Source organism: Pseudorca crassidens, chromosome 10 (assembly GCF_039906515.1).
Source record: "Pseudorca crassidens isolate mPseCra1 chromosome 10, mPseCra1.hap1, whole genome shotgun sequence".
NCBI classification, from domain to species: Eukaryota; Metazoa; Chordata; class Mammalia; order Artiodactyla; family Delphinidae; genus Pseudorca; species Pseudorca crassidens.
In genome coordinates, this window is record NC_090305.1 from 87,019,854 (window position 1) to 87,915,972 (window position 896,119).

Below are 896,119 nucleotides of genomic sequence, written 5' to 3' on the forward strand. Positions count from 1 at the left end.
TGCCCCTCTCCCTCCTCTCCTCCCCTTTCCCTTCTTAAATCAAATTGAGCTAGTTTCCTGCCACTTGTGTAAAAAATAATCATATCTGTGACCAGTAGACCAAGACTGGCAAGTTTTGCCACAATATTGTCAATAAAAATACAGTCTTGTTTAAAACAAACAAAAAAACATAGATAACATTGGAAAAAAAGTTGTAGGTTAAAAGAATCTGTTTGCTAGGACTGTGGAAATATCTGTTTACAAGCACATGTTATCACATCTTATTTACATGAGTTCTTGGGAGATGAATTCAATTATGAATAATTTATCTCTCTAAATGGCCAAAAGTTTCTCTTCCCTGTTTTTGATGATAGACTTTCTCAAGTGTATTATTCTCTGCCTCTTGAAATAGAATATAAAGAATATAATTTTACCTGTGCTTGATGGTACAGGACCATCACTTCATTGAGCTGTGGTGCAGTGATGTCCTTGGGGGCTTCAGAGATGGAATGGAGGTTGAGGTCCTTATCTTAAGAGAACTTAGAGAGCAGTGCTCTTACCCTATCTCCTTTCCTCCTCAACCCCTTCAGATTTACAGCTACGGCTCTGCTGTGGGTTTGGGCAAACTGCTAATCCAGTTAAGTCATTAACAGTTAACAGAATTGCGTCTTGTAAGAGGAAAATCTGGCCTGTGTGAAGATCTGGGTGTTCTCCTCACGTGCAGTGCATGAACTTTAGTGCTTTGATGTGGGCTGTACAGAAACTTTTTTCTCCCCTAGTTTCCTGTTTTTTTCACTGGACTTTGGCTCATAGAAGTTGCTGGGTTTGTGACCTAGTTAAAGAGGTTTTGCTATGATTGGAAACACAGGCCAGGCTCCTTGGGGTCATGGGGTTCCGTTTTGCTATGCCACTTGTAAGCCATTCCTCTTTCTTTGCAGGAATTTCACTAATTTAGTTCAGCTCAGACCGGGGTCAACAAACTTTTCTGTAAAGGGCCTGATATTTCATACTGTGGACTTTGCAGGTCGAGAGGCAAAATCAAGGAAATTATATCAGTACTTGTATAACAAGAGAGAAAACAAATTTCCACAAATTTTTCATTGGTGAAATTCAAAGTATAATAATAATAATTGAGCACCATGTTTGTAACTCAGATCTACTCATGAAAAGAAGGGAATTATTTTTGAGGGGAATAACATTTGGCTTAGTTGGGGTTTGAAGTTAGTGTTTCCTAACACTAACCTGATTGTAAATGTTGATTAAATCGATTGTAAATGTTCATTTGTAAAAGTCAACTCACAGGCTGTTCAGAAGCAGGGGACAGGACATATTTGGGCCATAATTTTCCAACTTCTGGACTATGGCATAGATGGATAATTGTCCCTATTTTCTCTTCTTCCTGTTAATAATAGAATGCTCTGAATTTTAGCTCAGCACATTGCTCACTTCCTTCTTTTCCAGCCTCCCTTGCAGCTAGGTGAGATCATGTCATTAAATTCTGGATAATAGGATGTGAGCAGCCCTGTATTTCTTACTTTCTACGGGCTGGAAAACAGAGCTGAAGCAGCCACTTGGAACCCAGAGACAGATGCCCGACGTTGACTGTGGCACAGCTGCCCGCCAGCCCTGCACCTCTCCTCTCCAGACCGTATGTGAAAAAGAAAGAAATTCATTTAAAGTCTGTAGTCTGAAGTCTTCTGTTACAGCTTAACTATGCTTGCAAACCTATGGGAAGACATGTTTTCTCCTCATCTTCCTTCTCCTCTTTTTCCTGTTCCTCCTCTTTATCGTTTTCTTCAATGATGTTATTTGAGGATTTTCACTGTTTCTTACTGGCCTGCTACTCAAATAATCTAAATCAATGCATTTTTTCTGCTTAAGCAAAAGCAGATTAAATTCCTCTTTATAGCTTGGATGAGAATAGTTGAATTAGAATTTAAAAGCTATCTCAGTATTTTTGTATGTTTCCTAAACAAGGCTTATGAGATGTAGCTGTTCTTTTGTAATAATAGGAAGGAAAAAAAAAAAAGCAAACCAAAAGGTGAGAGGTGTATCTTACTTTGGTTAGTGAAAACTATTTCGCAGATTTTATCTCTTTTTCAATTTATTTATTTATTTTATTTTTCTTTTTTTTGCGGTACACGGGCCTCTCACTGTTGTGGCCTCTCCTGTTGCAGAGCAACAGGCTCCAGACACGCAGCCTCAGCGGCCATGGCTCACAGGCCCAGCTGCTCCGCAGCATGTGGGATCTTCCCGGACCGGGGCACGAACCCGTGTCCCCTGCATCGGCAGGCATACTCTCAACCACTGCGCCACCAGGGAAACCCCAGATTTTATCTCTTTATTGGGATTATTATAAAAGACTAGATAACAGCCTTGAGTATTTATTTCTCTCTGTTGTCAGCTAAACTTTTTCTTTAATCATACCTAGTTTGAGATGAGGAACTGCTGAATAGAGACTGTTTTATATATATACACAATGCCAAAAATTGAAAATGATACAAGACACAATGAAACTAGTGCAAATGCTATTGTCTGTGCTATGATGCACTGTGGGGAAAGAAGCCTAAAATGGCATTTTTCTCATCATTTTTTAAGGATATGGCATATGTGATAACTTCTTGGGCAAATAATTTTCTCTCCAGTTGTGTTTATACCACAGTGTTTTGTTTCAAACAATAGCTGTCTTTTCTCCATATAAGGTAACTCTGTTATTAGCCAACATATCTTAGCGTCTATAAAGCCCAAACTGCATTTGGCCATGGATGGTGTTTGAAGTAGTAAAAGACATCAAACTCCTTTTTTGTGTGTTATCTTTTCAGTAGACTTCCTTGAGAGAAAAGACCAATCGTTGCTTCTCTTTTATTAAAAATGCTGATAGGATCTTCTCAAATAGGTGTACAGATTGTTCTGCAGGATCCACGCAAGTTCTGGGCCACACCAAGCTCTACGATGTCGTGCAGAACATGGATGCCAGAGGCAGAATGGGTTTGAATTCAGTGCCCTCCACTTACAATTGTATAACCTCAGGCAAGAACCCTAACATCTCTCTACCTCTCTTTCTTCTTTTGTAAAGTGTCAATAACTAGTATTCCTTACCTCAGACAGTTGCAAGGCTAAATGAATGAATACATGTCAGAGAACCTTGTCACAGACTAACATTCAAATGTCAGCTCTTCCTGTGCCCTAGAGGCTGTTTTTTTTTCTTTTTCTTGGACCAGCCTTCCAGTCTAGCGATGGGCAGCTGCAGCTCAATGCCTTGGTCTTGTTTCTGTTTCCCAGCTCTTCTGCTTATCTCTTGCTGCGTAACAAACCAGCCTGAAATCATGGCAGAAAACAAAAGACATCTTATTATGCTTATGGATTCTGTGGACCAGGAATTTGGACAGGGCCTAGCTGGGATGGCTTGTGTTATCTCTGCTATGTGGTGTCTGGGGCTGCAGCTGGGAGGACGCCGACAGCTGGCCATGACTGAGCAGCCGAGGGCTGGACTCGACGGGAGGCTCCTTCGCTCACAAGTCTGGCGCCTAGGCTGGGATGACTCAAAGACTTGGCTCAGCTGTTGACCACAGTGCCCACACGTGGCCTTTCCGTGTGGCTTGGGTTTCTCTCACCATGGTGGCTAGTTTCTGAGAGGGAGGAAGCCAAGAGTGACTGTTTCAAAAAACCCGGATGGCACCTGCATGGCTTTTTATGACCTGGCCTCACAAGTCCTAAAGCATTACTTCCACTGCTGTACTGATCAGAGCAATCAACAGCCCTCTCTGATTGCAGAGGAGGGGACATGGACTCCCTTCTAGATGGGAGAAATGTCAAATCCTTGAGGTCTTTTTCCTTTTTTAAAAAAAACTTTCTTCTTATAAATTTGGCTCAGTTTCATCGTTAAGCACTTGTTACCCAAGTTCTTCTGGCTACTGGTCCCTGGTCCTCCTCGACTGCTGTGTACCTTTGACTAATCCTGACCCCTAGAATTTGTACCCTAGAGCATCCCTCTGTTAACCTTCACTTGCCCCTTCCACAGCCCAGACAGCATTCCCTGTCACTGCCCACTCCCCCACCCTGCCTCTCACCTCCTTTCTTTGCTCCCTTGGTCTCTCTACAACTTTATGAAGTTAGTTTATTCTATGCTCATAGACCCAGAAAAGGGATGTTACTTCAGAAAGTGGAAAACAGCGGAGGCTCTTCATAGTGAAACAGAAAAGACTCACGGCATAGGACAAATACTTGGCTACAAAAGTTTCCTTAACAGACTCTGAAAAGATTCGGAGTTAGGGGTGAAGAGAAGGTCAGAGGGAGGGTGGTGAGAGCAGAGGTGTTGACGGGCACCAGAGAAATAGGCCCTTCACACTGTTACTTAGGCCACAGCCTGGGGAGGTGGCAAAAATCTCAGGTAGTTTTGTGGGATCTGAGAGCAGAGAGGACAGGAAGGTCTCCCCAGACAAGTTCCTGGAGAGGCAGCAATATCTAGAGCAAAAAATGACTCCTGGTGTATTTAGGTAGGATGGAGCCTTAGGCAGCATGATCACTCACTAGAAAGACCTGGAATTAGAGGTGGAAACACCCAGTCGTGGAAGGACCTTGCAGAGAAGAATGAAGGAAGACTCATCAGTAGCCCAGATGGGCCCATCGCCAAGGACCAGAGACGGTGACATTGAGGACCTGAAACCTTGCTTCCCCTAATGCCTCTTTTCTACAGACTCGCCTGAAATTGAAGCCAAATCCCATGGGCGAAGCAAGAGAACCTCCAGTTTCAAAGATTAGTCTTCCACCTCCTTAATAAGAGGTGGTAGACTCCAATTAGAAATGAAGTCTAATTTTAGAAAAATAAAAAAAGTTGTTTTTTTTTGCACACCTAAATGTGTGTACTGCAATCCATGGTCGCTGCGTACATGTAACGTTTCATATTGAGATAGGTTTCCAGAGGCAGGGGGATGTATACAATAGAATACCATACGGTATTGGTTTCTCGATAATCGATTCTAATTTCTGGGGTCTTGGAATGTTATTATATACTGGATTTCTGTCAAACACGTTGGTAAGGACTTAAGCGAGCTGTTGAGTAAGTGGAAATGGTTGTGAATGAGAGTTACCATTCATTCATTTAAACCTTACTGAGCAACTGCTATATGTCAAACATCGTGTTAGGTGTTGAAGTTACAGAGGTAAAAAGGACATCGTTTTGCACTTGAAAATGAGGCTCACATTCTAACAGCTTTGGAACAGACATGATTTCTTGGTGCCGTAGACTAGGTCTTATGTTCATAGCTAGACACATTAAGACGTGTAGGGAATCTGGTCAATTTAGAAAAAGTATATTCTTAGAGCTTCTTCTTCCTAACTTGTGATAATGATCTCCACGGCAATTCCCCTCTTTTGTGGTTTGGTCAGCAGACTCAAGAAGAAGGCTTAAAACACACGTATACACACACACCATCTCTGTATTGTGTAGTAGGGCATGATGCCATTGAAAGATATATTTAGGCAAAATTCACTGGCTTTATAATGATCTTTGTTCACATGAAATCTACAGAAATAAATAGTATTACCGATTCCTTTTTTCTGTTTGATGTCAGTGTAAGATATTCATTAAGAAAATGCACTGGGTGTGATGTTACCTTAATTACAGGATGGGAAGGCATATTCCCCTTTATAGCTTTAGGCTTTCATGCCACGAGGCTCTTCTGTTTATTCCAATGAATTACATTCTGGCACGCATGGAAATCATGTATCAAATGCATATAACGAATGTGACACTCGCACAAAACATCACATTAGTTCCATACTATCAGTTCTATTCCAGTGAACACCAAACCAAATCACATTATTGTAATGTGAGTTGTGATTTAATACCCTAATTTGCAAGTGGTTTTGTCTGAATCTAACATGTTATTTACATCACTCGTGGTGGTTTCTAAGACATACTAGCTGCACACTTATTCGGCTTGGCTACCTCATCCCCACCCTGGTAGACACCCCCCTAAATAATATATCAAGTAGTATTTTGCTACTAAATATGTTCTCAGCTATCTTCCTACCAGGTTCACAATTACAGGTGACAGTGGTTGTCTGTTGCAATAAGCTCAGAATTCCCATAACGTAACACGCTTTGAGATTTGGACAACTAAGAATTAGGGACGAAAACGGATTATCAGACAGCTCAGGAGAACTTAATAGTTGCAGAATATTACTTATAAAATGAAGTCAAAATCATTCTCTGAACAGAAGTCAATCTGTTTTGAAATAAGACATTTTTGTTGCCTGAAGGCCTTTTCCTCCTGTGTACATGGCAAGTCACTTGCATGCTTTAGGCTTTACCTCAGCTGTTACCTCCTGAGTACCCTCTTTGACTACCCTGTTTAAAGCAGCCCCCTCTGTATCAGTTACTCTGTGTCACATCACCCGTTGTGGCAATGTCTACTATCTATCTTTATCTGCTCTCCCTGGTTTTTTAGTAATAGAATTACTGCCTAATTTCCAGGTGGGCATTTGACCACCTAGAATGAAGGCTACCTGTTCTAGCTCCCCTTGCAGCCATGGACTATATTCTGGTTATTAGGATAAACATTAAATTATCCTCAAGTGGCAGAGGTATGGCTCTCTTTTTACCTTGGTTCTTCATGTAGATGTAATGGCTGGAACCCAAGCAGTCATCTTGGATCATGAGTTGGAAGCCATGGTGAACAACAAATCTAGGTCCTTGGACTTTCCTGGTGGTGCAGTGGTTAAGAATCCACCTGCCAATGCAGGGGACACGAGTTCAATCCGTGGCCTGGGAAGATCCCACATGTTGTGGAGCAACTAAGACCGTCTGCCATAACTACTGAGCCTGCGCTCTAGAGACTGCGAACCACAACTGCTGAGCCCGCGTGCCACAACTACTGAAGTCCGCACGCCTAGAGCCCGTGCTCTGCAACGAGAAGCCATTGCAATGAGAAGCCCGCTCACCACAATGAAGAGTAGTCCCTGCTCGCCACAACTAGAGAAAGCCCACAGGTAGCAACGAAGACCCAATGCAGCCATCAATTAATTAATTAATTAATTTTAAAAATTGCCATTTCTCAAATTACTAAAAAAAAAAAAAGTTTAAAAACAAAACAAAACAAATCTAGGTCCTTGGTGAATTCATGAAGCTGCCTTAACCGTTATGAAGAACATTCCTTAATGTGACAGAGAGAAATAAACTTTTTAAACCATAATCAATATTCAACATATATACAACTTGTCCAGCATATGAATCTGAACCAACCAAAGAGAATCAGGCACTGATCAGTCAGAATAGATGCCAATTTAAAAAAATTGTTGTAACTACCTCAGTACCTACTGGGCTGAATCACAGCCTTGGTTAAAGCCAAATGATTTTGAATCTTCTGTCACTTGCAGCTAAACATAATCCTAAGTAATGTACTTTATTTCTTTTATAACCCTTGTTATAGTCTGTGATTAGTTTTTCATTGTTTTACTTATTTATCATCTTTCCCTTACCTTAAATCTCTATGAGGGCAGAGAATGCCTCTGGGGTTTGCTGCTGGTACATGACTTTGTTGAATGTTGAAAGAATGAATGGACTAATTCTTTAATTTTTTATTGTGAGATATAATATTTTGGGAATTGCAGATCTGGAGGAGTGAAAAGAATTCTATTTGGAGGACTAGGGTTGGCAGTGCAATTGACAAAAGTTTTTTTTTTTTTCCCTCTGACTCTGAAAAAAAAAACCATGATGAAATTAGTGGTAGATAAAAATTCATTTCTAGCTTCTAACAAGGAATCACAAACAATGGAGGACATATAAATAGAGTAGCAGCTTTATTAATAATCCTTTCCTACTCCATTCGTGATCTTTTGATGACAACCCTACCAGAGGCACTCTTTATCAGGCACTAAAGCAATTTAGATGCTGTCATATGCCTTTCTTGATATATACGTATTAGACATAAAGCAGTCTTCTGTTCTTTAGCTTATTTTAGTATATAATTAAAACTCTGACTGTCTGCTACTAAGCAACGGGGCATGGCCGAGGTTGATCACATCGTATCACAAAGATAGAAAGAGGAAAAATAATAAAAATAATCATACACATTCCCGTAATCAGTCTTCAGATCTTAATTATGTTTTAACTCCTTTGTTATGCCAAAGGCAGTGCCTATTGGCATTTAAAGGACACTTTCACTTTCCTGCCTAAGTTCAATCTAGTTCTTTCATTTGGATCCTCATCCATTTGTGGAATCCTTCGGGGGCGTTTGAGGTCACGAGGGGTGATAAAAACTGAGATAGGAGTCAGGAGGCTTAGGTTCCATTCAGCTCCCAAACTGGTCCACTGGAACTCTGGAGAATAGTGGCTGGGCTGGGGGTGTGTATAAGCCTGGAGGAGGGGGCAGGCAGAGGGATGCAGAGTTTGTACCACCGGCAGGTGCCAAGGGCACACGTACCCCAAACAGCCCTCTCCTACCTGTCTATCTGTCTCAAGGTATGACCTCTGAAGTTTCAGCTGTGTACTGTTCTCTGCTTCCAGAGATGCCTTTTCATCAGTCTTAACTTTCATATTAACAGTATTTCTTTAAAGTTGTTGAGAATGCACCCACTTTTGAAAATAGGCTCAGAGGGAATAACCCATGCTCGGCTCTGACCCCTTCCTCCTTCAACTCCCCCAAAGACCTCTGAATGGGATCCTTATTCCTTCAATTGTTTATTCGTTCATTCACTCAACAAGTAATTTCTGAGCCGCTATCTTGTGCCAGGCACTGTTCTATGTTCTGGGGCCACCACGATGGACAAAATGGACACCTCTGCCCTTGGAGATCCTCCATTCTATGGTGAAAGACAGCCAATAAACAAGAGAAGCTCTTTTAAGAAAAGGAATGAATGGCTGCCACGTTTTGAACTCTTGCTACACCAGACACAGCATAGTCTTGTGAGGCCATTAACTCTTCACTCAGCTAATGAGAGAGGTTCAGAGGATAGATAGGGTGGTGCATGGGTAGGAGATGCCATGCCTGGGCGTGATTCCCACCTCTGCAGCTTGCTGGTTGTGTAATCTTTTTTTTTTTTAATGAACGAATGAATTTATTTATTTATTTATTTATATTTTTGGCTGCATTGGGTCTTCGTTACTGTGCACAGGCTTTCTCTAGTGGCAGCGAGCGGGGGCTACTCTTCGTTGCAGTGCGCGGGCTTCTCATCGCAGTGGTTTCTCTTGTTGCAGAGCACGGGCTCTAGGCATGAGGGCTTCAGTAGCTGTGGTGCGCGGGCTCAGTAGTTGTGGCTCGTGCGCTTAGTTGTTCTGCGGCATGTGGGATCTTCCTGGACCAGAGATGGAACCTGTGTCCCCTGAATTGGCAGGTGGATTCTTAACCACTGTGCCTCCAGGGAAGTCCCACTGGCCAGTGATTTAATCTTTACTTGCCTCAGTTTTCTTATCGGTAAAATGGGGGTTCTATCTTGCAGGAGTTTTGGAAGAATATTTGATGTATCTGTAGCTTTTAGAACAGTGCTTAGTTGTTGTATTTATAAATTGCTCCAATTTTACAGATAAATAAATCGAGGTATGTAGAGATTAAACAACTTGTCCAAGTTCCCATGTACCCAATAAAAAGTGGGAATCAAAATTCCAACTCAAGTCTCTTTGCCTCTATAGTGTGTGCTCTTACCCACAGTTATGCTTTGTTCTTCTAGCAAAGTCCCTTAAACTCTTGGAGGATCGGTTTGTTCATCTGCAGTCTGGGTGTGGTAATAGCAAACTGCCTGTTGTGAGATTCAACTATGATAAGGTATTTGCAAGTGCTTTGAAAACTATAAAGCATCGTGGGAAAATACAAATTGCTATTATTACTACTATTGATTTGTGTTTTTATATTCAACATTTAACTTTGCCTGTGATGGGTCTGTTTGCATATTTGTCAGATCAGCCTTTCTGTTTAATCTCCCATGCTTATTACAGGACCCATTTTAGCCATCCCGAGGGGCTCTGTGTTGTCTCCTCAGAGTTCTTTGTTGGTCAATCCACCTTCTGAAAATGATTCCTTCTGTCATTTCTCCTCTAAATGGAAGAGTAAAGACAGAACATAGGGTCTTGAAGCCATCTACAGTTCTAGATACTTGTTGGATATTCTGTGAAAGTTCTGGTTGTTTGGGTGGAGGGTAAAAACACTCTAACTATTGGCAAAAAGCATGGGGATGGAATCTGACACACGTGAGCCTATCAGAGGAGTTCATTGAAATGATAGAGGATATCTTGGCAAATCCAGAGTAGCCAGCCTTAAGGAAACCAAGTTACTCTCCTTGCTAGCAGGGGTGACCTCCTGTGAGTTCCAGATAACCTAAAAGTGGCCAGTGCTGTCATGTAACTTGGGAAATATTTCATCTTGGAGAAGCCAAGTGACTCCATGGGAGGAAACAATGTGATGTCTCTAACTCTATTCAATGGATAACCTGTTGACCAGATTTGTAGAGATAACACAAGTCCTTTCCCTCCATGTGCAGCACTGAGAGGAGTTATTTAATATCCCCCTTTACCAGAGTCACCCATTCCCTGACATCCATGGAACTGCACCACCAAAAGATGTCTGACTGTATTAGATTTTCCAGAGCCCAGACCTACATAACTTTCTTTTGGGAGGAGTGTATGGAGGGATGATGATGGATAACTATTAAGTCATATAAGACATAGAAGAGATCTGGAGTTAGGGGAGGCAGGAAGAGTTGTCCTAAAACAATTAGCTACATTAGGAAAACCCCAAAAGTGCATTTATATGCAGATGTCTCTACACTTAAACTATATAAATTCTTGGTGGGAGTGGGCAAGAGGAAAGATTCCTTAAGTGTTCTGGTGGCCTGTTTCATTGTTTTTCTTCTTAGGTTTTTATAATTTTCCTACATCTTAAGAAATTAAAGCTGGCAGCATGATCTCTTGTCTCTTTCTCTCAACACCTAAACAGTTCTTCTCCTCCACCCAGGCTAACTCCTGTCTCTGTTTAGTCACCCTTTTTTTTTTTTTAAAGGACAAATCAATATCTTTATTTTATACACAAACACTGATTAGATAATAACTTGCTTCAGGAAAGAGTCTTTTTTTTTTAATAGATAGTTATTGGAGTATAATTGCTTCACAATACCGTGTTAGTTTCTGTTGCAAAACAAAGTGAAACAGCCCTATGCATACACATGTCCCCATATCCCCTCCCTCTTGCGTCTCTCTCCCATCCTCCCTATCCCACCCCTCTAGGTCATCGCAAAGCACCAAGCTGATCTCCTTGTGCTATGCGGCTGCTTCCCACCACCCAACTATTTTTCATTCGGTAGTATATATATGTCAATGCTACTCTCACTTCGCCCAGCTTCCCCCTCCCACCCCGTGTCCTCAAGTCCATTCTCTATGTCTACATCTTTATTCCTGACCTGCAGCTAAGTTCATCAGTACCATTTTGTTTTGTTTTGTTTTGTTTTTTAGATTCCATATATATGCATTAGCATACAGTATTTGTTTTTCTCTTTCTGACTTAGTTCACTCTGTATGACAGACTCTACATCTATCCACCTCACTACAAATAACTCAATTTTGTTTCTTTTTATGGCTGAGTAATATTCCATTGTATGCATGTGCCACATCTTCTTTATCCTTTCATCTGTCGATGGACATTTAGATTGGTTCCATGTCCTGGCTATTGTAAACAGTGCTGCAGTGAACACTGGGGTACATGTCTCTTTTTGAATTACGGTTTCCTCAGGGTATGTGCCCAGTAGTGGGATTGCTGGGTCATATGGTAGTTCTATTTTTAGTTTTTTAAGGAACCTCCATACTGTTCTCCATAGTGGTTGTATCAATTTACATTCCCACCAACAGTGCAGGAGGCTTCCCTTTTCACCACACTCTTTCCAGCATTTATTGTTTCTAGCTTTTTTGATAATGGCCATTCTGACTGGCCTGAGGTGATACCTCATTGTAGTTTTGATTTGCATTTCTCTAATAATTAGTGATGTTGAGCATCTTTTCATGTGCCTCTTGGCCCTCTGTATGTCTTCCTTGGTGAAATGTCTATTTAGGTCTTCTGCCCATTTTTAAACTGGATTGTTTGTGTTTTTGGTATTGAGCTCCATGAGCTGTATGTATATTTTGGAGATTAATCCTTTGTCAGTTGCTTCATTTGCAAATATTTTCTCCCATTCTGAGGGTTGTCTTTTTGTCTTGTTTCTGGTTTCCTTTGCTGTGCAAAAGCTTTTAAGTTTAATTAAGTCCCATTTGTTTATTTTTGCTTTTATTTCCATTACCCTAAGTGGTGGTTCAAAAAAGATCTTGCTGTGATTTATGTCAAAGAGTGTTTTTCCTATCTTTTCCTCTAAGAATTCTATAGTGTCTAGGCTTACATTTAAGTCTTTAATCCATTTGGAGTTTATTTTTGTGTATGGTGTTAGGTAGTATTCTAATTTCATTCTTTTACATGTAGCTGTCCAGTTTTCCCAGCACCACTTATTGAAGAGGCTGTCTTTTCTCCATTGTATGTTCTTGCCTCCTTTGTCATAAATTAGGTGCCCATATGTGTGTAGGTTTATCTCTGGGCATTCTATCCTGTACCATTGATCTATATTTCTGTTTTTGTGCCAGTACCATACTGTCTTGATTACTGTAGCTTTGTGGTATAGTTTGAAGTCGGGGAGCCTGATTCCTCCAACCCCATTTTTCTTTCTTTCTCAAGATTGCTTTGGCTATTCAGGGTCTTTTGTGTTTCCATACAAATTGTAAAATTTTTTGTTCTATGTCTGTAAAGAATGCCATTGGTAGTTTGATAGGGATTGTGTTGAATCTGTAGATTGCTTTGGGTAGTATAGTCATTTTCACAATATTGATTCTTCCAATCCAAGAACATGGTATATTTCTCCACCTGTTTATGTCACCTTTGATTTCTTTCATCAGTGTTTTATAGTTTTCTGAGTACAAGTCTTTCGCCTCCTTAGGCAGGTTTATTCCTAAGTATTGTATTCTTTTTGTTGCAATGGTAAATAGGAGTGTTTCCTTAATTTCTCTTTCTGATTTTTCATTGTTGGTGTATAGAAATGCCAGAAAGTTCTGTGCATTAATTTTGTATACTGCAACCTTACCAAATTCATTGATTAGTTCTAGTAGTTTTCTGGTGGCATCTTTAGGATTTTCTACGTATAGTATCATGTCATCAGCAAACAGTGACAGTTTTACTTCTTTTCCAATTTGTATTCCTTTTATTTCTTTTTCTTCTCAGATTGCTGTGGCTAGGACTTCCAAACCTATGTTGAATAGGAGTGGTGAGAGTGGACATCCTTGTCTTTTTCCTGATCTTAGTGGAAATGATTTTAGTTTTTCACCATTGAGTATGAGGCTTGCTGTGGGTTTGTCATATATGGCCTTTATTATGTTGAGGTAGGTTCCCTCTATACCCACTTTCTGGAGAGTTTTTATCATAAATGGGTGTTGAATTTTGTCAAAAGCTTTCTCTGCATCTATTGAGATGATCATATGGTTTTTATTCCTTAATTTGTTAATGTGGTATATCACATTGATTGATTTGTGTATACTGAAGAATCCTTGCATCCCTGGCATAAATCCCACTTGATCACGGTGTATGATCCTTTTAATGTGCTGTTGGATTCTGTTTGCTAGTATTTTGTTGAGGATTTTTGCATCTATGTTCATCAGTGATATTGGTGTATAATTTTCTTTTTTTGTGGTATCTTTTTCTGGTTTTGGTATCAGGGTGATACCTGATTTTGTAGAATGAATTTGGGAGTGTTTCTCCCTCTGCAATTTTTTGGAAGAGTTTGAGAAAGATCGGTGTTAGCTCTTCTCTAAATGTTTGATAGAATTTGCCTGTGAAGCTGTCTGGTCCTGGACTTTTGTTTGTTGGAAGATTTTTAATTATGGTTTTAACTTCATTACTTGTGATAGGTCTGTTTATATTTTCTAATTCTTCCTGGTTCAGTCTTGGAAAATTGTACCTTTCCAAGAATTTGTCCATTTCTTCGTGGTTGTCCATTTTATTGGCATATAGTTGTTTCTAGTAATCTCTTATAATCCTTTGTATTTCTGCAGTGTCAGTTGTGATTTCTGCTTTTTCATTTCTAATTTTATTGATTTGCGTCCTCTCCCTTTTTTCTTTGATGAGCCTGGCTAAGCGTTTATCAATTTTGTTTATCTTCTCAAAGAACCAGCTTTTAGTTGTACTGATCTTTGCTATTGTTTTCTTCGTTTCTATTTCATTTATTTCCGCTCCGATCTTTATGATTTCTTTCCTTCTACTGACTTTGAATGCTCCACTGTTTGCCACAGGAAGAGGAAGCAGACGCAGAAGAGATTGAAGTGAGGACAGAGGAAGAATGTAATTGGTCAGCATCAACCAATGAACTGGCTGCAATGGAGTCAGATGTCTATCCTTGCCTCAGTCGGCTATCATGGGAGCAGGGTCAGCTTTTGAGACTTTTTATCAAGAAAGAAATGGAGGTTTGGGAAAGCTTTTCAAAATTTCTCTACTTTTGGTAGTCTCTGGAATTTTTTAAAAATTGAAGTATAGTTGATTTACAGTGTTGTGTTAGTTTCACATGTATAGCATATCGATTCAGTATTTTTGCAGATGATATTCCATTATGGGTTATTGCAAGATAATGGGTATAATTCCCTGTGCTATGCATTCTGTCCTTGTTGCTTGTCTATTTTATATATAGTAGTTTGTATCTGTTAGTCCCATACCTGTAGTTTGTCCCTCCATTTTACCCCCTCCCCTTTGGTAAACACAAGTTTGTTTTCTGCGTCTTTGAGTCTGTTACTGTTTTGTGTATACATTCATTTGTATTATTTTTTAGATTCCACATGTAAGTGATATCATATAGTATTTGCCTTTTTCTGTCTGACTTATTTCACTGAGCATAGTTTTCTCTAGGTCTATCCATGTTGCTGCAAATGACAGTATTTCATTCTTTTTATGGCTGAGTAATATTCCAGTGTGTGTGTGTGTGTGTGTGTGTGTATGTCATATTTTCTTAATCCAATCTTGTTGATGGGCAGATGGGTTGCTTCCATGTCTTGGCTATTGTAAATAGTGCTGCTGTGAACATTGGGGAATTTTATTTCCACACAGTCTGTCCAACTCCTATTACCTCTGCCCTAAACTCCATGTTACAGATAGTTAAGTATCAGTTATATTGTCATACCTAATATTTATTAAGGACCTGCTTCTATGTAGCATGTGCAGGTTACTTTTTAAAGTAACTATTAGTCTTTTTGTGAGTGTAGTGGCTCAGGATCTTACACCCAAAGGTGATCCGTAGCCATCCAGGAACACCATCAGCTTGACACTTGAAAAACAGATTAATATGTGGGTCTGTGTTTTATTCTTTCAGTCAATCTACCAACCCCGTGGTCCCTCTATACTTAAAGCACTACAAGGAACAACAGAATCTGTGCCCTTGAGGAGTCTTAATCAAGAATGGATCATGACATATACAAGATTTTGACATTTTCTCCCAGTCCAGCTGTGACATGGGCAACTAAATTGGCCCCTGGAGACAAAAAATTTCCTTCAAGAACATCTTCTATTCCAATTGCATGTAAAAGTTTTAACTGCTTTCTTCTTAACTTCCTTTCCTGGTGGGATTGTGCTACCACTCAGGAAAGCATTATAACTAGGCACTAGCTCAGCCAGAAGGCCGTGTTTTTGCTTTAGGGTAAACTTGTTAAAATTGGGAACTCAGCCAAGGTCATCCATCTACGAACATTGTGAACGCATCTTACGGTTGTTCATCTAGCTACAGTCTAATTAATTTTCAAATGGACAAAGTAGCTTCTTGGGCCACGTAACAAGCATTTTCATTCATTTAAGCAAAGCTGGATTTGGCTCCGAGCAGGGTCACGAGAAATTCTAATAGCTTCCTCTCTTCTTTGTGTGTCCTCAGGAGAGCTCGCATTGATGTCAACAAAGCAAGATTTGTGCTCTGGGCAGTCAGAATAGAATCAGTCTCCAGCCAGCCGAGTTCTCTGACTCCCTGAGAAGGAAAGGGTCTGGAATTGAGCATATGGGAAGGCTCTGTAGGCCCTTTTACTTTATTGGATTTAGCTATGCTCACATAATGAAATTGTTGGGATTGTTTAAACCTTCTGCAGGGACTTCTGTTAGCAGAGAAGAAACTTGTACTAAAGCCATAAGAAGATTGTATTATAGATATAATGGAATCCTTTTTATCTTTTGCCTGGTTTAATGTGCAGGGACTGACATTTTGGGGGGCACCAAGCCAGAGGTCTATTTAATTTCTTAAAATTTCACATGGTCACTAATACTGTCCCCACCGATGGCAGTTTCATAAATTAATAAAGACATAGCCATTTGAGAGGTTGTGAATCCTTGCAGTTAACTTCTAAATAATGTTTGGTTATTTTACATGGTAAACATGGTAACACCTACGGAAACCAGGCTCTACAGTCTGCAGGAAAATGTTTCACTGATATAATCCAGATTTCAGTGAAACATTAAATTTGTTTATCTTTGTCCTGAGACCATATCTATGATTGAATAAGGCTTGAGTAAAAATGCAAGTTTGCTTACATCAGATGAATTATCAGGAACAGTTGAAGTGATATTACTCTTACTTTTATTGCGTTTAGAATTTGGGGGCGGTAGTGGCATTTTCCATTTTGAACTTGACATCTTATTTATTTTTATATCTTTTAGGAGTTTTTTGTTTTTGCCAATTTAGAGTCAGAATTTGTTTCTTTATGTGTATGAGAGAGAGAAGACCCAGGCAGCTTCTCATAAAGGACCATCGTGATCATTTTTACTGTAAACGGTGCACCCCTTTGAATACCACAGTTTCCAGAAAATTACTGTCATGGAATATCCTCCGCTGCTAGCATCCATTTCAAGAGCACCCCCAGTTTGCTTGCTTGCCCCATGGTGGCCAACCCAGGGCTGCCAAATGTACATATAGAAAGTCATCCTGGCTTCCAAAATCCCATCTTAGTAGAACCATTGCCCATCAGAGGCTCCTAGCCTTTCCTTTCTCGCGCTATAAAACTTCCTCTCCTTTCTAACACCCTTGAATCCCTGCTGAAATGAAAGTGACAGCCGATAGGTTCCCTTGCAAGTTTATAAATAAATAGTCTTTGTGAATTTTGTCTCAGGCTCAGTTTTGTCTTTGAGGGATGTATCCCCAGCTTAGAGCAATACCCTACTCATGGAAAATCAAATATTTACTCATTCAACAAATATCTACCCCTTACTACATGTCAGGCACTATTCCCAGCATTGAGGTGTAAGATGCATAATTTGCCCTCTGTCCAGTTTACTAAGGTTAATCCAAGAATTCCACAAATAGTAGTAATGTATCACTGACAATGCTTACTGAGATATAAACCTGCTTTTTATAGTTTAGAGAGAAGTGGTTCCTCTTTTATATGTGTAACCGAAACTAAATTGTTTAACAGAACATCATAAACTATTTGTGATAGAGAAATAGTTATTGTTGTTATTGCCATCACATCACCTTAGTATCTGCGATTAGAGAAGCATCACATTTTCAAAGAAAAGAGTAAATTAGTTGACACTTTCACAGAAGAGTTTTCTGTGGCTGGTGAAATATACTCTCTTTTTTTAACTTCTAGAACTATAAAAATAATTGTATAATGATACATATTGACAATACTTCTCTTTCACCCACTCTTTATATCTGTTTTCAGGAGTAAATGAAAAAGGATATTCTCAAAAAGCTAGCAAAAACAATGGAAAGCAAGAGTTTATGCCAAACATAAACATATTTCTGTTTAGCAGATAGCAGGGGTATAGAAAACATTCCCATTTCTCTTCTCACATAACAGAATGTTCTATGCTTACTGTATTAGTTAACAAATTCAAGTCTGTTTATTTTGTTTGAAATCCCACTTCATCCATAAATTACAGCATCACACAACAATAACACCAGAAGGACAATATCACCATTGTTTGCCTCTACAATCATCTCAGCCCACAAAATTCTGTTCCATTGTCAGCTTGCTGTCATCAAGCCATTGTTTTCCTCTTTTCAGGGTCTCCCTCCTAATATCATTCAAATTATTTAGACACTCAGCAATGTTTTTGCTATCAGTGCAGACTTCTAAAGAGCTGGAGCTCCAGTGTGATGACCAAATAACCCTTGACTATTTATCTTTCCACAGTCATTCTTTCCTGAGGCCCAGGAGTAGCTGAGTTGCAGTGTGTGCCATGCCGCGAGGGAGCTTCCCCTGCTGAAGCTGGTTTGTTCCACTGGACAATGCAGCCTTTTCTGCTTGACTGTCTCTCTGGGCACATACACAATGACATGGTGCAGGGGAGAGGGGGTGAGGCCGATCATTTATTACAATAATTCCCAAACTTCCTAGAATAAGGAATTTTCAAATAAAAAGATTATATATATATATAGTAATTACTAATTCTCTTTACCCTCTTTTCTAATTGTAAAAGGATTACAGGTACTTGATTTTTAAAAATTAATGTATGAAGAGTCAGTCTCTCTCTCTTTCTCCCCCATGTCTCCTCTTCTCTTCCTTAGAACTACATTCTTTTATTCACTCTGCAACTTTTTATTGTGAGCCTCCCGTATGTTTGTTGTTGAAAATACAGCCTGGGACAGACACAGTTCTTATTCTCAGGGAACTGAAGGCCTAATGAAAGATGAAGGTGTTATGCTGTTTCTAGTAGGTTTTTAGTTTTGTTAATTTGCTTGTTTTTAAGAATACCTTCTATACATATACATGTAATATATATTCTCTCATTTTTAAAAATACAAATGGTGACTTACTATACATACACTTTTATGTTTTGTTGTATTCCTATAACATTATGTAGAGGACACATTTTTTTTTTTTTTTTTTTTTTTTACTGTACAGTATTCTTTCTCCCTTACAAATAACTCCCTGACCTTATTTTGTGGAATCACGTCTTTCTCATTTTGCACACTCCTTGTGGGAATGTAAATGAAGTCCTTTGTCCTCTGGTAGCCAAGGGTGAGGTATGCAACCCATGCTCTCGTGCTCTCTCTCTCTCTTTAGAGTGAATCTCAACCAGAGTGACTGAAGTATTAAACTATTTGAAGGGCACTGCCAACATCCAGAGAGGATGATGGAGTGATACCTGATGTGCTGAGTAGTCTGGGGTTGCCAGTTCCTCTTCTGTTCTCCAGCCTCCTGGCCATTCTGTGGACCACCTCCTCATGTTCCAGTTCATTTCACTTTTGCTCGAGTACTCCAGAATTGACTTCTGCTGCTTGAACCAAAGAGTTTTAATCCAAGGCATACAGTCCATCAGCATATATAGACCTGTCTCGTTCTTTGTTAATTCCTGAAAGACTTTTTTTTATATCCATGCATCACCATTTATTTGACCATCCCCTGTTAGTGGACATTATTTCTAGTGTTCCATCAACAAATACTTCAGAATATACATCTATACACAATATATATTCTTGTATATCTGTGTTTAGACAGATGTGTGAATATGCTTTGGGAGATAAATTTCTGTAAGTGAAACTGCTGGGTCAAAGGATATGTACGCTTTTAATAACATCAAACAGCGTCTAAGGCCCTCATATGAGAATAATTGTTCTATTGTAACTACTGATTGAGAACGTAAATAATGGAAAAACTGTAGTGACACTCTATTTGTAATTACTCTCTATGGTTGCTAAGTGAAAAGGTAATTCTTGTTGAATTTAGAAAAAGTTATTCTTGCTGAATTTATGAAACTGGGAAAATAAATATAAACAAAGAAAAGCCAGCTACCAAGTCACTTATAATTTTCTCACCTATGGTGGTAGAATTACATTTACTCATCATTATTTTTTTACCCAGGTTTTAGGGATGTTTTTTGAAGAGGATTATTCTCAACAAGCAATTCCATCCCAGCTGGAAATAGAGGCCACTGAATATATTTCTTAAATTCCAAATATATGAGATTTTCTACTTAACTTTTTGTGTTTTTGATTTCTATTTTAATTGCTAGTAGTGAGAGAACATACTCTGTGTAGTTTCAACCCTTTGAAATTTGCTGGGACTTGTCTCAAGGACCAGTACATGATTGATTGTGGTTACATTTATGTGTGTCTTTGAAGAATGTCTTCTCTAGTTTTGGGCAGTATTCTTTGTACTTGCTTTAAACTGAGTTTGCTAATTGTGCTGTTCAAACCTTCTACATGCTTACTGATTTTGTTTACTTGATCTGTGAGTTAACAGAGAAAGACACGTTAAAATTTCCTGTGATGATTATGGGTTTGTTTATTTCTTCTCATAATTCTGTCAGTTTTAGCTTCATATATTTTGAAGTTCAGTTGTTGGGTATGTAGGAGAGCAGAAATGTTCCTCTACCCTTCTAGGTTCTTTCAGCTGATATAATAATCAAGTTTATGTAAGATAGATTAACAGGAGAAAAGCAAATTTAATTTTGTAGGTACAGAGGCCTGATAGGTATAGGACCTAAGACCAAAGCAGGCTGGCTGTATACCTTTTTAGACCAAGAATCAAAGTTTTGTGAGGATTTGTGAAAACAAAGGGGTTTTTGGTTGAGATAGCAAAATAATGAAGAATTAACAAAGTCTGTTTATACAGCTTTCTTGGCCTTGAATTCCCCATCTAGGACAATGAGGATGCCCTCCATCCTCCCAGAATAGGGAAGATACCTTCCCATGGAAGCTTGGTTTCCTGCTTTCAGGGGAACAAAGGAGGGTCAGAGGGTTCTTCTTATACCAGCTGTTTCTTAAGTAACTTTAATTCAAAATAATCAATATGCCACCTTGGTATATTTTGAGGCAACTTGCCCCAAGCCCCATCAGTTACATAGAGATTTAGAATTGTTATATTTTCCTGGTGAGTTAAATATTTATTATTTAAATTGTCCCCCCTCAGCTCTAGTAGGGTTTTTTACTTAAAATCTATTTTGTGTTATTTCATAGCTTCCTTTCTGTTAGTTTGTATGGCCTAACGTTTTCTTTCCCTTAAAATCTTTTGCTTTCAAGCCATTATATTTATACCTTGTAAACAGCTTGGAATCAATTTTGTTTTTTAATCCAGTTGAGTGATCTTTGTCATTTAAGTGGAACATTTAGTACATTTATATTTAATATAGTTACTGATATATTACAGAATGTTTTCTATTGTCCAACCTGTTTTTTCTTCTTTTTCCTTTATTTTTTGGTATTACTTTGGATGAATTGAACTAAAGAGTTCTTGAATGTCTCATATTTTTCTCTAGGAGTTTGAAGGTTTTACTCATATTCTTTCATTATTTATATGGTTATTACATCCATCCTTGACTTATCAAAGTCAAATATTAGTATTTTTAACCTCTTTATGGATAATCTGAGGACTTTAATGTTAGCTACTTTACTGCTATTTATCCACTCCTGAGTAATGTAACATTGTGTGCTTTAATTTTATATGCTGCAAAAGCAAATGAAACATTAGTGTTATTTTGTACATTTAATATCCATTTTGACATATCCACATATTTACTGTTTTTGTTGCTTTTCACTCTTTTCTCCATCTTGTTGTTTCATCTGGGATAATCTTTCTTCTATTTAAAGAACCCTCTTTAATATATTCTTTAGTGAGTATCTGCTGGTGACAAATTCTTTTAGTGTTTTAGAATAAAAATGCCTTTATTTTGCCTTCATCGGGAATTACTTTTTTTTAATTTGCCAGTTTGACAGGTGATAACAGTATTACATTGCTTTAATTTGCATATATTTTATATATTTACTACCTTTCTCTTTCTTTTCTTAGGTACTTAATTTCTTACAAGGTTAGGAGCACCTTTTTCTTTTTTCTGGAGATGAAGAGATGCATTATTCACATAACGGAGGTTAAAGTATGACGTATGCTTAGGGTAACTTATCTGCTTCCTGTTCACGTACAAAGAAACAGAAACCCATCTAAGTGGTGCCTATGACTAATAAATTAACTCTTTATATGGACAAGCACGTTATTAATACCACCAACCATTCTTGCCAGTCATTCTGATTTCAGATAACAAACTCCTGGGCCGACATCTTTTCCTCAACTGTGTGACACTTTGGGCATTTCTCTCCCTTCCCAGCAATGTTTCAGAAGAGGAGCTCTTCCTTTTGAAATAGCTTTCAAGGGTTGAGATAATCCTAGGTAAGCAGAAACTCACTCATTCAACGAGATATTTTATTTTGAGCACTTACATCAAAAGTTGTATTCATTCCCTTATCCCTGCTGCCTTCATTTAAGTTATCTATTTTTGGGTAACTGAGTCACTCAGAACTTAGTGGCTTAAAACAATTATGATTAATTATGTTTTGCAATATTTGCATCAGGAATTCTGGTAGAGCTCATCTGAGCAATTCTTCTCTTCCATATGGGGTGGACTGGGCCAAAAGGTACAAGAAGATGTTGCTTCCTCGTCTGGCATTGCCTCTCTGTGCTTCTCCATGTGTCCTTTCTCTCTCCATGTGGTGTCTCATCATTTAGTATTCTGGCCTCAGCATCTTTAGAGCTTGGCATCTGGCTTCCTACATCAAAGGTGGAGGCTCTTAAAGGTCTCTTGAAGACCTTGAACAAAGCTTGGCAAGAGTCACTTCCACCATATTCCAGTGGTCAAAGCAGATCACAGCGTAGGTACAGATTCAGGGGAGGGGAAATGGAATCCACCTCTTGATGGTTGGAGTGACATGGCCTGCATGCGGGGAGAAGGAATTGATGGGAGCCATCTTTGGATACTATTCACCACTCTCCCTTGGCAAGTATTTCATATTTCTTTTCTGAAGACCAGAACACATTGCTTCTTTCAAACTTGTATTTATTTTAAAGCATAAATTAGAACACGAGTTGCACATATGCTTACCCACTTGGTCCTTTCCTTATGGACTAAAGATAGAACAGACTTGTTCTAAACAGGCTGCAGTTAATGCAAAGTATGTAGGCCACCCCTATAGAAGCTTGGCTTTATAATAAAGAATTCATGTAATGCTTTAGTTTTTCATTTGCTTCAGCCCTCCTGGTATTAGCCAATAAAAGAATTATACTTTTAATAACTAGTTGACACAGCTGATTTTATCGATTTTGATAAATAATCAAACATGCCTAAAAGCGAAAACATCAAACAAATGATTTAAATCCCTAAAACCTTGCCTGTGCTAATCATGAAACTCAGTTAAATGACTAAGATAAAAACAGATTAGTGTCATTAGGCAAAAAGAAGAACACGTACCAATTACAGAATGTCTTATCTGTTTGCTTAATAAAAACCTGAAGTGCGAAATGAGCAGCTGTGCTCTTACCCCTTCGTGGAATGCTTCAGGCTCTCGCTTTAAATAGTCACCCGAAGGAAACCAATAAACACAGCAGAAGGAGGAGCAAGAGGACGTCAAATGAGTGCCTGCCCTTCCTTCACCGCATTTTCTCTTTTGTTATCCTTACGAGCCCTATACAGTCTGACAGAGATGGAAACTGACACTCACAGAGATCAAGTAAGTAGTCCAAGGACCCAGAGCTACCTAGAGATGGGCGTGGGATTCAAGCCCGTCGGTGCGTCACAAGGTCCATGTGAGTTCCTGCTCCCACGCTGACTCTCAACTAGAATAAAACCGTACCTTATCATGAAAAGTGCCACTTGGGGTCAGCCCTGGGCCCATCCGATTCTATTGATGTCCTCACCATAGCGCCAAGGAGAGGATGGATGCTTTCCTCATTGATGTCATTCTCATGTCTTATGGCTTCTGTTAAACCTTCCCAACTTTTAATAACCTATTTATAATTTCATCATATATAATCTCTCAGGAATAACTGGTTCCTGAGAGGTGTATATACAGAGCACTGGTTTTTATACTTTGAAGTGTTGCTCAGAGGTTCTTAACCATTTTTGTGTTTCAGATCCCTTGAAGGTGTGACGAAGACACCTCACATTAATGTTTCTAATTGCAATACAAAGGAAACCAACTTTACTGAAATACAGTGTAACTTAGTACCCCAACTTGAGTTAGCTCAAGTGAAAAAGAAAAAAAACATGTCAGGAGTGGGGGTGAATTTATTGGCTTTAAGAACTAGATCAGAGGTTAGCAAACTATGACCCATAGGCTAACTCGGGCCCATTACCTGTTTTTGTAAAGTTTCTTTAAAGACCATTATTTTCATTTGTTTATGTCTTGTCTACAGCTGCTTTCTGAGAAGGTAAAAGATAAAACCAACAAGTCTCCCATTCTCTTATGGGAAGAGCAACCCACTTCTCCCTTGCTCTCCGTGCAAACTCCATTCCAGATTTCCTTTGAATACCTAAGCATTTGACCAAAATTTTAAAAGTGCCTTCAGTTAGGGTCTAACCAATGGCATTCTTTTTTTAAAAATGTATTTAATTAATTAATTTATTTATGTATTTATTTGTCTTCGTTGCTGCTCGTGGGCTTTCTCTAGTTGCAGTGAGCGGGGGCTACTTTTCTTTGTGGTGCGTGGGCTTCTCACTTGCGGTGGCTTCTCTTGTTGCGGAGCACAGGGTCTAGGCACTCAGGCTTCAGTAGTTGTGGCTCGCAGGCTGTAGCGCGCAGGCTCAGTAGCTGTGGCACACGGGCTTAGTTGTTCCGCGGCATGTAGGATCTTCCCCGAGCAGAGCTCGAACCAGTGTCCCCTGCAGTGGCAGGCAGATTCCTAACCACTGCGCCACCAAGGAAGTCCCTAACCAATGGCATTCTTTTTTTTTTTTTTTGCGGTACACGGGCCTCTCACTGTTGTGGCCTCTCCTGTTGCGGAGCACAGGCTCCGGATGCGCAGGCCTAGCGGCCATGGCTCACAGGCCCAGCTGCTCCGCGGCATGTGGGATCTTCCCGGAGCAGGGCACGAACCTGTGTCCCCTGCATCGGCAGGTGGACTCTCAACCACTGCGCCACCAGGGAAGCCCCAATGGCATTCTTAAATGTAGGGTTTTTCTTCTCCCCAGCCCAATGTATTGGTAGGGAGAGTTTTTTGGTTTTTGTTTTTTTTTTCCTGTTAGTCATTCAGAATGTATATAATTTGTCTGTAATCTTAACAGAAGCCTAAATTGGCCCATGAATGCTTTCATTTAATCCAAAATTCAAAGGAGGGAAAAGATCTCAGAATTGTATGCAAGACTGAAATGAACATAGATTTAATTTTTTTTTTTTTATTATAGGAGTGAAGTCAATTGGTTAAGAAGTGTCTGAAAAGAAAACTGGGTATTTCTGTTCCATTTCTCTAATAGCAAAGAAAACAAAGACTGGGAAAATCTGATAATGCCCATTTCAACATGACCTGGGAGGGAATCCAAGAAAGCAAGCAAATAAATAAATCACTTACTATTATGAAGCGTGGAAAGCACAGTGATCTCCGACCTAAGCAAGGAAATAATCACTATTCATACAGTGCTTTAAAAACACAGTTATTAAAGGGAGACCTGTGGAAACTTATTCTGGATGTAGCAGATGAACTTAATTCCCGCAGCTGATTGCATCCTGGCAACCGTAAGTGGCAATACTCTGGGTTAAAAGGCAATGTGACTTTTGGCCTAGAAGAGACAGGGATCATTGTGCGAACTGTCTCCACCCCTTTGTCTTAGTTCCCTCCCAGACTGAGCACAGGGCCTGCTGGTTCCACCCCAAATCCAGAGTTGGAGTAGAGAGATTAGATTGAACACCGACATCATGAAGTTGAAATTATTTTCTAGAAGCAGTGTCTGTTGGCCTCTGGGGATGCTGAAACTTCCTCTGCCTACTGTGGTAACCAGATCCTAATCCCCGGAACCTGTGGATATGATACCTTACATAGCAAATGTGATGAAGAACCTTGAGATGTTAGCTTGGATTCTCCAGGTGGGTCCAATGTAATTACAAGGGTCTTTACAAGTGAAAGTGAGAGGCAGGTGAATCAAGGTGACTCGAAGATTCTACACCGTTGGCTTTGAAAATGGAGGAAGGGACTGCAAGCCGAGGAATGCGGGCAGCCTCTAGAAGCTGGAAAAGGCAAGGAAATAGATTCTGGCCTAGAGTCTCCAGAAGGAGCACAGCCGTACTGACCCATTTTAGATGTCTGACTTCCAGAACTATGAGATAATAAATGTGAGTAGTTTTAAGCCACTAAGTTAGTGATAATTTGTTACAGAAGCAATTGGGAACAAGTACACCTACTTGCCCCTTTCCACTCTACCCACAAGAGGAGCTTGCTATGCCTCCGTCAATTCAGAGGCCTGTATCAGGCGACAGTTTAGAAGGTACAACTTTGAGTGTGATATAGAGACAGCTGGGGTTTTGCGTAGCAAGTTTTCTGCTTCTCACCTTTAGTTTTCAATGGGAAGTTATGATCGTTTCGGTTTCTTAGAAGTTCTGGCTTCTTACATGGGTGAGATGGCATGAGGGTCTTGGAGCCTCCTACCTTGGAAGGAAGCACTGTTGTTCCTTTTCATCCAGGCCAAGTAACGAAGATAGTACATTGGGCAAATCTGCAGACTCTGGAGCAAGACCATCTGGTTTTGGAACATATTCACTGTGACTTTTTAAGCAAATCAGTTAACTTTCATCTCTCCATTTTTAATTAAAGGATAATAGTATCTAAATGATGAGTTATTTTTGTCAAACCCTTGAACAGTGCCTGGAACATAATATGATGATGATGATGATGGTGATGAAGATTTGTCTAGGTTTTAATTCTGGCTCTATTCTTAGGTTTGTAATCTTGTACAGTGTTTTTAAACCTGAGTGAATCTCAGTACTTTTTCATTTATAAACTAGAGATAATAATTGTAACCACCTCAAATGTTATAAGAACTAAGATAATACATATAAAGCATATGGCACACGGTAAGGGCTCAGTAAACTTCTGCCATGTTGCAGTCAGTGGGGTTTCAGGCAAAGGAGGCTGGGAGTCAATGCTTAAGCCTCCCTAGGATATAATTCTTCATCTTCTTTGACTTTTCCTTTCTTTGCCTTCAGGATAGTTAAGACTGAAAGAACTAAGAAGGCACTACTGCGTTCTTGTTCCGCAACCAGGCAACCCAAAACTGGGGTCCTCAGCAGTGGGCCAGGGGGTAAGAAGACACTGTATAAACATGGTGCATCTTCTGGGAAAGTCAACTCTACTCAAAGGTAAATAATTTGACATATTTTTCTTTTAAAATAAACATGATGTATTATGAAGGAGAATGCAAATTCTGCATGAATTTTTAAGAATAAGAGTGGATTACTCAGTCACTTCCTTATTGAAGCTTTAGAAACTCAACTCAAACTAGCTTAAGCAGAAGAGACATTATTGCTTCTGTAATCTGAAACTTTAGGGGGCCATATTTCAGTGATATAGCTGCATCCAAGGGGCCTAACATTGTCATCAGGAATCATTACTTTTTCATCTTCCAAGTCTGTTTTCCTCTGTGTTGGCTTCAGTTGCAAGAAGGCCATCTCTGCTCTGATGGCAATGATGGTCTTTTCCCCAGGCTTATGGCCCATGGCATCTACTCTTTCCAAAGGGGAGAGAGAGCTTCCCACTCTTAGGTCCCCGTGTTGGCTGGGACCCCAGATTTTATCCACAGGACAGAGGAAATCTATATTGGCTAAAGTAACCTGCTTTCCAATAGTGTTAGAGTGTCTTGTCCCCCAAGATACAGAGGTATGTAAAAGGAAAATAAAACACGTTCTTATAACTGAAGAAGGAGAGGATTGTGGGCAAAATCAACCCTTGTCCACCATGAGGAGACTTTGGAGAAATTGCTTGCATCTGGGAACCATGCTCCCTGATTCCTCAGGACATAAATTTATTCTATTCTTTGATATGTTAGCCAGCAACCTAGGCAAAGCCACAACTTTTCCCTGAGCCCACACCTTCCAGCCAAATCTAGATGCATCAGTTCTGCTCTGTGGGATAGTGGTGGGAAAGAACACACAGAAGTGGTACCCACCTGTGATCACCTTCGCCACAGAGTCTGGAAAGGTACCACTTCGGGAGAATATGTTTAGGGACAGAACCAATCACCCTAACTTTCTTCCAAGTTCCAGTGTAACTTCTGGCCTTAATCTTCAAGGGTCTACAGTGGAGTTTGTGAAAAAGACTTTCACAGAAGTGTGTGATTTTGTATGAGTTGTCCATCTCTCTGTATCTCTCAAGGACTTGTGGCTTTAGTTACAGATCTGGAGCCCTGCATCCTAAACATCATACCAGCATTCTTAATCATATAAGAATGATTATAGGGTTTCTAAATTGCTCCTGTAAGTAGATAATATGAAGTTGCATTACCAAATCTAAGTAATTTAAGACAAAAAGAGCAAATCAGGATGTAAAACCATCTTGGGACTTCTGCAAGCATTTCCCCAAATGTTTAGGAGACTGCTAATTCCGTGAAATGCTCTGTGCAAAAAGTGTTGAACGTTCAAGGAAGTATCTCTCTGGGGAATTTCTGTTCTCTGTGAGCACTTTAAAGGCTCTAAGCAGTCTTGCCGTAAGGGACCTGTTTGGCTTTGTTTGATGTAGCCTTTCTTACCCTGATTGACAGCTTGTATAATGATTATTAAAGTTTGGAACACTCTCAGTGAAGAAATGCTGCCTCAAGTCCAGGAACTGGAAGTCAGGAAGTTCTTACTTGGCCCCTCGATTATAAGCAAAGAGTATCCAAAGACTTTATGTAACGGTAGAGTCAAAAGTGCACTCTGTCCATCACAGCCAAAGGCTGGTGTTTCTGCAGAGCACAAGGTACCGGGCTGAACACCAGCTGTGAGTCTGGGATGAATCCCTGGGTGAATCTTGAAAAAGTGAACACTAAGCACAAAACATTTGGGTCTAAAAGTTGTCTTCATTCTTTTTTATCCTTCTCTTTCTTTCTGTCCCCTCAACTCTTTTTCCCATCAAGAGCTAAAAGATTAAAAAGGCAACAAAATTCAACAGGAATAGGGTGATTCAACAGCACCCTGGGTGAAAGAGTACAACTTTAACATGTCACAGGAAATGGCCCAAGGAGTTGAAATTATCCAGATGCTCTGTATGTGTACAGGTCTCCTTTTACTATAGCTCCACTGCTCTAGACTGATGTTTATGTGCCCCACAAATCCCTACGTTTAAACCTAATTCTCAAGATGGTGGTATGAGGAGGTAGGGCCTTTGGGAGGTGCTTGGATCATGAGGGTAGAGCCCTCGTGAATGGGATTGGTGCACTTACAAAAGAGACCCCAGAAGAGCGCCCTTGCCCTTTCCACCATTTGAAGATACAGCTAGAAGGAGGTCTATGAACCAGGAAGTGGGTTTTCATCAGTCACTGAATCTTCCAGCACCTTGATCTTGGACTTCCCAGCCTCCAGGACTGTGAAAAATAAATTTTCGTTGCTTATAGGCCACCCAGCCTCTCGTATTTCTGTTAGCACCCCAAACAGACTAGGACACCTGCCCACCGGTCTGGAGACTGTGGCGTCTGTGGGGATGGCAAATGAGTCAACAGTCAGGCCTGTCTACAGGCAAACTTGACCAGGAAGAGGTGTTTATCTTAGACTTTTTCCTTCCCCCACTGTAGCGGGGGAACCGAGAGCCCTCAAACTGCCCTTCTTCCACTGCTTTCACCTTTGCATTTCTCTCCACCTTCTAACGATGTCTCTGAGCCAGCTTGGGACTCCCTCCTTCCCATTAGCTAATGGGAATAATCATAATCATCAGAGAAGTAGCAGCTTCTGTTTACTGGGCCCCTTGTACAATTCAGGAGGCATGATGCAAAGTAAACCCTTTACAGCCATCATTTCATATCACCTCCCCAGTGACTATATGGAACATGCATTGTTGTGTAAATATCCATTGTTTACCAATGAAGGGATTCAGATTTAGAACATTTATGGAAATTTCTCAGTTCCACAGAGGGAGACAATAGCAGAACCAAGTTATGAAAGAGTTGTTAATGGTGAGTGAAGTGTTCTACCCTCCCAGCGGTAATATCTGTATTTTAGCATGGGCATTCTGGAGATTCTGATGCCTTAGCTTCGAGGAGGGAGCTAAAAGTGGGAATTTTGTTTTTCATGGGAAATGACTAGAGACCTTTCTCTTCACCGCATCTTCGGTTCATGGAAAGAATTGCCTGTGTGTGTGTGGTGTGGGGGCGGGGAGGGGGAGTGATGGGAAGGGAAGGAAGGATGTGAGGAATCTTTACTCAGTAAGAGGCTACCTAAACACATTTCCTGTTTTTATAGTTAGTATAGTGAGTTTTTGTTTTCAGTTCAAAATGTGCATTTTTTGTATTAAATTTTCATTTGCTTCTGTTTGATATGTTTACTTTTCAAGAAAGAAGCTAGCATATCCTCTGTCTTTCAGCCTTGTGAATCTTTTGCTCTTTTTATAGTTGTTTACCTTACTTTTTTCTTTCAGTTTTATTGAGAAATAGTTGACATACTGCGCTGTATACGTTTAAGGTATATAACCTAATGATTTGACTTACATCCTGAAATGACTATCACAGTGAGTTTAGTGAACATCATCATCTCATGTAGGTACAAAACAAAAGGAATAGAAAATATTTTTTTTTTCTTGTGGTGAGAACTCTCGGGATTAACTCTCTTAACAATTTTCAAATATAATATACAGAAGTGTTAATTATATTTATCATGTTGTACATTACATCCCTAGTACTTATTGATCTTGTAATTGGAAGTCTGTACTTTTTGACCGCCTTCTTCCTATTCTCCCCTCAACTCAGCCCCCAGCTCTGGTAACCACATATCTGATCTCTTTTTCTATAAGTTTGTTTGTTTGTTTTTTGAAGTATAATTGACTTACAATACTATGTTAGTTGCTGTTTCACAACATAGTGGTTTGGAATTTCTACACACTTTGAAATGATCACCACAACGACAGTTGTGGTGCTCTATGTTGCTATATGTCACCAGTTGCTATATGTCACCATAAACAATATTATATAGTTATTGACTCTATTCCCTACACTGTACATTTCATACCTGTAATTGATTTTGTAACTGGAAGTTTGTACCTCTTATTAATCTCCTTCACCTATTTCTTTCCTCTTTCCACCCTCTTTCCCTCTGGCACCCACCTGTTTATTTGCTGTATCTATAAATATATTTCTCTTTTGTTATGTTTGTTCATTTCTTTTGTTTTTTAGATTCCACATATAAGTGAAATCATACAGTATTTGTCTTCCTATGTCTGACGTAGTTCACTTAGCGTAATACCCTCCAGGTTCATCCATGTTGTTACAAACGACAAGATTTCTTGTGTGTGTGTGTGTTTGAGTAATATTCCGTTATATATATATAATATATGTAGTGTATATAATGTATACATATATATATCACATTTTAAAATCTATTCATCTATTGACAGGCACTTGGGTTGCTTCCATAATTTGGCTATTGTAAATAACGCCGCAATGAACATAGAGGTACATATTTAGAATTAGTGTTTTTGTTTTCTTCAGATAAATACCCAGAAGTGGGATTGCTGGATCATATGGTAGTTCTCTTTTTAGTTTTTTAAGGACTCTCTATACTGTTTTCTGTAGTGGCTGCACTAATTAACAATCTCACCAACAGTGCACAAGGTTTCTCTTTTCTTCGTATTCTTACCAACTCTTGTTAATTGCTGTCTTTTTAGTGATACCAATTCTAACAGGTGTGAGGTGGTACCTCATTGTGAGTTTGATTTGCATTTCCCTGATGATTAGTGATGTTGAGCATCTTTTCATGTGCCTGTTGGCCATCTGTATATCTTCCTTGGAAAATGTCTATTCAGATCCACTGCCCATTTTCTAACCGGGTGGGGTTTTTTTTGATATTGTATGAGTTTTTGTATATTTTGGATATTAACTCCTTATCAGATATAGCATTTGCAAATATCTCCTCCCATTTAGTAGGTAGCCTTTTTGTTTATCTTATATTTAAAATTTTTAGTCTATGAAAACTATGAAATTTATCCACTTAAAAAATAAAACATCTGTGACAAAATAAAGAGGTGGCAAACTGCTAAAAGAACCAGAAAAAAAAGAGCTGTTAAGAAAAACATAGCTTATTTAAATAATGCCAAATGAATATATACTATTCCTGATTATATTTTCTTTACTTTTCAAAACCTCCCTTTGATTTTCTGTAATTAATTGTCATTAAAGATGCAAATCACTTTTGGTGCAATGTCTCAAAGGATTTCTCAGATTGTGGTGATATTAACAGGGGACAAATCAGCCTTATTGTATATTTCATTATTTTGGAATTGTTTTCAAGCCACTGGAGTAATTGGCCTGTAGCCTGCTTCAATAAATAAGATTTTTAAATGTATTTCTACGAATCTGTTTTTTTTGGAAGCAGAAATCTTGACCTAAAAAACTTGCTTGGGGCTTCCCTGGTGGTGCAGTGGTTGAGAGTCCGCCTGCCAATACAGGGGACATGGGTTCGTGCCCCGGTCCGGGAAGATCCCACATGCCGCAGGGCGGCTGGGCCCGTGAGCCATGGCCGCTGAGCCTGCGCGTCCAGAGCCTGTGCTCTGCAACGGGAGAGGCCCGCGTGCTGCAAAAAAACAAAACAAAACAAAAACAAAAACTTGCTTGTAGCTGAGGCTTATTGCTCTGCATAGTTAAAGCCTGGGAGGTATTTCTTTTTTAATCATTATTTTTAAAGAAACCTGTGAAATCTTCATCAACATTTTTAAGGAAGAAGTCCCTCTCAAGAAGAAAGACTTTGAGATCTAAACATGTTTAGCCATCATGGTAGGTGACAGAGTCTCAGGTCGCCCACTGAGAAGTGGTGCTTGCTGGAAAGCAACACATTAACAAGAAGGGCCATTTGTTTCTGCCAACCTTAGAGATTCTGTTCCTCCAGTCATCTGTTGTCCTTGAGTTGAGGCTGGAATATACGAAGCTTTCTGCAAAACCGATTCTCTACAGAAACTCAGAGGATTCAAATGACAGCATGATGTCCCCCACTGGCCCCCAAATGTACATAATTCGATTTCAGTAAGGAACTCTGTGGTGAGACAGCCAGCTCGGAAGATAGACGACTGGTTATTTCCAATAGTCTTCATTTTTTGTTTTGTATTTTTGGTCTTTCAGTTGGGAACATTTATGAGACTAATTTCATTTCTTACTGCAAAATCTATGTAGTACTCTGGCTTGCAGCATAAATTCCAAAGGGAATTCTAATTGACCAGATGAAGTAAGTACCCTTTGGACTTCAGCATCTCACCATTTCACTTTGTCTTCCCAGGGTGTTTCTCAATAATATCGTTAAAGAATTCATGGATGCTGAGTGATCTCGTGCACAGTTAAAGGACTTATAAGAGTTTTAAAGTTCAGCTTGGTTTAACTTTCTCATCTTTAAGCATAATGGTAGCTACCATCATTTTCAAATGGAATAGCTTCTGTCATTTTTAAATAGTCTTTATTTTTTATTCTGGAGATGGAGGAAAGATTGCATGCATACATTTCTTGTGAAGAAAAAGCTGGGCTGATATCTTCATATGATTGCCTTGGATTAAGAAAATGGGGGGAGGAATCCAAACTCTTTTTAATGTGGCGTTCAACTAGGATCTAAAACATCTTCTATGACATCAGACTTGCAAAATCTCAACTCATTTCGTAATCTCTCTCCTGAAACTGGCTCCTTAAATGTTATTAATTTCAGTGGAAACTACCAAATAATTTCCAGTCTTTTGAAGCAAGGTCTCCTCCCCATTTCCAGCTGTCACCATTCTCAGTTCTGTCTCTGTCTCTCCACTCACATTGAGGCCTCCTTCTAGGATGCCACACTTTTTCCTTCTGCCTGTCTCAGTCTGACCTTCCCATTCAGGCTTGGTTCAAACTCCTTTTTTCTATCCTCTTCCCAATTGTTGTCACCCACACTAGTCTGTCCCTTGTTTCAAATGTGCTTCAATCACTGACAGGTCCAAATTCCATTATTCTATGTCTGTCTTGTTTCCTCCACCAGATTTGCAGCTCTTTGACTCAACGAACCAGGTCCCATACCTCTTTCGTATTCCGACAGTGACTGGCAAAGTTTAGACATGTACTAGGTGCTTAATATTAAACAAGTATCTGATTAAGGGAAACAATGCATGATTGTCCAACTTTCACTGATATACCATGGTCAAAGCACAATAGTTTGCTGTATTGTTTTAATGACTTATCCTCTTTGTTTTTCAAAGCCACCTCTATTTGCCTCAAATTAAAAATGAGGCAGACATATCCTTTCTGATTAGAATAGAAGCTAGAAAATATTAGGCCAGCATCCCAAGAATAATAGTAAAATTAGCAAATATTCATCCACAAGTTATCATATACCACCAAATGAAATGGAGAAAGGAGAAAATAGGATGTTAGCCCAAAGGCACAGAGCTAGAAAGCAGTAAAGCCTCAGATGCCAGAGGACCACTCAGCCATTACACTCTGCTGCCTCCCAGCTGAATTTTACTTTGTCCTAATCTCTTGTTCTCCACAAGGTCCCCAAGAGATATATGTGGGGAAGAGGTAAAGGAAAGCATCAGAATGCTCTTTTGTTGGCTGGAACTTTGACTCCAAACCTCAGTGTAGAACTTTGCCATTTAGACTGGTCCCAGTGGCAGGCTGTTTTGTTTTCCAGAGATGAGAGCCTAAATCAAATCATCTGCTTTGCCCTATGTCATGCAAATCTTGGATCTTAACGTTGATGGCAAAGAAAGAAAGATATAGAGGAAAAGGAGCAAGAGAGGCAATAAATTCAAGAACATCTGACGACTCAGGTTTGCTTGATCAGTTGTGGGCAGAGGTTTGAGAAAGATGGCCTGAAGTCTTTTGTGGTCATGAACTTGTCCCATTCTTGGTGAAGGGGATGAAGGAGGGGCTGGAACAGGCCTTGAGCTTCCCACAGAGGACATCATGGACTAATATCTACACTTAGGTGCAGGAGACGTGTTATTTTAAAATAAAATCAGCTGAACTCCATAGTTTTTGAGGGTTGGTGGGCATCGTAAGGTTTTGAGGCATACTTGCTTCAAAGGGTCTGGAGGAAAGGGATCTTGGAATAAATATGGAGTTTTATGTTAATACTGAGCCTTCAGTTGTTTTTGTATTTAATAAGCTAACAGCTGTCTTGAATCAGAAATCGTGTTCTCAAAAAGAACTTAGAAAACAGGAAACAGAGAGGAGAACAAACTAGTATAATGGAAACGACAAACAGTGAAAGTTTAGTAATTCATCAAAGTGAAAAAGGAGGAAATAGTTTTGGAAAAGTATTCAGTGACACAGTGATATGTTCCTTAATTAACTATTTTATTTTGCCAAGGTTCTCTCTTTCACGAAAGGAAATAATGTCACTGGAAGATGATATTCAGTGCTGCTCTCGAGGCATTGAATAGATTCTCTTTTAACTTCTAAGAATAGGACTTCTGATTTAAGATAGGTGTTAGCTCATTAAATATAAACCAATTTGAGGCAGAGCAATTTATTGCTTTTATCCATTTCTTCTTCCCTTCTGCCACTCTCTCTCTAGTCTCCCTGAATTGTCTGTATTTCTTTTTGCCTTTTTCTTTCCCACCAAAATCAAGATTTCCTGGTGGTTTAGTAAATCTGTCAGAAATAACATAGGGTATTGCCTTGGCAGAGACAAAAGATGACAGAGTGCAGGAGCATTGAAAACATATCAAGTCCCTGATCACCACAGGCAAGTGGTCTACACTAAGGTTTTTTCTCCCCCGACACCTTCCTGTAGGAGGAAAATAGTTTGCTTGTTAAGGCCAGTTAATAAGACAGTCTTACAGCAGGCTGAGAGACGTGGAGAGACCCTCTTTTGAGATTCATGTTGCTGGGCGTGGAGTCAAAGGAGCTGGACTCTTCCAAGTTAATCACACTAAGATTCTGAACTGGTTGGCATGTTAACATAGTTGGAGGAAATACACTAATTGAACATAATGGTGAGATGGTGCATACATGGAACTTTTTAAAAAATTAATTAATTTGTCTGTGTATTTTCGGCTGCATTGGGTCTTCGTCTTTGCGTGCGGGCTTTCTCTAGTTGCGGCAAGCGGAGGGCTGCTCTTCGTTGCGGTGCACAGGCTTCTCATTGTCGTGGCTTCTCTTGTTGCGGGCTCTAGAGCGCAGGCTCAGTAGCTGTGGCGCACGGGCTTAGTTTCTCCGCGGCATGTGGGATCTTCCCGGGGCAGGGATCGAACCCGTGTCCCCTGCATTGGCAGGAGGATTCTTAATCACTGCACCACCAGGGAGCCCACATGCATGGAACTGTATCCTCTCAGTCTTTTCTTTTTCTCTTAGCATAGGGAGTATGGATGAACTCCAGTTAAGGAAGCATCACTGAATGATGGGATTCAGTAGCAAGTTGGATTGGGGCATCGCTTTAACACTGATTCCTGGAGGCACAGTGCTTCAAATGGGCAAACAGGACCAGTTTCCAAACTGTGCTGGGAAGTTTTTAAAGTGGGCACTCTGAACACGTTTTAACAAAGAAGTCTGTGGCCCCGCAGGTTACTCCAGCAGGCGTGGATTGAGCCATTTAGGTATTTTCATTTGCCATCATTTTCTTTGAGTTTGAATGTTCATAATGATTTATTTCAGCAGTTAGCTAAAATATTTGCGTCCTATTTAGGCAGAGTAATGGAGGGGACAGCATTCTGGACTTTGAGGAATGGAAACGGGAGAATTGAGCTTTGGAAAAAATGTATCATCAGCCACGTAGAAAGCTAGAATTTGGTATAGACAAATTAATTGTAACTCAATTTTTGTTCTCATACCCTTGAGGACATCAGACGTTAATCTCCCCTCTCTCCTTTGGAGAATCTACTGAAAAATTTAAGTGAGTGAGAGGTGGCTAAATTCGAGTTTTCCTGAAAGCCATGAATGAAATTTATCATCAAGCTTGGGCTAGGTTATCCCTCAATGTACCAACCCACTAATTTTAGAAGCCTTCCTTCTTTGTCATGAAAAATCAATTTAATGTCATGAATGATTGTTTTTTTTTAAATCAGGGAAGTTATAAAGATGGTTATGAGTGTTTGAGGGGTTGGTTGGGAACAACAAATACTGGTTTATTTCAGACTGACGCTACCAAGGTGGATCTATACATTTATTCTCTTAGACCAAATCTATTCTTAGACCCATTCGTCTCCAGATGTTGCCATCTTTGGAGCCATACATCATCAGAGTGAGGTGCTTTTATAATGTATTGCACTAATACATTGTGCGAAGGACAGCACTGATGATAAATTTCTTAAATGATGGTGCTGTCTAAGGCTAATGACTATCCGAGCAAATGCAAGGTAATGCAGTGATTTCTTTCCAGTCCCCAGCAAAGAATACAGAGGACATCTTAAAACCATTTTCACTTGGAGGTAATATTGAAATAGGTGGTGTTTCAAGGCCTTTGCAGCAGACAGTTAGGCAATATCAAAGCAAATGTAAATGGCTTTGCATTTTCAGTTAAAACCCATTTAATGCTTTCCTTCATGGGAGTTAAGCTTTTTTATTTTTTAATTAAAAAAATTTATTTTGACATCTCTCACCTGAAGTTGTCTCTCTCTCTCTTTGTGGGTATGATGTGTCTTGTGCTTTTTGTATAGGTAGTGTTTACTCTGAGCTCTTTATTTTGAGCAGGAGATATTTTCCCAAGACAGTTTTTCCCACGGTTGCAGCCAGAGGGAGGGATTAACTGGCAGAATTTGTGGCTGGCAGATTCCTGTTCTGGCCAAAGATATGTGGGTGGGTGACAAATTCCTGTGTGTGCCACAGAGTTGTGTCACATCCATGCCCAGAAATTGTCTGGTTATTCATTAGGTGGGAAAGGAACAACCCTAAATTTGAGCAGGCGAGATGAAATATTTAATGGAATGTTTTGGTAGAAGTCATTCCTTTGGTCAGTGTGGTGTTGTTTGTACTAAAGACAGCAAAAACTGTGACCAAATCATTTCTCCATACTTGGAAATGAAACCTCTCTAGATAGTATCATTGTCCTTCTTTAGGCATATCCAAAATAAGGCTATCTAATATTTTTCCAAGGAAAGAAATGTAGGTCCAAATATCATCCACACGACAGAGTTTCCTTTTTTTCTTTTTTTTTTGCGGTACGCGGGCCTCTCTCTGCTGTGACCTCTTGGGTTGCGGAGCACAGGCTCCGGACGCGCAGGCTCAGAGGCCATGGCTCACGGGCCCAGCCGCTCCGCGACATGTGGGATCCTCCCGGACCGGGGCACGAACCCGCATCCCCTGCATCGGCAGGCGGACTCTCAAACACTGCGCCACCAGGGAAGCCCAATTTTAGTAATCTTTTAAAATGAGCTTAATTTTGGTTCATACTCTACAGAATATTTATCTTGTGTGAGTGCCAATAAGAGGGGACATGGGATGACAATATAGTTTTATTTGATATTTTTGCCAATGAATTTGAACAGATGTGAATAAGACAAAAAAATTACTACTTATGAGTGCTTAGTTTTAGATACTGAGTCAAGTGTTTTACAAACTTTTCTTTTTCCATTTAATACATTATTTATTTATTGTCCTAATAAGATTTTCCTTTTGGGGGCTTCCCTGGTGGCACAGTGGTTGGGAGTCCGCCTGCCCATGCAGGGGACACGGGTTCGTGCCCCGATCCGGGAAGATCCCACATGCCGCGGAGCAGCTGGGCCCGTGAGCCGTGGCCGCTGAGCCTGCGCGTCCAGAGCCTGTGCTCCGCAACGGGAGAGGCCACAACAGTGAGAGGCCTGCGTACCGCAAAAAAAAAAAAAAAAAAAAGATTTTCCTTTTTGGAGCTTAAGTGATTGAGGGACTGGGAACCAGCCTCTAACTTTAGCTTCCGTCTTTATCAATTTCCTTTAAGGTGGAAGGATACTGCCGGCCACCTTCAGAGACTGTATAAAGCAACTAGTTCTGATGGGTGATTATTTGCTACACTTTCTACAGAATAACCAGAGAAGATATATGTATAGCCTCACCATTTCCCTAAGGATAGATAACTAATATTTTCAGAATGCAACGACATTTGTTCAGTTCTAACCACATGCTACACATTCTACTGATTCTACATTATTACCTCATTTACCTCTTACAATACTACTATGAAGTGGTTATTAATAACATCATTTTACAAACAAGGAAACTAAGAATTGGGTATTTTATGTAGGCTCCATAGACTAGCAAACATATGTTTGTCTAATGCCAAAACCCTCGATGATATTTCTCAGTATTACCAACTTCTTAGATATGTTTCAGAAACGTCAGCTAAGGATAACGGCACAAACTCTATTCATTTTTTCTTTTGTTTTGCAATGCACATTTAATAAAAATGTTTTATTACATTTATGATGTTTTAAACATTTTATTAATAAAACGTTTTAAATGTTTAATAAAAACGTTTTCAGTCAGTGCATTAAAGTTAAAAATTTTTTAATGTTTTGATGTTGGTCATATAAGAGTGTTGCAAAAAAATGTTATAAAGAAACAATAAAGTCTTTTTTTCATGCTTTCTACGCCTGCCACCCACACTTGGCATCCTGGTATCTCTTCCCCCAGCAAATCACAAAGCACTAGCAAATCACAAAGCACTATTAAAGAGCTGTTTTCTCTCTCTCTCTCTCTCTCCCCCACAACCCCAGCATAACTGAGATATCATTGGCATATTACATCGTGTAAGTTTAAGGTGTATAGCCTGATGATTTGATACAGGAATATATTGCAAAATGATTACCACCATGAGGTTAGTTATTGTCTCCATCACCTCACATTATTTTTTGTATGTGGTAAGAACATTTAAATCTACTCTATTAGCAACTTTCAAGTATATAATACAGTATTATTGACTATATTCATCATGTGCTACATTAGATTCCCAGAACTTATTCCTCTTATCATTGGAAGTTTGTTTCGTTTGACCAACATTTGCCCATTTCCCCTACCTCCAGGCCTTGGCAACCACCATTCTACTTTCTGTTTCCATGAGTTCAGCTTTTTCATTTCACATAGCATTATGCCCCCAAGGTGTATACCTGTTGTCACAAATGGCAGGATTTCCTTCTTTTATATATATATATATATATATATATATATATATCTCATTTTCTTTATCCCCTCATCTGCTGATGGACACTTAGGTTCTTTCCACATCGGGCTATTGTGAATAGTGCTGCAATAAACATGAGAGTGCAGCTATCTTTTTGATTTAGTAATTTCATTTCCTTATAATGCATACCCAGAAGTGGGATTGCTGGATCCTTTGGTAGCTCTATTGTTGGTTTTGGGGGAACCTCCACATGATTTCCATAGTGGTGGTACCAATTTATGTTCTCACCAACCCTGCACAAGGATTCCCTTTTCTTTAATCCTTACCAATGCAGATCTCTTGTCTCTTTGGTAATAGCCATTTTAATAGATGTGTGGTGGTATCTTATTGTGGTTTTGATTTGTATTTCCCTGATGATTGGTAATGTTGAGCATCTTTTCATGTACCTGTTTGAGCCACTTCATAGTCTCTTCACTTAAGGAAATTCTGGCCATGAACTACTTCGATTATTTTCTTTGCTTTTCATAACAATTTTTCTTTTTATGGTTTTTGTTCAGTCATATATTTGTTGCCAGATACGGTGATCAAAGGAAAACACCATATTCAATATGAAATTTGAGATAGCTGAAATGCTTTCATTTCTTTTCTAACTTTAATTCTGGGTCCAGGGAATTGCATGACTTAATCTGAACCTGCGCCTGTTTACAGAATCCCTTGGCTAATTAGTGATGGATTGGATTCATCTGGGCTATAGAGTCAGCTATCAATAAATGCAGAAGTGAGGACCCATCATTTTGAAAGATAATGCCATTTGTAACTTCTAGCCACAGATTCTAGAACAGGTTTGTTCATTAGTGAAATTATCCAGTATGGTTAAAAGACCTTCCTACTGAGACCTTCATTCCTGAGTCATTGTGAGGGGGAGATCACTGCACCAGGTGAATCCAGTGAAACCTGTCCTTACGTTGAAGTGAAAGTGCGAGGAAATGCTCCTTTCTTGCTCGTGTGTGGCATGAAATATTTAGACCTGGAGCTACATAATAATTGTATTTGTATATCATCTCTGACTTTTTCAAAATAAGGAATCTGAGCAATGTTGGAAAATGCTATACTAAAAATCTCACATTTTGTGCAGTGTTGAAGATCATTGCTCTTTACAAAGTGTGAAATTAATTGAATTATTGCTCTCCAGTGGTTATTGTTCACAACTGACTCACTGAAACTACATTTAAGAGACCCCCTCACATATATGGTTAATTGATTTTCGACAAGGATACAAAGTCATTCAGTGGCGAAGGATGGTCTTTTCTCATATGGTGCTGGGAAAATGATATCCAAATGCAAAAGAATGAAGTGTTGGACTCTTACCTTAAACCATATACGAGAATTAACTTAAAATGGATCAAAGACCTAAATTTAAAAGCCAAAACTATAAAACTCTTAGAAGAAAACAGAGGGGAAGGTCTTCATGACTTTGGGTTTGGCAATGACTTCTTGGATGTGACCCCAGAAGCACTTACAACAAAAGAAAACAGATATGTTGGCCTTCATGATTAAAAACTTTTCAACATCAAAGGACATTATCAAGAGAGTGAAAAGACAATCCACAGAATATATATGCAAATCATATATCTAATAAAGGATTAATATATTGACTACACAAAGAACTCCTACAACTCAACAACAACAACAAGAACATTCATGGTAAGAGTGTAAAATAGTGCAGCTGCTATGGAAAACATTTGGCAGTTCCAAAAAGGTTAGCCTAGAAGTACCGTGTGATCCAGCAATTACACTCCCAGGTGTATACCTAAAGGACTTGAAAGTAGGAACTCAAAAAGGTACCTACACACCAGTGCTCATAGCAGTGTTAGTTCCAATAGCCAAAAGGTGGATACATCCCAAGTATCTGTCAACACATGAATGGATAAACAAAATATAGCATATGCATAAATGCAATATTATTCAGCCCCCAAAAGCAATTCTGTCACATACTATAATGTAGATAAACCTTGAAAACATTATGCTAAGTGAAATAAGCTAGATACAAAAGGACAAATACTGTGTGATTCCATTTATCTGAGGTACCTGGAATAGGCAAACCCATAGACACAGAAAGTATATAGAACAGAGGTTACCGGGGGCCAGGGGAGACAGGAATGCATAGTTTTTGTTTAATGGGTACAGAGTTTCTGTTTGGGGTGATGGAAAAGTTCTGGAAATAGAGGTGATGACTGCTCAACATTGTGAATGTACGTAATGCCACTGAAGTGTGCACTTAAAATTGCTAAAATTATAACTTTTATGTTATGCATATTTTATACATACATATATATTTTGTATATGTATTCTATATACATATATATGTATATACATATGCAGAAGTGGGTAAAATACTTCTGGGAAAAAAAAAGACTAGGTGAGAACTGAAATGTAAATCGAAGTGCAGAGTTTGGTTAAAATTGTAGTGGCTATCAGGTTTAACAGATGGTAAACATTTTTGAAGGGAAAAAAATTATTTTAGGTGTATTAGTTATGTAATAGTTTGACAGCAGGGCTGTAGATCTTAAACCTCCTATTAATGAGTTATGTAATGTATCCCACATTGTTAGTGGGATATCAGTTAGCTTTGCTAAGTGGAACCTACTTGACGTTCCAAGAGAGTTTGATGATGAGCTATTAAAACACCGTGGACTTTTGGAGCTTGACATGGCAGAATGGCTCTGTGTCCCTAATAATAAATACATCTACCAGCCCAGTGCCAGTGCATGGGATGTGCTAAGCAAGTAGGTATTGAATGGTAAGTTTAACTTTACCAAAAGCCAACAGCAACATCATAATTCAACTTTTAAGGATTATTTATGAGTTGTGTATTGCACTTTTGGGTGCAATGCACATTTTCCCCAGCCATGTGTTTTATAAAATGGAAAAATAATGCAAACTGGCACGCTCAATCAAAGGCACTGGAATTCTATTTTAAATTTATAGGAATTTGAGAGCATGATTCTTTTAGGGATGAGAGCTGCCCAGAATTAGGATGAGACTGTTATTGTGATCAGCCTATTAACATTTCTAGGCTGCCCCTCTGAACAACCACCCATATTTGTATTGAATTTATGTCAGGGCGCATCAAGCAAACAGGAGGAGAAGGGTACAGAAAAAAAAAGTCATTCGAGTTAATTTGAATGAGCCTGGAATAGAAAAAAATATAGCTACTTGCTTAAATTATTTTAAAGGCAACTTTGTATTGATTAAGTTTATAGCAACAACATTTAAAAATATAATAAAGATGTATTGACTAGTGACTTAAAAAGTATCTATATAAAATTTTTAAATTTCTTCAGCCTGGAGGATTTTGCTCTCTGTCTCTTTTACTTATTACTTTTAAAATGACAAAAGCCCGGAAGAAAACAACTTTACTGTAGCATTTTGAATTGAATCTAAAGTATTTGGTCATAGTTTGACAGCAGGGCTGTAGATCTTAAGCTTCCTATTAATGAGGTGGTAGCTTATCTTTTTATCTGTGTTCAAAATATGTAGAATTAGATATTTAGGATCATGGAATGGCTTAGGAGAAGCTTTAGTTATTGATTAACAAACATTAATTGTTTGTTAATTAATTGTTAACAAACATTAACAAATGTTTGAGGAATTCTAGAATGGAGCAACTTCTCTACTACGAGAACATACCCTCTGGGAGCTCACAGCCTAACGGGGGCAAGATAGTGAGCAGTAACCAGTCACAATAAACTCCAGAAGTGTTGCAGTAACGACTAAACACAGAGGGCTTTTGAAGAATTCCTGTCGTTGGAGGAGCGGGGGAAAGCTTTGCAGAAAAGATGTAGCAGATGCTCTGGGGGCCTTTTATCCCCTCTGTCCACCTCTGATTCCGTTGCTCAGGCAGTGGAGAGTTCCCACACATTGAGGGTGTGAGCTGTGCCGGCCAGCTTTGCTGCCTGAGGTTTTTTTTTTTTTTTTTTTCTGAAGCATCAGGACCTGGAAGTAGAGTGCAGAAGTGCCCAGGTAGTTAACGTTCCCAGTGGCCACCTCCCACTGTTGGGGAAAGGAAAACCAGTAGATCAAAGCCCCAGTCTCCCCACCTTTAATAAAGGAACAATTCTAAGAAGGATTCATTGTGGTTTTCAATAGTCCTGAGATTGCCAATAGCAACCACCTTGATACTGCAGCTTAATTAACCTTGCTTCCTTTGCTTCCTCAGTCTTCCCTCTCTGCTCTCCTGCTTTCTGTGAATAATTTCCAAGTAAATCACCTGCATACAAGTGCTCAATTCAGGCTCTGCTTTTAGAACCCAAATGAAGACAGAATGTGACTGGGAGTTGAATGATGTGAGTAGAAGTTTGTTGAGGGTGAGTGTGGGCCAAGAGGCAAGTTACCTTCTGGGCACATTGAGCAGCTGGTGTAAAATCACCAAGGACCTGGAGTGATTCTTGGAGGGCCTGAAGGTGGCAGGATGTGTGGGAACGATGGGAAGGTCAGAGTATGGGGGCTGAGGACTCTGGGAACAGGGAGAGGCTAGAGAGGTATGCTGGGATCACTCATGAAAAGCCTTCTGATATATAGGAGGGATTCAGTCTTGTAAATGACCTCAGAGAACATGATCTCCAGGGATACAATGATCAGAGGTGAGAGGCAGGAGGCAGGGAGACCAGCTAGGAGATGCTTGTAACTGTCAAAATGAAAGAGGATGAATAAGGGAGACTCTGATGTGAATGAGCAAGAGGGGACAGATTGGAAGGATGTGAGAGCACTTCACTCAAGGGACTTGGTGACTCCATGGAGGCTGAAGGAGAGGATGAAGTTGAAGTTTTCACCCTGCTTTTTAGCTAGGTCAGGTGGTTGATGATGCTTCTATATGTTGAAAACTAAGCCCCAATGTGATGGTATTTGAAAGTGGGGTCTTTGGGAGATGATTAGGTCATGTGGGTGGAGCTCTTGTGAATGGTATTAGTGCCCTTATTAGTGCCCCAGAGAGCTCTCTAGCCCCTCCACCATGTGAAGACACAGTGAGGAGATGGCTGCCTGGGAACCAGAAACTGGTCCTCACCAGACACTGAATCAGTTGGTGACTTGATCTTGGAATTCCCAGCTCCAGAACTGCAAGAAATAAACGATGTTTAAGCCACCCAATCTATATTATTTTTGTTATAGCAGCCCAAACAGATTAAGACACCATCTTGATGTGGAAGGATGGTTTGTCAGGTAAAGTTAATAAAGTTGTGGAGCTCAAAGCGTGGAGGGATTTGACTATCATATTAAGATGCTTGATTATATTAACCTGGCACTCTGTATTGAGGGTTATTACAGTTGAGAAAAAAGGTCAGAGGATATGAGTTAGCCAGTTTAAAATACTAATCCAATTTGCTATTGAGTGGCAATATATCATGGGTATATGGTAAGTTTCTTATCTGTGGTAATTTCTTGTTAACCTCAATCAAGGGGAGTTTAAAAACTTCTTAGGGTCTTAGCATAAGGTAGTTTATACCAAAAGGCATTCTGGCATCCTGGACCTCAAATACAGCTGTAGAACAAAGGTCCAGGTAACTGTCATTCATTATGACTGCAGTTCCAATACATGCCAAAAACCTGTGATGGAAATTTATAAGTAAATGAAATTTCCTTAAGCCCTGGTTTTCAGTTTGGATTCATGGGGCCCCACAGTGAGATGAAGATTTTGTGAAGGGGTTGAGTGAGTAGGGGCAATTTGTCAAACAGACAGGTGAAGTTGGAGTCAGAATAGCGCAATTCATAATAGGAGAACACGTGGAGTGAGACAAACACAAGCAGAGGAGTTGAGTAAAACTGAAAAAGTGTGGAGTGATTCAGGAGCTAATCAGGGGCTAATAGGGATTGTCTTGGCATGGTTTCCCCAGAAGCAAAGCCTGAGACAGGGATTTGGTTATGTTGTATGTGATTTTTTTTTTTTTTTTTTTTTTTGCGGTACGCAGGCCTCTCACTGTTGTAGCCTCTCCCATTGCGGAGCACAGGCTCCTGACGTGCAGGCTCAGCGGCCATGGCTCACGGGCCCAGCCGCTCCACGGCATGTGGGATCTTCCCGGACCAGGGCACGAACCCACGTCCCCTGCATCGGCAGGCGGACTCTCAACCACTGTGCCACCAGGGAAGCCCCTGTATGTGATTATTGAAGGACATCTTCTTATGACAAACCTGTGAGAGAGAGATGGAAGCTGAATAGGGAAGGGGAAAGTCCAAGCAAGAATATGATCTCATGTAAAATCTAGCCTCAGTCTGGTCCATAAAGATGTCCTACCTGGGCTCTTTGAATCCTATATCACTCACTGGCCATCTGAAAGTGGAGGGCCTGGGGGTAATCTCCTGCAGTGGTTAATTTTATGGGTCAAGAATGTTTTTGGATGAGATTAACATTTAAATCCCTGAATTTTGAGTAAAGCAGATTGCCCTCCATACTGTGGGTGGGCCTTGTCCGATCAGTTGAAGGACTCCCAAGCGAGAAGGAATTCTCCACCAGACTGCCTTTGACTTCATGTGCACCATCAGCTCTCCTGGGTCTCCAGGCTTCCAGCTCACACTCCAGATCTGGACTTGCTAACTCTATAACAGTGTGAGCCAATGCCTTATAATAAATTTCTTCCATACACCACACATTCTATTTGTTCTACTTTTCCAGAGAATCCTGACTAAAACACCTCCTGTAAGTCTCTGTCTCGGGGGAAGTGACTTCCATCTGCCAAAGGTGATTCTTTTGCAAAGGCCACAAAATAGCCCTTTGCAGTGGCCCTCCCAGCAGCTGGTGGCCACATGCACCAGCTGAGAAAGGGGATCTTGGTGAAGCACCAGCCTCCTTCCAGGAGCCTGATTTTGGACATCCCTTTTATGGGGTGCTTCAAAAAATGATGCAAGAATACAGAGTAGTAAATTACATTTATTTAGTTGCAAGTTAAATTTATGACCATTTATAAGTCCCTCCTTGGTACTTTGTCAGTTCTTGCAAAGCTCCTTTTAGCAATATTTATTAGTGTGGCACCATAGTATGGTGATTTCAGCTTTTGGGGCCTTGAAGTCAAAGAGCTACATGGTCACATTCCAGCTCCCCACTTACCCGCTGAGCAACACTGACTGACACATGTAACTTAACTCCTGGCTTTTGATTCCACAGGCGTATGACAGATATTACAACAACTACCTCCCAGATGTGTTGTGAAGGTTAAAATTAAAAATTGTTATCATGCATGGAGAGCAAATAAATCTCACCCATGAACACTGAACACTTTTGTACCAAGCAGTGGGTTAAGCAACTTAAAATCATTTTCAGGTTAAGTTCCTACAGCAGTTCTCTAAAGTAGCTTTTATTCCACTGGTTTCCTAATGTGGAAACTGAGGTGAAGAAGGGTTAAGACACGTGCCTCAGGTCACGAGGCTGGGAAGCAAAGGAGCGGACATTCTTCTGAGTGTCTATCAGGAGATAAAGCTCTGTGTGGCTTCTAATAAATCGAATTCTAGAAGCTTTGAGGCTTGGCTGTCATGGAAGCATGAGGTCCTGTTCCAGGGATCTGAGATTACAGGGAAATTACATTCCCTTGGGCATGCGCAGCAAGGGTGATGAGCGGCGGTAATACCGGGGACTCCAGCCGCTGCGTTCTCACGTTGGGTGGAAAGCGTTGGGCGTGGCTCCGCCTATTCCCACCCACCTGCCAATCATCTCAAATTGCACGGGTGGCTTGGGGAGGCGGGTCAGTGGAATCCACGGCAAAATGGCGCCTCTAAGCTTCTCGGCGGGACGCGAATCCACGAACATCTCAGGGGTGGAAAAGGTCATAAACAGAAAACCTGCCGCACCTCAGAATTTTTTACAGATTTCAGTGATTTGGTTCCAATCCAGAAACTATCTCGAGACAATAAAAAGGCTGCTGAATGGTAACCGAGAAACACGGCTAAACTCTCAGCGAGCTACTTTGACGGTACCAGAGGTATTTAATTTTCATGGTCTCGCAATAAACTTAAAGGGAAATTAGAAAAGTAAGGCTCAGTTTTGGTAAGGTTCCAATTTATGTGCTTTGCGCTTCTTCAAAGTAGCCTGTGGGGGAAGCTGGCTAAGAACGTTGAAATTTAAAGACTTTTGCCAAGTGTCCTGCGTGAAAATTTCCAGCGTTCTGTGGAGTTTCCAAGGGCGTCTCGTTGTATACTCCTAGGCCTCGTATTATCCACAGGTTTGGAAAGTGGGCCTTGGCTGCTGGGACGTCACATTTTAAAGGGCAAGTGCTGAAGTTAGGGAGCAGTTCACTTCGTCTAGCGTATTTGGGGAAATCGCTTAGTTTGTTTCAGTGTTAAAATTCAATTATTGCTTTAGCTTCACGGTTTGCCTTTCGAGGCAAAGGGAGGCCTGCAGGGGAAGTGGTTCGCATAGGGATCGGAATCTCAGCCTCAGTTTCTGTATCTGCAACTCGTGGATGTTAATAACACCATCTCGTGGTGACGTTCGTTGGAATAAATTCAATAATGATAGCAAAGTTGCCGGTATGTGTTAAGTCCTAATACAGTAATCATGGGACAGGGAAAAACCCTCTGTTACAGGATGAACAAAATAGTTTGTCATCCGTGAGACTGGGAACTAGAGCAGTCTGTGGGTTTTAATCCAGACGGTAGTTGGATGGCTCTGAATGAAGGGGCCTTTTCAAGGAAAGCAAATGAATGTTCTGTCTACTCAGCGTCAGCGGACACTAAAAAGGCCAAGGAACAGTTTCATGGAGAATCAGGGTTCGGTTTTTACAACCGGTTGCACGCGTCCCTCATTTGAGGGTTCAAATGGGTAGTTTAAGAGAGAAAACGAATGTCTGCGTTCTCGAAGGCCAGTTTGGGCGTGCACATCTGGGATTTGGGATCTCATTGGAAAGTCTGTGTTATTTAAATTTCTAAAACGAGCCCTCCTAATATGACCTCGAGCTAATGTGTGTGTTTGTTTGAATAACAGCTTTGAGTCATTTCTTCCAACAGGTCTACTAAGCAACTCAGGACAAAAGTATTGTTTCCCTTGAATGGTAGAATTGTCGGGAAGGTTAACAAATTGCCCTAGACTTCTGTGGGTGAAATAGAATTCAAACTTGTTTCAATTTTTCTGGACTTAAAAAAAAAACAAAACCTTTGAGAGCTGACTGATGTGAAAATGCTGTGTGCTTGCCGGTGATTCTCCAGATGACAACGCAGCCTGTTACAGTCCTGCCTTCTTTTTCTCTTTCCCGTGTCCCCACCCCCCATCTCTCACCAGACAGCATAGGTGAAGAGGTTGAGCTGTAGATCTCATTTCTCCTGTTTTGCTGCTTGTGAAGTCTGCCAACAGAATCCACCTTGACAAAGTCAAGGACTGTGCGTTTAATGTTGAACTGAGTGAATAAATTATGCATGAAATTGTACCGGAGTCTCTTGTGTGCAGAATTGCTCCTTTTGATATGAAAGGTTAATTCAGAAAGGAGTCCAAAATAGCTGGAAATTGTGGGGATAAGTGGATAGTATTCACTGTTGTGAGCTGTTATTACCAGAAATTGCATTCCCCTCTCTGGCTTCCCTGGAGATTTCGCTTTGCCAGTGAATATAAACTGTACTCAATAGAATAGCATTTAGGAGTAACGAGAGTGTATGTCCACACACAATGAAATATTCTAATGGTGTTTTAAAAAGAAGTTGTACTTTTTCATGTATATCATGCACCCCAAGGAAGAATTTCTATTGCATTTAGGTCAAGAACAAGGCATATCCAACGTAACGAGTTTTGAGCGTATGTGGATTGCAAGGGGCTGACCGGGACTCCTACTTTGGAGTCTGGGCTGGTCATGCCACTGATTAGCTATGCAAGCCTGGCTCCTGCTAAAGCCCAAACCATCTTTGCTTCAAGAAGGAGCCGCCCCAGATTGTTTTATCACTACCTCTTACACACCAGCTTTAGTTTAATCTTTGGTAAATTTATGAAGCCCTTCAACCTGTTTCACTTAAATGTCCTTTTAACACACACCCGTGTATCATTTTTATGTTAGTTAATTATTTCCAGCAGAAAAACATAGTTGTCTGGAAAGCTAAATTTTCCTTAAAATACACATCCACATATTTTTGGAGCTTGTTAGAGACTCCTTTTTGTGTTTCCATCACAAGGGAACAGAATTGTGCCACCAGACTGTGGAAGTTGTTTATTTTTGTCGCTCTTATGTACATTTTCAGAAACCATCTCCTTCTTAATCTCCACTGGGGACCAGTAGTTTTTTCTCTAATTATAAAGTGGTCTCATTTCTGACCTGGGGTAGTTTTAAATTTTAATTCCTGGCTTGTGTTTATAAACTGTTACACTGCATTATCCTGTTGGGAACATTGAGAGGAAAGCTTCAGTCTTTTGTGTTGGTTTTAACAATTAGATATTCATTCAGTGTCTTGAAATGTATTTTGGGCCAATGAAATATGCATTTTTGATGTCGATTTTTTTCCTTCCGTGTTTCACTTATCTATATATTTCACATTAGCAGTGAAGCTTTTCAGACTCTGGATAGGTGATGGTGAATTTCTGTTAGTATTATTAAAAATCTAAGAGGAGTGAACACAATTGATAGGGTTACTTTCTTTAGTATTCTTTTTTGGTTTCAAAATGTTTACGTGGAAAAAGGTATAGAAATCATGGCATAGGGAATATATTTCTACAAATTTTGGTAGGTGCTGGGTTAAAGTTGCTCAAACATCAAGGAGCCTGCGGGTTTTTTTTTTCAAAGTGTTATTTTGTTGCTTTATGGCATTACTAAGGATCGTTTAAAATGACTAATCCCTACCCGACTCATTAATGCCAGGAGTGTTAAATTTCTTTTTTCTGCTGTCTGTGACTCATTAGTCTGTGTTCTGGGCAGCAAATTGGCAAAATGGCCTCTTGTCACTGGAAAGTTTCCTTTTGCACTTGGAGAATATAATGTACCTGAGGGGCTGCAAAAATATTTTTCATGCGAACCTGGATGCCCCAGGCTGCTAAAACCTAAGAGTTAAGTCACAAGGAGGTATGGAATCATGCTTAACCTCCTGAGGACTTAATTACAGTGGTGTCTACCCTTGTGGTACTAGATTCGATGCATTTTAAAATATTTGGGGCCAAAGATGCTGTTTTGATGCAGACTTAAATACCTTCAGCAGATTAAATTGAAAAATCCTTGAATAAACAACTTTGTAGCACTGGGGACAGGTACTGAAGGTAGCGAAAATGCCAATTAATGTCTTATTTTAATTTACAGAATCCTGCAAGATAAACTAAGTAGTAGAAGTTTTCATAGACTTATGTAGAATATGCATCTATGTATGAATAAAACAAAAACCGAAGTTCTTTTAAGAGATGTTCATCTAGCATTTACATATATTTATGTATGTATAGAATAATACATGTAACTGTTTTACATATAAATCTATAATTTTTCATATAAAACAAATAATTTTAAATATTTTATAAAATTTTAAATATATTTTGAATATATTATAAATATATTTTACATATAATTTGAATGACACAAATATTTTCTGTAATTTTAAGTATAACATTTAAATGTTATACTGCAAATTATGGTGACAGATTGTTAACTTCTACCCCAGACATTTTTGCCAGCAAAGAATCACCCAAAGAAACAATTTAGAAGCAAATGGAGACTCTTTTCCGTAAAGTAATTAATACCTTTAAAAGCATGTTTGAAATAACTAGTTAAGCAAGAGAATCAATCTCTTTTAAAAGCTTTCAATTCACCAGAGGCCCCTTCAACAGCACACACCTGCTCACCAGCGGTTCCACACCCTGACACCATCAATGCTTTCTTTATCCACCCTCCTTTTTCTTGAGGGAGGAAAGAGCAGATACATATTTCCTTAAAAATTTATACATCCCTCCGCCCCCAAGATCCAAAAGCATGATGCATTCAATTTTCATTATGAAGTGACTAGTGAATATTTAGAAGCCTGCGTTTAAAATTGCAGGTATTAAATACACATAAAATGAATATATTGTTTGTGAAATGTTAAACACAAGTCCTTTTTATCCCCAGTTGTTAAGCACAAGTATGGGTCTGCCATGCATGTGTGTTATCTTGGAAAAATGTGGGGCTTCATTAGCCCTTCTTTAAATCCTACAAATTATTCCTTTTAGCTCTAAAGGATCTTTTCTTTTGGTAAGTTTTTTTGATGAAAGATAACTTCACAAAAGCATATGTAAGTTAACCAGAAATGCAAGGAAAAAGTAACACTTGTTCAGAAGTGATGTATCTTTTTAAGCATCACCTGGGGGCGATAGAAAAGGCAATTTTTAAAATGCAAGTAATCTTTAGGAAAAATATTATGAAAAGGCTTTATTAGTATTATGTTGTGTTGTGTTAGCATCCATTTCATGGGAAAGATGTTTCATTTTAACAAGATCCTCCACTGGCAAGAAAATTAACTTTTTTCTTCTTTGGCACAGCTCCAATCCTTTTTTCCTTTCCTCTTCTGGTGGATGAAATGATCTGAGTGGAAAACACTTTTTTTTTTTTTTTTTTTGGAAAGAACAGATTTACAGGTGAATGTAACCAATGAAAATATTTGAAGTGAAAAAATGAAAATCAAGTGATTGCTGCATATCTTTTTGGTGAGCAGTTTGGAGTTCTGCTGACTGGGTATAAGGAATGACCATCTAACCCAGTTGGTGAGAGAGCACATTTTAATCCACTAATGTTGCGTATTGATTTTGGAAGATTTGCAATGTGATACGTGCAATAGGAATTTTTGCAGCTGGTATCAAGTATATCCAGTGCTAATATTTATTTTATTATTCATTACGTTCTTGTACTTTACAGCTTTTAGGCACAAAAGTTGATATTTACCCTTGATATACTTAAAAAAATTTTTTTTATTGGAGTATAATCACTTTACAATGTTGTGTCAGTTTCTGCTGTACAATGAAGTGGATCATCTATAGGTATACATATATCCCCTCCCTATTGGACCTCCCCCACCACCACGTCCCACCCATCTAGGTCATCACAGAGCACTGAGCTGAGCTCCCTGTGCTGTACAGCAGGTTTCCCTGCTATTTGGAAGCCTAGGAGAGCTGTTTCTTTTTCGGTTGCTGTGTGTATCAGTTTCCTATTGCTTTTTGTAACAAAGTATCACATACAAACAATATAAATTTATTATGTTACCATTCTAGGTCTCACTGAGCTAAAATGAAGGTGTTGGCAGGCTGTAGCTGGTCATTTGTTTCCTTGGCTTTTCCAGCTTCTAGAGGCCTCTCGCTGGCATTCCTTGACTCATGGTCCCTTCTTCCATCGTCAAAGCCAGCCATGTTGCATCCCTCTGCCTTTTCTTCCATAGTCACATCTTCCTCTGCCTGTCGCCTTAGCAGGAAAGGGCTCTGTTGACTCATGTGACTAGGTTGGGCTCCTCCGGATGATTCAAGCTCATACCCCACCTCAAAGTGATTAACATCTGCAAAGTCCCTTTTCTCAGGCTAGGTAATATATTCACAGGTTCTGAGGATTTGGATGTAGACATCTTTGGGGGACCATTATTCTGTCAATATGCAAAAGAAGGATGAAGAGAGTCAACAGCAATAGCAGTCATTGCCATTGATTTTATTTGGTGCCTCCTTTGGCTTTTTACAAAAATGACCATGCATGATGCACAGTAGGCACTCAGTGAGTGGTTGTTAAGAAAGTGAATGAATGGATTCATTGATTCTTGTCTTTATTCATCAGATGGTATTATTTGGAGCATGTAGCAGAAGTGAGAAGGCACTTCAGGTTTGGTCAGTAGCAGAGAAGTGGAAAGGTTTTGCAGGAATTTATTGATATGTATAAGCAAATCCATTGCTTGGTGTAACATTTGGCAGAGGCATGAGGCTACAGGAACTTAAAACTGAGCATCAGGTGCTGGAATAAAGTCACTGCTAGTGGTCAGAAGTCAAAGTACAAATCTGTATACCTGTTCCCTGAAGGACGCAGACAGCAGAAGGTCCACAACTCTGAGTGTGCCTTCAACCCTGTGAAATATACTAGTAGGGGACAAAATAAAGTTCTGCACACACAGGCCACCTAGAGTGATCTGGCATCATGGACGATTCTTCTCGGGCACAGTCAATGGAGTTATGAAGCTTCTTTTAACTACTGGGGTTTGGCTGGCTTGAATCTCGTGTGTCTCTTTGAGAGTAAACAGAGCACACACCTGTCTTTGTTCCTGTTTCAGAGTTGAGATCCCAAAGTGGAAAGCCTTGGGCTTCAGGAAAAGACCTGCTTTAAATTCCTGCATAACTGGGTAATCAAATATCGGTAAAATAGAGATAATAATACCTACCTTGTGGATTGCTGTAAGGATTAGCAAGACCTTTACAAGGCCTTTAGCAAAGGAACAATGAATATAGTAGGTACTCAATAAGCATTATTATTATTATCATTATTATAAAATTTCTGGGCCAGCCTCTAATTTTGCTAGTAATGTGTTATACAAAAATGTCATTCATCTCAGATAACTAAGAGGCACACTTTGGTTAAGAGTTTAGGCTCTGGATTTATTCATCCATTTATTCATTCATTTTTTTTTCCCCCCACACATCCCAAAATGCCCTATTGCTATTATGCAATGGGCTGTGACTATAACAATGAACAGAAGTTGTGGTCTGTTGCCCCATAGTGCTTTCAGTCTAGTGGAAGGGACAGGCCGTCACGTAAATAAAGAAATTCAAACTCATATTCCTGGTGTGATAACTTACCAGCTGTGTGGTTCTGGGCAGATGACTGTTACTTCTCTGAAACTTTACTTCCTCATCTGTAACTGAGGTTAACAGGACTTACCTTGAAACGTTGTTATGGAGATTAAATTACGTAACGCACATACATGTTTAACATAGTCGTTGGCACATAAGAATTATTATTTTGTAACTGGTTTGGGGGAATGTTTAAAGAAGATACTTTTGTTTTGTTTTGTTTTTGTTTTTGTTTTGCGGTACACGGGACTCTCACTGCTGTGGCCTGTCCCGCTGCGGAGCACAGGCTCCGGATGCGCAGGCTCAGCGGCCATGGCTCACGAGCCCAGCTCCGCGGCATGTGGGATCTTCTCGGACCGGGGCACGAACGTGCGTCCCCTGCATCGGCAGGCGGACTCTCAACCACTGCACCACCAGGGAAGCCCAGAAGATACGTTTTTGATGAGATAGCTATGTCCTTTACAGGGAAAGCACCACATAGCATATAAACTTTTAAAAAGTGAGGCTGTGTCCTCATCTTTCCTCCTTGATTCCTCACGCTCAGTTTTTTCAGGGAGTACTTTTCCTGCTAATACTAGTGCTCCTATACCTACAACTACAGCTAGTAATACTATTGCTGTTACTACTGTACTTAGCGTATACTAAGTTTTTGCTCTGTGTCGGTCAGTATTCTAATCACAGTACCTGTGTTATGATGTTTAAACCACCTCCCGGCTCTGTAGTGTAGATTAGGTGCTGTTTTAGAACCCATTTCACTGCTAAGGATACAGACCCAAGAGGGTTAAACCTTAGCTCTACATCAAGGGAGTGATGGTCTCGTACTCTAACCCAGGTAGTCCAGCTCCAGTGCCTGCCATTCTTTGGAAGGAAGCAGGTTTGGGGATAACTTTCCAGTGAGATAAATTTCATGGAGGATGATTGGAAAATATTAGAGGAATGTAGGGCTGAAATTCCACTTGGCTGCTCTATGATAAAGGAGGTAGAATTCATTTGCTGATATGCTCATTCTTCGACCAAACACCTACCAAGTGCCTACCAGTACTGGGTGCCCTTAGAAGAGATGAAGTTGGTGTCCCCAAGGACTTTTCACTCCATTGTGGGGGCAGGAGTGACAGGTTGGTAAACACAGTGTGCTGCCTGGTCTCATAGAGGCCTTGTGCATGTGGTAGGAGAGTTCAGGACATCCCGTCTAGCCTTGGGTGGCCGGGAAAGGTTTCCTGGAGGATGTACATCCTGAGGAAAATTTAAGATTTGCTTACCAGAACCTTAGAAGATTATTTACTAAGACATGAGGATGAATGCATATCTTAATGGTTAAGAATACAAGCTTTGGAGTTAAAATTGGCTACTTTCACAGCCTGCCTCTTCCATTTTCTAATTCTTTGACCTTTTCCCATTAAGCCCTTAGAGTCGTTATCTGAAAGTTGGGAACACTCAGAGTATCTCTTTCTTTGGAGTGTAGTGAAGACTACAGGGAAGGCTGTTGGCACAGCACCAGGTGTGTGGTGAATATCAACACAAGTTAACCTTTATTACCATTGTTCTTGTCGATATCATAGTTGTCATCGTCATCATCATCATCATTTTCTTTTAAGAAATAATCCTAAACAGCGCGACGAGTAATAAACGGAGGTTTTTAGTTGTTGTTGCTGAATTCTTAAGAAACCGAGTACCTTGGTCTTAATTTTTAGAGCTGGAAAAATTTCAGACAGCTTATAAGTCCCTGTGATCTTATACAAATATATATTACTGGAATGATATGTGGAAAGAGCACAGTTTGTTTTTACCCCAGCTGAAAATGTGCAATGACATAATGTAACCCTTTAAGATAACAGAAGCCAGCTGCCCCGTTCATATTTAAATATGAGTCACCTTCCAGGGAGACTTGCAAGATTCTACGTGACAAGCTGGAAAAGTAAAAATTGCTAGCAAGGCGGGAAAGAATAAATTCACACTTGGAGGGGGGTATTATAGGCTAGAGGCCCCATCTAGCCAATTGCCTTTTGGAGCAGAAAAATGACACCCTAGTGGCCAGAGAGAAGAACTGCAGCACTGTGATATCATGGTCCAGATTATTGAACTATGGGGCCCTTTTCACATTTGCGGAACCCTTTTCACTTGATTAGAAATATTTTGTATAAATGGCATATATGCCCAGGCACAAACATAGTCTGCTGTAATGACTTTTAAAAAACACAGTGTAGTTATTTCTGAATTTTCCCCCGTTGGGACCCTCATGTGTCTTGGATCAGGTTGGCGAAACCACTTCCAATATCTTCTAGTTCAGCCGAGCAGTTCTCAGAAGAAAAATAAAGACCAAATTCTTGACAGTAGGGACAACAAAAGAAAGGTCGGAAACTTCAAATAATGTCCATCTCCATGAGTGTTTGCTGAGAACCCATCAGAAAGAGGAGGCCTGAACGTGGTGCTTTGGGACAACATTTAACAAATTACTTACTTATGTAAATTGAATTGACACATAGACAGTTGGATGAGGTTAGGAGGTTAGTTTGAAGGAATGACAAACTGCTAATTAGGGCTCCTCTCGTGGCTGAATCAGATTTGCTATGGGTCTGTCTCTGTGAACTTTTACGTGAATGGTAATTCAGTGATCAGTACTCAGTTGGTTGAATCAAAACCTGGCAGTCTCTTTAATATAGGATGTTTTGGACAGTCTGTGGCATATCTCCTGGGCATAAAGTAATTGCTGTCATTGAAAACAATCCTGCTCACCAGAAATGGCAGTGGGCATGACTTTCAGGAGTAGAATCAGGTTGTTAGACAAGGTAAAAGAGCAAGTGTAAAGGTGAACTTGAATTTTGCCTTCCAGTAAAAATCTCTTGGAGGGCAACGACTATATGAACTACACTTTGACTTCCAATTCCTCTTCTACCAATTTAACAACATAATTCAAGATGTACATAGGACTTAACAATGAAGATGTTCAGAGTAGCATTGTTTACTTTAATGAAAGATTGGAAATAAAATATTTGCAGTGAGGTATTGACTAAGTAAATTATGTACACACAAACAATGAAGTATTTTTGTGCTGTGTATATATATGTATATATATGTATATATACATATGTATATACATGTATATGTGTATATATATACATATATATGAAACATAACAAGATGTATACTGTATGTTACTAAGAGAAAAATAAGATGGTAGTTCTGATTTTGATTATGATGATGAGCTCATTTAACTGGTATCTTTTTCTACAATGTTCTTTAAGAAGAAGTTGTGGAACGTCTTTCCTATTTGAGATCTTTCCATTTCTATTAACTTAATTATTCAGTTTGTTTTGGTCGAGTTTTGATGCTTGATTTCTTAGCTGTGTCAAAAGTAATATTTACTTTTAGTAAAGAGAATTTAAAATAGAAAACTTATTTATTTTCTTAACTCTAACTACTTATTCATAAGAAAACCAAAAAAAAAAAAATTACCCACGAGAATATTTTTTCACCCGTAAACCTGCTTGAGCAGAAGCCATCCTATCTCTCTTCACTCATCACTTCAGCAGCTTCCTGCAGTTATTGAAGAAGCTGGGAGAGTAAATGGTGTTATATTATCATAAACACTGCCTCCATTTAATGTATGTGGAGAAATATTTTATAATTTCTGTGTTAAATTTCTTTTATTGCCTGTATGTTGTTATTGTAGCAGCAAACATTGGTTAAATGTGAGATTCTGGAATTGCCCTTCCACCTAGCTTAATTTGGTGAAAGACAGTGTAGAATGGCCTTCTGGCATTAATGCCACATGTGATGCTACACACACATACCTGCATATATATTAGATCAGGGTTTCTCATTCTTGGCACCATTGACATTTGGGGTTGAATAATTCTTTATTGTAGAGGGCTGTACTGTGCACTGTAGGATGGTTAGTGGCATCCAGGGCCTCTACTCACTAGATTCCAGTAGCACCCCTCATCTACCTCTTTCTGAACGGTGAATAACCAAAAATGTCTCCAGAAATGGCCAAATGTCCCCTGGGGTGGGGAGACAGCCCTGGCTGAGATTGATATACGTACAGTGTTCATGGGTGTTATTTTGGGGTGGCGAGAACATGAATAATATCTCCTCTTCTGTCTGCTTCTCTCGTTTTAATTTGTTTATACTGATGTGTATGACTCTAATACTCAAAAAAAGGCCAAAAGACAAAAAATTCATAATAAATGCATCAAAGCTCTGAAAAGCAGGACATTCAGCCCTAAATTACTTATGGTCCTTGCAGTTGTAGAGTGCTTTGCAATTACCTTTGCAGTTACCTTCACACATACATATCATTCTTTTGGACTTTCAGTTTTGTGAAGTAGGTGGATAGGGATTATTACCATCCTTCTTTACGGATATAAATACTGAGGTCAAGATCAAGGTCATCCAGGTGGTTAAAGAGCAGAGCTTTGCACTAGAGCTCCAGCCTCTTGACTTGTGAATTACCTTAACCACTGCTCCGGGGCTGATCCCCTTTTCCATGTGTGACATGGAGGCATGGCTCTGATATCTACTGGGCTTCGTATCCCTGTGGTCAAATAGACTCTTTAATGGGGAATTAGAATTAACAAATAGAAAAGAGAACAGAAGGGCAAGGCATCTCCTATTAAAGACGTGGGGTCTCAGATGGATGAATGATTTCCTTGACTGAGCTTCCTCCTAGGGTCCCAAGCCATGTTCAAGGTTTTTAGTGTTACCAGCTTTTATATTGCCATGTAAAACCATTTAAAATCTACTATTTATGATTACCATTACTTCCATCTTCAAGTTTTTAATATACAAAGGAGACTGACAAGTGTCATTTGTGAGTTGTTTTCTATGAAATCATTTACGTACTCAGCTTTTCTGTCCTGGATACATATTTATTTTGAGAAATTTAAATGGAATTAATTCCCCTACTTCCAAGGGAAAAGACCCTTCCAGATTTCCCATTATATTAAGTTTCTGGGGATCTCTTGTTTTCCATGGGTGCATTTCCTCTGGTTGTATTAACATAATGGGAATTAAGCATGTGCATTGACTGATATATCTCCCATTTGCTGGGAATTTAATTTCCCAGTCTAGGTGTGTCTTGGATAAGGCACAGTAATTATTATTACCCATTAATATCAGAGTGCACAAAAATACCCTGAGAAGTAAATATTTAATATTTCACACTCATTGCCTCTTTTTAGTTTTTAATTTACTGTGTGCATAGCAAGCAAATTATATGTCTTTTCTTGCACCAGTTTTAAAATTAAGCTCTTTTAATTTTGAATAGCATCTGGTTGTCAAACACACACCATTTTATTTTCTTACATTGAGTCCTGAGCATTCCAGCCTCTCTGAAAAGGAGTCAACATATAGATATAGGTGAGTGTAAGAGATCTTATTTTAGATTTTAATTTTCGTTTCAATTTTAAGAGCATTAATACGTCGCCCCAGTGACTACACTTTTAATTTAACCTACTGGGCTTGCATTCTCACATTTCAGAACTGACAAATGAATGGGGAAGGAGGGAAGGCTTTATGTAGTGTTGGACTTGGCGTAACTCCTTTAAAAGCAACATAACCCATCTCTGGATCTTGGAATGCCTTGCAGAGAGGAAAGCCCAGCACATAATTTGGTTCTCCAAATAATTCTTGAACTAATCAAATCAGTCTGTGCCTCATAACTCCACCATTCCCCCTCTTGGCTTCCTTGTCTGTTGACTTTGCATCTTCTCTTGTTCTGCCCGCGGTTTGACCCTAAAATGTGAGCATTTGTTTTCTGGGTTGTTCCTTTCTGTTCCGTCTGTGACTTTTTCAAGCCTGTAAAGCTAAAGCATGACTCTGGTTACCACTTAGGACATCATTTACCCGAAAGCTCTAGGAGGGGTTCCAGTCATCCAGCATTTCTGTTAGCTTAGATTTAGGATTGTAGACTCAGTTGTGTCCAAGAGCCAGACAGGTGATGTAGATGTGTGGCGTGTGCAGGGGGGCAGGACTATAGGGAGTGGTGAGGAGTGTGATGAGCTGGAGCGTGTAAGACCTGCATAAAAGGGGAAGTGGCTCTGTCATTTCTGCTCAATGTTGCTGTTCAGGAATATGTACCCAGAGTTGCCAGATATTTTTGTTAAGAGAGAAGTCAGAAATCTAGACTTGGTTGAAATATTGCCATTTTCTTTTTTTTAATTAAATTAAAATTTTTAATTGAAGTATAGTTGACTTACAATATCATAGCACAGTGATTCAGTTATACGTATGTATATATTCTTTTTCAGATTCTTTTCCCTTATAGGTTGTTACAAACTATTGAGCATAGTTCCCTGTGCTATACTCTATTTTCAGATGTGACAATAAATTCCTAAGTTTAAAAAATGCTATTGTAGGGCTTCCCTAGTGGCGCAGTGGTTGAGAGTCCGCCTGCTGATGCAGGGGACCCGGGTTCGTGCCCCGGTCTGGGAAGATCCCACACGCCGTGGAGCAGCTGGGCCCGTGAGCCATGGCCGCTGGGCCTGCGCGTCCGGAGCCTGTGCTCCACAGCGGGAGAGGTCACAGCAGTGAGAGGCCGGCGTACAGCAAAAAAAAAAAAAAAAAAAAAAGCTACTGCATATCAGAGAATTTTGAAATTTGCCTGGATATTTGATAATGTGGAGGGATTAGTGTTAACTTTTGGGGCAGGCTGTTGGTATGATAGTTGTGTTTTTTAAACTGTCCTTATATTTAAAAATATTCACTGAACTCTTTACAGATACATGATGCAGTGTTTGAGATTTGTTTCATAATGATCCAGGGGTTAGGGTGGGGAAGTGGAAATAAATGAAACAAGGGGAAAAAATGAAATGACATTGACCATGGATTGATAGTTACTGAAACTGCGTGATGGATGAATACACACGTATTTAAATTTGTACGTGTTTGAAGTTTCCCTAATAAAGAGTTCAGTAAACAAAAAACAAAAACAAAAAACCGTGGCCACAGTCTAGATTTTACCTCAGGCTACGAGAGTTGTCTTTGATCCGTGACTTTTTCTATACATGTCCCAGTCTACTTATGTTTTCAATCTGTACTATGTTTGGTTATGGTATTTTTTAAACTTTATCGTAAATGTACCAATCTAATGCTGTGTGAGCTGTCTCTCATTCCACAGTTCTTGAGCTTTTTTGTACAAGTGCTTATTCATCTCATTTATTTTGTAAATTTTTGAACCTCCAATCATACTCCCTTGAGCTTTCATCATTCCAGAAGACTTTTAGCTCTTTGTTATTCTCTCCTCATGGGAAAGTTCTCAAATTTATTAACAAGCTTTTCAGAGGATTTTCGTGGAACTTACCTCTTGTGATGCATTGTGTCTTTTCTAAGGCACATGTGATTTTGCCCAAGTTCCAAATGTGTCCTAGGTTGGAAAAAGGAGGGTCAGTTTTCCTTTTAATTTTGTCACCTTTCTTACCTATTTTTATTTTCTTTTCTATCAGGATTGGAATCTGCCTGTTTATTCCCCCCTCTTTGGAACGTGAGCTTTCTGAGGACCATTATGGTTCACATCCCAGTGCTGAGCCAATGCCCATGTGGGTGGACGGCCTTTCATTTATTCAGAGATATTTATTGAGCCCCTTACTCTGTGGCAATTTTTTCATCTTATTTCTTCTCGCTACTTCAATTCCACTTCTTTTTTTGCTGAAAGTGAGGTAGTCTTACTCTTGTGAAAGAGGAGCATAATATTCCAATTATCCTTTGGTCCTTTCTGTTTTCTTATCTCAGGTTCTATATAGACTGATCCATAGCCTCATTTACTGGTTAGTTTTGATCATTCTTCTTCTTCTTAGCAAACCTCAAAGTGACAGATGAAAGGCTTCTTGGAATTCCTATTGCTTTTTACCAATCTCAGGTTTTATATCCTGCCTTGACAAGCTGTCTTCCTTTGTTCCTTTATTTAGTAGAGATTTTTTCGAGCACCTACTATATGTCAGGCACTGTTCTAGACTGTGAGGGTCTAGTAGTAAACAAAACAGACAAAAATCCCTGCCTTCAATTACTGAGGAAGGTGAATAAAAACTGGGTTTCCACAATGCGAAGAAGGATTTGGTAGCTTCTTAAAAGCTGTATCTGTTCATCAACAAGTATGATGCCTTTCAGATTTTCTAGTTTTGTTTCGTTTCTGGATGTTTAGAGAGAACTCTTCCTTCTTTTCCTTTGTTTTAAGACTTGTTTGATGTTTTACATATGGTCTCTCTCTCTCTTCATTAAAAATGTTAATGGATATATACTGCCTACGTAGAAAAACATTTAATAAAATAAAGTTAAATAATATTAAAATTCATAGCATATCAATAAAAATGTTTATATCTCACATCTAACACTTCTTTAGGTGTTAAGATAGAGTGTTATTGAAATTAACAAAAGATTCTCATTCATGCTAGAATATAGACAGCCCTAAGCAGTATATTCTTCCCACTGTGAGTATTAGGCCGCGTTCAATCCTTATCAGTTACATGTACTTTTCCTATGACAGGAGGCCATATTTTGATGCCAAAGTTAACTGGTGCTATCTTGAAAAAAAAAAAAAAAAAAGCCTTATCTATATAAACGAGCTAGTTTAAAAATACTATGGCTTTTAGTCAACTAATCAGCTATGAAAGTAGCTGCATCCAGAGAAAACATTTATCTGTTAAGAAATAGCTAATCTGTTTGTGTCCCAAAAAAAGGCAGGCAGGAATTTACGGATGTGATAGCCAGAGATGAGTGCCAAGAGAAAAAGACATAGCTTCTTAATACTCCTACTCAGTTACATCAGAGCTCTTCCTTTCCCTTCTGTTGTCACAAAATGACCCTGCCCAACTTTAGTCAAGCAAAGTGCAGAATAAACTTCATGGATGATTTGTAACTTTCTCTTGGGGAGGGGAAGCGATAACAGTCATTTCTTCATGCCCTTCTTTTCTCTCTTCCCTCCTTCCTTCCCTCTCTCTTGTGGAATGTTTATTTATCTTCTTTTTAAGGTTATTTGATCCTAAAGGGGTGGAATATTTTTAATTCACTTTAAAAGAATGTTTCCATATACATTTTAAAAATTTTGGATTATTCTTGTAGGACTTTAACACAACACTGAAACTTTGGCATCTGCAAGCATAATTCAACGAAGAATTGTCTTTGCCTTGTTTGAGGACATTTAGTTTTGAAATAACAGCATTAGAGTCTTTTGAAAATAACAGAACATGAACAGAAAATTATTTCCCTTGGAAAAAACTGTAGCTAATTTTTCCTTTGGCTGATTTGCCGCTGAAATCACACATTCGTATAAATGCCAAGCTATACATATGCATATACATATGTATATGGATGAGCGTGTGTGTGTGTGTGTGTGTGTGTGTGTGTGTGTATGTAAAACTCCACTCTACAATCATGCTATAAATTGGAGAATTTGTCTTTTGAAATTAACACTCATTCACATCCAGGTCAGGAAGTAATGCAGAATGTTGGTGTTGCTAGGACACTTCATCTAAGATTTTAATTAATTAAATTTTACAATTCCCCCATGCAGTGGGCAAATACTGTCATTATCTCTGCTTTATTGATGGGAAATTTGAGAGTAAAATCTTGTTCAAGGGCAAACAAAATCCAGGTCCTCAGAGCCAGAGTGAAAGGGAAATCTCAGACATTTATGTGCTATTTCACTTGAAAAGTATTGGTTGAGTGAATGAAATATCCATATAGAAAAGATTTTGGATCTGAATTGGTCAAGATATCTCCTTATTTGTTTTCCTTTTGAGAAAAATGCCATCTAACCTCTGAATTTAGTTGAATTTCATGCAGCCTCAAGAGAGTGGATGAAGAAAGGCAGATGTACAGACCTAAACGGAGGTAGTCGAGGCTGGCACTGCACAGGGATAGCAAGAGAGATGAGTGCAGGAGCCCAGTTCCCCCAACCCGTTTGACGGGATGTAACAGGGTCTCACCAGCATGGAGCTGAAAGGACGTTGAACTCCATAGCGTGAAGCTGCATTTCTGCTTGACTTTACTTTGCATCTGAAGTTCTAGTTTGCCTCAGTTTTGGTGCAGTGAAAATCCAACTAACTCAGAAAAGACGCTGGACAGAATCACCAGATTTAAAGCAACAGTCTCTTAAAATTCTAAGAACAATGGGGAAAATGACAGATTTTATACATTTTAAACTATAATGCCTGTCCTGGGCCCAGGTTGAGTCTCAGTCCATAAAAACCCAGGGCTGACTTTTGTGACCATAAGACTGAGAATTAAGCATTTTTTAAAAAAATTCTTGGAATATTAGGTAACTGATTTTATCATTGAACTTTCCAATAATCACCAAATGAGGTCATCCCTAGAAACTATTCTTGTCCAAAGTTCTTTTCTAATGTCATTGTCTCATTCTTTTCTCTCTAGTAATAGAGGGCCTGCATTCACTGAGCACTTGCTACTTACTAGCAACTGTATACATCATCATATATATCTCACAATAGGTAGGTTTTATTTTTAATCTCATTTTACATTTAAACCAAGACCGAGAGATTAAATTGACTAATGATAGCACACAGCTATCATGAGATAGAATACAGATTTGAATCTGGTCTGTAGGACTCCAAACCCTAAGCCTACAGGAATTATTACTACCCTTGCCAGTAGGCAGATATTAATGTACCCATTTTATGGATTGAGGAAACAAGGAAGGTTAATTGACCAGCTTAAAGTCACAGCTCTCTATTTTTTTCTAACAAAGAACTCATTCCACCAGACCACAGACTTGGGGATGAGAAAACTGTGTGCTGGCAAGAAGGTTTTTGTATGTATTATTTGTAAAGTGACATGTTTATGGTATGAATAAATAATAATTGAACTTGAATCAATAGAAATTTTATTTTAAAATACAGGAAGAAGACATTAGGTAAGCATTTTAGACACGATCATAAATTCAAAATTTGGTTTCTAAGGTTCAGTTTGGTGATGGTGGGCTTTTTAGCTGTTTTAGTGAAAAACATAATCATTTGTTCATTGCACCTGCAGGTATTTAGATCTGTCACCTGTATACTTATTGTTAAAGGTGATAATAAAAAACTGGAAGATGTAGACTCTCTTGAAGATCTTGAATTTCATTGGTGAGAAAGATCTATGTGGAAAACCACGAGTAACAAGCCCTGTGAAATGCTGTATGGATTTATAGGAAAAGAGAGATCATTGTCAGTTGGTATTAGTCAAGGATGTCTTCATGGAGATCATTTATCTTGAGCTGCATCTGAAAGGAATAAGAGAATTGGGATTTGCTAAGAATTAGATGAAGGGGAAATCACTCTATTATTGTAAGGTTTATGACTCATTACCAGAGAAGTAAGTGCCCTCTCCATGCCAGGCACTGTCCTAGGAGCTGGGGATATAGCTGTGATGGTGACACACCGTCTGTGCCCTCATGGATTGTACAGCCCAGAGGAGAAACCAACATTAAACAAGGGATTATTAGGACGTCGGTGCTGTGAGAGCCCAGGGCAAGGGAATGTGGCCTAGCATGGGAATCAGGGAGGCAAAACCTCCCAGGGGAAGTGTTCTTTTCTTTTTTTTTTTTAAGAATTTATTATTTATTTATTGGCTGTTTCGGGGTCTTCGTTGCTGCACACGGGCTTTTCTCTAGTTGCGGCCAGTGGGAACTACTCTTTGCTGTGCACAGGCTTCTCATTGTGGTGGCTTCTCATTGCGGAGCACGGGCTCTAGGCACAGGGGCTTCAGTAGTTGTGGCTCGCAGATTCTAGAGCACAGGCTCAGTAGTTGTGGTGCACGGGCTTAGTTGCTCCATGGCATGTGGGATCTTCCTGGACCAGGGCTCGAACCCGTGTCCCCTGCATTGGCAGGCGGATTCTTAACCACTGAGCCACCAGGGAAGCCCCTCTTTTCTTTGATAAGAGATGAAAAAGTCAAGAGACTTGCTGACTCTGTAATTCATACACAGTAACTTTTAATCAGTGGCCAACCTTCCTCTGCCCCTCTGGCTGTTTCTGAGCAAACTTTTCTGCTACCTGTTGGTGAAGATTTAGAGAATTCCACTTAATTTGAAGGTTTTCCTGAGAGAATATTATGAGGGCTCAGTTGTTTCCATCTTGTCCTATTGGGTAGTCATAACTCAAGGGAGGAGCTACTAATATCCAGTCCATAGAAGCCGCGGATGCTACTACATGTTCCACGATGCACAGGACCCCACTCCCCCCCAGAAAAGAATTTTCCAGCCCCAAATGTAAATAGTTCTGACACTGAAAAACTCTGATCTACGTATATGGAAACGTAGGCTGCGTTTGGGAAATTGGGTAGTTCTCACTGGCGAAAGCTTAGGATATGTACAGATTTGGAAGGGCATTTCAGTTGGAAAGAAATGTTAGGCTATTGTGAAGGCGTAATGATCCTTTATCATGAAGAATAATGGATGCAGGTGAGCTGAAGTTCTGATTTTAATAAGCAGTGAGGAAAGTCATTTCAAGTTTCTGGGCTGAGGCTGAAGTGGGTGGCACAAAAGAACTATATTTTAGAAAGATGAGTCCAGTGACAGGTGTAGCATAAGAGGAACAAGGAGCGAGTGGAGGTGGGCGATTATCTCAGAAGTCATGAGAGCTTCCACTGATGATGACGATGGAGGTGGGTCAGAAAGAAGGATGGATGTCAAGTCGCTGCAGAGGACAGGACTTGAGGATGTGGCGTTCCCTCTTTCCTTTACGTAACCTTCGGTAAGCCACATCTTTCTTCCAAGCCAGGGGTTCTGAACTGGCAACCCGCAGGTCCCACCTGCACTGCAGATGTGTTTTGTTTGGCCCGCATAGTGTTTTAAAATTCTTTAAAATTTCTAACAACATATACATTGAGAGACTGCATATAGAAATCCATCTTTTTAGCTTGTCTTGAAATATCAGAGCATCTGGCAATTCTGAGTTCTGGTTTCAGCATGGCAGCAGCCTGAACTGCGGCTCAGCTGTCCTTTTTAGACGGGGCACAATGTCTCCAGGTTTCCTCCATCCACCACTCCCTGTTCATTGCAGCTGGCTGGCCCACTGTGTGCATTTACTGCCTGCCTCAAAACTGAGTTTGCAGTCCTTGTTTAGGTTATGGCTGAATTACCTACGTATCTTTGAAAGGAACCTTTCTGGAGACTGGCGCCCTCAACCTCTGCCCATTACCACATTCCTCCCACCTTTACTACCTCCGCTGTGTCTTATTTCTACAGCATCTCCCGTCACTCTCTCTAGACTTTCTTTCTTCTGCTTTGCATATGCACAAGCCTCCCCTAACTGGCAAAATCCTCACCTGCTCTTCCCACCTCCCCAAATCCTTTGCCCTTGAACCCAATCATTTTGGTGAATGAATGAATGCTTACATGAGTGAATGAATCTGCTACTTACTCTTCTTTCCTTTGGAACCCTGATACTCTGGTTAACTTTCTGAACATGGTTGTCTTTTTCCAACCTGCTTTTCGAATCCGGTTTCCTCTGGTTGCCTTCTGAACTACGTAGCTATTTACTCCCGCTGGTTTCCTAGTTCTTCTTTGAGTATGCAGCCCGTGCTCTCATTGACAGCAGCTGTGGGTGTCCTGGAGGTCAGTCCTTCCCATGATTCCCACCAGCTCCTCTTACTTTCTCTGGGCGGTATCTGTATGCCTCCTCCGTGAACACAGCTTCAAACAGGTACGTCTCAGAGCTGTCCCTTCCCTCCAGAAAGATTTCCATCCTAAGTCCCTTCTAGAGGGAAATTCTAGAGCTGCAGCTGCACATCCCTCCCTCTGCCCTTTTGCTGAGCTCATCTCATTCCTCCAGAAACCCCTGTGTCATCCTTTCTGGGCCTCTCATCCTTGTCATGGGAGATGGCACAGCAAGGTGGTTAAGAGGGTGGGCTGTGGAACGGGGCTGACCTGACTTTGAGTCTTAACCTCTTGTACCCCATGGGTGGGACGCTCGTTAGCAAGATGAAGTTGTTTTGAGGATTAATTAAGGTAGTGTTTGTAAGAAGTTAGCTCAGTGCCTGGCATATTTTGAGCATCATTAGTGGCTACATCATCATTCTTCATCATGATTCAAGGACCACTGTCTATAGTAAATCTTTTCCACCGAGGTCAGTCTTCAGGTTTCCCCTCAAATTCCTACTGCCCTTCTTGTTCGGGTTGTTCAGAATTCACCCATTTTACAGTTCTTTATTGTATGACTATACAATAGTCATATTGTATATAGTTTACAATTGTATGACTATACAATAAAGAACTGTAAAATGAGCTTTCAGAGCTCTCAGAGGCCCAGAACCATGTTGCATACCTCTTTGGGCCCCAATCAGCGTATTCTAAATGCCAGTGAGTACCCATGAGCATTTGTGGGATCAAAAGTTGTTTAAGACTGTGAAGCACAAAACTGTCTTAAAACAGATTTCTTTTCATTTAATTAGAAGGAGAATGTTTCCTGTTTCTCTTCGATCTATTGTGCTGAAAATAGGAATAGTAAAGTATATCGGGTTCTCATCCAGCAGACATTCTTAGGAAATTGGGACTTCACACTTTAAATAAGAACTTGTAGTTCAGCGTTTGGCCAGAAGATGGTGCAGTGTTCAAGGAATCATTCCCTCTGAAAGTCAAAACCCTGATTTTAAAGGAATGAACTTGCAATCCAACCAAATCTAAAAGAAACAGAAGAAAGTGAGGCCAGTTCAGCTGTGACATCGTCCTAGGGCTTAGCAAGTGTCATGCTTTCATGTAGTTTCTTACTTCCTACTGCCTAACATAATGACCGGGAGGATTCTTCTAATTAGCCAAGTATTATCGTACATCAGAGTGGGGCTCTGCTTCTGTACATTCTTATTTGTGTTTTGTCAGCCAGAGGAAGAAAGCTGTTAGAGGCAGGAGCAGATGTAAGAAAGGCACAAAACATGCCAGGAAGTCATGGTACTTCTTTACCGTTAAGTAAGTCATTCCACTTTGCATACTGTTTTTCTGATATTAGTATGAATCCTTCAGGTCATTCTGACTGCAGAAATCTTTTGTGTGAGTGTCTGGATGTGTGCTGTGTGTACCGTGTGTATGTGTCAAGTTTTTCTCCACCTCTGAAAACGTCAGATGAGCACGCTTTTATTGCTGTAATACCCAATATAAAATATAAACTGACATCATCTTCTCATTATTATTATTATATTCAGTAATGTACCCAGCCAGGTAAATAATCGTGCAGTTTGCTTCAGTTTCCTATTTGCATTGATTGGAAGCAAATTTAAAAAGAAGCCTCAAAGTTGGTGCTGATCAGCCATCTACAAGTTTGTGTATCATACTTGCTCCATTTTTTTTTTTAACCATGTAAAGTCTTCTGAAAATTGAAAACTAATTTATTATCATGTAGTTATTTGTGCAGTCACAAAAGAGGTCACTGGTCTTTCCTTTGATTTCTGTCACAGGCTGCAGGCCATCTTATGCTAAATCAGGGATATGGGGAGATAATTAACATAGCAACTCTGGCAGGTTTAATAGGTGAGTGATGAACATTTCACGTTGGGTTTCAAAATCCATGTCTTAATTACCACCCGCCTAAGTGCAGTGATGAAGCGATATTACAGTTACCTTCTATCAGGCCAACAACAGACAACTCTAAAACTATGATTAGATCGAAAGACTTCAAGGCAAGGGAAGAGTGTCTTGTGTTTTGTTTTAAAAAACTGTGTGAGGGCTTCCCTGGTGGCGCAGTGGTTGGCGGTCCGCCTGCCGATGCAGGGGACGCGGGTTTGTGCCCCGGTCCGGGAAGATCCCACATGCCGCGGAGCGGCTGGGCCCGTGAGCCATGGCCGCTGGGTCTGCACGTCCGGAGCCTGTGCTGCTCCTCAACGGGAGAGGCCGCAGCAGTGAGAGGCCTGCGTACCACAGAAAACAACAACGACAACAACAAAAAAAAACTGTGAGAAATCTTAAGCCATTCTAGAAGCATCCACATTACTGCAACAGTTCTCACCTGGGGTGGTGTTGTCACCCCAGGGCCATTTGGCGCTGTCTAGAGACATTTTAGGTTCATCTAGTGAGAGAGGCCAGGGTTGCTGCTAAATATCCTGCAATGCACAGGACAGCCTCCAGACGAAGAATTGGTCCAAAATGTCAGTGGTGCTGAGTTTGAGAAAAACTGCCCCAGAACCATCCGCTGCTATCAGTGGTTGTTTTTCACCACTGGTTGCCAACAGGTGTCACCCCAGGCCCTGTTGTATCTGCAGCATTGTCAAAGAGAGGGGCCATAAACCCTAGTAACATATGGAATGAAATCCCCACTGCAAAGCTTTTGTGGAAGGCAGTTACATGCTGGTGAGCTGAGGCCTATGTAACCAAAATTGATCAATTACACAAATTAAGCAGAGCCCTTAAGGAATTTATTTTATTGGTCTGGACATCTGTTGCAGTGTTGTCCAAATCCAAAACTCAAATGGTGCCTCGGGTTGCCAAGTTAGGCAAGAAAATCTAGTAGCTATAAAAGTACAACTGAAAACCCTATATTAATATCACGTCCATCTGCTGAATGTTACATAAATATGCAGACTTTTTATTTTCCTTGGGAATAACATTTATTTTTACTGTGCCCAGTTTGACATTCTTATGACATTCTGTTCAGTTTATTACACTGTAACTTTAAATGTTTCTTCAAAAATGCATTTATAATGTTGTTGTTAATCTTTTTTCAAGGGTCTGTACCACCTGTTTAACTTATAGTTAAATAGAGAAGTCCTTTTTCTTATAGGAAGAATGGGAAATCTTTGGACAAAGAGGCTCAGAAAAGATTTTGAGTAACACTTGTGTAGTGTAAAGGGAAATTATATAACAGCCATGAATGCTAATATTCCATCCTGCTCTTTTACAAGTTGAAATGTAATCTCCATTTTAAACTAAATTAGCATCATTTCCAAACAGAGTATCATATTTATATCAGATTTATACAACCACATCAGATTACTATTAACATGTAAAATAGTCTCTTTTATGCTGTGGGTAAAAAATAGATTGAAGAGAATGATTTGATTTCCACTGCTTTAAATTAATCTGAGAGGACATGTTGAGGTTGAGAGTTGTTCTAACATCAAAGAAACAGCAGGTAGGGGCAGCTTTACCTTAAGAACCTGTTGTGATCCTGGCATGAAGAAAACCTTGCAGTTATAAAAGTACATCTGAAAATCATGATGTTTCTATCATGTCCATCTGCCGAATGTTAAATAAATATGTTGGTTGGTTATTTAAATATGTTGAGTGGTTAAGCCAACTGGAAAATTATAGGATATGTGTAGGAAAACTTAGAGGACATTTTTGTTCATGTTTTTTTTCTTTTTTTCCCCTTCATTCTCATTTTATGGATTCGGTAAAACACTTTTTAGTAGTCAATTATTGAATGGCTTGTAGTCTAATAATGAGGTAAACTGGAATGGTCAGGGAAACTTAAAAAGCAAAAACAAGACTAAACAACCACAACAACAAAGCAAACAAAACTTGGCACGAGCTTCAGGGAGACTTCCTTATGGTATTTTCGACATGGTATTGATATGTATATAAAATTTTGTAAAATGCATTTTTTTTTTTTTTTTCTGTACGCGGGCCTCTCACTGCTGTGGCCTCTCCCGTTGTGGAGCACAGGCTCCGGACGCACAGGCTCAGCGGCCATGGCTCACGGGCCCAGCCGCTCTGCGGCATGTGGGATCTTCCCCGACCGGGGCACGAACCCGTGTCCCCTGCATCGGCAGGCGGACTCTCAACCACTGCGCCACCAGGGAAGCCCTGTCAAATGCATTTCAAAGAACATTTTTATTTGCAGAAGTGGAGTATGCTTACTATGGGACATTTAGGTAATATAAACTAAAAAGAATATTAAAAACGAATCATTTTCTTTATTTTAAATGAACATATATTGACCCTGATTTACAAGGATGTGAGATTCAAGAAGACAGTACCAGTGGGTGTTTTTTCTTTACTAGAATGTCACAATTAATTGACTCTCATCCATTCCAGAATTCTGGGTATCCCCGCACACTTTTTGAACTAAAGAAGGGAGGGTTGTCTGGATGAATCCCAAATAAATTCAGATTTAGGGAAACATACCTCCAGTGTTAAAGAAGATAAATTTTCAGAGAAGTGGAGGAGATGTCTGAGGGTCTTTATTGGCCGTGAAGGCGAGAGGGGCCAGTTGCTTGCTGTTTAGGTATTGGTTGACCAATCCTGTTTGAACTGAGATGCTTTTTATCGTTATGCTTGTACTGGAAAAAGAAGAGCATAATTGAGGGATGTAGGATCCCCTGCAAAGAATTTTCATGCCAGAGGTTGTGTGATAAAAATGTGGCATAGGGCTTCCCTGGTGGCGCAGTGGTTGAGAGTCCGCCTGCTGATGCAGGGGACACGGGTTCGTGCCCCAGTCCGGGAGGATCCCACATGCCCCGGAGCGGCTGTGCCCGTGAGCCATGGCCGCTGCGTCTGCGCTCCGCGATGGGAGGGGCCCCATCAGTGAGAGGCCCGCGTACTGCAAAAAAAAAAAAAAAAAAGTGGCATAGTAACTCCTTGAGGTCGGGTGGCATAAAGGAGCATCCCCCAGATACACCTGGGACCCGACCTTTTCCCTCTGCTTTTACTGCTGTCAGCCCTGTTGTCTTGGGTAAATCAGTCATTCCATTGGTGAAGTAACCAATATGCAAACTGTGCCCCAAAACTTCTTTTTCCGCCTGTGGTGGGGAAAAAAAGTACATAAAAAGTTACCCATAGCTCAGAATTGAGCACTCTACCAATATCTAGGGATCCCTGTGATTTATATTCATGCAACCCAGTTAAGTAGATGGATGGTTGAGGAGAGAAGGTAACTTGCTTTTGGAGGGATCGACTGTAACTGGCCCAACTAAGAATAGCTCTTTGATTCCCAATAGTCTTTAAACCAACAGGCATTTTCTTTTCCTGATCGAGAACTGCTGCATTTATTGAAGTCTATCTTTAGACTCCTGATGTAATTTCTGAATCACCAACCATTTCTGAGACCACAAGATAGTTAAAAGTAAGCTAAGAAATATTAACTGAGACTCCCTGAAGCCTGCAAGGGAAACGAAGGTACCACAGCAGAGGTTTACTGTGGAATTTCTCTCCTGTAGTTCTTGCACTTTGAGAATGACATGATCTATCTATCCCAAGGAATAAAGCCTGATCCATTTAAATAGCTGCAAGTGATTTATCAGAAATGTGCTTATTTGGAAGGTTTAGCAAGACTGCTTACGGGAGGTGGTGGGGTTAACTACCAGAATTGTGCATAACTCGGATCCTGTGTATGGCAATTAATCAAGAAATTATATTCTTTGACTTTCTAACAACCCACACAGAGTGCTACATCTGTGGCGTGTTTAAATAGAGAGAGAGAGAGGGGTGAAATATTTCTTCTAATAAAATGCTAATGGTTTTGTTTTGGAGAAAAATATTGAATTATTAGGGTGTTAGATTTATCTGCAGGAGGGTTTCTCAAGTCACAGTCCATAAGGACTTAGGACAGAAAACCGACTATTTCCTGAAGCTGATTTTCCAGTCCTTTAAATGACTTCAGGATGATGGCAAGACTGCTTTGTGATGAAGAGGTGAGAGCACAGGAATAAACGTTGTTACAGGAAACTGTAGCATCCCAGGCCATTATTGTGGGCGTTTCTTAAATTTTCAAGAGTATTACTTAAGACAGCACATGGGAGTATGTTAATAAAGACAGGGAAGGCATTCCCATTGATTTGTGGTGTCCTCTGTAGGTGTAACTTGCACCTACTTAACTACTCTGGGACCTGAGGGTTTAAAGCAAGGATTGTTGGCCAATGCCTCCTCTGCTTTGGAACCCAGAACTTACAGCTCTCCTTGAGGCTTACTTTTACAAATTCGGTTTCTGAAAACTTAAAAGAGGTGCCATTACCATAAAAAGAAGAAGTCTTCGGCAACCAGAGTGGTCCTGTAAATGTCTTTTCACTCCTGGGGTTCTTTGTGATGTGTTTCAAGTGGTTAGTTTTAAAGTTTCATTTTTCCATCCTGAGCTTTTTAAAAATTGCAATTTAACAAACATTTACGGAGCATCTCCTTTGTGGCGACACTGGGCAGGAGACAGAAAGCTGGAATAGTAGCTGACCTTTGCCTATCAGGATCTCATAGTGCAGCAAAACAGAGAGTCCAAAGAAATATTTATAACGTAGTAGATGCAACGCTAACAAAAACGCCTGGTGCTGGACGCTTACTGTGCGCCTGGCGCTGCATCATTATTCTGTTTTTCAGACAAGGGAGCTGTGGCTTGGAGAGAGGGCAGATCCTGTAGTTAACAAGAGGAGGGGCCAGCATTTAAAGGAAGCTCAGTGTGGCTCTGGTTTCCTGTTATCCTTCACTCACTCACTACAGTAGAAGCATGGACGAAGCACTACCCTAGGTCACCGCTGACCTTGATGTAGTGCTTTCTACACGTCAGGCTCTTTTCATCCATTGCTTCGTGTAAACCTCACAACAACCCTATGCAGTAGATACTGTATTATCCCCTTTTTACAGATTAGCCAACAGAGGCTTTGATAGGTTAAGCAATTTGACTACGGTGGAGCAGGTAGTATCAGAGAAGCAATCTGACTATAGGCTCTTAACCCCTAAACCTAACTGCTCTGGAATAGAGGGAGACATTGTTTCTGCCTGGGGTGGTGGATAGGGACAGAGATTGGAGCAAACAAGGTATAAGGTGGTCAGAGAAAGTTAGAGACCTGCTCTTCATTAGGACTTGGAAGATGATAAGAGTTAATCCAGCATTCCTCAAATCTGAGTCAATTGAAAGATATATTCTTTGTTTAATTCTTATTGGAGTATAGTTGCTTTACAATGTTGTGTTAGTTTCTGCTGTACAGCAAAGTGAATCAATTATATGTGTATATATATATCCCCTCTTTTTTAGTTTTCCTTCTCATTTAGGTCACCACAGAACACTGAGTAGAGTTCCCTGTGCTGTACAGTAAGTTCTCATTAGTTATCTATTTTATACATAGTAGTGTATGAAGGATGTATTTTTCAACCTTTCTGAAATTTCTTTGAAAGTTGTAGATCTAAATTTTAGTGAGAATCTATTTGATTCCTTGCATTGTGAAACTCTAACATGATGTCTGGGAATTCAGACTTATAAAACTTGTGTGGAGGTAATTTTTTTTCTTTTGAAATAATTGTAGATACATAAGAAGTGGTAAAAAACAGCAGAGAGGTAGCACATACCCTTGACCCAGCTTCCCCTAATGGTAACCTTTTACATAACCATAGTACATATCAAAAGTGAGAAACTGACTTTCACAAAATACTCTTAACTAGACTGTAGACCTTATGTGATTTTGTTGGTTTTTCGATGTGCACTATTGTTTTGTACAGTTCTGTGAAATTTTATCACATGTATAGATTTGTGTAATGGCTGAGGTAATGCTTTTTAATGCTGGACTAAAGAAACAGGACAATAAAATGTTTTGAACCCTCAATTGTTTTTGTATGATATTGTTATGTTTAGGGGTTACTTTGTCGAATACTCTTTTAAAATAATTTGTTTTAATTGAATATTACCATGATGCAAAAATGATTATTCCTACTACAAAAAGGTTACACTTTACAGAAATTGATTCCCCTCAGAGGATATGAAAATGATACCATTAAAAAAAATAAGGTTCAGGAACACGTATGGATTAATCCTTACCTGTTAGATTTAATTTCTAAACATTTGTAAATGGAAGTGACAGACCTTTGATTTTTCTGTATATTTCAAACAATGAGCGGTAAATCCTGTACTGAGGTACATACTGAAGGACATGGCCTTATTTTAACACAGGCTACAGTTCATTGTAATTCTGTGCTTTTTGTTTTGTAGCTTTTTTTCCTCAGAAGGATATGCAGGCAAAGCCCCCAGGTTTTCAGTGTGTTCCCCAAAGCCCCAGACACAAGAGCTTAAAAAGGGGTTAAATTTTAATGAAAACATACCCTCTCATCACTGTGCTTTAAATTATAATTTTAAAAGCCAATCATTTTCTTTTTTGACTGACATGTGGCATTTTGGAGAAATTTTCAAATCTTCCAAGTCTGTAAGAGATGAACTTGGGGGGCTTGTAGGTACTGTGTTTAGAACAGAAAAAAAGGATAGCTCATGTTGAAGGGGTTGAATTAAAATCATTTGTAATTCTGCATCACAAAGAGACACAATCCCAGAACATCCATTTATATGTACATCTGTGCTTCTGTCTCTGACCTCAGCTTTCTGATTTCTGTCTCCTTTCTTTACAAAGTCTTCACTTATGCATAGATACACACATTAGAGAGGAAATTGGGGCACATGATTTAGGAATGTGCTAATTAATTCTCATTATGTCCTATGAACGGAGAAAAAGAAGTGAAAGGTTGTCTGCCTATGCATGTACATGATGTATATTCTTCCACATGGTTTTTTTCTGAGGGAAAGTTATGTCCATTTCTTCCCCCCTTCTCCTTAGGTTCTCACACACAGTGACAGCTAGCAGCGTCCAAAGTGCTGACATGATGACTTAGAGATGTGATAAAGAGAAACACCTTCGGCATTTTCTGTAAGTAACTGTGGTTCCTGCATCCAGAGAACACACGTCATGAGATACCTGTTCTTGAGTTTCTTAATTTAAGCATCGTGATTCCTAATGAGCAGGTAGATTGCATCCATTGTTACTTTGTCTTTGGTTATCATTGATGATGAACCTTTGCTAAACAAAGATCTGTAATCCAGCTCGGGATACTCATGGATTTTTTTTTAAGGTTTTAACATTTGATAATAGGTTTTCCAATAGCTTGAAGGGTAGCTTTTAACATTTCTTTTCCAGTTGAAGTATTTCCTGACTTCTGTCCAAGCCCTCTATAGTTAAAGAAAAGGCTTTTTGACATTTAATAGACAATGTTGTGGCTTTTTCTCTTCTTCAGACAAATGTATAGGCATTTAAACAACCACACCGTACTCTCGTAATTGAGACACCTGCAGAAATGGCAATTACAGGGTGATTTGTGTCAAAAATAGTCAGAATAAATTGTATTTTACCTGAGTTTTTAAAACTTTCAAAGGTACCTCTCTCTTTTCTCTCTCTCTCTTTCTCTCTGTTCTTTCTTTTAAATATTAAGTAAACGCTTTGCATTTTCACATTTTGTCCAAGTTGTCCCAGGTTTTCTCTGGGTTTAGCAAAAGTCCAAAGGGACTGCTCAGAGCAAAACAATCAGTGAGGACTAAGGTGTTCTTCGTTCCTGAAATGAAAACAAAACAGATGTTCAGGACGCTCTGTTTTGCTCTGGCTCCCAGCTTGGCTGCTTGTTCTGAGAATATTCTTGCTCCCAAGTTAGTTCTAGTTTTGTTTATTTCGTCCTGAGCTTGGCGAATGTTCCAAAGCCATCCTCTTCAAGCAACACTTTTTTTTTTTTTCTTCTGTGAGCTGAGTTTATTTTGTGCTCAGCCTTCATTCCATGGGTCCTGTGAATAATTCTAACACAAAGGAAAAGTCTCCTTCTGACCAGTGAAAGGGGAGTCTGGGAAGACAGATTAAAAATTGTAGCTTTAATCCAAAAAGCAAGGGGCTTGGGAAAAGAGAGAAAAGGAGGGGGGAAAAAAAAAAGGAAAACCTTTTAATGAAGATTTCAGTACAAAACAGGTGTCTGATGAAGCGTAAGCAAAATAAACAATAAGAAACTCAGCAAGATAAGGGCACATCCTTGACACACGTTTTAACTGCTGGGTTATTTTCATTTATGAAGCAAATATGTATTTCTACAAATTTGAATGTAGAACAAATGTTTATATATTGAAACCTATGATTTTGTTTTGATTGATAGTATAAAGTGGGGTAACACTCCAGTTGAAAACCATTCTTCATTGGGTTAAGTATTCATTTTTTTGGTTACAAAAATGGTTAAAACGATCTTTGACCTCTGTGGAATGTTGAGAGCAGTGAAATTTCTGGTTATGGAATTATCCTCCAACTGCCTTATAGGGAATTTTTCAAAAGTTAGAAGGCAGAGGAACTCTACTCTTTGATTTACATTCTTCCAGTGTTCAGTCAAAGATGAATAAAAAATTAGGAGAGCATTAGAGTACAGGAGCCCAGTGGTCCTACTTAGGAGGAGCACACTAATGGTAACAACAAAAGGGCACTCTTTAGACCTAAATAATTTGCGATCGCAAATGTATGGGTACAATAGAATGGAATTGTTCTATCCTTGTAGTCTTAGGCATTGATACATTTCTTTTTGAGGCTATAGAGAACAAGAAAACAGCTAGTTGACAAGTGAAGTATTCAAACCATGAAGGGAAGGAAATAAAATTTATTTTATTTCTTCATTTAGTGAGTGCCCACTCTTTGCTGGTTTTGTGCTAGTCGTAGGGGATACCGGCCAAGACAGATACAGTTCCTGCCGTCATGGAGCTTATATTCTACCAGAGAGATGGACCAGGGAAAAAAGTAGTAAGGAAGTGTGGAGAATGGGCAAGGATTTACTGTACAACACGGTGAACAATATTCAGTATCTTGTAATAGCCTATAATGGGAAATAACCTGAAAAAATAGTGTATGTAACCAGATCACTTTGCTGTACACCTGAAAGTAACACCATATTTTATATCAGTTATACTTCAATTAAAAAAAAAAAGTGTGGAGAATGGGGAGTAGCGAGTGTTATGGGAGCATCCTGAAAAATGAGATTCTTGCTTTCACTGGCTTTTCTTCCATTTCTTCCATCCCCTCCCTCCCTCCCTCCCTCCCTCTCTCTCTCTCTCTCTCTCTCTTTTTTTCGGCCCTCTTTTCCTCCCTGCCCTCTGTTTCTCCTTCTTCTCTCTTCTCCCTCTTTTTGTTCCCTCTTTGTTCTTCTCCTCCCTGCTCAAGCTTTTTTTTTGCCCCCGCAAACAATTTAGCCAAGCTCAAGTTGAAAAAGAGAAACAATCTCACATTATTTAGAAAGAGGCAGCATCTTACAGTGGTTACCATCCCAGGCTTGGAAGGCTGTGTCCCCGATTGGAATCCTGGCTCTGCCGTTAACTAGTTCGCAGCCTTGTCCAACAGAAGTGGCCTCAGTATCTTCTTTTATAAAACACAGGGCTGAAGATACTTCCTTCAAGGGAATGTTCTAGAGATTAGATGGCATACTGTAAGTAAAGTCACTGGCTTAGTTCCTGACGGATAGTGAGTGGGCTAAAATTGTAAGCTGCTGCTATTTTAGTATTACTATTACCATTATTATTTTGCCTTTTATGTTCTAGGAGCAGTGTCTATATTATAAAATAGCTAATAGCGAATGATGTATTAATCAATTGAAAAATTTTCTCTGAAACCAACCAACTAGCTTTGATATTACGTAATTCCTTTTGTTAGGTTTTTTTGCCCATTCACAAAAGCAGGTTTTCGGAATGTCAAAGTTGAAAACCATCTTCAATAAAGTAGGTTTTTGGATAAACCCTTAAAGGCTCTGCCAGATTAGCCGGGATTGCTGTCTTTTCCTCCAGACGTTCTGAAGACGAAAGATTGAGCCAAATTTCAATGAGCCCCTTTAAGAGACAGGGAAATTTATTAATATTTGAATCAAGAGTGATTGAGACACATTCTTCAGTGTGTCCATATAGAGGAATAGGATAAGATCTTCTTGTGTCTTGTGAAATCAGTGTTACTGTATTATAGACAGACCCTGTAGAGGTGCTGGGTGAATATGTATTTATAATTTGATAGCACTGCAGGTGAACTTTAAAAATGAAAATTGTTATACATTTTTAAAAGTCAGGGTGTCTTTTGGTCAGTCTTCATGAGAATTTTTCTCTTTCGCAAGTGCTCACATAGCCTTCCCCACGTTTTGTCTTCCCCCAGCAAAAGATAGGAAAGGTAAAGGTGACATAGCCATAGACAGAATTCAGGTCTTTCTCTCTGTGTATACTGTGGATGCTCCTGCCCACCTCCCCCTCCCCCAGCCTAAGATTTAGCATCGCCAGAAATCTCTCCCGTGACTCGTCCATTTACCTTTCAGCCTTCTGTTTTGCCTGTGTGGTTCAATGCGCCTGAAATGCCCTTCCCTCCCGGACTGAAGTGTTACTTATCTCTTAAGATCTGATTCTAATGTCATCGATTGTGTGATTTTTTTTCCCAGACCCCTGGGCAGAACCAACAGGTCTTATCTTAGGATCTCGTAGCACTTTGTTCCTCTCCCTTGTAGCGGATAGCTGCATAAGTAAGTGTCTTTCCCTGCCCCCCATACACCTTGAACTCCTCAATGGTGGGGTCTCTGTTTTATTCATCTTTGCACAAAACTAGATTCATGTCTTCAAGGAGTTCCCAGTCTGGGCAGGGAGACAGACATATAAACACACCATGGTATGTCAGCTTGGAAAGTGATATAAAATAATTGTCTAAATTAGTGCACACAGATGAGCACTAATTTACTAAAGGACCCTGTTTTCTCATGTAAGAAAGGAGCAGTAGGCATGTAGGTGTAGTGTGTTTCTTAAAATAGCAATGTTTCCCCCGGTGTTTGTATCAATATTTATGTTATTGCTTGTGCTCTTAAAAAGAAAAAAAACTCTCAAATGACATTGTATATCTAATGTTAGTGATGAGGAATTTAGGAGTCTGTTGAAACTGTGAAATACAGCAGGCGTGATGCTCGGTTCTCCAAACCAAATAAAGTATCATTGAACCTGAGCTGTAAGCTAAGACTTTAAGTGCCATTTATTTGTTGAGTTTTGCGACTCTAAATTGCTCACTCTGGCACAAGACCTTTAAAAGTATTTATAGTTTAATTGGTATGTGGTTTATTTTAACTTATATTAAAATGACCTGCTTATATTAAAATGACATGTTTTCCAAAACCTAATATTGCCTTCAAAACATTGTCCTCGTGGTGAAAGATTTCAAAATGTTATTGTAAAAAGCAAGGGAAAGGATTTCAGACAAACACACAGCCCAGGTCTCAGTATTTTTGTGTGTGTGCAGTTCCCAGGACATAATTATAAGATCGTTTTCTCTTTTATATATGGCCAGTGTTTGGGGCTTTTGGAAATTTTTTTTTAAATTATTGTTATTTTTTGGTACCTGTCTTTTTTTATACTCGCTCTGAGTTAGTCAGATTACAGCAGGCTCCTGACACCATAACCTTTATCCATATATAGCCAGCGAAAGCTTTCTGCTGTTGAACCTAGGAAGACTTGAGAGAAGGAAAGCATTGCTATTCCTGAACAAATTGAGAGAGTTTAGAAACATTATTTGGCAATGTGCTTCCTTAAAGTCAGAAGAACTTAATTAAGTTCCCAGGGTTAATTGTTTCTGAAGTGTTAACATGTCATTTGTCTATTCAAACTCCAAACCAAATCTAATACGGGATTTAATAACCTGTTTATGAGAATAGAAATTTGGGGTGGGGATGGCGTGGGAGAAGAGGGAAAAGCTAATAGGCTTTTACCTAGTTAGTGGGTTTAAGGAAGAATTCTTTCTGTCTTCGTTTGAAACAAAAGGCACATCCTAGGTTCCAAACTCCTTCCATTTGCGAGTATAAATTGGGATGACAAGGAAGTTTCGGAACAAAACAGTATTTTTATACTTTGTTCATTTCATATTTATCACTAGCTTGTTTGCTAATTTTCATTTGCAAGAGGCAATTCTTCCAGCTAACTGGGTGCCTCAATGGGCCACTGATTTCTTTGAAGTGACAGTCTGTAAATATGCATAAAAAAGGGATGCAATTAGCGTGTGTGTGGTTCAGTGCAGCCTGATTCCATTGGCAAGTTTACCCACAGTGTTGATAAGCTACATTATCTAGAAAATTGGCCGCTGAAAAACAGCACCTCTGATTGCCAGCAAAGGTTCCAGATAACAGGGTGCTGAAGAGAAATATAATTGAGGTTGAATATATTAACCAAGGTGTCACATGCTCCTTAGAAGCTCTAATTTATCAGCATGTTGGAATTTTTATTAACATTTGGAATGCATTTCTACCACACTAATGAAGTGGAATTGGCAGTTCAGGTTTTAGTTATTGTCATTTCTGAGAAGTTAAATGTAATTTCTCGTTAGACACAGTTATGTAAATATATTTGTTCAGGGGCTACAAAAAATTATACATTTTGCAAAATACAAATATGTTGTTAAGAGGACCGTGTGACAAATCAGTGATGGCTCCAGTCCTGGAAACCAGCAGGGCCACGCACTTAAGGCAGCATTTTGTACGTTACAGCTCTTCTTTGTGGGGGGAGTTTGAGGGAAATGAAGGAAGCTTAATTTCATTAACTCTGCGACTTGCTCACCATTGTGAAAAACAGTTGAAATTAGGCACTGTTTTAGCCGGCTGGCATGTCTAAAAGCATTTTATGATTAAACTGTTTTTTTTAAATGAAAACTTGCTCAAATTACAAGGTGAATTAAGCATTCATGGAAGATATCTGCCTTTCTTTTTTCCATCCTTTTTGGAAACACACAAGACTTCTGTTCGTTTTCTAATTCTGATAAATAGGTTTTGACAAACGTTCGTTAGCAATAGTATTAATTTCTATCAGTTAGAAATAACTTGAGGTGTGCAAACTTGAAATAATTTCAGACTGCAAGTATATGTGATCAGCTATATTTTTTAAAGCAAGGGAATAAAAATTATAAACTTTGGGATAATGAAAGAGAATGAGTCAGAAATATCAGGGAAAATACACAGGTAGCTTCAGCTGTAAAATTCTTAAGTTACATGGCAGATACAAGAGGATTTCATTATTTTAATCTATAATCACACCTATGGAACGTACGTTTGTATATGTCATATATTGTAACACAAAACATTTTTAAAGGAAATAGCTCCACCGTATTGACTTATACATTTTCTTTTTTCATGGAAATGATGACGAATCGCAGTTGGTAGAGCTTGGTGTATTTATAACATGCTTAGTATTACTTAACTGCACCCCGTATGGCAGTCATAAAGAGATGGTTCCCTTAAGGCAAATGACCTATGTAGGGCATTTCCTCAGCTTTCCCTTTGCATTCACCCCTTAGCAACTGCCAGCCTTCTCCTATCCTATAGGGCTCCTAATTTCACTACTTCTGACCACTACCATGCCTGGCATTCCTTGACCCAGTTCCTTATGCCTGAAGCAAATCTTCTCTAGTATCTTGTACTCTTACCCTCTATGCCTCAGCTAGACATTTCTGATCCCTACCACCAGTGCCATCATACACTCTCGGGGGGGGGGTGTGTGTGTGGTGTGTGTGTGTGTGTGTGTGTGTGTGTGTGTGTGTGTGTGTGTGTGTGTGTGTGTGTGTGTGTGTGTGTGTGTGTGTGTGTGTATTGGCACGAATGGTGTTTCCTTTACCAGCAGGAACTTCTGATTGGAACCGGCTTTGTCCCAGGGAAGTCTTTTGCTTGTTGGACAGGTACCCTTAAGTTCTCAGAAAATAAAGCCTTTGCCAGGAGGCCTACTATGGTGAATGAAGTCAAGTGTCACTCAGCATTGGTTTCATCTCTCTTCTAGTGTCACCAGTTGAGTAGCTAAAATACACAGTTCTCTGACTCTCTTGCAGCTAGGGTTCTGGAAGAAAATTCGGTCCCCAGAGGTGCATGCAGCTGGTATTGGGAAGATGGACGCGAGGCAGGGGCACTTTCCTGTGACTTCAGCTGTTGTTGCTGGCAGGCATGAGCCTGTAGACATTGGTTTTGTTTGCAGCAGTGTCCTAGTACCGTTCGCTAAGTTCCTGGGGGTTGAATGGCAGTGGTGGTGGCCTTGATCCTGGACCATGCTTGTGTGACTGTGTCTTTGAACTCAGCAGTTCCATGGGCAGCCTCCTGATTGCCCACATTCTTGAGGGAGGCAGATGTAGAAGCTTCCCTGGTAGGCTGCTTGCCTTGCCTCACCTGCTTCCTTAGCCCTTCCAGCAATTTTGCAAGCTCTTAATTCCCTGTGTTATATCCTCTTCTGCTAAAGTGATTCAGATTTGAACAAATGAGCCCTGATCAATACACCTGTAAATCTGGTTCAGGTGGCTCAAAAACAGGACCAGACCTAGGGTGAGGCAAATTTTGTGTTCTAGGTGCCTCTCTTCCATCACTTTAGTGTTGGACCTGCTCAGTAAGTAAATAGCAGATGTGATTTATTATAAAAATACTAAATAACATCTACAGCTGATGTTGGCAAAATACAACCCATGGACCCAACACGACCCACTGCCTGTTTTTGTAAATAAAATTTTATTGGAACAAAGCCATATCCTTCATTTACGTATCGCCTGTGGCTGCTTTCACACGACAACGGCAGAATTGACTCATTGTGACAGAGACCACAAAGCAGAATATATTTCCTACCTGGCTCTTGACAGGCAGAGTTTGCTGCCTCATGCTCTCTGGCACTGTGGATATGCCTTGATGTGTCAGGCAACCTGAGATCAAATTTTGGTTCTCCTCTGACCGCTAAACTGCCTGAGCCCCATGCATTGTTGCTGGAGACTGGCCACACGTCTTGCCAACTCCGCATTCACAGATCGTGTTGGTAGCTTGAAATCAGCCTTGGTGGGAGGATTTACACCAGGACAGTTGGCAAATGCTATACATCAGGGCTTCCCTGAAGACCAGCAATTAAAGATTTGCTGCCTCTGTAAGTATTAGATTCTGCTTATTCAAAATGATGTACTGGATGCAATTTAACCCGTGCAGGTTCTCATTAACTACCACTGCACCCAGCCCCCGGCTGCTGCAGCTAACATCTTATACCTTTGCCCTCCCCAGGGGCCGTCAGTGACCTATTGATACAGCGGGTACAGAAGGCCAGCTCCCGTGCACCATTCTTTGGGGCCACTTAGGCACCAGGCCACTCCTGCTGTGGGTCAGCCCATGGCTAGACTTCTCCTAGGACCACATTCTTCACCTGCTCTCTCACCTTCACTCTCCTGCCTAACCCCATTCATTACAAGTTTGTTCTAAAGCGCTCGCCCAAGGGTTCGGACTAGGGTGAGGACAGTGAAGCATCTAGAGGGCAGAGTTTACGGAGATGTTCACTGGCCAGGTCATGCAAGTTGCACAACCCTGAGAAGGACTGCCTCCTAAAATTGTGTTTTAAGATGCCTCACTTTCCTCACCCTGTCTGGGTCCTGCTTGTCCCAGTAAGTCACATGCACCTGAATTCGTACTTCAGGCTCTATGTATAAGAAACACAATCTAAAACAAATGAGAGTAATAATGAATTTTTTATTACCTATTATGTTTTAAGGACTAAATGAGATGAGGTATGGAAAGCACTTACTTAGCATGGCGACTGGAACCATAATGGGTGGCTAGACAAACACATAGATAGAAAGATAGATTATGCAACTTTTGTTTATATAAACTCTTCTCCCCATCTGAAATGCTTCGTCTGCTTCTCTTTCCCTATCTAAATGGCACTTTTATCTCCCCAAGAACAGTTTTATCTATAACACCATTACTAGTTGGAGCTTTCTAAATCCTGTGTCCTCACTCTAAATTAAATCACACAATTTTCCAATTCCTTGACTCCATTGTTTTTTTCTGCCAAAGGAATTTTTCTTTTCCTTTTCACTGTCTCTGTTCTAGAACTTGTTATCTATGTGATAACTTACTTGAATAGATGGATAGACATGAGAAAACTGATACAATGATAGTGCAAAAATTATCCTGAACAGCAGTTTAAAAAAAATAGCTGACTTTAGAAATGAAGTTCTTGTGCTTCCTACTAAGCACTGAAATCTAAGAGTCACCTAGAGCTCAAAGAGGGGCTGTGAGCTCTAGGGGCTGTTTGAATATAGGTTGTTGGCATTGCCTATAAAAGTTGTTTCTTTTTTTTTTTTTTTTTTTTTTGCGGTACGCGGGCCTCTCACTGCTGTGGCCTCTCCCGTTGCAGAGCACAGGCTCCGGACGCGCAGGCTCAGCGGCCATGGCTCACGGGCCCAGCCGCTCCGCGGCACGTGGGATCCTCCCGGACCAGGGCACGAACCCGCGTCCCCTGCATCGGCAGGCGCACTGTCAACCACTGCGTCACCAGGGAAGCCCAAAAGTTGTTTCTTACACTTTCAACAGGTTTCAATTGCTAGATCGGTAGGGCTCCAGAAATGTTTTAGCTATATTTTATATGTAGACTGTCATGGTCGATCTCAGGACTCTGTTTCATTTATTCATAGTCTCATCACTACTTACAATTTTCTAGTTGATTTGTTTACTGAAAGGAATCTTTCTCACTGGCAAGACTCTGAGTTCCACGAAGGCAGGCTCTTGGCACGTGGCAGTCACACAATGAATATATGCTGGCATGATTGATGGAACAAATGAGGTGTGTAGACTTTCTAAGGCTACAGTGGCATAGTGCAGGCTCAAGAAATATTTATTACTGAGGTAACTTAACTCTCTGGGCAGACAGCCTCAATCTATTGGTTGACTAGTTTGGTATTTATAAAACAGTATCAAAATAAATATTGCTCACTGAAATACACACAAACCTTCTGATTCCTTCTTCACCTAATAGCAAAGTCATGTTTAGTAAATAATTCATGTGACCTTATTTTGATATTGGAAAAAATTAGTGATTTAGCTTTTGACTTTATGGTGATTTTTGCTTCCACTGCTAACAAGTTCATTATGTTATTGCAAGTATGTTGTGCCCCAGTATCTGGCAATGTTTTTCTTGGACCAGAAGTCCACTCATGCGTCAGGTACTTATTGAGTTCCTATTATGTGTCATGCATTGGATCTAAGGCTAGATAAGGTGACTCATCCTGTTTCATGAAACTTACATTCTCCTGGAAGAAATGGAGTCGAAACAAATAACTACATCACAAATATTTCAATGTAGTTGTGATGACTATTCGTAAGGAAAGCTCCAGTGTCTTTAAGAGCATTCACCAGAAAAAAAAAAAAAAAAAAAAGAGAGCATTCACCAGAAGGAGCTAAGCTAGGCCAGAGGCACAGGGCAGTGGGTAGGGAACATCTCTGCAAAAATGACCTTTAAACTGGTAACTGGATAAACAGGGCCAGAGGTCATATTTTGGAGGTGGAATGGCTTCACAGGCCTCTCACATCAAACCATGGAGTGGGTATCGCTTTCAACTATGTGCTGGTCTGAAATTACTTATATTCAGAAGGAATGACCACGCTTTCACTATACTTCCTAATTTAAAAATGTTTCGATAGCAAGGAACATCTAATAGTTTATCTGCTTAATGACCTTCTTGTTGTTAAGGGCAGACTTCCTATAAAACCATGCAGGACTTCTTGTGTTCTTACTTTTCCATCATTTTCTTAAGAATACTTTATTGCCACTCAGGATATGAGACAAATGTAGAGGAAACAGTCCAATGAGGCTTGAGCATTTGTAAGTTTCAAGGCATCCTTCCTTTGCTATATTTCCTCTGTTTGAGGATAAACAGGACTTGGGCTACAAATAGGTGGGAAGGGTGCTTTGGCCGGGGAATCATTGCTAGTAAATTCTCAACCTGTCTTCTTCAGAAAATGGTGCTTGTACCACCTTGGTTTCTGGTCCTTTTCTTGCCTTCATATGTACTCATTGCTGTTGCTTATAGGGAACATAGTATAGTCAGTGGGAAAGACGTGGACCAATGCAAACCTATGTTTGACTCTCAGCCCTGCCCCTTACTTAGCTGTATGTTTTGTGGCGTCTTTCTTATTTTCTCTAAACCTAATTTGTTAAATAGGTCTCTGTCTGGGCTGTGGGGAGGATTAGTAATCATCCTCCTAATGGCAAACTGTGCTCCAGCGTCTCCCATGTATTGATTTTGATGTATATCATTTAATCTTCCTCACATCGCTGTGAGGTAGGTGCTGTTGCTGTCTCCATTTCTCAGATGTAGAAACGGAGGCTAAAAAGGTTAGGTCACTTGCCCGAGATCACATTGGCTGTCAAATGTTGGAGCTAAAATTCAACTCCAGACATTGCGGCCCTAGGGTCTGTATGTTTAGTTACTAACTGTTGATTTGTAAAGCGGCTGGCTGAGTGAGCGTCCAGTTAAGGAAGCTGGAATAATTTTCATTGCCGTCCCCTTGGCCATTGGGAAGTCTAGGACTCCGAAGGCCTTTGTTGGTCTGTGGAACCAATCAGGGGCACACGACTTAACTGGAAGAAGCAGCATTCGCTTTTACTAAAGAGCTCAGGATTCCAGTTACTTGCCAGAATGGGTTGTCTTAGAAGAGTTTTATTGCTTGCCATTTGGTTTTCATTCCAAAGCCACATGTGAGTGTAATATAAATACTTTTGAAGGGATATCATTACTCTGAAGCTTAAAGTTAACATGTCAGCTCCCTGTCTTTACAGCAAGTGTTGCGGGTCATTTATCTTCTTGTTTAAGCTAAAACGAAAACCCTAGAAGGTCGTTCTCATCCACAGATTTTACGTCTCCTACAGCCATGACTCCTTGCCGCTGAGAGGAGGGCTGACGTTGTCCTGTCCCACCTCATCCCACCTTATAGTCAAAAAATCTCACCATGCCCAACCTCCAAAGACAGGATCTTCGATTATAAGCTGCCCGCCTTCCAATGCTGGGTTTCCTTAACTGCTTCTTGGTGTTGAGGGGATGAAGGACGAGGTCTGCTTCAGCGCAGTGGAGACTCATACTTTTCTTACTGCCTTTTCCCCCTAAACCTTTCCCTGGCTCACTGCTACATATCCCTCAGGTCTGAATTATACATGTCATTTTAGAACATAACCTCCCTTTCCTGAAGAATAAATCAGTCCCTTTACAGTGAACTGTCATCTCATCTTTAGTTAACCTTCTTGTATTTATCACCCAGTACCATTAACTATCTACCTACCTATTATCCATCCATCCATCCATCCATCCATCCATCCATCCATCCATCTATTCTTTTGTATGATTCATTTGGATGTCTGTCTTTCCAGTAAAATTGTGAACTGCATCCTAAGTAGGAGCTCTATAAATATGGGTTGAATGAATGAATGAATGAGTGGAGATGAATGATGCTTACCTAGGTATCTTTCCTACTGGTAGCCTTTTCAATCATCCAGGCATAACTGGAATCCGAACCACAGACCTTGGTATTTGCTATGAGATATCCCAGTACGTGCACTTTCAACACATTTCTATTCCCCATCACACCTTTCCACCTTGACAGCTGCGTCAGGTTGTTCATTACATACTTGCTCTCACTTTTTTGTCTTGTTCTTCACTATGAAATTAATAAACAAACCTCACTGGGGCCCTCAGGAATTCATCCCAACCATTTTGCCTGAAGATTATCCAGTAGGGGTTACCTCTTGCCTGCTGCAGCCTTTTGTAGCATCATGTAAGGGTAAAGTGGTGAACAAGAATGAATTTGAAACAGAAACCACCATTGCAATTGACACTAATTAACAGAGCTGAGAAAATCTTTCATTAGGAGCATTTAAATCATGCAGCCTAGTTCTCCTTAGAAGCGAAAAAAAAGTGGCCTCTGAACCATTTAATGAAATTTGAAGAGATTATTTTCCTTCTCACTTTCTCAGAGGATATACTGGGATTGGAGAAGATTTGTTCAGAAGTAGAGGAACAGAAAAGGGTATAAGAACCCCTGCCTTCATGCCTGTCCCCACTTCCTCTGATCCTGTGGTCCCCTGTGCTGTGTGGTTTAACTGGGCTGCTCTCTGCATGACAGAACTTTCCTTCCCTGTTACTTCTATATTTTTCAGTTCTGTAGTCATAACCATGAGACTTTCAGCTTAATCACTTACAAACAATACCGACAATTACAAAATGAGCCAACATCTGTTGAGCACTTACTGAGTTCCAGACACATTGCATGAATTATTTAATTTGCAAGCAATTCTAATAGGTAAATACCATTATTATTCCCTAATTTACAGATAGAAATTGAACCATAGTAGAGTTAGCAACAAATTCAACTAATAAACTAAGGAATCTGTAGCAGTGGGTTAGAAATTAATCCTCCTGGACAAAATGTGTGCATTGTAATAGTACATTCTTGAAAATAAGATGTCTTACCTCAAAAATGGGTGGGTGATGTTTGTGGAGGGGTCAGTGAGGGGGTAAGGAAGGGGGTTAGTTACCATATCTAAAAAAAAAGAGATCAAGGGATCATATTTTGGAGGTGGAAGGCTTCACAGGCCTCTCAAATCAAACTGTGGAGTGGGTACTGTGTTCAACTGTGTGCTGGTCTGAAATTACTTATATTCAGAATGAACGACCACACTTTCACCGAACTTCCTAATTCAAAAATGTTTTCTTTTAATGTATTTATTTATTTATAGAGGTGTGCAATTTTATTTATTAAATTTTTTTTTTGGCCACACCCCAGGGCATGTGGGATCCTCGTTCCCCGACCAGGGATCGAACCCATGCCCCCTGCACTGAAAGGTGGAGTCCTAACCACTCGACTGCTGGGAAGTCCCCAAAAATGTTTTGATAGCAAGGAACACCTAATAGTTTATCTGCTTAATGACCTTCTTGTTGGTAAGGGCTGACTTCTTAAAGAGCCATGTAGAATTATTTCTTGGGTTCCTATTTTCCCATCACTTTCTTTCTTTTTTTAACATCTTTATTGGAGTATAATTGCTTTACAATGGTGTGTTAGTTTCTGCTTTATAACAAAGTGAATCAGCTATACATATACATATATCCCTATATCTCTTCCCTCTTGCGTCTCCCTCCCTCCCTATCCCACCCCTCTAGGTGGTCACAAAGCACCGAGCTGATCTCCCTGTGCTAGGTGGCTGCTTCCCACTAGCTATCTATTTTACATTGGTAGTGTATATATGTCTGTGCCACTCTCTCACTTCGTCCCAGCTTACCCTTCCCCCTCCCCGTGTCCTCAAGTGCATTCTCTAGTAGGTCTGCGTCTTTATTCCCGTCCTGCCCCTAGGTTCTTCATGACCATTTTGTTTTTAGATTCCATATATATGTGTTAGCGTACGGTATTTGTTTGTCTCTTTCTGACTTACTTCACTCTGTATGACAGACTCTAGGTCCATCAACCTCACTACAAATAACTCAATTTCATTTCCTTTTATGGCTGAGTAATATTCCATTGTATATATGTGCCACATCCTCTTTATCCATTCATTTGTTGATGGATACTTAGGTTGCTTCCATGTCCTGGCTATTGTAAACAGAGCTGCAATGAACACTGTGATATATGACTGTTTTTGAATTACCGTTTTCTCAGGGTATATGCCCAGTAGTGGGATTGCTGGGTCATATGGTAGCTCTATTTTTAGTTTTCTAAGGAACCTCCATACTGTTCTCCATAGTGGCTGTATCAATTTACATTCCCACCAACAGTACAAGAGGCTTCCCTTTTCTCCACACCCTCACCAGCATTTATTGTTTGTAGATTTTTTGATGATGGCCATTCTGACTGGTGTGAGATGATACCTCATTGTAGTTTTGATTTGCATTTCTCTAATGATTAATGATGTTGAGCATTCTTTCATGTGTTTGTTGGCAATCTGTATATATTCTTTGGAGATACATCTATTTAGGTCTTCTGCCCATTTTTGGATTGGGTTGTTTGTTTTTTTGATATTGATCTGCATGAGCTGCTTGTAAATTTTGGAGATTAATCCTTTGTCAGTTGCTTCATTTGCAAATATTTTCTCCCATTCTGAGCGTTGTCTTTTTGTCTTGTTTATGGTTTCCTTTGCTGTGCAAAAGCTTTTAAGTTTCATTAGGTCCCATTTGTTTTTTTGTTCTTATTTCCATGTCTCTAGGAGGTGGGTCAAAAAGGATCTTGCTGTGATTAATGTCATAGAGTGTTCTGCCTGTTTTCCTCTAAGAGTTTGATAGTGTCTGGCCTTACATTTAGGTCTTTAATCCATTTTGAGTTTATTTTTGTGTATGGTGTTAGGGAGTGTTCTAAGTTCATTCTTTTACATGTAGCTGTCCAGTTTTCCCAGCACTACTTATTGAAGAGGCTGTCTTTTCTCCATTGTATATTCTTGCCTCCTTCATCAAAGATAAGGTGACCATAGGTGTGTGGGTTTATCTCTGGGTTTTCTATCCTCTTCCATGGATGTATATATCTGTTCTTGTGCCAGTACCATACTGTCTTGATGACTGTAGCTTTGTAGTATAGTCTGAAGTCAGAGAGCGTGATTTCCCATCACTTTCTTAATGACTTGATTGATAACCAAGATATTTTATTTTATTTTATTTTTTTAAATTTATTTATTTTTATTTTTGGCTGCATTGGGTCTTCATTGCTGTGCATGGGCTCTCTCTAGTTGCAGTGAGCGGGGGCTATTCTTCATTGTGGTGTGTGGGCTTCTCATTGCAGTGGCTTCTCTTGTTGCAGAGCACAGGCTCTAGGCACACGGGCTTCAGTAGTTGTGGCATGTGGGCTCTGTAGTTGTGGCTCACAGGCTCTAGAGCACAGGATCAGTAGTTGTGCTCAGTAGCACAGGCACACGAGCTTAGTTGCTCTGCAGCATGTGGGATCTTCCCCTTCCTGGACCAGGGCTCAAACCTGTGTCCCCTGCATTGGCAGGCAGATTCTTAACCACTGTGCGACCAGGGAAGCCCACCAAAATATTTTATTGCCACTCAGGATATGAGACAAATGTAGAGGAGACAGTCCAATGAGGCTTGAGCATTCGTAAATTTCAAGGCATCCTTCTTCTGTTACATTCCTTCCATTTTAGGATGGTCAGTGGTGCTAACTTGATTTAGATTAGTTTCCTAACTTGATTGAATTTTCTACTACAGAGTTTACATTCGGTTCACTCTTGTGGACCTCTTCCTGAAAGAGATCAATCTGCCCTTTACCCAATTCTAGCCTCTCCTAAATTTTCTAAGTAAATTCCATATTTCTTCTTAATTTTAAAGAGTGAAGTGATAATTGTTAATATTTTAACAAGCATCACATCATAACCATTTTTAATGGACCCAATTTAAGCCCAAAGAGTTATGTCATATCAACAACTTCCAAAGTCATAGTGCAGTTACTATCAACTTTATGGTCTAGTTCTTCCAAATAAGGGAAGGACTAATATGAGAGGCACAGCAGTTGTACAAGTTCTCGTATATTAGACTGGGATAGTCCTTTAAAAAGTCATAATCCAATCACCTTGTAAAACCACAAAGACAGTCTATGGCTCCAGGCTTTCTGTTTAGACTTAAGGAAGAAAACAATATTAAGAGCTCTGATTTGCTTATGAATGCCTAAGAACTGACTCTAGGGTTCTTAAAAGCATCCCTTTTCAAGTAAGAGGTTTCTTTGTGGCAGCTGTATTATTTCCAGAAACTTTCCAAGAAATTCTTATGTGATATGGCTGGTCATTTCAACAAAAGTTCAGTCTGTTAAGAAAAACATGGAAGGAAGCAAACTCTGGTACTGACAAAGAAAATCCCTTTGGGAAACTGGCTCAGGGACCATGGCTCTCCTTCCCTCTCTTCTCATATCTCCAGATGCTACAGTTACACGTGACACCTCTACTTTGTGGTCTCATGGCTGTCCTCTGTGGGTGCCCCACTCCCCTTATCTTATGTCTCAAGTTTGAAAAATTCTTTTTTCCTTATTTCACCCAAAGCAAATTTGAGTGTTTCCAAAAGGATCTCTTACTCAGAAACTAAAGTGAAAGAAAATAAATACAAAGACAGGGAACTAAGCTTGTCCTGCCCAGAATCTTATCCAAACAATAGATGGGGTCTCGCTACCTATTGGCTTGACTGGTAAAGCTTACTGGGCACCCTGCCCTAGTTTCTTTTGCCACATTCATCCCTGTCTGGGTTGGATGTTAGAGCAAGAAGCCCAGACTTCCAGCCCATAGTAGGTTTGGGTTGAAGTTCTGCCAGTTCTGGCGAGACTTTTTGTCCTTTCTGGAAATAGCTTCTTACAATTCGGTGAATTCGGGTCCGCAAGTCCTGTGGTATAATGTTCTTGAATTCTTTCAAATGTCCTTCTTTAAGAAGTCTTTCCATATATTTCCAATCCCTTGTGGTGACTGTGATTAGTTCTGATAGCAGAGTTCAAGTTTATTGAGCACTTCCCATATGCAAAGCAGTATCCTCAGTGTTTCATACATGGCAGGGGGCTTGCTCATTCATTTAATGCTCGTGACAGTCCCACGAGGCCTCCCATTTCGTTGAGGGGGAAAAAAAGAGGCTTAGAAAAGGTAAAGTAACTTTTCCAAGGTTGCAGAGCTCGTGGCTCAGGCCAGATTCAAGCCCATGGCTATCTGACTGAGAAGTTGATACAACACAGAGCTGCTTTCTGTGAGCCTGAAAGATTCCATCTCTAAGTTTCAGGCCATCTTGAATTGGCCTTTGCTTTTCTCGTAGAGCACTCTTAGGGTTTGTTACACTGAAGTTCTCCTCTTGCTTGAATCTCTGCCATGTCCTGTTTCTCAGAAATGTTCCAGTGGCCACTGGTGAAAGGCTAGTACCCACCGAGTTGGCCAAGCCCAGCTTCCCAGCCTCTGACCTTGACTTCCTAGCTTTGGACCATAAGTTGTCTTCCAGGGTGACCACTTCCCAACTCATTAGTTTATTTAATCTGATGGAAAATCATCTTAGAAATTTTCCCGTTAGATGCAAATGAAGTTATAGGAGAAGCAGCCAGTGCCGTGAGATTTGGAATCATATTCCTTCTATCCTAGGGGTCCCAACCTCAAACTTTTTTCTCTGTATGTATACATAGGCATAAAATAGACCCCAAATTTGAAATGAAGCAACTTTATTGCCTCAATAGTCTTGTGGACTAGGCTCCCTTCTACATGGAGCCTACTGACATCTCATTAGCAGAGATGACACCTGAGTTGTTTCCCTACTTAGTCAAGCACAGGAGAGAAGAGAAAGATGATTTTTTCCTATTTAAGAAATGGAGTGGGCTGGACAATGCATCATCTTTGTTATTTATCATCCACACTGCCTGAGGACTCAGAGAAGTGTACCAGGAATGATGGAAAGAGAACCAAGGGCACGTCACTTCTCCAAACCCTCACGTCTGTATCAGACACGCACTGAGGCAGGTCACAACTCAGAAGGACCGCAGCCTGCTCATAGATGCAGGCATGTGTGGATGCATGAATAGTATTAGGGAGAAGGCCAAGAAACCCATCCCATTTGGATGTAAATTAACATGGGGTTTTATTGGCTCACCTAACTGAAAAGTCTAGGGGATAGCATTGCTTCAGGCATGGCCGAATCCAGGGACTTAAATGTTGATAGAAAAATTTGCTTTCTTCCTATTTTGGGTCTGCTTTCCTCTGTGTTGGCTTTATTTGCAGGTAAGTTCTCTTCACTGAAGATCTCCACATGTTGTAGACTTAGAGTGTAGAATTGAAGCAACTCTAGGGTAAAGACAACCTCTCTTTGCTGATGCTTCCAGTGGACATAGAATAATAGTCAGGCTTGGTTTGCATGCCAGTCCTTGAACCAGGCTCTTCAGCCAGGATCTATGTGCTCTGATTGACCAAACCTGGTGCCCATACCCAATCTTGTAGCTGGAAATAGGTTAGTCCTACTAAGTCTCATGAACTGAGAATGGAAAAGGTAGTTTCAAAGGAAAACTGGGATGGTATTTACAAGAAGGCTGAGGAAGGCAAATACAACAGATGTTCACCACGGTGCATCCGTAATGGAAGTGAGACAGTAACTAGGGTTGCAAAGTAAGGCTTGTAGTTCAGATTAAAATGAGAGAAAGTCTCATGTATACATTGACCAGGCTCGTTTCTGTTTAATTTGGGAGACTTTGTAGAGAGGGTAAGATAGCAGCTGTACTTGGTACCGATGGGCTGTTGTGGTTCAGTTACTGAGCCTTGGTTTCTTCTTTTTTGTAGCTGTGTGCAATAATATCTCTGTAATAGTTTTGTTGTGAATATCAAAAGGGATATTCATGGAAAGGGTGTCAAACCATTTAAGGTATTATAATTGTCCCTTGTAGTCACAAATCTGCAAACATCTCCGTGGCAAATGATTCTTCCTTTACAATGCAGTAGAGATGATAAGGAAATAGAAGTGATCCCTTTGGGTCTCAGATGAAGTTACTGTTGATAACGGTGAACTGGGAGATGGATGTTGGGCAGGTAACTAGACACCTTCATTAGCAAGTGACTTATTTTCACTCACAAATCTCTGATGTGATCCAAGTTCCTGTCTCAGTAAGATGACGAACAGATCCTTGGGGTCACTGAGAAAGAGTTAAAATCGAAGTTGCTAAATTAAAAGATTTCTCCCCTGGGTTGAATTGGGGCAATAAAAGAGGATGCTTGAAAAAACAAACTGCTTACTATATTGAGGATTCTTCGGAAACATATCCTATCAGTATCAAGTATTCCATCCACCCTTGTTCCTGGAAGACTCATTTGTCTTGGGGGGGCGGTGGGTTGTCACTCAAAGTGCCCAGAGAAGAATAGAAGACATTTACTAAAGAAGGCTGATAGGTATGTGCTGAAAGGCAATAGCAATATACTAAAGTAGCGTTTATTAACGAATTTCCACTATGAGGCGGGTTCTAAGTGCTTTGTATGCATCAGCACATATAATCCTTGCAAATTTATGACATAGGTACAGTTGTTATACCCGACTTCCCCAATCGGGAAACTGAGTCACACAGAGAAATAGTTTCAGTGAGGTTATTTGGCTTGGAAATTATGAAGTTAGGATTCAAGTGTAGAAAGCCTTTGATGCTAACTGAATTATTGTCCTAAGGCCAGGCATTTTGTAGGCAGACACGTGTGGGTGGGACTCCCAGAACGGCCTTGGCACGGAACCTTGGCATGGTCCTAGGGAAAATGCTTGTAAGTATAGCACCTACCCCTCTGGGTTATTTTAAGGGATAAGGCAATGTTTTTTTAAAGTATTTATGTCAGGGCTTATAAAGAGGGATGTTCTCAAGAAATGTAATGTTAATAATAATAGTAATAGCCACAGTATACACAGGATTTAAAAAATATTCGTTCACATACAACTTCTGCTCCCATGGGTCAATCTTCATAGCCCGAGTGTGCAACTCGGCTTTCTCCAGCCTCATCTCTCTCTTGGGGTCCCCCTTGGGTCTCGTTTGATGGATTAAATATTCCTATTAAGCAGATGGCTTGGTGAATGTCCCTGTCTTTGCTGGCCTTATTTTTCTTGAGTGGTTTCCTATTATAGGAAGGGAGTATCCCATAATAATGAAAAATTGACAGGAGCTATTGATGAAATTCTTCTCTAGCCTCTTTTCCTTGACTTTCCCCCATTAGTTAAATCTGAACACCTCAGAGATAAATGCAAAAAGGTGAAAGGAGGTGAGCTAGTGTTAGGTTGCCTTGGGTCTTTTTAAGAACAAAATATTATTATGTTGTTTTGTTCAAGTCCTATCTTGCTAAAAGATCAAGGGAAGAGAAAAAGTTTAGATTACCCGATTACTGGCAATAAATTATTTTCTTTTCTCAGGGACATATGAGAGCTTAGGATGACAAATACCATCTGAGAAATGTTCTTTTTATTTTGGTGGCGCAGCAACTGCAGAAAATAGGTTAATTGGTTCAGAGACTTGCTCTTACTGTTAATGGCATTTAGCTTGTGCAGTTGAACAACTGCATCTCAAGACAGAATGTTCATAAAATCGATATTCTGGTTGCTAAGTGTGTGTTTTTAAGATGTAGTTCGAATTAATTTATTCAAAGCCAGCTGGTGCTAATCCCAATATAACCTCTAGGAGGAAACCTCAACCCATGTTGTGTCTAAAATAATCGGATTTTCTGTTCTCTTTCTATTCAACTTTCATATTGTATCTAAGTTAGTACTTTTGATATTTCTAAGTTTTTTTTAAACATTTATGTAGAACACCACATAATTGCAGAAAAGATAATAGTCACATACCCTAGGGCCTACTGTACACTTATGTTAAAAGTACAGCTTTTATTGGCAACTAAAGTAATAACCTTTCCGTGTCAAATTGCTTTAAATTAAACTTAAAAAAAACCCACCGGCTGATACCCACACTTAGTAGTTGTCAAACATTAGCATAATGTGGAATAGTAAAGCTGCCTAAATCTTAGGTTTAAAAATAATTATTTACTTAGATAAATTTTGTATGCAGTAGCATATTATTAGAAATCCTTTTTTCCCCCTTCTTCTAAAAATGCAGGATCCATGTATATGTTAATATTATACTTAGGCTTGATGTGTAAGTGGAACTGTAACTTATGTTAGCGTCTGAGAAAAGGGTCTCATTTAGTCTTTCCTCATCCGTCCATCATGGACCACATACAAATGGGGTGAATCGACACTTTGGATGGCTTTGCGCATTGTTCCTTGGGTTGGGTGACCTAACATGTGACCTCAGGGGGAAAAATGTGCAAGTCTGTTTTTGATGAGGGTGCAACATGGCTTAGCCTGCATAATTTCCAACCATTTCAAGGCACTTGGGAGACGAGGATGCTAACTGATTGTGTGTGTGAGGCCCTCAGGCATAGGTCACCGCTGCCTTTCACACAAATGCATTTGTATTTCCCCGATCTCTCTGCTCAGCCATAAAGCTTTCAATGAAAACAAGCCCGCAGTGATTTTAGGGGGGCGGGATTCATTTGGTTTGCCAGGTCTGGCCAGAGATTAGGTACCACCTGGGCACATCTGCCAGCTAAAGCCAGAACAATTCTTGTCTACTCTTGTGGCGTATTGCTAATTTGGAGTGGAACTTTATGGATAAGGATTGGCTTCCTGTCATTCACTGACTTTACAAAATCCCACTTAGTCACCTGAGCAACTACCTTTCAAATTTGTTGAGAAAGCATCTGGAAAGTAAGCCCTTTCAATATTGAAGGATGCTGATACGTAAGTACCGTCTAATAAGCAACATGGCCTTCATGAGACTGTCATTTAGTGGAAAGGTTTGGCAACACCATCAATTGGGGCAATGTGCAAATATTTGGTGATGTCACCAGAAACAAAAAACTCAGGATGAGTACTTAATAGATGCTGGAGCAGCCTGTGACGCTCTAAACTGTGTTCTTCTGAACTTTGGAAGATGTCACCTTTAAGGTAGCTGTGACCATGTACATGCAGTGTTATCAGGAGAATAATATTCACTCAGGAACATAGGAGAGATTAAATCTTCAGCTGAACTCTAGTTGCCTACATTCTGAACCCCTGACTGCTTTCTTTTAGTCCATGGAAGAAGTAAAAGAGGGGAGTTTTTCACTTTTTACTCATGGAGCCTCAGACCATAATATCCAAGATGAGGCTAGAAATAAGGAAGTGAAGATCTGGGCTTTTGACCTTTGTCCCCGCCCTGCTGCTTGGCTTTGGTTTGGAAATGAACTTCTCTTGGTCTCAGTTTGCCCATATGCAGAGTCACACCTGCTCTGAAATTTAAGCAATGAAACAAAAGAGTGATTAGATGAGGTTTTCAAAGATTAAATTTCTTTAAAGCTATGTATAAATTTTTAATATTCATAATAGACACTTCAATTTTCTACAAATATGCCTTGCTCATTTCTGCCTTTCGGTCATCACTCAGATTGTTTGTATCCTGGAACAGCCCCTAATTTCCACTGCATCATCTTTCTTGACCCAACTCGGTCGTTTATAAAGGACAGAAGGCATTGTCCTTATTCTTTCATTGCTCTACAATCCTGTCAGACGGTCATCTCCACTATGTAGTTTATCATTTTATTTTATTCTGCCTTGTACTGTTAAGCTTTAAAAGTGGTATTCCTTGTCCCACCCAAAGAAGAACGATTCTTCTTGCCCCCAAGCTGGGACCTTGCGTGAACTCATTCTGCTCCTCATTTATCACATTGCTGAGCGGGCAGTAGGTGCTTAATATACACTGGGTTAATAGCTTTTACTTTTCAGTGGCCTGTTCACTTAGCATCTCACCTTATCCTCTCCTAAATGCAAACGTGCCTTTGTGTATAGGTGAGATTGTGACCCTGTCATTTGTGGAATGGAGGCCCGAGACAGCCAAGTTTAGTGATTTGCTTCACCAAGTTCTTAGGCGAGGGTCTCTGGATGCATTGTCTAGTTTGTTTTCTACCAGCTCAGTGTTCTTAAATTTTCTTCTGCAGATTCGTGCCAGGCCTCCCCAGAAACTCTCCTGGGACTGGCACAGTGAAAACACGGGGAGGAGCAAGGGGAGAGAGGGTCAGGGGCCTGGAGAGGTGTCTTCACTGACCCTCCTCATTACAAACCTTCCTTTGTTCCCTGTCTCTTACACTAGAATGTGAAGCTCCTATAGCTAAGGGCTGTCTTTTCTCTAACATCGGTGTTTTCACCTTCTTCTCTGAGTATCAGTGGATGGGGCATAACCATAATAATGAACATATACAGAACATAACTCTGTTTGGACACTGTGGCCTTGATGGGTTACTTCCTTCAGTTCTCATTGGGTGACTACTGTTATACCCATTGTGCAGATCAGGAAATTGAGGCTAACAAAAACTAAATAGAAGCTAGAGAAATGCTCTGGAGTGGCCATAAGACTCTAGAGGATTGTGCTCCCTTAATTGCCATTGGCTTAGACTGTAGATCTTTGTGCCTGAAGAAAGGAACTGGCTTCGTTGCTTGGAGACAAGATAATCTGCCCTGTGTTAGACTTGTGCTATAACCGTCTTCCGAATGTAAGAAACTACCTCTAAGTTCATTTCTTATTTACACGGTGGTTGCGCGCTGGGCTCCTCTCTGTGTGACATTCAGGAATGTCCTGCCCACTAGGTGTAGGGGTGAAGATTTTGGGTATAGGGCCCAGAGAAGAGCCCTGGGCAGCAGTGGAAGAAAGGAGTTGGGTTTGTGAAATTCCACGCAGCGCATGTGGTGGGGTGGAGTGGGCACAGATCTCATTGGTTCTTTAGAGATGCAAACTGAGACTCAGAAATACTTCTGCAGAGAATGTTTGAAATGATGCCTGAAGCAAAACCAGATTACCCCATTCATGAAAAAAATCTGTTTTCTAAAACCAAAGCTATTTGATTTTTAAATGAATGATTGAAGTCTTCAATCAAAGCCCTTAGGTGCCTTTTGGGGACGTTTTGCAACCCCTAACCTTCTGTAGTAAGTTTTCTACAGTTTCTGTTGTGATATATGGGGAAACCACAAACCCACAAACCTGACTCCGGGGGCTCACTTTCCCGAGGCACTGCTTTTGACTTGGAAAATCACGTAACCATCAGCCTGCAGTTGGTGCACGTTATACAAGATTCACGCTGTGCGTGAATGAAACCTATGAGTTGCGGGTCGTTGATCTCCCCCTCACTTCCCTTTATCCAATCTCTGTTGCTTTTCGTCTCCTAAGTAGCTCCAGTCGTGCCTGCGCCTCTCCATCCCCACCACCAGCTCCTTGGTGAGGTCACCAGCATCATCTCTTGCCTGAACCAACCTAATAGCCTCAGACACCTTTTCTTGACTCCTTTCAATCTGTTCTAGAGTTTAGATCGTCTCAAAAGGTGAATATGCTCATGCGAGCCTCCTGTTCGATCTCATCCTCATTAAACACCGCCAGTGCTATTGCATCTATTGATCTTAACAGAAAGACAAAGCTCCTTCATGCGGTACAAACACTCTGCGTTGTCTGGCATCTCTGCTCTCTCTAATCTCTCCTCAATGGCTCATGCCTACCCCAGGGGTCTCATTTCATCCTGTCTGCCTTCAGTCCTCCTTCTTGTTCCTTGGAATGCTTGTCTCTCTCGAATAAACTCTTAGTCATCTTTCAGATTTCAGCTCAAGTGTCTCTTATGGCCTGGTTGGGTTAAATCTCATTTATAGTCTATCTTAAGACCACATACCTTTTCTTTGTAGAATTTATCACAGTGTACATTTTATATCTGTTAGTGTGATTATAGCATCATGGTTAAGAAGTAGGTTCAACACCCAGTTCTGCCAATTACTAGGAATAATCCTTGGTAATCTCTCAATTTCTCTTGGCCTAAGTTTACTCAGTTATAAAATGTGGACAGTGATAGTTCCTAGGGGTTGTTGTGAGGATTAAATGAGAAAATATGTAGTAAGTGCTTAGAATATTTTGTTGCTACCCTAACCACTGGTATTAATGTGGATGCTAAAAGAAAAGTATAAAAAGTATACCTCTGGTATGTAATTGTGGGATGAATGAATACATTTGAAGTTATCATAAAATGGCCAGAATTGTTGGTTCAAAATAAAGTTTGATTTTATTGAAAGCGGGCCAGCTTTATTCCAAGTTTGTGCTCTTTTTCCAAAAGGAGGCTAGGCAGGAAAGTATGGATGAACTGGTATAAACCATTGCCTGCTCCTAGGAAAACTACTCAAAGAAACTTCTTTAATTATCTTTGTGAAGAGCATAGTATATATATTTCCATTGAATTTTACTACTTGATTTGCTGCCTTCCAGGCAAAACCCTAACTTATTTCTAATAGACACCAAATGAGGATGTCTTTGTATTGGCAGACATTGGGTGCTAAGGCCAAAGTCACTTATTCGAAAGTGTTCGGAATTATTGCAGCAAATTGAAACTCTAAATACAATTTGTGTCATTAACCTCATGGGGATTATATTTTTGACTTTCTCCTGTGTGACATATCTGGTCACATATTCATTGTGAACCAGTGCTTAAAATGCATAATCCTCAAAGGTTACTAGCAATCATTTAAAAGACCCCGTATTCGTCTCAAAACCCGGAACTGGGAGATAAGGTTTAAGGAATGGCTGAATAGGACACTGGCATAAACAAACCGTTTCATAGTTCTTAAAGTAAAGTACTTATGGAGCACATTTTTATCTACAAAGCTTGAGAAATGAATTTATTAATCCTCACAACATCCCCTGTATTATTATCACCACATAATAAATATGGAGCAAGGGGATGAAAGGTTAAATTAGCTTTCCCCCCCCCCCCCCGTAGGGAACTTGGTATTACTTTTGAACTAGAGTGGAGTTGTCTGTTTTGTTTTCCCCCTTTAAGTGTGTGTCCCTTTTGCCAAATCTACCCATTTGTGGATGTTTTTGGATATAGGATTCTTACAGAGTTAATTTGGAGACTCAAGTCCTGGTAAAGTTAGCCTCTTGATGAATCCTCCTTGGAAAAGTGCAGGGTTTGTGTGTCATTGCTGTAGTAGCAGGAATCTCTGCCAATTAAAACTTATCTTACCACTTCCTGTCCCCCTCCCCCCTTTTCTCCCTCACCTTGATTCATTCTCCTTATTGCTATCTCTGTGAGCTCTCTGTTTTAGCATTTGACTTAGAAGTGTTTTGAATGTATGAAAATGGGTAAAGAATATTATTATTATTTTTAAAACTTGTTTTACTGAAGTATAGTTGGTTTACAATGTTGTGTTAGTTTCTGGTGTAAAGGAAGGTGATTCAGTTATACATGTGTTTGAGTTTCTGGTGTACAGGAAGGTGATTCAATTATACATGTGTTTGTATATGTGTATATGTATGTATATATACACACACACATATATATTCTTTTTCATTATGGGTTATCACAGGATAATGAATATAGTTCCCCGTGCTCTACAGTAGAACCTTGTTGTTTATCCATTCTGTAATAGTTTGCATCTGCTGATCCCAACCTCCTACTCCACCTCTCCCCGCCTTCCCCCTCCCCCTTGGCAACCACAAGTCTGTTCTCTATGTCTGTGAGTCTGTTTTTTGTTTTGTAGGAGTTCATTTATATCATATTTTAGATTCCACATATATGTACAAAAATTATTATAATGAGCTCTCATATCCCTGCTTTAGAAATACAGTATTACCAGTATAAGCAGAAACTCTCAGGGTCTTTGCCCCTACCTCGTAAAACACCCTTCTCTGAAGTGTGGCAATGATCATTCCCACGTCCCACGTCTAACTTTATATTGTACTGCATATATACATGGCTGCCAGCAGTATACATTATTATGTTGTGTGTTTTAAAAGTTTATATGACTGGCATCATAAGGTGTATATCTTTCTGCAACTTGCTTTTTCTTTTCTCTGCTCAGTATTATATTTACGAGATTCACCCTTGATATGTGTGGCTCTGGTTCATTTTCATTGCAGTTTAATATTTTATTATGAGTCTGCCACACTTTTCTGGGTTATTTCCTGTTGATTGATGTTTAAGTGATTTACATTTTTTCAAATATGAACACTACTACTAAAAAGAATCTTACACACATATATTTATATATGCATATGAGACTTATTTCTAAGCTGTAGTACAAGGAGGGGAATTGTTGGATCAAATGGTATTGATATCTTAAACTTTTATTGACTATTGCTAAATTTTTCTCTAGAATGTTATACCACTATACACTTTAACTGTGTGTGAGAGTTCTGATTGCTCCATATTTTCATTACACTTGGTATTGTCAGATTTTTGTGTCTGATGGATTTAAAATGCTACCCTTGTTATGTTTAATTTCCAGTTTCCTGATTACTGCTAAAACAAAACATCTTTTAAAGTGTCTTTTTTTAGTCATTTAGGCGTGTGTTCTGGAAATTGCCTGTCCCTATTTCTACTGGATTGTCTTTTTATTGATTTGTAAGTATTCTTTATATATTCAGGATACCAATCATTTGTTAATTATATATTTTGCCAGTATTACTTGTATTTTCTTCAAGCTTGCTCTTCATTTCCTAAAATTCTTAGCTTCTTCTTCTTTTTCTAAAATTCTTAGCATGACAAATACAAACATGGTTAATTTAGCCTCAGTTCCTCTTTTAGTCTTATTTTTGAACATTTTGTACCTCTTATTTATGTTTCGGCACGTATGCTTTGTCCCTCCAAGTTCCTGCTGTTTCCTCTGCTTGGAATGCACTTACCTGTTCCTTGCCTGGCTAACATTGATCACTCTTTCACAGCCCAATCTTTTGGAAAGTTTTTGCTGCCCTCCACCATGCCTTGTACCTGTACTTGCACAGTTCCCGGTGCAGACCTGGGAAGACTTTTCAGCTTTTCTCCTCCCAGAAATAACTTTCCTGAAGAAGAAAATAATGTCTGATGGGTTTGCCGCCTACTCGTTTAGCTCTGGTGAGGTCTTCCTGAAGGGGCTACCAGGAATGGGTGGTGAGATGGCCTTTGGAAGAAATTTTTAGCCAACACTTGGCTACAGAATCCAGGTCCTGTATAAACATTCTGATTAATTTAGCCCTGGCAGTATTTCCATTGAGTTCCATATCATCATAGTCTTTTGGACCAGTGCAGTTGATTCCAATTTTCAAAGGCACTCATTCACTTGAGAGGAAAAAAGCCCCAAATGTTTTTTTTTGTTTTTTTTTTGCGGTACGTGGGCCTCTCATTGTTGTGGCCTCTCCCGTTGTGGAGCACAGGCTCCGGACGTGCAGGCTCAGCGGCCATGGCTCATGGGCCCAGCCGCTCTGCAGCATGTGGGATCCTCCCGGACCGGGGCATGAACCTGTGTCCCCTGCATCGACAGGCGGACTCTCAACCACTGCGCCACCAGGGAAGCCCCCAAATGTTGTTTTTGAAAGTTCTAGAAAAAGAATTCCATGACTATTTCCTGCCATTCTTTCCCAGGTATCTACTCCAAATGGAGCTCATCAAACAACTTCCCATTTCCTGCCCAGTATGAATCTGGATTTGGGGCACATGTCAGTTTACTCTGTTCTCTTTCTTGCATGGATGACCAGGACCTGAACTGGGACATCTAATATTGTGAGGCTGGGATTTAACCCAATTAAGCAGGAAAAAAACCCCAACGCACCAAACTGTGTATTATTTACACATTTCAATATTTAATTTCCTGTCTCCATTACACATATTTTAGTATGCAGATTATTTACCCAACATAATTTATCAGTTCCTTGTTAGATCATATTCTTCTCAGGGTACATATTGTTCATATCTAGAAATTCTTATTAATCTCAAGAATCACATTGTTTATCCAACAAAATTGTTACAGCTTTGATGAAGCTTTTAAAGTGTAACATGTAAATCACTATTTTCTCACTTTTATAAGCAGCTGAATTTTTGATCTGGTGGATTATTACAGTTTAGAAGATACTTAGTCTTAGGGAAAATGCACAAGATGGTGCAGTCATGTGTAGTTGAGGTTATTTAATTAGAACTGCTGTTAATGACAAATTGCCGTCACTGTAGCTACCCCTCCTCCAAATTGCCTTTCTTAAATAGATAAATGAGCAGCGCTACCCAATGTTGTTCTAAGTAAGACGGGCCTAATATTTAAAGCTATAAATGTTACAGTAACAAATGACAGGATGGAAGAAGTAAATGAATATTAAGTGTTTATAATCACTTGTTTTCTAAATTGCATCTTGATCGTTTTACCTGGGAGAATATTAGGGGCGTTCTTTAATGAAAAGAGAACTTAAAAGAATCTTAAAAGAAGATTTTAGAGTGAGATAAAATAAATATGTCATTTGATTTTTTAAATGTCTTTGTGAAAAAATGTAACATTTTGGTTATGAGTTAGGTTTTTAAGCATTAGGTACCTAACACGCTCATACATTACTAATGCCTTGTATCTGAGTAGTATTTTACCTTTTCCAAGCATTTTGATATCCACTATTTCATATTCTCCTGCCAGTATCCCAGTGATAGAATACCTCTTTAGACAGATGAGAAAACAGACCAGAAACAGTTATGTGGCTTGAATTAAACTGAAAAGTCAATTAATAACAAAACTAAAATTATAATTCTCTGATTTCGTACCTAATGCCTTCCTGCAAACGCAGGCAAAATGGAAAAAATGGAAAAGTTGACCACTGCTTACAAGTTATGAAAGTTTATGATATAAGTTACGAAGTTCTGGCAGGGTTCCAATACTGGAGTGTTAGAAATAAATGATCAATTTCCTAATTACACTCATTGGTTTCTCTCTCTGATGTATATTCAGTATTTCCTACATGTTCTGTAATTAGGTCTTTGCCTTCAGAGTTAACATACAGCTTAAGACCAGTGAGCATTCAATTGAAGTGAAATGCTCAGTGATTCCATCTTTGTCTTACTTGAATTAAGTTGATAAGATCTACAAGTTTTGTTACTAGAATTGGCATTTCGTCTTTTTCTGCTCCGAATGTAACTCTCCAATCAGTCGCCATGCACTGCTATCCAGATGACATGTAACCGAACCATCATGAAATGGCTGCAAATGTTTGCTCACTGGTTGATGTAAGAACAATTGGATCTGGCATCCAAGCCTGTGTTAAAATTGTCAATGTCTAACATACTGACGTGCAATTTCTATGATATTTGAGGGCCACCTGCAATCATTTCTCTAGGTGCCCCTGGAGTTTTTCTGGGACTCCCAGTTTGTATTTTAGTGGAAAGGCCCCTGGAGAAGCATCTCCTTTTCAGGTCCCTTCCTCTTTCCCAGATCCTTCTTCCCTTTTTGACCCATGAGATGGGGGCTCTGTTCTACAAGATGAATTGGGCAAAAGAGGGTGAATCCTTCTCTCTTCCTGTATGAACAACTCTAAGTTCGCTCCTGATTGAAAGGACTGCATCTTGTCTCTGGTGTCTAAAAGCATGCTAACTGGGTCTCTCTTTGCAGTCATCAGGAGAAAATGGGCATATAGACTGAAAATTAATAGGTGTATTTGGTTGTTTCGTAGGCTTTCATCATAGGTTTCTCTGCTCTTATGTTTGATTTGGCCGTAAGCTCACCCTTTCCCCTCCCTTAAGTACTGTGTATATCTCTACTGAGAGAGACTATGGCTAAACAGAAGCACACCAGCTGATTTGGCAGCCAACTTGGAAAACTTTGGATCAACAACTATTGTCCTCTTTCAGGGATCACAAGCTGGAATGCATAGTGAAATAGGAAACATAAAAGAGTAAATCAGGCTGAGGTTGGCAATAGTGAATGGTGTGGACTGTGGCATACTGGCATGGCCTCATCCAAAGGCATGGTCTGTGGTCTTCATTCAGCTTCAGCAAATTGATATCTTACTGAAATGACCATGGGTACCTTGAAACTCTGATTTTATTCTATCAGAATCCAGAAATCTGAATTTTTCTGTTAGAGCTCTTGATTTAACAAATTAAAAAAAAATAAGGTAAATAAATCATCATGTAGGCCAAATAAAATATGCCAGGTTGCGACTCCTTTTTTCCATAGGTGTTTGGTAACCAGGTTGAGGGAGGGAGATGAGACAAAACTGGGAAAAACTTCCCAGTTTACATATTGTTGTCTGTAACTACAAGCATGAAATTCATCCCCAACCAAATGACCTCCTGCCATATAGACATGGCAGAGCAAAGCTTCTTACCCCAGTGTATGCAAAATTTTGCACATCTGTATGTTTTTATGGGGAAAATATCCATAGCTTTTATGGCATTCTCAAAAAGTCTGTCACTCTAAAAGATTGTGAATCTCTTCTGTTCCATCCTTGACAAGTTGTTGTCTAGTTTCTACTTGAATTCCCTTAGGGACAGGGAGCTTACCACTGTGCACTCCTGTTTTAAACAGTCAGAAGATAGGAAACTTCTTAATGGCAAAATATTTTCCTCAACCCCTTTGTTACTGGCAGCTGAAAAAGGCACCTAATCTTTAACTAGGAAAATGCACTTGAAAAAATAAGTCGTAGAAATTAAGAGGTTGCTATAATTTCCTGTAACTATCAGCCATTCTTACAAAAAAATGAGCATTATTAAATTGTGATAGTTACTAATGGAATTTCTAATTCTTTAACAATTAAGGTCATTGAATCTTTATGTCTTGACCTTCATTCTGAGACTATTTGCATGAAAATAAAGACTCCAAGTTTCATCATGTTCTACTGATTCATTTAAGCTTTTTTTCTATCATGATTTCTAGGAATGTGAAACTGGAAATGATCTAAGCATCTGTGATAGGACAGAAAACCCAATAGTCTTATTAGAGTCAGAGGATCTTGAATTGATAGTTCTGCTGTTTATTGACTGCGTGATGTGAAACTGGGAGTCTTGGCTTCCTCTTTTGAATTTTAGAGTCTGATAAAGTCTTTCCAGGTTGTGTGAAAAACAAAGACGAATAGGCAGTATATCATAGGAATCATCAAAATCCTGTTTTTCTTGGCTGTGATACTAAATATTAGTTATTTAACTTTGCTAAGCCTCAGTTTCCACATCTGTACATTGAGGCTAACAGTTCCTGCTTATAGGAATATTTTAACTGTTACGTGAGAGTATGTGTGTAAAGAGTTTACGTAGTGCTTGACGTACAGTACGTATTCAATTAATGTTGGCTATCAACATTTTGATGATGCTGATTAACATAAAAGCGCTGGGTACAATGGAACATTTAAAACTATTATGGTCACCCAGACCCTTAATATTCAGTATGGAGAGTAGAGTATGAGCAATCCTATGGTAAGAAGAGTTGGTCATGATGTATTTGAAAGCATGGGGAACCTTTAACAAGTGCCAATTATACTTTGTGGCAGGGAGCTTAATAATTTTTAGAAAATCTTTAAAATAAACAGCCTGAGAAACAAAATGAAGAACGGTTGGAGTTTCTGGATGCAACAAGAGTTTCACAGAAATTTTGCATTTGTGGTAGTACAGCAAGCTGCATGCCAGCCCCTTGGGTGCACATCTTTGACTGTGGGTGGGTTGGAAAGTTTGAGGCTCACTGCTTTCCAGGCTCCTGTTTTTCAGATGCGGGTCCCATTAGGAAATAACCTGACAACTTTACGATCCTGTTGCATTCAGTGTGAATTACTGGGCAGCAGAAACTCTTTTTGCTGTAGGTTCTTCTATCCTAAACCACGAGATGAGTATTTAAAATAGTAATTATGTGTAGATTTGGGGGAAGAGCAGAAGGAAAAAGAATCAATATTGGAGAAGGAAATAAAAACACATCTACCCAGGGAGTAACTCAAGCACTTATCAAAGTTTGTTACTAGGCATAGAATCTCAGACAGAGGTTCTCGACAGAATCACGGGAAATGGAATTCCAGTGAAAAAAATAAGGTGAAATTCTAAGGAGGTGGTCTTTCCCTGGACTAATTCACTTTGCTTTCCCACTGTTAAAGAAGAAGTTGTTGGTTTTATACTTCGTTGAAAGCAAAAGGGACATAAAACAGCAGTTCTTTCTGCCCCTGGCTGCTTGTCTTTGTTTGGGGGTGCACTGTGGCAGAATAATGGTCTGTGTTTCAGCAGTTGTGAGTTGGGAGAAGCTGTTGGTGTAGTTTATACACAGTACTTGTATAGTGAGTATACAGAACTGTTTTATTTGGGGATTGAATGTTTGAGGGCTAGGGGCACCCCTCCCCCTGAAAGGGCAAAGACTCCGAAGTGTGACTGCTCCCTCTGTTTCAGTATTTGACTGGCATATGAAGATCTTTCCAGCTCGAGGTGCATAATGCATTGTGCAGGCTGACTCCCATGTGGAAGAGAGCACAGAACTTCCTTATGCATGAGGCATTTTTAGCAAATTGGACCCCATTTCAATCTTGATGAAACTTGATGACATTTCCAACTTGCAAGTGCACAAAATGAAAAAGCAAATTTTTAGCTATTTACGTGTCAGAACATCAAAAGCTCAAAAGCCATAATTAAGGGTGTCAGCCTGGTGGGGAGACCATATTTCTCCTCTTCTCAGGGGTCTTCTGGGTCTTTCCTCAGAGGTTAGAGACAAGCTCCTTTTTCAGTTGAAGACTTGAATCACACCATTTGGATTTCATGAGCCCCACTTGTGATGCCGCCGCTTAACTTCCAACCCTGTCGTGTTGATATTTAGTGTTTTTATTCTTTTTTTCATGCGAAGAGAAATTTCAGGAACAGCTAGATAGTTGGTGTTCCCCACTCCTGAACAGTTTTCCTGTGCTGTTTTTAGGAAGGCTGAAGGCAAAATGTGAGAAACATTGATTTGATATGGTATTTTAATTCCTTTTTAATTTTATGTTTATGTTACATGCAGTTACCTTCCCAACTTTAAATCCTACTAAATATACTGCACAAGCTTTTATGATGTGCCCCTTTAATAAATAGATGGACATCATATAGCTGGACATAAATATATGTCCAAATAAATGGCAACAAATGGATATTTAAAATTTAATAAATGTCCATTTAAACATTTAAATGTTTAAACTAGAGCTTCTAAACTTCCATTGTGTATGTTTGTTAAAATGCAGATCTGATTCAGTGCGTCTGGAGGGTACCCTGAGATTCTGCATTTCTAACAAGCTCCTGGGTTGAACCACGCTGATGGTCTCTGAATCACGCTTGAGTAGCAAGGCTTTACATATCTTTCTAACTAAGGGAGGAGTTTTAAAATTCAGCTGTGGTCATTGTGATGATCAACAGGTGCGCTTGTCTGGGATATACATGTTTTGGTTAAAGGTAGCCTTTGAATTTTATAACAGAAATATTCTTAAAATTAATCCCTAGTACTGCTGCTGCCTGTTAATGATTCACAAAAATCCCTGCCTAATAAGAGCTATTTTCCTAAGAGCTCACATTGAATTGCAAATACTACTTCGAATCTGAGTGACATCCACAACTCACTTATATGGCCTGAGCCACAGATAGAGCAGTTTCTGTAAGTGTTGGCTCCTGTTGTGTGCAGTGCATTCTCTTGAGGGCTGTGTGGAATCATGACATTGAATAAGGCACATATCTGCCACCAAGAAGCTTAAACTCCATTGTGACTGGGGTCAGGGAGACACAGCATATATACCTGAAAACCAGCATAAAATGGAGATTCAGGTGTTAAAATAAGGACCCAAATTAAATGTTAATTAGATTCAAGGGAAAGAGAGAGAAAGCTCATCTGGTGGCAGAGCCCAAGAGAATCTTTATGGAGAGAGTGTAGCATTTGAACTAGGCCTTGAGCTGTGGGGTTGGCTATGTAAAAATGAGGCTATGGGGTGTGGACTGAGGTGAGAATATATTAAAGGGAGGGAAAGTTTGAGAAAATAGATGGTAGGAAAAGTAGCATATGTGTCATAAATTGGGAATAGTTTCATTTTGGGTGAAATGCAGATTTCATGCAGGGATTTGGTTGACAATATCCCTGGGAAGGAAAGCTGGGTTTACAAATGGAATGACCTCAAATTCCAGTGAAAGGTGTTTGGGTTGACTTTAGTAGTCACTGGGGAGCTGTTCCTTACCCAACCCACTTATTCTCAGATCTGCTTTCAGATTTTCTTTGGTCTTTTCCATTTGAGTTATTTGTGTGTGTGTGTGTGTGTGTGTGTGTGTAAATTGATGTTTTAATTCTTCTCAAATTTCTTTTTTTCTTCTTAAAAATTAAAAAAAAATTATCACTTTGTGGTAATAACTCAAATTTGAGATAATAACTCAAATTTCTTTTGATAGTCTGTAAATTAAGAGATTATGAAAGGAAGAGATTTGTCCTAGGAATTAACAGGCTATGGTGGCTGGGAAGAAATATTCTGTGTACTGGCCTCTGAGAGGTGACTCTGTCTCATACACTGCAATGAAGGGGTAATCCAGAGATGTGGAGAGTTTTACTTAGGAAATATTTGAATTTATGCCTCTTAAGTTGGAGGCATCCTACAATGTGTTGGTAAGATGGGAAGGATAAACCTGGTTCATATTCCTGGATCATCAGTTTCATTCAATCATAATTTCACTCTATGCCATATAAAGTCTTTTAAAATATATTAGAAACAATTTTATTTATCCTTAAATTGAATTTATACAGTAATTAACACTAGTCTAAAAACAGAAGTATCATTTTAGATTTAAATGTGTTTACCTCTCGTTTTTTACATTTTAATGTTTACCCATGGTGGTTGTGTTAGACTGTTTTAACTGAGCTCTTTCTCATTAAAAAACAAGTATCTATATATGTATACATATGTAGATAGATAGATAGATAGACATAAAGAATTAAAAAAGCATGCTAGTCCCTCACTCTGTTAATCCCCCTGGTGGCAGCCTCTGGAATTGCAGGCATAAGGTTCCTCAACTGTTTTTTTTCAATCATCACCTACCTAAGGAGTCTTTTATATACATGTTTTCCTAATTGTTACTCCTCCCCTGCTATAATATTTCAGTACCACAGATATCCTGTATATATGTGTATATTTGATGGCCCTTTGGAGGACCACATACTATCTAAGATTTCAAACCCCCAAGAATGAATTCTTGCTCCCTTGGGGCAATATTGCCCCCAGTGATGAACACATAATTTAGAGTTTTCTAGCCTCTCTGTTTCTCTAGGGTAAGATCTTGTTCTCATACTCCTGTGGCAGCTCAAACCTTAATCACCTGGAGCCACCCTTTTATCAACCAGAAACTTGTCAGAGAGTCCCTTATTGATACTCATGCTACTGAAACCCGGAAGAGGTCCATTTCCTGAACATTCATCGGTGCATGTCCACTTGTCACCAAAGTAATTTGTACTGTTGATTGATTGACCCTTTAGTGATTCTTCTAGATTGGATTTCTCACCATCCTCAGGGCTCTCCTCTTCTCTCAGACAGTCATTGCCCTAAGGTCCCAGCTGCATGGAGCCTCTTCTTTCCAGTTTCAACAAGTCCTTGAATTCTGTATGCTAAAGTGGGCAAATAGCAGATACAGAGGTGCTTAAATTTGCACCCCCAATCCCACCAGCCCACTTATGGTACAGGGATAACATATAGGAGAAGAGCTTGATCTCTCATGCCCTGCAGTTTCCATTCCTGTTCTCTTTCCCTGGAATCCAGGCTCTAACTAGTATGAGTGTATGTGTGTCCTCTTGGGTTCTTTCCCACACTTAACGTTCACAATAACCCTGTGGGGTTATTGCATAGAACTCCCATGGAAAAATAATCTCAGCTGGAGATGTGTTTGCAGTAAAAAAAATGACACATCACACAAAGAAGTGATCCATTATTAGAGAGAATAAGCTGATTATACAAACAGGAGGATTGACACTGAAATGAACTTGAGGTTCTAAGAGGGTTTTATACAAGTAAGTTTAAATTGTTTAAAGACTTCATGAATGAGGAGGGACAGTATGAATAAAAGAAGAGGCAATTTTGATTTCAAAATCAGGAGTTACACAAATGAAAAATGTGGTCCTAAAATATACCTCAAGAAGTCAAAGAGCAGATTAGATATATGGTAGATATATGGGAGGCAGTGGGGGGGGGTGCGGGGAGAGAGAGAGAGACAGAAAGAGAGATAGAGAGAGAGAGATTGAAAGACATTACACCAATTTCTGTCCTGAAGGATAAAAAATTGTAAAATAAGGAAATGACATTACAAGACATGGAAAATAAAATGAAAGGGTCCAAGAAATTTACTGCATTTTCTGGAAGGAAATAATATAGTGATTGGGAGATAAACTATATTATATTTGGTTAACAGTTTTAAGTATAAATGAAAGGCATGAATCTTCAGATTGAAGAGTTACATTGAATATTAAGCAAGGTAAATAAAAATAAATCGACATCTAGAAACATCATAAATAAATTGTAAAATACCAAAGATAAAGTGAAAACCTTGAAAACAAGTAGAGAGAAAAGATAGATTACCTACAAAGGAGCAGTACATTCACTAAGAGTAGAATTATTAACAGGAGTAACAGGTTTTAAAAAACACTAAAATATCTGCAAAGCCCTGAAGGAAATAACTATCAACCTACATTTATGCACCCAGGTAATCTAATGCACAAGAGTAAAAGTGACAGTATGAAGCATGTTTTCATAGAAACTTGCCTAATAGTTACCAAAAGATGGGCTTTAGGAAGAGCAAGATCGAAGCTCAGGAAGGAAACACTGGAACAGAAGAAGCATTGGTGAACCAAGATGTGGGAAATGATGTGAGTTACTTGAAAGGATATTGATATGGGGGAAAAGGCTAATATGGTAGAGGGTAAAAAAACAGTGTGGAGCAGCCATGTTCCACAACAGAATGTGAATGAGCAAAGTTCAAGTGCTCTTGGCTATATCTAAAAATTTTCTGTGCTTTGTTAAGAAAGCATGGTAAAAATTTAAGATTCAAAAAACTTTTTTTGGTTTGGGAGGGGCAAAGGGAAATCATGGTAAATATTTTCTATTTGCAAAATAAAATGGGAGAAATAAATCCAAATATTTTCATAAGCACAATTAGTGTAAATGAATCAATTTGCCAGTTGACAGTCTGATACTTACACTGGTTTAAAAAATTCCAGTGATGTAGTCTTTCAAAAGACAGCTGTTGAATACAAAGGCAGCTGCTGATATAGTGGGCTTGATTTCTTTTTAATCTTTGAGAGTCCTAAGGAAGTCACTAAAACTCCCTTTTCATGATAGACTGGCTCAAACTCACACACACACATTCTGGAGTATTGAGTGCCTTCTGTGAACAGGAAATAATGGCAACTGAACATGGCTGGATGTAGGATTCCAAGTATTTTAACGTTTTATAGCATCAAATTGAAGAATTGCTGGTTGGTGTTTGCCACAGGATTAGTTTTCACAGATGGCTGAGAATAATGCATATGAAAGGACGTATACATCTCCTTTCAGAACAAAATGGACACATATGACAGCATATGGTAGAGTTATTTTAATTAGGTTTTACCACACCATAATTAATGATAAAATGGAAATTTAAAAGGCATGAAGGCATTAATTAGCTGTGATAATGCTATGACATACTCTCTTGTTTTCTTGTTTTCGCTAAATCAATTTTCCCATGTTATTAAGCCGTTGATATTTTGATCATGTACATAGTTCTTAAAAGCCAGAGTAAATAATAGGCCAGGTTACATTCATGTAACTGCACACAAACCAAATTTACAATCACATAAAATCAATACATATACAGAGACAAAATTAGGTGGCTTTTGAAAATGTAGGTAATCAAGTCTGGCTAAATGTTTATCTCAAGACATCATTATTTATATTTTACTTGACCACTGATTCAACTAATGAAGGAAGAGCTGGCTGTAAGGGATTTGGTCTAGCACACTCATAAATGAAAAATGATATATACGAGTGTGTCTCCTGCTATGAGTTTTGGAAATGAGGTACGGTACACTGATACATTGAAAGAGGTGTTATGGACTGAATGTTTGTGGCCCTCCCCCATTCATCTGTTGAAGCTCTAACCTCCATATGGTGGTATTTGGATGTGGGGTCTTTGGGAGGTAATAGTGTTTAGATGAAGTCATGAGGGTAGAGCTCCCATGATGGGATTAGTGTCCTTAGAAGAGGAAGGGAGATCAGAGCTTTCTCTCTCTTTGCCTTGTGAGCCCAAGGTGTGAAACTAGGAGGAGGATCTTCACCAGGAGCTGAATCTGCCAGCACCTTGGTCTTGAACTTCCAGCCTCCAGAACTGTGAGAAATAAGTGTCTGTTGTTTTAGTAACTCAGTCTATGGTGTATTGTTATAGCAACCTGGCTGAGACAACAGGGCTCCCTGATGAGGTTGGAATTGACAAATGGATCAAATTGGAAGCGCCAATTCGTTCATCTCAGTTTTACACCCACCATAGGAGATTGTGGGAAGAGGGATTGAACCTTGAGTAGCCTGTGAACCCCATGGATCTAAATCTCTGGTGTGTGCTGGTCTACTTGTGTGTGTTCCTGATGAGAATGTTTAAAACCAAATCTTACCTTACATGTTGTTGAGCATTACAAAGAGTAGGTTACCCGGTGTTTCTCACCTTATTGGACTCTCAAGAGGAATTGATAGGATGTCTAGATCCTTTATTCTTAGCTGCATGTTCCTTTTGGCCTCAGGTAGAAAATATTGGGTAATTTTCTTTTCTCCAACTAAACTTTTTTGTAAATACAGCAGAATATAAATAAAAATTCAAAGGGAAGTAGTCAAACATAAGTTCTTTATGCAAATGGGCATCAAAGAACATGAATCAAAGGCATTTTAGTAACTTCTGTATTTACAGTATTTGTCAAGAGACTCATTAAAGCTAAAGTGGGTAGAAGTCATTTAGTTTCACCAAATGCCCACAAATATATTTCAGGGCTCATGGGTGCCTCTCTTTAGTTTTTTCTCATTCATATCTCTGAACCAAAAAATGAAGTCAGAGAAAAGTAGAATATTTTATAAATCAAGACATTGGGAAAAGATTTTTAAGAAAATATCTTTGACAAAGTCAAGTAGAGACGATGAACAATGAATCTCTGTGATAAAAAATATTCCACACTGATTCAAGCACAATGTAGGGTTCAAGGTATCACTCTATGTAAAGATACTAATTATTCAAGTGGAGATTTTAAATAAATACTCAAATTTGGTTTAAGATGTAGCTTACTTTAGGACGTTCTTCCTTTTAGCGTTGGCAGGTAGCACTTTCATGTTTTTTTGCTGAGCATTTTTATAGTCACCAACAATAATCTTGTCATATCAATGAAACTTGTGTCCATATTTTCCTAGAGATAGGGAGAGGGAGAGCAATAAAGAATAGAGCCATGCAAATCATACGGAGAGTTATGGGATCAAATATACAATGGTGGATTTGAAGGAGACTAAATTTCACATAAGACCATAATTTCTGTTGACCCAGGTCAACTTTGACAAGATTGCAAAAGATGCCTTATTACTTCTGATTATTCATTTCAATAATTCGCTAGTCAGTAGCTCCTGTTCATTAAGTGCTTGCTGTATGCCAGGTACTGGTCTGAGAACTTTATACTCCTTAATCATTTCAGTAATCCATGAGGTTGCTACGACTGCTATCTCCATTTCCAAAAAAAAAAAAAAAGGAAACAGAAGTCTAGAGATGCGAAGTTAAAGCTTGCTGGTAATTGGTCAAGCCAGAATTTGAACCTGTGTCTCTTAGACCCCTAAGACCCATCCACTGTAATTGCCATATTAGGTCTACCTAATTTTCGTTATTAAAGAGCTTTACAAAAAGGTTTCTAAAATAAAAGTTAATACTACAAACATTCTTTATGAATAATTTCATGAAAAAGATTGTTCCTCTAATATTTATGTATTGATTCATACTTAAAGATATATTAAGTATGTAAGTTAAATTAAGGTTGTGAAGATTTAAGCACCATGTCTTGTACAGAGAGGTGGTGCTGAGAGATGCTCATTAAGGAAAAATGTGGATTCCATTTCTTTTGTTTTGTCATTAAAGTATTTGCCATTGTAATAAACCCGTAGCATTGTATAAAATGGAGTGAGTGAAGTTAGTAGATGGAGGCGGTTAGAAGGGATTTCTTATTCCAGTTGGAACAGGGTCTACAGACACTGGAGTTCTTGCCCTAATCTAGTTTCCCATTAAAGTGGATAAACAAATTCTTTCCTTAAACAAGATTTGAAATAAACAAACAAAAGATCCATGAACTTAAAATAATATTCGGCAGAAACCACTGAATTTGATGTATGCCTTCAAATTTCCTACAGCATTGCCATCTCAAACATGTTGGCTTGGGTTTGTGAGATAAATTGGTGATGTTCACTGGATGAAAAGTTCAGACTTATGTGGTATTGAACTCAAGAACACTTCCCATAAATCTTGTGAAAGTTCGGAATATGTTCTAGAATTCTGCACACAAAGTCTTGCAGTCACGAGTTTCACTGCAAGAGTTTTGTACAAAGCTAATCACCAAGTTAAATTTGTGACACCCCCTTCAACTTTAAGACAGGAAGATTAACAAGTGTAACTAAATTCCTGGCAAAAGAAAGGAGAGTGAGGAGGTAGATTATAAAGAATCTAACATTTATCTGAGCACAAATATTGGAAATTATTGCAAAGGGAATATAGCAAGTGACTAAGTTAATGATGTGTTTTGAAGTTTAATGAGAAAGGCATTGATTCTCTTTTTTTAAAGAAAAATGTCTGTGTTGCCTTTTTTCATTTTATCATATTTTGATTTAAAATATTTTCTGGGATTCTGTAGTTTTGCTGTATTCTATGTACTTTCCAATAAATGACCTATTTATTTACGTGAAAGGGAAGATTCGCAAAGGCAACATGAAAGAATTTTTCCTACCAATTTTCAAATGAAAGCCATTGACAGTTTTTTTATTTGGTTCTAAGTCTCATTTGCTTAAAATGAAAAATGTATTCTTAAAACTAAATAAAAAATATCATATTATCAGTATTTCTGGCAGCAAGTGAATGAATACTTATTCTGAATAGATCTCTCCGAATGGCCTCTCTATAACTACCATGTTTTGTTAGAAAAGTATATTAAAAAGTAGAAACAGCATCATGAATGAAGAAAAAGGATAGAAACAAAGTATAAAATATGTAATCTTTTAAAAGGACCTTATCAAGGAGAATCTTAGTGAAACTTTAAATGGGAAAGTCACACAATCCCAAGGCTTTCCCATTTCCTATTCAATGAATAATTTACTTTTTAGATGAGATTTGCTAACATTATTGCAGAATAACTGTAATTGAAAATTATTAAAGCTCTATCTTTATTGCATTTTAAAATCCGTGCATTTGGTGTTTGACCAGGTCTGCCTCATCATTAAGAGTTTTGAGGGAAAGCAAATCTCTGTCTCCCAAAGAATAAAGAGCAAAAACCTTAATTGCTTTCTTGTTTCCCACAAAGATGCTAATATGATGAACTGAATGTCAGGAATAATAAGACAAAATGATGGTGTACACCCTGCAAAGAGAAAATAAAACATCTTTTTATGTAAACTGTCACCAGAACCTCAAGGAAACTCTTTGCTCTTTCCCTGCCCTGGTTTTGAACTGCTTCATTAAAAGTAATTTTGTTTTTCAGGAGGAGAACTCCCACATTATTCTATAAAAATGATTTTAAGAGAAATCTTCAATTAAGAGGTTATTGTTGTCTGAAAGATTTTTCCATAGTTGGTTGGTAGCTGAAAATGTGATCTCAAGTTTGAATGGAAATATGACATTCATAATGGTTTAAAATAGATAAGTGTCTTGTCTGTTTGAAATGCCAGTGAACTTGGTATTATTTATCAGATCCTTTGAAAATGTTGGAATTTTCAGAGGACAGAATTTTCAAAAAGGAGAGAAATTAATCATCGATTCTTTCTTCAAATGATGGAAAAGTTAAATTAGACAGATTGATAAAGTCCTTGTTCAATGCAATATTTTGGCTTTTGAGAATTGAAAGTAAACAAATTATGGACTTAAGCTACACGTCCCCCACCCCAATCTTCCTTTTTGTTTCATTTTTGGGGAAAAGACTGTAAAACTCATCTCACTGGCCATCAAAATCCTACCCAGTGCTTGTCCTAAATTGAGTTACTTACTTGGTCCATAGTTCAACTTGATAAATGTTTAGATACAAAAATGCATATAAGCCACTTGAAATAGCATCTCAAATTCTTTTTTCAATTGGGATATAGTTGGCATACAATATTATGTTACTTTTAGGTGTACTACATAGTGATTTGATGTTTACGTACATTATTAAATGATCATTACAATGAGTCTAATGACCGTCTGTCTGCATACAGAGTTATTACACCATTACTGACCATATTTTTTATGCTGTATGTTACATTCCTGTGTCTTATTTATTTTATAACTGGAGATTTGTATCTCTTTATCCTTTTCACCTATTTTGCATCCCTACTCCCACCCCGGGGAATCTCAAATCTTACTTTTAAAATGTTCCAAACAATGTATTTACTTAATAATTTGTCCTGCAGAGAGTTTCTTCTCAATGGATACAGGAAGAGTAAACTTGTCAATTCAGGCCATGGAAGTCACTTTGCAACTGAAGCAACAGTGACCTGAGTTACCAGAGTTTCCCAGTTCTTATGACATGGTCTTTATACACACGAGTCCATAAGTGTACCATAAAAGGGTTTCTTTTGACCTAAGATGCTGTTTACGACCTCTTCCCCCCTTTCAGACTGTGTTCTGGGAAACACTTATCTCCAGAAATACTCATCATAAAAGGGTTCCAGGTCAAATAATTCTATGGATGTCTAAATATTGAATTATATTTGTGATTGAAAAGATCCATGAGCCTATGAAAGGCTCTGAGAAGCTCTGCATTCTGTTCTGTGCTCTATTCTCCATTGTTCGTTGTAGAATGAATTGTTCCATGCTGCATTTCCCCAGCTTATTTAATCTTGAGAACATCCCCCTGTCTTTTTAGTCTAAAGAACCCTGGTGAGGTAGATACTTCTCTTTTATATAGATGGGGAAGTTAGATAACCTGCCCAGTGTCATACAACTCTTGAGTGATAAAGCTAAGATTTGAAGTCTCAGGCCTGAAGTTCTATCTTATAATCTGTCACTGTGACCTGATGATACAAGGAAACACATTCATTTGAATACCTGGACAGTTTCTAGCTGTGTCGAGCATTTTATTTCCTGTATGCTCTTCAATGGATTTCTTTTTTCCTCATGTTCATGCTATTGGGATTTTGTAAAAAAAAAAAAAAAAAAAACCCACTCATTAAATACAGCATTTTTGCTTAGAAAAAGGTAATTAAATTCCATGCAATACAGTAGTTAGAACTGAGCCCAAATTTATAATCAGTATGTAAAGACCTGGAGTCAAGCCAAGCGTGTATATTATTTAAAGTTGGGAATGATACTCAGTAAAATATTGTAAGTCAGTAGAGCAACATGAAATGAAGAAATCTGTTTGCCTGGAAGGACCTTGTTTAAGTTAATTTCAGAAATAATGAAAAGATTCGATTTTATATATAATATTCAAATGAAAGTAACTTTGAGATAAAGCATTTAAATGCATTAAAAGAGTTCCTTCATAGTGAAAAAAAAAACCTGCTTTTAATTTTTATGTAGACATGTTATCGACATGTATACCTGTATTCTCTATATATACATGTATATTTTTGTGGCTAGAAAAGCATGCACATGGATACACAAATATATATATATAAATATATTTAATAAAAACAACCTTGTGTCTGAATTGTTAAAATGTCCATTTTCGTTATTTTTAATGTAATATAATTTCAGATTCCTTTAATAAATGTCCAGTGGACAGATTTATTATTATTTTTTTTAATTTCCTGCATCAGATCTAGGTCTTTGATAAATACTGCAGACAACCCCAGTGCTGTAGGATGGGCTTGACAGTTCTTCAATAAAGGGCTGTGTGGTTTTTTTTTGTCAGTGTCTTCCTCCCAGTGACAGCTGCTTTGTTCTTTTCTAGTCAGATTTTCTAGTTAACACATCAAAAGTATATCTGTGTACATGAAGTACGAAGAAAACAGTTCAAAGAGGTAAGAGATTCACTTTTAACTCTTCGCTACATTTTCCCCACACTTGTCACAAAAGACATCTCCCGTGGCAGCTTCAGAACAAGGTGAGGAGTTCACAATGGAGCACAGGGATGTGTATGGCATTTAGGAATTTGCGTTTTAGGAGGCGAGCTGGTCAGGCAAAGCACTGAGAGACTCCACATCAGTGAATGCTAAGCTGGAGTGAGGAATCTGCATTTTCCCAAGAAAACCAAGCCAAAGAGCTGGATACAGGTTTTTGTATTCGATTTATTGTCAAAGCCTGATTTCTTCTTGGCATATCATGATGACAGTAGTTGCCTACTTTATGCTCACAATTTGGAGTTGTATCTTGCACGAGTGCCAGCTGGAGTACACACACACACACACACACACACACACACACACACACACACACACACACACACACACACACACACACACACGCTCAAACTGAAAGTGGCTCTGCTTCCATGCTTAAGCAAATGTCCTGGGGGTGAGACTCCAAGATCTTTTTGACTAAGCTAGCTAAACCGGGATTGGTTTTAGAATATTCACACCCCAGGAGAGAAGGTTCTAGCGCTTGGCTCCCTCTTACATCACATTCTAGTGATGTGTGGATGCTGAGTCAGGGATGTGCTAAAGCAAAGATAGACTAGAAGGCAGCCTTCCTTCTCCCCTTACCAGCCATACTTCGGATAAGCCCTGAGTTGGGAAAATGTCTGGAAAAATTTACCTCCTTCTTCAGTGAATCAGGTTGAAATAGGACAGCCCTGGATTGTGCCATATGTATGTTTTTAGTGTACCAAGGGAAGCCAAAGCAATAAATGTTTATTTTAAAGAATTTTTACATTTGATCTTTTAACAAAGCATCAGAGTAATCATCATGAGAAAAATAAGAACTTTGTTGGACTTTCTTAGGCATAGTTTATAGTTGAGTATGGTTTTAAAATTTGAAATACGTTCATCTTTTCCATACCTTGGGGCTCTTTAAGTCGTAAGCCAGGGCAGACAAAAGCCATACGCACAGCAAACAAACAAAACAGCCCTGCATTTCCTGAGCATTCCTGATATGGGTCATGTTCCCGGTGCCATGTTAGGCCTGAGGAAGCAGGGTAGTGACAGGGAGGGGACATGGGCTGCACGCAGGCCTCCTGGGCTCAGCTGAGTCAGCTGAGTGGCTTCCCCTCTTTAATGTTCAGTTCTCTTATCTGAGGTGGGTATTCTAATGGTCCAACACTAACACTGGGGTTTTTTTGCGGGGGGGATTATACATGTAAAGCACTTGACACAGTCCAGACACATGCATGAAAGTCATGCAAGACACAGAGGGACCGTGTTATTAACCAGGGACTCCACAGCCCTGGGATTTAGCAAGTATCTGTTCGGTTCCAAAGTGTACCTTATTAGCATGCTTCTGTGGGACATCTCTTTTGCAATCAACAAGGGGTAAAAAGTCTTAGCCATTAAAGGTTTTATTTTCACCTGTACTATATGCAGTCTGCAATCAAGAATGTGATGGTCTTTCTAGATCTTACCTCTTTCCTATTAATTTTCAATTATTAAAGAACGTAAAGGAGAGAGATATGCTTAATTAACAGATAATCATGTTATGAACACTTAAAACACAGTAATACTTTAAACTAACATCAAATGTAAATAGAAAAAAACGCCATATATTTTATCCAAGATAAAAAGCTCTGGCTTTTTATCAGAACATTTATTTAACAGAACACTTTTTTCGATTTCAGGCATGTATTCTTTAAATTGTTTGCTTTTAAAAATCATGGCTTTAGAATAGATAACTTTAAAAGGTTAAGTGTATAGGTCTCAAAATAGGATCATTTTGCAAAATAAATGTGTTTTTAAAAAAAATCCTATAGTGTAACTTTAAAAAATTATTTATTTATTTATTATTTGGGGGGGCTGTGTTGGGTCTTTGTTGCTGTGCGTGGGCTTTCTCTAGTTGTGGCGAGCAGGGGCTACTCTTTGTTATGGTGCACGGGCTTCTCACTGCAGTGGTTTCTCTTGTTGCAGAGCATGGGCTCTAGGCGCGTGGGCTTCAGTAGTTGTGGGTCGCGGGTCTAGAGCGCAGGCTCAGTAGTTGTGGCACACAGGCTTAGTTGCTCCGTGGCATGTGGGATCTTCCCAGACCAGGGCTCGAACCCGTGTCCCCTGCATTGGCAGGCGGATTCTTAACCACCATTCCACCAGGAAAGTCCCTATAGTGTAACTTTTGAATTACACTTTTGCTAGCAGTTGCTAGCAGTACCCGTCAATTTGTGAATTCTCTGGCAAATCTCTCTACTCTTCTTCTTCCTCAAGGTTTTATCCATTATTTTGTTTGGTACATTGTTTATCTCACCTTTCTGGGGCATTCCAAATGGTGTTTTGAGCTGTGAGGAATACTCTCCTTTTTGTTCCCAAACTCATTTGTCTTCAAAATTACCTGGGGTGCTAAAAAATAATTCCTAGCACCTACCCCGTAAATTCAAGATCAACTGGTTATTGCCTCAGAATTGTCCAGAGTGCTCGTTAGAGCACATATCACTAGGCTGTACCCACTGATTTTCTGATTCAGTGCATCTGGGGTGGGGCCCAAGATTCTGTGTTTCTTTTTTTTAATTGAGGTGAAGTTGATTTACAATGTTGTGTTCATTCCTGCTGTACAGCAAAGTGATTCAGTTATACATATATATATATATATATACACACACATATACATTCTTTTTTTAATATTCATTTCCATTATGGTTTATCATAGGATATTGAATATAGTTCTCTGTGCTATACAGTAGGACCTTGTTGTTTATCCATTCTATATGTAAAAGCTTACATCTGTGATCCCCAACCTCACACTCTATCTCTCCCTCATCCCCCTCCCCCTTGGCAACCTCTGTTCTCTATGTCTGTGATTCTGTTTCTGTTTTATAGGTAGGTTCATTTGTGTCTTATTTTAGATTCCACCTAAAAGTGATGTCATATGGTGTTTGTTTTTTCTTTCTGACTTACTTCACTTAGTATGATCATCTCTAGGTCCAGCCATGTTGCTGCAAATGGCATTATTTCATTCTTTTTATGGCTGAGTAGTATTCCATTGTGTATATGTACCACATCTTCTTTATCCATTCATCTGTTGATGGACATTCAGGTTATTTCCATGTCTTGGCTATTGTGAATAGTGCTGCTATGAACATAGGGGTGCATGTATCTTTTTGAATTATAAGATTATGCATTTCTGTTAAGTTCTTAGATGATGATGATGATGTTGGACTGGGGACCATATTTTGGTAACAGCTATCCTAGATCATGGTTTTCTGGGAAACTTCAGTTTTTAAGCACTCTCAGGTGATTTTGGTGTTCAGCCAGACTTGGAAACCAGCATTCTGGTGATAGTTCCGTAGAACATTAACTACTCACATGTCACCTGGTTAGGGATCTGAGCCAGGGGTTGGAAACCTCTAAGGTGCCACCAGGTTTGTGGGACAGGGGAGGGGTGGGGGGAGGAGGGTAGGAACAGAAAGGTTAAAACCTGGAGGCTTTGGAGGACCTCTGAAGATTTCCTTTCTAAAATAGTTTTGAGACATGGTCAGAGTGAAATGGAATCATTATCTGTGGGAATGAGATGGGCACACATCACAGCACCTGGCACTCAGTGGGAGCCATTATCAGTATTGTTACCTCTGAACAGGATCAGGAGATATGACTGGGGAGCTGGTTTACCAACTAACTTAATGCCCTGGTCAAGTCACTAACTGTCCCGGTTTCAGTTGCTTGAACTTTTTCTCATTTCTTGGATTCATGACTGTGATTATTTGATTGTCGATCTCCCCAGACTGTATCTTGTCTCATTCACCCTTGTATCTCTAGCATGTAACATGGAGCCTAGCTCGTAAGATGTGTTGAATGAATGAATGAAGTTAATGAATGTATTTCTCTTCAATTCCAATCAATATCCAAGTAGTTGGCTCAGAATGGATATTCTGTAAATATGTGGTGAATGAGCTAATGAATGACCTGCTAAGTTAGAGGTGTGACTAATCACAGATTTACACCGTTTGGGGAAGAAACATATTTTTTTGAAAAGCTCATTCATTAGGTGTTTGCAGAATCCCATACATATATTAAAAAGTCCTAAGCCTTCTAACGTAAGTTGAGAACCTTTTTATCTGACACATAAGCGTTCTTTCATGATTAGACTATTAAAATACCGTACCTACCAAATTTGAGGGTCCGGTTCTCTATGAAATTTGCCTAAAAGTAAGTATAGTAGACATCTCATTAAGTACATTTTACTATAAAAATTATCTAGGAAAAGGAAGTTTCATATAATTTTTTTGGATTGAAAAATTTCTCTCTGTTCTTTGCACTCACAGATATGTATGGCAAGATCAATTGTGGAAAGCTGAGCAAGGCTTAAAAAAGTGACAATTTTAATCAAGTAAAATTAAGTGGAACAGTTTAAAATGTCAAAGACAGTGTCTGTTATCCTTATGTCAGTGATTGTTTTAAATAATGACCAAGACTATCCACCCTGAAGGCAGTGAGCTTCTATGTCTCTGAGAATTTAGTATCTAATCCAAAATTTCACAAATAATATGTCATTTATTTTTATTCAGAAAGGAAGAATAAATTGTTTATAGCCAAAGCTTTATTGTCACTATTATTGTTTTTAACTTTCAGACTCCTCTCATTACGTTCCTCCTTCTAAGGGAGACTGGGACAGAATCCAGAGAAGAGCCCACAGTGGGTTTATTAGGCTCGGCATCGTAAACAGTCGGAACTTAATGAACCCCTAGTGCAGGATGGTAGCTAGGAAGGCCATATGTTGTCATTTCCTCCACCTGAACCAAAGGCAGATCCGGGTGGTTGATAGTGGCTCCACTTCCCAACATACCACAGGTGAGATAGAGGGTTTCAACATCTTTTAAAAAAAATATTATTAACAAAAAGGGATGGAAGCGCCTATGATAGTTTAGCATAGACAAGTTGGGATAAAAACCTACTTGACCTTGAATTAGTCTGTGCCCCACATTTTTTGGTGATAGTTCGTACTCTTGAGTACAAGGATCAGTTGGCACTGGATGAAGTCCCTGGATCAGGCAGTTTTAGAGTTCACTTGTTGAATAAATTTAATGGCCTGGAGGAGTTTGTAGGATCAAAGAAAATAGTGTAAGGTGAGATAAACTTATTTGGGGGACCTTTCCTCTTCCTGTTCCCCGTTTCCAGGCGTTATTGTCTTCCTGCGGATACTGATGTTGGGAGTACTTCCGGTTACCGCCCTACCTGGGACTGTCTACCACGGAAGTGCCTCCATGCCCCTTACTCTCTTTCCAAATCAAAACTACCATTTCTCCATCTGATCAGCTGACACCACTGTGTGAATTATTGTTAAGTCCACTCCAACACTCCGTGAATGAATGCTAGTATTCCAATGAATACTAGTCCAGAAAGAAAAATAAAAATGAATTTCAATGTTAAATATACTTGGATATTCTTCATGAACCCTGCTTGGAGATTCTCAAATGTTAGCTCTGAAAAGTACTGTGGTAAGAAACCAATTTAATTTTTTAAACCATTTCATATATATATATATATTTTTTTTTTAAAGATTTTTAGAAATTTCATGTAATATCTGAAACATTTATATTAACATATTTCCATACAAATAACCCAAAGAAAGTTTAGGATTAATTGGGTTTTGTTTGTTTTTTTATACTGCGGGTTCTTATTAGTCATCAATTTTATACACATCAGTGTATACATGTCAATCCCAATCGCCCAATTCAGTACACCACCATCCCCACCCCACCACGGTTTCCCCGCCTTGGTGTCCATACGTTTGTTCTCTACATCTGTGTCTCAACTTCTGCCCTGCAAACCGGTTCATCTGTACCATTTTTCTAGGTTCCACATACGTGCATTAATATACGATATTTGTGTTTCTCTTTCTGACTTACTTAACTCTGTATGACAGTCTCTAGGTGCATCCACGTCTCACCAAATGACTCAGTTTTGTTCCTTTTTATGGCTGAGTAATATTCCATTGTATATATGTACCACATCTTCTTTATCCATTCGTCTGTCGATAGGCGTTTAGGTTGCTTCCATGACCTGGCTATTGTAAATAGTGCTGCAGTGAACACTGGGGTGCATGTGTCGTTTTGAATTATGGTTTTCTCTGGGTATATGCCCAGGAGTGGGATTGCTAGGTCATAATGGTAATTCTATTTTTAGTTTTTTAAGGAACCTCCATACTGTTCTCCATAGTGGCTGTATCAATTTACATTCCCACCAACAGTGCAAGAGGGTTCCCTTTTCTCCACACCCTCTCCAGCATTTGTTGTTTGTAGATTTTCTGATGATGCCCATTCAACCATTTCATATTTTTAAAAAGTAGCTTGGTGAATCTCCATACTGTTTTCCACAGTGGTGAAGGGGGTCAAATGTATGGTGATGGTTGGTAACTATACCTTTGGTGGTGATCACTTTGTAGTGTATACAGATGTTGAATTACAGTGTTGTAGACTTGAACTTATATAACATTATATACTAATCTTTAATTTTTTTATAAAGGGAAAAAAGTAGCTTGGTAATGAAAAAGACAAGGATTGGAATAAGGATATCATATGATTAGGAGATTTTTCTTTGTCCCTCTCCTTTTAGTAATCTTTTCTCATGTTTTAGAAACCCTCATTTAAAAGGTTGCCCTTTCCTACTCTCCTTTGGATTGTCTAACACTTTAAGAAAGGGAACCAATCCTTGGCTACGCTCTGGGGTGACATAAGGCTGAGAGGGCCAGACAAGGAATTCTTTTCAATCAGGAGCAAGATAAGAGGCATTTGGGGCGTGAAATTAACATTGTGGTTTATTACTAATGATGTCTATTAATAACCCTCAGTATCTCTTAAACACTCTTGCCTAATATATCTGGTAGTGCAAGAAAGTGAAATGTATTAAAAATATGGAGAATATATAGCAGTGTGGAAAGTAATATTTCACAGGGTAGGTAAAGGTAGTAATTTTTAAATTCTAAAAACTGCCTTACACTGTTTATGTAAGCATAAAATGTGTGTAAATCTTTAACACCAGACCTGATATCAATAAAAATTTTCTATTAAAAATAAGAAAAATGAATAATTTCTATTCACATTTGAGATTGGATTTATACATATCTCAGTTAATATTTTAATAGAAGTCACCTCTTTTGTAACTTATTTGTTTCCCAAACTAGTATGGTGACTTCATACTCTATTAAATAATAGGCAATATATATTGAGTACTTAACTATATTTTACGTTTTACTCTAAGCTTTTCTATATGTAGTATATAATTGCATTCCCATAACAACCTTAAGAGGGAAACTGTATTATAATTGTTTCACAGATGAGGATACTGATGTTTAAACAAAGTTAAGTAACAAAAATCACACAGATAGCAACTGATGGAAAACATTTGTGCATCTTTTAAAATAGATGAGTTATAGAATATTTGACATGGTAAGAACTTATTTATTTTTTGGCTGCATTGGGTCTTTGTTGCTGCGTGTGGGCTTTCTCTAATTGTGGCGAGCGGGGGCTACTCTTTGTTGCGGTGCGTGGTCTTCCCATTAGGGTGGCTTCTCTTGTTGCGGAGCACAGGCTCTAGGTGTGTGGGCTTCAGTAGTTATGGCACGCAGGCTCAGTAGTTGTGGCTCGTGGGCTCTAGAGCACAGGCTCAGTAGTTGTGGAGCACGGGCTTAGGTGTTCCACGGTATGTGGGATCTTCCCGGACCATGTCCCCTGCGTTGGTAGGTGGATTTTTAACCACTGAGCCACCAGGGAAGCCCGATGTGGAAAGAACCTTAGAGATCAATTATTTTTAAAAATCTCTTTTATAAATAATAATACTATTTTTTAATAAGTAATGATACTGAGACCTACAAAGGAATACAATCTTGTTCCGGATGACCCAGCTAGTGGCCAGACTCAGGTCTTTAATCCAGCCAGTGCATCTTATTCAATAATTTTATAGGGCTTCCCTGGTGGCGCAGTGGTTGAGGGTCCGCCTGCTGATGCGGGGGACATGGGTTCGTGACCCGGTGCGGGAAGATCCCGCATGCCGCGGAGCGACTGGGCCCGTGAGCCATGGCCGCTGGGCCTGCGCGTCCGGAGCCTGTGCTCCGCAATGGGAGAGGCCACAGCAGTGAGAGGCTCACGTACAGAAAAAAAAAAAAAAAAAAAAAAAAAATTTTATAGATTTTTATAGATTACAGTCTATAGACATAAAATAGTTCCTAATCAAACAGATCTCCAAGCTTGCTGTAACAGATTGGACTTTCCATAATGGCCACGTCTCCGTATTTTCCATCCCACGTGCTATTTTTACAGTATGAGACAGACACCATTCCATCATGGGTGATGTCTTTCTTCTCTCACCTTTAACCTGCGTGGACTTCTGTAATTCAACCAATAGATAATGGCAGACATGGCATTGAGTCTACTTCCATAAAAGGACTCATTCATTAAAGGGCATGTGGCTTCTGCCTGGCCTTGCTCTTTCTCGAGAATCCATGAAACATGTTGTGAGGAAGTACAAGACATGTGGAAGAGCCATGTGCTGGTGTCCTTGGTAATAGCCCAAGATTAACTCTTTTTTTTTTTTTTTTTTTTTTTGCGGTACACGGCCCTCTCACTGTTGTGGCGTCTCCCGTTGCGGAGCACAGGCTCCGGACGTGCAGGCCTAGCGGCCATGGCTCACGGGCCCAGCCGCTCCGCGGCATGTGGGATCTTCCCGGACCGGGGCACGAACCCGTGTCCGCTGCATCGGCAGGCGGACTCTCAACCACTGCGCCACCAGGGAAACCTCAAGATTAACTCTTAAACAACAGTTAAGACTTCTGAGCCTTCAGTGACTATTCCCTCCAGCCTTGGAGTCTTCCTTCTGATGTCTAGGAAACCATGGAGCAGCGGCAGGCCATCTTTGCAGTGTCCTGTCACAATTCCGTGAGCACAATAACTGATTGTTTTATGCCAGTAAGTTTTGGGGTAAATAAGTGTTTAATCATAATAATAGGAATATATTTTGTACTGAAGTGAAGAGAAACATAACAAAAATCTCAAATGTGTGCAAGTGGCTTTGGGACTCAGTAATAGAGTTGGAAGGGCCATGAAGACACTCTTCGTGGAGACATGATGGGTCTCGAGGAGAATCTTGAGAGTGGTATATGGGTAACTAAAATCTTAGGACCCTCAAAGAGGCTATTAGTGAAGTCTTAAGAAAAGTAAAGAAAATGATACTGGAAGCTGAAAGTCAAGAGCTCTTGTTACGTCATGGTGGAAAGTTTATCAACACTTCACCTGTAGTAATGTGATAAATGGGAAAAGTACCTAATGAACTTGTATAGTTTTCAAGTGAAACTTAGGGGAAACATAAAGCAGCAAGGCTTTGCGAAGTTTAAACGTAAAACTGTTTCTTATTCCAGACTCTCTACAATTGTCAGACTAGGAGCTGTTTTCCAGGTGGAAATCAAATTCAGGATAATGTAAAAAAAATTTTATAAATGTAAAAACCAAGAGTGTGACTGTAAAAACCTTTTATGAAGACAGTAGGGATTTTAAGTTTCTTAAAGGTGTTATCTCATACCAACCTTACAGGAAACCCAATGTAGAGAATGGCTCATCTTGAGAGATTTGTGAGTATGACAACTTTTGTCTAACAGGGTGGATTATAAATTGATTCGTAAAAATACACAAAAATTTTAAAAGCGTTTTATCAGTCTGTAGTGAAAGGGATAGACACAGTGCAAAGTGAAAAAGGGATAGAGACAAGTACAAAGGGGTAGAGATAATAAAAGTGAAAAAGACTCTATGGGAAGGAAGCAGGCTTCCTTCCTGCTAACGTGGGCTCCATTTTATGGAAAAAGAAATCGGACCCAGAGGCTGGAACTAAGGGATATGGTAAAAAAATTCCCAGGACTAAGGTCCAATCAAAGGATTTTTAAAAAATAAATTTATTTATTTTATTTTTATTTATTTTTGGCTGAGTTGGGTCTTTGTTGCTGCGCACGGGCTTTTTCTAGTTGCGGCAAGCGAGGGCTAGTCTTCGTTGTGGTGTGTGGGCTTCTTATTGCGGTGGCTTCTCTTGTTGCGGAGCACAGGCTCTATGTGTGTGGGCTTCAGTAGTTGTGGCTCACGGGGTCTAGAGCACAGGCTCAGTAGTTGTGGTGCATGGGCTTAGTTGCTCCGCAGCATGTGGGATCTTCCCAGACTAGGGCTCGAACCTGTGTCCCCTGCATTGGCAGGTGGATTCTTAACCACTGCATCACCAGGGAAGCCCAGATGTTTTAATTTTAGAACTGCAGTGGAACAGTGATGACAGTGAGTCTCCCATGTCCCACCTTTATGAATAGGGACCATCTTTAGCAGTTATTCTGTGTTTGTCCCAACACTGAATATTGGATGTATCAGGGGTAGATAACTTGCCTCTTTAGCTCACAGGTCTTAAGATGCAGAGGAGTATGCTTAAGGGTCTATATTTAAGGAAGTGTGTTCAGAATCCAGGCTTTGGGTACAGACCAGTGTGAGTTTCCTCATCTATAAAGTGGAGATAATAGTTTTCACCTTGACAGGAGGTTACGAGATTAAATGAAATAATAATGTATGTGTAGTGTTCCTGACACATAGAAAACACTCAATAAATGATTATTGTCATTGTTTTTTATAAAGAGTACTCATTATATCATGACCTAGGAAGTGGAGAAAAGTTAAAGTGCTGTGTGGAGGAATCCTTGCTTTTCAAGTTTTTTGTTGATTAGAGTTGTGATGACACATAGTATTTCACCAAAAAAAAAGAAAGAAAGAAAATATTTTTTAATGGATATATACTGCAAATAGCAGTCTGTAATAATATGTAAACATATGGCTTAAATTCCACGCTTTACAGTCAATGTAGTTATATATTCAGCATAAGCCACGACTAAGGTATTTCATTCTTAAGATGTTTATGACCTAACAATATACTACAGTATATAATTTAAATTCAGTAAAACAGGAAAGCACTTTTATGACATATTTCTAATTTATTTTTATTTTATTACTTATGCATATGATACATATTTATTTCTAAAACAAATATATATCTTTGGCCACCTATTTTATTTTCTTAAGTTACAGGCAGTACATTACTCATGAATGGCAGAGTATGTCAGTTATTTATCTTTCCAAAGTATCTAAAAGTGAATGAAGCTTGACTTGAGCAAGGAAGTATCATAAATTAAGAAGTGAATTCTCTAACAAAAGCTGGGAAAAGGTTTGAATATAAAATTAAAGTACACTTTGCCATAAAATGTAACTGTTAAAGTGGCGTGAACTCAAATATGAATTATGATTGGATTGAATTTGTATTTTTATCTGATGGAGCATTAAAGGATCATTTTGAAGTCATTGATCTTGGCTAGTTTAAATCTTTATTTTTCTGATAATGTGTCAATCAGGTGTAAAGCTGGTGAGAGTCAATTTAAGCCTCTGCATTTATTTGTCAATAAAATGTGTGCTCTATTGGTTTTTTCTCAGTTGCATTGTTTTGTCATGTCAGTATTTCATAAGATTATAGGATTGACTAATGGGAATAGCTATTACCACTGTTGATGTATTTTGAAAATAGTAATCCATATTTTATGGACCAGAAAGATACAAAACCTTTACTTTTGACCTTATTGAGCATAAAAGTAAGGTCATGTAAATTTGCCTCTTATTTCATCTGTTGGCAATTAGCTTCCAGTAGCCTCAGGAGTAAATGTTAGACTTATCCTTTCTTGGTCTGTAAGAATAATTTATGGGTCTCGAATACAGTTCTTCAGAAGGCAGTTTAAGGAACAGAAGTACCTTAATGCCAGCCAGAAAAATAGACTATGAACATTTTTACATGAGTCTTTTCTCATTATAAAAGTAATTGATGCGTGTTCTCTGTGGACGTCCTAAATAAAAACATACAAGCAAAAGGAAAAAAGTCATGTCCAATCCAAACAGAGACTACTGTTAATGTCACCGTATATCCTTCCAGTCTTTTTTCTTTGCATAAATATTTTTTCTCCAAAAATATATTCTATATATTGGATAATAACCTGATTTTTTACCAAATGATTTTTGGTACTTTTTAATGCTATGCCACTTTGTCAAGAAAATAATCAGCTAAAGCAGGCAATTTTTACAACATAATTTTTCTCCACTGATGCCTTCTTGTATTTATTCACTTGCGCATGTGGCTTATGTAGATAGGTAATTTGCTTGTATAAAATACCCTGTGTTCTCTAAGTGTTTTAAAAGCACTGATTTGTTGGTTGTCCTGTATTTGACAAGTTATAGTTAAGTACGCTTTTAATATAACAATGATTTTTTTTCTTACTAACAAAATTAAAATATTTTAAAATCAGATTTCCATTTGTAAAACATGGTCAACAGCTAGATTTAAGCCATGCTCCTGGCTATCTTTAGAAATGTTTTTGAACATCTGTGTGTTAGCCAGTTTGTAAATTGGTGCCCAGTGACTCTTGCTGCTTGGTATTCATGCTCTGTGTAGTTTCCTCCTACATTTAAGTAGAACTGACCTGTATGTCCTTAGGAAACTGTGTCTGTGTGACTTCAAGGCTAGGCCAGAACAGGCATTGCAGCTTCCACTTTCCTCTTTTGTATCACTCCTTCTAGGGGAAGCCAGCCACCATGCTAGGATGATATTAAGTAGCCTTATGGAGGGGTCCATGGGTCAAGGGCTTCTGCCAATAGTCATCTGAGTGAATCATCTTGGAAATGAATCCTCCAGCCCCAGTCAAGCCTTCAGATGACTGCAGCCCTGGCTGACAGCTTCCCTGACAGCCTCTTGAGGGACTAAGCCAGAACCAGCCCCTTAGCTTCTTCTGAATTCTTGATGTACAAAAACTGTGAGGGAGCACATTTTATTTTTGCTTTAGGCCCCTAAGATTCGGGCAGTAATTTGCTATGCAGCAATAGATCACTAGTACAAACTGAACACAAAGGTGTGTGCTAAACCAACTTTGTTTATGCTCTGAACAAATAAGAGCTTATGAGGACATTGTAGCTTTATCAAGAGCCCAGATAACGTCTAAGTATTTTACTTAGTTGTAGTTACTAATTTAAATTAAAATTTAGTTGTATTACTAATATAAAGGGTAGAATTTGAGGCAAACTACATGCACAAATGGGAAGGCAATGCAAAGAATGGAAATTGTATTTTGATTTAAAAATATTTTCTGCCATTCGTTTTGGTTCTGATCTAAGTTTTTCTCCCAGTTTTTGTAGTTAGGCTAAACAGAAAACTTGTTCAGAGGAAACAAGCATGGATATCAACATTTCAGTGATAAAGTCCTTGTGGCTATAGGGTGGACCCTTTGTGGGGTTTTTTTTTTTTGAAATTTAGGTATTAATACATTTTATTTTATCAGGATTTTAATTGAGTCATAATCAATTACATTGATTAGGGAAACTTGACATAGACAAATGTCTTCCTCTTTCCCTCCAGTCTTCTGTCCAATGGTAACAGGTTAGATAAACAGATTGGTGTATATTCATCCTTCCATAGCCCTCTGGTGATTTAAAATTATGTAAATATATAAACAAATATTTTTTCTGTTTTACATGTATGAAGTCTCGTTCTATGTATTGTTCTGCAGTAGGCTGTTTTAGAGAAAGTACATATTGTACAGACAGATCTAGTCCATTCTTTTCAATACTGCTTAATAGTCTAAAGCAGTGGTTGGCAAACTATGGCTTGTGGGCTAAATTTGTCCTGCCACCTGTGAGCTAAGAATGTTTTTTACATTTTAAGATTGGTCGGAAACAATCAAGAAGAATATTTCCTGATATGTAAAAATTATATGAAATTTAAATTTCAGTGTCCATAAATAAGGTCTGATTGTGACCCAGTTTTGCTCATTTGTTTATATAGTGTCTCCACTGAGCTGAGTAGTTGCAACAGAAACTTTATGGCCAACAAAACCTAAAGTATTTACTCCCTGGCTCTTTATAGAAAGAATTTGCCAATTCCTGATCTATGGCACACTGTCCAATAGGAATACAACGCAAGCCACAAAGGTGATTAAAACTTGCTTAGTGGCCACGCTTTAAAAAGGTAAAAAAGATAAAGGAAAATTTAATAATATTATATTTTAGGCAACGCATTACATCTAAGGTATCATTTCAGCATTGCATTAGTATAATACATTATTATTGAGACATGTTACGTGCTTATTCTGCATACTAATTCTTGGATATCCAGTGTCTACTTCGCACTTACAGCACACATTGACTTGAACTGGCCACAGTTCAAGGACTTAATAGCCACATGTGGCTAATGACTGCTGTATTGGACAGTATAGTTCTATAGTGTAGGTACACCATACTTTATGTATAGCTTGCTGATAGATATTCAGGTTGTTTCCAGTTGTTTTTTTTGTCATTGTAAACATAGCTGTCCTTATACATATTCCTTTCTATAGGATACAGAGTACCAGAAGTAGAGTTGTTGAGTCAAAGACATGGGCACCATTAATTTTAATAGATACAAGAATTTGGTTTTGCAGTGAAGTTCAAACATAAAAGCATGTAGGTTGTAGATCATCATGAAAAGTTTTTGTTTTGTGTTGTTTTCTCCCAATGTTCTTCCCAGAAGAAAAAGAATATTTTTGTTGGCACCTTAAAATCTGTATTAGAATGAAATCCTCATAGTGTTTTGGGTTGGTAACCAAGTTCAGTAGTAAAAATAGTGTATATTTTAGAATGTCTTGCAATTTCCAAACAGTTTCAAACAGTAGTTCCCATGGTGTTTTGGCAACTCCATGTAGAATGGGTTTTATCCCTATTTTATGGCTGATGTGATTGAGACTTAGAGAAGTTAAATGATCTCCCTGATGACACCACACAGCTAAAAAGTTAAAGCTAGGACTTAGAATAAGTCCTGGATCAGAGTTCAGTGTTCTTCCTAGTACCATTTTGCCTGTTTAGTTCATTTGTTAATTTATTCAAAAATATCCCCTGGACTTTGACTATATACCAAGCCCTATGTGAGGTCCTAGAGCTTCAGCAGTGAAAAAGACCAGTGGGTTCCTGCCCTAGTCAAAGCCTGAGGGATATAATATGTAGCAAATCTGTGAAGCACCTGTACAAAAGAAAGATAATTCAATTGCTTTAAGCATGCTTGAGTTCCTATTTCACTGAGCAAAAGCCCTTCATCTCATTAGAGGGATTGTGATCAAGTGATGATAAAAAAACACACAAGGACTCAGAATTATCTCCGTGTGCCTTCTGAATGAACCACTTAAAGCCTCAAGCACTTTAAATCACTGAGACATTTAGCTCCTTTCAGAGTTTCATGATCTGATGCACTTAAGGAACTTCAGATATTTAGACTTGTTGCTTGACCGTTTACTGCCCCAACTCCAAGCCCAATCTGTTAAGATGACGGGCAAAGTGCAAGTATAGTTGTTGTACTGTGCTAGAAAGTGACATAATTTCTCCATGTGATGAAACATCTCGGCTTGGAATTCTAATATGCAACATCCATCTTTCAACTGGAACTAGGAGTGTCAAAGGCTTGAATTCCAGTGCAAGAAATTATACATGTGAGACCCAGAAGTATCTTCTCAATGAGTAGAACCAGTAAATGAATGTACAATGTGTGTGAGTGTGTGTGTGTCTATGTCTATAAAATTGGTGGTGGAGGTAGATTTATTTTAATTTTAAGATGCCCAACAGAAATATTTTATTTCATGTGGTTATTAATGCTTTCAGTTCCCATACTTTCTCCCCCACCCCATCGTCTCCAATCCACTCTGTACTGTTCTTTTACCCAGTTCTGGGCTCTGGGAGCCTGACCTTTGTGAATCAAATCACACTGTGTTGGGTTTGGCCAATGGCAGGGGGTAAGGGCTGGGAAAGTAAGTTAACACCTGGCTGGGTGGTACAGATGGTGGTAAAAGGAGTCCTCTCCTTCACCTATAGGTACTCTTGGGGGAAATGTTTGGAAATCACTCATTCCCCTCAATCCTTCAGGTCACAGGGAGCTCTCTGCTGTTGCTGGCTTCACCATTACTTGTTAACTTCCCTGACCCTTACCCACATCTTTGTAAATAATTTTTCCCAAATCCATTTCAACATTGCTTTGATGTGGTAAGTGTTTTCTGCTGTCCTGCCAGGACATTGCCTTATATATATATATTTTTTTTTTCATGAGAAGTAATTTTTTAGTGTCCTTATTCACAGAGCTTTTTAAGTGTATAAGTAGTGGACTGTAATTATGCCTCTTGCTAAGCAGTTTTGGAGACAACTTTGGATTTCTTTCCAAGTACACTTAGATATTCTTAAGCTGCTGGAGTAATTGTATGCTGTTAAGTGTGTGCATTTAAAAACAGCTTTCCTGGGTAGAAGAAATCATCAAAAAATATTTAGAAAGGGCAATGACCTTTTGTAAAGGCATCCCATTAAAGTGTTTTACATTTTTACCTTGCCCATCATTTTTCTCATTAAACAATATGCAGTATTTATTAATAAGGCCATTCCCAGGGACAGGCAGCGAATTGGCAAATTGGCCTTTACATTAAACTTTTAATGTTAAATTTATAATGAATAGGACAAACTGCTACATATGAAATAATTCTCTTTCCCCTTTGTACCCATAACTGAAAAAACTATAGTAGGCTGCAGAACTGTTGTGTGTATACAGGGTCCATTTTTTTCTGAAGGACTTTCTGACCTAAATTAATAAATCACACCCCTTCTAATCCTACTATCTTTGGATTCCCAAGTCTATTAGTTAGAATTTAACTTTTATTTATTTAATCGGCATTCACATTTCCCTCTAAGGAATTACGTACTTTATCCATAGCGTTTTCCAAGCTATACTAAGAAAAGAACAATCTGATTATGTTATTTTCTGCTTAACTCTCTTCAGTTACTCCCCATTGCCCACCAACTACCTCTTACTGGCATATATTTGTAATCTGTTTCCCACCTTTGTCCCATTACCTCTTCCTTTTCTCCCTTCTTCTCCCTTCTTATACAGTATTCCTGTGGCCGTGAGTCCTGATCACTGAGAACAGCGTGCAATTACCCCCTTCTGTGTGCTTTCACATGCTGAATACACCTAACAACAAAGCTTCAACAAAGCTTCAGTTTTTCTGAAGTAAAAACTGACAGAAATGAAAAGTGATACAGAAAAATCCACAGTTACGGTTGGAGACTTCAACACTCTTTTCTTAGTAATTGATAAAGCTAGGAGACAGAAAATCAGCAAGGTTGTAGAAGGACTGAACAACACCGTTAACCATCTGGAATCTAATTGGCATTCATACAACGGTATGTCAAAAAACAACAGATAACATTCTTTTTTTTTTTTTTTTTGTGGTACGCGGGCCTCTCACCGTTGTGGCCTCTCCCGTTGCGGAGCACAGGCTCCGGACGCGCAGGCTCAGCGGCCATGGCTCACGGGCCTAGCCGCTCCGCGGCATGTGGGATCCTCCCAGACCGGGGCACGAACCCGTGTCCCATGCATCAGCAGGCGGACTCTCAACCACTGTGCCACCAGGGATTCTATAATTTTTATATAGTGATTCTATAATTTTTATGGAAAGGCAAAGGATCTAGAATAGACAGAAACAATTTTGAAAAAAGAATAAAGCTGGAAGAATCACTCTACCCAATTAGAACTTTCTGTAGAGTTGCAGTAATCATGTATGTTATTGGCTAATGGATCACATATAGATAAATAAGATAGAGCCAGAAATAAATCCCTGCAAGTATGCCAGTTGATTTTTTTTTTAAAGGTGTAAAAGCCATTCTTTGGGGAAAGGATAGTCTTTTTAACAAAGGGTATTGGAACAATGAAACATTCATATGCAAAAACGTAAACCTTGACCTGAACTTCACGTCTTATACAAATGTTAACTCAAAATGGATCATAGATTTAAATGTAAAATTATGAAACTTTTAGCAGAAAACTTTCTGAACTGGGGTTAGGCAAAGAGTTCTTAGACATGACACCCCTAACTGGGGTTAGGCAAAGGGTTCTTAGACATGACACCAAAAGAGTTCTTAGACATGACACCAAAAGATAATTCATAATAGGGAAAAAGTTTCACACAAAAAGCTATACGTGAGCTTTTATAGCAGATCTATTCATGATCACCCAAAACTGGAAAAATCTAAATGTTCTTCTGCAGGTGATGGATAAACAAACTGTGTTAAATCCATACACTGGAATACTCCTCAGCCATGAAAAGTACAAACTATTGATACACATGACAGTTTGCATGAATCTCAGTTATCTCATTATGCCAAGTGAAAGAAGTCAGTCTCAATTCACATACTCTATGATTTCATTTATAATATGCTTGACCAGACAAAGCTATAGTGATGGAGAAGAGATTAGAAGTTAGGGGTAAGGAAGTGATGTGATTACAAAGCAATAACACGAGGGAGTTCTTTGTGGTTTTGATTCTGTTCTGTATCTTGACTGTGGTGGTAGTTACGTAAATCTCTGCTTGTGTTAAAATTCATAGAAGTGTACACCAAAAATGTCAGTTTTCCTGCAGATGAATTAAGCAAATCAGCATGGAGATGGGGACAACATTGGAGATGTGTGCAAAGGTAGTGGCTATTAAAGCAGTTAGACCAACAAAAGGCCCTCGAGACCCATTTGATGCAAGGGATGAGAAAGAGGCCTTTGCCGGGAGTAAAAGTTATATGTTTCACATTGAGGCAGAAGTCTGGTATTGGGTCTCCATCATGCTCTTCCATCCTAAAAAGGAAAGGGTGTTTTTCCATGAATGGTGGTTGGTTTCTTATTCTTGGAGACATCCAAGCAAAGGGTGGAAACTCTTGCCCAAGAGCTTATAGAAGTGATTTCTGCAGAAAGTGAGATGTTCCATTCGATTTTTGAGGTCAATTCATTTGCAATTCTGAGACATAACCAGGAGCCAGAGGACGACAAACCATCTGTTGTTGGCAAGGTGAGGAATAATGAGGATTGGCTAAACTGTGCATCAGTTTGTCTCTCACAAAGAACAGGTGCAGTCACAATAATTTCAGAGAGTAATCAGTTTGGGACCCTGAACTATCAGACGAATGTGAATGTCTGAAAAATTTGCCTCCAATAGAAGGTCAAGTGGGATGGAAAGAATTACTCTCAGTTTATTTTTAAAATCTTTTTTTGTAGGTGTGCCTGTCTCATTTGAAAACATTTATGATTTTGTTGTAAAATGTTCCTCTATTTATATCCCAGCAAATTCCTTAAGCAGCTCGGGTCTCTCTAAGGGATAAAGTAGAGGGAGAGGCCTGAAACCCTTTTCTAGGATGGTAATGGAAAGTGCTTGAGTGAGCACTTGTAAACTCACTGCCACGGTGAGTGGTGGCTTAGAACAGTCCTAAGCCGTCATGTATGATTTGGGGGCTTTCTGAGCATGGCCCAGACCAACAGCCTCAGCTTCACCTGGGAGCTTGTTAAAAATGTAAATTGTAGGACTCCACCTAGACCTACTGAATCAGAAACTCTTAGGATGGGTTCCAATATTTCTGTGTTTTAGCAGGCCTTCCAGGTGATTCTGATACAAGCTAATGTCTGTCTGATGCATACTAAGGTTTGGCATCTTTGATATAGTTAGTTTTGCTTCTGACTGCTTTCAAGCAGGGCTCTGAAGAACCCCAGGGGTGATATTCAGTCCATTGGGAATTCACATTATACGGTCACAAGCTGACCACCGGGTCACAGAAAGTCCACTGAGCCAACTGCTAGCTTAATTCAAGCATTAGGCAACAGAGAAATTAAAATTCCATCACACGTCTGTCCGTTTCCTCCTTACAAGCCAATTTGATTTGCAGCTTCCAATTAAAATCCCCAGAACAGAAAGGAGGAACCAAAACACGTACCACTCTCTAGTTTCTTACGGGATTAGCTCATTATTAGCCCATTTAAGAAGGCATATTCTTTCTAAATTACGTGTCCAGCTCGAACGTCCTTTCAAAACCTCGTTATTACACTCCAGACGCTCTTTTTAAAAAAAATTTTCACTTGCTAGTTATTTTCTCATGGTGCTTGCCAAATTGAGTTTAAAACTTCACTGTCTGTCTTAATATCTCAAGTGGTTGCCGTAACATGACTGCAGAGGTTTGCTGAACCAGAAGCATGTCTGCCAAGTAAAGCTTTAAGTTTGAAATGTGAATGTGACATGTTTCCTCATCATTTAAAGCACTGTTATAATTACGGATTGGTGAACCCCATTTCAGTTTGAGTTATTTGAATGTCTAATGTTTATTCAAACATCCTGATTTCAGTAAAAACTCTAAATGTGGGTTGCCAGCACTTTTCCCATTAACTTTTAAGTCCCTGTGTGTTTCAAGGGAAATATAGTTCGTATGATTCTGATTCATTTACACTTAACTCATCGGAATATTATTTTTGCTAGAACTAGTTCTTGTCCAAGTGTCACGTACCTCTTAAAATCCTTAGAGATAGGATGTTAGTTAAAACACTACAAAATATGAACTAAGCTGAAACTTAGTAAAGTTGAACCATATTTGGCTTTGTTTCTGAACTTGACCCCAAATGCCTTATGCTTAAAAGTATATTGGATTAGCAAGATTCTTTTCACTGTCGTAGCAAAATATGACTATTTGCATTGTACCCCTGGGTGCAATCACACGTGTGATTTTGGAGGTAATTATAAAGGATGCGAGGGAAAGTAAGCTACATGTAGTGTTGGTGTTTTCGTTTCAGTGATGGGGAGGCCTCCTTTACTAAAATGTCCACGAGAGGAGAAGCTCTCTGCCCATTTAGCCCTGGAACTTTAATCGAAGGAAACCGGGTGTGCATCTGCTGTCCCCCTGAAGGCTACACATAGCAAATCTCCAAGAGCCCAAAATCACAAAATGATGTGAATGAACACTTACTTTCTTGAGTCAGGCTAGACTTGAAAATAAGACCTTCTGTGTTATCGGAGTGACAGAAATGTACAGATCAGTACTTTTTATTTGTGGTTAACATGTCTGTATTAGTAAGGGTCCAGTCAGGAAAACAGAACCACTTTCTGTATTGCAACAGAGAGACTTTCAGAAAGGAAACTGGTTAAGCAGGTATGAGAGGACTCCTAGAGCAACATGGGAAGACTTTGATGATGCAGAGCTAAGTACAGGGAGCAGCTGTCACCCCTAAGGCTGGAGGAACAAAGGGAAGCTGAGATTCTCAAATTCAGAAGCTTGGAGGAGGGATGTCTTGGGACTGAAGGGGCCTGAGGAAGGGTGGGACTGTTTGAGGTGCTGGTACCTCTGAGTGCTGTCCTGTGAGGCTGGTTCTGGGAGTATGGAAAGAAGCTGGATGCTGGAGATAATTGCTGCTGTCAGGGTGAAGAACCGCATTCATCTGAGTTACGGTCCAATCAGGATTCCCACTGAAACCGTTTATGGGTATTTGTCCTGTGAGTTGAGATGTTATATGGATGTGTTAACTCCTTCCTTTGTCTCAGTTTCTAAGAACTTCATTGTCCTCATCCATAAAATGGGACCAATAGTCTTTACTCTGCCTGTCTTGATGGTGTCTTCGGAAAATAAAAAAATATCAAAACACTTGGTCAATCATGAAACACCAAGTAAATTTAGAATATTGTGATTGTTCTTTTTAAAGCATTACTTTACTTTAAAATATGATATTAAAATAAGAGAAATCTAAGACAAAATTGCTTATACTCCCATCATATAATCAAGTAACTGATTTCTTTTTTTTTCTTCACATACTCATTGGTTCATATACCTCCTGATATTATTATCATTTTAAACTCAAAGCCCAGAAACTTTGTCTTGGAGGACACGAGTGAACTATTTTTCGGTTTCTCTAAAATAGATACAAATAATTTTTTTTCAAGAAACAGATATAGAGAAGGAAGGAAGCATTTTTAAGTCAAATCAGATTATTAACAAATAGTGTTAAGGATGTTTTACAGCTGCAGGTCACAGCACTGAAAGGAAAGTATAGCTGTGTTTATAAAATTGTAAATAGAAACATAATTCCATGCTGCTTGAGCCTTTTTCCTAATTATACTGCTTTTAAGCAGGTAAAAGTGCAAATATTTATAAAATAAGGTATGGTTATGGCACCTGATGCAGAAATATGTTTATCCTTCCTATTTTATATTTCTGTATTGAAATTGAACACTTGGTTGGAAGTACCCTTAAGAAAAAAATGTCTTCAGACAATTTGTCTGAAATGCCTTCAGACAAAAGGATTTAAAGTCACCATTTCAAGTGTATGGTTTTGAGCACTGGCAGTCCCTGGAGGTGTGGATAGCTTATGTTCTCTGAATAACAAAGTGTCATTTGATGCCCCTTTGGTTTTTGGATTTTCATTTAGTAAAGCAATGTACAAATTCAGTGACATATCTATTACTGATGGATCTTTTTTCCACTCTCTTCTAATCAGAACTGACAGTGAATACCTTCTCCTGTATCTCCTAAAGAGGCACAGTTTTCATCAATTTTGTTTTTTTTACTTTTTTCATCAAAGCATAGAGTATTGGCATGTTATCTTCTGTAGACCCCCAAGGTGTTTTACTGTCTAACCCTCTCTATCCCCATCACTAAAAGTGGGTGGCAATGGACTACTTTCCCCTCGGGATATTGTTGGAATAGGCTGCCTTTATGTGTATTGTTTTCTTAGTCAATGAGCTTCAGAAGACAAAAAGCTATCCGTCTGTTACTCAGTGGCTTGCTTCAACACAAAAATACCCTTAGGGGAACCTCAGTGACTGGTAGAGTAGAAGGTATTGCTTCATGTTTAGATTTTTTCAGTGAAAATGAAATGGAAAGTTAGAGCTGTTGTAGCATAGGGATGTTCCAAGGGGAGTGCCATGATCAATTGGAAAAGGGAAATGTGAATTTGAAATAACTATTTGGTCTTCCCACTCCAGTAGCAGAAAATGTTGAAATTGTATCTGGTCTGAAGCATTCACAGTCACAATTGAATTTCAGTAGAAGTGTCTCACACAGAGCATAAATGTATGCAGTATCATCGTCTCATTGGCCCTTTAATGAATCTGAAGGAGTTGCATATTCCCTAGATTTGCATTTGTCCCTAAGAGGTGTGTGTGTGTGTATGTCTATATACAAATATATGTATGTACATATGTATACATATACACACATATTATTTCTTTCAAGGCAATGATCCCTCAGTGAGGACCATTATTCCGTCAGTATATAAGTGCCCTTCGGATGTCAATGAAGTATTTTTTAATCCTCACCCCCCAACTTTTAAAAAATGACTTCACAAAGTCAAGAGCAGTTTCTAATATGGTTGCACTGACAGCAACCAAATAGCTGTCACAGCATCAATCAAATGTCAACTCTACAGAAACTTTACCATGTCAGTGAAGATTTACCCATCAATACGCAGGATTTTCTGTTTGGGGAAGCCGTGCAGGTCACAGGGCATTCACTATGGCTCCAATTCACTGCACGGAGATCACTGAGGAAGATTTCTGTGGTTGGGTCAGTTTCTGATTGTACCTATTAAAAGTGAAGTCATACATTAAAAAAAAGTTATTGAAATATAGCCTTCATCTGGGGAACATGAAAGAGAAGAAAGAATATAAAAGGATTTTTAATAGATTGAAGGTAATATTATAATCAGGGAAAACAATGTCCATTCTATATTCCTGTGACTTTTTTTTTTTTTTTACTCTTTTGACATTTTTTACTGTAGTAAAATACCATAACATAAAATTTACTATTTTGACAATTTTAAGTTTGGTAGCATTAAGTACTTCATATTGTTGTGCAACCACCATCATCCATCTTAAAAGTTTTTTCATCCTCCCCAACTGAAACTCTGTATCCATAAACCACAATCCCCCATTGTACCCTTCCCCCCAGTCCCAAGTTTCTCCTTTCTGTCTTTATGAATTTAACTGCTCTAGGTGTAAGTGGAATCATGTAGTATTTTTACTTTAGTATCTGTCTGATTTCATTCAGCATAACATCTTGAGGGTTTATCCATCCTGCGATTTTTTTCAAGATGTTTGTTCTCAGTATTAAATGGTGAAGCTTTTGTGATAGCAAAACAGTCCTTGAAACTGATTTTTTTCCATCACAGTTTTAGGGGCTATTTATGGCAGCATTCAATTAAATTTAAATCAGAAACATTCAGTAATTCCTATAGACAAATCACTGTCCTACATGTTCAAGTATAATAAAAAATAGCATCACTACTTAGGGCTTTCTTTGTGCTAGGCATAATTCTATGAGCTCTGCATATGTTTGCTTATTTATTTCTTACAGTATCCCTACAGAAGTGGTCTATTATTTTCCTCATTTAGTAGAGAGTAAACTGAGGCACAGGAAGGCCGGGTAACTTGCCGGTGATCATATAACAGTTAAGTAGCGTTGCCTAGTTTTTAGCTCAGCTTGTCAGAGGCTGTGCTCTCAGTCACTGTATTATGTTTCCTCTCATGCACCCCTCCCACCAACAAGAGACTATAGTTGAATTGGTCTGAGGGAGGGTCTGGTCACTTACAGCGTTTTAAAGCTTCTCAAATGATTTCCATACATAGTCAAGTTGAGAATACCTGAACTAGAGCATAGGGAAATAATAGGAAATGAGCCATGGTATCTGAGTAAATGGCCTTGAACATCCGCGTCCATGAAGAAGTTGGACCTTGATTTAGTTAGCAGCGAAGGAGTACTTCACAGGGGAGTAATGCGAGCAGAGCTTGTTTTAAGAACCTTCATCTGGTAAAGTTCTTGGTTGCCGGTTATCTTTTTGTTAGTTTGTTTGTTTTTGCGGTACGCGGGCCTCTCACTGTTGTGGACCCTCCCGTTGCGGAGCACAGGCTCCGGATGCGCAGGCCCAGCGGCCATGGCTCACGGGCCCAGCCGCTCCGTGCCATGTGGGATCCTCCCGGACCAGGGCACGAACCCGTGTTCCCTGCATCGGCAGGCGGACCCTTAGCCACTGCGCCACCAGGGAAGCCCGCTTGCCTTTTCGCACCTGATGGTAAGTCATGCTGCTGTTCTTAACTTTGGCTTCAGTTTAGGTTCTTGGAGAGGGAGCACCCCAAAGGGGGAAAGTTCACACTGAAAAAGGAGTTTTTAAATATAGGCTGGAAGGAACAATGCATTGAAGAGACTGTATCCAAAGACTAGGGCTCACACCTGAGCCAGAATGGTGCTTTAGAATAGTCAAGGAGGTAATAGAAAGTAGGCGGCATGGACCCATCGGATCAGTTGATGGAATTCATTGATTAATTTTTAAAACTTTATTTTTATATAATTTTAGTGCTCAAACACGTTCTGGTGACTGTCTTGTATTAGCTTTCTTTTCTCTCAAGAAATGCTATACTACGTATCGGTATCTATAATCTCAGACATGTCACCTATCAGGGCCTCTTTTTCCTCATTTGCAAAGTATAAAGTTTCAAGGACCTCTAAGGGCCTTTCATCATTGACTTTATGACTCTGGGGTTTGGGGTCTAGTCCTCTGGGTTGTGAAATCCCTTAGCTTGATGTGGAGCTCCAGAGGGGCCAACGGCTTGAGGAAGGAAGGTTTTTCCAGAAGATAATGTTAGCACATTAGAATCGGACAATAATGGAAGACGGAATCCTCATTCCTCTTCTTGTTGAGACAGGCCCTGGTGATCCATCTTTTGCCTCTGTCACCCTAATTTAGGTCATTCCTATTGTGAGGCTTCTCAAATAGTACCTGTCTTGGTATAAAATTTATGTTGAAGAAGCATTAATGCAAGCTCTTAATAAGATGAAGAACTTAACAGTATGCTTTTATCTGGGAATGATATATTTTATATACTCAAGACATGTTTAATTAGCTTTGCAAGAGTCAAATTGGTCTGGGCAGTAATGAAGCTTTCTTTTTACTCCTTTATCCCATACTCTGTTATGATAACAGACAAGTTATTCAAAAAATCGCATTTTGGGCTTCCCTGGTGGTGCAGTGGTTGAGAGTCCGCCTGCCGATGCAGGGGACACGGGTTCGTGCCCCGGTCCGGGAAGATCCCACATACCGTGGAGCGGCTGGGCCCATGAGACATGGCTGCTGAGCCTGCGCGTCCGGAGCCTGTGCTCCGCAACGGGAGAGGCCACAACAGTGAGAGGCCCGCGTACCGCAAAAAAAAAAAAAAAAAAAGAAATTGCATTTTGGGTTGGGGGGGAGGGATAAATTGGGAGATTGAGACTGACATATCCACACTACTATATATAAAATAGATAACTAATAAGAACTTGCTGTGTAGCACGGGGAGCTCAACTCAATACTCTGTAATGGCCTATATGGGAAAAGAATCTAAAAAAAAAGAGTGCATATATGTATTGATATATGTATAACTGATTCACTTTGCTGTACACCTGAAACTAACACAACATTGTAAATCAACTATACTCCAATAAAAAGTAAAAAAAAAAAGAAAAAAGAAATCACATTTCAATTTTGGTGTATTTGTAAATCTGTGTTCCTGCAAAACTAATCTGTTTTGAAAATTCACTTCTTGCTCAGGATAGAGCGCAGGGGAAAGCTTATTGAGAACTACACAGTGGAACAAACAATAAAGCTGATAGGTGTTAGAGCTCCTTAAATATTGAACATGCATCTTTTTGAAATAGTTACTAAATATTTAATAAGCATTTACATCTGAGTATCACTCAGGGGTTTTATGACCTTTGATACTCACTCCCATTTTGCAGATGAGGGCACTGACCAGAGTTCCAGTGATTTGCTCACAGCTTTAAGTATTGGATCCAAGATTCAAAATAGACACTTTGCCCCAAATCTATGCCTCCTTCCAAACAGAAAGATCCAAGTTTATGAATGCCGTTCCCCTACTTTTTTTTTATAGAATGTTTTTTTCCCCTACTTAATGAATAAAAGAAAAGATGAGATCTACTAACTCAGCAGTTCCTTTGAATTTCAGGGGACAGCTGGGGATTTGTCTTTGGTGGGTCCACCCATTCAGAGCCAAGGAAGAAATGTGAGGAGCTTAATGATGATTTTGAATTTTATCCCAAATCACTGAAGTGTTTTCACACTTGTGGTCTCACTTATTTGCTCCACATGCCTTTGAGGTAAGTGGGTTAGGTATTTTGATCTCCACGTGTTTTTGAGAGGCTCTCACCTCAGGTCACACTCATGGTCAGTGTTGATGCAAGGCCAGGAGGCTGCTCCCAACCTCCAACTAATGCAACCAGGAAGTTTCACCAAAAATTTCAATAAGTGATATTTTGATAGAGACAAGACTAACAAATGAAGCAGAAAAGAGAAGATCCCATCAAAAGTGACAAAGAATGGAATGATGTAGGTTGTTATCTGTTCTAATGTATTTTTAAAAAAGGAAGGGGGCAATTTAGAAATCGTCTGAAGAATAAAAATCTTAGCAAGAGCTATTATTTCCTTTGATAAAGACAGGTCTTTTGGTTGAAATTCCGATGTCTAAATTCCTGGAAAATGTCTGATTTGTTTTGTTTCAAAGAACTATAGGAGGTAAAATAAGGGGAAAATTTTCTACAATGTATGTTTCTATTTTCGGAAGTCAAGAGTTGCTAAGTTGTTAATAAGAGAGACTAATTGTGATGACAGTCATGCATTGCTTCATTCATAAAAGTGCTGCTGAATATCTGCAGTATATGGAGGGAGTTTGAGAACAGAGTGCTTGGCATTTCTTTATAAGTTAGGTATTTGACACACCTAAACTCCTGTGCTTGCCTGTTCCTACTGAGTTCATTTCTTGGGTGTTGAACATTTTAGAAAGCAGGGTAGGAAGAAAGAGGCTTGGGTCTCTGTCTAGCAGCCAAAGAAGATAGAACAATAACCTAGTTAAATTTTTGGAGTGTATTTTGTAAGACTTTTATCTTTTGTTAAATGTATTTATTTATTCTGCAATCATTGAGCATTTCTTGGTGCAAATGTATTCTCGTAAAGACTTAATTGAGATGCAAGGATAGGAAATAATATCAGACAGCATTCTACTCTGGCTATCTGGAATGGTGGTAAAGAAGGATTGACATTACATCTCAACTTGCCAGGCAAGAGTCCCATGATTTGATCATCTCCATGGCCTCAGGCAGCGGGGGAGTATGGTAGCCCAGGAGTGAAATTATACACTCAAGAAAAGGTAGGTGGCAGTCATGTGATTGTGTGCTTCTGAATCACGTGAGTGATATGTACGTAGTAATATAGACAGAGGAGATACATATATATATATATAAAGAGAGAGGAGTTTAAGAGAGAAGCATCCCTAGTGGAATGGAATGCTCTACAGGGATTAGTGGAGCTAGAAGAATAGGTACTTTTGGGGGGCAGGGGGGTTAGCGACCTTTGGTGAAGACAATGATAATAGTGCGATATGCCAAATTAGGTATGCGTAGGGAGAGTTCCTTAACCAAAGGACCTTGAAGCCAAGCTCATTTTGGAAGAGCCTGGAAGTAATTTGGAGAGGTAGCTAATAATTCTAGCTACCAATCGGTGAGCACTTATTCTGTGCCTAACTTTGCTCAGTGCTTTGCATGCCTTGCCTCTAATGGTCACCATGATCTCACAGGGAGACACCATTATTAATTCTGTTTTATAGACGAAAAGTGTAAGTTTCACCTCACTTTGAGGTGAAATCGCTCACTCAAGTCACACAGCTGGTAAGTGGTAGAGTCAGATTTGAAGCATATCAGATAGTTCACCTTTTTCCAGGGTGCTATTCCAAAAATTTTTAGTAAAATTGTGCAACCATCACTGTTCTAAACCAGGTTTAGAACATGTTTTAGTATCCCTGTATGGTCACTCATGTGCATTTACTGTTAATTCCTCCTCTCTGCTCCCCCTCCCATCCCTAGGGACCACTAATCTACTTTCTGTTTTTATACTTTTGTCTTTTCTGGGCATTTCACATAAATGACATCATATAATTTAATCATATTCTATAATATGTGGCCTTTTGTAGCAGACTTCTTTGATTGAGCATAATGTTTTTGAGGTTTGTCAGTGTTGTGACTTGTTTCCATGGTTCATTCCTTTCTATTGCTGAATCGTTTTCCATTGTAAGGATAAACCACATTTTGCTTATTTATTCACCAGTTGATGAACATTTAGGTTATTTCCAAGTTTTGCCTATTAGGAATAATGCTGCTGAGAACTTTCATATATAAGCTTTTGTGTGGATATATGTTGTTGTCATTTCTCTTGGGTATATACTTAGGAGTGGAATTGCTGGGTTATCGGGTAACTCTATGTTGCCATACTGAGGAAGTTCTAAACTGTTTTCCAAAGTGACTGTACCATTTTACATTTATGTCAGCAGTGTATGAAGGTTCCAGCTTCTCCACACTTTTGCCAGTGTTTATTATTGTCTATTTTTTTTTTGCGGTACGTGGGCCTCTCACTGTTGTGGCCTCTCCCGCTGTAGAGCACAGGCTCCGTATGCGCAGGCTCAGCGGCCATGGCTCACGGGCCCAGCTGCTCTATGGCACGTGGGATCTTCCCGGACCGGGGCACGAACCCATGTCCCCTGCATCAGCAGGAGGACTCTCAACCACTGTGCCACCAGGGAAGCCCTACTGTCTATTTTTATTATGGCCATTCTAGTGAGTATCTAGAATTGTATATCTCATTATGGTTTCTATTTGTGTTTTTCTAATGACTAATAATGTTGAGCATTTTTTCATGTGCTTATTAGCCATCTCTATATCTTCTTTGGTGAAATGCCTATTTAAATCTTTTGCCCACTTTTGATAGAATTGTTTGTCTCATTTTTGAGTTCAAGAGTTCTTTGTATAAATATGTTCCGGATATAAGTCCTTGGTCAGGTACGTATTTTGCAAATATTTTATCCCAGTCTGTTGCTTGTCTTTTCATTTTCTTAATGAAATCTCATGAAATGCAAACATTTTGAATTTTGGTGAAGTCCAATGTATCATTTTTTTTGTTTTACAGATTATGCTTCTGATGTCGTATCTAAGAATTTTTGCCTAATTCAAGGTCTTGAAGATATTCTCTTTTCTTCTAAAAATTGTATTGTTTTAGCTCTTAAAGTTTCTGATACGTTTGGACATTTCAAGTTAATTTTTGTATATGTCATGAAATAAAAGGTCTGCGTTCTCTGCCCCCCCCCTTTTTTGTAGGTGGATAGTTTATTGTACTAGCACCATTTGTTAAAAAGGCTATTATTTCTCCAGTGCACTTCCTTGGTATGTTTGATGAGTATCCATTATCCATAAATATAAAGATTCATTTCTGGATTCAACTGTGTTACTTTGATCTATATGTCCATCCTTATGCCGATTCCATACTGTCTTGATAACTGTAGTTATCAAGTTATAGTAAACTTCCAAATTGTGAAGTGAAAGCCCTCCAACTTTGTTTTTCTATTTCAAAATTGCTTTGGCTATTCTAGATCTTTCCCATTTCCATATAGATTTTAGTATCAGCTTGTCGATTTTGGAAATCTGATGATAATTTGAGAGTGATTGCATTGAATCTATAGATCACTTGGTGGATAATTTCCATCTTAACAGTGTTGAGTATCCTAGTCCATGAACATGGAATGTCCTTCCATTTATTTAGATTTTCTTCAATTTCTCTCAGCAGTATTTTGTAATTTTTAGTGTACAACTGTGGAACTTATTTTTGTTAAATTTATTCCTAAGCATTTTATTCTTTTTCATGCTGCAAAAAGAATAAAATTTATTGTGAAAGTTATTCTTAATTTTATTTTTGGATTGTTCATTGTATATGGAAATATAATTAAGTTTTGTATATTGATCTTATATCTTGTGACCTTGCTGTATCTGTTTGTTAGCTCTAAAAATATTGTTTTTGTGTGTGGATTCCTTCAGATTTTCTGTATGCAGGGCATATCATCTGCAAATACAGACATTTTACTTCTTCTTTCTAATCTGGAGGGCTTTAATTTCTTTTTCTTGACTGATTGCACTGGCTAGAACGTCTAGTAAAAGAAGTGATGAGAAGGCATTTGAACCTTGTTCCCAGTCTTAGGGCACTTCCTTCATTCGTTCACAGTCAGGTATGATATCCATTGTAAGTTTTTCATACATGTCCTTTATCATGTTAAGGAAGTTTCCTTCCATTCCAAACTTGTCAAAATCAGCTGTGGCAATTTAAGAAGTGGCAATTTTCTTTTTGAATCTTCAACACTGAATATTCACCTAGAGCAAAAATTTAGTAAATTCTGGATCATTGAGGTCTAAAGGTTGTACAATAAATGTTTTAACAGATTTTCTCTTCCTTTTCCTCCAGGGAAAGAGAATATTGGAAATAAGTAAGGCTAGAAATTATTGTATTTTATGGATATTACTTGCTTTAGTTGATCTCTGACCTAGCCTTATCTTCTATATAAACCCTGTCCAACAGAAATACAGGGTGAGCCTCAAATGTGAACTATATATGTAGTGTAAAATTTTCTAGTAGTTACATTATAAAGGTGAAAAAAGTGCAGATAAAATTATTTTTAATAATGTATTTTATTTAACCCAATATATCCAAAATATTATCAAATTTACATGTAAAAAAAATTCTTTGTTTTTAGTCTTTGAAATCTGGTGTGTATTTTATACTTACAGCATATCTCAAGTTGGAACCGCCACATTTCAAGTGCTCTGTAGTTACATGCGGCTATTGGCTATGGTATTGGAGAGTGCAGTTCTATATACTTGCATATAAAACTGTAGATAGGTAACAATATTAAATAAGAATATTGGTGGAAACATAAATGGCTTGTTATTTGCTACAGAGTAATAGGTATGGAATATATAGTTGTTGATTTTTGCATTTAAATAACACTTGAGCAGAATTTTAGCATCATCTAATAGATAACCTTGTGACATGTTATACCTGAAAATAAAGACCATGCCTTAATACAGGATTTTCCAAAATGCATTTGAGTCTGTATTTTCACAGTGTTTGGACATGGTGAGCAATACACTGTCTTTTGAACAATATAAATCTAGTAAGATTCCTATAAGAACCTGGTGACCGAGAGATTGACCTGAGAAAAATATGGCCAGTGTACTCCCTTCAACTTCCTCTTAGGAAGCTCTGGATTTTCTCCTACTAGGAGATCTATATCTCTTGGATATTTGGTCAACGAAATGTATCAGCTTTCTTGCCAGCATAAAGAGCATCAGAGGAACAAATGGGCATCACAAAACCAGATGAACATCAGCACTGACTGCATTATGACACTCTAGCTGCTAAATCTTTCATGGTAATGGGCCATGCTGGAGATGGCTGCAGTGATAGACTTCATACTGGAAGAAGCCTGTGGTCATTGTAGGTGGTGCTAATGTCATCTTATCACTGAATTCAAAGGATCACTTGCATGGCTTGTAATGAGTATGGCTAAAGCTATTGATTTTGAACTTCATATGAATGTGAAAAAGACAATGGCTTTTGCCCTCCTGGGGAACAGTACCACCTTTACAGAAGCAGATTTAAGTAGTAAAAAATAAAGCTTTGTTTCTGTGCTCAAAGCTATGTTCCATGAAAGACTCATATATTCTGAACTGAGGGCAAAGAGTATTCTCCTCATGCTTCCCTATTCCATCTTTGGGTATCTTGGTTAGAGCATTTGATAGCAGGCTTAGAAAGTTCAAGGGCACAGGTTCAATCATCATACAGACTAGTGAACTTCAATATTTCCCAGCCACAGATCACCTTCCTTCCTCTAGCTGCTGTCTTGAATGAGTGTGTACTTGGTCCCAAGGGAATTGGTCTAGTAATGGAAACTTTATAACAACAAGGTGGAGATTATCAAGGCCCTGTCCAGAAAGAGCTCAGCATCTAGCTGGGGAGAAAGATTCATTAAATAACTAAAATATAAAAGGAAAATTGCTATCACGAAAAGGGTTTTTGCACACATGTGTTTAATGTCACAGATCTGGGGGAGAAAAGAAAATTTGGATAAACTTTTGGTTTTGCTTATGTTGCTACCTATGAATAATCTTTCAAGGCAAAAATCCTTCTCACTTTTTAAGATGGAAAATATCATTTGAAGAAGCTTAAAATAAACATGAGTATCGGATACACTATGAAGTCATTGAGTGAAGGCTATTCAGCCACAGCTTACAGGATGTCAAAAAAAAAACATATGATGTTTTATACAAGGAGAATTTGTGGCTTAGACTTCAAAACTTCGTGGATTTAGGAAAATGTTTGTATTCTTATTTGGTTTGATTTAGGGAAATATTTCTTTAACATCTCCTTTTCATATTGTGCAATTCACAGTAGAGACATGTCTGTGAAATATTTACACATGATTTTTATTTGAAAAGAAGTAGCTGCTTGCAGCATGAAAGCTTCATGGCGAAGATTCCTTGCTCTCAAAAGAAAATTGAAGCAACATAAAAAGATTTCAAGGAGAGTTTAGAGAGGTCTTTTCTTTCTTTCTTTTTTTTCTTTTCAAGAGGTAATTGATTTGCTCCCCAAAAGGGTCTTTCTAGAAGTCTAGGTAGACAATGCTCTAACCTTGTCAGAAGAGGATAATAAATTTAATGTTAGACTGGTTTGGAAGGAAAGACTTAGAATGAACTACATTTTATAGGAGCAGAGCACTGAGGGTCTGTTGTTAGTTCATAGGGCCTTGATTAGATAGGTTATTGATTTTGGCTGCTCGTGATATGGTTCATGTTCAGAAGGTATCAAACTCATGCTGAATAAAATAGAAGCAAACGCTTAAAAAAAAAAAACAACAGAAAGTAGTGAGACACTGGCTAGCAGTCTAGTTTTTCTTCAGATGGAATGGGCAGCTGTGCCTTATTGCCTTTAGCCCCTCTGGAAGCAGTTATGTGTATTAAATACTGGAATAACTTGATATTTTAAAAGCTTATATGCTCATCCAAGTAAAATGGTTTTAGAAGACTACCGGGAGTTTCATGAGTTTATAGTTAAATCAATACCCAGATTTATGCCTTTTGGACAGAGAAACTTGAATTTAATTGAAAAAATGGATCTAATGAGGATAGACATATTTTGTGCAGATGTAGGAGAGGTTTTTTCTCCCCCTTATTATCTGAAAAATGAAACAGGTACTTTTGGTTTGATAGATGAATATAGCTTTATAGGAAAATGACAAATGTTCAGAAACTTTAAAAGAAGATTTGTGATATTATGTAGAGGTTCCTGAATGTATGGAATCTGGTGGAATAATGTTTTGCCTCTTTTAAATTCTTGAATTTAAGATTCATTAATTATACAGAAAAGCACATAATATTTCACTTTATACTGCACAATTAACGGCCATTTGGTATTAAATTGGCAGCCATACTCTGAAAAATAACAGTTTTAAGCAGAATCCCTTACAGTCTAGATTTTCCTTTTTCTTGTTTTGCATTGACGATGCTTTACATAGAAATTTGTATTTTATTCACTAGCTAAATGGAGATAAAAACATTTTTAGAGAAAATTGTAAGGGACATTGTTAATTTTTTTTAGAGATACTTATAAATAAAAATTCTCTAGATATTCCTTTCTGTGTTCTCAGACGTCTTCCTGGCATTTTCCAAGTAAAGGAGAAATCTTGTAAGAAAAATTAGCCAGTTCAGAGATGTTTTGATGATCTGCAGTTTATTTTCTACTAACCCTAATTCTTCACAGTCTTTGCCCACATCTTGCTTCGGGAAATATTCAAATATACTGTTCTTACACAAACAAAAATTCAATTTCATGGAGATTCTGTCTGTGTAATAACAGCAAGGTTAGACCTTGAAATGCAATGAAGCAAATTCAGCTTTTAGAAACATATGGACTCAAGTAAGTTTAAGAAAAATCATTTGAGGGCAGAATTTGGCTCTGTGATATTTTAATGCAGTGAAAGAGTTCCAGAAATAACTGCTTGCTTGCCTGCTGTCCAGAAAACACATGTTAAAAAAAAATTCCCTTGTTACCTTTTCTCTCTTCTCTACTTCTCAGAAATGAAGAAGTCTATTCTTACAGGCAGCTCTATGAACATCGTAATTTTAAAAGTGGAATTTGTATATCAAAGTGTCAAAGACTATCCTAGGTTTTTCACAAGTGTGCAGAATTGATCACTAGTAAATCTGGGAGTACCTAAGAGTTATGTCTAGAAGGTTAGCTGAAGTTTAACTTCATTGCCATATATTTCTCCTGGAAGATATTGTGAATATACGTTAAAAAAAAAACCTTCAGACATATCAAACCCATACTGTTCAGAGCATTTATAGGTTTTATGTATAATGCTATAAATAAAAATACATTTTCAAAATGTGCCCTGTGGAAAATCTGAGTATTATTTTTGGCTGAAATAATTTTGAAAAAGTACCAAGAAACCGGACATTGGTGTAGGTTAAAAGGCACAGTCGTTTGGAAGAGTTTTACTCCCAGGTTTTTACTCAAATATGAATGATCTTCATTAAAAAAAAACCCAAAACATGAGGTATGTTTATATTCTTCTACTGTAACCTCATGTGGTGTGTTTAGAAATTTGTTCCGTTGTCCTTTAAACTTTCTCTACTTTTTTCAAAGTACATAATCATTATCCCAGAAAATCAGAATAATAATGAATGGATATTCAAAATGAACAAATCCTCTAATGCCCACCATGGATTCAGGAAGACACCTGGCAGATAAGACAAAGAGAGATACAGAATTAAGTTGAAGAAGCCTCAAGTTGCAGGTTTCTGTATTTTAAGGCTGTGTTGGAAGTGATTTAGTTGTGCTCATAAGTGATTTGAAAAGAAATCAGTGACTTAGTTATTTTGTTGCTGGAATGTCATCTGACAAGGAGTTACTATCTAAATGACAATAATTTAATCTAGACAGCTGATCTAATCCATTAGACATACGCTTCCCATTACAGAAAACTTTCTATTAAGCTTTGTTCAGTTGTTTCATTTTTAAACATATTTTGCCTTTATCCAATAAGTAACCACAGGCCAGGTAAAATATTTTTAAATTCCCTACAGGCTGGTTAGTTATTGGAACCCAGACATATACCCCACCTCCCCAAGTTGTTAGTTTGCTTCATGTGTAGTCTTTTTTTTTTTTTTTTTTTTTAGGTGATAGTCTTGTTTTGGCTAGGGGACTTCTCTGCATCAGACTAGAAAGAGTTTATGGTCCCACCTGCATCTGTGAGAAAGAGAAAACAAAGCTTCATTTTTAAGTCCTTGGAAATTCTGTGTCATTAAGATACTGCTACTGCCAGTTTTTTCGTGTTATTTAAAGGGGTAAAAAGTTTATTGCACTAGTTTGCTTATATGTGCTGGTTTATTTTCATGTAATTTGAAGAGACATCCTATTTCATAATAATAAATTACTTTTAAGATGTCAGAACCCTGTTTGGGTTTGGGATGGCTTTTGGCTGCAGGTAAGAAAACTCAAAAAAGAGTGGCTTGAACACAGTGGAGGGTTCAGGGCAAAGGCAGTACCTGTAAGACCTGCTCCTTTTAAAGATAACCATATTTTCCCCAAAAGCTCATTGAACGAATGATTTCTCATGGCCCATTACAGCTAAATGTGAGGCTGGGAAATTCAGGACTTTAGCTGGGCGCAAAATCTGAGTTCTCGATTTCAAATGGGAACAATATTAGGGAGATATATTTTCCAAAATAGTTATTTGTTTAATAAACATCATTTCAGTTCGTATCTGAGATTTACAACTAAATTTTTTCTTTATTAGAAATTTTATTCTCTACGAATGTTCTACCTTAGTTAAGTGTGTCTCATAGCATCTTTATAAATTAATCTCGTATTGGTCCTTTCCTACCTAGGATGTTGAAACCATCCCCATAAGATGATCCAGTTCTTTGCAGGGATTAGGAATACATATGAATTATTGCTTGCAAACTTAACCACCAACAGCCTACTGCATTTTTCTTCTCAGATAAATATAAGAGGCCTAAATTTATACTGATAGACATATTATTACCCTATTGTATTAATGCATTTAATAGATTGTAATACAAGTTACTGTTTCTTCAACTGTTTATTTTTCAGCATGAATTACCTTTCAAATAGCCTCTGTTCTCTTTGTTACCTGGCCTGTGTAGTGCTGCATTGATCAATTCAGTTTAATTCTTAGAAACATTTATTGAATGCCTACTCTTTGCTGTGGTTTTTCAAAATCCATTTTTAAAAATGGCTTTTGAATATTTTGAGAAATGGTGTAAAATTTGCCCCAATTTTTCACAGCAGTAAAAAGCAAAATTCACTTTAACTAAAAAAACAAGTATGTGTCATAACTTGTAAGTCACCTGTTCAGGCGTTATATTATCCTTGACACTCCTCCCTCCACCACTACTGTTATATGTGCTTTTAATAACTAACATTTGTAGTTATTATTATTAGTAGTAGTATTATTATTATTAAATGTTAATACTAACATTTGTATATGCTCACACTGGATTATTCTTGCAAAAACTTTAAAAAATACTTTTCTCTGAAATGATTACTTGCAGTGACCATCCATCAAGATGACAAAACTTGATACTTCTTAAAATTTTGCCTACTTTGTTTTCACTATCTTGTTAATCACATTAGCCAGGTTAAAAACTGTCTCGCTGTTTAATTTTGTTCTCTGAGGATAATAAAAGGTGCGTTTCCCACCCACCCCCCACCAATACTCGTAAAATTTTCTCCTGGAAGTGGTATTTTCTTTTCAGTATCAAAATAATTTTATACATTGAAATTTATAGGGGAATGATCCAGCTGTATCATAACATGTTGTTAAGTTTCACATTTCTGTATCTGGGGAATGCAGAATGGCTGGCAATCAGAATGGCTGATTAAAAAAAAAAAAGACAAAAAGTACAAAACAAAAACAAACTGCCCAGGAAAGTGACTCAGTGTAGGGACTTCTAAATTATACCTTCTCTTTAGTTATTTGGGTGTCTTTTTGAAGAGGCATCCTGTCCAGTTTAATTTCTTACACCTTAACTAGGTGCTGAATAAGGTGCTCTTTTTTTGACTGATTTTCCTATTCTTTGGATGATTGTATTGGTTTGTATTTGTTCTCAGGCTTAAACCCAGGACCCCTACACCCAAGTGTTTAATAAGATGGTTTGGCGCATGGTGAGAATAGAAATTGTTTATGCTAGGAAACTACTGTTTCACCTTTTGGAAAAACTCTAAATGGTACATGTAATCGTGTTTTGATCTCTTTTTAAGTCTGTTTTAAAGAGCTTAAGTAGCTGTGTAGAGAAAGAAAGGTGTCAGTTGCTTTATGAAGTGGTTGTGTCTGAAACTCAGGCTCAGAGTTGAGCCAAAATAGAATAAACATGAAGGCATGTAGAGGAGAGGCACTGAACAAGATATAATAGTGGAGATAGAGGAGCCTGGAAGTGGCCAAGGTATTTATTAAGTCTAGATTTAGGTAAATAGCCATTAATTATAAGAAGAACAATTATGTGAGTTAGAGGTATTCATGATATCTAAAAAGAATTTTCTTTTCAACTCTTCTCAGTAGTGTATTTTTCTTGAAGGATCTAGTTTTATTGTGTTCGTATGCCTACAAATGAAAAATCTAGAAAAGGTTAATCTTCTGTCCTTTCAATTATCTACTCAATTCATATCAACAAGGTCTAAGATTTTTTAGGCTGCTGTCTATGAAAGGGTAGCCACTGGCCTGAAACCACTTCTAATTATAGACTATAAATCCTAAGTGGACATTCTAATTTCAGAATCATGAATCAAGCCAATTCCAACATATTTTTGTCTTATAGCTTGTCTCCAAAATTTTAATAAGTACTGCCCCTCGCACTCCCATATACATTTTAATGTTTTCAAATTGAACTACATCTTAAAATCAATATGGACAGTTAATGCAGTAGTTCTTCTTTTATATCACAAAAGCGGGTATTTAATTGGCTTAAGTATAAGGAAATTTATCATACTTAACAGAAGGTCTAGAGTTGAACAGGTTTGCTTTTTAATTGTCATAGTGGGTTAACACTATTAGGGAGCTTAGTTCTTTTCATCTCTTCTCTGCCAATGATATGAATGTAGATATGGCATTGATTTAATCATGGCCATCAGTTGGCCATCAGTAGCAACCAAGACACTTTAGTTCCTTATTTATGCCAAATGAAAATGACAAAGGGCACCTCTCCCCTTAGCCTAATATTTAAGTCCTTCCTTTCAATCAGACTGGATCAGTTTAGGTCACCTGGCCATCCTCGGACCAGTCAGGTTCGTTTATTCTCATCAGGCTCTACCGGTGAAGCTTCACCTGTGTCCCATGAATTACATGAGCTATAGGAGAGACAGGAGGTACATGACTAAAATTAGAGGGGTTTTTTTGGTGAGAGAAAGAATAGATCTGGGTAGACAATTCATAGTGTCCATCTTAGGGAAGTGGATATGTATGAGCTGAGCCCAGTCCAGAAATCTGTGCTAAAAAAAAGAAAATAATGATGTTGATCTGTATTGAGACTTCATAGATATCATCCAAGGATTTGGATTTATCCTTCCCGTTCCCTCTGCAATCTCCTCCAGAAACTCTGCCAAATGACTGGATAATAAATTCCTGATGAGGTGATAATGGCTTAGAATAACTTCATTTGGTCAGCTTCTCAGGAGTATTGCATTATAACAAGGAACTCTTAGAATAAAACTCTTGATGATGGTAAAAAGTTGGGCTCTGTGACTCCCTAAGAGAAAGCTAGTGGAAAGGTGGGGTATCCTGACCATTCATGGTTGCTCTTTCCACTGGGCCACCAAAACACCTTTCCACATGGTCATTACACTTAATTTTTTATTGTTTGCCATTCAGGAGCACATTTCATCCAGAGATATTTCTGTCCATGCTCCAAGACTTAAATTTACCATACACAGAGTATCTCCATGTGTTCGGGATTCACAGGTTAGATAAGAATTTGAATTCACCAAATTTACTAAGATACAAGATATAATGTCTGGAAGAGTTCTTCACATAGGTTTTTAAAAAGAGTCTCTGTGATCTTCGCTTTAAGATCTAAGGCTGAAATTTTAGGCTGTGCATTAAGGAGGTGGTATATGCAAGAAAAATGATGCAGGTCTTTATCAAACATCCACTTGTCCTTTGGCGTTATCCGAAAAGATGAGAGAAAATATGTACATTCATATATTCTCAGTGAAAGAAAATATCTGAAGAAAATAGTGTTTGTTTTTTTTTTTTTAACACTCCTTTGCTTTATCTGGACTTCTTTGTTTAAGAGATCAGCTTTTACTGTGATAATTTACATTTGTACATCTCCCTGATGGGCTGAATCTGACACTTCCCAGTTGCAGATCTCTCTGCATAGGATGTGTCACCTGTGAATAGTAGTTTGTTCAATCAGTATTTACTGAGCACCTACCATGAACTGGTTTCTGATCCACAGGCTGAGAAAACAAAGATGAAAAACACGGTTCCTGATTTCAAGATGGCCATAGGCTAGTGAGGGGAGAGAGCTGCCATAGGGTAAGTACAATGACAGACGCGTGCCTGGGATATAGTGAGAAACAGACAAGAGACGTCAAGTTGTTGAAGGCCCTAGATGGGCACTGTATAATATCTTGACATTTGTTTTGACTTCTCTTGATTCTGAAAGAAGTTTGGTGAGCACAACCTGGCTTGGTATCTAGAAGTAATACTGCTGACCTTTGTTGAGAATTTACCTTATGCTGGATGATGCGCTAAGTGTTTTACATGCATCAGCTGGAGTAGTTCTTACAGTTATCCTATGGGGAAGATCCCAGTATTATTCCCATTTTATAGAAGAGGTCAGGTTACATACCTGGCAAAGGTCAGGCTGGAGTTCAAGTCCACTTTTTTCGTCTTCAAAATACATGCTCCAAAGTGTTCACTGTGGTACCTTTTGCAACTTTTTGTGTAAAGAGATCTTTATTTGTTCATGATATAGCTTAAAAATTGTTTGAACATATGGACAATATATGTGCGTGTTTGTATGTCTGCAAAATATACAGTTGGATGGTCTCTATATGTACTTGCTGTGAAAAATGTATGGTGTATGTATATATCTATAAACACTCCCGCCCCATATGCTGAGCGTTATAGTTAGCAAGATGAACCAGTTGGCCGTTACACATGCTGGCAGGGCCATCCTAGGAGCAGTTGCTGGGGATGGATAGCACCCCATTCTCCAGGCCGCTTGTCTTATTGTCTTACGAGGGCTCTTCAAAACGGTTCCAGCCTCTTCTCCAATGCCAGCATTTCTGTAGCCAGTGGATATTTTCTGCTCCTCTCTTATGCTGGAGACGTGTGGAGGGGAGGCAGGGGCATTAAAATAATTCTCTGCTCGAGGCTCTGATACACTTAAGACAGCCCTCTTCCTGGAATATATAAATGCCTGCAAATCAGCGTTTCTTAAGATGCAGTATCCTTCCTGGAAATCCTGTTAAAGGACATACCCTGGCTACTTGTCTCAGACTGAATGAGAATATAGTGAGGCTCATGATTTTCACTGCTGAGATATTAGCATAAATCTCCCACTAATGCACCTCTGCCTGTTAGTGGACAAGTTGCTGCAAGAAAATACGTTAAACTGAGAAGGGACGAATGTTTTGCAACTGGGGTGTGGTAGTGGGAAGCCAGCATGTGTGGGGCGTTTGCAGCTCGGCAAATACCGCTGGGGAGGCACTGAGGATCTTCCCGTGTGGGTTATGAGAAATGATGAGATGCTTCATGAGGAAAAAGAATTTTTTTGTGGCTCACGGAGCAATCATAGGACCTTTATAATGGATAGAGCAGTTTCGTCTTATGTTTTTTTTCTCTGACATCATACAGCACAACTATCTCATGAAGCCTTAGGCAAGGTAGCTGTCCCCGTTTTAAAGATGGGGAAATTGAGCCACAAGAGGTTAAGTGAGTGTGAAACTTAGAATGTCGAGGCTGGAAGGCCTGCCGTGGTGCTCTGGCTTGCGGGCGCTCTCTGCCTTTTTTCCTTGTTCTTTCTCCTCCTCCCTTCTGAAGCGCCTGCTCCTCCACTTTTTAGAAGTGAAATTTGTAGCCACTTAAACATTGCCTAGAGCATAGTGCTCAATAAATGTTTGTTTTTGTTTTGTTTTGTTTTGTTTTTTTGCGGTACGCGGGCCTCTCACCGCTGTGGCCTCTCCCATTGCAGAGCACAGGCTCCGGACACGCAGGCTCAGTGGCCATGGCTCACAGGCCCAGTCGCTCTGCGGCATGTGGGATCCTCCCGGACCGGGGCACGAACCCGTGTCCCCTGCATCGGCAGGCGGACTCTCAACCACTGCGCCACCAGGGAAGCCCAATAAATGTATTTTTGGTGTGTGTTGAATGAATGTTAGATGGGTGTCAGTGACATCATATGTAGGACCAAAATACCTAAGAGTTACAGTGGCTGCAGGGCAAGAGCAGGCCAGCGTCTTGTCCAGTCATCTTCTCTTAGCTGCCACCATGTCTCCGTTGACCCCCCAAAGCAACATATCGAATATACCCCTAATGGTGTCCAATATCTCATTTTACTGAGAGTCTTACTTGCTGAAGGCCAGTATCACTAGGATCTTTGTTGACAAGCCCCGAGCTTTGCTTCTAAGCAGGTCTTTACTTGTTGATGAGAATGACTGTGTCTAGGGGTTGGAAGAAAACTTAGAGTTTACTTAAGTGCCTGCTGCATGTTAGGATACCTCCTGTTATAGCTGAATGGAGCCAGTAAACTTCTATGGGAGATCTTGGATTATGTCAGGCTTGCTATGTCCAGAAGTCTTTAGGGAAAAGTTCAACTCAAAAGGAAGATGTCAAAAAAAAAAAAAAAAAAGATGTCCTTGTTGAGCAGGTGGATGGATGTGGTAGCAGGTTGTTCATGCAGTTTCAACTGTCCTGTGGCCTTCGTTTTCCTGCTCTGTTTCTTTTTTTCTTTTATCATGCGATGGGTTTTTTTGTTGTTCACTTAAGCTTGGGGGATGTGTGTTTGTGTGTGTGTGAAAAAAGAGAAAAATGGATAAAAGGGAGGGAGTTCTGATTTTTTTTCTTTGAGTTTTTGAGTGATGGAATTATGAACTGGAAGTCAATTGTCCTTGAGGATAAATGGCTTTGAATAAAGTTAACTTTTAATCTTAGCTCTAAAAGAATCTTGATCAGATGTCTTAACTGTTCTAAGCCCTAATTCTTCATATGTAAAATGAAGGTATTAATACCTTTTTATGGGTTTTTTTAATGAAGCTTGAACTAAACAATACATATAAATTGTTTAGGCCAGTGTCTACCACATAGCAAGTTGTCGGGCCAGTGGGAGCTACTCTAATAATAACAATAATAACAAAATTATAATAATGACAAAATAGTAATCATGTTGATAGTTACTAATATACCTGTATATTATATGTAATATACATACAGTATATATAACACCCATATACATACTAGCATATACGTGTATGGGTGTAATATATATTTATATATAACACCTAGACCTTAGAAAATAGATATCTAAGACCCGAAACCTTTTTACAAAGCCAGGGTCTCTTTTATATAACTACGTAGTCAAGAATCTCCTTTAATCGTGTCAGTGTCCAGTCAAGCACATGTTCAAGTCCTTGGCTGAACTTTCAGCGGTGCTTTTCCTTATAGAACAGTCAGGGAGTACCAAGGTAGATTGTGCTACCCTGTATCCATTCATTCTTCCACAGAATATTAAATCCGTGCCAACCATGTACCAGGGAATATACTAGTTATGGGGTGTACAGGGGTTTATAAAAGACATACTCCTTCTGTTCTTACTGCAGAGTTACAGATTTAATTACGTAGCATGAAGGAAAAGAAAAGTGCTAAGGGATGATGAAACAAAGGCCTCCTAATTTAAATCTAGGTTTCAGAGGGAAAGAGTAAAAATCTGTGACCTGGAGGGCTAATTGAAGCTAGTCAGCCCACGCAAATGGCCTGAGGTAGAAAAGAGCACCTTAAGTTGGGGAACTGACTGTTTTTCCACTAAGGCTGGAAGCTTTGTGCACGGATCGTGGTGGGGAGCTTGGAATTAATCAGAGAACAGTGGGAGATCACTGGAGGAGCAAGGAAGTGACAAGTTTTAGTTCCCATTCCATTTTTCAGAGACTTCTCTTCACCGTCTCCCTACCAGCGGCTGCTCTCTTCTTGCTCCTTTCCCATCTACAGCAGCCCAGTGATGTTTCTGCCCCTCTCTACCTAGTAAAACACGCCCAGAGAAAAGGATCTAATTTTCTCACTCCTGATAAGTTCAAGTGGCTGATGAAGCTGTATATTTTGTCTTGAGAGAACACTTACATCTTAACAGAGATCCAAGTTTAAGCCAAAGGAATGAATCTCTATGTGTGATTTCCTTTGCATCAACAACTCAATAAGCTGAAAGGGCTTCTTTTTCAGAGGAATGTGGCCTGCCTAACAGTGAGAGCTCAGAGGTAAAAGACCAGGAATCAAGTCCAAGCCCTGCTTCCTAGGAGTGTGACGGGTGACTTAATCTTCTTAACCCTCTGTTTCCTTAACTGTAAATGGGGAAAATAATTCATAGGTTTGTTGAATGAACTGAAAAAATGCATGGGAATCAATACACCATTGTGGAACTTTTTATCTTTAACACTACTGTGCAGGGTCCGAGAAGCACCTCCCTTCCCCTGAATTCTCCTTCTTTTGAAAACATTATCACAACGTTTCAGGATAATTTCAAATTGACTTTCTCATGATCTGTATCATGTCATCTATGTTTAGACATTTTCACACTTTCATCCGAAAACATTTTGGGTGTTCTTCCTTTAAGAAACATATACTTTCTTCCACACACATTTTTGCATATTACAAACTGTCTCAACGTGTAAATTATTTCCTTGAAATAATTGGCAATTTGGTGTCGGTGATGGGCAGGGGTGATTCAACTGAGAGCTCAAGAGAGAGATTTCAGGGAGGGGGCTGGGGAGGAGGTGGTCTTCAGAGTCCATGGTGATATATGATAGGATGAAATAAATGTCAAGTAGGCTCAAATGCTCAGAATTCCAGTACTAAGATTGGCTGGAGGTCCTCATTTTACCTTCAGAGAAGGGACTGGGCAGGAAACAAGTATCCAATGGTGGTAACAAGTTTTTCAATTCCCATGGCATATGCCCTCCGAAAGCTTGCTTATCTCCCCAACCCCGCCCCATTCCACCAGCCCCCCTTCCAAAGAAAGGGGTAGGGGAGCTGCAAAACACTTGGCACAGGTGCAAGAAAGCTGAAAACGCCTGGCAGAGCTCTCAGGCGTCTTTTTCCACTCCGCACCAAATGTTTTACAGTCTTCGTGAGCCCATATAGATCCTGGCTTCTGCCCAGTCGTTTGTTTGAAACTGTAGGCTCCGAGAAAAGGCTCCACACTGCAGCTGGCCTTTAAGCTGTATTTAATGGGGGAGAGCGTTCAGGGTGCAGTTGGAATGAGGAGAGCTCGCCTTTGACGTTGGACGTAAAACTAACAGATTGGAGTGGGGTGGAGCTAACGCCCAGGAACCGTTGGTCTGTTCATTTTCCCAGAGAAGACTAAGCTTTTGGAAATTTCACCTCAATCACAGGGATTTCACGGGCTAATTTATAGGGAGGCCCCCCAAATGTGACTTGAGCCCAGTTTAGCTCAATTTTACCCAAACATGAATCTAATAGTTCCAAGTAATGGAGATGGCAGAATCGTTCTTAGGGATGTAAATGTCTCGCTAATTTAGGGCAACTGTGGCTTCGCTCCCACCTACATACAAGTTCATTATGAATGAACATTTACTAGTTAACGATTCGTCTTTCTCCTTCTCTGTAGCCTTTTTTGCCTCCTTACCATGCTTATGGCTCATGATTTCAAAGGATTAATGACTAATTAGATTTTTTGGTCACTATATATTAACGATGCAAAAGAAAAAGACTCCAACAGGAGGGTTAATCCAAAGTGAAATTTGAACATAAAAAGTCCCTCTTACTTAACAATTTAGGGAAAAGTAGGCATTTGCATCCTCCTCAGACCTTTAGATTTACGTTAACTATTCTTTGTTGAATACTTGCTGTGTCAGCCACTCTCCTAAAGACAGGTAATGCACTTTTTCACTATATCTTCACTCTGAGGTCTAAGTTTGATCTCCCTGTTCTAGGTGAGGAAACTGAGGCATAGGAACTTTAAGTGACTTGCCCAAAGAAATGACTATGAATGTACATTATGGACTTATTTGTCTGGTCCTTTTAAAAAAGTTTTCAGTAACTATGACGAACAAAATATTCCCAGAATAAATGTTGCCCTCACTTTGCTATTGTCAATGGCTTGTGTGAAATGACTTACCCTGGCATGGAGTTAAAGAAAAATCCAATACTGCAGGAGCAGGGAGTTTCTCAGAGGTCAAGACATTTCTTTCTCAAACAGAGGAATCATGGAGTATGCAGCTGAGTCTCCGAGTTAACTAATTAGTTAATCTGGAAGTTACAGTTTCTTTATTATTTTGGGAGCAGCTTTCTCTAAAAGCCAGCAGATACCCAATGTCCCCTGGGGTGCCAGAATTGTGACAAAAAGGTAGACCCTTCTTGAAATAAGCTAGTCATCACATACATGGCCTAATGTGAATCAGGGCCCCCGATGTTGTGATTCTATCCTGTTCTTATGAACGACATCAATAAATAAAGGAGTGTTTTCCCAGTTATCAAACTGAGAGCAGGTAAAGAAAAATAAATAATAAGAGCATGGATATCTATTTAGAGGAATGGTTAGACAGAGAAGGAGAGAGCACATCGCATACCATGAAACAAAGAGAAAGATAAGAGAGAGTGTGTCACTGCTTCCCCGTGGCAGAATCAAAATCTTCTTTTGGATGTCATGTTGAAAAGAATCCCAAATCTCAGTTCTGTAAAGCAGATGGATATTCCATGTTGGTGCAGATTCCTGTTTGAAGCAGTGTGGTTACAAAGATGGGGTGGGTCATTTGATTTTCTCTGAAGAACTGTCTTGTGCAGCTATCTAAAAGAATTATAATACCCCATGAAGTGCACCATCCATGATGCTTTTAAAAGTGTTAAATAAAGGCTTCAACCAGTGGCTCAAATCTATTTGCCCTTATTAATAGACATGATTCTTTGGCTAACATATGTTTGGGAAATGCTGAGTTCAACACATATATATAGGTGTTTTAACTGCAGGACTTCTCAGAGCCTTTAATCTGCCCTATGAGTCTCCAAGAAGGAGTAATATTATACCCCTTGATCTTAGAATGCTTATTCCACAAAGTATCTGCTTGAAACTACTGTGGTGCCCAGCAGCCTTAGGAAATGCTGGGATACTGTCACTTCGCTAAAGAAGGGTCTGACTTTTTCATTTTTAGGGTAATTGAGGCTAAGCCCCCATCTACCTAGACATTCATTGTGAATGAGTTTTTCACAGTTAAGTCTTCCTTCTCCCTCTCTTTAGTCCTTTTTGGTTTCTTATCATGCTTGGAGCACATAATTCCTAAGGATTAATAACTAATTAGATTTTCGACAACCATAAATTGAAGATGTAAAAGAAGAAGTGAAAGCAGTAGGATAAGTCAGAACTGAAATTTGGAGTCTTGGCTGTCACTGAATAATTTAGCTGTAAGCAAGCCCTTGCTGGAATAACTATGTGTGTTTATGTCACCTTTATGGGGAATCCTTGGGAAGAATCCTGAAATGGAGCCCCGGGTGCCTCTTGGCACACTGTATTTTACTTCTCAAGTTGTCAGGTGAGACTAATGCATTGTGTACTGAGCTGAAGCATGATGGGTGGTTTGCTTTGCCCTTTTCCTGTAAGAAAGGACTGTCTACACCCAAAGAGAATGCTAGCGTATGCACAGCCCCTGCTGAGGCCCTTTCCCATTAGGTGTGAAGTTGCTTGCCCTGTTGATGTCTAGACCTCCATCGTAGATTGCAGAAACACTTATTCTATTGGATCCCAAACAGAAGCAATTTTTATCTTGAAGCTAATGAAACGTACACTTCCAGGGTCCTCTCTTGTGCGGAGCCCCTTTCAACGCAAAACGTGAATTTACCTCCATTCCAAAGAAGGCCTTAATTGGATTTTCCCACACAAGGAAGGGCCGTATTAAAATTTCATCCATGGTCACATCTAACCTCAGGCATCATAATAAAAAGGCTCAGAACACCCCTTCCGTGTGCTGGAGTGTTCACCTGAAGCTTTCATACAGGTGCTCAGCTGTAGCTGTGAGTGTCCATTCTGTCTTTTCTCCCCCCAGTTATCGGACCATAGCAGCTTCAGGGCCTAGAACTCTTCAGTGATCGAAGTTTCCCACCAACCTCTGGGCAGAGCGTTGAAAACCTTGCAGAGAATATCCAGACATGGTATAGACTTTACAGGACAGCAGAGAGCATGACTAACCCTTGAGTTGCCTCTGATACTTTTGGAAACTCCTTTTCATGATGAGTAAAAGAATCCAGTTTGCCAGATCCAGAACATACCACCTAAAGTCATCTAACTTCTATTTTAAGCTCTTCTGTGGACATTCAAATAGGTCATGTCATAGTCCTGACCCAGCACTGCCAGGAGCTTGCACTGTGGCCTGCAAGACCCCTTCACTCCATCAGCACCTCAGTACTCCCACCTGAAACACAGAAAGATCATTTCCTCATCACACTGTATATTACCCAGAGCATCATAGGCTCTAATAACCAGAGGATTTCTTAAAAGTAGTTTCCCCTACCTTGTGTGACCATATATTCATCCATTGGAAGAGAAAATCAGATCCTGAAAATGTTCTCCTCATATCCAATGATGGAATTTTTATTTTAGAAAATAATAACAGTGTTATTTTGAAAAAATTAACAGTTTGGTAATAGTTGGAAGGGGTTTGATTGCAGTAGCGAGTTGGAGGGTGGTTATGCAGAGGATCAGAAACTTAACCGTGTAGACCTTTCTTGGGTGAAATATGACATGATCAACACAGAAAAGCCCCCAAGAAGCTTTCATGTTGTGACTCTATTCCATGGGGTGATGAGAAATAAATGTTAACAGTATGTGTTGACCAAGCAGTACTCATGGAGTGTAGTCATAAAGGCAACTTTATATTTGTCTCTTACCATCTTTATATTTATTCAGCAAACGGAGTCCTTCCCTGGCCCTTGGATGTGAACTTAGGGAGGCCCCATGACATTCTGTTTAGTCTTCAGCAATAGACAGTCTTTAAGTCATAAACACAGCCTCAGTTCATAACTTAGCTTGAGCACTAATAGCCATAGTTCTGAATTTTATTCAGTCAATGTCTTCTTCTGCTCGAGTTGGTGACTGCCCTGTGGACTGGCTGCTGGAGGAGAGGGTGTGTGGGTCTTTTCTCTTTCTCCAGCCGCCACTTTTCCTTCTCGACTCGCTTACTCGCTCTGGTTTCTGATTCTACCAAGGTTGAACAGGTTGAGGGGAGAGAAGAAGGGTTGGGAGGGTAGAAAACAACTAATTTGATTGATACCCTCATAAGATGGTGTCACCTTTTCTGAAACTGTCATATGTGTAAGATGCCAGTTTCATTAATGTTGCCTTTTGTGGGTTCTTCAGAGAACCCATCATGGAGAACGTTCTCCCACTTGCGGTTCCTTTGACCTGGGAAAGTGAGCCTTATTTCCCCAGGTCTTGGTGCTATACACCTAATTGCCTTTCTGCCGAAGTCTCATAGACACTTTGGGTGGCCCTGTGACACAGGATGTAAGGCAGTTCTTGAACCAACTCTTTCCCAGGTACCTCACCCATACGTAGTCCACCCACACAACTCCTTGCCCACATCCACTCATGTCGGGGGCTTTCTCGGGGTGAAGGCCACTCTCTTTCACTCTGTTGACAAAGCAGCTCACCCTTCTGATTTCCTGGGTGGGAGTCGACACTGTTCATCTCCTCCCAATAAAGCAAGGGGAACACATCAAGCTTTCTGAGTGGTGACATTGAAGTCCCTCTCACCAGATTAGGGAGGAGGACAGACCCTCCCACTGCCTACCTTTTGAAATTGGCCAATCTGGACTTCAGCCATGGTCTTCTTACAGCTTAAGTGGCTAACAGCATGAGCTTTGCATTCACACAGACTCCTGAGTTCAAATCTGCCCTCTGCCATCATGTTCCCTTGGCATGAGACAGTTATTTAAATACTGCAAGCCTCACTTTCCTCTTCAGTAAAATTCCTCAGAGTTTGTTGAGGAGATTCAATGAGATAATACATGAAAGGCCATTCATACGGTGCTTGGCACATAATAAGTGCTTATTAAAGTTATCTGTTGTAATGAGTAGTATCCTAATCTTGGGAGAAAAGGGTACTGTATCATAAGAGAAGGAAAAATAAAGAGATACGGGAATTAGATACTGTGCTCGTTTCCTGGATAAGTAACCAGGGAATAATGAAAAAGATGGCATATGGCTAAGTCTCAAAAGATTGGTGTGATGTGGGCTATTACAGAAATAGAGCATAAACACCTCTCGTGTTATGGGAACAAATGAGCTGGGTAGTGCTGCTAATAATAATTAGAGCTGAAAATTTTAATGAATGTACTATATGTACTAAATCTACACTAAAGATTTTGCTGAATTATCTCTTTTTACCCCTTACAATGACCTATGGGGTAGGTGTTTATAGCCACATTTTACTGATGTGAGACTCAGAGAGGTTTAGTTACTGATTTAATACATTTAGCCAGTAAGCAGTGGAGACAGAGCTGGTACCCACGTCTATCTTTAGATCTCAACCTTCTTATCTACTGTTACATGGCTACTTAAAGTCATTTAATAGAAGATACTTGCATTATAATTGGGCATTCTGGAGCAGGGGTGTCCTGACAGCCCAAACACCCAGGAACCAGAAGGGAGGGCCCTTGGGACGGTGAACCTTTGGGATGCTCCTCTAACTGAGTGCCTAGGTAATATTCTGACCCCACCTACAGGAAAGGATCTAAGATCGCTTTAAACCAAAGGATGTCCTCCATCCTCCCAACTCCCTCATCCCCTAGAAGGAGGCTTGAATTACTCATAATTGCTATGTTGGCAACAGATAACACCAGAAAAACTGACAGGGATTTTTTTTCAGTGGTATTAGTTATAAAAGTTCTGCTCTCTCTGGGCTTTCACAGGGCATCCTGATCATGGCATAGCTGTCTCCCTCCTGCAGAAAGCCCCAGCGAGGGCAGAGAGAACTAGATTTCAAGCCTGACTAATAATATATACCCTGGGTTCTAAGCCAATGCAAATGTGCTGAAAGTTCATCAGATGAGTTTTCACTGATTATTCCTACAGGACCAATCCAGCTCTTGAGAAGTCAGTTTCCATTATCCTTCCCCATGCGGCAGAACTTGCCAGGGGCCTGGAATACAGTTTAGGCTCTAGTCAGATGGGATTTGCACTTCGTCCAACCCTGAAAAGTCACTCCTTGGCTATTATTTTTCACTCTATTGTAAATAGAAAGAGGCAGATGAAAAAGTAAAAAATACGTTGGTCGGAAGATACTTATTCTCGCCTACCTAGGGCAATCAAAGAGGAGACATCAGCTCCAGATTTGGTAAGTAATAACTCACGTTTGACTTTAATACACTGTGATAAACTTTGAGGAATATATCTTTTAAAACATAAAATGCTTTGCCTCTGATTTAAAGTTTGGGGGGTTGGTCCTGTGCCGTCAGCCGGTTAGATTTAGCATCTCGGAAATTCCAGAGCAATTTTAGACTACTCTTTTTGATCACTTGCTGCAGCTCCAGCTTTCAAAGAGAATGAGATGTTTTGGGAATGAATTGTGATGGACTTACATGAAAATTTATATGACCAAGAATTGGATTTGTTCCCCTGGAATATTATAGATTATGTTTTATGTTGGAATTACATCAGTGTGCTGAGCAGCAGAAGGCTGGCTTAATGTAGCTAAAAATATACCTTGACTTTCCACTTGGAATAAAACTCTCCCCTCCCCGACCAGTTCCTTCCCTAATGAAAATAATGGCTTCATGACTCATAGACATGATGGACAGTAGGGAATATTTGAGTCTTAAACTGAGAAGAGTTTGAGAAAGGACTAATGGTCCTTTTCTAATTTCTTTCCCATCCATCTCTTCCATCTTGTTTTTCCTGTCACCATCCTATTTCAGGCCTTCAGCACCCCATGCCTCATTGCGATGGCTCCTTTGTCAGTCTCTAGTGTCTCCTTGCTTTAATTTGTCCTGTACATTGTGTCATGGTCCATCTTCCTCCTACACCACTTTAATCATGTAACTCCCTGCCATTCTTCAGTGGCTTTTCATTTGCCCCTAAGTACATCACAAAGTAACATCCAACGCCCTTTCTAGATATGAACCTTGCCTCTTCCTCCTTTCCAAGCACTCACTTCCCAACCACCCACCTAGTACAGGCCTCTACTAAGCCTCTACTGGAGCTGGGCAATAACCTCCCAACCGGTCACCAAATTTCTCTCATTCTTGCTTTCATTGAACCTACTGTTGCCCAGTGTAAGTACCATTGGGGGCATGCAGGATGATTTTTGGTGCTACAGACACTTTTGTTCTCAAAATTATTTCTAATACCTGGCTAGTACATTATTGTAAAAATGTTACTAGTAGATCAAGACCATGAATTTATGCATGTTATTGCTTAGAATGAGAGTCATCAAAAAAGTGAGCTAGGAGGTAACTTCATGAGGTCTGTGGATCTGTTGAGGCCCTTAGAACCCTATCTCTGCCTCATCTCTCCAAGAGCAGCTCCCCAGACTTGTCCCCTGAGCTAGGTGGTTTACTGCGTTGGCCACATGAGCAGGTATTTGATTGTAACAATGGCGGAGTGACAGCATTGGCACAATCCTACCTTCTTACCTTCCTGCCCCCTTGCAGGGGCCTGCACCTCGTATTACAAAGCTGTACAGCCGTGATTTGAAACATTCATGCAGCTTTCTGAAGAGCCTCAATTACAAATGATGAGTAGCTTATCTGCTGGGAGAATCTTGTTCAATATTCTTATTTTTTTTTTAATATTTACGGGAACTTGATGTTAAGTGAAGACCCTTAGGCAGAAAGTGCTGAAAGAGGAAACAAAGAGAATGTCGGAGAGGGCTGAACCTAGTGAAAGCTCAGAATCCACAAAGTAAGTTGTGGCATTGTAAATTCACTGTAAGTGCATTTGAGGAACTATAAACCATAAAAGAGGTTACCGTGACCTTGGTTTCTCCATAGCTTTTGAGATAAAAGGTCTCAGAATCAGAATGCATTTGGTTGACATAGTGTTGTTGACTGATTAGAAACAATTCATGCTCTCATGGAATACTGATGAGGGCTGGCCTGGGTGTGTGTACAGGATATGGACTCTGGAGGTAGAGATCAAAGTTGCTTTGCTAAAATGGAGCACTAAAATGTAAGCCTTCATAACCAGAGATGAATGGGGCACAGCTACTGGCATAAAGATTAAATTGCAATACATTCACTTTGCATTCATATAAAGATTAAATTGCAATACATTCATTTATTACTTATTGGGTACATATCTTAAAAGCATATAAAAAAAGCATATTGAAGATGTTTCAGATTCTCATCATTGCACAGGATAACAGCTTGGAAAACATTTACTATCAGCGAATGGGTTTCTTTGAATAGTGTCGTATTTTTCTGATTGCTTTTGCTTTAGAAGTGAATACTTGAACTTTATTTTGATTTGGTCATTTTTCATATGGACAACTTTTAGGCTTAGTGATTAAAAGCATAAACTTTGGAATGAACAGACCTGGGTTCAAGCCTTGTGACAATTGCTTATTTGGTATGGACCTTGGGCATGTTACTTAATTTCTTTAGGTCTCTGTTTTCCCTAGGAAAATAGGGATGCTAGTAGGACCTGTGTCATAGGGCTGTTGAGAGAATTGCGATAATGTATATAAAGCACTTAATCAAATATTTTCTTTTCTTTTTTTAAACATTTATTTATTTATTTTTAACAGTAGGTCCTTGTTGTTTATCTATTTTAAATATAGCAGTGTGTCAATCCCAAACTCCCAGTCTATCCTTCTTCCCTTCCTCCACCCCCAAATATTTTCTATTTGATATTTTTCTCATCCGTAAAATAAATAAGAATAATGTAGTAAAGGGAACACTTTCAGGCTCTCTGGTCTCCTCCTAACTATATACTAAGAGTGCATGGTGAAGTTCAGGTGTTAGTAATGGTATTGCAGTCCAGGTTTAAGAAATGCCTCAATTTCACCCTCCCACTCACCCTTTTTCCCTTACTGAATTTTGGCAGAGGGAGCTGTTGATCTAGAGATACAAGCACTACTCAGGGCAGGTCTTTCTAGCCAAGACTGAATCAGAAAATATGGTTTAGATGTGAAGGTGTAAGTGAAGGCCTCTGCTTACTACTTCTTGAATCAAGATAGCTCTTGGCTAAGGTGCTTCCTCAGTTGCCAACAGAGGTGTGACATGACCAGCTTAGTCCAAGACAGGAACCTTAGACAGGAGGGAAAATGAGAGTGTCCTGTTTTAGAGCTGATCTTTAAACCAGGTTCCCCGACCTAAATCACACCACCAGGTAAAATGTGGCCCAGTGAATGTCCTGGCTTCTGACCAAAGAGGTCAACAATCATTCCTCTCTTGGAGTCAGGGAGGGAGCTGAAGGATCACCATTTCCCTGCATTCCTTCTCAAAATGTGGAGTCTGTTGAACTAGGGCCGCTAGACTTAGCAAATAGAAATATAGGACAACCACTTAAATTTGAATTTCAGATAAATGAGGAATCATTTCATAGTATAAGTGTGTCACATGCAATGTTTGGGACATGCTTATACTAAAGTATTTTTGTTATTTATCTGAAATTTAAAGTTAACTGGGCATCCTCTCTTTTACCTGGCAAGTCTGTTTCCAACAGTTTGTTTTTTTTTTTGCGGTACGCGGGCCTCTCACTGTTGTGGCCTCTCCCGTTGCGGAGCACAGGCTCTGGACACGCAGGCTCAGCGGCCATGGCTCACGGGCCTAGCCCTTCCGCAGCATGTGGGATCTTCCCGGACCGGGGCGCGAACCTGTGTCCCCTGCATCGGCAGGTGGACTCTCAACCACTGCGCCACCAGGGAAGCCCCTCCAACAGTTTTTTTAAGGTCAATTTGGTGATGGTTCATTGAGACTGACAGAAAGGCTCGCAGAGCTCTTTGGGGAGGTTATCCTGTGTGTTGTAGGATGTTTATTAGCATTCCTAGCTTCTAATCACTAAAGGCTAATCACATCCTTCCTCTTTCCATTGTGACAACCAAATATGTCTCCAGACATTGCCAAATGATTGCCAAATCACCCCTAATTGAGAACCACTGCTTTAGAGATAGTGGCAAAAGCGAGGCTGTGAAGCATATCAAGATGGTAGACCTGGATAAAGGTGGTACTTCCATCCAATCAAGATGGTAGGCCAGAAGGTGGCACTTTTATCCAATCCAGATGGTAGGCCAGAAGGAGGCACTTTTATCCAATCCAGATGATAGGCCAGAAGGTGGCACTTTTATCCAATGCTGTTACATGTCCTGTCCCTTCCTCCGTTTTCATCCCTCCCCACATTCTGGACTTCTTCACAGTAATGTAAGGAGCTGTCTAGACATACGTAGAGGATCTCACTAATACAGTTTTGGTCCAGTGTTGATTATGATCACTGGAAAATTATGCTTTATTCACTCTGCCTTTCTAAACGGCTCACGTGAGGCTCTATATGGCAACTCTTCAGGTTTTAACTCAGGTATATTTTTCAGAGAACACCCAACAAACTATTAAACCAAATACTTAAATTTTATAATTTTATCACAGGTCATAAGTTTGTGTACCCTTGGTGAACTTCGCATTTGATGGGCAAAATTCCTATAGTCAAAGTGCCTCTCTTAAGTGTATGTGTTATTCTTTTGCTTCATTTTGTAGAGGGAGAAATTTAGAGGCATTGGATAATGAATTCTGTCCTTCAAGCGTTTCCACCTTCACATTTATCCTTGAAAAAATGCTGATATGCCTTCATGTGATGTCTCCTATTTGTAAAGCTTCCCTGACTATGTTGTCTTACTTCTTTGGAAAAAATGGAAGCGACTTTTGCTTTATTAACTTTGATGGTCCAGCATTGATAATTAATTTTGTAGGCCTATCAGCTTATGTAGTGGGAAAATTTCATCAGCAAGTTAAATGTAACTTCTTTTTTTCATGGCTTTCCATATTTTGTAGGCTTTTAGAGAAGCAATGGTTTTATAAAAATCCATTGAGCAAAGCAAAGACAATGTACTTATCTGGTTATATTGCTGTGGGGAAAAAAATTTCTCTTCTGGAATCCTTATAAAGGTTGTATGTTCTCAGATCTCTCTTATCTAGTGTGCTTCCTTAAATCAGAATATTCTTTTCCCTTAAAAGCCCACCTGAAAGAACAACATTATCTTTATTTGTGATCACCGGCCTTCATCATTGCAGAGAAAAAAACCTGAGCCTTCTCAGATTCTGATATTTGTATTTAATCAATAACCACATTCCTTTTTCATCTGTCTTACCTCTGCAATTGCATTTTCCCAGCTGCGTAAATTTTATTGTGTAAGAATTCAATTGAAAGAGCCATTCATGTTTGCAAAAAGGATGATGTTTTATTATTGGTGATAAAGAAAAGAAATTGCACACTTTGTATAACCGATCCTTTCTGTTAGAGCATGGAGCATGGTGAATTCTGAAAGTGAGGAATAAGTTAACAAACCGTGGTAAGAGAGGCCACAGAAAGATCTTGTAGTATTCTGACCACAGTATAAAATAAGACCTGACAATTCTTTTTTTCTTTTTTTTTTTGCGGTACGCGGGCCTCTCACTGTTGTAGCCTGTCCCGTTGCGGAGCACAGGCTCCGGACGCGCAGGCTCAGCGGCCATGGCTCACGGGCCCAGCCACTCCGTGGCATGTGAGATCTTCCCGGAACGGGGCACGAACCCAGGTCCCCTGCATTAGCAGGCGGACTCTCAACCACTGTGACACCAGGGAAGCCCAAGACCTGACAATTCTTAACGTCTCTAATTGACAAGCGTTCAATTCACATTCGAAATGGACCATCTTTGCCCAATTTGAGGGTATGTAGACTAGAAAGAATAAGGGAATGATGGTCAAAATAAATAACATCGATATGACATGGCCTGATCAATGACACCAGGTACCATATTATTGGGACAGGATCCCAGAAACCCCCTGCAGGTCCAGGTGTTCTTCCTTGAGTGGCTGGATCGGGGGGAGGTGGGTGGGTGCTTGTAGAGGGGCCAGGTGGCTGGGGGTACAGGGAGAAGCCCTAAGGAGGTTCACGGTAGCAACTGTTTATGAGCCAGTCTAGTAGTAGTTTAATATTTGAACAATTGGAGTAGCTGTACCACTGTGTAAAGCTGGACTAAGAAGTGGAGAATCCTGGGGTGGTACAGTGTCATTAGAAAATTAGACCACCGGTTTGATTTCCCAACACTGCTATTAAATAACTGTATGGTCTTGGATAAGCCAGTTCTTGGAGTCCTCTATTTTCTCTTAGGAAAAATGAAAATACTGGGTAAGAACATCTCTAAGTCCCCTTCTTAAGGGTTTATAGTTTTCCCTCATAAAGATCTACAAGTTCTATGCATAGAGAATGGAGTTGTCTCTGAGCTTCCGAAAAGCACTGAGACCAAAGTGTTTCATAAGGGGTGGGCAGTCACATGCTCTGTACTTTGTGGAAAACATGATAGTCAAGCAGGGATGAAGCCTGCATTAACCATGGATGCTCTGTGCTATGAGGAACAAGACAAGAGCAGTTCAGTGCCTTTTGATGGGAAGCTTAAAAATATTTTCAAAAGATTAAGAGTTTTCAGCGTTTTGAGGCAATTACTGCAGAGTAGAAGAATGTGCTAGTTGACTACAGAAACAAAACAAGTGTAGCTTTTGTTCAAAATTACCTAAGTCAGGCAAAGACAGGTATTTTGGAATTTGTTGTTGTTGTTTGCCTAAATCATAAAAAGTTCCCTCGACTCTCCATTTTACTTTCGTGTTCTTTGTTCGGTTATTGATATAGTGTGCTTTTTTATGTTCAGTGAAGATGTCCATGGGAATATTTAAGCACATGTTTGTGAGCAACGCCATGCCTACAGAAAGTAAAGAAAATTCCAAAGTAACTTCAACCTGCACAAATTGTTTTAATTCGTTGGAGTTGGAAGTCACTTTCTACGTTTATATCACATCTTTAAAAAAATTTTTGTACGTGTGAGGAAGTGCTCAACATAATTATGAATCACTTGAATTATCAGAAAAAGAAAAAAATATGGTTTGTGAAGCACGTGCTGTATTAGGAAACTTAGTGCTGCATAAGTGCCTGCACATGTATTTCTTTCAGGTGCCTACACAACTCATCGTTCAGTAAAATGAAATGGTTCTGTTTTAATATCCTGCTGCTTATTGTACCTGACAAACAGGAATGAGGAAAATGGCAAATTGATGATCTGGGGTCATTTTCTTGAAACTTGCATGTAATTCCCATTTCTGCTCATTAGAATAAAGAAAAGCCTTTCTGTAACAAATTAAGAACATGCATAACCTGTTATGACATAGTCATAGACATAATAATAATACGGTCTAGAATTACAGCACTCTCTCGAAGTACATCATATTCAAAATTCACTGGATATGTCTTGGAGACATCTGTAGTAATTATAGGAACACGGTTTCTAATTCATTTAATTCCCTTTCTACCTAAACTGAACATATAAGTAAATTTTAAGAGACTGTACAAATAAATTTTTAATTACAAAATGATGTTATGCAATGCATTATTAATAATAACCAACAATGCATAATGTTTATACATGAGTCCATTAGAAGGACAAGCTAATGTATGTCAGTTCTAAAAGAATGTGCTAATTTGTCCTGAATTTGTGAATGAAGTTGAATCCATGATGCAAGCCAGTGAGTGCAATAACAGAATGGCTTCACATGCTGTTTTACAGTTAAGAAACATCTTGTACCTATGGCATTTAAGAGGTATTTAAGATTTGTTCATCACATGTGATCAAGATCTGATTTTTCAGTGAGCCATGCGGTTGGGAAATTTGGAATAAGGCCATTGAGTTGACAATACTAGCTTTTTCCCAGACAGGTGCAGAATAAAATGGTCTGGAGCATCCAAGAAATGTATACAGTCCTTACATTTCAGCGCATAGAAATCACAGTCTCATTGTAATGGAGTTTCCCCCGGGGGCCAAAGGGTCTGCTGGGATGTGGTTCCTTTGTCGCGCTAGTGGTAACAGATTTCTGAAATCTCCATGGCCAGCTCCAGACACTCACTGGTCTCCTGGCAAGATTCAAAAAGGCTGCAGTCTATGTCACAGTTGCAGTTGCAGTCATTCCGGGAGTGGCTTTCATCTGAGGTGTGGCGATACCTGTGAGAGGGGCAGCACAAACTGGTACACACCGTTTCACACGTATCTGGGAGCATCAGGAGACAATCCAAAAACTGGCAAAACAGACAGGTGAGGATGAGGGAGGCACAGTCCTCTGTTTAAAGAAGAAGAAAGACAATTACAGGTGGCCCCTCTGGGGGCGCATATGAAGAGGAGGCATGTGCAGTGGTGTGCTTGATAACTTTATAGCCCGCTCTTAATTATTTATCCGTATTAGGGGCGATGTACACCAGTTATCCTCTCAAGCTCCCCCTCCCCCATCCACTCTACTTAATTAATTGCTTCATTAACTTCCTGAGCATTTCCTATTGATTCCACGTAATCTGGTTATTTAAAGTGCTGTCACTTTTCTAAACTTTATTTGCGTTGCCTGCAGAGGTGCTGGGAAGCCGCACAATTAGCTGCCTATCTGGAAACCTTGCAGTGGTCTGAAAAACAGCAAGTCCTCCCCAAGTGCAGGGAGCTTGCAGCAGCAATTAGATCTGGGGACAATGAGCGATCATACACATTTCTGGCTTCTCGTCACAAGGCTTTCTTATTTGTTTGATGTGGACTCCAGTAAATCTGCAACACCCATATTCAAATGTGAGTGAAAAGCACCAAAACCTAACATAAATGACTTTTTAAATAATCATAGTTGTTTCAGGTTGTCTTTTATTTTTAATCCCTGTCTTCTTTTTCCTCCATTTATGTAAAGCCTTGATTTTATATCAACTTAAACGAAATATGTCATCGTGTACACCTAAAATGGTATAAATCTTATCAATCCTCTTTAAGAAAATTGGTTTAAAAATTTACTATGCAGACTTGTAAAAGTGTGAAAAGTATCTCTAAGGCATTGAAGGTAATTGGTAATTCTAGCCAAACAGCTGTGATGGGTTATAGATTATTGTATTTTTTGTTTCCATAAAGGGAATTAGTTAGAAGATGTAGCAGTTCTCTTGTTAAAATTATAACTTCTTAACATCTTCCTTCCTTCCTCCCTCCCTCCCTTCCTTCCTTTCTTTTTTTTTTAACATCTTTATTGGAGTATAATTGCTTTACATTGTGGTGTTAGATTCTGCTATATAACAAAATGAATCAGCTATACATATACATATATCCCCATATCCCCTCCCTTTTTCATCTCCCTCCCACCCTCCCTATCCCACCCCTCTAGGTGGTCACAAAGCCCCGAGCTGATCTCCCTGTGCCATGTGTCTACTTCCCACTAGCTATCTATTTTACATTTGGTAGTGTATACATATCCATGCCACTCTCTCACTTCGTCCCAGCTTACCCTTCCCCCTCCCCGTGTCCTCAAATCCATTCTGTACATCTGTGTCTTTATTCCTCTCCTGCCCCTAGGTTCTTCAGGACTATTTTTTTTTTTCCTTTTAGATTCCATATATGTGTTACCATACAGTATTTGTTTTTCTCCTTCTGACTTACTTCACTCTGTATGACAGATTCTAGGTCCATCCACCTGACTACAAATAACTCAATTTGGTTTCCTTTTATGGCTGAGTAATATTCCATTGTATATATGTGCCACATCTTCTTTATCCATTCATCTGTCAATGGATGCTTAGGTTGCTTCCACGTCCTGTCTATTGTAAATAGCGCTGCAATGAACATTGTGGTACGTGACGCTTTTTTTTTTTTTTTCCCCCCCTGGTTTGCGGGCCTCTCACTGTTGTGGCCTCTTCCGTTGCGGAGCACAGGCTCCGGACGCACAGGCTCAGCGGCCATGGCTCACAGGCTTAGCTGCTCCGCGGCATGTGGGATCTTCCCGGAACAGGGCACAAACCCGTGTCCCCTGCATTGGCAGGCGGACTCTCAACCACTGCGCCACCAGGGAAGCCCACGTGACGCTTTTTGAATTACGGTTTCCTCAGGGTATATGCCCAATAGTGGGATTGCTGGGTCGTATGGTAATTCTATTTTTAGTTTTTTAGGGAGCCTCCATACTCTTCTCCATAGTGGCTGCACCAATTTACATTCCACCAACAGTGCAAGAGGGTTCCCTTTCCTCCACACCCTCTTCAGCATTTATCGTTTGTAGACCTTTCGATGATGGCCATTCTGACTGGTGTGAGGTGATACCTCATTGTAGTTTAGATTTGCATTTCTCTAATGATTAGTAATGTTGAGCATCCTTTCATGTGTTTGTTGGCAATCTGTATATCTTCTTTGGAGAAATGTCTATTTAGGTCTTCTGCCCATTTCTGGATTGGGCTGTTTGTTTTTATGATATTGAGCTGCATGAGCTGCTTGTATATTTTGGAGATTAAGCCTTTGTCAGTTGCTTCATTTGCAAATATTTTCTCCCATACTGAGGGTTGTCTTTTGGTCTTGTTTATAGTTTCCTTTGCTGTGCAAAAGCTTTGAAGTTTCATTAGGTCCCATTTGTTTATTTTTGTTTTTATTTCCATTTCTCTAGGAGGTGGGTCAAAAAGGATCTTGCTGTGATTTATGTCATAGAGTGTTCTGCTTATGCTTTCCTCTAGGAATTTGATAGTGTCTGGCCTTACATTTAGGTCATTAATCCATTTTGAGTTTATTTTTGTGTATGGTGTTAGGGAGTTTTCTAATTTCATTCTTTTACATGTAGCTCTCCAGTTTTCCCAGCACCACTTATTGAAGACGCTGTCTTGTATATTCTTGCCTCGTTTATCAAAGATAAGGTGACCGGGCTTCCCTGGTGGCGCAGTGGTTGAGAGTCCGCCTGCTGATGCAGGGGACATGGGTTCGTGCCCCGGTCCGGGAAGATCCCACATGCCGCGGAGTGGCTGGGCCCGTGAGCTATGGCCGCTGAGCCTGCGCGTCTGGAGCCTGTGCTCCGCAATGGGAGAGGCCACAGCAGTGAGGGGCTCGCGTACCGCAAAAAAAAAAAAAAAAAAAAGATAAGGTGACCATAGGTGCGTGGGTTTCTCTCTGGGCTTTCTATCCTGTTGCATTGATCTATACTTCTGTTTTTGTGCCAGTACCATACTGTCTTGATTACTGTAGCTTTCTAGTATAGTCTGAAGTCAGGGAGCCTGATTCCTCCAGCTCCATTTTTCTTTCTCAAGATTGCTTTGGCTATTAGGGGCCTTTTGTGTTTCCATACAAATTGTGAAATTTTTTGTTCTAGTTCTGTGAAAAATGCCATTGGTAGTTTGATAGGGATTGCATTGAATCTGTAGATTGCTTTGGGTAGTATAGTCATTTTCACAATGTTGATTCTTCCAATCCAAGAACATGGTGTATCTCTCCGTTTGTATCATCTTTAATTTCTTTCATCAGTGTCTTATAGTTTTCTGCATACAGGTGTTTTGTCTCCTTAGGTAGGTTTATTCCTAGGTATTTTATTCTTTTTGTTGCAGTGGTAAATGGGAGTGTTTCCTTAATTTCTCTTTTAGATTTTTCATCATAGGTGTATAGGAATGCAGGAGATTTCTGTGCATTAATTTTGTATCCTGCTACTTTACCAGATTCATTGATTAGCTCTAGTAGTTTTCTGGTAGCATCTGTAGGATTCTCTATATATGGTATCACATCATCTGCAAAAAGTGACACTTTTACTACTTCTTTTCTGATTTGGATTCCTTTTATTTCCTTTTCTTCTCTGATTGCTGTGGCTAAAACTTCCAAAACTATGTTGAATAACAGTGGTGAGATTGGGCAAACTTGTCTTGTTCCTGATCTTAGTGGAAATGGTTTCAGTTTATCACCATTGAGAACGATGTTGGCTGTGGGTTTGTCATATATGGCCTTTATTATTATGTTGAGGTAAGTTCCCTCTATGCCTACTTTCTGGAGAGTTTTTATCATAAGTGGGTGTTGAAGTTTGTCAGAAGCTTTTTCTGCATCTGTTGAGACGATCCTATGGTTTTTCTCCTTCAGTTTGTTAATATGGTGTATCACATTGATTGATTTGCATTTACTGAAGAATCCTTGCATTCTGGGATAAACCCCACTTGATCATGGTGTTTGATCCTTTTAATGTGCTGCTGGATTCTGTTTGCTAGTTTCTGTTTCCTTCCTTTCTTTTTCTTTCTTTTTCGTTCCTTCCCTTCCTCCCTCCCTCCTTTCTTTTTTTCTCTCCCTCCCTCCCTCCCTCCCTTCCTTCCTTCCTTCCTTCCTTCCTTGCTTCCTTCCTTCCTTTCTTCCTTTTTTTAGTTAAGAAAGTCTCAACAACATGTGAGGGTTTTGAAAAAGGGTAGGTAAGTGTTCATGTGATACAGCATCTAATTAATTAAAATCAGCATCCTGAAGACTTGATGGTTGAAAGTAACATTCTAGCATGAATTGGAGAAAAATTCATTCCTCCTGATGGGCTTATCAATCAATTAACATTAGACTTTTTGTAATCTATTTTTCCCCCATTAAGAATGTTAATAACCTTTGGTTTTCAGACTTCAGTTGACTGTAACTGTACAAGCCTGCAGGAGAGATTTCACTCTTTGCCTCACCTGTCAGAGCGATCTAAGTGTTCCTAGAGCTCCCTTCATTGAATTCAAACAATGTTTTCCAGAAAACTTTTTTCTTTTCTTATTCATATACTTCTTAGTGTTTAAGAGAAGGGAGAGCATGGAAACTTGCTCTGAAAGGGAACAAATATTTTAAAGAAAACCATTCTTATTTCTTTTAAAAACATCTATAAAGGTCTAAAGTGAGTTCTGCATATAGGTAAACAGAAATCTCCCTTCATCCCTGTGTTCCTTCCCCTCCCCCTGCCTCTCACCGTCCATTTCTTTCTTCCCCATAAGACAGTGGTAAAGAACCACACCATGACTTTTATGACCACTTGAATTGCCATATATTGTTGCAGGTGCTGTGGCCATCACTCAGTATTTGTAGTTTAGGTGGACTATTCCATAGTATGTCTGTGGTGTGTGTACTCATCTCTTTGCCAGACTGGGAGTATTTTTGTTCACTCAGAGCCAGTTTCTAGCATGTGGCCAACTCACCCGTAACTCATAAGTCACTATAAATCTCCCGCAGAAATTCAGGAGTGAGTGAGTGCTGTACATAGACTCTATTCTGCGTATGCATTTCTGAAGAGGGCGTGTTGGTGGTCAAAGATTTCAGGCATAAAACCTCGTCACGTTTTTTGCAATTCCAAGACTGCTGCTATAGCAGCCCCTGGCAAAGAAGAAGTTCTCAGAAGAAAATATTCCAAGCAAATGCTCCCTGATCTTTTAGGCTAGAGACTCAGGTCCATGACCATATACAAATGATTTTCCCACTAGGTCCTGTCTTTTGTAGGTGCGAGACTGAAAGTTTGGCTTGGAAGTAAGTCAGGTTGGGTGTAGGGTGTTCTGTGGGGATGGGAGCTGGTGTTTCCTATCAGAGTGTGAAAACCTGTTTGTAAAATGGCCTTATAATTTCCTGTGGGCGTATAACCGTTTGGTTCAAATCCTCTTGCCAACGTCTCCTCAAACTGGCAGACTCCAGAGGTCTCTGCTTCTGATGTATATTATAGATTTTATTTATAAAAAAATATATGTTGGCCTAATCCTTTGGTCAAGTTGGCATTTGTTTCCTTCTATCTCTCTATTTTGCACTTGAGAATAGAGCCCATTTTTTTCTGTTTATAAGTCAGTCCTTTTTATTTGGTTGTAAAGGGCAGAGCCTCTTGCCTAGAGAAACACGGCAACATTAATGAATTGAAAACAGATTTCTCCCCACTTTCAAGTGTGTTCCACACTGTTCCTAAAAGACATATTAAATAATTATACACGAGCAGGCAAACCTGTTTTGCATATGGCCAGTTTATGTTTGCACAAAGGTAGAGTAAGCAGTTCAGAGGAAAATTGAAAGTGGCACTGTTTGAAAAGAGAGTTGGACTTTCCGTTCTCCTGAATGGGTATATTTTCCTTTGCCTGCAGTATTCCTTGGGACTTTCATGTTTAATAAACTTGATGTTCAGAGTCATAGCCTATGATTAGTTCTCCTCTCGGCCCATCCAAAACATCATCCCTGCATCCTGCTGCCTGCTTCCCATCTCTTCTGCTCTGTGCTCAGAACATCTCACACTTACCAAGGCCGCATTACATCATGGGTGTCCCTCTTTCCCGCATCCCACAAACCTGTCTCTTCCCTCGTTTTCTCTTGTGAATGGCTCCCGAACACGCAGATGAATTGGCACAAATCTGGGACTCATTCTTGTCATTTTCCCTTTCCTCATCATACCCTTCCCAGCCAGTTCTTTCCTAAGTTCTGCTGATTCTCTCTCAAATTCCTATTTGAAACCCATCAGCCTCTATCCACCATCCTAGCTGTAGCCACCATCAGCCATCATCAGGTCAACAGAAACAGCCTCCTGTCCTGACACTGCTTCCACATGAGCCCACCTCAAATTCATCAGCCCCTGTGATACAGTTAATCATTAATTAGAACATCTCACTCTCCCTTTAGAGTCAAGTCCTAAATCCTTGGCATAGCCTGCAAGCTCCTGTGTGATCAGGTTCCTGCCTGTTGCTCTGCATTCCAGTTCCAGTGTCCTCCTTACTCACTGCACTCCAGCCACACTGGTTAAATTTCAGTTCCTGGGATGCATCTAGCTCAGGGCCTTTGTACATGCTCTGTCTCTGGCCTGTGTTGCACACTTTCCCCTCACAACTTTACCTAACTCGTACTCAACCTTTGGGTCTTTAGCTTAAAACACCTTCCCTGTAAATCACATCCTTGCAGAAACTCTCATAGCACCCTGCTTTGTTGTTTTCTTCATAGCACTGACCACAGGATAGTATACTAATTAGTTTATTGATTAGTTCCCCCCCTACTTAAAACCTAAGTCACAAGAATGGCTTATCTCTTGTTGAATGAATGAATAAATGAACAATAAGAGATAAACAACATGGTCCCCACTTTTTAGATGTAAGGTAAGGCTTAGGGATTGTCACTGACTGTCCTAAAACTTTCACCTGTGTGGTGGTGGAGCAAGGAATTAATCTAACTCTGGATCCAAAATCTGTGCTCTCTTTCTCATTGTTAGATGTGCCAGCTGGTTCGTGGAAAGCAAATTTGCAGTCCTGTACACTTTACAAACATCTCACATGGGTCTTGAGATAACTCTCAATTGAGTACTACTACTGTTCTATAGATGAGGGAACTGTGACTCAGAGAATTTAAGAAATACAGGAAGTGGTGGGGCTGTCATGTGAACCTAGATTGTCTCCTCCAGAGCCCTTAACTCTGAAGCTGACCTGCCCTTCATAACACACACGCTTTCTTCTGTCACGTTCAAGCCTGGCACCAGATGCTCTAGGCCTCCTGGTGACCTGTTCTCCCTTCCATTCCCCTCTCACCCTACTCCCCTCTGTATTCGCAAGACTGGTAAGATGTGTTTTGCAGGTTCTGCCAGGTGGCTTCTGGCTAGCTCCAGCCAATAGGAGGCAGCTATAGGAAATGGGAGGGTGGGAGAAAGGAAAGCCTGGGGTATATCTCCTTCTTTCTCTCTGCTTTGTATCTTCCCTTTGGTTTTATCTTTTTCCGAATGCCCTTCTCTTTGTGACTTCTGCTAATGCCACTTACTAGTGGTCTGTCTAGTAATAGTTAGTTGCTAGTGGCCAATGAGCTAATGCCAGTAGTAGTGATTTACTAGTGCCCTAGAGAGACCAAGGGAGGAGGTGGCAGAGCTTTCCTGTTGTCGGTAATTTCCTCACGTAGCTTTTCACCTCTCCCTATACCTTTGTAACACATTCCCAAGTATTAAATTTCTTTTATTGGACTACCTGGCATCATGGCATAGGCTCTAGTTGCTGCTGTCATAGTACCCATCTCATTTCCTACTTCTTTCTTCGTTAAACCTGGATTAAAGGAGGTTTAAGATGTATCCAAGACCTGCAGGCCATTCAGCTGGAAGTGGTATTTGCCTTTGAGCAAGAAGCCATGATAAAAACCCTCTCTTAAGTTGGTTCCATTTCCTCTTTACACCCCTAGGGTACATTGAGGATGTGGAGGCTATAATATGCTAAGTGATACCCTCACGCCCCTGAAGGACTACTGCAGCTTCTGAAGGTGCTAAATGTTAACTGGATAGTGGCTACTTACATGGTGTTTGTCTTTCTCTGTCTGATTTACTTCACTAAGCAGAATATTCTCTAGGATAATCCACGCTGCTGCAAGTGGAAGTATTTCATTCTTTTTTATGGCTGAGTAGTATTCCCTTGTATATGTATACCACATCTTAACATGGTTACCAAAGGGGTGATGGAAGGGGGCCACAAATTAGAGGTATGGGCTTCACAGATACAAACTACTATGTATAAAATAGATAAGCAACAAGAATATACTGTACAGCATAGAGAATTATACCCTTTAACTTGTAATAACCTATAATGGGATATAATCTACAAAAATACTGAATCACTATGCCGTACACCTGAAAGTAACACAATATTGTAAATCAAGTATACTTCAATTTAAAAAAGAACAAAAAAGAGGGTAATAAAGAGAGGAAGAATCTGCCTTATAAGAATGGATCATGTTTAATCATGGTGGAAAAGGTAACAGTGTGAAGGAGTTTCCACTCATATACCTGAGGTCGGCCCCACGTTCACGGTCCTGTAATCCCTGAGTTTGTCTTTCCAGCTTTCAGTGTTCTTGCCACCATGATTCCCCAGGATCAGGAGGAAGGAGGAGCAAGAGGTAGCTGTAGCTGCCCTCTGTGGTCCCTGGCGCATTCCTCAACTCCAGAAACATGCTTCCTGCATCTTTGGGAATCATTTTCCAAAGCGGCAAGAACATGATTCTTCCAGAAGTGACCCCAGATAAACAACAGTCTCCCTTCCTCTCCCCCCAAAACAAAGTAAGAAAAAAAAAGACAAGATACCCCCAGTATTCTCATACGTTAATGGTTAATGTGCTGTCCCTGAGAGAATTTGGCATAATAACAAGATTCATGACACCTGTCTCCAACTGATCACTAGAAGTTTTTGGTCAAAGAGTATCAAAATTGGGACTTCCCTGGGGGTGCAGTGTTTAAGAATCCGCCTGCCAATGCAGGGGACACGGGTTTGAGCCCTGGTCTGGGAAGATCCCACATGCCGCGGAGCAACTAAGCCCATGAGCCACAACTACTGAGCCTGCGCTCTAGAGCCCGTGAGCTGCAACTACTGAGCCCGCGTTCTGCAACTACTGAAGCCCGTGCACCTAGAGCCCATGCTCCACAATAAGAGAAGCTGCCACAATGAGAAGCCCGCGCACCGCAAGGAAGAGTGGCCCCACTCTCCGCAACTAGAGAAAGCCCGCACGCAGCAACAAAGACCCAATGCAGCCAAATAAATAAATAAATAAACCAAAAAAGTATAAAAATTGGTTCCCACTCCCCCAACATTTAGTTCTTTAAAAAAATGTAATACAGAATGGGAATAAATAAAGTGTGACTGCCTTTCTCTAGCTGGGGTATCATTCCTGATGTTATCAATTTTAATAGCTACTTAAATATGTCAAGATCTATTTAAGTTCAGACAAGCACAACTAACATTCAAGTCAGTTCTTTAGAACTAGAATGACTAGATTTGGGTGATACTTAGTAAATTTTTGCTTATGTTTTTTTCTGAGCAAATGAACTGAAATAATTATAAAATTGAAACATTTTATAAGATGACACTATTGCATTTAATTGTATGAAATTTACAGTGTAGAAAATGTAATCATTTTATTCAGTAGTCCATGGTGTAATTAAGACTGTTCTTTTGAGGTATCTTGTATTTATGATTTTCCCCTTCCACCTGGATGAGACATCTCAAATTCAAAATTATACATCAATTAGGTTTATTCTCAAGATTCTTTTTAAGGAGCCTGTTTTCTCATATCATGTGTATCCCTGGTTTTATCATCCACGGGGATGCTTTTGCAATCTGAACATAGAAGCAGAAGCAGAGACACAGATAGTGCTCTGTACTTGTTCCATTTTCTTCAGGAAAGGGACCACACAGGATGAGGCACAATTTAATAATAATGTCACAGCACATAGTGTGTGATGTGCAGTAAAGATCATTTTAAATTCCCATCAGAGTACACACCATGAACTGTGCTAATGGATGTAACACATTTTACAAAATCTGCATGTGTGAGGCTTCTCCATCCTGTTTTAAGTGGGGCAATGTATATAAATAATAGATATTAGCAATTAAGCATCCATTCCTATGCACTCATTTATATATTTGAAAATAAATTAACCACAAACTACATAAAAGTGGATGCAATCTTCTCTTTTCCCTTCTGTTTCCCCTGCTGTTCCTGAAAGATATTTCTGTATTTATCTCAGTATGAACAGTGACCCCAGCTCTCAATTTCTGCATCCTTAAATTAATTACTATCAAAATTTTCCTAAAATGCAATGAGTCTGACTTAACTCTTTATTTCCTTGATGTTTGCTATCTAGGATAATGAGAGGTTCTTAGCACTATTTGTGGGCCCTAGTCTAGGTGTTTTACTCTGTTTTTTAACCAGGTACCAAAAACTCTTACCTCAGTGGGGGGATTTTTTTTTTTTTTTTTTGCAGTGTGAGAAATGAAGATGAGCTATTACCTGTGTTGTCAGCTTAATACTGGAATTTTCTGGGTCATAATAGCCTCTGTCCAGGGCCTAAGAAAACAGTCTAATTCAATGGTCTTCATGAATCTCCTTTGCCCTTTTGAAGAAAGAGTAGTTGGTTCTTTTCCTACATGAGGCTCCTGAGCATGTGTTGCCATTTTAATGGAGTAGTCATTTTGGTCTTCCCTGAGAATACAAGGGTTCAGGTATCATGCTAGCTGCATTGGTCCTTCTCATTCTGCCAAGATACCTGATAAGACAGATCAGAGTGGTTCCGGAGGGGCACTCTCCTGTATTGTGTGGATACATGTAGTGGTAATTCGTAATTCTGGGATCATTACAACCAAGGTCCATTACAAGTAAAAATCCATGCATCCCTTACATGATCTGATAAAATTCTCTATTGTCAAAATGTAGAGAACTCTCCTCTGTTTTCTTTTCTTTTTTTTTTTTTTTTTGCAGTACGCGGGCCTCTCACTGTTGTGGCCTCTCCCGTTGCGGAGCACAGGCTCCGGATGCGCAGGCTCAGCGGCCATGGCTCATGGGCCCAACTGCTCCGTGGCATGTGGGATCTTCCCGGACCGGGGCACGAACCCGTGTCCCCTGCATCGGCAGGCGGACTCTCAACCACTGCGCCACCAGGGAAGCCCTTGCCTGTTTTCTTGATTAGCATCAAGCTCTAACAAAACCAGAAGCTTGGACATCATCTTGGACTCAAGGTCATACCTGGCAGCCTATTGGCCAAAGTTAGCTGAAAGCTGTGTATTGTTGGGAGTGTCTGGGGCTTCATAGAAGAAATAGAACTATTGCCAACACTTAAAAATTGGGAGATTTCCTGTAACACTCTAGTTCTGGCAGGTCTGAACCTCTTTTTCCTTCTGGCAACAATTAGCTGGAGCTGAGTAGAGGCAGTGTTCTTCTCCTTGCCACAGTCCTCACCCATCCCTATCATACATCTGGAGGTACTTCCTTATTCTCACTGTCTCCTGGCAACTGCAGGCAATTGTGTCTTCTAGTCTAAAGCCTCCATGGCAATGTTTTCACGAGATCGTATATAACGTGTGTTAGAAATCTCTCCCCTTACTTTTTAAAACCATAATCATAATAAAAGCAGAAGTCAAACATCTGTTCTGTGAGAGTTTGTCTACTGGATGTTTTACCCCTGTTATTTCATTTGATCTTCAAAACACCCTATTGCGTGTTACTAGCTCCATTATAAAACTGAGTCTGAGATTTAGAGATGGTAAAAAACTTAATCCAGTGTTACAGTGAATAAATTTCAGAGCCAGGAATTAAACTGATGTGATTTCAAAGTTCCTGTTATGCAAAGTTTATTTCACTTTTTTATCTTATTTTAATAAAGTAAATATGAATTTAAATATGGACCAGAAACTGTACCTTTTTATGTTTTCCTTTGAGAAACTTCAAGGTTTCTTTAAATGCAAATGTCAATATGGAACATTACACAATTCCTGAATGGTTTATGTCTCCTATGAAGGTCAGTGCAAAGTTAACATGAGTAAAATTCCGTATGTCTTGGTGTGGAGTCCATGACCTTGAACTTGACTGTGCTGATCATTTAGCATAAATTCAATTTGCAATTGGTTTTGCAAATGCAACATGCCTCTTATGTCATATATAGAGGTGGTTTGGTGTAGCTTTGCACTGATTCGAATGCCTAGGAGGTGATGTTACCTAGAGGAACCAACCCTTTTCCACAGGCTGCTGGTGTAAGCATCCTTGTATTTTGCTGCAGTCTATATTTATACTTTTCCAGCTTTGCAATGCTATTCCACCCTATCTTCTTCTCCTCTCAGCCTAGAGTCACGGGTTGAGTAGTCCCAGATGCAAGAAGAGAAAAAAATTGACCATTTTTTAGTCTACTTCATAGCTCCATAGCAAGAATGATTTTACCTCACTCTAGCTATTTAAAACACTTTGCCTCAAACTCCCAGCTTTGAGAGCAAACAACCTGCCAAGCACCTCATAATTGCCAGGTGACCTTCACATGTGTCATTCATCAGAGTTTTCAAATTGAAGCCTTCCTGTTTAATATTCATGAAGACTTTTTTTTTTTTCTAACAGCATATATGATGGTTTTCCAGGGGCTGGGGTTTGGGGAGCTTTATTTAGAGATGGGTTGATTGTGAGAAACATACCATCAGTGTCTCTTGGATGAACTGAAGGATGAGTTTGGAGGTAGGAAAATTTCGTTTGGCATTCTTCAAGGGAGGTCAGTGATATGCTGGATTCTGACAGTTTTTTCTCACTGGGGGTTTCCTTGGCTGGTCCATCTGTGATTTTGAATTCGGATACTGAGTTTATGACGATGGTATTAATGGCTTTCTCGTCTGCCTGCTTTCCGTTTGTGAGTTGCGTATCTAGAGGAAAAAAGAAAACACACATACACAGACCCGCTTATAGTTGACGTGACCTCCCGATCCAAGAAGGGACGTTGGCAGAAAAATTCACATTCTAGGCTTTTATAAGATTAAAATCTTATTTAGAAGCATGAAGCATTATTGGACAGGATTATCTTGAATGAAAATATATGTAAGAATAAAAGTTCAGTAATTATAAAATCTTACCCATATTACAAGTTTCACCTATCACAGTAATTTGTACCACTTATTTCAGAAACACAGTGGTTTTTATAGTGATGGGTGGGGAGAATCAAGGCATTCATTCACTAGGATTAACAAAACCTCATAGAATGTTGTCAGCTTATTGTCGTAATGTTTTATGGATCTCAGAAGTAGTAGAAGTGTCTTAAATGCTGTTAAGTAATGTATGTGACCTCAATCAAGTTGTTTTATTTCTTTGTGTCTACAAACCTCAGTTTCCTGCCCTGTATAAGAAAAGTGGTCACACATAACCATCCTATAAGCCCATTTCTACATCTGCCCTTAAAGACTCTTACTTTGCCAGTCTTTTCTCTGCCTTGCCATTTGTTAGGTGTCTATGAAGTTGATAGTCTTTGTGGCTTTGGGGGTGTACTTCTTGGGAACAGGCTTTTATTTCCATGTAACCACCTGGCAGGGAACCTAGAGCAAAGTCTTTGACTGAGATTCTGGTTTGGAGAGGCACAGCGAAGGCTGAAAAGACCTAGGTGCTTCGTGTATTTCAGAACTCCCATACTCATTTACTGGTTCCCGCAGAATAATTGAGGGTCTGTTACATAACAAGCGCTGGTCTCGAAACTGGGGATTAAGTGCTGACTAAGACAGGCATGGTCCCTGGCTTTCAGAAACATCCAGATGGGGTAGTGATGCAGGCAGTGTATAGCTTACCTACACCAATTAAATCATCCTAAGATGGAGAGAAGAGTTAACAGAAGGTATTCTCAAACCTGCATCCAGGATGACACCCAGGGACTTCTTCAGACCTAAACAAGCATCAGTCCTGGTGATGTGGCAGCACTATTGGGAGATAGTGAAGATGCCTTCTAGAGAATTGCCTTTTCCATCACTAGCGCAGTGCCTGATTCAGTGATGCTCACAGAGTGACTGAAATCAATAAAGCAGTTGGGAACCTGGTTTAATTTTACTGTGCTTAGGTAGCTCTGTGCAAGAAATACATTCTTGCCAAGTCCGTTTTCATTGTCCTTTGAGAAATTGCTTCTTAGTTTGAGGTAGATGGAAATCTCTGCTTGATCCTACCTCCTAGGACAGTGGTAGATGTGTCTACAGGGTAGAATCATCTAGGAAACCTTCTAAAAATTTGGAATTTTTTTAAAGCTCAGGCAATCCCTCCTCCCCCTCAACAGATTAGATCACATTTCCTGAGGGATTTTCAAAGCTCCCTGAGTGATTCCAACATGCAGAAAAGTTTGGGAACCACTGCCACAGGGGCCTTCTGCTTTTGAGAGTGGAGGAAGGAGAGGACAGCCACTGATACATACATCAGTGATTTTCAGAAGCTAATCACGAGGCAGTTGCTCTCCAAAGGCTCCTAACTGGCACGAGAGCTGACAGTATTGCACGCACAGTTGTCTTAGGCCATTTTTGTTGCTTTCTGAGCCTCCAAACAGCTTTGGTTTTCAACAGTGTTTAATTTTTATTCCCTACCTCTTAGGCTGCTAGCTTTAAATCTCTTGGTTGCAGAAATAGGGGTTCAGAAAAACATCTATTGTTGATAGCAGTTAATGTAATATTGAATAGATAGAATTAGTTCAACAGATTGGGAAGCTCTTGGGTTCCTTTAACCCAAGAGAGATTCACCAAATTAATGGTATAGTGATGATAACGATGATGATGACGATGATGACAAAAATCATAGTTTATTTTTCTTGCTTGGATATCAAAGTGTCAAGTAACCAGCTTTAATCACAAATAGTCACTCACATTATGCCTTCAGTACTTAGAGAAGCACTGATATTTGGGGCCAGGTAATTCTTTGTCACAGGGAGATTGTAGGATGTTTAGCAGCATCCCTGTCCTCTACCTGCTTGATGCCAGTAACACCAGCTGCCCTAGGACATGACAAACAAAAGGTCTGTGGATATTGCCACATTTCCTCCATGGGGCAAAACCACCAATTTTGAATATCAAACCACTGCTTTACACACACACACACACACACACACACACACACAGCACACAGAATTGTATACCTTGTGTGTCAAGTTCTGTGTTACCACTATATACCTTATTTAATTTAAGCATCACAAAGACTCTAGGAGGTAATACTGGCAGCCTCCCAGGACAGATGGGAAATGTATAAATTGGTACCCCAAGTTAACAGATGAATGAGCGTAACCAAGGCTTAGTTTATTTAGATAAGTTCCCTGAGGCTTCTTTGTTAGTAAATGGTAGAGCTGGGATTTGAACCCAGGCCGTTTGGATTCCAAAAGCTTTGCTCTCGTCCCTGTCTCTTTATATTATTCAACATTTTCTCCAATTTGTTCTTAGCTTTTATCTCTGCTTCCTCACTATTGGGACTGCACATCAGCAAAACCCTCTTCACTCTCAATCCGGTGATGTGTCACCTACCTGAAATCAAGCCTTGCAAGTAACGTTGCTTTACAGACATACCTAAGCAGTCTTTGCAAAGCTAAGACTACTTTGTTGCACACTTAGGGAATCCTGCCTCTTTAGTTACAGCTGCTGTATCCCGTACATCAAAGAGCATTTCAGGAAAAGTTGATAGATAAGAAAACCTTGATGAGTATAGAGATTACAGCAGCTATTTACTACAGAATTAATTGACAATCAGCTCAAATTATCACACGTAGTCAGGCTGCATGTAATGTAAATTGCTTTTGCACAAAGTAATTCAGTAACAAAAAAAAAGTTGGATAGAGGTTACTGGAATATAAGAACATGCGGAGAATACAGTATACAGCCAAGTGGTATATGATTCTCTTTTTAATTTCTCGACACTTTTAAGTATAGCATTTTGAATCTAAGTGGTGTGCTACATTAAGCAACCATTTGGAGGCACTGGGCTTGTACTGAGAGAATTTTATGGAGAAGTTAAACTGCCATTCATAAAGTTATTTTAATTCTATAATCTCTGTTTATATTTTTATTTTTTTTCATTCCCCACTGGGAACTATCTGTTACTCATTAGAAAATCATCTGACAAACACACATTTCAGAATCCAGTCTGTTCAACCCAGAATTCTGACATCTGAAATGAGTCACAATTTTTGGGTGAATGTTACTGACATCTTCCATCTTTTATAGATGGAATGCTAACAGTAATTTCCCCAGATTCCTTCTTTTGTGGTGTTATTGGACTTTGTACCCGAAGTATTATAAAGTAGCATAAGCTAAAAGGAGAAACACATAAAAAGTGGCATCACATCTTCTGCAGAGAAAACTATTTTGGAATTAAATAAGGAACTCGTGAAACTAAATTTGGGATGTTATACATAGTTCTTGACATTAACTTAGAGAAAATAATTTTTTTCAACAGGAAAAAATCACCAAAATTAGGACAAAAATTAGAAGTTCAACTGTATTTCTTGGGAAAGAAAGTGTGTACTGAAAGTCAGGGAAATAGAAAATTTCTCTTTGGGCTAGAAGTAATTGCAGAAGCAATGGGCATAAACTTAAGTAACAGAGACGACAGACAGTAAATTAATTTTTTATTACCACTGAGCAAATGTTATTAATTTAACTCAATTAACATTTATTGAGTGCCCACATGGAATGGATGAATCAATGTGACAGGAGCTGTTAATTTATTTACTTTAAGTCATTAATGAAACATTTTAATGATTTTCATTTTTGCTCACTAAGTGTGACTTTAGAATTTTTGCATTGGTGCATCTTCTGAGTCTCTCTATATATGAATTCAAATCATGAATAAGTAACATCTCTTCTCCCCCCCCACCCCCGGCTCCTCCCATCCTATTCTTGTTTTCCCCCTCCCTTCCCTTCCCATTTCTCTGTCTGGGTTTACTTCTTTGACCTTTCCTATCTTGATTATTGGTTTCTTTTTTCCCTCCCATTCCTTCAATGTAGTTTTTTCTCAAACTTTGTTCTCTTGGCTCCTTTCTTTGTTCCTTGGTCTTAAAGTCTGTATTCGTTCACACTCACAACTTATTTTCTTTGTGCACTTGGGCCCCAAATCTCTATGCAGTTAGCCAGCCAGTCACAAAAGCTATGTGTCTAGCTGTACTAGGTGCTTGGGAATTCAAAGACTAAGAGCAAATAGTCCTCAAGAGACCCAGAGTCATCACAAATTGCAGTCTCAAACTTGCAACTGACTATTGGATGTTTTATTTGAATTACTGGCCAAATCCTTACAATTACTGTGTCTCTTTCTATTGGCCCCTCATTCTCCTCCCCAAACTTGGTAATCCCGGATATCCCTGGAGAATTCACAGTTCGATTTCTTTTCATAGTATTGTCATTTTGCCAGTTTCATGAGCTTAAAAATATTTGATTTGCTCCATCTCTCTGTTCAGTGACCTTCCAGTTTTTCTTTCTTATTCCTTCTAAATATCTCACAAGTCCCTCTCTGTTTTTTCATTTGAAATACTACCACTCAGGTTTAATCTTCTGTGCCCTCAAATCTGGACTCCAAGGCATACCTCAGAGATACTGTTGGTTCTGTTGCAGATGGCCACAATAAAGGAAATACTGCGATAAAGCAAGTCACATGAATTTTTTGCTCTCCCAGTGCATATAAAAGTTCTGTTTACACTATAGTGTGGTCTACTAAGTGTGCAACAGCATTATGTCTAAAAACACAAGGTACGTATGTTACTTAAAAATGCTTCACTGCTGAAAAATGCTAACCGTCAGTGAGTTGTTGTCTTTTTGCCATAGTCATAGCAAAGATCATTGATCCCAGATCACCATGACAAATACAGTAATAATGAAAAAGTTGGAAATATTGTGAGAATTATCAAAATGTGGCACAGAGACACGAAGTGAGAAAATGCTGTTGGAAGAAATGACTCTGATAGACTTGTTTGATGCAGGGTTGCCACAAACCATCAATTTATAAAAAACACAGTATCTGTGAAGCACTATACAGCAAAGCACAATGAAACAAGGTCAGCCTGTGTTTCAGTAATCATTGATCTCAACTATAATAACAACTCTCCTAAGACATCTTACTCACTGTAATCAAAATGATGTCGTGAGCAGTACTCTTCTGGTCATATCACTCATGAAAAAGCAAAACGAAACAAAGCAGACGCACATCATGCATACACACAAGATGTCAGCAGCTCTTTCTTTCCCATTCTCTTATTCTCAGTTAACTTATCCATTATACCGACAAATTGCCTTTGACAAAAGTTGCTTGTTGTTAAGTTTTTCTTGTGAACGCTAAACTCCAGAAGCCTCTATGAAAATTATTAGATAAGTTATTAAGGCAGGGTGATTTTAATTTTAATTCTAGACCAAAACGTTTAAGGTGAGTGTGTATTTCAAATGTTTGGACCATTTTTAAAGCTGTAATGGTGAATTATATTTTCCTTTGGATTTAAACTATAGTCTAGCTTAGAATTCAGTACTGTGATTATCCGTGGTTGAAATCAGATCAAAACAGACAAGTGACATTTCAAAGTGTAAGCTACTAAACCATTAATAAATAAGTATGGTTAGTAAGCTGACACGGTAGAGATAAAAAAAAGTTCTTTCCTTTGTATGTAAAGTTTTTAAAGTTCACACAAATGTCAGAAATGATATTTTGTTGTTATTGTTAGACTATATGGACTTTCTTCTCCACAGCTTGGTAGGTAATGACACAATACACAAAGTAGAGAAAAGCATACAACATGATCACACATGATGAAAATTATTAGAACGAGCTAGAATCATTTTCTGTATGTATAGAGCATTATTTTTCTTACATTGAGTTAAATTTGAGATTTGATAGTATGGCTAAAGACAGAACAAAATGAGGACGATGAGGGTTCCCTAGTAGTCACAAAAGCATAATAAAAGGTAACTGATACTCAAAGAAGGTGTTTTTTTTTTTGAAAAAACCCACATTTTCTTTTTTGGAAGCTGAGTGGGGTAATTTTCTCAAGGTGAGCGTTGAAGGTAGTTTTCCCAAGGTGAGCGTTGAAGGCCTCCTAAAATGTTCTCACCTTTTGAGATGAATGGCAGTGAGTAATTCATGGAGCATTCCATTGTTATATCCTGTTAGTTAGACTGAACAAAAAATCTTGGGTTCATTACATCTATTTTTTGATGGGGGAGGGATAAATGAACTAAGAATATTATACTGGACCTTCTTTTTCTTTAATTTTTCAAATGCCAGCTCTGGTTAGATGTCTTTTAAAGACATTCAGGTTTTTTGTTTGTTTGTTTCATTTTTTAAGACATTCAGGTTAAAGCAGCAGTTTTACATATCATTGTTTTGCTTTGTCTTCTGCAGCACTTCAACTGAAACTCTGCTTCAAAAAACATTAGGTAAAATGTTTATCAAGGGCTGTGACAAGAGGACATTTTAAGCCTTTTCAGTCAGCCTTAGTAAATCTTGTTTTTTAGAGAGAGAAAAAGCAAAAGAATATTATTCCTCCAGATGTCATAGCAATGAGTGTTCAAGGTAAAAAGGATTCATGGAGAAGAAGGTGCTAAGAGAAAGTTGAACGTGGCCCCCTCCTCAGGCTTCCCTGATACCTGCAAAGCAACTTCAGTCTTTTGGGGCCGAAGTGGGATTTTTGGCCTAATGTTTCTAGATAATTACCTCCGTTTTCTGCTTGCCACTATACTTTGCACCGGTAGGCAGACATAGGCTAAGTGATATACTTTTATAGCTTGATCTTAAACTTTAACAAGGAGCAATTCAGTCCTAGGAAGTGGTTGAATCTTCTTTAGACATGAAAACAGTTTGCAATTATGAGTCTCCATTTCATTTTCATGCAGTTAGCTTCAGTTTAACGTTAGTATAAAGTGTCTCAAGAAGCAGAGATTATGTTATCTTAGGAAAAAAATAATTGGTTAGCAGTTTTTATAGCTTGATGCACTTGGATTAGTAATAGGTTAAGAGCTTTGAAAAAATAAATGAAGCCAATCAGGCTATAAACTCATGTATAATTGGTGTTGTGTATAGATTTGATTTCTTTTTTTACTGTTATGTTTGAATATAAATGTTAAAAATTAAATTATAATTATTCACGATCGTCTCTATTATGTTAAAACCATCACAATTTATCATCCCAACTATTTGAATGTCACTGAAAGTCTCTTACTTGCATTATCTCATTTGACGCTCACAACAGTATTGCAAAGTATTATTATCACCATTATATGAATGAGGAAGTAGATGGAGTGTCAGAGATTTTAATGGTTTGCCCAAGATTACCCGGCTGGTAAGGGGCAGGGCTAGTACTTGAACTTATGCCTTCTAATTCCTATGACAGTCAAACTTTCACAAATTGCTTTATGGAACCAGGCACTCTGATATGAGATCAAGACACTTTTCTGAAGTATAACTCCTTTGTCCTTTCTGATTTTCCTTTCTCTAGGCTAAGCGATTTTGCTGGTGTTTGATTAGGAAGCACGTTCTGTGTTTGCTCAAAACCAGAATTCTTAACAAATGATTGCATTTTCCAAACTTATCCCTCAAAGACCATTGCAAGTGTCATCTCCTAGGTGGAGCTTCCTACACTGCCCCCCACTCCAACTGAAATTGTTACCTTTGAGAGCCCCCAGAGACCTGGGTTGGTCCTCATTATAGCCTATACTTCCATTTATTGTACTGTGGCTAATTGTGGATGTATTTCTCTTCCCTTTTCTGTTGTGAGCTCCTTGAAGAAATGTGACCTCCATTCATCTTTGATTTTCCAGCACCTGGCACAGTGTCTGGCAGAAAGCAAGCGTTAAGTAAATTTCAGATGACTGATGAACTGACTGACAGATTGAACGTGGGGTGTCTCAGCTTTCAGTTGACAATTGACTCATTTTCCCTGGGACAGGTGTTTCTGAGCACATCTTCCATTGGTCTTCCTCTCCCACTCTCGCTATGCCAGTTGATCCTGGTGAAAGTCTAAAAATTCTCTCTTTTGTGCTAAAATACATATTGATTTTTATTTTGATGTGAAAGCAACATTTGCATTTGTATCTATAAAACTGTGAAGAATATAAAAAGACACAAAGAAAATAAAATCCCCCTACCATTATTAACACATTATTTCATTTGTTTCACAAAGAGACAATGGAAAAATCTGGTGTATATATAGCATATATATCTACATATATGTCAGATTTATAATATATAAAATATTAAAATTAGAATGTTTATCTAATTTTAATATATTATTATATATGTATATATTATATATAGTGTTTCCAAGATGTGCCACTCACTCTTCCAGGAACTTTGCATGTATTAACTCATTTAATACTCCCAGAAACCTTATGTGTTAAGTACTACTAGTGTCATCCCCATTTTTTGGATGAGGACCCAAGAGCACAGGGGTATAAAGTAACTTACCCAAGGTCACCCAACTAAAAAGTGATGGAGTTGGGATTATAATTAAGGCAGCCTGGCTACAGGTTTGTGCTTCTAACCATCATGCTATATTGTCTGTCTAGATAGAGGTTTAAAAAGAAAATCAATATTGCGATTTTATTGAATATATTGTATTATGTATGTTACAGTTATTTCATGAATGTTTCCCTATATCCTAAAGATTATTTAAAAACATACATCTCAGCTCAAATGTTACCTCCTCAAAGAAGCCTTCCCCACACTAAATCTAAAGCAATGGTTCTCAATTGGGGCAGATTTTGCCACCCAGGGGACAATGGCAATGGTTGGGGGTGTGTTTTACTGTCGTGATTGGGATGAGTGTTTTTAGTGACTCATGGCCAGGGATGCTGCTAAACATCCTGCAATGCACAGGAATCCTCCCTGCCTCCCCCCAACAAAAAAGAAAGCCTCCACAAAGAATATGGTTTCCTCTGAATTTGAGAAATCCTTATATAAACTAATCTCAAGCCCTCACCACCAGCCATTTCTACTGCATCACAGTTTCATTGTCTTCATAGTGCTTTCCATTATTCTGAAAATGTTTTGTTTATGTATTTGTTTACTTGATTATGGAGTATATATCTCTTCTACCCTTGACTAAAATATCACCTTTATGAAAGCTTTGTCTATATTAATTAATTGCAATCTCCTAGAAGGGTGCCTGGAACATAATAGGTACTTAATAAATAAGAAGTCAAATAATGCATAACATTTCTTGCATGACATATCATAAATTATTTAACATTCCACCATTCAATAAAACTGTAAATTGTTGCCAATTTTTGCTATTATAAATATTCTTAAACACTATTTTCATGAATCTTTTCATATATCTATTCATTTATGCAGGTTTAATTCATAAGTAAGGACTTAATTGGATTAATGGCCAAATTTCTAAAGCTTTTCGTATAATTTACTAATTGCCTTCCAAAAGGATCATGTCAATTTATACCCACACCAGTAGTGATTGGGGGAAGTTTGCATACTCTTTTCTGGCTGACTCTAGGTTTTACCAATAAAATAATTTATTTTTATCAATTCAAACAGAACTTTGAGCCAAGTCTTCAGTTTTCTATATCTGAAAAGACCGTCTTTCACTATCATGAGAAGTGCGAGGTTTTTTTTCATATCCACTGCCTTTCTGAAGAATTTTTGTTCCACAACTAGATTCATGGGTAATTCTGAGCTCTGCTGTATTATATGGAATTAGACAGTGAAAGACATTCATTTTGGGTTTATAGATCTATACGTTTTTGTTCAAAAATATTTATTGGATGATTGACGTTTGGATTTCGTTTATTTAGCTGGTTTTTGCTTTTGTGTCCTGAGGGCTCTGAGGTGACATGTCTGTTGACAGACTATGCAAGATCCCTGTTGGCTTGTAGGTCTTGACAGGTTCATACCCATTTGTAACATGCCTATCTAAATGTAGGATAGGGATGAGATCTAAACAGAGAGCCTGGAGGCTAGAAGTCAAGCCACACTAGGAGGAAGGGCAAGAGGTAACAAGATGGAGTAAGTAGAGAAGCAAAGCACATGCTCATTTACAACTCCTTTGGCCCATTGTATGTGCCCAGTGTATTATGGCATCTATCGGAAGCCTAACTGGGCTTTATGATCTATTTTCCTGGTGGCCCATCTGGTGGAAGTGTACTCCAATGGTCTCCCTCCTAGGGAAGGTACAAGTCTATCCAATGCGGGTTAGAGCAGCTACTGACATTTTTTTTTAAGAAAATTATCATATAATAGTTATTTTGGTATATTTTATAACATACATAGCAGTTAATGTGGCAACTTATATATCCATTGCATGTGCACGTGTGTGTGTGTGTGTGTGTGTGTGTGTGTGTATGTGTGTGTGTATATGTATACACATACCTACCTAAAGTGGGCCTTGCTGTTTTCCCCCCTTTTTTACTAATAAAGGTTTACAAGAAAAACTTTGGAGACCGCTGGTCTAAGTAATAGACTGAGGTCAGCCCTCTACATCCCTCTCCACCTGAAGGAAAATCCATTTTCTTAGGCTTCCTTCTGGTACCGAGGGTGTGGCACACTGGAAGACTGACAGCCACAGCAGCTGCAGTAGTGGCCTGAGTAGACTTTTCCTCTGAGTTTCTATAGTGGTAACAGGATTAACAGACTCTATTCTGGAAGTACTTGGGTGGCATAACACCTCCCAGCAGAACTATTCCTGACAAGGACGTGCAGATGGAAATGCATATTTATGTCACTTAAAGCCTACCAGAGACACAAGGATTTCAGCTATAACAATAAATAGAAAAAAAAAATTCTCCAGAGTTTTTGGTAACCCATACTCAAGTGCACTGACGGTGCTTGGCGAAAGACCTACGGTTTGCTCCTTGTCCGAGCGTAAAATATTCAGTATTCCAGCATGTGAAGGTAGACTATTCTGAATATATTTTAGAATGCTTAAAGCAGGCTAGCACAAAGTTAGGTTACATTTTCAGGTCTTAAAAATAACAGAACAATTCTATGAAGTGTTTGGACCATTTCAAGGATAAAACAAGTCTCCTTTAAAAAAGTATCCACTTATTCCATGTATTAATCATGATAGGTTTTAAAAAGTTATTTCCACAGGCCTAATAGTCACTGTAGTCACAGCTTCCAAGTTTAAAATATTGTCTTTATAGAAATCCTTGATAAAATTTCTCCTAGCTTCCTTCTTAAACACCTCTGACAATATGGAAAAAGAAAAATGCTCACGTCCACAAAATATGGGCTTGCTTGTTCTGGGAAGAATTAACACAACATATCTACTCATTAGAATTGAACTAAAGAATCCAATCTGTCTGGCGCTTCGGCTAGCTCAGCTGAGAGGGCAGTGCACAACCTCCGTCTCCCCACCGTGCCCCAACACCTTGCCTGGTCCAGTAATGAATATTCTGTATCATTTGGAAAATTGAGCTGCCCTCTCCTTTGAAGACCTGTGCTTTTTGATCTGACCAGTGAGCTGTAGTTCTTTGTCACTCTAACCAATCCAGGTATGATTTTTTACAATAAACAGAAAATTTTCAAAAATTGAGATTCTGATTAGATTGCCTGAAGAAATCTGTGAAGAAAAGAGAAGAAAATACTAAGGAGCAAACAAATGGAGGTGAAAAGCCTGCAGGATAGATCCAGAGGGACACAGTGAATTAAGAGATTCTGAAGAAGTCAAGATTATAATGACAGAATTAAAATCTGCGTTCTGGGCAGTAAAACAGAGAATTGACCCTACAGAGAGTATCAGTAGTCATGTAGAGAGTAAATATGAACAGCTTTCCCATAGTTTAAAAGTAAAGGATAAAGGACTGAACTTATGATGATAAACATGGTGTTAGATACAGAGGTCAGAGCACATAGATCTCACCCAAGCGTTAATAGTTTCCTAAAGAAGAAACCAAAACAATTTAAATATAAGCTTCGTTTAAAGATAATCTTGATGTGTATGTCTTCAGTAGAAACAGTTTATGATTGTGTACCTCACTGTCTAAAATTTAGTAAAAAAGAGACCAATAATCCTACAAAGTATTTTAAATTATAAAAATAAAGATATTTTTCAAGCACCCAGACAAGAAAACTGGATCATATAAGAAAGAATTGTTCTGAGGTTGTCCCCAAATCATTTTTGCCAAAGCTACGTGCCAAAAAACAGTGGTGCAACATTTCTTAAATTTTGAGGAAAGATTAGGCCTTGACAATTTTATCCTCAATCAGTTTGTCTTTTCTGTGGGAAGGTATGCTAAGGTATTCTCCTAATACATTATCAGAAGAAAATATTCTACTCTAAAGAAAACTAACAAAACGTTTTCTGAAAACATTATTTAAAGTTATATTTTCACTTCCAGAGAAAGCAAAAGCAAAGGTAGGAACTCAGGTTTTGAGATGCTGAGGCAAGGAAAGAATGACAGTTGTCTTGAGGAACGATCAATGGTTATTACAAAATTAAAATTACAATGAAAATATTGAGGTGAATGTCCTTATTCAAAACTAGCACTGATTGGAGGTGACAGAGCCAGAAACCAGGAAGTGTGTAGAACTCTTTGGTCTCCTTATCAGATGGTATCTGGGTGTAATTATAAAGCAACCTTTGCAGGATTCATTTTTATTCTTCATTATGGCAGTTACCTGGAAATTATACGTAAGAAAGATTCTCAGATAAAACCTCCACTCACAAAAGTGTTTTCTGAATTTTCCAACTGCCTGTAACGAGCATGAGTTTTCCAAAGTTTCAGAATCTTTCACGTTTTCTTAAATGAGCATTTTGACACAAAAGGCCTTTGTAAAAACTAAGAAAAATATATTTCTTCATTGAAAAAATATTCCTTTTCAAAATGACCAATTAAAAATGGGGAACTTTAAAATGAATGCTATAAAATACTGATGCAACGATATGGATTAGAAACCAAGATAGTCAAATAGAAACGTTAGTGTCTGGAGTGGTCAGTTGTGTACACGTCAATAATTTTATTCTTTGGAAAGTACTAGTATAAGTATTTCCTTTGTTTAATGAAAGGAATGATGAAGGCAAGTATTATACGTCTTTATTCTTTAGTGATTCTCTAAAATATTTTTATAAAGAAAGGCGGAAGAGAGAATTCAGGCATTTTGGAGAAGATCCTGGAGCTAGTGAATGTTGAGATGAGGAACCCATCTCAGAACCCTATGGGATGCCAAAAAGGTCAGAATCAGGGCAGCAAGCAGCACAGTAGTAATGCAGCTGTCGGGGGCTTTCAATTCACGCAGTGTGTTCACAGCCACTGTCTCTTTTTTTTTTTTTTTCCCACTGTCTCTTTTGATCTGCAGATCCTTTCCTCCCAACAGCATCCTCTCCACACATAGACATTTGTGACTCCCAATTTTGCGAATGCCCTTTACAAGTGCCATTCTCTCTGCTTAGAGTTCCCTTCCCTCCTTGCCCACCTTACTCAGCGCCTCATTCCTCAGACCTGGAGGACATGGTACTTATCTATTTAACAGCTATCTGTCATCTGCTCCTGTACTTAGAAACCCTGCCAGATACAGGGAATATGGGGATTAATGAAACCCATTTCCCATCCTCAATGGGCATTTCACCTTCTCTGAAGCCTTTCTTGACTTGTGACAAAGGTTCTTTCTGTGCTTCCAAGACATTCTGTTATGCATGTGTCTTTCTTTTCTGTGAGGAAAGGGGTCCATGCCTTGGTATTCCTGACCTTAGCAGAGCATTTGGCATAAAGGTTGCATGAATGTACATCAGTATCTGCTTACTAAGTGGTAGGCAATGAAATGTTTAAATTCTTGTTCCCCTGGCCTCTAGTCTCTTTCTCTTTCCGCTATATTATATTGCATCCAAAACAGGTAAAATAATAGCCAGGACAGGTGACATATTTTCAGGTAAGTTTTCAGATATGAAATTCTTTGGAAACTGAGTCAAATTATAGAATTTTAGATGTTGGATAAATCATAGATGTCAGTTTCATCTTCCAGACACCAATTCATCCATCCATTCATTCACTTAGCACCTGCTGTAATAATGAAAATAAGGACACCTAATAGTCGCTCCACACCGTGAGAAGCTGTGGCTAAGTGCTTTAAATGAATTCTCCTTTAATCCTCACAGTAACCCAATGAGGAGGTTATTATAAGTACAGTTTTCCTAGCGAGGAAAATGCAGTTTAGAGGGCAAGGGGGCTGTGCTTTATTCATTGGTGTGTTCCTAAGCTAGTAGAGATTGGAGTAGGAATTTGAATTTAGGCATTTGGAAGCTACGGTCCTTCCTCTTAACAAAGATGCAGGAGGCACAAAGATGAATGTGGCATGGTTGTGCCTTTGGGGTCTTTATGGTCTATTTATAGGAGGCAAACTTGTCAACAGATAGATTGCCCACAGGTATCCCTTCTCTGCCATCTGTAACCTGCTTTTTGTACCAATGAAATTCCCCTTAATGACTAATAGCTGGTCAGAAATCCCCAGTGAGGCCAAGGTTCAAATGAAGGGGCAGAAAGGACAATGTATGATGGAAGATAAGGCAGTTTGGCTCTTGTCCCACTCCCTGGGACTCTGATGCATATGATCATGTTTGGCTATCATTGTTAAGGAGAGCTTGCATATTTACAGGACATTACGAAATTAGATGATGAGTGTTGGGCCTCATCCTATCAGTTGGGTAGATTAATCTCCTGATTCTCTTTAAGAGCCTCTATCAATTAGGTTGTCATAGAAAAAGAACCCCTGAGCCTGGCGGAAATCCTTTGTGTCTAGCAGGTGAGCGCTCTGACTCTCACTTAGAAAATAACAGTAGTATTAACCATGATGTCATCCACCCTTTATGCTTTAGATCGCTGTAGGTGCTTTTATGGTTCACCCACTCCCCCCAAGTTTATAGGACAAAGAAGCACTGCCGGTCTCTTTCTTTGGAAATCTAAGAACTCAAGTAGGGGAACAGTCATAGCCATGGAGAGTTGGAGGTTTGGGTAAAATTTGAGTTGTTCTTGGTAATTGGAGATGAAGACTCTTTGAGATTCTAGGTCCTCAGCATCTGAAATGCTTTTATGTTTCCATAAAGATAAAACTAGGCATTGTAGCTGTTTGTTAAGAGCGCATCGGCATTTGTATTTTTGTCAAATGAGTTATATGAAACTATGCATTTTAAATCACTTTAAAGAATTGATACTTGTGGATTTGTTTGTGTCTGTGTGCTTATAATTTAGTACTTTGGATGGGTAGGCTTTCAACAAAGCAATTCTTTACTAGTACTACTACTACTACTAGTACTACTACATCTGTTTTGGATTAATCTCACTTTAATTGAATGCGAAATACATTTGCAAGAGCTCAAAAGGTTGAAAACAGTAACAGAAACTCTAAAGGAATAATACTTTAGGTGGAACCACAGGGCCTCCTGGGTTACGTGAACTCCCTTACAACTTAGCTAATGGGATATTTAAACCTGAAATGAGCCAGCTATACTTTGAGGTTGTCCCTTGGTGATACACAAACAGGTATAAATATACAAGGTGTTTCCAATTCAATAATTGTGGCAGACTGGAATGAGGATTTTTTGTTTCTCTAGGAGAGCTCTGTAAGTCATCAGAAGATACTGCTGAACGAGGATTTTTTGTTTCTCTAGGAGAGCTCTGTAAGTCATCAGAAGATACTGCTGATGTTTTAAAGGAAGTACCTTTGCTCCTGTCAAGGTTGCTCTGAAAGGAATACCTTTATAGGTGATCACCTTGTTGAGTCCAGCTGGTAACTGTGCAATAGTTTATACATCATGTTAGCGTGAGCCCACCTAGATCTTGTTTTCTAATACCTAGGAGAGTGGTCCCCAAAATTTTTGTGTAGCTATTATGAGCCCCAAGGCAACTGAAATTCAGAGAGATGAAGCAACTTGTCCAAGGTCACACAGCCAAGGCTCAAACCCAGTTTGTTCTGATTCCAAAGTCCTCTCTCTTGTTACCATCTATCTCTGCACAGATTCCTTCAGATCAGCTGAGATGAGTGCAGAGTGCCGATAATAAACACTCGCATCCAATACTTCGGGCACACATATGTTTAAGAAGATGTTTGAGTTAGAATTAGAAATGATCCTCTCTTTTCCTTTCCGAGCAAAAGTTACTTTTCTAGATTTCAAAGAGACTAGTTGCCATGCATCAATTAGGAAAGGTTGAAATTCTCTTCTAGAAAATGAGTCATCTATTAAATTCTCGTACTGTCTGAATGAGACTTAAAGGCCGGTGCCCTGTCCTAGGTTCATCACCAGAACTTAACTCTGAGATATTTCTTTTCCCAACCTACTACCCAATTTTAAGAGCATCCTAGGACAGAACCAGGTCAACATGATTACAGGCAGTCAATTTAATTCACATACAAATGAGCAGATGACGCTGGGCTTCTTTGGGTTCTTTTGGTGGTGTTTTTTTTTTTTTTTTCTTCTCAGAGGTGAATTTACTTTTATCACTTTTTGGGACCTAATCTTTAACCCTCTTTTACTGTGCTCTTTCTGTGGTACCCGTTAGTCTATCTGACTTTTGTAACTTCTCCCCCCGGCCCCCCTCCACAGTCCTTGTGGTATCCTTTCTTTCTTGACTTGGCTGATATGCTCTCTGCGTTGGATATGTACAAGAGTGCAATATCTCTAGTCGTTATATATTTCCTCGTGTATCTTAATCTTTATTATTTATCACAACAGGCATTGTAGAAAACCCCAGGTTCATGTAAAAGCCAAATCCTCATGTGTATCCTTATCACTAACAAGCAGAGGGAAAATATTGAGTGTGGATGAAATGGGATTAGTAAACTGCAAGAAATAGCCAAAATATGTTTTCTTCTAAGTTTGTAAGTGGGCTTCTTGCTTACTGGTTCAATGGGCCTTGAGTTGAACTCTACATGGACCAGATACCCTGCGTTCTTCCTTGGTCTCACGAGTATTTATGATGGTGGATGAATAACCCTGGTACGTGTGCAGAAATGACTCTAGCCCTCAATGGCTGAGGTGTTTTGCTTTATTACATTCTTGCATCTATTCTGGAGGCCCTTTGGATGGGCTCCAGATGTTTCATGAAAGGTGGCACTTTTTCTAAAGACAAACGCTTAGTATTCTCGTTGGCAGCATTTCATGAGTGTTCTCTGAAGATAGGAAAGCACCCTGCAGAGGATGCATTTAACACAACGCTATAATTTCCAGGATGCTCACTCAGGGTCTGACTTTACAACTGCCCCTTTGCCTTCCCAGTGCCCAAGGCAGTAATGGGGTCAGTTAGAGAGCTTCCTTCAACACTTGGGAGTCTTCCCTCTGAGACTTCAGTGGAGATAAACACCAGGAGAAAATTCATCCCTGTGGGTTTTTTTTTTTTCCATTCATTTAGAGGTTCACTCAGCAAAATGCCATTTCCAATTCTGTTCTCTATTGAAACACTGCGGTTGATAACATCACTGTAATTTTTGTAGTATTTTTTTCCCCTCTTACACCATCCAACAAAGAAAGGAGATGGATGAAAATGTATGTTAAGTGAAAACATAATATTATATCTTCTTTGACTTTCGCAAAGGGTGTTAAAACAGATTCATTAGTTTTGCCTAAATGTGAAGTTTCCATGAGGATTTTGGATAAGTGACATGACAGAGTTGATACGTGCGCTCAAGACAATGGAGGTTAAAACTGTTTTGAAAATATATTTCTCTAATATATCTCGCATGTCGAGCAAGTTACAGAATAAATACATGGCAGATAGTTTTCAATGTAAGAAGAGAATTTTCAAGGCAGGTCTCTCTTTTCATGAGATGCCTTTAGTGCCATGATGAGCTAGGCAACAAAAGAATTTTGGGGAGGAGGTCAATAAGAGAAAGTAATTTATAATACTAATATGTCAATATGTGTTTCAATAAATTTTTCCCCAGATTTTCTTGAATTCTCGTCATTGTAAGAATTATAATTATATGTCTTCCTCCCACTTTCAAAGTGGCACAAGGCGCCCGTATGCAGTTCTGCTGTCGTTGTCACTAGAATAGAAATGTCAGGACTCAGTTAACAATGCTTTATTATTCACATGGATCTTTTTTTTTTTACAGTGTTCTTTATCTCAGAAACATTGTAAATCAGATATCTACCTCCCACTCTTTTGTTCACTTGCAAATTTGTATTATTCTAGTTGAAGAAAGCAATGGTGTGTCAGGAGTCAATGTGTACTGTTTATGTTCTTCCTGCTTCAAAATCCTGTTCTCCACAAAAAGGGAAGATGCCAGAAGCATGCCTAATTCTAACTTCTTTATACATGTTTGTAAGAAAACTTTCTCTTGTGGATCAAACGAGGTTTGGTGTTTCTGTAATCCATGAAGATGAAACAATGGAAGGAAAATATATTTATCATAGAAAGAAAAAAGTACTTTAGATGTATGTCTTTTAAAAATATGTCATTTGCTTCTATCTCAGTGTCTCCCTTTGGAGCTATGTATGTGGCTTTTACTGCAGCACTGCTGTGTTCAGTTCAAGATGTATGGTGGTGCTTTTATCGAAATAACTTCAAACTGTCCCTTTTAGACAAAAGTTACTAGTGGAAAGAGTGTTGGCCTCCTAGGACTTAAAAATCATGCTATCAAATCTTTGTTTCATCACCAACTATCAAGGTTTTTTTTTCTTTTTTGATACGATACTTAACACGATTTAAAACAATTTAAGGAGTGTGAAACATAGCACCTTATTCCTGAATTCAGAACTATGGTATTTATGTGGATTAACCACACGGATTAAAAAAAAAGATCCCTCAGAAAATGTCACGCAATATCCACCTAACAGATGAATTTGAAGCAAGACAACAATCAGTAATTCACTCATTCATCTGTGAAACATTTATGGATTCTTTACGTAGTACTTAGCAGTATGCTCACTGCTGGTAGATACACAAAGGTAAATAAGACCTGCTCCCTGTCTTCTGAGTTTACCCTTCAGTGTGGTGATAGGCGCTCAGATGACTTCAATAGCATATGATAAACGGATAATAAGGTTCGGTGGTACATAGTTCTCTGGGTGTGAAATTCAGGAATTTCTAATAATGCTTGGTGTATTGTAGCAGATAGAAGTCTAAAAAGAGATGACGTTTTCACTGGATCTCAAAAAATTAGTATTCAGCTGCCAGGTGGCCACTGATATTCAAGAAAGAAGAAAAAGTTTGTAAAACATGGAAGTGTGAAAAACAGTACTTAGTAGAGCATGGGGGGAAAAGGGAAAAGAGAGAAGAAGGACTGTGAGAGTTAAGGTGGAGTTTTTTATGTATGTCTGTGGATTTTAGACTTTCCATTGGGGCAGTGGTTCTTGATTTAGGGGGAATGGACCCCAAGGAAGTATATGAACTCTTTCCTTGGAAAAATGCACCATACGCAAACATATAATACAGACTACTGACCCCTCGCCCCCCCTAACACGCAAACTATATCCAAGTTCCCTTAACTTGTTTAAGAGCCTGAAAGAAATGTTTTAAGCAGAAATAAAACAAGATCATATATTTGTCTTAGAAAGTCCAATATGGAGGATGAACTATAGAGAAAGTAAACTGGAGTCCAGGATTCTAGCTATTCTTATTTGACTACTTTCCATCACATTACCTGTAAACCAATTACAACCTTTTCCTTACACTATTTTTTTCTGGGGCCAAAACTATAATATCAGTCTCTCTGAATTTTTCTGTGCCTCTTCTTGCCCAAGAGATGAGAACATTTCCGAAAAATGTGTGATTAAAAGGGCAAATGTTGTAAAGAAGGCAAGGATACTTCAGGATGGAAAACAAACTGCTGAGTTTGGTAATTCGGTGACAATTTGCTAGAGGAATTTCAATAGGTGGGTGAAGCTAGAAGACAGATTAAAGTAGGATGAATGGGGGAAAACAGAAATAAGAAATTTAGAAAAATGGAACATACAGTACTCTCTCAGTAAGTAATAATAGCTAAATATTTCTAGAGGCTTTTGATGTGCCAGAAGATGTTCTAAGACTTTTCATGTGTAAGCTTATATGATCCTCACCAACCCTATGGGCTAAGGACTATTACTATCCACATTTTATATATGAGGAGGCTGAGGCACAGATAGGTAATATAAGTTATGAATTGTAATTGCAGATAGTGAATGGCAGCGCTGGGACTTATACTCAGGAAGTCTGGTTCCAGAAAAGAAGATGAGCTTTTAATTATCATGGTGCCCTGCCTATGATAAAGTAGACTTAATAGGCAAGAAATAACATTCTTAGTATGTATAATAGAATAAGTAATATTGATAATCTAGTGGTATTATAATGGTAATAGAATATGCAGTATACATTAAATGCAAAGGAGAAACTTTAATGATATCAGTTTGAATAGGTCACCACAATTATTAGGATTTAGTGTGCAATATTTTAATATTTGGCATGAATAAGGTGGTAACAGTAGTCTTTACTACCCTTAAGTTGAAGAAGTTTTGTTATAAAGAAAGACATTTTTTAGAGGTGAATATTTATAATAAGATGTAAAATAGACAATAATGCAAAAATACTGAAGAAAATGTAACACTATATATTTTCACAGTGAATGAATGGAAAAACCTTGATAAAAAATCTTGTAATCAAAGTTTAACTTGAAAAGTCACCCACCTTTAGCATAAGTATTTTTCTTGTATCTTAGAAGGAACTATTTGTCTTGTAATTATATTAGGCTGCCAAAAGAAAAGTTTCACTAATAGAGATTCAGAGATGGCCTTTTTTTTTTTTTTTTTTAACATAGCTTGCAAGTTTTGGGAGAAGGCTCTTTGATAGGCTTGTTCTAAGTTGTCTTTTCTCTTCAAGTGATAGTATATGAATACATGAAGGAAAGAAAAATATTTCCAAAGTCAATTTACTGGAAACTGGTACAACATTCAAGATTGTTTGCTTTTTAAAAGGTATAGTGTTAAATGTTGAAAATTGAAAAAAAAAGATTTTTATACCTTTATAAAGGTAAATATATTCCTCCCGTTTATTTTTTTCAGGACTCATTTTTTCTTTGATAGCAGTTCCATTTGTATTTTGGTTTTCTTTATTGACTAAGATGTACAGATGGATTTACCTCGAAATTCCTTAATTCATTCAGTGAATGGTATTGTCTGCTCTGTGGTAGATACTATTATACTAGGGGAGGAGAAACTCAGATAAAAGACATAAGTCAGTTTTCAAATCACTTCCAAGGAGCAGACTCCGCTGAGGAGACACTGAGAATTCCATGTAACAAATGCTCTGACAGGGGTTACAGGGCTGCTGGTGAGGGGCACCCAGCTCATTCTCCATCATAGAAGAGGTCTTCCCAGAGAAGGTGAGTCAAGAGCGGAATCTGAGGAAGAGTAGGAAGAATACACATTTTCTTTTGTTAAAAAAAGAAAAAGAAGAAAAAAAAAAGTAAAACTTTTTATGAAAAAAGAGTTCAGTTATCAGCATTCTGGTACATATGTTAGACAGGGAATCAGCAAGGAAGAGTGAGGAGGAATAGTCAGAGGGTAGAAGAAAAGCCCAGAGGCAGCCAAGGAAGGTGAGTGTATAAAAGAATTTAGTGGTCAACAGCGCCAGTGCGTCTAAGAAGGACATTATATATTCAGAAAGCTCCTAATTTGCATAAATTGGCATGCGCAGTGCTTCAAATATGGCTAAGGAAACTACTCTCAATTATACTGACTTTAGCTAATAAAGATTTATGTTGGTGACAGAGACTGGCTGTCTACTGAGCCAAATCTTCTTCTTCTTTCTGGATACACAGTAAACGTACATTTTTTGGCCTCCTTGCATCTAGGTGGGATCAGGTACATAGTTCTGTGCAAAGGAATGCGGCCAGAAATAATGTGCCTCACTTCCAGTTTATCCCCTAAAATACGCCCTGTGATTCTCCACGTTTTGTTCTTTACTTCTCGGACAGAGATAAGCAAAGAATACAGTAGAAAACTCTGAGGGGGCTTCTAGGGATGGCAGAGCCACAAGAGAAAAAATGCTTAGATATCTGAGTCACCATGTGGTAGGAGACAACTGAGAAGTGTTTACCTGCATTGAACTTCGGGTGGCCACGAGTGAACGTTTATTAAGTTAGGCCATGGAAACTTGGGGGTTGTTTACAGCAGCTGCTGTTAATCAATCTGGTTAATAACGTGTTAATTTGGAATACAACTCATAAGTAATCGATAAATATGTTTCAGTAATTATTATAGAATAATAACGATTTACTATTTATAGGGTTACAGGATTGGTACAAAATACAATATATTTATTACTTAATTTTCAACTATAAGAAATGTACTTAGTAGATACTGTAGCAGTAGTACTATGTAGTTGTATAATAGTAGGTACTATTACTGCCCTCACACAGTAATCGTTAAGAAACTGAGAGTTGGAGACATTTTACTTAAGATCATAGAATTAACAATATCGTGGCCAGGATTTGAATCCATACTGTCAGATATGGGAGCTGTCCTCTTAACTGTATATTGTCTCCCATTGGTAGATACCGTAATACATGTTGAGCAACTAATATCACCTATTATTTCTTTCCTGAAGGGGAACATAGTTTAATGACACCCAGTTCCCTTTATCCTGCAGAATAATGCAGAAGATCCATTTCACCCTTAGGATGACAACAGAAATTCTTCTCACCAGTATGTCCCTTCATAAAAATACGTATTTATTTGTGGGCTAGTATCAAAATCTTTATTTTTGACCACTAGAACTATTATTTGGTTCTCAAAATCTCTGTCAACTTATTACTGTTATGCAAATAATAGATGATTCATATATATATATATATATTTTAAACTCTAGCCAAATGGATGTTTGAATGACAACAGAAATCTCTCTAGAAATTGGCTGATAGACGTTCTCTATTGATTATTTATTATTTAATATCTGGTTTCATTTAACGAAACAAACCTGAGCTGTGATCACAGCAAACTATAGTTTATAACTCGAGGATTCTAGTTTTTGGGTGAAAATCTCTTTTAATTGGAGGTTTATCTATGGAACAATTCATCTTGCTTGAGTTTTAAAGACAGTGCTCCACGGTGAATCCAAGGGCCAAATATATATTCAAATATAAGGATGCTGCACGCCCACCACCCACCTGGCTTGTGTTACCATCCAAGAGGATCTGAACAAACAAAGGTCTTTATTAGAAAGGTGAACTTCACTATGGAGAACAGTATGGAGGTTCCTTAAAAAACTAAGAATAGAACTACCATATGACCCAGCAATCCCACTACTGGGCATATATCCAGAGAAAACCATAATTCAAAAAGAGTCATGTACCACAATGTTCATTGCAGCTCTATTCACAATAGCCAGGACATGGAAGTAACCTAAGTGTCCATCAACAGATGAATGGATAAAGAAGATGTGACACATATATACAATGAAATATTACTCAGCCATAAAAAGAAATGAAGTTGAGTTATTTGTAGTGAGGTGGATGGACCTAGAGTCTGTCATATAGAGTGAAGTAAGTCAGAAAGAGAGAGACAAATACTGTATGCCAACACATATATATGGAATCTAAAAAAAAAAAAAAAGGGCCTGAAGAACCTAGGGGCAGGACAGGAGTAAAGACACAGATGTAGAGAATGGACTTGAGGACACGGAGAGGGGAAGGGTAAGCTGGGACGAAGTGAGAGAGTGGCGTGGACATATATATACACTACCAAATGTAAAAGAGATAGCTAGTGGGAAGCAGCTGCATAGCACAGGGAGATCAGCTCGGTGCTTTGTGACCACCTAGAGGGGTGGGATAGGGACGGTGAGAGGGAGACACAAGAGGGAGGAGATATGGGGATATGTGTATATGTATAGCTGATTCACTTTGTTCTAAAGCAGAAACTAACACACCATTGTAAAGCAATTATACTCTAATAAAGATGTTAAAAATAATTGAGCATTGAGGATGAAATGTAAGATCTTTTTATTTCTTCACATTTCTGCTCTTATAAGAGTCATCTAAAGTGAGTGTTTCTACAAGTCTCCATTCTGACCGGGGCATGTATTCTGGATAATGTCTCTATACATATATCTACTATATAGTTGTATAACTTACAATTGATTTAGCATTTATTTAAATGTAAGCAATAAAGTACTTTAAATTGTTATAGACAAAAGAAAATCAATAAGTAATCACCAAAGAAGAATATGTTCTACTCCATGAAACAATATATTGTCTATAAAATGTATTTATGTTAGGAAAAAAAAAGGTGAATTTCAATTTGAATAAAAAGACCACACCCTGATCACATTTTGCTCCTTTTCCCTGCTCTCCGGCAGCTGGATTGACACTTAGGAGGGACCAGCAGCCACCACGCACGGCAACACTGGTCCAATCCTGTCTTGCCATTGCTCTGCATTTGTAACAAATACTTTTCTTTTACCTTTCCTGACAAAACAGCCCTATTGTTATCAACTGTAAATGTATTAAAAGCTCACAAGGGCATTTTAGTAAGTGTATCACGCCTGAAAAATACTATTGCCTGACAGGTTCCCATTGGCAAGTGAAAAGAGGTTTTATTGAAGGAAACAGCAGTAGCAAACAGCGAGCAGTGCACAGGAAGGTAATTGTTCTTTTAATATTGGAGGCGCACGTTCACTTAAGACGAGGGCTCCTACCCGTGCCTCATGCACACCCAGAGGACCCGCCAGACAAGCAGCCCCGCAGCCTCTCTCTGGGATCAAGCTGTCAATGCAAACTTGCATTCTTTCCCTTTTTCTGAGCTAAGTAAGCTCTACCCCCAGAGCTCCCGATGCCTTCCTGAGTGAAAGCTCTGAAAGAGCTCCCTTCTAAATTGCATCACTCGCCCAGCGCTCTTCAAACTGACAGAACAAAAGAGCCAAATTCCAAAAGTCTGGTCTGAGTGACTTGTTAGTTGCGTTGGTTGATTACCTCTTAATGGGCTCTGAGAATGGGCTGTGGTCGTTTTGACGCTGCTTAAGGAAACCTTGCAGAGTTCTTTTCTACTTAGTTCCTAATTAAGGTCGATTTGCTTAATCAGCAAAGCACACACTAAGCGGGGGGGGGGGGGGGGGGGGGGGGGGGGGGGGGGAGACGCCAGAAGGAAGTTCTTAGTACCATCCCCCTCCCCTTCCAATCAGTGGCAATAAAATTACTTGGACCAGGAGTTACAAAAATAAATTCTCATTGGAAAGGACTAAACAGGACTGCTGTGATGTGTGATGTCTGTGTGTGTGTGTGTGTGTGTGTGTGTGTGTGTGTATCTTTTTCCCTTCCAGAACTGATGCAACACCAAATAATAGTGTTTCCTTGCCGGCTATTTAGCGCTGTGAGTTCCCAGAGCCTTATTGTCTGCTCCTTCCCCCTGCTTCCCACCCCCACCCCCAGCCATTAATGAATACATTCAGCCAGCCGGGGTCACTTTATTATTCTGACACATTGAACTGGGGATGTGATTTCCAAGGTCTGAGGCTGACACTGGCAGGGTGAAACTTTCACCTCGAGGTTCCACAACTGTATACTTGACACACTTGGAAGCATAAATATTGATCTCCTTTCCGAGGATGTGTGGCCATGTGAAATGTTAATGCTTTTAAACGGCTTTGGACATACAAAGCAGCTATTATTACCACTATTATTATAAGGTATAAAATCTCAGAGAGTATCTCATCTTTACCCTTTATCCTCATGATTAGTGCGTCTGTGTTGAGTGCCCGCTGTATTCACATCACTGCTCATGTGACTGGATACGATGATGACATTCACAGACAAAGACACTAATTTTGAGATGCCCCAATAAGGAAGGTAAGGATTATTCTCAACAGTAATGTGTATACGTATTCCATGGACTTCCAATGACGAATGTTTATTCCCTCACGGGGCCTCATTTATTATTGGGTTGGGGATTTTCCATTTGTCTTCCCAGGATGATTCATTCTTTTGTATGGAAGGAAGGAAAAGGCCATTTAAAATCATAATTGGCTATGAAAGTTTGGGGCCCTAAAAAGGTTGGGGTTAATATCTAACCTTTGGTTTGGCAAAAGCACTTCTGGGAAAGTTTAGGTACTAAAAGTGAGATCCCCCCAAGCCTCGGTGTAGGAGATAGTCATAGTGAAACTGCTCTGCATAAGAAAAGGTGAAATTTGTGGTTTGGGTGGTAGTGGTGAAGCTTGATGGAAATAAGAGTGCAGCAAGATGGCAGGAGGCAAGGGCTCAGCATGGAATAAGGGCCAATGAGAAAGGCCAAGTGACATAGTTAACACTGTGGCTGTCTAATAGCTAATTTTAAATTGCTTGCTGGCTGGTGTTTTGCTGATAAAGCCCTCCTCCCCATTGTTTTCTCACTTTTGTAAAACTTTAGTAAAAATCGATTACCCACATAACCTATTGTTGATGGCATTAAGAATAAAGAGGTTGAAATCATATCCCCTGAAACCAGCTGAGGCCCCATGTAGATCTGAGATGTGAGAAGTATTTGCAGTGAGTGGCTTGGGATTGCGTATGAGACGATTCCACCGTTCTCAAGGATTCTAGATACTTGAAGAGAGGGCTGGGCTGCCACCTGAGTTATACATTTGTTTTTTTATTAAGTTATTCATTCAACTAATGTTTATTGAGTATCCACTGTATGCCAGGGACTCCGATGCAGATTGATTGGGAATGCAAAAGAGAGTAGTACTGTTAAGACCCGTGCTTAGTACAGTTTATGGTCGTAAGTAATGGGACGCACGTGTATCTACTTTGCAGCAATTTGGAAATTTATAAGGATCCTTTGTCATCTCCCCACATACTAATGTTTCTATTTTCTTGCCCACTTCTTCCTTCCTTCCTTCCTTTATTTTAGGCAAATTCATTTCTTTATTGGATCCTAGTTTTTCATTTTACTCAAGTGGTTATCACATGTAACCTCCCCCCTAGTCACACCTCGCCAAGTCCTCTTTACAGCCTTGGATATCCTCAGCCTGAAGAAACCTCACATTTTTCTGATTTAATTGGACTGGAGTTCAGTCGAAGCGTCACAGCTTGTAACAACTGCCAAGGTGATTCTAGTGTGTAGCCAGGGCCGAGAACCAATGTCTAGAAGTGTGCACATAAAACCTTATTGTTACAGTCTCCTATGACTGCATTTTGCAGCAGCATTTCTCAGTTCCTTTGTATTTTCTTCTATCCCCTATCAGAGGAAAAGGGACCCTTCTCCTTTCAAAGATAACCTTCTGCCTCAGGAGTCTGCGTCTCCTTCTCTTTCTCCATCCATAGGAAGCATCTGTATTCACCACCATCCTCTTTCCCTGTATTTTCACTCTCTCTACTGACTCCATCCTGCCTCTGCGTGCTTGCTTAGGTACACCATAGCCTGAAAATCCTTCTTAAGCTAATTTTTCCATCACCCAATTCCTCAGAGGAGTCCTTAACGCAAGCGATTTTACCATCTACTCATTCCTTAATCCTTCACAATTGACTTCCATCCCCACAGAAGTAAAACTGATCTTTCAAAGCCCATGAGGTAATACATGCTGGCTGCTTAATACATATTGGTTGAGTGAATAAATGAATGAATATATGACTTTCTAACCATCAAATCAGTGATCTTGCATCAGTTTCCCTCCTCCTTGATAACATGGCTTAGCAGGCCCACGACTCTGTCCCTGTCTTCTTTAGCATAGAATGCTGTTGTTTTTTTTTTTTTTCCTTTTTCTGTTCTCATGTTTCTTCTATGACCCATTGGTTGGCCACTTTGCAGAGTTACACAGCCTTATGAGTTGTGGTGGTAGATAAACTTGGCATTCAAATCAAGTCCCTGCCACTTCATAGCTGTATGACTTGGGACACATTGCCCACCTCACTGAGCCTCATGTCTTCATCCATAGAGAGGAGATGGTAATAACATTGTTTTAAGGTTGATGTGATACTTCAGTGACATTGCAAAGTCACGAAGCGTTCAGTTAATGTTAGTGGGTGTTCTCATTCCAGTGGTTATAAGTCCCTCTGGGCAGTCACCATGCCATTTTTTCCACCGCTCTATTCTGTCCTCAAAACCTACAGTGTTTGGCTCAGGGTCCTTGAAAAAAATTAGTTGTGAATGAATGAGCCAGTGCATTGCTTCTCTTCTCTTAATGGATGATCCTTCTCAAAGCTTTGCCTTAGGCTCTCTTCACTCTTTCCCTTGCTGATCTCATTTATTCCCTGATGACCTTTTGACCTCATTCATTACTTCACTTCTCGTCTTCATGTAGATGACTGCCACATCTCACCTGAAATCCGACTCTGCTTGTTGTGATCTCCATATCCAGATGTGTTGTCTTTAAGACACTTTGCAAGCAAACATCCCTAAAGGCATTTCTTTGATATCTTAAAATCCCTCATACTCAGAAAAGAACTTGTCTTTCTTCTCTCTCCCTAACGCTTATCGTTCATTTATATATATTCATTATTTTATATGTATTTGGAATAACCTCCTATATAAAATATATTTATTTAGGCTATATATTTGTTTAATTTATATATACATATACACCTACAAAATATACGTATTTATCTATGTAACGACCTCCAAAGAGTTCTACCTGCCCATTTGTTTATTGGCTTGAAGATAATCCCACCTGCAAAATGTTATTCTTCCTAACGTCTCGCTCAGGGTATTGGCTCTCTACCCCACTGACAACCAGAAATAACAAGAACATTAATTTTTAAAAGTTCACACTCCTTATCCTGCCAGTGTTATTTTGGTCCTTATTTTGATCAAAAACTTCCTTCTATGTAAACAATATTTATTTATTAGGCAAGCAACATGTAGATAAAATTTTATTGTGGAAAAAAAAAGAGCTTAAGTGATACAGAAGTGTAAAAGCAAAGGAAAATTCCCACCTCACTCCTGCTGCTTGCTTCATTCTGACTACTCTTTATGGAGGCTGTTCCTATCTTCAGTTTGGGATAACTCATTTCTAGACCTTTTGTCTACATTAACGAACATATGCATGTCTGATTTTTACTTAATGTAAATGGGCCGTACTGTATTTGTCAATGTGACACTGGATTTTTTTTTCCCCTCATTAATGCGTCTTGCTCATTTAGCCCTGCCTCTTCCTGAAGAACTGGGGCACAGTATTGCCTCCTACCGGAGAACCATGACGTATTTAGGCAGACTTTCATTGCTGAATGCTTAAAAGCTACCTTGCTATTTATTCCCCATTCTTCTGTGTCATCTTTTCACTAAGCGAGAAAGCACATTTCAACTTTTCTGTCTTGGCCTCTTTGTACATGCCTAACAGTGAAACTTCTACTTATGCCCCCAAACCCAGCTCAGATGTTAATTATACATGGAGTGCTCTTTGCAAATTCCAGCTTCAAGTGATATCTTTGAGAGATTCCTTGGTCCTTCGAGGACAGAGACTGAGGTTTTTGTCATCCCTCAAAGCTGAACATAGGGTCCTAAACATAGACTCTGAATCCATGTATTGTATAAATGAATACATGATTTTTAAACTTTTGTGACCTAACATGTATGCAGAGATAGGGTATAAGCACCTTCAAGGTAAAAACTGACTGCAGTATGCCTTGAATAATGCAGATGTGTGATGCTGTGTGTGCCGGTGCTGTGGCCACTATACTGTGGATGTAGACAAAGATGGAGTCCTTCCCTTATCATATTGCACCAAAAGTACCCATTAGCCAGTATAGGAAGCTATTACGAAGAAATAAAATGAACCTACCAGGGTCTTCCAGAGGATTTTGAATTGAGCTGGATGGTCCTAAAAGAAGGGAAATTAAAAATAATTATTTGAGTGGATATCCATTTTTTTGCCTTTCCAGGCTCCCTTTACTCCCTTTTTCAGGAAAGAGAAACCCACTTTCCAACGGAGGACCTATTCCATGTAACTTGAGTGGAATGGTCTTGTCCATCAGTGTTCCATGTACAGAGACATGGTAACCCATGTCCTCTGTTTCCCAGCCATAGAGGTTTGTGGTGGGATGGCTCTAAGAACCAGGCAGTACCAATCAGGTTGCTCCCTGAGACTTGAGATTAGCCTGCTGGAAGTGAGGGTTCTCTCCTCCTTTGTGGGGTAGAAAGATAATGTTGGCTTGTGACTGACAGAAGCCATCTTTCCTGCCTTGTGTAAAAAGCCTGAGAATAAAGCCAAAACAGGGAGCCAAACAGCCAAGAAAAAGTAAAGGCAAGGTACCGAATTCATCATTTGGCTCCCTGGATTCACTTACATCTGAAGCTCATCTACTCCTGGACATCCTAGATACGTGAATCTACAAATTCCCTTTACCTATGCTAGTTGGCTTTCTGTGTTCTATAATGGAAAGAGGCCCACGACATTATATAGGAGGCTTTATTCATTTTAAATATTTCTTCTGACTGTTGTTTCCTTCCCATCTCTCTTTAGAGGATGTATGCTGATGAAATTCTCTAAATTCAATTGTTTAATCTCTGCTTTCTAACTCCCAAAATGTTCACAGAGTAGAAATGTTAAATTATGTGGAGGTATGACAAAAATGACCTACGAAAATGGATTAAAATTGGAGGCTGGATCTTATGCTAAAATAACTGATAAGAAATAAACTGAGGTGTGGTTTCTGCTAACCTGGTCTTTCAATCAGTTCTGTTCAATTTATATGAGTGAGAAGAGGGGACAAAAATTTATGTGTATTGAGTTTCTACTCAATTTCTTTCATGAAATTTACCCCTTTCATGTAGATATTGTGATCCTGACTTGCAAGATTTTTTTAAAATCCAGATGATTTTCAGAGTTTCATTCTTCTCCAAGGTCACTAGTTAGTTAGGCATGGTCGATTTAAGGTTAGGATCCAGTTGGGTCTGACCTCTGAGCCCTCCCTCTCCACCATTGGGAATGCCGTACAATTAGGAAGAATGTTGACCCTTTGATCTCAAAGCATATTTCCAACAAGTCAACTGCTTTGACATTCATGGCTTGGCATTATTGTTTTCGGGAAAATTATGTTCTGGGGAGGAGTGTATTGCTATATAGGGAGTTTGAGATTTGAATTTGGAGACATGAATTCTAGTCCTGTGATTTTTTTTCCAGTAAAGAACTCTGGGATTATGCAACTCAATCTTTTTAGATCTTAGTTTCCTCCTCTGTCAAATAAAAGATATGAGGGCTGATCATCTCTCAAGTCTATCCTAGTCCACTTGTACTGGTAAGCGCTTCCCAGAACCCTATACCTCCAATAGGAGAGATGGTAACACCTTGCGTTATGATTATATGCTATATGCAGTGATGTCTTGTTTAGTTCAGTATTTCCCAGCAATGAGCCCAGCGTATGGCAAATAATAGAGGATCAATAAATATCTGTTGAATAAATAAATGAGGGAAGGAAGTCTATTTGTGTACAGAATACTACTTTTTATATATTTTTTTCAACTGACCAAAGGAGTGATCTTTGAAATTGCAGAAAATACCTCTAATTTTGCTGGTGAGAAGTAAAAATAAGCTAATGGTAGATTTGAGTACTACAACGTTCGATCCATCACTGTGGATTTTAAAGAGGACTTTCCTTTAATTCAAAGCTCAAGATAAGCAAAGAGTTAACTGAAATTTTTCAAATGGAGATGTACTTTAAAGTATAGAATGGTCATTTTAGGTGGCCATTGTAATTCAGCTTTTAAGGCTTGGTGACTGAGCCATCTTGGTGAACCTTCTGTGTGAGTGAAGTTTTCCTTAATCGGCTTTTCCTATATTATTTCATCCTGGGAAAGAAAAGCAGTAGCTGAGCCAGAAACAAGCAGGATAACAAAAAAAGGAGTCTGTGGCCAAAGCAACAGAATTACTTTTCTTTTCTTTTCTCTCTCTCTCTCTCTCTCTCTTTTTTTTTCCTTTCACTTGTGTTTATAAAGGAGAAGTAAGAAACATAATTTTTTGTCTTTGTTTAGACATTGGACAATACAAATCACAAGAACATTTATTTTTGGCATCCTATTTTTTAGGTGTTCTTTGGGATTTGGACCCTAATTAAAAAATATGTGTTTCCTAGCCCTTCTTACTGTGAAAATCCTTGGCAATGTAAACAGATGCACTGGTTGGCTTTTAATTCTGACACCAGACTGTCTGAAATAATAGCTCTAAGAAAGTGTGAATTCTTTCATTCCTCAATCTTTAATTATAAGTACTTAATTTGTTTCTCTTTCTACTGCTGACTATCATACCAATCTGGTTTATTTTTTATCTGGCTAAACATGGTACACCTTAGAAGCCCCTCATTTTGAAAAGTTTATTCTGCATGGGAAGACAAAAACAAGCTAAAAGTTTGAGTTATTTTCATATTCCAGGTCACATCACTGTGACAACTAAGATGTTAAGTGGTGTTCTAAAATTTTGAGTAATATAGGCCTTTAAGATGACAGAATTAGGAACTTGATAAGCAGTTTGAAAACACTGAATGTTTCTCATAAAAATTGACTCATCATTTGAAAAATGAGCCAAGTTAATAGCTTACTAACTCATCTTGACCTTTCACAGTCAAAGATATTCTTCATTTTTGTGTCCACCATTTTTTACATCTTATAACCAATTTGCTGTCACATCATTTTTAGCCATGGGACTGACTGTGGTGATACTGACTTCTGTAATTAGATGAGGTACCATATATGGCACATTAGCCAAAAAAGTCATCAGTTGCTGGAAGTGGGAGCATTTTTGAAGAATTGCTAGGTCTGAGCTTTCTAAATATTGTCAAATTTCCACTTTGAAAAGTTCACTGTGTTTTTATTTTTCTAAGGGCAAAAATAAGATCAAAGAAAGACAGATCCTTGCTGGAACTCATGATAAACATAATGAAGAAAGTCTTATGTTGTTCCTCCAGTTGGTTTCTTTCCAAGTTCATCTCTATATATGCATTTACATTTTGAGATACTTTCATCATTTATTTTGGAGCCTAATACTAAAGATGTTAAATCTCCTTTGTAAATATGATGGCAAGAATGATTATGGTTAAAATGTAATGTGCTTTAATTTAGGTTAGGAATTGTCAAGCCATTATTATTATTATGTCACTTTCATTCTCGTAACAATCCTGTAAGTTATTATTATTACTATCCTCATTTTAGAGGTGAGGAAACTGAGATTTTATCCAAGTTCACAGAGCCAGGAAGCTGTGGAAGCAGGGATTTGAACCCAGGAAGTGTTCCTGCTGCTGCTAGACTTTACTACTATTAATTTACCTAATGTTTTACACACATGGCCCCATTTAATCCTTCCCCAAAACCATTAATATAAGGACTATTATACACCCATTTTATGGATGGAGAAAGTGAAACTGTGATAACGGAATTTGCTCAGAGTCACTCAGTTTGCCCATCTCACTAAGTAGGCGAGATCAGCTTGGAAGTGAGGTGTGCCTGATTGCAATAAGCCTGTGCTCAAAACCTTTATTCTAAATTGCATAATAACGTTTATCTATGGCTTCAGAGTTTACCATCTAAATCTAGTAGAAAGCACCAAAAAATTCTTTGGTGTGCAATGATTGAGGTAAACTATTTTAGGTGCCAGAAAGACTTTAAGATAAAGGTAAGGGCCAGTGAAGTAATTGCTGTTTTTGATTTTTTTTTTCTTTTTTTTTTTAACAGTGATGAGAAGGAGTCTTGGGGGATACGTATTTCCGGTGGTAAAAGCAGAGGCTGGGGATTTGGGCTCCTGGGTTATCTTCCTAATTCCCTTTCACATGACGCATCATCTAATTCATTTGCCTCCAATTTATCTCCCCTAAAATCAAGTTGGTCATGATAACATCTCTTCAGGAACTGTGGGAAAAAATGATGGTGACGTTCTCTTGACCTTTTTGCGAAAAATGCAACCACTCTTTTGTCCATTTTTTACTTTTTTCCCATGAGTCAAAAATTTGTTTATGTGGAATTAGAGTTTTGAGAATATGAAGTCTCAGTGGCCATTGGGTTCATGACCATGCTTTAGGGCAATAGCTTGCACAGCCATGATAGCTTCTAAGTTGTTTCCTGTTTTTCTTGGTCTTACTGCAATCCTTGCCAAAGCTTCCCTTCTCCCCTGCTGCATTAGTAATGCAAAACGAAATTCATTGTGCCCATTATATCTGTTAAATGGTTTCCATTTTAACTTGAGAAAAATGTATTGACGTTCATGTGTTTGGCATGGAAAGTGTGTATATCTATCGAAGATAGCAACTTGTCTGTTGGAATTACAGTGCATTATGTATAATGCTGCTTTTAGCTGTGCATGTACATTTCCTGGAATCTTATTGTGTCAGAGCTTGGAAAGTTTACACAAGCATTGGTAATCTAATTTTTGTCTGGTGGGTGGCTGTGGAAATATGGAGTATTTAAAAAAGCAAATGTCTTGGCCATCTGTGCCAGGCAGGGGTGTCTAGTCAGGTGGGGTAAAAGCACTCATCAAAAAAAGGTTTTAAAAATATTGCCCCAGGTCTAACCTAAATATTAATTTCCCAAGAGCAGAAAGATGTAACAGTTACTGTAACATGGTTTTGAGCATATTTCTGGTTATTCTTTTTAGGCGTTCTAATTGTAAGGTGGAGGAATCTGTTGTATCTTTCTCCTGCCTCTTAACAATAATCCTTCTCTAGACTATATTGTTTCCTATGTCTTTTGTCTTCTGCAGACATGAGTCTTTGGCTCACGAACATCTTGTTAAGGTCTGTTGAGGATTAGGGGCTGTGATACAATTTTCTTGCGGAGTCTTTTGATTGGAGATTTTTCAGTTGGTTTGTCTTGGAGGTCTTTGAAATGTCTTCTCTCAAGCCATGATTTTCATTTTTCTTTGTTCTCCTCAAAATTGGGGTTGTATTTTGCTCCACTGTTCCTGGGGTCTAGGTAAATGAATTGTATTATTTAATAGGCGAGTGTGAAATCCTGTGTGTAGTCGCTGGACTGCTCTCTGCCTCTCAGAGTTGCTAAAATCCTGCTCACTGCACTGCTGCTGTACTGTGATGTAGTTTTTGTTTTTTAGCTTTACGTGTATTTCAGTCAGCCATCTAAAGCCGGGTTTCTTAACTTCGGCACTATTGTCATTTGGGGTGGGTAGCTCTCTGTCGTGGAGGGTGTCTTGTGCACAGTGGGGTGTGTAGCAGCATAGCTGGCCTCTACTCACCAGGTGATAGTAACACCTTCCCCCAATGCCTGCAGGTATTTCTGATGTCCCCTGGGGGGCGTGAAATCACCCCATTTGAGAATCACTGATCTAAAGCAAGGTTGAAAGACAAGGCCGGCGTGATGTAAAGGAATTTCCATAAAAAGCACTGAACTCAGGCAACGCAGTGACAATGCTGAGAGAGCTTTGTGTCTTGGAGGATATGTGGAGAAACTGTATCACACATCCCTGGAGAAAATACTGTAATAATTGTCTATAGTTTCTTAGACTGAGTAACAGAGGAGGTAAGGGTCACCTTTTAAACTGCTTTGCTTCTGATCTGCTAATTATCTCCTCACCCTGTGATGCCTTTTATCTCCTCTCTAAGCAACTTGACTCACACAAGGAAGATTCTAATTCTTTGCAGATTTTCACCTTAACTACTTTTCTACCCTAACCTCCCTGCTCTTCTGTTTCCCCCACTGGTTTTCTTTGGCTCCAGTGGGAACATGGTGCCCATTTATTTCTTTAATCCACTTCACCACCTAATAGTACATTCTCTTCTGAGGATGAATTTTAACTAGATGCTTTCTACTCCATAATACACTCCAGTAAAGAACTAATGTTTACCGCAATGAGTATCCTCTATTCCAACTGAAAAGCGGAGATGCCGCCGACCACTGCCGTTGTTCACTTTTTTCTCCCGTTTAACTTTTTCTCAATGCCGCTTTGAGTGAGTTACATCTGTTATATTTAATGGCAATCTTATGGGCTTGTCCAAAGGGCATCTATTTGCTACTGAAATAGCACTGAAGATAACATGCGAACGAATGAAGTCATCAGATGTATCTGATGATAATATCGAGGTTATTTTTTTATTTTTTTAAATGCTGTGAAAGCTGTGGAGGGATGCTAACAAATCTATTTGATCAATATATGGGATGTGAAAAAGAAGAGGAGACAAGATTGACTGATGAATAAAATGAAACTGACACAAACAGGCTGACAGCCAGCTGTAAGTCTCTTTAGGGCAAATGCAATTAACTTAGAATAATAGACTCAAATTTGATGGTTAGAAATGCATTTTTATTAACAATCACAGGCTGAATCATTATGCTCTTATGAATAAAATGGTACTTACATTTCGTGCATGTGTGTGCATGCATATATAAATATATATACATATGTCTCTCTACGTATATATCCATGCCTCTCACATTCCTGTGTGCTCTGCTTACAATTTGGGTGGAAAAGTTGATTTTTAGAATAATGTACTTTAAAAAGGAAATTCATTCATAAATTGTCTCCGGGACTATAAATTCTGAATATTCTCCCAAATTACATATATAAAAATCATGCTACTTATCTGGTGCTATTAGACATAAAGCCAGTGAGCCCTGGTCCCAGAACTGCTGGTCCTTTGGGGATTTGGAATTGCAATCAGGGATTTACAGATTTCATTTTGAAGAGGAGAAGTCATTACTAGAAACCTAAGCTCATTTCCTCTCCTTTAATAGCTATTTTAAATCATTCATTTAGAAAATACATTAACTATTTAGGGTACTTGCAATGCGTTTCTCTTGGCATTGTCTGCATTTTTTAAAGAGTTTTTTTTTTTTTTTTTCTAAAATTATTTCAAAAAAAGATGAGAATTAGAAGAAAAAGACCAAATGACTTTTGGGTGATATAAAATTACTTTTGCATAATATTTCCCTCTCTCATTGCCTAAGAGGAAACAACTTTAACAAAATATTAGAATATTATAAGCAAACTTTTTAATGCCATAGAGATGAAAAGAAGGTGTGTGATCCTTGGAAACTTACAAACTGGATTTTAAATATGGTTAAAGAATGGCATATGGTTGATGGCCTCTTTAAATGAACTTGTTAATTTAAATCAAAAACAGCTTTAATTCTGTACTACTTGCTTAATATTGATTCCCACCTTAACTAGGAAGTGGATAAAAACTGATATGAGATTACAGGAAAAAATAAGGGACCTTAATTTCTACAAAGAATTCAGAATGTGGAGTCTTGCATAACCCTGCAAACTCCTTTAGATACATATTTTTTCAAATGCAAAATAAAGCTCCCTGAGTTATGTAATTGCTATTCTTCAAAAGGACATCATGAAGGTTGACAATTTAAAATGTACTCTTCCTGTCACCATCCAATTTTGTAAAATGTCTACTGATGGTGTAAAAAACAATCTCTGCAGAAGAGGGCTGCCACTGCCAGTTTAGGACACTGGCTTTGTTATTAGCGTAGGCATATTAGATCATCCTCTTGCTCTTCCTGCCTGCTTTGTTCTTTTGATATGGCAGGGAACTGAAATTGACAACAGCCTACATTTATATAACAATAACTCGCATTGTTAAATATATATGTGTAGATAGACAGATAGAGAGTTCTTTTATTCCCCAAAGATATCAAAGTTCACTACACACCATGAAGAAAACCACAGAAATATGCAGATGCTTCTGGGGTGAACCATGGCAACTATTTAAAAGCATAAAGTATTGACAGCCTCAAGATTCTGGAATAGTTCATAGTCTTTTTTAATTTCGGCTATTTTTACCCCTTTAGAAAATTTCTGTTTTCTTCAGGAGAAGAGAAGGATAAAGGTCACATTTTGTTACTTGTGTGATAAACCAGAAATAGTTTAGGAAAGTGAGCTGGGAACTCAGCTGTCCAAGCCTGCAGGCTTGAGAAACAATGTTGTGGTAAACACAAGGCCGAGGAGACTGCTTTGTATCTCAGTCACTGTGTGATCCACTGCGTTCGTTAAGACCACATACAGTGCACTCAAAGTGGGGAGTCTGAAGATTGGATGGGCACCCCTATAAATAGGGTTACCATGTTAAATTAAAAAATACCAAATAAAAATACAGGATGGCCAGTGAAATTTGCATTTCTGGTAGATGATGCAAAAATTTTAGGAGAAGGAGGTCCCACGCAATATGTGGGACATACTTAATACTAAAAACTTATGCATCATTTAGCTGAAATTTAAATTTAACTAGGCATCCTGCATTTAATCTGGCTATCTTCACCATAAAAGCAAGGCTTCGTGTACTGTTTAGAAAGCAGATTATAATTGGGGAAAGAAGGCTTTAGAGAAAAACCGGTAGAACTTTAACTTTTTCTTATCCTTACAACAGCCTTACCATCTTAAAGATTGTAAATCTCTTTCCTCCTCACAGAATAGTAATGCACAATATTATGTTGAGACATGACTCTCTGCTCAAAAATTTATAATTATAGGTCCTGGACAGAATATTCTTGAACAATGTAAGGCTTAGGTCCTATCATAATAATTGGTGTCTGTCTGTCTCCCTAACTGCCATATAGGATAGATAATTTTTTTTAAATGTGTTTTCCTGGGTACCAAATATGGAGTCAAGCAAATCGTAGGAGTTTAATCCACACTGCTTGAATGAATTTATTCCCTCACCATTGAACTGATTTTCTCTTTCCTTCTAATTTTTTGTCATTTCCCTCCTTTTTCAGACATAATGATAATATTTCCTCTATAGTTGAATTTCCATTTTGAGATATCCTTTAGCCTGCATAGGGTGAAATGTCATACCATCTTAGCCGTAGGGTATAGGCAATATTTCTTACAAGGATGGAACTAGATTAGATCTGGAAGGTTGAGGGTGACTTTCATGGTGATGGGAGACTTAGTGAAGTAATTTTTTAAGGCCACCAGGAAAGTTGTATTATAGAAACATTTAAGTTCAGATATTCAACTATACTCTTGGGCACTTCATACGTATTCTTTATTACGTAAAGTATATTATCTGTTGTATGAATGAATGAAGAATTTTCTTAGAGGACTTTTTTTTAAGATTTTTTTTTTTTGATGTGGACCATTTTTAAAGTCTTTATTGAATTTGTTACAATATCGCTTCTGTTTTATGTGTTTTGTTTTTTTGGCCACAAGGCATCTTAGCTCCTCGACCAGGGATGGAACCCACACCCCCTGCATTGGAAAGCGAAGACTTAACCACTGGACCTCCAGGGAAGTTCCTCTTAGGGGACTTGAAGTATATAGAATTTTTATCTTAGGCACTGTACCAAGTTCTGAACCACAGACCCAAACAGCAACTCCATTGTATTAGAATTTTGATATATAACATTATGTCTCTTTTAAAACTCAGAATTTTGTGACTCTTTAATAGCAAAAGGTAAATCTTTTTATCCCCATCATCATTATCATTGGTTTTGTTCCTATTATATACACGCCATGGGCTCTTGCCAAGGAAGTATAGAGTGAAAGAAGTGTGGGGTGAGGGAAGCAAGAAGTAGAATGAGTTAGAGCCTTAAGAAAGATTCAAGGTCACAAGCATGCAAAATGGAATTATGCTCATCAAGAAAACAGAAACTGGAAGTTCAGCAAGAACAAAAATAACATCAACATTTTTTTTTCTTAAATGTAAGTTTCCATCTATTTTCTGTGATAAAGAGATGCTTACTCGTCTTTTAGATTAGGTTAGACATTACATTAACAAATAAAGTAGAATTTTCAGTTAACTTCTTCAAAATAAAAGTCCAAACAAGCCAGTTTAATCCATCTTTATACTATTTGAAGGGTAGGGAGGAGAGTGCTAGAGGACATAGGCTAACATTTACTAACATCTACTGCATGCAGGCACTGTGCCAGGCAGTGGGAATGCTAAACCATAATCTCTGACCTCAGGACTCTTTAACTCATGATCTAGTGGCAGAGATACCCAAGGAAGTGAATGATTGCAGTGCACCGTAATTAAGTGCTATAAAGACAGAGTATATTGTGCAGACATGGTCCCCTGTAGAATCTTATCAACCTTCTAAAGCAATTGCAGGAATGTCTTCACTGGGGAGATAATGCTTGAGGTGGGTTCTGAAGAATTACCAACTGGCCAAAAAAAGTGAAAAGACATTTTACGTAGAGGGCACAACAGTTGCCAAAGTGTTGAGTCTGAAGCAGCATTAGAAGCAGACTGGTTTCACTGGAGTATAGAAGTAATTCTAGGAAATGAGACTTAAGAAATAGGCATAACTCAGAACTTGGAGGCCCCATAAAGTTTAATATGGTCAAATTTAGAAAGAGAATGCTGGCCGCAGATTGGAAGAGACAAGGTTAGGTTAGAAGAGCAGTGTTTGAGCTCTCGCAGTCAGTAGTTCAGGTGAGAGGTAATGAGGGCTTAAACAAGATGTCAGTTTCTAACTGGAGATGCACAAGATGTAACAAGCCAAAGAACTAAACAGCTGCACATTCTGAGGAGTGGAGATTACCCTGCTCAGCATCAAACAGGATTACATTGAGTAGGCTGCCATATGTGATAAGTTTGCTGATGGTGGCCTATATGACTCAGAGGAAACGATACCAAGAGAAGGAAAGTGAGTCTCCTTTGTTGATGGTAAAATCAGTCACCTTTAAAGGAAATGGGATAGGTAGCTTTACATGCATTATTCTAAGTGACAACTTCACAGCCATCTTTTTTCCCCCCCCTCTGGAGTTTTATCCCATTTGGCTGAAGAAGAACCTGAAGCTCAGAGATGTTAGATGTAATATTGTAAATTCACAGAGCTAGGAAATGATGGTGTGGAGCTCCCTGCTCAAGTCCATCCAATCACAAAGTCCCTGATCTCTCCTTTCAATTGCACAGCCTCGGGTTCACTTCAGAGTGATGCGCGTGTTTGGACCACATCGAGCAAGCATTTAGTTCTGCATCAGAGGCACTTTAAGTAATCTCTGCAGGAGTTTGAAGTGGTTTCAAGAGGTTTGTGTCTCTACTATTTCCTAACCAGTTGGAGAGGCCAGAAATGGATTCATTCATTCTTTCACTCTATTTATTGAGTGCCTTCTTTCTTATTTTAAGTCATAATTCAGAGCTACCTCAGGCTTTAGTGTCTAAGGGAAGGAACTGCTCATACTGTGCAAATATGAACATTGGTTTGGATACAGTTGAGGAGATGCCACCATTGTTGTGACCCCCAAGTTCCAGGAGAAAAGGGAACAGGAAATAATTACATTTCACATTTTCCCTTCGTATCTTTCTTTTTGGATGAATCATCCTTTTCCCCTCCCTCTTTCATGACTGCCCCTTTAGGTCTTAGTGAAATTTTCCCTAAAATATAGTATTGTAGGTGCCCCTGCTGTGAAAATGTAAAGAAATGTAGTGTTTTTGGCGATTGGAGAGTTGCCAAGTCCAGAGTACCAGCACGGTGAGAGTCATCCTCTGTTGATTTCCCCCTTCGCGTTTTTTGGATGGTGATGAGACACTCGTGTGGCATGAAGCCTGTTTGCTCCTTGCTGTATTTATTTTGTTAAGATTAGAGTTGCTAAGATACGGTAGTCATTTCAAATTGTAACTGCTGATGCCAGTGGTCATAAGATAAAGAACGAAAATTCCTTTATTTGCTAAGCCTAATAAAAAACATTCTTGAGGGGGTGAAGGAGTTTTCTGGCAAAAAAGTGAGCAGTATGCCAAGTGGCCTAAGTTTTAGCACATAAAATTAGATCTTCTAGTCCAGCTGATGTTGAGCTATTTCCATCAGAAATCAAGAGAGAACTTCTGCCTTCGAGTTGTTTATTAAATTATTGTTTTTAAACAAAGGAATGGTCAGGTTGTGCACATTTTGTGTCCCCTCTTCTATTTAGTGGTTTGAGCCAAGGGATTTCTTTTTCAGGCTGTTGGTAGTTATTCTTCTCTGTTCAATAAATATCTTGAGGGATTTGAAGTTTCAACATTTTCTCGCAACTTCTTGAGTTGGGCCCCTTAATTCTTCTCATTTCGTGTAGCTAACGCCCTAAATCTCTCTTATTGTATTTACTAATTCTGCTCTCGTAGTACATAATTTATAAGTCGCTTGTAGCTTTATTGTTGTCAATGACATTATTTAGGTAACTGAGAAGATACCACACCCTGTGTTTCAGATTTAATCATTATTGACAAGAAAGCATTCTGTGTTTTTCTTCATAATGAATAATTTTTTAAAAAACTCAGAGTGTTTTCCAACCGAATTCAGTCAATTCTGGGACATTCCTCTGAGCTTCTAGGTAAATATTTTCAACTAATACTTAAAAGAAAAACCATTAAACTATTTGGGTGGAAAAATAGTCTCAGAGCAGCCAGTTTGGCTAGGTTTATTCTATGAATGTGTGTAATTTCAAATTACTGTATGTTTTTATTTCACAAAAATTTCCAGCTTCCCCAGAACACTTCAAATGCTAATATCCAGAGTTTCCACTGGCAATCCTTTGTTTGTCCTGGAAGCATCTTGCAATTTGGGACCAAGAAAATACTGTGTTCCCTTTGGATTTATAGACATAAACATATGTATTTCCTCTTCAGCACACAGTTCTTTTCAGGGGAAGCCAGGTTTAATGGGCAGGTTGTCAAATAATAAGGATTCACCAAAACTACATAGCACGTTTGGCTGAAGAAGTGATCTTTGATAAAATTTAATCTATTTAGAGAAAGATAAACTATAAAATAGTGACTCATCCCGATGTGATTTGATTAAAAGTAATATTTTGTGAAATCACCATTTAAATGCCTTTCCAGAGAGACCTAGAAACTCTGTTGTGTACTGTGGAATTGTATTCATTAGGCCGAACTTCTAATACCCAGTGGAGCCTTATTCCACAACAAGCCTGTGGTTAATTGTAATTCCATTAGAGAAATTGCAGAAAGGTGGTTTCTGCCCACATCTTTGGAGACGGACTGACTCTTCAGGTTCTGTGGTTATTGCTGTCTCTGGATTTTGAGATGCCAGCCCTTTGTAGTTTCAGTTCTAACATCTGAGTTCTTAGAACTTAATGTCCAGAAGGTAAAGTCATTTACCACAGTCTTCAGCCTTCATATTCTAAGTTGGTGGCTCATCTTTGCCATAATAAGGGCACCATCTGAAATTTTATTTTATCTATGTATACTGAGGTCTCAGATTATAGATATACCGTGTCTCTACTTTCATATAATAGTGGGTGTATTTAGGTTGATTTATCGGTCTAAAATTTTCACTCCCCTAAAAAAAGTATTTTACCTGCAGAACGTTGCTCTGGCTCACGATGGGTGGTGGAGTGTACCTCGAGAGTTTAGTACTGTGACTTGACTGGGCAAAGATAAGGAATGAGATGTGAGCAGCGTGCTTGCAAATGCGGGCTCCTGCCTTTTGCACTGAGAATAACATGCCTAAAAGTTGCTGGTCCACGAGTGATGAGAGGCATGTGGGGCAAAACGGGACCCAGCGTACAGCTTTGAGCTAAGCCCTACTGTACCCAGCCTACATTAGCCAAACTGTAGCTGACTCATAGATACACAAGCAAGAAATAAATGCTCATTGACATTTGACCCTGATATGTGGGGTAGTTTGTTACATAGTATTATTATGGCAGTGTCTGACTGAGACACTATGTCCGATTATAGTTCCTTAACCTGTGTCTTCAAAACAACATTCTGCATAGGTGACCAGGTGAAGGAAGACATCTACTCTTTTCTTAAGTCTTTTGGTTCTGTGCTACCTTTAAAGCTGTTTGACTTCAGCTCCATACAGATTTGAAACATTTCAATAAATTTATCAGTTATGTGTAAGTGATCAATGCCCAAACCTCTTTCTTGGTGAAATAGAACAAAATAGAAGATTTTTACAGGCTCAAAATAATTTTTGAAATGGAGGTACACACAGTCTGGGTGTAATTCTTACCCAGTGTATCACGTAGGTTTAAAGTATATGCTGTAATTGTCCACTGGATTATGGTGGCACGTATCAGTGGTCCATAAGCCTTTCACAGGTGCTGCTACTTCATTTGCATGAACGTGTGACCTTTTTTTTTAATGGGTAGTAGAGGAGGGGATAAGTCTTAACTGAGGGTGTAAGCTATTATAGTAATAGCTGGCAAATGGGTTATTGAACTAAGTAGTTCGCTTAAGGTAGATTAGAGAGTAATAGGTTAGAAGTATAATTCAAGTGTTTCAATCTCAAAACTTAAGCAAAGACAGGCAAAGAACATAAATCAATAAAGTGGGCCAGGTGATAGGAATGGGACGTGCCTGGTAAACTGGAGAACATGTACCCCATTTATAGGAGGTGGGTATTTGGCTCTAACTAGTTTTGTCATGCAGGCACTGCGTTGTCTTTGAACACCTACTATGTGTCCAAAACTATTCTAGATTCTACAGATACAATAGTAAACAAAACAAACAGAAATCTTCATGGGATTAATATTCTGGTTCATGAAACAGACCATAAAAAATTAAATAAGTAAAATGAAAAATATTTTGGATGGGTATAAGTGCTAAGGAGAAAAAAAAAAAAAACAGCAGAAAAGTGAGGTAACATAAAACATCCAACAACACTATGCCATAACCCATTTTAGAGAAATTTGAAATTCTCGCATCAAATAAACCTAAAAGGAAACATTCTGTTCCATGAGATGAAAATATTTAAATATATTAAAATGCACAATCACATCTAAAAACAAAACAAAATCCAGAAGCTTTTCTGTTTTGCTCATTGGTAAAATGGAGCTAGTTCAGTAGAATTAAAGAAGAGGGTTAACAAATACAGAGGTAAGATTCATTATGAATCTGTATAGTTTGATTCAAATAGCAGGAATTTAGTAGGCATGTTTATATTTTTAATATTCTTTTCAGAACATTAAAATTTTTTGGTAATTATACATAACAAAACCTAGTTCCAATTACACACAAAAAATTGTATGCTAAATAGTAATGATAAAACATTAGTGTCAATTGCATGATTTTAACAGCTGTAATGCCTGTTTTTGAATTCTCTTGGATTTAATGGATAAATTAAAGTCATATTTTAAGACTACTTAAAAGAATCCTTTTTAAAAAAGCTCAACCCCAAACATTCAAAAATTGCTTATTTTTATTCAGTCTGTGCAATTATTCTCAATTATTATTTTGTTTTATACAAGTTTTACATTATTATAAACAGATGTGAGTATGATCTGAAATAATATAATCCATCTTAGATACAAAGGATATAGAAGAAAAATAAACTCTTTTGGGGCTTTCCTTCTGCTAAACATTGGAGAAAATTAATTTTCACGTAGAAGTCTTTGGAACAATAAATACAAGTCTATTTTCCCCAATGGTGAAGTGGCAAAGGTAGTTGCACTTAAAAACCAAAATGTGGAATGCAATTTTCTTCTATGAAATCAGTAATTACAAAGAAGTTCATTACTTAAGTTTATCACAGTGATAGAAAAAGATAGTCTGTTTTTTGAGATTACAAAGTGAAAATTAGAAGTCCTATCATCACTCAATCACTCTACCCCAATGGAGATGTTCAGTCACTTCCCGCCCCATAGTAGTTAAATTGTGGGTAGTTTCTTGTGTTTTTCTTTACATGATTTCTGCATATATAGCAGTTCCCTTTTTTTTTTTTTTTTTTTTTTGGTACGCGGGCCCCTCACTGCTGTGGCCTCTCCCATTGCGGAGAACAGGCTCCGGACGCGCAGGCCCAGCGGCCATGGCCCACAGACCCAGCCGCTCCGCGACACGCGGGATCCCCCCCAACCCCGGACCGGGGCATGAACCCGCGCTCCCTGCATCGGCAGGCGGACTCTCAACCACTGGGCCACCAGGGAAGCCCTAGCACTTCCCATTTTTATTTTATTTTATTATTTATTTATTTATTTATTTACTTATAAATTAATTTATTTTTGGCTGTGGTGGGTCTTTGTTGCTGTGCGCGGGCTTTTCTCTAGTTGCGGTGAGCGGGGGCTACTCTTCGTTTCAGTACACGGACTTCTTGTTGCGGTGGCTTCTCTTGTTGCGGAGCACGGGCTCTAGGTGCGTGGGCTTCAGTAGTTGTGGCTCAGCTCGCGGGCTCTAGAGTGCAGGCTTAGTAGTTGTGTCACATGGGCTTAGTTGCTCTGCGGCATGTGGGATCTTCCTGGAACAGGGCTCGAACCTGTGTGCCCTGTATAGGCAGGCGGATTCTCAACCACTGTGCCACCAGGGAAGCCCTCATTTTTATTTTAAAAATGAGAGCTTATTATATGCAGTGGTCTTTATTTTACCCTTTTTCTACTTTAACATTTTCTTTAATGATTTTATAATATTCCTCTGCATTTGACCAGTAATATGGCATTTAGCTTGTTTCCTATAGTTTTATAATACAGTCAGCCCTCTGTATTTATGAGTTTCGCATCTTCAGACTCAAACAGCCGTGAGTTGGAAATATTTGGAAAAAAAAATTCCAGAACTTTTCAAAAAGCAAAACTTGAATTATGTAGCGTTTACACTGTATTTACAACTATTTACATAGCATTTACATTGTGTTAGGTATTATAAGTAATCTAGACATGATTTAAAGTATATGGGAGGACGTACATAGGTTGGTTGTATGCAAATACTATGCCATTTTATATAAGGGACGTTAGCATTGGCAGGTTTTGGTGTCTGCCGGGTCCCTGAAACCAATCCCCTGTTAATACCGAGGGAGGACTGTAGTAATTTTTGGAATGATTGGGGAACCAGCTTGAAGAAGAAAGAAGTGCAGATGAAAGTAATGGAGCAATTAAAGGGAAATAGTTCAATTAACAAAATAGTAAACTGGTTCTTAAACCATGCTGCGTCTTTGGTATCAAGGAAGTTATTTTGAGATATGTCATTACAAGAAAAGTAAAAGAAATTTAAAAATTTTACTAAACTACAGGATAAAGAGTCGATTATACTAATGACGGATACATTTTTTTATAAAACAAAACTATGAAAAATACTTTGTGATTTTATGGGTGTCACCAGGCACACAAATAAAAGGGCCATAGATGAGTCTAAGCTGTTCTTGACATTTGGTTCATAATAAGCAGATATGGAACAAGTGTGTTGGTTCTGTGATTCAGGAGTAAATAAGCAGTCCTATTCCTCAACTTGCCTTAGGTACCCTTTGAACACTGGGAACTGGGACAAACACACACCAATTGGCGGAAGCCTCTGTCGCTTTGGGAATTGCTTTAACTCCTTGGTTATGTGTAAATTGTGGATCCTGAACATGTTGTGGAAAAAAAATCTTAATTACATGGAGAATTGGTAAAAATTGTAAATATGTGATTTAAAATCAGGATCTATCCCTTTCTCTCCCCATTAGAATTGAACCAATTTACAGGTAATAATACCACCCGGAATTCATTTTTAGTGCAAATAGTAATGAGAATTCAGGGTTCTAGGTGATGGGGCAAGAACCAACAAGGTCAAAGAAATTTATCTATTAGTTTCCCCTAGTGTAAGGAACAACTTTTTGAGGCAGGTCCTTGTAATTCAGATGGCAGTGTTAAAGCAATTATATTATAAACTGTTTGCTGCTGGTAAAAATAAAGCCACTTTCTGGGAATCAAGATAACATGTGTCAAGGAGGCAAGGATATACAATGGAGAAAAGACAGTCTCTTCCATAAGTGGTGCTGGGAAAACTGGACAGTTACGTGTAAAGGAATGAAATTAGAACAGTCCCTAACACCATACATGAAAATAAACTCAAAATGGATTCAAGACCTAAATGTAAGACCGGAGACTATAAAACTCTTAGAGCAAAACACAGGAAGAATGCTCTTTGACATAAATCACGGCAAGATCTTTTTTGACCCACCTCCTAGAGTCATGGAAATAAAAACAAAAATAAATAAATGGGACCTAATGAAACTTAAAAGCTTTTGCACAGTAAGGGAAACTATAAACAAGATGAAACGACAAGCCCCAGAATGGGAGAAAATATTTGCAAACGAATCAATGGACAAAAGATTAATCTCCAAAATACATAAACAGCTCATGCAGCTCAATATTAAAGAAACAAACAACGCAATCCAAAAATGGGCAGAAGACCTAAATAGACATTTCTCCAAAGAGGACATACAGATGGCCAAGAAGCACATGAAAAGCTGCTCAGCATCACTAATTATTAGAGAAACGCAAATCAAAACTACAATGAGGTATCACCTCACACCAGTTAGAATGGGCATCATCAGAAAATCTACAAACAACAAATGCTGAAGAGGGTGTGGAGAAAAGGGAACCCTCTTGCACTCTTGGTGAGAATGTAAGTTGATACAGCCACTGTGGAGAACAGTATGGAGGTTCCTTAAAAAACTAAAAATAGAGCTACCACATGACCCAGCAATCCCACTATTGGGCATATACCCAGAGAAAACCATAATTCAAAAAGACACATGCACCCCAATGTTCATTGCAGCACTATTTACAATAGCCAGGACATGGAAGCAACCTAAATGCCCATTGACAGATGAATGGATAAAGAAGATGTGGTACATGTATACAATGGAATATTACGCAGCCATAAAAAGGAACGAAATTGGGTCCTTTGTAGAGACGTGGATGGACATAGAGACTGTCATGCAGAGTGAAGTCAGAAAGAGAAAAACAAATATCGTATATTAGCGCATATATGTGGAATCTAGAAAAGTGGTACAGAGGAAGCGGTTTGCAAGGCAGAAATAGAGACGCAGATGCAGAGAGCAAATGTATGGACACCAATCGGGGAAAGTGGCAGGAGGGGGATGGGAGTGGTGGTGGGATGAATTGGGAGATTAGGATTGACATATATACACTAATATATGTAAAATAGATAACTAATAAGAACCTGATGTATAAAAAAATAAATGAAATTCAAAAAAAAGAAAAAGGATAACATGTATCTCTGTTACAGGTTCTCTGAGTCATATAGAAATGTGCTCATCGTTTGAGAGACATGGTTTGGACTTCTTATTAACCCTCTCTATAATGATCCAGTGTATAAACTAATCTCTAAGGTTTTTTTAAGATAGGATACTGGACTTCCTTGGTGGCGCAGTGGTGAAGAATCTGCTTACCAATGCAGGGGACACGGGTTCGAGCCCTGGTCCGGGAAGATCCCACATGCCGCGGAGCAGCTAAGCCCGTGCACCACAACTACTGAGGCTGCGCTCTAGAGCCCACGAGCCACAACTACTGAGCCCGCGTGCCACAACTACTGAAGCCCGTGCACCTAGAGCCCGTGCTCCACAACAAGAGAAGCCACTGCAATGAGAAGCCCACGCACCGCAACAAAGAGTAGCTCCCGCTCGCTGCAACTAGAGAAAGCCTGCTTGCAGCAACGAGGACCCAACGCAGCCAAAAAAAAAAAATAAATTTATTTAAAAAAAAAAAAAGAGTGCCCATCATCGGATGAATGGATAAAGAAGATGTGGCACATATATACAATGGAATATTACTCAGCCATAAAAAGAAACGAAATTGAGCTATTTGTAATGAGGTGGATAGACCTAGAGTCTGTCATACAGAGTGAAGTAAGTCAGAAAGAAAAAGACAAATACCATGTGCTAACACATATATATGGAATTTAAGAAAAAAAAAATGTCATGAAGAACCTAGGGGTAAGGCAGGAATAAAGACACAGACCTCCTAGAGAACGGACTTGAGGTTTTGGGGAGGGGGAAGGGTGAGCTGTGACAGGGCGAGAGAGAGTCATGGACATATACACACTAACAAACGTAGTAAGGTAGATAGCTAGTGGGAAGCAGCCGCATGGCACAGGGATATTGGCTCGGTGCTTTGTGACAGCCTGGAGAGGTGGGATAGGGAGGGTGGGAGGGAGGGAGATGCAAGAGGGAAGACATATGGGAACATATGTTTATGTATGACTGATTCACTTTGTTATAAAGCAGAAACTAACACACCATTGTAAAGCAATTATACCCCAATAAAGATGTTAAAAAAAAAAAAAAAGATAGGATGCTGATGGTAAACTGTAACTATTAAAAGCTTGTAATCCCAATTCTAATTTAGGGTGGTATACTCACTCTTTGAGGGTCTCAGGACCCCATTGTTCAATTAGTTCTTCTAAATGTTGGAAACCTAGTGACTAATGAAATTAATATAACATTGGAAAATTGCTGCCATTTTCTGTTCCATCAGTAAAGTAAATTATGCCTTATTCAGTAGGGCCTAAAGTTGTGAAATATGTCCCTCCTTTTCCAGAAGTAGGGGGAAGCAATGGAAAGGGTGGAATGATATTATTGGTATTGGTCCTCTAGTTTATTCTGACTGTGAGAAATTTCCCTATTAATCACTTACTTTCAAGTTGAGAGCTTCTAAACATGTTTTATCACACTGACACTGCAATTCAGAGTAGATAGGCTATTTCCCCTATGTTGGCAACTGGAAACTTAAATGAACTTCTGTAGATGGATACTTGGAATTTAGCAGTTGCTTTCAGTTCCTTGGGAAATGGATTAAAGTTTGTCCCCACTGTGAAGCCCAAGGAAAAGCCAGACTTTGTGACTAAGCAAATGAGAGAAGGACATGGCCAGTGGTGGGGAGAGTATCTGGTCAGTATTATAAAATTCACAGATATGATGGTGAAAAATCAACATTAAAGCATAGAATGAAAAAGGAAAGAGGATATTTGTACAATGTTTATGGTAGGGTAAACCAGCACAACTTTCCTTGAAGGTAATTTGATAACATACGTTATGATTATTGTTAGGAATTGGTTAACTCTGCTTTTTGTCTTCTGAATACCCCTCCCCCCGTGCCCCCGCCCACTCAGTATTGGAAAGGGGTTTCCTTGGCAGACTCTTCCTAATCTCTTAAAACCTGTTGCGTTTGGTCACTCAGGGCAGTTCAAGAATAGACTTCCTGGGGAATTTCTTGATGGAATCAACAGGGAAGAATCTTTTCCTTTGGGACCATGACCTTTAAGGAATTAGGTTTAGCAATGCCAGTGGCCATTTTCCCTCCTAGAGAGAACCTGTTTGTGGCAGGAGAGAGTATCGCTAAGAGGAAAAAGGAATCGTAGACGAGCTGTAAAATGGAGGTAGGGAGGTAGAGGCAGAGCGGGGGGAGAGAGAAGGAAGGAGTGGAGAGAGAGAGAGAATTGGAAAATGAATATGAAGAAAATACCACTTACAATAGCATCAAAAACCATAGAATACTGAGGAATGAAGTTAAGGACATATGTGTATGACCTGTACACTAAAATCTACAAAACAATAGATTTTTGATAATAATTTTAGACTATCAAAACAATCTATTGTTTTGATAATCTAAACAATAGATTTTAGTTCAACTTCTGAAAAGTAGACTTGGGAATTTGAGCTTTGGTTCTAATTTCTAAGCATTCTTTTTCAAACGATTAAATTCTCAGTGTCTGTCCCAGCTCCTCTGCAGCCAATTGAAAAAAAAAGTTATTGATTCTAGTAACTCCTTTAGAGAATATCTCAATGTAGTATCCACTTTACATGTGATAATTTGCTTCAGAAATGTTTTTCTCTCATTTACCAAAGAAATTGAGGTATTATTACCAAATATTTAGTATCAGTGAATTTATAAACTCTCAATATATGAGAATTATTTTTTTCTGAAGCACATATCATGTATGCCTACTATTAATAATTTACGATGGAAGTGATTAAAACATGGTGCTCTCTTTTGAACCAGAAGAAGACTTCAGCTTCCTGTATATTACAAAGCTCAAAGATAAAGAGAAATTGAGAAAAATACTTTTATAGTGGGAGATCGTAATATCCTTTTATCAGTCTGTCACAGGTTAAAAAATACATATATTTTTGCATAAAAAGGAAATAAAGGATGGAGTAATAAAACTTACGTATTCTTTTTAAACATTTGTGGAATATTTGTTTGAAATATCCACATTCGGTATTTCAAAAAATTAAAAGGTAGTCCCCTATCACATGGTAGGTCATAAGAAAATACCAATAAATTCCTCAAGTAGAAAACATACAGGTCATATTTTACTATAGTGAAATAAAATTAGGAATTAATGACAATTTTAAAAAGATATGCCTAGCCAATTGGAAGTTTAAATATTATTCTCCAAATTGTTATTAGGACAAAGAAGAAATCAAAACACAATTATATTGTGTTCAGAAACAAAGGCAGTGATACTAAATATCCCAGTTTAAAGCATGAGTCAAATATAAACTTAAGGAAAATTACTACGCTTAAGTGACAGTTACTTATGTAAGTATACAACTCAAGACAATTTAAAAAGAAAATGATCCTAAGGGAAAGAGAAGAAACGGGAAACAGGTTGAATGAGAAATAAGAATTGGACAAGAATGCAAGGATAAATGAATACGAGAGTTTATTTTTTCTCCAGGGAAGGAAAGACACCGAGAACACAAAGTTCTGAGAAATATAGTAATGCAAACCACACAGTTATACAAATAAATTAGAAATTTTAGATTATTTTAAAATTTGGAAAACATAGACAAACAGAATAGACTAAGAGCTTTGGAAAAAGTGGTTGAAGTCTCAACTATTAGTTGATTTTAAGGATGATTCCTTTCAAATTTCTAAGGTACAACTATTAATTCCAGCGCTTTATAAAATATTTAAAGCAGGGAAAATAAATAAGCACAGCTTCCAATAATTTTATAAAGAATATATAGTCCTAAAAAAAAAAAAAAAAAAAAGAATATATAGTCCTGAACCCCAAATGATAAATTAAACAAGAAAACAAACCAAAAAAGGAAAAACGCAGAGCAGTCCCATATGAATGCAGGATCTGTTTCAGGGCTAAATGTTTGTTTCAGTCACTAGTAGATCAGTGGCTGATTATCATACTGTAGGTCTTGGGCTGTTTTAATTATTGAAACTTTCTCTGGTACATGTAGGCTGCTACCTTAGTCCTACTCCAGTGTTTGGAAAAGGTTGCCTGGAATTTCACAGCTTGTGAATGTTTTCTCTTTGTGTATACCTGAGTGAGTGGCTTTGCAGGGCTAATTTTTCATACATTGCAATTTTATTCCTAAAATTAGATCGTAGGTCATTTCTCAGAGCTGGGAAGTTGTTCACACCTTGAGGGCACCAGTTATTCATCATTAATCTAGCTTAGGATTTCCAAACTCAACATGACCAGGGGACATGAAAAGGGCCTGGGAGAAGGCAAGGCGAACTGGAGAGTATTACGCATGGCTAAATGGAGTTGTGGTTAATCCTTTCCAGCTAACTGGTGCCGTTTGGGGTGCAGATTAAGTGTCATCAGATACTTGCTTTTCAAAGAAGCCAGAAGTCTGAACTTTCTATGAAAAGTTTCTGATGTTTAAATATTGGTAATTAATTCAAATATTTAACAAGAATTACACTGCAAAAATTACATTGCACTGGACCTGCAAATTTGATCAAATGTGGCCCATAGCCCATCATTTTGCAAATTCTGGCCTAGTCCATTACCTTCATTTTACAGCTGAGAAAACTGAGACCTTTGTAAGTAACTGACCCATCTAAGGAGGCCTCACAGAGAGTTGGGGGCAGGGGTGACCCTTGAATCTTAGCCTCTTGACTCACACTCGCCGAAGCTGTGTTGTAGTGAGAATCCTATCAAAAGGCACAAAAGAGTGCCATGCTACCTCTGCACGACATTGGTTAAAATTGTAATGGTTTGATCACATTTTTTAAAGGAAGAATGACAATCCCCATCACAAGCCAAGGGTTGTTCAGCACATTTAGTTTGGTCAAGTTTGTTTAAGTATAATTTACATGTAATACAGGGTACCTCTTCTATGTGTGTGTTGGGATCTTGGCAAATGAAAACACCGCCATGATCAAGATGCAGAACATTTCCACCTCCCCCAAAGCTCCCCCATTCCCCTTTGTAGTTCCGTGCCCCCCACCAGCCAGCCCCAGGGAACCACTAATCTGTTTTCTGTCCGTATAGATTAAATCTGCCTTTTCCTGAACTTAATGTAAGTGGAGCCGTACAGTGTGTACTCTTTTGTGGCTGTTTTCTTTTGCTCACCATAATGTTTCTGAGATTGATCCATTTTGCTGAGTTCATTCATTTGTAATGCTGAGGTGTGTAGTCCATTGTATGAATAAACCACAATTCATTTATCTATTCTACTCTGATGGTCACTTGAATGTTTCCTGTTTGGAGCTAATATGAAGAAAGTTACTGTGAACACTCATGTGCAGGCCTTTCTGTGGGCATATATCTTCATTTCTTCTCTTGGGTAAATATCTAGGGGTGGAATTGCTGGGTTGTATGGTGAGTTTATGTTCAACTTTGTAAAAAAACTTCTCAGCACATTGTGAGTTTAGATAGACTATGTAGCAATGCTGAAATACCAAAACCCTATTATCCTTCCTCTAAATTCTTCCATGCTTTCCTCCAAGTTTTCACTGAAAAGCACAAATGAGTGTTTCCTGGGTCACCGGGTTAGAATTTTCTTTCAGCAAGATTTTGGGAAGGAAAGGAAATGCAAAAGAGATCAGAGGAGATCACTCAAATAAATAACTAAAAGAGACAGCCAGCAGGTAACATTCTGCAATAGCTCTCCAAAGCGCCCTTCCTGCTCACGTGCCTTCTAATTGGTGCCATGAAGGCCTCCATCCAGGTCACATAATAACCTCCCTCCTCATTTAGCTTCATAGATTCTTTGTCACACTCCTGGCTCCCTTTTGCCAAAGGGAGTCCAGCCTGAGTTTTGTATGAGAAAGGTTATGTGTAAAAGGAAGATGAATAAAATCCTAAGAGAACTGGCAAATCTAAGATTTACCCTGGTGATCAGGGAGACATGAAAGGTATGCATGAGGTTTCATGCAGATGTGAATGCTTGTCCCAGAGGTAGAATAACAAGTGTGCTAAACCCAGCGAGTTCATTAAAACTTACTCGACTCCACAATTTCTCTGAAGATTACTCTCAAGAAAATATGTGTTTATATAGTACTCATCACCTCGCTTTTCTTCTTAAAGATGAGATGCTAAGACCTTTAATCCGAAGGGAGGTCTTAAAAGCTTCAGGATGAGATCACAGAATCGTTTCTCTCCAGGAGTATTTTAGGATGATTGCCATCACCCGGGAGATGCTCCAGAAAAATCCTCCCTAAAACAGCGAACTCCAGATAATACAATAGTATCATCTAATTGGGAAAAAGTCAATCCTTGTGTAAAGTCTGTGTTAGGAGGATCTTTTTTTTTTTAAAAAGAAGTGAGGTGTCTTGTTTTTGGTTATAAGAGCATTTTGCTAGTGTCAGGGGAGAAAGGCAAGCCTTAGAAATACTTGGCACACATACGTTGCCATTCTCCATTTATTGTGCCGATGGCAGGCATTGATCATAGTTTTTTTTTTTTTTTTTTTTTGATCATAGTTTTTTAAAGGGTAGCTTTTTCAGAGTTGGTTAGTAGTCACATTTGCAGAGCGGTCCAGAATTTGCTTTTTGATACCAAAATTTATTGGCCTTTTCAGAGCAAGAGGTTGGTATAAATATTATAATTAAAATGAAGAAATAGCTGCATGTGGGGTGTGTGTATGTGTGTAGTGAGAGAGAGAGAGAGAGCTGATTATTTAAATCTCAGGGAGTTCAATTAGGCAATTCGGGTTATAATATTTTGGTGCTTTTGATTGCAGATAAATTATGATCGATGAAAATGAAACAAGGTTTAGAGTCATCATATTCAACAAAATAAATTTAACTCTTGGAAAACAGTGAATATCTGACAGAAATGAGCATTGATATATAATTTTTCAAAGAGATTATTCATCAGCTTGGTGTTATAAGATACATTTGCAAAGTATTTTCTGGAAATAATTAATGTTAAACTGAGTAAAGAACTTAGGAACTTCCAAATTGAATATGCATTAAGGAATGTTATAAAAATTATTAGATGTTGCTAGTGATTTAACTTTAAAACCCAATTATTTTTTACTATTCCTCCTGTAAGCTCTGGGTTAGTTTCGTTCAAGATTTTTGCCTGTTCTGCAATATAAGTTATATAAAAAGGGAGAATAAAATCTATTACCATTTGTCTGTAAGGAGGAAGAGTCTCAGTACTTTGTCTTCCAAAGCAAACTGCAAAAATAAGCTGCCTCTTCAGGGTGATATAAGTCTGCAGCTGTCACTCATAACTTCCAAACAAAAATTCCCATAGTTAACAGAAATGCCTCATCATTCTAACTGATCTTATTATATCAATGTTAGAAATTTTAACTTACAAAGAAAGTGGATATTAAAAAAATTATTACTTATTTTATATATTGCGTTTCCAAATAGTATTCATGATGATTAAAACTACAGGCCTTGGAATGGTACAGGCTGCGTTTAAACCCTGGCCTTGCCATTGGTTAGTTTTGTGACCTTGGGTAAGTCGCTTACCGCACCTCCCATACGTCAGTGTCCTTATCTGTCAATTAGGGATAATAATAATACTTACCTCATAGGGTTGTTACAAGGATTAAATAAGTTTATATTTGTGAAGTACTTAGAGCAGTGTCTAGCATAAGATATGTATGTGTGTGTGTATATATACATATATATGCACGCTATATGAGGGCTTGGTGAATAAAATAAATTTCTTTCAAAATAGGTACTTTTCTGCTAAAAAATTCTATAAGTTATGTCTTACCCCATCAGTGTTTAATTAGGCAATAATTACTTGAAATCAGATTATTTATTATTGATACCATTCATGTTAAGTAATCAACTTTGTTTAGTATTCTTAATCAAAATGTCATAGATAAAATTACTCAGGAGTTTATTCCCTGACAATTAATTTCTAAAAATATTTTGATGAAGAACATTTCAAACTTAAAAATATTATATGTACTTTTTTTTGATAGTACAACCATACTTATTTAAGATAATATGTCCTCTATGTGGACAGGATTTTTGCTGGTTTTGCTCCTCTCATATTTCAGTGTCTAGAATAGTGTTTGGTATATAGTAGGTGTTCAATAAATATTTAATGAAAAATACTTTTTTCTAATAAATTTTTTTACTTCATGCATTTGAAGATATTTAAAAAATGTTAAATATTGTTCTTCCAAATCATTTTTAATGAGTAATTAACATTCCATCTTATAAATATACATATTTTTCCATCCACTCCCCTATTATTGGTTATTTGTGTTATTCTGTTATCTTGTTATTGTAAACAAATATTGTGACAAGTACGCATAGCAAAATACTTATACTCACCTCTGATTATTTTCTTAGGGTAATGTCTAGAGGTGGTTGGTGAATGAATTATATGGAATTTTAAGGCTTATGATTCATTCAATATTTATTTAGTAAATATTTACCAAATATCTAATTTGTGCTCTTCTCTACACCCACTTGGAGATACTATGGTGAATAAAGCAGGTTTAGCCCTATGACAGGGATCTTACAGTCTAGTGCAGAGGTTGGTAAACTATGGACCAGGGGTCAAATGCAACCTCTTTTTTTTTTTTTAAATAAAGTTTTATTGGAACATGGTGACACTAATTTATATATTGTCTATGCTGTCACACTATAATGGCAGTTGAATAGCTGTGACATAGACTATATGGTCTGCAAATTTGAAAATATTGACTGTCTGGCCCATTACGGAAAAATTTCACCAACCCCTGATCCGGTAGATGGTAATTTTGTCAAATTATCCTCCAGAAAGTTTATGTCCTCAACTGTAATCCAGAAGTTCTCACATGAACAAGCTAAACATAGCTTGGTTTTTACTGGACTTATTTATTTTCTCTTAAGAAACTCCTTAGAAGCAAGTTATTTTGAGCATAGCATGCGTGAATAATCACCAAATCTGAAATTTAGTGGAATCAGAAATATTGAAATTTACTTAAAATGAGACGTGAGAAATATTGGCTGAGCCACTGTGACTGACTGAGCCCTCAGCAGTTTTATTGAACTTCCTTCTGTCCTCATAAGGCCTGAGAAGGCTTCAACAACTTAAGTAGCCCATGTCTTCAAGTGCCTGGAAATAAGATTTTTAAAAATACTGGAATTGTTGAAAGCAGTGGTATATGACTTTACATATGAAATCCATTTTGTTTATTCCGAAACTAATCAAAATTACCTTAATGACTTCTGTAAACGGGAATGTCAGTTGCTGACTTTTTTCCCTCAGTCCTGGCCTCACACAAGCACGCTGATGATTATTTGTCAGATTGCTTACAAGGTATGAAGGCTTTTTAGACACTGTAATGGCGGCTCTTGATTCACTTGATAATATTTAGAATAAGCCATAAGAGCTGATCTCGGAACGAACAGACCGCTTTTATCAGCTTTTAGTGCTATTACTGCTGTCATAAGTGGAAAATTGGCCTAATGCAAGCAATACTGCTGTGTCATACTGCAAAACTGCTGCTTGGTTTTATGGTTTATTTCTTCTAATGAAGGTATGGCCAGGTTTGGGGATTGGTCCCACCACCTCCTGAGCTGCAGAGCGTGATGCCACCACAGTCTGTGGTTTAGCTGAGGAACGAGAGGGATGTACTTAATGGTGGGTGGGAACTTGCCTATTGCCCTAGGCATGTGCTCACTTGTTACATAAATGCTTGTTGAGTTCTACTACTGTGTGCCAGGTGTAGGGGATGAAAGGGTGAGACAGATCTGATTAATACAGAACTGGTTTTGATCAGAGGTTGATGATTGAGGGCCTGCTGGCTGGTTTCATTGGCCTCCTTAATGTTTTAAATTAAAATTTCATTGAGATATAACTTGTATAGAATAAAGTACACAAATCTTAAGTGTACAGATTGTTTTAAGTTTTTATGTACACCCATGTAACCACTGTCCATCAAGATAAAGAACACTTTCAGCACCCTAGACAGTTCCCATGTGACCCACTCCCAGTTGGCACCTTTGCCCCCAAGAGTAACTGTTATCCTGACTTCTGTCACCATAGATTACTTTTGCCTGTTCTACCTATAAATGGGATTATGTGATGTATATTCTTCTATACCTAACTTTATTTGCTCACCATCCTGTTTGGTAAGATTCATTCATGTTTTTATGTGTACAAGCGGTTCATTCTTTTTGCTGATGTGTAGTGTTCCACTGCAGGACTACACCAGAATTTATTTACCCATGTTATTGTTGGGGGACTTGGAGGCTATTCCAAGTGATTGGTTGTTTTGAATAAAGCTGCTTTGAACACTCTTGTGTATTATTTTGGTGGACGTAAACACTCAGTTCTACTGGTTATAAATCTAGGAGTAGAGTTGCTACGTTGTAGAATGAGCATATTTTTAGCTTTAGGTAAATAAAGCTTAGCAGTTTTCCTAAAATAGTTCCAGTTTGTACACCCGTCAGCGGCATATGAGAATGCTAGTTGCTCTGTGTTGTTGTCAGTACTTGATATTGTCAGTTGCAATATTTTAATAGATGTGAATGCCTTTATATGCTGCATGTGTAGAAAATTCAAGAAAAAATATACTTGGCTTGGGAATATGTTTTCTAAGTATACTTGAGCATGTGTGCGGAATATCATGGGGCATGGGGGAGGTGGTAAGAACACCAGTTTTGGGATCAGAGGAATTTAGGTTGACATCTTTGTCTCTACCTATTTATAAATGAGTGGCTGGGGTAAAATAACTTATGTTCCCTATGCCTCAGATTTCTTTTTTTGTAAAGCATAGCAAAACACCCTAAATCAAAGGGTTGTCATGAAGACAAGTGAAATAACACATGTAAAGTAGTGAGATAGTGCCCGACACATAGCTGGGGCTCAATGAATAGTTCCTTTCCCCTCTTCTTAGTGGTCTGGGTGGTCAAGCAAAACAGTGAAGCTGCTCCAGGAAGATCCATCTATATATAGCTGTCTGTCAGCTTCTCATTTTCTACCTTGTCAAGCTTTCTCGCCTCCCTAATATCCTCAGTTGCCCAAGCCAGACTCCTGAATGTCCTCCTATATTCTTTCCTCTGCCTCACTCACTCCATGCAATAATGACAACGAGTATCGTTCCACTTTTTAATTTACCAAGTGCTTTGTGCCAAACCCTGTGATAAATGCTTTACACATTTTGCTTCATTAGAACCTTGCATAGTGCATATTATTCTTTCCATTTCACAGATGGGAAGAAACTGAGAGTTTGAAAGATCGAATTATCCTTAATAATTTGAGTAGGTGGTAGATAATTTGAGTAGGTGGTAGAACTAGGATTTGAAACCATATCTCCTTGACTCAGATGCTCATTTGATTAACTACAATTCAATATAGCAAACTAGTTAGAAAGTCCTCTTGACTGTATCTACAACACATCCCCGAATATATAATTTCATCTTTATACCCCTTATCACGTGCAGATTTTGTACACATTCTCAGCTTCCGTTGACAATGTTCTTCTTGCCACATGAGTCACCGTGCCGTCACCTTTACTGGCACCGCCTGCTGAGCTCCCAATTCAGACAGAATCAGAGTTGGAGGCTGAGATTTGCATGGGTCTCTTGCACCGCATGCTGAGTCCTATTTACAGTAAGCAGCTCTTCTGTTTCTGCATTTACATGAAATGCACACCATGAGGTGTGGAATGGGGGTTTCCAAATAGTTGTCAACGGGCTAGATTATGCATACAGGCAGATAAATTCCTCACCCTTTGTCCTTTAGTGGGCTGCTCTGGAGTATTGTTTCTCCTTGTATACCTTCTCCAGAAGTCCCGTGGGCTGCATGGCAACCCGCCTGTTACGACATGATGTGGTTGTTTATGAAGTGGTGACCAGCATAGTAAGGCATCGTAATACATCACATTGCCTTGCATCCTTTCTTTCCTTGCTTACTGGATTAGTTTCCTAGGGCTGCTATAACAAATTACAACCTTGGTGGCTTAAAACCACAGAAATTTATTCCCTCCTAGGTCTTGAGGCCAGAAGTCTGAAATCAGTTTCACTGCAACAGAGTTGGGTCAGCATGGTTTTACTCCCTCTGGAGGCTCTAGGGGAGCATCAGTTTATTGCCTCTTTCAGCTTGTGGTGGCTGACTGTAGCCCTTAACTTGTGACTGCTTCACTCCCATCTCTGTCTCTGTGGTTGCATCCCCTCCTTCTCTTCTGCATGTGTCACATCTCCCTCTGCCTGTCTCTTATAAAGACACTTATGATTGAGTTTAGGGCCCACTCAGGTAATCCAAGATAATCTCTACTTGTTAATATCCTTAACTTAATCACATCTGAAAATATCCTTTTTTCCTTACAAGGTAACATTTACAAGGTTTCAGGGATTAGGATCTGATATTGTTGAGTGATCATTATTCAGTCTCCTACATTTACCTTATTTCTTTACCTTCACCACCATAGGTATGTACCTCTCAGGTAAGCCATCAGCACTTTACCCTTGCCTCAAGCTCTGATTTCTAGAGCATTTGAGTGAAGGCATTATCTTTGCCATTAACTTGATTCCAGCTATCACTACTTCTTGCCTATATTCTTGCTGCCAAAAATCACATGCCAAAACCCACATCTGATTACATCATTCCCTTGCATAAATTTCTTCAAGGCAACCCTCCATGGATTTTGTGTCAACATTCAAACACTTTGGCTTATTATACAAAGGCATTCACGGACATCCTGATCTGTTCTATTATCTCTCATACTTTGTTATTTGAGTCTCCCCAGTCTAATGGCTAAGATCACATGCTTCAGTTAAACATCATTTGCCTCAATTCTGCCTTTACCATTTACTAACTGAGTAATCTTGAATAGGTCCATTCATTTCTCTGGTTCTCACTTTTCTTAAAGTTCCTTTCATGGTGATTGGGGTCATAAAATAGATCACATATATGCCTGGCACAGGATAAATGTTGAAAAAAAGTTGCTTTGGTTATGTCATATTGCATGTGGGAATCTAAAAGTCAGATAATATTTTATGTATCTAGGTATTTATTCATAATGGTTTCTCTCCCTGAGGGATCCTGACCACCATTGCTCTCTGCCCCTCCCCCATAAGTTAACTCTTTCTTGTTTTTGGAACTCAGTTCAAGAATCATCTTCTCTGCCAAGCTTTCCCTGACCCCATTAGCTTTCCAAAATTCTCGTATATGTAAGCCACTAAGGTACCTTGTTTGAAATGCAGATTCTTTAGCCCTGGCCACAGAAATTCTGGTTCATCATATCTGAGCTAGCCTCATGGAATCTTCAATTTTATAAAGCACTTTGGTTGATTTCACCGTGTGTGGCTCCTTGACCTACTTTAACATCCTGTGTACCACACATGGCGAGTCCCAGCTTGTGTGGAAGCCCTCTTGGACAGACACACCATTCAAGAAGATGTGTCCAACCCCGTGGAATCCGTTATGTTCTCCCACCAAATTCTGAAATGCCCACGTCCTATCCTGACAACCGAAGTTTTATAAGTCAGATCATGATACTTACACATACTAATGATTGCTCATTCTTTTTGAGCTAAAATTTAAAGGCTGCTATGATCTGACCTCTGATCCTCTCTGACCTTAGCTCTTAGCACTCAGCCTGGCTCATCCTACTTCACTGGCCTTGAACACGTTGAGAATTCTCTTGACTCAGAGACTTTGCACTTGTTATTTACCATGATGGAAATTCTTTTCCTCCAAATACAAATGTGGCTCTTGCCCTCATTTCATTCTAGTCCCTGCTGGGGTGTTACCTAATCAGAGAGTCCTTCCTTGACTACTCTATTTATACCCTACCTGCTTCTACTCCTTAACCATTTTATCACCAGAAATACCATGTACTTGTTTGCTTATTGTCTGCCATTCTCCACTAAAATACAAACATCATGACTATTTTGTTTGTTCCTTCCACAGTGCCTAGAATAGTGTCAGGGAAATGGAGGGCATTCAGTAAATATTTGTAAAATAAATGAACCTGCCAACATTGTCTCACCAGTACAAAATAGGGAAAGGGGGAATTAGAAGATGAGTCTTATAACAATTGGGTGTTCAGGACAGGCCTGTTGACAAGACTAATTCTGGTAACAAGACAGAATGGAGCAGGAGATGGAAGAAACAGTTGACTGTATCCTGATCATCAAAGCTTTTGAGGTTCATGGCTTGGGAACCTCGGTAGAATTCTCTCCACCAGTGGCTTTTGGGGTGATTAATAATCAAGGAATAGAATCCATTTTGCCTGGCACAGAGAGTAGCACTAGATGGCTGGGAGCATAAGTGATCCTGTGGCAGGAGATGCCCATGAATCCCAGCTTTATTAAGGAAGGAAGACACTGGAATAGATTTTCAGAAGCCTTGTAAAATCAGCAGTGCTCTGACTGATTCTTTTTTGGTTGGCCTGCGTTTTTAATCCACTGTGCCTGGAGCATAGTAAATGCTCAATAACCACAGTATAAATAGGCCTAGATTTGGCAGAAGCTGGGACGGAATGGTTACTGTTGAGACTGATGGATATCATTATTATTCCTGGGAACTGTAGGCACATGCAAAGAATAGGGACCTTGAAGACAGTCAGAGCTCAGTTCAAATCCCACATGTGTCACTTACTAGCTAGCAAATCTCAGTCTCTCCTATTGCTGGTTACCTCTTCTGTACGATGGACATGATTGTGTCACCCATCTCCATGGTGTTTGCACGGGATTGATGCTTGGGTTAGACCTTTTGTAGCTATGATCATAATAAAAGTTAGGGTTTGAATGTCTGAATCTCCAGGGGGATTCAAGTTAGAATCCTGATTTCATACAGAGTAAGAGAGATTAAAGAGTATGTGGTACTTAGTTTTTAAAAGAAAAAAGAAAAAGGATCTGAGGCAGAGATGGCCATATGTTAACATCTGTTCAGTCTGGGTGGTGAGTAAATAATATCTTTTTAAGAGAATGTGTAAAATGTCAAAAATCAAGTAGTTAATATATGTGCTGTTAATAATCTTACATGATGATTCCAAGATTAACAAGTCTGCTTCTGATCCCTGATCTGTAGTCTTCCTACCCTCATACAAAAGGCCTTTACATGTTTTTGGGTGGCAGTGATACTGGCTAGTGGCTTTTTAAAATCCTGAATAAAACTTGGATTTAAAGCCCAATTAGACTGGTTTTCATGAGTCTGACTCTTAAAACTGTTACCTTGTTCTTGTTAAAGTTCCATGAAAGCTAGAGTCATGTTGTGCTTCATTTATAGTTTTTATTTCATTAGACAGGCTTAATGAACATTAAGCAGCAGGAAAAGTGACAAGGCCAGGATATCTGTACTTGTTAATCCCTGTGATTTATTTCCGTAATCCTGCCCTACAATTTTATAGAATTTTATAGAGTTGTATTTGGAATTTGCAATTCCAGTTGGTAAACTATCAGAATCGGTATTTGACTTTTCGTATGTTTCCTTGCAAAAGTCTGTTAACCTATGTGAAAACAAAAGCAAAAACAAACAAAAAAAGAATTCCTTGAAGAGTGACAAACATCAAGAGTTAATGAATTGGTATAGCTGATCCATGTTTTTGAAGTTTCATTGACAGTGTTAAGTGGGTTAAACTTAAATCACTGTGGTTCCAAATTACTTGCTTCTTACTAAGGAAAAGAATATCCTTGAAGTAATTTTACTTATCTCTGGAGGAAACACACCCAGTGCCAAAAAAAAAAGTATTTTTCACATATTTTAATGGGTAACGTCTTGGGCTCTGGACCATGTGAGGTTTGCACTCCGGTTCCCCACCTACCATGTATTGATCTTAGGCAGGTTAATTGTATTATCTAGAGTTCAGTTTTCTCAACTGTTTCTCAGTTTTTTGCGGATAATAATAGCAGCCATCTCACATGAATTTTGAGAGAATTTGGTGACTTAAGACATGTAAGTAGTTAGTACAGTGCTGGACAGATTGTTCGCTTGCAATATATCACACTGTTATTGTTATTATAACTAATAAATCAAGTTACTAATAACTACAGGCAGAACTCCTATCTCCCTTTTTGGGACTGACCTAGAATCTTGAACATAGATCTGTTCCTGCACTTGTCAGAGTGTCCTGTGCTTTTTCTCTTTCTTTGAGCTTATCTCCCGCTACACTCTGAGATTCTCCTGAGAAAGGACAGTTCCCTTAGCACAGTATCACAACATCAGTAGCCAGGAATGGCAAATCGTTGGCAAGCATCCTGTCATTCTCCCCTCCTCCAGTACAGCGTTGCTACCCTTACCCCACTCAGAATGCTCTTCAGCACAGCCCTCCTAGGAGTTACTGACAGCCGATTAGAACCAAAGAGTTCAAGATCAATGTATTTGTTACCCGTATAGTAGATGCTCATCAGATATTAAATAATACGTAATATTTCCTTTGTCTGTTTATTTATTCATTGTTTATTGTGGAAAAAAAATGTAAAGAGACTTTTTTAGAGCAGTTTTAGGTTCACAACAAAATTGAGAGGGCGCACAGAGATTTCCCGCCTACCCCTGTCCCTCCGCATGCATAGCTTGCTCCGTTACAAACCTCACTCACTAGAATAGTACCTTTTTTCTGTTTTTTGACCGAAGGTGAACGTAACCTTCTTCCAAAATGTACAGTTGGCAGATCTTGTCTTTGGCTTCCTGGCAGAATGTAGGAGTGTAATACTTTGTGTTCTCCCATTCTTTACCTCTTAAATTTTGTCCAGTGATTTATTTTTATTGTCATACAGTTAAGTTTTACCTATCACGTACAAGACATGATGGTTTCAAAGCTGAATAAATAATCACTGTGTTCCTTCAGAAAGCTAAACACCACTGTAATATAAAGCTATTACTCTACAATTAAATTTGTATGTTTCAGCCTCTCCTGTTACGCTTGTATCTTTGTGGCCCCCTTTTGACATGGGGAAAGTTACTCCACGTCTCTGAATTTAAGCTTCTTTTCATGAAACGAAGATAATAATAACCTATCTCACAGAGTTGTTGTAAGAATTAAGTGAGATAATACACAATATGATTTTCCTTCATAATATTAACAATTGTATTTAACCGATTATTTACATTACATAATACCTGCCTTACTAAACCAGAGTCTCTCGGTGTAGTCACTGTGCCTGCCTTGTTTCCTTTTATAGCTACAGTTTGAACTAGTGTGCCTGACACCTTGTAAATGCAATTACTCTTACTTTACTGTTAATCACTATTAACTATAATAAGGGTGAATCTGGAAGCAATTGCAGAGATGGAGTTCAAGCTATGTTTGCCTGGCTCCTTTAATTTGAGAGACATTGAGAAAAGAAAGTTCACAAACTTGTGATTTCTTTTTTATGTAGGAGTCTTTCATATCTGTTATGTATTTTTATGTATTTTTTATGTAGGAATATCTTGTATTGGGATGACTTTTCTTCTCTTTGAGCAATAGCACTTTTAAACCACCTTAAAATTTGACAAAATCAAAATTCATTTCCAGTATTTTCGCCTATGAAATGTCCTCTTTAATGATGTGCAAACGTTTAAAAGTACATATTTGATGATGTATATCTACATATAGATATATGTATTATCTATCTATAATTTGCAGATAAAAAACCATTACTTTCCTTTCCGTGGTTACACATTGGAATTGTAATTTAAAAATAGAAGTTTTGGGCTTCCCTGGTGGCGCAGTGGTTGAGTGTCCGCCTGCCGATGCAGGGGATGCGGGTTCGTGCCCCGGTCCGGGAAGATCCCACATGCCACGGAGTGGCTAGGCCCGTGAGCCATGGCCGCTGAGCCTGTGCGTCCGGAGCCTGTGCTCCACAACGGGAGAGGCCACAATAGTGAGAGGCCCAGGTACCGCAAAAGAAAATAATAATAAATAAATAAAAATAGAAGTTTTGTTCAAAAATTTTCTTTTGAAGGTAGAATTACCCTGGTGGGTATAAGTCTGATATAATTAACTTTTCCAAAATAAGCTTAGAATATTTTTGATTCAAAATTATCAAACATATGCAGGAGAAACATATGCACAATTGATTTCTGAAAATTTAAGAATTTATCTTTTTGAAATAAGTAAAAGCTGTTTGTGGTAAGTGTAATCGACTTTGATTTTTGTTGTTTGAGAAGAAATAAGTAGCATATTGTATGATGGGAGGGGCAGAGGTTCAGTCTTAGCTGATTCTGCTTCCACCCCCTTTACTTTTTAGATTTCTGGAAGTGTTCTGCTCATTTGCATTTCCTTAGTTCAGGGGTCCTTAACATTTTTTTTTGAGCCATGGAAGTCTGGTGAAGGCTATAAACCACTTCTCAGAGTCATGTTTTAAATGCATCAAAATAAAATCCATAGGATTATAAGGAGATCAATTACATATAGTTATCAGAATATTTAAAAATTGTTGATATAGTAATAGATGTGCATCTTTATCACATAAATTCAATAAGTACAGAAATCGAATAACTAATGATGGGATAAAAATAAACAACATTTTGAGATATCAGTTACAATTGTAAGGTGATGTGAAAATATCCATGATTTCTGTTGTTCACATAATCACAGTTGTTGCCAATTATTGTGATGTTGCCTTTATGATTGAAGGGAATTCTAAAGTTTGGTTAGAGGTTAGTGAAAACAAAACACTTCTGCTTTAGTTGGATGTTACAGTGATATAAAACTGTGTTAGCTTGGGATTTGTCCCCAGATAAGATTTTTCTGGTAGGCTTGATCCTTTTCTTCCCATTTTCTCTTTTCAGCACAACACTAGACTTCACTAGAAGTTAACAGGATTTCTTTTTTTATGACATTAATATTCATCCAGAAAGTCTTAAGAAAGAAAAAAAGATGAATGAATATCTGACTCTTACTGAAAAGAGAGGGAAAAAAGGCCTCCTTATGAGCTTGCTTATATTTGCTAATTGGTAAAATTAACTGTGCTGTTTTCTATTTCGTCACTTTATTTACTTTTGTGTTATACATTGAGGCCTAAAGAGACTCTTGGAGCCAGAAAGAAAGAGTGGAGTTATCTGATGAAAGAGGGAGCATAAAAACATAAAAAGCGCAAGCTATCACTCAGGAATATGAATATAAGATCAAGGATGGTACTTTGGGCAACAGTTGAATGAGTCTTTAATATTTATCAATTTTTATTAAGAGTACGGCTTGGTTTTACAAAGACATTGTCATGTTTTAAGTTTTCTCATCTGAGTTTCTTTTTCTCGGTGCTTTAGAAATGTCACTTGTTCAAAATAGTATTGCTCTAGCATTTGAAACTTGGTTCATGGAAATTTATATTTTCTCTTTAGAATGAAAAATATATCATTCTTTAGAATAAAAAGTACATTGATGTTTCTCATACTGTTCTTTATAAAATACACCCTCTTTTGCTAATGAAATCTGTCTACTCTAGTTCATTAATAGACCCTACAGTACAATGTGTGAAAATGCTTTGATTCAATTCTATTTCATTTTGACAATATTTGTAAGCAGTTACTGTTGATAAACACTGTTGTAGGTATGTAGGGGAATATAGAAAGGAATAAGAAACTACACATTCCCTGATGGTTTCCATAGGGTCAAGAAAAGGGAGAAAAAGACCTAAAAAGTGACTATGAGAAAAAAAGGTTAAAGTAATAATGACAGTAGTTATTATTGGGTGCTCAGTACTTTTCATTCATTATTATTCATTCTGCAAAGTAGCCTTCAGCTGCAAATAACAGAAAATTCCAACTAAAACTTGCCTAAAAAAAGGTAATTTATTTCTCACATATCAATTTCAGAGGTACGTTGGCTCAAGGGTTGATTAAATCAACTGCTTGACAACACTCATAAGATTTTTGTTTCCTTTTTTTCCCCTGTGTTAATTTATTAGGTCAGATGCATGACTTTATTATTAGGCTAACTTCCCTTTAGGACCATAAGGTGGCTTCCCACTTTCAGGCGTCACATAAAGACTCGACAGCATCCAAAAGTGGAAAGAACTTTACTTGTAAACTTCCTTAGGATCCCCCAAAACCTAAAACCTAAATAAAAGTGAATAAATAAATAAACAAACAAATAAATAAAGCAATCAACTCACCTTTCCTTATACAAAATAAAACAAAACGAAAACCTGTACCAAAAGTCTCCAGCAGATTCACGTCTCATTGTCCTGAATTATTTCACAAACTTGTCTAAAACGATTACCGGTAAGGGCAATTGGAACCACCATGATTGGGTTAAACCAATCAGAATTCATTTCACTCCTGGGACTGTTGATGCAGCCAGCCTCCCTGGAAATGCATGGCTGTAATGAAATAGGTGGGTTTCTGAACAAAATTGAGGTTCCTTAAGAACAAGGGGAAAACGGATGTTGGGTAGGCAATCCACTGTATATGCAGCCTTTATTATTTTTGATTTATAACTTTGGAAACTGAAACTCAAGGATGTTAAGTGATTTGGCTAAGATTACTGTTTAATTAGGAGTAGAACCAGATTTTAAATACAGGTCAGTGTGGTTCCAAGGACTTGGCTCTTGACAGTATCATTCCCAATGGTATAAATATTGCAATGGAAATATTTTAAAGTGCTGTATTTTTGATCCATGATACCTCTTGATTCATGTTGGATATCTCAGTTGTTGCATTTTTGTTGTTGATACGGGCCTTACTGAATGAAACTGAAGTATGGTTTGATAAAAGAACACATGCCCCCTATTTATTTTCTCTTTGCTTCTCATGCCTGCTCCTTATATTCTTTCACCTTTATGGAAACAACAAAGGTAAATTATGTGTAAAAATAGAAACAAGCTTGATTTGCAAACCTCACAGCCTCTGTGTACCCCATTTAAGACTGTGTTTAATGTGTGAATCACCTTGTTAAAGACATCAGCAGAATTCTAGGTCTGTTTTACATGTTACATTTCATTCCAAGCAGCAGTATTTTTACTCGTGGGGAAAGGGTGAAAGCCTTGTTTATCAAAACATTTTCTTTACTTTGTAATAAGGTGAAGAGAAAATGAATGAGTCGTTTATACCTACTACGAACCTTAGATTTCCTTGCCCCATAAGCCCCCAAACAACTTGAAATTTAAAACATAAAAGGCCATGAAGCTTCATTTAAACCCTATGCTTGTTTTCCCTCTCCAGATCTTCAGCTTACTGTCTCCCTAAGAGACTGAAAGAACTCTGAATATGCTGCTTCCTCCCTATTAACTTCTGCACCCAGAGCCCACCAGAAAATATGATGGAATGCATGTTAGTTAACCGAAGTCCAAGAAATACTCAACTCCAATTTCTAGAACCCAACACTTCTAACACCTCCACATTGGTTGACATACTTCTTCAATTAAGGTAATTTAAAAAAACCAAACCCATTTAGTTATGTAACTCACAGCAAGTGAAGGATACACTACAGTTCCTGTGTTTCCACCTGAGCAAAGAGCTTGGTAATTGACCCAGCAAGTTGCATTCTGTCTTTGACATCTGTCTCCTTCATCCCCAGCACCAAGTTACCAGGAAGTCCTGACAATTGTAAATTTCAACGAATCCTCACATTTTCTCTTCTCATTCATATTGTCATTTAAAAAATTTCTCCTTCGGCTACTGCAGAACCCTTCTATCTGCTTTCCGCCTCTCCCATCCACACTGCTGCCAGAGTGGTCTTTAAAAAAGGCGAATCTAATAATGGTCTCTCTGTGTTTAAGGCCGTTTAATGTTTTCCATTGCCCTTCAAGTAACTTCTTTCACATGGTTAATAAGTACACTATGATCTGCCTCTCTGGTCTAGCCTTTTGCCAGGCTTTGGTCCAATACCCTCCTCTCCAACCTCTACCCCCCCCCCCAGTATATTATGGTTTTGCCAATGATTTTTGATTGACTAATTAGTGTATATATTATTCCTTATGGAAATCTGAAATGATACAAACCTATTTCTCTCTGATCTCTGCTTATTTTAAAAAAGAGAACAAATAAAATTTACATTTAAGCACAGTTCTCTCCTTGTTGAATTTAATATTGGACAATTTAAATAATTGTGCAAATTATTTTGTCTGACTCTGAGTAATTGGTTATTGTAAAATGAGTCCTTACAGAAACAAAGCAAAAGAACCAAAGAGCCAACCTGTTTACTTGAATATGGTAGGCAAAGTTTAGATAAAGTTTGTAAGAAAATTGCTTCAGACCACAGAGACTAGATGTCTTGGTGAAAATGAACAGTTTAGATATTTGAGCCACTAGAGGGCTGTAATTAGACTCTACTTCTGTTTAACCCTCAAGTTATTCATTTAGCTTCTCTTATTACTAATGCCAATTTCATATAATCACTGTAGTTTCAATTGGTTAGACAGAAATAGGAATGCTTTTCATTGCGTATGTCTGGGTACCTTGTGGAGCAGTAAGTGTATTTGTGTAATCAGAATTCTTGGAGTTGCATTAAACTTCTTAGAGGGTGGAAAAATATTTGACTCACTTTCCTCCATTATGTGAAATGAGAAATTAAAATTCTCCCCTAAGCATTTTGTTATTGTTGTTGTTTTCCGTTGGTGGGGTAGATGGTAAGAATTCAGGTAATTTGTTAAGTGTCATTTGATTACCTAAAAAAATAGCTTTATTTATAATTTTAACTAAAAATATTATTATTGTAAACTAGCAGGCTTCTGATCACCAAAGTACAATTGAATTTAATTTATGGTTGAAAAATACAATGGATGAAGTATCCATCATGTCTGCAATACGTTGTGTTTGTTTCTGGCTTCAAGCTTTTACAGAATGGTGTCTTTTATTCTTTGCTAAATCCTACTATTTAAAGATTTAAGGGGACAAATTTTTTTAAGTTCTGAATATAACAAGGAAAATTAAGGTCACGTCTAAGGTTGACCGTGGGATGCTACTTGCTGAATATGAGAAAGCAGGGCTATGTGTAATGTAATTTTCTTGCTGGAGAGATGGTAAGACCAGATAAGGCTATTTGAAAATTAAAGTTAGATTTGGCATCCAAATATCCTTAGGTCTGCAGGTTTTTGATCTGTTTATTAGCCATGCAAAAATATATTGCTGTTTCTTAATCTGATCATGGTTGATTCTGCCGCTGGAGTTATTTTTCCCCCACACTTTGATGTGATATGTTTTATTTTCAAGTGCTCGTTTCAGAAAGATCAGCAAACAAAATAAGATTCCCACTTCCTTCCTCCATCAGCCATATTTTTTCTTTAGTTAGCCAACATCAGTGGGAAGATATTAACATGATTAACTCTCTTGTGTCTTAAATGACTGGCTATTATGGGAACTGAACTCCAACTTTTATCTCTTAAATATGAATGCAGCAATATTACAATGTTGTAATTCATTCTGAACTATTTAATCACTACAATCTGTAGATAAGTTGGCTTCTGAATCTTTGCCTAATGTCATAACTAAGTCCTCTTTCCCACTTAAATCACCACGTCTTTGCTGAAGACAGGTGTTTAGAGAATCCAACTACATGAATTAGAGGTTTAAAGATGCATTATCGGGCTTCCCTGGTGGCACAGTGGTTAAGAATCTGCCTGCCAATGCAGGGCACACGGGTTCGAGCCCTGTTCCAGGAAGATCCCACATGCCGTGGAGCAACTAAGCCCGTGTGCCACAACTACTGAGCCTGCGCTCTAGAGCCCATGAGCCACAATTACTGAGCCCGTGTGCTACGACTACTGAAGGCCGCGCGCCTAGAGCCTGTGCTCCACAAGAAGAGAAGCCACTGCAGTGAGAAGCCCATGCCCCACAACGAAGAGTAGCCCCCGCTCACCGCAACTAGAGAAAGCCCGCGCGCAGCGAAGACCCAACGCAGCCAAAAATAAAATAAATAAAAATAAAATAAATAAATTTAAAAAATAAAAAAATAAATATACATTATCCACAAGGCTTCCCCGAACTTTTTCAGTTTCCTTTAATTTTATATGTCATAATGAGTGCAGGTGAGGGGTTATTGGTTATCTACCTTCAAGTATATTTCAGAGCAGAGTCTAGGGTGAACAGGCCGTGGATTTAGGATCAGCATGCCTGGCTTGAGATCTGGTTCTGTGATCTGTTACCTGTGTGACTTTAGACCTCATTTTTAAAATTTCTCTGACCTTTACTTTCTTCCTGAGCATGGCTGTTATGAACATAAAGTGAAGCACTGATGTGCAGTACGTTGCATACGGTTCCCTGACAACCAAAGATAAGGTGTGAGGATGCACAAGGTGCTTCTGGTTAATCCGTTTGAAAGGAAATCGCAATAGATGCTGTAGTGTATTCTTTTGAGATTTCAAAGCAAGAAATTGGAAACAACCTAAATATCCGAAAGTAAGGAAATGTTGACATATATTTTATGACTTCAGTAGTGGAGTACTGTGTGTATAGCCATTGACATGGTGCTATAAATCTGTATTTGTTAACCTGAAAAGGTATTGACATTCATTTATGAGTAAGAAAAGCACATTATTAATTATATTGCATAATCAAATTTCATTAAATTTACTAGTGTGTGTATATACACTTTGGTACACATATAAAACATATAAGGAAAGATGTACAGTGACTACCCCTAAGTGTTAAGATTTGGAGTAATTTTTTGCCATTTGCGTTTTCTAATTTTCTGAAACAGATTATTTACATAAGGGGACACACACACACACACACACACACACACACACACAGAGGCATTCCAGTTTCAACCCTGAGGTTTTCTAGAATCTCTGACAACTCCTCCTCTTACCCTCTACCATCTAGTCCATGGCCAAGGCGTTGGGGCCAGCACTCTCTTGGGTGCCAGCCCCTTTGTTCCCATTGTCCTGGCAACCAGTAGCCCAATGCAGAAGTCATTCTTTCTCATCTGTGGATGCAACACTCTGTTTCTACCCTTCCCCTCAATTTATATGCTTCTAATCCATTTAAATAAAGATGCTCAAATCACAAATGTTTTCTAAAGCACAGAGTTTTCTGCCATCTTTAGGTCCTGTCCGCCTTCCCAACCCCCAGCCCAGATACATTTGATAGCTTCTCTTTGTCCTAGAACTTTCCAAATATGCTCTTCAGCCTAGTATTAACAGTCCTTCATGATAGAGCCAATGTTTATTTCCTACTGTCACACACATACCCTTTACCCAGAAAAACATAACTACTGTTCTCTGAACACCCCAGACTTCTCTGTCTCCACTTTAGACCATAGTATTCCAGCAGTTTGTAATGCTACTGCCTACTCTACTTATGATTTATAGCCCAGCCACATCCCCGATTTTTCTGAATTGTAGATGTGTTCTTTCTTATATCATATATCACTTCTGAATATCATATCATCTTTGGAATTTACTTACGTATTGTTTCATTTATTCATATCATTTTTGAACATCTGCTCTGTTCCAGGGGCTATCTGGATGCTCAAATATAGAAGTAAGTAAGCTGGATACACCCATGCCCTTGAGCAATTAGCAATCTAATACTTAACATTTCTGCTTTATTAAATCTGGTGGCTTATGGTGAAGTTTCCTTAACTACTACCGGCCTCTGCAATATCACATATACACTGATTGTGGGCACCTAGAGTGTTATTTATGTCTGATTCTCTCCTAAGAAGCAACTATGTTGTCTTACAAAGAGAAGAAAGTCAATAAATGTATTGTTAGAAGGCCAGAGAGAAGGATGGAATAAAATATTTTGTTCCATATACATATGTGTTATATATAACTATGTATATTATTTGTATGTAATATATAATTATATATATAATTTTTAACCATGTAACTTTTCCCTGTTCAGGGTTTTTACAAATTAAATTCGATTTCCAATTAGCATTGTTAACCTGTGAAGTGAGGAGAACAAGTTATTTCTCCTAGCTGCTAGGGGACTACAAGACAAGACTGATGTCCTTAAGTAAAACCGAAGCAACGAGTACATTCTTCTATTAGAGAGGAAGTGATGAATTGAGTTTAGAACTCAGACTTGGTAATTTGTCCTAGAATCCAGAGGCCTGAGGGTAGCTTCTTAATTAATGGTTGTTGGCCTACAGAATTTAGAGGTTTAACAGTATATTGGACACCCCAGTGTATTCATGACCTATGAATATATTTTGCCTCCAAGTTGTGTTGTAATTTTTTTTTTAAAAGTCCTTAATGCAGTTTTCCCTCTTCACTAAATAAGTCATTCACATTAGAATTTCCCCTGGAAAAATGAACTCCCTTACTATTTATTAAGTATCTTTATCTCTTCATGTTATAGTTTTTCCTCATTTTAAAATATGGACATCAGTTGTTTTTCTTTTCTTTTTTCTTTTAAGAAAAAAGGCTGGGTAATAAGTTAAAGAATATTTACAAAAAGTTCTTTTCTTTTAAGAGACTATGTAAGAAATCTAAGTTAATATTTTTAAATGAATCCTGTTTTCAAGGGAATCTTTAGTGCAGTTGTTTTAGCCGAAATCTGCTAAATCCATTAAAAATATAGCAAACCAACAAGCTCTGTTTTAATCTTAAGAGAAATCTTTATCTAAGGAATTAGGTATACCCGTATGGTTTGGTGTGTGAGAGATTGGTACTGAAAAGTTCCATCCAAATTGGTCGTGCACATTGTACTATATTTCATATAAAGTTGAAAAGCTTGCTCTTGTCTGAGTCCTCTGGCACACAGGATGTATTGTTGATATTTTGTTTCTCCAACTGAATTATAAGTTCCTTGGGCACAAGAATCATGACATATTATTTGTGTTAAGTCTTTGCGTTTCAGGAAATCAAAACATTCGTTGATTTGGTTTACTTAATTGTATATTATTGTATAAAACAAATGCCTCTTTTATGGTATGAATACTTTGTCTTATCAATCTGAGTTTTCATATAGTGGTCTAAGAAATTAGTTTTAAGACACATGTATAGAGTGGAATCTTTCTTTTTTTTGTTGAATGTAGATGGAATATAATTTTTGATGAATTTTTTCTTCAAAGAGTTTATTTATAGAAACTTTACATATTTTAATGAAATTTACATTCAGGATGTTTTAGTGTTGACATATATCTTTTGTCAACTCTGGGAGAAATTTGGTTTCCAGTCTATAATGCTGAATATTCTAAATATAATAAAGAAAATAAAATCAGCAAATGAAGGAGGTAAAATGCAGATTTTCCTCTCCTATTGTCAGTTGTTTGAGATTAGACATCATGAAGCACCTTTCTTACCTTCTGCAAGGTAGCTGTTTCTTTTCAAATCCATAGTAGTGTGGAAATTCAGCTCAAGAGGAGAAATCGCCTGATGCCTTATTTAATTCTACACCTCTAGGAGTTATCCCTTCTCTTTTTTCTTGAAGTTATACGCTGGCAAAACTGTCATTGCCCTTGCTTTTTGTCTTTGCTGCTCATTTACATTTCGACAGGCTTAAATAATGGCTAAAATGGTTGAAGTGATTTATGTCTGTAGACTGATGTCTTCATTTCCTCTCTTCACATTCCTTTTTGTACTAATGGTCTGGTGCACACCTAGCGCAGGTACGTTTTATTAGAGAGTATATTCCCTCTAAATGCTGTTCCTGAGCTGAAAGAAATGGGCCATAATCATATAAAAATAAAGTATCTCTTTGTGGAATTTACAAGAAATGGAATGTCCTTATTCCTGAGCCATAGAACATAGGGGACTTTTTCTCTCCCTATAAGATTTCTCTTTATACTAATGTTGATTAAGTGAATCACACCAACAGCTGTGACATAGAGGAAAAGGAGTCTCCTGAAAAATCTCAGTTGAAACAAGTAAATCTCTTGAACTTTCTAGTTAGCTACAACTTTCATTTTCCTGTTGAGACAGGAAAGATTGGTTCACAGTTTCTACAGATGGCTTCACTCCTAGTTCATAAAATTGCAGTTAATAATGGTGAGCTAAGATCATTCTGGATTTGATGTACTGCCCTATCATCATTGAAAGAGAATGTTTAAATCTGCTATTTAATAACTTATAGGGACTTTGCACTGCTTAATTCATCTGGTTATAGTCTCAAGGCTGACATGGCATCTTGTAGGCCTTCCATTCCATTGGGATCAACATCATCATTTTATAAGAAATGAACTTACCACTTTATAGGCTTAGTTGGAAAGAAAGTTCAACCGTCAGCTGTAGGATGTGCCATGTGAATTTAATTTGTTGACCTGTGAGAACACAGATCTCATCTTTTACTGGACCTTCTCAACATAAAAGAAGGTTATCAGAGAAACAAAATGATTCTGACTTTTGAACTTCGGTAGAAGGCCAATACATTTAAAGTAAATACTCTCCTTCCTGAAATGTTCAGTGTTCCATCAGCAGCACATGTCAGGTTCTTAAGAAAATATTATCCCTGTGGAGCAAAGCACTGAAAATCGTGGGTACTGTCTCTTAGAGTAGACATTATTTGGAAGCCACACAGCATCTGTTCTCCTTTCATTCTGGTGCTAGCATACTGAATTTCATCTGAAGAAGCATCTCTCCCCCATTACGCGTAGCCTTGTGGTGCTGTCAGTCACGGTTTCCTGCCCTGCCTAGCCAGGATGGGGACTCATGGATAAATCTGTTGAGCTTTCTTCCTTGAGATTTGGAGTCTTGAGTACAGGGGGATGAGGGGACAGAAAAAGTGTGTGGAGCTAATGTTTTAGGAATGGTGAGCTGAATGTATTGTTAAATCTTGCTATCTGGATCACCAGAGCTAGATTACTTCCTGTCCATCCTGGACCTGAATTTTCCTTGTAGACTGCAAACTGACTCCCAGCCTTCCAATAAATACCACTTTTCATTAATTTAACTAGAAAAATTATCTATTACTTTCCTCTCAAAAACTACGTGATGATTAATTTTATGTGTCAACTTGGCTGGGCTAAGGGATATCCAGGGAGCTGGTAGAACATTATTTATGGGTGTGTACATGAAGTTATTTCAGGGAATAGATTGGCCCTTGAATTGATAGTCTGATTAGAGAATATCTCTTTCCAGAGCGGGTTAAGGGATAAGTAGAACAAAAAGAAAGAGGAAGGGCATATTTTCTGTCTCCACTGGAGCTAGGACATCCATCTCCTGCCCTTGGACATCTGCACCCATAGTTCTCTGAACTTCTTACTTGGACCAGGATTTACACCACTGGCTCTCAGAACTTGGGGCTTGGCCTGAAACTACTCCACCTGCTTTCCTGAGCCTCCAGCTTCCAGACAGCAGATCGTGGGACTGCTCAGCCTCCATAATTGTATAAACAAGTGCCTCATAATAAATCCTTTATTATCTATCTATCCATCCATTCACGTTTCTTCTATCTGTCTATCTATCAACCTAGCCTATTGGTTCTGATTCTCTGGAGAACTAATACAAACTATTAAAGCTTCATTTTATCATTGTTAGATCTTGAAAGTAGTGTGTTATCCTTTCATAGTCCTTTACCTAATTTTTTTTTGAGAATAAAATGCAGTGGGTTATATTTTACTACAAGATAAAATATATCTCTAGTAGGCATTTCCAGGGTAAAGAGTTCATTGGAATCCAACGTGCTGACTGACCAAGGTCTCTGAAAGGCTTGAGGCTCGGTTCCTGGGCAAACTCCCCACACTCATCAAATGCCAGCCTTCCTTTGGGTCAAGATGCTCCAGCCCTTCTTGTTTTTGTTCACTTCCTGGAACATGACGTGTTCTTTCCTGCCTTGAAAGAAATTGTGTTTCTACTTGAAATTGTATCTCATTTCCTGTGCTCTCCCATCGGTAGATGCTTTCTCAATCTTCGGGTCTAAAGCAAAATCTCTAGCCAGCTTTCCCTGTCAGCGTTACTTAAACTGGGCACTGATCTCATATATCCTCTTGCCCAGTTGATAATCTTCATGGGGATTATCTTCAGCATTTCACACTTAACTTGACCCACCCAGATCTTCTGATTCTCCCATCTCCAGCCAGTTTTTCTCTTATTCTTCATGCAGCATTACCATCATGCAGTGTCTCAAGCCAGGAGTCAGCCTTGCCTCCTTTCTTTCTGTCGGCCCACACCAGGGCACCGGCCAGTTCAGTTGGCTCTACCTCCAAAATAGGTCCCGAATCCTATTCTACCTCTCTCACCTTCACAGTTTTATCCTATCCCACTTACTATCTTTTGCTTGGTTAACTGCAGTGTCTTCTGTTTTATTTCCGAGTACACTCTTTACCACATCCAATATAAATGAGTCCTTTTATTCCCCTGCTTAGAATCTGCAGTGGCTTCTAATTCAAATTAAGGAAAAACACCTGAATTCCTGACTGCGACCAGCAAGGTTCTACATTATTTGCAACTTGAGCCCTTTTTTTCCCCCTTTCCCTTCCTTACTCCCTCATTTCCTTTTTTTCTTCCTTCCCTTTCTTCCTCCTTCCTTCCTTCCCATCCAGCCATTCTGAGCCATACTGTCTTTAAACAGGATCTTTTTCCTGTCGGAATGCTCTTCCTTAAACAAACAAACCTTAATCAAGAATGAACTGGGGGCTTCCCTGGTGGCGCAGTGGTTGAGGGTCCGCCTGCCGATGCAGGGGACGCGGGTTCGTGCCCCGGTCCGGGAAGATTCCACGTGCCGCGGAGCAGCTGGGCCCGTGAGCCATGGCCGCTGAGCCTGCGCGTCCGGAGCCTATTGCTCCGCGGCGGGAGAGGCCACAGCAGTGAGAGGCCCACGTACCGCAAAAAAAAATTAAAAAAAAGAGTGAGCTGGGATTTTTGTGTTATGGATTTGAGGTTTTGCATTATATTGAGAAGGAAATTTGTGTAACATGGCTTTTTGGACCTCTCGGATGTTTTCCAGTATCTTGGAATATTAGTCTCTAATACTGCTGAATTTTGATTAAATAATAACCACTGTATTCAAGATGCCAACTCATTGGTGACTTGACTCCTCTACATCAATACTAAATAAGTTTAGGGAAGTTTCCTTTAAAATATCTCTAAATAATAATTTTGAAATCACCAAAGACGGTAGTCAGCATGTGACTGCTTACAGAGAAGGATCTGTAGTTTGTTCAGAGTTACTACAGAATTCTCATCTCCCAGGCTCTTTTCTTCCTGGCATTTTTGGAAAGTGAGAGAAAGCTTATTCATTGCCCTCTCCCTGTGCCCACCCCCTGGCCATTTTTTAAAAATCAAGTATTTTCTATAATATGAATTTTCCCTCTGGGGCCCACCCAGTGTAGCAGGTATGGGACCAAGTCAGCATCAGGTTAGAAGATTATAAAACCATGCTTCATACATTGAGGGCACACTTGTAACTTGGGCTAATTTTATTCTTCCCTCTATTTATTACACTCATAAAGAGACTGCTCCACTAAAACCGTTACAGAGAGCTAGTCTTCTGAAGGGCAGACAGTTTTATTTCGATCTTCTTAACTTCACATTTTGTAGGTCACACCATTGTTTTGACTTTGTGTGTATATATATATATATTTATGGAAAATCAGTTTTTAGGAAATTGTACTAGATTTTGTTAAGAGATACAAGCTCTTAGAACAGAAGTTACACACTGGTAGCCCATGGGCTGAAATAGACTCACAGAACCTGGTTTCATTTGTTCTGCATGGCTCTTTCTTGAAAGTGTTGTTTGTTGTTGTTAATTGTTATTATTTAACCTTTAGAAATCAGGAGATTTCATATAGAAATCCACTTTCTCCTGAAAATTCAGGAGACACTCTAAGAAATCGTGTGCAGCTCAAACACTGGTGATGCTGTGATCTTTAAACTGCAAATGGCAACAATTTAAAGGCTTCCATCCCTTCATTCTGATGTTTCTCTTCTCCATCAAATAGTGTAAGGAACGAGCACTGAAATGCTTACCCAGAATGCTCCCTGGTTTAATGGGGTGTTACATGCCATCTTACTCCACCTGTAATTTCCCCCCCAGTTTCTATGTTATATCAGTTTTTCCTTTGTAACCTTTTTCACGTTTGGGCCTATTTTCTTCTCCTTGTTATGACTTTCATGCTGGTCGTGTTGTCCTCACTTCAGGGCTACTGAATGCATTGCTCTCTTAGCCATCAACATCCCCCTTGCCTTAAAGTTTCCTCTGCCTGCCTCATCCCACTTTGCACTCCAGTTACAGATTTAAATGACACTTCAGTATATTAGTCCCTGACCTCAGACCTGCAGTGACAACTTAGAACCCATGTCCAACTAACTACTTAACTTATAGTTGGAACTCAGTCTCTCTGTCCTCCTTGTTTTGTGTTAATCCATACACAGGTAACTAGCCCAAATGCCCGTTTCCCTAGCGCCAAAGCAGGCATCACGCAGCCTGTGATTTGCACCCAGCATTACTCCTCTTCACCTGTGCAAATAGAGGATGACCACCTTCAAGACTGGCCTTTCTAGACCACTTTGGTGCACAGTTACACAGTACAGTTCATCTTGCCTGGTGCATATTTCACAATCATATTTTGTTTCTCTGATTGTCTTTAAAACAGGGTTTCCCCAAGTATGGTCCCTGAACATGTTACTTCATGTTAACTTGCTCTTAAGCATTTATTTCTGGCCTCCACCTATATCCTCCTGAATTCCTTAAGTTGGGACCCAGGAATTTGATCAATCTAAAATTTGAGAAGTCAGGAATTTAAAGGCAAGATGACGAATAATGGTACAAGATTGCCAGGTAGTTTGATAGAAGGTAAAATAGGATTCAGTTAACTTGACTCCGAGTGCATTTTCAGGTTTATTGGTGTGTTTCTTAAACGCTATTTACCCTAATTGTTAATAAAAGCTCTGGATGTTGCTTTAAGCAGCTCTTTGACACCATTGCCGAGGCCATCAGGCCCATGGTGCATAGGAGAGAAAGTAGAAGGCAAATAAGAACCTCTTCACCTTTCAGGGGAAAGCAGGACAATTAGATAAAATTCCTGAGTGCAGGACTGTGCTTCTGTCCTTCTTTCATTTTTTAAAATTGTTCTGTGTTATGCTCATGCCTTGTCTCCAGTGATACCGCTGTTAATAAATGTTGACTCGAACTGGGTAAATTGAATGTTTGAAGATGAGAAGTTAGAGTATCAGTACTCAGGTTGGCAGTGATGGTGCTAACTCCTGTTGGTCCCATGCTCACTCTGAGGTCAGGTGCTGTGCTCAGTGGTTTATGTAGATTATGCCAGTGAGTGCTTGCTGCAACCCTAATAGGGCAGTGCTGTGATTCCCTATGTTTTAAACATGGCCAGTATTCAGCTGGAATTGCAGAGGGAGGCAAGAGGCACTGTGATGGGAGAAGCAATTACTTTTGCTATTCATGAAAAAACCTTTTGAACCACTTTCAAGTGTCTTCAGTCAGTCCTCCCTATCTATGGGTTCTGCAGCTGTGGATACAGGGGGCTGACTGTACCATGCCATTTTGTGTAAGAGACTTGAGCATCCTTGGATTTTGGTATCTGCAAAAGGTCCTGGAACCAGTCCTCCTGCAGATACCGAGGGATGACTGTATTTCTTTTTCTTTTTTAAGGGGGATGGGGTTTGATAAATTTCAAATACTGATAACTGTTGGAGAAGGCATTGTGACAAAGTGGTTTAAGGCAAAGAACAGAATTTGGAAGATTTGGGTTCAAGGTTCAGTTTGCCACTTAACAGCTCTGTCAGTTTGAGCAAGATCTAGTTTCTCTGAGCCTCGGTCTTTTAATCTGTAAAATGAGACAATACTACTGCACACCAAATGGTTGTAGGGACCATGGGAAGGAATTTATATAAAATGCTGTGAGAGAAACAATGGCAGGAATGACTGAAGTGTCACGAAGGACCTCCGTGTTTGCTGTCCATGCTGAACTTCGGCTGAACACTCAAAAATAAAGCTGCTGAGTAGTTGCTGAATTGCCAAAAGGAAACAGTAATGCTGAGACCTGGACTTTCTTTGGACTAAGGAAACCCTACCTTTCCCTAGTAAGGGATGAGACGTGCTTGATAACCCAGTTGTATATATGGAACATATTTACCCTCCAATCCAAATCTTTGGTAAACAACTTGCCTAAGCCTGCATGAACTTCCTCCTTTTTTCCATAAAACCCCCTGCCTGTTTTCCTCTGTTGAGACACTATTCTGGGTGCCTCCGGAATCTGTGATTCCCCAAATTGCAATTCTAAGATCCCAAATAAACTGCCTCTTTGCGTCTTTATAGATGTCCTTTCTGTTGACAAAGCTATTAAAATATACAGTGCTGGTACTAGTGCAGATTGTTCCAAGTGTGAACCAGGATCTCAAAAAAAACATTATATTATTTTGAATCATGCTTTAAAGAGGAAGAAAAGACACAACAGTAATGAGATCTCTCTCCCGTAATTTCACAAGTAGGTGTTACAGTCCTTGGCTGAGGAATCTGCAGCTCAGAGAGGTTGAGCAACACGGCACAGCCAAACAGCCAGTAAACAGCCGAGCTGAAGTTTTAAACCTTCACCTGCCTGACTTTAAATCCTCTGCTCTTTCCATTGCACCAGGTTGCTTTAAAAAGAAAAAAAGGGCTTCCCTGGTGGCGCAGTGGTTGAGAGTCTGCCTGCCGATGCAGGGGACACGGGTTCGTGCCCCGGTCTGGGAGGATCCCACATGCCGCGGAGCGGCTGGGCCCGTGAGCCATGGCCGCTGAGCCTGCGCGTCCGGAGCCTGTGCTCCGCAACGGGAGAGGCCGCAACAGTGAGAGGCCCGCGTACCCCCCAAAAAAAGAAAAAAAAGCCAACATAGATCCTTTTTCTTAACATTAAAACAAACAAAAAAAGACATTTATGTTCAAAAACTAACTCATCCTGGTAATTCCCAATTAAGATGTTGTCATCTTGCATCTGGCTGGAATCCCTTTTATGATACAGTAAACATAATTTGAGTGTAGCTTAAGTGAAGTGTCCAAATAGGCTAAAACAGGTCACCTAGGAAGTTAGATTTTGTAGATTATAAAAATTTAATCCTACATTGTACTTAATGGAGACAATTTTTTGAAATGGAAATTCTTCAGGAAGCGGATGACTGGTATATCAATTTTTGTCATTATTTCTCTATGAGACATCTATAGCATGGGCAATTGAAGCACAAGAAACGAGACAAACGACACTCTAAGTCACAGTGAAGAACTCTGTCTTTGCGGGCTTGGTCTTCTCAAGAAAAACACAGAGGGATCTTTGGCCTGAGTTCAGTTTTTTTACTTCTATATTGTTTTTTTAAAGATTCTATTTAAAAGATTGTTTAATAAAAAGAAGTTAGAGAATTTCTTAGCTCTGTGGCTTTTTGAAGGGAATGATTCTGAGAATACATGTCTGTACCCACTTTTATCCTGAAATAAAGTCTTCACTGGAGATGAGTTCCAGCTATTAAATTTGATTATGGGGCCCTGGGGCAGAAGGATAATCTTTTTTTAAAAAAAGTGAACAGTTAAAAAACGAGGATGGGGGTAAAGCAGGATTAAGAATAAGAGTGGATAGAAGAGTACGTGTGAAGGTGGAGGTGTTGATTTAAACACTTTAGGAAAACTTTCTGAGCACAGATCATGTCCTGACAAGTAACTTAAACATCTTTTCTATGAAACAGTGTGTAAGGTGGTAGTTCAGTTTATATGCTATGGAGTCACATAGTCTGGGATCAAATCCCCGCTCTGTTACTTCCTAATTTTGCAATATTAGGCAATTTACTTAAACTCTTTGAGACTCTATTTTCTTACCTGAATATTAGGAGCGATTAATGCTTCCTAGGGTTGTTGTGATGATTCAGCATAATCACTAATGCACATTGTCATCGTGTTTGATGTCATGATTATTATTATTATTATTGGTGTTGTAGAACTTACTTGACATATATATTAAAGTCTCCTGTGATCTTAGAAAACAATTTTGAGGCATGGCAACTACTTAAGAGCCGTCTTTTAACAACAGAATAGATTCAGGAAATGAAGTAAAAGACACAACTTATCTATTTAGATAGAATATCAAGTTGGTTTCCTTTTAAAGATGTTCATAAGAAGATTAAAGACATTAAAGATGTTCATAAAAAGAAAAGATTATGAAACCAAACCTTCTAGTAAATAATCATGAGTTTACACGTATTTTAGAAAGTGCACATATTTGTACTTCTCCTAGGAGGACATATCAATTTGTGTGTGTATTTCAAGCAAGCATCTTAAGCACGTCGTGCTTGTGGCTGACAGTGCTCTCCCGGGGGAAGGTGGCTTCTGTAATTGCAGTGAATGGCAATTCTATTTGTAGACATGACTTCCTACAGCCTGCACTCCTTTCTGTGATTATTATTTAAAAAATACTTGTCCTCAAATTATTTCATCTTCCTGGCTACAAGGGAGAAAATTCTCCAGCACAACAAGAACCTCACAGGTAACGTGTATTTGAATTGAAAATGTATATCCTCTTACCCATAAAGTCATCTGAGTGATCTCTGCAGTCTCAGGAATACAAAAAGCATTTCAATACTAAACACCCTCAAACTACCACTTAGGCCAAAAAAAGAAAGAAAGAAAGAAAGAAAATCAGAAGTATTAATGTCATTTGAAATGCTGGGACATTTTTCTTCTTTCTTCCACACTCTTTTTTGCTTATAAACAAAAGCACAATTCTCACATTGATAGAAAATCAACAGCAAGAGGACTTACCTTCCTTCAACCAAGAAATGTTATTTTTGTCATTTTCAAAATGCTCAGCTGTTCTGACTTTTATCTTTTCCAGCTCAGTTTCTGACATCTAAGTGGAAACAGAATTGGTTATATAAAAAATTCATTAAGAGCCCAAATTTATAACATGGAGCCTTATATTTAGAGACAACGCTCGTATTAGAGGAACATTTTATCTCTGTAGTTTTTCAGCTCCCTGTCTAACGTTAAGTCTTACATTTTATCCATGTATAGTATTTTACAACACTGACATTGAAAACGAAACTTTAGATGATATTTCACTTTTCAGCAGTCAAGCTTGCTGTGAGCTCTGATTTCTGAATACGAAAGAAAAACAGATGAACAAGTAGCCCCAGATTTGTCAAAACCCAAACATTCAGTGGCTGTTCTAATGCATTTCTTAATAGCCTAGAGAAAAGCATGCTGCAAAGTGACGTGCAAAGCTAGAAAGACTAATAAACACCAAAGGACTTTTCAGCAATGTGCTGGGTAGAATGAGAACCTTATGACCTCAGCCAGGCCAAGCTGAGCTTCCTGAAGGTGTTGAGACCTATTAGGTATTCTCAGTACATTGCACTTGACTTCCTCCATGGCTTGGTTGCAGTGAGCTAGGATGCCCCACTTGCATCAGCACCTCGATGTACTTACCTGTTTGTTCCTAAGGGAGGAGGCCCAAGGCGTGGGACGGGGGAGCAGCGTGCCGATGCTCTGGGCAGCCTCCCTTCTTGTCTCTCAATGTCCAGCATTCCTCTGCCCTGCCAGAAGTGAGTGAAGAAGCAAATACGCTCCCTCCCTGGGTGGTGCTAGATTTGTATTGCTGCCAGAAGCATCCAACTTGCGGCTGAGAGGGTTTTTTTTTTAAGGTAATGTAAAGCCTGTGGTTCAAAACAATAAAAACCTTCTCCAGGCCAGCACTTATTTAAAATGACACTCTGCAAGATAGGGTGAGAAGAATGAACTCTTTTCAAATGGACGGAGTTTCTCCAGTCTCCTTCTTTCCACACCCGCCATTCATCACTTACAGTTAATATTAAGGATGTGGAAAGAAGAGATTGAAAAATATACGTAGGCTATTTGTGTTAAAAGAAAAGGAAGAGAAACCTCTCAGGGTTTATTTTCTAGAAGTTCACCCTGCAGCTGCTGTTTCAAAAGGCAAGTTTTTCTAACGTTTTATAGACAACAAGAAAACATTTCACGTTCTTTTGAGAGTCTGCAGGTATTCCCAAAAGAATTTGGAATCACATTCCAAAGAGGATTTGTCATTAGATTCTTAGGCAAAGATAGTACTGTTTTCAACAGAAGGTTAACAGCAGAGAGCATAACCCATAACCCTTAGGAATGCATGATAATAAATAGTCCAACATTCCTAAATGTTGTTTTTTATTTTATTTTATTTTTATTGGAGTACAGTTGCTTTACAATGTTGTGTTAGTTTCTACTGTAAAGCCAAGTGAATCAGCTATACCTATACACATATCCCCTCTTTTCATCATAAAAAATAATCTTTATTTTTTAACCCAAAGTGTTTTGCCTCCTCCAATGTCTTTACCTGGAAACTGTCTGTTATCTGGTCGACTTGTATCCATTTCACCTCTTTTCCCAACTTCATTCCTTCTTCTACTTTGCTCCCAGTTTCGCGTGAAAGTTGACTGATCAACGTAGTTTTTAAAAACAATAAAACTGGGAGCAAACGATAAATTTCAGATTCCTTAAATAGCCAAGGAAGACCTTGACTGGTCAGAATCTATAGCATCATTTTCAAACTGTGGCTTAAAGTTTTAAGATTTCTCCGAGGTGCCTATCCTTTCCCTTTAACCTAATTGCAATGCTGCTGTTCTTGAACTCACCTGCTTTTGTGGTGAACGTTTCAGAATGTTGCCTCAAAATCCCACCTCCGCCCCCATCTTGAAGCCTTCTTAATGTCTAGAAACAATCATTCCCTTCTCTGATCCCCCTTGGGACTCCTGGCATCATCATCTCCATTGTGGTCTTCTGTAAACCTGTCTTATCTTCCTGGCAAGGTTAGAAACACCTCCACCCCAACCCCCCAGGGCTCTACCTCTGTCTCTGCGTTTTCTGCATCTTGCTCAGTGTAAGACATGATCACCTACAGATTAACAATGGTTGGATAAACAAAACCAGTATATCAAAAACCAGTGGTGTTTTCCTTGTCCCAAAGTCATAGGCAACACCTGATTACGATGTTTCCTTAGGTTGTCTCTTTTCTCTAGTTATAGCACTTTATGTCCCTGCATCATAAATTGGAGACTTAATCTAATGCCTTTAAGAGTTCGGGCATTGTCCTTTGGAAAAGCAAATTATCTAAATTTTATGTATTCCTGGGGTCAGGAAGATGTTTGGTAAACGACAATCACAGTGATCTTAAAACAACAGAGACATCATCCGAGCTAAAGAAACCTAAGATGCAAACACTGTCCAGATGAGAAGAAGTAGTCAAGTGTTCAGGCGAGAATGAGTGAGCTGGAACACTGCTGATCATATTATTCCTCCTAGTTTATTTTCAGTTGTATTTTAATCATAGACCATATGAGTATCCATGTTATTCCTCAACAGAAACTATTTTTTTTAAGATTCAAAATGGTTTTAGTTCTCTGTAAGTTTACAAATTGTATAACCTGTTCTTCCGTGCAATTTCTAAGGCGGAGAATCCATTCCTACCTTGAGTGTGTGATGATGAAGCCTCTCCTTGGATTCTGTGATTATGTTTACATATTTTATTTATGTTCAACTAAACTAGTTTCTAATTATCTGTCCCCAGAGCAACGTATAACTCAAATCCTGTCCACATTTCTTACTTTGGAGGTTATGGTTTACTCTTGATTTTTCTTGATTTATGCTTTGATTTTTCTTGATTTATACATATTTTTCCGCTTGTTTTATACATATTTTTCTACTTGTTTTACTTTTGAAATTACTGTGATACACTTATTTGTATTTGTTAAGTAAATTGCAAACTTTAAAATCCTTTGGAAGAATAGTTCTGAGGGAATTTTTATGAGGATAACATTCATTTCTAATTTGGAAATATTATCCAGTTTTGACTGATATATTTTATTTTATTTATTTATTTATTTATTTTACATCTTTATTGGAGTATAATTGCTTTACAATGTTGTGTTAGTTTCTGCTTTATAACAAAGTGAATCAGCTATACATATACCCCAATATCCCCTCCCTCTTGCATCTCCCTCCCACCCTCTCTATCCCACCCCTCTAGGTGGTCACAAAGCACCGAGCTGATCTCCCTGTGCTATGCGGCTGCTTCCCACTAGCTATCTATTTTATGTTTGGTAGTGTATATATGTCCATGCCACTCTCTCACTTTGTCACAGCTTACCCTTCCCCCTCCCCATATCCTCAAGTCCATTCTCTAGTAGGTCTGTGTATTTATTCCCGTCTCACCCCCAGGTTCTTCATGACCTTTTTTTTTTTTTTTCTTAGATTCCGTATATATGTGTTAGCATACGGTATTTGTTTTTCTCTTTCTGACTTACTTCACTCTGTATGACAGACTCTGGGTCCATCCACCTCACTACAAATAACTCAATTTTGTTTCTTTTTATGGCTGAGTAATATTCCATTGTATATTTGTGCCACATCTTCTTTATCCATTCATCTGATGGTGGACACTTAGGTTGCTTCCATCTCCTGGCTATTGTAAATAGAGCTGCAATGAACATTTTGGTACATGCCTCTTGTTGAATTATGGTTTTCTCAGGGTATATGCCCAGTAGTGGGATTGCTGGGTCATATGGTAGTTCTATTTGTAGTTTTTTAAGGAACCTCCATACTGTTCTCCATAGTGGCTGTACCAATTCACATTCCCACCAGCAGTGCGAGAGTGTTCCCTTTTCTCCACACCCTCCCCAGCATTTATTGTTTGTAGATTTTTTCATGATGGCCATTGTGACTGGTGTGAGATGATATCTCATTGTAGTTTTGATTTGCATTTCTCTAATGATGTTGAGCATTCTTTCATGTGTTTGTTGGCAATCTGTATATCTTCTTTGGAGACTGACTGATATATTTTAAACATGTCCTAACAGTTAAAATTTTTCTGTTGTTCTATTTTATCATTTTTCTCTGCTTAGACTTTCACTGCCCTTTGATTTCACTTTTGCTCTTTGAATTGGCTTTTGTCTTGAAGAGTGGGTGACGTTATTTGAATTTTCTATATGGAATTTTTATTTTCATTTTGAAGATGCCATTTCTTGAAGTCAGACAACTCATTTTAAATTCCTTTCCTGTCTTTGTTTTAGCAATCATTTAAAATGAGAACTGTAGACATTAATAAGCATGGTATTTGCATTTTTTCTTCTACTTCATCAGGAAAGATGATAAAAGTAAGCATCAAGTACTTTATCCTGAACCAGTTGTATATCACTAGTGTCCCTGTTGGTTGGACATTGCAGTAAGGGTATTCCATACTGATGCCAACCTTTAAATCATTCATTCACCCACCTAGAGATGTACCTGGGTCACAGAATTCTCCATTTGGGTGATGGAGTCTGATTTGGACTGGGTTTTAGTCTCTTGAGCTAGACTGGGCCTTGGGATGAAAAAGATAAACCACAGTGGATGATAGGAAGTAAAAAGGAGTTAAGTCCAGTGGGTCCCAGGCAGAGCAGACTTGGAAATACATGGTTCAAAATAAAACCCAGAAGTGACTGGCCAGCCTCAGAGGTCAGACTGGTCTGACTAAGCTCCAAGGAGAATAAACATGTTATTGAAAGGATCCCCTGTCCAAATTATGTTTGTTGTGCTCATTTCAAATAGCGAGCTAAATAATTCAGACCCAGGAATGTGGTCTCCAGGCTCAAGTTTTCTTTTTAAATTCTTTTTTTGTTTTCTTTTCTAAAAGGAGATAATTTGAATTACCCATTTCCCTTTATTTTGACTCATGCGGCAGTAATAATTCCATTCCCTTTATTTTGACTCATGCAGCAGTATTTCTAGTTCCTAATCAAAATCCTATCCAGAAATAGAATCTTTAAGGGCACACTATCCAGCATAAAGCTATCTTTGCCAAAAAAAAAAAAAAATCCCTGCAAGATCGTCATATGTTTCATCTTCTTGTTTCTTTTAAAATAAAATTGAATGTGTGAAACTAGAGCCTTCTTTAACAAATAATTATGTGCTATCACATTAGTCTTTTGTGATTGTCTTCAAAATCTTTGCATTGTCCCTTGCCATTGTTTGTATAACAGTGACATTATATGTATAATGCACAAAATGGTATTAATCAGTGTGTAGAGAAGTCACCAACTTGGATTATTGGATTTGAGGACTCTTGTAGAGTCCATCTTTCTGAAGGATTGGTGGATTGGGTCCAGATGGAAACGGTATAGGATGAGTGCTTACCCTTCAAAAGTATGTTTTCTCCTACAGAATGGAATCTCTATATTATTTAGTATAGTTAATGAAAAAGTTTTCAGTAGCCATTCAAATGACCAATGTATGCCATCACGTTTTTTTACATTTTAAAATTCTCTTTGAGATTATGTGGCCTTGATACAAAAATACACATGGAGTAAATAAACATTGCTCTAAAGTATCCGTGGTAAAGACAAATAAAACAAGAAGAAAATTCCTTATTTGTAACACAGGCTCTCCCAGCGGAAAGTTACAGCTAACACCACAAGGCATACCAATTCAAGGATTTATTAGATGTTAGATCTCATCAAAAGTTTAGGTTTAAGATATAGCACTCAGGGATATAAAATGAATTAAGTTTTATCCGTGTTTCATGCCAAACCATTAAAAAAGCTGTTTACCTTGACCAAATTATTTTTATACCTTACAGAGTTTCTGTTACTGACATAGACCTTGGTTGGCACTGAGAAAAGATATAAGAGTAAACATGTGAATGACACTTGCTAGTGGGTTATGAAGATTTTTGTTTCCTCAGGATTACAGTATAAATCCTTTAATTTACTACTGTCCCATTAGTGTAAATATTGTTCCACTTCATGTTAAATTAGTAACTTTATAACTATATAATGCAATTAACACACTCACCTTTGTACTATTATTTCTATGTGCTGTACATTTAAAATGTTATAATCTGATGGGCAGTGTTCCTGTGTGTATGTGTGTGCATGTGTGTGTGAGTGTGTGTATTTAAATAGTCAACTGTCTTTTAAATAAATTAGGAGAAGAAAAAATAGATATTTTAAAAAACATTTACCCACACAGTTGCCATTTCTGGTTTTCTTCAATTCCTTCTAGTAGACCTGAATTTTCATTTGATTTCATTCCTCTTCAGCCTAAAGAACTTTCTTTACCATTTCTTGAAGTTCGGGTCTGCTGGTGACAAACTCTTTCAGCTTTTGTTTTTCTAAAAATGTCTTGAGTTCATTCTCCTTAGTAAAGGATATTTACCCTGAGTGTAGAATTCTTGTTTGCTAGTTTCCTTCTCTCCTTCCCTCGTCCTTTCCTCCCTTCCTCCCTCCCTCCCTTCCTTCCTCCCTCCCTCCCTCCCTCCATTTCTCCCTCCCTTCCTTCCTTCATTTTAGTTTTGACATCCTTCCTGTTATTGTACCCCTATATCTAACATGCCTTTTTCCCTGTCTGATCACTTTAATTTTATTTTTTAATCTTTGGTTTTCAACAGCTTGTCTATGATGTGTTTAGATGTAGTTTTAAAAAAAAAATGTTTTCTTCTTAGATTTTGCTGAGATTCTAGATTCTGCGAGTTGACGTTTTTCTCCAAGTTCAAGACATTTGGGGCCATCATTTCTTCAAATATGTTTTCTCTTCCCTTCTCTGTCTTCTCTTCCAACAGCATTCCAATTACACATGTGTTAGACCACTTAATATTTTCACAAAGATCACAGAGGGTCGACTTATTTTTTCCCCAGCCTCTTGTCTCTCTTCTTCAGATTGAATAATCTTTGTAGAATTGCTTTTTTTTTTTTTTGCGGTACGAGGGCCTCTCACTGTTGTGGCCTCTCTCCCGTTGCGGAGCACAGGCTCCGCACGCGCAGGCTCAGCGGCCATGGCTCACGGGCCCAGCCGCTCCGCGGCATGTGGGATCTTCCCGGACCGGGGCACGAACCCGTGTCCCCTGCATCGGCAGGCGGACTCTCAACCACTGCGCCACCAGGGAAGCCCTAGAATTGCTTTTGATGTGACTAGCCTTTTCTTCTATACTCCCCAATCTACTACTACTAAAGCAATCTTGTATATTTTTCATTTTAAACATACTTTAAGTTCTAGAATTTACATTATATTTGGTTCTTTCTAATAGTTCCTACTTTTTTGCTGATAATACTCATTATTATCACCATTTTTTCCTTTAATTTCTTGATCATATTATTATAGCTAGCTTAAAGTCAGCATTTGGTAACCCCAACATTTGGATCTTCTATTGACTGCTTGCTTTCTTGGTTATTCAAATGGCTGATAATCTTTTATTGTATATTAAATACTTTGGATGATACATTATGGAGATTCTGGGCAACACCGCATTCTTTTAAAGGGTAATGAATTTTGTTCTAGCTAACAGTTAAACTACTGGTATATACTTTGGATCCTGTCAGGCTTGGTTTTATGTTTTGTTAGGGTTGAGTCAATTTCAGTTTTTTTCTTAGTGTTACGATGTAGCTCAGGCTAAAATATCTGGTTATTATGGCTGAGGCATGTCCTTTTTCAGGGCTCAGTTAAATGCCCAGGTGCTCAGTGAGATATCTCTAGTCTAGTTGGACCAGAGTGTGCTCTAACACTGTATTAACCCTCATACATGCATTCATTGCTCAGTCCCGCAGAAGCTAATTTTTGCGAGATACTTCAAGTCTCTTCCTATGCATGCACAACCCAGCCCCTAGCCAGGAATGCTAGGGTGAACTCTGCCCCTTACCTTCTTCGTGCAGCTCCCTCTTCTCCAGAACCCTGCACTGAACATTCTAGCCACTTCAATAGCCCAAACTCCAGTCTGTGCCTCTTCACTTCAACAACTTTGCTACTCTACTTTGGCCTGTTCAGTACTTGCACTTTGGTAGGGAAAGGGTTGCCAAGTCAAGAGCTGGAGCAAATATGTAGTTCGTCTTTTGTTTTTACCTCCTCTCAAGAATTATCAGGTTTTATAACTATAAATGAAGACATGCAAGTCCAGTATCATTTATTCCATTGAGACCAAAAGTTAAAGAAATTTTGCACATTCCTTTATCCCTATCCTTCCAGTCAATCAGACATCAGAGACAGGTTTCAACATCCCCTGGTGTGGGGCAGATGAGTCTAGAACAAAGGGTGGCTCCTTTTTGAGATTCAAATTTCATTTTATTTTAAGTTCATAGAAGAATCAGTAGTTTTGAAAGCAAGTCCTTTTTATGATAAGTACCAAAGAACTGAGATCACATTTAAACCATAAATCATATGTTAGGTAAGACTACAAAATTGCTTTAAAGTTTAGTGTTTGAGCTAATCACCCCACCCAATTAAATTTTGACAAGTGAGTAGGAAGGGAATTGGAAGGGGATGTGTGACTGTGGTTTAGATGCTGGATGTTCATTAAATAGGAGTTTGGTGCATTATTGTTTTAGTTAATTCTTGAAAGATTGGGACAGTAGGATCCCTGGATAATCTGGGGATTACTAGGGCAGAATAGTTCTTTGCCCATTTTCCTAGAAGTACCTTAGTAGTTTTCAAGACTTAGAGAAAAATCTTTGCATCCAGCATGACATCTAAATATCAGTAGCAGATGGAAAGACTAGGTGAAAAGATTTGAGTATTTCCGTTAATACAGTGTATTCTGAGAACACCTGGGGAGAACTCCAAACTTCGTCCAAGTTTGAGAGAAGTGCTGAGGGCCAGTAAACAGAAACAAGGCTCTTGGTCTCAATAAGAGATGCCATTCGTGGATGCTGCATAGTAGGCAATCCACGCTAGCAGCAATAGAAGGGTTATGGATTTTGGGAGAAGAAATTGTGGGGAAAGAGATGATCCCCAAAGGCTATCAGGAAGTGTTCTCTCTAAGTGAAGACCAGCAATGACAGAGGATTATCATGTGTTAGATTTGCTATCCAAGGGGAAGTTAAGGGGGGATTGTATATAGCCTGAAAGCCTCTCTTTGAAGCTGGAAGAGATTGAATTAACTTGAATTTGTAAGTTTTTTTCAACTATCAGTAGGAATGTTGGCACAAATGCTAGGCTAATATCAGTTAAAGAGAAATAAAAACACCATATGTTTTGTTGATCTGAAGACATAGCCTTGCTTTATACTTCCATTCCCACTACTCTCCCGAGATCTCTAAAGATGAGTTCACCAATGTAGGCAACATTTAGAAGTGCTTTTTAGGAGTCTATTTAGAAAGGCTTCCTTCTTAGATAATGACCACCATCACTCACAGAGGTGGGTCCAGCACCCTATTCCTTGGCCATAACAGGTGGTATCAGAAATAGGTGGTTCAAGCTGACCAATCCAATATCCTCTCTCCCAAAATTTGGAATTGGGATCCAATCATTAGGGTTTAACACAGGATGGCCTGTTTGGGTTGTGAGAAAGTGGAAAAATGGGGGAATCAGGAGAGCAAAGTGGAAAACTTATTTGTTCCAGTTTCTTCATCTTTAAAGTAGATGTAATAATTATGGTATCTACTTTGAAGTTGTTGGGGGTGGTGGTTAAATATTAATGAATGTAAAGAGCTTGGAAAAGAGCCTGAACATACATTAAACACTCAGTAAAGACCTAGAAATTCTGTTTATTATGAGTGAATTATTTTTCAACTCCATTGAGGTATAGTTGAAGCGCAAAAAGTGACACATATTTAAAGCATGTGGTTTGGTCCGATTTGACATGTGTATGAACCCATTAAACAATCACTGTAATCAAGATAACAAACATCCCCATCACTCCAAAAGTCTCCTCATCCCTTGGTAATCCAACCTTCTCTCCACCCACATTCTCAGACAAATACAAATCCTCTTTTTGTTATTCTCTATAGATTAGTTTGCATTTTCTAGAATTAAATCTAAATGGAATCATATACTATGATTTGTGTTTTTTTTTTTTTTTTTTGGTTTGTTTTGCTAGATTTTTGAATTCAGCACAATGATCTTGAGATTCATCTATATTGTTGTGTCAGTAGTGCACTTTTATTGCATTCCATTGTGTGGGCATACCACAATTTGTTTATCTATTCACCTGTTGATGGGTGTTTGAGTAGTTTCCTGTTACAGCTATTACAAATAAAACTGTTGTAAACACTTATGTATCAATACAAGTCTGTGGTTTTACTTTTTGTTTGGTTTTAGTATTTATCAAATTAAAAAATTTTAAGGGGAAAATGAGAAAACCCCTCAATAAATAAAATTGTGATTAGAAAATACAGTTTTAAAAATAGCGTTCATTAGCTTGCAAATTAATTTTACCCTAGAATATACAACTTTACTTTTAAGAGACTAGTTGACATCCAAATGGAGTTTACAACTGTCTCATCTTTATATTTGACTACTGTGAGGTCTTTGTTGAACTACCATCTGCTAGGAAACCTTCTAAGAGGAAAAAGGTGGCTTATAAAATTGAAGACAATAAGACCAGACACTGCCCCTTAACCTCTCAAAATTGCATTATAGAAATGAAGAGGCATATTGTCTTCCCAGAAATGTGCACTATTGTTTTTTAAAAAGATAATTGAACTTTTCATACAGTTAGAACTTTTAGTGCAATTTATTTTAAAAGTAAATTGCAGAAATAGCAACTTTGCTTTCTCACTGGAAACCTAGATATTTTGAAATATTTGGCTGATAGCGATTACAGCCGTATAGAACATTGCTTACTGAGTTTGTATTACAAATTACTTAAAAATTATTTATTAATGAGAAGGGATTGATTTATTGGATTCTTACATTACAGTACCTTTTTCTAAATTCTTAATAATTATTTTAAATAATTATGTAAACTAGTGGATATTATTGGTGGAGGTATGATAATGCTTAAAACAAAGTCCTCTTTAATCAGTACATTATGTCATTCAAATGTACTCTTGAAATGTTAACATCTGGAAATTTCTGTCTCTTTGAGGGAGAGACATTTCTTGACTACATGTAGTTATTTCCCTCCTATTTGAATCTCGTCATTGTCAAGTTCTTTGTCATATTCTTGGTTGTGTCTTGGCTTATTTAGTTCCAAGATCTCCTTTGGAGATGGTGGTCATTATTAAGTAGGATGGACAACCGTGATTTCTTTCATACAGTACCTGGTTTTCTACCTACATCAGTGAGGAATACTGTTTTTTTTTGTAATCCCTGGAGAGAAAGAAAAAAATATGTTATCTTGATCAGTCTTTTCTCCAGACCACCTCTCATGGGTCAGTCTTAAAGCAGGACATTTAAATAAATTGAACTTCAAATACAATCCCAGTTTAATAGGACTTTTGGATTCAAAGAGAAATTCTAACATTTGATCAGCTATTCACAAATGATGTCTTTGTATCCTTTAAAGAACTATAAAGCAAATAAAAAGTTGTAAGCTGTTTTATTTGATGTTATCTGAGATAAAATAATTCTTTGAAGAGCTGTAGAGACTAATTGGAAAAGAATATCAGTATATCCCTAAATTATGAACTTAATAAAGTTAAAACCACACAAGACCTACATAGGTAAGCCACAGTGATCTAAGAATACACAATTGTTAATGTTCTACAAGTTCTAAGGGGAAAAATGAGTTTTCTTGGAGAAGAGATGAGAAAGTTTTAGTGGACAGAGATTAAAAAGAAGGAATGATTGAAAAAGGGAAAGGAGTAGGGTACAGATAATAAAAGGGGAAATTCTCCTTCCACAAATTAGATGGAATTTATCCAGCTTCTCTGCAGGGTATCTACTTCCTCAGAGTTGGAGGTAGTGACAACCAATGCAGTTTCCAATCCAAACTCATGGCTTCCAGCTCAAGCTCATGGGTGTCAGTTTATCCTTTTTATCCTCGGCTTTACATACCTTCTTGTCTTCCTGATAACCTGCTCCACCCACTTGAAACTCCAGCATCAGAAGCAAAACTACAACTTTATAGAGACTAATTGACTTCGCAAATTGTGTAAGATCAAATCCCTGTAACAGATCCCTTACTATATAAACCTGCCAGTGGTTCTGCTTTTCTGATTGAACTCTGACTGATAAAGTGCTCCATTCACGTTGTGCCATGTAAATGGCGCCAACTGCTATAGTCCTGTAGTGTACTGCCTAGGGGCCGAATCAGCAGCTCTGAAAGTCTGTATTCCCATAGCTTAAGTGGCTTATTAAAGACTAGAATCACTTGTTTCTCATTTATTGCTCCAGTAATAGGTGGGAAAATTGACTTCGTAGCCAAATACATTTGAAAAACACTGAACTCATTCCTCACCACTGTACTGAGATCCTACCACCTTCACACAGTAAAGGCTCTGTAAATCCACGCACTAAAGTAATTTGTTCAGTCCATCCTTCTCCAAACTTATTTGACCATGGAATCATTTTCCAAGTAGCTCCTGTTAACATAACCCTGCAACCAGTGGTTACGAAACACACTTTGAGAAATATTGGAATACATTCTGATAAGCTCAGTCATTTGACTCTCATCATTTCTAAGTGCTATCTAAGAACAGAATTAATGTAACTTAAAATCCCACTTAGGCAGTCAAAATTCAGTGCATCCAGGGGACGTGATCATAAGAATGCAATGGAGAACAATGCCTGCTGATAGGCAATGTAACTCCTTCCAGCCCTTTTCAGGAGATCTTGAACCACAGGAGAGAGGCTGGTGGCAGAAAATGCATGCTGGTGTAGGAAAGGCACAGTGCACTGCACCGTGACAACAAAAAGAGGTCATAGAGGGAATACTTCTCCTCCTCTCTCCATTCTTTTTCCCTCTTAGTGTTGAGTTAGAAGATGAATATGTGAATGGCAAAAAAAGGCAATGAGATAATGAACAGAAGGCATGGAATATTGAAAGCTGGAACCAGGTTAGCCTTGAGTGAAATGGAGGAAAGTCAGGCTCAGAGCAGACCACACACTTCATTTGTATCTTAACTCAGCTGTTTACATGTAGATGAGACATTTCCATGGCACCCTAGTTGCTGCAAGGCCAGCAAGGCAAAACTGTAAAATAAACAAGGTTAGTTTTTGATGCACTTGTTTTCTCTCGGTGAAGCAAGCAAGTGCTTCGCAAAAGGAGTCCTTTGGGTGGCTGGAATGACTAGGGAACGTCACTGGCATATCAAGGACAGGAACCTTGGGTGCTGAACATCCTGTTATGTAAGGAGGATTCTGCACAATAAAGAAATGACCTCCCCAAAATGAGTTGCCTCTCTGTTGAGATACTTGGAAAGTACTTCATCTGGGTCTATTTCCTTTCCTATTTCAGCGATTTCACTATGTGTGTATCTCCACTAGGTGTGGAGATCCACACCTAGCTGATTAGCTGATAAAAGTTATTGCAGGAAGATTGAATAAGACTCAACTTTCAAGTGTTCATTTACATTTCAAAAGAGGAAATAATCAACTACAAAGAGTCTCTAACTAATTGATGCTGCGAGAGGGAAAAATATATTACAATATTTTATTGGAATAGTAATGTAGTCCTCTTATAGGGAGAGCAATTTTGAGACACTTCCTTCCTTTGCAATTTGCTCATTTCCAATTCTACTCTCTCTCTTTATCGTTCTATTCACAATACTCCCTTTCCAAGAAATCATTTTTGAGTGGCTGATATTGCACCTGTACGACATCAGCCTATAACCTTTGTAAATACATGTTTATGAAAACAAACAGCCAGTACTTGGAGAGAACTGGTAGGTATATCACATTATAAAACATGTCTCTGTCCAAGTAAAGGAAGTCTTGTCTGAACTATTAAACTCTCTATGAAAAACAGGTAATGAGACAAAGTGGCAGTTTCTGATTTTTCTTTCTTGCCTACACATGACCAAACAAAAATATTTCGTGTCCTTGCTTGGTTATTGGTGTAATAGTCCCTTTATGCATTATTATTTTGTATCTTGGACTAAGAGCTCCAAAGATAGAAGAATAGGAGTAGCTGATGAGTTATAGCACTAGCCCTGTGTATCTAAGGAAGCTCTGCACTCTGAAATGTGCCATTATCTCCACCCTAAGGATAAAACCTGAGGCTCAGAAGGCTGAAATATCTACTGCGATTAATGCTGAGAACTAGTGGAAGTCAGAATTGACCCCAGGTCATCTTAGTATCTAAACTTATACTTTATTACTGTACCCTACAGTGTACAGGTGTTTTTGGTTTGCCTCATAGGCTGTCCTACATGAGTATGCATGTTCTAGATAGCTTTGAATATAACCAGTTATTTAAGGGAAGGATATGTAATTTAAGGGAAGGATATGCAATCTAAGGGAAGTACATGTAATCCCTACCATCAGGGAGGTTTCACTCTAGTTGGAGGGATGTCACATGTACAGTGACACATACATATGGAAAGGTAGAGACTAAAACATGGCATGATATTAATTAGTGCCAGCTGAGATGCACATTCAGTAACTGTAGGATTTTAGCAGGGAAGAACTCACTAGGAACTGAGATAATCGTGTTTCCATAGTGTAGTGGTTAACATGTTCATCTCACTGAATTGAGGTAGTCAAGGAAGAAAACAAGGCTGGTTTTCAGACCTGAAGTGTTACTAATAATAGCCATAATGTATTCATTAAAAAAAGTGTGATGAGCATTTATTATGTGTAGACCTGAACTAGGCTCTGGGAATACAGTGATGAAAGGAGTGGAAAGAGACCTTGCCTGTCTTGTGACCCCTTTCTCTCCAGGCCCCAACATTTCTTATGCCTACAGAATGACCTGGGCATCCTGTTGAAATGTAATTTTTGATTCAGGAGGTCTGGAATAGACCTGAGATTCTGTATTTCTAGCAAGGTCCCAGGTAATGGACATGCTGCTGCTCTACAAACCATACTTTCGAGTAGTCAGACTCTAGAGGACAGGGTGGATGAGTGAATGGTGAGCATATAACTTTAGCAAAAATAACTGAAGGTCCACCAAGAGCATGTAACCATCTACTCTAGCTTTCAGGTCCTGTCTCCACAAAAAGACCAGGCTACCATGGCTGCCTTGTCATAGCCTGCATAGGCCTAAAGTATGGGATCAGTCACTTTGGTTTACTTTCTTCTAGATCTATATAGAGATTTTCCTTTCTGTTGAATTGTTTTCCCTCACCTATTTACAGGCCAGTTGATTGTAGCACATTTTTTTTCTTTTTTTTGTATATCACCTTTTCACTCTTACTTTCCTGGTAACTTTCTCCGTATCCTAGCAAAATTGATTTGATTTCAGCACAACCCTGATATTCTTGGGATCAGTACAGTTGAAGAGCATTTCTGAATTCTGTGAATTTGTAATCTTATTTCTAATGTGTGCTCTCTCTCCTCCCTCCCTCTTTCTTCTTTTCCACCTCCCTCCCTCCCTCCCTTCCATACCTTCTGTTGTTTTTTTCTGTCATTCTTATCTACCTATCTACTTATCTATTCTTTATCTGTGTTTCTTATCTACCCTCAGACTGGAACATTTTCAAATTAGTGGGGATTCTTAATATAGCCCCAAAATGATGAGCTTCACATCCCAGATATGCCACTTATTAGTTATCTGACTTTGGGTAAGTTATTCAACCACTCTGCTTTGCACTCTCCTCATCTTTTAACTGGTTAATAACAGTATGTATCTCACAGTGTCCTTGTGGGTTAAATGATTATTAAATGTTAAGTGCTTAGAACAATTACTAGAACTTAGTAAATACTATATAAATGTTGGTGGCTATTGTTATGTAAACTTCTCGTTCTCCTTGGGGGGCAACAAACTTCCTTTTGATTTGACAGTACAGACGTCCATGGCACTTAGTCACGAAGTTCATTGCAGTTGTTCTCTCTCATGTTCTGAGGAGACACTTGGAAGGGCTAAAGAGTTGTACCAGAGTTTTTATCCTTCCATTCCTTCTTCGTCCATGTCTTATCAAATTTTGAACAGTTTTTCCATTTGATATATATTATCTTTCATTTATTCTCATTATTCAGTTACCCCATAAATATGTATTTCATGTACATGTAGTTTATGTCATGATGGCAAGACAGTTACGGATGAAAGCTGTTTTACTAATTTTTGGCATCATTGTACATATTTGATGATGATGATTACCGCTAATACTAGTATTACCCCATCAAGTATATTACAAAGGACTTCTGATTCTAGCCATAATGGAATAAGAAGAACCAGATTTACCGTTCCACTTTAAACAGCTGAAAAAAAATTTAGACAAACATAAGGAACAGCAATTAGATACTGAACAACAGGAAGTGCAGGACAGTGATCCTTGACAGAAAGAAAACAAACAAGATGAGCCTAATGATTGTCCTAGCTTGCTTCTTAGAAGGATTTTAAAAGTTCATTGCAGGGTGAGGAAACCTAAACAGAGCCTGGAAGTCTCTCAAAGTTTAGGAGACAGAGTTCAGAGATGAAGAAAGCCAAAACAAATAGAATGCCTATGGCAGAGTCCTGGGGAGAAGAGAGCTACACACAGAGTGAATGATTCCTGTCAAGAATTCAGCTAAATATGGCTCAGTGCCTACCTGTGAGAAAACCATGAGCGTCCAGGAAGAATTATCAGAAAGAAACAGGCAGAACGATACCTGGAGCTCACACAGGGCCACAAAGAGTTTATGTTCCCACCAGGCAGAGTAAAAAGACCTAAAACATTGAGCGTTGAGTAAGTCTTCAGCATAACAAAGTATAGAGGCAAGCCAAAAAAGAATCAAGTTGTTTCCAAATAACTTAGTTGTGTCCGAGAACAAAAATGAAAAATATTTCTAGAAGTAAAGAATCGTCCAGCACTCAACAATGTAAAAGACAATGTCTGACATCCAATAAAAAATTATCAGGCACACAAAGGAACAAGAAAAGACAATTGATAATAAATAGGAAAAAATCAATCATTAGCAATAGACCCAGAATTGCCACAAATAACGGAAACAGTAGACAAGAACATCAAGACAGCTAGTAAATCTATACTCTCTTGTTCTAAAAGGTAGAGGAAAGCATGCACATAAAAAGAGACAGGGAAGGTCTAAAAAAGAACCAATTTGAACTTTTAGAGATGAAAAAAATTATACTGAATGGGATTAAAAGTATATTAAACACTGAAGAAGAAAAGATTAATGACCCTGAAGACATAGCAATAGATATTATCAAAAATAAAACACAGAGAAAAAAATAACTGGGGAAAAAACAACAGAGCATCATTTGAGTTGTGGAACAATTTAATCAGTATAATTTATGTAGAACTGAGGCTCAGAAAAAGTGGAAAAAGTAGGGAGACAGAAGAAAATATATATTTGAAGAAATATGGCTAGAAATCCAATTTTTTGGAAATTTCCAAATTTGATTAAAAGTATAAACCCATGTGTTAAAGAAGTTCAGTGAATTTCAAGCACAAGAAACAGAAAGAAAAGTACACCAAAGCACATCAAATTACTTAAAACTAGTGTTACGAGAAAAATCTTAAAAGTGTCTGGAAGAAAAGACACATTACAAATAGGGTACAATAGATAAATGACAGCAGACAACAGACATCTAAAATAATGCAAGAGGGAAAACAGTGGTGCAACTATTTTAAATATTGAGAGGGGAAAAAATCAACCTCAAATTCTATTCCTAGCAAAAATCTCTTTCAAAAATAAAGGTGAAATAAAGAGTTTTTTCAGACATAAAAAGCTGAGAGAATTCAAGACTGGCAGACCATCATTACAAATATGCAAAGCAGCAATGTGCTAAGCATTTTATGTGCTTTTCCTCATCTAATACTTTTCCAAAACTTAAAGATATATACTATTGACATCCTTACTTCATGGAGTAGGGAATTAAGCTTGTGAGATCTCAAAGAAACACAGCCATGGTGTAGCCAGACGATAGAGCTTGCAATAATGTACTTCAAGCCAATATGAAAAGGCTATATATTGTATGATTCCAACTATATGACATTCTTGAAAAGGCAAAACCATAGAGACAGTAAAAAGATCAGCAGTTGTAAGGGGATGGGAGTGGAAACATCAACAGGTAGACCACAGAGGATTTTTAGGTCAGTGAAAGTACTCTGTATTATACTATAATGATAAATACATGTTCTTATATATTTGTCCAAAGTCATAGAATGTACAACACTAAGAGTGAACCCTAATGTAAACTATAGATTTTGGATGATTATGTGTCAGTGTAGGTTCATCATTTGCAACAAATATACCACTCTGGAGGGGGATGTTGGTAATAAGGAAGGCTATGCATGTATGGGGGCAGAGGTTATATAGGAAATATCTGTGCGTTCTCCTCAGTTTTATATATATATATATATATATATTTTTTTTTAATTTTATTTTTTGACTGCGTTGGGTCTTCGTTGCTGCGTGCGGGCTTTCTCTAGTTGCAGTGAGCAGGGGCTACTCTTCATTTTGGTGCACAGGCTTCTCATTGCAGTGGCCTCTCTTGTTGTGGAGCATGGGCTCTAGGCACGAGGGCTCAGTAGTTGCGACACGCAGGTCCCAGAGGGCACGGGCTTCAGTAATTGTGGCACATGGGCTCAGTAGCTGTGGCTCACGGGCTCTAGAGTGCAGGCTCAGTAGTTGTTGTGCACGGGCTTAGTTGCTCTGCGGCATGTGGGATCTTCCCGGACCAGGGATTGAACCTGTGTCCCCTGCATTGGCAGGTGGGTTCCCAACCGCTGCGTCACCAGGGAAGTCCCCTCCTCAGTTTTAATGTGAACCTAAACCTGCTCTAAAAAATTTCTTTGTATTTGTTTCACTAGGCTAAGTCCCAGTCTATAGCTAGGGAATAGTGCTTTTTGGCATTTGGAAGGAGGTGGGTTTGTCTCAATTGAAATCATGTGTCCAAGAAATATTTTTGACAATTAAGCTATTAATGTTATTATCATTTTAAAAAGGGATCATACTTACTAATGATGTTTTGTTGCAAGAAGAATTTAAAGAAATTACGTTCTTAGTTATATTTTAGACAGAAAAGGTCCAGTGCAAATTTTAGGCAACACACACAAAATTTTAGATAATCAATTACTTCATATATTCAATCATAGTCATTCATCTTTAATAATAATAGCAGTAAACTTTCTGAAGTAATTGGAATTAAAGAAGAAAAAGATTTATAAAAGTCTTTAAGCTTTTCAGTAGCTTAATAAAAGTGAAGGATTAACCTTATATCTTTGATAAGTTATTAAATTTTAAAGGCTCTGTTAACATTTGCCTTTATTTTTTCATTCAAAAAATTCTAAAAATGCTATTTGTGAGCAAGTTAATGGTTAAGCTGTTTTATTGTTATTTTGCTCAATTTTTCTAAAGACTATTGAATTGGGAGTACTTGAGATTTCTCACTCAATTTATGTCTGGCTGTATTAATCAACTGGTAGTAACTTGATTCTACACACTGAATCTCGGTAAAGATTTGTGCAAAATTATTGTTGAAGTATTACATCATAGAAAAAAGCCATGGGCTTATACCACTGAAAATGTAACTTCCATGCGACAAGTTTTCTGTTTTAATGACAAATTTTCGAGTGATTCTGATATGCTGGAGAAACTAGAAAACACTGCCTATGAGAAAAAAATATGAAATTTAGCATGTTTCAGAAAACTCATTTGTAGATGTATTATCTGACATACAAGGAAAATCACATGATTGAAAGAATTCTAAAGATTTTACTTTATTTAAAATTTTGAAGGAACAAGTAAGATTATTTGCTTACTTGAAGTTTCTCACAAATTCATTGGAGTAAAAGGTTTAATCGAATAACAAGACATATTTTGAGTAGAGACTTTCATCTTTGTATTTTGTAAATTATCAAAAAACACCTAGATATACTTCATACACCTATGAAGTATTGGTGGAACCTGAAATAATTTAATATGCAATATAAAGTCACTAGATATTTACATTTTAAAAATTCAGGAAAAACATAGTCTAAGTTTACATAAGAAGACAGCTATAATGCTTGATTCCAAGGTGAAAAAGGACTGCTAACTCTGTTGAAACAGAATGAATAACCTCTAAATAACTATATAAATTTCTTAATAATAACTGATCATAACCCTAATTCAGAAAGAATATATAAACTTTAAGAGAAACTTAAAAAGTGATTCAAGGAATAACTAATAATATTAACATGTTTAAATGTGTTTTTATATTTTAAAAAGTCAAATCATTTTAAAATCTTAATGTGAACTAATCTAAATCTTTCAAAACCCACATACCTTTTTCTATAATTAGTTATAGAACTTTGAGAACTTATCAGTAATCTGATGTACATGCAAAGTGAAATGAACAATTAACATTAAGTAGCATATTCAGACAAGCTATCTTTATCTTCATGGTATATCTATATTTGTCTTTATATAATACCATTAAATACAGCATTTAGATTTCCTAAGGTCTTTTATAGGTAAGAGAGAATACCAGAAGATAATCAAAGGAGGGGGAAAAGCCCAGTATTCATTGTTTTTCTGTATTACAGCATTTGTTTATTTATTAATGCAATCATTATTTCATGTATAATATTTTCAGACCATTTAAAAACAGTTGTTTATGTGCTGTACTTGATAATTATGATTGATACTACGCTCTTTGAGTCAGTACTGCTTGTTTAAAACTAGGTCAATTATAAATGAAGGATGTTTTGGGTTTTTAATTAAATATAAAAATAATAGTAGATTATAGTGAGTGGTTGATTTAATGCTAAAATATTCTCACATCTCAATAAAACACTCCAAATACAATAAAAAATCATTTATATTTGTATCAAAAATTCTATAAAAAGACATTATTGTATAGAATCTGAATGATTGGAGTGATAGAAAATGAATTACAGGCAATTCATTATATATGATTTCATACACTTGAAAGTGGAAATAAAACAATTCCTTTTAGATTAGGCTGTGTTAAAATTTTACATATCTTAATTTAGTTCTATTTCTGTTGATAACAATATGCATAACTTTCCTATGGGGATATGAAACTTGGGAAAATTAAGATCCCCAAACTGAAGCTTTTTTCCTCTTAGACAAAGCACAGATACTTCAGAGCAAGAACTCTGAAGATTGTTTAAATGTACGTAGGATATCTCATCCTACATGTTGGGAATAGCTTCTATAGCCTTATGTTTATTTCCATTGCTCTTCTATATTTTTTTCTCTCCATTGCATGATTTTCTGCTCCTGTGAACCCTCCTACTTGGCCCAATCAAAACTTCGTCCCATGAAGTAATTGGTCCTGGTGGATGGGTGATCTAATACTGTGGACGGCTAGAGCTTATGTGCAGCTTATCTCATTTTGGTACTCCAGGGAGAGAAATGTGTGTTTTCTGTTTCCTTCTTATCAGAATGAGACTTGGGGCCACCTGCTATCAGACCCTAGATTTTACCTCAACCACAAATCCAATTTATTCAATCTATTTTAGACTTAAGCATTCCACATAGCCCTTGACGCCTTACTGGACTTTATGATAGATAAGGTAGAAAATTCAAGGTGCTGTCGATGAAAGTAAAACAACAAAGTCTGCACACACACATCTTGCCAGAGAAGTGCCTTTAACTATTTTTAAATATAAAATTCACTTAAACTTTTCCAAGCAGCTTGTATATATAAATGGTAGAATAAAGTGCCCTTGTTTTTGTTTCTAAAAAATTGTCAGATAATTTGCATCCCTGCCCTTTATCTTTACTGTTATTGAAGTCTTAGCGGAATAAAGTTCCATTTGCTTCTACTCACGGAAGACTGTCATATTCAGATAATGGCACAATGTAGAATTTATCAAGTGCCAGGAGATTATAAAAGTTAATGGAACAAAATGGTATTAGTATGAGATTTGGGGAAAATCTCATGAGATTTGGTACAGTAACTTCACAATTAAATTACTATTTCACTACTGTCTGTGCAGACAAAGGGAAGTGTGGCACTTGTGAATTCAGTATTGATAGATCTTAGGAATGATCTAGAAATGCAAAGCTCCTTTGTTTAGGTCAGTGTGAATCTTTTCAGAGAGTCGCTTTCTCTTCTCTGTACAAATATTCCAAATGAAGGACACAGTGATGTAAGTCAACTAAACAGACATTTTAGGATGGCTTTCTTTAATTCAAAACACACAGCGATCAAAAGAGAAAAGATGTGTTTGGGGAGGGAAGGGCTTTGACCAGGAGCTCACTTCGGATTGGTGTTTTGTTTTCTCTTCACTAAAACTCTCTCATGAATAGTCTGACTCTTGTAGAAGGTCTCCATGGTGTTGAAATGACTCTGTTTCCCTCCTTAGCACTACAGGCTAGCTGGCCTTCCCTAGGTTAAGCTTCTTCTGAATGCCTCGTAGGCACTGCCCTGCAGTCCCCATCCTGGTGGCAAGCGAGACACAGCTGCTGTCTTCATGTTCCTCTTGGGTGTCCAGGTATCATCTCAGATCTAGTATCCTCCAAACTGAGCTCATTATTACCTTCTCTGGGAAGAATTTACATAAAATATTTCATCACAAGGATTCAAGTGAGGATTAAATGAGACCACGAGGGTTTTAGCACAGTGCTTGGCACTGTGTAAGTTCCTAGTTGTTGCTATGATGAGCAGTAATATTCTTGGATATGGTGGGTCCTTCTGTGTTCTCTGTTGTATCCATGTTATTATCTTTCCTTGACTTCTCAGCCTCAAAAACTGGGAGTCATTTTTCTTCCTGTGTCATCCTCACTCAGGCTGTCCTCCTAGGTCACAAATTTCTCTACACTCTATCCTTTGGGAATTTCTTTTCTCATGTCACTGTGCTTCAGACACTGCTCAACCAGTAGTCCCCACTCCTTCCTGGTACACACAGAGCGTATTTCCCACTTTGGAGACTGAAATGCCATACATAGGCATTCCTTGGAGATATTTCATGTTTGGTTCTAGACGGCTCCGGTAAAGCCAATATCACATGAAAGCGAGTCACATGAATTTTTTGGTTGCCCAGTTCATATAAAAGTTATGTTTACAGTACACTCTAGCCTATTAAGTGTGCAATAACCTTATGTCAAAAAAACGATGTATTGTACATACCTTAACAAATATTTTATTGGTAAAAAATGCTAACCATCATCTGAGCTTTCGGAGAGTCATCAGAGTAACGTCAAAGATCACTGATTACAGATCACCATAACAAGTATAATAATCAAGAAAAAGTCTACAATATGGCGAGAATTACCAAAATGTGACCCAGAGACACAAACTGAACAAATGCTGCTGGAAAAATTGCACTGACAGACTTGCTTGATGCAGGGTTGCCACAAACCTTCAACCTGTAAAGAAAAAAAACAATGCAGTATCTGCAGAGCCTGGTAAAGTGAAGAATGGTAAAACGAGGTCCACCTGTACTCACATTCCCACTGGGCCTAGAAGAGAGTCATGGGACCCAATCCTGCCTCTGAGATGTGTGGGAGATTTCTAGGAAAGGTATTCTTCTCTTTAAAAATTAAATTTAAAAATAAGTACAATAAAAAACAAATAAAATAAAATAATGTAAAATACCTGAATCATGAGAAACTATATAAAAAAAGACCTGTAAGTAGAAACCTAATTTTAAAAAGACTTATAAGTAGAAACTTCCATTGTTTTTCTCACTGGAAGTTGTCATATCTATTGGGTTGGCCAAAATGTTCCTTCAGTTTTTAAGTAAAAATAAAAGACGCATTTTTCATTTTCACCAAGAACTTTGGTGAAATTTGGAAATTTCACTTTGGAAAGCAGTTTAGAAGTTCCTCAAAATGCTAACATTGAGTTACCCGATAATCCAGCAATTCCACTCCTGGGTGTCTACCCAAGAGAAATGACAACAGTGTATATGCCCACACAAAAACTTATGTTGATGTCCACCCGGAACTGCCACAGTCATCCTGATACTAGGCAAGAAATACTATACGGGATGACTGGGGGATAGATGGATGCCATCTGGGTCTTGACTTTTTTTTTTTTTTTTGGCGATACGCGGGCCTCTCACTGTTGTGGCCTCTCCCGTTGCGGAGCACAGGCTCTGGACGCGCAGGCTCAACAGCCATGGCTCACGGGCCCAGCCGTTCCACGGCATGTGAGATCTTTCCGGACCTGGGTACGAACCCGTGTCCCCTGCATTGGCAGGCGGACTCTCAACCACTGTGCCACCAGGGAAGCCCTTGACTTTTTTTTTTTGACATCTTTGTTAGAGTATAATTGCTTTACACTGGTGTGTTAGTTTCTGCTGTATAACAAAGTGAATCAGCTATACATATACATATATCCCCATATCCCCTTCCTTTTGCTTCTCCCTCCCACCCTCACTATCCCACCCCTCTAGGTGGTCACAAAGCACCGAGCTGATCTCCCTGTGCTATGCGGCTGCTTCCCACTAGCTATCTGTTTTACATATGGTAGTGTATATATGTCATGCCACTTTCTCACTTTGTCCCGGCTTACCCTTCCCCCTCCCCGTGTCCTCAAGTCCATTCTCTACGTCTGCATCTTTGTTCCTGTCCTGCCCCTAGGTTCTTCAGAACCATTTTTTTTGTTCAGATTCCACGTACATGTGTTAGCATACAGTATTTATTTTTCTCTTTCTGACTTACTTCACTCTGTATGACAGTCTCTAGGTCCATCCACCTCACTGCAAATAACTCAATTTCGTTCCTTTTTATGGCTGAGTAATATTCCATTGTATATGTGCCACATCTTCTTTATCCATTCATCTCTTGTTGGACACTTAGGTTGACTTTCTTTTATTTGTCAAACTTTTATATAGAGCCTGGAGTCTAAATTGGTTTTCTCACTGGTCTGCTTGTTTCTTCTTTCATCCTTCCAAACTACCCTGCACATCGCTGCTAAATAGTGCGCTTCACCCCCCGCCCCCCTGCTTTTTTATGTCTCAGTCCTTTTAAACATCTTTAACAGTTTTCAGTTTCCATAGTAGTGCTATCCAAGTGGAAGGATGTGGGCAGGATAGCCCAGTGGAGCACATGAATAAACTATTAGAAACTGTATATCAATGAGAAATTAAACATAACTAATATTTTATATATCAACTGTCAATGGCTTTCTCACTGGATCATTTATCTGATGGTCACCTATCACTCAAGGTGGGAATTGTACACGGGGGGGTCTATAGACGAGGCACCCTCACTGGTTCACTTGCTTTCAGAATATTTTGAGCTACTGAAGGATATTGGAGTTTTGTTAAGTAGATTTATAGATTATATAATTTAGTTTTTTCTAAACTATAAAAAGCGACATCGAGAGATCTCTAAGCCACAGTACTTGACGGTAGTATCGTTATGTAAGCATCCTTCTGCTCTTTGGGGTACAAGCTCTTTGTCAGCCTCACTGTAAGACATGAATAATAATAAACAATAATACACATATTCAATATGAATTAGTCCAAAAAATTCAGAATTATCAAGTAGACAATTTAAAATGTGGATTTACATTCAGTATTATTAATGATGACATGACCTCTTGGGAAGAGAATGCCTTGAGATATTCGCCCATGACAGAAGCATATGTATGCAATATATAAATAACTTCATGTGCATTGGGGGTATAAGCTCGAATCTGTATTTCACTAATGCTGATTTCAATGAAAATAAATTGAATACCTGTGACCTATAGGATAATATATTCCTTTTGCTACTTAGCTAAATCCTGCTCCTACTTCAAAAATGATTATAAATAAGTGCTCCTATCTACTGAATGCTTAATTGTATGCCTGGCAGTGGGGTAAGCTCTATGCATGATACCGTTTATTTTGTTCAATATCCCTTGTAAACAACCTTGTAAATTATTTTTCTCTCATTTTTATAGATGAAGAAACAGATTTGAAAAGTCTCAGAGTTCTCCTGCTAATGAATTAAAGAACTGAGATTGAGGTTACATTTTAGCCTTAAATACTACTTAAAACTATCTCTTTTATCTTATCACGACTCTTGTGTCCCCCTGGGAGTGGCAACAAATGAACCAACAAATGTAAATAGATAAGGGAATTCCCTGGTGGTCCAGTGGTTGAGACTCCACCCTTCCAATGCAAGGGGCGTGGGTTCGATCCCTGGTTGGGGAACTAAGTTCCCACATGCTGCACGGTGTGGCCAAAAAAAAAAATAAATAAATAAAACTAAGTATATAGTGTGTATTAGAGAGCATGCTAGGTATTTTTAACATTTTCTAATTTAACATTTTCAGTAACCCTGTCAGCCAGCTGGCACTCTTCCCTGTGTATTTCTGATGAAGAGACTGCAGTGCCTTCTATCGCACTGTAATCGTTCTTCCTTCTGAAATTTTTGCACGAACAGTATGTACCATTTCTTTGGAACTTAATAGTATCCTTCCTTGTGACATATTTTTAGTATCTGATTTTACTCATCAGAACCAGTGTGATATAATGGAGATAATTGGATTTGGTTCCAGGCTGACTTAGAATCTAATCTTGGTGCTTTACCCATAAATGAATCACTTTAGGTGAAAAAAAACACAGTTCCTTCATGTTTAGAATGGGCATAAAAGACATTCTTCAGATAAGTAAACATCTAACCCAGTGAACACACGTGAACATTCCATTACAGTTATTTTCTTACCTGGTGGGTATATCTCACTTCCAACTAGAGTGCAAATTCCTTGAGGGTGAAGTGTGGATGTTTCACTGTTCTGTTTCTTGCAGAATATTATGTACATGGTAAATACAGTACATGTTTTTTTTCTTTTTTTTGAGATATTTATTTATCGGAGTATAATTGCTTTACAGTATTGTGTTAGTTTCTGCTGTACAATGAAATGAATCAACTGTATGTATACCTATCTCCCCTCCCTCTTGGAACTCCCTCCCACCCCTGCCTCATCCCACCCATCCAGGTCTTCACAGACCATCAAGCTGAACTTCCTGTGCTATACAGCAGGTTCCTGCTAGCTATCTATTTAACACACGGTGGTGTATACATGTCAATCCTGATTTCCGAATTCGTCCCACCCTCCCCTTTCCCTCCTGTGTACACATGTCCGTTGTCTACATCTACGTCTCTATTCCTGCCCTGCAGTAGGTTCATCTGTACCATTTTTCTAGATTCCACATATATGCATTAATGTATGATATTTGCTTTTCTCTTTCTGGCTTACTTCACTCTGTATGACAGACTCTAGGTCTATCCACATCTCTACAAATGACCCAGTTTAGTTTCTTTTTATGGCTGAGTAATATTCCATTGTATATATGTACCACATCTTTATCCATTCCTCTCTTGATGGACATTTAGGTTGCTTCCATGACCTGGCTATTGTAAATAGTGTTGCAGTGAACATTGTGGTACATGTCTCTCTTTTTTTTTTTTTTTTTTGCGGGATGCGGGCCTCTCACTGTTGTGGTCTCTCCCGTTGCGGAGCACAGGCTCCGGATGCGCAGGCTCAGCGGCCATGGCTCACGGGCCCAGCTGCTCCGCGGCATGTGGGGTCTTCCTAGACTGGGGCACAAGCCCGTGTCCCCTGCATCGGCAGGCGGACTCTCAACCACTGCGCCACCAGGGAAGCCCTACATGTCTCTTTTTGAATTTTGGTTTTCTCAGGGTATATGCCCAGTAGTGGGATTGCTGGGTCATATGGTAGTTCTATTTTTAGTTTTTCAAGGAACCTCCAATACTGTTCTCCATAGTGACTGTATCAATTTACACGTCCACCAACAGTGCAAAGAGGGTTCCCTTTTCTCCACACCCTCTTCAGCATTTATTTGTAGGTCTTTTTTTTTTTTTTTTTTTTTTTTTTTTTTTGCGGTACGCGGGCCTCTCACTGCCATGGCCTCTCCCAATGCAGAGCACAGGCTCCAGACGCGCAGGCTCAGTGGCCATGGCTCACGGGCCCAGCCGCTCCGCGGCATGTGGAATCCTCCCAGACCAGGGCACGAACTCGTGTCCCCTGCATCGGCAGGCGGACTCCCAAGCACTGCGCCACCAGGGAATCCCCCTATTTGTAGGTCTTTTGATGACGGCCATTCTAACCGGTGTGAGGTGATACCTCATCGCAGTTTTGATTTGCATTTCTCTAATAATTAGTGATGTTGAGCATCTTTTCACGTGCCTCTTGGTTACTGTTGCTAGCTCCTGGATTCCTCAAATCTCCAAACATTGTTTTGTTTTGTTGTGCTTGAGGATGGTTGTGGTAAGCAGAACAAAATATGTATGCTCAGCTTCTGTCCCTTTGACCAGTACGTGATCATATTTCTCAAGGTTTTCATCAAAATTTTATCTATGTATTTTTTTCTTAATACCACACAAAATATTTCTATGAGAGAAAGAGCTCAGTTAGAATTGACCATTCTGAGATTTAATAACTAAAGTAGCTGCTTTGAAATAAAGACTGTGGGACTGTCCAGTGTTATAATCCTGAGTGGCATTGACATACTGAAGGTATCTTGAACTTGTGCCCACTCCAGTCTGGGTAATTTTTCATCAATACCCTAGGCTTATACCATGCTTGTGAAGTACAGAAGTTAAATTCACTTTACCAATGAGAAAATAGCTTTACTATCACATCAGCAAAGAGTAAAGGGACTTATTCTGATGTTTTAAAAATTAAGAGTATTAGTCTTCAAACCCCTGAAATAATAAATTTGAAACGTGCCGGTAGTCTCAAATTTATCTTCCCCACTATGTTCTTATACCTATATCAAAACAGGGATTTCCACCTTGGAAAACCAAAGAGAATTACATGGCTAGAGGGTATCATAATCTAGGCACTCTTCTCATATAATTACAGTTTCAGGCTGTAGTGAGGAATTGGCATCACCAGCAAGACCAACAGTTCTTCCTAAGAAGGGAGGCTTAAATTTTAAATAATTAGATCCCCAATCACTGTCTTTAATATTTAAACGAAGCACTGTGCAAAATAGCACTCAGCACTGAGAAAACATGTGAGCTTTGACATCTTCCAGGCTTACAATTTGATTCAGTTACATATTTTAACTTGAGAATTGTGATAATTTTTTTTAATATCTAAGAACTGCGTGGTAAGTTATGTAAAAGAAGAAAAATAAGTAGACCCTGAGTTTTTGAAGGCAAGGCCAATTTGATGCCTTTCTGAATATTATCCGAGTTTCTTGGGAAGCTGAGTGTTTCAAGTACACTTCTGACTAGCAATTGCAAGACAGGAGTTATCAGTGTAATGATGTGCTGTGTATTTCTAAAGTTATGCAGTAGTTTAGTTCCTTTCTGGAGTTTTCCATGTAATACAGAGTTCCCCTTTCCCGCTCAAAGATGTATCTGTCAATCAGGGAGATTTGTGGGAAACTTTTGGGAGTCAAAGCTCCAGGAAAGTAACATTTTCTGGCTCTCTTGATTGGTATGGACATCTCCTGCTTATGAACCACTTTTGTTCTTTATCAGTCTTGTAAAGTATGAAAAACCCACAGCAGTATAATGTCTGAGATAGAACTTGGAAGAAGAATTCAGTAGTTGAGTTTACTAGCAACGTTTTTTTTTTTTTCTGTGTTGTCCATACCTAACGAATCCTTTCTTCAGAAAGAATCATCATCTTTCCTTTGGAATGTTTTGTTGCAGGAGTTGAACATGATGGACAGTTTTGTTGTTCTTGTTGTGTGTGTGTGTGTGTGTGTATTTGTGAGAGGGAGAGGGAGAGAGAGAGAAGTTCATTTCATTGAAGAGTAGATTCCTTACCAAAAGATAAAAGTTCATCTCTTTCTAGCTATTCCCAGACCACCATCAGTGAATCAAATGATGGTGTTGCCTTTTTAAGGGACAGGATTTAAGTCCCTCTGATATGAAATTATGGCCGTAAAATCTAATTTTTGAGGACTGTGAAATAAAGACTGTGGGACTGTCCAGTGTTATTCTTCCTTACGTTACAGAAAATTAGAATGACTTAATAATATCTAAATTTAACAGGGAGTTTTATATCTCATGCTCTTAGGTATTTAATTTAAAAATAATTGCTCTGGTATTCCAGGATTTAGAACCATAAAGAGAGTACCAGCTCCTCTTTGAGTCGTGGCTTCCTGCTCTAACTGTGGGCCAGCAGTGTTGGAATGCAGTTACCCTGTTAAGTGCTTGTTTTCCCTATTGTAAATTCTGCACCGTGGCTACATTTCAGCTGCTGGTTTTCCCCAAGGAAAATGCAGCAAGCAAAGAATATGAATAAATAAATGCTCACCATCTTGCATGTCCAAGGTTTATTATAATTTCTTGCAATGATGATAGACATCTTGTAAGCTTTATTTAGCGAGATTTTTTTCATCACTTGGCATAACCATATGCTATAACAGATATTAGAAGGTGCCTCTATTCCTGCTAGGATATGGACTGGCATGCTAACTTAAATAATGATTGTGCATTTCATAAACTGATCTTAAAACTGTGATTCCCTGAATGGAATTCCACTGGTCACACACTCAATGAAAACGTGAATAAATAAAATTCAAAACTGTAACATTTGTCATGTTATCTTCTATTTAATAATTACTTTTGTTTTTATATTTTTTTCTCCATAGGTTAATTTGTACATTGAATCTTTGCTTTTTCTTTTTATTTAAAATTCAATTTCATTGCATTTCTCTAGTTCCTTTGAAATATATTAATTTGTAGATATCATAAAATTATAGTTAAAATATTAAACCCTTTTGATTGTGTATGTTCCAGTATGCCAAGATTAGAGTCATGTATTTTTATTATTCAGTGATCAACATTTATAATGTATTTGTTATATGATCAATTTTATAAAGCAGTGTGTTTTTTTAAATTTAATTTTTACTTTGTATTGGACTGTAGTTGATTTACAATGTTGTGTTCGTTTCATGTGTACAGCAAGGTAGTTCAGTTATACATAGACATATATCCATTCTTTTTCAGATTCTTTGCCCATATAGGTTATTACAGAATATTGAGTAGAGTTCTCTGTTAAACCAGTGTGTTTTAATGGGGGGAAATTTGACTTTAACATTTGGACAAGCCTGTGTTAGAATCCCAGTTCTGTAGCTCCCTCACAGTCATTACATTTTTATCTTGGCCAAGATATATGAACTCTCTGAGCCCCTCCTTTTTCAGTCATAACTGGATATAAATATCCCAATATCTACTCCTTTTCTTTTTAATGTTAGAAATTCCCTATTTTATATTCAAAAAGAAAAAAGGGGAATGATGGGTTATAGAAACAGAAGACCCATGTTCTAGTCCGGGTTTTTGTCTAGTATTCTAGATCTGTGATTGTGCAGAAAAGAGTTAATAGCAAACCTGAGACTGCTACCCTTAAAAAGCTCTGCTTGAGATGTTGGCTGTTGTGTGGGAACTTGGATTTGGGGAGGGTTCCCACCACCCTAACTGATAACAGAGTGGCTCGCTTTGCCTAGGTTGTTTGTATAAACACAATGTGGTTTATGCTGAGCGGCTGCTTTCCTTCAAGGACTCTGGAGTTTTGGTATGTGCTCAGCAGAGGATGCCTAGGTAACAAGCCCCCCAACAAAAACCCTGTGTACTGCATCTCTAATGAACTTCCCCAGACGACCACATTTCACGGGTGTTGTCACAGTTGGGGGAGTGAAACATACCTTGTGCGATTTCACAGGAGAGAGCTCTTGGAAGCTTGGCTTCGTTTCCTCCACATTTTACCCATGTGCCTTTTCCTTTGCCGATTTTGCTTTGGTTCTCCTCCCTGTATAAAACGTAGTCGTGCATATGACTGTATGCTCATGTATAGTCCTGTAAGTCCTCCTAGCAAATCACTGAACTTAGGGTGGTTTGTGGACCCCTGACACAGTGATCTGGAATGAGTGAATACACCTCACTGAGTCTGTTCCCTCTTCTGTAAAATGTTTATGATCCTGAAATCTCCCTTGCAGTGTGGCTGCCAAGTTAACATGTGATTGTATGTGTTGATTGTATGTGTCTGCAAAGTGTCATACGTATGTGAGTTGTTGCCATTCCTGTTATTATTATTATTTTATTTGAATCCTTGTCTTTTAAGTTAGACCTCTTTCAGGTGCTTTGGGATATGCTTCCTTGATGCAGTTGGGGCTGGGGGAGGCAAGGCATCCAAGTCACTTCCTTTTCTCAGCTTGGCCCTGCTATGATTCTGTAATTAGCCCATAAGAGACCAAGTAGAGCTGAAAGGACTTGCATATACTGAGAGTGCTTTTACCCAGCTAGAATCTAGAACTGTGTAGCAACCCCTATTTTTTTTTTTCTTTTTTTTTTTGGCCTGCTGAGCATGCAGCTAATACCATCTTCATTTCCATCTATCACTATCCTGATACTTTTTATAAGGAGGGTAAGATGGCTTAATCTCAGAGAAGGTAGGTTCCTATCCCAGCCCAGAGGATAAATCCTGGTGAGTCAAAACAAATCATGATAAAACAATCTCATTCCCCTTGATCACTGATTGGTTTATGACTATGTTCTGATTTATGCGATGGAAGAATAAGACTACTAGGGAGTATTTCCCTTCCTCCATAAGAAGACAAAGCCTCACGAGGCAACAGCCCTTTCCCTCTTGCCTCTTTCTTGCCGAGAACATGAATGTGATGACTGGAAGCACAGCGGCCATTTTGAGTCCATGAGGACACAAGCTATTCAAGTAAGGATGTCAGAGCAGATGGACAGAAAGACCTTTGCCTTTAATGGTGGCATGAAACATCGCAATGTTTCCTTATTGAGACACAGTGTCCAACATGAGATAAGGACTCCAATAAGAGAAAACTTTAAAAATATTGCTTTATTAGTATTGGATACATACAATATTTATAATATATCAGTAGTATATAAGGTCTGTTAATAGATACCCCTGTAAATCAATGAATATGGCATATTCGAAGCAAACATTTGCATAAATGGTTATTAGAGACTTGCTGTAAAACTGCCCTTGTTCAAAATCCCCAAAACAGGATTCTTATTGGATTATTACAAAGAAACTAACATTTTTAAAGCAATAGTAGCAAAGCATATTCTGAAATACAGGCTTTAATAGAAATGCTTTATTCTGTATATACCATTTCGAGTTGTAAAATACTATTACTGTTACTATTACCATTGAGTGTTTGGGGATCAGTTGTTTGAGGCAGAAAGAGTGATGACAGAAAGCACTTTTTTTTCTTTACAAAAACTGGGAAGATCACATGATATCTATAACAGGAAACTTTAGGTGACTCACTTCAAACTCATCTCTTCAGTAGCTTCGGTAAACACCTGCTGTCATATTTGACACTGCTTGTTAATAAGTGGAAAATTTTTAAAGAATCTATATCTTAGCATAAATGCTTAGCTGGCTGAGAATTCGTGAATAATTGATGATAATTTTGAGTGAGGTGCATTGGTGGTGTGCACCGGCGTAGCTGGCTTTACACCATCCATCCTCTCGCCAAAGGGTTTATGTGAGTGTCCTGTTAACTTCCGAGGAACCAAATGGCACTTTTCTTTCACTAAATTGATTGATTAATGGATGAATGTAAGCTACATTTTCTGAAGAAAGCCCAAATGTCCTGCGGGTGTTTTATAAACTCTGCCTTAGAATGTAAGAGGGGGTTTATGAGATACACACCCTTTCTTTCCAGAAACATCCTCTTTAGGCAGAGGTAAACGAGGTCAGCACTGCAGGAGGTCCCTGCTGGTGACCTCGGCGCTTCCAACATAAACGTGCTTGTGTTTCTTTTCTTCTCTGTCTGTTTCATTTTCAATTTTTCTCCCTTTCCCTTTATCTTCGGCCAGTGTTTTTGTACTGTGGCAGTTAGGAGTAAAGAGGTGGCTGATTTCCATTACGTGGTAGTTCAAGTCATTCAGCACGTGGCAAACAGGGGTAGTAGGTACTGAAAGTTAGCAGTGGGTGTAAAATGCTTTGAAGAGTTACAAGTGCCAAACAAGAGGGAACTGGAGATGTTACCTTTGTTTTTTATATAAATTTATTTATTTTATTTATTTTGGCTGCATTGGGTCTTCGTTGCTGCATGCAAGCTTTCTCTAGTTGCGGCGAGCGGGGGCTACTCTTCGTTGCGGTGCGCGGGCTTCTCATTGCAGTGGCTTCTTTGGTTGCTGAGCACAGGCTCTAGGTGTGCGGGCTCCAGTAGTTGTGGCACACAGGCTCAGTAGATGTGGCTCACAGGCTCTAGAGCGCAGAGTTTAGTATTTGAAGACAATTCCCCATTGCTTTTTTAAAATAAGCCTTTTATTCTAGGATAATGTTAGTTTTACAGAAAAATTGGTAAGATAGTAGGGAGTTCCTGAATATCCCACACTTAGTTTCCCTTTCTCTTAACATCTTATATTGTCTGGTATATTTGCCACAATTAATGACTAGTATTGGTACCTTATTATAACTGAAGTTCATACTTTATGTAGATTTCTTAGTTTTTACCCAGTGTCCTTTTTATGGTCTAGAATCCCATCCAGGACCCCACGTAACATTCGGTTGTCATGTCTCCTTAGGCTCCTCCTGGCTGAGACGCTTTCTCAAACTTTCTTTGGTTTGGACGAGCTTGAGAAATTTATGGAGCCCTGGTTAGGTATTTTCTTAGAATGCCCCTCAACTGGGATTTCTCTTATGTTTTTCTTTTCTATTTTTTTTTTCTTTTTTTTTTGTTTTGTGGTACGCTGGCCCCTCACTGCCGTGGCCTCTCCCGCTGCGGAGCACAGGCTCCGGACGCGCAGGCTCAGCAGCCATGGCTCATGGGCCCAGCCACTCTGCAGCATGTGGGATCTTCCCAGACCGGGGCACGGACCCATGTCCCCTGCATCGGCAGGTGGACTCTCAACCACTGCGCCACCAGGGAAGCCCTCATTTATGTTTTTCTTATGAATAGACTGACCTTATAGGTTTTTGGGAGGAAGGCCACAGAGGTAAAGTCTGGTGCTCATTGTATCATATCAAGGATATGCACTCTCAATATGGCTTACCACTGTTGAGGTTAAGTTTGATTACCTGGGTGAGGTAATGTTTGTCAAGTTTCCACTATAAAGTTATTCTTTTTCTTTCCCCTTTCTTCACTGTACTCTTCGGAAGGAAGTCACAATGCCCAATCCACACTTACAGGGTGGGGAGTTATACTCCACCTCCTGGAAGGTAGAGTATCTATATAAATTATTCAAAATTCTTATGCATATGGGATCTGTGTCTTCTCCCTCATGTATCTATTCATTCATTTATTTATATGGATGCATGGATATTTATTTTATACTTAACACAGAAGCCAATAATGGTTTACTTTGATGCTCATATTGCCCCATATTTGGCCTTTGGGAACTTTTTCAACTGGCTTCTGTGTGCCTTGGACATACCTCCATGATTGTGGGTGTTTTTGAGCACTTCCTTACTTTCTGGCACTATAAGGTGCTCCTGGCTCATCTGGTATATTTGCTGCCTCAGCCGTAGCATTAGCCATTTCTCCAAGGATTTCTGGTTCCTTTTACTAGAGAATGATACCAGAAACCAAGGTCTGGGTATGAGGTCTTCTTGTTGTTACTGGTATATCTTTGCTTCTAGGCCATCTCAGCTTAGAGAACAAGGAAATATGTGTGTACACTTACTCCTGTGTATACTTATAAGTATCTCTACATGTAATAATCTATATCTATATTAAATTAAACATGAGTTCACATGGATGTCTCCAACTCTAATCCATTATTACATGGATCATACTAACTTTCTCCCCTTTTTTATCTATAACTTCCCACTCCAACAGTGAGAAATCTTGTTCCCAAAGTTTGTCATCCATTTTCTTAATTGTTCAGTTCCAGCATACATGAAGAGTGGTTTCAGAAGTGATAACCTGTATTCCCATAGGAAACAACTTTATCAAGTATAGGTCAGTGCTTATGTACAGTTCCTTTTGCCTTTGGTCTTACAGAATTCAGTGATTTCAAATGTTACTTAGAGCATTACCTCTCTACCTGCCTCCTTTTGGTGAAGTTGTTTCATTTAATTGTAATGCAGTCAGATCGTTTTGTCACATCCTTTGATTTTCCACCCTCCTAAATTAGTAGTTTTTTTAAATTCACACATTAAAGTTCATTCTTTGTTTTTGCTGTAAATTTCTATGGATTTTGACAAATGCATCATGTCATGTATCTGCCATTACAGTATCATACAGAATAGTTTCATGGCACTAAAAAAAAATTCCCTTTGCTTTATCTGCCCCCCTACCCTCATCTTCTCCAGAACCTCTGGCAACCACTGATCTGTTTTTACTATCTCTATTGTTTTTTTTCTATTTCACAATGTGATATAATTGGAATCATACTGTGTGGCCCTTTCAGACTGGCTTTTTTAATAGCAATAGCATTTAATATTAATCTGCATATTTGCATGGTTTGATAGATCATTCTTTTTTTTTTTTTTTTTTTTTTGTGGTACGCGGGCCTCTTACTGTTGGGGCCTCTCCTGTTGCAGAGCACAGGCTCCAGACGCGCAGGCTCAGAGGCCATGGCTCACGGGCCCAGCCGCTCTGCGGCATGTGGGATCTTCCTGGACTGAGGCACGAACCCGTGTCCCCTGCATCGGCAGGCAGACTCTCAACCACTGCACCACCAGGGAAGCCCGATCATTCTTTTTTATCATAGAATAGTATTCTATTATATGGACGTAAGCACATTGATTATCCATTCACGTACTGAATCTTGGTTTTGGTGATTTTGAAGAAAGCTTCCATAAATATTGCAATTTTTTCTTGTGCAAGTTTTTATGTGGATATAAGTTTTCAAATCAGTTGGATAAATACCAAGGAACACAATTACTGCATCCTATGGTAAGACTGTTTAGCTTTGCTATAAAGTGCCAAACTGTCACTGAGAGTGGCTGTATCATTTTGCATCTCATCAGCAATGGAGTTCCTGTTGCTCTGCATCCTTACCAACAATTGTATTGTAAGTTTTTTTTTTTTTAATTTAAGCCATTCTAATAGCTGTGTAGTTTCTTATTATTGTTTTAATTTGCATCTCCATAATGAAAAATGATGTCCATATTTTCATATGCTTATTTTCCATGTGTATATCTTCTGTGGTAAGGTAACTTTTCAGGTCTTTTGCTCATTTTTAAATAGGGCTTTTTGCTTTTGGTGTTGTATATTTTAAAAAAAACCCATCATCAAACCTAAAGTTACTTTGATTTTCTCTTATGTTCTCTTATAAAAGTTTAATAGTTTTCTATTTTGCATTGAGGCGTATGATACAATTTGAGAATTTTAATTAAGGTCTGTGTCTAGGTTTATTCATTTGTATATGGATGTACAATTTTTCAACACTATTTGCTGATAAGTCTACATTTCTCCATCGATTGCCTTTGCTGCTTTGTGAGATATCAATTGATTATATTTGTGTGAGTCTATCTCTGGGCTCTCGATTCTATTCTGTTGACCTATGTGTCTGTTCTTTCACCAAACCCATCATATCTCGATTATTGTAGTTTTATAGTAAGTCTTGAAATCAAATAGTTTGAGTCTTCCAACTTTGTTCTTCTTCAATACTGTATTGACTACTCTAAAACTTTTGCTTTTCCATATACATTTTAGAATTAGTACAGATATCTACAAAGTATCTTGCTGTTGTTTTGAATGGAATTATGTTGAACCTGTAGATCAAGCTGGGAAGAATTGACATTGAGTCTTCTAATTCACGAACATCGAGCTTCTTCCCATTTATTTTCATCTTTGATTATTTCGTTGTAATTTTCCACATACAGAAGACTTGTACATATTTCAGATTGATACTTCATTATTTTATTTTTTAGTGCTATTATAAATGTAAATTATATTGTTACAATTCCTTATTCTCATTGTTTGGTAGACATTGCTTTTATCTAAGAAAGCAATTAAGTTTTGTATATTAATCTTATATTCTACAACCTTGCTCTACTTATATCATTCATTCCAGGAGTTTTTGGTAGAATCTTTGGGGATTTTCTAGATAAATAGTCGTGTCATCTGTGAATAAAATCAGTTTTATTTCTTCTCTTCATGACTTTTTAACAAAACAATATCAAGAAGTCCTAGAATATAATGGAAGGAAACAAAAGATTCTTTTTCAATTCTCTCTTAGGTTTCCTATGGAGTCTTTTTTTAAAAAAACTATCAGCACAACTACATTTAAACTTTCCTCTGCACTAGGTGCATTGAAAGAAGAGGGAAAAAATGTCTTATATATTTATTTAAGGGAAAAAATTTCTCAAACAGAAATTTCTAGGGAGGAAATGAAAATTTAGGGAAGATGTAACTCTTCCCGAGTTGATTGAATTTTCCAAGTCCTCCCTTTGACAGACTAATAACTATCTTTTTAATGATATGATATTTAATTCTAAAATTCTTGCAAAACATGTATTCCAGTCTTTCTTTGCAGGAACACAATTGGACATCATAAATGTACCATTAGTATGTTGTGTACTTGTAATCCAGTCTTAGAATATCCCTTTTTCAAGGGCAAAGTAATAATCTATGGTGTGTTACACTTAAGCTTTGAGCTGTTGATTTCTTTCAGGAATACACAAATAGATCTTGCAATGAAATTAATGCATAACCATTAGGCAAAGACATGTGCTGATTACACACTGATGATACATTGATTACGGACCTTAGCAGAAGAGAAATGGAGATCACCACCCAACACATGAATTGAGCCATTAGGTGGATTGCCCTATGTTAAAATAAGATGCACGAACACTGACCTGCCACGTAAGGAAATTAATTTACTAGCGAACCAGACTAAGGTAACTCAGGCAAGTAAATACATCATCAGTCTGAACTTCTGACTGTAAGCAGTGGCAATACAAGAATTCCTTACTGTGGTGCAAATACCTTAGCAAGTTAGATTTCATATAAGCAAGGTTGCATTTATTTGTTTAACATAAATATGTGCACTGTATGCGAGGCATTGTGACAGATCAAGGGAGGGCGGTCAAAAGATAGAAATAAATCAACTTGGCTTTGGCCTTCTTAATTGTATTAATTAGATTCTGAGTTCAAGCCATAGTGATTTTTTGGAACTGACTTATATAGAAGAGGATGGTTATTTTGTAGGCGTGTCCTGCATAGTAAGAGGAAGGGTGGAGAATGACTTCAGGATGGCTGTGGAGCCTTGGGCTCTGAAGGACGCAGCAAGCTCTCTTCCTCTGCCTCTCATCTCTGTCTCTCTTTTTTAAAAATATGTTTTCTATTGAAGTATAGTTGCTTTACAATATTATGTAGGTTACAGGTATATAATATAGTGATTCACAATTTTTAAAGGTTTTACTCCATTTATAGTTATTATAAAATATTAGCTATATTCCCTATGTTGTACAGTATATCCTTGTAGCTTATTTTATACTTAATAGTTTATACCTCTTACTCCCTACCCCTGCATTGTCCCTGCCCCTTTCTCTCTCCCCACTGGTGACCAGTAGTTTGTTTTCTAGGTCTGTAAGTCTGCTTCTTTTTGTTATATTCACTAGTTTGTTGTATTTTTCAGATTCCACATGTAAGTGATATCATACAATATTTGTCTTATTCTGTCTGGTTTATTTCACTTAGTGTAAGGCCCTCCAAATCCATCCATGTTGCTGCAGGTGTCAGAATTTCATTCTTTTTTATGGCTGAGTAATATTCCTATATATATTAGGTGTGTGTATATGTATATATATATACACACACACACACACCACATCTTCTTTAACCATCCATCTGTTAATGGACACTTAGTTTGCTTCCATATCTTGGCAATTATAAATAGTGCTGCTATGAACATTGAGGTGCATGTATCTTTTTGAATTAGTGTTTTCATTTTATTTGGATATATATCTCAGAGTAGAATTGCTGGGTCATTTGGTAACTCTATTTTTAGTTTTATGAGGAACCTCCATACTGTTTTCCAAAGTGGCTGCACCAGTTTACACTCCCACCAACATCATACGAGGGTTCCCTTTTCCCCACACCCTCACCAACATTTGTCTGACTCTCTTCTTTACGTTTAGTTTATGCTTTTCTTTAGCATCTGACCTTTTCTACTCCCTGGGCACATATTAGAAAACAGTTTTCCATTTATTCCTCCAACAAATATTTACTGAGTGCTCGTCATTCCAAGCATTGTTCTAAGAACCTAAACACAGGTAGTGATGAAGAGATTAGAAACACCTGTCCTCCTAGAGTTTATACCCTAGTGTGTGGAGATAGACACTCAGCAATAAACATCAAAAATAAGAAAAATGTTAGGGAGTGATAAGTTCTAAAGGTAAAAATAATGAGAATAGCCTGAGGAGGACTCCCTGTACTGGGAATAAGGAAGAGAGGTTGCAGTTTTAGACAGAATGTCAGACGAGGCCTCCTTAATAGGATAGCATTGCGCAGAAACACTGAAGGAAGTGCAACATTTGGTCATGCATGTATATAGGGGAAGAGTCATGGGCAGAGGGAATCGTTAGGGTAAAGGTCTCTAGGTGGAATGTGTCAAGGGTATTGCAGAACAGCACGGAAACCAGCATGCCTGGAACAGAGACCGTGAGGATAAAGAGGTTAGAGGAAAGATGTAACAGGGCCACAGGTCATGTAGAACTTTGCAGACTATTATAAGAACCGGGATTTCCCCCCCCCCCAGAAACATAAGCGTTTTGAGGAGATGAATAATGTGATTCATTTTCAAGGTTAGTTCTTACTTTCTGAGCTACGTGGAGACAGATGAGTGAAGCAATCAATCTTTCCCCTATTCCTTCTTTTTAGTCTCTGTTACGGAGGAGAGAGCTCACTTGCCTATCCCAGGCCAGTCATTGCTTTCTGAGGAGCTGTGATTTTGGTCCATGAGCTTGGTTCCTGGAGTGTACTTCCTTTTTTTCTTCTTTCTTTTTTATAGGTTATATGATACTGTACCTTACATGAAGAACAGTGTGTTTGCAAATTTAAATGCTATCTGTATGTATAGTGGCATATATTCTTATCAAAGATAAATTAAATTTTCTGTTTATCAGTTTCAAAATGCATCTATATAGATTGCTAAAACTGACAGAATGAGGCATAAAATAGTCAAATGTTCTACATTATCAGGGAGCCTCCTTTTAACAGTCTTTTCCCCCTTTGTAAAAAGTTTTGAAAACTGTCTGTTAAAAGGCAACATTTCAGGTTAACCACCAATTCTTTTTTTTTTTATTTTTTTTGCGGTACGCGGGCCTCTCACTGTTGTGGCCTCTCCCCTTGCGGAGCACAGGCTCCGGACGCGCAGGCTCAGCGGCCATGGCTCACGGGCCCAGCCGCTCCGCGGCATGTGGGATCTTCCTGGACCTGGGCACGAACCCATGTCCCCTGCATCGGCAGGTGGACTCTCAACCACTGCGCCACCAGGGAAGCCCATTTCTTATAGTCTATATTAATAAAAGTAGATATGTGTAGATATGAATATGTGTAGATTATGTAATGTGCACACTGAGTGTTTCAAACAAGCAAACACAGGTCGCATCCCTGTGTATGCAGCATGGGTGGGATGGCATGGGAAAGGTGAGGGGCTGGCGTAGGAGAACGGTTTTCAGAAAGTGGGGAGCAGTTGGAGGGGAGAATGTAAGGAAGCTGGCAACCCGTTAGTTGTTCACGAAGTGTCAGTTACGATCTAACGGATTAAAATGTGTTCATAAATATTTTGTCACCCAGGTTATAGCTAAATGTAGTAAGAGGGGTATCGCTAAATTCTAAAGGGAGGTTGAGAGGAGGGGAAATCACTTTTTAAGTGGGTCATTAAGGCACTTGAGCTGAAAAGGCAGTTGGGATTTGGCCATGTGGAGATGGGAGTGAAGGTAGGGGTGGGAGAAGAGGTCACATAATGTGGAAGAATGTGCCCTCCCTCGGGCGGGCGGAGGGTAGGGAAAGCATTGCAGACAGTATTTTCTGCACAAATTATGCATGAGTTTACTCAAGAGGCTGCCGAGCTGCTCAACAATAATGGGTAATTGCCTCTGCAAATGCATCCTCCTTTCACTTATGCACCCCAACAAACACTTGCAGGGAAAGGGATTAGGAACAAATAATGCGAAACATTATTTTTATGAACATGATTGTTGCATGGAGCTGTTGCATAGCAATCTTCTATGAGAAAGTCTATAGACACGTGATCAAAGAAGTAGGAAAATTTCCACTTAACCTTCTTCTCTTTGGATACTTAATCCTGAGCACCAATACTGGGCATGCACTATGGTCCAAATTCCAAAAATGGTGGAGGCACTGGTGTCTTATAAGCCAGAGAGAAATCCACTGGATAATTAAAATTTCCAGAATGTTAAACTTGTTCCCCAGAGTTATTACTTTAAAATATAGTTCAGTTTATTTGTTCTCACTTTTTTTTGACCTCCCAAAGATTCTGTTCTAAAGCTGCTCTTTTCTTTTTTTTTTTTTTTTGCCATACATACATACATATATAAATAAATAAATAACATTTTCTTCCATCGAATTGCATTGAAATTCTAAAGAACAGCTACCTTTTTGGTCCTTCTCTTTTGAACAAAATATGCAAGAAGTTTGACCTCAGGATTTGCTACAAACATTATATAGCGAGTCCAGTGTTTCTCTTTTTTAAAACAGTAGTAACGGTTTATATGGTCTGAGTTTTTTCTTAATGTGTATTTAAATAAATTATGATATTGGAAATATCATGAGTCCATTATTATATGATGAACTAAGGATTATATACGAAAGACAATCCCACATATAGTATTTTTTCATCCAAATTCAAAATTTCAAACCAATTATAAGACTGTTTTATCATGTGGCATACTAGGTATTCGTTCATTCATTAAAATGAAAAGTTTCTTCCTTATTAAATATATGCTCTAGAGAGAGAAGATAGAAAACAAATGTGAAATATGTAAATTAATTAACAAGGTAATTTTAAATATTGAGACATGCTGGAAAGAAAATAATGTGGGTTAATGAAATCAGGAATACTCTGCAATGGATAGACTAATTTAGGTTGGGAAGTTAGGAGCAGCATTTCTAAGGGGGTCACATTGATTGGGTTGAACAGTGGTGAGGAGCCAGTTTTCCAAAAATATAGTTGAAGCACATTTCAGACAAAAGGAATAGTCAAGACAGCTCCTAAAGTTGGAATGAGTTTGGTGTGTTGAAGGGTCAGAAAGAAGACTTGAGTAGAATAGTCATAGAACTCATAGTGTACATCTAAAATATATCCTACTTCAGGTATTGTGATTACTTTGTGAGTGTAAAATCATACCCTGAGGGCAGATTTGAATTTCATGGCTAAAAAAAATATTACCTATATAAAAGGGGAAAATATGGGGAGATTGGCCAGGTGTAGTTCATATTATCTGTTCCCCTAACACAAAAACAAAGAGAAGGATTCTAAGAATAAGTAAGTTGACACTCGGGGGATAAAAGAGAACATAAAAAATTTCTGAACCTGGATAGAGCATGTCTTCTTATTATTATTTTTTTTTTTTGCAGTACGCAGGCCTCTCACTGTTGTGGCCTCTCCCGTTGCGGAGCACAGGCTCCGGACGCGCAGGCCCAGCGGCCATGGCTCACGGGCCCAGCCGCTCTGCGGCACGTGGGATCTTCCCGGACCGGGGCACGAACCTGCGTCCCCTGCATCGGCAGGCAGACTCTCAACCACGGCACCACCAGGGAAGCCCAGAGCTTGTCTTCTTAAATGGTAAGTAATCAGGGGGAAAAAAGTATAGCCTTGTTACAAGGTTCTATAGTAGAAAAGATGGAGACTGTGGTATTTGAGGCAGGGAATGGAAATATACTTCAAAAATGTTTTAAAAGTGAAAGAAATATTTCTTCCATTTCCAGGGAAATAGAGTAGGTATACTTTCTCTATTCCTTCTGCTAAGTTCAGCGAACACCCCTGGACATTATACATTTTTAAAACCCTAAGAAGAAAGGTGGGAAAAAGAGGAAAGACTGGCTAGAGATAGGGGGGTTGTGGAACAGCATGGTTGTGAGTTTCCAGGTTTTGTTTTTCCCTCATATATCCTACACTTGGAACTGAGGACCTGGCCCCTGGCAATGCTTCATAGGCACAGATACACACATCCCAACAAAAGCCTGCTCTCTCTAGCCAAATGACCAGGGAAGGGGAAACACAGGAAGACAAAAACTGTTAGACAATAACCACTGTACTGTAGGTGACCATAGAAAATCTGTGGGTCCATCTCCCTGCCATGCCAGCAAAGGATCAGTAGGAAATCTAGACTTTCTCACTCACCAGGCTGTGATAAGGCTCCCAAACTGCATTATAGATTAGAAATTATTTCATCTGAACAACAGACAGGAAATAGACAAAAAAAAAAAAGAAAAGAACAGAACCTCAAGGACCCTTGAGGCTATGACGAAAGATCTAGTATTCATGTCTTTGGAGTCCTGGAAGGAGAGTTGAAAGATGGCAGGAATGAAAAAGTAGTCAAAGAAATAGTGACGCCAATTTCAAAGATATGAATCTACAGATTCAGGAAGCTGAGAAAACCTCAGAAAAGAAACCCTAATAATAAATGCAGACAAAGAAATATCATAGCCAAACTTCTAAAAACTAAAGGAAAAAACATCTGAAAACAATGAGAGAAATGACATAATTCAAATGTAAGCAGATTTCTCTGGAGAAACCATAGAGGCCAAAAGGGAGCAGCACAACATTTTTCAAGTGCTGAAAGGAAAGAACTGTAAACCTACAATCCTAAATACAGTAAAAGTATTCTATAGGAATGAAGAAGTCAAAACATCCTCAGATAAAGGAAAATTGTCTTTATGTATTTTTTAAGTATTTATTTATTTTGTTTTATTTATTTATTTTATTTTATTTTTGGCTGCTTTGGGTTTTAGTCATGGCACGTGGGATCTTTCATTGTGGCACATGGGCTTCTCTCTAGTTGTGGCGTGAGGGCTCCACAGCACTCAGGCTCTGTAGTTTGCGGCATGCAGTCTCTCTAGTTGAGGCATGAGAGCATAGTTGCCCCATGGCATGTGGGTTCTTAGTTCCCCGACCAGGGATTGAACCCATGTCCCCTGAAAGAAGGCAGATTCTTTACCACTTGACCACCAGGGAAGTCCCAAGGAAAAGGGTCTTTAAAAAGAAATAAAACAATAGACAAAGCAACCTTGGAGTATTGAGAGGGACAGAAAACAAGGTAAACAAAATTATGGATAAACAGAATAGATTTTCCACCTCCTTTTGAGTTTTTAAAATTGTGCTTGACAGTTGAGCAAAACTATTAACACTATCTGATGTGATTATAAATGTACATAAAGGAAATATTTACAAAAATTATGTTACTAACCATTTTTTAGATATAGATAAGAGTATTTTAAAATTTTTTTCAAAATTGAAAGAAAGGAGAATAGCTACAAAAATTTTGAAGAAGAATGAGCCTACCCCATTTAAAGACCTATTATATAAGCGTAGAAATCAAAACTGTGTGGTATTGGTGGAAGAACAGATACACAAATCAATGGAACAGAATAGATAACACAGAAATAAACCCACACAAAGATACTCAATTGCTTTTTGACAAAGAGGCAAAAGCAATTCAATGGAAGACAGTCTTTTCAACAAATGGTACTAGAACCACTGGATATCCATAGGTTAAAAAAAACCTACTACTTGAGTTTCACACATTATACTAAAATTATCTAAAAATGGATCATGAACTTAAATGTAAACATACATTTAAAGTTAGACAAAGAGTTCTTAGATTTAACACCAAAAATACGATCCGTAAATTGATAAATTGGACTTCATCAAAACAAAAACTTTTCTCTTTAAAGGCCCTGTTAAAAAATAAATATTAAGCTACCTGCTGAGAGAACATATCTGACAAAGCACTGGTTTCTAAACTGTATAAAGATCTCACAAAACTCAGCACTAAATAAATAGTCCACTCAAAAATGTGCAAAAGACATGAACAGACATTTCAATGAAGAGGATGTAAAGATGGCAAGTCATCACATGTAAAGGTGTTCATTAGTCACTTGAGAAATACTAGTCCACAATGAGATATCACTATACTATAGACCTGTCAGAAGGACTAAAATAAAACACAGTGACAGCACTAAATGTTGTGGCTGACCTGGGAAGTCAGGTCAGTCTCACATTGCTGAGGGGATGTAAAATTGTACAGCCACTTGCAGCTAACTCTGAAAGACAGTTCGGAACTTTCTTAACTAAGCATACAACTACAGTATTACTCAGCAGTCACATTCTTGGGCATTTATCACAGAGAAGTGAAGACTTATGTTCACCCAAATACATATACGTCAATATTTATAGCAGCTTTATTCATTATAACGAAAAACTGAATACAAGCCAGACGTCTTCAGTGGGTGAGTGGTTAAAGAAACCATGGTACATTTATACCATGGAATACAACTCAGCAATAAAAAAGACCAACCTGAGTGAATCTCCAGGGATTATGTTAAGTGGTAAAAGCCAATAGAAAAAGGTTACGGAAAAATTATAGAAATGGGGAACAGACTAGTGGTTGCCAGTGGTTAGGGTGAGAGAGTGGGAGTAGGAGGTACGTGTGGCTGCAGAAGGGCAAAATGAAGGATCCTTTTGATGATGGAAGTGTTCTGTGTCTTGACTATATCAATATACATATGCTGATTGTGACTACAGTTTTGCAAGATTCTAACAGTAGAGGAACCCAAGTTAAAGGTATACCTCTCTGTATTACATCTGATAATTGCAGGTGAATCTACAATTGTCTCAAAATAAAAAGTTTGATTAAAAAATTAGCAGAAGAAAAATTTATGGAGTATTGGCTTTATACTAAAAATTCAGGGGCGAAAAAAGACGTATTTAAAAAAAAAGGTTAAAGATGAGCTCAAATGAAGATAAAATTGGAAACCGTATGAAGAATGTCAGAAAGATAAGAAATAGCATAAAGACTAGAAAATGTAGCCATAGAATTAAAATCATCAACAGAAGCAGTAAGTAGCAGAATCAACACTTCATTAAGTAAAACCAGGAATGTGGAGAATCATGATGAAAATTGTGGGACTTCCCTGATGGCTCAGTGGTTAAGAATCCACCTGCCAATGAGGGGAAACGGGTTTGATCCCTGGTCCGGGAAGATCCCATATGCCACGGAGCAGCTAAGCCTGTGCGCCACAACTATTGAGCCTGCCCTCTAGAGCCCGAGAGCCACAACTACTGAGCCCGTGTGCCACAACTACCGAAGCCCATGCACCTAGAGCCCGTGCTCCACAACAAGAGAAGCCACCGCAATGAGAAGCCCGCACACCATAACGAAGATTAGCTCCCGCTCGCCACAACTAGAGAAAGCCTGCGTGCAGCAACGAAGACACAACACAGCAAAAAAATAAAAATAAAATAAAATAAAAAATAAAAATTCTTCAAAAAAAAAGAAAATGGTGGTGGCCATGAGAATGTGCCTTTTGGATATCCAACTACAGCGGGGAGCATAACTGACGAAGAGCCCCAGCAGCTGGGTGGGCCTCCAGCCTTCTTTCCTTCTTATTGAGGGGTCAACCTTGCTTTGTGGTCTGACTGCCTTCCCAGTCTTACCTAGCTCCCTCTCCATTTTCTTTTAACACAGGTGTTTTCCTTCATACAATCCTTGGATTTGTAACCAATCTTGGCTTCTGCTTTTTGGAGGACCTGAACTAACACAAAACTCTACCAAGAATTTGAGGCCTTAGATTCAGTATAGGGCTGAGGTACAATAAAGGGCTCAGTAAAGACAGAGACTAAACACAAGAGATGAATTGAAAATTTATAATTGGAAATAAATCATCCATCCCTGGCTAATGCAAAGAATACCAGCAACCAGCTATCAGTCCCTCAAGCAGGAGACCTTTGGTTCTTTTCGGGATCTACTGAGCCACCAGGGAAGTCCCTAAACGTATCTTTAAAAGAGAGGAGAGAGAGAAATAGAGGGCAAGAAGTGATTAAATAAATAATACAAAATAATTTTCCAGAACTGACAAATTAAAAGTGCCCACTGAGGGCTTCCCTGGTGGCGCAGTGGTTGAGAGTCCGCCTGCCGATGCAGGGGACACGGGTTCGTGCCCCGGTCTGGGAAGATCCCACATGCCGCGGAGCGGCTGGGCCCGTGAGCCATGGCCGCTGAGCCTGCGCGTCCGGAGCCCGTGCTCCGCAACGGGAGAGGCCACAACAGTGAGAGGCCCGCGTACCGCCAAAAAAAAAAAAAAGTGCCCACTGAGCGCTCAGTGTATGGAATGGTGGTGCGCTGCGGGGAGGGGAGTGGTAAACACCGCACATGTTGTGAAATTCCAGCAAACAAGTATTAGAATATCTTTAAATCTTTCCTATGAAACAGTAGAATCAGTATCAATTTATTAATGCTTAAAATATCCAAACAGGAGATTATGTATAAAAAATGGAAAAGTGCATGAAAACAGAGCAGAGATTCTTCAGATGCATGGATGGTTTGTGAATCATTTGCCTTGTTTCATACAGTTTTGTATAAATGTGCATTGTTTTGGTGAGAGGCAGAGCTTTCCGAAATTTCCCTGGTAAGTTCATGATATAAAGGAAGAGATGCATGAATGGATAGATGATAGATAAGCAAATAGACATGGATGGGTGGATGGATGGCTGGATGGCTGGATGGCTGGACCGATGGATAGATAGATAGGCAGGCAGATAGAGTGAAGAAACCACAGTTAGAGAGGAGACTTGAGTATTCCTCACATCATGTCTATCTAAGACTTGCATTATTTGCTTTTTACTTTTTAACTCAATTATATGATTTGGGCTTTCCTGGACATTACTAAAGTGAGAAAAAATACTTTTAAGACCTCAATTATCTAAAGAGCCTTATCTGACAACATCTTCTATTCAGAACACATTCACGAATTCTAAAGCTAAAATTGGAGAGTTTTAGAGCTGAATGAAATATATGATAATACTAATATAAACTGGCATTGTTTTTATGATAGTGTTTTTGAATCACGTTCACAACCACAATTTCATTTGTTCCTTCAACAGTCTTTTGAGTTCTGGAATCCATGTTTTCTTATTACATTTGATTTACAATTCTTCACATGTTCTAAGAAAAACTCAACAGAAAAGTACTCAGCAAACAATGACAAAAAAAGATATAAATTTGTCATACTCATTACAAAGAAGTCTAAGTCAGCGTTAATCAATGGGAATAGACCTGAAATGATGTGTTCTTTATGTTTATGTGAATCTGAATTACTAACACTTGATTGAAGATCTAACAGTAATGATTCAGTCAACAACATTGATAGAAGCAGATTTAATTTTAACCAGTTTCTCAAGAAGTGAGATTGTTCCCTTAATTTTTCTTTTTTGTAATACACATTGTTTTTTTATGGATTAAAAAGTAGCACATGTTCTTTTTGGAAACTTGGAAATTATCACACAAAAGGACATTAAAACCACCCATAATCCTAAATTCAGAAATAACAAATATTAAGATTTTAGCATATATTTTCCCAATCTTTTTCTATGCCTAGAAAACAAAATCATCAAATTGTGTATACATTAACCAACTTTAATAAATTTAAACAGGTTGATAAGAATTCTGAAATACGCTATACACTTACCCATTAAATAAACAGATAATCGAACATATTTTAAACTTTCCTTGATAACGCTGAGTCCTCGTCCCAATTGTTCTTTAATGACACTCTCCAGATCTATTGGGAGGTGTCAGCCCCTGGCTCTGGTGCTCCACAGTCCCTCACTACTCTTACTTTTAAAAAACCTGTCCATAATTCTGGTTTTGATGGGTTGTTTTGATGGGTCAGGAATTAACTGATATTTCTTTCTGCTTTAAGAATAGTAATCCTGGGTAGTGTGTGTTTGTTTCTAATTTAATGTGTCTAATTTGCTGTGGAGTGAGAAACCAAATAGCTAAGTTTATTAATAATCCTGACTCCACCCAGAGCAGTAAGTATAGCTAGTGTTTTTGTTTTTATTTTTTTTTACGAAGTACATTTTGGTTTGTTGAAGGTAATACACAGTCAGGCATAAAATTTGCCTGTGCTTAAATTTATACTCATAGCTAGCATTTTTTTGAGCACTTAGTTCATTCCAGGAAATTTCTGTGATAAATGCTTTTAATCTTCAAAATGACTGGGAAACTCAGGATTAGCAGAGATTAATTCAGTTGTACAAATTTATACAAAGACATTGGCTTTTTTAAAAACTTTATTGAAGTATAGTTGATTTACAATGTTGTGTTAATTTCTATTGTACGATGAAGTGATTCAGTTATACATACATATATATATTCTTTTTCATATTCTGTTCCATTGTGGTTTATCACAGGATATTGAATATAGTTCCCTGTGCTATACAGTAGGACTTTGTTCTTCATCCATTGTATATATAATAGTTTGCATCTGCTAATCTGAAACTCCCAATCCATTCTCCCCCCACCCTTGTCAACCACTAGTCTGTTTTCTATACCTGTGAGTCTGTTTTTGTTTCGTAGATAAGTTCATTTATGCAAAGACAGTGGCTTTTAAAGTTTTTTTTAATTAAATTTTTTTTTTTATTTTGGGTCTTCGTTGCTGCATGCGGGCTTTCTCTAGTTGCGGTGAGCGGGAGCTACTCTTTGTTGCGGTGTGCAGGCTTCTCATTGCAGTGGCTTCTCTTGTTGCGAAGCACGGGCTCCAGGTGCGTGGGCTTCAGCAGTTGTGGCACGCAGGCTCAGTAGTTGTGGCTCATGGGCTTAGTTGCTTCACGGCTTGTGGGATCTTCCCGGACCAGGGCTCGAACCCGTGTCCCCTACATTGGCAGGTGGATTCTTAACCACTGCGCCACCAGGGAAGCCCAAGACAGTGGCTGTTGAAGCAGGATTAATAGCGCCTGAAATCTGGAAAAGGAAATTTTTATTCTGGGGATTTTAAGCCTACATGATTGGTAGGATGTTTGTGCTATAAAGAACTAGGAGTATGCACCTCTAGTGGAAGGCAAGGTGATTTTAGAGTGTGCACTAAGGCATTTTATGTACAAGGATATGGACGTAAAAATAAGCAATGTTGAATTACATAGTGAGCCTAAATCAGCTTCAGTTTTTCTGATTCTGTCAAGGAGAAAGTCTCGATCAGTGGTAATATGTTTTTAACTCCTCTTTAAAACTTGCTGTGATATATTTTTGACAAAAAGAGAGCAAGCCTCAGATATAAAGCTTTCAGTCAGTAGTAGTATCTAGCTAGAATTTACTGACAATTTGCTTTCATTATTTATTTGTTAGGTTTATGCCTATTTATAAAAAATGATAATGATTTTCCCTTTATGGATGTGATGTTTTTCTCAGAAGTTGAGGGTTTTTGTGTTTTTTTTGAGTCAAGTAACAAAAGATGTTTACAGATATGGCAGAAAAAACTATGAAGGTGGCGTATAAATTATTAAATACGAAAATATGTCTCTAGGAGAAAAATTAATTTTAAAAATTGGAAGAAAACAAAACAAACAAACAAACAAAAATTGGAGTATAATCCATGAAGGGGATAGGGTTTTACATGCCTGGAGAACTTGGTTGTAAGAGACGATGAAACGCCCTAATGAAAAGGACACTGATTCTCCTTCTTGACTGCCTTCTGTTTCCTTGCCTTGCTTCTCTTAGGTCTAAGAACTGGAAGGTCTGGCACATTCATGGTGTTCTAGAGTTAGTTCCTACCAGCTCCCGAGAGCTGACTGTTAAATTTTCAATGATTTTGTGAGCCATTGTTAAACATAGCCATTATTAAAAATTAAATTATACCAACTTAACATTAAATAAATTATAAACAAAGGTAATAAATACGCAAAAGTCATCACTTCCTAATTATTTCACTACTTTCTTTGCTGTTGAGTTTTTTTTACATCTACTGTATCTCTAGGTTGGAAATACGATCTCATGGTGTGCTACCCTACATCTCTTCCCAGTTCTGTGTTCAGTAACTCCATGTTGGCAATTCACAGTTAACCAGGTGGGAATATTTACACTGTGGAAATGGGCAAAATCAACAAGTTGGGGCCTTTTCCTTCTCTAGAGGTGGTTATTAAACAATTACCAGCACACCACTGGGTATAAGAGTAAAAGGAACTGAACTTCCATATCCCTAGCCAAGTGACTCCTGGTGCAATGTTTCTAATTGGTAGTGAAGACCTCCTTGAAAAGGAATAGATGGTAAGGAATTGAGAACACAGCTACAAGGGATGGCAGGTAAGAGTTGTTAATCATACTATAACTGAGCATTTTGTGGGTGAGAAATCCCACCTCCTGCTAGAGAATATATCTTCTAATTTGTTTTTCTTGTGAAACTGAATCCAGCTTCCTTTTGTTTCGATTATTAGTTTTTAATTGAAATGTATTTATTTCAGTCATATCTTGGCAAGGAATCATATGCTTCAAAAGTTTGATTACTTTCTTCAGTGATGCGAACTTATTCTTAAAATCCTTAAAATGTAAAATACGCCAAAGTAGAGTGATGAAAATGTCAGTTGTCGTAACAGAATTTATGGCTTTGGTTTTAATACTAAGAGTGTTTTGAAAATATCTTGTCTCTTATCTTGTGCACATAGTGGCTCTTATTCAGCTGAGAAAGAGGTTAAGTGAGAAATGAGTTGGCTCGCAAAGGATACATTTTTTCCACCCACTCCCAACCCGAACACACATATACACTCATACTCTGATGTTAATTTGATTTGAAAAAATATCAGGAAACATCATCATCAATTTCTCCTCTTGCGAAAGTGATTATTCTTGCTTGACTGCCCTCTGCTGGAAATCCTGAAATATACACTTTGCCTCTACTTCCAGGGACTAGTTGCAGGCGGTATGCAACTTTAACATAATATGTGCAGTGTTTTCAAGGCATGTTAGGTGCAGGAGCCCAGGTACACAAGATTAGAAATTAAACTGAGTTAAGCATTAAATGCAGTGGTCAAGTGTTGATTTAATTAGCCATGAAAAATAGCCAGGTTTTGAATGGATCAAAGAAAACAATTATACATAATGGGTGAACTGAAAACAATTGACTACTACGGAGGGAGAGGAATGCTTTAATTAAACTAAAAGATATACCTAATGTTAAATGAGGTGGTTACAAAAGCTTCACAAATAAATCTGCTTAACTGCTGAGTATAATATGAAAGATCAGAAGGAGTGTTTAAATGTACTTAATAAAAAAAAATGCAACCTTATTAAAATTGTATTGCTATTATTTAAAACGATAGTGAGCCTTTTCTGTGTTCTGTAAGCTAAGCTACCACATTTAAGAATATTCCTTTACTTGTTTAAAATATTTAGGTTCCTCATTTATTATTAATTATGGTACAAAGATAGTGCTTGTGTGTACTTAAGAAGAGTATATTTCTTGTGATATTTAAAGAAAATTCTTTTAGAGAGAATAATGACTGTGGCATATCAGACCTTATAATGTACTAGTTTAGCATATACTTATCTCTATATGTGTCAGGCTTTCCGGAGTTAGAAGAGTAGAAATCCACTGTCAAATAGGTTGAGTTGGTGGTGAATTGGCACTTTGGGACTCACGCTTGAATGGTATTACTCTGGAATATTTTTACTATAAAGATCAAATCCTTCATCTGTGGAATTTGAGCTAGTAAATGAAACAGACTTCTATCAGTGTATTTGCTGTTCAGTATCTGAGCCTTTATTTCCTGCCCCATATTCTTTTTATGTCATTAAGAAATGAACAAGGAGGTTAGAGAGGAAGGGACAGAGGAGAGGATGACCAAAAGTCAAAGAATTAATAGAAAGGAGAAGAGCAAAAATCCCTTCTCTCCCCACACTATTTTGTTTCCTTCTTGTCCCTCATGTGGATTAGACTGTAAAGTTATGCTTGTAAAGAGCCAAGTTTCCCAATTCAAGGTGGGCATTCTGCATCATTGAGCATTATCACTCACGTATACAATAAGGACAAGACCTTTTTGGTAACAATGCTAATCAAGTGGTTATAGATGTTAATTCTTTTGCAGTAAAAGCTGATACTGTACAAGTCAGTCATTTTTCCTATTGTAAAAATGACAGTTATGTACTTTACATTGAGGCTGCCGAGGGAAAGAAGGAGATTATAGAAACTCCTTCACTTCCCCAGACTAAATGCACTCTATTCCACCACTCCTGTCAGCGGTGGCACACCCAGCACGTTTCCCATACTAATTTGAAAGGAATATCAGAAGGCAGAAGAAGATGGTTGACCTGGAATTTGATTTAACTTTTTGAATGTCATAAGATGAACTCTTTAATCATGGATGTTCTGAATTGACTAAAACAGTCCAAGACTTTTCAGAGTAAGATGTGATAAAACAATAATATAAATGGAAAAAAATCCAGATTTGGGGAAAGCATGTACATTCTAAACTTTGTTGAAATTATACATTCACATTTCAGGGTGAGAATATTAAAATATTATTTAGTCTAATGTCATTCTAAATGAAGAAGTAAACCCTATTGTATGCAAAGGAAAAAGATTAGTAAAAGATAAATGTAATGAATAGCTACAATGTTTTGCATTTTAAAATGTTCTGTCACTGTGCTAATCATTTTACCACCATTATATCATTTAAATTTTAAAAACTGTGCTCTGAGTTTTTACTCTGAGGTGGGTACTTAATCATGTCCATATTACAGATAAGAAGAGTCAGGCTGGGAGGCCCAAGGTCACAGAGACGCTTAGTGCTAAAACTGGGAGTCTAATTCTGGTTTTTCTGACTCTAAGGGCAAAGTCCTTAAACACATAACGCATCAGCGATATCATTCTTTTTTTGAAAACCTTTGTCTCCTTACAAGTCACTATCCTGGTTATAAGACAAGGAATAGGCAGAGCTCTCGTGTTTTCGTACTTGGGAAATGAGGATGCTTGGGTTCTCTTAACTAAAGGCAACTGCACATGACATTTCTAGATTGCCAGTTTTCAAAGAATTCTAAGAAATTATACACAATGCTGAAACCCTGTGGAAGACAATTTTCATCCTCTTTGGATAAATTTCCATTGTCTACAGGCCATCATCTTTGTTCCTGTTTCCAGAAACCTATTCTGGGGAAATGATCTGATAGACAGGCTGCTCCCAGAGCAGCACGCCCCTTTCCCCATTCCCGTCTCTCTGCAGCATCTGCATTGGGCATGAGCCCGGATCCATATTTACGAGACATATGTAGACACTTTTCCCTTTCTTGGCAAACGCATAAATAGAATCCTAATGTCTACATGTAGGTACTATATAAATACAAAGTTGTGCATACTCTGTGGATGTCATGCATCATTTATCCATGTATTTTTAGCATCACCAACACATTTACATATGCTGTCATGTTTCAGACTGCACCTCAATATAATGCCTTTTTCAACTTGAACTCGGCAGCAGGCAACATCATTCTTGTAACATTTTCACCACAAATGAAGATCAAAAAGCAAGAAAGTAAATCCAAAGATAGAAGACACATTTTAAATGGGAAACACTTTCCTAATATGTTCTGAAGGTACTACAGAATTATCTAGAGGAGAGGACTGAATCTTTTGCTCTGTAATTAGATTCATGCAATCATCTTAATGTATCTATTATGCCAGGATTTCCTGAGATGAATGTTTACACCTTGGCCATTGTCTAAGGGGATATAGATAGGTAAACCATCATTTCCAGTTCTGTGTTAAAGGCCTGTGAAGTACAGCAGCAAAAAGGGAAGGATTCTTTAAATACGACTGAAGACGTTAAAGAATCTTCACTTGGGGATATAATATTTGAATTGACTCTTGGAGGATGAGTAGACCTTTGGATTTTCTTTTGTGTCAATCATTAGAGGAGGTAAAAATCAGTTGACCTAACAGATCAAGTCTAAGATCAAACGTAAGAAATTAATTGATCTGAGAAATAAAGTCCATGATGTTTGGATTTCTCAACAGGGTTCAATCTTACACTTCAGAAAACTAGAAGGGAGCAGATGATTTACTTTTCTTTCTTTTATTAAAGCCCTGGACATGTCTATCTTTGACCTTATATTTCTGTGTACTGTGGATATGGCAAATCAGTTTAAGAGGTTTTTGGTAGAACCATACCAATAATTTTTCAAACCTTTTACTTGAGAAGCAGAACATTTTATTAAGTGAAAAATTTCATGGAATACTAAGTGTGAAACAGATAAAGGCAGACAGCTAGTCTGGTTGAAGTAAGGGACAGGAAGAAAAGACCACCTACATGGTGCTATTTGAAATTTCCTGAATTGGTTAAAAAAAAAAAAAAGTGTGTGTGTGTGTGTGTGTATGTGTGTGTGTGTGTGTGTGTGTGTGTGTGATTTCCCTAAGTTCCTAAATTGCTTTAATTGCTCATAACTTGTATCTAAAGAACTCTGACTCTAACCCAGTGTGTTTACCCGGTTCTGTGGAGTTTTGGTGACCCAGGAAAGATCTGTGTTTGTCTGTCCTTCATCCTTTCCTTCCAAAGCCTACATAAGGAGCAAGTGTTATGTGTTCGATTCAAGAGTGGTTTTCAAAGTGTCCTGTGAGCAGTAATCCCACAGGAAACATGTTAGATGCAGATTCCTGGACCATCTCCAATGATATTGATACCTATAGGCCTAGGGTAGAGCCCAGGTATCTCTGTGGATGTCAGTTGCCCTCCAGGCAATTCTGATGAAGTGGCCTATCAGATGTATGGGCTACAGTGTAGACCACAGTGGAGAAAAAAGAGGAGTGAAAGAATAATAAATTGAAAGGAAAAGCAGAGCAGGAAAGAGAGAAAAGTAGAGCATATGTTAATTGCAGAATGCCAATAAAAATTGCCTAGTGGGCCACATGGTGAAACTGAAGACAGTTTGCTACCTCTGCTTTAGGACAATAATTAAAAGAAACCCGTAAGGGCCGTAAGATATGTTTTTCCAAATTGCAAGTGTTTAGTCAAGCTGCATGCATCTCTTTCTCTCTCCCTCTCTTTTAATCTTCCCCTCCTCCCACTTATTTCTCTAGCTGTCTTTTAAAAGAAATTACTGAGTTTTATAAAGAAAACTCTGCAAAGTTTTTGGTAAACATATTCCAGAGCTTTAGTACTACATGGGCCTTGCTAAATGTTTCCATGTGGCAGCAATCATAGAATATATCTGTATATGTTTGATAAATTCCTGTTTTGTCTCTTAATGTTATTTTTTAAGCATTTCTGTCTTGTTATCTATCTTTTTCTAGTATCTACTGTAGTACTATAAAGCTATGAGGATTAAAATATTTAGTGCATGTAAAATTCATTAAAAGGAATGGGACATACTTACTCTTCCATAAATTACAGCCTTGTTATATGCCCTTTTCTAAGCTCAGGATTATCTTTTTATAGAGACCCAGAAGAAATTACTGGGTATGAACATTTTTTTTGTATAAACATTTGAAGGTCTTAGTACAAGGTTGTTGTTGTTTTTTTGATATTTGATACATTGCTTTTCAAAGAGTCATTTTCACTTTCAATGCCACTAGCATTGTTTGAGAGTGTCCGTTTCACTGACCCTCATTAGCATGTGTAATTTATCAGTTTTTTAAAAGCTGGTATTTTTTAATTGCATTATATGTATGTGTGTGTGTGAAAGAGAGGGGAGGATTTACCTGTAACCTAATTTCCATATAGTTTTTGAGATTTTAATATTTTCTTATTGTTTTACCTGGGCCATTTCATGTAGTATGAGCTGCAAATATATGTCTAGCATTTTTTCTCTTTAGTTTGGCTCTGGGTTTTAAAAAACTTAGAAATGTTTTTCATTTTCTTGAGGTCTTATCTATTGCTATCTCAATCCTTCCTCCCCCTTTCCTTCCTAATACCTGTCATTTCTATCATTCCTATATTGCAAAGTATACAATGTTTATGACTAATTCCTGTGTTCATTTCTGTTTTATTTCTACAGTTAAACCTATTCAGTGCCCACTAGTGTCTCTGCCATAGTTCCTCAGTTATCTCTTTGTTAGAGGAAGTTTGTCCTCTGGTAGTTTCATCAAGAAAGGCTCATGGGAAACATCATCTCTGAGTTCTTCAATGGTCAAAACTGTGTGTATACATGTGTGTTTTAAGAGCCTTATTCCTGGAGGGATATAAAATCTTTGCATCACCCTTTACTTCCTTGAGTGTTTTGTAGATGTTGTTTGACCCTCTTCTGGTATCAACCAGAAAGTTGAAAGTTAAAAGTTCCAACGTGAAGAAGCCAGCTGCATTTAATTTCCCATTATTCTGATCTTCTTTGTGGGACTCTAATAATACTCTAAGATGAAAGATGTTTCATCTTCTTTCCCTACATCCTATAGCTATTTTTTTTTTAAACTAAGCTTCGTTTTGTCTTAGTTTTGTTTGTTTTCTCTTTCTGAATCTCCTACCGTGTTTTCCACAGTAGCTGTTTCTACTTGTTTTCCTTCCAATTTTATGCTCATTTCTCTGGTAATTTGCAGGGGGGTTGGTATTAAATTGAACTTTTCATTTTGAGATAATTGTAGATTCATAGGCAGCTGTAAGAAATAATGAAGAGAGAACCCATGGAACCTTTACCCAGAAATCCCCCTATGATAACATCTTGTAAAACTATGACACAATACAGTACCACACTATAATATGATACTATGCCCAGGACAATGACATGGATACAGTTAAGATACAGGAAGTTTCCATCAACACAAAGTTCCTTCATGTTGCCCTTTTATTGCCATACCCACTTCATTCTTTATTCCATGCTCCCTAACAATCATGACGCTAGCATCCACTGATATCTATTTGCTCTCTATACCATTGTCGTTTCTAGAATGTTATATAAATGAAAGCATACAGTATGTAACCTGTTAAGGTTGACTTTTTGGACTCAGCTTTATTCTCTGGCGATTCATCCAGGTTGCTGCTTTGTCAGTCGTTTGTCCCTTTTTATTGCTGGGTAGTATTTCCTGGGATGTGGGTATCAGGATATTTCACCATCCATCTGCTGAAGAACATCTGAGTTGTTTCCAGTTTTTGGCTGTTACAAATAAAGCTGCTAAAAGCTGTTTTTGTGTGAACATAAAATTTCATTTCTGTGGAATAAATGCCCAGGAGTACAATTGCTGGGTCTTATGGTAATTACATGTTTCATTTCTTAGGAAGCTGCCAAACCATTTTCCAGAGTGGCTGTACCAGTTTACATTCCAACTAACAATGTATGAGGGACCCGGTTTCTCTATATCTTCACGAGCATTGGGTGTTGTCAGTATTTTTTATTGTAACCTGTCTGATAGGTATATAGTTATACCTCATTGTGGTTTTATTTTGCATTTTCCCAATAGATGAGATTAAACATCCTTTCATGTGCTTATTTTCCATTTGTACATCCTTTTCACTGTAATTTCTGTTTATGTCCTTTATCCATTTAAAAAATTGTATCATCTGATAATTTTCCCTATCTGTATCCGTTTAGACTAAACATGAATTCATATTAATGATATTTTTATGTGTAACTATTTGTATCTATATTAGACTAAACATGGGTTCATAGAAATGTGCCCACCTCTAATTCATTTCCACATATGTCAGTAGAGCCTCCTCCCTTTCCTTATCTCTAAAATCCCCTTCAAACAGTAAGAAACCTGACTCCTACCATTTGTCATCCATTTACTTTATTATGAATTCCAGTAAACATTTATAAGGTATCAGAATTATTAACCAGTGCCCCTGTAGGAAATAACTTTATCAACTAAACTATAGTGCTTAGTTATAGTTTCTCTTGTCTTTCATCTTAAAGAATCCACTCAGTTACAGTTACCTAGATCAGCACATTCTGCTCAACCCTTAAAGTTACCTAGATCAGTACCTTCTGCTTAACCCCTTCAGTGAGTTGTTTTGTACATTTGTAATGCATTTGTTTTGTTACAGCCTTCATTGATTTGTAGATGTGCTTTATCAAGCTGAGGAAGTTCCCCTACATTGCTACTTTGCTGAGTTTTTATCATGAATGGATGTTGGATTTTGTCATGTGGGTGTGGTTTTATTCTCCAAGTGTTTTCAGATTTTCCTCTTTCTATTATTTATTTCTATATGTTTTGATTCCATTTTAGTCAGAAAACATGCTATCTATGGTTTAAATTTTTAAAAATTTGTTGACATCTGTTTCATGAGAAAGAATGTGGCCTATTTTGGTAAATGTACATATTTCACAAGCTCTTGAAAAGACAGTGTATTCTGATATTAGTGGATTGAGTGTTCAACAAATGTGAACTAGATCTTGTTGATTGTTGGTGTTGTTGATTTCTCCTATATCCTTGCTGATTTTCTGTCTTGTTCTATCAATTGTTGAGAGAAAGAGAGATGTTGTAATTTCAGACTATAATTTTGGATATGTCTATTTTTTCTTTCAGTTTTATCAATTTTTGCCTTGTTGTTTGGTGCATATAACTTTTGTGTTTCCCCTTTATTCCTAAGGATATTTTCACTGGATATTTTTATACAATTCTCGGTTAACAGTTCTCGTCTTTCAGTTCTTAAAAATGTGGTACCACATCTTTCTGGCCTTAGTTTCTGGTGATAAATCCACTGTACATTTGAACTGTTTTTCTCCTATAGGTAAGGTATCGTTTTCTTTTTGCTGCTTTCAATTCTTTTCTTTGTTTTTCATTTTTAGTTTGACTCTGGTATGCCTTGGTGGGTACTTTTTGGGGGTTTGTCCTTTGGGCCTTTATTAAGCGTCTTTTTTTTTAAAGAGGTTTTTTTTTTTTTTTCCCCAAATTTTTATTTTTTGGTCACAGCATGTGGGACCTTAGTTCCCTGACCAGGGATCGAACCCATGCCCCCTGCAGTAGAAGTGTGGAGTTGTAACCACTGGACCACCAGAGAAGTCCCCCAGCTAAGCTTCTTTAAGGTTCATGTCTTTTGCCAAATTGGGAACTTGGTTCATTATTTCTTTGAATACCTCTTCAGCCCCACTCTCTTTCTCTTATGCTTATGAGATTCTGATGTCAAATATGTTAGGTCTTTTGTTATAGTCCCACAGGTCCTTTAGGCTCTGTTCTTTTTTTTTCCCCAGTCAATTTTCGGATTGGTTAGCTTCTGTTGTTCTATCTTCAGGTTCACTAATTCTTTCCTCTTTTCCTTTCATTCTTCTGTTGAGCCTATCCACTGAGTTCTTTAATTTTAAGTTATTTATTTCAGTTATTATACTTCTCAAGTTCAAAATTTTTCATTTGGTCCTTCTCTGTATCTTTTATTTCTTTGCTGAGAGTTTTCTACTTTTTAAAATTGTTTCGTCTGTGTTAATAATTGCTTATTGAAGCATTTTTATGATGATTGTTTAAGATCTTTGCCAGATAATTCTAACACTGCTGTCATCTCAGTGTTTGTGTTTATTGATTGCCCTTTTTTAAAGAAGAGCTTTTTCTTGTTCTTGGTATCATGAGTGATTATTTTTTCATTGAAACCTGAACATTTGAATTATTAGGTGACTCTGGGTCTTTTTTAAACCTTTTATTTTAGGTAGTCTCTTCTGACACCATTCCAACAGGGGAAGGAGGGGTGCCTCCTTAGTGCTAGGGGGGTGGAAGTCCAAGTTCCTCTCATTGTGTCTGTTGACATTCAAGATGGGAAGAGCTTCTCATTGCTGCTAGGTGGTAGTAGGATTTCTAGTTTCTCACTAGACCTCTGATGGTAAAACCCTGGTTGGGAGGGTGCCTTGTTATTGATCTCTATATGTGGCCTCCACTGATACCACAAGGTAGGAGAAGCATTATTGATGCCCAAGAGGCATGAAACTCCTGACTCTGTTCTGTGATACTACCCCAGCAGGGACACTGAGTTGCTTCTAACTTGGCCTTTGCTGTCATGGCTGGGGCAAGGGCCACAGTTTTTTCGTATGTTATTTGGCTGGAGTATAGTGGCCGTTATTTAAATGTTTCTTGTCCCCTTTCCTGATCCTTTGGCTAGAGAGAGCAGGCTTTGGTTGGGTCCTAGTTTCGTCTGCACGCTTTCGCATTTCTGGATTGCTGGCTTTTCCAATATTCAGTCTGATATATATGAGGCAAAATTAAACGAACAAAAAAATCAACCAGGGAACACAGCACTGTGTTATTCCTTGGGTCCCAAGATCCTTAATGAGCCTGCCATCTTAGCTTCAACTTTCAGAATCTTCCTATGATTGTTTTATAGATAGATAGATCTCCAGAGTTTTTAGCTGTACTTAGTGGGAGGAATATTGAAAAGTACATCTACTTCATCTTGCCATAAGTGAGGTCCCTCCTAAATTTTTGTTTTTGTATTCTACTTCTATTCTATGCTCTATTCAGACACATCCTATTTTATATCCTCCTTTTTTATCCCTCATTGTTTTCCCTAAATTCTTGCATTTATTCAGTGTTCTTGCATTCTTCTTTGTGGTGTTCCTAGTGGTGGTTGCTACCTCACGTTTTCAGAATACTCCATGGTATTTTTAGCTGTAATTTTTTTTCTGCTTTGTGACAATATTTTATGGTAAATGTGTCTTTTAAACAGTTTGCTGTTCTTTGCTGCAGGTTTCACGTTATATCTTTGTGCTGATGCATGTCTAGAACTTTCTTATTACTCATCTGAGTGGGTTGGCTATTTGCAGATTTGTGGTGGTGGAAGTGTTCAGAATGGGGAAGAGCAGGGGAAGTCCTCCAGGTTCACAGACTGAAAGCTGTCTCCTTCTTTACTACCACAGGGACAAATATGCAGATATGGCACTCCTAAAAATATGGTATTGATGTGATTATTCGTGTAGGCCCATCTCGTCTGCTCCTGTAAATTGAACCAAGTCAAAGAGTTTTCTCAGTTGCCAACCCTGTCTACTACATTTTCTGACCTCTTATTGCCAATGCCGGATATAATTCTTTCACCACAGGGAGACGCTCTCACCTTCAGGAAGTGTATCATTCCTGACTCCTTCTGATACCCACTGTTGCTGGGCCCTCTCAATCATCTCATTTTTAAAAATTTTCCTCTCTTTTTCCCTATCTAAGCTGTTTCAGCAGATCATATACATGTCTCTGTGTTACATCTATACCTTAGCTTCATTGTAAATGGAGTTTGCAGACTTTTTCCCCCGACTTCTTGTTGCTGTTATATGATTTCCAAGGGGAGAACGTGAAAAAAATGCTGACTTCGGGAGGTTTTTTTTTTTTTTGCGGTACGCAGGCCTCTCACTGCTGTGGCTTCTCCCATTGCGGAGCACAGGCTCCGGACGTGCAGGCTCAGCGGCCATGGCTCACGGGCCCAGCCGCTCCGCGGCATGTGGGATCTTCCCGGACTGGGGCACGAACCCGTGTCCCCTGCATGGGCAGACGGACTCCCAACCACTGCGCCACCAGGGAAGCCCCGGGAGGTATTTTCATAGTGGAAAATTTTAACCTGCGTTTATTGAGTACCTAATGTTTCAGCCTTTCATTTTCATACTTCAGAAGAATCAAAAGAAGACATGTTGGAAGGTGAGACAGCAAAGAACATGTTGATAGGGTTTGTTCGGGGGTAACAATTTTCAGTTGACAATTTAGCCTTCATGAAAATACTTTCTAGAAAATCCACAGAAATGTCTTTTGAGTTACCTAAGCATTATCTCCGATTCATCCTTTGACTAGTTGGTGATTTCAGGTAAAGTGCTTTCAGAATTTCTGTGTGAAGCATTTATTATATGTCAGAATGAAGTTATAAATGCCCAATACACTAATTGCTATTACTTCTCATGAACTCCAACATAACGCTTATGTTGGAAGCTTGAACTGGTATGCTTATTTTAGAGTTTCTGTTTGATAAGGAAAGAAACGTTCTCCATATATAATGGTGCTATGTAGTTTGACTGAATCCATCAGACACCTTGTCACAGAAGGTTTTTTATAGATTCTTCTCTGACAGAATGGGACTTTGGCACACAGCAGGAGGTGCTGCTTATTTTTCATTATTGATTCTAGGATTCCTAATTCACTACCTCTTTGGGTGGGCAAAATAGGAGAGTTTATATGTGTTTTATTCATCCAGAGCCATTCATCCAGCCATTCATCCAGAGCCCACAATAAAAATTTGAAAGCTATAGAAAATTATACAGGGTAAATAAAGGTCATCTACAGATTTTCCACTCAGACATGTCACACTGTTAATGTTCTAGAATATTTCCTTTCAGTCTTTTTCCATGCATTTTTACTTAATTGGCATCATGCTGTCCATGTAATTTTACTTCTTTGCTTTTATTTGGTTTAATATTAAATGTTATTCTATGTCATTAAAAATCTTCACAAATGTCATTCTAGTCATTGAATATTCTTATTCACTCTTGCTTAAGTAAATAAAAGTAGACCACAAGAAAGCAAAGGCATACCATTCTTGGACAGCAAGATGTATCAAAAAATGTCAGTCATCGAAAAATTAGTATATTAATATGTAAGTAAAACATCATCTGAATTAGAAGTTCAAAACTTCTTTCAAACTGTTTTTGGAAAGAGTGGAAGGAAAAAGGTCAAACTATCTTAATATCCATGTAGAAGAGTACAAGTTCAGAATATCTAAAAATTGTGTTTAAAAAATTACATGAGGTAATTAACTTCTAGAAATTAAAATCTGTATTTTAGTATGATAATCAGAATCTTAAAATATTAGCAGAGGAAGAGACAACTATGTGGAAAAATATATCTGAGTATACTTAGAAAACTAAAATATGAAGAATATGACATTTTGATTCAGTAGAGAAAGAGTGGTTTATTTATTTATTAAATGTGCTTTCAAAACTGGCTCTCCACCTGGATAAACAGCGGTCTTGGACCCCACCCCCAGCCCAAGCTCACACAATATACAGAAATAAATTCCAGGTAGATAAAAAGGTTAAATGCTTTTTAATAAAACTAAAAACCTGGTAAGAGAATTTAAGTGAATGTTTTTATAACTTTAGGGTGAAGGAAAGCAATTTGAGCAAGACAGAAAACTCAGAGCCATAAAAGAAAAGAGACATTTAAATCCATAAAGTATTTTTGTATGTTAAACTGTACTAAAACCAAATCAAAAGACAAATGAGAAGCTGGAAGAAAATGTTGCAACACGTATGACAGGAAAAAAATTTTAGCTATAGTATTATAAAATACATACAATTACATAAGCAAAAGCATTGTGGCCCAATAGAAAAATGTGCATAATAAGCAATTGACAGAAGAGGAAATTCAAAAGGCCAGTAAACATGAAAGAATGAATTATTTCATTAATAACAATGTGATACTACTTATCACCCATCAGATTGGCAAAAATTTAATAAGGTGCTGGTGAGTACAAGGAGGCAAGTCACTCTCACACACTACTGGTGGGAACGTTTATAGGTATAGACCTTAAAAAAGTAATACGGAAATATGCATTTCAAATTAAAAGGTACATCCCCTTTGACCTAGCTACTCCACTCCTAAGAAACTTTTACATTAAAATAAAAATCGCTCATGTGTAGTTATATGTGTAAGGATGTTTATTTCAGCATGGAGTGGCAAAATAAAAACAAAAACCTGTTTACACTGAATGCCAATAAATAGGAGAATGGTTAAAATAAAGTATGTTTCACTCATATTAGGAATATCATTCAGCTAATAGAAAAGAATGATGTAGAATTGTACCTGGTGACCCATGTCCATGATGTATGATGTTGAGTGAGAAAAACCAGTTATTGGGAAATGTCTATAGGATGCTCACATTTATATAAAAATAAGCAAAGACAAAAATGTTGCCTGCATGTGAATTGAATTTGTGCATTAACTTCTATGAGCCTGGAGAAAGGTGTAGAAAGGTACAAACACATTGGTAAATTGGCTAATCTTAATGGGGTCAGAATGAGGTAAGAAATACCAAGACAGTAGCAAAATAGAAACAGACTGATGGTATGTTTTCTAAAATTTAAAATATCAAGTTCTAACTTATTGTAACTTTGCCCAAGTTGCATATACACGCAGAAGTACTGAAGGGTTCTCTATAAAAATGGAAACATGGATTGGGTGATGAAATTCTGGAAAATTTTCCTTTGGGTTGTCATTGTTATTCTCATAGCAGGTTTGAATTAAAGTCTTTAAAAATACCATTCATTTTTATGACCACACTCTATTTTACTTGTATCCAAAATGTGGGCTGTGAACAACTTTGTATGTAAATCATCCATATTTCATAGTATTTTCTTAGAAAACATTTCAAAAGCATAAATATAAGACTAAGATATACGACTACTTTGAAAGTTCTCAATATCTGTTGCCAAATGCTTTTAGAAATTATTCCTACCATATACTATTCAGGTTTTAAGAGAATAATACTTCCGAATTCTGCCTGCTTTTATTCCTCTATTAGTTTCTGAATTGATCATGCTATTTCTTACATTTTTTGTCTTACAATTTTTGGAGAGTGTTTTGTTTTAAAAATTCAAACTCTGGTGTGTACACACTTAAAAACAATTGTAGTAATTTTAAATATGCAATGCATTGAAAAAAAAGGGCAAGCTCTATTAAGACTAATCAATAACCCACTGTTATGGAGAAACGTATTGCTAGCATGTTTTTCTCTATCATTCCCATCATATCATGCTGTTAATCCTTGTCAAGGGGAATTGGCAATATCTAAAAAATTACATATGCATTTACTTTGTAAATATGGCAATCCCATTTCTAAGAATGTTCCTTAAAGTACACTGGTAAAAGTGTGAAATAGAGGACCTGTGCGGAAGGGGAGAGGGCCTCCGGAGTGTGGAGTTCTGGAGTTTGGAGCCGGGTGGCTGACAGGGTGTTGGTGCTCTGGCTGGGTGTTAGGCCTGAGCCTCTGAGGTGGGAGAGCTGATATCAGGACACTGGAACACCAGAGACCTCCCGGCCCCATGTAATATCAATCAGCGAGAGCTCTCCCAGAGATCTCCATCTCACTGCTAAGACCTAGCTCCACTCAAAGACCAGCAAGCTCCAGTGCTGGGCGCCCCATGCCAAACAACTAGTAAGACAGGAGCACAACCCCACTGCTAAGCAGAGAGGCTGCCTAAAATCATAATACATTCACAGACACCCCAAAACACACCACCAGACGTGGACCTGCCCACCAGAAAGACAAGATCCAGCCACATCCACCAGAACACAGACACCAGTCCCCTCCACCAGGAGGCCTACACAAGCGACTAAACCATCCTTGCCCACTGGGGGCAGACACCAAAAACAACGGGAACTATGAACCTGCAGCCTGTGAAAAGGAGACCCCTCCAAACACAGTAAGTTAAGCAAAATGAGAAGTTAGAGAAATACACAGCAGATGAAGGAGCAAGGGAAAAACCCACCAGACCAAACAAGTGAAGAGGAAATAGGCAGTCTACCTGAAAAAGAATTCAGAGTAATGATAGTAAAGATGATCCAAAATCTTGGAAATAGAATGGAGAAAATACAAGAAATGTTTAACAAGGACCTAGAAGAACTAAAGAGCAAACAAACAGTGATGAACAAAACAATAAATGAAATTTAAAATTCTCTAGAAGGAATCAATAGCAGAATAACTGAAGCAGAAGAACGAATAAGTGACCTGGAAGATAAAATAGTGGAAATAATTATCACAGAGCAGAATAAAGAAAAAAGAATGAAAGGAATTGAGGACAGTCTCAGAGACCTCTGGGACAACATTAAATGCACCAACATTCAAATTATAGGGGTCGCAGAAGAAGGAAAAAAAAAAGGGACTACGAAAATATTTGAAGAGATTATAGTTGAAAACTTCCCTAATATGGGAAAGGAAATAGTCAATCAAGTCCAGGAAGCACAGAGAGACCCATACAGGATAAATCCAAGGAGAAACACACCAAGACACATATTAATCAAACTATCAAGAATTAAGTACAAAGAAAAAATATTAAAAGCAGCAAGGGAAAAGCAACAGATAACATACAAGAGAATCCCCATAAAGTTAAGAGCTGATCTTGCAGCAGAAACTCTGCAAGCCAGAAGGGAGTGGTAGGACATATTTAAAGTGATGAAAGAGAAAAACCTACAACCAAGATTACTCTACCCAGCAAGGATCTCATTCAGGTTCGACGGAGAAATTAAAACCTTTACAGACAAGCAAAAGCTAAGAGAATTCAGCACCACCAAACCAGCTTTACAACAAATGCTAAAGGAACTTCTCTAGGCAGGAAACACAAGAGAAAGAAAAGGCCTACAATAACAAACCCAAAACAATTAAGAAAATGGTAATAGGAATATACATATTGATAATTACCTTAAATGTAAATGGATTAAATGCTCCAACCAACAGACATAGACTGGCTGAATGGGTACAAAAGTAAGACCCATATGTATGCTGTCTACAAGAGACTCACTTCAGACCTAGGGACACATACAGACTAAAAGTGAGGGGATGGAAAAAGATATTCCATGTAAATGGAAATCATAAGAAAGCCGGAGTAGCAATTCTCATATCAGACAAAATAGAATTTAAATAAAGACTATTACAAGAGACAAAGAAGGACACTACATAATGATCAAGGGATCGATCCAAGAAGAAGATGTAACAATTGTAAATATTTATGCACCCAACATAGGAGCACCTCGATATACAAGGCAAGTGCTAACAGCCATAAAAGCAGAAATTGACAGTAACACAATCATAGTAGGGGACTTTAAAACCCCACTTTCACCAATGGACAGATCATCCAAAATGAAAATAAATAAGGAAACACAAGCTTTAAATGATACATTAAACAAGATGGACTTAATTGATATTTACAGGACATTCCATCCAAAAACAACAGAATACACTTTCTTCTCAAGTGCTCATGCAACATTCTCCAGGATAGATCATATTTGGGTCACAAATCAAGCCTTGGTAAATTTAAGAAAATTGAAATCGTATCAGGTGTCTTTTCCGACCACAATGCTATGAGAGTAGAAATCAATTACAGGAAAAAAATCTGTAAAAAATTCAAACATGGAGGCTAAAAAAGACACTATTAAATAACCAAGGGATCACTGAAGAAATCAAAGAGGAAGTCAAAAAATACCTAGAAACAAATGACAATAAAAACATGACAAAAAAAAAAAAAAGACAAAAAAAAAAAACCCACCTGACAACCTAAAACCTATGGGATGCAGCAAAAGCAGTTCTAAGAGGGAAGTTTATAGCAATACAATCCTACCTCAAGAAACAAGAAACATCTCAAATAAACAAGCTAACCCTACACCTAAAGCAGTTAGAGAAAGAAGAACAAAAAACCCTCAAAGTTAGCAGAACAAAAGAAATCAAGAAGGAAAGAAATCATAAAGGTCAGATCAGAAATAAATAAAAAACAAATGAAGGAAACGATAGCAAAGGTCAATAAAACTAAAAGCTGCTTCTTTGAGAAGACAAACAAAACATAAACCATTAGCCAGACTCATCAAGAAAAAAGGGAGAAGACTCAAATCAATAGAATTAGAAATGGAAAAGGAGAAGTAACAACTGACACTGCAGAAATACAAAGGATCATGAGAGATTACTGCAAGCAACTATATGCCAATAAAATGGACAACCTGGAATACATGGACAAATTCTTAGAAAAGCACAACCTTCTGAGACTGAACCAGGAAGAAATAGAAAATATAAACAGACCAATCACAAGCACTGAAATTGAAACTGTGATTAAAAATCTTCCAACGAACAAAAGGCCAAGACCAGATGGCTTCACAGGTGAATTCTATCAAACATTTAGAGAAGAGCTAACACCTGTCCTTCTCAAACTCTTCCAAAATATAGCAGAGGGAGGAACACTACCAAACTCATTCTACGAAGCCACCATCACCCTGATACCAAAACCAGACAAAGATGTCACAAAAAGAGAAAACTACAGGCCAATATCACTGATGAACATAGATGCAAAAATCCTCAACAAAATACTAGCAAACAGAATGCAACAGCACATTAAGCAGATCACACGCCATGATCAAGTGGGGTTTATTCCAGGAATGCAAGGATTCTTCAATATACGCAAATCAATCAATGTGATACAGCATATTAACAAGTTGAAGGATAAAAACCATATGATAATCTCAGTAGATGCAGAAAAAGCTTTTGACAAATTTCAGCCCCCATTTATGATAAAAACTCTCCAGAAAGTAGGCATAGAGGGAACTTACCTCAACATAATAAAGGCCGTATATGACAAACCCACAGCCAACATCGTTCTCAGTGGTGGAAAACTGAAACCCTTTCCACTAAGATCAGGAACAAGGTAAGGTTGCCCAACATCACCACTATTATTCAACATAGTTTTGGAAGTTTTAACCACAGCAATCAGAGAAGAAAAAGAAATAACAGGAATCCAAACTGGAAAAGAAGCAAAACTGTCACTGTTTGCAGATGACATGATATTATACATAGAGAATCCTAAAGATGCTACCAGAAAACTACCAGAGCTAATCAATGAATTTGGTAAAGTAGCAGGATTCAAAATTAATGCACAGAAATCTCTTGCATTCCTATACACTGATGATGAAAAATGTGAAAGAGATATTAAGGAAACACTCCCATTTACCATTACAACAAAAAAGAATAAAATACCTAGGAATGAACCTACCTAAGGAGACAAAAGACCTGTATGCAGAAAATTATAAGACACTGATGAAAGAAATTAAAGATGATACAAACAGATGAGAGATATACCATGTTCTTGGATTGGAAGAATCAACATTGTGAAAATGACTCTACTACCCAAAGCAATCTACAGATTCAGTGCAATCCCTATCAAACTACCAATGGCATTTTTCACAGAACTAGAACAAAAAATTATACAATTTGTATGGAAACACAAAAGACCCTGAATAGCCAAAGCAATGTTGAGAAAGAGAAACAGAGGTGGAAGAATCAGGCTCTGTGACTTTAAACTATCCTAGAAAGCTACAGTAATCAAGAGAGTATGGTACTGGCACAGAAACAGAAATATAGATCAATGGACCAGGATAGAAAGCCCAGCAATAAACCCACGCACCTATGGTCACCTTATTTTTGGTGAAGGAGGCAAGAATATACAATGGAGAAAAGACAGCCTCTTCAATAAGTGGTGCAGGGAAAACTGGACAGCTACATGTAAAAGAATGAAATTAGAACACTCCCTAACACCATACACAAAAATAAACTCAAAATGGATTAAAGACCTAAATGTAAGGCCAGACACTATCAAACTCCTAGAGGAAAACATAGGCAGAACACTCTATGACATAAATCACAGCAAGATCCTTTTTGACCCACCTCCTAGAGACATGGAAATAAAAACAAAAATAAACAAATGGGACCTAATGAATCTTAAAATCTTTTTCACAGCAAAGGAAACTTTAAACAAGACCAGAAGACAACCGTCAGTATGGGAGAAAATATTTGCAAACGAAGCAACTGACAAAGGATTAATCTCCAAAACATACAAGCAGCCCATGCAGCTCAATATCAAAAAAAAAAAAAAAAAAAAAGCCCAATCCAAAAATGGGCAGAAGACCTAAATAGACATTTCTCCAAAGAAGATATACAGATTGCCAACAAACACGTGAAAGGATGCTCAACATCACTAATCATTAGAGAAATGCAAATCTAAACTACAATGAGGTATCACCTCACACCAGTCAGAATGGCCATCATCAAAAAATCTAGAAACAATAATTGCTGGAGAGGGTGTGGAGAAAAGGGAACCCTCTTGCACTGTTGGTGGGAATGTAAATTGATGCAGCCACTATGGAGAACAGTATGGAGGTTCCTTAAAAAAACTAAAAATAGAACTACCATATGACCCAGCAATCCCACTGCTGGGCATATACCCTGAGAAAACCATAATTCAAAAAGAGTCATGTACCGCAGTGTTCATTGCAGCTCCATTTACAATAGCCAGGACATGGAAGCAACCTAAGTGTACATCAACAGATAAATGGATAAAGAACATGTGGCACATATACACAGTGGAATATTACTCAGCCATAAAAAGAAACGAAGTTGAGTTATTTGTAGTGAGGTGGATGGACCTACAGTCTGTCATACAGAGTGAAGCAAGTCAGAAAGAGAAACACAAATACCATATGCTAACACATATATATGGAATCTAAAAAAAAAAAAAAAGGTTCTGAAGAACCTAGGGGCAGGACAGGAATAAAGGCGCAGACATAGAGAATGGATTTGAGGACATGGGGAGAGGGAAATATAAGCTGTGACAAAGTGAGAGAGTGGCATTGACATATATACACTACCAAATGTAAAATAGCTAGTGGGAAGCAACCGCATAGCACAGAGAGACCAACTCAGTACTTTGTGACCACCTAGAGGGCCGGGATTGGGAGGGTGGGAGGGAGACGCAAGAGGGAGGGGTTATGAGGATATATGTATACGTATAGCTGATTCACTTCGTTATACAGCAGAAACTAACACAACAATGTAAAGCAATTATACTCCAGTAAAGATGTTAAAAAAAAGTGTGAAATATGTGCATAAGGTTTTTCATGAAGACATTGTATGTAATGACAAAAATTGTAAGTATCCCAAATATCTATCAGTAGATTCTTATAATAAGTAGGAAAAAGAAATAAAAAAAAGATATATACACAAGTGCAGAGTGATCTGTAGAATATCTTGTTAAGTGAACTCTGTACTCTTTAGGATAAGTATGTCCCAAATATTGTAGGGGACATACTTATACTAAAAACATTTCATTGTTCGTTTGAAATACAAATTTAGCTGGGCATATTTTTATTTGCTAGATTTGATAGCCCTGTTTGGGAAGGCTCTGAGATGGAGTTCAGTGTGCAGGATGTTTGTAGCAGTGCCCCTGGTATAAACACCCATCAATGCAGGAAAAGACTAAGCAGAGAGAGGTGATATTGCAGTGAAAGTCCAAATGACAACCTTAGATTTTCCCACAGTGAGCTCTAGAGCTGACGTGGTCCATTGGAGTGTCCTCCATTGGGCCTAAATGACTGGGTTTTATAGCTTCTTCATCAGTGAGTCTTTGGATGTGATCAAGGCAGATCTCTGAAGGGGCCAACAGCTGAAGACCATTTGCCTATGCCTTTCCCAGCAGCTGACCAAAAAGTCCTTTTCCAAAAGAAAACCTGGGTGACTAACTTTTATATCCCTCACAGTGAAGAAAGCAAAGTGCCAAAAAGTGTGTAATGTATTCTCCCTTTGATTTTCCCCTATGAACTGGATTTCAGGGCAACCAAATAAAGACTGCTGGGTGAAGAAAAGAATGCAGGAAGAATTCTTCTTGAAAAAGAATTCCAACTAATGAATTCAGAATGAAGGATAAAATTTTTAGAAATCATCATTTTGCAATCCTTAATGAAGTAGTTCAGGCAGTGGTTATCAACACGTGCCCAAACCATGAAGTGAAAGATTGATGGACAACTGGTTAGTTGCCAGCTGCCAAAGAACCCCACTGCAGATAACTTTACTGGGCAAAATGTAACTTCACATTTGTGCTTTTAGGTTGTTGCCACATGAACTCATGTGTACCCACTGATGAATTTTAGAATTACTAAAGGGACAGCCCGATTTTACGTACCTCTGTTGGGAGACAATACGGAGTACATATTGTACATGAACTGAGTTGCACTCGGATCTAATCAAGTATCTGAACATAATGGAGGGATTGCAGGAAGTAAGGGGAGAGAGAAACAAGTTAAATGGTGCCAAAAAGAAGAAATTGGACAAATACAGAATGTGGAACATTTTAAAAGAACTAGGATGAAACAGATCCTGCTTCTTCAAGTCTATAGCATTGGGAGGAAAGGAGGTGGGGGGGAAGGGATTTAGAAGATATTAACAATGGAATCAATTTGTCGATATTGTTTGCATGCTGAATCAAATGAAATAATTATAAAAAGACATTCTGGGGACAATTGGGGAAATACAAGTATGTGCCACATTAGATGATGTTAAGGAATTGCCAGTTTTATTAGGAGTAAGGCTGACATTGTGATTATGTATAAAAATGTCCTGATGTTTTAGGAATACATAATGAATATTTAGGGATAAAATATCACGATACTTAAGGTTTGTTTTTGTAAAAAATGATAGATGAAACACATATAGAAGATGTAAATAAGATGTAAATAATTATCAATCCCAATAATAGGTATAAAATAAAAAGTACATACTTAAAAGCTTTTGCACAGCAAAGGAAAACAAGACCAAAAGACAACCCTCAGAATGGGAGAAAATATTTGCAAATGAAGCAACTGACAGAGGATTAATCTCCAAAATTTACAAGCAGCTCATGCAGCTCAATATCAAAAAACAAACAACCCAATCCAAAAATGGGCAGAAGACCTTAATAGACATTTCTCCAAAGAAGGTATACAGATTGCCAACAAACACATCAAAGAATCCTCAACATCATTAATCATCAAAGAAATGCAAATCAAAGCTGCAATGAGATATCACCTCACAGCAGTCAGAATGGCCATCATCAAAATATCTAGAAACAATAAATGCTGGAGAGGGTGTGGAGAACAAGGAACACTCTCGCACTGCTGGTGGGAATGTGAATTGGTACAGCCACTATGGAGAACAGTATGGAGGTTCCTTAAAAAACTACTAATAGAATTACCATACAACCAAGCAATCCCACTACTGGGCATATACCCTGAGAAAACCATAATTCAAAAAGAGTCATGTACCAAAATGTTCATTGCAGCTCTATTTTACAATAGCCAGGAGATGGAAGCAACCTAAGTGTCCATCATCGGATGAATGGATAAAGAAGATGTGGCACATATATACAATGGAATATTACTCAGCCATAAAAAGAAACGAAATTGAGTTATTTGTAGTGAGGTGGATGGACCTAGAGTCTGTCGTACAGACTGAAGTAAGTCAGAAAGAGAAAAACAAATACCGTATGCTAACACATATATATGGAATCTAAGAAAAAAAAAGAAAGAAAAGGTCATGAAGAGCCTAGGGGTGAGACGGGAATAAATACACAGACCTACTAGAGAATGGACTTGAGGATATGGGGAGGGGGAAGGGTAAGCTGTGACAAAGTGAGAGAGTGGCATGGACATATATACACTACCAAACGTAAAATAGATAGCTAGTGGGAAGCAGATGCATAGCACAGGGAGATCAGCTCGGTGCTTTGTGACCACCTAGAGGGGTGGGATAGGGAGGGTGGGAGGGAGGGAGACGCAAGAGGGAAGAGATATGGAAGCATATGTATATGTATAACTGATTCACTTTGTTATAAAGCAGAAACTAACACACCATTGTAAAGCAATTATACTCCATTAAAGATGTTAAAAAAAAAGTATATAAAGGTTCACTTTTTTTTTATTTTTTTATTGAAGTGTAGTTGATTTACAGTGTTAACTATTGCTGTACAGCAAAATGATTCAGTTATATATATATATATAATATATATATACATACATTCTTTTTAAAAAATTCTTTTCCATTATGGTTTATCATAGGGTATTAGTTCTCTGTGCTATATAATAGGACCTTGTTGTTTATCCATTCTATATATAGAAAATTTATATTTGCTAAGCCCAGCCTCCCACTCCAACTCCCCAACCCCCTTCCCCTGGGCAACCACCTCTGTCCTCTATGTGCATGATTCTGTTTCTGTTTCATAGATAGGTTCATTTGTGTCATATTTTAGATTCTACATATAAGTGATATCGTATGGCATTTGTCTTTCTCTTTTTGACTTACTTCACTTAGTATGATAACCTCTAGGTCCATCATGTTGCTGCAAATGGCATTATTTCATTCTTTTTTATGGTTGAGTAGTATTCCATTGTATATATGTACAACATCTTTATCCATTCACCTGTTGATGGACATTTAGGTTGTTTTCATGTCTTGGCTATTGTGAATAGTGCTGCTATGAGCATAGGGGTGCATGTATCTCTTTGCTGTGTAGTTTTGTCTGGGTATACTCCCAGGAGTGAGATTGCTGGATCTTATGGTAATTCTATTTTTAGTTTTCTGAGAAACCTCCATACTGTTTTCCATAGTGGCTACACCAACTTACATTCCCACTAACAGTGTAGGAGGGTTCCTAAAGGTTCACTTTTTTATTTTCTCTACTTTTGTGTGTGTCTGAAAACTTAAATAATAAAAAGTAAAAAGGAAACCTTATCTGAGATTTCATTTTAATACAGATATTTCTTTTCACTTTCTTTTAAGTTTGATATATGACCTCTTCTTAGTTTTCTCTTTGAAGTGCTCTTTCATAATTCTACTCAAGCATATATTCCCTTAATAACTCAAAGAAATTAACTTCTTAAATACTCATAGGTTATATCAGTGGTTCTCAATTGGGAGCATTTTGGCAATAGCTGGAGATATTTGTAGATGATACAAGTGTGGGGTACTATGGGCATTTAGCGAATAATTATTTAATTAATTAATTGATGAATAAATGAAAACCAAAATAATCTGGCATGGTAAACCAGGAAACCTTTGACAGATCGTTGCTCTCCTCTGATAACCCTAAAACATTTTATCAGAATTTTTTCTCAAGGGGATGCAGTTTTGTTTGTTAGTCAGTAGATATTTGTACAGTAATTTGGAGTTTGAGAGGGTGAGGGTTTTGTGTTGTAATGACTATATCACAGATCAAAAATGGATTGAAATTCTGGGATTCTTCGCTCTGAAGTTTTATTCTTAATTCCTACTTGAGCCGATTTTTAAAATTTCCATCACAGGTACTCAAGTATGGCTCAAATACACAGCTCTTGGTTTAAATTATATAAATCTCTGAGCCCTTTCCTTTGCAGGCCTTGAGAAGGATTAATTTGAGAGAAAAGTAATTTGAGAGAATATTAGAGAGAAAAGAGTATTTTAGTCATTCTCTGGTTTGGAAGGTGAAAGTTGTTGTTGTGTTTCATGTTGGTTTATTTTTTACTTCTGAATACGTGAAAATTGCTCCTTCCTCCCTTTTCCCACTCTTTTCAACCCCTGCCCCTCTTTTCCTTGCTTATTGTCTAATAGGTAACTTCCCTTGATAAATACTTTCTATAGGAAATTAGATGCAGGAAAAACCATAAAGTGTAAATTTCTACATTTTCCAATAGTTTTCATTTGCATTGTTTACCTTTAAGTTTTATACTTCTCTGAAAATCATAAACCTACAAAATAATTAATTACATATGAAAAGATATACCACTCTGCCAGTACCTACCAGGGCTTAAATACACGTTACCCTTGTTGACCATTCTGCATGATTAAAAGTGTAGGTGTGTTCTTATAATTGTTTTCCCTTACAAAAAGGAAAAAAAAAAAAACCACCTGTGGTCCTCTCAAGCTTAACAGGTAAAAGCAAGAAGTCATATTGGGAAATAGCTTTCATTTTCATAAATGGTATAATTAACCATTTGAGGAATAAAACTATTGGCGGTGACCGCTTGTGTTCTTTGCAGTTTCCACGCCCACTTTCTGTATGAATTGGGGTGTTAAGTCCTAGTGTAAGTGCCAATTCTAATTTAGAAATTACATTCTTCCCACTCAAATTCCTTCTGCAGTTTCAACAGGAGAAATTATTCTTCATTTTCCCTCCTGAAAACTGTTGTGTAATATTGCTGGCAGAGAGAAGATGTTTGATTCCACGGCAAAGGTAGCTGGATTTCAGTGGAAGTTCAAGTGATATCTATATATAGAATGTAAAAAGCCTTAGGCTAACTGTAGATGAAAACGCTGTAAATAGGAAAAGCATTATTACTACAGAAGCATTATTTTAACTTTGCTACAAGTTACAATGAGCCTTTAAATCTGCCCAGCAGTATTGCAGCGAGGCATGCTTTCTGCCTTCCATTCTTCACCTCCAACAATTTCTTTCTCTTGTATCAACACTACCTGTCAATTTTTATTAAGGCAAGTAATTTGAGGCATTTTGAATTTTTTTACACTACATGTCCTTGTTGGGGAGTGAAATGACAAAAAAAACCCTTGGTTAGAGCTGCAACATTTGAGTACCAGTAAATAAAGGAGCAGAAAGCAAGCCTTGCCCAGGGATATTAAAAAAAAAAAAAAAAAAGGAAAAAATAATCTACTTCAGTCACACTGAATGTTAAACACGATTCAGTTGCTACCTGCTGACTTAATCAATCCTTTTCAGTTAAAAAATAGAAATTGGAGTGTAATATGCGTGATGAAAAATTTTAATAAAACACATTGGGATTTCTTTTTCTTAATGGAAAATGAAAGTGATCTGAAGGTGGCCAGTGCACCTTTTAAAACCTCCCGAAAAAGGTAAACCAAGTAGTATGAATGCATCGAAGTCTATTTGCAGTTCTATATAGTCATTATAATATAGAACTCTTTGGTGTTTACATCCTTAGAATCAGAGAGATAAATATGGGTCACTGTGATGGCCTGGGGCCAGCCCTTTGGTTGAGATATTTTGACTTTGATCTCTGAGTAGATGAAATAGTTTTGTTCTCCTCTGGACACCTCAGTCTCAAACTGGAAATAAGGGTCAAAGAGAAGAGCTCGAACGCGTATTACTGTAAATCCCTTTCCATTGTCACCAGGAAGGAGGAGCACTTGTACCTCTGACATAGTAAGGGGCCAATAACAGCTATAAACAAAAATACAACATTTTAATCAATAGGTTAAATGAGAAGCATCTTACTCCCTGTCAGAATAAAGAACAAGCTTACTCTAAATTAACTTTCCTCTCTCATCTAAAGGTGGTAGAATTCAGATTTGCTAGTTAAGAGTCCTAGAAAATCAAGAGCTTTTTTCCTAAGTAAGTGTTATCTGATAGAAGTCCATGTGATGATGGAAGTGGTCTATATCTGTGCTGTCCCAGGAGGGCGGGCACTAGCCACTGGTGGTTCCTGAGCACGTCTGAAATTATGTTTATGTAATTTCCATTCATTTTAATGGCCCCGTGTGCTAAGTGGTCAGCATAAGGGATTACACAATCTAGGCATCAGGGGAATGAGTTTGTCAAAATAGTAGGCATCTCCAACCCAGAGTGTATCCATCCTTTCTAAGGAAAGACTGGACGCATGCGCTATGATAGGCAAGATGATGTAGGAGAAGGAACAGGGGTGATGGAGTCCAGTCACCACAGTTCCAGTCCTGGCATTCTGCCCTTTGGACAAGTTTTCTTTAAGGCTGAAGTTCTGTAAAATAAAAGTAATACTACTTTATTTGTTGTGAAGATTAACAGAAAATGTTCTTAGGACAACTAGCAAAAATCCTGTCATATAAGAGGTGCTCATCAACTATTAATCCTTCCTCTTAATCATTAAAAATACATAGGTGAGGGGCTTCCCTGGTGGCGCAGTGGTTGGGAGTCCGCCTGCCAATGCAGGGGACATGGGTTCGTGTCCCGGTCTGGGAGGATCCCACATGCCGCAGAGCGGCTGGGCCCGTGAGCCATGGCCGCTGAGCCTGCGTGTCCAGAGCCTGTGCTCCGCAGCGGGAGAGGCCACAACAGTGAGAGGCCCGCATACTGCAGAAAAAAAAAAAAAAAAAAAATACATAGGTGAAAAAAAAAATACATAGGTGATTGAAGACCTAGGCCTAAATTGGGCATAGCCATTAGCCAAAGAGTTTTAATTATTGTAGGTGTGGGTGGATTCCTGGGAAACCAGCCAGAATTTGTGTATGTGAGCTCATTCAGAGGTTAGATGTATTCCACTCACTCATTCAATATATATCTTCGTGCCAGGTTGTACACAGCACTCTGCCAGGCACCGTGAGGCTGACGAGGAGACAGCAAGAGTACCGTCAGCTCTTGAGTTCTTAGGGCGTGTAGTTCAGGACAGCCTGTGCTTACGTGAGTTGGGAGGTTGCAGCCATGGTTTATCTATAGTGAAAATTTTGACTAATGACATGACCTATGCGGTGAAGGATGTCAAAACCAGAGCTACCTGATTAGTGGCACTAATTCAGTATATCCCCTATTTCTTCACTCTTGTCCATTATTGATTTTATGCTCCTAAAGGACAGCTATGTTGCCCTCACTTGATTTACATAGTGGCAGAGTTCACATTCTGTTTCTCAAAAAATTCCTAAGGATGATGGTAAAGATTAACCAGTGTCAAACGATGCTTGAAGAGCACTATTAATGGTCTCTTTTCAGCTGTGCTTTTCCACCATGAGTTTTGAACTAGCGGTGTCATGCCCAGGACAAATGAGGTAAGCTTTTGAACAAACATCCAAACTCAGGGTCACAAATCTGCGAGAGTTAGAATATTACAAATCTGCAAGAGTTAGAATATTTATTCGCTGTGGGGAATCACACTGGCTGCTTGCCTCCGTGCTCAGAGAGTAGGACTGTACACTACCATTGGCAAGAGAGTTTTGAAGCAGCCTGGAAAATGTGAGTGAAAATCTCAGCCTTATGCTATCAGGTCAACAATTTCAATTCACACCAGACATACAGTGACAGCAGCTCCACTGCTGGTCAGGGTCCCTACTAGCACGGCCTCATCTCCCATCTCAGAGTCAACAGCTCTGCCTGACTGATTTCAAGAGGGGAGTTGGGTTATTGGCCACTATTCCTCCCAGCTGGTTTTCTTGAGGCCACTAGAGTCAGAAAACATGTGCTGTGGAGATTATATGCCATTCATGAAGGGATTTGACTTAGTTTTTAAGTATATAAAATGAAAAAACTAAATCCTCTTGAACTTTAATGCTTGCAAGATTTGATAAGTAATGAACGAACCGATAAAATCAGGATTGTGTGTTGCCCTCCAATATCAACTGCTTGAACTAGAGGTACTGTGGGAATTGGACTGTAATTCATCTCATGTTAAGTTTTTGGCAGATGGAGAATGAGGACGTATCCGTTCAGCCTAGTGTAATTAAAAAATGATTTCTGAAATTTGGCCTAGCAATGGCTATTAATTTATTCAGACGCTAAATTCTCAAAGACCTGGTGTAGATGCACGAGGGAAGTTTCAGATACTGGATCTTCTTCTCTACCATGTAACAGATATACGAGGGTAAATGGCAGTAGCTCGGAAGAAGATGTCCAAAAGCATTTTATAGTTAATGAAAAAAATGACACACACAAAAATCCAGGCATGAGACAGTTGATTTCTCATTTGGGATGTATTTCAGGAAAAGATGGCATTGTGCCTTCCCCATCAGGACTTGGTAATCATTCCACTATTCATGAACAGATGCCTTGGTCAGATCCCCAAGTGTAAGTGAATTCATCAAAAGACCTAGGGAATTGGGGTATTAATTCTAAATCATTACGTATTATAGATTTTCTGGAAACAAGTAGGGGGACATGCTAAGGAAAGGAAATAGTAGAGACTGTATCTAACTCTTGGCCAGACGTTGGTCTCCTGAGATCACCACAAGAGCTCTTTTTAGCATAAGAATTAAACTCTTAAAAAAAAAAATTCAAGCAGTTATTGTCACAGTGTAGAAGGTCGATGTAAGAGACAAAGTAGAATCATGAATGCCACATGCCATATATGGAAACCCCTGGAAATAATCTTCTGGACAGAGGAGAGTGCACAAATCATTTTGTTCTTTGCATACTTTTGAAAAAAACTTTTCTGATCTAGTTTTTGTGAAGGAAGCTCTGTCCTGTAAAATGCTTTAAATAATGGTGTTTGTAGTAGTAAGGACTGCTAAATATATTGTGGCATATTTTTGAATTGGGGCTTAGTTGCTCCCTTTCCAGATTTTCATTTTTTCACTCAGACAGTTTGGCACTGGTTGATGTGTGGGTGAATGTATTTTCTCACCTGCACAATTAACTTGAAGTTATTTTTGGAATCGTTTTCATTTTCAGCTATTATGCTGATACCATACTTGGGAAAAATGCTGTTGATTTTAAGTTAAGAGATGCTGAATAGCTAAGGGCAAAGTGTAACCACTGGGGCACGTGAAGAATTTCGAAATAGCAATTGAAATTGTTTTATTGAGGAGAAAGGTTTTGGGTACACAGGTCATATAGATACACTTCTTCTTCTCTTATGGCTGTATTTATATAAATCCCATCCTAGCAGTCATACAGGGGCTGTATTCAGTGCTTCTGGCTACCTCTCCAATGACTGAATATCATCAAGATAGAGGAGTTACTTGAAGTGCCTATATGAAATTTTATTGTAGAACAGGACTAAAATGTATTGTAAAATATATCTTCTTTCTATAATGACATCCCAACTTAACATTTGCTACATTTGAGCCTGTTTCTATTTGTTTGTTTTGTTACTGCTTTTTTGTTAGTTCCCACCCCCCAGGAACAATGAAGTGATGAATGCTTTTTCGGTCCAAACAGGAAGTGTAGTTCTTAGCAACCATGCAAATTAGTTGAGTAGAGGTATAGGACTCTGAGGATATACTTGGGTTAGACAAATGTTTGTTCAAATTATCATTCTAAAGCAGGGGTGAGCAGACTGTGACCCGCAGGGCTAACTCTGGCCCACCACTTGTTTTTTTAGATAAAGTTTTATTGGAACATAGTCAGGGCTCATTAGTTTATGTATTGTCTATGCCTGCTTTTGCACTATAATGGCAGAGTTGAGTAATTTTGACAGAGATATATGACCTTCAAAGCCTAAAATATTTACTGTATGGGCCCTTACAGAAGAAGTTATCCAACTCATGCTGTAAAAGATAGTTTTTGATGTGTTTCTTTTTATTTTGTCTTGGGTTTTTTTTCTTTTAAATGTAGTAATCACTAGAGGTTCATGAATACAAATGCTAGTCCAACCCACTTCTCTGCCACTATCTCTAAAATATAGACTGGGAAAATCTACACACTCAGTTTCCCATTTTCTTTATACTTAAAGGCAGCCATATGACTCAGTTCTAGTCCTTGATATAGGATTGAAAGGTGGCTGTGGGATTCTGAGAACAACCATGGCCAGCACCACGTTCTTGCTTTGAGTCTGAACATGAAACCTTGAGTTGGGGCAGCTATGTTGATCTGTGTGGGAAAGGTCAAGGAAAAAGCAAAAGTATTAGTCCTGATTCTCTTTGATTTTTGTTAATCACAATCATAAATTAGCCTATCTAATATGAAATGGTAATTTGAAATCTTACAAATCTCAAATTTTGGGGGGGGCAGGAGAGTAAATGGGGAAGGAGAGTCACCACAAATTCAGTCTGAAGTAAAAATAGGTGGTCTGATGAAGTCTAAACGTACTGTACTAAATTATGACTGTACTCTCTAAATGGGACATAGTTCTCTTTCTCTCTTCCTAGCCCTCTTTTCCCCCCTTTCCTTCATCCACCTGTTTAACTTCAATTTACTTTTGAGGTCTATGCTATAGTCTCCAAAGAAGGCTACCAACAACTCCTTCCCTCTCTGGCCACTCATACATTGGAATCTGTGTTCAATCTAGAGTGGTCTTGTGACTTGCTTTGACCAGTTAAATGCAGTGTAAGTAACATTCTGGGACATCTGGGCTTTAAGAGGACTGGCAGAGTTTTCTGGAGGCCAAGAGAAGAGAGTGATTCAAAGAGGAAGGGGTAATCAACTGTGTCAAATGCGACTGACAGTTCAAGTAGGAAGAGGATCAGGAACTGGTGGTTGGATGTAATAGGTGGATGTCATTCATGACCCAGATTGTAGCAATCTCTGTGGAGTGCTTGGAGCAATGTCCTAACTGAATTGTTTTCAAGAAAAATTTGGAAGAAAGAAATGAGTACTAGTAACTCTTTCATTTCTTCCTGAAAATCCAAGAGCAACTGAAGGAGGGATGATGATATAGGGCAAGAACACGTTTTGAAGGTGGCAGAAGTGGTGTCAACTTATCTAAATCCTGTAATAAGAATTCTTGGGTTTAACCTATAGTTTAAAGACGGTATGGACTCACTGTAAAAACAGGATTCCTAAAAGCAATGTTAATGCTTGGCACGTAACATCTTGGCAAATTATCTTCCTTGTATTTCAGTTTCTGCATTTGTAACATGAATAAAAATGAGCATTTTATAGAGTAATTGCCCTTATAAAATTTCTTCACTTGTGGTTTTAAATTTGATAGTTCTCATTGTTCCAGATTATTCTGTTTGAACTTGGTATAAGATACAAAAACTGATGTCGAGAAACATTAATAAATAAGATATTTTTCTCTATTTAACAAAGCAAGGTACCAAATAAAAAATAATTCTTATGATTTCCCCCAAACTTTAGAGGAACATGGCAGTTAAAAAATGGGAGGAGTATATGTGGGAGATGAAAATACTATAAACTTAATTAGTAATTATTTATTTTTTACTATATTCAGCAAGATAGTCCATTAATAAATTTATATTATGTTGACCCTATTGTGCCATTACAATCTTTAAAAAATATGTTACCATATTTTCTCATAGTCAGGCCATGTCTCGGGTAGAGTGGTGATAATTGAGAAAGGCTAAGAGCCATTGCAAAAAAAGAATCCCCTCACTTTCGCAGTTGAAACTATATATTTTAAATTCCATGTATAGAGAGTGGCATGGACATACATACACTACCAAATGTAAGATAGATAGCTAGTGGGAAGCAGCCACATAGCACAGGGAGATCAGCTCGTGGTTTGTGACTACCTAGAGGGGTGGGATAGGGAGGGTGGGAGGGAGACGCAAGAGGGAGGGGATATGGGGATATATGTACACATATAGCTGATTCACTTTGTTATACAGCGGAAAGTAACACACCAGTGTAAAGCAATTATACTCAAAGATGTTTAAAAAAAATCAAGAAAAGAATAAGAAAAATAAATAAATAGGGAGAATGTGGGTAAATACTGCCAGTATATGGTAACTTTGCTGAGAATTCTTGTAGTGAAAAAAAAAAGTTTAATAATAAACCTTCTTCCATTTGTAAAAAAAAAAAAAAAAAAAAAAAAAAAGGTCTTCCCTGGTGGCGCAGTGGTTGAGAGTCCGCCTGCCGATGCAGGGGACGCGGGTTCGTGCCCCAGTCCGGGAAGATCCCACATGCCGCGGAGCGGCTGGGCCCGTGAGCCATGGCCGCTGGGCCTGCGCGTCCGGAGCCTGTGCTCCGCAACGGGAGAGGCCACAACAGTGAGAGGCCCGCGTACCGCAAAAAAAAAAAAAAAAAGAATGGGACTTTTAATTATACCAATTAAAATTGCTCTTTACTTTTCTTACACAAAGGCAACCATACTGACCTATCATGGCACATATCTATGGCAAGAATTTGATACATTTTGTATAAAATAATGAAGTATTTTCACCTTTGAAGAGATCCCTAAAACAGTATTTACAAGGTTTATTGGTTAGTTCTTATTAGATGCCACATAGTCTCCTGTTGCATCAGGAGAGCCCTGCTATTTATCTCTGTGAATGATAAGCCCATCTGCCCACAAATACCAAGCTTCCTGGGTCCAGCAATAGAAAGAAGTGGGTGCATCACCACCTAGGCTGGCCTGAGACAGATTGGAAATTGATATAATTTTTTGTCTTTGGAACTTTTTTCTTCTGTTTGAAAATATAAATAGAGGACTGAAAAATATTGAAGATCTTTTTTTTTAAGATTTTTTTTCATGTGGACCATTTTTAAAGTCTTTTGAATTTATTACAGTATTGCTTCTGTTCTATGTTTCGGTTTTTTGGCCACGAGCCATGTGGATCGTAGCTCCCCGACCAGGGATTAAACCCGCACCCCCTGCATTGGAACGGGAAGTCTTAACCACTGGACCGCCAGGGACGTCCCTGAAGATCTTAATCACAATACTCCTCTGATTTTCGTATACTTACTCTGTGACAAATAACATACAAAGTGTTTTTCATCCTTTATCCCATTCAAAGTCTCACCATCCCATAGAGGGTAGGTGCTATTTTATTGCCATGAATTTGTGACTCAGAGCGGTTAGGTAACTTAGCCAGGGTCACGCAGGGAGTTGCAGCATATATCTAGGGTTACCAGACTTCAAATCCCTTGTAAGTAAATAACGTGCATATGGCCTCCCCGGGGATAAAGGATTCACTAATTGCAGACATCTGGGGCTTTGCATGCTTATATGACTCACTCTAGCCGGTGCTAGCTAGTAGACCATGGTTCTGCCCCCAGAGCAGTCCCACAGAGCTGCTCTGAAGAACGTTTGAAGGGAGACCAACAAGTTAAAATTGGAGGCTCTATCACAGTCACACCCGTGTTTGAATTCTGCCTCTTCCACCAGCTTCGTGATTCTGACTAAAAGATTTGATTCCTAGTATTTGATTTCTAGAGTGGAAATAATGACAGGATTTGCCTCATAGGGTTGGTAAGGGATGAAGTGAGATGAAAGCTGTAATCATTTTGACTCAGGCCAGGTGATGATGGACCATACCAGGTGAATACAATTTAACTCATTGAGGATTCAACTAGCAGAAGCCCCAGGGGAGCATGGGATAGTCGACAAACTCAGGCTTTGGAGCCGGGCGCACTTTGATTTGCTTCCCAGAGCGAATTTTGCGAGTTTGGGGACCTCCACTGAAGATTTTTGCTCAGAAAAGGTAATTCCTGTCTCTTCCAAAGAAATGTGATTCAAGCAGGAACAGAGTAGGGACTGACGGGAATGTTTCTGATAAAAAAAAAAAAAGCTTGAATATTTGAATATGCTTTTGATAGATTCTCCCATACTATGTGCTTTTATGACTTGTACTGTGAAGCTTTGTGGTCAATTTCTATGTTCACTCTGCGCTGACGTTTTCTGGGTTCTCAGAGACTGGTATACCAGTTTTTAATTCACAAAGCTCAACTTGCCATATTTGGCTTCAGGCAAGTCCATAGGACTCTCTGAGCCTCCATTTTCTCCCATTAAATTGGGACGTTCATATGAGATAGTATACGGAGAGTGTCTTGTGCGATGTTTAGCACTCACTTGGTTGCAACCAATGGTGGCTGTTTTACTCTTTTTCATCAAAGCCCTATCACTTGTTTAGTCATTCAGCACGTTGTTTGAGCACCTACTGCATGCCATAAGCAAGGAGAGCGTGGTCCCTTAATTAGTAGCACTTGCTTTCTAGAGGTGGAGAAAAATAAATATATAAGCCCATAAATAGAATGATGTAGTTACACAAGGTTTATGATAAGAGCTTCTAAAAAAATAAGGTGTGAAAGAATAATTTAGTGCCCTTCTCTAAAGAGATGAGACAGGTGGAAGTTTGAGGAATGGGAAGGGGTCAGCCAGGCAAAGAGCAGAGGGACCACCAAGTGCAAAGGTCTGGAGGTGGGAGTGAGCTCCACTGTTCTGACTCTGAGCAAAGCAAAAAACGTGAGACAGGTAGGGGCTGAACTCAGAGAAGTGGCTGCAGTGTGAGGTTTGCTGAGGAGTTGGATTTATTCTACTCACATAGAATAAATAACTTAAAACTTAGGAGTTTTAAGCTGGGAAATGGTTTGATGCGGTATTGTTTAAAGATGCCTTTGGTAGCTATGTGGAGGATGGATTAGAGGGAGACGTGTGCAAAAGTGCTGAGAGAGGAGGAACTTGCAGGTGAGTGCAGATGAAGGATGTTGATGGTTTGGGTTCAAGCAGCAGCAACAGTCCTGGTCAGAAACCTTTGAGAGTCTTTGCAAGTTGAACCCACAGGACTCCCTGAGAGATTGGGCATGTGAATGTCAAGGAGCGGCAGCCACTTATATTCTGTTTATCATTGGTTTTCTGTATTAATTTTCTTTTTTAAAATTTTTATTAGCGTATACTTGAATTACAATGTTGCATTAGTTTCTGCCGTATTATTATTTTTTTAAATCATGCATTAAAATATTTATTTCGGCTGTTGGGGTTCTTTTTTTTTTTTTTTTTGATCCTCCCTTAAGTATTACGGGGCAAGGCCAGGATCTCACTCACCTCTTTGTTTATGGTTTGAGAACCATCACCTAACTGCTTTGCAGTCTTGCAGAGGACCAAGAGTCTCTCAGAAACAGAGCTGTTCTCAGTGTCACCCTGGGAGAATGAGTTATATCATTCTCTGTTGCTGTTAAGCCTCCTTAATCCTGCCAAGGGTATCTCTCTTCTCTCCATGCTACTCTTCTCCTCTCCCCAGGACGCAGCCAAGGTGGGAGAGGAGTAGGGAACCCATCGCCTGCACCAGTTCTCCTCTCCCCAGCTGTCTCTCTTTTTGTCACTGTCCCCTCCTGTACTTCCCACTTGCCCATAAAAGACTTTGATCTCGTCCCTGTGTGGCAAGAAAGTGACTTCGTGTCTTTAGCCCACAGTCTCTGGTTTGAATTCTCCCTCTAAAGTTGTGATACTGATATTGAAACCAAGCTTAAGAAATGCCAGCAAAACTCCTTTATTTTCTCCCCAAAGTGCCTAGTTTTTGCATGTTAAAAGCACTTTGGTATTCAGGTTATTACCTCTGCTATAGTTATACAAAATCCACTCAGAAATGTATTTGATGTAGGCTTTATGTGACTCTCCCTGAAGCAGCTGAATGGTTAGGAAGTGTAATGGGTTCAAGGAGCCTGGAGTGGCAGAGACAGCCACGTCATAGCCCCAATATCATCATCCCACTAAGTATGATTAAATAAGCTTAAGGGGAAGTATTAAGTGCCCCAGGCCAGGACTCAGCAGTCTGGTTTCTAGCATTGACCAGCCCAGAAGGAACCAGATTCTTCACTAAGAGTTTGCATTGCATTGTATTTAAAGGCGTGAGTTTGGGAATCACATGACCTGGGTCTAACCCTCACTTGGTTCATCCCACCCGTCCTATCAGACACTTGGTGTTACTTCATCTCTCTAAGCCTGTTTTCTCTTCTTTACACTTCCTAATAATTACAATCCCCAGTTTACAAGGCACCTACCTAGCTTACAAGGATACTAGGCTCATCCAAGCCCATTTCCTTATCTTTAAAATGTGATATTTAACACTGAGTGTTAAACATGATCATGCTTGCAAAGCACTGGGCATTGGTATTTCCTACATAGTAAGTGTTTAGTAAATGATATTGTCTACATTTATAACAGGAAAAAAGAATATCATCCATGGCTGATTCATAGTTTATTGAAAGACTGAAGTGGTATCATAAATAAAAAATGGCATTATGTATTATAAAGGGTTAGGCCAGTATAAGGGATTCCTTTACAATGATTTCCAAGTATCATTCAGTGACTAATAACCGTAATTGTAGAGTACTCAAGAAATCAAAGCCTTTAATGATCCTCAGCCATGTTGAGTTCTGTGACTGTTGCAGGAGCCCACAGGCCCTATGGGCAATAATGCATGTATTTATCCATTCAGCAAATATTTAATGAGCAGCTACTATATACAAGACATGATTCTAGCATTGTTCTAGGGATATGGGGCAGTGAGTAAACCAAAGCCACAAGACATGATTCTAGCATTGTTCTAGGGATATGGGGCAGTGAGTAAACCAAAGCCAGAATATCTTAGGCCTTGGATATTGTAACTGTGAAAAGCCTATAGATAGCCAAATTAAGATTTCAAGTGGACAGCTAAATGTAGGATTCTGGGGTTGCGGAAAGAGGGAGGCCTGGCTTAGAAATATAAATTCAGGAATAATCAGAGTAGATAATATTTTGCAAAGTCAAACTGGGCATCATCTTAAAATTTAATTCTAATTTCCAAATCAAGAAAAAAAACAAAAAAACATTTTTTTTTTCTTAAAAGGAAAAAAAAAAGCAAGGATCATCTGTTTTATCCTTAAATGTTGGGGGAGGGAGAGTTTGGGAAAGGAAGAAAAAGTCACTCAGGAGAACAACTTAAAAGAAAATGATACTTGCTTATCTTGCTAATTTTTAATTTGGCTTGGAGTGGAAAAGAAAATTTCATAAACTTAGCTAATGCTTAATGAGTCCTTTATTTGGACTACGGTCTACTACATAAAATCATAAAACACTGAAAAAGTATTCCAAATTGTTTTATATATATATATACACACACACACACACACACACACACTCTTTAGTACATAATGTGATAAAGAAAATAGCAATCACCCTAAATCTCACCACTAAAAAATTGTCACCATTACACTGATAGATTTTCTCACAGTTCCTTTTTCATAAGCAATATATATAATTTTAGCCAAGATTTGAGTATTGCTATATTTTGAGTTTAGTGTTCAATTTTTAGCTTACTCTTATGTCAGAAGATTCTCTAACCTTTCAGCGTTTGTTCTCTAATAATCTTTAGAAAAATTATTCTTAATGTTGGGGAAATGTTTGATGGAGGGGAGATGCGGTGATCCATTAGCAATTCCTCAGCTGTTGAAAACTAAATTTGTCTCCACTTTTCAATTAATAGTGTGCATGTATATGTGAATATGTATATATATATGTATGTGTATATACACATACATATATATATATATGACTTCATCTAATTTTCTTAGAAAAAATCCTAAAAGTGAAGTTACTGTATCAAAAGGTATAAATATCTTTATATGCATGATCTAACTACCTTTGAGAAAGATGATATCAATTACACTTTCAACGTCGGAAAAAAGAGAGTTCATTTCCCAGTGCCCACCTGAGAGTATTTGGTTATTACTTGATGATGTATTAGACAAAATATAATATCACAATCTTTTCTTTGCATTTTATATTATGAATAATGTTGAATGTGCTTTTGAATTCTGATTTTCTGAGCTTTTCTAGTATCTTAGCAAATATTCATAATTTTATATCCTGGTTTCTAATAGTTTCATATTTTTTCTTACTGAATTATTTATAATTTCCAAAACAACGTTAAGTAACAATGGTCATAGTGGCCAATGTCTAGGAGCACAATGTCTGGAAGCAAAGCCATGGTACACAACAATTAAACAGAGCAACTTGGGAACAAATTACGTAAGTTACAGAGCAGTTGTTAAAGGAAAAATATAAAACTACACATGTCTGTGGGTGGTTTAAATTTGTTTGTTCCTTGAAAAGAGAGACACTTACTCATGTTGGTTTTAACCTGCAATCATTTTTACTGATCTCAGTAGAGAATGAATGAGGTTTCTTGTATATTTTGGACTAAATAAAATCAAAGGCTTTTCATCCAAAATGAATTCAAAATCATCTTGCAGATGATATCTTACGATGTATTTCTCGCTCTTGCTGTAATTTACAAAACCTGGTTTCTTCCACAAATCAACAGAGAAATTTCTCAAGTAACATGTTCTTTTTTAACAATCCAAATTAAACATAGCACAATCTTATTACTAGTTTTCTTCTCAGCAGCACATGTCCTTGTGATCCTTAACCAAACTATTCGTTTGACCAGTTTAAGTGGATAGAAGATGTTTCTGAAGCTTTTTTTTTTCACATTAAAAGAATATAGTATACAAGAGCATTTATATGACCTGAAGTTATTCTTCCTAATTTTGGGAATCCTAAAAATGTCCTGTAAATTTGATACCCATCCCTTCAAATTTGACTTTTCACTTCATCAACAACACAGGGAGTGTGTGTGGTAGAAAATGTAAATGCTCAGTGCTCTGCTGAAACGCACATAAATATAGATTTGTTGGAATTACTACAGCTGTCTGTCAGCCTCGTGGCTTTTGGAGCCAGAATTCCCTAATTCCAAAAGTATGAGCATGTGACAATATGATTTATATTGCTTTGTGAAACTAGGGCCTCCATATACACAAGGTAATAGGCTGAAAAAAAAAATGGACTTGAGCAAATGAGAAGTGTATTTTAATTCGTCTTTTAGAGATCATTTGAAAATGTGAGTCTTAGACTCATTCTGTTTTAGAGCTAGAAACATCTGAAGGACAATATATGAATCTTGCGGTTTTAGTCTCTGAGATATTTACAATGGAAATAGAGGCAGAAATATTTTTCCTTGGAGTCAGCAGCCAGCCCACTTTCACTCCCTCTCTGTCTTCTCCTTTTGCTGGTTGGCAAGCCACCCCCTCATATTCCACAACATTCCTGTTTTAGTTCTTAGAGGGAGACTTTGTAACAGGACACCCTAGCCGGCAAATTCCAGTTATATACTCCTAAGCGAATTGTTCAAATTCTCTGAACATAAGTTTTCCCATCTGTAATGCTGGTGGGGGGGTGACAAAGGTACCAAGTTCATTGAGTTATCATGTGAATGAATTGTATGTAAGTCAAGAGCCTGATATAATGCCAGGAGATATGATAGCAGTTCATAAAAGAACTTGATTATTACTTACTCTTGGATTTCTCCCAGGCTATAGACAAATAGAGGTTCATGCAATTAAAAGAAAACCACAACGAATATACCTATTGATAGCATTTTACCAAAATGTTCACAATTATAAAAACACTTTAATGGATATCAGTTTTTTCTCATTAATGTGAAGTATACATTTCTAATATAGGGTAGTTTTTTTTTAGGGTAAGCAGAGTATATGATAATTTTATGTGATAATAGTTACAACATTTTTTTAATAATATGGTTTTTATTTTAATATGTATTCAAAATATAGCTGGAACATCAAACCCTTGATTTCATGGTGGTAGTAAGTTTTCTTTGTAAATGCATTTAATTAAGAAAAGATCAGGTCAATTAGAAACAGCAGAAACCAATACAACATTGTAAAGCAATTTTGCTCCAATAAAGATGTTAGAAACAAAAAACAATTAGACGTTGCATACAAACAAGGCAAGAATTTCGAATTTGGTACTTGAGTCACTGTGATTTGGAAACCATTAATCTAGGGGAAAGTTAAAGGGAGTTAGAGATGATTGTCACTGAGAATTTGGAGAGAATATATAATCATTTATAATCAGAGAATTTATAATCTATAATCATTTTTATTGCAGTTAAGGATTAATGTCAAAATATGGTCCACCAGGGTTTTAAACTATTAGTCTTATTCTTTTTCTTTAACTCTGTTGTTGCCTTCATTTCTATGGCCAGATTCTTTTGCACTTCATACTGACAACTTATAGAATAGATGTTTTCTTTCTCCCCACAGTGAAAAAACGTATCTCCCATTACACGTTAGTAGAGTCCAAAAGAGCACAGATTTTTCTGGATAGTCTTCATATTATTATATAATCCAAGGTAGGAAAGTAAAAATGAAGAGCTACAACTTATTTGCTAGATTAGGCAATAACTTGGGTAAATAATGAAGTTGGCAATGCTGAAGAAATTCTAGGCGATTGCAGAATGCAGGTTTCAATGTAGGCTCTTGCCTTACTCTCACCTAAGGCAGTCTCCAGTACTTTGGGTTAAAGAATTCTCATTAATATTCTTTGGATGAAATATAATCCCTAGTAATTTGGATAAACAAATTCAGTCACATGGTTTACTGTTTTCTCAAAATAATATGAAAATGAAATGTAAGTACAAATCAGATTATGTTTTGAGAAAAAAAATTCTTCTTGCTAATGTCCAATTCTAATTTTTCAAAATTTCGTTCTAATTTGTTCTGGAATTTTTTTTCCAAGTGAAAATAATCACTTTTTACAATTCAAAAACATTATTGAAAATGTGTTTAAGATTTAGTGTGAGGATCTGTTTCTCGCTGAAATACAGCTTTTAGCTTAGGTTTCCTTTTTGAAAAAGCTCAAAAGCAAATTTATTGGCAAAAATCTCCCTTTTGCCTAAGGCAAAAACAAGTGAAATTATGCCATATGAAAGAGAGTATTAAATATTTTATTTTGCTTTTTAAAAAAAAAGTCATGAGCAAACATTTACAAGGTTCTTCTTTATACTGAAGTTTATTTTTATAAACCTCAGCTAAAGTATTTCTTGTTCTACTCTTCCTAATCATATTTCTTGAGCATGTCTTTAGTACTCACTAAAATTCAACAGATAATTAGCCAGCCCCGTTTCTCCAGGTTACATAAAAGTGTGACCCTGTACACTCTGCTAAAATCTCCTAGGTCCTTGTCTTCACGTATTATCCATTACCTCAAATCTGTTCTGCAGAGGTAATATGTATACTTACGTAGAGTACCTTCTGGGGGAGTATGTGGCTATTGGCAAAATCTTGGTTCCTTTGTCATTTCACTTGTTATTCATTCTGGGGTAATAGAACTCAGCTTAAGGAATTTCCTACCGAAACACCATCTGAAAATATACATTGACTTTCATAAATTGAATTGGCCCTGTTGGTATTTTCTCCTACATTTCATATGTTAGGATAAAGGAATTCATGTTGGAGTGCCTACCACTTGCCATGTACTATCATGGGCACTTCTGTATGTTCTCTTAATTAAAATCTCACCAACAACTCACTGTTGTTTCAGGAGGCTCATCACACATGGGTTTAAGTTGGCATATTTTTCGGAAAACTTAAAAAAAATACTTTAACAAGACTGGTGGAGTATAGCATATAGTCTCTTAGGATAGTTTATTTCAAAATTAGAAACTGTATGCCTGCTGGACATTTTTCCTTCATCATCTTGATATTGGGCAGGACTACTAATTTATAGTCACAGACATCCAGTTCATAAATCATTTCCATTTTGCTAGTAAACCTAGTTTAGGAAGGTGCAGAAAAAAGAGAGACGGTTTGGGTAACGTTATTCTGCAGAGAAAAAAGCCGGTTTGGGTAACGTTATTCTGCATAGTGATCTGTGAAATTCAAATGATGGTCTTAAGAGGTCAGATGCCCACCCCTCACCTTGCTCTGGGTAGACCCATCCAAGGTTTGGGACATAGAGAAAAAACCATGTTTGATGGTTTTGCCTGAAGCAACCAAAGCAGAAAAAGCTGCAGATGAGAGGCCTGGTCAAGTTTTTTTTCTAGAGAGTTGCTGAAGAGACCAAATACCCAAAGCCAGGAGTGGAGCCAAAAATGAAGATGAAAACAAGCACAAAAATGGACTGGAACGGGAACAGATGGAAAAGTGTCTGAGTTGATTTCTAGCGCTTGAGTGTTACTGATACCCTCTTGTTGGCACTTAAACAAGACCTGGGCACCCACGTTTGACTGTCTGAATACTTGAAAGCTGACCCTAGTTAATGTCTGGAAAAGTATCAGTTTTAAAGTGGCTCTAGGACTAGTGCTAAACATCACGGATTGGCAAACTATGACTCCCAGGCCGAATCTGGCTCACCACCTTTTGTGTATGTAAGCTTTATTGGAACGCAATCCCATGTATTCGTTTAGTGATCTTTCATGGCTGCATTCACCCCGTGAAGGCACAATCAAGCACTTGTGACAGGCTCTGTGGCCACAAAGTCTGAAATACTCACAATAGAGTTCTTTACGTAAAATGTTTGCTGATTCCTGCTGTAAAGAAATCTCATAATAGAATACCAAATGTCTTCATTTTGGTCATCTGATCATAGATAAGATGTACACATGTATGTGTGTATGTATATAATATTGATGTGTGTGTATATATATGTATGTGTATATATATATGTATATGTGTGTGTGTGTGTGTGTGTATATATATGTTAGTAGAAACTTCCTTACATTTGCTAACCTTCTTGACATAGAACAGGTATGTTTTCTATCAAATTTCACTTTTAGGCTCTACATAAAATTTCTAGATTCTGACGAATAGCTTATAGTTTTCAAAATACAAGGTCTATGTCTGGAAGCAGTCTCAAATGTTTTTTTCATCAACTTTCAAAATAATTATATTGAAACATTCAAATGAGCTGTGAATGAATTTTTGATTCTGTGTTAAGTATCTGAGTGATTAAAACTTTTACCGCTATTACGTTTAAGCTAATTTAGCATGCTAAATTATGTATTATATAATCATGGATGTTATATAGTTTCTTATCTTCCTCATATCATTACCATCCCTACCACAATGTTTGCTTATATTCTTTTTGGAGGATTTGTTGATATTTAGGGTCATGCGATTGAGAAATAACTCATTATCTGTGAATTTGAGACCAAGGAATGCTGTACATCAAATTTAACCCATATAAGACATTCATGAACCTTGTATTGACCTGGACCCATGTAGATACCCTTCCATATGGCAGTTTTGATCTTGTCAAGATTCAGAGATACCTGGTAGACATAGAAGACCAGATGGGAAGGAGCTATGCTGACTTGATAAAATTAATCTTCTTGGGATTCAGGCATAAGAATAAAACCATAATAAGTATTGTACGTAGTTTGAATTAGCTTAGATGTTATCTTATTAAGTGAGTATGATTCTGTTTTGCTTTTGAATATGATGGAGGAATGGTACCAGGTTTGCACTCTTATCATCAACAACCAGAATCTGAACAAAATTTAAGAAATGAAATCAGATAAGATGCAGTACAAGACTGCAATTTGTAAGAGAAGGGAAACAGAAAGCAAACCCTATGATTGCCCTTGATTTCTATATGAGGCCATTTCTAGACAACAGTGTAAGGTGGGAAACATAAGCAAAGCACAACAGTTTTCCTTAGCTGAGGATACAGAGTTCGGAGTTTGGTGAACCTGAAGCATCTGTAGTTTGATGGGCAGAGCATAGGCGAGAAGGAAACCATACTGAGAAAGAGACCCAGAAATCTGTAAAGGATTATTTTGAGTCTTTGCCATAATATGTAGCCGTTCACGTGTAGGGTGAGAATCCATGAGGCCAGCAAACGAAAAACACTGGTAAAAGAAGAACTGCCAGGTAGCTGTAAGTAGAACAATTCCCAGAGCTCTCACAAGCCTAGGAGACATTCAAGTTCCAACCAACTAAAGTGACACAACCTCATTAAACAATGGGATGTTTGGTAGATACCAAAGAAAAGATCACACCATAGTATTAGGCAGGCTACACAAGTCCTACATTAAAGGTTATTTTAGACTTGCCCTAGCAAACTATTAAAATAAGACCCAAAGGATAAAGCTTAACTGCTGGCCAGAAAAAAAAATTAAAATCCTTGACACTTTTTACAGAAATGAAAATCCAAACACTCAGCAATATTTAAAATTATCAGAATCTGATAAAAAAAAATTACTACACATAGTCTGGTAGAGGGAGCAGGAAAATGCAACCCATGACCAGAAGAAAAATGATTCAATAAAAACAGACACAGAAATGACAGCGGTGGTAGCATTTGGAGATACTTATTATGAACATGTTAAATGATTTAAAACATAAAAGTAGAGGAGCTTCAAGATGGCGGAAGAGTAAGACGCGGAGATCACCTTCCTCCCCACAAATACATCAGAAATACTTCTACATGTGGAACAACCCCTACAGAACACATACTGAACGCTGGCAGAAGACCTCAGACCTCCCCAAAGGCAAGAAACTCCCCATGTACCTGGGTAGGGCAAAAGAAAAAACATAGAAGTAGAGAAATGGAAATTATCAAAGGACAACCAAATGTAAATTCTAAAGATGAAAATACAACAACAAATATAAAAAATTCACTGGATATGTTTAATAACAGACTGGACACTGCAGAAAGAAAATCAATAAGTTTGAAGACATAGCAATAGAATAGAAGCTCTCCAAACTTAAGCACAAAGAAAAATAAATTGAAATAATGAATGGAGACCCAGTGATTTGTAGAACAAATCAAGCAGTGTAACATGCATGCAGTTGGAGTTCAGAAGGAAAGGGAGGAACAGGAGGCAGGAAAAATGTTTGAAGAAATAATGGCCAACATTTGTCCATTTTTTCTTAGAAGTTTAAACCCAGAGAGCCAAGAAGCTCAATGAACTACAAGTAGGATTAACCCACAGAGGACTATACCCTGGCACATCATAATCAAATTTTATAAACAAATGATAAAGAGAAAAATCTTAAAGAGGAAAAGTCATATTAAATACAGGGAAGTAAAAATAAGAATCGCTACTAACTTCTCATCAGAAGCAATTCTAATCAGAAGACAATGAAACAGCATCATCAAAGTGCTGAAAGAAAAAATGTACAGTTAACCTAGAATTCTGTATCCAATGAAGATATTCTTTAAAAAATAAAAGTAATTTTTAGACAGATGAAATCTGAGAGAATTTGTTGCCAACAGACTTGTATTTCAAAAAATGTTAGAGGAGTCCAGAAATGGTATATATGTGGAGCAAATTAAAGACTTTGCTTTCTTGGTTTTTAAAATTCCTTGAAGATAATTGACCACTTAAAATAGCAATAATGTATTGAGAGAATATGTAGAACATGAGAGAATATGTAGAAGTAAAATTCATGATAACAGGAGCACACAGGATGATAGAAGGGAAATGGAGGATTTTTACACTGTGCATGATATAATACAATATTATTTGAAGGTAGATGGTGACAAGGTAAAGATGCTATGGAACCCTAGACCAACCATTCAGAAACAAAGCCAATAAGTACAGCTAAGAAAGCTGATAGGTTGATAGGGAAGACTAATTGGAATCGAAAAAGAAAATCCAAAAGAAGGCAGGAAAGGAGTAAGAAGAGAACAAAGAACAGAACTGGCAAGCAGAAAACAGTGAAATGACAAAGTGCAGCATTGTATCATTAAATGCTCATGTAATTGAGGATCTTGCTGTGAGCCTGTATTTTGATAATCCAACATAATGCTTGGTACCAACCATTATTTTCTTTTGTGACTGTTTCCTCAAAATATATTTTGTTGTAAATAAATTAATGGAAGGCACAATAATTGGATAATGAAGTTTTAATTTTCTTAGATTAATTTCATGAAATATGATTACCTTTTAAAAATATCATGAGAAACCAAATTTTACAAAACCAAAATCACTTAAGAGAAAGAATAAAAGTCTCAAAAAACTAAAACGCTTTTCCTATAGGAAAAGAATTGAAGAAAAATTTAAATATTTAGTTGCTGACTGTGAAAGGTAGAGACATGTATTCTGGTTGCAACATTGTCCCCAAGTAACCGTGTGACTTTATCCCTGTCATTTAAGCTTTCTGATACTTGGCATCCTCTTCTATAAAATCAGAGTAGGGTCTGTATTATTAAGGTGCTTTGGGACCAAAAATCAAATTAAGGCGCAGTTAATATATCAGTAATTATCTAATATTTTTTAAATGTACTCCTGCTTTCATTATCCTCTGTGGCTTCAGGAATTAGAAGAGGAGAGTCTCATAGAATGAGATATATTTAACCCTGGTGTCATTCAGAGACAGCTTTTGATACTCAAGACTCAGGCTTTTGAACTCAAACATCTTTTCTCCCTGAACTATTCTTCATCTGATCTTCCAGTACCTTTTTTACCTCTTCACTTGCCTTATGCTATTGGCATCCTTTTTTTCTTTCTTTTTTTTTTTTTGCGGTACACGAGCCTCTCACTGCCGTGGGAGCACAGGCTCCAGACGCGCAGGCTCAGCGGCCATGGCTCACGGGCCCAGCCGCTCCGCGGCATGTGGGATCTTCCCGGACCGGGGCACGAACCCGCGTCCCCTGAATCGGCAGGCGGACTCCCAACCACTGCGCCCCCAGGGAAGCCCTGGCATCCATATTTGACTTCCTCACTAGTCCCTGCTTGTGAATCCTTTCTACAACCTGTTTTCTACCAAGCTAAATGCAGTATTCTGGTAAACCAGGTAATCTGTTCCTTTTATAGCGGCAGAAATGAAGCTGACACAGCCCTTAGTCCTGACGCTTTGACTGTTATTCACCCCTACTCTCTAATCATTCCTCTGGGCTTATCCTCTGCTAGGATATTAAAGAAAAAAAAAAAACAACAGATACAAAACATTGACAGTCAACAACAGGAACATAGAACACAAATATAAGGTCTATTTTCCAAAATGTGTTTAGAAATGACCCCCAGGAGATCTAAATATAAGGTACCTGAGAAGGAAGAGAAGGAATCCCGAAGCAAACAAGTTAGAGATATTGATACATGGTGGTAATTAAGACAAAACGCATTTGTTGACTGCAGGCCTTTTTAGAACCTTCCACGTGGTAATGAAGATTGTACAAGGGCAATAAAATAGAAGCACCCCCATTTTATAATTTGTTATTATCACTTAAGTTTGGTGAGGCTATAGCCTCTTTGTATCGTAATCATCCCTCGACTGTATAGTTCTTGAGGCCCAGAACGCTGTCTCTTTCACCATCATATCTAAGAAGCATCGGGGTGGAGCGTGGTTAACACTATGTACTGCCTTTGAATTTCCTCTATTCCACCTCCCCAGTAGGATTTCCATTCCTCTGAAGGCCGCCATTGATTTACCTAAAGTTGCACAAGTATGAACTGGAAAGCTGGTAGTACTGCCAAGCCAACAGAAGCGAGAATTCTGCAGAATTGTTTAGGCTAAAACGAAGACAGATTTATTGAGATTTAGGGTTTATATCCAAATGAGATTTTTGCATTTTGTTTGTCAGATTCAGTCTGTCTTAGGTGGCTTAGCTTTGAGTCATTCTAGAGATTAAGATTTTAAATCAGTGAACTAGTTCTTGCTTTGTGGATATGAATTTCATTTTAGAGAAAAATCTTGAATATTTCAGTTCAAAGCTTTCCTCCACCTCTTAGTTTGATGAGAAACATTCGTGTCCATTCACGAACAGAATCTACAGCTATTTTCTTCACTGTTTATTTCTAGACATTGGAAGTTTTTGGTTCTGGTGCTAAGTGGATAGGACAGTATATGTATAATGATGAAAATGGTTTTGCTTATGCTTTGTAATGAAGGGAAATGTGTGTACCTGTGAAATATGTAGCAGAAAGTCCTTGGATGTTTGCAAGCAAGAAGGACACTTGCAATAATAATTGGAATTATTATTTCCAATAATTTTAATGATCTCACGACCCATTCTATTCACTCTTCCTTTCAATTTCCTTTCACGTTAATGAGGGGAAGCTTTTAAAGGACTAATTCAACACTGATGAAATTAAAAGAAGCAGTTAAACTTCATGAATTGAATATGTAGAAACGTATTAACCATTATGGACTTATCTTACCAAAGTGATCAGACAGACTTCTTTAAATGTGAAGTAGTTTAGGAGTCAAGTCCACATTATATCACACATCCATCCTAGTTTAAACATATCAGACTGTCAACTGTCCCGTAATTTTATGTTTAATATTTTCTCAATGCATGGTACATTTAACAACATATTTGATCTTTAAAATAGGTTTTGAAACAAGAGAGTGAAATGCCTAGATGCTCACTTTTTCTTTAAACTTTAAGAAAAGTTTTGGTGTATACAAAGGGGTAGCGCCAAAAGCCCAGTGAACATGTATCAAGAGTTGTCAGTTTACTGAGTGGTTTTTCTGTTCATATATTAACGAACATGCAGAAATGTTTGCAGTAAAGTAAGGTACAAGTAGGTATGCTTGCTGGGTTCTGACTAGGACTTGAATAGCACAGCTCAGTGACACCTTCACAGTGTTTAAACGCAGTGTCTCCTTTGCCTGCATTGACGTCAGAGTAATGTACCTGCTGTGAGATTAAACATACTATAGTTCGTAGGTCTGAATCGTCTTAGAAGCCCAAGGGAACTCATTTAAACACCTAGAATCAAGCAACTGGTGACATCCTGAATGAAGTAAGGGACTTAAATTACTATGCTGAATAAAGGTGTTCTTAACATCTCGCCAATATTCCAGTGTCTTCTAGAAATTGCAAAAAAATATATATTCTTAACTTGCCCAATCATAAAATAAGACATTTCTCCTCAAAATTGAGGCCTTTGGGAATGACCAACTTTGGGAATGACAGCATCTTCAGCTTGACAGTTTTTTTTTTTAAAAACATAGACTCTGCAGTTCTTAAGGAAATATCCTAAAGATAAGTCTTTTCAAACCCGTTTTTCCTAATTTAAGAAAACTGAGAAAAAGGAAATCAAAATATTAAACAAATGGATGAGATGTCAACTGTTGGGTGTGTTCTGAAGCTTCTCCCCTGAAAATTCTCTTTAAGCGCTGTAATTCTAGATACCCACACATGGAGGTTCTTTTTTCTTCTTCTTCAGTAATCTGTTCTGGCCTTCCATTTTAATTCTTTCTATCTATCAAGCTGAGTTCTATTGCTTCAAAAGACATTTAGGCTACACTTCATTCAGGCTGGACAGATATCCTGTGTCATTTGTTCTCTGTAAATTAGGCTTTCTAAAAACTCTCTTTCTGTGTGTAATAGCACCAGTGGGCTTCTGCAAAGTCGCCCTGAAAAGGACCAGAAAAAGTCAGATCAGCACCCAACTGAAGTGCTTATTATAAGCCTGTCCTACGGAAGCCAAATTAATTGTTAGAAGCAGAAAATGTATGCAGAGTAATCAAAATACAACATCAAATATATTAAAATTACATAAAAAGCAGCTGAAAGCTGGAATACCCCCCAAGAGGGCACAACCAGAAATTTGTCCTCGAGACATTCCTGAGACAAAAGGGACCCAAATACTTCTTACAAAACATTTTGTGGAGATTCTGCTTGCCATGCATATCCTGTGTATTTTCAGAAATGGTGTGTATAAATAGCATGTCAAAGGAGGGCACTATTTAGGGAAAATAATAGGCATTAATTAAAATATGGACAATAGGGAATGAAGGTTCTTCGGTTTCTAAAATTAGAGGAAGATGATTCAATAATAAATAGCTCTGCCATTATTAGTTTGCGGTCGCTTCTGTTAATTGTACCTTTTGTTACCTTTACAGTCTGTCTAAACATAGTGTGCTTGAAAGCTCGATATTGTTTTCCAGCTAGTCCTTTGTAGAAACTGTTCCGCAGCTTATCAGGCAAAGAAAAAGTGGGAGAAGGGAGAATCCAGTCTTTTGTAGGAAAGAGCTTAATAAATAGAATACTAGAGTAATTTTTGATATGTGTCCTACCTTTGTCTTAGATAGTTTTGTTTTATTGAGAGCTCTCTGAAAATCTCTAGTCTCTGATCATTAGACAGTTTGTAAGGGCTCCTGTGAGGGGCACACATTTTGACAAGTAAAAAAACTGATTTGCTCTGGTCTAGAAGTAAAACTCCGTTATCATGAGGTCATTTCAGCTCATCCCAGGACCTAAGTATTGAGGCACAATCTCTCCGGGTCCATTTCTAACTGGATTCATAGGGCTGATAAGTACAATGAGATGAGAGTCTTTATCAAAGTGATTGATTTATGAATTTTGGAGGTGGGGGAAATGACTGAAAATGAAAGTAAACACACTAGTATGAAATATAAAAATGGGAATTTATATTTTTATAAATAACTTACCTATTATGGTATCATAATAAAGGGAAACCCTATGGGGAGGTGTCCATACTTGCAGTGAGCAAGGCTGTCACTGTGTGACCCTGGGTGAATGAATTATCTTCTCTGAGCCTGCATTTCTTTATCTGTAAAGTGGTGATAGCTAATACCTGGTTTTCCCGTGAGGTTTTGAGATCATCAAAATCGGAGAGCAAAATACAACTGAAAACAGTTTGCTAAACAATTTTTGAGACTATGCCAATATTAGGTATGTAATGTGACCTGGATCTTAGTTTTCTCATTTATAAAATGAGTTTGCACTAGATGAACCCTGACAGATTTTTTTTTTTTTTTTTTTTTTTTTTTCCCCGGTACGCGGGTCTCTCACTGTTGTGGCCTCTCCCGTTGCGGAGCACAGGCTCCGGACGCGCAGGCTCAGCGGCCATGGCTCACGGGCCCAGCCGCTCCGCGGCATGTGGGATCTTCCCGGACCGGGGCACGAAACCGTGTCCCCCACATCGGCAGGCGGAACCCCAACCACTGTGCCACCAGGGAAGCCCCCTGACAGCTTTTAGTGTTAAAAAAAAAAGAAAAAGAAAAAGAAAAAGAAAAAGAAATCATTTGAATGAAAAGTAACATTTTTCAAAGGAAGAAATTTTAAAATTAAACATGATTTTAGTTAAGAGTATTTCAAATCAGTTACAAATTTCATGGTCCCAGTGGCAGAAACTAGACAACTGCAACTTCGTAACAGAAAGGAGAGAAGAGGGAAAAAGATCCATGAATACGGAGAAACAAATGAAGCGAATGGGAGCGGGGGCGGAGGGAAAAACTATAACAATTACTGTCCGCTGTAAGTGCAGAGGATCACAAGGGGGAAATGGAGGAAATTACGTCTCTGTTGACTTCTGCCCACACAGCCCCCTTCCATTCTATAGAACAAAGGTGAATGAAGCATGGCTGATAATATTTAAGATATTATGAATTCATTGTGTAGACGAAATTTAGACTGAGAATGAGGCCTCATCTGTCATCATTGAATCTTCTGTCAGATTCATGTTGCCCTTGGCAGTGGGTCTGCTGTTACTAATTTCGTTTTTTGTTTAGACGCTTACCTCCCCTCTTCGGTGCTCTGAGTTGCTGTGAATTTAAAAAAAAAAAAAAAAAACCACCACAAAAGAAAAATGTCTTTGATTGATTTCTGATGGTGGCTCTGACACGATTGTACTTAATCTCGGTGCCAACCTGATTGTTTGATGTTTATTACATAGGTGAGTGGGAGGAGTTCCCCCTCCTTTTTGGTTGCTGCTATTGTTATAAGACTGGATCCCATTTTTAGTTAGATCTCAGGGAAAAAGCAGTAGCTGTTAGCCTGTGACAATTGGGAAGACCCAGTATGGTAATACTTTCTAAAAACTGTCAGGAGAGGTCAATGTCCTAATCAAATTTCACTGTCTTTAGCCCTGAAAAAAATTTAGATGCTTCTTCTAAAGTCTGGGACACCATCTTCTAAAGACTAAATCACAGAACACCCCAGTTCTGCCTGAATTCCTTCTCACTAATTATGAAATATACTGAACAAGAGTCATATTGCTAAATGTTGCATACTGAGCTTCCCTTTAATTATGTAAAGGGTCCTGTAAATGGCCTGTAAATGGCCTTTTAAAACAGTCTTCCGGTATATAGTTCACATTTTGTTTTTGCTGTTTAGTTAGGATTCTTTGTACAGCAAAATGTCTATCTTGTTCTTCTATCTATCATGATTTTGCTGTAAAGACAGCAGATCTATTTTAAATTATTCATAAGCTTTAGATAGAAGCCTAAGCAAATTAAAATGTAGGCCAATATAGAGGAAAATGATAATGGGCATATAAGTATTTGTAGCTACTGTAGCTTCCATTGGGACAATCATAAAATTAATTTCATACCTTGCACAGTAATTTCAATGGGAACAATTTCTTAGTTCGTGGTCAAACTTGTTTCCAACACTGATGGAGATGAGCACTAGAGAAAGTATTGAATTTTCTTTCTAATTAGCTTTTTCTTATGAAATAGCTTCTTAATAATTTCCTTTCGTGTCCAGTACATAAAGGTATCTATTCCTTTTAAACTGTATGTGAATTTAATTTATATGCCAATGATGTTTAATGCATTGTCTTGTCTGCATCTCATTACTGTCATTAATAAGCACTGGAGTACATCTAGTTACAAGGTTAATTGGGACAAATCTGGACTCCTTCTCTGTACTGTAAATAGGCTCTATCTTAGCAGTGTATTGCTCACGGATGGGTGGTAAAATTCACGGTATCTTACATTACATTTCTCCTGCTGTTGTCTTCCAAATCCATCTAAATACAATGAGGTGATTTTACTGCATGTATTGTGCAGACCTTGGTCAGTTTCTTCTTTTTTTAACCAACCACATAATTTTATGGCTGATTTAAATGGAATCGCTACTCATCTGTGTGGTATAGAACCCCTCCTTCCCCTCCCCCGCTCCTCTCACCCTCATTTTAACTGTTGAAAGGGACACATATCACTGGGAAGCATCCCTTTGAATTTAGTGAAATTCATAAGAATTTTCTGTGAGAAAGTTTCAGGCCAAGGATTAAATCTTTTTTTAGTTGTAATGTTAAATATTGCAAGTTTACATATCAGAAGCTAACAGAAGCTATTGAATTTCTTCACTGACCCAGGAAATTCCTGTTGGAGTAAAAGCCGTTGCTCAAAAGCTCTACTTTTGAGAATAAGACTCTATAGCCAGGCAGAAGTAGCAAAAACACCTGCCGTAGATCACACCATTTCCCCCTCCAACTCCTGTGACAGACAGCAGTAACCAGCTGAGACCACTTTTCTACGGTGCCCAGACCCAGGCTCAGAATGCTGTTCTACACACTGTTCCCGGCAGCCACCTGGCAGAAAGCTATCAAATAGCTTGCCCCAGGAGTAAAACCCAGCACCCTTTCCTGAATAGGGAGACTCACCCCCTCAGAATATTTCACCCCTTTGCCCGTGTCAGTCATCATGGGGCTTATTCAGCCTACTTCCTCTAACCAAAACATCAGGTGAAAATGATTTAGGACACGTTTAAAATGGATGTCATTCATTAAGTTAAGGAACCCTCAGCAGAACAAAGTGTAAGATCATTCTATTCAAGTGTCCTTTACACAGTCTTTCCCAGGGCAATTGTCAGTTTGAGGCCACCTTATTTTTCTCTTTATAATAGTACCTTGAATCCTCCTTTAATTGGGGGTTATAGGAAGATGTATTCATCAGAACTTTTTGGTCCCAAATGACTGATAACAAACTCCAACGGACTCAACTAAAATATGGGAATTTTTTTTCTCATTTAAAAAAAGAAAAAAGAATGAACTTGACTTCAAGCATGGCTGGATCCAGGGGCTCAACCAGGAGAATCATCTCTCCTCCTCTCTGTGTTCTTCTCGTTGACTTTCTCTTTTCCTTTCCAGGAAGCCAGTTTTCCCCATGGCAGTAAAGACCAGTAACTGAAGGTCTTTATGGTTATGAGGACTTTGAGTATCAAAGGGGAGACATCCTCTTTGTCCCAGGTAAGGATTCTGATTGGTTCTGGTTGATCCCATTCCCACTCCCAGCTTAAATGACACTTGGTTTAAAGCCACACTGGGTCGTAGGCCCACACTTTGTATTGAAAGAACAGAAGGACATGTGATGAGCAGCTGTCCTCCTTCTACCTTATCCTGATGGGATAGGGCCAGACTGATAGGAGATAGATGGTTCTCTAAATAGAATAAATAAAAGAGACACTAGGGAAACTTTGTCACCATTTGTCCATCCAGTCCTTCACCCTTCCAGGACCTTAGCACATTGTTGTGTCAAAGGTCTGAGTACTAACCTCAAGTACTTCTCAATCTTTGATAATACTCACTAATGCTGACTTCTGAAGGGGTCTTTATTTTTCCCTTTCAGAGAAAGCGGTGAGCAAACTTAGGTACAATGAACGTAACTTCCCTCAAAACTGAAAGCCTGTTCAAGCGTGTGATGTTGGACAACTTCACCTAGGAAAGTCCACTTTAGCCCTGTCACTTCTGTGTACTCACCGCTGCAGGTTTATACTTTGTCAATTGTGAGTCTCCCTTCTCCATCTTCCTTCTTCCTAGGGTGGTTAGGTGCTACTGTATTATTTTTAAGTGGGGATGGGTGTCAGGGCATCTGCCCCCTGGCCCAGCTCTCCTACTTTTGGCTCTGCTGAGATCCAGCCCTTCTCCTGAGGTCCTGGGCATTGATACCCTGCCATTCGAACACTGGCTGGGGCATGTGTACTTCCCAGTGGCTTTAATGGACAGTCTGCTATTTTGTCTTCTCCCAACCCCATCCATTAGACCTCTTGAAATCTAATAGCCATTCCTCAGTCAACTTCTCAGTCTCCCTCAGTGGGTGGGGAAATTCAGATGCTTCTCCATCTACCTCCCTCCCTTCCCTCTGGGGTTTTTACCCCAGACACATGGCAGAGTACAAGCCCCATTTTAGAAACCTGGGAGAATATAACTCTATTCCTTTCCTTCCAGCTGTTCCTCTCTAATTTGGGCAAGATTTATCTGGAAAAGAGGTGGTCAGCTAATGTCCTTCTCTTTCCAGCATTTATATAATAAACTTTATGCCCTGCAGTAGATACCTTGGTGTTCCACCTGGTCCACAATTCAGGGCCCAATGCACTCATCTTCCAGCTGCTGCAAATATCGGCTGCAGATGGCTTACAGCTGTGTCCCTCTGCAGCCGTGAACTGCCTTCCCAAGGTTATAGTTAGGGTTAGGGGTGGCTGTCAGCCTGCAACTGACAAATAAAGGGGGATGCAAAGGCACCGAATCCTTACCTTGGACTGGGACCACACTGAAGGGCGTCCCCAGCTCAAGAGCTCCCCGTGGGAACGGGGAGGTCTCAGTCACAACCACACTGCAGGTCAGCTTCTCTGTCAGGCCAGTCCTGCTTTTCTCACTGCTTTACAAGTGTATATCCCAGGAGTGCACCCCAGTTAACCTTCCTCAGGCAGCTTTCTGATGGGGAGCCTATTTCCGGGGAACCTAATACAAGACGTGTGGATTTTTCAGAACATGCTTTTGATGTTCACCATTGAGATTTTGTAATATAACAAATTTCTAGATTTTCCCATGGCCAACTCTTTTGTTGTTGTTGTTAAATGAAATTAAAATTTTTTTTTAAATTGAAGTACAGTTGATTTACAGTGTTGTATTAGGTTTCTGGTGTGCAGCAAAATACAGCAAAGTGACTCAGTTTTATATATATATTCTTTTTCATATTCTTTTCCACTATGGTTTATTTTACAGAATATCAAATATAGTTCCCTGAGCTATACAGTAGGACCTTGTTGTTTATCTATTTTATATACAGTAGTTTATATCTGCTAATCCCAAACTCCTAATTTATCCCTCCCCCCTGCCATTTTCCCTTTGGTAACCATAAGTTTGTTTTCAACGTCTGTGAGTCTGTTTCTGTTTTGTAAATAAGTTCGTTCATATCATATTTTAGATTCCACATATAAGTGATATCATATGATACTTGTCTTTTTTACTTCACTTAGTATGATAATCTCTAGGTCCATCCACGTTGCTGCAAATGGCATTATTTCATTCTCTTTTATGGCTGAATAGTATTCCGTTGTATATTTATACCACATCTTCTTTATCCATTCATCTATCCATGGACATTTAGGTTGCTTCCATGTTTTGGCTATTGTATATAGTGCTGCTGTGAACATTGAGGTACATGTATCTTTTCAAAATAAAGTTTTCTCTGGATACATGACCAGGAGTGGGATTCTGGATCATATGGCAACTCTATTTTTATTTTTTTAAGGAAGCTGTATACTGTTCTCCATAGTGGCTGCAGCAATTTACATTCCCACCAACAGTGTAGGAGGGTTCCCTTTTCTCCGCACCCTTTCCAGCATTTATTATTTGTAGACTTTTTAATGATGGCCATTCCAATCGGTGTGAGGTGATACCTCAGTGTAGTTTTAATTTGCATTTCTCTGATAATTAGTGATGTTGAGCATCCTTTCATGTGCCTATTGGCTGTCTGTATGTCTTCTCTGGAGAAATGTTTTTTAGGTGTCTGCCCATCTTTTGATTGGGTTGTTTTTTTTGTTTTGTTTTTGAGTTGTATGAGCCGCTTGTATATTTTAGAAATTAAGCCCTTGTCGGTTGCATCATTTGCAAATATTTTATCCCAGTCTGTAGGTTGTCTTTTTGTTTTGTTTATGGTTTGCTGTGCAAAAGTTCTTAAGTGTGATTAGGTACCATTTGTTTATATTTGCTTTTCGTTCTATTGTCTTGGGAGACTGACCTAAGAAAACATTGCTACGATTTATGTCAGAGAATATTTTGCCTATGTTCTTTTCCAAGAGTTTTATGGTGTCCTGTCTTATATTTAAGTCTTTAAGCCATTTTGAGTTTATTTTTGTGTATGCTGTGAGGGAGTGTTCTAACTTCATTGATTTCTATGTGCCATGGTCAACTGTTACAAGTAAAATGTATCCTCTTTCTTTTAAATATCAAAACATTATGGTAGAACTCAAAACTCTGTTTTCTTTGGTCTGTTTACCTTCCTCATTGAGTCAATGAGGTAATGCATGGAAGTAACAAGTCTCACGTAAGATCTCCAAATTTCATTCTACTACATAGTTATTGCCCCCAGATGGTTCCCTTTCTGTTTGATCAGTTCTCAGGTTAGCGCTGTGACTAGATGTTTCTGTATTTGCCAATGTGGTGCTGATGGGAAGGGTTTGAGACAGTCAATTCCAGGATATAGGTTATGTAGGAAATAAAAACAGATTCCCCAACAGGTGAAAACCCAACCACAATTATACTCTATGTAAAATGGTATCATACATATAGAGCTTCTTCTTTTATCTTGGTTTATTGTCATATTCCTTGTTAAGAAAGGGACTAAGAGTTTTCCAGAAACTCTTTGAGAGAGAAGCAGAAGAGACTGAAGCGAGGCATATGCCCTGTATGAAGAGCCTTTCTGGTGAGAGGTCTCCAAATTTTATGACTCATTGGCTAGGCCCTAGGTAGTACAGGCTAACTGGCTTGTAGCAAAATGGTAATAGAATGATTAGTTGCCTCCCATGTCCTTTTATATACCTGGTGGTTTCTGGTGTACTTTCAGAGTCGTTTCCACTGTGTCAGAGAACTCATGAAGCCCAAACCAGGAAAGACACACATGTAGACATTTCCAAACTAACCACAAGGTCAAAGAAATTTCAAAGGAGTTCATTGCATGCTTTTAAGAAGAAAAAAACCATTTATTTTCAGAAGTGTGCTGGTAGCTAGTGGGTCCATGATTTGATTTTGCTTTGATTAAAGTGGAGAGAGCAACTGTCTCTTCGTGTAGATTTCCCAAAAATCAATGTACAATAAGAACCACTGTTTCCTAAGTTATCATTAATAGTAAATATAATTCAATGTAATATTCAGTTATTTCCATTGACAGATGATCGTGATTGATTAGGAATAACAGAGTTTTCCTAAAGGCTATTTGAACGTCTCTAATGTAGTAGTATTATAGTCAAATTGCTTAAAGTTTTTATTTTTAAAAGCTTATTATAAAAATATTAAATGAATAAAAATCAGATTTTAGCTGTGTAAAAACTTCATCCTAAAATGTCAACCTCTATCTCCCAAGAGACTCACAGCATTATTATCTCTTCTTGCTTGCACTGAGGGCAGTTTAAGATGGTCTAGTTTCAGAAATAATGTATAGGAGGAGATTGTGGGAGCTTAGATAGAGATTGTTGATTTATTTTCGTCATTGAGCAGGGGTAATAACATTTTTCCAAAAGTATTTAAGCTGGAACCCAACAAGACTAAGCGGATATGTATGCCAGTGTGGAGAACCCAGAGCAAGGATCATACACTCAAAGCCTAGAGTAGCCCTGCAGATCATTTAAAAACATGAACAGGGCCACATGTAAAATAACAATTTTAATTTAATTTTATTCTGTGCAAGCTAGTTCATTATTGTCTGGAAAACTGAAAGTGTCTAAATATTTAGATAAATAATAATTACTTTTATTTATATTTAAAAGGCTCCAGGTTTTTAAACTATATCTCATTTCATTCTTTCAATCTCCCTTCCCCCCAAAAAGGAAAGATTTTTTACAAAGAAATGGGCAAAGTAACTTGCCCAATTTCGGTTAGCAAAGGCTTTTTTACTGTAATGTGTCTTTTATGCTAGCCATGGCAGCTGACTCCAGGCGTAAAGAAAAACGATAAATAGATGAAATGCTGCCTATGCTGAAAGGAAAAGGAAACGTATTCATCTGAGAAACAGCTTTAGATCTAGAAGTACATCTTCTTGAGTAACTTATACATAGGCTATAATTATTTGGTAATTAATGCTCCCAAATTAATCCCTTTCCTAAAGAACCTCTAGTGGTTCTTATGCTCCAGTTGACATGGAAAGCTAGATCTTAGGAGGATTTCCCTCTAAACTCAGGGAATGTTCATCCATGCAAGTTTCCAAGGGCCTACAAATAAAATCTTGTCAGGTCTGAAAGTAATCAGGTCCAGCCAATCAGAAATCAAGCTGTGGGGCAGAAAATCAGAATTTAAATAAAAGTTGCAATTAGAACCCCCAGAACGGGCGTGACACTCAGTTTGAGTTCTTAACGCTCAGAGACAGTACGGAAATTACCTCCACAGTAGAAATAAGAACGGCTGGTGAAGATTTTTGCCTCCTGATAGAATATTGAAAATTATCTTCATCAGTGGGTTAATTGGCTTAATCTTCCTTCAGATGGTAACTTTCAAATGCTTGGTCTTAATTAGCATGGGTAAAGGAGAAATGTAGGTGATTCACACTTTTCAGTTTTCTTCTTCTCTAGAGATTTCCCTTCCCTTCCCTTAAGAACATGGAATGGCTGAGGGCTACATTGATTAAAATAAATTATGCCGGTATTTTACACCAGCAAAAAATGTAGATGGAATTGACTCATGCCTGGTCCGTTGAAAAAATACAACCCGCAAATATCATAAAAGAGAAAGTCAGTATGAGGTATTTAAGAACCTTGTATTTAGTATGTTAAAAATTTTAAAACTGTAATTTTAAAATATTGTGTTAGATAAGGTATGATATTCAATTGAGAAAGTTAAAAAAAATTAGAGGCACTTGTGTATTTAATAAAGTCTGTGTGAGGGAAAACCCATACTAAAAAGGAGGACAGAGGAATAAAATGAGAAATATATGGATTGTTATTCTTTGATTATCTTCTGTGGTTCCCATTTTCCTCACACCTGATCCCCACAACTTCACGTTTAGCTCTAACAAAGAGATACTCAATACCAAATATTGTTTTTAGAATCTGAGAATAGTTTTTATCTTCATTGACTATCCCACATTATATAACTGGCTTTCCTTTTTTCATATTAATCACTATTTTATTCTAAACAACATTATTTAGTAATTTCTGATTTATAACAATCTCTGAGATTATGGAATTTGTACTAGAAGAACACAAAAGAACAGTTCGAGTTATTTGGCACAAATATATTGTATAATACTATCTGAATTTAGAAAATAAAACAGTAGCCACATTGTACTGTGAACCTTACATAACAATTTCTGTAAGTTATCTAACAAACGTAAGGCTTTCTCATTTCATTAATGTCAGATTCACCTATGAAAACTAATCAGGATGATAATAAAGCTGAGAATTCATTTCAGAATATTTAAAACAAAAATGATTTTAAAATTTGATTAATACAGTAGGTACTTTTTCTTCTGTTAGTACCTATATAAATAATTAAAATAAAACTTTTTATTTTCTTTCCATATATCCTAAAATTTGACACAAAAGCAAGCAATTATAAATTTTTATAATGTTAATATAATTTTAATGAAATTCATGTTTATAATAAAATTCACATACTTATAATGGAGTTGCAAAATTTTTTAGTGATATGGGAAGTATATATCATTACATGAAAAAGCAAGTTACAAAAAACGATGTATACAAGGGGTACTAAAAATTAAGTTTATTTAAATAAACAGATATGTGTATATAAAAAAGGCAGAAAAATAGAGAGAAAAACCGAGGTCAGTTGTCTGAGAGAGAGAAAGACAAGGAAAGATATATGTCATACTCATATTAGCAGTGTTTACCTGTGGGTCTGGAGATTACAGATATATTTTGTGTTTTTCTTTGTGATTTTCTGTATTTTACAAATTTTGTAGAACTAATGTGTTTCTCTTTTAATCAGATAAAATGTTATAAAAATAGTCCCTTTCCTTTCCTTTTCATGGAGAAATAGGACCAAGATGGTTTATGACCTGTAAGAATTTCAGTTCTAGAAATACTGCTGCATCCTTGCAGGTAGGCATGCAGAGCGCTCAACATGGAGATCACATTTTACCTTTCTATCTAATAGCATCTCCCGTTTCCAGATTGCTCCCCAAATAAAAACAAGCATTGAGCTTCCAATCAGTGATGATAATTTAATTTCCCTCTCAGCTGTAAGTACCAGAAAACAGTCAGGCAATCAGTGAAAAAAAAACATGTTCTCCTGGTTTATTTTTACATTAAGTAGTTAACATTTTCCTCTCTAACTCACATGAGGTCTAAAAAGTATAGGCTCAGTGGACCTAATTGTGTAGGACTTCTTAGAAACAGAAGGGTTAGGTGGGGGTAGAATGGAGGAATGAGATCCTTAAATAAAACTTGGAAATGACTCTGAGTTCTTCTAAGGGTTCTTCATAATACAGAAGCTTCTGGACTGACTTGTGCCAGGAAAAACTGTCAGTGACTTGAAAATGGGCAAAAGAGATTACTGCGTGTCTTTGAGTGGAGTATTGGGCATTGTTTAGCAGACCTTCCTGGTCTGGGATTATGAGATCCTACAGGGGTATGCAACCTTTGGTGGTCTGTGTCTACGTCACTGTACACCTCTATTGGAATAGAGGTTAAGTTGCAGTGATTTTTGTTCATAATGAAGTAAATGAATTTTCTTCCAGTAGATATACAATTAATTTCCATCCTGTAGAAAAGACCCTAAATGTTACATTTTATTACCCAATGGATTAGTAACTAGTTTTGCCATGTCAACATTTCTGACTGGACGTGTGTGTGTGTGTGTGTGTGTGCGTGCGTGCGTGTGTGTGTGTGTTGCTGTTATTCAAGTTCTCCTTTGAACCAGTTTTAGTAATTTTACTGGCTCCCTCATTAATTGATTAAATACCTTTTTGACTCGTTAATTTTATATTTGCATAAAAGTCATGTATTATATTTTTTGAAAAATCAGGTCTTAGTACTTGGACTATATTATTTGCGGGTTATAGCAAACAGATCAGAGCAAGACGTGGTCCATTTAGGAATCTCAAAAATGTTTGATTTGGATCTCACTTTTAAATACATTTTTACATATTTTTTCAAATGATAATGAAAGACAGACTAAAATGTGTTAAATACCAAGTACCGTCGCCCCCCACCCCGCACTGGATGTCACTGACATAGTAACTGTGGGTTTTCACTGAATGACTCCATAATATGTAAAAATTGTGGATCTGTGCTCATAAAATAAATCTATTCAAATCAAAACTGCTTTTATTTTCATACTGGAGTTATACGTAAGAGATCATTAAGAATATACAAGATTCTACCCTAAAAAAAAAACTAATCTAAATAATACCCACTTTTAATCACTGCAGAATGTAACTAGAGTAGGTTTTATCAATTTCAGTACTATTGACATTTTTGGTCTTCCAGATTGATTTTTTTTTTGCTGTTGGTGTGCAGGAAGGCTGTCCTGTACATTATAGGATGTTTAACAGCATTTCTTGGTTCTACCCACTGGATGCCAGTAGCACTCCCTTCCCAGACATTGCCCCCTGAGGGACAAAATTGCCCTCATTTGAGAACCACTGAACTAAAGGACTGAAGAAGAAAAAGGAGGAGAAAGAGGAGGGGAAGGTGGAGAAAGAGGAGAAGGAGAAGGAGAGGAGCCAGGAACATTTGTAGGAGGCAGATTGACCTAATAGGCACTAGACCATGTGTCAAGAGTGAGTGTTCTAAGCGCTGCCCTGTTAGGAATCAGCACAGAGAATATGGTCACATCATTTAATTTCCTTGGTTCTCAGCTTCTTCATTTGTGAAATAACAATGTTGGACTTCTTGATCTCCAGCCTCACTTTTAGCACTATTACCTTTCTCTGTTACGAGCACCAAAGAAATTGAACCAAGAAGTTCCCTGTCACACCTTGAAATTTTGCTTGTATACTCTGTCAACCAGTGGACTAATGGCCTATTCAGAGTTGCCTATTTTCTATATTAATTGATGAAAATACCTAGGAACACTAATTTAGCAATTATTTTAAACCAGTAAGAATTACTTCTTATTTGAGGCCTGTGTGAGGCCTCAGGATGAATAACCTCTAAAATTTAGTTGTATGTTATTTGAAAGAAAATAATTCTATTAATTCTCCTGCGGTCAAGTTCAACAGAGAAATATTTTTGAAGTTACTTTTTTACTATCCACATCCATGGCTCTTTAAATTCAGTGATATTGTCAAAAACTTACACTGACCTAAATTTATAGTTCTCATTGAAACATTAGCAGAAGCAATACTGATTGGAAGGAAAGGTTTAGAAATGTAGCATCTAGAATATTTTCTTGTTTGGTACCTGCTTGCTTAAGCCTTTATAAATCACTCAGTAATTCAGTAGCATTGGGTCCTTTTATTGAACATGGAACAACATGACAAATATTAAGAAACGTGGCAAGCCTGTTGTCCTCTGTCATCCAACAGGCTGTTTCTCAAGACTGAGTCCTTTGATCCTAACCATTTGTCTGACAGTGAAGAGACCAAATGTGACAGCTTGGTTGAGGTTCCTGCCCCGAAATTGCTTTAACTCAACAGAGCATATCTTTTATTAGAAACAATAGTATATTGCACACAACCACTATGATAGCTGAAGCAGAGATTTGAAGAGGAACTGCAAACACTAAATCATTTTGAGGAGGTGACATACCCTGATCAAGAAAGTCTCCCTTCATAATCTGCAAGGATTCCTGGGTTGAGGATTCTGAGGCTGTTAAACTTAGATACTTAACGTGGAAAGGCAAGGATTTTGTTTGCATCCCCACCCTCTCCTCCCCCTCCTTCTCTTTCTTCTTCTAATAAGTGTGACAAAGGATAATGTCTAAATTCCTCTCCCACTAATAGTTTTTTAAACATCAGCATCACTTCCATGTCAGTAGACAGAGCTTTTGGCCATTCCCAGACTAAAGTTTTCGTAAGATAGTGGAGTTATTTGTATGCCCTGAAGAACATGGGTCTATTTTGGATTCTTGGCATCTTTTGAGACCTTAAATGCAGAAAGGATGAGTGTGAAACTATGTAGAGGAAAAGTAAATCTGCCCTAACTAACTGGATCCCACAGAAGAATGCTCATGATTAGTTGAGCAACTGATCTCACATCCAGCTCACCTTCACATTCCGAATTTCCCAGATAGATTATATTCAGCTTGTCCAAGGTAATGGTGGAATAAAGCTTTAACTTTTGCTTAAAAGGTATCTATGATAAATATACTAATAGTTGATGAATAGTATAAATTCTTCAAGAAGTTACTCCACTGGCTTCTCAATCTCTGTATCGTTTAAGACAAAGACAAATCATGTGACACATATTGCTAATCGTAAAATGTGATCAGACTGAAGAGATGGGTAAGGAAAGCCTTCTAACATCCGAGTTTCCACTGAGATGGCATAGCATATTCTAAAACCAGTGGTGGCAGACAATTCAAAATTTTCTGTACTCAGAGTTGATCTTCCAAGCATTCATTGTTGTACTCCTCATCTATTCATTCATTTGTTCAAATGTGATTTGTTAATAGTGTGTACTAGATGGTATTTGTGTAGAGTTTTAAAGCTTACAATGTGTATTTCTTCCATATTTTCTCACTTACGCAACAACACTGAACAGAAATGTTCTAGTGGTACAATTGTAGTAACACCTAGAAACTATCCTCATAAAAATGTGTCAACAATCTCCATTATTCACACAAATTGTAAAGTCCTGACATTTGTAGATGTCTTGATTTCATTGGTAACTTCAAGGGTATCTTTTTCAATCAATGTAGAATCCTTTTTTTCCAAGGTTGAAGGATATAGTATCAATATTTAAAATAAATGTGTTTCCATAGACTTGCAACCAACAATCAGGAAACAAAATTCAGAATAAGAATTTTATACTATTTAAAATAGTGTAAAAATGTATGAATTGCTGAGGGGTAAATCTGACAAAATATGTGAGAAACCATGACATTGAATGCTGTAAAATATTGCTGAGAGAAACTAATGAAAATCTAAAGGAATGGAGATATGTACTTTGCTTATGAGTCAGAAGACTCATTATAATCAAGGTTGCTTCTCCCCAGATTGATCTATAGATTGTATGCAATCTAATCAAAATGTCAGCAGGCTTGTGTGGAGATTGACAACCGATTCTAAACTTCATATGGAAATGCAAAGGGCCTAGAATAGCCAAAAAATTTTAAAGAAGAACAAGTTAGGGGACTAAAACTACCTGGTTTCAAGAATCAGTGATCAAAATGGTATAGAATTGTCTTCAACCCAGATAAATCAGTGGAAAGAATAGAATTCAGAAATAAACCCACATATAGATAAACCACTGACTTTTGACAAAGGTACAAAGGCAATACAGTAGAAAGTGCTTTTAACAAATGATACTGAAACAGTTGGGTATCTATGTGCAAAAAATTGAGCTTGAAATCTAATGGACATCACCAGTGAGGATGTTATAGTCTACAAATGGTATTTCTCTCTTCTTTCTTTGATACCTGATATAGGTCACGAGTATAGGCTCTTGTGAAGGCTTTTATTTGTTATCCTCCCGTCTTATTGTGATGATTCATTCATTCAACAAAGAGATTGGCGCTACAGTGATGAACAAGATAAGCATGATCCCTATCCTGATGGATCTTTGAAGATAGTAAGTGGTGGAGACACAGTAAATGAATCATCACAACACTAGTTATATAAAAATCCTAATATGTTTGATTGCAAATTCCAAGTTGTTGTAAGAGCATGTGACTTGAGATTAACCTAGTAGAAAGAGTTGGGGGAGCAGTTAGGAAAGGTTTCTAAGAAAAAGAGATGTTGAGGTTGAGACCTGAATGGTTCTTAGCCATTACTTTTTGTCTTAGCCAGGCAAAGAGTGTGCAAAACATCATAACTGGAACCCTTGATTTGATGAAACCAAAGGAACGACCCAAGTCCTAAACTGTAAGCTTCTAACCTTGGACTCATTAAAGGACATTATTTTTTATTGTTCATAGCAGCACCTGTGGCTATCTACTAGGCGCAAATTCAGACAAAGTCAGGTTTTAAAGGATCCTTCCCCTCGTCAGATTCATCAAGGATTTGGTTGATAAATACTTCGGCTATGGTTTTACATTTGTGCCTTATCACAATATAGTTATAATTTCTAGTCAATCTTTTTTTATCTTTCCATTTTAGTTTTGAGATAATTCTACCAGGGTTTTGAACAAAGAGGATACTTCGTTTAATTCAATACCTGGGCCCTCATTCCATTTTTTTTTTCACTTGAGAAATTAAATACATTTCCACTGTTTAGTGATTGGACGTGGATGGGTGATCACTGAATTTTTCTTTGAGTTCCTGGTTTCTTAGAGAATAGTTTGGACAACCGATTGAGATATTCATTGAAAAGAGCAGAAACTCACTGAAAAAGCTCAAATGAGAAGAACAAAGAAACAGTTAAAAAATAGATGCAGTCCTCAGAAAAGCTCAAAATGCTCTAAATTTTGGAAAAGTGTCCCTCTGCAGTGAAAGAAAGCTCTCACTAAAGTGTTGATTCTTATGAGCTTTGAGTTTCAAATGTTAAGGTGGTGATGTTCTTCAGAAATACGGCATTGGTAGTTCCAAAGTTCATCAGTTTGTCTCGGGTGAAACAAAATTCTGAGACACCTCATTAGGTAAAACATACCTTCGTGTCTGACACTTAGGAGCATTACGTGATTCTCTTGTGAGACATTCATTTTTGCTTGTTTAGTATAGAATGAAACTCTCTCAGGATAAGAATTGCTGAGAGTAATAAGAATATAATAAAATATTTCAATCTGTCTTCAAAATGATTAGCTTGGGAACAGGGTCTGCCCAAATTCTATAGTAGGAAACATTTTAATTCATGTGTGTATATTTTATTGTGCTGGCATCTGGGCATTTATATTTAGCTGTAATTAACATAATGTAAAGTACATAGGTCTTGAATGTTCAGTGAGTTCTGACAATTGTATACACCCATACAATGATCACCTCAAACAAGACAGAATATTTCCCAGAAACTTACCTAATGCCCCTTTCCAGGCAATTTCCCTTGCAACTATTTTATCCAATTTTTATCACAATGGATTAGTTTTACTTGTTTTTAGATTTCACATAAATGGATCACACAATATGTGTTCTTTAGGTTCTGGCTTCTTTTGCTTAACAGAATGTTTTTGATACTTTTTGCATATTTTTGCATATATAATTAGTTCATTCATCCTTTATTGCTGAGTGCTTATATATTGTATAGATATACCACAATGTATTCCACTTTTCCACTCTTATGAATAATGCTGCTAAGAAGATTCAGATGTAAGTCTTTGTGAACATAGGTTTTTACTTCTTTTGTATGAATACTAATGGATAGAATTACTTGGTCATTGTGGCCATGGGGTAAGACTATTTATGAGAAAAAGCCAAATACTGTGTCAGTGAGGTTGTATCGTTTTACATCCCTACCATTAATGTTTGAAGGTTCCTTTTGTTCCATTTTGTTAACAGGTGGTTTTGTCAGTCCTTTTAATTTTAGCATTTCTAGTGGATATGAAGTGCTAGCTCATTGTGGAGTTTTTCATATACCTATTGTCCCTTAATATTTATATTTTAATGAGGTATAGAAGTTTTTTTTTTTACTATTTGTCTTTAGGATATTTTTCTTTTATTGTTGATCTTTAGGAGTTCTTTATATATCTGGATACAATTCCTTTGTCAAATCTAGGTACTATGAATATATATATGTTCACATATATTTTATATGTATATGAATTCACATATACATGTACATATACTCACACATATATACATATATGAATTCACGTGTATGTGCATATATATATTATATCTGGATATAGAAAGAACTCCTAAACATCAACAATGAATGAAGAATAGCCTAATAAACAAAAAAATGTTAACAGATAACTCATAAAAGAAAATATATTGAGGCATATATGTACATGTATAATGTACTGTGAATATATATATTTACAAGAATTGTCAAATATTTAACAGAATTATGTGGGGTGTGTGTGTGTATATATAATATGTAGCTTGTTTACTCATTTTTCTTAAGCTTTCTCTTTTTTGATTAATAACCTTTATTTTTTTACAGCAGTTTTAATTTACAGAAGAATTGAGTACAAAGAACAAAGAGTTCCCATATAACCCCTCAGCCTCTCAAATACAGTTTCCTCTTTTATTACTATCTTGGATTAGTGTGGTACAATTGTTACAATTGCTGACCCGATATTGATACATCATTGTAAACCAAAGTGTAGTAGTCTGCATCAGAGCTCATTCACTCTTTGTGTTGTACACTCTTTGGGTTTTGACAAATGAGTAATTACCTGTATCCATCATTGCAGTATAGAGAATACTTTCACTGCCTTAAAAATCCTCTGTGCTCCATCTACAGTAGTACTCCTTATCCATAGGGGGTATGTTCCAAGACCCCTAGTGGAGGCCTTAAACTGTGGCTAGTACCAAACCCCATATATATGTATACTATAATTTTAATGTACATAAATACCTATGATAAAGTTTAATTTATAAATTAAGCAATCCACTACTGGGCATATACCCTGAGAAAACCGTAATTCAAAAAGAGTCATGTACCACAACGTTCATTGCGGCACTATTCACAATAGCCAGGACATGGAAGCAACCTAAGTGTCCATCGACAGATGAATGGATAAAGAAGATGTGGCACATATATACAATGGAATATTACTCAGCCATAAAAAGAAACGAAATTGAGTTATTTGTAGTGAGGTGGATGGACCTAGAGTCTGTCATACAGAGTGAAGTAAGTCAGAAAGAGAAAAACAAATACCGTATGCTAACACATATATACAGAATCTAAAAAAAGAAAAAAATGGTTCTGAAGAACCTAGGGGCAGGACAGTAATAAAGACGGAGAGGTAGAGAATGGACTTGAGGACACGGGGAGGGGGAAGGGTAAGCTGGGACGAAGTGAGAAAGTGGAAAAAAAGATTAGGCACAGTCAGAGATAACAGTAATGAATAATAAAATAGAACGTTCGTAATACTACACTGTAATAAGAGTTATGTGACTGGTCTTTCTCTCAAAATACCTTATTATACTGTACTCACCTTTCTTCTTGTGATGATGTGAGATGATAAAATCCCCACCTGGTGAGATGAAGACAAGTGAATGCCAAAGGCATTGTGACATAGCATTAGGCTACCCGCCATGATGTTGTCAGCAGTTGGATGTCCGGAGCAGGTGATGTTATGGTTGGAGATCCCGGGCAGGAGAGAGTGCACAACCCAAGATTTCATCACGCTGCTCAGAACGGTGTGCAATTTAAAACTTAAGAGTTTGTTGTTTCTGGAATTTTCCATTTTCAGACCACAACTGACTGCAGGTAACTGAAAGCACAAAAAACGGAACTGATGCTGAGGTGGGAGTAGTGAGCTCATCCCTCCCTGACCTCAAATCCCTGGCAACCACTGATCTTTTTACTGTCTCCATAGTTTCGTCTTGCTTAGAATGTACTCCAGTTGGAATCATGCAGTGCGTAGCCTTTGCAGATAGGCTTCTTTACCTTAGCAATATGCATTTTATGTTCCTCTGTCTTTCTGTGACATGGTAGCTCATTTCTTTTTATCACTGAGTAATATTCCATTGTATATATGTACCAGTTTATTCATTCATCTACTGAAGGACATTTTGATTGCTTTCGGTTGTGAGTAAAGCTGGTATGAACATCTATGTACAGGTTTGTGTGTGGACATAAGTTTTCAACTCCTTTGGGTAAATACAAAAGAGTGAAATTGCTGGAACATACGGTAAGAGTATGCTTAGTTTCATAAGAAACTGCTGAGCTGTCTTCCAAACTGGTTCTTCTATCTTTCTTTCCCACCAGCAATGAAAATTCCTCTCGCTCCACATCCTGCCAGCATTTGGTGTTGTCAGTGCTTTGGATTCCAGCCATTATAAAAGGTATGTAGTGGTATCTTGTTATTTTAATTTGCAAGTCTCTGATGACATATGATGTGGAGCATCTTGTGCTTCTTTGCCATCTGTATTTGCATCTTTGTTGAGGTGTGTGTTCACATCTTTTGCCCATTTTTTAATAGGGTTGCTTTTTTTCATATTGTTGAGTTTTAAGAGTTTTTAATCTATTTTTGATACCAATCTTCTGTCCGATGTATGCTTTCCAAAGATTTTTTTCATGTCTGTGGCTTGTCTTTTTATTCTCTTACCTGTGTCATTTGCATAGAAGATGTTTTTAATTTTAACGAAGTCCAACTTATCAGTTTTTTTCTTCCGTGTATCATGCTTTTGGTATAATATCTAAAAGGTTATTACCAATTCCAAGGTCACCTGGACTTTTCTCCTGTGTTATCTTCTAGGAGTTTTATAGTTTTGCAGTTTAGTCTATGATCCATATCAGGTTAATCTTTGTGAAAGGTGTAAGATCTATATCTAGATTTTTTTTTTTTTTGGCATGTTGTTGTCCAGTTCGTTGAAAATCACCGTTTGTTGAGAAGACTATCCTTTTTCCATTGAGTTGCTTTTGCTTCTGTGCCAAGTATCAGCTGACTCCGTTTGTTGGGTCTACTGCTTGCCTCTTCAGTCTGTTCTCTTGACCTGTTCATCTATTCTTTCACCAGTACGACAATGTCTTGTTGACTGTAGCTTGATATTAAGTCTTAAAGTCTGGTAGTGTCAGTCCTCCAACTTTATTCTTCTCTTTCAATATCATGTTGGCTATTCTGGGTCTTTTCCTTTTCCTTTTGAACCAGTTTGTAGATAGCCACAAAATAATTTCCTAGGGTTTGGATTAAGATTGCATTGAATCTATAGATCAAGTTGAAAAGACTGGGATCTTGGTAATATTGGGTCTGCCTATCCATGACATGAAATATTCTTCATTTATTTATTTTTATTTCTTTCATCAAAGCTTTGCAGTTTTCCTCATGAAGATCTTGTACATATTATTGTTAGATTTATCCCTGAGTATGTCTTTTTTTGGGTTGCTAATGTAAGTGGTATTATGTTTTCAATTTCAAATTCCGATTGCTAGTATATAAAAGAACAATTGAGTTTCGCATGGTAACCTTGTATCCTGCAACCTTGCTTAGTTCCAGATTAAGATTTTCTACTTAGACAATAGACAACCATGTCATCTGTGAACAGAGACAGTTTTATTTTTTTCTTCTCTTTTTCTTATATTACTGCATTAGTTGGGACTTCCAGTATGCTGTTGAAAGAAGTGGTGAGAGGTGATATCTTTGTTCCTCATCTGAGCAGAAAAGTATTTAGGTTCTTACTGCTAAGTACTGTGTCAACTGTTGGTATTTTGCACATGATCTTTACCAAGTTGAGGAAGTTACCTGTATTCTTAGTTTACTGAGAGTTTTTATCATGAATGGATATTGGATCTTGTCACATGTTTTTCTGCATCTACTGATATCATATGATTATTCTTCTTGAGCCTGTTGATGTGATAGTTTGTACATTAATCAATTTTCAATTAATCTATCTTTTGATAAGCAGAACTTTTTGATAAAATCTCATTCATGTTTTTTTATGGTTTTTGCTTTTTGTGTCCTATCTGGACTTCTTTGTAATGGGATTCTCTTTCATCATTATCCGGTAAAACAGTAGGAAATAATTTAGGACGTTTTAACAACAGCATTTTGGAGTCGTTAAAAATTACTGAGAATGAATTCTTTCATAAGCCACGCTAACAAACAACTGTAGCAAGGGAAAAGAAACAGAACATGGACCTTAAACCATAGAATTTCTGGCAAAGCAATCAGTGAATTTTTAGCTTATAAACCCCTCAGAGTTCACCTTAGTTTAGATAATATCAGCCTGCCTGAGAAAGCAAGTAGACGGGAAATCTAGCCAGCTGGCCCTGCACTCAGTGGGCAGCACCCCCAGAGGTAGGGGCACTATTTTCTAATCAATCAAAGGTACCGTCCCTCAAAAAAGCCTTCTAGGGAGACTGCATCAGCCCTGAAGGTGTTGATTCAAGCCCTTTGACAACCAGTTGTCTGAATAAGTCTTATTTAAATCTTAAGTGCAGAACCAATGCAAACTACGGAAGTTCTGCTAGTTTTGAAAATGTGATTTGTTACAACTCGAATAATATACTGGGGGACATTTGAGCACAACGTGAATTTTGCACTTGTGTATGTGTGCTTTTGTCTGCAGGAAACGCTCGATAAATGCAGGAAATGCACCTAGCTAAACCCAGTCCCATAGGTATATACAGAAAGCACACGCAAACATACCTTAAACCATCTACTTCAGTTCAACATGTGTTATACACACCCATTCACATCTGGATAACCCCGTTTCAATTCCAGATAACCCTGTTTCTACTGCTCACAATAACTTACAAGCTGAACCCTTCTAACACCCACTTCTAAGAGCAAACTTTAGTTCGTATCTATTGTAAAGTGCTGTATTTATTGTCATATTTCTGTGTTTATTAAATGTGTAAAATTGTGCCACTGCTTTTATTAGGTTCCTTTTAAAATTTTTTATGTTTATGTGTCACTGTTTTTGAGTGCTGCACCCCGACCCCATTTTTCTCATAAGCCTTGGGGTCTTTATTGTGTGAATTTGCATAATGTGATAATTTCTATAATGCAGCACCTATGTTGCATTGTAGTGGAATTGATGTATTTAGTTCCAGTCATGAAGAAGCTATTGCCCAAAGAATCTAAACCTAAAATAGCAGAAATTGTCACAAGGTAGAAAAGGAGAGAAGAGAGGTGTGTATGATTCACCACGTATCTCTCACCACTCCTACCTCATGGGAGAGGGAAAGAGAAAGTTATCCCTGTTTCATCTTGGCTTCCTGAGTCCTCCTCATTCTTTAAAACCTGCCGCGGTGCTGCTTCTGGATTATACTCATGGCTTCACCTTGGCATTTATCCCTCTACTTTGTGTGATGGTGAGACATGTGTGTCCTTCTTCCTTTCACCAAAGGCGAAGGGCCGGAACTCTATGTTTGCTGTTATAACCTGTTTCAAGGTGTGAATCCTAAGAAGTGCTTTGTGTGGAATTACAAGAGTTCTTGCTACAAATAAAGGTTCTAAGACATCATCTTAGGTGAACTAGGATGAAAGTTGTTGTTTAACACCTAACTGCCGAGCACAATGCTTGGGTGATAGTATGTACTCAAATATCTAATGAAGGAAATAGTGAATGGTTACGAAGGTAATTGGTAGCCCATAGATCTGTTGAGATAATCAGTTAATCTGGAAGTTCCGAGATAAGGCTGTATTTAATCAATAATTCTCTATATTGTTGTATCACTTACAAATAACAAAACGAGTAATATGGAAACAGTTATTTTGGCTAGGAGGGAGAGAAAGGAACCTATAAGAACCTTGCATAAATTATGCTTTTTAAGAAAGTCCTGTCTCTTGCATTTGACCTCAAGATCTGAAAATGGAAGTGTGACCCTAAGTAGTTTCTGATTTCTAACTAACTTTGCGTAGGAAAGGCATTTAGATAGGTGTAAACAGTTAGGAATGGTATTAAATTAAGCATATGCTGTGTTTCCATCACACTGTTACTGCTCATACCTGGATTCGAGTCTCCCTTCCCTCTTCAGTGGATTCCTGCCGTCCTCTCCCCTCTCCATGCACATCTCCTGACAGCCTATTCTCAGGACAGCCCCTTCCTTGAACAGTCCTCTTAAAATGTGAATTAGATAACTTCAGGCTCCTTCCTGCCGGGCAGCCTCCCATAGCCCGCCATCTTGCTCAGAGTAGAAAGCCAGTGACCTTCGCTTACGTGGCTCTGTGTCCTTCTTACCTCTCTGTCCTGGACCCACATCTCCCAGTCCTCTCTCTCTCTCCCCTACGCCCACCTCTCACCTCTGCTCCAGCCTCAGTGCTTTCGGACCCTTCTACCTATCAGAACGCTCCAATATTTTCTGTGCACCGCTTCCTCTGCTTGGACCATCACCGTGCAGATATTGAAGGGCTCCCTCCCTCCCCTCCTTGAGCGCTTCCTTCTGATGACACCTTCTTAATAATCCCTATCCAGACTACGGTATTTAAAATTTCACCTCCACACGCTCCCCCCGCCCCCCCCCCCGGTTCGTTCCCTTTTCTTTGCTCGTATCACCTTCACTTCCTAGCCTGCTCTGTAGTTTTCACTCTATGTTAACTGCCCATCTTTCCCATTCTAAAACATAAGCTTTAAAAGGGCAGAGATCTTTCTGTGTTTTGTTCACTGATGTGTTCCCAGGGCTTAGAATAGTGCCGAGAATACAGTGGGTGCCCGATAAATACTCTTGAATGAATAAGACTGTTAATCAGCATTTCACAAATCCTTCTACCACTGCTGCAGTGTGTTTCTAACGGTTTCAAAGTTCACTAACAGCAAGCACAGCAGGCTTAAAACTAGAAGGGTAATGATGAAACGGAAAACAAAGTTCCAAGTACAGCCAGGCCGAGCACTAAAACTGCAGTTTTGGTGATGAAAACGCTCAGATAGGGACTGTTCACATAAAAGCAAAAGGAAAAAAATCTATTAATGTTAAGGTGACATTTGGAAGGGACACATATAATTTGTCTTCTTAAATTTTAATTACTAGGAAATACTTATTGTTATTTGTGATGTTTTCCCCTCGCCATTCTATTAAAGATAAAGATATATTGACTATAATAATATTGATTCAGCTCTTTCAAAGAGGGAACAAAAACTCTTAGCCTGTGTTTTTCCATTGGGATTGTGCTATTTAAAACAGTGGGGCAGAAAAGCAAGTGAGCATGACTGTTTAATTACATTTAGAACATGCTACCAATTCAACTATTGATTTTACTTCATTTGCCATCTTATAATATATTATATACTTTTTCATCCATTCTACATAATGTTATGTATAGAATTTCATATTTATAAATTATTTTAATATTTAATGCCTTCCCATTTAGGTTTTTAAATCACATGTTTTCTAATAAACTAAAATAATCAGCATCATGCTGAAAATTTAGGAAAAAGGTATAGATATAGATCAAACCTTATGACATATAACAATTTTGAGCATTTTTAGAAAATGCAAAACTGTGTCTCTCACTATTAAATGTACCAAATTATATGTATTAATTAGAATTTATAGATTCATGTAATAGAAACTCTGTGTAATGGTACAAATACTGGAAAGCAGTATATAATGAAATGTAATTCATATATGTAGGTAATATGGAAACTGAAATGTAAATTTATGTGATTTAATAAGGTTGTTATTGAACAACATAAAAATTGAACATGGAAAAGCTTGGCTTTATTAGCATGGGATGCAAATTATTTTAAAAATTTTATTTGAAACATAAATTTTACTGCTATGTATAAGGGTTCTAATTCTCTTGTATAACAGAGCCATGATATTTTAGAAGAGTGATAAGATCATTAGCAAAGATCGATATAAATACTACATACATACTTGTTAGTGTGTGTATGTGTTATAGGTATAGCTTATAACCACTGATGTATAACAGTAAATATTAAGTGAACAAAACTGCCATATATAGCAAGCAAGTTGGTAATGGCATTTCATCATTTGTTACAGCTAGCAAACGGGAAAAGAAATATCCGAAGTATATATGGCTGGTGTTATTCAACACCACTTTGGCCTTTGTCTGCAGGTTGTTTTCTTGATCTGTGAAAGCATTAGGGAATGACCACTAATTAGTGTTATAAGACCAAACGATGGTAATATCGGGTGCCACCCAGGCTATCTGAGTTGCTAATGTACAGTCCCATTCCAGGAGAGCTGTCACTATAAAATCAGGTCAGCATGGCAGCAGAAATCTATAAATGTAGTGCCTATGTCATACCCTATCATCTCTGGAAGGAGCACGCACCCTGTCTTTTTAAAAGAGGTTTCCATATGCTGTAGGAGACATCTGTGATAAATTAAGCACTTCTTTCTAGACACTGAAAACATAATAGTGATATAATTAATTACAGTCATATTCTTGTTAAAATTGTTCAGAAAAATTACACCTTTTTCGATTAGCATGAAATATAAGTGTCAAATCCGTAATAAAACCCTGATCAATAAAACAATAATAATTGTGTTGTTAAAAGCAGACATCGCAAGGTGTTCATGGCAACATATTTTAAAGGTTAGAAACCCTTTTAAAATAAACGGATTTCATCTTTACACTATGTCATCTAAATCATTACTGTGTTTGTGTATACAATTATAATCAGACGATAAATTGCAGCTATTGAATGGATTAAGTCTGCACTTCTTGACCTCATAAATCTGAGATTGTCATAGCTTTAGAAAATGCTTGTGTAACAATCAGTTGATTACATGGCATGAGCAGCTGCGTGTATGTTAAATATGAAAGGGAAAGGGTAATGCAGAGTTCAATGGTAGGACTTTGTAACATATTTGACACTTTCCTTTAACACTTTCAAACCCTTCCTCTGGAATGTGCCCTACATTTTAGTAGGTTTACACATGTCATAGAAGGATGTTAAGAAAGTTTGAACTAACCAAATGAGCTCTAACTGAAATGTCAGTATTCCTTAAGATTCCCTGGAAATATCCATTCATGTTAAATCATTGTATTTTTAACAGAGTATCCTGAGGAAGGATGTAGTGGTGAGAAATACTTCGCAGTACACTTGAGTTAGCGATGTAGGGGAAAAAAGAAAACTTCGCCAATCCAAAATGGCATTCTAAAAGTGTACCATTTGCACCGGGTATGTTAGGCCTCTATGACACCGCCTCAGTTTATATATAAAAAATAAAAAAAGTTCAAAATTATAAAAGTGGTTATCTCACCACTAATGAAAGTAAAATACTTAAAGTAGCAATACACTACTGGTTTCTGTAAGAGGCTATCCCTGACTCTGCTATTTTATGCTTAATTCACGGGGTATTATGTCCATATTAAATCTTCTTAGGAGAATTAGTTTTAACTCAAATTTATCTATTTGTATATAGCTTCCACCTTCAAAAATTTATAAGAATATGACCCAATTTTGAAAATCTCATATATTAAAATGGTATTAATCAAAGATTCAAAGAGAATTAGATTATTAATAATGAAATATTTTCATTTACTTTAATTTTCTCAGATGAAGGGAACTAAAGTGTGCTTTAAGCGTTAGTTAGGAATTTACAGCCTGCTCGTAAAAGTGGCATTTTTCTCATTTTGTATAAAAAGAGAGTATAGAATAGCTAAATAACTAATCCCAAGGTCACAACCAAAAGGGGAATCGGGGAAAATCAAAAGAGAATCCTGAATTTCAAGGTTCTGAGAAACAATTGCCTTTTTATAACTCCAACTTAATAACATTTAATGATTAAATTACCATGAAAATAAAACATCTTGTTCGAAAAGCGGTCTAGTGTGGAAAAATACAAGACACTGATCTATGATACATGCTTAGTTTCATTAAAACAGTCTTATCATAGATTAGACCTGGAGTATCCCCACCTGCCTGGGGAGCCTGCCAGCTTTCAGAGGGCTGTGTAAGGGAGCGTCCACATCCTAGAAGAGATGGGATGTTTTGCCTCCATGGATTTTGACCCAGGTAGTTGATGATCACAAACAGTTGCACAGATGTCTCATTCTGACTTTTGAGGTCGTATCCACACAGATTGCAACCTCATTGGATGTTGAAATTGACAGTTTTGTTAGATATGCCAAGAAGACTGATGTTGTAGTCTTTGGTAACTATGAAAAGCTGCTTACTATTGCCTAGGAATAATGGTTAAGATTTGAGCGTCAGTCTTTGCATTGGATAACGTACTTACTGTCTTTCAAGCAACCCGCGATGAAATTATCGTTATCCTCAATATCCAGATTAGAAAGTTAAGGGATTAAGTGTATTGACCAAGGTCACAGAGCTGGAGGATGGTGTAATCAGATGTAGGACCAGGTTTCTGAACTTCCAGAATTTAAATTCTTAACCCCTGAGCAATACTGCCCCCAGGCTTTGCTCTTCTCAGCTCACATTGATGTCCCAGACAGGGGCTTCTGAACCTCAACAAAAAGCCTTTCAACAGGCTGCTTTAAAAGTAAACATGTTAATCCCAAATTTTGGCCTAAATGTGACCCATTGACCAGTATGGCTGGTTTTCTTTTTTTCAACGTCATTGACTTGACTAGCTGTATGATAAAGTACAGCTCCTCCAGTTATCAGTGTTGATGGGTATTCCATTTAGGTGAAAAATACAGTCAGTTAAAGTTTACCGTTTCAGTCAGACCAGAATGTTTTTCAAATAAGTAGTTAAACCAATCAGACAACTGCTGAGAGGAATATTTCCTTTAAATAGAGTGCTTGTTTGCCACCGTATGAACTGAAAGGGACTTACTCAAAATTTGTCAAATCAGTTTGTTGTTTTCTTTAGCATCATTGATAGAAACATTCAATGAATTAATTCCATCATTTAATTACTTTAGGTAAATATGCCAAATGGAAATATTGGCATTTGGGGTTCTTTGATCTCGACGGTTCTGTGGCATCAACACAACCTTGCTTAACTTGATTTTTTCTTTTTTTTTTTAAAGAAGTTTCTTTTTGTGTTTTTTAAAATTAATTTATTTAGTTTTGGCTGCATTGGGTCTTTGTTGCTGTGCGTGGACTTTCTCTAATTGTGGTGGGCGGGGTCTACTCTGCCTTGTGGTGCGCGGGCTTCTCATTGCGGTGGCTTCTCTTGTTGTGGAGCATGGGCTCTAGGGCACACGGGCTTCAGTAGTTGTGGCACGTGGGCTCAGTAGTTGTGGCTCACGGGCTCTAGAGCACAGGCTCAGTAGTTGTGCTGCATGGGCTTAGTTGCTCTGCAGCATGTGGGATCTTCCTGGACCAGGGCTCGAACCTGTGTCCCTTGCATTGGCAGGCAGATTCTTAACCACTGTGCCACCAGGGAAGTCCCAACTTGGTTTTTTCTTAACTGAGTTCAGGCAGTTTTTTCCACCATGTTCCCCCTTGCTCTCTGGGTTCCTCCTTCATTGTCTTTCTGACTTTTGAAAGTACCTGTTTCTACCAACATAGGGTCTTTAAACATGTTTTTCCCATGGACGTGTTTCCTCACTCCCTTGCCCCACCCTGTCCCAGTTTCAGTATGTCTTCAGATTTAAAGTTAGTGGTCCCTTCTCTAAACAAGAGACCCTGACCTCTGTGACTAGGATGAAAGCCCCTACTGCAGGGTACTGGGACACATGGTACCTTCCTTGGTAGCAGTTGTCTGCATACTTGAATTATATATTTATTGGTGTCATTCTCTGATTAATGCCCGTTTCTCAACAGCCTGTAAGCTCCATGCAGACAGGCACCATGTCTGCTTTTGCTCATCATTTTCTCCCAGTACCTATGACAGTCCCTAATATATATTAGATAATGTTGAATGAAGGGGTAATGAATATCATGCTGAGTAATCCAGACTTGGTACACCTGTGAGTAAAAAGGTGAATCCATTGACTTCTAACCAACTTTAATGAGATCTGATTTGCAATAAATAAAATGCACCCATTTTTAAGTGCTTTTGAATTAAGTAGTTTTGAATATGTTGTTTTTCCATAGGCTGCCTTTTCCCAGTACTGAGCTGTAACACAATAGTTAAGTCTTCGGATGTCCCTGGACTTCAGACTTTGTCTGTGGATAAGGGATTAGGCTGTTCCTCAGGTCCCCGCCCACTCTAGGATTCTAGATCTGTGCTCAGGCCATGTGTACTTGCGAGCACCTTTAAAGATATATTTTCTTGAAAGGACAGCTGTAGCTTTAGAAACTTGTCAAAAGATCAGGTCAGCCTAGCCTGATGACGTTAGTAGTTATTTGCTTACACACTCCTTCTTAATGTATCAAATTTGAATTTTTAAGTTATCTCAACTTTGAAAAATGAGGATCTCGTCCCCTTATGATAGCCTTTCTCTGAATATGTGGTTCGATATCTTAGTTAACATTTCCATATCCTAGAGAATTCTTTCACTGTATATACGTATATCAGACCATCATATTACATACCTTAAATATATTACAATTTTATTTGTCAGTTATACCCCAATAAAGCTGAGAAAAATTCCATTTCTTAGAATTGAAAACAGAATATTTAGACCACTTCAAGTAGAGTTGTGGTAGCTCTTTTCCATCAGGGCCACTGAAGCAGCAAAAGAAAATTAAACCAGGCCTACTTTATTTATTTATTTATTTATCTATCTGTCTATTTTAATAGATCTTTATTGGAGTCTAATTCTTCACAATACTGTGTTAGTTTCTGTTGTACACCAAAAAGCATAAAGATAAAGATGTTTCTCTTCTTTCTGCCTATTTTTGTATCTTCTTCTTGCCCACATACTCTCTCCTTCCCTCCTCCTCTCTCTCTTTTTTTTCTTCCTCACTGCCTCCTTCCCTCCTTCCAGCCTTTCTTCCTTCCTGATCGCCCTCCTTTCTTATCTTAATAGCAGGAATACAGAAACAGTCCATTGATCTACTTTTTGAATTGAGAGCAAGGAATAACAAATTGTTCACCAGATGTAACACATAATTGAAAACATATTCAGACACTGTTCTATGGATGGCAATTAGAGAAAGATGAATTGAATAAAAAAAGGAAATAAAAAGAGAACAAGAACAGATGAGCAGTGAGAGCAAAAACACCCAACAGGCTAGAACCCCCCATAGAGGAATGGAAAGAAAAGAGGAGACATAGAGGGAGCCTGACACAACCACTCCCTACAGCGGCATCTATTTTGATAAAATAGAGGCTCTCTATTTTTAGGTGAGATATACCCAGTGGTGAATATTTAGGACATTGATTCTCAGATGATGCCCTTGCACTGGACATTTGAAGCGGAATATTTTTAAATGATCTAATTCACGCAGAAAAAAATACTTTGTCAATAAAACAATCTCCCTTTGAAGATTGTTCTCCCATTATTTCTTAATTAAACCTTCATATCTGACTCTGCTTCTCTCTACTAGCATCTAGATTTAGCATGAAAATAGATGTTTAGTTATATTAAGAATAAAAAGATCTGTATTTTAGGGTAGAGCCTTTCAACCAAAAGTGTATAAAAAGCATTCATCGAGGTAATTGATGTTAAAAATATTTTTTCCCAGTATGTTTTTCCTTTGTGAAATTTTAGTACATGAATCCGTTTACTTAGTTCGAGAAAACCAAATGGGACAAAGGGCTTATAATTAAAGTAGTAGTTGGCCACCTCCATCCTCAGTGTCTCTAGTCTTACTCACTGAGGAAATCACTTTCAAGGGTTTTCTGTGCAGTTCTTTGGAGTGTTTGCTTCCAGAAGTTAAATAATATGGTTAATTTATATATCTCAATTTATCAAATTTGAATGTAAAATATTGGACATAAACGATGAGAGGCTTATGCTACATCTATCCTACCTTGCCCCCACTTACTACCAATTTTTGATAAGTTTTTTGCCTCTCTAAAGAACTTTATACTTTTAAATAGTGTATTTAAACTGCCATTTCATGTTCACCTACTACCCTCAACACCCTACTATAGAAGATGGAAATATTAGGACCCCTGTTTTCTCTCCACCTATTTTCTCTACCATATGTCTCTTCCTAATTATAATACCACATCTCAACTTGAATCTTTATATAATTTTCATTCTGTTCTACAAAGATAATTTTGTCTTCTATTTTTATCTATAGAGAAGGGGGCTTAGACAGCCAATGGAAGGCATTTTATAAGAGGAATGGTAGTACACAGTGGGTGGTATAGTTCTCCAGGGTGGCATTTGATGTAAATCCTGTTTCCTGTCTTTCTTCAATTTCATTAGTAAAATATCGATTAATTTTTGGAGTTTGGAGTAGAATAGGCTGTTTAAAGGTGACTTCATGTGCTGAATCTTGGTCAAAGGTGAGCATGGATCAAAAAAGATTTTCAAAGGTGATGCAATCACACTTTGGTTACAAGAGTATATACATAAGTCTTGAATCACGTCTTTTTTTAAACTTTTATTTTATATGGGACTATAGTTGAGTTACAATGTTGTGTTAGTTTCACGTGTACAGCAGAGTGATTCAGTTATACATATACATATATCTATTCTTTTTCCAATTCTTTTCCTGTTTAGGTTATTACAGAATATTGAATGAAGTTCCCTGTGCTATACAGCAGGTCCTTGTTGGTTATCTATTTTAAATATAGTAGTGTGTATATGTCAATCCCAAACTCCCAGTTTATCCCCCCACTCCCTCCCCACCTTTCCCCTTTGGCACGTCTTGGAGTAAATCTTTCAGGGTTGTATGCAATGGTAAATCCCTGATACTGACGGTGATAAAATCGCAAAGCAGTTCTCATTAGAGTATCTGGTCTGGGTCAAAGTAAGAAGAAACCTGGGATACTGCCATGTTGGGGATGTTAAGAAGAGAGCAAGTTTTGTTCTTTAAAAAGTTTTTTTTTTTTTAAATCAAAGTCTCTAAGATGTGGGGTTTGAATATAAAAGTGTTATGGGTATTCTTTGAAGTGTCAATTTTGAGGATGGAGTATAAGTAGAAGGCAAATTAGCTAGGACGTGAAGGGGTGATGAGAAAAGGCATCTACAGAGCTTGCTTCAAGAATTTTGTAGTGAAACTGATGGAACAAATTGGAAGGGAAAGCAAATTTTATCCTCAAAGTTACGTCTCAAGTGCCATCTTTCCATGAGACCCTTTCTGCCCTCTCCATCCTCTACCTCATTAAATGTCATCTTTTCTTCTTTCTCATTGTCATGGTCATCTTTCTTTCTTTACCACGTCGTGCTTCCTCTCTTAGGGAACTTGTCCACCTTTTGCCTTGTGTTAGGTTATTTACAGCGATTTGATGTCTGCTCTATTAGATGATAAATTCATGTCTTATTTAACTTTACTCTCCCACCACGGAGCCCAAAGTCTTCCATGGAGCAGGCATTTAATTAAAAATTTTTTTTAACATAGTAATGTATTCATGCCTGACTAAAAGATATATGTATCCAGCTGTTTTCTTTATTTCCTCCTTTTGTTTATTCCTTCCTTCCTTCTTTCCCTTCCTTCCATTTTTTCCCACCTTCGTCTTTTGCTTTATTTTTCTTTCCTTTCTAACAAAGAAGAGGCCTGTGCATGCACGAATAAGGAAAAATGTGTGTGTAGATTAGTAGAATCTGAAGAACCTAGAAAGAGAAAAGAGAATAGAAATGATAAAGAAGAAATGTGATCCACATATTACAAAAGGCAGGAAGGGGAGGCAGGAAGGCGGGCAGGAAGGGGGAGAAGGAAGGGGGGCAGGTAGGGGGAGAAGGAAGGGGGGCAGGAAGGGGGGACAGAGGGGGGAAAGGAAGGAAAAGAGAATGCATAATCCTCTCTCTGAGGCCAGAGTGGCCAGGCCAGGATATCAATGTAAAATCTTAACTGAACTTGAACGGATATTATTTCAATGATGTTTGCCTAGATGTCAAAGTAGAGGAGTGTTTAAATTCCTGCCATTCCTCTACACTAAGAATAGATTGAAAAACAAACAAGAATCAAATTACTGTAAGCACATTTCAAGTATCAGTGAACAAGGGATTCTATCCAAAGAGGAAAAAAAGACAGGGGCTTTGTATAGTTTTTGTTTTGGAAATCAGCAGTCCATGAAACGACTGTCTGCATTCAAAGTAGCTGTCAGAACTGATGAACATTTTTTTATAGACTAATATTACTTTTTGAGTTCTATAGGCATCCTGCAGGTTTAATTAAAGGGAATCTCAAGAACCTAAAGAAAATTATGGCATTTAATACATTTAAAATGTACGAAAGCGAGCAGAAATTTCAAGGAAGAAGATGCTAGTTACTTGCCAAGCCAAGACCTAGGGTATCTTGGTGAATTGAAAAAGTTTCAGGGTCTGGTTATCCCTTTGAAGGCTCACAAACTTGACTTTATGCCCTAAGAGTAGAGTGACCTCTTAAAGCCAAACTCACATTAACCAAATTGGTAACACACAGACTTACTCACTGGAGTACCATCTTCTCAAAGTCCACTGAGAAATGTAATTGTCAAGGCCTCAAGGACATGCCTGTCCTCTGTTTGGCGCTATATCTGTTTCCAGGCAAGCTGTGTGGGAAGATAAATTGTAACTAGAATTTTACTTGATGTATTTTGAATTAGAGGCAGCAGGGTAATATGGGTGGTTCAAGGGTTTTATAGAATCCATTGACAATTGTCCAGTGCACCTATATCTTTAAGAGGAATCTATCTGCTGCTAGGACTCCACAGGTCCCATGGACTTGATATTTTTTTCAGTTGGAATTCCTGTGGGACTTTCTATTTACATCATATTTTTATGTGTTTCTCAATATCATTATATTTATATAATCTTCTGCATTCACAAAACGCATTTACATAAGTTATATCATGATCTCCCCTGCAGTTCGTACTGACATTATCATCTACATCTCACAGGAAGGGAAACTGAGGCTCAGAAATGTTAAGTGACTTGACCAAAGATCCTACAGATGCTAACAATATGAACTTTTGAAAACAGGAAGCATAACTTATATTTTTTATAGTCCCAAGAGTAGTGTTCTATAACTGAGAGGCACTTGTAACGTATCTGTTGATAATAGTAGGTTTATAGATATGTGTAATAACAAAACTGATATGCTTAAATATTTATAGAAATAGTCGTCACTTGACTCAATATTTCACAAGTTTTTCTTTCAATATTGAGTTTTCTTTAATGCATTTAAAATGTGACTTGCTTTATAAAATTTGGATTTTCCCACAATATTCTAGGAACTCATCTATGTTTGAAAAGGTGAATGACTTTGACCTCTTATTGTAAATTTAAAAAGGACAGATGATTTTATTCTCTTGGGTGGCATATCAGTTACTGTTCTTAGTTGCAAACAACAGACTCCACTCTAGGAAATTTGAGCAGAAAAGAAATTTACCGATGGGTATAGTAAATACAGCCTGTGCTTTGCCCAAATACCCCTAAATTCCTCTTACTCTGCTTGTGTATTTCATACCCAGATTCTCCAGTAATTTTCTTCGAATGTTGTCACCTGCAGCTTTCTTCAGATACCCGCCCAGTGGCAGCTACTGCTGCTTTGCCAGTCCAGAGGGCCTGAAGTGCCAGGGAGATTAGGTCCAGTGGGGCAGAAAATGACTGACTGGCTCCCCTGACAGGAAGCATGAAATTAGCTCCTATGCTTCCAGTGGGGACAAACTCTGGATGTAATTTAAACCCCAGAGCTCCTTAATAGGATGGGGCTGAGGCTGGGACTTTGCCTGAGATCTCAGGCATACTTGGTTCTGAAATCCTTCCCTGTTCTGCTTTCTCTACTTTCTTACTGGTTTCTCCTGGAAGCCCTATAAAAAGTCATTTATACTAAACCCTTGTCTCAGGGTCTCCTTCTGAGGAACCCCGCTGTAATAGGTTTTCAGGGTTGCCGTAACAAAATAGCACAACCTTGGGTCGCTTAACAGAAATTTATTCCTGTATAGTTTTGGAGGCTAGAAGTCCAACATCAAGGTGCCAGCAGGGTTATGCTCCCTCTGAGACTCTGGGTAGAATCTTTTCTTGCCTCTTCCCAGCTTTGGTGGCAGCCACAGTCCTTGGCATTTCCTGGCTTGAAGCTGTCTCACTCCAATCTCTGCCTCTGTCGTCACATGGCATTTTCCCCGTGTGTTTTTTATTTTTCTCTTGTGAGAACACTCATCATATTGGATTATGAGCCGGTGACTTTATCTTAACTTTGATTACATCTGCAAAGACCCTATTTCACAAATAAGGTCACATTCACAGGTGCCAGGAGTTAGGAGTTCCCCACATATCTTTTTGGAGAGACGTAAGTCAGTCCAGGACAGGAACCTAAGACAAATGAAGTTAGGGAGCTCACAGGAAGGGCCGGAGTCTGAGCCTTGGAGACTGCAAAGCCAGGAACACCACCCTACCACAAAGGAATGGTTCCCAAGAAGAGACACTTGTGCTTACTACGGACACCACAGCTTTGGTTACTGCTGCTGCTGTTGTGTGTGAGATTCTAGAACGTCTGCCTTCCTGCCGTTAAGAGGAAGGCCCCTCTGCTCTCATGAGAATGTGAGCTCTGTGTATGGTACCAGTTTCTCCATGTTGCTTCTTTCAAAGTGAAGTCTCATGTGGAAAAAGCCAAGGTCTGAAAGGGAGGTGAGAAAGCAAGTTTTTCACCTTCTATCATGGGGATGCAGGACTCCTAAGATGAGACATTCTTCCAGTACAGGAGGAATTTTCCAAATGTGCAACATAGGCAGAGAACACAGAGAGCACAAGCCACCACTGCAGTTCGACTCAGTGACAAATTAGAATGCCTCAGGTTGTATAGAACCTTCTCTGCCTTGTTAGACATGAGTTTCATTCTTTTTTGGAAAAAGAAGAAACAAAAAAGTTTTGACTTGGGAAGCTTGTTGTGACTCTTTATATTTTCTCACTTAAAATACAGTTTTCCTGGGGCTTCCCTGGTGGCGCAGTGGTTGAGAGTCCGCCTGCGACGCAGGGGACACGAGTTCGTGCCCCGGTCTGGGAAGATCCCACATGCCGCACAGTGGCTGGGCCCGTGAGCCATGGCCGCTGAGCCTGTGCGTCTGGAGCCTGTGCTCCGCAACGGGAGAGGCCACAGCAGTGAGAGGCCCGCGTACCGCAAAAAAAAAAAAAAAAAAAAATACAGTTTTCCTTACTCTTCCTTGTCGTTGGTGGACATTGACTTTCCAGTTCATTATCAGACTAAAACCTGTGAGTATTCAGCTTTTGGCTGTGTAATTATTTATTACAAAGTCCTTAAAGGTATTTATATTTAAATTATTTGTGTAGGAAGAAAAACTTAGATTTGAAAAATGTAGAGAAACGATTTCATGTTTCATTCATGATTTTTCTGTGACTAGCTCTTTTTAAACCTTTTATATATTCCTTTATGAGACTTATATCTATCTTTAGGTAAAGTAGGAAATTATCATCTATAAATGCTATCGTTTTTCAGTGGAAGGGGCTGGGGTCTAGTTAGGTGAATGGTACTGGTTTTGTTATCTGTTTCTTCATATTGCCCGGCACACAGCCTACAAATGACAATCGATATTTGTTAATCGAAAGAGAAGGAATAGGATGCTTTGGGGTTCTCATTTTTTCCACTGGAAGATTTCAAAACTTGACACATGAAATTTCTTTGGTCAAAATGGAGGTGATTTTTGAACTGTGTCATCTGTCTTGTCACTCACACACAACAAATGCAAATTACTAAGCTGCGGGTTTTGATGGACGGCCAGACAACTGTGATCTTATTTTTGTTCAGTGGTCAGTACTCGAGAGCAGGCGTCACCAAACAATGGCCAAATCTGGCCCACCACCTGTTTTTGGATGGTTTGTCAGCCAAGTATGGTTTTTACATATTTAAATGTAGAATGTAGGAAAGATGGGGAGTATTTCAGGGAGGATAGATGTTAACAGAGTTGAGAACATTGCTTCTTGGCCGCCAAGCCTAAAATATTTACTTTCTGGCCCTTACAGCAAAAGTTTGCTGATCCCTGTACAAGAATACATCTAAATAAGACTTCTGTATTGAAAGCATTCGGTTTCCCAAGAAATGAGAGTTTACTGAATGGGTTACTACATTTTTCATGAAGAAAATTAGACCTAAAAGGAAAATAATTGTATCTGGGAAAAATACACTTAAAATGAAGAAAGTACGATCTGGGATTGTAAATTAAGACTACAGAGTGCTACTCTCCTATCTCTTTTCTAGAAATGTATAGATGGAATAACAATGTCCACCTTAAGGCCACAAAATACATACAGAAATGATTCGTTATGTTTGTATAACACCTGTAACTTTTCAGAGCTCTCTCGTGATAGTATTTAATGTCTTGCAGCTATATTTTAGCAGTAACTCACATTTTTTTTTATTGTTTAGCACTATGAAACTCAGTTGTGTGTACATTCTTTTTATCTTTCATGATGACAGGTATTCTGTTGCTCGACCGAGAGATTAAGTTGGAAAACAAGAAATTCCTCGGATACACTACTTGGCTAAAGCTTTTTCTGGCTGGAGTCAGTCCTTGAGGCTCTAAGATACTAGGACAATCTTAAAGATATCTTTATTTCTTAATTTAGTAAAACAGTGATAATGGTTTTGAAAAAGAACTCTCTGTGCTCAAAAAATGTATTTTTTTTGGTGTAGATTCTATGTACAGTGTGAATATAAATATTACCCCAAAGACTTCAACACCCGATGGGGAGAGTAATTTAAAACATGGTTATTTTGGTTATCAAGAAGATGTTGCCAAATAGTGTGTTAAGGGATCCCTTTTGAGACCACTGTTTTCATCGTGTTGAACTGGCTTAAAGCTCCAAAGGCATGCTAATTTGATTTAAATGAGTTGAAGTTGGGAGATTATACATTACAATCTAACATATAAGGCATTCAAGGTATGGCTTAATAGCAACTGGTATGGAGAAGGCTTCAAGGTTTTAGTTGATTGTTAGCTGAATGCGTGTCAGTGGCATGATGGGGTTGAAAACTGTTTGTGATCATATGGTACAACAATTTAGCTCAAGCAAGGTGATGGCTCCTCTCTATACTGGGACCCCAAAGTGCTGGATCAAATTCTGGATAATACACTCTAAGAGGGTAGAAGATCAGGGATGGCAAATAGGTTTTGTGTCTTCTGTCAATTCTCATTGTTTGTGGCTGCCTCGAGAAATGGGTTGAGAAGGATTCTGAGGGCTTATCCAGGCCCAGTGGGAAATGGCGCTGGGTTTGTCTGTCAAGGAGGTCATGCATTATCATTATATGTGTTCAAGACTGGGTGACAAAGGTGATGTAAAAGTGCTGACAGAAGGGTTCAGCTCTCTCATCTCCTGTGCGTTTTTATTTTTTCTCATTGGAGGTTAGCACCTGTTAAAATTTTCATGTCTCTTAACAGCGCCATCTCTTAGAACAGGGGTAGGCAAACTATGGGTAAGCAGCTAAATCTGGTCTATTGCCTGTTTTTGTATTTTAAATGTAAAATGTGAAATGTCATGATTTGAATTTGTTACTCAGCTTATGTTTGGTGGAATCTCACAAAAGGTGGTAAGTCTCACTTTTATTATCTCCAAAAAAGTTTATAATAATATATTGGATTTTGTTTTAGGCCAGTCGTTTTGGGGGGTTAGGGAGAAGATTGCTTGCTTTTTAATATCTAGTTTTTATAATGTTAGTTTTTAATATTAATCTTACTTTGTTTATCATGCTCAGAGACTATATTGTGTCATTTATTGTTTATAGGGTGTATTCAATATTTTTCAGTCTGTTACATATTCCTTTGAATAGAGCTCATTCATGCTTAAAAAGGATAGTTTTATATAGCACATGAAAATTGGTATATGGTTTTTAACTCAACGTTATTAGATGTCGTTTAAATCCTTATTTATTTTTAAATAATTTGTCTATCCTAGACTGATAGTAATGTGTAGGAGTATCCCACAGGACTGTATATCTGTCCGTTTATCTCTGTAGATCTAATTTTTTTTCAGTGGCCTTATAATGAATTTATCGAGAGGAGCTATTGAAGGTAGAAAGATACTGATTCTAGACGACTCCAAAAAGAGTTTAGAGATGGGCTTCTATTTATCTGGCCAGCACAGCTTCTGTCTCTGATGTAAGATGCTGTTAGTGAGGACTTCGTTCTTACACCAAGTTAACAGAGCAAGAAGATGCTTAGCCACCCATCTCCCTAAAAGATGGAATTTCTGGAAATTCTATTTGGGCTTTGGATAGCTTTGTCTTTGTGTTTATCGGACATTTTTATGAGTGGATGGATGAAGCAGATTTGTTCACCTAGCTTGTCAAACCACATATTTCCATTATGTCTCATTACAGTTTAAACTAGTCCAGAAATAGAATACTCAGTTTAGTTAGACATAGACACCAGGTAGTTTGGTCTTCAAATATCACTAGTCATAAAACAGTTATTCAAATGCCATTCGAAGCAGGAGCCTTCATGTAGAACAAAGAGATGAAAAGCTGCTTGCTGGTCTAGAGGGAGGACAGAGAGTAGGACAAAGGATGGAGGGCTACAGAGGTAAGGGAGGTCTCTAGGACCAAGGAGGATTCAGGGGAATAGATGAGAAGACAAGTGCTTCAGAGATTTAAAAAATAAAGATGTGTAGATAAATATAGGTGGCTAATTGCACCCCAGTGTGCAAAGCAGCCCTATTTACAGTAGCCAAGACAGGGAAGCAACCTAAGTGTCCATCAATAGATGAATGGATGAAGAAAATCTGGTATATATGTACAATGGAATATTACTCAGCCATAAAATAGAATGAAATATTGCCATTTGCAGCAATGTGGATGGACAAAGAAATTATCATACTGAGTGACGTCAGTCAGACAGAGAAAGACAAATATCATATGATATCACTTACATGTGGAATCTAAAGAAAATGATACAAGTGAACTTATTTACAAAAGAGAAGGAGACTCACAGATATAGAAAACAAACTTATGGGTACCGAAGGGGAAAGCTGTGGGGAGGGTGTATGGGATTAACAGATACACACCACTATATAGAAAATAGATAAACGACGATGGTTTACTGTGTAGCAGAGGGAACTATATTCAGTATTCAGTATTTTGTAATAACCTACAATGGAAAAAAATCTGAAAAAGAATATATATATTTGGCGGGCACACATTCAGGAAGCTTCTCCACACTTTCCCGTTCTTAGCCTGTACAGGGCCTGCATGTGGCAGGATTGAGCCTGGTGAGGGTTTTGTTTTTGTTTTTGTTTTTAAGGAATGTGCTGAAAGACATTTATTAATATAAAAACTCCGGCAGAGCAACTTCATTTTATGAAATTAACAGTCAATTTCAAGTATGTGCTAAATACACAGGGGAAGAGAGGCATCATTCAGCATCAACAGTACTGCTTACTGCTCTCTTGTGCTCTCTGGCAGTTAGCAGGACCACATTCTCCTATTGGGTCTCCAACAGTATGATTAGTCCATATATGTGTGTGTGTGTGTGTGTATGTATATATGCATATATATATATATGTGTATGTGTATGCAAACTGAATCACTTAGCTGTACACCTGGATCTAACACAATATTATAAATCAACTATAGTTCAATAAAAAAGATAGGTGGATAATTAAAGATATGTGGATTATTATGAGAGCTTAAATATTTTTATATAATAGTGAATGTTAGAATGTTGAAAACCATCAGAGTAGTCACCAAAGGTACACATAAACCCCGCTTTGTTTCACGTGATAACATCAGAGGGAGTAATTTTTTATGGGAGTATTGTAAACACAGTTTACTGAGACTACCTACATTTAACTGCAGTCCTTGATGAAATTTTAAAATTTGGGAGAATTTCTATTATTTCAACTTTTCGCGTCAAGTGAGATTCATCAATACTTTTTTTGCTGTATTACTTGAATTTAGCCTTTCCAAGTTCTCATAAAGGTAGATCACACAGTACTAGATATTAAACCTGTACATTTGCTTTGCTCTGACACAGATATCAAATTAAGGGGAGCAAGGTGCTATTTGCTAGATATCATCCTGCTTCCTACTCTACAGAAGTTGACTGTTACCTTCACAAAATTCTAAGGGGGCATTTTAAAACCCATAAACCTAGTTCACAGTAAGGTTTAAGTTTGCTGGAAATGATGCATAAAATTCCATCGCTAGTGACTGCAGAAGAAAAGGTGACTCCAAGAATGGAATGCTCTTATAAATTAAATTCTTGCAGGATATCAGATAGAAGTAATGGGTCTGTAAAGAATGACCTGCAGTGAGTTAGTAACAGAAAAAAAAAAAAAAAGAAAAAGGACTTGAACAAATGATGACATGAAACAGAAAAGCAGTGTATAAAAGGCCAGTGTCTAAAATGATCTGCAGCTTTCAAAATGCTCTAAAAATAATATTTGAAAAGAAGGTTTTTGTGGGTTGTTTGGAGGAAAAGAAAGCACTGGGAAGAGATGAGGCTGATGATGGTGTATTGATAACTAATGACAACGAGAAAGCAAACTGCTGGATGCCAGCTCGCCTGCTTCCTCCACCGGAAATAATCTTAGGACTGAGATGGAAGGAAGAAGCAGGTGGTCCAGAAGAGGGAGTAAACAGACTGTATGGGGCTCTTTAGAGTAGGTTGTCCTAAAGCTCATAAGGATTTTGTCCAGGGTACCATTTGGAGTTATAATACTAGAACGTATCTCAGTCATCTACAAGGAATTCTGGGGGAGGGAAGAAGTGTTAGAAAATTAGAAATGAGTAAATCCTGTTATAATTTTCCAAAGCGTAGAAAAAATTCAAAATCTAGAAGAGACAACCTAATGAGGCTGCATTGATTCCTACCCAAATTGGGCAACTCTTTCTTTAAGTGACAGATGGGGAGGCTCAGGAAGCAAAGCATTTTTTCTGTAATCCACAGTAGAGGTTATAATACCACGTCATACCAAACAAACCCCTTTTCTTTACCTGATAAAGGAGAAAAAGTGAATATAATAAAGGGTTTGGGGTTTTGTTGTTGTTATGTTCCTGTTTTTCAATCTCTAACAACTGTGATACTCTTCTGGGCAGTGGTGAAAGGGTATAGTAATCTCCATAGAGGCATATTAACTTTCTGAAGGACAATATCTAAATCATATTGATTATTGATCAGTGCTCAACAGGTGTGATGGCTAATTTTACATGCCAACTTAACTGGGCTAAGGGATACTCAGATAGCTGGTAAAACATTGTTTCTGCATATGTTTGTGAGGGTCTTTCTGGAAGAGGTTTAGCATTTGAATCAGCAGGTAAATTTGTAGACTGAGTTAAGAAGATTTGCCCACACCCATGGGGGTGGGCGTCAGCCAGTACTTTGAAAGCCTCAGTAGAAGAAAAAGGAGCAAGGATAAAGTCCCTGTCTTCTTGAACTGGGACGCCCATCTTCTCCTGCGTTCCAGCGTTAGAGTTCATGGTTCTTGGGACCTCGGGCTACGGAACTTCAGCCTCAGACTGGGAGTTACGCCACTAGCTTTCCTAGTTCTCCAGCTTATAGATGGCAGATTGTGGGACTTATCGGTCTCCATAACTGTGTGAGCCAATTCCTATAATAAATGTCCTCGTATACATTTGTATATATACATATAAAATGTTGTCAGAGAACTGTATATATATGTGTGTGTGTATATATATATATATCCTATTGGTTCTGTTTCTCTGGAGAACTTTGACTAATGTAACAGGAAAGTGTTCTCTATAGATATCCATTCATGAGCCAATCCCTAGTCATAGACTAATTTGTAATTTTATCAGCGGCTTAACTGAAGACAGCGATAGTTCTGTGCACTTGACAGAAAGCTGGGAAGGATAGTTTGTTCTTTGCCCAATAGGATTCAGACTGAAGCATAGCAATACTGAGCTTTTCCACTTGCTGGTTACATGACTCTGTCAAATGACTTACCTTCTCTGAGCATCCGTTTCCTCATCTGTAAATAGGGATAATAATTGACTCATAAGACAATTAATATATTGATAAATATTAAGTATGAAGTACAAGTGATGGGGTTTGGGACATATGTTCAGTCAGTGGCAGTTAATGATTGTGTTATGAATATGGACTAGGGCAAGGAGCTGAAGCAATGGGCATATAATACACACGAAGAAGGTAAGGTCCCAGACCTGTGCTCAAAAGAAATTGATTATATAAACACAGGATGAGGAATTGCATGTGAACAAGCCTTAAGAGCTTTACCTCTTTACAGACTCAATATCAGCCTACTGTGTAACAGTGTGAGCAAGCTGACCTAGGCTTTATTCTTGTCTCGGGCAAGAGGCATAGCATCCCACCTCTGTTGTGCTAGAGAGAATATGCTTTAAGGGAATTATTCAGTATGAGGTGTAATGTTTTCAGAATGACATCAGTAAATTGGTTTGTGGCTAGAGGTCACTGAATGATTGAAGTTTGTCATTCAATAAGTAATCAAATAAAACAGAGATACAGGGCTTTCCTGGTGGCGCAGTGGGTGAGAGTCCGCCTGCCGATGCAGGGGACACGGGTTCGTGCCGCGGTCCGGGAAGATCCCACATGCCGCGGAGCGGCCGGGCCCGTGAGCCACGGCCGCTGGGCCTGCGCGTCCGGAGCCTGTGCTCCGCAGCGGGAGAGGCTACAGCAGTGAGAGGCCCGCGTACCAAAAAAACAGAGCGAAACAAAACAAAAAAACAGAGGTACATAAGCTGGAGAAGAAATGGCAAAAGGGGTTTGGACCCGTGGGTTATTTACATACAGTGGAATAGCACGCAGCCATACAGAGGAACGGGAAGGCTCTCTGTGCACTGCTGTTGAAAGATGTCCGAGATACGTTAAGTGAAAAAAAAGTACAGAATACTGTGGGTATATGTGGTATATTTTATTTTAAAAGAAAGGAATAAGCGTCTATATTTGCTTAGAGTTTCGTAGAATTAAAACTTAGAAACTAAGAACATATCTTACCTATTGGGGATGAGAACTGGGTGGAGGGAGGAAAAGGATGGGGACCCGAGAGGGACTTTCTACTTCAGACCTGACTTGATTTGGTTCCCCCAGAAGCTGACCTTGAGTTGACGATTTTCATTGTAGCCTTCTAGGAAGAGATCCCAGGAAGCATAGGCAGGGGAGCAGAGAAGGGGAGGAAGCAATAGCTGATGAATGATTAAACAGGTTACCACCATGAGCAACAGCAGCTCCACCCCACTGGCATCCTCTGGCAGACAGTGTGAACTGCACATCAGAGTGGCCCCAGCAGTGGGCGGAAACCTCACTGATGGATTGACAGCTTGGAGGTGAGGAGCCCTTGGGCGGCAGAGCCACAGCTGCTTTTAGTCACAGGCATGGCGTAGTAAACCCAGAGCCCACAGCAGCTGTTTGAATACTTCCCAATCCTTTTTTTTTTTTTTTTTTTTTCTTGGCGGTACGCAGGCCTCTCACTGTTGTGGCCTCTCCCGTTGAGGAGCATAGGCTCCGGACGCGCAGGCTCAGCGGCCATGGCTCACGGGCCCAGCCGCTCCGCGGCATGTGGGATCTTCCCGGACCGGGACACGAACCCGTGTCCCCTGCATCAGCAGGCGGACTCTCAACCACTGCGCCACCAGGGAAGCCCCCCTCCCAATACTTTTTTGATTTTTGAACCACCAATCAGCATCTTCTGGAAGCTGGTGAGAAATGCAAAATCTCAGGCCCTGTCCCAGCTTTCCTGCATTAGAATCTGTATGTGAACACGATGCCCAGGGGATGTTGTATGCATGGGCAAGCTTGAGAAGCAAGTTTTATAATGTTTAGATTTCATAACTACTTCGTATAATTTGTTTTATTCTGAATGGACATATATTGGCCTATATTTAAACCACGTTCATTTTAATTCAATTAAACAGTTTAATTTACAATTTGAATTCCCCACAATAGCCATAATAGTTGATGATTATATGCACCTTTAAAAATACCACCTTAAATGCATTGCAGTTATGTGATAGAACTAGATCATTCAGAGCTGAAATTTTTTATTTTCTCAAATTTGAGCCCAGTGCCAAGGACTGATACAGTTCTCATGCCCACATGTCCTCAGGGCCAACTAGGTGACCTATTAAAATACAACAGTTAAGTAGTTGTCTTCAGTTCATTATAAGCTTCACTCACAATTGTGAGATACTCTATTATGAGCTGAAACAATGGTACCTGAAAACATGAATAATACATAGTGCTAACAATACTTTTGGAACCATTATGGCGTAGAATATTGTATCAATCCATAATTTGAAGATGGGACTAAATGGATCTTTCATCTAAAAGAGCTGCTCGGATGTGTCAATTTACATGTGATGTTAATAAGAATATACTATCACCTAAAATCCATATTAAAATATTTTATATAAGATGTACTTGCATTAATAGATATCTGTCATTTGTTACTAAATACAGCCATTAAAAGAACCTCTTAAATGCTTTCAAAATTTGTTTTTTTAAGACCTTGACATTGGATGGAAAAAAAGTGTTATAGAACCCATCCTTCACTGTGAAAAGGGACATAATGGATGAAACACTGTATGTTGCTTACTTCATTTTTGCCAGGTCAAAGTGAAATTCTCATCAGCATTAGACACCCCTTACATGACCACATTATACATGATGGAGAACCTAAATATGGACATTAAATATTTCATCTTCATGAGACATTATTATCATATAGTTCAACTTTTGAGAATATTTTTCACATTTCTTCCTTGAACATTATCGTCTTTCATTGGGAACCTCTCCTGTAATAGGGGAGTAAAATAAGGTAGCTCACTCAATTATGAATCATTCTGGATTATAAATTCATGTATCGTTCACCATGAATTCAACAAGTACGCAGTGATCTGTTTGATCTGAAATTGCCTCAGAGTGCGAAGTAGTACTTTAGAAGGATTAAATTAATAAAATAAATTGAGTAAGTGTTCAATAGAAGTGAAATATGGCGCCTTCACCTAAGGGTAAATAAATAAATCCACTGTTTACATTGTTCGCCTTTGACTTCATTTTCTCCATCATCTTCTTGCTGACACTAACTGTTCCTCCATTTGATGGAATCAATATTTTAAATATGAATCAAAATGCAAAGTAGGGGGGCTTAGGCACACATAAGTTGGCAATAATTTTTTTCTAATGGCTTCGAGCCATTTATCTTAGTCTGAAAGGTTTTTGACTAGTGGTGAGAGAATCACAGTCATTTTCATTTTTATGAAAGTTGCTTTTCATCTTCAAAAATACACTCTTTATGATTGCGTTTAAATAAAAGTGCTAAGAGAAAACTGAACGGAAAGGCACCACCCTTTACCATTATTATTGTTATTTTACAGAATGAGTGTGGATCGTGATTACTATGCTGCTTTGGTATTGTATTTAGTAAAAAACAATTTCTTTTCCAAGAGGTTTTTAACGTTTGATCTCCTTCATGACTCTATTTTCTCTGTTGCTGGAAGGATTCACCTGTGAGAAGCATGCTAAATGTTATGGCAGCGTTACAGAGGGAATTTTATTTTACTTATTAAAAAAAATTTTTTTAAATATTTATTTATTTTGGCTGTGCCAGCTCTTAGTTGCGTCAGGTGGGATCTTCGTTGCAGCATGTGTGATCTTTAGTTGCTGCACGCAGGCTTCTTAGTTGCGGCATGCGGACTCTTAGTTGTGGCATGCATGCGGGATCTAGTTCCCTGACCAAGGATCGAACCCGGGCCCCCTGCATTGGAAGCTCAGAGTCTTACACACTGGACCACCAGGGAAGTCCCCAGAGAGAATTTTAAGGAACCACTTTAAATGATTAGCTAGCACTTTGAGCAGCAAGTCAGACTTGAAAATGCATAATTAAAAAGTTTTATTTCTCAGTTTTCCCGCTGATTTCCACCCACTCCCATGTATGGTAGCCTTTTTCCCGAAATGTAAGCAGACGATGAACATTGCCTTGGCATGCTCAAAGAAGTCTAGAAGTTCTGGAATAATTCGGCACTCAGAACTGTCTAGAACCTGAGTTGTGCTATTTAGAGAAATAGGTTAAAACTCATTTGTTAACAGGAAGTTACTTTCTGCCATCTGTGGAATTTAAATTCTTCATAATCTTGATATACCACGTGCTGGATTCTACCAGCGTAATCGAGGCGAATGACGTTCTTTCCCCCACTGACCACTTTCTTTCAGAGCTTTTGGAGCTGGGATGGGGTATGTTTGATAGCTTCACTTATAAAATGCACAGTTTAAATTAGACATGTGGATGTAAAACTTTATCTACTGAGGGAGGAAAAGAAATAGCGCCTTAGAGCCACAAAATCAACTGCATCTCAACAAACTTGAATATCTCCAAGAGAAGATAACACACAGAATGTCCAAATGAGCCAGATTTCACCGGTCTGTGCAAATCTCATTCGATCTTTTGGTTACTTCCTAGCTCAGTTTTCCATCACAGCCCTTGCCTTACCTGCTGGTCTTTCCCTTCTAGTTGGCAGCCATGCCATCTTTAAATGGATTCCTAGTTTGTCATTCAGCAGACAGACCCCATGCTTTGTATCCCCTTCCTGCCCCTCCCACACCGTACCCCTCCATCACTAACACATTCTCCCATTACTTTCAGGCCACGCAGTGTCACCGTCTTCATGCTTTTCCTCACACTCTCCCAGCTGATGTCCGACATCCTTCATTTCGCAGCATCTGAGCAGAACCACAAGATGACAACTTTAGGATCATAATGCGAATTAGTTATGCTCTCACCATTTCCCATTCTCATTAAATCATTGTCAGGACAATGGATTCATGGGGTACCATTTCCTGTTCTCATTACAATTTTTGTCACAGGAATGAAGTATCAGAATTTCAATGCTTCGAGTAGTCTTTGAAAAATAATAGTTACCTCTGCTGCTTTGACCTTTTTTTTTTTTCTGTTCTGCATTTGGCTCAGCCCTGCCCTCTCTTCCCTGCCGATGTGTGGCCTTGGCAATTAGAAGATGAAGCATCTTCCGTATATACACTACCATGTGTAAAATAGATAGCTAGTGGGAAGCTGCTGTATAGCGCAAGGAGCTCAGCTCGGTGCTCTGTGATGACCTAGAGGGGTGGGATGGGGGGAGGTGGGTAGGGAGGCTCAAGAGGGAGGGGATACATGTATACATTATCCTTGATTCACTTTGTTGTACAGCAGAAACTAACAACACTGTAAAACAAATATACTTCAATTAAAAACTGTAAAAACATAAATTGATGCAATTTAAAAAAAAAGATGAAGTGTCTTCAGTAGGGCAAAAGTTCAGAAATCACAATGACGGGATGGCATTAAGACTTTGCCTTTCTCTTCAGTTACAAAACTAAACCTGAGATTGCCACATGCTTTACACAAGTTAGAGCGTGTACACATGGTCATTTCTTAGTTAAGTGGTTTATTAATATTCTTGCCCATTTTCATTTTCACTCTCCTTCAACTTAACAGATATACTCCTTGTCCTTAAAAGCAAGCGAAGACCTATCGTTCATATTTTTAAAGGATTCCAAATTTCAGTTACGTTTAGAAGAAAAAGAAGTTCTTAGTGTTCAAATATACAATTTGAATAAATTGCTTTATTTCCCCTCCCTACTGATCCTAGCTGCCTTTACCAAGGTTTGTTTTACAATTGATGGCTTTGTTCTTTCCAAGACAGTTCCATGCTCTGTTTGGGTTCAGGTGGAAGTCTTACAAACACTATGTAATGATTTGTTAGCTAAACGCTCCTGAAGCTGTCTGTCAGCTCTCCCTGCCACATAATAGCATCTTCACCTGCCTGCAGTCACTTCAGGGTGCTCTCATTAAATGCACACTTTGTAAAATCCCAGAGAAGCACAGGGAACATGGAAATGCTATAGAAATGATCCTCTTCTCTTTGGTGATATGCTATTACTGGTATTGCTTTTGGTTTGGTTCAGAGTGTTATAATATATGAGAAAAATAGAAATCATTTAATTGTTAACACATCTTGAACCCTATTTGGAGAACACTTCTTAACTTGTGATAGGCTTAAAGTTAAATTGCAATTCTTATCCAATTCAGAAGAGGGAAATTGAGTTCAACTTGGCTAGTATTTTTTAACTTGCTCCCTCATCTGTCACCTTCTCTGTATGGTTTTCACTGGCTACTTGTTTTTCATATTTCTTTTTGGATTATATATTTAATTTCTTAGAATTGCAGCCCAGCGCAGTACCTGAAATATACTAGGCACACAATAAATGTTTGCTTGGGGAAGGGAGGAAGGAATGGTGGAATACAGTGAGATGGGTTAGAAATGAAATAGTAAAACTTGAAGGTAAAATGGTTTTCAGATAATACTAGTATTGTTTCATGGTACATATGTATTGTTTAATTTAGTAGTAACTTTCTATTCCTACTTGACTTAGACTTTTCATTAGAAATTAACAAATATCTTTTCATGGGCTATGAATGTTATCATAAATTCCTTTTTTCTCCTTAAATTTATTGAGGGACTATTTAATAGCCTTTGCTGATACTAAGTCACTTGCTTGATCACATGCATTATTTTTGGATACACTGCCGGATTTTATTTTATTTTATTTTTAATTTTTATTTTTTTTGCGGTACGCTGTCCTCTCACTGTTGTGGCCTCTCCTGTTGCGGAGCACAGGCTCCGGACACGCAGGCTCAGCAGCCATGGCTCATGGGTCCAGCAGCTCCGCGGCATGTGGGATCTTCCCGGCCCAGGGCACGAACCCATGTTCCCTGCATCGGCAGGCGGACTCTCAACCACTGCGCCACCAGGGAAGCCCACCCACTTACTTTTTTATTTAGTAGATCTGTTTAATTCTTTCAAGTCTATTGAAAACTCTCACTGTAGTTTTATTTTTTTTAAGATCTTGCATAGCTAATGGTTTTTCCTCTAAGTGTTAGTTGCTAGCTTGTTTGGAGATTCAGATGTGTTAGTTATATCTGTAAATCTTCCCTCTTTACATGTCCTAATGACTCTCTTTATCCCGCTTACTGCTTTCCTTCCTTAATTCTGCTGTCTACTATGCATATTACTACTATTTTTACTTTCCCTTCGTATGTATTCACTGGTACTCTTTGCACATCCTTTACTTTTTTTTTTTTTTTTTGCGGTACGCAGGCCTCTCACTGTTGTGGCCTCTCCCATTGCAGAGCACAGGCTCTGGACGCGCAGGCTCAGCGGCCATGGCGCACAGGCCAAGCCGCTCTGCGGCATGTGAGATCTTCTCGGACCAGGGCACGAACCCGTGTCCCCTGCATTGGCAGGCAGACTCTCAACCACTGCGCCACCAGGGAAGCCCCATCCTTTACTTTTTAACATTTTTTATTTTAAATGAGAAATAGTATATAGCTAGGGTTCTTTTAATCCAGTGATATAATCTCTGCCCATTAATAGGAAAAGTCAATCACTCACATTTAATTTAATGGCTACTATATTTCATTTTGTTTCCTCCAGAACTAAGCATCCGTTAAAGTGCATTGGTAAAGCAGAGGATTCAGATTAGTGTTGGGTTTAGCAGTAAGCCCACTTACTAAGGGCCCTTACTGGACTTCACTAACATTGTTCTTTACAGAACCGACTTGACACAGAGCTGGTTCTAGGGCGTTCTTCTTGCTATTAACCATTATTAAAATTGTTATTACTAGAATTTATTGAATTCTTGTTTCTGGCAACCCTCTTGTTTTTGGCAACCCTGGAAGTATACTGAGCACATAATACACTTACAGTACCCTGAGTTTAGAATGATTATTTTCCCAATTTTATAGGTAAAGAAATAGAGTGCTGAGAATTTCCATGATTTGCTGCAGAATACTTGATACCTGGAACCCAGGTATCAAGTCCAAAATCTGTGGTCCTAATTGCAATGGTGTCTTACATGAGTTTTCAGTTTTCACATTCCCACCATTGAGGTCATATATTGAAGGAAACACTGTCATTACATGGAAAGATTCCCTATGAACTGACCAAGTAGCAAAATAACCTCCCTCTAAACATTTGTCCCCAGTGAACACTACCATCTCTTCTGGCCCTGGGAGCGTCCGAGTCAATATAACAATAAGTAATATTTAATTGCTAACAACAGAAGACAGCACTGGCTAACTTAAGTTTTAAAATTTAATGAAAGGATTTTATCAGGTAGCTCATAGGATGAATTAAAGCCTGCAGGATAAGTAGGGTCCAAGGAGAACTTTTCTTTGTCTGATTTGTTTTGCTTGTTTGTCTTTGTACCCCATTATAAGTCAGCTATGATAGGCGGCTACCACGTTGTCATTCCTCTCCTTAAGGAAGGTAATTCTGTTTGGAAAATTTTGTTGGGGAGTTCCAAGTAATCAAATGACAGTAGTCAGTTACTGGAGTCTAAGCAAACAATAACAATAACAGCCTAACTTATGGAATATATGGAATATGTGGAATATATGTGGAATATATTCCATGGAATATTGCATCAGGCACTGTTCCAAGCCCTGTATTTCATTTGGTCTCACAACAACCTATTAATCATACCCATCTTACAGAGGAGCACACTGAGGCTTAGGACTCAGAATTCAAACTCAGGCAGTCTGACTTCTATTTGTACTTTTACTGTCTCCTAAATATTAAAGGAAAGAATGCTTATTAGATAAATCTGTGGATAAGAAATAATATAAGTCATATTCCTTTTTAGATTCAGTAGCACATCTTACCCTTATCTCTGGAGTTTTGTCAGTATCCAATGTGTGAATAATATATTTCTGGTTTTGCCCAGCATTCATTTCTTTAGATTGTAGTAAATCCAATATAACAAGATTTCTTCCCTTTAAAGTTTATGCCTTTTCAACATTTTCAGGCACTTTTTTGGTCTAGAAGAAAGGTGGTCCAGTATTAAGTGTAGAATTCGAATTCTTCTTGTTTGCCCTACAAATAGACATTAATTTTAGAAGAAAAAAAATTATTATCACTGAGGAGTATGTTCCCAACATATGCAGAAGGTAGATTACAAAATATTATGCGTATTTCTGTTTCCATTCATGCTTTATATAAACATGTGAGCATACAAACATATACACACATGCACACAGACATTTCAGAGGGTGCATGGAACTCTTAATACTAGTTATCTCTGAAGGTAGTTTTTTAAGCAGTTTTTATATTTTTTATTTCTTCTTATATGTATGTTTCTACATTTCCTACTATGAAAAGGCTTTGCTTTATTCATGAAAGGAAATGATTATTTAAAATAGTGAATCATTTTTAAAAGTATCGCCCATTTCAAAAGATGTCTTACTCTGCAGCAGAATACAACTTCCTAGACTCATCAGAAGACAAAACTATCCTCATTCCTATGACTGTTTACTCCTTTACCAGTTTTACAATTGGTATTGAGTGTCTGTCTAGGCCAAGCTATACAGCAGATGCTCAGAGAAAAATCCCTGTTATACCTCTCTCCTCTTCCTCAGCAACAAACACTTTCTGCATTTAGTTCCTGAATTTCTCCCTTCATCCCATGGCTGCCCTTTCTTCTGAGCCACATGTGTACCTACAGCACTGCTTCCTATACCTACCATAAATTCCCCATACCTTACTAGATAAGTGGAGTCAATATGGTTAATCTTTAAAAACTTTCACGGAGAGTCCTACTCTTGAATATATGAGTTCACAAGGAAAGTTCAGTGTTAAATTCAATGCTGAAACAATTACACAAGAGTTACCAGTGTCTTATTTTTTTTATTATTTTTTAACATCTTTATTGGAGTATAATTGCTTTACATTGGTGTGTTAGTTTCTGCTTTATAACAAAGTGAATCAGCTATACATATACATATACCCCAATATCCCCTCCTTCTTGCATCTCCCTCCCACCCTCCCTATCCCACCCCTCTAGGTGGTCACAAAGCACCGAGCTGATCTCCCTGTGCTATGCGGCTGCTTCCCACTAGCCATCTGTTTTACATTTGGTAGTGTATATATGTCCATGCCACTCTCTCACTTCGTCCCAGCTTACCCTTCCCCCTCCATGTGTCCTCAGGTCCATTCTCTCCGTCTGCCTCTTTATTCCTGTCCTGCCCCTAGGTTCTTCAGAACCTTTTTTTTTTTTTTAGATTCCAAATGTATGTGTTAGCATACGGTATTTGTTTTTCTCTTTCTGACTTACTTCACTCTGTATGACAGTCTCTAGGTCCATCCACCTCACTACAGATAACTCAATTTCGTTTCTTTTTATGGCTGAGTAATATTCCATTGTATATATGTGCCACATCTTCTTTATCCATTCGTCCGTTGATGGGCATTTAGGTTGCTTCCATGACCTGGCTATTGTAAATAACGCAGCAATGAACATTGGGGTACCTTTTTGAATTATGGTTTTCTCAGGGTTTATGCCCAGTAGTGGGACTGCTAGGTCGTATGGTAGTTCCATTTTTAGTTTTTTAAGGAACCTCCATACTGTTCTCCATAGTGGCTGTATCCATTTACATTCCCACCAACAGTGCAAGAGGGTTCCCTTTTCTCCACACCCTCTCCAGCATTTCTTGTTTCTAGATTTTTTGATGATGGCCATTCTGACTGGTGTGAGGTATACCAGTGTCTTTTAAATTAAGGATTTCCATACTTGCTCTTGCTAAAATAAAACTATCATTTTCATTTTTCAGAAATAAATATAGCCCAAGAGAGGACGACAGTAATATTTGCAAGCATTTATATTAGAACCACATTTCTACTTTTGGAAGTTGTTATATTGTAGGGGCAACCTAAATTTCCACTGACACTCAAATAAGGTGCCTGAAATTACTGATACTATGGTAAGGGAATCTTTCTGTCGAAAGCATGTGCCCATTTTAAGAGTTCTAAATTCCGTGTAGTGTGATGACTTGGCAGCATGGAGCTGTTGCTTGAAATATTAATAACAAAGAAGAAAACCAGGAGAAAGATGCACACATTAAATTTTCCATCTAGTCCGTATATTCTCGCTGTTAAAATGGACTGAATATTTTTGTCTGTTTTGCACACACAAACCTTGCGACCAACCACCTCAGATAAGTTTAAATAACTTGAATTTTAACATGAAAATTGAATCCATTTCATTTCCCCTTTAGATATATCTAGCCTCTCAACTTGATCTTGAAAGCTGTTTAAGTCTTTCAGAGTTTTTACATCTGATTTGAGAATTTGGCATATAATTCAAATCTCAGTACTTGAAAGTTCTAACAAGGGAAAAAGATCGGAAGTCCTTGAAAATTGCTTCAAAAGTTCATGTTCTTTTATGTCCGAAACAGGGTTGACATCTAAAGAATAAAATTAGAGTAACAATAAACCCAGTTCTCTGGAATTTAGGTTCCAGGTAGCGCAGAGATGTCCCCTGGAAATTCTTCAGGTGGAGGTACCTCTTGCCAGAAAAGCTGAATTCTCTACTGTCTGAGTAAGGTGAGAAAGGGCACCATGATAATTTCTACAGGAAGAGGAATCTGATCAAGCAAATAATTTACAAAAATTTGTGACTATGGAACAGGGCTTCAGAGCAGGGACTCTTAAGTCAGAAGACTCTAATTTCAGATCTGGACTATGGCCACTTGATGAGTAACTTGAGATCTTTATGTCATAAGGTTTAATAGTTACTGCCCTACAGAGCTATATGAATTAAATGACATCATCCATACAGAGGGTGTATCACAATGCTACCATATCTTAGCTAGCAGCCATTATTAAGTTATTACTGCAAATAAAAGAAGTCTTCACATTTGGTATGTTCATAAGGGAGTTTTCAGATTTGCACATGCAAATATGAGATCATTATTGACAAATTTGTTTAAATAATTTTCCAAGTCTTGTTTTAATTGGTTTTTTATAAAACTTCCAACTCTAGACTTGGCTTTAAAACAGCTCCGTTTTCCTTGACAGCTGCTAAACTGTGGGTGCTGCTGTTCTGTAAGGAACAAATTATGTCTTTGGGTCAGTGTATGAGAACTAGTCTCTGAGTTAAAATGACCATCTAACCTTTTCAGATAACTCATCTGCCAACTCACGCTACGCCCTGCAGATTGTGATGTGTGTCTGCCTCTCCTCTCATGCTCTCCTCCTGTTGTGGCTGAGAAAAGTTGGCAGAGTTTTGAAGATAAGATAAAATATGGGCCCTACCCTATTGTTACCCAAATAGGACACTTTGGAAGAGGAGGATTAGAAATAGAATGGTAAATAAACGGGAAGATTCTAAACAATTACGTCAAGTTGGAAATCTATCCATTTACCATAGTTTTGTCATCACCCAGATGTCTGTGATTGTTCTCTTTTTCTTTTTGCAATGTTTATTGGGTGTTTATTATGTTCATCTCTGTGCTTTTTATGATTAACTCACTTAATCCTCTTAACCATATAGGGTAGATATTAACTATTATTATTCCATTTTACTGATGAAAAAAACTGAGGCAAAGTTCAGTAACCTTGCCCAAGGTTGTATAGCTGATAATCACAGAAGTGGGATGTGAGCTGAGGCAGTCTGGCTTCAGAGTCTGTGTTCTTAACCACTGCACTGCGTATGTGGTGGGGGTAGTTAACAGTTACCGTTTTGCAAATAAGTGAGTTATAAGTAGAGAAATTTAATAAATTTATGGCTTATAGTAGATAGTTATGTTCCTTCCTTGTGATTTATAAAAATGAGAAAGAAAAAATTACTTGTCTTTTATGATATCGTTTGAAATCTGGCAATACTTTTAATTGGTGACTCTGCCCATGAAAGTGCTCTGGAGAAAAGCAAACCTTCTGTTACTCTGTAATTGCTATTTTTCCAGCAATATGAGATAAGGACAATGAGGTTTGGAAAAGAAAATGCTGATTTGGGGAAATGAATGGTCTGTATTTTCCTTACGTTGACCTGCCCTCTAAAATGAGTCTCTATCCTAAAGTTTTTTTTTATTATTTTTATTAGTCTATACATAGGAGTTGATTCTGCTGAGAATCTAAAAGGAAGGGCACATTATTTTCTCAGATTTCTGTGATGCCAGATAAATTGCCTCTTATCCCATGCCTGAAATGTTTTGAAACCTGATGACAGTAAAAAAAAGAATTCATTTAGATTCAATTGGGTATTAAATGATAAATTTTCTATTTGCATAAGTTTGGCCTCTTTAACTTTATACTTAACATGTCAGTTTTTAATGTAATTAATCCATCTGTTTGTGCTTGTAGAGTCCCTTTTAAAAGAGAGCCTTTCAGAATAGGAGATACTTAACTGAATTCATAGTATAAAATAAAGCTCGCGGGAATGAGTATTTTCAGTTTCACTTAAGGTTATATATGGTAATCTGTGTCTGTTCAGCCACATTAAATAGACCCCAGAATAATATTTTCAGATAAAAACAGCATTTTTTTTTATTAATCATCGTAACTGTGTGCAAATGAAATTCCTTTCCTCCCTCCGTATTTTACAAAAACAGAATGGTATTTGGGAAAACAGAGAACAATTTAAATAGCTCAGAGAGTTCCATATCTCACCCACATAGTGAGACTATTACATTTTGCTCCTTGGCGTATGCTTATATTTGTGCAAAATAGCTGTGTGGAATACAGGCAGTGCTGGATTTAGAGAGGACTCAGTGTGTGAGTTTCAGTTAACCCAATGCCATGCAAAGCGAGGACTGCCTGTGTTCAGATATTTTTGTTTAATTTCTGTTACGCATCTTCAGTTTTGAACGTAAAGTTTTGTATAGTTTTTGGTCACGTGAGATAAGAAATCGATATTTCTTTCTTTAAGTAGGCGGGAGTCGAATAGAACCAGTTTTGCCTAAGTGTATATCATATTATGGAATATCTTGCTATATTAATTTGATGATAAAAATTATATTTTTTCCTTGCAATCGTTCATGCTTACCTCGTTTTCCATGTGGGTGGATATATAACAGGATACAAGCTATGCTGACACGGATCATCTGGTTACATAGCATTCTGGAGACAAGGCAATCTAGTGATGGGTTAAGTTTTCATTTTTCGTTCAGTTGATTTGGCCTTGTGCATACACTTATCAGGAAGAGGTTAGGGATCACATTTGGAAAGAATTCTTAAAAATTTAGTCAAATAAAACACCTCAAGGTATTTGTCATAATTTTTAAAATACCCTGAATTTTATTATTTGCTTGCCTGTTAAATTTTATTCACCTGTTTTTGTGCCCATGTTTAATTTTACAAATAAAAGTAAGCTTTAATAGCTACCTGACTTCCTAGATTTTAATATTTTACACCTGCTTTTTGGCCCGACGTAGTGGGTTTTACTCCATTTCCAAGTCCTTCCATGGATCTTAGAGCTTACAGAATGAACTATACAACAATGTCTGTCTTTTATCCTAACACATTGCAGGAATATGTTTGAAATGCTGAATATCATAAAGTAGCTAATATTTTCACCTAAGAACAATGTTATAATTGGTCAGGAGCTCAATATCAAGCACAATATAATATTAAGGAGTAATAATATTTTGAGAAAGATCGAATGTAGGATCTCGGGGAATTAAAAATAATAAATATATTCTCCAAGACATAGAATGATTATTCAGGTACCTGATATTATCTAGTTTTTGGTGTGCCCAACTTTATGCATTTTCATGCAGATTTCCTAATTTTTTCCTTATCTACTTTCCAACTATCTTATTATTTATTGAGTACTTTTTGTTAATCCAACTCGTTGCATGAAGTTTAAATTAAAAAAAAAATTTAATGCATTGTTTTTTGTTTTTTGTGTTTTTGCGGTACGCGGGCCTCTCACTGTCGTGGCCCCTCCCGCTGCGGAGCACAGGCTCCGGACGCCCAGGCTCAACGGCTATGGCTTACGGGCCCAGCCGCTCCACGGCATGTGGGATCCTCCCACACCGGGGCACGAACCCGTGTCCCCTGCATCGGCAGGCGGACTCTCAACCACTGCGCCACCAGGAGAGCCCCTAATGCATTGTTTTATAATCTGCCCTTGATAATTCCAGTATCTGAACCTTTGCAATTCAATGAACGGGTATGGGGTTTCCATTTGGGGTGATGAAAATGTTTTGGAACTAGCGGTAATAGTTGCATAGTATTGTGAATGTACTTAATGCCATTAATTGTACACTTTAAAATGGTTATAGTAGTAAATTTTTATGTTCTATGTGTTTTGCAATAATAATAACAACAATAATAATACAGAACAGTTCAAGGCCTGAGGATTTGGGGGCAAGAAGATTTTTGGACCAGCCAGGTGTTCTCACTTGTTCTTGAATATCCCTGTAGCGACAGGCTCATGGTTGTCATTTCTCAGAGATGTTTTTCTGTCCCTGCTCTGCTCAGCAACAGGACAATTTCCTGTAAGGCCTTTGGGTTCGGAAGGGATGTGGTGAGTCTCCCTTGGATTTGTGCTTACCTAGAGGGTGAAGCCCTGCTGGGTCTCAGTGGTAAGAAGGGAAGCTGTCTTCCTAGACTTTGTATTTTGGGGAGACCCAGCTTTGAATTCTCTGGATCCAGTGAAATCTCCAAAATCACAGCTCAGGTTCTCTTGGCTATACAAGTTCTCTGAGGATCCACTGTCTGTCCAGACAGTGTCCCACTTCCATTCAGTTGCTGTTGTGATAATTCCTTACTACCTTATTAGCAAATTCAAGTGCCAAAGAAGGTGTTAAAATTGTTTTTTCAGTATTTTCAGTTGTTTTCTGCAGAAGGTTGGGTCTGAACAGTCTCACCCATCAATATTATTTGACATCAGGCTGTACAAGCACTTTGTTTTGGTGATCCTCTATTAGTGTAGTTTGCCTGTCTCCACATTCTCTTCTCCCTTTACTCTTTTGATTCCCACCAGGGAAATTTTTTCAGTCCTTTCAGTTCAGTTTACTGAGAAGTGGGATTGAATCGTCTTCCTAGCAGCCTTTCCTTTCCAAAGAGAGTTGAGAAGGACAGGTATCGTGATTGGATGTATCCAGTGGACACTACAAAGCACTTTCCTAGGCTTTCTTTTTTCTACTCTCCGGATGTAGATGGTGCAGATATTTTCTCAGTCTTAGAGTTGGGCTTAAGGAGGCTTAGAGAAGGTGAATTAATTGTCCAACTTCACAACACCTGGAAGAAACCATAAAGCCCGGGTACCTGTTTCCTGGAGCCCTTGTTCTCAATGCTGGGCTGTGCCACTGACACTTGAAAGAGGTCTGGAGGAATGAGTTCAAGTTGACTACCCACCAGGAAGAAAGGGGACAGCATTTATTCAGGAAACACTGAGAAGTCCATTTTAGCTGCCGTATGTGTGTTAAGATTGTGAAAGAGGCAGGAGGAAAGAAAGCTGAGTGTGAAGAGTTACTGAAGTTTAGAATTGTTCTGTCACCTTCTCCAGTTTCCATTATACATTTGATTATATTTGTATTAGACTTAAAACGAAGAAATGGGCATTTTTGTAATTTTAAGGCTTTTCTTCTAGGCTGTCTCTAATTCAAGTACAATATATATACAGTACTTATAATATTAAGTACTGTATATATAAATATATATTTACATACATATATGTATGTATGTAAATGTATAGTCAATCACTTTGTAGTATTCATATTTGATACATACAGCTCATTCAGATCCTTTATTTATTTATTTATTTTGCGGTACGCGGGCCTCTCACTGCTGTGGCCTCTCCCGTTGCGGAGCACAGGCTCCGGACGTGCAGGCTCAGCGGCCATGGCTCACGGGCCCAGCCGCTCCGCGGCATGTGGAATCTTCCCGTACCGGGGCACAAACCCGCATCCCCTGCATCGGCCGGCGGACTCTCAACTACTGAGCCAATAGGGAAGCCCAGATCCTTTATATTCTTGTTAAATCTCTTCCAGTGTTTAATATGAAAAAATGAGATTTCCGTGAGTAACATGGCTCTTTTGAGCTGGCATAAATGATGTTCAGTTGAATGGCAACTGCATGATTTGGAGGGCACCGAATTAGCTCTCAGTTGATTCCAGGGCATTGCTTGTTCAGATGAAGGCTGGGTGGCTGGATATTAACTGTACTTCTGAATGAAGGGCCCTTTCACTGTACCTTTCAATATGACCCTTATTCTGTCACCTCAGCGTCTTTGTTCCCCATGCCCTACAACTGAGGAAATCTCTTGTATTCTCAGGGTTAGGTGAAAATTTTTGTTTTTACCCCCCTTCTTATGGGATGTTCTCTTGCGGTGCTCTGCAGAGACAGGGGAGCAGCTTAACTGGATAGGCAGAAAGGAAGTCATCAAACACAGCCATTTCATGCCACTGCTTCTGCTTTTAGCAGCTGTGGGCTACAGTTTCGGATGCACCTGGCTGGCACAGCTATGCACTTAATAAGTTGCTTTCTCTTAGGAATCATTCTGCAGAGAAAGACACCAGAGGTATCCTTAGGGTGGTAGTGTGTCAGCAATGCCATTCTAAATCTGATCTTCACATGCTCACTCTATGGTCTGTGATCAGGTCAAACAAGTTCTGTAAAGAGCTGGCAACACTCAGGACACAAGCAGACTTCTTAAAAAAGAATTTCCGGGGAGTAGGGTTTGGGATATGGGCTGTGGATAGTCCTAGAGTGAGAGGGAAATGAGCTAGTAAAGCCAGAATACATAGATAACAATAGAAATTCCCACCTATGGTCATCATGAGGGTTAACAAGACACACGCAAGAATGTCACAGTAGCTGGCACATAATATGCACTCAGTAAATGAGAACTATTGTCATCCTTTCATTTGAAGTTTGCTTGAAAAAAAGAACTGGAGAAAAGCCAAAAGTATAAGAATTTATGATTTTCCTATTTATAATTTCAATGTTTACAATATTTGAGATTTTAATATTCAAGACATATAAGTGTTGCAACATATTTTGTTAGATGCCTCTTTTGGTATGGAATTACTTTTCAACTATAATTTCTGTTTATCTCCTCTATTCCACATCTCCTTCACTGTCTACCTTTATTCTTTTCAACCTCTAAAGCTCTATCTCCCCAGGTTTTCTTTTGCCTCCTTCCCAACTATCGGCCAGCCCTTCCTAAGAATCCTTCTTTGTCTTTGTACCTAACCCTTCCTTTCTCTTCCTGTTATTCTAACTCCTAATTTCAGGCAGGATTACTGAACATGGGGAAGCTAGCCCTTTCACCCAACCGTGTAGTCATTCATTTGTTTATTTTTTTCATTCAAAAATTGTTTGAATGAACCTGCTGTCCTCCAGGTGCTGCAGTAAACTCTGTGCTCTAATGGTGAGGTTGCCCTACCAGAATTTCTGTTGTTTATATTCCTGTGGGAGAGAAAATTATGTCATGACACAGGTAAATAATTGCAAGTGGTGATACATACTGAAAAGGAAAAATTAAGAGAGCTTTTCAACACATGTTTGGGAAATCTGAGGATGTTTCCTGGGGAAGTTTTGGTGAACTCTGAATGACCTTAGGGTACCCGTAGAGCCCACCAAAGGGATGAATACAGTGGAAAGCATTTTAGTCTTGTGGTTTTGACACTGTGCTTTCTAGACTTCTTCCTTAATTCTTCTGCAGCCCCCCAAATTTCCCCAAACACCTGTCTTTATGTAGCCGTAAATTACCTTAATTGAATTCTATTTCTGTACCTTTCTGATGTTTCAGTGGCATTATTTTCTTTTGCCCCACTTAAGATTAATATTCCGCAAGCTTTTCTTCTCAACCGATAAACTCTGAGTTACTTTTCTTTATTTCTGTGTCTTGTCTTTAAGAATTGATTGTGTGTCCTGTTTTCCACTCAACCTCATTTCTCCTTATTATTAATTTCTAGCTCAGTGCATTTACCTGCCAACTGTTTCCCTTTGAATTTTTTTGGCTTCCTTTATACTTTGACTCCACCCATCAACCAATATACTAATATATCCTATTGCAGTAAATGTGTCAGATTATGCATAGCAGTTAATCCCTTAATTTCCATAAAGGTGGGGCTTTTAAATTATTCTCTGTGATTTTTCTATATTTGCCTTTGTGAAATTAAATCATTTCAATTTGCTAAACCGGCTCATAATGATTAATGCAAATATCAAATCACCAAATCTAGTGAACATGCCATTTTTCCGCAAAATCAAAGCTCACATGGAGTTGAAGAGCGTAAAGACTGACATTAGCGCTCATTGAAGGCACAAAAAGTTTTCAAGCATCTCATCGAAAGCATTAGTATTCATTTTTAGCATGCCGCCTTATGAATCCTTCTGTTTATAACACTTCCCTCCTGGAATAAATCTTATAGCTGATTATCACAGCTGTTGGCCTAGAGCCAAAAGCAGTTCTGGGAACGGTATTCAATCGATGTGTAAACTAGTGAAATACCAGGAACTTTTGGAAGACCAAGAAGGGTGATTAGTTATTGAAAAATAAACAATAGTAAAACATCAAGCATACACTCTCAAACAGTGCAGAAAAGAATTTTCCATGAGTTCATAGGAGTATCGACTGGGTTATATTTTAGGATGTGGGTTCCACCAGGTGATTTATATTTTGTTATATTGTCAGAGAACATTTAACTAGTACCAAGTGTGTCATTTAGAGTTGAAAGGAAATAAACACTCCTATTATTCAAAGTAATATGTTTAGAATACCACCATCAACATATACTTTTATTTATAATTGAATAAGAAACTTGATGTAGAAAAATAGAAACAGTAATAAATCGATGAAAGTAAAACCACGGAGCTGAAAACCTAGAATTGTGAGCATTAAGATTAGGTTACACAGAATGTGAAGATGGAGATTGGATCTTTAAATAGGTCAGGAGCCCTCAGTGTATGTAGTAGATACATGGACCATATTATCCAACCTTCTGGAATATATTCCATTTGGATTTTAGAATATTTTTTCCTATTTGCCATCTTGACAGTTACGTTATCAGGCATATCTTCACATGTAGATTTTCAGAAGGAAATTGTCACTTTTTTGCTCTATGTTTCTTTACCGCAACTCCACTTAAATGACACATACACGTGAAGTGGGCCAGGACCAGTCTACTCATTTGTAGTCATTAAAATGTATGGGCAAAGCATCAAGCAATGACTTAGCTTATGACAATCAATTAGAACAAAAAGATGGCAAAAGTCAACCAGTCATCCCATTTTTCATTCTATTGTAATTTTAAAGCTTAATTTCAATGAGAGATATGTACTGCACACATGTGCATGTGCACACACACACGCAAAGAAAGAAACATTATTCATTACAGTCAAAGCAAATGTTTTACCTGTTTTTACTTAAGGCTCCAGTTAGCAAAATAAGATGTAGATCTTCTTTTAAAAAGAAAACACATGTCTAAAAAAACATGAACTATGCCAATACATGACAGAAATCAAGCTGAGATTATTTAAAACTGCATGTAAATGACCTTTGGTGGCCTACATTACGGGGAGGTTTATAGACCACCATACATAATTCTGGAAAAGGTGCAAAAGCAATATTTATGTACAGTAATATTTTAGGAACCAGAATATTGACTGAAAATTGCAAAATGGATTTATAGTTAAGAATATGCAAAATGTTTTCTGGCTTTCTAAGATTTGAGTATTGTCTTATTAGATGATTTATTAATTCCTAAAAATTCCCATCGTTTGTCAGTTTTTCTGGAATTCGATTATATGTGTCAGGTGTATATCAGGTGTTCTGAGGAAGAAGGGAATTCATTCAGCATATGTTCCCTCATTGACTCGTACATATACGAGAACATTTGCAGATGTTTTGATAAGGAAGGGTTCAAATCATTTGTCCTAAGGCAGTATTCGTAGTCACACTGTGATCAGTTTTACAGTGGTTAGAGTATTTTCCCTGCACAAATTACCCCATGACCCCAAAGGACAAGAGAAATATTAGGTGAGCAAATTGGAAAACATTGGATTGGCATGTTTCAGCAAGTGGACCAGAATGAATTGTATTCAGTCTGATTTCAACTACTTAATGTAATACGTTTAATACCACAGTGTGTCGAGAGAAGCTGACAGATAAAACCCACATAAATCTTAAAAATTGCTTCATTGCCACAATATTTATAGACCTTTAATGGTAATATCTTTTCTTTCAAAAGTTGTAGTTGCTTACTTTCCTCACAGTTACTAGGCTTTGCAGGGTGTTTGATGGTTTCCATACAGAATCATACTTAATTCGCTGAAAACCCAGAGGCAAACATTCATATCCCCTTCTTACAGATAGGAAACCAAATGTTCACTTAGAAATCATGATATTTTTTAAATCACAAAGGTAGGACCTCACAAAGCTGTGGCACAGATTAAAATCATTCAAATAACTGCTCTTCTCCACGTTAAAAATATTCCATCTGTTGTTTTTAGAGAAGTATTTTAATGAGAATTTTGGGATTAATAATTAGAGGAGTAGTAGTAGTAATGATAATAATGGTAATAAAAAGATAACATAGCAACTGAATTTATTGATCTTTTTTCATGAACTCTTATGTAGACTGTAATTTCCATTTTTACAGAGGTAGAGCTGTGCTCAGAGAACAAATACCTTGGCTGCGGTTAGCAAGCCAGTGAATAGTGGAGCTAAGGTTGGAACCCAGAACCTCCAATGCCAGAATCTGTAGTCTGAGGCAAGCAAAAGTTAAATGTGAATAATAATACATGGGCACAGACAAAGAGTGCAGGGGGCACATTTTTATAAAAGTATAATTTGTAACGAGTTTTATGTTTTACCACATTTGACATTAAGTTTCTCTTAAGTGCAAAATATTCTTCTGTATTCTTTACCTGAATAATTTAGACAGTATTGGAAAATATAGGACTACATTACTTTTTTCGTACCCTGACAGCTTTCAGAATATTAATTTGTTGAGAAGATAATGTAATAATATTTTCCGTCTTCTTGGAGTGTGAAAACTTTGATCATAGAATTTCACATTAAAAATTAAGATTAGTTGTCAGTGACTACATATTCTGTAATTTCAAAAAATTTCAAAAAACTTGGAGCCATTCAGAATTCTGAATATCGATGGTCCCTGTTGCCCCATCGTCACTGGTCAGTGTAAAGAGACAAGACCACAGCTTCTACATTCGGTCATCTCTCAGCTCCATATTTGGTCCTCAATTGATTTACCCTTTTGTTCCTTCAGATATACACAAAAAATTGTGTTTTCCCTAATGAATATTACTTTTACATGTTCTGTTATTTCTGATAGAAAATGGGTCCTTCTATTGGGAATATTTATTCAGTTACTGAACTGCTAGCACTGTTGTCCTGTGCAAGATTATTAACCTCTTTGTGTTCAACCAGTATAGACAAAACTTATAACATGCAAAGAAGCAAGTTTTGAAAAGTTTATTCAGACAGAATTTTCCCTTCTACTTGTCTGCTAAAGGCAACACTCTCAGCCTTTTCTCCCAAGAGGTATACATGTTATATTTTTTTGTTTTTGTTTGTTTGTTGTGTTTTGTTTTAAAACAGTTTTGGAGAAAGAACATTATTATATTTGTAATCTCATATCATTGGAAATCAGGGAAAAATTTATGCCCTATCATTTCAAATATTTTGAAGTATTTCTTTAGTTGGAGTGCTTTCTTTTGGGAGTGCCTAAAATGTTTATTTCCAAGCGTGAATGGAGCTCAGTTTTACAAATAAAGTCACAAACAAAGTGAGAACATGAGGTAAGAGATAATGAAAGCAGAGTGACTGTATATAAATGCCGGATTCAGTTGAATCCATTTGAAGACAACTTTGTGGTGGCTCACAGTACTTTTACAGTACTGTCGAGCCATCTGATTTCTAAGATACAGAGCTTAAAACTGATGTGAGCAAACTCCCCTTTTTTTGCATCAGATTTCTTAGATATTTAGTTTGACTATGTAGGTTTCTTGCCCCAGATCTGTTACTTGGTTATAAACACCCACCACTGAGGCATGGATCTTGTAAAACTAAGCATTATCTTGCTGCTCTGAAGATGATTTTACAAGATAAACAATGACAGTCTTTATGCTGCTAGAGGATTTTAACCATTTCTTAAAACGGGTGCTGTTACTGAATGGACAGCGCCCATTTTAAGAAATGGGTGAGCCTTTACATGGGAGAGCCTTTTATTAAAATCACATCACTACCAGGATTTAAAAATTTTTCTGTTTTCCTGAAGTGTATTAGTTTCTCTCTGATTCGATGAACATACAAAGATCAAAATTATGTTGCCTGATCTTGTTTAAAAGTGTTCGTTTACATTGTCGTCAGCCTCCAAATGACGGTACTTGAGAGGTTCAGGCTGTCTTAAATATGTGAACTGTCTGATTTAAATCTTTGCAATCTTAGTAATTCTTCATATTTTCCTCTTGTTAAATTTTCTTATTAGGAAGGGGTTGTTTAATAAAGTACAAATGATAATAATTAAATTAACTGTGCATTTTAAAGATTTCTTATATATTGCCTCAGATAGCAGTATTGGAAAAATTGTATTTGAATAAGCTGGAGCATAGAGGAAACTGCAAATTTTTCTTTACATTGGAATTTACCTAAGTCCCAGAATAAAACTCTTTCTGTGAAAGATGAAACACTTTTTATATCACTGAGCATGAAATTACTTCATAGTTTTTTTGTTGTTCTTTTTTTCCTTTTTTGCCTCTTCTTTAAATATTGCAAATGGTAGGAGTGGAGATTTGCAGGGTTCTACAAGGAAGTGCAGATACTCGGATCTGAACCATGCAATGTAGCAAATCCCTCATGAAAGACGACACAATAATATGTTTGACATTATACTGGCTAAATGCTATTACACAAGCTCTTATCAAAACCCAGCATTCCCTTGCAGTCAGTAGGTGCTCATTTATATTTTTGTATGAATTATAAAAGAATTAACATGGTTTTAGGACAGGTGAGATTCTGAAATGACATAAGCATGCATTTAGTGAAATATGTATGAGGATTAGATAGTGCCCTATTCTTAATCTAGGTCTAGGGTTCAGAGTATAAAATGTAGTATTATTTGTCATATCATCCAGGAATGACCATACTTACTTACCCCATAAATCTCAGGCAGAGTTGTTCCATAGGAGTCATGAAATTCAACCTTTTATTGAAGTTTCTTTTTCTACAGTAAGTATTGGTATGTAATTTGGACCAACCAGTCTCAGATTAGCACTTCAAGTAAACTATCCCCTTCCCCATATCACGGTCTTTAAAATATCCATAAACAGCTCTTCTCCTGTTGCGTCTCGCTTAATTGGTTTAAAGGGAAAATCTGGTTCTTCTATTTTCATTCCTAATGGGGCATTTATTGACTTACCATATAGTTATTTCTCGTACGTATACGAGAATATTGACTTATCAAAAATAAAGGCAAACCCTTGGCTGTCTCCACTTTAACTCTGTTACAAAGGCAGGGATTAGAACAGGCGTTACCACATTGTGTCACTGGCACTAAGCCCAGTCATCAGCAGATGTGTGGACGCTGAAAAGAGTCACCAACACACTTATAAGACTTAATAATACACAGGGCGGAAGAAAAACAGATCAAACCAGAAAGCTGCATATTTAAAAGCATGACTATTTAAGGTTTCTGGTTGGATGAAAGGGGAGAGGAGAGTTACCCTGTTTTGCTCTCTGCAGTTCAGACGCTTTTTGGAGCATCCAGAGTTCATCAGAGACCTTCAAACTTGAGCACAGACAAAAGAGTGACCAAAGTGGTGAGGATCTTTGAAAGCCTCCGATCTGAGGGATGACCGAAGACGTTGGGATGTTTAGCTTGAAGAACTGTAGGCTTGAAAGCTGTCTTTAAATAACAACCTGCATTACGAAACTGGCATTATCGAAGTGTGCTCATTTGCTCTTATTAGCTTTACTTCACAGATGAGAAAGCTGTAGCAAAGAGAGGTTAAGTAACTTGCACAAGGTCACACAACTAGTACTAGAGTACCTTTCCCTTCCTTCTGCAGTAACACTTTAGAGGAATGTATACTCCAAATTGCTAGGATGCAATCTTCACACAATGAAGAAATGAAATTTACTGCGATCTGCGCCACACCTTGCTTTGCTCCGTTCACCTATCTCGTGGTCTTTCTCTAAAGCCTCCCCTACTGAACTTCACCTTGTTTTACTTTGTCTTTGAACTTGTGACTCACTCATCAGTTCTTCTCAATCAGTGTTTTTGAAAGCATTCATGTTTTTCTTGCCTTATATAGTCAGGATTTACTTTAAAGGTGTATTTTTCTGAATGAGAAAATAGTAAAGTAATTTTATGCATGTAAATAGCCTTTGCACATACAGCCTCAAGAACCTACACCCTGTTTTGAGGGGATGAATTAGGACATGAAATAGGACAGAGGAAAATTTGACAGTCTAATGAAAGCAGCTTTGCTCTGTTTAAAGAGAAATTAGGAAGCCAGAAACCTTGGCTCTGGGTAATTCATAGCTTCACCAAAAACAGTTCTTGAATCACCAAGTTACTGTTGCCCCAAGAAAAGAACACATTTAGTCACTCCAGGTAAATGCCTATTTATTATGTTGCCATGGCTGAGGGGAAAAAAAGAAAAAGAAAAAAGGAAAGTAATAGCCGTTCTGCTCCAGAGAATGTTAATTATTTATCCTGCTACAAACATAATTACCTGGCAGTTCATGGAAAACAAAATGAGGCATTAGAAAGAATGAAATAATTAAAATATATTGATAATGAGCACACTGCTATATTGACCCAATGATGGTTAAGATATCAAAGATGCATGCTTCAAAGGGTATTATTTTGTAATTAAAAAGAACTGTAGAAGAAGAAACTGAAGACACGATAATTATACAGTGCATTCTGTGTAGTTGTCAGTGGAAATGCCATTTAAGGAAAATAATACCATGTAAAAAGAAGTTAACGTAAGAAAAAAACTGAAAAGGAACTTACTATTGATGTGAGTAGGATCAATTATACACGTCTGGAAGGCAATAGTTATATATGATGGATTTTTAAATACTAGGCACTAGAAATATTAGTTTCATGTTCAACATCTTGTTTTCATTGGAGGTGGAAGGTTTATCATTTCCCATATTTGTCATCACTGACCTTCTCTTACTCAATATTCTATGAAAAATATGTTATTGCTCATGATCACAAAGTACATATTTTCTTAGTTCTTGAATTTGATCTTATTTGAGAGTGATATTCCCTCATTAATAGTAGATAAATTATTGCCCTCCCCAAGACGAGGGACAGAACTGTTTATATTATTAAGGGTGCAAATGCTTGATTTCACCAACCCAGTGGGGAACAGTCACTCTTGGCAACCATCAGAGCAAAAATTCTTTCGTTCTTTCAGCTTTTTTCCAGCTGTGTGGGCATCCTCTTTGTGGAAAGCAGTTTCTACAAATTCAAAAAGAATGAGTGGTTTGGGCCAACCTATGTCTAGTCTTTTTGACGATTTTGAGATTGAGCCCAAATATTTTTATTGAGGACAAACATTGAGAATTATAAGCAGCTAGTCACATAGGCTGACACTACTAACTGATCATTTGACACTGCATTATAATGATTAGAAATTTGACTGGAGCATTCCAGGAATTCGGTAATGATTTTACAGCCTGATACTTATATGTATTACTGACGGTACGTCAAGACACAATATAGAGATAAACTTGCACTACATTTAGATGGAGGATACATTTTAAACTATCCAAGTTCTCCATAATTCTACAAGTAAAGCCTCTGTATTTAGGAACAGTGAGTCAGAGTATGTCTGGTTGTCAGGTGGACCTCATGGAAGGCAGGCCTTTATAGAGGTGGAAATCAGGTTACCTATAGAATGGTAGGATTTGATGCAGTCTGCCTAGGTCCTACTGTTTTGAAGACTTAAATGGCATATCTTCCAAATCAAGCCAATTCCATAAATATTTGAGTGTTTCCTATAGGTCAAACCCTATCGGGGTGCCTAGAGGGTATGCAACAGGAATGCCAAGTACTCAGCGTGGGACCAGCACGCACCCTCGAGCATCCTCCCACCTTTGGTAGTCAGTTCTTTCTGATGCTTTCTGTTCTCAGCACAAATGTTGTTGCCATATAGAGGACTTCCCCTCGTCTGCAAATGACAGGGCTGCTCACCCCTGCTTTCCTCAGGTGTACCGGCTCTCACAATTGTGACATTATTATTTGTCACAATTGTGACATTATTCATTGGATAGTTTGTTGCTTGTTCATTGACCATCTTCCTAGGCTACAAATTCCTGGGTTTCAACCCCTATTCTGAGTACCTGGCACAGAGTTAGTAATCAATAAAAAAATATTTATCGAGGAAGAGAAGGAAGGGAGGGAGGGAGGAGGGAGAGATTAATAAAGTCAGGAAGGTCACCTAGGATGCTTTTCAGTATCTAGGCAGCAAATGATGATTATATCCTAAGGTACCTTATTAGGAAGAAAAAGACTTCCCTAAATCATCTCTTTCCAAATATCATAAATTTCTGTCCACAGTATAACTCAGTATACTCCATATCTTCTTATATTCTGGTCTGAATGTGCCAAAACTCCTCTTGTTAAGATGGCAAATGCATTTCTTAGGAGAAATATCTTTATTATGTTTTCACCACATTTTTTTGTTTATTAAAATAATATACGTTCAATGTAAAACACCTGGGAAATACCTAAATATAAGAAGCTGAAAATTTAAATAACCCATAAACCTACCACCCAGAAATAGTTATTTTTAATACATTAGCATATTTTTTCCAGGTTTTTTCCCCATGCCTATCTATGTCATATTCCTAGTTGAGATTGTAGAGTGTATATGTAATTACTTATCTTTATAATTTCCACTTAATGTATGACATAATTTTCCCATGTCAACAGTTATTTAATGAGGCCTCTGTTATTTGATATTAGTATTCTTTCCATTTTTCTCACTATTATAAATAATGCCATAATGAACCCATTATATTATGGTAAAGTAGAATATGATAAAACTATTTCCAACAAATTTAGGCTCCTATTATTATGTGCATACATCAGGTAGAAGAGAAGGTACATCCCTCAACTTTTAATTTTCCTGGGGAAAAAAAATGAAGTATCCATAAGAGAAGTTAATAACCAAAACCAGAAAAATTTGGCCTAACGTAACACGTGTTTTCTCAAGTGTAAAACATGATTTGCATTTGGTCTCTTCTAATACTCCTAACTGTATAATTTCATTTAAACCACAGTGCAATTCAATACTTAGTGACAAGCAGACTTGGTGTCTGATTTAAAGGTTCAACTTTATTTTCATTTTGATTATTTCTTCTGTTTTAGCTGGGGTTTCTTGTGAGGAGTAACTAGGGAAGGGCTAACAGGAAATGTCCCTGAGGTTTTCCCATAATACAGAAACAGACTCCTACAGTTTTCCCCCTGGAAGAAGTTTTCCAGAGGTCCTCTAGTTCATCTGCCTTCCTCCAGTGAGATATGACACTTAAACATCATATACTCAAGAGGCAAAATTTTTTTCTCCTGCAAGTCTCTACCGGAGTTGATTCTGTAGACTAAACTGGTAAGCCAATCTGAAGATTATTGAATAAGTTGGAGGTTCATACATGGTGTAAAAGGATCTTTGAAACGCACAAACCCAAAAACTTGTGTGTGCAATGGCGATTGAACCTAAGGCAAAAATCCTCCCAGCACTGCGTAACATTTTTGACCCCAGCTGGTCAAATATAACAAGAATTTGCCTGCGGTGTTCATGGAGAATAAAATATGAATAGTTTATATTATATTAAGGTACCGTAGATATGTCTCCCTGATCCTAGCTCTCATGTGCAATGCAGCTGTGTCACAGAGACAGGTACAAATAAACCCAGGTTACGCGTGTGCATAGCTCCCTTGTTCTGTTTATTTGGGTGATCTTTGGGGCCCCTAAACCCTCCGGAAGCTCCAGCATCCTGCTTTTACTTAGAGTCCATGTTTCTCCAAGTTGTGAGGAGCTGGCTATGCTTGTCCTTGGAATTTGTCTAGCTTCTAAGAGAGATTGCCAGAGAACCAACCTCCCTGTGATTAATAGGGAAACCAGATTGGGAAAGTAACCAAAGTTCACCTGGGTTGGCAAGCCTCTTGAGTATTTCCCCTCGAAAGCTCAGTAAAGAAAAGCCCGATCCTTGTACCCCTCCCCATTTCACGTGTAACAGGAGAAGCGAAAGGAAGTTATGTGGGAAATCATTTCTTTCATTATAATGACATGTTCCCCCGTCGTGGTCATTCTTGAAAAGTTGCGAGTTAATTGTTTACACGCTTAACCCCAAACTTTTTGCTTTTAGTGGTAATAATTAATTCCTGTTCAACATCACACATAAAGCATAGAGGCCAGAAACAAAGCACCCGAATCATCACAGCCCTACTTAGTTTCCCAAATACCTCTGTCCCCTAATTAGTTTTTCATTAACGTGTGGAATCTTTTTAAAAGATGAGAAATGTCCTTTCCTCTGTAGAGTTAGACATTGATTGCCGAAGGTCATTTTTCCAACGAATCCCACACATGAGTAGGAAACAATTTGTCTTTGTGTCAGAAGGAACCCCTCGGACAACTTGGGGCGAGGCCGGAGAACAGCCGCACGTGTTGGCCTGAAGTCTTACCTGGAGATACGGCTGGGCTTCTGTTGCCCAGGCTTCAGCTGTATAAATACATCGTGCCATCTGCACATGGCAGGGGAATTGAGCCTGTAGGAGCTCCAGGCCTGTGTCAGTGTGTTCACAGAAGGACTGTTTATGAACAGATGTTCAGTGGTGTTTTTCAGAGAAAATGGACTCTGGAGAGAGAAAATGTCTATCAATTACGGAGGTATTATGTATAACAGCAATTTTTAACCTTGAGAATGAGACTTTTCAAGTTCTCGGGAAACTGTTTTCAACTGTGACCGTTTTCTTTGTCCCAAGGCAGACTCAACCTGGTGTCCTAGGCAAACTCTACCCATGCTGATAGGCTTTGGAGATCTCTTAGTCCCGCGAGATCGCGTTCTCCCTGAAACAAGACAGACTGGACGTTAGGATGCTTTCCTGATTGGAAAACCTTTCCATTGATGCACAGACTACTGTCACCTTTGCATTTTTCTTTCCTGATAGAAAAAGACAAAAATAAAAATAAAGTGGGATGGAATGACCATTTAGGTTTTCTTTTTCTCAGATCTTCTCAGCGTCATCCTTGCTTTTGTAAGGAGACATTTAAATTGTTCTAAATGTTAATTATGCCCCAGACAGTCAAGCCTTCAGAGTTCTAAAAAGTGAATTCATTTTCTGTAGCGTGCTTCCTGGATTAAATCTAAGACCCATACCATGAGAGAAAGGTCCAGAATACTTCAGATACAGCATGTCAGAGATGCAGTTATCTCCGACAGCAACACCAAAAGCATGGAGGCTCCTCTGTGACCTGTTGACAGGCACCATGTTTTGCATAATATATATATTTTCATTTTCCCTTAGCTTTCTTATTATTTATTCAATAAATCCTTTTTTCTTGCTGACAGCAGTTGTATTTATAAAGCTAAATCCAACACAGCACAATGTTCATCACTTTATAAACTAAATGCTAATGTTTTATTTATGTGCAATGAAGAGAGAAAAAAAGAAGTGAATTGATGTTTACCTAACAAGCAGCACAGAAGTGCAGTACCATAATAGAGGAGTTCATAAGCATTCTGGCATGTAATTTTGGGTGTCAACATTGGAATTGCAGAAAGAGTTTATGCAGACGTAGCAAGTACACAAGTGCAGTTTAGATCCACATCTATAAAAATAACATCTGTTTAAGCATACATTACATTTAAAAATAACTGTACAGTGATCAGCTGGTTAAGTACAGTTAACCAGATGTCGTTTTAAAGGGCCAGATGGAACTATGAAACTAAGATTGAAAAATTAAAAAATACTGTGAAAGGTCAAACCAATTAAGCAACCTGTTTTGTTGGCATGTAACAGTTAAAAAGTAAGTTCAACTACTTAAGGAGGGAGCGCCACTAAGATGGACCCGTTCAAACAAGATACTCCTTCTCTGAAGACAAAGAAAAATAATCCAGACAGGAACTGCTCACTTAGTAGAATCCAAAGGAGCTCAGCTCAGCATCAGAAAGGGTGAATTTTCCGTGACGTGATTTAGAAGTGTCTCGGCTATCTTTGAAGTGTGTGTTTTCTAACAAAAATTCAACTTCTGTTTTAAAGTCCCAGGATCCAATTATGTTGTCTAAAGCACAAGCTATAACCGGGTTAAACATTTCCATGGTCAGTGAGATACAGTAAACATGTTAGTAGGTGTCTTAACTAGTAAATCCGAGCCTTACGAGTGGGCAACCTGATACCTTTCTGGAAAGATCAAATCAATTTTTTTTTTCTCATGCTGGCTATCACACACAAGGAAAAAATGAGAACTCTTTTATGGTATGTCTGTAACGAGGCAGGTTCTGTTAGAGACACGTTCGCATCTATCACGGTCACAAGTGGAGGCTCCCTGGGCTTACGGGGCCTGCAGATGTGTTTTGTTTGGCTTGCACAGTACTTTACATTTGAATTAATTGCCAACAACTGAAAATTGGAAGGTTTCACTTAAAAGTCCGGATTTCCAGCTTCCCGGAAAAATCTGGCAATACCAGGTCTCCACTTTTTCCATTGCAGAAACTGGCTGGAGCCGAATAAAACAGCTGCCCTTTTAGAGGTTTAGAGGGACCGAAGGCCTCGGGATTATTGGGTGTGGCTCCCCCATTCCCTCGGAGTCAGAGACTTCGAGTTGCCATGTATTGTCTTATACCCAGCCCACTTGATTGACTCACTTTACCTGCCCAGCTCCTGTTTGAGTTTTCAAGCCTAAGGTTCATCATCTCCTTCAATTCCCCCAGTCTACCTTATGAAGTGAATATTATTGTTTTGTTGCTACTGTTTTACAGGAAGCTGGAAACGAGATAATCCTGGTGACTCCCTGGACTCATACAGTTAGTCACGGACAGAGGCAGGATTCAGATTTGTCTCTTGATTCTAATATTCTTGTTAAAACGTCATCGGTCTTCATAACTTTTACCCTTCATCCTCCATGTGGCAGAAGGCACCATTCCTTTGAAATGAAATAAGTGAGTCTATTAGCATACAGTTTTTGAACCTACACAGTAGCCAATTTAGACATGGTTCCCGTCCACAGATATTGACTGGTTGGCTGGGAGTCAAGATATCAAAAGCCATATCAAAGAGCATAGGAATGTCAAAGGGATTCCAGCGCCCCAGTCCATGTGGTTCTGTTGCCTTTGCCCACCTGGGGAAATGGAGGTAAGAAGGAATCTGTGGATAGGTTTGACCGGACTGGGGAAAAACTATATCAAGAAGGGAGAATATCGTGGCCTGTGTCATAATGTATTGTTTTTATCGGTAAATTGATCAGGACACTTTTTTTCTTCTTGGTAATATAAGCTTCCTCTTGGAAGAAATTTCCAACTGCACCTTCTCTTTCAGCATTGACTTTTCTTACGTTTTTTTCTACAGTAGATTAAAAACAAAAGACCTAATATCTGCTCAGCGTTCTTTATTTTCTGTCTATTCATTTTCAAATTGCAAGCCTCTTTCTTTGTCTTTGGTTCTTGCTACTTCCTTAAATTTTAAAAGAAAGCTGCCAGATTAAAAAAAAAAATTTTATTAAGGAAAAGGGGAAGGAGATCCTCGTACAGGTATGTCACTGAACCAGAAGAAAGTCAAATATTTCTTCGTATAAGGATTCAGTCGCACAGTCAAAAAGCAAGGCAACATTCAGAGCGGGCTGGAGTCACTGCGATCTCATTTAAACACAATTTCCATTGTCCTGAAGGTGAAATGTCTTACGTGGGAGAGAGAGAGTGAGGATAAAGGACACATTTTAAGGGAAAGACAAGTGATAAGGACTGAAAAATGGAAGTTTCCACCTAACCTTTCCTCCACCCAGAATATAAACTATGAAAAATGTTCAATAGAAATAATGCTCCAGTGTCTTTTTTTTTTTTTTTTTAACCTCTAGAAAACCTAAGTTAACAAGACACATTTGTGGTATCGACAATTTGGTAAGAACCAGTATTACTGGATGTAGTTCAAGTGCAACAAAAATACCCCGGAAGACACTGTGTACCCAGCATTTTAAATACCATGAGTCAGTGATAGTTGGTGGTGAGTGTCCTGGGGTCATTGCTGGGAAGAACTGACTCAGAAAGCATCCAGGAGTAGCAGTTTCTTGCCAAGAAAGAAAGGAAGAGAAAAATAGTGGATTAGAGAAAAGAGGAGGGATACGAAGGGACCAATTAGAAAGAGGGGCAGAACATCTGCGAGGAAACTTCACCAATACCCAGGGCGTCCTCTTCTGAATCCACTCCCTCCTCCTCAGTTAAATGAACTGTTAAAAGACCCAAACCAAAGCGGCCGCCACTGAGCCAACAATAAGTGGGGGAGTTCGGGCAGATGGCCCCACCTCTCCATCTGCTGACAGCGCCTCCGTATCCTCCCCTCAGCTCACTCCTGCAGCCACAGAGGACAGGCGGCCACTCCAAAGAGGAGGCAGGAAGAGCCACAGCTCAGGTTTCAGAGCTCAGGCTGCGTTTGGAAGCCCATTAATAATGTGTCTCTTGACCACTCAGTTTTCTGAGTTTCAGAAACGCACTGGAAGAAAGCTGCTTATTGCACACAGACTCATCACTTGCTGATGCACCATCCGCATGAATGTGTGACCCATGGAGAGTTCTGCTGCTTTAGTTGAAAACATATACATTCTTTTTTTTTTTTTTTCTGGCTGCGCCACACGGCACTTGAGATCTTAGTTCCCCGACCAGGGATCGAACCCCTGCCCCCTGCAGTGGAAGCGCGGAGTCCTAACCACTGGACTGCCAGGGAAGTCCCACATCACACATCCTTTAGGCCATATAAAGTGAAATCTGGTAGAGGAGGAAACATCCATATTTCTTAAATGTCATGAACCCTTGAGCTATTGTTCCAGTTATTTGCTGTGTCTTTCCTTTGCAAAGATGCAGAATGAATCATATACGAAAGGGAAAGAGACCTTCTGACTGAAGACCGTTGGGTCACTAGTTAAAATGACCATTGCCTTCCCAGCCCCGTGCAATGTGAGTGACACACACCTGCTACGGCGTTCATGGGGGAGATAGCCAGCAGGCTGGCGAGGCTGGGTTTGGTCTAGCCAAAGGTTTTAATCAGGGTGACCCAAAGTACTGGGTGGGCCCTTGATTTCACCCGGTTCCAGTTATTTAGCTAAAGGTAATTTTCTGGTGACCAACTTAAAATACATCCCCTATTAGGGAGATAAAGAGAATTTTCAAACAGAAAAGAACCATTAGAGAAAGGTTGTTGAGCTCAAGGATTGAAAATAAAAGAAGTCCCAAAATGTAGATAAGTGAAGCAAGCCTGGTACAGAGTCAGCAACAACAATAAATGGTAACCTACTCTCACTTCATGTCAAGGCAGGGCTCTAAGGATTGATGGGCATTAGGGCTCAAGGGAGAGTGAAGGGGATGCCCTTGCTTTTCTTTTTTTTTTTAATTAATTAATTTATTTATTTTTGGCTGTGTTGGGTCTCTGTTGCTGCGCACGGGCTTTCTCTAGTTGTGGCATGCAGGGGCTACTCTTTGTTGTGGTGCGCAGGCTTCTCATTGCAGTGGCTTCTCTTGTTGTGGGGCATGGGCTCTAGGCGCGCGGGCTTCAGTAGTTGTGGCACATGGGCTCAGTAGTTGTGGCTCGCGGGCTCTAGAGCGCAGGCTCAGTAGTTGTGGCGCACGGGCTTTGTTGCTCCGTGGCCTGTGGGATCTTCCCGGACCAGGGCTCGAACCTGTGTCCCCTGCATTGGGTGGATTCTTCACTGCACCACCGGGGAAGTCCAGGATGCCCTTTCGAAATTGAATGACCATAATAGCTCCAGCCAGTGGGTCTGCTATCACAAGACCCTCTGCTTTCTCAGAAGGTGGAATCTAGGTTATTGTTTGGAATCTCCTGCATTTTAACTGTTGCCAACTAAATCTGTCATTTTTACATTAAACACTGGGCAGACAAATATATCTGCATGTCGAATGCATCTGGGAGGCTACAAGTTTGGGACTTCTGGTTACATTTAGGATATTTACCTCTAGATGTATGCACAAAAATATAAGAGAACACAGACCTGAATTTGCCAATAAGAGGACAGGGTCAAGCCTCAGCTTTAGATGTTAGTGGCTACATGCCCAAGACCGTTGTGCATGGGAGCTTCTGCCCTCCCCATCTATGAAAAGAGCAGAGACCTGGGTCACACTGTCAGGGAGACTTAAAAATCCCCCACCCCAAGCTCTGCAATGCCAGGTATTCTCTTATTTTTAAAGTCTTTTATTCTACAATTAGAACATGACATTGAAAAGTAAATATCCCTAGGAAGGACAATAAAGCAACTTAAATACTCCCTGAGTTGCAAATAGCTAACAAAACCCTTAAAAGTGGTTTCAGTAAGAAGAGATGGAATCTGTGGCTGAAGGTGAAAGAATGTGACACCAGAGGAATAAAAAAAGGGACTTTGGGGGCCCTGAAATCAAATCAAATTGAGCTTCCCAGGGGACCGTAAAGCCCTGTCTCCTTAAGTGTTATACAGAATACTAATTCCCTGTGAACGAACCACTGTTCTAGGAAAATAAACATTTGAGAGCTCGGTTAAGTGAATATTGTGATTGTGGGACTTTTCAGAACCTTTGATTTTGCTTATGTGCACTGCAAATAAGGAGCACTCCGTATGCTGTATTTTCAAACCTTTGACCAAAGGACATTTTTTCCTTCTTGTTAGGAGTCTAGCGGCCCACAGTACACATCTTCAGAAATGTTGATCTACAGTAAGGAGCTTGTAATGACTTTACTCATATTTAGCCTCAAAACCTGTTTTACCCTCCTTTTTTTTTTTTTCTTTTTTGGCATTACTGCTTTTATGTTGGACAAAAAAAGACATGTGTTAAATATTTTGGTTTTGTTCTTTCCAAGTATCAATATCAGTATAAACTTCCCAAGTTCAAAATCTTCATATTCAGTCATGTATCTAAACTTTAGTCCAAGTAAGAACCACCTTTATTTTTATGGTTTTTTAGGTCTGTTTTACCAAGTGTACACTTACTGGATTAAAGTTATTAATAATATTTCTCTCAACAATAATTTATACCTAAGCCTTGAGGTGGGCCTTTAAGCACATTGCTTTTTCCAGGCCTCCCACAAATTAAGACAGGATTTATGATTTGAGACTTAATATAAATTAGAATTACTTCGAAAAAGAAAGTACATCCCTACTATTTTTCACTGTTGGTTTTGCTACAAAGCCAGTTCCTGGTCACAAGATAGTGCAATAAATATTTTAAAATTTGGACGTCTCACATTGAGGCTAATGTGGTCTTCAGACCTCACTTTACACTTGGTCATCAACGAACATCTTAATGTGCTAGCAGTCTTAAATATTATAATCCTAATTTTGTTAAGGATTCACAAAACTACTATTATTGGCATCTGAGTCTTAATTTTTTCCCCATTGATTTAACTGATCGTCAAATAGTAAAAACCAAGAAAAACAATTTTGAGAAATACGGCCAGAATTTTTTGCCTCTAATCTTACAGTTTTAAAAAACAGCCTTTTGTTTCAGTGCCTCAGTTGTTTTTACTCTAATTGTTTAATTTTATTTTCTGTGTATGCACATAATTACATCATTCATTAATCCACGAGTTCATTCTTATATTTTCCCTTATTTATTTTGCAAATGGGAGGCTTTCCATTTATGCGGGCTTTTTATGAGGTCTAGTGTCATTGTAATCCTTTTCTTTCAATCATAATTTTTCCATAGACATGAAAGATTTCGGCAAAACATGCTGAACAGAGAGCTCCCTGTGAAACACGGGTAGCTTTTTCAAAACCTAACACAGTAAGAGTACCCTGAGAATAGAACAAAAGAAATTAAAGCACTAGATATGCCACAGTTGTCTCGTGCAGCAGTTAGAAATTTAATTATTTTATCTCGTAGAATAATGTGCCCTTCAGAAATCATTTTGGACTAGATGTTTCAAACCAATGATCTGTAGTTAATTATCTTTAATAACTGTTGCACATTATGGTTAGATCTATGTTTTTGCTAAACCAATTAATAATATCTTCATTAGTGTAAAGACAAGGTAGCAGGATCCTTTCATTTTTCACATTGAAAGAGTGGATATTTTAAACACTGTAATTTACTTTAGCCATACATTCCCGATGATATGACTAATTAATGAAACTTCAAAGACATAACTTCCCAAAAGCTACTTATTTTAAAGTCATTGTTGAACATTTCATGACATTAGGTTGGGGGCACTGCTGACACCCTAACTAGCCATGGCCTAGAAGTGACTAAACCCATTTAAACTACCAACCGTGTAATGTTAAAAAAAAAAAAAAAGAAGAAGAAAAAGAAACTTAATCGAATATTATCTCTTGAAAAGACCTGTTGACTACAGAAGAAAGGATAAAAAAGTGGATGGCCTCTCTTTTTCTTCAGTGGTTGTAATGACCACGGGACAAAAATATTTCCTTCTTAGTTAAAAACGCTGGTGGGCCCGTAGGATTTCTGCTGATTGTTGGGAAGGGGGGCTGCTGACAGTGCCGGTGGCTAAACCCCTCTCAGGCCGACCTTTCCCTTCCCTTTGAAGTCCTGTTTATACTCACAGAAGGGGCGGCCACAGCAGGGAAATGTTCTCCGGCCTAGTTCACTAAGGTCAGTTCCTTCCATCTGACCTTGCAGTTGCAAAGTCTGTTGAGATGCATAGCCCATTTAGATCAATTATGGAGAAGCCTGGGGCCAAATTCTAGCATTCACCGTCTTGTTGGCTACATGCAGACAGAATTTGGGGTTGGGGGGGCGCAGTTTGTGCAGTTAATTTGTTTGGGTTGCCTTGGAGCATTTCAATCCCACAGCTATTTCAAAGTAGGGAACCTGATTTTGAAATATTATTTAACATGTATTTTAATACACTTAAAGGGGCATCTTTTGGGGGAGAATCTAAGACAGCCAAACCTTAATTTATTTATACCTCCACATTGTTAAAAAAGATGCCTTTAGGTGACTTATAGAAATACATTCATGAGAAGTAAATGAAGAGAAAACTTGGGCAAAAGAATGAAAGGAAAAATCAGTGTTAGTGAATTGTAGGTTTATTAGGTGTTGGAAACATGTTAAGTGTCATTTACCAGAGCAGATATGTGCCTGAATCTAATCTTGTGATGCCTGGCGGCCAAAGCAAAAAGGGAATTGCACCTTGGAAAGCTAATTCACCTGAACACTGGGAAGTTCTATTTTTTTGTGTATAATCAGGTCCAATATATTTGATTTTCTGTTAATGACTTGAAGAACAGAATTGCTGAATTAAGAGGAACACTTCTATCCTTCTGGGCCATATATTCTTCTTCTGTCTCTTGCTGGGGGCATGTAAGTTCTCTCATAATTACATATACCGAGTGGCATAGACTTCCTAAAAGGTAAAATTAGAAAATCAGTCATTCAATAATTTTGTATGTCATATGACTAAAATCTTCTGGGGCTGTAATATGGGGTGGGGGGGCATAATTAAAAGAAGATAATTTAGTGGAACTAATTCAAAGGCTGGAAGTTGGTTGGCTTTAGTTCTGGCTACCTCCAAGAGAACTTCCATGGTGAAATCCCTTACGTGTTGTAAACTTGGCAGTAACCAGACTACTTAGAGAGCCTCTAGGAAAAAAAGAAAACAAACACATAAATCACAAAACTGCTAACTCCATAAAGTTTTGGTTGAAATCAGTGGTCGGGGTGAATCTGCTGGTTGTCGATCTGGTGATGGAAGGCGTGAAGTCAGGAATCCTTATTGCCAACTTGAAGCAAATAAGGAGAAAGAAATAGAGTTTTACACCAAGAATGAAAATACTCCACTTGTAGTCTACATGTGTTGAAAGCCACTGCGTCTACAGCAGCCAGACAGACCATGTACAATTCAGATCTGCTCATGTCGCCCCCCAGATTAGAATCTAACATTGCCTTCCCATTGCCTGTAAGATTAAGTACTAACACTTGGCCTTAATTTCAAGGCCCTCCAGGTTCTGTCTTACCCTACCACATCAGGGTCGCTGCTGGCAGGAACATACTTGCAGGTGGTCTGCTTTGGTCTATGAATCCTGCCTTGAACCCTGCTCTCTCTCAAGTCAGAGACTTGACCCAGGTAATTCATACTCATCTATCTTTTTTTAAATTACAGTATAGTTGATTTACAGTATTGTGTTAGTTTCAGGTGTACAGCATAGCAATTCAGTATTTTTGCAGATTATATTCCATTATAATTTATTACAAGATAATGGCTATAATTCCCTGTGCTATAAAGTATATCCTTCATGTGTGTGTATATATATACATAAAAATAGTAATCTGTTTTATACATAGTAGCTTGTACCTGTTAATCCCATACCCCTAAGTCATCCCTCCCCTACTTCCATCTCCCCTTTGATAAGCACAGTTTGTTTTCTATATCTGTGAGTCTGTTTCTGTGTTGCATATGCATTCATTTGCATTATTTTTTAGATTCCACATAAAAGTGATATCATACTGTATTTGTCTTTCTCTGTCTGACTTATGTCACTAAGCATTATAGTCTCTAGGTCCATCCATGTTGCTGCACATGGCAGAATTTCATTCCTTTTTATGGGTGCGTAATATTCCTGTGTGTGTGTGTGTGTGTGTGTGTGTGTGTGTATCACATCTTCTTAATCCGGTTGTCTGCATCTGATCTCAACTTAAAAGTCACTTCCTTAGCAGCATCTCTGACCACTTGCCCCATAGACTAGATTAGATCCATTTTTCATGTGTCCTCAGAGCTCTCGTTACTAATTCGTCTCTCCTTTCTTTTTAAAAACGTTCCTCAAACTCGGAATTAATTATTCCTTGACCTTCTCCCGACACAGTTTCTAGGAGGATAGATCTTGTATTGATTTGCACATCTGCAGAGCCCTAAAACAATGCCCAGCATATAGTAGGAATCAATAAACATGCAGTAAATGAATGGATATCCCAACCAAAGTGTCAGAAATTTAGGCACTCTCTCTAGTAAGATACCCAGAAACACCATTGAATTGAGGGACCTCATGAAGTTATATTTCAGTGAACTTAATTTATGGACTAAGGATAAGGTAATATACACGTTACTGTCTTAGGAATAAAAATGAACTAGGGCCTGACTTTCAGCACATTACTGTAATTCCAAGTAATCAAGGTGCATGGACCATCTGAACGTTCCAAGCCGATTCTCGCAAGCTAAAAGCTGCAAATGGAAAAATGCCCCTACAGTACTAAATGAGAAGCACAAATCATGATTTTCCTTGGTATTCTGGTCATTCAGGAATCATTTCAGAAAAAAAAAAGGACGTCCTCAAGTCATGACGTTTTGGGCTTTCCCCCTGCTCTATTCTGAAACTGCTTTGTGAAAAATTACAATAAAAAAGTTGCTCTACATTTGCAAATAGCTTTTAAAACCAGAGCTCTCTCCTGGGACTGTGATCCTAATAGGATAGAGACAAGGCTAAGTTGCTGTATGCTGCTGGTCATTATTCTTTTGTTTCAACTCAAAGAAAACATGAACAAATCTCATAACTAGACTCCCGGGCATGTGTTTTTGCTTACTGACTAATGTGGTTCTAATAATGCAAACATTCCACCTAAGTAATGATGACACATCTACAGCTATAGATATTAGAAGCTTATGCAAGGGAAACATTTTGGGAAACACAAAGTAAAAATACAATAAATGTTTTATTTCAATTTTCTTGTTGCCATCAGATTTAAACTCATTCTGGCCTCTGTTAACATGAAAAAACTGAAGACATTAACATGAAAAAACTAAAGAGGAATTCTAGGAGTACGTGCTTCTAAGAGCCTTGAAATGTACTTGATTCAGACTTAAGTCCTTCCTTTGTGGATACACGTTGATGAATTGGAGAGTAAATTTTTTTTGGAATTCTTTTTAGCTATATCATTCATTGCTGTGTCTCCAACATGTGTCAATGATATATTCCTTGTGTAAAAATAGGAAAATATACTTACTCTGTTTCTTCTTGGTTTTGTTTAATTTAATCATTTTAAGGAGACTTGGATGCCAGCCCTTGCAGGGATCAACTCCAACTGAGACGCCATCATATAAGGAGAGAGTATTAGATGTTGGTTGGTTGCATTTTTCCCTTTGGCTCACAGCTCCTATATTTTACCTCCCTCATTTGTGGCCACGTGTTTTGGGTGGGAGTCCTCGTGCCGTTGGAGCATGCTCATACCAATCAGCATATCTTCCTGCTAGGACAGAGTGTTTGGTAAGAGACTGAGCACGTGACGCTATTAGGCCCAGGAGACCTGACTTCACTGCTTGCAGATATTATCGCTGCCAAGGGTGGCACCTCGCCTGAAGATGACATCACCACATGGAAGCGAGAAGAGCTGAGAAAACAGCAGAACAGGGCAGGATGACATCTGGATCAAACCTCACCTGAAGCCAGTCTCACTTTTGAATTTCTAGTTATTTGAACCGAGAAATGCCTTATTTATTTAACCTCACCTGAATTTCATTTACTTATACCTGCAGTGAAAGATTCCTGAATGATACAGGAGGAATATGTTACAAAATTCTTTCCAGAGTACAATCCTTAAACTGTGAAGTTGAGGACTTTTGAAAACTGCCTGCAGTCTTTTCCCAGTGCTAACTTTCTGATCCCATAGAAATACTCACCTATCTATGTCTTTGTACATAAAAGTCCCTGTGCCCAGCAGGCTTCTTCTTATCCTTGGAGACCCAAGTCAAGTATCACTTCTGATGTGACATTTCTGTCAACCTTCTCTAGCACCTGGCCCTCTGGGTTACCAGAAAACGTTGTCAGTATCATTAGGATGGTACTTTTCACGTGATCACTGAGTTGTTTACTCATCTCCTTCTCCCCCCGACCTGTTGTAATAATTGTCACTATGTATGGAACACCTGCTTTTGCCCAGGGACATTACACGCTTTATGCTAAGCCACTGGATACACCTGTTTGTACAGAAGAGGAAATGAAGATGGAAGACAGACGGCTTCTAACTTTCTCAGAAACAGAAGATAGCAGAGCCGCTTGAACTTCATATAATTCCAAAGCTACTGTTTTTTTCCCTCTATCGTGAAGGACTGGGTCCTGCTCATTCTCTGTTTCTCAAACTTAATGTCTAAATTGTAAGCTCCAAAAATGCAGTTACCATTCTGGATGTGGCATTATTGTAGCCCTGTTCCTAGCACTATACCCAGCACAAGACATGAAATAAATATTTATTAAATGAATTAACCAGTAAATAATAAACAGATTTAGCACTTGTTCAATTCTTGCTTAAACACTGTTGGATGGTCTTTGGTCTTAAGCCGGAGCAAAAAAAAAAAAAAAAAAAAGACATTACCAACCCCTACTGAAAAAAACAGGTGAGGTTGATTCCCCAAAGATATGTGGAGAACGAAGAGAGGTACACAAAGTCATTGATGCTGCTAGAAGCAGCACTGAAAGGCTGTGTGACAATGGCTAGTGTTCTTAACCTCTCTGAAGCTTCATTTTCTGATCTGTAAAAAAGAAGATAATAACCTATTTATAGGTTGTAATGAGGCTGTAATAAGAATGCAGCCAAAATATACAGCATATAATGAACACTCAGTGACCTTGAAAAATAAGTGATTACTATCCTACTGATGACAGGGAAGAACATGTTTGTAAAATAATTTAGATAGAACTGAACCCTTATGTTAACAATAGGAATCAGTATATTTATCAACAGTCTGAAAGCTTTCTCTACTACTGCAAAAATAGGACAGAAATTTTGAAAATGATATTTACATAAGTTTTTCCATGCTCAATACCAAGAAAAAACTCAGGACTCTTACCACACTAGCTTTGTAGCTTATGAAGTGTTGACTGTTGTTTGGTAGAGAATATAGGTTTATATTTGTTTTATTTAAGTAATTTTCCTATATCCACTCCTTACACAAATCAAGATTGTTTAATAATAAAAAAATGAATAATTTAAATTTTGGATTATTTAGCAAAATTTAGATTACCTTGTTGTTTGATTTTCAGTTTGTTTCACTGAAGAAGCTTCTCCCCCCTCCTCTCCAGTGAAAAAAATATGATGACTCAATAGTGGCAACCAAAATCATTGCACATCATGTTCTAAAGTTTAAATCATTTATTGTATAACTTGACATGCTTAAAAACCTTTTTAATTAAAAGTGTATTAATTTGTTCTTTCAATTTAAAATTAGAGTCACTACTCAAAAGTGCTAAGATACCTTTTTCCTTAATGGATTCGTTAGACGTTTCAAATATTTATCTAACAGATGAACAAGGAGAGATTAGAAATTACAATATATTATTTGATGTTTTGTCAACAAGGATTTCTGTGGTGCTGTAATGCTAAAAGTTCCAAGATGCTGTTTCTGTGATATTGATAGCTAGATTTAAATTAAGCATCCACCTGGACATTTGTTTGTAATTTGAAATGTATGTAATGAAAAATTTTCATGTCAAAATTTAAGAAGAAGGTGGTTTACACAAGCATGTTCTTTGCAGGAAGTCGAGTTGAACTTTTTCAATCCAGCCAAAATCTGAAAGCACTATAAATCTCCCTAGAAAACAAGTTTATAAATTCATGTTATGTTTAAATAAACATTGTAAGCTAAATTGCTGGACTGAGCCCTAGAATATGTCCAGTTTTTCTTATCACTGCTTTTCTGGTGCTGCAGTTAATTCTATGGTGACTAACAGATTTTGTAAATTTTCTTGAAACAGAGTGGCAGAATTACTTCCAGTATCTATGGAACTCCTTTGATTTAAAAAAAAGCAGGACAATGTTATTCTGATTAAACGCTATTAACCAATATTTAAGTCCGCCTCGCTTTCTCCCCATCTCCTGTTGGTGGATGTCAGGAATTCCTTGAAATACAGTGAGGTGATCACTTGAAGACTTTATGAATCTCCTTGGGCTTAAGGAAATATCTTTTGGACTAAAGTCAGTGAATTAATCTTTAATTCTGTCCCACCTCTCTCCTGTACTCATTTTTTGTCTGGTTCTGTTAGTGACCAAGATTCATAAATTAACTCACTGGTTTAAATAAATACTCAGTTCTTTTAAATTGTCCACAAGGCGGCAGTAAAACATCTTTCTTCCCCCCAATATCTTGAATTCCTAAGTCTTCATTTTCTAAATATTTAGATATTATACTTGCCTGAATAATCCCAAAACCTATTTTGCCTTTAAGTTTTCATTTCGTCATCCAAACAGAATGCACTAGTAAATATGACTTGGTCATGATGAGACAATTACTTTTCCTTACTAACGATGAGTAGAAATCCTTAAAGTTTTGATAACATGAACTGCCTATTTATATTGACAAGCAATACTCCTTTCCTGTTTTTCAGGGTGACAAAGAGTCGCTCTACATTTTCTGATACGAGAAGTTGCAATTTGAGCAGTGTTACCTTTGATACATTTTTTTTTCTCTCTCTCTCTCTCTCTCCCTAACATATTCTGTGAACGTGGCATTCACATGTGATTTTTCTGCTCAGAGTTTTTAAATAAAATGTAAAATTGGATGTACCCATTGGTTTAGTAAATGCCCCAACAAACCATTGCAGTACAAAAAAATTGCTCTTTTAATAGGTTTCCTTCACGAGTGAGAAGAAAGCATCTAATGACAGTGAGAATGGACGGCTATAGTAGGTTTTCCCACTGAGTCAGAACTGCTATAGTAGGTTTTCTACCGGCCCTGGGAACCACCAACTCTCTTGTTAGTGCTGTGGCTTACCTGTTAGGCGCCTGGGCTGGAGAGTGTCTTCCATGATCTCATTATGTCAAGCCAGTGAAGGGGTCCCTTAGAGCTCAAGCCCCATACAAGAGAACGGGGCGAAAGACTGTGGGACTGGGTGACCTTGCACTGTTCACTGACTTACTGCTGCCAGAACATTGGTTGCCCTGAGGATGAGAGGCTGCCAGAGGCACCTCTGGAATTATATGTCATGCTAGTAAATGCCTGCCGTTCTAGAGAAACAGATAGAGGTGCATACCTCATAGAAAGAGAGAGGGGAAGAAAGAAGAAGAGAGAAGAGAAAGAGAGGACAGAGATGCTTTGACACAATAAATTCTAAATGTACTGCAGTGTAGGAGCTCAAAGCTGCAGTCTTCATGCTATCCGCATGCCTGTGAAAGCTGCAGGGAACTTGGCTGGGGCAAGATAGTGAGATGGAGTCCAGCATCCTGCCAGTGCAGGCATAGCGTGTTTGTGTGTGTGTCTGTGTATGGGTCTGTGTGTGCATCTGTTTCTCCGTGTGTGTGTGTCTGTCTGTCTGTGTGTTTGAAGTATCAAAGCAAATTATGTAAGAAGTGTATTCGTATTGCAAAATGCAAGGAAGTTGTAATATAGCATAAATACTCGGACACACACATACTCACCCTTTCCATTCTATCCATTGTCTCGTTTAACATACGTACTGCCTAATGCCTTGAGAATTGAACATTGTTTGGCCAGTAATAAAAGACATGAGGTTCATAGCCATTTGTGCCTTCAGAAGGATGGTTTTTTATTTAAACTACTCTAAATTAAAGCATACATCACCCACACAGCACTTGATTTTTGAAAATGCATATGCTTTTCTAACTTGCTACTCTAGGAAAATGTGCTGAATGATTTAATTTCATATTAAGGTGCAAATGTAGTACTGGATTTGTGTCGAGACACAAGTGTTTTGTGACTGAGAGCAAAGCCTTCTGAAAGATTGTTACCACCAGATTCAAAACTACCGAATTTCAGCGTTTGAGAGTAATGACATGATTCTCATCCTTGAAGAAAAGCACATTGATTGCAGACATATTGAAACTCAGAAGTTTTAGAAGTGTGTTTGGGTGAAGGTTAAGTCGTCCTTGACAGTATTAAAAGAAAGGTTTGAATTGTTGAATAACCACCTTTCACCCATCCCTAATTGTAATTTAAATGACAATATGCTCTCAATCAATAGCTCTTTGTCACACTATGACGATCAAGGGATGAGATTTCACCCCATGAGTTTACCAGGCAAAAGCTCCTTGTTCATAACACGAAAATGTTGCACGAGAGTATCTCTGCTCCAACAATTCGTCCTGGATAAAGGCATTTAAGTCTTACCTTATAGATGTTAATATTAGAAAACGCCCGAAGTCTTTATTTTTGTAATTTGCTCCCAGATAGATACCGTGATAAAAACTGTTAGCCCTTTAAAAAAGCCAAGCTATCTATATACCAATTTCTCTAGTTTAACTTTAGTCATTTCATCCTAATAGCGAATCTTGTCAGCATTTACTATGTTCTGGGCATTGTACTAAGCACCTTTACATTAAATTTTTTTGTTCTTCAGAGTCGGCCTCTACATTAAATTTTTTTATTTTTCAGAGTCAGCCTCTGAGGTAGAACGTAATATTTCTTCCCATTTAACAGATGAGACTCAGAGAGATTGAGTCACTTGTCCTCTTGTCACACAGCTAAAGAAGGGAAGAGCTTTGACAAAATAAATTCTAAATGTACCTCTCAGCACTTAACAAGCCTCTTCAGCTTCTCATGGGATGAAAATTCATCCTGACTAAACACAACTGCTTCTTTTTCCCCAAATCCCTCTCTATGTGAATGTTTATAAATATATCATAAGCACTTTGCTTATGTACTATTATAATGTAAAACTGCGTTTAGCACTTATAGGGTAGGCTTTATACATAGAAACAGGCACTTTTCATTTTTTCTCCTGCTTTCCAAGTAGAATGCATTCTTGATACGCTGGCATGTGCGTTGCATTTTGTTATTATGTTCATGGGCTGATACTGAATTTCCACTTGGGCTTGGCACATTTCTTTAAGTTTAGATAACATGGAGCTTATTGACTGAAGGTACTAACTGATAAATTCATAGTTAGCTCTGAACAGAGAGGACCTTGGGCCATCAGTTAATTTCAAGGATTCCAACATGAACGTCACTATATGACCAGACAGTTGTTGTGCAAATGTTAAGAGATTTCCAATTTGGGCTGTTTTTCTACTAGTGGCAAGACTAATGATAATAGTAATGACTTATATATTGATTGTTTATGATTTTTAGGCTAGAGGTGGAAGGAGACCAGACGAGGTCCAAATCATGTTCTAGAACAGGTTCTCTCTAGCCTAGGCAGGTGATCTGGTAGTGTTTCTAAAATATGTGTTACTGAGAAATTTCATATGAAAGTGTATGTTTTTCTGTCCCTTGGGAAAAAAATTGCCTTGAAAACTTAGAAAATCTAGAAATACTGAGATAGATTCCTGCCTGACAGATATTGGGTGGAGTGAATTATGGATGCCTCTCCTTTTGATGGCCTTGTTTTTTCCCCGTCACAACCATCCCCATAGCCCAATTTTATTCTTATACCAAAACAGCTTCTCTCATTGAAATGACTGGAGTGCACTCATTTTTGGAATCCATGTGCAAAAAGAAAAAGCACTTTACATCTACTATACCATGCGTCCTTGTATTATTATCTATGAGGTAGGTACTATATACCCATTTTACAGATGAAGAAAGAACTCAGGGAAGTTAAACAGCCACATAATGCCATAGCTGATAAGTAGTGGAGCTGGGATTCTACCTCATACCTGTCTTACTTCAAAGCTTGTGGGGTTTTTTTTATTGAAGTATAGTTGATTTACAATATTTCAGGTGTACAGCAGAGTGATTCAGTTATATGTACATATCTATTCTTTTTCAGATTCTTTTCCAAAATAGGTTATTATAAGATATTGAATATAGTTCCCTGTGCTATACAGTCAGTCCTTGTTGTTTATCTATTTTATATATAGTAGTTTGTATCTGTTTATCCCTCCCCCCACCCCTTTCCCCTTTGGTAACCATAAGTTTGTTTTCTATTTCTGTGTTTCTGTTTTGTAGATAAGTTCATTTGTATCATTTTTCTAGATTCCACATATAAGGGATATCATATGGTATTTGTCTTTCTCTTTCTGACTTCACTTCGTATGTTAATCTCTGGGTCCATCCATCCATGTTGCTGCCAATGGCATTATTTCATTCTTTTTTATGGTCAAATCTTGGGTTTTATCTCCTCTGTTGACTAAGGTATTCTCTACTACACGAAGACTTCTCCCTTTCTAATTAGCAAAGTGCATTTTTAGGAAAACTACCCAGGACTGGGGATGTGTTGGGGGACTCAAGGCCACTAGGACGTCTCAATGGCGTCCCATTCTTGTCTCTTAAAAGAACATGCCAGGGTTGCTCTCCCGGTATGGTTGTGGCTGGGAAAATAGTACACATTCACAGTAAGAACGTCTCGCTTAGATGACTTCAACTTTACGAGATTGGCGGCAACCCCCCCAAAAGGCATGGGGGAATTAATTTCAGTAGTGCCAGTCTCCCCACCTGCCACTCCATGCTGGTGTGAGAGTGAGGTGGGAGCTGGCAATCGCTGTTCCCTCAGCCCTTCTTGGCTGACTTGCTATGTGAGTCTGTTGTTTAAAGCTAAGTATTTAGCCGTCCTCATCATCATCATTAGTATCATCTTGATACGAAACATTTGCGATTTGCATGCCATCACAGAGCTACAAGTGTGAGATCGCTTGCAGTTCCGTAATAACTACTTTGGACTTTCCATGACCTCTTGACCTATCCGAAGGCTAGATCACATTTACAAAATTAGTTGTCTCTGGGAAGCTGACGTCTTGGGATGCTGTGCTGAGAGCATTCGCATGTCATCTCTGTTAACTCAGCCGCTTAACGAACAACAGACAAACTCTGATCAAGTAAGATTTAACAAAGTGAGTGGGAGAGAGAGTGAGGTGTGACTAGAGTGCCTGGGCACTGATTGGACAGTGTCACGACCATTTAAAGAAGCTTAGACAAGAGGAGGTAAGCAAGTGTCCTGTAGTCGCCCGGGGTCCGAGGCAGACATTGCTAATCAGTCTTTCCTGCTAAACAGGCAAGGCTGGTCAGACACTTCATAATCCACCTTTAGAGAATTATATGTGAGAGCCTACCTTTCCATGTGCGATTTCAGTCTGGTCCTGCCTGGTCTCAAGTTAGTTTCCTGTCTAGCGCTCAGCTGAGTGGATGAGCTTGAAGGAATTGATGACAGCATGCTCTGTGATGATACCCAAGTTGCTAGGAAGGGATTCAAACTGCTTATTTTGTTAGAAACAGAGGTTGGAACAATAAATTAATATGCAAGGATTATTTTAAGTCATTGAAGTATATATGTGTAAGAAAGCACCAAAAATGTTACAGAACAACATGCATATATGTCCATCTCATGGGCCAAAGGAATGGAATCGGATTGATTGTGTTGAAATTGTGGGAATCCGGAGAGTTATCAGTTCTCTATCACTTGTGTTGAGGGGGAAGGCAGAGAGACTTCAGGCTCTAGAGGAATCATTGCCAAGAGAACCCATTCCCCTACCCTATGTGACTCCCAAGATCACCCTTAAAGGGACATCAGACAGGAAATCTTCAATTCAGGAATACAAACCCAAACGTCTCCCTCCTTCCCTTCCTCCTTCCCTTTCTTCTTTCCATCCTTCCTACCTTCATTTCCTTCTTTCATCCTTCCATCCTTCGATTTCTCTGGTTTTCCCCAAAATGAAACATAAAAGGTACTCTGAGCTTTTCTTTCACACCTGAGAAAATAGACACGGGGTGATCGTAAACCCTAGCCCCCATACCAGATCTCTCTTGTGTTCTGCTTGAAAATCTTTTCAGGAAAAAAAATGCTGGCAACTCCGCAGAAAAAAGAAAGGGGGTTTAAATGCAAATGAGAGCTCAAGGTAACACCTGAGTGTGACAGGTTTCATTCAGAGAGTGCCAGTCACTGAGCCTTGACACATGATTGACAAGAAATCAGAGGCTCCTGGCACCAGGAGGGTTGTCTTTGAGAGGTGGGGGGAGGGAGCAGAGAAAGGTTAGAGGTGAAGAGGACACATGTTGTGCCTTTCACGATTTTCCAAGGCTCATCCCTTCTGACTTTATTTGGAAAATGAGTCGAGGCCATTATATTTCTAGGATTTGGGAAGTTGTTTTTTTTTAACTTTTGATGGTTCCAGAATTGGCTCCTAGAGTGTTTTTGAAATAGAAGATCTCTTCTTCATCTCATGATTCCTCAAACAAACCCTCAACCCACAGCTCATGGTCATTTAGCGAGATTGTGGCTGGACCTGCTGGGGAAAACATTCCGGGTAATTCTCATTTTTCTCCTGCAGAGCTACATATAATGATGCTAAAAATGAGCAGACCCCCCTCACACTGTCAGGAATCAAATTGATCTATCTGTCAAGGCTGTCTTATCAGTGGCTCTGCCACCGCACTCAGATTTTACTTTATAAATGCTTGAGATATTGGACAACACTTGTGGATTACTCATGGAAAACTGCAGCCTTTGTGTTTGGTCCTCTCTTTAGGTCATCCTCTTTATGCGTTGGTTTGGGCGTAAGTAACACACCATGAAGCCAGAATATTTCAAGCACATCATAATTGGAAGGTGAAAACAATTAATATATTCCAGTGTTTTAAAAAGCAAGAATTTCAGACTATTATTTGAAATAAAAACACCTGCTTGTTTCTCTCAATTGCAGTTCCCTGTGTATTTACTGAATGTCTTCTATTTGCAAGGCATGTTAGAGACCCCAACATGAACTATATATTACCTCTCTTACGTATACTATACCTCTGTTATCCTATAGTTAGTAACTGGCTCAGAAAATGTTGACTGCCTCAGTGGTACTCAGACCAGGCTCCTTGGCTGAAGGAAGGTACTCTGACACTAAAATGGAATAATCATCTTTTCGCAGTTCACCAAATCAAATTAAGCAAATGGATCCAATTGTCTCAAGTGAAACCTTTTCTCTCCCGTGGTTTTCTTAAATGACTGGAACCTCCCTGAATGCTAATAAGGAATTTATAAAATGAACTGAGTTTGCAACCAATGCAAGACTGGGCATTGAGAAATGCACAGGAACTGCACAGAGTAGAGTTTCTCCAAGTGGGAGTAGCACAAGAATGGGGCCATTTATAATGGCCTTCCCCAATCAGGAACCTACTTCCATGTTGACCTCCAAGTAGGAACATGCCTGTTACTCAAAATAAGTTTGGAAAGTGCCTTCCTATTACAAAGAACACAGGTGGATGAGAAAAAATAAGATTTCCTTGGAGAGAATGCAAGCTTTATCTATTTAAGTGTCTTGACAATTGCAGGAGACTATTGTCATTCCCATTTTACAGATGAGGACAGTAAGTCACAGGAAGGTTGAGTACTGTCTTGGCCCAAATCACATCCTAAATGAGTGACAGGACCAGAATGTGCAGCCACTTACTGGGGAGTGAAATGAATGACGCTCCGATTGGAACAGTTTCTCACCTATGAATGTGACTTAGACTTGCCCAGGGAACTCTTCCAAAATGCTTTTGCCTGGCCTCTACCCCTAGGGATTCTGGTTTAACTGCGAAGGATCAGATAAAATCACATTTTAAGAAAGAATAAGAGAGACAGAGAGCTACAGCTATCGAAAGAGGCAATATTTTTTTTAATTTAAGGAAACAAAGCCGCCTGAAGAAATCAGCCAATTAAATACTCAGAACAGAAATATCGTATTTGGCACAAGTTTATAAGAAGGGGTAGAACCTTCTAATGAAGGCCTTGAGGTGAGAACAGGACTTTCCAGGACAGACCAAAGGACTACATGGCCCCAGCACAGCTTGGTCCATACAGAGGCAACTAGACCAGACCAGCCAGTGACAATTTTCCTGGATAATGCTGGGTGCCTTCCCCAAGTTCCTGCGACTGTAAAACAGACCTCAGTCAAAGTCACTGCGCATAACTTAGTCCTCAAAGTCCATAAATTGGAGGAGTAAACTCTATGCCAATTTCCTGAATGATTGTGGGTTCAGCTAAAAACTTGGAAGGAAACACATTTCTTGAAGTATCATTTTATAATATATGAGATCTAGATATGTATATGTACATTATATGTATGCTATAATATATAATGTATATGTATTAATATATTAATTTATATATAGTATATATTTGACAGGGTGGCCCCTACTTAGCTATGAGTCAAGATTTGGGTACCATATTGGGGAAAACCAGGTCAACAGCTCCTGTTAAAAATTCTATCCTGAGTCTTAGGACTGTCTCAGGGGGCTAAATTGTTACAAAGTACTTTAAGCGAACAAAGACAAAAACTGTTTAGAGTTGGAAAGAAAACTTTAAGCCACCAGTCCTTTGAATTGAATTGATGAGAATACTTAAAATAAAGCGATCTTGTTGTCCTATGTTTGAAAATTCAAGGTACTATACTAGCTATTAACCTTATAGCAAAGGTAGGGAAGAGGCATTCAGAAAATATTTACATTTAGGTGAGGGCAGAAGCAAAATGAACAATGAACCGACAGCACCAGGCAAGAGGGATAAAGAATCTGTTTAAGTTTAAATTTATACAGGTTCTGTTTCTTGTCATCAGAAAATCACAGGTCTTCTTCCCAATGTTTACAGAAAATGTGCATAAGGGCCCCTAAGACCTTCAACTTCAGATTTGAAGTTTTGATTTAATTTCTCAGGAATATAAACTTTAACTTTAGAGCCTGTACCGACCACAAAATTAAAATTTGAAAAGCGTATTTGTTGCAGAAAGCCTAAGGAATAAAGGCAACTCACCAGCTTCTTTGGTTAGTTAGAAAACTGTGAACTGTCTGGGTCTGTCCTTCTCCTAGCTGACTTTTAGGAAGTACTTCTAGAAAGTACTGTCCAGTAGAACTTTCTTTAGTGATGCAAACGTTCTGTGTCCACAATTGTAGCCGCTAGCTCTGTGTGTCTATTGAGAGCTCGAAATGTGGCTAGTGCAACTGGGGAACTGCATTTTTAATTTTGTTTAATTTTAGTTAATTTAAATTTAACTAGCTACGTTAGTGCTTTATTGGACAGCAGCAGTACTAAGCAGTCACTTGCAAGAGCAAACAGATTAATCGTGTGTGTTTTTATGGTTGTTGATAAGTTTTTTTTCATGATTGGCAATTTATATTATGTATATATAACACGTTGTATTTTTTTCTAGTAAAATTATTTGATGTTCGTAAAATCAGTTGAGATGTAAGAATAGTTTCTACTCTGTGATCGAAAGGACTGAGACTTTCAGGGAGTCCATGCCCAGAACAAGTTTGAGAACCCTTGCACCAATGTGTAGGCACCCCCTTTCCATTCAAGACTGGTAGCAAACAGAACTTTGAGTCTCCAAGTTCACAAAGTAAGCAATTATTTTTTATTTGCTTTGAAAAATTATTGTTGGGGTTCATCTTTTACATCAACATTAGCCTTTTTTTTTTTTACCCACATAGAGATACACCAATATTTTTTACAGAAACTTAATTTGTTCATTCATTTTTTGTTTTGCTTTGTAAATTTCATTGCAGTACGGCATACATAAGAAAAGGTGCACACATCATGCCTGTATGGTTCCATGACTTTTTATAGTATTGCTAATTAATTGTTTTGTTGTAAGTTTAGGTAAGGTGGGTAAACTTCTAAGGATTGGTGAATGCAGTAAATCTTGCTTTTCTTAAAGCGATCTCCGAATAGCAGTCGTGGGGAAGGTCTTAGCCTATTCTAACCACTTCTTTCCTCCACATCCAAACCTTGCCATCCGTATCTCTGCATTTACAAATGGTAGCTTGCATCCCACTTATCCAGAGGTCAAAGACAGTTGTGTAGTTATGTGAATACATCTGGCCTCCAACCATGAAAGTCTATTTTCATACAAATCACTTCCGGGTTCCAGATGCTGAGTTCTCTAAAGAAATTCTGGCCTTTTAAAGAATTAATACATCCACCTAGTTGAACATCTAAATATTTCTCTCCTTAACTTGGTTTCTCTCTGTCTCTCTTTTTAAGGTCTTGCAGGCTATAATAATGTCTGTTACTGAATATATTTTAATTTTTTGAATGCTCTTCCAGTTTGAATTTTAGGCCTTCACATAGATTGGTCGCCTAGGCTGTTTTGAAATAAATGATTTTAAATGCATGGAACTCATCCTTTAAAAATGATTTGTGGGGCTTCCCTGGTGGCGCGGTGGTTGAGAGTCCGCCTGCCGATGCAGGCGACACGGGTTCGTGCCCCGGTCCGGGAAGATCCTACATGCCGTGGAGCGGCTGGGCCCGTGAGCCATGGCCGCTGAGCCTGCACGTCCGGAGCCTGTGCTCCGCAATGGGAGAGGCCACGGCTGTGAGAGGCCCGTGTACCGCAAAAAAAAAAAAAAAAAAAAGATGATTTGTGAGTGTACATTTGAAAATGGTTAATGCTTATTTATTACAAATGGAATAATTACAGTTAATGGAACAGTGCCATTTAATGCCAGTACAGTGGTGTGGAGGACCTTTATAATTAGCAGCTGGATAAGTGCCTTTTTTTAGATTATGGAATGACAGCCCCGGAACACCTTTCCCTGAAATGTCTCAGTGTGCTAAATTCTCTCTTATTTATCTTCATTGGCTGTAGACAATGGAATTGGGGACATTTGGATTTAATTGATTTTTTCACCACCTGAGTCTTCCTCTGACTTGGAAGCTGGCCATGTTTTAAAATATTTGGGGTAGAAATCACTTACCATACGGAACAGGATTCTTCTATGCAAAAATTGCATTTCTCAAAGTTCCCAACTACCAGAGGTAGCAGTGCTCCCTTTTCAATAGCCTGCTCCTCAAGATAGGGGGGATTATAAATTTATGTTTAAATGACTGTTTCTGGTTATACCGTCATCAACCTAGAAAAGACAAAAAAACACCTTTTTTAAACTGGTCGTTGCCTATGCTTCACAAATACCTTAAAGCGCTCCTCTAGAGTAAATAAAGTTTGCATTTTGGTTTTCAGCAGAAATCTGAGCCATTTGATGGTTCAAGTTGCCATTCTCAGCCTTTTCGTTAAGTGAAGGCCACTCGTTTATTCTTGTTTGAGACTCCAGTATGAATGATCCTGATAAAAGTAAAAATTCTGTCTCTATCAAAGATCTACCTCTCTGATTTCATTTTCTTCCACATTCTAAGTTTGACTTAAGTGTTAACTAGGAAACTCTCTTCAGTGACTTTCAGGAAGAATGGCCCAAGGAGCTGCATTTAAAATTAAACTTCTCCAATACGTAATGTTTATGTATTAAGGCTTCTGTAAAATACTGTGTGTTCTTTCTCCCTCTCTTTGAGAGCTACGAGACTGTGATATTGGACCTAATACTACCCTTAGAACTTCCACTGTCATCAGTAAGAGAGGAAATAACAAGTAATTTATTCCCAGTCAGGAAGACATTTTCTAAAATGCAGTGCAACCCTAATTTAGAATAGAGGGGAAAGGGTTTAAATTAGGTTTTTTATAGTGGTAAGTATTTGCAGACAATGTAGAGATTTATGGATTAATTTGTTTTAAATTAACTTTTATAGGGTGACTAATAGTCCACAGGGATAAACCAGACTTTCAATTGCCCATGATTTTCAGTCAGATCCTAGAGAGGAGATCATTTCTCTCAGGAAACGGTGACACACTTTTTAAAGTGCCCCGTACAATTTTTTTTTTTGGTCCATGTCCAGAGAAGATAAATAAGTTCTGGGCTGTGGAGAAAGATATTCACAACTGGCCCAACATTTGATGTCACATTTCACTCAGAGAAAGACCTTGACCTCCACCCTGGCAGAGATCTTTCATCAGCTGATTTCACTGCAAAACATAACAGTGGCGCCCAAAGAGTGTTCACAGAGACAAATGCTCTCCATTATGGACACATAAAGCTGTTTCCCTGCATTTCCTTTAGGCCAAGAAACACGAATCAGATCCGGGAGCTGAAAATTCAGAAAATTAGCATTTGGGACTCGATATTCTATCAGACTCTGCCAAAGAGGTATTCAATGTCAGGGCCAGATACAGGTGATCAGATTAGTCCACAAAATATCTGTCTGTCTGTCTGTCTGTGTGTCTCTCTGTCTCTCTCTGGCTCTCTCTCTCTCCCCATCTATCCAACCATCTATCAATAAATATCCATTTATCCATCCCTCTGTTTGTGTATTTCCTGAGCATCTACATTCAGCCTAATGCTGGGACCCAGGAAAGTGAAAGAACTTTTAGATTAGACTGATCACGTCTATTTAGACCTTTGTAGGTGACCAAGCACATTTCATTAACAGAGTAATTTTATTAACTACATGTTTAAATCTCACAAACAACCAAAGAGTATGCCACGCTCTTTTTTTGCAGCAGATCATGGTGAAAAGAACAGTACCGTGATGTTGTATCTTTTTAGACAACACAAAATACTTACATGTTTTAATTCTCCATAATTCTCTCCCAAATTAAACTATTTTTAGATTGACAATGATTTTCTCTTTGGAAATCATCATTCTGTGATCTTCTGGCTTCCATTGTTGCTGCTAGCCTAAAAAGTAATTTTTTTTCCCATAAAACCCTTTCTCTTCTTGCTGCCTTTAGAATCTCACTTTTATCTTTGCTGTTCTGCAATTTTTCAATGATGCATTTTGGTATGAATTTCCTTATATAGAGCAACCTTGGAAAGTATTTTCTTCCAGATTCTGAGGTTCAGGTCTTGCATCACTTCTGGGAAATTCTTAGCCTAACTTCAAATATTGTCCCTCATGCTCTCCATTAACCCCTTTTGGCATTTCGTGTGTATGTGTGTGTGTGTGTGTGTGTGTGTGTGTGTATGTTATGAGATATACATATCTCATAACTTTCTTCATAACTTCCATCTCTTTGTCTCTTTGGACCATATCTTTCATTTCTTTAGATGGAACTTCTGATTAATTAATTTTTTAAAGATATCTAGTTTATTGTTTTTTTTTAATTAGAGTACAATTGTTTTACAATGTTGTGTTAGTTTCACTGAAGTGAATCAGCTATATGTATACATATATCTCCTCCCTCTTGGACCTCCCTCCCACCCCCCACCCCCAATCCCACCCCTCTTAAGTCATAGAGCACCGAGCTGAGTTCCCTGTGCTGTACAGCAGGTTCCTACTAGCTATTTTACACATGGTAGTGTATTTATGTCAAACCTAATCTCCCAGTTCATCCCACCCTCCCCTTCCCCCTCTGTGTCCGCACGTCCGTTTTCTATGTCTGCGTTTCTATTCCTGCCCTGCAAATAGGTTCATCTGTACCATTTTTCTAGATTCCACATATATGTGTTAATATACGATACTTGTTTTTCTCTTTCTGACTTACTTCACTCTGTATGACAGACTCTAGGTCCATGCACATCTCTACAAATGACCTAATTCATTTCTTTTTATGGCTAAGTAATATTCCATTATATATATGTACCACATCTTCTTTATCCACTCATCTGTCGATGGACATTTAGGTTGCTTTCATGTCCTGACTATTGTAAATAGTGCTGCAATGAACATTGGGGTACATGTGTCTTTTTGAATTATGGTTTTCTCCGGGTATATGCCCAGTAGTGGGATTGCTGGATCATATAGTAATTCTACTTTTAGTTTTTTTAGGGAACCTCCATACTGTTCTCCTCAGTGACTGTATGAGTTTACATTCCCACCAACAGTGCAAGAGGGTCCCTTTTCTCCGCACCCTCTCCAGCATTTATTGTTTGTAGATTTTTTGGTGATGGCCATTCTCACTGGTGTGAGGTGATAGATACCTCATTGTAGTTTTGATTTGCATTTCTCTAATGATTAGTGATGCTGAGCATCTTTTCATGTGCCTCTTGGCCATCTGTATGTCTTCTTTGGCAAAATGGCTATTTAAGTCCTCCACCCATTTTTGGATTGGGTTGTTTGTTTTTGTGATATTGAGCTGCATGAGCTGTTTGTATATTTTGGAGATTAATCATTGTCTGTTGCTTCATTTGCAAATATTTTCTCCGATTCTGTGGGTTGTCTTTTCGTCTTGTTTATGGTTTCCTTTGCTGTGCAAAAGCTTTTAAGTTTAATTAGGTCCCATTTGCTTATTTTTGTTTTTATTTTCATTACTCTAGGAGGTGGGTCATAAAAGATCTTGCTGTGATTTATGTCAAAGAATGTTTTTCCTATGTTTTCCTCTAAGAGTTTTACAGTGTCTGGTCTTACATTTAGGTCTTTAATCCGTTTTGAGTTTATTTTTGTGTCTGGTGTTATGTAGTGTTCTCACTTCATTCTTTTACATTTAGCTGTCCACTTTTCACAGCACCATTTATCAAAGAGGCTGTCTTTTCTCCATTGTATATTCTTGCCTCCTTGTCATAGATTAGGTGACCATAGGTACGTGGGTTTATCTCTGGGCTTTCTATCCTCTACCATTTGATCTATATTTCTGTTTTTGTGCCAGTACCATAGTGTCTTGATTACTGTAGCCTTGTAGTATAGTCTGAAGTTGGGGAGCCTGATTCCTCCAGCTAGATAAAGTTATCTAGTTTACTTGGTTAGTTTGTTGACTTTTTTTTTTCTATTTTGGGCAATAAATCCATGTGAGAGTGGCATTTGCTCTGATTTATCAGGGTTATCCTTTTCTTTGGACATTAGGGAACTTTTCTTATGTGAGCAGTATGTGTGTGTGTGTGTGTGTGTATGTGTGTAAATTTTTATTCATTCACAACATACATTCAGAAAAATACACAAATCCTAAATGCAGAGCTAGGTGAATTTTTATAAATAGACACACATTTATAACCATTAGGAACAGAGTTGCTATACAGTTTCCTGCATAGTTCTTTGGGTAAGAATACGTTGAGCATTTTTATTGAGTTTATACTTGGAAGAATCGATTTGCTGTGGAGTGTATGTCATTCACCTTCAGTGAATGCTGCCAAAAGGTTTTCCGAAGTGGTTTTACCCATTTACCCTCCTATCAGCAATATGTGAGAATTCCAGTTGATCTAAACCCTTGTTACTATTTAACTTCATATATCAATATTATAATTTCTCAAAGTCATTTGATTATTTTATTTAGAAATCCTATTTGATTCCTTTTCAGATTTGACTGGTCATTTGACATATTTTTAAACTTTTATTTTGATAGGCACATTAAACATTCTTATTTTATACTCTTTATATATGTGGTCTTTGCCCATGTAACTCAGTGATTTGTTTCTTTGTGTTTTATGATTTTTGTTTTAAATTGTGAGCTTATTTTTTAGTGACATGTGTGTAGGAATTCTTTTGAAGCCCAGGTTAAAAGTGTGTTCCTCCAGATGTAATAATCTGTGCTTGTCAGATTATAAAATAATCTGTGCTTGCCAACAGCCTGGAAGCACCACTGACCTGGGACAACTTTATAATAAAAATGGGCTGAAAACCCATAAAAGGGCAAGCCTGTGGTTACAGATTTTCAAAGGTATTTTTTTCCTTCCAAGACCAATATTGAGAGAAAATTTCCTTGTGTTCCTTTCTAGGGGGGCAGGTCTTTTCCTTTATTCACCCTTTTGCTGAGATATGGTAGCCCTTCGGGGTCTTAGCATAAAGCTGAGAGCTCATTGGAGTTGCCACCATTGAACTAACCACTTTGGGGCAATTCTAATCTGTTCTTTTGACTTCTCCACCCAACATATCTGTCAAAGTCAAATTTATTGGTCACAAAAGATGGACAGGTACCCCAGGGTCAATTTTCCCTTACCTCTCTGGATTTGTGCTCTTGCTTCAGTTTTATTCTCGAAGGATAGCTTTTAATTTTTTGTCAGTTTAGGAGTGAAAACAAAGAGATGTTTAGTAACTTCATTATTGCACTATTTATTATTTTTCAAGGAGAGAATTGTTTGAAACAGCAGTTCATAAAATGTGGTTTGAGAGCCTGTGAGTGCCTCTGAGACCCTTTCAGAGTCAAAACTATTCCCATAATAATAAACAAGATAGAGTTTGCTTTTTTCCTTCCCATTCCCTTCAGAGCGGAGTGTACAAAGGCAACATGACATGTGATGTCATCATTCTGACAACTAACAGAGTGTATGCTTTTATGTTCTCATGATTAAAGAAAATTCTCAATTTCTAACACAGTAACAACTGTATAACAAAAGCCCTTTGGGGTTCTTAATAATTTTTAGGAATTAAAGGGATTTTGAGACCAAGAAGGTGGAGAACTGCTGCTTTGGTGTGTCATTTGTGCTGGATTGTCAGACATAGAACTCCTCAAATGCTGTCAGATATAGCACCGTCATTCTGTGCTCTAAACATTCAGCAAGTAGAGAAGCTCCATGTTGATGTGTTCAAAGTTTTATGCAAATATGTTCCCAAGAGACCATGAGTTCTTCCAGAGCAAGAACATTCTGGATTTGGAAGCCTGGCTTCCTCACGTGCCATGAGATCCTGAGCAAGTAGCTCACGTTCTGATTCTCAGTTTCCTCGACTATTCAGTATAGGAATTAATAATCCTAGTTCTCCCTCCCAGTGCTGGACCTATATACAGCAAGGTGATAGACAGTGAGATCATTCTTGGGTCTTCATAAGGTTTTAAGTTGTTGGAAAGGAAGGCATATGGAAAGTAGCAAAGATATGTTTGTCTCAAATTTCCTTCTTAGATAAAAATGACTGGAATTGAAACTGGAAGGTAAATTTAACTGGTAACTTCAAGATATGGGATATTAAAGTCAGCTCTACCCCGAGTTTAAAGACACAACCCCTGCAAAAAGGATGAACACTCGTAATATTACTACGGAAAAGTCAAATGTGACATTGGGGAGTCAGTCTGATGGGAAGAAACCACGTGAAGGAGGCCTGAGTTTCAACCTTTGCTCTGTAACGTACCAGCCGTGTTTTAGTAGAACGTTCCATGGGTGACCCCAGAGGAATCACATTTTCTGGTATTCATGCCCTTCCAGAGTCTCTTCCCACCTTGTCTCTGGGCTTGCTTTGACAGTGGGACATTAGTAAGCGTGATGCGATCAGAGGCTCAGTTAATGCTTGTACATTGGGGGTGTCCTGTTGAAATGTTTCCCCTTGGAAGTCAACCTCTTTGTTAGAAGCTCAGGTTAAACTACTAAATAATGAGTAGCTATATGGAGAGAAACCTTTGTGGGGAAGAGGTCACCTTGGATATTCCATTACCCAGTCAAGCTCCCAGCTAAATGCAACTTCATGAATGACCTCCGTCTATACCAAATGGAGCCAATGTACTGTCCAGCTCAGTCCATTCAACTCACAGAATTGCGAGAAATAATAAATCATTGTTTGAAGTCACTATGTTTTGGGGGTGGTCTGTAATGCCGTTATAGATAACACATTCTAGCCACTTTGTCTAAAACTCTTCAGTTTAAAAATAGGAATGGAAACCTTTGTCCCACCTACCTCAGAGAGCTTGTATTGAGTATCAACTTAGTTAATAAATGTGAAGTATTGCAACTATTTTTTCCATTGAGCTAGATATGACTAAATACTGTGGTTATGTCTATATACACAAACTGGTTTGACTGTTTTGACTGACTTGACCAGTCAAATCAATCTCTTCAGGAAGAAACAAAAAAAAAAAGGAAATTACAATTCAATTTTTGACTGACTTGATGATTGTTTTGACCTCTCTGACTTTTTTTGATTGAGGTCACCTTTTTTTCACTGGATAACTTGACTTAGCCAGTTGAGTCCCTCAAAATAATCAAAACAGGTTGGGTGTATAGAAACAGTCTGTGCGTAATGTTTTCCTCTGATTTAACTTTAGTGGAAAATTATGTGACAGAGGCCCGTATATGCATCGCAAATATGGGTATAAACTTCTACTTCTAACTACTCAGTTTCAAATTACTGTATAGATTCTAGCAGCGTTTGTTTGGTAACGGGAAAAAATATAGTTCGTTTTTATTTCCCAGTGGCATGCTACATTATAAGTCCATTAGCAGTTGCATACGTTATTGCTGTAATTCTAATAATGGCCATATATTATTATGGCAATAATAATGTAATTCTTACAGTATGCCGTAGGTTTTATTGAACAGGGCTGGAATTTATTTTTTAAATTGTAAATTTGGCTTGCTTTTCCGCAGTAGAACTCCCTCTGTCCTGCTTGGGGAGTTTAGTCATATTCCTTTTGTTTGAGCAAGCTGTCAGAAGAGCATGACAGAGATGAGTGCCTGCCAATGAATGTAGAAGCTTGGCAGTCATTAAAGTCCTGGGTTAGAAGTGAAGTGAATGATTGGAATGCAGGTTGAGCAGGTCCATTCATATATGTCATATTGATACTACCAGAGCTGCTGACTAGGTGATTCAAATATAAGCCACCGTTATTGGAGTACTCGTAGATATTCTACTGCGCTTAAGGTTATGACAGATGAAGCTTTCCTTATGAATTGTCAAAAGGATCACAGACCCCTCTCCTGCTTCTGCTTCTGTCACCAGGAGCTTGCTTGCTTGCCGTTTTTTTTTTTTTCTCCTAATGCCCTTTGAATATAGTTCTTCAGAATCCTCCATCACAAAAGACTGTAAAAAGCTCTTGAGTTGGCTTGCCTGATTCCAAACTAGAATGATTTTAGACTGTTCCGAGAAGATAGGTGTCTCTCTTTTTCTTTTAGAGGTCTAAATATAAATAAAATTGTCAGGGCTTCCCTGGTGGCGCAGTGGTTGAGAGTCCGCCTGCCGATGCAGGGGACACGGGTTCGTGCCCTGGTCCAGGAAGATCCCACATGCCGCGGAGCGGCTGGGCCCGTGAGCCATGGCTGCTGAGCCCGCACGTCCGGAGCCTGTGCTCCGCAACGGAAGAGGCCACAACAGCGAGAGGCCCGCGTACCGCAAAAAAATAAATAAATAAAATAAAATAAAATTGTCATACTTGTTTCAATGTCTTTAACCCATTTCATGAAGTTCTTTTTTACTTAACTACTCAAATATATTCTCTTTTCTGTATTCTATTGATCTAAATCTCAATAAACCAAATCCCTCTGACTGGGTTTAAACCAGTTTGTATCCATGTTGGGAGAGGCAGATGGCCATGGGCCCTGACTACCCCTGCATATTCTTGCTGAGTGTGTCAGACTGTAAGCCCTCCCTGTCTTCTGATGCTGTGCCCTTTCTATAGTTAGTCACATAGGCAATTAATAAGTGAAGGCCACCGCAACTACCTGTCATACAACTCCCTTCATTTGTTTCCTTCTTCACTCAAAAAAAAGAAAAAACAACTCAGCCTATTTAGATTTTCTTAATAGCAAACCTTCACTGTTTAGTTGCCTCTTCTCTAGGTCTTCTCTCAAATTTCATTGTCTCTCTTGAGTTAAGGAATTCCAAAGTTGACTCTAAATAGAGCCTGGCCAAAGTTCGACATAGACATAGGAACTAAAACCTGTCATTTGTCATTACCATTCATACCTTTTCAGATCAATACTTGTTCATGCTTTCATTCAATCTTTCTTTTCTCAGCCAGTTATTCGTTCTTGTATTTATTTTGTACTCATGCAGTCAGTAGCTAACCTATAGGTATACACAGTGCATTTTGCATGATGCTGAACTTAGACAGCTTCTGTTTCTCAAAGCTAATCAGTATGTAATCTCATGTCCTTTAGGGACCATCTTCTGTAGGTAGAAAAGGCAGACCAGATCACAAGGGGCCTGAAAGCCAAAATGTCGAGGTGTAAGGATCTGCTAAAGAGTACAGTTTTGGAGTAAATATATTCAGGAAGCCTCCTTTGATAGAAATGTACAGAATGGATTAAAGAAAGGGAAAATCGTAAGTAGAGTCTTCTTCAAGATGTTATTATGATAGCTAAAATCCACATTCTCTCCTTTGAATTCATTGAGGCCAGGTGTATTTTGGATTCAGAATTTTCCGGATTTTAGAAAGGTGCTACAAGGCATATACCATATATTAGATAACACTGGGGTGTAGAGAAGCTCCCTTTTTTTCCAGATAAATTTAAATTAAATATTATAAATGATGGCTATAAAAGCCTCATGTCAGTTCAGGTAATAGATTATTTAAAAACAAACAAACCAAAAAAAAAAAAACCCACAAAAAATCTTTGGGCTACCAGAACTTTTTGGGCTTCAGAACAAACTGGCTGGTTTGAGATAAAGGGAGTAGGTCCATGAATTAGTGTGGTAAAGCAGTAAAGAGGAAGAGTAGATGTAAGAAATGTTATCAAGGTAGCATTGCTGGTGCTTGTCATTTGGTTAAATATTAGGTAACAAAAGAAATGTGACAATCATGATTGTGAGCTTTTAAGTCTGGGTGGCTGGGAGGATGGCAGTGCCATTAATAGAAAAGAAAGGAATAGGAAAAGGGGACTGCTTGATAAGGGGTTGGGCGGAGGGGAGGTTATGATTAATTCAATTTGAAATATACAAATCTCCAGGACATTATGAACCTGCCTGAAATTAGCATGATTAAAGGTGCCTCTCACAGTGTTCTGGTGAGTATGTGATGGGGAACTAAATTAAAAATCAGTAGCCTTTCGCATATAACGTATTTCATTAATCAAATTTGAAAGTTGAATCCATCCAACCTAAAAAGTCATCCTAGAATCTTCTTTAAGAAAATGGCACAAATGCAGAGGGTATTCTAAAATTGGAAACAGATTTTTAAAAGAGGATCCTTAAAGTTTCAAAGTTCTACCTGGATCCAAATGGAACTGTTTTCATCTATTTCTTCACAGGTCCTTGAGACAGTAAATATAAGCTTATGGCTCAGTTACAAAAACTATCTGACCCATTTTGGATGATAACTGTACATTAGGTTAGTGATTTAAACATTATCATTGGTATGAAATATCCCGTGGCTGAACCTACAAGCACCACGTTCTTAAATAAGAGTGAAGTATGGCCTAAAAACATCAAAAAATATTTGTTTTCAACTCATGTATATTTCTAGGAATGTAGTAACTCTCTTATAATTATTTAGAGCTGCAAAGAAATTGACAGAATGTTGCTTAGCTTATATGACATAGTTACCCAGAAACATTCAGATTTTTACTGGTTTGTTTCCATGTCAGTACGCTCCAAATGGTTTGCTTCTTTCACCACTGTCTATTTCAGAGTTCTCATGATAGGGGTAAATGGATATATCTCAGATTTGAGGGAACCGGTCTTACCCAATTATGTCGCTGGTCGATCTCTTCAACAGCTCTCTTGCTATGTAGAAGCCTTTATTTCCTTTTCTGCCTTTACATAGAGGTGCATATTCAACTGTGAATTCGTTGGGCAGTTCCTCTTGTCACCAAGTCTGATGACTGATGGCAATTAAGCTACAGAAACAACCTATCTGTGGTGAAGTTCTGATAGGGTGTGATTACAGGAAAAGGGGAGGCACAAGGAATGGCAGGTAAGCCCCCTAACGCTGTATTTTAATTTAATCATTAAAATGAGAAGAAGAATCTCAAATAATGAATGTGTGCTTTCATGCCTGTTTTTTTTTTTTTTTTTTAAAAAAAACAGTTTTCTGGGAGGATAGAGAAAAACAGAAACACTGTTTTAATCATGCCTTCACTTACGTTATTTTACTTTTAGCTACAGTGTTTTCATAGAAATCCATTTGAATATATTTGTAGTTAACCCGATCCTCTCAGAAAGTGTTTTCGGGAAAACAAACTTCTTCTTTGATAGGACTGTTAAATCACCCTCTCTCATCCTGTAGCTGTTAATTTTTCTCAACATTTTAAGCATTTTACTGTCAGAACATCCTGGAGTTTCTCTCCCTATCAAGGGCATACGTTTAAGAGAATGCATTTCAAATGTTAAAAGAAAATATCACAGAACATCCCAAAGAGATGACTCGCTTTCAGTGTAGAAGGTGGTATTGTTTATAATACTATAACAATGATGACCTTCTTGCGTTATAGTTAGCAAAAAGGCAGTGGCTCCTGTGTACAAGACAGAAGAAAAATAAGTTCTTTGTCCCGGAAGCCTCTCTGCCTCACCTCTCGAGGCTCCTGAAAGGTGGCTTTATTCTTCTTCCCCTGGCTTGGATGTGGCCCTGGCTGCAGAAGTGTGGACTTCAAGGTCCAGGGTATTATGAAGGTGGCGTAGCTGGTGTTCCCCTTCACATGGAGGAAAGGAGAGAAGCAGTCATTTCAGTGATTTATGCCACATACAAACTCAGGTGGAGCAGCTAGGGCCTTTGAGAACAGTAGGAAAAGACCTAGCAGCAGGAAGAATTTGGGCTCCATTTCAGGAAAATACCCCAATAGGAGAATTGTGAGGCCCTGGTGCATATTACCAAGGGATTCTGTGGAATCTCATTATCTGATGATATTAATGACTAACATGCAACGATTTTTGTAGGATAATTGATGTGAAATGCTACCCAGAAGCTGAGGGATGAATGAATCCACCTTCACACATCTTTTCAGGCCTTTAGTTCTATGATTTGTGCATTATATTATTTAGCAGAAATAATAAAGAACTAAATATGCTTTTTTTTTTTTGTACGTGGCATTAACTACTTTTGTGTGTTAATGTGGTACCTCCCAATTACTTGCATTAAAGCAAATGGCTAGGGCTTCCCTGGTGGCGCAGTGGTTGAGAGTCCGCCTGCCGATGCAGGGGACACGGGTTCGTGCCCCGGTCCGGGAAGATCCCACATGCCGCGGAGCGGCTGGGCCCGTGAGCCATGGCCGCTGAGCCTGCGCGTCCGGAGCCTGTGCTCTGCAACGGGAGAGGCCACAACAGTGAGAGGCCCGCGTACCGCAGAAAAAAAAAAAAAAAGCAAATGGCTAAAATATACAATAAGTTATGAACACACTGCTACATTTAACAGATTAACTGAAAACCTGTGAAGATTTCAAGAGTATATTAAATGTGTAAAAACCATTTCCTTGATTTTGATTTTGTAGGTTCCTTTTTTCCCCCACAAAGGTATGTGGTCTTAGAGCCCTGAATGTGTTCTGAGTGCAGCAAAAGGAATTTAATACACACTGAGAAAGTGTGTGCTCACTAGGCTCTGTACTTAGGGAGGCACTATCACAATTAATTTTCACAACAATCTAAGCCATGGTCAGCAAACTTTATCTGTAAAAGGATAGATTGTGTCTGCTTGGGCTGCCATAACAAAATACCATAGACAGGGTGGCTTAAACAACAGACACTTATTTCTCATCGTTCTGGAGGCTGAAGCCCAAGATGAAGGTGCTTAGATGACTTGGATCATCAAGAGGGCTCTCTTTCTGGCTTGCATACGGCCACCTTCTTGCAGTCTTGTTCACCTGATTTTTCCTTGGTGATTGCACATGGAGAGGGAGATCTCTTCTTATAAGGGCACTAATCTCATTATGAAAGTCCCACCCTCATCACCTTGGCTAACCCTAATTACCTCCCAAAGGTCCCACCTCTACCAACCTGTGGGAGAGCTAGGGCTTCAATATTTGAATTTGGGAGGGACACAATTCAGTCCAGAGCAGATAGTAAGTATTTTAGGCTGTATGGGACATAAGGTCTCTGTCCCAACTACTCAGCTCTGCCATTGTTACCTTATAATATATAAACAAATGGGCATGACTGTGTTCCAATAAAACTTTATTTACAAAAACAGGCAGCTGGCAGGAATTGCCCCACAGGTCCCAGTTTGCCAACCCTTGATCTGGTGATAAATATTATTTCTGCCACTTGTGGAAGATAGAAGTGAGGCCCCAAAAGGTTATTTTACTTACTTAGATCTCATAGGTAAATGATGGATTGTGAATTCAAAGTAGTACTAGTTAAATTTGTTTTAAAGTATATCAATCAATAAATTACAGTGGTATAGAAAATTATGTAACTTATTCCTTCACTTTCCAGTAGGCTATTCTGGAAGCCCTAGCTATGTGATTTACTGCTTACCTTACACATGCCCTCTTCTGTGGGGACCAGTCCTGCCCACAGCCCTATTGAGTGTGTGTGGTCTCTGTGACCCTGGCCCTTGCAACAGCTGATTGAACAAAAGATGGGAACTTGGCCTAACTGTATAGTTTCTAACAATTTATGACCTGTCTGGTCTAGTGTGAATTGGAGCGGTTCCAATGGATTCTTCTCTTGGGAACTTGGTGTTAGAGAAACAGGAAATTCTTGATTGGAAAGGGTTACTAGAACTGGAAGGTTATGAGTGAAGGTTATTTGAGGCACTAGAATAAGAGTCAGTAGAGGAGTGACTTCCCTCGTGGTGCAGTGGTTAAGAAACCGCCTGCCAGTGCAGGGGACACGGGTTCGAGCCGCTTAGCTGCGGAGCAACTAAGCCCGTGCACCACAACTACTGAGCCTGCGCTCTAGAGCCCACGAGCCACAACTACTGAAGCCCGCACCCTAGAGCCCGTGCTCCGCAACAAGGGAAGCCACTGCAGTGAGAAGCCCGCGCACTGCTACTATAGAGAAAGCCCACGCACAGCAACGAAGACCCAACGCAGCCAAAAATAAATAAATTAATTAATTTTAAAAAAAAGAGGAAGTTGGGGGGCGGAGGTGGGGGATGGGAGAGAAGTGTGTGTGTGTGTGTGTGTGTGTGTGTGTGTGTGAGAGAGAGAGAGAGAGAGAGCGAGAGAGCGAGAGAAGGAGAGAGGGAGGGAGGGAGGGAGAGAAACAGAGCGAGAGAAAACCACAGCCCCTAATAAATGGAGAAAGATTTCATTGCTGAGCTTTCAGTTTCTGATTCTAGTCCTTGTGAAGCCCGGATGTGCTTTGTTTGAATCTCTCCATATCTGTGTTGTATCATTAAAATAAATCCCCTTTTTTTAATCTGAGCTTGAGGGGGAACCCTGATGGTTGAATCAAAAAGACCTCAATTAGCCAATGAAGTTATGAGCTATTCCTTTTATAGTCAACTGGATAAAATCTTCCCTCTGTCCTCTTCTGGAGGTTAGCAGGTTGGAATATCAAACTCCAAATCAAAGCTTCTTAAGTTTATTCTTCAGCAGGTAGGATTGCCCAATACTAAATAAAGGTGTACAAAGAATAGGACTTCTGGCTTTCTAAAGTCCTTTACTGTCTCTCCCTCTTTTCATGTGTTTCAAATCCAGAGGGGAAAATATATGGACTAGAAGGAAGGGGTGAAAAGGTAAGCAATCAGCTGTTTGGTGCTGACTCATGCTTTTCTGGCTCTCAGTGCTGGTATAGTCATGACATAATAAGGAATACAGAAGCTTGGACTATTGAACTCAACTGCTGGCCACAGTGTTCAGTACAGGAACCCCCATCCACCCATGGGCACCTTCCACCCCTCTTCTCCAAGCCCACTTCCTTGAAAGATGTCTCTAACTTGGTATTAAAGGTAATTTTTTTCAAGTCCCCATCTTAACTATTACAATATGCTTAAAAATGTTTTAGCACATGCACTTCTTTCCCCTTAGCTGAAATGTGAAAATATACTATATCTGATTAAAATAAATGTGGCACTTGTGATGCACCTTGTCATGTCTAGTTGACCCAGCTGATTTCAAGGCAGCTATGGCGGACAGTTCCCTCTACTCCCCAGTGTCCCACGAGCAATAGGGCTGAGGCTTTCTCCATTTTGCTTTCTCTGAAGCTGTGAGAGGGTAACAGAACAAGGCAGCAGATAGATAGAATCCAGGATTACCCTGTAGAACAGCCTTCAGCCCAAAGGAAATGGGGATGAGTGGATAAATGCCCATTGCCTCCTGTCCTTCTGGGTCAGTTATGAATATCATTCTTACACATTTCCTCAGAATAGCACCAGTGTGATTGAGCGCTAGTTTCCAACCTGCTTATTCATGCTCCCTCTTGGCTTTTCTCTCTTCCGTGTCTCACTTTTCCCACTCCCCCTCTTCTGCTTCCTGGCATCACCTCCTGAATAAACGACCTGCACCATAATCCTTATCCTAGGGTCTGCCTGGGGGAGCATCCTAATTAAGACAATGACCAATTTATCCTTTTAACATAGAACAGTTTATATTCATATATACTACTCCCTGCTCTCTGGATCTCAAATTGTGTCATTGTAGACAGTTCTGCATGGTAAATCGTGGAACATCTGATGACAGAGGATACCTCCCCTAAAAGCTTTCCCCTTCCCACATACAGTCATGCCAGTCATTTTTCATAGACTTTAGTATATTTTACTGGCTTATAAAACCTGTTTATCTAACCTTTTTTTCACAAAGTATTCATTGATTCAATCCCAAATCAACCCCATGTGTGCAAAATCATCTCTTCCATTATTTTTCTCTATCAGCAATGTTTTTGCCATTGATTGAGTGGTTGGAGAATAGGCTAACTAATTCTATGCAAACAATATTTATGATGTGAAATCTGATTTGCCCATCTTTGCTAAGATATCATAGGATGCAGGAGCCGGGAGGCTCTTGGACCCAGTCCTGCCCACTCCCTTATTTGACAGTGGAGGAAACTAAGGTCCAGTAGAATTAAATAACCCTTCCAAGGCTGTAATTCATAACAGAGGTAAAATTAGAATTCAAACCAATTGGTTTTCAGTACACAAGCGTCTCAGCTCAAAGTTTTCAAAGCTAAATGTAACGTTTGACTGTTTCCCTCTCATATCGTTTTTCAAACTGTATCTATAAAACTCCAGGTTCTGATATTCTTCTGTGCTATTCTCACGTTGGAATAGATTCAGGTGGTACAGAAGCTATTATTACAGCCCCAGAATAGAGTCTGGCTTTGGCAGTGGTACAATTGCAGCTTTAATCACGGACGTCTGGTCAACATGTTACTTGGGACAAGAGGCTGAACTAACATCGATCCCAGCCCTGTGAATCTTCATGGGATCCCACTCTATAGAAGAAGCCACTACCTACATAGAAGCTGTAGAATTAGGCACATTAATAATCAAAAGTCTCCAAGAATATCTCTCCATCAAATTAATCCAAACATTAGTGAAGCAGCCAGAAACGTTTTCTTGGAGTCTTCTCTTTGATTCTCACTTATTTTCTCACCAACTGCTAGCCCCACTTTTTTTGCCCTGGAACCAGCCCCATTATCAAAGACGCCAAGGCAAGCTCTGCAATTGGATTGTCTGAAAATGAACAACACACAGATAGAGAGGAACAGATATTGTAACGCCTCACCGGGCCTGTTAAAGTCACACTCCCAGAGAACTCAAACAGTCCAGATGACTGAAGAAAAGGGAATCTCCCAGGAAAAACAAGGAACTGGACAGATAACACCGAAAAGAGATTTTCTGGCAAGGCAGGCTGAGAGGGAGTGACCGTTCTTCCTGGAGAACATAAGGAAGTGTTGACAGGGTCAGTTCTTAATGTGGCCAAGAAAGAACTTAGTTCCAGTGAAGGAAACTGAGTGAACGCAGATGACAACCAGTCATGTTTTTCATAGAGCTAGAAACCCATTACGTGAGGCCCAGGGAATTCACAGGGGCAACCTTGGCAAGGGTGACCTTTTGAGGACGTTCCCAAAGCTCAGTAATGTTAAATAATTGGTCTTTTTGCTGAGATATGAGTTTGAATTCCATGCTAGGTGGGGCTGGGACCAGGACACAAGTCACTTAGCACATTAGTGTAGCACAGAAACACCCAGGAAGAATCTGTTCACCACCAACCAGCCATATCGCTAGGCCTTTCTTGAGTGCTGATTTCTGTGTGTGAGGATTGACCACAGAGGTCAATCCCAGTGGTTTTGTTCCCGTTTTGTGACACAGCCATTGCAAAGGGAAGAGGCACCCTCAGTTGGCGTTCTAAGCCTGGCCCTCTAATAGCCTTGTATCTCTCATCTGCAAGAATGTTAAGATTTTGTGTTTGGTGTGCAGATTTTTAATAATCCTGATCTAGTATTTCTTCCGAGTTCAGCAACATCCACCTTTCTCGTTTTAGTCCCTGCCTTAGTTTGGGTGTCCCCAGAAGCCAACTCTAAGTCAAGGTTGTTCAGCCTTGGCACTGTGGACGTTGGGGGCTGGCTAAGTCTTTGTTGTCGGGAGCTACCCTGAGCGTTGTAGGATGTTGAGAAGCGTCCCCAGCCTCTGGGTGCACCCTCAGTTATGACAACCACAGATGTCTTCATATATGACCAAGAGTGTTCTGGGGCAGAAACCACTTCTCCAAGTCAAGGGTTCAAGCAAACCCTTGACTAACTAAGTACAAACATAGTTGAGTTGGAAATCGATCCCAGGAAACACTGGTACAGGAGTGGAAAAGCATGTTAGTTAGGGTTCGCCAGAGAAACAGAACTAACAGAATGTGTGTGTGTGTGTGTGTGTGTGTGTGTGCGTGTGCGCGTGTGTGTGCGCGTGTGTGTAGACAGAGACAGGAAGACAGAGATTTATTTTAAGGACCTGGGTCACACAACTGTGGACTTATACATCCAAAATCTGTGAGATAGGCTGGCAGACAGGAGACCCAGGGAAGAGCTGATGTTGAATTTCAAGTCTGAAGGCTGTCTGCTGGCAGAATTCCCTCTGCAGGGGGGAGGAGTCTTTTTCTATTAAAGGCTGTAACTGATCAGTTCAGGCCCACTCCCATTGTGGAGGGTAATCTTGACTCAATCTGCTGATCTACTAAAAAGTTACTCATTTAAACAATACTTTCACAGAAACGTCTAGAATGTTTGACCAAATATCTGTGGCCTAATCACATTGACATTTAGAATTCACCATCAACAGAAAGTAAAGGGAGAAAGCCAATAAAGGTATGTTATTCAGCAAGTTCTCTTGGAAATGGGAGTGCAGTTCTGCTGGGGAAATTTGAGAAATGGTATAAAACACCTGTCGCACAGTTATCCAACCCATTCAAGGTGGGGTGAGGGAACTGGGGTATTTGTACACCAGTTCCCATCAGTCATGGATTGAGGTCTGTTCCCAAGGAGCTTTCATTCCTGGGCGCTTCTGGTTTGCTGCCTACCCAGGAAAAGTAGGCTCTGGCAGCTAAACCCAGAAGGCCGAGAGGTGCTGGTGCTGTTGGCAACCGGAATTCTGACCGACATGGAAGAAAGTGGTCAGCAAAGGCCTATGGGTAATGCACTGAGAGCATCTGCTGCACTTTGAGAGCAGTCCGTCGATAATTGGTCCTGCACTCTGGCTGGTGTTAGGATCTTCTTCAGTGGCACTGCTGTCATCGTTTATTGGCCTCTTTTCTCCATGCCCCAAATATTTGAACGTTTAAAAATTGTAGTAAAAGACACGTAATGTAACAGTTTGCATCTTAAGCATTTTAAAGTACATAGTTCAGTGGCCTTAAATACACTCACATTGTTGTGTTACCATCACCACCATCCATCCACAGATGTTTTTGTCTCACAACACTGAAACTCTACCCGTTAAACACTAACTTTCCCCTCTTCCCTCTCCCCAGCCCCTGGCGACTTCTCTTCTGTCTCCGGGAACTTGACTCTTGTAGGAACCTCATTTGAGAGGAATCATACAGTCTTTGTCCCTTGGTGACTGGCTTATTTCACTTAGCATAATGTCCTCAGGGTTCATCCACGTTGTAGCATGTGTCAGGACTTCCTTCCTTCTTAAGGCTGAATAATATTCCATTGTATGTAAACCCTGTTGTGCTTATCTATCCGTCCATCACCGGACACTTGGGTTGCCTCTGCTTTTTGGCTACTGCGAATAGTATTGCTGCAAACATGGGTATACAAATATTTCTGGCAGTCCCTGCTTTCAATCCTTTGGGGATATACCCAGATGTAGAAGTGCTGGATTGATTGCCTTTTGAGTGCCCTACATAAAACAACTAAACGCAGTGTATGGAAAACAACTGGTCAGAAAGATGAGCATTCTAGGGAAGGAAATAAATTGCCCATAAATTTCCAAAATCTGGATTCATCACTTGCCATGACCCTCAGTCAAACCAGAGCTGCTTTGAGTCCAAAACACATCTGTGGATCGTACATAGTCACCGTAGCTTCACGTTCTACAAACAGTTCTATCTGTCTCCTCCTTTGCCTTCTGATGAAGAGCTTTGTTTATGAAATGCCTGTCTTCCGAAGTTCTTGAAAGATTTCCAGTGAGTTGCTCTCATAAATGAAGGCAAAAGCATTGCCTGGCAAAGCCTGTGACTGACAACATCTTTTTTTCGTTACCTGATCTCTATGCCTTAATTCTCTAGCACTTTCCATGTTCCCTTTGTTTCCCAGAGTTCTGCAGCAAACTGCTGTTTAGCAAAGAGAAGCCAAATTCAGACTTAGGCCAAACCCTCGTTGCAGTCTGTTTCTTTTTGTTGTTGGTACCGGCATCACATCCCACCTGGCCAGACCTGCCAAGTATTTTGGATTTCCTAGAGGAGGTTTTTATTCTGTCTGCTTGTCTGCACTTGTATACAAAACCTGTAATTATATAATAGGTGAACTTACTGGTGTGCTCTTGTGCTTTCTTTTCTTTGTTTAAACCAGCTGAATTGGCCCTTTTTATATTTTGAGCCTATTGTTACCTTTCTAACTGTTACAGTTTCCTTCCCCCTGGCTTCTGATACTTCAGCCTTTATGCCAGCAACTAAATATTTACGTAAGAAAAAAAAAAAACATTTAAAGTCATTTTTTTTTAGTGAAATCTTAAAACTTTCCTATTTCCTACTACAATCTGAATGTTTTCATGTTATAACTGCAAATGACTGTTGGTGAAAGCATTTTGTTCTTAAAATATGTTATCCTGTTTTTGGATAAGAAAGATCATCTATGAAAGTCATCAGAAGTTGTGTGCATACTTAACGCTTTTGCTTAAAGGTCCAAGTCATCTAATTTGTGACGTTCCTAATCTGCCCTTAATTCAGAAAATGGTTTGTGGTTAACACGTCACACAGAGCTTTCTGAAAAGTTTTATAAAATATGGGAAAATTAAAGTGCAATAAATTCTTGATAAATTTGTTCATTGATCAAAATCCTGATACTTTAAAGAGAATAGAGGGAAGCGTACGTCATTGTCCGTTCTGTTCTTCAATGTGGCAGACTTTCCTTCAAGCTTGTTAATTTCCTGGAGGCTAACTCAGTGCTCTTCAATTTCTATAGGTTGTGTTTTTCCTAAGATCTATGGAATCTTAGGTTGTAGAACTACCGTGTTGTCCTTTTTGTGTTCTTTGCCTAAAGGACAAGCTTGAAGAGAGCTGGATTGGATCTGATACTTTTCCTTTGACCCTCAGTAGATGTTGAACGTAAAGTGCTTAGAATAGTGCCTGGAACACAGTCAGCCTCTCAAATTATTGGTTGTTGATGCTGTTGCTGTTATAGTTGTGGGGGCCATTGCTCATTAACCCTAAAGAGATTACCAAGGGATTTTGGATTAGTGTTCTTGGTGAGCATAGCTGAAGACAGCTGTTAAATGAAACAGTAGATAAAATACGTAAGTAAGAACTGAACATTAAGGCTTTATCTCTGGTATGTATCTTAGGGGTAAGAACTTGTGGACAGCCAAATCTAATGTCTCGTCCCACTTCCAGTCTTTTTTTCTTTTTTTAACCAATGCCATTCTTCTCTTAGCCATATTCTTCTTGAATGGCTCTTGCAGCATTTTTGTTGATGAGGTCAGGGATCTTGCTTTATTTCTCTCTAACAGGGAATAATGTGTTATCAGAGTAGTTGCCCAGAGAAATAAACAAGATCATTTCATTGAGTAGACATCTTTCACTTCCTCTGAGTCAGAGAATGTTACCCAAAAACATTCAGAGAGAATTTTTCAGGTGGAAATGATCAATGCACGGTAGTCCAGAGTTCACTGTAAGATGGAACAGTTTTATACAGTAAATGCAGAAGCAAATAGAAACACAAACACAAATTGATAAGAATCAATCTTGAATTGATTCTGCAAGCCAGAACGAAAATGTGGTAGGAGAGAAAAGGAAACCATACTGTGAAGGAGTAAAGTTATATATGGTCCCAGAGACTAACCAGATTGATCGGGAGGCATTTGTCCCAAAACTCAGTACTACAGTAAAGAAGGACAATCTGGTTCCCTTCTTAAAGGGAAAGCCTTCAGAGACCCTTTGCTGAAAAGGTAGAAGCAGTATTCAAGAGGCAAAGGTGATGTCCAGTTCCAAGGAGATGGATCCCAAAGGATGATGGAATTTGACATTTAATTCATCAGATAAGGAGGCACAGACATTGTCAATTTGATTCATTAAATATGTGTGTAGCCCTTTGGTCTAAGCAAAAAGGCAGGAAAGAGCACTTTGCCATAACAGGGATTCTAATATTAAACATAACAAGTGAGTCCAGAGCTGATCATTTGAACCCAGTTTAATTCCCTTTATGTCTTCGGGCAGCTCACCTTCTTATTTGAGAATACACATGAAAGAGCCATCCTGGGTAGTCAAAAGGGAACTAACTGTGAGATCTAGTCCCAGCTCTGACTCAACCTGTGTGACACCTCTGGTTTAACTTGACAGTGTTGAAGCATTTCTTTTTCTAGCCTTAGCCCTTTTCTTTTCAACTATCTTCCCTGAAACCCTAGTACATAAGACAGATTAAAACAAACCTATTAGCTCCGGTTCAACTGAGGGCTAGGGTCCCAGAATCCAACCTATAGAAACTCTTCCTTTTGTCTTCACCCACTTGCTCATGACCTGAGCCTCTTAAGCATGAGGATTCTGCAGAAAACAGTTTGAAAAAGGACCCGCTGCTTGTTCTTCCAAAGACACTTCTGACTCTGAACATCCAGTGTCATTTATATATTTCACATCCATTTCATCTAGGCCTTCTCCCTCCCATCAAAATGCCCTCCGTCACATGTTCTCACTCAAAAGCAGCAGAAATCTGACTCCAAACATTCGGAAGCAATAGAGATGTTTTTTAGACTAATAATCTGTTCCCAATGGTCTCGTTCCAAATCTGGAACAGGAAATGGGAAGTTCCAGGGTGTACAGAGCAGACTAAAATGTTTACCACCTAAGAAAACTTTCCTTATGTATCTTCAGGCCCTTTCTTTTGTCGAGCTGTATTGCCACCAGCCACTGACCTTCATCTTTAAGTCTGCATTTTCACCATTAATTTCAGATCAACACACACACAAAATTCTCTCTTGCTGAGCAGGACAGAGGATCTACCTTTCAGGACAAGGAAAGAGAAAAAGGGGTGCGATTATTATGTTTTTCTCTCCTTGTCACATAGCAACAAAGAATAACATGGGATTAAGTGTCGCTCTGAGTAAATAATATCTTTATGGGCCATTGGGGGGAAAATGCTCTCAATAGACTTAATCATAACCTCTGGGGTTTCATATAATTTTGTTTTATCTTTTAACACTTGATATTCGGTTTGAGTGATAATTTAGGGGTAAACTTGCCTTCTTTTCCTATGATGTTGCAAACTCCTTAAGGGTCAGAACTTTTCCATACACAGCTCTGAATCTTTTCTAGGGCCAAATATGTTGCCTAGTATAATGTAGCTGTTCCAGGAAATCACGGTGAAGTGAATTGAGAAGAGTCCAAAGTCGATCTTCTAAATAGAGGTTGGCAAACTACAGCTCTTGGGCCAAATCTAGCTCACCACTTGTATTTGTAAATAAAGTTTTATTGGAATACAGCCATGCTACTTTTTAACATATTGTCTATGGCTGTTTTCATGCTCTGATGGCAGATTTGATTCGTTGTGACAGAGGCTGTATGACCTGCAAAGCCAAAAATATTTGCTATCAGCCCTATTAAGGAAAAAGTTTAGCAACCTGTCACCTAAACTCCAGGTGAATGAATACATGTAAATATTTTAGTGATATATATTTTTGTTATTGTTGAATTACTTTCCAGTCCGTATAGTTTCATTAAGCAAATTTGCTACTTATGTTTCAGTTATTGGTAAATAGTCACATGAGTCAAGTAGATACGAAATTAATTTACCCACTATCATTGATTATTTTTATTATCTTTGGGGTTTTTAACTATGCAATTGGAAAAAAAAATAGTTTTTCCCTTCCATGTCTTATTAGTTAAAACTCTTCTAGTTTTATGTAAAAAAAGGCAATCTCAAACTAGCCATCTTAAAAAAACCTAAAGTAATTGGAGAAGAAATTGATTGCCTCATGCAACTGAGGAGTTAAATGTTGAGCTGGCTTCAGGAGGTGCTGGATTCAGAGGCTCAAAGATGGTGTCAGGGCCCTCTCACCAACTTTTGGCACAGCTAAATTCTTTTCGCATGTTTGCTTTCTTCTTTTTTGCTAGATGTAGATGTAGATGGTCCACATCCTCTCACATGGAAGAAGGTTGCTGCTAGCTTCAACAAGTAGTTCTGTATAGCTTGTTATCCAGAAAGAAGAGGAACTTGTCTTTCCTAGTATTCATATATTAAATCTGTAAAGGAGCTCTATCTGCCTAAGTCTTGTGGCAGCCCTGAGATCAATCACTGTGGCCAAAAAGATGAGATGTCGTATAATTGATCGCTCTTGGGTCATGTGCTCAACTCCACGTGTACTGCGTTCTATAACTGATAGTCCCACGATAACAGAGCATTGTGGATAAGGGGCAGTGTCCCAGTGGAAAGAAGGCCACTTTACAATAAAAACAGTGATGTCTATCTACCATAGAAATATTTTATACCAGAATTTTAGTGGAGGACACCAGATTTTACAAACAACGAACAGATCTAGGAAACAGATCACTCTCCCTCTCTTGTGTTATCTTTCACCATCATCACCGTCATCATCTTTCATCCTGTCGATTATGTGGCTCCAGGGAACTTCACATTACAGTTTTAGCTGCTTTAGAAGCAGATTCCATGTTCAGAACTCTACCCAAGCTCCCATTTGCATCAAAACTTATATCTTATACTCTTGGGTTCTGCTTGTTCTCTTCCATATAACTTGTTGGTTCTGGGTTTAATGCAGTTACATGGCTGAAGTTGGAATTTATTTGTAACATTGCCCTGAAAATGTTAAACTTCCACCATTAAATGGTTAAGATGTAAGTGTTTTCAAAGTGAGATTAAGGAGTGAAATGAACAGAAGAAATGCCAGGGTGCAAAAGGATGGGACAGATTTTGAGGGGTGGGGAGGGGTTAGGAGAATGTCTTATCCCCCCATGCGTCCCCACCACACTTCAACCCAAGAGCATCTATACTTTCAGATCCTGAAAAGTGGCCTCATAGAGGCTCTAAACTGTGTGAGTGAATCATTTAGAAGTCTTAGTATACGTTATATTCCTCCCTGCTTGTCTTATAGCTTCAAGACACTGTGATTGGGATCTAAAATAATTACTACTCTTCAGTGTCATCCACACATAATTAGCCTCAGATTATAATGAATTAACATGGTTTGCCCTGTTCATGAAGTGAAGTGATTCTATTACTGTTTTTTTTCCCTCTCCCATATTTAAAATAAAAACACTTTGAAACTTCCATTCTATTAGGTGAAATTCCCTCTAAAATGTCAGCTCACAATGAAGGATAGTTAAGGATGGCTAGGTAACCAGATCGTCTGAGTTACAGGGCACAGTTCAAATGATTCCTGGCTCCTTTGCTTTCTCTAAAGCATTGCACCTGTCTTTAGGTGTCTCTTAAGAAGGCTGTCTCCTTCTCCATGTCTCCTCCCTGTGAATACATAGAAAATCCCCAAGTGTGATAAAGGTTTTGAGTCATTTTGAAAGAATCTGAACCAGAGAGATTTATTTGTTTCCATAATCTATAGAACTTGGCACAGACAGATGTTAGTAATAAAAGCATTACACAATAATTCTAAATTTGTTTCTAAACAGACTTCAAGGAATATGTTTCTGAGAGTGAGAGGGCGAAGGAAAAGATTTCAGAGCGTGGGCTTACCTTTTCATTCTCATTACATATACACAGAGCAGCTGCATGAAAATTCAAGGCTTTGAAGCCAAAGTGCCCAGGAATTCCCACCACTCTCTGCTGTCCCTACGGTTTTACTTTGAGCACCTCAACGTGTGATCCAGTGTCCAGCTCATAGTAAGCAAAATATCCCAATGTATGTATGTCTCAAATTGATTCCTCCTCAGTAACCTGGGGTTTTCTTTGGCACTTTTATTGCCAAGCCACAGGTTTGAAGCTGAAAACAGGCTATTTTCCGCGGAAGTTTCTCATGTATAAAAATCCATCTCAGATTCCAACCAATGCAATCAGAGAAATTAGTTTATTGATGAAACTCTTGTCCATGAATGGCTTTTTGAAAATAAAAATGCCTTTTTTCCTTCTTGAAAAGCATGAAACAATCCCCTTATTGTCCTACTTGCTTCGAATTTATTTTCCATTCCTTATTATGCATGCCTCCTTCATGTCATCGATACATAAGCCATTATGTGCCTCTTATCGTATTTGCTACAACTATTTTCTCAAGATGATGTCGAAGGACATTAGATACCAGAGACTAGCTTTGCAGGAGTGAATTAATGTCAGTGTTGAAGGAGTCTATAATCATATGACTGAAGGGGCTTTCAGGAGACCACACAGTACGCTGATGACAGAATCAAGAATGAAACTTAGGAATTCCAACCATTTGTCTTGTGCTCTGTCCACAAATGATGTTGCGTATTCTTAGTCTTTAGTAAAGACTTGCTGAAAGCAGTCCATTGACTGGTAACATAGAACATTCATGAAGGAGTTTTTAAAAAATAAGCCAATCGCAATTTCTTTGGTGATCATACAAAATTACTAAAAGAAAATGGTGTGCATGTATGACTCTACATGCAGTGTTTTTTGGTATAAGGTAAGATTGTTACAACTTGAAGTGCATTGAAATTTTCCTTTGATAGTTTATTTTATTTAGAAGTCACAAGGCTCTAGTTTATCTGATATTGAGGAAATGTTTATGCTACCTATGAAATTATTGCTGTGTGGCGTTGGGCAAAGAGTATGGACTCATGAGTCAGATAGACCTGAGTTCAAATGAATTTCCATCAGCAACTAGCTATTTGATCTTAGACAAGTATTTATCATTCTTGATACTTCTGTTTTTATTATTGTAAAATGGAGGCATTAAAACTGATTTCTTTTTTTAAAGAAAGACTGATTTCTAGGCTTGTGAAACTTAAGTGAAATAATGCATCAAAAACATTCAGGACAGAATTTTGGAAAGATGGCAACTGTCGTGTGGAACATTTTAGATGCCCCTCAGTCCCTGCATAGAATCAACAGAGCCACTCGAGAGCCATATGAGAACCCTGTAGACAGTGTTGGCAATAACGTAAAGTGACAAGATAGCACCACGAGTCCCAAAGTGCAATAGGATGAGGACAGAACAACAGAAGCCACCGTATCTTCCTGTTGGTGGAATCTGTGCAGAGTTGAGGGAGTTTCTGACAACCGAAATGACCAGACATCAACAGAGGACTTTTGTGGATGTATATATAACTAAGCTTACGTGCTCTTTCCATGTAGGCATAGTACAGTTCTAAAAGAAATGATGAACAGGAGAGCGATTACAAAAAAATTACATAACTGTTTTCAGGAATGCAATCTGTGATGGTAGTGAATAATTATTCTAAGATAGTTGTGTTTGTAATATAAGATAAAGACAATGAGTAATTGTGAGATAGTTCTAATTCTGTCATTCCCTGTGTCCTTGAAAACCAGGATGCTCAGCATGTAAGATATACCAGTGGTTCAGAAAAATCTGTGACCCTGAATTTGAATTGAAAATATCAGTATGAAATCATAAGGCATTCTATTTTAACCATTATCTCTGTGTGTGTGTGTGTGTGTATATAAATATATATATAGTATTTCCTGGCTCTACTGGAAAGGTCTAGAAACAATGAGTAGCATTATGGTCCCGAAATACTATTCCTGTTAAAAGAAAGTAGGTCTTCTTAGGGAAATATGGCTGATTCAAGGCCCGAGGAAGGAAAGTAAAATACGATAGAAGTGATATTTTCTGAAAAAAATTTTTTTTCAGTACGGTCCTATGAGTTTTAATATTTCTATGAAATTACCTTTAATCTTCTTCAAAGTTGCATTTTAGGATTAACAGAATTGAAATTATTGACTCCACAAATTTTCTTTAAAGCTTAGAAAAATATTAAGTATTTAATTTTAACTTTTCATTTAAATTGGCCTTTGCTGATTCAGAGGAATGGGGACAGAAATTCAACTTTTAAAATTATTAGAAATTCTGTCAAAACTGAATTATGACATATATCTACAATATATATTATGGCGGTCATAATTGTTTTTCCAAATGAAACCATCACGTCACTAAAATAGTGGTTTATATGATATATCCTTGTGTATAGTATCTGAAGCTGAGAAGATGTGCAGAGGTATTTGTGACTTGGTAGTTTCATTTGGAATAAAACATGACCAACATAAGATAACTCTTAGAATTTGGTACCTTTTTTTTGAGGTAGTAATCAGTTTCTCAATGTGAAGAGGATACCAATTACAAAAGCTGTTTTAGCAGTTCACTTAGTTCTTACCATTTGAACATCATAGGTATATTCTTTTTGTTGCATTTTTTTCAAGCAGACAAAAGTCAACATTCTAAGTCATAGGGGTATGTGATATAGTTTCTTTCCAACAGAGATCTTCTTATTTAAATTGTGGTAAAATATACAGGTTCATTATCTATATATGAAACCCTTGAGGCAATATATGTTTTAGAATTCTTCAGATTTCACAAAAGTAATTTAGTGCAAAACTCTACATTATATAACATTCCCACCCCCAAGCAGGGCTGGGGGCAGCATCTCACCATCAAACACATTAATGATTCTGCAAAAAATATATATATGAATATTCTTTCACTAAGTGGAATAAATAAAACCTATAAATAGGCTTCTATTGACTTGGGTCACATTTTGCTGCCAAATGAGTTTATGCAAAACTTGCAGGAGAAAAAAAATGGATTTGCAAAGCTTTTTCAGTTTTAGAATGGTGGATGAAGGGATTGTAGATCTTTCTTAGTTGTCTCTTTTTTTAGAAAAGCAAAGCAGCAAAATGTACTGAGAGGACACCACCCCATTCTGTTGTCACGCCAAAAAATGCATACCTTGATTTTAAACATGAACAGATATCAGAAAAATTGAATAGCGACTGAGGTAGATGGAATAATGGTGCCCCAAAATGCCCCCATCCTTATCCCTGGAACCTGTGAATATGTCACCTTACATGGCAAAGGGATGTCGCCCATATGCTTACGTTAAGAATCTTGATATGGGAAGGGTGTTCTGGATCACCCAGGTGGGCTGACTTAATCACAGTCTTATAAGAGGTAGGCAGGAGGTCAGAGTCAGAGATGGAGACGTGATCCCAGAGGCAGAGTTAGAGTGATGCGCAGCCACGTGCCAAGCAACATGGGCAGCCTCTAGAGGCTGGAAAAGACGAGGAATAGATTCTCTTCTAGAGCCTCCAGTAGGAGCACAGCCCTGCTGACACCTCGATTTGGCCCTCTAGGACTCATCTGGGGCTTTTGACCCGTAGAACTGTAAGGTAATAAATTCATGTTGTTTTAAGCCACTAAATTTGTGGTAATTCGTCACAGCAGCAATCGGAAACTCGTGTAAAGAAATCCTAATCCCACGCACCTACAGTCAATTAATCTATGACAAAGGATGTAAGGATATACAATGGAGAAAAGACAGTCTCTTCAGCAAGTGGTGTTGGGAAAGCCGGACAGCTCCGTGTAAATCAACAAAATTAGGACACTCCCTCATACCATATACAGAAACAAACTCACCACGGTTTAAAGACCTAAATGTAAGACATGGCACCATAAAACTCAAAGAAGAGAACATAGGCAGAGTGTTCTCTGACATAAATTGTAGTGATATTTTCTTAGATCAGTCTCCCAAGGCAAAAGAAATAAAAGCATTAATAAACAAATGGGACCTAATCAAACTTAAAAGCTTTTGCACAGCAAAGGAAGCCATCAACAAAATGAAAAGACAACCTGTGGAATGGGAGAAAATATTTGCAAACAATGTGACTGACAAAGGGTTAATATCCAAAATACACAAACAGCTTATACAACTCAATTTTGAAAAAACAACCCAATCAAAAAATGGGCGAAGACCTAAATAGATATTTTTCCAAAAAAGACATACAGATGGCCAACAGGCCCACAGAAAGGTACTGAACATCGCTACTTATTAGAGAAATGCAAATCAAAACCACAGTGAGGTATCACGTTGCACCCGTCAGGATGTCTATCATCAAAAAGTCTACATAATAAATGCTGGGGAGGGTGTGGAGGAAAGGGAACCATCGTACACTGCTGGTGGGAATGTGAATTGGTGCAGCCACTATGGAGAACAGTATGGAGGCTCCTTTAAAAACTAAAAATAGAGCTACCATATGACCCAGCAATCTCTCTCCTGGGTATATATCTGGAAAAAATGGAAATTCTAATTTGAAAAGATACATGTGCTGCAATATTTATAGCAGCATTATTTATAATAGTCAAGACATGGAAACTACCCAAGTACCCATCAGCAGATGATTGAGTTAAGAAGATGTGATATATATTGAATATATCACACACACACACACACACACACACACACACACACACACACAGGAATATTACTCAGCCATAAAAAAGAATTATATATTACCATTTGCAGCAACATGGGTGGACCTAGAGAATATTATGCTTAATGAAGTAAGTCAAACAGAAAGACAAATACTGTATGTTATATTTATATGTGGAATCTAAAAAATAATAACAAGTGAATCTGTATACAAAACAGTAGCAGACTCACAGACATAGAAAACAAAGTTATGGTTACCAAAGGGGAGGAGAGGGGCAAATTAAGATTATGAGATTAGCAGATACAAACTACTATGCATAAAATAGATGAGCAGCAAAGATTTACTGTATAGCACAGGGAATTATATTCAATATCTTATAATAACCTATAATGGAATATAATCTAAAAAATAACTGAATCACTATGTTGTACGCTTGAAACTAACGCAATACTGTCACTCATCTATACTTCAAAAACAAGTAAACAAAAGAGAAAATCTCACTAGACTCTTCAAAATGTCTAAGTCATGAAAGATAGAGAAGACTAGAGAACTATCCCAGATTGGGAGAGATTAAGGAGACATGACAACTAAATACAGTGTGAGATCCTGGATGAGAAAAAAAAGCATCAGTGGGACAATTGGCAAGATTTGAATAAAATTTCTAGATTAGTGAATAGTATTGTGTTATGTTAATTTCCTGATTTTGATCATTGTACTATGGTTATGTGAGCTGACACCACTAAGAGAAGCAGCATAAAGGAGAGGGGGAAGTTCTTGGGCTTTTTTTGCAGCTATTGTGTAAATCTGAAATTATTTCAAAATAAATTTTTTTGTAAACCAGTAAAGATAAACCAAAGGGAGTCCACTTCATTTCCTTCATCATGTAATAATAATAAATAATTAACATTTATTTAATGATTACTATGGACTAGACACTGCTCTAAAGCTCCACATATATTAATATAAACCTTAGGCTAGAAGGGGACTCTTATGATCTCGTTTTATAGACACGGAAGTGTGGAGAGGGTAGGAAACATATCCAAGGGCACATAGTTATGAGAACTGTTAAAGTCTAGAGTCTGTTCTCAACAGCTATTCAAGGTGATTGTCTTGCACATTAAAGTTTGAGAACATACGGCATGAATTTCACTACTCAGTTACAGTAGAGCATTTGATTACTCAGGAACCTTTGCTTACTTCCTTATTACTGGCTCTTTTCCATATTGGTGACGTTGACAAATAACCGAACACAGCTAGCGAAGTTGTTACACTAGTAATATTTTCAACTGATGTATATTACAACAAGGGAACACTGGTTCTACAGAACTAATGGAGTTTTTCTATAGAATTATCCCTTTGTTGTATTACTTTTCCTCATTTTTATCAATCTGTGTCTTGACATATTAATTTTCTGAAATGTTTTCAAAACTCCCTGGTCCTACTTGTTTCCCTCAAAACGTTCAGCCTTTCTGTCTGTCTTGGTGCATTAAGTACAATTTCCACACTTTCATTCTAGAGTGGAATGCATCTTATACTGACATAAGTATAAGTATATAGTCTAATTTTATTCACATGGCAATAAGACAGAAGGAGTGGCCAGAAAAACTGGGGGGAAGGAAAAGGTAGAAAGACTGGGAATGACATTCTTTCTTTTTGCGGTACGCGGGCCTCTCACTGTTGTGACCTCTCCCGTTGCAGAGCACAGGCTCCGGACGCGCAGGCTCAGCGGCCATGGCTCACGGGCCCAGCCGCTCCGCGGCATGTGGGATCTTCCCGGACCGGGGCACGAACCCGTGTCCCCTGCATCAGCAGGCGGACTCTCAACCACTGCACCACCGGGGAAGCCCTAGGGAATGATGTTCTTGAACACTTGTATGATAGTGATCTGAGTTAAGAAGTAGGAGGAGGGAAAAGAGAGAAGAGGTAGAACTCATTGTCTGCTTTAGTTTGAAACCCCTTAGCGTTATTTTCTCTGCCTTATGCCGAGTCAAGCATGTTGTCGATACTCAACAATAAATAATTGGCCATATTGGCTTTACATGCTTAATTCCCCATATGTAGAGATTAAAATGTGCCTCTGAAAATAAGACTCTAAAAGAGAGTCTTTGATATGTTCTGGTGGAGGCTGTAAATCCTAGCATTTTATGCCCAATCTTAGATAAGTTAAATATATACCATTTTACCCTTTCATTATATCATGTTTCTTTTTAATATTTTAAAATAGGTACCTGCAAACTGAAAGTCTTATTCTATTTAGAGGCTTTCGACACACATCTATGCCCACATAGATATGGATATGGTTATACCTAGCTATTTATCCATATGTAATATATAAAGCAATTATTCACTGGTAAATTTGTACATTTCATTTTCCAGTAGTGTATTCACTTTAACCACATACTTTCTAATCTTTCTGCCTCCTAGTCTCAGATTTTTGAATTCAGATTTCCTTCCCTTTGTCTGTATTTAAAAATAATAATAATCATTTTACATCTATTACAAATAACAATACCTAGTCCCTGATTGAATGCTAACATTGTAATTCATTCTCAGGGTTCGGCTGCCATTCATTCATACCTCGAGCTGTGCTCTCATTATGTATGACATCAGCAGAAACTCTCAATTCAATTCCAGTCTTTTATTTAATTAGGGACTGTGTATTATTTGGTTTGTAGCCCCTTCCACTGTGTAATGGGAAAGGAAGAAAACTTTGAATATATATTCTAATTGATATTTTTAATACTTACTCTAAAAGCAATCAAAACTTATGTTAAATATTAATTATAATATTTTTCTGCTTTTGTGCACCTTGATTTATTGCTGCCCTTTTGGGCTCACTTTTAATTATATTACAGGAAAACAAAGGGTATTTTTATTGGAAGAGTTATTTGGCACAGACAATACGTTCAATGGCGATGGTTATACTGAACTTTATATTAAACTTAATTTTCAAAAGCATATTTAACACAGTTTGCCAGGCTTTTTAAAAATTATTTTTCCTTCCTTTAGCAACATGCCTCTCGGGTCTCTGTATTAGAAATCAGGGACAAAGCTCATAAAGGAACAAAGACCCAAAATCAGGGATGGTCTTTTAAAAGAGGTACAGTTTCAAAGACTCCTAAAGATATAAATCAAAGTGCTTTTGAATACAGAGAGCATTCTAAAAGAATATTGAACTGTTTGCTTAAAATCTCACATTATTTCCTGCTTTTTAAACCCTGTTCCTTTTTGAAGGCTAGCACCAGATGGGGACAAAAGGAATATTTTCATGCAAAAATCAGGGCCAGGTACAGAGGCACAGTCAGAGTCTATTTCAAGGGGGGACAGGAATTTAATTCAAGTTATTCTCCTCTTTATTCCACATTTAAGAGATTTGAAGGATTTCTCCACCTCTCTGACACTTGTGCAGACATCACTAGGTACTGGTTGCACCAGTGGCAGGTACCAGGAAATCTTGGTGTGGAGTTTTTAGTCCCCTTGGAATGGATTCTGAAAATACCGCAGAGTTTAAATATGTCTGCTCAAGAAGGGTGGGGCTTTGTGTTTTTTACAGTTGCCCTTCTGATCCCTTGTAAGAATAAAAACAATCTATCAGTCTCTTTCCCTTTTAAAGAGAATCTTTTGTGACCCACAGGTGGGCCTTGCCCCAGAGACGGTGTTTAAAAGTGTGAAAAAAGAAAAATCTTCAGACTTTTGAGAAAGATAGAGATTCTACTTACCTTGTTGTCGATGTATGCTTTTTTATGTTTTATTTTTTATGGAATATTTCTAGCACTTTGGCTAAATCAGTACAAATACGAAAAATAACTAATTGATCATTCTGTAACAAATTTCACTTTCCAAAAATTATGACCAAATACAAGGCTTAAGCCCCTATGATATGTGTGTTTCATTAAGCAAGTGTGAAGTCATACCTCTAAGTGGAGCAGGTATCTGTGATTTTTCATGTTACCATAGTAACGTGTAATTTTTATTGAACTGTGGAATAAATAGGCAAATAAAACATACATAAAATATTGATGGGTGTTGGGTCTGCTGTCTGGGGCTTTAGTAACTTATGGTCACTACCATTTCTTTTTTAACTCCTGTAGCCATTTTTCTAATTACAGCCTATTTTTTTTTAACTACAATTTCTTTATTATTCATCTGACGCATAAAGTTTGCTTTTTAATGTGGTTTCCAAACCCCACCTTATAGTATACATATCAGAGAGAATACCGAGGATGTAACAAGAGCATGGAAATAAAACAAAAAATGTTTTCTACATTTTCTGAGAGAATTTATGTGATTTGCTTTGTCCTATATTGACTTTCCAGTTTTTGACTAATTTTTACAAGCTATTGACAGTGACTTACGTTCTGTGTTTAAAATATATAACACTGATGAGAAAATAACAAATACAAATAGCAGTGCATTATTCACATTTGAGAAGGCAATTTGTATGTGAAAATAGGTATTCCAACAGTATAAGCTAGAAAGAAAAAAGGAAATTGAATCAATTAGATTATTCATTTGAGCTTAAAAAGAAATAAAAGATGAAATTGATCTAACATCCACATATTTTATTGAAGGTGATTATTATGGTACTGTGTATAATATGTATATTATTATTATAGTACTATGCAGCCTTTATCATTTCAGTTTTATAAGAATTTACTGGGAGATAAATTCATGCTCGGTATTGTGCCAGTTATTAAAAATAAGAAGAAAAGGTCTCTGACCTTAAGTTACATCCTGTTAGAAAAGTTATGGTAAAATAGAGAAAATCGCTTAAAATTCAGCATAGTGTCTGGAAAAAAATTAAGATGTATCCCTACCTCATAGCTTACAGCAAAATAAATTCTAGATTGATCAGATTAAAATTTGCAAAATGAGGGCTTCCCTGGTGGCGCAGTGGTTGAGAGTCCGCCTGCCGATGCAGGGGACGCGGGTTTGTGCCCCGGTCCGGGAGGATCCCATATGCCGTGGAGCCTGCGCGGCCGGAGCCTGTGCTCCGCAACGGGAGAAGCCACAGCAGTGAGAGGCCCGCGTACCGCAGAAGAAAAAAAAAAAAAGAAAAATTGCAAAATGAAATCATTAACATACAAAGAAAACAAGGTCTTTTAAAAATATTTATAGCATCTTAGTATGAGTGAGAGGAAGGCCTTTCTATGTGTGATCAAAACCTCAGAATCCACATTTAAAAATGATAAAAGCTGTTGCATAAACGTGAAAAAAATCCACACAGCAGAAGAATATCATAAAAATGTCAAAAGACAAATACTTTTCTTACTCATATCACAGTAAAGGACTAAATTTTAATAGGTATAATATTATTACAAATTAATTTAAAATGTACAACATAATAGGAAAATGGACAAAAGAAAAGGAAATACAGTTGACACTAAAATGTTTGAGAAATGCTCGTAGATGAGCATTTATGAGATAAAGGCAAGTTAATGAGATGCCATTTAGCGTACTGGTAAAAATTTTTTAAAGTTTTATGACGAACTTGTTAGCAAAGGTTTAAGTATAACTTGTTATAAGCATTGTAAGAGTAGAAGATAATTTATGATCTGCTTGGAAAACAATTTAGCAATATCTATCCCAGAAATGCACATTATTTCATTTCTAGGGCATTCTCACATATGGGCAAAATGCAGTTTACTTACTGCAGCACTGCTTGCTATATAAAAATCATGGAAAATCGTGGAAACAACCTAAGTGTAGAGGATGCAGTAAATGTTTTTCAGTACATTCATATAGTGGAGTACTATGCAGCCATTAGAAAAACGAAGCATCTCTTTGAGTACAAATATGGAGTTACGTCTAAGAATATTGTTAAATGAAAACAGCAAGGTGCAGATCAGTGTTGTAGTGTACTCCCATTTCTGTAAAAACAAAACCAGTAAAATACATATGTGCTTCCATATGCATAGACTATCACTACAGGTGCACACAAGAATACTTGTTATCCCTGAAGAGATGAATTTGTTGTGTAGAGAACAGAGATGGGATGACAACTTTTTTATCACTCTGTATCCTTCTGTAAATTTTGAATTTTGTCCAGTTATTTATTGTGCCTATGTAATTAGTTTTTGAAAATAGTTGTTATTTTTAAGACAATTACAAGGGCAAGTACAAAAATAAATGTTTAATGCTGGGGAAATTTTAAGTGACAAATGACCACCCTATAATGCTTTCAGAAAAGGTTTAGAATAAGTAGGTCTTGAGCTAGACTTGAAACTAAAAAGGAGATCAGGAAGTATAGTATTACCATGAATTAAGATGGCCATAACCATATCCATATGGTACAAGGTATGGCCACATCATTCAAGCAAGTATAAGATAACGTGGAGGATAAAAAGAGAAAGAGATTATGGAAATAGAGAAAAAGAGTGGAAGGAACAATGAGATGAAATTGTCTGTTTTGCAATGAAAGCAAAATAATGGGTTTATAGCTCAGAACAAATATTCAAATAACAAGGTAGAAAGTACGATGGTCTTAATGATTATTTTGCAAAAGTACCCTTTTTTGCATAAATTCTTGGATGAGGAGAAGAGGTGTGATGTATTAGAAAAGGCCGTGAACACAGAATTCAGGAGACATTTCGTCTGGTCCCTGTTCTGCCATTAATTAGCAATGTAACCTTGAGAAGGTCACATTGTCTCTCCAGCCTTCAATTTTATTGTCTGTTATATAAAGGGGTGGGGGGCGTGCAATAGATTCATGATTCTACAATCATTTTTTATATGAAGAATTTTTTTTTCAAATGAAATGTGAGTGCAAACCAGTAAAACAGATAAAAGCAGGGAAACTTTGTATAAAGCAGGGATGGGTGGCTCAGAGCTCTTCTGTACAATATCTTTCTTTCCCATTATGGCCCTCTTTAATGGAGCTAAATCAAAGCCTTGGGAATCAGCAAAGTTCAATTTGAAACTATTTACTAGAGGATTCCTAAGGTCCCTTTTCATAAGAACATTCACAATTCTAGAAGGTAATTGATTCATAGCTTTAATCATGTTGTGAAGTTTCTACAGAAATATTTGAAAAAATAATGACAGTAGTGTGAAGCTGCGCAGGAAGTAATTACTTCAACAAAGGTTTTTTAAGCATCTTTTCTGTGCTTGGACCCCCCCATCTCACAAGATACAAGGCTGGCTGGAGTATGATCCTGCCCTCCCTGATTCTTGCAATCTTTTGGATTTTTAAAATATGTTTAGGGTTCTCTAAGCTTCTTGCATACGTATGTTAAAGTCTTTTATTTGTTTGGGAACTTTTCCATTGTCTTTTTCCTCCCCTTCTGGGACCAGTTCCACATATGATAGTACTCTTGAGTGTCTTACATGTCTCTTTTGCTCTTTTTTCTTCTTTCTATCCTTTATTCTTGCTGAGTTTCAGATGGAATGTCTTTTACTGACCTGTTATTAGTTTACCAATCCTATCTTCTGCTTTGTTAAACCCCTCCTCCAAGTTACTAAATTCAGACTTTTTTTTTTTTTTTTTTGCGGTACGCGGGCCTCTCACTGGTGTGGCATCTCCCGTTGCGGAGCACAGGCTCCGGACGCGCAGGCTCAGCAGCCATGGCTCACGGGCCCAGCCGCTCCGCGGCATGTGGGATCTTCCCGGACTGGGGCACGAACCCGCGTCCCCTGCATCGGCAGGCGGACTCTCAACCACTGCGCCACCAGCCCGAGATGTTGTATTTTTAATGCTAAACTGTTCGTTTGAGTCGGTTTTTATAAAATCAAATATGTGTTGTGTATTTCTCCATCCTTTATTTTGTTCATCTTTTTCTCTGTTTCTTTGAGCACATTAATCATAGCTATTTTAAAGACTTGGTTGGCTAATATCAGCATCAGGATTATCCATGGGTTTGTTTCTGTTGTCTAGTTTTGCACTTGGTTGTTGATTATGGCCGTTCCACTTCTTGTGTTGAAGCATTTTTGACTGTATGTAAGACATTGTGTATAAAATACTGTAGAGACTTCAAGCATTGTTAACTTCCACGAAGGAATTCTCCTCTTTCCTCTGCTTAAGCTGATAGTGTGAAGGACTGATTGGCTAAATGAAATCAGGGATTGTGCTGTATTGGGACTGAGTTGTAACTTTTCCAACCTCAGTTTCAGTTTAGCTCTTTGATCGTTTACCTCATGCAGCTTCAAAATTGAGTAAATGTATTAAGGCCACATAGTGGAGGCCTCTAAGTGTCCAACCCTAGGTGTCAGTCCCACACAAATATCAAAAGATCATAGTTTCTCATCCCCCTTGTCCCTCAGCTTCAGATGAATCTAGAATCAGTAAACGGACCCAAGTAACATTAACTGCAAATCTTTGGAGCTAATTCATCCCTCCTTTAAGGTTTCTCATGTGTTGCTCAATTTGTTTTCAGGCCTTCTCCCCCAGAAGGTCTTTGTTTCCTAAGTCTGCAAGATTGTGGAATTTTTCATTCTGCCTTCTGGAATCTTTTAGTCTATTTCTTTAGCCTTTCACACAACCTTAGATTGATCAGTTCATATATTGATAGAATTGGACTGTCTGGTTGAAAGCCCTCAAGTCTCCAAACTGTATTATTCTGGCTTCACTATACCACTAAAAACTTTGCTCCTTCTTTCTGTAATGACCATCTGCTTGCACCAAGATCTCATCCTGTGCCCAGTATGACAAATACCCCCAGGAAAAACACCAACACTCATCTCACTCATCAACTCACCACCTACTGGTTCTCCTCTCACTTACACTGTAGTCAATCTGGTCTTTGTTGCTTTCTGATGCCTGTGAAAACATGACTATTGCAATTTATGCAGCTTTGTCTCATTGTCAGTGCAAATACCCATCTGCAGTAACCTACTACATCCTACTCAGAAACATACTCTCACGATCCAGATTTTCAGGAACCTTAAAATCTAGGCAACATGAGACAAATGTTTTAAAGTTTAGTATATGACATACTATTTATGTTACCATGTATGAACAGCTGTTTCAAGGCTTTCCTCTAAATGGTTTGTCAAAGTATAGGATAGTCTCTGGTCATTTAATGTAAGATGCAATTAATAAATATACTAATAACTGAGGCTAAAATTTCTTGTACATATACAACACTAGCTAGCAACTTCACTCCGGCAAAGCAGAATTCTGTAAAACAAGTTTTTATAAGAATAATCATGTAGGATAAAGTTAAATAAAATTTTAAATTTAAATTTAAATAAAATTTTAAATTTTAAACTTTCTAGGCTGTCATGCAATAATCATAAGTAGTACCTTGGGTGAAAAGAATGGTATTTTCCACTGGTGTATGTATAGAACATAGGAAGTATTGTCTTATAACATGCTTTGAAATTCTAAGCCACTTGTGTCACTATCATTTGTTTCAGCTCCCAGCATATATCAACATGCATTTTAAACTATTTCTTCAATTAACTCCAAGATATCCATCATGCTAAAATTTTTAGAAAGCCTGGAGTGCTTAAGAAATTGTGTGTATGTGTGTGTAAAAGTGTACTTAAGAAATGAATTTGGTTTGCATACCTTGGATTACTGGGGATTTATTTTATTCTTTCTTTTGTTCTTGATTTTCTCATGTTTAATCAGTGTTATATTAGTAAAGCAATTCAAATCTAGATTAAAATTTAACCTGTAAAAGGGTTGCTTGAGAAATGAATGAACTGTCTCTGCCATTCCATTTTTTCTTTTTTAAAATTTTTATTGGAGTATAGTTGATTTCTAATGTTGTATTAGTTTCAGGTGTACAGTAAAGTGAATCAATTTTATATATACATATATCCACTCTTTCTTGGATTCTTTCCCATATAGGTCATTGCAGAATATTGAATAAAGTTCCCTGTGCTATACAGTAGGTCCTTGTTTATCTGTTTTATATAGAGTAGTGTGTATATGTTAATCCCAAACCCCTATTTATCCCTCCCTCCTGCACCTTTCCCCTTTGGTGACCGTAAGTTTGTTTTCTAAGTATGTGAGTCTGTTTTTGTTTTGTAAATAAGTTCATTTGTATCATTTTGTTAGATTCCACATATAAGCGATACCATATGATGTTTGTCTGACTTACTGCACTTAGCATGATCATCTCTAGGTCCATCCATGTTGCTGCAAATGACATTGTTTCATTCTTTTTGATGGCTGAGTAATATTCTATGGTATATATACACCACATCTTCTTTATCCATTCCTCTGTCGACGGACATTTAGGTTGCTTCCATGTCTTGGCTCTTGTCAGTAGTGCTGCAATGCACATTGGCATGCGTGTATCTTTTCGAATTATGGTTTTTTCCAGATTTCACTTTAGTAAATCTGCTAAACAACTTTCCACTGTGGTTATACCAAATGATTCTCCCACTAACAGCATAGGAGACTTCTGGTCATTCACCATATCACCAATGATGGTTAGCATTGCCTTTTTAAAAAACATGTTAGCCATTCTGACAGGTTGGAGTGTCATCTTGTGGTTTTCATTTCCTTTTCTATAATGACTTGGTGCAGTGGAGTGCCTTTCACATGATCTCAGATGGCTGTTGTGAGAATTGAAGGATACAAGGCACGCCAAGCTCTTTGAGCAGTGTCTTACGCGTAGCAGGTGCTCAGGGAAGCCAGGCATTCTTGTTAGTATACCTTTACCTATTTGACTGTAGTGAAGGACCGTGGTGTGACCTCAGTATGGCACATTTTCCTACCTTCTAATAATCACTGTTCTTTTCCTTTCTGGGTTGCTAAGGCAAAAACAAAACAAAACAACAAACAAGCAAGCAAAACCCAGACAACTAGACAAATCATAAAAGAGAACGTTAGTAAAACGAGAAAGAGAAACATTTTTACGGCTGCGTTTCTATTGTAACTAGTATAAGCAACAAGGTTTATTTTATTGAGCACCACTGAATTAACACAAATGAAATGTAACCTCATTAATCACCATTTATTGATTTACACCTCACTAATGCAATCAGTTAGGCAAGTAGCTGTTGGGTAATGGTGTCTCATTATAGTTCTTGTGTAATTTCCAGATAGGAATTATTATCAAGTATGTCAAATGGGAATCCTGTGCACTGGGTGTGCGATAATCTGGGTACTCAGGAGTTGTGTAAAATACCACAAGGGACCTTTCCGACTAGCCAATAATGAATAATGTACTTTTCCTTTGCCACACTTTAACAGGAGTTTTTCCTTCTTGGCTTTTATCATTCGGCCTTAAGTTAAACAGGGATGTAGCAACCATTCCTGGCCACATTCTACTCCTTTGACTACGCAGAGTCAGAAGAGAAAGATGGCCATGAATTGTGGGCAGTAAGGGAAGCAGAGGTTTCTGAAGACAGACGGCACAACCATGTAAGTGAAATGGCGTCTGTTCAGGAATTTAGAACTAGGAATGACACGGCAGAGGCCACAGAATGGCCTTAAATTTTGAACTGTCTAAACAGGGACAGCAGGCGGGCATCAATCAGTGCCATCCAGCATCTGGACAAGAAAATTTATCCTGAGAAAGTAGCTTTTATTTTTTGAATTATTGAATGGTTCATCGTTTCTTCTGCATGAATGCTGAGTAGGGGAGCTCTACAGACACATTCTAATACAAATATTTAAAGTGTAACGATAAATAAATTCACTGGTGTGGGATATAGCACAAACTTTACAAAGTAAGAAATTTAATTTGTTTTTCATTTCTGAGATTATCGTAGGCTGTAAATATCTTGTCTAATGTATATACCACAGGTTGTGCAATAAAGTAGTGATTTGAACCACTTGATAGAGAACTGACTACAAAACCACAGTGCCCTTTGAGTCAACAAATATTTACGTAGTCAGTGAGGGGCCAAGGCTGCATTTGGTGCTATGGTGGATGCAAGGATATATATATATATATATAAGTAAACGTGTGTGTAATTTGTATACAGAAGTTTAAATCAAAGCAAGGTATGGAAAGTGTGATCATAACCAAGCCTGCTTGAGCCTGTGTGGAGCTTGACCATATGGTTTAGAGTGGTGGTTCTTAGCAGGGATGATTTTGCTCCTGAGGGGACATTTGTAAATGTCTGGAGACATCGTTGATTCTCACAACAAAAGCAGAAGGGACTGCTGGCATCTAGCAGGTGGAAACCAGGGATGCGGCTCAATATCCTACAGTGCACAGTGCAGTCCTTACAACAAAGAACTCTCTGGCCCTAAATGCCAATAGTGCAGAGGTTGATAATCCCTGATTTATAGCATTACGCCCTATCCCCAGGGCTCAGAACAAGACCTGGCACATGGTAGGCTATCAACAGATATGTATTAAGGGATGAGCATTACTATGAAGTTACTAACCTATTCATCAGGAAATTCTAAAACACAGTACTCAAATGCGTGAATTATACCTCTGAAAAGTTCTTACAAAGCACAGTAATCATTTTACTTTTTTTTTTTTTTTTTTTTTTTTTTGCGGTACGCGGGCCTCTCACTGCTGTGGCCTCTCCCGTTGCGGAGCACAGGCTCCGGACGCGCAGGCTCAGAGGCCATGGCTCACGGGACTAGCCGCTCCGTGGCATGTGGGATCCTCCCGGACCGGGGCACGAACCCGTGTCCCCTGCATCGGCAGGCGGACTCTCAACCACTGCGCCACCAGGGAAGCCCTCATTTTACTTTTTATAAATATAAAATTTGCACTTTTTTCACATTTTCCTGTAAGGTGTTCTTTTTTACAAGTTGATAACATAGAAAACAGGTTAGCATTTTAACTGAAAGCAGTGGCTTAGAAGTCAGACAAATATGATTTAAAAATTCTCATTGACCCTCAGTTTCCTGGACTGTAAATTAGGATAAAAGTAAAGAAATAGGGGGAAATTATATATATAGTACTCATTGTGTATTAATAATGATTACAGTCTCCTAGCATAGGATACTGTCCTCAAATTCACCTGGTGGTGTACTGTCCTTTGGTACAGGTGGTTGGCAGACAGGGTTAATTCCTACTTGGTGAAAAAATTACTTTTTTCTAAGGTATTGCTCTACTATGCTATTATCCGGTCCCCTAACAAGCCATTTTGTAGTAGAAGCTGCTTCTGCAATAGCAACCTCTTCAATAGAGAGAATTTCTATGTGCCAGGAACTGCAGTAAATGCTTCTCACGCGTCTCATTTTCTAATCCTCCCATAACGTGATGAGCTTTGGGGTACCAAGACTCAAGGAGGTTTGGCCAGCCAGGTAGTAAACTGCACATCTGGGATTCAACCACACAGGTGTCTAACTCCAAAACCAAAGCTCTTATCTGCTATGAAAGACTGTGTCTTTGAGCAGTCAGGAGAAAATTTCATCCAAGATGGATCGAATTTATATACTTAGGAGGGAAAGGAGGTCCGATGAAGATGGGACAGAAGTGGGGGTAAACTCATCTTCCAACAAAAGCTCAAGTATTTCGTAATGTACAAGTTGTTCATTGTTTACAATAGTGCATCACTGGAATCAATTGTTACGAACATCAGTAGGGGATCAGATGAGGAATGTAGAATAGTATATACAACCACTGCAGTGATGAAGCAGACCTCTATACTTAGAAAGATGTCACCTTCGTTATGAAGATGAAAACGGGTTATAGAATGAGGTGTGCGTATATTCATATGTATGTGTGTATACTGGACAGAATCACAACTGTACACATGACTGGAAGTAGTGCCTATAAAGGAGGAAGAGATTATGGGATGGAGTGACATTCAACAGGGTTACACTTCCTTCTTTTTCTCCTTTTTTCAAATGAGCATGTATTATATTTCCAATGTCTAAAAATCACTGATTTAACAGATATTTATTATATACCTGCTGTGGCCAGGGACCACTCTTCTACACTTTTGTATCCCATTGCTCTGTAATTAATCTAGAAGCATTATATGAGTTTGCTCCATTGATACCTAAGCCACAGTTGAGGAGTGAGCTGATAATAGCCTAGACTAAGGTAGTCATGTTGAGAATGCAGGGGATGGGGAGGGTGAAGTTCATACAATCCGCCTCTTGTATAGTCTCCAGTACGTGTCCCTCCCATGAGCCTCTCCATGGCATCATTCATTAAAAGTCTAGGGGCCAAAATTCAGTCCATGCGTTCAGGACACAGGAGAATGAACCATTTCCTGAAAACAGGGAGGACTGAGGCATTTTTAAAGAGTCTCTTCAGACCATTGTTCCTGTTTGACTATAATATGACTATTTATTCATATAGTACTTTCCACAGATTCTGATCTTTATGGTTCCATAAAGTAAGATTTTCAGAAACTTGGTGGAGGGTAACATAATGCCATCAATGACACAATTAATTAATGAAGAATTCTACTTAGTGAGGGTGAGTATCATATTTTTCTGAAAATGGAACTTGAGAGCTTCCTTGATTATACTGTGATTCTGCTTCCATTATCATTTAGAGATTGAGGCATGAGATGGGGCTGGTGATTATAATGATTTAAGAGGAGAAATAATATGTCAGAACTATGGGAGATTCTATAATTTCATGGTCTACAGCATAAAAAAAATATATCACATCACTAGATCTGGGTGTGTTGTACTTTCATATTGGCTGTTGTGATACCTTGCACAATGTACCTCATTGCGAATTTATGCTGAACTCCCCTGACATCAATGGCATATATATTGTAGTTCCTAATGAAGAAAAGAGAATGTAATACACTTTTATTAGAAATTTCTTTAGGGTCTAGGCTATAATGGCACATATGAGGGGGAAGAAATTATTCATTAAGCATTTCCTAGGAATTATTCATAATTTCTTCTCACAGTATGACAGACCCTAGACCCCGTGGATGCTTCGGCTGGCGCTGAGTGCAACTGCCCAGCTCCGTGATGCCGTTAGCCACGTGGAGCACATAACACCTCTGATCTTAAACCTGCAATAAAGATCTTTTTGCTTACTGGGGTGATGAGAGGTTCTGACAATTAGAGTCTTTAACAGTTTGGGCCATAACTTCTTCAGAAGCAAGAATTTGTATATGTACCAAAATCTGTTCCTGAGATTGTGTGGGTCACTGGAAGAGTTTGGGTTTTGATTCTTGACACCTCAGCCATTAAAATTAAAAGTGAAATATGTCAGATATACATTCCAATATACAGAAATGTGGCATCATGTGTAGTCAACCAAGAGGGTAACTGACTTTCCAGCTTCTATCTGATTATTATTGTTTTTTCAATAATCAGTTAAATTCCGAGAAACATAAGTACCAGATTATTTTCCTCAGGCATCAGATGTCAAAAGAAATAGAGTTAAATGAATTATCTTTTTAAATTTTGTGCTTTTAACTTTTTCAGTCATGTTTTACTGAATCTAAGATGCATTGAAGGTAGAACACACCATTATTTTATGTACTGTTGAGAGCTGTAATTATAAGACTCATCTCAATTTTGAGAAATGTGAAAAAATGTATTTTTGTGATATGTAAAAAATATATTTTAGAATCAGTGAAATTTGGTAATCACACGTGATGCATGTTGGGAAAAAGCGAACTGCATACATCTATGTAGGTATTCTCCATTCCCTAACCTGTGCTAATAGTTTGTTCTGCATCTCCCATAATTGCATACACAGTTTTTTACAAGGTGGAACCACTCGATATATTTTGAATTGCAACTGTTTTTGCATGAAACAATATATTATGGTCACTCTTCCATACCAGTTACCTCATTTTTTTAAATGACTAAAATGTTATTCAGAAATGTCTTTTCTATCTTTAAGCTGGAAGTTAAAAACTGTGGCCCACAGTCCACTGTTTTAAATACCATTAAAATTCATGTATATTCCTGCTTTTCAGCTTCTCTTAAAAATCACGTCAGGGTGATGCTTTTGCATGGCGACAATTTCCAGCCAAGTAGGGACTGGCCCTCTAGCTGGAGGATGCATCCTTCTTCTGGTGCACCATGTTCCCCACAGTTCCTTATTCTCGCACGTATAGCCTCTATCTCTTGTTTACATCCCCACCTTGCCCCCCCCACCCCGCCCTGGATTTTAGGTTTGCAACCTCAAGTTTAAACACTTGGAACAAAACTTACTATGCCAGCACAGAAAGGCCTTTTTGTTGCATTCCAAATTCACTTAGAAAATTACAGAATTTCTCACTGTCTGCCACCTCCACCATTTTTTATTTTCTCCTGCCAACATTTAGGTATCTGACTGCAAAACTTTTCAATTCTCCCATGTCCTAAAAGCTACAATAAAGGAGTTACTGGCTCCATTTAATTGGCCCCAGTTATTTGCATTACTCTTTCCTATTATATGCATCTCATTTGATTATCATAGACCCAACAACTCTTTCACGTTGGAAAGTCATTGTTAAACTTCTCTAATGATCTGCCATTGTCCACCCAAAATGAAAATGTTTCCTTTGTACCGTTCGTTATCCCAGCTTTGTCCCTGCCGTCCAACCTGATCACTTCTTTAATTGTTATTCCTCTAGAATTTGGGAGTTGAACCCACCTTTTTGTCTCCACCGTTTACTTAGTTGGCAAAGAACATTGTGGAAATGTCTCTGCAAGTGAGCCTTAAGAACAGGAAGAGATTGAGTGTTCCATTTGTTGATGTGGCCCACTTTCCAGTGCCATGGTTTGATGGTCCTGGATATTGATTTGATATTGATTAGTAACCCTAAGCAGGAAATGCAAATTTTCTTAATAGATTTCTTCTTATAATAATTTTACCACTTAAACAGATTTCTTGGCGAGATTCTTAGTATGACTAATGTAGCGCTATTTTTTGAATGTGTATGTTCTACAAAATAGACAATAACATAATTCGAAAATAATCTCTGAATTTCTGGAAGACACACAGACATTACTATTCTGCTTCAAGCCAGAAATAGAAAAATAAACTACGCAGCATTGAATTCAGTGGAATTGTGTGACTACCAGACAATGAATATTATGAAGAATTTATTCTGGACTACTAGTTTACATATGTCACAAGTAGATAAAAGAGTCTTTTTTGTGCCATCTCTCTCTCTCTCTCTCTCTCTCTCTCTCTCTCTCTCTCCCCCCTCCCTCCCTCCCTCCCTCCCTCCCTCTCTCCCTCTCCCCCTCTCCTCTGTGCCTGTGATGTCATGCCAGATATGATAGCCAGTGAATGTTTTCCCCCTGAGGAATGATACGGTAGGACTGAATTGGACACCTTGCATCCAGGGGCTGAACTATAATGGTGTTATCTCTTCACAACACCCATGTCTCTTAGGTAGACCTCTTCCCATGGGGAGGCGTGAAAGCAGAGAGCCTCCTGGGTAGCTTGCAGTTAGATTGTCTCCTCTGAAATATAAATTAGATGCAAAGATGTATAAACTAGGAACTTTTCCAGACTTATTTTTAAAGAAGTACAGCAATTCCCAAGACTTCCATGAAAGCAGGAGTCTTTGGACTGTCAGAAAGCTCAGTGCCAATCATGGCAATTCTGTATGCTCTCTGGGTGTGTTGAGTAAGGGACAGTCAAGAAGAGAGCCAGCTGTGTGGAAGCTGAGTGGATACAGTTACATTTCAAAAAGTCCTTAAAGTATCATTGTTCTTTTTAAGTAAGCCAAAGATTTAAGACATGAAGCCATCTTGTCTTACCCTGATTATATGTCATGATCCTGATGACTAATTCTAAATTTCTGATTGCAAAAAAAAAAAAAAAAAAGCTTAATATAGAAAATCTAAAAAATCAAGAGGAATAGAACAATAAAGCTCCCATAATGCCAACACTCAGAGACAAACTGTTAATATTTTTATGTGTTAGTTCTAGTTGAAGTGTGATTTTTTTTGACACATTTAAAGTTTTTGAAATTATACCATATATCAATATTACATCCTTCCCTTTTTATTTAATTTATAACATGCTCACACATACACAGGTATATAATGTATAATACAGCCAATAAAATATTTCAGAGCTATTTCCCCTAGCTTATTGAAAATTTCTGAAAGCATAATTTAATGGCATCATTGTGTGGCTGTCCATTGTGTCAACATAATAAAATTTGCTGAACTGTTCTTCTATTGTTGGTCATTTAGTTTGTTTTCACTTTTTGCTGTTATAAATAACCACATTGCAAAGCATTTGTAGTGATTCTGGGTGAACAAAATAAGTGGGTAAATGGTACAAAATGTTTAAGACTCAACAAACGTTACCAAATTGTTTGTTACCAACTTACGTGCATTAAATGAGTCCCAATTTCAGCCTAGTCTTACTGGCACTGGGTAAACTTATCTTGTAAACATTTCTCTTTTTAAGTAAAAGTGGTAATCTCTTTGTTGTTTGAAAGTACATTCCTTTTATTCTCGGTAAAGGTAAATATTTTTTCATTTAAGCATTCTCTTTTGTGGGAATTGTTAAATTGCTCAGACAAGGGTGGCCTTGCACAGTGTTGTCTATGCCTATTTGAACATCAGCCTTATCTATCTATCTATCTATCTATTTACTTATTTATGCCTGTATTGGGTCTTCGTTTCTGTGCGAGGGCTTTCTCTAGTTGCAGCAAGCGGGGGCCACTCTTCATCGCGGTGCGCGGGCCTCTCACTGTCGCGCCCTCTGTTGTTGCAGAGCACAAGCTGCAGACGCGCAGGCTCGGTAGCTGTGGCTCAAGGGCCTAGTTGCTCCATGGCATGTGGGATCTTCCCAGACCAGGGCTCGAACCCTGGGCTCGTGTCCCCGGCATTGGCAGGCAGATTCTCAACCACTGCGTCATCAGGGAAGCTCCTTATTTTTTTAAATACTTTTTAATTTATAAAGTGCTATCACATACATAATTACCTCATTTGAGTCTTACAACAACTTTTTAATGTAGGAAAGGTCAGGTATTAATTCTCTATTTAAAACTGAGACAAGTGAGGCTCAGAGAAAGTCAGTGACTAGCCCAAGTGAATCCCATTAGCAAGCAGAAGAGGTGTTTTTATTTTGTTCTCATTTTTTGCTGTTGAATCAGTTTCACTCTATAAACTACTTTACATGAAGTAAGGTCCAGTTAAGGCAAAATACAAGAAAGTAAACAAGGATTACTGTTTAATGCCCTTCACTGGCTTCCTAAAACAAAGTACAGGACATCAAGAAAAAGACAGGTATCATTTTTTTACATGGTGTCTGAGACACTCCAGTTTTGAACCAGAATAAGTGTTTAGCAAGAGAAAAAAAGGATGAGCTGGAGGGCTATTTTTCCGACTGTTGACTCATAAAGTATTAACCTTAAACACTCGTGAGTTTAAACATAAGATGACAAAAGGAAGTATCTGGAAGGTGTGCAGAGGATGGGCAATATTTTTGAGGCAGTATTTTTCAGGATACCACAAGCCAAGCAAGTTAGAGTGTCTCTACATTCAAAGTAAAGGTTTTGTTTCTCCTTCATTATTACATCAAAATATTTGCCAATTGCAAAAAGCTAACTCTGTCTTCTGAGTTGCTGATCTAAGGGGAAAATGTTATAAAAATGAACTTACAAGAAATTTAAGAATTGAAACCCTTTATATAGATCTTCCCATTGAAGAAAAATCACACAGCTTTCTGAAAAAGAAACCTCTGGGATTTTATTTTTAATTAATATCATCAATTTTATGCATTCTGAAATTTTTTTAGGCACAGTATAAATTTTAAACCAATGGTACATGTATTCTCCTGAAATCTGACCACATATAAGCCATATGGAACTTACAAGCATGTGGAACTTAGGTGTTCTATATGCTGTCATTTGGGCACCATACAACTTGAGACGTAGCAGTTGTGTCAGTTAGGATTCTTAGTTGCAAGCAACAGAAACTGATTCTGGTAAATCTTGGGCAAAAACAGAATTTATTGGCAGGCTCTAAAGGGCTCACAAAAATTAATGGCAGCCAGGAGGACAATTCTTGAAATGCAGGCATAAATCTGCAACCCTCTAAGTGGTCCAACAGCAAAGAACATTCACACCAAAACCAATTAGAGCTCTCCAACACCATTCACAAATATAACTTCACGTATCGCCATATTCTGTGTCATTAGTTCAGAACTCAAAGTCCTGGAGGAGAACCTCTGGTTGGATAAAAGCATGCAGACTGATAGCAAATATGGGTGTTAATTTATACAACCTCATTAAAGGCTGAGCCATTCTTTTAAAAATAGCTTCATCCAGAGTCAAAGAATAAGGTGAAGTATTTTGTATTTCAGTATTTCTAAACTTGGCCCATTTAGACAGTCTTTTTTTCTTAAGGAATGGCTTGAATTCTTTTCTGAAAAATTGTTGTCCTGCTTCTAAGTGGTTTTGAAATTACATTTCTTCCTCTATTGCCTAAACAAATTCAATTTTGGTGGTTATTTTTTAAATGTATCTTCAGATTATACATGAATCAAATAATTTAGTCTTTACACTTTACCAAAAATGATAGTATAAATATGGCAAATGTATATCTTTAAAAAGGTATACGATGATTCCTCTGAACTGCTATACAATCATTATCTGTATTCTTCATACAGTGTATTATAATTTTTCATACTTACACCTTGTTTCTCCATTAAATTGTTATGATCTTGAAGACAGACACTCTTCTTTGCATCTCCTTTAGTTCCTAACAGTGAGTGTTATACATAGAAGGTAAAAAGCAGATGTTTCATTTACTCATTTTTATTGATTATAGCATAATAACCCTTCTTAATAAAAGAATTAAATCATTCTCATTGTAAACCATACAAATAAGTAAAAAGAAGAAAATAAAAAATAATCCCACTATCCAGGGATAATCAATGGCAGATAATTAGAGTACATTCTTACAGTCCTTTTTTCCATTTTACACACATATACACACACCACACACACACAGATGTGCATTGATATATACAGTGCATATATAATAAAATGAGATTATATTAAACAGTACTTTGGTGTCCTGATTTTTAATGATATCATGATCACTTTTTCAGTAATTTATTGGATTTTGTACTAAAGTTAAAAATTAAACCTCACTGTCATGAAATCAATTACTAAAAATATATATAAAGAAAAAGTATTTCCCCACCATCCCCTAACCCACATCTCTGAATTACAAGCCTTATTAACAATTTGGTATCTAGCCTTCCACACCTTTCACTGTGTATTCTTTCAGACATAAATAAAGAGAAACACAAACCTTAAACACATGTATAAAAGATTTTAATTCATTAACTGCATTTTCACACACCCATTGGATCACAGTATGAGGAAATGAATTTTGAAATGTCAGCATTTCCCTTCCAGGAGTTTGGTTGATAAGACTGGCGGAGATAAAATTAAGTAAAAGTTGATAAACACAATTTTCCCTTACATTAGACTCCTCATTAGGCTACTCTTATTAGAATTTAAATTCTGAATCTACATGGTCAGTCTGTCTTAGGACCCATCTCTGGCAAATATGGTTCCTGTGTAGACAAAGGATGAGGAAATTATTCCTTTTACAGTTTTCATTTGAGTTCCTACAGATGGATATCTGTTAAATTCAATAATCACTCAACATTGAGTAAAATTATTTCCTCTCAAGTGCCAAAGAAATATTTGTTGTTATCTTATTTAGTATGTAGAAAATTGGAATCATATTCTTTCCAACCTCTTTTTTAAAAGGGCCCATAGGAAAATAACTTGAAGGTTAATTCAGTAGTCATTCAGTTTACAGAATGAGACACCTGCAATTATTAAAAAATATTAAATTATTAAAAAAACATTTAAATTCATCGAATTGCTTGTCAAACTTACTTTGGTCTAATTAAATGGCTGTTTTCATCACTTCTTATGATTTATTTTACCTTAGATAAGAGGCAAATATATCAGTCTCTGAATAGTATTAAATATTTCCCTCATAATGTATCGTCAACAAAGTCCTGCTGAATTAATGAATTGTGTGCATGTTTGAAAGTGGGATTGTACTTGTCTAATTGTGGCATCAGTTGTCATGGTGACTATCAGCCAATCAGTGAATAAACTCCCTTACTTGGCAGTGTTTGGGTGAAGAAAGCTTTGTGCAGTTGTCAGCCTGAGATTTATGATGGTAAAACTATATTTGGCAGGCAGATCAATGTGTTGTCCACTCTTTGTGTTTCTGGCCTCATTTTAAGTCAACCTTTTGATATTCAACTAGAATATTAAGAGACTCTGGGTCTTTGGAGCAGTTTTGTTATTAATAGATCACTTTTTATAAACTGTGTATGGGATGACTAGCTATTTGTATACATATCCAATGAAGGCAACCCCTGGTATTTCTTTGTTATTTGTAATTGCAAATGTCAGATCTTGAAAGCAAGTGGGTATTAGAGGATATCTTTTTATGTCTACTATTAAAACATGTCGAGTGATCTATAAATTACCCCACATAGATAAACAGTGGATTAAAATTAGGCACTCTCATTCTGTCATCACTATAATATTAATCATTGGAGTTTAGGTCTTTAATGTTAATATATACCTTTTAGCAGTATATGTCACTACATATTAAATTACATGATAGCTGACAGATTTTTAAATCAAAACATTTTTTCTCTCCTTATGTCATAACATGATAAGAAATAAAGAGTGATTTTTGCTTACATAGGATATTGTTTAATCTTTGCACATGCTGTTTTTTACTGTTTATATTTGCAATGAACTGAGATGTTTTTATCAGTACCTCTTCTTGTTCACACACATACCAAAATAGGGGATCAACATTTTCATTTAATATGCAAAGAACTATACAAGGTAATGCCCATGAAATCTATACTATTTTAGCAATTTTTAGTACAACAAAATTAGGATAAAATGCCAAGTTATTTATTTTCTTTCCCCTAGAATGAATTTTGTTATCCCCAAACACATTTTGATGAGGAAACCCATGACTTTCATGCCCCAATCCATCCAATATAGAAAGCCTTACTATATGTCCTATGGTAAAGAATGATTCAATTACTTTAACTCCTTATAAATTCTGAGCATTTGGGGAAGTATGCATAAATTACATATGGTTTGTTGATGTAAAATGTATCTATTGATGAATGGATAGGTAAGGGTGCTTTCATCCTAATTAACACCCAAAACCAAATTCCTCCTAGAAGTCCACTGACATCCTAGATTTTCCATCTGCTACTCCACAAATGCACTGTAGAAGGTGAGGCTTTATGGAATAGGCACATAGTAAGATAGTGCTTTGTACAGAGTAAGCAGATAAATGAACCAGCCTTTCTTAACGTATCACCCACTAGACTAAATGTAAAGTAGATCTTTCTCCATTAGACTGTGTTTCTATTGTAATTTTTGTGGTTATTATGATTAAAAGCTAGTCTCCTCTAGGAGACCGTGAGATCCACAAGGGAGGGAGCCATATCATGTTCACCAATGTGTGTTGAACATTTTGAACAATGCTCAGCCCTCAAAAATATTTGAGTGAATATAAGTTAAGCTGCTTTTTAAAAATTTATTAATGGAAGTTAAAAATGTATGGCATTCTTAATTTTTTTCTCTCAAATTTTCTTTAACTCAAACATATTCAATTAATCAAATAAAAATGATCTCTGGTATCAAAAATAAATCCTTGAAAATAAGAAAAAGAAAGTATTGAGAGGTAACTAGAAAGTTTTAAAATAATGTTGTATATTATGACTTTTTAAGCATTAATTACTATTTTTTAAATAATGTATGAATACCAAGAGAGGCTTAACATAGTATATCAATGATAACTTTTGTTTGTATCAGTTTATAGTTCCTAAGATGTTTTTCACATATACTGACTCATATCCTTATTCTAATTTTACAAATAAGAAATCTAAGGGGCAGAAAATTTAAAGAACTTGCTCAAAAACAGAAGAAAGTTATTCCGACTCCAAATCTAGTCCTCTTTCTTTTATCAACAGTGAATTTTTTTTTTTATTTCCTATCTCTGTTTCTTTACAAACGACATGTCACGACTGAAGAGAAGTAAGGCTTGCAGGTTTAGTAGCATACTTCTGTTTTATATTTTAAGTTTTTTTTTTTTTTTGCTGTACGCGGGCCTCTCACTGTTGTGGCCTCTCCCGTTGCGGAGCACAGGCTCCGGACGCGCAGGCTCAGTGGCCATGGCTCACGGGCCCAGCCGCTCCGCGGCATGTGGGATCTTCCCAGACCGGGGCACGAACCCATGTCCCCTGCATCGGCAGGCGGACTCTCAACCACTGCGCCACCAGGGAAGCCCTATTTTAAGAATTTTTTAAAAAATCTCAAGTCTCAGTGTCTTTATTATAACATTGATAACAACTCACACAATTGTCCATCTTGGAAGAAAATAAAGTCCACAGACTGTGATAGGCTTTCAAGTAACATTTAGGGTATGATATCATCAAGAACATGTAGCTGGCAGAAATATCTCCACTTGAGCATAAAATACTTAGCCCTGAGGCTCTGACTGGTCATCATTGCCATGAGATACATTTACCGCTGTGTACACACACCTCTGCAACGCATGAACAGCTTGCAACTACAGTTTCCTCCACCTGATGACGTAGACAAAGAACGAGGAAGAGACCATCAGTAAGACACTTCCCTCCACCATAGTCACTATTTACACTTACTTATTTGCCTTGATATCTCACATTGTTTTCCTTGGTTTCTGTTCTGTTTTAAACACTTGGTTTACTTTCTATTTCATTCCCTCCCTGCCATTGTTACTCTTGACATAGAATTTAGGACGCAGATTATTATCCCTTCTCAAAGCTAACACTTGAACATTTAACATGGTTTACACTCACTATGTCAGCTGGTATTCTTCACAACCAAAATATTCTATCAGTGAAACTATTATTGGTGAATTTTAAACCAGTCTCCATACTGTATTCCCATATATAGTGAGTTCTTTAGATAGAATGGATTTATACAGTAGTAAAGGTCACTTGTATAAGTTGTTATCTTTCTAGGAGTTTCTTCATTCTGCAGAAACTTGGCAAATAAAAATCAATATGTATAGTAGAAACTTATTTGTCATAAAACTTATATGAATAAAAAGAATAAGAAAAGTTATTACTTAGATCTACTTAGGGCATATTCACTTAATAACTAAGGCACAAATGAACAAAGACACTTGATAAATTCCTTTATTTTACTTCAAAATATGCACTGACTCTAAGACAATATTAATAGGACTTGTACAATGTGTAAAATATTCATATTTTACTATGTACATAATGGAAAAAGACATCCGTAGAATCTCAAATAAAAATATTGTCATCCCCGCCATAAAGTCAAGTATGTAGAAATTATAATGACTTACTGATTTAAGTATAAAATATTATATAATTCCTGTGCATAGAAGTTTGATTGTAATAATCTCCTTAGTAATTGGTGACATATGGCACTTATGGGGTTTAGACTTTTCTCCATAAGTTCAAAACTTGTTTACATTTTGTAGGTCATCCTGATAATTTTGCTTTCTTACTTTTCCTCCATTATTTATCCCCTTTCAATGTCTCAGAACTATTTTAAGGGAAGACTTTTTAAAGGAAGAAGTGAAAAAGGGAAATATGACTCAGTCTTCAGTGATTTGATTAAGAAAAGAGAAAATATCTATTTCTGAACTGATTGACAAAATTTCAACAGTTGTAGTTACAGTAGGAACAATTTACAGATTTGGGAATTTCTTTTGCTTTATTTGAGCTTAAAAAGTAAAATAGTATTTGTTATATTTCAAGTCTTGATCAGATTTTTTTTCCATATGGAAGTATAAACTCATTGGGTTTCCTGGTGAAAAGTTAAAAAGTTGTGAATTTAGGCATACTGACAAAATATCTTGATAGGAATTATCGATAATCAAGTACGGTTTAATAATGAAACAAGTAGTTTTCGGCCTGAATTACACAGTGGTCATAGGTGAATTACAGTTTTTTTGCTGTAGATTTGAATAGGATTTCAGGATTCCATATATAATTTTCTCTCACTGGTATCCTCTTGTCTGAAGTTCAAGTGACCAGAATGTTTCATCTTTATCTACTGGTATTGCTGTTCTGGCATATTTTCTTCTTCATGATGATTGAAAGTTAAATCTAGCAATGCATAATGTGCTGTTGGTTGTGGACATTTCTTTTGAAAACACAGCAATCTCCACACCAACTGTAAGTGAAGTTCAGTACTATATCTAATTTGCCTGCTTGCTTTTTTCTTTATATTTATGAATTTATATATTACTTCAGGAGCTAGTGAAACATGCAGAGAATAACATTGCAACTATTTGAAACCATCTGTTTGAGATAATGTTACTGGTGGCTTTTTTTTTCTTTTGTTAGTGTTTAGTCAAAATTATTTTTTTAATAATTTGATGAAATAGCTTAAAATTTTGCTTCTGGAGTATTACCCTTAAGGAACGTAGTGCCTGATTGTAATGAGGAAGTTTCTTTTATGTAACTTGAAGTACAGCACAATGGTTAAGAACGTTTCTTTTCCATTGTTTAGGAGGAAGATCATTTGGTATGAGAAAGCAGGATTGGATTAAATTATGATTGTGAATTATGAATCTTCTCATGTAATATTAGAGTGATCAGCCATTCAACTTCAGTAGGAATTTTGTGTTGGGTGTGGTTTGTTTTTGCTTTGTTTTTGTTGTTGATGTTGGTGTGGTTTTCTTAGCCAAATTTAGTTCAGGATGTATTTCTGTAATAATTTTCTCTGATAGAAAAAGAACTATTTCATGTGCATGTACTGTTTTTAGCCTAGTTTTAATCTAATTGTCTACTTATACAGTAACTGTTATGAACAATGTTCTGTTTTTAAATGCAAACTTACTAGAATACAGATTGCTGAGTCCTATCCATCAGGATTCTGATTTTAATAGATTTGTGGTTAGGCCCAAGAAATTGCATTTCTAACAAGTTCCTGGGTAATGTTAATGCTGCTGGTCCAAGGACTGATTTTGTAAAGTACCAAGTTAGATCATATATGTTAGAACATCATAAAGATGTGTCATCCATTCTGAGTACCCATCTCAAGGAATGAGAAAAGTAATTACAACTTAAAACAAAAGAAAGTCAGAGAAAGAATAAAGCTAAGAGCAGAAATGAACTTAAAAAGAAAAAAAAATAAAATAGTCTCAACTGGCCCAAAGATTAAAAGTAAAAAAACATAGTTGATAAAGCCTCAACAAATCAGAACAACAAAAAAATGAGAAGGAACAAATAATCAATGTCAGAAATTAAAAGATAAATATCACTGTGTATCTCAAAAGACAATAACAGAATATTTTGAAAAATCATATGCTTATAAATTTGAAACTTTAGTTTAAATTTTTAAATTCTCAGAAAAACACAACTATTGTGTTGTTATACAAGGAGAAATTCTATCTATTTTAAAGGTTGAATATGTAAATAAAACTTCCATCAAAGAAAATTCCAGGCTAAAATGAAGCCACCAGTTTTATTTAAAGAAGAAATACAATTTCAAATAAACTCCTCCATGGAATCAGTCTGCTCTCATTTCACTTTTTTTTTTCTTAAAAGATAGTTTTGCTGGGTTCACAATTCTAGTTTCACAGTGATTTTCTCTCAGAACTGAATATAATTCACCTTCTTGCTTCTGTTGTTCCTGCTGAGACCTCAGTCTAATTTGCATTCATTTGACCTGTTCTTTCTCTTGAGCTTCTTTTAAGATGTTTTCTTTTGACTTTGTGTTCTATAGTTTCACCACAGTTGTCTAGTATTTCTTTTTTAATCTCTGCACTTCATGTATTGTGCTTTTTGTATCTGTGAGCTCATATCTTTCATAAGTTGTAGTAAGGTCTCAGACATTTTCTCTTCTCCACCATTATCACTAGTCTGTACTGAAACTATACTCAACCTTCTAATTCTATTGTCCATATATCTTAACCTCTCACATTTTGCATCTGTGTCTCACTGTAATATGTTTGAGTAGTTTATTTGGATCTGTCTTTCATTTCCCTGGTTCTCACTTTGACAGTGTCTAATCTATTATATAATCCATCTATTGAATTTAATTTTCAACAGTTACCTTTCTTTTTTTCTTTTTTAAAAATATTTATTTATTTGGTTGCGCAGGGTCTTAGTTATGGCAGGCAGGCCCCTTAGTTGTGGCATGCGAACTCTTAGTTGTGGCATGCGTGTGGGATCTAGTTCCCTGACCAGGGATCGAACCCAAGCTCCCTGCATTGGGAGCACGGAGTCTTAACCACTGCGCCACCAGGGAAGTCCCGACAATTACCTTTCTTATTTCTAAAATTCAGTTTGGTTGGTCGTTATTGATAACCTTTTGTTGCTTGCTCATATTTTACTCTACTTCTTATTTATTTAAACTTATACTAGATCACTACTGTATATTCTATGTTTGATAATTCCATTAGCTATACTCTCCATCTGGGGACTTAAACCTCATTGTTTGTGCTGTCACTTAGCCATATTTCTTTTTTTGTTTGGTGATATTCCTTTTATTATGTGCTAAAATTTTGTTGAATTTGGCCTATAGAATTACTAATGGCTTACACTTGGGATTCATTATTCTAGAGGGAGTTTTCAGTTTTAACCTAGGACCACTTTAGCATTTTTCAGTTTTTTAGCTTAATGCAGGAATCAGAGGTTTAGCCTCATCGACAGTAGCAGCCCACAGTTAAGCCTCCTGGCCCCAGAATTGGTGTGACATTTACTTCCAGGACTTCTCTCGCCCTAATGAGATGAAATAGCTTAGTTAATTAGCTTATTTCCCTAACCTTCCTGAGAGTCAAGCAATGCATTAAAAATATACTAGATGTACATTGTCTTAGGCCTTTCTGGGTTTCTAGTCCACAATACTATCAGAAGCAGAAATCCCCAAAGTAACATTTTCCACTGTAGAACATTTAGAAAATCTCTAAAAGTCAAAATCAAAAATGGTATCATGTGTCATCCAGATAACCCTAGTTAATAATTTGATGACTCTCTTTCAAACATAAGCACATACTCACAGAATATAAATATAAATATATTTTTTGTAGTTCAATAGAATTTCTTATGCTATTTGGATCACGGTTGCCAGATATGCAATTTGAATGTTATCACCACTACCTCTTCACCCACCCATGACAGACAACATCAATCAGTTACTGCTTTCCAATCCCTGGGATTTATAACTTTATGTCATATCATCAGAAAATTATGGGCAACAGTTATTAGTCGGTTGGAGTTAGTTGGTACATAAGTTGATGGTCTTTTGTTCCTCTTTTAAAGTTAATAAATAATGTTCATTTATATTTCAGTCTTTGGAAATTAAAATCATCAGAAGAAGCACTTTTATAAAACTCAAATAAAGAGAATTATATTATTTTTAACTAATGAAACATTCAGAAAATGTAGGAGGAGAACACATTTAGGAAGTAAAACTGTCACCCCCAAAATAGTAAATGTCAACACAAATATGGCAATGGAGGAAGACGTTCCAGGTATCAGAGTGGATTAACATACATAGATTATAAATGAGATGCGTTATGCCACAAATAATCTTCACCCTTAATGAATAATACATCTTTATTGAATGTATAAAATATATCAGAATTATACTGACAGAGGTGCAGAAGAGAGACACAGCCCTGCCCTCACGGGTCTATATTTTGTTTGTAAATATAGGGGTCAACAAACTGCAGCCCCAATCACGCCTACCTCCTGTTATGTAAATAAAGTTTTATTGGAACATAGCCATGCCTATTTCTTTACATATCATCTATGGCTGCTTTTGTGCTAAAACTATAGAGTTGAGTAGTTACAATATAGAAGATATGGTTGAAAATATTTCCTTTCTGGGCCTTTACAGAAAATGTTTGCAGATCCCTCTGTCATTCTGGGGTTGATTACACAATAAACCAAGGGTAAGGGTTGGCAAGAGCCTAGGTTTGTCCTCATTTCCTCTTGCTTCTCTCCTGAAAATTCATCCTAATTTGCTGCTTCCTCCATCTTCCCCTGTATCCACCTCACTGTCACTCCAGGGTAGCTCTGCCTTAAGCCTTGACTCCTGCTATTACTGCCAAGACCTGCTTGGAGGCAACTAACTCCCAGGCACCTGCTAAACCGTGTTTAATCTGATCCTGTACAGTTCAAATCCATGTATTTTCTTTTATCCTAATTTAGGGCATCTATTTCTATCTCCACAATCTTCCCCCCCCCCATTTGCTTTCATTAACAGAAACTATAAAAAAGATAAATGACATAGAAGTGCGAAATTTACAGTTCCAAAATGAAGGCTCCTACATTCGAGAGAGGGAGTCTAAGAGAAAGGGTGTTATTTGAACCAGACCTTCAGGGATAAGAGGAATTCTGATAAGTATGAGGATTAGGAAAATTATTGTAGTCAAGGAGAATGGCAAAAGCAGAGGGATAAAGGAAGGACGGCACATAGGATAATCAGAAGCAAAACCAAAATAAAGCAAAACTCAGGGGGCCTGGAGTAAGTGGAAGAGAATTTAAAAGAGCAGTTTAGAATGTGGAAGACCTTAAGTAGAAAAATACCTGGATTCCATTTTGTGGGCACTGGTGGTGGAGGGGCTTTGACCTGGAAAATTTGAATACATGCAAGGTCATTTTCCTCAGCACGTTGAAATTGGCAGTAGCATATAGAATTTGCAGTGAGTATTATATTAATACCAGTGGCCAAGTATTATATAGATGGATAGAGATATGCATCTATGACTATATATTACCTATTTCCTTCTTTTGAACAACCCATTATCTTCTCCATATACATGAGGAAACTGAGATTTATTCAGAGAGGTTTAGCTGATTGCCCAAGGTCACACAGCAGATGATGGACACTCTTGGATTTAAATCCCAGCCAGTCTGACTCTGGGCCCCTTGTCTTAGTCTGTCCTGTACAGCCTAAGGTCAGTTTTTAAAAGTACATTGATTATGACCATTTCCATCACGTAGCAAATGCAGGGGAACCAGAAACACCACACCAAAAGGAAAAAAAAAATAGAGAATGAATGAAAGGAAAATGTTTGGCAATGAGAACTTACAAATATGGCTTAAATACCCTAACTTCAATAAAAGAGAAATGAACTATGAAATTATTGAGGGAGGCAGTATATGAAAATGAAGGCATTGATACTTCATGCCAACCTCTTAATACATAAAGTTAAATATTCACTCCAGTTTAAGTGAATGATTCTGTCAAAAGAATTAATTTTCTGAGCAATGAGGATATTCATTTAGCATGATCCCACCATCTGCAATTTATGAACCAAATTATACTCTTTCAGAGAAAAAGGAAGTTCATACAATGCATTTAAACGACATCCAGACCAAATCAAAAATGTTTCCCTAAAATTGAAGAAATCACCAAGTGAAAGTTAGTTGCCTGCACCCTTAGTAGACAGTGACCATTACAGCATAATAGATAACAAATGCTTTACTCAGATGGTTTTTAAAAAAAAAAACTTTAGCACTTTATTCATGATATGTGAAGGCAGAGATCAGTTCTTATCTGGGAAGGGAAACTCTCACAGCAACACAGCCCTCAACAGTGCTGGTGTCCCAGGACAGCCTTTTTAAACACAGTTTAGTTTCCTAAAGAATCTACAGGGATCCTAGAGAAAAATGCACACCAAAGCCTGTCAGGCATCTGGAATGGGAGAAGCAGGCTGCATGGACACTATTAAAAGTGGAAGAACTTTCTCTTTGTGTGGGAAGCTCCTCAGATCCAGCTAATTGTTTCCATAAGGAAGTAAGGAAGGCCTCATTGTTGTAAGCTGTTCCAATTTTTCAAAAGGAGCTAGAATTCCAGATACTTGGGTAAACTGTCCTGTATTTAAAAAATGGTAATTTAATCCAAATTTTTAAGATGCTAAGCATAGCACTCTCCAGGTCCATCCATGTTGTCACAAATGGCAAAATTTCTTTCTTTTTTATGGCCAAGTAACATTCCATTGTCTATACATACCACATCTTCTTTATCCATTAGTAAAATAAGTCAGACAGAGAAAGACAAATACTGTATTTTTAAAAAATCTTTATTGGACTATAGTTGATTTGCAATTTTGTGTTAGTTTCAGGTGTACAGCAAAGTGAATCAGTTATACATATACATATATCCACTTTTTTTTAGATTCTTTTCCCACATAGGACATTACAGAGTATTGAGCAGAGTTCCCTGTGTTACACAGTAGGTCCTTGTTAGTTACCTCTTTTACATATAGTAGTGTGTATCTGTTAATCCTAATCTCCCAATTTATCCTGACCCCCCCCTTTCCCCACTGGTAACCATAAGTTTGTTTTCTACATCCGTGACTCGATTTCTGTTTCGAAAATAAGTTCATTTGTAGCGTTTTTTTAGATTCCACATATACATGATATCATATGATATTTGTCTTTGTCTGACTTACCTCACTCAGTATGACAATCTCTAGGTCCAACCATCTTGCTGCAAATGGCGTTATTTCATTCTTTTGATGGCTGAGTAACATTCCGTTGTGTATATGTACCACATCTTTTTTATCTACTCTTCTGTCGATGGGCATGAAGGTTGCATCCGTGTCTTGGCTACTGTACATAGTGCTCCAGTGAACATTGGGATGCATTGTATCTTTTCGCGTTATGGTTTTACCTGGAAATATGCCCAGGAGTGGGATTGCTGGATCATATGGTAGTTCTATATTTAGTTTTCTTAAAGAACCTCCAAACTGTTCTCCACAATGGTTGTACCAATTTACATTCCCAGCAACAGTGTAGGAGGGTTCCTTTTTCTCCACATCCTCTCCAGCATTTATTGTTTGTAGATTTTCTTGATGATGGCTATTCTGACTGCTGTGAGGTGATACCTCACTGTAGTTTTTTGATTTGCATTTCTCTAATAATTAGTGATGTTGAGCATTTTTTAATGTGGTTTTTGACCATCTGTATGTCTTCTTTGGAGAAATGTCTATTTAGGTCCTCTCCCCATTTTTTAATTTTTATTTTTTTTATATTGAGCTGCATGAGCTGTTTGTATATTTTGGAGATTAATCCCTTGTCAGTTGCTTCGTTTGCAAATATTTTCTCCCATTCTGAGGGTTGTCTTTTCATTTTGTTTATGGTTTCCTGTGCTGTGCAAAAGCTTTTAAGTTTAATTAGGTTCCATTTGTTTATTTTTGTTTTTATTTCCATTTCTCTAGGAGGTGGATCCAAAAGGATCTTGCTGTGATTTATGTCAGAGTGTTCTGCCTATGTTTTCCTCTAAGAGTTTTATAGTATCCGGCCTTAAACTGAGGTCTTTAATCCATTTTGAGTTTATTTTTGTGTATGCTGTTAGAGAGTGTTCTCATTTCATTCTTTACATGTAGCTGTCCAGTTTTCCCAGCACCACTTATTGAAGAGACTGTCTTTTCTCCCTTCTATATTCTTTCCTCCTCTGTCACAGATTAGGTGACCATAGGTGTGTGGGTTTATCTGTGGACTTTCTATCCTGTTCCATTGATCTATATTTCTGTTTTTGTGCCAGTATCGTACTGTTTTTGATTTGAGTATGTTTTAACTTATATGTGGAATGGAAAAAATAAAACAAGTGAACAAATTAACTAATACAGACTCAAAGATAGAACGAATGAGTGGTTACCAGAGAGGAGAGAGGGGTGGTGCTGGGAGTCCAAAATGCGTAAAGGGGATTAAGAAGTACAGACTACTAGGTATAAAATATATAAGTTGCAAGGATGTAACGTACAGCACAGGGAATATAGCCTATATTTTATAATAACTTTTTATGGAGCATAATCTACAGAAATATCAAGTCGCTATGTTTTATACCTGAAACTAATATAATATTGTTAAATCAAATATACTTCAATTTAAAAAATGATCTTTTAAAATGCTGAGCAGAAAAAAATCACATTTACAGGCTAGGTAGACCAGCAGGCTGCACCTTATCCATTGTGTACTGGAGTGTCTGTTATTTACCAAAGATTGAATCACAACATGAATGTGCACAAAAGGAAAAACCATTAAGAGAAAACTGTGGTGCTCTGTGTAACAGAGATGACTAGCTGATTTTCAGATTTGTCTTTCTTTCACTTCTTCCCTTTTCACTCAGTTATTCTTTTTTTTCATCTCTCCAATATTTGCTCATTCTCTCTTAGGTGTCAAGGTCAGCAGCTGGTGAAAGAAAAATATCATAAAATCAAAAAATTACAGCTACTTAACATGTGCTAGTTAAGGTATATACCAAAGTACTGCATGTTCTCATAGTAGGCAAGTGTTAACTCTCTCCAGAGAGGTCAGGAAGCCTCAGTGGATTGAGTGGGCACTTGCCGGTTTTGCTGGCTCATCTTCCATTCCTCTTTTTATTTATGACATTGCTTCAATTTTAGTTTGAGAAATATATTAGTCTGGATAAGTTAAAATAAAAGCAACCTCAAAAATTTACCTCTTGTTCATGCTACATGTTCTGTACCAGATAAAGAGGGCTTCACTGTCCCACAAGCACTCAGGAACCAAGGTTCCACCTCTTCCAGCTACACCATCAGGAACACATGGCAGATATAGCTAGAGGGCCTTGAAGCGGCCCTTCTTTGCCTTCCCTTAGGCATGATAGCTTAGACATGTCACTTCCTCTCATGTCTCGTTGGCTCATAAGACATGAATGAGCTACATGTTCTTATTTAACTTCAGGGAGGCTTAGAAATGTGAGAGGACACATGGAACCATCACCCTTTGTCATGCATGCAGTCTTGGTGGGACTGTCTATCCAGACGTCCCACCAGCCCCTGGTGGAGACTTGGGAAAGTTACCCAAGTTGGGAAATCATATAATTGCTTTCTCTGAGTCTTGAATCTCAAATGGAGTCTCACAGAGTCTGGAAACAGAAGATAATCTGTTTCATTTGGGATACACCAGTCATCCCAGCAATCCATTGGATATATTTCATGGTACTTATGATAGATATTGGAGAATCATAAACACAGTGGTGGTAACTGAACCCATAGACATAGATGAGGTGTGTAGGATGAATAAAGAATAAGACCTAAGAATGGACCCTTGGTGGAGCAGATGAAAGCAAACAACAAAAATTCAACAGAAGAGGATGGGAATGGGCCAGAAAGCTAGAAACCAAAAATGAGAACGTTTTGAGCGGCTGTAAAGTCTAGGGGAGAGGAACCCGGAGAGGGGAGTGGTTGCAGAAGCAGTAGAAGATAATGGATTTGAGAAGTTCTGTGTAGGTTAGAAGCAAAAGGGATTCGGCCTAGAGTGGAGACATTTCTATAGAAAGATATTTTTGCATTCCTGGGTGGCGGAATGAGTTTATCTGGGAAAAAGGACTCAACTATGGAAGAGAAAGCCATTCTCCTTCCTTTGGGGCAGGAGGAAAATGGGGAAGATAGTTGTGAGTGAAAATGACTGTCAATGAGGAAGGATATTTGCTGAGGGTTCTGTTGTTTTCTCTTTGGTTTTCTTTTCCTCTCTAATGGCTGCCCTTTATACTGATAGGAGATAAGTAGACTGTCTTAGTAAACCATTGTGAGGCAGAAATTAATGTTGTAGATCTACATCCCCAAGACCATTCTTTCATAACTTCTCCCTTTTTCTTCCCAGTGTCATATCCAAGTCCTCACTGCAACTCTCTGACCGAGAGTTTATCTGCCACTCATCTCTATAAGATACACACTCTATACTATTGCAAATTAATCCCTTTAAAATATAATTTCAATTATATGACCATGACCACACATACACAGGCAAGCACACACACTCACACACATATACATACACACAGAGACTTAAGAAACTGATTGCATTCCCTACTAGATTGAATACTTTAAGATCTACCACCTTGTGTCCCCAAAATATCTATCTTCTTTCCTAGATACAGCCTATGCCCCAACTAAAATAAACAATCCATATTCCCCAAACTCACCCTGTCTTCTTACTTCCGTACCTCTGCTCCTTTTATTTCTTCTACCAGAAATGCCTCCTGTCCATCCCTACCTTCTTATTTATGTTCGTTTTTTCAGTATCAGGGCCTTTGATGGGATGGGAGGAGGGCCATTTGCCTTAGAGCTTTACATGCACAAAAGCCCCTCAAATTTACCTCCAGTGATGGTCAAATAGAGAGAGATGTTCTATTTCTTGGTGGTGAAAGCCTTAATTTCTTATATGTGAATGTTTCAAATACACCTCCATTCTCTAACAACCCTATTTGTCATTTCTTTATTAATTTATTAGGTGCGACAAAAAAATGAAAGTACCTTGGGTCCCATTAGAATCCTGAGAGTACCTGTTCAAGCTTAATAATAACAGTAACTATAATAATTGTAAATTGTTAAGAGCTAACATTTATTATCGAGTGCTTACTATGTGCAGGCACTGTTCTGGGTACTTTATATCTTACCTAGTCCTTTAAAAACAGTCTCATGAAATAGGTTTTATCATTATGTAAATATTACAAGGAAGGAAACTGAGGTTTACCGAGCACGGGTAATTTGGTGAAGGTCACGCAATTTTCACGCCAGTTGTGCTTTTAAAAAATTCTGGTAAATAAGAAGTGCTCTCTTCTTTGAAAGCTCCCAACAGCAAATGTTCATATTTTTATGATTCTCTTTACATTGCATGATAATTTTGTTGAAAATATAATTAATCTCTACAGTAGTGTGATTGCTTCTTCAAATTAAAACTTCAGGCTAAATGGGCTCTTCGTAACCCCAGTGCCAACACTGAGCCTTGCACACAGTAGAACTTCACTATGTCCACTGTGTCATATTTTGGCATTACAGTTACCTGATCACACCAGCTTTTAAACAAATTCAGCATTTATACAGGGAAGGAAAATGCAGGTCGATCTTAGTATAATTACCAGTATAGTAAATCAATAAGTACTGAAAGCATTAGCGCCAATAAAGAATATGGGGCCAGTAATGATAAGTCATAGAGAAAAATCTTATGTTTGTTCTTGCAGACATTTTCTCCCATTCTTTCTTCTTCTTTTCCACTTACATTTAATTAGCCTGTCTTTTGTTCTTTTTCCTTTAACATTAAACCTTTAAGCCCTTGCTGGGTGATGAAAATAACATGTAAAAACGCCCTTGCCATCTGTGTTTTTGGTTCTAAAGGGAGAGAAATAAACCCTCAAATATGTGAATCAAATGGTAATGTTAGAAATAACGAAACTAGTTACATATTCTTGTGTAGAATATATGCCATATGATTCTTTATTCTCTGCTCACTTTTTGTAATTTCATTCATTTTATGTCTTCTTAGAAATCCTACATTCTTTTCTTTCTTTTCCTCTTGCTACCTGGGTCTCTTTCTTCCCTTTCTTATTTTCCCTCTGCCTGTCTTATTTTCTAATATAATTCAGGATTTCCTGTGAAAATCCAAAGAGCTTAATGAAGAAAATTTTAAAATAGAATTACCTGTACGATTTGCAAATACATTTTACATTTTGCCAAGATAAAACAAGGTACTGAGATGTATTTTATTCTCTCTTTGGCAGTTAGACCCTGATGTAGACATTATACAGTACATCTTTTAGTTACGTATTTCCAAATTTAAATCTAAATATTCAGAAGCATCTCAGTGAATGAGTCCTTGATAATTTGGTCACAGTAATTGTCATTTTGACATGAGTTACTTATTTGTTTTCTTCTTGGTGATACCTGGCTATTGCTTTTTTTTTTTTTAAGTCTTTATTGAATTTTATTACAATATTGCTTCTGTTTTATGTTTTTGGTTTTTTTGGTCATGAGGCACGTGGGATCTTAGCTTCCCAACTGGGGCTGAAACCCACAACCCCTGCATTGGAAGATGAAGTCTTAGGCACTGGACCGCTATAGGGAAGTCCCAGGCCATTGCTTTTCTATTCATGACCGAACATTGGATAGCCACATGTTCATAGATTCCAGCACTCACTCCCTGTGTATATATTTTTCCTATTTATAGGCTTTGAGGTAGCCAAAATTTTGTTTGTATTATTGTTTGATACATTAAAAATAATAACTAAACTCCATTGAACTTGCTCATTTTGTAGATTAATAAGATATCTCTCTTGTAGAGCCCGGGGTCACACAGACCATAAATAAGCAAAATCATAAATTAATAGGAATAAAAGATTTCTGGTTCCCGTTAGAGCCTGAATATAATTTGACTTAGAATTCTTTTGCCTTTTGACACAACTTTTCATGAGGTACTAATGAGAAATTTGTCCCCAAACCTGTACATCTAACTCACTACCCTCTAGGATCTGGTTATACTTTGGGATGCAGTCAGATGTTCTCAAACTTCAGTGTGTGAGGATGGGACTTATAAGTAACAGTCCAGAAACTCCGTGTAACACTGCATAATTTATCAGTAATTTCACGTGCATTATCTCATATCTCATTTCAAAGAAAGTATCAAGAATGGTCCACATTTTTATAAAAGTGTGGTGAAAGGAAACTGTTGGGAAGAAACCCAAATTAGAACATAAAGCAGTTAGGCACTGTTACCAAAATTTTACCTAGATCTTAAGGAAGGAGGGCACTATTTTCATATATACATATATATTTAATATGTGCTAATTTTTAAGTCAAAATATAGAGATAATTAGTAACTATCAGGTAAGATTAGTGTCAGGCTGCTTATAACAAGCAAAAACAAAATCTAGAATAATCATGACATAAACAAGATGTAAGTTTATTTCCCTCAGCAGCCTTAGACTAAAACAGCAACTCCTCCAAATCATTTAGAAGCCCTGATTCACTATCCTTATGCACAGCCTTCATCCTCATTGCAAAATGTGGCTGCTTGATCCTCAGTCATCATATCAGAGCTCCAAGCGGTAGAAGGAAGGAAGAGAAGACAAGCAAGCCCTCTCGTGTCTGAGGAGATTTCGAGAATACCTCATACAACATTTCTACATGCATTTCAGTGACCAAATCCTAAATACATGGCCGCCCTGGTTGCAAGAGAGGCATGGAAATGTGGTATTTTAGCTGGATGGAAGTGAACCTACAAAGGTGAAAGGGAGGAGCAGAGGTGGGTTAGGCAACCAGCGGTCTCTAGCAGGGAGGGAGAGAAGCATGGAGGCAGGCAAGAAGCAGAGCAGAAAAGACAGCTGCCAGCTCAAATTCCTCACTACCCCAGGGGTTAATTTCTACCAGCCGTTAAGTCTTCCGTGAATAAGAGTTGAAAATTCAACTCACTGGTCACTTATAAAACTATCTGAGAACGATGTAGCACAACTGAACATTGATGATTGGCTTTTGGAAGTAGTAGTAGCAGTAGTAGGAGTAGTATTAATAGCAGTAGTTGTAATAATGCTACTTCTTCAGGTACTCAATATATATTCCCGGATATATAAATATATATCCATTAGAAAGGATAATGAAACTAAGCTTCTATTTGAATAAACATATACTTTTATTCTATATGCTTTTCTGACTTTTCCAATAGGTATTTATAATTCACTATACTTCAGATAAACTGATCTATATTTGTACTCTGAGTAACTCGGTTGAAGCAGCTTCCCAAAGGCCAAAGGAGTCAGTATAGCTTGTGGCTAAGAAGATGAAATTTGACGTTAGGGTTAAACCTAGGCTGTACCACCGAAGAACTAATGTGACCTTCCCCTTCAAAGATTTATTGTCTAAGCCTTACTTTCCTAAATTACAACACAGAGATAACAGAAAGCAAAAATATTTAACTTGAAGGGCTGTGATGAGGATTAAATAATACATAAAATACATAGGGTTCAAAAAATGTTCATAACAAAAAACTTTTTTCAAGATCTTCTCAACCAAGTACTAAGGAGTAATCAGAGATTATTTTTTTAAACAGAATAATTCCAAGGGCAAGGTGTCCCTGAGCACTTTGGCAGTATACATAGGGTGTACAAAGAAACATAAAGATACATACGTGTAGTTTGGCAAAAGATGCCTCGTCGGATAATACCACTGAGCAAAAAATAAGAGTATTTGTTCCCTATAGCTGGTAATAATGAATGGTTTTTAAAACACCAGAAAATTAATTATCTAAACTAAGAATGGTTCCAAAATATCAAGGAGTTCCTTTTAATTTCTGAATATGGTATAATTAAATAATGCTAGCAAGTTTTATTACTCAGAAACCCAATTTCTCTATTAGTAGCATCAGAACTAAGTAGCAGAGAAACTTAGAGTCTGGGCTTTCATGGTACATTTTCTTTGATCATTTCCCAAATACAGTATAAGAGAAAATCCTTTTTTCTATTGAGATGTAATTGACATATAAGATTGTGTAGGTTTAAGGTGTACAATGTCTTGATTCGATACATTTGTGTATTACAATACAACTACCATCATAGTGTTAGCTCTATAGTGTTTAGCACCTCTATCTTGTCATATTATTTCTGTTTAGCCATGAGAACAAGTAAGATCTATTCTCCTCGCAACTTTGAAGTCTGTAATGCAGTCCTGTTGCCTGTAGTCACCGTGCTGTATCTCAGATCTCCAGGAGTTATTTATGTACTAATTGCAAGTTTGTACCCTTGAATAACATCTCCCCAGTTCCCTGCCTGCCACCTACCCCCACCAGCCCCTGGTAACCACCATTCTACCCTCTGTCCTTACTAGTTCTGTTTTTCCGACCACGTTAGTGATATTATATAGTATTTGTGTTTTTCTGCGAGTACTTTTAATGAATTAGCTCTTATAATTCTGAGCTCAGAGATCTTCATTTTTTTTTTTTATTTGCCTGGCTTGAAGAATGATACTCTCTTTATTGCCACTCATTATATCACATATTTGGGCATTTACTTTTTCCAAAGAAGTGTTTTCAATCCCTTGGTAATAGGGTAAACGTCTCTTTCACAATCAAAGTTGTGAGCAGGTATTTCAAGCTGTGTAACACTAGTTCTGTGTCTCTGAGGGGAATGTGGGCCCCTCGACCTTCCTCAGCAATTGTCTAGGTTTCTCCACTTCTTCCTGTGCCTTATAGGCAAGCTGTCCCCTTTTCTTTTCTTCAGCGTCTTCTTTTCTTTCTGCCATAGACAGCTTCAATTACTGCCTGCTACAGATAGCATCCAGAAACACAAAGTGATTGAATAGCTAATGAGTATATTTATATATCCATTCATTTAAACACACACACTTACTTAAAACCTACTGTGACATGCTAGATATTCAGAAATAAAAGTCACTGGCCTCAAGGATTTCACAGTTTTGCAGTCAGCAGACACATGAAGTATTTTAAGGGCTCTGATAAACACAGGCTAGCACGCAAGACTGATCCTGTAGAAGGAGTTTGTGAGCTACCCGTGGGGCAAAAAGCCTTTCAAAGAAAGATGACACATCTAATCTCATTTATTTGTGTGTTTCATTAGTCTGACTAGATTGTAAGTTCGTTGAAGTCTGGAGAAATGTCTTGTTCATCTTTTTTTTTTTTTTTATCTTCTGCTCTGCTAAGAATGTTAGGCTCATACGTTTGCTTTGTTGAATAAAGGAATTTACTCTGACTTGCTGATGCTGGAACATCCCTAACTACCAGTGAGTTCTTTGGTTAGTCCAAAGGGCAAATGGTGACTTTTTAATATGAGCCATTTACATCTCGGTATGAATGAGTTCGTTAAATATCTTCCTTGGAGTAGGCAGATACACATAGCAAACCACGTGTGGAGTAGAAAGCAATCAACGTGTGGAGTAGAAGGCAATCTTGAAGACTCTCAGAACCCGGGGATGTTATTTATTCTCAAGAAGGGCAGGAAGTGCAGAAAGTGAAGGCTGGGGGTTCTGGAAGGTTAACTTTGCCCAAAGAATTCCTACTCTGTCCAAAACAAAGCTTCTACCTCAGAAGGTCCTTACCCTAAGTTTCAGCACTGAGTACAGACTACCAGCATATGGAACAATCTGCACTGAAATTTTTCTTTTGAGACATGAAGGGTTTAACACTGACTTAACCCTGAGAAGGGGCCTCAAATTCTGAAGACTCAGGCATAAATGATAGCATAATAAATGTTGTAGTAATCACGTTGTAAACGATTAGGGACTACTCTTTAATCAGAAAGATATGAGGTGGTTATGAAAATATCAAATAATTAACTGAATTTTCCTAATGATGATCACCTCTCAAATTAATAAGAAGAAGGATATCAGTGTCCCTTTCTATTTTTTAAAACATGAGGTTATTTAGGAGTGATGATAAAATACTGATTAATTGTTTTGTTTTAAAACAATTAGATTAAAATCTTGTTTGAAGTTTCTCATTTTTACCCAGTTGATATTTTAATGTACAAATATAATTACAGACTCTTTAAGAATGCTTAATTTTTGCCTTGATATATATGTTAGCAATTGTGTGTTTGAAAGAGAATCATAAAATGTAAAACTTTATGTTTAATCACCAGTGTCAAAAATTATTAGGTAATAACCCCTGAAGAAGAGGATGTGTGAAAGATACAAAGGCCCATATTTAAGACATAATTTTCTAATAGTTTCTCTGATTTTAAGATGTCATGGCGTCATGTGAAGGTTAACAGGTCAGATACCAAATGGACTTTTCAAAAAATGTTAAGCTATCAATTTGCACTCATAAAAGGGTTAAGATTACTGGAAGTTACTGTCCTCATTGTCGGTTATCTAGGTACATTGCTGGCTAGAGAGACAATAAACTCTGGCTCTCCTGACTGTCCAACTGGTGAAACAAAAGTGGATCAAAATAGTTCCTCAGAGGAAGACTGCCCCCCCAAAGTGGGAACAGAATACAATCCCATCACATATTGTCAAACTAGAATTTTAACACCAGAAAATATTGTTTGAAGATGTGCTTCATTAATCCTCGTGCCCCGTCTCCTCCTCTCCGTAACCTAAATCTCAGACCTCCTTTTCCTACTACAAGACTAAGCAGGAGGCCAGGGTACCACCCTTGCTGAGGTTGCGTCAGGGAAAGAGAACAGTTTTTTGACAAGACTGATTCTTTTTTATTTTTTTTATTATTTTTATTTTATTTATTTATTTTTTTTGCGGTATGCGGGCCTCTCACTGTTGCGGCCTCTCCGGTTGTGGAGCACAGGCTCCGGACGCGCAGGCTCAGCGGCCATGGCTCACAGGCCCAGCCGCTCCGCGGCATGTGGGATCCTCCCGGACCAGGGCACGAACCCGCGTCCCCTGCATCAGCAGGCGGACTCTCAACCACTGCACCACCAGGGAAGCCCTGATTCTTTTTTAAATTGTACTTTTTACTGTTGAAAACTCTGGCGAAGAGTGTGTTTAAAATCCATTATGATTGTAAATATGATTTACTTCATTCAGCCTGTGTCTAAATGCTGAGAAATAAAACTTGGAGTAGAAATAAATAAGAATAAAGGAATTCTTTCTGTTTCCTAACAGTCTAACTGGATTCTCCCAACAAAATATGACACCTAATTTTTTTTTTAAGGCAAGATGGGTGTTAGGAAAAGTTTTGAGAGACATGCTCCTTGCAAGAGCATCCTAGAGTGAATGATTTTATTAAGTTAAAATTTTGTTTCGAGGATGTGAGCCCTCTGAAATTTTTTTTAACGTGGTATAAAATTTCTAAGAATTTAGGATGAGCAGCGTTAAGGCCTCACAGTAAATGAGAGTAATTTTACACATCCTGCTCACCTCCAGTCACTGGACCCAGACCTCACATTCATCTTGGGGCATGTTATGATAAAGATTATGTCTGGAGAGTGTCAAAATAGCCCGATGCAAATGAGCAAAGCCAGTCAGTCAGGCGGCTTTGTTTATCAGCTACCAAACTCCTCCTGTTGTGAGGCGCCCAGCTGCTTGTCTGAAATGATGACACTGCATCTGGATGTTTAGCATTGTGTAGCCACAAGGAAAGACAAAGTGCTAAGTTTTACAGCTGTTAGGGTGACACCCTTTTTCTTCTTCTTTACACGTCATAGAAATAGTCTTCTTTTACAGGATGATTTTTTTCCTCAAATTATACAATTGATGCTGCAGGCCCAGAAAGTCAGAATCCTGTTACACACAAGAGGGCAGGGCACTGTGGAAGTGAGGATTCCATTGGAGGACAGGGGAGGATGATGGAAAGCAAAGTTTATTAGGAATTCTCATATTTAAGAGAATCTGATAGACCTGACAGATCTGATGGGAAATTGAAAAATAAATTAAGAATAACTTTCTAGAAAACAGTGTAAGTGAAAATAATGCTTATTTATTTATGCTGGAGGTGGGGCACAAGAAATCAGAGTATTTTACTTGGAGCTGCAGCAACAATAAGCAATATGATTTAACTAGAAAACTACAATAAAATTTAAAATATATCTATCATATATGTGTATGAAGGTCCATTCATTGACATTGATCTAGACTGTTGCATCTTTGAAAATATTAATGACTTCCTATGAAAGCTAATGGTTATTTTAAAAGACATTTAAAATAACGGGAGTACCTCTTTTCTCTGAAAATACGTGTATTTCTGTGGCAGCTTTACAGTTTGGGCATTTAGTGGAAAAGCGTGGCACAGTTTCTTCAGAGCTTTGCCTTGTGATTTTCTCCATGTACGTGAGTCATTGTCTGCCTCACTTTCTCCGACTATAAGGTAGAAACAAGTCCTCTTCTTTTCCCAGCCCAAAGTTCTCTTATTCTTTCCACTCTGGCAGACACTGTGAAACGTATTAAAATCTGAGAAATGTTCTGAGTTACAGTAAATTGAAATCATGAGACTTTTACTGTAAAACATCACACAGGAAATAAAATTATCTTTGTTTAGAATGAAATTATCAGATTTAAGACAAATAACTTCTACTGTAGTATCTTATTCACAGTGTAGCAGATTTGATCATCAGCAAACTTTTCTAATTAATGTGAATTCATGAAGGATTCTTAGGACTTGGAGCATATCCATTGAAAGAGCATTATAAAGGAAAACACCTGGGCTTCCCTGGTGGCGCAGTGGTTGAGAGTCCGCCTGCCGATGCAGGCGACACGGGTTCGTGCCCCGGTCTGGGAAGATCCCACATGCCGCGGAGCGGCTGGGCCCGTGAGCCATGGCCACTGAGCCTGCGCGTCCGGAGCCTGTGCTCCGCAACGGGAGAGGCCACAGCAGTGAGAGACCCGCATACCGAAAAAAAAAAAAAAAAAAAAAGAAAACACCTTAAAAAACACAGAAAACATTAAACCTGTTTAACTTAATAGGGAAAAAAGTGCTAAGTATATGAAAATAAAATTCTACTGACACAAATAACTTTTTAAGTAAAGGATGTCTTGTCCTTAGGAAAATATATTAATTATTTGCCCTTCTTCAATATAGTCTCTTTAGAATAAGGATGAGAATTTCATTTATTTAATAGATGTAAGTTAAATAACCAAAGGCTCAGCATTAAATTCACATCTGTGGGTGAGGAGTAAAAGAATAAAAGTATTCTCCCTACCATCGATAATTTATATGTTTATGAGGGCAGGATTACTACATTTTAATGCGTGAGACTTGGCTTGAATTAAGGACCCAGTTCCAATGTGTTTGTTATGTGGTGGGGGGAAGGGGAAGGAGGGAGAGGGTTCCCACAGCAGCAAGCCATTCTCAGACACCAGCTGGGTGTCCTATAATTCAACTCAATTAGACACTATCTACCGAAAGATAGCATCAGATCCACAGGTTAAGGGCTCAGTCCTACAAGACTGCCCCCACCCCATACAACTGTCAACACCAATCCCAAGTCCAGGTTGTCACCTATGATTCTGACCAGCTGACCAGCTATAGATTGAAGGTTCCCACAGCCCCTTTCTTGGGTTCAGTTGATTTGCTAGAGTGCCTCACAGACCTCAGAGAAACATTTTACGTACTAGATTCCTTTTTTATTATAAAAGGGTATAACTCAGGAACAGCCAGGTGAAAGAAATGCATAAGGCAGTGTATGGGGCAAGAACATGGAGCGTGCGTGCTCTCTCTGGGTGCGCCAGTCTCCTAGCACCTCCACGTGTTCATAAGCCCATAAGCTCTCCAAATCCTGTCCTCTCAGGTTTTTATGGAGGCGTGAAAACAGAGGCATGATTGATTAACTCATTGGCCATTGGAAATCCGACCACCAGCCCCTCTCCCTTCCCAGAAGAGGTGGGGGGAGGGTGGGGTGAAAGTGTCTAATCACCTGGTTGGTTCTTCTGGTTACCAGCTCCCATCCTTAGGGGTGGTCCAAAAGTCACCTCATTAACACAACAAAAGATACCTTAATAGCTCTCATCACTTGGGAAATTACAAGGGTTTTAGGAGCCCTGTGCCAGGAATGGGGTTGAAGACCAAATACATATTTCTTATTATAAATCACAATACTATACCACCCACCTATTCAACAATTAAGGGCACTTTATCCATGTTAGCGGTGTGTCTTCCATGTTTCTGAGGCAGCCTAGAGAGTTGTTATTATCGCCATAATTTCTATTAATGTGTAGCAAATTTGCGTTCATAGATAGTTACGTCATAGTCGTGCTAATTCGGTTATGTACTCTTCCTGGGATTGTGACTCACTTTATACCACTTGGAACAAAGAAACTGAATATGTAAAATACCATTAAAACTAAATTTAAAAAGAAATACTTTTATCAAGGCGTGTTTTCTCCATCTATCTAATGCCAAAAGAGTTTCCACTAGCGCTTCCCACTGTGTCATGGACTTTGGCGCCAAATTTCTGTCATTGTTTTCCACTTACATCCTACTTCCTGTTAGTAACAAAGCTATTTGATACCTACTTCTAGGACATTGTATTGAGCACCGACCACAGCTACCATCTGTATATATTCATGATCAAAATTACAAGAAGAAAAAAATTAACTGCAGGTCTGGTAGAAGTAAAATATTGACCTAATATTCAAGCAAAGAGTTAAAGCACTTTGCAACTAAGAGGAGAAGCCTTGCAAAATACAGTGAGAGAAATATTTAGGGTACAGGGAAGATACACGAATGAAAATTTTTAAGTTTGTTGTTTTAACTTAAATCATGTCAAAGACTTTTTACTCCAACAAGATTATTTTGGTGAGAGGTTTTGCAAGGTGCTTAAATCAGAGAGAATAATCAGTATGCTCAACATATTGTTGTACTAGTTAGGTAAACCTAGGTATTTTTTAAAATTTTATTGAAGTATAGTTGATTTACAATGTTGTGTTAATTTCTGCTGTACAGCAAAGTGACTCAGTTACGTATATATATATATATATATATATGTATATATATACATATATATTCTTCTCCATCATGGTTTGTTACAGGATATTGAACATAGTTCGCTGTGCTCCTTGTTTATCCACGCTGTATATAAAAGTTTGCCTCTGCTAATCCCAAACTTGCAATCCTTTCCTCCCCTCCCCCCTCCCCCTCTTAGCAACCACAAGTCTGTTCTCTATATCTGTGAGTCTGTTTCTGTTTTGTAGATGTGGTCATTTGTGTCATATTTTAGATCCCACATATAAGTGATATCATATGGTATCTGTCTTTCTCTTTCTGACTTATTTCGCTTAGTAGGATAATCTCTAGGTCTGTCCATGTTGCTGCAAATGGCATTATTTTATTCTTTTTGATGGCTGAGTGATATTCCATTGTATATATGTACCACATCTTCTTTATCCATTCATCTGTCAGTAGACATTTAGGCTGTTTCCATGTCTTGGCTATTGTAAATAGTGCTGTTATGAACATAGGGGTGCATGTATCTTTTTGAATTATAGTTTTCTCTGGGAGGTAACCCTAGGTATTACAGCAAAAAAAGTAAGAAATGAATGGGCTTGAAGACAATAGAAGTCTATTTTACCCTCAGATAAAGTCTAAAACAAGTGTCTCAAATTGACAAGTGACTTTCTTCCAAGCAGCAATTCAAGGACCCAAGGCTCCTTCCAACTTGTGGTTCTGTCATCTTCAAGATGTGGCTGCCAACATTGCCATCTCAGGTTGATCATGTCGCAGAAGGGTGTCGATCATGAAGCCTTGGGCATGAGAGGAGTTTGATGGGCCAGTCCTGGGAGTGATACATATTATTTCCAATACCATTTCATTGGATAGATCTCTGATGTATGACCACACCTAACCTCAGAAGAGACTGGAAAATTTAGTCTAAGAAAAAGAGAAAACTAGTTGAATCTAGCCAATCTTTACCATAGTTGAACCTAGTTTACTAGTTGAACCTAGCCAATCTTTACCATAAATATAATCAGAACTTTTAGATTAACTTTATTTCTCTAAAAACTTTCAAGCTAAAGCTTAATATGTATATCATATAGAGCTTTGTAGCTATAATAATACTTATTATAATAAAAATTATAACAGTGATAGCAATACTTATGGTGACCTTTGTTGAGTCATAGTTCTAAGTGCTCTATGGAAATATATTACTTAAACTTCATAGTTTCCCCCGTGAGATAGATACTATTATTATTTTCACTGTTACTTAGGTGGGGAAATTGAGGTAAGAGAGAACTCAGCTAACTTGCCCAAAGTGGTGGATGATGCAGACAGTAAATAAAATGGTGGGACTTAAATGCATGGAAAGTTGTCGTTGCAGTTCAACCAAAAAAAAGCTTCATCTAAAACTTTGTGATTATTAGCCTCAAATTTTATTCATATCAGTATTTTTTCTTGTATTCAACAATCTTCCTAAATAAATTCTCATATAAGCATCATATATTAGAAGTAATATGTTGCCATTCCAGTTACCTTACTTATTTGAGAAACTAATGTGATGGGGACAAAACTGTTTAATGAATCAAAACTTCCTATCTTTCCTCTCTATCCAATACTACCACTCTCTTCCTCACCTAGACATTTAAAACACAACACTACATTAATATGTTCATCTATGAACATATGTAATGTTCATAGTAACATTACATTACTATGTTCATCCTATTGTGTACCTAGGTGTAGTCAATGGAAAGAAAAATCAAGTAGAAGATATAGAGAATTACCTCTTAGTACAGAGGGAAAGAAAAAAAGTACAAAAGTTGGGTGGGTGAGTAAGAAGACAATGCCTTAGTAGATGTGGTAACTAGGAGAATATTGATGGAAAGATTTTTTTTTAGTAAGTTTATTTATTTATTTATTTTTGCCTGCGTTGGGTCTTTGTTGCTGTGCACGGTCGTTCTCTAGTTGCGGTGAGCAGGGGCTACTCTTCATTGCGGTGCGCGGGCCTCTTTTGCAGTAGCTTCTCGTTGTGGAGCATGGGCTCTAGGCACACGGGCTTCAGTAGTTGTGGCTCGCGGGCTCTAGAGCACAGGCTCAGTTGTTGCTCCGCGGCATGTGGGATCTTCCCGGACCAGGGCTTGAACCCTTGTCCCCTGCATTGGCAAGCGGATTCTTAACCACTGTGCCACCAGGGAAGCCCTGATGGAAAGATTTGACAATAGAAAATAAGAGAGTTGATAGAAGCAGCTTTCAGAGAGAAGGAAGAAATGAAAACTTCAGAAGTCTTTATTGTAAAAAATTGATTGAATCCCTTTTAATGGTGTCCAAGCAATTCAAAAAAAGGTTGGAGTTACTTTTAACGTGCCTTGCAATTTATCGTCTCTTTCTTTCGTCGTGGCCATAAAATGAATCAGAAGAGGCCCTGTGTTTTATTTGGGTTACAATGAGACCATGGCAACACCAAATCTTAGAGTTGGAAGGAATCTTAAAGATATGCAGTCCAGTACCTCTCCCAATACAAGAATGTATCTTTTCATCTCAAAAAAAAAAAAGAAAAATCTCCCTACCACCATTTCAGTGGGTTTTATAGTAAAATATTTGTTTCCTGATGAGGCAGATCATTTCAATTCTAAACAAAAGTAAATGGTTTATTATATTCAATCAAAATCTACCTCTCTTACTTCCACAAATATGCTACAAATCCTCTTCTCTGCAAAGGCAGCTTGATCTAATCCATTCTTCATATAATAGTTCCTCAGACATTTAAACATATTCATTATCTTTTCTGCAAATTCTGTTTTCTTTGATCGAATGATAGAATTGTACTTGGACCTCATTCTTCACCCCATCTAGTAGTCACCTTTTGGATGAGGTTCACTTCCAAATACATTATTCCTGATTTTTCAGGTTATATTTAACATCTTTCCAATTTTCTACTGCCCCACGTATCTGCAAAAATGTAAAATTAGGAAACTGATGGGACACTCAGGATGATTTAAGGAAGGTTTGTTGACAAAGGGAATTTTCAAAGGTGTGTGTGTCGAATAACTGTAACTGAGGCTGGTAGTATTCTAGCTAGTACCACCCTAGGCCTGAGGAAACAGGCAGAGACACTGGTTATCAGAATGGGGAAGGAGAGAATTGTATAGAATGAACTACCTTTAAAGAAGCAATTATCTTCTGCAAAGGTACGCTGCCCAGTCAAGGCAATTTACAGGGAAGGAACTGAGAATTCGCAAACTAATACATGACCTTGCTCTTTTCACTTACACCAAGCTTCTGAAGGGGGTCCACCGTTGACTGAACCCAACGAGAAGCCAAAAGACCAGTCTCTCAGAGCAAAGAGCAGATGGCGAAGGGTGGAAAGAAGGACCTAAAGGAAGAAATGGAAGATATTTGACATATTCCATAACATTATTATAGGTATCCACCAAAGAGAAATCTTCTGCTGTGCTCTGAGGTGATGAGAATCATTCAACCAGTTGCAGCACTCAAAGAGCGATACGCTGTTTGCTTCCCGCTAAGCAACACTTGATTTCTTCCCCCACCTATTAGAAGTCTAGTCATATAGAAAAACTTGCCAAAAGTAATCATAATTCAGAGCTCACATGTACATTGTTATGGTGTCTCTGACATTTCACATACTTAAGCTTCTTGGGTGTCCCATAATGAAATTTAGCCTTCTGGTGAAAAGTGGCATTTTAGAGTCTGAGCATGGTAGACTACCACAGGCATTGATACTGCCTATTATAACAAACAGTCCTAAAGAATGAAAACTCCTAACAGAGGCAGGTTGCTTTGTTTTTATACAAATGAAAGGGGAGTTGTGGTTGGGTTCCAAGGGAGGAACAGAGAAACAAGCTGGGGAATTGACAGTAGAACTGGCTCCGTGCCATCTCTCTTTTAGCCTGCTTTAGTAAGTTTTTTGCCAATATGGGGTACAATAGACCTCGTTGCATACCTGATGCTCTGCTGGATAACAGCCCAAGGCTTAAGAAACCTAGGCTGAACACGTAAAAAAACTAGAAATATTTGCATTTATTAAAACACATCCTTCTGAATAGAGGAGGTTTTTTTACACAACCAAGATCCTTATTTATAAGTTCACTCATTTACAGGAAAAGGTACTCTTTTCTTGCCCATCCATTTGCCTTAAAAGAGCATAAGTAAAGCAAACTGAAATAATCCAATGAACCTCATGTACCCATTACAGTACTTTAAAAAGAAGAAGAAACATTCCATCAAGAAAGCTGAGATTACTTGGCCTTTCTCATCCAACTTACTTTTACAGAGTTTCTGAGATTTGGCTGGAATACTTGTCGTCATCATTCCTGAGGTGCCTTGATGCCATTGTTGCCTAGTCAGTTGTAAGCACTTGTAGGCCTAAAATGAATACTGCAATTCTAGGTGCACTTTGGTCAAGCTCAGTGCTCGGTAGTTCCTGATGTTCCTTCAGATCAAGTATATCCTTCTTTTTTTCTTGTGCTTCTTTCCTGAGACTCATTTCAGACTTGTCGTCATCATTTATTTTAATAAAGTCAAAGGGCCTCAGAACTGGTAGGTTTGATGCTAAAAAAGAAATCTGGAAACTATTTCCATGATTGGCTTGGGAGCAGTATTCAAAGTCACCCTTCATAAGACTTTGCTCTAGTTCTGTTCAGATTCAAGTCACAGTACTAAATGGGGAAAAGTGTCATCCAGCACAAAAAGAAAGTCAGATAGGTTGATATCCAAAAATGAACTCCACTAGAAAGTACAGCAAGTATGGGATGCCAGTCGCCAATTTTTATTCAAATCTGAAAATAAGTAATTTTTATGTTACGCATTGTTGGAAAGCCACGGGAGAAAGATGTGGACGTGTCAATGTAAAATCATGGTTGAAAGACACCGACGAATGGGAGCATAAACTTCAGTTAGCTCCTGTCGGCAGAAGAGCCCAACAGAGCCTCCAAGGACCTTAAAGGTTAACAATAAAATCTCAAATTGAATCCTCATTTTCAATGTGAGCCAATCTGTTATAAAACAATGAATTGGCATGAACGTACCAAGGCCAATGAGTACAGTTAAGGAAGAGCCTGTCAGCGTCCCCATACTTTATCACCCATGCAGAGAGTAACTCTCCATGACATTAAGGATGCTCTATTTGATAGAATGTCACAGTTAGTTGACACTGGCCTTATCCCGGGTCGTAGATTGTCTGTCACATCCTGCCAGTTTAGAGGCAGGACCTAATGATTACAGTGTTTTACCTTATAAGCCCTGATGGGAAACCAAAGCTGAGTTTAGCTGTGTAAATTACTGCATAGTGTCAGAGTTGCCAATGGCAAGTGATTGATAGAGGAGACGACCAGCCATAAGGAGGAAAAGAAAGTGAAGAGGATTGTGCCCTGATCTTGAATAGAAAAGCTTAGAATCCAATCAAACCAAAGGAAAATGCTTAATAAGAGTTTCAAAGAATTTTGAGGCCACAGACCATTCCGTCCTTTGGTGACTTGCATGAAACAGAAAATTCATCTCTTTTTGGACGCATGGCAGAGAATGCCCGCAAATATACAGAAGTTTGGACAGGTTCGTTTTAAAGCACATAATTACGTGAATATGTGTTGTCTGTTATGTGCCAGGCATGGGGAACCTAGAGGTGAATACGGTCAAACAAGCACAACTTACGGGATTTATTCACAAACGAAATTTATTTTTGTGTCCTACTGTCTCCTTCAGTTTAATCAGTGGGCAGAAGCTTTCCTAGATGAAAGCTCAGATACTCTCAAGCCTTTTCTGATGATTATTAGGCCATGCAAACAATCTAATAATTTAAATGTCCATGCTCATGTGTTAGTCACCTAACAGTTGCTTTACATCTGAAGCTGCTTCTTCACCAGTTTGTTCTTGCTGCAGAAAGGAAGGCTGCAGGTGGGGAAGACATTGTGGCCTGCTTTCTTTCCCTGTCTTGAACTTTATCCCTCCTAACTGTGTTTGTTAACCTCAGATTCAGCACAGCAGACTTGGAGCAGGGCATAGAAGGGGAGGAAAAGGATGCAGGAATGTTCTCACCTGTCACGGTGATCCAGCATGAATGTTCTCTGGGCAGGGGTTTCAAGTTGACCCTTTCTCTTTCGGGTGTTTCTGTGAGTTCTTAACAGATACCCAATCCGTAGGCATCTCTCTCCTAAAGCTCATTTGACATGGTGAATCCACTTCAATTCCAGTTGGTTGCTTTTGACACCTTCTGTAGCTCCTAGACATTTAGAGGTCCCCCTTCTACTGAGTCGCCTTTGCCCTTTTGGGGGCCCAAGGAAGCTCCTTTATGCATCCGGCCTCTGTCAGGTCCCCAGGAAACAATCATTCCTCCTTTGCTCTAACGACATTTAGGAGAATAGTTACTTCTCAAGCTATGGGCTCTATGGCTCTATTCTAATACCATGGGATCTTTCTCCCAGACTCTTAATTTTTAGGTTTCTCAAGTTGTTTCATACATCAGTCTTCCTTGCCATCCAGGGGATCAGAAGATCTGCAGGACGGAAGTTTCCCTTCATTGTTCTGATATCGTGGTTCATGACCAGAGTTAATTTTGCCCTGCGGGAGGCATTTTTAGTTGTCACAGCTGGAGAGGAGATGCTCCTAGCATCTCGTGAGTAGAGGCCAGGGAGGCTGCTCAGCCTCTCGTAATGCACACAATAGCCCCTCACAGCCCACAACCAAGCATCGTCCAGCCCAAAGGGTCGGTACTGTTGAGGTTGAAAAATCCGTTTTCTCACTAAGTGTCAGGCACCGTTATCAGGGCTGAGATACAGCACTTCTGGAGTTTACACAGCAGAGGGGGAGGGATACAGATAATAAACAAGTAAACAAATCATCAGCAAGTATTTTCTGAAATAATAGTGCTCAAAAGACAGGTAAAACAAAGGAATGTGATAAAAAGAAAGGGTGTCGTTGCTTTGTGTTAGGATGGTCAAGGAAGGCCTCTCGGAAGAAGTGGTGAGTGTGCTGACATCCAAAGGATAATATGGAGCCATTCTGGGGAAAGGGCATTCTAGGAAGTAAGAAGAGCTAATGCAGAGGCTGGGGCAGGAACAAACATGGAACACTGCAGGAAAATCAAGAGGTAGTGTGAGTGGTGGGAGCATGGCACAAAGTGAGGACAGAGATGAATGCCACAGGAATGCAATAGGTCTTATGGGTATTCCAGTAAACAGTTCTTTTTAACCAAGAAACCTTTGGAGGGACTTTGATCCTGGGTGGTGGAAATATCTGTGAATCCTTTTAAAAATTTCACAAACTTTTATGCATATGTCTATGTGTGTACCTTTTTCATCCGACCCTCAAAAATGACCCTTGTTTAGAAAAAACACACTCCTCCCATGTATCCTTTTTACTTACTCACAATACTTCTTATTTTATTTTATTTTTTAACATCTTTATTGGAGTATAATTGTTTTCAAATGGTGTGTTAGTTTCTGCTTTATAACAAAGTGAATCAGCTATACATATACATATATCCCCGTACCTCCTCCCTCTTGTGTCTCCCTCCCACCCTCGCTATCCCACCCCTCTAGGTGATCACAAAGCACTGAGCTGATCTCCCTGTGCTATGTGGCTGCTTCCCACTAGGTATTTTACATTTGTTAGTATATATAAGTCCATGCCACTCTCTCACTTCATCCCAGCTTACCCTTCCCCCTCCCCATGTCCTCAAGTCCATTCACCATGTCTGTGTCTTTATTCCTGTCTTGCCCCTAGGTTCTTCAGAACCTTTTTTTTAGATTCCATATATATGTGTTAGCATACGGTATTTGTTTTTCTCTTTCTGACTTCATTCTGTATGACAGACTCTAGGTCCATCTACCTCACTACAAATAACTCAATTTCGTTTCTTTTTATGGCTGAGTAATATTCCATTGTGTATATGTGCCACATCTTCTTTATCCATTCATCCAATGATGGACACTTAGGTTGTTTCCATCTCCGGGGTATTGTAAATAGAGCTGCAATGAACATTGTGGTACATGACTCTTTTTGAATTATGGTTTTTTCAGGGTATATGCCCAGTAGTGGGACTGCTGGGTTGTATGGTAGTTCTATTTTTAGTTTTTTAAGCAACCTCCATACTGTTCTCCATAGTGGCTGTATCAGTTTACATTCCCACCAACAGTGCAAGAGGGTTCCCTTTTCTCCACACCCTCTCCAGCATTTATTGTTTGTAGATTTTTTGATGATGGCCATTCTGACTGGTGTGAGGTGATATCTCACTGCAATTTTGGTTTGCATTTCTCTAATGATTAGTGACGTTGAGCATCCTTTCATGTGTTTGTTGGCAATCTGTATATCTTCTTTGGAGAAATGTCTGTTTAGGTCTTCTGCCTGCTTTTGGATTGGGTTGTTTGTTTTTTTGATATTGGGTTGCATGAGCTGCTTGTAAATTCTGGAGATTAGTCCTTTGTCAGTTGCTTCATTTGCAAATATTTTCTCCCTTTCTGAGGGTTGTCTTTTCGTCTTGTTTATGGTTTCCTTTGCTGTGCATATGCTTTGAAGTTTCATTAGGTCCCATTTGTTTATTTTTGCTTTTATTTCCATTTCTCTAGGAGGTGGGTCAAAAAGGATCTTGCTGTGATTTATGTCATAGAGTGTTTTGCCTATGTTTTCCTCTAAGAGTTTTATAGTATCTGGCCTTACATTGAGGTCTTTAATCCATTTTTAGTTTATTTTTGTGTGTAGTGTTAGGGAGTGTTCTAATTTCATTCTTTTACATGTAGCTGTCCAGTTTTCCCAGCACCACTTATTGAAGAGGCTGTCTTTTCTCCATTGTATATTCTTGCCTCACTCACAATACTTCTGACATGAGATGTGTGGTTTTTCCATACATCAAGCAGTTCTCTGTGACACCAGCTGGGTATCCTATAATTCAACTCAATTCTGACACTAACTGGAATTAAAGCAGATCCCACTGGTTAAGGGTTCAGTCCCACAAGACTGCCCCCCACATCAGATGCCCATCACAAACACTAGGTCCTCAGGTTACCTACAACTGCTGTCTGACTTGGCTACAAGTCGGAGTTTGCCATGACCACCTCCTTGGATTCAGTCATTTGCTAGAATAGCTCACAGAACTCAGGGAAGCAGTTACATTTACAATTTTTTATATAATAAAGGATCTGATAAAGGATACAGATGAACAGCCAGATGAAGAGATACATAGGGCAGGGTCTAGAAGGGTTCTGAGCATAGGAGCGTTCTGTGCCTATAGGGTTGGGATGTACCACCCTCCTGGCAGGTGGATGTGCTCACCAATGCAGAAGCCATCTGAAGCCTGTAATTTTGAGATATTCATGGACGCTTCATCACCTCGGCATGTTCAGTCATTAACTTGATCTACAGTCCCTCTTCCCTCCCCAAAGGATGGGAGACGGGGCTGAAAGTTCCAAGCTTTTAATCATGGCTTGGTTTTTCTAGTGACCATCCCTCTTCCTGAACCTATCAAAGAGCCCGAGAGTGGCCTTATTTGAACAAAAGACATTCCTATCACCCAGAAAATTCCAAGAGATTTGGGAGCTCAGTGTCAGACACTCCTATCCCTGAGGACGTTACAGAAGTCTTAGGAGCTCTGTGTCAGCAATGGGGTCGAAGTCTAACTGCTAGAACAAAAGATTCCTCTACACCCCTATTTACAAGGGGTTTTAGGAGCTCTGTGTGAGGAACTGAGGGCAGAGACCAGTATACATTTCTTATTATTTCACAATAAGAAAGTAAAGAATGATAACTAATCATCAGAAGTCTGTATTTGCAGAGTAGAAATCTGTGTACAGTTTAGGCCCAGTTCTTCTCAGAGTACACCCCATGTCCATGCGGAAGCAAAGCCTAATTTAAGATTTTTCTGACATTTGGGTAAATTCCAAGTTCTGGAAGCAGTAACTTATTGAGTATCAACCCCCCTGTCTTTTTGTGATTCTGAAAGAGATGTCAGACAGCAATTTACTTACAAATTAGGGACCACCATTCTGCCCCCAGGGGATGCCCCAGGAGGTTAATCAGATGCCCCTTTTTTTGTCTCTGAGAAGTAGGGACAGGTGTCAAACTGGAGGGCCTTAGAACCCTCCAGAGTGAAGAGGAAACTGCTCCCTTCTCTGTAAGCAGCAGAAGTCCCGCCACACCACCCGTCTCCTGCTGAACAATGAGACATTGTGGATCGCTTAAGGAACAGTACCTAACTGCAAAGGGAATAAATTAAATTAAAGAAAATAAATACCAGTAGGCCAAAGCCTGGGGAGCTCAGAGGCATTCCATAGAACAGCTAGGGAGGAGAGTGGCCGGGTGACGGAGAAGGGACAATGCCTAAAGAAATGACAATATTCAGGGAGCAGGGCCAGTTTCGTTATGGCAGCTAAGTAATTTCAAACTACAAAAGGAATTTTAGGCTTCAAAACTCCAGCTCCCAAATAGTGTTATAATTAGTATTATTTTCAGATTAAAGAAAACACCACTTTTGTGTAACCAATTACCTCCATTTTAAAAGCAAAAATAATATATTTCACTTCATAAAAAAAAATGCCCAAACGGAAGCATTCTTCCATTAATTATTTCACTCTATTCAAAAAGCATATCCCTGCTTGCTTTTTATTATGCCTTCCAGCTCCTACTTTGAAAAGCATGTTAAGAAGCTGGAAGGTATTTTTTTTTTAATGAAAGGAAAAAAGAAAAATAAATAATCTTTGAAGCAATTAGAGCCAAAATACAGAATGCATAAATACACATGTACATACTTCATTATTTGCCCCCTAGATTTAACTCCCATTTTCTCCCACTTTCCTTCTTGGCACCAAAACATGAAGCATCTTTCTTTTCTTGAGCTTCAACAGCAGGCAAATGTTTGCCCCAGAATTGAGTCAGATTCTGTTCTGTGGATTGATTGGCAAGAGTTTTCCTAAAGGGGGTGGGGTCCCCAGAGGGCAAATACATAATTTTCATAATGCATTTCTTTTTTTTCCCCCAGCCTAGGAACCTCGGTCTATTTCTGAACCATTTTGTCTGAGAGTAATAATTAGCAGCACATTGTAAAAGACAAAACAGCGTCGTCATGGCTTCATGGGGTCTGTAGTCGCTCTTGTAAAATTACCAAGAATATAATTTTACTCTGGGAACAAAGAACATATGTAAAGTAAATATTGTTACAGCTTTTAGAGTTTCAGGAAGAAATTTTTAAAAATTTGAATATTATATAAAACCACGGGAAATAGAGTTCAAAATGGATTCTCTTGGTGATTCCCTTTACTCCGTTGACTGTGGGTGAGGTAAATGTTGTCACTTTGTGGGAAGAAAGCTTGAGCGCAGGCCTTTCTAAAGGTAGGAAATTGAAACACTGGAATTTAAAACACCTGAAAAATTAAGATACCCTCCCCTGCCCCGCCTCATCAGTGTAGCCGCAATATCTGGAAATCAGCCCCCAAATGAAAAACAAATATGCTTCCATCATTAGCAGACTTTCATATTTCAAATTATATTAATATTAAAAATGATCTTTAAATTTTATTTGTCTTTAACAGAAACCATAATAAGAAGGTAAACATAGATGTGTGATAATATTATGTATTCGTACCGGGATTGAAATGTTGACAGTGCGCTGTATGTATATCTCAAGAAAGGCTTGGTTCTTTCTACCAGATTTGGAAGAGTGTGCTGATCTGATGGTGGTGCCTAGCCTGGCCCAAAGGCAAAATCAGTGTGTGTTTTGGAGACCAGTCTTCCAATAACATCACCTTTCCGAAAACCTAGCTCTGAACCAGAAAGCCTCGGCCCTGTGCTTTCGCTAGTGGGTTCCAGAGACTCTCATCAGGCATGAGGCAAAGCTTCCTGATTCAGATTTTCCCCCCATGCTGACAGCGCCGGCGATCTGATTAATCATCCCATAGCACATTAGTCAGAGCAAATTAGAAGTGGGGGGTTGGGGTGGGGGCCCCGAGGCAAGGACAAAGCTGCAGATGTGAGAGACAGCAACAAGACAAAGCAATAAAACGACTGTACGGTACTTGATGGTCATTAAGATGAGCCTGAGTCATTCAGGGAAAACTAAATCATGCTCTTATGCTCTGCCTAAGAGAAGGATAGTGTACCAGGAGTCCCCAGACCTGGCTGAATATCACATTGGCCTATGATATTCTGGTTCAGTCGGTCTGGGGTGGGTGTGCCCAAGAACGTGCTTTTTAACGTGAGTGTTGGGGAATTCAAGTTCTGGTCTCCAGAATGATATTTAGGTGCTTCTAATGTCATAGGTAAGGAAACTATGGCACATAAAGAACTTCCCAAAGTCCCCTAACTAGTAGTAAGTAAAAGAACCAGCATTCCAACCCAGGCCAACTCTAGCCAGATTGTTCCAGGGTTCTTCTGCATCTTTTAGCTCATCGGAGCCTTAGGCTGCCTTGACTCTGGGCTTCTGAATCCACTAACCCAGTGGTTCTCAAAGTATATCACCTGGAAACTTGTTAGAAATGCGCATTCTCAGGCACCTCCGTAACCTTGTGAATCCAAAACTCCGAGGGGGGTGAGCGCAGCAAGCTTTTTAAACAAACTCTCAGAGAGATTCTGGTACACCTAAGAGATTCTGCAAACCACTGTACTGACTCATTTCAGATGTAATTTAAATAAACTTCAAATACCAGGAGGCATGAAGTGTTTCATTTGGCAACTCTCAAGTATACCCCATCTTCTTGGTTTCTAGAAGGGGCATCTGTGTCCCCAGAACTGTCTTTTTGTGCCTTTCAACCTCCAGGTAGGGGTCCTTTTCTCCAAGTCTGTACACCCTTGTCCTTAGGTCCTTTTCTTCAGTCGGCCTCTTAAAAACTCTTTCACAGGAAACAGTCTCTCGAGGACACCTTATCAGTCAGAGTTCTTGATTACAAAGAAACCCCCAGAAACCAACTCTGGAGTGACCTGATCAGAAAAAAAAAGTCATTGGAAGGATAGCAAATAGCTCATAGAGTCAATCCGAGGGAGAAAAGAGGCCAATAAATTGTCAAGGGACTAAGAAGGTCTACTCAGGATACATCTGAAGTCACACCCCATGATGCTCCCACTGGTACTGGATATTTGTCGCTGCCCCTGGAGGACTCACAGCTCTGCCGGATCCCATGAATAATTTCTAAGCATCCATCCCTTTTGGCATCACTCACCCAAGATTCAGTGTTCCAGGAGAAAGCATCCGGTTGGCCAGATCTAGATGGAATCCCCAAGTTCCAGCAGCTGAAGAGCAGGGAGCCAGACTCTCTCTGTATACAGTAGAGTTGTCTACTATGGACTGCTAGTACCTGACCCAGCAGCCCAGAATGCACAGTCCCAAGAGACCACGTACAGCCGGAATTTTTAGAATCACACATAGCTTGGGTTCGTAGTATTTCATTCATATTTTTCCTAGTGGAAGTGAATTCATAGATAAAGTTTTCCAAAATCTTTGGGATGCGGAACTGATATGCTATGGGTTTTTTTCTGTTATTTACTAAGCTGCTAACTCCATAATCTTTCTAACCATGGAAAGGCAAACTACTTCTCAGCTCTGAGAATCTATGCGTGCTTTTGAATAAATTAAAGCCTATCTCAGTCATCAGTGTTTCTGAAAACCAAGATCATTCCCGCCACGATGGGTAATTCTGCTTAATTTTAAATCTTCTGTACGTGAATAATTTGAGTATAACATCTCTGCACCTTTCCTATTTATTTATTTATTTATTGAGCAAATGTTTTGGAGAGCCTGTTGGGGGCTAGAAATAGTACCAGGTAGTAAGAATATAACAATGCTGACGTATACATACTCTACCCTGAAGATGTTTCTAGTCTATTTTAAGTGTTTATTTAGTAGTATATATTTTTCCCTATCTTTCTTTCAATCAGCATACATTGTAGCCTTAGGTTGGCTTTACTCTTGGTATGGGAGGGGTGGGTAGAGATCTCACACGTTTTATTAGTTACTCGAATTGGTCTTGGTTCCCCTCTCCTTTCCACCCCTTAAGATCTTGCCTCTCCGACCTTGCACAGGGCAGGCAGGAAGTGAGAATTCATGCCCTTCCCCCAAGCAGCCATTAATCAATAACGGATGGGCGCAGCTCTATCATCTACATCGCTTTCCACCTGGTGAGACAGCTCTGAGGCTTCATTTCTGTAGTGAGTCCGAGAGTTCCCCAGTGAGATTAAGCTCCAGTAACCCATAGTGGTTACTGCTAGATAAGGACCACTTTGCTGCCTGTCTCCTCTTCCCGTCTTTCTTCCCCCTCCTTCCCGTCATGTTTCCTGGGACCCCCTCCCAAATAAACCACGCCCACCGGAATCCTTGTCTCTGGGTCTGTTTCTGGGGGAACTCAAACTAAGACAGAACTCATGAGCCCAGGAGATGAGAAAATCACTAGTCTAGGGGCAGACAATCAAGTGAGAAATTTCAGTTCTCTCCCAATGTGGTCAGTGTTCTTAAAGAGATGGTCCTAGGAAGGCACCTGGGGAAGGGATTTGTAAGGAAAGTGGAAATGACATCCAATCAGTACCATTAAAAAAAACTAAAATTCCTCTCCAGGTTAAGAAAGAAAAACGGAAAAGGAAAAACACTGAACCCAAATCTTTTAAACGTTTTCAATCTCTTCTCTTCCCCTAATGTCTTTCCTAAAGTCAAACCCTCAGCAGAGGACAGAGGAAATCTACAAGCATTATTTATGTCTGATGAGGGAGAAAGTGACATCGGTCCTACACCATCTTGAAAGGCAGCGCCTCACCCAAGGCTGAGCTTTGTGAGACACTGGGGAGCCACCCCGCCACGTGGGTGACAAACCAGCCAGCAGAGCAGGGATCTGAACATTACATTGCCTGCCTGCTCGATGCTGAGTGGAGTCTAACATGGCAGGAACTGTTTGTTATATTATTTACTATGTGTCTCTAATCTAACCTTTTTATGTGGATTGGCTTCCTACAGCGTGAGGAGACAAACCTACTCCCAGAAGAGACGTTACAAGCATGTTAGCTGAAATGTTGAATAACGGTAAATTCCTTTGAGTTCCTTGCGACGTTCCAATCCACCACGATGAAACTTTCATGTTTTGTCAGCTATTGTAATTTTGCTTTCACAAATGCAATACAAATTCTTCCCGTATAAGTGACTTTCAGGTGTAGCGGTAACTTTCAGGAAAATTCTAGTATTGTGATTTTAGGTGGCATGTGTTTTAGGAGCTCTATAAAACACACACACCTAAAAGGTTTATATTTTAATTCCTTTCATTTTAGTCAGCTGTAGACAAGTTTCAGTCTAGATTTTTAAATAATTGACTCCATTATATTTGATAAAATATAGGTTAGTTCTGAAAGCAATAGGTAGCACTTACAGAAAGAGCTTTTTTTAAAAAAGAATCTTGTAAAAAGCTTGTAAACCTGAAATAATTTTCTTGTCTCTGTGAGGCAAGTGAGAAGCTCCAGAACCCGCAGCTTTCATGTAAGGAAACTGAGGCAGGAAAGTGGGAATGAACTGTAAACACTGAACACAGAGGAATTTAAGGGGCAAGGGATCTCTATGCAGCTGAGCAAAAGTTGCTCTGTGGTACACACTTCTTATCAGCATCTGTTGACATTAGGGGAAACATCCAGGCTTGTAATAATTGCAAAGGTTAGAAGTTGTAATTAAAATGACATAAAATTAATGGATGGACTTAGAAAAATTTATGTGCCCTGAAATAAAAGTATTTTCAACTAGTTGAGAGTTATACCTGGGACTTGTCAATTTTGTGTGTGGGTGTGTCATTTTAAAAATTAGTTAAGTATGCAATTATTCAAGTGGGCAAATATTCCCAATTTCTCTGAGCTACTGGTTTGCATCAAAGCAGGACAAAAGAGGACAATTTGGGCCACTCTCTTGTAGGTCTCTACTCTGAGGCATGATTATCTTTTGAAAAATGGTTCTGTCTCACCCGTGACAAACCACTGGAATTTGGTCAAACCAGTACCTTGGAGGAGTACAGATTGCTCTGCCATTTCCCAATACATGAATGAGTGTGCCTACTTTTCTTCAACTTAATTCTCTTCATTTTAGAGGCTTGCCCAGAAAAAGAAGATACAGAAGTGACCAGCTGGGTAGTATAAGGAAAATAAAAGAAGGTTTTCTCCTCAAGACAAACATTTTATGAAGAGGGGAGGATGTGGTTACAGGATAGGAAGGTGGGAAGTGTGTGTGCTGGACACAGAGAGCGAAGCGGAGGGAATAATTCACATTTCTAGCAATAATAACCATTGCCCAATGGTTTTCTAACCAGATTTCATTTCTCCAGTTATTCTCGAACTCTGATCTCATTATGTTCTGATGAACCACACAGTCATTTTCCCAGCCCAGGTAAATTACTCTTTGGCATTTTAAACATTTTCTATATAGTGGTTCCTTAAAAGGGTTTTTAAAAGATTATCTTAAAGGATGAACCTGCCATATGATCCCAGCTTCCAAGTGTCTGAGATGATGAATAAGTGTTAAGATTGTTAAACTTTTTAAACATATTCATTATCTTCTATAGTTTTTAGTGCAAAATCAAAACACACATATGTAAATGTCTTTCCTTGGACCACTTAATGGCAAACACTTTATGATGTTAAATGTATATGAATAGTAATTCTGTAGGAAAAAAAAAAAATCCTTCCCCCCTCCCCCAGTTAAGAAAACACATTTTCCAGATGGAAACAGGTTGTTCAGGTGGTTCAGAATCCGACTGGAATTTCCGGTGAGGCTGCACTGGAGTTTCGAGTGCAGGGGTAATCACGCCTTGCTAAAAGAGGGAGCTATCTTCACATCTCAGTTTGCATAATTGATCCAGTATGAAATAGGTCCTGTAGCAGATGAGCACTCTGGGGATCCCTTGTCTATCTCAGCATGCTCCATGTCTGGGAGGCGTTAGCCATCAAATAGATGAGTATGTGCATCGCCCTTCCTCCTGGCTTTCCTGGGAGCTCAAGGAAACTGCTTAAACTAATGATAAAATAATCAGAGACATAAAAATGTTTCTTTGGGACAGATTTGACATGTTACAGTGGTGGAGTGTTTACGACTCAGAGTCACCCCCACCACGGCCACTGTTTTATTTAGAGGAAGCAGGCAGCGTAGGGACGCAGGCAGCTGCGAAAGTTTCCTACCAAGATGAAAGTCATGAAATTCCTACTAAACGTGGCTTGGCTATCAATGATGAAATGGGCCCGGATTCTTGGGGCTGTGGCTCACAGAAGCACCATTGTCCCCGTCTCTCATCAGAATATTTTAAGGTCAGGTTGCAATTCAGACACAAGCAGGTGGAAATCTCAATAATGAGATGTGGTTATGTTAGCCTGACTCTGCTGTTGGGAAAACTCCATGGTGGTGGTTGGTTTTCATTTTCTACAAGCTATTTATGGTACATGTTTAGAAACCAGAATCTTGTAGGGCAGTGAGACCAATCAGATATTCACAAATGTGAAAAGAAAAGAAAAAAATACTTTTGGGGAGCTTCCAGACCATGAATGTTTGTCCACAGACTTTGAAAAAGTTATCCCGGGGTACAAATATAAAATCGCCTACCAGTAAACAAAGCAATTAAATTAGTTAAAGTGTAATTGTGACACACTCATAAAGTGTAATGAAAATGACTTTGATGTGCACAAAATTAAGGCACTTATCTGGGGCCTGAGAAAATGATGAGGTGAGACAAGGGTGGAAGATGAGTGCCTGAAGGGCACTGCTCTCCACCCCAAACGAGAGAACAACAGTGATGAGATGGTCATTCAGGGGTAGAGAGACCAGAGGCTGGCGTGGTGTGTGCAAAGGGCTGACAATGGAGGACGTTACTAGCATATGAGAAAGCTTAGAATTTATCCCACAGATAATAAAAATAAACTACCGGAGTAAAATAAACAAGGAAACAAAAGGTCTGATCAGATTAGCCTTTTAGAAAAAGTTCTGCATAGGCAGGATACCTTTCTCAGGGTGTGATTAGAGGAAAAGAGTGAGGGAGATGTTTCTAACTGGAGTGGCTGGGTGGAGAGTGATGTCATCCAAGGTCTTGGGTAGGAAGAGGAGAGGATTTGAGAGGGGAGGTACTGGTTCACTTTGGATCTGATGAGTTTGAAGTATCCTTGGAATATCCATGTAGCGATATCTAGCAACGGTTGACTGTACATGTGAAAAAAACTCAAAGGAAAATATCGGAAATGTTGACTGAGAACTTCTCCAGAACTGAAATGATAGTGATTAACGTGAAGGGGAAAATTAAATCATTAATATCTGTTGAATACTTAAAACAGTTTCTGGCTCATAATATGCTCTAAATAAATGTTTTCTCTTCATGATTACTCTAATGATACTCTCCCATGAAGTTGCTTTCCTTGAAAACACTTCCGTCGGTAAATACGTATTCAGTTGTGTGTTTGATTGATTGAATATCTTCCCCATTAGAGGGCAAACTCGAGGGCAGGGGCTACGTCTCTTTTAATTTTGGAATTAAAAATTTTTTTCTTTATTTTGACATAATTTTAGACTACCAGAAAAGTTGTAAAAATTATACAGAGACTTCTCGTATGTTCTTCCCCCATTTTCCCCTGAAGTTCACATCTTATATAACTGTAGTACAATTATTAAAATCAAGAAATTAAGCCTGATAAACAGTACTCTTAACCATAAACCTTACTTGGATTTCCAGTTCTCCTACGTGTGTCCTCTTTCTGGATCAGGATCCAGTCCAGGTTCCCGCATTGCTTTTGGTTGACCTGTCTCCTTAGTTTTCTTCAGAGTCTGACAGTTCTTCAGTCATCCTGTATCTTCCATGAGCTTGACACTTTTGAAGGGTACTGGTCTTCAATGTACTCTCCATTTGGATGTGCCTGGAGTCCTCTCATGATTATAGGTACACTTTTGGCAAGAGTGCCACAGAAGTGATGTCATACCTTATCAGTGCATCCCATCAGGGGTACGTAATGTCCAGGTTTCTAATTACTGGTGATGTTCACTGTGATCTCTTGGTTAAGGTGATCTGCTAGGTTTCTCCACTGTAAAATTACTCTTCTATCTTTGATCATCCTGATGTTTTCAAGTCTTAGCACAATGCCTGGCCCATTAATGGATGCCTAGTAAATATTTGTTCATGAATGAATGAATGAGTGCTGATAGACTAAACTTCTTTCCTCCAAGTCAGGCAGCTGAGCAATGCACTGCCTCTCTGTTTGCCCAAGCCCACACAGCCCCTGCTGAAAGAGATGCCTTTGTTAATTTCCCAGATTTTTCCCTGAAAAGAGCAAGTTGGTGCCTCGATTCTCCCCCCTGGATACATCTAGCCTGTACTCGCTAAATGTGCAGATTTATCATTATGCTTTTGTGGGAATGGGACCCCCAATTCACTTTGGTCAAGGATACCAAACGGGGGTAGCTGGGATGAGATCCCATGGTCCGGGCAGTCAGAATCAGAAGAAGCCAAAGGCCAACTTTTCATTTCTTTCCTCTGAAACATTTTTCTTTCCATAATGGTAAGGGCAGAGTCTACATTGCAGGAATTCTGCAATGACAAAAAGTTCACAGGCAGGAACTCCGGTAAGCTCTGTCAGGCTTTTGCATAAATACGCGTGCCTTCAAAGATAGTTAGTATAAATGTTACACATTTCTCCATTTCCATAGTTGAAGGGGAAAAAAATCTACAAAGTTCTTGCCCCAAATCCTAATTTACTCAGTAATTAATCTGAAATGAAAGCTAATTTCTTTGCTTACTCCGACAAATATTTTAGAACAAAGGAGTTACTTAATTTTTTTTTTAACTGACTCGCTAATCTATTTTTGATGACACTAATCTTTTTTGGCTGGAGGCAGTGGCTGAGTGGCCTCCCCATCACCGTAGTTCAACCTAGACTCCCTGGAGCCAGAGGTTCAAATCCGAGCCGGGTCACCCCAGCGGAAGGCTGATAAATTGAGTGCCTGTGATGTAGTCCTGACAGGGCAGTGATCTTTCAGCAGAACCCTTGAAAGCTTAAGTTTTTCTGGACATTAATGATCCCCAAATAAAATAGACCACAGTATCCAAAGCATATTTCTCATTAGTCCTCTAACCCCAAATGCATGAGAGAATGTTTATGATAGAGGAGGAGGTTAAACGTGTTGAAAAAGACAAACTGTGCCAAACACTAGAAGATCCCAAACAGGTGTAATGGGAGGCAAGTCTGCTGGGAGCCATGACAGCATCCAGACCTCCAACCTTCTCACCAGCGTTAGGGAAATCCTGAGCCTTTGGACATTACATATCCTGAAGCAGTCAGTAAAATATGTTTGGAAAGCATAAGAAACTCATGTGTTATGGAAATGTAGCCCTCGTGGAAAAGGTGAAAGTGAAAATCGTGGAGCAGCCTCTATATCCTGTCTTAATTCTGCGTCCCTTTATGATCTCCACTTTCACCACCACTCACAGATGCGCCCGGGCAAGCAAGGTGAATTAATGCGTGAGAAAGAGGCGTAGAAATGTCAACGTGGTACATCTTTTCTTCACGTGTTATTCAGTAAGCATGGGATCACAGTAAGGAAAAAAATCCAGCCTGCTTCCCGGAGACCAGGGGTGAGGAAATAAACACATCGGTTTCACTCCACCAGTTCCACCAGTGAAAGTGGTGCAATTTGCATTGCTCTTTGTTTAATTGATTACTTACTTACAGACACACGTACATATGCACACACGTTTCTAAATATTAAGTAAGTGATATATAAAGACATGTACAAACAAATCTAGTATATGCACATTCACACACATACCCTCTGATCTTTCTGGGTTTGTATTTTCTACCTGAAACGATCCACAAAGTAATTGCTCCTAATCAAAAGTCTAACTAATACAGCCATGTTATTTACGGGCTTTGAAAGTAGTTATTCAGTTATTAACTGAATTTAACTGTTCTCCGTAGGGTTCAACTCATTCATTTATTTTGTATTCAAGAAATGCTGATAAACCTTTATTATGTTCAGTGTAGTACTCTATTCATTTTGCCTTTGTTTATGCTTTGCCATTTGTACATGTATGTGTATGGGTGTGTGTGCACGGACGGATGACAATTCATCACACGTTCTCCTTCTAAAGGGCAAGGATAATGACTAGAGAAGAATAAAAAAAAATGTTGGCAGATTAGTGAGTTCAGCTCCAAGAAAAACAGTAAAGGAATTAGACTTTAATATTCCAGTGATGACCAAACAGAGACATTAAAGAAGGTACCAATGATCTCTCTGGACTACCTTTGTCCTAGAGTCAGTCCAAAATGGAGTAAATAGGGCTTCCCTGGTGGCACAGTGGTTGAGAGTCCACCTGCTGATGCAGGGGACATGGGTTCGTGCCCCGGTCCGGGAAGATCCCACATGCCGCGGAGCGGCTGGGCGCGTGAGCCGTGGCCGCTGAGCCTGCGCGTCCGGAGCCTGTGCTCCGCAACGGGAGAGGCCATAACAGTGAGAGGCCCACGTACCTCAAAAAAAACAAAACAAAACAAAAACAAAATGGAGTAAATTGTATTTACAATGGAAAGCGTTTATTAAAGGCCTTAGGGAGAATTTCCTGGCTGTGAATGTAACAGAAGCATAGAACATTGTCCTCTCTTTTCACAGAGTAGGTTCTTCCATTTTATGATCTGAGGAGAAGTAGAGAGATTATCTCATTCATTGCCTCTTCATCTTTTGAGGGGTCATCTAACCCTTTTAGAATCTAATTAACACTGTAGACTTTCCTCCTTAGAAAAAGTGGTATGGTATCTCCACATTTCCAAAATGTGGTATGGTATTTCCCCAGGGTTTATGGATACCCTCCTTAACCCCACCTAAAACTCAAGGTGATGAATTCTTGATCTCATTCATTATTCCCATTGTATGGATAAATAAACTGAATCCCAGAGGTTTAGTAATGTTAAGTGTTTCCCCTCACCAGCCCCAAATTCATATGTTGAAGTCCTAACTCCCAGTGCCTCAGAATGTGACTCTATTTGGGGTTAGGGTCTTTAAAGAGTTAATTAAATTAAAATGAGATCAGTAGGTTGGCCCTTAATCCAATATGGCTGTTGTCCTTAGAAGAAATGGAAATTTGGACACAGACCTGTACGGAGGAAGACAGTATGAATGAAGATACAGGGAGAAAGCAGCCATCTAGAAGTCGAGTGAGGCCTCAGAAGAAACCAGCCTTGCAAACACCTTGATCTTTGACTTCTAGCCTCCAGAACTATGAGAAAATTAATTTCTGTTGTTTAAGCCACCCCGTCTCGGTACATCGTTATGGCAGCCCTAGAAAGTAATCCAAGTTACTTAACTAATGGTAGAACCAGACATGGGATCTCTTTCCTCAAACTTTCTTCTCAACCACTTCTCTTTCAAGTGTTTTATGTCTTTGAATGGAAACAGACCTACTGATCTTCCAGGATTACTATTCTTCTGCCGACTCTATGGTACTATTCACTCAAGAAGTTTAAAATGCCTTTGGTCAAATTATCTAAACACTTGTAAAAATAGGGGAAAATGCTATACCTCTGGTTTATTAGGAGTAGTCTAAATATAGTTGTTTTCTAGGCTAAAATTATTTTTACTATTCTTTATAATTGGTGAGTCCCCCATCTCAACTCCTGAATAAATACTTATAATACTGAGATGTTTTAGTATGAATCCTCCATAATAGCTCAGAGTAAGTCATTGTAATTACTAAAAGCACAACTGAGTATAGAAGCCCATCTAGAAGGGCCTCATCTTATCACGGATGTGGTTACGCTGTAGGTAGAGTTTAGTGGGTGAAAGCCGAACTCCACAATAAGAATATCTGGATTTGAATTCCTGGTCCTCAAATAGATTACTGACCTTGGATAAGTTTCCTAGCCTCTCAAAGCCTCAACGTCTGTACCAATTGGATGGAGATAATAGTAGTACCTATCATATAGGTTTCTATGAGGATTAAATAAAATAAGGTATATTATCTGCCTAACATAGCATGCACCCAAAGTAAACATCTACTACAAAAAAATATAGAAAATATATAAATATATAATAATAAACTCAAAATTAATCATAGACCTAGAAAAACCCAAAACAACAAAATGTTTTTTAAAAAAACATGAATTTGTGTTTTAAAAAATCATAAATAGGGGCTTCCCTGGTGGCGCAGTGGTTGAGAGTCCGCCTGCCAATGCAGGGGACACGGGTTCGTGCCCCGGTCCGGGAAGATCCCACATGCTGCGGAGCAGCTGGGCCCGTGAGCCATAGCTGCTGAGCCTGCGCGTCTGGAGCCTGTGCTCCGCAACGGGAGAGGCCACAACAGTGAGAGGCCCGCGTAGCACAAAAAAAAAAAAAAAAAAAATCATAAATAGGGTTATACAAAGCTTTTTAGGTTGTGCGGAAAAAGTCCAAACCAAAAAGAAAAAAAAAAAGATAAATTGGACTTCCTCAAAATTAAAAACTTCTGCTCTTAAAAAGACACTCTTAAGAAAATGAAAAGTGAATTACAGACTGGAAAAGTATATTTGCAAAATGCATATCTGATAAGAGACTTGTATCAAGAGTACATAAGGAATGCTTAGAACTCAAGAAACAGATGACAGTTGAGTTTTTCAAAGGGCAAAAGATTTGAAAACCTATGAATGGCAAATAAACAGATGAGAAATTATTTAACCTCATTAGTCATCAGGGAAATGAAAACTAAAACCACAGTAAGGATCTACCAGATGGTGAAAGTGAAAGAGACTGACAGTAGTACACGTTGGAGAGACTGTAGAGCCACTAGAACTCTCGTTCACCACTGATGGGAAAGTAAAATAGTACAACTTTGAAAAACTATTTTTCAGTTTCTTAGAAAGTCAAGTGTAACACCCACCATGTTATCCATCTATTCCACTCGTAGGTATTTACCCAAGCGAAATAAAACCAAACATCCACACAAAAACTTGCAACATAAATGCTTATATAATAATATCCTTGTCGTGATACTGAATGCTCAAGTTGGAAGGAATGAGGGACTCCAGAGAGGCCAAAAAAATCTTTTGTGGTGATAGAAATATTCTGTATCTTGAGTATGACTGTTTCCTGAATACACACATCTTTCAAAAGTCAACAAATTGTGTATTTTAAGTAGCTGCAGTTTTTGCATGAAAGTTATACCTCGGTCAAGTTTAAACAAGCAAATAACACCAGCTCAGGAGTCAACGCACCCAAGCATGAGTCCCTCTTCTGTTCCTTTAAACTATTTGCAAGTTACTAAAGTTTTGGGGCTCTGAATAGCCATGAAACAGATGATCTCTAAACTACTGTGCTTATGTGAAATATCATCACATTTTGAATCAATCTATTAATAGTGCATAGCACAGACACTGAATTCAGACTGCTGGGGTTTACAGCCTGGCTTCACTAGTGCCTAGCTGTGTGATCTTAGACACGTGACTTTACCTCTCTGTGTAGTGTTTCTTGATCTGTAAGATGAGACTATCAGAAAGAAGAGTATATCAGTAAGAAATCAATGTGTTGCTATGTGAATAGTACTTAGAAAATTGCCTTTGGTTTCACTCTCAGGAAAAAGACTCAAGCTGTACATAACTTATAAGGTGCTGCATCATTTTGGCCCTTACTTTCTTCTCTTGTCTCCTCTTATTCCCTCCATGTGCACTCTGGTCACTGTGGTCTCCGTTTTCACTTCTCTAATGTATCATGATCCCTTCCATGGCCATGATTTTAAATGTCATCTATACACTACTGACTCCCCAATTTTTCTCATCAGCTATGAACTCTCTTCTGAGTTCTAAACTCATATGATCAACTATCTACTTGACATCTTCACTTTGATAGCATATAAGCATCTTAGATCTAAACTGTCTCTCCTGAGTTCCATTCCCTGAAGTAGACTCTGAGACAAAAACATGAATGTGGTTTTTTAAAATGGCTTTCTCTTCCTCATAGGACAAACTCAGAATTGTATATATATCCTGCATCCTCCCTCTCTGCGCACTAGCCTTACCGACACACACCTCCTCACTGCCAGTATTCTCCTATTTTATGCCTCCATGACTCTCTTCTTCCTGTTCTCCCAATTGGACTTTCTTCTCCTAGCTCCACCCGACACTTTTCCCATTTGAAATCCAGCTTAAACATTACCTTTTTTTGAATCTTTCTGAACTGCTTGCCCTATCCCCTCCCTCACAGGCAGAATTTCTCTGTTCAAACTAGTGATAGGTTGTAGCTCTCATTCCATTGTTCATTGCATATATCCTAATATCAATTTGTGGTTAAAGACTGCTTTTATACAACTCTCAACATGATGCCTGACACAGAGTATTACTAAAAATTCTATATGTGCAACTTTGCAAAATCCAACACTTTGTAACCTTTGACAAAATTAGTCAAAATGAATTTATTTTCTGCCTTTTTTTTTTTTTTTTTTACAAAAAAGAAGCTCCGGAGTTTCTTAGGTATTAACCAAATCATCAACATATGATTGGAACAATTTAAAATGCATGAAATTAAGTAGTTTCTGTCTCGTGTGAATATGCTTTGCCCTCATAGTTACAATATGGGTTCCACCAAACTGTGTCCTCTATAACGAGGTATTCTTGAAATATTTGGCGCTTGAAAAATTTAACATAAATAGCACAGACTGTACACCAGTCAAGGCAGTTTAAATTGCTCAGTATGCCACTGCTATTTGGGCCACTCTTTAAGATTATGGAATCCCCAGTGAGGGCACTCGGGAATCTTCATGGACCTTCGGGATTATTTATCTCCCATCCTCAAGGTTAATTCACATGAAACAATTTCTCTTGTTAAATGCCAATTTTGCCCTAAGGTATGAACGTTTAATCCTCATGAAGGTAGTGGGAGTTACATGTGTGCAGTGGCTACAGTCCCTTAACTAATTAGTGGTGAGAGGATGTTAATAAGAGAGTGATTTATATAATACTAAAGATCGGCCAAATACAGTAAAATCTAATTTAGACCAACTGGTGGAAAGCCAGACTTAACTGGTAGAAAAGTAAGAATTATAGAATATTTTTAAAGAAAGTATATATCCTAACTCCCCACCATATTTGGTAATTCAAAGTACCTCTCAAGCTTTAGCGGACCAGAGGGCATCAAGTGTTGCCAAGGAGAGATGCTTTTGAAACCTCCTTTAAATGAATAGATAAGAGTGATTGGGATTATCATTTGGTAACACTTTTGAACGTTAATTAATATTTTCAAGTTTGAGACTTTATTTCCCTGAACCTGCTGTAGTCCTGCATACTTTTACTTACGTTACTGCATTGCTGAAAAAGCCATTCACTGACTTGGCTTGAACATTCACTTGAGCAGTTCTACTTTCTGGGGACCTGAAAAGGCAGGCAAGTAGCTCTTAGCTTTTCCGGGGCTTACAAATTAGCTTGTGAAATCAGACAAATAAATACAGTAAAAACCCAATGATCATTGTGGTTCCGTCATTATTTGTATACAACAAATATTTATAGAGTGCTTACTATAATTCCATTCACTGTTCCAGGCTTTGAGGTACAGAAAGTGAGCTTTGTAGTCCAGGTTAGTGTCTGGGTTTGGTTTGAAGAATCACGGGAAGTCATTCGACAGTTATAATTAACAAAATAAGATTTGTATTTCTGCGCAGGAGGTGAGGGGAATACGGGTAGGCTGGAGGAAAGGTGCAGAGGGTTGTATTTATCATATCTCCTGGATCATCACACCCTGCCATCTCGGACTATGTGAGTCTCCTTTTTCTTCATTTATATTTGCATTCTCTTTTATTCAAAGGACTCACTCTCATCCTTCTCTCCACCACAGATAATCATTCTAATCCATTTGATACCTCTTTTTTATTAGTATGTGCTCTCTTAAAGCATGCATTGTTGTTCATTCCCTTTACATGTATTTTTATGCATACAGTACCACGTTACATAACTTCTTCAGGCTTTCTTTTAAAATGAATATTATTTTATTTATTTATTTTGACTGAGCCAGGTCTTAGTTGTGGCATGCGGGATCTTCCTTGCAGCACACGGGATCTTCCTTGCAGCACACGTTATCGTTTCAGTTGCAGCATGAGGACTCTTAGTTGCGGCATGCAGGCTTCTTAGTTGCAACATGCATGTGGGACCTAGTTCCCCGACCAGGGATTGAACCCAGGCCCCCTGCATTGGGAGCGCAGAGTCTTACCCGCTGGGCCACCAGGGAAGTCCCCTAGGCTTTCTTTTTACTCAGCACCGTTTTATTAATATTTGCCAGTTTGTTTGTGCCTCTGGCTGGTTGCTTTTGATGGTTGCACAGTATTCCAAAGCGTTAACCCATTGTAAATTTTATATCCTTTAATCGAGCAATGAACAAGTAGATTGCTTCCAACTCTTCACTACCATAAAACTAAGAGGCACATCCTCATACGTGTTCCCTTATCAACCTGCGTTGAGACTCTCTCTGGTATCCATATACCTAGAAGTGCAGTTGTCTCCTTACAGAGTATAAATATACTTAACTAACAACTCCAGAATGCCCCCCAACAAAGGTTCCTCCTGTTTACACTCTCAAGAGAAGTGTCTGGGAAGTGTCCTATATTCCCAGACTCCTGCCAATAATTTCATTATTTAGCTGTCTAATTCTTGTCAATATTTGAATATGGGTATCTTGATATATGTTTGTCAACATTTCAAGTTTTTAATTTTCTGTAGTGCCTGTTCATATCCTTTACCTATCTTTTCATTGGTATTTCTATTTCTTGATTTGCAGAAATTCTACTTGTGTATCTCAGTTTTGGACATTGAAGACATATTTTTCCTATCTTCCACCTCTCTGTTAACTTTGCCCATTACATCTTGCATTTGAACAGATGTTTAGATTTTGTTATAATCAAATTTATGATTTTTTTTTACTTATGGCTTATACTTTGGGGGCACTTATTTTAGAAATCCTTCCCTAATTTAGGTCCTAAAATTGTTCTCGTACGTTGATTTCTACTTACTTTACATGTTTACCTTTCACACTTACGTCTTTCATCCATGTGAAGTCCACATTTTCATATAGTATCACAAAGGGACCTAGCTGTATTTTGCTCCATGTACCTGAGCTAAATTTCCTAACATCCAATAAACAGTCTGTGTGATTTATGGTGCTAGCAATAAAATGGTAAGTTTACGGGGCTTCCCTCGTGGCGCAGTGGTTGGGAATCTGCCTGCCAATGCAGGGACACGGGTTCGGGCCCTGGTGTGGGAAGATCCCACATGCCGCGGAGCAACTAAGCCCGTGAGCCACAACTACTGAGCCTGCGCGTCTGGAGCTTGTGCTCCGCAACAAGGGAGGCCGCGACAGTGAGAGGCCCGTGCACCATGATGAAGAGTGGCCCCCGCTCGCCGCAACTAGAGAAAGCCCTCACACAGAAATGAGGACCCAACACAGCCAAAAATAAAATAAATAAATAAATAATTAATTTAAAAAAAAACTGGTAAGTTTACTGAGCTCCCAATACATACAATTATATGTATAATGTATATAATTGGGGTGGGCAATCCTTAGGGGCAGGAAACTACATAGACCGCAATCCTCACTCCTAGCCAGCTCCTTGATTGTAGCCACATTCTGCAGGCATAGGGGAACAGACTAAAAAGAGGAACAAGGAAGTCATTATACTATATATAATATCCATATATAATATTAATTATATATATATATGTGTGGGACTACATAATGTGGAGATATATATACACACAGATACATACACACATATACATATACATCACATATAATATATGTAAGACCACATTATACAGTCCTATATATATATCTAAGGTTCTGTTAATTTTTTTCTGTATCCTTTTTACTTCCTTTCTCCAAACAGTAATTTCTATTGCTCTGTCTTAAGTTTGTATAATATTTCTTCTGCTGCTGTCGAGATCACCTTACAAATTTTTATTGCATTTATTGTGCTTTTCCACTTTAGAATTTCTATTTATTTTATTGATTCTTTGTTTCTATTTAGATTCCCTCTCTGTTCATTCACGAACGTCATATTTTTCTTTAATCATTAAAAGTGTTTCCATTCTTGCAAGATAATTATAATAGCTGATTTGAAGTATTCTCTAGTAAATTCAACATTTGGACCTATTCAGAGTCAGTATTTTTTTCAACTGCTTTTTTTCTCCTGAGTATGGATTACACTTTCTTGTTTGTTTTCTCATCTGGTAAATTTTGGTTGAAAACTGAACATTGTTTGCAATGTTTACATTGTTTACAATACAATAGCAACTGACATCTTTTGAAGGTTATTGAAAATTGGTTTTTTTGTTGTTGTTGAAGGAGACAGTAAACTTGTCTGGATTAAAAGTGACCACATTGACTCTTAGTAAATATGCAATTGCTGATATCCATTTTATGACTTCCTTGTTGCTTTTTAAAAATCTCTTCCCAGTACCTGCAAAATGTGACTAAAACCAAGGAGTTGAAATCCTTAGAAATAAGAATTGCTCTCTTTGTAGTCTGCTTCGAGGAATCAGTCCCTAATTCCCAGCTGCTCAGTCAGCTTCAGTCTCTGTATTCTAACATCTCAAGCCCATGCACTTCACCTTTCTGTCACTAGGGTTTCAAAGGGTTATAGCACACAGCCAGTTAAGTATCAAACTCCCAGATCAGGTTTCATGTATTTCTGTCTTTTAAGACTGTATTTCTCTATGGTCTCTGCCTGCTTTCTTAAGCATCTCCCACCCTCACACTTCCCCCTAGTTTAGCTACAAGTGATTTGGTTTGTTTATGCTCTGTTTTGGGGAGTGAGTCTCATATTTCCTTAGGTTCTCACAATTCTCATATTTTCCCTTTAGATTTCCAGCTTCTTCCCTACACCTGTAGTCTGATCTCTGATACCTTTAGCCAGTATGCTACAGTTTTTCCCCCTGTCTTGTTCTCAGCCATAGCCATGAGAGTTAAGCAATGTTATTAAACTGGAGACTCTCAAATTCAAATTCTTATCTCTTACAGTTGCAATACTTGAGATTAAACTCTCCTCTAGTTTCTGTCTGCTCTTAGACGTTTTTAGTGCCTTTAAGTAGTTTTTTAAATATAATATATTTTAGTTCTTACCTGAACGGGTGAACATAAACATTTCACTTTTCCACCATTAAGAGAAGTTGACTTGCAGTTATTTTTATGGAAATTTGTTTCCTAGCCATCTGGTTTGCATTGTTTCCAATAAGAAGTCAACAGAAATTCTTATCATTGTTCTCCTATAGATATTTTTTTCCTGTGACATCTCTTAAGATTTTTTTTCTTTACTGTTCGATTTCAGTAATTTGATTATAATGTGCTGAGGTGTGGTTTTCTTGTTTTCTCCTGCTTGTATTTACTGAATGTTTTGAAGATGTGAGCTGATATTCTTCATCAGATTTGGAAAGTTGGGGCCATTATTTCTTTTAAAAAAATTTCTGCCCCAGCCTCTTTCTGGGACTCCAATTATGTGTGTGTTAGTCAACTTGATATTGTTCCACAGTTTCCTTAGGCTCTGGTGTGGTGTTTAGTTTTGTTTTGCTTCTTTTTGCCTGCCATGTGCTTCAGTTTATATTGCTTCTATTACTGTATCTTCACATCCTTTGATCTTTTCTTCTCTAGTATCCAATCTGCTGTTATGCTTGTCAGTTAATTTTTTATTTCAGATATTGTAATTTCATTTCCAAAAGTCCTGTTTGGTTCTTTTCATAGTTTCTGTTTGTCCACTGAGAGTCTTTACTGTCCACTCATTATGTTCATAATTTTTTTTTACATCTTTATTGGAGTATAATTGCTTTATAATGGTGTGTTAGTTTCTGCTTTATAACAAAGTGAATCAGTTATACATATACATATGTTCCAATATCTTTTCCCTCTTGCGTCTCCCTCCCTCCCGCCCTCCCTATACCCCCCCTCCAGGCGGTCACAAAGCACCGAGCTGATCTCCCTGTGCTATGCGGCTGCTTCCCACTAGCTATCTACCTTACGTTTGGTAGTGTATATATGTCCATGCCTCTCTCTCGCCCCGTCACAGCTTACCCTTCCCCCTCCCCATATCCTCAAGTCCATTCTCTAGTAAGTCTGTGTCTTTATTCCTGTCTTACCCCTAGGTTCTTCATGACATTTTTTTCCCTTAAATTCCATATATATGTGTTAGCATACGGTATTTGTCTTTCTCTTTCTGACTTACTTCACTCTGTATGATAGACTCCAGGTCCATCCACCTCATTACAAATAGCTCAATTTTGTTTCTTTTTATGGCTGAGTAATATTCCATTGTATATATGTGCCACATCTTCTTTATCCATTCATCCGATGATGGACACTTAGGTTGTTTCCATCTCCGGGCTATTGTAAATAGAGCTGCAATGAACATTTTGGTACGTGACTCTTTTTGAATTATGGTTTTCTCAGGGTATATGCCCAATAGTGGGATTGCTGGGTCATATGGTAGTTCTATTTGTAGTTTTTTAAGGAACCTCCATATTGTTCTCCATAATGGCTGTATCAGTTCACATTCCCACCAGCAGTGCGAGAGTGTTCCCTGTTCTCCACACCCTCTCCAGCATTTCTTGTTTCTAGATTTTTTGATGATGGCCATTCTGACTGGTGTGAGATGATACCTCATTGTAGTTTTGATTTGCATTTCTCTAATGATTAGTGATGTTGAGCATCCTTTCATATGTTTGTTGGCAATCTGTATATATTCTTTGGAGAAATGTCTATTTAGGTCTTCTGCCCATGTTTGGATTGGGTTGTTTGTTTTTTTCTTATTGAGCTGCATGAGCTGCTTATAAATTTTGGAGATTAAGCCTTTGTCAGTTGCTTCATTTGCAAATATTTTCTCCCATTCTGAGGGCTGTCTTTTGGTCTTGTTTATGGTTTCTTTTGCTGTGCAAAAGCTTTGAAGTTTCATTAGGTCCCATTTGTTTATTTTTATTTCCATTTCTCTAGGAGGTGGGTCAAAAAGGATCTTGCATAATTTCTTTTAAATCCTCGAAATATTCATAATTGCTCTTTTAAAATCCTTCTCTGGACAATTCCATCATTTCTGTAATTTCTCAGTTTTCAGTTTAATTATTTTTCTCCTCATTATGAGTAACATTTTCCTATCCATTCCTGTGTCTATTAATTGTTACTTTACGGTGGACGTTGTGAATGCTGTTTTATTATGTAGATGTTTAGTATTTGGCCAGTGGCTCAAGGAGATCCCTACACAGAATTTTTAAGAGCTTGTGCCTTGCCCAACTCTTTAGACAGGAACCCATATATTCCAGTCATCTCAGAGCCCCAAGCTCAGTTCTCTGTCTCCTCAGTTCAGCAGAATTGCCCAGCTCTGTATGGGTTTCCTCACCCTGCACCACAATCTGCAAGTGTCTTTAAGCAGAAAGGATGACTATGGGTCTCACCTTGTTTGCTTACCTTCTCTCAGAGATCATAGTTTAGTTCTGTGCTGGCTTTATTCCAACATCTTAAAACAGTTATTACATAGATTTTGTCCCATTTCATAGTTGTATACAAAGGGAGGGGTGGTGGTCCAGTACAGTTACTCTGTCATGACCAGAAACAGAAAAACTTTTTAAGTCTTATATCTCATCAATATGTAGATAAGCCTGGTCCCAGAGCCTGTCATGGGGCTAAAGCTTATAGGAGAATTAAATTACTCCAGTTAAAGGGAGAAGAGTACTCTGTGGGTATAAAATCAGGCTGGCCCTGGAAAGAAGAAACTTGGATTAGATAAACTCTCAGGGCCTTCTCAAATTCTAGATTCCATATTTCTACACTTATTATATAAGTTAGGATACTTTAGGTTACAAATAATAGAAACCAGAGATCAAATTGAATTAAACTATGAGTAAACTAATTAGTGGCATCATAGGCTTCAGGACTGAATTGATCCAGGGATTCTGTGAGATTCATCTTCCCATCTCTTTAGTCAGTTTTCATCTAAGTCTAATTCTCCTCCTAGTCACATGATGACTGTCAGTGCCTCCTGGTCACATCTTTGTTCCTTTATGTCTAGAGGGAAGTCTTTTTGCTCTCAAGCAGAAGTCCATAGCTTCCCTCTGACTGGGCCAACTCGAATCATATGTTCATTCATGAGCCAAATTTGAATTAGTATACTTTTTTTTTATAAATTTATTTTATTTATTTATTGTTTTTGGCTGCGTCGTGTCTTCATTGCTGCGGACGAGCTTTTCTCTAATTGTGGTGAGTGGGGGCTACTCTTCATTGCAGTGTGCGGGCTTCTCACTGTGGTGACTTCTCTTGCTGCGGATCACAGGCTCTAGGCGCATGGGCTCAGTAGTTGTGGCTTGTGGGCTCTAGAGTGCAGGCTCAGTAGCTGTGGCTTGAAGGCTCTAGAGCGCAGGCTCAGTAGCTGTGGCTTGAAGGCTCTAGAGCGCAGGCTCAGTAATTGTGGCACACGGGCTTAGGTGCTCCGTGGCATGTGGGATCCTCCCGGACCAGGGCTTAAGCCCGTGTCCTCTGCATTGGCAGGTGGATTCACAACCACTCAGCCCCCAGGGAAGCCCCTGAGTTAGTATACTTCTAATTCAAAGGAAATAGAAAAGCTTTGATTAGTGCACTTTTCTAAGCTAATTATGTGACTAGAGAAATGTGATAATTTTTATTGGTTTAAACAAATTAGGGTTCATTCCTAGTGTTGGGCCTGGTGTTGGCAGCATTCAAGTCACTGGGCAGCAACATAATGGAGGAAGAGACAGTGGATATTGGGATGACGGCTCTAATGCCCATTCTGATTACACTCAAAATTTTGAAAATATACTACTTTTTGTTGATGGCATATATGCTAACATGTTTCACATAGCACAAATTGCTTTCAAAATCGTAGGTGCATTTATCAAGATGACAGAGGGGCTCTTAATTATTAACATTTTGAGTGGAGTAAAACAGCCTTTAAGATATTTTATAACAAAAAATTGGTTTGTAGTCCATATCCTGAAATTTGTAGTGGATATCTCTGAGTCAAAATTATAATGACTTTTTCTCGGAGTCCATATTTTGTGTTTTTCTATCTTCTCCTACGTTAGGCATTGTTTCTTACGTAATTGGAGAGAATAAAAAAATCCATTAAGATGATGCTTATGGAGTTGGAGGAGGAAACAGTATTTTAGCAATAGGAGAAGCAGTCGGTGTTGTAGCTGAGAAGCATGGTTCATGGGCTCAGCTGACCTAGGCTTATGGCCTAGATTTACCATATACAACTTCTGTAAAATGGAGCTAATCATATGGTACCATTAATTGAGTGGATCAGGCACTTTGACAAGCCCTATCATAAGCAATACAATTTAATTCTTACATTAGTGTGAGATAGGAATCTTTTTTTCACCTTTCACAGATAAGGAAATGTAAGTTCTGAAAGATGATACAAATGTCCAAAATCAACCAACCAGTAAGAAGAAAAGCTGATTTGAACCCACATCTGCCCAACTGCAAAGCCCTTCCTCTTCACCTCTGTTCAAATGAATCTGATACTTTGATGCACATCAGAATCACCCAGAGAGCTTGTTAAAACATAATTCAGAATTATCAGTTCAGTAAGCCTGGGTATGGCCTGAGAATCTGCGTTTCTAACAAGTTCCCTGGCGCTGTGCCTGCTGCTGGTCTGAGGACCACATGCTGAGATCCGCTGTCCTCCACTGCGTTTTCAGTTACTGTGTGTGCTCAGTGATACAAGAATTTTAGCATAATCCTCATACATGCAAGTGTTAACTGTTCTTTACTGGGGTGTTTGTTTCCTAATCCCTTGTCTTTGTGATTTTTGTATTCTAGTAAGGTCCTCAGGTGTGTAAAGAGGCTTAGAAATCCTCCCTCAAGTCATTATCCCTAGTACTTTCCCCAGTCCAGTGCCCTCAATGGTTTTCTAGTGGTCTAAAAGAGTTAACGCCCTTTCCACTTCATAATTTAATTTTAGGGAGTAAATAAGCCACAAAACAAAATCTGTGATCATATCAATCCATTTGCCAGGGTTTGCAAAACATTGAAGTAATGTATCACAAAATCGTGTCACATGAATGAAAAGCTCTCTGTAAGCTCCTCGTTTCATTTTAAACTTGAATTTTCTCCTTGTTCTGCAGCTATATGGGTGGGTTGGTAATAAACTTGCCCTGTGGGGCTTTATTACCTTAAGGATAGCTTTTCTTTCTCATTATTGTATTGAGCTTTTCTACCAGCCTCAAGGCGTGGCCAGGAAGATCACATACACCCCGGGCCAGAGATGCTGTATACAGTGTACTAAGCAGCAAAATGTGTTATTACCTTCTGAATGTTCCATTTCTCAGAAAAATTGTGAGGTCATCTTAGAAGGAAAATGTGATCACCTTAACAGTGGTCAAATCACCCTCCAGTTATTTATCATCAATCTAGTTAGATAGCATCAAATCATCCTCTAGTTAGTATATGTCTGACTAGGAGACAAGATTTTTTTCCCCCTAAAATAATTGCTCGAAATAAGAAGGAATCTGTCTTGTGTAATGGTGAACTCCCAATTACTTTATATTGAATTAGACAGTAATTAAAGCAATGTCCTCATGTTATGCAAATGGATACTTGTGATTAGGAGTTGACTTATTTGGGGATATATATAGTACCTCTATCATTTTTATTTCCAGACTATTTCAGATCTAAGAAACTGAAACAAATCTGCTTAATTAAGATTATTTAATTACAAGGAACAGGAACCCATACAAGCTACATTAGCTTAAGCAAGAAGTGGGATTGTTTTACAAATGCAGGGTGTCTTCTTGAATTCCAAGGGCAAGAAAGACTGAGGCTCTGAAAGGGGCCACAGTAAGGAGCTGAGTGTTCAACAGGAACCCAGGCAGCATTCTTTTTCTTGTCTTTTCTATTCTCTACTGCTTGAATCTTTTCTCTCTGCGCATCAGCTTTCTCAACTTCTGTGTGCATATGAAGGAATAAAGACTCTCCCATGGCTCCTGAGAATACATTCTCATTCAAGAAGCCAGCTTAGATGCTCAATTGCCTCTCGCTCCCCTTCCTAAATCTAACAGAAAGAATGTAATTGGTTCATCTTGGATCAGATATTTAAGAGTACTTAATACAAATAATACAAATATGGTTGCCAGGGCCCTAGCTTAGAAAAGTAAGAAAGTTTTCTAATACAGTTGATCATTATGAGTTGAGAGAAAAATACAAAATACCTACTTGTTGAACGAATTATTTTTAAGAATAGAGTAGTTTGCTTTAGAAATCCCATATTTGGTATCAAGTAAACCTTTAGTAACAGTATATGATGAAATAGAGAAAGTAGTAGTATTTGTTTGTTTATTTATTTTGCCTGCCCAGAATCTCCTCTCCCTCTGCTTATAAAACCATCTCACTTTTAAAAATTAGGTTATAGATTTTCCCCATTCCCTGAAATCCTGGTGATAGGGTAAAACACATGCCTCTTCCTTCTGCCACAGTAGCGAGGTGGCACCTGCAACCCATGCTGGCCAGAGAACCATGTCAGTCTAGGTTGATTGGTTTAGGGATAAGCATGTAAGCAGCTCCATCAGATACTCCCTGAAATTTGATATTTGACACTGGAGGGGAGGAATGTGCTCCTTTTGGATCATAAGCCATGAGGATGTGAACTTGGGGTTGCTACCGTTCCCACCATGTGGTGCAAGAATATCCTCACGAATAAAGTCAACAGGCTTAACGGGGGAATGCCAGAAAAAAATCATTTGGGCCCTCAGGACCCAGCAGACGAGAAGTGTACATTTGTTATGAGAGCAAATCAAGTTCCTTCTTTTTTGTTGCTGTTTCTGTTGTTGTTACGCTTAAAGTAATTTGGGTTGCGTGTCTAGTACTTGCAGCTGAAAGAGTTTACCTGATGCAGTCACATTGTGTGTCTGAGTTGACTATGAAATGTTAGTGGGAAATACGAGTTCGCAGTCCTTTACCCAAAAGCCTTTGGGTTAAATATATTTCAGAAGTCAGAATTGTTTGGACTTCTGAAAGGTACAAAGATGCATATACCACACCTTATGTAACAAACACCTCAGAATCTGGGGTTCTGAGCAGCACACCGTAATCAAACATGTTAACACTTCCTCAGCAAAATGAAAGAATATTCATACCAAGTGGGATAAGTGAAATCTATGAGTCCCTTACGTTAGCTGAGGTTTGATGACATTTTTGCTTCCAACAGAGGCAAGAAAATAATATTTTAGTTTTCAGAGCAGTGCATTTCGCAGTTGTGCATAGGAGATTGTGGACGTAATGGTCAGTTGAAAGCCTCAACCCGGTAAAGACACTGCCAATCCCTGGCTGTGCCTGTGCTGAGCCACACTGGGGAGCTCTAGTGAATGGAACCTATAACCTCTTCCTGTTACCAGTTAAAGTCATATAAACCCAGTCATAATGGAGCTACAGAAAAGCTCGGCAGAGTCAGATATCGTGTATTTGAATCTCCAGCTTCACTCTGTACTTGCTGTGCCATCTTGGGGCCATGTGGTGTGGATTAATGAGATAGCACATGTCAGGCACCTAGTAAGCAGCAAAGAAATATTTGATCTATTCTCTTTGTTTCCCATCCATTCAGTGGCCTAAGCAAATTACCCTTGAGTTGGCATTCCAGTTGTGACTGCTCAAGTGTGACTGTTCTCTGCTTCACATTCTGAAATCACTTAGGGGGCCATCCCTAGGGGAATCGGTACCCCAGGCTCATCCCAAGTAAGTAATGGGAAAGTATCACCGCCCCCTCTAGGTCTCTCCTGCCATTTTGCTAGTGGTGAAAACCATTGTGGTAGGCTGAAAAATGACTGCACAAAGGTGTCCACTTTCTAATCCTCGGAACTTGTGGGTATGTTGCCTTACATGGTAAAAGGGATTTTGCAGATGTGATTAAGTTAAGGTCATTGAGTTTGTGAGATTATTCTGGATTATCCTGTCTGCCCAATGTAATTATAAGAGGCCTTATAAGAGAGAGGCAGCAGGATCAGAGATTGGAGTGATGCGCCTAGAAGAATGGGGAAGGGGCAAGTGGCCAGGGAATGCGGGCAGCCTCTAGAAGCTGAAACAGACAAGGAAATAGATTCTCTCCTAGAGCCTCCAGAAAGAACCAGCCCTGCTAATACTTGACTTTAAGCCTAGTAAGATTGATTTTGGTCTCCAGAACTGTAAGATAATAAATTTGTGCTATGTTAAGCAACTACATTTGTGGTAATTTGTTAAAGCAGCAAGAGGAAACTAATACAGTCCTCAAGGGCAGTCTTTAAAATAAGAAGGAAAGAACATTTTATCTGAGTATCAACTAGAAGGGGCAATGTTCATTAGCATTATTTACAGTAGGCAAAAGGTAGAAACAACCCAAGTGTCCATCAACATAGGAATGGATCAATAAAATGTGGAATATCTTTAGGTACAATGGAATAATATTGGGCCATAAAAAGAAATGAAATTCTAATATATGCTGCAACATGGATGAACTTTGGAAACACATGAAGTAGAATAAGCCAGACAGAGAAGAACACATAATATATACTTCCACTTTTATGATGGACCTAAAATAGGCAAATTCATAGGGACAGAAAGTAGAAGTTATCAGGTGCTAGAGGGAGGGGCCATGGGAAGTTATTGTTTAATGGGTACAGAGTTTCTCTTTGGGATGATGAAAAGTTCTAGAGGTGAACAGTGGTGGTAGTTGGATGACATTGTAAATTACTTAATGCCACTGAACTATCCACTTAAAAATGGCTAAGATGGTAAATTCTATGTATATTTAACCACAATGAAAGCCAATAAATTGAGAGGGTGAGGTGTCTTACCACCTTTCCTTGGTGTTATTTGGAGTGGTACAGTGGAGTGATCTGATTGTGTTCATCTCTGTGTGGGCACGTGTACGTGTGTGTGTATTGCTTTGTTTTGCTTTTTTTAAGCACCTGTAAGTAGAGTTGCCTTGTCTCTTTAAGATCCCCAAGTTGCTCTCTACCTGTCTGATCCCTAGAAAGAAACACCCCCAACCGAGCTCCGGACTGGTAAAGTAAAGCCATCAGAATCCGCTTGACCCTAAAGCCAGTCTTGCTGAGACAGTCACCAGAGAGAATTAGTTCTTCCCCATAGAAATATAATATATTAGCTCAATCCAGCATTTTCCAAACTTTAGTCTCTAGCAAGCCAACGTTAAGATTTTTGCTATATTTGCACACTGCCTGTACTATCTTACTTTATTTTTCTTTAAATCAGTCATGATTTGGGGGCTGGAGGGAAGCAAATAAAATCTATCACCTACCACCAATAGTAGAAGTCTGAGCACTTTTGCCCACTGCATCTCGGTATCAGAGTCAGTAAGGAAAACACCACACAGCTGAGCCCTGGATGAAACAGTGCTTGACTCATATAGAGAAGAGGCATTAGGAAGGTCTGTTTCAGTCATGGACATTGATCCCTCATGGCCAAGTAGACCCTCCTAGTAGCTGACACAGGACAGTTGGCCTGCACATACCCCTTTTGTGCCATTGGATGAAGGACCCTGTCCCTTCCCTGAAGGAGACAGAGTAGTGAGGTTGGCCAGGCACCAAATGATGTACACGCTTAAGCAGAACAAAAGAGCACACACTGAGTCTGAAACAGGGAAAGATATTCCCACACAAGGTAACAAGCCCAGCACAGGCTGTGAGGACTCTATCTCTCAGTAAGGCATTGTTCCATGCCCAAGGTCCATTCTTCTGTGTCTGAGTTGGGGTCGAAAGACTGTATTCACAAGGTTGCCTGTCTCAACAATTACTATTCAAATAAAGCTATTAAAAAGAAAATGTTATAGTATTATTGTCAATATAAAAGTGCTATCAGTTGTCATAAATAGGTCATCAAAAATAAATATGATAAAAAAATAAAGCATGTTAAGTCATCTTAACACTAAACAAAGATGTGCTGTTTGACTTAATGAGAAGATTTGGATGAGGTTTGCGATGAGTGCATCCTTTTCAGATTGAGATTCAAGTTTATTCAGTATTATGTCGTGTAACACGTTACACTGTCTTGATTTTAATACCAGTGTTTTGCAGGCCTGTTCTTTGGGAATCGTGAATTTTGCTCGGCCGTTTTATTTTGATGGTAGCGAGACAGATACCTGCCAAGGAAAGGGCTTTCTGAAGTTGTACCATTAACGATAGCTAACCTATGTTAAGTGTATATGGCCCCAGATGCTACCAAGTGCTTCTCACTTATCACTTCTTTAAACCCTTACAGTGGTCTTGCACTGTAACATCCTGATTCTTCAGACAAGGCTCAGAGACATTAAAATTCTGGCCCAAGCACACACACTTAGCAAGTGACCACACTTAGCATTAGACCAACCAGAGCTTCCAAAGTCAGCAGCCAGTATGTTTATATTCGATGCCTACAGCCTCCATGGTTTCATGTTCCTGGGTTTGACTATATGTGAATGCAGAATCCTGCTTTTCTTTCCAATGATAAGGCTTTATATTGGGTTTCCTGTGTATTTTTTGTATGTATTTTTATCCTCTCTTAGAAAAAATCAAAATAACCACTGAGTTTCTATGCAGAAACATAGCTGATGAAATTTTAACCAATAGTACAGAAGATATTAATTTTTGATCAAGATAAACATGTTTTGAACCTAACTGCATTGTGTTTTTATTGTTCTTTAGTTTATTCATTTTTTATCCTTTTTAAAAAAGGGCATCTATTAATAAGTCTGGTCTAAGATGGTACCATGAGTAAACCTTTTACAAGTATAATCTTTCTAAAATAGCAGAGTGGAAAAGCATGGGAGGCCAGATAAATAAAAGCCATCTTTCTTCTGAGCGGAGAAACCTTGCTTTTCTTTCCACTCAGCTGCTTACTTCTGTATTGTAACAGACTGAGGAAGATCATGTTGCAAAATTTGGCATCTACAGAGTTTATATTTTTCAGAATATTTAATAAAAGGCCACCAAATGGTAAAATAATTATCCATTTCCTGTACGTGCGCAAATTTTCCCTACTGCTAAAAATTCTTAATTAAAAAATTAATTAAATGGGTTCTTGTAATTAAAAAGCAATCGTAGACCTTGCACCAAACCCTGAAAAACTTTTATCTCCTTCATGGTTGTCTTAATCGCCCTCCCAAGAAGGGGAATTCGGGTAGATACATGAAGACCCTTCTGTCTTGAAATTGCTTCCATGGACTCTTCTGTCCAGTGCTTTACTTTCCTCATTTACTTTTTTAAACTGATTTGATTTTCTTACAATGGAATCATCTTGGTATACTAATTTGCTATCATATCATGTAAACATTTAATCCACTTACATTTATTCAGTTTTGTTTCCTAAAGAGAGGAAGGTCAGCAAGAGTGAAACAAAGTATGAAACAGAAAACTAACAACTTAAGAAATGTCACGATTTTGCTTCCCATCCGCTCAATATGCTTCTACCCTAGTGCGAATATGATATGAGAAACACGAATGTGTTGTTCCATTTGTGGGTTTCAGTTCTTCGGTGCTTTTTATAGGATCATCATCTCCTCACAATGAGTGTGCTTGAATGTTTTATTATATTTTAACAACATGTACCATATACACTGACTTATTCTATTTCTTATGTAAGATACAGCTCTGGATGCAAGTCAAAAGGCTTTTGAGTTTAAGTAGAGATATATATATATAGATCAGTAGCAAAGTATATGCGGGTTATAAGCTTTCCTCTGTCTCCATAACATATTACTGGGTATTTTACTAAATTCTCCCATTCATCGTTTTCAGACAAATCCATGGTCCTGACACTCTTCTTTTTCCTCAAGCTCTGCCTGCATTACCAATGACAGGTTATCCTCTCTCTCAGTCTTGCAGAGGCTTTAATGAGTTGCCTCATGAAACAGGGGTACGTAGGAAGCTTCAACTGATAGGTTGTTATTTTGTTCCTTCCACCCCACAGTGTTAATATTCTTAAGAAATATTCAAAGTAATTCTCTTCCTATGCTATCGGTTAGAAAAAAAAAAAAAAAAAGTAACTCTGTTGCTGCTTCCTTAACATGGTTAGCTTCCCTTAGTGAAAGATAAAAGTAAAACTAGAATCAGGTGAAGTCCCAGCCTTAGCCTGATCCCTATGGAGCTCTAGAGAATTAACTGTCCCTCAGAGTTTGCCCTACCTCGAGGCAAGGATGCTGAGCTGTCATGCGCCCAAGACAGTTGGAGCCATGTTGCCTCCATGTTGTCCACAGAGAGATAGAAAGTCCCGGCTCAGGTTTCTGAGGAAAGTTGCAAGGAGGAAGCTATGGAAGCAAAGCAAACAGAAGTGGGGAGGTGGGCATGTAGAACTGGCAAGAAGGACCAAGGAAAGCAGGCAAAGCAGCACAGTGCCACCACCACCACAACCAATAAGCAGGACTTTCTCTCCAAGACATGAAGAGCACAAGTCATAGAGAAAAAAATTGTAAATCTGCCTCCATCAAAAAAATAAAATAGGGGACTTCCCTGGTGGTCCAGTGGTTAAGACTCCGTGCTCCCAATGCAGGGGGCCCGGGTTCAATCCCTGGTCAGGGAACTGGATCCCACATGCTGCAATGAAAGATCCCGCCTGCCGCAACTAAGACCTGGTGCAGCCAAATAAATAAATAAATATTTTTAAAATAAAATAAAATAAAATAGGGCTTCCCTGGTGGCGCAGTGGTTGAGAGTCCGCCTGCCAATGCAGGGGACACGGGTTCGTGCCCCGGTCTGGGAAGATCCCACGTGCCGCGGAGCGGCTGGGCCCGTGAGCCATGGCCGCTGAGCCTGCGCGTCCGGAGCCTGTGCTCTGCAACGGGAGAGGCCACAGCAGTGAGAGGCCCGCATACTGTAAAAAATAAATAAATAAATAAATAAAATTTTAAAAGTTCTCACGAACAAAAATAAGAATATAATCAAAGGCTAAAGATATATTGGGATTTTAAATCAGTTTCATTTTTCTTTAACGATTGGGCATAAGGATGAGGGCAGAACCAACTTTGACACTGGTTCCTTGCTTGGGAGCCTGGGTAAATGGTGATGAAAACTGACGACTGTAAGGGGGGGATGATGAATTTGTTTATTCATTTATTTTATTGGAGTAGAGTTGATTTACAATGTTGTGTTACTTTCTGCTGTGCAGCAACGTGAATCACTTATACATATACATATATCCAGTCTTTTTTAGATTCTTTTCTCATATAGGTCATTACAGAGTATTGAGTAGTGTTCCCTGTGCTATGCAGTAGGTCTTTATTAACTACCTATTTTATATGGGTGATGAGTTTAGATGCAAATATGTGAGTCCTAGCGTGCATGGGACTCGCAGATGGATGTTCCCAGGAGGGATTTTATTCACTTCTGTCCTCAGATGGCATTTTTCATGCAGTTTCTCTGTGCTAGGCACTGTGCTAAGATGCTAGGAATACATAAATGAATAAAACAAAACCTGTCTTTGAGGAGCTTGGACTCTACTAGGAGAATGTAAATATTCAGACAGTCTGTCAGTCCCTCAATGAACCAATATGCTAACGTGCTCTACATTGCTCTAGGCTTTGAGTACACAGTGGTGAAAAAAAAAATAGTCAAGTTTCCTGCTCTTGTTGGATTAACAATCTAGTATGGAAAAATAGGCAATGAACAATTAAAAATATATAATAGTCATGATAGTGGCATTTAGAGAGTACTACAAAGTGACTTGGAGGGGAGTTATTTTTTAGTTAGAGTCAGGGAGGCCTCAGCTTAAAGAGGTGACATGGAAGTGGAGGTGTCCACAGCAAAGATCAGTCCTTTGGAAGAATGGAAGGAAAAGCATTACAGGCCAAGGGAAGTGTAAGTGCAAAGACTCAAAGACAGGAAAGAACTTGGTGGGTTTGAGAGACAGAAAGAAGGGCCTAGGGGTGAAGTGTAGAGTAAACGAGGGGGAGAATGGCATGAGTGTGGTTCAGCAAGAACCGCAGTGGCTAGATTCCACCGACCTGTCTGGTTTTCCTCATTAAACTGAGGTTAAATCATGCACCTTCTCAAAACACAAAGACAAGGTGAATTCAGATAATAGCACTGAGATGCTTAAAAGCACAGTTCATGTCAGTGTCTCTCAGATTGCCTGTGGGGAAGGGAAATATTTGTTAGCATTTTGGACCAATGCATTCAAAAAGTATAATGAATATGAAATAGAAAATTGAGGTGATAGGAAACACAAGCTCTTTTTTTTTTTTTTTTTTTTTTTTGCGGTATGCGGGCCTCTCACTGTTGTGGCCTCTCCCGTTGTGGAGCACAGGCTCCGGATGCGCAGGCTCAGCAGCCATGGCTTACAGGCCCAGCCGCTCTGTGGCATGAGGGACCTTCCCGGACCGGGGCACGAACCCGTGTCCCCTACATCGACAGACGGACTCTCAACCACTGCGCCACCAGGGAAGCCCGCAAGCTCATTTTTAAATGACGATACTTCACAGTCCTTGTCTGATTGCTAGAGCTGTTTCTAGATGATCAGCCTCAATCTCTGTATCTTGTCGTGGACTGACCATGGACTGGCACCGGCTCATGGAACACAACTGGCGTAGCACTGAACTGTGCAACTCAAAGTTTATGTTCTATTTTCAAAACTGGTCATTATTTACAGACCCCATAGGCATATTTTCCTTTCATGTCATTTAATAATATTCGATTAGAAAAATTATATCATTTCATCTCATATCCTGATGTTAATGGAGTGAGTGTGTGTATACGTGTGTGTCTGTGATCCTGTCAAGAATTTATTAGGCCCTTGATTTCTTTAAAATACAGTAATATATGAGCCCAGTGTTCCCAATGTGCTTTTGGCATTATTTATGAAAAACAGTCTTTAATTACCAAGCTTAACACATTATCCTTGGTGGAAACTCAAATCTCTTTTCCAACTTTAAACTGAGCAAAAGCTTTCATCTGGCAAGGTACTGAAGCCCACTATGAAAATTTCGTGCATAGAATTATCACCAAGAGCTAGTTGGCAGCTTCTCCATCTAAATGAAAAGGACTCTGTATTTTATCTTCACACAAATAACTCTCACCACCATCTAAATTATTTTCTCAATTATCTTTCAACCTTTTTGCAATAAGGTTTCCTGAATAAGAACTGGAAATATCTACATCACATTCCATGTCACATTTCTTGATCCAAATTCTTTTAATTAGTTACTTAGCCCGAATCTATTTCAAGCACAACAATTTCCTGTATATCTGGAAGAGTGGTGGGAAATTTTTACCTCATCTAACCCAATCATGGACCATAACCCCATATTAATCTGGGAGACAGCCAATGCTTTTCTCTGGGGTGGTATTACTTCTCAGTGAGCCTGCAAGATATTTTTGCATTGGAAGTGAAATTTCGTAATTGTGAAAGAGATTCTTAACACACATTTTCCAGTTGATCCCAAGTGAAGCGTAAGCCATCGGAGTATCTAACGGCATCCCCTCCAATCAGAGTAGTGCCTCTTACGTTCTTAAAGCACAGCTTTGATGCTCTTGGTAGGGCGCCAAGGGAAGTGCTAGATCAGCACACTCAATTCCAAAGGAGCATCTAATTTCATTGTCTCCCCCTCTGAATTTCAGAGAACAACGGGCTAGCCATAAGTCTACGGTGTGAGTGTACAGTGTGGTTTCAGATCGTTAAGTCGTTTTCAAATCAATTGCACTCTTGAACCAGTTTCTTTCCTCACTTTCTTGGTAGCATGCATTCTCTGTGATGTGCCTGAAAACAACTGACAGCTCTGCATGACTACCTGAACCAACAGATATCACTTAAACTTGGGCAGTCTCACGAGACATTGATTGTTGTTGACGGTGGCCTGGAGTTTTAGTGCAAAAGCTCACATGAAAAAGGTGCTTTGTTGAGCTTTGCTGGAGAGAGAGAGGTTCTTCCTTTGTAGCCTCAGCGATAGCTTTGAATGGGACCATTTCTAATACACTGCATGCGAGTTCGAATAGAAGCCTTCAAATGCCGTTATCTAAAAATCTAATGAAACATTTGGCTGTGTCTGAAAGAAGCACGTGTTAATTGCTTATCAAACTATGAATTTTCATTTCACGAAATGACTGATATCTCTGTGACTCTGTGAGGAGAAAACACTACACTTTCTTTCAAGGGCAAATTTTATACCACCAGTAGATACGGAGGATGCACGTAGGCAGAATTCCCTGTCATTAATTCATCACTAATTTTCGCAGGTACAGTGTCATATTGTTTATATACAAAACACTTGCATTTGGGGGATAAATGACATCCTTTGTTTGCAAAATCTGCTCTTTGTTTTCATGAAAAACACAGACTTATTCATGGTTTTAAAAAAATTCTGCTAAATGTGATTCCAAAACAAACTGGTACTACTGATGTGTCTCAAGTGACCCTCTCAAAAAAATGTGCCTTGGATTAGCACAAGCCAGTCTCGAATTTCTAGGAGCCCATGATCTGTTCTTCCCAAAGTTAACTTTTTTGGGGGGACATGGGGCATCTTGAAAAATACAACAGAAACACACTAAAAAATCTTGAGTGTGTTTAACAGAAACTCAAAGAGGAGACAGAAATAGTAGCCTGAGGTAAAACAGAAGGGGGGAAAATGCTATAAGTTGCTAAGCGGGAACTTTCTCACTCTTGGTCCCTTTTTTCTTGTCCAGTGAAGCCCATCTGTATCAAGGCATGGTTTCCACGCATCTGATGGGAACGGATAAAGCTACCTCTCCAACTTTCTAAGGAAAGGAGAGATGATAGGCAGTCCAGCAAACCTCCTGGCCACAGCCGGGCAGGTACCCCATGTTTAAGAGATGCTGAAATCATTCCACCCACCTTTACAGTTTTCTCCCATTTGAAAAGCAGTCATAAAAATGCCGCGCAGACTTTCTTCCTCCAGGCGGTCCCTTTCTATGTTTCTTTTGTTGTTCTGGCTTTTCTGACTGATGGCTATTCTCAATCAGCATCCCCTTCACTTTCAATGTACTTGAACAGCTGGGCTGGTTTTTTTCCCTTTTTTCCTTTCCCGCCTTCCCTCTCCATCCCTTTTCGTCCTTCTCTTGGTGCAGGGACTTCAGTTGCCAGCCTTCTTCTCCTGCTCGTGTTCACGTCTTCCCAGCCGACTCCTCCCTGGCCTCTCCCCGCCCGTCCCCCGCCCCGTGGAGCCCTCTACTTGCTCAGGGCCGCCACCACGTGCCCCCATCCCATCTCCCCCTGCTGCTAGTTCCTTCTCATCTGCTTCCTACGTGCCAGGCAGGCGCCACTCCACAATTTCATCAGGTGGCCTGGGGGGGAGGGTGAGCAAGCTGTCACTTAAATTCCCTCCATCCCCGCCAGCCTGAAATGGAAAGTGTGATAAATGGAACCGTACCAGGCTCAATTTCGTCTGGAAATTTCAAACTTATGATGTTCAAATAGGTTCATAAATTCCCCCAGAACGCCTCTCTGCTCTCCCTAATTCCCAGCTGCAGGTTTCAACCGAGAGGGCCTCTCTACCTGTTTTTACAGCCCAAGGTATTCAGATCTTGGCGTGTGTCTCATGCCTGGGCTCTGGCGTGTTTCTAATCTAGTGCCCAGTTTGGGGATGCGGCCACCGCGTATATATTGGCTGATTCTTTTCCAGGGGAAGAATGTCGACAATGGACAACAACAGGTAGTCTTCAGAGGCATTTCACTCAGGGCCGCTTTTTATTTTTCTCTGTTTCGAAAAGCCAGCCGTGGCTTTGTTGTTGCCAAATATGTTCCTACACGTCCTGTCCTGGGGAAAAATTGTCAAGTGGAGAAACTTCATAATGTGCTCTTGTTTTCTCATGGAGGGAAAGGCTTTTCTTCTCCATTGTCTCCCTCATTTCTGCCCCTTATCTTCCGGAAATAGTCCTTAAAGTAACAGGAGTATGCATATCCAAATGACAAGCAGAGAAGGATCAGCTGTGCCTTTTTGTACAGAGCAAAAACCAGCACCATGAGTTTGGTTTAATAAAATTTGAGCTGCAGTCCAGTTAAATGTGTAAAAGGCTAAAGAGAAATTTAAATAAGTAACATTTTCTTTATTTTTTTCATTAATGTATAATTATAAAAGCAATCCAAGAATTATTTCTGCATCTCCCTTGTCCGTCTTCTCCAACTTAGGTACCCTCACCAGATGTAACTACTGCTTTTCATACTATATTGACTTATGACATTTACATCATGCATGTCTGTAGAAATACATGAGTTTTGGGTCTTTTCAAACAAAAGGGATCATTTTGCACGCCTTGTTCTACAACTCAAAATGTATCTCACAGATCTTTCCTTAGTATTTAATACAGTTGTAATTCTTCATTCCATATTAGTTCATAATATGTCTGTATCAAGTTTTTAAAAATACTCCCTAGTGACATTTAAATAGTCTATATTTTTTTCTATTTTTCACTATTGCAAATAATATTTCAGTGAATACTTCTGAATATATACCCTCATGAATATCATTGATTTCTTTTTTTTTTCTACAGTAGATAGCAAGAAATGGAATTACTGGATCAAAGGGAACGTCCATTTTTAGTTTTCATGAATATTGCCAACTTGCCCTCCAAACTGGCTTTAGCAATTTGATATCTCTTCTCCTGGCTATTTTTTGATCATGCCATCTCTCACCCCTTCCAAACAGAAAGTTAGCAGCCTGAAACCAGAAACAAATGAAAAAGAATTTTAGAAACTTAACACTTTGTTCCTGCTGTGTCCAAGTTCATAACTTAGGCTCTTCTGCCTATCTTAATTTCTATAATGTTAAGAGAGAACATGTTTTCTCAATGCAAATACTCAACTTAGAATAAAAGAGAACAAAATACATTAAAAGAGCTAAGAATATTTTCCTATCCTAAGTTGTTGATGTAAGAGAAATCACAAAAGTTACAGAAATACTTCATAGTAGAAAGCATTTATTTCAAAAATGTTCTTTCTAATTTGAAAATAAAGCTAACTCTTAGTATTATGTTCTAGTAATTACATTAAAGTACAGCCCCTAATGTGGATGACATGCCCACCCAGACATTGTGAAGGGGCAGTGATTTAAAATTAGTGAGAATAAAATAAAAAAAAATAGTAAGGAAACAACTTATACTGAAAAATTCAGGTATTTGAGTTAAATGTGTGTGAATTTTAAAACTTGATACTTCCAGTTATTGACCACATTCAATATTTTGCTTTGTGTGTAGTTGCAGTCTTAGGGTTTTTCCGTTTTTTGTTTTTTTTAACATCTTTATTGGAGTATAATTGCTTTACAGTGTTGTGTTAGTTTCTGCTGTATAACAAAGTGAATCAGCTATATACATACGTATATCCCCATATCCCCTCCTTCTTGCGTTTCTCTCCCACCCTCCCTATCCCACCCCTCTAGGTGGTCACAGGGCACCGAGCTGATCTCCCTGTGCTATGCGGCTGCTTCCCACTAGCTATGTGTTTTACATTTGGTAGTGTATATATGTCCATACCACTCTCTCACTTCGTCCCAGCTTACCCTTCCCCCTCCCCGTGTCCTCAAGTCCATTCTCTACCTCTGTGTCTTTATTCCTGTCCTGCCTCTAGGTTCATCAGTCTTTTTTTTTCACATATTTATTAGAGTATAATTGCTTTACAATGGTATGTTAGTTTCTGCTTTATAACAAAGTGAGTAAGCTATACATATACATATATCCCCATATCTCTTCCCTCTTGCATCTCCCTCCCATCCTCCCTATCCCATCCCTCTAGGTGGTCACAAAGCACTGAGCTAATCTCCCTGTGCTATGCAGCTGCTTCCCACTAGCTATCTCTTTTACATTTGGTGGTGTATATATGTCCATGCCACTCTCTCACTTCGTCCCAGCTTACCCTTCCCCCTCCCCGTGTCCTCAAGTCCATTCTCTACCTCTGTGTCTTTATTCCTGTCCTGCCTCTAGGTTCATCAGTCTTTTTTTTTCACATATTTATTAGAGTATAATTGCTTTACAATGGTATGTTAGTTTCTGCTTTATAACAAAGTGAGTAAGCTATACATATACATATATCCCCATATCTCTTCCCTCTTGCATCTCCCTCCCATCCTCCCTATCCCATCCCTCTAGGTGGTCACAAAGCACTGAGCTAATCTCCCTGTGCTATGCAGCTGCTTCCCACTAGCTATCTCTTTTACATTTGGTGGTGTATATATGTCCATGCCACTCTCTCACTTCGTCCCAGCTTACCCTTCCCCCTCCCCGTGTCCTCAAGTCCATTCTCTACATCTGTGTCTTTATTCCTGTCCTGCCCTAGGTTCTTCAGAACCTTATTTTTTTTTTTTTTTTTAGATTCTATATATATATGTTAGCATATTTGTTTTTCTCTTTCTGACTTACGTCACTCTGTATGACAGACTCTAGGTCCATCCACCTCACTATAAATAACTCAATTTCATTTCTCTTTATGGCTGAGTAATATTTCATTGTATATATGTGCTACATCTTCTTTATCCATTCATCTGTTGATGGACACTTAGGTTGTTTCCATGTCCTGGCTATTGTAAATAGTGCTGCAAAGAACATTGTGGTACATGACTCAAGAAAAACAGAGCTGGAGGAATCAGGCTCCTGGACTTCAGACTATACTACAAAGCTACAGTAATCAAGAAAGTATGGTACTGGCACAAAAATAGACATATAGATCAATGGAACAGGATAGAAAGCCCAGAGATAAACCCATGCACATATGGTCCACTTATCTTTGATAACAGAGGCAAGAGTATCCAATGGAGAAAAGACAGCCTCTTCAATAAGTGGTGCTGGGAAAACAGGACAGCTACATGGAAAAGAATGAAATTAGAACACTCCCTAACACCATACACAAAAATAAACTCAAAATGGATTAAAGGCCTCAATGTAAGGCCAGACACTATAAAACTCTTAGAGGAAAACGTAGGCAGAACACTCTATGACATAAATCACAGCAAGGTCCTTTTTGACCCACCTCCTAGAGAAATGGAAATAGAACAAAAATAAACAAATGGGACCTAATGAAAGTTCAAAGCACATGCACAGCAAAGGAAACCATGAACAAGACGAAAAGACAACCCTCAGAAAGGGAGAAAATATTTGCAAATGAAGCAACTGACAAAGGATTAATCTCCAAAATTTACAAGCAGCTCATGCAGCTCAATAGCAAAAAAAAACAAACAATCCAATCCAAAAATGGGCAGAAGACCTAAATAGGCATTTCTCCAAAGAAGATATACAGATTGCCAACAAACACATGAAAGGATGCTCAACATCATTAATCATTAGAGAAATGCAAATCAAAACTACAACGAGGTATCACCTCACACCAGTCAGAATGGACATCATCAAAATATCTACAAACAATAAATGCTGGCGAGGGTGTGGAGAAAAGGGAACCCTCCCGCACTGTTGGTGGGAATGTAAATTGATACAGCCACTATGGAGAACAGTATGCAGGTTCCTTAAAAAACTAAAAATAGAACTACCATATCCCACTGCTGGGCATATACCCAGCAACCCCACTACTGGGCATATACCCTGAGTCTTAGGGTTTTTAATTCAGTCCTCCAGTAGGTCCAGCCATAGCTTTTAAACAGTCATATTCTTTGGAGCAGGAGTTGCACGATACCATTTTTTAAACACACATGCCCTTGGTAAAATAGGTTTGGGCAACGTAACCCCCATCTATCCCACTCTTAGATGTGCACAATCACATTAGTATATCAAAGGCTCCAGAAGTCTCGTAATGCCCAAAACTGTCCACCTTCATTCCCAAAGCCGATTTGTCTATGATAATCTATGTTTCACATGACATTTTTATCATCCTCTGGAACTGCTATTGCAGGCAATACACTTTGAGAAACACTGTGTAAGTACAACTTGTCCGAAGAGTGAAAAATACGAAACCAGTGAGCTTCAAAGGGAATGAAAGCAAGCTACATTCAGCTAAACAGGAAGGTGATTCTAGATCCTGAGGAAGGAAGCTGATGACAAAGGCATAGTATGGACTGGAGAATCCACAGAAACGTGACATAACTTCATTCCACAAATATTTATGGACTGCCTATTCATACCAGGCCCTGTTCTAGGTGCTGGGGATAAAGCACTTATGAAAACAAAACAAAACAAAAAACTCTACCCCTGTTAAAACACTTCAAAATATTATTTACTGAGAAGCTCAAGTTCCAAAAGTCAATAAATGGGTGCATTAAATTAAACATTTCTATATATCCAAAGAGACTATGACCAAAAAAGTTTTTAAGACCTACACTGGGAGAATATACAGAACTCCTACAAATCAATAAGAAAATAAAAAATAACCCAATTGAAAAATGGTCAAGAGACATCAATGGAGGAAGAAACCAAAATAGACAATAAATATGTATGATTCTCAACCTCATAAATAATGAGTTAAATGCAAAATCATACCACGAATAGAAATTATTTCACAGCTAAAGTAGCAAAAATGAGGGTGTAACAGTACCACGTATAAGCAAGAATATGGGGGAATTCTTAACATCTCTCACGGGAGACTAATTGGTATAACTACTTAGGAAATTATTTGGACCAGCTCTGCCTAAAGAAAATAAAATGTGAGCCATAGATGTAAATGGCATTTTCTAGTAGCCACGTTTTAAAAAGGTAAAAGAAAACAGGTAAAGTTAATTTTAATCATGCATTTTATTTAAATCAGGGTATCCAAAGTATTATCATTTCAGCATATAATCAATCTAAAAATCTATTAATGGTATTTTATGTTCTTTTTTTCATACTGTTTCTGAAACCCAGTGTGTATTTTACACTTAGAGGACATTGCACCTCAGACTAGGCATATCTCAAGGGCTTAATAGCCACAAGGGTTCAGTAAGCAGCTACCATATTGGCCAGTGAGCACAAGTCCACATCTAGTAAAAATCCGTATTGTAGCCAAGAAAACCACTGCCAATTTGTACCGGGAGTTTGAGGAATATTCATTGAAACCTTGTTACAGATTTTTAAAAATGGAAACAATGCAAATGTCCATCAACAAAAGAATGCATTTATGAACTGCAGTATATTCGTATCATACAAAATGACAGAACATGAAAATAGATGAGGTAGAGCCATACTTCATGTAAAAGTACATTGTGTGATAAAGAGAAACTGCAGAAAAATACATACGGTATGACACCACCATGTAAAGTTCAAATACCTCCAAAACAATATTGTTTATTCCTTCAGTCTCCATACGTATGTAATAATAGTTTGAAGGCATATAAGAAAATAATAAATATAAGTTTTGCTTGATATTGTTTACCAAGGAGGGCTAGAGGGAGATGATCTAGGAGTGGGGCACGAAGGATTGAAATTAAATTGGTGATGTTTTATTTCCTAACTTAGGTGGTGTATATATTTGTAGTTGTCAAATTACTCTATATACTTATTGTATATCCGAAATATTTTAGAATGTTTGCCAAACGTCAATTTTCTAATCAATGAGAATAAGGCTTATACTCACGGCTATGTGGTTTATTTCCTGGTGGTTTTTTTTGTTTGTTTGTTTGTTTGTTTTAAATAGTGAGTAGACATTTAAATTGTTTTCAGAAGGAACATTCGCTCTGTCTCCACTTTTCCTGTAGTGCCCCTTTTGCAGTAAAGTTTAGTTCACGCCTGTTTAAAGGAGGGATGAAGTAACTTAGTAGCAGCAAAGCCCAGCCCAAACCTAGATGCCAGGAAGAGGGCAGAGAGCATACAAACTGGAAGATCTCGCAAGGGGAGAGGGCAGCACTGGTTTGCCTTGGGTGCGTGTGCAGACAGAGCTTGTTGGTCTGCAACAGAGCCTGATGTCTCCGAAAATGATTTTCTGACTTGGGTTCCGTTTTGATTGCTGCTCTGTCCAAGCTAGAACAAACACATACGCAGATCTCAAACATCCCATCAATGTAATTGCAATGTCATAGCTATCAGATTGAAATGTACGCAGAAGCGGGTTAAGTGGATGTTTGTTCAATAGTCAGCATTTTGAGAAATGTATACCACATTGACACACTGACACCAAAAAGTATTTAAAAACCCACCAGATGTGAAACTGCCACATCCGGTGCTGCTCTGAGAATCTTACATAGCTTCAAAGACACTCCCACCAAAAGACAGTTAAAAGCAAATCATCATTTTTTTTTAAAGGTGGTCGGGGGTCAGTGGTACATATATTTTTTTAAAGGGGGTCGGTGGTCTCTATGGTACATATATTCTTTGAATAATATAAAGTATTATTGTATTTGGTGAGTAATAAAGTATGATCTATTATACCATAGCCTTACTATACAGCACTACACTCCAATGTAACATACTACTTGGATAGTCTACATTAGAACTATATTTTGCCAATTTTCCTGATTATAAAAATTGCCTGGGGCGATGGAGAAAACTCTTCGTCCCAGCCCCTCCCAACGCCTACAGAGTTAGAATCTCACTGGCCGGGTTTCATCCTTATGACAGCAAGTCTCTAAGTGTGGTACAGTAGCATCAGCATCACCTAAGAACTATTTGAAATGCAAATTAGCATATTCCACTCTAGATTTATTGAATCAGAAACTCTGGGACGTGGAGCTTCACAATTTGTGTTTTAACAAGCCCTTCAGTTGACTTGAGGTCGCTACAGTTTGAGAACTGCTGGCCTTGAGCCTGGTCATTCATAGGATGCTGGGAGAATCCCCAGCATCAGCATCACTTGGGAGCTCATTATGAATGCAAAATCACAGGTCCTACCCTACTGAGACAGAGTCTGCACTTTAACCACATCCCCAGGGGATTTGTTTGCTCGCTAAAGTTGGAGAACCACGGTTCTATGAGCAAGGACTTGGTATCACTTCCCCTGAGTTTAAAGCCCAGCTCTATTTTGCATCAGGCTGGCAACTTTAGGCAAAGTATTTGATCTCTCTCATCCTCAGTGTCCTTTCCTGCCAGTGAGTCTGATGATAATGGTTCTGGTAATCCATAAAAGATTGTCCTGAAGATGACATGAGATAATGTATATGCAGAGCTTAGCATGATGGCTGGCACATAGCAGATGCTCATTTAGTAGTGGCTCTGATTATTTTCTAATCATCTTTTAAAAAGAATCCCCTTCTCTAACATTGAGCAGATCTCTACAAAGGCCAATATGGTTTCATGACATATAACTAGATAATTTAAACCACAAATACAGGAGTCTGAAATATCGATGTGCTTGAGATTTTAAATTCTCAGAGTACATATTCTAGCTTTTAAATCCTAAGACACAATTAGACAATAGCTACGAAAAAACAAACAAACAAAAAAACTTGGAGAATAGCACACCCATCATGAATAGGTTTTTCTCCGTACATTAAGAGCCTTAGGAGGCCTTGCTGGGCTAAATGAAGGTGAATAGTAATGAAGTACATAGAATAATTTTGGTCTGAAACTTCCTTTTTTTAAACAGGAAGATAAATTAAGTGAAGTTCTAGGTTTTTTTCTCCCTCTGAGTTACCCTGACTGGGGTGTGAAAATGATTCGTTTCTTCTTTTAGTACTCTTCTGTCCTTTTATGTTAAGCTTGCAGCTCTCACAGGGACAAAGACAATTAAGAGAATGAATGGAAAATCAATTATTCCATTAATATGTTTTCTCACCAACTCCAATGGTTAGAAGAACTATTTTTTTATACATTAAAAAAAAAATCTGACCTAATATTTTAGGGGTATCCACATTCTTCTTTAGTTGTGAAATGGCTCTGCTCTATTACCAAGTCATCTTCTGTTTTCTGAATTATTTGCAAGAAATGAAATTAGAATGACTTTCTGTTTAAAGGGAACATAAAGTCCAATTATTGACACATCCTGTCCCTTGCTGCAGCTGCAGGAGCGCCCTGCTATGACAGGGGACCTCCAGGAATGGAATTTATAAATTAACTGCTACTGAAAAGCCAACAGAGGGAGCACAAACCATTGTTTTCTGTGACACACAAAACACGGGCATTAAAAATAAACTTTCCTGGGGGCATGGCATGGATTAAAAAAAGGTCCATGGAGCTGGATTTTGGAAGTCATTTTTCAGGTCATAACTATTAAAATGAGTCCTATTTTCTTTTTTACAATTCTGTCAGAAACAGAGTCATGATTTAGGAAAAATATTTTGATGATGGGGAGAAGTGAGCTGACCTGATGATTGTTCTCGGCTTATCTCGTATTTATGAAGTTCTAGCAAAGGCCCTTAGAATGCCCCTTGCTCCTTCTCTTGCCTTTTCTTGGTCGTTTCCTCCTTTCAATCACTAATGAAGGGCAGCGTACTCCACATATGTGGGGGAAGAGCAGTTGTGTAGCCTCATTCCTTAAAAATTTAGATCTTCAATCGGAAATTTCTTTTTCTTCATTGAAAGAAACTTACTTTTCTCATGCATATAGATTTCTGCTCTAGGAAAAACCCGGAGACCACTCAATGATTTTGCCTGTAAACATTTTCTATAATTTGGCGTCTTCTCAAATTAGAACTTCAAAATGAACGTTCTTGTATTTAAAGTAGATTGTCACGAGGCTCCTGGTTTACCAGTTCTCCTTGATTTTACAAGGAAAACTTTGGTATTTGAGTGCATACAAATATCGACACCCTACCAGTGTATTCACAGTTTTTAAATATTTGCGTTACTTAAAATATAGACAATTCTCTCCATACCTCCCTACCCATAGTCATTCTACAAAGATATCTATCAGTAATGATTTTCCACTGGTAAAACACCTTAACTTGATGTAAATCTTCGGGGTTTGTTTACTTTTAAGACAGAATACTAGAAATGATATTTGTGTTGATGAAACAATCATTTATGAATAATTGTCTACGTCTCTGATAGTTTGTGAGGAGTACAGAATTGAGCTACCACCAAAAAAAAAAAAAGGTTTAACACCCTGGCTTTATTGCTTTGTTACAATTTTGATAGTATCAAGATCACTAGCTATTCAGATATAATTTAAACCAAACTACCAGCTGCTGTACTCACACAAAAAGCTCTGTACCTAACCATCTGCGCCTTATAAAGCAAGTTGTTGCCTTTCCCTCACCACTACTTTTTAAAATTTTATCAGCAAGCTGTGGTTGGTTGTTTTTCCACCATCCAAACATACCTGGCTACGTTGGAGTTTTATTTGTCGGGGTAACTTCTAGATGAGCTTTTATGTATGTCCTAATCGAAAACATAAACTCCAGCAGCTTCCCCTTCTGCTTGGTTTGGGGGCATGGAGGGGCAATGTATATTTTATAATATATAAAATTTGGTGAATGTTGCTATTAGAAGTTCCTTATGAGGAATGCAAGCATTTGGAACTAGGTTGCTAGACTGACTAACAATGATAACCTTTTAAACTGACTGGTAGGATACTGCATCTTATTTTTTTTTTTTTTACCATCTTCAATATAATCTTGTGTTTGACCCCCGCCCGCCCCCGCTATCAGCATTAAAGCTACCCCCGTACATATGGCCACCAGAATGCAACAAAGGGAAATGGTTAAGTGATTTAAATTCTTTACCCCTGAAAGCTTTCAGCTCATTGATGTTCAAAAATAAGTTGAAGAATCTAGAACAGACTGCTCAGAAAATAACAAATCAATGTGCCATTTACCAAACACACAAGGCCAATTTTCAGCTACACCACCTTCAGACTATTCATGGAGAGGCCCGTTTAAGAGAAAACTGGCCCAGGGTCTCCCCTTCGTGGTCCTTAGGTCGCCATTCAATTAATGAAAAGAAGTGACAACAGAAGTTAATAACTATTCCTGATCACTGAAGCAATGTAAAGAGGGGGCTGGGAGGCAAAAGAACTGGAAGACATTGAACCTGATGGGTAGAGCCATATAATATCCTCTTTGCTTCCTTACTATCCCCTTTCCACAAGGCAGTACCATGGCATCTGCTCCCAAACTGTTCCCATCCTGTTCAGAAACTGACCTGCATATATATTGGGTCTAATGACCAAATGTTTAAAAAGTCATTACACAAGAACAGCTGAAAGCAGTTGATTGGTTTGAACTTTATTGTATGCACCTTGCTTCCCAGACCGCAGTAAAGAGGAAGGTCAGCTGGTAAACATTTGGGCGTTTAAAAAATAAGAGGCCCTAGATTTCCCAGTATCCCTGTCTGTTTTCCTTACTCACAGTGTGAGGCCTTACTAAGTTGTGTGCTGACCTGGTGCTTTGTTTGGTTTTGTCTGACCGAAGGATCAGGGCAGATCTGCAGAAATGGTTACCTGCTAACTCCTATCGGACCTCTCTGCCCTGAGAAATTATTTCTGGAAGCGTTGTCCTTATTGACTGGGGAGCCGTTTCAGGCTCAAGAAAGCAGGTGATTTTGGGCTTCCCTGGTGGCGCAGTGGTTGGGAGTCCGCCTGCCGATGCAGGGGCCACGGGTTCGTGCCACGGTCCGGGAAGATCCCACATGCCGCGGAGCGGCTGGGCCCGTGAGCCATGGCCGCTGAGCCTGCGCGTCCGGAGCCTGCGCGTCCCGAGCCCGTGCTCCGCAATGGGAGAGGCCGCAACAGTGAGAGGCCCGCGTACAGCCAAAAAAAAAAAAAAAAAAAGCAGATGATTTTGTTTTTTCCTCAAGTACTGTTTGTGATTGTCGCTTAGAGAGAGCTCCTCTCCAGGAAAGGCCACATTGTAGTACCATATTCTATAGGCAGACTCATCCCTGGCTTGGACGGCAGAAGTTTGCCCTATGTGCAAGCATTCAAGCAAGCACGAAGGTACTGGAAATTTCAGTGTCATCCAGAAACTTATAGTCTCAGACTATGGTGTTCACTTGCAATATATTATTGGGAAAAGAGGTTATTTGTTAAAACAGTGACTGCTTAGCATGAGAAAACGGTCTTATTCAGATTCCAGCTTACAGTGGGCCTCCTAAGTAGATAAAGTCCTAATTCTGGACAAGCCAGTACAATTTTTAAGTTCCATTCTTTTTTTTTTTTGAGTTCCATTCTTTATTAACGACACTGCTCCGTGCTTTCTCTTCTTTGTTGTCTGCCGATGCAAACCTTTGTGCGGCTCTACTTAGCTCAGGCTTGAACAATCTGATTCTAGTCGTTATTGACATGAACAAACCACAAAGAAAATAAGGCAATGAGGCATCTGTTTAACAGAAGATGCTGGACGAAGACATTTCAGGTGGGAGAAGAAGGACTGAGGCCTCGTGGGGAAGATGGTATACGTTTCCTTCCCGCAGTTGCAAGCTATTTCTCCCTGTGATCTCATGGTGTTGACCTCTATTTCCACCCCTGCCATCATTGTTTTAATATAAAATCACATCCTTTTGCTTTATTTGGGGGCTCTTGGGCATAGGAGTTTATGTGTGTTTTAAACTCACTCTCCTCTTTAACAGATTTATTCCTTTCTTCTTTATAATTTTCCCTTTCTCAGTATGTAGCCCTTTGTCATTAATCATAATAGTAGCAGGAATATAATTTCCCATAATGCTCATAGTAGCTGTGTGCACATACACGCCCAGTTTATTCTTAGGTTCATTTACGCTCCGACTTCTTCATCTCGTATTTAAATACAGCAGGTGTTTATCTTCATCAAGAAATATTTGTTGAGCTCCTCCAGGGAGCATGGGGCTGTCCCTAGGTGCCATGGGCTTACACAGGGCAGATTCAAAGATGTGGGAAAATGTTTTTTTTCCCCTGAGATCCAGGAGTATACATTTTATTTCATTTCTTCAGATGCTGTAAGTGGCAGAACCTTTGCTTCTCTTTACTTGAAATTCCCTCTTCTGTGTCTGCGAGGACAGACAGACCAAAGCATATTATCTTGAGTCGTTGAATGTGTCCTCCTTTTAATGTGTGCTTCAAAAGTATGATTGAGAGCGATTCTCTTTTTACAGCCATTAGATGGAAAGAATAGATGGTGATTATATGAGTACTGTGGGTTTTTTTTTTTCTTCTGAAGCTCTTCAGCAGCCTTAGAACATGGCATTATTCTTCACAGAGGCTTTATGGTACAGGTGGAATTCAGTAGTACAAGGAAGTTAAGTAGATTCCTCAAAATGGATTATGTGGAGTAATCGTAATACCTACTATTTCTTAAATCATGATTTTGAGTTTGAAAAGTGGCTCTTACTGTCCTTTTTTTTTTTTTGAGCTATAGTCTGATGTATTTAAGAAGAATGGAATAATGGAATGTTGGTAATTTATTTAAAAGAATTCATCGAAAATAGCAATGCAAATATGCGAAACATAAACAATTATTAAATCTCAAAAAAAGAGAAGAAAACAACAACAAAAAGTGCTTCATCTTGTTTCAGCTTCCCCAAAACCTTGTGAAGCTGCAACAACAAAAAGTGAACTCCCTGTTATACAGATGAGGATAGTGTGACTCAGATGTTAGTCATTCAGGATCACCTGGCTAATAGCTGATTTGGTCAGGACCTGAGTTTGGATTTTCCAATTCCATATCTAGTGCTTTTTTTTTTTTCAATTGTAGTTGGTTGCTCCCTGACAATTACTGGTAGATTCACAATTTAACATTGGGGTTATGGACCTAATCCTCTAAGATCTGGAATGACAAAAATTTTACTTTCATGTACAATCTCTGGACTAATCAGACAATTTATCCAAGGTAAAACTTAAGATATGTCCCCATTTTCAACAAAAACTTAAAATACGTTCATGTTTTCTATCTGTTGAATGTCTTCAATTTGTTAGGATAACGATATTAAGGGCTGAACTTTTGGAGCGCATCAGACGATCAGGGTGAAGCTGGGTAGGTTACTTACACTCTCAAAACCCCAAAAGCCCATTGCCGTAATGTAGGTAATAGAAACTTTTACCTCATAAGATTGTTGTATTAAATACGAAACTGTATATAAAGTGCTCAGCACAGTGTGTGTTATGGAGTAAAAGCTCAATAAATACTATTGATTATTTAGTTATACAGTTATACAGTTTTTAATGGTGAGCCTACCACGTTTCTAACAGATTAGTGTACTTTTAAAACTCGCAGTGGCTGTGAACATTTAAAATTGCTGCTTAAAAAAGAATATATTACAGAGAATTTAGGCCATGTGAAAAATAGTTAAAATAGATGTATCTTGGTCCCTTGGTGGGTACATCCACCAGGACACCAGATAGCAGGACCAAAAAGAAAAAAGAAAATAGAGTCAGGACGTTCACTTTATCTGGAGTTCACAGCAATGGAGATAAAACATGAAGATAACTGAAGATAGTGTGATTCAAGCTTATTGGTAATAAAAAGCTATAGTTTCAAAAACTGAGTGGACAGTTCAACAAGAGCATATGTGTGTCATCAGCAGCCATGAAAAGATGCCCCAGATCATGCGTATTCGGAAGTGTAAGTTAAAGTAATAGTGAGATACTGTTACTACCTAACAGATTGTCAAAATATTCCAGAGACTTTAGGCCATATGAGAAATTGTTTAAAATAGGTGTACCTATTTTATTTAAAGTGATAGTACAGTTGCTTGCAGGGATGCACAGAAAATAGCAACCTCAGACATTTTAAGTAGAAATACAGTGCTAGTGACATTCATGAAAAATAAATTGTGTACGTGGTTGAAACCAGCACACCCATTTCTGGGGATCTATCTTACCTGTAAGTACAAAGATATCCACTGTGATGGTGTTTATAGCAGCCAAAAGCTAGAACCAGTGAATGGGTAATAATGTTGATGGTACATCCACACCATTTCATGTGTCTATTAAAAAGAATGAATTAGTCCTCTTCCAGTTGACTTGGGAGAGTTTCCAAGAGTGCTCTGAGCTGAAAATGTAAGATGCAGAGATAGGTGTGCCATATGGTCCCATTTTAGTTAACGCTAACAGTATACATAGAGGTCTGTGTGTATGTTTCATAATCAGATACATGAGTATTAAGGAAATTAAAGAAGAACGTACATGAGTGTTAAAGGAACTTATGATGTGCAAGTGGCAAGCAAAAAAAACCAAAAAACTGTTTAAGTACACCAAAAAGAATATATACACACGTTCACACACCACAGTACATATGACATATCCCACTTATTTGAAACTATGGCATATGTAATCTGTGTATACGTTTTATATATGTATGAAAAAATTTGAGGAAAAAGAAATTCTATTTGACTCTATTAACTTACTGGAAGTTGATAGAGCAAAGTTGCAGTGTAATTTGTATGGTTTGATGCTTTGTGATTTAAAGGCAGATGAACAGATAAAACGTGCGCGCGTGTGTGTGTGCGTGTGTGTGTGTAAATATTCAATCACAGGGCAGCGAAGTAGGCCTTTTAGGCCACATCCAGCTGGTTGTCTATTTTTGTACAGTTTGGGGGGATGCAGCCATGCCTATTTATGAGTTGTCTATTGTTGCTTTGTCGCTGCAAGGGCAGATTTGAGAAGTTGTTACAAAGACCATATCACCAGCAAAGACTAAAATATTTGCTATCTAGATTTTTACAGAGAAAGTCGGGCCTCTGGTGCCTACGATTGTTCATGTTCACGCACGCAGAAAGAAAGGTGATGATGTACACCGCACTGTCACCGTTGGCTATGTCAGGGAGCCGGACTGCATGGGGATGGGACAAGAATTAGCTTTTGTCACACTTCCTACCATAGGCATGTATTAGTCCTATGCGTTGAAACCCAGCCAAGAGTACCTGAAATTTAACAATTTAAGTAAAAACAAAGAAAAAATAGCCTTAGAAAATTTATTATTTGGGGGATTTGGATGATTCATTCATCAAAAAATACTTGAGTAATTCCTATGTGTTAAGTACAAGGGACATATATAAAAGCAGGATGGCAGGAACTCATAGGCCAGTGCAAGAGGCCAACGTAAGGCAGTGTAAAAATGCTGTAATGAAGATAAATAAAATGTGCAGAGAAGCAACCAGTTCACTGAGGAATTTGGGGAATGCTTCACATAGGAGGTAATGTTTGAATGGTGTCTCAGAATTGCCTGGGCAGCACTGAACAGAAAGTACAGTGGCTCAGCAGAAGAAATGAATGAGGGGCTTCCCTGGTGGCACCGTGGTTGGGAATCCGCCTGCCAATGCAGGGGATGCGGGTTCGATCCCTGCTCCGGGAAGATCCCACATGCCGCGGAGCAGCTAAGCCCATGCAACTACTGAGCCTGCGCTCTAGAGCCCGCGAGCCACAACTCCTGAAGCCCGCGTGCCTAGAGCCCATGCTTCGCAACAAGAGAAGCCATTGAGATGGGAAGCCCCCGCACCGCAACGAAGAGTAGCCCCCGTTCGCCGCAACTAGAGAAAGCCTGCACGCAACAACGAAGACCCAACACAGACATAAATAAATAAATAAATAATAAATAGATTTTAAAAAGAAAGGAATGAGAGCGCCTAGCTCATTCAGAGGGCAAGAAGAATTTAGGCACGACCCAAGAATAAGGGTTCAGAGAGCTGGGAGGGAGTGAGGTCCAGGAGCCCAAGATAGGTTTGAAATTATAGGTTGGCCTCACCTTTTAGAAAGTGACATATGTTGCTTTGGGCTATATTGTTATCAGCAACAGGGAGTCACTTCAGGGCTTTAAAGAAATGGATATCCTGAGATCTGTGTTGCAGAAAAGTGTCTCTAGCACTTGTGTGGTGATTTATCAAGTGCTAGGGGGATACATGAGCAGAACAAGCTACGTGGAACTTCTTCATGTAGACAGGCCCTTTCAGTAAACAATAATGAGGAAAGTAATGATAGTAGCCAGCAGTGATTATTATGTATCAGATACTCTTCTAAGCACTCCACCTATATTAACCTATATTGATTCTTCACATTTTATAGATGAGAAAACTGAGAAACAAAAAGGTTGAGTAACTTGCCCAGAGTCACAGAATAAATAGGTGGCAGAGCTGGGATTTGAATGCTGACAGTTTGGCACCAGCTAGTACTCCCAACTATTACAGTCTTCCATTTGAGGCAAGTTAAGTAGTCATTTCCTGAACAGACATTTCTTCACCTCCCACCAGGTTCCAGGTAGTGTGCAGGGTGCTAGGGGTAGAGACCTTGCTTTGTAAGAGCTCACTCCTGGTCTGATGCCATGCTGGCAGATGGATTGATTGGAAGTGGCTGACTAGTGTGTAGCCTTGAGAAAGACTATGACTCTCCGTTCAGACTCCAGGGAGTGCTTGGTGATTGATTAGACATGTCTGCCATGGCTGAGGGAAGTGGTACAGGCAGTGCAGGATAAGCTGACCTAGTCGTCACTTATGTGGATCCCGTGAGTGGCACAAAAGTCAGAGTAGACGTGGATTGTCCTGTTTAGAGTGGTGTCCCAAGGGAGTTTGGGTGACGTGTATATTTCCATGTGAAATTTTATCAGATTCCGCCCCTCCCCACAATGCCCCTCCCACCCACTGCACTCATCCAGTTGTACTGTTCATTAAGTCAGTTCCCTAAGACACTAGGTCACTGCTTAGAAATGCAGACTCCAGGATTTATTATTGCTGTCTCCCAGCAAATACGTGAAATTCACTTTAGTTCAAACCACCCAAGCATGACAACTCTAATAATGATGTTTTAATAGTGTCTACTGTGTTAAAGTTTTTTGAAGTCTGATATCTTACATGAGCTAATGTAAGCAATATCACAAGTTCCCATTTTTTTTTACTAAAAGAGTTCCTTAAATGAGGGACTCAGTAGTGCTGTACTGATAAAACCTAATGATTTCTAAAATGACGTTTTACTCCAATATTTATAATTTCATTGTTAACCAAGATTGTATTGTGGTATTTCAGAATATAAGCAATAATGTTCCCCAGTCTAAGTACATTGAATTCACCTCAGAAAATTTAGGTAACTAATTATCCAAAACTACTGAGGCGGCGACTGTTTGCTTCCTGTATGATTACACTCTAATGTAGGGTTTTTCTGTAATGGAACAAAAATAATCCAAATTCTATATTCAGTATGCTAACTGGCTACTCTAGAAATTGCTGTTAGGTTACTTGCAAATTTTTGTATAATGAGTATTCAGGTTTGGCTTAAAAAGGTTGAGATTGTTTGGGGGGTAACAGATGTGTGCTTACATAGTTTTAAATGAAACCAAGCCCCAAAGAGGCTCAATAAACAAAGGACAATGTTTGGAAAAGAAAGAAGCTTGTTTCCTTTGATAGGGTGCATGGAATTTAACCAACCTGTGTTTATAATTACTGTCTGGTTTAGTTAGTGTGAAAGAATCTACTTGTTACTCACTTATAAATAAACAAAATAGACCTACTTGCCTATTCTGCAGCCGGCTTGTTGGAATTTATTTTTCTTTTTCTTTCTCTTTTTTATTGACTACAGACCACTTACTTTATGTCCAAATTATGTTATTGCATTTTAAACATTCTTCTGGTTTGGGGTTTTTTTCCCCCTTAATTCTTGACCTGACTTACAAAGATGACACCTTCTCCCAAATTTCAAGTCTTTCCCCCCCGCCCACATGAAAACTGTAAATTACTACATTTAAGTCAGTTGTCCACATGGGGATATTTGGTTGTATACCGAAGGTGGTATTTTTTTTGGCAAGCTTATACAGAGAGCGAGTTGCTACTACCCAGTTAATTGTAAAACAACATCAAATGAAGGCTGTCGACTTGGGGCCACAAGAGAATGTTGTGTAGCATATGAAGTCAATTGTTTGGATCTCCTGAGCGGGCAGATATTTTTAGATGAGAAATTAAATCTCACCTTTTAAATACACGGAAGCGAGGCTGTCTGATTTTGTGAAGAGCTGTAGAAATCCATTAACTGTTTTGAAATCTTCCCTCGGAGATCTGGCTATCAGGAAATTTACTGTGTTCTGTAAGTCTGTTGTTGGTTCACTGGAGTAGGTATATTCGGTTAAACTTTTGAGTCGGCTTTGCACACTGCTTCTTTTATTTTTCCCTCAACTTAAGAATTAATTGTGCCAACATAAAGATAGGTCATAGGGAATAAGATATTGCATTTTCATTTCCATGTAGTAATAGAAAAAAATATAAAATCTAGTTAACCAAATGCTTTCTCAAAATTATTTTGCTCCTTGAAATTAACAGTGGACTATTATTTATTATTGAAATCATTTTTCAGTGTTAAGACAGATTTTTACTAGGGTGTGGGCTTACCTTTTATGAAGATTGCATTAATCCATCAAGAAAATTTTAAACCTCAATAAATTCATTTTACCATAAAAGATGTATAAAGCCATAAGCATTTTCCAGATGTGGATGTGGATATAAGTAAAGAAAACTCGTCTGTTCTGAGAGAGGAAAAACTGTTGACATTTCTTTGAAGTGTAATCTCTTTTGTTTATTTGGTTTTTAATAGCTTCCAGCAGTTAGCCACATATTTTTTAACTGATGCTGCTCAAGTACTTTTTTTTTTTAAGTTGTGAGTGGCATTAACTTACTGCCATAAATTTCAAAGCTTAACCTGTAAAGGGAGGAGACCTTCCTTGAGATGGATAATTGAGTAATTGCCACAAAGTGTGAGGCACCATTTTCCTTAGCAACTGTTCTAAACTGGGAATGATGGGCAGCAGGGGGCAAGGAGTCAGTGTACTATTGTTTTAATCTTTAATATTTGTTTATAAAGGGCAATCTGTAGCTGTTGCCTATTTAAATAACAAAACATTTTATCCTTTGTCTGTGCTCATCATTTGACCATTCAATATGAACCAAAGAAGAGAATGAAGAATTTTTCAGATTACCATGATGTACGTCACCCACGTCCCAGGATATATAACGTGTGTGTGTGCGTGTGTGTAGGCTTACACAAATGTGCTGTAAATGAGGGGAAATTTTTAGAGTGATAAAAAATCGTTAAAATTGACTGAGTGGCTGAAAAGTCTATGACACTGAAAAATGGAAACTATTTGGAAAGTAAGTGAAAACTTAAAAAATAGATGTGTACAAGCTTTTGACATTTCATAATGATTTATATAACAGGCTGCATGAGAATTAATTTGAAATCAGAGGTAATGCTAGCTGTAACCTACTGCACAGAGCAGAGAGCATTCAAGGTTGAGGAAATTTTTTTATATATAAATTAAGTTTGAGGACCATTTCTCATTCTGTCCAATCAATGTTTTTCAACTATTACTTACAATAATGTGATTCTACAGAGCTTAGTACGGTGGCCTTTGAATATGTGAGTGTTTTCATATACACTCTTTCTATGCGTAAAAATTCTAATGGACAGCTGTATACATGCTGTATTTAAATGTTGAGTTTCTCTTTGATTGGAACTTATTTTTACCTATCCAAAAAAATAGTCCTGAGGTTTCAAGAAAATGCTATTAAAGAGATATAATTTTTATTGGTATAAATAGAAATGTGTCCTATAATTTTGAAGAAAATCATAGGCAAGATCAACTTGCTTCATGTTTTTAATGCAGTTCTAAACAATGTGCTGAAAACACTGGTAATAAAATTATTTTAAGGGATGCTCCTTGACCAGCAACTCAAGCTACACATTAAGATTTGCTCTGTTTTTCATGTGTTTTCCATCAAGGAAGTCTGTGGTTACCTTCCTGATTCTGCTGGACTGGAAAAACATAGCTAATATGGTGTGATCTCGAGAAAGCTTTGATGCAGGGACTTTGCAAATAAACCTCCAGATGCCATATGGTTTACATTCATCTCTCAATTTATTTCCTATAAATGTCTATTGAATATTCCATTGAACCAACACATGTGAAACTAGAGCTGAAAAAGAGAACAGTGTACAGAGTACTTTGTGGCAGCAAGTGATTATCATATTTCTTTCCCGATATTGCTACCAGCCTTAAATGCATGGTAAATTAGTCAAATGCCAAAGTTCTCAGACTCAGAGCAAAAATAAAGAAAAAATATTTCGAGAGTTATCAAAACAAACACTCCGTTTTTATGTTTGGGGTAAAGAATTGCACACGCTGGAGTGGGAGTTCTTCATAGCAGTTCTGAGTCCTGTGACTGTGTTGAAGTGGATGCCACTTAAAGAATAAAGTTCTCTATGCCTCAGATGCAGAAATACATGCTATTAAGATGCTGCAAAGAGAAAAAGAAATGTTAGAAGAATTTTACGTGAAGCTGTTGGGGAATTGACACGTTTTATATTATTCTCTTTGGTTCCATTCTGTTCTGGAATCCAGGCACCAACCCCCCTGTTTCTGTACCAAGGAGATAGCCAGTAATTCTAAGAATTACTAAGTTTGCTTAATGTCTCACTTTCCAAAATGAGTCCATTCTTTTCCCTCTTAAGGCCAGCATTTGCCGGCCTTAAGATGGATCTCTTGGATGGCTGGAGAACATCCTGGAATTTTAGAGAATCTTTTTTTTTTCCTTAATCGGCCTGTTGATTTACTGACTTCCAGTGAAGAATCCTTTTTTTTTTTTTTTTTTTTTGGTCCCAAGCAACAGCCCTGTGAAAATGGAAGCATGGTGCCTGGTAATGACCTTCACACACTCATGTTACTTCCAATGAATGTCTACCATTACCTGGCTTTTAAATGTTGATGCTAACACAGACGATGTAAGCACTAAATACAGGTAGGGAAAAGGGAAGGAGGCAGTATTTTGTTGCTTTTCAGATTTCAGTGTTCCAAAACTTTCATGTAATGCTTTGGTTTTAAGGGTTTGGTAACTTAATAAAGAAAATCAGAAAAGCACAACAAATCAAAGTGTGACTAAGTTAAGTCTACAAACAAAGAACTGCCCAAGTCTTGAAGAAAGGAAAAGAGAACAGTATTTCCTCAGACTCTAACCATCCCACAGCACATCCCCTGAGATTACAAAACTTTGGGTGTTCTACGCCAGCGACTCAACACATGATTACATTTATTTCCTAAACGAAAACCCATGGCATCAAATGGAAAATCATCCTTCTTTGGCCAACGTTTTATGCATGTTAGACCAAATTTACATTACAAATTTATACTGCCAGTTGCACCAAATAGCAAAAAAAAAAGGAAAGAGAACAAATAAGAAGAGGGAGAAATCACTTAAAATAGCTGAATTTTTCTTTTGTGCATCATTTTTTTATGATACCAAAGCTGAGGTTGAGAAATCCTAAATTAAAATGTAGCCCTTTGAATTTAAAAACAAGCATCTCGTTCAAATGTTTCTTAAATGAGTGAATGGCAGGGGAGAAATCCCGTGTTGTTTATGCTTAACTGTAAAAGATGGTTGAGATATTTTTATGTGCTTTTCCATCATCATCATCATTAGTAGTATCATTATATAATGGACACAGCCAGAGTTCCCTTCAAAACTAAGGGCCTTTAAATCTTTAAATGACTGAATGGAGGAGGATGGGGGTGAGGAGAGAGATTCAGATCACATGGGAATGGTTTATTTGTAAATAAAGTATATTTCCAATCAAAAAATAAAATCCTTTGATGGCCAAAGAATTTTATTATTTATCAAGAAGAAAATTCGAATGCTATGTTTGTTCCCCATCGGCGTAGCATACAATTAAGAAGTTTACTGTTTTCTAATTTTGCAAGTTTTTTCTTCCTTTTCAAAATGCTCTCAGGTTAACATTTTTTGGTGACTCACTCCATTGATAGTCATTTTCTTTTTTCCTAGTTTAGCATTTTGTTTACAGAAGTAAAAATGCTTCCAAAAGAAAGTGAACTGCTTTCAGATAGGTGCGTTTGTTTATCTTGGGGCTACCGTGTGTGAAGGAAAAACAATTTCAGACATACAAATTTCCCAAGAGTAGCTTTCTCTTATCTCATTTTTGAATCAAAATTCCGAAGACAAATTATATGTGCCTCTTAAAAATAAATTTGCCGCATCTAATTCCGTCTCAAAAGCTCAGTTACAAGTAGTAAATCACATCATCAAAACTGCTGCTTGTGATTGTGTGTCTCCGATTCCATGTGAGGCGTACATTCCACAAGTATGGTGAATGATTAAAGTTAAGAATTTCTAGATGTCCCTTCCTCTGGTGCCATTGTGATCACAACTTTTGATTGACTGACTAAAGAAAAAATTAATGTTTGACTCTTCTGTTCCCTAGGCCTCTGAGGGTACTAGGGACTCTTACATAGTGTAACTCATTTCAAAACCAAAAAATTGCCTTTTGCTCACTTCTCTGGTCCGCAGAACAACAGAGGATTCCAATTTCTGTTCTGTCTGGGGTATGTGCCTTCCATTAATAATCAGAGAGCTAACCCCGTGTCCCCAGGGCTTTGCCAACCGGTGGTCCTCTCCTCTAGCCCTTGCCAGCTGCTCCTGCGTATGCCCTGTGTATGCCCCTTAGACAGGCCTTCCATGTGAACCCCACCAAGTTGGCGCTTCTGTTAACTGCCCTGAGAATCCTACTGCCAATCTAGATGCAGAATTCTGGAAATAAAAATCTCCCAAAGATATGAACTTTCAGTGTTGGCCTTTGAACAACAAATAATACAAATTTCAGGTTGCTATGTTCTAGAACTGATATATCTACCTAAGTGGGATGGGAAAAGACTCAAAAACTGTGTGGGCATTCCTATTCACCAATCATAGTGACTTATATTTGATCTTCAAGGTAGTCTGCCAAATTAAATGGTGTTGGCTTCGGACTATTAAAGGGAAGGCATTAAAAGTCACCCTAAGACTGAAATTTCTCTTAAAAATTTTATTTTCTTATAATGGATATAGAAAGGCCCAGATGTTTCCGGGGGAAATTATGATCAGAGAAAGTACTGGATTTTGAAAAAGCAAGAGATAGATCTCCAAGTAGTTTCTTCTTGGAGTGTGTGTGTGTGTGTGTGTGTGTGTGTTTTCTAGGTAGGGATGTTACCGACCAGGGTTCGTAGCCTCCCCCAGTCAATAGAAATTGATCAGAGGCCACACAAGAAATTTAGGCAAGGCTTTATTGGGGCCCCTGCTTCAGCAAGGGGGAGCAAAAACAAGTAATAGGTGCCTTTGCTCTCTCCCAGAGGGCACGGTGGGGGGGAGGTCGTGAGCTGATTCCTTATATGGGGTGACAGTAGGGGTGTGTCTAGGGGTCGGGCCAGAGGGGTGGCTTAGGTGTTTTGCCCACCCCTTTGGTGGTGGTGTGTGCAGGGGGCATACGCAGTACCCTGCTTTTGCTCCCAACACCCAACACCCTGTTTTTGGCTCTTCAGAAGTAGCAGTTAGGGGTTTTTTTTGGTCATTTTGTATCTTGTTGTCCATAATTTGCCCCAATTGCACATGCACACAGTTATTTTTAGTCCCTTGTAGTTTCTTAGTATTTTGTTGCTTGAGGAGACGTTTGTCCAGGTGCAAGCACTGCAGCAAAGGGTCCCAGGTCCCAGCCTGTCCTCAGGAAGAGTGAAGAAAAGTCAAAAGGTTTTGAATAGAGATAGTTTCTCCTACTCCCTTCTTGGTCATAAGATTAGAAACTCTAAATGGAGAAATCCTCTAACAGGACTTGAATATTTCCATTTTTTGTAAATGACTTCATGACCCATTTCAATTACAAAAAAAAAAAAAAAAGATACTCGCAGGTATTTTTCCCTTGGAAATCATTCATCTTGGTCCTTTCTGGAAGAGATGCATCATTCCCACTTTTCTAACCCTAGAAATTGAACCCAAAGCATAAAATCACACGATGATTAGAGAGGTGACACACTATAAATTTGTGGCACACCTAGGTCTCAAATAAGGTGTAATAAAGTGATTTTTCGCTAATGGTGATCAAAATGTAAAAGGCTAAGAGTAACTTCATTACCTTGTTGAGTGGAGCAGAGAAGTCTTCCTTCTCAATCCCTTTCCCTCCAGTAGGGACATGTAGGGAACACGCTCCTGCCCTGGGAACTTCTCCCAAACCTCAGCCAATCTTCTCTCTGCTGAAACAACCCACACATGAGGGTCATTTCTTTCATTACGATTCTTGCGTTGCAATCAGCAGAAACACACTCTCTAACTTAAGCAGAAAAGCAGTGGATGAAAAGTTATGATGTGTCTCATGGAATTGAAAGAAAGGAAGGAAATGCAGGATCAGGAGAGGCAGCTCCCAGTGCAGCTGTGGGGCTGGAGTACAGTTTGGTCCACATTCATCCGTTGCTGGATTAATGATTCTGACTCTCTTTTTGCTGTTTTATAACATCCTCTATAATCTTCTATCCTGTGGGTCAGGTTGAAGAGCGACCCGGACAAGTGGGCTTCTCATGCTGCTCCAATAAGCAAACATATGCAAGCCTCCTTTCAGATGACACACAAGAATTAAATGGTAAAAATACACAGAACTGTTTGGGTCCAGCCTTACATATCTCAGATTCTGGTGACACCCTTTAGCACCTTTGGGCCTCCAGTCTTATCTGTGAAATTAACTTAGTCTTAGTGACTCCTAAATTCTGCGTGTGTGTGTATTCAGATTCTGATGTCTTATGTTTTATCCAGCAGCTTCGGAATAAGGAAGGTTTGCACACCCACACAATTCCCATCCATACCTTTCCACGGGATTGACATATAGCAGACACTTACACATTTACTGAAGTAAGTGTCATTACATAAAGTTTTCCTTGTATGCTTTAGAATTCAGAACCACAACACAGTTTGCAAAGTCGGAGGAGACTTAACATTTCTGATCTGATTCCCTGTTGGTAGCAGTGATTGTTGCCAATAGGACAAGGATAAAACAGGCCTATACATTAGGAATGTGGAACCTTTCCAGATGGTCTTATTGATTGAGGGTCCCTAGCTGCTTTGTAATACTCTTAATGTTAAAATATTGTTTAAAAATACCTTCTTTCCATTAACTCAAAATACAGAAGCCAAGTGTCTGTCGTCTGCATCTTATGTCAGATGAAGATAGGCTTAGTTGGAAAAAAGACCTCCCAACTATTGCATTATTCAAAACATTCACCTTTGTTTTTTCTATACCCTTCCCCTATATCACTCAGTGAGTTCTCTGGAAATAAAGGTAGATTTTTCCATGTCAAAAAAAAAAAACCAAAACACTTAACGTGTGTGAATTTTTGTTTTATCCAGTTTTCTTCCCCATTCCCTCTTAGTGGATGCCATTTTCCTATGTCATCTCAAATAATATATGGGCCACTACCTGACTATAATTTACTAGGCAAGTGAATGGAAAATGCTTTCATTTACATGATTAACATTTAATTAACATTGTTAATTAACGTTGATTTTTTGAAACTTTTTCAGCTGCAGTGTAGCACTTAACATTGACCTTAACTTTTAAAATAAAAGCTAGGTGTTAAGAAAGCCCAGGAAGTTGATGATTGATAACATGTATTATGATCTAGCTCCATGTGATTTGGGTGGAAGTTATGAAGTAATGTGCATTGTACCATATAAAATTCTAATGATGGTTAATGTTAGCTAATTAAGATGAACACTGAATGGAGCCAGTCTGGCTCATGAGGGTATTAACGTCCTATTAGAGTCTAACAAAATATTATTTTAATCAGAACCATAGATAGTGAATCATTTTAGATTCTCACTAAGAAATACACTTGGAATCAAATTAGACATTGAAGCCATATTCTAATCATTGTTGCCAACAGAGATAATATTAAACACCTTCTTGAATTTAATGTTATACCATGTGGGGTTTTTGTTTCATTTTGTTTTCATCTCAAACATAGAGGTATGCTGTACTTGTATATTATCACCTAGGAAATCATGAATATTTACCACTCCCAAGTTTTTTGAAATATCAGATATGTTTCATGTTAACCCACCTGAGTTCATATAAGTACATGTAGGTAGTTCAAAACGGCTACGTATGTGTACTTCTATGAACATTTCTACTAGCTACTGTATCCATCTTCTATATCCAGAATAACATTCGTTAATTTTCTTTTTCCCCAGTGAAATGTCTTTGGGATGCATTTAAATTGACATACTGTGTGATTTGCCTCTCTGGGCTACAGTGTCCTTGTGCTTAAGATGAAGGGATCATACCATAAGGTCAAGATGCCTACATGTCCTAAACTATTTTATTTCCCATAAGTTTAGGACATTTTTCAACATTTGAATGCCTAAGCATGGCATTAGGCAGTGGAGATAAAGACATGAAGGAAGGTCTGATGAGAGAGGCAGGAATATTTCAATATGCACAATTTTGTTGGTTGACAGGACTTAGAAAGATTCCTCAAATTGGGCAACACTCACTGTGCTTGCCATGAACTAGTCCACAAATGAAACCATAAGGCCAGTTTGTCAATGGAAAGGCCAGTCCGTTTGTAGTGGGAAATACTTACATCGTGTCTTTGTACTACTTACTGGCCTATTGTATTATTTCTATGACCTCTAAGGGAAGAGGTTGAGAACTGGGGTGTCTGAAAAGCAGGGCTGGCACGTAGACCTACAAGAAGCAACAGCTACTGTGGGCGTGCCCCAGAACATAGGAATAATTAGTCTGTTCTCAGGCAAAATGTCCCATGCAGTTAAATCATTTGACTGAGTTAAATCGTTGAGTCTTTTAACACAGTATCATTACAGTAAAAGCAAACAGAGATACAGAGTCCAGCTCATGAGTGGAATGTGAAGATCAGAAACGCTGGTTTGCTGAAGTCCTCTGTAGTTTCAACAGGAGACCCTCAGATACTCTGCTCTGTGCTATGCGGGCTCTTCACAGAGGGGGTCGAGGGGGTCGGGGATGAGGGAGGCTGATTTGCAGTCCATTCCCAATGCCCACCCCACCCCACCCTCCGTGGCAGAGTGCACATGTGCACACACACACACTTACACAGTTTTGTCCATTCACTGCTCTATATCCAGTGCTTAGAGCAGTCTTTCCACAGTGAACTCAGTGATACATTTAATGAATAAACACGTGCACTTTTGCATGTGAAACAATTGGTGGTTCCATTTATTCCTAAATATAATAGATGCATAAGACATTTTTGGGGGTTGAAATAAAATGCCTATAATGATGTCATTAATATAGACGTAAATATATTGGTATGGAGTCCACTCCCATGGCAAAGCCTCTAACACCTCTTGAAAGAGACCCTCTGAAGGAAGGTGCCATATCTGTTTTTGTTTTACATTACTCTGGAGAAGTTGTGAAGGTAGAAAAAAATTTAAATGGAATATTGAATTGTGTTCTGTTTAAATTTTAGTATATACTGTGTAAGACCAACTAGCTTCTATGGAACGATAAATACTATATGGTTAGACTAGTTGTCACGGGGGAGTAGAGTGGGAGGTTGGGCTGAGGAGGAGCTATTCATTTTATACTTTAGATTGGAGTTGACGACTGTCAGTCTCTAGACAAATCCATTTCTTTTTCTTTTTCTTTCTTTTTTTTTTTTTTTTGGCTTTTCTGTTATCTTCTAGATAGAAAGAAAATTTTCCAGTTGGGTTTCAAAACACTTGTGGTTCTGATTTTTTTCCACCATGTTCCTGAGTCCTTTGTAAGGAGTCTCTAGTCTGCATCTCTTTGTAAGATTTGCCATCTCTGTGTTTACCTGAGGGCAGCACCCAGCTCTGCGTGTTTATTTTTCTCCTCTCTGTACATACTGGCCTTTCCACTGCTCACATCCTGGGGTGGCTCACGTTGGAATGACTGACAGTGAATCAAAATTAAAAACACCAGTTGGTATTAAAGGTCACTGCTTTATTAGAATTATTCATTCAAATACAATTAACTTACCCCTGCTCTGGGGGGAAAAGAAAAAGTTTACGCCAGGGAGAAGGAAGGATCTAAGGGGTTCTCCGTTTACAGCCTTTCTCCCATTTGAATTTTTTTTCCCAACAACTTTATTGACATGACAGGCAGCTTGAAACAAAGGAAGAGCAAAGAGTGGGAAGGTGTTTCCTTTGATATACACGAGGTAGGGGTAACTTCCTTATTTTGAACATAGAATGAGGTTTGGGACAAGTGGGTTCTTAGAAAACCTTGCTCAAATAGTGATCCACAGAACACAGAGGGTAAAGATTGCAGCTACCTTCTTATCTTAATAGGATAGAAGCACACTGAGGGACCCTGACTCATCACTATTTTCTCTCTTCTCAGTACTTACACTAGGGAGCGCTTTCATTTTTTGGATCTTGGCTGCCTTTGAAATTCTAATGAAATCTATGGGCGGGACATTGCAGCAGGAGTGTATACTACGCGCCTAAAAGATTGTAAACAAATTCATGAGATCTCATTAGAATCTCCTCTACCATTAAGAAACTCTGTTCCAGATTAAGGATTCCTTTCTTTGTTATGCATTCATTCATTTGGAGTCAGACAACCTGGGCTTCAAATCTTGACACGACCCTGGGTGTGTTATTTAACCACTCTAAGGCTGTATCCTTATCTCTGAAGGTGGTAAAAATAGTGCCTACCCAGTGACTGTTTTAGGGATTAAACTGGAATTTGTAATGCTCTTAATTGCATATTTAAAATCAATGGAAGTTTTGATAAATATCACATGCCATTATTTATCACCTATGTTCTGGCAGTTGTGCTAAGAGTCGGGAAGAAAGGGTTAAGAAATAAAATCACTCTCCATGCCTTCAAGGAGGTTAGAATCTTCTCAAGGAAAAGCACAGAAGAAGTATCAATAGCAAGGGACATGATGAAATCTATAGAAACAGAAAGTAGGTTAGTGATAGTCTGAGGGTGGGTGAGGATGGAGAATGACAGTAAATGGGCACAAAGGAACAAAAGAACCAAGGTTCTTTTTGGTGAAATGTTCTAAACTTGGATTGCGGTGACGAATGCGGAGCTCCGTAAATTTACTAACAATCATTGAATTGTATATTTCAGTGGTGAATTTATGATATGACATAAAAATACCTCAATAAAGCTCTTAAAAGTGTAGAATAGCGTGATAGTGTGGGTGTCGGTATATGCTAAGGGCTGTGGTCAAAGAGAGGAAGGAGTGACCCCATGCTACAGGAAGAAACTTCACAGAGGAAAGGATGCTGAGCTGAGTCCCCAAAACTAAATGATGTTTGACAGGGTGGATGGTAACGTATTCTAAGCAGAGAAAGCCAAGTATCAAGTTCCTCAGGCAAGTAAGGGTCAAATTCATTTGCTGCATCAAAATGAATATGTTGATTATCCTTACACCCAAAGTATTGTCTTCTTTTCATATAATATAGAATGCCCATTTGGCTAGTATTGTGTCCCTCCTTCCCAACCCAGTGACAAGGTATGCTTGACCCAAGAGGAAGTAAGGTAGACCTGAATTGGTAAATGTGAACCCCCTCAAGTCATTGGAATGTAGCTTTGAAGTCTGCTAGTCCGATTGTCCTAAATTGAAGATGAGGAAACAGAGACTAGAGCAATGGACTCTGTATGTTTTTTGAGCACATCCCACTTCAACAACTAAAACAAGCAAACAAAACCCATGGCCCTGGTATCCACTCATCAGGGCCCACTGGGATTTCTTCTGTGCGCACATGTGCGGCAGGGAGAGGCTTTGGAGCGCAATATCTGAAAATCCTAAGTCTTTGAGCTCCAGTGATAGCTTCATTACATAGTCATTTTAGCTCATGAAAATGAGGTTTGGGTTTTGTTCATTAACTTAATAGTATGTTATAAGTAGTTGTGACGACCTGCATAAGAAAGAAATGACAGTTGAATTTGCATGTCATTTGTCCAAAAGAATCAAAGAAAATATCAGCCCAAGAGGGTTTTGGACGATATCCCATGAATCGTTGAATGGAGAAGCCAAGTGGCTGAAGTTAATTGCTCAGTAGGTACATGGGAGAACCAAGGTTAGGACACAGTCTTGTTTCCACCAGAACAGGCTGCTCAGCACCATACTGGAAGGTCAGTTAATGCCCCAGGATACAAACATGTCTTTCCCAGGCAGCCAAAGTTAGCGAAAGACAATCTTCAAACAGAATGGAAGGAGTTGACATTGGACGTGAGTCTGATCAAAGAAAGCAAGAAGGTTTGGAAAATAGGTCAAGTATTATGTGTCTGAAGCAGTGCTGGTCATCCACCTTCATGAAGCTCAAAGTGTGTATGTCTGTTGTTGTGTTTATGGTTGCGTCTCAGAAGCTGGGTGCTCCTGTGCATGTAATTTCATTCTTTGGAACAAAGGGCTCTGAAGGGGTGCAATTCCTAAAGCTATGCACTCTAATACTCTTATACTAATACTCTAGTAACTTCTGGCAACTCATCCTCCTGAAAACATAAAATAGTAGTCCTCCTTGAGTCTACACATGGCTGGGAAATAACACTTAATCACACTCACCCCATCTTCCTTGGGGGTTTTTTGTTTCCTTTTTTTTAAAAGCTTTTCCTGTTTCTTTCCAGTCCTAAGACCACAGCAAGTTCACTGGAGAAATAGGCTTCCTATATAATTACAAATAATCAGAGAGCAGTGTGTGTGTTTTACTTTCTCCTAGAATGTAGCACTGCAGTCAGGTCAGGAGTGGTGTCAAATAAACAACTTCACTGTTTTGGATTTTTTCAAGGCTGAGACTCCAGATAAAACAACTGCCTCTTACACACAATATGCCCTGTGATCACATGTCATGATTGATGACAAGTCAAAACAAACTTTGTTTACTCAGCTCTAATGAGAATGTGACCATCAGGGTTCTGTGTGGTTCTGAATGTTATTAGATAAATAAGGTCCATAAACCCAGTAGAAGTAGAGGTCTGTTTTCCAAACAATGGAATGTTTCCTTTCCATACCTTTAGGGGTCAACTTCAAAGAGGAAATTCACAACCAGTTGGCTCACTCAAAAGGCTTGAGTTTCTTCATTGCAAGCGTTTTCCAAGGAGTTACTAATCTATACTCGCTTTATTTTATGTGGTCAAAGGCAGAGTTCCTCAACCTCAGCACTATTGACATTTGGGGCTGGATATTCTTTGTTGTGGGATCTGTTCTGTGCATTGTGGGATGTTTAGCAGCACCCTTGGCCTCTACCCACTAGATACTAGTTGAACCCCCTCAGTTGTGACAACCAGAAGTGTCTCCAGACATTGTCAAATATCCTTTCAGGGATGAAATCACCCCCAGTTGTGAGACATTGGTCTGGTGTTGCCCACAAGAAAAGAAAGTTTCAGTGCCAAATAAAAACAACTCAGAAAAATAGTATCATACGTAATGTTAAAGAAAATTCCAACAGGAACTTAAACATTCCTGACAGTAATGGCTGTTTTGAATAAAGGAAATTTAAGTGATCTTTAAAAAAAAAAAGGCAATCCTTAGCTAATACTCCCATCAGTCTGGACTGCTATTTTCCAAAAGTGAAATCCAGAATTTGTTTTTCTCTTTCTCTACATAGTCCCATGGTATACTGAAAGAAACAATTGTCTTTAATTTTTCTTGCAGGAAATACCGCACCAACTCAATGGGAAAACACAAGTGAGGTCATTTTTTTTCTTGCCGACTAGAACATTCCCCTGAGAAATTTCAGTCATTTCCTTATACCACTATAGTTTATCCTTGGCCTTTCCTTAAGCATATTTTAAGGAATTCTTCGCATATTCATCTTCATTGGCGCTTCTGGTGTTATAATGAGGCATTTGTTATAAACATTAGTGACCATAATCAGATTTTAGTTTGAAACCTTATATCGGCCAACTTATGTAGGAAGGAATAGAAGTGCCCACAGTGTTCCTGAAGAAACAGTTAACACAATTTAAATAAAAAGGTTTATGGCTAATTTCAACTCATTTAGTGAATTGTAATTATATGATTACCTATAGAACCTCCATCGTATGGTACTTGAAAGATCAAAGTTAGTGAAAAGTCAGCATGTAATTAGTTTCTTGCTTCGGAGCATTAGGCAGAATTACTGCAAAGAGGCAAAACTATCATTTCATAGAGACCCTTAGGAGATTTATAATGATGGTAGACAAATATATGCATACAATATCAGTTGGTGTGCTAAAATGTAATTTTCGCGAGGAAATGTAGTTGAAGATGATCGCAATACATGGGGATGTTCTTATTTTAATATTGTTGGATGTTATTATTAGAGAATCATATCAAAAGATATGTCACCAGGGAGAAAATATCATTTATAAATCACTAATGAGCAGCAAACAGTGTTCAGCTTGGAGGTAGGAGGCATCTCTTCACAATGTGCATTTATGATCAAACACAAAAGATCAAGTGCAGAAAGAATAGTAGATCTATATTTTATTTCGTTCTGCTAAGGAATATTTTTCTGTAGTCAGGGTTGCATTGTGTACATTGCATTTCCTTCTCATCGGAAAAGATACTGCAGTTAGTAGAAAGAGATTTTTATTGTGTCTAATCTGGAACTTAGCCATTAAGATAATGCATGATTGTACGGGTAAAGTATTGTATAAATTTTATTTATGTTCTCAGAGTAGTAATAGCTGTGCCACTAGTTTATCTAAGAGAACTCATCCGGAAGTCTCACGGCTGACAGCGGGCATCCCCTGGGGGCTTTGTTGAGATTTCTTGCTTTTAAATGTAGGGTGAATTCACGCGGTTCTCAGGCTCTAGGGTGGGGATCTTTGGACCTTCCATTGCCCATGTTTCAGTACATTAGAGTAGATCTAAAATTATTTTGTACGGAAAATCTTAGTCCTCCCAAGCAAATCCAGGTTCCTGACTACCTCTGAATAGCCGCTGAGTTGTCCGCAGGGAAATTATGAGAACTTCTTAAGTGCCTCATGCTTCAACTAGAAGATACCAACTCTTCTTTACCAGCTCAACAGACTGTTAAAATGTATGTCTCCAATCCTAGCTGGAAACCCAGATGAACCACCATCCAGGACGATACTAATCTTGAACCATTTTTGTAATGGTGTATGTGTGATTCATCTGTCTTTTTCTGGAACATCTCATGTTTACACTGATAGTTGGAAATCTGTGACCTTAAGCCACACTATTCTTTGGACTAGTACCATCTAACCACTGAAGACAGTGACAATCTAGTGCCATTAGAAATGCTTTCTTAACACCTGCTCTGTAGACCTTGTTGTTTACATTACTAAGTATCTTCTTTGTGACAACCCTTGGAGACTTTTGTTTCTTGTTTTGGTAACAAGAATAGTGCCTCTCCCAAACAGTGGGTTTGCTTCTGTATCTTCTGGGCAATAACCAGTTGTGTAACTTTTCATGTTCTCCTATTGATGTTAACTTCCAGGAATTTTAAAGTCAACTTGGTCATCCACAAAGTGCAAAGGACTTAATGATAAACATTTGTGGTTCAAATTACCTTTTTCATTTCATTTCATATCACTACCCATGTTGTTTCTTTTCCTGATCTTTCTTATTCTAATACATCTTATCTTTCTGAATAGTATATTTTTGTAAGTCATCTTAAATCTTTCAGGGAACCCAGGAGATATAATACATAAAATAAAATTAGTCTAGAGACCATGCATTCTGACTTTTTCATATTAATTAAGGAGCCAGGCAGGTCTTTAGAGAAATCAGATAGGCAGATCATCATGTTTTTTATCATTTATTTGTGAATTGCTTGTAATTTCTTCATGAGGCATCACGCCGCCAATTCAGTTGACTCTTGACGATGATAGGTTGGCTCACAGAAAAGGAGGAAGGGAAAGCTGGAAATACCCAGAAGGTAAGGACTGAAAGAGCAAAGCAGGATATTCTTAGGAAAGTCATGGAAATCTGCAAGCACGAAGCCAAGAAAATACAACAATAGCAGTGTGGAGATTTCAGAGAGGAGGAAGTCTAGAGCAGCATCTTATTTATTACCAGCTGGGTTCCCCTCTGTTGCTTCAGAGAATCACTAAGCATCCTCAGTGAATCATAAGAAAAATCACTAAGCATCTTTAAATAAATTCCTGTTGCTAGTCATTCTGGAGGAGGCTAACTAGAGTTGCCCTTGTGTAAAGCTTCTTGATTTGCAACTCAACACCCACAATACGGAGCATGAGGCTGACTTTGGGTTTGGGTTCGTGCTCAGAACCTTCATTTATTTGTTTGGTCCCCAGCACCTTATTATATGTGATCGGTCTGCCTCAAACAGGAGTTACGTTTGTTCTCCTTCAGTTTAAGAGACTCTGAAGTGTGGGTAGCTCTTCAGGTTTTTCTCAAGGTTCTTCTGCTAAAATAATGAATTCCATTTATTCCATATTCTATATTTTAAGTCAGAAATCATTTCAAATACTTTGCTCAACTTGATGAAAATCATTTTGTTAACACCTCAATTTTTCCAATCTGAGGAAAAGAAAAATGCTTTGCAATAGTAGATTGACCAGATAAAATGGGCAGGTTGGATGTCGTCTCAAACATTCTTGGAAAAGGACGGGAAGCCTTTTACTGGACCTGTTTGACAAAAAGGTGGGTGATGTGTGGGAATGTGTTCTGACTGAAGTTTTTGTACTTAGAGTCAAGACATGTAGTACGTCTAGCAAAGCAAAGAATATTTTTAGGACAAACCATCTTTGATGTAAGCATTACCAACTGTCGTAAAACTAATGTATGCTTTTAGAGGTCAGAATAGAGGTTCCCTTGGAGTGAGGGATAGTGGCTGGAGCTGGAAAGGAGGCTTCTGGGGTCATGAGAATTATTCTGTTTCTTAATCTGGGTGCTGATTATCGTGTGTGTCAGGTTTATGAAAATTCATTGTGCTCTACACTTATGGGTTTTGTACTTTTCTATACGTATGTTAAAAGGGTTTGTTTTTTGTTTTTGCTGTACGCGGGCCTCTCACTGTTGTGGCCTCTCCCGTTGCGGAGCACAGGCTCTGGATGCACAGGCTCAGTGGCCATGGCTCATGGGCCCAGCCGCTCCGCGGCATGTGGGATCTTCCCGGACCGGGGCACGAACCCGTGTCCCCTGCATTGGCAGGCGGACGCTCAACCACTGCACCACCAGGGAAGCCCTAAAAGGTTTTTTTATAAAGTTACCATTGGAAAGCCAGGAGAAATAGGCAATCTCATATATTTCTGGTGTAAGTGTCCATTGATATAACCCCTGTGGAGACAATCTGGCAATATCTATCACAATTATAAATGCATGTGTTGCTCAGTTCAATAATTTTCCTTTTGTGAATTTCTCCAACAGGTAAGTTGCACACATGAAAAATGGTGGATGAATAAGAATATTCATTCACTGCAGCGTTGTTTGTGAGAGCAAAAACTCAAACAACCTAAATGGCCACCAATAGGATCAGTTAAAGAATAATACATCTATATAATGAGATGCTCTACCAATGTTTAAATTTTTTAAACAAAATAAGAAACTTCCCATGTACTGACTTAGAAAGATCTTTAGCACATGTAGTGAAAAAAGAAAGGGATAAAAAGCATGTGTGAGTATGTGTGTGTGTGTGTGTGTGTGTGTGTGTGTGTGTGTGTGTGTGTACCTTTTAAAAGGAGAGACATTATATTTCTATTCAAGGGCACACAAGAAACTGAGTGAGGTATCTTTATTAGTAACCTATCTTTTTTGTTATTTTTGAACTAGTACATAGATTTCCTTTACACAAATGATTTAATTAAAAATAATTGCAAAGTTAAAACAAATAGACTCCAACTGTGGTGAAATAGATATTGCAGGGCTTGCATTACTACTCAAAATGGGAAACAATGCAAAAGAACTTAAAAAAAGGTATTACTTATAACTTAACCTTCATGAAGATGATCCATGAGGCAAAGCTCTCTGGAATCCCTCCAGTCTCTCTTCACGGGTAGATATTACCATCTAGGTTCTGTTTCAGTAACATGGTCAGGGAAGAGATGGGTCCTTATTGCAACAGGGCTATCTTCCACACCACGGAAATGTGCTTGAGGAGCTGACTTCTCTCATCTACTCCAAGGCCCCCAAGAAGGGACCTCGGCAAGCGTAAAGACCATCCTCCTCACAAATGGGGAAACCAAGGCCCTGATTTGTGTGGGAAGTTGCCCAAGGTCACACACATGGAATATCAATCCAGCTTTCCCGAATCAAAGTACATCACCGTGTGCACAGCAAGCCTAGTTCTCTCAGATGAAAACGCATATGACAGAGATAAAACTTCCTGCCCTAAACTCCAGAAACCCTTTCAGTACCATTCTGAATCATGATGATCGAAACATGAGCACCTTCATCAGAATTCTGTCTTCTCCTGGGTCAGCGGTCTACCAGAAGTTTCATGGATTTATGCACTTAGAAATGCCTGGAGTTGGGGTGAACTGAGAATGGGACTCCAAGCCAGCTGGTGGAGGCTTTGGATAAAAGTGGGTGAAGGAAAAGAGAATGGGGTCAACTTAGTAGGAAAGTGAATTGTGCCTATCGCATAAAGGCCAGATATTTTTGAAATATCTTAGAAAAATGAAATGTGGAGCCGTCCGTGATAAATAGGCTTCATGTCTTGTGCCACCATGGATTACTTGGTTCTGGTAACTGAAGGTTATCGTCAAGGGTTTTGAGGTTGCATGTAGCTTCAGGTGGAAAGAGTACCATGATAGATTAATGATTAATATAATTAATTCACGATGTCTGTCGTGTACATGGTCTCAGGGTGTGGGTGAACATGCACCCTACCCATCAGAACCTCCCTTTAATCCTTTCCCCAACTTTTTAGCACATACTCTTTCTCAGGGACTGATGGCATAATTGTGTTAAAGATGACTTACCATCATATAGGAAAGGCAGACCCTCAAAGAAAAAATTCTAAGACATTCCAATTAGATCCCACATTCAATCTTCTGCAAGTTTTTTATGAGTTCTTACTTTCTCTTTGAAATCAAACGCAGGAGTCACTTCCATCATCAGTCTAATTCAACCAAATGTATATTTATTGAAGAAAATTAGGGAGCATGGTGTGCCAAGCCATCTGATCTATCAGTTGTCTCCACATCTGCGAAAACCCCTTTCTGGGATAAAATGCTTTCCCCTTCTTTGTTTCCAGTGGGTCCCTCTTCCTCCTGCTTTCCCTACCGTAAAGACACCAGGCTCTGCCTCTCAGAGCAAGTTTTATCAGAAACTCCACATTCAAGGACTGTGGCATGTGGTTCCCTAAAATAGAAAGCTTTGTGACCTTTCGCAAAATCCTCGCCATTCCATATATCCTTCCCAGATCCACAGCCCATTCTTTCTGTTGAAGGAACAGTGTACAGAATCCACCACCAGCAAGAGGCTTTGGAGCCGGCAGGGTCCTGGTGGATGCACGCATATAACATGGGATCAGGGGCGAACCGGATGGACTGTCTCTCCCAGTGAGTGAAAGTCTTAAACCGAGATTAACCTTGAAGCTCAAATTAGATAAAAACAAATAGAAATTTCTCCACAGGAATAAGAGCTTAATACAAAGGAAAAGTATTTCGTAGCCCGCATAACTTTAATTAAGATGAAAGGGTTTCCAAGTATCTGCTTCCTTGACAATCTTATGTTTAAAGATGTGTGTTGAGCTCAGCGTGAAGGAACTAGTCTATGCAGCTCATTATTCACTTTTACAAGGGCCTAGTTTGGGAGCTCTTTGTAGAGACCTGGCGTTCACTTCCAATTTCCTCTCCATGCATGCCATCCTCTAGCCCTTTGTTACATGCTTGGGGAATCTGTCAACCTCTTTATTGCCATGGTGGGTGCACCTAACAGCCCCTTCCAGTTGAGGGAAGGAATCAACACCCCCTTCCAGTTGTGGGAAAGCATCAACAAGATCAGAGACACCCACCTTCAGCAGCTACCTGTTGGAGAGCAGGTGTGAGAGATGGGTTACACAATTCCTCACGTGGAATTCATTAAGACAGGCTTTGTGCATCTTCTTCTAATAGGCAAGATCTAGTCGGCACACATTTACACACAAAGAAGAAAACAGAGAGTCAGAAACCCATTCACTGAAAGACTAGAAAACCGTTCGATGAGGTTGTTAAAAAGATTGACCGGAATTTTTTCAGTTTGTCTTAGGAAAACAGTTCTGATTCTTTGGATAAGCGTCTTTCTATTTTGTTTGTGCTTTCAAACCCTGGCTAAATATCAGTATTTATCGTGGAGCTTTGTCAGGCACAGATGCTCAAGGAACATCTCTGGTGCATCCAGAAGAGCTGTTAAGCACATGACGTCAGCATCCTTCCAGATGTGCATGGGGTTGGCCGCACAACTTACTGATTATGTGATGATGCATCTTTTATGAGGCTTCCCTCAACCTTCATTTCTAATCTGTTAAAGTGAGAATTCTAGTAGCACTTACTTCATAATGGGAGAATTAAACTAAACCACACACATAAAATCCATATGTGCCAGACTCATAATAAGCATTTAAATAAATGCTATAGCTATTGATCATTAAGGAGTATAGATGTCCAAAACCCTACATACTTAAAGCATTTTCTGATGATTTAACTTCACACCTTCTAGGTGGAATCTTGGGTGAATTATTTGATGTCCCAAAGCCCTGGTTTCCATATATGTAAAATGGCGATAATATTTACCTGCCTGGGGAGTGGGGCTCGGATCGTTGTAAAGATTGAGAGGGGTAATATAGAGCAAGTGTAAGCCTGGTACAGTGTCTGGCAGTAATAAGATCCTAATAAATGTGAACTATTAATGATTATTATCTAAAGGCTGGTTAGCATGTTTTTGATAAGTGCTGTCCTTGGGAATCCAGGATGTGAGTGTTATCTTTGTTCTGGTATCTTCATGGATCCAGTGAAGGATGACCCGCAAAATGGAGAGAATGTACATGATGGAGACGAGAAGATCACAACTCGTAGTTCTTGCCAACCGATCTTTTTGTGATTTTAAAAAAATGGTGGGGGTGGTCTAGAACCAAATAAAACAAGTTTGGAAAAGAATGCACACCAGGCCCTCCCTCTGAGTCCCCAGTGCTTTAGAGATTCACGATGCCTCTTTAAAAAAAAAAGAAAGAAACAGAAAGGTAATTCATAGTAAAGAAACCCATAGAAAGTTATTTCATCTTGTGTTTTCTGGTCATTTAGCCATGAACCCATTTTTCCTAGACTATCTATTACTGATAGAGATACTGAAACATATCCTGGTATATGAGTATAATCAGAAATAAAATGCTCTAATGTGTTGAGATCAGATTATTGTTTCTGATCCTGGAGGAATAGCCATTTCTCAGGCTTTTTTGTGAATTAGTATTCTGTAGAAGTATTATTCAAAGTATTGCTTCCATAAAGTTAAATGACAGAAAATAAGTTGACATCCAAACATGTCTTGCTCACTTCAGCAAGGAAAAAACACTAAATATTTCATCTATATAGCAGAACCCCAAGATGGTTGAGTGGTCCAAGCCATAAGGTCCAGTCTGTAGAATAGGGTGGCAAACTCACGTAGCTAGAGGGGCCAGATAGTGTAAAGAGTCAATTGCTGGGCAATTCCATGACAAACATCTCATAACAATCTATCCTTTTTTTTTTTTTTTTTTTTTTTTGCGGTACGCGGGCCTCTCACTGCTGTGGCCTCTTCTGTTTGCGGAGCACAGGCTCTGGGCACACAGGCTCAGCGGCCATGGCTCACGGGCCCAGCCGCTCCGTGGCATGTGGGATCTTCCCGGACCGGGGCACGAACCCGTGTCCCCTGCATCGGCAGGTGGACTCTCAACCACTCTGCCACCAGGGAAGCCCCAGTCTATCCTGTTTAAAAAAAAAATTTATTTCCCCATCTTCTTAAAGCACCAAGTTTTCTGTTTTCTCACTTTTGATCAAGAGATTTCTCTATCTTAGGAAATACTGCAAAACTGTAACAACAAATTGCAACTGAGACCCACAATGGCAGATAGGCAATCAGGGCTGGCAAAGACTGTAGCAAACTAGGAGACACATGCTCTATGTGTCATGAGTGAAATGAAGGTGCAGCCAGCCACTCAGAGCCAGCCGAGCGATGCCCAGGAGTGTGGGCCCAGGGTTGCCATGCCTTTGGACTTTGAAAGGGAACCTGAAATCTCCCATTTTTACATATTTGTTGAAATTGTTAAATATAGACACTTGTGTGTGAGTGTGCACGTGCCCACACTCAGGCACAGAAGCACACACATATTTGTGGGTCCAGGTGGCTAGTTTAGGATCACTTCCCAGGGCATGGGATTGTAGGAGAATGTTCTGATGGAACTGCAACTAGCTTATTACAACTAGCTTATTCATTCATTCTGATAATATTTTTGGAGTACCTACCATGTGCCAGGTGCTGGTCTAGAATCTGCGTCTGGGAAAGAACAAACCAGTCCCTTCTCTCACAGAGCTTAGATTCTGGTGGCAGGGGTGAAAAAGTAACTCTGTTTCCTCATTTTGTAACAGTCGTAGTAACTACCCCAGGGAGGTGGGTGGGAGGAGAGTAAACATACAAATAAATATATGTTCATGTTGGTATGTACTATGAGGAAAAATAAGGCAGAGGAGGAGGACAGAGAGTGATGGAGACTGGGGAGATGGTGGAATAGAGAGGGATCACGTCTCTTCTGGGGAGGAAAAGGGGACCATGCACTGAAATTCTGGTGAGGCCCAGAAAATACAGTAGTACCAGCTCAGCTGGGGACCTGAAATATTCCAAACCCTTATGATGTGTCAAGCACGGTGCTGTAAGCTTCACACATATCAAGGCCCATTTTATCTGCACAGCTACCCTGGGGAGCAGAGGCTCTGATTATCCTCTTTTAATAGAAGAGGAAACAGAAGCTCAGAGGCATTGAGTCCTCCGCCCTCTATCACAGGGCTCGTAAGTGACGCAGCTCGGGGGAGAGGAGGTGACCACCCAAGCAGCCTGAACCCCCATCTTTGGTTCTCAGGTCCACTCAGTTTTCCGTTTCTTTCCTGGGATGTAGTGCAGTTGATGAGGACTTGCTTTAGAAGAGAAAGGGGTGGGCTTCCCTGGTGGCGCAGTGGTTGAGAGTCCTCCTGCTGATGCAGGGACGCGGTTTCGTGCCCCGGTCCGGGAAGATCCCACATGCCACGGAGCGGCTGGGCCCGTGAGCCATGGCCGCTGAGCCTGCGCGTCCGGAGCCTGTGCTCCGCAACGGGAGAGGCCACAACAGTGAGAGGCCCGCGTACGGCAAAAAAAAAAGAAGAGGAAGGGGCAACCAAGAAAACCCATCCCATTATCTGACTGCTTCAGCCCTGTCCCGTCAACGCACATACATAGGAGAGAAGTGAGAATGGATTTGAGGCTCTAGAGGAAATGGAGTATCAGATATCCAAATGACAAATGAAGAGGAAAAGCATCTCACTATTTCCATTATATTCCCTGTTGGACTTGATTTTTCCCCCAATTTTTTTCATACCCATTAAAATCCAATGTCTTCCATTGTAAACTCGAGAACATATCGCATTTTGTATTGGATTCTAATCCTGGTTCTCTCATTCCTATTTTCTAGTTTCCATACCTTTTTGGTCACTCAGCACAGAACCTCGCTCCTGATGGGTGTTCAGTAAATGTTAAGCAGAGCAGTTGAATCTGTAGTTCTGTTTATTTGTTTGTCGATGCACTTGCATGAATGTTTCCAAAATTCTTAGAGATCCTCAAACCCAAGTCATCCTCTGAGTCTGAGGCGGTGTTATTTATAACACCCAGCCTGTGGAATGGTGTTGCAATCAAAAGAATTTTCCTGCAGAGCAAAGAGCAGAATGAACTTTTTATTCACTTTGTGCAAAAAGCCAAAATTAACATCTTTTTGCTTTTGCATTTGGTGTAGCATATTTAATTCAGGCCTGGGTTGGGAGTTTTTAGGATTTTTTAAAATCATTTGTTGAACTAAGGGCTTCACTGCTCCTGTGAAGTCCATCATTTCCTGGTATTAGATACAGCTTTTCATTTAATTAATTTTAATACAGTAATTTATTTTTATATTTTCCTCTAATCTTGTCAACCCAATGTGGATTTTGCTTTTAATAAAGTACAGGGTAAGCTACTTAAAATGGACTAATTGGGCAAAGCCTGACTTGTCTATCTGATCAGAACGGACATTTGGAGGAAGGCGGGGCCGGGGGAGGACAGCCAGCAAAAGGGAAGAAAACCCGTGCTTGGAATCCACGGGGCAGAGGCTGCAAAGTGAACAGAACTTGCCAAGCATGCGGAGGGTGAGGTTGAAACCTGCCTAGGGCTCCAGGAGAGGGTTCAGAAAATTGATTTCCTTTATGGCTTAAGCAGCAGCCCTAGCTGTTACTAAGAGGGAGAGAAAAATTATCCAGAGTTTTTTGAAAGTGAATTGTAATTCTTTATGAAGTCCTATATGCAATTCTTCCTATAGCTCTGTCCCTGGGAAAGACTGCTCATGTGCACACACTTTTGTCTGGGTTTGTAGCTCTAGATCTTTATTCTCTATCCTGTAGGCAAATTACAGACCCATTTTTTTTTAACATCTTTATTGCAGTATAACTGCTTTACTATGGTGTGTTAGTTTCTTCTTTATAACAAAGTGAATCAGTTATACATATACATATATCCCCATATCTCTTCGCTCTTGCGTCTCCCTCCCTCCTACCCTCTCTATCCCACCCCTCTAGGTGGTCGCAAAGCACCGAGCTGATCTCCCTGTGCTATGTGGCTGCTTCACACTAGCTATCTATTTTACATTTGGTAGTGTATATATGTCCATGCCTGTCTCTCACTTTGTCCCAGCTTACCCTTCCCCCTCCCCGTATCCTCAAGTCCATTCTCTAGTAGGCTTGCATCTTTATTCCCGTCTTGCCCCTAGGTTCTTTATGACCATTTTTGTTGTTGTTTTTTTACATTCCATGTATATGTGTTAGCATACAGTATTTGTTCTTCTCTTTCTGACTTACTTCACTCTGTAAGACAGACTCTAGGTCCATCCACCTCACTACAAACAACTCAATTTCGTTTCTTTTTATGGCTGAGTAATATTCCATTGTATATATGTGCCACATCTTCTTTATGCATTCATCTGTTGATGGACACTTAGGTTGCTTCCATGTCCTGGCTATTGTAAATAAAGCTGCACTGAACGTTATGGTACATGACTCTTTTTGAATTATGGTTTTCTCAGGGTATATGGCCAGTAGTGGGATTCCTGGGTCATATGGTAGTTGTATTTGTAGTTTTTTAAGGAACCTCCATACTGTTCTCCATAGTGGCTGTACCAATTCACTTTCCCACCAGCAGTGCAAGAGGGTTCCCTTTTCTCCACACCTGCTCCAGCATTTCTTGTTTTTAGATTTTTTGATGATGGCCATTCTGACTGGTGTGAGATGATATCTCATTGTAGTTTTGATTTCATTTCTCTAATGATTAATGATGTTGAGCATTCTTTCATGTGATTGTTGGCAATCTGTATATCTTCTTTGGAGAAATGTCTATTTAGGTCTTCTGCCCATTTTTGGATTGGGTTGTTTGTTTTTTTGATATTGAGCTGCATGAGCTGCTCGTAAATTTTGGAGATTAAGCCTTTGTCAGTTGCTTCATTTGCAAATATTTTCTCCCATTCTGAGGGTTGTCTTTTTGACTTGTTTATGGTTTCCTTTGCTGTGCAAAAGCTTTGAAGTTTCATTAGGTCCCATTTGTTTATTTCTGTTTTTATTTCCATTTCTCTAGGAGGTGGGTCAAAAAGGATCTTGCTGTGATTAATGTCATAGAGTGTTCTGCCTCTGTTTTCCTGTAAGACTTTGATAGTGTCTGGCCTTACATTAAGGTCTTTAATCCATTTTGAGGTTATTTTTGTGAATGGTGTTAGGGAGTGATCTAATCTCATACTTTTACATGTACCTGTCCAGTTTTCCCAGCATCACTTATTGAAGAGGCTGTCCTTTCTCCACTGTACATTCCTGCCTCCTTTATCAAACATAAGGTGACCATATGTGTGTGGGTTTATCTCTGGGCTTTCTATCCTGTTCCATTGATCTGTCTTTCTGTTTTTGTGCCAGTACCATACTCTCTTGATTACTGTAGCTTTGTAGTATAGTCTGAAGTCAGGGAGCCTGTTTCCTCCAGCTCCGTTTTTCGTTCTCAAGATTGCTTTGGCTATTCGGGGTCTTTTGTGTTTCCATACAAATTGTGAATTTTTTTGTTCTAGTTCTGTGAAAAATGCCAGTGGTAGTTTGATAGGGATTGCATTGAATCTGTAGATTGCTTTGGGTAGTAGAGTCATTTTCACAATGTTGATTCTTCCAATCCAAGAACATGGTATATCTCTCCATCTGTTTGTATCATCTTTAATTTCTTTCATCAATGTCTAATAATTTTCTGCATACAGGTCTTTTGTCTCCTTAGGTAGGTTTATTCCTAGATATTTTATTGTTTTTGTTGCAGTGGTAAATGGGAGTGTTTCCTTAATTTCACTCTCAGATTTTTCATCATTAGTGTATAGGAATGCCAGAGATTTCTGTGCATTAATTTTGTATCCTGCAACTTTACCAGATTCATTGATTAGCTCTAGTAGTTTTCTGGTAGCATCTTTAGGATTCTCTATGTATAGTGTCATGTCATCTGCAAACAGTGACAGCTTTACTTCTTCTTTTCCAACTTGGATTCCTTTTATTTCCTTTTCTTCTCTGATTGCTGTGGCTAAAATTCCAAAACTATGTTGAATAAGAGTGGTGAGAGTGGGCAACCTTGTCTTATTCCTGATCTTAGTGGAAATGCTTTCAGTTTTTCACCATTGAGGATGATGTTGGCTGTGGGTTTGTCATACACGACCTTTATTATGTTGAGGAAAGTTCCCTCTATGCCTACTTTCTCCAGGGTTTTTATCATAAATGGGTGTTGAATTTTGTTGAAAGCTTTCTCTGCATCTATTGAGATGATCATATGGTTTTTCTCCTTCAATTTGTTAATATGGTGTATCACGTTGATTGATTTGCATATATTGAAGAATCCTTGCATTCCTGGAATAAACCCCACTTGATCATGGTGTATGATCCTTTTAATGTGCTGTTGGATTCTGTTTGCTAGTATTTTGTTGAGGAGTTTTGCATCTATGTTCATCAGTGCTATTGGCCTGTAGTTTTCTTTCTCTGTGACATCCTTGTCTGGTTTTGGTATCAGGGTGATGGTGGCCTCGTAGAATGAGTTTGGGAGTGTTCCTCCCTCTGCTATATATTTGCTTCCACTATTGTTTGTAGATTTTTTTTTAACATCTTTATTGGGGTACAATTGCTTTACAATGGTGTGTTAGTTTCTGCTTTATAACAAAGTGAATGTTTGTAGATTTTTTGATGATGGCCATTCTGACTGGTGTGAGATGATATCTCATTGTAGTTTTGATTTCATTTCTCTAATGATTAATGATGTTGAGCATTCTTTCGTGTGTTTGTTGGCAATCTGTATATCTTCTTTGGAGAAATGTCTATTTAGGTCTTCTGCCCATCTTTGGATTGGGTTGTTTGTTTTTTTGATATTGAGCTGCATGAGCTGCTCATAAATTTTGGAGATTAAGCCTTTGTCAGTTGCTTCATTTGCAAATATTTTCTCCCATTCTGAGGGTTGTCTTTTTGACTTGTTTATGGTTTCCTTTGCTGTGCAAAAGCTTTGAAGTTTCATTAGGTCCCATTTGTTTATTTTTGTTTTTATTTCCATTTCTCTAGGAGATGGGTCAGAAAGGATTTTGCTATGATTTATGTCATACAGTGTTCTGCCTATGTTTTCCTGTAAGACTTTGATAGTGTCTGGCCTTACATTGAGGTCTTTAATTCATTTTGAGTTTATTTTTGTGTATGGTGTTAGGGAGTGTTGTAATTTTTTTTTTTTTTTTTTTTTTTGTGGTATGCGGGCCTCTCACTGTTGTGGACTCTCCCGTTGTGGAGCACAGGCTCCGGACACGCAGGCTCAATGGCCATGGCTCATGGGCGTAGCCGCTCCATGGCATCTTCCCAGACCGGGGCACGAACCCGTGTCCCCTGCATCGGCAGGGGGACTCTCAACCACTGCGCCACCAGGGAAGCCTGAGTGTTCTAATTTTTATTCTTTTACATGTAGCTGTCCACTTTTCCCAGCACCACTTATTGAAGAGCCTGTCTTTTCTCCATTGTATATTCTTGCCTCCTTTATCAAAGATAAGGTGACCATATGTCTGTGGGTTTATCTCTGGGCTTTCTATCCTGTTCCATTGATCTTTATTTCTGTTTTTCTGCCAGCACCATACTGTCTTGATTACTGTAGCTTTGTAGTGTAGTCTGACGTCTGGGAGCCTGGTTCCTCCAGCTCCGTTTTTCTTTCTCAAGATTGCTTTGGCTATTCGGGGTCTTTTGCGTTTCCATACAAATTGTGAAATTTTTTGTTCTAGTTCTGTGTAAAATGCCAGTGGTAGTTTGATAGGGATTGCATTGAATCTGTAGATTGCTTTGGGTAGTAGAGTCATTTTCACAGTGTTGATTCTTCCAATCCAAGAACATGGTATATCTCTCCATCTGTTTGTATCATCTTTAATTTCTTTCATCAGTGTCCTATAATTTTCTGCATATAGGTATTTTGTCTCCTTATGTAGGTTTATTCCTAGATATTTTATTCTTTTTGTTGCAATGGTAAATGGGAGTGTTTCCTTAATTTCACTTTCAGATTTTTCATCATTAGTGTATAGGAATGCCAGAGATTTCTGTGCATTAATTTTGTATCCTGCAACTTTACCAAATTCATTGATTAGCTCTAGTAGTTTTCTGGTAGCATCTTTAGGAGTCTCTACGTATAGTATCATATTATCTGCAAACAGTGACAGCTTTACTTCTTTTCTGATTTGGATTCCTTTTATTTCTCTTTCTTCTCTGATTGCTGTGGCTAAAAGTTCCAAAACTATGTTGAATGATAGTGGTGAGAGTGGACAAACTTGTCTTGTTCCTGATCGTAGTGGAAATGGTTTCCGTTTTTCACCATTCAGAATGATGTTGGCTGTGGGTTTGTCATATATGGTCTTTATTATGTTGAGATAAGTTCCCTCTATGCCTACTTTCTGGACAGTTTTTATCATAAATGGGTTTGAGTTTTGTTGAAAGCTTTCTCCTCATCTGTTGAGATGATCATATGGTTTTTCTCCTTCAGTTTGTTAATATGGTGTATCACATTGGTTGATTGCCGTATATTGAAGAATCCTTGCATTCCTGGGATAAACCCCACTTGATCATGGTGTATGATCCTTTTAATGTGCTGTAGGATTCTGTTTGCTAGTATTTTGTTGAGGATTTTTGCATCTACATTCATCAGTGATATTGGCCTATAGTTTTCCTTCTTTGTAACATCTTTTTCTGGTTTTGGTATCAGGGTGATGGTGGCCTCGTAGAATGAGTGTGGGAGTGTTCCTCCCTCTGCTGTATTTTGGAAGAGTTTGAGAAGGATAGGTGTTAGCTCTTCTCTAAATGTTTGATAGAATTCACCTGTGAAGCCATCTGGTCCTGGGCTTTTGTTTGTTGGAAGATGTTTAACCACAGTTTCAATTTCAGTGCTTGTGGTTGGTCTGTTCATATTTTCTATTTCTTCCTGGTTCAGTCTCGGAAGGTTGTGCATTTCTAAGAATTTGTCCATTTCTTCCAGGTTGTCCATTTTATTGGCATAGTGTTGCTTGTAGTAATTTCTCATGATCCTTTGTATTTCTGCAGTGTCAGTTGTTACCTCTCCTTTTTCATTTCTAATTCTATTGATTTGAGTCTTCTCCCTTTTTTTCTTGATGAGTCTGGCTAATGGTTTATCAATTTTGTTTATCTTCTCAAAGAACCAGCTTTTAGTTTTATTGATCTTTGCTATCATTTCCTTCATTTCTTTTTCATTTGTTTCTGATCTGATCTTTATGATTTCTTTCCTTCTGCTAACTTTGGGGGTTTTTTTATTGTTCTTTCTCTAATTGCTTTAGGTGTAAGATTAGGTTGTTTATTGGAGATGTTTCTTATTTCTTGAGGTAGGATTGTATTGCTATGAACCTCCCTCTTAGAACTGCTTTTGCTGCATCCCATAGGTTTTTGGGTCATCGTGTGTTCATTGTCATTTGTTTCTAGGTATTTTTTTATTTCCTCTTTGATTTCTTCAGTGATCTCTTGGTTATTAAGTAGTGTATTGTTTAGCCTCCATGTGTTTGTATTTTTTACAGATTTTTTTCCTTTAATTGATATCTAGTCTCATAGCATTGTGGTCAGAAAATGTACTTGATATGATTTCAACTTTCTTAAATTTACCAAGGCTTGATTTGTGACCCAAGATATGATCTATCCTGGAGAATGTTCCATGAACACTTGAGAAGAAAGTGTATTCTGTTGTTTTTGGATAGAATGTCCTATAAATATCAGTGAAGTCCATCTTGTTTTTTGTATCATTTAAAGCTTGTGTTTCCTTATTTATTTTCATTTTGGATGATCTGTCCATTGGTGAAAGTGGGGTGTTAAAGTCCCCTACTATGATTGTGTTACTGTCAATTTCTGCTTTTATGACTGTTAGCACTTGCCTTATGTATCGAGGTGCTCCTATGTGGGGTGCATAAATATTTACAATTTTTATATCTTCTTCTTGGATTGATCCCTTGATCATAATGTAATATCCTTCTTTGTCTCTTGTAATAGTCTTTATTTTAAATTCTATTTTGTCTGATATGAGAATTGCTACTCCAGCTTTCTTATGATTTCCATTTGCATGGAATATCTTTTTCCATCCCCTCACTTTCAGTCTGTATGTGTCCCTAGGTCTGAAGTGGGTCTCTTGTAGACAGCATATATACAGGTCTTGTTTTTGTATCCGTTCAGCCAGTCTATGTCTTTTGGTTGGAGCATTCAATCCATTTACATTTAAGGTAATTATTGATATGTATGTTCCTATTACCATTTTCTCGAGTGTTTTGGGTTTGTTATTGTAGGTCTTTTCCTTCTCTTGTGTTTCCTGCCTAGAGAAGTTCCTTTAGCATTTGTTGTAAAGCTGGTTTGCTGGTGCTGAATTCTCTTAGCTTTTTCTTGTCTGTGAAGGTTTTAGTTTCTCCGTCAAATCTGAATGAGATCCTTGCTGGGTAGAGTAATCTTGGTTGTAGGTTTTTCCCCTTCATCACTTTAAATATGTCCTACCACTCCCTTCTGGCTTGCGGAGTTTCTGCTGAAAGATCAGCTGTTAACCTTATGGGGATTCCCTTGTATGTTATTTGTTGTTTTTCCCTTGCTGCTTTTAATATTTTTTCTTTGTATTTAATTTTTGATAGTTTGATTAATATGTGTCTTGATGTGTTTCTCCTTGTATTTATCCTGTATGGGACTCTCTGTGCTTCCTGGACTTGATTGACTATTTCCTTTCCCATATTAGGGAAGTTTTCAACTACAATCTCTTCAAATATTTTCTCAGTGTGTTTCTTTTTCTCTTCTTCTTCTGGGACCCGTATAATTTGAATGTTGGTGCATTTAATGTTGTCCCAGAGGTCTCTGAGACAGTCCTCAATTCTTTTCTTTCTTTTTTCTTTATTCTGCTCTGCAGTAGTTATTTCCACTATTTTATCTTCCAGGTCACTTATCCGTTCTTCTGCTTCAGTTATTCTGCTATTGATTCCTTCTAGAGGATTTTTAATTTCATTTATTGTGCTGTTCATCACTGTTTGTTTGCTCTTTATTTCTTCTAGGTCCTTGTTAAACGTTTGTTGTATTTTCTCCATTCTATTTCCAAGATTTTGGATCATCTTTACTATCATTATTCTGAATTCTTTTTCAGGTAGACTGCCTATTTCCTCTTCATTTGTTAGGTCTGGTGGGTTTTTACCTTGCTCCTTCATCTGCTGTGTGTTTCTCTGTCTTCTTATTTTGCTTAACTTGCTGTGTTTGGGGGTCTCTTTTTCACAGGCTGCAGGTTCATAGTTCCCATTGTTTTTGGTGTCTGCCCCCAGTGGCTAAGGTTGGTTCAGTGGGTTGTGTAGGTTTCCTGGTGGAGGGGACTAGTGCCTGTGTTCTGGTGGATGAGGCTGGATCTTGTCTTTCTGGTGGGCAGGTCCACATCTGGTGGTGTGTTTTGGGGTGTCTGTGGCCTTATTATGATTTTAGGCAGCCTCTATGCTAATGGATGGGGTTGTGTTCCTGTCTTGTTAGTTGTTTGGCATAGGGTGTCCAGCACTGTAGCTTGCTGGTCGTTGAGTGGAGCTGGGTCTTGGTGTTGAGATGGAGATCTCTGGGAGATTTTTTGCCGTTTGATATTACGTGGAGCTGGGAGGTCTCTTGTGGACCAGTGTCCTGAACTTGGCTCTCCCACTCAGAGGCACAGCCCTGACGCCTGGCTGGAGCACCAAGAGCCTGTCATCCCGACGGCTCAGAATAAAGGAGAGGAAAAAAAAAAGAAAGAAGAAAATAAAATAAAAATTAAAAAGTTATAATAATAAAAAATAATTAACAAAAATTTTTAAGTAATAAAAAAAAAGAAAGAAAGAAGAGGACAACCAAAGCAAAAAACAAATCCACCAATGATAACAAGCACTAAACACTATACTAAAAAAAAAAATAAGACAGACCGAACCCTAGGACAAATGGTAAAAGCAAAGCTATACAGACAAAATCACGCACAGAAGCATATACATGCACACTCACAAAAAGAGAAAAAGGGAATAATATATATATATCGTTGCTCCCAAAGTCCACCTCCTCAATTTGGGATGATTCATTGTCTATTCAGATGTTCCACAGACGCAGGGTACATCAAGTTGATTGTGGAGATTTAATCAGCTGCTCCTGAGGCTGCTGGGAGAGATTTCCCTTTCTCTTCTTTGTTCTCACAGCTCCCAGGGGCTCAGCTTTGGATTTGGCCCCGCCTCTGCGTGTATGTCGCCGGAGGGCGTCTGTTCTTCACGCAGACAGGACGGGATTAAAGGAGCCGCTGATTCGAGGGCTCTGGCTCACTCAGGCCCGGGGGAGGGAGGGGCACGGAGTGCAGGGCGAGCCTGCGGCGGCAGAGGCCAGCATGATGTTGCACCAGCCTGAGGCGCACTCTGCGTTCTCCCGGGGAAGTTGTCCCTGGATCATGGGACCCTGGCAGTGGCGGGCTGCACAGGCTCTGGGAGGGGAGGTGTGGAGAGTGACCTGTGCTCGCACACAGGCTTCTTGGTGGCGGCCGCAGCAGCCTTAGCTTCTCATGCCCGTCTCTGGGGCCGGCGCTGATAACCGTGGCTCGCGCCGGTTCTGGAGCTCCTTTAAGCGGTGCTCTGAATCCCCTATCCTCGCGCACCGGGAAACAATGGTCTCTTACCTCTTCGGCAGCTCCAGACTTTTTCCCGGACTCCCTCCCAGCTAGCCGTGGCACACTAGCCCCCTTCAGGCTGTATTCACGCCGCCAACCCCAGTCCTCTCCCGGCACTCCGACCGAAGCCCGAGCCTCAGCTCCCAGCCCCCGCCCGCCCGAGCGGGTGAGCAGACAAGCCTCTCGGGCTGGGCTGGTGAGTGCCGGTGGGCACCCATCCTCTGTGCAGGAATCTCTCTGCTTTGCCCTCCGCACCCCTGTAGCTGCACTCTCCACCACGGCCCCGAAGCTCCCCCTCCGCCACCCACAGTCTCCGCCCGCGAAGGAGCTTCCTAGTGTGTGGAAACCTTTCCTCCTTTTCAGCTCCCTTCCACTGGTGCAGGTCCTGTCCGTGTTCTTTTGTCTCTGTTTTTTCTTTTTTCTTTTGCCCTACCCAGGTACATGGGGAGTTTCTTGCCTTTTGGGAGGTCTGAGATCTTCTGCCAGCGTTCAGTAGGTGTTCTGTAGGAGTTGTTCCACATGTAGATGGATTTCTTATGTATTTGTCCAGACCCATTTTTAAAGAATCCTGACTTCCATTTCACTTTAGCATCTATTGTGACTGTATAGTCAAGAGCCAAGCATGCTAGACACTGAGGTTTAAAGAATGAAATGTAGTTCTTGCCCTACGGAAGTTACACTCTAATTGCAGTCAAAATCCCAAAGAAATTCTCTAACCCTGGCTAAGCTGGACCCAGGCTACTCCGTCTGGAAACCATAAATACTCTTCAAATTGATTCTATGCTCCATTAGACTAGTGAGAGGCAGTGGTCAGAGGCACCAATTCTGGGGCTAAACTGCTTGGGTTTGAATCTTGAACCCATCATTGACTAGTTATATGATCTTGGAATCATATAGTTTTCCCACTTATAAAATGGGGGTGTAATAGCATCAACCTCATAGGTTCTTAGAAGATTCAATGGGTTCTTGTGTAAAAGGTTTGTGTGATGGGCACACAGTAAGCGCTATGTAAATGTTAGCTGATACTTATTATTTGTTAGACTATTCTGACTGCAAGTGACAGAAACCCATTTCACACGGGCTTAAGTGATAGGGGTTCAATGACTCAGTGAACTCAAAAATAGCAAAGACACAATGGGATCCAGTGTGCAAATTACTTCTTCAGATCTCTTTCTCTCTTTTCTTCCTGACTTTCTCTGTGTTGGCTTATCCCTCAGGCAGATTCTATCCCTGTGCCCCCCTCCAGCCCCACCAAATGACCATGGACTTCCAGCTTTAACTCCAGTGAAAAAGAGAGTCTCCTTTGCTAGAGCACTGACAAAACTCCCAGGACTGTGTTTCATTGGATGGACTTGAGTCACATGACCACCCCTGGCATCTTTGCTATGAGATTATGGTACTCACACCACCCCTGTGTCGCATGTCACTGTCATCCGCATAAGCAAGGAAGTAAAAACTCCTTGGGCTCAGATTGGGGGGTGGTGATTCCCTAAATATGGGTCTGTTACTAAACGAACAGGAAGTTAGGCTGACTAACCATAGCTGTGTACTGCATGTGGTAAAATCATTTCCCTGTGTGTGTCACATCTCCTACTACAGTGGTTTCTGGTGTGATAAGCAGTGGTTTCTGGCCATTCACTACAGGGGCAAGCCCTGGTTTTCCAAGTGATTTTTATTATGGAATATGTGTTTGACTTATTTAAATGACTTTTATTAAATGATGCATATACTTCTCAAAAAACTAACTGTTCACACAGGATCTGCCCCTGACCCCGGCCACTTTCTATTCTTTTAAAGCATTTTAGCCTAAAGGCCGATGCATTAACAGTGGCAACTTTTGCTTTAGGGCTACAGCCACCCTTTTCTCCTGCCCCTCTCTATGAGACCCTCCCCGCCCCTAATTTCCCTCATCCCTGCCTCCTTCCCCTCTGCTTGGGACCCCCATTGCCATCCTTCCTCACCTGCTCAGAACCATTGCTATAGCCTCCCCCCCTCTTGCTTCAGATATGTAATTTCACACTGATTTTAACAAATACGTCTTCCTCCCAGGGAAGTCCTCCAGTTTTATCCACACATGTGCAGTGTTGCTGGCTAAAATCCTAGCAATTAGAGGAGGCTTACATTGGTTCAAGGGAGACAGAGAAGTGGTGAGAACATGAGAATGAAGGCCAGGCATAGAGGTGGCAGAGAGGAGGGTGCCTGGCCTGGGACACCTCCATGAAGAGAAAATGGAACAGTGTGGGGGACGTGCCTGAGGGACCTGTGGAGGCTAAGCCATGGGGCGCCATTTAAGTGAGCATCTCCGACAGCCCCACGAGCTTCTGACTTGAGGGGCGGGGTGGGACTTCCCATTCGCAATGTCAGCCTCGCTTGCTGCTTTCACGTGATTAAGTAAAAGACCCGAGACTTTGTCAAGTCCCCCAAATTACCCTGTGACAGACCACCATGTTTTCAGTGGACCGAGATGCTCATAGCTTTGTCCTGTTACTACAAGGGAGAGTTATGGGGGACTGTCAATGGGGAAACCCACACCTATCACGTTATTACGTATTGTCATCATACTGAAGATATGTTCTGTTTTAGTATCTCAGTCACTTCCTTTGAGCACTTTTCTCTGAGTTCATAATCCCTAAGCGTTTATGGATGCCCGTCACGTTTCCTGTGTTCATCATGGGACACATGATATGAGCATCTGTGCCCGTAATGCAATTCCAAGAAGGGTGTGGACAAGCCTGGAATGCTGTGACCATCCGTTCTTCCATGACTTCAACTCTGCATTAAAAAAAGGACACTCCCTCACGGCCTACTAAATAAGTAAGCATCAAAATGTGGATTCAGTGGCAATGGGTTAAGATCCTTTGTTCAGATAAAATGAAGCAAAGGACAGTGAGTTTATAAACAGTAAGGGAAGTGTCCCTCAAGGACAAGATTTACCTGTCAGTGGAACAGAGGTTCTGTGACATGGGAGAGGAAGGAGCTCAGTTCAAGATTTGCAACCTGCCCTGGGCCTGAGCCACTTGTGCGCAAACTAGGTCGTGACCAAATTACGTAAATCAGGATGGCAAAGTCTACTAAAATAGTAGTATCGTATTTTATTCTCTTGTTTAGCATTTCTCTGGTTGCTAAATTGGCAGAACACCTCTGGAGGGGGCTTTGACCTGCAGTAGGAAAGAGTTCTGTTTTGGATTCTGCAGTTAACATATAATTTGTGTAATGCCTTCCAGATGGTACACTAACTGTGTGATTTTTCTTCTTATAATAAACGTGTGCAGGAGGTATGCCAGGCAGTGTTCTAGGTCCTAGGGATTCAGAGGTGACTATGAATGAGTGGGGGTGCGGGCAGGGGATAGATAAAAAACAAATAGACAGAACTTCCCTGGTGGCCCAGTGGTAAAGAATCTGCCTTCCAATGCAGGGGACGCGGGTTCGAACCCTGGTCGGGGAACTAAGGTCCCACATGCCGTGGGGCAACTAAGCCCGCGTGCCACAACTACTGAGGTCGTGAGCCTCAAGGAGAGAGCCTGCGTGCCACAAACTACAGAGCCCAAGCGCCCGGGAGCCTGCACACCACAACTAGAGAGAAGCCTGCGGGCCACAAAGGAAGATCCCGCATGCCTCAACGAAGATCCCGCGTGCCGCAGCTAAGACCCAGTGCAGCCGAAAATAAATAATAAATCTTAAAAAAAAAAAACAAGTAGGCAAATGAGAAGATATTAGATAAGTGATAAGAGTGGTGAAACTGGGGTGAGTAGTGGCAAATAACTGGGGGCTCTCTCAGATTGTGCTCTTAGGAAGGTCTCCTGTGAGGTGTTGGTGTCTGAATCAGCCACTGTGTGACAGTGAACAAAGAATATTCCAGATAAAGGGAACAGTGTGCAAAGGGAACAGGCAAAAAGCCGTGAGCATTCATTCATTCCTAGGTCCATTCTAGAACTACTTATTGAGTCTTACAGTGTGCCGGGTTTTAGGCATTAGAATTCGACAGTGAACCAAACAAAGATCTTTACTTCATAGCACCTACATCCTAGAGGTGGAGCTGGACAATAAACAATAAGCATAATAAATGTTCTACTTCCTATTAGAGATGAATAACTATTATAAACATAGTACATGGTAGAGGGAGCTTGAGAGAGCAGATGACGGGCAAGTGGTGAGAGGGCCAGGGCAGAGGACAGCACTAAGCAGGGTAGTGAAGGTAGACCTCAGTGAGAAGAAATCTTCCGCAAATGATGAGGGGTTAGGCAAGCAGTTATCTAGGGGAACTGAGACACAGGCAAGGAAGAGCCAGTGCAGAAAGCCCACTGGCAGGGGCACACCTAGCGTGTTTCAGGAGGCCAGTGTGGCTGGAGCAGAGTGAACAAGGAGAAGATCAGAAAGTTAATGGAGAATCAGATTGTGTACAGCCCTGTGGCCAAAGGCAGAATTTTAATGTTATTTGGAGTGAAATGTGGAGCCATTGCAAATTTTAAGCCAGGGAGTAACATGATCTGACTTAAGTTTCCAGAAAACCACTGTGGCCGCTGAATTAAAAAGAGATTCAGAGGGGATGAGTGTGGATGCAGGGAGAATGGGTAGGAGGCTGCTGCATTAATCCAGGCAAGAGACGATGGTGGCTTGGACCAGAATTGTAGGGATCGTGGGACATGGCTTGATTCTGGATATACTTTGCAGGAAGAGCCAAAAGGACTTTTGTGGTGGTTGCATATTGGATGCATGAGAAACAGAAGTCAAGGATTACTGGCTGAGTGAGAAGAATGGTGTTGCCATGGATATTAAGAAGGCTAAGGGCAGAAGCGCTTTGGCGACGGAGGGGCTGAGTGGTGTTGGAGTTGGATTTTGGTCCTGTTGATGTTGTTATGAGTTACCCAAGTGGAAAGGTTAAATAGGCTGTTGGGTATAAGACTCTAGCGTTCAGGAGAGGCGTCTGGTATTTCGTGCCATAAGAGTAGGCAATATGGAAATACAAGCTCAGGCCAAGGGCTAAACTCCGGCGCACGGCAGTGTTAAGAGGTTGCGGAGAAGGAGGGGAACTATAAAGGGGTGTGAGAGAGAGCAGTCAGTGCAGTTAAAAGAAAATATAGAAAGTGTGGAGGCCCAGGGGCCAAATGGAGAAACGTAGCAGGAGAGGCAGTGATCAACTCTGTCAGATGTTGCCCGTAGGGTTAATTCCCAGGAGGGCTGCAGAATGACGGCGGGATTTAACAGCATGTCTTTGCACGGTGGGTGGCAAGAGAGGGAGCCAGATTCGAGTCAGTTTAAAAGAAATTGAGTTATTTGTAGTGAGGTGGATGGACCTAGAGTCTGTCATACAGAGTGAAGTAAGTCAGAAAGAGAAAGACAAATACTGTATGCTAACACATAGATATGGAATCTAAGAAAAAAGAAAAAGTCATGAAGAACCTAGGGGTAAGACGGGAATAAAGACACAGACCTACTAGAGAATGGACTTGAGGACATGGGGAGGGGGAGCGGTTAGCTGGAGCGAAGTGAGAGAGTGGCGTGGACATATATGCACTACCAAACGTAAAAGAAATAGCTAGTGGGAAGCAGCCGCATAGCACAGGGAGATCAGCTCGGTGCTTTGTGACCACCTAGAGGGGTGGGATGGGAAGGGTGGGAGGGAGGCTCAAGAGGGAGGGGATATGGGGATATAAGTATACATATAGCTGATTTACTTTGTTATAAAGCAGAAACTAACACACCATTGTAAAGCAATTATACTCCAATAAAGATGTTAAAAAAAAAAAAGAATGAGACAAAGAAAATCAGAGCAAGCAGATATAGACAACTCCTTAAGGAGCTTTGCTTGGCAGGGGAGCAAAGACATAGGACAGTAGTAAGCAGGGCAAACATGGTCCGGAGGACTTTTTGTTTTTCTTTTAAACGAGAGCAAGGATCGCGTGTGTTTGCACGTGGTTGAGGCCCATAAAGTAGAGGGAGAAATTGATGATGTAGAGGAGGGAAGGGGGTCTAGCTGAAAGTGTCCTCAAGTGGGCAAGAGGGGCTGGAGCTGGTATCCTGGTGAAGGGGTGGCTTCAGACAGGAGCAGGGAAATCTTGAAGGGTGATAACAGACAAGCCGGTGAAGTGTGTGGGTGTAGAGGCCTGTAGGAGAGCGCTGGGCTTACTAGGTGTCTGTTAATTTCATTTCCTGTTGCTTCCATTTTTCGTATTAGGGAGAAAGCAGGCAGAGTGAGGAGGGAGTGGGTAAGGAGTGTAGGAGGTTAGAGGCGAGGAAAGGTGTCACAGTGGCAAAGTGCGAGGACAGCGGGGTTCCCTGAGATCGACTGCCAGCAGGAAGGGCTCACCTGAGGCTCCTGACATAGCCCTTAATGGGAAGAAGAGCCTCGCCTTGCGGTTGGCAGGGGTTGAGTCAGGTAGGGTTTGGTAAAGCTGGGTAGAGGGTTTAGATTTTACTCCAAATGAACCCTTAGGAAAATTATTTCAACTCTGCACCTTTGTATTCCACTTCTGACAAAATAAAGTAAGAATACATAACCTTTCACTTCTAAAATTCTTGACTCCGTGTAAAAGAGAGAATTAATTCTTAAGTGTTCATTAAGCTAACAACTCAAATCTCCTGATAATTAAGCGTTTGTTGAAAAGGAAAATTTCTCATCCATGTATTTTCCCTTTTTATTCTTTGAATAACTTGCAACTTTGCTTCAATATCTTGATCTTCACATTCCTTTTGGAATCCCTCTTGTGTTATGGATTCAACTCTAAAATTTTTCACGAAGAAAACAAAGAAGGGTTAATCATTCAGTATGTATTTCTTTTTTTAATATTTTTCTAATTTTAATTATGCTTTATTATTTGACCTACATGCTATTTATGATTGTATTGATTAATTTTAAATTCTTGTCTTTTTTTTTTTTAAACCCCACATTTGTTTGTTTATTTATTTTTCTGGCTGTGTTGGGTCTTCGTTTCTGTGCGAGGGCTGTCTCTAGTTGTGACAAGCGGGTGCCACTCTTCGTCGCGGTGCGCGGGCCTCTCACTATCACGGCCTCTCTTGTTGCGGAGCACAGCCTCCAGACGCGCAGGCTCAGTAGTTGTGGCTCACGGGCACAGTTGCTCCGCGGCATGTGGGATCTTCCCAGACCAGGGCTCGAACCTGTGTCCCCTGCATTAGCAGGCAGATTCTCAACCACTGCGCCACCAGGGAAGCCCCAGTATGTATTTCTTGAGCAGAGATGGTGATCCTGGCACTGTGAACTTATTTTCAGCATATTTTTAATACTTTGCAGGCATATGAAGGTTAAAAGATTAGATGTGAACTTACTAAAATTTGATGGGCAAGTCTGAAAACAGAAATAAATATTCCTTGGGCTTCTAGGTTGGTATCAAGGCAGGAACTTCTCTTGTGTGGGCATTTTTTTTTCCTTCCTGTTTCTTCATGTTTTCAGGTAAAGCCCATTTTGCCTTCTTGTGAGGATACTGACCACAGTCATTTGTAATAGAAAAAAGCATCGTCTATTTCCAAAATTCTTGGAAGCATAAAATAAATGACCCATGTGATGGAAAATCCACACCCATTTAAAAGTTCTCTTTTTTTTTTTTTTTTTTTTTTTGCCTGCGGTACACGGGCCTCTCACTGCCGTGGCCTCTCCCGTTGCGGAGCACAGGCTCCGGACATGCAGGCTCAGCGGCCATGGCTCACGGGCCCAGCCGCTCTGCGGCATGTGGGATCTTCCTGGACCGGGGCACGAACCCGCGTCCCCTGCATCGGCAGGCGGACTCTCAACCACTGCGCCACCAGGGAAGTCCTAAAAATTCTCATTTTGAAGACTATTGAATAACACGAAGGAATGTTCATGATGTAAATGAAGAACATGGTAGAATAAAATATTTACTATAGGCTCAGTTTCTAAGTGAATACATTTTAAATTTATAACCTGGGATGTAATATATCATAATGTTTTTACAAAATAGTGATTCTCTCAGTGTAGTATGATTAAGGGTGTTTCATTTCTCTATGAACAGTTTTATTTTAAAATATTTTTATAATGAATGTGTATTCTTCTTATGATGAAGCTAAAATTAAATTTACTAAGACACAATAATTTTTCTTGTTTCTGGAGAGAATTGGTGATTGAAAAAACAAAACAAACAAACAAAAAACAGTGTTTTTCTCTTTTACTAGAGATGCTCCCCGTCCCCCATCCAGAGGAGGCATAGAACAGACAAACTAAGGTCCACCCATATCAGAGCTCATAGCTTCTTGAGCCCCTTTGGAGGTGAAAAAACAAATGCCCTAGATTTAAACGTATGTAAAAGTAATATGCAGGAAGCGAAGAATGGATTGAGGTTTGGCGACAACATGTAAAACTATATACCAGGACTCTGATCTTGTAAAATGGTCAGTGCCTCTCTCATTCTTTTCTCTGTGTAAATTGTTGAACAATTGCTTAATAAATATTTGAGGGTCTGTCATGTAACAAACACTTATAAGCACTTACTGTGTGCCAGCACAGTTTCGAAGTGCTTCTTATGTAACTCATTTCAATCCTCCTAGCATCTTTATGACATAGGCAGTATCTCTCTTATTCGGATGAGATACTTAAACACAGGGAGGTTACATAGTTGGTCCAAGGTCCCACAGCTGGCACATGGCAAGGCTGAGATTTAAACCCTTGGCCTCTGCAGACCACGTTCGTACCCCGAAACAAAGTTGCCAGGCCCTACACTAGCCTCTTGGTTTTACTTGCTACTCAACAGCAGGATGTATTAAGTCCCTGTCCTGGGGGAACATACAGTCTTGTGGGAAGACAGACATCAATCCAATAATCATGTAAAACAAATGCATAAGTACCCAAATCTAAAAACCTATGAAGGGAAATGCAGAAAGTGTGTGCGTGCGTGTGCGTAAAATGAGACCCTTGGATGTTAGGAAATCACAGGATGTCTCTCTAGGTGCATTTCTCTGCCTCATCACGGCCGTTACATAGAATCAAGGTGTAACTCACTGAATAATGTGCAAGAGAAGAGCCAAAAGGAAAATCTCACCACCCTCAATGATTGTTACAGACCAAAGCCAATGATCTTTCAGTGGAAGATCATTTCTTTCTTCAGAAAGAGTCAAGAAGAAGTCAAGTATTTGAGCAAAAGTGTCTGTCACTCTTGGTTGCTCTTTAGTAAACTGCCAATATCTCCCACCAGTATATACCCTCATTAAGCTCCTCATGTCCCCTTTGGGTGAGGAAAAGATGAAATCACAACATAAGGAAGAAATGTAATTTAAATTTTTGATTCATTTTTATTGGTACGGGTGTATGAATTTTTTTTTTTTTTTTTTTTTTTACGGGTGTATGAATTTTGATAACGTAGTCTAGAGAATTTTTTTTTTTTTTTTAATTTGCTCTTCTTTTCTAGCAGAGAAAGGAAAGATGTCTAATTGGGAACCCAGCCTTGTATGGGTGGGCCAATGTGAACTGTAAATCCAAATTTTTTTTTTTTTTTTTTTTTTTTTGCGGTACGCGGACCTCTCACTGCTGTGGCCTCTCCCGTTGCGGAGCACAGGCTCCGGACGCACAGGCTCTGCGGCCATGGCTCACGGGCCCAGCCGCTCCGCGGCATGTGGGATCTTCCTGGACCGGGGCACGAACCCGTGTCCCCTGCATCGGCAGGCGGACTCTCAACCACTGCGCCACCAGGGAAGACCCTTTTTTTTTTTAAGTTTCTATTTGTATATGATTTTTTGGACACACTGACGTGTGAAATTTTTCATTATGAACTCTCCTTTGAGGTATCAGATGCAACTCCAGTTTCTGGAGTAAATCGAGTGTCCTGAGTACAGTATCTCCTCAGCTGCAGGATACCAAGTTGGCATCTTAGATCTGGGCAGAATTTAATCCCAATACAACAGAGCATCGAAACCAGGGATATACTGACCAGATACCGCCTTCTGAGAAGAATTAGGAAGTATTTCAGGCACCAGCAATTGTTTGGCTAAACATCTCATGATGGCAGCTGAGTTATTCTTGAAGCTCACAAGACTCTGTGCCCTCAGGTGCCAGTGGGAGTGTCACTCACCTCAACCTTACTACTCTGTCATGTGAATAATTTGTTCTGTCCTCATCGTAGTGACAGGGAAACGTTTTAGAGTAACTACCAAACTCTCAGCAAACGCTCTTAACTGCCGCCTTAACCCATCCCTCTGGGCCTCTTATGATGAGTCCCTAATCTCTCAGCCACAGTGGTCTAGACACCTAGGCTGTAAGGAATGGGAATTTGTACCAACTTTGCCTCCCATCAGATGCCTTTCCTAGGAATTTGGAAGTGGGAAGAAGAACAAGTTCATTTCTCCATGAGAAACTAACTGTTACCTGTAAAATTGGGAGTTGTTGGGGATCGTCTTCTGTCTGCGACATAGCGTGGATAAAGCTGTTCTGACAGAGGGAAGAAAGTAAAATAGAAAGAAAGAGCCAGTCATATGTGAGAGTGGGAGACAGTGCTCCATGGGTTCCAGGCTGCCTTTGGGGCCCTGGGTCTAGTGCTTCCTGCAGTCCAACAGATTTCCTACCCAGGAATCCATGGGACATCTCTGTATCATTACCATGCATTGTCCTTTCATTGCTTTTCATTTGGTTTGTTGGTTGGTTGGTTTTGCTTAAACCAAGCTTGATTGCTGTTACCTGGAATGGAAGAGTCTTAACTAATGGAGTGGCTTTAATAGTTCTAGGAATATACTTAGCATATTGACATAACTCACCAACCTCCTTAGAATTAGCTGCATCAAGTCTCGGGCTCAAATGCCTAGTTACAGACGTGCGCGTGGATCACCCATTCTCATATTAAAGTAACAAAGACATCAAGCCGGAAAAAGAAAAATGCAGAGAAGTTTTAGTTTGAGAAAAAGTAGCAGGCATTTCCTAGAAATAGCTCTGACCCAAACCCAGCCAGAGCAGATTCAACCGGAGGGATATAAACAGAAATCACACCCAGACTGCTATAATTAAACTAAACTAGATTTTAGAGGAAATTCTCCTTTGTGAAAAGCAAAGAATCTCTATAGTGGTTCAGTCCTAAGCACTTAGGAAAGCAATTATCAAATTTTTGGTTTGCAGGCAGGAATCTTTTTCAAAACAAGTTGATCAAAATGTAAAAATAAAATTTCCAAAATCCTTTTTATGCATGCTGAAATCATACTCATGCAGAGGTCTTGGGGGTTTAGTAGTATTAGATGTTTCCTGTAGACTGGAATCTCTCTACCCAACACATCTTAGATAATCATCAAGTTGCGTACAGCTTTTGTCATTATGTTTTTGTCTCACCTTTATATGTGAATAATCCCTTTATCCATGTTTTATCTTCCTACTTTATGGCTGACTGTACTATTCATATGTATGGGTGTGAGTCCCTGATAACTGTGAGGATTAATATAAAGAAAAATGGCTTTATTAGTTTGGCTTTGTTTTATTAGCATTCTACAGTTTGATTAGAATGAGAAAGTCGAGAGAGCGTTATTTGCCAAGCAGAGTAAAAACAACATAAAATGAAATAAACTGAACCTCAGTGTATTATTGATAGAACACGGAGACATTTTTCACAGCGTTATCCTAAGTACAAAGGTCCTTGTGTGAGACAGAAAAGAACAAAGACTTTTTTTCCTCCAGACTGTTTTTTAGGTTTTTTTGCAGATACCTTTAGTTAAGTGAAGGGCATACTTTTTCTTTAAAAGGAATTTAGAGGAGAAGATACCAAAATATACCAGACAACTATATTGAAATATTTACCATTTGTTGATTTGGGACATAGAGTGAATGACAGATCTCAGCACAATTTTTTGCAGAGGGAAAAGGAGAATTTTCCATGAGCGTCTAGAATGTTGTTTTGCTTGGGTTTATGCAGAAAATATATCTGAGAAAAATTAAAATTAATCTTGGGGAAGGGACGAATTCCTCTGAGAATATAACCATATAATGTCAACAGAACTTTTCAAGTGATTAGCAGTAAAGTAATAAGAGTTGTTGATGGATTTTTTTTTTTCAATCTCACTTTTACAAAAATAAGTTGAGCTCTTTTGTAGAATGGCCACATGATACATGGGTATGATCCTAGATAAGCCATTAAAATATATATGTTCCTGGGTGCATGTTTGCATATGTTTTTCTTCTACTTTCATCTTCTCCACCACCCCTCTATGGTTTGATAAATTCAGTAGCTGGTTATAGATTTGGAGATTTTCCCTGTAAAAGCCATTTTGAGTAAAGACATATGATTAGCTAAAATTGTTGGCTGGCCAAAGAACAATAAGTGGAAAGAAACTGATTGGAAGTTTTCACTTTTTTTTTCTTTTCTTTCTTTCTTCCTTTCTTTTTGTTCTTTTTTTTTTTTTTTTTTAATTTAGAGTTTGAGAGTTCTAGCCTATGGAACAAGGAACTGATTCATTGTTTAAATGGCAAATGTAAAAACAGAGAGTCAACCAATACAGAAGCTATTCTCCTTGCTTAGTAAGAGAAGCTCTCCCATACAAGAGAACTATCTTAAGAATGGAGGAAAGTGAAATAATACCCCAAGTGCCTTAAAAGTCTATTTCTTTGATAGAAGGAGTTCAGATAATATGAAACCCAGAAATACCTCTTCTAAGGAGACCAGGACTAGGTACTCTGGACATGAAAACACACCTATTACTCACAAGGTTTCTGCCGTCTTGTGGAATAATGAAAGAACAGCCATTTGTAAATGAATGCAGGCTCTGCTGCTCAACAGCTGGGTAATCATGGACAGACGGGTCTCAGTTTTCTCATCTGCATAATGGACATTAAAATATTATCTGTGAATTAAAAATGCAAGTCACCTAGCCTCCTGCCTGGCACAGAAATGTTCTCTGAAAGGAAGTTGGCATTTCCAAACTTTATATCATAAGAGCCTCTTCATCTGTGCCAGAACTTCAGCTTTTATCATGCATCATTCTCAAATGTCCTGGCTTCATTCTTGGGGATAATGCAAAATTGGATTTTATATTCTGGGTAATTTCGAGGAGTCAGATCATATTTTGTCACCCTCAAGTCTCAGTTTACCTGCCATTTGCTCCTCCTTTCATTACTTACACTGTACGTACAAAACTCTGGGTCAAACTATTAAATTCAGTTTGGGAATATTACAAATTGTCAGCCTAGCCTAATCTCCAAACGCAAGAACAATTTCTATCAATTAACTCTTCCTGAAATACCTGTGAGATAGGATAGGTAAAAAAAACTTTCCTTTTTAATGTTAAATTCCTGGTTTCAATTTTTTTAAAAATTTCTAAAATAGTAATAATTTATTTGCAAAATGTTTCAAATGTTCAGAAAGTTATGCTCAGTAATTCCCGGGCGGTCTAGTGGTTAGGACTCGGCACTTCCACTGCAGAGGGCATGGGTTCAATTCCTGGTCGGGGAACTAAGATCCCGCGTTGTGCGTGGTGAGGCAAAAAAAAAAAAAATTAAAAAAAGATATGCTCATATAGGTAGTACTGTCTTTTATCAAGTCATAATATTTTGCCATATGTATTTCAATTTTTTGAGGAAATATAACTGTTCAGACTTATTTGGAGCCTAATCTCAACATCTTCCAGAATAACCACTCTTTGGAATTTTATATTTATCATTCTCAAGCAGATATTTATTCCATAATCACATACATAAGTGTCCATAAATTTAATGTATGGTTCTTAAGTTTGGAAGTTCTATAGAAGTAATATTTTACTTTCTATACTATTATACAAATTGCTATTTTTCAACATTTTTGAGATTTAGCCATTTTGATACATGTCATATCATTCATTTTCACCACTGTGTAAATTTCTTCAATATGAATCTAGTGAAATTTATTGGCCCATTCTTCTGTCAATGGTATTTAACTTACTGCAGTTTTTTTACTGTACCAGTGATATGAACATTCTTGTAGCTATCTCCTTGGGTACATACACAACAATCTCTCTAATATATATTCCTAGAAGCAGAATTGATGGGATGGAGGGAAAACAGAATGCACAGTTTCAACTGTATTATGTTGGAAAGTTGTTCTGCAGAATGGCTATGACAATTTACACTCCCACCAGTGACGAATGGAAATTCTTAATCCTCTTCATCTGTCTTAAAACTTGATACTGTCAGATTTCTGAATTGTTTGGAAATCTGGAGATCATAAAATGGAAATTTAATTTGTGTAATCCTGACCACCAGTAAGATCAGCCCTCTTTAATACGTTTATTGGCCTTTCACGTTTTCTTTTCTCAGAACTGTATATTCCTTTCTGTGCCCTTCTTCCTATATACTTTTCTTACTGTTGATTTTAGGAGTTCTTCATATATTCTGAATGATAATCATTTGCTATATGTGTTAAAGATATCTTTTCTGGCCAGTATGTATGTTAACGCTGTTCATGAAGTTTTTTTTTTTTTTTTTAAATTTTTAATCTGAGGGGTTTTTTTTGTTTTTTTTAATTTAATTTAATTTATTTTTTTATACAGCAGGTTCTTATTAGTTATCCATTTTATACACATCAGTGTATACATTCAATCCCAATCTCCCAATTCATCACACCCCCACCCCCACCACTTTCCCCCCTTGCTGTCCATACGTTTGTTCTCTACATCTGTGTCTCATTTCTACCCTGCAACCCAGTTCATCTGTACCATTTTTCTAGGTTCCACATATATGTGTTAATATACGATATTTGTTTTTCACTTTCTGACTTACTTCACTCTGTATGACATTCTGTAGATTCATCCACGTCTCTACAAATGACTCAGTTTCGTTCCTTTTTATGGCTGAGTAATATTCCATTGTATATATGTACCACATCTTCTTTAAACATTCCTCTGTTGATGGGCATTTAGGTTGCTTCCATGACCTGGCTATTGTAAATAGTGCTGCACTGAACATTGGGGTGCATGTGTCTTTTTGAATTATGGTTTTCTCTGGGTATATGCCCAGTAGTGGGATTCCTGGGTCATATGGTAACTCTATTCTTAGTTTTTTAAGGAACCTCCATACTGTTCTCCATAGTGGCTGTATCAATTTACATTCCCACCAACAGTGCAAGAGGATTCCCTTTTCTCCACACCCTCTCCAGCATTTGTAGTTTGTAGATTTTCTGATGATACAAATTCTAACTGGTGTGAGGTGATACCTCATTGCAGTTTTGATTTGCATTTCTCTAATGATTAGTGATGTTGAGCAGCTTTTCATGTGCTTCTTGGCCACCTGTATGTCTTCTCTGGAGAAATGTCTATTTAGGTCTTCTGCCCATTTTTGATTGGGTTCTTTGTTTTTTTAATATTGAGCTGCATGAACTGTTTATATATTTTGGAGATTAATCCTTTGTCCGTTGATTCTTTTGCAAATATTTTCTACCATTCTGAGGGTTGTCTTTTCGTCTTGTTTATGGTTTCCTTTGCTGTGCAAAAGCTTTTAAGTTTCGTTAGGTCCTACTTGTTTATTTTTGTTTTTATTTCCATTACTCTAGGAGGTGGATCAAAAAAGATCTTGCTGTGATTTATGTCAAAGAGTGTTCTTCCTGTGTTTTCCTCTAAGAGTTTTATAGTGTCCGGTCTTACATTTAGGTCTCTAATCCATTTTGAGTTTCTTTTTGTGTATGGTGTTAAGGAGTGTTCTAATTTCATTCTTTTACATGTAGCTGTCCAGTTTTCCCAGCACCACTTATTGAAGAGACTGTTTTTTCTCCATTGTATATCCTTGCCTCCTTTGTCATAGATTAGTTGACCATAAGTGCGTGGGTTTATCTCTGGGCTTTCTATCCCATTCCATTGATCTATGTTTCTGTTTTTGTGCCAGTACCATATTGTCTTGATTTCTGTAGCTTTGTAGTATATTCTGAAGTCAGGGAGTCTGATTCCTCCAGTTCCATTTTTTTCCCTCAAGACGGCTTTGGCTATTCGGGGTATTTTGTGTCTCCATATAAATTTTAAGATTTTTTGTTCTAGTTCTGTAAAAAATGCCATTGGTAATTTGATGGGGATTGCATTGAATCTGTAGATTGCTTTGGGTAATATAGTCATTTTCACAATATTGATTCTTCCAATCCAAGAACATGGTATATCTCTCCATTTCTTTGTATCATCTTTAATTTCTTTCCTCAGTGTCTTATAGTTTTCTGCATACAGACCTTTTGTCTCCCTAGGTAGGTTTATTCCTAGGTATTTTATTCTTTTTGTTGCAGTGATAAATGGGAGTGTTTCCTTAATTTCTCTTTCAGATTTTTCATCATTAGTGTATAGGAATGCAAGAGATTTCTGTGCATTAATTTTGTATCCTGAAACTTTACCAGATTCATAGATTAGCTCTAGTAGTTTTCTGGTGACATCGTTAGGATTCTCTATGTATAGTGTCATGTCACCTGCAAACAGTGACAGTTTTACTTCTTCTTTTCCAATTTGTATTCCTTTTATTTCTTTTTCTTCTCTGATTGCTGTGGCTAGGACTTCCAAAACTATGTTGAATATAGTGGCGAGAGTGGACATCCTTGTCTTCTTCCTGATCTTAGAGGAAATGCTTTCAGTTTTTCACTATTGAGAACGATGTTGGCTGTGGGTTTGTCATATATGGCCTTTATTATGTTGAGGTAAGTTCCTTCTATGCCTACTTTCTGGAGAGTTTTTATCATAAATGGTGTTGAATTTTGTCACAAGCTTTCTCTGCATCTATTGAGATGATCATATGGTTTTTATTCTTCAGTTTGTTACTATGGTGTATCACATGATTGATTTGCATATATTGAAGAATCCTTGCACCCCTGGGATAAATCCCACTTGATCATGGTGTATGATCCTTTTACTGTGTTGTTGGATTCTGTTTACTAGTATTTTGCTGAGGATTTTTGCATCTATATTCATCAGTGATATTGCTCTGTAATTTTCTTTTTTTGTAGTATCTTTGTCTGGTTTTGGTATCAGGGTGATGGTGGCCTCATAGAATGAGTTTGGGAGTGTTCCTTCCTCTGCAATTTTTGGAAGAGTTTGAGAAGGATGGGTGTTAGCTCTTCTCTAAATGTTTGATAGAATTCATCTGTGAAGGCATCTGGTCCTGGACTTTTGTTTGTTGGAAGATTTTTCATCACAGTTTCAATTTCATTACTTGTGATTGGTCTGTTCATATTTTCTATTTCTTCCTGGTTCAGTCTTGGAAGTTTAACGTTTTCTAAGAATTTGTCCATTTCTTCCACGTTGTCCATTTTATTGGCGTAGAGTTGCTTGTAGTAGTCTCTTAGGATGCTTTGTATTTCTGTGGTGTCTGTTGTAACTTCTCCTTTTTCATTTCTAATTTTAATGATTTGAGTCCTCTCCCTCTTTTTCTTGATGAGTCTGGCTAATAGTTTATCAATTTCGTTTATCTTCTCAGAGAACCAGCTTTTAGTTTTATTGATCTTTGCTATTGTTTTCTTTGTTTCTATTTCATTTATTTTCTCTGATCTTTATGATTTCTTTCCTTCTGCTAACTTTGGGTTTTGTTTGCTCTTCTTTCTCTAGTTCCTTTAGGTGTAAGGTTAAAATGTTTATTTGAGATTTTTCTTGTTTCTTGATGTAGGCTTGTATTGCTATAAAATTCCCCCTTAGAACTGCTTTGCTGCATCCCATAGGTTTTGGATTGGCGTGTTTTCATTGTCATTTGTCTCTAAGTATTTTTTGATTTCCTCTTTAATTTATTCAGTGATCTCTTGGTTATTTATTTAGTAGTGTATTGTTTAGCCTCCATGTGTTTGTGTTTTTTACATTTTTTTCCCCTGTAATTGATTTCTAATCTCATAGTGTTGGGCTCAGAAAAGATGCTTGATATGATTTCAATTTTCTTAAATTTCCTGAGGCTTGATTTGTGACCCAATATGTGATCTATCCTGGGGAATGTTCCATGTGCACTTGAGAAGAAAGTGCTGTTTTTGGATGGAATGTCCTATAAATATCAATTAAATCTATCTGGTTTATTGTGTCATTTAAAGCTTGTGTTTCCTTATTAATTTTCTGTTTGGATGATCTGTCCATTGGTGTAAGTGAGGTTTTAAAGTCCCCCACTATTCTTGTGTTACTGTCGATTATCTCTCTTATAGCTGTTAGCAGTTGCCTTATGTATTGAGGTGCTCCTATGTTGGGTGCATATATATTTATAATTGTTATATCTTCTTCTTGGATTGATCCCTTGATCATTATGTAATGTCCTTCCTTGTCTTTTGTAACTTTCTTTACTTTAAAGTCTATTTTATCTGATATGAGTATTCCTACTCCAACTTTCTTTTGATTTCCATTTACATGGAATATCTTTTCCCATCCCCTCACTTTCAGTCTGTATGTGTCCCTAGCTCTGAAGTGGGTCTCTTGTAGACAGCATGTAGATGGGTCTTGTTTTTGTATCCATTCAGCGAGCCTGTTTCTTTTGGTTGGAGCATTTAATCCATTCACGTTTAAGGTAATTATTGATATGTATGTTCCTATGACCATTTTCTTAATTGTTTTGTGTTTGTTTTTGTAGGTCGTTTTCTTCTCTTGTGTTTCCCACTTAGAGAAGTTCCTTTAGCATTTGTTGTAGGGCTGGTTTGGTGGTGCTGAATTCTCTTAGCTTTTGCTTGTCTGTAAAGCTTTTGATTTCTCTATCGAATCTGAATGAGATCCTTACCGGGTAGAGTAATCTTGGCTGTAGGTTCTTCTGTTTCATCACTCTAAATATTTCATGGCACTCCCTTCTGGATTGTAGAGTTTCTGCTGAGAAATCAGCTGTTAACCTTAGGGGAGTTCCCCTGTATGTTATTTGTCGTTTTTCCCTTGCTGCTTTCAATAATTTTTCTTTGTCTTTAATTTTTGCCAATTTGATTACCATGTGTCTCGGCATGTTTCTCCTTGGGTTTATCCTGTATGGGACTCTCTGCACTTCCTGGACTTAGGTGGCTGTTTCCTTTCCCATGTTAGGGAAGTTTTCAACTATAATCTCTTCAAATATTTTCTCAGGTCCTTTCTCTCTCTCTTCTCCTTCTGGGACCCCTATAATGCGAATATTGTTGCATTTAATGTTGTTCCATAGGTCTCTTAGGCTGTCTTCATTTCCTTTCCTTCTTTTTTCTTTATTCTGTTCCTCAGCAGTGAATTCCACCATTGTATCTTCCAGGTCACTTATCCATTCTTCTGCCTCAGTTATTCTGCTATTGATTCCTTCTAGTGTAGTTTTCATTTCAGTTATTGTATTGTTCATCTCTGTTTGTTTGTTCTTTAATTCTTCTAGGTCTTTGTTAAACATTTCTTGCATCTTCTCGATCTTTGCCTCCATTCTTGTTCTGAGGTCCTGGATCATCTTCACTATCATTATTCTGAATTCTTTTTCTGGAAGGTTGCCTAGCTCCACTTCATTTAGTTGTTTTTCTGGGGTTCTATCTTGTCCGTTCATCTGGTACATAGCTCTCTGCCTTTTCATCTTGTCTATCTTTCTGTGAACATGGTTTTTGTTTCACGGGCTGCAAGATTGTAGTTCTTCTTGCTTCTGCTGTCTGCTCTCTGGTGGATGAGGCTATCTAAGAGGCTTGTGCAAGCTTCCTGATGGGAGGGACTGGTGGTGGGTAGAGCTGGGTGTTGCTCTGGTGGGCAGAGCTTAGTAAAACTTTAATCTACTTGTCTGCTGATGGGTGGGGCTGGCTTCCCTCCCTGTTGGTTGTTTGGCCTGAGGTGACCCAACACTGGAGGCTTTGGTGGGGCTAATGGCAGACTCTGGGAGGGCTCACACCAAGCTGTACTTCCCAGAATTTCTGCTGCCCGTGTCCTTGTCCTCACAGTGAGACACAGCCACCCCCCGCCTCTGCAGGAGACCCTCCAACACTAGCATGTAGGTCTGGTTCAGTCTTGTATGAGGTCACTGTTCCTTCCCCTGGGTCCCGATGCACACAGTATTCTTTGTGTGCCCTCCAAGGGTGGAGTCTCTGTTTCCCCCAGTCCTGTTGAAGTCCTGTAATCAAATCCCGCTAGCTTTCAAACTCTGATTCTCGAGGAACTTCTCCTCCCGTTGCCAGACCCCCAGGTTGGGAAGCCTGACGTGGAGCTCAGAACGTTCACTCCAGTGGTGGACTTCTGTGGTATAAGTGTTCTTCAGTTTGTGAGTCACCCACCCAGCAGTTATGGGATTTGATTTTATTGTGATTATGCCCCTCCTACCGTCTCACTGTGGCTTCTCCTTTGTCTTTGGATGTGGGGTATCTTTTTTTGTTGAGTTCCAGTGTCTTCCTGTTGATGATTGTTCAGCAGTTAGTTTCGATTCCGGTGTTCTCACAAGAGGGAGTGAGAGCATGTCCTTCTACTCCGCCATCTTGAACCAGTCTCCTAATCTGAGGTTTTTGATTATTGTGTTTTATTTTTTAAATTCTTCTCTACTCTGAGGTCATAAAAATCATTCTTTCCATATTTAAGTATTTGATCCAACTGGAATTTGTGTGTGATGCTGTGATGTGAGGTAGGGATTTGATCTTCATTATTTACTTATGAGTAACCATTTCCCCCAGGATAGTTTAAGTAGCCCATCTTTCCCCTCATATTAATAAAGACACCCTCTCTTTATTTCCATTGTTTTATGCCATAGCCCTGCACTAAAAACTTATTTACAAGACCATATTATTATAGCTTTACAATCATTCTACATACCCTGTATGGTATTCTCCTCCACCATCAATATTGTCTTCAAAATTACTTAGATATCCATGCTGATTTGTTCATCCAAATTAATTATAGGTTCATATTGTTCAATTCCGTGAATAGCTGTGGGGATTTTGCTTGAAGTTCAAAGATTTCATGATTTGGGGAGAATTGACAACATTATATCATTGAAACTATCCATGTTCTTGAATACCTCTCATTTTGTTCAAGTCTTTTTTTACATCCTTTATAATTGTATTAGTTGAGATTAGCTCAACTATGTAAAACAAAAAACCTAAAATAACAGAAGCTTGAACAAGAGAGTTTATTTCTCTCTCACATAAATTAAGCATGGAGGTAGGCACTTCGGGGTTAATAGGGCAGCTCCATTGTCACCAGGAACCCAGGCATCTTCTGGTTTTCTACTTGATAATTTAGCACATGGCTTTGTCTTCAAAGTTACCTAATCATCCCTGTGGTTCCCATGGCATCCACTCAGTCAGAAAGGAGGGAAGGCAACAAGGGTTTGGTCTATCCATCACCCTTTTAAGAAACCTTTCCAGAGGCACACCCAGTAACTTACCTTACATCTTACTAAGCCAGAACATAATCTTATGTCCCTACTTATGTGCAAGGGAGACTGGAAGATGTGATCTTTCATTAGACCCATTGCTGCCCCCAATAATATAGGGGGCTTTGTTAGTAAGTAAAACAGAACAAACAGGTATTAATGGTCTCTGTCACATAATGCTCTGGATTCAGACTGCCAGGGTTTGCTGCTTTCTAGCTGTGTCCTTCTGGTGGTTACTTAACCTCTGTAAGCTCCAGTTTCCCCACCAGGCAAATGGAGATAACTATGACACTTCAGAGACGATAGTGTGAGATAATGTGGAGTGCCTTGAGCTTGCTAAGCAATCATAGATCATAACTGCCATTATAGTGCTCACACTGTTTAAACTCAAGCAGGGAAATGACTTGACCAGTGCCACACAGTTCTGGAATCTAGTGCACCACTGATCTTTCCACTATCATGCTTTAGGTGTTGTGAAACTTGTTGCATATGTAGTTTAAGCAAAATTAAAGATGAAAAGATTGACTCTAAAATAAGTAGTTATTATTATTTGTTGCATTTTGTACATGCTGATAATAAACTTTTTTTATTGTTGCTAGATTGCCACATTGGTTACTGTTTGTTCACAGTTGATTTGAGTGTTGGTCAGAAATATTTATTTATTATGTCTGCCTATAGTTTTCTTTGATTCAGATTTTCAGTAATCCAGCATCGTCATTCATTGAACTGGTCTATGTTTAGATGGTCCGTTATATATTAAGAAACTTTAAACAGATGAGTTTGTTTTCTTCCAAGTGCACCTCTGATTCTGCCTGCAAGTTGGCTTTAATTTTAAGTGCTGTTTTACTTTACATGAGCTCTTGCCAAAAAGGTTGGTGTGAGCCACTTATCTTTTAAAAATTGTTTGGCTTCATTGCATAGGAAGTGATCTCTTTTGTCTCATCTGGGATGTGATTTATGTACTAAATACAACTGTGTTGGGTTGTAAACTGTTGTCCTATCACATAACGAAGTAGAACTCTACAGCCTGAGAGCTCACTTTGTATTTTTTTAATTTATTTTATTGAAATAGAGTTGATTTACAATGTTGTGTTAATTTCTACTGTACCGTGAATTAGTGATTCAGTTATGCATATATATATACACACACATTCTTTTGCATATTCTTTTCCATTGTGGTTTATCACAGGATATTGAATATAGTTCCCTGTGCTGTACAGCGGGCCCTTGTTGTTTATCCATTCTCTATATACTAGTTCGCATCTGCTAATCCCACACTCCCAATCCATCCCTCCCCCACCACCCCTCTCCCTTGGCAACCACAAGTCTGTTCTCCATGTCTGTGAGTCTGTTTCTGTTTCGTAGCTAAGTTCATTTGCGTCATATTTTAGATTCCACATATGTGATATCATATGGTATTTGTCTTTCTCTTTATGAGTAACTTCACTTAGTATGATAATCTCTAGGTCCATCCATGTTGCTGCAAATGGCATTATGTCATTCTTTTTTATGACTGAGTAACATTCCATTGTATACATGTACTACATCTTCTTTATCCATTCATCTGTCGATGTATATTAGGTTGCTACCATGTCTTAGCTATTGTAGATAGTGCTACAACGAACATTGGGGTGCATGTATCTTTTCACATTATGGTTTTCCCTGGAAATATGCCCAGCAGTGGGATTGCTGGATCATATGGTAGCTTTGTTTTTAGTTTTCTAAGGAACCTCCGTACTGTTCTCCATAGTGGTTGTACCAATTTACATTCCCACCAACAGTGTAGGGGGGTTCCCTTTTCCCCACACCCTCTCTGGCATTTTTTGTGGACTTTTTAACAACGGTCATTCTGACCAGTGTGAGGTGTAACTCTGTATTTGTTGTTGTGTTGTTTGATATTTTGTCATCGTAGGCCATAAGTAGTGAAGCACGTGGTAGAAAGTAGCAATATTGAGCTAAATGAGCTAATGCGTGAAAACCATGCTTTGTGCCTCTCCTGCAGTTCCCCACTATCTCTTTCACATTTGCAGATGTTGACAAAGCTGCAATCTACAGGTGCAGTAACTGACCTCCCAGGAATTTATACTTATTGAGAAGAATATGTGCCAGTCACTGATATGACTCTTTGATACAACCCTGTGAGCAAAACTGATCCGTGAAAACACGCTACTCTACAGTTTCATATATATTTGACAGAGTCCCTTTAGGTTAAGGGACTAGAGCTCAGAAGATAACCCACAATGAGAAATTTATCACTTCTTTGTGTTCCACAGTTTGGTGAATGGACAATATTACCTTAAAGAGATCATCTTTAAAAAAGAATTGATTTAATATATGCTAAGATTAAAGGGCACATATAGACCATTTTTTCTTCCCCATTTGAATTTTACCTTCATCCTTGAAGTTCCTATATTCACTCATGCAGTCAGTCATACATTTAAGAAAAACATTTTAGATTCTGCCCTGTGCCAAACACAGTGTTATGTGTTATTGATGCGACAGTGCACAAAACAGACATGGCATGGACTGTATTCATGAAATTTATAATCCAGTTTTTAAAAGGGTTGCAAAGTCTGTACAGAAAGAGACCATGTAATGCTGTGCTGTCCGATGCAGAGACGTGTGATTATTTAAGTTAAAAGTAATTAAAATTAAATAAATTCAAAATTTTAGTTCTCCAGTGCACTAGCATTTTAAGTGCTTGAGAGCCTCCTATAGCTGGTGGCTACCATATTGGACAATGGAGATGTGGAACATTTGCATCATCATGAAGGCTTTATTAGAAGGTGCTGCTCTAGGGTCTGAGATGCAGAATTAGCCAAGCAGATGGGTGAGAAGGGTCAATCCTGGAGGCCTCTCTGGAAAGCTGCTCAAGCAGGCAAAAGTCAAGAGTAGAAGGAAAAACTAAGGAGCTTCTCCTGAGGTAAAAGCTAAAGGCTTAGCTAAAAACTAAAGGGAGCCACTAATGTCTTGCTCATTTGTTGGATGAGAAATGTTCAGTGCTATTCTGTGGCAGACGAGGGAGCTCCAGGAAATTTCCAAAAATGAAGGATTTGGCCGGGAACATCTCCAACAGAGAAAAGTTCAATAATTGTGTGAAATCACTTGATGCTGACTTGGCCAAATTTCTGTGGCAATTTTGATCCTCACAAAATGTCAGTTATTTCACACACACACACAAATATTTATAATGCATAATTTCAGCTACTCTGAACAATTTGCCAGCATTTCCCGTATTTTACCTTTGAATTTTGTAAAATATCAAGATATTTTGTGGTTACATCCAAGAGAAATTTTAGGTTATTTTCTTCTTCTTTTTTTTTTTTTTTGTTTAAACCATAAGCTCTCATGAATTTGTAGTCTTCCATCCATTTTTCAAAATAAAGATGCCAAATCCATCAACTTTTCTATCAAACAAGTATTTGTCCCAAATGTAATTACATTATTAATAAAAATAAGAATTGCTCATTTCTCTTCACGTTTAATAACAGTTGAAATGGTACGTACATTATTGGGAAGAAGTAGATGACTGGGAAGTGAAATACACTTTAAAATGAATCATCAGAGAGAGTCAAAATAAAAGTCCTGAAATACATAAATCTCCCAGACGTTAGTAATATGAGTTTTCCTTCTGACAGATTTGGTCATGATGGGCAACAAATAATAAATATTACAGTTTTCCCAAAAATATCTCCAATATTCTCGTCATTTAAGAATACTTTAAATTGGGAATTGGGGACGAACAGATACACACTACTATGTATAAAGTAGATTAACAGTGAGGATCTACTGTATAGCACAAGAAAATATATTCAATATCTTGTCATAACCTATAATGGAAAAGATTCTGAAAAAGAATATACACACACACACACACATATAACTGACTGGGTTACCTTGCTGTATACCTGAAACATTAGATATCAGCTATACTTCAATAAAAAAAATAAAAATTTAAAAAATTTAAAAGTATACTTTTTATACATAAAAACAAAATCCTGAACAGCTATAACTATGGTCCCTCAATAGAAACATTAGCAAACCTGGTTTTGCCCTAAGAGATCTAAAATTTGGGCTTCCTTTTGAATAAAAAAAATCAATTCTATCTTTCTTCCATCAGAAGTGTCCAATCCAAAAATGAAAACAAAATAAGCAAACTCTCCCTCATCTATCTGGGCCATGAGAAATCAATACCAGGAGGTATGAGATTTAAAAGTAAATTTAAAGATTTACTTAATGTTATGAAGAGAAATAGAAATTTAACTTGAGTTTCCTGATCCCTGATCTTCGTTACTTGGCTCATTCACTAGACTAGATGAACTTGTCATAGCAAGAATTTATTCACGGTTCTGTTTGGAAATGAGGACTTCGCAATAGTAATTGGAGGCAGCAATGATACAGAAATGAGCAAAAGACTTATCTTTACTACTTTTATTAAAATTAGAGTGATGGGTTTGGTTTCCACTAACAAGGCAAGTCGAACTCATAGAGATATATCACTATATATATTCATAGTTATCTAGAGAAATATTTATATATTCCTAGTTATGAATGAGAAAATAATCAAACTCATGACAAGCATTTGTTGAAATTCCAAAGCAGAGTTCAAAGGGAACAATTCAGTGCAGATCAGGTAGGGAATTTTCCCTGGGTCGCAAGTTTGCATCCATTTCCATAATATAGTTGGGGCTTCCGCAAAAGAAAAAGTCACTGTGGCTTTGTTGATCACATTCTCATTTGAATACCTTAGACAATCCATTGAATATTGCCAGTGTGAACTAGGGAATTCTGAATTGCAACATATCTTGAGAAGAAATAGTTTACTCTGGACACTTTCTCTAAAGGCTTACACTGTAAATATGGTGGAGTTGAACTAGAATATCTACTAGACGTTCTTCGGAAACTTACTTTGTTGTGATGGTTGTAGTTCACCAGCATTTTTCTCACTGTGTCTGACACTGAGTTATTCATTTTAGTAAGTGGTGGAGTTCTAACTTATGACCTCCAGTACGGCTCTTTGTCAAGAAATTTTGAAGCCAGGAGTTGGAGTACCACGTGAATAAGAGGCTTTGCTTTTGGCAGTGAGGACCACCTGGCTGTAAGTTTGAGAATAAATAACCTAAGCATAGAAGCATCTGTTTACACATGAAAAGAGATCTTACCTTTGTCTCTTCTAGTAAACTACAAGTAAAGAATCCTCTTTACCTAAGCAGGATCTCTTTGGTTTGAAAACATGTTTTTCCCTACTCTTGACTGTTTATTAGGTGAATTTTTGTTTTTCTCTCTTCAGGTCCAGCTGGTTTTTGGTACCCGCCCCTGTAAAATGAATACAAACACTAGAATGATTTGTAACTTTGTTACTGATTTTTCAACACTAAATTATATGCGGTTTGAATGCGTTTAAACACGGATTGGCAAACTTTTTTGGTAAAGGACCAGAGAGTTAATATTTTAGGCTTGGCAGGACATACGGTGTCTGTCACAATTCAACTCTGCTTCTGTAACACAAAAGCAGCCATAGACAACATCCAAATGAATTAACATGGTAGTTTTCCAATAAAACTTTATGTATGGACACTGAAACTTGAATTCCCTGCAATTCTCACATCATGAAATATCCTTCTTTTGATTCTTTTCAAACATTTATTAACGTAAAAGCCATTCTTAGTTTGCATGTTGTCCAACAACAAGCAGGCTAGATTCAGCCCACAGGCTGCAGTATGCCTGCCTCTTCTTTAAAAGTTTCCCCTGAAGAATTTAATGATTTTTCTTGAAATTTCTTTTACTGTGTCATTAATTACTCTGGCAAATAGTTTTCGGTGGGAAACGAAAAACTTCTACTTACTGTCTCAAGTTACATAGAGGGATCAGGTTGAAGCGTCTTACTATAGGATGATTCCTACAGGAGACAGGACAATATGGTCCCTGTTAGTGTGACAGTATTCTCACTGATCCTCTTCTTCTTGGGAACACACTTCCAAACCTCCTTTGTAGTTGGTTTAGGGCTGCTTAACTAATTTTGGCCAATAGATTGTGATGGAATTACGTACACTACTGCTGTCTTCTGTGAGATTCTTAGCGCTTTCTCTCTTCCCTTGTCAACTGGCTGGATGTAAGAGTTCCAGTAGAGGACTCAAAGCCCTTGGAGGGTGTCAGAGCCAACAGATGGAATAAGCCTGGATCCCTGCACCATCTCAGAAAGAACTGCCCACTCAGTGCCCAGTTTGGGTGTGAAATGATCATGAGATAAATCTTCATGTTGTTAAACCACTGAAATGTGGAGATTGGTTGCCGCAGCAGAGCCTAGCCTAGCCTGACTAAGGCAATCTGTTTTCTCGGCCTGAATGCTTAATAGAGTGTGTAGCACGTAGCGAGCGCTGCATAGGCATTTGTCGATGGCTGATAGCTATCCAAATAATTATAAATTTTACAATGTCATGTTGTATATTACTAAAATGTAACAGTATGTTATTAAAATGTGTGTTTTAGGTGACAAGGTTTCACTCATTGTACACATGAATTCAGAAGAAAGATAAGGTAGAAATCCTGTGCTAGTGTGTTGAACGCAACCACACGTACTACAGTATCGTGTTCATTCTGGTACAATGGCAAACATTTGTTGTGGTGATACTATGTGCCAGGAACTGAGGCTAGAGATACAGATATGAATCATTTATGACAGATCCTAAGCTCAGTTTTCTGAGCTTCAAACTTCACAATTAAGCTGGGCAAACCTGAGGGCTTCCCTGGTGGCGCAGTGGTTGGGAGTCCGCCTGCCGATGCAGGGGACACGGGTTCGTGCCCCGGTCCGGGAAGATCCCACATGCCGCGGAGCGGCTGGGCCCGTGAGCCATGGCCGCTGAGCTTGCGCGTCCGGAGCCTGTGCTCCGCAACAGTGAGAGGCCCGCGTACCGCAAAAAAAAAAAAAAAAAAAAAGATGGGCAAACCAGAACTAACCAAAGAAGAGAAACCAGAGTATTCAGGAAAGGGACATATATTAAAAGTACCTGTCACCTATTTAAAAACAAAACAAAACAAAACTTATTTTGTGCATGAATCAGTGTGAGTGGTGAGAATACTCAGATGAATAAATCATTTTCCCATGCATTAGGGATGGGAAATTTGTGGGAGATGGAGGAGGGTCTGTATATACCAAAGACATATACTTCCAGCTCTGTGCGTACAGGATGAAAAGTAACTAGCTCCTCCTGAGGACTCTAAGGAGTAGCATTTGAGCTGAGTCTTTAAAAGAAGGATACGGGTCACTTGGCAGATAAGGGGAAGGCAAGTGTGTCCACGTATCTAGTGGGAGGGATATGGAGCAGAGTGAATGATGTCGTAGAATGGGGTTCGCGGGCAAAAAATAGATACAGGCAGGAGATGAGCAAATGCCAGTTAGGCCAGGTCATGGAGGTCTTAAATGGCATTTCAAAGGGCTTGAACTTTCCTTATTGATAGCATGGAACCACTAACAGTTTTGGAAAGGAGGAAGTAGCCTGGACATTTGTATTAAAAAATAAATAAAATTTCAGATGCTGAAGGTGCTATAAAGGCAATATAACACAATAATTATATGTCTGTACAATGTCATATTATATATTATTAAAATATATGTGTGATGTGTGACCTGGTCCATGAACTGTATTTTAGATGGTGGCCAGAGAAGACCTCTCTGAGGAGGTGAGGTTGAACTGAAACATGGAAGATAAGAAGCTGGTCCCTTAAGGCCAGGAAGAGGCGCATGTGCAAAGGCCCTAAGCAGGATTGGAGTTGGGCATGTTTGAGGGTCAGAAAGATGGCCAGTGGGACTAGATCACTGAAAGAAGGCGGGAGTGGTAGAGTACGTGGTCAGAAAGTTCAGTTGGACCCATTAACATAGTCTTTCACAACATGAAAGAAGTATGGATTTTTTTTCTAAGCACAGTGGGAAGCATGTTGAGGGTTTTTGGACTGCCACTCCAGCAACTGTGTGGGAAGGAGATTGTATACAGGCTGGAGTGTAGTACTAGCTGAACAGTTGCTGGGGAAATTGTTGGATCATCCAGACTACAGATGAGAGTATTTGCACAGGAATTGGAAAGAGCTAGATTTCATTGGGATGTATTTTGGAGGAAAAGCTGAGCGAACTTGTTAGTGGTTGGTTGTGAGAGCTGAGATAAAAGAATGAGTCAAGTATCACTACTAGATTTTCACTCACTGAGTCGGGGTAGGATTGTACTTACCGAAATGGGAACAACCAGGGGGAGGAAGAGAATGACAAAGGAAAAGAGAGTCCTGATTACCCACACTAAATAGAAATTCCTATTAACTCTCCAAAAAGAGTTGTTGAGTAGACAGCTAAATATCACAGTTTAGCGTTTAGAGAAGTCAGGGCTAGAGATACAAATTTGATAATTAAACATATTAATTATAATTAATGCCTCGGAAACGTATGCGATCATCTAGAAGGGAGTGTAGAGAGAGCAGAGTTGAAGCTTAGGACTGAACCATGGGGCATTTCAGCAATTACAGATTAAATGAACTGGTGAAGGAGGAACAAATAAGCCTGAAAAGAAGTCAGTGAGCCCAGAAAATCAAGGGAAGTTTGCTTTAAAAACACCAACGGGAGAGAATGCTTCAAGCAGGAAGGAAGGAAGCACCCTTTCAAATGATGCTTGAGAATTCAACTGAAAAGAGGACAGAAAACTGACCCCTGGATTTCTCCGTGTGATGGTCATGGCCGCCTTGGCAAGAGCCCAATGTGGATGGAGTTTTAAAAATGAAACAAAAACTTGAAACAAGAGAAAGAGCAGCTATAAATATCTCCTAAGAAGTTTTCATTGAAGACAGTAGAGCGGTAGGGTCGTAGATGGAGGGAAATTTGAGGATAAGGAATGGGGATTAAGAAGGTTGACACTGGAACATATTTGTTTGTTGGTGGGAACAAACCAAAACCAAAGGGAAGGAAGAAATCAATGGTGTCGGAAAGAAAGAGCATGATTGTAGTACCAGCATCATTGAGAAGGCAAGAGGATAGGGATACAGAGAACAAAAGGAGGGGTCGGTCTTAGCTTTAACTCTATATGTTAGAGCCATTTCTTTCAAAAGGTTGATAAAAGCGTACAAACTTTCAGTTATAAGATGAATAAGATCCGAAGATCTAATATATACCATGGTGATTGTAATTGAATTGAATAATTGAAATTTGCTAGGAGAGTAGAACTTAAATGTTCTCCTCCAAAATAAATAAATTTTAAAAAGAAAGAAAAAGGGGAAAAAAAGGAAAGGTAAATACGTGAGGTGATGGATGTGTTAATTAACTTGATGGGGGAGTCCTTTCACAGTGTATACATGTATCACATCATCACTTTAAGTAACTTACAGTTGTATTTGTTAGTTATACCCCAAGAAAGCTGTTAAAAAAGGGAAGGCAGTGAGTGAGATTACAGCTGCTAGTAGGTTGATTTAAGTAGGGCAGCTCTGTTTGTGTCTGTTTTACATAGTTTTAAGATTTGGAGGGGTAAATGGATCCCCCATTGGAGGAGTGAGTATTTAAAAACTATGTCATTAATTAGTAACAATCATTAGAAAGTCCTCCCTTGCTTGAATCAAAGTTCACTTTCAACTTGCCAATATCGTGAATTTGGACATATACACCTTCAAGTATGGTATGGTTAGCAAAAGATTATTACATCCTTCAATGTGGGTGGTAATTCTGCTAATTTTGTCCAAGAGTACTTTAAATACATTTGAATTTACAACAGATTATTTGGGGCTTGTTTAATATGGGTCAGATAAAATTCTAGATTTTTCATATTTGTAAATGTTAATTTAAATTGCCCTTATTTGGGGCTTACTTGATCGGGAAATAGCTAAAAAATTATATCTATTCATTTTCAGCTATTAAATATATTTTATCTTAATGATTTTCTCTATTAGTAATTTAGAATTTTGCCTCTTTTATCCAAAATACTGAGTTCCTTTCAATTTTGAGATATTTCATATCTTCTCAGTCAGTGGTTCCTGAATCTGTTAAGTCTCAGTAGAAAAAATGTTTGACTTATTTTTTCTCCGAATACATCTATCTTTTATTGAACAATCAACTTGACATTTTGCTGATTTCTCAAGCCTGTTTGTAATCTCCTTCCTGAATACCAGGACAAGTCTGCCTCTCTCATATGTCAGTGGAGCATCCTGTTCATCCATGTTTCTAAAATATTTTATTTACTGAACATAGAGAACATTAAAAAAATCCTGACTCCAGAACAAGGTTCGTCTATGGTAACAGTGGTTTCTTTACACATCTCCTCCTCCTCTTTCTGTTTGTCAGTATCTACAGAATCAAATTAACTACTGAGAAGACACTCAACATTCTTGAAGCATAGTCTTTTAGACTATGTTTAGAAGATCACATTTATACTTCCTCTGCAGTAGTCTTGAGTATATGAAGTCAAGTTTTGAGTAGCTGTCTGACTGTCCCAATATTGTCTTCTGTCACCACTCCTCACTTCAAAATATGCTGGCTTCTCCTTGCAAAGTCCTAGCACAGCTTCCCATTCTTCCATGGGATCAGATTTAACTGTTTATTCCATTGCATCCTCTATTCCCAAGCAACAAAATTTGTTTACTTTTTCCTTTCGTAGGAATATTAAGTCAGTGCCTCCTATTTTAGGGTTTTGATATTGTAATACTTATTTCCAGGAGTAATTTCTATTGGGGTCATTCTAATCTGAACTGTGGTATGGTAACAAACAGCCCTTAAAACCTCGTTGGCTTACCACAACCAAAATTTATCTCTTGCTTAAGAAAAGTCCACTGTGTATTGGGAAGCTCTCCAGGGTATCCGTGGAGCGAGTCATACAGTCCAGTGGCTTCTGTCTCGTGACACCGTCATATCAAAAAATGAAACCAAGGTTACCTGAGAGCAGGGAGTGGCTGGAAAGTCACACATAACACCTAAAAGCTCGAGACTGCAAACATCACTAATTCTCATAGCATATTGGCCAGAACTACTAACATGGGCCCATACTTTCAAGGGAGCTAGGAAATGTGGGAAAGCATATTGGTATTTGCTGAGGAGTAAAATCTCCTGTCAACCTTATTAGTCAAGATTTAGTCAGGAAAACAGAAACCGCTCTAGGTATTTCAAGTAGGAAGGGATTTAATACAGGATTTTAAAAGGCATATATAACCATGTGAAGGACACAGAATGTGAAGGTTAGGCAAGACACTGCTAGAGTTTAAGAAATCACTTTTCTCACTTATTGACGTCTATTTGCTCCAGCACCACTTATTGAGAAGCCTCTCTTTCCTCCATTGGATTGTTCTTGTACGTTTGTCAAAAATCAGAACATAATTACCGTGACTAGAAGCTCCAGTACAATGCTGAACAGAAGTAACAAGAGCAGTCATCCTTGTCTTCTTTCTGGTCTTAGTCTTAGGGCAAAGAGGTCAGCCTTTCACTGTTAAGTGTGGTGTTAGCTTAAGGTTTTTTGTAAGTGCTGTTTATCAAGTTGGGGAAGATCTCTATCCCAATTTTTCTGAGAGTTTGTATCATGAATGGGTGTTGAAATTGTCAAACGGTTTTTCTGTATCAGTTGATGTAATCATGTGAATTTTCTTCTTTAGCCTGTGAATATGGTGGAGTACATTGATTTTTTCCAAACAGTGAATCACTCTTATATTCCTGGAATAAACCCTACTTCACATTCTGTAATTCTTTTTACATACTGCTGAATACTATTGATGTTTGTTATTAATATGATAAGGATTTTTGCATCTATATTCATGAGAATATTGTTCTCTAGTTTTTGCTTTGTTTTGTTTAACGCTGACTTTGGTTTCATTATCAGAATAATATTGAATTGGGAAGTGAATTGGGAAGTTTTCCTGACGAGATTGTTTAAAATTGATATTAATTCTTCTTTAAACATTTGGTAAATTCTCCAGTGAAACCATCTGGGACCAGAAATTTCTTTTGGAGGAGCTTCTCAATTACGAATTCAACTTTGTTAATGGTTATAGGGGTATTCAAATGATCTGTTTCATATTGGTTCATTGTGGTAGTTGGTGTTTTTCAAGGAATTAGTCATTTTCTTCTAGGTTGTCAAATTTATGTGTGTAGAGTTGTTTGTAGTATTCTCTTTCACTTTTGATGTCTGCAATGTCTGTAGTAGTATCCTCTGTTTTATTTCTGATATTGATAGTGTCTTTCAGTTTTTTCTTTCTTTCTTGTTGTAAGTTTGTCAACAATTGATTCCATGAAGCAGATATTATTCTTATTTTCTGTTCCAAATTCATTGATTTCTGTTCTTTATTATTTCGTTTCTTCTCCTTGCCTTGGGCTTATTTCGTTCTTCTTTTTCTAAGCTCTTGAGGTGAGAGCTTATGTTATTGATTTGAGTTTTTCCTCTTTTCTAATGTTAAACATTTAGGGCTATAAATTTCCCTCTCCATACTGCTTTAGCTGCTTTCTACAAATTTTGGTATGTTGTATTTTCATTTTCGTTCAAGCTAATGTGTTTTTTTTAATCTCCCTTGATGTTTCCTCTTTGACTCCTGCGTTATTTAGAAAGTGTGTTGTATAGTTTCCAAGTGTTTGGAGCTTTTCTTGCTATCTTTCTGTTATTGATTTCTAGTTTGATTTCATTGTGGCCAGAAGACACACTCTGTATGATTTCACTTCTTTTCAGTTTGTTGAGGTGTTTTATGGCCTAGGATATGGTCATTTTGGTATTTGAAAAGAGTATGCATTCTGCTGTGATTTGATGCAGAGTTCTACAATATCAATTAGACCTCGGAGGATGTTGTCGAGGCCTTATTTATTCTGCTGATTTTCTTCTAGTTTTAGCAATTGTGAAAATAAGGAGATATATGTATATAAACATGTATAATTGGGATTTATATATCTATAAAATTTTGGATTTTCCTTTCAGTTCTTTCAGTTTTTGCTTCACATATTTTATAGCTCCATTGTTTGGTTTTTACAGCTTCTTGGTGAATTGGCCCTTATATCATTAAAATATAATGCCTCTTTCTGTTCTTGGTAATATTTTTGGATCTGAAGTCTATTTTGTCTGTTTATATTACTATGGCCATTTCTGTTTTCCTTTGATTAATGTTTGCATGATGTATCTATTTCCACCCTTTTACTTGCAATCTGATTCTATCACTGTATTTGAAGTAAGTTTTTTTAAGTTATTCTATCTAACTCTGTCTTTGAATTCATATAGCTAAACCAATTACATTTAGGTAATTAGTTACCTGTTAGGACCTAAGTCTGTCATTTTATTGTTTGTTTTCTATTTGTTCTGTTTTTCATTTCTCTGTTTTCTTTTTCCTGCCTTCTTGTGGGTTACATGAACGTTTTTCAGCTCCCATATCGTTTATCTGTAGTGTTTTTAAGTGTATCTCTTTGTTTACCTTTTTAAGTGGTTCCTCTAGATACTATATTATGCATATATAAATCATCACAGTCTACTGATGTTCACATTTTACCAGTTTGAGTAATGTATAGAAACTTCACCTCTCTTTATATCTCTTTAATCTACTCTGTTTATAATATAATTGTATTAAATATTTCTTCTACATGCATTTAGAGCCAAATAATTGGTTTTAAAAATAATGTAACTTTTGCTTCAACCATCAAACGTAACTTAGAAAATTCAAGAGCACAAGGAAAGTCTCTTGTATTTACAAGTAGTTCATGTTCTTTTTCCTTCCTAATGTTCCAAGTTTTCTTGTTTCATCATTTATTTTTTCTGTTAAGAGAATTTCCTTTAATCAGTCTTTTAAAGAAAATCTGCTGACAACACACTCTGTAGTTTTCCTTCATCTATAGTTGTCTTGATTTTTTCCTTTATTCATAAAGAATGTTTTCATTGGGCATAGGATTCTACATTTCATTTCTTTTCTTTCAGCACCTGCAAAATACTGTGTCAGTTCTTTTGGGCCTCCATGATTTCTGATGAGAGATCCTCTGTCATTTGAATTGTTTTTCCCCTATAGGTAAGGTGTTGTTTTTTTCAGTTGCTTTCAAGATTACTTCTTTGTCTTTAGTTTTTAGAAGCTTAATTAGGGTGTGTCTCAGTACAGATTTATTTATGTTTATTCTATTTGAGTTCACTCAGCTTCTTGATTCTCTAGTTTTATGTACCTTGGCAAATTTAGGAGGTTTCATTGGTTGTTTTTTTAGGTGCTTTTAACTCACTCTCTTTTTCCTCTCCTTCTGGGACTCCAATAACACAGATGTTACATCTTTTGTTATGTCCCAGCAGGTCCCTGAGACTCTCAAATTTTTTCAGTATATTTTATTTCTGTTGTTCAGATGTGATAATTTCTGTTGTTCTGTGTTACCATTCATTGATTTTTTCTCTGTCCTTTCTATTCTGCTCTTGTCCCCATTCACTGATATTTTGTTGTTAGTTGTATATTTTAGTTCTAAAATTTCCACTTTGTTCTTTTTTTACAACCTTCTATATCTTCACTGATACTTTCTGTTTATTTTCTAACACATTATATGTTTTTCATTTGTTTCATGCATATTTTAATTGCCCATTGAAGCATTTTTATCATGGCTCCTTTAAAATCTTTGATAATTCTAACATCTCTACCATCTTGGTGTTAGAATCTATTGTCTTCTTTCATTCTGACTTAGATCTTCCTGGTTTGTGGTATTATCAGTGATTTTTCACTTGAAATCTAGATATTTTCGTATTGCGTTATGACATTCTGAATATTATTTCAACTTCTGTTTTTGCTTACTTTTCCTTGTATGGCTCCAACAAGAGAAGGGAGGAAGCATTGACTCCTTACTGTCAACTGGTGATAGAAGTACAGGCTCCCCACTCAGCTTTTGTTGACACCAGAGGTGGTGATGGAGTCCACATTATTGCTGGGTAGGGATGGAAGTCCAGGCTCCACTTGTGGTCTCCACTGACACCACTGGAGATAAGGGTGGAGAGGGATGTCTCATTACCAGTTGGTGGGGATGAAAGTCTTAGCTCCCTACTTGAGCTTCTCTAACACCATCTCAGTAATGGTGCTGGGGAGCCTTGTTACAATCCAACAAGGGTGTACATCTGTGCTCCCCTCTTGGCTTTTGCTGGTGTGGATGGAGTGCAACCACATTTTTTTCTGTTGTGTTTGACCTGAGTAGAGTCGTTATTTTCTAAAAGCTTTCTATCTATTAGGCTTCCCCTTTCCAGATTGATTGGTTGAATCATCAGTTGGCTGCGTCGGGTCTTAGTTGCAGCACACGAGATCTTCGTTAAGGCGTGTGGGATCTTTCTTTGCAAAACGTGGGCTTCTCTCTAGGCGTGCGGGTTTTCTCTTCTCTAGTTGTGACGTGCAAACTCCAGGGCATGTGGACTCTGTAGTTGTGGCGTGTGGGGTCCAGAGCACATGGGCTCTGTAGTTTGCAGCACACAGGCTCTAGTTGAGGCGTGCGAGCTCAGTAGTTGTGGCACGTGGGCTTAGTTGCCCCACGGCATGTGGGATCTTAGTTCCCTGACCAGGGATTGAACCTGGGTCCCCTGCATTGTAAGACAGATTCTTTACCACTGGACCACCAGGGAAGTCCCTTTCCTGATTCTTTGATTAGAGAGAGTAGGCTTTTGTTCAGTGCTGCTGTTTTTTCATTTGTTTTGTTGTTGTTGTCCTTTTTTCTTTTTTCCTTTGGTCTGTACAGATGAGTGTTTCTGGGTTGCTGACTTCTTCAGCTCCAGGTCTGAGATATATGAGGCAAAGAGAAAACCCAGAAAACTGACCTCTACCTTGTTCCTTGAGTACTGTGATCCCCTAGCTGGTCTGCCTTCTTTTCTCTGTCTTTTAGAGGTGTAACTTATACATTACATATACTATTCCAGGGCTTTTAGGTGTACTTAAGTGAGAAAATTGGGGAAAACCATGTCTTTCCAGAAGTGGAAGTCCATAATTCTTTTTTGTAAAGGTAATATAAAGCTCTAAAATAAAGATCTTATTTTTGAGGGTCAGGCTTCCACATTTCATATCATTTAGTAAGTAACCAATCCTACTCACCGTACTCAAAATCATTGGTAACTAATAAGTAAATAATTCATGTCTACTTACACATGGCACCTTCTGCAATCTTCTACTTAACCACAAGCTCCCAACGGGGAATCTGTATTTTTGATACTACCTATTTAACTAAGACATCCCTCTCTAATAAAGGAGGACATGTCTTTGGTCATGGAACTGTATATCCCTGATGGACACCTCTAATATTCTTAGAAGGTATTGTTTAGCCCTGATGATGTGTGTACTGTTAATTTGCCTGTCAGGACTAGCACATTCTCATTTACCACTTCGGTTAAATACCTCCAAACTCTGCTTTGGAAGTTCATTTGGAAGAAACACTCAAAATAGCTTCATGCACTCTCAAGTCTTTGACTAATTGACCTTCACAAATATCACCCAAATGATGGCTCCAGCTTAAAGTTATTTTCTGAGCCCCAGAGCTTTGGATACAACTAGCCACCTGACCATGTAGTCTATGTGTCCCTTCTTAAAAAAATTTTTTAATTGAAGTATAGTTGATTTACAATGTTGTGTTGGTTTCTGGTGTACAGTAAAGTGATTCAGTGGTATAATATATACATATATATATATATTATTTTCAGGTTCTTTTCCATTATAGTTTATTACAAGATATTGGATATAGTTCCCTGTGCTATACAGTGGGACCTTGTTGTTTATTGTATATATTGTAGTTTGTATCTGTTAATCCCAACCTCCTAATTTATCCCTCCCCCACACCTTTCCCCTTTGGTAACCATAAGTTTGTTTTCTATGTCTATGAATCTGTTTCTATTTTATAAATAAGTTCATTCGTAGCTTTTATTAGATTCCACATAGAAGTGATATCATATGATATTTGTCTTTTTCTGTCTGACTTGCTTCACTTAGTATGATCATCTCGAGGTCTATCCATGTTGCTGATATCTATCTCTTCAAATTCAGTATCACCCCACCTAATCCATAACACTGCCTTCCCTATCCCAATCCATCAAACTTAGTCCTTTTCTAATGTTCCCTGTGTAAAGGTATGGGTGTCATCATTTAGGCAGTTGAACAAGATAGAAACTTGCAGCATTTTTGATGATTCTTTCTCTCTGGGTATATAAGGGTGTCTTTGACCCATAAGTATCCAGCAGTATGCTATTTAACAACCTAGTTCTCCAGAAAGAAAATGTAGACGTATATATTTAAATTTATCATAGATATTATTAGCATAAAGAATGTGTTGGGACTTCCCTGGAGGTCCAGTGGTTGGAACTCCATGCTTCCACTGCAGGGGGAACGGGTTCGATGGGGGAACTAGGATCCCACGTGTGCTGTGTGGCACGACCAAAAAAAAAAAAAAAAAGTTAAAAAAGAATGTGTTACACAGTTTACAATGATGATAAAATATACGATGCTCTTTGTAAATTTCATGTAGACAATTGATTCTCATAAAATATTTTGTTTTCTGAAAAACTCTTGGGTCCATAGCCAACTTATGGTTGCAACTGACAAGCGACTATATCTGATAGGTGTGTTGGTTGATCGTTTGCTTTATACATTAAAGAGTAAGACAAGAGTGAAACAACGTAGATGTATGTCAGAATTTCAGCCTTTTATCAATGATGTGAATGACTTCTTTGCTGAATCAGATCATTGTTTTCACATCTTGGAGAAATATTTCTTCAATTTTGTGTGATATTAACAGTGAAATCTCTGCAGACATGACATACTTTTAAAATTAATGGGTATTATTAACGTTTTCTCCATCACTTTCTTAAGTCTACAGAATCAACAAGATACTAAAGCAAGCTCTGATTTATAGCCTTTGACAATTACCAAGGAGTAAATACTCCCTCTCTGGCTGATTTCATGCTACCAGTGTGACCTAATTGAATGTGGAGTTGAAAAAATTTGCACAGTAACACACCATCAGACATTTCCCATAGAAACACAATAGACATAAATAACCTCAAGAGCCTAGGTAATAGTAAGATAATCAGGAATTCATTACTTTTGAATATTTATTAACTTTGTTTTAATATAATTAATTGCCAGTTTCTATAATTTAATTTTTAATAACGTCTGTGCCTAACACCCAACTAACAAAATTCCTTAAAGTTTGATTATCGGCTCTTGTAAACCAGTCCATGCCTATTCCAGCACACTGCCGTAAGCAGGCCCTGATGATTCTGCTAAAAAATCCCCTAAACTACTTTACTTTTCTCTACTTCTAGCATCTTCACCCTAGCCTGAATTGCCATTGTTTTTTTTCTTAGGCCCTCAAAATAGCCTCTTGGTTTTCTACATGTACACTTAACTCTTCCCAACTTATTCTTCAAGCTTCAACCAGAGGAATTTTCTTAACACGCTAATATGATCGTGTTATCCAGCACATTCGTTAATTTATCTATTCAGCAAATGATTATTGAGTTGTGTATCCCAGGCACTAATTTAGTTTTTAGTTGACTAGGATAAATGTGAACAAAAGACAAAAACTCCTGCTTCATGAAGAAAACCTTCTCCTGGGGGGATATAGACAATACTGGCAGACCTCAGACATATTGCAGTTTTGGTTCCAGACCACTGCAATAATGGGGATACCACAATAAAGTGAGTCATACGAATTTGTTTGTTTCCCAGTGTGTACAAAAGTTACGTTTACACTGTATTGTAGTCTATTGCACATAATGTGCAATAGCATTATGTCTTAAAAAACAATGTACATACCTTAATTTTAAAATAATGCTTTTGGAAAAATGATGGAAATAGACTTGCTTGACACAGGGTTGCCCCAAACCTTCAATTTGCTTTTTTTTTTTTTTTTTTTTTTACAATCTGTGAAGTGCAGTGAAGCAAGGCGCAGTAAAACGAGAACGAGGTAGGTCTGCATAGTCGTCCCTCAGTAGCTGGGGCGGATTGTTTCCAGGAGCCCCTGCAGATTCCAAAATCCACGGACGCTCAAGTCCCTTACATGAAATGCTGTAGCCTTTGCATATAACCTAGGCACATCCTTCTGTATACTTTAAGTCACCTCTAGGTTAACTTGTCATACCTAATTCTATGTAAATAGTTATAAATACAATGTAAAGTGCTGTGTAAATAGTTGTAAATACTGTGTGTAACTGGTTGCTGGCAAATTCAAGTTTTGCTTTTCAGAACTTTCTCGACTTTTTTCCCAAAATATTTTCAATCTGCAGTTGGTTGAATCCACAGATGCAGAACCCAAGGATACAAAGGGTTAACTGTATGTAAAACATAACAAATAAATAAAGTGTACTGTACATCAGAAGGCAATGAATGCTACAAGGGTGGGGTGGGATGCAAGACAGGCTAAGAGTAAAGATGGCAGGGAAGTCACAGTATTAAGTCTGGTCCTCAGGTGATGCCCCACAGACAAGGGGAAATTTGAGCAAGGGCTTGACGAAGGTAAGGGTACATCCATTTGAAGTGGGCAGGGGGAGGAGATAGCCAGTGGGCACAAGGAGCCCAGTGTAGCTGGAGTACACTGAGTAGGGGAGGGTGGTGACAAAACTTAAGTCAGGGGCTGACAGAGGACAGAATATAGAGGGTCTTGCAGGTCGTTGTATGGACTTCAACTTTCACTCCAGTTGAAGTAGGGGACCATTGCTGAGTTTTGAACAGAAGCGTGTCAGACTTTTTAAGTAGATCACGCTTGCTAAAAGCCTTCAGCTGCTTCCCTTGCTCTTGAGATGAAGTCTAGTGTTTTCATTTCTTAAATAATGTGATCTTTGTGTCCTTGCCGCATCTTCACCTCCTGCTTCTCTCCCCGCTTTATTCCTTTAGGTCTGTTAATAGGGTACTGTTTTCTGCCTCAGACAGGGACCCATGTCCGGCATTCAGAGCTGCCTGGATTTGTCCTTCATAATACCTATCATACTAGATGATTGCTTTTGATTTTGTGATTAATTGCTTGTCGTATAGGTTGCCTACCTCCGCTGCTACTCTCTGCTGGAAAAGAAAGTTGATTCGAGCAGGGCTGTTATCTCTGCTCTTCACTGATCTATCTCAAAGGATTAGACCAGGCCTTGGCACAAGGTAGACTCTCACATATTTGTGGACTGACTGAATGAATGTTTTATGTATTAATATATTCCAAGTGTTTAACCTAGGGTCTGTCTCATGATACACATTCTGTAATTTTTTTGGTGGAATGAATAGGTAAGCAAACACATGTTGGGTGGATGAATTGATGACTGAATGAGTGAAAAGAAAGAATAAATGAATGATTGGCTTATGCCATTCTCTATTCCAGTACTGAACCCAAAGTCTGGTTCATGGTAGGCATTCTGTATTTTTTTTTTTTTTTTTTTTTTGGTACGCGGGCCTCTCGCTGTTGTGGCCTCTCCCGTTGCGGAGCACAGGCTCCGGACGCGCAGGCTCAGCGGCCGTGGCTCACGGGCCCAGCCGCTCCGCGGCATGTGGGATCTTCCCGGACCGGGGCACGAACCCGTGTCCCCTGCATCGGCAGGCGGACTCTCAACCACTGCGCCACCAGGGAAGCCCTGTATTTTTTTTGATAAATAGATGATCAGATGGACGGATGGATGGATAATTGAATGAGTGAATTAATGTGAAGGTATGAATGAATGAATCATCTTTAGTAAAGTCACAAGGGTTTCCATCCTTCAGGAAGAATATCTATTTTGCCCAGAGTGGGTCACTTGATCAGCCCATTAGTTCTCTACTTGGTTTTCTGCCATGGATCTATTTTGAAGAACATTTTTATTAGCTTTGGAGTCAGTTGCAAGGGACTTTTGAATTCTCTTTTGGCTCGCCTGCATTCTTGTTCGCACCTGACCTGCCATAGTTTGTGGACCTCCCTGGTTTCCTTACTTGGGACACATTTCCAGTGTCCCTTTGATCTCTGGCACATACTTTTGCTATGCTTCCAGTAAGGTGTTTTGAAACAGTCTCCAGATTTCCTGTGGCTTATTGACTTTTTAAATTATTCCTTTCATTTCTTTTTCCTACCCAGTGCCTACACTTGTTCTTAGGTTCCCTTTATAAAATTGAGTAACCACATGATATATAAATTTTCTCTCCCAGCCCAGAATGGTCGCAGTGTTGTGATCACTCAGAGACACTTTTTCTTCCACGTCTTGTCCATCACTCAGTCCAAGTCTAAAATATTCTCCTTCCTTAATAATTCTGAAAGGTATTTTTCTAAGAAGAGGTCATTTATCTTATTCAGTAAGCTTATATTCCATTTCTGATCTATATGTGAACTGTGAATAAATTAGTCTCTGAGAAAGCATAGAGAATGCTGTGTCTGTGTGCTATAGAATGAATGTATCTGTGTGTGTGTATGTGTGTGTGTGTGTACACTGTATAATGAACAGTCACTTTAAAAACCATCTCTAATCATGATCACTTTCTGGCAGAAACAAAAATCTATTGAAATAAATGTCATAAGATGCTTTGGGTTCCCATCTATGGAGATGAAATGCTAGTTTGTTTCTTTTTTGTCGTATTTTCACCTTCCAAGTCCTATTTGGAGATAGAATTCAACAACCCAGTGGAAATAGGAATCATTTAACATAACGAAAAACTAGCTTTCACTTTTTTTTGACCAAGCATTTCATCAGTCAGGATTTTTCCTACCAAAGATGTTTATTTTCAACCATTTCTTGCTTTATTTGGCTAAAAGGTACGTTCTTTGCTACATTTAATAGCCACATGTATGCTACCCAAAGTAGAGATCACGGAGTTTTCATCTGCAGATTTTTACCAGACTACAGTGAACCAAAGAATATGTTAGAAATTTGACCCTATGGTGTATATATACTTCTTGCAAATATTTTAGCAGACTGGCTGGTCTTCAAAACTTTTATACGATAAAACACTTACATAGTCAAGGTTTATTCAGATTATAGATTGTGGTGTGAATGTAATAGATTGTGTTTTAAATAGCGAAAACTGAAAGCGTGCCTTTTTTCCACTTCAAACTTTTGACTTGTTCAAGTTATAGTGAAGCAGCTTTAAAAATTTGGTGATATGTTTCCCCCCCATGATACTGACATAGGCACACAGTTACCTTTTGTTTCTTTTTGATTCAATTTCATTATTTGTCGTGCTGGCCGTGGTGCACCAATAAAGCCAAAATATCATATTAGAATTCATGACAGTTTTCACATTGTATTATCAATATGTGGAAATAATTGTCTGCTCTGAGATTAAATTACATTATTGTGTATCTTTTTCATGCCTAATAAATAATGATGGATGGCTTTTATTTTCATCCCCACCTGCAACCGTTTAGTCACCCCTTGATTGTTGAAGATAAAATAATAAAAGGCAAGTGTTATGTTGCAAGCAGAAGAATGTAGTCAAAACAGTTGTATGTTCCTTGTTTCCATTTGCATTATTTTAGTCCCTAAAGAGCAATGCATGGTGGTCTATAAAAGAGATCAACCTGGGGGAAACCTAGAAAACAGTTGCCATAAATGAGTGGAGAAGGATGTGGGAAAAAATTTTTTTTTTCTGGTAGAACAATAATTATTTCTTGGTGCACGATTCTTAATCTGAAAATGAGTTTTTTGTTCTGCTCTGCAAATCAGTTACATACAATTAGAATGCAAAGCAGAGGCACGTCTTACTGTTTAGTCTTTTTAAAATAGAAATGAAAACAGCCCAGAAATTTTAGCAAAGGTGAACATGCATGCTAGGTAATTTTGAAATCTGAAGACATAAAACCATGCATAATAAAAAGCCTACTCTAAACTCATTACATTTTTTGAAACTGGCAATTGGGAAGCTTAATTTTAAAATTCGAACTTGCATGTTTGGGAATTTATTAACTATATTTTGAATGGTCAGTTGCGTTGCCAGTGTTTAGGTGTGTTTTCTTTGTTCTCCTGTGTATAATTCCATTGCCTCATAATTCAGTTTTATCTATGTTTGACCTGTTCAGGTTTTTCTTTTAATTGTCCGGTATTCTGCTTAAGCAAAATTGATTCATCCTTTTTGGTGAAACTTTGGAATTGAAATTAAAATCAGCAAATGTTCTGAGTCTTCAGGGGAAAAGAATTGCCTCTGAGTTTTATGATACTCTTATATTTCATCTCTGAAGAATGTCAGACTTTTTTTTAATAAAATGACTAGATGCTGTTTATAATGGAAACTAGTCATTTGATCATTTCAGTTACAACAGTGAGGTAAGAAAGCAAACTGTAGACAAAATCTTTCTTGATATTTGGTTATGAGTCACAGGCTGAGTCTACAGAACCTTTTCACGTGATCGGCTCTGTTATCTTTAAATCAAAAGATGACAGTCTTCTCAGGCACAGCAGAGACTCAGACCAAAATCCAGAGGTAATCCTATCAAATGTCAAGTTACTGCAGAGAAATGGCTTGAAAAATAGGCCAGTGGTCCATTATTTGACGAACCCCAAGTGAACACTTAGGATTGTGGAGTCTGTCTTTCGCCGGGCATTCTATTAACGCTCTTCCCAATTGTTTGAGAGCATCGATTTAAAAAGAGCAGAGGGGCCTTTCCCTTGTTTATGGCTGTTTTGTTATCTGACTAGCCATCTCCCTCTATAATTAAATGCCATGAATAAAGTAATAATAAACATAATTTTATTTGTACCGTCACTCACTGCAGAAATTACATCTTTACATCTCTTACGAGAATCGAAAAGCAGCCGAGAGCTTGTTTCCTTCACATTTGAGAGAGCCGTGCTGAAGTCGCAGGCTTTTCTAGATTCTCTGCGCCTGCAAGAAATTTTGTGTGTTAGCAGCCTGTGAGACAAATTCACATGCAGTGGGTACATACGTATTTATCTTCTTTTGACGCTCAGGATTTTCCTTGGCCCAGGAAAACACCTTAGAAGACTAGTCCTGCAAAGCAGACTTGCATAAAAATCACCCAGAAGTTATAACTGGGACATCCGTCTGCAGGCACAGAGCTACACACTGTAAAGAAAGTAAGATGCAGTACATGCCGTGTAAGTCTTCTAATGAGAAGCCCCTGCTGGTCTTTTGCCCCTACTGTGTTCTGCGGAAGTCCTGAGAACCCAAGGCTTTATCCAAATGTACCTAGCCCCAAACATTATGGTCTCACTCCCTGGCATACAGAAAGTTCTAGAATGACAACTCCATGGGATAGTTTTATTTTTCTTTTGCATCATCTCTTGTCTGTTCTAAGTTTCTTCAGCCAAAGTCTTCCTGACGTGACCTATCAAAAGAAAAAAAGAAAGAAAGAAAACATGTTGGAGGAACTGTACCATAAATATCGAAAATGGAAATGCTGAACTAGCTCCATCAAAATAAACCATTCTTAGTGCTGTAATCATTCTTCTTTTTTCTTTTTTTTTACTTTTACACTTTTTATCCTCCTAGTGGCTTGCTAGTTCTAGTAATGTTTCCCGCGTCTGTGCTATATATATGAAGACATTCAGAAGTTTTTAATTCACATCAAAATTATTAACTTTCTTGGCTTACGTATTTGCAAGAGGGAGAGGTATGAGCAACATACTTACATCTAAGCATGCACTAAAATATTGGAACCTGAAAACTCCCGCGCTGTTAACAGTTACTAGTTCAATGCTCTGGGCTTACAGCAGTGATTCTACGCTTCTCACAAGAACATTTGGGAAAAAAATACTTCCAACTAATAAAATTAGTGTTAAAATGACACCAAACGTCAGCATCTTTGAAGCTCTTTGAGTGCTTTTGACATTTAGAAAAGTGTGTACACCATTTTAGATTTTTTAGGCAGCGTACCTATTTACAACTGTAATTTTTAACATCGGGGGGAAAAATCAGTTTGTCTGAAATATAGGCAATGTTCACAGCATTACCACCAGCAGTCATTTTGGATTAAGATTCTTAAAATAAACTTACTCACCGAGCAGTAAATACTTGTCCAAGTGGATATTCTGAATGTTGAAATTTGTTAGTCATTTTGGTTGAACTCATGCAACACAATGAGGTTGCTTTCACTTTTCCAGCAGCCATCATAAGTCACATTAGGGTTTAACAACTAGTCCTGGGTTCCAGAAGATACTGTGAGAGAAGGAAAAACAGCCTCTTTGGCTGAAGTTGTGGAAGAAGGGTGGGACGTTATGAATTAGATGACTACATAAGATGTAGGCAGTTTTTTTGTTTTGTTTTGTTTTTTTTAGGCAGTTTTATTTTGGCAACAAATCCAGGCTTTTGCATTGGGTTTGGGTTTTTTTTTTTTTTCGTCCTCTTAATTCAAGTACACGTTTACAAGTCACCTAGAAAAAGAAAGCTTCTTACCCATCTGCAGAGCACAGGTTAACTAATAAGTAATATTACCATTTTATCTTTCAGGTTACAATATCGTGAGTTTAGGAACCCTGCGGACTGTAAGATGATCTGCCCTAAGGTAAGTGACTAGGATCACAGGGTAATAACTCAAAGATGAGCTCAGATCATGTCCAAATTCATGTGAAAAGAGGCACATGTTTGATGAATAGTTGAGATGGTGTCATAGATCAGCTTTCATCCTTTGGTGGAATGTCTAGTGTTCTCAGTCGCCCTCAAAATATTATATAAAACACCAAAAAATAGCACCTTGAGGGTGATGATTTCTAGGTGAAATAGTGCCCTGAACTTATCAAAAAGTTTTATTAGCTAGGCGTTTATTTGGAAACTGTGGAACAACAGGAATGGCTGGTGAAATTTATGTCATCTTCCATTGGACCAGTTGACTTTCCTTAGCAACAACAGGCATCCTAATAACAGGCTCTAATCCGCCTGTCCAGACCAAGGACAATTTGATATAGCTCCATGGTAGCATATTTTAAGCTTTTCTTGAAGTTCAGGAATACATCTTTCAGAATCCGCCTGTACTTTAGAAGCATGGCTCGCCAAACCAATCAATCTAGTACAAAGTTTGTTTTTAGATTCTGAGTTCCTTGTTACTGCTTTGTAAGCAGATGTCTTCAAAGATATAATATGATGAAGAGATTATGTGATTTTTGGGTGTAGCGATTCTGCCAGTTATAATTAAAAGGGCCAACATCCAAGTTTTGTTTTCTTTATAAACACTGCGGAGTGTGTCAGTGGCCAATCTAAAATTACCCACAGAAGAGTGTGTGCTCTCTTCTTTAGCACAAGATAATGAAGATGGTGTGTGAAATGCGCCATGGTTATAATAAGCTGGTGGACTTGCGGTCCTACGCGCAAACTTGTCCAAATGTAATTATAAGAGTTTTAAGAGAATTGTTGCTTCCTAAACTGACTACTCAAGTGACTCAAAAGTTAATATCACCAAATTAACACCCTGACTTTGAAGGTCTACAGTTGTACCTTAGAAAATAGCTACTTGGAATTGATCATCCTTTCTTACAGGGAAACAACATCTTTTAGATGCATCTCAATGCAGGGGGGCCTATTCAGCATTCCTTGTAGACATTGCTTCTGCAAAGGTGTAGCGTATCTAAAAATGAAAAGCAACAAGGAGCTGGGCACCCAGATCTTTTTCCCATGTATGGAGGAGAGAGGGCCAGTATGAACCTACTCTGATGTTTATGTGTTTGGGAAGGTGTGATTGCGAGGCTCGACTGCCTGAATCACAAGGGCAAGAAATGAGATTGAGGCCCAGAATCTGACAGGCAACATCTCAAGACGATTATCTAATTGTAATCCTCAAACGTGGTGGGTTTCATATACAGAGAGGAAAAAAAATCAGGATGAAAGATTGGAGACATCAGCATATAATTCTCTCAATGATTGGGAGATAATCTAAGAAAGATGGCCGTCCATGCTAGAGATCTGTGTAAATCAGGGAGGCTGAAGACATCTTTCTCCTTCCTGTTTGGAGCATAAACCTTCATAAATTCTGTGGAGAAACTGAGATGCCATAATGTCGTCCCAGTAGTGAGAGTTGGGGAACACCAGTGCCTCTTACAGGGAGTCCCTCTTGGTGTCTGGTATGGCTGAGTGACTTGTAGGTGTCACAAGGGCATCGGGTGCTAGAGTCACTGAAGACAAAATTGTCACTCAAACCAGCCTCATACTTTGCTGCAATTTGGTTTGCCTTGGATGTTCTCAGTGGCCTAAGGCAAGCGTCTCCTGTTTCAAACCTACCAGATTGAACTACTAGGTGATCTGGTGATCTGTAATTGCTTTCAAGGTCGGGGGCGGGGGGGGCATAAAATTAAAAGTAACTAAAATTTACCAGAACAACCACCCAGTCTCAGAAGCATTTCCAGTGCTGAACTGTTTTTATATATCTTTTTATTTCTGGGGTATCCATATATGGATATGTGATGTGTATACTGTCACATACGCTCTTCATGTAAATATAGGTACATGTTCATGTTCAATCCATTTTTCTACAGTGTAGCCAGAGCGGCCTTTATCAAAGAACAGAAGGCAAATCTGATCATTTAGTATCTGAGCAAAGAGGAAAATACTTACTGTAGTCTGGTTTGGCCCTGCATTCTCATCCAGGCTTGGTTTCTACTAATGCTGTTCATTCTCCCTCCCATACCTAATCTGGTCCTCTTTCACGTTGCCCCATACTGTCTGAATTCCACATAGTAATTGCATATCTGTCCCCCTAACATGGAATCTTTCCTCATGGGCACCTCCCAGATTAAGGCAAATACCTCTATTTTTGTGTCTGATAAGATCATGGTTCTCATGTCATGGAAATGATCATGGTTGTAATCGTACATTTATATGTATGATCCATTGCCTAATGTCTACCTCCTGGTCTATAAGCTTCGTGAGGAAAAGCACCATGTCTATTTAGTTCATTATTACATCCCCCACACTTATCCCAATAAGCACAGGTACCCCAAAATATTTCCGAAGTGAGGGAATGAATGTCTAGAACTGTTACTGAACATTTTGATTATGTTCTCCCATATCACAAAGGCCATATAGCTGTATTATAATATATCTGATGGAGCTCCTAAGGGATATATATAGTTGGGGACTTCTCTATTATATTATTTTTTCTAGTCAGGTTAAGTAATCGCAGCTGCTGTAACAAACAGGCCCAGCATTTCAGCGGTTTGACACAGCAAGGGTTGATGTTTTACTCTTGGCATAGTCATATGTGAATTGGGAATGGGGCCTTGCTGTGCCCCCAGAGACACACATGGACCCAGGCTACTTCCTCCTACTGCTCATCCTTTCATTAAATCTCAGAGTCCTCCCTGGATTTTTAGTATCTCTCATCCAACAGGCAAAGAAATAGAAGGCTGAGGCTTACAAGTGGATGTATGAGTTCTGTCCACATTCTATTGGCCAGAATATAGTCACCTGATCCCACTGGATTGCAAGGCAGGCTGGGAAATGTGGCCTTCTTTGTGCCTCGCATGGTTTTGTTCCTGCTACAATTAGGTATAACTAAAATTTGCCAGCAGTTCCTGGATACTCCAAAAATTATATTATCAGTGAGAAAAGGAGAACAGTGCTCAAAACCAAACTCTCAAGGAAGGCAACTGCCAACATTGAATGGACTGATTTAGTGGTATTGTGTCTGTCTAGGAATGTGCTACATGGTTTGGTAAATACAGTTTTCCTACTGCAGAGATTCTCCAAACAAGTACATTTTGAAAATGAACTTTGAAGAATCAGCTGGAGGGTATAAAGATTTTCATATTCACTTTCGGATTTTTCATTTTCATATTGTACTAGTTAATGTGCCAAAATGAAAATAGCTTTCCACAAAATGGAAGTTACACTATAAAGTTGGAGTTGGTCTTATCTATTGCTGAATTTCAATGGACTCTCAAACAGAGTGATGTAACTATGGAAGCAGGATCCTCTCCTTCAATGTTTCCCTCAGATTCTGTCAAATAGATCAGGAAAACGAAAAGTATGTGCGGTTGACTTTTTAATCAACAGACACGTAAAGACCCTGATAGATAAATCAGTTGAAAGAGAACATGTACAATAAGTGACTGGCAGTATTGTAAAGACAACTTTTTAGGCATTGAAGATATTCTTGAAGAATAATTCATCTGGGAGAAAATCAATTTGCTCTATAGAACTGCCAAATTTAGTGATACTCTACCGAATGCATCTACATCAACCCTACTGTTTGGGCAAGTTTTTCTCTTTTAATTTAAATTTTTCCTTTGAGAAAATATGTAGCATGGACCTGTGTTGCTCTTTGATGTACAAAGCAGACACGAAATTGGATTTCAGATTAAGTGACAGAGGCAAACTAAGATTAAACACCAAGTTCATCTATGAAATCCATGTAATCATTTGTTTAATTGTGACATGCTTTGCCATAGAGAAATGCTCACCAACTTTGTGCTTTTGTCTTTACTAATCAGCAATTCAGTGAAAACCTCTTATTATCTTTGCTTTTTTCCATTTGTTGGGGAGGAGAAGAGAGGTGGGTAGTATCCTTCTTGGTCAGTATTTTCGTCTCAGTTCCTCTCACTCTTTTTGTGCTTCACTTCTTAGACAATGAAGGGTGTGGTCCAAACTTAGTCCCATATTTCATTGAATCTAAGATACTGTCAATTGTAAGATGCGCCATTTTTGATTTACCACTAAGAAAGAAAAAACAGTGCTGCTTAAACTATAACGCAATGCTTTCTTATCACCTAGAATTTTTATTCTGTACTTACCAAAAGAACAGTTTTAGACTTAGACACATTTTTTATCATATTTCACACTGTGCAAACAGAAAAAGTAAAACATAAGTAAAATAAATTGGTTAAAGTCTTTCTAAAATTTCTGCATATTTATAGTCAAACTCTTCTGAATTCATGTTTGACGCAGTTGTTGATGTTTGTGTTTTTCCATATACTTTCATCTTCTGTGCCGTCGTGAACATTAGCATCCCTAAAAGAATGTTCCACTATTATTCCCCAAAACTTTCTTCCAAGCTTCTGACACTCCCTCATGCAAAGAGTGTTCATGAGCAAGCACAGGTGATGATCACCCTGTCAAGATCACTGCTTGGTCAACAGCATGTTAAAATGCTTCCCATGAAGGTGTGGAAAAGTACATCAAGAATCTGTTAGTTTCTGTCTGTGGCCATACCACCCTGAATGCACCCACTCTCATCTGATCTCAGAAGCTAAGCAGGGTCAGGTCGGCCTGGTTAGTACTTAAATGGGAGACTGCTTGGGAATACTGAGTGCTGTAGACTGTTTAAAAAAAAAAAAAAAAAGAATTTGTTAAATACATTTATTGTTTATTGTACATGTGAAAACATAACCCAACAGCTTATCTCAATTCCCTAATATTGTCTGATGTTTTCAGAATAATAACTACAGCGAACATTACGTGTCTCTTCTTCCTTTCTTTAGTCTTTTATGTTAATGTACATGTTTAATTGTAATGGACACTCCTATGGAATTTATACCCATCCTTCATGGTATAAACTCTTCAAATTAAGTTTTCAATGAAGCTCTTATTCACCACGTTAATTATAATTCACAGATTATTTTCATAGAAACAGTAAACTTTCTGCAAAATTCATATAGGTAATGTATTGTTTCTATTCTTAAACTTTTGGGGGGTGGGATTTATTTCCTTAAATTTATGTATTTTTTAAAAAAATTTATTGGAGTATAGTTGATTTACAATGTTGTGTTAGTTTCAGGTGTACAGCAAAGTGAATCAGTTATACATATGCATATATTCACTCTTTTTTAGATTTTTTCCCATAGAGGCCATTACAGAGTACTGAGTAGAGTTCCCTGTGTTATACAGTAGGTCCTTTTTAGTTATCTATTTCATATATAGTAGTGTGTATATTGTCAATCCCAATCTCCCAATTTATCCCCCACCCCTTACCCCCTGGTACCCATAAGTTTGTTTTCTACATTTGTAACCCTATTTCTGTTTTGCAGTAAGTTCATTTGTAACCTTTTTTTAGATTCCCCATATAAATGATATCATATGACATTTGTCTTTCTCTGTCTGACTTACTTCACTCAATATGACAACCTCTAGGTCCATCTATGTTGCTGCAAATGGCATTATTTCATTCTTTTTTATGGCTGAGTGATATTCCATTGTATATATGTAACACATTGTCTTTATCCATTCATCTGCTGATGGGCATTTAGGTTGCTTCCATGTCTTGGCTAATTGTAAGTAGTGCTTCAGTGAACATAGGGGTGCGTGTGTCTTTTTGAATTATGGTTTTCTTCAGATATATGCCCAGGAGTGGGATTGCTGGATCATATGGTAGCTCTATTTTTAGTTTTTTAAGGAACCTCTATTTTTAGTTTTGTTTTTTTTTCATGTGGACCATTTTTTTTAAGTCTTTTATTGAATTTGTTACAATATTGCTTCTGTTTTATGTTTTTTGGTTTTATGGCCCTGAGGCATGTGGGGTCTTAGCTCCCCAACCAGGGATGGAACCTGCACCCCCCGCATTGGAAGGCAAAGTCTTAACTACTGGACCGCCAGGGAAGTCCCCTATTTTTAGTTTTTTAAGTGCAAAATTTCACTCTCTCTAACCTCTCAAAGCCAGTGGCAGCTCTGTGTAGGCATTCTTCACATGTTGCATTATTGTATTCCTGAAGATCTGTGAATAAATCAAGTGTTTTTAAATGGAACCGTATTTTCTACAATCTTAGATTTTTAATTCAGAATTGATTTTCTTCATTTTTGCTAGATCTTAACATTCTACCCTCTCCCCAAATGAGTCTTTGACTTTATCTCCCTCTTTCTTGCCCACATCTCTCTTTAAGACAGAGTTATATAAACTTTAGTTTAACTGTCCTTGGGAGTGCTCAGTGTTTCAAGTAAGCTCCCTACAAACACTTCTGTGAAGGCTTAAACCCGTGTGTGTTGTGACTAATAAACCCAATGATTATCTGGTTTAGATCTGTGTTGTTTTATGAGCTAGCTTAGATTGGGGACATTTTGTTTTCCATTTATGAGTTAACACCCCTAAATGTGTTCTGCTGAACACCACCATCACTCCATCCAAAGTACTTTGCCATAAAAGCAAAGAATTCCTTATCAGCTCCGTAATTTTTTATTTGTTTTTTTCATATGTGTTTGTGTTTTAAAACATATTTTCCATGGTAGGGACTATGTAAGTCTTAGAAATGCAGCTAGACAGATGTACTGACCACAGTTGCCAAGGGAGCAGTTTCCCTGGCAATGGCCAACCGTCATCCAAGCAGTCAACATTCTGTGTCCTTCCCATGTGACTTGTTCTCACATGCTGCAAAACTTGGGTAGGGGAAGCAGCTCTTTGTAAATCATCCGTCCCCAGCTACCCTCAACTGCCCAACACACCACCAGTTTTCATGAAGCAGGCAAGTGAGAACAGGTGGTAAATTGTTTGTGATGCTTTTTGAGAAGTTTTACAAGGGCTCAAGGTCACAGTTCACCATGAAGGATTTCTGGTTTCTCCAACTTTCTGTTTCAGCCAAGAATTTATTCCAGTCATTTGAAGAAGATCCAAATATATACCGGTCAATGCCCAAAGGTCAAAGCTGCAAGAGATCCAATAACGAGGAAGAAGTCTTTTGCAGAGTAAATATTTTCTAGTGGTTAAAAGGAGAGATAGGAAGAATCAGGCATTTTCTAACCATGACTTGCAATCAAACTACATTGCCTGTCTGCCTATATTTCTACAAGTTGTGGATGAGAATATTAATCCTTGTTGGTAGAGTATTGGATCCTCTCATAAAATTCTATGACTAAGATCGATTTCTTTCATGTTAAGAAAGGTTAGAAAAAATATTTCATAATATCCTTCAGCCTTAAAAAATGTAAGGTGGCACGCAAAAACTACAGTGGACAGTTGTTTTCCCAAAGTATATATACAACATAGATAGCATGTGAGTATCTGCTGAGAGTGAGGTTTCCATGTTAAATGTCTTATGTGTGCTGTGTCATTTTCTCCTCACAATAACTCCAACTGGCAGACGCTATTAATATTCTCATTTTACATGTGAAAAGCAGGTTTTGCGAGATAAACTAGTTTGCCAAAGGTCTACCACTAGTGTGACGATTTGAACTCCAGGCAGACTGACTATAGATCTCACATTGAACCCCACCACTCTACAGTACTCCCCCTGTATGTGCAGACCTCTTTTTGTGTGTGTCAGATTAACACCCCATAGGTTGCTTTCTCTTTTTTATTCTCCTTTCTACATATATTAGCATGGTTGCAACCATGTATAAAATCCTAGAATTTGATGTATTAGCTTAGAGTTTGAAAAACATAGAAAAAATGTTTCATAAACTTCCGAAAGCTTTCACGTAATCACAAATTTGAGAAACAAAGACATACCAATGGAGAGATTTATGTCCCCAAAGGTATTAAGAAATATATTTGCAAATATAAAGACGAGGCCACTCATGTTAAACTTAATCAGATTGTTCATCCACGGAATTCATTTTCTTGCACCATTATTTCAGTATGATTTTTTTCAAGAGTTCAGTTTTAAGCTCCACATATGAAAATGTAGGTGTGGGGACAGAAAAGAGTAACAAAAACTACTAATATTAGGAATTGGTTCTGAGTATGTAAAGGTAGATGAAACAATGGTTGTCCTACTACATATTACATATTCTTTGTAGACTTGACTGGGTCAATTGAATATTTCCTGTAAGAAGGATTTGAGGACCACCTATACTCCCTTCAACCTGAGCAGTTTTGCACTGTTTTTTTGTTTTTTGTTTTTTGTTTTGCGGTACGCGGGCCTCTCACTGTTGTGGCCTCTCCCGCTGCGGAGCACAGGCTCCGGACGTGCAGGCTCAGTGGCCATGGCTCACGGGCCCAGCAGCTCCGCGGCATGTGGGATCTTCCCGGAGCGGGGCACGAACCCGTGTCCCCTGCATCAGCAGGCGGACTCTCAACCACTGTGCCACCAGGGAAGCCCTTTGCTCTGTTTTATATTAAAATTTTATTAGGATTAAATTATTATTAAATTTTATCTTAGGATAAAGCAGTTTGAAAATAATAGTTTTAATGAAGAAAAAAGATGCAAGTTTTGCATCTCCAAAAAATATGTATAATATAGTAGATGCCATTCTGTTTCTATAAGGGACAGAAACTCTATTTCAAGGAAAGAGAGTTAAATAACAATTGAAGGCAAGACTTAGAAGGAAACACTTCTTGATTCTGAGAAATTGACATCCTACAGAAATATCACTTAAAGTGAGTTAAACAGAGACCTTCCCTGGGAACTTTATGGGTGATATAGAACCTTTCAGGATCATTTCATCTTCCCCATCCTACCTGTATCCTACCTCCAAGTGATGATCCTTTGGTGCCTGCTATCTGCTACATGGGAATGTTTCTACGGGCTCCAACTGGTTGGTAAGCTAAGAATTGTGTTCATGTTGGAGAGAATCGAACCATCTTTTGAGAATGGTTCCAGTCAATCTGAATTTGTGAATTGGTAGTACATATGATTTAAAATATTTGTTTTTAGATGATCCTTTTTTCCTTAGTATGCATCTCATCTTTAAAAATCAAATATGAAATTGTCCTCTGTCTGCTTTTCAGAGAGAATTTTAAAGCCTTTCTTAATTTGGTACTCGGGCACTACATATTGAGTATTTACTGTGTTTTTTTCTTTCTAAAAATGGATTCCTCCTAACTATGGCCTATTACAACTCCATCTTTACCAGACACATCATGGTTTGGGTTGTTGTGTTTTTTTTTAAGTGACGTGACATGATTGATGTAATCTGGCATGATTCATTACGATGTCAGGCATCAGCAGAACATTCTGAAAAAATATTCATCAAAATGTATTACTGTAGAAGTTGCCACTTGGAGATTCTATTTCTGGTTGATTTCCTGCGTGGTAAAACAGAACACCTTACTGACGTCAGAGTGCGTGTGTTTGGGAAGTGTGGTTATTAAAAGAGGTGTTCCTGAAATCCCAGTGTTGGCTTAAGGTTTTAAGGTTTATCACTAAGCAGCTGGGGACTATCAAGTGAAATATCAAAGATGTTTCTTCCATTTACCCACTATCTTTGACTAAAAGAAACATAGTGTGAAGACTGGTGCTTTTGCCTTGATCCTACCTTCTGACCCTCAGGGACGGTTGTAGCTTAATCAGATGATGATAAACAGAAGCAAAGGGCCAGCTCATGGGCTCACAACACTGTCGATTGCTTATACGGGAGGTATTTGTTATTGTACCTAAAGGTCAAGATCATAAGGCAAAAGCCTCCCTTTTTCCTCTCTAGCAGACAGACGTTTGTAGACTAGCTGCATGGTTCTTGATGTGACTGATTGTGACCCTGGTAGAGGTCAGCCAAAGCTCAGTTTACAAATACTCTAAAACTAGATCATTCTGACAGTCACAAACTACTAGCTTATGGTTTGGTACCCTTCCTACTAGCGAGATGGAGAAAGGCTGTAAGTCAAGAAGTATACTAAGCAAAATACATATTACAAGTACATTATTAGATTAAAACAGTTCTCTACTTTCAATGTGATCGTGTCATTTTGCATTTAAACCCTTTTTTAAAAGTCTTCTTTCCAAACCTAATATTCACTATAGCTGCTTAAGTATATTCAGTAATTACTATATGATGCCTCATGTTAGCCAGTATTCACATGTCTTTTCAACTGGTTTTTAAAATATTTAGTCTTCAGCTAACCTCTTAGGTTATAATCCTATCAATCAGAAATTGTTTCTTTCTTTATCCTTGCCATAGAATGTATTATTAAAATTGTAACAATTTTTAAAAGATTTGAGCAAAGGTGACCCTTGAAAGATACATGTTGAAATGTAAGGAATTTTTTTTTTTTTAATAAAGAAAAGTCCTTTGGAGTAGCTTTAAAATTCGTTTTCAAAATCTATTTTAGCATAAAAATTCTCTTCTGCCTCAATTTTATCTGCACTATCAAAATATACATCCCACGTTTGCCATGACACTATCTTTTTAGCTATCCCACCACCACTATGTTCTGAATGTGGCATACAGCAAACCACTCATTAAAAAAAATGTTTACTGAGCACATACTAGGTGCTAGGCACTCTTCTAGGGCCTGGGGACACACAGTGAACAAAACAGAGCCCTCTTCCCCCGTCTTCATAGGGTTTGCATTCTCTGGGAAGGTAAGGAGTTGCCAAGTGCTTAGATAAGCGTATGATGTGTCAGATGTGATCAGTGTTAGGGATAAAAATAAAGTGAAGAGAGGGTATAGGGAGAAGTAGGGACACTCTGCGTCATTTGTTCATTTATTCAAGAGGTATTTTTGGAACACACTGTGCACCCACTATGTGCAAGGCATTGCAGTAGGCAACAGGCAAGACAGGCACAAGCCCTGGCTTATAGCTCATCATAGGAGAGAGAACCTTAAATATAACTAGTTGATTAAGCAGTCTGAACCCTGACGGGGTACTACAGTCATGAAATAATCCTTACTTTCAAGTGTGCCCTGTACTGGTTTCCTGTCCTATCCGTTAAGGATCAGTGGTACCCATGTATGAGTTCTCCAGAAAGCTCTACAGGAGTCCTCCTCACTGAGAGTTCCCCAATGTGGCCTAAGCTCTTCTGATGCCTCAGTCTCCTTCCACCTCAGTCTCCACCCTAAGTCCCCACTCCCAGCCTCTTGGTGGGCAACCCTCTGGGGGCATGAGATGACAAGACAGTGCAAACCTGGTTGGTCCATCTGACCTACACAAAACTCACATGTTCTTTTTGCATTGCACATAGCAGTATAGGCTGGTTCGTTGCTGTCCTCTCTTTGTTGTCTCTCTCCTATTCATTTTGTGACACTCGAAAGGGCAGCAAGTCAGATCAGCCAAGGGAACATACAAGCAAATGTTCAACCAGAGAGTGGACTCCCAGTCTTCCTTCCTGAAGGTACACACCATCTCTACAAGCAAGTCTCTTGAAGTCCCCACACTTGGTTAGGAGAGTGGAACATTCCACTTTGATTCTCTACAAGGAGAGAAGGACAACAGCAGCAATTTTGTTCTCAGTACCTTTCGTCTTTCAAACTCCTTACATTTTATATAGTCAAGTAAGAAATTTTAAATTATGAGATATGAAAAGTAAGAAAATGTGATATATAATCAAAGGAAAACATAGTCAATAGAAGTAGGTCAATAGATGACTCAATTATTGAAACTAGCAAAGGCTTTAAATAACTCTTGTAAATACATGAAATGATTTATAGGAGAAGGTAGATATAATGAGGGTATTTCTGGCGAGAAAATGGAAACCTTCCAGAGAATCAAATGAAAATTCTAGCACCAAAAATCTACAATATCTCTTATTTTTTAAAGTTCATAGGAGAGGATTGGTAGCAGATTAGACACCAAGGAAGAAAGAAAGAAAGACTGGTCAGTAAAAAGTATTCAGACTGAAGCCAGGGGCAGGCAGAGGTTGAAAAAATTACCTACACATAGCATCAATGAACTATGGGAAAATACCAAGTGGTATAATTGAAGTTCTAAAAGGATAAGAGAGATTAAAGCAGAAAAACATTTGAAACAATGATACTGAATTTTTTCCAAATGAAGTGAAAATTTTTATCCCACAGATCCAAGAAGCTCAATAAACCCCCAGCCAGTATAAATGCAAAATAAATCACATTAGGATAAAATAATCAAATATTAAATTAGACTAAGTTAAATAGTCTTCTGACGAATTTCTTAGAATCTCTAGCATATACATTACAAAATTCCTACAAGGGAATATAATATATACATTTTTCAGTTTTTTAATAGGAAATCCTTTTTTTCAGGGGGTACCATTGTCAGGTACGTATTTTGGGAAATGATGGGCTAGTGGTAGGGAGAGATATACAAATGGACTAAAAGTTGGAAGTTTCATTATAATTATATGAAGAACATGTTTTATAAACACAGCAAATAGAACAAGTAGTTGAGGACAGATGTGCAGGTAAACAAGAGAAATAAGACTATTCTAGGTGAATGGAAAGATGACTTTGAGAGTAAAGTACCAGAAGGGCTTCTAAGGAAAAATTTAATGAATTCAATACGACAGGAGGGCAGGATGAATGGACAGTATGGCTAAAAAAAAGTATAGTGGGCTAATTTGGGGATGGATCTGTATGTCAAACTAAGAATTTTGAATTTTTTTTATTGTGAGGAGTAGAGTGAAGTAGACAGGAAAGAGGTGGGATTTGGTCAGCTTTTAAAGAAAGTTTACTCTGCCAGTTATATGGAGAAAGAACTGGTAAAAAGCAATTGATAATGGGGAACGAAGTAGAAAACTGTTAAAATAATGTAAGGAAAGTGACAAGAAACAATAAATGTAAGAGCTGTCTGTAGAAGTTCTCTCAGAGGAGAGAACCATCTTAGTGGTGATTAATTTTATGTGTCAACGTGACTGAACCACAAGGTACCCAGATATTGGGTCAAACATTATTCTGGGTATATCTGTGAGGGTGTTTCTGGATGAAGCTAACATTTAAATCAGTAAAAGGCTGAGTAAAGTAGATTGCCCTCCTTCATGTGAGTGGCCCTCATAAAATCAGTTGAAAGCCTAATTAGAAAAAAAGGCTGACCTCACACAAGTAAGAACGAATTCCTCCATGAGCTGACCTGCCTTGAGCTGGAACATCAGTCTTTTCCTGCTTTCAGACTCATCCGAAACATCTGCTCTTCTTGGTTCTTGAGCCTGCTGCTGGCTTTTGGACTGGAACTTCCATCGGCTCTCCTGGTCCTCAGGCCTTTGGACTCAGATTGGAATCTGGGATCCCCAGCTTGCCAACCACAGATCAGGGTTTCTCAGCCTCCATAATTACTTGAGCCAATTCCTTATGATGAATGAATCTCTTTCTATGAATATACTCATCCTACTGGTTTTGTTTCTCTGGAAATCCCTGATTAATACACATCAGTGTTTAGCTTGTGACCACTTGTGTTTGGAGAAGATATCCCTGAGCACATGGCCAGCAAAAGGAAGAGGGAGACAAAGCTATAACTCAACTTGTCTAACTTAGCAGTGAACAGGAATTTGGGGGTAAGCATGAGGATGAGTATGAGAAGAAAGATGAGAACAAAACAGAGAGGGAGGAAAGTCCTTAGAACATGGTGGGTCTTTCTGAATGAGTTGACAGGTAAGAATGTGTAATAAACAGTGAGTCCTAATGGCAGCTTAAACCTGCCGTCGATACGAGGTCCTCAGGATCCTGGAAAACGAGCTTCCTACCCAAGAGAATCCTACGGTAAAAGTCGTATCCCCTTGGGGAAACCCAGATTTCATTTAGAAGAGAAGGGTGGAAGGATTCTTTAAAGAGAGTTGACAACATTTGGCTTGTCCTCACAGGACTGTTCCAACTCAGCCCTGGTAATTATCCCTCCTCTCCAGAGATTCCCACAGGATATGTATATACAAGGAACAATACCCAAATGAGAAAGACTTTGCCATCATTATGTTAGCTGGGCTTCTTCCTAAGTGCCTGCCATGGCTTGAACGTTTGTCTCCACAGATTCCATATGTTGAAATCCTAATGCCCATTGAGATGGTATTAGGAGCTGGGGCCTTTGGGAGATGCTTAGGTCACGAGGGTGGAGCCCTCATGAATGGGATTAGTGTTCATATAAAAGAGATCCCACAGAGCTCTTTCCCCTCTTCCACCATGTGAGGACACAGCAAGAAGGTGCCAGGTAGGAACCAAGAGGAGGGCTTTCACCAGAACATGACCACGTTGGCACCTTGACCTTAGACTTCTCAGCCTCTAGAACTATGAGAAATAAATTTCTGTTGTTTACAAGCTCCCAGCCTGTGGTATTACGTTATAGCAGCCCGAACGGACTAAGACAGTGCCCTACGTGCAGACTTTTGATAAAGGGGCACAAAAGCATATAACCTGGCCCTGAGGTATGAGCAAGGCTACCCCTCTCTGCACAGCTGTTTCTAGATCTTGGAAATCTTTCTCTTGTGTATGATCATTGCTAGAGAAATCCCAAGAGAAGTCCAGTGCATAAAAGCACAGGCTTGTGCGATAAACATGGTCTTGTTAGAGAATGAGTAGTATGAGTAACACTAACGAATATGGCACAATCAATATCCTAGATTCCGCCCACAGTGACAACCTTTGCTTCCTTGGCCAGGTTGGGGCATAGTAGCTGGGGGAGAGTAGGGGGGTGGATGGAGAGGAGGGATGCCGAAACGGAGTGGGGGAAGTGTCCAAAGACCACCTCTTCCCACGTGCTTGGGATGAACTTGTTTATGACTGAGGAGTAGTTTTCTGACCCTTGTATATTCCAAAGAAGCATCTCAGGGGCCACTGGGGGAGGGGTGTAGAGCAACAGGGATGAGGGAGTTAAAATATCAATTTGTGAGTTCCCGCCTTCTTCTCAAAGAGCGATTCCCCTTTCATCTGGTTTGAGAATTGGTCTTCCAATAACATTTCCTTTGAAGAAAGAATTCTGTGGCTAAATCGTTTTAAAATCTTTACAATGAGAGATTATACAGTTGTGTCAGTACGGGTACTTAAGGAATTACCTTGAGAAGATAGGAAAGAAAAGCAGCTCGTTTGATCTTAAGATAGCTGGGGAGGTATCCAGGATCTAAGAGAGGCAGAGCTTTATCAAATGATAGGATGAAATAATTAAAACAACAATAGTTGGGCTTTACTGAGTACTTACTATGTGCCAGGCACTACTCAAAACACTTTACATAGATTAGTTTATTTAATCCTCATAATAACCCTATGATAGTGTGGTGGGTTCAGTTATATCCCCCAAAAAGATATGTTTAAGTCCTAAACCCCAGTACTTGTGAATGTGACCCTATTTGGAAATAGGGTCTTTGCAGATGTAATCAAGATGAGGTCATACTGGATTAGGGTGGTTGCCTTATAAGGAGAAACACAGAGACTCAGACACAGATACACACACAGCCATGTGGAGATAGAGGCAGAGATTGAAATGGCAGCTACAAGCCAAGGAGTGCCAAGCGTTGCCAGCAACCACCAGAAGCTAGGAAGAGGCAAGGAAGGGTTCTTCCCTAGGGCCTTCAGAGGGCTCATGGCTCTGCAGACACCTTGATTTTGGACTTCAAATTTCCAGAACTGTGAGAGAATAAATTCCCGCTATTTTAAGCGACCCAGTTTTTGGTACTTTGTTACAGCAGCCCTGGGAAATTAATACAGTAGTGATATGGGTCTAAAGCATACAAAAGTACTCATTTTCTAAATACAGATGAATGTCAAGCCATTTCATGTCATTGAGCCTATTATTACTTTCCAGATGATGAGGAAAGTTACAGACATGTAAATTCCCGTGTTCAAAGTCTCATAGGTAGAAATTGGTAGAGTCAGAATGTGAATTCACAGTCTGGCTCCGGACCCCATGCTTTCGATCACTTCGGCACGTAATTAGGCAGAATTCCAAAGTGTATGTGATGGGAAGTTTAGCAGGGTTGGTTTTATTTTGTTTTTATGTTTAGTTTAGTTTTGCTTTGCTTTTCTTGTACTATCGTCACTGAGTAGCAGGGACCTACTTTCACTTAGATCAGATGAAACAGATGTTGATGAGCGTCTGAAAGAGGATAGAAGGATGATATAGTAGACTTATCCTCCAGGTCTGTGGTATAGCAACCATTTCAAATCTTGTTCTAGTTTAATTCTCTGAGTGCAGAGCCTAGGGGTTCTGTACTCCTTTCCTAAGTGCATTTGAAGTTGAGACTATACATTCTTTCAAGTGCGACATGTACTATAAATACCTGTTTCTTGCTGTAGACTTTTTGGTGTGGCCTTATGTAGGAAATATATATGTAATGTATTCTATACACATCATACATATGTAGATGCAGCAAAGTCTGAAACAAGCTAATCATTAAGGCTTTTTCAAAAAAAAACGACTTCATTCATGTGCAATCCCAATTTGAGTCGTTTATCCTCCAGGACAACCAATTCCAGTTTCTAAAAAGCTCTAGCTTTCAGCTATGCAGGTTTCGTCAGAGAACCCCTATGCATTCTCTTGAATTTTCGAGGTCAGACAAAATTGACACTTTCATACAAAACCTTCCTTCATGTTAATTGTGCCTCTCTTTGCTGACCTTCCAGGACTTTTGCTACCAGGAAGAGGAATTCTTAAACTTTCTTGAGATGGGAACATTTTGACAGTAATTTTGACTCCTCAGAAAAATATACATAGCATAAAACATTGCTTATGATTTCAGGGAATTGATTAATCTTCTGAAATCCGTCCTGGACCCCTAAAAGAATCTGCTCTTAGGGATTCTTCTCTTGAGATTCATGACCTGACTGGGTAAAAGAGCCTGATGGTGTGATGAGAAAAGTTGGGTTGTATCAGTTAGGAATCTTTCTACGCGCAAGTGAAAAAATCCACCCATCACTGGCTTAGATGCTAAAACAAAACAAAAACAATGGTGGTGAAGGGAGTAGAGGAGATAATGGTCCACATAAATCTAGGGGTAGCCCTGACTTCAGACATGACTTGATATAAGCCACATGATTTGATCCAGTTATATTTATTGCCTCTGTTTCCTATGGGTTGGCCCTCTGCTCAAAAGATGTAGTCAGAGATTTCAGCCAGCAATTATTGGGGCTCCTTGCCTCCAGGCCCCCATCCAACAGAAAAGTAAATATTTCTTTCTTCAACTATTAAATGAACATCCTTGCTTTCGGGGATTGGACCATCCTGGTTAAGATGCTCATCTGTGAACCAATCCCTGTAGCCAAGAGGGGTGGGCTCAACCTGGCCTTCTCACTCCAGAACTGGCAGTGGAGTCAGCTCCCCTCAGTGTAAATGGGCAAAGAGAAAAACCCAAAGAGAAAATTAGGCCAAGGGGAATAGACCCTGGGAGGCCAAAAACAGCAAATGTCCACCGTGAGGATACTAATTAGGGCTTACATTTTAAACGTATGCATGAGACATGGTTGAAAAATAACTGATTGCTTCCTGGATCTGGGCTGCCGTGATCAAATCATGTCCCTTGCATCCCAACAGTGTGGGGTACCTTAATGGGCCGATGTTACTGGTCACCGGTGGGGAGCCTATGCCCCTCCCTTGCATCAGTATTTTTTAAAAGGTCCCAGTGAAGTCATTTATATATTTTAGAGTAGTTAATGTGCCCCCGTGGGCCTGCAGCAAAAGATGCATTTTGAAATCTCTAATGAGTAAATGGAGCATTTAGTAAGACACAGTCTAATTACTTTAGGTCTTTGTAAAATATTAATTTAAGGCAACTGCAGCATTAAGGAGTAAGTTTGCCAAGCAGTGCTCAGTGATTTAGCTCTGCGACTGCCATTAATACCAATAGAAGTCTTGCCGCCCATTGCTTTGGAAATGTATCCCTAAGATATAAAAATCATCTAATGTGAATTTTTTTTCAATTAAAGTTCCTGGAGGAAGTGCGGCATGTAGTTTTTGTACACAAGCACATCGCCTTCATTGATGGGGCCGGGGTCTTGGGGGCTGATGTTCACAAATTCAGGTTTGCGTTCCATGTTGTAGTATTGCTGTTGTTGAATATCTGGTGTAAACGATATTTCAAATTCTAGAATACACCTGTAAGAACAAAACCAGTTCTCTCAGCAGGAGAACATGATTTGCCTTGGAACTAAAATACCTTTCCAGGAAAATACATTGTGAATACGCCATTCTAGATTTGCTTGTGTGTGTTCCTGAAGATGACAGATGTTAACTCTAAAATGCATAGACATGAACCCTGAAGAACCCTGAATTGCAACATGCAAAATAGTACATTGGAGCAAAACTAAAGTTATCTTGCTTTCAGCTATCTTCTATAGGACAACCCCCTAGCGACTGACTTAGCTGGTTGGTGCCAGTGGCAGGGGCCGAACTGGTGGTTTTACACGCCTTTCCAAAAATGCCTGATCTGTTCAGTGTAGCTTCTCAAACAGTGGTTTACTTGCCTGACATCGCTTTATTGGTGTCGTTAATGAGTTCTGCAGATTGGATGAGGAAGGTGTTTTGGGAAATAAGTGGTCATCCTTTGCTCCCATCGCATCCTTGTCCCATCGCAATCGTCAACTCCGGACAGGAGTAGTCGTCATGATATCATGGTATGCAGTGAGAAGCTGCTGGGATGGGAAGGGCTGTGGAAATGTTGGAAAGATGAAATGTGCTCTGGTGGTTCCATGGGAGGAGCGCTGATGTGGAGGTGGCTGTGGAATAAGAGGCTTAGTTAATAGGACGAGCCCTAACATCCTAGAAAATGCAGAGTTGGCTTTCCTGATAGGGTTTGCCGTAAACGTTTTAAGACACAGTTCCGTTGATTGTTTAGCATGGAAACAGTGCGTATCGTGTAAGAGAACATGCAGCAAACACGTAGTCCTGGAAAACATCCAGGGTGATCCAATATCATTCATGGATTTATGTATAGCCGTGCCACCTACCTTCTTGTCTAACTTCATTCAGTTCCTTCTCTTCTGCAGTCCCTAGTATCTTTAGTTTCTGGATATCCCTTTGTAAATTGCAAGAGCTAATTTATTTTGGGGGTGGGGAGGCTAAGTCTCTCTGCTCCCTTTCAACTCCAGCAGATATTTCATTGTTTGTAATGCCTCTTAATACGCTAAACAATATTTATGCCGCACTCTACAACATTTTATAACTTTCTTCTAATTGCCTTAGCAGTCTTTAAAACCAGAGCTCAGCACTTCGATAATAAGCCTATGAATTTGTCTAACGTTTAAGTTCTTACAAAGGAAGAGACAAGCATTAATTTTGTTTAGTTAAAACAAGCATTGCTTTTGAACAGCAGGTGGTAATTGAAACAAAACAAGGACTCATTAGAGGAGCGTCTGGTGGCTCATGATACAAACAGCGCACACTAGAAAACCCAAACACAAGAGCCCTGGAATAAAGTGGTCATCATCTAATTAACAGAACATGTTTTAATTACCGAGTAAACCATGCAGCGCCGTGTGTCAATTTAACTGATGTGCTAAGTGCCAGTTTACAATATCAGAAACAGACAAATAATTGGAATCTAATTACATGCAGGTCTATTGCACACCAGCGCCTCCAGCCCATCTTAATAAACAAGTTTTTACATCAAACCATGAATAGCAAATACAGCCGTGCTGTTAATTGCTACATTGTGATATTGGGACTTTGCCAGCTCTGACTATTAAAATAAGCTCTTGTGTGGATTGCAGTTTCTCTGCTATGCTTTAATTAGAATCAAATGAGAGGCAGAGATCGGGCTGTATTACTGCAATTCAATATATGTAAATAAGATAACTGGCTAATCTTTTTATTTTATTTCTGAGCCTCCATGCAATAGGCGGTTTAGTTATGGTAATAGGTTATCACTTTGCAAATGAAGTAGACTTGCGCTGTGAGATGAATCAAGAAACATGTAATCTTTGCTAGAGAGTCTAAATATTCCCCATCATCACATGTGGGATCTGGAGAACTTTCTTGCCCAAGATATATGGTGCTATATTTTTAATGCCCATATTGGCCTAGTTTTTCAGCGATAGCTTTTGATGCTGTATTTCACTTGTCTAAATAAACGCGTGATCCATAACATGCTATTTACAATGCTCAGACAGATATTTCAAGATAAACTCTTTTAATGGAGAATCATTTGTTTGAGTACTTGAAAGGTTGCAGAGAAGGTCTACATAAATACTGTATAATGCAAATTTTAAATTAAGACCCAGGCACAGATAAGGCTCATATTTCATACTGTGTATAAATGTGCTGCTTGTCAGAGAACTAATCAGGAATTCAGAAATACCGAGCCTAAAACTGAAATCTATGGTAGGGACTCTGATGGGCCATTTTTCTGTATTTTCCAAATAGGGAAGAAGATGGTATAGCTATTGTTGAAAAATTACCAAGTAGCGATCTCCTGGGAAGATCTCCTTATGTTTCATTAGAATTGTAATTAGAAGTAGCCGTGACCTTGGGAAACCTGCTTCAGGAGCAAGCTCTCCTCTCTTTTGTTTAAGAAAAACCTCCAAGTTTCCCCTACTCATGGGCCTGAGGCAATGTTAACTGAACTCCATAGAAAGAACGTAATAAAGCATTTAAAACGCACTTCTCAGTTGCAATAAACGGAAATAAGCAAATACAGAATGGATTCCCCTCCCCTGAAGTTCATTGTAGTTTGTCATTGCGAATTAAAACCATTCAGGGCCATTAAAAACCATTCTTGGGGGTATTTTGTGCCATTTCCTAGATAGTCCTTAGAAGTATCTTCTGATGAAGATGGGGGCAGCTCTATTAAATATCTGGAAACTCCGAGAATTTTCAAAACAACCATAAGCCATTTTCAACTTCTGCCTTGAAGTACACAAGCCAAGCCACTCGTTGGCTGGAGCTAAAGTCAGCCTAAAACAATACTCCCCAAACCTGGCGCAGGTCCTTGCCTATTTAAATTTCCATCATACCATTGTTGAAGGCTCATGCCTTTCACATGGTTCGCTCGGTGGACATGTTCCAACTCCCAGAAGGGAGCAAGTGCACCACACAAAATCCTGGAAGAGCCTGCATGTTTCCAACACCTCATCCGATACTTTAGTGCAGGAGTAAAAACATTCCTGGTACTCGTGTTGTTGGCCACGTCACAAAGAATTTCAGGCTGGTACCTCATCCATCTCGGTTCATAAATGAAATGGAGCCTCCTGGTGAATTGTCAAAAAAAACCAACAAACAACTCCAAGTATCCCCTGCTTTTCTCCCGTCCTCTGTGCCTCCTTCTAAACCGTGCCAACTGCACTAACAATATCTAATCAAAATGTTTAAAATGCAAAGTAAAATGTGTGTAAAAAATGCACAGGGGCTGGAAAAGGAACGTAATAAGGTTAAATTTTACAAGCATAATTCCATATGTTGAAAGCATCTTGTAGTTATGTCAAATACAGATGAAGCTATAAATTACCCCAGAATCAAAAGTGTCAAGTTTCAGGCTAATGCTGAATATATATATACACAGCTTCAGAATTCTTATTAAAATATGAAAACATGCTAAACGTAGAAAAGCTAACAACTGTACCAAAAGTAAGACAAAGTGTTACTAATGTCTGCCAACTGGTATTACTCACCAGGGCAATCAATCACATATGAGCAAACTTCTATGGCAGGCAACCAGGAAAGCTGAAACCCACCTCTCCCCCATGGTTGTCTTATTTGTGGTTACTTTTGCAAGGATTCTGCATTATTCCATTTGCTTGCTGTTAACCCTGAGAGGGCACGGTTAGCAAGGGGAAAACGTTTATTCAATTAGAATGTCTTTATTTCTACTTAAAACACATACAAAACTGTCAGCAATGGACAAATTAGTGCTTTGGGCCGAAGCGTGTGCTCAGTTCATTCTGTATTTGAGTTCCAATAAATTATATCCACGTTATTACAAAAATGATAACTGACATGCTGTCAGAGCTATCCATGTAGATGCCTAGAAATACACACAATGCTTTGAAAGCTGTCACATTCAGTCCTGTTGTAAACATCACGCTCGTTTGCTAAACAATGTCGTTATGGCTTTGGTTGGCTGTAGTTTTTCCTCACTTATAGGCCCATGATTCTGAATACGTCTTAACTCTAGAGAAAAATAATGTCTCCCTTAAGAGTTTTAATGATCTATCATGAGATTCAGCAAAGCATATGGAAGTGGTTTCTGTCTAAAATATCCTAGGCCAAGTAATAATATGGGCCTAGTTGGTGAAATCAAAACTGGTAAACAACTTCCCAATGTACATGACGGCAACGTTTCTGGCACCTTTAAAGGGACCTTCTTCAATATTTGGTGAAATAGTATCTGCTTTTGCTAATTTGAAGTTGGACACATATGTTGGCTCTTCACCAGAAATTAAAATAGGATTTCTCGTGAATAGTGGTAAAGGGTGTCTATTTACTAGGAGAGATGTTTTTCGTAATCATGCACGTCCGATACAGTGCTAGATGCTGGTGGCCAAGGCCCTGCTTGCATGGAGAGCGTCACCTAGGGCAGGAATCAGACAGCAAAAAATAAGTGTGATGAATATGACTAAATGGGGAGTACTGGGTTCCAGGCTTACAAACATTCAGAGTTTTAAGCAAAGGAAGGATTGGATAAGAAAGTGTGTAGGCGCCTCTCAAAGCATTCTAATCATGTGAGGAATTAGTAATGCTTAGAGAAGATATCTTGTACGTTTTACCTAGAGCACGTGGTTGCAAGCAACAGAAAACAATTCTGTTCATCTAAGTAAAAGGGAATCGATTGGAAGGAAAGTTGAGGTGGAGACTCACAGAATTAATGGGCAACTAAAGAATTTGGCTTAGAAATGCGTAAGAAGAGAGGACTGGGCAGCAGGAACCAGAGTTTAATAGTATCGTGAGCTGGCTGTTGGCTTCTGGCTGGCCTTTTCATCCTTATATTATCTGCTGAAGATCCAAAGTTCTGGGAAACAGTTTGCAGCTGGTTGAGCTTAGGCCTTATAGGTACTGCTGGTCTCTTGCCAGGTACAAGGGAGGTGAAGGTGATCCTTCACCCTCTGCAGTGTGAAACCATCACAAGGAATTGCCCTTCCACACCTATCTTTGCACAGAGGAAGAGGTAATACCCCCCGACACACACACAAAAATTGAGGTACATCAAAAAGCGGGAATAGATGTTGGGCTACGAATGACCACAAGATCTGCTTAACCACTTCTTGTTTGTTCAGAATCTTGGAAAAGAAATGCCTACCTTTTGAATGAATCAAACACTAGTAGTTTTCTTACAGTACTGTATTGATGTTCTTGACTGTCTAGTTTTGGATCAATACAGGTTGTGAAACTGGCTATATCATACGCTTTAAAGGAGAAATTTCTGAATGTATGAATGTAAAATTCTTTAATTGGTAAAGATATTTGGGCAAAAATATTCCTAATAGCATTCCTAAATTTATTGATTTATAAACAAAGTGGGAAGTATAGGGATAAGAAAATTACAGGAGTTGATATCATAGATCCTGCCACCAAGAATCTTAAGCTCTGTTACTTAGTTTGTATGAAAGTCAGGCAGAGTCGAGGACAGATATGCAAGTATTTAGAAGAATTGTACTAAAATGCAGTGTGGAATCCTTGACTGCATCCAGGAACAGAAAAAAAAATCAGTGAAAAAAAAATGGTGAAATTCAAATAAATCGTTAATAGTGTTGTTCTGAAGTTAATCTCTTAATTTTGTTAAACATTCTATGATTATGTAAAATGGTAACAGAAAGAGAGGGTGGCTAAGGAACAAACAGGAATCCTCTATACTTTCTTTCCAACTCTTTTGTAAGTCTAAAATTATTTTAAGATAGAAAGGTTTTTTTCTTGCAAAATTCCATGCACATAGTAGGTATTCAGTGTTAGTTTCATCCTATTAATATCCGTCTCTTGATCTTGAAATATTTATGTTCATCAGTTTCCTAAGACAACTTCCTATTGTTCCTCTTTAATTAATCTCTCTCTAGGCGCCAAGAACAAAAAAGGGAGAGGGAGGAAAGGGGAAAAAAAAAAAAAGACCACTGAAGAAAAACCTTAATCTAATTTTGCTCTGCTTTGTTGTGAGATGAACTTGTTCTTTAAACAATGTCTTGACATCTCTCATCTCAGGCATCCTGATATTGGCACTACAGAAATACGGTGCTAATGATGACAACGTATGTGTCTAATGAGTTCAATTAGGTTGCTCGTTGTTCTTCCTTTTGCTGTTACTTTACTTGTAGACAAAACTAACACTGTCACACATCTTGAGAATGCTATAGTTCATCTTTAACGGATGGAATTTTGTTCTTATTTTGTTAAATGTTACATTTACATAATTGTGTATGTCATTGGTGTTTATGAGGATACACCAAAAAGTAAAAGTTATCCTACCTCAAACACAGAGAATTATTAGCCTAAAATTATAAAGGGTGGTGTTCCTCACAGTGATAACTCATGGAACCCAGGAACCAAATAGATTTTAGATAATGAGACCTAGTTTTCTTCTTCTCCTCTAAGATTAGTCACTTATTCTTTGCACAGAAGTTCCACTGGTGTCAGGAATGATTTTTTTTTCTTTAAATCGCAGAGTACATAGCTTTAGAAATTTCTGACAGGAGGCCAGATGACATTGCTTATGGTTGTTTTCATTTTTTGCAGTTAGGTGCCCTTAAAATTTTATGTCTTGGTGGTGTTATTCCATTCAAGTTAAAATCACAGAGTGACTCTTGTAGAATGACACCTGGTGGTTGAATAGTTAACTGTGGAGCTCACTGTTGTCGAAATATTCTTATCTCTAGACACAAAGATATTTATATGAAAACTGCATTCTTTGTGACAAACCAGAATCTTATTTTGCTGTGGCCAAATGCAATGGACATCTGTTGTTTGTTGCCTGCCCAGCGCATATTCCTCCCTTTACTATTAGCAGAGGCTGTGTTTGGGGGGAGGTCCTACCCCTATAATCCCCTTCTGGTTTTGGGAGGACCCTCATCCTTGCCCACGCTTGAAGGGTGGACCTGTGACTCAGACCCAGCCAGACACTGGAGTCTTTCCTCTTGGCCACAGAGATTGGCTCAAAATGAGTGTATGATCCCAGCCAGACCAAAGAGATGCAATTCAGAGAATCATACTGGAATGCCTGGAATAAAGAAACTCTTCTTCCTGGAAATGAATCTAAGATGTCAACCTGGAGCTACTTGGGGAGGGGGGAGACTTGTAACAAGCCCAGGCTGGTAAAGGAAGGACAGAGACCAAATCTAGTGACATCCTTTGAACAGTACATGGATTCAGTCATTCTAAAGAGAATGAATCTATTCTTCCCCCTTAAACTAGTTTGAACCAGGTTTATGGGTGTATGTCTCTTGCAACTAACATAATTCTATCTAATTCACAAAATTTTCATGCATTTTCTTCTTCCTTCATGAATCTAACTCAGGTGAAACACATATTTCCATTCGTTTCATACATATATATTGAGTACACACAATACAAACCAATGAAGTGGTTAAAAAGATTTTATTAGATGTAATCTGTGCCTTCAAACAAAAATGTGCAGAAAACCTTGTAGAAATTGGTTGACTTTTCAGGAAGAAAGAAAGAGAAAGTTTGAAATTTCTATTGTCTTTTCTGTAAATGGAATGTTATGCTTTTTTCTCACGGAGGACAGTTAGGGAATCCCTAGAACACGGTGTTTAAGAGCATGGGTTTGGGCATCCGTGGCCTGATTTGTGTCTTTTACTTACCATATGACCTATAGAGCATTTAGCCTCTCTTAGTATTGATTTTCTCGTCTTTGAAGTTAGGACAGATGCACCTAGATCATACAGTTTTTCAAGGACTGAGAAAATACATATAGATTATATGTTATTATGCCTGATACGTAGCACTAAATGATAGTTTTTTAAACATAATTGCATAACATGTGATTCAGTATAGTTTGTCACCAATTTTAGAATTTTGGTTTGGTTTCCAACGAGAAAAAGATTATTTTAATTTACATCTCCAGCCCATATTTTCTTTCTTTGCATCAGATTCCATGCAGATATACAACTGCATGCTGGTCATGGCCACTAGAATTTCTGACAGACACAGAAAATTGACCACGCTCAAAACCAAACTCAGTATTTCTCCTTTGCCCTAAATCCACTTCTGTTTTTGAAATCTCAGTTTCAGTGAAGGTGCCATCGTACACCCAGAACCCTGCTCACTCCCACATCAAATCAGTGACCAGATTAGCTCAGCAGCCTTCCAACTGTCTCTCTGCCTCTTTTCTTTTACCCCGTGATCTGCTTTCTACATAATAGTCAAAGTGATCTTCTAAATTAACACACTTCCGAAAAGCCAACAATGGTTTCTCGCCAGTCTTAGGATAAAGGCCAAACGCCTTAACGTGGATTCCCTTCCCTTATGACCTGGTTATCTTCACCGCTCACGTCTCAGCTCTTAACCCTCCCCAGCCATACCTGCCTCACCATTCCACAATCCTGCCCTGGAAACTTCTCTCGTCCCTCCCTTGCATGCTCTGTTTTGCTGTATGGAGTTTGCATCTGTGGTTTCTTTTGTCTGAATAAGTACTTAATTCCGTCTTCTTAAACTCCCTCCATTGGTTTAATTTTACTTATCTTTTATATCCCAACATACATAGAAGTAGTAGACTTCTTCCAAATGTCCTAGCCTTCCTCCACCCACGACTCAATTAGATATTACAATAGCCTTGCACTCTCCGATCACAACACCTGTCATGAACTATATTTTATTTCTATATAGATATGTAGATACAGATATGGCATAGTAGAATTACCAAATCCATCATCTAATCTAGTACCAGGAATTCTTAACCTGACTTGACAAACCTCCATAGATAGAAATTCTGGGAGGTGGTGGCAGTTACGGACTTACCTGGGGGAAAAAGTGACATCTTCTTCTCATTAACTTCAAACTGAAATTCATCATTTCCTTCCAGTGTGGATGGAGACAGCAAAGCACAGTAGTGTTAGCAGTTGGCTATGACTTGGTCAACAATAGAGCAGAGATATTTCGTAACACGTTACAGTTATTGCTGATCTCGTGAAATATTTATGCTCGTCGCTATTAAGGTAGTCGCTAGACAGGCCACAAGAATTTATTTAATAGATTAATAAAGAAGCACATATATTATTACATCAATTTTTAAATTATAGAGATAATTTCATTATCATTGATTTTCTTTATAGCCCTCTGTATTTGATCTATTTAAAAATATTATCCCAAGAAAGAGTTCATAGGCTTCACCAAACTTCAAAAGGGCTTTAGGGCACAGAAGCGGTAAGAATTCCTGCACTTGATTCAAAGCTGTGTGAGGCCAGACCACGTTTGGCTGGTTCATGGCCATATTCCCAGGGCTCACTCAAAGCCTGGCAGATTGCAGGTGCTCAATGAATATGTACTGAACTGAACTGAGGTGAAAGCTAGACTAATTTTAATCTGCCATTATTGAGAAGTACACACCCCGTGAATCTGGACAGTTCACTTGTCCCTGGAGGAGAAGGTGGCCCCCGTGGTGATGGATGGCTTACATTCTGATTGGAGGTATGTCATGCTGATGTCCCAGAGTTACGTGGGATGAGGTCTTGCTGAGAATCTGGCATTAAAACTTAAAAAGACATGATGAGAAACAGTAGCTAATTCTTTCCCTCTATAACAAGCAGCTGGCAGCCTTGACCTTGAGCAGTGCAGAGACAGGTGAATAACTGTCAATGAACAAGTGTGATCTACTTTATACAGTCCTATGTTTAACTTGACTTGGAGCCAGTTTTTCAACTGGATAACTCTCATGCCAACATCTGCTCCAAGCTGTGCTCTTTTATACATAGTGGGCAGCTTGTGCACCAGAGGAAGTTGTCAGACGGCGGTTGTGCCCCTGGGTCCGTTGGCAGCCAGGCTCTTCTCGATTTTCCACTGCAGAAGTGCTCCCTGATCAAGCTGCTGCCCTCACATTCCAACTGACAGCATTGGCTCTGGAGTGGGCTCCCAAGAAGGCCATTTTTTTTCCCTGCAAAAGTATTTTAAAAGGTGATACAGATCAAAGACCTCAAAAGACCCTCAACTCCATGTCAGGAGACCTTTGAGAGCCCCTTCCTGAAGTAAAATTGCATTCACGTGTCCATCCATTCAACATGGTTTTGAGAACCTACTACGTGTAATTTATTGTTTGGGGGCGGGGTGAGTCAGTGAGTACATCAGTGGCCAGAGAAATCAGGACAGATAATTACAACTTCCATCTGTGTCCCTTTTCAGGTCTGAAACAAATGGGTAGGGGCAGGGACAGTGGCAGACATATCCACCGCACCTTGGATATGGCGTCCTTATGAGTCTGCAGAGCCACCAAAAATGAGAGTCTCACTCCAAAGAGAAATTGGGCCAAGTCAAAGGTGGTGTTTTTAAAAATGTGGGCTACCTGTGCCAGAATCACCTGAGCTCTGCCTTGGACCTACCTTAATCTACGGGGGTGAAGCCCCAAATGTTTCTAATACATACTCATTTTGAGAACGATTGTTCTGAGTGATTTGAGAAAGTCATCTCATTCAGTGTGATGGATTTGGTCTCTAACATCTCAAAAACCTACCAGGCAGATGGCTGACCTTGCCGAGGGAAGGGTCACAAAGCTGAAGTATAATAAATATGTGGCTGGGAAATTCATTGTTCCCCCCTCACTCAGGGAACTGGTCTTCACCTTTCACCAGTGATGGTAACTAGGTCCAGGTCATACGTCATCTCCAACAGTTTGGTAGGGACTGTTCGAAGCACTGTTTTGTAGATTCTGATTCCATTCTTTGGTTCAATAGGAAAGAATTTTGTAATCAATTAGCAATGTTAGCCATGGACTCTCCACAGGGGAATAGCACACCCCTCATCACCTTGCTCCCTGTCAATGCCTTACTTTAGCCTCCATCACTTTCAGGAAGCAAGGAAAGGCATGCACACACTATCCAACTCTGCTCCAAATCTGAAGAGGGTTTGGCATTGGATAGGACGTAAGCGGCCTTTGAAATTATACTGTTGCGAGTTTGCCTGCTCTGTGGGGATTTGTACACTTTTGCATCTCTCTCCTTAAGTGCAGATCATTGGAAGGCCTTGTCCAAGAGGGAAAAAAAATAAAAATAGAATTTGTTTTGAAATAAAACAAGGTAGATCTACAGCCTTCCATGACCTGCCCTCTCTTTCATAAGTTGAGGGTCAGTGGAAAGTAATTATACCGTTAGTGCTCTAAACAAAACACTCCTTACTTTAGAGATGAGTTCTCTAATGTGGCCAGGGTTTACATTTTATTATAGAAGACTTCTTTAATCAGGAAAATGTGTGTACTAAGATAGTGGAAAAGAAAACTGCCGAGGCTGGAAACTGGAATCATCCACTCTTAGGGAAAATTTATATAAAACCCAATTCATTTTGTTTGTTTGTTTGTTTGACTTTTGTTTGTTTCTATATTCTTTGATGAAAGAAAAGTTACAATATTCTTTGCCTGAATTGCTCCATATTTTTCATGAAATATTTCATACTCAGAAGCATATCTCTAATGCGTACACAAGGTATATAGGTAGCAGATATCCATGCACCTATCATCCACTTATAGAAAAAGTCCTGCCCTGAAGCTCCAGCATGTCCCTAGCTGATTGGATGCCCCCGTGTCCCTACCTTGACCCTTCCAGAGACAATCACCATTTAGCCATCTTGAAGTTTTTTAATTACTAAGGGATATGATAATTATAACTCCTTACTAGGCAAACTCTTGAAGCTTTCTCATTGAAAATGTTCCAGACTGGCTAGCCATGGTTTAACTCTTGCTTGTTCTAATTTGTGTTCCTCTCAAATTGCTAAAACAGAAGAGGCTCTTGGTATTACAGTAAACTGTGTTTCATAAGTGGGGGTGAGAGGTAGGGAGTTCTTGCCCCTGAAGATCCAAATGTGACCACAAAATTAGGAAGCCCACCAGTGGCAGACTTTTCTGGAAGGGACTATTGAGAGACGGATGGATGACTACATAAAGTACATGAAGTTAAATCCAAGTTTCCTGACAATTGTTTGAAGAAAGGATTTCAATCTTACCTATAGAGGTTGGTTGGTTGGTTGGTTTTGTTTTGTTTTTGCTTTGTTTTATTTTGTTAAATACAGACGCCAGAAGGTCCATTTGGGACCTTCTAAAAATGAATGCTTGGAGATGGAGGTAGTTATGTTGTATACGTCTGTGTGTCTATTTTTACATGCATGTATACACACATGGTGAATCTGATGCGCAATCCTGGTCAAGAATCACGGGTGTAAAAGAAGCTTTAGATTTCTTGCATCCCTTTTGCAGTCTGAAATTACTTCAGTGTTCCCTAGACCTTCGGCTCTTAGCTGGGCACCGTGGAGAACATTTAGATGAAGAAAGCTTTGTTCCTGCCCTCAGGAAACTTAGAGTGAAATGGCGGCATTGTTCTGCAAATGAGGTGAAAGCTGATGGTCCACCTGAGTGTCTCAGGATAGTGTATAAGAGTTCAGCTAGCTGTGCCTTAAAAATGTAGTCGCAAGTCTGGAAGTAGGCAATCCAAGATTGTTAGCGCTGCTCAACCATCCTGGCAGGGCCCAGGCTCTTTTTAACTTCTACGCTACCCTTAGTGAGTTAGCATTCATTCTCATGCTTGATGCGTTATGTGGTCAATATGTCTGGTCCATCTCCAGACATGGCATCCATGTTTCTGGCACAAAGAAGAGAAAAACGGTACTGTGCTAAAATGTTTAAAAAGACTTGCCAGTGAAGTCTGGCCTTTTAAAATTAGGAAAACAGGAACTTCCCTGGTGGCGCAGTGGTTAAGAATCTTCCTGCCAATGTAGGGGACACGGGTTCGAGCCCTGGTCTGGGAAGATCTCACATGCCGCGGAGCAACTAAGCCCGTGCGCCACAACTACTGAGCCTGTGCTCTAGAGCCCACAAGCCACAACTACTGAAGCCCACGTGCCACAACTACTGAAGCCTGCACGCCTGGAGCCCGTGCTCCGCAACAAGAGAAGCCACCGTGATGTGAAGCCCGTGCACTGCAACGAAGAGTAGCCCCCGCTCGCAGCACCTAGAGAAAGCCCGTACACAGCAACCAAGACCCAACCCAGCCAAAAATAAATAAAATAAATTTTAAAAACATTAAAAAAAATTTTTTTAATAAATAAAATTAGGAAAACAGTAGCTTTCCAGGAAGCCCTACCCAACAGATTTCCACTTACATCTCCTTGGCCAGAAATGTGTCACACGGCCAAACGTAGCTGCAAGGGAATCAGGGAAACTAGTCATTTTTCCTAGGCTTGTGGTCCCCCCAGTCAAATTCAGGGCTCTGTTAAAAAAGAAGAAAAGGAGAATGGAAGTGGGGTAGGCAACTGAGACAAGACTGATGTCTTCTTTGGTGGAAGGGAGCGTGGAATATGAGAGCTAGGCCCTGGACCTAGAGAAAGATAAGGATGCTTCCCTCTTTGGGCAGTTCACAACTTATCACTCAGTTAGAGGAAACTCTTCTTCTGCCCATTTGACTTAAGATTTGGGTTAATGCTCTTGGTAATGGCCATCTTTCAACTATACATATATTGATTTCCTGACTCTGAGAGCACTCTTTTCAGGTTCTTACTGTGCACTTCACTGACTCACACAAATGCCAACAGCAATAACTATGTCCTCAATAAGTGCCAGTCCAAGTTAAAGGATATTTTTTACCCTGATTAACATAGGCATTAACCAGTATTTCTGCGTACAGTTGCCTCATTTAAGCCATAGTATTTGGTTTACAGACTTCAATTTAAAAAACAAAAAAACTATTAAGTGATGGAGCTCACAACTAACTATGCAATTTATGCCTGGTACAATCTGATTTTGGAGAAGGAGGGCCTGGGGGTGGGGTGGGGGTGAGGCAATTAGAATGGTCTTGGGCAATATATTAGCTCTGATTTTGTTCCCAACCAAACTATGAAAAATATATTACTGTGTGTTCTTACTACATTTATTATGTTTTGTTTAATTTAGTCATAAACCTATTCTAAAACTGCCTTCCTCCTATAACCAAATTTCCTGGATTTAATTACTTCTTAAGGACCAGTTAATTTGGGTTTTTTTCTTTTGCCCTGTCAACATGCTGGCCCTCACTTCCTTAAGAGATTAATTTTAAATTCTGGAGAGAATTTTGGTTTTGCCCACTGTGCAAAGGTCTCATTCAGAATGGACTGGGTTGGAATCACTCAAGATGCCAAACCCCTTTAGAGCTGGTAAGAAAAAGAGAACATTGGGTATCAGAAACACGATCACTGGGTATCCCTACCCATGCCCCATAACTAAGCTGCCTGCTGAAAGTTAGATGAAATTAGATTTTGTTACTGGTATTCAACATGCGCTATTATGCTTTTCTAATAATAACTTCAATAATAATATAACCTTTGTTTAACTTGGGCACCTGGTTCGCTAAATGAGACCCCAGCTGTCAGTGAAATACCTACCTCAGTAAAGGAGTGAAAAGTTAATAAATTCATAATATGAGTAAAGAAAATAATAATAATGCTTTGCTTCCCTCCAAGGAATTCAAAGCGCTGTGTGGGTACTATTTCATTATTCTCCATATAAATCTTAGGTTCACGGTAGGAAAAAAGAAAAATTTTCACCTTAGAAGAAACTGACTATGGAATTACAGTCTGTTTTGACTCCAAAATAAATCCCCAATCCATCTACTTCTCTCCATCTGCATGGCGTCCGTATGATCCAAGCTGCAGTCAACTCGCCTGAATTACTAAATAGTCTTCACAAATTTCTCTGCACTCGTTCTTCCCTCTCCATAAGCAGTCCCTGACAGAGCAATCAGAATGCTTCTCTTGTTTTTCGTTGAATCAGATGATATCACTCCTAAGCTTAAACCACTTCAATGGTTCTTCTTCATTCTTTGCCTTTACTTTACCTACTCTCTCATCCTCAGCTTCCTTTCTTTTCCTCCAACAAGCCAAGAGTTTGCCTATTTCAACTCGCTGGCCTCACTCTAGCACATCAGGTTTTGGCACGGCCGTTCCATTCTCTTCCTTCAGGTCTTAGTTAGTCATCTTCTCATCAAGTCTTTCTTAAGCTTCCTACCTACCCAGAGTAGCTCCCCTCTCCGCGTTACTCTCTATCCCACAAGTACTTCTTTTCTTTACAGCATTCATCTCACACTGCATTTGTCTTTGTATGCTCCTATGTGTTCCCTGTTGAGGCTTCTTCCCCTCACCCCACCCACAAGTCGAACGTAAGCTCCTGAGAGCAGGCATGTTGTTGGCAATATTCTACTGGTGTATCTCCAGGGCTTCGCGTGGGGTCGGGAGCCCAGGAAGTGTTCATGAATATTTTTTGAATGACTGAATGAATGTTGAGATCATTACTGTCTGTATCCCACACAACTCCTCTTGTTTTTCTCTTTTCCACAGTCACAACTAAATTCAGAAGGTATGTCTGTGTCTGTGCACACCTTCTCACGGAGGTAAACGGGTTGAATGCTTGTTTTCCACCCAAGCTATCTGCTCAGCCTTATAGGGACCTCTTCCTCAGTAACACCATGTCCTCCCTCTCTGTGATAATACCCAATATCTAATCTCTGATCTTTGAGAAGCTCACTGTCGTCATTCCAGCCTCTTGTATCCTTCTGGCAAAGCTCGGGTGCATGCTGAGTTGTCCTCTAATAAAGAAATCCCTTCTTTTAATCCAGGGAGTAAGTTATTATAGATTGGATTCTCCTAACACAAGAGGTATGAGTTGGTAACAAATTCTGGGGTAACAAATTCTCCAAAAACAAGCAGCTGGAAATAAAATTCCACCTGCAAAGGTTCCTCTTATTTTTTTGTTGTTTTTTTATTTTTTTATTTTTTTTATTTTTGCGGTATGCGGGCCTCTCACTGTTGTGGCCTCTCCCGTTGCGGAGCACAGGCTCTGGACGCGCAGGCTCAGCGGCCATGGCTCACGGGCCCAGCCGCTCTGCGGCACATGGGATCTTCCCGGACCGGGGCACGAACCCGTGTCCCCTGCATCGGCAGGCGGACTCTCAACGCTGCGCCACCAGGGAAGCCCCAAAGGTCCCTCTTATTAACGCTGTGGATCCTGTTCCATTAAGGAATCTCATTGAAGGTTCCTTTGGACCATTGTGAGTTTATCAAATTCCTGATGATAGATCATAAATCTAATTGTCTCTTGACAGACTTTTTTTTTCTAAAGCAGGTTTCTTCCAGGTGTTTGGGTATGAATGAAGCCCTGACTTTAATGCACTGATAGGAATTAGCCTCCGTAATAAACTTAATCAGAAGCCGAGGCCACTGCGGTATCACAACACTCAGATTCTTAGCTGCTAATCAAATTCTCCTCACTTCCTTTGCAGAGGGCCACAAATCCTTTGAGGCCTAAGGAATCAGCCTCATTTCTCGGTGTGGGAAGTCTCCATGGGAGTCCATTCTTTATTAAACTTTCATATCAGGCATTTCCACTCTTATTCATTGGTGAGAGGGGTCCTCTGAGCCTAACACTGTTTGGCCCTGCTGAAATGGGCAGTGGGCAGTGGGCAGTGGTGGCGCCAGGGCAGCAAAAGCCCCCGCCCAGAGCCATGCCAGCCCACGTCTCCAGCTTGTCATGATTCACGACTTCATCCATTTTTTTGAATCGGGAAATAGAATTGGACATATCTGTTGTGTATGTCAAGGCCCCTCGTTTGTCAAAGTGTTAGTGGTCCAGTGTCAACATAAATACATCTGTCCATAAATCTTGACAGGTAGAAAGATTTGTTGCATCTGAAAGGCATGACTCAAACATTAGACCCCTTTTTGATTCCTAACATGATTATCTTTAAAGGCAGGCATTTCAGATGCCTTCTGAATTGACTTCTGTCAGGTGATTGAGTGGCTCCTGCTGACTTATCTACTATTATGAAGTTAATACCATCCTGGCCCCTGCTGTCACCTGCCTCGAAGGCCACCTGGAATGTGGCAGAAATTACATTCTTGATGTGGTCATTATTCTTTACTGTGGAAATGCCATCGTTCTCAGGCTTTGATTTTGTTCTGTTTTTTGAGTAGGACACTATCATCGTTTTGTTGGTTTGCAGGGAAATGGGTTTGGTACATTGGTCAAATGAAGGATTTCCTAGCACTCGGATAGCCAGGAAACTCATAAAACTCTACCGTGAAAGCAGGCCTCTGCTGTGAGATAGCAAATAGCTTTGTAATCACTTGATGGGGGAATCTGCGAACCCAAGAGGAAGGAAATGTCATCTGGTGGTGAGACAAAAGGGCTTCTTCTTTGTATGACAGTTAGCATTTATTGAGTGTTTATTACTTGCCAAACTCTCCGCTAAGAGCTTCCCATACTGTATCTTCTTTAATCTTCCCAACCACCTAAGAGATACTATTAAACTCAGGCCCAGGAGCCTTCGCTAAGCTGCCTAAGGCCGACAGCTGGTAAGGGGTGGAGCAGCTATTTGACACCAACTGTCTGACTCGACAGCAATCAGATTTCCCACGCTAAACTCTTACCGCTGTCCTGTGCTGCAGCCTTCTTGTCTTCGTTTCACTTTCTAAGGCGCTAAGGGTTGCTTGATGCTTTAATTTACCCTGCTCAAAATAGGCCCCGGGATGCTGGGAAAGCTTAGGGAGACCACACATTTGTCTACCCTCTGGTGTTTAAGAGGAGCCCAAACCCTGATTTTTGCCATTTACACTGAGATTTGGAAATCCTCCTTCTTCTCCGGGAATTCTGTTGTAGTAAATGTTTTAAAACTAGGAGATTAGAAATATGTCATTAAAAAGAAAAAAACAAAACTATGGCTGTTGTGCTCATCGTTGAAAATGCGGAATTCCCTAATTCATAGTTCTGTTTCTTATAATCTCACTTTGTTTGCAGTCCATTTTTTTCATCTTTCTTGCTTTTCTTCCTTCTTTATTCCCTTCTGCAAAATCACTAATATTGAAGATTTAACATTTTTTTTTTTTTTTTTTTTTTTTTTTGCGGTACGCGGGCCTCTCACTGCTGTGGCCTCTCCCGTTGCGGAGCACAGGCTCCGGACGCGCAGGCTCAGCGGCCATGGCTCACGGGCCCAGCCGCTCCGCGGCATGTGGGATCTTCCCGGCCTGGGGCACGAACCCGTGTCCCCTGCATCGGCAGGCGGACTCTCAACCACTGCGCCACCAGGGAAGCCCTGAAGATTCAACTTTGCGGGTCCCTTTTGGAAACCCTTTAACCTCCAGCCGGTATCTTCTTCTTCTTTCTGAGACTGCTCTGACCCCTACCTGTGTTGTTTGTTCAGATACATCAAACAGAAATTTCCCTTCAGGAAAAATGAATCAGGTGCCAACTCTGCCGACCAGCATTTCTTTAGGGTACTCATTTAAAGGCGTGTTTTCCTATTTGAGTTTGATGGACATTCATTCAATACCTACTGTGTATATCCTGGGAAATCAAAGGTGAAAACTTGAATCTGCTCTAAATCTTTAAAATACCTGGGGGACAAATGGATATACACGTACGTTCACATATGTGAGTCAGCATTTCTTTCAACTGAAGGCAACAATTATAAAATAATGTATAAATAGTGTAATGTGGACAATGTATAGAGATGCTAACAGATTTTAGATTAAGAAAAAAATTGTGGTAATACAGAAAGGCTTTGTAAAAGAAGCATGATTCGTGTGATTAGTTAGGACAGTGACAGGAGTAAGCAGGTAGCCTTCAAATGGGTGGTGAGGGAGAAAGGACATTCAGGCAGGGTGAATGCATGAACAAAGCCTGAGACAGAAGTAAAAATACTAGTTTGATTGAAGGATGGGCAGCACGTGGCCATGGAGGAATGTGGACTAAATCTGGGAGTGATAGAGCCCATTCATTTCTGCAACAGTTGGGTGACATGAACGAATGGGTGCGTGGAGGATATTAACGTGTCAGCCGCGTGAAGAATACTTTGAAATGGTGAAGAAGGTAAAGGAAGACAGAGATGCTGCTCGTGATGTTGGAAAAGCTGAGGCTTTTTTGGCCTGCTTTCCCCCTGTCACCTCTTCGGTGAGCCTTCTCTGGCTATAGTTGCTCATCAGTCCTGCTCTATCACATCACCCAAGGAAGACAAGTTTCCTACTCCCAACAATGCAAAAAGAATAGGGCCGTTTCCTCTAACTGAGCCGTCTCTTCCACAGAGAACAGTCTTAACCTGCTATAAGTTTTTACAAATGTAGGTTTATTGGCACCTCCTGCCACCCTTAATCCTAATGGGGCAGAAGATGAAGGCCTACAAGCCCAGAACTGATAAAGGTGATAGAGATCCCCTTTCCAGGTAGGTTATAAAGAAGTGGTCCCCAAACCTCGGCACCTGGAGAACTCGTTACGCACAGATGAATGGACACCACTCGCAGAGTTTCTGATCCAACAGATCTGGGATAGGGCCTAAGAATTTGCATTTCTAACGAGTTCCCAGGTGTTGCTGATCCTGCTAGTGTGGGACCTACACTTGGAGAGACAGAGAGCACTTTTAAGGTGGAGGAAAGAGGGTGTTGCCCAACGGCAAGTTGCCATAGCGCCCCCTATTGGTCAGAGCAGGAAGTGCAATTCAGAAACAAGGCTCCTGCCCTTAGAACTCTATCCTGAACTAGTTCCTGCACGTCCTAGCTACAACAGGCTGCCCCGGCAGAGGGCTGGAGGGATCCTTCTTTTGCAGGGCTGAACACAAGAATGTCTCCAGGCATTATGAGCTGGTCACACACATACAGAAATCTACCAAAATTGCGATCCAAACAGTATCAGCTACACCATCTCTGTTGCACTGTAACCACTGTACATCATCTTATTTACAACTTAGAGTCTGCGAACCTCCAATACGATTCTTCATGATGCCGAGTCACACGGTTTTCCACATTGTGCCCTCCCCGAAATCAAGATGCAGCTGATATTCACTTTCCACAGGTCTTTGGTACTCACCACTCTGGTATGAGAAGGGTGATGGTTGGTGGGGGGAGGTGATAAGTGAGAAGAAGCAGAGAGAAATGGACAAAGACACAGGAATATGTATTGAGGGGATGATCAGAGGAAGGGAAAATATGGAGCATCTGGGCAGAGGAGACTAGCAGATGCAACAAGTGGGGAGCGAGGGGGAGAAACAAAAGAGAGCATAAGAGAAGAGACGGAAAAGAGGAGGAAATAGAGTGCCAAGCAGAGGGACTTCCTACCAGAATTACCCACAGCGAGGTTTCTCTCTGCCTTTTGCCACAGCGGAGGACATCTTTCCCTCTGTTTGCAAGGATGATGTATGATATACATCCATCTAAGTGAATTTGAAAGAGCTCTTTGCACAGTGCAGAATACAAGTTCTAGGTGGTGAGAAAGCCTTGTGCTATATTTTAATTAAAGCATTTCTTTCTTCTTTAGTGCACACAGTAATGGTGCCCCTTATAGTTGTGGAGCCTTAGAGCCGACGAAGTAGAGTGATTTAGGGAACAGTACCATGACAAAACAAAGAAATGTTTGTAACAACGTTGGCTTTTCTTTGGAAATTTTCCAGGTGGCCATTTCCAACATACTCTGTTTTAATTCGCTGCATAACACTTAGCATGACAAGGACCTGCTCTTTCGATAATATTTGCTATTATTTATCTGCTTGTCTTTTTCTTCTAAAACAGGGGTTGGCATCTTCTGTTAAAGGGCTAGATAATAAACATTTTAGGATCTGTAGGCAGTGACGTCTCTGTCACACCGATTCAACTCTGATGTTGTAGTGAGGAAGCCACCATAGACAGTATGTAAACAAATGCACGTGGCTACATTTCAATACGATTTTATTTTTTAAATAAATGGGCTGACAGGCAGTGGCCCAGACTTGGTCCCTGGGCAATAGTGCGTCCATCCCTGGTCTGTAGGTAAGGTGGCAATATAGATGTGTATGCTTCATCCACCATCTTGAGCCAGGAAACATTTATTTTTAATAACAACTTTATTGAGTTGTAATTCTCAGTAATAACCTACCATACAATTTACCCACGTAAAGTATATAATTCACTGGTTTCTAGAACATTCACAGATATGTGCACCTGACATCGCAGTCCATTTAGAACATTTTCATCGCCTGAAGAAGAGATCCTATATTTAGTTCTCATTCCCCTATCCCACCACTACTACCACCACCATCCTGGCCCTTAGCAACCACAAATCTAATTTCTGTCTCATAGACTTGCTAATTCTGGACATTTTATATAAATGGAGTCATATAATATGTGGTCTTCTTTGACCAGCTTCTTTCAGTAAGCATCTTGTTTTCAAGGTTCATCCATGTTGCCGTAAGTATTAGTATTTCTTTCCTTTTTATGATCAAGTAATATTCCATTATACGATATACCGCATTTTGTTTCTAAATTCAGCTGATAGACATGTGGGTTGTTCAGAACACATTTTTGAATCTTTTAACCTCTTCGTTTGTGTCACTCAAAACTCTAAAATTCGAAAGTGTGCCTGGACTTACAAACACACACACACACACACATGCACACACATGCATATACACATCAGGAAGCCCTTAAGTAGAAAGTTTCAATGAGTTAAGTTAAAGAAACTAACTCTACTATTTTTATTGCACTTCTAGACTCACCCACATTCTGCCAGTACTCTGTGGAACTCAGGGCATTCCTGACAGGCTCCCTTCCCACTCACTTTGAGTTTCCCTGAATTCCCAGGCACTATGGATCATCCAGAATCCTGTGTTCAAGGAGCTTCTTGAAGGTCATATGCAAACAAGGTAGCAAGGAAGGGTGAACACACGTATCATGTGCATCTCCTCTGTTCACATGCGTGGCCTGTCATTATAGGACTTCACCTACAAAAATAAAACGCTGGTTCAAAGGTAAAATTATTTAAAATTTCAAAATGGAGACAGCAGAGCATGAGGGTAGGTACAGACAATTCTGAATTTAGGGCCCTGTGCGACTACACGAGCCACATTCCCATGGAACTGGCACCGTCTCCTTGTGTCTATCATGAAACACATCCACATCTTCTTCAAATGCTCAACACTGGACCTTCAAGAAGCATGAAAACGGACTTCTGCCGTGTTACATCCCTGACATCTCTAAGAAACACTCAAACAATTTTCCTTAGCCCTGAAAGGAACCAGTTTTCCATGTTCTCTGGAGGTTATGAGCTTAGATTTGGTCATTGAAACACAGTTTGTACTCTCTTCCTTAGAACTAGGGCAGACCTCATGCAAATTTCAGCAAATGTGAAAGCCACGTCCACTAATAACATCCCAAAATGCAAGAAATGAGATGGATTCGGCATAAATTGTCTGCACTTTTCAACCCGTAACTGAACAAAGTCATAATTGCAAATCTCCTGGTTTTACTTGTCACTAATAATGGTCTCTTACTTGACCAGCATGAAGTGTTATAGTTACACATGCTATGAGAATTCTAATTTTCAGTGAGGAGGGTCAACTTCCCAGCCCTGGTTTTTACACAAATTATGTTTCTCTTTTTGTGGCAGCTTTTAAGTTGCATATGTAAATTCAATTACTTGAGGGGAAAATATCCAGGCATCTTGGATGACTATTATAATGACCATCCCTAACTTATATAGTGTTTGGAACTTTATATCAGGTTATTTTACAAGAAGAAGCACTTAGGGGTATACAGGGTTTCCATTGGAATCCCAATTTCAAGTCCTACTTTAACAAAAAAAGACTGAGTTAACCTTCCAATGAATACTCTCTGAAACAGTCTTAGAAAATGGGAGGAATCTGATTTGTATGTCTCTTCTCATGAGCTTGCTCCCCAAATTACCCAAATAAAGTGTTCCAAAACTGAGATGCAAAATAACTCCAATTCCTTCTTTGCTTTCTAGTGGGGAAAAAAAAAATGTAACAGAATACCCTGTCTGGCAAACAAAAAAAAAAAGAATGCAAATTAATTAAGTGGAGAAACCTTTTTCACTAAAGGTACACAGAAGGCCTGAAAACACATTAGACATTTCTAAAGATCACAAATATAGCAAACACTGAGAGCGGGCTGTCAAAAAAAAAAAAGAAAGAAAAAGAAGCCTTCTCTGAACATAAGGTTCTTAAAAGACATTTTGAGAGGAATTAAATCTCTCTTGCACCTTTAAACTCTCTTTCTCAGCTATCAATAGTCTGCTGGATATGGAAGCGGTTTAGGGTGACACGCCCTTCACTTATTTGGGGAATGTGAATTTTCTATCCTGCCATTACCTGGCACCCGGACAAGTGTTATAAAAATATGTCATCATAAGCAGCCTAGAATAAATACTCAAATCCTCAGGGTTGTTTATCATTTCTCAAATGTCTTCCCCGGATTTTAACATCCTAGATCTTTGTTACGTTTGGGGAGGATAGATTGTTTGCAGTATGCGTGGATGGCCAACCCAGAGGTCGCGGCATGTAAGTCAGGGAGGCTTCCAGCATGTGGCAAGGCGCCCAGCAGCTTACCTCGGACCACTTTTAAACAGATTCCTGGACTGAGGGTATCGCCACTGATCAATTAAAACCAGCACAAATGTTTCATTTTGTTTGACAGAATTACTGTTTAAAATGATGACCGTTGTATTCTTGGCCAATGAATGAAATGAAATCGTATCCTTCCGTGGAAGTGGAAAATACACAACCGCATCCACTTTCTGACATGAAATGCTTATTGAACACGTTTAGGTGCAGAATACCACCATGGGAGCCAAGGAACAAGGAACAGAAAGATGAATTCAGTCCTGAAGGGGGGCTCACCAGGCAGTGAGAGGAACAGATAACACTTACCAATTCAGTCAACTCACATCATCCCATGTCTGGAATGCCATCGACCTTGCACAGTGGCTCTCTCGGTCTGGCTTCACTCCATTTTGTAAAAACACTGTGCACACTGGGTATATTTAACCTATAACTAAATCCGGGTAGTTTAACTCTCAATCTATTAGATTTGAATTCAACTAACTCTCGATGATTCTATATTTTTTCATTGGAAGATGCAGTGATTCTGGCCATCTGGAGAAAGGCTTCACGAAAGGTACTATTTGGAATCCACTTGCAGTGGATTAATGAACTTTAATCAAATAGAGAATATGTGCCTGTGTGTGTGTTTATCAACAAGTCCATCAGCCAAGACATACGTGTGTAAACACCATCACACATTATAGCAGGATGTCTGTTACAACAAGGATCTGGCATTTCGCATGACCTCAAAGCGTTCCCTCCTGGAGGCTCTTCGTTTTCGATGACAGCCGGCTTCGTTTGTTAAATAAATAACAATACTTCGCTTTCATATTGTTATATTCTGCCTTTTGAAACATTCCCTGTAGCCTGACTCTGCCAGTACCAAGCTGGCTTTTTAAGTGATTTGTCTGTAACCAGGCAGTTTTAGAACTTTTACTTCCTTAGTCTGTGCTAAAAAGCAATTCAAGAAGACTTAAAATTCTCCTGGGGGCTGATTTTATAGCAATAGGGAAAGTGTACAAATGTTGCACGAACAGCCAATTTCTTTCTTCGTTGAGGGAAACGGCCTTGACAGTAGAGCCTCAGTACAAATGGTTTAACGCCATCGTAAAAACCACTAACCATTGGGTATTAACATGCTTTTTGTCATGAAGTTTTTATTGAAAATGATATTTTGAAGCTACTAATTTGGCGGTGATTTTTACCCTCAGGCATTTACAGTGGATGCAACTTCCCCCTTCTGCTGGGAGGGCCACGGAATCCCTTGTCCTGGCCACGCCGGGAAAGGGAGATTAGCTTTCTCGTCCACCGCCTTGGTGGTCGTGAGCTCACCTGCAGGGGTGGCCATTGGCTGTCAGTTTCACTCCCTGGGCATGCTGGGCCAGAGAAGACACGACACCTGCTCTGCCTCCCACGTTCACCCCTAGAACAGTACCAGGGGCCAATAGAGGGTGGCTGGTACAAGCATCAGACCAGTAGGTGCCATTGGGAGGGGACCACTCTTGGTCTGAATATTGACCCTATGTAAAACACATGGGAAAACCTGTTTTTTTTTTTTTTTCTTAAAAAGAAGTCAAAACAGACTGCACATGCACATAGAGATGGGAGAGATGCATCCAAAAAAGAGAGAGAGGGAGAGAGAGAGAAATGTTTGTGCCTGCCTTCTTCACTCCATCTGGCACATGCTTGGAGTAAACTTATTTGGGCGCACGTTGGACTCTGATCATTACACTGCAGAGCCTAGAGCCGTTTCAGAGAGAGTCAGTGCCGCCGTCGCTGCAGGGGTGGACCCTGCACAGGGGATGCACGCAGCCAAATGTGAACTCTGTACGTACCACCCAGAAAAACTTGGGCCTTTCCCAAAAGGAAGTGAAGACAGACCGCACACGCACGGAAATAGCGTGTGTGCCTTCCTGCCATCTGGAACAGGAGCCCAGCAGGAGTAAACTGATGGGGGAAAATGCTGCTTTTTCCCAGTAGTTATCTTAGATCTGGATGTACCCAAACTATAGAGGGTCAAACCACAGCCAGATTTTTCCTTCAAATGTCACTTTCAGTATCAAACTCCTGATGAAGACGCATGTTACTACCCACCGTGGAGTGGTTTCTGTGAAAGCTTGAAAATGTTTGTGGGTGTGTAGAAATCTTCTGTGTGTGAGTGTCTAGGACCTCTATTATTAGGGCTGTTTCTCTAACAGGAAAAGGAAATTGCCTGCCCATGAAGAGTCAGAAGCATTTACTGGGGAATTTTGTTTTTTTTTTAAATTTTGGTGGTTATTGAGTTTTATTTATTATTTTGATTTGTTTTATTTTGGCTTTTTTTCTTTTTTTTAAATATTGATCACAACCCAAGTCCTACCAAAGAAACCGGGTTACGGGTCCCTAACTCACTCTTGACAGCGTCTTACTTTAGAATCACATGAGGTTCTTAATAAAAATAACCCTCCCAGAGAACAAGCAAATCTGGGTCTTTGGAAATGATTCATAGGAATGTGCATTTTTAGTCAGCATCCCCCACCCCGCGACCTCAGCACGCCCATGTGATTGCAATATACACCCGAGGTCATGAACTCCTGCCTTACAGATGGTGTGGAGATTGTGTAGAGTGTGTCTAATTCTGTAGCACAGTTGAAATGATGTAAATGTCACAACTTGCAAGTTTCTCCTTTGTTCTTTCCAATCGTCCTCAGTGTTAATCACAGCAAATAAAGGTGAGCTTTCCCAGTCTGGCCAGTACTCATCTGTGGAGTGACCCAAGCAGACTGAAAAGGAAGAAATCTAACTGCAGCCTTGTCCAGACAAAGCAAAGCACATAAAACGTCTGCTGGCTCAGCTGGCATTCACGAGAGACTCCCAGCTTCTCCAAAAATAAGTAACTGAGGCATGACGAAACTCAGGAGTTCCAGAATATTAAAACAATTTTAAAAAGCAGAAGATGGGAAGTCTTCTCCAAATTCAACAGTTTTTTGCGCATATTAAATGGCTATATGTCCTAATTATGACACGGCCAAGGCCCAGGTGACTAATCTGCACCGGGAAAAACATTCAAGTTACCGTGGTGACTCAGGGCAGACAGGTCTAGAAGGAGCACAGGGGCTCTGGGATACCGGTAATGTTCTGCATCTTGAGCTGGGTGCTGATATCAAAGATGTGTTTACTTTGTAAAAATTCGTCCAGTGATCAATTGACAATTTGGTGCTTTTCTGTATATATGTTATACTTACCCCCCTGAAAAATCACATGGAAGATGGAAAATTCAAATAATTACGTCATTTATATAACATTGAAATTGAACATAAACCTTTCCTAAGCCCTTTCCTCAGTTGTCAGTTGCCTTCATACTCCAGAAATAGCCGTAAGTGTGTTTAATCGTTCTGGCCAGTCGGTGTGTATCATCTGAGTCCAAAAGTAAGGACAGTCTGCGATTTAACAGACGAAATAATTCAGCAGACTCACTGATCACCTATTATATGCCAGGCACAGCTATACACACAGTGGTAGGTAAAACAGTAAGATGCCTGCTTTTGTGGAGCTTATATTCTGTGAAAGAAACACAGTAAATAAGTAAATGGGGAGCTATTGGCAAATGATAATAGAAAGACCATCAGAGCTGACGACTAAGCAAGACAAAATAAAATTTTTAAAAATTCAGTGCATCAATTTGCTAGGCAAGGGCATGTACGCCGGTGGAGAAATTCCCTGAGTAGTTCACAGAGTAGAGGAAGTGAGGGGTTTTTATGTACTAGAAAAGGCAGTTAGTGGTGGTTATGTAAATTAAGGACTGAAAACTAACACTCTAGCTAGGACCCCGGGAATCCATAGGTCAGTGGGGAGGTGGTTAAACAAGCCCTGTTGGTGGTGACCAGGAAGATCTTGGACCAGGACTCATTGGGGCTGGTGAACAGAGCCACTTAAATTTCACGGCATCGTGTTTCAGTTGTGTCTTCTAGGTTCGTGCTGCTAAAAGGGGAACATTTTCCATTTACAACATTTAAGATCATTTCAGGTGGTGACAAGGGGTTTGTAGAAGGAGGGTAAGGCTTACAGAGTGACTGGGGAGATGGGTCCAAATCATAGTCGGGGAAAGCCTCTTGGATGGTAGTACTTGGAACAGAGAACAGTTTGTGGAGGAAGAGAGCAGGAGACAGAGGGAACAGTACAATCCAGGGTCCTGAGGCAGGATGGTAGGTTACTCTGATGGTCAGACTGATAAGAGTGGTGAAATAAAGGGCCGCAGGAAACAATGGATGAAGCTGTGTTCCGGGGTGTAAACACTACTGAAAATGGGGAAGGAACTGCAACCCAAGGTATCTCTTGCCAGTTTAAAAAATATGTGTCTGTGTGTGTGTGTGTGTGTGTGTGTGTGTGTGTGTGTGTGTGTGTCTTTCTAACCTTCCTACATCCTACACGTGACTTGTGATTAATTACAACTAAGCAGTGTAACTCCTCTGTGATCCATTGTGTTTTTCCGGGGACCAGTAAGCTAGATAAAATACCAGGGAGTCCACTCGCCCAAGTTGTGGGGAGTAGACATTAGAAAATTTATTGTGCTTCAAACAACCTAACAAATACCCTGGCCCGAGGCTGGTAGGCTAAGGTAGTCTGATCATTATTCTTTCTAACTGGGTAGTTTCCGCTTTGGTCTAAGCAAACAAGGACAGTCTATTCAACAATGAATATTCAATCCCACTTCTGATTTTTTGGCAGAACCCAGCAAAATAGGAAAAAAAAATCCTTTTCTTCTCCTTTCCCCTGGGGTTTTGCGAATTTCCCTCGAAAGGATTTGGAACAGCCTCTACAGGAAGGCCAGCCCCTTGCTTCAAGAAACTGCTTTGGTCTCTTTATGTGTATTAGAACAATTAACATCTAGTTTCACCGTACAAAGGACTTTCTCTCCTTTTATGTTTTAGTTCTTAAAATTCCCAGAATGGTGTACAGTAAAACTGTTCACTTGAGAAATTAAGTACTGTATGTGATAAGACAGTTGGATGAAATTTTTAAGCTGTCATTAAAAATGATTATAATTAGGACAAACTACAAGAAAATGCTTTAAAATTGAGACCCGAGTGAATTAAAAATTAAGGGGTGTATTATGTATTATCACGTTGAAGGGCTGGGTTTTACATGTCTAACACCCATTAACACTAATACGGGTTGCCTGCATAAATCCCCACGTGCCCAGAAGAGAAGATACCCCGTTCCTTTGTTTTTGCTAACAAGATAGTGCTTTCTGTGCTCATAGGGAGTAGGGCAAGGAGATGATGTAAACAGTTTACCTTTCCTCTGCTGTGAGAGTGTCTCCCAAGAAGTCTCTTCTACCCTGAGAGGACATTAAAAGACTTCATAACCAGGCTGAGTTTTCTCTCACCCTGTAGAATGTTTCAGAATCATCTAGCGTGAAACTGTAACTATATCATGTTCAAATCTATTTTATTCCTTTAAGGGAGAAGGAGTCCTTATCCATAGTCACTTGGGGGAAATTAGAACTGTAAATATTACTCATACCCACATACCTAAGAGACACGTAGAACAAACACATCTCCTATTAGCACATCCTGGCGAAGGTACATGGCAGGTCATCACTTCCCTCATGAAGCCACGTATCAGATCAGCCTGCTTCCGTCTCCCATGGGCACCCATAAGTTATTCTTCTCTCTTTGATCCCCCTTCATCCTTTAGAACTCACCAGCCCATTAGCATCTTCCATCCCTATGCGTTACCGGGAACTCAACTGGACTGCAAGAAAACTGAGTATCAAAGTTTACACTTTCTTACACTGATGTTGACCTCCTCTCATAGCATTATTTCAATGTGCTCTTAAGCTGAGAAAACCCCAGCCTTTGGGCCCTTGTTCCCGTCATAGATACGGGGAGGGAATGGCAGGGATGTGAAGGCAAATGAAGGGAGCGAGCAGAAAGTTCTTTTTCACTACAGTATCTTGAAGAAAAGGGTGAGCATGTGTGCCTGCAAATACGCCAGTAGTTTACAGTTCCGTGAGGGTAGGCCTGCCATATAGGAGGTGCTCAAGAGAAGTTTGTTGATTGACTCTACAAGGTAGGAACTCTTAGAACTAGACAAGAACAGAAGACCTTTGGTATTTATAGAATTAATATTGGCATTTTGACTACTCAAAAGACAGCTCAAATACCACAATTTTTGTAGTTGGAGTTGTGCAGACATACTGTGGTGAGCAGACTCTTAAGGTGGTCCCCATCATCCCACACCCTGGTTATTCACACTTTTGCACAATCCCTTCTCCTTGCGTGTGGAGAGGAATGTGACTTGCTTTAACCAATGGGATATAACCAAGGTGATGGGCTGCGTGTGATTACGTGTACACGATTGCATAAGATTGCAGTGCCCGTCTTTGATGTCTCTTCCTTGCTCGCTCACTGGATTTGTCTAAGAAACACATTTCCATAGAGTAAGTGGCTTGTTAGGGAAGCCCATGTGACAAGGAACCATAGGCAGCCTCCAGTTGCTGAGGGTGCCTTCCAGCTGACAGCCAGCAAAAAAAAAGAGATGAAACTCTCAGTTCTACAACCACAAGGAATTGAATCTGCCCACAATCTCACAAGCAGTAAACCAAACCGTCCCTAGTCAAGCCTCCTGCTGAGAACCCAACCCTGGCTGACACCGTGATTGCAGCCTGAAACTATGAGATGACAAAGGTGTATTGCTTAAGCTCTAAGTCTGTGGTGACAGCAATGTAACTAATATAGGGACTAATTTTAATTTCATGTATGGCAAGCTTAGAGTTCAAGAGCTCATCCCTTGATTCATGAATATCTTTTTTTTTTTCTTTTTTTTTCGGTACGCGGGCCTCTCACTGCCGCGGCCTCTCCCGTTGCGGAGCACAGGCTCCGGACGCGCAGGCTCAGTGGCCATGGCTCACGGGCCCAGCCGCTCTGCGGCATGTGGGATCTTCCCGGACCGGGGCACGAACCCGTGTCCCCTGCATCAGCAGGCAGACTCTCAACCACTGCGCCACTAGGGAAGCCCTGAGTATCTTGATATCACTATGTTGTCTTTACGCTTTGTTTTGCACAAATGCCAAAAGTCTTATTAAGGATGTAAAGGAGTTCCTAAATTTTTTTCTGTGGTACTTAACTGCAATTTTTGGCCAAAATTATATTTGCAATGGTCTCAAGATATATCCCTCCTAAATGTCAAGTGTCTACTACATAAGCTCATAGGAGAGATGAGATCTTTTGATAAAAAGCCTCCTCAGCCCTGAGTAGACATTTAATCACTTCAACTAGAAGGGAGTTTTTTAAACTTTCTCATAAAAGACAATCAGTAGGTCTGCTGCTCAAGAAGACACAGCTAAAAGAGTTTGCAAAACAGGGCTTCCCTGGTGGCACAGTGGTTGAGAGTCCACCTGCCGAAGCAGAGGACACGGGTTCGTGCCCCGGTCCGGGAAGATCGCACATGCCGCGGAGCGGCTGGGCCCGTGAGCCATGGCCGCTGGGCCTGCGTGTCCGGAGCCTGTGCTCCGCAACGGAAGAGGCCACAACAGTGAGAGGCCCGCGTACCGCAAAAAAAAAAAGAAGAGTTTGCAAAACAATCTTAGGGTTCCATGATTAGACATGTCGTTACTGTACCAAAGCCTTGTTAGTGATATTTATTATATTACTAGTCCAGAACAAAGGAGTTTGGGTGCGCTGATTAGATTAGATTGTTTGGTGCAATTTGCTTTTCTTTTTTGTTGGGGAAGAGAGGGGTCTCTCAAAGTCTATCAAACTCTTTTGACTATTCATTTTGTATAGTTAAAAAAAAAAAAAAACCCTCTCTCAAAAAACCCTCACTCTTTCTTCTCTGTCACTCCCAGTATTGTAAAATCCATTTCTTTATCTCAGCTGAGCTTACAATTCTCTGGTTTTTTTAACCACAGCAGCTTCTTCTGTGATTCACGAGCTGGTTTCTTCCAGATGTGACCCATGATTCAGCAAATCTATGTGATAATGCATAGTTTGCCATTGTGGAAGATTGATAGCCCAAGCTTTGGTCTTTGATCTAGATGTTCATGGAAACATCACCTTCCCTTCCAGTATGAAATTCTTAAGTCATCACTGAAAGCATTTATTAAACACCATGTGCCAGGTACAGTGCAGGGACTTGACACACATTTGCTTCATCCCACATCCATTGTGTGAGGTTGATATTTGTCTTCTCATTTACCAGAAGGAGAAACTGAGTCTCGGAGACTAGTTTGCTAATAAATTCCATGTGACCCCAGTGTAAATCACACGTGACAATCTGAAGGAATGAGTTGATTCACACCCAAAAATGTCAGTGTTTGTATCATTTAAGCAACATGAAACTTTCTAAGCCTATTTCAACATAAGAATTATCCTAATATAATTTGGCATTTAAGGCAATAAAAGCCTTATTTATCCTCATAGGTTTTTCCCAGTGGCAAAATAAGGAAATCCACTACTGGCATCCACATTGAGTGTATGGCTTGTTTGGACCTTGGTTCTGGTCTCAGTTCCTGTTTGGTTCACTCTATCACCTTAGACAAATCACTTTATCTGTCTTGCCCACGGTTTACTCATCTGTGAAAGGGATGAAACAGACTCAAATTTCCTCTGAAGAGAGCTTCCAGCTCCAAGACTGTAACTACTTTTTCTTCTTTTAAGAAGAAAAAACATTTTTTATTCTGATGACAAAAGTGCTGCCATATGTATATGTACACACACACACACACACACACACACACACACACACACACACACACACAGATACATTGTATTTTTAAGTAATGTAAGGCAAATTAGCTTTCTCTCTCGTTGGTCACTATTAACGAGCAGTGAGTACCCTTTCACGGATCCTGGTTTGTGGATTGCCACTCTTCTGAAAAAAATACCTGAGTTACAAGAATTGGGCATTTGGGGAGTGTCTCACCACATCCCGCCCCCACCAACTTGGCTGCACTTCAAGATTAAAGCAGACTGATTAGCACGGAACCCCTCTTCCAGGCCTTAATATGAACTTGCCAGGAGTTGCCAGACAGAAAGTGACTTGATGCCAAAACACCCAGGTGGGGAAGAAAAATTAATAAATTATAGGGATATTTTATATATACAATTCCAAATATGGCTCTGTGGAGTTTGGGAACATCTGGGTGATGAATTGGAATTCCACTTTTGCTTCAGCTCTCTGGCATAACGTAAACACAGCCAGCACGTCCCTAGAGATAAATGGGAGAGTTGGAAACTGCAAAAGGTAGATTGAGAAAGAATCAGATTTTAAAATTGTGGCCCATGATACTTGCCAAATGGAAAAAAAAAAAAAAAAAATTCTATAAACTCAAAGCAGTCCAAAGCATTTTCTCTCAGAGTTAAATTAAAGATAGAGTGTCCCAGGTAGCTAAAATTAGAAGCTAGTTTGCATATTCTTTTGCCCTTTAGATGTAAATTTGCGGAAGCATGTATTTTTCCATTTTAGTTTCTATTTCTTCTGAAGACCTATTAATGTGCTGTTGGTTACAGTTTTCTCCTATTGATTGTACATATGAACTAAGATTTTGGGCATTGCAGAACTATTTTCTGAAAATAGTCTTCATAAGTGCTATTTCTTTAAAAGTACCAGATGAAGATATACGGTACATAGTACAGGCAGTTACAGTATGAATTTTAAAGCCTTTCACATCCAATTACTTGCAATAGCTTAGTTTCTTTCCCAACCTACAATAAATCCTGTATGTATAAACGCTACAGAATTTAAATATGAGTAGAGTGTTAGTATAATAGTATATCACTGGGAATCAGTATTTTTGTTATATGTAGTACTGTTCAACATATGTGAAGTAATATCTCCGTGATTTGGGTTTGCTAATTCAGAGTTTGTGGAGCTGGTTTCAAGTTGACTCTTCATTAGGGAAGTCATTCTTCATCGAAAGCTCAAATTAAAGGTGTAAATAAGATGGCAAATGGGAATGTATAAGATACTTGAGTAAATTTAAAGTACTTTAGAAGTACCATTTGCATACGAAATTGTTATGCTAATTATAAGTAATTCATATTAAAATAGGTCTCCTAAGATGATCTTCGAGGCAAGTTCCCTTAGTGAATTTGAGTTACAGAATGTGGTGGAAAGTAATAAACCTGAGTTTCTTTTAAATACTGTATTCTGTAATTCAGAATTTTCATTCATTGTAAATTACCTTTTGGCTAATTAATCCAGATCGCTAACATTTTGCCAGCAACTTCAGTTCAGCTCCTGTCTTCTACAAAGTGCAAGTAGGTTTTTAAAAATAGGATTCAATCATAGTTTTCCGACTAAATTTTGTATTTTCCAACATCGGATTGGTAATGTTTCCAGGGTCTAATACTGTATATTTACCAGTGGTTAGAACTGACACGGGGATAAAAGTTATTTTCAAAATGGAGAGGGAAAAAAAAGAAAAATTTTGTAACAGAGGAATAGTCAAATTAGAATTGATTGCCTCCTCAGGTACGTGGGTTTCCTTGTCAATAAAAGAGTACAAGAAAAAGCTGGATAACTTAGAGAAAAGAAAAAGCTTAGAGAAGGTCAAGTACTAGACTAGAGGTTAGACCTCCCACGATTCCTAGTCAACCACACACCAGTTGTTTGTTCCCCAAGTATTCAGGTGTATGTTCCTGTAACTGTAAATACTGAAGCAACTCTTGGGAAAATAGAGACAATGTTACATTTGTTTCAGTAGTATATTTTTAGATCTAAAGTGTTTTCAATTTAACTTGACAGTGTGCTTAATACCATTTGAATATAAAAGGACAGCTGTAAAAAAAAAAAAAATAGAGACAATGTTGAACTTGATCTGAGTCTGAGCTCTCCGAAGCAGAGATGATGGCCGAGAAATCCCCTATCCTCCTGACTCTGTTGCGTTCTGAGAAACAGCTAACCACAAAGGATTACTCTGCTCTCCCATATTCTGAGACCACACCCACCTCTACCTTTCCTTCCAGGTAGGATCCATCTCTGTCCTTCCTCCTGACTCCCAGAAGACTCCTTCAGGACCCTGTCGTTTACCTGCCTCTATAAAACCCTAAATTCACTTCCTTTGCTTTGAGATTGTTCTCATTAATAAGTTCTCCCTACTGTGATAGCCTGTGTAGAATCATCACCTGATTTGTCCTGTGTCTTTTGTATTGCACAGTTTGGGGATACAGCTTGGGTAGGATTAGACCTTATCTTCAGCTTCCTGCTTATTCCAGCTAGGTAGCGAGGGCAGTTCTTTCCTGGCTAGGGAATTGGGGACCCAACAGCGGGTCCAATTCCTGACCTTGTGCTCTGGACCGCGGTCCCTTGTAAGCAGGTGAAGATGTGATTTTTATTCTCTTTGAGTCCTTACTTGATTTCTGGTGCTGACTTCCTTTGATTTCATGGTCTGACCATTTGGTGATTTCTGTAAACAGAGTAATGGTTTCTAAAACGCTTGTCTCTGTCAGTACCTGCCTGCAAATTGCACTGGAACCTTTTGCCTTGTTCACGTCGTCAATCCTTACCAAATTTTCAGTTCTTACATTTCCTTTGATAGCTGGCTACAATTCTCCATCCTAGTGTTTTCAGTTTTACTTCACTTTGATTGTGGCATCACCAAGAACTAGAGCCTGCTGCCCAGATCCCGATCAGACTCCAAAATCTGAAGAAGTGCTACACACTGAAGCCTGGAGACTTGATACTAACCTCAAAGGACTCATCATTGCAGCCAGTTCTGGCCCTGAATTCTCCCTGGACGAGTCACAGTCTGGACTGTTGAGATCGTCTGGCCATGCATGCATTTGTACTAGAGGTAACCAATACTGTGGACTACGTCGCTCACAGCATCAGTATTCTAGCCTGAGGGCATCAAGAAATTCATAACTGCATAACCAGAAGATTTTCCTCCACAGAGTTCATGGAATCCACGGAACTGGTTATCCTCAGGGTTCAATTCCTGGCTCTTTATTGGAAGATTCCCTTTTACGTGAATATTTTCCTTTTTCATTTTAAGCATTCCTCTTTTAAGATGCCTGATTTCCAAAACTCTTAGAAAACTAACCTTTGCCACTGCCTCTCAACAGATGGTTCAGCTGAGTTTGGAGAAATGCAAACAAGAATCCTCAAGGCATGATTTCCTAGACCCTGTTTTTGATCACTTCTGAGATGTTCAGCAACAAATTATATCCATTCATCTTGAACAAAAGAACAGACTGACAGTGTTGAACTTTGCCTCGGTCCTGTGCTCTACGAAACCAGCAAGAGTAGAAAAATAACCTCCTTTCCCTTTTGGATTCTGAGAAAGAGCTATCATCCAAGGACCACTCTTCCCTCACCTGTGCTGAGCTAAGGCTTACCTTCATCCTTCCTCAGTGACTCGGATAAGACTCATTCCCATCCTTCCTCATGATTCCCATAAGACTAGGGATGACGCCCTTGTTTGTTTGCTTCTATGAGACCCAAGCCCCCCTTCCTTTTCTTTGAGATGTTCCTCATTGATGATATTATCCCTGTTGCAAGAGCCTGAATAAAATGATTTCATTAATTCTCCTCTGCATTTTGTCTTTCACAGTAAAAAACTGTTGTTTATTCCAGCTAGGTAGCGAGCGAGGGCAGTTCTTTCCTGGCTAGGGAACTGGGGACCCAGCAGCGGGTCCAATTCCTGATCTTGTACTCTGGACCCCGGTCCCTTGGTAGCCAGGTAAAGATGTGATTTTTTTTTTTTTTTTTTTTTTTTTTTTTTTTTGCGGTACGCGGGCCTCTCACTGTTGTGGCCTCTCCCGTTGCGGAGCACAGGCTCCGGACGCACAGGCTCAGTGGCCATGGCTCACGGGCCCAGCCGCTCCGCGGCATGTGGGATCCTCCCGGACCGGGGCACGAACCCGTGTCCCCTGCATCGGCAGGCGGACTCTCAACCACTGCGCCACCAGGGAAGCCCAAAGATGTGATTTTTATTCTCTTTGAGTACTTGCTTGATTTCCGGTGCTGACTTCCTTTGATTTCATGGTCTGACCATTTATATCCTATGGGATGCAGGAAGAAGTTCAAAACAAGGCAGATATTCACAATTCTACATATTTCCTTGGTAGCTGTTCAGGCAGACAGCAGTCCTCCCAGTAGTTCAATCTAAATGGAATAATTGTCAGATATCTCAGCTGGGGCAGTGTAGACACCGCCTCAAAAACTCTGGTCCTTCTTAATTTTATCTGTTCCTACAAAACCCATTTATTCATGCCCAGAGAAAAATGGAACATGAAAATTTCCTGACTGTGTGGCTACTTATTTTCTGCAGCTGAAATGAGATCACTTGTCAAAGTTAAAAAAAAAAAAAAAAAAAAGTTGTTCACTTTCTGCTGCTTATCACTAAAAAGACGTCAATCTGAGTCTGTTGTATAGGTCAGTTCCTGGTGTTCGCATGTCAAATAGATTTCCTCCCCCTTCTGCCTTCTGTATTTTATGAGCGCTGGGAGCAAGAACAGCAAAGATAGGAAGATAAAAGAAAAGTGGGGAACATGTAAAATTCAAGTAAAATATGTAAATTGGAAAACTAAAGAACTTCCCTCCATAATTGAAGATATCATCATAAAGGAGACCTTATCTTTGCAATCTATTTTATCTTCAAATTAAAAGCACAGAGAGACTAGATCTACCTTTTGACTAATAATACAAAATCCAAGTTAGTTCTGTCACTTGTGTCATTCAAGTCCTATTTTCAAAAAATTGCATCCAGAACATGAAATGTTATTTCTGGAGCTTTTAATCACTGACAACTGCACATTGAAATCCCAGGCTGTACGTAAACTGTCAGCATCCCAATTCGCCCAAACAGAACGGGAAAAAACAAAAATAACGTGCGGAAAAAATGCACTGTGAACAGCTGTGTAAATAACAGCAGCGATGTTAACTAATAAAAGGAAACTAGCGATCTCAGTTAGAACCGGAGAAGGAATTCAGGTTTTGCTGCAAGAGGATTTAGACAGTTGGCTGCCCTTCGTCTCCTTCGCAGATTTGGTTTTCGTTCAAAGTTACTGCATCAGGGAGCCTGGAGGAAAACCTTTCAAAGCAAACTCCTTACACATTAAAGAAAAAAAAAAAAGAATAAAGTGAAGATATTTCTTACCTAACCTTTTGGGGGGAGAGAGAAAGGGAAAGAAGACCAATTATTATTCCCTTTTCCCTAATCATTTTCCTGATTTACGTATTTATTTTTGAATAGGGCTTACAAATCGGCTCCAAGTCCAAAATCAGAGTGAAGAAACTTCTTCACTCCCTTTAATGCAGCCCCTACCATTGGTCAGAGCCCCTTTGGTTGCTGGTAATAGAAACCCTTTCAAACTTGCTCAAGTAAAACAAGGGACTTTTATTTAAAAGCTTCCAGGGGAATCACCGGGAACTCAACAGTGAGAGGTCCAGTTAGGACTTGTCAAGAAATAATGATCGTGTACATGAAATTTGCCAGGCATCGTTCTACATGCTGGAGACCAAGGGTGAACGAGACCACCTGAGACCCTGCTCCCATGGGCTTGGGTTCCAGTTGGGGGAGACAGACAATAAACACACAAGCAAGTAAATAAGGATGCCAAATGCTATTGGTTGCTATGAAGAAGATAAACAAGTACTTATTATACAAAATAAGATGAGTCCTGGAATTTGGCAGAGAGAGAGAATGGGGGTTTCTTGCATTGGGGAGAATGTTCTTGAGCAGGTGACACTGACGTGGAACTCTAAATGAGCTGAAACAGGCTGGGGCTGTGAGTCCTGCACAATCTTGGGGAATGGGTTTGCAAGCAGAAGGAACAGGTCAAAAGCCATGAGACTAGGGCTGCTGTCCAACAGACATGTAACACGAGCCACATATGTAATTATGAAATTTTCTAGTTGCCACATCCAAAAAAGCAAAAAGAACAGATGAAATTCATTTTAACATATTTCATTTAGCCTCACATATTCAATATGTTGTCCATTCCTTTCAACATATAATCAGTATAAAAATTATTAATGAGATAGTTTACGTTTTGTATATTAAGTCTTCAAACTCCAGTGTGCATTCTATACTTCAAGCACATCTCACTTTGGATGCTAATTTTTCCATAGATGAAGTCATTTGTAATCCTACCGAATAATAATGTTGTGTGTGAAGGAGAAAAGATTTTGTAGTGCCTCAGTTTTTAAATTAAAATGTAACTGAATTAAAATTTAACTTGATTTAAAAAGTCAGCTCCTCAGTTGCTCTAGCTGTATTTTAAGTGCTGAGCAGCTACATTTGGCCCCTGGCTACCATTTTTAACAGTATAGAATTGAGAGGACAGGGAATTAGGGAGGTGGAGGTACATGGGGTAAGAAGGAGGGATCCAGCAATGTAAGTCTTGTCAGCAATGGTAAGGAATTCGGAATTTGGGTTTCATTCGAAGTATAATAAATAGCTATTAGAACTCTTATGCGTTTTCTATTTCTAGCGTGACAAATTTACCACGAACTCAGTGACTTAAAACCACACGAATTTATTCTCTTACAACTCTGGAGGTCAAAACTCTGAAATGAGACTTACAGGACTAATACCTAGGTGTCAGCAGGGCTGGCTCCTTCTGGAAGCTCCAAGAGAGAATTTGTTCCTTCTTCCAGTTTCTAGAGGCTGGTGGCATTCCTTGGTTCATGACCACTGCAACGCTGCTTCTGTGTCGCCGTGCCCCCTTCTAGCTATCTGACCCTTCTGCCGCCCTCTTTTTTTTTTTTGTCTGTGCTGCACGGCATGTGGCATCTTAGTTCCCCAACCAGGGATCGATCCCATGCCCCCTGCAGTGGAAGCGTGGAGTCCCAACCTCTGGACTGCCAGGGAAAACCTTGCTTCCCTCTTATAAGGACCCTCGTGATTGCATGGAGTCCACTAGATAACAATTAATTCTTGGTCTTTGCTCAACAACACCCTCCAAACCAGGGCCTCAGCCCTGGGTACCATCCACAATGAAGAGACCTCCCTCTCTCCCGTCTCCCATACCCAGTCAGGTAGAAGTCGTATCAGTTCAACCTTCCATACTAGAGGTTGGTGAAGTGTTTTTGTAAAAGGCCAGATAGTAAATATTTTAGGCTCTGCCATCTTCTTGGTCTTGGTCACAAATACGCAGCTCTGCCTTTGGAGGCGAAAGCAGCCATAATCATCAGTAAACAAGGAAGTGTAGCCATGTTCCAGTAAAACTTTATTTACAACACAGGTGTGAACCAGATGTGGCCCTCAGGCCCTGTTTGCCCAGCCCCGTCCTAGAGCATTTATCAGTCCTCTCCATCTTTGTTTTTCAGCCTGATTCACGCTCCCACCACCACTTGTCTGGATTATTGCGATCGTTTCCTAACTAACTGCTTTCTGCTGTCCATCCAATCTCGTCTACACCCATCAGCCCGGCAGTGAGTTGTTTTCACAGATGTCACACTCATACCCACCTGGTTAAAAAGTCGCATTGGCTTCTCTTTCTCTCATCATTATAAACCTAAAATCCTGCTGGCTCTACCCCTGCTGATTCCTCCTGTCACTTCCTGCCACAAGTGGTCCACCCCACTCTGCTACAGATCTACTTGTGCTACAGGTCCCCCAAGTTCACTGTGTTCCCTGCTGAGTCCTGCTCTAGAGCCTCTGTTTATGACATTCCGTCTGCCGGGAAGTATCTCCACTGGGACACAGTGTCACAAAGACAGGAACTATATGTTTCTGTGCATCATAGCATTAGCGGAACGCCTGACATGTAGTAGGTTGTAGAAAGATGGAGCATACCTGCCCCTCCCCCTACCCAATGATGGCCACGTCCTAATCCTGGAAACCTGTGAGTAGGTTAGCGTGCCTGGCGCAGGGACTCTGCAGGTGTGATTAATATTAGGCTGGCGTTGGAGAGCATAGCAGCGTGGATTATCCAGGTGGGCCCAATGTAATCGCAGGGCGTCCTATAAAAGGGAGGAAGAGGGTCAGCGGCAGAGGTCAAACTCTGACGAGAGACGGGGAGCTGACGTCTTAGGGGCCCATGAGCCTAGGAAAGCAGGCAGCCCCTAAAAGCTGGGAAAGACAAGGAAACAGAATCTTCTTCAGAGCGTCCAGAAGGAACGCTCCCCTGCCATCACCTTGATTTAAGCCCGGTGAGACGGAGTTTGCACTTCTGACCTCCAAAACTGTAAGTTTATAAACTTATGTTGTTTTAAGTCGCTACGTTTGTGGTAATTTCTTAATTAAGAAATTACCACAAACGTAGTAATGGTAATTACTGGAACCCTTTCCTGTTTCAGCTTGACTTTAACAAATACATAGGTGCTCGTGAGCTATTTATGGAATGAGGAAAGAAATGAGGGAATGGCTGGTAGGGATTCGTGAGTAAACAGGACCCAGAAACGCTAATTTCATAGTCTCATTGATTCAGATGTAAGGAAGTAATTACCAATAGGCTGAGATACCAAAAGAGGAATCCTGAAAGACAGGGAAGCATGTGTTGCGGAATAAAAGATGTAATTGAGCTGAAGGGGTCGGGTTAAATTTTCCTTGAAAGAGGTGTTGTTCAAACTGGCAGAAGTTTGTATCACTGCACAGGGCTTCCATTTTTGCTGAAGTTCAGGAGACTATTTCTTTTTGTTGATTTCTGTTCGTGACCCTAATTGGTGAGTAGTTCTGCTTTCAGATTTTGTAGTGAACTGTGTACAGCTGTGTGGATGGATGAAGCTCCCAATTCCCATAAATTGCAGCGGTCCCCAACCCTTCTGGCACCAGGGACCTTTTTTATGGAAGACGGGTTCTTCCAAGGACCGGGGGTGGGGTGGTGGTTTCGGGATGATTCAAGCGCATTACATTTATTGTGTGCTTTATTTCTGTTATTATTACATCAGCTCCACCTCAGATCATCAGGCATTAGATCCCGGGGGTGGGGGACCCTTTGCCTCCACTGACACAATGCTCTTTGAGAACCGATGTAACCCCAGTGGGCTGGTGCCCCTCCAGGCAGTCTCTGCTTTTGCTCTGTATGTACCTACCTTAAGGCCATACACTGTCCTTAATGCATCAAAAGCACATACCGTACAGACTCCAAGGCCTAAAATGGTGCTTATGAATTTGGTTTTTATACGTGCTTTCCTAATGAGGCAAAAGAGAGGATTACGTGTTGAACCATTTAAAACACTCAATCCTATGTACCCATTGTAGCTTGTCTGTGCTGCAACCTCCTTCCTCCGGATAGCCTCTAAAAATCCTTACTTTACCCAATAGGAGCTCTGTGGCCTCAGGTAGTATACATCACTCAGCAAACCAAAAGCAATGGGATTCAGAGGCCTGCCAAGAGAGGAGAAAGAAGACAAAAAAAAAAAAGATCTGGAACCCTTTCCTGTTTCAGCTTGACTTTAAACTCCAATGCCTTAGTGAAAATGGAAGGCCAAAAGCAAGAGAAGCTTGAGGAAGTTGAGATTTGGCTTTGAGGCTTGCAAGGGACCAGATCTGGAGGATTTAAATTCTTGTTCACAGGCAATATGTTTTTGGGCTTTTTTTTAACTATATATCATTTTCTCCTTAACTACTGTCTTTATAAATGAACTCTATTCTAACGTGGTAAAGTCTATGGTATTACATCAGTGTTGCGCTTTTTTTTAAATTTTATTGAAGAATAGTTGATTTGCAATGTTGTGTTAATTTCTTCTGTACAGCAAAGTGACTCAGTTGTACATATATGTATTCTTTTTCATATTCTTTTCCATTATGGTTTGTAACAGGATATTGAATACAGTTCCCTGTGCTATACAGTAGGACCTTGTTGATTATCCATTTTATATATAATAGTTTGCACCTGCTAATCCCAAATTCCCATTCCTTCCCTCCCCTACCCACCCTCCCCCTTGACAACCACAAGTCTGTTCTCTATATCATATCTGTGAGTCTGTTTGTTTCGTAGATACATTGATTTGTATTGTGTTTTAGATTCCACATATAAGCGATATCATATGGTATTTGTCTTTCTCTTTCTGACTGACTTTGCTTAGTATGATAATCTCTAGGTCCATCCATGTTGCTGGAAAAGGCATTATTCTTTCTTATGGCTGAGTAGTACTCCATTGTATATATGTACCACATCTTCTTTACCCATTCATCTGTAGATAGACATTTAGGTTGTTTCCATGTCTTGGCTATTGTAAATAGTACAGCAGTGTTGCTCTTGATACAACAGCCCAGGAGCAGAGGAAAGAAAGGAAGGGACATTTAGGCTGGGCACTGTAGGATGAATAGGATCTCAACAGAAGGTGACAATGGGAAAGATGCTACTTCGTCTCTTTTTCATGACCTTGCAGCCTCTTCCTCTGCATAATTCCTGCTGTGGGCACTGTAGCTACACTCACTTCCTGTGGATTCTATGGATTTCTGTAGATGCCTCAGCCTTTGCACTTACTGAACCCTTCCCCCATCCCCTACCCCTCAGCCCTTGGCCCCATGGACACCTCTTTCTCCAGATCTTATTTCAAAGATAACTTCCTTACCCATTGTCAAATCTAGCACCCTTGAGTGTGACTGTTCAGCATGCAGCTTCCTCACTAGACTGTCAGTTCCATGAGGGTGTCAGTCAGTATGCTCTTGATCTCTGCATTATGAGGCCCAGAGCAGGAGCTTCACAAATATTTTCTGAATTATACAGTGAATGCTATTCACAAAAGATCCCAGGTGGCTGAAATTGGGACTGTAGATGTAGGCAGACAGTTTCTGTCTCTTGCCATCTTGAACCCTGTGGGGCTGGTACTGTGTTGGGAAAGATTCTGAGGTCACATCCAGGTTCATTGGGCAAGAACACGAGGGCCTTAGTAGAAGAGAATGGCAGCCGCTGGGCCGTAGATTTACTATCTGTGAAAAAAGGCAGAGGGTCGGGTAGCCTTTTGACTTGCCTTATTAGCTCACACAGTCTGAATTACCTTGTTCTCTCGTTAAAAACTCTTGGGTTTTCTCTTTCTGACTTACTCTGTATGACAGTCTCTAGGTCCATCCACCTCACTACAAATAACTCAATTTCGTTTCTTTTTATGGCTGATTCACTTTGTTGTACAGCAGAAACTAACACACCACTGTAAAGCAATTTTACTCCAATTAAAAAAAAACACTTGGGTGAGATTTTTCGGGCGGGGGGTGGGGTGGGGGTGGAATTCTCTTGGGGACTGCTTCAGGCTTGCTTGCCTTCCAAAGTCCTGGATCTAGGAATCTCAGCGTATATATCAAATAGAGAGACCCTCCAAGTCACGAGATGGGAGAGGCAACCCATCAAGATACTGACGATTGGCTGGAGCTAACCTGTGTGCCAGTTTAGTGGCCCCGCCCACTTTCTAAATGAGCGAGATTGCTCGCAGCTTTTTCTGTTCTCCTGCATTAAGCTGACATGGTTTTGGCATCAGCCTTACAACTTCACTTTGTGCCATCAGGCAGCACCGAGTCATTGTCTGAGAGTCATTGTGACAATCAGGAGTCACATTCAAGTGACAAGGAAATTATTGCTGGAATAAAAAAAAAAAGTTGAGGGAAGTGACTATTGTGCATTCTCATTATGTGGCTTTCAAACTTAAATATTTTGGCCATTAGGAAGCATTTGTTTCTCAAAACAAAATGAGGAAGTTAGGCTGCCTTCAAAGGGAAGTTCCTTAGAAACCAGAGGGTTTTTGTGTTTTATTTACCTTTTAATGAGACACTGAGCGAAGATGGGTAGATACTGTCAGCATTTCAAGACTATCTGTTGGAAGTTGGAGAAATGTTGGTGAGGAGAAGAGGGCATTTCAGAGTTGAGAATGGGTTACATTTCTAGAACTACCTGGCCTTACGCTCTTCTGTTGTGTGACATCCACAAACCCGTTAACCCTCCACCTCGTCAGATGTCAAGCCATTATAGCCCCGGTGCCTATTACCAGTGTTGGAGTTCCAAAAGTTTTGTTGGTTGAATAAATGAATGTGTATGTGTCATCTGGGCATTCAGATAATGTGCCCTTTTGGAGGCAGCTAGATTTGATAATCTTCCACCCCTAAAAAAAAAAAAAAAAAGTCCCATTCGGTTGTGAAATCACTCATGAATAAATCATTGAAGTTCTGGAGTTTGTGTTCCTGGACATTTTGATTATCGCTTTCACACCCTCTTGACCTTGGGGTCTGACTAATTATACCCTTGCTGGGAAGTGATGACTGGACCTCCGTTTCCTAAACTCATAAAGATGCACCCCGGGAGTGCGTGAAGCCATGGTAGAAACATCTTCTTGTACTCTCAGTTACGAATCTTCTGTTTATATTAAAACCAACACAGCTACAATATTAAACACAATCTGAAATACAAAAGGAGTAAAAACGGAAAGATACTAGGAGACTGCCAATACATTGCTTTTACCTTTTCACCTCTGGCTTTTACCTGGAAACTTCCCATTGGTCCTGTGCATTTATGGGTACCCCAGGGAAAATAGTTTGAGAAACACTGACAACTCTGATCTAATTCTCTATGGGCTTGCTATCTGTGAAACTTGGGAAAATGCAAACTCTGATCTCAGTTCCTTCCTCCGTAAGATGGAGATAACAGTAGTACCTCACGTGGTTTGAAGAGCGCTCCTGGGTACACAGGAAATGCTGCATAAGAGCTGGTCGTTGCTACTGTTATCGTTGGGTTGTTGCTGTTTTGTTGGAGCCTCTGTGATAGTTCTGGAAAGGTAGAGGAGTCACCACTCTGTACATGGGAGCTGTTTTTAAACACTGGGGAAAGAGAGGGATTCCTAAATGTCATTTAACCTAAACAAAGTTTTCAAGACTTAGAAAACAATGAGCCCAGGTACTGGGGAAGAGGTTTCCTATGGTGAATTCCCCAGCTTGGCCTGCTCATCTTGTTTTCCTCACCCAGTTGGGAACTTGATCATTTGGGGCAGTAGGTCTGCTATTCTGTTAGTTCCAAGGCTACCCTTCTACCGCTGGCCTTCCCTTGAGGAGTGGCAAGGAGAGCTCAATGTCTCTGTGCCCAGTTCCAGACATCTCAGCCATAATCATCTCTTCTTCAGTTGCTTTGCCTTCACCACCTTCTGCTAACAGAGGCAGTAAAGGGAGTCCTGCAAACCACATCTTTGATCTGTCACGATGCTATCTTTAATTAAGCTTTCAGACAAGTTTCTCCAGGCACGTAAAGCACGGCAGAGCTTCCGAAGAGTGAACAGGCAAACACCGAAAACCGGAGAAACTGCGCTTTGAAAACCTCAGCATTCACTTTTCTTGTTAGTGTCTGTGTCTCATTGAATCATTCTTGCATGGATGGTATTTATTATAAACAAAAATGTTGTTGCCCCAGACCTCACATGCTAAGGAATATTTAATAAGGAGGTTTCTTTCCTGCCTGACCAAGGCATGCCAGGAAGTGAGAGAACTCAATGTTCCTAACCTTTTATTTTAGCTGTTTATTCTTTGTCCAATAAAACCCACATCTCCAGAAAATAAAAACTAGGGAATTTTCAGAAGCCTGGCATAATTTGAAATACAGAATTTAAGACAAAGTTTCCTATAATAATAAGTAAGATTCATATTTATTTCCAAGTATGACTTTATTGGTAGTTTACTATCCTACTCTTCTTTTTTTTTTTTTTTTTTTTTTAACTAGAAGAATTCAGGTTTGCTTTAGAAGACTACCAAGCTGTATATGTTCAAGTCGTGACTGTTTTGCACTCTAACATGACCACCTCTTGATGCAGGGAACTTGATGTATGGTGTAGAGCAGGAGATGCCAAACGAAGGTCTACAGGACAAAACGTGCCTACTGTTAGTACTAACTGTGGTGGTTTTCCCACTGCAATGGCACAGCAGTGTCATTGAAACAGACTACATGGTCCATGGAGTCTAAAATATTTCCTGGCCCTTGATACAAAAAAGTTTTCCAGCCCCTGGTGGATGCACGTGGTGGTGTTGGACTTCCAAAGCGGCTGTTTACTTTGTGACTTAGAACAACTAACTTAACTGCTCTCAGCCTGTTTCCTCACCAGTGCGTAGGGACTGATGGCTGTATTTGGTCCCTATGGCTAAGTGTGGTTATGTGATGAAAGCAAGTCAGATCGATCGTAGCCAGAGGGCTTCATGCATAGAAGGAACAAATGAGTGACTTGCTACTATTCCGGTTATGTCTAGGATGTGGCGTAGTGTCTGTTATTAAACTAGAGTGAGGGGGTTCCTTGGAGAATCAGGGTATGCAAATAAGACATCGCTCTATGAGCTTAAAAGGCAGGATAAACACAGAGGAGATGAGGGCAGAGACAAGGCAGGTCTCTTGAAGACTCCAATGGTGCTGGGCCAGTGAGGCTTCAACGGACCAACATATTTAGAGGAAGAATGTGGTGTCAATCAGGGAGCAGAGGGTTTGGATAAGTGTGGGTCCGAAATCAAAGCCAAGAAAAAAATGAGCATCTGGATGTCCCTGGTTGGCATTGCCCATCGTAGTTGTGCCTATGGAGTAGAATGACTGAGGTTCTTCTTGCACCAAAGTAAAGCTCTTTGGAGTTAGATGCACCGTGTTTTCTTAGTCTGACACCATTAAATATTTGAACATTTGTTCACCAAGCAAGCTTCTAATTTGGATTTGGCTTCTCAAGTCGCTCTATCAGAAAGTGACTTTCTTACCCCAAGTACTAGAGCCTGTGGATGGGTTTGGGGAACCCATGAGCCCCTTTAAATTGCATTTAAGCAATTGAGGGTTGTGCCTTTTTCCGAAGAGAAGAACCATCATTGTCATCCGAGTCTCAAAAATTGTCTGACCCCTTAAAATGTGGTCCCCACGTGAATGATGTCTCCTGGTACACTGAGAATGAGGTTTGCTTGGATTTACTCATCAGCCTTGTTGCCATGATGAAACTGTGCAGTGCACAGCCTGCACAACCGCACATGGTTGCCTTACTTGATAAATATGGCTGCTTCCTAGAGAGCGGGGGAGGGAGAAAGAAGGAAAAAGAGTGGGATCTGTGGTTTAGCCCCTAGGCCTGCATGAATTCTCAAAGATTCTCTGAGGCTCTACTATCTTGTCCAATGACCTAGCAGGCCTCTCTTACAGATTCCTCTTACTGCTGCTGGCTAAGAACACATCTTTTCCTATTCGAATGTCCTTTAGTAAGTCTTTCATTAAAAATGTCTTTCACTTAATTAACAGTCTAAGGCACTTTTAGTTAATTGGACTTGATTTGACATTTTTTATGAGAGTTCCGACGAATTTTATACTTGAGCCTGAAGAAGGACAATTCAAAAAAAAAAAAAGCCAGGTTTCTCTGTCAGAACCTTGGCCAGAAATAGAAAACTTTCATTTATCTCATGGAATAATAAACAGCAGCCAGAAAGGTACAGCTAATGAAGTGAGAGGTTTGTAGGTTCAGCTCTGAGTGGGTCTGCGTCCGGTGAGGTTGGCCGGAACCTTGCTGACAGGTTGTTTATGAAGCCTCACAGGTTCTGGAAAGCATGTGCCGAAGAGGCCAGACAGCTGGAACCTGTCCCTTACTTACTACACCATTGTTCTTCTGAATCCAGGTAAGTATCAGCCCATTGCATGAGGTCACTGGGATACCTTTTATACCAAGAACATTTCTCATGGAGATATTTGGAGATCACCAATACAGGGAGGACCCTGAGAGCTTGTATACAGTATATCAGACACAGTTGTAGGAAAATAGGACAGAGTTTTCCCAAGTTGATCTCATCTAATAGCGGATGAGAATTTGATTTTAACCCCTTGGGTTTACGAGGTCAATCTTCCTTTCTTCTACCTTGAGAATCCCTGGTTAAGGCATCTCAGAGCTCAGCTGTTGCCCAGAGGAAGTCAGACTTGGGCTTCCATTCTCCCCCAGCCAGAGCGAACTTTCCAGAAGACTCATCCATTCTGGACCACTGGGGCAATTTCTCCCCTCTGCGGTGGGACTGCGCAGAGTAGCTGCGTGACACTCTGCCTTGCTTCGTAGCAAGGTGGTTATGAGAACCAGACTTGGAGATGACCTATGTTCAAATCTCAGGTTTGCTGATTCCCAGCTGGGCCTGTGGGGAAGTCATTCTTCCTGCATATAATAGGGTAATGTCTTTCTCTCAGGGATGTGGACTTCATGAGATGTAGGGCGTGGCACTTGGTAGTAACCCGGTATCCATATCTTCTACTCTAATTTATCGTTATTTATGTCACTTCATCCCCGTTCAAAAGCCCATTTTCCCTCCACCTTTAACTAAAGCACATCACTGAAATGGGTGCATCTGCCACATCATTTCTGAAGTGTTCATTATAAGCTTGTCGTAGCAAGCAAAGGAAGGGAAGAGTGAATCACGAACCTTCAAACATTCAGTTCAATCCTGTAAATTCCAGCCGTCCAGCCTCAAAGGCAAGCCTTACAGGTTTCCAGTGGCAAGAAGGAAGCTAGAAGCTGCCTCTGGGTCCCAGGATTCGGGTCCTGGTTTTGCATCTGTTCTAGGCTTGTTGGTGGCAAATGGGCAGGAGAGATGCTCCAGGCCTCAGCCCATGATCCTCTCTTCTTGAGAAGTCAAAATAAGTCACACTGAATAGTAGCTTCCATCTGCTCAAGATCTGTCCCCTGGAACGTTAGAAGCTGACGTTAAAAGACGGCTCACTGGATGTCAGGCGCTCTGCTGTGTCACTTCTTTGAGCCCTCGTAGCCATCTGAATTGGTCCTCTAATTATCCTCATTTTGCCCGAGTCATCCGAAGCTCAAAGTTGTTAAGCGACTTGATAAACGTCAAACAGCTACTAAGTGTGATAATATATGTGAAGCACTTAGGACAGTGTTGCCGGTGGTCAGTCCCCGTTAATAATGTTACTGGTGCTGCTGTTACCATTATAATTAAGGGGCAAAAGCCCCATTTACACTTGGGCAAACTCCAGAACCTGTACTCCCCACCTTTACACATAGACTGCCTCCAAGAAATGTTTCGGTTTGGGGAAATGACTATACTTGGTCACCCGGATCAAGAGGAAGCTGGGGAGTCCATAGCAGTGGAGACCCCAAGTGCCCTTGGTGAGTCCTCAGGGCAAAGAAGCCAATTATCCTGCAACAAAAGGAGCCCGGTGCTGAGATGCTGAGAGGGAGACAGGAGCCCTGAGTAGACCCTGCTGTAGGGGGGCGAAGACTCCGTTGTGTGGCAGGGCCAGGGCACAGCTGTGGTTCCTGTCGTAATCAGACAGGGCCTTGCCGGTTGCTTCTGCCTCTGACTTCCTCCCTCGAACCGACAGTAAAAAGTCCGGTTGAGGGGCTTCCCTGGTGGCGCAGTGGTTGAGAGTCCGCCTGCCAATGCAGGGGACACGGGTTCGTGCCCTGGTCCGGGAAGATCCCACATGCCGTGGAGCGGCTGCACCCATGAGCCATGGCCGCTGAGCCTGCGCGTCCGGAGCCTGTGCAAGTCCGGTTGAGCACCAGTCGAGCCTCGGTCACAGAAGGATGACCAGCAGTGCCTTCCCCCCAGATCCTAGAAGCACCTTAGGAGGCAGTGCTGGCAGAGAAGGGAGATGGGCAGTTGGGGGAGGGCGGGTCTGTCCTTCCCCACTCTGTCTGCTCCACCCAAATACACAGGCCTCCCTTCCTACTGCAGTACCAGCTGCTGAGGCCTCCTGATCACGTCATAGCGGAGCACAAAAAACATTTCTCCAACTCTACCCCAGTCCCAAGTAGGAAAAGCCTTCCTGAATAGATGTCCAGTTGACCCTACAGCTTGAAGGATTTTTTTTCTGACCTCTAGTTAAAAGGTAGAAACCTTCTGTGATCTATAGTTAAAAGGCAGAAAGTAATTTTTATCACAAATCTTATCACAAAGCACAGATCCGAAAATACTGCTGAATGCTAACAAAGAGTTGCCCACATTGACTTGCCCACGTGAAGCCAAAATTTCAGCCAGCGTCAAGAATAATAAGGCAAAAGCTCCACTCCGGCTGTGATACATTATCCACAAAGGCTCACGTTTAGTGTGCTGTGTCAAGTACAGTTCTTTTCTTGCAAAAATACAAAAATGGATTCTAGCTAAGATAAGCAGAGAAACAATTTCTTGGGAGGAATGACCACTGAAATGCTTTCAACTGAAAGTAAAGGAATACCTGATGATTAATAGTTTTAAACAAATGAGGGGTTAGTTTTTCTTCAACAGCAAGAAGTCTGGAAAGGAGATATCCATTGGAATTGGTGCTGGCATAAAGTCTGGTACCTGCGATTCTTCTTGACTTTTCCCTCATGTTCATAAAATGGCTGCCAGTGCACCAAGCTTTATCTACCTTCTAAGAAGGAGGAAGGGGATAGGAGAATACTAACTGCCCTGGTCACTTTGATTAGGAAAACAGATTCTGCTCAAAACTCATTGGAGAAAACTATCACTTGGATTCCTATTCTCTAGCTATAAGAGAGGTTGGGAAAGTGAGTATTTTTCACCTCTAAAGGGAAATGGGCAAGAGAGAAGGTATTGGAAATAGATGGTGGACTTAGCCCAGGATTTCTCAGCCTCACCAATATGGACATTTGGGGCCAGGTAATTCCTGTTGTGGGGCTGTCCTGTGCATTAAGGGATATTCAGGAACATCCCTGGCCTCTACCCACTAGGTGCCAGTAGCATCCTCCCCACCCCACCCCCACCAAGTTGTAACAACCAAAAATGTTTCCAGATATCACTGAATATTTCCTGGGGGGCGCGGGGGCAAAATCCAGCTGCCACCCCCAGTTGAGAGCCATGGGATCAGTCTACCCACAGTATCGGCCCACTCCCAGGATGAAAGACAAAGGCAGAGCTGGAGTAGTTGCTGGGTCCTCGGGAGCAGGATCAGGACACTGTCTCTACCAGGCAGTTAATTACCTTGGGATGGATCTGCTCCAACCACCTGAAGTCCGCCAAGACTCAAGAAGTAAATCCCAGGCTTCCCTGGTGGCGCAGTGGTTGAGAGTCCGCCTGCCGATGCAGGGGACACGGGTTCGTGCCCCGGTCCGGGAAGATCGCACATGCCGCGGAGCGGCTGCTGGGCCCGTGAGCCATGGCCGCTGAGCCTGCGCGTCCGGAGCCTGTGCTCCGCAACGGGAGAGGCCACAACAGTGAGAGGCCCGCGTACCGCAAAAAAAAAAAAAAAAAAAAGAAGTAAATCCCAAGGCCCAGGGCGATAAGCGCATCCTCAGTGAGGGAGGGACAAGGCACCTTGACTGGCTGTCCTACCAAGACAATGGCCAGTGCAAAAGGAGTGGATCCTAATAGCTGTTACCTGAAGGTGGCCGAGGCTAGCCAGTGTGGTTGGAGTGTATGCTAGTGTGAATATGTGTATATACACACGTATACGGAAGTGACTTTGGACAGTGGCTCCTTTATCTGACTTAGTCAGGCTTAGTCCCTTGTATTGGTTTGACAGAAGAGCCTTCTGAAGAGTACTTTGGGGAACAGTCCAGCGTGGTTGTACGACCTCAGGCGAATCGCATGACCTCTTTGTGTCTCTTGCTTGATGTCTAAAATCAGAGTTTTAGGCAAAGGATCTCAAAGATCGCTTCTGGCTCTAACACTCAGCACCTTGGCTTCCAGAAAGAGGCTCTAGCTTCCTCCGTCTTCTAGTCTACGTGGCCCAGTTTATTTCGTCTCCCGAAGCCACACCTCCAACCCTGAGGTCTGCGCTATGTTAACGGTAAGAGGAGAACGGAGGCAACCAGTTTGAGTAGGAGCTCGGCGCAGGGCACATCTATGCAGCTTGACACACAGCCTTAACCCGGGTGAAGGCTACTTGTTGCTCTTCTTTTTCTTTCCTGGTCTCATCTGGACTTAATCCAATGCATCAAACTCCTGAAACAAACCACAGCTCAGCTCAGTGGCCTCTGAGCCTCTTGCAGGGATCTGACTAGAATAAGTGACCTTCCTCTGGGCACTTGGCCCCTGCCAGCAGTTTCTCGAATGATGGTGACAGATTCTAGAATGGAAAAGCCCATGGTGGTCCTATATTGTGGTTTTGATGCTTCCTAGATAACTTATTTAGTGCAGTGGTAAAGAAGAGAGGAACCGGAGCAAGGGGTGTAGGGAAATGGGGATTAAACATGTAAATATGTGATTACTTTTAATGACCTTATTACTCGACATCAAATCTGTTTGTATTGACAAATAAGTATGCAAATGTTTATACCAACACTCACTTCATTAAAATAGTAAGTGGTTGGAGTTAATATTAGTGCAGCATTGAAATCTTGAGTAGTTTTGATTACATAGCAATAAGCTACTGATGAGTATCATTATGTACCAATCATACCAAAATGAGCCACCGAAGGCCATATTTCCAAAGTTGAGTTGAGCAAGTACATCCACAAAAAGAGAGAGACATAAACTTAGTAGCAGAGACTTGCTTTGTCTTCATATCAGAGCAGAGTTTGAAGAACCAAAAGAGTAAGTTACGTGTGCAGAAATGCAATTGGACATGCATTCAGTTATGCTGTGGTACATCCAGAAGACATATGTGCGGGTGTTTTAGACTGCAGAGAAAGACTTCCCTACCCTTCCCTTCCCAAGTACCACCCCACCTTTATTCCCTTGTCTTTTTTATTCTTTTGATGATTTTAGCTTAAAGACAAGGTATCTTTAAAAGACCAAAATCTTTTTTTTTAATTTATTAATTTAATTTAATTTATTTATTTTTGGCTGCATTGGGTCTTCGTTGCTGCGCACGGGCTTTCTCCACTTGCGGCGAGCGGGGGCCACTCTTCGTTGCGGTGCGCGGGCTTCTCATTGCGGTGGCTTCTCTTGTTGCGGAGCACCGGTTCTAGGGCGTGTGGGCTTCAGTAGTTGTGGCACATGTGTTTAGTTGCTCCGCGGCATGTGCGATCTTCCCGGACCAGGGATCGAACCCATGTCCCCTGCATTGGCAGGCGGATTCTTAACCACTGCCCCACTAGGGAAGTCCCCAGAATCTTTTTAAGTAAGCAGGCATGTGTGTGTTTTGTCTGGTATGTGGCAAATATTTGGGTCTAATATTCCTGGAGGATCCCAGCACGTGGGCTGAATTCTTTAGTTCTGTTACTTCTCAGCTTCTGTATTTGCCGAACACACTTAAGCATGCAAACGTTAGTGAGAAGGTAAAAACCAAAAAGAGAAGTAGGTAGAAAGGTGAGACGTCTCAGATGGACACAAAGCTCAAGTCGTTTGTTGAAGAATATTTCATAGAGGCCAGAACTGAGGTTTTCTTAGGCTCGAGAAAGCCGGCTCTTTAGCCATCATGGCCACATGTTTTAAATTTTCTGTCAAGCTCAGAAGAGTAGAAATCCTTTGTGTTAGTGAAGTGATGAGTTTTTCAGAGAAATGAATCATAAATACAATCTTTATTTCATAACAGTGAACATCTGATTGAGCAGTGTTCAGCCAGAGACCAGGTGTTTATTGAGCAAGTACTAGGAAGAAGGTATTCGTGGAAGGATTTGAAATGAACACTGCTTCCCAAGATGGTACATTTGAGTTGGCAGATAATAGACATATTTGTACATCTAGATGTACAAATTGGATGCTAGACGCTAACGACACAATTGATCAGAAAACTGGAAGTGGAGAGAGCTTCTGTGACAGGAGGACTGTCTAACAAGATAAGATCAATGTTAGACTTGGACTAACAGGGTGGTGATGGGCAGCGGAGGGGAAGAGAGGCATTTTTGATTGCAGAGGGAAGCCAGGGGCAGGAGTGGAAGAGACCTTCCCTACAACAGTGAAGAGATGGCCAGCAGCCTGGGAAGCCATGGGGGATGAAGGGAGGATGGGATCACATAACAGAGGTCCCAGCACATCAGCCAAAGGAATTATGGGTAAGGCTGCATCCCTGGGAGCTATGTTGTAATACATTTTAAAAGCAAGCTCAAACTAAGAACAAAGGTGCAAGAACACATAAGACGAAGTTGGTGACTTAATTGGCCATACCACTTGTAGTACTTTGAAGAGTACTTCCTACAGAGAAGAACGTTCTGCCACGTAACCATCAAATATTTGTATCTGATACAAATATCAAAATTGGGAAATTAACATTGTTGCATTTGTGCCGTTTGTTTCATCTTCAGCCCCATTCTGGATTTGCCTATTGTCATTAACATCTTTTATACCAAAATGGTCCACTTCCGAATCGTATGGTGCATATGTTTGTTTTCTTGTTTCTTTTGCCTTCTCCGGTCTACAGCCATTTCCTGGTTTTCATGACTTAGCTTCTTTTAAAGATTACAGTCCAGTTCCTTAAAAACGTTCCTCAGTTTGGGTTTGTCTAGTGACCCTTCATCATTAGATTCGGGTAATTCAGCTTTGGCAAGTGTCACAGAAGTGAGGCTGTGTTCCTCTCATGGCGTCCTAGGCCATGGCTTGGAGTTTCATTTGTCGCATTCCTGATGATATTTACTCAGATTACTGCATTCAGAGAGTGTGTGCCAGGCTCCTCCACTGTGAAATTATTGCACGGTTTCCTTTCACTGGGAATCCTTGAGTAGAGGAGTAAAGCAGCGGTTAGGGAAAATTGGTATATTGTTGCCTCAGGCAAATGAATTAGAGAAGGAGTTAGGGCCTGGAGCTGGGTAGCCAGTATCCAGTGAAGCCCGTGTAGCATGTGCCCATGTTGCCATTTGGAAAGCAGGGAATACATTGTTCTACTGTTCTGACCTTGAACTCCAGTCTGCAAGCCTTGCCAACCCTTCTTACGGGACCTCCTGAGTATACTGGGAGCAATGACGACAGAGGAAATGCTAAGAATGGCAAATACAGGAAGATGGAGTCTGCTTTACCAGCTGTACCTGTGTCTTTTCTTGGAGTTGTGGCCTGTGATACAGTGAGCCACCAATGGGTTTTAGAGCCAGGCAGTTTCCTGTGGTGGAAGGTCCCCATTTACCGAGCTACTAAATTCTGTTTACTAGCAGGGACTGCAAGCTGAGGGCAAGATCTGAACTGCTTGGCATACGAGGCATGGTTTTTAGAGGATGTTTATGATAGGGGGCAAGAAATAGTAGGCAGTGGAAGAGAATTTTGCTTAAGTAAATTGGGGAAATCTGAAGCGTGCAATGCCGATTTCTGGTTTCCCACTAAACTGTAATCTCCCCGAGGACAATGCACACAGACACACAGACACATATATACATATATATTTATATATACTTGTATTTATATATTTATATTTGTATTGAAAGGAGTGAGATAAAGTGGGGTAAAAGCCCTAGGTTCAGTGCAGCCTCTACCAGGTGCTGTCTTTGAGCAAGTTAGCTAACTTAGCTGAGCCTCAGTTTCCAGATGTAAAATGGGGAAACTAGTGCATATCTCACAGGGACTTGATGAGAATTTGGTGAGTTAATGCATTTAAATGACCACGTGAAACTCGGCATAAGTTGGGTTGGTTGAAATTTTAGGTGCAGTTTGTATCTTTCGGGCGCTTATTAGGACATTATTCTGCAAATCAAAAGCTTCAAGGGGGGCTTCCCTGGTGGCGCAGTGGTTGAGAGTCCGCCTGCCGATGCAGGGGACGCGGGTTCGTGCCCCGGTCCGGGAAGATCCCACGTGCCGCAGAGCGGCTGGGCCCGTGAGCCATGGCCGCTGAGCCTGCGCGTCCGGAGCCTGTGCTCCGCAACGGGAGAGGCCACGACAGTGAGAGGCCCGCGTACGGCAAAAAAAAAAAAAAAAAAAAAAAAAAAGAAAAAAGCTTCAAGGGATTTCCACACAATGGAATATTATACAGTATTAAAAGAGAAATGAGCTATTAAACCAAGAAAAGACATAATTAAATGCATATTGCTAAGTGGAAGCCAGTCTGCTGTCATGATTTCAACTCTGTCACATTCTAAAAAGGGTACAAGTGTGGAACTAGCAAAAAAGACCAGCAGTCTTGATTGGAGGAAGGGATGAGGGAGGTAGAGCACAGAGGATTTTTAGGGCGGTGAAACCCTTCTGTGTGATGCTGTATGACAAGTACATGTCATGATACATTTGTGGAAACTCATAGAATGTGCAACATAAAGCATGAAACCTAAAGTATACTGTGAACTTTAGTTAATAACAATATGTCAGTATTGGTTCATCAGTTATAACAAGTGTCCCACACTGATGCAAGATGTTTATGGAACCTGGAGGGGGAGGGGAATGAAGGGGGAGGGGAGACAGTATAAGTGAGCTCTGTGCGTTTGCTTAAATTTTTGTAAACCTGAATCTCCTCTAAAAACTGAAGGCTATTAATTTCTTTTTTGTTTTATTTTTATTTATATTTTTATTGAAGTATAGTTGATTTACAGTGTTGGGTTAATTTCTGCTGTACAGCAAAGGGATTCGGTTAAATGTGTATATATATTATTTTTATATTCATTATTTTATATTCTTTTCCATTATGGTTTGTCATAGGACACTGAATATAGTTCTCCGTGCAGGACCTTGTTGTTTATCCATTTCATATATAATAGCTTGCATCTGCTAACCTCAACCTCCTACTCCATTCGTCCCCCAGCAACCTCCACCTTGGCAACCACAGGTCTGTTTTCTATGTCTATGACTCTGTTTCTGTTTTGTAGATAGGTTCATTTATGTCATATTTTATTTTATTTTTTTAATTTTTTTTAAAGAAAATGTTGGGGGTAGGAGTTTATTAATTTATTTATTTTGGCTGTGTTGGGTCTTCATTTCTGTGCGAGGGCTTTCTCTAGTTGTGGCAAGCGGGGGCCACTCTTCATCGCGGTGCGCGGGCCTCTCACTATCGTGGCCTCTCTTGTTGCGGAGCACAGGCTCCAGACGCGCAGGCTCAGTAATTGTGGCTCACGGGCCTAGTTGCTCCGCGGCATGTGGGATCCTCCCAGACCAGGGCTCAAACCCTTGTCCCCTGCATTAGCAGGCAGATTCTCAACCACTGCGCCACCAGGGAAGCCCTGTCATATTTTAGATTCTACGTATAAGCGATATCATATGGTGTTTGTCTCTCTTTCTGACTTTCTTCACTTAGTATGATCATCTCTAGTTGCATCCATGTTGCTGCAAATACCATTATTTTGTTCTTTTTTATGGCTGAGTAATATTCCATTGTATATATGTACCACATCTTGTTTATCCATTCATCTGTTGTTGGACATTTAGGTTGCTTCCATGTCTTGGCTATTGTGAATAGTGGTGCTGTGAACCTAGGGAGTGCATGTATCTTTTTGGATTAGAGTTTTGTCTGGGTATATGCCCAGGAGTGGGATTGCTGGATCATCTGGTAATCCTATTTTTAGTGTTCTGAGGAACCTGCATACAATTTTCCATAGTGGCTAAACCAACTTATATTCCCACCAACAGTGTAGGAGGGTTTCCTTTTCTCCACATCGTCTCCAACATTTGTTATCTGCAGCATTTTTAATCATGACCATTCTGACCAGTGTGAGGTGGTACCTCATTGTAGTTTTGATTTGCATTTCTCTAATAATTAGCACGATAGAGCATCTTTTCATGTGCCTATTGGCCATCTGAATTTCTTCTTCAGAGAAATGTCTATTTAGGGCTTCTGCCCATTTTTTGATTGGGTTGTTTGTTCTGTTGTTGTTGAGTTGTATGAGCTGTTTGTTTATTTTGGATATTAAGGCCTTAGCGGTCACATCGTTCGCAGATATTTTCTCTGGAAGGGTTATGCCTCCTGCATTGTTCTTGTTCTTCAGGACTGCTTTGGCAATTCTGGGTCTTTTATGGTTCCATATAAATTTTAGGATTATTCTAGTTCTGTGAAAAAGTCTATTAATTTCTTAAAGGCTCTCCAGTGCTGAATGAGTGAATAAATAGATGTTCCGTGTTTTTCAGTAAGCAAGTGACAGCATTTTATCATTCGTCAACACTACCTAATTTCAAATGTCTTACAGGACTCATTGTCTGTCACATTTTGACATCACCCAAATCGTAGCCTATTTCCTAATCTTATTCCTCGTTATCTTTTCTTAGGACCCATTCTCCGTCTTTGAGAGAAGTAGAAAAAGCTACCTCCTCTAGGTGGGATAGCCCTATGAGAATTTGACTTTGCAGGCAGAACTTAAGAAGTCAGCTCCCTCTTCCCTCCTGGGTGAGGGTCACCATTAGTGGTAGACGTAAACCTTTGTGGTGGTTCTCTCTTCTGTTCTTGTTGGGTCATGCCTTCACTGGCGAAGCACAGTCACCCGTGCTGCCCTCTGCTGGCCAGCTCATCTGACCTAGAGCCTCCTACCAAGGCCCTCAGCATGCAGTCAGCCATAACCTGCCCTTTCTGGGCTTCTGGTTATTGGCTAGGGAAACCCAAATACGCTGCTAGTGGCTAGGAATGAAATTTCTTTTAGCAGCCCCATGAATCTAATCTGAAAGTGACAGATCTGGGTCTCTCTCCTCCCAGGTTTGTCTCCCCCTTGACATCTCTTGACCCCTGGAATCACTCTGGAATAGACAGGTATCCCTCAGAGCCGGCACCACCCAAGCCTTCCCACTTCCTTGAAGGAGAGCCTCTGTTAATCTACCTCCTGGACTGACAGAAGGGCAAGGACCCGACAAGGGGATCTGACAGGTCAAGTGCAGGGTCCAAAAACCAGCAAACCCAGTGGCACTACTCACCAAGACAGATGGAGGGGCCCTTTAACATTGTAAATGGAGCACAGGATCTGGGAGCAGAAATGCATAAGGTGAAGTCCTGCGCTTGCCTCTTGCTCGCTATGTGACCAAGTTTCTGACAGTACCAACTTCTTGAGCTTCAATATATTCACCTAAAGAAGGAGATCATTGTCTTGCTGGAGTGTTGTCATTTTAGACAGAATAATAGTAATAGCTGACATTTACTGAGCGCCTCCTTTGTGCCATGCTTGGCCTAGGTATTTTATGTACATTGTTTTATTTACTGTTGACAACTCTTTGAGGTAATGAATGTGCAAGGGAGAAGGCAGGTATATCATAAACAATAATGTTATCAAATATGTTCATCGGAAACAAGTTTTCACCTACAGAAACACATTTCGTCTGGTTCAGCCTGATAGGAAAAGGACCAGAGAGTTTACAGCTAGAGCTGTGGGCAGGTAGAAGGCAGGTTAAAGTAGGATGCGAGCCAGTGACTGGATGGTGAAGGTGGGAACAGCCCCTCAGGGGTGACGGCTCGAATGGCAGAGAACAAGCCTGTGCCTCCAAGCTCCTGGAATTGTAGCCCTAACTAGTAAACTGAGGCAGAAACCTTGTTTCACGGCAAGAAGGAACTGATCGAGCACATTAGAAAAGCTCCAAATCCGCGACAGCTAAACTTGACCTTGTGTCTTGAGCTTGTAGAGGGCTTTATGAAAACAGATTGCTGGGCCGCACCCCCAGAGTTTCTGGGTGTGGCCTGAGTGGGGCCTGAGAATGTGCATTTCTAACAGAAAGTTCCCAGCTGATGTAGGCGCTGCCAGGCCACAAACCTCACTTTGAGAGGCAGATTATAAACGGGCTGTGAAACCCGAATTCAACTCAGTCTCATTTTACTTTGCTCCTTGCAATGGTTTTACGTTTTCAAAAATTCTCTTTTTCCACACTGAAGAGAGTTCACACACACCTCCAGATTTCCACTTTCAAAACCTGAGACTCTAGGAGCTCACATTCCTGTGTCCTAGCCAGTAGATGGAGTAAGTTGATACTGACCCCGATTGAATGACTTCCCTTCTGTCTGGCTCTTGGCGGGGAGACATCATTCGTACCCAAAAGCCTAGGATTTTCCAAAGACAACTGTCGATGCATAGTTAACATCTGTATTTTAATTCACTGCTCTTTACTGTTATGTAGGCTTGAACTTCTTTTATTAGCCAGATCACCTACTACAGGCTTGTTTTTTCTCCCACCAATGTCCCATTTCCACCACAGAGAAACAAGCCAGTTAATTGTCCTGGAAATCCACCCGATTATCTTTTTAAAAATCTATTCAAGTGTATTAGCCTGAATCTAAGGGATGTCACAATGGTTAGCGTATTGAAGTTTATGTATGAAAACAAAATAGTAGCTGCAGAAAGTCAAGGAGGAATATCCAGGGGCATTTACCGAGAGATGGGACAGACTCTACAGTGACCCCGGTAGTCCCACCTGCTTACTCTGAAGTTGGAGACTTTTCTCCATGGCTGTGCTAGTAGAAGTAGGGATGCCAGAGTTGACTGGGAATAAAATGTAGTTCATATCCGGGGAGATCCGGAGCATCCCTGTATAGCGCCCTCTCATGGTCAAAGTCACCTCCCTGGGATTTTGTCCTCACTTGAGTTATCTTCCAGTGTCTTTATTGTCTAGTAACCTTGGGTTTGAAAAATTAATCGTTTCATGAAGGACTTTCTATAAGGTTTATACAAGCTAAATGTGGGTTGTGATGTTTTCTTTAGTGGATATTTTTTTTTTCTCTTTTCCTGTTTCACCGAGAACCACTGTAATTATTTTAATATGGTGTATAGAGTACATAAATACCAAGAAATGGCCATGTCTGAATCCCCACTGCTCAGATTGTGGCCTGAGGACCAGGGGCATCTGCATTTTCTTGGGAGCCTTTCACAAATACAGAATCACAAGCCCAAGTCACCCCAATTAGAATCTGTAGGTTAACAAGATTCCCAGATGATTTATTTGCAAAATCAGGCTTGGAGAAATACTTCTCTAAACCAAGTCTTAGATGTACAAAACTTGGCATCTCAGAAGAAACTGAGATCCTTGATACTTGGACCAAAAAAAAAAAAAAAAAAAGATTTTGGAAAACTCCTGAAAATGTAGTCTGCAGGTGATTGTCAATTCAGAGGACCCCTGGCAAAATATCAAAAGATTTCACGCACCCACACATGCCAGGAGCTATACATTAGTGTTCACCTACTTTAAAAAAAAAAAACAACTTGATGAGTCATGCTTCTAAATGATTGTCTGTATTATTAATCAAATCATGTATGCAATTTGGAAAATATTCATATATTTATATGTATCAGAGAATATTCTTTTGGTTCGCTTAGCAATGCTTGCACACATAGATTCTCACAGCCTTCACAGATTCACAACCCACAGATCGGGAAATACTGGTCTAGAGAAATAATGATGAATCAATTCTCACAGGATTGATTTCCTGCCTATGCAGGAGATGTAGAGCAGTTGAAGATGGTGTACCCAAAAAAGGTTGTAAAGAATGGTTCATGTCCGACTTCCAAACCTAATTACTACGCCCAAGCAGCTATTCTCAAACTTGGGTGGGGATCACCTGGAAACTTGGTAGAAATACAACGGCCTAGGCCCTCACCTACGTCAGTGAGCCTCGCCCTCCGCTGTTGCTGACGATCTTCCCAGGTAGTTCTGACACACATCCTGGTTAGAGAACCACTGCCCTCAGCACTGTGTACATGCTGGGCCTGATACTTCTTTGTGTTAGGGCTGCCCTGTGCATTGCAGGATGTTGGGCGGAGTCCCTGGCTTCGACCCATTAGATGCCAGAAGCAGCCTCCCCAGTTGTAACAACCAAAGATGTCTCCAGACACTGCCCCAAGCCCCCAGGAGGAAAAAATTACCCCCTGTTGAACTACTGACCTACAGGATGAAATCCCGAGTATATATTGTATGGGTTGAGATCTGCACAGCATCACCAGACCCAGAGAGCTGGGTAGCTTTGCTCATTTATACCACACTTCCTGGGGCCCTGCCTGGTCAGTGGTAGTTACGAATATGGGTCCCAGACTGGGAAAAAAAAAATTCTAGTCTCTTCTGATCTTGACACATTCAGACTAACCCAGCGAAATGATTCCAACGTTACTTTGTGGTTTGAGTTCAATTTAGAGGCAATATGCAAGGCTCGACCAAGCATTTGTCTTATGTCAGGGCCTAGTAACATTTGTCACACAAAAACCAGACCACGAAATATCCCTTCAAAAAAAAAAAAAAAAAGGTCTTTTCGATCTATGTTTGAAACTTATATTCACCAAGATGAAAAACATACATTTTCATTTTGTTTTGAATTAGCACAGTAAACAGCTGGCTCTCTTCTTTCAAGGGGAGGTCTCTGCTCCATTTGTTAGCTCTGTTTCTGATATTTCACCTATGCTTTATTTACTTAACGGAGTCTGACAGGAAATTCTCAGAGAGATAATATATCTCCATTAATAGGGTGACTGGGGGAACATATTCTAAAGTTTCAAGTGCACTGGAACAATAACTTACGTCTTTGACATTTTTGTCAGCTACCATCCTATTAATAGCATCTAACAGAGGTTTGCCTCAACCTGCAAAGTCTTAGGAGTGTTTTGTGGCAAAGCACACTTTGGTATTTTTCAGAAGACATGGACCCATTACGCCATTATCACTAGATAATGGTGCAAATTAAAAATACTTGTGAGAAAGGCAACCTGATACCCATAAAAACGATCTTCAGGCATAAGTCAGAGTGAAAATGACGAAGATGGATTTCTGGGAGAATCTGGGGATGCTGAGGGTCTAAAATGTCTTCCCCCTCAAGGTCACCAATTGGTGTTGAACTCAAAAGTCTATGAAGAGAAATTCGTTCCGTAGAAATGTAACCTTTATTTTTTGTTCTAATTTGCTGGTGGTTATTGCTGGACCATAGGGAGTGTCACCTAGACACTCATGTTTGTAAGCACAAATGTGCTTTGTTCTTTGCAAGACATCAGGGGAAAAAAACCTAAAAATAAGCCAGAGAGTCATGTATTAGGAATCCCTTTACCTGTCTGATAGTTTTTGGAATACCAGTGCAAAAAGCTACCAGAATGAATAAGGGTTGTCTTGTATCCATGTGTTCACAGACAAATTATAGAGACGTAGCCTTGCAAGGGAGAAGAAGAAGTCTCCACCCCCATCTATCGGATGCTTCCACAAGTATTCATGGCCCCAATTCTGTCTAAAAAGCGACTCCGATAATTGATCATGCAAGGGGCATGATATAAAGTAACAATGCAATTTATAGCAGAGAGATAAAACTCAAAGAGAAGAACATTTACCTTATAATGCTATTAATATAAAAGTAATTATGAGGGTTGGTTCTAATTAGAATGTTCACTGAGAATCAAGATAGAGTGACCAGGATAGAGAGCTTCCTAGTGTTGGAACTTCATTCTTTGACTTGAAAAGTCACAAGCTTTTTCTAAGAAGGACATTAAGTTGTGCCATTTAAAAACTGATCTGCAGTTGATCATCTCTTCCATATCTGTGAAATTATCTATCAAGAAAGAGTGTAATTTACATAATTATTATACATTGTATATTCTGTAGTACATATTAAATAGCTAATATGTACACACACAGTGTGGGTTAAATTGTGTCCCCAAAAGATAGGTTCACTTCCTAACCCCTGGTACCTGTGAATGTGACCTCATGTGGAAATAGGGTCTTTGCAGATGTAATCAAATTAAGGTGACGTCATACTGCTTAGAGTGGGTCCTATGATTGCTGTGCCTATAGGATGAGGAGAGGGGATGCATACACCACACATACGTGCACATATATATGTACAAACACACATGCATACTATGTGAAAATGGTGGAAAAGACTGGAGTGATGCAGGCCGGGGGTTTCTGACAACCACCAAAAAGCTCTGAGACAGGCATGGAACAGATAGTCTGAGCCTCTGGAAGGAGTCAACCCTGTTGACGTCTTGATCCTAGACTTCCAGCCTCCTGAACTGGCAGGGAACAAATGTTGTCATTTTAAGCCACCTAGTTTGTGGCAGTTTAACATCAGTCCTAGCAACTGATACTAATACACATCTTTTTCAGTTCTGTATGGAGCATTTTTATTCAAAATGAGTTTACGTTTGTGTTTTGGTTAGAAAAGAACTAAAACCTTTTACCATATTTAAATATATTTTAAAAATATATTTGAGACTAAAAACGAAGGTAGACTTTCCTTTCAGTCTTAACATACAAAAGTTGGTTTCTTTAATCAAAAACCAAATGATACCATTTTCCTTTTAAAAGCTGTCGTTCTAAAAATTACTCTTTGGGCAACCTAGGACCTAATCCCTAACCAAGAAACTGATAAACAAAACAACAACAACAACAAAATATAAACATAAATCAAAGATGTAAAGTTAACTCTGACTGCCTAAAATAATCATCACAAAACTGTCACAGCTCCCTTCCCTCAACTGAATCAGTTCTTAAAATCTCATTCAATAATTACTTTCACTTAACAAGTATTTCTAACAGTCTAGGTTATTGGCCTGTTGCAATTGATGAGCAAGATTAGAATTGGTGGAGATATTCAGGGAAGATAAAATAAATGCATAAGGGCTTCCCGGGTGGCACAGTGGTTGAGAGTCCGCCTGCCGATGCAGGGCGCAAAGATCCCACATGCCGCGGAGCGGCTGGGCCCGTGAGCCACGGCCGCTGAGCCTGCGCGTCCGGAGCCTGTGCTCCGCAACGGGAGAGGCCACAACAGTGAGAGGCCCGCGTACCGCAAAAAAAAAGAAATGCATAAATTTCTATAGACAAGTGTCACTGAGGACGAAGAAAAGAAAAATTTACAAGAAATGCTGAACAATTCTGTATGTTTCTAATGTGAACATGAGTCATCAAGAAAATCTAATTTCATGTTCCCTATCTTCATATAGAAAAAGTCAGAAACCTGTAGGAAAGTGCCTACTGGAATTGTTAGATTATGAACATTTTAAAGTTGCTTCTTAGGGAAAAAACTAGCTTCAATTATGTGGACATCTTACTTATATATAGTACATATTATCCTTCAGTCTTTCTGATGACAAGTATTACTTCAGCTGCCAAAAAATAACATTTTAATTTTGGAAACAATTTTGAATTTTTTTCTTATTTAGAGAATTCCTATGAATGTAAATGGGCCTGTCTGTGATCTGTGTTGATATTTAAGGTACTTACATAACCATATGGAAAATGAGATGAAAATTCCTGTTTACATTGCTTAAACATTTTACATATTTTTTAAAGTTCAAACTTTTTAATGTTAAAAGTGTTCTTGTTTGTAATGAACATAAATATGTTTCTCAGAAAAGTAATTTTAATAAATGTCTGTTTGCTTGAATTAAAAGGCAATCCTTTGAATTCAGCACCTAATGTAGTATCAGACGCTCGGGTACCGTCCAAAGTAAGGGGAGCCATTAAGCCATCTTTCTGGAGGCTAACTAGTAGCTAGTCACCAGTTTTCTAGTCTGAGATTTGATTATCTGTGCAGACCTGCAGACAAGCAATATCTGGAATCTTAAGTTATCTTTTTCCCCTGTATAGTTTGAACCATCGCCCAGAGGTTTTATGCTAGTGGTCTTGGAATCAAATTTAGGTGGCAGGTGGGGGTTTTTTCCTAGTCTTATTCAGCACCTGAAAATTTGTTTTTAAATTTGGTGACTTTAGGTGAGGTCACATTGTAAGCTCCCCTCAGTCCCCGCTCTTCTCTCCTGTCCCACGCAGGCCTGTTTTGTTGATGTACATTTCCTGTCTGTCCCTCCCGAGGCATCTGAATTTTTTTCTCTGGCTTCAGCGTATTCTTTACCAATTAGTGACAAAGGTGCTGGTTTCATCTGCGCTTGCGGTGTTAGATCTTACTGCGTGGAGTAGCCTTCAGATCTCCTTCAAATGGTTATGGAAATGTGACCATGTGGATTAATTTTGCTCGAGTCAAAGGCTGACCACAGAAGCCCCTGGCTATCCCAGGAGGACTCCAGATGCCTCACAGAACTAGGTAGAAAGGGACAGAGACAATGACAGTGACAGTCTGGGACTCCCCTCTGTTCTTTCCAGCATTTGATGCCATAACAGGAAGCAAGTGCAGGGACAGTTACTCGGTTTACTGGGAACGTCTGGCCCAGTGTGGGATGTAACCTGGTGCAGTCATCCTGAGAATATTGCAGGAGAGAGCAGAGCTTGGGATTTAACATTGAAAATTAGAAGTTGATCCTACTTCTTAGACAAAATTGAGATTGACAAAATTGAGGTTTATCTACATAAACCCTTAAACAAAGATGTGGTTCTGACTCAAAATTAGGGACCTGGAAAAAAAAAAGAAAGTTGAGGATTTGGTCCTGTTTAATTTCTTAAAGAAAACTCTTCAGAGGGAAAAGAGTTTAAGAAAGAAAGATACACGGGGTCAGCTTTCGTCTTGCACTGTTTGAGGCTGGTTGCTGGAACGCATCATGTTGGCCACACATTTTCTTGAAGGTGGCTTCCACACGTTCTGTAATTTCTGAGATCATTTACAGCTTAAATTTGGATTCTAAACCCCCAAACCACTTAATTTTCTGTGAGCTAGTAAACCAAGGATTTCTTGACAAGTCATTTCAGAATTAAAATCAGGTTCCCTATGAAATGCTGTCCTCAGATCATTTCTCCATTGTTAGGCTTCATCTGTTCTACATGAAAAGTAGGCTAGTTAAAACAGATATCACAGATTTTTTAAAAACAAATAAAGAACCTCTTGTGTGGCAGCATCTCCCAGCTGTTTGCCGAAGGTCTAAAAGAATCAATAAGCAGACAATGGCCTTGGGTCCACTTCAAAAATAAGTAACCCCAAGGACCTCAGGCTTTTGCCAGAGCATTGCACATTTCAGCTATACGGTGTCCAGAGGCATAGTCTGGAAAAGATCTCATTTATTAAATGAGTTCAAGTTTGCAGCATACAAGATCAACACACACAAAAAGTCAATCACATTTCTATATAATAACAAACATGCCGAAACTGAAGTTAAAAACACAATAACATATACAGTGTTCCACAGAAAATTAAATAGTTAGGTATGCACTCAACAAAGCATCTATAGGATTTGTATGCTTAAAAATCAAAATGCTGATGAATGAAATCAAGGAGGACCTAAGTAAGTGGAGACATATACCATGTTCATGAATTGGGAGACTCAACATAGCAATGATGCAGTTCTTTCCCAGCTGATCTGTAGGTTGAGTGCAATTCCTATGAAAAACCTCCTGGGATATTCATAGACATTGACCAGCTTATTGAAAATTGTAAATGGACAAGCACATATCCTAAAATAACTAAATCCTGACAGAGAGTGTAATGAAAGGAATTACTTGCCTGATATGAAGTCTTACTATATAGCCCAGTCATGGAGAAATCATGGTATCGGTGGAAGGGTCAGCTCATAGAGCAATGGAACAAAAATCGGCTCACACAAATATGCCCAAATGACTTGTGACAAAGGTGCAAAACCAATTCAGTAGAATAAGGATGGCCTTGTTGCTGGAGCAATGGGACATTTTCAGATCAAAAAAAAAAAAAAGTGGACTTAAATCTCACATCTTATACAGAAATCAACTCAAAATGGATCCTATACTTAATGGAAAAATGTAAAACTTTGAGAAAAAGACATAGGAGAAAATCTTCAGGGTCTTGACACCAAAAGCATAATCCGTAAAGAGAAAAACGAATACATGACGCTTCATCAAAATTTAAAACTTCTGTTCCTTGAAAGCTCGTGTGAAGAGAATGAAAGACAAGCTACAGACCAGGAGAAAATAATTGCAAACCAGGTATTCAGCAAAAGATTGTAATCTAGTATATGTCATAAGCTCTCAAAAGTCCACAGTAAAACAAACAGCAAAATTTGAAAATGGACAAAAGATATAAACAGATATTTTACTGAAGAAGATACACAAAGGCAAATAAGCAAATGAAAAGATGTTCAACATGAAAAACGAGATTAAGGAAATGCGAACAGAACGATTACAGGACATCACAGCCCACAGATGCTAGAAGTCACAGATACCAGAATGGCTAAAAGAAAAAAGAGTGACAAAACTAAATGCTGGTGAGTATGTAGAAAAACTGGGTCACTTACACTACATTGGATTGTTGATGAGAATGGAAAATGGTACAGCCACTCTGGAAAACATTTGTTCAGTTCCTAAATACACTAAACATGCAACCATCACACAACCCAGCAGTTGCACTGCTGGGCATTATCCCCCCAAAATGAAATTTATGTTCACACAAAAGCCTGTACAAAAATGTTCATAGCAGCTCTGTTGTAATAGGTGTAAACTGAGATCGGCTCAGATCTCCTTTGACAGATGAATGTATAAACCAGCGCTGAGGTACATACATACAGTGCAGTACTTTTCAGCCATTAAAAGGGACACATAAATAGTTGATACATGCAACAACAAGGATGGACCTCCAGGGAATTACACTGAGAGAAAAAAGTCCATCCCACAGATTTCATGCTACATGATTACATGTACATAGCATTTGTGAAATCACAAAATTTTAGAAGTGGAGGACAGTTTGTCTGGATTAGGTAGCAGGATGGGAGGGAAGTTGGGATGGCTATAAAAGGGCAACAGGTGAGATCCTTGTGGTGTTGAAACTATTCAGTATCTTGTGTGTGGTGGTGGATACAGAAACCTACACAGGGGATAATATTTAGAACTTAATAGCCCGTACATATATACGTGAGTACAGATACAACTGAGGAAATCTGAATAACATATGGGATCATGACAATATCAGTATCCTGTTTGTGATACTGTACTGTAGTGAATAAGTATATACTAAAATTCTGCAACATTTTACCATTGGGAAGACTAAGCTAAGTGTACAAGGGATCTCTAATATTTCTCAGGATCACAGTGAATCTATTATCTGAAAACAAATTTCAATGCAAAAAATAGACCATTTGAAAGTAGGCGTTAACAAGGCCCCACATAAATGAGAATTTAGGAAGTGAAAAAGTAGAAATTAACTAGAAGATCTTTGCTAAAGGTAGGACCAATATGAGACATGATCTTATCAGTCATTATGACAACTTCATATCTGAGGGGAGATTTAATTGGCATCCACTTTAAAATGGCATCGCCTGAGAGTTACGTGCTCCAGGAATTTTTAAAACTTCTCGGCCCTCACTCTCAGTTTGCTGCTTATGGTGATGCAATGCACATCTCTGTGTGGTCAAGCTAGAAAGGCATACATGAACAATGCGGACTTTCTACAAGAATATAAACCACCTACTTACGTTTGTATATTCAGGCACAGATTGGTAAAAATGACCCTCCTCCATGTTATATTTCTTATGAAGCGTATGCAGAAGCTTTGATGTTGAGGTTTCTGGCTGTAACTTCATGCTGCAATCTCTCTGCCTCTGACCGATAAGGAGAAGGCTCCATTTTTCCCTGGTGAATTGACCTTGACCTTGGCTCTTCCTCTGAGTAGTTACTTAGAGCGTACCTACAACCATGTGCCAGGCACTAGGCTAGGTTGACCTTGACCTCCGTTTGCCCACCCACACAAATGCCTGCATGTCTAGACCCAGCCAGGGAGCTATTCAAGTGGTCCAAGTTTGCCTTGGGATTGAAGCCTAAATTAAGACATTTTTTGAGTCCCAAAGAAAGCCTTCTGCTCCTCCATATTGAACATAAAACAGAAGTGTGGCTGGTTGGACAACAGAAGTGCCCTAAGCAACAACAGTAGGAAAAATAACAGCAGCTCACATTTAGTTCTCACTTTGTGCTTAGCCACTGTGCTCAGCATGTAGGTTTGTCTCATTTATTCCCACCCATCAGGAACCATTTTGATTGTTATTTGAAAGGTGAGGAAACCTGGACTTGTAAAAGCAGTGTCTACTGCATGGCCACACGGCTAGGAAACATCACGGCTGAAATTACAGCCACCCACCTCCAGAAAGCCATGCACTTGAACAGCACGACAGGCTGTCCCCATACTTCCTAAGGAAGCGTCTCAACCGTCTGCCTTTCTAAGAAGTGCTTTACTTTGGACTAGTTTCTAAATGATGCTGTCATTTTAACCACCTCTAAATGGTGTGGAAGATTCTTACATATTGGACACAGGCTCAACTATGCCTCCTCTCGTAATACCCTATAAAGAATTGGTTTAAAATCTCCCTGCCATGTTGTTTCGCCACGGGCTTTACTACTCTTGAGAAGGTTTGGATTCTTTCTAAGAGAACCCGTCTACCAGATAGTAGTATTTGTACAGGCAGGACAAAGCTTCAGGAAAAAAAAGTATTCCTCCGTTCATTAATTCTGATCCAACAATTCAGTTCAACAATACTTACTGAATTTATATTCTAAAACACAAAGCATCGGGAGTATTTGGGTCACCTGGAGCTTACATTCTAGAGGGGAGAAAAGACAACAAATGATGAACAAGTAAGTAGAGATCAGCAGGGGAGTTGGCCTTGAGAGATGAGTACACGGCTGCTGTTTTAAAGAGAATAACCAGGGGAGGTTGTTCTGATGAAGAGTCACTTCTGAGCTCAGATCAGAAGGAACTGAGAGAGCAAATCATGGGAGAATCTGGGAGGGAAACATTCTGGGGAGTGGGAATAGCCGGTCAGAGACCCTCCATGTGGGATTGTGCTTGGTGGACTTGAGAAACTACAAGGAAGCTTGCGTGGCTTGGGCTGAGTAGCCAGAGGAAAGAAGGAGATGAACTAATGGAAGAGGTGAGCTCATACCATGCAGGCAAGGTCTGCGGTTCCCAGTTGGGAAGCTACTGGTCGGTGTTGAGTAGAAGGACAGAAATCCAATTTATCTTTTGACAGAATCACTCTGATGAGCAGACAGTGGCTGAATCAAGAAGCCCAGTTCGGGAGTCCTTGCAGTAGCCCTGGCAAGCAAGCTAGCAAGGTGGCCATGACATGCAGAAGATGAGGTCAGGTTCTCGGTATATTTTTGCAGTGATTTGACAAGCCTTGCCAGTGGATCTAATGTAGGGATGAGAGACAGGTGTTAGGGATAATTCGGGGATTTGGGGCCTGAAGCTAAAGGCTGAATTAATACTTTCAGCACATATTTTCGTGTGAATTTACTTGGGTGATGGAAAGTGATGTCTAGGCTGAGCCCTGCAGAAAAAATAGCCAACCAAATGAGAGGGGCTGGAGAGTGGGCCCACCTTGCCTGGACACGAGTGCGATCACAGATATAGGGAAGAGCATTGCCAACAAGGCAGAGAAACCACTCAGTGTGGCTGTTGCGCAGTGAGCAGAATTTGCCGTGTGTCCCTCGAGATACGTGTTCATGTCAGGCTAACTTTCTCCCTGCCTGCCATCCGAATGAACCTGCGCAGCGTCTCATTCCTCAGATCACAGTAGTGCCTTGGTTCACTACTATTTATAGAGAACCTGCTTGAGCCCAAGCAGTATTCTAGGTGCCAGAGACAGAGTTGGAGGAAAAGACTGACCAAGAGTCTGTCCTTGAAGAGTTGATGCGCAAGTCGCAGGTGCTCCTTAATTGTGACAGTTTGGAATTTCGTTTATTCACTCATCTGTACAGCTCAAATTTCGTGAGCATCTACTACTACAGACCAGGCACATTACTTGGCACTGAAGATAAGGCAATGAGCCGGACAAAAATCCCTGAGTTAATGGGGGAGGGAGACAAAGATAAGCAAAATATAAAACGTATTGAGTAATGATAAAGGTTAAGGGGGAAAATGAACTAAGGAAGGGCCATAGGAAGAGGGTGGGAGTTGTCATTTTATTTTATTTTTTATTTATTTATTTTTCTGGCTGTGCCGGGTGGCTTGCAGGATCTTTGTTCCCCAAGCAGGGATCGAACCCGTGCCCCCTGCAGTGGAAGCACAAAGTCCTAACCACTGGACTGCCAGGGAATTCCCGGGCGTTGTAATTTTAGATCGGTTGCATCTCAGACATGCAGGGTATCATTTGCTACTACTCTATTTTAAAAATCAGAAATGTGGTTCAAATAGGAAGGGTCTTCACTTGAAGTTGAATCATTCCCCTTAAGAAAAGGTTAACAGTAAATGTTAATTCTCAGCTCTGCAGATTTCTGCCTTAAACAGGAACGGTCTTTTTATATTAAAACATCAGGACAGTAGTCTTTGAAAAGGATGTGCAATCTAATTAAAATGGAGAGATTAGCCGCCCTCAGAATATTTGCAAAGCCTAGAAAGGTAATTTAGTGAAATGTATACAATTTTATCTGGCTTTAATTTTTAATGAGATAATTTATAACATGTGCCTGTTTCCTTCATTTACCTGCCTGGGCCAAACTATGAACCTGTTTACAAACAGGCAGTGTTTTAAGACCACAGCGTAGAACAAGTTCTTGAAGTAAGGACCCCATTGATCAGTCCAAGACAGGAATCTCCCTCTTGGCCATCAAATGCTACCATTTAGCTTGGGTAGGAATGAGTTCCTGCTTTGAGACTCTAATTGAAAAGATCTGAAAAAGTTAGGCTGTGCTGAAAAATACAGTCCAGAGTAAGTTGGATAGTCTCCACTGTCTGACGGATTCCAGCCCAGGAGCATCAAGGACGTCTTGATGCCCACAGGTGCTGCTGTGTATGTTTTAGTAAAAGGTGTTGTATTGGTACCAGGACAAAACACCACTGGGTATGGACTATGCCTCAAACTTTTTTAAACGTTAGTGAATATTCCAGTTCTCCCCTCCTCCTAAGTACATGACCAGACTGTGTTTTCTCACTGCTTTTGAAGTTAGGCATGGGCAGATGTCTTGCTTTAACCAATGAAATGTACATGCAAATGATATGTGTCGTCTCTAAGGAGGCTTTAAAAACCTGTGCGTGACGCACTAGGTTTCTTTTCTCCCCAGTGGGTCATCATGGAATCATGGGCCCAGGATGCTTCAGCCCGATTCCCAGGGTGCCTAGAGGAGCCAAGAGCCCGCAGCACCACGCTGGTCATGCAGCATGATTGGCATTGAAAGTCGTGTTCTGTTAAGCCACGGATCTGTGGAGGAGTTTTTGTTACTACAGCATAAACTAGCATGTTCTGCTCCATCCCGAGCCAAGTTTGAAGTGCTCTGAAAATAAAGAACGTAAAGGAAATGAAGGAGGAACCCACACCTAGAAAGGAGTCCTTTCGATTAGATAAATTGGAAAGAACAGTGTGTAAAGGGAGCTAAATTACTTGGTGGAGGGTGTTTGAGGGTAAAGGATAGTAGAGTTGGCCTGTTGCTCTGCCCTTCCCTTCCACTTCTCAGGTGGTAGACTTTAGGCCAAGTACTTCACACCTCTGAGTCTAAATGTCCTCTTTTGTTAAGTGAGAGAAACTGTAATATGTTACAGCATCGAGTACAAGGGCCCATAACTTTACAGCATCGAATACAAGGGCCCGTAACTTAACAGGAACTCAGAAGATGCTCTTCGCCCACGTTGTGTTGTTTTCATAGCTAAGCAGTTCAAGCTGGTTATAAGATCATAAAGCCCAATAATGACCTTAAGCTTGAAGAGGCAGTTCAACTGCATCAGAAGATGAGAAAAAGTAAAAGAGGGCATACGTTGGAACAAAACCACAAGAACCAGGTTTACGTATCGTAAATAATTACGTTCTCAATATATGGGAAGATAGCTTTCTAGTTTAGAAGGCAAATAAGCAGCTGAACCAATTGTCAGAGCTTGATACGAGTTTGAGACCACGATGTTCACGCTAACAGTTGGGGGAAAAAAGCATCTCCTTGATGAAATGGTCTTTACCTTGATATAAGCAGTAGGGCTCTTGAGAATCGTCTGAGACGTGTTTTCGAGTGGTGTCTACTTCTTTCTCCATGCCACCTCAAATCTGATCTGCCCCCTGGGTGTGTATATCAAGATAGGATAGGATAAGTTGTGCTGGAGTAAAACAAAGCAACAACATCCCGCAGTTGTAGTGGCTTACATCACAGGTGTACTGTCCACTGAGATTACCTGTCCATCCCATGTCGGCTGCAGCTCTGCTCCACAGCTTCTTCACTCTAGGACCCAAGCTAAAGGATGGGTCTCTATCCAGAACATCACTCACCTCATGAGGGATAAAAAGGACAACATGGCAAACTCCACTTGAGCTCTTAAGCTTCTAACCAGAAGTGCCTCATCATCTCCAGTCACATGTCACTGGTCACAGAAGGTCATATGACCCAGCCTGACTGCGGTGGGGAGAGAGAAGGATAATTTTCCCCTGGGTGGGATAGCAAGTGTTTGTACACAGCAAATCTTACCCCAGAGCACGAGCCCCTCCCCATTCCACTACAGAAGTGAGCACCTCCATCGTTAATGGGGGGTTTCCATATGCACTGACTGAGCCAGGACAGAAAATGAGGTTGAAATCCACTTTGAAGCTATGTCTCCCTTCTTGCTATAATTCTCTACCGCGTCTTAAAAAATGTAGTCAACAGAATTGAGGTGGGTGTTTGGCCATGTCAAGATGAGAATTGAGTTCTCTTCTTCAGCCCTCCGCTACTCTTGCTTTTATTCCGTACTTTAGACAGGTGGTGGATAGAACTGACTTGGTTAGGAAGCATCGAGAAGGATCGAAGACAGACTGAAGAACAGGCATGCTATTGTTTTGTCTCTTTGACATAACACTGCAACTTAAATCATTGTGAAAAGCTTTCAGTTAAGTGGTAAAACCGGATGCGATACTGTACTGAGTGATTAACGCTAGGTAGTCCATGTGATTCCTCACTTTTTCTTGCCTTTGAATACATGTGTTGATATACTGAAGTTGTAGCCCCAAAGCCCAAGGTTATCAAGTTCACCCTCTGCATAAGTTTCTATTCCTCTCTTGATGCCTTCCTACCAATGGCTTGGATTGAGGTCAGATGTTTGAGACCAAGTCACAGTGTTGGCTGAAGAGGGTTCTGTTCGTAGTTTTAACCCTATTGAGAATGAAATGACGTTATTCATACTTTTAAAGCTGTATAGGCACAGATCCAACAAAAGAAAAGTACCTTTTTTAAAAAATAGCATTACCACTATCTTCATAGAACTAAATGGAGAGTTATTCAACTGAAGATCATTAAATATTGACCGATTCGCTGGTCGGTTGCATTCCTTTTGTCGTGTTTTACTGTCCGAAAGACCCATACGCAAAATGTGCCATTTTCCCAGCTCGAAAGTCTTGATGGAATCCCAGGTCAGTGAGATGCTCTCAAGCACATCTCGGGGACTTTCAGGGCCCATTAACGTGATTTGGCTATAGCGACTTCATCGTGTGCCCTCAGCATTTTGCCTCTCCTTCCGTCTTCATCATGCGCCATCTGAATGTGACTTCTAGTTATTGCTAATTCAGTTCATGTGTTGAAAGACTGCCTTTGCCTCTATCAAGGTGCTTTACGCTATGAGCATTGAAATCTGCCTGTCATCTCCGTGTTGGAACATCATCACCCACTTTGCAGTTCATGACTGCAAGATAGCCCATTGTTAAATGTTACTGCCAAGGGCGTGCGAGTGGACTCATGTCGTCCCAGTTTAAAAACCTAGTTAATCTTGAACATCTGATGTAACACAGTGGAATCTCGTGTCTGGAAAAACATCGTCGCTAGCAATCGGCATGCCTAACTTATTTTTAACAGAACTGCAAGGTCCTTATCACCTCTGACAAAATTAACAGTGATTCCTTAACATCATCTAATACCCAGCCCATGTTCAAATTTTCCTTCTCATCTCAAACGTCTCCTTGTACTTGGTTTGTGTGAATCGGAGTCCAAATAAGGTCCATTGCCTTTGGTGGGCTTCCCGCATTCTGATTCTAGCTGATTGTTTTCTGATTGTGTCATTTTATTCTTCTATCTCCCTGATTTCCTGTAAGTACATCGTTAGATCTGGAGACTCGATTACATTCTGGTTAAATTGTATTTTGGCAAGAATCCTTCAGGGGTGGTGCCTTGTATTTCCTCTTGCGTTACATCAGGATGATTTCTGGTTGTTCTGCTTTTCGTGATGTCAGGATTGATTTGGAGTAGAGCTGACCAAGGCAAGTAGAGTTTGAGTTGTGAAATTTATTCTTCCCCAGTCTATGGTTCGACTTCCCCGGAAGAGTTTTGAAGAGTCAGATTACTGCTGCTGATCAATAGCCAGTAAAGCTCCTGACTTCATGTAAAAAACCATAGAAATGTGTTTTTATCGGGATCCTTTGAATGAACAAGCTCAGCTTCAGTAATGAAAATTGGTGTTCCAGAGTAGACCTGAAGGGCTTGGGAGAGGAAGGTGAGAATGTTAGGACACAAGCTGGCATGTATCACAAGTGTTACAAAGTCATCATTACATTGGAATTGACCTCGGAAAGCAGACTGAAATCTGGGGAAAGAACAAGCAAAGTCCGGATGAAAGAATGTGTCTTGAGGACCTCGTGATACATGCAGGTTGCTGAACACTGAGATTTTACATATCGATTAAGGGAACATTGACACATGATGTTTTGCCCAAGTTATGTGTGATCTCTGGGTAAGGATCCTAAAACCACGGGATTGAGAAAAATTAAATATTACAGAGGCATGCTGTGAACAGACACTACTTCACTGGCAAAATCAAGTGGGCTTCACGGATAACATCAACATTCCCTAAAGGTCAAATTTAAATCATCTGGGGTTCCCACCCAACTCAGTTTCAAGGTGTGAAATTTGAAGAGGCACAGTTCAGCTCCTGAAAGAGATTGTAAAGAAATTCCATTAAAGAAGGTCTACATACATATTCCACACGGAACTTTCTCAACCTCGGCACCACTGACATTTTGAACCAGGTAATTCTTTGTTGGGTGTGTAGGGGCACATTGTAGGATGTTTAGTAGCATCCCTGGTATCTACCCATGAGATACAAGTGCAAGTAAGCAGTCCCAGTTTTGATAACTGAAAATATCTCCAGCCTTTGCCAAATGTCCACTGAGGGGAAAATTGCCCTCAGTTGAGGACCACTGATCTACAATAACACTTATCAAAATCCTCTTTCCCAGTTTCCAGAAGCTTGTATTATGTATTTGGGGCACCAGGAGATACCTAAAGTTTTAAAATGTATATTGATAGGCGTAAGAGAGCAGACTCTGAACTCACATAGTCTGAGAACAGATCCCAGATCCACCAATTTCTAGTTTGGAAATGTTGACATATCTGGGTTGCTTCCATATTTTGGCTGTTGTGAATAATGCTGCTATGAACGTAAATGTACAAGTACCTGCTAGACTTCCTGCTTTCACTTCTTCGGGGTACATACCCAGAAGTGGAATTACTAAATGAAATGGTAGTCCTGTGTTTCAGTGTTTTGAGGAATTGTTACATCATTTTCCACAGTGGCTACACCGTTTTACATCCCCACCAGCGATGTACAAGGAGTCCAATTTCTGTACATCTTGACCAACACTTGTTATTTTGTTCTTTTAAAAATTTTTAAAAATATTTTATATACAATGTTGTATTTTTATAAAAGTAATCCTAATGGATGGGAAATGCTATCTTACTGTGGATTGATTTGAATTTCCAATGATTTAGTGATGTTGAGCATCTTTCCGTGTGCTTAGTGGCCATTTGTATCTCTTCTTTGGAGAAATGCCTGTCCAAGTCCTTGGTCATGTGTTTTGAGTCATACTCTGCATCATGACACGAACACAGTTTTTGAAGCCAGAAAGTCATGGGCTCTAATCTCAATTCTATAGCATTTTAGCTACGTGACCTCAGGCAAGAGTTCTACCATTTCCTCAACTGCCAAGTAGAAGAATAGAACAGCCCAGAAGTGGGTTTTCAAGCATAACTTAAGTAAAATCCTGTATAAATTACCTGGAATCTGTTGTTATTTCCCATGTGCTAAGGAGATAATTTTTACTGCAATATCTACACATAAGAAGGAGACAAAAAAATCCCAGTAACAAAATAATGAAATTATACAAGGATTTACCCATAAGTGGTATGAGATCATCTCAATGACAAATAAGTGTTTGTTTGTTTTGTTTATTTTTGAAAAATTCTTATGATTATCAAGACCCGAATTGATACCAACTTTTGTTCGAATTAGAGGCCAAGGTGAACTAAAAGTTAATTCCATCAGATGCTGTAGAATGAGTGGTTGCTAGAGCACATATAAACAGATCCCAAGCGTACAGGTCAAGTGTTGACCTTGTTAGGGGACTCTAGGAGGAAAGGTTGTATTAGCCAGTTGGCCACAAGTAGATTCCCTGGATAGCCATCCTTTCCTTACACAGAACAACCCATCAGCATGTGGAAGGAATGATAAAGACAAACCATCCAAGGCTTGCAAAGACTTCCTACTTGAGAAGGGTATTTTCTTGGACTCCATTCTCACTTTGTGTTGACCCTTGGTTCCCTAGAAACACATTCTCTTGAGATGTGCCTTTATTCTCTGATCTTTGTTCGCTCTTCTCTTCACTCTAACTTAGTAGTCTCAGCAATACCCATGGGCCTCAGTCCCCATCTGTTTCCAAGAGCCTCAGGTACCTGTCAGGCCATCTGCGGAGAGTCATGGGGGAAGTCTCCCACTCTCGTGGGCAAAATATGGGCAAGTACAAGGGAAGGAAATTAACGTTTAATGAGGACCTAGGGTAAGAGGACAAGAAATTACTACCACGGGGATGTACGTGAACTTGAGCAGCTCCCCCGCCTGCCAAAGATAATTTTCGAATTGCCAGTCCAAATTTCCTCCTCCTTTCTTCTGACAAATACGGACGCTTTCTTCTAGGAGAGAGGCCAAGTGTATCTACATAATAAAGGACTGAGAAAGAGAAGATGGGAGAAAAGAGGAAAAATAAGTCACAGGCAAGGGCTGCAGAGGTTTTCTCTAGAAGATGCTGAGAAGTCCCTGAGGAGCTGCAGAGTACGAGAGAAGCAGCAGGAAAGGGGAGAGAATTTTGATAAGTGTTGTTAAAATATTTGGGCCCTCTTTAATGACATTTTTAAGAATTCTTTTTGGCAGCTGAACCCTGCTTCTTAAAATTTGATTCCCCGAAACTGAGCTCTGTGGGAACCTTGGATTGATTAGTCTTAAATCAATATGTATGATCTGCTCTTCTCACATGCAGTCAGTATTTGGTGGATATGTTACTGCGTTTTCTAGTGGCTGTAGGACACCACGGAGCCTGTTGAGTCAACTGGGTTCAAGACCTGGTTCAGCTACTTATTAGCTGTGTGGACATGGGCTACTTAACCTCTCTGTGCCTCCATTTTAACATCTGCAAAAGAGAAATCACAAATTAGCTCATCAAGTTTCTATGAGGAGAAAATGATTGGAAAACTGTGTGGCATATAATAATTCTTCAGCAATGGATGTTCATGTTATCCTTATATATGATGAAGTTCAATATCTTGCATGACTCGCTGAAGGTCACGTAGCCCATGGGTAGTGCTACCAGATAAAAGAGGGATGTCCCATTCAAGTCGAATTCCAAATAAACAACAAATGCTTTTTAGTGTAAATGTATCCCAAATATCGCATGGGACATACTTATACTAAAAAGTTTTTCTCTTTTACGTGAAATCCCAGTTTAATGGGTCATCCTGGATTTTTATTTGCTAAATCTGGCAACCCTATCCATGATGAGTGTCCCTGTGATTCAAGTTCACGTTTTCTAACGGCCAAATCCATGTTCTTCCATTTGCCCCAGAGAAGTAGGCAGAACCCAGAAATAGGAGTGAGTGCCAGGTAGTTCATGGACATCCAAGGGAAACGACATCAAGAGAAAATACTGAGCGCCTCCTGTATGTCCCAGCCATGCTACATTGTGTGTTACATTTTCTTTAATCTGTGTAACAACTCACCTAGATCAATGTTACTATCTCCACTTTACAGAAAGGAAAATTATGAATCCAAGTCATGAAGGCCTCAGCCAGGGGCACAACAGATAGGAAGGCATGGCATTGAAGTTCCCAACTCAGGTCTGCACTCTCGGCCACCACCTGTCACTTTAGACTCTCTTGTGACGACGCTTGTGCTGGGAGGGATTTATGAGGCGTACAAAGATGACCCACTGTCTCCTGGGGATATCTGGGCAAGTGACATTTCTCTTTACATGACTCAGGGTCGTGCAGTAAAGTGAAGTATGGACTGTCCTTCTGGAGGTTTAAACATATAGACAGCAAATGTCTAGATAGCCGAAAGCAAAAAATAATCTCGGCGGGTGGTCTGCATACCATGCATTCGCTGGATGGCTGCCAGCATCACACTTAGCGAGTAAGGGGAGCCCCCCCCCCCGCTTTGATTCCTGGGGCTGACGAAGTTAGCCAAGTGACCTGTATGAAAATATGTGCAAAGTCACCAAAATGTCACCAAAAGTCACCCACACAAAAGTTGGTTCACCGCAGCTCTGTCGGAGCCAAATGTACTTTATAGACTTTTCCATATTTATTTTGAGAGTAGAATCTTTGTGTTTGACAGAGCCTGACAAATGAAATACCCAGGGCGCAAAGTCTCTTCTGATAGATAATAAATGAAGAAACACTCTTGCAATTTTGTTTGAAGTTCGCCCCAAATGACATTAGCAATTGCGATTCCTGAGTATCCGCTCATTCACTTAAGACAGTTTAGAAGAGGCTATCATTTCCTTAGACCAAATGCTGATTGATACTGAACTGGGAAACTAGCTCAGCCCATAGCTGACAATGATTATCCTTCTGGCCGTAGAGAGGGAATTCTGATAGCCCCTTCATTGATTAGGCTGTGTGTGTGTGTGTGTGTGTGTGTGTGTGTGTGTGTGTGTGTGTGTGTGTGTGTGTGTGTGTGTGTGTGTGTGTGTGTGTGTGTGTGTGTGTGTGTGTGTGTGTGTGTGTGTGTGTGTGTGAGATAACCTACAATATAGTGGGAACCAGCCAGGCCCCTGGAAAACAAAATATTGTAATACAGTTTAGACCCTACCCTTAAGGAGCATGTAGATAACTTTCCTAAAAAAAATTGACAAACTCTACTACCATTGGAATAAAACAAAAACAAAGGAAACGAGCAGTTGTTGAACTATAGGAAGAAACATCAGGGAAGAAAAACTATAGAGATTGTTTAGCACGTGATCTTTGAGTCTGAGATTTTGTTTCAGCTCTCGGTATGTCCGCCTCCCAGCCTCAGACCTCATCCTTATTCCTGTCTATTGAAGAAGAAACACAGGTTGAGACAGTGTGGATGGTTACTAGTTGAGCTAGTCCTCCACGTGAAAATGTTGGGAAAGCTTTGTTTCTCTTTGACAAGTACAGTCGCTCCTGGCTATTTATGTTAACCAGACCTCATTTAGTTGCAAGTGACAGAAACGCAAACTCAAGATGACGTAAGCAAAAAATGGATTTTCTTAGGTCATGAAATCAAGTTGTCCAGGGAGTGAATGTGAATGGAGCAGGAGTTCAAGTGCTTCAGGAATATTACTTCGTCCATCTCTTGGTTCTGATTGAATTTGAAAGCCCAAGGAGTTCCAACTTTACATTTTCCAGCACAGCAGGAAAAAAAAAAAAGCGTCTCTTTCACAATGATTCCCACAAAGTGCCCCATCCCTGAATCAACCATAAAACAATTTGGGATGATGGTATTCAAAGCTTGGAAGATTTTGATTGTCTGCGACTGGGGTAGGGCAATTCCACTAGAATATCAAGGGCAAAAAGTGCGAAGGAGGGATCATCTGGGAAATACATATTAGGCAGAGAGAAACAAAACATATCAATTACACAGTTTTTAATGGCTTTTCCCTGACATTATAAATACAGAATTTAAAAAAGAAAAGACAAAGCTTTTTGTGGAAGTGGGAAAGCAGTAGTCTTCTAGCCTGAAGGTGCCTCCTAACCCAGAAATGAGGTGGACATGGGGGATCATTGTTGAGAGGAAGGATATCAACTTTGTCTCCTAAAACGAGCGTCCACATACCTTCCAGATCGTCTGCCTGGACAAAGTGGTTGAATTTGAATTTAGTTAAAAGTTGAAAGGACTGAACTAACAATGAACTATTAAGTTGAATGTTTAAACCATTGATTTCAAACTAAGAAGCACTATGAACTTTTAGATAGTGTAGTGGTCTTTGGAAACAGAACTAAGTTAAAACACCAGCTTCTGTCCTCAGAAGCTCTGTGACGTTCAACATGTTTAACGTTCAACGTTGTCTTTAAACCATAATTTCCGAATCTGGGGGGAAATGGAGTCCATGACAGTACCTACAGGGTTGTTTAGGGATGAAGCTTGATCACTCATGAGGCTTGGCCTAGAACCTGGCTCAGAGTAAGAACTTAAAACAATTGCGACATTTCCTTATCTCTCTTTTTGGAGAAAAGTTTCCTTATGTCTGTTTTTGGAGAAAAGTTTTCAGTGCTGTAATATGTTGATTGTCACCAGGACTGGCCACACTATTTTCAGGGCCTGGTGCAAAATGAGAACATGAGGGCCTTTGTTCAAAGACTAATAGGACTAATAATGCCGCAGAGCGTTAAACCAAGTGTGTGGGGTGCTTCTCAGCATGGGGCCTTGTGTGACCGCTCAGGCCCTACACCCAGGAAGATGGCTCTGATTCTCACATTACTTTTGCTAAAAGAAGAGAATGGTAAAGCAGATCCCTTCTCAGCAAGGAGGGAGTTGGAGCATTTGCCCGAGGTGTATTTCTTTTGAGGAGCAAACCTTTGAAAAAGAAGTTCCATTTTCTTCCCTTGCTAGGAACAGGAGGAACTTCAGACATGGGTAGGACATGGACCCATTCCCAGGAGATGCCACTTTCAATTCATTTTAAGGAGGTGTAGAAGAAAGAAGAGGCTTTTTTTTTTTTTTTTTTTTAATTTGGGTGGGAAGCTTTCTGGAGATGGAAGACAAATGACAACATGGAAAGGAATTTTCAGTGAAATAACATTATAAATAGCTCTGAAAGCATAACAAACTGAAGCCAATGAAAACGGATGTGTTACACAGTCTGAAATTCCACAAAGATTCTCTTTCAACAATACGCTTTATTAATAAATCGGTTTTCTTTGCTCCATCAGAATCATAAAGCTAATCAATTGGTGGTTAGGTTAACGTCACTTTTGTCCTCTCTCGAAAAGCTCACTTGAGCAGCAAAGAATTGTTTTGATCTAAGAGATTCAAAAATATATTTAAAAAATTTAATTTCTATAAATTGAAAAAAAGAAATCTCATTTCTACTCAGTCATGGATTATTCTACCATTCCACAGCAACAGAGAGGAGGGCCCAAATAATCCTCTAATCTCTATGAGCTGCAAAGATAGATGGGAGAATCCTCTTGCTTTGCGTGATCCCAACTAATCCAAGATGATGGAAATGTTGCCCCAGGTAAGAGTCAAGGGTAAGGAGCTGGGCCACACCCTCCTTGTTAGGGGTAGCAATTGAACCTTGACCTTAACCATCCCCAGTAGCAAAGTGATATGCTAACTAATCAGTGTGAACATTAAATAAACATTTATTTAAGATCCAGTATATAAAAAGCAGAAAACTGGGTGAAAGGGGCTTATTTACTTGAGCGTCCCAAATAAAGGAAAGAGCATATGCCAAACATAGAAGTCTTAAAAGTACTTTAAAGCATGGTTTGCACCAACAGGCAAGAAGCCCCATGAAGGTGCAATGTTAAAAAAAAAAAAAAAATGGGCGGAGGAAAAGTTCCAAATCAACTTGGCTTTTGGCCCATTGTCAAAAACCTTGTCAAGCTCTTTCCAGAAGACCATGGACACGTGGTTAAAATTCATTTTGTTAGTTTTTTGTTAAGGAGTTTGCTATGTTGGTGTTCCACATTCACAATTGACATGCGTCTTGCCCACGTGGAGATTGCCTCTGGAATCTCATGATCTCAGATAAGTTAGAGCTCAATTTAGTGCCCGGATGATTTTGGATCTGTTAAAAGGAAAGATTTGACAACACTTGGAGTGGTTACCTCAGGACTCTAGATGTTCACTAAGGCAGATTCACCCCTAAGAGACAGTTAAGCTTGAAAAATATGGTAGATGATTCCCATTCATTGTTCTTCCCCAGGTAGCTGCAGTGCATAGTGCCTAAAGATGCAAGGCAAGATTCTGCACATCACAGTTGCCCATCCAGTATGGACTCCTGGACCGCATTCTGTGTGGGGTCTTGGAATTGGTATTTTACAACTCTTACCAAGGGTCCTGATTTGGGACCACTTAAGTCTATACAACTCTGTCCTTTGGTTCTCAAAGCTAAAAATAGAGATTAGTCCTGCCTGTGTCAACCCTCACTGCAATTATCTTCCATCCTGGGAAGACCTAGATTCAAGTTGGAATGTGTATTCCTACATAGTTTATATTAGAACAGGGGTCGACAAACTATGACCCCCAGGTCAAATCTAGCTAGCAGCCTACTTATGTAAATAAAGCTTTATTGGAACACAGCCATGACTATTTGTTTATGTATCATCTATTGCTGCTTTCAGGCCATAAGAGCAGATTGGAAGAGTAGCAACCGAGACTATTAGCCTGCAAAGACTAAAATATTTGCTAGCTGATCCTTTCCAAAAGAAGTCTGCAGACCTCTAGTTTAGAAGATAATAATAGCCAGTATTTATTTTGAGAGCCTACTTGCAACTAGACCCCTTGGGGTACATGAAGTGTCTCATGTTGTTCTCCTAGCAGTTCTGAGGAGCAGATTTGATCTCCATTTTCTTCAGTTAAGAAAAGTGTGGTACAAAGAAGTTCTTTAATGCTGTAAGGGTTACCCGGAGAGTGAAGAGCCAGACCTAGGCTCTGGCTCCGCAGCCCACGCTCTTAGCTTCTATTCTTTTCTAGAAGAAAAGCCCCAGGCTACCAGTGAAGGGCATCACTTAGCTAAATGATTTCTTCCTCTGAAGAAAAGGAAGGATTGGGATGGATTTTAACCTAGCCGTTAATGAGCTTGTTAACCCTGCCCTTTCGAGTCAATCTTCTATGTCTACCTTTACCTTTTAGAAAGGATTCCATTTTCTAACAGTAAAGCACATTTTCCTCTTCTTATAATCTGTTGATCACTTGCTGTAATCCCACACACTGCAGCAGCCCATCAAGCTATTAGTTACACATAAAACCTAAACAGTATTCACAGTTGCGTTTTCTTTCAAGTCAATAAAAAGGAAACAATTTATTATAGGGGCCTGGCATTCACCTTGGTGCATTAAAGACAGTCTTTTGCAAAGAGCTATGTGATATGCCAGCGGTATTTAGGGACCAAGGTAGTGAGGTAGTGAGAAAAGCATGGAATTTTCCCCCAGCCACTTCGAGTCGTGTGACCTTGCTGGGGACTGAAACTTCCTAAGTATCAGTTTCCTCACCTGTAAAATGGGGATGACACCACCTACCTTGAAGAACTCTTAGAGAGATTAAACTTTAAAACTTACATAAATTATTAGAATGTTGGGCACAGAATAAGTGTTTCATAAATTCTGAGTCAATTAAAATAGTTTTTCTCTAAAAGGAAAGATGCTTCATCATCTAATGGTCAGATAGATGGGTCCTCAAATTGCCCTAATCCATCTTTCAGTGGCCAGGCCAGGCCAAACAAAGGGATTCTAGGAAGGCATCCCAGACTACAAGAGCACCCACACCAGATGTCAGTCATTTCCCTGGGCTGAGGGGCACTTAAAAGTTGCAGATTTTCAAAATAAGCTTGTAATCCTTGAAACTAGCTAGAGACCAACCTACTCTACTAGCCTGTAGTCCTCCTCACTGAATACCTCACTGCCACGAGATTTCCAGCCATGAGTGTTGGGCAGCGGGGGGAAGGCAGTGTTTAAAACCAATCACTCAACCGCCAGACATTCTGGGGCCTTTTAATATCTGCCCAGAGGTAGCAAGGTCAGGGGTAGAGAAATGACAAGATGTGGTCTCCAGCTCACAGCCTTTTATCAACAAGGCCAGATAGATAGATAGATAGGTAGATGATAGATAGATAGATAGGTAGGTAGATAGATGATAGGTAGGTAGATAGGTAGATAGATAGATGATAGTTAGATGATAGATAGATAGATGATAGATAGATGATAGATAGATGATAGATAATAGATAGATGATAGATTGATAGATGATAGATGATAGATAGGTAGATAGATAGATGATAGATAGATATTTTGTTTATCCATCAATCTCTCAGTAATGTGGTCTTGGTCATTGATGAGCATTGATGCGAAAAGCCAGTGAGGCTGTCCCAGGTTGGAATATATTCAGTGCTCAATGGGTATGACAGGGAGTGATGCCTGCAACTGTAGGAAAAGTTTACACATGAGGCCGTCTGAACCGGGTTCTACAGCATGGGTAGGATTGAGCTTGGGAAGGAGGAAAAAAACTGCATTTTTGTGGTAGGGAAAATGTAAGCAAATGCAAAGAAGTGAGGAAGAAAAAGCTGTATGGAGGGAGGGGCTGGGCCAATCAGCCTTGCCGATGTGGAGGATCTGAATACAGGAGATACCAGAGGGGAAAACCGTACGGTAGGTTGAGACCTTATTACCCATGACCGTAAACGGCTGGCTGTGAAGGTGAGAATTTACTCAGAGTGTGTAACAGACCTGTATCGTCGACAGTTTTGAGGAGTAAGTCTGTGCAAGAAGCAGACCATGTTAGTGCTGGTACATCTCTTCGTCTGCTCTCACTCCCAGCTTGAGTTTCTTCCTTTGAAATCTGTAAATGTTTGAACAGATCTCAGCACATTGCCCGACTGGCAACCCAGCTCTACCATTTAAGCTTTAGTGGCGTGGCATCTCATGTGAGCATTGGGTACTGAAGATGGCTGCTAAGGCAAAAATCGAGTAAGGTCATCATCGGCCTTGCTAATCCTTAGGAAGGTCGGACAGCGGGCACTGCCATTGCTTCTCTCAATATGCCCAGGGTGGCCACTTTTTTCACAATGTTGGAACAAACGGATCACTACGTGCTCTTTTTTTTGCTTTAGTGCATGATGAATGAATGTTTTGAATGTCATGAATGAATGAATTGAATGTTTTAGGAACCTGACGTACACAGGATATGAACCTTTTAACATCCGAATCACACTTATTATTTTTTTGAATTTTATTTCACTTTTTTTATACAGCAGGTTCTTATTAGTTATCTATTTTGTACATGTTAGTGTATATGTGTCAATCCCAATCTCCCAGTTCATCACACCATCACCATCGCCCCCCCCCCGCCACTTTCCTCCCTTGGTGTCCATACGTTCGTTCTCTACATCTGTGTCTCTATTTCTGCCCTGCAGACAAGTTCATCTGTAACATTTTTCTAGGTTCCACATGTATGTGTTAATATACGACATTTGTTTTTCTCTTTCTGACTTACGTCACTCTGTATGACAGTCTCTAGATTCATCCACGTCTCTACAAATGACCCAATTTCGTTCCTTTTTATGGCTGATTAATATTCCATTGTATATATGTACCACATCTTCTTTATCTATTCATCTGTCGATGGGCATTTAGGTTGCTTCCATGACCTGGCTATTGTAAATAGTGCTGCAATGAATACTGGGGTGCATGTGTCTTTTTGTCTTTTTTTTTTTTTTTTTTGTGGTACACAGGCCTCTCACTGTTGTGGCCTCTCCCATTGCGGAGCACAGGCTCCGGACACGCAGACTCAGTGGCCATGGCTCACGGGCCCAGCCGCTTCACGGCATGTGGGATCTTCCCGGACCGGGGCACAAACCTGCGTCCCCTGCATCAGCAGGCAGACTCTCAACCACTGCGCCACCAGGGAAGCCCTGTCTTTTTGAATTATTGTTTTCTTTGGGTATATGCCCAGTAGTGGGATTCCTGGGTCATATGGTAGTTCTATTTTTCGTTTTCTAAGGAACCTCCATACTGTTCTCCATAGTGGCTGTATCAATTTACATTCCCACCAACAGTGCAAGAGGGTTCCCTTTTCTCCACACCCTCTCCAGCATTTGTTGTTTGTAGATTTTCTGATGATGTCCATTCTGACTGGTGTGAGGTGATACCTCACTGTACTTTTGATTTGCATTTCTCTAATAATTAGTGATGTTGAATAGGTTTCATGTGCTTCTTGGCCATCTGTATGTCCTCTTTGGAGAAATGTCTATTTGGGTCTTCTGCCCACGTTTTGATTGGGTTGTTTGTTTTTTTAATATTGAGCTGCATGAGCTCTTTATATATTTTGGAGATTAGTCCTTTGTCTGTTGCGAGTCACACTTACTTTGGCAGCAGGTGCAAGCGTGAGAGATGCCCGGGAACAGAATCTGAGGGAGGTGCTCTTTCTCCCACTTCATGTTTGCTCTGCGCCAGGGTCTCCTAGTCTAGAGTGGGGAGCAGGACAGGCCATGCTATTAAATTATCTCTCCATCTCGCTTTTTTTTTTTTAAAAAAAAAGATTTTTTGATGTGAACCATTTTTAAAGTCTTTATTGAATTTGTTACAATATTGCTTCTGTTTCATGTTTTGGTCTTTTGGCCACGAGGCATGTGGGATCTTAGCTCACCAACCAGGTATCGAACCCTCACCCCCTGCATTGGAAGGCGAAGTCTTAACCACTGGACCGCCAGCGAAGTCCGAGCACACAGAACTCAATTCCAGTAACTTCTCCAGGCTTGTGATGTGGCTCCACTTCGCATGGGCTCTCTTATTTGACCCCCACTATAACCCTATGAAGCAGTGTCATCACTAACCTCATTTTAAAGATGAAGAAACTGAGGCTGGGAGAATTTAGGGAACAGCAGTAGCTTGGAAGCGGCAGAGCTGGGATTTGAACCCAGGTTTGTTTGACTCCAAGCCTCAAGACACAGCTAGTCATGTAAACTTGGGCTACATATAAATTCCTTATTACATGATCATTATAAATACCACATATTAACTGTTTATATATTAATACATATGTATCTCACTATAAATAGAATGGAATAACAACATATAGTATTACAGCCACTGTATTATGATCTATAAAATGAGGATTATAGTGCCAACTCCTAGGAAGGACCTATGGAATAATGTAAATACACCATTCTCACTCAATGTGGTATCTTCCACAAAACAGCTATTGTCATCATTCTACACATATAAGAGAAATGTAAATCAAATATCTTTTGAATCACCATCCACAGGATCTAGTCTAACTGGGACAAGACACGTCATGAGAGGTATAATCCAGGGGTCCCCAACACCTGGGCCATGGACTGGTATCTGTCTGTGGCCTGTTAGGAACCGGGCCACACAGCAGGAGGTGAGTGGTGGGTGCGTGAGCGAAGCTTCATCTGTATTTACAGCCACTCCCCATTGCTCGCATTACGGCCTGAGCTCCACCTCCTGTCAGATCAGCAGCAGCATTAGATTCTCATAAGAACGTGAACCCTACTGCGAACTGCGCGTGTCAGGGATCTGGGTTGCGCGCTCCTTATGAGAATCTAATGCCTGATGAACTGAGGTGGAGCTGAGGCAGTGTTGCTAGCGCTGGGGAGCAGCTGCAAATACAGGTTATCTTTAGCAGAGAGGTTTGACTGCACAGAGACCGTAATAAATCAATTGCTTGCGGACTCATATCAAAACCCTATCAGTGAGTGGTGAGTGAAAACAAGCTCAGGGCTCCCACTGATTCTGCCTTATGGTGAGTTGTATAGTTATTTCATCATATATTACAATGTAATAGTAATAGAAATAAAGTGCACAATAAATGTAATGGGCTTGAGTCATCCCGAAACCATCCACCCTGCCCAGGTCCGTGGAAAAATTCTCTTCCATGAAACCGGTCCCTGGTGCTAAAAAGGTTGGGGACTGCTGATATAATCCAAAGGCGCATATGGTAACATACCCAGAGGAGCATTCAGCAAAAGAGTGTTAACTGTTCCAAGGGCAGGGTAATGGTAATGGTGGGCAAAGTGGCACTTAGGTTGGCTTTGGAAGAAAGTGACCAGACGCAGAGGGTGAGGGTGAAAAACCAGCATGGGCAGGGGGTGGAACCAGGAAGTGGCCTGGTACGTCCAGTTAACTTGAAGAATGCCAAGATCTCATTGGAGCATTGTTTCTAACCCTGGAAAAATTGCAAAATGGTAGGGAAATAATTGATTATGACCTATCCACCAAATAACATACAATAGAGTCTTATAAGAAGATAAAGTAGATCTTTGATATATGATATAAAACGAAGCCTGCTCTCCAGGACTCAGTTAACCTCTCATCCACAGCCACTCACAGTCCCTTGTCCTTCTCTGTAGCGCTCATCACGTGTTTTTTATATCATTGTAGTATGATTGTTGGAATCAAGCCTGTATCTCCCCCATTAGACCATAAGTACTGTGAGAATAAGAACCACAGATCTTTATGCTAATCCCTGTGTTCCTACCATCTAGCCGAACGCCCAGTACATAATGAGTACTCATTCAGATTTGTTCAGATTTGGCGGGCACATGCATGAATGGAAAAAGAGGTGAATCTATACTAAATACACAAGTAAAAGAATAAAACAATTATACATAGCATGTATGGTCAGGATGACAAGTCTGATCCGTGGGTAGTGTCTGCAAGGAGTCTCAGCCTTTGTTCAGGTTTGAGGAGGAAAGGCAACCCGGAGGAGAAATGCTTGTGACAGGCGCTCCATCCTGCGTGGCAGCTCTTTGCCCTATTGGATGTAAACCAGGAACATGTGTATATTATGTGCTAAGAGCACAATATGATACATAACTTATCTGGAATGTTATTCCCTAAATATTTACAGTGGTTGCCCATGGATGATTTGGACTTTTTTTTTTTGAAATATTATTATTGCTTTAATTTGCCGAGTGTCTACAAGACCAAGAAAAAGTAGGTGGTTCTCATTTTAGAGGTGTTCATTACCACTCACCTCATCCGACACTGTTCTCGCTTCATCTGCTTCCTCTTTCTTTTCCTCCTCCCTGAACGCTACCCCATCTGGGAGGATTTTGCTCCTCACAGAGGCATAAAGACCCCTCACGGCCATGACTGAACGCCAGTCTCCAACCTCCTTCCTAATTCCCAGTCGTTGGAGGAGGGTGAGAACAAGTCTTTACCTCGGTGGGGGATGGGAAAACAGCTGCCTCATGAATATGCAATGAATCCTCTGCAGCCCATCAGCCCTGAGCTCCTTTGAGGTCTGATATGACAGAGGGAAAGAAGCAGAAAACTCAAATACAGTAGTTTGTGGAAGAGAAGAATACCCAGAGCCAACAGGCTAGAAGAAATTAGAGGTTCACTGACATTCCATTCAACCACAGGTATTCTTTATTCTAAAGAGATAATAGCTATCTAGGAAAGAGGTGTCGTGTGACTGCGTTCATTTCTGCTGCTGCCACTTGCCCAGTAGAAGCCTAATGCAGTACACAGTGTCACCCAGAATGTCACTGATTGTTCCTTTAGGGCAGCAGAACAAGCCCAGAGTATCTGATTGAGATTTCCCAGTGCTTCCTGTCATGAAGAAATGGGCCTCAGAGGCTGGAAACCCTTAGGATTAGGACACCTAATCTTGAATTTCAGCTCAGTTTCTCAAAGTGTGGTCCTGCAACACCCATGTGATAGGATGTTCGTGGGCATCCTACCTAACAAGGTTGGATAGGAAACAATGTTCAGATACGCTAGTTTAACAATATGAATTTTTCACTTTTTTGTGGGACGTGGGTATAAAGCCTTCGTGACGCTAATACACATTGTGAATCTCAAACAGGGAGATGGGGCTTACAGCATTTCCCAACCATATTTGACCAGAGAATCCTATTTTCATGGGTGTCTCGATAGACAAGTATTTCAACAAACAGATTTGCAGAAATGCTGCCATAGATATTTATGGCAGAAGCCAGAGGGACTGCCCAGAAGGATTTCGAACTGGGTTCAGGGGCCTTTTGTGTCTGATTCTTTTTATGTTTTGAACTCCTCTGAGTAAGTACCAAGGAGCGTGATTGCTGGATCATAGGATAAAAGTATGTTTAGTTTTCTAAGAACCTGCCAAACTGTCTTCCAAAATGGCTGGACCGTTTTGCATTCCCATCAGCAATGAATGGAAATTCCTGTTGCTCCACATCCTTGCCAGCAACTGCTGTTGTTAGTTTTGGATTTGGGCCATTCTAATAGGTGAATTAAGTATTTTAAAACATGTTTATATTGAAGGATAGTTGATGTACAGTGTTGTATAAGTCACAGGTGTACACTACAGTGATTCACAATTTTTACAGCTTACACTGCATTTGCAGTTGTTATAAAATATTGGCTATATTCCCCATGTGTGTCTGATTCTTTTGCAGCATTTCACATCACTTTGGCAGATGAATTGCCAAAAGAAAAAGAAAATGCCTACAACTCTTAGAAATGCAGCACATTCTTTCTTCATTGATAATGTGCAATAAATAGAAAAGTGTCATCTTGTAAAGTAAGCTCCTTTGTCCCACCATTTCCCACTATAAGTTTTCAGATATGTTTTCCGAGAGAGGGTTTTCCTTCTTGAGCCAAGTCTGATGCCTAGTTCACAGCAGAGGTGGTGCTGGCAGCCATTCTAAAGCAAGAATCCTCTCTTCCTGGAAATGGTCCACGGGATCCAACACCCTCCTCTCATACCCCAGCTTTTCATTCTTGCTTTGCAGTTACCCTAGTACTTTCCCCAAATCTGGAAACTCTCCTTTCCTCTCCGCTAAATCGGAATTTCTCTCTTATCGAAGGAGTCCCTCCTTTTCCAGTGGAAGCTTCCAGAACAGAACAGCATCATTATATCTAAAGAAGAGTTTCTCCTAATTTCAGTATGATACATAACGTAAAAAAGTCGAAGTGTTAAAGTAAATCGTAGGGAAAGGGAAGGGTTAATTGGGGACTTTACCTTGGAAAACGGAATTAATTATTAGTCCAAGCTTAGGTTTTTATATTGAAATAAATTATGGTTATAATTATAACAGTATGTACTTTTTGGGATATTATTTTATGATAGCACCAAAGAAAACTCTTAACTCCACAGCTGACTTTCATATCATAGTCATAAATATTTTGCAAAAATATTCCAGAGTTTTGTCAAACTATCCCAGGATCCTCTCATGGTTCCTTGATATTCACATCTCTTTGTTCTGAAATGCCCATACTTGTTGATTTTCTCCTCTTTCCCTGTTAACTGACCTAATTCTGCCAGATTCTCTTTTATCAGTGGCTTTGCCTATGGTTCAAAAACACGTCTCATAGTGAATTCCTCTTTACTCCCCAAAATGCAGTTTTCCAACATCACTTTCATCAATTTCATGAACTTCTGCTCCTTTTCCAAGATGGACATTTTCACTTTCTGACAATTTTAACTTGTTCTGTTGGGTGTTTAAAAGTATCAATGAGAATGACCACAAATACTTAGAAGTAGCAGTTAGTGCTAAGTGGAAAGGGATGCTTGAGTAGAGACAAATCTGACACGCAGTTCTTACCAATATGTGCGTGGTATAAGGACATCTGGTTTTTGTGTAAACCTGGTCACTTAAAGGACTTGAATCATGGGGAGACTTTGTCCAAGAATATGAAAATCATTAACTCATAAACAAGTCATCCATTTTCAGCTTGCAATTTGACACAAGAGGAAAATCTGAAGTGTTTTGTTGGATACTAGCTAAATTTGAAAGTCAAAAGTTATGGGCATTTTAAGAGAAAAAGAAAACACATAAAATCTACCAGAGATGATGAAAAATCAGAGCCCTTCTATACTTCCATTTCTCATATTTCACTTGAGGCTCATTTGCACCAAACAGGTAATAGACCTGTTTAAAAACCTTCAAGGGAATTCCCTGGCGTTCCAGTGATTAGGACTCTGCGCTTTCACTGCCAAGAGCTCGGGTTCACTCCCTGGTCGGGGAACTAAGATCCTGTGCGAGCCGCAGGATGCGGCCAAAACAACAACAAAAACATTCAAAGATGGTACATTTGCTTCAGTTCATGTAAAGTACAAAACTAGGCAAAACTAGTCTATGCTGTTAGAAATCGGGATAGTGGTTACTCTTGGAATTCTTCTGTAGGAAATATCTGTCTCTTTTCTCTCTCTCCCAGTTTGTTTATTCAGTACTGTATTTACATCATTATGGGCCCATACATATTAATTTTACATTTTGAGTTACAATATAATACTACATTATTTATTTTAGCTAAATAGTTCCCCCCAAGCTTTACTGAGTATAATTGACAAATAAAATTGTGAAATATTTAAAGTGTACAGTGTGAGGATTTGATATACATATACTGTGAAAGGATTACCCCATCTAGGTAATTAACACATCCATTACCTCATATTTATGATTTTTTGTGTGCATGTGAGAATATTTAAGCTCTACTCTTAAAAATTTGCTATTGTACAGTACAGTGTTGTCAACTACAGGTACCGTGTTATACACTGGCTCCTCAGAACTTACTAATCTTATAACTGAAAGTTTATACCCTTTGACCAACCTCTCCCTGTGTATCCCACCCCCATCTTCTGGCAACCACTTTTCTATGAGTTTTGCTTTTTTTTTTTTTTTTTTTTTTTAGATTCTGCGTATTAGTGATACCATGCAGTGTTTGTCTTTCTCATTTCTCTTAGCATAATAATACTCTTCTGGTTCATCCATGTTGTCACAAATGACAGGATTTCTTGCTTTTTTTTTCTAGTTTCTTTTTCTTGTGATGAGAACTTCTAAGATATACTTTCTTAGCAACTTTCAAATACACAGCACAGTGGTATTAACCATAGTCACCATAGTGTACATTACATCCCCATGAGTTCTTCCTTTTATAACGGGGAGGAAGGCTGTACCTTTTTGACCACCTTCACCCATTTCACCCACCCCCACCCCACGCCTCTGGCAACCACCCATCTGTTCTGCGTGTCTGTGAGCTTAGTTTGCTCTTCCTCTTTCTTTTTCCCCTCTCTCCCTTCTTTCTTTCTTTCTTTCTTTTTTAAGTTCTTTTAATATAAATTTATTTATTTATTTATCTATCTATCTATCTTTGGCTGTGTTGGGTCTTCGCTGCTGCACGTGGGCTTTCTCTAGTTGCACCCAGCAGGGGTCTACTCTTCGTTGCGGTGCGCGGTCTTCTCATTGTGCTGGCTTCTCTTGTTGCAGAGCACAGACTCTAGGCACACAGGCTTCAGTAGTTGTGGCACGTGGGCTCAGCAGTTGTGGCTCGTGGGCTTAGTTGCTCTGCAGCATGTGGGATCTTCCCGGACCAGGGGTCGAACCTGTGTCCCCTGCATTTGCAGGCAGATTCTTAACCACTGCGCCACCAAGGAAGTCCCCTTACCTCCCTCCCTCCCCTCTCTCCCTCCCTCCCTCCTTCCTTCCTTCTTTCCTTCCTTCCATCCATCCATCCATCCATCCATCCATCCATCCATCCATCCATTCAGGGAAGTCCCCCTCCCTCCTTTGCCCCTCCTTCTTTCCCTCCTTCCTTCCTTCTTTCTTTCTTTCGATTTCACATGTAAGTGAGAGCATATGGTTTTTGTCTTTCTCTGAGTTCTTTCACTTAGCATGATGACCTCAAGTTCCAACCATGTTATTGAAAATGGCAAGATTTTCTTCTGTTTCAAGGCTGAATAATATCTCAGTGTGTTTGTATGTGTGTGTATCACATCTTTTTTATCCATTCGTTCATTAACAGATATTTACATTGTTCTCATACCTTGGCTATTTTGAACAATGCTGCAATGAACATGAGAGCAGAGGTGTCCCTTTAAGGTAATGATTTCATTTCCTTTGGATGTATACTCAGAAGTGAAATTGCTGGATCATATGGTGGCTTTATTATTAATTCCTTGAAGAACCTCCATACTGGTTCCATAGTGGCTGTGCAAGTTTTCATTGCTACCAACAGTGCATAGGGGTTCCCTTTTATCCACTTCCTTACAAAAACTAGTTATTTCTTGTCTTTTTGATAATAGCCAAATATAAGGTGTGAGGTGATATCTCATCGTGGTTTTGATTTGCATTTTCTTGATGATAAGTGAGGCTGGGTACCTTTTCATGTATCTGTTGGCCATCTGTATGTCTTCTTTGGAAAAATGTCTATTCAGATCCTCTGCCTTTTTTTTTTTTTTTTTTTGCGGTACGCGGGCCTCTCACTGTTGTGGCCTCTCCCGTTGCGGAGCACAGGCTCCAGACGTGCAGGCTAAGTGGCCATGGCTCACGGGCCCATGTGGGATCTTCCCGGACCGGGGCATGAACCCATGTCCCCTGCATCGGCAGGCGGACTCTCAATCACTGTGCCACCAGGGAAGCCCCCTCTGCCATTTTTTAATAAGATTCTTTGGGTGTGTTGGGGGTTTATTTGCTATTTTTTACACTTAATTAATTAATTTCATTTTATTTTATATTGCAGTTGAGTTGATTAAAAATGTTGTGTTTCAGGTGTATAACAAGGTGATTCAGTCATACATATATATGTATCTATTCTTTTTCAAATTCTTTTCCCATTTAGGTTATTCCAGAATATTGAGCAGAGTTCCCTATGCTATGCAGTAGGTATTGTAGGTTATCTATTTTAAATATAGCAGTGTGTACATGTCAATCCCAAACTCCCAGTCTGTGGTCTTCTGCCCATTTTTTGATTGGGTTGTTTGTTTTTGTTTTTGTTTTGCTTTTTTGATATAGAACTGCATGAGCTGTTTGTAAATTTTGGAGATTAATCCCTTGTCGGTCACATCATTTGCAAATATCTTCTCCCATTCTGTGGGCTGTCTTTTAGTTTTGTTTATGGTTTCCTTTGCTGTGCAAAAGCTTTTGAGTTTAATTAGGTCCCATTTGTTCATTTTTGTTTTTATTTCCATTACTCTAGGAGGTGGATCCAAAAAGATCTTGCTGCAATTTATGTCAGAGAGTGTTCTGCCTATGTTTTCCTCTAAGAGTTTTATAGTATCTAGTCTTACATTTAGGTCTTTAATTCATTTCTTTAATTTCTTTTTGTGTATGTTGTTAAAGAATGTTCTAATTTCATTTTTTTTACATGTTGCTGTTTAGTTTTCCCAGCACTATTTATTGAAGAGACCGTCTTTTCTTCATTGTATAGTCTTTGTATAGCCTCCTTTGTATAGCCTCCTTTGTCATAGATTAATTGACCACAGGTGCATGGGTTTATTTCTGGACTTTCTATCCTGTTCCATTGATCTATATTTCAGTATTTGTGCCAGTACCATACTGTGTTGATTACTGCAGCTTTGTAGTGTGGTCTGAAGTCAGGGAGCCTGATTCCCGCAGCTCCATTTTTCTTTCTCAAGATTGCTGTGACTATTCGGGGTCTTTTGTGTTTCCATACAAATTTTTAAATCTCCTATTCTAGTTCTGTGGAAAATGCCATTGGTAATTTGATAGGAATTGCACTGAATCTGTGAATTGCCTTGGGGAGTATAGTCATTTTGACAGTATTGAGTCTTCCAATCCAAGAACATGGTATATCTTTCCATCTGTGTCATCTTCTATTTTTTTCATCAGCGTCTTAATAGTTTTTGGAGTATGGGTCTTTCGACTCCTTAGGTAGGTTTATTCCTAGGTATTTTATCCTTTTTGATGAGACGGTTAATGGGATTGTTTCTTTAATTTCTCTTTCTGATCTTTCATTGTTAGTGTCTTTGTCCCTGCAGTGAGCCACAGCCACCCCCTGCCTGTGCAGGAGACCCTCTGAAACCAGCAGGTAGATCTGGCCCGCTCTTATGAGGTCACTGCTTTTTTCCCTGGGCCCTGATGTGCACGAGACCTTGTGTGCGCCCTCCAAAAGTGTAGTTTCAGTTTCTCCAAGTCCTGTGGAGTTCCTGCAATCAAACCCTGCTGGCCTTCAAAGCCAGATTCTCTGGGGGCTCTTCCTCCCATTGCCAGACTCCCATGCTGGGGAGCCTGACATAGGGCTCAGAACTTTCACTCCTGTGGGAGAACTTCTGTGGTACAATAATTTTCCAGTTTGTGGGTGGCCCACCAGGTGGCTATGGGATTTGATTTTATGGTGGTTCTGCCCCTCCTACCATCTCGTGTGGCTTCTTGTTTGTCTTTGGATGTAGGATATCTTTCTCGGTAGGTTCCAGCATTTTTTTTTTTATCTATGGTGGTTTAGCAGTTAGTTGTGATTTTGGTGTTTCCGTAAGAAGAGGTGAGCTCACGTCCTTCTACTCCTCCATCTTGTCTCCTCCTTCCGGTTTTTTACTATTGAATTAAATAACCACTTATTAGATATTTGCTTGGCAAATATGTTTCTCCCATTTCGTAGATCATCTTTTCATTCTGTTCATGATTTCCTTTGCTGTGTATGTGTTAGTTTGATGTAGTCCCATTTGTTTATTTTGCTTTTGTTGTTTTTTTGTTTTGTTTTTTGTCTTTAGGCACCAAAATTTTTATTAACACACCTTCTTGCTCTCTTTTAACATTATAAACATTATAAACCAAATTAATCTCTTTTTGACCCAGAGTTGTGAGAGGAACCATCAAAGTTACAATGTGGTGGCAGATCTATGCTGCTTTTACTTTTCTGTGGCCGCTCTGAATCTCTGGCTGTCACGTCTCTTACCCTTTCTTGGCTATCCCTTAACAATATATTCCAACCCCTGTAAAAATAGGGACTAAAAGTACCAGCATCGATATTCTGAGGTGTAAGAGAATGCTGAGCACTAAGCCAGGCTCTCAAGAGAATTCAAACTCCAGCGGTTCTTCCACACCCTTTGACATAGTGCCTTCTCATGTGTAAACCAAGAACATGGGTATAAACTCCATAGGCCAAGTGAGGGCCTGGATGGTAAAGTGCATGGGCTTTGTGACCAATGCTGCCAACTTCCAGCCTAAGGAAGGGTTGCCTCAGTGAGCAGTTCCAAAACTCCTGAGCTCATGGTTCCCTGTGGGTAACTCCCGAGTACCTCCATCGTGACCAGGGCCTGAAGAGGGACTTCTCAGTTCCCTCTGCCACACTTGGAACAGTATGAGGGATGCAGCAGAGGCCAAAGACTGAGTGACTAGCCCCAGGGGGTTGATAGAGGACATTATCAAACCAATCACAAAGTTGGTGCCATTTGCTCTTCGGGAGGAGACGTGGGACCCAGGCAAGGACAGCAGCTGGAATCCCAAACTCCTAATTTATCCCTCCCCACCACATGTCCCCTTTGGTATTCATAAGTTTGTTTTCAAAGTCTGAGAGTCTGTTTTGTAAATAAATTCATTTGTATCTTTTTTTTCTTTTTTTTTGGTTCCACATATAAGTGATATCATATGACATTTGTCTTTCTCTGTCTGACTTACTTCACTTAGTATGATAATCTCTAGGTCCATCCATGTTGCTGCAAATGGCAATATTTCATTCTTTTTTATGGCTGAGTAGCATTCCATTGTATATATGTACCACACCTTCTTTATCCATTCCTCTCTTGATGGACATCTAGGTTGCTTCCATGTCTTGAGTATTTTAAATAGTGCTGCAATGAACATTGGGGTGCATGTGTCTTTTCTTTTCTTTTCTTTTTTAAATTATTTATTTATTTTTGGCTGCATTGGATCTTTGTTGCTGCACACGGGCTTTCTCTAATTGCAGCGAGCGGGGGCTACTCTTCTTGCGGTGCGTGGGCTTCTCGTTGCGGTGGCTTCTCTTGTTGCAGAGCATGGGCTCGGCTCTAGGTGCACGGGCTTCAGCAGTTGTGGCACGTGGGCTCAGCAGTTGTGGCTCACAGGCTTTAGAGAGCAGTCTCTGTAGTTGTGGCACATAGGCCTAGTTGCTCTGCGGCATGTGGGATCTTCCTGGACCAAGACTCAAACCCGTGTGCCCTGCACTGGTAGGCGGACGCCTAACCACTGCGCCACCAGGGAAGTCCTGCATGTGTCTTTTCATTTACGGTTTTCTCTGGATCTATGCCCAGGACTGGGATTCCTGGATCATATGGTAGTTCTATTTTCAGTTTTTTAAGGAACCTCCATAATGTTCTCCATGGTGGTTGTACCAATTTCTATTCCTACCAACAGGGTAGGAGGGTTCCACTTTCTCCACACCCTCTCCAGCATTTATTGTTTGTAGACTTTTTGATGATGGCCATTCTGACTGGTGTGAGGTGATACCTCACTGTAGTTTTGATTTGCATTTGTCTAATAATTAGCAATGCTGAGCATTTTTCCATGTACTTTTTGGCCATCTGTATATCTTCTTTGGAGAAATGTCTGTTTAGGTCTTCTGCCCACTTTTTGATTGGGTTGTTTGTTTTTTTGATATAGAGCTGCATGAGCTGTTTGTATATTTTGGAGATTAATCCCTTGTCGGTTGCTTCATTTGCAAATATTTTCTCCCATTCTGTGGGCTGTCTTTTCGTTTTGTTTATGGTTTCTTTGGCTGTGCAAAAGCTTTTCAGTTTAATTAGGTCCCATTTGTTTATTTTTGTTTTTATTTTCATTACTCTAGGAGGTGGATCCAAAAGGATCTTGCTGTGATTTATGTTAAAGAGTGTTCTGCTTATGTTTGCTTCTCAGAGTTTTATAGTCTCTGGCCTTAGAGTTTGGAGATTAATCCATTTTGAGTTTATTTCGGGGTATGGCGTTAGAGAATGTTCTAATTTCATTCTTTTACATGTAGCTGTCCAGTCTTCCCAGCACCATTTGTTGAAGAGACTGTCTTTTCTCCGTTGTATATTCTTGCCTCTCTTGTCATAGATTGACAGATTGTTGCCTTTGTTTTGGGTATCAAATCCAAAAAAAAAAGAAAAAAAAATCATTGCTGAGACCAATATCAAGGAGCTTTTGCCCCTTTTTTCTTCTAGTTTTACAGTTTTAGGTCTTACGCAAACCGTTCTGTCTCTGAGCATCAGGAACACCTTCAGGTTGACTACTGTGTCCTTTTGACATGCCACCTACTCTTCTGTTTTTCGAGCACTTCCTTAATTTCTGGTAATACAGAATCATACAGGCTCATCTTGTATTTTCCCGGTCCCAGCCCTAGAATCAGCAATTTCTGCAAGAAGCCCTGGTTCCTATTACTAAATTGTATAAAATATTAGCTTCTTGAAGACACCACATTGGTTTTTTGCAACACATTTCAATATCTCTAAGCATCCTTGACACCTGGAAGCACTGGATTAGTTCTCATAGAATGAATGCTCCATGACCCAGTGGATATTATAAGTTTATTAAATGTTCCAGTGGCCTCTAGACTATCATGTCTTAGCTAATAATTTATAACAAAAAGAAGTGATGAGCTTGGGCGCTGGTTGCAGTCTGCCTACTTAACTTCTTTGTGTCTTATTTCTTTATCTGTAAAGTGGGGATGATAAAGCACCTACCTAGTAGAGCTGTTATGAACTAATTAAAGGAGCCAATCCGTATAAGACTCTTAGAAGAGTATCTGACACACAGTAAGTACGCAATACAGAGTAGATATCATTATCCTTAGTATATTATACTAAAGTTGTTCCGTCTGTTTCCTAGGGTGACGTCAATTGATTTACACTAATTTTTCATTTTAATCTGTTAACTGAAGCCTAGGCTAACCATCGTCTCACCTTATACTATAGTCAGAGCAACGTAAGTACGTATACCCTCCTCCTTGGAGTTCAGACCCATTGAGGAGATAAAACCAGAGTCAGATAACAAGCACAAACGTAAGCTTCATCACTGGTAGCTCTAGCTTTTGTTATGTGGTGTGGACCTGAGGCCCGAGTAGCCTGTGTATTCATTCTCCTAGGCCTAGACTTGGGACCTGAGCGGGGATGGTTGGCTCCACAGAGGGTCAGGGAACATGGCGCTACCTTACTTACCGCAAAGTTTAATACACTAGCCCTGTACCGGAGAGAATTGCAGACCAAAGGATTATGCATGTCGTGGTTGAGCAAAACAGTCACTTAGAGAAACTACCCCTCCTGTTACAGGGAGAAGCAAGTGAGGAATGGATTAAAGACAGGAGTTTTTCTCAGTATTTCCGAGTGAGTTTATGTTCCTATTTCACGACCTTGTACTAATAACAGGAGAGGAAGAAAGTGGTCCCTCACAGTTCCTACGTCCTTCCCAAAAAGTGTGAATCATAGAAAACACAAACATCCCTTCCTCCCTACTAAGAGCATTATGTCACATGTGAAGAACTTCAGCAACTAAAAAGGGCCCCTGTGATTCACCTGAACCAGAAAAAATGCAGGAATTTGATTGATTTTTTGCTTTTGAAAGCTAACTGCATCCTCAGGCCCAAAACAAATATTATGCATGGAAGTCAGTTGCTTAGTTAGCACAAGAGCCGTTTTGTTTCCATTACGTAAATTCAAGTCAGGATAGGTCAGGAGACTTAGGTAAAAAGCACAGGCCTCCCTCTCAGCGTTGATCACCTGACCTGAAAAGTGCCGTTTCCAGTCTTTTATGAATGGACTGACTGGCAGTCCTGAACCCGTTGGCCTGGATGTGACTAAGGACAGTGAACTCAAGAACTGGGCTTGGAAATAAGTCGTGCCTCACCTGTCAACACCGATGGATTGTGAATGGGTGTTTGGGGTCTGATGCCGAGCATTTTGAGGCCCCTTTGGGATCTGTAGGGAAGACAAGATGGCTGCGATATCTGCCGTAAGTTGGCCAGGGCAGAGCAGCGGGTTTGGTTTTTGTAATTCTTATACATTCTTGTACATCTAGTCATCAGCTTTCACACTCATGTCCCCACTTCCTGAAATCTCCAAATGTGCAAATATTTATTGCCTCTTTGGATGGACTTATCCTTGGGAAGGTAAGCTACCAGACAGGATTTATGGCAAGGATTAAAAATTCAAATAACTACCAGGCAGGTAACATTACCAGAACAGAAATATAATATAATTTGGTAGTAGTAACAATGAAATGAATACTTACAAACTTGCCACAAAGTGAAATAGACAGGATGTTACCAGAGTCATTGAGCCTCCTTACAGGCCCATCCCCAATCATGTTTTTCATCTTCTTTTCCCCCCCTTGAGAAAACCACAAACTTCTTGTTTCTTCATTGATTTGCCGTATTTCCAAAAGAAAATATTGTTAGTTTTGCTGTTTGGAGACTTAATGAAAATGTAATCATAGTACAGTCACTCTTCAATTACTTGCTTTGGGTTTTGCATAGTACTGGCCTGAGAATTCCGGTTTATATGGTTCATTCACTATCACTGCATTATAGGTTTCCAATTTATATACAACAATTAATTTTTCTGTTCTATTATTGATGGGTGTGTGGGTTGTTTCTGGCATTTTACCGTTACAGACAATGCGGCTGCTAAAAACATGCTTTTGTGGAAGATTTTCTCTGGAGTGAATTCCTGGAGCAGAATTTCTAGACTGTAGGGAATGTGCTTATTGAACATTTCTAGCTGGTACCATAGTGTGTGGTGAAGTGGGTGTGTCCTCTTCAGCTCCCACTTGCCATGTAGGAGAGTGCCTCGTGTTCTACTTCCACCACAACACTTGGTATTGTCGGGTTGTTGTTGTTTGCCAAACGACTGAGTGTGAGATAGTATCTCATTGAAATTATAATTTGCATCTTTCTGACAAGTGAGGTCATACATCCTTTTATATTTTTTGGGGCATTTATAATTCCTTTTCCTGTGAAACGACCGTTGATGTCCTATTTTTAAAAATAATTTTTGTTTGTTAATTGAGGTAGTTGATTGACAATTTTTTTTTTTTTTTTTTTGCGGTATGTGGGCCTCTCACCGCTGTGGCCTCTCCCGTCGCGGAGCACAGGCTCCGGACGCGCAGGCTCAGCGGCCATGGCTCACACGCCCAGCCGCTCCGTGGTGCACGGGATCCTCCCAGACCGGGGCACGAACCCGTGTCCCCTGCACCGGCAGGCGGACTCCCAACCACTGTGCCACCAGGGAAGCCCGACTGACAATATTATATTGCTTTCAGGTGTACAACATAGTGATTCAAAATTTTTATAGATTATATACTCCATTTGCAGTTACTATAAAACGTGGTCTATTTTCCTTGTGCTGTACAGTATAGCCTTGTAACTTATTTATTCTATACCTAGTAGTTTGTGCTTCTTAATCCCCTACCCCTACCTTGCCCCTCCCCTCTTTCCTCTCCCCACTGGTAACCGCTAGTTCTCTATATTTGTGAATCTGCTTATTTTTTGTTACAAGCACTAGTTTTATTTTTCATATGCCACATATAAATTATAACATACTGTATTTGTCTTTCTCTGTCTGACTTATAAACATAATACCCTCCATGTCCATCCATCTTGTTGCAAATGGCAAAATTTCATTCTTTTTTTTATGACTGAGTAGTATACCATTGTGTGTGTGGTGTGTGTATATATATATATATATATATATATATATATATATACCGCATCTTCTTTATCCATTTATCTGTTGTTGGACACTTAGGTTGCGTCCTGGCTATTGTAAATAATGCTGCCGTGAACATTGGGATGCGTGAATCTTTTCAAATTAGTGGGTTTTTTTCCTTCGAATATATACCTGGGAGTATAATTGCTAGATCATATGGTAGTTCTATTTTTAGTTTTTTGAGGAACCTCCATACTGTTTTCCTCAGTGGCTGTACCAATTTACATTCCCACCAACAGTGTACAAGTGTTCTGTTTTCTCTACATCCTTGCTAACATTTTTCATTTGTGCTCTTTTTGATGCTGGCCATCTGACAGGTGTGAGATGGTATCTCATTGTGGTTTTGATTTGCGTTTCTCTGATGATTAGTGATGTGGAACATCCTTTCATGTACCTCTTGGCCATCTGTATGTCTTCTCTAAAAAAAAATTGAGCTATTCAGGTCTTCTGCCCATTTTTAAATTAGATTCAATATGCATTTATGATAAAAAAAAAAAAAAAAACCTCCAGAAAACAGGCATAGAGGGAACATACCTCACCATAATAAAGCCCATATACGATAAACCCACAACTAATGTCACACTCAATTGTAAAAAGCTGAAAGCATTTCCCAAAGAAATGCTTAGGGGATGCCCACTCTTGCCACTTTTATTTAACATAGTATTGTAAGTTCTAGACACAGCAATCAGACAAGAAAAAGAAATAAGAGGAAAAGAAATTGGAAAGGAAGAAGTAAAACTGTCATAGTTTGCAGATGACATGATACTCTACATAGAAAATCCTAAAGACACCACCAAAAAACTGCTAGAACTTACTGATGAATTTGGTAAAATTGCAGGATACAAAATTAATATACAGAAGTCTGTTGCATTTCTATACACTAGCAATGAACTATCAGAAGGAGAAATGAAGGAAACAGTCTCATTTAAAATCACATCAAAAAAAAAAAAAAAAAAAAAAAACCTAGGGACGAACTTATCTAATGAGGTAAAATACCTGTACTCAGAAAACTATAAGAGACTGATGAAAGAAACTGAAGGCTGCACAAACAGGTGGAAAGATATACTGTGTTCAAGGACTGGAAGAATTAATATTTTTAAAATGACCATAATACCCAAGCCAATCTACAGATTCAGTGCCTTCCTGATCAAAATACCGACGACATATTTCACAGAAGTAGAACAAATAATTTTGAAATTTGCATGGAAACACAAAAGATCCTCAATAGTCAAAACAATCTTTAGATAAAAGAACAGAGCTAGAGGTATCATGCTTCCTGACTTCAGACTATGCTACAAAGCTACAGTAATCAAAACAATGTGGTACTGGCACAAAAACAGACACACAGATCAATGGAACAGAATAGAGAGCCCAGAAATAAACCCACTCACTTATGGTCAGTTAATCTATGACAAAGTGGGCAAGAATATACAGTACAGAAAAGACAGTCTCTTTAATCAGTGGTGCTGGGAAAACTGGAGAGCTACATATAAAAAAAAATGAAATTAGAACATTTTCTCACACCATATACAAAAATAAACTCAAAATGAATTACAGACCTAAATGTAAGACTGGAAGTTATAAAACTCCCAGAAGAGAACATAGGCACAACACTCTTTGACATAAATCATAGCATTTTTTTTTTTTTTTTGGATCTGTCTCCTAAGGCAAAGGAAACAAAAGCAAAAATAAACAAATGGGACCTAATTAAACTTAAGAGGAAAAGAAACAGTGAGAAATCAAAAACACAACCTATAGAATGGAAGAAGATATTTGCAAATGATAACAACTGACAGGGGGTTCATATCCAAAATATGTTGATGTCTTTTGTATATTTTTTTCTGTTGTATGTTGTGTAAATTTCCGTTGGGTTGTTCTAAGGATGTTTAAGTTCTTAAAACCATCTGGAATTGATATTTATGCGATAGGGACCCAGCTTCATGTGGTTCTATGTCAAAAAACAACTGTCCCCGCACCATTATTTTGGATAATTCATCCTTTCTTCATTCATTTATAGCACCAGCTGTATCTATATATGTGGGGTTTGCTTCTTTGTGAGTGTTGCTTCTGGATTCACTGTTCTCATACAGTAGTTTATTTATGCACCTCTATGACATACACCACTGGCTTGATGATTTTAGCTTCATAATAAGTGTTGATATTTGGCTTCATAATAAGTGTTGATGTAACTTCATAATAAGTGTTGATATTTGGCAGAGTAAGGTCACCATCTGGTTCTCCTGTTAAACAATTGATATGACTCTGTTCTATTTTGTGTAAATTTTAGAAGAAGATTGTCAAATTCTCCCCTGTCCCCAAATAAAAACCTTGTTTGGGAGCTGGATTGAAATTGCATTGACTCTAAAGATCTATTTGGGGAGAATTAATGTTTGCATAATATATCTTCCCATTAATTTAGTATTTTTCTTAGAGTTTTATGAATTGCAACAAACTGTACATTTTAAAATAAATAATTCCTAGGGAACTTATACTTCTGTTTCAGTTCTTATAGTTATTATTTCTTTTCTTTTTTCTTACTGAAATAAATAGAATTTCCAGCACTATTTTGAACATTAGTGATGATAGAAAACATCAATGACTTGTTCCTCTTCTTAAAATAAACACATTTAAGATTTGTCCATTACACATCTTACAGTTTTTGTTACTAAGCTAATTTACGAGTTGAAGATATTTCTTTGTTGATCCAGTGATCGATCAATTGATCAGTAAATTAAGTAAGAAGATAAATGAATATTGATGACATATAGATAGTTCGTGATCGGTGTGTATATGTATATTCACTAACAGTTGTTGAAACTTACCAGATTTTTCTGTTATGAACCTTGTAATTTTTCCCTTTAATTAATATTCTGAAGTCAGACCATCCCTGTATTCCAGAACAAAGGTCTATTTGAGTAAGATACATTTATAATATTTTTTTTTTATTCAACTCTATTTTACCTAGTATTCTCATATAAATATTCTTGAGAGAAATAGGCTTGTATGTTTTTTTCTTGTTTTATGTTCATATTTTAGAACCAAGGATATTCTTATAAAATAAGTTGGGCAGTTTTTTTCTGTCCCTCTTCTTCCCTCCTGGAACAAGTACATTAGGGTAAAAGTTGTCTGTTCTTTGGGAAGGTTGGAAGGACTCACCTGTAAAAGTATCTGGACCAAGGGCATATTATGTAAGTGGGTAGGTCTTTAATTACCGTTGCAATTTCTACTCTATTTTTCTGTTTTTATCTTATGCTGAAGTATTTATTTTGTCTTCTTTCAATCTTATTGACACAGGGTTGTTTGTAATATTTTTTTCCGTTAATCTCTGTAGTTATTTCTTCCTTCTTCTGTTATGTATACATTATTAAATTTTTTTATTTTATGTTGGAGTAGCGTTGATTCACAATGCTGTGTTAGTGTCAGGTGTACAACAAAGTGACCCAGCCACGCACATTCTCATACCCACTCCTTTTCAGACTTTCCTCCCATACAGGTCACCACAGAGTATTGCGTATAGTTCCCCGTGCTATACTGCAGGTCTCAGTTGACCGTCTACTTTATATACAGTAGTGAGCATATGCCAATCCCAACATCCCAACTTATCCCTCCTCCCTTTCCCACCCCCCACCCCAGCAACCATAAGTTTGTTTTCTAAGTCTGTGAGTCTGTTTCTGTTTTGTAGATAGGTTTATTTGTATCATTTTTGTAGATTCTACATATAAGTGTTATCATATGATACTTGTCTTTCTCTGTCTGACTTCACTTAGTATGATAATGTCTAGGTCCATCCATGTTCCTACAAATGGCATTATTTCATTCTTTTTAATGGCTAATTATTACTCCATTGTATATATGTACCACACCTTTATCCATTCATCTGTCAGTGGACATTTAGATTGCTTCTGTGTCTTGGCTATTGTCAGCAGTGCTGCCATGAACATTGGGGTGCATGTATCTTTTTGAATTATGGTTTTCTTCGGATATATGCCCAGGAGTGGGAATGCAGGATCATATGGTAGCTCTATTTTTAGTTTTTAAGGAGCCTCCATACTGTCCTCCATAGTAGCTGTACCAATTTACTTTCCCACCAACAGTGTAGGAGGGTTCCCTTTTTGCCACACACTCTCCAGCTTTTGTTGTGTGTAGGCTTTTTGATATGGCCATTCTGACCATGGTGAAACGTCATTGTAGTTTTGATTTGCATTTCTCTAATAATTAGCGATGTTGAGCATCCTTGTCATTGTTTGCAGATGACATGATACTGTACATAGAAACTCCTAAAGATACCACCAGAAAACTACTAGAGCTCATCAATGAATTTGGTAAAGTTGCAGGATACAAAAGTAATACACAGAAATCTCTTGTGTTCCTATACACTAACAACCAAAGATCCAAAAGAGAAATTAAGGAAAATTAAGGAAATGCATTTACCATTGCATCAAAAAGAATAAAATACCTAGGAATAAATCTACCTAAGGAGTCAAGAGACCTGTACTCTGAAAAATATAAGACACTGATGATACGAAGAGATGGAAAGATATATCATGTTCTAGGATAGGAAAGGTCAATATTGTCAAAATGACTATACTACCCGAGGCAGTCTACAGATTCAGTGCACTACCTGTCAAATCACCAATGGCATATTTTGCAGATCTAGAACAAAAAAGTCTTAAAATGTGTATGGAAACACGGAAGACCCCGAATAGCCAAAACAATCTTGAGAAAGAAAAACCGAGCCGGAGGAATCAGGCTCCCCGACTTCACACTATACTACAAAGCTACAGTAATTAAAACGGTATGGTACTGGCACAATCATGGACACATAGATCAATGGAACAGGATAGAAAGTCCAGAAATAAACCCACACACCTATGGTCAATCTATGACAAAGGTGGCAAGACTATACAATGGTGAAAAGACAGTTCTTCAATAAATGGTGCTGGGAAAACTGGACAGCTACAAGTAAAAGAATGAAATTAGAACATTCTCTAACATCATATACAGAAATAAACTCAAAATGGATTAAACTGCAAAATGTAAGGCCAGATACTATAAAACTCTGAGAGGCAAAAATAGGCAAAGCATTCTTTGACATAAATCACAGCAAGATCTTTTTGGATCCACCTCCTAGAGTAATGGAAATAAAAATAAACAAATGGGACCTAATTAAACTTGAAAGCTTTTGCACAGCAAAGGAAACATAAACAAAACTAAAAGACAACCCACAGAATAGGAGGAAATATTTGTAAATGAAGCAACCGACAAGGGATTAATCTCCAAAATATACAAACAGCTCATGCAGCTCAATATCAAAAAAAACAAACAACCCAATCAAAAAATGGGCAGAAGGTCTAAATAGACATTTCTTCACAGAAGACATACAGATGGTCAAAAAACACATATATACATTTTTAATCTTCTTTGTGTGCAACGTCAGTGTTGCCAAAGGTTTGTTTACCTTTTTATCTTTTCAAAATACTAGCTTCTACTTCTGTTAATCTGTTTTTCCCCTCTGTTACATAGATGTCAGTTCTTATCTTTAGTGTATCTTTATTTCTATCCATTTGCCCTATTTCCTTTCTCATTTTTAAACAGTTTTATTATAGTACAACTAACGTGGAATAAAGTGTACAATTTGATAAGGTGGATATGTGTACAACCATGAGACAATTACCTCAGTGGAAACAGGGAGCACATCCAGGTCACCCAAAATTTCCTCATGCTGTTTCGTGACTAATCCCTTTCTCCCATCTATCCCAGCATCGTTGTCCCATAGGCAGCCACTGATCTGCTTTCTGTCACTGTGAATCTGTTTGCATTACATGCCACATATATAAATGGAGTAGCAGTGTATGTACTCTTTTTTTGGTGTGGCTTTAAGGCTCATTTTTATTGTTGTATTGATGTAGATGTTGTGTCAGGATTTCATTCCTCTTTATTGCTGGGTAATATTTCATTATATGGATATACCAGTTTGTTTATCCGTTGACCTAATGATGGACATTTAAGTTGCTTCTGAGTTTTTACTATTACACATAAGACTGCTTGCTATTTCATGTATAGGTTATTTTTTAAAATTTATTTTATCTCATTTATTTTTAGCTGAGTTGGGTCTTCGTTGTTGCCCACGGGCTTTCTCTAGTTGCAGCGAGGGGGCTACTCTTCGTTGCGGTGCACGGGCTTCTCGTTGCGGTGGCTTCTCGTTGCGGAGCACAGGCTCTAGGCGTGCGGGCTTCAGTAGTTCTGGCGCATGGGCTAAGTAGTTGTGGCTCATGGGCTTTAGAGCACAGGCTCGGTAGTTGTGACGCACGGGCTTAGTTGCTCTGCGGCATGTGGGATCTTCCCGGACCAGGGCTGGAACCCGTGTCCCCTACATTGGCAGGCGGATTCTTAACCGCTGCGTCACGAGGGAAGCCCTATAGGTTATTGTACTGACATATGCTCTCTTTTCTCTTGGGTAAATATCTAGGAGTGGAATGACTAGATTGTATGGTAGGTGTATGATTAATTAATTTTTTTTTTTTTTTTTTTTTTTGTGGTACACGGGCCTCTCACGGTTGTGGCCTCTCCCGTTGCGGAGCACAGGCTCTGGACGTGCAGGCTCAGTGGCCATGGCTCATGGGCCCAGCCACTCCGCAGCATGTGGGATCTTCCCAGACCGGGGCACGAACCCATGTCCCCTGCATCGGCAGGCGGACTCTCAACCACTGCGCCACCAGGGAAGCCCAAATTTTTAAAAAAATTCCAAAATATTTTTCCAAAATTATTATATCATATAGCATTCCCACCAGCATTATATGAATGTTTCAGTTCTTCTATACCCTTGCAAACACTTGATGTGGTCAGTCTTTTTAATTTTAGTCGTTCTAATAGATGTGTAGTGGTATCACATTGTGAGGATATACAAAATCTTAATTTGAATTTGCCTAATACCATTGATCAGGTTAAGGAAGTTCCATTCTATCCTTACTTTGCTCAGAGTTTTTATCAGGAATGGATGTTGGATTTTTGTCAAGGGTCTTTTTTTTTTTCTTTCCCCTGTATCTCTCAAGATGATTGTATTTTTAGAGTGTTAATATGGTAAATTATATTTTAATTTTTTTTTCTTTTTTAAATTGTTATATGGTAAGATATACATAGCATAAATTTAATCATTTTAACCATTTTCAATATATAATTCAGTGGCATTAAGTACTTTCACAATGTTGTATACTGTTGTCAAGATCCATTTCTAGAAGTCTTTTGTCATCGTAAACAGAAGCTGTACCCATTAAAAAGTCACTCATTCCCTCAGCCCCTGGTAACCTCTGTTTTATTTTTTTGGTCTCTCTGAATTTGCCTACTCTAGGTACCTTATACAAATAGAATCACACAATATTTGTTCTTTTGTGTCTGGCTTATTTCACTTAGCATACTGTCTTCAAGGTTCATCCATGTTGTATGTATCAGAATTCTGACATTGATTTTTGAATATTAAACCAAAGTTATATTGCTAGGATAAGCCCCACTTTGCCATGTTATATTATCTTTTTATGTATTTCTGAATTCAGTTTGCTAAAGTTTTATTTAGAGTTTTATATCTGTGTTCATGAGGAATTTTGGTCTCTAGTTTCTTTCCTGTAATGGCTTTTTCTGCTTATGGTGTCTGGGTAGTACTGGCCTTTTAGAGTGAGTTGTGCAGTATTTTTTCTTTCTCACTTCTCAGGAAGACTTTTGAAGAATTATTATTGTTTCTTTCTACATTTGGTAGAATTTACCGTTGTAATCATTTTGTCCTAGAGTTTTCTTTCTAAAGGTTGTTAACTACAAGTTCAGTTTCTTTAGTAAATATAAGGATATTCACGTTATCTCTTTCTTCTTCAGTAGTTTGCATCTCTTAAGGAATTTATTTCATCTAAGATGTTTAATTTGTTGGCATATAGTTAGTTGTACATAATATTCCCTTGTTATTCTTCTGATATTGATAGAATCTGTAATGTTGTTACCCTCTCAGTCCTCTTATTGGTCATTTGTTTCTTCTCTCTTCACTTCCTGATAACTCTAGAGAGAGATTTATGAATTTTGTTGATCTTCTCAAAGAACTAGCTTTGTGCTTCACTGATTTTTTTCTAATGGTTTCTAATTTTCAATTTCATTGATATCCACTCTAATCTGTATTTTCTTCTGCTTACTTTGGGTTACCTTTTCTGTTCTTAGTCTAGTTTTTGAAGGCGGAGGCTGACAGCATTGATTTTAGAACTTCTTTTCTAATAAATATATGTGCCATTTTAGCAACATGCTACAAATTTTGATGTATTTTATTCTCATTTTCATTCAGTTCATATACTTTCTAGTTTCTTTTTTGACCCATAGGTTATTTATAATGGGGTTATTTAATTTCCAAAATTATGGGTATTTTCCAGAAATTTACTGTTATTTCTGTTTTAATTATACTGGTCAGAGAACAATTTGGGTAAACAGTTCTGTGCGCACTGGAAAAGAATATACATTGTCTTTTTGGGTAGGGTATGCCAAAGATATCAATTACATCAAGATAGCTAATTGTGTTGCAGAAATCGTCTATATTCCTACTAATTTTCTGTGTACTTGTTAGTCAGTTATTGAAAGAGGTATTAAAATCTCACATTATAGTTTCGAATTTTTCTATTTCACCCTGTGGCTCTAGCCACTTTGGCTTTGTATATTTTTAAGTTCTGTTATTAGGTGCATAAAAATTTAAGATTTTTATGACTTCTTAATGAGTATCATTATGATTTTTTAATCCTGATAATAGTTTTTGCTATGATACCTACATGACATACCTATTTTAGCTTTCTTTTTTATATAGTATATCTTTTACTTCTGTAGCTTTCTTTTAAATATGTTATATCATTTCCCACCCATTTAAACCTGTTTGTATTTTCGTATTTAAACTGTATTTCTTGTAGGCAGCATTTGGTTGGCCTTGCTTTTGTTTTACAACTTGATAATCTTCTTCCTTTTCATTGCAGTATTTAGACCATTTGCATTTGACATCATTAATGATATAGTTAGATGTAAGTTTATCATCTTGGGATTTGTCTTCTACTTGTGCCATCTGTTCTTTGTTTTCCTTCCCCCTTTTTTTTCCTGCCTTCTTTTGGATTGAGCAGTTATGATTCCCTTCTATCTTCTTCATTGGCTTATTAGCTGTAAGTCTTTAATATTTATTTTAGTCATTACTTTAGAATTTATATGTGTTTAAATCATCAGCCCATCTTCAGGTGATGTTATACCAGTTCACATAATAATCATGAAATAGTGTACTTGCAGTTATTCTCTTCCATCCTTTGTACCATTGCTGTAAAACATTCACTTTTATATATGTTATAAACCTCAAAATACATTCTTATTTTTTTTGTTTAATTCATCAGTTCCTTTCTCTTTTTTTTGAAGTTTTTTGTGTTTGTTTTTTAAATTTTTGGCTGCGTTGGGTCTTCGTTGCTGTGTGGGGGCTTTCTCTAGTTGTGGAGAGCAGGGGCCGGCTCCTCTTCATTGTGGTGTGCGGGCTTTTCATTGCAGTGGCTTCTCTTGCTGTGGAGCACGGGCTTCAGTAGTTGTGGCACGTGGGCTCAATAGTTGTGGCTCGCGGGCTCTAGGGTGCAGGCTCAGTAGTTATGGCACATGGGCTTAGTTGCTCCGCAGCATGTGGGATCTTCCTGGACCAGGGATCAAACCTGTGTCCCCTGCATTGGCAGGCAGACTCTTAACCACTGCACCACCAGGAAAGTCCCCGTCAGTTCTTTTTTAAAGTCATTTAAATTGAAAAATTGTATGTGTTTAGTGATACAATTACCATTTTTGGCACCTTTAATTCCTTTGTAAAGACGCATATGTCCATCTTTTGTCACTTTATTTCTATTTGAAGGACTTTCTTTACATGTCTTGTAGTGCAGGTTTGCTGGTAATGAATTCTTTCAGCTTTTGTCGAGGTGGAAAAGTCTGTATTTCATATTCTTTTTAAAAAGAATTTTTTTTGCTGGATTTAGATTGCTGTGTTGACAGTTCATTTCATTGTATTAAAGACGTTGCTCCACTGTCTTCTCACTGGTGTTGCTTCTGATGATAAATCTGCAGTCATTCTTTGTTCCTCTATAAAATGTGCGGGTTTAGCGATGGCAGTTTTTAAGATTTTCTTTACCACTGTTTTTGCGCAATTTGTATATAATGTGCTGTGGTGTAGTTTTCTTCATGGTTCTAATACTTGGGATTCATTGAGCTTCTTGGTCTGTGGGTTTAGAGCTTTTAGCAAATTTGGGGGGCAAAATCAGTCATTATTTTTTCAAATATTTTTATGTCCTACTCCCTACTTTGGGGATTCCAGTTAGATGTATATTATCTTGCTTGAAGTTGTCCCCTAGCTCACTGATGCTCTTTTTTTTTTTCCTATTCCTTGCTTCCGTCTTTTCCTCCCTTCCTTCCTTTCATTCTTTTTTCCCCTTCTTTTAACTTTTTATCTTTTATTCATTCCCTCTTCTCTTTTTTACTTTGGATAGTTTTTATTGCTGTTACCTCAAGTTCACTTTTCTTTTCTTCTATGATGTCTAAACTGCCATTAATCCCATCCACTGTATTTTTCATCTCAGGCATAGTAGTTTTCATTTCTAGACGTTCAAGTCAGGTCTTTTTTTTTTTTTTTTTTTAAATATCTTCTGTGCCTCCATTTAACTTTTAAAGGTATGGAATACAGTTACAACAACTATTTTAATATCCTTGTCTGCTACTTCAGATATCTTTGATAGATCTGGGACAGTTTTGATTCTTTTTTTTTTTTTCTTTTTCTTATATAGGTCATATTTTTCTGTTTCCTGTCATGGTTGGTAATTTTTTTTTTTTTTGACTGCATTGGATCTTCACTGCTGTGCACGGGTTTTTCTAGCTGCAGCCAGCAGGGCTTACTTTTCGTTGCGGTGCATGGGCTTCTTATTGTGGTGGCTTCTCCTGTTGCTGAGCACGGGCTCTAGGTGCACGGGCTTCAGTAGTTGCAGCACACGGGCTCAGTAGTTGCAGCACGTGGGCCCTAGAGCTCACAGGCTTCCGTAGTTGCAGGATGTAGGCTCACTAGTTGTGACACGTGGGCTCTAGGGTACGCAGGCTTCAGTAGTTGTGGCGCACAGGCTCAGTAGTTGTAACACACGGGCCTAGTTGATGCACGGCATGTGGGATCTTCCCGAACCGGGGATCAAACCCATGTCCCCTGCATTGGCAGGCGGATTCTTAATGACTGCGCCACGAGGGAAGTCCCCATGTTTGGTCATTTTTGATTGGATGCTAGTTGTTGTGAATTTTACCTTGTTGGGAGCTAGATACTTTTTTATTCCTATCAATATTCTTGAGATTTGTTCTGGGATGCAGTTAAGTTACTTGGAAATAGTTTGCTCCTTGGATTTGCTAGTCTGGATTTTAGGATTTGCTAGGCAGTGCCTGAGCAATATTTACTCTAGAGTAATTACTCCTCACCACTGAGGCCAGACCCTTCTAAGTATGCTAATCAGTCAGTGCCTTCTGAATCTTGAAGTTTTATTATTCTGGCTGATTGTAATAGTCACTGTTGCCAGCACTGTGTGAGGACTGGCTACTGTTGTCTCTAATACACCAACCTCTGCCTGTACTTCCACTCCATCTACTTCAGGCTGCAAACTGCTTCTGGCTGCAAACTCTGCAGTCTGGAGTTATCATGGGCCTCATCTTATTTGTTTCCCATTTCTTAAGGATCACTGTTCTTTGTTATCTGCTATCCTGTGTCTCAAAAACTGGTTTGTTTGTTTTTGTAGGGTTTTTTTTTGTGTCGGGGGTGGGTGGTGGGTGGGTGGGTGGGGATTGTTTGGTTTTTGCTTAAATAGGAAGGTAAATCAACTCCTTGTCATTTCATCCCAGCTGAAGCAGTAGAAGTGTTCAACTTCTTGAAATAATTTGTAATGCTTCTTTACTTACCATCAAGTGTTTTAAAGCTGTATATTTTCATCTAAAAACGACTTTAGCATTTTTACAGTGATTTCTTTTTAGTATAATTTTTTTGATTTTGATTTTCACTTAAGTCAGGGTTACTTTGTTTTTAGACATGTGGAATGTTTAAGCTATTATGTAAGAGAATGTAATTTTTCAGATTGATTCTTTTGCATTTTCAGGCTTCTTTTGTGAATTAGTTCATGGCGAATTTGGGGAATATTATGTGTATGACTAAAATAAAAATATCGTATACTTTTTACATTATTTTATAAAAAGAATGTATAGTTTTTGTTTGATATATTGTTCTCTTCACATACACTTACCCCTACTAGTTTGAGCCTACAAATCAGTTTATTCAAATGTTCCATATTTGTGCTCTTCATTTTCTGACTGGTCCAACACATTCTGAGAGGAATTTGTTAAATCTTTTATCTACAATGTTTTACTTACTTATTTCTTCCTGTAAGTAACTCTTACTGCTGCTGAGTACATTTTGAGGCTATATTATTAGTCACATGTTAAGTGTTTATTATCACTGTGTCTTTTTTTATTTCTTATTCCTTTGTAAGGCTTATGATTTATGTCTTTGTCCAGTGTGATATTTTTTTCCAAAAAGTGCTTTCTTTACTGTTCTTATGAGATAGTTGCCACTATTTTCTTTGGTTCATATTTTCTTGGTCTTCCTTATTCACTGCTTTATTTTTTTTTTCACTGCTTTATTTTTAAACTCTGTACCATTTTGTTTAAGTGTGCTTCTTATAGAAAAAAATTACTATTGCTTATATTTTTAATATAACATCAGAGTCTTTATATTTTGATTTTGGATTTAACATGTTTATATTTACTGTAAAACTGTTGTATTAAAACTTACTTTAGCTATCATGTTTTCTGTTTCTTATATGCTACACTTTCCATCTTTCCCTTGCCCTCTACTGCTAGTTCTTGTTAAAATAGGGACAACACATCAGGATATCCATGCTTTCCTATATATTTCTTAAACTTACAAAAAGCAATTTATTCCCTTTGAAAAAGACAACTCCTCTAGTTTGCTCTCCCTTTCCTCTTGTTATATTCTCAGATCTGAGCCCACACGTCAACACTGTATGTTGGTATTAACTAGAATTTAGGTTTGGATTATTAAGAATGTGTACTGTTTTTGTCCTTGCTTTTGTACAAAGCAAAGCAAGCTTTGGTATACTATCATTATCATATACAGTATTCCTCTAGGACTTTGCTTTTTACTGGAGTACCGCCCCCAGGAGTGTTGTCTAAAAGGTTTATGCTGAAAGTCTACTTTTGATTTCATATATAAATGACAGCTATCTGTCTTGAATAGTAAATGTATTACTGATGTGACTAATTTTTCCCTCTAAGCTCATGCACCCTGTGAGTGTCAACTAACGTGTCTAGCAAAGTGGATTCTAAGGAGAAGCTAAAGGCCAAGCCCTGGGGGAAGAGAGGGGTGTTTGATCCTCTAGCATTATAGTCTGGATTTGGCCCTATCATTTTTCCACTTCTTTACAAGCTGAATCTGACCCTCATGGAATTTGCTTGTGCTTCCACTTTGGACACGGCTGTTTTCCAAGAGCAGACTCCCTCTGTTGGGGTTTTTTTTATACTTCAGGGTATGGAGGAAGAGACGAGGCAGATAAGGGAATGCTCACGGGAAGTTGTCTCTGCCTATACCTCTGTTACCTGTTCTTTACCCTACCTGGGTTCTAGCACTATTACCTTATTAACCTCACCCCTCAGTTTCTAGGCTCGAATCCACTCCTGAGGCCCTCTGGAAGGGAGGTCCCAGAAACACTTTGCATGTTTCTCCTACCACTCTAAACACCAGGACTTTGAAAGCTTTTTCTCAGGCTATTTGCCTACCACCTCATTTTCCCATGGTTATGTCCTGGTCAGTCGCTCTTGGCTATGGGTTTTTTTTTTTTTTTTTTTGCGGTACACGGGCCTCTCACTGTTGTGGCCTCTCCCGTTCCGAAGCACAGGCTCCGGACGCGCAGGCTCAGCGGCCATGGCTCACGGGCCCAGCCGCTCCGCGGCATGTGGGATCTTCCCGGACCGGGGCACGAACCCGTGTCCCTTGCATCGGCAGGCGGACTCTCAACAACCGTGCCACCAGGGAAGCCCGGCTATGGGGTTTTTTTGGTTGGTTTTTTTGTCTGTGAGTTAACCCTGGCTTAGGTCCTTTCACTTTTGGAATCCTTATAGCCTTACTTGGGATCTCGGACATTATCCTGGCAGGGACACTGTATTGGGTACTTCTCAGACCCAAGCATCTAAGTTTTGGTTCTCTCTGCTCCAAATTTGTCTTTCTACTTGCTGGTCAACTTTAGTTCTTTCTGCTTGGAGACACTGCTCTTACATCCTGCTGACCTACTCAGAAGTTCATAGAATAAATTCCACAAGGGGTTTTGAGATGCCATTCACAACTCTTCCTTTTCCCTAACAGCGTCTAAACTGAGAATCTTCAAGTCAAGCTCCTGAGGCACAAATTGATTGTCTTTAGAATTCCAGATGAAATACTCCAGTCTCAAACTGAGATTCTTACGTATTGGCATAAAAAGTTAAAATATGTATTAATTTTAAAAGATGTCAGCTTTGGAAAATATACCCAGGGGAGTCAACTTTTTTTTTTTTTTTTTTTTTTTGCCCAGCCATTGCCATTGCTTCCTTTCTCTCCAGTGCTGATGATTGTGTTGTTTATTTTTTAGGGATGCCTGAGATTTCTCCCTGAGCAAGAGTAACTGAGGTCCACAGTGCGGTCAGATGCCTTTTCCCTAAGCCAACTCAGCACATGCCTTTCTTGAGGTGAAGCCATCAGAGACGGTGAGTGGGGTTGCCCTGGAGGAGACCCACCAAAATCAAATTTCTTCTCGACATAATCCGTAGTGCATAAAAATTAATCAAGTCCTACCATGACTTGCTTTATTCATAATACTTAATGGTCATGTAATAGGAGGTTTTATTCAGCAGTTAAAGTTCATAAGTGTGGGTTTTACATGGAGATAGGTATTATGCTGATGGTTTAATTACACACCTTTTTGCACACCAAAGGAAATGAGTTATGCAGGTTTTGTAATTAAGGAGGGACTTTTGAGAGCGAATGAACCTAAGGTGAACTGATCTTTCTGAAAATGTTTAGTTTTAAATTAGTGACTCTTTAAAAATGTGCAACCCAGGAACTACTTGAGGTTAGAAGTTGCTTATATGTACACAACATGCTCTTTCTCTCCCCACCCCACCACCACACACAAATTTCTAGGTCTCATCTACAAATTACAAATTTTTACTTTATGAACTTAATTTAGCACTAAGTAATTACCACATCTCCTTTGCTTTAAGGCTAGCATAGGGGACTTCCCGCCCCCCCACCCCAAGGACATCAATTTTAAGTTCATTAAGTAAGTCACGTGATACTGGGCCAAAAATAATTCTGCTCGATCTCCCAATTCTTGATTTCCTTGAATTGAAACTTTTCAGTTTCTCCAAATTAGATTCTGTTTTCACGGGACCAGGATTTTCTACCTTCCCTGTGTTACTGAAAGCAAAATATCATTTACTCTCTCCTGACCCATCACACACCCGTGCACATATCCAGCTCCATCTGCTTCCCTAACTCCAGACTCCTTTAATCAGCTGTCTCCTCAACATCTCAGGTTGGGTGGTCAGCAAACCTGTTTGGGTTTAAAAGTATCAGTCAATCTCCTGACATTACCTTGTACCTGTTCCTGTTGAAGTCTTCCCAGTTTGGTCAATGGCAACTCTGTTCTTGCAGTTTTTCGTGCCAGAACACCTTGGAGTCTTTGCTGACCCTTCTCCTTTCTCATGATGGGCCATAGTCAGCGGCAAATTCCGTTGGCTCTGTTTTCAAACTATAACTCCCCCTCACCATCTCTCCTGCTGCCCCCTTAGTTCTAGCCACTGTAGTCTCTCTTCCATCCAAAGCCTCTGCTTCCATACTTGGTTCCCTACATTCACAGCGTAGCAGCCAGAGGAATCCTGTTAAAATCCAAGTCAGTGGATGTTACGCTTGAGCTCGTAACCTCCAGTGGCTTCCATCTCACCAACAAGAAAAGCAAATGTCCTCACAGTGAGGTCACTGATGCATAACATCATCTGCTCCATTACCTTTCTGTCCTTGTTTCCTACCACCTCTTCCGCACTCTTTTTCTTCTAGCCAAAGAGCCTTTGCCTTCCCTGTTCCCTCTTCGTAGAACACTCTTCTCTCAGATATCTAGCCACCTTGCTCCTTCAGATCTTTATTTAAATAGCACCTTAGGATGGAGGTCTTTACTATGGCAACCAGCCTACCAGCCCTCTTCTAGGCACTTTCTATCCCCCTTCCCTGCTATTTTTCTCCCGACTACCTATCACCATCTAACCTGCTGTTATCTGTTTCCCCTTTCTAGAGAGGAAGTAAAAGGAGGCAGGGATTCTTTTCTGCTTTGTTTACTACTGAACCCCTAGAAAGTAAAAAGGTGTCCGACACACAGTAGGCACTCAGTATAACGGTTTGTTTGTTGAATGATCCATCTCTAAGGTGTAACTAGGTAATAAGCAACTTGAGGGCTGGGGATTATGTCTTTCAGTGGTGAAAGCTCAACACAATACATAGCACGAGTGGGGGTAGTGGACAATTGTTTTAGCCTCCCTGGCATCAGTGGTAGTTTTTAGAAGGAACAGTTTTACTCTATTCAATATGGTTCTGATGAGTGTAGTAAATATTCCCCACAGGCATGGCCAGTTAGAGGACGTCTCTCCTGCCGTTGGTTATTATGATTGGCTGGGAGAGGAGGGGAAGACCCAGGCTGGGCTATAGTCCTCCCTTAGACGTCTCTGATGGTGAAGACAGGGGACCCTGACTCCAGACTCACAGATACGGCACTGCCTGTGGTCTCCTTTACCGCACAGAGGAAGCCAGTGGTCTCCTCCTTTACTGCACAGAGGAAGCTAGGGGCAATATTCAAAATAGTCAGCAGCTGGTACGGCATAGACAGCATCAATCAGAATTTGGACACTGGGTAGAAACAGTGACACTATCATATGGCTGTGTGCCAGCTGAGTTTCAGAAGCGGAAACTCACCTGTGGTTGGAGAGAGTGAGTTTCATACACCAAGAGATGGAGTGTTTGGCGTGGGATGGAGGGTGGAAGAGAAGAAGACTTATTATTTAGTAGGTGGGGAAGGAAACACAGACACATCAAATATGTGCTACTCTTTGAGTCCATTGTCTGTATGTCTTGCCTTGCTCTGTTCTTTAGCATCTTTTATATTCTTAATGACTGCTTATTTGAGACTATGAAGACGTTTTTTGCAAAATCACCACTTTTGGAGAGGTAAACTCAAGCATTAGTGACCCCTCTCTCTGTTTAGCTGTGAGTCTGGATTTGAGCCTGTGTTCAGTCAAGCCTGAAGACAAATTCCCTCTGATCAAGAAATGAGAGAGGGCTTCCCTGGTGGTGCAGTGGTTGAGAGTCCGCACCCCGGCCCGGGAAGATCCCACATGCCGCGGAGCGGCTGGGCCCGTGAGCCATGGCCGCTGAGCCTGCGCGTCCAGAGCCTGTGCTGCGCGACGGGAGAGGCCACACAGTGAGAGGCCCGCGTATCGCAAAAAAAAAAAAAAAAGAAAAGAAAAGAAAAAGAAATGAGAGAAACAGTATAAAACACAGCCAAGTTTTTTTCCCAGTGATCAGCTATCCCTTTTTAGCATCTTGGATGATGTTGGGTTTGGTGAGAGCACATTTTGCCTGTCTTCCAGCTCCGAAGAGGTGCTACTCTTCTCCCTAGTACCACTGTGTTTTAGAGTTGTAATTTTAATTGCACAATGACAGGAGAAGCATCAGATAGAACATGTATTTGGCATGTCACATGACTTTTTTTTATGAAGCCATGATTATGCGTGGTCTAGCCTGGGCTTCTGTCTTAAACATCGTCTAACCTGTGCTCTCCCTTACTTTTGGAGCTCCAGACATACAGGCCTCCTTTGAGATCCTTGAACTTGGAAGCCTCCTTTCAGATCCTTGAACTTGGAATACTCTTTTCTGTAGCAGGGCCTTGATGCATGTTGTTTCCTCTGTGAATTGCCTCCTGCCTCGCGGTATAGTCATTACGACTATTTGATTACAAAAGAAAGAGAGCCACCTCAAACCGGCCTATGCAAGAGAATTTCTTGACTCACATCATTGAAAGCCAGGAATATCCCTCTAGCTTCAGCCATGGCTGCATCCAGGAGCTCAAATGATGTGATCAGTACATCTGTATTTCTTGTTCCCAGGGTCGGTTTCAGTCTCCCTTCCCCTCCTGGCTTCCTGTCTTGGTCTTGGTCTTGGTCTTGGTCTTGGTCTCAGCTCTTAGTCTTTTTTTTTTAATTAAAAAAAACAAAAACTTTATTCAAGTATAGTTGATTTACAATGTTGTGTTAATTTCTGCTGTACAAAGTGATTCAGTTATACATATATATATATTATATATATATATATATTATATATATATATATATATATTATATATATATATATATATATACATACAGTCTTTTCCATATTCTTTCCCATTATGGTTCATCACAGGATATGGAATATAGTTCCCTGTGCCATACAGTAGGACCTTGTTGTGTATCCATTCTCTATACAGTAGTTTGCATCTGCTAATCCCAACCTCCCAATCCATCCCACTCCCACCCCCATCCCCTTGGCAACCACAAGTCTGATCTCTGTGTAGGACACCCTGCATTCAGTCAGTCACCAAATCCTACCCAGTTGATCTCCAAATGGCCTCCTGGGTCCCTCCCTCTCATTATCCACATCGTCACTGTTCACCTCATCCTTTCTGACTGACCTGCAGTACAGCGGCCTCCTGCACAGCCCCTGGGCTCTCTCCTCGGCTCTTCCAAAGCTGTCTTACGGGATCCCGCTGCCTGCCTGACTACTCTATTGCGTACATAGCCACGGTATCAGCTATTAGTCTAGTTCTGGGCTTCTACCTGTGGCTCTTCCTCTTCGGTCTCTGGTTTCCTTTATTTCCTTTTACTTAGGCGGCTCCTTTCCGTGTTATAGCACAAGCAGCCAAGCGTAGCTTTTAAGCTCATGGCCTGGCCAGTCAACAGTTTCTTCAGGAAGAGTATTTCTCTCAACAGTTTTCATAAAAGTCTTGGGATGAGCTCTGAGCAGGAAGGTAAAAGTCCTACCGAAGTAACATGGACAGCGTGGGAGAGGAACCCAAGGAATAAGGGTGCTGTACTTGCAGAATAGAAATGACTGCTGGGAAACGAAGTCACTGGACGTCCACCTAGATGATCCTCGCTCACCTTTCAGGTCTTAACTCAGTCTTTTGTCTTTGCAGAGCTTTTTCTTGACCCCTCCCCTCAAGAGCACATTTCTCTGTGTGTGACACATCCTTGGAACACCTGGAAGTTTACATTCCAGTGTGAGGCTGAGTACATCCAGCTAGAGTGCAAAATACAGGAGGACAGGCACTGAGTCTGGTTTTCTCAACACTTTATCCCATTTCTTAGGAGTAAATTCCGTGGCTCACTCTTGACACACACATATACACACATGAAATCTCGTTTTGTCATTATACCTGTCTTGCCATGTGAGAATTTTTACTGAAGCTTAGAGACATTTGCCCACATTTGCACAGTTATCCAGAGGCCAGGGCGACTGAAATCCCATTTATCTGGCTTCAGTCCCGGGCTTCTCTGCTTCTGCTCTTAGCCACTCTCATTGCCCACACGGCACGTTCAGGGTGGTCCCACAGGGAGCAAGACAGAGTGAGCCTGTCCTCGAGGAGCTCACCGTCCCTCTAAGTGTCCTGTCAGGGACAAGGGATCTCAGCTAAGATGGGGATTCCGGATATAAAACTTTTTATGTACCTATGAGAAAGACTTTTAGGGGATTTTATAGGAAAAAAAACTCAAGGAATGTGTCAGGCCGCTCTCCATTTCAGGAAGGAGCAGAAACAGTCCTCTTTGACGGGAGGCAAATCATAAAGACCCTGTGATACACAATTAATTCGGAGTGTGTCCATGCCTGGGCACTGTTCTCTTGCCATTGTATTGAATAGTGGACACAACGGGATAAATTAGGAGTTTGGGATTAACACAAACATACTACTATATATAAAAGAGATAACCAACAAGGACCTACTGGATAGCACAGGGACCTCTACTCAATATTCTGTAATAACCTATATGGGAAAAGAATCTAAAAAAGAGTGGATATATGTATATATAACTGAATATATATATATATATATACACACACACACACACACACACACACACACATATGTATATATAACTGAATCACTTTGCTGTACACCTGAAACTAACACAACATTGTGAATCAACTAGACCCCAATATAAAATAAAAATTATATTAAAAAAAATGGTGGGCACAACAGGCTGTAGAGGGCTCCCATTTAAATGTTTTTTCTCCATGTTATTTGATAACTTTGTAATATCTTAAAAAAGAATGTCAGTGATTCCACTTTAAAGCTATATTGTCACATGAGCACATGTGGTACCTTAGGTGAGAGGCCCTTTAGAGGTAAGTGGTGTGACCAGTGCCAGTAAATGGGCTAAAGGAACCAGCCATGGAGGCAAATGCCAAGTCTCCAGCTTCTCCTCCACGCGACCTTGAGTGTGTTACTTAGAAAGCCCCAGTGTCCACATCAGTGAGATGCGGGTGATCGTTCCTACCTGGCAGGTTTGGTGTGAGAATCTTAGAAATGATACTTGGTTTGCTTGGCCATGAAATACAGTGGAATGGTTTACGCAGGCAGGCTCTGGAATCTGACTGTAGGAGTTCCAATTCCACCTCTTCCCTTCCCGGCAGGGTAGTGTTTGTTCCTTCACTCAACAACCGTTGAGTGTCGATTCCTGGTCCACGTGCTGGGGACGCAGCAGCTGAGCACACAGCCAGGGTCTGTGCCCTTGTCGTCGGAGGGAGATGGGCCGTGAGCAAAGACACACGTGAACGCAGAATGCTCTGAGGCACTAAGTGGAGTGGAAACAACAAAGTGCGTGAGGGGGCTGTGGGGTGTGGAGGGTAGAGCAGGCAGGCAGGGTACCATGGACACCGCATGGTCAGGAAAGGCCTCTCTGTTGGGATGTTTGGAGGGAAGAAGCCTGTGTGCCATACGGAGAGCCAGGAAAAGCCCATCCACTGCAAAGGGAAGGGAAACTCTGAGCCCTGAGGCGAGTGTGCTTGGGGCCCAGGAGGAGCGAAGTGGCCAGCGTGGCCCCAAGAGAGGGGCGCTTCCCTCCCCGGAATGCGAAGCTGATGTAGCATCGACTCCTCAGGAATTACTGAGCTGGACGGTGGAAAGCACTGGGATTTGTTAACAAAAATTATGATTCTGCCGTATGCATGATATATGGTCCCTGCCAGGCTGACTCTATTTAGTGTTTTTCTGTAAAATTTCTTGCTGACCCTGCCCTGAAGTCCATGCCTCTCAGACTCCAGCTCTTTTGCCTCTGCTTAGAGCAATTTCTTCTTCCGAGCTGCCATACTCTTAGACATCCTTTGGGTTTCACTTAAACATGGTGTGTTCCCAGAAGCTTCCTTGACTGCCCACAGTGAATGGATGGTCTTCCTGTGTATTCCTGGACTTCCCTTCTCATTAGCACTCAGTGCATTACAGTGCAAGCTAATGTTTAAGAACTCTCTTCCCAGTGAACCATGGGCTACAGTGGGGCCAACGCTGTGTCTATCTTGTTCCCAGTTTACGTCCAGTGTTGAGTTGCAGCAGGTCATTGAATGCATTGAATGCTTATTTATGGATGGATGGGTGGATGGTTGCAAGCATGCATGCTAGTGAAATTTGCTCCTAAGAGGGCATGTCAGAAGGCCGGGTTCAGTTGGACAGCATTCTAATAGTGGTGAAAGATGGAGTGCCACACACACTGGTTCATGCTGAGATGGTAGATTTCATCAAGAAAAGTTCCCAAGGGGAATATGTTATTGAATTTTTAGAACCTTAAAATTGGAAGGAACCCTTCTGGTCACGTAGTTAAATGCCCTCAATTACCAGAAAGAGGAAGGGGAGGACCAAAGGCACGAAGTTACTTACTTGCTAAAGTCACCCAGTTTGTATGGTCAGGGCTGGGTCTGGTCACTTGGCATTCAGGTTCCCTAGCATTTGATTCCAAGAGCGTGCTGGGCACTACTTCTAGGATCCCAGGATCCAAACACTGAAATGCTCGAAAGCAGGGGTCCCCAGCCCCCAGGCTGCAGACTGCTCCCGGGTCCACGGCCTGTTGGGAACCGGGTCGCACAGCAGGAGGTGAGCGGCGGGCAGGCGGGCGGGCGGGCGCGTGAAGCTTCATCCGCCGCTTCTCACCGCGGGCGTTACCCCTGAACCATCTCCTACGCCCTCCCGCCCCGCCACCGAATCCGTGGAGAAAGTGTCTTCCACGAAAACCGGTCCCTGGTGCCAGAAAGGTTGGGGAGCGCTGCTCTCAAGGATCATAAAAACAAAATACATCTAATGCTGGGCAGGCGTCGGAGGGAGTGTTAGGCTATATCCTTGGGGTGGGGTGTTTTCAGGTTTTGATGCATTTTGTGGGCAGGAACTGACCACTTTTCGTGTGATAGCTTCTAAAGCCTCCAGCCTAATGGAATACTTTTGAAAGTAGTTTAATTTCTGGGTCAGACACACCGTGCTCCGACCTGCTTGACAGATTTTCTTTTCCCTCCACCGGTGGAATTCTAATGTAGCAAACTTGATTCGAAAATAAATTATTAGTAAACATTTGAAAGTGAGAAACAAATTATTCCTAGAACACTTAGCTCTTTCTTCCAAATACACACTTGAAAATTGCTAAGACTATTCCGTGAGAATGCTTGAATCTCTCCCTAAATCATAACACGGGTAAACTTACCGAAATATTTTTACAATTTTATTAGAGGTTTTAATTCACTGCTTTATCTCTGTTAGACTGCAAAATAGCTTTAAATATTCAAGCGGTAATTAATGAATCTTTTATGTTGCAAATCAAACATTTTCCTCTGTGCTCTGGTGGAGTAGCGGTGAGGCAGGATTTAAAGAATAATTGTTTTTCCGGATTCCACACTGTTGACTAGCGTGTACCTTACGTTTGCATGCGTGGCCTTGTGGGGCTAAAGGTCAGTGTGGACGGTCTGCTGTCTTTCTGGAGGTCAGGATTTCTTACGTGTTTCTTGCCAGAGACATTCCCAACTAGATGGAAAGTCTTTGAATGTGGAATTTTTGCTTGAGTGCAAAATAATAAAAAGCATGTGTATGTTAAAAAAAAAAAAAGGAAGAAAAAGAAAAAAAGGAACAGCTTTATGGCAAATAAGCATTGGCTTACATTAATATTCTATTACAGTAAAAACTTCTATTTAATAAATTTTCTCCAGACTTTCCCCCTGCCCCCAGAATCTCATGTATTTTTCTAAGTGGCATGCCTACCTAAAGAAAGTGTACGTGATGCAGTTGATTTATGTTAAGTCAGGAACGTGCACAAGCCGTTTAGAATTGTATTTTAAGTGTAGAAATATCAATCCACGGAAACCCGCGCAGTCCCCTATATCGAGAAGGGAGGCGTATTAGCTTTTCAGAGGCTGAAATGCCTTGTAAATACTATTCTATTTGGAAGATGTTTTTCAGACGTGCTGCTTTATGTCAAGTAGCAAGAAAGCAAGTCCGAAATCCCACAATTTAGTTGAGAATTGAAAATTAAACTGGTATTAAAGACTTCACATAGCAAAAGATTTTTTCCTTCCTCTCTCTGTCGCTAATTAGAAATGAGCCAGAGAGAGCAGCTCCCCAGAAAGCTCACAAAAGGACTGACAAATGCGTCCCTGGAAGTCACCCTGTGTTCTTCTGTGGCCTAATTAATACTGGACTGGGTGACATTTATGTATCAGAGCAATAAGCTAAACAGGAAACAATTTATGTCACCTAAAGCTTTTTAACAAATCGATGCAACTATTTGTAATTGCTTGTTTCACAAGATTAAAAGTGCTAAGGCCTGATCTTCGCTCACAGATTTGTGGTCAACCTGACCTGTGCTTCCGTTGTTTTAAAAAAAAAAAAAAAAAAAAAAGGAGAGAATTGGTGATCAGCAGTGACTTCCATCAACTAATCCATATTGCTAATATTTCTGGAATTTTAATGTAGTTACAATTTATAGCCGATCAAATGTGGTTACCTAAATTGCTGTTGCTAGTAGACAGCTTAACTGTCTTTATTAATTACAGTATAATTTAATGTTTGAGTCCCGGCACTTGTGTTGGTCATTTTTACAGCTAGAGCAGTTATCTGCCTTATGACGATCCATTTTAGCATTTTCAATGGAAATTTGCTAATATGATGAGTGATAAAAATGTCACACACTGGTAAATAATGATTATTGCTTTGGCTGAAATTAATTCTTGAAAGGCCGGTTACCTTCAAATTAACATTATAACTTGAAGCTTGTCTTTTTCCCCTTTTTCTCCCTCCCTACATTCCTGGTAGGAGCCAAAGAAAAGGCCGGCTGATCATTTCAAATAGATATATATGTGTATTTTGGGGGTGCTAAGCACGGAATCTCATTTTACGATCAGAGTGGAAATAAGATGACATGGGGTATTATTTTTTAAAAAAATAAAATGCTGTTTAAAAATAAATAAAAGTCGGTTATATCTAGAGTGACGGCGTTCTAAGCCAAATATTGTCCCACAGTTAAACCAGTGTTTTTGTACGTAATTTAATTTCCCTCCAATGTGAATTCTGTCTTAAACCTTTCATCCATCAGTCAATTCGTTAAATGAAGGTTTGAGACCCAACTTCACTTTATTCAGATAAAGACTACTTTTATGTGACTCAACTAAAGATGAAAGATAAATTGTGAATATTACCCTACACCTAAATATGTAACAGCATCAAAGAAGGCACAACCTCGTAAGTCAAGAAAGACTAATTACACTATGTTTTAATCTTTTTCTGGGGGGAGGGGGAGTAATAGCTCTCATGCAGCTGGTTAGTGTAGGTGTGAAACTGGCCTTCCTCAGAGTTTAGGCTCTTGATACAAAGGCTCCCGTTTAAAAGAAGAGCCAACAGTTTGGGTTTGCTGCCTTGTTTATCTGAGTGACAAGCCTGAAATAAATGTCAAAGAGGATGTTCCCGTCTTAGAACGATTCCTGAAATACACTGAAAAATGTATATATGCATCAACCAGCAAAATCTTCTCTTAATGCGTCGTCCTACTTGGTTTGGGTCCTTCAGTTGATTCAAATATGTGTACATATTTAATTTTACCAACTGCACATGCTGTAAGCAGTATTTATGTTTAAGCCTGGCGTTTAAAGGAATTTCAATTAACCCTAATTTATTCTTAGTAGCTAGATAAGAATTAAGGGTTCAAATGTTTTACTAATTATCAGACCGGAGGGCTTTTAGACAGTGGCATAACTGTATGGGCTTTTCAAAACAATGCTGGGAAAGAACGTTTACATATTCCTCAGTATCAGCCGGTCTCTGCCGAATAAGAACTGCAAGGTTAATTTTCAAGTCATCTCTTGGCTCGTGTTATGTGCTCTGAATTATACGCGTCACAGTTGTATGTCACTGCGGTTTGGCCACTTAATAGTGCTGCTTTCGATATACCGATTTTTTACTCAAAGAGGATGCCCAAATTCATTAATCCTTAGAATGTGTATGACAGAATAATATTAAAGAGAAATAGCACATTTTTCTAGAGGTCTGCGATTTTTAAAGACCTCAGAAATCAAGATGGTTGTTCTGGAAATATTTAGTTATGGGAGCTTTACTGTTTCCATCAGTAAAGGCAGCTATCGAACCTACTTTCTGATAGAGTATTTTTATAAAATCATTTGTCCTAATCTCGGCATTTATCATTATATGCAAAAAGATTTCTTGATGAGAATATTATAGATGGTGCATGTTTTTGACATTAGCATTTTATTTGGATGACTAATCTTGCAGATGTGAAATTTGAATGAATTATTCATGAAATTGCCTTCCTCTGAAATTTTAGTTAGCTCTTAATGCTAGTTATTCAATATTTTGTTTTTTCTCTATAAAATGTGATGAAGGAAAAAAAAAAAATCACAGTGCGCTTCCTGGAGAGAAAAGGTAGCCTCTCTTTTTCTGTTTTTTTTCCCCAATTCTCTAAGTGGAGACTTTCACTTTGAAATCCTGAGGGACGAGAGCTTCAGTTCTCCGTGATGATGAAAGCTTTTAGTTAAGATTGATTTTAATTCTGGGAGGGAAGCAGCTGGTGCTAAACCTAAGGCATATGCCGAACACACACTCTGAGCAGGTCAGAAGGGGAAAGAAACTTAGGCTGTGGCGACTTTTACTACCAGTGTGAACAACCAGCATTTTTATTGCATTTGAGAATGCGATCATGTCAGTCATTAGTACTGACTACACAACATTTTTTTTTTTTTTTATTGTCTGTATCCACAGACACGGAATGATGGAATTACAGTTGATGTCACGGAATGAGTTCCTTTTATGCCTTATCAAAACAAAACGAAATTAAAAAAAAAAATTCTTGTTACTGGCAGCACATCTCCACGGAGCACCACACTGACAGTCCGGGCTGTACCATCTCCATGCAGGCTTCTGGGTAGCAGAGATCATGAGAACTACACCGGGCCCACAAAATGCCTTTGGAATTATAAGTCTCATTTCTCAGGAGAGAAAAGCCAAAATCGACTCTCAGAAACATCCAAAATATCCAGAGGGTCTACCATGAACCAAAAGGTCCCCCAAAGATTCAAAATCCCGACAAGCATGTTCTTCTTGGTACCCTTGGAAACGGAGCTCAAGCTGGAATGCGGAAAGGAGAGGAAATCTTTAACTTTTTTTTTTTTTCCCGGGATAAAATAGCTAGTGATGGACATCATATTTTGGGTGAAGAATCCGAGGTGTCTTTACTAGGTCTGACGGAACGCGGGGAATCAGGTCAGAGCCGTCCGAAGGTGGCAGGGCTGGCGGTCACTCTTCCCGTTCATAAGCCTTGATGTTTCCTTTCACTGCTGGTTCAATGCAGGCAGCGTGAACTTGTCTTACAAGGACAGACTCTAGGGACAACAAGTAGGATGGATCCTCATTCCTGACAGTGCATTTGCCCGGTACAAGGGACCGTTCTCCCTAAGGTACGCTTTTCTTTGGGGAAAAAAAAAAAAAAGCAACAAACTGTCTGTACATCTTGGCACCTTGTAAAGTTTTCTTTCTTTTTTTCTTGTTTTTATACAAAAAGTTCAATAGCTTTGACACTCCCCATGATTAATCACTACTTCACTGATAAACTTTGAAAGTGTGACCCTGGAATTTCATCATGCAAAATATTTACTGCAGCAGGAGAAAACATTGTTTAAAACAACATTTTTTTTTTTTCTCTTTTCAAACGCATGAACTTGTTTAAGATAGCCAGGAAGGCAATGGTAGGATAAACACAAGGGATAGGAATGTATCAAAAAACAGAGGAACTCACACCGGCAGGCACAAACACCAAAAAAACCTGTACAAGATGCTCCGATCAATGAGAACAGGAAAAAAGAAAAAAAAAAAAAAAATCTGTCAACTATGTTACAATTTTAAAAGCCAAAAAAAAAAAAAAAAAAAGAAATTTGGGAGTTTCTCCCTCCCACATGTCAGGAAATGTCATCCAATATTCTGAAAGCAAGAATAACTAAATAAAATACATGTGCAGCATATTCTGCAATTCCATTACATACAGTAGTTTTTTTTCCAAAGGTTTTTTTTTTTTTTTTAAGTATCGTTAATATAAAGCAGTTGCACAAAAAGCAAAGGTGTTTTGACAAACAGGTGTATATGCATTTATTCCTTTTTAGGAACAATATCTAAAAAAAGAACCACCCTCCGCCCTCCCCCAAAAAAGACAAAGAGTCACACAGACACATCGGGATATATGTACAACATAATAAACCCCATCCTAAAGAAGCAACTGGGATACCCCCAAGGGATACAGAATCAGAATTGGAAAAATCAGAGTGAAGTTTGCTTGCTGTAAAGCCTGAGAAATTTTTTTTTTCAGTTGGTTCTTCTGCAAGGCTGTGATACCTGCAAAGATATGTAAAAGCTAATTTTTCTTTTTTTTTTTTCTTTTTGCTACAGTCTTTAGACTAAGCATGCAAGACATACGACTAAGTGCAACTGAGTGAAATGTATTTTTTTTTAAATTTTAATCATTCCCTAAAGGTTTGAACTGAGGTATGCGTACTAACAGTTTCTCATGCTGTTAACTTTACTCATGTCTAGCTACACATGCTGAGAATGAACTAATCTACCAGATTTTTATCCTCTTTTGAATACCAAACTAACCAGCAACCACTCAGTTTAGAAGCACAGGGCCCCCTTCCCATGACCCTGTCTGGCTACTGCCTGCACATCATGACGCTGCCTGGAAAAGTTGGAAAAAAAAAAAAAAAAAAAAGTAAGTCTCGAGTGACCACAGACTGCTCTTTATAGAGAAAGCAGTGTGAAGCTTCAAAAGGAACTGCCAGAGAAGTTTTTGTACCAAGCTTGTGAGTGGACGGGAATGTTACTTTTTTTTTTAAATGAAAAATGCTGACGCAAGCCTAATCCGGAAAAAAGGAAGGAAAAAAAGGAAACCTTTTAAAAAAAACAAAAACAAAAACCCAGAGGATATATATGCCAAGATAAACCCAAATGAATGCAGTGATCATAGCACAGTCCTTAAACAAAAGTGGCATACAATCTTTCTTTGAAAAAGAAATGTCTTCTAGAAATACTACATTACGCGGTCTAGTTCAATTGTGGAAGCTGTTCTGTTCTCTCTGAATTTTACCTTCATTGTATCTTAACTGTCTCCTGGACTGGACACCCCCTAAGTTTCATGTGCCGTACATTGGTTTTTCTTCTTGGAGATGGTAATCCCTTCCTTCTATTGCTCCCTTAATACTGTGTCCTATTTCTCTCTTCAGTAGCCCCATAAGTTCTCTTTACAAGAATGCGTTTTGGTCTCTGTAGAGGTACAGAAGGAAAAAACAAAAACAAAAACCGAGGACTGAAGAAAAAAAAAAAAAAAAAGTAACAACTTTGGTTCCATTACCTACTTGGTCTTCTAAATGTCCTCTATGATGAAGAAGCAGTTCTCTTAAGTTAGCAATAGCCTATATCTCATCAATTGCCTCTAAATTATTTTGCCTCCTTTGATCAACAAGAAGAGGATATTTGGCTTCATCAGATAAAGCATAAAAACAGAGAACATAATTTACCTTTGTGGAATATCTTTGGTAATTTTAGGGAAAAAAAAAAAAGAGGTACAAAGCATATAAATTAAGCTCCAAAAGGCTCTTAAACTAAAACAAAAGCTACACTCCTAGGTAAATAAATGAGTGACAGGAAAGGGGTGCAGAGTGGAAGCGTTCAGGGGTTCCAAGGACTGAGGCTGTACTGACCCATGACTGTTATGTTCTGTGCGCCACGTGTGTTTCCCCAAAAGCCCAGGGCTGAGCTGTGCCCCCATCTGCCTGATGTCTTCTCCTGTTGGTTTTTGGGACTGGGTTGGTGGGATGGTACTGCCTCCCATGCTGAACTGCTATACCAAACCTGCACATTGGAAATTAACACTTTAGCATTTGCTGAACCCAGTTCTCATTAACTCGCATAGCAAGTTCAATCGGAAATCTAATTTGCATTCAGACACATGAATGCCACCAAGCAGGTCTGAATGGATGTTTCGGTTTGGGGCCACCACGACTTTCAGCACAGTTGCTCAGGGAAGCCAGCTTTTGGGCCATTTTGCAAACAAAGCAACCCACACTGGTTTGAACAACTGCGAGAGCCTGAGGCCCATCTCAACTAGGTCATCCCAGGGACGGGCTTCCACAGCCACTGTCAGTCGAACTACTGCGAGAGTTTGTCTTTTGTTTGTTTTGCTTTGGGGGTAAGGGGGCTGCTGCCTGTGTCTCCTTGTGCTGGTAAATGCTGTGGCATTTATTAAGAATGATGGTAGGTGCAATATTAAAAAAAAAAAAGAGGAAACTCTGAAACAACCCCCTTCCCACCTTCCAACACTGCTTCGTGGAATGAATCTGCATGGTTCCTAGGGTGTCTCTATTTTTTTTTTTTTTTCTGTCATTCATTCTCTTTCTGGCAGGAACTTCACGTCTGGGTGAGAGGACCTTCACGTGTAGAGTGCAGCATTTGGGACCTTTTTGCAAAAGATCAAAACGGAATGTTTTCTGACTTTCGAGAAAACAGTGGTGATGTCTGAAGGGACATGGAATGAGTGACAGAAAACTACGAACGAGAAATGACATTCAGCTTCGTATAATAAAAACACCTATTAACATTCATCACAAGGTACAGAAAACTTGAAGCCTCCAAGAGGCCGTGGGCCCGAATGGAGGCCTGAGGTCAGAACTTAAAATGGTATAGGAGAAGCCAAAAAAAAAAAAAAAAAAAAAGCAATACATTAAAAAGTTTGGGATAATTATTTTTAAACCCTCCCCCCAATACACACACAAAGGCCTTCCCCATCCCAACTGGAAGCAAAAAAAAAAAAAAAAAAAAAAAAAAAATGGAGTAAAGGCAGTGATAATCAACATGCAGTACTGTGCAAATAGGTCGTCCATTGGAATCCTTAAATTCTGGGCAGAGGCGTGGTCTGCAGCTTAGGTGCACATGCTCAGTTGGGTGTCCTCACTGTCCAATGTCGGCAGGACTGCAGTTCAAAGTCTGCTGCTAAAAGTGAATCAGTTTAGCAAATTTACAACACTGATGTTGACTGTTAAGAGAGGAAAATCCCCAGTACCAAACAAGTCCATCCAATGCACAGAGTACAAATTCCTTTTTTCAACAAAAAGTAGAAAAATCAAAAATACTCCCAAATGGGATTCTTGATGGCACTAAGAGTTAACACATTGCAGAGTTGTCAAAATGCAGTGAAAAATCCTCCACACTGTACAACCAATGGAGAACGATTTCACTGCAAACTTTTGACGTGTTTTGTCTTGTGTGCCCCCCCCAATCTTCACGCTCTTGGGGTCGGCCTGCCCAGATGTTCACTCCACGTCCTCATGTACTGGTTCGTCTTCGTAATCTCTGTCGTGGTCAAAATCTGGACTGTGGTTGGCTGTTGTCACTAGGGATAGCGGCCCTTCAGCTTCCTCTGGATCCAGGGGCTCTTCTTTGACATGTACAGGATGCCTGGAAAGACAAAAGAAGGTTCACCGTGGGGACTTCCCAACGCAAGGTACGTCGGCGGTTTTGGGTAACACAGAATCCCCAGTCTAGAGCTGTGATGTTCGACACAGCAGCCACTAACCACGTGCGACTATGAAAAGACAATTTAAAATTCCATTTCTCAGTTACGGCTGGCCACATTTCAAGAGCTCAAGGGCCACATGTGTTGGCTAACGGCTACCATGTTGGATAGCACAGAGGGAGAAATTTCCATCATCACAGAAGGGTCTCTGGACAGAAGCATCAGGGGGTGTGTCCTCCTCCCGTGGTGTTTCTTACACTGTAATGTGCACACAGATTCCCGTGGGATCTGGTGAAAATGCAGCGTGTGACTCAGCAGGTTTGGGGTGTGGCCTGAGCCTCTGCATCTCTGACCAGCTCCCCGGTGATGCTGCTGGTCCGAGGACCACCCTTTGAGTGTCAGCTAACAGGCCCCATAGTGGCCTGCTGGGTGGATGAATACAAATCTTCCAATAATCCCGTGAAGCAAGAATCGGTTAACGCAACAGTGGTTTGTGGGGACCACTGTGTGCAGGAGGCTGGGCTAATCACGGCTTGCTGTGTGTTCTGCTTTGCTAGTTAACATGCAGAACCTGTGAAAGAACTCTCCGGAGACCGACCCCAAGCGAGGGTCTATCATTAATCAACTTCAAGCAAACACAGCAGAGAGACACCATGATACATGCTGGAAACTCCAAATTAATGCATATTTTTACAAACTGTCAATAAGGCAAGAAAAGCCCTGCCAGGGAACACAAACGGAGAGGAAAAGGCGCGCTCAACACAACAATATGATAAGAAAGCAGAGCCCCGATCAGAATAATAACGCTGTCAGCTGTAAACAAGGCAAAACATGAGGCCCGGCTGGTAGCGGCCACCGGGACGCGGGGCTCCGATGAGATCTGCCGACTTGCTCATTATAGCCCAGCGCACGGTTCACCCGAAGGGGCCTGCGGGGGACCACGGTGAAGCAGTCCGGTAACAATTGAGAAATGTTGTTCCTAAATCATATTTACAACCGATCGTTTGCAAATACAAATTACTTTCGGTGGAGGGGCTTTTGATACGTAAAAGAACCATTCAGGTTTTTTTTTTTTTTAAAGAGAAGTCCCATTGCAGGAACGGGCCGCAGAAGGGAGGATTTTTTTCATTGACGTTATCAAGTATTACTAGTAATAAGAGGAGGTGCTGGGGATGGTGGCCTTCCTAAATAACTGATGCTGTGTGCAAACCCCAAAAGCCTCTTGAACCCTTGAAAAATCAACAGAGGAGTGCTTTGGACTGCCCTTTGACACGTGATCCTCTAGAAGAGCAACTGACTGTAAAATGAGCAGAGCCTAGAGAGTGTCTGGGGGTAGATGTTGGGATAAACAGCTTTTAAAAAATAGGGCCCGGGGCTTCCCTGGGGGAGCAGTGGTTAAGAGTCCGCCTGCCAACGCAGGGGACACGGGTTCGAGCCCCGGTCCGGGAAGATCCCACGTGCCGCGGAGCGGCTGAGCCTGTGTGCCACAACTACTGAGCCTGCGCTCTAGAGCCCGTGAGCCACAGCTACTGAGCCTGCGTGCCTGGAGCCCGTGCTCTGCAACGAGAGAGGCCACCGCCATAAGAGGCCCGCGCACTGCAGCGAAGCGTGGCCCCGGCTCCCTGCAACTAGAGAGGGCCCACGCGCAGCAATGAAGACCCAACGCAGCCAAAAATAAAATAAAACACAAAATAAATTTTTTTGAAACAAAAAAACAGCAAACCATTAAAAAAAAAAAGGGCCCGTATTCTTACAACCTATGTGCAAAACGAAATATACCCAAGTTTTATTAGAGTAGAGGAGTATGTTTTACTAGTTTGGGTCCATCTAGCTTTAGTTTTTTAATGGGCCTATTTATTTGTGTTTCAGCATCAAGATCCAGGACCGTATGCATAATGTGCAGAGCCCAGTGCAAAGTGAAAATGTGTTTGAAAAAGTCGTTGAGGATTTCGGAAACAGCTGAGCGTTAAAACTCTTAAGTGTGGGATCCTGTGTGACTGCGTACATCGGCGTTGCCTGGGAAGTCAGCTCTGGTAGGACCCCCTATATTGTTTTGGGAAGAGTTAGGTGTGTTGATTTTTATTCCTTAAAAAAAAAATATATATATATATATATATATATATATATATATGTATATATTTATCACCCATAAACTCTAATTAAGGTAGACTTTCTTGGTTTTGCCTGCCTTCTCGCATTTGGGGCCCTGTTTTTACATATTGTACACATAGAAAGAATGTGATTATTGTGCTACCTTTACAGTGTTAATTGTTATGGCTATGAGATCCCAGTGTGATGAGGGCATTTGGGGACTGTCTTTCGCTCACCCCCATACCTCGCCCCCACCTTGATCTTTGTATAGCACAGTGACCGCTTTTATCCATACTTCTGTTGGTTTACCTCCTTAGGATAAATTTCTAAGAATAAAATTGTTGGAGCAGAGGCGAAAACATCTTACGGTTCGTATGATTTAGTGCGATATTAACTGCCAAAGAAGCTTTATCGATCTAGACTCAACCTCATCATCACCAAGCACTGCTTTCTGAGAACATCGTGTTGCTGAGCAGGTGTACTAAGGAAAGCTCAGGTTACCGTACACGGTGTTGTTTTTGGATGACTGACGATGGTGAACATCTCTTCACGTTTCAGTTTCGTATTCGCACCATTGAGAACTGTTACTTCAAACGTCACCCCCCTCCTGTCCTCTGGCAACGTGGTTCTCGTGACACTGATTGGATAGGAGTGGTGCTGGGTTGTGTGTAGCCTGGATTGAGAGTCAGCTGTTTCCCTGATCAACATTTTCCTATTTTCGTTTTTTTAAACTACCATGTATTCATCTTTTCTGGTTTACAGAGCTGAATCTGATGACAGAGATGATACAAGGCTATATGGGTGGGAGGGGTGCTGGGCCCTGGAAGAGACTGGCGAGTCTTCATGAAGTTCTTGCTTTGTAATTTTAGACTCGGACAAATGTTTTGCCAGGCAGAACAAAACAAAATCCCCCCACCCCCACCCACCCAGTCCCGCCAACAAGGTAGAGTTCACGGGAGAGAATATTTTGTTTTCCCCTGAAATCTGCAACCCAACTTCAGGAAGGTTATTTTCCGTCTCAAAGACGCAGGTGACGACCCTACGCACGCTGGCTCAGTCCCAGCACCTACTGCCGAGTGGAAGCCCAGCCAAGGTGAACTGACCAGGTCTACGGTGTGACAACCTGACAACACAACCAGGTGAGATACTAAGGCTTCTTAAAACGCCACAGAAATGAAATCCAGCTTCACGCCGTTTCGTGATACCAGCAGATCCCCGCCCCCCCGGCCCTTCCTCCCCCAGGTGGGGCAAAAGCAGTAACTCGGGCATGCAGGGCTCTAGAGAAAGGATCTCCACGCGAGATCCATTTCAGGTAAGATGCACACTGCTGAAGATACCGTGTTTGTTTCGTGGTCTCCCAGGTGCCTCCTGGGAGATGGAGCTGCAGGTGGCGCCTTCTACCCTTGCAGGTCGCCCCCCCATCCCCCCCCCCACCGCCGCCCCAATGCCTTTCTCTCCGACTCCTGCTTCCGAAAGGGCTCCCAGTGAATAACTGCAAAGCCCCACATTTCCTTTCTTACATCTGAGTAATTCCTTTGTTTAGCTACTCACTCTGGGAACAGAAGAGGAGTTTTTAAGGCAAGCTGACTGGTGTTTAAAGGCATTGTGTTCAGAGGGTGTGGGCACAGCATGGAGTATTTTGCTTTGTAGCTCCTTTAGCCCCTATCAATCAGGATAAAAGTATAAGGCCCCAAAGCCATAATTATGTGACTACTTTGTAGCGTTTGTTTCAAGAGACAGACAAAAATGTTGTGGGGTTTGAGTGTCACAGAAAGGGTACGAAGTTCTATTTCGACACTCGATAGTAGCTGGGCTGCCTCATTAACCGAGGCCCTTTGAGCCTTGCTGTAGAGTTTATGGCTGGTTTATTCCCAGAGAATAGAACAGGTGAGAACCAAGTTGCATCATAGCAGGGTAAATGCACGTTGGACAAGAAAGAAAACTACGTCATTATAGAATTTGCTTAATGGAAATTTGAGATCAAATAGAGTTAAGCATCTCTCACAAACACCGAGAGTAGGCACAGGGAATATGGGCTGATGACCAGCAATTATTTTTAGCAAAATCCTTTATTTTAGTGTAAACCTGTGAGATTTGAGCAATAAAACACTATGCTTTGGGGCATCCCTATGCAGGGTTTCTTAAAAACAAAACACACACACTCACACCAGTACAACCTTCATTTCGTTAAAAATTAGGCTGATTGCTTGCTGTAAAGCAAGGTTTCTGGTTTAACTCAAAGTCTGAAATAACTTTATAGTGACTCTATCTTGTACAGCAAAATTAGCCTCCCTCTAAACTGCTGAGAGGTTTTTACCCAAATACCTTTTTTTAAAATTTTCTTCTCTTTTTTCAGCGATCCTTTTTACTATAGATACTAGGAACACACATCAGGTAAACGTCAGCGGTCTGTGGATACTATGACTGACAGACAAACAGTCTCTCTTCCACTCAGTAACTTCAGATGCTTTTGCTCCAGTAAGTAAAGTATTCCTTGAAGCAGCGCACACGCCAATTTACGTGTGCTCTGAACTTCCTTAATAAATAGCTTAGTAAAATACTCCTGTGGTGACAACGATTTCGAGATGAATACGGGTGTGATAATAAAGTCAGAAAGACCAGGTTGCTTGACGAAGGAAGATCGATGGCAGTAGCGGCGTGAGAGAGAAACACAAACAAACACATTCTTAAAATGCTGTGGAGTAAATGCTAAGAGACGACTGTTGATATAAATTTAAAACGATTATTTTCATCTTTAAAGGTCCTTTTCAAAGCACTCTGGGCATGCAATTCAAATGCTAAAGAATCAAATTTCAGATTCCTCCAAACCCACCAAGCTACCCATGCTGGCAGACAGCGTTTTGCCTTTGTTGGTAGGTGCCAGTTCATGCTCTTGCTAACTGCCACAGGTCATATTTTCCATTCTCATCACTCAAATGCTCTTAAAATAAGACGTTGGTCAGGAATTCAGAGACACTGTGTAGACAAGGGGTTCGTTTCTGGGAGCTGACAGCACGGTCAACACTGAATAGGTTTATCCCTTTAAAGCGGGCAGCGGGTTTCGCGGAGACTCGCTCTAAGCCAGAGGCTGTCATTCGACAGCATCCCCCGCCAATCCTCTCTGGGGAAATGTGCTCTCTTTGCTCGTTTAAAACTTTTCCTGGGATACGGGGAGTCGTTACTGTCACCCCGCCTGCCTCCCATCACCCAGCCAAAAGGGGCAGCACGCACGGCCCTGCCCGTGGTGCGCCTGGTCCTGGCGCCACGCACATGCAGCCTGGGATAGCCCTCGTGCCTCACTCCGTACGCTTCTGGGCGTGCTCATTACACTGCCGTCTGCTGCTATAATCCTCCTGTTAATTTTCCTTTTAATATTTTAAGAGCAATCTATGAACCATGCCACCTTTCGTTCGTGCCATCGTCAGTGCTTGGTAATGACGCTTCGGCATGGCGTCCACGCTTCCGCGTACCACGTAACCAAGTAAACGAGCATCCTTTGCCTCCCTGCTGGCTTCAGCCCGCCCACACGGTGAACAGACAGCGAAGAACTCTGCCACCGGGATGCGTTCTACTGCTATAGGAGGAAAAGGTAATGTGGCTGCGAGAATGGCCTGAGCCGGGCAAGCGAAGGCCAAGAGCACAGGTGTCACCCATTTTATGGCCTTGGGCACTCGTGGGGCCGCGTGAAGCCTACTGCTGTAATGGGAACGTCAGTAAACGGTCCTCCTAGGTGCGAACCGAGCTAAGGGTTTCTGGACGCACCCACTTCTATCTGGGTTCTAGGAAATCAGAAGTTACAGAAAAGGTGTCAAAAGCCGCCAGAGGAGAAGGGGCCGGTGTGCACCTAGAACAGGGGGACCGGGACGTGACGGCAAAGGCGTTCCGGGGTGGCGGGTACTCACACGGCTTGCATAGGGGATCTGCCCGGGCTGCTGTCGCTCTCGTTGCTGTTGGTGTGCTCCATCGCCCCGTTCAGCTCTTCCCGTATGGCGCTGGCTAGGTTGCCCAGAGTGGGGTTTCCCATGGAAGCGGTAGTGTATAGAGGTATACTGTTCTCAGCCATCGAAGCCTGCCATCAATCGAGAGAAGAGTTATGAAGACAAGGGTGTACACAGGCGGGGAAGCTATCAGTTATGGGTGGATTCAATGATCTTCGGTTTCACGGCATTCTGGCACGGGTTGGAAAAGACAAGTTTCTAATCGGTGTAGAAGGATTTGTGCTTTACAAGTCAGGCTGCTGACACACGGCCCAGGCTGGGTCTCAGAGAGCTAGCTGGAGGGACCAAAGCGCCCGTGGGGAGGGAGGGCTCCAGTCAGCCCTGCTGGGTAGAGGCATCTGGGTTTAGACAAGGCTATCTACCAGTAACGAGGTTTCTGTCTGATGCCTTTTTTCAAGAGGAACGGAATAGTCCTAGATCACAGGGACATATGATGGAATTTTCATTTCTTTATCCACTTCGATGACTCCAGTATTGGAGGTTATTAAAGATCTGAGCAGATTACTCGGGCCACAGAGCCCAAACTTAGGAGCACTTCCATAACCATTTGTCTTAGAGACTACAGAAAAGGAAGAGATTATAGAAGTGGAATCCGTTTTTATCTCCCCGCCCCCACCATTTCCATTGGAATGAATTATTTTTGAAGCTTTTTAGTGTAGTTTTCAGATAACTGGCTGAACGGTAACTAGGTAATCTTTCAGGCTCTGACCAATCGCCTGGAATTGGAGGACTGAAGAAGAAAGGAATGTCTGGCAGAAGGCAGCTGTAAAGCGTATTTCCTCTGGGTATGTAAGCACATCCTCACTGAAGGTGACGAAGTCCCTCCCTGAGTGTCAGCGACAGTGTGGAAGTGGCGGGGAAAAGAAAGAACTCCTCGACCCCCTGGTGGGATACTGCTCATTGTTTTATCCTACTGCGCTTGAACAGAACGACCACCCCAGTCCTGAGATGCGGACAATAGTCAGACATACTTATCGCTGGGCTGAAGTAGCCATAGTGTTGCATTTGGGTCATGATCCTGACCCAGTGACTCTTCATTTTATTAGAAGAGGACAGACGTTCAAGAACTGGCGGCTGTAATTAGACCCAGATTTATCAAAACGGCCCTCTTGCAGACTACACTATGCCTGCCTTTCCATCCTAATGAGGAAAAAAGTGCAATCACAAGACAATCTGGCGTGGTGACTCCAACTGGCCAGTCATACACGAGTCCAAACTAGTCTAGAAATCCTGGCTCTGGTGAGACAGTAAGAGCCAAAAACCAAGAGAGGACGCGTACAAAGCTGGGCTGCAGAGAATCCGCCTATTGAGACAATCGCAGTCTCGCTCGCTGTACAAACTCCAAAGCCAGAAACGCCTTAGCCATCCAAGCCCTGCGATGGATGCCCCATCCACACCTACCGCAGCCCTGGCTAAGGGACTACCTCAAAGGCAGGCCCTCCGAAAGCCCACAGCTTTCCCTTCCCTTCCCGCCACTTCTGAATTTATATAACAACTGCCTTCTTTTAAAAAATAATGGAAAAAAAAAATCCTGTTTTCATTTCCAAATGTGGTGAACTCATTTTGATGAACAGCACATCTGAACATTCCTCACTCTCCTACAGTTTGTCAAATAATTTGCACCAAGTACTTTTTTCAACAGATCTCTTGTGACTGCAATAAAGCACTTTTTTCTTTTTTGGCAGAGCGAAAAGACAGACCCGCTGCCCCGTTTTTTTACCCCCGCCCCAAGGTGCAGCTGGACAAGCATCTTGACTGTCTTTGTTTGAGACAACACAGTGGTCCTGCCTCTCCCCGACATGGAAGTTCTGCTGGGACCATCATGTGAGTCTCTTTTTCCTGGAAATACCACAAAGCCATTTCACTGCTGCAGTCAGAATGTGGCGAAAGTGGGGCCCCTCTCTAGCCTGGTATTTTTTCGCAGCTTCTCAAGTCAGTCAAAGATTGAGAAGTAAAAACAAAAGGGAAATGTTTCTAAGGATGTAGTCTTTGGGACGAGCTGGTCACGTACAGGGCAACCTTTTGGGGATGACGCGTTCTCCGTGGCTCTTCAGGCGTTCTAGGGCAAAGCTATTTCCGATGGGGACTGGATCATAAAACCTGGGCTGACTGACAGTGGTGAAAGGCATCCCAAGGTAAGCATTTTACACTGATCCCTTGATTCTCAGACAAAAAAGACGTAAATGAAAAAAACCAGCCTGGTCGCCTTTAAAAAAAAAAACGATCAAGTGGGCTGCGTAGAGAAACCTGGTGGCTCCTTCACGATAGAGCCTCTCGGACATTCTCTGAGCGACGGAGCAAAGCAACCCACCCGAGCTTCGAAAAATGTTCACCAACGGCTTCGGTCTAACCTAGTGGTTCTTTCTTTTTTGGTCGTTGATGTCTATTTAGGAGAGGGGGCCAGGGGTGGGGGGAGGCTTACAATTTTTATAATGGACCTAATTTTATAAGTGGTCCTATGCCCACAGTATGTGGTTTCATATCACACTGGGCCCTCTGCCAAAAAAAAAAGAAAGACAAAAAAGAACAAAGGTCCTTAAGTCAAGGTGCAGAAGTCCCTAAGTCCTGTCCCTCTTGGAATGTTTGTTAACCGCTCTGAGACGCCCGGGGGAAAGGCAGTCTATAAATACGAAGCTTTACGGTTACCCTTAGTTACTTCACTTTTTCAGAGCATACTGCAATCTGTCCCGAGTCCAATGTTTTATTTCTGTAGTGGATTCGGCTGTCCTATTTTATATATTGTATATCACGCGTTATGTTGCTCTAGTAATCTTTTGAAGATGTTGTTCCACTATTATTTTTACTTGCCTTGAAAAATGCAAGTGGGCGGGAAGGGAAGGCCTGCTGGTAGACTCTTTATTTAATTTGCACAGCAGAAAGTTGTCCTAGGGGACTGTCTACTGACCCGGGACCCAGACTCCTAGAGGAGAGGAAAAAGATCCATTCCTCAAATCATGACTTGAGATGCATGTATTCACCTCACTGCAGGATGGACACCAAGTGTTCTTGGAAAACGGCAGCAGAGTTTGGGGCTATGGCTGAAAATAAGAAAGGGTGCAGAGGAGGGCAGGAGCAAATGTTTTAGAGGTGAGAACAGTTCTGTAATGATAAAGCCTCCTAACTGACATTAGTCACAGAGTCAAGAGAATCCAGAGGACGGAGGATCACCGTTGCTGGTGGGTTGTTGTGTCGTCGTCGTTGGTTTTTTTTGCCCTTGCCGCCTCATGAATGTAAAATGTGCCTGTGATCTTAATACGATTCCAGGTAGAGCGGCCTTTAAATTCATACTTTACAACACTCCAGGGAAAATAGTTACTAGTGAACGGTATTTACAGTGGCAGCATCTAAGCGTGCTTTTCATTTGCTTTTCGAAAGTTAGTTACGGTGTGAACTGCAAGTAATTAAAAGAAACTGTCAGAAAGCAGTTCCTCCTCTTAAATTTGGTTCAGGCTAAACACACACGCACGCGCGTGCGCGCGAAAGCTAAGGTCAGTGAATTTGCCTCTGAACTGAAACTGCGTAAGAGGCGTATCATCCATCCTCCGGAGCCTTGAGCTCCTGCTGACCGAACTGGGAAAACGGTTCTCCAGGGCGCAGGGGAGGTGCTCAGCAAACCGCTGTTAAACAGGAATAGCCAGAGCTCCCCTCCCGATCGCCTCTTCCCTGCACTCTGTTCCCCTCAACGCTGAGCGTCTCCACCGAGTTTGCATCATTAGCGTCCCTTGAGGAGCCTTTTTTACACTTCTCTCATTTGCGCCCTTCCCTCACAAAATTTTAGTATCTGTTTGTGCGTTACAGCCCTTCGCAGGAGCCCATGACGTCGTCATGTTTAAGTATCGAGAACGCATGCTGCAAAGGTCTGTCACGGGCTAGGATCACATAACGTCAGCTCTATCTGTGTAGACTGTTGTCATTTAAGTTACCGAGATCCCTCTGGACTGCGGTCTAGGACAATCCAGGTGGGTCAAAACATAACAGGACCACGGACGGGCCAAAGGACCCTGCCTACCTACGAACTCTGGAGGGGGGTACCCAGGTAAACCTTAAGGAAGTGTACTACAGTCTTCTCTTCGACCTGAGAGATGACTTTACTGTTGGGTAACGGAGCAATATGCGATAATTCAAAGGCTTGATGGGTGCCAGGGCTGCCCCGGTAACTCACGTTTGGGTGGTAACCTCCCTCCTGCTCAATCCCCGTGGCTTCGTCCCCTGGCAACGCCGGTTACGTAAGGAGGGCCTGGTTTGTCAGTAGGAAACAAACGTTCTGCGAGCTTATTACGTAACCTTGAGCAATCCGCTGGAAACCTAAAGAGTCTCTCCTTCAACACCTCTATCGCTTGAACAAAAACAGTTTACTTTTACCAAGCGACCCGAACCCCACCCGCCCCGCTCTCCCCAGTGAAAAGAGGCCAAACTGGACTTGAAAAGAAAACGGAGCAGAAGAAGAAGAAAAAAAAAAAGCTCCGCTTTCTCTTTAAACCCGTGAACAATAGAAGGTCATGTGACACAGTGGCCTATCACCCAGCACATTAATAGCTGTGCTAGAGTAATTACACTTGTGGTATTTTTGCCTCAAGTGAAATTCTGAAATAAGAGGATGGAAATTATGATACTGCTGATAAATATTAATAAGTGAACTTTTAATTTTTTTGCCACAATATTCAAAATGCTAAGCATCTTGCTAATGCTGAAGCAGCCCGACGTGCCTGCCTCCAGGGAGTACGATGCTTTGTGCACTTAAGAAAAAAGTTTAACGGAATTAAAATTTAATATCTAATTAGAGCGAGGCTAATATATTTTGAAATGAGTGCGGGAGCCATGTGCCTCCGCGGCACAGTCCGGACGGCCGTTCATCTTACCTGTAAAGCTGCATTGAGAGGTGTACAGTAGGCGTGGCTGGTCTGCATGTTTTTAATAAGGGAAGGGTTACTGCATAAGAGAAAGATAAAAACTCAAAGTTAAACGCAATCAACCCCCCGAGTGTTTTTCGCGAAGTCTGGTCTTAAAAGTCTCGTCTTAAGCTTGCCGCTATCTTTCCAAATCAATCAGAAATGTCCCCCAGCCAGAAGACCAAAGAAAAGGTGGGTTTCGCCCCCCCCCCCCCCGCGCTGGCTTTGTGGGGGGCTGCTCTGTGTGAACCTCCCCGCCCCGGGGTGGGAGAGAGTTTGCCCGTTCAGGCAAACTGGGGGTAAAATTTTGGATTAAGTAATCATCGCCTCGGGCACTCCCTCCACGGACGTAGTAACCCGCCCGGACTCCAGCAGGAAGGCAGATGCTCTAGGGCCTCGGGCTGGGGAAGTCAGCGAGCGGACTGGCAGGGTTTCCTGGGAGCCAGCGGGAGGAATCTTGCCTCTTAAGCTTCTCCAGGATTTGAATTCTAGAATGAATGCTAGAGGAACGGCAGGGTAGCTCCGAAGAAAAGATCTTCAAGGCTCATTTATTGCCAAAAGAAGAAGATGGAGAGAAGGCTACTCCAGGGGAGGGTCAGGCAGCCGAGGCTGGGGTTCCAGTCCTTCGGGCACAGCCGCAATTTGGGAGGGTACGAGAATAATTTGATGCTGTGTCCATTACCGACCAAATGAAGACAAGATAGATGTTGTTTTAAGGACAGCTGTAGCCAGGAGGGATACAAATACTTGAAAAAAAAAAAAAATCATACAGGAGGCTACTGAGGGAAAGAAAGGGGTGGCTTCCGTGGGCGGGGGGGGGGGGGGCGGGAAATTATGTACGTTTCCCAATGGTCCCTAAAGGAAGGAGAGGCACGGGTCTCCATTTCTTTCCCATGCTTGGGGCCCTTTTGGCATTCATTTCACTATATTTATATCGTTATACTGAGTGAGCCAAGAAGAAGAAATGTATCCCAGTAAATACACATTTTAACTCTAAAGAAGGAAGTTTCCTCTTCACTTGGAGGAATCAGGGGGGGTCACACAAAAGCACTGGGTTATAGGGTCCCCGTAAAGCTGCTGAATCAAAAGCCAACCGATATTTGCATTAAAGACGTCAAAAAAGCATTATTCAAGGCACTGGTGTTCCAAAGAGAAACGAGAGAAATACATGTACAAATCACACGATTTAGTTCCATTGCAGAAAGCCGTGGCACTGCTACGTGGTGAAATGCAAAACTATCATGGGATGAGTCAACCATGCAAAGCCAAAGCAACAGCAGAAACAAAAAACAAAAGCAAGTAAAGGCTCTTACTGTGCGACAAGCTCGTCAAAGTTTTCATCGGGGCAGTATTTGCGAGGACGGCCTCGTTGAATATGGCGGCCACGTTTAAACTCTTCATCATCAACTGTCCAAAAGGACCCAAACTCATCCTCTACTCTGATAAAGCACTTATGCAGTGAGAGGTTGGTGCGAATGGCACCCTGGGATAGGAGCAGCAGCAAAGGAGATGAAGTGGCAACAAAAGGAGGCGGGGTTGGGGGCAGAACAGACATCCAATACAGGGGAACAGGAGAAAGAAAATAAAATGCAATAAGCATAAGCCAATGGTTTGTGAGGGTTAATATGCATTGCCACCTAAAAGCTACTAGCATGTGATGCAACAAAGACCAGCAAGCAGGGCAGGGGGACTGGTGGGTATACAAAACAGGAGGGATGAAATGCTTTTTTGCTTCCCTTAACTGAGACAACGTGAAACCAGTTCTTTGGTCTAACACCATCTAGCAGCCAAAAGCCTCTAGTTAACACTTGTTAGCGCAATCCAAGCTAGGCTAAGAAGTTCAAACATGGTGGACGTACCCACTGATCTTTTGTGGCCTTCGTTTTTGGAACTCTACTTCATCCACTGTCCATACTGCCCCTTTAACGTTTTCTACTCGCACAAAACACTTGTGAAGACTAAGATTATGACGCACTGCATTCTGCAGCAAGTATAAAAGAGAGAACATTTACATTTTCTATAAGAAAAGACTCCAAAAACAGCAGTACATTCAGCCTAACAGTCCACAGTTGTAAAACCGTCCCCGAGAACTGTAGCTCCCACCCCCATGGATGACCCTCCTGTGGTGAAGGGGGGGGGGGCCTCTTCCAAAATCAAAACCCCAAATGATGACTTAATTGTGCTTTGGCATTTTAGTCTAGTCTCTGGTGAACAGTTAAACAGAGGAAAGATTTTTTTTAATATGCCTATTAGCCCCCAAATAGGTTTCACGGCCAAAATATAAAAGTAACGTTAATACGACTTCAAAATCAGGAAACAGGTAAAGCATAAAACCGTCCCTTTTAAACCCACTTGTCTCTCAGACAAAAGGGGTAATTTATTTTAATTTTTTTAAACCATGAAAGATGATAATTCCTACTGTTAAATACGTTCTGCTTCTTTTTAATTCGTCAAAGTGTTGGCTTTAACACCTTCGACACATTTGCTCAGGTCTGTTATGAAGAAATTGACATTGGATTTCTACCATCGAGAGTATCACCTCCTGTAGCTGATAGGACCGGGGCGGGGGCGGGTGCGGCAGTGAGTGACATGACCCTGCAGTGGGTCAGTATCCATTATCAAGCTAGGTCTTAACCTTCCCAATTATATAAATGTTGGCCCTTACTATGGGCAAGTGCTTTTAATTAACTGAGAAAATGCCAAAGGAACCCATGAGTAGAACTCTCAATGGCAAAATGAGGATACTCTAAGTTGATGGTTTCTTTCCATAGACACGTTTCTTTCTTAGGGTTCAAAGTCATTTCCCGTCACTCCTAAGCTGAGACCCTTGACATGTGTAATCTGCCAAAGGAGCATCTCGACTGCAGGGTGAAGAGTTTTTGACATCTCATCCTTCCTGAGTTTCAGGAATAATCCGCACCCCTTACTTACACTAGGTACAGTTAACAAGCATGGCTTCATCTCTTTTTGAGTTCTCCTGGGTGAACGTGATTGACTGACACTCAAACCTGGACACGAGGCTATTTCAAAGAGACCCATATCATTTACTCCCAACTTTCTTCTTATAGGGAATGAGTAGGTGACAACAGGGGCTGGAGAAGTGGATACTTACACCACACCTCACATGCCTTGTAAGTCCCTCAATCCATCTGCTGCTATTGCTCACACAGTCTGTATTCCTCCCCTTAACCTGTGATATACTTCATCCTTCCAAGTGGCAAATCTTTTTTTTTTTTTTTTTTTGCGGTACACGGGCCTCTCACTGCCGTGGCCTCTCCCGTCGCGGAGCACAGGCTCCGGACGCGCAGGCTCAGCGGCCACGGCTCACGGGCCGAGCCGCTCCGCGGCATGTGGGATCTTCCCGGACCGGGGCACGAACCCGTGTCCCCTGCATCGGCAGGGAGACTCTCAACCACTGCGCCACCAGGGAGGCCCTCAAGTGGAAAATCTTGATCTCTACTTTGAGAGGTGTTTCTGTTTTTGGATGATCGCCATTAGCGACTCTGTGAGGAGTCATGCTAGAGAATGGTGATGTTTCTTGTCTGATACGGAAGACGAGAGAAGTGTTATCACGTGGCATGACGAACTGCTCACAAGGAGAAGCCACAGGACAAACGCTCAAGGAATTTTTGAGGAATGTCAGCATAACTGGGGTGGGTTCAGACTTCCAGCTGACTACGAAAGGACACCCCTGATTCAAACAGGTTTGATAGGTCTACAACAAACATCTCTGGAGAATGCTGGGCATGTTATAACTACAGCTAGTAGGGCAAATTTCCTGGCGTATAAACTGTAGTCTGGTCTTGAAGTGGGCACTTTCTTTTGTAATACTGCACAAAGGCAGAGGATAAAGGATGCTAAGGGTCTACTGTTTATCTCCTACCATGACACTGAGGAGGCTGAAATAAATAAACCCAAATTTCCTGAAAAAGAAAGAAAGAAAGAAAAAAAGTCCAGACAGAGCATGTGTACCTATCAGACACCTTACTGGGAAAAGAAATCAACATCTCATCCTAATCACTGTCTAAGTTTTCCAGTAAGTATCAAAATGTACAGAAGTGTACATTGTAAAGCCATGTCTGAAAAACAGGACTGCTGTAGACCTGTCTGAACTATATAGCCATGTAAATAAAACTGTGAAGTCAAAACTTAAGTTTTGTTTTCGAAGACTGTGCATCCAAGCAAAAGTAACTGGAAATGGAGAGTTTCCCACAAAAGCTGAGTGAACTCTTTCCACTCATGACTTTAACTGGGCATTTTATCTTCTGTCTAAGATGACAGTACAAATAAGGACACATGGAGAAAATTATACGTATTTATGAGTCATTAAATACTTCATTTAGGACTGTTTATATGAAGGGCACTTTTCCCTGCAGTTTCTGAAAATGAAAAAGTTAAATCTGAAGATCTGAGCTTAAATATCACATTCATAACGGGTAATTATTTTAAAACTTGATCGTTCGCTATTTATAAAAGGCAATCTGAAGAAAATGTCTGCTTCATGCTTATACTTCCGAAATTCTGAAAAGCATTCACAGCTGAGGACTGTTTTCTATTTTACATCTCAAGGCAGGCTGAGGAAGAGAAGGGAAGGTTTTTGAACCTAGGTTCCTTCGGGGCCCACGTGTCTTAATGGAAATAAAAAAGCTACTTTGGGCCATCAGAGATGATTCACAGCTCCGTAAGGTTGATGAATTAATTCTTTGGTTATATTCTTTCAAAACGCTATTTGATGAAGAATGTAGTAGAGGAAACAGCGTTTTCTGTTTCTGCTGTTGTTTTTCTCCCATATAAATTACGAACGGAGCAAGGAAGACCTGTATGTCCAGCAAAGCATGTTTTCCTTGCATCCTATAATAAATTCCTATCCTATTTCTAATAATAACGTGTAAAATATCCAAAAATATTTGCATTTTAAATATTTCTAAATTTTTTGGAATTTAGGGATTACAAGAATTCTAGATAGTAGTAAAGGTGCGAAAAAAAATATATGACTCTCAGATTGTATCTGCTGCCCCTTTTTCTAAAGCAAAACTATTAAAAACCGAGAAATTTAAAGTGCGAAAATCCAAAGACTGGTGAGGGCTTAAACCGAATACAATGGAATCACTACTAACAGAACCCACGAACCAACTGCTGCACTGGGATTGAGGTATGTCACGTGACCCCCAAGCCTTGCTGGGGGCATCCCAGGTGGAGCTATGGAATCTGACCCGTTTTACAGCAAATGCTATTACAGTCAAGTCACATATTTCAGAATTTGCTTTTCTTCCCCAGAGTGCCTATGAATATCCGATGGACAGTCTCTCGACTTAAACAAACAAACAAACAAACCCTTAATAATACATATATTGGGTTCTCCTGTAATAACTCCAATATACCTTGCTAGTACTTGGAGTGCATAGGTTAAGGAGCTTATATCCAACCAATGAAAGTTAAGTGTATCTGATCAAGTGTATCTGATCATTTCTCCAGGTTCCTGATGGTTAAAAAAAAAAAACACAAAAGTTATCTACGCATTCTCTGCAAATACTGGTGGTGGCTAAAGACGGAAAACCATGAGGTCTGTGTACACGAGACAACTTCCTACACATTCCAACCAGAGAGAGATGATTTTACTCGTTATGCCAACATAATGGGACTCTTCCATCCCAGCATTTTAACCCCAGTGGAATTATTTTCTCAATCCAGTATGCCTACAAATTAGACTCTTTGAATGTAGCCAAACAATATGTTCGTAACTTACAACACCTGCATCTTACCGACAACAAACTCTCTCCTATAAATGCCAAGACCCAAGACTCAACAGGCCTGCAAGAAAGCTTACCTTCCATGTGGCAGCGTTACGCCGGAAGTAAGCAAACATTCGTGTGAACCAGTTATAGATTTCATTTAGTGTTAGCTGCTTCTCTGGAGATTCGAGAATGGCCTGTGAAGCAAAGGCAACAGAGAAAGATAATGTATGACCAAATCAACAGAACCGCCATTGTACGGTTTCTTGAAAACATAAAATAATCGTGACGCTGAGCTAAATCCTAAGGAAGGTTTCACGAAATGCTCTAAGATTAATGGCTGTATTTACCAGTTCAATAGCAAAATGCAAAATGGAATTATCTAATTGTTTGGAGTTTTTATTTGTTTCCGTACAGAAATATTAATTTATTAGTCATTCATAAAGCAGAATCAAAGAGAAATGCAAAACATTTCACTAGCTGATTAAAGCTCAGTAATTATTTAGAGCTCAGATTAATTCTAGGGATCAGAGATTACTGTAGCTTGTGATAATTGACTTGCCATCTTTAAACAGGCTCATTTTCACTGTTGTGTGAAATGAATTTCCTAATAATCACATCGTATTGTAATACTTAATCAAAAGCAATTATGTTATATATTGCAGATTTAAAAAACCTTATAGAACAGGTTTTAGCATGCTTGCATACTAAACGGTTTTAAATCTACTGCGTCAATATAATACATCCATGTACACCTATACCTTCCGATATAATTTCTCATACCGCGTTATTTACTTACCTGCCTAATTAAAGATGCATATGTAAATGGTGGTCTAACTTCTGCGTTCTTATAAAATTCTTGGTTCTGCGCAATATCTGCTAAATAAGAATCATTGTCCTATTAATTATCACTTTTTACAAAGAGGCTGGTCGACAAGCATTGCCGATCACCGTTCTCCCCGCGGCAAAAATGGAGCATCTACCTGAAGAGATGGGCACGTTGTATTTGTCTGAGTACCGCCTGCGGATGGGTCCCACCGTGTGCATGCTGGTGGTGGTGATGACGGAGGGGCCTTGGGTGACGGGAGTGATGGGGGCAGTGGGGGTCGTAGGAGTATGAGGTAAGCTCTGTGGAGAAGCCTCTGATGCAGACTTGGAGAGTGTGACACTTGATACCAGATTCAGCTGTGAGGAAAGGAACAGTTCTTAGAAGACCTTCAGAAAAAAACAGAGCAACCAAGAAAGCATCTGCAATGCAGCAGGAATTATACAGGGGAGGCCTGGCTAGTTTTATGCCTCACAGTAGATTTTTATCATCAGCTGAAACAGGAGGCGAGTTCCCATGTAAAAACCATTCACTTTATTTACTTACTAAAATTTCTAGCATCCTGTCCTGTGATTCTTTTTTTTCTAATTTATTTTTTTTATTGTAGTTGATTTACACAATGTTGTGTTAGTTTCAGGTGTACAGCAAAGTGATTCAGATACACACACACACACACACACACACACACACACACCTATCTCTCTCTCTCTATATACGCATATATTCCTTTTCAGATTTTTTTCCCCCATGTAGTTTATCAAATAATATCTCTTACGATGTTCTCCTTTCCTGTTGTTGCTGAGACAGGTTTCTTCCCAAAGACAGTTAAACAAGCGTTTACAGACCCAAAAGGGGTTACCTAGCCTGGTGAGTTTGAGAAATTCTGGGTCAGGACGTTTCTTTAAGCACGACTTTGCACCCTAGTATGCCTTGTAAATCTCGAAGCGGGAGAGGGAGTCCTTGTAGCCCCACGAACGCTGATGTTTCAGGAAACACCAGTTGGGATACACTGGTATCAACCTGAGCTCTTAGAACTTTCTGGAATGTGCTAGTACAAGCGAGAAACTGTTTTTACCTAATTTTAATAAAAAGGAAAGTTGTACTAAAACAGCCACATATAGCCACTGGCTGCACCACACTGGGACGGGCTCACTCAACTCCAGGATGAAACTTCACGGACGGGAACGACTGCTGAGAGGTTTGGCCTGTGACTTGTATTAAAAAGAGTGGCACCGGATCCAGTGAACATCCATTTAGTTCCATTAGTTGGCAGAGACTAATCTTTGAAAGCTTTCTCTGTCGCCTTCATTAAACTCTATCCAGTATGGGATTGGAATCATTTGTTTAAAAAGAATAGGGCATAGGAGAGATCTGGAACTGTAAAACATTTTAATTTTTTTCCTTCCAGTTTCAAATGTGTAGTAACAAAATGGAATAATCCAGCGCTTCAAGTCCGGAAACACACGCTAGTTATTTGCAGGAGCACAGAGGAAAATCAACAAGCCCTGTTTCGGTCCTTCCTTCCTTCTTTTCTTTCTTTCTATCTGTTTCGCCTGCACCTTGAAGTGTTTCTCTAATTAATAACTGGAAACACGAGCCTGTCCCCCTTTGCAAAAACTCGTTGCTACTGAAATATTAAGTCTGGCTACACTGAAGAACTTGGTTGTTTTCAACAGAGTTCTTACAGTTTACCCAGAACTGCCCTCTGAGGAACTCGTAGCTGCCCCCAGTCCAAGAAAGTTTGGCAAAGTAGCCTTACTTGGTATCACTATCTCAAACCAGATTGTGAATCACTTAACAAATTAAGTCTGGTTCACCACTGCAACAGTCCTAAGTCCAAGACATTATTTGTGGAAAGTATTAAAAATGAGATTCCTCTGAGATCATAATCAAAGAACAGATTAAAAGAGAGTTCTAATTTGTTGGGAAGACTCAACCTTACTCATACCCTAGTAATGAGAAAGATCAAATATCGTTGAGAAAGTATTAATGGAAAAACATAAACATGGCACTGGAAACTGAACGCTGGGTTGCAAGCTTTTGGTTGGGCTTTCCTTTTTCTCCCTCCCTTTAAATGCTGACTCAGCCAACACCAGACCACCGCCGCCGCCACCGCCGCACCCCACCCCGCCCCGCCCCGCCCACCACCAATCCCTACACCCCACGCTCCCCCATGCCCGATAAGAGCAAGCTGTGGAGATGGTACCACCCTTATGAATCCCCCAGCAAGCTGGGCAGACGCTGGGAGCTGCTTTTCCTATTAGTGCTGGAAACTTGACTTCGTGACACACATTTGCAAACTAAGTGCTCACGGTCCGGCATAGCAGCCGCGGCGGGATGGAGCAGATCTGGGAAGGCTGGGGCTGACCTCCTCTTTGCCTTGGGCCTTCATCACTGACCAAGTACAGGAACAGCGTGTCTAAGCATCAGCCCCAGCAACGGGTCAAGGAAATCAGCGCACGGAAGGCTAATGCTCATCAGTATACAGCCTTTAAAATGCAGATGCTCTTAGGCTTAAGAGGATCCAAGCGCTCGGGAAAGTCACGGGGACCATTTGTAAAGACCACGCTGTGAAGCCCGGGCCACCGCCTGGTCTCGCTGAATTCTCATACCATCACGAACACTTGAGATGTTGTTACTCACGTTTCACAGATAAGCAAACACAGGCTCACGGGAGATTAAATAACGTGCCCATATTCACAACCGGGACTCAAAATCACATACACACTGGAGATTCTAGGCCCTCTGTGTAACAGTCTCCTTACGCCCAGACAACGGGAACCATCAACAGTATCCGGGTTCATTTTTCTGCACGCTCATTTTTGGAAGGGACCTGGGGATTAGCTTTTATCCCTGCTTACAACTGACATTCAATAAATCTTCCCCAGCAAACATACGGCAATGGGAACTGAAACGACAGAAGAAGGAACAGAACAGACAACTGCTGCCCTCGAAGGGCTTACCGTCAAATGCAGACACTGATCAAAGGAAAACAGGCAGAGCAACCGTAAAACAATTCCGAGAACTAACTCTGCTTCTGGGCTCTTCGGTGGAAGAACAGTACCCTCAACACCACGACGTTCTTTAAAAGGTAATGAAAATTATAATATAAATACAGCGTCCTCAGGGAATATGCACGCTCCTTTCCAGTTCTGTGAGGAAGATCACCAGGCCCACTGGGTTCTAGTTAATTGCCCAAACCCCAGACTCGTGGAAACATTCAGCAAGTGCAGGCCCATCTCTTGGGAGCTCACCTACAAGAACAGACAAGCCCCACGATACGGGTACAAAGTCATAAAACATGCAAAGAATGTCATTCTTGCAGCCTTAATACTTGGACTGTTTCTACTGAAGAAGCAACAGTCGGGAAGAAAATCCCTCCCGGTTAGCACGATCCACGAAGAAAGAGATGCAGCTGAATTTTCTGGAGGCTCTGAAACACAGGTACCAAGTGGAAATCAACACCAAGCCCGAAGAGAGCAGAGAGGGTTTTTTTTTTTTTTTTTTTTTTTAACCAGGCTTGACAAATGACACCGTGATTCACACCCACTGCTGGGCCGTCTCTAATAAGCCACAGAGGAAGTAGCCAATCTCGGCTAATTACCAGATAAAAATGTATTGTAAGGACTCTAATTAGGAGACGCGGATGGAGGTGATCTAATGATTAAATGCTGCATTCGACTGACCCCACCATCAATGTGCAGTGGTGCAAGATGTCACTGGAATATTTTGTAGAAACAGTAATTTTATTTCGAGGAGGGGAGGCAGTAATATTTGTAATGATGGCTATGAGGTAAACTAATTAAAAGACAGTTCCTAGAGGAAGAGGGTGGCTGAGAGCAGCTGTGGCCATTCCAGAACCAAGTGCCAAGTCTCCACAGAGGAACTGCAGTCAAGTGGAAAATTTCTGCCTGACCTCTGCCCCTGCTATTAATTTGCAGGAAAACTAATGACATATATACATATTCCCACAGAATTGCTCTAATTGCTAATTTGCCAAAGGAGCCCCGATTCCAAATCAAACACGACTGTAGCCTGCGAGGGAAGAAAGAACAAAAAGCGGTAAACTCCAAACACAGGGTGCTTCGCCTCGCGGAATCATCTGAAGGCTGAACCAACAAGTTAATGAAATGTCAACCTTGTCAACGGCGATCGAAGTTTCTTAACTTTTAAACTCCGGCTGGATGATCACATGCTGGTCTCGAGGAGAGACCATCTTTGGGGAGGAAGGTCACGAGGGAGTGATAAGATGCGGCAGGGGGAAGGTTTCAAGATAGGCTCTGCGTTCAAACCAGACCTGCTCTTTTCATTAAGGTCTCTCTCTGCAAAAACTGGACCCCCTACGCCCCCCACCACACACACACAAATTAATTACAGACGTAGAACAGCAGAGCAAACCGGGAACGGTGAGGGGTGTGCTGCAATCTTGCAAGATTCACCTGAACTGTAAACTATTAAAACTTAATAATAGAATCATCAATTAGAAATGAAAGCACGTGTGCTTCGTGTTTCTGACTGTAGCTCAGGTTGGGAGAGAGAATTTTTTTCTTCCGGGGCCTGGAGCAGGAAGGGATGGGGAATCTGGGAGGGTTTCTTTTCCTATTTTTCAGATTGTCTTCATTTTCTATTTAAAAAGAAGTTGCTATGTTTAGAAAAGTTAGTAACTCTGATATTTTCTACATGGCAAGTTTCCATCATGTGATGATTTGGGCAAAGATAATCTCTTTGAAACGCCGGCCAAAAGCTTAAATTCTTATGTCACTTAAGATTGCCGTTGGGCTTTATTTTTTTAGTTTCTATGCACTCTCAACCGTCAGCTTTTCTCCCAGGTCAGTTCCAGGGGTGACTATCCTAGAAATCTTACCCATCCGAACAACTGGAACCAGCCCAGCTGCCCGGGACTCTGCTGAGCCCCTTTTCGAAAGATTTATCTTTCGTTTTTAAACAGTAACCTCCTCTCTCTCTTTTAAAGACGGTGAGTCACTCCCATTTTTTTAAAAATCAACAAACGGCTGAGGTAAACCCCAGACAGAAACAGACTTGTTGTAAGCATTCCCATAAGGACTCATCTGGATTTTTGTTTGTGCTCTTGCCTCGCTTCAGAACAGATGCTGAGAACAAAAGGCCAACCTGAAACCCAGACACCGAGGGACCCAGCCGCTCAGTATGGACTTTGGGGCTCACTCGCTTTTCTGCTGTTGGTTCGACTGGCCTGAGCAGGTGAATCCTAGACACGAATCCCTCGCGTTCAGAGGTGGCCTTTTCTGAGGCTGGAGGGACGGGAAAGATGTTACCAGATCGTGGCAGGGGGTTGGGGGGTGGCCCTGGGGAGAGCTCTCTCTGCCTGGTCCTGCTACTGCCTTAGATCTGGGCCCTGGCGCAGGGCAGTGACCGAGAAGGTGGTCGTCAGGATGAACCTCAGGGTGGGGGACTTCGCGAGAAACAGTATAGAAACATCCCCTGTGTGTGTGTGGTGCTTGCGAATCTCTCTTTACGACGGCATCAAATTATTCCCCCAACTCAACAGCCAGGCTGCAGCGAGCAGCCCACAAAATCAGCCACTTCGTTGAGAGACCCCCCATTTGCGGAGCGGGGGGCATGGGGCGAGGGAACACACGGACGGACACTCTCTCTCTCTCTCCCTCTCTCTCTCTGTTTTTATTAGTAGCTAAAAACGATTTCCAAACAGTCCTAACTGCTACGGTTGGAGGAAACGAGAATGCGTGCAAAGGAAAATCTAATACTGCCTTTCGCCTCAAATAGCCAAGTTCTTGTGTTTTACAACATGTCCATAAAGGAGATAGTACCTACGCTGTAATTACTTGCCCACCAAATCTGAAGGGATGTGGTTTCTCCAGCGCTGGGAGCTGTTCTCCGGTGGGTAGGAGGAGTACCCTAAAGCAAAGCCTACCTCTTACGTTCTCAGGATTATAGAATATGACCTACGGTATTTTCCTGACCTTATGATAGTGAAAAAGTCTTTTTCAAAAATCCTTAACAACTTAATAAAGTATTACTGCAGACATGCTTCTTGGTGCTGGTTGTTATTATTTTATCCTCTGAGTGAGGCCTCCCTCAAGGACAAGCATTCACCCCCAAGCAATCCATTTTGGTGTTTACCTTGAGAACATGAACTGGTACCGACTGTGGAACAAAAGAATATCATTCTCATGAGGACAGTTTACGATCGCCTGATTTTTCGCTTGTGCTTCTCTGAACACGGAAAAGAGACGAATCTTTTAAATCGCCAACGTACAATACACTTGGGCCATTCTGTACGTATGTCAAGCCCGCCTTTGCCCACTGTATGTCCCCCATTGCTAGAATGTACAGCTCTGTTCTGGTAAATTTTTCCAAGCAGGGGCCAGCCTTAATAAAATTAAAAGCTTCTAAGTAAAATTATGACAAACGAAAAGCTTACTTCAGCCGCTGTTGGCCATTCCTTTCTCCCCTCCACTCTGATCATCTTCACACACTTCCCCAGTTCCCTTCCTCAAAGACACAGACACACGCACCTACTCTTAACCCGAGAAAAGAGTCACGAAACTCGCTTCTTTCCACTTCTTCCTATTCATCTTTTAGGTTTCACCTTAGATGTCACCTGTCCCAGAAGTCTTTCCTCAACCCCCACCGTCTAGGGCAGCGGTCCACACACTCACTCCCCGACAGCACAGCTCATGCCAGGGAGAGCCTGGGAGTGTGTCTTTGGTAGTTGGTCCCACGAGACCCCAAACACCTCGATGGCAGGGATGGTTCTGTCTGGTTTAACTACCCTATGTCTTCCTGTCGCACGTCCAATAAATATTCGTTGACGCAATAATTCGATTTTAAATTCAGGAATTCTCTTCACGAAAACAGCGTGCACTGCAGTTTGAGTCCTGGGTATAATTACGAAAGGAAAGGTTTTTATCGGTTTAAAAGATTTTCAAGCAAGCAGGAGGAGATGTTATCGGAGGCACGTGTGGAACAGGACCGCCGTAAACCCCTATTCAGGTCCTCTCCACGCTTTCCAGTGGGAGTCGCGCTCAGACCCACGCCTAAAAACTTGGGATTCTCCCGAGATGAGCACAGCCTCTGATTAGCCAAATGGGAACATGAGTTCCACAACAGCGTCCAGCGAACACGTCTACGGGCTGCTGTCAGAACAATCCAAGAAGGTTTTGGCAGTGAAATGGGAACGGGTTGGATGACTGGACACAGCAAATGACACTTACCACCCAAATGGCATTTAGTGAAAAGCAACGTTTACAGCAAAGCATTCTATCACTTAGTGACTAAGGATTTTAAAATAAACACCGAGTTCCTTTTTAAACAGAAATGGAAAAAAGAAAAAAAAAAAAAAAAAAAAAAACACTCCACAAACTTCCTGGCAAGACTCTAACGTGAGAGTCCCCAGCTAAGGTTAGATCTGAATCCCAGGGACTGCTTCCTTCAAATCAGAGAGTCTAGAACGATAGGCATCTGAACATACACCGTGCGTTCTACTATTTCAGGTGGAATAAATCAATTACAAGCAAAAGGGAGTCTTCTGCACCTTAGAACCGATCATCAGATAACTCTGTATCCCTAAAGTTGAAAGCATCAAGGGTTTGCTCTACGTCTGTCCACCCCTCCCCTTTTTTTGGGCAAAGAAGTAAAAATGTATGCAAAACACTACACGTCTACCTTTTATAATTAATTTCCCAATGCCTCACCTATACATATTTTAATAATTCCCAAATTATAAGATGGTATCTATAATAGAATTTTCTATTTTCCAATGAATGAAAAGAAGGCAGGTTCTCTCTGGCAACAGAGTGTCACACAATATCTGCTTGTCAGGCACCAATTTTTACTTCTTACATGTAAGTTACAGGATAAGGAATTTATAATGCTGCCTGTGAAGGGAACCACTTTTCATACACAAATGTGATCTTTTTTTTTTTTTTCCAAAGGGTAATACAACAGTCCATTTACATAAACTAATCCAAACAATCTATGTATTTGACAATGGCAAACCTCACACAGACGGCCTATTGTTGGTTTACATCTTGGAGTTCTTTATATTGGCTTGTAGCACGGCTCTAACTGTCAAAGGTTTGACTTGGACTCCAAATAAATGGTTATAGAAGTGCTGTGCAGCGATATTGGACTTCTTTGCAAAAGAAAACCTGCTGCGTATGAATTCAAAAGCTATTAATTTTTCAGTCAAAAATATTCGTGCCTATTTCTTTTAATAAAGAAATACTGTGCTGAGCTACTAAGAGATAATGTTGACTAGTGGTAGAGAATTTTCAACAGAGCAGTTAAAAATACATTTAGTAGGAGGTCCCCCTTCGAAGTTATAATTTTCTAGCATGTAAAACATTTTTTTAAATACTAATCAAGACAAACCTTCCTGCCCTGTGCATTTCCCCCAGGACCGCACTTTCCTGTTTATTGGCTGCCTAACACGGGTCCTCATGGAGATTCCCAAGGGTCCCTTTTGTGGCCTATGGAGGCCTATGTATATGGCGCTCCCTGCCGGCATCCAGCGCCATCGCTCGCTGAGTGCCCCGTGGGGTTTTGCAATTCCTTTTCTGCTTTTATCCCTCCTCCTCCCAAGGAGCCTCATGATCCCAAATGAGTATATTCCTAGAGTGCGGAGTCCAAACATTATTCTAGTTCTCATAGTTAATATCTAACCTCGTATCATTGGTTTTAATCCACGGAGGAAGGAGGAGATAATCGCATTCTCTCCCTTGTTGCTAGGTTTAGAGATGCAAACCCTTCAACCTGGGGAAAACCATTTCCCTAACCAAGGACAACCATCTGAAGACTTCCAGAGAGTTTCAAGCTCCCTATACCCGCTGGAGAACTCAGTGGAGTCATGCCAGGATCTTACCAATTTGCTCACCTGGGTTCATAGTATTCCCAGGACCCTCCTTAAAAGAAGGGGTTGACAGGAATAGCACGGAGAGCACAGCTGACTACTGACTCCACGATACTGAATGGCCTCCCCCTGCCCCCCTTTCTCTTGGGTAGCCTACACATTGGGTCCTACAGCCGTTTACTGCAAAATACATGGAAACCAAGGGCTCTTCCCTAGTAAAAATGGATGTGCAAAGTGTTTAATGATTTTATGTCCTATATCTCAGTAATGTGTTCTGTTTCAGACATTAATTTTGTCTGCCAACTGCATCTTGGCAGGCTACCATATTTGCTGGGTTAATAGTCTGACTCCGTTTTATTTCTATCACCATAAATCATACGTGTATGGGTGTATGTTTGCTTTATTTATAGGAAAAAAATCAGTCAAAACAGATAAACCAATACTTTGCCATTACGCCGCATCACTGCATATTGATTAAAATTGCTGGTACTAACTATAGATTGTCAACGCTCAATTAATTTTCACACAGTGACTCCAAGCAAAATCAAATAAAGGCAGTGTACCCTTAAATTTTACAAATCTTAAAAATCAAGAAGCAAAGCACCCTCTCCATTGTGAATAATCAGTTGAAGCTACTAGATTTTGAGAACTGTAAGTGTACAAGAAACACAACTGTGAAAGCGATCAATTTGCAACAAGTAATGAGGCCTAAGACAGGATTTGGGGTTCAGCTACCACACTTCCACTCTGATATTAACTGTCTGTGCTTGGTGACACTCTTGAACGTCAAATAAAAGGGAACAAGGCAAGAAGTAAGAGATTGCTAAAAGTGAAATGTAATTTCAGGGTACCATGTTGGGTCTCCTCACCGCGAAGGAGTAATGTTCGCTTCAAACTCTTCAGTGACCGTTAGATGTTCTCTGTAATTATAGCCTCTGACTATTCCGACAGTGTGTTTCCTCTTTCTTTCCTTTCTTGCAGTTAGACTGGACTGGACTATCCCTCACTCCTTTTCTCACATCCACTGCCTCTTGGCTAAACCATGCTGACATGCCTTTTTCCTCTGCTTTCCTGGTCTGGCTGTGTTCTCTCTGTGTTTCCACCATTGAGAAATCAGAAAGATTGCTTTCTGTTCTGTTTTGTTTTTTCCCTTCTAGTGAGCTCTCGGAATATGTTTTAGTACCTTGGTGTAGCATCAATCATCTGTCCCAAAGAAGAGCTGATGGTGGGGCCTCGTGGCTAACGACTGTGCCTGAATCATCCCATATCTGTCTCCCTAAATGCCCAGCACACTGCCCTCTTCATAAAAGGTAATCAGAACCAGATGGAGCTTAAGTCTTTCACTACTCAAAGCTGCCAGACTAGGCGATCCTCCGTCCTTGGGGCAGGGAAGCAGAGAAGCAACACTGTAGGGTTCCCCCACGGGCGTCATTCAGTACTTACGGGCTGAGGGGCAGTTTTGGGTTCCGTAGACTTCACGTGCAGGTGGGTCATCATGGCTTGCAGGCGCTCTTTGTCTTTTGCAAGCTGGTAGGGAGAAGACGCTTTGTTATTTCTTTGAATGCAGATGCAGTACTCCTTTAACATCCCAAATGATACACATTCCAAATCACACTATGGCCCCCTGGCACACGACAAAATGTGCATCAGTGCTTAATCGTTTTGAAATCTAGACGACCACTGCCAGGCTCCGAGTTACTAGAGGTGTTGGTGTGCGATTTCTCCACACAAGATGCACGAGCCTTTAACTGGGAAGCCCTAGACCTGCTGGCACCAAGGAGTCCCACGGAACACAGACAGCTACGAGACAAAACCGTGAATCACGCCTGTTCACCAACCTGATTCAGGAGGAAGCCAAAGGAGAATAAGCTAGGGAGCTAAAAACTCGTAAATGCATCCGTTGGGGTTGTGGAGAAACTCCTAGGCACACAGATACACTTACGCAAAATTAACTCCATCTTTCTTCACAGGTAGGCACAGGTGAAGACAGCACTGGCCAGCAACTTTGGCAAGGCAGGCAGAGAGCCCCCATTTTCGAGTGAATGCAGAAAAAGCTTACTCGTTTCACGGACTCAGTATGTGAGTACCTACTACGTGCTAGTCTCATCGTACCAAAACTTCAAGTCTCCTCATTCTATCAAACGTTATCTTCTGAAGGCACATGAGTTGCTAATTGGATGTATGCAGTAGGCACTCAGACACTACTTATTACATGCTGCCTTCTCTATGCTTGCCGTGGACTCTTTCATACACAATGGTATCTTTGATAGTTCAAGATCGTTGAGCATAGGGGACATATGACAATTATGTCTGTAAAAGAAGTGGGAAATGTATCCCCCCCCCAAAGGTACAGATATTAAGAGAACAGCTGTAGAATTTTGGGGAAATGTAGAAGAGATTAATACCAGAGAGAGAAAGGGGGGGGGGGGAGGAAGGGAGGGAGGGAGGAGAGGAGGAAGAGGGAGAGGGAGAGATAGAAAAAAAAATCTTCATTCAGTACTTTTAAAGACTATTTGTCCAAAATAATGCCTTAAAGTTGGAGAGAGACGCATTCCATCAATGTCACATAATTAACATTAAATCTTTTAAATAATAATTAGTTTTTTAAGTCTAAAATTATCTGCCCCCCCCCCCAATCAAGTAAGACTCACATTTTTAAAGCAAAGTGTGTTTTAAGGGAGGGGTATGTTTCAGGAATTGGGGCAAGGCAGAGAAAAGGGAAAGGGTACAAAAACAAGAAAGAAAAAGCTTTCGGCTTATCCTAACTGGATGACTCAGTCTCAAGCCATATCACATTTGATTTTTTTTTTTCTTTTTATTCCCTTGTGGTTCAGGGAGGAATAAATTAAGAAGAAAGAAAGAAAGAAAGAAAGAAAGAAAAAAGCCTTCTAGTGTTAGCATTTATCTTTCAACAAACAGGAAATGAAAATGATACCATATTAGGAGCCACTTTATGTTATTCACCCTCTGTTCTTTAGTCAGTTATTGAACAGCCAAACTAAAAGATGCTCTGAACACATAATGCTAAAGGAATTTAGTTTTCCAAGTGGCTCAGTTAGAACAATTAAAATGTTAGCAATGGCATTTTTCTAGTTATTTGTTTTTTTATGTAAGTGTCCTAAGTTTTTCGACGTTACAACTAAAACATTCTTAGATTAAGAAACATGTTTTGTTTTAAAATTACTGTGGAGCAGAAGGAATGGAGGCATATATATCGTTCTTTTTAAAAACAAGAAGTGGGCTTCCCTGGTGGCAAAGTGGTTGAGAGTCCGCCCGCCGATGCAGGGGACATGGGTTCGTGCCCCGGTCCGGGAGGATCCCACGTGCCGCGGAGCGGCTGGGCCCGTGAGCCATGGCCGCTGAGCCTGCGCGTCCAGAGCCTGTGCTCCTCAACGGGAGAGGCCACAGCATTGAGAGGCCCGCGTACCGCAAACACCAAAACAAACAAACAAACAAAAAACAAGAGGTGGTCTGTTGTACTGAACGTTACAAATTAAAGGGTGGGGGGTGATATTTACTGAAGAGTCTGATGAATATTAATCGTGACTTAATTTGGGGGTGAACACTGCTGATGGAGCAATTACAAAGACCAAGTAGAGGGAAATCCAAATTCCCAGCACCAAAAGAAACCATCACCTCTCTCTTCCTTCCAGATTATCTACCAGGCTGACCTTTTACTGATCAAAGGTGGTAATACCACGTGGCAAACACATACCTAGAATTTGTATACCCAGCCACCTCCATAACCCTGGTGGTTTACTGCCGTAGGGAATCTTTTCTTATTTTCCCGTGTGAATATTACTTAGAATTCATCGTCCATGTTGAGAATTATCCAGGTTCCTTATTTTGCCTCAACCTCAAGCCTACCATCCTAGTTCTGCTTTACTGTGGAAAGGTGGGCAAGGTTACAGGAAGAGGCAAAAATCCAAGTTTTTGTTGCTGTTTATATGAGTGTAAACTAGCATGTCCTATATATTCTTGGAAGGGTTTTGGATTTTTATCATCAATAACAGCTCTAACTCTACCACAAACTGTTGTAACAATTGAAGGAAAAAATCCGCCAAACTCACCTTTGGGGTTTTTTAAATGCAAAACGGCTAAAAATTCACACCTAGTGAAACCAGCTCCTCTGTCTCAAGTGCCTGTCTTGCATTTACAATACTCACTGGTGCTTCGAAAAGCCTGCAGATTCTTTAGCACTTTTTATGCCATCATTCCATGAGCTCACCATCCCCATCGATTTTCATGGCATCCCTTCATTATTATAATATGGGAATACAAACATTTAATATTAGCAAATATATTCCAGCGTTCCCTCTACTGAATCCCATGACAAGCAAAGAAAAGGAAGATGGGAAATTCAGTCCGAAGGTCAACTAAAAATGCAGCTGACAAATTTACCCGTCTTTTTATGTTGTGATATCAAGAGAGAATTACCCTCTCAAAGCTTTCCCGGTGGGTACAGGAGTACCACCCAGCATAAAAGGAATGACAACAGGACACACGTTAAGGGGAGCTGCTTGTGCAGTGTTTGTTTACATTAGCACGCTTGTGCCCCGTTCTGCAGAATGACAGCAGAGTCAAAAATGGGCTAAAAAGGACGTGGACCCAACAAGCAGACTTCGATGGATTTGAATCCGGGCTCTGCAACTCTGAGCACATTATGTAACCTTTTCAAGTATTTTGTTTCTCCTTCTAAATATGGAATAATAATCTCTGAACTTCCAAGAGTTGTTTTGAGGATTAAATAAATTCTTGCACATAACAAGCTTAGTGCTTCGAGAATGCTCAAAAAAACCTAATTCCTTCTCTCTCGTTTTTTTTTTTTTAATAGGAAAGTTAAACCAGTCAAGTCTATCGACTTCTACTGGCTGAGTATATGTTAGGAATCTGGATCAACATAACAGGGGTTCGGTGGAGTTTGCAGCTGGGCTAACTGGGGGGGGAGAATTTTGATGTTTTAAAGAAGGGAACCAGAAGCGCGGGAAAGATAGGCCCATTTCTCATGGATTTACTTCCTTGCTTCTCACTGTTATCTGTCCCTCGTCCTAAGCAAACGCTTTTTCTCCCCTCGGATGATATAGGTCATCCCCTTTTCTATTACCCATGGCCTCAAGTTAGGCTTTAGATAGTCCACACTGGGCAAGACCGTAACGGGGGTCTCGCTCCAGACTTGCTGATAACTGCCGAAGGCTAGGGGCCCCGTGCGCCACCTTCAAAGATAAAAACTAAGGGAGATTACGTTCATCCTTTCAGCAGAGAAAAGGGAACATGGTTTGGGGTTCACTGAACACAATCATTCTCTACACTGTCAGGAGGACTACTCATTTTAAGCCCAATGTGGCGGTTCTCACTTGTGAGAAAAGAAGTCTTGAAATGAGCGAAGGATTTGGGATGTGGGAAAAAATGCTGGAATTACTGAGGATGGAGAGAAGAAGGGGCCCGGCCACTCATTCGATTTCACAGAAGCCCAGACGGCTGTGGCTAGGTCAAGTCTTCTGGTCCTCGTGTCGTGTTTTACAGCTGGGGAAGCTGAGGCTCACGGGGGAGAACTTAACCCGAGGTCGTGGAGCTGGGAAGGCGCAACGCTAAGGCTAGAATCCTGGTGACAGGATGCTTGGTCTGACCTTCCTACACCGCTGTGATCCCAGACATCACCTGGGACACTGCCTGGGAACCCAGATCTCTGCCTCTCTCCCTGCCTCCATGCTGCCCTCCGTAGGCAGAACCGCGGGCAGTGGGGGCAGGGTGGAATGTGCAGTGTTACCCAGGTTATGAGGCGGCGAGTCCGGGTTAGTGCAGTGGTGATCCCCAGATTCACGGGGATCTGACCTAATCTTGCTGAGCCCAGTCCTCCAGGGGACAGACGAGGGAATAGGTGCTTCTAAGAAAGACCCCAAGGGTCCAAGTCTAACGAGGTACGTTGGGAAGACACCACTCTCTTCCATGGACTGAGCGTGCCTTACAGGGGGGCGGTCTAGACTTCCTCAGCAGGTTTGCATACAGTGACGGCCCCAACACAACTGACGGAGGAAGAATGGATCTTGTCACCTGGGGTCTCTGACGGGCGTACGATCCAAAGGAGAAAAACAAGCCAAAAGAAAAAAGAAAAAAAAAGCGGCAACTGGAAGGAGGAGAAATGAAACTCTTCTAACCAAACTGAGTATTTACCAAATAGCTGTTTTCCAGCCACTGTCTCTAACTGTGGTCATGCGCAGGCCTTCACAGCTCGGTCTTGAAGGCCAACTCCAGCTCTCAGGGGGTAGGCAACCTACGGCTCATTTCACCCCAATCGAAGAATTTCCCGACTTGTACTGTATTCTGTCACCATCTTAACATTCCTCACATGTTATTATTAAAGACTCTCTTGACATTTCAAGCAGACGCACACTGATACTCTGTCATAGTCTAGGAATTCTAATGCTCCTGGAGTAAAGCAGGATTTTAGACTATGAAAAAGCAGCGTCTTGGTCTTCCAAGGGGGGATGCGGAAGTGAGACACGCAGAGACCCTGCGTCTCTCGGCCCCTGGCACGGAGCAGTGGCAACATGAAGCTACGATGCTACTAGGACTTCTCTTTCCCCAGCACCTCTGAGCCTATTCAGAGAGAGTCACGAGGCTCTAGGAGGCCACCGCTGTGAGGAACTGTCCTGAGAACTGCTTTGAATGGGGTCAGAAAGGTCCAAAGGGGGACCCGTGACGGATAATATACTTGCGAAAGTCCAGGAAGTTGTGATTACAAACAGCCCCGCTGACGGTAGAGGCATCACAGGTGAAGTCCCCAGTCACTGGTTTGTGTTAGGCTTACTGTCTCTCCCTCTGCTATTTGCAACTTGTGCACTTTTCTTTCTGCTGACATTTTCTTAGAGCTTACAGTTCCTGGGGTAGATGGATTTGGAAAACTTCAGAATGAGCCCGGTGCCGCTGAGCTCCAGCCCTGGCCCCGCTGCCACGACTGCTGGGGAGAAAGCTCCTCGAGGCAGAGGACAGCGTGGCCTCACCAGCCAAGTTTCAAAACCCTCAGTCTGTAAGGCCTGGGTGTGTGCAGAGAACCTCATGGGGTATAGCAGAGCAAAAACTGGCCACCCCAAAATGTCTCTCTGGCATGCAGATTATTTCGAGCTGAAAAGACTCAAGGCCCAAAAGACTCAGACACTTTGACCTTCCCTGCAACTGCCTAAAAGAATTCAGAGGGCCTGTCGGAACAGAGGCATCACCAGCAGGATCTGCAAAGAATATGGGCTAGGAGGTAGGGGGTGGGAAACTCGGCAGGGCCCAGAGATCAGAGTCCACTCTGTGTCCCACTGTCTCCGCGTGGTCCCACAAAGATTTATTTACCAAACATTTACTTTTCCATTGCCCTGTGAGGTGCCTTCCTCCCCTCTGAAGGCCCAAACCCCTACCCCCAACACCCTCTTTTGTCTTTAGCTGAAGATGGTATTTATGGTGAGGGTTCTGGCCATTTTGATAAGTGACTCCGTTTTTCCCTGGGTCACTGCCGTGTATACACGCTGCTACACTTTTGTTTGATTTTCTCCTGTTACTCTGTCTTCGTGTCAACTGAACTCTGAGGCCAGCCAGAAGAGCCCAGACGGGGAGAGGAAAATGTGCCCCTCCCTAACAGGGCCATGACGACCCCTGTGTAAAAAGCCATAGAGCAGCACTGGGCAAGCGAAGGAAGATGGGTTACAAAGGCTGGGCTACAATCCCAGGGTCGGCCCATCACCTGCCATTAGCTTTGGACAAGTTAATCAGATCGTCTATACCTCAGTTTCCTCTTTTGGAAGCTGGGAGGGCACCAGTTACTTCTCTGACTCTCAGAGGACCGTCATTGTTAAGATCACCATCCGTTTCGTAACACCTTCTCAGAGAGCAAGAAGAAATACTCCATTAAACATGCTCATGTTAATCATGTAGGAGACACATACTGATTTCCAAAGGTGAGATTCACCCTTTGAAACATGACTCTCGGGATGGAGGAAATAGGGTAGAATCTACTCACAGAGGGGCTGTGAGGATTCAGTGAAGTTAAGGGTAAAGGCCCTAGGACAGTGCCTTGGCGATACAGTAGGAGCTCGATAAACATCCTTTCAAATGGCTTCCGAGCTCCTTTAGGAAACAGTTACAAGCAGAATATGGGCAATCCACAGATCTCTCCTACAGCCGACGGATCCCAGTGGATTGGGAGGGTAACCAACTCATCCCAGTTTGCCCAGGACTCTCCTGGTTCGGAAACTGAAAACCCCAAGTCCCAGGACTCCCCGAGTCCCAGGTAAGCAAACTGCGATGGCTGGTCACCATCCCATCCTGTTGAACAGAGAGTTGAATTTTAAAAAGAACACAATAGTCTTCCACTTTCCTTCTCCCTCCACTACAACCTAGGCATATTCTCAAGAGGCTCCTTTGGGCTGGAATGTCCTTGCCAGGAGCTCTTTTCCCTGACACCTCCACATTACAGGAAGGAAGAAGCTGCCTTACTTATCTAGATCCAGGGCTTGGAACACACTAGGTGCTTGATGAACAGCGACTGAATGGAGTCAAATGACTCACGCATACAAGGTCTGCACCCCTCCACCCGCACTCCCTGCCGGGGGCCAGGCAGTTCATCCCCATGGGCTGGGTGGCTGCTTCTCCCCTTGGCTGCTTTCAGTATTCACTTTCAAGGGTCTCGAGGCTGAGGGCTTGTGGGGAGGCTGTCCTGAGGTGTGTCCCCCGACACATGCTGCGCCCTGGACATGACACGCAGGCCGAACCCCCCAGGCTCCTTTCTTCTTTCCTTCAAAGTCCATCTTCATACACCAGAGAGGCTGAGCTAAGGACTGAGCAAGGTCACACGGTCACGCAACAGATTAAAAAGAATAAACACGGCCAGAGAACTGTATCTATACCACGAACGTCTCAGCTTTCCAAGACAGGCAAGTCCATCAGAAGACTGTTTTCGCTTGTTGTCTGTTAGACTGGATGCTTTTCCCTTTTTCCAAAACGGAATTCTGACCCAGCCACCGACATACCTTATCCCCAGCTCGATGGCTGAGTGAACCCAAATAACCGGATGAATATGGGTTTAAATCTGGGGGACAGCAGGTGCTCAACTCTCACGGAAGCTTCAGGTGCTTCCTTACAAGGCTGGCCATGGCACTGGGGGGATGGGGGGGCGACCCTGACTCTCAATACATCCCCACTCCCTGTGTCTCTGCCCCTCCGTCCTGTGGGGAGGGAGCCTTACGCTCATGACCCACGTGAGAGCGTGCACGCCGACGGCGGGGATTTCCCCTCCGCTTCTAACTCATTTCCACTGACTGCCTATCATCCAGAAGGTGACTCTTGTCAACAGAGAACATCTAACAGGTGGAATCTTAGAATACATCCCCTGACCTCAAAAAGGACATTCCCTGCCCTCGACCCAAATGATTTCTATGGTGTCCGTCTGTCTTCATGCTAGGTGCCTACGTGCACAGTGCAGAATCTCACGTCACTTCTCGACTTGCTGGTAAGGGTTGGGGTTAATCCCCATCCCGTCCATTGACAAATGTCAAAAAATTACAACTGCCTCTGTAATAATGAAATGCAGTTAGAAACATTCCAAAGGGCTTCAAATGCCCACTAAGATGTCTTTTTGACCACCGTCGCCCCCCACTCCCCGGCCTTCTCTCTCAGTGAGACCAGTAACAGGGTGGAACATGAGAACTGAATTAACCAACCTTTCTCTGTCAACAAGCTCTACATAAGGAGTCCACTGCTAAGAAGACGTGCATTATATATTTTGATACCTTCCAACAAAAATAAAAACAAGACAGATGCATCTCACTCCCAGTGCTGCACAGATAGGTCTAAGCCAGACTCCATAACCCATCATCTTGATTTCTGCCTGGTCGCTTGAACTCTGCCACGAGAATCTTAAAGGCTTTTCCTTCCTTTTGGTTCGAGTGCAGTGTTGTACACAGAGCACCATAAAGGGAAACATGGCCAACCACACTATTCTCCAAGGGGAACGATGCTGATTTTTAAAAAATTGCATAAAATTCTTTAGGGAGGTCTGACTGTCGGTAAGAAACGCAAGGGCCTCCTGTTTGGGGTCAGAGTTGAGGTGTCTGGGGTTTAGATCTGGGGGCTGGCAAGAGACACGGGACAGCACTCCAGCGGTTTTCCCTGGCTTTGGTCACGTCTGGGACTGACTCTGTCCTCCCGAATTCTCCAGTGGAATCCTTTCACAATGATTCTCCAGGGTAGACATAACGAGCCTCTGTTGATCTCTACTGTAAGATCCAATTTGAGCTTACTGGGTTTGTTTTTACAGTGGGGGCGCACGTGTGACCTCTCTCCCAGACGTGAACACCAGAGGCCTCGGGACTGCTCTGCAGAGAGAGTCTGGGTGGTGGTCTCATCTTGCTCTACCAGTGATCACCCTTTGGGAATACGCTCAGGCCCTGATTGCTCTTTCCTGTAGTGCAAAGTGGCACCAGCGGTTTTCACATTCGAGTTAATAAATGGTAATTGTGTAACAGACTCTGAGCTACTCGGAGGTTCAGGTACTTCCTGGACCGGGAAATGCCTTCTTCAAGGGAAACAGAAGCAGCCTTTGGCTCAGTCACATACAAGGCATGCCCCATATGTCAGTCTGCTGTTGGGAGAACCGAGAGGTGACGGTGGGTGATGCCAACGGGAAACGAGACAGAAAGGCTGCGGAGACACAAGAACACCCTTTCCATGTAGCCTAGCCGCTGCACAGACCTGGCTTCCCCAATACCTCGGGTTCTCTGGGCACAAGGATGATTAGTTAAGTCAATTAAAAAGTACACTTCCAGACACGGGTGCATGAAATGGCAAATGGAAATACAAACATCAGACAAACAGGAAGCCTCAAATGGGTCTGGCTGTGAGTATAACTGTACTTTGCCCCAAACTCTCCCAAACAGACCGGGTCTGCCACCCAAAGAGTCTCCATCTGGTCCTTGATAAGGGCATCGGGCACAGAAAACTGCTGACATTTTCTTGTGCATTTCATCTGATTAAATATCTAATGGGTAAAATCTGTTTGGGTTTGGCCCTTATCTAGCATTGAAAGTCTCTTTGGAGCACGCTTCTGATGTTTCCAAGAACGCATCAGTGTCAGCGAACACTACCCAATGAATGAACAGTGCCACTGGAGAGCTATTTATTTATAGTCTACTTTTTTTTTTCTAGAGAATAAGAACCAGGAGGGCAGCCCGATCCATTTCACTCATCTCATACTCCTTAGTGGCTCCTACAAGGCTCTTGCCATGTTACAGGCTCCGGGTAATGTTTGCTAAATGCATGAGTAGACAAATGGACGGATGAATGAATATCCCTCAGCCAGCTCTCCGCGACCCCCAATATCGGCAAGTATAATAACTGCAGGTGAAGCTGCCCTTGGGGGAAACTGACCAATATGGTGACTAGACTGGTTTTCTATACCGAGGCAAAGAAGGATGAAGTACGAAGGGGCGAGCCGACCTTTAGGGAGCCAGGAACCTAAGGGAACAAGTTGCTAATAACGTGATGCAAATTGTTTTCTTCTGCTCCTCTAGATCAGGAATTGCTTGGGAAACTTCTTCTGCAAGGGCCAGCCAGCTAGTAAATATTTTCAGCTTTGCAGACCATCGAGACGCTGTTGGAATTCCTCAACTTTTCTGTTGTAGAGCACAAGCAGTCACGGATAACACGTAAATCAATGGGCATGGCCGTGTTCCAACACAACCTTATACGTGGATGCTGAACCTCGAGCTTCATATAATTTATTCTTCCTTTGATTCTTACCTCCCCTACCCCAACTACTCAGAGTGTAAAGACCTTTCTCAGCCCGTGGGATTCGGCCCAGGGTCTGTAGTTTTCCAAGCCCTGCTCTCGACAAGCACCGTGTCCTCGTTGCAGCAACGCTCTCAAGCTTGGAAGACACTGAACTCTTCGGAATGAGCCCCGCCTTCCTCCATTAAAGCAAACTCGCTGGCAAAAACGTTATAAGGAACATCACCGGTTAACTACCACATAGTAACTTCTGGCCAGGTGATCGTCTTTGATTCCAATCAAAAGTTGAAAAGCCAGCCTTGGGTTTGATGTAGGACTGGAGGATGAAGGGAAATCTATGACTACGTGAAATCCACAAATAATCCAAGAGTCATCTTATCGGTCTGTACCACTCCCAGGCCACATGCGCCAAAACTCAACATTAAAGCTGCCAGAAGATAACCACCTGACTTACTGATCGTCTAACTCCTTTCCTTCTCCCACCCGCTTCCTGTGGAGGGTGAGGAGTAGTGAATAAAAGAGATAGTCAGTTCCTGAGTAGTTAACGGTGGCCCCGCACTCAGATTTGCAGTCTGGAACGCCAACCTAGGTGAACCATCACCTCTGGTAAACAGTTTATTCTAGCTGATCATTAAAAATTTAATTTTGTCAATTAGATACAGAAATGCAGGAACTTGGATCACTTTATAAACACCACCACGGAGACATGTAAATTCAGGTAGCCGTAGCCATGGAGTTTGTTTTGTTCAACCCAATGCTTTAAGGGCTTCCTATGCTTCAACCACCAGTGAACTCTGGGGGTGAGATAAATATACTCCTTCTTTCCTTCCCAACAAACGTGCTAAATTTAAACATGTTTCCAAAGGCTTATGTAAGAATTTGGGGATTTTACGATGCGCCCTTTGCCTGTATAAATATCCCACTGTCCTAATAAGTTCATATCTGTAGTCTGAATGGAAAAATATTAACTACTTAAAGAAAATAACTTTTGAGACGTTCTGACTAAAAATAAAATGTGATTTGTCATATAAGATGATAACTAATTAAAAAAAAGATCCTTTCTATCCTGAAAGTCAAAACAAAAAGTTTAAGTGTGTGTTGGCTGATTTTTCTCTGCAACTATTTGAAGCTGTAAATGACTTAACTCAGTAAAATTCCAAATGTAATTATCTTCTGTACTTAGCCTAGGGCTCTCCATATATCTCGGCATTGCTGTCTTGCATACAAAATAGGCCTTTCGATGGCTGGTAACAATATAATGTACAACATTGTTTTAATTTCCCCGAGTCGGCTAACCTCTTGCCTACACTGAACCAGCCAGAGGAAGAAGCCACAGTGAGTCATCAAGCACTCAACAGCATTTTGGAACTCGGCTGCGTAAATGGGGTTTGTAGGGTCAGCCTTTTGCAACTGTACGTTTTAATAATCTCCATTTCTGACCCAATTTTTACTTTTAGAAACAAATTTTCTATTAATTACACCAAGGAGGGAATTACTGTTAAAATATGGTGGGGTTCATCAACAAGTTACATCAGGAAGTAGAACCCACACTTAAAGTGCCCCTCACCCAGATGTGATGCACAGGAACGTTTGCTGAAGTTAATTTTCTGTAGTCATAAAGCACATTCCTCATGGCCCAGTGAATTTCCAAATACAAGACTCTCTCTCTCTCTCTCTCTCTCTCTCTCCCCCTCCACCTACACACACACATACACACACACATCTATATATATCTGATATCCACATGATATATATACCTAATGTGTGTTTATATGTACGTGTGGGTGTAAGTGTACATATTTAAAATTTGTGCAGTGAACTCTCAATTGTTCTCAGTGATGGAGAGAAAAAGGGGACAATGAAAAATGAGGCATAAATCCACACATAGTTTCTATTTTAACTCTGGAGAACAGCCTTGCATGTGTGCTGGCTCGCTCAGTCTTGCCCACACACTCACGTGCTCGCTCGCTCTCTCTCTCTCCATTCATTCACTCCCCATCTCTCTCCCCAGCTTGTTTTCCTAACTTCGGGTTAATAATATTAGCAACGGAGAGGGCTTAGACCAACAACAGATAACCAGAAAAGTTAAAAGGAGAAGAGAGAAGGGAGGTAAAGCGAGAGAGAGAGATGGAAGAGCTAAAAAGCAGAGGCTGAGGGTTGGCGGCATATACAGGGATGCACAGAACTTTGAAATGTCTGAGCGGCAGTGCCCAAGAATGAACTGGAGCTGAACCTTCCCAAAGAGAAAAGTAAATAAAAGACAATAAAATAAAATAAGATAAAAGAAAGGACAACAACAGGTTTTGAACCTTCCATTCAATAATGAGTACACAGGAACTCATTACAGAACACTACAGAAATTTGGAAGTGGAGGAATACTGAGGTAATATCAAAAATAAATGTGGTTTTACCTGTAGCTCTAACTGCTGTACAACCTGCATTTGTACTCTACATTGGGCTGTACTTCTATCGTCCAGCGCATGCTCACTGTTGAGATGTCTGCAACAATACATAGAAAATCATTAAGTGAAGTGGAGAAACAAAAAGGAAAAATTAAGTTACCAGGATGTTCACGCATCAACCAGGCAGTGGGTCTAAGTTCCCAGTGGATCACAGTCCTGCGGGGGGCCTGCCCTTTTCTGTTCCCACCACTGAAAACTGTTATTACGGATAATTGAGTACACTGTTAGCACCAAAATAAAAGGCTTCCAGGGAGAAGTTCTGCAGGGCAACTGG

General features: G+C 39.3%; 2 protein-coding genes and 3 long non-coding RNA genes across 25 annotated transcripts in view; 3 read left to right on the forward strand and 2 right to left on the reverse strand.

Moving 5' to 3' along the window:
* Window positions 1-24,894: 24,894 nt before the first annotated feature.
* LOC137232649 (uncharacterized) lies at window positions 24,895-162,989 on the forward strand. The gene is made up of 3 exons (XR_010947121.1): window positions 24,895-27,063; window positions 77,099-77,188; window positions 162,911-162,989. It is a non-coding gene; the product is annotated as an uncharacterized lncRNA (long non-coding RNA).
* Window positions 162,990-179,040: 16,051 nt separating this feature from the next.
* Window positions 179,041-280,872, reverse strand: MDFIC2 (MyoD family inhibitor domain containing 2). Of its 2 annotated transcripts, XM_067755185.1 has the most exons (5): window positions 280,633-280,871; window positions 279,967-280,054; window positions 224,490-224,528; window positions 194,547-194,768; window positions 179,041-181,969 (listed from the first exon to the last, which is right to left on the reverse strand). In XM_067755185.1, exons 2-5 carry the CDS (start codon window positions 280,052-280,054, stop codon window positions 181,710-181,712), a joined length of 609 nt encoding a protein of 202 aa, XP_067611286.1. In that variant the 5' UTR covers window positions 280,633-280,871; the 3' UTR covers window positions 179,041-181,709. The 2 variants fall into 2 exon arrangements, with proteins under 2 accessions (XP_067611286.1, XP_067611287.1); XM_067755186.1 differs by lacking the exon at window positions 224,490-224,528 and having other exon boundaries at window positions 280,633-280,872.
* A 42,589-nt stretch (window positions 280,873-323,461) lies between these two features.
* On the forward strand, window positions 323,462-838,813 carry LOC137233134 (uncharacterized). Its single transcript, XR_010947312.1, has 5 exons — window positions 323,462-323,610; window positions 401,976-402,052; window positions 505,046-505,165; window positions 701,836-701,890; window positions 838,707-838,813. It is a non-coding gene; the product is annotated as an uncharacterized lncRNA (long non-coding RNA).
* Window positions 838,814-851,136: 12,323 nt separating this feature from the next.
* Window positions 851,137-896,119, reverse strand: part of FOXP1 (forkhead box P1) — a 596,348-nt gene continuing 551,365 nt past the window's right edge. For 19 of the 20 annotated variants that reach the window (XM_067755193.1, XM_067755190.1, XM_067755188.1 and 16 more), the window contains 9 exons: window positions 895,795-895,882; window positions 883,061-883,144; window positions 872,924-873,125; window positions 872,740-872,819; window positions 872,036-872,137; window positions 868,068-868,189; window positions 866,179-866,248; window positions 861,224-861,390; window positions 851,137-855,172 (listed from right to left, as the gene is read on the reverse strand). In XM_067755193.1, the coding sequence (XP_067611294.1) occupies window positions 855,028-855,172; window positions 861,224-861,390; window positions 866,179-866,248; window positions 868,068-868,189; window positions 872,036-872,137; window positions 872,740-872,819; window positions 872,924-873,125; window positions 883,061-883,144; window positions 895,795-895,882 (1,060 nt within the window). In that variant the 3' untranslated portion in view covers window positions 851,137-855,027. The remainder of the gene's footprint in view (window positions 855,173-861,223; window positions 861,391-866,178; window positions 866,249-868,067; window positions 868,190-872,035; window positions 872,138-872,739; window positions 872,820-872,923; window positions 873,126-883,060; window positions 883,145-895,794; window positions 895,883-896,119) is intronic. The other variant, XM_067755201.1, reaches the window with a different exon arrangement.
* Window positions 860,005-878,930, forward strand: LOC137232656 (uncharacterized). The gene is made up of 6 exons (XR_010947122.1): window positions 860,005-860,910; window positions 862,021-862,104; window positions 863,005-863,143; window positions 864,308-864,406; window positions 877,870-877,986; window positions 878,432-878,930. It is a non-coding gene; the product is annotated as an uncharacterized lncRNA (long non-coding RNA).

Excerpts from the sequence above, each read along its gene's own strand:
- MDFIC2 (XM_067755185.1), bottom strand. The coding sequence starts at position 280,054 with ATGTCAGAAACTGAGCTGGAAAAGATAAAAGTCAGAACAGCTGAGCAT. Across the intron at positions 224,529-279,966 it reads CATTTCTTGGTTGAAGGAAG|GACCATCCAGCTCAATTCAA; the intron begins GTAAGTCCTCTT and ends CCCTTCTTTTAG. Across the intron at positions 194,769-224,489 it reads AAATCCTCTGGAAGACCCTG|ATACGCAACTCACAAACGGA; the intron begins GTAGGTTCATTT and ends TTTTTCCTCTAG.